The 1,147,353-nt window shown below is 42.6% G+C and overlaps 1 protein-coding gene and 7 long non-coding RNA genes across 19 annotated transcripts; 5 read left to right on the forward strand and 3 right to left on the reverse strand.

Annotated features, from left to right (window-relative positions):
- Nucleotides 1-56,601: 56,601 nt before the first annotated feature.
- LOC128777273 (uncharacterized) lies at nt 56,602-137,490 on the reverse strand. Its single transcript, XR_008422484.1, has 3 exons — nt 137,350-137,490; nt 58,311-58,534; nt 56,602-56,838 (listed from the first exon to the last, which is right to left on the reverse strand). It is a non-coding gene; the product is annotated as an uncharacterized LOC128777273 (long non-coding RNA).
- A 43,691-nt stretch (nt 137,491-181,181) lies between these two features.
- Nucleotides 181,182-858,420, reverse strand: LPP (LIM domain containing preferred translocation partner in lipoma). Of its 8 annotated transcripts, none has more exons than XM_019463484.2 (13): nt 858,321-858,420; nt 789,744-789,866; nt 693,570-693,700; nt 684,861-684,924; nt 630,391-630,595; nt 559,463-559,575; nt 525,303-525,428; nt 435,573-436,262; nt 344,311-344,437; nt 294,429-294,598; nt 193,052-193,230; nt 187,272-187,392; nt 181,182-184,171 (listed from the first exon to the last, which is right to left on the reverse strand). In XM_019463484.2, exons 5-13 carry the CDS (start codon nt 630,578-630,580, stop codon nt 184,043-184,045), a joined length of 1,845 nt encoding a protein of 614 aa, XP_019319029.2. In that variant the 5' UTR covers nt 630,581-630,595; nt 684,861-684,924; nt 693,570-693,700; nt 789,744-789,866; nt 858,321-858,420; the 3' UTR covers nt 181,182-184,042. The 8 variants fall into 8 exon arrangements, with proteins under 8 accessions (XP_019319029.2, XP_019319031.2, XP_019319030.2 ...); XM_019463486.2 differs by lacking the exon at nt 858,321-858,420 and adding an exon at nt 858,128-858,221; XM_019463485.2 differs by lacking the exon at nt 858,321-858,420 and adding an exon at nt 802,095-802,236.
- On the forward strand, nt 451,541-452,210 carry LOC109275301 (uncharacterized). Its single transcript, XR_002084059.2, has 2 exons — nt 451,541-451,658; nt 451,954-452,210. It is a non-coding gene; the product is annotated as an uncharacterized LOC109275301 (long non-coding RNA).
- Nucleotides 496,497-501,876, forward strand: LOC109275302 (uncharacterized). Of its 2 annotated transcripts, XR_008422488.1 has the most exons (3): nt 496,497-496,609; nt 497,484-498,249; nt 500,410-501,876. It is a non-coding gene; the product is annotated as an uncharacterized LOC109275302 (long non-coding RNA). The 2 variants fall into 2 exon arrangements; XR_008422489.1 differs by lacking the exon at nt 497,484-498,249 and having other exon boundaries at nt 496,541-496,609.
- LOC128777274 (uncharacterized) lies at nt 801,289-806,264 on the forward strand. Its single transcript, XR_008422490.1, has 2 exons — nt 801,289-802,094; nt 803,132-806,264. It is a non-coding gene; the product is annotated as an uncharacterized LOC128777274 (long non-coding RNA).
- Nucleotides 833,124-839,435, forward strand: LOC109275300 (uncharacterized). 3 transcript variants are annotated; one of them, XR_008422485.1, is made up of 3 exons: nt 833,124-833,428; nt 834,519-834,901; nt 835,090-839,435. It is a non-coding gene; the product is annotated as an uncharacterized LOC109275300 (long non-coding RNA). The 3 variants fall into 3 exon arrangements; XR_008422486.1 differs by having other exon boundaries at nt 835,115-839,435; XR_008422487.1 differs by having other exon boundaries at nt 833,124-833,316.
- A 137,000-nt stretch (nt 858,421-995,420) lies between the features above and the next one.
- LOC109275296 (uncharacterized) lies at nt 995,421-1,002,256 on the forward strand. Of its 2 annotated transcripts, XR_008422491.1 has the most exons (4): nt 995,421-995,516; nt 996,179-996,365; nt 998,854-998,928; nt 1,000,107-1,002,256. It is a non-coding gene; the product is annotated as an uncharacterized LOC109275296 (long non-coding RNA). The 2 variants fall into 2 exon arrangements; XR_002084051.2 differs by lacking the exon at nt 998,854-998,928.
- Nucleotides 1,002,257-1,020,215: 17,959 nt separating this feature from the next.
- Nucleotides 1,020,216-1,026,685, reverse strand: LOC128777411 (uncharacterized). Its single transcript, XR_008422677.1, has 3 exons — nt 1,026,458-1,026,685; nt 1,025,538-1,025,644; nt 1,020,216-1,022,111 (listed from the first exon to the last, which is right to left on the reverse strand). It is a non-coding gene; the product is annotated as an uncharacterized LOC128777411 (long non-coding RNA).
- Between the last annotated feature and the right edge of the window lie 120,668 nt (nt 1,026,686-1,147,353).

Below are 1,147,353 nucleotides of genomic sequence, written 5' to 3' on the forward strand. Positions count from 1 at the left end.
TAGTTACGCAATTGAGATGTAAGCTTAACCAATCACTTTTTTCCAGTTTTACCTGGAAGACCAAATGGCAAACTGTGGTTGTTTAAACCTGTGTATTTGGCAGACATTTTCCTAATAATGAACAAAGTAAGAATGTTACTGCAAGGGCAAAATTGACAATATGTTTTGCCAGTCATAAATCTGAGTTTTCAATCAAAAAGTAAAATGATGGAAATGTGTATCTACCACCATAAACTTAATGGTTTCCCCATACTTAAAACTTTTCTGGTTAGATCAGTGGTGATAATGACAAATGTGATTATTTGAATTTTAGAATGGAATATGTCAATGAAAGATTGGTCTAAGTCAGTGAACCAGTATTTTCCAAATGACTGATGCAAGGTGTTACAAAACCATGCCTAGGAAAATATCCACTGAAAAGGCAAGATAGACTAGTGGATTTTAATATAACTGAGTACAAAATGTTCGTTAATAGGTTCCAAATTCCACAATGCAAAAGTTTAACTTTAAGGAACCACCACATATTGAGTTTTGATGTAGTAGCAAAGAAAAATGTCTACAATTATCTAAAAACCCTATTAAAATACCCCACTCTTTTCCAACTGCATATCTGTGTAAAGCAGAATTTCTTTCATCTACTTCAATTAAACAACATATTATTGCAAATGTAATAGAAGATAAGAAAAGCTACTAGTCTTCAATTAAACTAAATCATACTTCAAAGATATTTGCAAAAATGTAAGATAATATCAATTTTTTTCCTTTTGGAAAAACATCAATTTGTGAATTTTTTAAAACTTCCTTAGTTTTAATTTCTAACACACTAAATAGGAATAGCTATAACCCACACAAGCAAAATCTCTTTGGATCCTTCCATAACTTTAAAGAGTGGAATGGAATCTTGAGGCCAAAATGTTTGAGCACCACTCCTATAGACTGTTCTAGAAGGAAGCAGAGATAAATCAGTGCAACGCTGGTTTGCAGGCCATCTGGTATGGGTAGGACTCATGCTAAGTATTATGGGGGATCCAGCTCTTACAGCTCCCACAGTCTAGCAGGAAGATAAGGCACAAGGGCCAATAAGTGCACTTGGAGTACAGCAGTGCCACTAGAGAAGAAATGAAATGCCAACAAAGCCCCACTTGGGTTGGAGGTAAGAGGGTCTAGAAAAGTCTTTACAGAGGAGATAACAGTTGAGAAGCCTGGAAACAAAACAAAACAAAACAACCCCTGAGCATTCAGAAAACAAAACCAAAAAAGGAAGCAGAGAAGATGTGAAGGTTTGGTGACTGCCAAGCAGGGGAAGAATATGGGGATGGGAGAGCAGAGGGTATATTGAGTGGAGAGCAAGCATTCCATTAGGCACAACTGAGATACAATATGCAGAGCCTCTTGGGAGAAGCCTCCTATTCCATTGATGCTCAATAAATGCTTGCCAGATGAATCTGTGTATGAAATAAGTGATTGCCTGGGTCATGGATGGGTTAGGCTGTGTCTTATCACCCCCACTTCCACGGTATATGTGAGAAAATTTTGTGGAGAAAGTTTATAGAGGCCAAGGAAGTGAGAAGATTCATCATCTAATGTGCAGAGCCGGGCCCTGATCAAACTCCCTCTTCTGGCTTCAAGGTCTCCTTTGCCAAACAATTCCTTCTGAAGTCAGGCCCTGGCTGACATTCCTCTCCCCCAACTTGGGCGTGACACTGAATGAATAAGGGTGAGACTGACACAAGCCTGGAGAGTCATCGTTGGAAGAACTTCTTCTGAACACAACTCCCTGACCAAAGCAAGGATTCAGAGATGAAAATGATGCTCTTCTCATCCTCACAGTCTCTTGAACAAGACATTTGGGGGAGAGAGACCCATCTGACCATGACTAAGAGAGTATAGTGCTACCCTCCTTACAGAGCACAGACAGACCTCCATCTGAAGGATGATGAAGCTTTCAAGAGGGGATGGAAAAGGTGGGAGTGATTCAAGACATTTTGAAAGGATAAAGACTGATTACATACAGAGCACTCATTCATGAATTCCAAGGCTCCTGAACGTCTGTGAATCAGTCCTCTTTTTCTCTGGATCCCCAGTACCAAGCACAGTGCCTGTCACAGCAAGACATTCCATAAATGTCTGATGCACTATTCTAAATGCAAGGGTGAAGAACAGATATGATGCCAAGACTCCACTTTTTCCCACTTTTTTCTACCTTTCCATTAAGATATTATTGATATGTCACATATAGAAGTTTCAGGTGTACGGCATGATGATCTGATACACATATACATGCAAAATAATTATCCCAATAAGGTTAGTTAACACCTCCATCCCCTTACATAATTACCATTTTGGGTGTGTGGTGATAACTTTAAGATCGACTTTCCTAACAACTTTCAAACATATAACAGTATTGTTAATTGTAATTGTAAATGTTGTACATTAGATCCCCAGAACTTATTCCTCTTATACCTGGGAGTTTGGACCCATTGACCAACACCTCTGCATTTCCCTCCACCCTTTGCCCCTTGAAATCATAATTGTATTCTCTATTTCATCTTGTTCGCATTTTTTTAGATTCTACATGTAAAGGGGAACAGACAACATTTGTCTTTTTTCTGTCTATTTCACTTAGCATAATGCCCTCAACACCCATCCGTGTTGTCACAAATGTCAGGGTATCCTTCTTTTTTATGGATGAATAATTTTCCATTGTGAATATATATCACATTTTCTTTATCCATTTATATGTTTATGCACAATTAGGTTGTCTCCATGTCTTAGCTATTGTGAATAATGCTGCAGGGAACACGAGGGTGCAGATAGCTCTACCAGAGTGATTCATTTCCTTTGAATATATACACAGAAGTCTTAAGTGCTGGATCATAGGGTATTCTATTTTTAATCTTTTGAGGAACCTCCTTATTGTTTTCCATAGTGGTTGAACCAATTTACCTCCCACCAATAGTGCATGAGTGTTCCCTTTCCTCTATAGGCTGACCAAACTTGATATCTCTTATCTTTTTGTCAGCAGCCATCGTAAAAATTTGAGGTGACATCTCATGGTGGTTTTGATTTACATGTCCCTGATGATTAGTGATGTTTGGCATCTTTTCATGTGTCTGTTGGTCATTCCCAAGACCCAATTTTGAATATGCCACACGTTTCCTATGCTCTGGCCTAGGATTCCCCAATCTCCCCTTCTCCACCATTACAAATCTTGTCAGTTGCTGGTACCCCAATCTGCCACCAGCAGGCAGCCTCTCCTGGACCACCAATCAACAGGTGAAGGGGTCTTGTTCCACTGCAGACAGAGCCTTGGAGGTACCCAGGACAAACAAGACAGTAGCCACTGGAGACCAAGTCTCTGCCTCAACTTTACACAGCCTCTCTCGCTCCCTCTCAGCAGGCAGGGGACAAAAGCATTGCATTGGTACCCTCCTCATGAGTCAGAATCTCTGTAAGAAAGGCTACAATCAATACACATGACACAAGACTGATATGATGCCCTGGAACTGAGGGACCGTCTGTGAAACTGATGCCAATCACTTCCTAAGGCTGCGTGTTACGCTCCTCCAGGATGGATGGGCTTGCTTCCCACTTCAACCGGAGCAAGGAGGAAGGCTTCAGTGATGGATGGCAGCAAGGGATTATCAGCCCTAAAGAAGGGGTATCCTGTAGTTGTCTCACCACCCCTATCAGCACTGACACACACAGGGGATGCAGCCCTACCCATCATGTCTAAAAATGCCCACACTGAAAACACTTCCCCTTTGGGGGATTGTCTGTCAATATACGTGACACCATGAGAAAATTAATTATGCCTGGGTGAACTTTAGTGCCGTAATTCACAGAGCTGTGTTCGCTGGAAAAAAATGACGCAAATTTAAGATGCAAGCCAGAGCCAGTGGGGAAGTGGAAGCATTTTTAGCAGCATAAATAGCAAATTGTATTCCAAACTCGAGGACCTGAAGCAGCTGTTGGTCCACCCAAGACTCCCTAAGCACCACTTAAGGGGAATCTCAGCGCACGTGGAATACATGTTTTCTGTTCATAAACAAAGTTGTAAAGGTGGGTGATTCAGCAATGGAGTGAGGAGGGGGCAGCCACAGAGTGGAGGAGAAGGACGTATAAGAGAGGGCTAATTGTACTGGGAAATGTCTGTTCCTCTTGTGAGATCCCAGTAGAATGTTGCTTGGCCTGAACTTCTACTTAGGCAGAGTGAGCCCTCCCACCACCTGTCCCATAGGACACCCTTCGTATAATCCTATCACAGCACACATAATGCATTGGGGTATGGTACTTCCAAGTCTGTCTCACTATAGGACTCTGATGGCCCCTGAGCTCAGCGGCTTGGAAGAATGATCTCTGTGTCCCCAGACTTGCGAGCAGGGCCGGGGCCATGCTAGGAGTCCTCATTGTATTCAGAGGCTGTATTTTGAGTGAGACTCAAGTAACAAACTGAAAAATGAAAAATTGGTTACAAGTGGAGGTAGACGTAAACAAAGTCAATGACCCAAGAGCTGCTCTGATCATGTCCTTTTCAGTAGGCTGCTTTCTCTACCAAGAACAATACTGTCTGATCTTAACTAAAGGCAATTAGAATGCCTCCTAGAGGTACAGCAAAGATCTCACTTTAAAGAAACAGATTTTGGTAATATGGAAAATTGGGATTGTGTTTCCTTTACAGAAAAATGCCTTTAGAAGGGGGGGAAACATTTTCAAGAGTGTGAACTTAAAATTTCCCAGAACCCACATATTGTAACTTACTGGCCTGAACCCAAACTAAAAGTGGCTTCACCTGTCTTCCCATTGTCCATCACATCCTAAAAATTATAGGAAAAATCCCTGAGATGAAAGAACACATTAAGCTGCAAATGCAAATCAGTCAGCTTCCAAGATTTAAAAGGCTTTCTCTTTGGCGTCTATGTAAATAGCCCATAAAATCCCTGTAAGCCCACAAAATAAGGGACCATTTTATTCAGCTCAGAAACAATCCATACAACACAGAACAAGACATCTCTCCAATAAACTTATGAAAACCTGCCTTCTGGTAAGCCAAAATTAATATTCCTCCCGTTCTCTTGGGTTATGTCTGTAAGGTCACTACGGCCAGAACTTCTTCTGAATTTTGAACTCTATTCAATTAATATTCTTGTTTACAGAGATTTGAAAGCATTTAAGGACGGTCAAAAACTAACACCAAGCGAAATGCAGCTAAATTCCCCACTGTTGTGCAAGGTTTACCCTAACTCACGCCCCCTTCCCATTTCCCTATCTCTTCTTTATTCACTCTTCCTCTCCAGATTCTGCTTTTTATTTATTTTTCTCTTCCCTTCCTTACTCTGTCACTTAACCTTTTTACTCTGTTCACTTCCCATTACACAGGGTTTGCCTTTGGGGTATTATCCAATTATCCTGGAAGATTTAAAAGATTTCATGCAGGCAAATCTGTGTCTTCAGTATCCTTTCATTCACTCACAGAATTGAAGAAGGAAAAGAGGGTATGATTAGAATAAAGGGAAGTTGTGTTCCTCAATCTAAGTAAGTTAGAGAGCACTAAAAACACAGAGAGGAAGAGTTAATGTGGTTTAGATTTTTTTTTTTTTTAGCGTTTATTTATTATTGAGACAGGGAGAGAGAGAGCATGAACGGGGGAAGGTCAGAGAGAGAGGGAGACACAGAATCTGAAACAGGCTCCAGGCTCTGAGCTGTCAGCACAGAGCCTGACGCGGGGCTCGAACTCACAGACCGCGAGATCATGACCTGAGCCGAAGTCGGACGCTTAACCGACTGAGCCACCCAGGGGCCCCGATGTGGTTTAGATTTTCAAAGCTTGACAAGTTTCATCCATGAAATAAGCTCGAACTTGTAGCACATAGAACAGTGCCTTTTATGGTGTGGGCACTCAAAATGTCGATTTCCTTATTTCTGTCTTCATCACAGTTATTAGCTATGCTGGTCAGTCCTGCCACCAGGTTGTGCTCAATACTTGGTAGCAGTAGTTTTGCCCAGAGGCTAAAGCAATGACCTTCAGCTCTGAAGCTAAAACGGGTGGATCTAGAACCCTTACACCTGTTCTCCAAGCCACTTCTCAGAGTAGCCAGCCTGCTGCTCACTCACAGACACAGAAACAGGTAAGTGGTAGGTAACTCTGAAAACCAGGAATTTAAGAAGAAGAAGAGGGAAAAAAGGAAGAGAAGGAAAGACAAGGGAGGGGAAGGGGGAAAGGGAAAGGGAAAGGGAAATGGAAGGAAAGGAAAGGAAAGGAAAGAAAGGAAAGGAAAGGAAAGGAAAGGAAAGGAAAGGAAAGGAAAGGAAAGAAAGGAAAGGAAAACCAACACCAGAAGACAAAGCCACACACTTAACAAAAGGATTAACACTAAAGAAATAGAGTACATAGAGAGTAGGGGGACCTGGGTGGCTCAGTCAGTTAAGCATTGACTTTGGCTCAGGTCATGATTTCATGGTTCGTGAGTTCTAGCTCCATGTCAGGCTCTGTTCTGACAGCTTGGAGCCTGGAGCCTGCTTTAGATTCTGTGTCTCCCAATCTCTCTCTGTTCCTCCTCTGCTCAAACACTGTCTCTCTCTCAAAAACAAATGTAGATTAAATAAAGATTTAAAAAAAGAGAGAGAGAGTAAAGAGGAAGACATTTAAGTCAATGATTAATATCTTCAGAAAGATGAAGGAGGTTGTCATATCTGCAAGAATGTGGCAGCTAGAGACTGGCTTCTCAGAATATGGTCCACATCCCCATAGCCTGGACACTTGTCAGAAATGCAGAATGCCAGGCCTCACCCCAGAATGACTAAAACAGTACCTTGTAGTTTTATAAGCCCCACAGGGGATTTGGATGCTCATTACCATTAGTGGAGCACTGTGTTAGAGGGCTTGGAGTTTGAAACTCTGATTACTGAAAGAAAGAAAAAAAGATTCGTGGATGGGAAAGCAGAAATAGATTTAGGTAAGTTGAAAGTTAATAACAAGCCCCATCTGAGGTACTCTCCTTCAGCATCGCATCTGAGCTCTTGTTGGCAAATTCTACACTAGGAGAAAATGAAGGAAAACATGATTTTCTTAGAATCCTATACCTAGTATATAAACTACCAGTAAAGGAAGAGAGCAAAATAAAGACAGAGTTAGGATTACAAAGATTAAGAAAACTTATTACCCTTCTGCCCTCATTGGGGTGGAGTCGGAGGTGAAGGTATTTGGAAGAATGTATGAGACCCAAAGAAATAAGGCAAAGAATAAATAATATATAAGAAATAAGAAAGAGTGGTAAGTAAGTAGAAAACCTAGATCAGGTTTAAATAATTCTTTTAAAAAAATTTAATGTTCATTTATTTTTAAGAAAGAGAGAGAGCAAGCGGGGGAGTGGCAGAGAGAGAAGGAGACCCGGAATCCGAAGCAGGCTCTAGGCTCTGAGCTGTCAGCACAGAGCCCCATGCAGGGCTTAAACCCATGAACCGTGAGATGGTGATCTGAGCCGAAGTCAGATGTTTAACCGACTGAGCCACCCAGGCGCCCCAGGTTTAAATAACTCTTGCTGCATAACTTTAAAATATTTATAACAAAATATAACTAAAATCCCAGATAATCTCAAAGTGGCAGGTGGAAGACAAAAGAGAAAAGCTACTTAGGCTCTTGTTTCATTTAAGGAAGATTAGAGGTTTTGAATAACTCTAGACAATAGTAGCAAAATATGTCTAAATGTGTATGTCACAAAAGATTGAATGCTGTCTGATTCCATTTATACCTAACTCTAGAAAAGACAAATGTAACCCATAGTGACAGAAAGAACATCCATAATTACCCGGAGCTGGGAAGGGGTAGGGGAATGGGAAGGGGGATGTACCGTATGGGAAGTGGTACAAGGTATTTTGGGGGTGGTTAAAGTGTTCTAAATCCCAATTTTGATGATAACTAAATGTTATTAAAATTATTAAATATAAATTTGCCAAAATCTATCAAAATACACACTTAAAATGGGTCCATGATAAAAATGATGCTTCCCTAAAGTCGATTTTAAAAAAACTTGTGGGACGCCTGGGTGGCTCAGTTGGTTAAGCGTCCGGCTTTGGCTCAGGTCATGATCTCACACTCCATGAGTTCAAGCCCCATGTCGGGCTCTGTGCTGATAGCTGGGAGCCTGGAGTCTGCTCTGGATTCTGCATCTCCCTCTCTCTCTGCCCCTCCCCTGCTTGTGTTCTGTCTCTGTCTCAAAAATATATAAAAACATTTTAAAAAATTAAAAAAAACTTGTGTTACATATACAAACATAAGTGTTAGATTAAAAATTAGATTTTCCACACTGAAAACACTAAAAGAAGAGGGGGTGGAGGGAAACTTGATAAACTCAACAAATACAAGTGGGGAGAGAAAAAGCGCAACAATAACAATAGCTAACATTTAACCAGTACTCATGGTTTGTAAAACCAAGCTTTAGATACTTTACATATAATAATTTCCTTAATCCTTAAATCAAGTCAATAATGTGTGATTATAGTCATTCTCATTTAATTGATGAAGAAACTGAAACACATAGGATTTCTGTTAACCAATGTCAAACATGTAGTGTGACAGAGCTGGGGTTCCAATCAGATCATATAACATTCTGCTGTACTGCTTTTCGTAGTAAATAGAAAACATAAAGTAAGGTGGATGAAACAGTTGCAAAGCTGTAATTTATCAAAGTCAAAGAATTTGTAATATACTTTCCCATTATAAGTCAGCTGCTAAGATTTTTTAAAAGAAAGAAAGCTTAGCTATATGTTATTTACAAAAGACATACCTAAAATAAAAAGATCCAGAAAGAATTGAAAATGATATTTAATGCATTTGAAAGATATACTCAATAAAATTCTAAAGATGTAAGTAGGTATATTGATAACATAAAAGAATTTAAGATGAAAAATATTTTAAAACATCAAAGAGGAATATTTTAAGTTGATAAAAGATACAATTAATCAAGAAAAGAGAAAACGAAGCTGTTATTAAGCTTCTATGTACCTAATAACACAGATTCAAAGCATATAAGGCATAAACTATGACAGAGCCAAAACTTACTGCACGTTTTCAATACATCTCTTTCAATAACTGACACTGTAAGTAGACCAAAACCAAATAAGGACCTGAATAATTCAAATGAAAGTATAAATTATTTCCACATATTTAGTTATCCATTAAAATCAACCTTCTATCAGGCTATAAATAAACTGCAGTAAATTCTGTAAAACAATAATTTTTTTAGATAAGATTTTTCTGACCTCAATGAAAATTAGAAATTAAAAACAAAGTGAATCCTCTTGAAAGGAAGAAAGAAAGAAAGAAAGAAAGAAAGAAAGAAAGAAAGAAAAAAGAAAATAAAGAGGAAGGGAGAGAGGGAGTGAGGGAAGGAAGGAAAGAAAGGAAGTGTATATGCTTGGAAATTTTTAAATATTATTTTAAATAATGCTTTTGGTCAAAATCTATTTAGAAATTAATGACAATAAAAACTCCACATCTCAAAACCTGTGGGATGTAGCCAGTGTAACAAAGCAATACTGAGAGGAATCCATATGTCTTTTTTTTGTTTGTTTGTTTATTTATTTTGAGAGAGAGAGAGAGAGAGAGAGTGTGTGTGTGTGTGTGTGTGTGTGCACACAAATGGTGGAGGGGCAGATAGAGAGGGAGAGAGAGAAACCCAAGAGGGTTCTATGCTCAGAACAGATCCCCACATGGGGGTCAATCTCACGACCGTGAAATCATGACCTGAGTCAAAATCAAGAGTTGGACACTTAACAAACCAAGCAACTCCTATGTTCTGAAGTGCATTTAGTAACAAGTAAGAAATATTGAAAGTAAATTAGCTATAAATCCAGTTAAAAATACTGTAAAATAGCAATAGGATAAATCCAAAGACTGCTGAAAAAGTAATATAAAATAAATATTAATAAAATACAAAATTCTATGATTTAGGGTTGATCAATAATTCCAATAGCTATTTCTTAAATGACTAATAAAATAGATTCCTGGTAAATCTTATAAAGAAAAAGAAGAAGGGGTGCCTGGGTGGCTCAGTCAGTTGAGCATTCAACTTTGGCTCAGATCATGATCTCAGAGTTCATGGTTCGAGCCCTGCATCAGGCTCTGTATTGACAGCTTGGAGCCTGCTTTGGATTCTGTGTCTCTGTCTCTCTCTGCCCCTCCCCTGCTTGTGCGCTCTCGCTCTCTCTCTCTCGCTCTCTCAAAAGTAAATAAACATTAAGAATATTTTTAATTAAAAAATTAAATTAAATTAAAAATTAAAAAAGGAAAAAGAAGGAAGATACAACCATATGAAAAACAAAACACAGGATCATTACCAATATAGAGGAGATTTTGAAAATATTAAGAATATTACTTATAAGTTATATCAGTAAATTTGGAAATCTAGACAAAATGGATAATATAAAATCCTGGGAAATTTTAAGTTACCAAAAAGACTCCAGAAGAATCTTGACAAATCTGAATAGCAAGTGATCAAAAGAAAAAAAACAAAGAAAAGTCAGAAATCTTTCCATTAAACCAATCTCAGGTGATTTCATAGACTTCTCCTAAACTTTTAAGGAAATAATTCTGAAATTCTTTTTAATGGACACCTTCCCATTTGATTCCATAAGATTTGCAAACCCTGGTATTATTAAACCACAGAGAATTAGTACCCAAAGTAGTCAGTTGGACTTATGAATATAAATGGAAAAAAATCCAAACTAAAATGTCTTAATTGTACCTTTTGCAAGAAGCTATTAGGTATCAGAGAGAGAGAGAGAGAGAGAGAGAGAAGAGAGAAAGAATATGTTAAGACATGGAAAGACCTCAGTGGTAATTTAGTCCAATCACCTCACTTTAAAGAAGACTTTTATGTCCAAAAAGGGGAACTTACTAACTCAGGTGTCACAGCAAGTAAGTGACACTAACTTGTCCCCTTAACTCACTACCTGAGAGTCTGTTTAAAGTCTTACATTTCTTCCTTTCCCTCATCTCACACCTAAATCACAAATATCCTTTGTGTGTAGATCGGGTGCGGGGAAATGGCCTGAATATATAGAGTTAGAGATGTTTTATTAACAGTTTAAGGACCTTTATAAAAAACTGAAATAAAGTTGGGATTTGGGGAAACAACGCTCACATTGGAGTCAAGGTCAAGGAGAATGACCCTGACTTCTCTCTGTTAGAACCAAAATACTGCAATCTTCAAACCATGGCTCTGACTTACTATAAACATTAAAATGTCCTTCTGGGTATGTGGAGAAGTCTCTCAAATTTTCTTGGCATATATCACCTTTCCTGATTTATTTTCCAATTCTGGTAGCCAATGGAGAAGAAACAAATTTTTTATATCAAGAGAACTTCAGAGGATGTGATATGCTTAAAAAATGATTCATAGTGTTAAAGCTGTAAATAAACTTCCAGTGCCAGAAAAGCAGAGGGAAATTGAAAATAAAGAAGTTAAGACATAAGTTCTATAGATTGAGAGAATAATACTTCCTAAGCATTAAGATTTGAAATGTGTGGTTCAACTGCTTTCATTCAGTGAATACTTAGAGTATATACTATGTTGAAGGCTCTATGATAAAAGCCATACAATGTAACAATTATAGTTGGTTGAGTGTCAGACTTCAGCTCAGGTCATGACCTCGCAGTTCATGGCTTTGAGCCCTTTGTCCGGCTCTGTGCTGACAGCTTGGAGCCTAGAGCCTGCTTGGGATTCTGTATCTCCCTCTCTCTCTGCCCCTCTCCCCACTTACACTCTGTTTCTCTCTCTCTCAAAAATAAGTAAACATTTAAAAAGTTTGGTTTTTTAGTGTTTTTTAACGTTTATTCCTTTTTAAGAGACAGAAAGAGACAGAGCATGAGCAGGGGAGGGGCCGAGAGAGAGGCAGACACAGAATCCGAAGCAGGCGCCAGGCTCCGAGCTGTCGGCACAAGCCCCACGCGGGGTCTGAACCTACGAACCCGTGAGGTCATGACCCAGGCCGAAGTCGGACGCTTAACCGACTGAGCCACTGAGGCGCCCCCCGAAAAAGTTCTTTTAATTTGCTTTCTTCTGGGTGAAAAACAAGAATCAGGATACAAATACTTCCCATACAGTAGCAACTCCTATAAGCACAAGGCTTTCCTGCAGCAGAATGTGCTCTTACTACCACAATGGCTGAAGTGAACTTAATCAGATATAGTTCTCTCTCTTAAAAGCTTACTATTTATTTGGTAGGAAGAAAAGACACAAATAATAGCAACATCAGGCAACTGAACCCGCCACACATCCCAAGCCTGTAATTCTCTGTCTAGAATTTGCCAATAGAAACTTGACATACGCACTTGGAAAATATTTGTTTACATAACTGACAATAGAATAAAACACTCAGGAAGTAGCAAATGTAAGATCTGGGAGGGATATTTCAGATGAAATCCCAAACTCCATTTCCCAGATGGCAAAGCATAGATCTCGAAAGGGAAGATGACTCCTCCAAGGCACCAGAGTGACAAAGCTGACAATAAAATTTAAGTCTCCTGACCCCTTGGGGTCCTTAGACCAGGCAACAGGCCCATGAACTAGTCAGCCAACTGTAGTGACCACGAGGCACCTGCCCTGGCCTCCCCTCTCCTTCTCTGGGTTCTGCTAGGTCTCCTGTGTTGCCCACAAACCCCCAGGAGAAGCCTCACTGCCGCTGCTCCAGCCACTGTTCGAACCCAGTGTCCAAGCCAGAGTCGTCAAAGTTTCCAGGCCTCTGGCTCCACGGCTGTGCTGGCTTCCAGGCGGCGTAAGTGAGAAGAGCCTCCTCCCCAGCTCACTGCCACCCTTGGTTACCTGGGCCTCAGTGGTTCTGCCTTTGCCAAGAATCTCGCAAAATATTTTTTAAACAGACCCGCCAGCTTCCGCCTGCCCTCTTCTTCCACAGCCCATGCTAATTATAGGCACTCAAAACCGTCAGTGGAAAAATAGAAGAAATGAACCTGCCATCTTCCCCCTTCTTCTTGTCTTTCTTTTTTCCCAACTCTGTTCCCCACCAAATTTCATCTCTCTTCCCCTAGCTATGCATGTGACTGGACACAAATGTAGGTGAATATCTGCTCTGCGTGGGCGTGGGTGTGTGTGTGTAAATGCAGCAGGGATGTTGCAAGCAGTCGAATACTCTGCTATGCTTGGAATTAATTTGCTAGTCTTTCTAAGTGTCAGTCACACAGCTAGTGGCTACTACGGCTGCATTTCTTTTGTTTTGTTTTGTCTTTTAGAGAGAGAGGGGGCTCAAGTGAGCGAGGGGCAGAGAGAGAGAGAGAGAGAGAGAGAGAGAGAGAGAGAGAGAGATAAACAGGGCTCACCGGGGCTCATGTTTTTTTGTGCAAAGCAGGGCTGGAACTCACCCGATGTGGGGCTCAACCTCACCAACTGTGAGTCCGTGACCTGAGCTGAAGTCAGATGCTTAATGACTGAGGCACCCAGGCGCCTCAGCTGCATTTCTAACCCCTGAAATTTACCTCTCTGAGCTCAAGAAATTCAAGAGAAATTGTAAAGCTAGAATCACAATCGGTTCGACCACACTGCAGGGGGAAGGGAACAACTGAGAGTACCTGTCTCGTTAGCTCAGGTATAAGACGTCAGAAATGTGGAATTAGATTTGGGGTCAGTTGTAGAGACTCTATTAAACAGGGACATGTACAGACAAAGCCCAGAAGACTGCTGGTAGCCTTCAGTAGTCAGTCAACACAGTTCACCAACTGTTGTCTGGCCTTCTAAACAGAAGCTTATCGGGGTGCCCTGGGTGGCTCAGTCGGTTAAACATCTGACTTCGGCTCAGGTCATGATCTCATGGTTTAGTGGGTTCAAGCTCTGCGTCGGGATTTATGCTGACAGCTTAGAGCCTGGAGCCTGCTTCGGATTCTGTGTCTCCCTCTCTTTCTGCCCCTCCCCCACTTGTTCTCTCTTTCTCTTTCTCTCTCTCTCTCAAAAATAAACATTAAAAAAATTTAAAAAAAAAAGAAGCTTACCATGCTGCTAGGTTTTTTCCTTCTGGATGAAGTGTACAAAATATATATATATATATATATATATATATATATATATATGGTCAAGAAGGTTAACATTGAGCCAAGCATCATGGTCCACACACTCATCTTCTCTTGATTAATCTTCCCAAAAGCCACATAAGGCCCAGAGAGGTCAATTAATGATCTGTCCAAAATCATGTGGCCAAAGATTTCAGAGCCAAGCAAGGACCCAGGTCCTTGAGACACAAGCAAGTAAGCCAACAATAATAGTACGGTGTTGATGGTGATAATTATGGTTACCTACTATGTGCCAAACATCACACTCTACTGCTTTACTAAAGTTATAGAACACAAAACCTTTTGGATAGATAGTATTATCATATATCATACATTATTGTACAAAATTAAACAAATAAAACCAGTCTCAGAGACATGAAAATGTGTTTAAAATGGCACAGCCAGTGTGTGGTGAAGCCAAGATAGTTAGTTAGTTAGTTTTAATTTTGATATTTTATTTTTTATTTTATACTTCTAAGATTGTATTTAAATTCTAGTTAGTTAACATATAGTATATAGTGTCGTTTCAGGAGCAGAATTTAGTGATTCATCACTTACATACAACACCCAGGACTCATCCCAACAAGTGCCCTCCTTAATGCCCATCACCCATCTAGCCCTTCTCTCACCCACCTCCTTCCATCAACCCTCAGTTTGTTCTCTATAGTTGAGGGTCTCTTATGGTTAGCCTCCCTCTCTGTTTTTACCTTATTTTTACTTCCCTTCCCCAATGTTCATCTAATTTGTTTCTTAAATTCCACATATGAGTGAAATCATATGGTATTTGTCTTTCTCTGAGTGACTTATTTCACTTAGCATTATGTACTCCAGTTCCATCCATGTCATTGCAAATTGCTTCATTGCAAAAGATTTCATTCTTTTTGATGGCTGAGTAATATCCCATTTTTTATACACACACACACACACACACACACACACACACACCTCACATCTTCTTTATCTATTCACCATATATACATATACATACATATTATATATGATGTATATACAACACATATATACTGGTATTTATATATATATGATGTGTACATATATATATATATATATATATTGTATGTGTGCATATACCACATCTCTCTATCCATTCATCAGTCAATAGACATTTGGGCTCTTTCCATAATTTGCTATAATTGATAGTGCTAGAAGCCAAGATATTTAAATCTAAGTATGCCTAAATTCAGAGTCATAAGTTACTAAGTACATAATACAACAGGATATATCCATCAGCTCTAGACAAAGGTATACAGCAATAAAGAGATTCAGAATTTAGTGAGACAAAGGAGTTTAGACCACAATCTACCTAGGGTAAGCACTTTCATTGATAATCTTTTTTTTTTTTTTTTTCTTTTTTAACGTTGATTCGTTTTGACAGACAGAGAGAGAGAGTGCAAGCAGGGGTGGGGCAGAGAGAGAGAGACAGAGAGACAGAATCTGAAGCAGGCTCCATGCTCTGAGTTGTCACCACAGAGCCCCACATGGGGCTCAAACTCGCTAACCATGAGGTCATGACCTGAGGTGAAGTCAGAGACTTAACCGACTGAGCCACCCAGGTGCCCCTTAATTTTTTCTCTTTTCTCCCCTCATTCTGTAGGAGGTAGATAGAAAATTAAGAATATACCTGTAGGACATAATTACAGAAACACATTTTTAAGGAAGAGGATTTCAGGAGAAATGTAGTGAGATCGATAGTGCTCTTCAAAGCAGAGTAGTTAATGACTCTGTGGCCATCTTTTTTGCAAAGAGGCATAGGCTTTGCTCAAAGGCGCACTACTTTAAATTTGAACCACTGTATGTTTGTGCCTGTTCAGGTACAAAGTCAACAGTGCAATATCTCAGTTCTCCAACTAAAACAAATGTCTAAGAAAATATCTAGTAAATAAGAGATACTTTGCGTTTCAATGCAGATCCATAACTAACCCATACTGAGTGCTTGAAAAGTGTGAGGTGTGAATATTTTCTAGCAGTAGATAGGCTCAGTTAGATTCAGAGCCTGGGATATATTGATTTCTGTAGAGCCACTTTTTAAAATTGAGGTGTAATTAACATACTAAAATGCAGAAATCTAAGCATTCATTTCAATGAGTTTTAACAATTTTGTATACCTGTATAATCACTCCCCTAACAAAATACAAATATCTCCATCACCAAAGAAAGTTTCTTATATCCTTTTCCAATCATTAATAATAACATTATTATCCTGATTTTAGCTTTTATTACGAAGTCCTCTAGAATATTGTTTAAGTCTTTTGTGGACTTATTTTCATACATCTTGAATAAATACCTCAAGTAAGACCTGCTCAGTCATGGGGTACATCCATGTTTAATTTTATAAGAAATGAAGTACAACTCTCCATAACCATGTATCATTTTACTCTCCATTAGCAAGGTATGAGAGTTCCAGTTCCTCCATATCATCACTAACATTTAATATCAGTCTGCTCAATTTTTGCCATTTATAGTTTATCTCATTGTGGTTTTACTTCTCAATAAGTACTTTCTCATGTGGTTATTGGTTATTCATATGTATTCTTTAGTAAAGCGTTTGCCCACTTGTCATCATAGAATATTTCTAAGTTCTTTTCCAATCTGATTCAAGCCACAATATTGAACTATTAATTTGGTAGTTCAGGTATTAATCTATTACTTTCAGAACTAACAGTGATAGATTTGCCTGAGTGGCCCATGAGTGTCTCTTGGAAATTATTGGGCAGGTGTTGCTTAACTAAAATAACTTAGCACTCCCAGTAATAACCTCCTAGGCTTTTGAAAAGAAGGAGAGAACATTAAGCCCAGAGCTTAATAGCAAAGTTCCATATAGAACACTTAAACCCTTCACTAACTAGCTGTTTATGCTGATGGGCCCATTCTGATTTTATCAAGGAATGCATTTTTCATTAAGAACAGTGCCAATTATAGATAGAGCACTTACATTTAAAATATAGGTGATATTCAATCAGCAACCTGCAGCTTGCTGAGAATGGGGCAGACAAAAGGTGCACTCTAAGACCATGATAGCTGAAAGAGAACTTAGAGCTCATCTCAGCCAAACCACCTAGTGTTGGAGAAGAGAAAACTGAGGCCCAGAGACTTAACTAATTTCCCAGCCAAGAACAGAACCCAGGTAATTTTACCTACAGCCTAATGTTTCTTCTACCATAACATGATGCCTTAGGGAGAAAAGGTACTCTCATCTCATTTACAGTCTAAATTAGAAAAAAAAAAAATTTTTCAAGTCAGTAGAAGTTTAGAAAAATACTAGATGGGAAAATAAAAGCCAACAGAATGGCTGTTTGGAGTCACTCACAAATTACGGAATCTAAGGCCAGGTAACCTGGACATGAGTCCAGCACTTTCATTTATTAACCATGTGGCTTTAGACTAGTCATTTCAACTTAGCATTTTAATATCCGCAAGTGAAACTGAGGCTGAAGATAATAAATATGTGGTTCTATTCAGACACGGAAATCCATATTGAGAAGGGTTTGAAACAGAGAACCTGCTGGCCTCCAGAACTAGAAGTCAAAGAATAATTGGATAATACTGTTCATGCAAGATGGGTGACAAAAACTGGGCTTACTGCTTGAAGCTAGGGATTTGCTGTCTGTGGGCATAGAGGGGACAGCAAAAATATGTTGCCAATTTTATCCCTGAAGCTGTGACTTATAGGAAACTGTGGACCCAAGCAAGTAGGACTAAAAGGCACAGCCTCGTGTGGAACTGAGCTAGACAACACATTGACTCAAAGATTGGATCTCAGTATCCCTAAAATCACCATAGAACCAAAACGCCAGAATGCTATTTTAAAATTAGGCTCAGGACTAGGTTTATAGGGGGGGGTGGTTTCAAATGCTTGCAAGACTGTATAAACTCTTGACCAAAGATGAAGAGAGACAAAAATAATTCCTCTGACTCAAAATGGGCACATCAGTCCAAATTTTAAAACTGCCAAAGAAATCTAGAGATAAGGACACCAATGACATCAACAACTAGAACATGAATTCACTCCTTGTGAAATTAATTTTAAGAGATAGTATGACAAAAACTTTAAAATAAGAATGTTAAAATAGCCAGAGATAAATGAAAGAATAGCATAATTAAAATGGTCAAAGATATGAAAAAAGCATGAATAATACAAGAATAGGTAGATATGACAATAAGAATAATAAATGATCACAGTCGAAAAGAGGACAGCATAGAGATGCCTGGGTGGCTCAGTCGTTAAGTGTCTGACTTTTGATTTTGGCTCAGGTCGTGGTCCCGCAGTTTGTGAGTTCAAGCCCTGCGTCAGGTCCTGTGCTGGCAATGCAGAGCCTGCTTGTGATTCTCTCTCTCACTGCATCTCCCCTGCTTGCTCTCTCTCTTGCTCTCAAAATAAATAAATAAACTTTAAAAAGAGAGAGAGAACAGCATAGAGATTAAAAAAATAGAAATATAAAAGAATAGTTAAGAACCATGAAGAATAAATTAAGATAATCCAACATAAATCTCTAATAGGTGTTACAGAAGGAGAGAATGGGAAAAAAAATCAAATAAAATATCTGAGGAGCTTCCTGACTTAAAAAGATAAAATAAGTCCTTAGAATAAAAGACACTCTAAATACCAATGTAAATTAATAAAGACAAATCTACGACACAGCACATCTTAATGAATCTGCAGAACTTCAAGGACTAAGAGAAAGGCCAAATTCCACAAATAACAACAATTATACTGATGGCAGATTTCTCATTAGCATGAATAGATTCCAAAAATAATAGGATAATACATTAAAAGTCCTGATGAAAAATATCTGGCAATTCACAATTTTAATCTGTTAATCTATCATTAAAAAATAAAAGTAAACTATATGAGGTAAAATGGACTATAATCAGAATGTACTGATATGTATAAAAAGGATGGTAAAAATAATGGTAGCATATATACAATTTTTTAGTATTTATACCAACATACATATTATACTTTTTTTATTTATAGCAACATACATATTATATTTTTTTTTTTAGTATTTATAGCAACATACATATATTACTATTGTGTACATTTTGCATGAGAAAGAAGGCGATACAACACATATTTGGGTTTATTTTTCCTAAAAGAGACCTTGGAAGGATAAATCAGAAAATAATGAAATTGTTTACTTACCAGGGTAATGTGACACTTCCATGAGTATGTTTTTTGGTAAGGTTTTAGCATATGAGATCATGTTAATTATCTACAAATTCAAAAAACAAAGTTAATAAGGATGGGAAAGGAAACAGAATAGTCATGTAAAAACAGGACACAAGTATATATCAAATAAATAACTTGCTCACACTAAAGGTGGACGAAGAGCTATTCAAGTAACTTTTGATACAGGGCTTTGTTCTAAAGAGAAAAAGAAAAATAACTGAAGGAAAATACTGAATTGTTTTTATTTTTTTTTTTCACAGTGTTAGGAGTACAGCAATATTGACATAATTTTTTGTGTGTTTCAGGTTTGAACAAAAGAGTAAATAACACTGACATTATCGGGAGCTAGGGTGCTTACTGGGAGGAAGGAAATACAAATAATGGAATGGGGAAGGCAAGGAACAATCTTGTGGGGGTGGAACGGAATTGGAAGAACTAGTTTAAACTCTTGATTTCTTATCTATTTCCTCTGCAAGACCCACTGCAAGATCTTACAGTTCCCATAGCAATGAACATACCTACTACCCAGATCCTGGTTTCTGAAGAAATTACTAAACAGACCAGTGCTCCTCAGGAAAATGCTAACTCAAGAACTGGGCAGAGAAGGTACAAAATAAGTATGGAACACCTTGTCATGCCAGAAAGTAAATGACTCCACACTGTCTAAAAAACTATGAAGTCATATGCCAATACACAGAAGCCTGCTTGGAAGGGTTCTCATTTTAAAATCTAAGAAAACTTGAGAATCAAAATTAATAAGAACTGTTGTGGATTATAACCAGTTGAATATAGTAAGAGTCCGTGAGTCCATATTAATAATAAATAGATGGCTAGATAAGTGTAGATGGATGGATGGACAGATAGGAGCAATGCTTCTTTATGGATGGATGCCAACTGGTAATACAGAAGGGATTTTGAAATTAGATTTGCAACTATTATAGTAAAAATTAAACTTCAGCAAAAACAAACAATATATCCTGACTAGAGGAAGGTAGTTTTGTGAGGAATAAGATATTAACAAAGTCTAGAAGTATTTCTCTACAAACTACTTATAAATTTTAAAAGTGAAAAGAGGAGAAACCAAACATTTTAAACAAGTTATCAAAATGAACATTACCGGGACATCTGGGTCACTCAGTCAGTTAAGTGTCTCTTGGTTTCGACTCAGGTCGTGATCTCACAGTTCATGAGTTCGAGTCCTGCATCTGGCTCTGCGCTGACAGCGTGGAGACTGCTTGGGATTCTCTCTTTCCCTCTCGCTCGCTCTCTGCTCCTCCCCTGCCTGCTCTCTGTCTCTCTGTTTCTCTCTCTCTCTCTCTGTCTCCCTCAAAAATAAACAAACATTTTTTTTAATGAATATTACCAATGAAGGGCAAATAGACATCATGTGCCTCTGGATGTGATGCCCCGAGAAAGACACAATCAAGTACATGAGTCACAAAGGAATATCTGCATTTTATCATGAGGATACATCTGAAAAATCCACATTGTGACACAATCTGTAAAACATCAGGCCTGTATTTTTTCAAGATTACTAGTGACATAAAAAACAAACAAACAAAAAAGCACCTGAAGATATGCTCCTGATTAAAGGGAAATAAAGTGATGACACTTGAATGCACCACATGCCCCCCCCCAACACTGAATCCTGAATGGGGGTGGCGGTGGGGTGTAAGGGTGATACAGGACATTATAGGGCACTTGATAACTCTGGGATATGATCTATAGAAAAAAGTTTCGTATCAATATTAAATCGCAAGACACTGATGGAAGATGGGAACTCCTTGAGTGAAAGGCTCATTTATTATGCCTCTCCCTCCATACATTTTAGAATCCAAGTTCAGTGAGAATATTAAATATTCATTTTTCCCTCTTCATCACTATCTAGTCTGTCTGCAGAAGCCCAGTATGGCCAACATTTCACATTCCCTTATCACTCCTCCTCAATTAATTGAGGCTTCATTTCATTCCTCACGCGTATGCCGAGGAGGAGAGAGAGGGTGCCAGGCTCTCAGCAGTCTGCAGCCTGTCGGAACCCAGCTCCGTGGAGACTCCTTCATAGAGATCCAGGCCCTGATTGTATTTGTGGGAACTGAAGCTGTATTGAATTGAGCCCACAACCTAATTAGCAGATTTTGAACCGCAGAAACCTTCATTATGCTATAATCCCACATCATCTTTTGAAGCTCAGAAAAAAAAAAAAGTAGATCTGTTCATTAATTTATTACAATAAGTGCATCATCTCTGCCTTTGAATACTCTGAGGCTAATGATATGCCCCAACGTGTGATGCAGAGGATGACTCAAATAGTTTTTCTTCTAGGGGATTACTCTGTATGCCCACACGTATGCCGCCATGAATGAATCTTTCTGTACCTGCGTGACTGCCTCTTTCAGTAATGTGTGCACATGTGCGTGTGTGTGTGTGTACGCATGTAGGTTATTGGTCCGTGCCTCGGTGTGGACACCCCTGTGTGGATAAATGACTCTGCATTGCTGTACTGCTACACGTCTGTAAGTTACACGTTGCTGAGCATAAAGTAGATCATCAATGTATCTGTTAAGGCTCTCTCGATTGCAAGTGATATCAAACCAAACCAAACAATTGTGTAAGCCAAAAGGAAACACATTGGCTCATTTAACTGAAGTGTCCATGATTAGCTTTAACTTCCCACTTGGGAAAGGTGGGAGAGGGGAGTCACATCCAGAGGGACTGCTCCTCAGTAGATAGAGACCCTGCTGAGCAGGAATGCCCTGGAGTCCCTGGCCTAGAGTCCTTGTTTTGGCTACCTCATCTGGGGCCTCCACCATCTGTTTGTTTTCAGGCGATTCCTGGGGCAAACAATAAATCGAGAAGTCTTATCAAGCCACAGTATTGGAATCCAGAAACTGGGCTGGGAATTTCTGTTTCCTGGCCACAGGCATCTCTCTGTCCCCTCCCCCTCAGCTTTGTGCTCTGTGTCTTGGTCAGTCAAAGGCCAGTTTGAAACAATGGCCACCCAGGGCATCAAACTTCAAGCCCTAATTCAATCTCCTGCCATGTTGCTTGGGTCACTGCCTTTGCTCACACTAAATAGACTGGTTGGTGGGGGGGAGGGCATGTTTTTATAGCACTGTAAGACTGGAATAGCTGGGTCTTCATTTATCTTAGACTTTAGGCTGTAGGTAGAATTTTCCTACCAAATTCCCTCCTTTTCTCTCTCTCTTTTTTTTTACTACTTTTTAAAATATTGTGATTATTGTGGATTCACATGCAGTTGTAAGAAATAATACAGAGATGCCTCTCAGACACCTTTCCCATTTCCCCCCTTGTTCACATTTTGAAAACTCATAGTATAATATATCACAACCGGGATAATGATGTTGATACAATCTACCAATCTTATTCAGAGTTCCCCAGTTTACTTGTGATTATTCGTGGTGTATGTGTGTGTGTGTGTGTGTGTGTGTGTGTGTGTGAGAGAGAGAGAGAGAGAGAGAGAGACAAGGTGCTCAGCATCGTATGTTATTATGGGAAGACAAATTAAAACATGTTATCACTACACACCTACCACATGGCCACATGAGGTCAGAATACTGACCACATGAAATGCCGGTAAGGATGTGAAGCAATAGGAACTCCTGGTCAACAATTACATGGCATATCACATTCCACTGGCATCATCATTTTACTACTTCAAGTGAGGTGTGGCAATTTTCTTCCATGGAGGCTCCTTTACCTTCCCCACTTTTAAATATCATCGTCCTGAGTATTCGATGATGTTAGAATATTTGTTCAATCATCAGTTACGGTTTATGAAACTCCAGAGAAGAAAGACGGTCTACTGGGTGAAGTCCCATTTCTGCTTTTTATGCAGTTGACATTTCTTCCTTTTAGCACTTGAAAAACACTGTGCCTCTGCCTTCTGACCTCTGTGACTTCATACAAGACATTGTTGTCATTCCGATTCATTTTCCTCAATAAGTAACGCCTCGTTTCTCGCTGGCTTGCATTCTCTCTTGAACGCATTTTGAAAACTAAAAATTTTGTCTTCAGTTTTCAGAAGTTTAATTATACTGTATCTTGACATTGATTTTGGAGGGGGGAGATTTATCCTGTGTATGATTTGCTCATCTTCTTGAATCTATAGGTTCCTGGTTTTGCCAAATTTGGGGAGTTTTCAGTTCTAACTTTTTTGAATATCATTCATCTTCTTTCCCTTTTCCTCTTTTGCTATTGTCATACAGGTCCCTGAGTCTCTGTGTTATTGTGTTGTGTTGTGTTGTGTTGTGTTGTGTTTTTCAGTCAGTCTATTTTCCTTCTGTTGTACAGATTCTGTGAATTCTGTCTATCCATCTTCAAGTGCGTGGATTCTATTTTTCATCAACCCCGCCCCCCACTACTATGGAGCCCAGCTAACAAGTTTGTTTGTTTTTTTTTTTTTCTAATGTCTGATCTTATATTTTTCCATTCTGTAATTTTCATTTGGTTCCTTTTTATAAATTCCACTTCTTTGCTGAAGTTTTCTATTTTTTTATGTGTTTCAAGAGAATCTGTAATGGATTGTTGAGTCGTGTTTGTTTGGCTGCTTTAAAATCTTTGTCATAAAATTCCAATGTCCGATTCATCTCAGCTCTGGTGTCAGTTGGTTTTTTTTCTCATTTGAGTTGTGATTATTCTTAATTCTAGGTATGATGAATGATTTTCTGTTGTATTCTAGACACTGTGTCAATTAGGTGACTCTATATCCTATTTTAATCTTTTAATTTTACTGCTCTGCTTAGATTAAGCATGCAGATACGTCCTGGCCTATTTTCTTGGTTTGTGGTTCCAATGATACTGTAAATTTCATAGCATTTTCAGTGTCACTTTTGTCATTATTGGAGTTCCCTGCTGGTGTTGCCCAAGATGGTAGGAAAGTTTCACCAGGCTGGACCGCTGAGGGTCTCATAGTGGAAAAGGGGAGTCTCAGGTATGTGGGCACAAAGAGGCTTCCCTGGGCAGACACTTGTTGTGGTAGGGTCTCCCTAACCATGCTTCCCAGCTCTGTCACTGTTTCTGGGTAGGAAAAGAGTATCTCTGGCTCTTGGGGTCAAAGAGACTTCCCAGGCTGTCATTCTTCTTTTGGATAGGTCTTTCTTCCTAGTTCTATCCATCCTTTCTGATGTCCCTGAGTAGGGGAGAAATTTCTCAAACCCAGCTAGGAAGAACTCCAAATCAATCCCTTTTTCTGGTTGTTTCCAGTTCACCTTGTGTTGTCAGAGAGACTCCTACTCAATCTTGGAAGGAAGGAGCCTAGGTGGGATGCCTCTTGTTGCTAGGCTGGAGTCAGGAAATTCTGGGCTTCCTTTTTCTCTTTGGTGGGAGATATAAGGAGTCTCGCCATTATGTTTTTCTTTCTCCAATCCTGGGGCCCTAAACCAGTTTGCCTTTTTCTTACCACCTTTAAGAGCTCTCCTTTCAGCTTTCTTTTATGTTGTTTATAGGGTTTATACTTGTGCTTAGAAAGGAGGTACACAATCTATGCCATCTTGTCCGGGTATCATTCTCTTTTCACCAGTAGATCACCTTCAATCTAGGTTGGTCTCTTTCCTATGCAGCTTTGCTAAAAGCCACAAGAAACAGCTAATAGATTCTAACATCATGAAAAGTATTGCATATTCCCCAGAAAAGTAAAGAAGCCTTCTCTGCCTTTCATCCAACTCAGCCAGTTCTACAATTTTTGGTCGGTCACTTATAACTTCTCCCTTCCTGGATCAATTTCTATATTCTTTAGGACTGTGGCTATAACCAAGATCAGCTGACACTTAAAAAGAACATTATTTTAAGAAGAGGGGTTACATATGGAATTGGGGAGGGGGGGTGCAGCTCACCAGATGGAAGAATCAGGTTTGATAGGTCAGAAATAGACAACTCCAGAAGTCTTAGTACGAGAAACATCCTGAGAGCCTCATCAGTCTTGCCCCTGAAATGAATGAACAGGGAAGTTCCACCCCCCCATCCTTGAGTTATACTATTAAGACTCAGATTTCTAGAAGAAAGGGTCTTTTTACCTACATTTGTCACAGACCCATCCCTTGGCCAAAAGAAGGAAGAGCTCTTTGATTAACAGTTTTCCCAAGGCAGCACATAATGGAAGAGAGACAATTCCTTAAAAAAAATTTCACAGGGCTCCATCACCCTCTTACACTCACTAACTAGCTCTCTAATTTGTGGTCTTCTCTTGATCTATACCACCACTGCTCTAAGTTTTGCCTTCCTATTTTCTTACCTAAAATAATATAGTCTTTGACCTAATCTCTCTTGTCAAGATTCTTTACATTCCAAGTGATAGAAACTCAACTCCAACTAGCACATGCACTCAAAGAAAAGGCATTAACTTACATAACTAGGAAGTTCAAAGAAACACCACAGCCACAGCTGGATCTAGGGGTTCAAAAGAAGTGTCTAGGACCCAGACTCTCTTCTCCAACTCTTACCCCTCCCTGACTTTTCTTCAAATGTAGAGTAAGATTTAGCTCCCTATCACAATTTCTTATCATGAGATCTTTATGACTTGGTACTTCTCCATCTGCATCTGGTACTTCACTCATCTGCATCTGTGACTTTGACTTTGGATACTAGCAACTCAAACTTCCTATATTCCCCCAAAGACTCCGAGCCTGGAACCCTTTGCTCGAAGCTGGAAAAATTCCCCTTCTTCAATGCGTGTTCGTTAAATTATTAGCTACTCTGCATGAAATCTACACAATGTCATAATCTGTCCTGTATCATTTTAAGAATACAGTAACAATAGTAGTTAACATGTAAGGGCTTCTGGTGCCAGACTGCCAATTCCAGCTACACAACCACGGACTGTGTGATCCTAGGCAAATTATATAACCTGCCTGTGCCTCAATTTCCTCATCTCTAAAATCGAAACAATATCATCTATTGAATTAATCCATGTGAAGTGCTTACAACTATGCCTAGTACATAGAAAGTACTCAGTAAATATTAATCATTCTTACTGCTATTTTTTAGGTCTCCTATGTGCCGAACACTTGGAACCATCTCGTGTGATCCTCACGACAATCTTGTAATGAGAAATACGATCATCCACATTTTCAACGTTAGGAAACCGAGGCTTGAGGAGATTGAATAACTTGCCCAAGGTCACGGACCTAGTAGTCAATGGAGTCGGAATTGGCACATATCTACCCTGGGACACCTTCATGACCATCGATGTCTTAATGCTAGTACCCAGAGGGGCAAAACTAGGTATGTTCAGAGAAAGAGAATTGTCTAAATGAAACTTCCTCAGTCTGCATTTGCTGCATCTTGCTTGTGAGCTGGTCTTTGCCCATACGGGCCTTGCTCAGTGCCTCTGAGTGTGCCTTCTACTTAATATATTTTGAGGTCCGTTTCACCAACCCAGCCTGAGCGGCAAAAGCATAAACCATCCATCTCTTCCCCAGCCTCAGGGATAAAGGCTGAGTGTGTGTTTTAAATACAGCTGTTGTAAGTTAGCCACATCCTGGGTAAGTCACCTTTACAGAAAACCCACTACTTTCCCAAGAAAGCATCAGCTTTATGAAACCAGCATTAAGGATTATTTTTCTTAAAACGGTTTCATGATGCAGGCCTCTTTGTTGGGGAACCCTTATTTGTGGAGACCATATGAATTTTAACAGTCCTCTGACCTTTCTAAATCCCTCGATCCAATGGGATGCTTTATGAGCCCACAAGGGGTACATACACAGTTATAAATATACAGAATAAAAGATAATTTTGTTAGGTTGGATGTTTGGTGCCATCGTATAATAAGTAGCTAAATTTTTCACTTTCTACCTGACTATGACACTGTTAGTGAGGTCAAACTACATTGTGGAGACTTGATCCCACAGAAGGGATCCATTGTTAAACTGGGAGAGGTGGTTTCAAGAATAGCAAAATGCCTGGCGCCTGGGTGGCTCAGTGGGTTGAGCATCCGACTTCAGCTCAGGTCACCATCTCGCGGTCCATGAGTTCGAGCCCCGCGTCGGGCTCTGGGCTGATGGCTCAGAGCCTGGAGCCTGCTTCCGATTCTGTGTCCCCCTCTCTCTCTGCCCCTCCCCCGTTCATGCTCTGTCTCTCTCTGTCTCAAAAATAAATAAACGTTAAAAAAAAATTAAAAAAAAAAAAAGAATAGCATAATGCTGGGTAGTGGAAAGATTCCAGAGTGCTAGGTTAAAACCTTGACTCTAGCAAATATTTCAATTACTTGTCACCTCTGAGACCTCATTCCTCTTGTAGGGGTCGTGTGGGTGGGAGTGTGTTACCTAATCTCTAAGCACCTTTCCAGTCTATGCATACAGAGCTCACAACTTGGTTTCAATTAACACACAGGGCAAAGGGAGACTTTGATGATCCAGAAGAAGTTCCTGCCATACATATATTTGCATGTTAATATACATACAAAAATAGGAACTGGCCTTCAGAAATGGCGATCACCCCTTCTTGTGATGGCAGTGGGCCATTTTCTCCTAGGGTTTTATTTCATTTTTTTGTTCCAGCGAAAGTTTTGCCCACAGCTGTTAACACTTTCTCCCTTGGGCCACACAGGAGAGTTGTTAAAGAATTTGCAGAAGGTGATGGGAGTATAGAAATGAGGCCACAGAATGTGTGGGGGAAAAAAAACACCCCATAATGGCTCTACAGGAAGTGCCTCCTCTTGCACGTGCCATCTTATTATCATCTCTGATGATTTCCCTTTTTATTGCCTTGTGTCTAGACAAAATAAAACTGCTGGAGTTTTACAAAATGATTTCCAATCCAAAAATGTTTTTTTTTTTCCTTCGTGTTACAGCCCAAAGGAGATATTTTCCACTCTAAAGATTCAGACCCAAAGAGATATGGTATCAGTGCAAACCTTATGGCTGAACCATACAAACATCATGTGCTGGCAACACAAACAGTAATAAGCCCAGGGTCTCAAATGCCGCTATGTGCTGAACATTTTTGGATTCACTTACTGATTCCCAAGATTTTTTTTTTTTTTTTTTTTTTTTACTTAGTCTGTACCATGTTTCAGGACACTCCCCAATCCTAATGGGCCTGAGAGAGCTTAGAGGAAGAATGATAGATGTGATGTCAAGCCGTTAATTTGGCAATACTTCCAGAAGGGAGCAAGAGTGATTAATTTTTACACTTCAGAAATTATTCCCCTTGGGGGGTGGAAACAAAACTCGAGATGCCATTGGAAGAGTAAAGCATGAGTAAGGGTAAAACATCTCAGGCACTTGGGATTGTATATCTTCTTCAAAATTCACATGGCGTGGAAGCTTTCCAAAGGTTCTGCAATCATTTTGATTGGTAGTCCAAGACGATGTAGTCCCAAAGGAGTGGGTGTGAACAAGAATAAAAATGTAAAATCCTACCCTGGTCTGGTCTAGGACTATGCATTCAAGCTGTTCATCTATCAGCACTGAGAGAATGTTTCAACCATTCCAATTGGCATTGCCTGGGTCCCTACTATGTTCCAACACTCATACTAGGCTCTATCATGGGGAGTCTAACATGATTCTTGACCTCAAGGAGTTTATAAAACAGCAGGGGATTTAGCACATGCATATGAATAATTATGATTCAAGGGAAAATGATGCGATCACAATGGATTCATAGGAGAGAGAGATTACTTTAGCTGGAATGATCCTTGACACTCTGTTCATTCATGTACTTAACATCTACTGAGACCTGTTAATTGGATCCAGCTCTCTGCTGAGAAGGAACCACACCCAAATGAGGGAGAGAGAGAACAGCAAGGGCACCTCTGGTTTTACAATAATGGAAGTAAGTGGGAAACACCCTCCTTTGCCTTTCTCTCCTTCCAGTTCCTACTCCCATACTACCTTGTAAGTTGTTCCTGAGAATGCTGTTTTGAAACTGGATTGCACGTGAATTCTTGCCTTGGGGTCTGCTTTGAGGACCCCAGCTTAAGTGGGGAACATCACAGAATTTTCAGAATGAAGAAGATGGAATGTGAGAAGACACTAGAATAAGGCAGCACACTGCGGCAGTGAGGGCTTTAGACTGGGAATTAGGAGACAGCATCTCACAGTTCATTGGCAACCTTGGGAAAGCCCCTCCTATTTCTGGCCTAAGTGCCCACACACAAAACTTTTAATTTGGTCCAGAGGAACTAGGTAACTAAATACCAGCTAAAATCTCACTTGAAAAAATTGTTTGGTTAAGGCAAATAGATATTTTTTTAAAGACCGTATACACACAGAAACACACGTCTCAGTAATATACATGTTAAATCTCTGGCTTTTATATCCATTCTTATAGCATCCTTCTCCATCTACTTGACTTTGACAAAAAGAGCCATATCTGTATTTTCAGAAAAACAACAACAACAACAACAACAATAACAAAACATTAAGCTCCATGGATTTCAAGATCTTTCTCTGCCTTACGGAGGGGTCTTACTCATTCCAAAGCTTTTCCACTTCCGCTCTGGGTTCAGTGAAGAATCACGGACTCCTATATCATTTTTTCTTGGTGTTAGGGAGGCAGTTGAAAGAGTTGACGAATAGCCATAAAACAAAAATTGCCTTCTCTGGGCAGCTTCCACTACAGGAAGAGCATAATGGAAAATACCTTTCATCTTAGAACTTTCAAAAAAGAAACTGGTAAATCTTTCAGAGAAGCATTGAAAACACTGTTGTGATGTTTCTGTTACACAATCTTTCAATTTCCCTGGTTTGTCAGATGAATCATTCCTCTTTCCCTGTATTGCTCTGCTGGGTTTTTGACTTAAAGAATTCCCTGAATAACTATTCCCTACAACTCAGGCCAGGAAAAATTTCCTAGATACTTCCGAGAAATAGCGAGCTCTGCCTCATATATTTAACCACTGGATCTTCGTGACAGTCCTAAGATTCAGACCCATTTGTCAGCCTCACTGGACCACAGGGTGCTCTCTGAGTCCACACAGACTGTGTATAACTCAGTGCCCAAGAGGAGTAGAGAGATGACCAGCACTAGCTGGCTACTGACCAGTAGACTCTGAAATTAAATCTTGCTGCAATTGACCTAGAGATTCAGTGTGCACAAGATCAACTGTTGATCCCCAACTCTACCCGAGCCTCTACCTCGGTTTCCTCAAATCGCTGGTCCCCAACTCTGCCTCTTTGGGAAGCCCCAGAAGTCTGCAGGGCTCTAGCCAATTCCATTTCCAGGAGCTGTCCCCGTGGCCAAGGCCCTGCACTGTCTGGATCCTGCCTCTCCCCCTGACCTTGGGCAGCACCCTCCTGCTCCTGCTGCTGGATTTTCCTTTGCTCTTCCTCACCTTACTTTTCTGGTGCCAGCCCCTGCCTGAGCTCAGTGTGGATATTGGGCCCTTGAATATAGACCACAGCCTGCCCAAATGCCAAACTCTTGCCGCAGGCAGGTTTCCTCAGCCCTCAACCCATTCAGCCCCCGCCTATCCCCTCCAGTGCAGTTCTTACTGCTGTAATCCAAGTATACTCAGAAATGCAACACTGTTTCAGTAACCCACACATAACTTTCTTTACAATGGGGACGGGCAATCTAGGGTGAATATATATTAGTGACAATGGTGATGATTAAAATAGTCACAGTTTAGCAGGTTGTTAACTCTGTGCCAGCCTCTGATCCATGTACTGTAGAGGTATTTTCCCATTTGACAGATTGAGAACTGAGGTTTAGAGATCAAACAACCCGTTCCAGTATCACTACTAATACTGATGGAGTCAAAACTGAATCCAAACATCTAATTCCAATATCTGTCCTCTTTTCCACTTATGCATAAAATGTGTAAATCTTGACTATTCACAAGAACGTTTTTGAGCCTTATAGTCCTCCTTTTCCCCAAGTAATGAATAGCAATTACATAAGTCATTTGCTCCTGCCGATGAAATGGAAAACTAGACCTGGCCATAGATGAATTCACTGAAATCCTTGCACTAGAATGCTCTGCATTTGGCAATTATATGGTATTAATGCTGAGAATAAAATCATATTTGCTTGGGAAGTCCTTTAGTGCTCTTAGACCTACAATATCATGTTTGCTATACAGGATGTTTATAGTGTAGCCCTTTAATATATATATATGTATTTACATACACACACACACACACACACATATATATATATATATATATATATATATATATGCATTCATTAAAAATAGACCTTAGCCAATGAAGGACGCAGTTAAATAAACTCTCTAGGGGTACATTTCTGCTTATGCCAGATACATTAGATCATCCAGGGTAGCAGAGTTTTATTTGGTCATTTTCCAGGAATATTCGTGAACACTCTGATCACTTGAATGAGTTAATTTTCTTCACCCAGGATGAGCATTACAGTTTCAAAGAGCAAACCACACTTTGACATAAAATATAATACTATGGTCCTTTCATGGAGTACTGCCATTATAGGTTTAAATGAATTAACTCTAATCCTTTGTACGGATTATATCATGCCCCTTCTCAAACATACCCAGTGGCTGTCCATTTTCGATGTAATACAAAGAGTCTGTCATCATCATTTCTTCCCAAGAAGACTACCAACTGACTTTCTGAACTTCTTCTCCACTTCAGGCACCCTAGACCGCAGCTCTTTTCTCTACACAATAGCTCTTCCTACCTCAGCTAACACTTTCTTAACCAGGTTATCCTCTTGCTAATTTTTACCCTCCTTACATATGAAAAACAGACCTGTCCTGCAAGGTGCATCTCGAATTCCTTCTTTTCCATGATGTCCCACCCATGCAACATCTCTAGCTCTGAAGCCCCTGTGATACTGGACTTCTCTCTTTCTTATAACAAAGGTCACAGACTACCTTATAATTACTATTTTATGGATACACATCCTCTCTTTCTTTACTGTTACTTCTTTGAGGAGATGGACTGACTTTGGATATCAAAATTCGTTTATTAATCAAACATCTCCTCGACATCTGCCTTGTGCCTATTATTCATAGGAGACATAGATCCCAGTAAAACCTTGACCTTGGATCGTCAGATAGAAAAATGAGACATGAAAAAAAATTAAGTTCCTTGTGTAAGTCTTGAGTAGCGGGTATAGCTCAAGTGCTGTAGGTGGCACTCGTCATTCATAGGCCTCCTTACTTGGAGAGAACCGACTCTCTTCTCTGGTAATGAAAGTCACTTCTCTTAATGACATCCTTGTGGAAACTTTTGGCTCTGCTCAGTAGCCATCTTTGGATCCCAACCCAACTACTAGTTTTAAAGGGTGATTCAACCGCTAGCCCCAAGTAGAAATGCCAATGTCACCGTGCCCTTCTCCAATTCAAAAGAGTGGGCGTCATAGAATTCCAGTGCCATTCCAATGCCGAAATTGAGGTGGTGAATGGCATGCTTTCAACATACACAAGCCAGTCCCCGGAGTCAGTTGTCGCCCAAAAAATTTCAATAGGCTAAGCAGAGGATGGACTTTGGTGACAGTGTGCTTCTTAGTAAATCAACAAATTATTCTTTCATCTGGGGTGAAAATATGAAAAATAAAGAGAACACTTAATGTCACAGAAGGTCAGATCCCATAAAGGGCCTGTGTGATACATCGTCCAACCTTGTCATTTTAGCAGATGGAAAAACTGAGGCTCAGAAAGAAATACTTGAACCAGGTCACAAAGAAAGCCAGCGGGACTGTAGGGAGCCTCTCACAACCTGACACCCTTAATTCCCAGTCTCCAGGTCTTTGCAATACCCCTTATGTCCCTCTTTTAGTCTGTACTGTCTCCATATTTTCCCCTCAAAAATAGAATCTTATTTTCATAAAACCTCAGACATTGTTAGGTATTTTGTGCTTCAGATTTACCTTAGCTCTTAGTTTGGATTTAGTCTCTATATGTTCCTTCCTCTGTTTTCTGAGCAGAACCCATTTAATTTTGACCTTAGAAGCCAGGTGAAAGTAGAAAGACCTTAGAGTTAGCATGCGCCACAGCGGCATTCTCCTTTGCTTTACAAAATATTTGCAGAATAAACAACAGTGAACAGTATCTCAGTGTCTCCAGCCACAAGTGGTGGTAGGAACCAGGTCTATTCCAATCTACTTGTTTCAGCTGCCCCCTGTATGCAGGTCTTTGGGCCGAGACCAGAATTCCAGGACCAGTCCTGCTGGTGAGCTACCATGCCTCTCATGCAAGTAACTCTACCCCTCCCTGGATATCAGTTTCCTCCTTCTGCAAAATAAGGTTCCTCCCAGTCTCAGCAGATTATGTGTTGTGATATGATGCTTTATCTAAACACTTAAAGAAATTATTTTATGTTCTGTTTTGTTGCATACTTTTCTTCCAGCAAGACTGAGCTCCTTCTCCCCAGGGATCATTAGTAGGCCCCAAGTAGCTGAGATGTAATATAAAGAAGCTGTCAGGAGTCCCGGACACAAGAACCAACTCTAATACCTGATGGCCCAGTAATTTACATAGCACCCCTTCCGTGGGATTCTACTTGCTTATCCACAGACATAAGATAATACCTCCTCTTTGCTTTTCATTCATACTTCATTTTCATTTATTGAAAATCTACATTAAACCAGAATTGGTGGGAGATTTTTGAGACATAACAGCTATCTAAGTAATCTACAAATTAGGAAACATCTTATAGACAGAAAATATTACCAAGATTTTTATTCACCTCTGACTTACAACTTCCTATATGTCTAGCAGATGCGGATGACTAAAAGAAGGATAAAACATGCTAAGCTAGTGGAAAAATGAATGCAACCAAAAAGCAGGTAATTGGCAAAGAAATTTATTCTTGGTAGTTCAAAAAATACATTAAAGTTGTCATTATGGGGGAAAGCTCATCTTCCTTTGACTTTCTGATACTTATTTTATGTCTTGATGTTTTTGTTTTTTTTTTTTTCCAATTCTTAAAGATGAGAGATTTTAGCTTTTCAATGCTTAGGGCCTCTTAAGAACTTAACCAGCCCTGTTATCCAGCAGGTAATGCAATTCAATTCACTTTATGGAGCACCCCATTGGTTCAGAAAGAGATCTCAAAGGGGTGGGCATTAGTGACCCAGAAAGATCCCAAGCATGGGGGGAGGGAAGTTGATTTTTACATCAGAAGCCAAATTATTAGGTTTGAGATTTGTGTCCAGTTTTATATGTGACACGCAGACAAGGACAAATGGCTCAATGTGTGAATCTAAGGACTCTGTGCAGGGCAGTTGAAGAATCTGCTGGGTCTTTCCCCCTTTTTGAAAGTCTATCATGGTAAAGTCAGGTTGTCCGAAAGAGATTACACTCTCGTCTGCCACCAGAGGGCCCCATCACCAGGTAATAGGGCCAAAAATTGCCAGCGTCTGAGTGAATGACTCAGATGAGGAAGCATCCATGTCCCCCCTTGAAGGTGGCAGTTAAAGCCATGACCTTGAAGGTGGCAGTTGAAGCCATGAGCACCTCACCCTTGCTCTGTGTGTGGTTTTGGTTTTCTCCCTAGTTAATAACAGTAGTAGCACCCCCATTTTCGATGCTACGCGACATATATCTTATTTAATCCTCACAAGAGTCCTGTGAAGTGGGTAATACTGCTTTCTGCTTTTACAGATAAAGAAACTGAGACTGACGGTGGTTAACAGTATGCCCAAACCACACAGCCGGAAAGGGACAGGATTAGGACTGGAACCTGAGGCTCCGATTTCAAAGTTCAAATCCATAGTCACAGGGTTATGTTTTTCCTGGATAATGGGAGCAGCTTTTAGTTCATCATCTTGGGCCCTGCAGTAAGGTTAGGAAATGTAAGGACCATACTAACTGAGAATCCAGCTTATAAAATGAGCCAGTTTCTAGGGGGAAGTGGGCTTCTCAACTAAGAGAAAAGGGAGCAGAGAAAGGAGAAGGAAAGGAGAGCAGGTGGAGGAGACTCGTGCTTCCCTCAAATGGCTGTGCTGGTCTGCACTTCAAGCATTCCTGGAGCAAGGGCGTTTCAGCTCTAACTGTAACTGCTGACAGCCTAAAATTGAGACAAGTCTGAAGCCCAGACCTAGAGAGGAGTGTCTTGAGAAATAAGGCAATCTAAGAAATAATAGCCAAAGTCCAGGCAGAGATGCCTGAAACTGCTTCTGAGCTGGAGAGGAGAAATGGTATTAAGGACCATTGATGCCTTGCCTTAGACTCATTACCCAACTCAATCCCTAGGGACCTGTGCTCAAATCCTGAGAAAAGAAAAACCTGCAAATAAGACCTGAGTGGGGTGTATTCACCCATTATGTCCATGAGGCTTTGGAGTAAGGGGTCGCCTCACTGTGGAATCAGTGGAAGAGACAGTGGCCCAGAATTGGGAGACATTGCATGTTACGATAATGGCCACATCTTGCAGACATCAGCAACAGGAGCACCAGTACCATCAGTGGTCCTAGATGTGGCAGGCAGGCACATGGTGCTCTTAACCATAGACAGAATGGCATTTTTACTCTATTGGTAGATGCCAAGGGCCTTAGCCACAGCAGGAAGCAAAGCAATGTCCTGAGGTGGGATTAAGAGGCCAAGAGAGAACCCCAAGAGAACCCTTGGTATAACACCCATGGCACCATTCAAGAGGAACACCAGCAGCAGCATAGTAATGAAACTACCAGGGAAATAGGTACTTTGGCAACCAAGACTGAGGAGGCATATTTGTGCATCCGTAGGTATACCTCTGGGCCACCTGAAAATAATTGGGGGGATAGGGAGGATTAGAGATCCAATATTTTACTGTGTTCTTAAAATGTCTAGAGGAAGATGAAAGTCTATTTAACTTTCATTAAAATTAACTCATCTTCATTAAAATTCATTCCATTCATCCACCATGGTGAGGACATCCTGGAGAAGACAAGATTGATAAGGAACATGATCTCTCACTTCATGAAGGAGGTGAGACCCAAGAGTTATAACCTGGCTCAAGAGTAGCAGGGAGGGAGCTTTCCTGCCATAGTGTCTATCAGGAATGGCTTACACAGCTTTCCTGAGGATGAGAAGATAGGTCCTAAAGTAATGGATCAATGGCCTGGTTCCAGCAAATTTCTTCATTAGGGAATGGATGTTTGTAGAGAGAATTCCATAGTGGGCGAGGGTTGCGTCAGTTCACTTGTTGGAAACTTCCAGCTCTAATGTTCTGGGGTTCTTGGAAATTTTTTAAAGCCAGAAAGGAAGCTACCTGAGAATGATCTCCTTTCTGAGATGCCATTTGGATGAGGACAAAATTCACCTGTTTTCCTGAAATAGACACGAAAGGCTTTCTAGAAATGACAGGAAGGCAAGTGAACATTCTCTCATAATAAGCTGGTGTTCAAAACTAGAATTCTGCTAAAACTGGAAAGACTGGCTCTTGGTACACGTTTTCAGAGCCATAATCATGTATGAAGTTGTTTCCCTTTTGCTATGCAAAGGGAAAGAGCAGAAGGGCACTGCAATTTTGATGGAACCTCCAAATGTCTGCACTCAATGATGCCATGGATTTCTCTTTTATTTTACTGTCACTGAAACCTATATTCTGCCATTTCCCCCTGGGTTAAGAATTGTCTCCATCCTGTGATAACGTCTGCTTTTTTAAATGTTCTACTGACTTCCTAACACTTTTGATATATTAACTTCCTAGACACTTCCTAATAGGGCGCTGAAAAGGTTGGGAGAGTGCCAGAGAAGGGGCAGTATCTGGTCCTTGACAATACCCTAGGACTGAGGTGAATGGAGCAATCAAAGAAAATTCAACAAGAATACAAGCCTGCAGACACAGAAAGTCAGCTCCAGCTTTACAATGGTCTTTTCTCTCTGAATGTTTTCATAGAGCAACATCTCCCTACCCAAACTCTAATGCTCTGGCTATCCTTGTACATTTCACCTATGACCCTGTGTTTCTCTAGGGTATAGATCCAAGAGAGGAATTTCTGGGTCATGGGATACACACATATTCAATAACCTGACAGATTGTGGTCCAGAATGGCTCATCAGTTTCCACTCCCCTGCCCCACTCCCAGCGGTGCATGAGGATTCTCCTTTCACCACATCTGTGCCAACAATATTACCATTTGACTTTCTAATTTTTATCAATCTGATGGGTGTAAGATGAGTCTCATGGTTTTATTTTATACCCCTCTGATTACTTGTGATGTTGGGGATCTCTTCATGAGATGAGCATGTAGGTAATTTGGGTTTCCCCTTCTGTGAATCACCTTTTCATATTCTTTTATTAATTCTTCTTTTTTTTTTTCTTGTTGACTTGCAGGAATTGCTTAATTATTCTAGATATTAATCCCTTTGTCAGTTTTAAGTGTTGTAATTATCTTCTCCCAGTCTGTCTCCCATCTGTTATCTTCATCTACAATGCCCTTCATTGAACAGAAATTCTTAAGTTTTATGTAGCTAAATCCATTTTCCCCATTTAGTTTGCACTTTTTGGGGTACTGCTCAAGAAATCATTTCCCACCCCGAAGTCACCAAGGTGTTTTTCAACATTTTCTTATCAGTTTATAATCTATCTGTATATTTAGGTGTGTAAGGCATTCAAAATTTTATCAATTTCCATTTTTCTCCATTTGCTAAGCCACTTAGACGTTACTATATGTTAAAAGATCTGTCTTTCCTCCAGTGATTTATGTTAATCTATTACATATGAGGAAATCATATAATTTATAATCCAAACTGGGAGAGATTTGAGAGTAAAAGATGATATTGTAATTTTGCTAAGCCAACAGGCATAAAGTCAGGTCTTTCTCAGACAAATTACAATAGCTACCTTAATTTTATACCGTGTTTTATGTGGGACTATCTACGGCCCTTTAATCTGCTCTATTATTCTATTTATTTATTTATTTATTTATTTATTTATTTACTTATTTATTTATTTATGCGACTTTGTTTTATTTTATTATTATACAATAATATAGGGTAGAGCAAATACTCCCTTTTGCTCATCTATTCCAAGATTGTCATTTACTTAGGAACTTTCATTTTTCAAAATATACTTTAGACCTAGTATTTCAAGTTTCTCTGCAGAAGCTCTAATTGGAATTCCATGTGCGATTTATTCAACTTGAGAAAATTTGACATCTTTAAAATGTTAACTTAGCTCATCTATGAACATGGTTTATCTCTACATTTTTTTCAGATCTTGTATGCCTTTTGTACAGATACTAATTTCTCCAAAATCATTTTGTATGCTTTTTATTAGTTTAATGACTTTATATTTTTAAGTTTTATTGGCATTTTGTGAATAACAAATATATATTTTATTTATTCTTGGTGAGAGTATTGTTGGTTGTAGTAAGATCATCTTTTAACCAGAACTAGAGTTCTACATCAGTGTAAAAGATTATGCTAGTTTCCATAAATAGGTATGTCCTCTGAATCTTTTTTTTCTTTTCCAATATTGATACTTCCTTGTGTTTCTTGTTTCATTTTATTGGTTATAGACTCTAGCATTCAGTCAACCAGTAATAGTGACACAAGGCTTTCTTATCTTGTAAGAAATATATCTAAAATTTCTTCTTTAAATAAGATGTTTGCTGGAAATATTTTATATATAGCTTTTAACTAGTTAATCAGATTCTCTTCTATATCTAACTTTGTAAAAAATTATAAGTCAGAATTGAGTTTTATTCAATAATTCTCTGCCTCTATTGAATTAAGCATGTGATTGATTTCCTTAAATTAATATATTGTTCTTTAAAAGGTAATGTTGCACTTTGTGATCTATTATTTACTCGAGGATTTCCATATCTATGTTTATAAATAAAATAGGCCTAAAATTTTCTTGCAGACAACATTTTTATATACTCAAAAAATCAATGTTAAACTAGACTCAGAAAATGACTTAATGATTTCAGCAGCTCAGCTTCTTTTATTCTTTCACTAAGACAGTGTATTAAAAAAATGCTTATTTCTTAATTTTTTAAAAAATCAGTTACAAATTATTTGGGCCTATGATCTTGGTAAGGGGTCGGGGTTGGGATGAGGACTTTTTTGATAATCGTTACAGTTTCTATTATGTTTTTTAAAGTTGATTTTATTTTATTTTAAATTTTCTATTTCTTCTGCTGATTCTGGATTAAAAAATATTTGTATCTATTTCATCTAGGTTTATCAGTTAATATGTCTTCAATGGTATTTGTTGTTTTTGTAATCTGCATTATACCTGTAATTATATAATCATAAATCCCACCTATGATTATACATGGTTCATTACATCTATAGTAATAGCTTTTGTTCATTCTGTATTGTGTGAATTTTCATTTTCTTTTTATTTTCTTTCTTTATCAGTATTACTAGTTCCCTATATAACTTATTCATCTTTCTGAAGAACCCAAACTTATTTTTTACACTCATCTGTATATTGTTATTGTTCCTTACTTTATTAATTTTATCTCCTCTTTATGATTTCCTTCTTCCTTGTTTGTTTGGGATAATGCAACACTGTTGCTGTTTTTCTTTTTTAGTAGAAATCTTTTTTTAAATTTTTATTCCTACAGATGTATTTAACGCACCAAATTTTTATCTAAATGCTGTTGTTCAAATTTCTTGTGCCTTTGCTTCCTTTTATCTGTTTGAATGAACAGTTTTCAAGGACTCTTCAGCTCCAGATATTAATTTACCTTTATTCCACCATTGTGCTGTACGTTGTCTCTTTATACATTTTGAGCATACATTGATATGTTGGAAGCAGATATGTTTATGGTTGTTATATATTCTTGATCTGTAGGTCATGTTATCAGTTTATTAGACCTATCTTTTCTCCTGACTATAATTTTTCTCCACTTCTAATTTGTTCAACTTTGAAATTGCTACTCTGACTTACTATCAGATCATATCTACTATCTTTTTTATGCCTTTATGTTTAATCTTTCTGTGTATTTTTTAAAATAAATATAGCTTGTATTTATCATGTAAAGGTGCATCTTGGGTATTTAAAAATAATTTTTTTAACATTTATTTATTGTTGAGAGAGCATGAGCAAAGGAGGGGCAGAGAGAGAGGGAGACACAGAATCTGAAGTAGTCTTTAGGCTCTGAGCTGTTAGCACAGAGCCCAATGTGGGGCTCAAACCCATGAACCGCGAAATCATGACCTGAGCCGAAGTCGGACACTTAACCAACTGAGCCACCCAGGTGCCCCACAGTGGATCTTGTTTTTAATCCCACCTGAAAAAGTCTGTTTGGGGTTGGTGGCTATAATCCATTTATATTTATTTTACTTACTGCTTTATTAGAACTTACTACTACCAAATAGTTTTTTTTGTTTTCTATTTACAAAAGGCGTCTACTTATTTTCTTTGCAATATACCTTCCATTGGATAGATCAGGTTTCTTTCTGAGTATTTGAAAATAATGCATTCTGGGGTTACCTGGGTGGCTCAGTTAAGCATCCAACTCTTGATTTCAACTCAGGTCATGATCTCACAGTTCATGAGATAAAGCCCCCTGGGTTTATTCTTAAATTATCAAGATGCATAGCTATATTTAAAACACAAACATTTAAAAAGTGAATCAATATCTATGTATTTTCATTAACTAGAGAAGTGTTTTAACATGTTCTCATGTACGGTTTATCTCCCTCTGCACCTCCATAACTTGTTGGTATCATTGGTAACATAGAACATAGACTATTCTATACCTTTGTATTTTATTAAGTGGGGTAATGACTTTACTAAGTTACTTGCTTGGTTTTCTCCAATATCCATTCTCCCTTTTTCCTGCGGGGGTAGAGCTCCTGGCTTTTAGTTCAGCACACAATCACCCAAAATCAAGGTCACATTTCCCAAGCTCCTTTGCCACATAACCATGTGATAAAGTTCTGTCCAGAGATATGTGAGAAAAGATGTGTGCAATTTCTGGAGCGTGTACTTAAAAATTAAGGACATGACCTTTCTTTTCCACTTCCTTCAACTCGAAACATGTATGTAGTTGTGAGACATTTTGACCATTGATGAAATATACACCCTTAATAAGGGAGATTAGCAAGATATAAAAAGCCAGGATTTTTTGGCAACCTGGGGAAGCAAAACTCTCCCACCAGCCCTGGACCACCTACCACCTAATTCTTATCTGAGAGAGAGAAAGAGATGATTCATCCCTTGTATGTTAGTTTTCTATGGCTCCTGTAACTAATGATCACAACCTTAGTAGCTTCAGTAAATCTACTCTCATTTGGTTTTGGTGACCAGAAGTCCTAAATTCAAGGTTCAGGCAGGGCTGTATTCCTTGTGGAGGCTCTAGGGATAGATCTGTTTCTCTGCCTTTTCCAGGATCTAGAGTCTGCTTGCCTTCCTTAGACCACGGCCTCTTGCTTGTGTCACTCCAACCTCTCCTTCACTTAATCATGTCTTATAAAGGATCCTCGTGATTACATTGCACTCAGATAACCCATAGTACTCTCCTTATCTTAAAATCTGCAACTTAGTCACATTTGCAAAGTCTCCTTTACCATGTAAGGTAACATATTTATGAGTTCTAAGATTAGGCTGTAGATATCTTGGGAAGGACCATTGTTCTATCTACAACATCTTATTTAAATGGGGTGCCTGGGTGGTTCAGTCGGTTCAGCCTCCAACGTCAGCTTAGGTTATGATCTCACAGTCTGTGAGTTTGAGCCCCACATTAGTCTCTGTGCTTACAGCTCAGAGCTGGAGCCTGCTTCAGGATCTGTGTCTCCCTCTCTCTCTGTCCCTCCCCTGCTTGCATGCTGTCTCTCTGTCTCCCAAAAATGAATAAATATTTTTTAAAAAAATTAATGACTGTTATGTTTGGTCATCTTTACACATGGCTGGCCTAAATTCTAATATTCCCCATATTTCCCCCACTCTATTAATTTATTCTTATTAATGCTTACTTTTATTATCTTTATTGCCTCTTTTCTTGTTAAGGCACTTCTTTCAAGAGTGCTTCCAAAGAAGTTCTTTGTTTGAAAAACTCTTTTCAATATGTCATATACACTCTGCTTCCCCACTTAAACAAGGCTGCTTGAAATGTTCTCTTTTGGTCTCAATCATCCCTCCACAGGGCCAATAATCAATGGTACTATTAAAGAAACCTACCTTGTTCAAATTTATATGCCAAGGGCCTAAAACAGTATCTAGAACACAGTATTCACTCAGTACAAGCTTGCTGAGTGAAGCACTGAATTAGTCTTAATACGACAGTACAACCAAAAGGGGAACTCCAACAACATAAGGAATATGGCAAGAAAGACACTATAGAAAATGTTCATCTACCACTCAAGTCTTACATGTCTTGACTTCCAGATATATCCATGTCTATATATAAAATGGGCTTGATATAAATGTATAAATATAATATCAATCTTGCATATATGAAGTATATGTGTGTCATATGTTCTGTAAGGTACATAGGAATTGTCTTTTCAACTTTATAGGATTCTCAGTGTCCCTTTTTATTTTTTATTGAATATTCTCTCCAGCAATTGATGATGCTGTGCTGGCATTGATGACAAGAGCCCTCTCGTATTATGGTTAAAGGCGCAGACACTAGAGCCAAATAGTCTGGGTTTCAGGTGACGACTTTGTTTTTTTACAAGTTGTGTGATCTTAAACAAATTACTCAACACTTTTGTGCCTTAGTTTCCTCATCTGTAAAATGAGGTAATAATGATAATAGAAACTAATTCCTAGGAATGATGAGTAGATTAAATGGGTTAATAAACATAAAGTACTTATATAGTTTCTAACAAATAGTAAGCTCTGTACATGCCAGCTATTTTTTAATGGCATTTATGAAGCCTTCAGTCAAGACTAAATGAATCAATTAAATCTTCTTATACTTTATTGTGAAGTTTGTATGAGCAGCAGCAAAATGAAATCCACCTCATCCCAAGAAAGATGGTCCTAGATGGTGGATCTGCCATTAACCCTTCTTCTTGCTTTTAGGAGAAGTGGTCCAACCCACTCCCTGGGGTGGAGTAGAGCAGGGTGGGGTAGGGATAGGATTAAAGCAACATTCCAGCTCTTCCCCTGCAAAGGGATTGCCTGTAAATAACCTCTAGTAAATTTAATTGGGAATAATGATTGGAAGAATGGGAGACTGAATTTGGCTTTAACTCAAAGCCAGAGTATCCAACCCAGATATATTAGGAATATAAAAAGCAGATATTTTGATTTCTGAATCCAGTGACTATTGAAAACTTATATGAGGAATGGGCATAATTGACACCTCAGAGTAGTGTTGCCAGATAAGGTAGAGGATGCCCAGTTACATGTGAATTTAAATTTAACTGGGTTTCAATGTGAATTTAAATTTAACTGGGTGTTCATTTTGCTTTGTTTTGTTTTTCTTTTGTCTTGTGCTAATCTGACAACAGTACTCAGGAGCCCTAATAATCATCTCACCCAATTCCCTCATTTTATGATGAGTAAACTGAGAAATAGATGATGAAATAAAGTCTCCTACATGTAGTGAATGAGATCCAAGACGTAAACCCAGGCCTTCCAACTTCTTTTCTTAAATGAAGCACAGAGACTGTCAGCAGTATTCAGGTGAAAAAATGAGTGAAAGGGAAAGAAACATCTCTGGTTTCTACCCCCTGACCCAGTTACATAAAAATATCTTTCTTAAATTTGTAATCCAGCTCCCCAGCCACTTTTGAAACCCTATACTACATTACCTTTTTGTTGTTCCTAAAATCATTAACCCATTAATTAAGATCGCGTGGGCTTGCTCTAGAAAAGCTGATTGAATTGCTTTTGTCTGTTCTACAATAAATGACAGCACAGAGGCAGGTTGGCATTAATTACGTGAAAGCCCTATTCATCTCTATTGATGTTAGTTCACATGGAATGTTTTATAATATCAACATTTTATACTGTTTACTCCCTGCTCTTTTTATCAGAAGCAGCAGCAGCATAAAACATTGCACCTCTAAATGAACTACATTTCCAAGAGCCTGTTTTTGGCTGTGGAAGTCACATCTCACACATAAATTGATTCTCTTTTTTTCTCCTTGTATGGATTTAAATTTCAACAAAAAGACATTATTTCCTCTGGCTCCCTTAGCACAGGATAGCGGACATTACCATATTAACAATTTCAGGATGAAAGGGAAAAAAATAAAAAACAGGCCCAATTTTCACTGAAACTCTTCCCAAACTGTTCAATTTACCGAAAATAAATTCTCACATCCAACCCTCTAAATCACTTTGTTTTTTCACTGAAGACACTTACTCAGTTCCATCTTCAGTAGGAAATACACCATGATTAGGGATAGGGAAAAATTTATTTATTTTTGACAGAGACAGAGGGAGAGACAGAGCATGAGCAGGGGAGGGGCAGAGAGAGAGGGAGACACAGAATCCAAAGCAGGCTCCAGGCTCTGAGCTGTCAGCACAGAGCCCCCAACGCGGGGCTCAAACTCATAGACCGCGAGATCATGACCTGAGCCTAAGTCGGACACTCAACCGACTGAACTACCCAGGCTCCCCTAATTTTTTTTTTTTAATGTTTATTTATTTTTGAGAGAGACAGAGACAGAATGCGAGTGGTTTAGGGGCAGAGAGAGAGGGAGACACAGAATCCAAAGCAGGTTCCAGGCTCCAGGCTCTGAGCGGTCAGCACAGAGCCTGACGTGGGGCTCGAACCCATGGGCTGTGAGATCATGACCTGAACTAAAGTCGGAGGCTCAACCCATTGAGCCACCCAGGGGCCCCTAGGGAAAAATTTAAATTAGACTCCCTGGCTTTTCTACTCCATTTCCTTAAAATGCTCATCATAACCTGCAGTGCATGCAAATTATTTATGCATGCGTCTGCCTTGTCTGCTGGAATGGGAGCTTCCTGTGGGCAGGGACTATATAGAACCCTAACAAATAATGAATTACTACATTTGTTAAGCACATCACTGTTTGCAGAGAAAAATGCTAACTACCATTGAGATTACCATCCTTCAGACAACGTGCTTAGCACCTTATATTATTTACATTGCTTACATTACACCTTAGTACATTGCTATTATTTCCAACTCTCTCAGAAAGTCATGGGTGAAACCAGCTCCCCTCTACAGAGGGCAGGGAGAGACCAAAGAAACAGGCAGACCACCCCAGCTTATGATGTGGCAGTTTTAACAAGCAAAAAAATTTACATACCAGACTAGTTTGGGGCAGAAGCAAGGTGAGTGGATCCTCACATTCACCCCCCCAAATCCTAAAAGTTTGTAAAGACGTTGCACCTTGGTTCAACCGTGTATACCATGCAGGTATTTGCAATCCACATCACTATGTCAAGGCTATGCCTTTGGGGCAGCCTCTTGAATGGCTAAAGGAAGTGGAACTCACATTCCAAGCATAGGAGGGGGGTAAGGAGCCTCCAATCACCAAGGTCCAGCCCAGCCGTCAACTGGCAGTCACACCTTTTCAATGACCTTCCTCAGTACTCACAACAGTACTGAGTAGTAAGAAATATTAGCATACCTCCTTTGCAGAAACCTCTTCTGAGGTTTGAGGAGAAGAGAGAATTAAAAACAGTGAGAAAACACTAAAAAGACCATTTAAATCTAGATCTGCACTGGAAGCCCCTTGTTTTCTCAGCCATTCGCTGTAATGGGTGAAGACCTCAGATGTGACAGACCATGATCTTTGTCCTTCTCCACCCTTTACTTAATGCCAAGGAATTCATAAGTTATGCGTGCTATTCCAAGGGCAGCAGAAGGTAATCCCAAGGCCCTAGAGAGGAGATCATTGACACCATCGGTCATCTTCCAAGGCTTCCAAGGTCATCTGTTTTTGCACTGTTTTCCCCACCTTTCTACAGTGAGCAGTGCAAAGAATGCTGAAGTGTCTACCTCAAGTGCCAGTGTTCGGTGACAAGCAGGGCACTGGAGTGAAGATCAGGGACCCGGATGCCTAGCCCTGGCAGTGATTTAACAGAGTTTCTTCATCTGTAAAGTCATGAGGCTGAACTACATAAAGTTTCCTTCTTTCTAGCTGTAATCCTCCTATAAACTACTGGAATATGGGTTTCCTGAGAAACCCAGCACCTGGCACAGAGTAAGTTCTTAATAATAAAAACTCCGCTGATATAATGAAAACAATGAGTGAACAACACATATATGGCCCTTAGCTCAGTTCCCAGGAATCATAAATAAGGTTCCCTTTCACTTCAGTGCACAAGAGAGGATGTAAGTGCACTGTTTGCAATGCTAGAGCTTTCAAGCCTTCTCACACACTTCCATCTGGCCCTGATTTTCCATTTTCCCAATTTGGAACAACTTTTCCCATTCATTGGAATCACTTCCTTTCTTATGTTTACAAAACAGATGATTTGGGGATTTTACATAATTCATCCTAAACACAGACTAACTTAAAGTGAGTCCAAGTACCATCCACTAGCAGCATGGAATATTGCATTAGTTATAAAAACCGCCATTCTGTATGCCTTCAAGAACCTAGTGAGGAACTTCGACCTGACAATATTTTTAATCACAAGACGTTGCCCTTGTGGGCTTGTCCTGAGTGCACTATGCATGTGTTTATATTCCTAGGCAGAGCTTAAAGTGATTTGGTTCATTATAGTCTGGTTGTTCAAATGAATGCAGAAAGATGAGATTTTTAGCATAGTTCTGACTTTCTATTTACATACCTTACTTAATCCAGATGTAAACTTTTAGAACAGCTGTATCCTTTAGATTCAAAAGATTTATTGGTTGCTTGTATGCATTCTGAATCCTGGTTGGGTATATCTTGGATTTCTTCTGGCAGGATCAGTGGAGGCAGATCGGGGTAGGCTGAGCGAAAATCTTGTTGATGACAGAAGTAGGCCTGAGATATCAATGTAGGGAAAATTATAGTAGTCATTAAGCAAGAAACTTATTTCAAAGTTGGGCAAGGAAAAAAGAAAGTGGTTTGGGATTTTGGTCTAGTGTTTTCCCACCTTCACTATAGAAGCAAACAGTTAAACAGAATTGTACGCCACGTACTTTATTCTAAACACCTTACATCTGTTGACTTGTGTAAAATTCCTAACACTTCCATCAGCCACATATCACTTACAAAGAAACAAAAGCTTAGAGAAGCAAAGTCTTTGCCGAAAGTAATTCGGTTATGTAAGAGGCATAAATCAGGTGTGAAACAAGACAACCTGGCTTTGGAGTCAATGCTCTTACCAACCATACCACACCAAGCTGCCTCTTGAAATGTCCTTAAGTTATTTCAGCGGCCTTTGAACTGGCTTCCTTACTCCCCGTCTTGTACGCCCCACCTTCCAACCTGTTCTTCACCAGCATGATCTGCTTATAATGCAGCTTTGACCCATGTCATCCCCCAGCTCAAAATACTTCAGTGGCCCCTAGCTGCTCTTCCAAACCCAGTGACACATCCTCAGCCTGGTACTCCAGGGCTCCACAACTTGGCCCCAACCTTCCTTTTTCAACCTATGTCCTAAATTTCTTTCTCCACAAACCTTGTGTTCCAGCTAAATTTAAACCCTCTCTTCCTATTCCAAAATCATGATTTGATTATCCTGTGTCTATGGCCCTGTCCACAGTCCATCAAAAACCCTCCCAATAGCAAGGCTAACCTCACCTCGTCCTCCAAAATGCAAAAATCACATACTCTGGTATGGACTGAATTATGTCCCTCCAAAACCCTTATTTTGAAGCCCCAACCCCCAGCATGACTATATGTGAAGATAAGGCCTTTTTGGACATAATGAAAGTTAAATGAAGTCATATGGGTGTGTCTTAATTCAATGTGACTGATGTCCTTAGAGAAGAGACCTCCGGGATACACATATAGAGGAAAAGTCATATGAGGACACAGCAAGAAGGCAGCTATTTGCAAGCCAGGAAGAGAGGCCTCACCAGAGGCCAATTCTGTTGGTGTTTTGATCTTAGATTTTCAACTTCCAGAATTATAAGAAAATAAATTTCTGCTGCTTACGCCACCCAGCCTGTAGAGTTATGTATAGCAGACTAATACTCTCCCTCATTCCTTAGGATAGGGAGTCTCAATATTGTGTTCAATGACTGGTTTTGAGTCCTTTAAATTGAATAATGTGCTAATATGGGACTAAAAATCTGGGTATGTAAACTCTCTGAAAAAGTCACTAGTAATGAGAATGCAATCACTTCTGAGGAAGAACAGTGATTCCCAATGATTAAATATCACTCATGGTTATTGCACTTTTGGGGGGGGTCATTACACAATAATGTAATTATTTTTATTGTAGATATGTTGACTGATCTGACAGTGCTTTCTTAAATATTTGAAAGACAACATTCCTTCACATTCTAGAGAACACTCCAGAAAGCAAACACAGGCTTGATTGTGCCATGTCTCTTCTCTCCCACAGTCAGGAAGTTACTCCCTGTTCATACTCTTATTTCAGGAAAGACGTCAACCATCAGAGCGTGTACAATCAGTCACACCACAACCTAGTTTTAACACACTGTCCACATTTCATCTGCATCCCTGAGAAGGCACATCAGCAAACCAGTTGAGAATTCTTGTGCTTGGGCAATGATCATCTGAGAGTCATAGGACAACACTATAGGTAAATATTAGAAATAAATATTAAATTGATTCCTGTTGTCACGGGACTTTGCATTAATGAATGATCAGAAACAACAGATCAGAAAGTGTTGGGATTTAGGAGAAAAGATTACAAGGTGATTTTAGTTTAGCGTTTGTTTGTTTTCTTAATGCTTCTCTGCATTTGCAATTTTTCTCTGGTGATTAAATATTACTTTTAGAATCAAGGGGGAAAAAAAGAAAGAAATTCTACTCTGGATAGAGCAGAATCTCTATCCAGTCTCCCGGGTCTCTCCTTATAAGGTCTCAATAGATCTACCTTCTCAAATTAGCACCATTTTTGTCCTGCTCCTTGGTCATCATTTACATTCACTAGACCAATGTCCTTTCCCTCAGGTCAGTCAAATAAATTAACCATATTAATGTGAGCTAATGAGTTAATAGGGTTAAGTGCCCTACAACTCTAATTAACATTTTTGAATTTCGATCACACCTTCAGAAAACACTTCCAAAATGTGGACTCTCTGACCCTGCAGCTACCCAGCCGTCCATGAAAGTGTGGGTGGGGCTAGACCAGCCTTCCAGTCACTAACCAAAATGTGGTCACTGATTCAGTAACCCTACTTTATACTGGAGTAAATAATTAGTCCTGTGGTTGCAAATGGACAGCCACAGCACCATGCCAAATTGCCAAACCCTGGTTTATTCTCATACCTCTCTCTTAACCACCTTGGTTGATCCATTCACTCTTAATGTGAAAAAGTAAAGAGGTCTTAGAAAGAGAAAAGAGGGCGCCTGGGTGGCTCAGTCGGTTAAGCGTCCGACTTCAGCTCAAGTCAGATCTCACTTCCGTGAGTTGGAGCCCCGCGACGGGCTCTGGGCTGATGGCTCAGAGCCTGGAGCCTGCTTCCGATTCTGTGTCTCCCTCTCTCTATGATCCTCCCCCGTTCATGCTCTGTCTCTCTCTGTCTCAAAAATAAATAAACGTTAAAAAAAAAAAAAAAAAAGGAAAGAGAAAAGAAAGTATTTAGATACCTATGCCTATGCCTCTTCAGTAGAAGAGCTCTTCAAATAGAGATTTGGGGTTTTTTTGTTTTGTTTTGTTTTGTTTTACTTGACATATCTTAAGTTCGAAATGGATTTGCCCTATGACTGTTCCCTTTTCCATGCCCATTTGATGACTCCCAGGGTCCATAAACTCTTCAATCCATTGTACATGGGAACAATCTCTGACTGGAAAGAGAAAACCCCAAATAAGAATGCCATTACTTTAGAGCCCCCCAGGCATCCTCCTACCCCAAAAAAGACAGTAAAAGTACTTGCTTTAGAAGGAAGAAAGCATAGCAAACTAATTAATTTCTCATTGAGACATTCCACTAATTAGTTAAAATAAAATAGTGCCAGAGCTTGGGTTAGAACTATATTTCAGAAACCCAGGCCAGCGTTATTTCCACTACATTAATGATTCTCAACCTTGGCTGCACACTGAAATCGCCTATACAGCTTTAATAATTACTGATGTCCAGTCACACCCCAAGAGATTCTGATTTAATTGGTCTGATGGCCTGCGTATCCAGAGCTTTAAAAGATCCCCAGGTGATTCTAATATGCAGCCAAGCTTGCAAAACCACTCATCACAGTGTGCTGCCTCTCCTAGTGACTAATGGCCAATGGTCTAGGTCCCATGGACAGTGAACAAAGAAGTAGACGGTACCCTCATTGCTCACCTCAGCTTCCCCTCCGTGTCCCCTCTCCCTACTCACATATGTGCAGGTATGTACTTAGAATAATGAGTTGTTTATTTAACTAGTAGCTGCTATCTGTTTACAGCAAAATTCTTTAAACATTTTCCTAAAGAGCCGGATAGTAAATATTTTAGACTTCTTAAGTCATACAGTCTCTGTACTCAACTGTGCCGTTGTAGCAAGAAAGACAGAAAATATGTAAGTAATGGACATGGCCGTATTCCAATAAAACTATATTTGTGAGAATAGGTGCCCGGCCCTCAAGCTACAGTTTGCAGACCTTCAATTTAGAGTCTCTAGGACATATAAAGCAATTACTACATTTTTCAAACGGGGGCTACAGTGACTCTGATGCCAGTGGCCTTCCGCACTCCATTGTAACTGTTGGAGTGTATTTGCCCACCTGAAGGAAAGACTTCCTGCAGAATAGTTCTCCTCTGCCTACTCCTGCTGTTGAATAGAGCTGCTTTTTCAGGGCAGAGGCCACGGTGGTCCCCAAGAGCCCATACCCACAGATGTTCGGTACCTCCCTCTGGACACCTCTAGCTCCTTCTCTGTGCGTATATTGATTGCATTACTTGTCCCCTTCCGCACTATTACTTTGCACATTCTATTTCCTGTTCTAGACCATAAGCAACTGAATGATAGTTACTGTAATGAATACTACTACTAATTAGTATTATTATTATTTGCATGCACAGGTTGCACTGCAGTTCACAGCCACTTTCACATCCACTAAGCCTTTGTCATCCCCCTGGGAGACGAGTGGAACCATGATGATCACCACCTGGATGTCAAGATGAGAACACTAAGACTCAACAAAATTACTGAGCATTAAGAGGCAGTCTACACTTGAGTCCAGATCTTGTGATGGCAAGAAAGCGTGTTTAATGCAGGTGGGGAAACTGCATATGGAATCAGAGAGCTGCATTCAAATTCATTTAGTAGTGGCTATGAAAATAAAAAAAAAACAAAAAAAAACCACAACACACTTTTACATTCATTGTGGAGGTCAAGACCAAAGAGCACCATATTAAACAGCCTGTGAAGAAACTCTATGACATTGACGGTGACCAACATCCACACCCTTCCTGATGAGGCGGGCGGGAAAGAAAAAGGCATAGATTTGACTTGCTCCTATGATGCTTTGCATATTGCCAACAAAATTGGGATCATCGTAATCGAATCCAGTTGGCTGATTATAAACATAAATATTTGTAAAACGAAAAAAATCAGTTGGTAGTTTCGTAATCTTAAGTCAGTCGACGCCTCGAAATTTTGTTTCTTACACTACAAAAATATGGACACCAGTATATATTCACCTTTAGGGTTTGTGCTGAGAATTAGAGATAATTTGATCAAAATTTCTGGTATTAATTAGTGTAAATACTGGCAGCTACCATTACTACCACTGCTAATGCCATTATTATTAAAACTACTATTAAGACTACTGCTTATCCAGGATTCTTCCCATTTTGCACATGTTCCATCCACTTCCATTCACTGTTGCATGCTTCATTGTTTTAGCACAGTGCCTTTATTTGATAGGTGCTTAATTAATACTGAGTGAATTGAATTAATTAGTTTACTAATGGGGCGCCCGCGTGGCTCAGTCGGTTAAGCATCCGACTTCAGCTCGGGTCACTATCTCACTCACGGTTTGTGGGTTCGAGCCCCGCATCGGGCTCTGGGCTGACAGCTCGGAGTCTGGAGCCTGCTTCTGGTTCTGTGTTTCCCTCTCTCTCTTCCCCTCTCCTGCTCATGCTGTGTCTCTCTCTGTCTCTCAAAATTAAACAAATGTTTAAAAAATTAATTAGTTTACTAATGATTTGGTTATATAGACCTGTATTTATAAGCTCCTTCCTTTTAAAAGTGATGAAAATATCCCCCAAAGCAGAGGAAAATTGGATGACTCCTTTTTAAAAAGACAATATATAAAAGAAATTTCCTTCTCAATTCAAAGAATCCCCTTAGCCAAGTGTACGTGCCCAGAAACACTTTACTTAACAACCTAAAGTAAGGGAACATAACCCCCAGCTGACTTCTCTTTCTTATAGAATCATTAATGCCTAAACGTCAACAAAAGAAAAGCTGTCAGCAGTATTTTCTGGATTAGTAGATGCTCAGCTTTGGCTGAATCATCAGTAAAAATGATAATTTTCTCTCGACTTAGAATTTTTCTTGGAAGATATGACAAACACTCCTGGAGAGCCCTGGAGAGGGTCAAAAGTTCAGAAATATCTCATTCAAGCACCCCAATCATCTCTCATTTGCTCCACTGGGAAATCAGCAAATCGATTAAGACATACTGAATCCCCACTATGTATCAGGCACTTTACTGGGCACTGAGGTGGTGACAGAAGCAAAAGATGTGATCTATGAGTTCCAGCAGTTTACGATCTGATGAGTAAGAACAGATGTACAATTCTGAAATGGACTCTGTAAAGTATGCTCTGGGGTGTTGGCCTAAAACTCAAGAGAGAGAAAGAGAGAGAGAGAGAGAGAGAGATCAGTATGAGCCAATATAGGCAGGGAAATCTTCCAAGGGCAAATTCCCAGCTCCAGACTTCTAGTGGTACATGGACTTGTACTGAGTACTGGCACCTGGTCAGGCATTTGAGGAGGTAACGGCTGGAAGAAGAAAGAGGAAGAGACTTTACCAGCTGGCTCAAAAAGAGGTCTGAAGAGCAAGTTCCTTAAGAGTTCTGCTCCAGGATGGCATTCAGGCGTCCTTGCTCTCCTGTGACTCTCCCCTGCTCTAAGTCCTTAGGGTCCGCACTATTCAGCCAGAGGATGAGTGCCAAGAGAGTAAGAATCATGAGGAATAGAATCACATGAGGAAAGTTTTTAAGGGACACATCACTTCGGTTCTTCTTTCATCAGTCAAAACTCAGTCAGGACCACTTTTATACACCATACACAAAACAAAATTCAAAATGGATGAAAGACCTAAATGTAGGACAGGAGACCGTCAAAATCCTAGAGGAGAAAACAGGCAACAACCTCTTTGACCTCAGCTGCAGCAACTTCTTACTTGCCTTCTCCAGCGACAAGGGAAACAAAAGCAAAATGAACTATTGATACCTAATCAAAATTAAAAAAAGCTTATGCACAGTGAAGGAAACACTTAACAAAACTAAAACACAACCGATGGAATGGGAGAAGATATATGCAAATGACATATCAGATAAAGGGTTAGTATCCAAAATCTATAAAGTCCTTATCAAACTCAACACACACACACACACACAAAATAATCCAGTGAAGAAATGGGAAAAAGACATGAATAGACAATTTTCCAAAGAAGACATCCAGGTGGCTGACAGACACACGAAAAGATGCTCAACATCACTCATCAGTAGGGAAATACAAAGCAAAGCTACAATGCAATACCACCATACAACGGTCAGAATGGCTAAAATTAACAACTCAGGAAACAACAGATGTTGGCAAGGATGAGGAGAAAGGGAGACACTTTTGCACTGTTGGTGGGAATGCAAACTGGTGCAGTCACTCTGGAAAACAGTATGGAGGTTCCTCAAAAAATTAAAAATAGAGTTACCCTACGACCCAGCAATTGCACTACTAGGTATTTATCCAAAGGATCCAAAATGCTGATTTGAAGGGTCACATGGGCCCCAATGTTTATAGCAGCATTATCAATAATAGCCAAATTATGGAAAGAACTCAAATGTCCAGTAACTGATGAATGGATAAAGAAAATGTGTTGTATATATATATATATATGTGTGTGTGTGTATACATATATATACATATACATATATATGTGTATATATACATATACATACATATACATATATATGTATGTATATATACATATAGACACACATATATATGTGTGTGTGTGTGTGTGTGTGTGTGTGTGTGTGTGTGTATATATATATCTCCATCTAGTAACTTCACCAAACTGAAAGTCCAGCATGCTGAATCTGTCCTTTCTGTCTGATCTGGATATATTTCCTTATGGTCCAATTGGTCCAATGACCTGGAAGCTACATGGAATATATAATTATATAAAAAGAAGGATAGCCAAAATAGAAATAGTCGTTCAGAAAGGGGAAGAATGGACAACACACAGAAGTGATTAATCCATAGCAATTCCTAAATCCCCCTGGGAAGGCATTTTGAAGGCCTTTTAAAATGGGAATACGGGGGCGCCTGGGTGGCTCAGTCGGTTGAGTGTCCGACTTCGGCTCAGGTCATGATCTCTCAGTGTGTGAGTTCGAGCCCCACGTCAGGCTCTGTGCTGACAGCTCAGAGCCTGGAGCCTGTTTCAGATTCTGTGTCTCCCTCTCTCTGACCCTCCCCCGTTCATGCTCTGTTCTCTCTGTCTCAAAAATAAATAAACGTTAAAAAAAATTTAAAAAAAAATAAAATGGGAATACAGAAGATTAGTTGACTGGATATTGATGATGCCCTTGGGAGGAGCTCCCCTGTCCATTTGTTGCAATGACCACTGACGTCCTCCTTGGGAAGTTCTTCCTTATCCATATCCTCTGTGGCCATATCTAAAGTGAATGTGCTTTTTTGCAGCAGTCCAAATTTTACAGCCAACTTCTTGCTGGTGCAAATATGAAGAACTGAAGAAAACATAAAAGCATTTTCAGTCCTGGGCCATGGTTTCTTTGATGTGACAATGCACCAGAAAATTTGGTAGGTTTAGAACCTATTTCCTTCTTGTCAGTTTCTTATACAAATACACACAAAGTCTCTCCTAGATAGAGGGGAGCATGAATATTGGTGAGCATTACTGGTTTCTGCTATAATTACCCACTGTGTAAAAAGGGGGGGGATAAGTATATGCATTTATATTTGCTTGTTATTTTAAAAATAAACAGTAAAAGGACAAACACAGTGAGAAAGGGAAAACAGAGAGAAGAGAGACAGGGGTGGGAGCCAGATTCTCCGTTTATATCTGTTAACATTGTTTAGAGTTTTGAACCACATAAATGTATTACCATTTCCAAAAAAATAGCAACTTTTAAAATGAACATAAAGAAAACCTGGTGCTCACTGCATCCAAACAGTCTGTCTTCCTTTGGCTCTTCAGTAGCATCAATTCACTCTGTGGGTTTCACTGATTGTGTTTACTTCCACCAATACAATTAGATGAGCACATAGAATCAGGGACAAGAGCCACCTGGTAAGATTCACCCCTAAATTCTCTGCTCAAGAGTATAACGTTCTCTAGCTCCTCATAGAGGGGATGGCAAGAAGTGGGCATAGCTATAGGTGCCCCTAAAAGGCCAGAATGGCACATGGATATTGGTGCTCCTGAAGAAGATTATAGAAAGGACAACTCTAAAGAAGAAATGAATATCAATATTGAGCCATAGCATTCTTTGACATAAATAGAGCCTTTTTGGAAAAGGTCACATTTGAGTAAATGGAAAGAAAGAAAGGACTTTCCAGACCAGCCTGCAAGAGAGAACTGTGATATTAACCCATCCAAGGATCAAACTGAATCTCTAGTCCATACTCAGCCCCCCACAAATGAAAGAGACTAGGCAACACAAAGGGATTTTGAAGTCAGTCATTATACAAGGCATAGCTCTACAAGTGTGTTCTAGAGTAATCAGCCACAATAGGTTTCTCTCTATATTAAAGGGTAGTCTTAAAGAAGATGGAACAAACTTGATCCATGTGGTCCTAGAGAACAGAATGAAAAGCCTGGATGAAAATCCCCAAGGATTTCCCAAAGGTAAACTTTGTTCCAAATTGAGAAAAATTTAAAACAATTTTCTAGAGATAGCATGGACCACTGTGCCACTTTGAGGGAGGGATGTAACATAAGCATGGGGGTCAACTGGCTAGAGGTACTGTGGGAGCACTTTGAGATAGATGGTCCTTGTGGATGACTTCAGCACTCTCTCTCCTATTCTCTCCCTCTCTGTGTCACTGCTTGAACAATATGCATGGGATGTGGACCAAGTAGTTAGTTGCAGTCAAACGTAATCATCATCTCCAAAACCACAGCTGCAAGTGACAATGGCATGTGGAAAAAAATGCAGTTGTTGGGCCTTTAACACACCAAGGAATAAGCTGTAGAGTGCACATTACAGAGCTCCGTGTGAAAGATTCAAAGCCATTAAAAAGACAATAACAATAATAGCTGATATATATTGAAGTCTTAAATATATGTGCTAGGTGTGGTTGAGTGTTTTTCATATATTAAATCATTTAATCCTCTTGGAGGGGTGGCCTTTGAGAGATGCTTAAAAAATAAACAAGACACTGACATGTTGATATAATGAGAAGGTAGAATATGACTTAGTTCAGGTCCTAGGTGAAGCCTGGGTTGGTTTATAGCAAGATCCAAATAATATCCTTAAACCCTGTATGGCACTGGAGAATTCTGGTTCGGTATTCATCAGATGAAGGATGATGTCTGCAGACAAAAAAAAAGATGTAGATTCAGAAAATACCTTAGGGTAATCATTTATCAACATGCAGCTCCCGGGAGAATGGAGTAAACAGATTTTTTTTTTTTTTTAATTATGGAGTTTGGAGAGATTTGGAGAGCCTGGTATTAAGTATTCTGCTCTATAACCAGAACTGTTAAACCACCAGGAATAGACTTAAGTGTTTCTATTGTGGTGGTTGAGCATGAAAATAAACAGATTGAGCCAACCAGATTGGCAAGTCTCTTCACAGTTCAACAGTTCACAACTAAGAATCACAAATAACCTCAAATCACAAACCCCTGAGAAAGATTTTGAATTCTAGCAAAGGAGAATGGTAAAGACTGGGGCTAATAACCAGGGAATCCTCATTTCAAGTCCCAGTTTTGCCGTAAGTGTTGATAACACTTGGCCACAATCGCTAATCTTCACATTCAGCAAGCCTCTTGTGATGGATGTGAAGAGGCATGGCCTTGATCCCCCTTCAAGAAAGGTCCTGCTTCCCCAGCTGCTGAAACTGCTATCATGGACTGTCTTTAGCTGTCAGCCTTCCGGGGCTGCAGGGCTTCAGGTGCAGAGCTTCCTTGGCCAAGGTGACTCCTTCCTGGTGTGGTACATATCCAAGAACGGATAGAGACTGGACTAAAAAGTCCTGGCCATTGCAATCAAACTGGAGCAACTCTGGTGGACCATTTTAGCTCCAGCGCTTCTTGTGGTGTTTGTTGAGGTGACCAGGCAACCGAGTTCCTGAATGACAGCTCCACTTCTTCTGCCCTCTCCCACATTTGCCCTTTTCTTCCATGGGTGCTGATCCTAAGGATATAAACATCCCAGCAAACATCCCATGAACTAATCTCTGTAGCAGGGTCAACAGCCAACCTTCCACAGATCACTAATCACTGAGCTAGGGTTTAACTGGATCATCTTTCAACGAAACAAAGGTTGAATTTGCATGGAGTGACCTTGAAAAATCAGTTTACCTCTTTGGGCATTAGTTTTCCATCTACAAAATGGGAAATGCATATAAGGGCTCTTCTATATCTGTAAGCCCCTATTATATGGAATCTGCTCAATGACCAGACAGAACAGGAAAGCTCTGTCTACACAGTGTGAACCCAGCACGTGAAAAATTCAACCTGATTAAAACATTATCTTCCAACCCAGCTCTCAGGTGCCTACTGTGTCACATTTCTGCCCTATGACTTAGACTTCAAATCTGTCAATAGCTGAAATATAAGGAAGTACCTGTGAAATTTAGATATATCACTTCTTTTCACATGAACAGGCATTGAGAAAGAAAGTAACAAGGACTTAAAAACAAAAACAAACAAAAAAAAAAAAAACAAAACAAAACTCTGGCCTCTGCAGAGGAGAAAAGGGTTTAAACTGTGGAAAACAAATTGTCCTGAGTCAAATATATTTTCGTTGGGGCAGGGGTTGGGTACATGAGGCAGTGTACCTCGTGTTTAATGCTCTTCAATCTGAAAACATCATGCTCTTCATACCCAGAACCCACTAGGCTCAGGAGTATCATAGAGCAGGCACTAGAATCCAAATGACCTATCTTGAACCAAGGGCTGCTTCAACAAGATGTGCCACTCAAGGCAGCTCAGGCATCCCGGGATGAATTCCTCTTCTGTAAAATGGACATTTTAACAATTTCCCTGCTTTTCTTCAGGGATCCTGGGAAGATGATGTGACATGTGGATATAAAAACACATTGATAAGTAAAATAGCAACACATATGTGTAATATATTTTTGTCATTTCTGTATTTCCAATTCTCACAGTCAGAAAGAGTCCCAGGTTATTGAACTCACCTTCTCTTCAGCATCTTTCAATAAAACAAAGGTCAAGTTTCCTCAAGGGAAAGAGGATTTTGGGAAGATGGTGGAGTAGAAGCATTAGGAACCTTCCTCTTTGTCTAGACAATAATTGCACTGGCAGAATTTATCTGATTTAACGATTTTGGAACTCTGGAGTCTACTGAAGTCTTTCAACTTCCAGAGAAGTCTTAGAAAACAAAGTGCAGTTTGTTTCCGTCCATTTTAACGTTCAGATAGTAACAGCTACCCATCCCACACCCTCAGCTCCATGGCAGGGAACTGTGACCATGTTTCAAGAGCAGCTTCTACCAAAAGCCAGGATGGGCAAAAAGGGCTCTATCTTCCAATTATCTGAGATCTTTGCTGCTGATCAGTCATACAAAGAGGTGGGTGACCTCTTTCTTACACTTCCTTCTATTGTTGGAAGTCTCTCCCCACTGGCTGAAGTGAATTTCTGGGGACTTAAAGGGCCAGTGTACTTTTTCTTCCTCCCTTCATTTTTCTCTTTTTCCTCTTTTGGAGGCTAGATATTAAAGACTAGGACATGCAAAAACAACTGCACATATAGAGAAAATTAAAAAGTACGTGCCCAAGGGAAAACACAGATTCAGAAAAGGACTGAGAAGACCATAAGTTTACATCTCATGCTAAACCTGGGCACAGAGACAGTCTACATCAAACAAAACAAAAGCAAAAACAGGAAACCCAGGCAGGAGGGGTAGAATCTGATTTCCAGAGTTACCACCTTATTAGATTTGAATGTCCAATTTTCAACATGAAATCACAAGGCATATAAGGAAACAGAAAAATGTGTCGTATTCAAAGGAAAATGAAATCAACAGAAACTATCTCTGAAAAAGACTTGATGGCAAATCTATTAGACGAAGACTTTAAAACACCTCTTTTAGTGTGGGAAATAAATTTAGAATTCTGTATGCTTGCACCAACGGGTTAAAAGGCTTAGAGCAAAAGCTGCCACAGGGTGAAAATACCCAAGGCCAGTAAGACCAAGCATAGAGGCAGAAAGCAACCACTGCACCCAAGATTACCTAGTGAAAAGGGCTACCCTTGAGGCATCATGCTCCAGTAATCTTTAACTTTGGAGATAACAGTCACTTGGCTGTATCGCCCACAGAGAAACTTTTGTCTGTCTGGTGTCAGATGCAAATATATTATTGTGCTTTAATCTCAACTTCTAATGCCACTCGCACTCCAAACCTTTTGCTTCTTACACACACAAATTAATGGCCACTTTCTTATTGTTTTCTTCTGTACGTTCACCACATATGTAAAACCTTGAAAGCTCAATAAATACAGAGACAAAACCCCTGTTCAGGGCTCTTCTCTCCTCCTGGACATTAGCCCCTGTCATATTAAAAAAAAAAAACTTTTTTTTAAGTTTATTTAGTGTTTTTCAGAGAGAGGACAGAGCACGAGAGGGGTAAGGCAGAGAGAGAAGGCAACACAGAATCCAAAGCAGGCTCCAGGCACTGAGCTGTCAGCACAGATTCTGATGTGGGGCTTGACCTCACTAACCGTGAGATCATGACCTAAGCCAAAGTCAGACGCTTAACCCACTGAGCCACCCAGGTGCCCCATAGCCTCTGCCATTTTCAATTCTGCTTCCACTCTCTTGTTGGACAAGAGAGAACTGCAGACTCAAAGTCAGTGACATTTTAGAGATGTTCAAAGAACTAAAGGATGATGTGGAGAAGGTAAGAAAATGGTGTATGAGCAAAATGGAAAAAAAAAAAACTGAAAAGAAACCAAAAAGAAATTCTGAAGTTAAAAATATAATAATGAAAATGAAAATTTCACTGGAGGGATTCAAAGACAGATTTGAGCAGACAGAAGAAAGAATTATCAAATTTAAAGATAGGATAATTGACATTATTGAGTCTAAAGAACAGGAAAAAAAAAGATTAAAGAAAAGAGAACAGAGTCTAAAGAACACATGGGATACCAAGTGACCAACATACACATTTGGGAATCTTAGGATGAAAAACAGCAAAAAGGGTATCTGAAAAAAGAATGTTTAAAAACTTCCCAAAGTTGATTCAAGGCTCGAATGTAAACATACAAGAAGCTCAACAAACTACAAGGAAGTTGAACTCAAAGAGATGAACACTGAGACACATTATAAACAACTATTTGAAAGACAAAGACAAAGAGAGAATCTTGAAAACAACAAGAAAGAAGACACTTGTCACATACAAGGAATTCTCAATTAAATACCAGACTTTTCATCAGAAACCTTGGAGGCTAGAAGACCGTGGGCCCATATATTCAAAGTGCTAACAGAAATAACTGTCAACCAAGAATCTTACATCTGTCGAAACTGTCCTTCAAAAGTGAGGGAGAAATAAGATATTCCCAAGTAAACAAAAGCTTAGGGAGTTCATTACAACTAGACCTGCTTGGCAAGAAACGTTCAAAGAAGTCATGTGAGGTGAAATGAAAGGACATTAGATAGTAACTATAAGCCATATGAAGAAAGATCACAATAAAGGTAAATACTCGGACAATTATAAAAGCTAATATTATTGTACCAATAATTTGTAACTACTTTGTGTCTTCTACATCATTAAAGAGACTCATACTTTTTTTTTTAATGGTTATTTTTGAGAGAGAAAGAGAGAGCATGAGTGGGGGAGGGGCACAAAGAGAGGGAGGGGCAGAGAGAGAGGGAGAAAGCGGGTCTGCAGTAGGCTCTGTGCTGACAGCAGAGAGCCTGATGTGGGGCTCAAATTCACAAACCAAGCCATGAGATCATGACCTGAGCTGAAGTCGGACTCTTAACCAACTGAGCCACCCAGATACCCTGAGACTCATACATTTTTTAAAAAGTGAAGAGACTCTTGGATACTGTGAACAAACTGAGGGCTGATGGGGGGTGGGGGAGAGGGGAAAGTGGGTGATGGGCATTGAGTGAGGAGGGCACCTGTTGGGATGAGCACTGGGTGTTGTATGGAAACTAATTTGACAATAAATTATATTTTAAAAAATTAAAAAAATAAAACAAATTATAACCTTTAAAAATAAGTAAATTAACTAATTAATTAAAAAGTATTAGTAGGAGTGTCTGGGTGGCTCAGTCAGTTAAGCATCCAAATCTTGATCTTAGCTCGGGCCTTAATCTCAGGATTGTGAGTTTGAGCCCCACAGTGGGCTCTGTGCTGGGTGTGGAGCTTACTTTAAAAAAAAAAAAAATGTGTTAGTCTAAAAGCTAGTGTTATTGTAGGGGCACATGGGTCGGTTAAATGTCTGACTTCAGCTGAGGTCATGATCTCACAGTTTGTGGGTTCAAGTCCCACATGGGGCTCTGTGCTGATAGCTCAGAGTCTGGAGCCTGCTTCGGATTCTGTGCCTCCCTTTCTCCCTCTTCCCCTCCCCTGCTTGCACTCTGTCTCTCTCCCAAAAATAAATAAACATTAAATTTTTTTAATAAATAAATAAATAAATGCCAGTGCTATTATAGCTTCAGTGCCTAATTCCACGTTGTCTTTTCTATAAAATTTAAGAGACTAAAGAACATAAAAGAATTATTGGTTATGTTTTGGGGCATACAAAACATAAGGATGTGAGTTCGTGATGCCAATAACCAAACAGGGTGGGGACAGAACTGTAAGGAGCAGAGTTTTTGTATGTTATTGAAGTTAAACTGCTTATAGCAAATAAGAATGTTATAATTTTAGGATGTTACTGATAATCTCCATGGTAACGACAAAGAGAATAGCTATTGAATACATGCAAAAGAAAATAAGAAATAAGCGTAAACATTTTATTACACAAAACAATTAAAGGCAAAAGAAGTCAGCAATGAAGGAAATTAGGGGCAAAAGATATATAAGGCAGATAGAAAATAAATAGCGAAAGATACAAGTAAGTCCTTACTGATAACAATTACTTTAAATGCAAATGGATTCATTTCTCCAGTCAAAAGACAGAGATTATCAGAATGGATAAAAACACAGGTTGCAACTATATCCTCTCCATAAAACACTCAGTTTATTTCCGAAGACACAAATAAGTTGAAAGTAAAAGGATGAAAATAGATATTCCATGCAAATAGTAACCAAAAGAGAACAGAACTATACTACATAAGACTAATACTATATAAGATAAAATAGACTTTAAAACAAATGAAAAAAAAATATGAGACAAAGAAGGAGTTAATATATTAACAAAGGTTCAATAGAACAAGAAGATATAACAATTGTAACATTTATGCATTTAGTGACAGACCGTTAAAGTATATGAATCAAAAACAGAATTGAAGGGAAAAATAGCAGATCTGTAATAATAGTTGAAGACTTCAATCTCCCACTCTCAATAATAGTTAGAACAATCAAACAAAAGATAAGTAAGAAAACAGAAGACTTAACACAATGAACTATTTCTAAGAGATATATACAGTACACTCTACCCAACATCAACAGCATGCACATTGTTATCAAGTGCAGAAGGGACATTTTCCAGAAGAAACCATATGTTAGGCCACAAATAAAATCTTAATAGATTTTAAGAGATAGATATACACATTTTTTACACCAACCACAACAGGATGAGGATAAAGTTAGACACGAATAATAGGGGACGTCTGGGTAGCTCAGATGACTGAGCATCCAACTTTTGATTTCAACCCAGGTCATGATACCAGGGTCATGGGACTGAGCCCTGCATAGGGTTCTGAGTATGGAGCCTGCTGAGGATTCTCTCTCTTTCTCTTCCTCTGCCCCTTTCCCCATCTCATGCCCTCTCTCTCTTAAAAAACAAATCATAATAATAAAAATAAAATAAAATAAGAAACGAATAACAGAAGTAAAACTGGAAAATTCACAAATTTGTGGAAATTAAACAAGATACTCTTAAAACAAAGGGTCGAAGAAGAAATCACAAGAGAAATTAGAAAATACTTATAGATGAATGAAAATGAGAAAACAACATACCAAAACTTAGGGAACATAGTGAAAGCAGTGATAAGGGGAAATTTGTAGCTATGAACAATTACATTTAAAAAAAAGAAAAGAAAACTCAAATCAACAATCTAACCTTGCAAACTAAGGAACTAGAAAAAGAAGAATAAACTAAACCCAAAGTTAGAAATAGGAAGGAAATAATAAAGATGAGAATAAAGATAATGAAACAGAAAATTTTTAAGAATAGAGGAAAATCAATGAAGCCAAAGGCTGATTATTTGAAAAGAAGAACCAAATTGACCAACTTAGCAAGCTAAACTAAGAAAAAAAGAGAGGAGATTCAATTTCTAAAATTAGAAATGAAAATGTGGATATTACTACCTTATCTACAGAAATAAAAAGAATTATAAAAGAGTACTATGGAAAATTATATACTAAAAAAAATTAATAACCTGGATGAAATGGACAAAATCTAGAAACGCAAAATTCATCAAGATTAAATTATGGGAAAAATTAGAAAATATTAATAGACCTATAACCAGTAAGGAGATTGAATGAGTAATCAAAAGTCTCTCAGAGGCACCTGGGTGGCTCAGTTGGTTAACAAGCATCTGACTCTCAGTTTCAGCTCAGGTCATGATCTCACGGTTTTGTGAAATCCAGCCCTGGGTCAGGCTTTGTACTAATAGCAGGGAGTCTGCTTGGAATTCTCTCTCCCTCTCTGCCTCTCTGTCACTCTTTTTCTCTCTCTCTCCCTCTCAAAATAAATAAATAAACTTAAAAAGAAATCTCTCAACAAGAAAAAGCCCTAGACCTGAGGGCTTCACTGATGAATAGAGAAAGAATCTATCTCAACATGATAAAAACCACATGTGAAAAACCCACTGTGAACATCATACCCAATTGTGAAACACTGAAAGTTTTTCCTCTAAGATCAGGGACAAGGCAAGGATGTTCATTTTCACCATTTCTATTTACCATAGAACTGGAAGTTCTCACCAGAGCCAATTAGGCAAGAAAGGGAAATAAAGAAGTAAAATTATCTCTATTTGTAGAAGATATGGATCTTAGATGTAGAAATCCCTAACAATTCTATCAAATAAAAACCCCACAAACAAAAAGAAAAACAAATAAACAAAAACCTGTTAGAGTTAATAGATGAATTCAGTAAAGTAGCACGATACAAAGTCAACATGCAAAAGTTAGTTGCATTTCTATGTGCTAGCAATGAGCAACCTGAAATGGAAATGACAAAGACAAGTCCATTTAAATAGCATCAAAAATGTCCATCAAGTGATGAATAGATAAAGAAGTTGTGGTTTATATATACAATGGAATACTACTTGGCAATGAGAAAGAATGAAATATGGCCTTTTGTATCAACGTGGATGGAACTGGAGAGTGTTATGCTAAGTGAAATAAGTCCTACAGAGAAAGACAGATACCATATGTTTTCACTCTTATGTGGATCCTGAGAAACTTAACAGAAGACCATGGGGGAGGGGAAGGGGGAAAAAAAAGTTAGAGAGGGAGGGAGGCAAACCATAAGAGACTCTTAAAAACTGAGAATAAACTAAGGGTTGATGGGGGGTGGGTGGGAGGGGAAAATGGGTTGTGGCCATTGAGGAGGGCACCTGTTGAGATGAGCACAGTGTGTTTATGGAAACCAATTTGACAATAAATTTCATATTTAAAAAAATAAAATAAAATAGCATCAAAAAGGGGATGCCTAGGTGGCTTAGTTGGTTAAGCATCTGACTTCACCTCATGTCATGATCTTGTGGTTCCTGGGTTCAAGCCCCATATCAGTCTCTGTGCTGACACCTCAGAGCCTCGAGCATGCTTCAGATTCTGTGTCTCCTTCTCTCTCTACCCCTCCCCTGCTCACACTCTGTCTCTCTCTCAAAAATAAATAAACATTTAAAAAATTTAAATAGCATCAAAAAGAGTAAAATACTTAGGAATTAGCCAAAAAGGTAAAAGACTTATTAAAACTACAAAATGTTACTCAAATTGAATAAGACATAAATAAATGGAAAGAAATCTCGTTAATGAACTGTAATACTTAATATTGTTAAGATGTCAATAGTATCCAAAACAAGCTACAAATTCAATGCAATCTCTATCAAAATTCCGATAACCTTTTTTTTACAGAAATAGAAAAACCCATCCTAAAATTTATATGGAATCTAAAGAGATCCCCAAATAGCTAAAGCAATCTTGAAAAAGAAGAAAAAAAACTGGAGGATTCACACTTCTGATTTCAAAACTTAATACAAAGCACAATAATGAGTAGAGCGTGATGTTGGCATAAAGAAAGACATATAGGCCAACGGAATAGAATATAGAGTCCAGAAATAAATTCTTGTGTTACGGTCAAATGATTTTTGACAAAGGTGCCAAGACCATTTAATGGGGAAAGGACAGTCTTTTCAACAACTGGTTCTGGATAGCCACATGCAAAAGAATGAAATTAGACTTTTTACCTGATAGATAAAAATTAGCTCAAAATGGATCAAAAACTTGAATGTAAGACCTAATGCTATAAAACTCTTAGATAAGAACATAGGTCAAAAACCTTACGACATTGGATTTGGTAATTTCTTGAATTTAACACCAAAGGCACAGGCAACAAAAGAAACAATAAACAAATTAGACTTCATGAAAAATTTTTTAATTATGCATCAAAGGATGATATCAACAGAGTAAAAAGGCAACCCAAAGAATGGGAGAAAATATTTGCAAATCATATATCAGATAAGGGGTTAATATCCGGAATAGATAGAGAACTTTTAAAACTCAACAATAAACAAAAATCCAATTCAAAAATGGGCAAAGGACTTGAATAGGCATTTATATAAAGAAGACAGAGAGATGATCAATAAGCACATGAAAAAATGCTCAATATCACTAATCATTAAGGAAATGGAAGTCAAGACTACATTGAGATACCACCTTACATCCATTACAATGGATACAATAAAAAAAAATGTATTGAAGAGGTAATGGAGAAACTGGAATCCTTGTGCTCCATTTTTGGGAAGGTATAATGATACAGCCGCTATGGAAAGCAACATGGTAATTCCTTAAAAAGTTAAAAATAGAATTAACATATGATCCACAATTCCACTTCTGGGGATATACCTAAAAGAATTGAAAACAGAGTCTCCAAGCAATATATGTTTATGGCAGCGTTATTTACAATAGCTAAAATGTGGAAGCAACCCATGAACTTAATAAGTGCTTCAGCAGATGAATGGATAAGCAAAAGGTGGTATATGCATCATGGAATATTACTCAGCATTTAAAAGAAAGGAAATTCTGCGATATGCTACACCATGGATGAACCTTGAATATTATGGAAATTAATAAAACAGTCACAGAAAAATAAACCAGTCACGGAAAAAATACTGTATGATTCCAGTTTTTTGAGGTACTTAGAATAGTTGAAGTTATAGAAATGGACAGTATAATTGTTTTTGCCAAGATCTGGAGAAAAGGGGAGAATGGAGAGTTGTTGCTTAATGAGCATAGAGTTGCAGTTTTATAAGATGAAAAAGGTTACAGAGATAGATAGTGGTGAAGTTGTACAACATCATAAATGCATATGATACCACTGAAGTGCACGTTTAAAAGTGATTAAAATGATAAATGTTATATGGTGTATGTTTTACTACAATCTAAAAATGAATACACTTCCAGGGAAGATGACAGATTAGGAGGACCCTAAACTTCCCCCATCCCATGGATAAAACTGGATAACACTCACATCAGTGTAAATAACCCAGAAAAATGACCCGAAGACTGGCAGAACAAACTCTCCATAGCTAAATGTAGTGAAGAGGCCACATCAAAGAGGGTAGGAAGGGTGGAGACATGGTCGGGAGCTAAACAGACCACAGGACTGTCCAAAGGAGGGAGGGACACCTTCAGCACGGAGAAGGGAAAGAAACTGACTCTCACACCAGGGAGCCCACATGAGAAAACAAATTCCCATAACATATGGCTTTGAAAACCAGAAGGACTACATATCACAGGTTCTTACAATCAGTGGGGCTTAGCACCTAGAACTTTAAAAATCAGTAGGCTCAGCTCTGGGAGAGCCAGGAGGGCGGAGTTCCTGCCCTTAAAGATACATCACAACAAACAGCCCCACAGAGATACAACATAGAAGCAGCAATTTGAAAAATGCCTGGGGTATACAAGAGGGAGATTTATTTACTAAACTCAAAACATGTGCTAGAGGGACAGCAATCACTGGAAGACTTCTTCAAGAACAAAAGAGCTGGCAGGAACCATTTCCTTCCCCTGCCCCCCCCCCCCGCCCCCCCAGCTAGACACAGGAATACCTATGGGAACCAACACAGTGCCAACACTCGCTCCCTAACTGAAGAGCACACTCCACCCCCACGTTTTCTGCAGACATGCCCTTTCCAGCTAGGTCTTGGCTCCAGATATCCTTCCAGAGCAGACACACACAAACCTTGCCAACATTGCAGGCCCAACCTCTGTGTTCCCCTTCAGACCTGTCCTCTCCAATACGCTCTTAGCTGGAGTTTGTCCAAAATGGTGCCATAAGCCTAGCAGTGTTCAAGCAACCCCAACAGGGAACAGCACTACTCCAAAGTGACTCCTGCCCTGGGGAAAAGGAGAAGATAACCACACACAGCAGTTTGCGGCCCAAGCAGTGGTCTGAGGACAGCCAGCTGGTCTGACTACAGGCCCCACCCACCAATGAAAACTTCTTAGAGGACAACACAGGGAGAGCACCCTGAAGTTTAGTGCTACCACATCTATGGCAAACGCCTGCTCTGAATCAACTCAAACCCAAGGTGGCCCCAGACTGGCAAACTCACAGTATGGGAACCAAACCTTACCCACAATAGGCAAGAAGAGCCACTGCAGATGACTGGACTGAAGGCAAAAGTGGTTCCGCCACAACAGCAGAGAGCACACAACACACACAGGAAACCCCTTGAAACACCAGGTTCTGGTTAACAGAGCATATTGCACTACAGGGCACTACCGGACCTCTTCTTCATAAGGTCACTATTTTCAACCACAGGAAACATAGCTGATTTTCCTAACGCATGGAAACAGACACAGAAAGTTAGACAAAATGAGGAGACAGAACAATATGTGGAATAGATTAAGGAACAGAACAAAATCACAGCAAGAGAGCTAAATGAAACAGAAACAAGTAATATGCCTGATAGAGAATTTAAAATATTTTTCATAAAGACACAGATTTTAGAAAAGATTGGAGGACCTCACTGAGACCCTTAACAGAGAGATCAAAAAAAAAAAAAAAAAAAAGAAAGAAATCAGAGTTGAAGAACTCAATAACTGAAATTAAAAATACACTAATGAGGGGTGCCTGGGTGGCTCTGTCAGTTAAGCGTCCAATTTTGGCTCAGGTCATGAAAGCTCAGAGCCTGGAGCCTGCTTCAGATTCTGTGTCTCCCTCTCTCTCTTGTCCCCCTCCCTTTGCTCCCCCCCCATGCTCTGTCTCTAAAATAAATAAGCATTAAAAAAATGTTTTTAAATACACTAGTGACAATAAATAGTAGGCTGGAGGAGGCAAGAGAACAGATTAGTGACCTGGAAGAGTAATAGAAAGCAATCAAACTGAACAGGAGAGAGAAAAATATTAATAATAAATGAAAATATACTTAGAAAACTCAGCATCAAGCATAATAACAGTCATATTACAGAGATCCCTGAAGGAGAAGAGAGGAAAAAAAAGGGGCAGAAATCTTATTTGAAGAAGTAATAGCTGAAGACTTCCCAAATCTGGGGAAGGAAACAGAAATTCAGATCCAGGATGCACAGAAGGTCCTCAACGAAATCAAGTCAAGGAGGTCCACACAAACACATGTAGTAATTATAATGGCAAAAAGTAGTGATAAAGAAAATATTAAAAGCAGCGAGAAAAAAGAAAACAATTACGTACAAGGGAAACCCCCGTTAGACTATCAGCTGATTTTTCAACAGAAACTTTGCAGTCCAGAAAGGAGTAAAATATCTGAAGTGCTGAAAGAAAAGAACCTGCAACCAAGAATACTCTCTCCAGAAAGTCTATCATTCAGAGGAGAAGAGGAGATAGTTTCCTAGACAAACCAAAGTTGAAGGAATTCATCACCACTTAAAGCAGCCCTACAAGAAATGTCAGAGGGGATTCCTGGAGTAGAAAGGAAAGACCATAAGCAGGAGTAAGAACAGTACAAAGCACAAAAGCGGTAAAATTAAGTATATCTATAAAAATCAGTCAATATATTCAAAAAATGAAAGGATGTAAAGTATGACACCAAGTATCCATAATGTAGCAAGGGAGTAGTAAAGAATAGGTCCAAAGCTAAGCAACCATCAACTCAATGTAGACTGCTTATGCAGAATATGTTATTTACAAGCCTAATGATCACCACAAATCAAAACCCAGTAATAGATATACAAAAAGTAAAGAACAATTTAAGAAACAAAACAAATTCTTTACTAAGGACTTCAAAGTCCTAGCATGCTCTGGTTCCTTCTAACCTTTCTCATATCACACAAAAACATTTTTGTTTCCTATGTTCTAGCCATACTGGTCTTCTAGATGTTTTTCAAATAAGCCAAATTCCTTTTCATTTGGGAGTATTTGTATAGTCACTCTTCCTTTTCCTAAATCTTAGTACTGGCTCCTTCTCTTGTTTCCAGCCACAGCTCACATTTTACACCCTCACAAAGTTCCTTCCTGAACACACAATTTAAAATACACCCCGTTACTCTTTATCCCCTCACACCATTCGATTTTATTCACATCCAAACTATGTCATTCTTATACTTCCATGTCTGTTTGTTAATTGTTTACTCCCATAAGAACATAAATTCCATAGCAACAAGAATATTATTGTTGTTTCTTTACTACTAAATCCTCAACACATAAAATAGTGCCCAGCAACATAGTAAAAACTCCATACGTTTTTTTTTATTTTGTTTTTAACGTTTATTTATTATTGAGAGACAGACACAGAGTGTGAGCAGGGGAGGGACAGAGAGAGAGAGGGAGACACAGAATCTGAAGCAGGCTCCACGCTCTGAGCTGTCAGCACAGAGCCCGACATGGGGCTCAAACTCACAAACCGTGACATCATGACCTGAGCCGAAACCGGACGCTCAACCGACTGAGCCACCCAGGCACCCCTCCATACGTCTTTAATTGAACAAGTGAGGGAAGGAAGGCAGGAAGGCAGGCAGGAAGGAAGGAATATGAGTTTTAAATTTTGCCCTGAACTGTTTTACTGTTTTTACTCATAACACTTCTTGCACCAATTGTATGTTGTTTTTTTCCCTCAAACTAACCAATTATGATACCAACTGGACATTCTACAATTCAATTCAATCCTTATACAAAACTGTCTCCACTTCAGATTTCAGCCGTATATATCAGCTCCTCAGGTTATCCACATTTCTGTCTGACTTGGCTACAAGTGTGAGGATTCTCATAACTCACCCTCCCCATTCTCCACAACATTTTATAATTTGCTAGAACAACTTATAAAACTCAGGAAAATGCTTTACTTATAATTACCAGTTCATTATAAAGGCTACAATTTAGAACAGCCAAGTAGAAGAGATACGTAAGACAAAGTACTGGCGGGGGAGGGGGAGGCAGAGCTCCTGGCTCTTTTTAAGCACGCTACTCTCCCAACATCTTGATGTGCATACAACAGCCTAGAAGCCTTCTATCTTATTTTTGGAAAATTTTTTCTTTAATTTTTTTTTAATGTTTATTTTTGAGAGACAGAGACACAGACAAAGTGCAAGCAAGGGAGGGCAGAGAGAGAGGGAGACACAGAATCTGAGCTGTCAGCACAGAGCCCGATGAGGGCCTAGAACCCACAAACTGTGGGATCATGACCCGAGCTAAAGTGGGACACTCAACCAACCAAGTCACCCAGGTGCCCCGTATTTTTGTAGAGCTCTATCTCCAGCCGCTCCCCACCCCCCCTACTCTTCCTGGAGTTTCATGGGTGAGTTTCATGGCTGAGAGTTCTGACCCTCTATTCACTAGTTCTTTCCCCTGATCAGCTCCATCCTCTGGGTATCTAGGGGCTCTAAGTCATTTTATTAGTATAAACTCAGGTGTGATCCAAAGGGGCTTGTTGTGAATAGCAAAAGACACTCCTATCACTCAGGAAATTCCAAGGCTTTTAGGAGCTCTGTGCCAAGAACCAAGACAAAGGCCAAATGGAATAAAACCGTGGATTGTGAGTGACTTGCTCTGTGAGTGTTCCACAAGATGAGCAAACATTTCTAATAACTTTTAACTTGATAAATGAGTGATGTCTTGCAATAGGAATAGTACGTGATGCTGAACATCACATGATCACAACCGAGTCAATGGTTCTTCTCTCTCTCTCCTCCCTCCCACCCCGTTACGGGATTGTGAGTGATCGCCAATGCAATGTCACATTTCCATGAAATCCTCAAAAGGAGGCAAAGCAAGTGTCATTGGATAGGTTCCTTGTTAAAGTTTCATGAAAAGAAAAAGATTCCATTGAGCCAATAGATAGAGGCGATTCATTAGTGATAGTGAAAGTCATGCTACACAATAACCCTCCTCTCATCTCCCTCATGCTGGCCACAAAGGTTTTCAAAGGTAAGTGAAGGTTAATGTGTTTATTTTTCTTTTATATTTTGTATTTTCTTTATTATATTGTATTACATTACAGTATTGCAATCATTTTTATATGGATATTTTGGGGTTGTGAACAAATCATCTGAGTTTCCATTATTTCTTATGGGGAAATTCGCTTTGATATACAAGTGCTTTGGATTACAAACACTTCGGATTACAATTCTGGAACTAATTACACTTGCAAACCAAGGTTTTACTGTATATTTTTATATTATATCACAGCCCCTAAGAGTAAACTTAAATCCTGGTGTAGAAGAAGGGTCTATCGCTAAGGTAAAGACAAACTGGGGAAGAAGAATCACATGCCTCAAACCGGAAATTAAGAGTTGAGGGTTCTGGATTTCTCAATCCAGAAATTAAGGGTTGAGGAAGTGGGAGGTGAAGGGATGGAGGAGAGGGGTATAGGGTAAGGAAGAGTACAGATACTCTGCAAAAGAGGAAGCCTCCCTCTTTACAGTCTATGAGACAGGCATCAAGATGCATCAGAGATAGCTACTGGATTGTAGTGTTCAGACATGCATTCCCTGCAGATATTCCCAGGAGCTAGAGAGATAAGTACTCTTTTCAGGAACCTGAGAGGTTGTGCTCATTCATTGAGGCTGAAGGGTAGGTATGTCAGTGAGCTAGTTGGGTACAATCTAGGGTGACCAACTCGGCCCAATTTACCTGGAACTGTCCCACTTTTAAAATGGAAATTCTCCTGTCCCAGAAACCTCCTCAGGCCCGAGCAAACAAGGAAATTGAGAGTGTTTACAGGAAACCACCTGATGACATCTGTGTGATTACAGTGAGATAGGCCCAGGGGAAAGTGGCATACACAGAAACAGAATTGATGTGTCTTTAGCCTAGAGATTCTTGTACCTATGCCAACTCTTAACAATATGTGCCATAGGGGAAAAAAATGAATGGAGAAAGGAAAGAAAACGCAAATAATCTCAATGAAAAAGTATATCGTACTGGCACCAATGAGCCTCAATTCCTCTGAGTCGTTTTTCCAGCAATGAAGATAGAATTTATGCCAATTCACCTGTCCCCTCACACTAAGCCCCTCTTGTGGTCAATTTCTTCATGGCTAAGAGATATCTACAAGACCACCTTCTCATATCACTAGAAAATGCATTTGATCAACTTCAACATATTTTCCAGAGTCAAAGATACAATAAAACAGGAAGTAGGAATAGATGGATATTCCATTTTGATTGCTGATCCTTTGTATGGGAGAGTTTCTCTCTTCTAGTAGCTTAGAAATATCTGTTTGTCCATGGTGTTCTGGGTCTTTTTTTTTTTTGGTTCATTGTGATAGGCACCACATATACATGGTGTCACATCCTTTGGATTGAGAAAATTGAAGAAAATTGTTACTTGTTTTATTTCTTCTCCACTGTTTAGTCTTTCTTTCTTCTAGCTTCTAGTAGCTGATGTGGGAGCTTACGGTTTAGTCTTTCAATTTTGTTTGTTTGTTTGTTGTTGTTGTTAACCATCTCTTTGAGTTTTTATTGTAATTACTGACTTATTTCTTTATTTTTTATTCCAACCATGTTTCACACATTTTTATTACCATGTTTTTAAAATTTCTAAAAAAATCTGTCTTGTTTTCAGGTGCTTTTGTTTGTTTTGTCTTTAAATAGATGAGACATCTTTTTGTTATTTCCAAAATATTCTATTTTCTCTTATCTCTCTGAGGAAATTATTCACAGTATTTTAATTGGTGTCTTCCATTATGTCTGTTTTTTTCAATTTCCTTTTTATTTGTTATTTTACTTATTTATTCAGTCTGTGAGAGATTTTTTTCACATATCTTTCGTTTTTTCTTATAATTATCTGTTTCCTCTGCCAAATTTTCTATTACTGTGAGAAAATTTTCTTGTTTTTATTACAGAACTCTTTGTATATAAAGGAGGTTAGCCTTATAGTTCAGCATGGCAACCATTTTCCTACCAATTAATCATTTGTCTTATTTGAGAACCTATATAAAAATTTAAATTTTGTATGATTAAGTTTAGTCATTGTTTATTTCAGAAGTTTTACTAATATTAAGGCAAGCCTTCTATAATCCAAGATTGTATTTTATAAAATAGTGCACTTGTTTCTAAAACATTTAGTATTTCTTTTACATTTATACCATTAGTCCATCTGGGACTAATTTTGGTATAAAAAGTAAAGTAAAGATTCTACTTCATTTTTTCCCCAAATAACTAGGTACTTGCCCCAACATTAATTGTGAGAAATTCACTGATGTGAAATACTATTGGTATCAGTTAGGGTTACATTTAGCTAAATATCTTAGAGACCTGATCAAAGTGATTGAATCAAGTAGATTTTTTCAGAAATCTACTTTTTAAATCAGAAATTTGAAGGTAAAAATCCTGGACTTGGTTTTGTAATGCCGTTAGATCCCAGGCTCTATTCTGCTCTTTATATCTTTATTCTAGTGGTTGCCTCATGTAATATAAGCCTGCACCATTCATCACATAAAATATTCAGGAAGAAAGAAAGAAAAATAGAAGAAGGAGAATAAAGAGAAGGTGAAGTATATTATAGATTTTATGAGTATCTTATGGATGATACTTCCTGTAAGAGAGGCTAGCAAATAAATTTTTAAAGCTATACATATTGCTACACTAAAAAAATATTAGGCTTCCATTAAAAGAGAAAAGGAGAATGGATTTTGGATACACAACAGTGGTGGGTACTAAATTGTTACATGTGGACTTGATAAATCACCTAATGCATTTGATTGCGTATAAAATAATAATGCAGAATATTTTACAAAACCATTAGAGCATATGGAGATTAATTATCTATGTGAACTTGAAAATGAAGAAAATTAAGAAGCAAGGCAATTATTAACTTCAGGAAAAACAAAGAATTGTACTAAAACTCAAACATCATGGTTTATTCTTTATTTCAAATATAAACCTTGAGATGCCTAGGTGGCTTAGTCAGTTAAGGATCCTACTTTGTCTCAGGTCATGATCTCACAGCTTGTGGGTTTGAGTCCCACATTGGAGGCTCTGACAGCTCAGAGCCTGGAGCCTGCTTCAGATTCTGTGTATCCCTCTCTCTCTGACCCTTCCCCACTTGCACTCTGTCTCTTAAAAATGAGTAAACATTTGGGGCGCCTGGGTGGCTCTGTCGGTTAAGCGGCCGACTTCGGCTCAGGTCATGATCTCGCAGTCCGTGGGTTCGAGCCCCGCGTTGGGCTCTGTGCTGACAGCTCAGAGCCTGGAGCCTGTTTCAGATTCTGTGTCTCCCTCTCTCTGACCCTCCCCCATTCATGCTCTGTCTCTCTCTGTCTCAAAAATAAATAAACATTAAAAAAAATTTAATAAAAAAAATGAGTAAACATTTAAAAAAATTTAAAAAATAAACCTTGCTTTTATAATCAGAACAACATAATGGCAGCTGGGTGGCTCAGTCAGTTAATTGTCCAGCTCGTTTTCAGCTCAGGTCATGATCTCACAGTTTGTGAGTTCAAGCCCCACATCTGGCTCTGTACTGACAGCATGGATCCTGCTTGGGATTCTCTTTCTCCCTCTCACTCTCTGCCCTTCCCCCATTTGTGTTCATTCTCTCTGTCTATGTCTCTGTCTCTGTCTCTTTCTCTATCTTTCCAAAATAAATAAACATTAAAAAAAGAATTTTATAATCTTAACAATGTAAACACAGAAGTCTGACTTCAGAAGGGAAGAAAAACTATTTTAAATATAGCCTTTAAAGTTTCCTTTTTTCCATCCTTGTTCATCCCCTGAGCTCCAGGTTACATGTATCAAGGACCCCCTGAGACTAGTAACAAAAATAAATCACAGACTCTATGAGTTGAAGTGGACTTTATATCAATTAGGATAACTCACCAGCTTAATTTTTCTCTGCATTATCCCCAACAAGTGGTTACTTAGCTTCTGCTTGAACATCTTCACTGACAGGAAGCTCACTATTTCTCCAGACAGTCCATTCAATTCCTACACAGCTCTAATCACTGCCAATCATTCCCTATAATCAGGTCAAGGTCAGCCTACTCTAACTTTGTTGTATTCATTTTTCTACTCCCTAAAGTCATACAGAATTCCTCTTTCACGAGAAAGTAATCATCTATTTTAATACTGTTGTCAAGCTATCCACTCAAAATCCCCCCCATGTTAAATTCTTCTCCAGGTCCTCCAACCATTTTTAAATGATACGATTTCACATTCTAGTGACAATTGGGTATCTTCTTTTGGATGCGCTTCATCTGGTTAATGTCCCTCTTAAAATGATGCACCAGAACAGGACACATGATTGTCAGATTAAGTGGCAAAAAAAACAAAAACAAAAACAAAAACAAAAAAAAAAACAAAAAAAAGAAAGAAAAGAAAAAGTTTCTGAATTTTACATTATATTAGGAGGCATCATATAAGTTTCCTTTGGGGTCCTTTTGGCAAAAGATAAGACTGTTTGTGCTTAATAAAAACTTATGGAAAATTATGAATTCTATTCCCTAGGCCTTTACCAAACACCTCTGTCCCCATTCGCTATCCACAATACCGAAAAGGTTTTAAAGTCTAGGTGTGAAGTAAGAGAGAATGAGGTCTGGGTGAGCCAACCTCTCTTCCAGGAATCAAAGAAGAATTATAAACTAAGATTTTTTTTAAAACCATCCTGAATATCAAATAACCCTAGGATGAGATCTTTTTCCAATACCCTGCCCTACCCACAAGGAGAACATGTCCCAATTTACTGGAGTCAAATGGCCAGACTGTTTCTGATCTGCAGTCTCTGTCAGTATTCTTTTCTTAACATCTACTAATTCCTCTTCCTTATATTCATTTAGAACACACTAATGGAAGTAGCCTGCCACGTGGCTTGCCTTTTTGCCACTTTTTCTCAGGAAATGTGATTAAAGAACTTGGAATGGGCTGTTTTACACACAAATATTCAGACAGTCTCTTAGCAATAAATGGCTGTCGCTTCTATTATCTGTCTGGCTTTGAGTTCTATTATCTGTTGTGAATTGGTGCAGGGCTCTGTAAAACAGTTTTTAGGCAGCCTCATTACTCCCTTCCACACCTTCTGCTCCATCTGAGAGTGCTGCTGCTATGATTGCTGGGTAATGTTTGCCATTAGACAAGGCACATAAAAGAATCAAGCTATGACTAATTCGCTTGATGGCTGTGTGCCCTGTGTCATGCTCATTAACACCTCTTGACTCCGTTATTAGAGAGAATCACAGAGCAGATCTCAGCAGGCTCACATTTATACTATAGGATGCTTTATTTTTCCATCGGAGCCACATCCTTATCACTGACTTGTTCTGATCACCCTTACCTTCTACCCCAGGCCTATTCTACCCTGCCACACTTAACTGGGTCTTTCACTGAGTAAATAAATGCTTATGGGACTCTGTTGCCAATAGAGGGCTTTAGATTGTCAGGAAATGGGGGTCTATGCCCTCTAATGAATCATATACTCGTCTTTCTGCTGAAAAGTCATCAGAGATGCTCCTTGTGGAAATCCAAAGAGAAAATGATAACAACTTAAAATATTAAAGTATACCCAGCCTTTTTATAAGCATTATTTCCTATGAGGTTTACAACAACCCTTTATGGCAGGCTGCATAAATAGTACTCTATCATTAACTTTAACACTAGATTTTCTAACTCAGAAGAGATACTATATAAAAGAAAAGTAAGCCATCTACAATGCTGGGCAAAATATAAACAAATAGTATTAGTTGTGTTTGACTTTCCCAAGCTTATTGATCAAAGCAGAGAGAAAGGGAGAGAGAGAGAGAGAATATTTTCCTTAGTACTGACTCACAGTGTTTTGAACCAAGACTATAGGGGCATCATACTTACCTACCTTAATCATTAACTCCAACTGTAAGTTTACATTGTAGCCATCACTAATGTTTATTGATATCTAGGTATCCTCTACCTCTGAGGACATGGAAAGCTGCACTAATCCATCTCCTGAAGTTGGACATAACCATGTGATTTGATTTCACCATGAAAGTTGAGTGGATGTGACAACTACAGTTTGCATGTGGAAGTATTTAACTGCAGATTCTTGAGACTATAGCTTGGCTTTTCCTTTGCCACAAGAATTATGGAAGTATGTATCCATATGGAGGTACCATAAGATCTAAGCAGCCTTAAATACCGAGTTAGCACGTTGGGGACAGTTGCCCTGGAGAAACACCTAGACTTTCAGTAGAATTTGAGCACTAGACAAAATTTTGCTATGCTAAGTTACTAAGATTTTGGAGTTGTTTGTTACCGTAGCGTATCTTAGTCTATACTGACTGATGTAGTCTTCATTTGCTCTAGAGGTATCCTAAAATTAAGCCATTTGTAGAAATGGAAAATAAATGCGACCTAGCCAAATGAAAAAAAAAAAGTAACTGAAATTAAAGTCAAAAGTCCAATCCACTCTAAGACATGAACTCTACCAGGTACCATGCATTGGTTGTCAAAGTTTTTCACTGCACAAACATCAGATGAGGACAAGTGAATTCTGAAATCTAATTCATGCTTTATTTACCAAGCTGTGCATCATGGTTCAGAGCTGTGTCCACCCGCGGGTAGCTTTTTCCAAATCACACAAAAGTGCTTTATATGAAAGCTGAAACCCTGAACTCAGATCTCACATGTAGGATGACTTATGAGACATTACGCAACTTATCTAAAGCTTCCTTTTTTTTTATCTTTAAAATATGTACAAAAATCTTTACACTTTGATTGCTAAGAGATTTAAATTGAACAAGTTATGTAAAAATGTATACATAGTGTCCGCATAAACCAACGGCACTCAAGCCTGAATAACCAACTATGATCATTTAAAGACTCCATCAGAAAAAGTGGAGGTAATCTAAATAAGTGGTTTGAGAAGCTTCACAAATGTGAGTTATATTGCACTTGGTCCAGTGTTATGATAATATGTGTGTCCAAGTGACAAAAACCTGGTTTGAACCAGTTTAGTAAAAAAAAAGAGAGTAAAAGGTAATCGGTTCCCATAAACTAAATAAGATTTGAATAAGAAAAGCAGGAGAAGAGGAGAGATGAAGCTTGACTTTAGAACAACTAGAATCAGGGACTTGAACATGACCATGCCTCTTTCTTTTCCTATGTTTGTTTGTTTTTTTCATTTTTGCTCTTTTTCTCTATTGTCACAGTCTTTCCTCTCACTGCAAACTGGATGTTCTGAAGAAGAAAACAGGGCTGCCAAAAGTTCTTGAGATTCCCACAAGAATACAACAACTAACACTTCCTCTCAATTACATTTCCAAAAAAATATAGAAATAATTCTGATTGCTTCATCACATCAAGGACCTACACTTAGACCAATAAACTGTTTCCAGGAAACAAAAGACTCCAACTGTTTTAACTTGAGTAATATGCCATTTTTGAACCAGTAAACACTATGGACAAAGATGGGATCAAGGTCATGGAAAGTCATAGTAGTCCCGTTTAAAATCAATTGGTTGGAATGGGGAAAAAAACAATTCCTAAAAGAAACGAAAGGTATAGATTAGACAACACTATAGATGTCTTTTTTAGATAATATTTTAAGGTGAATCAGTTGGGGAAAGTGAGGATAACAAAAACAAATTCAACATTATGATGGGGGAAAGGAGAACCAATTATCTCTACCATGGGTCCAGTGGCAGAATTTAGCAATGTATTTCTATTTGAATAATTATCCAGAAAGACAGATTTCCTGAGGCAGCTGGATGTTTTCCCATCCATTACCTCTCCTATCACAGGGTTACCATTCACTCATCAAGAGACTTGGGTAAAGAAATCATCTAACTACATTTTCCTGGAATTCCCTTTGTTATGTGACTATACATTAGTGTTTGCCAATAAGAAAAATTCACATGACATTTTGGTAGGCAGAGATGATTTGAGAAATCAGCGTGGCCACACCGGTGGCCAGAGGTAAGTTACATATTTGATTGAGAGTTTTATGAAACTCAAGAGTTGCAGCAATTTCCTGGTGAACTTTTTATAACTACTTTACTTTAGAATTTCAAGATGTTTCTCTGATATTTTGACTGCACCCTTCTTAATCTTCCCTTTCTCAGTTAATCCTTAATTCCTACATTAAAATAGTATTACATATTCTATATAGAATCCAATATTTTACATATTCTATATCCTACATAGAATGCAATACTCTATATATTTTATATTCTATATAAAATATTATTCCTGCATTACTTAGAATAACTGTGTTTTCCTTTCCTAACAAATTGTGGTACAGGTGGAGATCTAGTTAAATAAAAGCAAAGAGATTCTAGCCTGGTTGGTTATAAAGTACCTTCAAAGATCAAGAATCAGGGTGGATTGGGTAAAGAAAAAGATAAAAAAGGGGCACCTAGGTGGTTCAGTTGGTTAAGCATCCAACTTCGGCTCCGGTCATGACCTCGTGATTCATAAGTTCCATCCCTACACTGGGCTCTGTGCTGACAGCTCAGAGTCTGGAGCCTGCTTCAGACTCTGTGTCTCTCTCTCTGCCCCTCCCCTGCTGGTGCTCTGTCACTCTCTTTCTCTCTCTCTCAAAAATAAATATTTTTTTAAAAAGAAAAGAAAAAGACAAATAAGAAAGAGAATCCATGCATTTATTGCCCAATAAAATAATACAGCAAATCCCAAGGTCCAACATGAGAGGACATACTTCCCCATAAAATACCCAAGAGTAATTTTTCCTTGTGTTACAAAGAGTAAGTGGGACAATTGGTAATTGTAAGATGAAATAATATTGTATCAACTTCAATTTCTTGATTTTGATCATTGTACCGTACCGTGGTCAGGTAAAGAATATTCCTATTCTTTGACACACTGAAGTTGTCATGTTTTGCAACTTACTCTCAAGTGATTCAAAGAAATCAGATGGCATTTAAAAAAATGAAAGAAAAGTAAACTGGAATTCCCAACCTTACCTAGCAGAATTGAAGAGCCCACCTGTTGTGTGTCAATGGAGGCCAATTTGGGAACCCAGCTTCTACCACGACATTATAGTAACAATGCACTGCTTTCTTGCCCTTACCCCTGCCAAAGTGGAATCAGAGAAGACAAGCTCAAATGGAGGGTTTGGATAAGATCTGGTTTGTCATAACATAGTGCCCAAAATGTCCATGTTTTCCTGAGAAAAAAAAAAAATTCATGCCAACACCAGAAAGATCTCGAATTGAATGAAAGAAGAAAATCAATAGATGCCAACACGGAGATGACAGTGATGTTAGAATTATTTGACAAATGTTGTAAAGCAGCCATCATAAAAAGACTTTAATGAGCCATTATGAACACAGATGAAATACATGAAACAAAGAAAGTACCAGTGAAGAAGGAGAGGTCCCGGCAAGGAATATAAAATACACAAAGAACCAAAATTTTAGCACTTAAAAATACAACAACTGAAATTTAAAAATGGATAGATTCAAAGGTAAAATGGAGGAGACAGATTAATTAGTGAACTTTCTTTTTAAGTTTATTTACTTATTTAGAGAGAGAGTGAGAGAGAGCAGGAGGAGGGGAGGAGAAGAGAGAGGGAGAGAGAGAGAATCCCAAGCAGACTCTGCACTGTCAGCATGGAGCCTGACATGGGACTTGAACTCACAAACTTTGAGTTTGTGATCATGACCTGAGCCAAAACCAAGAGTCAGGTGCTTCATCAACTGAGCCACCCAGGTGCCCCTAATTCGTGAACTTTAAGACCAACGGAAATTACCCAATCCAAAAACAACAGAGGAAAATAGACTGAAAAAAAAAATGAGCAAAGCCTCAATAACCTGTGGGAATAAAAAGAAAAAAATCTAACATTGGTGTCTCTGGGGTTCTAGAAGAAAAGGAAAAAAGGGTGGGACTAAAAAATTACTTGAGGAATAATGTCTGAAAATTTCCCAAGTTTGTCCCCCCCAAAATTAACAAACACAAAAATAACACATAAACCTCCAGATTCAAGAAGCTGAGAAAATCCTAAAGAGAAAAACCCCAAAGAAATTCACACCAAGACATCAGAGTCAAAGTCCTGAAAACTAAAGACAAAAAAATATTGAAAGCAGCGAAAGAGAGTTTAGAGCATACCTTTGTGAAAACCACCATTCAAATTACAATGGATTTCCCAGCAGAAATTATAGAGGCTAGAAGGAAATAGCAGAACATTTTTCAACTGCTTAAATGAAGTGTCAACCTAGAATCCAATGTCCAGTGAAAATATCCTTCAGGGGAAAAGGGAAATCAAGACATTCTCAAAAACAGGAAAACAAGAGAATTTGTCATCAGAAAACCAGCAAAAAGAAGAAAGAATTTCTCTAAACAGAGAATAAATGATAAAAGAAGAAATCTTAGAATATCAGGAATAAATAAAGTATATGGTAAGCACAAATATAAAGACAAATACAAATTTGTATAAAATACAAACAAGACTTTCTTCCTCTTGAATTTTTAAAAGTATTTTTCACAATTGAAGCAAAAGTTACAATTCTGTTTAATATGGATGTCAATGTATGTAGAGAAAATATTTCAGAAAATTATATTTTAAATGGGGGAAGGTTAAGAAATACAGAGGGAGATAAAGTTTGTATACTTCACTCAAACTTGTTAAATGATGCCAGTAAATAGTGATAAGTTATGCATATGTGATGTAAAACCTAGAGCAACCACTAAAACAGCTATACAAAGAGATAAGATTGTAAAAAACAAAAGATACAGAAAAATAAAAAAGGAATTATAAAAAAATGTTCAATTAACCCCATGAATGGCAGGAAAAAAAAGAAAACATAAATTTAAAAAAACAGAAAAATAAAGCAAAAAATAAAATGACAAACATAACCCTAAGATATCAATAATTATAAAAAAATGTAATGGTCCAAATGAATTAATTAAAAGACATTGGCAGAAGAGAAAAGAAGAAGAAAGTGGTAGAAATCACCATGCTGATATTAAAGCTTTATATATATATATACCTATATATAGATATAGGTATATATATATATATATATATATATATATATATATTAGTGTAGGTATATATATATATATATATATATATATATATATACCTATATCTACATATATATATCTACATATAGGTATATATATATATATACACATATATATAGATATAGATATAGATATAGATATAGATATAGGGATATAGATATAGATAGATATAGATATAGATATAGATATAGGGATATAGATATAGATAGATATAGATATAGATATAGATATAGATATAGATATAGATATATACCTACACTAATCAAACACCTCCACTATTGGTGGAAGAATAGAAACATAGATCAACAGAACAGGATAAAGAAGTAAGAAATAGAGTCACAAAAAATATGCCCAACTGTTTTTTGACTAAAGTACAAAAACGATTCAATGGGGAAAAGCCATGCTTTTAAACAAATGGTGCTGGAATAATTAGATATCTATAAACCAAAAAATTTTTAGAATAAAAAATAAACTTCAATATAATCCCCACATCTCACACAAAAATTAACTCAAATCGATCACAGACTGAAATGGAAAATGAAAAACTATAAAATTTTATTTAAAAAATAGGAAAAAGTCTTCAGTATCCTGGGGCAAGCAAGAATTCTTATAATTGACACTAAAAGCATGATCCATAAGAAGAAACAAATGACAAAATGGAATTCATCAAGATTAAACTTTTGATCCAGAAAGACCCTATTAGGGGATAACAGAACAAGGATACAGACTGGAAGAAAATCTTTGCAAACCACATATACAACAAAGGACCATTATCCTGAATATATAAAAACTCTCAAAACTCAACAGTAAAAACAAACAACCAAGCACATGGAAGATGTCCATCATCATTTGCCATTAAAGAAATGCATATTAACACCAGGATGAGATATCACTACACACCTATCAAAATGGCTAAAATAAAAAAACAGTGACACCACATGCTTGAGAAGATGCAGAGAAACTGGATCACTCATACGTTACTGCAGGGGGAATGGAAAATGGTACAGCCACTCTGGAAAATAGTTTGGCTATTTCTTTAAAAATGAAACATGCAGGGGCGCCTGGGTGGCGCAGTCGGTTAAGCGTCCGACTTCAGCCAGGTCACGATCTCACGGTCCGTGAGTTCGAGCCCCGCGTCAGGCTCTGGGCTGATGGCTCAGAGCCTGGAGCCTGTTTCCGATTCTGTGTCTCCCTCTCTCTCTGTCCCTCCCCCGTTCATGCTCTGTCTCTCTCTGTCCCAAAAATAAATAAACGTTGAAAAAAAAAAAAAAAAATTAAAAAAAAAAAAAAAAATGAAACATGCAATTACCATATGAACCAGTAATTGTACTCCTGGGCATTTATCCCAAAGAAATGAAGGCTTGTAATCATTCCAAACCTTATATGTAAATGTTTACGGCAGTGTATTAGTTTGCTAGTGCTGCCCTAACAAAGCACTACAAACTGGGTGGCTTTAACAACAGATGTGTATTGTCTCACAATTTGGGAGGCCAGAAGTCCAAGATCAAAGCGTCAGAGGATCGCTTCCCCCATGGAGGGTTGTGAGAGAGATTTTGTCCCATGCCTCTTGCCTGGCTTTTGGTAGTTGTCTGCAGTTCTTGGTGCTCCTTGACTTGCTGAATCATCACCCCAATCTCTGGCTCCATTTTCAGGTGGTATTGACCTTGTGTGCATCCCTGCGTCCAAATTTATCCTTTCACAAGAACACCTGTTCATCTCAATGACTTCAATTTAAACTTGATTAACCCTGTGAAGACCCTATCTCCAAATACAGTCATATGCTGAGGTACTGGGGGCTAGGACTTCAACATAGGAATTCTGGGGAGACACAATTCAGTTCACAATAAGCACCTTTATTTGTAACAGCCCATTCCCGGAAGCAACTTAGATGTCTTTTGGTAGGTAAATATTTAAACAGGCTTTCTTGATCTATACCATGGAATATTACTCAGTAATGAAAAGAAAAAATGTTGATATATGCAACAATCTGGATGACTTGCCAGGTCATTATGCTAAGTGAAAAAAGGAAATCTCCAAAGGCTTCTTAACATACTGTGTGGCTCCATTTATATAACATTCTTCAAATGACAAAATTGTGGAAATAGATAACTGATACATGGCTGCCAGGAATTAAAGAGGGGTTGGGGCAGGAGAGAAGTGTGTGCAGCTAAAGAAGGAAAAAGATGGATCCCTGTGGTGATGAGATGTTCTGCATCATGACATGAAAATCAATATCCCAGTTGTGATACTGTACTGGGCAAAAGTACACAAGAACTCTCTGTGTTTTTTTCTTACAACTGCATGCCAATTTAATATGATCTCAAGATGAACTTTTAACCTAAAGAAATAAAATGTTTTTTTTTAAGTTTGTGCTGGTTTTCCTGCATTATTGTAATCAAATGTGATAAAAACAGAAGACTTAGAAAATAAAGAATAATATGTGGAGAAACATTTTAAAATCGTTCATAATCCAACATAAGGTTGTTGTTTCTATTTTTTTTGTTGTTGTTTTTAAAAAAAATTTAATGCTTTTTTTATTTTTGAGAGAGAGAGAGAGAGAGAGACAGAGACAGAGCACGAGCAGGGAAGGGGCAGAGAGAGAGGGAGACACAGAATCTAAAGCAGGCTCCAGGCTCCAGGCTCTGAGCTGTCAGCACAGAGCCCAATGCAGGGCTCAAACTCATGAACTGTGAGATCATGACCTGAGCCAAAGTCAGACCCTTAACTAACCAAGCCACCCAGGTGCCCCAAGGTTGTTGTCTCTAAAAAGTAATGAGTTACAATATGTATGTAAACTACATGACATCTGGGATCAGCCTGCCGCTTAAAGTGTAGGTAAGATTGAGTTAAATGCATCCTTACTCACATGTCCCTTACAGTGTCCCGTGAAAATCAAAACAGTTTCCCCAGATTCCTGTGCTTGCCTGGAGGTAGGAGTAGAAAGTGTTTCAACCTCATAGATACGTGTGTTTCTAAAGTCCTTCTTTGGCAGAATCAGTTCCATGTGTGAATCATTTGCCAGATAGGCTCATGACATTTTCAAAGCTGCAGCCCAGCCCCTTCCATGAAGCTCCACTCTCTTGAGATAGGTGGGTCCTTAGTGGGTTTTACCAACCATCAAAGAAAGGTGGCCAAGGAGAGGAGTACATCACACCAATGAAACACATTCAAATTAAACACCAGATTCCTTTGCACTAGTAAGCCTTGGCTTCACCCACAGATGGGTATTATAACTGCCCCCTTTTCTCCTGAGGCCTTCAGCCTTATGCCACCTTTGAATGTCCTGTCTTTTTCCTCTTACCCCCTCACTTTTCTCCCCCAATTCCCAAGTCCCTGTTCATCATTTATTCAAAGGAGTTTAGCCTTCTCTCTTGTTATCTTGGTTCTTGGTAGCTCAGAACCTCTGAGTATCACTTTCTCACTAAGCAGCTTGTCAAGGATTTTTCTAGCCCGAGATATTTTCTTCCTTAAGAAAACTCCTTGTGCCGTTTGTTAAGAAAACCCATTTATTTCCCTTACCATGCACTTGCTCAGGGGATATGGGCTAGCCCCGTGTCAAGGGACATAGCTAGAGACAGAGGTGGTCAGTTATCCTGATCTTCGGTTTCTCTGAATCATTTCTAACATTGGCCTCTTCAAAGTTGGTTCTCTTTGGGGGAACGAAGGCATCACAACAGTAATTCCATAAAATATAATAATGTTAATAAGGATATCTGTGGCATTCTTCCTTCTTTCTTGTTAACCAAACCCCAATATTGCCTGAGCAGCAATATGCCGAATTCATTGGATTAATCACGATAGGTACTACGGGCTAAATTGTAGTCCCCCAGAACTCAGACCATATTGAAGTCCTAGTCCCCATTACTTCAGAATGCGACTACATTTGGAGAGAGAAACTTTAAAGAGGTAATCAAGTTAAAATGAAGTCATTAGGATGGCCCCTAATTCATTCTGACTGATACCCTTATAAGAAGAGGAGATTAACACCTAGTGTGTCACATAGAGGAATGACCATGTGGAGACACAGGTAGAAGACAGTCATCTACAAGCCAAGAAGAAAGGCTGCAGACAAAAACAACCCTTCTAACACTGATATTGGATGTTTAGCTTCCAGAAACATGAGAAAATAAATTTCTGTCGTGTAAGCTCCCCAGTCTGTGGTACTTCGCTATGGTAGCTCTAGGAAACTAATACAATGGGTCAAAGTCAGTCATGGAAATTTGTTTTTATTTTGCATATGGCCCAGCTATAGAAAATTAGATATAACAAGAAGTCTTTTAGGACTTTCAAAGAAGCCTCCTATGTTGCACTTTAGATGTTATTCTAGGAAGACATGATGCTCGGAATGGTAACAGCCATCTTGAAAGCATGGAAGAAAGAAAAAGGAAATTCCACAGACATTGATCTTAACCTTTGACATTGATGAGTTGCTGACCCAACGCCAGAACTGCTAATCTCTGGACGCCTTGCTTTGAAACTTTTATTAATAAATCTGAATCCTTTGAATGAGTTTTGACAGGGTCACTCTTTTTTTCAGCCAAAAACATCAAAACTGTCACATTTCCAAGAGTTACATTCATTGTTTTCACATGAAGTCAGTTCAATCCTTTGTCGGAAGTCTGGAAGACTCAGTCTCAGAGGTAATATTAGTAAAGCAGGTAAAATTAGTAAATCAGAAGAATGACTTTCATCACTTTAGAAAAGTAGAGGGGGATGAACTAGAGGTACAATAGGAAAATGCCATTGTATTTAAATTGTATCTAAAGTCATGTGGTAGCAAGTATCCCCTTCCTAGCCTTGCCATATTAATTCTTTATTCAAGAGACCTTTACTGAATGTTGTCTACTTACACTGCGCTTGGTGCCATTTCCACTGAAAGGGATATTAGGCTTATTTATACTTTTTCCTGACTCTGGTTCAAGATTGTTTATTGTGTATATGGAGACTAAATATTTTAGCCAGACCCATTTGGCTGACGAATCGGACCAAAGGGGTGAGGTCAAAGCTGGCCTGTTGCCTTTGGCTCTAAAAGCAGCCAGGCACTGTCCTTTTCACTTTCTGCCCCACGCCATGATAGACTCCACCTTTCAGAGGAAAAGCATCAGTCCCGTCAGAAAATACCCGAAGAAACAATGTCACATGGCACCGTGAGTTGGGAACCGCCTTGGGGAAACTGTGCGAGGTGAGTGTCTGCTCCAGGCAGCGGCCCACAGGCACAGGCTGCTTTCCAGAGGGCAGTACAGCTCGTGAAAGCATGCTGGCGCCACTAAGACATGGTCAACTGCCACTCTCCCAGGAGCCTTTGCTGCTCCAGAGGTGGGGCGGCAGCTGACACAATTGGTGGTGAGTTCAATCATCCTTCTGAACCAAGCAATTCATGGCTGGCGTCGGGAGGGGAAAGTAAAATAAGCCTTGGGTTTTTGTTTTTGTGCGTACGTGTGTGATGACAGCCAAGGAATCCTTATTTTCTTTCCAGGTGTCCAATAACTGAAAAGCCACTACTGAGGGTGCCAATGCTACCATCTCGGTATTGTTGTTGCCCCGCTGAGGGGTGGGTAGGGGCTGGCAGTCAGACAGACGGTGCTTTAATTGGTCTCCTCCTGGAAGGGAAAGAGCCAAACGTTTGCGGGATGCTTCTTGGAGCCAGTTTCAGAGTAATAAAAGTGCATCTTTGATACACAGAGAGTTTATGTTCTTCATAAAAATGCTAATTGCAATCTTCGCAGAGAGCAGTGGCAAGAATGCTTTTCCCCTTAGGCTTTTCAATAGGGATACGGTTGTGCTATGTGGGTGACCTTGTATTCACTAACTAGGGACAAGGCTTCAGTCCTCTCCGCAGCCTTTCGAAACCTGCTGTAAGGATTCCATCACTGCGCGTCTGAGACCATTCAAACTCTTTTCATGGAAAACTGGAAAGCGATCTATTTGTTTCTTTAAAAAAAAAAAATCTCTTAATACAAATACACAGAGGGAGCTTAGAATATTTTTCCCTCAGTGAGTATGTTTTTCCAAGGTCAATTTGGAGGTTCTTCCTATTTGGCTGAGAAAAACTGGGGCCCCGGTAAAGGCATCCACAGCTCTCTCTCTCTGTGGCTTGGAAACCTTCCCCACCTACAGATGCTACAAGAAGTTGCTGATGTTTTTCCAGGGCCCCACTGTTTGCTTCTCTCGCTACAGAGAAGGAAGACAGGGTGATGAGTGAGGTTTTATTTGTCCTGCAGGATGACTCATTCAGCAAGAGTTTCTGACCCAGAATTCTCATCTTTCTTTGCTCTCTCCATCCCCAACCCCCAAGCTTCTTTTATATTTTGGTCCTTGGGCAGGTTTCCATTGACCTTCTCTTGCCATCCTCTCCCTCAAATCTCAAAAAAATAATAAGTTTTTTTTTTAAGTCCAACTTCCCACAATTGCATTCAATTTACTCTGGGAACTCGTTTAAAGGGCAGGGGTTTTGAAATATGATCAACAAAATAATCAGTTCTGGGTTACATTAAATAGCATCCTTCCAGACTGACCTAAGACTTGAGAGGGAAAACAGCTCCCTCCAATCCCTCCCACCATGAGCTGGACTCTATGTCTCAAAAACTTTGTATTGAATGGTTCCCAAAATGATGTCTGCCTTTCCAACAGGGAGAGTGCAAAGTCTTTCTCAGAACCCAGTCTCATCTTTGGCCCAGCTGCAGGCAGGTGTTACTAAATAGCCTGACGCTCCTCTCGTACTCACAATGTCTCCACAGCAGACGTTCTGTGCTCTTAGGAAGGCTGGTCTTTCTTTGCAAAGGGGTGGGGTGAGAGGGACACTCAGTGTAAGGGAATCAAAACATAGTAGACTAACCGGACCGAAACATTACAGCATCTAACCAATTTTCACTGCAGCCACACAAATCAAGGGGACCAAATATTGAAATTTGCCTTCATAAGATCCAATTTCTAACATCTCTTCTAATTCGTTACAACATGCACAAGACGCTATTCTTTCAACTTTGTCCTTCCCCATCTGTAAACTGGAGAGAGAAAGAAGGAACACAGAGCAGTGGATTCTTGTGAAGGTGCCACTGTCCAGCTGTACAATACCCTTTTACCCAGGTCACATACTAAATAGTCATATGGAACCTATCTGTTCTGTGAATGTGGCACAGTCCAGACCGAGGAGCCAGGGTTACTAGGAGCTTCGGCGGACCACAGCTGACAGGAGGTAGTCTCTACCCCAGGCAAGAGGGCCCAAGGCCGGGAGAGATCATCCAAATCAAAGGCAGTGTGTTAGGGAAAGCAGGGCTTTTAACTCAAGGAAGATGTGCTACAAACACCACATTTAGATCACGGCTAGTGTCACAGAACCACGTGTTCACAGCCAGATTGATCAGTATCAAATGCTCCGATGTTCTAAAGATATGAGTGAACAGGTACCTAAGGGTGGAACGAGGGGATGGAAAACAAGCTGGTGAACATGTTACACCTCGGCGAGGACTGAAAAGATCTGGCTAGAGATTTTGAATTCTGCACTGATGAAGGTGTCTTCTATTAGCCAAGTAAAGAACAGCTGGGTGTGGTAAGGTGAAAAGACGGTAAATACAGGGAGAAGGAACCATGATAGCAAGAAGGTAGTCAGCATGGTGTGAGGGAGAAGCACAAGACTATACAAATGAGGAACGAATAAATGACATGAAAGAAGTAGGTGACAGCAAAGGGCATTGATGACATTTGAGGGAAAGTGACACAATTAGATAAATATGGCAACAGTATGTTGCAGGATTTGGGGAGAGTAGGAAGACAGAGAAACCTGTGACTTACCCTGTTTTCCTCCTAAGCATTCTGTTTTATAATTAATTTTTTTTCATCTCTGTCATTATTTTTTTTATTATATGAAATTTATTGTCAAATTAGTTTCCGTACAATACCCAGTGCTCATCCCAAAAGATGCCCTCCTCAATGCCCATCACCCACCCTCCCCTCCCTCCCACCCCCCATCAACCCTCAGCTTGTTCTCAGCTTTTAAGAGTCTCTTATGCTTTGGCTCTCTCTCCCACTCTAACCTCTTTTTTTTTCTTTTTTTTTCCTTCCCCTCCCCCATGGGTTTCTGTTAAGTTTCTCAGGATATAATTTAAAATTTTTAATGTTCTTTTTAATGCATCTTTCCCTAAGAAAGCAGGTACAGATCTTTTTTGTCTTGTACACTCCAGTGTCCCCAGCACCTGCTAGTCACCTAGCATGTAGGAAGTATCTAAACAATTTGTGTGTTCAATCAATGAGTATACGGATAAATGAATATAAAGCTTAAAGAAACTTCGGGTAATGACAGGCAGGATAGAAGCAGGAACAAATCCATGCGAGTCTCATGAGGTGTTAAAACCAACAGCACGTGGTAACAGACTAGATTCGGGGCCGCTGGAGGGAGTAGTCAGAGGTGAGAGATTTAGGAACGAAGTGTCTGAGTGAAGGATGCTGCTTTGGGTGGGAATAGAAAGTGACATTCCCAGGAGCCAGAGTGGGGCCAGGTCCAGATGGAAATGCAGTTGGCTTTGGTCTTGCTGAGTTAGGATAGTGATGGCTATCTTGCTGATATGTCCAGAAGAGCTGAAAATACAGACTGGGGGCTCAGAAAAGAGGTCAAAGCTGAAGAGAGAGCTTTGATTTTACCTGTGGAAAGGCACAGGTAAAAGCTGTGGGCAAGGATGAACTTGTCCAAGAAAGCGGGCAGAGACGAGAAAGCAAACAAAGACAGAGCCTTAGGGAGGGTGGCAGGATGAGCCAGTGTCTGAAGTTTATGAACCACGTCTTGATCTCCTGATTCAGTTATCTGATCTCTTATTCATCGGCCAACCCAGAAAACACCACATATCTTTGTCCGGCCCAAGGAGAGAAGGCCTTTAAATGCACGCTGCATTCCAACCATTAACTACAATCACCAGCTCTTGCATCAACCATTAACAGCTAGAAGCCGCTCTGAGATTGCCACTCGAGGCTGTACGTTGCGAACTTATTTTTCCCTCTGATGCTGTTTAGCTTCTGATGATGTTATTAAAATGAAAGAATTTTTTTTAATGAGCTGGAAGGGAATCCACTTAACCAAATTGTTTGTAAAAGGAATAAAACACACCAAGACTCTCTGCTTTGCACTATCCACCAATATAGGATCCTGCAAGAACCTTCTTATGTAAATATTTACAAGGAGGGTAAAAAAGGAAAGTGGTTTGGGGAGCCACCAGATGGAATAATACAAGAACAAACTTGCATGCAGTCAAAATGGGCTGTAGCAATAACTGGGCACCCTCTCAGGAATCTACTATTGCCTGGGGGCTGAGGAAGAAAGAATATAGAATAAAAGAAATAGCAGCTCCCACAGAGCGTCTCCGGAGCCCCATTTTAGCTACTCTCTGAAAACTGGGTTTTCGTTTTTATTAAAATCTTCAAAACCTAATTATAATAAGGTCTCTAATACTAATGTTTATGGATTGAGTCATTATCCATCAGTCTTCTATAACCAACCTCTAGTGTCACCCCAAGTCTCTCGGAAGATGCCATTTTGGTGCCTTGGGGGCTGGTGAACAGGAGTTCATCATCTTCCTCTTGGGTTGCCTTCCCCAAGTCTGGTCTCTTTACATTTCATTTCTGAGGTTGCTGTCTGTTCATGCCGCTACCCACGAGCCTGTGATGCCTTCCCAGTTTCTCTGTCTGCCTCATATGGCCTATTTACAAAGAAAGGATCATTAAGATAAATAAATTGTATAACGTCTCTGTGACTGCTTTCCTGCCCTCCCCCACCTCTCCCTGGGCTCCCCAACCCAGAGAACATTTGAAGCAAACTTGACTCGCAATGCATTTTGCAAATAAACCACAAAATAACATGATTGTAAAAATGTTAGCTGCAAAAGTAATAAATAAGGAAATAAATAAGTGTGTAACCACAGAGGCTTGTCTGGCTCCTCGGCCCTCTGACCACAGAGGCCCTCTGCTGTCTGTCCTCACTAAGGGGGAGGCCAGGAAAGTGGGAGAGCACTTCATCCTTGCCCACAGGCCTCATAGGTGGAAGTTACATGGAGAGAGGACTTTTTCTTTCTTTGCAAGGTAGATAGTTCTATGGCAAAGCTACCCAACAACTGAAAACATTATCAGAGAATGGAAGACGTGGGCTTCTTGCCTCCGTCATTTCAGATTCACTTACCATTTTTGAGCATGTAATAGGGGTCAGGCTCTGGGCCTGGATAGGTTCATGGTACATCTCTTTAGTAACCCTAGGAAGTGGATAGGATTAGTCCCAATATGCAGAAGCGGAAAGTGAAGCCCATCACTTTCCAATGTAGAGGTCAGCCTAGAACATTTCACAGATGCTATGAAATCTCCATAATGATTGGAATGAATGAAGGAGTAGAGGAGAAACGTGTGTGATTTTTTCTGTCCTGTTTTCGGTCCTGACTTTTTAGACCCCCTCATTTACAAAGATTTTGGGATTAACACACTAAAGTCTAAACAGGAGGCTTGCCAAGTTTTTTTTTACTTACTTTTACTTTGAAATCCTGATTGCCCAAAACCCCTCTTCACCTGTGGGGTGGACACCTGCGTGGCTGAAGGATTCTGCCAAGGACATGACCAGTTCGGCCCAACAAAAGATAAAATGGAGGTTGAAAGCTGGGCCTGAAACCAGATAATAGAGGGAAAATCTTCAGTTCGGGCCCAGAATCCAGTGTTCAGCAATATTTTATGCCCCAGGACAGTGTTTAACTATTGGGGAAGGAAAAGAGAGCCATTGTTATTTAATATTTACAATATACCAGGCACTTTGGTCAGAGCCCCTGAGTCACACAACCTGAAAGGAAGCCCTATTCACATCATGGTCCTATGGATGGTGCCCCTCCCCCAGTGTTGTGTAGTACACGTGACCTGTCAAGCATTTCAAGATACCCTTTCTTCAAGGAGACACCCAAACAAACAAAAGACAAACAAAAACAAACAAAATCCAAGAAAAACACAACCTCAAATAAGCAACAATCAAACGATGGAGACAGATGTGTATGCAAATGATAATCAGGGGTTAGGAGTAGAGATAAGTGCAGTTATAGGCTGAAAATGGAACCACCATTCAGTTGACCAATCTCACATCAATTAATGTCTTTGATTTTCACAACTCCATGAATAAGGGTTATTTTCCATTTTATAAATGGAAAAACAGAGGTTCAAAGAAGAAATGTGATTTTTCTGAAGTACCCATCTCTTAAGTAGGAAGCTAAGTCCAGTACCCAAGTCCCTAGGCCATGCCTCAGAGCTCTTCCCTGCTCCTCACCGCCATATTGGAAATGCCTCAGAAGAGGGACCAAAAGCAGCTCAGTATGCCAGTATCTGGAGGGGGCTGCTGAAAGCCACAGTCAGGAAAGAACCAGAAGAAACCTTAGGAACATGGGAGGCACAAAGATTACAAGGATACTGGAAGGAGAGTGTATGACAAAAAATGACCCACAGCATCTTGGACTTATTAAACATCAAATCAAATCATTCCTTCTCTAGGATGTAGCATCCCAGATGGGGAAGGTTTATGATTTTAATACAAATGTTATCATAACTTAGTCGGGATACAACTCTTTCAAAAATCCATTACGTGTTTGTCTATATTCTGAAACAAAGCACAAAAAATGCAATTTAGCCTTTTTGGGAGGAGTGGACTACAGGCTGTCACATTCTTCACTGAACTCTAATGCACAATGACATTCTAGAGGACTCTAAATTTAAGGGACTCTTGACCTCCACACTCAGTTCAGATTGCAGCGATTTTTTTTTCATGCTTGTGGATTTGTGGGAGGGCTTTGTTTTTTGTTTTTCTGTCTCCTCTCCTCTTACTAAGCCATCAACCTTGTACTTCTCTCCATTTTCAGTAGCCTGCCCGTGCCAGCACCTTCTCCCACTTTTAATTTGCTGTGTTTGGTCTCATATGTATTTGTAGGTAACCAAATTTGTTATTAGTCTGTATAAATTAAAATTAATCAAGCTCTGAGTAAAGGACTATAGCCCATCAGCAAACTAGGTCAACATTGGTGCATTAAGTTTGAGCCCTTCTTGTGGCTGTATCCATGTCCTGTGCTTATTTGCCAGGTTTACTTGTATTTGTTCAGTGAATGGCCTTTAAGACCCGACTTAAGTAAAACTTCCTTCAGAATCCTGTGAATCCCCAGCCGAAATTACTTCTGCCTCTGAACTCTCAAACTAGTACATGTGTCTTGGGGGGATGGGTCGTCACCAATGCCTATCTTGGGTTTGTTGTCAGTGGGGCTTTTCCCTTTAATAAAAGTAAAGTTTAAAGACAGGATTTGTATTTTATTTGTCTTAAGATCTTCTGCCAACCAAAGCTTTGTACATAATTAAGACACAGAGACTGTCCTTAAGGGGATTTTATCCTAGTAGAAGGGGCAAATGGGAGGGGGGGAGAAGGCAGAAAGAGTTGAAAGGGAAGGAAGATAAGGATAAATGTGGAGAAGGGGAGGAAGAGAAAAAAGAAGTAGAAGACCCTCTAATCCCTTAGCTTAGTCCATTTTCCCAAACAAATTAGGAGCCACTTCTGGCATTTCCTGAGTTTCTCGCTAAAATCTGTCCCGTGACCGTCCACAAATGCAGACAACTGCTATCAGAGCCAGGACGGAGGGACCGAACACAAGCACCCAGATGTGCCCCCAAACCATGCCCACCAGAAAGGACACCGAAGGCCAGGAGGCCCCGCTGCTGGGAGGCTTGTGGGAGGAGGGAGCAGCCCCAGCTGGCAGGAGACGCTGTGGGCTCTGCCCTTTCCTGCCTCGCCACAGCCTGGCTCCACAGCACCAAGTGAGCATGTCCTGGAGTGAACTCATCCGAGGCCCTCCTGCTTTCGGACAGGTATTCAAATGAGTGAATGTTTTATTTTAAAAGACTTTGTTTAAAAATACGGTCTCAGAACTTTCTCTGTTCCTCCTGCTCTCATAGTCCCCAAGGTCAGTATAAGAGAACTAGCCCAGTTTGAAATCAACAAAATCAAAGCAATTTAACATTGGTTGGACTCCCAAATATATACCCTATGAATATTCTGCTTTGGAACTTTCCACAACCTGTCTTCTCCAGATCAGTGGTCGAATGAATTGTCATGTTCTGGTGACATGAATTTTGATGCATAACAGTACCTTCCCATGTGTGTATGGTGTTGCCCCATAAGGCGTTAGCCTTCGTAAGTTCTCTTGGTTTTGATTGATAAGGCTGCTGTAGTGGGTGCTACATGTTGTTTTGGCCTTCTTAGCACCTATTTTCTCCTATTCTGGCAATCACTTTTCCTTTAGAGAACCACCCCTCCCTCTCAATCCATGTGGTATATGAGGAACTGACCTTATTCCTCTCAGCTCCCAAGCTTGGTCAATCAGCACATCTAACCTCACTGGCCACACTAACCAAATAAGAGATGGGCACGTGCCCCTGTCAGTCCACTGAGAGTTGATTGTGGATTTTTTGTCAAAATTACTTGGGGGGGGGGGTGGGGAAGAAAACCAACTTTTGGTTAAGGTTTTTTAACTGATAGCATATAAATGTGCAGCTGCTGAGAAACACTAACAAACAGATGCCTGATAAAGAAGCCAACACAGAGAAAAGCAGAGCTGATAAAAGCAGAGAAGCATTATTCTGATTTTCTTACTTGATACCTGTTGCAATTTTTCAGTTATGTACCCAATATGTGATTTATTGCTTAGTCTACTTTGTGTTGGGTTTCTGTTAGTTGGAACCAAAAGAGCCCTGGTTAATAGAGGTGCAGAGACAAATGTAATATAAAATTCCTATCTTCATAATGCTTTCTACTTTGCAAAGTACCATCAAATGCATTATCTCATTTAAATATCATAAAAGATTCAAAAGTTGGCCATAATTGGGCAAAAGGCATGAACAGACAATTTTCCAAAGAAGATATCCAGTTGACTAACAGACACATGAAAAGATGCTCGACATCAATCGTTATCAGGGAAATACAAATCGAAACCACAATGAGACACAACCTCACACCTGTCAGAATGGCTAACATTAATAACTCAGGCAACAACAGATGTTGGCGAGGATGTGGAGAAAGAGGAACCCTTTTGCACTGCTGGTGGGAATGCAAACTGGTATGGACACTCTGGAAAACAGTATGGAGGTTCCTCAAAAAAATCAGAAATAGAACTACCCTAGGACCCAGCAATTGCACTACTAGGTATTTATCCAAAGGATCCAAAATGCTGATTTGAAGGGGCACCTGCACCCTAATGTTAATAGCAGTGCTATCAACAATAGCCAAAATTTGGAAAGAGCCCAAATGTCCGTTGACTGCTGAATGGATAAAGAAGATGTGGTATATATATACACAATGGAATTTTTTACTCAGTGACTGAAAAGAATGAAATCTTGCCATTTGAAATAACATGGTTGGAACTAGAATGTATTATGCTAAGTGAAATAAGTCAGCCAGAGAAAGACAAATATCACATGATTTCACTCACATGTGGAATTTAAGAAACACAACAGATGAATATAGGGGAAGGGAAGGAAAAATAATATAAAAACAGAGAAGGAGGCAAACCATAGAGACTCTTGGATACAGAAAACGAACTGAAGGTTGTTGGAAGGGAGGTGGGGGCGGGTGGAATGGGCTAAATGGGCGATGGGCATTAAGGAGGGCACTTGTTGGGATGAGCACTGGGTGTTACATGGAAGTGATGAATCACTAAATTCTACTCCTGAAGCCATTATTACACTGTATGTTAATTAACTTGGAGGAGAAGAAGAAGAAAAGAAGAAGGAAGAGGAGGAGGAGAAGGAGAAGAAGAAGTTGTTGTTGTTGGCGGCCATTATCATGCTCCCTATTTAAATCATGAGAAAATGGAGGTTAACAAAATTAGCCAAGCCCTGGTTGCTGGTAGGTAACAGAGCCAGACAGGCATCCGATGTTCCTACTCTGAATTCAGTAGCATCCATTCTTGTTCCAGAGCATTTACAATCAAGAACAGAAGACAAGCTGAGCCCATGTATAAAGTTGAACAGTCAAAGCCAGACAGTACATACAATGGTGAAATATACCTAATGAGGCAGCATTGTCTGTAAAATTGATGGTCTTTGGAATAAATGATCTGTGTGTCCAGAGGTGGGAGAGTGCTGAGGATTTGCAGCATTCACAGAAAGCATGGAGAAAGGACAGCACTGTTGTTAAACTTTTCCAGAGGATTTTAAGGCATTGGGATGCCTTTTAAGATCCAGAAAGCCTTTTAAAAATCTTCTAGTCCAGTCCTGTATGAAAGAAAGAGAGGAAAGAAAGAAAGAAAGAAAGAAAGAAAGAAAGAAAGAAAGAAAGAAAGAAAAAGAGAACAAACTGAACTGGTTAGAGAAATGGAAAAAGGGGCTTGTTGTTATTTTATTATTGGTCAGTCATTTATCACCTATGCTGTTCCAGGCTCCATTTGTGTATATTATCATCAGTGCTCACAACACTGCAAGTCAAGTATCATTATCCCCATTTTCCTGATTTGGAAAATAAATCTCAAAGTTTCTTCCCTCGGTGTCTTTGTACAAGCTGTGCTCCTGTCTCAGATAGCCTTGCTTTTCTTATCTGAATGAGGAGCACCTACTTATCTTCTAAGACAGTCTGAAGACTCCTCTCACAGGGACTTTTCTCCCCTTCCCCACTCACTGGCCTCTCCCTGCATTCAAGCCCGGCCAGCAGCAGGGAAGCACCGCACTCACTAGAATTTGAGGTCTTCGTTCACAACTCTTCTCCCTCTACCACACTGCCAGTCCCTTGAGATTAGATGCTCAATCTAATCTGTTGGTCTTTGTACATCCGGTGCCTCCCTTAAAAGCTGGCACCAGAGCAGATGGGAAGAGAGAGAGAAGGGGAGAAGTGGAAACAGAGGACACAGGCTTAGCCTCCAGGGAATGTCCATAGTTGCAAAGCTGTGAAAGAACAGGAGGCGGCCAGGATGAAGGTGTTGGAGAAGAACCAGAGTAATGCTGGGTCTCAGGAAATGTTGGAGGAAAGGTTGTCAAAAGCATCAATGTGGCAGAGAGATATCAGAGAGTGGGACTAGAGAGAAGGTGAGGCAGTGGGGAGCCATGCTGGTTTTGCAATCAGCTCGTAATCCCTTAAAGGAAATTATCAGAGGGTTCGGATTTATCAAAAGACGTGCTTTTCTCTTCGGGCAATCTGGAGGATCTATGAAGTTGAGTAATGGTGTAATTATACTTCTCGGGCTGCTTTGCCTAAGTGACCCGGGTTGAAAGACCTCCAGGGCTTCTGGTTTCCATTTCCAGAGCAGGGACTAGTTGCAACAGATCGGCTCTCCTAGGGGAAAACCCACCACAATGATGGTGAAGCACATTTCACAGCCAAGGAAACTGGGATTCAAAACCAAAGTACAAACTGAACTAATAAGCTTCACAAGCGTTGATAGTTAAACTGACAGGTGAAAGATTCTTAATGTATCACTACACGAAATCTAGGGGCTTTCCCCCTAATTTTGGTTGTAGCACGAAAGGAGAAAAACCAGGCACTTCTGTATAATACTGTTCATGGTTACCATCAGAAACTCAGTCCTGGGTGGATCAGCCTTGGGTCTCTGTCCAGAGGGAGAAAAGAACAATGAGCCAGAAGACCTGATTTCAGCAGTTCCACTTATCAGATGTGTGATGGCTGGGCAAGACACTTCCCCTCCCTAAACCTCAATGTTCTTATCAGTGAAGTGGGTAATATAACAATACCTTCCCCACAGTGCTGGTGTGGAAATCTAATAGGACACTGGTCTTAAAAATTGTTTGTAAACTCTAAAATGCTATGCCGATACTATACATTTCCAGCACAAATAGAAATGCTCTTTTACCAGTGTTGATAAAAGGTGGAAACAAGCTCAAAGTTTGAATTCCTCAGCCCACAAAACTCAACCCTTTTCCATCTTTTTTCTGAATTTATGTTTCTCCAATCTCAGTATACCCATCTGCTGAGATAGGGACTTTCTTTTTTATTCTTTCACTACCTATTTAATGAATACCTATTACATGTTGGACATTATTCTGGGCACTGGAGATGTAAAGGAAGAACAATGGCAAAAATAATCATAGCGACTACCCAGTGTTCCTTGAGCACTCTCTATGTTGCAGGTTTTAAATCAGGCATTTGACATGTACTAACTCATTGAATCTTTGTAATGTCACTAAGGTAATATTTATTATCTTCATGTCACAGACGAGGACATTAAGACTTGAAGAGGTTCAGTAATTTGCCCCAAGTCACACAACGGGTCAACGGCAAAGCCAGGGCCAGAAGAAGGACTGACCTAGGTTACTTGTCCCTAAATCCTGTGCATTTGCCACTGTGCCAGACTGTCATGGTGGGCAGGGTCTCCACATGCCCAGAGCTCACAGGCTAAATGAGGTTGAAGACAGGTCAATAAGGAGTGGCAATACCTGCCTCCACAGGGGAGTACCTGGGAAGAGCAGCCCCTCCCAGAGAACAGAACTCTGTGAATCTGTTGATCAGTGCCCAGAGTCAGGATGGGATGCATGGAGGGCACCTAAGCCCAACCATGTGCTTTGAATACTGAGTATTTTTCTCTGAAATACTTATAGCCTTTTCGATCTCATCATAATACTACCCCTCGTGATTCTGCAGGATTTTGTGACCTGTTTACAAGGTATTTTACACTCATGATCTCATTTGATCCTCCCAAGAGTAATGTGAGATGGGTGGGCCTGGGACAATTCTTCCCAGAACTGAGGAAACTGAGGCCCGAAGAGAGAAGGCTGCTGGTCCTGAGTCATCCACTTAGCAGTGGCTAAGTGGAAACTGAGGAAATGAGGCCCAAAGAGAGGCCATTGGTCCTAAGGCATCCATTTAGCAGCGGCAGACCAGGGACTTCAAACCAGGTCATCAGACTGAGGTCCAGGTTTCACGAATGTCCGGCCTTGAGACAACATCATCTTCCTATCTTGGCCCAGAAGCTTTGACAAACTGAATTACCTCTTTGGTCAAACCTGCAGATGTGTCATAAGAGATCTCAGAGGAGGATTTTGAAGTTCTTCTTTCATATGTGTGTGTATACACACACACACACACACACACACACACACATATTCATATGTTCATATATGAATATATACACATTTAAAAGTAAGCTACTTTGTATTTATAGAGTATCTTTTGTCACTTAATTCTAAACACTTCTAGGCTCAAAGTTTAGAGACTCTCAGGACTAATTAGCCATTGACGTGGATCCTCTCTGACCTTGTCTAATGTCATGATCTAATGTGAGCATTTTGGTCATTTTGAAACACTGCGGGTCACAGTACATATCACTTCGGGAGGCCCGGCACATGCAGGGCATATGGGCATCAGAAATGCACTGTACTTATTTCCTAGGGCAACGAGAGCCCTCCAAGCAGGTTCTCCCATGAGCCTGAGCTTAACATATGAAAATGATTTCCAAGCATCACGAAAAAGTCTTCAGAGACTCTGAACATGTTTTTTCACTTGTTGTGTATAAGCAATATAGTTTTAAATACCAGAATAGGTGTTTTTATTTTCATTTTCTCTCTCTCTCCCATGTTTCCCACTTCACTAAAAGGTACCCGGCCATACAGCCAAAGGAAACATGCAAGGACTTACTTTTATAGTCATTGACACTTGGTCAAGGACAAAAATTATTACAACTGACTCTTGTATGCCTCAATGGTGATGAGGGATAAGAAGGTTCACGTCTATGTAGAAGTTTGAAAACTGTCAATTGGAAGTTAAGGCCCCTTCCCTTCAACCAAACATTCTTGGTTCTGGGTCTATGGGAGAGTTTCTGAGAATAAGCAAACTGAACTGTGGATTCCTGGTTGGGGAAGGCCCGGGTTGCAATATGTTGTGATATTACTTATGAAGCTCAAGCTTTGAATATGTAATCTGAAACGTATGAATATCTTTACAGTGCCAACAGAGCAAAAGCCAATGTAACCCATAAGCCCCTGGGCATATGATGATCATCACCAGGATGAGAGGCTGTGGAAAGGACAGGCCAACCAGACTGCGGTTTGAATGCATATCCTGAAGACTCTGTCCTCCAAAGATATCCTTTGAAAAACATAGCTCTGATCATGATACTCTACAGTTTAAAAGTCAGCCCTTTCCACCTAGTCGCTGAGTGGCCCATGTTCCTCCCTGGCCCCACTTCTTTGCACATATGTGCCTGGAATGCCTCTCTCCAACTCTTTCTCCCTGGGAAATTTGGCAAGCTCGAATGCCACCTCCTCTGAGAAGTCTTCCCTGACTACCAAAACAGTCAGTTGTTCCTTCCTCTGTGCTCCCTTAGCACTTTGTACACAGCTCTAGGGTAGCATTAAACATGTTGCCTTGTAATTTTTATAGGTCTTTTTTCTTTGCTACATTAGACTCATATCAGACCTTATCTAGTCTCAGGGTCTCACACAACGACCGGCACATAGCAGGCACTTACGTGTTTGACAAAAGGAAAGGGGGGGGGAAAGGATGAAGAAAGAATAAAGGGAAAGAGACGGAAGGTGAACAGGAGGGAAAGAAAAGACACAGGAAGGAATGGAAGAAGGAATAAATAGTGTTCTATGTCCCCAACTGATAATCCTGCTGTAAAATATGAATAATCTCGTCTTCCTCTCCACAGACATGGAGAATCCATATTTATTTCACAGTCTCTCAATTAAGTGCCTCATTTGGATCCAATAAGACATTTATTGACTCTTGGTTTTTCTATTGATTCTGAAAAGGCCCCTAGAAAGATTTAATAAGTGTAGAAAAGATAAATAAGTGTACAGGTAATAAACTCTAGATTACATAAGCAAACATTACTTAATTACATTCCTATTAATACACTGACTCTGTAATGAATTTTTGAGGCATTTAATTATCAATTTGACAAGATAATCTAGGGGTAGTTAATGATTATACCAGTAAATTGTTTTTAAAAATCACTGACAATTATTAAGTCTCGTAACAGACATCAAATTAACTTGCTAGAACTGTCTGGTTAAATAGACAGCAGTTAATTATGAGGTGCTTTCACATTGCCTCAAATTTTAATATGTAAGCCGTTTTAATTGTGTAACGTCAAAAGTGTTGTGTAAGGGAACAGTTTACCCATGGGGAATACTCATATTCTGTGTAGTGTGACCACAGGACAAGTACGAGCATGATCTGAGATGCGTAGCCTGGTTTGTCCCACTCTTCATCTTGGAACAGAAAAATAGAACGCTCTGGAAGAGACAAATGATTGCCATAGAGTCAGGCCTCTGAGGTCATTCTAACTTGTCTCTCAGAGGGAACTACGGGAAAGTGGTCAGATTATAAAGATTTGGGCTAGGGGCGCCTGGGTGGCGCAGTCGGTTAAGCGTCCGACTTCAGCCAGGTCACGATCTCGCGGTCCGTGAGTTCGAGCCCCGCGTCAGGCTCTGGGCTGATGGCTCGGAGCCTGGAGCCTGTTTCCGATTCTGTGTCTCCCTCTCTCTCTGCCCCTCCCCCGTTCATGCTCTGTCTCTCTCTGTCCCAAAAATAAATTAAAAACGTTGAAAAAAAAAAAAAAAAAAAGATTTGGGCTAATGATGACAGTATTTGCCACCTTATGAACATCAACTGTGGGCCAGACACTGTATCAGTTGCTTCATATAGATAATCTCTTTAATGGTTGAAAGATAGCAAATCCACCAATACATAGGTTTCCCTTGGAATGCTGAGAGAGGCAGAACAAGAAATCACACACACCAAGCCACTGAAATGACTCATCTCAGCTTAAAACGGCAGCCAAAGGCTGTGGCCACTTGTCAGGAACATGTCAGACAGAGAGCAATGGTCCCAGTGTTGAAGATATAAACATAGTTGAAGACCACTTACTTTTTAGGGGTTTAGAGTATCTCTTTTGCAACCTTCTTGCCAAAAGGCCCCTATCTGCCCTGATGGCTGGGCCACTTTTTATTCAATGAGCAGTGGAGAGGAGACACTTGATAAAGTAGCTTTATCGTGACCTTCACAGTTCTAGATTTGATATTCTTTCCTGCAACTGCCTTACTCTATATTTTACCATCATTTTTACATGTGACTTACCCCTTGCCATCTAAACCCAGGTTTCTTGGGTCCCGTCCTCTAGGTTAGTTCTCATGCTGCTGTGTGCAATGATTGCCCGCCCAAACTAAATATTCAAAAGAGTATTTCCTGAGTTGAACTGAGTTAAGTTCAACTGAGTTCAGTTAACTGAGTTAAGCCAGGCAGGATTGGACTGGATGGGAAGGGGTTGTACTGGATTGCACTGCATTGGACTGGACTACGGAATTAAACGTTGTAAAAAGGGAGGACAGATTCCAGAACCTATGTTTCTTCTGCTTTGGGGCCGAGGCACTTTCAGTGATAACAGAGCAACACGAGAGCTGTGCATGGACTCTGTAGCCAAACTACAGATTCCTAAGTTCACACCTCCGCACCACCACTTACTAGCTCCGTGATGTAGGATAAGTTCCTTAAATTCCTTGTGCCTCCCTGAGTAAAAGCTAGGGTAATAGTCCCTACTGTACAGGACTGCTATGAAGAGTCTATTCAATTAATTGATGCTTTTGAAGTCCTTGGAATAACGCCTGGCACACAGAACATATATAAGTGTCCTTAAGTTTTTAAAATAAAAATAATTTTAGAAAACAAAATCACTACTTTGAACTATATTCCACTTTATACTTTATGAAGTGTTTTCACATATGGCGGCTCCCATCACGTATCCACAGGAAGGATTACCCCCATGAATCCCCATCTTGCCTGAAAGCAAGTGCAGATCAAGAAGTCAAGGAGACCTTAAACGGTTATAGACTTGAACTCAGTTCTGTCTTACTGAAGACGTATTTTCACTTTGGAAGGTACTAGCATCTTATGATGCTGCTGACAGTTTTCATACATGGTTCCGACTACAGTGTAAGCTCCTGGTCGCCTGATAGGTAAGAGTCATGCATAGTCATAGTAGCTTCTGTGTTAGCAGAACAGACTTTTTCCTGCCCAGCACTCAGCAGAGCAAAGGATCCCGGCCTGGATTAAGTTCTATGGAATGAGTTCTGTGATGTGGTATGATAGAAATAGCCCCAGTGAGGAAGTTGGGAAACCTGAATTTGGCCCCTGGCTCAACCACTAACTCTGGTGATATTAATAACTAACATTTATTGAGAGCTTACTCTGTGCCTTGCACTGTATTTATATCATTGAAACCTCACAACAACAAACCGTGGGCATGTTTATTATTGCATTTTGCCGAGGAGAAAAGTGAAGTATGGTGGATGAGTGACTTGTTCAGGTCAAGCTGCTGGTAACTGCTATGATAAGTCTTATTTGGAGATTGAGGGGATGGGACCACTCTGACCTCAAAGGCACATTCCAACCCAGTCCATGTATAATTGAGTGAGCTCTTGCCTAATCCTCTCTCCTCTGGGGGTAATTCTGTGGTTCTGGGCAACTCTATGGTAACCTCAGACATCACAAGGCCTCTCAAGATAAAAACTGGTGAATCGTTGCATAATGCAGGATTTTCTAATCATGAAAGACCCTTATAAGTGAAAAAGTGGAAAAAGATAAAAACCCCAAATCTTCCCCAGCTTACCAATTTCATACAGACATTTATTACATTTGTAATCATGGGGTTCATTTCATTTTGCATTTTTGTTTCTTCACTGAATTTATTGTCCTGAACATTTTCCCAATAATCACTGCGAAAATTTTTCATAATTATCATTTTCATGATTACATAAACAACCAGCAACAACTATCGAATTAACTAATGACCCTGTTGCTAAACTTTAAGTCGTTTCAGGTATATTTACTATTATATATAATGTTGCAATAAATATCATTACACCATTCAACACTTTTTTTTTTTTAATCAGTCACATTGTTTCTATAGCAAGCATTGTCCAGAAGGCAAAGCTAAGGCAAAGCATTGCCCAGAAGGCAAAGCTAAGGCAAAGCTATGTTCACGTCTGTGGCCCGTACTCTGAAAAGGGAGAGTGCAATATTGATGGTGACCACAAGTGACCCTGGACTGTTGAAATCTTAAGGCATTGAAGAGTGAATCTGATTCCAGATTTTGAGTAAACGTGACTGATTTGCTAAGGGGAACCAACATTAATTTAATAGAAGTTTTGATTCCAAGGCAAAGCTGACTGTCAAGGTGGGAAAGGTTCGTGAGAAGTGCCTACAAGAAATAGGAATAAAAAGTGATCTCAAGGGAATTTTGAAAAGATCAAACCCTCAAGAGATTAGCACTCAGGAGACACAAGTCGACCAGTTCCTTTGGACCTCACTTTGATATTTTGGTCTTAATACTCAAGAAACATGGCCACAGTGTCAGCTAATCAGAAGAATTGGCCAAACCTGGGATTCATATGAATGCATATATTTTAACTTAAGACACTCATTTGCCAGTCAACAAATTTCAGTCTTTCAGCATGCATGTCCCAATTCCGATTTCCTTCTTGACCAAACCACTCCCATGATGTATCCTCCACTATTTCCCATTTTGTGTGTTTTCGTCTTCCTTTTACTGCTTTGTGTTTTTTTTAACAACAGAAGACTTTAAAACTAATCATCTACATTTTAAATCTGTGTCATTCTTTTATAGTTGCCTCATCCATGAACTAATTTTAAAGTATTTTCCAGTAACCCATCCCCTTTGAGCCTTTCCAATGTAACTAGTTTTCACTGAAATTGGTCTCTTTATTTTCACATTCATACTTCATCTGTTTGCATAATATTTAAATCATATAATTATATTAACTAATACAACCAGCATAAACATGTTGGTGGGGGGAGGGAGGAAATCAACCAATCTTTGCTAAACATACAGCTCAGCTAGTGGGAAGATATGGGCACCAGGGCACTGGACAGCAGCCTGGCATCCATGAGTAGTGTGTTAGGGCATCACTAGGAATCCTTACAAAGGGAACTGAAAGCTTCTGACAGTTAAATGGGAGTTACATCTACTGATTCACCAACTGCTCCTCAACCTGGAAGAGAAGGAGACAATGTGAAATGAACGCCTGCACTCTGAATGCAGAGATCATGTTTATCTGTTGTCTCTATGTCAACAAGGGACTGAAGGGACACTAGTCTAGCTCTGTGTAATTAGAGCTAAGGGTCAGAGATTGTGTCCTTTACTTTCTTGGAAACCTCATTCCAGTATTATAACTCAGTGGTTCTTACACCTTTTGAGGTGGTCCTAGACCCTTCTGATTAAATATAAGAAGGTTTTTCTTCATGAAAATGTACAGATGCATTAGCAACCCCATGCAATGTCAGAGAGCTCATGATTCTTCTCATGAAGCCTGATCCTACAGGATTCTGTCCATCCTAGATTAGGGATCCTTATTATAAAAGCGAGGAGTATTATGTTAATGTAACAGTTCCGTCACTTCGCTAAAAATTCTGAGCCAAAATACAGAGTATGCTTGAAAGCCTTAAGTATTTGAGCTGGATAAGCCCTTAGAGATCATATGGTTTCCCCATTTTAAAAACTGAAGCTCAGAGACAGAAGCAGTTTGTCTGAGGTCACCTGTCCATGACACAATGCTCAGATGATTTTTTAATGCTCTTTTAGCTAAAGAAAATAACTTATTTTTAATGGCTAGTGACCAAGACCATAAGCATACTTGAGGCCTAAATATCTAGCCAGGCTCCAGCTTCCAGAGTCACCAAAGGTCAAAGAATGAGAGGTGTAGGAATTGGAGCTTGAACCTATAACACTAACAAAAGCTGGGTTCCACTTCAAGTTTTACTACAAAGTCACTGATGTTGGGAAACCATTGCTATTCATTTGGTCTAAGTTTTCTTGTTTATGAAATTAGATCATTCAACTAGGAAATTTCAAGGTTCATTTCCAATTTTAAAAACAAAGTCTGGTAGTCCTCCTTTTCTTGGCCTTTTTTCTCTTAGGTCCAACCCAGAGAGATGACCACTAGGGGTCAGACCTGCAAGAAAGAACCAAAATTTTGGATTGTTTTTTTTTTCTTTCTTTTTTTCCCTAACTGGGAGGAAACAAGAGGTGGTCTAGCGTGGCAAGTAGTGCCACATTTAAAGTCTTTCAACATGCGAGACTGTACTGCATTCTTAGATATTTCTAAGAAATGGAGGTTTCACAACCCTTTCCTCCAAGAAAGTCTTCCTTATATTTAACCTAGAGCCCTGAAATATAATTTCAATCTATCTCTTACTGTGTTGTCTGAGTGGAAACTAGTAATCAACAACTCTTATTATCCTTTGGGTAAGATATGTATTGTTCTGAGCAAGTGTCAGTTCATGTGTCAGTTTCCTTATCTGTAAAATCAGGTCTAGGATTAGAATCACTCTTCCAATAAATGGCACTTAAGTACATGGTACCCTTGAAAGGAAACACAGACATGGACTGGCCCTCAAGGAGCTTTGATGATCTCTAAGATCTATTACATGTCATTTTCTTAAGTAGGACCTCATTTTGCACTTTTCAAAACAAAGGAGTCACAATAATATCCTTTGAAACCTCTTATGGATTTATAGCTGTAGGATTCTAGGACTACTGGCTGGGCCAGTCTGTCAGTCTACTTCCAGAATTATTTCCTTTATACCTTTTCCCCCCTTCAAACCCTGACCATATTTTATAACTTTCTCTGTTTTCTCTGACTATTCTTCTCATCCAGACCTCATCATCGCTACTTTTCCAGGCTCGATTGTCTATTCAGTAGCATGAAGAAAGCTCTGGCAGAGAGGAAGCCTGGGGCTCCTTGGCCTCAGTAGCACGAGACCTTCAGTCCTCTTCCCATCCCACACGGAGTTTAGTTTAGTTGTTGTTTTGTTTTTAAAATACTTTTATGTGTTGCCTATATTTTAACATCTCTATACATGTGTAGAAATTCAACCACTATAAAAGTGTGTACTTTCAAGAACAAATTCCCCATTTCTTCCTTTTACTCCAATTGCATATCTGAGGTAAAGGCTATACACACTTTGCTGATGATCTTTCCAGATTTTCTTCTTTTTGTATACACACATAAGCTTTTGTTTTTACCAAGTCAGCATTCTCAAAGAGGTATGTAAAACCACTCACTAAAGATAGCTGTCTAGTGGAAATGAACAAACTGCCGATACATACGGTAACAAGAATCAAAAATAGTATGTTGAGTGAAAAAAGACTTATACAGACAAGTACATACTATATTATTCCATTTATATGGAAGTTCTAGAACAGGCAAAATGAATCTATGGTGAAAAAAATCAGAATAGAGTTTCCTGCTAGGTGGGGAAGACAGGGATTTACTGGAAGGAGACGTAGCAGAACTTTACAGGGTGATGCTAATGTGTTATATATCCTCACAGGGGGTTGGGACTCACAGATGCATGCATTTGTCAAAACTCAGCGAATGTATAGTTAAGACTTCATTTCATTGTATATGAGTATATATGGAAAGAAAAACAGCAAACAAATAGTGAACTCTAGCTAATGATATTCATGCTGAAGAATTTAAGGGGAAGTGTATGGATGTCTGCAAATTATTTTGAAATACATAAAAATGTGGATTAATGGATGGATAAAGGAATGGTTAAATGGATAGATAATTGATAAAACAGGTTCAGTCAAATGTTAATGGTAGAATCTAAGTAGTGGGTATATAAGTGTTATAAAATTATGTTATCTTTGATATAGATTTAAAATTTTTTCCCATAAAATGGAGGGGGGGGGGAACAAGCTTTGAAGAGCTTTAAACTCAGACAGTAGACTATTATTGATAATGTCATCACATTTTTTTGAGGCCTCAGGAAACAGCATAATGGTAACAGGCCTAATGCTCTCCCCTAGATTCTTACCAATTAGTAGCTACATCATTCATATAGGCTCCAGGAAGATAAAAAAAAAAAAACCCTCAGGAAAAAATAGTGATAGCTACAGTTTATTGGACATTCCTGTACACCATAAAGTCCAAATACATTATATCCCTAAACCTTTTCACTTTGAAAAGTAAGTATTAGTATCTATTCCTCTTTTAAGAAAAAGCAAGGATAATAAGGCTCGGAGTTAAGCAGCAACGCACTCAAAATCACATGGCCAGTGAATGGCTGGGCCAGGATCAAAACTAGGTCTTACATAACCCCAAAGCCCACATTCTGCTCACTAGAATGCACTGTCTCTCACATGGTGTCCCTCTTGGCCTCTGCCTGATAGGAAGAAACACTGACCTTGCATCAGGGAATTCAGGGGGTGAGCAGAAAGGGACCCCTAAAGTTGTAATGGAGCAGTAGTTGCCTTGGTCACCTGGGTTGCTGTGGCCATGGGCTGAAGTTAGCTCCGGAAACCCTCAGCATGTCTCAGTGTGGCCTTCAACATGAAGTGGCAAACTCCCAGCTTTGAAGATGGAGCTGAGGGTAGTAAACTCTACGCCACCAGTAAAAATCAAATGTGTTCTGATGTGTTGCATCAAAACCTGGGAACCTCATGGGTTCCACCCAACCCCTCCCTCTCCCTGTAACAGCTGCAAATGTTTCTCTTATTTCTCTGACATCTGGTCCACCCATGTGTAAACAGAATGAAGGCTCAGAGAGAGGAAAGGATCTGAATGCCCCATTTCTCAGCCTCAAAGATATAGTGAAATGGGACAGATCCTGGATTAGGGGACTCTTTAATTTTTAATATAATTTGGGCCACAGTTTCCAAAGGCACTTTAGGGTCCTCTTCTATGAGTCCTTTTTCATGCCTTTGTGGGAAGGTTGTGTTGAGGAGTGGTGAGAGCTTCGGACTAAGAATTAGATGACCCAGATTTCAACTTGGGCTCCTTCACTAACTGCCTGTGAACCTGTGCTGAGGTTTTTCTTTCTGGGTCTCATTTTACCATCTGAGTTATAAAAGGGTAGAGCCCTCTGTAAGTTTTCATCCAGGAGGGTTTTCTTTTCTTTTTTTCTTTTTCTTGGATTTAAAAAAAAAAATTATTTATTTATTTTGAGAAAAGGGGGAAGGGCAGAAAGAGGGAGAGAGAGAGAGAGAGAGAGAAAGAGAGAGAATCCCAAGTGGGCTCTGCCCTGTCAGCACAGAGCCTGATGTGGGACTTGAACCCACGAACTGTGAGGTCATGACCTGAGCTCATACCAAGAGTCGGATGCTTAACTGATTGGGCCACCCAGGTGCCCCATCCAGCTTTAGTCATTAATTTGGGGGCACAGTTTTAGTGGTTACCATATTACTGTCTCTGGTCAATAAATACACTCCTAACCACTGTGTCTCCCACTGTCTCCGTGGCACTAGAAAGATTATCAGCCCCCAAAACCTTTTATATCAAATAAGTTTCACCTGGTTTTCTCAATAAAAAATATGTTAGGACTAACATCAATGCTAAAGATAACACTGAATCTATCAATTATTGCTTCTGTTTAAAAAAAAATTAATTATTTACACAAGGTCTTCTGCCTTGTTCAAAATCAAAAGCAGATTAATTATTTGTTGAGCCTGATTTCAGTGTGAAAGGTATAAATTTGGTATTCAAATATACTTTTAAAAATTTCAATACATTTTCATTTTCTAAAAACTAGATCATGGTAAGGTTCTTGTTTAAAATAAGCATGCTATTAGCCTTGATAAATTAATGCAAACAAAATAATGCATTGTGAATATACAAACATACCTTGAATGCTAAGGTAAAGAATGTAGACTTAATTTAGTAGGCAGTGAGGGTCTGATGAAAGTCTTTAACCTAAGGAATAATACAAGCTGAGATTAGAAATCATTATTGCAAGAACTTGCTCTTGTAACCCAGCCATTTGACATCAAGAAGGTAGAATTCATATTTTATGCCCACTTTCCTCTCCATAAATCCCCTCTTTTCATCTATTCAAAGATGATCTTTTGGGTTTAATTACTACAGTGAATTTTTTCCTCAAATACTAACCAGCGAGATGAGGCAAAAGACAGAACTTGAAATAGAAGGAATGAGAAATGGAGACGCAAGAGAACCTCATGGTATGGATCCATCTTGTTTTGAGGTTGTGTTTTATTAGGGGCAGCTCAGAGCTTCCCTGAGTGGAAAGCAAGGGAATCTCATGGAATGGAGCCACGTTATTTTGAGCTTGTGTTTAAATACTGGCAACTCAGAGCTTCCCTGAGTGGGGACCCCTTCTCTCAAGGAAACCCCAATCTTACTTTTCATTCTTTTAAAGTTCCTGTTGGCCCCACTTCCAAGATGGTTGAGACTGCTGGGTCCTGCTCCAATCCAGCAGAGGGCGCTGTTGGAGTACAATTGGTGAGGGTGGTGGGAAACTCTGGGAAGACAACCTCCACCTCCAACCACCAGGCTGGTTTGGTGTTACAGCCTTCTGGGCTGACCTGCAAGACAGATCCTTGGTCCTTCCTGCCCTGCTTTATAGGATTCTATTCATAGCCCAGTTAAACTCTGCTGAAGACCCTGTTTTCCAGCTCTACCTCTCTTCCCACTACAAGAAAAAAGTGACTAACTGATCCTCAAGAGATAAGAAATGAGTTCAGAAATGAGTTAAGAAATGTGACACCTATGCAATTGCACTGAAAAGCTGCTGAGAACTGAGAAATCAGGAAAAGGTTAACCAGGTTAGGTGTGTGTCAGAGACAGTCAAACTAGCATAAGCAAGATCACCTATCTACCTCTCCATATCTCATCATCTACAAGGGAATTCAAAAATTGGGGGTGGGGTCGGGAGTGGAAATTCACAAATTTTTAAAAAGCGGGGGCCGATAGCATGGATAGAGCCCAATAATGACACAAAATGAACTTTGAAGTAGGAATGGGGAGCAGAAATCCAGAAAGAGTTTTGAGACCGAGAATGATGTAATCAAAGCTTAGCAACTGGGCTGCCTAGAAAAAGATTTATCCATTGCAACCTGGAGACTGAGCTTCAGCTCTTACCAAAAACATAAGCGCCAAGGAACAGTGCAGATCTGGGCTCCAGCCCTGGCTCTGAGACTTCCTTACTCTGTGTCTTGGACCAAGTCCCTTGGGTAGGTTTCTTTGCCTCGGTTTCCTCATCTATCAAGTGAGGGAGGTGAACCACACAATCTGTCAGATGCATTTCTCATTCTGCATTTTGAGTCTATCCGCTGCTAGCACCTTAGAATTATAATTTAACTTTTCTTTGGGGAATTCACATAAGGAAGGTTAAGGATAACTGTTTGTTCAGTCACTGTTCAATGAATACATACGCCCTTCGTCAGGAAGAATGGCTTGAGTTAGAAAGTTCTAGCCACAACCCTCCCCAGTCATTTCTGCCCTTTAACCACTGGCAGTGGGAGTGTGGTGGGAGGGCATCGGTTTTTTCACTGGTTTGTGGGCTCCAAGGTGGATTGTGGAATTTGAACCCAGGCAGACTCTGACTTTTCAGCAAATAGACCATGAGCACTGGAAGGAAACTTACAGTGCAACCACTCTCGTTATCATTTAATAATACCAAGACAGACATCTCAAGGCAACACAGGCATTGGTAGAATAAGTCTGGATTATGGTATCTTCCTAGGCTAGTTGTAACTTCCACTGTATAAACTCCACACTTGCTAATCCCATGACCCCCCCCAGTACTATTTAAATTTTCTTCTTCCAATTATCATTGGGTCCTTGCACTGCCTACAGATAATCACAATCCTGTCAAACCATTTCACACAAAACTGCCACTCAAACATAGGAGCACTAAGTCAATAGTTTGAGTGATGCCATGAAATTTGGACCTTTGGCTTCAATTATAATTAGGAGGGCTTTAGTCGGTTGACTAATCGTAAGTGGGTTTATTTCTCAACTTCACACACTGACTTAGGTCTAACTGAACCCTCGCTTATTCATTTACTTATTTATGTAAACTGACTTGAGAAAAGATATTTAAGGAAGATTACAGTAAAAAACATAAGTGCTTTTAAAACCGCCCTGAAACCTGAAGGCACTATTGCAACCCCAGAATAACCCAAAACGATTTTAAATAATGTTTTTTTTACAGTATGACTACACTGAGGGATTTTCTACGTGGGCCTATACATAAGAGCTATTAAATACTTTAACAGACAATACGCCAAGAGCACCCTCATAACAAAGAACGTTCTACATGTCAATCTTTTCGTGGAACTTAGTAAATGTCAAACATATACTGTGGAGTTGTACTGCTAAGGCAGAGTTCTGAGGCTCCAAAACAGGTAGTCTTGGATAGTATAGGGCTTCCTGGAAACCTAATACAGGATAGGGGGAAATCTGAAGCATCTTAAAGAACAGGAACCACGGTGCAGTCTCCTCAGATACTGGTGTCTCAGCCGGACTAGGAAGTAGATAGTAGACAAGTCTAGACAGAGGTTGCTGACCAGGCCCTAAAGTTCAGATGTGCCGCGCTGGGGCCCAAAGGAAGGTCTTTGGGCTCTGGATATACAGGGAGTCCTTCAGACCTGAGATGCTGAGACTGATCAGGCTTCCTCCCTGAAGAACAAGGCTGCCGGACTTGGCTTTGTGTCTATTGAGTAGTCACTTCATTCCCACTCCTTCCCCCCATCCAAATACACGCACATACAGGCAAGGTGGTTCTTCGTGGTCTTTACCGGAGAACCACAGCATGTTAGAGCTACTCGGGGTCATTTTATCCATTTATTTTACAAAGATGGAAGGGAGCTGCCACTTGCTTAGGGACAAACTGGGATGTGACAGATGCCAGCTGCAGAGTCTGTCCCTCCATCTAATGGATGTGTCTCACCGAAACACAATGTAGACAATGCCATGCCCCTGCTCGGTCACTTCCATCCATCTCCCGTGGCCCTCGGGGGAGACTGCAATGTCCCAGCCTGGCATCAGAGTCCTGCGGCTAATAGTCCTTTTTGCTTTTTCATCCCAGCTCCCAGTTTCCCTTCCTGATTGCTAGCTGGCCTGCTCCTCACATGACTCTTGCTCCTACTCAGACCAGACTCATTTCAACCCCTGTCTTGAGACTGATCCTCCTCCCCATTTCTAGTTTCTGAGAGGCTGTTCTCAGTGAATTGAAGTATTCCCCAAACGAAAGCAAATCATCAAGTGGCCTCGGATACCCTTCATGTGTGCCTCTCCAGAGGGTCAAAAAAAAAACCACTTACAGCACATTTTTACTTTTAATAATATTTTTGCATAATTACCAAGGCCTCTTCAAGCCTCAGCCCCCTCCTGAGTGGTAGGAATGGCAAATACGCCCATTTTATAGGGGAGATGAAGGAAGTGAGACCCAATGCCAAGAAAGGGCATATGATTCATCCTCCAGAAAGCAGTGAGTCAGAGGGGAAGTAGAAAGAAGCCCAGGCTTCCTGACGCTGGTGCTCCATTCACCGGGCCAGGCACCTTGCCTGCTGTTATTTCCAAATGCTTGATATTTAAAAAAATAAGGCAAAACTCACCCCATCAGGTTTGCTTTTGAGAAAAATTATCCTGATGCAAAGGACCTTGTTATCCCCAGCCTTTGAGCCGTACCTAGAATGTTAACTACTTTTTTTTTTTTTTACTTTTTTACTTTTTATTTTATATTTGAGAGAAAAAGAGACAGAGAGACAGAGCATGAGCAGGGGAGGGGCAGAGAAATGGAGACAGAAGCTGAAGTAGGCTCCAGGCTCCGAGCAGTCAGCACAGAGCTCGATGAGGGTCTTGAACTCACGAACTGCGAGATCATGACCTGAGCCGAAGTCAGACGCTTAACCGACTGAGCCACCCAGGCGCCCGTAACTACTTATTTTATAACAAAGAAGATCTGAGCTTTCTAGGTTGTGACCCCCCTCCTAAGGCAACTACATAATTATCTGAAGGTTATTTTGAAGAGTCGAACTGTGAAAGAAATTGGGTGAGGCCTAAAATCCAGTGGAGGTTAGAAACAAGGGCTTTGTCTCACAGACCATGTAACCAGTTCTGGAGTTTGCTATCTACTTCCAGCATCCAGTGGTGGCCCTACTACTGTTCAGGGGTTCAGAGGAATGGGAAGAGTTGGGGTATACAACTTCGTGTGGGGTCAGTGCATTTGGGAAATCTTGGGAAGGCTGGTTGAAAAGACAATGGTACTGGGTGTCTCTGAAATTCTTCCCCAGGAAGATAAAGGAGGGAACTGATAAAGGAGGGAACTGGAGAAAAAGGAGGGAACTGAGAGTCCCCGGGACCTGGGCAAGAAACAGCTCTGACAGGCTCTGCAGAGCAGCTCTCCACATTCTCGGAGTCCTACTAATGTGCTCGGTACTAGGATAGAAACCCTCAGTAAGGTGACCCTATAATGTATCATCCAAACCAGAGCACTTAAGGGTGGAAAGGGAGCTATTGAATCATAATACCAGAGCAATGGGAATACACTGTAAAGGCAAAGCAGGATATGTGGTCACCTTAACCTTCAGAGTTGAGGTCAACAATGATGGGTCCCTGTCCATGGAGAAATCTCCCCCCATAAGAAGGACATAATAAGCACACAGATGACATGACCTGAAGCTAGCTGCTTATACTGAGACATTACGGAACAGTCCCAAGAAGAGTTGAAGGAGAAGGGTAACACCTGTAGAGAAGACAATTGGCATTTGAGAATTGGTTTTGGGGGATGCCAAAGATTTGAATGTATAGCAATGAGAGGCCAAAGAGACTTCCAGGTGATTTTGAAAAAAAAAAAGAAGCCTGAGCCAAGGCCCAGTGGCAGGGGCCTCTATGGGGCATGGTGAGGGGCTGCATCTGGGGCTGTAGAGGGAGGTGTAGTGAGACCGGGTAGGGATGAGGCAGGAAGGGTGTTGATGCCCATTTGGACTTGGTTCTAGCTCTGTGGACACCAGCAGGAAGCATAGGTGGGGTTGCACAGATCAGCTTCCCCGGCCTTGGACTTCAGTTGAGACTACCCAGATGCCCAGACACATCGCATAAGCTGCTACTGGTCTCACGGGGCCAACCGTCCTCCCCTCGGACAAGAAAGGGAGTCTCATCATTGAGGAACTACAGGACCTCTTCTGGTTTCAGGACCAAGCACTTTCTCTCTCCATCCAGCTGCTGGAGAAGTGGGTTTGGATGTTAGGGGGAAGTGTCTGTTTGGCAATCCTGAGGGCTAGACAGCTTGGGGGGGGGTGGATTTTAGGGGCTATCCCCTGGTAAATAGTCAAACCTTTGAGATTCGTGGTGGGACCACTTACAGTCCTAATTTCCAGGAGTGCACGCAAGTCCAGAGGAAGTTGGGACCTTGGGGCTTTCAGAGAGAGATAGGTCAAGGTAGCCAGGGAGAGTATCTCTGACACTGAGCAGAGCTTTGCAGTTGGGAAGTAAGAGACTTTCCAATGTGGTCCCCACATTTTGTGAGAGAGGTCAGGAAGGTGTTATTACTGTGAACAAGTGACATATAAGGGAATTAAGGAGCAGACAGATGGGTGACTCATCCAAGGTCATACAGCAAGCAAGCCGTGGAGCTCCTCTCCTGGAGCCAGGCCATGTACGCATGCACCAACCCCACAGCCTGCTCTCAGAAGGGAGACAAGGGAGCTGACGAGGAGGGGAAGGAGGCGAAGGTGGCAGAGAAGGCAGAGCCAGAGGGAGGGAGGGAGGGAAGAAGGAAGAAGGGAGAGAATCAGAATAGAGGGAGGGCAAACCCTTCCATCTGGTTGTGGGGTCCCAGATGGGCCTAGAAACCCTCTCCCACTTTTTCCTCCCAGACCCAAGAAAGTGGGCCCAGGCTCTGCGGTAGGGAAGGGCTGCCCAGTTATGTCTCTCCTGGGGCGCGAGAGCCTGGCCCCGTGGGGTTGCTGGGCCTTTCAAAGGCCACATGTACTGGGGGACGAAGCAGCAGGGGCAGCCCAAGAGCTGGGGCCAGGAGGAGGGGCCGGGCCTGCCTTTGGTGCCTAGAAATCAAAGCAGCCAACCTTGGGCTTTTTCTTTCCCTCACACTGAGGCACTTTTATTGGCGAGATGAAGGGAGGCAGAGCGAGCCTACAGTCCTCGCTTAGCTTTTGGAGGTTAATGACCCAGTTAGCAGCTCTTGGCTGCGTTTCCGACATTTTGCAGACATCAAGCCCCGCGTCTCTGCCAAGTACATTCTGTTCCCTGGAGCTCATCCAATGCATCTCAGATTACTATGTAATGCGACAAAGAGGGAGAGGTGGCTGGGAGGGGCGGTGGGGAGCGGGCGGGCCGAGCGGCCGGAGGGGCGGCGAGGGAGGGGCAAGGGGATGCCACTCTAAATATAGCTGCCCTCCTCGAGATGCAGGGCCAAGGTGCTTATTACTGCACTAGAGCGATCCCCCAGGGAGGGGACGGAGGCCCTGGCGTCCAGGCAAGAATTGAAGGAATCCTGCAGCGAGCGCACCCTGGGGTGGGATGGGGGGCTGCCAGAGCCTCTGGGTGGGCGGGGAGAGCGGGGGAGGGGGGACGAGAAAGGGGAGGAGCTAGGGTCTCGGCCCCGCCCCAAGGCCCTTCGCTCAGCCCCCGAGCTGCTGCAGCCTGTGCTCTAATTATAGACGTGAATGGAAAGTGGCAGCTTGTGAATGATCGTCTTGCTCGCGCTGCCTTTGGAGGCTGAGGAGCAGGTGCTGCCCTGCTAGATACAAAGTGATTCATTTAAAAGCCCTCTGTCCCGCACGCACTCTCGCCGACAGACACGAATCCTCGAGCTCTCTCCTTCCACCGCACGGAGGTGGAGTCTGCTGTTGGTTTCAGAGCCCTGGATCTGGCGATCCGGACAGAGATGGGGTGGAGTTTCCTAATCTCTTTCACCCCATCTTTAGAAACCTCCCCGTGGGTGAGAAGAACCCCACGCCTTTTCAAGCTGTTGGGAAGTAGTATCTTGTTTTACAGATGGAGAAGTTGAGGCTGGGAGAGAAGCAGGGGTGTGCCCCGCGCACATGGTGAGTCAGTGCCCAGCTGAGACCGAGCCTGGTCTCCTGACAGCCCTTTTGCCTTACCAGGTGGGAACCTGGAGCGGGTTTCACTTCAGTGATATTCATTTTCAGGCACGGATCCTCGGCGTATATGAGCATCCCCTTCCCAAGCCTGGTTCGGCTCCCCGTCCCACCCGGCCCCCGCCCGACCCCACTGCCACACAGAAGCGGGGTAATGCCAGCTGGTTCTCATCGGTAGGCTTAAGTTCCAGGCCTGGAGAGTGGGTAAGGTGCAAACCTTGCCCATTTTCCTGTCCGTTATGTGTGAGTCAATCTGACGTGCCCTCCATCAGCATAATCCTGTCATGAGGCACGCCAGAGGAGGCAAAACCAGGACTTTTCTTCTTCCTCAGCATCTCACATGCACCTAGCACTCAGCCACGTGCTCTCATGAACATCAGCACCCAACCCCGGCCACAGAAGCACAGTAAAAAGTCTTACACCCAGTTTACTGAGGGCTTGGAGGGGGGAAGTGACTGTCTCACAGTCATCTGCTTCTGAGTAGCCAGTTTGAGACCCAAACCCAGGACTCCTACCTCCATTCTGTACTGTGCCGGGTTCTCAGTCTGTGGTCTGCAAGGGGGGGCCGGGATCCACCTCCTCATAGAGAGAGGTTGCCCTGAGGCCTGGTTCTCTCCAACCTGGCTGCTGGCCTTCTCTCCCCATAGGCTCCCTCCATTCTAAACTACAGTATACAACGGGGCATGAACAGTTGCCATCTTTGGGGCCAGAATTCTCCAAGCCCTGCACATTCCTGGACTTCAAATAACGAGGCCAATCCTAGTCACCTGCTGAACCTATCTATATTCTCCTCACCTTTGCTGAACACCCTGGACTGAACTCTTTACCTATTTCTCCCCTGTCCCTTTAAGATATACACCAAGGCATATTGATAAAGGGGCATCAAGTACTGGGGGGGGGGGAGAGAAGGAATGGATGTGAAGGATATTTTAATTGTTTTTTATTTGCTTCTTTCAAGCAAGGAGTGTATCTTAGTCTTCATAAGTCCCCACCTGACCCAACATCCCCAGGGTGCAGCCCAATGCACTGAGGATAGCAGACATGCAGAAATATTGAAGAATCATAAAACTTTCACATGGCTGAGGAAATGTGTATCTACCTAGACTGGCCACCGTCACATCTCTCTGACAGTACAGATGAGTGGTTGGGATCTACACTTTGCAGCTACAAGACGAGGCTCTCTCCCGATCAGTTGTACGATACTGGCAAGTTGCTTAATCAATCTGGGTATCTGTTTTCTCATCCGTAAAATGGGCATAATTATACCTCACAGAGTTACTGAGTGGTGAGTACTGAGTGGTGTTGGCAGTGCTGAGCCGGGAGAGAAGAGAAATGCTCATATGTGAATGGTTTTCTCTATGGTCACTATGTAGTTCGGAATCCAAATTCAGCTATGGCACTTGGGCATGTTTTTTAACCTCCACATCCTCAGTTTTCTCATGTACAAGGTGAAAATACCAAGCATACCTATCTTATAGTGTTGGGTAGGTTAAATGAATTAACAGGTGTAGAGTGCTGAAATTAGTGCCTGGCACAGAGTAAGTGCTCAGTACAGATGACTATTGTTTTTACTGGAATTAAATGAGAAATGAATGGTATAATGTGTGCAAAGTTCTTACCATAATGCATTGCAGAGGGCCAGCGCTCAGTAAGTAATTGATTTCGTCATCTGTAGAATGGGATTATGATAGTTTCTCCTACACAGGATTGTTCTGAGGATTACCATAGACAATATATGAACACTCTTTATAAAACTATATAGGGCATGTTTTATTATTCACTGTAATATTGGGGCATTGGTTCAACAAATATCGTTGTGTATTAACTGTGCCTGGTCCTGTTTGAGATACAGAGATAATAATATCCATGCCTTCAAGGTGTGGATAGGTAGGTAAAGCCTGGGCTAGATATACGAATAACTATAGAACACCAGGCAGAGGATGATGGGTGCTCTGCTTGGCTAATAAACCTCATGCCAGAAGGCATCAGAAAAGGAGAGGCAGAAACCCCGAGGTGTGGAGAGGAGCTCAAGAAAAAGTACAGCAAGGATAAAGGAGCATGAACAGAGCCTGGGAGAATGAGTAGGATTTAGACAAGAGGTGAGACCTTCCTGGTAAAAGGATCAGCAAGATCCCGGAAAGGGAGTGTTGGAGAACGGCACCCATGCCAGCACTCCCAGGAGGTAAGCTAGGAGGCCAGGCAGGGGGGTCCCAGGGAGCCCCAGGGGCCCTGTGCTTCTCACTGATGACATAGAGGGCAGATGTGCTGGGGATAGTTTGGGGATGATGGATTCATGGTCAGACTGCAAAATCTTATGTAGTAGAGTAGAGACACAGGGGAGGAGTGTTTCTGCAGGACCAGAACTGCAGAGGCAGAAACCGGGGGTTTTCACAGCTCCTTAACAGCACCTCTCAGATTTCATCATTGCATATTTACCGTTGTGTTCTGTTCTTTACATTGACACATAAGCACTAAGAGAAATGGGAATGGGAGTCTTTCCTTCCTGACTTGCCCCTAGAGCCTGCCGGGGTGACTGCACATAGTAAGAGCTCAATAAAGACTCACTGAGCAAATGAATGCCTCCTTGAACCTAAAGCCAAATGGACCAACAGAGTGGCCTAGAAGTGGCCAAAGGGGTCTCTAAGGAAGTTTTTCCTACCTTTAACTTCAGCCAACAGATCGCCCCAGGGTGACAAGAGTTTCCAATTTACTACACAGGAGTGCAGAACTTGTTTCATGATCCCTCAGGTATATCTATTTTTAGAAAATAAAACCAGAAAGGACTGGGAAGAAAGGTAAAAAAAGAAACCTGGGGTAGAAAGAAAACTCCACATGTAGCCCTCCATCTTATTTAGTCACCTTAATTAGCCATCTTCTATTTGTAGTTCTCTCCACCTAAAAAAAGGAAAAAAGAAAAGAAAAAGAAGGAAGAGAGAAGAAAATGAGTTACCCAAGAAAGCTTGAGTGTGGGGAACTGGTCTTGTCTTCTGAAACCCTCCATGATCCGGGTCTCTTCCCAGATCAAGTTGGGGAGCAGAAAAGAAATCCAACTGGTTTCCGTTGTTAAGGATTTGGAGTGAGTAGAGAGTTGATAGAAGCTTTGCCTACCCTCCTATCCTACCCATCTTGAAAATATCAGTGCCATTGCCTTTCTTCATCTCTGTTGAGTAGACCATTTGGTCCTGTGCTTCTTGATCACAGGCACAGAATGTTGGAGATAGAACAAACAGAACCTAGAGGGAATTTAATCCCCCCCTCCCCCGCTTGTGTTATAAATTAGAAAACCAAGGGAAAAGAGACAGGAAATGAGTTGTCCAAGGTCTCCCAGCCCATTTGTAATGGAGTACAGGACCCAAGACTTCTAATTTCAAGTTTAGTGCCCTTTCCAAGCCCCATGACACCTCCTTTAATGGAGTAATGTTCTTATTGGAACATCTAACATTTCTGTCTCCCTGAAAAGAGGGTATCTTTGAGAGAAGCAGACCTGGGTTTGAATCCCCCTTCTACTATATACTAACTCTATAACCTTAGGCAAGAAGCCACATCTTGTACAGTAGTAACATTAGCCATCATTGCAAGCACCTATTTTATGCTAAGCTCAGAAAAGGTAAGAAACTGGTCCAAGAGAGTTGTAGACCCAGAGTTTGAACCCAAGTCTGTCATATTCTAAATCCCATAATTTTCCACTTTAGCATACTGTTTCTGTATGTCTCAGCTGTCTCATCTATAAAATTTAAGAATAAATGAGATAAAACGTACCTAGCTCAGCACTTGACATACAGCAGGTGCCCTATAAACAGCAGCTCTTATTATTTTGAACACTACATTCTGAAGACTTGCTATAACACAGGTCTTACAATTTCAGTTATATACTCAAGAACGGTAGCTATTATCAATCATCATCCCCATACACAACAGCCTCTACCTTCCCAGGCTTATCTTTCCCCTGATGTGTCCTTCCAAAGCGTTGTGTTCCAAACATGGGAAATCTAAGCAGAACAGGTAAGGCAGGATAAGAACTAAACTTGCCTGTTGATGCTGGAATGTTGAGCAGACAGCTCAGGTCTGGTGACAGTAGCTACATCCACTCATAGGCTAGGGGAGCATAAGGCAACAAGCTATCCGGGTACAGGAGCCTGACAGATTTGCCAAACTAGGAGCCGGAGTACAGGGATTTAGAGTGGGCAATGCCTGAGGCAGAGAGACCACAGCTTTGGAAAGGCCAAATCACAGGAGTCCAAGCTACCCTTTCTGGCAAAAGCCAAGCAAGACTTTAGCTAGGAGGAAATAAAGCTGAGTAGGAAGATCACCAGAAAAAAGAAAATAAAAACCAGGATTAAAGCAAAATCCAGTTGAAAAGAATAGAGATTAAAATCTACCTAGCTCTTCTGAATATGACAGACGAGTCTTTTTTTCTCCTGTGACTTAAAAAGAAATAACCCTGCAATTCTCCTGGCCATAAATTGTAGATACATTTGCTTAGAGTGAAAGCACCAAAACATTCATGGGAATTATATTCACCGAAGTCAACATAGTATTTTCCTCTGTAGACAATAAAGGGGAGGGAAGGCAGGAGGAAGAAGGAAGTGGAAGGTGGGAGCTTCAACTATGTGCGTTACATTTAATTTCTTTGGAGGAAAAAGAAATATGGCAAAATGTTAGCCTCTGTTTTCTGATGGTGAGTACATGACATCTGTTATATCTTTTCTGTATGATTACATATTTAATAATTTAAAATAAAACAAATATATATTTAAAAATTAATTATATAAAAATAAATCCATATTTAAAGCTAATTAATTGTGATTGTAGGAAATCTGGGAATTTTATGAGTAATAACATAGGAAGATAATGAGTTTTTAAAGATATGATGTCAGCTATTTCAAAGTTCTGATGTGATATTTCTCAGGTATAACAGGTCTCGCCCCAATAAGAACTCATGTAAGACCATTGTGGTAGATTTACATACTGACAGTCCATATATGCATGTTAGGAGGAAGATTTCAAGATTCTTCACATCTACCATCTGGCCAACCATTCCATAAATGCTCAACTATGAACTCCTAAACTGGCTGGACAGAAAGTCCCATTTTAAGATAAGAATTAGGATCTTATACTCTCATATGGAAAGAAAATCTAAATGACTTCTGAACAATCAAAGCTAATGTTATAAATTTCACACATAACATTTATGGATGGAAACCCAGCAAGGATAAAGAACAGAGCAACTCCATCAACCCCTGGATCGAACTGACATTTATAGAATAATCTGCCCAAGAGCAGAATACACATTCTTTTCAAGGGCGCATAGAACATTCACCAAGATAGACCATATCCCAGGTCATAAACCTTATGGATGTCTCTCATGGAGCAGAGACCTTCAGACCCTCACTCAGAAAAAGGTCTCATTTTACATAAAACTGTTAGACCATCTGGAGTCTCTGACCATAATATGACAGGAGAGAAAGCAGTATTGCTTCACGATGGGCAACACTCATCAGTAATAGCTGGCTGCCAAACCATTTGGGTGGAGACAAAACAGCTATAAAATATAGACTCAAGGGCCCAAAGCAAGCAGTCTGGAGCCATCTAGTTCAGGTGCAAAGCGTAACAAGCCCAGAAATGCCCAGAAACAAAGCACTGTGCACTGGCATACTTAATGGTTTAGTAGAAAGAACATGGGAGTCAGCTGATGAGGGTTTGGGCATGGCTCTGACACTAACCCACAAGAGTCTATGGGCCTGTCTCTTTCACTTCTTCTTTCTGGGAACTAGCTTCCTCTTGGGCAAAATGGAGTCACTAGAAGCTAGTGACTAGATCTCCAAGATGATTTCCACATCTACCTCTCTGGCTATTTTTGTGTTCATTCTAATTCTCTTGGGTCTTCAAGGAAAGGATGGATAATTCTTGGTAATTTTCATGTTTGAAGTCAGGGGACAGTGTGAGACCTCAGAGGGCATATTTGCTTACATGCACCAGCTTATTCCACCCCTACCTCCCACCCCCCGCCACCAATTCTGGATCTGCCCAGAAGTATCCCAAAGGGTTCCACAAGGACATATTTACAAACAGCTTCCAAAAAGCAGTAAAATGGCAAAACAAGCCTTGCAAGAGAAATTCTGTATACCAGACAATTTAATTCTGAACAATGGACCACATGAGGATGTATAAATAACTAATTACGCTGGACAACATGAACAGCTTTTTTGGATGATTGCAAAATTGGGGAGGAAGGAAATGTGATGGGTATTTATATATTTGGGCTTCAGTCAAAGATTTCATATTCACTCTTAAGCAATTTGACTTACAAAATTAGCTCAGACAAGAACACGGTCAAACGACTCAAAACTGGCAGAGTCTGCTCTCAAAGGAGGATGGTTTGTGCCCAAGCGTCCAGAGGACTGGCATGGAGAATGGGGTGTGTCCTCTCATCTCTGCAAGATGTTTAGTTAGAGATGCCTTGGTCTCCACAATGACCTAGAGAGGTAGAGACTGGGGCATTTGTAGAAAGTGTTTCAACGGGAAGTCAAGCTCATCTTGTTGTCACACAAGTACATATTCCTGGGTACTCAATTCCACATTTTCCCTGATTCCCTACTGTGTGATTAGTACAATGACAAATCTTGGAGATGCATAGACTGGATCTCTGTAGGAGGCACGAGATACCTTGCTTACCACTGTATATCTGGTACTGGCCTCTGCCTCTGGTACCTACATACTAGGTGTACAGAGATACTTTTTGGATCAATGACTTGTTGAATGAAATGAGTAACACACAGTCCTTACCCAAGCAGAATCCTCAGTCTAGTGGAGGACATAAAACTGTGTAATTCTCTCTAATCCAGAGCAGGTGCCAATGCGTGTGGTCACTGAGGTGCCAAGGGCTCTGTGAGCACAGAAGAGATAGGGCAGTCCATTCCGATCGTAGAGATTGGCAAAGCTCTTTCATTCCTCCTGCAGGGCCCTCACACACCCATTTTTCCATTGCTACTCTCTGCCTAAATCCTGTGTATCTTCATAACATCACTTCCAGAGACGCTTTCCCTGACTCCACATATGCAAATAAATACCCCCTCTCTTCTGCATTGTTTTGCCTCAGGGCACCATGTTCTTTTTCTTCCAAACACATAGAACAACTCATTATTAATATTTACATATTTACATATGTGTTTATTTGTGTAAAGTTCATCCTGCACGACTGAAAGCAATAATGTGTGTGTTGTTCCTCGGTATCTCACCAACACCTAGCATCATGCCTAATGCACAGGGGTGCAGAGGACATTTTTTAAGTTGTTCATGAGATACACGAATAACTCTCAACAAAGGAAGTAGAATTTGACCAGGACCTTGAAAAAGGGGGATGGAACAGCATAACCAGAAGCAAGAAGAGGAAAGGTACAGACAGACAGGAGACACTGACCTGGTCACGAGGAGCAGACCAGTGTTTACCACAAATCATGGGCTAAGGAATAGCAGTGGGAACACTCAGTCGCTTTTGAGTAAAAGAAATAAAATGACCAGAGCTGGAACTTGCCAAAGTGGCTCAAGAAGCTCTATGAAGGACTGACTGGTAGAAGGAGAAACTGGAGAGAAGGAGATAGCTCTGAGGTTCCTAAAATGCTCCATGAGAAAAATGATGGAGGTCTGACTGGGGCAGCCCTAGGAGGAATGAAAAGATCAAAGACATGGTGGCAGGAGGAGTGAATGGAATTATATGTGCAGAGAAAGGGAAGAAGAATTCATCAATAGCCCACAAGTTCCCACCTGGGAAAGTGGGGAAGGGAAGGGATCTGTGAGCAGAGATTGCATACACAGCAAAACACGGAGGAGCACGGGAATGAGTGAAGTAAGAGAATCTCATGTGGAACTCTGGTGTTTGAGGTGTTGAAGAGCCATCAACGGCAACTACCAGGCAGAAGGAAGGAGTTCAGGACTATGACGTGAATTAGGGCAACACCTGCCCAGAGTGTATACTGCAGTTGGTAAGCCTTAGATGAGAACTCCCCGGGACATATCGCCTCCATTTTCCTGCACAAAGTCTCAGTGTGAGCCTCAGACAATGACCCCAGAAGAGGGGTTCCAGAATCCCCCACAATGCTAGCACCCTGTTTCTGCCTTCTTTGCTGGATACTAGACGGCAGAGGCACACCCTGCTAGTCATTTAATTGTGGCACGTGTGTAACCATTCATGGCTCTTGGATCCTGGAAATTGCCTTTCTACCTTGAGGATCTTCTTGACACTCTCTCCTGCTGTGCCCTTCCAACCAGTGACTGTGCCCTGAGCTTACCCTGCACTAACTCTTTCCCATGTTAACACTCCAAGTAGCCAGATCTGAATACACCCAGGCCACACTGAACCTTGTGTGTGATGGACTTGGAGAGAAAAAACACACAGAGCTAGAAAAAAATTCTGCTGATGGTAGAAACCTTAGCTTTGACTGCCAGCAAGATCACACCCTTAAGTGTTTCCAAACTTAAATAATGGGGAAAAGCAGCCAAGTGCCAGACTCGTGTGAAGGAATTTCTCAAGGTGAAGGGTACCACATGGTTAGTTGGTCATGACAGGTGACAGAGAGAACATTGTTTCTCACCGGTCATCCAGGGTCGGGGTTGGACAGGGGTGCCAGACTGATGCAGACATGCTCAGCTCTCAAAGAGTTTTTCCTTGAAGGACAAAGACAAAGGCAGGATGAGAACTCTACCAGCTGCTTCCTTCAGAAAACCCTGCTGTGGCAGAAGTAGCCCCTCACAGATCCGCCAAGAATCTGTGCTTTTAAAATTACTACCGACAAGGACACAGGGTCAGAAGTTTCTAGAACTACTTTCCACTTGAGTCAAAGAAGCACAGGGAAGATGGGGGTTCTGCTGTCAGATGTGAGTGATTTTGAACCCTGGCCCATACTCTGACCCCCTGGAGATACCTTTGGAGGTGAAGGGGGGATCCTACCTAGTAGCTGACGATCTACACCAGGCATTTGTTCTTTTCAATGCCCCAAAGTGTTTATCTTGAGCCTTTCTGCAGGAGCAAGAATATTAGTGCAAGGTGAAGGGTTCTGGAACAGAACCACAGCATGCCCCTCCACCTCTCTAAACAATGCCTGCCACTTTGTCTCAATTTCAAAATTACATATCTTGTCTTTGGTAGAGACATTTTTTTTTTCCTTACCACGAGAGGCAGCAAACTTGGATGAGAAAAGGTGAAAGAAAAAAAAAAAAAAGAGCACCCTTTGCCTCCCAGTCTCTTGGTTTCCCTGGGCCTCAGTTTCATCAGGTGTCCAGATGAGGGGACGATCCTTGCTTGAGCATTCTCAGGTTGTTATGTCACATGTGCATATGGGAAAAGGCTCTGCACTCGTAAACTCTCCACGCATCAGAGATTATAATCATACACTGGTTAAACCCACCAGGTAGATTTTCTTCTACTACCTCAATTGCTCTCCATTTTCCCTGAGGGTCATGAAGTATGTCAAGAGGCAGTCACTGGCCGCCTTGGGCTGCCTGCTCCCTGTTGGTGCCAACAGTGGGACTATGGAGCACAAGGCACATCAGCACCTCTGGTCTGCAGCAGCTATTTGCACTGTTTATGTTAGAGTACATAAAATAGGAGAGGAAAGTAGACTTGGTCCTGCCATTCATACTCTTTAACAAATCATAGCCATGCTGATCTGAGAAAATTGGACCAACCAGACTTGCCTAGAATGTTCTCAAAATAAGAGAGTTTATTTGATGGATGGGAACCTGGGGCCAGATCATCCTGGGTTCCGGCCTCAGTGGGCCACTCCCTGGCTGGGTGATGCCAACAAGGTCACCTAACTTCTCATTGGTATAATGTGGCTTAATACCATCAACCTACAAAAAGAGCTTTCAACATTAAATTAAACGAAGTAATAACTATGAAAGCGTCTGTGACATAGTAAGTCTCTACACATATGGATTTCCTTCTTTCCCGACAGGGACAGAGAAAAGAAGTAATAAAAAGAAGAATAGTAATAGCAGGTAATGTTTAAATAGCATTTATGGTATAGAAGGCACTATTCTTGGAACTTTAATTGTATTGGCTCAGTTAGCCTTCACAACTGTTTTCATCTTCATGTCACAGGTGGGTGAGCTCAAACTCAGCATGATTAAGTACCTGCCCAATGTCACGTTGCGCACAGGAGTAGAACCAGGATATGATGCAGGCCGCCTGCTACTCAACACGTTGCACTCACCCACCTCGCGAAAGTGCTTCCCGTGATTGCGGATATTAACCCACAGGGGTCCCTTCAGCTTTGTTCTGAGATTTGATACATGGGCTTTTATCCTCTTATTACTATGGAATCGCTTTCTAGAAAATATATATTCTAATTTTTTTTTTAATTTTTTTTAACGTTTATTTATTTTTGAGACAGAGAGAGACAGAGCATGAACAGGGGAGGGGCAGAGAGAGAGGGAGACACAGAATGTAAAACAGGCTCCAGGCTCTGAGCTGTCAGCACAGAGCCTGACGCGGGGCTCGAACTCACAGACTGTGAGATCATGACCTGAGCCAAAGTAGGACACTTAACCAATTAAGCCACCCAGGCGCCCCTAATTGTTTTTTTTTTTTAATATCGCAAATGTGCTTTCCTGTTGCTTGTAGGGATTTAGCTTCTGACAAGCTTGCTAATTGAATGTTTTTTTTTTCCCCACCTAACCTACCTTTGCAAAGTTCACATGCAGTTATTTATCGTTTAAGAGCATCATATAGGTAAACTGAAGTATGTTTATTAAGGTTAGAATGAACAGCGGTTGATTTGATTTCCCTGATTGGGTAACTGGGGAAATGAACAGGTAACTGGGTATTTACAGAAGAAGGTCAGCAGTGGTTCCTGGGAGGGGCCAGTCAGATCCATTCCAGAAGCCTTTGCTCAACCTTGTTTCCCCCAGAAGGACCCCACTGTGGGTCAGGGAAGGAAAACACCGTGTGCACATTTGCCTATGGCTGGTTCATTCTCTCGAAAGCCACACTCTGGTCTGATCTACTCTGACACATGCCGAGGCACTGATGTCTGCAGAATGAAACCAAACCTTGGCTAGGCTTCAAGGGTCTCCACCTTCATCTGGCTCCAGACCACTTCTTCCATCATGCTTCAGACCCTGCTCTTCCCCAGTCACTCCCTCCTCTGGGCCCTTGCACTGCTGGTACCTTCCCCTTTCACTAGTAAGTTTTCAAAACTGTTTAAACTGCACCTTCCCCACATATATGTCCCAGATACCCTCCATCCAGAACAGATCTTTTTTTTTTGCTTGAGTTTCCCACTGTATAGAATTATTTTGCTATTTTAGAATTGATCACTGATCATCTTGTGTGTGTGTGTGTGTGTGTGTGTGTGTGTGTGTGTGTGTCTGTTCCTTTCACCAAGAGAGAGGCCCTAATTGGTAGGGCGAAGGTGATACTCATCTAGGAATACTCCCACAGTCCATAAACACAATTCCTGAGGAGAGGAAGCTTTCAGTGAATTTTGGCTTACTTGAAATGAGCTTCTAACCCAGCAGAGTGAAATCATTTCATGACTTTGCTTTGAGTTGACAGGCCACCCCCAAAAGCTAAACCCACCAATGAACTTTTCCTCCGGTGACTGTTAAGATAGCACAAGCCATCAATCTCAGAGACAGAGGGAACACTCAGCTTTAAGCATCTGGAGGTTTACTTAACTAAAGGTGTCATTCTACCAGAAAGTATGATTGTGATGCTTCTTACCATCCAGGGTATGAATAAAAATAATTACAGTGATAAATTCGTGGCAGGAGCCATTGATTTTTAGAAAGGAAAATTAATAATGCATCATGGAATTGTAGTTATAGACTCTCACTCAGGTATCCTTTTCATATTCCCAGATAAGAAAAATTCACGCTATAGCACTTTACAGTTGGTACATCAACATGACTTCATTCTCATACCAACATAGAAAAGCTGGACTCACTCTCAATTTACAGAAAAGAAAACTGAGGACCAGCCAGGCAGAGACAAAAAATTATTTAGTGCTGGATTTGGGTCTCACACTCAGGACCCCTTCCTATATCCTGGGTGCTCTTCTCCTAGGCTTTGTGCTGTAGACTGAATGTCTGTGTCCTCCCCAAATTCATGTGTTGGAACCTAATTCACACTGTGATGGTATTTCGAGGTGAGTCTTTGGGAGGTGGTTAGATCATGAGAAGGAAGCCCTCATGAATGGGATTAGTGGCTTTATTTAAAAAAAAAAAAGAAAAGAAAAGAAAGAAAAAGACCACAGAATGTTCCCTCATTTATTCTGCCATGTGAGGACACAGTCTCTGTGAACCAGGAAGTAAGCCCTCGTCAGACAAAGGAACTGCCAATGCCTTGATCTTGGACTTCCCTGTCTCCAGAGCTGTGAGAGATAAACATATGCTGTTTCAACCACTCAGTCTATGGCCTGTTTGTTACAGCAGCCTGAATGGACTAAGACACATCGCTCAGGGTCTCAGGAGCCTGTTCAGGGTCAGGTTTTCAGATGAGCAGTTTCCTCTCCAGGCCCTCGGGATCCTTGCAGAAGTCTCGTCTGTGTTTGTATCACTCCAGCCGCAGTTGGTGAAGTAACATTTCAGGTTGTTTTTGTTTTTCTTCAATCCAATTCTTCTGCCTTCAAGAAATAACTATACCTGGGGCGCCTGGGTGGTTAAGTCGGTTGAGCATCAGGCTTCGGGTCAGGTCACGATCTCGCGGTTTGTGGGTTCAAGCCCCACATCGGGCTCTGTGCTGACAGCTCAGAACCTGGAGCCTGCTTCAGATTCTGTGTCTCTCCATCTCTCAGCCCCTCTGCTGCTCATGCTCTGTGTCTCTCTGTCTCTCAATAATAAATAAACGTTTATAACAAAAGAAAAAGAAAAAAGAAATAACTATACCCTACCTCTCCAAACCACTCCTTCTCCTCATCACTTCCACCCTACACAATACATTGCCTGAGTCTTTCAAACAACTTCTTTCAAAATGAAATTGGTGACCTAACTGTACTCAGTGGAGTAAAACATTAATTCACAGTATGAGCTCCCTGGTTGCCCAGAACAGAGCTTGGCAAACAGAAGGTGTTCAATACATATTGACCGTTGAATCAAGTAAACAAAACAAGAAATAATAATATTAATAAGCATATTACTTAGAGTCATGGAAGTAATCACAATAAAAACTAGAGCAAGGATGGTTAGAAGTCATTGCCTCCGAGTGAAATGACTCATGGTGGGAAGGGCATGAATCAGGAGACTGCTGCCTTCATTATATGCCTTCTGGAGTATTTGATTTCAGGGAGGAGTCAGCCTAATCCAACTGAAGCCTTTGCTCAGTGTTCCTACCTGCAAACACTGCACCTTCCCCACCTGAAAACGGCAAACCACCCACAGCACAAAGGCCCTGCGTTTCCACCTGTTTTAACCATGTGGATGTGTTACTGTAATACAAATCCAAACCTTAAATATATTTTACAAATCAGTTTATATTTTTCACGACTTGTGGTTTGTGAGTCATACAAAGGACCACCAGCCTCTATCAAGTGTCCTTTCTTCCACTCGCCTTCCTGTAGCTTGGAAACACGAGGCCAAATGGAAGAAATAAATAAAAGCCAACAGGGGACCACATTGCCCTTTCACACATTCCACGCCACGTCTTGCAGAACGGTTTGCTAAACCTCTCCCCACCAGTTTGGTCAGGAACCCGTAGCCAGAGTACACGGGAGCCCCCATCCACTCCCATTTCGTGCAGAGGGTGAAGGGACAGTCTCTCCCAGGTTGATCTAATAGAGCCCAGGACATGCCCACGGGACTTCCAATTAGCCTGGCACTGAGGATGCGTGCGGATGGCTATCATACTGGAAATGACACTACTGAAGCAAAAGCTCAAAACAAATGTTCAAGGCTGAAATTAAAGCAGAGAGATGAAGATCAGTGGGTGGGAAGACAGAAATGCGTGCTTTGGGCTCGCCTGTGCTGCCCAAGTGGCTGAATGAGTCACATGTCTGAACCATAGGCTGCTCCCCAAGGACAGGAGGGCAAAATCCTGCCCTGCCAGCCTCACGGGGTGGTTGTGACAATTGGAGGAGATACTGAGTGTTAAAAAGTTTGGGGAGCCATAAGGCTCTGTGCATTTTGAAAGATTTTTGTTATCAGACATTGGGCTGGAAAGAGAAGGAGAAATTGTTTTTTCCCCTGGCCTGGAACTTTGACTCACGGAGTGGCTGTCTCAGCAGCTTTGGGGCAGACCTAAGGGACGAATTCTGGCCTCCTGCCTCCTGTCCCAGTTTGTAAAATCCAGCACAGCTCTGTAGAACAGAATGCATCACATAGATGTAATCTTTAAAAGCAAACCCAGAGGGGCCCATGTGCTGCCCTCCAGGCCCTCCCTGCAGAACCCCTGGAGGGACAGTCCGGCTGGCTCTCTGAAACCTGTGCTTTCTCCCCAGGTTTAACCTTTCAGAGGCAGATTCACAAAATAGACACCGAGGGCCTACTATTTCTGGGAAATCTTCCGGCATTTACTTGAATCCTAACAACCCTGGGAGGCAGGTGCTATTATCCCCTGATTTTCAAGATGAGAACGGAGGTGAAGGTTCAGGAAGCTATGCAAAAACCTGCATACAATTCAAGGCCCGAGTCTCCAGACCTTCATGGTGACTGGATGTGGGGCCAGGAAACCAGCTTGAACAGTGTCAGAACCTGTGCTCCAGGCTAGGCGGGGTCAGAGGTGGGGGGATACACCACAGTCCCCACTCCAGGAAAGTTCTAGAAGCTTCCAGGAGGGGCTTCTCTACCCCAGCAACAACAGTACTGCCAGCCTTGGAGGAAGATGTTGAGAGGTTTTGCCTTCTCATGTCTGTTCCCGGCTTTCCATTCTGAGAGGTCCTTGCAGGAGACTGTTATACCCATGACAGATCTCCAGGGGTCTCCCTATGGCAGGGGACCCTCTCCAAGTGGCATGCTCAAGTCAATCTCACCCAGGCAGAGGGGGCATGGCCTGCACAGTTTCCTAGCTAGCTATGGCCTCATTTGAGAGAATCTGAGTTCCCTGTAGCACCTGGGGAAACCTACAGTAGGTTTCAGAGGGGCCTCTTAGTCTCTGGTCAAGACAAGACTCAGTTGAGAGGGCTATCATCCTGGACGGAAGGCAACTGTTATATTCTCTAAGGATTTGGGGAGGCCCTGCAAACTTTGTCTCAGAGTTTTTTCTATCTACCTTGATGATACAGATTCCAGTTCAAGATTAGGGGACACTGGCTTGAGAGTACCCTTAAACTAGAAATTTCACTGAATCTCTGGATCTAGAGAAAACTCTGGCACGAAGGCTGGGACCCCAGATGGAACAGGAACTTCTGCCGGTAGAGGGTATGGGTATTTCCACGGGCCTAAGAGGCATCTCTGCTCCTGGTCTCCCCAGAAGTGGTCTCCACTTCTTACAACTATCCTTTAGGTCAACCCCTGGTCCCTCCAGCTCCCACTCCAAGCCACAGGGAGGTATGCGCACCTCAGGGCACCTCACAACTCACAGACTGCCTCCCTGACTGTAGCCTGAGGCTTCCTGGTCTGGGTTTGGGGGAATCAGGCTCTGTGGCTGTAGGAACCTTGGGCCCAAGGCAATCCTGTTTTTGGTATCCAGCAGCAGGAATCACCCAGGCCTGGGCCCATCACATGGGGCCATGTATTGTTGGGGCTCCAGGAGGGCTGAGGGTATGAAAGGGTCAGCTTAGGGCTGCTGTGGAGGACAGGCAGAAATTACCACATAGGCCCTTTCTGTCCTCAGCCTCTGAGAGGAAGCGGGTTGGCTTCCCTGGCTGGTGGCAGTGGGCTGGTAAGGATCTGATTCTGATACCTGCATTCTGACAGGGAAGGCAGAGATCCTGGCTGGACCTCTCTATGAAGGCCTCGAACGGGATATCTGAGGGGGCGCCTGGCTGGCTCAGTTGGTAGAGCACCAGACTCTTAATCTCGGGGTCATGAGTTCGAGCCCCACAGTGGGTATGGAGATCGCTTTAAAAAGAAAGAGAAACAAAGAGGGAGTGAGGGAGAGAGCAAGGAAGAAAGGAAGAGAGGGATATCTGAGGTTGGAGACAGGCAGTGATGAGGGAGCATAAAGCAAGCTGACAGGCCATAAACACTCCCCCCCTCCAACCAACCCTGCAGCACACCTGGCTGCCCAAGAACAAAGGAAAGGGGAAAAACAAATGGCTAACTGATACAGATCATAGTCCTGCAGGACCTGATCCATCTATTTACAAATATTTTAGTAAATCACAAGAAAAAGTCAATCTTATCAATAGCCTAATCTCCAGAAACCTATAGACTCTGTTTCCTGGAGCCCCAATATCACCCCTCCATAGTGATACGGGAAACAAAGGCAGAAGGAAATGGCAGATAGAACTCAATTTCCTTATAACCTGCAGCCCACTGGCAAATACTTGAGGTGGGCAGAGTGAGACGTTTTTCCAGGAACTCCCTACTGTCTTAATGCTAATACTTTGCTAGAGGGAAAACAACCTTAGCTTGACACTTGCTAGGCCTCCAGTATCCTGTGAGTCTTTAGCATATGAAAATCCCACTGGAAGCTTCCGGTGCACTTTACCTCCCCCAACTCCATAGTACAAAACCAGTGTCTCATTTTCCTGCCCATGGGTCCTGTCCCCGTGCTTCAATAAAATCACTCTTTTGCACCAAAGGCTTCTTCAAGAATCCTTTCTTGTCTGTCGGCCTTGGACCCCAAGAACCCCACTCTCACCCCCAAAAATCTCATCAGGTGGAATCTGCAGGATTGGGACAGAAAAGGGAGCAGTCACTGAATTTCAGGCCTCAGAGTCCAAGGTGTCTTTGGAGGGCACTGGATACTAACTTGAACTAGAAATAATTCAGAGAGAACTTGTGTGTATTCTAGCTCCCAGAGAGGAGGAAAGGATTTGGTAGTGCCTGGAGCATGATCTTGTTTGGAGAACTGCATGAACCACTTCTTTCCCTGCAGTCTGTGGAAATAAGTTCAGGGGTCTCTCATTCTGAGCTTTCCTACATCAAGCAGGAGAGGCCACTGATGGGCAGGGTCCTGTCAGATTCCTCTGGCACAAACCCAGGAGCTCACAGTAGAAAGACTAGGTTGTGAGAGTGTGGTTTAGCACTGTCCTGGCCAGATTGCAAGAACCTGGAGGTTTCAAGTACAGTCAAGCCCTTCCACTCCCACATCCCCTCCCCCCAGGGGTTACACAAAGTCCAGGCTTATGGACACAAGCAACTTGTCAGGGGAACTTAAATCTAGGCAAAGGGCGAAGGCTGCCAGGCCAGCTGCTAACTCAGGAAGGGCCTAGGAGGGTCCTGGGAGGCAAGTGGAGCATGACAGATAGTTGGGGACCAGCAATGAACAGAGATTCAGGTAGCAATGGGGGTTGGGGGGCCTAGAAGCAGGTGCACACCTGGGCCAGGCTCGGGGGCAGGCTGGGTCCTGTTGGGGTAGGGAACACGAGAAGAAAATCAAGGGTATTAGTAAGAAGATAGGATCCTATTCCAAGAGTTTATAAAGGCAGGGGTTCAGGGAGAGGAGAAGTAGGGTTGGATCCAGGTTCCAAATACAGGCAGAGGATCACAGCACCGGGGCCAGGACTCACAGGTTACTTCTGTTCCAGCACTGCTGACCCAGGGCTCCTTAAGTTCTAACGAACATTTTTCTTAACAAAAGCAAGATTTACCCATTGCAGAATGTAGGGCCAGGCTGAGCCTTTACAGGGCCTACATGAAATCTGGTACAAGTTACTGGACGAAAGCTAGTGAGCCAGGAGGGGGCTACAGAGCCCGATTCCATCCCTAAGTCCCTGTTTGACTTTTACTAAATCCCCTCACCTCCTTGGACCTTAGTGACTCTGCGGGAGTCACAGCAGAGGCCTGTGAAGCCCAGCATCCCAGAGGGGCCTAAGGGACCCATAAGGAGATCAAGGGTCAGAGAAGAGCAAGGCTCAGAAAGGGAGACCACAACCCTCAGCCCACAACTGCCTATGACGGCCATTTTTTTTTTTTTTTTTTTTTAAGAAGGCTCTGTTTTTAAGTTGAATGTGTTGAGTTTCCATATAAGCTTTTAGGTAGAAGCCACAACAAGAAAAATATAAAGAGGAAAAAAAAGAGTGGGGTAAAGAATAGAAAAGGAAAGAAGGAAGACCAGACGAGAGTTCTGGGCTAGATGGTCTCCAAGCGTCTCAGTCCTGCTGGGCGCTGACTCACCACGATGCTCTCCTGCCCACATTTTCAGGAACCATTTCTGTTCCTTTCTGCCATCCTCGCAGGGAAGAATCCATACATAAGCCCAGAAAAAGCCAGTGGTTAGATCTCATTTCCCAGCTCTGAAGAGTGCTGGCTCGCAGAAGAGGAAACTGGGGGGTGATGTGGGCTGGGAGGGAGGAGGCCTGAGGCCCTGAGCTGTAAATCAGGCTCAGAGGTTTGGATACCCTGCTGCGTGACCTTCAAATGCCCCTCTGGGCTCCAGAAACCCGCACACTAACACACAGGCTGAGGGAAGCATGCCAAACTCCCAGGCTAGGCCGCCCCTGGAAGCTGGGCCCACTCAGAGGAATTATTTTGAATTTTCAGGAAAAACTGCTCAAAGCCAAACCTTCCCTCCCAAGAACAACACAGGCTGGGAATTTTGACATGCTTGGGAGATGAAGGCTTTGGGCCACTCTTGGCCGATGTCAGGTCAGTGAGACCCACAGATAACACCCACACCCAAATCAGTACGTATGGATCATAATTACGATTTCTTTTTACTCTAAATGCTTCCCAGTCTTGCCAAGCCTCTGGGCTTCCTGACATACTTGAAATGGTTTTGCTCTACTATTTCTCAACCTGACTGTGTTATTGCACAGTTGTCTCTCAATATTCAGCCCACAGGTTAAGTAATTCCACAAGAGTTTGGAGACGTGGCACATCCAGACGACACTGAAGATTGCCTTTATGTGTACACCCCCACCCCTACCCCCAGTGAGAGCACTCTGCCTCTCTGTCACACAAGAGGAGGATTAGTTGAAACTGTCTGAGAGTATAGGATAGTGGAATGAGCAATGGATTGGGAGTCAAGAGAGGAATCCCGTAGAGCCGGCACCAACTGACCTGCCCTCCATGTGAGCGCTGGTAGGTCACTTCCTCTTTCCAGGCCTGTTTCCTCATCTGGGAAATGAGGGGGGCATCCTTTATTCACTCAACTGACATTCGCCAGGAGCTTACTCTCTGATGAAGTTCTCCTTGACCAAGGTCAAAGCTCAAGGAATGGCACAAAAGCCACATCAAGACCAATTAACTCTGGAAATCACGAGGGTATCTGATGTCAAAGTCAATTTTGCTTTTGTAAAAGAAATGGATTAGGCACATCCTCATCCCTCTGTCAGCTCACAGTATAATGAAAGAGAGGGACACGGAAGGACAATCACCTATCAGCAGGGAAATGCTTTTCTAGCAGTTACCTGGCTATCATGGGGATACAGACAGAGTAGCTCTATAGCAGAGGGGACAGCTAAGTTGAATACTAAAGGCCAAGCACAAGACAGAGAAAGGAAGGGAGGCAGAGGGAAAAATATGGAGAGGAGTTTGGTAGGTTCAAGAATTTCAAGCAATTCTATGATGCGACAATGTGGGGTGAGAAGGGAAAAGGAAGTAAGAGATTAGGCAAATCAGATCTCCAGGAACCTGTGTGCTTCAGGCTACAGGGTTTAGGTTAGGTTTTGTTTTGTTTTGTTTTCCCTGAAGGCAACAAGGAAACACCAAAATGCAGGATGATAACATAATCACATTTGTATTTTAGACATCTCACTCTGGCTGTCTTATAGGGCATGGTTTGGAAAGGGAGAGAAATGGAAGGCAGGGAGATCACTCCAAGAAGCAAGAGGTCATGGTGATGTAAACTGCATCCGGCACAATGGGAATGAAGAAAGGGAAGTGAAACCAAAGCATATAGTAAGGGCCTTGACTAGATGAGCATTTTCCATTTCTAACTTTCTAGGACTCCACAGCTAAAGAAATCTCCCCACACACATTTCACCTCCCATGTTCACCACCCCTCTCCCCACCGCCCCCATACTGAGAAGTCTGGCTGGCCCCTCCCACTCCGAGGCTCGGATAATAGGTGTGGCAGCGGGCCCAGAAGTTCCCGCCATCTTCTCCACCAGCATGTTCTGTTGCCTGAGCAGTTGGCCGCCGCCATGAGTGTTAATTGGAGAGACATCTGAAGTGACCAGACTGGTTACGCCGCCGCCATGATAGACACACTCCATCTGCTCTAACAAGGCGCCTCTCAGTACACACGCGAGGCCAGCCCGATTCTCTGTGCCCGGGACTTGTTAGAAGTGAGACTCAAAGAAGTTAGATTCATAGGATTTTAAACTGAAAACCGTCTCGGAGAGCATGGGGTGCATGCCCTTTAGTTTGATAAAGAAAATAAGGCCTCGTCTTGCCCAGGGTTACAGTAGGAGCCCCTGGCCAGGTCTTCGGGGCTGTCCTCTGCCCGTTGTAGATGGATAAGGTGTGAAGCTGGGGACTGAGCTTCTCAAATCAGAAGCTGACCAGGAGAGGGGCCCCTGGGTGGCTCAGTTAGTTAAGCCTGGGACTTCAGCTCAGGTCATGATCTCACGGTCTGGTGTGTGGGTTCAAGCCCCGCATCAGGCTCTGGAGCCTACTTCAGATTCTGTGTCTTCTTCTCTCTCTGCCCCTCCCCCGCTCACGCTCTCAAAAATAAATTAAAAAAAGAAAAAAGAAACTGACCAGTAGAGTTCCCTGAGCAGATTATTTGCTCAAATTGTTGACTAACTGGTAAGGGACCTGACTAGGGTGGAATTTTCATTGCAAAAAAAAATCAATTTCTTAGAAATTTTCAATTTAAGGTATTCTATTACCTAGCTGGAAGAGATTTCAGAAATAGTCTAGTCCAATGGTTTTCTGACTGGTATTTGTTTTGCTTTAGTAGTGGGACTGGGGCTCGGAAAGGGGAGCACTCAGACAAGAAGACTGAATAAGTGACCGGGTGTGATTAGTACCAAGCTCTTGGAACCCCAAGCACATACTCCACATGCTTTATCTTATTTGGTCTTCACAAGCCCCTCTGCTGCCCACTCCCTGCTCTGCCGTTAGTAGGGATGTGGCGGAGGAAGGCTCCAGAAGGAGTAAGTATGTCTATCTTATTTTTAGCCCTAAAATCATATAGAACATATCTTCTAATATTACCTGATTGTTGCATGGCATTGTCTAATTATTTACTCACGCTTACCCATGTAATGCCATGATAACTGTGAGGAATGTTTGGGTATGCCTATTTTATGGAAGACACAGAGGACAAGGAGTTGCCACCCAGTCCATAAGTGGGGGGCCTGAGACCCAGCTGTCTCAGTGTTTGGACCCCCATCCAGGGACCACTGTAATCGGGAGTTATCACTCATCCAGAGAGTACCCACACTCTCATCAGTTGCCTTTCGTGGACTTTGTTCCAGTGGTGAATAACAGAGAATGTCTGTTGCTAAGCCACAGCATTACAAAGAGCAGTGCAACTTCCTTGATTGTAGTTCATCAACCAGGGAGAGTGGAAGCCATTAAAGAGGCCAATCTGGGACTTGTAATTAATCAGGAGCAAAGGTATCTTTGAGGAACCAGCAGCGACTAGAGATGTCAGAGAAGAGAAGAGGTTCATAACTTCATGAAGCCCCATCTTGGCCTCCACTGCCGCCCGAGGTGCTGAGAAGGTAAATGGGTCTGAACCAGCCCTGCCACAAAGGACACCGGCAAAGCTACGTGGCAGGTGCTAAAGTCAGCAAGGTCTGCAATGCAGGTAAGATTCAATGCCAGGGGACCAAGGAAGTGCTCTTGGAACAAATGGTCATCTGTGGGCCCAAGGCATATGCTCCGTCTGGGTGGGGGAGCGAGGACCGTGGCTGGGGGAGGCTCAGGACTTGGTCATCTCCTCCCCAGTGGACACTTTCATAATAGGTAGAATCTGGCCAGACTGATCCCGAGAGAGAGAAGGCAGTGGGAAATGCAGCTACAAGCAGGGCCATGGCTCTGTATGAGGAGCTTCAAATGCATTCTACTTTAGCCAGTTTGTGTTCACATGGTGATTGACAGCTGCCTGAGTCTTAGAAGCAGCTAAAACTCTCTCGCGATAATAATAGTGATAAAAAATAATAAGAATAGCAGCAATAATTATAAGCATAAATATTATAATAACTACTATTAAGGACAGCTAACAGACAAAAACAGTTTTGAGTCTGCTAGAATTCTTTAATATTCATTATTGCATTTGCTTTTCACAAAACCCACAGGAGGCAGGCAGAGCAGGAATGGCAAATCACACCCATTTTACAGAAAGAAGCTAAGACCCAGAGACTAGGAGTGAGTTGCTCAAATCATACCATCATTTAGTGGCAGAGCAGCCAGGATTCAGAGATTGGAGAGTAGAGGAGGAAAGCTGAATAAGTTGGGCCTGGGCTAAGCCCAATAAAGAGGGATACTGATTTCCCTTTGGAAGGCACACATATCATTGTGCCTTCTGGGCAAGAGGACGTTGAAAGGCCATGCTGTTGAATGAGGAATCCAGAATGTCAGAGATGGGGAATGTGACTTACAAGGAACACTTTAAAAAGGGAGATGCTGGGCTCCTGAGCACTCAGTTAAGCGTCCAACTCTGGCTTTCACTGCAGGTCAGGATCTCCTGGTTCCCGAGTTTGAGCCCGACATCACACTCTGTGCTGACAATGGGGAGCCTGCTTGGGATTCTCCCCCTCCCTCTTTCTCTGCTCCTTCTCCTGCTCATGCTCTCTCTCTCTCTCTCTTTCTCTCTCTCAAAAATAAATACACTTAAAAACATTTTTGTAAAAAGGGAGATGCCTGTCTCTGGGCCTTGAGCACAGAAGGGACAACATTCACAGTTGCCTTGTCCTCAACTACATGGTAGAAGCACAGAACCTATAGAGGAGAAGAATAAATAAGCCACTGAGTAGACACACGTACAGAATTGCTCTTCAAGATCATGTTTACATCTCTGCTTTGTCCCCTCCCCTGCTCTGATGGGAACTCCTGGATATCCACGACTTGATCTTCTACCTCTCTGGGTCCTCGGTGCCTATTACATTGCCAGGCACATAGGTTGTTCAAAACATGTGGAATCCATGCATGCATGAAGGAATGAATAGAAGAATACATCAGGGGGCACCGGGGTGGCTCAGTCGGTCGAGCATCCAACTTCAGCTCAGGTCGGGAATCTCACAGTTCATGAGTTCGAGCCCCGTGTCAGGCTCTGCTGTCAGTGCAGATCCCGCTTTGGATCCTCCGGTCTCCCCTCTCTTTCTGCCCCCCTCCCTGCTCACGCTCTGTCTCTCAAAAATAAACAAACAAACAAATAGTAAGAATAGGATTACATCAAGAGGAAACCTTCTTTGAGATTAGGGGTGTATGTTGAGTACAACTCCTAACCGAAATGACCTGCTCCTTCATGCCAAGAACTTGGTGTCTGTGTATCTCCTCGTGGTAATATTTACCACCAATATTTACTTCTTGGAAAAGTCAGTGAGAACCACAATGTGGAGTCTGAATGACACAAGGTTAAACAGCAGCATAAGCCCCAAGGCATCACTGAGAGGGGCTACTTAATAAAAGCCACACAGCTGCCTTCCTCTGCCCATTAGACCTTGGCAACATTACTAACCTGATAAAAAATACCAACCACCCGAAATGATGCCTGTGTATCAGTTCCAGCCCACCTGGATTCACAGGGACGACAGTGTCAGTCTAGTTCTGAGACTTCACCCAAAAGATTGTTGACTTAGATTTAAATACCCCAAAGAAGACATTTAATTCAAAGGCATATCGGGGTTCTGTATGTCAAAGCCCTGCGTTAGACACCCAGGGGATAAGACAATTTTTTTTTAAATGATCAGTTAGTTTTGAGAGAGAGAGAGAGAGAGAGAGAGAGAGAGAGCATGAGCAGGGGAGGGGCAGAGAGAAGGGTACAGAAGGTCCAAAGTGGGCTGTGTGCTGACAGCAGACAACCCGATGTGGGACTCAGATTCTGGAGCCCTGAGATCATGACCTGAGCTGAAGTCAGACACTTAACCAACTAAGCCACCCAGGTGCCTCCAGGGGATAAGATGATCTAATTGATTGTTGCTTTCAAGAATTGAGAGTATCATGAAGGATAAGATAGTACCAGACAAAAAATAAATAAACGCTAAGGAAAGCATATTAATTTCCTATTGCAGCTTTAACAAATTACCACAGATTTAGTGACTTACAATGACACAAACTTATTATCGTACAGTTCTGGAGGTCAGAAGGTGAAGATGGGCCCACAAGGCTGCGTTCCTTCTAGCAGTTCTGGGGGGGAATTTCTTTCCTTACCTTTTCCGCCTTCTAGAGGCTGGCTGCATTCCTTGGCTTCTGGCCCCCCATCCTGTATCTCCAAAGCCAGCCATATAGCGGCTTCTCTCCTCTACATCCTGCTGCCTTCCTTTTATAAGCCACCGGTGATTACACCAGGCCCACATGGATAATCCAGTGTAATAATGTTCCCATTTCAAGGTTCTCCTTCTCCTTCTCCTTCTCCTTCTCCTTCTCCTTCTCCTTCTCCTTCTCCTTCTCCTTCTCCTTTCTTCTTCTTCTTCTTCTTCTTCTTCTTCTTCTTCTTCTTCTTCTTCTTCTTCTTCTTTTTAAGTAGGCTCCACACCCAGAGGAGTCCAACTCGGGCTGGAACTCATGACCCTGAGATCAAGACCTGAGCTGACATCAAGAGTCAGATGCTTAACTGACTGAGCCACCCAGGTGCCCCCTATTTCATGATTCTTAATTGCATCTGCAAAGTTCCTTTTGCCATGTTAGATAACTTGGTCACAGGTTCTGGGGATTAGGATGAGGCCACCATTGGGGCCACCCCATGAAGGAACACTTAGAAGCTTTGGACGTACAAAGAAAGCTATGGTGAATTCCAAAAAGAGGCCCAACTGGGCATTACAAAGGAGGCACCATTTGGACTGGTCCTGAAGGATAGATAGGATTTTGTACAACAGCAACAACAACAAAAGTGGAGTGGGGGGCAGAGAAATGGTGAAAATAATCTGGTGAAAGTCGAATGTAGGAATATGTGGCAGGGAAGAACTGGGAGGCATGACAAAGGATATCATCTAGGTCAGACTGAAACCTTCTGTGGTTTGTTTGTTTGCTTAATGTTTATTTTTGAGAGAGAGAGTAGGGGAGAGGCAGAGAGAGAGAGGTACAGAGGATCTGAAGCAGGCTCTGTGGTGACAGATGTGGAGATCAAACTTATGAACCGTGAGATGACCTGAGCTGAAATTGGACTTTTAACCCAGGCAACTTTTGTGTTCTTCATGTAGAGGGAGATCTCAAACAGTTTTTAGAAATGTCCTGTCTCTCCAGAAGATCATTCTAGTAACAGCATGAATGATGTACAAGAGAGGTAGGATGTGCAAGAAAGGGCAAGGCAACCACTATGAAGTTACCGTAATAGTCAAACCACTAGATATGATCTAAGCCATTGGTAATGGGGCTGGAAAAGAGGGGAAGACTTAGAGACACTGGAGAAGTAAATTTGTCAGGATTTGCCAACTATATGGAGAGATGAGAAATCTGGAAGAGACAGAGATAGAAATGCAATAACTTGAATCGATACCTTTGTGTCTCGACTGTTAATTAGATGAACCATTAGCCAAAAAGGTACACGGGCAAGGGAACAGATTTGAGGAAGGAAGGGGGTGAGTTCAGCACAGGCTGTTGAGTTCAAGGTGCTGGAGGGATTCCAGGTGGAGATGGCAGCAGGTAGGTGCAATTTCAGAACTGAACCTTAACTGAGAGATCAGAGCCCCTTATGTCTGGCTGCCATCCATTTGTCCAGTGTAAGGGTCACAGCTGACACAAGTTTGTAAAATGAGTTCTGAGAATTGCCCTCACATGGCATAAATTCCAGTTCTTACTATTGAAGGAAGTGTAACAATAAGACCCACTAGTCTCCCCAGGCAAGTGGTTCTCAACATGACATTTCCACATGTCACAATGAGGGCACAATTGTGGGTGCTGTCTTCAAAGGAACAAGAACAGTGCCCCTGTATACCTGTGATCAAAGTTGGCCTATGTGGGGCTCAGGCCTGTGAGCAGAGGCAGAGAGAATGAGTAAGAAACAGCTCTGCAGGGGGTGGACTTATTTCCTTCCATACACACACTTTCCAGCCAGATCCTCCTTCTACTTTCCTGTCTCCATGAGTTATTACCCTCCTTCCACTTAGATTGCTCTTTTCTCCTTCAGTTCAAAATGGATCGGCTCCAATGCCCCCTCCTCTGGGAAGTCTTCCATGGTTCACCTTCAAGGAAATCATATTTTTCCCTTACCAGTGGTTGTATTTCTTTTATGATTCTCACCTGATGTATCTATTATTTTGTATTATAATCACCTGTGTATTTAAGGCTCTCTACCCCTCCAAAACCCGAATTTCCTGAGAGTGCAGATACTGCTTGATCAATTTCTGTTAGCATGCTAAAATCTGACATAATGATTTGCACACAGTCAGTGCTCTATAAACACAGGACAAATTGGTTGTTTGTGCACTTAGGTTGTTCCCTTCTCTCCCTTTAAAAAGTGCACTTTTTGTGACCTTCTTGTGGGCAGGGATTTCTTATTACTAAACTCCTAAATTACCTCCCATGGATACCTTTCAAGTGACTGGAGCATAGTTAGTTATTGTTGAATTTGTTGTGTTAATGACTTGTGACTCTCAGCAGAGAGATTTAGAATAATGATTCCTGTATGATTCTGTTGAACCAATAGCCCATGAGAGGTTAAGGACAACTCAGCCTTGACCCACGGATGGGAGAGCTAAGGCATCTTAGACACCGAAGAGGAGAGAATATGAGCCAGAAGCAGGTGGATCTTGGCAAACTGGGCAGAGGTGAGGACTCGGGATTCAGGAGGAAAACCAGCATGGGTCAGTGAGCACAGGAAAGGAAGTCTCAAGTCTTGGATGGTAGGCCTGGGTCCATTTCTGATTAGCTCTGTGCCCTTGAGCAAATTTTTCCATGACTGACTTCTCTCATCATTCAAGTTTCTACTTAAGTATCACCTTCTCATACAGGTCTTCCCTGACCATTCAAGCTATAAAACATCCCCATCACCTTATTTTAGATTTATTATAGCACCAATAGAGTATGTAAAATTCTGGCTGTATTTGCTTAGTGCTTACTTTCTGTTTCCCCTACTGGATGGAATACCAACAGATTGAGGGCCGGAACTCTGCCTGTCTGGTCCATCAGTAGCTTCATATTTTGCATTTGCCATATTCTAGGTACTCAATCTTTGTTGAGTGGTTTAACTATACACTAGAGGAAGGTTAGGGAGTAAGAACATTTCTAAGTAAGCTGATTAGATGATTTCTAATAAAAATAATGATTTGTATTACGATTTTTAAGAAAATTCTGGCTCTCCTCACTGACCAATTGCACATTCCTTCTGTATACCTCTGATGACTTTGGAGATTCTGAAATGAAATATAAATTTAAGAGCCCATCGTTGTTAGAGTGGCTTGCTCTTTGATGTAGTTGGTGACCTAATCCTTTCTCAAGCCTATGGAAAGTTAACGACAATTAACATCCCTTGTATTTGTTGAGGACTGTAGTTTAAAGTACATTTTCTTTTTTGATTCTACCACTACCTATGGGGAAAGGTACTGACATCTTATTTCACAGGCAAGAGAACTCAAAGCCGAGAGGGGTAACGTGACTTGCCCAGGGTCACACAGCGTGGCTGTGGTAGAGGGTCCAGTTCCCTCGATCCTGAGTCCTCTGCTTTCTCACTGCACTTCACTGCATCTTGGCCTCTGGAAAGATAAAGCTCTGTATTGAAAGCTCTGTATGAAAAACTGTTTCGGAAGACAAATTCTTCAGTCTCCACTGCCTGAGTCTTCTATGCTGACATTTCATTCTTCCCTCTGCCAAGGCAAGAACAGTCCAACTGTGCCAAAACATTGGGCTGTGAGGCCCAGTGACTGTGGTCACAGAGAGAGAGAACGTTATGGAGGAAGGTGGAGGAGGGGTACTTGGATATTAGCCACTTGTAATTTTTTTTTTTTTTTTTTTTTTTTACAAAGAGATGGAGACATTGAAGCCCAGAAGAGGAGGGGCCTTTCCAGTTCTCCTGAATCTAAACCTTTATTTGTTTCTTTTAAACCCTTTTTAAAGTTTATTTATTTATTTTGAGAGAGGGAGAGATCATGAGCAGGGGAAGGGCAGAAAGAGAGGGGGAGAGAGAATCCCAAGCAGGCTCTGAGGTCTCAGCATGGCACTGGATGCAGGGCTGAAACTCACAATCCGTGAGATCATGGCCTGAGCCGAAATCAAGAGTCGGACACTTAACCAACTGAGCCACCCAGGCGCCTCCCGAATCTAATTCTTTAAATCATTGTGTCTTAACTAGTCCGTGTCTCCGTGTCTCAGGAAGACACAGGGGCAATCAAAACTGGACTTTCTGCTTTAGAAAGGGGTGGGACTGGTCTGCATCTCCCCTGACCTGGTGGGGACAACCTGAACTGATGAGCAACACAGAAATAAGAGCCCCTTCTCTCAGGGAGTGGGGAAGAATGCAATCTCAGGTCTCTCAGAGCACATCCCACAGCAAAGATGCTATTGGGTGTGGCAGGGGGTGGGGATTGAAGCCAGAGTCTGGGAGTGACTGTGATAGCCTTATGGTCTAGCCACAGGATGCTTCCACCTGAGCAAGTGGGCTAGACATAGGCAAGGCCCCTTAGGAGAGCAGTGCCAGGGAGGGCAGCGCCCCAGGGGAAAACCCACCCCATGAGTCCCAGATCGAGACAGCCTCCAGGGGACAAAGGGTGTACAACTTGATTTTCTCTAAACTCACCGAAAAAGACCAGTTCAAGTCCACCACTTTGTCCTCTGCAGAGCATGGCAGGACAGGCAGGGGGATTAAAAGTGACTTCATCTGTGACAGACACTAGCACACTGGAACACTGCCGTTTTACTTCTAAAGAAGCCGACCGTTTGATCGACAAACAAGGCATTGGAAGGTGTTTTCTGATTCAGGGAATTTAACAGTATTTTCTCTGTTAGCACCTAAAGCTCTCTACACACCATCAGCATTTTGTAGTTTATTCAACGTTTACATGCCCATCACCTCACTTCACCCTGCTAACGGTTCCATGAGGGGGACCAGGTTCTCCTGCATTCAGTCACCGGGTTATTGTCAGGACATTCCCCTGAACCAGGGGCTGTGAAGGATGGCTGCTGGGAACTCATGTGCAAAATGTGACAGAAGGGGAAACTGAGGCTCAGGAAGCCGGTGTGGTTTTGCCTTGCGGTGCAGAGCTCTTCCATGGGGCAACTGGAACTCACACCCAGCTCTGCCAAGGGGGTGGGTCTTTCCTTGTCGGCACGTGCCCCGCTGCCCATTTCTGCACACACAAATTCAGACGATGATCAGCGTCTCCTGTCGCTCTCTTCCTCTTCCTTTCTTCTCCTGATTTACATATTGCTAAATGATGAAATTATACAGTACATAATTCCACAGCAACTCTGCTGCTTAAAAAAAAAATCGGGAATGGAGTAATTAGGCAGAAAGGATTCTCAATTAGGCAGTGGATTCTGTTTCTAAAGCAGTAAATGGGGAAGAGATATTTTTTAACTGTCTCTTGAATATATTGCCACCGAATGATTGCTGCTTCGTAGAGCAGCAGCGTAGCTCTGAAATGGAACCCTGCGAGCTGGCCTCAGAGCAGTGTTTTGCGTCTGAACTTCCTGCCTGGTGCTAGACCTTCATATTTTGAAAGTAACCTCACACTGTAGAGTCTCTGGCACCAAGATGGGCAGCCAAGACTGCCACTTCATGTAGGTGCCTTCTCTTGTTTTCCATGTTTTAAGGTGGGCGATGTGAAAGGAGCATTGAGAGTGGTCTTGCCGGGATCCTTTGCTGGGAAGCAGCAGAAAATGATGGAAAGTCATTTGGGATTCCCAGGACTGGTCTTGAATTTGTGACCTGTCACCTTCAAGTTGGGTGACCCTGCAGAATTCCACCTCTCTGAGCTTTAGGTTGTAGTGGGTAATTCCAACCCCATACAATGCTGGTGAAGATGATGGGAGGTAATGGTAGAATTTAGCATATGGTAGGAGTCAGTGGAAAGTTCATTCTCTTCCTTAAGAGGGAATGTTCATTATGCCATTGGAAAGGGGACAGATATGTTCAAATGACTTCTCTGTGGCATCAGAGGATGTAAGTAGAACCAATGAGTAGAAATCCAAGTCAATTATAGCTCTGCATAAAAATAGTGACATTTTGTAAAGTTGTTCAACAGTAGAGCTCATCAGAGGTGAGTTTCCCATCATCGGAAATAATCAAGCAATGGCTCAATAATTCTTCAGAAGACATGCTTTAGAGCGGATTCCAGCTACCAGGAAAAGTGGAACAGTTTGACCTCTTAGATCTTTCCTACAACTGAAATTTGATCATTCTTACTGTGGTCACTTTCCTGTTGTAGCACGAGGAAAAGACCAAAGACACTTAGTTCACATGCAAGGGCTTATCTCTGCCTCAAGGAAAACGAGCGCAGATATACTAACCCTGAAGATCCCGGATTTTCTCCTTCAGCACTACTGCTATCTGTTGGTTAATACAGTGTCTCATTGTGGCCATAGGGCATGATTTCCACACTTGATCTTAGCCAAAAGGCCAAGAAGCGATATAGGAGGCCATGATTTCCAGAAGACTATTCGAAAGAATCTGGTTCTGTATTTACTTGGTTGTTCCGTGAAAGGTAAGTCATTTTTTTGATTGTGGACACCAATAGGGAGGCCGCTAACTCATTATTCCAAATTCTGTATGTTCTGAGATGGACTATACCTTTACCATAGTGGCCAGTAAAATCTTCCAAGTGTTTATAATGGGTAAGCCTCAAAAAGCTAAATAGATTTGATGCCAGACTCTGAGTGAAATCCAAAGCTTAATCAACCATCTGAGGTCGACACATCTTAATATTTGCTGGTAAAGCAGAGCTTATCCTATGAGTTTTCTTGGCAAGACTCAGTCAGACTGAGATTCATTCTAAGCACACAATGGGAAAACCATTGACAAGAATAATCCCTCACATGGGTACTTACACAGCCATTACTTCAAACCTCTGTTAATTAAAAATGTATCAGTACCCCCATTTTGTAGTTGGTTACATGAATTCCCAGAAGAGATTATAAAACCCACATGTAAGAACCAAGGGTATCAGAGATCGGCTGCAGTTTACAAAACAGATCAAGTCCAAATAATTTAGAGAAATTAGCAATACAACTTTTCTGGTAAAAAGATGCAGATGTGGCACTACTCTGGTGAATACAGGAAGGTCAGAAATGTGTAGCTGGGGAAGCCAAGACAATCGAGTTAGGAAGTGACACATTGGGAATCACACAATGGCAGGATCCAAACTGACACCTTTTCCTTCTTAGCCAAGAAAGCGCCAAGGAACTGGTAAACATGGGAACCTAGGGGGAAAGCCCAGTCCTCAGACTCTCTGGAAGCACTGTGCTCTCTAACTCTGACAATGTATCCTACACTTCAAAACTGAAGCCCAGGCGTCTGGGTGGCTCAGGCGGTTAAGCATCTGACTTCGGCTCAGGTCATGATCTCGTGGTTTGTGGGTTCAAGCCCCACATTGGGCTTTGCGCTGTGAGTGCGGAGCCTGCTTTGGATCCTCTGTCTCCCTGTCTCTCTGCCTGTCCCCCACTTGCTCTCTCTCTCCTCTCTCTCTCCCTCTCTCTCTCAAAATAAATAAACATTAACAAAAATAATTGGGGCCTAGCTTTAGTACATGTGCTATAGGAGAGTATACAAGGAGGGGATCCACAGTCCTCAGATTTTAAGTGTTGACCTGGTCACCCTGATGAGAAGAACGGGATGACCAGGTAGGAGCACCTCCATAGGAGAGGAAGCAGCACACCCCTGTAGTACCAGACAATGGACAAGTGTTCGTGAAACATCTTCTCTAACAGAAGTAATTTGCATTTATCAATAGATTTCAAAGGAAACTCACATTCACTGTTTAGTTCAGTCTTTATAATAATCCTATAAAGTAGTGGGGGCTGGTGTCATTACTTCCTTTTACTGGGAAGAAGTTGAAGCTTGGAGGGGCTAAGTGATGTGGATGTGGCCAGAGTTAGTAAATGGTGGTTCTTGAGTGACACTCAGCCCTCATTCCTTGTGTAGTTCTGCACCATGGCTTCCACTATTTTGAGGGGTACATGTAGGAAACAGAAAGGAAGGTGTTAGGAATTTTTCTAAACATGTGAGAAGGATATCTTTGATGTACCGGGAAGGTTTATTCCCTTCCTCATTCCACCAAACCAGAGGCAGATGTTGGGTGAAAGGAGATCAGTACCCTCAAATGGTGACAACCACATGAGTGTCATGAAAACCATCCTTGCTGGCCCTTTACTCTAAATATTATTAAAGGAAAAATGGTGGGAGGATGTCAGGTGGAGGCACAGGAGAGCTGTGATTCTGTGAGGCTCATCAGTTTTTAAAGTTTATGAGCTTCGAGCATATTCTTCCAAAAGGAAATATAAGACAGCATGTCTGATCTTCCTCATAGATCGTCCGAAGGAGCCATGATTCTTGTTCTAGTTGGGGGATATACACATGCATTCCAGAAACCATTAGACTATATGTATATATATTAGATATAGATATATAGACATGGATTTCCATATGTGTGTGAATATATATATGTGAAAAACGTATATATGAAAATTTATATGAAGAGAAGGTAAATAGCTCCGAAGTGAAGATTATGTTTTATAGTTTGGAACAAAGTAATCAATCCACAGTGTTTATGTGTCAGTATTAGAAATTTTTATAATATAACACTTATTGACTATTCTATGCTAGGTACTATACCGAAAGCTTTGATGTAGTAATAACAAATCCCATGCTTTCCATATACCACACTACACTGGCAGAAAGTGTGGGGCCATGATTTTAGTCCCCAAACAGTCTTGTTCTGGTCCTTATCCACACTTGTATATCTACAATCCCCTGTAAAGTTCTCTCAAACTATTTCTGAGCAGCCCGAGGGAGTGACTCACGTGTGTTCCCATACACAGCATCATTTGGCATGTTTCATTTTGCTTCTTCCAGTTATTTTTGTTGACTCTGGCAACAGACTATGGAAACACCCTCCATGCTGCTGCCCCCAATTTAAGTGCATGTAGCTGTCAAAGGTGCCAACACTACTCATAAATGCACCCTCAAAGCATTAGAGCTATCTTGTGCTGCCTTTCTCTATGTTTTGTAGAATGATGTTCCATGGGCCCCAAAGTGAAGCTGCCTGGGGCTCCTAATCCTTACAGACTTCAACAAAACCATGGTTATGTATTTATTATGAGCACTCACCTTTCTCAGCTCTGGAATGAGTTGAAGCAACAGGCAGACCAAGAGAAAAAGTGGTATAAGGTCCTAAGCACGGTCCTTTCTCCTTTCCTAAAGGAGGAGGACCCACCTCCACTGTCTCTTGTCCCCTAGGAACCTTCCCTCCTAGCAGGTTTCTTAGTCATTACTGTCAATAGTTCACCTGCTGACCTACCCCATAGAGCTTCCAGTCCTCTGTAGACAGACCTTGACCCTAGGGTGAACTCATCCTAGCCGTACATCAACATTTCCACATATATATGTGGCCTTGCAGAATCACATCTCTTGTGTGCCTCCACCTGACATCCTTCCACCATTTTTTCCTTTAATAATATTTAAGGCAAAGGGCATATATATGTGGAAGTGTTGATGTATGGCTAGGATGAATATATATACATATATATATATATGTATATATATACACACACACACACACACACAAGCCACAGGTAATAAGTGGCTAAGTTGTGCCATGCAGGCAACTGGAGAATACAACTAACTATGGGATTGATTTTTAGGCTGTCAGGTCAAAGTTGCTTCCTCTCTGATCTTGAAAAGTGCAAGAAGCCTAGACTGTTCCAGTGGCACGGAACGGGGACCAGGCTGCACCGTATTCGTCCAAGTATGAACGCCACCGATGTGAAATCCATTTCCAAATCCCCAGGCCAAAGGCTAATGGGGCAGCCTGAGCCCCAGCTGCACTCAGACCTCCTGGAAGTGAGTTCTCTAGTCTCTTCTTGCCCTTGTTTACAGGAGTGCTCAGAGGTTCCTTGCCAGACCAACTGCCTTGCATGCCTGGCAAATGTCTGCAGCATCCTGCCTGGAGGTTTTGCCCTTAGAAGATAATACAGAAGCTCCTTAAAGGAAGACAACTGAAGAACAATAGATCACTTCCTATGTCCACTTCATAGGGGAAGACAATATTTCAAGGAAGCGGATGTTTTACATCTACACAGTTTTCCACTTAGCCTCTGACCTCCTCTACTGCCACAGTAAATCTGATGACCGCCTAGCTGTCAGCCGTCCAGACAGTATTCTCTCCAATGTCCCTTTAGGAGAAGAAAAAGTGCACCGCAGGAGAGAAAGGCTGTCTCAGGCAAAGTCCTTTTCCTTCTCTGTCTCTGTGAACAAAGCAATAGTTGTAGCCTGACATCAATGAGAAGGTGACGGGGGCTGAGGAGGAAAGTGTGTGTGTGTACATGTATAGATGTGTGTGGCTCCTGAAACACTGCCTTTCCGACGATCCTTCTTCTTGGTGCCTCTGTCGCACTCGAAATTGTTGCTTAGGGGTCTGTTTTGAGGTTGCAGCTATGAAAAGAATAGTTTTACCACGCCGTATGGTTTTAAGGTTAGATTTCAATCTTATCTCTAGCTGCTGGCAGACTAGGTGACCTCGTACAATCCATGTAACCCCTTGAGTCTTGCTTTTTTGCATAGCTGAGAAAAATGTATTTATTCCACAAGCATACACGGAGCAGCCAGGCTCCATGCTAGCTGCCATGTGTATGGGGAGAGGGGGAGTGAGACCAGCAAAACATAGTCTTTTCTACCAAGTTCTTACTAGATGAGTGAGTTCCTAAAACTCTCCTATCTTGGCCATTGTAATGCCATCTTCTGTCCCAGTGATCAGGGCTTGTCTAGCCCTGCCCGGGAACTTTCCACTGTACACACTTAAACACTCTCTCCTCATGCCACCTTCTAGATTCTTGCTATCCTGAACTATGATGTCCACGTACTGGTTAGAGTGCCCTACATTTTTCTATCTATACGTCCAGGGAGCTATTCCTCTCACCTTAGTAGCATCATGATTTTCTTTGTTTTTATCCTATAATTAATGGCTGTCTTATCTATATGGCTGAAACTTCCATACGGACAAGTCTCACATCTCCTCTGCTTCTTTATTCTGTCTGCAGAGCCCGACACATTACCCGATACAGAGCAGGCACTTCATATTTGTTCCACAAATGAATTCATGAACACTGCTTTCTACTCTGTTCTTTGGTATAATCTTCTTGGGGCTTATTTAGCCCAATTGCCTCATTTTACAGATGAGAAAATCGAATCCCAGAGGGAAAAAATTTGCTCAGCATTGCACTATGCCTGAGAGGCTGAGCCAGAACTAAACACCAGGTTTCCTGACTCCAGGGAAAGAATCCGGGGCTCTTTCCATGCTGTCCTTTTGCTAGTGGCAGGTAAGAGAAATGCCTCAGGCATTACCAGTCTCTGGCTACCAAAGTAAAGGGGTGCCAGAAATTAGCTTTCCTTAAGATCTCTCCCATCTCTAGCTGGGAGTCCCCAAGGAAGATATTCACATGGACCCACAAAGCACAGTGTCAGCAACAACCACAACTCATCAGCTCTAATCTTCTGCTTCTACTCTCACTCGTCCATAACCGGATTCCTGCAGAATCAATTGTGGAGACCCACCGCTTCTAGCCACCATCGGGAGAACATCAAGTCTGGTGTCAGGGCTTCTGTCTGCACGGTTTCCAGTCTGCAGAATGCAAGACCGTCCCTGGCTTCCTGAAGAAGGAAGGAAAGCGTCTCCTCCCTCCCCCATGCCTTATGTCTGTGCTCAGTCTGGAGAAAATGTGTGCAAATCCTCCAGATCAAGGGGCCTCCAGCCCTTCTGTCCACAGGAGCCACAAACCGGCCTTAGGAAGGGTTGGGGACAGCAGGCACCATGATACTCTGAACCGTCTCCCCCTGCACTAGCCGCCAGCCAAGTCTGGCACCAGTGGGGAGCGGGATGCCGTGCCATGCTACTTTAGACTGGGCTCGGCAGTCAGAAACGTAATTTATTATGAGGACCTGGGCCGAAGCAGCACAGAGACTTAGATGTTCAGACAGCAAAGCTGATGACCACACTTCTCCTCTGTAACAGAGGCACTTTTGCTAAATTCAAAGCATCCCGGGTACCTTTTACAATAGGTAAAACTACCTGTTGTCTGTCAGGGGCTTTTTTTTTTTTTTTAATGTTTGTTTATTTTTGAGAGCGATTGAGAGAGACAGAACATGACCAGGGGAGGGGCAGAGAGAGAGGGAGACACATGTCTGAAGCAGGCTCCAGGCTCCGCGCTGTCAGCACAGAACCCGACGCAGGGCTCGAACTCGTCAACTGTGAGATCATGACCGGGGCTGAAGTCGGACGCTTAACCAACTGAGCCACCCAGGCGCCCTTGTCAGGAGCTTTTTTTAAATATCATGTTGCATCTCTTACTGAATGCAGCTGACTGTGCTGCTCAAGGAAAGCCCCCATAAGTATGTTTTCTGTTTATAGCACACCCTAGAGGCTAACTCAGTTGTTTAGAAGTCATAAATTTTGTGAAAATGAACTCTTGCCTAAAGATATCATGCCAGTCCAAAGGATGGTGAAATGGAACCAAATCTCATGTGGCCTTCATGTCAGGATCCTAGTGGGGAAATAGGGTTTCCCTACTCTCTGCACCCCTTCATTTATTTACTCATTAAGACTGGGCTAGGATCTGGGGCTACCCACATAGATAGAACTCAAGCCTTAGCCTCAAGGTGCAAGCATAGTTCAACTGTGGCAGACGCAGGCAAACAGAAACAATCGCACCTGTAGCGTTACACATGCTCTAAAAATGCCAGCCACTGGGGCTTCTGGGGAAGAAACAGGATTCAGATATCAGAGGAGCACAAGTCAACTCCAGAAAGATCTGAAATGAGGAGGGAAATGCCAGAACAGGAAATGGAATATAATAATGGACAAATAAGGGCCAGGAAACAGAGTGGGGAAGCAGATGGCTAACTGGGACCAGACATCAGGCAAGATCACCAAACGGTATGTATTTGGGTGGAAACAGAACCACGCCAGGAGGAGAGCGTGCACAAGGATTGGAGTAACTACAACATAGGGAGGCTCCGAAGGAAAGTAGGACCGACTGACACAGCCAGCAAAGCAGAAGGGGAACCTCACATCCTCTGCCGGGCCCGACGGATCTTGTGGGGCCCTTTGCTGACTGACTCTAATTTGATGTGTGATCCCAATTTTACCATGCCCTGTTTTTTTTTTTTTGGGGGGGGGTAACCTTAAGTAGCTTGATCAAGGTCATAATCAAGAATACTTCGGGCTATAAATAGGGCCCTGGACTCCCTCCACAAATTCTCTCTGTTGTCTGAGGACTCCCGACTCTGCAGAAGACAAGGCACAGAGAGCTCTACTCAGAACTGCGGATGTGGTGGGGAAGTGGAAACCAAGCCGACATTTGGTGTGTTGTAGCATTCCCAGCTCTGGTTTAACACAAGCGATGTGTTTCGCTCACAAACTGGCACTGAGAGCTCATTTACATTTAAATAAGAGGCTTGTTAATGCCAGCAGGAGGACGCTGTCAATGCCAAGCCTGGCTCAGGATTCCTGCCAAGGAGTTTCTAAGAGCATCGCTCTAGGAAACTCCCCCAGAAGAGAAGCAAGCATGCCTTCTCATTAAGACAACTCCACCACCGTGACATTTGCTTCAGAGTGGCAAGCCTTTGGCCGGGCTGGAAGCAGGTTGTCGAGTCTTAGGAAGTTGTCTGTTGCCAAGACAGCAGTTTAGTTCAGTTTGGCTCTACACACGTTCGGAGCCCTCTGGCACCTGTGGGGTGGGCTGGTCAGGGCAGCAGGTTCATTCCTGACCTCTGACCCTTCCAGACGTGTTGGGAGTAGTGGTTGTTACTAAGAAGCCCATGCGGAAGCTCTTACAACACCAAGCAAGAGAGGGCCTACCTTATTGTTGGACAGCTCTTAATATTGAAAGGTTCTTCCTGGCATTAACAGGAAATACGTCTGTTGCAAAAATAGTGTACTCAAAATGCCCACATACACCAAGCAGGAAACATAGAGGAGTGAGGTAGGCTGTTTGTGAAACTCTCAAAAATGTTTGGGGTTTTAATAACCTGGAGTGTACCTGTCTAGTCTAAAGAGGAATACACTACTCAGCAAGGACTGATCTTGGGTCTTATAAACACGGGTCATGTCCTACATAGCTTAACGACTGATGGAGAAGTCAAATAATTAGACAAGAATTACAACACAGTTAATAGGTACTATCAGGAGGGAAGTAGCATGCTAGGGGTACATAACTCAGAATATGAAGGTCATAAAGGAATTGCTGTTGAAGGATGAATAGAAGTCACCCAGGCAGTGATGAGTGGGGTGGGGGGGGAAGGAACGGGAAGAACAGGTGCAAAGGCCCTGAGGCAAAATAGACAGCAAAGTACATTTGAGGACTTAAAGAAATTTTCTATGGTGAGAATTTAAAGTAAGGTAGGGAAAGGATAAAGAAGCAAACGGGGATTCGAATTCGAAGGGCTCCCAACCCACTGAAAAGAGTTTGCACTTTAACCTAAGATCCGTCAGTTAAGTAGAGGAGTAACAGGGTCAAAGTAGATGCAGGCTGAGTCTTCTAAAGGTCGAACATCCCCAGTGACAGATGAAGTCCAGCTCAGGACTTGGGAGTCAGAAAGCTGTGGACTCTGGTTCCAGTTCCAATACTCCATGAACATGGGAAGGCCTTATTTAGCACTCTTGTGAAATGGGGGGAACATATACCAATGTTGGTGAAATAATGGGGAAAAGAGAACCATCATGCCCTGTTAGTACTATGGTAAACTAATAATTATTAAAACCTTATCAGGGCTGTTTCACAATATGTATCAGAAGCTGTAAAAATGTATACTCTTTTGGACTCAGCAATTCCATTTTTAACATTTAGCTTAAAGAAAAACTTAAGTATTTTTTTCTGGCAAATATTTAACTACAATAGTTTTCAATGTAGTATTGTTTACAAGAGCCAAAAAAAAAATGTAATTTAACTTTCTTCTGACTGGATATTCCTTAAGTTCTTTATCCTGTTGGGTTAATTTGTCCTTTAACATTTAAACAGGATTGGCTCACTCATCCCACACGAAGGGAAAACCTGTGACCCCAATCCCAACATCTCTGATGATTCATTTCTTTTTTTATTTTTTATTTTTGAGAGAGAGAGAGAGAGAGAGAGAGAAAGCCAGCATGAACGCAAGCGGGGGAGGGGCAGAGAGAGAGGGAGACATAGAATCTGAAGCAGGCTCCAGGCTCTGAGCTGTCGGCACAGAGCCTGACATGGGGCTTCACCTCACAAATCCAGAGATCACAACCTGAGCAGAAGTCCAACATTTAACCGACTGAGCCACCCAGGGGCCCCATCTCTGGTGATTCGTATTCTCCTACTTGTCTCTGCCTCCAAGATCTGTTTAGTTCTCCACCATCAGTCTGTATTTCACATGGGCTCCTGTCCTTCTGCAGTGTACCACTTTGCATAATATACCCACCCCCACTGCCCTTTACTCCTCCCAGTACCATGGCCATAGGCAATAAGTGTGGTCAAATTTTACTAAGGGTTTGATATTGAGTAGGCAACTATCTTTCTCAGCATTCCCTTCTCCTATTCTAAGCCTCTTTCCCCCTATTCTGCTCCATGTGTTCCAGGATCCCTCATTCTTGGCCTCCTGGTCTACCCACCCCAAGTTATTTCCTTTCCTTTATATTTTTCAAATTCGTATGGCTCTGTACTCCTCAACTTGTATGCCATCCTAACTGAAAACTCAGGGGTGGATTCTATGCAGGGTCTTACTTGTCAACAACATGGAAGAGTCTTAAGATTTCTGTCTTCTCTTGTTCCCCCAATGGTGTCTGTAAGTGGAAGAATGCAGCCTAAGAATTTATTTCCCCATTCATATGTATTATGCCAACTTCTTCCCATTTTAGAAGGCAAAAGAGGCTCAATAATTTTTGGCCTTGTATTTTTATTTTATGTATTTTACATTTTGTTTTTGTTTTAATACTCTTATTACCCTTGGAAATAATCTCAATATCCTAAAATTGGGGATGAAATAAACCAATGTACAACCATGCAGAGGAGCACAATGAAGAGGTTAAGATGACACTCCAGATAGTGGGGTGCTGGTTGGGTCCGTTGGTTAAGAGTCCGGTTCTTGGTTTCAGCTCAGGTAACGATCTCACAGTTTGTAGGTTCAAGCCCTGCAGTGGGCTTCATGCTGACAGCATACAGCCTGTTTGGGATACTTTCTGTCTCTCCTTCTCTCTCAGCCCCATCCCTGCTCGTGTGCTTGTGTGCTTGTGTGCTTTCTGTCTCTCAAAATAAATAAACACAAAAAAATAAACTTATATAAAAAAACAGATATCAACACAGGAAAAAGTTCAGGAACTATGGTTAAGTGAAAATAACATATCATGAAAATCCAAAATATATATCCTATAACTCCATTAAAATATGAGTTTACTTGTATGTATGCAAGAAAAAAGACTGGAAAATGGTGTTACTGGCTATCTGTAGAGCAGTGATTCCCAGTGGGGGTGATTTCACCAGTAAAGGGCATATGGCAATGTCTCATGACATTTTGGTTGTTCCAGTGGTGGGGAGGATGGGACAGTGTGCTAAGGGCATCCAGGGGGTAGAAGCCAGGCATGCTGTTAGACATCCTACAATACACAGGGCAGCCCTCGCAACAAAAGACTATTCAATTAAAACCGTCAGTAGTGCTGAGGTTGAAAAACCTTTCTCTAGATGAGGAGTTTATGGAACATTAGAACTTTGTTTTGCTTGTTTGTATTTTCTAACTTTTCTACAGTGAGCCTGTAGTTCACATGTAGTTGTTGGTTTCTAGCTTTTTAAAGCACATTAAGTGAATACTTCTGAAAAAGATCTGGATCAAATAAATACCTATATTTTTGCTGTGAGATAACTCACATGAAAGTATTTAGCATAGTGCCTCAGGTTTCCTCATCACCACAGTGCCTTTCTTTAAATCCTTATCTTCAAATTGGGACCAAGGGGCAGGAGAGCTGATACCCTAGACATAGCAGATGACTGTCTCCCCAGCTGTGTTTCTAGTCCTTCTCCCTATGATGGCCCATGCCTTTTGGCAATGTCATCTTACAGTCAACCCAGTGAACTTGATATTTACTGAAACTTCTTTAACTGTGTCACATGTAGTCCCCTGAGGCATCTCACCAGAACCAGAGGTGGAGCAGGGATTTGGCCAGAGGAGACAGGGTGCCTGTGCACACCCAGAGTTCCAGGCTACTAATCCTCCATTCATGGAGTCATGTCTTGGGGGATGCAGTTCTCTTGGAGAACCTTTGCAAAGGAATGGTTCTTGTGGTAATCAGTGTGGAAGTTTAATCCCTTGAAGAAGTGGTTTATTGCCCCCACAGACTCCTCTGCTGTGAACATTAGACCTAATTAGTAGTTGAAATAATGATGATTTAGCAGAGTCTCTGCATTTGATGGCTGTGGTTTTGGGGCCACCGATCACAGTTGAAAAGAAAAAAGCAGTCATCTCTGCCATGTGATGAATCCTTCTTCCTAATTCCCAGGGAACTAAAAGGCCCTGTGGGGACTGGCTTTTCATCTGCCCCTAAGATTGGTAGAAACTCAGAGGTTATAGAAATGACTCATAACTTGGGAAAAGTGACCAAAATAATAGGCAGTGGATTTCAGAGAGGGGAGATTTTCCTCATTGCCCATGGCTAGCAGGTTTTCTCTAGAATGGAGCATGGGTCAGTCAATCCTTTCTGCTACCAGACTGGGTGGGAGAGAGAAGCTGAGGCTGCTGACTGTTCAGAACATAAGCTGAAACGAATGGGGTCTGCCGCCAGATGAGTTGGGTGAGGCAGGGGCTGACATCTTCTAAGATTTTGGAAAGGAAGAAGGAGTGGATGAAATATTGGGACTCCATTTGGTCTGAAAGGTTTACATTAAACAATATGTGCTATCATCTGCCACAAATGAGGGTGAAGCGACCTCTCTGGACCTTTCAAAGGTACATTTGCTTGGTGTCCTTCTCTATTTCCTCTCTTTGAAGATATTCCCAGAGCTTTGGTTCTGCTCATTTCTCCATTTTCTCCCTGAGAGAAGTTATTACCAATCTTGTCTCTAGTGATCTAATCCACATGGAACAAGGCTCTGAATCTCTTTACTGTCTGCAAACACAACTTGTTTCCCAGAAGGCAGAACTATGAGGAATAGTCTACAGGGAGGCAGAAGTAACTGTTGGCAGCCCAAAGGTGTGAGGACTTGTTTTGGAAAGGACAGAGCTCCCGAAGAAAGAGAGTGTTTACATCAATCTTGAACAGCTTGGCGAGGATGTCATGGCGACACTGCAAATCTCAGGAAGGGCAGGGAAAGTGTTGGCTCCTCACTAGGTGACCTGGACAAGGTCTTTTCTAACTTGGATTTTGATATGCTTTCTTGCTTTTGTGAATAATACAGAACAGCAAAAGCAAAAACAATACAATTCAAGAATAACAACAACAACAACAAAAAACCCAATGCTAAACTTAAGGGAACTCTTGAGAGGTTTTTTGTTTTTGTTTTTGTTTTTTTTCCCCTGTCTCTTCCATTTCTCCCCCCTCTCTCCAATGGTTATGATGTGCAGGAAGTCATTCTGTCCAGACAGCAATGTATAACAACGGCCTGGAACTTTTCCATTCTACTGAGTCAAAAAAAAAGTGCCAGAGGAAGTAATATTAGTCAGTACTTAGTCACACTTGAAAACAATGGGATAGTTTAAGTTGGCTTGACATCACACATTTGCATCTGGTTCTGGCCCAAGAAGAAGCCCTTTCAGTTGGCAAATTTTGTCCAGTGTTTGAAGGGATTAGAGTCTTCCCTTGCCCCTGTATGACAGTAAAGAATACAAAATGGTTCATCACAGCTCTTTAGGGGGAAAAACTTCACATAACATTTTAGAAGGATTTGAGAAGGGAAAAAATGGAGTGGAAAATCTCTCAGCAGCAAGAAGGAATTAAGTCTCTACGAGTTGATCTTCCCCTCCTCCTGGAAAAGTGTTACTGCCTTCCTCTCACTCTGCAACCACACCTCTCACTCTCCATTTCCCTTAGGAACAACTCTAGAAATAGAGCACATCTTAACCCTTACCATCCTGTACACAAGCACTCATTCATTCGTTCATTCAGTGTCCATTTAATACATATTTATTCAAGGCTTGTTAGATGCCTGGTTCAGCGAGCACTTAGAGGAACAAAACACAATTTCCAACCTTCAGGGTTTTAGTGTGGATGGAAGTTTGACTAGAAGAAAATAAATTTAGTTTATAGTTTTAGTTTAATATAGTAAGTATCCTGATATATGTCTGCTCAAATTTGTATGGGCTTATATATATAAGGGTGACAAACACTACCCTGGAAGTCAAGGAAAGAGTCCTTCCCGGATTAGGTAACATGAGGGCTGTTGGAGTATGAGTCTTGGAGTATGAGTAGTGTCAAAGCTAAATAAAACTAGACATTAGTTAAAGTGGAGAAAACATTTTATTCTGTAATTAATGAGAGCAGGGGAGAGGGCTGAGCTCACTTCCACTTGTGCAGGGGTGATTGGACATTTTTAAGGGCACATGAGGTAGTAAGGAGGAGAGTAGACAGGGGCTCAACTAGAATCAAGTAACTGAAATATTATTTAAAAATGACAAAAAAAAAAAGGGTTGGTAAGTAGAACTGTGACTAGCCCAATTGTGTCTGCTAGCTGGCAATCAGGAAGTCAGGATTCTGTCCTCCCACAGAGACTGGCAGACAAAAGCCCTATCCTTTCTGATAATTATATTTCAAAGCATTGGCTTTCAGTTCCTTGAGAAAGATATTCCTGGGATGTAGGAAATACCTCTATCTATATCTCTATCTCTCTCTATCTCTACCTCTATAATCTCTTTCTCCTTTATCTCTATCTATCTACCTATCATGTACCTATCTCAAAGGGACAGACGAGGTATTTGCAATTGTAAGCTTTTTAAGGTAAATGTTCTAAGAAAGAGGGAGTCAGAGGCCTATTCTCAGGGTTGGTCAAGTCTCTTTGTGCCTTTGGATGGAGTCCTTTTGTATTTCTCAGTGACTGTCAGGAAGAGGAAGGGGCAGTCTGAACACAAAGAAGTGAGTACAAAGGCATGAAGAAGTGAAAGGCATGGTTGGTTTGAAAATGTGTGGTTTAATGACGGGTATGTTGGGGGAGGAGTGGGAGTAGAGAAGTCTGGAAAGATAACCTAGGGTCTTCGTGGTCATGCCAAGGAGTTTGTGTTGTATCCTGGGACAATGAAGAGATAGTGAAGATTTGTATCAGGGGAGCAGTGTGGTTTGATCTGTGGCTTGGAAATAGGCTGGCCACAGGGGAGAATGGGTTAGAGGTGGGGTGATGTGGTTGGTTCAGAAAGACTGAGACAGGGAGAAGAGTGTGGACCCTGAAATGATTTCCTAAAGGAATGAAAGCCTGGATGATGGCAGGGCGGACAAAGTGAGGGGAATAGCCATTAAGGAGAAGGGACAGGAATGGAGAGCCTTTAGACGAGTAAATGAGAGGGAGGCTTAGGGGGCCAAATTGAGGTTTGGGTTCTGCATGACTCAAATGATATGGCAGACTTTGTTGGCATGACTTTACTGTTTGTTTCTTCTTCCTATTTACCTGACTCATGTCCTTAATAAGTGTCGGGAGGGAGGCTTTCTCAGATGAATTCAGGAATCTTGCTTATGGTACTTCATGCTTCATGCAGAATTCTCTACCGTTGTTAGTTTTACATCATCATAGGGAAGTAATGAGTATTTTACTTATTTTTGAGAACAGCCAAGGCAGAAAGAGGTGAGATGCTTTGCTTTGGACATGGATATTGGGGTGAAGTCGAAAGAAGACCAATTTAATTCCACTGGATAATAATTCAGTTAGGGTCTGCAATGTGTCGGGCTGTGATAGATATTTCGGGAGCACCTAAATTAGTAGTAAGACTTTTCCCTTCTCAGAAAAATCATAATTCTTTGGGTTTGCAGACCTGTACACAACCAAGGGATGGTGGTATGCTGCTTTGCACTGTAAAGGGAACTTGGAAGAGGGACTAGTCAGTTTCAATTAAGAAAGCAGTGAAGACTTCATGGAAGAAAAGTCTTCATAGGAGATGTCAGGGGCAGAAAAGCGTGGGAAGAGAAAGACATATCCTGGAATTACATGGACCACACTGAGAGCTTTGCTCTAGTTTCCATTTTCCATTCATCCTCACCTACATTTAACTGAAGATGATTCTAGGATTTTGTATAAAAAGTGCTGAGAAGAGGGGTGCCTTAGCCTCTTTCTGAAGGCAGCATTAATCTCAGATCTGCTGGTCACTAAGGGTGTATTAAGCACTTGATTCTGTACTGGGGGAGAAAGTGGAGTTATGAGGGAGCACTTCTTCCCTTCCTTTCTCTTTTAACTATTATATTATGAAATACATGATACACATGTAGCACGTATTGTAATGTATTATAAAGCGTGCCTATGAAGCCACAATCCAACTGAAGAAATCTAGTATTAATAACACCACTGAAGTTCCCCATGTCTTTCACCAATCACTTCTTCCTCCTTTTATCTTGTATCCCAGTATATATACATATAGTTTTGCTTATTTTTAAATTTTTTGATAAGTGATGTGAATATATTTATCCTTAAAGCTGTTTTTCCCGTAATATTATGTTTTTGAGAACTGACCATATCAAGTTACTCAACGTAGAGTCCATTAATGTTCAGTTATACATCATTCTATTGCAGGAATATACTATTATTTACTGATTATCCTTGGATGGACATTTGTGTTATCTTTAGCCCTTTGCCATTGTAAACGGTACAGAGTACAGCTCTCTGTAGCTTTGTACTTGCCTCTGGGGTACATGGGCAGGAGTGGAGTTGTTGGTTGTAGGATTTGCACATGTTCATCTTTATTAGATAATGGTAAATTGCTTTCCAAAGTGACTTTCACCATTTCCGCTCCCACCAGTATTGCGTATCAGTAACCATTACTCCACATTATCTCCAATACTTGATGTTCTCAGACTTCTAGATTTTTTGCTGATCTGGTTGATGTAAAATGGGAACTCAAATTAGTTTTAATTTGCATTTCCCTAATGACTAACTGAAACGTTCTTCCACATGTCAAGTAGCCATGTGCATTTCCTCTTCCATGAAATGTCTGTTCTTGTGCCCATGTGTCTGTTGGGTTTTCTTCTTCGTAGGCATTCTTTGTAGATTCTAGATAGTAACCCCTTGTTTCATGTTTGGCAAATAGCTTTTCCCAGCTTGAACCCACTGTGAATCTTTCGATGAACTACATTTCTTAATTTCAGTGGGGTCCAAATGATCAATTCTTTTAATTTATAGTGTTAATGGTTTTTATTTTGTTCAAAAATCCTTTGTAATCTAAAAGCCATAAAGATTTCTAAATAGGTCATAAAGTTTGGTCTACGTGAGGTAGGCACTTAATGTTACTTTCTTTTCCACATGAACAGCCAATTATCTCATTATCTAGCCTTTCCGCAGTGATTTGCAATATCATCCATACCATATATTAAGTAACCATAAGTGGATGGTTTTGTTTTGGGGTTCTCAACTGTGTTCCATTTGTCTAGTTGTCTTTTTTAATACAAACAATACACTGCCTTAATGCCCACAGCTTTATATAAGGTTTTCTCTGGGAAAGAAAATTATCCTTATCCTTCAAAAACGTCTGGGGTACTTTAGCATTTGCTTTTCTGAATAAATTTTATAATCAGTTTGTCAAAATCCATAGAAAAATTTGGTGGGATTTAGATTAGAGTTCCATTAAATCTATGGATCATTTTAAGGAGAATTTATACTTTTATGATATTTCCCTATCTTTGAATATGGTATATCTTTCCATCTTTTTAGATCTGCTTTAATGTCTTTTAATTTCATTAAAATTTTATGATTTTCTTCATTAAGGTCTTCTGTATTAAAAAAAAGAGGTATTCCTAGGTACTTTACATCTTTTGTTACCATTTTATATGGTTTTTTCAAAATTAGTATCAAACTCTTTGTGGCGGTTGCATGGAAATAAAATGAATTTTTGGTATATTAACATTATAGCTAGCAAACTTGGTAAACTTTTAAATGCTAATTATTTGCCTATTTGATTTCTTTTTTTTTTAATTTTTTGAAAAAAATTTTAAATGTTTATTTTTGAGAGTCAGAGAGAGACACAGCATGAGCAGGGGAGGGGCAGAGAGAGAGGGAGACATAGAATCCAAAACAGCTCCAGGCTCTGAGCTGTCAGCACAGAGCCCAACACAGGCCTCGAACTCACAAACCACGAGATCATGACCTTGGCTGAGTCTGACGCTTAACCAACTGAGCACCCAGGTGCTCCTACTTGGTTTCTAATTTCCTATAGTTATATCATCTATGACTGATGACGGTTTAGTTTCTTATATTCCACTTTTTATCACTTTCATTCATCTTTCTATTATAACTGTACTGACTAGAGTTCTCAGTACAAAGTTGAATGAAAGTGGTGATAGCTAATATCCTTCTTTTGTTTATGATTTAGAATAATTACTTCTAATGTTTCACCATTTAGGGTAATTTTTGTATTGATAGTCTTTACTCAATTAAGGAAGTTTCTTTTCCTAGTTTGTTAAGGGTTTTTTAATTACGTTTTTATTTTATTACATTCTTTTTCTACATCTATTGAGATACCATGATTGCAAGACTTTCCTCCTTTGTTCTGTGAAAGTGGCAAATATTAATTATAAATTATATTCTAATGTTCACCTGTCCTCATATTCCTAGGATACACCTAACATATTGGAGATTAAACTATATGGTTGCCATCTTCTTAGCTCATTACCCCTTGTTGCATCATTGATATTCTTTCTGGGTTTACTTTCTTTGAAATTTCTTTTAATTAGGGTCTATGGACATTAAGCCTTCTCAATTTGTATTTATTTCTAATGTCTTCAGTTTTTCATAGAAGTGGAAATTATAGATAGAACGCTTTTCCCACTCTCTTCCACATTATAAAAGTCGTCAGTATGACAGAACTGGACTCAAGATCCAGCCTTGTCATTAAATTATTTTGTGACCCTGGCTAAATCTCTTCCTGTCTCTGGGACTTGGTATTCCCTCACAAGATCAGAGTAAAAGTGCTCTTAGGGGTCCTTATGCTCTCAGCCTGTGAATAGGACAAACGAATGTATGTGTTGTTAGTGTTAGAGTACAGAGAGCAGAGGGGGACCGAGGAACAGAGAGCAAATTACATGAGAGAAATAGGCAAAGGGAAGACAGGATTACATGTTTTATGCCCTTCTCTGTTTACAACATCCGGGCAAGAAATTATGAATACCCCGAATCCCACTGATTTGTTTATTATTTATTCAAAGACGTTATCTTGTGTCTGGCACCTTTAAAAATGGTGGCCTCTTGCATGCAGGGTTCTGGCACCTGTGTCCTCAGATCCCTCAGCACTGGCAGACTGACACGTGATGCTGAAGAGATGAAACCCAAGGCCAAGTGGGAAAGAGAGGGATACACTTTTCTGAATTTTATGGAGGACTTTCATGTGCCCTCTAGTTCACCTCACTCATAAGGGTTAGCAGACTGGGTGTCAGGGGTATTGGAGTCCTCCTGCAGACCTGCTGCTTAAACAAATGAAAAAAAATTCAGTGTATGGTCATGTTGGGTTCTTAACTTTATGTCTTGCATTCTCATCTGTAAAATGAAGGTAAAAAATAATTCCAGATCTCAGAGTGGTTAAAAAAGGATATAATGAACAGTGAAAGTTTTGGAAATGCTAAATCATTCTCTGAGGTGTTGGAATCTTCCTTTCCTTTCCCCACAGTTGTTTGTATCCATATCAGCTCTATTACCTATATCTATATCCATATCTATATCTATATCCATATCTATATCTATATCTATATCCATATCTATATCAGCTCTAAAGCAGCAACTGTCTGATAACTACCTATATCCTTCAAGGTGCCTGGTAAAGAGCAGATTCTCAGTTGAAAAGTATGCATAGTACAGTAGGAGTGTGAAAAAGTCAGCTAGCGTTGGTGGGAAGTGGAGACCTCCCCCACCCCGCCCCAGCTCTAGGGACCCATTTGCTTGGACCCAGCTTTTAAGACAAAAAACTCTTTACTTGTAAGGTTAAGACACAGAGTGGTCAGGTAATTTTAGAACACATCCAACCTTAAGATCTTCCGTGCTGTTAGTGGAGGAGACTGGGTGCCTTCCTACTCTTGTCAGCATCATATTTGCTCTGAGAGGCATTCCCTTCTCAAAAGGCCATCTGGAAAGCAAATGATATAAAAAAAAGTCTCACAGTAAAAGGGGTCAGAAGAAAGGAAACAAGGATTATCCAGCTCACAAAAAAAAATTCCACACAAAGACAAGTATATGTAATAAGTTTATTGGATTTCTAAATATAATAAAGGAGTTGCAGTTCTCTTACAGAAAAAAAGGAATATCATTTTCATATTTATTCTTATAGAGCATTGGAAAAACATAATTGAGAGAAAAAACAGATAGAAGGTAAATAGAAATATGTTTGAATATAATTGGATAATACATAAAGACAAAAAAAATTCCCAAATCACTTGCTTATAACAGGTTTCATTCTCTTATTTTCATACGGAATCATGTGGGTTATTTTGGATAAGTCAGTGATGGTTCATGATGTAGTGGAGAAATGTGATTTGCTAAGAATAAAATAAGAAAGAGAAACCTATATTTTAGGAATACCATGGCTCTGTCAGTACCATACATGTGAAAAAAGGCATATTCCCTATATGTTTTCCTGTGGCTTTCCCCAAGCCGGGGGATGTTATTCTGACTAGCAGCTGATCATGGTGGGGCTATGATGGACTTCGTGGGAAGTTCTTGCTCTTCGTAGATACATTTAGCATAGAGAAAACCTGGCCTCTCCCTGTCTCCCCCTTCTCCTTTCTCTGTCCACTTATAAGTACCTTTAACATTTACACAAAACTATCCCTCATAGTCATAGTGAACAGGTTGAAACCTGGAGTAAAGCCATGTTGTCTCTTTCCCAGCCCATCTTGTTCCCGAGAAGAAAGCCCCCATATCCCAATACTTCCTCTGACATCACACAGAGATTCTTCCACTCTTACCTAGCACTACCATCTGATTCTCTAAAACATAGAAAATGACTAGTGTTGAAATTGGATAAGGTAAAAACAGAAAATGGACGTCAACAGGAAGAGTAGACATTTATAGTGACGAGTATCACTCTTTCTCCAAGGAGCCAACTGGTCTCATAAAATGATGACAGCTCAAGCAGAGTGGTCCACACTCGAGATTATGCAACAGTAATCTGTTCCAGCCTCATCCCTGGTTTATACAGGGGGGCTCCTTATATGGAAGGCAGAATGATGGCCTACTGCAGTGCCATGGAAACCACCTCCTATAGCTCATCCCCCTTTACTTCCTTTTGGTGAAAGTGGGTGGGGCAGGAGATAACTTTGCAACCAAGACGACGTCAAGAGCTCCCTTGGAGAAAGGCTAACTGGAAGCATCTCTCTTTCCCAAAGGAGAGGCGTATTCAAATGAACATGGAGCCAAATGACTTAGAAGGAAAGAGAGCGACTTGGCAAGTGTAATTTGCCAGCTGGTTGAGTCAGACGACACATTGAGAAAGATCTTTTTTGGAAGCACGTCCTCCCTTCAACCCTTTTTCCTAAAATCATGCACGGTCTACCTCGTCCCATTTATCCGGACCCTCTCCTACCACCACACCTGGATACGAATCTTTCATTCTAGGCTGTGCTGCTGCTCCGTCAGCAATATCTACAGTTGCAAGGCCAATGTCAGAACTACGGACACAAAAGCCACTCAATAACATATGCTACTCTTTTGGGGAGTCGAAGTAAAGACGCTCGAAGGATCTGGCAAGGACACTTGGCCCCATGAGCCCCCGAGCCTCACAGCCAAGACTTTTCTTTAGTGTTCACTGATGTTAGTTAGCCTGCGAGATAAAAGGAGAAGAAATGTGCTGACATTCTAAGCCCACCAATGTTTAGTTTATAAAACACACATATGACACATATCCTAATACAGATCCTGGCTCTATTAATTCTCTTAAACAATGTTTTTTTTTTTTTTCTTTCCTGATCAAATGTTCCAATTCCATACAGCATACACTCTCATGAAGCAGAGTACAGGAGGCCTCAGCAGCACGCCATCCAGTGGGATATAAATATAAAGTGGCTGTATCAGCAAGGAATGCTCAGGGAATGTGTGTGCAGCCTGTTTCACGGTGCCACTCGAGAGGGGATATTGGAAATGAGTGACTTTCTTTCATTTGGCAAGCCTTCCTTATCTTAGCACCTACTCCTTTAGATGGTATGTTTTTGAAGGCTGCACGGTATGACTGGGTACCGTGTGTACATACATATGTAGGAATAACGTTTATGTTTCTCAGAATAGGCACTTTTTGAAGGCAGTAAATCTAAAAGTAAAGTTAATAGAGCCTATATTTAGTGCTCATCTTCTCACTTTGCTGATGTGTATGCTGAACAGAAGATCACAGATTTGAGTCAGTCTCGCAAAGAGGCCGGAGTCGGCAAATGGCTATATTCAGAGCTCGGGAAGTCTTGCCAACTCAACTGAAGCTGTTAAAAAGGCAGACTTGGAGAAGGTGCAATCGTTTTTCTCAAAGGTGACGGCACAGAAGGAGAAAAGCCTGTGACAAAGCCATGAAATAAAAGCTCGTGTGCGCAGCTCAGAGAGAATTACTATCCTTGGGCTCCGCATCTCTATGTCACATCTCCTTCATGGCACAGATCTGCTGCTCAGGGAAACCTTTCCCTTCCTTTTTTGGGGGCGTCTCATAATTGCATGTACTCCCAGCAGAGAAAGAGCCCCCAAATCTGTTAAACTGATGATAAACGTGAAGTTTACAAGACAACACAAACCAAGAAACAAAGTGATTCACTGCATAGGTATCCTGATAAAAGTTAACACTACATCCAGCTGTGAAAATTCCATATCGAAATTTTCACGGAAGGCACGTTAAATCACAAGATAATTTTATTCATGCTGAAGGATCAGACAATCAAGTGTCGTCTTTAATTCTGTTTGCTCTTTGATATGTTTCCTGAAAAAGAATGAGGGCATAATTCAGATTTTTTTTTTGGGGGGGGGGAGATATCCTGACTTTGTGTAATGAGGAAGTAATTCTTGCATAATTTGCTTTTCAGCTTTCCCAAGAGAATAAATAGGGAGTTAAAGGGAGAAAGTCATTTAAACGTGATTTTGCAACTACGTCACTATACATTTTGGTGACACGATTCAGTTTCCAGGGCCCTAAATCTCTTTCATCCAGGACACATCTCAGTCCTGGCATTTCAGTGGAGTCAGAAGGCTGCGTGGTGTGCACATTTTCAATTTGCTACTTAGTGAGAGAGGTCTAAGGCACTTCAGCTCTTTCTGGCAATTTCTCCCTGATACACTGATGTACTTGGCATTCATCTAAGAACTAAGCAGAAGATATATAGGGTTAGTAAAATGCAAACACTGCCCAAATATCGGCTTGCCTTTTACCATTTGAAATTAAAATCAGACTATTTCTATTGTTGGCATTTAACTGATAAAAATCCCGTTTCCTGGGAAGTCTGTATTTGAAGGAATGAAACGAGTTGGCAGATACATCATAACCTGGCTATGCTATTCTGCTCCTTCTGGCTTATAGTTCCTAAGTGATCATCAGCTGTCACCCACAGAGAAAAAGAGATGAGAAGGTATTGGATTTTACCCCCCTCTTTATATTTAAGTCTCCCAAGAAAGAAAAGAACGGAGACGTGCATCCAAGAAAAACCAGTGCTCCTCTTTTTGCATTTTCCACACCAGTTCGGAAATGGAGTTAAGTAATTTGAGGAAAGACATTCCAACTTAATATTTGCTCCCTGATCATAAGAGGAAATGGAGTCAGGAGAGCAAGTGTTAGTCTCACATCTCGGCCTGAAGCAAGCAGGCACCTTCCGTCGTGGTAACATGACGCATCAATAGGAATGGCCCAGGAGTAGCCCTGACCCTTTTCCCCACGGATAGAAATGTAAAGAGAGAAATGCTTTCCCTTCCACCCCCACCTCCAATTGTCTTGGCATATTTTAAGAGAGAAAAGGATCCATAGAAAATCCAAAGAGCTTTGTCTTTTCCTTTTTGGCAGTCACAAAAATGGGTCAGTTCTAGGAATTATTAATTTCCTGGCCTCAAAAACCCAAGCGTTTTAAAATAAGATTTCTGAAGGATCAGCTTTCCTGGAAGATGTTTGTGTGTGCGTATGTGTGAGCGTGTGTGTGCGCATGTGCACAAGAGTGTGCTTGATGACAACAAGATTGTGTTTTCCCTACATGCGGGGGGACTGTATCGTATGGAATGGAAGAAGGAAAAGTCTTAATATTTTCCTTGACAGTTTTCTTTATGTTGTGTAAAGGGAACTCAGGGTTTGTGACTCCCTCGATTTTTTTGAAAGGGCCGCTTTTTCATCTTCACTGCCTCACTGTCCTTTTATTCCCGCTAATGACAAGTCACAGGCTCTACTCACGTGAGTCTCCACTCGGGCATGTTCGGCTGGACAATTCTGGAGTCCGCCAAATGCTTCTTCTACTAATCCACTCCTGGGTGGTGCCAATCCATCTATCCTACAACAATTCGTCTCCACTCCTCCGGCCAAAGCATTTATCAAAGCTCACAGGAAGATGAGGCACCTTTACAGTCTCTGAATGTTGCCATTTCAACTAAGGTTATGCCCCCGCTGGCACGTCCTGTGTATTCCAGGTGTGAAGAGTGGAAAGGGGGGAGAGGCCATTTGTGATTTAACTTGGCCTTCATTAATCCCATGGAATAAGCAGATGGATGGTGAGACTGCCTTGATGGATGGAGGGAAAAGCCTAGAAAGCGTGTGAGAGAAGATCATTTTAAAGGTTTCCTAAAGTAGATTTAACTTAGATGAAGAGAGAATATCTTTCAATCAGTTCACAGATTTTTAACTTTAAAGCCAAACAACTATGGTTGGAAATGGTTGGAAATAAAATGGTTGGAAATAAAAGCCCGAGAGCACGCATCCAAAGGCACATCTTCCTGAGAGATGAGGCTTAAGAAAAGGAACGGCTGGTTAGTTGTTGAGCTGCCAGGTAGAGCGGCTTCTAGAATGTACACGGAAGCTTCCAATTAAGTATCCTGGGAACAACACAATACGAAACTCCCTGGAATAAGCATACACAAATCACGAAACCACCAGAGCCTGGGAAGCCCTGTCTGTCAAATGGCAAAGACCAGATTCAGAGCCGCATTCAGTCCTGCAGCATCTGTTCCCAGACATTTCAAGGTCATGGGTGGGTTGGTTGGGAAATGCCTGATGCAGTGACATACACCGTGGGCCTCCGTAAATGCGAACTGATGGGGAGAATAATATGCATCGTTTGCCTCCAGCAGTCTCCGTGTCTGCGGGGCATAAATCCTAGCCCACAGGAGAGAGACTTAAGGATCAAGTCACCTCTGCACTCTACTGCATTCTAAATGATCTGATCTTGGTTGATATTCTGGACCTCACAGTTCCAGAGTTTTCCCCTTAATGTAAAGTAAACCAGCGGTCTCTGGGGAAATTTGCTGCAGTGTGCTTCGGTGCCACAGTTGTTTGCTCTTAGCGGTGGCCTTTCCCTACCGGCATCGTCACCACGCTGATAAGACAGAATATCTAGTAGTTTGCCACAAGATGACACAGACTGTGCACACGAGCTCTCAGCGATCGCAAGCACCACAGTGCCCACGTGGATCTGCCGCTTGAGGTCCAGAATGGCCTTTGAGAATTTCCCTGTGTGCCTTTGGACAGGGGGCACTTCAGTCTGTGCAGAGCACACCTCATGCCCAGAGAGTGGCCACCGGGGCACTGGACTTCCAGACCTGGCTGTGTCCCCAGATCTGCCACTCACCAGCTGGATCGCTTTTGGCAAGTCACTTAACGATTCTGAGCCTCAGCTTTCTCTTCTAGGATAGGGCTATTAATAACCTTCCTCCCAGGGCTGTTTCATGTGTGAAAGCAGTTTGTAAGCTCTCTTAGGAATTATTATTTTAGAGCTCGGAAAGCCACCCCCAGGTCCTGCCCAGGAGACTCATGACAGGTTCTGCCAATAGGGCTAACTTGAAACTGGAGAGGAAAAGTACTGAAACTACATGGTTAAGCCAGGGCAACAATGAAAGAATTTATACGTTTCTACCTAAGAGCATAGTATAACCCTTTCCCCCAAGAATGATTTCTTTTGGCACAGAACAACTGGCCAGAAGTAAGAGTTTCAGTACAACCATGAACTTTTGCTTTGGACTTCTTCCTTTTTAGAAGTGGAGATCATGCACTGACATATTTCAACATTTTTTTATAAAAAAAATTTTAAGTTTATTGATTTATTTTTGAGAGAGACAGAGAGGGCCTGAGTGGGGTGAGTGGGGCAGGGAGGGAGAGAGAGAGAGAGAGAGAGAGAGAGAGAGAGAGAGAGAATCCCAAGCAGGCTCCGTACTGTCAGCACAGAGCCTGACATGGGGCTCGAGCTCACGAAACCATGAGATCATGACCTGGGCCGGAACCAAGAGTTGGATGCTTAGCCAACTGAATCACCCAGGAACCCCTGACATATTTCGACATTTTAAGGTCATTATCAGTAGGCCAGGTAACTGGAGTGTACTGTTCATGGGTTGGTCACTGGGAAAGGGCATAACACTACGTAACAAGTGTCAGAGCAATTTGTGTTTTGAGTAAGAAAATAAAAACAACAAAAAAGTCATAAGCTCTAAAACCTGACCCTCAAAAAATCCTTCAGACTATTTTTAAGGATGTTTAAAGGTTTTTATAATCTTTAGCTAAACATCAAAGTTTTTTTTTTAAGTAATGTGTTGCCAAAACGAAAATAAGCATATTTGAAAGGAAAATGAAGGGAGGAAGAACATTTTATTATGTACTAAAGATTAGTTTTGTGTGGCACTCTGGAGAACATAATTCCCAAATCTCATTCTGCTTCAGAGTCAGGGGGAGCTTAGAACAAAGTATGATGGGGGAAATGGAAGGCCCGAGAGCTTGTTGATGCAGGTGATGCTTAAGCAGAGGCTGAATTATCACTTAGCAATTAATCTGTAAGGGAATTTTAACTTGTTTCGTACACAAGTGGAAGAGATGATGGTGGGGCCTTTCCAACTGTGGACCTAAAGCAATAGGAAAATGAGCATGTGTTGCTTTTCTTCTCTTGCAAGGGTTCAAAAGACACATGTGTCTGCTCCAAGAGTAGAGTATCTACAATTCCCTCTTCATACTGTAGGTGCTGGATTATATTTTGGCAGCTCATCCTATCTTTCAATTATAAAGAGACAAGATAGAAAATAACAGTTGAATTAGGCTTCCTCTATGCCTTTTACCTTTCCATTGACCCTGAATATCTGGGAGTTTTTTCTCCTGTTAAGGAAATTCCAGAATCTGTACTACTTAAGGTAGAGGGTATTCTCTGAATATAGCCTGTGATTTTCTTCTGTTTCTAGTGACTTAAATATTCTTCCTTCAACGTCTACATCAAATCAAATGAATCAGTTCAAGATTTCGTACCAAATTTCACTCCTTCATGAAGCCCTGCTGATGCCACTGGGAAGAAGTGTCCTTCTCAGTTCAATATTCCTGAGTATATATTGAACCTGTTTGATCTTATTACAGCTGGACTGAATCAAAGTTATATGGGGGCTGATTCTCTTATAGTAATTATTAGATTCAGGAGATGATTAAGGGATGAAGGGGTTAGAAAGACAAAAGTAAAGAGAAATATGGACTCCTAAGGCTAGTTCTTAACTGATCATGCAGGGAAGCTGCTCGCTTGGTTTAAAGTGCATCTCCAGATACAAACATTTGAGCACAGAAGGGAAGCCAATCTCAGAACCAGTCAGCCGGTAAATATTTGTGTTGAACCTATAAAGTATCCATAACTCTATTTGCATCTTCAGCGTGGGAACATGGACAAGAAATGTATTATTACCGAGAAGACAGAGACAAAGGGAAAGGGTTACAGAGACTCTATGAACATTTATCAAGAAGTGGGAATCTCATGGATGGCATACACATTAGCTTGCTTCCTGTTTTCAGAATGACTTTGATTTTGGCTACCTCAAAAATAGTACAGGACACAAAGTCGTAAAAGGTTTGTTTTGTACACATGGGCGATCTAGTCTCTTCTACCTTCCACACCCTCCTGGGTCTGAGTCCTTGGGGAAAATTTCCACATTGAGCATCAGTTTCTTTTGGGTGACTTCAATTCCATTTACTTTCAACCCCAAGAAAGTTTCATCAAGTAGACTGAAATAAAATTAGGAACTGTATTTGTCCAGTTGGCCAAAGGAGAAACAGAAGGGTGACTGGACTCGACACCATGTTCATAAATGGGAAAGAGTTGAAAGAGTTAGTGATATCTGTTCTCAAAGCAAAGATTGAGACATTAGTCTTATTTTGCAAAGCCCTTCAGCACGAGGAAGAACTTTTGTAGTAAAGAGCTACCCTAATAGTAGAATGGACTGCTGTGAATAGTTCTACATACTGGCCAGGTCTTAAGATATGGGGTGGGGACTTGTTAGCAAAATAACAGAGGAGATTCAGGTCCTGAAAGGAAGCATGATTCTACATTTGTCTGGGAACAACACTGATGTTTGGGGTCAGCTATCACCCTTTACACTAGTGTAGAACACAAGATGACATAGCAACACCTGTCTCATTCTTGGCAAACCATTGTACGTCTGGGGTTGAGAAGTGAATTAGAAGCTATATTCAATGCCAAGTTGGCTGAATGCATTACGTGGGTTTTAATAAGGCTTCTATTCAGGTAAATTAGTTAAATGCTTATCAGAGTTAGATGAATAAGGTTTTCTCTTGCCCCTAAGTGGATGAGTAGCTTGGAAAAATTTTTTAAAAGGCATATTGTAAGGAAAGATTAATGCAAATGTTTTAAATTATTACAAAGGAATTATCTATAGGACTCCTTCACTTTCTAGTATATGTAACTTGGCTTCTAGAATATTAATTTTTGTTTATAACAAAGGCTGGAAATAGAGATGTATTACTGTGGTTAGAGACTGTGGATAAATTAAGTAACAGAAATAAAGAGAAAGATTTTAGTTACTTTTTTGTGTGTGATTTCAAGGGGGAAATATTCATGAATTTAATAAAAAGGCATCTTCCATACCACTTTCCACAAAATAAGCCACATGCATGCTGGACAACTAAAATAGTGTCTACAACTTTTTGCACAAAGGGGCAGGAAAGTAAAATAAAGGAATGAGTGTCCTTTAAAGGAAAATAAACCATATTATATATATATATATATATATATATATATATATATATATATATTTTAAAACTTAGTTTTGGGCATTTGCAACTAAAAAAAATGAAAGAGAGAAAACTAACATAAATCATTTACAGTTTGGCTGTTTAGGCATGAGGCACATTGCAGACAAGGGATGATTGGATTTAAACAAGAGAACCCTAGACCTAAAAATTCCTACTGTTGTCATCAGGTAAGTATACTGGAAAGGTATAAAGCATTACATGTGTGAAAGCAGAGACTCTGAACGTTCAGAGATGCTTAGGGTGCAGTGTGGTGTGCTTAAGAACATGTCAGAATATGTATCGCCATCTTTCAGGCTGAGAATGAGCTATGCCCCTCTCTTGGAGACAGACATGCATGATAAAGTCCTGGGGTAGCTACGATCATGTCATGGGACCTGGCAGCTGCTCTCATTTCACTTTCTCTGACAAGGGAAAAATATGATTATCCATAGTGATTTTTAAATACCTCATAAACTTGGAAATATAAATATTTTGTTTAAACAGCTACAATTGCCGATCCCTAAAACCCCTCTGAAAGTTCTAGAGTTACACTTTGCATGAACTCTCCTGCCATCATTTTAATTGTAGACTGCCCCTTCTCTTAAATCCCTCCTTTACCTCCTGAACCCCACTCTTCTTGGGGACAGGCTAAAAAAACAAAACAACTCTATTTCTGTATCCAAACAACATACCCGCTGAGACTTGGCACATTCATTTATGTACTGAATTAAATATGCATTATGTTTTACTTTCCTCATATGTGACCCTCTCAAAGAGGAAAATCAATGTCAATCCTGTGAAAGCTTATAGAAAGTGGAAGTGAAGCTAGAAACCAAAAGTGGAAATACATCCCTAGAATTATAAGCTTTTCCCAAACAAACTAAAAAAAAAAAAAAATGGGCACAGAGGGCGTATTTTTTCTTTTTATCAAAATTAGCCAGAGTTCAAAAGGATATCAGAGCCATATTTTAACAAAATGCTTACTGAGAAACCCAGACTTGTTCTTCTCAGGTTGCTTTTTATAAACACATTTCAGGCCTGTGATCTGTGCTCTAGAAACAACTCTGGCACTGACTACCCCCTGGAAAATACCGTGGTTCAACTATTAGGATGTAATATTATGCTCACAGGCAAAATGCTGATATGTGTAAAAATTCTGGAAGGATAATCATTTTTCCTTGCCATAAGGAAAATTACCAAGTTTCATTAGGAATAAAATAACATGCCACCACTTAAGAATATGCTATTTTGTTGGTCAAAATGCTTTGGATTTTTTGTTTTTAATTCTTAACCTAGTCTTAGAAAGATCACTTTGCATGTAGCTGAGAAAAGTAGGGCAGTCATAAATGAATTTGCCAAGAACTCTATGATCTGAGTCCCTGATGAAAACTCATTCAAATAAAACTGAAAGACTCTATTATCTCATCTCACTTTATGAATAAACACAATCTGGAAAATACACCCTTTTAAAGGAAGGATTTATGGATGCCATGCATATTTGACGGTAGCCTTCTTCCCTTAATATGATCCTAATTCTGTAAAGATCAGAATGCACTAATAGAATTTACTTATGGAAATTCCAAGCACAATAACATTAATAGGTAGGATGAAAAGAAGGAAAGAATGTAAGAAAGAAATGCAGGAAGAAAAAAAGGAGGGAGAAGAGGAGGTAAAGAGGGAAAGAGGAAGAATTCTCACCAAACCATGGAGGTTTAATCAGGTAATATTTTCAAGGTTTGAAATAATATGCATTAAGCTGTGCAGACAGCAGTCTCTTGAGAAAAGCTTCGTTCTCGTTATCTGTCATGAAAATAACGACCTGAAATGTCCACCGTGGTCCCATATTAATGACTCAGGACTCAAATTGTTCTCAACTTGTTCTGGCCACTATTAACTTAAAACAACAGACAAACCAAAACGCTATGATCATTACTAAAAGTGGATAGGCTGAATGGGTGGCAAAGGCTCAAACTGAAGTCAATCTTCACTGACTAAAACCAGAGTTAAGACCAAACATACTCCCTAACAACGTTCCAAACATCACCTTCTGGCATACACGTGTTTTAATTTAGGAATCCGTAAGGTACTTCCAAGAGACAGGGAGAAAAGAAATGCTATGAGAAGACCTTAAGATAAAGAGTTCACACTTCTCTGGATTTTGTGTTCCATTTTTGATGAGTGTATCTTGGAAACTTGGGACATTATTATTTATGTTACGGCCTCTCCAGTGGAATATTCATAGTAGTGTAGTGAGGCTTTAACCAGAAGGCACACATACATGCTGCTCTCTGATTGTCTTCCATGAAAGTGCACCAAGAGAGCGGTCTCAGGAAAGGGACTTCAGGCACATTTTGCAGAGGTATATCTTTTTCAGCCTACTGATTTCCTACAGATGGCTAAAGCAGGGTATGGAACATGCTGTCATATTTCATTCATAACACACATGTACTGTAGCTCTAGGGAACAGATGGACAATCACTTGTTTAAACTACAAATGTGAAATACTAAGGTAGAATGGCAATATTTCTAGAAATGTATATGAGAAAAAGAAGCCTTTCCAAGCCAAGAGGAATGGTGAGAGGCTGTGAGGTTACATCAGTGTTTCCCTGATCTCCCTAGCAGCTGCCATAATTTCCCCGACACCCTTCAAAACTTGATAATGGAGGGATCAGGGGGCAGCCGACACAGATTTGACAAGAGAAGCCCAAACCATATCAAATAGAAATAACACTGTTATTCCTGGCTGGTTCACATTAATAGGATTTTTTACTAACTAGGAAAACTGTTCTAGGTTGTGTTTTCAGAGCCCTGTCTTTAGTCTATAAACCCTGTAGGATAGCCCCATTGTAAAAGTGCTCTCTTTCTTCCTCTGAACCCAAATAAAAATAGTTGCTAAACATAGAGTTTTATACACTTTAAACATCACCATAAACATCTCTGCAGAATCTTTCGTGGTGAGGAAACAATGACAGTGTTGATAACTCTGCTGCATTAGCCAACAGACAGCCAATAAAGTAATTTTGATCAGAGAAGGTGCCCCTACAAAAGCCATTTGCCAATGACAGGAAAAAGAACTTGCATCTTTGAGCTGCAGAGATGTCCAGCATCTCAAAGCCTTAATGCCTCATGTTGGGACACATGACTTTGTTTTGAGTTTTAAATGCAATTTTGCTTGCAAATGAGACTCCACATGGAGTCCGTATGAGCTAGGGATCCAGACAGTGAAGATACCTGATTTTGAAATGGTGTGCAGAGCCCGTGACATAGTGGGTTTCCCTCCCCCCTTCCATGTCTCTCATTATACGGAATTACCAAGTATTTGTGTTCTTGACCATTGTTTAAAGCCAGTATATTTTAACAAACTTTCTCTTAGAAACTCTAATTTTTCTATTATTTGTGAATTTAAATAACAATCAAGACGATATATCAAAAGACAAAAGAATTATAATTGTTAAGGTAGTATGATCTTTCTATCTCTGTTATAGGCAAAATTTCACGTAACTAGAACAGTAAAGAGTGATTTGGCATTGTTTAAACCAAATGATTAATAGAAAAGACAAGAAAGCAATAGAAATCATATAATTAAGAAATCCTGGAATAAAATATGTAGGATCCTTTCCTTAATATACCTTGTGAAAGAAAAGAAATCTAAATCTAAATATTTCTGCATATGTATGTGTGCACATTCATTATTATAAAAGTATAATAGGTCTATATTAAAAAGAGATTTACTTTAAAACTCTTTGGTAAAGATACTCTGAGGTTATGTGATAAAAATGTACTATAAAGATTGAAAGCAAGCAGTATTCTGGCAATGCCACAGTGATGGGTCTGTGACAGCATTTTCTTATAACTCTCTCTCTTTTTAAAATGTTTTGGCTTGTAAACATTTAGTTACATAAGGACTTAAATGTAGCAAACAAGTAGAATGTTATTGCATCTTTATAGCATAAATATTTCATAAATTTTCCTCTTTTGGCAAAATTTATAATAATATGACTGCACTTCAAGAGATAACATCCATCTCTCAATAAATTGGGCTTTTGGCCTAAACACAATTTCCCCCAAGTATTTCATAGACAACAAATTGCTGGAACAATTCAAGCAGATTGTATTCTCTCTCCAACTGCCCAACAGTCAGTGCTCTTTGAGATCATCAGCATGGTCTGATCTTGAACTTGGAAGACAGAAATTCAGAGATACAGTCACTATTGTATCCTAAAATTCACATGCTGCCCAAAATGAATCCCATTGTATTTCACATTAAGAAACATATAAAAGACCAATGACAAGAGTAGCAAAGTAAGGAAAGGACAAAGTTTTCTGGGAAAACCTTGGAAAGCCATAACGTCGGCAGTTCTAACACAAAACTATTGGGTGAGCAAGGCAAATGAGCCGCAAATTAACTCAGATGAAGCTAAGGACTAAAGGCTTAAGAATTTCTTATTGAAAACAAGAAAATCAAACCAGCTTTACAATTATTTCTACTGAAGTAAAATAAATGTAATTGGAATTCCTGAGGCATGGGTTATAATTTAAAACATGCACAAATAATTTTTCATTTATGTTCTGAGGGTTAAAAATTAAAATAAAAGTCAGACTAGAAAATTGACTTTATCACTTTATAATCAGGAGAAAGCTATTTGTGGAATCAGGGACGGGTGCACAAGGGAATGGATCTGTATCTGTTATATTTGATTTCTTAAGCTGGTGTCACGTATACAAGGATTCATTATATTATTATTTATTCTTTTGTGTATATTTAAAATACTTCATAATTTAAAAGTATATACTTGTGGAAGATTTGAAGAAACGTTTAGGAAATCTCAATCCAAAATACTTGACTAGTTTACAAATGGCAACCTGCCATTATTAAGATGGGCATCTCTCTTTAAAAGAAACGAGTTAGAACCCAGAAGAATGGTTCTGCAGTTGGCAAGCAAGCATTTCAATGCCCAGTAAGAGTTTGAATAAAGATTCCAGGCAGAGACTTTGCATATTTTTAGCTCAGAAAGGCAATTTTTTTTTCAGCGATTGTCTGAAAGTGTGGTGTAAATGTCACATCGATGATATGAAAATGTCTCCTGCAATATGTAATTGGATTTATAGCAGGATTACAAGAGTAATGAAACTGTGGTTTCACAATCTTTTCAAGCTTTCCTGTCTTTTTAAAAGTAAACTAAACAAACTACACGATTTTATTATGTGTGCTCTGATTTGCAGTTGTCAGGCAAAAAGGACCTGGGCCTGGGGGAAAAAAAGGAAGAATATGAACAGTTCTTTATAAGCAATATTCCTCCTGGAAAAACTCAACTTTGGTAGTTGTGTTTGGATATTATAAACAAACAAACAAACAAACAAACAACAGCAATATTTCTCAGATGAAAAGTGGGATGGTTTTGGAAGTGTTATGTTCTATAGAAAACAAAATTTGTCTGTATTATTATGTCTAGGTAGCATGGAAAAGGAAACTCTTAAGATAATATTGTGAGATAATTAATAATAGGCTTTTCAAACATACCCCCCCAATTTTTTTTCCCCAGCGTATCCCACCCGTAATTCCCTCAGAAAAAAACTGAGGTTTGGATCTCACCAATAACTGTTTTCAAATGAGCCCTGAGCACCAAAATCACTATAGACTTTGAATTTCCAATCCAATTTGGTTGCAAATTCAATAGGCGCTTGTTTTAAACTATGTCATTTACAGCTTAAATTCTTTGTTGCCTAACATATACATTGCACACTTTTACCCCCACCCCCCCAAGGGACATGACCGGTTTAGAGCAACAGAAAGATGTACTTTTCCAATACACACAGAAAGAATGGCTGTCCTTTATGATCACAGGCAATGTGGAAGTGATAGGATGAGACCTTCAAGCCTAAAAGCACCTGTGAGTTGGCAGACTCACCCAGGAAAAAACTGTGTGACAGCAAATACCACACTAAAAAAAGCCATTCAACCAGATGAAAAGTGAGACAAACATAGGGATTAAAAGTTACAGGAATGCAGAAGTGAATGGGATGGAGTATAATCCGTGCAAAAATGTGGAAGTCCTTGGGAACAAAGGCCCATCAAGGTCCTACATGATTAAATGTGAAATGTGTATTTGGTGAGAACTTAAAAAAAAAAAATCTCATAATCTATGTGTTTCTAAAGAAAGGTTAATATTAGACGAAGAACAGAGACCATCCCACGGTTTGATTGCCTTTCCTGTATTTTTCCCATGTCTTTTCTTATCTTGTTTCTTGTGTTTCATTCTTCTCAGCGCCACCAACTAACTGAACTTAAAGGTCAGTGCTGGCCTTGGCCGTCAGCACCCTAATGCGGGCGGAGTTGCAGGTCTTGCAGAGGATGTGTCCATCCAGAGGGTAGCAGCCTTGGTTATCTCCTTCAGACAGGAGACCACCACAATCCTGGAAAGATAGATGGAAAGGATGTAAGTGAAAATGGCAACTGTGTACGTGAAGGCTAAATTCCTTAGCTTTCCATTCAAGGCCTCCCTCCATAATGTGGCTGTTTCCTGCCTTTCCTCTTCATACACAGCAGGCCCCCTCCAAGCCTTCCCTGGGATACAACATAATGTCTTGAATGAAACTGAACAAGAGATTGGGGACATAAAGACAAACAGTAAAATGACCCCCCTTCTCAGATTACCTAATAGGAAACGCGAGTCCCAGAAGAGAAGAATACCAGGGTCTGGGTGCCCAAGTAGTAGTTTTGTTCTCCTCTCCCAAGCAACAAAAACAGCAACAACAAGGACAAGAGAAAATAAAACAAGGGTAGATCCCCAACCACTGAGTCATCTTGACCTTTTAGCATTAGTCTAAGGATCTCTCAAAAGGAATACACAGGTGCAAGGACAGAACTCCTCGGCAGCTGGTGGGCAGAAGCCAAGCTGTAGAGTGCCTCCTTCCAAGCAGACGGGCCAGCAACAGTACTACTGTCCTCAGCACCTCTGCAGCTCCATTTGGGAAAGCATTATACAAGAGTCAAATATTACCTTTGGAGAAAATGGAAGTTTCTCTGAAAAGAAAAATACAATACTTCATCTGGTGGTGGGTGCCCTTGCTAACTTCAGTAGAAACTCTTCTAAAAGGCTAGAAGTGCCGCATGCTCAGCTTTTGCTGTCCACTATGACAGCAAGGAGGTCACAGGGGCTCATGTCTACATTTGAATGCCAGTAAAATTTAAGTTTAGAAGGAGTATCGCCCACAACACAACAGCAGCAGCAGCAGCAGCAGCAATGGCAGCAGGAGGCAGGCTCCCCAGAGGGCTGGCTTTGCCAAAATGAGCAAGCGGATATTCCGCAGTTCTAGAGGCATTCCGGAAACTGAATAATGGAATTAAATGAACTCTTTGCATCTCAAAAAAGAAAGGACGTGTCATAAGTGACATGGCTGTAAGCATTTAATGAGCAGACATCTATGATCACCTGAAAACCTTGAAGCGCCTGAAGTCAACCACAGTGTTGGGACCATTCATGGTTCTTAGAACCAAAAGGGGCCATATGGGGCATCCAGTCCAACCTCCTCGTTTTTATAGATGGGGAAGTGAGAGCAGAGAGGGAAGTGATTGGTCCAGTGTCATGAAGCATCTGTGACAGGGCTAGAACTGTGGTTTGCCCTCTCCTTATTTACTGTTCCTCTCATTTTATAGTACTGTTTTAAAAATTCATAGGAACTGGAGGGTATTACGCTAAGTGAAATAAGTCAGTCAGAGAAAGACAGATATCATATGTTTTCACTCATGTGTGGAATTTGAGAAACTTACCAGAAGACCATGGGGGAAGGGAAGGGGAAAACATTGTTTCAAACAGAGAGGGAGGCAAACCGGTAAGAGACTCTTAAATACAGAAAACAAACTGAGAGTTGATGGGGGGAAGGGGGGGAGGGGGAAAATGGGTGATCAGCATTGAGGAGGCCACTTGTTGGCATGGGTGTTGTACGTAAGCGATGAATCACGGGAATCTACTCCTGAAATCAAGAGCACACTGTATACACTGTATGTTAGCTAACTTGACAATATATTATATTAAACAAATAAATAAAGAAAAAATAAATAAAAAAGTTTATAGGATTTCAAAGCAAACTTAATTTGTACTGCTGTCATTTAATCTGGAAGGAGAAAAGGCACACATTTCATGCAGCTCTTGGCACAAAAAACAAAACCATCAGAGGTCAAAGCCTATTTGTATGTATAGCAAGTGTGTGAGCAATGTTGAAGAGCTTTCCTTCTTTGAGCCTCAGTTTCTCCATCTGTGAAATGACTTCTAAGGCATCTATAAGCTCTTTCACACTTATGATTCAGGTCAGTTTTAAGGCTGGAGGTTGCTGTTCCTCTGTAGTCATAAAATCTTGTGTAAAAGCTGGTAGTTTATTATCTTTTTCTTAATTATTATTATATTTTCTTATGTCAAGGGAAGAGAGCTATATGGAACTTGGGCTCTAGGGCAAAACAAAGAACCCCACATAAATCAGGTGGTTAGCTACAGCTAAAGCAGTGAGTGTGGAATAAATGTAGTCCCAGAGAGCCAGAGACAGCCCCCCAGCCCTCCTGACCCCACCAGCCCCTTAGTCTTTGGAAGGTCACCTAGTGGGACTAGATGAACCAATGACGGGAGGGTGTGGCAATAGGCAGTTCATACTCTCCCCACAGAGAGAAGAGAGAGCTGCTAACTACTGCCCTCCAACCTGGATTACAGGCCTCTTGTACGTATTCCCACAGCACCTGTGCATACTTCCCCTGGAGCTCTTAGCAGCCGCCTGACCTCCTGTCTTATGTGCATAGTCAGTGCCTGCTAACTCAACCAGTCTCCATGACTTTGAGCATCAAGTTCCAACCCCTTGGAGAGGAGTGAGATCTTATCTTTCTCAATGGCTGAGAATGGATCTCCGTCCCATAGGAGTATCAGAGTCACAGTTAAAAACTCATTATAGGGGCGCCTGGGTGGTTCAGTCGGTTTAGCGTCCGACTTCAGCTTAGGTCATGAGCTCATGGTTTGTGAGTTCGAGCCCCATGTCAGGCTCTGTGCTAACAGCTCAGAGCCTGCAGCCTCCTTCAGATTCTGTGTCTCCTCCTCTCTCTGCCCAGCTCATGCTCTGTCTCTCTCTGTCTCTCAATAATAAAATAAATGTTAAAAAAATAAAAAAAAACTCATTATAACGATGACAATAATAGTAACAAGCATACCATTTCCTACTAATTTAGCACTTTGTGGTTTATGATTCTTTAACATACAGTTTTGTATTTTAGTGGCACAGCCATATTTGGGGAGGTGAATAAGAATTTGAGCCCTTTTTACAGGTGGGAAAATTGAGAATGAGAGGTAAAGTGACTTATCCAGCGTCACCAGGATTAAATGAAAGGGTAAGATCTAAAACCCAAGTCCTATGAACACAGGTACCAGGGGTTTTCCCCAGATTGAATAACTGCTGTATTTGTGAAAACCTATTTCCCTTGGGCCTTGCAGCACCTGCCATGCACTGACAGGGTGTGGGGGTGCTGACCACAGACCTCACACCGGTAGCAATGAACATGGAAATCGCGATCCAGAGCCACAATCCGGACAGTCTCCTCCTGGCCCGGGGCCGGCATGATCGGCTCTTTGCACACAGAACATCGGGGGGCAAATTTCCTGAAAATGGAGACAACAGTTCTGGTTAGACATTGAGCATAGACACTGACAAACAGGTGAGACCCACAAGTGGAAAGATGAGGGGTAGGTCAAGAGTCAGGACATCTGCTCTGTCATCTTGCGTGACCTTGAGCAAATCACGATCCTTTTCTGGGTCTGTTCCCTCGGCTGTAAAATAAGGGATTTAGACTCAGTGACTTTTGAGGTCCTTCTAGATCATAAAGTGAGATTTCATGAGGCTGGGGAGTGAGTGTATACAATCCTTATGGATGAAGAGCATCTAGGAGCTATTGGTCACATGGTATGTGGCATAGAATTCACTTGTGCATAGACTGCAAACACAAATCCTGGGTTAGGGCAGGGTCCTGGCGGCCCTTACTATGTTTTCTTTTCCTTGACCTCATCTTGTTTGACTTTCACTTCTAGACCTTATATGTACTCCCCAGGCCCTCCACAAATATTCTGAGGTTGGTAGCTGTGTCATTCCCACTTATTAGAGCCTCTTTCTTTGATACTAAGTTCTAGGAATTAACACAAGAAACCTCGACCACATATCTTTTCAAAACAGCAGAAGTTAGCGACCTTGAATACACCAAACTTGCTATGACCAAGCGTGTACTTCTGACATTTCGATTGTGTTAAACTCTTGTTTGAAAAGGAAAAAGTTAAAAAGCTGTCAAGTTCTTTATTCTTCAGAGGGTTTTAGCACTTCCAAAAGGTATGAACACTTATACATATAGAGACACATATATGTGTGTTTTTGAGGTTAACTGTTAGTGAGGAATTTGAACATTTCCGAATCTCTTAACATTCCTGAATGTGACCGATGGCCCTAAAATTTTTTTCTCAGAGCAGATTAAGAGGCTGCAAATATAGGCTGTGCATTCATCCCTGTCTCCTGGAAATTAGGGGTAGCATTTGGGAAGGTGTGAAATAAGACATGATCTGAAATGGCCACGGATAAAAGCTGGTAGAGGTAAAAAAAAAAAAAGAAAAAAAAAAAAGGACAAACAGACTGCGCAATTCAGTTTTTTCATGGTAATGGTTTTAAGATTAATGATGTTAAAATTTATCTATTTGTAGTGAGACTTAAAAAGAAATAATGATAGTAATCTAATACTTTGCAGAGCACTTTATGGTTGTCAAAGCATTTTTACATACATTATACTCTATATGTACATATTAATTTTCTTGGCAGCAGCCAAAAGGCATCTGTATGGCTGCAATCTAAATAAATATGAATTAAGCAGCAGATCAATTGATTGCTCTGAAAGAAAAATTAAAAGGATCAGGGTACAACTGCAGCAGTAATCAGAGTTGTTATAATTGGCATTTTATGCAAGAAGTTTACACTCAGTGGTAAAAAAAAAAAAGAAAAAGGAAAAGGAAAAAAAGACTGCTTTGGACTACCTGATTATTTTTGCATCTGGGTCATCAGTAGTGAAATAAGCAGGCTTCTGGAATCTGCCGTAGAATTTCCTTTCCCCAAGCCCATCGGGACTGTAAATTCTGTGGGGTCAGAAGTCTATCTTTTCTATCATTGAACTGCGTGCCTGCCCTTATTTCCTCAAGTAGAATTACTTCTCTAAGATAAAATATCTTTCCCTGAATTTGCCTATTTTAGTAGTGATTATTTGCACATCTTCGGGGATCGCACTACTGTGAGCTTCCAGCTGGCAAGTTCTGCTCAGTCTCTGAATCTCCAGAAACAACTTCTGTGACCAGGGCAGACAGTAGAATTTAAGGCTACCACTCATAAAATGAAGTGTCTGCCATTTTGCTCTATAAAAAGATGTGACTTGGACCTTTATGTTCAATCTTAAAGTCCTTCCTCTTTGGAAAGGCATGAGTTGTGTTCTCGCTGAGTAAGGATTCCTTCCTACCAATTGGCCTCATTTCCATGATGGGAAAAAACAAAGGGAAGACAGGAAGTGGTTTCACAGTCCCCACAGTGTTCCTTGGCCGGCATTTTAAAGACTGTTCTAAATCCCACGTGGTCTGTTTCAAAGCTCAGCTCACTCAGCAGATAATAATAATAATAATAATAATAATAATAATAATAAAAGTAAATTTGATAAAAAACACTTTTGATGGCTCATATGGCTACCATATATTGTGTGCTTATTAAGTGCCAAGGCTTGTTAAGCGCTCTGCGCACTTGACCTCGTGTTTTTACTGACAACAAATTATGAAGAAATAGTTTTTATCATTTCTGCTTCATAGCCAAAGAAGCCAAGGCTCAGAGAAGGACAGTCTTAATCATCTTGTGTCCTGGCACATTTCTGGCAATCAACAAATGGATGCTGATTAAACAAATAAATGGATGAGTGTAATGTCTCTGATAAGAAAGCACAGATAGTGAAATAAAGCCTCAACACAATGAAAGGTCAGTTAAATAAACCTGCTTTTCAGAGCTCACTGTCCTGGCACTGGGAATACAGAAATAAACTAGGACTCCTAGAGCCAGACTGGTGAGGGAGTTCTATCTATTTCTGCATTTGTTCTATTAAGTGCGATATACATATCCTGCCATATTGCAAAAAATGATTTAAGGTGGTAAGTGTAAAATTTTGTGTGTGTGTGTGTGTGTGTGTGTGTGTTCTTTATTACTAATCAGGCTGTGTATGTACTAGCTATAGCTGACTTACAAAACTCTGCAGAACACAGAGAGGAAGATATAAATTCAAACAGGGGTATAGGGGAGGGTTGAGGTCAGGGAAGTCTTCTCAGAGGAGGTGGTAATTGAGTTGGACCTTGAATGAAGGCCATTTAGGTGAAATGGGAAAGTGTGTGTGTGTGTGTGTGTGTGTGTGTGTGTGTGTTGAAGGTGAGGGTGGACACAGTCAGTTTGCCAGGGAACTGGTTTGAACAGTCATCTGAAATAGGAAGAGTTGCTACCCAATAGGATAGAGGACTTGGGCCAGCATTGACTGGAGGCGGTTATGCAGGGGATGGCCCATTGACAAGGCCTTACAAATAGTGTTTGGGAAGCTTGTTACTCAAAGTGCTGTCCAAGACGATCGGGGAGACTGTCAGAAATTTGGAATTGGGAGGTCCCACCTCAGACCTACTGAATTATAATTTGCAGTTTAACAAGATCCCTAGGTGACTTGTAAGCACATTAACATTTGGGCAGCACCAGTTTAGAAGACAGGATGCTAAGAAGGCGAGATCAATCTCTTCTCATGGGCCTTCCGTATCTCACTTCCACTCTCAGGCTGCTCGAGTTACAGCCAAGCAAATCTTCCTTGAATGTAGAGACGCCCTTCCCCACTTCACCCCTTCTTTATTTCCTGAGTGGTTCCTGCTGTCAGGAATTTCTGTTTCTCACTTAAAATACTTTTCATATTCTGCTTCCAGAAGCCTACCCAGATCCCGGGGCCAAGTAATCTCGGACTCTGCCAGTTCAAGCCTTCGCCTGTGCCTGTCTCATCGTGTCTGGCCCCTTCTGCCTGATATCACACATACTCTGCACTTATTCCCTCCCCTCCTTCTGGCAAGCTCCTTGCTGACAGGGGTTTTTCTTGGTGTGTCTGTGCATTTTCTACTCAGGCAGCTTCTCTCCTTGTATCTCTCTCCTTTAGCACGGAGCACCCAGAGGGCTCTCTGCAGATGTGGCTCGACTGAATTGAAAGAGATTTTCTAAAAGCTTTCCTTCCTAAAAGACCAAGCCCAAGGCCCCCCAAAACCGTCTGCAAAAGAAGGCTGTTTCCCGCTCTGTACCCTCTCGTTTGCCTTGCAATGCCCACCCTGGGTGAGGCTTTTAGCTGCTTTGTGTTCTAGTACTTTCAAGGCTCAGAAACAGGGTTCTGTAAAATTTCTCTCTTATTTTTCTTTGGGAAATCATGAAAAGATCAAGCTTTCCCCCCTACATACCTGCCAATCATGCAGACAACATTATTTAAAAAAAATAATTTGTGTTTTAACATGCCATGGAATTAGTGGTGGAGGGGGAGAGATGGGGGCTGGAGATGGTTTTTGCCTTTTAGCTGCTCAAGTCTGCTTGTCTGGAGTGTTCAGACCCACACACTTATGTCACCAGTCCCAAGTCTCTAATTATGCTCCTCACTCTTAGAAATGAAAGATAAATGGCGTAGATATAAACTTCCATTTGTCAGAATTGATTTCCTGTTTTAATTGGGGGGTGTAATAGATCCGTCTTTTCCAGCAACAGAAACATGTGTGCTCTGATTACATCTATCAGTCTTGGATTCAGGGAAGTCTAAGAAAGGAGGCACACAGTGACAGAAACACACTCCCCGTTGGTATCTTTTCACTTCCCTTAAATAGATGCAGGTTTTTTTCATGTGTAATTACAAGCTAAAAATATCAATAACGTGAAGTACAATTTATGCTGTGACTGCCCTTTCAAAGTGAGCCCTTACTTGTCTAATTCAGGTTGAGAATTCCTGCCTCTGGGGTTTTATAATTCATTCAGCCTCACGTCTTTTGGTGAGGTTTTCCCTTTCTTTGCTACTTGGAAAGTGCTAAGGAAATTCATTTTTTTAAAATAGGAGTCTCAAGGCCCCAAACTGCTTGTGGCAAGCTCCTCCTGGTTGTTGACAGTCAACAGAGCAGTGAAAAATAACCCACAAGACCGCACATCTGGAGGCCATAGAATGGAGACCCAAACTGGTGAGCCACATGAGCTTTATCTCCGTGAGAGCTTTGGACTGTCCTCAAAGACTCAGACTGCCCCGTAAGTAAGCCAGAAAGCTTCCGTGCCTCCCATTTACAAATCACTGCTATAGCTTTCATATGGTTACTATATATTTGTAATGAATGTCATCAACAAATCAGCCAACTAACAAAGGGGCCAAATAAAAAGAAGGCAAAACAAAAAGCATACAATTTTCATGAACACCACAGCTATAACAGAGGAAAGGGGGCCCTGTGAATGACAGAACTGAAGGACATATTTTTCCAGGCCCATGAGTAAGTTCCCTTGACCTTGAGACTCTACTTTCTAATCCTCTTCATAAGACTGCACAAGACTGCACGCATTAATTTTATCAGAAAGCATCCTGAGGGGGAGAAGGCCTGGGTAGGGAAACAGGTTACGGGAAGATGTGACAGCTAATGGTATGACACGGACCCAAATACGTGCGAGGCCTATACCAGGAAGACAGACTTGATTGCTCTGTGTGCACGTCCGCCTCCCTGTGACCTCCTATTTGTAGACTGGCAAGACGTAGAGGTCAGCGCCAGAGAGAACTGTGGACTATTACACCTGGGGAGCTTTAAGACAGGCTCTGTTCTAATGACCAGACTGAAAAGCTCGGAGAAATTGAGCGGTTTGTCCACTGTCACACATCTTGTTCGTGTTGAGGCCAGGGAGGGCTACCCTGGTATCCTGCCTATTTCCAACGTACATACTCTGCAGCTGAGTCAACTTTCTCACAATCAGAGCCACACAAAGATGTGACGGATGAGCCCCAGGCAAGCCTTTGAGCAGAAACTGGGATGAAGGACCAGATGGATTAATGGATACCCGTTCCTGGATTAGAAGAGGGGATTAACAAACTCCATTTTTAAGGTCCCATCAAATCCTGAGATCCTACAGCTCTGTGAGAGAAGAATGTGTGGCCCAGACACCAGGCAGTAAGGACAGACTCTTGAGGGGACTGGCAGGCTCGAGGGGACAGAGTAGACTGCCTACTTGTGGAAGTCCTCAATGCAGTGAATGAGGCCACCAGCGTCCACGGTGAATGGGATCCCGTCAAGGCTGCGGTGGCACATGACACAGGTAAAGCAGTGAGGATGATAGGCCTTTCCGGTGGCTCGCAGGATCCGCTCCATGATGGGCTTGGAGCACACACTGCACTGTTCCAGGGTGTTCTGGGGAAGGAGAGATAAATACCAATGTTAAACTGGGACTTGAGGAGCTCCACGTATTTAATACCTTATGGCAAGACAAGCAGTGTTTGTTACAGACACAATTGGCTCATGTGCCTATCACAGTACTTGGGAGAAAGCAGAGTGCATACCTTTATTATAGAGACAAAGAAACACGTAAGGTACATCAGAGTCTTTTCTTTTTTTTTTTAATTTTTTTTTTTAACGTTTTTTATTTATTTTTGAGACAGAGAGAGACAGAGCATGAACGGGGGAGGAGCAGAGAGAGAGGGAGACACAGAATTGGAAGCAGGCTCCAGGCTCTGAGCCATCAGCCCAGAGCCCGACGCGGGGCTCGAACTCACGGACCGTGAGATCGTGACCTGAGCTGAAGTCGGCCGCTTAACCGACTGAGCCACCCAGTCGCCCCCATCAGGGGTCTTTTCTAAATTCACCCAGGTAGTAGGTGGCCAACCAAACATTTAGAACACATGTCTTCTGACTTCCATCCCTTTTCTACCACTATTGCAGGGTTGATGGCAAACATTTCTGTAAAGGCACGTACGGTAAATATTTCTGGTTTTGTCGCAGCAATTCAGTTCTGCTGTCACAGTGTGAAGGCAGTTGTAAATGCACAGGACTGTGTTCCAATAAAACTTTACTTACAAAAGTGGGCTGGATTTTGCTCACAGCTGTAGTTGTTTGACCCCCTGAACTGCATAACCAAGGTTCTCCACTGGAAGAACACCTCACTATTCTAAAACTTGATGAGTCTTCAAAAATCTGGGAGGGTCACCAAGGACCTTAAGATTTTAGGAGGGTCTGCCTGATGATGGAGACTCACAGAGCATGCCAGTTGTAGAACCCAAACAGGGCTCAGCATAATCCATGAGGCTTTTGATTATTTAAAGCTTTGATTCGAACACCACCTCCAAGTTTAGTGTTGTGCACCCTGGACAGAAAAGAAAGTCAACTTATCTGTCTTACAAAATATGCTGAGCTTTAAAAAATGAAACCCTCACCAAAAGGGATACCATATATTGATCAGGACTTGGAAAGATTGATAAAATTGGCTATTAACTTTCCATCCTTCCCTAGAATCCCATGCTGTCTACTAAACAACCTTGTTATATGCTATATTCCAAGTGAGATGTCTGGACTGATTCAGAGTTTACAATCTAGAATAAGCCTGGGATGGGGATCTTATTAGAAAGATGCAGAACTGGAAGGGATGTGGAAAGTAAGGAGTAATTTCCCTCTTACCATGAGAACCTTTAAATAGCTCTCACACAAGAAATGCCTATAGGTAGATAACTAGTGTGCTGATGTCTCAACCACAGCAACAGTCTCTGATTGGCTTTCTTGTTTGCATCTCTCCTTCTCTAACACTTCCCTGTTCCCTAAGTGACTTCCAGTTTCCTTTCCAACACACAGATGTGACCAACTAACTTTGCTTCTAGCAAAAACTTCTATAGCCCCACAATGTGATAAGAACTAATTCCTTACCTGACATTCAACCTCCCTTTCTAGGGTCAGATTCCCCTAATGTCTCAGATTGCTCATGCTGTTTCAAATTTATGAGAAACTTTCATAATTCTGTGCATTGGCTAATGCCTAGAATGAACTACAGTTTATCATCTTGAACTTTCAAGGTACAGGTCAGAAGGCAACTCTCCAGTAAAGCCTACCTTGATGCCTTCAGTTGGAATCGATTGCTTCTTTGTCTACCCTTCCTGAGCACTTACAGTGTTCACTGTATTAAAATTATTTGCACATTTGTCTATTTCTTCTATTAGACTAATCTCTTTAAGGGAAGCAACTATGTCTTTTTAAAAAAAGCTATTAAATTCTGGTGCAGTTAACATACAGCGTTGTATTAGTTTCGAGTGTGCAATATAGTGATTCAATAATTCTATACATCAGCCTGTGCTCATCTCAATAAATGTACTTTTAATCCCCGGCACCTGTTTCATCTATCCCCCCATTCACCTCCTCTCTGGTAACCATCGGTTTGTTCTCTGTAGTTAAGAGTCTGTTTCTTGGTTTGTCTCTCTCTCTCTTTTTTCCTTTTGTTCATTTGTTTTGTTTCTTAAGTTACACATATGAGTGAGATCAGATGATATGTCTTTCTATGACTGGCTTATTTTGCTTAACATTATACTCTCTACTTCTATCCACGCTGTTACAAATAGCAAGATTTCATTCTTCTTTTATGGCTGAATAATATTACATATGTATCCCTCATCCATTCATCTGTTGACGGAAACAATTATGTTTCCATAATTTGGCTATCATAAATAACATCACAATAAACATATGGATGCAGGCATCCTTTCAAATTAGTGTTTTTACATTTTTTGAGCAAATACTCAGTGGTGTGATTCTTGGATACTAAGGTAGTTCTATTTTTAACTTTTTGAGCAACCTCCCTACTGTCTTCCATAGTGACTGCATTAGCTTACATTCCCACCAATAATGCACATGGGTCCCTTTTTCTCCACATCATTGCCTACACTTGTTTCTTGTGTTTTCAATTTTAGCCATTCTGACAGTTGTGAGGTGATATCTCATTGTAGTTTTGATTTGTATTTCCCTAATGATAAGTGATGTTAAGCATCTTTTCATGTATCTGTTGGCATCTGTATGTCTTCTTTGGAAAGAAGTCTGTTCATGTCTTTTGCCCATTTTTAATTAGATTATTATTATTATTGTGTGTGTGCATGTTGAATTGTATAGGTTCTTTATATATTTTTGGATACTAACCCTTTACTGGATAGGCTATTTACTAATATATTCTCTCATTCAGTAGTTTGTCCTTTAGTTTTGTTGATTATTTCTTTTCATGTGAAGAAGATGTAGTCCCAATAGTTTATTTTTGCTTTTATTTCCCTTCCTCAAGAGACATATCTAGAAAAATGTTGCTACAGATGATGTCAGAGAAAATACTGACTGGGCTCTCTTCTAGAATTTGTATGGTTTCAGATTTCACATTTAGGTCTTTAATCTATCTTGAGTTTATTTTTGTATATGGTATAAGAAAGTGGTCCAGTTTCATTCTTTTGCATGTAGCTGTTCAGTTGTCCAGATACCATTTGTTTGAAGAGACTTTTTCCCATTGTATATTCTTGCCTCTTATCAAAGATTAATTGACCATGTAATCGTGGATTTATTTCTGTGCTTTCTGTCCTGTTCCATTGATTTATGTGTCTGTTTTTGTGTTAGTATCATACTGTTTTGGTACTAAGCTTTGTAGTATAACCTGAAATCTGGAATTGTGACACCTTCAGGTTTGTTTTTCTTTTTCAAGATTGTTTTGGCTATATAGGTCTTCTGTGGTTCCATATAAATTTTAGGACATTTTTGTTCTAGTTTAGTGAAAAATGCTGTTTGTATTTTGACAGAGATTGCATTAAATCTGTAGATTTCTTTGGGTAGTATCAACATTTTAACAATGTTTGTTCTTTCAATCTATGAGCATGGAATATGTTTTCATTTGTTTGTGTCATCTCCAATTTCCTTCATCAATGTTGTATAGTTTTCAGAGTATAGGTTTTTTGCCTACTTGGTTAAGTTTATTATGAGGAGTTTTGTTATTTTTGGTGCAATTGTAAATGGGATTGTTTTCCTAATTTCTTTTCTGTGCCTCCATTATCAGTGTATAGAGATGCAATGGATTTCTGCACATTGATTTTGTATTCTGTGACCTTACTAAATTAACTTAACAGTTTTAGTAGTTTTTTTTTTTATGGTGTCTTTACAGTTTTCTAAATATAGTATCATGTCTGCATGATAGTCAAAATCTAGACTGCAAATAGTCAAAGTCTCTTTCTTTCTTACCAATTTGGATGCCTTTTATTTCTTTTTCTTATCTGATTGCTGTGGCGAGGACATCTAGTACTCTAATGAATAAAAATGGTGGGGCCCCTTGGTGGCTCAGTCAGTTAAGGGTCTGACTTCAGCTCAGGTCATGACCTCATGGTTCATGAGTTTGAGCCCTGTGTCAGTCTTTGTGCTGACAGTGCAGAACCTGGAGTCGGCTTCAAGTTCTGTGTCTCCCTCTCTCTGCCCCTCCCCCACTCATGCTCGCTCTCTCTCTATCTCTCTCTCTCTCAAAAACATTAAAAATGTTTTAATAACATTAAAAATTAAATTTAAAAGTGGTGGGAGTGGACATCCTTGTCTTATTCCTGATCTTAGGGGAAAAACTCTCAGTTTTTCACCATTGAGTATGACATTAGCTGGATTTTTCATATATGGCCTTTATTAGGTTGAGATATATTCCTTCAGAACCTACTTTGTTGATGTTTTTTTTTTTTTTATCATGAATGGATGTTGTACTTTGTCAAAACCTATTACTGCATCCATTGAAATGATCATATGATTTTTATCCTTTCTCTTGTTAATGTGTTGTATCATGCTGATTGATTTGTAAATATTGAACCACCTTTGCAACCCAGGAATAAATCCCACTTGGTGAATGATTTTTTTTAAATGTATTGTTGGATTTGGTTTGCTAATATTTTTTTTTTTGAGGATTTTTGTATCTGTGTTCATCAGAGATATTGGCCTGTTGTTTTCTTTTCTTTCTTTCTTTCTTTCTTTCTTTCTTTCTTTCTTTCTTTTGTAAGTGTCTTTATCTGATTTTGATATCAGGGCAATGCAGGCCTTGGGGACCATGTCTTAAGAATATATTTTGCTGTCCTATGCTATACCCAGTATAGTATCTGGAATAAAACTAAACCCAGGTTGAATGTGTGCAAAAAAAAAAAAAAAAAAAAAAAAGGAATATTGTTTACATCCTACCCAGGCATCTCTGGGCTGGTCTGACTCTCCTGTCTCTGGAATCCATCCGAAGATGAATTGGTATATCCATCACCATCCTCTCCTCAAAGCTGTGGTTGCTGAAAGTTCTGAAATTGCTTAGTATGCCTCTGGTCACAGTCTAAACTCATGGAAACTATTAACCTATTTTCCCCCCATTTTGAAGTGGTGAAATTAAAATAGCAGAAGAACATAAGATGAAAGTCTGGAGAAAATGATGCTCTGGACAATGAGGGCCCTGCTTTTTTTCTACCCTGGTGATCTGAGCTGATGTGGCTGCAAACTGTCTTCCCAGGGCTTGTGTTTTGCTCTTCTGCGGGTTTTAACTTTTTTTTTTTTTTTTTTTTTTAAGGCAGTCCTGTAATCCTGTAATGGAGTTGAACAAACCAGAAAATGCTTGACCAGAAAATGTGTTTGTTTGCATTGAGGCTTGGCTGCAAGATTTAGCCCATTTACTCAAAACCAGCAGCAGCATATAAGGTTGAGTCAGTTTCTAAGGAAAGACTTTATGGTCTGTGGAAACACTGTTTAAAGGACAGGTAATCTGAACACTTATGCTACAAAGGAAAAACTGTGTAAAGTATGCCTACAGTGAGACGACTATAATATGCCCACAGATCAGAAAATGAAGGTTCCAAGAATACAGCTGACTGGAAGCTTGGGCTAGCACATGGTAGAGGAGGACATGTTAAACTTCTCTAGTCAGCTCCCTTTGCTGTACTCTTCTCCTTTCAGTCTCTAGCTGGTCCACTAGGAGCTGTAGACATATCTTCTCTTAGAGCAAGGATAAAGACTCTTATAAAGCTTACCATGGTAAGTGTAGCTACGATCTGTCAGCATACAAAGTTATTACAGTGTTACTGACTCTATTCACTGTGCTGTACTTTTCACCTCCGTGACTTATTCATTGTACAACTGGAATTCTGAATCACTATGTTGTGCACATGAAACTAATATACCATTGTATATCAGCTACACTTAATAAAAGACTTTTATAACATTAGAGTGGAGGGAGCAAGAAGTTCCTCTAGTCCAGCCCTCTGATTTCACAGGTGAGAAAAATAGACCCAGAGCACTGATACACTTGGATGTGAGTCATGGAGTTCATTAGGGGCAGAGGAGGGACTAATACCCCAGGTTCCTGAAACTACCTAATTCATACAGGGATCTGATGATCGTTGTGTTGCCATAGGGAAGGAAAGTTGCTAGATGAAGAATATGAATTCTTTCTCTGGCTTTGGTAGCATCTACTGTATGCCTTTGGGTAAATCATTTCTTCTCTCTAGAGCTCACTTTTCTCATCTATAGTACAATGATTAATTCCAACTCTGCAATTTTATTGCTTGTGATAGATCAGAATTAACCACAGTGGGAAAAGGGTAATGTTTCCATTACTAGAGATATACTAGAAACAACTGGACAACTCCTTGTCTGAAGTTTGAAAGGAAGGTTCATGTGCTAGAAACCTCGACTGTATAATCTTTACGATGCCTTACCACTTGAAATTCCAGAAATTACTGGTGATAGAATTTCAAGCATGACAGAGGAAGAACTTTGTGTCTCCTTATAGATATTTTAAAGCCAGACTAAAAGATGCCCTCTTTGCATAAACACAGAGCTTTTGTAAAGCCAGTAAAAATGAAATGTCTAATAAAATAGTTTTTAAGGAAATAGACAAAGAAATAAATCTCCAAGCAAATAAGTGACAGAAGGGCATCTCTAAGTATGTCTGCTCAAACTGCATCTTGTGTGTGCAGTACAGGTGCTATGGCTAAGGGGAGGGCTAGGAAGAAAGAGCACACGCTAGCATAAGACTGTTTCATGACCTGGTTCTGGATCCATCACTACTGCTCCTTCCCATGGATCTCACCTTCCAATTGCACTCTGAGTGCTTTGCCACCACTTTAATAAGCTACGTTCTTTTACAATCCCAGAATATCTCACATCCTTCTTCGCCTAGAGAATACCTATTCATTCTTCAAAGTTGAGCTCCAATGTCGCCTCTTCTGAAAAACACTGCTAATTCTCCCTCTGCTCCCTCTCCCTCTCCCACTGCTAATTCTCCCCAAGAAAAATAAATCACTTCTTCCACCCCCATAGGATTATATGATGCTTCTCTGATGACAATGATATAATGTACTTGATTTCATGATTTATATCGACCTCTACAAGCAAACTGTGACCACCACCACCCTCCTTGCGTGGAGCCATAGTCATTGGATGAGCTTCCTAGGAAACAGATTCTGAAACAGATTTGCACATAGGAAGTTATTGGAGCTAAGATGCTTCTGCAGAGTTGTCCTTCCTTGAGGCTTGGGGGTAGGGTCTTACAACTCTGCATCTACTGGTCAATGGATACAGGATGCTCTCAAGAAGGAGTGATCTTGGGTGAAGAGGTTCCCTTCAACCAACTGAGAGTAATTACCAGAGAAGGAACTCAGCTATGAATGGTCAGGGTGGGGGGAGAAGAGTCTTGGTCGTGAAGAAGGGTCTGGGCTGTACACTATAGCCTCCACACCAGAACCACCCTTGCCCAGGACCAGCACAATCCCTGACACACAGTGGGCAACTGCTGACCAGCTGTGAGGCACCTTGCAGCTTAAGTTGAATGAAGAGTCTGGATTTCTTTTCTTTTTCCAAAATTCTAGGCACCGTTTGAGGATTTTTTTTTTTTAGAATCTTGAGAAAATGTTTTAGGCAGTTACTCCGATGAAGGTATGGCTATAGGGAGAAGATGTTAGAGTAGCAGAAAGAACAAGGAAGCTTATAAACTTTTCTGAAGTGATGGCAATACAATTGCGATTAAAAGCAAAAAAGTTAAGTGAAAATAAAAATAAAATCACAAACAAATCTTGTACACTAAACTCCCAAATGTAACTGTTTTTAAATTGGAGATACAATCTGGTTGTATCTTTTCTATCCTTGGGTACAGTATAAATAACTTGTCTAATTCACAGGCAGAAGAGCTAGAAGAATCATCTGAATATAAATGAAGCCTATAGGTAACATAAGCATTAACTACTAGTTAGATGACAGAAAAAATATGTCTAAAATTTACATATTGCATAGGTGTGTGTGCATCTTCAATGGTTAGGTATTTTAAATCAAGACACATAAGTATTTGAAGATGCAGAAGAGTATAAAGTGTTGCCATTTAGAAATGTTAAAATTTTCATTTCATAAAATTAAAATGTGATCTTATATTCAATCTTTATTGTTTTTTTTAGGTACAAAAGCAGTTTTGAAACAGAAAAGACTCTTGGAAAAAACGAGGGTGACGTCTCATTTCTCGATACAGTTTTGGTCTCGTTGGGATAAAAATAACAAGAAACAAGAAGAGTTTGAAGATATTAGGCTCTTAAGATCTTTAGAAGTGACTCTTGTCCAGGAGTTTTCAACTCTTGCCCACCTCTCTCATAATCCTTGGCTTGGGGAAACAGTTACCAGGGCAGAGCATCCAAAATAAGCCCAACTCACTCCTGGATGAAGAGCATGAAAGGATGGCACCTAAGGGGGATCCATATTGTACAGTTTAAAAACCATGATTCTAGTCCAACTACCAGATTCAAGAAACTAAGGCACAGAGAGGGGAAACACCTAGTAGCGGATTTGGAGTTGGAATATTGATCTCTTGATTCTCCCTCCATTGGGTAATCCCTTGCCCATCATACTATACCTACTTCATATTTCAGAAGACACACTCCGTTTCACAAACGTAAGGCATTCAAACTGGCTACCTACAAGTTATATGCATATAAATAAGGAGAGGAAATGTGTCAAGATCTTAACACAGTCTGTCTACTGTCAATTTCATTGGCTCCCACAGGGTACGATAGAAAACTCATTGTGGTACCCCCATCATCTACAACAGTATGCTTGCATAAAACGGATGCTCCCCAAATACTGGTTAGACCATGCATGAATAAACACTGGATAGGCATGTCCATAAAACAAAATTATTCTCTTTAACCATGCAAAACAGTTCTCTAGTCCGGAGCTTCTCAATTGGCAGGCTAAGGCACAGTGTGTCTCAATGGGTTCCAGGTGTACCGCATTGTAGAGGGTCAGAGGGGGCCAGGGGCTTCCATAGTTCCTGAGTGGTCACCTTGGGTGAGGAGAAGCCCCACCCACTGATTCCAGTATGCTGAATGCATGCCATCATTTCCCACAAGGATCATGATGTAAAGCAGGTTGGGAAGCACAGCTTGGGCTTAGGTGTTGGTGCTCCCAATGGAATACCAATGTGGTGCGGTAAGAAGGGACGAGGGCTACAGCTCAGCAAACCTCCACTGAAGTGCCAGTGACATTATTTAAAGTCAAATAATTATATTCTGTATCTGAATTTTGTATTTTAAACTTTTTCTGGATTTTGATAATCAGTAAGTCTTCCCAAATTATGGCAGTACTTTTGGGTTTCCCTGCAGATGAAGACAGCATTTTACCTTGGTAGTTCTCCTAATAACCTGTATTATACACTTCCCTACAGCTCTGCCTCCCAGTGAGGAATACATTTCCTATTAAGAAGTTTCTTGCACTTTCCAAGTGTCTTTCACCTATATCTGTATCTATATCTTCATCTAAATCTCTCTCTGTATCTCTATTTGTATCTGTATCTAATACGTGTTTCAAAACATCGAAAATAGGGGCGCCTGGGTGGCCCAATCGGTTGAGCGTCCGACTTCAGCTCAGGTCGTGATCTCACCGTTGGTGAGTTCGAGCCCCGCGTCAGGCTCTGGGCTGATGGCTCAGAGCCTGGAGCCTGCTTCCGATTCTGTGTCTCCCTCTCTCTCTGCCCCTCCCACATTCATGCTCTGTCTCTCTCTGTCTCAAAAATAAATAAACATTAAAAATTAAAAAAAACAAACAAAAAAAACCAAAACATCGAAAATAAAAATGGTAAGCCCAGTGTCTTTCCATGCCTACGACTATGATGTTTTAAAACCAGAAACAAAACTTCTATTCTGTAGATGAGAATTCTAATTTTCCTAAATAGGAAAACTCTTGAGTCAATTTATGAGATGGTATGAAACCCTTAGAATGTGTTTTCTTTTGATGTTATTAGCCACACACAAAAATACAGCTATGAAACATGTAACTGGAAATTCAGTAAAATAATTCAACATTCTTATTTTTTTGTTTACTTCCACTAATTTTTTTGAACAAAACTCTTTGTACCCAATGCCTGTATTACCTCAGCTTTCATATAAATACCCTGTAAGGAAACTTTTTGCATGATTTTCTGATGAGCAAAGCAGCCAGCCTCGCCACTTAATTTAGCACTGCAGAAAGCCTAAGGAGTAGAACAAAATGTCCAACATTCTGGCAGGTACAGAGGCAGAGAGAACAAAGATACCATCCCTGCCCTCAGAGGTTCCCCATGTAGTGGGAGGAGCAGACACTTCTATAAATAACTGACTAGAGGCAAAGGGCAGAACACATTGCTATTATGGAGGAATAAGTGACGTGTGATGGAAACAGAGAGAGTAATTACTGCTGAATGGTAAGGGCCCAGGCAACATGGTGATGGTGTGAGGCTGGGAATCTATCTGGGTGGGATTTGACTTGGCTCTTGGAGGAAAAAAAAAAAAAAAAAAAAAAAAAAAGGACATTATAACAGGCTTTGGAATTAAGGTTGTGTTACAACAAGAGTTTTCATTATCTAAATCCCAGATATGCCTACATTGAAACAAAATTCCTTTCACAGGAAGAGTTTGTAACAAAGTCAGGGTATTGAGCAGAGCTGGTGAAGGGGAACTCCACACTGCCAGAGATGAACATCTGTGTGTCAATTGTATGCATGACTATTAATGTAGAATTTAGCAAAAAAAAAAAAAAAAATCTTGCAAAATTTTCTGTGTGTATTTGGACTACATAAACTGGATTTAAAATTAAGAAACATGTCCTAAAATCACAAGCAAAAAGGCTGACACAAAGGACAAAAAGATCAGTACAATTAAGTCAGTGTATTCAATTCTGCCAGGAGCCACAAATCATGTTTTTGACCAAGTAAATAAAGCCCTGTTGCTTCTTCTGAAGCACTCAGGTTGCAATTACGATCTGAGCTTTAGGAAATTAAAAATAAAATCCCACTGAAGGACATTTAGTTTATCTATACCTTAAGGTCTGGAGAGGTGGTGTTTTACCTTAAAATGTGTAGCCCTTATAGTACGCCAGCTTTTCCTAAACACTTCTCTTGAATGTCTCAAAACCCTGGAGGCATAGGATGAAGGCGGAGGGGGCTGAGCCCTGATGAATGTGCCAGACCTTCATGCCAGGAGCAAAATGAAAAGATCATAGCACTCCATGGAGACTACTGAGAGAGGAGAAAAAAGAACAGAATTCCTTTCCTTCCCAGCCAAGTCAGATCACAGATTTGCCTTTACCGCACTTTCAAGGTACAGTCTGTTGGGACTTGTCAACTCAGGAACCAGAGCAGTGAGACTGTCATACGCAGCGAGAGAAGGAGTGACAGATGCGACACCTGGGCTAGAAAGTCCAGGCAACGTTCCTGACCTCACTGGCCTTTAGTTTGCTTATCTACTAAATAAGACTCAAAGTGTTTACATTGCAGTCCTGCCGGGACCAAATGAGATCCATAATCTCATTATATAATAAATAGTTTTATGTCATTCTCCTTACAAATTCTAAGGGTTCTAGGACATATATTTAATTACCTTGGCATTCATTGATCATTTAATCAAATTACTGTATCTACGCACTACATTTCTCTTTTTTTCTAATTTGTCCTTCACCATTGATTCTTCTAAATTGTATAGAAGAATTTTATATCTCTACTTTAAAAAAAAATGATTATTTAAGGAATCCTGTGTATGACACTCTGAGACACCTGGATAATACCATCGTATAAAATCAGCTTCTGGATTCCTAAGAGATTTTCCCTCCCGCTTCCTGGGAATTTTGTGAAAAAAGCTGTTCTTACTTCTATTGTGAATATAATTGTACCCCAAAACCATAAATTTCTTAGTCCTTCATGAAAGTAATATATCTTATTTTATACTCTGCAAACAAAAAATGACAGCTTGCCTTGGTAGAGTTTTTAAAGTTTACTCAGGGCACACAATGAAGACCTCATTTAATCTCTACAACTATGTATGACAGTAGGTATAATGGTAGAATTCTTGTCCCAGTTACATGTCGCTTGCTTATAGATGTGGCTGGATTTGAACCTATGTCTTCTAAATTCAAAGACAAAGTTGTTCATTCTTCTCCTTCTCACTGTCCTCCAGTTAAGTTTCTCCTATAAGTCTCTATCTGGTTCATGTGATGCCGATTACACTGAATGCGGTTATGAATTTCTAGCAAACTGCCATAGGCTTTCACAAGTAACAGAGTTTGCCTGAGCTTGAAAAAACTTATGAAAGTCATCGTGTTCAACTCTCTCCCCTTAGATGGTAGCACATTGCATTCAAGGAGGTCAACTGCTTAGTGTTGTAACTAGGGAAACAGCTGAGTTCAGGGTCTGATTACTCTGGTTTCTATATAGCGTTCTTTCCCAAACACTACGCTGGATCATTCTGGAGTACCCAAACTTTTCTTTGGTGTTCTGGCCCTTGTTAGCAATAAGAATATGAAAACTAATGTTGGTTAATTATTGACATAATTACTTATATCGCCAATGAAAAATCATTAGTTGAGTATATGACATAATTTGGGCTTTTGCCACTGTCAAAACAAGGCTGTCTTATACCGATAAGTATGGTGGCCCTCTGGCTAATAACTCAGAGAGCTAATCCTATCCTAAAAGCCTCATGGCATGATGTCTTAGGTCCAACTTTCATAATTCCTGCTACTTGCAATTTATAAGTAGAGGCTATTAACAGAACTCAGATCAGTTCCCTGAGGTAGTCACTTTCTGGAGTAGCTGGAACTTCACAGCTTATACAACACAATTTCAACATCCGACTACCAGTTTTTTCATCTATAGAATGGGATACTAATTATTGTCCAGTCTATCTTTCAGGCTTTTGATAATGAGATAAGAAATATAAAATGCACTCTTAAGAATGTAAAGATTAAATAGAGAATAAGCCTGTGGTTACCAGAGGGAGGTGGGTGGCAGATGGGTGACATAGGTGATGGGGATTAAAGAGTACACACATCATGATGAGCACTGAGTGATGTATAGAATTGCTGAATCACTATATCGTACCCGTGAAACTAATATAACACTGCATGTTAACAATACAGGAATTAAAATTTAAAATATTTAGAAAAGAATGTAAAGAGATGTAAAGATATTATTATAAAGTTATTTTCTCTACACAAAATTACTGTTCCAAGTGAGGATTGACCCTGATTCTTCATTCTTCAGTCTCTGACTAATCAACTGAGCCTACTTTCCAGTTTTCTTATTACTGGAGAGAAGACAATATGAGATGTACATATAGACATTCATAACCCCATGCATATTGAGTTTGGGAAAATACAGTGTGCTTTTTGTTTCCTTTCCTTTTTATTTTGTTTTCAACAGACATTTTGTGTTGTTGTATTTTTCTTTCACTTACATACGTGGAACACCTAATAAGCGATGGAACAGGTACATATTATGCATTTAGAGTGTGCACATACAAGTCTCACGGAAGGTATAGTTTGTCACAGGCTCCTCAACTAAGTCCTTGATACCTGTGCCTGTGAGGCACCATCCTGACAACCTTCAATTTACAGTGACAGGAGGTCTCAATGAGGAAAATGACTTCTCGTTGGATCACAATGCTAACCTCAGGACTATTTGAATCTAGGATTGAAGTAGATGTTCATGGAACCTCTGCATGGTATGATGACAAAGAAAAGACCCTCTGGCAAAGGCTGTGCCTAGTCTTGGAAGGTCAACCCCTGGCAGTGAGGCCTACGCAAAGCATTGGCTTCTTTGGGCCTAAATTCCCATACCTATAAAAGAAGAGACGTTATTAATAGACCTCTTGGTCTCTTGAAGCTCTGTGATGGACTTGAGGATTGAACAAAAATTTCAGCAAGGCAGGGCTCTTTCTTTGTCTTCTTCACTGCTTCATCCCCAGTTTCCTAAAAAAATGTCTGGTACATGGAAGCAGCTCGATAAATATTTAATTAAGCAAATGAATGAATGATTGGGAATGAATACTCTAAAAAGTCATCCAATAGCACCTACCCCCAAAGACAAACCTTAAATTCCATAACCATCTTCAGATGACCTTCCGTCACCACCCTATATAAGCAGCTCCTTCTCCTGGGCCAGACTCTATCTCATTGCTTTTTTACTTTCTTCATACCCTTATCATTATCTGATATCGCCTCATGCATTTAGTTGCTAATATGCTTATTTTTTTTAATGTTTGTTTATTTATTTATTTATTTATTTATTTAGAGAGAGCGTGAGCGTGAGCTGGGGTGGGAGGGTGGTGGTAGGGAGAGAGAGAATTCCAAGCAGTCTCCATGTTGTGAGCACAGAGCCGGAGGTGGGGCTTGATCTCAGGAACCATGAGATCGTGACCTAAGCAGAAATCAAGAGTTGGACGTTTAATCTACTGAGCTATCCATGCACCCTGACATGCTTATTGTTTTATTTCCCCAACAGTCTGTTTGAGACACTACGGCATTCAGTCTCTGGAGCAATGTTTAATACATATCAAACACTTAATAAGTATCTTTTGAGTGAGAAAAGTATATGACATTAAACTAGCCAACATCTAAGGTCTCTTCCAACTCTTGAATTCTTTAATTCTACCTCAGCAAAAGTGTGTTTTTTAAAAAAAAAAAATAGTGCTACTAATTTTGCTAAGAAAACACATGATCTGAAGTTAATCACACAACGTAGGTAAGACTCTTACTTACAGTATTTGTCTACTGTGGGTAACTGACCCATCCGGGGGCAAAACCTAAAACCAGGAGGTTTAAGCAATGATGTTTTCAGCTACATGTATACGTAGTAATGACTGCCTGCCTGCACATTTCAGATCAAAATTAAATCCATTGTGAATCATACATTAGAATCAGGATCTGCAAGCAGAGACTAGAAATATTCCCAATACCATTCTGCTCACGTGTCGGCTCCCTTCAGAGTTGCCTGAAACTCAGCTCTGCCAAGATGTTTATTTTCTACCTGGCTTTATGAATTGCAATTACTTCCTAAATTATAACAAGCCACAAGTGGTCTGAGCCAAACAACAAGGGTCACGGAAGGTCTATCCTTGTACTCCTGGGGATGACAGAAAAGCTTGTTTGAACCAAACTTGATCCTCTTTCAAAAGAAAGGGAAAACTTTAAGCTTCTAACTCTTGGGAGTGGTAAAGAGAACAGCCAGAGGGCCATGAGCTAACTTCGATTCTCTAGAGATCAGTTGAACAAATTTGGCAATGATTTGGCTTCTGTTGAAAACAAGCCCTTCTAATTACACTTCTGCCCATGGAAGACAAAAGACAGAACCATCGCTTAGAAAGGCCATTAATGACATGCCAACATCATGGCTGCGACTGTGTAGTTTTCTTTTGAGCCGGGCGCTATTGACATGAACTTCAAACACCCGGCTCTGGAACCCATTCATGAGAATGTAACCTCCCGAAAAGCACAAAGGGAAGTCGGTGAAGTGATTTGCTTCCCTTGAACTGTTCCTTGGCTGTAATATTTTCTGACACCAGAAATAAAATAATTCCATGTTTTGGTTCCTCTCTCCATCCCCAAGGAGCCGAAAGTGGTTTACATTAAGGAGGTATGAAAGGCACAGACAACAAGTACAGGGTTTTCCATTCTGTAACTGCTGAAAGACAAAGGGGACAGAAAATACAGATGTTTTCTCTTTGCTGCTGCAAAAGGGTGGGGGACTAACTCTTCCAGTGTCTCTGGAATGCAAATTTTCTTTCACAGTTTAGCAGTCTTTTTTGGATTTCAGTACAGTGAACTAACACTTTCCTGGATTCCAAGACCTCCAGAGAACCAGATGGAGGGGAGGAATTGGGAAAAAAAGAACCCACGCTACTTGAAAAAGGTATGAATTTCTCACTCCACATCTAGCCAAAAGCTCTGAAAATTAGAAGAGAGAAATCACTTTTGGTTTGTTCAAATGCATGCCATCCTAGGGTTGTTTGTGGTGGGTAAAAAAAAAATCTGAAGTGATTTGATGTGATTTGATGGTTTTGAGTCTGCGTTCAGTTTAAGCTAGGAAGCAAACTTTAACACAGAGGATATGTTTACTATCAAAGGCAGGAAATAATGTGGATGGAAGAGATTGCACTAGAGGATAATTTTATATGCTGGTGTTCCAAAGCCGGTGACCATGCCCAATGCCAGACTCTTTAACTTACACTCATGGCTCTTCACGATACCGTCTGACCTCTCCTTTCCAGGCACCTATCCTACCACCCCCCTTAGGCAGTCTTTTTTCCTGTCAACCCAAGCTTCTTAACACTTCATGCTGCTTGTTCTTGCATGCCTATCCATCTGCGTTGATGGATAGTGCCTGGTGCCTCTGCGTTGAACATTTTTCTTTACAAGTCAGATGGCTAAAGGTTTAGGGCATATGAATGTTACCTCCTTTATTAATCATTTCCCTACACTTTTGTTCCTTCACAGCACTGTGTGAGGACCCTGTGTGGCACTGTAGACACTGTGTGTAGACCCTGAGTGTATAGTATTATTTGTTTATATGCTGTGGAAAATGCTAGAACATAGTACACCAGCCCAAGACGACAACACCAATGCCTATCTCAACCCACATGCTCTTTTTCCAGTGTGACCCCAACAATCCACTAAAGAGAGGTGGGGTTTGGGAGGACATGTGTAATTTTTATTGGGAAAAGTACCTCGATTCCTTCAACAGTTCTTTATGGGACGTCACTTCTGTCAGTTTGTCCTCCAAACCATCGTCCTCTGCACGAGTTCTAGTTTCTCAAGTTCCTTCAGTGTGTGAGGCCCGAAAACAGACACATGACACTAGGAACCATTGTATCCCCTGTTCTGCACACTCCTCTTTGTACAGGTGCAGCGGAAGAGTATGTTTACTTTTCTGTGGTCTTATATACTATTGTGGATCTTGGGGTCATAGTCTCTCCCTTCCAAATCTTTAGTTTAGTTTTTTTTTTTACATGAACATCTGTTAAATTAAATGACTTTCATGTATACTTGTATAGTGAAATTTTTAAGCTAAGAATAAGATTTGACTTTTGTCCCTCTTATACTTTATCTTGTTGGATTTGGGTCATTGTTACAGATAATTGAAGGTTTTCATTAGTGATGATAATTTACTTCGTACAATTCCTCCTGTTCTTTCTCTTGAACCAATAAGTTCCGGTGAGATAAACTTCAACAGCTACATGTTGCTACTGTTAAAGGATTTTTGACATTAGAGTTAGCATCATCTTTTTTAATCCCATCAGGCAACCAAGTCCTATTATTTTGCCCACTAAATATTTGAATTCCATCCATTATTTGCTATGTCTACCATATTGTTCTATTGTCTCTCATTTAGGGGATCACAATAGCCTCATAACTGGTCTCTCAACCTCCTATTTGCCCCAACCTCATGCTCTTTTTCCAGTGTGGCCCTGACAGTCCACTAGAGACGTGGGGTTTGGGAGGACATGTGTAATTTTTATTGGGATAAATACCTCAATTCCTTCAACAGTTCTTTATGGGACATCACTTCTGAGATGCCCAACCCCAGTCTACCACCAAATGGGCCTGCCTGCAACATCCCAGCACATCAGGCCCACCAGTCAGCTTTAAAAACTGAAGATTCCTGGGTCACCTCCAGACCTGTTCAATCATTATCTCTGGGGTTGGGCATCAGGCATCCGTAACTTCTAAAAAGTTCTAGGAATGTGCCAGAGCTTCTGGATCTTTCTGGATTGGCTGGGATTTGAGTTTTTATAAAGCAAAAGAGAACAAACAATGCATCTGAACAAATTTATTATGGGTATCTGGAGAAGAGTCAAGGATTTAGATTCCTTTTAGTTATTTTCTGGGAAGTGAGGTAGTCTTAGGGTTGGAGGAACCCCAAGGGAGGAAGGAGAAAAGAGATGGGAAACTGACCCCTGCAACATCAGACACCTGTTTTGTACTAAGCGCTGGGCTAGGCTCTTTCATGGACACTATCCTATTTAATTCTGTTTTAAAAAAATATTTTTAAACATTTATTCATTTTTGAGAGATAGAGAGAGACAGAGCATGAGCGAGGGAGGGGCAGAGAGAGAGGGAGACACAGCATCTGAAGCAGGCTCCGGGCTCTGAGCTGTCAGAACAGAGCCCAACACAGGGCTTGAACCCACAAACTATGAGATCATGACCTGAGCCGAAGTCAGACGCTTAACCAACTGAGCCACCCAGGTGTCCCTATCCTATTTAATTCTTAAAGCAATGTCAGGATGATGATAATATCACTATTTGAGACAAGAAAAAAAGACTGAAGTTTAGAGTTTTTCTTCATATGCACCCAAAGTCACAAATTGACACATAGGAGGAATTAAATGTGGCTGACTCCTATCTACAAGGCCTTGGGATTAATAAATAATAAACAAACATTTCTTAAGCAAAGGAGAAACATTGTATCTTGTATGGATATATAAATGATGATTTTGTATATACTCAAAATGGTCTTACAGGTTTTATTAAAGATGACATCTCTACGAGAAAAATCTATGGTGTAGTAGAAAGAGCATTTGACTAGGAGTCTGGAAACAGAACATTAGTCCTAGAAACGTCATTAATTTGCTGTGATGCCCATTGATAGTTGTTTCCCTACATGTCCTCTTCCGTTCTTTCTTTATAAACTCCATTAGCTAGGTACACAGCTGTCCAGAATAAATATGACATTTTTTAGCCTTCAGTGCAGCTAAGTTTGGCCATGAGACTGGGTTCTGGCCAAAGGGTTGAAGGTGGAAAGGAGGAATCCTTGGAGAGAAGGGGTCTGCTCTCAGTCCACTGAAGTACGGGAGAAGCCATCTTGACCCCACAGTAGAAGCCACATGCTAAGCATGGCAGAGAAACAGCAGAATACTGGGTCCTGGCCTACCACCGTCCTAGATCCCCTGCTTCCTACAGTGAGACAGAAATGAACATTATCTCGTTTTGTCACAATTACTGTTTCCTGTCACTCCAGCTGAACCTAGCCCTAACTAATACACTTGCTTTATAATTCAAGTCCAGTTATTTCCCTTCTGTGTGCCTCCATTTTCTTATTTAGGGAACCAAGAGGTTGGGCTAAATAATACCTAAGGTCTATTCCAGGTCTCATATTCTCTATGATTACATGGGATGGCACAAGGAAAAGATGTGGAACTGAATTCAGGGTCTTGGAGAGATATCTGTTCTCCCATGTCCACTGCAGTAAGGTTCACAATGGGCAACCTATGGAAACAACCCAAGTGGTCACTGACAAATGACTGGACAAAGAAAATGTAGTGTATACATACAATGGAATATTAGGAAGCCTTGGAAAAAAAACAAAAACAAGAAAATTCTGCTATTCACAACAACACAGATGAACCTGGGGGACATTATGCTAAGTAGCGTAAATCAGTCACAGAAAGACAAATACTGCATGATTCCACTTACGTGAGCTATCTAAAATAGTGAAATCTGTAGAAGCAGATAATATACTAGTGGTTGCCAGGAGGTAGAGGTAAGGGGAAAAAGGAGTTGTTATTCATTGTACATCAAGGTTCAGTTATGCTACATGAGTCAGTGCTAGAGCTCTGCTATACAACATAATGCCCACAGCTAACAATCTGTGCACTTTGAAATTTGTTAGGAGGACAGATCTCATGTTAAGTGTTCTTCCTACAAAACCCAAAAACAAAACAAAGCGACACAAGGAAACTCTGGGAAGCGTTGGATGTGTCTATTATGACGATATCACGAGCGTCTGCATATGTCCAAACTCATCCAATTGTACACATTAAATTTGTGTCATCCTTTGTATATCAATTATACCTCAATAAAGCAGTCAAAGTAAACAGCTAATCCAGTCCTACCATTAAAACAAGCAAACCAACCAAAACTTCCTTCTTCCAGCAGCTTGGCAGGCTGATCTGTTAGTGACTAGTCCTTCAAAATCTATGATTGCTACATCAGTATCAGTACAAGCTATGGGACAAGAGGGATCCATCCTGTGCAGAATGCTGGTATAAACAGCTATCAAGCCATTGCCTATCACAGGATATTCAGTAATATTACACTCAGCTCAGTCCCACCTGGAAACTCAGGAGACAAGGCTTGGGGCTTTGATGCCTGAATCATCCCACGGTGGGGACATATATGGTAGTTAGACAAGATTATAAATCTCAAGCGATTAATTGTAATCACGCCCATGGAATAACATCTTAACGATTTATGATCCGAAGCATTTATGACTTATTTAATTGCAAAAACTCCCTATGAGGGCTGGAGCTAGGGGGAAGCACGTGAGGCACCAAGACAGCACAGTTTAAGGAGGCATTCTCTCTCAGGGTCTTCCAAGTGCCCGAGAATCCCCTTCAGTCTGGTTCTCAGAAGTCCTTACCGTTCTTACCATAGTCCCCCCCGGCTCTGTTTCATGTTTTGGATGAACTTTTCGTCTCCCTAAGAAATTCTGCCCATGGCTATAACTCCTCTGAAATCTACATTTTAACATTACCCGTTTGTTTCACATCAACGGAACTAAGGATTGTTTCTGCTGTTCCCCGTGTGAAATATCACTGAGAAAGGCCCAGTCTAGGCATTTCATACATCCTCTGTCCATATTTGTTTTTTGTGGTTTTAAGAACGGATATTTGTTTGACAACTCTTTAGAGTTCACGATAAAGTGTATGAGACAGACAATGGAAAAAAAAAAAAAAGATACAACTGCTCGGGTCATAATGATAAGCTCTCATCCGCAGCTCGACGAGGCTACTGACTTATAGGTATATTTTCAACAGTCTTATCAATATTTTCCAAAGTCTTGAACTTCAAACGGCCACAGGGAATACAATGCCATCTTCCCAAAGACTTCTCTTTGTCCTGTTTTGATTTTTATGGGAAGTCTTCCCACCTACTCATCCAAAATAATAACTCCAGTCTTCTTTGACTTCTCTGTCTCTCTCATCCTTTACACATCTAAACCAGCCAACCCAGCCTTGCCTGCCTTTCCATCCCCACTGGTCTCACCATTGTTCAGGTTCTGGTCACTCTTGGAAGGACAACGTCAACGTCGTTCATCAATGATCTTTCTGACACCCGATTTGCTTTATTCCAGAAATCTCATATTCAAATACAAGAGCCAGAAAGACAACATCAATGGGTTGTGTAATAAACAGTAACTAATAAACACTGTGGGTGGGTGGGTGGGGGTGCTGTGGCAAATTGCAGAATGCATGCCCGACTGAAGATGGAAGGTCCTTCTAAGCTCCAGTTGACTGTTCCCAGGCAAAAACTGTGAACTTGATTTTTTAGCAAAAGTTGTAAATCTAGATTTTTATGTGAATTCTCCCAAACTAAAAGTTTGCAAGTACTTTAAATTTTTATTTTTTTTCATGTTTATTTATTTTTGAGACAGAGAGAGCACAACTGGGGAGGGGCAGAGAGAGGAGACACAGAATCCAAAACAGGCTCCAGGCTCTGAGCTATCAGCACAGAGCCTGTTGTGGGGCCCGAACCCATGAACAGCAAGATCATGATCTGAGCTGAAGTTGGACACCTAACTGACTGACCCACCCAGACGCTCTGCAACTGGTTTACATTAAAAAAAAATCTGTCTATATCTATCTATCTATCATCTATCTATCTATCTATCTATCTATCTATCTATCTATCTATATTTTGAATATCAGACAAAATACACCTGAGGATATCTGGTGTGAAAGCGGTCACTGTGTGACCTCTGCCCTATTCTGGTGGATCACCTATGCTATCCTGTCAGAGCATATTTCTAAAATGAAGATAACGTCGGATCTCTCTGCTTTGCCTCGAAACCAGGAGAAGATCTGCTATGGCTGTAAGAGAAAGCCCTCTCTTTGGCCGCATAGTAAGAACTTATACAACCTTGACCCTAATGGACACTCAGTCATTCTTCTTATGTACCCAATATTCTAGCCAAGTCAGAGTGCTACCATTCCCCTGAAAATATCCTATACTTTTTCCCCCCTTGGCACCTGTCTTCATTCTGCTCTTCCCACTTCGTTTCTGACCAGACAACTCTGGACTCTGGCTGTCAGTGCCCTCTTCTCTGACACCTTCCCTGAGTCGGTCTCTCTATGTAGATTGGTTGCTATCTCTCCCTCCATCCACAGAACTTCTGCAGGTATATTCCTGTGGCATTTGTTACGCTGTGTTCTAGTTTTGTGTACATGTTTGACTCCCCCACGCTATTTTGAGCTCCCCGAGAAAGGACCGAGTTTCACTTATCTTCTGCATTTCCTAGCACGGCGTCTGGTACAAAACAGTGGGCGTGCAATGAATCTTCCTTGACTAGCGGATGACTGTACAGAAGCGCAAATTCCAAAAAGGTTTTAAGTGGATTTGGTGAGGGTAAACCGTGTGAATCCTCAGCTGGTTTAGGTGAGACTAGACTTCAAAGAAGAAAGCTGGGTTTAGAACACAAAGGGGGTGGCCTGGAAGTCTGGGCAGCAATTCTAGCCATTCTCCTTATCTGAGGAAAGTGACAATAATAAATACTTTGTAGTTACGTAGCGTCTTTTTCACATGAGCTCTCAGCCAGGTGCAGATACGATCTTCATCTTGTGTGTGAGTCTACTTGTTCCAAGGTCATAGTCAGTGTTTGGCAGAAAGAACAGACGCAAGAGCCCCCAATTCCCACGTCAGTGCTCTGAGTTCCAGAGCATACGGTCTCCATTAACAGTGCTGTCCTTGCCACAGGTACACGGCATAGACAGCAGAAGAAATGTATGAAAGAAGTTCATAGTTAGATATGCTTCTCACTCACTCATGTTTGATCAAGGAGAACAAATCACAGACACTCCAAAGAGTGACCTGAAGAGAGGACGAGTGCAGAATTCTAGCAAGTAATGTGTCTCCTACTCTCCTGCAAGTGAAAATTCACTTTATGGCATGGATTTGTTTTTAGTGGATCACTAGTCCTCCCTCACGTTCAGCGAATTTTTAATTTCCCTCAAGGTTTTTACCATCCTCCCCCATTCTTTCTAGGGACAGAGGGATGATTTTCAGATCCTGGGGCTGTCTGAGTCTCAGCTGCAGAATCAGAGGACACATCTCCCTGCACAGAGGTCTTATCTCCGCAATGCAGCACAGAGTGGTCACATAATGAACATTCTGATTATGCCCCTCTGGGTCCTTCCCTTCACCAGGCCATTAAAATATGTTTTTCTGGATCTAATAATAGTTGGGTAAGCTGTGGGCAATAATGAAAGGACTCAGACCCTGTGAGTGTGAAAATAAAGTTTATGCTTCACTTTGGAAGTTTCAAAGTTAGAGTTTAAAACTTCAGGCCTTGGGTCGCCTGGGTGGCTCAGTCGGTTAAGCGTCCGACTTCGGCTCAGGTCATGATCTCTCAGTCTGTGAGTTCGAGCCCCGTGTCGGGCTCTGTGCTGATGGCTCAGAGCCTGGAGCCTGTTTCAGATTCTGCGTCTCCCTCTCTCTGCCCCTCCTCTGTTCATGCTCTGTCTCTCTCTGTCTCAAAAATAAACGTTAAAAAAAAAAAAAAAAAACAAAAAAAACTTCAGGCCTTACTATTGGTGTTATAATGAGAAGTAGTGGAAGTGACAAATCCAAAGTAACTGCATTTCCACTTTATTGGGTTCCTACCTCATATGCCATGAATTTTGCATGTATTTTCTCAGATCCTCAAAACCACCTTGAAAAACAGACATAGACATTATTATTCCCAATTTACAAATAAGAATGCTAAGGCTGAAAGAGGTTAAGTGATTTTCCAAAGCTGTTCAATGGGAACATATGTGGGCCAAGATGAAAAAAACTAGCCCTTTGGATTCTATGTGTCCATACTCTCTCCCACCCACTAGGCTTCAAAGAATATATCCGAGGAGGTGGATAATAAAAATGATAGATATTCCCTAATCTATTTTTGCTTACAGACGGAATTTTGAACTTTCCACTATATATGGATAAATATACTAACCTTCAAACTCCCTTGGTATCTAAAATAATTATACTACTGACCTATGACAAGCTGGAAAAATATCCTCCTTCACTGTTCAACTCCCTTCAGTTTACTTCAAGCTGGGGCAGATACTATCTTAAACTGAAGCAAAGTTTGACTTAAACAAACAACAACAAAAAATTCATCGACAGCATTTCCCGTAGGGAGAGGGGTTGTGTTTCAAAGGCCTTTTCTATAAATTGTGAAGACAAGGAGAGGAGAGGTATTAATAAGTTGAATTCTACATCAAAATAGACATCGTCAAATGAATACTGTTAGCCCAGGACCAACTGAAACATACGTAGGCCAGCACTTTGACTATCTGGTGCCCCAAATCAGATGACACATTTAGTACCACAAATCAGGAGGAAGGAACTTGAGCCAGTAGTTTAGAAGCTTCCACCAGAGAGGTGGGAAGGAGACCAAAAGAACAAGTCCATAATGTATGATAAAAATTACAGTAAAGTATAATAGTCTGATCAGCTTTGCAAATTAATAGCATTATAAGAACCTGACAAATGGGTAAAAATTTAAGACCCAAACACTTCCATGGAAATCTTTCTTACAGTATGTTCTTTAGACAGCATGTCTTCTCTGTGCTCCACATCTGGAGAAGGGAAGTGTGGGGTGTGGGAAAGGAGGAAGGACCAGAGATATTTTGTTGGGTGATCTGATGCTTTGGGTACTTCACTACAGAGATGCAAATGAGTGAAATGTAGGGTTGACTGAAAAGGATGAGATGTCCAGAGCCTAGAGGAAGGATTTGCAAAGAACCACAGGTCTTCAAGATGGGAGAGCTGAAGGTTTATCCAGTCCAATCAGACTATTTTACTGATGGAGAACTTGAGGTCCAGCAAGGAAGTGGCCATTTTTACTGTTGAGTGGGGGCAGAATGGCTCAGGTCTCTTGGCTCTCAGGCTGGTGTTCTTGCTTCCACAAGACAGCAGTGGAAATAATGGAGGAACGAGAAGCAAAGGTATCTGCTTAATAGTTCAGGTGGGTGTCAGGGCCCCTCGTGGCAAATATCTGAGGTTCAGAGGACTGAAGAGAAGATGGATCTGACCCAAGGATTTGCTACTTATAGCCCCATGTTTTTCACCTTTATAAATTCAGGGCCAAATCCAAGAAGAGGAGAATGGATAAGCTAGCTGGAGCTATATTCATACAGTGGGATACTGCTCAACAACAAAAAGTAACAGGTCACAGATACAACAACATGGTGGAGTGGATGAATCTCAAAAACCTACAATGTTCAACGAAAGAAGCCAGACAACAAATAAACATGGCATGATTCCATTTATTTGAATTAAAAGAACAGACAGAAATAATTTATGGTGACAGAGGTCAGAAAGTAGTGGTTTCTGAGGAAAGCAGGTGGGAACGGGTTGTCAAGAGTCATGAGAGAAATTTGGGGGGTCATGTATACAATTGTCTAATCTCATCAGTAGTTTATAGGCCATCATCAGAGACACTCATGATCTGAGTATCTTACTGCATGTAAATCATGCCTCAATTAAAAATGAGGCAAAGACAATGGGGCACGGGTGGCTCAGTGAGTTCAGCACCTGACTCTTGATCTTGGCTCAGGATCCATGATCTCATGGTTCATGGGATCGGGACCCGTGTCTGGCTCTGTGCTTGGGATTCTCTCTCGCTCTCTCTCTCGCTGCCCCTCCTCTACTCATGTACTCACATGCATGTTCTCTCTCTCTCTCAAAATAAATAAACTGAGAAAAAAATTTTTTGGATGAGAAAAAGGCAAGAAGACAACAAGAAGTGTAATACATGATATTATAAATAAATACATCATGTTATACCAATATATAATAATAAAATATAAATAAATATAAAGTAAATAAATAAAAATAGGGAAGACCTTAATTTTATGGTTCATTTAACAAAGAGGGATGTCATACCTAGGCAAGGGCTTAACTCTCTAAATGCAAACAAATGGAAATTGTGTCTTTTCTTTCTTTCTTTCTTTTTTTTTTTAAGAATGAACATCATTAGAAACGGATGCTCTATTTCTTTGCTGCCTTAAATAGCTCCTATTTATAACTTAACCTTTTTTTTCATAATGAAATCTGTGGCTCTTTCAATCAACTCTTTACATAGAAAAGTTAAAGAACAATTTCAGAAGAGGAAGAGATATTTGAAATCATCTGGTTCCAACACAATGGTAGTTGAGAAGACTGATTTAGAAAGGGCAGGGTGACTTTCCCAGGAAAGGCAGGACTAGAAATTAGTTTTCTAAGTTCTCAGGATGAGCTCTTTTCACTGTACCATGCTGTCCCAGGGCTCAGAAAGATGCCTTGAAGCTAGCCAGCCTTCCACATCCCACTTTTACAAAGCACTATTACCAATAATAAATATTAAAAGCAGAAAGAAACAAATTACAGATATTGTTTTTCTAATGTGCCTTCCATGTGAAGGACAAAGAATCCATAAACATTATGACTTGTGAACATATTTTAACACTAGGGTGGTCTTAATGAAGGGCCTAGAGCATAACAGCCCCGGATCTTCCTATTCTTGCTGATGAGCCAGGGACAATCTGTTGACCCCACAGCCCCACAGCTACCCCTTCACTGGGGCCTGAGAGGAAGACAAGCCAGTCCCCAAAGAGCACACTGTTTCCCAAGTGATCTGAACGCCTGCCACATCAGATTGCTTCATCGTTAGTGCAAACCTAGCCCGAGCTTGCTCAGGAGGCCCGAGGGAGCCAGAAACAAGGCCGGAGGTGGAAAACAATGTCACTGGATTTCAGAACATGCTGGGGTGCGAGTATTGGCTCGTGCAATTTCATATCACGGGCAAATTACATCACCCTGGTTTCCTCATCTGTAAAATGCAGATAGCGGGGTGCCTGGGTGGCTCAGTTGGTTAATCGTCTGACTTCAGCTCAGGTCATGATCTCACGGTCCGTGAGTTCGAGCCCCGCATCAGGCTTTGTGCTGACAGCTGGGAGCCTGGAGCCTGCTCCGGATTCTGTGTCTCCCTCTGTCTCTGCCCCTCCCCTGCTCATGCTCTGTCTCTCCCTCTCTCAAAAATAAATAAACATTAACAAAATTTTTCAAAATGCAGGTAATAATGTCCCTTTGTGGGGTTGAGAGAACCAAAGGAGATGAGATGGTAGGACTCAAAGTCCAACCCTCCTCAAATGCAAGGATTCACTGTTAAAGGAGGTGGCATAATGTCCTCCTCCAGCCTCAAGAAGAGCAATATGGCTTCCTTCTCCATTTCCAATATCTGGCCCTCTAGGTCTGAGAGGAAGATGTGGCTGAATATAGGTAAAACACAGCCTCCAGTGACCTCAACTATCCCTTGAATTCACAGACACTGATTCCCAAAGAGCCATGGGGTGCCACAAAGATCTGAACATATCACTTCCTGTGCCCGCCAATAGCTGGAAAAAGGAAGAAGGGAAATCTTGAACTTTCTAGACTATAAGGTAATAGAAAAACATGGGGCTTGGGAAGTACCACCTCTGTCTAGTGATAAATCTTTATATCTCTAGGCCTTCTAGGAACTAGGACTGGAATAATGCCAATTACCTGAAACTAACTAGTTGGGTGCATTTTTTTCATATCTTGCATGTAAAGCAGAAATTTATAAATTACTATTTGTGGATAGTAAAACTGAACTTCAGAAAAGTAAAGTTCTCATCCTCAGTGGGTGTATGACATTTTAGTGGTGAAGTTGGGTTTTATATTCAGGCCTGTCTGGTCCATTCCTATGGCTTCTCCCTGCCTCTCTTTTGCTGTTCACTCAAATCACCCTTTCAAGCAGATGTGCTAGCTCGGTCTTGGCAATGATTGATTCCTGCATCGATTGCTAGTCCTAGAAGTGATGTGCAAAATGTTTGCTGGAGCCTTGAGGGCCCTAACTATAGAATAAACATCAGTTATCCTCATTGACCTCATAAGGGAGCTGTGGGCTTTGAAATCTAACCTAGAGTAACAACTGATGCTTGCAGAGAGCTTTTAGATATTTAGATAAGACTATTATAGCACCAATAAAGCCATTTCCCTGTTTGTACCCAGACTGTCTGCCAGTTTCAGAGTTTAAAGCAGCTTTGGTAGCCCGAGTGCCTTTTCCTGCTTGTAGGTGCAGTCGGGGTTCTCTCTTGCCTACAGTGTTTCAGGTAAAGCAGGAAATCCTCTGGTTATTTTCAACAAGTTAGTGAGAATGCAGAAGTGTGGGAAATACCACTGCAAATTGCGACTCCCTTCCCCCAGTCGTAGCTTCCAAAGTCTTATGAAGACATCGCATTTCAGATTTTCAAATGAGTAACGACAACCACTCGTGTGAAACAGAACTGCTTCCAATCCAAGGAGCAAAGTTCTTTCTCGAGAATTCTGAGAGAAAGAGGAGACTGCGAGGGGCGAGGGATGGGGCAGGCCAAGCCTTTCTATATGACTGCATCCAGCGTTTAGGAAAGCCTTAGGAAAGAACACGGGTGTATGAGTTTCAAAATGTGGGTTTGAATCTCCCCCATTATTTAGGAGGAGACTTAGGTCACACAGTCCTTTATCTTCCTAGGATCTCTCTTTTACCCTGCAAAATGTAGATTATGATGCATCCAACAGTAACAGAATACTAAAGTAAAAGAGAACATTGCTTTTCATGCTAGAACAACATTAAATAATATTAGCAATAATAGCATGGCAAAATAATGAAACATTTTGTAAGCCATAAAATGCTAAATAAATATTTGCCATCATTGAAATTGTTATTCATTGAAGCTTCCTGGCCAAACAAGACCTGGAATAGGAACGGCTGGAGACATTTTTTTTCTCCCAAATAATATGACTTTGCACAGATTAATCTCTGTTCCAGAGCTGTTCCATATTTTCCTGAACTCGATAGAAAGGGAGACAAGATTTTCAGGGGTCCTCACTCTCCTGAAAATCATAGAGCTAAAAGGATGCTGTGTTAGGATTCAGACCCAGATCTTATAAAACCAAGGCAAGGTTCTCCTCATTTCATTACTATTCTGCCTCCCTTTCTTGACTCTTGAGGAATGATCCCTTTATATTTCTGAACTCATTCCTGTCAATATTTTTGTCTTTCTCTCAAGGTAATGACAATATTTAGAAAGGCCTTAAAGATGGAAAAGATTCTCAAAAGCAGGGATGCAAGCATAGAAAAAGCAAATGAGGACTTTAATACATGGTCATTGGCCATCAAATTTGAAAAAGGGGTAATTTCAAGATTTATCATAAAGTATGAACAAAGTCAACAGAACAGACTGGATTTCCCAGTTTGTTCTGAGGGTGACTATTGTTATTCTTTCCTCTGACCAAAAGCAAACCAATTTGGCTGTGAGCACAAAGGACAGAGGTCTCGTCTGTGATTAAAAACAGCAACACTTGAAATCAAACAAGTCATCTGGATTACTTCTGAGCTCTTCTCTGTCTTTAGAATCAGTCTAGGAACAGTCACAAAACGGAGTGAACAAAATATCGAACAACATATTGATAATACATACATACTATCTTGATCAAGGATAGTGCAAACTCCTAATTCATTCACCAACTATAAAGAAAGCAACTACGTCAACTTCCTCATATGTAAATAATAAGCATTTTGATGGGATTTCTAAAAGCCCAGGCAACTCTGGGAGCCTAGGATTTTATGCCACACAAACACAAAGGCAGGCAACCACATTGGCCAGGAAACCCGTGAACGGAGTCTCGTGGACCCAGAGCCATTGGGGGGGTTGGGGGGGGGTATGAAAAGATTCACTCTGTAACTGAAAATATTTTAATTTCTATTCATTTAGGCTCTTACTGAAAGTAACGCAAACCATTTATTGAGTGTTAAAAGGCAATACGAAATACGTCCCAATTAAATGTCTTATGAAGACCTAGGCGGTGCGTCTAATAGAATTAAGCAGCTCATGGATTCAAACTGGAAGATTCACGCATGCATTCATTCATGCATTAAGCCCCCATTGTGTGCAAAACATAATTAGGAGCCCTGCGGGGATAGACTGCAGAATCAGACCACGGATGCCGCCTCATCAGGTTGCTCCTTGCTCTTTGCTCTCGCAAAAACAGTACGGAGGAACTCCACACAGGATTGGAAAGCTGACAAAACTGAACAGTCACGGAGCACCAAATGCTTATTGTAAAAGGCGAGGGCAAATAGAACAGCCCTAAGACCGGCATCAATTATTGCTATAGAATATGAACACACAGGAATGTTTTGTGTTTGCCCTCCTCCAAGCCTGTAGACTAAAGAAAATAATCTTTCATTTTATGCTTAAAGGGACAACATCAAAGAGTTTAGGGCTCAAGATGTGGGGATGCCAAAGCTCACACAAGGAGAAATCAAAACAGTAGTTTGGCAGTAGAAGCTTTTGATACATTTTCTTTATCCTCCCCCTTCTTTCAAGAAAATTAAAATAAACATTTCCTGGAGTGTTGAAAAACCTAACGTGACCCTACAATTCTGGACAGAAAGTAATATATGAAATTTATCTGAATTAAAAGACAAATTGCCTGAAAGCATTTGTTCTAAATCCTAGCAGACAGGTGTTCACACAATATGCAACAAAGCCCTTGTTTCCTTATCAAAAATGTAGAGACGTGCACAGGGAAAAGATGCGCATGTGAGACCATTACAATGGTTTCTCTGGAACATATGCCTTTGTTCTTGCCTCTGAGAACTGGGCAGGGGCTGGCCCTTGATTCAAGAACCGCTACCATTTTATGGACCCCTGTGCCAGGAGGTGGGAGTAGACATAGCCACCTGTCCACAGATACCTCTGCTGATATCACAGTGAACAGGGCCCTTCCTTATAGCAGTGGATGTCCCTTCTGGAGGCCACTGCTGATGGCTGGCTAGAGCTCTTTTCCATTTTTCTCAGAGCTTATTCTCTAGTGGTGTCAGGACTCAGTGAATAATGCCTATATCTAACACTGGATTAAATGTGCTTCCTTGTGGGCCAAAGGATGCAACAAACTAGTACTTGTGCCTATGATACAATGATAAAAGGCAGAAAGGAAAATATGCAAAACCAGGCAGGAGTTCTGCCATAAACTCTTTCTAGGACTTTCAGCAAGGCAATGGCCCCTCTCAGGGTTGAGTCGCTGCATCTGTGACACGGGAAGGCTGGAACAAATTCTGTCAAGCTTTGTGAATTGTAATACTCATTCATCTCTGAACGACTGGGACACAATCCATCTATAATTTGGGAGCTGCCCACATGGATTTTCGCAGATCGTTCAAATCCTCTCACTTGGTTTCTCGGATGTTATGGCAAGATCTAGGATTGCATTATCTGGGGAAAAATGTAACCTCTGAACATTCTTTTCTTTATGAAGAGACAGTTATGGAATATCAGTATTCTCCAAGACCTTGTGCCAGGCAGTGGGGTCACAAGCAACAAGACAAACAGGTTCTCTGCATCGCCAAGAGCTCACCACCAGGTGGGGGGGGGGGGGGGGGGGGGCGGGGTGGGGTGGGGGAGGGGTGGTGGGAGAATGAGGAATTAAACAGATCCATTAAAATTTCAATGGTGGGTTTTATGGTTGGCTGGTGAAAAATTCTCTAGGATCAAAGAATTCTGGTAGCATGACTTCTGAACCACTCAGAGGGAGGAGCTCCAAGAACTAGGCTCGAATATTTTATCCTAGTACTAGATGAATCTCAGCACTGGATCTCAGGCTTAGATTGGAAAACAGAAACAAAATCCAAAACAGAATAAACAAACACAGTCTCCAAACAAATGAAGCAACCAAACACCAAAAACTGAAGTTATCGATAAAAACGCAAAGATACAAAATGCAGCACTGACGGCATATTTCTGTGGGTTCTGACCACACGTGTCATTATGTCGACATGAGAATAGGATATGTACAGAGACAGGTAAAAATTCAGACCAAAGGTAGGAAAGATTTTTGTGGCATCAAATATAAAAGACTATATATACATTTGGCTGACTGTGGACACTTTTTAATGTATTTATTTATTTATTTAAAATTTTTTTTAACGTTTATTTATTTTTGAGACAGAGAGAGACAGAGCATGAACGGGGGAGGGTCAGAGAGAGGGAGACACAGAATCTGAAACAGGCTCCAGGCTCTGAGCTGTCAGCACAGAGCCCGACGCGGGGCTCGAACTCACGGACCTCGAGATCATGACCTGAGCCCAAGTCGGCCGCTTAACCGACTAAGCCACCCAGGCACCCCTAATGTGTGTTTTTAAAAGGAGGAGTTTCTGTGAAGGATTTTGGTTTTAATAATGAGATATTGGTCTTGTTTTCCCGAAAGCGGGCAAAATAAATCTATGGTGAAACACAATTCTTTTAATGGTAATAATACAGTGCAATATAAACAAATACAGGAGCTATACTATACCCTGAAAAATACAAGTATAAACAATACAAGTATTTTCTGTTCCAAATGAGGAGAATCTCAAATAAGCAAAGCACCCATACAAAAAGAGTTAACAGGGCTTGCTAGGACATCCTCAAACAGACAGATTAAGCCTCTCCATAATTCTCGGGCTCTGGGGGGATTAATTTACTTCTTCGAGGTCCATGGTTGTAGAAAGGACTGTAAAGAAGAGAAATGAATTTTGGGCTGACAGAGAGTGTAAAGGGCCTGGATTTGTAAGTGAAGACATTTTGCTTCGTGAAATCTTTCATCAGATAAACCGCCAAGGCTCCAGCAGCCCTTCAAGAACAGAGAAACATGTTCAAACCAGTTTTGCCTGCAGACAGAGCGACGCTAATTGCTTTACCCCGATTCTCTTGCACCTTCTTACATGCAGAAGCATAAAAATAGCCAAGCTGTGTTCTCTGCCTCTAGGATCCAACCCTCCACCTGTGGAAAGGAATTCAAGTTTCAACGTTGTCTCACTGCCATGGTTTTCTTTGGAGCCTAATTATCAACTAAGTTTGATGACAGCGTAACTGGCTCCAGGGGCTTCTTGTTCCTTCCAAACAAAACAAAAAACAAATTCCTGAAGCAAGACCTGAAATGTACCGCCGGGAATCCAGAATCAGTGATGCAATTCCAAACTGGGGCTGGTCTCCTTATCTTCACATCAGCAACTTCCCTGGAGAGCCTGTCTCCCTACATGTGGACCAGCTTCGACGAATATTTACTGACAAATGACTATTATTTTAATAATCATAATCATTTGCAACCGTTTGTTGAGCTGCAGCCAGTAACACTTGCATAGACATTATCTCACTTGACGGCCACAACCCTGCGAGGAATGTGTGCAGAGCGGGGCTCATTAAGTTATTTAACTGGGTGAAAGTTTACACTGCTGGTAAGCGAGACGACTGGGAGCCAAGAGATCCTGTGTTATGGACCTGTCACATCATTCCCCTCCAGTCCCTCTGTGACGGAGCAGGCAGACATGGGCTGTTCGCCATTTGGGATGGTCCAGGACTGACAGAACAGCATACCTGGGATCCATGGCATATCGTGGGCTGTGTCTGCACAGTGTATTTCCCTTAGGAGAGTGGAGCTTGACAGCATGCTAACCTGTCTAACACCGCAATGGGCTGCCCTATGAAATGGTAGCTCCCCATCCCTGAAGATGTTTAAACAGAACCTTGATAACTGCTGATTTGGAAAACTGTAGGAGACTCCATTATTGGGGGAGAATTTCCTAAATAGCATCCGTTTAGAAAATAGCAAGGAGTATTGTATTAGCTTTGGATGGTGGCCTAACAAGCTCTGTGGCTTGAAACAACATATATGTTTATCTCATGCTTTCTGGGGCCCATGTGTGGTTTTACCGGGTCCTCTGCTCAGAGCTTCACAGGCTGCAATCAGGGTATTGCTGAGATGTATGTTCATCGGGAGGCTTGACTAGGGAAGATTCTGTCCCCAAACATTCCGGTTGAGGGCAGAACTCATTTTCTTTGGTTGCGTGGCTCTGGCTATATCTTGGCTGTTAGCTGAAGGTCACCCATTTAGTTCCTAGAGGTAGCCCACAGTTCCTAGAGGCCTTATTCTAGGAGAATAGGAGAATATTCTGGAGAATATTCCGGAGAAGTTCATGGGCTCTCCAACATGGTCACTCACTTCCTCAAACCTTACAAGAATAATCTTTTATACCAGTCCACTGAGATCGACTCTGACACAATGAGTAATCATGAGAGTCATATCCCAATGCCTTTGCCATCCTCTATTAATTAGAAGCAAGTTACAGCCCCCACCTGTACTGAAGAAGAGGGAGTTACACAAATAGGTAAAAACCAGGAGGTATCCCATTACAGCCTGTCCCCCAAAAGTATCTCTGTAGAAAATCTAAGATCCTTTGCAGCTTGTCTTCCAATGTCTCAGAATAAATATAACACCTTTCCATCCACTGAAGCTTTATCAAAATCTAAAAGACATGTATTTATAATCTTAAAAATTTTTTTTTTTACATTTATTTACTGTTGAGAGACAGAGTGCAAGCAGGAGACAGGCAGAGAGAGGGGGAGATGCAGAATCTGAAGCAGGCTCCGGGCTCTGAGCTGTCAGCACAGAGCCCGACGTGGGGCCCAAACCCACGAACCGTGAGATCATGACCTGAGCCAAAGTCGGACGCTTAACTGACTGAGCCACCCAGGCGTCCCAACGTATTTATAATCTTTATGAGAGAGACCCTCATTGTTGTTCTAAGGGGAGGAAGTAGTAATGCGTATCCAGAGAGTGGAGTGCTTGGCCCATATGGTCTGCAGTAGTCATCTTTATGAAGCATATTAAGGTATATGTAGCTTGACACATTATCATAATAGAAGGAGGTGCTGCTTCATTACAGAGCTAGATTGAGACTCCAAAGACTTGGGTTCTCATCCAGATCTCCTATGGCGTCATTGTGTGACCAAATCACATCAGAATGTTATGATTCTAAAATTAGGTTAAGGAACACCCCATAGATGCTGACAGAGCTCTCTGACCTGAGTCTCTACCCCATCTATACCAAGAAGAAGGAGGCTAGGCCCACAGAGTTCTCTGATCACCTTCCAGCCCCCCTGTTCAGAAAGCTCGTCATTGTCAGGCGGCACTGAGAGGGAATGTGCCCAGTTAGAGGCGAAAAATGGCATCTGTAACCCAGGCAGGTGGGATGGGGCTGAGATCTGCCCCTGGATGCTCAGTCCTCAAAGAATCAGGACCCTCTACCAGCTGTTGGACAGCTACTGCCAGAGAAGCCCCCTATCCCTGATGCTGGGTGTGAATCCCTTGAATTCTAATCCCTAATTTTGCTCTCCAGACAGAAGTCTACATGGCCCTATGCATAGTACACCGTCACTCTTTTAATCTCTGCACCATGGCTGGTTTCAAAGCTACAGGATGGTGCCATGTCTGTTAGGATGCACTGCTCATCTTCCTCCTCTCCGTTTGCCAACTCTGATGATCTCCACCAAAATTCACTGAAACATTGAGCTCCTGCCTGGTGTCATCTTCTAGCAGTCCCAGGTGCATTCTGGGGGAGCACAGCAGAATGATGATAGAGAAATCTCAGCACTTATGCACAGATTACTTTTGTCATCCAGGCCACAGATCCTTGCTGCAAATATCAGTCTAATTATACATCCCTCTGTTGAGCACCTACTATAAAATATAAAACACTATAGGTTTGTGATTTCACAAAAATCTCTATACAATTTCAGTATTTCCAAATCCCAATGGGTAGCCGATTTGTGACATGGTAGTCAGTTCAACAACAACCCAGGATAACCACAGAATTTGAATAGGTTCCTGGACTCTGCAATGAACTTGGCCCATAATGTTGAACCTCTTATTACAACAGGACAGATCAACACATCACTTTGCATCACTGGATTTTATAGGTCAATATAGACACCTCTGCAGTTTGCTCAGTGCAGTGGAAAAAACTATCTTCTTTACTGTTTTTCAAGTATGTGTGTGTTCCTTGGGAGGAGGTATTTTTATTTTTTTAAGTTTATATATTTTGAGAGAGGGAAAGAGTGAGAGAGAGCACGTGTGAGTGATTGGGGAAGGGGCAGAGAGATAAGGAGAAAGAGGGAATCTCAAGCAGGCTCTGCGCTGTCAGTGTGGAGCCCAACACAGGGCTTGAACCCACAAACCGTGAGATCATGACCTGAGCCGAAATCCAGAGTCGGATGCTTAACTGATTGAGCCACCAGGTACCCCGGAGCTATTTTTAAATAATATTTGGACTCTGGCGGTTGTGCATACGCTATTTTTAGCCAAAACGTTTAAAAAAGCTTTCATGAATCCTATATTCTTTACCAGCAGTACTAATGCTTAGTTATGCCCAAAAATTCTAAAGAGCTTTTCTTTTTCTGGTCTATGTGGAAATCACAAAAACTGTCCGTTTCTTTCCTTCGTATACATCAGTCATTATATTTTTACAGAGCTTATTCATACCTCTGACATTTATACATGACAATTTATACTTCCTGAAATTTCTTAACCAAGTCTTTTAATCTTCAAAATATGCCTGTGAGTCAGGACGGGCAAAGAGTTACTTTTATTTTACAGAAGTGAAAACCGAGGCTTTACGGCATTTCCCAGGGTCATATGGTGAGTACACAGCAAGGGCAGGGTCAGTCAAGTGCCAAGCATACGCTTTTTCCACCCAGTATTGCGGCAGATAATGGGTGTCGGCTCTGCCATTTTTAGCCATTTCACTCCACCTCTCTGAGCTTCTGTTTCCTTATTAGGAACACACAGCGAATAATACCTGAAGTTTGTGTTTCACACACTTGTTGTAAGGATCATGAATGAAATCTCTTCTACTGGAGAATATGAACCAGTTGTAGAAGCCCATTACTACTAGAGGCTCAGGGTAGGCATATTGGTATTGAGGCAGGGGCCTCACAAAGAAGCCTGCCGGACAGAAATAGTTAGGTTTGTGTGGAAATGGAACAAAGTGACAGGAACTGGCTGGATCCACAGGAAATGATCTCTGAAAAGCTCCTGTGGAGGAGCAGAGGGGTGGGAGGGTCAGTGAGCCAGGGGAAGGAGTTGGGCATTCTGCAAGAGGTGGGAAGGTATGGTGGTTAGGGGCAGGGAGAGGAGGTGGACAGAATGTAGCTCTCATTTAGATGTGACACAAGAAGGTTGAGAACCAGAGCATTTTCTAACCACTGGCTTCAGCACAAGATTACTGTGCCTGGGAAAGGGGCATCACATTTGTTTGTAATTTAGCAAGCAAATGTAGAATCCTCTATGTGCAGAGGAACTATGGAGGCTACAGAGATCATCAAGATGTGGTCCTTGCCTTCAAAAGTGCACAGACTAGCCGAAAAAGAGACAGATGAAGGTTTTTGAGAAAAATGGAATGCTATGGGTGCAGAGTTAAGATAATAATAATGATATGCACATAACATATATGCACTGTATATGTTATGTACACAATGTATATACTACAATAGATAGCATCATATTAAAAATAATAGAAACTAACAATCATTTAATGTATATAGCGAACCAGGTCTTGCGTTGAATACTTTACATGCATCATCTCATTTAATCCCCACAATCACCCAAGAAGGTATCAGTTTCCCTTATGATTCCTGACATACAGATGAGGACACTGAGGCACAGTGAGATCTATTAGCCTGTCCACATCACATGACCAGGAAGGAAGGAGCTAGGGTTCCAAATCTAGCCCAGGTTGTCCAATTCTGTACTGAGACCCGGAGCCCCTTCTCCTGCTATGCTCTCTTTTCCAACCTAGCTTATTTCTTTCCCAGCACTTACTACCTTCCAATATTCTATATAACTTACCAATTAGTTTATTTATGTGTTTGTTTGTTTATTTATTTATTTGTTTATTGTCTCCTCATTCAAATGTAAACCCCACAAGTGTAGAACGTTTTGTCTGTTTTGCCCACTGCTTTGTTTACTGCTGCATACTCAGCAGCTAGATGGTTGGGGCATAGTATGTGCTCAATAATATTTGTTCAGCACATAAATGAATGAATAGTAAGAGATCATATTATCACACTGTGGGTCTCACAGCTAAGGGGAAATGTGGCCAGACGCAAACATTTGGAGGGGGAATGAGATGCACCCTGGAAAGGTAGAGAGGAAGGTAGGAGAATGGAAAAAGTTATACAGATAAAGACTGAAAAGCAGGTGGTCGGGAAGCAGATGGGAGGAACAGGGGTTGTTTGCAGGTCAGTGAGGAGAAGGATGATGAGAGAGATTTACAGTCCACATTCCAGCAGGCGCTCAGCTCAGAACACACTCAAAGTTCTGAATTCACTCACGTAATGCTCGCTTACATAGTTGGGGAAAGGAATCTTTCCCCCGCCCTACCATTTGGCTCTTGTTCTCACCCCCTCCTAGTGCTGAAGAGCAAGACTCCCAGTATTTTCCTCTCTACTCCCTTCCCTGTTGAGGGGATGTCAGCCAGCCCCATCTCCCACTTCCTTTCGTGCCTTCCATGACCTGGCAGCCCGAAATTCAGCAATTAAGTCTTTTAGAAGTACAAAATTGAGTAAGACTTGTCTTAGCTCCTTACCCGGATTTCTGATTCAGCCGTGCACAGCCACCAAATGATGGAAGTAGTCATGTTTCCATCGTAAGTTGCTGCTATTTTGTTTGTACTATTTATATCAGCAAGGAAATAAATGTATGGGCTGACGTGCTGTGTGGCAAATTATCTTCTCACATTCATATGTCTGGGCAATAGAATGTTTATGTCACTCTTATTCTAGCATTGTTTCAAGAGAACATGCTGGGTTGGATGCCAGGTCTGAATTACAATCCTAGCTCTATTATTTTCTCACTATGTGATGCAGACCAGCCACATATAACTCTTAGTTTCCTCAGTTGAAAATGAAGGTGGTATGGGAAGGGACGTAGCGTCCAGATTAGTTGGAAGTTCCTGCCAACTCTAATTTTCCATCCCATTGATATTAAAATATTTCCAATCTCCTATGTAATCAATCTTTTTTCAATGGCTGCCGTCAATGGAACTGTCTGCATCAGCACTCTACACATGGTTCCTGCCATTTATTCATCCATCTACTCGTAAGTATTCTTTGAAGAGCTACAGTATGTGAGGAACTAAGCCTGCTCAAAGCCTAACGAGGAAGGGGGCAGAAGGAGATAGGACAGAACCATGCCATCATCATGGAATTTCATATCTAGTAGTAGCGATGTGGCCTATTCAACTCAGTAACAAGTATCACAAGGTAGAACATGATTGAGGATGTCATAAGAGAGAGGCAGAGAGACGAAAGTGGGAGTTCAGAGGAGAGAACTGTCACTTTCAGGGAGTACAATGACCTTTTCAGAGGAAGAGACATTTGGGTTGAGTCTTAAAGGAGAGGATACATGCTGGTGGTGGTGGTGATGATGGTGAGGGAATTCCAGGAAGAGACAATACAAGCAAAGACGTGATGATGGGAAAACCTATTGCTAATGTGAGTGGAGTAAGAAGGGAGTTTGAGGAAATCGACTTAGAAGTCAGATCATGGTGGCCCTAGAACGCCAGCCAAAGATATCTAGATAATACATGATAGAAGTTATTTGACATTGCACATAAAGCTACATTCCTGTTTGTATATCACCTTCTGACTATTAAAATGCCTTTTCCAAGAGACATTGACCATGTAGGGCTAAGAGGGCAGAATTTTCCAGATAAGACCTTCAACTAATTACTGCTGAAAGTTAATGGGGCAAGGATCTAAACCGAGGGAGGCAGGATGTCTCCACTAAATAAATCTACAGAAACCAGAGAGTATTTTGTTAGCCCTCTTACCTGAGCCAAACAGAAATTGGATGCATTCTAAAATGGCAAAAAACCTTAGTATATAAGAAAGCATGAGCTGCCCATTCTCAAGAGGTAACCTGTCCACTGGAGAGGCTAGAAGTGTTTGTAAATGTACTGATCTCTCCACTCAGTCCTGGGCAGATGCTTCTGTACCAAAATAAGTACAGGCTATAGAGTACGAGCTCTGCTCCACAGAGAGTGGTACATAAAGACCCACGGGGTGGGGGGGCAGGGGAAGGGGGAGGGGAGAGGCTGAGGGGGTGTTGAGAGGAAAGAAAGGCTAGGTGTGAGTATGTCACCAGGTATCCTTGGTAACCAGAAAACATCTCGTATATTCTGCTTGAAAGTTCTGCAGCACATGGAGGAAAAACGTGCCCTACTTCTGTCAACATCTACAGCATGGCAACAGCACATCTTTGTGCTTCAGTCAAGATGGGATCAGAGATCTAAGGCCCTTAAATATTAAGTGTCTGGCGAAAAAAGAGAAACACGTAGAGTTTCATTGTGTGTGTGGGTCGGGGGGGGGGGCAGGGTGGTGGTGTTGGCAGTACTAGGGTGTGGTGGTGACGAAAGCTCTCACAATGCACAAGTTCAGAGAAAGGTACTGCAAAGGGCCCAGAACACTGGGGTTAACTAGTTCTGAAGGCAGCATCCAATCAACTCAAGGGTTGGGTGGATAGCCTGAAAGAGAAGGGCCCAACGCAAGTGGCTCACAGTCTCCAAAGACAGGATATGAAGACACCTTGCTATCACCCTCCATTCTACAGATCACAGGATTCTGGGAGAGAAAGAGTAACGGATTTGCTGTGTTCAGTATTGAGCCTATTAGTGTCCTAATACTTAAACAGCACTTATAATGTACCAGGAGCTGTACTTGGACATATGTGTACACATATGCATACATGTATTTATGTATGTGTTATATGTGTGCATGCAAATGAGCATATATGTAGGAATATGTATTTATACATGTATATGTACACACACATTCTTTTTATTTTTTTTTCTTTTTCTGAGAGAGAGAGCAGGGGAGAGAGAGAGAGAGAGAGAGAGAGAGAGAGAGAGAGAGACTGACTCCCAAGCATGCTCCACACTGTCAGCACGGAGCCCAATGTGGGGCTCGATCTCACGAACCATGAGATCATGACCTGAACTGAAATCAAGAGTTGGACGTTTAACCGACTGGGCCACCCAGGCACCCCCCCAAACTTTCTTTTTAATTTTCATACCAATCCTGTTGTAGGAACTCTTACTACCCTCAATTTAGGTAAGAAAGCTTAATGGTCATCATTCTATGCCTTTATCATAATGCAAACAAATCACTGATGATATTAATAATCAGTATTAGCTTTGGTATGTGGTTTGATAGTTCACATAGAATTGTCAAAATCAGACATTGACATAGAATGTGATGGGGTAGCAAATCAGAAGCAGAGGGGCCAAGGTCTTCTGCTTGTTAGGCATCTGCTTCTGGTCACTGAAGACGGATTTCTGCCAATCTACAACAGCAACATGATTCTCAATGTCCCCTTACCCCTCCTCCCCAGCATGATTAGCCCACTTCACTTCAGACTTTAGAGCCCAGTAAGCCATCATTGCCTTGTCTTTTGATGGCTAAATTTATGAAGGGGACTGTGAGGCTTCATTTTGGGACTCGGATGAATTCAGAGAAATGTGCCAAAGACGACACTGGACATATGGTACTTAAAAATGATTCTGACAGAATTCAGAACAAGCAGGCCCACTGATTCCACACCTGTGGTGATGCAGTTGACATGCCATTGAGCACAAAGTAACCGCTGTCTCGTGCATGCCACATTCACAGTCTTGCACGCGGTTCAAGGGGAGAAACAGAGTTCTCTAAGGATTGTCTTATCCCCAGCAGTTCACCGAGCAATTCAGAGAGGTATCACCTAAACACAAACAGCAGTTCGCAGTGTTAGGGAAGGGAGTGCCATTCTACATCAGTGCTGGCCCACAGAGTGCTCTGTAACGATTGAACAGCCCTTCTGTGTTGGCCAATAGAGTAGCCACTAGCCAGTGGGCATTTAAAATGTGGTTAAAATTAAAATTAAAATTTTAATTAACTTACATGGAAATAAGCCACACGCAGCTAGTAGCTGCCGTGGTGGGCAGTGAAGTTTTGGATCATGCTGACCATTTTATTCCTACTGCAAGCCAGCTCCTTTGGATCTCACATCACCCCGGTGAGTGAGTGTTAGAGGACAGGAGTGGGGCTACCCGTGATAATTGCTTGCTCAAAATCACACGGCCATTTCACAGTAGAGCCAGGTTTACAACACAAACCTCCTGATTATTCTGGTTCTTCTTCCACTTAAATACATCTTTCTGAGATTAAAGTATGACACAAATAAATGGATTATTATAAGTTGAGTCATGGCCATGAACATTCTATTTTCTCTTTCAATTTAAGGAGTTTGGTAGCAGAGTATCCTGAAAGTCCAATGGTTACAAAAATTAGCAACAACAACAAAAAAGTCAGCCACAGGGAATGGGTTGATACATATAGGGTAGAATATAAAGTTTATCACTAACAAATACCAGAACTGACAAGTTGAAGACATAATCTGAGAATCCGATATTAAAAGTAATTAACAGCATGATCGTTTTGGACAACAAAAAACATGCTAAAAAAAAAACCCATTAGAATCTTTACCAACTGACTATTATAGCTTTACATGTTACCTCTGTTACTCTTTGACTGTATTTAACTTCATTTGTTTTCGGTGTTTCTATACTAAAGCAGTTACACAGATTTTCATAAAATCTAGAAGTATTTTGGAGTCATGGGAATGCAAATAAGCCTCAGCAAAACAAAACATTTTAATTTGTTTTACTTGTTCTTTTTTTATTAACATTTACAACACAGAAATTGTGTTTGTTTTTTCCTCCCCCCACCTCCCAAATCTGTACCCAATAAAAAATGTTTCCAAACTGGGATGCCAAGTTTCCATTCAAATCCCATTTTATTTTATATCCCTGGGTGAACCCTCCTTAAAATGGAGATTTATCTACTGTTGCAACAGTGAGATAAACCACCCTGCAGCAATCTGAGCCCACTAAGCCTCCACGGCGTTGGGAAGGGGTCCTTCAGAGGGAGATCCTTGAGCAAAGCCAGTGATGCCCTCTCTGGCTACTAAAGAAAGTTGCTTACAATCCTGAAGACATTTCTTCTCACTCATCTCTTTTAGAAAGGCTGGGAAATTTCACACCTCTTTGCCACATTATCTTGATTATTATCCTGGCTTGCTTCTCGAAGGCTGGGAGACTGGCTGGAATTTTCAACGGGACACTCAGAAGGAAGCAACTGAATCGTGAAATGTTCAAGGAGGACCTTCACAGAAGAAGACATGTGAACAAACCTGTGCCCAAGCCTTTGTGCGGGACTGAGCTACCCTAGGATATGGTTGGCCGCTTTCTGTAGGGAACAAACAAAATGCAACACAAACAAAAGGCACCCCCAACCCCCGAACACACAAAACCATGAAGAGGGATTTACTCTGGAGGGATTTCACACTGAAAAAGAAAGAATTTCTTGTACACATGTTCTCCAATTTTAGACACGACGCATTCCTGGACATTTTATCATAAAGCAGATGACCAGAAATGACAGCTCAAGGAGCATCTACTGAAGGTCCACGGCCTAAAATTGATCCTTGCCTCAGAAGGGGTCAGGCAGCAAGAACGGAAAAAAGTGTTTACAAAGCTGAGGCACAGGAGCAGACCAGCAGAGTGGCGAAGAGAGGGGACTCTGGGACATTCTTTGGACAACTGAGTGTGAAACACAATCATATATTACCCGAGCTCGTGAAACAGATGTTTCATTTTTGCCTACTTCCAGGCATACTATCAACATCTGGTGAACATACACCGTGTCATCTTAGATGACCCACATCCCAGTGGGATTTTAGTGTTCCTGTCCATCGGCTGCTTCTCTGTCATTCTTGACCTATTTGTCCCAGGATTTGGCTCAGACCTTCCTGAAGCCTCACGCCTCCAAATCCAGGCTCACTTCTCCCAGCCGAAGAAGTGACCTTAACTTCTTATGCCCGAGAAGACAGAGTTCACAGGCCACTATTGACCAATATTTCAACACTCAAAGAGTTCTTGTCATCATTTCATGACCTGTCCCTTCCTTTTCAGAGGAGGAAGTATGCCCAATCATTCCCAAGATAACCCTGTCAGTTAGAAGGGATGCTTTCAGTGCTAAGGTTCAATGCTTCTAAAACCCAGAGCAATTCTGTATTAAGTTCTATATCTTTAAGAAGAGCAGAAAATAGCCATTCTTCCAAATGCTGGAAAGAAATAAGGCACTAGGGAGCTCTTAGGAAGCCACTTTCCATGGACAAAGCCCAGCCCTCATAGAAAGGGATCAGACATCACTTGATTTATTCCCAAGGTAAAAATTGGATTAATACTCCCCCCCTAAATTGTTTGAGAGTGTTTCCTGCAACCTTAATTTGTAAGAATAGAGGAATAAATATACAAACCATGGTGTATCCATGTATTATAAATGTTATACAAGTATTTTTTTAATGTTTATTTTTGAGACAGACAGAGAGAGAGAGACAGAGACAGAGACAGAGCATGCGTGGGGGAGGGGCAGAGAGAGAGGGAGACACAGAATCTGAAGCAGGCTCCAGGCTCTGAGCTGTCTGTCAGCACAGAGCCTGATGTGGGCCTCGAATTCATGAGCTGCAAGATCATGACCTGAGCCAAAGTCGTACGCTTAACTGACTGAGCCACCCAGGTACCCCAAAATGTTATACAAGTATTAAGAACCAGGTTATTAGAAAATATTTCTGGTGACATATGGGAAAATATCCATGGAAATAAAACAGGTTAGGAATAAACATACACACAAACTATAACCAATTACATATAAATATGTGAATAGATATCAAACACATAAGCATAAATATGTTTCTTTTTTTTTAAAAAAGAAGAAAAATGGCAGGTTAGCTATTCCAAAATGTTTACAGTAATTAATAAGTGAATTATGGGATTATAGGTGATTCGAAATGTTCTTACTCTTTTATTATTTATTTATTTATTTATTGATGTTTGTTTATTTTTGAGAGAGACAGAGCATGAATGGGGGAGGGTCAGAGAGAGAGGGAGACACAGAATCCGAAGCAGGCTACAAGCTCTGAGCTGTCAGCACAGAGCCCGACATGGGTCTTGAACTCACGAGCCGAGAGATCATGATCTGAACTGAAGTCGGACGCCCAACCGACTGAGCCACCCAAGTGCCCCTGTTCTTACCCTTTTAAAGACATGTTTGTGTATAAATGATGAACATCATCACAAAAAAGATGTAAACCAATAATATTGGAATCACTTAAAAAGCTTTAACAATATTGATGTCTGGGACCCACCTCCAGATATTCTGTTATGTGGTCTGGGGTGCTGTCTAATTATCAACTTTAAAAGCACCCAGTTAATTCTAATGTTTAGCTATACAAGGGAACTATTGTAAAAATATGTTTCTTTTCAACCATATGCTTTATGTATTTGAAACACACACGTTCAAAAAAGACTTTGGCTTGTATTGCAATTTAAAGTTACATTCATTAGGATTGTTGCAACTAAAATCTGAAAAACAAAACAAAACAAAACACATCAGAGACTACAGAAAGGAATGGAAGACAGAAGGGTACCAGAAGCCTAAAAAAGAAGGGTGTGGTTGCACAGCATTAAATTTAGGCTTGAGCTTCCTGGCAGCCAGGAAAAAGAAGGAAACTTAATATAAAAAAACAAAATAAAACAAAACAATAATTCCTGCTTAAGAAGCCTAGAACTAAGTTCTATGAGAATAATTTTATACTTTCACTGATATAGTGGAAACCACTTTTAACAAGTTGCACAACAAACGCATAGACACCTTTTCTTACCGAAGTTTCTTAGGCTGACTTCTTGTAAAAGCGGAAGGTAGAAACACATGAGAAACATAGTGTCAGATTTTAATTTTCTGAAAACATTTCAGGGGTGAAATGAGCTAAATGGTGTGGGCTTACTACAGATGACAATGTACTGATGTATAATAAAAAGGCTTATTCAAGGACATTGAGAACTCAAATGTGGATCCTTTTTGTGGAACTTCTAGGTATCTGTAACAGAGGTTAGTTTCTCAGTTTAGCATTTTGTGATACGTAAACTAACCAGAGTTAGAATTTAAGCTGGTGATAGGTTGGGGTGTGGCGTGTAGTAGGCAAATATGAAAGTAGGATTTTTTTGAAAAGCATTTGATACGAATTTTTGAGAACTTCTTTCTGCCTTTTATACCAATGAGTGCACACAGATTCACACAGATGGAAACAAAAAGACACACACAAACTCGTTTGAAATTTTCAACTCGGGTCTCCTCTGGTCCCTTCCGGTCTTGACTCAGTTGTGCGCCTGTGTGTGCTCATACACTCACGTGCACATATACACACAAGTTTCCAGGACAGCAAAACATACTGGGGAGTAAAGAAATTCTAAGGAGGAAAACTTTTGACCTTTAACACAGAAGCAGTGATTTACTGCTAACAGTACTTAATGTGATGGCCTTAGAATGTGCTTACCACACTTCCTTGGGAGAATCTGCTAAAAAGCCTGTTACACAACAGCGAAAATAACTCCAGAGTGTAGTTGAAGTCACAGACACTATGTAACCTTTCAAAACCTCAGGTCAGCTTCCAGTTAGGGCACAAAGTTTCCTTTTCTGATAGGCCATGCTGCTTCAGTGCTCCCAGGCCTTTCTGATGATCGCCAGTGGTGAGTGCACCATTCAGGGCCCTTCCTGAACCAGCAGCCCTGAGTGATCTTTCTATCCCTGTTTTCTCTTTCTGCCCTTCTGCTTTCTTGCCCCACTGGCTGACTGATCACCACGCATGGGCCATCTTTTCCGCTTCCAATCCTGGGCTCAGATTCTTCCATTTCTTTCCACCTTTCAATTCAACATCACCTGCTAAAGATCCACTCCATCTTTAAGACCCGGCTCCCACCTCCTCCGGAAAATATTCCCTGACCACCTCGTTAGAATACATTCCTTTCTCAGCCTGTTTTCTATTTGTATGAGGACACCCTACGAATACAACTTTTCCTTGATTGAAAACTAAGGTTTTTCCCTTCCTCTTACAAACTCCCGGAGGGCACAGCCTTGCCGTGTGGGTCTTTGTAGACCTTAGAGATGCATATGATGGGTATACACTGGATTTGCAAGACCAGACCACGAGGGAAAACGTTTCCTTAAATTATTATCAGCTGAATCCTCACGACAATTATCAGACACTTACCTTCATAACAAATTATTTTCTCCTCTTTCTACAACCCAAGCTAGGTTAAAAACAGATTGCTGACCATAAAATGCTAGAAGGAAGCTGGCATATATTACGGGTTTACAAGGAGTCAGGAGCTTCACATGTATAATCTGATAGTAACACTGCAAGGGAAAGACTTATCCCATTGTTTTTTATTCAAAGACCCCGAATCTCCAAAAGGTCAAAAATATGCCCAAGGCCACATTGCTAGAAAACTGTATAGACACTCTGGGGTGTAGAATGCAAAGTCTGTACTCTTTCCACACTACCAAGCTGCTGCTCACATACAAATAATTAAAAATTTAGCTGAACACTAAAGAGAGAGTGATATAAGCTGCCTTATATATTTTTGGAGTTTTAGAGTAACACCTGTCCAAGTGACATGGAACCACAAAACTCCGGTAATTGCTTAGAGACTTACGGGAAGATTTCGCTCAAGAGAGAAAATAGCAACAGAAGCTATCATAGCACTCAGAGGAGTTTGAAAATGATTAACATGATGATGCATACTCTGTCAACTATTAAATAGTTCTGTTAAAATTTTTTTTATGTTTATTTATTTTTGAGAGAGAGACAGAGACAGAGACAGAGTGTGAGCAGGGGAAGGGCAGAGAGAGAGAGAGGGAGACACAGAATCCAAAGCAGGCGTCAGGCTCTGAGCTGTCAGCACAGAGCCCAACGCGGGACTCGAACTCACAGACTGCGAGATCATGACCTGAGCCGAAGTCAGATGCTCAACTGACAGAGCCACCCAGGTGCCCCTTAGATAGTTCTGTTAAACCACACACACTGTATGCTATTATTTACACACACAAACACACACAAAAAAACTCCATCAGTAGATGTACCAGAAAAATTAAAAGAGCATTGACAACTCATGAAATCGGGATTTTAGACCACAAAACCACAAGCTTGTGGGAGTATCTTGAGCAAGTCCTTTCCTTTGCTGGTTGTTGTTCTGCCCATTTGTTCAATGAGGGGTTGAATACAGGATTTTCCATGCACCTTTTGGTGCTAATGTTCTAGAAGCCTGAGGCTACCAACTGATACACCTACCAGATCTCACTAACAGTGATGAGAGACTCTGCTCATACTTGCACTCTTCAGATGTGCATTTGATGTGCATCAAATTATGATCCACACTCTTTCCTAAAAGTGTTATTTCTAGCTCAATGAACATACTAAGAATCAGAGGCAAGAACAACAATGCAAACTCCTAAGATAGGTGTTTGAAAGCGATTCCCTCTGGGCTTTCCTCTGAAGTGAGCCCAGACATCCCACTGCATCGGACATCTGTTTCTTCTTTTCGGGTGAGGATTTGGAAGTTCAGTTTTGAGACAAACGCAGGATCTGGTTTTCCACTTTTGTTGTCTATACAAAGTAAAGTTACAACCATTTCAAATTCAAGCAAACCTCCTCTCCACCCCACAACCCACAAGAATTCTAAGAGGGCCGGGTCTTGTTGTGGGGTGGGGAGTGGCAGTAGCAGGCGAAATCTTTGTAAAACGGAAGAAGGTGTGATAAGCTGAAGAGAATGATGGACCTCCACAGCAGCGAGGACGGGAAAACCTAGCATCGAAGCAGAAACAGGCAGCAGAGACATCCGGTTTGTTAGATCCATCTGTGTATCTCTATACTCTAGAGCTAAGCGCCGTAGTGGCCCTTTTGAAACCTGAAGATGGGTTTTCCATTCATTCCGAGCTATCCATTGGCGCAAACTAGCTCTTGTTCAAAATGGTCCTCTGGCAGGTCATTGCCCATTGCACACCAGTCCACACTGACCTTTGACATAGCTCTGTGTCAACAGGGTAAGGGCTGGGGGGCAGATCTGCGACCTGTCCCAGTGTCTATGTCAACCCACCACTTTGGTAGCCAGTGCCCTGTGCCATGGAATGACATGAGATGACAGGGAATGGACAGGCCCATTTGTCCTAAACAAAACTTTGTGTTGGCTTCTTCATTAGTTCGTTTTCAAACGTACTTGAAAATATTCTTTGTCTTTTCAAGGAGCCAAGTTTCCCGCTCTGTATTAGTTACAAATGTCTGTTTTCATGCAACCATCAACAACTAGCAAGGAAACAAGCCATAGGCACACCAGGGTGCTGCTAGCTATTCACTGCTTGGTTCTGAGGGAGAAGAAAGAGCAAAAGTAGCTTTTCTTCTATCAACGAAGGAATTCTTATCAATGTTTTATGAGCAATTTGGATTATTGTGGTAGTTTTGGTCCTCATTCCTGGTGATTAGTATTACACTAAGTGTTGAGGAACATAAAAGATTTTTACAGTACTTAGGAACACAAGGTCAGTTATTTCATATAATTCTGTCTTGGCTTCCCAAGTTCATTCACGTTCTGTTCACTTTCCCACAAGTAAATAATAAAACACATGCACACACATTGATCTGGCACTAAATCCAAATGACACAGGATTTTAGAAAAGGAAGAGAATAAGAGAAGATCTCAAAAAGGCTTCATTAATATTGATTTTAATATAGATGGAAGGAGGTATAAAATCTGATTTTGAAAGTAGAATGGGGAGAGCAAATCAAAAAAACTTTCCAGTAGATGAGAAGTAGACAGGTAAGTTCTGGCTTAGATGGAGAGAGAAAAAGAAATGAGTATGAGATACAGAAGCACCTATCAAGTGAACGAAGTACCTATGGAGCATTTTATCGTTTATCAACTATAGTTTCTAGTTTTATATCAATTATCTCACTTGGAAAAAAAGGTCAAGGGTGCCTAGGTGGCTCAGTCAGTTCAGCGTCCAACTCTTGGTTTCAGCTCAGGTCATAGTATCACGGTTTCCAATATCAAGCCTTGCACTGGGCTCTGGGGCTAACAGTGTGGAGCCTGCTTGGGATCTCTCTTCCCCCCCCCCCTCCCCCCCCTCTCTGCCCTTCCCCTAGTCATGTGTGCTCTTTCTCTCCAAAATAAATAAATAAATAAAAAGTGTATAGCTTAAAAAAAAAAAAAGAAGGAAAACAAGGTCAAAAGTGGACAGAAACTTTACTCAATGAACAAGGGAAAAAAACTCAAAAAAATTAAAAAAATAATTTGGGTAGTATAAATATTCCTTTTCTTCTATGAAATTTATTTTTGGATTCTCTCTGAGCAGAAGGAAAATAGTGAGAGTGATCTGTTGAAGCAAAGGCACTTAATAATGAAATATGCTTTCTCCGTGGCCTGTAGGAGCCTGCCTGCAGCTCACCACTGGCTTGAGGCACAGAGAGTGGCTAGTCTACCCTGAACAGTTGCCAAGGGAACAGGCAGCACTTTATGACATTATGGTCGGATTAGGGGAAATAGACGGACCCTGTAACAATGCCAGAAGAAGACCAGCTGCTTGGTAAATCACAATGATTATCCAAAGTCTTCTTTTCAAAATACACAACAACAGAAAATCCAAACCAACACATAATACCGTGAAAACAACTGCTTTTTTCAACAAATCCATCGTGGAGTCCTGGCCTAAACATAGAAGTCAATTACTGCTTTTTCTTTCTTCTCTAACAAAAAATTTTTTTTTAATGTTTATTTATTTTTGACAGAGAGAGAGAGAGAGACAGAGCATGAGCGGGGGAGGGGCAGACAGAGAGGGAGACACAGAATCCAAAGCAGGCTCCAGGCTCTGAGTTGTCATCACAGAGCCCGACGCAGGGCTTGAACTCGCAGACCTCGAGATCATGACCTGAGCCGAAGCCGGACGCTCAACCGACTGAGCCACCCAGGAGCCCCTCTTTTTTTTTTTTTAAAGCAGTTAGAATCCCCTGTTATTTTGTCTCATTCAGAGATATAATCTTAAACCCAGACTTAGATTATTTTAACCAACATCAGCCAAAAAGGAAATGAGCCTATGCTGAAGTGCTTTAATAGCAAACCTATATACCTGGCTCAATAGTCCTTGAACATCTTGGCTCTCCTCACAAAGTACTCTTGGGAATGGATGCAAAGTCTAATTATGCCTGTATCATATCAGTGTGTTTATCGAAATGCCAGAAAAGTTACCCAGGTGGCCTAGGAGCTGGCTTGAATACAAGGGATAGAGTTGGGTTTGGAACTAAATCCAAATGGCATAATAAAGCTTTGTTATCCATATGGTAGATATCAGAGTAAAGTGTTCTCAGCACTAAATTCTAGTCCATTGAACAAGTACTTATTTAGTGGCTAGGTCTTTCTAGATGTTGAATACATGTTGGCTGAGGATAATAATAACTAGTGTTGATTAAGCTCTTACTGTGTGTGAGGCACTTGTTTGGCTGCTTGGCATGTGTTTTCTCATTTAATTATCACACTTGCCCAAAGGGAGGAGGGCATATGATCACCATCTATTACACAGAGATGAGCATTAAGTCTTGGAGAAGGGTGCAGTAATCTGCCTGACCCTCGGTAGCTCATGGGCAGGGAAGCCTGTTCCTGGGCCCTGCCTTTAGCCACTGTGCTCTATTGTATCTTAAGGCTGAGAGACAAGCAATACAGGCACAACTTTCCACAGTATGTGATAGATGAATCTATCTTCCAAGAACTTACAAGATAGTCTGCCTTGAAATGCATACGTGTGTGTGTGTGTGTGTGTGTGCAAGAGAAGAGGGTGAAGAAGGCATGAGGAATACACTGGAACTAAACTAAAATGAGTCACTTATGTCAGGGAAAACATGGATATGGTCAGTGTAGGAGCATAAAGGAAACTTAACCTGGCTTTGCAGAAATTTGCAGCTCTTCTCAGAGATCAGCAGAAAATGTCAGCCAATCCCAAATGCCAATTCTGCTCACACCATCTCTGGACTTCTCTGTTCCCTGGATTCAGGGACACTGATCCAAAGGAGAAAGAAGACCACGAGGCAACCAATCAGCTGAAAAAGCCAAATGACTTCTACGTTTATCTCACAAAAGTCCCTTAGCCTGTGAGAATCTCAGAATTCATTGCTCTGATAGCCTTCAATTTCCCTGGCTTGCAGGTCGAGTGCCTTGCAATCAACTCCTCCTTCTGCTTTGTTTCGTTCCGTGTGCAGAGTTTGGATTTGACAACGTAACATGTACAAACAACCCTTGGCTAAGCCAGAAGGAGTCTGATACTAGAAGAGAGGAAAGAAGAATCTGGGGAACAACAAAGAGGAATTCGAATCCCTCTTGACCTGGAGGGATCTATTTAGTTTATTTGAAAGGGAATATATGGGATCCAGGTGAGTGGAATTTCAATTACTAGAAGTGGATAGAGAAGCTTAATGCTCTAACCCAGAGCCATATCCATGAGAGTGGGCTATAGTACTGCGAGGCTATAAACAAGAGGAGAGGAGAGATTTTAAATTTACTCCTGGGGTACTAACTATCTTCTGCTCAACTTTTTTTTTGTTTTCAAGAATTTTTTAATGTTTATTTATTTTTGAGAAAGAGACGGAACATGAGTGGGGGAGGGGCAGACAGAGAGGGAGACACAGAATCCGAAGCAGGCTCCAGGCTCCCAGTTGTCAGCACAGAGCCGGACGCGGGGCTGGAACTCATGAACCATGAGATCATGACTTGAGCCAAAGTCAGAGGCCTAACCGACTGAGCCACTCAGGTACTCTCCCCCCCCCTCCCCCCCACCCCCCCCCCCCGGCCCCATTCAACATCTGAACTGAGTCAGTGCCATATCAATGATACTGATGAAGTGGGGTTGTGAAACTGTTCCCAAGCATACTCCTGATTGTGGTTTGTCTTCTCACTTACTATCTCAGTGTATATTTGCGGGCAACCTTCTAATCTACTCAATGAGACAGCAAGACAAGATGGCTTCCCAAAAGCCCTGTTAGCATCTAAGGTGTTTTTAGGATGCACTGCCCATGACAGATAATTAATACTCTATTAACCAAATTCCCTTGGGGAAATAAATGTCTTTAAAATAAGCTAGATTTTGTTCAACTGGGACCCTGAATTCTGCAACAGTATTTACCTCGTGGTACCTGGCAGTTCCAAGGGGGCAGAGTGTAGCCTTTGTGCGTCTGGGGTCAAGTGGGTGGGATCTTAAAAATGCAACCAGAAGAGGGCCTAGAACTCTGACTGAACTGACACATAGGGGGCACCTAGAGATCAACTCAATGAACAAATAAATACTGATTAAGAATTCATGTTCTGGAGACACTGCTTAAAAGTAGACTTTACCACTATCTACTAGTCTTTTAACTTAACAGTAAGTCTACTTTTCTCTTTTGGTACCAAGTGAACTATCATAATAATGGTAATGACTTAGTAGATCACTCATATGATTAAATTAGATCAAGCGTGCAAAAGATCAGCACAAAAACGAGCACAAAATAAAGCATGCATTAAGTGATGTTACTCAAGAACCCAGAGGGACATGCATGATTGAATAAATGAGTGTTGGCGTTACTGCAATTAAATGGCTAAGGTACTTGTTATCTCACTGGAGATTAATAAATTCATGCATATAAAAATATACATAGCATAGAATTTCTATTATTCAAAGGTCAGTTTTTAATCCAATTCATGAATCCCATATATATCTAAATGGTACAAGTGTGTAAGTTCTAAATGTGACATTTGTTGCCAGGGCTGGCTCTAGGAATTGAGGGAAACGTTGGAAAACACTGATTCAGAGGCTAGGTTTTGTTCAAAATCACCCATCAATCCCCCTATTTATCTGGGCTCCTCCTCCTCCTCTCCCCTGTCCTCACCAATTGAGACTTTAATTTAAAGAGTGAACATTAAAGAGTGAACACCAAGAGAAGTGTAAATTTTTCTCTTGAACCAAATCTCTACTAGGAACACTGAATGTCTAAAGTCAAATTTGGAAGATGTAATATACAAAAATAATAAAATATAATTAGCTCTTGGGGGAGTGGAGGAAATCTTAAAATCATCCACGAATAAGGGAAAAATGTTAGACTGGGGTTAGCCCTCTGAATTATTTAATAATCACATCTACAAAGAACACACTAATCTACCCCATCAGTGAACATTTTGGAAACTATTTACTTGGTTTTTAAAATACAATTTTAAAAAATTCTCAATAGGCACAAGAGAGAGGAAAAAATAAACACAGATGCGAAAGAAACAAACTGAATTGTGCTTTTTTGGGTTGTCCTAGTCATCTCTGCAAATTCCTTCAAAGTATGCATTTAGATCTTTTCATGTCCTGATTATATTCACCATTAAAACATCGGGTAAATCCACCATTTCTACCATTGTGGAATTAGAGGTTTATGTTAGCTGCAAGAAATAAGCTTTCAGAATTCTCTGGTTGCAAAAAGAATGTTGTTTGCCCACTGGCATTGTAGGCAACAATAAAAGGAATTGGGAAGTATTTTAATGAAGAATTTTGTAGCTGAAACACACAGAAGAAAAAGAGAATAACCAGGATTCTCCAGATTCTATTTTATTTCCTGTTGCCTAGATCATTATCTGTATAAACTGTACTTGATTTAGAAAAAACAAATTTACAGAATATTTATAAACTTGCTCACTCATGCCCTTGAGTGGGCCAGGAAGAATGTAAAGGAGTAAGAATCCTTTTCTATTTTGCATAAAGATCCACAAAATACACTACACAAGGTTTTGTGGAGAATAAAGAAGATAAGGCAATGTCCCACTGCTCAGAGTTTTGAGTATAGCTGGGGGACTTTAACAACCTATCCCAGTAGAATGTAATCCTGGGTAAGTCCCTTTCCCTCTCTGGGCCTCAGTTTCCTCATCTGTGGGAGTATTGGGCCCAGTGATACCTAAGGGTCTGCCATTCCCATTCCTTAATGAAGGGTCTAAGATTATTTCTGCCAGGGCAAAAGACTCAGATGTCCACAACAATTCCTATATTAAAAAAGGCTTTATTTTCCTTCCTGACATAATGACTCTAAGCTCTATGAAATATCTGAAGAAGATGACTGTAAAGTAAGACTGATGTAGGATGATGATGATGGTGATGGCAGCTGTTTCCTGACTACTTAAATGTACCTGATGGTGCATTATTTAATTTATATTGATATTATTATTATTATTATTATCTAATTTTAGAGGAAAACTGAGTTTTATCCAGTTAGGGTATGCAGAACTAAAAGCCAAGCCCAAATGTCCAGCTCTTAGCTGATATCTATCTACACACTATACTGAAAGGTCCAAATTAAATGGCATCTCCAAAATGTTTTTCCAATTTTCCCAGTTATGATTTCTCTCCTCTGACTCATTTTTTTGTTTTCATACAGCACTTGATCACATCCTCTCTTTGAGACACCGTAATGGCTGGGACTTCTCCCGCACCTTTCATTTCCTAGAGGTTCTCAGTTAATGTTTCAGTATGTGACTACCTATGGATCTGGCATGTTGAACTTTAAACGATGTCCTGTGGTCATTTTGATGTGTGTACTTTGCTATCAGTTATATTCATTGAAAATATTTATAAAAATAATTTATCAAAATTATACACATATACCTTATCACTCATATATCTATGTATGTGCTCTATAACTCACCAATTCTCCTCTTATGTGTATACCTTACAGAAATATTTATATATGTGTGCAAAAAGACATGTGATCCTAGAAGCACTATTTGTAATAATGGGCCAAGTCTAAATAATACCAATTTCTCTCAAGAAAATAGAAGTATGGGGTATTTTCCATAGAATGGAAAACCACTCATAAGTGAAAGTTAATAAAGTGAGATAAATGGTTTCTGCATAAGATGGAGAAAGCTGGAAGGACCACTGCTCCCATCATTTTGACAAAAAACATGCCAGACAGTCTACAAATCCACAACTTTCTCTGAACCCATTAGACAACAGAGGCTATAGAGAACCCAGGTAACCTGAAATCTAGGGAAATTCAGATGCCTCCAAGGAGAGACAGGATATAAGCACTTGCTTCCCTGAGGCCAATGCCTTTGAGCGCCATATTTTCTGGTAAGAAGAAATCATCTAGATTATTTACAAATTGTTAAGGGCTGGTAGGGCTGGTAGAGCATAATGTTCCTGGGAAGTGTAGATAGAAGGGGAATTCAATTCACACTCCTTTGTAGGATTTTCTCCACAAATCTCAGCAGACACTCTCAAGAGAGACTTGAGGTAGGATGAGAGTCCTGATAAAGTGTCTGTCCTGGTGGAGGATGGTGAGGGGAGCCACAGAAGCTGCATGAGAAGTGTAGAGCCCTGCCCTTCAGAACAAAAGTTTTAAGCCCCTGGGAAAAGGGTGGTGATTCCTGTGGCCCTTAGTACACCAGTGGAGACCCACTGTGGCTAGGGGAGAAAACAAACAAACAAACAAAATGACTAGTCCTGGGGGAGAGGCAGAATCATCGAGACAGCCTGCTGCTAAGACTCAAGAGACACAGTGGCTCCCTATGACTGAGGCGGAAACGTAACAGAGAGCACCTCCCTGGCTTTATGAACATCAAGTCAAGCGTACGGCAGTCTAATGTTGTGAGAAAGACAAGAGAAAGGCTCCTCTGAGGTACAGTCACAAAAAGGAGACCTAAATCTGAGGACGGAGCAGATACTGAGCAAAGCCCTTTGGCAAACTATCCCCCACTGCAAGGACGAGGTAACGGTGGAGGAATGTGGAAACTGTTGTGCACTGAGGGTAACCAAAGCAAAGAAAAACAAAACAAAGCAAACACACAACACCTCAAACTAAGGGCAACTCATGACCAGACGGACTCAAATACCTTGCATTAAGGGTCAAAAAGGAGAAGAGATATGCCTCTTTATGGGCATAAATCTATGGGCCTAAGTCTCTAATACCTATGTAAGATGTTTGGCTTTCAGGGAAAAAAACTTACAATGCATATCAAGAAGCAAAAATAACACATTGTTAAGAGACAAAGTAACCAATAGAAACAGACTCAGAACACAAATGTTGGAACTGTCAGGGAATTTAAAATAATTCTGATTAATGTTAAAGGTTCCAGTGGAAAAAGGCAGAAACAACCATGATCAGCAGACACAGAGACTACCTCATGTGAGACTGTTTCACTGTCTCTCATGAGAATGTTAGAAATGAGATCCCAGTAACAGAGAGGAAGAATGCTTTCGAGCAGCTCACACATACTCTCAAGAACTGAGGAAAGAATTATTAAAGTTGAAGGTAGGTCAATAGAAATGATGCAGATAGAAAAAAAAAAAAGTACAAGAAACTTCAGATCAGAGCCCCAAGGGCCATAGGTCAGTATCAAACATGCATGTAGTTAGAATCCCAGAAGAAAAAGAAAATGAAGCAATAAACAAAAATTGCAAGACATAATGGCTGAGTCTTTTCCAAGATTAAGGGCACGCACCAAACTGCAGATTCATGATCCAAGAAATTAAGGGATCAACATGTAGCATACATAAGAAAACTAAAACCAAAAAAAAAACCAAAAAACAAAAAAAACAAAAAAAAAAAAACCCAGACCCTATACACATAATATTTTCAAATTGTGGAAAAGCAAAGGAAAAAATGTTGAAACTAGTCAGAGGAAAAATCACTGCCGGCATGGAAAGCAATAAAGAAATATCCAATAGAGACTTCTCTCCAGAAACTATGCAAGTCAGAGAATGATGGAAGGACATCTTAAAATGATGAAAGGAAGAAGCTTTGGACACAATTCTCTCCCCAGCACAACTATCATTCAAAATGAAGCAGAATTAAAAAGAAAAGTTCTGGGAAAACAAAAATTAAGAGGTAATTCATTTCCGGGGTGCCTGGGTGGCTCGGTCGGTTAAGCGTCCGACTTCGGCTCAGGTCATGATCTCACAGTCCGTGAGTTCGAGCCCCGCATCGGGCTCTGTGCTGACAGCTCAGAGCCTGGAGCCTGTTTCAGATTCTGTGTCTCCCTCTCTCTCTGACCCTCCCCCGTTCATGCTCTGTCTCTCTCTGTCTCAAAAATAAATAAATGTTAAAAAAAATTTTTAAAGAGGTAATTCATTTCCAGCAGACCTATACTGCAAGAAATGTTAGAAGAAGTCCTGCAGGCAGAAAGAATATGATACCAGACAGAATACCTGGATTCATACACCAAAAAATGAAGAGTGCTAGAAAAGTGTAAATATTTTTTTCCTATTTTATTACTCTCAAAACTGTCTAAAGCAAAATTAGCAACAATGTGTTGTGTGTTTATAGCATACGTATGAGTAAAAAGCATGGCAAGAGCACAAAAGACAACAAGGAGATTGGCAGGATACTACTGTAAAGGTCCTGACACTGTATGTACAGTGATACCATTTTATTTGAAGGCAGACCCTGATTAATTACAGGTGTATATTATAAATCAAAAGACAACACTAACCTTAAATTCAAGAGTATAAATAATACACAAATAGTAGAAATAAAATGATTGTGAAAAATATGCAATCCAAAGAAAGGCCGAAAAAATAAACGGAGCAGATTGAAAAATTTTAAAAAGCTAGCAAGATTGGTGAATTTTAATCCAGCTATATTAATAATCAAATTAATGTAAATAGTCTAAATGTGTAAATTAACATACAGAGATAGCCAGTTTGGATTAAAAAAGCAAGACTCAACTTTATTTCCTGTCTAAACATAACCCACTTTAAATATAAAGATACTGATAGGAAAAAAAAAAAAACAACAACAAACAGAACAAATGGCTGGAAAAAGAAATACTGTGATTAATTAATCAAAGAAAGACATGTTAATATCAATAGAGGTCAGAATACGAATATTTTTAGAATTAAAGAAACACATCATGTAATGATAAAAAGATCAATTTTGGAGTCAAGAAAACTTAATAATCCTAATGCATATGCATTTATTAGAGCTTCAAAATAAAATACACAAACAAGAGGCACCTGGGTGGCTCAGTTGGTTAAAGGATGGCTTTGGCTCAGGGCACGATCTCATGGTTCGGGAGTTTGAGCCCTATGTCAGGCTCTCTGCTGTCAGCACAGAGCCTGCTTCAGACCCTCTGTCTCTCTTTCTTTCTGCCCCTCCCCTGCTCAAGCTCTCTCTCTCTCTCAAAAATAAATAAACATCAAATAAATAAATAAAATACACAAACAAAGTTCATACAACTAAAAAGAAATAACAAATCTACAATTATAGTCAGGGTTTTAGTACCCCACTCAGTAACTGAATAAGCAGACAGAAAATCAGTAAGAATAGAAGAATATAAAACTATCAGTCAACTTAAACTAACTGACACTCACACACTCCACCCAACAACAGGAGAATACACATAGTTTTGAAATGCACAGAACATTCACCAAGATAGACTGTATTCTGGGACATAAAACAAACCTTCACAAATTTAAAAGAATTGAAGTACTACAAAGTATGTTCACAGACTCTAAAGAAATAAACTAGAAGCTATGAACAGAAAGGTAGAAAAAAATTCAAACATTTAGAAAATACTTCTTTTTTTTTTTTCAACGTTTTTAATTTATTTTTTGGGACAGAGAGAGACAGAGCATGAACGGGGGAGGGGCAGAGAGAGAGGGAGACACAGAATCGGAAGCAGGCTCCGAGCCATCAGCCCAGAGCCTGACGCGGGGCTCGAACTCACGGACCGCGAGATCGTGACCTGGCTGAAGTCTGACGCTTAACCGACTGCGCCACCCAGGCGCCCCTTAGAAAATACTTCTACATAATCCATGAGTCAAAAGGAAACTATAAGGGAAATGGGAAAACATCCTGAGTGAAAATCAAAGCACAACCTACCAAAATTTGTAGGCTGCAGTTCAAGCACTGCTTATTAATTAAATGTTTATATTAGAAAAGACAAAAGACCTCAACGATGACTGAAGCTTTAACTTTAAGTAAATGGAGAAGAGCAAATTAAGCCCAAGGCAAGAAAGAGAAATGAAATAATAGAGCAAAAATCAATAAAATTGAGAACAGAAAAACAATAGAAAAAATACTGATGGAACCAAAAGCTGATTCTTTTGAGAAAAAAAAAATGATAAACTCTATCCAGACTGATCAAGGGGAAAAATTAGGTAGGACATAAATTATAAATATCATGAATGAAAGATGAAAAAAAAAAAACCCACCATAATATCTACAGACATAAAAATGATAATAAGAGGATATTGTAAACCACCACTGTGCCTATAAATGCAATCAGTTAGATTAAATAGATCAATTTTCTGGAAGACACAAGCTGTTAAAGTTCACTTAAAAACAAATTAAATTTGTAGATAAAAGCCTTCTAAGAAAGAAAATTCCAGGTTCAGATGGCTTCACTAGCAAATTCTAGCAAACATTTAAGGAATAAAGCAATAAAGCAATAAGTAAATAAATAAATAAATAAGTAAATAAATAAATAAATAAAAAACAAGAAATAGATAAAACCAATTCCCACAAAGTCTTCCAGAGTATCAGAGAGAAGAGGGGCGCCTGTGTGGCTCGGTCGGTTGAGCGTCCAGCTTCAGCTCAGGTCATGATCTCACAGTTTGTGGGTTTGAGCCCTGCATCAGGCTCTGTGCTGACAGCTCAGAGCCTGGAGCCTGCTTTGAATTCTGTGTTTCCCTCTCTCTCTTTTCCTCCCCCGCTCATGCTCTGTCTCTCTCTCTCCTTCAAAAAGAAATAAAAACATTAAAAAAAATTTAGAATATCGGAGAGGAGAGAACATTTGCCAAAATCTTTTATGAGGCTCCTACTACCAAATCTGGAAAAAGACATTACAAAAAAGAAAATGACACATCAATAACCCTCATGAATATAGATGCAAAAATCCTCAACAAACCTCTAGCAAGTTAAATCCAACAATACATAAAATGATTAGTACAACATGGCCAAGTGAGGTTTCTCTTGGTACAACATTAAAAAAATTAATCAATGCCATCCATCATATTAATAGGCTATTGAAGAAAAATATCATTGTCCTATGAACTGATGCAGAAAATCATTTGACAAAATTTAACACCCTTTCATGATTAAAACTCTCAGAAAACGAGGAATAGAAGGGGACTTCCTCAATTTGATAAAGAACATCTACAACAACGCTGCCTCTCATATTATACTTAATGGCAAAAACTCAATGCTTTCCCTTAAGACTGGGAACAAGAATGGTAAGAATGTTCATTCTTGCTACTTCTATTATACATGTCATTGGAGGTCCTCACCAGTGAAATAAGACAAAAAAACAGAAAAGGTATAGATTCCAAAGAAAGAAATGAAATGGTCTCCATTCACAGAAAATAAGACTTTTTTTTTTTTTCAATAAAAATCCCTCCATGTATATAAAAAAAAAGCTACTTGAATTCATTAATTTAACAAGATCACAGGGTACAGGGTCAATATACAAAAAAAAAAAATCAATCTTATCACTAGATAGCAGTAATACACTGAAATTTCTAAAATAAATATCACTTACAAAAGCGCAGCAAAACCCACAAATACCTCATTATAAATCTTATAAAATATGTACAAGATATCTATGCAGAAACTGTAAAACACTGATTAAAGAAATACAAATCTAAATAAATGGAAAGATATAATGTATTCATGTATTACACAGACTCAGTATTATGAGGATGTCATTTCTCCTCACACTAGTCCACAGATTCAACACAATTCCAATCAAAATCCCAGCAGGATTTTTTTGTAAAAGATAAACAATTTTGGAAAACCAGAACAAATCACACTGCCTGATTTCCAGATTTGTTGCAAAGCTATAGTTGACCAGACGGTGTGGGAATTGGAGAGGGGACAGATCTGTAGACTGATGCAAGACAACAGAAAATCCATAAACATACCCACAACATGTTTCATAGGGTCCATACAGTTTACATGGTTCACAATCCACATATGATTAGTTACATTTCAACAAATGGTACTGGGATATCAGAGGACCTTAATCCATAATTCACTTTCTGTGAAAGCTAACTCAAAATCATGGGAGATGTAAATGTAAAACCTAAAATTATATAACTGCTAAAAGAAAATGATCTATGGCTATACCTAAAATCTTACAAGAACTATACAAACATAAAATAGAGCAAAAGAAACCTGAATAAAAGCAAGTATAACAAAAGTGGTTAATACTAATATGTAGCATTACTATTACTGAGGGTAGTGGCCATCTTTGGAAAGGAGAGGGACAGTGTTGGTTGGCATGAGGGGAGCCTCTGAGGTACCGTGAACTACTAATGTTCTATCTCTTTCCAGGGTGGTGATTATAAAAGCGTGCTCACTTTGTGAGAATTCAGACAACTATACATTTATGATTTATAAACTTACCCGTATGTATATTATACAACAATAACACATTATTTTTTAAAAAGACACTCATTGGGTTGGTCTATGAACGTCATTTCCCTCCTTTGTGACTCAATTCTCTGTATATAAATTAAGAAGTTTCGAGACACCTGGGTGGCTCAGTTGGTTAAGTGTCCGACTCAAGGTTTCAGCTCAGGCCATGATCTCGCAGTTAGTGGGTTCGAGCCCCACATCGTGCTCCACGCTGACGGGGTGGAGCCTGCTTGGGATTCTCTCTCTCTCCCTCTCTCTCCCCCTCCCCTGTTCACACTCTCTCTCTGTCTTAAATAAATAAATAGACTTTACAAAAAAATAAAACAAAACAAAAAGAAGTTTCCGGAAGACCACCTTAGTTCCTTGCTTTGAACAATGTGGTAGCTTGATGAATGTTTCTTAGGTTGAATTTAGGTGGTTTGATACTTTATACTTGGGACTGAAATAAATAATTTGCATGTCTATCACTGTGTAACTTGGGATTAGGAGTTGAACCTCATATAATAATATGTTCATCAAATGGATCCTTAGAAGGGCCTATCCGGTTCTAAAAGGTCTGTACTCTTTTCCCCAAGTTACCGCTCTGGTATCTCCTACTCCTCTCCAGCTTGCTCACTTCTCCGTGGTTACTTTGAGCCTCTGATGTTCTTCCGACACTGAAGACACGTTCCTGCCTCAGGTCTCTGGTACATAGCACGCTCACCACTTTCAACTCAATGCTCAAAGATCAGCTCAAAGAAGTCTACCCTGACCGCCCAACTGCAAACTATCACCTCCAACTGTCTGCACTCTTGATTCTCCCTTCCCCTGCTTATTTTTCTTTCCATTGCATAGATCACCTTCAAATATGCTACATAATTTACTTTTGTGTTAGGTTTATTGTCTATTTGTTCATCTTCCCCTGCTAGAATGTAAACACTGGGAAGTTTCTGCTGCTTTGTTCTCTGATGAATCCAAAGAACCTAGAATATCTGCAGAAAGAACTGAATGAATAATTAAGAAACAACTCTAGATAACTACAATTTTTAAAAGGGATAAAGAAGATTTTTGAGTATGCAAGAGGAAATTATCTTGTAATATAAATACCCACCACTTTCCCATTTTAAAAAATCTGTTTTGAATAAGTCTATGGATAAATCTGTTATAACGAGTTTTATTTAACAATTAAATCAGTATAAAAGAATCCTGTAGATGACGGCAGAAATTAGACCCTTCTTAAGTGAACAAACACAGAAAGAAGCATTCAGAAGAATGCCCTCAGGCTACTACCTTGACCATTTAGAGTTCTTGCTCAGCTCTTATTTCAGAGTGGATGAAAGAATGAGAGCTACACACAGTTACATTTCTTTTCTTTCTTTTTCTTTCTTTCTTTCTTTCTTTCTTTCTTTCTTTCTTTCTTTCTTTCTTTCTTTCTTTCATGTCCACTTTAATATTGGGAAAAATCAAGCCTATTTCAGAAGGCACAATAGCTGAAATATCAACACTGCTCTGATTAGGGAATACACTAAAAACAAAACACAGTGAATTAGTGTAGTTGCTGTTCAAACTTGCAATCCTATTTTAACCCCATAATAAAGAGCCACAGATACTTGAATTATTCTTCACATTTTTGTAAGGTACTATGCTATTCACAAAAGGTAAGAACATTCATTATCCCTCCAACTCTGCCTCAGTCAGAATGTCAATGCATGTATTAGTACTCTCACTGAAAGAGAGAGGAAAGAACTGAGGTTCAGAAATGCCAGGAAAATCTGCCCAAGATTAATCAGCAAAGAATGATAAAGTGGGGGAAAAGTACCCTGCACACAGAGTCAGGACACCCAGGATAGGAATCCTATTCTGGTATTAACTAGATGAGTGCCTCCACTTACAGAATCGAAGGGTTGGCCCACATCAGCTACTCAAAACTTTGGGCAACAAACAGATTCCCGCTGGGCCTTGAGTTAGTATAGTCCTCAGATGAACACATCATCAGTGGACTAAATACAGTAACAGTAATAAATAAGGAGTCAAAATAATGATAAATAATCCCTGACCACTGTCTATAATCATATGTGTACTTCTAGTTTCAAATACATGTTGAAGCTCTTAGGAAGAAGAAAATACACATTAGGATTAAGGTATCACGGAATTCATGAAAGCGATCTTTGAGCATTATATGTATATCAACGTATATTCACAGTACAGTTTACGTGATTCAGCTGTTTGTAATAAAATAGGAACTTAACAACATTTAATCTCTAAGGGCTCTTCCGATTTGAAAATGCTTGTTGTAGAGCTGAGACAGATCACTTTATGACAAATCTAGGACTCTTCCTCCCATAGCAGTGTTTTTTCAACATCTTTTCAGCCTCAAGAGCCTTTGTTTCATTTCAAAGCCAAACATGAAATGCAGGTAAAAACTGGGCTACTCTCTTTGGAAAGTGTCTCTGTGTGGCTGGGGTAAGGAGGGGGAAGCAGGAACCTGGAGAGCCCTGCCAGCCCAGCCACTTCTCACCCAGGCCCTTCTCCAAGGAAACTCCAGGGCTCTGTGTAGGAGTTTTAAAATAGCCGCTGACAAAAGGTTAAAACTCATAGAAGTTCTAATTCATCAATAAGGAAAACGTGAATACTCCAATCAAAAAAAAAAAAATGAACAAAGGATGGAAACGGCAAGCATATGAGATGAGCCTACATCCTCCTAAAATTATAAAAATGCAAGAAAACAAACAAAAAAACAAAATCCACCCCAATGGTATATCCCATTTTTAGACAATCTTTACCGCAGAAATTTAAGAGGTGCACATGTACAAGGTTAGGGAGAGTATATGGAATCAGATATTCCCGTATACCCCTGGGAAGAATGAAGTGGGACCCCCTTCTTGGAGGGCTATTTCATCAGGTATCAAAATAGAAATGCACATACACTTTTGACTCAGCAAGCTCACTCTAGAAATCTATCCTACAGAAGGTCTCAAAATTACATAAAGATCATCACACAAAGATAAGTGCTTTCTAAAGGCAAAAAATGGAAACCATGTAAATACCCACCCCGTAGAGAAATGACTCTGATCCATGCATCCTATAGAATACTATGGCACCATGAAAAAGACAAAGGTGGACCCTTATGTACTATCATTTTCAGGAAGATACCAAGCATACACTGTTAGAGGGAAAACAAAAATAAGGTGTAGAACAATAAGTATATTACTGTGTGTAATATAATGCATAAACAATTCTGAATTCTGGAGGTAGATACACAGAACTGTTAATACTGGCTTCTTCTAGAAAGAACAGTTGGGAAGAATTTCACATTTTATTTTATTTTATTTTATTTTATTTTATTATTTTTATTGTTTATTTTTGAGATAGAGAGAGAGAGAACAAGCGGGGGGGGGGAGCAGAGAGAAGGGGAAAGAGAATCAGAAGCAGGCTCTGTGTTACAGCAGAGAGCACAATGTGGGACTCAAACTCACCATCAGTGAGATCATGACTCGAGTGGAAGTTGGATACTTAACTGACTGAGTCACCCACGGCCCCTCATATTTTAGTTTAGATATTTCTGCATTTCGATATTTCTTTTTTTTTTTAATTTTTTTTAACGTTTATTTATTTTTGAGACCGAGAGAGATAGAGCATGAATGGGGGAGGGTCAGAGAGAGAGGGAGACACAGAATCTGAAACAGGCTCCAGGCTCTGAGCTGTCAGCCCAGAGCCTGACGCGGGGCTCGAACTCACAGACCGCGAGATCGTGACCTGAGCTGAAGTCGGACGCTTAACCAACTGAGCCACCCAGGCGCCCCTGCATTTCGATATTTCTAACTAAATTTAGATATTTAGGTTTAGAAGACGGGCTACTTTTATCATCACAAAGTCAGACCCCCCTGCTCTTCGCAGGCTGTCCCTCTGCACATAAGGTGCTTGAATGAGGAGAGGAAAGCCTAAGTTTATACATGAAGGGCAAATGCTGCTGTGAACTGCACTCACAGGCCCTTTTTCCAGTAAAGCCTGAAAAATGAAGGTGGCAGGCATGCTTTATGAGGAGCTCAGCACTTACACATTCTGCAAACAGAAGACATCAACTACATCTGATAAAGGGGAGAAAAAGGATTTTGACAACAATAAAAAAGGATTTAGCAGCGTTAATAAAGAAAGGCCTTTAAAACAGCAAGCCGCTGCAAAAACAATGACTGGGGCAAAGAGGACACGCAAAGGGAGAGCAGTAGATGGTGGCGCCCAGAACTTCGCAGTGACCCCCATGTCACAGTTCCACAGCTCTCCAGGAAAACAACTCTGAGAAAAGGCGGATCAGCATACACACCCTCGAAGAGTGGTTTAAATTTTCAGTGGTTTTGTATCTGTTACGAATACAAAGGTTAAACAGGTATTAAGAGAGCAGTAATTCTCTCTGATTAAATTTTTACTCAATGATAGAGTAAAATGTCCAAAATGAAGTAATGGCTGTATTAACGGTTACAGGAGATGGTGTGGAACTGACAATTTAACTGGCAGAGTGGGGTTTCTTTCTTTCTTTCTTTCTTTCTTTCTTTCTTTCTTTCTTTCTTCTTCTTTTTTTTTTTTAAGGTAAAGGTGATGTTGTAAAATTGGAAACTTCTTGCTGTGCCAGACTGAATGAAAACCTGTTAAAAGGCAGTTGACTAATTCTGGATTATTTTTATTATTGAGAAGACTTGGCTTACACTGAAGGGGGAAGGAGCTAAACAGCCACATACATGTAGCCGAACCGGCAATTAGATAATTATCCTTCCCAAATAGTTAATCACCCTTTCCAGGGAGGAGGGTGGAACCGAAATTGCAGCTGGATTTTAAGATACTGAGCAAGAAGGACTCACCAGCAGGTGACAGAGTTCATAAAATCTCAACATGTGGAGGCTTCGCAGTGGGTGGGATCTCCCTTCTCTCAGGCCTCGTTCTCTATTTCTCCCAAGCATCTTCCCAGCTTGGGCCTCCCTCCTTATGAGGACTGCTGGACCCAAGTCGGCAAGTGGCTCTCTTAGGGTCCCACTAACGTGTTCCCTGACATCTGGGACCGCACCTGCTGTTTCTGTCACCTCTCTGAGTAGTATTTCAAAGCCACTGTAGCTTCTAGGTTAAGGACATAAAAAAGAACTGAATCCCGTCCAGCGTAGATAGACAGAGATGTACACAGGGAGAGAGCTGAAAATCTGACCTGTGAAGAAATATGAAATGGGCTTGGATTGTTTACCTTGTAGGGCAGGCCACTTAGGGGAGAATGGAGATTTATCTTCAAGTGTCTGGGAGAGTGAGCAGACTTTATTATGTTCCTGGACAAGGTGGATTTACGTGTCGCATTGTCTGTTCAGGTGATAATTCAAGATGGAGAAAGAATGAAGAAAGCAGTGCCAAGAGCACACAGGTCCTGGAGTCTGACTGCCAGAGTTCAAGGTCCCGCTTCCCCAACATCTGTGCCAACTTCCCACAGTTCCCCAACATCTGTGCCAACTTGCCACAGATTACTAACCTTCTCTAAGGTCTCATCTTTCTCTTCTATAAAATAGAGTGGATCTGAGTATCCACCTTGTGAGAAGAAAGGCACCATATAACTGTGCACTGAATACTAAAAGTATCATTATTGCTTACATTTTGTATTTCACATGCACATTAAGTACCCATCACAGACTTAGAAATGTATGCAGGATATAAAGTATTCTTTCTGAATACAGACCATAAATTAGGCCCCATACCAGGAGTTCTCTTAATTTAGATAGTTTAAGAAACCTGACGAACCAAGGTCATAAATAAGTGTTTTAATCACAGAACTCAGTCTGGATATAATTTTTACTGACCTCAAAACACTTTTTCCCACTAGAAGGAGCTCTATGAAACACAAATACAAAGACAAGTTACAGGCCCTTCCCTCAAAAGCTGTTCTTCTAGAGAATGTTAGGACATACACATACAAATGCATAATATAAACAAAGATAATCTGCATCATAAAGTGAGCAGAAGAGGGAGTAATTACTTCCAAATGGTGAGACAAAGAGAAGCTTCATGGATGAGGTGCCACTGGAGTTGGCCAGGTAACATTTTGACACAAAGATATGAGGAAAGGCATTTCCATGCAGGCCACAGAATGAGTAGAAGCAGGAGGTCACAAAAGGGTGGGAATTTTTGAGGAATACAAAGCAGGTCAGGATGGCTGGAGTCCAAGATGTGTGAAATGAGAGGAGACTGGATAATTCCAGTCATGTGCAAGGCTTTGATCTCTCCAGCTCTTCTAAATCTAGAAGTCTAGAAGAGTCCCTGATTTTAATCTAACGGCAACCTTTAATCCGTAGGAATGAACATTCATTAGGCACCATGGACAGGATAGACCAGAATAACTGCAAAGTGCCTTACCACAGTTTTATTCATCAGGAACCTCAACCATCTTGCATGGGAAGTATTACTATGTATGCATCATAATATATGGGATGAACCAGCCTAAGTTTTAACAAACTGAGAAAGGAGCATTTAGGAGGAAGAACATTCAATCGCTTGACTGTAGTTGTCTAGCAAATCCAGAGCAAAGGCATACCCTGTCAGTTTCTGCCTTCTCTTGCTTTGTTAGGTCACCAAAGCCCACACTCACCGGTCCAGAGCCCAGTGTTGTGTTTCTAAGAAAAAGAGCTGAAGACAATTCCTTCAAGCAGCTGTTCTATTCGGTGGGAGGACCATGAAATCAACAAATTTGTTGTCAGGGCAGATTTTGTGGAGACGGGAGCCTTGAGCTCCAGTCTTAACGTTTGTTCAAATTTTAGAAAGAAAACAAAGATCATCATCCAGTAGGGAGAAAACAGGATGACAAATAAGTGACCTGGTTCAATCAGAAGGGATATTTCTAGGATTATGAAGAAGGGAGAATGATGCCTGGATCTATGTGGAAAAGTGTTAAAGTATGCTGACTAGGAATGAGCAGGCTGGAATCTAGACCCATATCTGAAAAGTAACTGTTGGAAAGCTGCTGCTAAGATGGAATTGGCTAGCCGTGGAAAGGCCTGGAAATATGACTCCAAATCCAATGCTCTCTACTAAAGCACACCCTAGAAAATGCAGACAATGGCTCGCATTTGGAACAGGAAAAACCTTTCACTCTTCAGGTTGTCTTCTTAACCAGGCTATGTTGTCTTACGTTTAGCTTTAGAAAACAATGAGAAGAGTTGGAGAGATGTAGAATACATGGTGTGTGGCTAAAAACCACAACACTTAGGAAGAGGTTCTGCTATTTACTTACTCATGACGTTGCCTCCCTATCTCCCCTATTGCCAAAGGCCTTTCAGGAAAAACCTGTGATGGATGAGTGGTGTACGAATAATCAAATGGCTGGGCTTCCCTTTACTTTTGGGAGAAAGGCCAAAATCCTTAGTGTGGCCTACGTCCTTCACGGTCTATCTCTGAAAACTTGTCTTGAATCATGCTTCTCCCTCAGCCTCTGAGCTCTAATCACCCTGGCCTTCTTTTAGTTTCTGAAATACGCATGCTCCCCTATCCGAGATGTCTAAGCTACTCATTTCTCATAGCTCAGTGAATTTGCAGTTCCCCAGGAATGCTTTCTTGGCCTTTCCATCTATGGCATGTTCCTTTAATTCTCTTAAGACAATGCTCTCTTCTTTTAAAATACTCTGTCCAGGGGCGCCTGTGTGGCTCAATCGGTTAAGCGTCTGACTTCAGCTCAGGTCATGATCTCCCAGTCTGTGGGTTCGAGCCCTGTGTCGGGCTCTGTGTTGACAGCTCAGAGCTTGGAGCCTGCTTCGGATTCTGTGTCTACCCCTCTCTCTCTGCGCTTCCCTTGCTGATGCTCTGTCCCTCTCTCTCTCTCTCTTTCTCTCAAAAATAAATAACGATTAAAAAAATTAAAATACTCTGTCCATCTTCCTTAACAGAACATACACTTCCCAAGAGCAGGCTGCTTGTCTGTTTTTGGTTACCACTGAGTATCCAGTGACCAACGTGCGGTAGGCTCTCAATAATATTTGTTGAATAACTGAACGCATAGCCTCTTCCTCAAAAATTTGGTATATGTCCTAATTGTGGACATGGAGGAGTCAGAGGTTAAATTATCTAGCTGTGACAAGTGGAATCTGTTAGTTGTTATTTTAAATCAGACCAAGATAGAAAACACCTATCGCAATAAAAAATATAGAGGAAAAGTGTCTTTTACATACTTTGTTAGGCTAAAGAACTTAAATAATTCAATTTGGAAAATTCCAGGAAAATAAACTGATTCAAATCCAGCTATGATGAGATGATGATGATGATGATGATGGTGATGATAGTCTGGCAGAGAGTAGTTATACGCACATCAAACCACTTCCTCTTCCTTGGGGGCACACACGGTAGCTACATTTCCAGACATTCTTTGCAATTGTAGCCAAGAGACTGAGTCCTGGCCAGTGAAATGCTGAGTAGAAGGATCGCGATGCCACATTTCACAGTCTGCCCCTTAACCATCCCCCCACCTCCTGATGACCTCCAAGCTTTTTCTTCTCTCATCTGTCAGCTGCAGAGGATCTAGCACAGGACCTCCAAGGTCCAGGGAATGGCAGAGCCAGTGGATAGAAGAAACTAGAGCCCGACTCCCTAAGCAGAAAACACCCGCCAAATATCCAGTTGGATTTTATCAGAAAAAAATAAATTACTATATCAAATCACTGAGATTCAGGGGTTCGTTTGCTATAGCACTTAACATTATTTGTCCAAAATTATACATGAGGTCAGACATTAAGAAAATTATAGTTGTTGGGGGTTGGGGGGGGTTCAGTCCATTAAGCGTCCAACTCTTGGTTTTGGCTCAGGTCATGATGTCACGGTTTGTGAGTTCAAGCCCCATGTCGGGCTCTGTGCTGACAGTGTAGAGCCTGCTTGGGATCCTCTTTCTTTCTCTTTCTCTCTGTCCTTTGCTTACTTGCACTCTCTCTCTCTCCCTCTCTCAAAATAAATAAATAAATAAACTTGAAAAAAGTAAAAAAGATAATTATATTTGTTTTCTAAGTTAACTTTCTCGATAATACTTGAGGTGAATGCATGAGAGTAGATTTGATGCACCAGATCTACTTCTAACATGGCTTTTCGACACAGTTTGACCGCTCCATGTTTTCAGCAGTTGTAGATTCCCAGGACCGATTAAGATTTTGGAGCCATTTTGCCTAGCTCCTAGCCACCTCCAGGTCGTAAGCACCCTCAGTGCAAGTCTTTCAGAAGAGAGCACAAGCACATGAGGACTCCTTGAGCTAGCTACTCTCAGCTTGTATTAACCGTTATGAAATCCTTTCTTGTGTCCAAACCTCCTCTGTGGCTTTTTCCAATGAATGACCCTCCTAACACTTTTTAAAAAATGGGTTTAGAAAAGATCACTTTCTTCCATCTGCCCCTCCTTACTTTCTAATATGAATCCAGCTCAATATAAATTGGGAGCCAGATTGAGTGGTGAGGGCAACCAGAGTTACTTAAGCTATAGTTGCAGAATGCGCCAGAAAATTAAAGAAAAAAAAAAATCATGGGGGTGGGACCTGCGGACTAGGGAATTCTCCTCCCTGCAAAGGAGCTTTTGTTCAGACTTTAAAAAAAAGATTTTTTAAAATGTTTATTTATTTGTGAGACAATGCAAGAGACAGAGTGCAAGCAGTGGAGGGGCAGACAGAGGGAGACACAGAATCCAAAGTGGGCTCCAGGCTCTGAGCTGTCAGCCCGGAGCCTGACGCGGGGCTCGAACTCACCAACCGTGAGATCATGACCTGAGCCGAAGTCGGACGCTTCACCGACTGAGCCAAACCGACTGAGCCACTCAGGTGCCCCTGGTCAGACTTTTTAATGTGATGCTTAATTATTAAATGATACCAAGTAATATATTGCCAATGTCTGTTTTAGAGACACTAATTTTATTGTTGTGGAGTGAGGACGCGGGCATCAGAATTGAGAAAAAAAATTTTTTTCTTGGTGATTCTAATGTACAGCCGGAGTTGAAGAACAGTAAAATATACTTCTAGCAAACTATCAACTATTAATGTAAATTATCCATATGGAAATATCACAAGGAAGAAAATGTAATATTGCTTACAAAGATACCTGTCCAAAATAGCCTCTGAAATCAGGCCGAATTCATTGCCTGAGGAAAAGTATCCTGTGGTCATGCTCTTCACTCATTATTTGAGTGCCCTACGTTGGAAGCTAATAAAGACTTTTGGTGAGACAGGCCTGGCTGGAGGTCAACTAAGGACTTAGGTCCTGAAAACCACCTCCCCCCAGAATCACACCAACAATCACTGTATTTATTATGCGAGAGAAGCCCAAAGCTCCTTACAGACCTAGGAATGTGAGCTTCATGAGGGCTGGGACCAGAGTACCTTGTTCCCGGCTCTGTCCTAACACCTGGAATATCGGCCCCAGCACCTAAGGGTGCAAGTTCTCCTGAAAGGTTCTTTAAATGATACTGAACCCAGTCACATGGGAGACTAGAAAAGCCCACTCACTCATAAGGGAAAAGTGTCGGCTCCCAAGAAGCCCTGGATACGCCTCTGCTAACAAATAAAGCTTATCGGCCAACGTAAGAGCAAGCATCACTTAATGGGTAGGCTGGTGGTTACTCTGGCTTCTGAACACCAGTGAAATGATGGGTTTATATCTCTCATCTGGGTCTCAATTTCACTATCAGTACAATGGAAACTGGAAACTTGACTCCATTATCTGCATAATTGCTGCCTTCCAGAATTCTCAATGAGAAGAAAACTCTGTGCTTCTGAGTGCTGTCTGCCAGCCCCTCTGAAGCTACCAGCTACCACAGCTGGGCTCCCTGTGATGTGGACCAGTGCCCACCAGAGGGACTAGAGGTACATTTACTCAGAGTCCTGACTTCTTCCCCTGCATGGAAGCTTCAAGATGCAGTCGCTTCTACTTTTTGCAAAACGCTTCCCTCCGGCCAAAAAGTGAGGAACTTCTAACCTAAATGTAGCGTCATCTTTATCTTACATTATCCATACAGCTGATCCTTGAGTGCAGTGCCTTGTGTATCCCAAAGGTCTTATTAGCAGGGTGGGGTGAGTGCACAGTGGAACCAGCCTTGGTTTGGCTTTATTCTTGATTTCAGCACACGTTACGAGTGAGGGGAGAAAAGGGAGGACACATTAATCTCACCAAGCAAGGATGGGTGAGATTAATGTGTCCTCCCTTTTCTCCCCTCACTTGGAATGTGTGTTGAAATCAAGAATAAATTCTTGCTATTCCTCCTCTGCCTCAGAGCCAGGCTGGTTTGCTTACTCTGACAAAACCTGTGGACCTTCAGATGGTCTCCACTATGCTGCACTGTGCCAGAGAAGCTGGTCCTGACAGAGGAACAGTAGCATTTTGGAAGAAGAGGGATGGAGCGATTCTAAAATTCTGCTGGTGCAAATTTAGATTCTTGTACAAGACTTACAATGAGGTTTACTGAACCCCTAACCAAAAAGGTGGGATTCAGGGCCCCACTTCTCAGCGGTGACAAAACCAGAAATGCCCAGCACGTTGTAAGGTGGAGGCAGTGAGCTTGCATTTGGCAGGAAAGGAGAAGAGTCGTTACGGTATTATTTCTGCATATGCTGACTGGCACAGGCTGAATCTATCCGAGTGAAGCTAAAATCAGGACAGATGGAAAGTAATTCCAAAGCGAGAACAATTCCAGGTATTTTATCCTTTCCCTGTGAAACAAAATCTTGAAGGACGTTAAATTATCAACTCCTATCCCTTCCTAAAAACTCTGAGTGTGCTATCCATGACTAGACTGCACACAGTGCTGGGGCTGGGGAACAGATCAGGGGATGGCAGAGGAAAGAGAGCCTAGTACAGGAGCAAAAGCAGGGCACTCGCGCCCAGAAGCTGTAGGGTCTGTCTTTCTAGAGCTCATTCCTTTGGTACACGCTAACACAGCGTCTACTATGTGTCTGGTACCAGGTTATGGCAGGGGATAGGATAGCATCCTCAATTAAACCTGAAGACAGAAACTCTGCAGGTTTCCAAAGAGTGGGGTGCAGACAAGCAAAACCCAAATCCATGCTAAAAAGTAATGAAGGCTGCGAAGGGAGACTCAAAGAGCACTCCGAGCTGCCCATATCAGCAGGACAGCCAGTCAGGTAGTCTCCATAGAGGAAGTGAAAATGCAGCTGAGACCTGAAGGGTGGGAATGTGTTGGCCTGGCAAAAGCCCAGGAAAGAGTGTCCTAGGTGGAGAAAGATTATGCACCAAGAGCAATGGATGGGCCAGTCATGGTGCACCTGGAAAACGGAAGTAGCTCTACATGACTACATGATGAGAGCAGAGAGTAGAGAGGCGAGGCTGGAGAGATTGAAAAGGCCCGCCTTCTCTCGGTCACCTGGTCGCAGAACCTCATTCATGATGCACAGGCATCACCAGCTCAAGGCCAGCGACAAAATGTCACGTAAACGAGGGCACATTAAAATAGGTTGAGGAGCTTTGCTTTTATACATAGATTCACAGGGACAGGGAATGCTGGGAAGAGGAACCCCCTGAAGGGTTTTAAATAGGAGAGCTTGGATGAGGTTGGAATCTCAGAAAGATCATTCATTATTCCTTTAGGAAGATATTCTGGAGTAGGAGTCAAGTGCATAAATCTAGGTGGCAAAGGAGCTGGAAGGAACAAAGAGTGGATGGGCACTCATTTCTCTCTTGTTCTGCAGAACGAGGCTATCGTTAAGAGGTGACCGGTGGCCTCTCGGGGCCCTTCCACGTTGAGGCCTGCATTCCATGACTTCTGACACAACACAAGGTGCAAAAAAGGCCAGAGATCAGTCATCTGCTTGCTCATATGTTTTGAGGCTGATGATGGGAATTCTAATTTACAGAGTGGGATTATTAATACATATATATATATGTATTAATGTATGTATATATATATATACATATATATGTATATACATATATAAATACATATACATATGTATATACATATATATAATGTATGTATTAATGTATGTATATATATATATATAAATACATATATATATATTTAATGTTTATTTTTGAGAGAAAGAGAGAGAGAGAGAGAGACAGAGCATGATGTGGGGAGGGGCAGAGAGAGAGAGAGAGGGAGACACAGAATCTGAAGCAGGCTCCAGGCTCTGAGCTGCCAGCACAGAGCCTGATGTGGGCTCGAACTCATGAAATACGAATCATGACCTGAGCCGAAGTTGGGTAATTAACCGGCTGAGACACCTAGGGACCCCTGTATTTTTTAACTTTAAAGGTCATATAAACCTAAAGCTTCTGAAGTGTTTTTTGTTTGTTTGTTTGTTTGTTTTTCTTGAAGGTTTTTCTATTTGGGTCAATGAAGTTGGTCAAACCAAAAAGCTACCCTGTAGCTCAGGGAACAAGAAAAGCGTCGCAGCTGGACATTAACTTTTCAAATTTTTATATGTATAAATGTATATTCATTTAACATTTTAATTGTCCCAGAAGGATATAAAGTGAAAAGTAAAACTCCTCCCCAGAGGTAACCATCCAAAACTTGACTATCCCTTCAATTTTTCTATGTCTGTCTCTGTGTATGCATGTATGTACATGTGCACACACACAAGCATCCATTTCAAAGTTTCTGTTTAAACAGAAATGAGATTTTATGTACTCTTCTGTACTTTTTTTTTTTTTTTTTCTGAGAGAGAGGGAGAGAGAGTGAGCAAGAGAGAGGGGTAGAGGAAGAGACAGAATCTTAAGCAGGCTCTATGCTCAGTGTGGAGCCCAACGCTGGGCTCGATCTATGCCCCTGAGACGCCCAGCCGACTGAGTGACCCAGGGGTCCCTGTACCTTGTTTTTTCTTAAACTAGTTTTTCTTGGGTGTCTTTTGTAGTATTTATAGGTTGACCTTGTTTTTAATTTTTTAAGAGTTTTATTTTTTTTTTTCAGTTTATTTATTTATTTCGAGAGAGAGAGTACAGCATGTGAGCAGGGGAGGAGCAGAGACAGAGGGAGAGAAATCCCAAGCAGTCTCCGCACTATCAACGCAGAGCCTGATATGGGGCTCTAGCCCATGAACTGTGAGGTCATGACCGGAGCTGAGGTAAAGAACCGGACGCTCAACTGACTGAGCTACCCAGGTGCTCCTACCTTGTTTTTTTTTGTTTTTTTTTTTTTAATTAAAAAAAACTTTTTAATAGCTTCCAAGTTATCGTATGAATTTGCCATATTTATTTTGTAATTTTATTCAACTAGTCTCTTTACAGCATTACAAATGGTGACACAGTATGTATTCTTAAGGTATTACTGTGCCCTCATGCAAATATATCAAATGGCCTATTACTATTTGGAATTACAGTATTAAAATGCATGTACAATTAAAATCTTGAGAGATGACACTAAATTTTGTTTCCAGTAAGGTTGTCTCAATTCGTCCTCCAACCAAAAGACCGGAAAGTACTTATTTCCCCAGATCTTGGCCAAAGCCAAGTATCAAACTTGTAAATTGTGGCCATTCTGGTAAGGGGAAAATGTATCTTACACTGCATTGCTTTAAATAAAATAAGAGTGAACCTCTTTTCAAAGTTTTATCATCTGTTGTTATTATTGTCTCTTCGAGGAACTGCCTGTTGGTGTCCTCACTCTTTAACGGATGGTGCTTTTTAGATCAATTTTCTTTTTATTTATTTATTTATATCAATTTTCACGAATCTTTAACACCATCAAAATCACTGGCTCCACGATTTGCTATCTTTGTTCATGTGAACAAGTCACTGGGCCTCAGTTTCCAAACGTGTAAGGATTAAATGAGCTGGTGGGTGTGAAACCACGTGGGGAACCAGAGAGCCCCGCAGGCACAGCATTCTTGTATTTAATGAAGATTTCTTCACTGGACTGTTTCAAGTCGCTGTACGTACGTGATCGGTCCACACGGTGGGTCTGAATGAGGTAAATGCTTACTGCTGTAGAACACAAATACACTCCAAAAAGGGATCCTGGGTAGCTCTTTGTGAACTACATGGACAGGCACCCTCAGTCGGAGGCAGAGCTGGGTAGGCCCAGCTTTCCAGGCTGCCGGCTCAGCGTGCTTTGTGCTAAGCCAGGCACGGTACAATAACCGTGACATCGGAACTGAGTTGAGAGGGACCGCAGACTGGGAGCCTCTACAAGCCCCTCCCATGATGAGCCGGCCAGCAGAGTAGCAGGGAGAAGGGGCTCCCAGGGCCGGTGGTGCAACACTTACCGTCAGCACTGGCTAGACCCTGAGTCACTCTGGTCCATACAGTATAAAGAGAACTTGAAAAACAATTGAAGAAAGAAAAAAAAGTGCTGGCAAGGTTCAGAGGAAGTGACTAAAAGGTCTGGAAATCAGGGCTGTGCAGCAGGAGCACAGAAACTGGAATCTTGTATCCCGTGCAGGATCTTTACCCCACGGCCACCGGTTCAGTGCTTGCTTACACAGTCGGCTCTGTTGTCCATGATCTCATCCTTGTTCAATTCAGGGCAATCCGTCAGTCAAGACACCCAGATAGAGAGCTTACTATGGGATGCGGTGAGGAACCAGACACCCCCCTGCCCTTCGGGAGAGATTATAGCTAATGGGGTACACGAGAAATAAAGAGGTAACTTAAATACCATCTTCTAAGTGATTGGAAAGTGGTACGGCAGGGGATGAGAGCCCGAATGAGGGGGATTCTTGGCTAGGGAATGGAGATCGAGGGAGAAAGCTGTACATGCCAAGAAGGTAAAGTATCTGCCCAGCCCCAAGGGTAACAAACAACCTCCCTGCTTTGGAAATGCGCGTGTATGTAGGGGTGCCTATGGGTACACGCATGTGCATGCGTGTGACTATACAAGTTTTCTATGGCAGTCTGAGGAGGGTGGACTTGATAGTGAAGGCAATGAAACGTCACTGAAGAATTCCGAAGGCACATGCTATGTAAATGAAGGTAGGCATAAAGAAAGCCAAAGTATTCCACCAGGATTTGGTGAGGAAGTATTAAAAGTAAGAGGGGAGAGTGAGGGGCCTGGAATGAAAGACAGACAGCTCCTGTGCATTCGGTTAGGGCAACCAGGGGGTGCCAGCCACTGACCAGGAATACAGGGAGGAGCAGGGTAAGAAGGCCACCTTGTGCGTTCTGTTTTGAAAGTGCTGAAATTTGTGGGCCTCGGAGCCTGTTTATGGAGAGTATCTGCTTAGCTGACAGATGCGTAGTCCGGAGCTCAGAGAGACATCGCAGCCGCAGATTTTGGCCAGAGAGTTTTCAGCACATGGATGATCTTTGTAGTCATGGGAGCAGATGAAACTGCTGAGGAGAATGTAGTGTGAGACCAGAAGAGGGATTAGGGCAGAATTTAAAAAAAAAAAAAAAAAAAAAAGCCACACTGAGTTTAAGGAGTCAAGAGAAGAAAGAAAATCTGTGAAAAAAGAGTGGGATGTTGAGACCAGAAGAGAGGGATTAGGGCAGAATTAAAAAAAAAAAAAAAAAAAAAAAAAAGCCACACTGAGTTTAAAGAGTCAAGAGAAGAAAGAAAATCTGTGAAAAAAGAGTGGGATGTTGCAAGCCAAGAAGTAGGAGGAAAACCCAGGAGTGTTCGGTGTCACAGACACCAAAGGAGACAGTGTTTCCAACAGCCAGTGTTAACAGCTTTATAAGCTGTGGAGGGCTCAAGAAAGTGTGCAAGCGTGTGCCCATGCACTCATATCTGGTTCTAGACAATATTACCACATGTATGGATTCATGTTTCCACCCACGTGGCCAAGATCCAGAACAGTTCTCTCTTGTTGCCTTTTTATAACCACATGTACTCCCACCCCTCCTTAACCCGCTTCCTCCCCCAACCCTCCCCCCTGATCACCACTCACCTGTTCTGCATTTCTAGAATGTCATTTCAAGAATGTTATATAAATGGAATCATACAGTATGTGAGTTACTGGGGCGGACTTTTTCTGCTTGGTGTGATTCTCTTGAGAGCAGAGTATAAGAATACTTGCTGTGTGTAAGGTCAAGGTTCGTCACAATTTATACTGATATCAAGGTGCCTAGCCGTGTGCTTTGATGAAGCAACATTTACTTGCTTTGGTGAGCAAAGACAAGTCGCTGGGCTCATCCAGAATGCAAGACTACCTGAAGAGTGTGACAGGAGAGAAAAACAAAGCATTGTGGAAAGATATCACAGGATGAATTTTTATGGTGTATTTATAATCTATTTGCCAGAGAAGACACAGTATGAAAGGGTCTTCGGGGTGAATTCTCAGCACTAATAACTAGTGCGTATTAAACAGGAGGAGGTAGGCACTGTGTTTGGCACTTAACCCACACGAATTCATTTAATCTTCCCGTTAGTCCTACAAGTACTATCAGCCTCCTTTTATGGATGAGAAACACCTGACTTTAGAGAATGGAAGAAACTTGACCATGGTCACAAAGTAGCAAGTAGTTCTAGGTTGAAATCGATTATCTCTTTGATTCAAAGGCTGAGTTCTGTGCACTGCCTGACAGCCTGCAGGTATGTGGAAACTGAGTCAAGTAGCAAGAATAGTTTTGAACGTCATGAGACCCCGAGTCTGGATTTTTGCATCATGATATCTCCTGATGAGAACTTGCAATGGCAGATGAAGTACCCTTTAACTGCAAAAGGCACTGACTAGTATTGCCGTATTATTTCGTCCAGGGCACATGAATAACTACTCTACCCTTTCAAGAAGATAACATATACCATGTGGGCCACTGGCAGAAGTTTGTCAGGAGATTCATGTACAAACAGGTCCTTCCCTTCCTGTGTTCCACTTAGTGGTGGGAAGCTCAGTATGGGTCATTTCCTCCACTTCCCCATCCTTGACAAGAGTCCTGTCTGCCGCATCTCTGATGAGTGGTCATCCTGTCTCTTCCCCTTTCCTTCTAGTGCAAGAAGCTCCTGTTTCACACAGTGTCCAATCTCTATGGTTATATCTCAAGTGCCCACCTTGCTTTTGGTGTAGCACCTGTTGCTGAGAGCTGAATATGTCCCACGAATGGCACTAACCACTGCCCCCAAATTTGTATCTGATATTCACAAAACCCTTATAGATACTGTTACAGCCATTTTACATTATGAAGAAACTGAAAATCCTGTGTACCTCTCCCATGAGTTCAGCCCAAAGAATACACACAGGACCGTTTCTAACTGCCCTTTCACCCAAAAGTTCTCCGGTGCTGTCGGGCTGGGTCCAGAAGGGGCTTTCAGCATCCAGACTCATGGTTTAAATACAACTTGAAGACAGAATTGCTCAATCACTTTTGAAAGGGTAACCCATTGCCTAACAGCTGAAAGCGTCTCTTCCATTACTGGAATTGGCTGCCCAGTATCGAGATTACTGGAAAGGAGTGCGATGATTGGGACATTTAATCAAATATGCAAATTTTCAGGAGCATTCTAAAAAGGACAGTGTCCCTGTTTGATAAGGCAATGGATCCAGAAACAGAATGATGTAACGAGAAGGCACAGGAGCAACACTGAAGGGGATGGGTGTGGGGTGGTGGTGGTGAGGTCTGAGAGGCAGTGAGGAAGAGGTGTTTTCAGTGGTAGGGACAAAGAGGTAGCAGTATTGGATTTCTGCTGAAATCCCAGACTAAGCACAAGCTTGGGCTTCTGTAGGACTGCATCCAACAGGCTGGAGAAACTGGTGGGAGACAAGGATCCCTGATACAGAGGTCTTTCCCTGACTCCATAGCTGATTCATTCAGGAACATCACTCTCCTCATTGAAGCCTCCTTTCTCCCTCCTTTCTGCTTAGGGATCTGGATACAAAATGAGCTTCCTGCTGGGAACGTTTATGAGGTTTCTTTTGCTGCCTCAGTTCTGGCTCTCACAGACTACCCATTCTTACATGCTATTGCAGATTCATTTTAGACAGAGAGACTGCAATGCTCCCTAGAAATGCTGCTCTCACAGCAACTAGAAATCCAAAGGATTGCTTTCAAACATACCAAGTCCTTGAATTTGAACACCTCTGACAAAGGTATACAAATGAAAGCTCTCCCTCCCCCCCAAACCATTTGCAAATACATCCTATCTAGGTAGAAACCAAGGAGGTGACAGGAACTGATTTACACATGGTCTAGCCTAAATGACAAGGTTTAGAGCCACAGTGCCTTGCATTCAAATCCTCTGACCAGCTCTGTGCTCTTGGGAAACTCCCTTACGCCCTCTGAGTCTTGATATCCTTGCACTAAAACCAAAACCAAAACCAAATACAAAAAATACACCTGTACGCTGAGCTTCAATTTAGATTGGAGTTTTACAAACTGGGAAGAACTAAGTAGTTACTATTATTATTATTATTATTATTATTATTCCTTAATTCAACAATTAGGAGACCTCACCTATACCAAGACAGTGCTGAGTGCTAAAGGTGGAAAGAAATGAGTACGTTACCCCTGGATGGAGATGAAACATATACTTCAATGTAAGTTAGAAAATGATACAAGTCATAAATCTGATTTCACTTCTGCTTAAAATAGATTGAACAGAACAAGATCTAATATGCAACCTTACTCTATTCCACTGGAATTTGGAATGGGTTATAACATTTTCCTTCGACTTCAAAACATGGGACATAAATCTGAATCTTCTTTTTATTTTGTGGTTGTTATTTACCTTTTAAATGAGGTTCTACATGTCCCATTTGGTCAGTTCTGTAGTTAAGTCAATGGAAATTCCAAACTGTGAAAAATATATTGATATCCTAGACAATCCAAAAGAAAGTGATCAGAATAGTTAAAGGCTCTGGTATCAGAATAGACAACAAATGGACGGAGGAGCTAGAATTTAACCAGAACAAGAGAAGATTCAGATGGTCTTGGGAACTTTCTTCACATACCTAAAAGGCTTTTAAGTTGAAGATGTATTAACTGTCTTTTCTACGGACAGATGATGTTATAAGGAAATAGACTTCCCACCAAATTAACCTTATAACCTTTAGAGAGTTCAAAACATGAAAAAGCTGCCTTGAGAACTGGTAAATTTCCCATCCTTGGAACTAAGCTCATTTATAAGAATATAATGGTAAACCCATTGCAAAATAACTTTGCAAAACCCATTGCAAAAAGACTGCTTTTGAAAAGTGAGTAAGCACCCCTCTGTTTATTCCTTTTGTAAATTGTTCACTTGGCTAGCTGGCACAAAATGAAAGTAGACTTCCATATTTCAAGACCCACCCATAGAAAGAAAACCAAATGGCACATTTAATGAGTTTGAAGGGGCCTTTTATGTACTACTGCTCAGTGAGCGTCCGCCATCATCAGTTCTCTGTGCTCCGGCCACATTGATCCACATCCCTTCCGGATTTTCTGTCAATTGTACTGAATGAAATAACTTATTGTCCACAGAGCCTGCTTTACAATCCAGTTTTACTCATCAAGGGAATGTGTTGGCAATATTCACTTTCTCCAACATCCCTGTCTCTTGAGCACTTATCATCAGGTACTTTTTTGGAAGGGGAGGTGGCAAATTATTCAAACTGCATGAATTTCTACAAGTGCAATAACATTCCTCAGTTTTTAAAGGGCATCTTTTTTTTTAAGTTGTCATTTGAATTCAAACTCTTTGGAAAACATGCATAATAATCTTAATGATCCCATTGAGCAGTCTAAATTCAAATTGTGGAGCATTTGAAATACCATGCTGGCAGCACTTTCCATAAATTACTCTCAAATTCAATACATCCCTACACACATGCGCGCGCACACACACAGACACACACACACAAGTACCACACTCAAAAATCCTTAAATTACAGTTTCTCTTTTGTTGTCCCATTTAAATTGTGATTTGGTTGATAAATTAGAGCTGTAGTGTCTGCTCATAAATTTCAATATTGTTTTCAAGAAAATAATTTTGTGGCAGGCGTGCATTTTTATTTCCCTCGAGGGTAAATGCAGATTTGTTTTGTTGGAGGCTTCCTGGCTTTGGCGTGAGCATGTACTTGTGTTTGCATGTGCACGTGAGTGTGCGCCTTGGTGTCTGACAAATCAAATCTGACTTATTTATCTGGCTATTCACTCTGTATACCAGAGTTTTAGGAAATACTGGAAGACTGAATCAGAAAGGTCATTTTTTTTAAGTTTATTTATTTGTTTTGAGAGAGAGAGAACGATAAAGTGTGTACCTGCTCATGAGCAGGGGAGGGGCAGAGACAGAGGGAGGGAAAGAGAGAATCTGAAGCATGGTCTGCACCAGCCATGGACTGGATCCCAACGCAGGGCTTGACCCTACCAACTGTGAGATCATGACCTGAGTGAAATCAAGAGTCGGATGCTTACCTGACTGAGCCACCCCCCAAAAAGGTCACTTCTGCCAGAAGAGACTGCTCACCTAGGATCTTTATAATGAGCTCCTATCTAGAGCAGAATCAGACTAATTACATCTTGGGAATTGAATGATTAAAGGAAGTTCTTTTAGACAGATGAGAGAAAAGACCTAATTTTCACTTCATTTTCAGTACCATTGAAAATTAATATTTGCTCACAAAGTTTGCCAGTAAGGTTTCAGAAACCATCAAATGCATATACACGTGCTGAGAAATATTGTTTTTAATATACGGCCAATGTAAATCAATCCAGAGTACAGGCACTGTGCAGAATTCCAAGCTTTTGCAATTCACAAAATTTAAACACCACTTTTGCTATGAGGATAAATGTCTCTGTAATTTTGAAAATATGGCTGTTCCTTGCCACTGAAATTCATCCTCTTCCTGTGAAAAACAGTTCGAACGCTGGATACCCCTTAAAACATCAATGAAGCAGTAATGATTAGGTACTTGGGAATAATTAAAAAAATTTTTAAGACTGATTAAAGTCTGTTTTGCCCCTAATGAACTTGCAATTCACTGACTTAAGAGAAGAGCTGATACAAATATGGCCCCCTAGACTGCAAATGTTGGGCATTAACTGGTTAAACTAGCATCATTACTATATTGAGTGGTATTTAGATGCCATCTCATAAAGTTGTTTATTTTCCTCAAAAATGATTTTTAAAAGGCTAACTCAAATTGTAAAGTCAAGTCTATTATACCCAAAGGGCAGCAGAAACCCTCTCCGGTGAGTGGAAGTCAGAGGGATAAAAACATCAGTACCATCATCAACAAATATTGACTGAATGCCAGCGGAGCGTGAGGCCTGGGCAAGAAGCCTTAGTGAAGGCTATGGGGAGACAGGACAGTGACATGCTTAAATAATGACAAAATTAGTCCCTCGATCTTTTGTGCCACCTCCAACTCCCAGACAACTCCTATGCCCATTATGCACTTAGCCTTCTACTTGTTAGTCTGTTTGGATGGCTGTCTCCTTCAGATGGTGAGCTCCCCAAGGACTGGGATCACGTCTTTTTCAACTTTGCATCCTCAATTCTCTATGCTATCTGAAATATAGAGAGTGCTCAGTGAATATTCACTGGATGAATATAAGACTGAAAACCATTCAGGCAGGCAATTGAGATGCGGAGGTAAGAAAACTCGACTCCGTCATAAAATAGATGCCGGAGCCCTGCTTCAGTTTCTTTGCTATATAGGCTACCTTCTCTGGGCCTCAGTTTTCTCATGTTTAATCTAGGACTCACACCTGCCTTGTGGGATTGTAATGGACATCAAATGAAAAACAAGTATGAAAGGACTTTGGGCACATGAATATAAGTATAAGGTATTATTATGCTAAGCAATTGGTACAGGTGGTAAATGCTAGAAGGTATGTAATTAAGATAGCTGAAAAACAGGTAGATTATGAAGTGAAGTTGCCTAATACCATCCAACAGTGACTCAGGGGATTGAGAATCAAGTTATTCTTCCTTGCAAAAGCAGAATAATCATCCTGTACCAAGTAAAGGTAACATAAATATCAAATAACAAACTGGCTGCTATATGATTTAGGAAATTCGCATGGCTCTCTTTTACCTGGAAAAATCATACTCTTACTGGGTTTCAGTTTACTAATCTGAAGAAAGAGGGACTTGGGTTAGAGAATCTTTAAGGTCCTTTCCAGCTTTAAAGGTGTCAATACTGTCACTCAATTTAACCAGCAAAATGGACTTACACTGTCTCAAAGTGCATACGTGCTTCTTCCCTGACTTTTAAGTATCCACCTTCCTAGAAAAGGAAGGGTAGCATCAACATGGCCTTTCCCTTGGCTGTTGTTCCTTGTGGTCTCAAGAGAAAGGAATTCGACCTTTGTGATGAATCCCTTGAAGATGCCAACAGAGGAAAGTGATGAGTACAAGACGATCTGTCACGTATGCAGAAAAACCTATGCACCTGGAGTTACTTTTGACCTCCTGCACTCCTGAATTTTCTGCAGAATAACACACATATAATGAACACTCAATAAATCCTTACTTTCCACCAGGCTGATTTCTTTTCCTTTGATCCCAGAAGTTATAAAGTTCAACAAGGAAAAGAAATACCCAGAAATTCAAATTGTCCTCGTTCCTTCTTTTTCCTCCCATCGAATCCTACTCCACCTTCAAGGCCTGGCTCAGATGCCTTACCATCTGGGAGGTCTTTTTTTGAATCTGGTCCCCATCTCCCTCACCTGCTTCTCTGGACTCTCACCACTGCCTGAATCTCTCTTCCAGATAGATCTTGCTTTGTATTATGGTGTTGTGCTGCCTGGTCCTTCTCATTCAGCTAAGGGCTCAGCACGAGACAGCATGACTGAGTCTCGTGCTGTTTGTTTCCCTCACAGCATTGAACTCAGCCCTCTGTACACAGAAGGTGGTCATTCACTGGCTCTTATAATCGGTTAACAGTTTACTCTTCAGTTAAAAATATCCAAGAGACATATGGTTAAATGCTTGCTTCTCCCAAGGCAGTGGAGACAGTAATCCCCTCCATTTCCTGGATTCTCCTCTGTAAGAATGCAGAAACACCCTTGAGCAGAATCGGACAGCACAATTTCATAAAAACAACCTTCTTCGTTTTATTTTACTTTGAACTTAATTAATAGTAATGCTTAACCTCCCACCTCTTAATTACATTGGCAAGTTGGTGAGGTTTATTGATCCATGCATGAGGAGTTAATTCCAAAAGAGACTTTGACAAAGAGCACTTTATGGGAGAACACATCGTTATTCCAGTAGCTTTGCTGGAATGACCTGCAGACACTGTCTGGCCAGACTCAGGCCAGTCTGGCTTCCTGCCACTTGTACCAATTTCCTAATGATCTAATAGGAATGCTCAACAACCCTGTAAAGAACCAAGTCTTTCTCTCTTTTCTGGTCTTAAAAATAAGGTAAGATCTAGTGGGGGTGAAAGTGTATCCTTAAGGGAAAATGCAGCAGGGTTGTGCAATGTTTTTTTTTTTTTTTTCAACGTTTTTTATTTATTTTTGGGACAGAGAGAGACAGAGCATGAACGGGGGAGGGGCAGAGAGAGAGGGAGACACAGAATCGGAAACAGGCTCCAGGCTCCGAGCCATCAGCCCAGAGCCTGACGCGGGGCTCGAACTCACGGGCCGCGAGATCGTGACCTGGCTGAAGTCGGACGCTCAACCGACTGCGCCACCCAGGCGCCCCGGTTGTGCAATGTTTTGAACATTAATAGGGCCCTTCTGGAAGTCTAGCAAAAAAAAAAAAAAAAAAAATTAAAGGCAACAGGATGCTCGATAAACACCTGTTAAATACCTAACTACATGGCTTTTATATCTAGAAACACAGGATATTCTAAATGCTACCTCATCAACCAGTGCTGATAATGCATTCACAGATATATGGCCAAAAGATGTACTCCACTGTTATGGGCTGAACTGTTTCCCCCCGCCACCACCCCAAATTCATATGTTGAAACTCTAACCCCAATGTGATGGTATTTGGAGGTGAGGCATTTGGGAGGTAACTGGTTTACATGAGGTTATGAGAGTGGGCCTTCATGATGGGGTTAGAGTTCTTAGAAGAGACACCACAGAGCTGTTCTCTTTCCCTCTCCCTGCTTTGTGGGGACAGAGAAGTCAGAAAGGGGGCTCTCACCAGAACCAAAACTCAACCATCCAGACACCCTGATCTTGGACTTCCAGTCTTTAAAACTTGAGAAATGAATTTCTGTCATGTGGGCCTTTAAGCCACCTAGTCTGTGGTATTTTGTTATGGCGACCTAAGCTGACTAATACATTTATTAAAAGAGAAAAAGAAACAACTAAATACCTCCCAGGGAGAGATGTACTACGCCGGACACTGCTTTGGTGACACTTTGGTGACACTGCTAAGGTATGGGGTTACACAGGGGAAAGAGACACAAAGAACAGAGAAAAAAATGAGCTTTCTCCTAAGCAGCTTGCGGTGAGAAGCCATGAGGGTGAGACTGTCAACGGATATAAGGTGGGGACAGAAAAGGGTTAAAACAAAGGTGAAGGAGTAAAACCAAGGTCTAGAGAAAAACTCTGGAGACCTGAGGGGAGAGTGCTTGTCTTCAGCTTAGATGAACATAGGGAAAGATTCTCAAAACAGTGGTAACCAAACTGGGGCCTGAGGTTTATTAAAAAAAGACTTGCTGATTTAAAAAAAAATCCTATCTGATGACAGGCCATCTGCTAGCTTGAATTTACTTCAAGAGAAAGGTAGAGGCTAAGATTTAGAGTGCAGGAACTAGCTCAAAGATCTGTTTTAATCCTACGTTAATTCCTCATTTTCCAAAGCCCTTGGTTTGTTAAGCCTTGATTTTGTTAATTTGTAGAGATGAAGGAGTTGTGACAGTTCCCACTAGTCTGTCAGGGGTGGAAAAGGAATGACTATGTGGCATTAGGAGGAAATCAGATTTACCACATGACCCTTTGGTACGTGGCTCTTCCTCTCTGACGACCTTCTTGTTAAATGCCTCCTTTCCCCTAAATGTCCCTAGTCCTCTCTCTGAGTCCTTTTCCTGTGAGGCCCTGACACATTCTGCATTATCTATTTTGTGGAAAACCTATTTGTATATTTTGTATGCTTTAGAATACGATTTAGTGTCTGCCTAAACTAGACTAACAATATAAATCTTGACTTTTTTTAAGAGTTACATGTTCAGTTTTATTTTAACTAACATGTCCTAATGGCTTTATTAATATACACTGCCTCAAATATCTCTTAGCATTAATAAAGACCCAGCCTACAAAGTAAAAAAAACATAACTTTTGTGGAAGACATGTACTCTTCTTTCAAAAAAAAAATTTTGGATGTAACTTAAAACCTCATTACATATGTGTATTTGTGGCTTTCAGAGCTTAAAGAATTCCAGGAGCCTCTATTCACCTGTGACACCTTCAGCGTGTCTTTCCTCTTCTCTTGGCTACCCATATTATATTTTCCCATATTATAAACATAAAATACTGATTTATTAAATAATCTTAAAAAATTTTTGTAATGTTTATTTATTTTTGAGAGAGAGAGAGAGACAGAGTGCTAGCAGGAGAGGGCAGAGAGAGAGAGAGGGAGACACAGAATCTGAAGCAGGCTCCAGGCTCTGAGCCATCAGCACAGAGCTCAATGCGGGGCTCGAACTCATGGACTGTGAGATCATGACCTGACCCGAAGTTGGACACTTAACCAACTGAGCCACCCAGGCGCTCCTTAAATAATCTTTAAGTTCAACAAATATCTTTTTGAAGACCTACAATATATCAGGCCCTTGTCACTGTGAAGTGCCCATAAAGAGCCTCACCATGCTATGATGATGACACCAACCTCTCCAGCATCCCTTGATGCTGTAGGGAAGTGAACAAAAGAGAGAACCAGAAAGCAGATTTTTTTTTTTTTTTTAAGTAAGCCTGGCTGGAGGCTGGCTTCCCTGGCTGGAGGGAATTACCATGTCCCATTCAAAGTCATGTGAACATAAGAGAACCTCCATTCAAACTCTCTGGTCGTTTTCATCTGGGAGTCTGGTCTGTGTGTTTGACCTTGAGTGCTAGCTCTTATGATAATTCAACAACTGGAAGCTAGACAGCTGGCTTTACTCTCACATCTTTCCCTTCAATCTTTTATATTTACATTTCAGCAATGACTGCTCACAGGGTCCCAGAGCCAAGTTCTCCTCTCTGCTTCATATACGCACAGGGAGTCTCAAATCCAAGGTGCACCAAAGGGTAAAGAGGCAAAGACCCTCTCCGGAGACACTAGGATCTAGAGTGAAACCAGGTACCTTCTAGCCTAGCAGGGACAGCTCACCTGTTGTGATAACAACCATGGAAAAGATAAGATGAATAAAATGTGACACCCTCGTCCCAGCATACCACCCTCTCTAAGGGTTGCAAACAGTAAGAGAATAGGTCAAAACTCAAATTATTTTGATATCAATTGCAGAGAGTTAAATCACAGGAGCGAGGAACAAACAAAAGCATTGCACAGGAAAAAGCCACATCTATTTGGGGGAAGTTCTAGGAAAGCTTTTTATGGTTGGTTGATATAGATTTTCAAACTATGGAGACGGGGAAACTCTGGGGCACAGAGAAGCCTAAGATATCAATGTCCAGGAGAAGATGGTCCCATTTGGCCAAGTGTGGCTAAAGAAAATGCATAGGAGAGAGGTGGGAGATGGCGAAGTATTTTGGGACTATTTCTTCGATGAGCTGGGCTACAAGCACAGACACATGGATCTCAAAACTGAGCACGCATAAGAATCTCCCTCAAGAGGCTTGTAAAAGATGCACATTTCTTGGCTCCTTGTGCAGAAAGTCTGGGGAGTGGCCCAGAACTTTACTTTTTTAGTTATTTTTTTAATGTTTATTTATTTTTGAGAGAGAGAGAGAGAAACAGAGCATGAGTGGGGGAAGGGCAGAGAGCGAGGGAGACACAGAATCCGAAGCAGGCTCCAGGCTCTGAGCTGTCAGCACAGAGCCCGATGTGGAGCTTGAACCCACAAACTGTGAGATCATGACCTGAGCTGAAGTCAGATGCTTAGCTGAGTGAGCCACCCCAGCGCTCCTAGAACTTTACTTATTAATGAGGACTTGAGCGTGATTCCAAAGCAGGTGACCTCTGACACATTTTTGGAAAACCAAGCTTCTAGAGTCTCATGACTGGACTCTGCCCATCAGACCCTGTGAGCTCTCCAACCACCAGCATGCAGGTAACATTCCATAGACTGCAATGCTGACTAATGAGAATCCTTTGGGGGTTCTGTTTGCACGAATCTGGGTCCTGGCCCCGTGCAGTTACTTATTGCTTAAAGCACCCACACTTTCATTTTTGGTCAGCCCTGTCAGCCTCTCTGAACCTTTTAGTTAGCTACTGGGGTAAAAAATATTGCTTTCCTTCTGTTTGTGGGGAAATTTAAGGGAAAATAAATGAGGTGAATGCAGAATAGCAGCTGGTCAAGCTGAGTGTAAACAAGGTCTGACTTTCCATAGCACGTTTTTTCTTGAAAATCATTTGCTGCCTCATACCAGGCCTGCTAAGTGAAAGACTGAATGTCTTACCTAGGACTCTTGAACTTATGTTCAGGTTTGTTTTTAACATTGATTTAAATTTTTTTTTTTAACGTTTATTTATTTTTGAGACAGAGAGAGACAGAGCATGAATGGGGGAGGGTCAGAGAGAGGGAGACACAGAATCTGAAACAGGCTCTGGGCTCTGAGCTGTTAGCACAGGGGCCCGATGCAGGGCTCGAACTCACGGACCGTGAGATCGTGACCTGAGCCGAAGTCGGCGCTCAACCGACTGAGCCACCCAGGCGCCCCTTAACATTGATTTTAAAGCACACACATACAACACACACACACACACACACACACACACACACACACACACACACTCCTCTGTCCCAGTCCTTTTCTTCTAATTGGAAATGTAAGGTTATAGCCATTTTTCTCTTTTGAGGGTACAGAGCAGTTCAGAAGACCCTACAAACACAGATTATGTGCTGTATCTGGGTAATTATCATTCCTTTATCCTTTAAGAGACAAACGATACATACGAAAGAAAATGAGGAACAGACTCTTTCCTTATTTTCTTTCCATCCTTTTATCTCTAAAGTAGGAAGTTTACTGAACCCCTTGCCAACAATTCACTCAGCCTAATGAAGTGTACAAGTAATAGGATTAAATAATCTTAAACCATTATTACAGTGGCCTGATGCTGACATTCATCCAAACTCTGGCAAACACCGAGTGGTGAGTTCATGCTTGATTTAAAAATAAACAAACTAGGGCAGTGGGAAGGTTCTAGCATAAAGTTTCAGAGGCATTTAACCTGGAAATCTGAGACTCTCCATCTTGGTTGGAGCTGAAGCAAACCCTGTCCTACTTCTACACTCTCCAACCAAAATTTACGGAATCCAACATTTTCTAGGGATGGTTCTCTGGAGCCGGCAGCCACATATGATTAAACCTCTTCATGTCAGTCCCAAAGAAAGCAGTTCTTTGAAGGCATCATCAAGGTTCATGGTTTCTATTCCTGCCTCTGCCATTAATAAACCATATAACCTCAGGCCAATCAGCTAGCTTTCCTGGCCTTTAGGTTTTCTCAGCTGTAAAATGACATTATTGAATTTCAACAGTTCCTTCTGGCCTTTAAAAAGCATTCTAATTCTATAACAACAGAAATAAATACAGTTTGGGGTAGGAACTAGAGAAAAAGATTATGTTCAGCTAGCCTCTTCCTCGTTCTGGGCAGTCTGGTTGCAAGCCTGTGCCTCACTACTCTTACCCAGGCCCGCCTTGCAGGTTGCAGAGATATGGTGAGCAGTAACCTTCATCAGCAAAGGGCTGCGGGCTATCTGGGGAAAAGGACTAAATAAAAACCTTAACAAAGGACGACACAGTAACTCTTCCCCCCACCCCAAGTCTCGTTGTTGTATAATTACAGGGTGATAATATGAATGCCTGTTAAAACGAGAGGTGTTTTCCAAAGCATATTCAGTCCCCAAATCATTTTGCTCATGGGTTAATTATCCCTGTAAAATTTCATGGCATGCTTCACTTAGATCATTTATGCTTTCAAAGGCTTGCCTAGGTATTTTGTAGTTTTTGTTGCTTCTGCATAAGGCCTTTTTTCCCCCCTGTTATATTTTCTGAACCTAATTTATAATTTTTATTTTGTCAGGTAACTACACTTTTATTATCTTAAAACTTTAGATTTTCTCTGATTTTCTCGACTAATTATATCATCTATAAATACTGACATGTCAGAGTCTTATGATTTTGAGTGAAAAAGTCTCAAAAATAGGTCTGAGAAATGCTATTCCATTAAAATTAAGAAATACTATATATAAATGACACTATATTTTTAGAGATAAGTAGTGAAAATAGAAAGAAATGCATGGATATAATAAACAAAGTTAGTATAGTCATTACCTCTGTACAAGAGTTTGGGGAATGTGATTAGGGACAAGAACCTAAGGATTTCAGTGGAATTTCTAGTGTTTTATGTGTTAATCTGAATAAAGGTACATGAAATTTTGTCATATTATGCTTTACATCTTTATCTGTAAGAAATATTACATAATAAATTGATATATATGTAAAATGAAGAAAAAGATATATATATATGACCATATATGTACGTATGTAAGTGTGCGTATGTATACGTATACATATGAATATATATGACTTTGTCTCCCAATTACCCGTAATGAAGACTAGAATGTTAAAAACAATATAATAGCAGTCATACTATGCATACCTGGCAAGATCTGGGAAGACATCTGACCATTAGTTTATTTTATCCTATTAAACGCATATCTTCCTTTTTCTATTTTACTTAGGGCTTGTTTTGTGTTCTTGCAACCATTTTTGTTTTAAACAAGGATAACATTGCAATCATGGAATTACCTGGGATGTTTCATTGTGTGGCACTCAATCTGCTAATATTTCATTTAGCATTTTTGCATGGGTGAAAGATTAGCATACTTTTCTTTTGGGGGCAACCTCATTTAGGTATTATTAATCAGGATGGGGCTAGCTTTCTAAAATGATTTGCGAAGCTTATCTTCTCTTACTGAGCTCTGAAAATTGAACTATTACAGGAATCATTTGTTCTTTAAAGATCTGAGAAGTCCTTTTAGTGAAATTTCCTGATAATTTCTCAGGTCTGCATTCCACCCATGTTTATGGACTTATTCAAGTTTTTGTCCTTTGCATTTTAGGTGTGCATAGGTCACAGTCTCTTCTATAAAATTTGAAGTGTAATAAGTTTTAAATGTCTTCTGTACATATGCTAAGAGCTTCTTTTTCATTCCTAATTTTCTATAATTTTTGTTTTTCTCGAATCTTCACTGGATGCTTATTTATTTTTCTTTTCAAAGAATCATCTTGTGGACCTAAAAATTCTAGTATTTCTCAATTTATCAATAACTGCCTTTATTTTAATGATTCCTTTCTTCCTTTAGACTTTGTTGCCCTTTTCTAGGTGTTTAGATTAATATACATGTGCCCTTTTATGTTGCAATTAATGATCCTAGCTGTACTTGGAATTCAACTCTGGTTGGGTCTCATTCCGGTTGTTGTGCAGCATTATCAACATCATTACTTTCTAAGGAATCTTTAACCCACAAGTGGGCTTATTTTTTTATCCTTGGATACATTTCTTGTCTTGCTGAACTCTGCCAGCCAAAGTAGGAACTGTATATGTTCCTCTTAGACTATGAGAGTGTGCTTTTTTTAAATCTCCCATGGAGATTTGGAAAGAAGATATAATCTCTTTGCTTATATGGACCAAATCAATCATGTTAATCATATTATTCAACTTCCATAAATGGTTTGTCAAGGACTACATGGAATGTGTTAAAGTTTTATAAAGAGTATGGTTTAACCATTTTCATCTCATATCTCATCAATATTTTTGTCTTATACATTTCAATGTAATGGTATTAAATGAAGAAAGGCTCAGGGCTGTTCCTCTGGAACTTGGCATTTATCAATAAAGTAATGTACTTTGGCCTATGTAATAGTTTTGTTCTGAATTATACTTTGCCTGTTATTAATACTGTAGTTAGTAGGTGATTAATATTATTTTCTTTTAGCCTGAATATTCTATTACATATTTTCCTCTTTCTTTAACTATCAGTTGTATTGGTTCATTGCTTATCATCGTTTTATTAACCCTGGATTTCCCATACACTTTAGTTCAGTTAATTTGTTTGTCTGGTGGAATATTTTCTTTGAGTCATTTTCTTAGAAAGAGTAGGTAGGCGATGTATATTCTTTTTGAATGCCCGTGGAATATTTTAAATAAACTATTTTTGGAGAAGGCAAAATTTGATGTACTGTGATGTAACAAAAGCAAGTTACTAATTAGTACAGGATGGTATGATCCCATTGTATGTGTATGTGTGCACATGGAAACCACACTTCCATAAATGTAACTATATACCTGTATACAGGTATACTGAAATAGAAAAGGTGTGTTAAACTGCTATATTATTTAAATGGGAGAGTTATGCATATTTTAAAATTTTTCTTTAGTGAGCATATAATACTTAAAAACATAGTTGCTGTTTTTTTAAGAATGACTACTATAAGAAAGAATATTTTGAGTTCAATATTTCTCTAACATGTCCAAAAGTAAGGTGAAAGCCACTTTATAAAATTAGAATGAAGGTTCACTGTATTTTTTTTAAACTTGACATTATGAAAAAAAGGTAATAGAGAAAAAAATTAATTACAAAAAAAGAAACCTAGTAGTAACAAATGAGATTTCCAATGACTGGCTGGGTCTATGAAAAGAGCTGGTCCTGAGAATCAAAGTCCAGGTCAAGTCTTGGATCTGACACTCACACTTTACAGAATGGGGCAAGCTGACTTTTCCTAAAACTCGGTTTCTTATTACTGGAAAGGAAGGCAGTGATAATCATACCTATTTTCTAGGATCATTGGAAGGTGACATAAGATAAAAGTGCTCTTTAAAAATTAAAGCACTCAACAAATGTTAGTTATTATTATTTTTAACCAGGAAAAAAAAGGTTTTTCCCTTAAAATCTGAGGCATTTCAGGGAAAGCCACATGTAATGCTCAAGAAAAGACGGAGGCTTATGGTTTTTTGGCCAGTAGAAGTTCAGCATCCCTTTTGTAATGCTAGAAGGCATGATTTATGTGGTCATCAATTTAAACGTTAGAAATGGAAGGCTCTAATCACGGAGGGCTGTCACTATCTTCCTATCTTCAGGAAGTTGAATATTAGTTTCTGGGTGATAATATGGACCTAGCAATCAAATGCAAGTTAGAAGATCTGTCCCTAGCCTTAGTTTGTCTTTTGCTTAGACAATATCAAAGCCACCGTAAGCACCTCCCTGTCACCCCCCCACCCCCGCCCCGCCCCTGCTGTCTACTTCACAAGGTTCTAATAGGAATGATTAGTAGTAGATAGCATGGTGAAGTCGCTTAAGAGATTGACAGATGTCCCTCTTTCTTGAAACATTTGTTGTTGTTGTTGTTGTTGTTGTTGTTGTTTGCTTTTCCTTTCTGGCAGACTGCTTGAGGGAAAATGAAGAAACAGCAAGAAGAAAGTAAGTGTCTGTGCACATGCACTTGGTGCAAGGGAGAGAGACGGACCCTCCTTGGGGGTGAAAGAGCAGGGGTGGGCAATTGAGAAGAGGGAAGGGAAGTTCACGTGGGATTTTTGGCTTTTGTCCCAACGCTCAGCTCCTTTCCCAACATCCACATAAAGCACCAGCCATAACTGCTTTTAAAACACTATTAGGAGGGGTGCCTGGGTGGCGCAGTCGGTTAAGTGTCCGACTTCAGCCAGGTCACGATCTCTCGGTCCGTGAGTTCGAGCCCCGCGTCGGGCTCTGGGCTGATGGCTCGGAGCCTGGAGCCTGTTTCCGATTCTGTGTCTCCCTCTCTCTCTGCCCCTCCCCCGTTCATGCTCTGTCTCTCTCTGTCCCAAAAATAAATAAAAAACGTTGAAAAAAAAAAATTAAAACACTATTAGGAGGAACTGAGCATATAAAAGGACAACCTTCCTGCAGAGGTACAAAACCTACCACCTAAGGTAAGTTGAAAAGTTCGAATGTTTTAACTGTAGCCATTTAGTGACATACGGGAGCAAAAGGCCGCTACACTGTTGGTCACTAATGTGTCAAATTCGGGAACATTACCATGTTTAGTCTCCCGTGGAGTTGGCCTCCTATTCCCTGAGGTCTTTTAATTACTTGGATTTTAACTAATAAAAATGTCTGTACCAACTTCCACTGTTGAGAGAGTCAGAAGTTGGATTTGATCCACTCTGAGTAAGAGCCCTGGTTTAGGAGAAGATCCTTGGCTGCCATTTCATAAACAGGCTGAGTATCTGAGAATCACAGATGTGCCGTGTCTCCAGCCCAGACTCCTTGGTCATGCTAAAAACACAGCAGTTCTTTTGTTAATCTGTATTTGTGGGTAAACCTGTCTCATTCAGGACAGAAGAACACTTAAGTGGAAGGCACGGTTGCTGTCCCTCATACTCATACCAACAAAAAAATCTTCTTAAGCAAAGCATGAACCTCTTCTTCTCATATATGTCCTCACATTCTTTCTATGACATTTATTTATTTCAGTATTTCCATAGCAACTGCAGCTATGAAATTACCCCCAACATAGAGGATTTCTAAATTGTATCAGATTATGCTAAGGGGAAAAGCGATGATAATAATGTTATTAATGGATTAAGCCCTTATATCAGTATAAAATTTCATAATGTATAAACTATCACAAGTGTTCATTCCTTCTCTTTGGAGATAGGGAAGACGTTAATATCTGTCTTTCATAGATGATGATACCAGTACTCAGACACTAAATGACTTACCCAAGGTCTCACCTAGAGAGCAAGAACTAGAATCAATATATTCTAGTTTTATGACTTTACTTCTAAGGAAGTTTAGTGCTTTCAATTTTAATCTGTTCATTTATACAAATCCATAAGAATAATCAAAAGTAAGCTTTTTAAAAATAGATGTATATGTATGTATATGGACATACATATATGTATACATTATTTATTGAGAGAGAGACAGAGTACGAGCAGGGAAGGGGCAGAGAGAGAGAGAGACACAAAATCTGGAGCAGGCTCCAGGCTCTGAGCTGTTAGCACAGAGCCCAACTTGGGGCTTGAACTCACAAACCGCGAGGTCATGACCTGAGCCAAAGTTGGATACTTAACCAACTGAACCACCCAGGTGCCCCCAAACTAAGCTGTTAAGAGATCACCAAAGTAGAAAAGCATCTCATTGATTTGCAAATACAAATACATACAAACTTAAATTACATAATGCACTTATTTAATTGGCTCAAAATAAATATAAATAAACCTCTTCAATCGTGGATAGATTATAGTTTAACATATGGGTTCATATTGCTGATGGTTCTGTGAGTTTGAACAATGTTTCTAAAGAAATTTAGAAATTTAGAAATGTTTCTAAAGAAAGCAAAAGTTCTCCGAAGTGCTGTAAAGTAAATGTGGTCACAAAAATCAAACAATTTATGCTAAGGAAAAAATTCAAAGTAAAATAATGAAAAACCTTAATCAGCTCTTTATAGGCATGTTATTTACAACACTGAAAGAACAGAGAATACCCAATACCTTTCTAGGGGCAAATAACTTTAAAATGTAGTATGCAAACATAAGGTAAAATTAAACAGACAAAAGCTATAAATAGAGATTATTAACAATGGAAAGCCATATACGTATTTAAATTAAGTCAATCAATAGAAAACACAAAAGCATGTATAAAAATCATTAACGAGAGTTATAATACCTTACAGAACCAAATTGGTTTAATTACATGTGTATATGTGCAAGGATTAAAGATTCAAGAGACAACAGGAAAATATGAATAATCAGTGAAGGAAAGATGAAGAAGACCTAACTAGTGTATTTTCCCTGTAAATTATGTAATTGGTTAATTTAAATATGATCTAAGTTGATTCTTAATAATCAATTTAGGCAAGAATAAATTAAATTTATATTAGATGGGTCTCCTTCTTGGACTCAGAGCATTGAACGTGGGTGGTCTTTGCACAGAAATAATGAACTACATCACGATCTTGAATAATGCCACCACACTGACTGAGGCCCAGAGCCTGGGTTTTCTGCACTTTCCTTCTACAGGATGTCTCTCAGACATCAGTTTCCACAAGGGAACGAGAGGCAGTTTGACTGAATGCCACTGCAGTTGGCCCTGTTCCCAGGGCTTTAGTTCCAAGAGACATACACACAACCCTAGGATCCTCCTTACTACACACTCTGTCTTCAACACCAACTTGTTTCATTTTATACCCTGAGCTTCCCCGATCCCCCCCAAAAGAAAGCTCTTTACTTTTCTGGTGTGGCAGCTTATTGGATTTACGAAAAGTTCCAAAGAAATTACAATGCTAGAACATCCATCCGAGAGCTTGAGGTCCGTGCTAAACTCTGAAATCAATATGGAACAAGGGCCTCTGAATAAAGCTTAACTGAATTCTGACAAGAATTAAGTTGCATTTTGGAGTCACCATGGATAGGTCTCATAAGGAAAAATCTTGATTAACGTTTCTTATGAGGGAGGGAAAGTCAAGAGGGATGGTAAGAATTTCCATTGTTTGAGTCCACCCCACTTTCCAAGGATGTGATTAAATATCTCCCAGATACTCTACCTTGTCATAAGCTCGGTCTAGTAACAGGGACCCAAAGTAAAAGAAACTCCCTCCTGAAGAATCACTGAGCTCCTATGCCTGGCGTAGAGATCGAAACCTGAGCCCACATGCTGTACAAACCCATAACTGAGTCAGATTACACTTTTTTAGTCTTATTACTCAACCAGGAGGGCAAGAAATGCATTTAAAAATGGGGCAGGGGTGTGCCTGAGGGGTTGAAACAATTTCCTAAAGCCCAAAGAATTTCACAGCCCTTGTAAGGTCCTTATATTCAGAAAAACCACATATGCCAGAAATCTTGCCAAAATTAATCTCAGAATAACATTCATTCCATTACCATTCCCTGGGCAGGCCCAGGGTGCTTTACAGGATTGCCCCATTTCATCCTCACAGGCCTTTGGGAGAATCCTACAATCATCCCTATTATACTGTGGAGGAAACTGATGCTTAGAAAGATCCAGTAACTTTCTCGAGGAGACTAAGCATGAAGTGATGACATCAGATTCAAGCCATGTTCTTCATACCTGTTATCCTGTTTCCCAACACTTCTCAGGGTTCCTAGCTCTAAGAGACACAGGAAAAAATGAAGGAGGCTGTCACCGCAGCCCCGTGAATGGTAGCAAGAATCAACCATGCAGTCTGAAAAAGGACAGAAAATAGAGACAAGAGCTACAGCAGAAAAACACAGCAGTCACTTCATATAAGGACAAAGCCATAGGGGCTTCCAGAAGCTCTGCTGGCATCATTATCACAGAGTTCGCTGCAGTAAAGAATTCCATGTGGTGGTCCTAAGTCATTGTGAATGACAGCCCATGCAGTCTGCTTACAAAAGACAGGGAGTTCTGTAATTTTCTCTTTTCAGTAAAGATTTCAAAGGTTGATATTTGAAATATTCTCATTTCTTTTGAAATTTTTTAACGTTTATTTATTACTGAGATACAGAGCGTGAGTATGAGAAGGACAGAGAGAGGGGAAAACGCAGAATCTGAAGCAGGCTCCAGGCTCTGAGCTGTCAGCACAGAGCCCCACGCGGGGCTCGAACACACAAACTGAAAGATTATGACCTGAGTCGAAATCGGACACCTAACTGACTGAGCCACCCAGGCATCCTGAATATTCTTATTTCTTAAGGAGGTAAGCTTTGGTTCGATGAGCTTTAAGCTCATATGTAATGGCTCCCTGAGATCAACAGGACACTATGGTATTCGTGTTTATGTTCCAAACAAGCTAAAAATGTGTACTGTCAGCAAAGACTACGGGACCAAGGGTGTGAAAAACTGAATATAGCCCCAGGTCTGACACCAAGGATTGAACAGAAGAAGTCATTTTCCTCCTCTCTGTGTTTCTGTATTCTCACTTCTAAAATGAGGAGTTAGACAAATGACCTTTTTTTTTCCTTCCCAGCTACAGCATTGTGTAGTACTATTAGGAGGCTATCTACGTTTAAGTTAAATTGCCTTTAGGGAGGAAAATGGAATAAAATTGAACCTAAGAGATGCACAAACTATACTGAATCCCTCCAGATCTTAATCTTAACAAACTTTCAGATCTGTGCTACAGAGACTCGAGGGCTGCAATGAGTTAGAGCCGTCAGGTCACAGGAAGATAGATACCAATGAGACCAGGAACTTTGCGATGAACTTGAACCCTGGGGATCTGCAAGGCTATGTATAACTCCTAGGACCTTGCACCCAAAGCTTCTTTTACGTAAAAATGCCCCGACACTGTGGTGAAACCATGCTTCTTTTGTGGGTTTGCAAAAATGCACTACTTTTCCCACTAACAAGTGCTAAACAGATTAAAAGTATGCAGATAGATAGCAAAGAAATGCATTTTAGATTTTTAAAAAGTTTATGTTCATTCATCACATTGATCTATCTTCTGATGTGTGTGTAGCTTAATGTGTGTTCTTAAGTAGCCTGGTAAAAACTGAAAAGAGTCACCTACTTATGTAATTAAAGTATAGTTGTTGTGTTCTTTTAAAAAAAAAAAAAAACAATTATTACCTCAGTCAGTATTACTATTCATTTTCCTTTAGGGGAAATTCATTTCCTTCTATAATAAAGGGTTTATTTCTTTGCATCATTGAAAACTTGCTGGGCATGGTGGTAAGAAAATGTTTGAGTGGGTAAGAAGTGATTCAAAGGGGCCAGGAGTTTGAAAGAGCACAGACAAGTCCAGAGGCCCTGTGTTGTTTCTTTACCAATACTGGCAAATTCAAATGCAAGGTGAGACCTAATAAGAAGAGGTATGACTAGGGGAAACCTTCTGATGTTCAGGGGGGTGATGTGAGAGCTTGTACATACATGCTTGAAAGCCACAAGGTGATGATCCAGCAGACCACTGATGGACCCTCCTCATGCTTTTCTGACCGCATGTGAACAGGGAACAGTTAGAAAAAGTTAAGGTCTGCCAATTTACACACACACACGCACACACACACACACACACACACACACACACACACTTTGAAATCTGTGGAGAAATAAAGATCCGATGACTACATTCTATCTGGAGTGACTGGCATTCTGCCAAAGAAGACATCTTTGCAAAGCACAGGAGGCGCGGCAGAGGGAGTCTGAACTTACAATGTAGCAGGGCTCACAGTAGGCTTTCTTCTCCACGGCATAGAAGGGCTGTCCTCGGAGCTTGTTGTTGCAGATGATGCAGGTAAAACAATCCACGTGGAAGACCTGATCCATGGCGGTGCATCCTGTCCCTTCCCCAACTACGTTTTCCCCACAGCGAGCACAGCGGCCTGAAAGAAAGAAGGGATTGACTGCTAAGAGCACACCAAGGAACACCTTCAGTCCTTCTGAAGAAGACAACATGGAGGAGACAGCAGGTTCACAGTGGCAGCGGCAGCAAGAGGGCTGACACCCCCACCACCGCCACCACCAGGCACGAGATCACCAACATAGCCAGGACTCACCTTCGTGAGGCTGCCATGATGGAGATTTTACACGAAGCATTTGAAAAGTTGACCCTCACAGCTCAAGACCCTACAGAATGTGACAGAGTAGAACTCAGGTCTCCGAATGTCGAGGCCAGTGCTGTGCCTCCAGTCTCACACACAAGTCTAGGAAGAACATGACTCAGCATAGCAGCAGTGGAAGGCACAGCCTAGGAAAGTCTTTCTGCTTAGAGAGTCTACGTGTCCAGTTAGACTGTGAGGGGACTGGGTCCAAACTCAAACTGCGCCTCCTTTCACAAAAGCCCAGGTTGTAAAATCTCTCTGCATCCAGCCCTCAATGACAGATCAAAAGGGAGTCCCTTTTATTTCCCGACAGCTCTGACTGCTGGAAAGTTCTTTCTCATACTGAGCCAGACTGCTTCCTCATGCTCACTGCTACCCAGTAGTTCCAGTTCTGTCTTCTAGGGCCTCATTAAGCAAGTCTCCCACTACACTTGACACCCTTTAAGTTATTACAATTCAGTTAGTATTGCCTCCAAGTGTGATCATACTTTGAATGTCCCTAAAACCTATAACAGATTCCACATACTTGTAAGGGTTTGAGTCCCGAAGGCCCTGGTTGTCACTGTCCAGCCCAGCGTTCTGTGAACTTTCAGCATTCTCAAACTGATTTATGGGACATGTGGACCACATATGGACATCAGATTTCAGTTTTAAAAAAATCATTGTTTTAAATAGGAACAATAAAACATTACAGAAGGCAAATATTTATGTCAGCGTGAAGCCCTGTGCTGGTTGCAATCTGTATCTCTATCTGGTTCCGTCATGGGAATCTTGAGCCAGAGGTCAGATCCACATCCAGTTTTCTTTCTTAGTCTTTATTTCGATAAGTAAAAAGTCTTAACAAATAATTACAGGTCGCTGGGAATGTCAGCAAGAATCTGTGCTGTGGGCTTTGACACATAAGCTGTAAGCAAACCCAGTGTTTCCCACGTGTCAGGCATTTTCAAGGTGCTTTATATACATGTTAAGCTCATTTCATAGTTACAACCACCTATGTCATAGGTCTGTTGCTCTCCCTATTGTACAGATGAGGAAACTGCGTCACAAAAACGGTCAATGAAATTCAAATCCAAGGAGTCTAGCTCCAGCGTCCATGGTTTTAACCACGATGCCGTTCTGCCTCTGTTTCGTTGTGTGCATCGGGATTGAACACAGAGCTGACATGACGGAGAGATTTCTCATGAAGACTGCTTTCAGCACTCCATCCACTGGATTGACAACCATTTCACACCTAAAAACGGGAGGGCTAAATGTTTCAACTTGGGAGGAAAGAGCCAAATATATTTCTAATCCTCTCTGGTTGCATTGGCACTGGAAAATAGTTCTATACATTCTGTTGCAGGACTTAAATGTATTTTTAAAATATAACCCAAACGACAGTCCATTTTCCCCCGAAGGAATAAGAAATATCAAGTACTGGAAAAAAGAGTTAATTAAACTCTTGGAAACTGACTGCCACTATGGTAGCTGATACTATAAAGTCCTGATATCATATTCTTGACATTGGATAAAAACTTTTGTAATAAACCTTGTGGTTGTTTTATAAACTTCTGCCCAAGAGTCAACTTGTACCTGTTTTTATTATGAGATAGATAACCTTAGAAAAGTGCCTTTAAAATTTGGAACTTAATTGCCTTTAGTAACAAAATTAGGTTATTGCATATGGCTCTTGTTTTGTGATTATTCAGAAAAGAAACCCGGCTTAATTGGTTTACTAAATAGTTCACTGTGCTACGTCTCAACTTGATGCTAAAATTAGAGTTTCATGCCACTATCTGACATTTCATTACAGAAAACACACTGGGATTATAGGCAAATGGATCAGTTCATAAAGTCTAATGTTTAAGGAGTCATTAGCATAGTTTAGTATTCAAACTTTTCTTTTTCAACTGCTTGTGCAAACCCATCATATCTGTTTCACAACATACAGATTTGCTTCCAATATTTATATTGGAATCCTTGTTCACAAAAATTTACATTTTTAATATTAATCTGAAGTGGTATTTATGGTATTATCGTTATTACTATTTTTCCCGCCTTCATTGAACCATATTGAAATCACTGATGTGTTCTGGCGAACTAAAGAAACAATGAAATACAATAGTGATAATGAAAAATATAGGTTTAGCATCAGCAGGAAAAAAAAAACATACTAATGACATGAAAATACTCTGAGCTGAACGGCACTGTTGGTGAATACTGGTCAAACAACACCAGTCAACAGAGGTTTTGTGATATTTGTGCAATCTTTTAAGAATGTGATGATTATTAACAGTGGATTGGTTACCTGTGAAAACTGTAATTTTACATTTCAGATCTGTTAAATTCAGGTCAACAGAATTATTATTTTTTATTACTCTTTTCCTTCCTAGACCTTAAACTGGGTTCCTTGACAGTCCACCAGGGACTACACAGTGATGTGTGGACCACACTTGGGCAAACAAAAAGAATTCTGGCTAAATGTCTTGGTGGTCTATGAAGCAGCTGGAGATAGCGATTGGGATCTAAACTACAGCTGATCCACAGCATAATCTCTGGAACCCAAGAGCTCACTCTTCACAGTTTATGGAGAGTTTGCTAGCTATCCCTGAGGATCTGGGAGAGAATCTCAATCACCGATTAGAGAGAAAGATCAGGGAAGACCCCTAAACGTCAGGCTGAACAGAAAAGCTTTGCAATTTTCATTCTGTTCAACAAACATTCCTCAGGTATCTACTCTTGCAAAGTACTATATTCTGCTTTTCTGTGATAAATGGAAATGGAGTAGACTTGGTCAGTGCCTTTAACAGGCATTACAAGACCACGTACATTCTACAATCACATGAAAAAAAGGTGCCACGTGCCAGAGGAGAAAGTGCTGTGGAGGTGTGGAAGGAAAATCATATGTGATAGGGGACTTAGGAAGGGTTTTATGGGAAAAGATGCATGTGAGCCCAGCTCAAGGATGAAATTGTGACAGGTGGAGAGGGGAGAGAGAAAAACATTTTAGTATTTCCAAAGGGAATGAGTGGCTGGACTTGACGGGATCCCACACGTCTGCAGTGGCTTGGTGCTGGCACAAGGGTTTGTCTTCTCAGCTATGAAAGCAGATGGGCCGGATTCATAAGGAACAATCTTCTCCTTTGTATTTTGGAGGATATTCTTCCAGAGTGGGTCAAGCTAATACGCTGAACCCAGACATGACCAGCTCTGCTGCCTCCCATATTTTTCCTATTCTTGGGAGAAATCGGGGACACGGGCTCGAGGGCAGTCAGTCTGGCACCTTTAGAATCACAAGCCCAGAAAAAAGAGCTAAGAACAAAAAATAAAAATAGCCCTACACATCAGCAGGACAGAAAAGGTGCCCGAATGTTCCCTTTTCACATTAACAGAATTTACAAACTATGCCTTTTCGGGAAGCACTCACAATGGAAAGAAAGTCACTCAAGCATGGTTCATCCTTGCCCCTAGAGGGGCTTATACTACACATCATTAAAATGCACACCACAACCTGAATGCCCATCTTCTGGACAAGTATTCAGCACTTTTAAATGAGAAAAACCAGGGGGAATGGTACCAGACTTGAAGGCATCAGAGCATGAAGGAAACAGAGTTTGATTAGGGGCCAGTAGGAAGCTCAAGTTCAGACCCAGGGCTGGTATGAGGAGCTGGTTGGCACAGCTTAGCACAGTAATTTAAAAAAAAAAAAAAAAAACAATGACAGAGGGTCAGACCGTCTGAGGAGAGTTCTGACAGTAAATTAAGATGCCTAGATCCAACAATAAATAAATGAAAAGAACTGGTTTCTAAAGCTTGGTTATGTATTATTGCTTGCTAGGTATATCGCTTCATATCTGCTGTGGAACCCATTATGGGTTCTTTTCACCCCTTCCCCCAGTCCCCTGTGCTAACTATAGCAACCTCTGGAGTGTCTCCGAAAGGCTTCTATCTGCAACATGCCTACTACCTAAATCAGGCTCCATCATTCATGGGCCATTGCAATGGCTTCCTGACTACACCAGTATCTCTGATTCACTTCCTCTTATAAATGGAAGGGCTTTATGGAAGTCTTAGTATTGAGCTAAATCTGGAAGGTTATGCAGAATTCAAATAAGTCATTTTTAGGAAGGGCACGGGTGGAGAGTGATATTACAGGTAGATCAACAGGGTAAGCAAGGGAGGTAGATTAGTGGGACACAGGTTTTCATATTTATTGGTTCCAGTTTTCTCTTTTGGTAACATGAATGTATTTCCTTTATAATGTGAAAAAAATTTTTATTTGAAAATGTTTTTCCTGTGATCCTGGCACCATTACTATAAGAGGCCACAGGCCCCCTTTTCCAAGCCCTGCTTGTTTTGGGGGTAGGATCAAAAATGTCCATAGCCATCTTAAAAGTTGGTGATACTTTCAAACTTCTGCATTATTCACCATCAAAAGTAAACTAGAAAATGTATGCAGACATCAAGCTAGGTCACATTTATCTTCACGTCTCCCTTGCTATCTGAGTTTTAATAGAAATTTTAGGCACAAGCAAATGTAATATTCTCTTTTTAAGAATCACAATGAATTGAAACCCTATATGCTGATCGCATATCAGGCTTCTCATTATGCACCTTCTTCAAAATATTCTGAACAAAATCCTGTTTGAAAAGTTGAATCAATAGGGTTATATCAGGGTAATGAAGTCATGGTAAAGTATTCCTAGAAACAAAAAGATTGTTCCAATTTATCCTACATATGGCCACTGGAGTTATCTTTCTAAAGCAGATACTCCATTAAGCCGAGTCAGAAATTATCTTCTGCTGAAGGTAGAAAAAGATAATAGAATAAACTTGCATTCTTTATATGACAGGTCCATCTGACATTCACTGAAGGTACTAGAATGACGGCATTTTCTAATCGCCAAAGCTTTTGTTTTATAGAATCCTGTAGCATTATTGCACATAATAATAGACACCCTGCTTTTTAAACTACTTAAGTCGTAGGACAGTGATTTTCAACATTGCCAATATGCTGGATACTCTGGGGAACATAAAAAAAGTACGGATTACTGGGTTCCAGCTCCAGAGATTCTGATTCCATTGCTCTAAAGTGGGATGTCCTAGGATTGAAGTTTAAAAGCGCTCCTGGTAATTCTAATGTTCAGCCAATTTGAGCCACTGTTCCAAGGGGTACCTATTTCTGTACTGCTCATCAGGATAACAGTGGCTGAGCATTGCCCAAATAGGCTTGTTTAATATGCATTCAAACCCATTCAGGTACAGACTGTTCATAAGTTGGCCAAAAAGGTCTACTTTCCACCAATGAGTTATCACTCTAATGTTATCTCTTTATGTCTTCGTTGGAAGACTTCTCAATGGCTTTCGAGTCACTGATAACGTACATGAACAGAATCAGCTACATGTTCTCATATCTTGCCAGAATGGAAGCCAGGGAAAGAAGTTCACTTATATTAATTAGAAGCACTCCTACAGAGGCCTCATTTTGTGCTGTAAATGCATGTATCACCCAGTGCTGCTGTATGGCCTTAGACACTACAGAGTCTATCAAGAACGTCAACTGGTCACCATTTAAGGTGTGATATTACATATCACATCGTACACCACATTCAGTCTTTTCCTACTTTCTTGGACTCTGCCTTTAAATAACGTGGCGATATTCAGTCTCCTATGGTGAGTGCCATTTAGTTGTGGGAATAATGGAATCCTTATCGGATCTTAAAAGCCGGACCGCAGGACTGCAGTTTTGTCGCCCTGCCTGTGTGTATACGATCGTATTGTACTATTTCATCATGTTGTTGCTCAGGTGATCCTTGCTGAGATGCTTGCAGATTCACTGGGCACTCGGGTGGGAGGGAGGAAGTGGCAGATGGCAGTTCCTCTCTGTCTCTCTCTCCCCTACACGCAGGTGCTTGCATTCTCTCTCACGCACACGTGGGCACGCACACAGCAGGCAAAAGAGCAGCGGCTGCTACAGCACTAGACCAGTGGTAGACAGAGGAAGCCTTCCGAGAGAGACAAAGTAAGGAACATCTTAGTATAAAATAAGAAGTTGAGTAAAAATAACCAACCAACCAAACAAACAAACAAAAAAACCCCAAATTGTCAGAGAGAACAGTACAGGAGCGGGCGAATAAAGGCCTGGGCCACAAAGCTGAGAAGACAGAGTAAAGGCTGAATCCTACTGATGAAAGGAAGGCTAAGCCATGAGGTGATTCATTTATAGATACATATTTGCTTAGGCTGGACCTTCAGGTAAGGGGGTGGTTTGGGCGGGGGAGTCCCACATGGGGTTGCAAAAGTAAACATGTTCTGCTGACTTAACTATGCTGCATTGTGAAGAAGCATAACAAAACTATAAAAGAAAATTACTGTGTTTTTTTCTCGATGCCAGGCACAGTCCTAAGCACTCCACATACATTCTTTCATAGCACTATAATGATTACCTATTTTTATTTGATAGGCAAGACATCTGAGGTGAAGTCACTTGGCCAAGGTCTCAGAGGCAGAAGGAGGTGGGCTGAGATAGGAAGCAGGGCAGACTTCTACAGTCCATCTTCTTTCTTTCTTTATTTTTAAACATTTATTTATTTTTGAGAGACAGAGAGAGAGAGAGAGAGAGCATAAACAGGGGAGGGGCAGAGAGAGGGAGACACAGAATCCGAACCAGGCTCCAGGCTCTGAGCTGCCAGCACAGAGCCCGACACAAGGCTCAAACTCACGGACCGCAAAGATCATGACCTGAGCCTAAGTTGGACGCTCAACCGACTGAGCCACCCAGGCGCCCCCAGTTCATCTTCTTAATGAGCATGTGTTTTTCTATGAGTAAAGTTTATTATTCACCCAGAACTCAACTACGATGTCTTCAGCGCTGGGTAGGAGCGTGGGCCATTCCCACGCCCGGGAAAAGAAGAGCTGATACAATATCACTTCTCCAACTCCCAAATCGTGGGTGTGGTCAGTGTCTGCTAGAGGTAGGCAGGTCAGTATAGGTGGCGGTCCTTCAGAGAAGATTGGAAAGTACTGAAACTCAAACTCTGGATTCCCACCAGGAAAGATTAAAAAAAAAATACTGATATCCATGCTTCACTTGCCGAGATTCTGACTTCTTTGGTCTGTGTGGGGCCCTGAAATAATAATGCTAATGTGCAGTGGGTTTGAGAACCATTGCTCTACAAGGAGCTGCATGCCAATGTGCTCCACAGTGTAGTTTGTCCTAGAGAATTCTTACAAAGCAATGACAGGACCAAAGCCCTGGCCCCACAGAGATTACATCCTAATAAGTTGCACTTAGTTGTGTTGACAGAGGCAGTGAGTTGGACACGACACACCCTGGTCCCAACCTCCACTGAACTAAGTAACATGTATATGCACGGCGAACGTCAGGACAATCACTTTCTGGCAACTTCCATTCTCAGGAAAAGTAGCTCAAATAAAAGCAAAAGCCAGATAGCAACAAAAGCAAGACAAAAAACACTGCTTTGCAGTTTTGAATGTAATACATGGCACCCTTGAACAAAGTTCTATATAAAGATGTAAAGGAAACCAGACAGGTCTGCGAGTCTTGCCTTTGTTACTCACTAGCTATGGGAACCTGAACACATTTCTTAAATTTCCAGAGCCTGAGGGCACTTGTTTTCACAATCAGCAATAATCAGACCCCCTCAAGGATCAGGTGGTTTCAGTTGAGTCAACTGTCCAGCCGTTCTGTCAGCCCCTCAATAAATGCTCTTATGAAGTCTCTATTCTGTGCTAAGTGTGGCACAGTGGTAACATTTTCTCAGCCTCTGTAAAAAGAAGATGGTGATGATTGCCTTCACTATCTGGCCATGAAGTTCAACAACAGCCACAAAGGGCCTTGTACAGGCTCTATTCCTTCTCCCTCCAGCTATAGGAGGTATAATATGCACAACTTCAAATAGAGAGCTTATTGCAACTAAAAGCACAGAGATATGCACTCTGGACCTACTTATATATTTTTTAAGTTTATTTATTTATTTTGAGAGAGAGAGAGAGAGAGAGAGAGAGAGAGAGAATCCCAAGAAGGCTCTGAGCTATCAGCACAGAGCCCAATGCGGGGCTCAAACCCATGAACCATGAGATCATGACCTGAGTTGAAACCAAGAGTTGGACACTTAACCGACTGAGCCACCCAGGTACCCCTGGGCCTACCTTTAAAGAGGACAGTCAATATGGGGGTTATAGAGGCAGCTGCATCTGTGAGGCAGTTATATAAGATTTATATTCACCAAAATGTTACTCATAGAATTTAGTGCTAGAAATTCAACCCTAATCCTGCAAAAATATATGGACCCCAGAGTGATGACAACAGTCAATATTTATGCAGGACTTAGTGTTTGCCAAGCATTGTTTTAAGCATTTAGATGTATTATCTCAGGTAATCCTTCCACCAGCCTGATAGTGTAGGTCCTATCATCGTCTGCATCATAGCTGAAGAAATGGCAGCCTAAAGACATTAAGTCACTTGCCCGAGGCCATGCAGTTAAATATTGAAGCTGGGATAGGGGCCCAGGCAGTCTGGCTTTGGAGCCCGCTTAACCTATCCCCTAACCTGGCTTATTGCTTTAGAATTCTAAGATTCCTAAAAACATCCGGCCTGGCAGGAAGCTCGTATAAACCTTACAACATCCCTGACAGGAATATCACCATCTATTTTGACTAAAGTCAAGATTTCTTTTCAACTTAATTTTTACACATGGACATTTTCATACTCACCTTCTGAATTCTTAATCTATTTTCCTACATTTAAAATTAATTTCATGATTGACCCGTTAACAGAAATAAAAATCAATATTTACTAGTACAGTTACAACTGCTATTGCAACGATTATTTTTGATTTATGTTTGGAATCTGCTTCATGGTATCTCTCATGGGAATCTGTATTTCCTTTAAGCTCCATTCCAAGCTGAAAATGCTTTAATTTGCCCAGCTACTCATAGTTTCTGTGGTAGGAAATCTCCAAATTTATTTTGGTTCTTTAAGAACAAACTTAACCCTGAGTAACTCACGAGGGTGCTTCTAAAGCTACTGTATTTCTTCCTTTCTTCCTTCCTTTCTTTCTTTCTTTCTTTCTTTCTTTCTTTCTTTCTTTCCTTCTTTCTTTCTTTTTTTTTTTTTTTTTAATTTTTTTTATTTTGATGGAGAGAGGGCGTGGAGAGGCAGAGACAGAGGGAGACAGAGAATCCCAAGAAGGCTCTGCGCTGTCACTGTAGAGCCCGGAGCCCAATGCAGGGCTCAATCTCATGACCCCAAAATCATGACCTGAGTTGAAATCAAGAGTAGTACGGTTAACCGACTGAGCCACCCAGGCTCCCTGCTAAAGCTATTGTATTTCAATGCCCCCAAATAGCCATGATCATCTTCTTATGATGTTACCAAGCACTCCTTACACTTATATAGCACTTTACAATATTAAACGTGCTTTCTCACCTGAGGCTTCCAAAAAGAGAAAAATGGAAGTTATGACTAGCATTACTTTTAAATTTCTGACATATCAAGAGTGAGATAATCCTGCAGGTTCACATGAAATGTCATCATTTACATGATGCTGTTTGAAGCTTACCTCACAATAACCAAAAGCTATCTAAGGCACCTATCCTTTGTTAGCAAATGAGTGAACCTAGGAGAATAGTCTTGTGCAAGACTGAGACAGAAAAGCTGGAATTCAGACTTGGTTCATCTGGCCCCAAGTCGAGTGGTCTTTCACCTGGCCCCCATTACATACACACATAGTGCTGAACCTGGAGGTGGGCGATATTCTCACCTGACATCACACCCCAGCTTTGGTTTCTCCACTTGGTGCTGAAAGGCCCCTAAGACACTGTTAAAGGGATTTAAAAGTCTAAGAAGGAAAGCACATGTGGAAAATTTAGAAAACATCTGGTCCAACCTCATTCACAGATGTGAAAACAAAGGCTGCGGGAGAGGCCGTGCCTTGACAGAAGAGATGAGACCTGGATGGAAGCCTTCGGGCTCCCAGCACAGTGATCTGGCGGCTCAAACCATCTCCGGGGGGAGCCACCTCCAATATGAGTGTTCCCCCACTAGTAGGCGCTGTTGCCTGAGCATGAGGAATTTCTCCCTCCACACGGGGTAAAATTTCATCCATATGGGAGCATCCTGTGGGACCTGGCAGTCCACAAGGATGAGTCCTGCATGATTCCAGAACAAGGTTAACTACATGACTTTCTGAAACAGCAGAACCAATCCATCCGTCTGAAACACATCTGGGTGTTCTGTAGAGGTACCTTGGGGCCATAAAAGGCCAGGCTCTGCTTCCTGTTTGACCATACCTGGTCTGAACTGATTTATTTTTGGACACTGGAGTTATATATAACATTCACTTGATAAGAGGCTTCCACTTTATTTTGTTATTTAGTTTTTTAAAGGGTACAAAACACCCGTGTGGGATAAGTAGTAGATCTCTGGTTAGAAGAACTGGGTTCTAATCCTGGCTTTATCATATATATAACCTGTGGCGTTGGGCAACTTCCCTCATCCACCTGAGTCAGTAGGTCCTAGGTACCTCAACAGCAATCCCAGCCCTCGGTGACTCAAAGGGTTACCAGGAGGAATTTCGATATTAAGTGATAAACGACAAGAAAATGTGAGGAATTCCTCCAAGATGTATCACTGTAAAATACATTTTTGTTATGAACGATGGTATAAATCACATGCACAATAGAGCACAATGTACTTCTATATCTGGGCCTTTATCCAGAATTCATATTCTGAGGAATTCCTGTGCAAATCCACAAAATGGAATGCCATCCTGGATGTAAGTAGACAGATTTTGAGGATCTAAGCTCCTTGGAAATGCTGGCAGTGCTGTTTCATGTTCTAAGTGGAGTGGGCCGATGGATGCCATGAATATTTGACACATGATGTTACATCAGGCTCAGAGGGAGACCCAGGCACGGAATCTTGGACCTGCGGCCATCTCCATCTCCGCCCTCGTGTGTCTGTAAAATTCTCGTTGCTAAACTGCAGTCTGCATTGATTCTGTCTCTGGCACTTGCATAGCAACACTGAGCTGAGTGCTAGAGTGACGTCTTGGGAACAGTTATTAATACATGTATGTATGCACACAGTATGTAGAAATATGCAAGATTGAAAGCAATTAGCGTATTACTTTTAGGTAATACTTCCCGCTGGGACTCTGCTCCTGAAAAATATTCCTCTCTCTCTCTCTCTCTCTCTCAAGAAGCTTGAACAGTCATCTGCTATCACTTACCAGAATGTTTGGGATAAAAATGGTGTCAGTTTTAAGGAAACCACACTTCTCAATTTTCTTTGTTAACATCTGAATAAAACATGAGAAGGTTCCCACTTTTCCCCTCTCCCCTTTCATTCAGAGAAAAAGTTCCTTCACAATCTTGCTTTGTGTGGGAGAGGAAATAAATAGCCACCCTTCTTTGCCACCTCCAGATTAGCAGAATCACTGGGTTTAAAAGTAGAAAAGTTTAAATTTCGTTCTAATAAACTCCACTGGCTATCATCATTTCTGAGGTGTGGCACAAAGTTTCATAATAAGAACACACCAAGAAGCCACATTTCTACCTTGTAGGAGCTTAGAGCCCTGTGAGATCATGAGAGAACAGCAGAAGAAAGGCTCAGAAAGTTCTACAGGAAGGATTTGGTTGGGAATGAAGGAACACTTGTGGGACCATAGTGGAGTTTGTAAAAATGGGTCATTTCCTCAAGAAGCCACGTCCATGGGAAGGGCAGATCCTCTCTATCTCCTCCGATTAGATGTATACATGGAATCAAGCATTTCTCTAAAAAACCTTCCCAGGCTTTCGTTTTTCATTCTCAGCTAAATTAGAGTAAGCCTGCCTGCAGGTAAGGAGAACCTGATCACTGCTGATCTCTGAACAGCCCTTCAAGACCGCAAAATTGTTGAAACACTATAAAAGCTGTTAAATAAAAGAAACAAGAAACGGGGCAAGAGGCATGTTCTATTTATGTCAGCAGAGTTATTTCTGGGAGAATCCTCTTGCACTAATGTAGTTTCCATTTTTAGATGATCATAGTCGGTAAACACATTTAATTTTTACAGGATGACTAATACCCAATTGCCTAATAACCAGTGAGATAACACAAGGGTTGTTCCTTACGAAGTAAGGCTTATAGGGAGAGCTCCCAGAAACCATATAAATCCACAGACACTGCACAAAAACAGATCAGCTCCGTGACGGGTTCTTGCATCAGTTCCTGCTAAGTGCTTTTATTTGTAGTTCTGTCTTGGGCAAGAGATACCACACAGGGGGGAGTGCAAAGTTGAAGGTCTTTAGCAAAAATTTGGACTGTAAACACAGCTTGGCATTATCAGCATTCTGTTAAGTTCAAAGAAGAGATAGTTACAACAAATACAGCTTGCTTTATTTCTGAAACAAAACTGTGCACATATTTGTGGCCATACTACTAATTAACCTGTAGATTGTTCCTTTCATCTCATCAGTGTGTTTTTCTCCCCCCTGTTACAACATGTTGGGGTTATTTCTTCCCATCTGGAATATACTCAGACTGTTCTCTTGTAGGCAGTAGGGAGTAGAATATAGTGCTCACGATAAAGGACGAGAGAGACTGACTTGAGGAAGACTAAAGGAGCCATGTAAGTACACAGAGAGAGGCTGGAGGATGACTACGGAGTGCCATGATTATGGTCTACACATATTTGAAAGGTGCGAACGCCGAGGAGTAATTTAGCTTGCTGCAGGTGGTACAAATGGGAGCGGTAGTGCATCTTCAAGAAAAGACTTCTATTAAATAACAACAACAACAAAAATTAAACACAGAGGATGTTACCCAGGGGACACAGCAAGCTTGGAACAGAAGGGTGGCTGAAAAACAATGGTATTAGAGGACATGTTGGCTTTACCAAGTACAGCTGCGTGAGGTTCCAGAGAGGTTATTTAGCCATCTTGGGCCTCAGAACCCTCTTCTGTAAATTCGAGGGTGAGAACCAGAATCAGAGCTTTTACAAGCGTTCTCCAAAGAACCCTAAGGATCCCGAGGATTCGGCTACAATGAATCTTGAGAATAGGAAGAAGGGCGGAGGAGGGGAATGACCCACCAGAGCCCCTTCTTGCTCTCCTCTGTGTGAATAATTTCATTCATAATATTCACTTCCTCAGAATAATTTTTTCAGGAATTTCCGGACAAAAAAGTTTGCCTAAGAAATCTGCCTACTAATGAAGTGTTAAAGACATATTATTAGAGACTGGCTTTAGACCCATTCCCGTTTGCAGGACACCTCACAAAGAAGCAGAGTCACTGAGGTTATGCTTCCAGAAAATGTTTATTGAGTAACTACTGTGGGCCGACATAGCAGATAGAGCAAGAAGCCAGGCCCTTGTGGAGCTCACGGACCAAATGCACTTTTATTTATTTATTAAAAAAAATTTTTTTTTTAATGTTTGTTTTTGAGAGAGAAAGAGAGAGACAGAGTGCAAGCGGGTGAGGGGCAGAGACAGGAGACAATTCGAAGCAGGCTCCAGGCTCGAGCACAGAGCCTGACCCGGGGCTCGTACTCACGAACCGTGAGATCATGACCTAAGCCGAAGTCAGACGCTTAACTGATTGAGCCACTCAGGCACTCCTCCAAATGCACTTTTAAAGTAGGGTAGCCAAAAATTAATAAATGAATAAAGGAATTAACTCCTGCAATTCCATGAGTCAATTCAATTTAATATTTATTGAGCATCTAACTGCCAATCCAAAAGACTCCTGATAGCTCCTATAGAGGGTAAACATTCAAATTACCCGGGTATTGAAGATTTACTATGTGTCAGGCATATTCTGTGTCAAACTCAGGATCCTCAATGTCCACATCAGTGGCCCCTTAGTCATCTGTCTTTGTGCACAACCAACCAAAACCACTATGAGCACAGCCTGTCTCCTGCTCCAACCTGCTACGGGAGTCAGCAGTATTCGATCCCAAATTGAATCATGCCATTTGAATTTGTTATTGCAATTGTACTATTCAATTAACTATTATGTAGATGAATAAAAGAGTGAAAATGTTTTCATTTTTAAAAATAACATCTAAGTTGAATGCTTTGGGAAAGTTCCATAAGGACATTTTGCTTAGGAAAAAAAAAAAAAAAAAAGATGAATTGTTCAATCAGGTATGGATAAGCAAGCTTAAATGATCAGGGGGAAAAGAAACCAAACTTAAACACTGCAAAGAATTCTGCACTCACGTTTCACAAGTGTCTTTAAGTTCTTGCTCTCCTTTCACAGAACCCAAACTGGAAATTGTTTGAGAATTCATTATGACATTATGCACTATGACTCATGCAAGACAAAAGGCCAACAGGCTTTACTCAAATATACCTTGGCCATGTTTTTTTAAATGATGAAATATATTTTTTGTTATTTATTCAGATAAACTTTACTGAGGTAGACTTTTCATGTCATAAATGAGCCCATTTAAATTGTGAATTTTAATAAATTTTGATAAATTCCTAGGCCCTTGTAACTATAGCCAGGACCAAATTCTAGAACATGCCGATTAGCGTAAAATGCTCCCTTGTGCCCCATTAGTGTAAATCCTTTCCCCTAGCCTCAGAAAACCACTGATTGTTCCCTGTCACTATAGATTAAATTTGCCTTTTCTAGGATTTCACAAAGATGGAATAATATAGTACATATTCTTTTTTTGGGGGAAGGGACGGGGTCTGGCTCCTTTCAGTCAGCATAATGTTTGTGCAGTTTTCCCATGTTGCTATACTCATTAGAAGTTCCTTTTCTTATTACTGATGGATAGCATTTGGCTATAAAAAATACGGCACACTTTTTTCTTTCACCTATTGGTAAACATTTGAGTCGTTTCTAGTTTTTGGCCAATGCAAATAAAAGTGCTATAAATTTTTGTATGCAAGTCTTTCTACAGGAAAAAAAAAATTCATTTTCCTTGGGTCAATATACGGGAAGACGGAAGGTGAGCCATATGGTAAATATGTGTTTAACTTTGTAAGACTCTACCAAACTGTGGTTGTACTATTTTGCATCCTCGCCAACAATGTAGGGGAATTCCAGTCCCTCCATCTTCTTGTTGACACCTGGTAACTAGAATGTCATTCTTCTGAATATTAGCCATTCAAATGAATGTGTGGATGCATCTCACGGGGTTTAAAGTTTATGTTTCTCTGATGACTAAACATTTGGAGTATTTTTCATTTGCTTGTTGGTTATCTCTATATTTTATTTAGAAAAGTGTCTGTTCAAATGTTCTGCCTAGATCAAAGAGGTTGCTGCCTGTTTTCTCCTGTAGGGTTTTGCTAGTTTACTATCTCACATTTAGGTCTTTAGGGAAACAATTAACAAAACTAAAAGGCAACCGACGGCATGGGAGAAGATATTTGCAAGTGACAAATTGGATAAAGGGTTAGAGTCCAAAACTATAAAGTACTTACCAAACTCAACACCCAAAAGACAAATAACCCAGTGAAGAAATGGGCAGAAGACATGAATAAACACTTCCAAAGAAGACATCCAGATGGCTAACAGGCACATGAGAAGATGCTCAATATCACTCATTATCAGGGAAATACAAACAAAACCACAATGAGATACCACCTCCTACTTGCCAGAATGGCTAAAATTAACAACTCAGGAAACAACAGATGTTGGCGAGGATGTGGAGAAAGGGGAACCCTTTATCACTGTTGGTGGGGATGCAAACTGGTGTGGCCACTCTGGAAAAGAGTATGGAGGTTCCTCATAAATTAAAAATAGAACTACCCTAGGATCCAGCAATTACACTACTAGCTTTTTATCCAAAGGATACAAAAATGCTGATTCAAAGGAGTACATGCACCCTATTGTTTATAGCAGCACTATCAACGATAGCCAAAGTATGGAAAAAGCCCAAATGACCATCGATTGATGAATGGATAAAGAAGATGTGGTTTATATACACAATGGAACACTACTCGGTGATGAAAAAGGATGAAATCTTGTCATGTGCAACAATGTGGATGGAACTGGAGGGTATTGTGCTCAGTGAAATAAATCAATCAGAGAAAGGTATCATATGATTTTGTTCATATGTGGAATTTGAGAAACATAACAGATGAACATAGGGAAGGGAAAGAAAAATAAGATAAAAATGCAGATGGAGGCAAACTATAAGATACTCTCAAGTACAGAGAGCAAACTGAAGGTCGCTGTAGGGGAGGTGGTTAGGAGGATGGGTTAAATGGGTGGTGGGCATTAAGGAGGGCACTTTTTGTGTTTTTGTTTTGTTTTGTTTTTCAATATAGTAAATTTATTGTCAAATTGGTTTCCGTACAACACCCAGTGAAGGAGGGCACTTTTTGGAATGAGCAATGGGCGTTATATGTAAGTAATGAATCACTGGATTCTACTTCTGAGGCCAAGACTACACTGGTAGCTAACTTGAATTTAAATTTAAAAATATAACATTAAGGGTCTCCTGGGTGGCTCAGTCGGTTGGGCATCTGACTTCGGCTCAGGTCATGATCTCACGGCTCGTGAGTTCAGGCCCTGCGTCGGATTCTGTGCTGACAGTTCGGAGCCTGGAGCCTGCTTCGGATTCTGTGTCTCCCTCTCTCTCCGCCCCTCCCCTGCTCATGCTCTGTCTCTCTCTGTCTCTCAAAGATAAACATTAAAAAAATATACTTTTAAAAACATAATATTAAAATAAAATAATAGTAGTGCAAAAAATGTTCTGCCTATTTTTTAATCAAACTGCATGCCTTTTTTTTGTAAGAATTCATTTTATACTCTGGGCACAATTCTTTTACCAGATACATACATACTGTACTTATTTTCTCCCAGTATATGTCTTACGGTTTCATTTTTTAAATGACATCTTTTGGGAAGCAGAGGTTAATTTTTTTTTTTCTTTCTTGGCTTAACTTTTTTCTTTGTATCTTCTCTAGGAAATGGTTGCCTACCCCAATATCATATAGATTTTCTATGTTCTCTTGTAAAAGTTTTATATTTTAGCTTTTACATTTAGGTCTATGACTGAAAATGTGCAAGGCCTTTACAGAGAGAATCAAAAAACATTGCTGAGAGAAATTAAAGAAGATGAAATTAATGGGAGAGATATACCATGTCCATGTATTGGAAGACAAAATTGGTAAAGTATCATTTCTTTCCTATTCGACTTATTAAATGTAAATCCTCCCAGATTTTATTGGCATGCATTGGCAAACTGTAAAATTTATATGGAAATGCAAAGAATGCAGATTAGTTCACATGATTTTGAAAAAGGAGAACAAAGTTGGATGATTTATATTACCTGATATCAAGATTTGCTCTAAAGCTATAGTAATTCAAACAGTGGGACACTGACACAAAAATAGGCATAAATATAAACATATTACAATTACATTGTGTAATTTTTCTCTCTCTTACATACTCTCTTTTCTTCCTCTCCTCTTCCCTCCCTCCCTCTCTCTCAATTGTTTTTTTTCAATTCAAAGTGCATTTTGATTAGCTCAGTGGACCCAAGTGCATTGAAGGAGGTTCTCTCGTATTTTTTCCATAAAGTTTTGCCCTAAAATTTCAAAGTTTTAGGTTAAGTAACATGTTATGCAAAATACCATGCTTCTTTTATGCATTTCCTCTAGGAAGATACTAAAAACTCATATTTTGAATTTTTTCTGATGGTGCAAAACATGCTTTTGTCTTTTTATTTATTTTCTCTTCCAGAAGGGCATTTGTATACATCTTATGAAGTAAATTAATGTTTTGGCCCAAATGTGTTTATTTGCTAAAACCAGTAACTTTGCATGGTCATGGAAACTAAGAAGCAGCAGAGTATCAGCAGAGAGATTTTTCATTCTGTCAAGAGATCAAAATTAGTATCGGGTTTTTGATGTTAAACAAAGAAAAACACTTTTTTGTTCCTGGTAGGGGAAAATGATAATCATTTTGCAACTCACAAAAATCAAATTTAAAAGTGTTTCATTATGATGAAGTCATCTCCCATGGATCACCACAGAAAGATATGAATTTTACAACCTGCTAAGCACATCAAATAAGTTTAACTGTATGATCACAATCTGAAGACAAAAGACTTGTAAATGGTCCTTACCCTACGAATCCAGGCTTATTTTTCATTTCTTACCATTTATCGTGCTTGAAATATTTAAAGTAAGTTATGAGGTCTTAAAGTATAAAGCACTCCCTATAAAGAAATGTTCTTCAGTAATAAGTGAATGTAATTTTTCTAACTCTGGAATAAAATATTCATAATGGATTAGTGTGAAAGGATAGAGACACAATTAATATGATTTCTCTTTATGAAAACTGGTGTCAAATTTCAGGCTTGGTACGCTCTAACAGAACCTATGGATGTAGCAAAGCATAAAACGTTGTACTTTTTTCTTGTAGGTCTAAAATGTAAAAGTGTATTCTGAAGCCCCCGGATAGACACATTTACTCACTGTTATTATCATGAGCAAATTAAAGTTCAGAGCCCATTAGGTAACACGGCCCCTATTGCAAAAGCAACCTTTAGTAAACTACAGCAGCAGAGTAATTGGCTTCATAGTGCCTGTGTTAACGTCCACATTAGCTCGCGTAATGACAACCTGGAGGAAATTGCCTTATAGAGTCTGTTAGTACATATGGGGAATATTTGGGCTTTGGGTTGACATGGATACCACACTGCTGAGTTCTGTGGACATTCGGTCTGAGAAGCAAAAGCCAATGTTTTTAGAATTCTTTTGTGTCAGCACACTCAAGCCAATGGTGGTCATTGAATGGTAGTCATTGATCATTTACCTTCATGAAATTGAGTTACAGAAGACCTAAGAAGCAACCGCCAGAGATTGCTATAAAATGGCACTGTTGTCAGCCATTATTAGCGAGCAATCATTTAAAGGATTACTCTGAATACAGGTCTTTAGCAGGAGATACAGACAGGATGACCACAACTCAAAGGCCTATTGGAAATTCTGGTCTTTAACAGGCTTATAGATACCACTGTTATATCCCTATAGATCTGGTTTATCAAAGATATGTGGGACCCTGAAGTACCTAACTCTCACCTGTAGTTACAAGCCCATTCTCCTACATGGGAACCAGCTTTGAAGAATTAGATTTATCTTATCATCCTTTCCCCAGTTTCCCCAGAATTCCATCTCTTAAGGAATTCTGCGTTGACCCACACTTTGTAATTTAAAGCCCTTCATTATAGGACTAGAAATGTGATCCCTATACATCTCCTAAGAACCAGTACAGATCCTTCAACCTGACAGGGAACGAGTGATTTTCCTTCATGACTTCTGCTTCTCAATTCTCCATGTTTTCCAACCTCTGTGTCTTTGTTTAAGTTATTCCTACCTTCTTGATGCTCTGCATCCCGTTTTCACCAGTCACAGCCACATGTTATTATCCAACACCTGTGTCAAATACTGTTTTCTCCTAGAAGCCAGGTGAGAAATGCTTTTTGCTTCCTTCCTCCCTCCTTTCTTTCCCTCTTTCTAATGAATACTGCAATGTCTTCCCTTCTGTCAATTGCATACTTAAAGCTTTGGCCCATTTTTCTGTGTGGTGGTTCATAAAGCCTTTCTCTGTATCTCCAAAGTATACACAGCATCTTCCTTCTTCACATTATTGTCGAGATTTTAACTTTTTTCAGGCAATCGTATTAATTCATTTTGTGCCACAGGCATTTATATACATGCCTCATCTCTCCCAAAAGATCTTGAAGAACGTTTTCAGCAAAAACTATGCTCATTTGTTTACATATTCCACGTGGATCCCAATCAAAGCGTGGTATCAGGCAGATTTCAAATAAGGATATGAAATGACAAGCCACCATTTTTGAGAAAAATTTTTAAAAACTTAATTAGGACAGCAAGTCTTTGTAAGAAAGGAGTTTGATACTTATGCCAGCTAATGTTTCATAGTAAGAGTTGAAAGGTGTATCACTAATTGGTTTATAGGAATTATGTCTTGCCATGTCAAATGCAGGAATGGAATGAATGTAACTTTCACAACAAAAGTCAAATATACATAGCACCAGGGATCCAATTAAATGTTCATAATTAAGAGTTAGGGGACACACCAGAAAGCTTGGTGCAGCAACTAAGAAACTATTTATATTTGTTATTAAAAAGCAGCCCACATCCTATCAAGTAACTCTGTTTAGAAATGGGGAGCCCTTGTACCTCTGTAAGTACCACCACAAGAGCTCTGACTTCACTAGTAGGGTAGAACAAATTTGTCTAGATAGTCTGTTATATTACTACGTTAACAATTCGGAGCAAGGTTTCTGAAGTCCTTATCTCTTGAAAACCTGGCTGTGTCAACTTACCTGTTGTGTCTCATGGGATAAGTCACCTAACCTATCTGGGCATATGTTTCCTCATCTGTAAAATATGAATATAATGGTACCTATTTAATTAGAATTGCTGTGGGAATTACATAGGTCAGTGCATAAAAGGAACATTGGAAAGCACCTGGGCACATAAATAAGTACCACCTTTATTATTGCTGTTATTGTCAAAGAGTCTGTAGATGCTCTATGTGACTGATTCTTGTCATTTGGAAATAACACTGTCGAGGACCTGTTTGCTATACAATTTTATTTTCTTAAAATAATAGATCAAGATGGTAGACTAAGAACACATGCATTCCAGGACTCTACTGAAACAAAACCATATAAGTATCAAAAATAATAAAGGCAAAATGTAGGAGAGAAGGGAAGGAGCAGAGAAGGAGAACGTACGTGGGAGAGGGAGGTAATAACATACAAGGCATTCCAATTTATGTCTGGAATAAAAAACAAAAACAAATGAGAACAAGTTGATTACATGGAAGAGACCACATCTGAGAATAAGGCAGGTTGGCCTGTAAAGAGGAAAAATGAAGGCTGAACTGTAGACCAATCAAGCAGCACAGATTTTTCTCAACCAACGGTTTCTTAGACACTATGACTATAATTTCAGTCTGAATCACAGGGTTGGAAAAGGTGCACTAAGACTTCTCAGTCCCATACCTAGAGGGCACTGCCACATTTCCTAAGGCTGCTAAACATTTCCAAAGTTCATGATGGGTATATTCAACAAAAAACCATAGCAAAAGTCAGGCAAAAATCACTCGGGTGTTGAAGTGGTGTCTGGGTCTAGAACTGCCTAAGACCCAAAACATTGCTTCCCCCATCTCATAGCCGAGGGCAAATGGGAAGGAGGCATATGGCATCAGTAATTTCTTAGTTCTCTTCCAGTAGAGTGAAAAGGGGTGATCACTGGGGAGGAGTTCTGAAATTCATCCATGGGGAAATGAATCTAGGGTGTTTACCTGTCTACCAGGAGTGGCAGGCCCATGGGTACACTAGTAAGGGCTCTTGGCAAAATATTATCTCATAGAATCTTTGGGCCAGAAGAAATAATTTCAACCAATCCTACTGGATTCTAGAACCCAGGGCCCCTAATAGTCTAGGGACCTCTTCACTAATCCACTCACAACCTCCTTTACTTGTTCTTTTACACATTCTTATTTGCTAGTTAGTTCTGTTTCTTTTTCGGAAAATTATTTGATTATTCTAAACATAACACATGTTCATTACAGATAATTTGAAAATGAAGGAAAGTGATGTAGAAAATTATAATCGTATTATCTGACTATTGAGAAATAGTCTTCACATTTTAAAATATGTCTTCCCTTAAAGACTATATTCTGTATTTTTTACATAAATTTGACTATACCAAATACAGAAGTTGAATTTATTTTCTCCCAAAGGAGAGCATTTTCTAAATATATTAAATTATTCAAACATCGTATTTTAATAATATCCTATTATTTGGGGTCTATGATATATTATAAAACAAATCCCCATTTTTGGTCATTTAGACCATGTATTTGTCATTATAAATCGTTCCTCAGTGAACATTTTTGCAAATACATTTTGTTCAAATTTCTATTTTCTCAGGATAGGTATTTATATCTGTCTGTCCATCTATCTATCTGGATTGAGAGATACAAAACATTTAATTTCTTGAGAAATATTACCAAATAACTCTCCAGAACAATTGGGCAAATTTACACTCCCACCAGCTGCAAATGAGAGTAGCTTCTTTTCCTAAATCATTTCTAATTTCATAGACGCAAAACTAGACTTCGGTTTTTTTTTTTAATTTCCAATTTATACTAGTGAGAATGATATTTCTTTAAGTTAATTATCCAGTTGTGTTTACTACTTTAAGAATTATTTTCATCCTTTGTCCTTCCCTATTGGGATTTCTGCAACTGCATGAACATTTTCATATCATATTTATTGCAAATATAATTCCCATTTATTTGCTTCTTAATTTTATCTCTGACCTTTGCATACACTTTTAAAATTTGTTGTCAAATCTACTGTACTTTATTTTGTGATTGTTCCTTACTGCTTTATAAGTAAAGCATAAAGAAAATCCTCTTTCAACATTAGATCAAACCAAAATTTACATTTCAACTTATTTTTTAATTTCTGCTTTAAGTCTTTATCTATCTATCTATCTATCTATCTATCTATCTATTTATTTATTTTGATGTAAGCTATATGCCCCATGTGGGGCTTGAACTCACAATCCCATGATCAAGAGCTGCATGCTCTACTGACTGAGCCAGCCAGCTGCCCCTCACCTTAGTTTTTTTTTTTTTTTAAGTTGTGTTCATTATTAAGCATTAAATTATTTAATCCATCTGGATTGGGTAGATAATGTAAATTAAGGTTTTTTTCCCCCCCTGAAAGCATTGTCATTACTCTTTATTTAAAATACTTTAAACTTTCAGGAAAGGCTTGAATCTGGTCCTATCTACATCTCCTAATTAGTCCACGCTCCCCTTTCTGTTCTTTCAAACAACCTTTCCCATGCAGGGGTACCCTAAACCATAATCCCTCTAACTCTGCTGGGATAATTAAATGAATCTGTTGGCCTATCCCATGTCTACCTTTGCTATTTGGCCAATTTGACACCTGTGCAGACAATTGTCCAACTGTTGTTTTGTAACTCTAGTCCTTATGTCTGACATCTCATTCTGAAAGTATTTTGGGGCATTTCTTTCTCCATGACTTTAAAATAGATTAGTATATTATACATGATGGAAATTATCACAATAAAAGTAATTTAGCTTGGTTAATTTATTTAAGCATTTTGTCTTTGTACCTATGACAAATTTATTGTTGAGATACTCAGGATAGCACTACTGAAGGATTAACCAGGACATTTAATTGCCTGAAACAAACACAGAATGTTCCACAGAACTTCAAGGTCAGTAGGTCACTGCATGATGATCTGGTTTAACTAAAAGAATTGGATTCAACAGTGTATCTAAATTTCTAGGCATGGATCAGTTGAGCTATCTGTTAAAAAAATCATTGTCTGTGATCAAAGATTTGAACAGCTCTGATTTGAACTACATGTGCATATAACTTCCAAGGGTGGATTAACTTAATGCTAGGTTCACATGTAGAAGACAGCATTTTTGAATTCAGGGCACAAGGTGACACTGAGTAGCTCCAATTTCAAGAATGGCTGAAAACCCTCAGGCTCTTGACCATATGTTCCTCAAACCTATCAGTGTTCCTCCTGGACTCTTTTCAAACTCAGCAAATGCATCCTTTCCATTGAAGTCATTGGGATGGATGACAATCTTCACAGGTCATCTAATCCGTGCACCTGCCTTTAGGCAGGGCTGCTCTTAAAACCACCCCAGACAGATGGTTCTTTGCTGCTCTCAAAATTCCCCAGAGAAGGAGGTTCCACAGGCTGCCACAATAATCCATTTCCCATGTCTCCCAGTCACCCCTAGGACACTGAATCCTAAGCATTTAGTTAATAGCAGGTGGCAATGAGACAACTCTTTGTCTCTCCCTAAGGAATTGGAAATTGGCCAAATTAGTCATGGGGCAATTGCCAAAGTGTACAGGAACCCCAATGCTACTCTGAGCTTTACAAATATCAAGTTAAGTGGGGGTATTTAGTGTTCCCAGCTGACAAAATACCAAATTCAGCAATGAGCAAGGCAAGTTTTATAATGTTCAGTCAGGAATTTATATGTCAGTAATAAATTTTGAGACTTAATTTCTCTCAATTATAAAATTAGAAAAATAGAAAAAAAAAGATAAAAATAACTTGGAAATAAATTTCTAAATAATTCTCAGATGGAAGACAGCTGAATTATAAAATATTTCTAATAAATTAAAAAATAAATCAAAACCCATGGGCTGCAAATGAAGTCAGAAGGACATTTATAAATTTAAATGCTTTCATTATTAAACAAAAAAGGGAATAAATGAACTAACATGCAGATTAGATGCTATACAAATGAATAAATAAATAAGCTAAAACAAAGTGGGAAGTAGAAATTAATAAAGCTAAACAAAAGAAGTGATGAGTTAGAAAAGAAGCAAACTCTATATGTGCATACACATATAAGAAAACTCTTAAAAAGACTTGGCTAAAGAGAAAACAAGAAAGTTAGACAAAATAAAAATTGATATAAATATAGACAGATATTTTAAAAATTATAAGTGAGTAATATACCTATATCATGCTAACACTTTTAGCATCATGGATGAAATGAAGAATTTCTAGCAAAATATAAACTATTAAATGGATTCCAATACAAGTAAAACAAAAACAAACTTCAGCAGCCCAATAAATAACCAGTGAAGAACTTAAAAGTTTGTTAAAGATTTACAAATAAAAAAGACAGATGGCTTTAAAGGCCAGTTCATCCTAATGTTTAAGGAAGACAATTTCTAAATAATTCAAACTATTCCAGACCATATAAATAGCTTGAAAACTTTCAAGCTGATTTTAAGAGGTTATCTTAAAACATCATATGAATTGAAAAGAACAGACCAATGCTAATCTATGGATATAATTATAAGAATGCTAAATGAATAACATTAACAACTTGAAGTTACCAGACTAGTAAGTAATATATATTATAAAGTAAGGATTACAATGTAAAGATGGATCTACATTAGGAATTCTACTAACATAATTCATTTAAAAGAGAAAAAAAAGGGGCACCTTAGTCGGTTAAGGGCCTGACCTCAGCTCAAGTCACGATCTCATGGTTTGTGGGTTCAAGCCCCGTGTCAGGCTCTGTGCGGACAGCTCAGAGTCTGGAGCCCGCTTCAGATTCTGTGTCTTCCTTTCTCTCTGTCCCTCCCCCACTCATTGTCTGTGTCTCTCTGTCTCTCAAAAGTAAATAAAATGTTTAAAAAAATTTAAAATATAAATAAAAAAGAAAACAAATGTAAGTAAAGTTGAAATAATCTAAGAATTTAATAAAATGTAATGGCCATTTCTAATTTTAAAAATCCAAATAAGAGAAAAACAGAATGGAATTTCCTATAAGAAAAAAGTATTTGACTGAAACTAGTACTAAACATCATTTAAAAATATGAAATACTAAAAGCATCGCTATTAAAATAAGTAACAAGATGCAATGTCCGGTATCATCATTATCATTCAATATTATTTCGAAAAAATTGTAATTAAGCCATAAGACAAGAAAATTAGATAAGCAGCATAAACATAGGGTAAGAAATGACAAAATTGGTCAATGCCACTATATGCTTGAAAGAATCCAAGTGACTGCAGCAAAATAATTACAGAACTAATATCATAATTAAGTAAGGTGTTCAGATGAGTAAGCATAAATCAAGAGCCTTCTTTTATACAAACAATAGCCACTTAGAAATGGAAACAAACAAAAAGACTGCAAACAAGAACAAAAACTGATTTATCTTGGAATAAAATTATTGAGAAAAAGTATATAACTTGGATGAAAAGCCATAAAAATGTATTGACGGGCACAAAACACAAATTAAATCAAGGGAGAGAATACTACAGGGAAGCCTAATTTATAAAAGTTGACTTTAGTACAGCTTTGTGGGGAAATATTCTGTGAGTACAGACTTACGGGGCAATATACAAGCAGTAAATTATTTTTCAGAAGTATTACATAATTGTTTTTTCCACAGATGTTTTTATATTTTAATAGAAGCCTATTAGCGTGCGCGCCCACGCACGCGCACACACACACTTTTTGGTGAAGGAAAACAAAATTCCTAAGATAGGTTGAGAATTCTTCACAACCGCATCGCAGTAATTATCAATGCTCCCTTTACTCATACATACTCACACGGAGACTCGGATTCGAATTTGGAACTGCTATCATAACCATCCCTAACGTAACAAAGTTCAAACACTGTGTGGGCATGGCTATGGCAGCAGGAGCTCAAGGGCAACTAGTTCTAGCACTTTCTCACCAAGTTTGAATTCTACTTGGGATTCACACACACTGATACCCATGGCTAAAGCAGTGGCTGGTCTAATGTTTCTCTCTGGCCCAAGTAAGAAGACAAATTACTTCTGAGGTGAGATAATAGAGGAAGAGCAGGAAGAAAACTTTTACAACTGCGGTAGTTTAGAGAACATTGTCACTAATATTATTCAGCTTGATATACATCACAGTACTGTAGGAGATACATTTCACCTTCATTTTGTGAATCAGATACTTGAAAAACGTTTGTCTTTTCTCTCTTCAGTAGGATATTCTTTTATGATCTATACTGGTTAATCTGATTATCACAATCAACTAGCATTCATGTGGCAATTTATAGTGTGGAGTGGTTCCTGGAAGAGGGAAATTTTGGAATGTAAATACAAGTCTATCTTTAGGACTATTAAAGCACATTCCCTTATTTCTCCTCTTACCTAGATCTTGGAATAACTACATTCATATCTGAATTCTATTTCACCTGATTCTCATTGTTAGAAATAAGTTTTTTTCCACCTGGCAGCCATGTTTGTTTTCTAATTCAGAAAGAATTAGATGTTTTGATGAACATGCTCTTTTCCATAGTAACAGTCCCAAATTCCTTAATTCCCTTTAGTGTTTCATGGAGCTACTACTACTACTTAACTCTGGAATCCCTGTCTTAACTATTTTCAGAAAAGGAAACTATCTCATATGACTACCTATGATTGGCATGGAAACCTTGGATAGAAAACTTTTCCTCCTGGCCCCTTTCTCTTTACCTACATACTCTGTAGCACACCCACATCTTTCTGCCCTTACTCCTTTGCTTCCTTTCTTCCAGCACTTCTCTGTAAATGAAATGAAGTGGGAAGGGGGGAGGGGAGATAAGGAAGGAGGGAGAAAGGAAAGAGTTAAGGAAGGGAGGATCCTAGTTACATTAAGAGAGAGATTGGACCAAAATGGCATTTGCTGGGAGAAACCAGAGTTGAGTTTTTAAATACTTCTATGCTTAAATGTTCCGTGAAGAGGACTAGAGAATCGGCAAATAAGTTCTAAATACAGTAGTACTCTAAAACCTTCATATAGTGGCTTGAATCAGAATGGCTTTCCCAGAGTGGATTTATTAGCAGTGCAAAATTTGTAAGCAGGGGCACTTGAGTGGAAGACTCAGTTAAACATCTGACTCTTGATTTCGGCTCAGGTCAAGGTCTTACATGTTGTGAGATAGAGTTCCACATTGGGATCCATGCTGAGAGTACAGAGCCAGCTTGAAATTCTCTCTCTCTCTTCCAAATGAATAAATAAACTTAAAAATAAAACATTTATAAGCAAATCTCAAGGTTTTCTTTACTCTAACATTAGACTATACAGGAAGAATTGGGCCCCTTAAGAAACAGGCTTTTGGGGGCAACTCTATGAGAGGCCCCAAAACGAGCCTGGCAGGTTATCTTTAGAAGACCATTGAAAATTCCTCAGAGGGACATTGTGATACACAGTATAATGATTTCCCAAAGACAACCAAATACTAATGAGTACAACCCATGAATATGTTACCATTTTTGACAAAGGAGATTTTGCAGATGTGTTGCAGTCACATATCTTGAGATAGGAACATTATCTGAGATTTATCCAGGTGAGCTCAATCAAATCCTGTAGGTCATTAAAATCATGGAACTTTTTCCAGCTGGGGTTAGAGGGAGACTCCATTATGGACAAATGGTGTGTGATGCTATGTTTCAGGGTTTGAAGATGGAAGAAGGGGACCACAATGCAGACAGCCTCTAGTAGCTGGAAAAGGAAAGGCAATGGATGTTCTCCTGGAACCCCCAGAGAGGAATGCAGCTCTAACATTTCAGTTTTAGCCCACTGAAACCCATGTTGGACGTCTGACCTATAGAAGTGTCAGATAACAAACGTGTGTTCTAAGTTTTTAGTACTTTGTTATAGCGGCGATAGAAAACTAATACAGGCAAGTAGTATTGACCCAATCCTTTAGTCAATAAATTACCTTCCCGTATCATGTTAAATCAATGTGAGAATGAAAAAAAAAGAGGGAGAAAGACTAACATATTCTCATGCTTGGCACACCCATGCTCTATCACCACCCCTTTTGAAAGGTGACTTGAACTAAGGTTACCTATAATAAATCTAATCCTACTTCCTTACCAAATTCCCCAAATAGTCTTCTCTTATGGTTTCTACGTTTACAAGTGAGTACACCAAGATATGTTACTTCGGGATTATTTATTCAATTCATAACTACCAAATGCTTTGCTTATTCAGTAAGTGGTGAAAAAGGTAAATGAGGTTTCCAGAGAGACTGGAAATACAAGACTTAGCTTGGCTGTGGCTTAGACAGCTGTTTCTCTCTGGACATCATTTTCTGCATCACAAGAATGACAGAATTAGGCGACGACTTACTTCAAGGTACTTTTCACTCTAAGCACAGATAAATTATTAAGTAGGTGCGGAGAGCTTGCAATGTTTTCCGCTTGAAGGTGGGACCAGCACAAACAACATACACACACATTACCTGATGAGAACCTGATGATTTCTGAGGATCTACTAGGGATTTTTTTTTGTTTTTTTGGAAAATTGCAAGTAACTCTTACATCTGTATGTTCATAGTATTCACTTTTAAAGTCTGATGATCCCCCTGCAGGTGAACCCAGTGTTATTATTCACACAGTAATATTTGGCACTATTATTGCTGATGTGGGAAAATCAACATACGTGCAAGACTCACCAAAAACGTAGTTAGGCTTGACTTGCATTTCTGCATACCTAGGCACTTCCTGTTTTGAACTACGAGAAAAAAGATAGCAGTACCCTTTTCTCTCCCCAGAAATGCCTTAAATCTGTTCTCATGAAATTTCCAGCTCTGTGATCCCCTGTGAAATGGCTTTTTCTAAAGTTATCTAGGCCGTTAGTAGTGTTACATAGCAATAACAATGGCTATCCCCTCATTTAAATAAAAATCACTAATATGATGTTACCTTCTATTTAACGGTAGTCACTACTGTCCCATTTTGCACAGCAAAAGGTCCAAAGATCTTTTTTTTTTTTTTTATGACATATCACACCACATCTTTCATCACTGGATCCCGAATCTTCTCTCTTCCCATGTCCTACCCCTTTTCCTTCAACTTTGCTTTAGTCCCAGAGAATTTCTGCTATGAAGTCTGCAATTCGTTACTGTTTCCCAGGTCATCATTCTTTCCTACCTCTATTCTTTTGCACATGCTGGTTCTTCTCTGTGTAACATTTTTCTTCTCTGTCTCTACTTGGAACAATTCTGTTCTCCCTTGAAGACTTGGCTTGGTTATCACTCCTTAAAAACCCACTCGCTCCAGGGCTACCAGATATTCATCCTCATAGCTATTATGTACAAGCCCCTTTACAACATTTATCACATGGCAAAATGATTAGTATATATTTTTGATCCTTAAAAAAATTTTTTTTTAATGTTTATTCACTTTGGAGAGACAGAGACAGAACATGAGTGGGGACAGGCAGAGAAAGAGGGAGACACAGAATCAGAAGCAAGGCTCCAGGCTCTGAGCTTCAGCACAGAGCCTGACATGGGGCTGGAACCCATGGACCGCGAGATCATGACCTGAGCTGAAGTCGGATGCTTAACTGACTGCGCCACCCAGGCTCCCCTATTTTTGATCCTTTAACCTTTAGTAGTCCATGAATTTCTTTGGCACAGAGACTTCTTAAGTATTTACAGCACCTTTTGTTCCTTCCCAGAAAGGATTTATAGCAACTCTTGATTCACCCTACCTAGGTCACTGATGGATATATTAGGCTTTCAATAAATGTTTACTTAACTAACAAACCAAATAACCTTATAATCTACCAAGTCATTACTAGACATACTGACTCACTAGAGGAGACAGATCACAGAAAACCTAGGAGATAATTCTCTTGCTGAGTTTCACCATCTCTGCTATTTGTTCAGTTATCAAAGGAACAGAAATTGAAAACATATGCAAGAAAGCTATGCAACCCACAAACCTACTATTATGAAAGTGTGCATTCCATACTGGTGACCTATTACTTAACTAGAACCAAGTGACGAGGTGCAGAGTAGCATAATATAATAAACTTATTTATCCTCTTTTGATCAACTAATTTGTTACTGGATCCCAGGCAGATTAATCACACCCTTCTGGGGTGCCTGGGTAGCTCAGTTGGTTAAGCATTTGACTCTTGATTTTGGCTCAGTTCATGTTCTCGGGGTCCTGGGAACGAGCCCCACATGGGGCTCTGCACTGAGCATGGAGTCTACTCTCTGTCTCTCTCCCCCTGACCTTCTTCCCTACCCCCCCCCCCCAAACAAAAAATAAAACCACACCCTTCTTTTAGCCTTGTATTCCTTTAGAACCATCAAAAAGAACACAGCACATTCCACAAAGGCAGTTTTGAGGACTAACCAAAAGAACTGCCCAACACCGAATGTCAAAATGACCCGGCTTCTACACGTAGATATGTCATGAATTAGCTGTAATCTTGGTGATGTTACTGTCACTCTCTGGTTTTCAGTTTTCATTACATGAAAATTTATCAGTAATTCTCAAGCCTCCCCCACTCCACTTCTCCATCACACCTGGGGAATATGGCACACTCTACCAACGAAATTTTCTCAACCTGATAGCATTTTCTCAGTAGAGGTGGGGCTAGGAATACATCAGAACCACAGTATACGTATAAGGTAGGTGTGTAGGTATAGTGATAAACTTCCCTCAGGTGATTCTAAGTCTTTGAGGGGAGAACGAGGAAACTGTCTCCAGGTCTTTTCACCAAAAAACAATCAATGATTTTATAATTCTATGAATAAGCAGTAGGAATGGCACAGGAAGGATGTTAGTATAAAGTTCAGATTAATGGCAGAATATAGTAACTAGGTGAGAAAAGTATCACCATTAAAGGCAGACATACTGAGCAAACAGAAACAGAGACTGGTTGATGAAAATTTAGGTTGTGCCTCTTACCATCTTAGCTGGGTGACCTTGCACAAAGTACTGAACGACTTTTGGTCTAAAAGTTCTCATCTGTAAAATTCAGATACAAATGCTTCCCTGCAGTGAGGATTAAGTATGATCAGCTGTGTAAAGCGTTTAGTGTGGTGCTTGGCACACAGTCAGTACTCACCTACTGTCAACAATTATAAGGCCAGTCTGTTCTAGATATACACAAATGAACAAGGCATGTCCCTGTCTTTAAAGGCTAATGTTCTACCTCTGGTTTGGAATCTCACATAATTCAGCTCTAAAATGAGATGCCTAGAACGTCTGTGAATGAAACAAATATCAGATATTTTAATGTGTTTTATATTCATTCAATAACCCCCCCCAAAAAAAAACTAGTTAATATTTTAACATCTTAATTAGAAATTCCAGAAGATCTTAGGTAGAGCCTTCATCAGAGATTGGTTTCAAGTTTGTGATCAAACACACAAAGCCCAAGTAATCTGCATCATGCTGTTTTAAAGCTTCAGTATTGCAATAATAGAATGAACATTTTCTGAACACCAACTCTATGTCAGGCACTGCTCTAAGTAATTTGCATGTATTCCTGTTAACTTATTTAAACCTCAGAAACACGATCATAAATACTATTATAATCATCCCTATTTTGTACATGAAGAAACTGGTGCAAAGAGAGGTGAAACTTGCCTGAGGTCACTGTGGCAAAGTAGAAGTTCAAACCCAGAAAGTGAGATCCCAGACCCCAAGTTTGAGACTCTCTATGGTGAGTAATGGTAGGATCCCTAGGTGGGCCAGCAAGGAACCTGACTTCTAGACCTACCTGGGTGTCCTTGAACAAGCTACTTCCTCGCCGGATCCAAAGTTTCTCTGTCTAAAGTAAGGGATTTGGGTTATATCTAAGGCCCTCCAGCAACAAGAGTATCAGAATTACATTACCCGCTCAAATATTGATTATCTCCCTTCTGTGACTTTCTAATTCATACTATCCAGCGATTTGAATGGCAAGGATTAGTGTCTAAGGGAATCTCCATTTTTTTTCTCCCCCCTCTTTTTCCTTTGGATACATATATTTTTAGCAGCTGTTTTCTTTTGTTTTTCCTGGCATGTGGTATGTTGGCAACACAAACCATTGTGTATACATCTATGTGTTTGTAAATGTTTATGTTGCTATTGCTGTTTAGGAGAAATAATAATTTTTAAAACAAACACAAATGGAAAGGAAACAAAATTAGGCAGACAAGATTTCACCAACAATAGGAACCTCACAATTATATTTGTCACATTATTTACTGTGTTATTTCCACCTGCACCACCACAGTAACACTTACTATCCCCCTTCTCCTGCTTAATTTTCTCTGTAGGATATAGCACCAGCTGACATACCATAGGCTTGACTTATTTATGTCTCGTCTTTCCTTACTAGAATGAAAGCCCCATAACACAGGCTTTTTGCTTGATTTAATTACTCATGTTGTGCCAATGCCTACACCAGTACCCACACACAGTAGGTGCTCAATGAGCCTTGATAAATGGTACTCAATTGCTTCCCAGTAAGTACGATATCTAGGAATCAATGGCATGTCATTACTGAATTTCTGTCTTCTCATCTCACTTAATGATTAATGATTAATGATTAATCATTAACCTAAGATAGAAGCCAAGAATAAGCCTCAATTTATCCCTCTCTCCCCTATATTGTAACAACATGAAGGTCCTGGTTCAGGCTCCTGTCATTCCCTGTAGACTAATGCAAATGACACTCAGATTGACCTCCAGTCACTGAATCCTCTTGTGTTCAACACCCACCTCTCCCCCCAGTACTAGTACCTAGAGTGAATCTCTAATCAATATCTCTCAGGTTGTGTCATCCCCTTGATCAAATCCTTCATAGATTTTCAGGCCTTCAGGACATACTCTACACTCTCTAGTAGAAAAGAAAAAGCCATTTTGATCTGAACACTGATCATTCTTTGGTCTCATTTCCCCTCCAATTTCCTATTCTCTAGTCATACTGTCCTTTCTGCAATATTCTGATCTCTCTGAACCCATTGACTTGTTTGTCTGAAATGTCCTTAAATTCATGGTTTACCTGGAAAATTCCATTCACATTCAGCCCCTGTTAGAACATAACATTACCTGTTAGAAACCTGTTCTAACTTTTTTCCTTTCATAGTACTTTTCACCTAACTCCAGTAATGCACTTACCATATTGTCAATGAGTTGTCTGTAAACACATCTGTCTCCATTTTGTAGACTAATGTTTAATGGAAATGCCTGGCACAGTGCTTGGTGCATAGCAAGCAGGCCTTCAACAACTAAGAAAGAATGAAGGAATAAACAAATATAAATTTCCTATCTAGAAATCCTCATCTTTCTCATTTAAACCATGTTTATAAATGAAATCAGATCCCAAACCCTTCGCAACAACAGAAAGTTTAGAATTTTCCTAGTCTTACCTAAACAATTCTTGTGGCCTGTCTAGGGTATCTCTTGACTTTGAAAATAACTGCAATGATGAAGCCATTCCTTCCGTAGGTATCTTCTTACACGATCTCCAAATGAAAATCCATCCTGAGCCTATGTGTCAGTGAGAATGCTGCTCTTACAAACTGTGGATCAAAACTGTATGCACACACCTGAGCTGTATTTCCTTGATTTGCCAGAGGAGAACTGGAAGCAATAGTATCTCCACGCCACCTGTGACCAGAGATGTAGAGCATGGGAGATTCCAGGATAGCAGGACGTGGGGTAGATTGTTCCCAAGGTTGCTTTAGAAGCACGAAAAGTTTTCTTTAGAATCAGGGTGTCACAACAGCTGCCTGAAGACACCACACGTCCAAAATTAGGAGTGGGAGCTAAGTCGAAGCATCATTTAATCAGTGTCTGGCTTCCTGAACCACCTTAATGAAATAAAATGCCAAAATTCACAGATACATTGACACTCCTGCTGATAGCCTAAAATAGCATCAACTTCCGACTGAGCAAGCCAATTGCTAGCTAGTGCATTGAACTCTTGTGAACGATGACATACCAATACGGTGACCTTATTTTCAAGATGAGTTCCCTTCTCCTTGCTCTCTCTCGTTTCCACTTTGACAGTGAGACTGGACTTGGCCTTTTTCTAAGGCTAACTTAGACTAGAAGATGCCAGTGCAGATGGATTACTAAAAATTAAAAGTAACTATTTCCCTGTGTGAATGAAGGCAGCACTGGATTGGGATGAAATGTAAGGAGAGGGGGTTTGTGGGTATAGATATTGCTAAAATCACAAGAACCAGGTTTCAAGTCCAAGAGAGAACAGAGGAATACAGATGTAGATCTAAGAGCTGCTATCATAAACAGTATTACAGTAAGCACTTTTCTTATATCATCGGGACTAAGTGGCCCAGCTGGGCACTCTTACTCTTGTAGGAGAACTAAGACAGTGCCCGTGGAGACATCTGTAGTGCAAGCAGACTGGTGGTGCACCTGGATTTCTACCTCCTGCCTGATCAGTGGTGAGACCCTTCAATCAGAAGAAATCAAATCATACTGAAAAATCCCCCAAGAGAAGCAGGAGTCATAAAATGGAATTTGTCAGAAAATCCACATGATGAGCACAGACGCTGTCGGCCCAATCTTCGACCAGACCTTCTGCAAACTGTAGTCAAAGGCACAATTTATCCAGGGGTTCAGAGCTAGGCTCTAGGTTGTAATTGAAAGTCCAAGAATTGCTAGACTCTGGCAAAATTATTTAACTTCACTTTGCTTCAATTTCCTCATCTGTAAAAGAAGAGTACCCATGTTATAGGGTTATAGGAGTATTGGATGCGAAACTTGTAGTATATAGTCAGTGCTCGATATGACCTAGTCTTATTGTCAACAGAACTGTTAGTAGGCATATTTGGGATCAAGCCAAGCTAGAGAATCTCTAATACAAGTAAAAGTCTTGATGGAGCGGCGTAGAGAGATTTAAGGACTCCTTTAACTCTACCTTCTTATTTTGCTCTTTGGGGGAAGGACAAGATAAGGAAAATATGGCCTCTCTTCTCAGTGATCTTATGGTAAAGAAGGAGACATAGACATAGAAATGTATGCTATATATGCTCCATAGCATATATAACATATACATGTATGTGTGTGTGTGTATATATATATATATATATATATATATATAAATATATATACACATGTATATACACATGTATATATATATACATATATATATATACACACGTGTATATGTATATATATACACACACACACACACACACACATCTATATGAGAAATAAAGGCCACAGAAGCTATTAAAAGAACATTAACAAAAACTAGAAAGAAATTGATTTAGGAATTGAAGACCATGTTCTAGGATAGTCTATAGTACCTCTCTGTACAAAACCCTTTCAAATTTTTCAAAAAGCTACATTTGCTGGTAAGGTATATTATATATTTGTATTCTGGGCTCCAGCAGACAAAAATCTTCATTTTTCTGTAGTCACTCACATCAACAATTCAAGTTAAATTCAAGGAAGCAGCAATTCCACTGTGTCCAGGTTTCTGCTGCTTTGCTGTCTCCCTGCTCCCTATTGCATGACAAAAGGACATTGGGATAGAATGTGGTCCAAGCTTGCCTAGTCTCTTATTGGCCTTTAATTGTTGAATAGAGATCATCACATTTCTGAATGGTTTGGGCAAAAATTGCTGACAGACCCCAAACTCTCTTGATTGCATGTTTTAATGAAGACCGAAAAAGAAAGGCAATTTCAAGCCGACTATAGACAAAGAAAAATTAATTTGGTTTTCTACTACCTGCAGTTCATAGCCTGGTAGTAATTCACTCTTTATTCTGCTAAAAAAAATACTCTGTATTGATTATGCTGACACTGACAGTAAAACTGTGTGGTGGTTGGTTTTCTTTAATTTTTTTTCTTCACATCTCAGATGAGAAAGTGGGTTATGATTCATCCTGCAGAATCTGAGTCAAAATTCATTTTTGTCTCTTTTCAATTAGATCTTCTGCATTCCACATTAAAAAGCAAGAGTAGTTTGCTCAGCAAATGAGGACACTGTGGTATGCCGTTGTGTGTTGCTTTCTCACACACAACTGAAAAACATTTTCTCTATCCTCTAATGATATTCCATTAGCAACAGAACACCATAAGAAGACACAATGTGCCAATTCAAAGAGAGACAAGCACTAACATTAAAAATTCAGAGAGGTTGATTATTATACACTAATCATAAACGGCATAAATCAAGCCAGACGTTGCACTGGGAAGCAACACTAACAGCTCTTAAATTTTTGATCTATTATGGTTTAAATGTTTATTATTTATTTTGAGAGAGAAGGAGAGAGCGATCGGGGAGGGGGAGGGGCAGAAAGAGAATCCCAAGAAGCCTCCAAACTACCAGAGCAGAGTCTGACATGGGGATCAATCCTATAAATGGTGAAATCATGACCTGAGACAAAATCAGGAGTTAGACACTCAACCGACTGAGCCACCCAGGTGCACCTTGGTCTGTTATAGTTTAGAATGTATTTTCCCATCTACTGGTTTTACTTGATCCTCAATATATATATATATATATATATATATATATATCCTCACAATATATCCTCACTATACACACACACACACACACACACACACACACATATATATATATATATATATATATATATATATATATATATATAATATGAAAATGATCTTCTGTAATAGGTGGAGTAAGTGAAACTCAGAAATGTTAAGAGGTTAAATACAATTGTTGAAAGTATACATAATTTAATCCAGAAAACCTAAATTAAGAATTTGGTTCCACTTCTTAACCTGTCCTTGGATAAACTGGTTTCTTTTGGAAAATGATAACTCTAATCTTAAAACTGCCATAATAATGTTTTTAAATAATGCATACCAATATGTTCCAAAGCACATTAAAAATGACAAGTGTCCACAGTATCATACAGAGAAGATACAGAACTTATACTTGGATATCCTGAACTCCAAGTCCAGTGCTTGTTTCTCGGTGCCATGTAACAAAAGATACATTCTGCATTTTTATGACAGTGCTGGATTATCTACACTGAAGACCATTGTCGCATTAATGGTTACCAATATTAATTTCACTTATGTATGCCAAGTAACATTAGTGAACAACATTATTGACTCAGGAAAATCCTTAAACAGTGATGCTAGGGTATCCACCTCAATACAGAGTATTCCTTATGTTCTACAATCCTATTTTATTTGTGTTAACTGATAGTTAAAGCTACTTTAAATGCAGTGAATCTTCTCATAAACCTTAAGAAATGAGGAACAACATTGAGCAGAGTATAAAATGGCCTAGGGAATAGATCATTGAGCTTATCTTCCAATCCCGTGGAACTCTGAAGCAATCAAAGTTGTAATTCTACATCAGACAGCTGTTTTCCTATCTACCTATGTTTTAATGTGTATAGAAGGCAATGTATGAAAAATATCTGAGGCAAAAAAATAAGGGCCTGAAGGATCTATAAATTATGTATTTTAATGTCCTAACGAAGGAGATGAGGCCCCTGGAAAGGGGCTGAACTAAATTGTCACAGCAAGTCAGCAGGATAGTGTCAGGCCCAGAATCTGGCCTCAGAATGCTTGATTTCTGGCTCTTTAAACCACTACCCTGTCTCTCACGATAACGTGATGCCTCTGGATGTAAAAAATGTTTATTTTGTTAAAGTCAACTCAATGGGTGACCTTGAGGAAATTATTTCCTCATGGTATTCCATCAAGTTGTCTTCCTGATGAATTATATCCACATTTCCCAATATTTTGAACATGAGGGGGATCATGGATAAACATTTTAAAATTCCAATGTGGAGTTTGATTTAATGTATTTTAAGGGGAAAAAGCAGCAATTATTTCAACCCATAAAATCAGATTATGGATATTTTTGACATGGAGGAAGATAAAGTAGGCTAAAATTTAATTGATTTAAATAAAAATATTAGGCAAAAAATAGTACAGATAGTTAATGCATTATGATAAAAATTATAAAGGTGCCTCCAGTTATCAAAGAATGGGAAGCCCTGAAGCTAGATGATTTCTAAGTGCCTCTCTAACTTTGCCATGATCCTAAGGCTAAATGGGAGATAGAGGCAGTGGAGATTAGTAACTGTCTTCTAGTACCTCCCGCCTACTGCATCTTCTTAGCCTCCTTCAACAAGTCACTCCTGCACACTGTTTCTGTTTCCTCATTGAATTTTAACACATGATACTCACAGGTATGAGTGGAGTTGAGTCCAGGAGAAGGTCTGATAGAGAACCAGCTGAAGTCTGAGCTCACAGCTGTGCAGCTGCTGTAATGAATCTGGGATAATTTAATACAATATGACTGACTTTGGAGTCAGCTAGGAAGAGAATTGGAATAAGGTCATTAATTTGGACCAGCTTCCCAGTTTATTGGCCTTGGATATTTTCTGCTTGCTTTTTTTTTTTTTTTAATGTTTTTATTTTTATTTTTGAGACAGAGACAGAGCTTGAGCAGGGGAGGGGCAGAGAGAGAGGGAGACACAGAATCTGAAGCGGGCTCCAGGCTCTGAGCTGTCAGCACAGAGCCCGATGTGGGGCTTGAACTCACGGACTGTGAGCTCATGACCTGAGCCGAAGTTGGGCGCTTAACCAACTGAGCCACCCAGGTGCCCCTCTGCTTGCTTTTCTTTAAAAGCATTCAACTGAGAATTCAGATAGTACAACAGCTAGTACGTTGCCAACCAGTCTACTCCCCAGCAATGGGGGTCTCTTCATGTGAACTCCTGTGACATTTAATTTGGCCCGGGTCAACTGGTAATAGCAGAAAAAGCCCCTGAACCTAGATGAAAAGCCATGTATTTTCCACTGCCATCCATAAGATGTGTTCTCCATCCAAGTCCTTGGTGCTATAGGATTTAACAATGCTTTCTCTTCTTGACCATTATGTTACCTCATTTCCATTATTTCCCATAAAGCACACTACAATGATTGGTATATAGTAGGCACTCAATAAATATTTGTAGATGAATGAATATGTTCAATTAAAAGTACAATAGATGCCTATCAAATAGAACTCTGCAGATGTTCAAACAATGGCTTTGCTGACAGTCACTCATTAGCCCTTCTGACAAACCTAATGTCACTTCAAAGTCTGGAAGGAGATGATTATCTGTGTGTTATAGAGAAAGTTGTGGGGAAAGAGCAGGTGAGGGGTAAGGAGGATGGTTTGGAGGGTTAAAGGGAGTGGAGTTCAGAGTTATCTGTATTTGTGTGTGTAAGATCAGAAAATGCATAATTAGCACTTGCAGGTTTTGGTCTAAACTCTAGCCACACGGTTCAGCACATAACCATAAACAACCTAAGAATTGGAACTTTTTTTTTGGCGGGGGGGTGGACACACACCGTGTGCTCATGCCAGTGCATTCTCTCCCAGATCGCCAAGTTTGCTGTCAGTCATTAAGCAAAGAAACATTTTTTTTTTTTAATTATGAAGTAGGAATCTCTTTTCTACATTTCATTCTCTGGTAAAGAGAATGATGATCTCAATGCGACTGAATGAGTGAGTGTCTGCTGTTGATATAAAGACTGAATGAAACACCGATCCTGAGTGGTGTCTCATATGCTTGAAGGGGCCCACTGTAAGTGAATGACCTTTCATAGCTGGTTGCTATGGAAAACACATATAAACATGGGGTAAGGATGTTTCAATGTGACACCTTGCGCATCTGACCCATTTAGATTAGAATAGTAGCAAACTGACGAGTTGAGAGATTATCCTAGGTTCCAAGGACTATAAACCCCACAGTGGGAAATGAGGGAAATGGGAGGAAATATGATCTAGAACTTAAAACATCTCTACTATGTAACCTATCAAGTAACCAATTTCAATCCTTAATTTTCAGAGAAAACACATGTAAAAGAGATCAAGTCCAAGGGTGTCAATCTAGTTTTTACTGAAGTTCAAGGGATGTAGCAACTGTACCTTGCTCTACACATTCTCCATGCCTTAAAGTGATTAAAGAGAAAGAATGAGGGCCCCGGGGTGACTCAGTCAGTTAAGTGTCTGACTCTTGATTTTGGCTCAGGTCATGATCTCATGGTTTGTGAGATGGAGCACCACTTTGGGCTCTGGGCTGACAGCATGGAGTTTACTCTCTCGCTCTCTCTCTCTCTCAAAATAAGTAAAGGGGGAGAGAGAGAGAGGAGAGAACAAGTGGGGAATGGGCAGAGAGAGGGAGAGACAGAATCTCAAGCAGGTTCTGCACTGTCAGCAGAGAACTCGATGCAGGGCTTGAAGTCAAAAACCATGAGATCGTGACCTGAGCTGAGATAAGGAGTTGGATTCTTAACTGACTGAGCCACCCAGGAACCCCCCTTTTGAAAACTTTTCTTTCCTAAGTTTACTTTTTATTCATTTTCAGAGAGAGAGGTAGAAAGAGAAAGTGAGTGAGTGGAGGAGGGGGAGAGAGAGGGAGAGAGGATCCCAAGTAGGCTCTACATTGTCAGCATGGAGCCTGATGTGCAGCTCAAACTCACAAAGTGTGAGATCATGACCTGAGTCAAAATCAAGAGTCGGATGCTTAACTGAGCCACCCAGGTGCTTCCAAATAAATAAATTTTAAAGAAATAATGAGAAAGTCTGAATTGTAATCCATGGCTCTATCACTAACTAGTTTGCAACTTAGAAAACTCACTCACTTCATCATCTCTAAAAATGAGGGAGTTTTCCTTACACAGTCTCTGATTCTCTCCAGCTCTAACCTTTTATGATTCTAGAAGGCGCTAAATAAATATCTATGAAATGAATGAAATATTATCCCTCTGTAGTTTACTGTATACCATGTCTTGCCACAGGGAATACGCATTTGTTTCCTCACAATTTTCATTTATATGTTGATTAATTAATTAAGCAAATATTAAACATCTCCTATCAGTCAGGCCTAGTTCTAGAATCGAAGATGGGGACACAGCAGTGAACTAAAAAAAATTATTGCCTTCCATCACATTTACATTCTAGTAGGGAAAGTAGACAAGAAATATTACAAATAAGTAATCTGATGAAAATGAAAAAAAAGGGTTTTGGGGATCTCTTCAGCTATTTTGTATTTAAAAATCAAGGAACTCAGGACAGTATACACACATAGGCCCTAACAAGTTACTGACTGTATTATTTTTAAGGACAACCCATTCTTCACTCAAGTTTGAATAAGGAGTATCCAGGAGTGGGTTCATAAAAACAGCAGGCAAACCTACTTCCTCACTTTTCTGAATAACCCTGCCATTCCTTTTCCCAGCAGACAAGACTACTTTCTATTCTTTATTCAGAAAGGAATTTTTGGCCATAGAGTTTTAAAACACTTCCAGCTGTATGACCTTGAATGAGTCATCTGGACTTCAGTTTTCTGGAAAACGAAACACGATTCTGGAGAGTTCCTCAAAGTTTCTAAGTTTAAATTCTTCTTTATGATACTATAAGCCCAGGTTCCCAAATCAATGCTTAAAAATACACTCGATAGCCAAATTAATTAAAAATTAACGTGTGCTGAGATGGAACACATACAATGCTGAGGATTATTTATTTAGTGCTGTAAACATATATTGCCCCAAGCAAACATTTTACCAGAAATCACTACCACAAAAGGAAATATATCTAATATGTCTCATTAACTAGAAAACATTCTATTCCCATGACCCACAGATACCTTAAACAAAGAGCTGGAGAGAAGCAAAACCAAGAAATCCATTTTTTTTTTCCTAAATCAATATAACCTTTTCTCTAAGCTACGCATTTTCTAATTTTTCTCTCATTGTAGTTTTTGGGGTTTTTAATTAATTAGGTCATTTTTTGTGTGTGTGCGAAAATAAGATCCTAAAGGCCTCAGGCTCCACCTGTACTAAAGGCAACTGTGCACCTGGAGTCATTTCCCAGTTTATAGTTGACAGCATACCTTGGACATTACACTGTTGACACAAAATTATAAAAACAAAGAAAAACAAATTACTCAGCACCTCTCAGCTGAGACCCTCTAAGTGCATTTCAGAGCAGACACGTTATTCCTTGTACTGACAGAAAAGCTAAAGCACAGAACCTGGTGACTGGTCTACCTCCACGTTTATGACTGATCTGGCAACAGGGTGCAAAGAGTGTGATGGGGTAGAAAGAGAACAGGTTCTAGAGTAGTAGGTCTGGGCCTCACTGCAATTGTGCCACGTAGGGGATCTATGTTATGGGATCTCTGACTTGTAGGGGCGGGTGGTGGCCCTGGAGAGTGGGGAGTCCCTTCATTACTCAGATCCTGTGTGTGTTCATGTGCCAAACAGGGGGAAATACTGTCTGATTCGCAGGGCTGCTGTTTAGCTCAAATGATATAACAAGTAGGAAATGTTTTACAAGCGGTATATAGATAGCAGTAATGATAATCTGGGGGTAGAACAAGACAGTGGACGGAAGAGGCTGATTCCTAGGCCAGTTTAGACACCCAAGTCACTGAACCATCAGAGCAGGATAGTACTTTCCGAATGCAATCTCATTGTCCATGAGATGCTGGAATACCGATCACTGCTTCCCCGACAAGGGGTTATTGGGTGTGGGCCTAGACTCTTCCAAGAACTGGTTTCTGTCTGCTCAAAAAGTTAATTCATTATACTACATGGGAATGTGCCAGCTTCCCCTCACTTGCCTTGCTTTGTTGCTAACTTTGGAAGCATGGATATTAAGTTTAATTCTTTTCCACATGGGAGTCTTCCAGCAGCACTCGGGCTCCAGGTTTTCTTTTCTCCACACCTTCAACAGTATCTCAAATAGTGGTTTGCAGTTTCCTAGGCATCATAGTCCAAATCCCCTAGACATGCTCACTTATCAACAGGTCTTACTAGCACAGAAGAGGAATGGACTACCGTCCTCATTGATTGGGGTTCTCTCTTTCTACTCACAAACATTCGTTGGACCTCCATATTGCTCCCCACTGAGAAGATACACAGCACCAAGTATGGTGAGTTAGTTTTATTAATAAAGTAATTATAGCACAGGCCCACCCATGCCTTTCTTCTCTTGAGGCTTACCACATGCTAGGTCCCCACTGCTGCTTACCTTCTGCTTCTGCCCAACTCTCCTAGTTCCCTCAGAACTGTCTTTATGTAAAATTTCCCAATATACCTCAATAACAATACTCAGAGAGAAACAAACAAACAAAAATCCTTAGACAAATGCCAAGTTCTGTGAAGAGAATTTACCTAGTGCTGTTCTGAAGGCTAGGGATTCTTCAAATAGCTCACTAGACAATTTTGAGACTCACACACTTCACTTTTTTTTTTTTAAAGGAATAAGACAACACTATGTAAGCAATGCCAAGATAATTACAGCTTTGTGTTTAAAAATAAGCTGGTAGATATTTTCATTCTATCCTCAGATATATCACAGTTCTCATTTCCAGAGTTACTACATTCCAGTAATGTTGTCTTGGGTCTCAGGGTCTGTGCAGCCAGAACACCATTATTTGGGGGAGAATTGTGCCATGGACACAGGGATCACAATGTGGAACCTCTCCTCCACAAACATACTTTCTCTTTCAATATGAATGAAAGTGCAAAACTTACAGGCTTGGGGTGTGTCAACCAACATGGAAAACTCTTGGATCAATGCAAAAGATGTGGCAAAAATATCTACAGACAAACTCAACTTTCCATTCCACTTCCTCCTCAAAACTGTCTGAAAAATAAAAGCTCCAATGATGGCAACTAGCCCTGTAAACTCCCTAATATTCTGGCAGTGTTGCCTTTCTCCCCGTTCTTTTTAATAGCTAAATTTAAAATTCTGCCTCTCATTTTAAGTTCTGCAGTTTTCTCTAACTTATAATAATTCATAGTTCATCACCTCCTGTTCTTTCTGTACATGTATCCCTGGAACTGAGAATCTCCCCTAGTAAAAACATGCTTTCCTAGTTGCCCAGGGAAACGGGTTGCTCTAAGATGCAAGCCTTGCTGCAAACGATTTGGGCCAAAGACCCACTGCCTGGTTACTGAATCAGATCAGAATTTTCTTCTACCTCCAATTTTCTGGTGTGTTTCCTTTCTTCTCCCTACAGGGTAGTGTTTTGAGGCCCTCTCAAGGACTCCATTGGGAGAAAAGACACTTGGGCATCTTCTAGAGTCCAATTATGTAAGGCTAAGTAGATGGAAAATGCTCAGAGCATGAGGGAGTTTTGTCTTCTCTTTAAAGATATGGATTCACCCATCTGATGGGCTATGGTCCATTCCTTGTGGCATTTACCTAATACTGGAATGAAACAATCCCTGTTTTTTTTGAAGTAGATGGAAGAGGGAGTGCATGGAAACACTAAAACTGACATCTTTTTAGGAGAACCATTAAAAAAAAATGCCCAGCTGAGGAGTAGCTTAGAGAAGTGCACCTGCTTGTAATATTTTATCAAGGTCTGACTTAAGAAAAGTCAGTTGAGATGTGCTGTAGTTATCAGCAGTTTTCCTCCCCTCATGGTCAACGGAAGGGCTAGTCAGCTAACATGGTTGGTGGGGAGGTATTAGGTGTGCAGTCTTAAAGTAGGTATCTGAATCATGGCAAAAAGCCCATGCTTAGTGTCACATCAGTTAATTCAGGAGTTATACACAGTTAAAATATATTGCCAGTGACATTGAAGTTCTGACTATACAACTAATGGCCCTGGGCAAAGATAGTCTCTCACTTGAAGATCATGACTTGGGGAGGGAAAGGATGACAAGAGGCAGGATAGCCAACTATTGACAATCTGCAGGAACAACATATGCCTTTCTGTAATGGTGATGAATCAGCACAGACTCAAGAGGACAAGAAAAAGTCCAAATCCTGAAACTTATTAACTACGAAACCTTGAACAACTCATTCAGCTTCTCTAATATCTGTGTCCTCCCCTAAAAAAATGAAGACATTGTCACCAGACCTGTCAGTCAGACTGTGACTGTGAATAGAGCTTTTGACAAATATCAGCTTCTGTCATCACCATTCTAATGACTATCATCTCTTCAGCAGTAGGAAAGGTATGTGTCCAGTGGAAAAGAAGGAAACGTGCACAAGAGAAGGCAGCTCAAATTCATTGGGGCACCTGGAGGGCTCAGTCAGTTAAACATCCGACTCTTGATTTTGGCTCAGGTCATTATCCCAGGGTCATGGCATGGAGCCCCAAGTCAGGCTCCATGCTGAGGTTAGAGCTTCTTGGGATTCTCTCTCTCCTTCTCTGTCTGCTCCTCCCCAGCTCTCATTCTCTCTCTCTCCCCAAACAAACAAACAAACAAACAAGCAAACATTTTTTAAAAATTCATTAAAATACTCAAGTTTAGAAGGCAGAGGAATGTAACTATTTCTCCCACCCAAGGAAGGAGTCTTAACATAATTCATTTGTGAAGCTTCAATACCTTTGGGGGGAAGAAGGATGTCCTGTGTAGCTGTGTTGTAATGGCATCTCTAGTTGTTTTAATGTAAAGTGACTTTGCCCTCCCCACAATATCTATATCTATGTCTATGTCTGTGTCTGTGTCTGTATCTGTTTCTGTATCTATATATATGTGTAGATTTATCAACCTATCTATCATCTATCTAGACTGTTTCAAAGTAAGTTGCAGATATCATGACACTTCACTCTAAATACTTCAACATGTTGCCCCTAAAAATTGGGACACTGTTCTGTATAACCACAATGCCACTACCACACATAAGAAATGAATGTTGATGTATTATCTAATATATACCTCATACTCAAGTTTCTCTAAACTTGCCCCGAATATTTAATAGGTTTTTAAATTAAATCCGCCATCCATTGAGGACTCCTGCCTTCTTCTCCACCCTTATATCCTAATTTTTGTTCCTTTCCACATTGGTGATTCACTCTAACGATTTTATTCTACATTATGTTAAAATTCCCCTCATCGGAAATGACATCGCTTCTCTACTGTAATCCCTCTTCCAAATCTCTGTTAGCATAATTTTAAAGACGTAACTTTAATGATAACCATTTTATAAACATGCTTTCATTCCTGCTTGGGCATGTCCATTCTCCTTTTTCTTCTGAATTCTCAAAGAACTTTGGCTCAACTTTGATTCAGTCACTTGTCACTTTCAGTCTTGTGTTAGGACTAAACACTATAATCCTGTATATATTCTCTATTAGACTAAAGGCACCTTCAAAGGTAAGATCACTGTCTGCCTATCTCTATATGTCTCCAACAGTTAGCAGAGTAGTCTGCACGTAATAGGCACTTGGTGGATGTTTTCTACCTAAAGTAAATTTTCCATAAATAATCCTGACCTCAACTTGTATTTTGTTCATTTTATCTACTTAGGAGAGAATATCCTTCTTCTATTTTCTGTCTATCCAAAGCTGATCTCCATAAAACCATTCCTAATTATCCAGCTTAAACTTTTGGAGGTAATGTATATGTTTATTAGTGGGATTGTGTTGATGGCAAGGCAAATGTATACATATGTCCAAACCCACCAAGTTGTAGATCCTGGTTATGTGCAATTGTTTTTGTTGTTGTTGTTGTTGTTGTTTGTTTTTTGGGTGTTTTGTTTTGTTTTGTTTTTTTGGTCTATCTTAGGAAAGCTGGGGGAAAAGTTTTTAGAAGGCAAAAAAAAAAAAAGAGTAGAGCCTGGAATCTAATCCAGTCCTGCAATTTATTAGCTGTCAATATTGGGAAGATTACTTAACATTTTGGTGGTTCAATTTCCTAATCTGGAAATAATCATAGCATTTACGAGGTTATATATTTTCTATACGGATAAAATGAGTTAATTCTTATAAAGTACATAAAATAGTGACACCATATTGTAAGCACTCAATAAAAGTTAATCATTATTCCACATTCTCTCTCATGCTTCATAATCCTTATTTGGCTAAATGATTATTTACCAATTGGTGACACATGTTCTATTTTTGGTAGGAACTTAAATTTAAATCAGGTATTATTAATGGATTTTTAATGGGCATATTTTATTTTCTTAAATAAAGCATGGGATAACTTTGATTATTGAGGACATTCTACATGCCAAGAACTTGGCTAAGTGCTTTCTATAAATATTTCACTCAATACTCACAATAACAGTATGAGCTAGCAATTATTTCCATATTATAGATAAAGCAAAACAAAAACAAAGACTGAGTGAGCATAAGAGAGTTGTTCAAGCTGTCCACGCTAGTAACTAGGGCAGTTCTTAAATGCAAAGATAATATTTAACTTATGTCTGTTTCGCAGAGATCTTAATACATATTCATAAGCACAAATACCATCTATGTTCAATTTTCCTTATTGGTATGTATTTAGTTGCTATGATATTTGAGGCATATATACATGTTATGTTAGTTGATTTTTATTTTTAATATACCTTAATATGGTAACCTTATTTTTTGCTTTTAACATGATATTTTAAAAAGTTTACCTTAGATTCCAATATAAAACTTTTCCCCATATCAAGAACAAGAGTATGATGCACTCTTGGTATATTTTAATATAACTAGAGACTCTTTTAAAATAACTATTCTCCATGCATTTGTCCTATCAAGTTATGTTTAGCTTTTAGTTTTGTTGTATTTCTTTGGATTAGTGCTGTTTCTATAGGAACTACTAGTGTTGATAGAAATTCTAGAAATCATTTGCTGCACCCTCAAGGTGGGAAATGGGGCTTAAGCAGATGGAGCACATTTCAATGCTGCTTAGCTAGTCAAGGGCACAGAAAAGACCAGAACCAGAATTAATTATTGCCCCTATTGACCTATACCCTATATATAAATCAGTGCTACATTTTTCATATCCTAACCCATTCCATCTATGGCGTGGCTTTGGATCAGGGCCCTCAGTTCACCGAATAGTACATATTCCCAAATAGGAAGCAAGGGGGAGACACGAAAATAGTAAATGTCAGAAAAAATAAAAGCCCTGTGTAATGTTTCCACCTCTGTGCCTCTGCTGCTGCTCTCCTCTCAATGTAATATCCTCTCTCCACATGTCCCAAAAACGACACTACTCAAACTGTGGTCCATGGATGGGTGTTTAAGAAATGTTTATCGCCCTGCAATGGAACAAGTACAAAAACAGGGAGTATTTAGAAAATAATATAACACTTTAATAGAGTAATACATCCCTGTTAGATCTCATAATGGTAAAACTTGGCCTTCCATTTTGTATTGTTTTTATTTCATTTTCTTAGTGATTAATTTTAACTGTGCTCTATACAAATACTGGCCTCCAACAGATGGAGAAAGAAACAGTTTTCATCACAGAAAGTTTGGGAGGCACTGCTTTAAAAGGGCCAGGTTCAGGTGCCACCGATTCCCTTAGAAGGCATTCCTGATGTTCCTGAGGAGTAGAGATTTTAAATTTTATAATATTTAACATAAGTCTCTCTTATGCCTCTTATGGTTTTCTACCAAGATTAGTCATTACTTATGTGTTTTTCTTATCTCTCCTGAATAATTACAACCTCCGAGTACAGGTTATGTATTCATAACACCTCTTAATTGGCATTTAGTTCATAAATTCACATTACACTAACGTACTGGATGAAATAACCATTCATAATTGTTCACAGATTTGGAGAGGGGAGAAGGTTGAAAAAAATACAGTGGGACATCTTTTCCTAAACTTTCAGAGGGAAAGAATTGAGAGTACAGAATTTAGACACTATCCAATTCTGTATTTTGTATATAAATATTTATGTCCTTATTTATTTAAAATGTTTATTTATTTATTTTGAGAGAGAAAAGGGGGGTGAAGAGAGAGGGAGAGACAGAATCCCAAGCATGTTCCACAATGTCAGAGCAAAGCCCAACATGGGGCTCGATCTCACCAACCGTGAGATCGTCACTTGAGCCGAAATCAAGAATCTGACACTCAATCGACTGAGTCACCCAGATGTCCTTGCACGTATATAAATATTTAGACCAGTGAGGAGCCTGAACACATACAGAAATCTTATTTCTGCCTAATTTAGAGAAGCTTACAAATTATCAAAAATTAGTTTTAAAATCAAATTTGTATTCCAAGAAACTGTACAATACCCTTGTGCTTTTAGTATGAGCTGAACAGATATCACATTTATGGCAGTCTCACAAAGCAATTTCCAGGACCTTCCGTTTTGTGCATGTGCATTCGAACTCCAATGCATCTAGACCCAAATCGTTTGCCAGTGGAGATGTTGATACTCCTCATTATCAATTAAGAAAAACCGAACAAGGCATTCACTTCAGAAGCCAGCTCTCAACCCCACTCACCAAAGTATTCATCAGCAGGTGGATTTTCCATATCATACAGCATCTTCTTGGTTAGGTGTTCGAGCTCATCTTCAGGGCGGAATGAAGGGGGAACAGCTGGAGGCCCCATGGATCCTGTTTGTCCACTCTGAAAGGCAGAAAACACACAGTTAGCTCTTTAAATGCAATCTAGACAATCAAAGCAATCAAGTAGCGTTTGCATTGTACAGGAGAAGGTACTGGACATGGCTACTAAGAGATCTGGGTTTTAGAATCAGTTTTAACATTCTTCGGTGTCTGATCTTGGACATATCATTGTCAGTATTCACCTGTCTTAGTGAGATGAGTCATCTACCGGGCTTTAGAAAACCATGTTTACAACAGTAGGAATCTATTGCATTCAGTAATTGCTAAGCAGTCACTATGGAGCAGTTGTATATTTATAAAAACAAGATGAATAAATTGAGCTTCCCCCCTCATGGAGTTTACAGTCAAATGAGAGGTACAGGCACATTAATAATTAAAGATAAAGCAACTATAGGAACTGCACAATCAGGGTACATAAGGGACCTCTCATGTAGCCTGAAAGGAAGTATTCCAGAGAAGAGGCAGGTGCAGACTAGGACTTATTCAGCTAAAAGGCAGGAAACTTATAGGCAGTGGTTCTTATATTCAGGTGAGAAAAGGCTAACTGGTTTAAGGAGCTCCTGGCAGTAGCGTATTTCTGCAGCTTGTGTAAAGCTTGAGATAGGAGATGGGATGGATCTTATGGGGTACAGGGGGGCAGAAAGTGAATGGCCTTGTGTTCTGGTTAAGGTGGTTGAGTAGCTTTTCCCCCTAGTACTACAAACAGCCACATACCAAATGGGGGAGGTAAATCAAGCGCTGATACTGGGTTGGTGTTTAAATAGGTGAGCGAGCCAGAATTATAGCGCTGTCAGGGAGTCAAGTGTCAGGGGAAAGATTATCTGAGATGTTTGACCAAGAATCCAAAGTATGTAGAGAAAAAAGAAAGGCCAGATGCCAGATGTAAAGTAGCTTCGCATGATGTAAATAAAAGGGAATGTATAACGTATAATTCTGTTTTCCTTTGTGTATATTATAACTTTGACCATTTCCGGTATCACACCCCAGAATCTTTAATCAATGTGCTTATAACAGAAAAAACTTATAAAAAGTTAAGAAGTGGGGCACCTGGCTGGCTCAGTTGGGTTAGCATCCAACTTCGGCTCAGCTCATGACCTCACAGTTAGTGAGTTCAAGCCCCATGTGGGGCTCTGCGCTGACAGCTCAGGGCCCAGAGCCTGCTTCGGATTCTCTGTCTCCCTCTCTCTCTGCCCCTCCCCTGCTTGTGTGCAGGCTGTCTCTCTCAAAAATAAATAAATACACATTTTTTTAAAAAGTTAAGAAATAATGATGGCCATGAAGACTAATGGAGAAAGCTGGGACTGAGAATGTAAATTCTTCTTACTTTTATGTTTTTAATTTTTAATTTAAATCCAAGTTAGTTAACATATAGTGTAGTATTGGTTTGAGGAGTAGAATTCAGGGATTCATCACTTACATATAACACCCAGTGCTCATCCCAACAAGTGCCCTCGTTAATGCCCATTACCCATATAGCTCATCCCCCCCGCCCCACCTCCCCTCCAGAAACCCTCAGTTTGTTGTCTGTATTTAGGAGTCTCTTATGGTTTGTCTCCCTCTCTGTTTATGCATCCTTAAGTTGTTATCAAGAATTTCTCCTTTCATGAACAGTTTACAAGAATCAGTTCAACAAAACTTATAGCTGCATATTCATTCACCTGTTCTCCTCCTTATACTAAATGAGTTCTTAGATGTGAAAATCCTACAAAGTACAAATACCTGTACAAATGTTTCATCCTTACTACCAACATGTATTTCAACCACTCCAAGATACATGTTGATTATTTGTGTGATGTCTGAGGCATAAAACGCCACTTAAGCATATGTCAAGTTGTTACTTGGCACCCGTTTGGACCTTTCTCTATATTTATTTTTCATTTTTTAGGTATTTGAAATGCACAGGAAGTTGCGAGTATGGACATGCAGAAAGCCTTTAAAAGGCCCTCACTTTTTTTTTTTATGTTGGTTACTAATCTTACATTGGGATTTTATTTCATTGTTGGACACAATCTGGATGGAGAACGGACAACAGTGAATAAACTACGGTATGTGTCCGGTGACAGAGACAAAAAAAAAAAAAAATAGAGCTGCATGCTGGAATCTTTTATTCATTGTGAGATAAGGAAATTTAACACCCAAAAAGATAAGGGCAGGGCTAGTTATGATAAACCCAGGACAAGAGCCCATCCTAGACTCATTTATTCAATAAACATTAAATGTTAAATTTAAGGTCTCCTCTAAAGTGCAAATAGCATTTGAACATTGGAGGAACGATTTGCTAGTGATATTAAACTTTAAATGGCACAGATGTTATCACTTCTAGGAAAATTTTGCAGAAATAATCATAAAATTATATGACCAAGGCCAGTCACAGGAACCATATTTGAAAAAAAAAGGAGGAACCTGAAGTAACAATGTAACTATTCATCCACGGGTAAGAGGTCACTTAAATGCACAATGATAGATACATACAATGGAATGTGAAAAGCTTTTAAAAGGGTACATTACAAATCTATCTGCAAGGTATGAAAAGGTGACATGGCCATGCGATCAAAGGAAAAGATCTAGTTATAGGATAGGAAGTGTAAATGATGGCCCCATTTTTGTAAAGTAAGTACAGTTTAATTATGTACTGTTCTTTTTTTTATTTTTATTTTTTTTTAAAATTTTTTAACATTTATTTATTATTGAGAGAGAGAGAGACAGAGCATGAGCAGGAGAGGGGCAGAGAGATGGGGAGGCACAGATTCCAAAGCAGGCTCCAGGCTCCGAGCTGTCAGCACAGAGTCCGACGCGGGGCCCGAACTCACAAACTGGGAGATCATGACCTGAGCCAAAGTCGGTCGCTCAACTGACTGAGCCACCCAGGTGCCCCTATGTACTGTTCTATATATAGGTTGGAAAAAAGTCTGAAAGGACATACACTCAAGTGTTAAAGGGGATTTATCTCTGGGTTTGGAATCCCGGGGACCTTTCAACTTCTAAGTTTGTGTTTCTTTTACAATATGTAATTCTACTTCTGCAATCCATGAAGTACAACTTTTTAAATGCAAGGAATTCAAGCGATAAAGATATGTCAGATACTAGCAAAGCCCTGGAACAGGCTTCCAACCCAGGTCAGATGGGGGCCCTGAGAGAAGCAAAAGGCCAAAGGCGCGACGCAGTTGGGTGTGAATGGGAAAAAAGGCAAGTGGTTCTGTGTTTAAGACTGAAGAGGCGAAAGAAAGGAAGGGCCAGCTAATGACTACCATGCCGTACCTGAGGGCCTCCCTAGGGGCCAAGGGCTCTAGGCCCTGTGTGAGACCACAGACAACTCTGAAAACCTGATGAGCTGAGCTCCCTTTTGGCAGAGAGAGACTGACATCCGTAAAAACGCACACTGGGGGGCGCCTGGGTGGCTCTGTCGGTTAAGCGTCCGACTTCGGCTCAGGTCACGATCTCGCGGTATGTGAGTTCGAGCCCCGCGTCGGGCTCTGTGCTGACTGCTCAGAGCCTGGAGCCTGCTTCAGATTCTGTGTCTCCCTCTCTCTCTGCCCCTCCCCTGTTCATGCTCTGTCTCTCTCTGTCTCAAAAATAAATAAACGTTAAAAAAAAAAAAAAAAAAACGCACACTGAATTTACTTATAATCTCAGGAAGCTCACAAGCCACGGGAAACATATCTACAGACCCTCAGGTAGGAATGTCCAGGCAACAGAAACCGCAGTAGGGATTTTCAGCAGCGAGGTGAGCTAATCAGATTAGAAAGTTCTCTCTGGAGCACAGGGAGGACGGGAGAGCCATGAGACTGGAAGGAGGTGGGGAGCTTATCCTAAAATATGTGTGGCCAGAGAGTGAAGGGACTTGCGAGGTGGTGACATTATGGTTAGAGACAGAGGTTTAACTCAGGCACTGGCTTGGGGTCCTCAGGTGAGCTTGTGAACCCTGGATGACTTCAGATTCCCTTCTGTAGAATGGGCCTGTCCAGGTTATCTCGCAGTTGCTAAGAGGATTGAAATCAGAGAGCTTTTGCATGTCATGCTATAGACAGCTTACCTACTTTCAAACCATGGTCACAAAGGGACTCTCTCTGGACCTTCAACCTGCCTCTGAGGGAGGGGATAATCCCAGTTCAGGTGACAGAATTGAAGGCATGGATGGGAAGCTGACCTACATCATGTTTTTCAGACTTGCAATAAGGAGAAAACTTGAGCCCCAAAGAGGGTGTCATCTGACTCCAAAAGCCAGGCATTTTTTCCAACCAAACATTGCTTCCCATGGAGAAAGTGGAGAAATGTCTGAAATATTACCTGTAACGTCAATGGCGTTGGCTGTTTTATTTTAAATCAACAACCATTAAGGAAAACCTGATAATTCCTGCTCCCAGTCTTAGGGCAGACCCTGAGGGAATGGACACACTTTATCATTGTGTGGCCTAATATACATGCTTGCCTTTTAACATAAGCAGTGGCAGCCGGAAGGCCAGGTTTGTCCTCTGCCAGCAATTCAGATTCTACCCTTAGCACTTACGTTACAAGGAGAGGTTATTTCCAAGTACTCCCCTTGTCAGGACTTCATAGATTTTAAGAAAAATATGCCATTCCTTTTATTCTCCAATTACTCCCTATTAGCTTTGCAATACAGTTTCTGAAGTACCACATTTGGAAAGTCACTTTCCTTTTCTTTTACATTCTAATCCCCTATCATGCTAACCTTGGATTCCTGGTATTTCGTATGAGGAAGGACCCCAAGACAACATCTGTCCCAGTGCTTGTGAACGTTATTTGGCCACAGAATTTCGTCCCCGCTCCGCCCCTGGCCTCCATCCCCAAACAGGGCACAAAACTTAACATGCATGAAGAATACGTATTGGTAAAAACACAGACTCCTTAGTGTCCATGTGTCTGTCACACCAAGGAAGACGCAGCCCAGGGCTTTCTTTGAAGTTCAGGTCCTGTAATTACTTTAGGGTTTCTCTCACTTCAATTTCTCTTTCTCAGTAGCACCCAGAACGCAGTGCATCCTAAGATGCCCAATTCATCTTTTGATAAGCAGCTTCCAGCATTGTGCTTGGGTAATAGAATATAATGGAAAATTTGTGGGGTGGGGGCTGGAAGGGATGTGTTGGATTGTACTGTTTTTTCTTTCTTCAAACATGGAGACGTGTATGGTATCGGCAATATACTCACTGCAGCATAATAATAATTCCTTGCATTTTTGTGACCCTTTTCAAGGTGCCTGTTTTCACATACACGTAATCTCAAATGTTTATGCAACAGCCCTGTGTAATAGGTAATCCTGCTTCATGAGGAAATGGAGGCCCAGAGAGGGAAAGTGAGCTCCCTCGGTGGAGCCCCGACTGCTGCCAGGGGCTGTGCGAGTCAGGCATGTTTCAACGACACCACAGTGGTCTTCAGTTCCAGGGCCATCGCAGGCCCTTCTAAGCTCTGTTATTTTGGAGTAATTTGGATTTTTTTCAGAGTAGAGGTTTACTGCTAACTAGTGAAACAAAAGTCCTACGGAGCAAACACAAAGCCTCTACATATTCTTATAAGTATCAATATTAATCACTAATATGAGTGTTCTTTGAAATGTCTGCCACTCCTAGAAAAGGCAAAAAACAAACAAACAAAACCCATTATATGACCTACACATGAGTTACTGAGAAGTGGATTTCAGAAGACTGCTTCAAAGTTCTCTTAAACATACCTTTCCTAAGAAATTGCCAAGTGCCAAGCACTATCATAAACTCAAATTATTCATGATTCCCGCCTCTGACAACTCATGGTTTAGGAAACAAGAGACATGAAAGTAGAAAATTACAGTAAGTGTAAATACTAAGCCACAGGGATGAGTTCAATGTTCTGAGATGGGAGAAGGCTGCCAGTAAGGATATATCCTCTTAGTTTGATCTTGAAGGATAAATAGATTTCAAACAATTTAAGAAAGAAAAAGAAAGGAAGGAAGGAAGGAAGGAAGGAAGGAAGGAAGGAAGGATGGAAGGAAGGAAGGAAGTCAAGACATTCCAAGAGTAACATGTAGAAAAGAACAGGCATATTAGAAAAAACAAATGTTAAGAAATAGAGGAGGAACAGAGCTAGATGATGAGGTTAGAGAAATGACCTGTGGTCAATGTCTACACTGTTTTAGGAAACAGAGAACCATCAGGAGATTTAGAACTGGGTGTTCACTTTACTAAAGACACATTTTGGAAATATACATATTGGCAACATCTTCAAACACCAAGGCCAATGATGCCTTAAAAATGCAACCAGACAGCATGGCATTTCTGAGCAATTTAATGGCTATTATGTTTAAGGACCCTGATATTCATTAAGTAAGCAGAGACCGCTACCTGCTCACCGAAACTGACTTCCTCCTCTTTCTGAGCACATGGCTGGACTACAGTTTCCATTCTCCCTCGCAGTTAGATGTGGCCATGGGAGGCACGAGAAAGGAGAAACACACCCTGTGGAGAGCGATCCACTGACCAGGCTGGCCTGCCTCAAACTGTTACAGAAGGGAGACTGGGAGGAAATATGCTCAAAGGTTCATGGTTGAAAGTAATGGGAGACTGGTTTATATTCTTTCTATTTTCCTATATTTTAATTTTTTTACAATAAAGTTTTTTACCCTCAGATAAGGAAAAAAAAAATTTTTTCTTGATACAGAAGTGTCAGAAAATGGAAAATGTCCAAGCATCTGCAACTGGTTCCTCTCTGTCATGGTTTTTTTCTTGCTAGTGGCCCAGGTGATAATATTCCGGGGAAGGCTTATTATGAATACTGTAGCCAAATTTGGATCTAGGTCCCTGGTAAAAGTTATGGGTGAGGCTGTACAAAAATGAGGACTATTTCTGCAAACAAAGTGATATGGATGGAATCCTTGGTGAGCGTGGAAACTGCCAGATTAACACAAATAACAATATCCATCACATTTATGTAACAATGACAGTATTTAAAGTGTTTTACATATTCTTACATAGGAACCCATAAGCACAGAAGAGCTTATTTATCTCTCTAATCTGCGTTCTGCCTTTAACGGGTCCAGTAATTTTGATCAAATCACTTCTATTCCCCGAGCCTTAGTAGCGTTCTGTGCAAAATGATGTTTTCAAAGATTCCTTTGATTCTACCCTATCTTATTTTTGTGCCCATAATATGCAGGGCATATATCATTACAGATATTTATAGGGAAATCACAGATAATTCATATTTTCGGATACTTTGTAGTCTATAAAAACAGACACACACTGAGTAAGTGGAAACATCATCATTAGAGATTTCCATTTACAGGAGGATTTAAACCACTTGTCAGCATCCCCTGAAACAATCTAGAACTTCATTCAGCATTCTGAATCTGAGTAAGCAGCTGGCAGGTCACAGGGTTTCTGCAGCCTACTGAACTTTCACTACATGTAGGGCATGAAAATCAAGAACAAACAAAGGTTAAACGCCTGATGCTCACCCCTCCTCAGGGGGAGCCAAGAAGAACTTCACCATCCCTCCTAAATGCAACAAGAAGCATAGTAAACAGCCTGCACTGGGGTGCAAACAGTGAAGACCCCAAGGAGAACACCCACCACCTTTAATCTTTGTCACCACTGATTTACTATTTAAATATATGCGTTAAGGATCCATTTTACAAAATGGCTACCCTCTCTTTGTCATCATGCCAGCTTCCTGAGTGACTGTGATACTGACCTCGGTGTGGGTCATTTTTCTCCTGTGAGTGTTGACCCACCATTCATTTCCTAGTTACAAGGTGCTAGATAACTTGAACTTAGTACAAATCTGAACCTTACCAGAGAAGCACCGCCCAGGCAGATAAACACTGGGAAAAGACAGCCAAGATATTCAGAGAGATTACATGATAATGAATACTCTATCACTCGGGGACCAGAGCTGCTCACTTTTCTTGTCCATTTGTAATGATGTACAAGAGGTTCCTTCTCTCAGAGGGAAAATAACTTCAATTATGTGTTCTTGAAAAAAGAAACATTGAAATTATCTTCTTTCAAAAGGTAGAATTAGTCCCATTTTGGAGCTGAAAGCCTGCCAGAAAAAAATATATTTCTGATATTTTCCTTCTTTTTTTCCCCCCTCCTATTTAACTGTGTCAAGTTTGCAGTTGGCAATTTCCTGAGGCTGCTTCTCCTTTCTGACTCTCACTGAATTATCAAGCTCTACTCTCGACGTCTTACTTTTAATGGAAGGAGCACCCTTTCAGGCCAAGGGCCGAAGATTTGCTGCACACCCACTCTGCTTCAGGTTAAAAGCAGTGAGTGGGCCACAGGGAAAGAAGGGGAAAAGGGAACTGCCTATTAGCAACTAGAAACCCATAAATGAATGCTCCTCACGGTTGCATAGGAGCAGAAAAGTGTGTTCTTAGGCCTTCTATTCTTAAGTCCTATTTTCTTGGAGAATGCGTAGCAAGGCTGCAAGGAGGGAGACCCAGAAGTTTTGACTTTAAAAGTTGATTCTAACTTTGAAACCCATTCCAGTCACCTTTCCACTTTCGAAAGTGTAACAGTCTTACAACCTCTTCCGCATATTCCCTTTCCTATGCCAAACACCGATGCCTCCAAATCACCATTCTTAAACCAGATTGGGAGTCACAGCCAAGGACGGGCAATTCTGAGTTATAGCGTGCTAGATGTTACGGCAGCCAGGGGGAAGTACCAGGCTGTGCTGTTGGCGCACAAGGGTGCGACCCTGACGCAGCCTGAGCAGACAGAAAGCGGTTCCTCTCCACACCCACCACTCTCAGACAGGTAGCCTCAAGAGTTCCGGGGCTTGGAACATGCGTGTTCCCAGGCCTGACATCTAAGGCACACTTTCAGTCCTCTGGTGTTTGTTTCTCTACTTTTGATCTTCTCACCCACCAACTGGAAGTTAGTAACATCTATTTCATATGAAGGACCTTTGTAAGATATTAACCATCACATAGATGGCAGTTCTAATTACCAGGAGGGACAGCATACAAACCACTAACAAAGATGATTTTCTTCTTGGAAGTGGAATGTCTGCAGAGTCATATGCTCTCCCAAGTAATGCTCTGCTTCTGTACTTGCTGGTGAAGCACTTCAGGGTAGTCTATCTGAACGTCACATTAACTGTGTTAGCGAGAGGTGGGATTCCCCTGAGTTCTTTTGACTACAGACCTTGAAATACACACCATTCACTGAATGTACGTTTTGCTGGCTCTCCGAATGGTCAACGGTTCCACGTGTTAGCCTTTCGCACCAAAAGATAAATTGTACAGCGAGGCTCTCGTGTTGGGCTCCTTGGAAAAAGTAGCCTCCCTCATGTTTTCCTGCCTAGATGAGTTTCAGGCAAAAAGAGACACAACTACAGATGCTGTCCCACGTGGTAGGAAAGAAGTAGGAAAGGTGACAGGCAAGAAACCCAGATCCTCAGCATCATGGAGAAGGAAGATCAGAGATCTCTTGCCAGTCTAACTCACAGTTCCCATTTCATTGCTCTCAGGCAGGGCCTCCTTAAGGGAGAAAATGACTTGCCTCCATGGGGTGATAAGATCTCTCTCATTTTACTCCTCTCTTATATATGCTGTTCCTACCCAAGGCTAAAAGAAGCTGTTTCCACAATACTTTAGCTAAAACACACATGCATCCACCCTCCCCCATTAATTAGGACTTATGCATGTTACATAAGTATAAGGGATTAGCTATAATAATGGCAAGGCAAATACAAGACATTATCTCCATTGGTAGGTTTCACCTCAATGAGATGCAAGACATAAATGTTTGATGAATGGAATGAACTGTCGTTCAAGGTTGTTTTCAAACTAAACCAGATCTTGGTCTTAGCTATGCTCCATTAGTGCCTGGCAGTGACTTCTGGGGGGATGGTTCATCTCCATTCGGTTGCCTGGGACGATGCGAAGAGAGCTAGGTGCTCCAACATTGGGAAAAATAGTTTTACCACCACAAGCTGATTTCTATCTGTTGTCCCAGAGAAGAGCTATCCTCAACCAAAAGCTACATTTTTAATAAAACTGTATCAGACATCACAGTGTCTCTCTTAACAGGATTCTGGATCTGACTGTGGTTCTAATCCACTGTGTTCAAAATGGGGTTTTACCAATTCCTTAGCCTGTCTCATAATTCTTGCCATTATCATGCTAAAAAATGGGAAGCTATTAAAAGAGAACATGTAATATTTACAAATGAATAAAAACATATATGTAAGAGTGCCAGTGTGAGTGTCTATGTAAGTAGGGGTCAAAAAGCAGATACTAGAGGGAACGATACCAAAATGTTAACAGCTCATGCTAGGATGGTGGGATTATGAGTAATTTTTTTTTACTTATAATTTTTAAATTATCTACATTATTTATAGTGAAAATGGATGGCCCTTAGAAACTCATAAGTAGACTTTATAAAACGTGGGATTTCTGTCTTTTCTTTAGTATTTTCACATATGAAGCCAGAAGGGAATGGACGACCTGACGTGGCGACAATTTGTTGAAAACAGTAAAGGCACCTAGATTTTCAGTCTGATATGCACAGAAACACTTTCCTACTGTACAAGCTGTTTCTATCTAGTGGGCTTGACAGATGCCTGAACGTGACACAAGACACTGAAATAACATGCAAATCAGTTTTTCGGTTTTGATATGCAAATATGACGCTTGGCACATCACTTTCCATGGCTGAGGTGAATTTCTGTTTTTGAGTTTTTCGTGGGAAATGCACGCCAGCCAACAAATGGTTAACTCCCCATATTTCACCTAACACAAGGTGGTTTTCATTTGAGTCAGAAAGGTTCTTGCTCAGCGATCCAAGGCACTTCGGATGCAGAGAAAGGGCGTGTGTTTTGATTGGTAACAATGCCAACGGCGGCTGCAAACAAGTGCGCCCTCCGACAGACGCGTGGATCACGGTGGATTTCTGGGCCCCGGCAGGGAGGCAGGAGGTGTCTCAATGAGAATAACAGAGAAACGGTTTGTTGCCTGACCCGCAAAAATCAAATCAAAGTAGTCCAACATTGTGGGAAGATTAGCTTCTGGCTGGAGATGAAGAAGAAGGAGTCAAAAGTCCTTGCTCCTAGGCTATTTGAGTGGTGTAGAAAACTGTAGTCTCTGGTGAAAACTACATTAAATTATCCACAAATACTAGTAATGAGGCATTAAGGCAATCATCAAGATGATTGAGATACATCCACTTAAAAGACTTCATAAACCAGTCAGGCAGTCGAGGCTCATGAACGAGAAATAAAAGAATGAAGCAAAGCATTGACTGTTGATGGTAGTCAGTATGGCTTAGACACCTGAGACCATAAGCTCTCGGGGCTACCTACCTGCTTGGGTTCAAATCCCACATCCCCTACTTACCAACATCGTGACCCAGGGCAAGATGTTTCATTTGACTAAATATTAGTTGCCTTGATCATACAATGGGGTCAATTGGGTTTCCCTCATGAGTGCAATGAGAAGGTCCATGTAAATCATTTGCTGCCTTCACTAATTAAGAAATTATTATCATCCTCAAAGATATGCTATGTTGTATAATTATCACGTGAACAGATCAATGGATAATATGGATTCAGAAAAAAGAGAGGTTACACTGGACTGGAGCATACCAAAAACATGCCAAGAGGATCAGGGGGCTTGATTTTAGGACCTGAAGGAAAGAGAGAAAACGCTTTGTAGTTCTATGCTCCTTTCTGGCCAACGAAGAACCCCAGTATAATACTCACACACACTAGATTTCAGTGAATACTTTCCAGACCATGAGAGTGTGTTTTCTATAAGAAGAAACAAACCAAGTTAGTGGTTTAAGTGACTATGTTAAGTGACTTAGCCAAAATCACACCCATAGTAAGTGTCAGAGCCAGGGGTTAAACATGAGTCTTCTGATCCAAGCTCAGTGTTTTTCCACTAATTTACAGCTGCCTCTATATATTCATTTAGAGATATGAAACTTACATGATCTATCATAAAGGTTAATCAAGACAGTCAACCTCACTGATTAAAGCATGATGCTAATTATATCAGAGGTTGGAGACCAATGTGGCCCCTTCTACTTTCAGAAACATTGATTGTGGTGTAATGGAGAAAGTGTGGGCTTCAGAAGCAGACAAATCTGGGGCAAATAGCAAGTTATACCACTTCTTTTGTATATAATATTTTTTTTAAATGTCTCTTAGCACTAGCTTCTGCATCTGTAGATGGGGTTAGGGGGCAGATAGGAGAAAGGGAATGCCCCACATTAGGGCGATTGTGAATAATACCTAAAGTGATACATGCTGCATGCTAATATGTAACAGCTACTCATGACTTGTATTAAATGCTCCCAAACAATCCATCAGATCGGAGCTCCGAATGTCTTTCAAATGTGGCAGGAAGGTGGATCAGGGAAAATGGGTGACTCAGTGTCATTTATCAGTACCGTGGCAGAGGGAACACGAGCACACTCTGATAGTGATTTGAAAGACCAGGAACTTTAATGCTTCTAACGGATTACCAACCATGATTCAAATAACAGTAATTCTCTTGAAGGGATATCCCTCTCCATAAACTCTGAAAGGTGGAAACGCATAAGTGTTTAATTTATATATTTATCGAGGTATAACCGATGAGACCGAAAATAAGTAAGGAATACGGAGTGGGTAGCAGGCAACAAGCAATGTTCAAAATATTTTACATTAACTCATTTACTCATCACAGCCACCCCATCAGATGGTCACTGTTCCGATTTTACAAATGAGAAAACTGAGGCACAGGGATCGCCCTGACTGCACCTGGGAATTTGGGATTTGAATCTAGCCATCAATTCCAGAAAGGGCATATTTAATCACCACACAAAGTGCCTCAGCTGCTTGACCCATCTGCATTTTATCAGAGGGATTTTCTGATTTTTTTTTTTGAGGAGAATTTAATCATATATTACAAAGCCTTGAGCTATCAGAGGAACCCTTCCTAAGGACAAATACTACATTTTATGATGTAGTATTTCGTCTTTGTAGAAGGATGGCAACCGAGAAAATAGCAAACATCCTGGGCAATCTTGCTGCAGAGAGACCGAACACAGGACTTTGAGAGGCATGGTCATTTTTGAGGTCTTCACTCAGGATTCACCGGGCGAAGTAGAACTGCCCTTCAAAAGGCTACTTACTTAAAGAAAACAAAACAAAACAAAACAAAAAAAGACTACTTCCTTCATCAGTCTCTGATACAAGCCAGAGTGTTAATGCCAAATCTTAAAATAGTAAAAGGAAATGATAAATAGCACTGTACTGAAAGGTGGGCCAAGGTAAACTCCTGCCGAAGACACTAATACTCTTGCATGTGAAAACTAAAAGATAATGCTATGTTCTAGTGACCAAGGTAATATTTTTTGTCTGCCGGGTTATGGCCTAACCATGAAAGACGTACTATGAAAGTATCCCATTGTACGAGACCTAGAGCCTTTCCAAAACGTGTCAGGCAGTAGTCTATTTGGGAGGAAACTTCTGATCCTTGCAGACTCTCGGCAAATTTTAGAAACAGTAGACACACTAGAGATCACTTAGTGGTAGATGAGTCACTTTATTAATACCACAACAACTGAGGGTCCAGAAGGAAACTGAGTTTCCCAAGGTCACCTAGAAAATGAGTGGTGGAATCACAAGGAAAGCTCAAATCGGAGAAGCAGGTCTAAGTCAAAACCAGTTAGTTCACTTTCTACCATGAAAGACTCGTGGAGACAGTGATGCATTCTTGATGCCCTATAAAGTATGCTCATTCTTGGCAAAAATGTTGGGAGCCCTAATCTACATTTATGCAGCATTCTGAGCTCCCAAGATGGAAGTTGCTATAAAGTGAAAATCATTGCTGTTATTCTCAGCGAGCCTACACAGGCTGCCAACAGCTGGCACAGACAGATGTGGTCCACAGAGATTCTGTCAGGCTGGGCTGGTACCATCCCCGCACAAGGCTCCTTTCCCTCCGCTTATTAGCAAAGGGTGTTCCTCCTCAGTTTATGCTGACCCTGTGAGCTTCTTGTTGCTACAGGTGAGCTCAGAGTCCTAACCAGGCTGGCTTTAATCCCTCCTCTCTCCTTTGTATCAGCTACTGTTTCCTAATGACATGCCTTTCAGAGGTACTTGTCACATGGCGAGAATCTTCTTCATCTGGGGTCTCACACAACGTGTGAAGATTATACAGTAACATTTGTGGAATCATCACTCTGTATGTACGTTCTCTCCTTTAACCTCTGGAGTAATCCAATGACATAAATTCTTTTGCTTCCTCCCTTTACTGATGAGGAAACACACAGAGAAGCTAAATAATGTGCTAAAAGTCACCGAGCTAGTATGAGAAAGAGCTAGGATTTGTACCCAACCAGACGGATTCCAGAAACTGTCTCCCAACTTCCAGTAACTAGATATTAAGACCCAGAAGGATGGGGTCCAAAGTGTCACTCCAGTCATAATGAAATGGTTTGATATAATTAAGTGCCATAAACATGCAAAAGGTTATTACTATAACACCACCATGAATATCATCAAAAACTCTGTACCTATCTCTGTCATTCTAACTCTGCAGTGTAATAGGTAGGAAGCAAGTTATTATGGATTCTATTCTTTTTTTTTTTAATTTTTTTAATGTTTATTTATTTTTGAGAGAGACAGAGTGTAAGCGGGGAAGGGGCAGAGAGAGAGGGAGACACAGAATCCGAAGCAGGCTCCAGGCTCCGAGTTGTCGGCACAGAGCCCGATGTGGGGCTCGAATCCACAAACTGTGAGATCGTGACCTGAGCTGAAGTCGGATGCCTAACCGACTGAGCCACCCAGGCGCCCCTCTATTCTTTCTGTAATAAAAAAAAAAAAATATAATGCAGTGACTGATCTAGGTCATTCAGCAGTGCCTCAGCCCTCAGGAAAATGCTTAACGTTATGGACTCAGACTTCAATGCTTCTTGGATATAAATATGGGAGCCTTGTGGCAAACAAGTAACTAGATGTTACAGTACATGCATCATGTTAAGGATAGAACTGTTTCACTTACTAGATGGGACTTAGAAAGCTTCTAGTAACACAAAAAAAGGTAGCCTAACTGAGGAGATGTTTGTGCATAATACATTTATTCAAAGTACATTTGCTATGTGCCTAGTAAGTATTAGTGCTAAGGAAATAACTGAAACTTGGGTCCTTCCCTCTAGGAAATATAATAGGAAATATTAAACATCTGGAAATATCCAAAAATAAAATATCCAAAGTAAAATGGTTTAATCCCTGCTGTCAGAACACAGGAGGTGGCTGAAGCTGGGGGGATGATGGGACACTCATCAGAGAAGGTGGCCTTTTAATCAGGTCTTAGACAAAGATGGAATTCATGCATCCAGAGACGTAACAAGATGTAACATCCAGAGCCGTGAAGACCCTAGGAAGTACACAGGAGAGTCAAGTTGAAAAGTTACCATCTTTCATTCCAGGTAAAAACACATGTAACTGACCTCCTGCTCTTATGTATCTCTGTGTTCCTTTTGGGTGATATCATTGTCTGTGCTATGCATGAAGATGTCAGGAATATTTTAGTGAAAGTGAGGGAGCTGTCTGCTGATATAGTCATCCCATATACGAGGCCACATGGGGAAACATGTCTGCAGATCAGCCCAGGACCCTGGCACAGCAGGTCAACTGAAAGACACGCTTTTTGTGCTGCTGATGTTTAAAAAGGGGTTGCTTTGGGGCACCTGGCTGGCTCAGTCTGCAAAGCATGTGACTTGATCTTTGGGTTGTGAGTTCAAACCCCATGCTGGGCATAGAGCTTACTTTAAAAAGGGTCGCTTTACCGAGAGGCTGAAGAAAGTGAGCCACAAAGTGGTTGTGATGATTTCTGATGCTAACAGCTCGATGCCTGGAGGAGGGCCAGGGCGGAGAAGCCCTGGGATTTTGCTGCACAAGCTGTGCTGCCGTACAAGGGAGAGGGTCATGATGGAAGCTGGCTTTGTTTGTTCGTTTGTTTTTGCAGGTTCCGTGGTGTCATGTGCTGTTTTTACATAAAAGCATGGCTGTGAGTTTCCAAGTGTCCGTTCTATCTGCTCCTAAGGTATCCCCATTCCAGGGGATCTGAGGCACTTATCACATGAAGCAGCATTATCATAAAAACCAGACTGAAACAGCTCAATGTGTCTTCCTGCCTCTGTTACTTAATCCTTCATCTCAGTAACTAGGAGTCAAGAATTTCTTTTTCTGACTAAGAACACATGTAGAAGATAAGGACAGGAAAGCCTGGCTGTTCTGAGTTCTAGGTCCCTCTTTGCTCAAGGTCGCTGGGTGCTAGCTCATCATTTCCCCTCTCTGAACCTGGTTTCGTCCAACTGGCTTCTTCCAGAGCCAGCGTCTGCTCCCCATGGAAGAAATGGATAGAAGTATTCTAAGGGGTAATAGAAAGGGTCTTGGATGAAGATAATAACAGTGACAAGAGATATCTAAAATTAGCAACTCAAAAATGCGCAGGCACTGTACTAAATGGATATTCTATACATTACGTGTCGTATAACGAAACCTCCTTCTACAAATGAGGAAACAAAGGCCCAGGAAAGTTAAGCAGGTTGCCTACAGACTTGTAGGGAGTACGGGAAGGGGGCGAGATTCAAATCCAGGTCTGTGTGGCTCTAGTTTTTGTGTTCTTAGTCACCAAACTACCGCCAGAAGAAGGTGAATGAAGTGCAAGGAGAGAAGAATGCCTTGACTACTCTCTTATTCTACCTGTTTCTGACTATAGGGATTTCGGTGAGTATTTATAGAACCCATCTATATTTCACACCGCTATTTATCATCCTTTGAAACATGTTATTGCTCATGCTCGAAGGGAACATAGAAATTAGGCCAACCTCTCGCTTCCAACTTACAGATTAAAGGGACTTGAACAATTCTGGGGGGGGGGGGGTGGGACATTAGAAAAATCAAAAGTACAGGTGGGAAAGAAGTCAATACTCCTCTTTAAGCAAGTAGAACGGTCCCTTTGAAGCTACATATACTTCACTTTAAACGGTACTTCATACTAGCATCACTATGGCAAATGTAGAAGCTTGTGGATTTAGGTTTACCAAGCTCTAACTTCCAAAGTGAAAGACTAGCCCACAGCAAACAGCAAGGAAGCCAGATCGAGACTGAGATGCCATGCTCTAATAACACACATTGTATTGAGAAGCCAGAGAATAGGATTTAAGCCCTAAATCTGCCACATACTTGTCACACGACCTAGCTTATGTCACATCATCTCTCTAGACCTCATTCGCCTATTCTGGACCAAGCAGGTTCCACTTAAACTCCACAAGGTGGGTTTGAAGATGACTACCCTTGGAAGGATTATATGAATATTTAAGACTTTGGCGAATGTAAATGTTGACAACACCTCGAGTAGCAGACATGGCCTATGATGGAATAGGTTTATCTTCTGATCAGTCAGTGGAAGAGACACAGTGATCTCACAGGTCAGAGAGGCAAATCCATTTTAGCAATCCCATTCTGAATTTCCTAAGCTCACTCCCTGAGCCAAAAAGTGAGCTCAGATCTCCTGATATGCTGTCATGTGCTAACCAGACAAAACGTACTAATAATATCTTTCTAAAGTTTCTTTGATGTAAAAGCAAATCCCTTACAGCACAAGAAGCTATATGATTTGGGCAAGTCACTTTGCTTCGGTGCATCTCAATGTCCCTAGTGATGGAATGAATACAGTAAAGGGTATTAATTCCTACAATGGGACCTCAGAGAGACTTTATTAGGAACGAGTGAGATCATGAATGGTGAAAATGCTCTGGAAATAATAAAATGTCAAACAAAGGCCAGGGACAGCCAACACTTCCTCTTTAAGCCGCTGTGAGAAGGACTTTGTCACCTGCAAATACAATTGATTTACAGGAGCACAAGCAAATCAACTTCTCCTGCCAAGAAGATTTGTTGCCCTTGGTGAAATAATAGCATTTTGGCCAGAGAGGAAATTTCGTCATATTCTTTTGACTTTGTTTCTGACTTTTGAAAGGTGCATGCCTTGGATTCAGGAACTGAGCATCCGGGACCCAACACTGGCCCTGACCGTAGTTCACAGCCTGGAGTAAGCAACTTGATCACTGACTGAGCTGAGACGACACCTGCTAGCTACAGCCCCCAGGCTGAAATCCTTCCAACCAGCCAGGCAGCAGAAGGGGACTAAATGGCTACCATGTGCCCGACACTGTGATATGGAAACAGATTTCCAGAGTTCCTGCTGCATCAAGTGCATTCCATCCTTCCCTCATTTAATCGTTCCCTGTCCTCAGTGGGGCAGGCACAATGAGTCCCGTTTTACAAATCAGTTAACTGAGGTGAATAGAATAGAAAGTCTAGAGCTGGAATTATAATCCAGGTTCCGAAGCTTAACACTTTTTTTTTTTTCAGTTGAATCAAAGTGCCTGCCCTCCAGGAGCTCACAATCTAGTGGGAAAGTCTGAAAGGCAACTCAATAGACTGTGAGCTCCTTGAGGGCAAGGACCGTTTTTAATTCTTGTGTCTTCAGAGCCCAACATGGCATCTACCATGCGCAAGGTGCTCAAAGGGTGTTTGCTGAACGGGTAAGCCATAATCAGATGTTTTCCCTCTTAAAATGCAAGTCAAATTGTATTACTCCATAGTGCTCAAAACCTCTGCTAACTGCTCTTGGCCCATCCCCTGAGAATTGCTTTTAAAACTTCTTTGAAGTCCTGCCTCCACAGCCTTAATGTCCATGATTCACTCCCTTGCACATCCCCCGTGCACCACTTCCGTACCCTGCAACTCTCTTAGCTTTTGGGAGATACTCGACAAAATGTTCGTTGAGTGAACATACAAATATGAGGGGGGATAGATCTGCGTTATATGTAGGTCATGAGTATAATAATGCCAAGGTTAGATTTATCCATTAGCAAGCTTCACAGAAGATAAGACAAATGATTTGGGCCATCTAACGTGAAAATCTCAAAGGCTAGATGACATTGCATAGGAAAAATTCAATCCTTTTATTTTTTTACTCTTAATTAGACAAAATACATCAGAACAAAACATTTTTCTTTAAATCAGAGTATGTGCTATGCCAAATTCCATCTTTTCCTAAAGGATATGGGTGCAGGCCAAAAGTCCATCATATAGATTATTGTTTTTCTTCTTCTGAGTACTTAAGGAAAATTAAGTAAATCATTTGGCTTGCGGTGGCTCTCAGCAAGGTCATGGTCCTTCTGCCGCGGTGCTTGGGGCAGTTAAGGTAAGAACTATGTCTTCAAAATAAAGAAACTTTTGCCATCTTTGAAAATAAGACACCTGGTTAGCCAGGGTGTCATGGGAATAGTTAGGGCGTTGGTCGAGAAATCAGAGCCAGTAGGAAAGCTGGAGAGACTCCAAAGTCATCTCTTCCATCCTTGAACTGAGTATCGAATAGACCGTGGTGTATCACGTGAGGGAACAAGATCTCTGCCCGTGTCGTGCTGTGAGATGTCAGGCATCACTCAGTTTTGCCATCTGTAAAATGAGACGGCTGGAACTGAACTAGATAATCTCCCATAACTTGGAAACTGGAAATGAGAAAGCATGGAGAAAAGAGATAAGTTGTGCCCAAGCACAGAAACTAAAGACTCATAAGAAAGCACCACATGTCTTTCTTATTTTGATAGGAAGCAAAGCTAAGAAAATCTCCATCCTTTCAGAGAGCCTAACATTGAGGCTCTCACATCAGTACATGTATTTCACCTCAGCCCACATATGCCAGCTGCCTTTGTTGTTCCTCAGGCTACAGTCTTGAGGCCCCTGCCTATTATCTAGTTGAAGATTAGAGGCAGCTTTCACATCCTTGATGCTGAGGCCCCCCTCCTTTCTTTTTGTTTTGTATTGCCTGCAAATGCCACACTGAGAAGAGACTGAGCAGAGGCAAAGCTTCCGCTAGGCAGACACTTGCTGGCTCTGTTTGCCATCGATCCTTCTCATGGTTGCTGTAGAGCATATCCATTTCCTCCCTGGGCCCGCCCATCCTCTCAGTCATGGGTTCTTAAGCCTGGTCGCCCATCAGAATCACTTGGGGAGCTTCAGAAAGAATGCTCATCCTCCCAGCCGCCGCCCAAGAACCGTAAAATCAGTATCTCTGGAGCTGAAGCTCAGGAATCGGTGTGATTAGGAGGCTCCGCGGATAGCTCTGGCAAGGAAAGGGAGCAAGAATAAGTGTGAGTTTACACGCGGATGTTATACACTCAGTTAACTTCTCTGGGGAATCGTCCATCCGCCCTGCATCCACGGTACCCGTCGGACATCTGCCCAAAGATATCCAGTAAGAATCACAAGAGAGGGGGTCAGGGACAACATGGAGCCACTCAGCTTAGGATAAAGGAGCTTAGAACTTTCTCCACCTTCCCTTTGTTATCACTGCCTTTGGGATAGGCCTGTGGCTACGTGAAATAAAATCATACGGAGGAAGAGCCATATACTTTGTTTGGCAGGAAGAACCATGTAGTTTGTCTGGCATGATTCATCCTCAAAGCTTCATGTTGTTACCAGTAGTGATAATGGCTACATTTATTGCGTGGGCGCTTGTGTGCAGGTGAGTATTTTACAGAGATTATTGAAGGTAATAATCCCCAAAGCACTGTGAGGCAGGTACAGTTAATACCCCCATTTTAGGTAATGGGGAAACAAGCTCAGGGGAGTGAACGGTGATCGGCCCAGTCTGGCCCAGTCTGACAGTCTGGGACTGTCTGGCAATCTATTACTACTCCAGAGCCAGGAATCCCGTATACTAGGCTATGGTGATACCCTGTACATCACCATCTTCACAAAGGTGGAGGGAGAATGAAGCTCTCAGTAGGTGAACACTTGACTCCAAGAGGGAAAGAAAAAGAAAAAAAAAGGCATCTTTGGATCTATTCACGTTCCGAAAAATACCCCTGACATCGGCCTAAATAAAGGCCAAACTGGGTGGGGGAAAGGGGAGTGATGGTGGTGGAGGCCGGAAACTGTAAAAAACCTTTAGAAGAAAATCAGTTGGTAAATTGAGACAGTTCGTAAGCATCGGTGACAGGACTGGCGGCTGCACTCAGCACAGGCTCTGGAATCAAATGTCTTTCCACAAGATTCAGGGAGCATCTGAAAAAGAGAGCTGTGCAGCCTCTGGGCAGTGGGCTTGTCTTGGCGGTTGATCAAACAAGTTGCACGTGGAAGGCAGAGGAGCTGCAGCTCTGTGGGTGGCTGGCACTGATTCCGGGGGTGGGGGGTGGGTAGAGAGGCTTCCCTCAGCACCTGCCCGGCCAAAGGGCGCTCCGACAGCGGGCTCTGTATTCCTGCTCATCCTCTTCTCAGAGGAGCCTGGTCCCTGACTGGCCAGAAGTACGCCAGAAGTTATTCTTTTTATAAGAGTAGAGGAGATTCACCGAGGGAGAGAGAAAAATGTATATAACTTGGAATTCCTTGCATCTGAAGGGTCACAAGCTTGTCCTAAGGCAGGCAGACTGAATTTGGGAAGCATCCTCCACCAAGAGAGAAATGAAGACTTCTTAGGGAAATGGTACATCTTGCTTAATTGGGTTAGTGCATTGAGGGCATTCTCTCAGCACAGCAGGTTTTCTCAGCTGGCTTCTTGACCTTGAGGGGAGTGCGGCTGTGGATATGAAGCATGTTCTTGCCATGCTGGTCTCACACCTATACTTGCCTGGTGGCCCCACTTAGACAAAATAGATGAGGTGGAAGGGCCCTCTTGGACTTTCAAAGCTCCTCATATTCTGAGCTTTGTTTTCGATCTTACAAAAGACACACACATTTCGATCTTGTGAAGACACACACATTCCCAGACATCCCCTGGAGGGCCTATGCTACGTCCTCAAATCCTAGTTCAGATGCCTCATTTCTTGATCCACTGAGCCCAAAGTAACTTCTTTCTCCTCTCGCCCCTCGGAGCACAGCATCGTGGTTAAGAGCATACACACCGGAGTTCACATTCCAAAAGGCTGTTCTGAGGATGATATGGGTTAATGAGGTACAGGGAATAGTGCTTGACATATAATGAGTGCAATATAAGTACTTGATAAATAAATAAGTACCTCTTCCGAGGCACCAATTACTGTCTAGCCAGTAGGGTGGTTATATGCTTTTAGCACATCACAGGGACTCTTAAGTGTCTGTTTCATTAATGGTGCCCGTACTTTGTATAGCATGGGCTCAGGACCTGCCCTAGAGAAGGCAAACAGTCAATGTTCATTGCGTTGAATCGCGTTAAGCTACTGAGTATCAATTCTGCATTCCTGTGATTCTGCAAACTGAATGCCAAAGAAAGTGGTTTTGGCTAAGTGAGCACCTTTGTTATCCTATAGCATGTGCCGAAGAACACACAGAGAGAATTCGTAAAAAGGGCCATTTTGTTTTCCTTTCAGTGTTGTATAATTTTTGTCTCATATTAACATGCCTCGGGGAATAAAATATGTATTTACATAAAAATTTCTGGTAACGGCATCTTGAAAAGTAATTAAATGAAACAACAGATTTTATCTGCGGAGGGCTCCGTTTCCAGCCCTAGGTGCATGGCTATGTCGTAAAGGGAGACCTGCACGGCTGCTCTCCACAACGGTCTTCACCCTGAGCCATGGTGCAGGACCTGGCTCACCTCTGACGTCTGGTCTGCAGAAGTATCTTAGGAACATGCAAGAACCTCACGGGCATTAGGGTCACGGACATAACCCCGTGGGCGAGGTGAGCACAGGCATTTCACAGTGTGAGAAAGCAGTCTTCTCCCTCCTTCGCGGCCCGCTTTCTCTCCCCAGAAAAGCTCAAGACAGAATTTAGCAACTGAGAACCTGGCAAAGATTTCAGAAACTCATCTAGGTTAATGGTTCTCCGCTTGCTGCCCCTGGCACCTGGTGTGTCCATGATTCCTGTAGAATGGAGCTTAAAAAGCCTCCAAGTATGCAAGCAGGTCTCAGGGATTAGACTGCTTGTTGCTAGATTATCAACTCGGCACAGTGACACTGGTCTTGTCACCCTACACAGTTCTGGTTGGTCAACGTGCATGTGCCATGGAGTGTAAGCACTGGCACAGGGATGCTTATTTACTTTGTAAATACGGTTTTCCGTGCAGGATCCTCAGTACGAGGGGTCCACATTCCAAAAATAAAATGAGGTCCTCTTTTTGATGGGAAGATCGAGCCTGAGATGATAATAACACAGCAACTCAGGTTCCCGGACATCCAGTGCAGGGTTACTTTAACTATGTCGTAGCTGATCCCTCTAGTTGGAAGGTCCTCGCAGGGCCGTCGTTGTGTCTAGTTTATATTTTATGTGTAATATCTTTGCATCTATCGAATAAGATGTCTCGTCCCGCCCACTGTTCACTTACGCTTCCTTTCTTATTATAATAGTCTGTGAACATAAGGACAACACAAACTGCCCTCCCCTCCGCCAACAGGAGAGTGATTTCCTAACTGACCATTTATTTTCAAAAACTCGTTTTTAGCAATTTTAGAGGAAGTCCCCCTTATTTTGGGCCTGGTCTCTTTCTGTCACATTAGGAAATAATCAGGGTGTACAGTCAAAAACCCAGGCGGGCAAAGCAGATGGACAGAAAGCAGTAGCTCTTACAAACTGTTTCCCTAGGAAACCAGGCAAAAAGCAGGATTTTGCGCAAATATAGAACTGGCAGTCAAAATGTGGAAATAGAAACTTCGAGTCGTGGACTGGTGGGAAATCCCAACAGCCCATCTCTGCAAACCACATCCAGGAGGTGAGAGCAAAGTAGAGGCACGTCTCAATGGGCGAATCCGGTAAGCTAAGAGGACATGCACTTCCTCGGTGACAATTCTGGGAAGAGAGCACACGTGGTTCTTCCACAGAGTCTCCTGAGTCATTTATGAGAAAGGAAAAGGGAAAGAAATGAGTCCTACTAGAGCAGAGAAGCCCAAGTCTCTGCACGACAGCCGGAGTCATGGTCAAACAGGGAAGCCGCCTCGAAAATCTGTACGGGAGTCCCTTTTGCCTCACTGTGATCTGAGTGAATATGAGAATAAACTTTGTGGAGTTCCTGGGCTACTCACCGCCATTGTCCCAGAGTCTGTGACAAAGTGTGACTTCAGATCCCCTTCATACCCTTTTCACTGACTCATCCCTCCCCCCACAGGCTTCAGATAAAAATGAATGCCAGTTTTCTCTTGAACTTTCATGCGGGATCCTCTATCACTGTATTCCTTATTCCCCCTTGTAGTCATCCTGTTTTAAGATAGAAAAATACAGAGAGGAGCCTAAGGATAGACAGTGACTGTAGCTACCCTCCAACATTCGCGCCAAGCACCCTATTCGTCTCCAGTTCCTTCCCTGTGCCAGGGCCTTACGGAGCCCCTTTTCCGGCTGCTGTGTCCACACAAGATGGGCAGTGATAGGGGGAGACCACGTGTGCTGCCTGGCTCCGGTCTCGGTCAAGAAGGAGATTTCATCTGAAGTTCACGGCGATTGTTGACAGCCTTGGACATTCAGTACCACTTAGTAATTTGTATGGGTGTTTACTCTGCTTGCCCCTGTGAGCTACAATTAGGGTGAGTAGAAACGTTTATAACAAACAACAAGCCAGCCTAGTCCTACTCCTGAAATGCCTGCTGTTCCGCTTCTCTCAAGCCCTCTGCACTTGCCAAAGTAACCATAACAAATCCTGCTGCGTGTCGCTTGGCCTTGGCCTGACCAAGCAACAGCCTTGACAGGAACCGGGGATGGTCAGGGCAGGAAGAGCCTACGAAAGGAATTAACAGGAGGCTGGAAAAGTACAAGCCGAGGGCTGCACTGCACGCATGTGTGTGCACTGACACATAGGCTAATAAAGGGAAGACGATGGGAAAGAAAGGCTTCTCCTCCTCAAAATCACACAATCTGTGTTACCGTTGGATTGAGAAGTCAGTAATTTCTTGTGTACGCATCATGAATTTAAACTTGGAGACAAATTTTCCCTGTGTGACATTTCTCGCTTTGCTATTAATATAGCAAATTCCCAGAAGACAGAAGGAAAGGAATAGAGAAACAGAAAAGCTGAGTTCAAGGCTTGGTTTGGCCAAGAACGAGCCATGCGACCTCGAGCAGGTGGTGAGGACTCAGGTTTGCTACCTGCCAAAGAGTAGGATAGAATATGGATATTGTGTTCACTTCAGGAGGTGATGGTAAAGACCAAATGAGGGCATATCCTCATTCATTCATCTAACAAACATTTATTGAGCTTTCCCTCATCAGGCACTGTTTAAGAAGCTGGTATAGAGATATGGACACAGCAACGTCCTTGCCTTCACAGAGCTTACATTTGTGTGCCTAAGCAACACCTGTGTGTGTGTGTGTGTGTGTGTGTGTGTGTGTGTGTGTGTGTGTAGACGGGAATAGAGAAAGAGAAGCGATACACGCATGCACTACAAAGATACACGTGCACACACACGCTGTGCACCCACGCATACAATAGCAGAATGATGATAAAGAGATACATGTAAAAAAAACTGTTAAGTAGTAAAATGGCATACAAGTAAAAGGTTATTATTATTTTGGGGCCCTAGATATAAGCTCTCTGCAGCTGTAATATTTCATTCCTTCCCTGTTTTTATCCCTCCCTCCCTTTCCACCTTCCTTTTCCCCTAAACATTGGTTAAGAGCATGCTTAGAGTCCTGAATTAGGGTGCAGACCCATAAGAGAAGCACATCAGACGCAGACCCTGCCCGCAGGAAATTACGGGTGGCACACAGATGAGGCACTATATAAATGGCTATTGTCCTAGGTACATGGAGATCGTTGTCCATCTGGGAGAGAGAAAGCTCAGGGAATGCCTCCTGGAGGTGAGAGTAGTGCAGTGCCGGGGGTGGAGAGAGCTGTCCCAGGCAGGAAGAGAGGAGCGAGAGTCCTAACACGGACTTGTGGCACTGGCTGTCTCCAAGCGTATAAAGGGAAGATGTGCCTGGGAAGATAGAGCAGGTGGTCCACTTGCTCCCCCACAGTGGGACGTTCTCAGCTCCATTTACTCCATAACAGAAAGTCCCCCCTCCTACCAGAAAACTCGGTTCTCCTGTCTCCAAGTTTTGGTATTAAGCAGAGATCTTTGTTCCATAACGTGATTTTTCCCTAATTTCAAAATTTTCTGGTATCTATTATACAGGCCCCTTCTTGATAGCAATGGCACAGTGAAGCTGTCAAAGACAATTTCTCAGTAAAATGATCATGAAGGCATCTTCCTGTGTTGGATCCGCAGCTCTGCTTTCTTCCTAAAGACAGATTTTCAGGAAAGCCGAGGCCTTTCCTACAAATGTAAGCAAAGGATTCTTTTCTTTCTTTTTTGCTGTTCGAGTCTGAATGCATCACTGTCATTTTCTGCTGCTGATCCGGGGGAAGGTCGGGTAGTAAAAAAAAAAAAAAAAATTTTTTTTCTTCCATTACTGTGGGCATCTGTAATATGAAGTTAGAGAAGTAAGTTATGCTTTTTGGCTTTATTTCAAATACCCTTCTTATTATGAAGGGTGTGAACTGGAAATAAAGATGTCTTCTTTCATTTGAAAGATTGTGAGCATTCTTGCTTGATAGTCCAAATAAATGGATGAAAGCTGCCAACAGTATGTGGCTTCAAATCAGCTTGTTCTTAAAGCCGCAGAGAACTGAGACAATCTGAAATGATCCAATTTAGCAACTCCTCTAATTGTTACGATTTAAGAACAAAATCCAAGGAGAGGGTCAGAGAGCATATAGGCACAGCCCACGTTTCCGATTTCCCTGAGAGTTGGAGAAGGAAACGATGATGAAGGAGAAGGAGAAGGAGGAAGAGTCTTGGGCTCTGTGTGGGTAAAACACTGATTTTAAAAAGTGCCAGAATGAAACAATTCTTTCCTCTGATGGATGCTCCTTTGGGAGCAATAAGCATTCAGTGCTTATTGACTCATATTCACCAGCGATTCTAATGACCGTTTTGCTGTTCCTTCCCCACACGGGAGATTAGAACCAATAAACATCAGAAGGTGGTGGGGAAGCCTATGAGAGGTAGCCCAGTGACAGCAGAGATGGCAGCTGACAGCCTGAGGGGACAGGAGAGGAAAATTACTGAATTTCAGCAGAGCACAATAATAGATGGTCATGAGGATGACCTTGAGTCATCTAGAGGATTCAAATGCTTAGTACGGTTTCTCTGGAAGGAGAGAAATATGAAATGCATTTTAATAAGGTTTTCAACAAAGCCACTACAATTGTTTATTATTACTATTATTATTATTATTATTATTATTATTATTTTAATTACTGATTTTGTCTGATGGAGGAGAACGCTTAAGCTTTGAGGAAAAGTCAGGTATAAGGTACAGTGACCACACAGAGCATCCATGTACCATATTCATGAGTACATGCAAATTCACCAATTCCCCGTGGAGGCAAAATATTTTTCACACTAATTAAACATACCATACACATGCAGAGAATATTCAGAGTCTTGACAAACTAAAGGAAGATAATGACAAAGACTGAAATGCTCATCTGCTTGGCTAGCGTGGACAGGGTGTCAGCAAAAGGAACACCATGACTTCAAACACGGGTGAAAGGACATAATCTTAAAGAAAGTGGTTCTTCTTTATTTTCTTGATGGTAAACAACCAACCAACCAACCAAACAAAAAATGAGTAAACTCTCCCACGGATTTTACGATTTGCAACCACCCTTGTGTCATTATCTGCATTTTTGCCATCCACGCAGTGAGGTGGGCCTTTCAGAGACCTCCATGCTCTTGAGCCTGAGGTGTCTATGCAGTTGGGAGTTGGCCCACAGCCACAGGTTTCTGGGTGACTGGAGTCCAGGTCCACTGAGGTCTAACCTCACATGCTTCTTTCTCTGCCCGGCTCTACCTCCCCTTTGCTGGGGGCTTCTCTACCTCAGATGTCCAAAAATCCGTGTCGTTACTCCTATGCTGGATGGCTGTCCAATAAGGCCCCCTTCCATGTTTTCTTATTCAGTCCTCCCAACCAATCTGTGAAGCAGGGATTATTAACCCCCATTCTCCACATGAAGAAACACGTGAAGTTCTGCAACATGTCAAGTTACTGAACTACGTCATCAGTAGATTTATACCCTAATTTCACTCACTTGAGTCTGGCCCTCTTTTCGTTTATTTTTTCTTTATTCCCATAAAACTCAGAAATCAACCTATTTAAACAGCTTTTGCCTTATAAAGAAAAGTTCTAGGTTTTATTCATCTGTATATCCCTCATCACATCTAACGTCATACATGGGACAGAGTGGTTGCCTGGAAAATTTCTGCTGAATACATGTATGTGTATAATGGAAAGAACATAAAATTTGGAATCAGAAAAGTTGGGATTTTTATCACTTCCCTGTGATATTTGAGCTATGTGTCCTTGGGCAAGTCGTCATAACCTTCAGGAGTTCTCTGCTCACTGGTAAGGCAGCACTATATGACATATTCCAAGCCCAGAAAATAATCAATGCTTTCCTGGTTAAGTTACAGTCCAATTGATCTCCCCATTCTTTAGGGTGACCCACTCGGAAATGTTTTAGGAATAGTTTAACAAAGTGCTTAACCTATAAAAATAAACCTGAGCTATATATAGTTACATCAAATGTAATACTCCTCAAGAAGAGAGGAGATTGGTTTGTTATAACAGATTTTGAGCACCTTCATCTGCCCATTCATTCACTGGTTCATTTAGAACTGAGGGAAACCTACTATAAGGCAGCACCATGGTGGAAACTGAGGTTCCAAACAAGAGGGACTTGCTTTGATGATGTTTCAAAAAAAGCTAGAATGATGTGAGTTAAGAACTTCACAGATTGCTTTCTCTTCCACTTGGCTGGGCAATTCAAAAATGCCAGAGAGCTTAGTTGAGGGTTTGGCAATTTCCCACCTAACTCAGGAGTGGCATGACCACCCTGGGGCCATGTTTGGGCTGCACCAGGCCTACCACTTATTTCAGAGTATTAGGACCCTCTGTCCTTCCCCAACTGTCAAGCTTCTGTCTTCTAGCAAACTACCCTGGGGGTCACTCAGGCCCAGGGGATGGTGAAAGAGGCAGTATTCATATAGACACATCCATCATTTGACCATCTTGGGTGCCTGCTCCACATCTGTAACATTCTTCAGGCTGCAGAGGAATCTTGTAAAAGAGCTGCTTCATTTTAAGGCTCCTCTTAGTAATTTTTAATTTCACCAGTATTTAAATGACAAAGAAGCTCAAAGAATGATCTCCTCACCCCATTTCCTAGCAGGAGAAGTTCTGATAAGCCATCTATGGCAGAGTCACAGGAAGATTTGAAAATAGCTTTCAGAGAAACTACTCTTCATATAATTCAACTGGACTCAATCAGTATTTATCAATATTTTTCAACCTTATCCATGTCCCTTATAAACTAGAGTCAAGGGGCATCTCTCTTGAAGAAATACCAGAAAAGGAAGGGCACGTTTATGACTCACCCAAAGTCATGGATAAATCAGCTCTTAAAGTACCCTTAACAATTTTAAGGATAGGGTAACGAGCCACTTTCACTTAGTAACTACTCTGTAGAGAATGAAAGATGAAGAAAAGGGTGGTTCCAAATTAACAATTCTATTAGCTACCTGTTGCTGCATGACAATAAAAACTTAGTGGAGGAAATCAATATACATTTATCATCTCAGTTTCTGAGGGCTATGGGTGCAGTCATGGCTTAGCAGGGTCCTCTGCGTCAGAGCCTCACGGGCGGTAAGCAAGATGTCAGCCAGGGTTGTGGTCTCACCTTTAGGTTCCACTGGGGCAGGGTTTTTTTTCAAGTTTACATAGATGCTGGCAGCCTTTAGCTCCTATAGGCTGCTGGACTGAAGGCTTTAGTTTCTTACTAGCTACAGGCTACCCTGAGTTCCTTGCCACATGGCCCTCTCCATGTGGTAGGTCACAACATGAGAGCTTAGTTCTTGAAAGCCACCAAAGGGAAAGGTATCCTTGTAGGATGGGTGTTACAATCCTACAATTTATCTAACATTATCTGATACATGTAATAATTATCTGCATGCCATCAACTTTGCTTTAGTCTGTTGGTCAGAAGTAAATCGTAGGTCTTGCCCACATTCAAGGGGAGTGCCACATACAAGGGCACGGGTATCAGGAGGTGGGGATGATTGAGAGCCACCTTCGAGTCTGTTTCCCTTCATGGAATCTTCTGCCTTCTGTGGAAGCCTCTGTGAGGTCACACTGGTCTTAAAGGTAAGAGGGGGGCTTTCAACTGCTGAGTGAGAAGGAATTTCAGGTGTTCATGTACACTGTCATAACTGTTTGAAACAGAATGCATATTTTCTTCCTTTGTCAAGTTCAAAGGCATAAGGTAGAAAATGGAGAAAATACTCCTGTTGTTGTTTTAAATCCTCTACAGTATAAACCCTGGATAAAGTTAGAAAATGTGGTGGGGGTTTGGGGGTTGAGATACATTACTCCTGTCTTGAAGTTCAGCCTTGTAATCAACTTCAGTGCTAATAGCCTATCTTCTATCTACCTTAAATCACCTAAGAAGCGGGGATACACAGGGTAGGCAAATGAAAACACTTAAATGAGAGTTGGTACAACCTGCCCTTGGGATAAAGTGTAGCTATTCCAATAATTTAGTGTATCCTCTCAAAAAACTGAAGATGGCATTTTATCTAGAGTATTCCAGGACTAGATAAATATTCAAGGATTGCATTCCACCGGAATATGGTGGTGACTGCTACCTATTTTTTCTCTAACACATTCCCTTTTCTAATTCCTCTTTTTACCTAGTATTATCTTTTTATCTAGTCTCCGTGAAGATAAATTCTGAATTAGAGAGTAACCTCTTCCATCTGGTACTCTTTCTCTTTAATAAAAAAAGGGGGGGGGGGTTCAAAAAAAGGGGGTGGTTAATCATCGAAACTTAAAACTGGCTTCCAATGAAGGAGGAGGACCATAAGCGCAGAGACATTAAAATACAAGAAGGAAAACTCAAAATTAAGTATTCTGAATGCATGATTCCAGAGTGTTTTCTATAACAAGGTCAGCCTTTAGCATTTTTGAAGAGAAAGAGCATACCTCCTTTGATGCATATTAAAGTAGTTAATATATGTCCATGTAATGCAATGAGTGATAATCAAAGCACACTAAAAACTTTTAAAATCATTAAATCCTGGAGTTGAAGTAAAACTTTATGATCACACATCCTAATTCCTACAATTCCAGGAGGACACTAGGAGCCCGAGAGTTATGTGATTTGCTTAAGGCTATATAATAACTAGATGGTGGAAGAAGAACCAGAATTATGGTAGACTGACTTCTAAGCTTACACATCTTAACACTACTTTGATGCATTGTCCCTCATACACAAACATACATACATGATCCAGGAAATACAGACTTGAAGCTATTTCTCCAATTTGCTTGAGTTATTCACAGTCTCTCTTTTTTCTGTCTCCATTCTTCCCTTCTTTCACCTTATTTTTTTCGTTGGCTTTTTGAGCAGGGAAGGAAGCCACATGAGAGAAGTGGAGACCAGGAAATCTGTTCAGAGCTAACCATAACCCACCCCACTCTCTGTGTGGTGCCTTCTGAGAGTACCCCAGCCAACACTGACTTGACACACCCCCTTGTCTCTATAAATGAATCTGACCAGCACCATAAATCCAAACATTGAAGTTATTTCACTATTTCAATTCTTCCATCATTTTATCTGTCACCTGGAAAGACTATTCCTCTGCTTTTATGTTCAACAAATAACTAAATTTAATGCTTAGGCATGTAGAAACTGCTTAGAAATACTTCTGGACTGCTCCAATGGCTTTACAGTCATAATTACTCTAAGCAGTGCAGGGTCAGAATGGCACCAAAAGGTCATTTTGTCAATGACTTTATACAACACAACACTACTATTTCATTCACTCACCTCTAATGGCTAAGGAAGCATGTGTGCTCTGGGATTATACATTTTGAAACAATAAATATGTCCTAAGCTCTGAAGGTTTTCCATGAGGTGGAAAGAGCATTGGCTTTGAAGTCAGAGAAATCAGAGTTCAAAGCTCAGCTTTGCCACCTATCCTCAGGCAAGGTGTTTAATATCCCTGGGCTTCAGATTCCGAGTGGAACAGTAATCCACATTTAGCAGGATTATCATAAAGATTAAGTGAGAAATTGTATAAGAAGGAGCCTAGCCCAACATCTGTGGCCAAGTAGGTACTCACCACATATTAGCTTTGCTTTCTCAACTTCACTAAGAGTACGGGATTAAGTTCATTCAGGAATTGGGCACAACTGTGTCAACAAAACCCACTGAGGTTTACAAATAAAAAGTTTCCCAATCTAAATTGTATTGTCCTATGCTAAAGTGTTACGCATTCCTGAGTATTCAAGGCAGGATGGAGAAGAAGGAGGGAAGCCAAGCCATTTCTTCTGGAAATGAAAAGTGAGAAGAGGGAAGGAAAAGAAATCAAGCATAAAATAGTAAAAATTTACCCCAAGTTTTCCCAGAAAAGAAGTTGGGAAACAATGAGTGGAACAGTGGTAGGAAGAAAGATTATTAGGAGCTTCAAAGGGAATGCTTCTGTGCCAAAATTAGGAGTTAAAAACTTCCCAGCTACGTTTTTGTAAACTGTTGTGTCCTTAGTGTCCCCAAATGTACCATACGAATGTTCACTATGTATGAGTGGTTCAGAATGAGCCAATTCAATAAAAAGGGCTTTCAGAAGAATGCAGTAAACCAGGAGCTCAATGATATATTCCAGAGGGCTACAGTATTTGTCAGGAAATGCCCATGGCTCTAATGGGTAGGGGATGCTCTTCCCTATGCTATCTATGCAGGGATGAGATGCAAAGGACCCAAGGGGTATATTTCATGAGTTATCTCCTGAGGAGACCGAATCTTACACAATCTGCTTTGAAGGCAAGACAAAGAAAAAAAATAATTACAACAAACAAACAAACAAACAAACCAAAACAAAACAAAGCAAAAAAAAAAAAACAAAAACAAAGGCTCTAATTTTCCTCAGGAGACTGGGTATTGGCCTTGGCCATATTCCAATCTGCCTCTTTTCATTCATTTGACCAATAAACACTCCAGTCCCACACCTCCAGTTACAGCAGGGCATACAAAGTTTTCTGTTCCTGTCCTAGGTATGGAGAAGCAGCAACTTGGTCCATTTGCTTTATGCCTTCAGGGGCAGGAAGATGCACAGAGTCAGAGCCACAGCCTCAGATAGCATCATGGCGATCAATGGGTTAAAGTGGCCCTTAGCTATAAGTAAATTCTGCTAAATGATTTCCCCCCATGATGTTTGAAAAGCCTCAGGGAGACATAAAACATGAGTCTAATCATTATGAATATGGTTGATGCTAATTTATTTATTATTTTTTAAAAAATGTTCATTTCCTTTGAAAGAGAGAGTGTGAGTGTGCCTGCACATGGGCGGGGAAGGGGGAGAGAGAGAGAGGGAGAGAGAGAATCCCAAGCAGACTCTGTGCTGTCAACGCAGAGCCCCACGTGGGGCTCAAACCCACAAACCGTGAGATCGTGACCTGCGTGGAAACCAAGAGTCGAACACTTAACCAACTGAGCCACCCAGGTGCCCCTGGTTGATGCAAATTTAAAATGAGAAAGTATCATAGAGAAAGTGCTATCTCCATTTATTACAGACGGCGCGTATTATCAAACCATTTTCTACATCTTTGATAATGGACACAAATATTGACACGATGGAACATATCTTCATCTTCTTTTGACACTATTCCATAGTTGTCTTTGAGTTGCTTCTTTGTTTGTTTTTACTTGTAGGGCCCTCAATCATTCAAGAGGTGATATAAACTGACCAAGCCTACAGAGGCCCTCAGGGCATTCTCATAAATTTAGCAAGCTCAAAATGGACTTCTAGCTAGAAACAAGCTTTCTCTCACTGAACCTCCACAGGTTGTTTTATTTGTACCTCCCTAGGCATACTCATCACTTGTAGGAATGTTACTTGTATATCATTTCATTTTCTCTATTAGAACAGACAGACCATGTTGCATCCAATATTAGTACCCTGGATGGGACTTAAGACAGCTTGGGGATTCTCCGTAAGTGAGGGCTGAACGGAAACAAAACAAAACAAAACAAAACAAAACAAAACAAAACAAAACAAAAAAACGAACTTAGCTTTACCCTTGGCTATAGAACTTAGAAGTTAGAGGGAAGAAGTTTTAGCAAATGAAGTGTACAATAATTCACATAGTATATGGGCTCTGTTCCTCTGGTTCCTCTCTGTCCACAGCCCAGACATTTAGAACAGAGAACACGCTATTCATTTAGCAGCAGCTCAGGGAGCAAGCCTGAAAGATACTGTCAAAGCAGAGAAGATAATGAATAATCTTTTCTGTGGAAGGAACGGGTGATCCAAGAGCAGTGAAGGGGCAAAACCTTCAAGGGCATGGGGGGATACAGACAACTATTCTGCACCTGCTTGCAGCTCAGGGGTGAGGGGTCAGTTGCCAACGGCAAATAGAAACAAAATGGTGTCTGTAAAATCACGCTTCGCCCCACGCAGGCACACACACTAAATGTGAGGAGGAGACAAAAGGCTAATAGCATTTTTACTGGGATCTTGCAATGATCTCTAAACAATAGCAACAAATATAGCAACAAAACAACAATGAATCAAAACAGTGGCATGGAGTAAAACAAAACAAGAGCCTAGAAGACACCGTACCAAACTCAACAGGTGAGCCCTGGGATGTGGATGCCCTTTTACTTTTCCTTTCGTGTATTTCTGCAATAGATGATTCAAAAATATAACATAATTTAGGCAAAATAAATTGTTTAACAATTAAAGACAAAAAGCTGACTATAACCAGCATTTGGAAAACAGACTCTCTTTTATTAGAACCCTGAAAGATTCTAATAAACCTGAGTTCTGCCTTCCAGGAATGCAAATAGCTTCCTCATTTCTGCTCCTCCCAATTCTTACTTACATTCTTGCACAGTCAGTTCAGATTCATTCAGTCCCTTGATACCTAAAATGCGAGCAGGGAAGCATTCAAAATGCAAAGATGAAGATTAATGGAGGATTTTCAAGCACTTCTATTTAAACACTGTTTTGCACAGAATGTGTTCTCACTCTTCTGTGACAGTGTTGCTAGAGCCACTGAAGAATACTTTTTTTTTTTTTCATAATTAGATATCCCACAAATGCAGTAAATGATGCAAAAAGAGCACAATGTTCAGACCTGTCACTTACGGTTAAATGATTAGCCGATGTTACATTCAAATGCTACCTCCGGTATTACAGACATTCTGGGACTGAAGGGCTCTGTACCTCTGTTGGATGCGGGGGCCTATCACAGTAATTTGTCTAAAGCAGACTCTGCTTTTAGGAGAGAATGGGCCAGCACCGCGACACCAGTTACATTCAAATGTAAATAAAGAACAGCAGAGACTTAGTGGAAGTTTCTCCAAAAAAAATAACATATGTAACTGCCCTTTGATCGCTTTTCAAGAAGTCATTGCCTTTATTTAAATCCATATCTCCACTCACACAAACACACGCACACACGTATGTGCACTCACGTGCTTAATAAAAGTGTGTTAATTAGGCTATCTTCACTTCAGAAGGAAAATCATATTTGGTATGGACCGACTATCAGGCAACTCTTGAAAAATAGATGATGCATGAGTATTGAAATTAATTCAACCCTTCATGAGATATTTATTGCATCTCTACATGCGAAAGACATGCTAGATATCTGTATATATCTATCTATATCTATATCTATATCTATATCTATATCTATATCTATATCTATATCTATATCTATATCTATATCTATCTATCGTGTGGGGAATCAAGATACAAGTGAGACTAGTCCATGTGGAAATACACAGCACAGGGACAGGACTATTGCATTAGCTTTAACATAGGATAGCTGGGTGCCATAGCTATATTTTACTCCAGGGTTTCTCTGAAACTCAGTATTGACAAGAGTAGATGTAAAATGGTTCATCATCTGAAACGTCTTTGGAAAAGCTCAGAATAAGATGAAGTGGAAAATAGTGACATCTTTGATACCTCTCTGCCTCTCCCACTCCACACCCCACCCACTGGCAAATCCTGTCAACTTTTTAAGTATATCCACTATCTGAGCACCTCAGCTTACCACCTTGGTCTAAGGCACCATCAGGTCTCCCCTAAACGGCTTCAATAGCCTCTTAACTGCTGTCCTATTTCTGGCCTTTACCCCTATAGTCTATGCTCCACAGACCTGCCGGTCAACCCTCTAAACAGTCAGTCAGATGATGTCACGCCTCCGCTCAGAACCATTCTCTGCCTTCTCAATTCATTCAGAATAAATTCCACGTTCTCAGCCCACCTTCTAAACCCCGACAGCATCTGCTTCTTGGCTAAGTCTCTAATCTCATCTCCTGCCACTCCCGTCCACCTGGCCTTTCTTGTCCCTGCATATTTCAAACACGCTTATGCCCCACATCCTGGTGTTTCTGTTCCCTCTGCCTGGCATGCTCTTCCCCAGATCCTTTACACAACCAATACTTTATTCAAATCTCACTTCAGATGACATCTGCTTCCAACAACACTTCTATGGTTTACCCCATTGCATGCACAATCCATCTTCATATTCTTCATGTTCCTTCCCACTATTTATTAGCATCGGACCCACTGCTTACTACTATTATTATTATTTAAAAATTTTTTTTTAACATTTATTTATTTTTGAGAGACAGAGAGACAGAGCACAAGTGGGGGAGGGGCAGAGAGAGAAGGAGACACAGAATCCGAAGCAGGCTCCAGGCTCCGAGCTGACCGCACAGAGCCCGATGCGGGGCTCGAACTCACAAACCGTGAGATCATGACCCAAGCCAAAGTTGGTCACCCAACAGACTGAGCCACCCAGGCACCCCATACTATTATTAATTTTTAAGTATGTATGTATGTATGTATGTATGTACGTATGTACTTTGAGAGAGAGAGTGAGAGAGAATCCCAAGCAGGCTCTGCACTGTCAGCACACAGCCCAGTGCGGGGCTCAAACTCAGGAACCGTGAGATCATGACCTCAGCTGAAATCTAGAGTTGGACGCTTAACCAAATGAGCCACGCAGGCACCCCCTACTATTATTATTAACTGTTCTATATCCTCTGTGATTTCAGCTCCATGAGAGCAGGATTTATTTTGTTCACTGCCAGGGTGAGCATCTCGGCAACGAGGATAATGCCTACCACGTGGCAGGAGCTCAGTGGGTTCTGGAGCAGGTGTCTGAGGGACGGAAGAAGGCACACGAAAGGTGGGGGGTGCAGCAACACCTGTCATTCAGCCAACGAACTAAATCAAACTCCGGACTTTGAGGACATTCATTCATTCAAGCCATACCGAATGACAACTGTGTGTGAGGCCCTGTGGTACTGTGCTTAAAAAGTCCGAAATGGAAATGCAGGCTTGCCTATGAATAGACCAAAGATTACAAAAGCTCTAAGAGGCTGGGAGATCAAGGGCATCATCTCTCAAAGAGGTTGGGATCAGATAGCCACTGAGATCCATAATGCTAGTTATCACCCAGAAGGAGAAGGCTAGGAACTTACTAACAATGACATCAACCCCAAATCCTTACTCCTCTACATGGAACCCTTATGATACATGGAACCTCAGTGGCCCTCTTGACCAATTTTCATTTCAGGTGGCAGGATATTCATATTTTTGGATCACATCAATTTACTTCTATTGCTAGATCGAGCCGTTCTAATGAAGAAGCTGCAAGATTTAACACTGGTCAGTGCTCCCTGACCTCTATCACCCCATTGTTACTGAAGTTTGAAGAGTGGATCTGGGCCACATTGTTAAGAATTCAGGAATTTATGGCGGGAGCAATGGGACAACTATTAATATTAACCACAAAAATGTCTCCTTTTATCACGTGAAGATATTGCTTCATATTGCTGTTGCGAGGGGAAGGGGGGAGCCATTGATCAATTGGATTTGTGCTTTTTGTAGAGAAAATGGCTGGTGGCTTTTTTTTTCAATTTTAATAACGTAAATATTGAAATGTGATAAACTGAAGAAAATGCTGACAGGTCTGCCAACACAGCTAGATGTCAACTCTCATAGTTTTTAACTTGACTGCAAAGGGAGTCAAGTGAAATTTTTAGGGATATAAGGGATATTATGTGAAAATAATCTATTCCTCATATATTTATTAAGTGGCAGAGGCAATGCTATGTCCTAGAGGGGCGGTCACTGTGAATACAAACTATTTCTCTTTTTAAGCTTTCAATATGCAATGTCAGTATAATAACCATAATCCAAGGCAGACTTCCACAAATGCCATAAAAGAGGCAGAGCTGTTTTAAACTGGGAGGTACTTGATCTGCGACTTAAAAACTGGATGGATTTTAAAAGGCGGAGAGAGCAATCCAAGAGGAGTTAAACTGCATGAACAAATAGGTGGAAAAGGCCACTTAGGTGGAATATGTCAGGGTTGGGGGAGGGTTGCTGAAATTCATCAATTAGGTTAGAAACATGTAACTAACAAGTGGCAACAGTGGGAGCAAGGGCCAGAAAGGTAATGAAAGACAATTATGGAAGAGCTTAGGATGGCAACGGGGCAGCATTAATAACGGTACTGGGCAAAATAAAAAGCCTGTGGCAATGAAATGTGACAGTTCAGAATCTCTTGATTTCCTCTTGCTTCCTGTACCCAACCCTATCCACTTTGGAGGCTAGATCCAAAAACAAGAATAATTTTCAAATATGTTTGTGGTCAAAACCTTAGCACCAACCACATGGGTTAAATCCAATAGCAAAATTATAAAGGGGGAGAGGAAGTAATGTGTGTGCCAACATGGAGGTGAGTTTAGTTCAACAGGAGATCCCTGTCTTAAAAATGGCCTCATCTGGAATTGGTTCAAACCCCAATGGCTGGCCTGAAGTAGCCTTGGGTAACCGTGGACACAAATACAAAACTAAAAGAGTGGAAAGCCTCTGCCTTGAATGATGACAAACCTAGGCTCTCATTCTGGGTTTTGTATTAAATAATATTAAACATCTACGTGACCTTTGGCAAATCTCTTCCTTGTGCAGACTCTTGCTTCTCTCATCTGTAAACAAGAAGCTTGGACTGGAGGATTTAGGGTATGTCTTTTAACTTCAACAATCTGACTTCTCATGCTGCATGCTGTGAGCAGATAAGATTCTTCTATCACCTCAGGGCCGACATGGAATTTGAAATGGCCTCTTCTGTATCACAATCTCACTGCTACTGTCCATTATCAAAAGGCTCCCTACTTCCCTTCTCAGTTTCCCTAAAATTACACCTCCACACACTCTTTCTCTACTAGCCTCTATACCACTTTTAAATTCTGCTGGGCTCTTGTTCGTATTTGGTAGAGCTCCTAGCCCAAGGTCTTACAAAGAACGATCATCGATAAGTATTTGTAGAGCAAAGGAATGAATGAAATGCCAGAGTTTTTGAGGAATGTAGCAAGTCGTATTCATCAAAAAGAATTCCCAGAAAAATCTTGGAGGAAGTATTAACAATAAACATCAAGGAAGATCACATGGCTGCTCCTATCATTTTTTACTTTCGGATATTTCTTGGGAATTGGAACAAAAAGTGGAAGTAAGTGTCTCCTGGAAAAACAGCAAATCACTAGGCAATCTTGCACTTCTGGATCAGACCATGATCCTTGCTAAAGGCTTCATCCACAGACTCATGCCTCAGAGAGAGAAGTATGAGCCCCAAGGATCTAACTTCCAGTTTTGTTTCTCATGCTTATATACCCATTTAAGGAAGCTGATTTCATCTTGACTGTTCCAATGCCGCTGGTAATTCTGGAATTAAGAGCCGTTCAGCACTTAAAATTGCTTGTTGGGAAGTGACCACACACTGCACTTCCTCAGTCATCTAGCACATCTTTCGTACCTAAGTAGTTACGCCATTCGCAGAACAACCACGCCGGGGAGAGCGGCTCAGAACTTAGACATGGTGTTTGCTACAAACACCTCCCAACACCCACTCTGCGCATCACATGGCGGGTGTGAACCAAATGACTTCCCATTGTACATTGTTCATGTCACAGGCATAAAATTATAAGAGTTTCCATTTCCATCTTCAGAGTCAAAAAAAAAAAAAAAAAGAGGAAATAGCAAAAAAAAAAAAAACTAATTTAACACATCATCTTTAAGAATAAATGAGGTTACAAATCTACATTTGGAAGAACAGAATCTAGTCCATATGTACCAGATACCATTTTTTTTTTTCAAACTCAAAACTCCGGATTCCAAAATGTATACTCTCTCTCTATACTGAGGTAACAGCTTGTCAGAGGAATGTGGCAAAGCAGCATCAGCGCTAGCACAGCAGATGGGTAGTATTTTTATACTGGCTTTTAAGTGATAATGTGAGTTTACATAGGGTCATCCTAAATATTGTTTTAAGTACATGGAATGACTCGAGTCACTGTCTAACCTTGAGTAGGCTGTTTTGCTTTCCATTCTTGTCTAAATTTGCCACCATCAAGGCTTTATCGAGAGAAGTCTATCTTTTCTTTGAAATAGGAGCTGCACAAATTTCTCAGAAACTCTCTTTTCACATCCTTGTGTGTGTTTTAAATTGACATTAAGAACGCGGAGAAGAAAACAGCTGTGAAAACTTCCCAACTTAAGACAGTGGACTAACTCGGTCTCTGTCAACAGGTCACAGATGGTGTGCGTCCCAAAGGAAAACACATGAAGCCCTGGATGGTGGCTGGAGCCCTAAGATTGAATTTCGGCTTGCCTACTAATTGGCTCCATAGCATCTCTGAGCCTCAGTTTCCATATACCGAAGATGTGGTTACCAATACCTACTGTGCGGGGTTGTGGGGGTGGGAGGGGTCCATTGCAAATAAAGCACCTACCACAACATTTAAGGTTCACACCCTGCCCTTCTTGTGCCCTGGCCTCATTCACTGTATGATAAAATGAAGGCAACGGTTTTGCTGACCTTCAGTTTCAATTTTAAGAGATTTTTATGGATTTTAAATTTTTTTTTAACGTTTATTATTTTTGAGACAGAGAGAGACAGAGCATGAACAGGGGAGGGGCAGAGAGAGAGGGAGACACAGAGATTTTTATGGATTTTAAAACCATCTTCTGTAATCAGAACAAAATTTTCATTTTGTTCATTCACAAATAACGTACATGAAGCAAAATCTTAAGTAAACCTTGAGACGGTAACTTTTACCAATACTTTCACAGGGCAGGCATACCTGAGGGAGATAACACACAGCCATGATAAACAGTGGCTTCCTTTAAAGACGTCTCAAATGGGTGGGTGGGTTGGAAGAGAGGAGAGTGAAGACTTAGAATTCTGTCAAGGAATTAGGTATTATTTCCTTCAAAAATCTGGGGCCGCAACATAATACAGTCAGAATGTAAGCGCCCAGAAGGCAGGTAGATTAGATTATCATGTTCAATACTGTATCTCCAGTGTCTAAAAGTGTGACTGGTACATAGATAGTAGGCACTCAAAAATATTTTTTCAATGACTGTAGAATAAATCATAGGCCATTCAAACATATGCCTCTTCCCTACTGAAAAATTGTTGTTCTAAAGAGATTTGTGAGGTATGCCCTCCTTCCCAAATAAGAAAAAACTGTATTAAGAATTAAGCACCTTACCTAAGTTTGCATATCCAGAGAGTGCCTGAAGCAGGATCTCATCCTGACTTATAGTTCCCTATTCTTTCTACGAAAGCCATATTGCTCTGATGAAGCGTATAAGTTGAAAGGTATATAGGTCAACTCATTTGATCACAGACAAGGCTGTGAATCTTTCTGACCTTTCAAGTTCCCCACCTGTAAGGATGGGTTGATAATAAAACACTTCGGAGACTCACTGCATCAAAAAGCGGTCAAGACATAAGTGAATAAATGATAAAAATGTGTTCTCGGGTCTCCTGGATACAAAAGAAGTATGTGATTTTGCTTTGTCAGTTATAAAACACTACTACAGAAATATGTATTAACACTACAGAAATGTTACTAACACTATGATGCTTAATTTCTAAGCTTCTGGAGTCAGGGCACTTATCTTATTCACCCACTTACGAATGAACTGGCCAGCACTCGATAGTGTCTGGCAAAATTGAAATTCTGGGATTGAACAACTTTACCGTACCATAAATACGAATGGTAAAGTCGTAGAGGGGTAAATATAAATGACTGCATTTCTGCTAAGACACTAATTGTAGAATTACAGGATGGGTAAGATCCTGCCGAATAAGGCAGAGGCTAAGATAAAATTATGTACTAAATGAAAACTTTGTAATTCCCATTTACTTCTTCAACAAAATTGATCCATGTTACAAAGGAAAAGGTACGTTGGCCTCAAGATATGTATTTTTAAAAATGTATTTAGAAACAAAATAATATGCTAGCTATGTTTAGAGAGGAAATTACAATTTTCTAATAAGACACTAACTACTCAAACACGAATTATAGAAACTATGATGGAATAAAGTGTTTTACCAGAACCCTTCTTTCCTGTGTCCTAAAATCCTACCCTTTAGGCAATCTGCAAATTTTACATTTTCTAGAAATTACCAATTTTTAGCACAGAAAAGGAGCACATACCTTTTACCACAATACTACTAGGTATATTCAATGTCACTGAAATGATAGTTCTACAGGTCAAACGGGGCATATAGCAGCACTGAACTTGAGAGGGGACAGAAGAAAGAGAAAAATAGCACAGGATCCTCAGACAACCCTTACCACACACAGGCTTAGTGCACCACCAATCTAAACAGTGGTTTGCAAAAGATGTGGAGGTGAGAGGCATCCCTTCAGGGGGCTTTGTGCACAGGGGGGTGTTTTTGGTTATAACAATGGGCGTGTGTGTGGTGAGGTGCCACTGGAATTTAGTGGGTAGAGATTGGGCATGCTAATGTCCTGCCAGGCACTGAACATTGCCAAAAGATGAGGGAGTGTCTTGCCCTAATTGGGAATAGCCCAAGTTGAAAAACAGCACACTATACCTTAATTAACTCTCCAGTTTTCCGTAATCTTGATCCCTGGTAATACTTCTACAGCTACCGTGACATTTAATTCTATGTGTCAATTTGACTGGGCTAAGGGATGCCCAGACAGCTGCTAAAATTCTGTTTTGGGGTGTGTCTGTGAAGGTGTCTCCAGAGGACATTAGCATTTCAATCAGGAGACAGAGTAAAGGAGATCTGCTTTCACCAGTGTGGATGGGCATCATCCAATCCATTGAGGGCTTGAATGGAAACAAAAATGTGGAGGGAGGGTGAATCTGCTCTCTGTAAGAGCTGCAACTTCTATCTTCCGCCCTCTGGCATCAGTGCTTCTGGTTCTCAGGCCTTCAGACCTGGACTCACAACTCCAGTGCCCTCCCCACCAACCACCCCCACCCTCTACCTTGAATGTCAAGCCTCTGGAAACTGACCAAATTATACTATCAGCTAGCTTTCCTGGGTCTCCGGCTTGCAGATGGCAGATTGTGGGACTTCTCAGCCTCCATAACTTCTTGAGCCAATTCCTATGATAAATCTGGATATATATATATATATATATATATATATATATATGTATATATATATATATATACACATATATATATACACACATATATATATATACACACATATATATGTATATATATACACACACACATATACACACACGTATACATATATGTATACATATACATATACACACACACACGTATCCCATTCATTCTCTTTCTCTCGAAAACCCTAATATACCCTTCACGTGAAAAATCAATCCTTGATCAAAAAGATCACTAACACAGAACACTAAGCAGAAGATATGGACAGTCTCAAAATTATGTAAATGTTTTTGTTGTTTCACATAACTAGAGGACTGAACTGATGGGTCAATGGGATCTCTTACACACATCTACACACACATTCTCTCTCCTCTCTCTCTTTCTCAGATGGCAAGTCTAAGTAAAATTTTAAAAATTGTTTTGATGAAGCCACTGAGTACATGAAAGCGTTGGAAGACACAGAATTTAAACTTCAGTTGTTTTAATAAAAGCAGAAGTCTTTTGATAGTCAAAGAAACAGGTCAACTTGAAACACCTTGTGTGAAGTTGTTTGTTCATTAATTCCAACAAGGTTATGGGACGCCTTCCAGGTTTTATGCACTTAGCAGCATACCAAAATGAGTCAGTAACAAATGCATGTTCACAGAGCTTTACATCTATAAAGGGTGCTAAGACATACAAATAATTTTAATATGAAGCAGAAGATTAGAACTTCCATTAAAGGTGCATGATTAAGGGCCATAGGAATTCAGAGAGGGTACATTCACTTGTAGCTGTAGGGTCTGAAAAGGCTCACAGGCAAGCTGGTACCTGAAAACAAATCGCTGCTGATCCGTGTTCCCTGCCACTCTGTCTGAGCACGGCATGTGGCAACCCGTGGCTTGTAATGGATTTAGTGCGCATAGCAGGTAACATTTAACGGTATAAATTCTACAGCCAGTTCCATTACAACACCTTACAAAACCATTTGTCCAAATTACAGTTTTGGAAAAACCACCCAGAAGCTACGAAGGACAATATTTTGCTTTTTTCCACCCATGATAGCTTTTCTTATTGCATCAGAAAACAGTGTCCCAGCATTGTGTTCTGAATCTATGGGTTAATATTTGTCATGTGCACACACGCCAAAGGTAACAGTCACCCTACCTGCCTCAGTTTTAAGCAGTGACACGCTTGATACTTAATAACACAAAAGAGCGTGGACAAAATAGCAAAAACTTGCTTGAGAGAGTTTGTCTTTAATCGATTGGGTGCAAAGAGATTTAAAAGGCAAAAAAAATAAAAATAAAAATAAAAGAGCCTCCCATGGAAACATTTCATTTACCTAACAGCTTGAAATCTTTACCGTGGATTATCTTTTATGTGAGACTCCCCCACCCCTTCTGAGTTTGTGTACTGCAATTAAGAAAATGTAAAGCTTAACAGCCAGAGACACCAGGGTCCTTTAATCATCCGGATCTAACATGCCTGTCCACTACACAAGAAGGGGCCGTCCACACACATGCCGATCACTGCACAGCTTCACGTTCCAACAGAGATGACGGCCGGTCATCTTCATTCTCACCTCCCACAGTCTTCCTGGGATTTTGTTTTTCTTCCCTCTTGATTCTCCTTTCTCTTTGTCTCTTCAAGGGACTTGTACTATTTTCTACTGTGTTTGATGATACCTTGTCAATTAGACGCATTCCGTTCGGTTCAGAAGTTCATTAAATTCAGAGAACACATGATTCTCACAAGCTCACTGATGTTTATTAATGTAACATGTGAAATGGGTAATTCAGCAGGGAATGTGAGCCTTTCTTTGCATCACTCAGCCATCTAGAATAATAGTGTGTCTAGAATTCATCAGGGGCTTTATAATATTATTTACATATTTAAAGAATTCTTGGAAGTCACATGCCTTTGAGAAATTCGGGAATGTATGCATTGTGAAAAAATAAATCAAATATAGGCAATATGCTGATTCACACATCTTTAAATAGCTTTGATTTTTGTGCCTGCATTGTGGGGGATGGACAGGAAAGAGGGTAGGGACAGGCAATGAGAAGCTCTTTATGTAGTTAAGCACTGAGTTTTTAATAAGATGTTTGCGATTATTAACAGCTACAATAATATTAACCTCTAAATAGGGAGTGCAATTTTCAAAGTATTTCTTCTCTATGTGTTATCTCATTAAGCTGCGTTTTTCTATTATGCTTTTTGAAACAATAAAAACAAACATGAATGAAACAAATATTAATTGATCCATCCATCAATCCTCGATCACTTACATAACCTCGCCAGCAGGAAGGATTTCCAAGTACATGCAATGAAAGAACTAAGACTCAGAGAATGCATAGTACCCACCATCCATCTGGCGCCCTCAAATTCCTCTAAGCTTTTGTGCCAATCGAACCCATTGAGATAGAGGTGGTGAGAAAAAGCCCAATGACGCCATATCACCTCAGAATAAGTAAGGCTAGCCAGTTTAACTCAAGAAACATTGTTTAAATGCCTATTCCCTGCTGGGCATGCTTAGATTCTACAAGATAAATCTTTTCCTCTCAGAGAGCTCACAGTTTAGAAAGAAATAAACAAGTACCATGTCTGCCTAACTGAGAGAAATTATTTAAACACTGTTATTGTTTCACACAAGTAGAGAGCTGAGCCAATGACTCTTCCTTTTTCCTTTCTCTCCTCTCTGTAGCTATACTAATAGCAGGTGTTGAAATGTCAGCACGTGTGTACAAGTACATTGCGAGAATAGTCAAAAGTTTTACTTAAGAGTTAAAAAAATAAAGATCAAGTACTCACTGGGCATCAGAATATTCTTGTATCCCCCCAAGGCTGTTTTCTATTACAAAAAGAAAAGACAAAGGAATATTGAGTTCTCTAAGAAAAAACAGCCATTCTCAAGTTAATCTTTTAAATCTATTGCAAGATATGCCATAGACCGGGCGTGTTCATCCACGTAGCAAATATGGCTGGTAGAGAACATATCTTTGTCAAGAGTACAAGAAGATGAGAAGACAAGCAGCAGATGGGGAAAACATATTTGCAAAAGACACATCTGATAGAAGACTGTTGTCCAAAATATATAAAGAACTCTTAAAACTCAACAATAAGAAAATGGACAACCTGATTTTAAAAAGTGGAATAGACCTGAACCTCCTTTGGTGAGGTATACAGATGGCAAATAAGCATATGGAATGATGCTAAACATTTAATGCTATTAGGGGATTGCAAAATTAAACTAACAATGAGATATACTACACATCTATCAGAATGGTCAAAATCCAAAACACTGACACCAAATACTGTCCAGAATACGGAGCAACAGAAACTCTCATTTACCTCTGTGAAAAAATGCAAAATGGAACAACCACATTGAAAGAGTTTGTCAGTTCCCTACAAAACAAACTCTTACCATAAGATCTGATGATCACACTCCTTGGTATTTATCCTCATCAGTTGAAAAATTATGTCCACACAAAACCCCGCACATAGGTGTTTACAGCAGCTTTTATTTATAATTGCCGAAACCTGGACACAAACAAGATGCCCTTGAATAAGTGAGTGGATAAATTAACTGTGGTACACTCAGACAATGGAATAATTTTTAGCGCTAAAAAGAAATAAGCTATCAAGCCATAAGAAGACGTGTCAAAACTTTCACTGCATATTGCAAAGTGTAAAGAAGTCAACCTGAAATGGCTACATGGTGTGCCATTCCAATTATTTGACATTCTGGAAAAGGCAAAACTATAGAGATAGTAAAAACATAAGTGGTTGCCAGAGGTTGGGGGAAGGAAGGGATGAACAGGTGAAGGGCAGAGGATTTTTAGCAGTAAAAGTATTCTGTATGATACTATAATGGTGGATACAGGCCATTACACATTTGGTCCAAATGCAGAGAAAGCACAACTCCAGGAGTGAGCCCCAGTGTAAACTGTGGACTCAGGTGATTATGATGAGTCAGTGTGGGTTCATCAGCTGTAACAACTGCACCACCCTGGGGCTGAGATGTTGACATTAGGGGAAGGTGTGTGTGTGTGTGTGTGTGTGTGTGTGTGTGTGTGTTTAGGTAGGGGATATATTGGAACTCTCTGAAAAACTTTCTGCTCAGTTTTGCTATGAGCCTAAAACTGCTCTGAAAATGAAAGTCTACTCAACACACACACACACACACACACACACACACACACACCCCTTTGGAAACCCACTTCACACTGGGAAGGACAAAAAGTCTTATGATGCTTAGTATTATAGCTTATAACAGGTAAAGGAAAGAGGGTTTTAAGACTCCTGGTTCTCATCTGTACTAATTGTTAATCCCCCAAATAATCAATCTCCACCCCTGTAAAATGGGACTGAATACCTACCTATCAAGGAGTTTTGTGAGGATGAGAATGAGCTAATGGATACACAAATGTGCCACCCACTTTACAGCATGTACATGTTATTGAATGGTTCTGAATTGGGGTGCCCTGAAGCAGCTTTTGTAAAGAATTGGCTCCAGAGACCTTATGTTTTCTGTTTGCATGACCAAAAAGAGGACACTCATGCTGCTGCATTCATTGTTTTGCACAAAGCTGGGCTGGGGGAGTGACCACAATCCTGTGCTTGGTGCTCTCCCAGGGATTTTCACACATCCTGAGGACAGAGGCAAAAGTAAGGCAAAAGTTGATAATGTAAAACACACGCACAAACATGTGCGTCGTGCCGCGTGCCATTCCGCTTCTATGTATTTTCACATCCTTATGCCTGAAAAGACCCAACCAATGTAGCTCAGGATTCTTGTTTCTATTATATACAAAGTGAAATCCACTTGAAGGGGAAAAGAAGAAGGAACGGAAATGGATTAAGAACAATAAGGATTAAAGACAAAGGTCAAATGGATTGCAAAACATTTTTCACCTCTCAAATTGTATGTATTGTGTGTGTTGTGTCTATTGTGAGGTATGTATGTGTGTATGATCCAACCCACAAGTGGAACCAATATTGTAAAGTTAACATCGAATAAACAAATCAAACGTTTACCTGTGCAATGGGTTCCGTGCAAGAAGCGTGATGGCGAGAACCCTTGCCAATCTGTGAGAGGGAGTGAGGGTCTGAAGCAATCTTGGGGCAGTGAGGAGTAAGACAATGGCTGCACTTCTAGCCTCCAATGGGGCCTACTCCAAGCTACCAACTTGTCTGCTTGCCTACCAGACTTGTTTAGTATAAACTGTACTCTGGAAAACAACTGAGGAAACATTTGCTGACTAAATGGATAGATGAATGGGAAAAGAATATATTGAAGGTCATCCTAGATTCATTCCTTTGTTTGCATCTCGTGAGCTCCATGGATAATCAAATACTCTAGCTCACTTGAATGTTAAAGGAAAATGATTCCAGTGCAAGGATTAGTAATCCTATTTATAGGTGCAAAAACTGAGGCACTGAAAGAAGATGGAATGTGTGAAGACTGCCTTGCTAAAAAGCAACTGAGTCCAGGTCTCCAGACTTCACTAACATTCTACCCACTGTATCCTATCCCAGCCCCCTCTATACAACAGTCATTACATCTCTGCGAGGCAGAGAAATACATCATATAGAACCAATCTAATGCTAAACAAATATTATTTGCTATCTTTATGAAGTATCTAGACGACATTTGTTAGCAACATTGAGATACAGGGCAGGCTGTCAGCTCTGTGCTCACTAAGAGTGCCTTGTACTTCTTGAAAGGACATCAAAAATTTCCAAGGTGTTCCATCATCATTTCACTGAATCCATTCTTATACTTTCCAAGCCTAAGTGTCGTATGGAAATGAGGCCCTAGAGGATCATCAAGTAACTCTTTTGGCTCAGGCAAACTTTAATCAACCTAAAACACCAGGTCAGCAGGCCAATAATGAAGGCTGGCAAGAGACGATCTGACTGGCATAGTTTCCTGACAATGGAGGGAGAACGGCAAATGCCCCTCAAAGGGAGGAGACTCTACAAAGTCAAACACTCCTATGCATGGCCTATCCATATATATATCTTGTATTGTTAATCCACAGAGCATGTCTATAAGTCATGAATCCACAGATAGCAAGCCTTTATGAAAGATGCCAGGGATAAGCAGCTAAGAGTAGGACTGGAGGGGGTAGAGATGGGTGGGCAGAAAAGGGATGCTGTTTGTTTATACCCACTAATCCTATTAGATTTGTTAAGCCACACGTATGTCTTACTTTGATAAAAAAAACAAACAAACAAACAAACAAACAAAAACAAAAACACAAACTCGAGAAATATGGAACATTCATCTGTATGATTAAATGACCAGAACACTAGTTGCTCATTCATCATCATTGCCACTGTGTTGACTAATATATCTGAGGAGGTCAAGGTGATCAAAATTTAGTAAGGGTATTAAGATTGGACTCATGGAAGCTGCGTTATTATATATTTCTATATGCCACTGTTCTGTTTACAGAATACACTCTCATAGGACTCTATAAGAGAGGCACAGTTCAATAATATATTGGATTAGGCAGTGGGAGAATTATTACTTCTATCTGGAGGAATCTGTGAAGGTATCAAAGAGGTAGTATCTTTGAGCATAGTCAACCTAGATTAAAAAAGATCTTCACAGAGGGACAATTTGATTAAAAGCAGAGGAATGGGTGAAATGTGTTCATATGCAGAGACCAGCTTTTTGTTTGGGTTACTGTGGGGAGAATGAAGGAATATTGGGAAAAAAGATTGGAGAGGTAAAAAAAAAAAAATCGACAGATATCAAGATCTGGAGTACATAATTGATTCCATAGTCGTGGGAAGCTGTTCACAGCTAAATTAATGAGTAGCAAAGTGACTAAAGCAAAATGAAAAAGCATATAAAATGTAAGTAGTAGTAAAGCTAAATTTACACCAGCTTATGATCAATGATTTAAAATTTTGAAGAAGGCCAAGTGTTGCAAATAACATAAGGGCAAAAATTTTTGAAGTTAAGGCTATAATGATAGCCGCACCGAATTCTTTGTCTTTTTATATAGTTTCTTACTGAGATCAAAGTAAAACAACTATTGTAATTGTCTCATTCTCTCCGTTTTGGGATATATACATTCCTTGACAGGTCTGGGAAGCTAAAATATCACTCCAGCATTAGGGAGAATGGGCACACTGGGAAGGAAAGAAGAGAACAAAACTGAATTCAGATAGGATATCCTGAGACAACCTAAACCCCTCCAACAATTAGGCAATGAACAGAATACCTGAAAACTTGCAAAATAACCCAGGGAGATGGGCCAACATGGACTAGATTTGGTAAGCCCTGTGAGAAAGTAGGGACCTGGTATTATTTTCAAAGGAGGTAACAGAATCTCCTTTTCAAGAGCTATTGAATGGGTGGTTAGCGAGAAGCGGGATTGTGTAGGAGAAAGAACAAGTGATGTGATATTGGAAAGCCTGGGCTTGAATTTTTTGTATTTTACTGGTCCTGTGATTTTTCCTTAATATTTATTTATTTTTGACAAAGAGAGAGAGGGTGTGAGTAGGGGAGGGGAAGAGAAGCGGGGGGGACAGGGATCCGAAGAGGGCTCTGTAATGACAGCAGACAGCCCAATGTGGGGCTCGAACATATGAGCTGTGAGATCATATCCTGAGCCGAAGTTGGACGTTTAACCAACTGAGCCACCCAGGCGCCCAATGGACAGGTAATCTTGACAAAGTCTCTTCTCCAATCCTCAGTTCTTTCGCATATTTCACAGGTCTTTTGTGAACCCCCAGGGGCGTTCTCCCAGTGATTATCTGACCCCAATGTTCATTATTATTCACCATTACTGCGTCAAGCGGTGAGCATTCATGGCACCCTCATCCCAAATGGAGAAAATGAGCTGATTTGCTCAATCTCGTAACTCTAGCCAGTGGGAAAGTCACGTTAAAAGTGAGGGCTCTGACACCCCTCCAGGTCCAACTACTAGAAATAGTTCACCTGTCAGTGGGACACAGTCTGATGTCATTTGCTATAATTTGACAAAAACAGAAGCTTAGCCGCAAGGCCTTGGCAGGTGAGCAAAAAGGTTGTCGCTGTTTTTCCCCAACACTTTGTTTTTCAATGTAATTGTTTGTTTGCTTTTTTTTGAGTCTACACAATCTGTTCTTTGATTTGGGATCTCAAACAGTTTGCTATTGCTTCACGGCTTTTGAAGATCAGCTTCTAGAAACGAAACCAAGGAGCTGTCACAGGCTGTGAGCATTAAAGCAGCCAATATTTGCAGGCATTGCAAGTGGAAGGAGAACTCAGGTTTGTCTTTCAGGACCCTCACTTGGAGGCCTGGCAGTGCCTGGGTACTCCTTGGCATGGGCCCCCTTCTTCAAATCAGAGTGTTTTCTACATGTGAGATTTTTCACTGCTTGCTATTTGTGCAAGGAAACACCAACATCACAGGCCGATGTTTATCCAAAGTCACAGTTAAAAGCTGCAATACGGTAGGTTTTGCCTGAAAAGTTCAGAGCAACGTCAGGATTATCTAACTCAAATAAACTTGTAGATGGGCCAATTCTGTCTCATCTCTACTTGATCTTTCTCTGTCCTTTGAGAACATCTCATTTGAACCGCTAAAGTTTAGAAGCTCAACGTTGGAAATAGCCAAAGTGGTGACGAGTGATCTATTGAACCCCCAAGATCTGCTTCATTTGAGGACTGAATCCCCACTGCAATCTTCTAGCCTCTCCAGGACACAGCAATATCACCACTTTCAAAAGCAACGGGAACGTCTTCCAGATAGCTGTATTTTGGTTTTCCTGTCAGGGAGGTAATCCATGTTTCGTCCATGCGCCTTCCACCCATCACTATTATATTGTGATGCTTATTATGCAATATTCCTAATTTTGTCAATTTTGTCTTACTCATTTTCTAAAACCCACCTTAAATGTTATTTCTCCCTTGAAGCTGGGCAGAACTATGGTACCCTTTTCTTTCTATCTTTTTTTTTTTTTTTTTTAAGTTTGTACCTAAATTCCAGTGATTTTCACATACAGGGTAAAAGAGTTTCAGTTGTAAAATTGAGTGATTCAGTCGTTTCTGATGTCTCTTCCCTCAACGTGACCTGATAGTGCTTACTGACAGCCAAGCTCTGGGCTCTTCTAGGTGCTGCTAGGTATTGGACCTTCTCTTCTGGGCACCTTCTTACCTTGTAGGTAAAAGAGGAACAGTGACATATTTTAGACCCACACCAATATTTGGGGACTGGATCCTGCAGATGTACCCATTGAGGCTACAGGAACAATAGTATAACATGCCCTTCATTGCAAAACGAAAATCTAAGAAAGATTTCTTTTGTATCTTCTGTTCATAGTTGGCTTCCCAATAATACACATGCTTTATCTGATTAATAACTTCTATCATTTTATTTTCTACATATAAGCTTTTCTTCCCATATAAACTATCTATCTCTGTCCACCCAACCCTAGGGCAATTTTCCCCTTCTATAAGATGCTGGCCCTACCACGTGAAACTCCTGGGCTGAGACTATTCTACTGGTCTGCCCTCTGAGTATGATTAGGATGGTTTCCTCCCTGCTGGTATTAACAAGTTAAAGTTCTCTTCCTAATTCCTGACTAAAAGTACAGCAGGTTAGAGGCCTCTGGAATTTTATTTGTGGAGAGGAACTTGTTCTTGCAAATGCAGAATCTCCTATCCTTGTCCAAGGAAAGGACTGGCTCAGCTATTGGGGACCACGCAGGCACTCAGCAGGACTGAGATATCGATGGACCTCATCATTTTGCTAAGTGCAGTGCTTAAGCATGTAGTTATTTGCATAAAATTGTGGAAAATTGTTTCATGTCATATTGTCACTGATTTGTGGAAACATGGGGAGTCTGTGTGTGTACATGTTCGTGTCTGTGTGCACACACACAATTCAGAGAGAAGGAGTTTGACTGTCTGCATCGTAAGGGTTTTGTTGACTTTTGCCCCAAGTATGTGGGGATCTTGAAGTAAGATAACATGTGCTGTTTTTAAGGCACAAATAAGCACAAGCATTTAATTTCCAGAGTTCTACCTCCCTAGGTTTACTCATATTATTTCCTCTATCAGAAATGTCACTCTCCTAATATTCCCTACCCTGAGGGCACAACCACCTAAAGATTTGTCAGTTTTCCATCTAAGATTCACATGCAGATGCCAGCCAACTACTGCCATTTCTTAATTAATAAATGATAAAACACAGAAAATCAAAATGCAGAGAAAGAAACACTAACATGGTAAATAAATTTATTCCATAAACCAAATGATTGAGGACTATAAACATGACCCTGACTGGCTGCATCATGGCTGGTGCGTTAGATATACTTATTAATGCAAATTCAAAGGTACTGTACAGTTAGTACAAATATTTTTTGCAGGTTTTCAGTGATCTTTAACCACCAAGTTCCTTTTTCAGGCTGGGCCACCTCTTAGGGGTGAGTGCCTTCAGTCCCAGGGTTCCTTTGTAACCATCTGCTTGGAACTCAGGAACTTATTTTCTCATAAAAACAGTGCGATAATTGGATGTGAGGTTCCAAGACTAACTCAAAATTCTATTAAGCCTGTGATTATGTTAACCATATTTTACTGAACCCAAAATAGACACATGGTATGCAAAGTTCAAGTACAAGAAAAAAAAATGTGATATTAACACGAACAACAATAATGATAACTGAAAATTGCACAGCCAGGAACTTTTCAAAGAACTTAATATGTGATCATTTAATCCTTAGAAGAGTCCTGGGCTGGAGAGATGAGAGGTGGTCAAGGTCCAGGGCTAGTAAATGAAGACAGGAATCCTGCCAACGGATTCCAGAGCCCATCTCTTACCCTCTTTGCTTTCTTACTCCTGGTTAAGGAAAAATGCACTGAAAGCTCTAACTCATCTCTTTTGAGACCACTCTTGCCGGGGTAAGAATTTGTAGTAGAATATGTTCCTCCTCTTGCTGTGGTGAGGCAGTGGGAAACGAGATGTTTCCAACACAGTGTTAGAGGTTTCCATGGCCCAAGACAGAGGACAAAGAAGGAAAGAGAGGATTTGGGAGGTGAAGACCTCGGACATCTGGAGCCAGGGATCTGGAGGGATGGCTGAATGCAGCAATGTAGAAGAGGCATCTGGAACAGTACCCGGTGAAAGGAGTGAGCCTAAAGACAGAGGACCATTGAACCAGCATTGTGAATAATGGGATTTGGTGAATGGTAAATGTAAGCCCTTCCCTCTTCTCTCACACACCTGGGGGTGTTGGTATTGGAAACGATGCCCCTCCCCCATCCATAAGTCTGTTATTGAAGGAGGGAACTGCGTGATGAGGGAGCACAATGGTGTAGAAGGTCTATGATCTGGTACCCATGACAAAGAAGGGAAAGGAGAACACGGAGAAGTGTCCAGGGAAAAGTGGGAGTAAAAGAGAGGTTTGTGACCATCTAATGAGGGTTCCCATATGCAGTCCAGGCCACTATTACTTTAGCTAGCAGCATGTACAATAATGTCAGGTGCAAAAACATTTCTTGGGGACATCTGAAATAGCAGGTTACTTTAGTGCAGGCGAAATCAAAGGCCCTTTTCTCCTGTATTTCAGACCAATTACAAGTTCCAAGGAGTATTTGTAGACTTAGGTCAGGGAAGTTTGACTCAGGGAGACAGTCCTGTGGCTTTGGAGTCAGAAGTAGGGTCAGGTCAGTTTTACTGTTTACAAGCAATGGAACCCAACTCAACCATCCTGATCAAGCCTTAGTTCCTGATAGAATGTAGAAAATTATTATATAGGACCTTCATTGTATAGACCAAAGAGATTATGAATGAGATACTATTTCGTACACTAGAGTGTAGTTACTAGCCCACCAAATCATTTCAAGGTAGAGTTGAAGCTTCTAAAAATAAATCATTTGTTTCTACTCTTGCTCATCTATCAAGGCTCATCCTTTTGGATGCAGGTTAAATTTCAACAACCCCGTGATATCTTTCCCAAATTTCTAAGAAGGCAGGCTGCTCCTACTCTCTGCCTCTTTATTCTGTTTCCTGTATAGCATTTATCACTGGGAGAAGCATTTGCTGATTTGCATGTCCGTCTCTGCTAACAGACTGGGAGCTCAGATTGTGTTGTATTTGTCTGAATATCCAGCATCTGGGAGAAATTCCTGAAACATACAACATCCTTAGAACAAGTTGGTTGAATAAGGGGGTGGTGTTATATTCTATGGATTTCTTGTCCATCATCTCTTAGCCCATGGTTTTCTTTTAATTGTCCTAAGTTTTATGGATTCATGTTTTATAAGTTGAAAAATATGATTAGGGACACTAGAATGTTTTTCCTTTGTTCTCTTTCAGAGATTCACAAGTTTTCCTAGATTGGCAAACTTCTTCTGTAGAGAGACAGATAGTAAATACTGTAGGGTTTGTGAGACATTTGGTCTCTGTCGGAACCACTCAACTCTGCTGTGTAGAGAAATCGGCTACAGACAACACAAACAAACTGGCCATGACTGAGTTCCAGTAAACTTTACTTATAAATACAGGTAGTGGACTGGAATTGGCCCATGGGCCCTAGTTTGCTGACCTCTGTCCTAGATATATAACCTGAATCCCCTTTTCTACTCTTTCCAACAGTTCCAAGTCACTTACAAAATGTTAAATACTATGCATCAAATACCCTATTCCTTCAATGGCCAATCCTAAGTTTCAACTAAGTGCTTAACACTTGTGAAAACGCGATGCATCCTGACTCTTAGATATCCACCTTCTCACAGCACTTGACAAATGTCCACTGAAACACAACCACAAGAACAGAAAGTAAAAGGAAAGATACACAGTGGAGCCAATATGTACACCCCTTGGCTATGATGGGCAGAAGCAGAGGTCCAATCCCAATGAGACGCATTCAGGGTTAGAAGCAATGTGTCAAGATATCAGAAGACTCTATGTCCCCACTTTATGCTGGTACAGTGTCTGACATGGAATGAATGCACAATGAACACGCACGGAATAGATGAGGAGAAAACATGATTCTGGCTCACAGACACCATGATCAGCAGGGACTGCCTATAATCATTATATAATTATAATGACATCATTTTTAAGAAACTCTCCATGTTTTTTTTTATCTCTTTTATGGATCTATAACATTTTCTCAGTGGTTTTTGTCTCCATTACTAAATTACATGTTACTGTCTAACTGAATTATGTATCTCCTTTAGGATATAGCAAAATATCTGTCCCATATAGGGCATGGACTTCTGTAGAATGAATGGATGGATGGCTGGAAAGATGGATGGATAAATAGATGGATGGATACAAAGTATCAGACTGCATTATCAAGTGAAGAATATTTCATAATCTGAAACATATCATTCTGTGGGAACTCACAGATAGATAGATAGATAGATAGAGCTATAAGTATCAAACAGAGATACAGGAAAAGGACAAGGTGGATGCCAAATTATTAATGATTACCTGTGGCCGAGACAAATTCCTTCAGGAAGAATTCATCAAAGCCTCTTTGGTGCTTCAGTGGTATCCTGTTTATTATAATTAGTTTAGAAATTTGGAAGTAGCTACCTACATACCTGTCTCTGTTCCTTGATTATGAGCCCCATGAGGACAGGAATCATAGCTGATGCATCTCTCTATCTCTGTCTGAGACCCCACTTCATTTCTTCTGTGGCTCATGACAAGGCCTGATACAGTGAAAGCCTCCGTAACTATTGAGAACCAATAATTCTGGATGCCTGACAGAGGAATGCAGGGATTTTGCTATCACCTCGGTACTAGAAAGATGGTCTGTATCTAGCTCACAGTTTCATTTGTGGTTGTCATTTCCCACAGGGTGTTGGGTTTCAGGGCAGGAGTCTCTGAGTTCTCATATGGCCAAGGCCAGTCTCCTTTGGGGTGGCTGAGATGGGGGCTGGTTTTGTTGCAACTGCTGAAACTAGAGAAGAAGCATTAAATCAAAGCACTTCAGTTACCACCCAAAACCTAGAGGCCGCTTTGGCAAACAGAACTACTCCCTTCCTCCAAGATGAGGCTTGAGCAGTCACAAGGCAACAATACTCTGAGTTAGGCATTATCTTTTACCTATAAATGGTTGTGTCACGTCACAGCACGATGCACTGGAAGCTAAAAGCGATTTGAACTTTAGGGTTTTGAGAAATATAAAACTAATTAGTGTCTTCACTATCTGTGTTTGTTTGTTTTACATTTGAAATTTCCCTTGTTGAATTTACTTAAAATATGAAATATTCTTGGTACAAATAGAACATTCCTGCTATTAAGCTGAAAATGACAATGACAATAGTACTTTGACAAGACAACATAGTGATAAAAAACATTTTGTAGCAAACACTTCATATGCCAGAATTGGAATCAAGCAAACACTCTTTTCCTATCGTGAAGCATTACAGAAAAGAGGGAAGACCTTTTCAGAGAGAAAGAAAAAAAATGTTTTTTGACATGAACATCTTAGCTTGGTTACAAGTGCTAAGGAATCAACACAACTTAGCAACGTGCTGGCCCAAACTGGCCAACAGTAAAAGAGGGAAAAAAATAAACCTCCAGTGCCAGAACCACCTCGAGCGGAAATTTTCTTGGTGCCTGGTCATCAGTAAACTCTGGACAGCCTCGGGAATACTGGAAACAAATACCAAAATGGGATACCATTCATTTAAAATAATGGTGCCATATAGAAGATGGCTGAAGCAGTGTGGGGCTGCAGAAGGGAACAGAAGGTAAAGCGGAAGAGGCAGCACTACAAGGCCACAGCTTTTACTGCCATGGGCAAGGTGATGCCTTGATGAGTGCTGAATCAGACCTACAAACATCTCACAGCTCCTCGCCAATCTTACTTGGTGAGTTTTCATTATCTGAAAAGAAAGACCCCATAAGCCAGCGATAACTATTAATCAGGATGAAACTTCCCATCTTGACTTGGCATCATGTAAACCCCCATGAGCTCAATGGATTCCAGAGGCCTGGGCTCATCATCTATAGAGTGGAAGTAAGGCACAGTCCTTTAGGACTGTTGTCGGTGAAAACAACGCATCCTTTGGGCTGGCCGCAAAGCCCACAGAATCATACCAATTGTCTAATTTTCTCCAAGTAGTTCTTAAATAAAGTTTAATTTGAAGTCAACGGCATCATGTGCTCAGATCAGCTACCATTACAATGCAAAGTACCAATTTATTAATGGAACATGAGGGAAGTCCAATAAAAAATGTCCTATTTATTATAGCGCTCTATTGTCTATATAGCACCTTCTCATTGACTCTAACATTTAAACCCCACAATAGCAGGATAAAATAGACCGGTCAAATATACTTATCCCAGATTTCTGAATGAAAACACTGAGGCAAAGTAAGACCAACGGACTTGATGGAAGCCCTATCTTCTGACCACAGGCCTTGCGTGCTGGCCACCAAATCATGCAGCTCCCTTCGCCCAGAGCTGCCTCATCTCTATTATGAAAGGGTAACACTTTTTGAGAAGGGAAAAATATGCTACAGTAGCCAAGGTAGAGCAGAGAAGATCAGGCCAGGACAGCAGTGAGACCTGAGGCGAATGACCCACAGTGACTCTATTTGAAAGAATGTGCCTGAGGTAAGCTCGGGTACTCAGGTGGTCTCTACTAAACCCTTGTGGGCAGAGTGGAGGTGACGCTTGTCCTGAGGCCCGCATAATGACCAGGACTCGGGTGAACACATGCTCTGTCTCCCCTTTATTGTGTTTTAAAGATATCTGGGGGGACATGCAGAATGGCAGAGAGAGGCTTCTCTCAACCTTGGAAGAGACTCGGTGCGAGCGAGCTGTGTCCTGAGGTATAAACACACTAAATTAAACAAAAAGTAAGGGAGGGCAAAGAGAAAAGGAGCAAGTGAATCAAGTCTTCTATTTGTTTACAGTCCCTCCCGGCAAATATTTTGTCACTAATGAAAGATCCATTCATGCAGCCCTATCTCCCAATTAGGCAGGCGCTCTCAACCAGGCTCTGCAGCAGAGGTCGCTAGGCCAGATCAGTCCCCAGATGTAGTAAGCCCTGTATGAGGACCACTGGTAGCATCCCAAGGTAGGCAGTGTCTTGCACGGGACAAGCCCCAGAGCCGTCATGGTTGGGGGCTGGGTGTATACCATACCCATCTCTATGTGAGGATACACAGGGAAATGCAGAGTAGAAATGAATCGTCCAGAACAGCAGCCCCAACAGCACAAGAGGAGGAATAAACGGACACAAGGAAGTATGTATTAGTTGGGCATTTGTTACGGAACAAATATGAAGCCATGCACCGACGTGTTATCTTGCTTAATAAATGCCAGTACCCTGCTTGACGTGTGTTATTCACAGTGAGCCTCGGGGAGCAGAAGTGACCTAGGTAGATAGAAATGCCCAGGAAGTGGCAATGAGGTTTGCACCACCACCACAATGATTTCAAAGACTGTGCTTGCTTTTAGAATTCCCTGATGATTCCCTGGGTTTAGGCATCTAACCCTCAGCACAATGTGATGTAAATGAAACTTGTGTTTTGTCCCCAGCTCAGAAACTTCTTGCCTTTTTCTGCCAAATGGGGGCATCAGATGAGATGAATTCTAAGCAACCTTTCAGATCTTGTAATGCTCCAATTCTGTGGAACTCAAGGGGCTTTTTGCACCTAAATGTAGCAAGATACCAGTGGTTTTGAGGTCAGGCGCCACAACATACCAGCTTAGCATGGGCAACCCTACTGGGATATGCTCACTTTTATGAACAACCTTACTTCTATGGGTTTCAGCTGCCTCCTAAGTAAAACAGAGACAATAATAACCCTGTCTTAACTAACTCACAAATTTGCAGGGAGGATCTAATGAGTTTATAGTGCTTTGTGTACAAAGAATGATTTTGCAAATATTATCAGCATTCCCCCTCCTCCCAAGGGACAGCTTGTGGGGCTCCTGATCATTCATTCATTCACTGGCAGCCAGAATGGCCTCAATATGCAGAATGTTGGGCATACTTCTTTCTAAAGTGTTCTGCTCCACGTGACCAATTAAGGTTTTCACGGCCATCCTGCACCACTTCCCTGGGTGAATCCCAAAGCAATATGAAGGGGAGAGTGATACTAGTCTACAAGGGTGAATGACTGAAGCTCTAATGGTATATTTCCCTAGCAAAACCCATTCAATGTCATTTCTTCTCTACAACAAGCCTCTGATACAGGCAAAAAAAAATTTTTTTCCTCCATTTTACAGGTGTGGAAACATATACAATGTGAAAATCAGAAGAAATGTTAGAAATGACTTAGTTTTACTTCTTTGTTTAAATTTAGTAAAACTGAAACCCAAGTTTGGGGAGATATGGGCAAACATAGAAGATACAATGATAAGTTCAGTACTCATATACCTAATATTTAGAAACACTTGCCCCTGTAAATGTTCAGAACCACATTCATTTGTTTATTTATTTTATTTTATTTTTTTTAATGTTTATTTATTTTTGAGAGAGAGACAGACAGAGACAGACCGTGAACAGGGGTGGCACAGAGAGATAGGGAGACAGAATCAGAAGCAGGCTCCAGGCTCCAAGCTGTCAGCACAGAGACCGACACAGGGCTTGAATTCACAAACCACGATATCATGACCTGAGCTGAAGTCGGACGCTTAACCGACTGAGCCACCCAGGCACCCCTCACGTTCATTTTTTAAAATCTATTAAATTTGTGTGTGTGGGGGGGGGGGGGGAATGACTTTCCTTTCTTTTCTTTTCTTTTCTTTTCTTTTCTTTTCTTTTCTTTTCTTTTCTTTCCTTTTCTTTCTTTTTTTTTTTTTGTTGTTGTTAAGGATCCTGGTTCCTGCAGGAGCAGCCTTATTGGGCACCTATCCCCCAATAAAGAAAGTAACAGTGTACTCCATTGGTGAATCCACACCTCAAGGAAAACATCTGATTGTGAGCCATATATTTCTTAACAGGAATGAGGGCAATAACCTGAATCCAGATGGTCCTAAAAACCATATTAAGGGATACCTGAGTGGCTCAGTCAGTTAAGCGCCCAACTTCAGCTCGGGTCATGATCTCACAGTCTGTGGGTTTGAGCCCCATGCGGGGCTCTATGCTGATGGCTCAGAGCCTGGAGCCTGCTTCAGATTCTGTGTCTCCCTCTTTCTCTGCCCTGCCCTCTCCCTACTCACTCATTCTCTCTCTCTTTCTCTCTCAAAAATAAATACAAATTTCAAAAATTTAAAATATATTAATGAAAAATTGTTTAAGGATTGACAGGAGCCACTCAGATGAAGAGAATATTGAAGACATCTGTGAGTATTGTCTTCAACTTATCAAAAGAAAGCTATGTAGACAGGTAAGCCTTTCCTTCTCTCCTTCCCTCCCTCCCTTCCTCCCTTTTCCCTCCCTCCCTTCCTCCAATATCAGAAAAAGACTCAGAACTTAAAAGTACAACCAGGGTTTTAAAATAATGGGAAATAGTTTTCAGCTTAATACAAGCTGAATAGATCTATTCAAAGATGGGATGAATTGCTTTGGAAGGTAATAAGCATCTCATCACTGGAAATGATTAAGCTTGTGATAACTAAAGTGACCATTAACTGAGTACACAGTATGTATCGAATTGGGCTGTTTACATGTATTTTCTCTTTTACTCTTCACTGCCATCTGATAGGGATGCTATTACACCATTTTGCAAACGAGAAGGTTGAGGCTCAGAGAGACTGAGTAACTCACTTAATACATCACACAGACATTAGACAAGTTTTGAGACCAGTTCTGTCTGATTTCAAAATGTATAATTTTCCCCTTTAGCCTATTCCTTTCCTCCTCTGCACCAAACACCAGACCACAGCCACCTAGGAATGGATCTTTTCTACAAATAAAAAGTTCAGAAAAACTAGTTATCCTTTTGTTGAGTTAATGAATCTGCTGTAGTCTGTTTTATGCCCCCCATCACCCACAATCATGGCGTTTCCTCTCAACTGTTGACCCCTTGAGTTAAAGTCACCATCAGACCATATGAACCAAGACTCAAAAAGGAAGCCAACGTATCCTCAATCCCTAACGTTCAAAGTTAATCTCCGGACCGGAGACCTTACCAAACATGAGGACATTTATTCCGTTTCTTAGTCCGGCACTGTGTGTGGTTGCAGGAAAGTTGTTGACTACTAAGCATTAACCAAACATCCTATTTTTAGAAGGATATTTAGCTCCATCTTTATAGCGTCTGGACTTGCAACTACCCATTTCTCTAACATTAAGCCGAGCCACACAAGAAAATTACTACGGTGATAGTATTTCCAGGGCACACTGAGTCATTGTCCGACGTCTAAAATGGGAAATAAGTAATTTGTGAGGATTTGTTGGCATGAGGAGAAGGAAGACGCTCCATTGCTGGTGTTCTGGAGTGTCAGGGTTTAACTTGGGAGGGGTGGTGTTCTATTCCCTCCAAAAGTGGGATGTTAGCTTTTTTTTTTTTTTTTTAATACTTCAGGCTTATGAATAAGAAAATAAGAGTGGGTGGAGGCCAGTATCATCAGTAATTATCAAGCTTAACTGCTACTGCAAGAGCAAGGATGCGGTTTGCTTCTGATGGTAATAGGCCTTCTTGGGAGAAAGAATGATCAGGGCCACCCCACCCAGCAGCCAGCCGGAGGAGAGGCCAAGGATCAAAGGCCTCCAGATTCGAATCCCAGGCCACACAGAAAGAATGTGGTTTCTACCAGATCAGGCCAAATGTCACAGGTATTGTGGGAGGTTGTCCACGTGAAATAACACAACCATTGTGTCTGCACTTCATCCACCTGAAACCTTCTCCTGCTGCCAGCTTTACCTCAAAAGAAAAAGAGAGAGAGAGAGAGAGAGAGAGAGAGAAGAAGAAGAAGAAGAAGAAGAAGAAGAAGAAGAAGAAGAAAAACAAAACAATCCCAAATGATTATCGACGTGATGATAAAGTACCTGTCTTCACTGGGGTCAACACTATTTTGATTAAACCTCAGGTTCTCTTAAGATCGTTTTCCAACAAATATTTCTCTATAATTTTGATCTGCTCATAGGTGAAGAGAAAGGAAAAGGAGAAAAGAAACAAACAAAACTCAAAATACTATTTACTCTCCCAGCAGAGCAGCATGGTGCAAACAAAAATAACAGTTATGCTCCTGGGTTCTGAACCCTTACAGTGTTGCTGTAGAAAATAATTTTAATGGAGAGCCAGAGTCTTGCAAAACACGTAACGAAGCCATAATAAAATGGGATACTTATCCTGCTGCTCCGATTAGACCACTTCCATTCAACAGTTGTAACTAATGACTTGTTTTTCCTTTGGTATTAGGAGCCCTATTACTGTGCTGAACATAACATACCTCATTTTGCTTCCCTAGTCATGCTTGTCTCTTTCACTGATGACTGCAATTTGATATTTATGAAATCACATAGAAATAATGTATAATCCTCCCTATTACCCCTTTCCAAATTGTATAAAATTATTCAGAGGACAACAGATTAATGTACACTCCAATGCATGTGTCCTTTTCTCTAACCACTTCTAACTGACAGCCTCTCTCTCTCTCTCTCTCTCTCTCTCTCTCTCTCTGGCTAGAGAACACACTGTACTTTGGAGATAATTGACTGTGGAATATGATGATGTTTATTCAAAAACAGGTCACACAGACTGCAATTTGAGAGTCTTCCTTTATCCTCCTTACTTATTCTTATCGAGGGGAAATGCATAATACTGTTTCCTGCAAATCAGAAATGTGGAGTCTTAATTACTTCTTTAGATTTAACCTACTGAGAAAAATCCACTGCAAATGTACCCTCCTCCCTTGAGATTGGTGACATTTAGAAAACCAACTCCAGATTACTCATTTAGAACAAACTGGGATAAGATAGAGTATGCATTCATATCATTTTAACAGTATGTTCTCTTGTTTCTAAAAGAACACATTATGGAATTAGACTATTTTTTTTTTCCAGGAATAACACAAATGGACAATAACTTCTAGGAGGGAAGGTGTGGCTGAAAGAATAAATCTCTGGCTATCAACAACCTCTGGCAAGGTACAGACATGAAGACTAGTCTTTGATCTGAGGTTAGAGCTTTGTCTCCTCTCTGCTATCAGTTACTGTCATTCTGACTGATTCAGGTAAAAAAAAAAAAAATGTAGTTGTCCAAAAGAGATACATAGTAAGGCCATTCGAATCCCGCCACCAGATGTGGACAGGCGTAAATCATCTATGTTGTAGAAGATGTAACCACATTGAACAGCTTAGATTTTTACCCTTTAAGGTGACTTTCATGAGATGTCATTACGGATCTAGTTCTCAACGGATAATACCGTTCAACTTTCATTTGAAAGATCTAGGTCAGACACTGGGTGGAGTAGGTGGCTAGTGGTTCTCAAAAAAAAAAAAAAAAAGTCCATTACTTTCAAGCTCCTTCTCAACATAGTCTAATAGAGGCTGTGTTTAGGTAATGGAGGGCAGATCACAACGACAATTACATCATTTCGTTATAGTCATTTAATAAATCTTTGCCATGTACAGGCTAGATTCTCAGAGATATGGTAGCTGCTAGAAAGATGGAGGGGATGAGAGATAACCTGGAGTTTGGCTGAAAGAAGTAAAGGACTTTTGACTAACTTGTCATTTGATGCATCACCATCAATATTTCCATGGCATTCTACCTATAAGTAGTTCTCAAAATTTGTGAGTTAATATTAAGCATGTACATTTCATAAGCTCTTTAGGCCGCTGCAAAAGAGACAGTAGTCCAATCTTCTTGTTTTACGTAGCTGAGGAAAAGGAAGAGAGGAGACCTGTTAACTTATGGATTATTGACTGGAATCAGAGCCCAGAACGCTAAATTCTGATATACTGAAAACGGTGTAAAGGATGCTGATTTACTGAGGCAATTCCCACTCTCCACACATGTGCAGCGGAACATCCTGGAGAGTCAGGAGGTGCTGTCTGCACTTCTCTCCTATGCAAACGTCTAGCTGTCACACAGCTCAAAACGTCCTGTCTGAGCATGTCAAATTAGCCGGACAAAGCCTGTTCTCACAAAAGCTGGGGGGGCCAAGGTGGGGCTAGAACCAAACATATTGATAACCTCTTGAGAACAAACGGTCTTGCAAGATTTCTGCTCCGCAATTCAAATGACAGGGCTTTCGAAACACTTCCAAACTCTGTGCATATCTAAATGCACCTGCAAACTTTCCGAACTGCTCATACTGCTGCTCCGAGAAGCATTATCACAAAAGGGAACCCTCTGGCAGCCCCGGATGTGAGAGCAGAGGCTTCTGAAAACTCAGGGAAGTCAGAAATGTGTCCTTTCTCCTTCCAGATTCTGTGGAATTAGTATTAAACGCAAAATACATATTTGAAACACAGGGAATCTGTGTCATAACCTGAAACAAGAATTACTTCAATGCCACTAGGACTCTGTGTCCTGGGTTAGGGAGATGGAGGGGGAAAGGAGAACCAGAGTCAAATGAATGTTGGGCTGGGAGATCTTCTTCCCACCCCAGTTCTATCCTCTATGCCTACGGTGCTTTGAGCAAACGGCCCTCGCCTTAGTTGGCTCATCTATTTCTTACCCACAGAAATCTTTGTGAGCAGGCATGGCATCTTCTCCGTGTCGGTATATGCAACACCTAGTGCGGAGCCTGGCACACAGTAAGCGCCCGATAAACGTCTGTGGAACCACTGCGAAGAATCAGGGCTTGAACTGGATGTGTTACAAACGCCCTCCACCTTAAGCAGAGCCAAGAACACCTCAGGATGGTCCCGTGAATGTCAGAAAAAGAATGAAAGGGAGGAAAGCTCTGATTCCAGAGTCTGAGGCACTAAGCACTTCCTGGTCCTTTCTTTTCATTAAGGTTTATGTAACTACGTTTTATGTCAGGGGACATTTTCATTCAGCCTTTTGTGCGGATCCCCTTAAAATAGAGCCTGGGCTGAACTGCCAGGCTGGCGGAGGTGGGCAGCGCAGCTCCGGTCAAAGCAAGCTAGCCAGTTTGTCTGTTAGTTCTCTGGCTCACAGAATCAGCCATGTCCGGGACCAAGGGAAAGATGAGCGCGGAAAGCTGAAAGCCTTCAAATTAATCCTCACGACGAAAAGCGCAAAAGGAGTGAAAAGGAAGAACGCTCTATTACATTCTTGAATGCATGGACGAGGAGGCTTCAGTTACCCACCGGCCGGTGCTAGTGTGAAGGATCCCTGCACGAGCGACATAGATCTATGTCTCAGCTATATCCCTGCCACTTTCCCTGTAAACATTTTGACTGTTTTGCCTGCCATTTGTCACAGGGATGATTGATTCATTTTATTGGCATGTGCCCCGAAGCAACCCAATTTTATTTTAATATCTCATGCCGTTCAAGTAGCTCATCTGGAAAAAAATTACCACAGGGAGCAACATTATGTGAGATCTAAGGGTGTTTGTGACAAGTGTGTTCATTCACTACTAATGGAAGAGCAGTCTTTACATAGTTTTTCCTGTTATTATTCCTAATCACTTAGTCTATAGACGGCACATTCCCACCAGAGAGTGGTATTAATAGTGCTCACAGAGCTGCTATCTGTCCCCATTAAACCCCATAATACCAGTTACGTTAGCAACCGATTCATAACCTTTACTCAAATTAAATGAAGAACAGACACAGAAGCCATGATGATACAACATTTACCGAATACTTGCTCTGTGCAGAGAACTGTCTCTTGGCAATGAAGTGCGAGGCAACCTGGCTGGGTTCTGTTTACGTTGGTTGCTGCCCGTGTGGTGCCAGTCATCAAGGTAGTGTGTTTTACTACAGAGCTCTTGCCCTCAAGCAGCTTAACCTAGTATGTCAGTGACGAAGAACGTGGGCCACAAAGACTGAAACAACCAACAGATCCATAGGCGTTGGCAAAAATCATGCAAAGATGGAGCATCCAAATATCCCTCCTGGTTCTGTCAACAGATCACACTGGGTGATGCTAGGGCAAACCCCCCACCTTAGATAGCATATGAATGTGACACTTTGCTAGACTCCTGTCTCCTGGGCCAAGTACACTTCAGAAGGAAGGTCACACCCAAAATGTCTTCTCTGGGAGACCGAAGAGTCACTGACATAAACCAAACAAAAGAGCAAATGGGGAATGGGGAAACAAAGACAGAAAAAGCAAATACTCAAGTTTGGCAAAGGTAAGGACTACCAAGAAAGAAAAGGAACAAGTCAGTGTTGTGTGAAAAGTGGACTATCGACATTGCTATCAAATTATCATTGGAGAGTAAATTCCATTTGTCCATGGGAGTTAAGTTCATTTTTAAGTTTATTTATTTTGGAGAGTGAGCGAGCATGCACAAGCGGGGGAGGGGCAGAGAGACAGTGAGACAGAGAATCCCAAGCAGACACCGTGCTCAGGGCAAAGCCCCACGTGGGGCTCCATCTCCAGACCAGGAGATCATGACCTGAGCAGAAATCAAGAGTCAGAGGCTCAACCGACCGGGCCATGGGGTCTTAGTGAAGACGCTGTATGAAGTCTATTTCTGGCGAGGTGGGTAAAACTAGCTTCATTACTTCAGATGTCACAGAAACTACCCGTGGGACTCCAGAACAGAGACATGGTTCTGAACTCTGAGCCTTTAACAAGCCATCAAACTCTGGAGGATATTTCTCAAAGGCACGGAGGTGTACCCCAAGTCAGGGATTTCTTTCAGTTTATTTGTTTTGGCCATGTAAGCAAATAAGAGTTTAAATGTTAAGATACAGAAAACGTCTGTATGTGTAACTGCCATTTACAGCATCAGCCAACACCCTTGTCTCTCCTCAGAATCACCAGTTCCAACCCAGGACACCCTCTGGGCCAGATCAAATGCTACTTCCTCATAAAGACTTCCCCGAGAGCTCAGTGGAATGTGCCGCTAAGTTCCCTGGATATCCAGGAGGTTTTATCTTTAACAGATTTGGTTACCCATCATTTTATACCTGTGCTATAGGCATCATCAGATGTGTCTTATCCTTCCCATCATAGTGTCTGGGATACGGTACACACTAAACAAATGAGGAAACAAAACAGGAATGAGAGAAGAAATAACTCTTCCCAAGCAAGTACGCAGAGAAGAAGAGATACTTTTAAATACATATGGATTGGCACGGAAGGAAGCTTCCGGGCCCCTCACGTGCTTTGGCCCCTTCTAGTGTTCTGAGAGGGGCCTCAGCAAAACTGTTGTGTCTTTCCACTCTGACTACTCTCTCTCTGTCACACACTCAGGTGGGGTAGTGTTGGAATGATCTCAGAAATCTGGGGTTTGGTTAGGCGAATTTCTGTCAAGGATACATTTAGTTGACTATTGTGCGATACATCTACATAGTCTCCAGTCACTGTGGTATGTGTGTAGGCCATTGCCAGTTATCACTGGCGAGCAATGACCTCCTGGAAAACTGTACATGCTCCTGGGCCCACTAACTCTCCCAGCTCTGGGACTCAGAGATATGGAGCTAGAAATCCTGTGACGTGAATGTTTCTTGCGACACCCTGTGTGTGGATTATGCCAGTAGAGGAGAGAAGCAGGGTGTGAAATGTGTGGAGCTAGAAAGTGTGGGCCAAACATTCTACCAGTCATCAGATGTGTAACAGTATGCACGCAAGGAGGGCTACGTGGGACTCAGTGATGCAAAGGGTGTTGCCTTCTCTGAGGAGGAATGTGTGCAGCCATGTACTGGAAGCAATTATAACTGCACCACTGCCTTGATTTTCCATCTTGGACATGAATTTCACAACATACAGTCTGCCAGTGTATGAGCTTACAACAACAGCACAGGTAGTTTTCTAACATAACAGCTGACAAATGAAAGAAACTTGACAGCAGTTTTCCCCAATCTGGCAATCTCCTTAAGTTCTACGACATTACTGATAAAAAGTTGTGAAGATAACGGGAAGTTTTCCAAACTTTTGTTTTGTTGTTTTTGAGAGAGAGTGCGGGGGAGAGGGGCAAGGGAGACCGAGAGAATCCTCAGCATGGCCCCACGCTCAGTGCAAAGCCTGATGCAGGGCTTGATCTCACAACCTGGGATCATGACCTGACCTGAAATCAAGAGTCGGACACTCAACTGACCGAGCTACCCAGACGTCCCCAAACTTGTAATACTAAAACAATAATAGCAATAATAATAATAACAACTTTCTATCAACCACATTAGAAGGAAAGAAGGAAGACTTAAATTATCTTTGTATTCTCCCTAAGGAGAATAATACAAAATTAGGTTGCACAGAAAAGTGACCAGAGACAAAATGTAAGACAGAGCCACTGGGTATTTAATTAATTTCTAATTGAAATATTTTTTTTCTGAATTTTATATTTTTTATCATATTTCATGGCTTTTTATACATTTAAAATAGGTGCGTTTGCTTTTCTCATTTATAATAAATATTCATTTTTTACATACTTTGTATGGGAGAAGTTATGTCTGCCTAAAATTCTCCTGTTGAAGTGCTAACCCCTCGGACTTCAGAATGTGACTGTATCGGGGGACAGCATCTTCAAAGAGGCAGTTAACTGAAATGGGAAAGGCTGGGAAGAAGCAAAATTTTAGCCTCCAGGGCTGTGAGAAAATAGATTTATGTTGTTTAAGCTGTCCAGCCTGTGGCACTTCATTATGGCAGCCTTAACTAGTGCAATGATTTTCTAGCAATAATTTTGTATTTTTTTAACAGCAAGATTTCTTTTTTTTTAATATATTTTTTAATGTTTCTTTATTTTTGAGAGAGAGAGAGAGAGACAGAGAACAGAGGAGGGGTAGAGAGAGGGGGACAGAGGATCTGAAGCGGGCTCTGTGCTGACAGCAGAGAGCCCAACGTGGGGCTCAAACTCATGAACCACGAGATCGTGACCTGAGCCAAAGTTGGAGGCTTAAGCGACTAAGCCACCAAGGCACCTCAATAATTTTGTATTTTTTAAACAGGTGTCTTCAAAGTTATAAGCTTCAAAGCTTTAGGTCCTAAAAAATTTGAATGTATGTCAACACACACACATACACACACACGATAATCTCACTATTCACTGTTGGGTATACTAAGCAATGTAGCTAGGGCCAATGCCATTTTGTCAGAGATCCTTACTTTTTTATACATACTTCTTTTTAGACACTTTCCATTTTGAACAAGTTTATTGTAGTATCTATCACATGCTTCATAGAATTGAATCATTTAATCAAAATGTTTATTTGGCTTCTGAGGTTTGTGTAAGCTTATCATGTACAGAGTCACTATCTGAAGACTCTTCCCAGAATACTAAAGAATGCTAGGTATCAGCCCAAGCCTTTTATTCAGTGTCTTGTTGAACAAATTTCCCATTTTTCAATCTAAATGTTAAGCAATAGCAAGGGGCATTCTGCAAACAGAATAGTTGAGAACTGCAATTTTCTTTTAGTTCCACGTGTTTCCTGCTATGGGTTTTATTATAGACAAAGAACGAGGAGTCTATGGTTTACATGGTGTGCAAAATTGGGAAGTGTGTTACTTCTCTACCACTTTGTCATCATCTGTAAAAGACAATAATTATTCATCATCTGCCCATCCCAACAAGTTCTTTGAGAAGCACATGAGACAATGGGTATGAGAATGTGTTGAATTAAAATGTTTCCTGTTATTTTATCAAAGACAATCATAAAGTACCTATCAATGTAGATACAGAAGCATCCCTGATCACCCAAATTTACAGTTCTACTTTGCTATTCAGGCCTTGGACACCCTCTGGATCTTAATTTCTTGTGAATAGGTAAGATGGCTTCTTAGAAAAGCAAAGGCAACACATTTATTTGATCTCTGACAGCCTTAAAAAAAACCTGTGAACTCCCCAGTCATTGAGCAAATATGTTGGGGTAATTATTTTGTTTGAGACTACTTGTTAAGTTTGTTTTAGTTTCTAGAACTTCTTTTTGACTTGTCAATTAGGTAACACTCAAAATGGAAAACTAGGCTTCTGTTTTTTTTTTTTTAATTTTTTTTTAATGTTTATTTATTTTTGAGACAGAGAGAGACAGAGCATGAACAGGGGAGGGGCAGAGAGAGAGGGAGACACAGAATCGGAAACAGGCTCCAGGCTCTGAGCGGTCAGCACAGAGCCCGACGCGGGGCTCGAACTCACGGACCGTGAGATCATGACCTGAGCTGAATTCGGACGCTTAACCGACCAAGCCACCCAGGCACCCCTAGGCTTCTGTTTTTTAATAGGGAATGCTAACATTAAGTATGGATATAGCATGGAATAAGAGTATATAAAATAGAAACCAATGACTCCCTCGGCGGATAACCTCTTGCTAATGAAAAGGGTCTTTCTAAATATGATCCATGTAGTGTAAAACACAACACAACACAACACAAAACAAAGCAGTGGAACACTTGTGTTTGACTCCCTATTAATAGCCTGGTACTAGAACTCACAGAACAACCACAGAAGGCTGAACAGTCCAGGCTTCTCACATGATCAAGTTCACACTGCCCTGGTTCTCCAAATAAGGTTTTCTAAACGAACTTGGCCTAGGCTTGTTCATTTGGCATTTCTCCTGTAGGAATGCAACTCACTGTTCTACCCAAGGGCTTCAAGAATGACAACTGTTGAGATATTTATTTAGTTATTTAATCAATCCTTTCTCAGGACAGGCTTATTTTGAATCAATGGCAATTGCTCTTAGTGAATAGAACATTTGTTTTCTTTGATTGACTCTAAACTTCAGACATAAGTGGGCTGGATTTTACAGCTTATTTTAAAATTTTCTTTCCCCTGACCCTTTTCTGATGAGGCGTTCAATGATGTTGCAAATTATTCATGCAAATATACAAAACAATGTCACAATGTTACTCTGGGCATTTGGCAGGGAGTTGAGGCGTTTGGGCGACTTTATATCACCCTTGAAAAAACTGGCCACTGTTGGTTTTGCTACAAGTCTTCTCACTTGGAGACACCATGCTGTGGCAGTAGGCTGGCTCTGAGGAGGTCTTCAGCTTGTCTCGCACCTCTCAGAACTCAGTAGTACTTTCCTCTCTGAGGTTAAAGTCATTCTGCTTAGCCCCAGTCCATGGCCCACCCATCACACCCCTCACTCTGCCACTTGCTTCAAAAATGCCTGGCAGGCCGACTGGCAGATAAAAAATGAAAAGAAGAGCATAAGACTTCTATTAGAAAAAAATAATCAGGAAATTTTCCCAGCAGATAACCTCTCAATAGCCTTATTTTATTTTATTTTAACTTAATTTTAATTTTTAAAAAATATTTGTTTATTCATTTCTAAGAGAGAGAGAGAGACAGACAGAGTGCAAGTGGGGGGTGGGGGCAGAAAGAGAGGAAGACACAGAATCCGAAGCAGGCTCCAGGCTCTGAGCTGTCAGCACAGAGCCCAATACAGGGCTTGAACTCACGAACCATGAGATCATGACCTGAGCCGAAGTTGGACGCTCAACCGACTGAGCCACCCATGTGCCCCCCAGCAGCCTCATTTTAGTAGAGGGATCCTCAACAGCTTGGCCTATGGGACTTGCTCAAGACAGAAGATAACTGGATGTAAGATGTAAAGGTGGATTGCTACACATCAGTATGAATTTTTGTAAATATCTTTTTACAAAGAGGAAGTGTGGTATAATGGCTAAGAGCTTTGGTCACGTGCTCTTGGACAAGTAACCTAATGCATTTCTATCTCAGTTTCCCACTCAGTAAAAAATCAGGGTATTAATGGCATTTTCTTTGTATGTGTTTTGAGAGGACTAAATGAACCAATGTACATGAAGGCATCACATAAAAAAAAATCATGATTTGACTAGGGTGATCTCTAACATTGACACTTAAGAGCCGTTTTGGGTGATTTCTAGCACTCCCACTTAGAAATAGGTTGTAAAACTTCAGAATGAAAGTACATTTTGCCACTAATAGCGTTTTAAGCCTGAAGGTCTCCAAGTGATTTAAAATTGGTTAAGGGGACATGGGATCCAAGTCGTTAAAATTCACGTAGAACATAAAACATTGGGTTAGGTGTTACTTACCTACTAACTTTGGCCAGTAACACACGTTATATTAGGGTCTTCATTATGCATGCTTGTCTTTATGCTACCACATGCAAAGATATAAGTGAGCCAGTTTTGAAAGTGGTCTTACTTTTAGAAGCCGATGGCTATAAATGTGGAGAATCAGAAAGGCAGTCAATTAATATTGAAATTAATCTAAGTCCAGGAAGAACCTTTGATTCCTCAGCTTTTAGAGGTTCTTGGTGATTACACAATCTAATCTTGTCTACTTTCCCCACTCCTCATGTCCATCAATTCAAGACTAATAGAGGTCAGACCCTACATAAAGCCTGGCAAAACTGACCCACGCTTTCACCCTCTGAAGATCACTACAACTTTTTCAGGACCTTTCTTTTAGCACTGTTACAGTTTGTGTTTTATGAGAGCTTGTGGCCCGTACATATATGATCGTGGGGGAAAATGATCTATTCTCAAAAAAAAAAAAAAAGTGGGGACATTAGCTCTATTTTTTAAAATAATACTTCACACTAATGAATAAGAAGTTAAGAATGGTCAGTGACCAGTGTCACCAATAATACGGATCTGATCTTCCCTATCGGGGAAGACGAGCTAAGTTTTAGTTGGTTTTAGGTGATTTTTGTATGTCCATTGGCATCTAGAAAAATAGCATGTAGATAGTACATGTTATTTATTGAAAGTAAAATTTTAAGAAAATAGTTCTATGTAGCTATCTATGTAGCATTAGTAATTATAACTAAAACACACATACCTCATCAATATTTTTTCCTAAGTAATTACTGTATAACTCACATATGCTTGGGAGTACTAATGGAATAAACAATGTGGCCAAGCTACATATGCCCCTGTCTAGACAGAATTACTGTGTAGGCAGCTCATGAGCAGCTCAGGCAGCCCTTAAGATGTCCCAGTGTTGGTGTTGGGAAAGCAGATTTCTATTGATGCACATTCTGCACCATTTACACAAAGAACCACTATGGAGAACGTAAAGTATCGCAGAAGTTATTTCAAGGCAAAGGGATAACTGGAAAAGGACAGAGAGGAGGGTGAAAGAAAACCAAGCCGATAAGAAGCACATGTCAAGGTGAGCAACACTTGGTGTAAACAGGAAATCTCAAAGAACTGATGTCATTATTTGTCTTTTATCGGTTAAATTGCCATGGTGGTGGAGGGAGGGCTGGGGAGGGGAGACCAGATGAGGAGACCAGACAAATCCCAGGCTGCTGAGAAGAATGCCCCTGCGAATGCAAATACAGACGCTGCGTCTGAAACAGGAGTAGGTAAAACCTTCATCCCTCACCCATGTCTGCAGTGTCCCCGACTATATAGTGTTCAATCTTTAAGTGGTCAGGTGCCACGAAAACATGTAGTGGTGTCACCCTGTATCTTTTTTGGCTAAGAAATTAAAATTGGACGTTTGTTTGTTTGTTTGTTTGTTTGTTTGTTTTAAACATGCAACTTTAGTTCTTCCCCAAAACTCATAAGTCTCAAGCCATTACTGCTTGCCCTACATTCCACTGCTTGCATAAAACTTTCCCTGCCACTGGAGAGAGGAAGTGGTGTCTCTATTGTATTCACTTCTCATTCAATAACCACCCCCCTCCTCTGCCCCTGGAGTGGAGGCTGGGAGTCTTGCTTCCGTACACAACAAAGAATCTGGAGGTACAACTCCATACCAATAAAGTGGCTTCATGTTTCTTAATATAAAAGTTCCTCTGTTGACAAATGAGAAAGTTTATGAGCCCATCTTTTCAATAGTTTTAAGGGAAACCGCAGAAGCACCAGAGCCTAACAAATCTTCCTGCATCCACTCTGATCTTACGCGGTGGCTGGGATTATCTTAAAACAAAACCAGACCCTACCGCTCCCTTGCTAAAAATGCTCCAGTGAATTTTCATTTCATTTAGGATCAACACAAACTCCTTATCGTGGCCCGTAAGATCTGGACCCTGCTTACCTCTCCCATCTCATTTTATTGCATTCTCTTCCACCGACTATGTTCCAGCCACATTGGCTGTCTCTCTATTCTTATAAATGTCACTTCAGAGGACTCATCCTTTCTGCTCTTTGCTTGGAATGGTCTGCATCCAGATCTTAGAAGATGTGGCTCCCTTACGTTATTCAGGTTTCAGCGCAAATGTCATCCTTTCAGTGAGTTTCCTAAGTTGGCTACCTAAATCAATCTCTACCTGGATATTAAAAATCCTTCTTTGGGGGCAGCTGGATGGCTCAGGTGATTAAGTGTCCGACTTCAACTCACATCATGATCTCATGGTTTATGAGTTCGAGCCCCGCATCAGGCTCTGCCCTGAAAGTGCAGAGGCTGCTTGGGATTCTCTTCTCTGCCCTCCCCTCACTTGTGGTCTCCCTCTCTCTCAAAATACATAAACTTAAAAAAATGCCTTCTTTTTATTTTATTCTGAGCAAGTGTCACTGCCTAAGATTATGTCTTATTCCTTATCTTTTGGGAAAAAATCGAATATAAGCTTTAAGAGGAAAGCAACGTTTTGTTTTTTTTTTTTTTAAGTTTTCTTAAATGTTTATTTATTTTTGAGGCAGGTAGGGAAAGAGGCAGAGATAGAGGGAGACACAGAATCTATAGCAGGCTCCAGGCGCTGAGCTGTTAGCACAGAGCCTGATGCGGGGCTCAAACTCACAAAAAGCGAGATCATGACCTGAGCCAAAGTCGGATGTTCAACTGACCGAGCCATCCAGGCACCCCAGGAGAAAAGAAATCTTAATCTCATTCTGTTTCTCACTCTAACCCCAGCACCAAAACAAAATGGGCAAGAAACAGTTTTCGATAAAGGAACAAATGATCAAATGAAGCCACGTGGTACTGTCCAATAAAACTGAGTTCTTCTGCTTTAACACTTAACTGTTTATATTCATGAAAGTTTATAAAAGAAAGCTTCTGGATTGGGAGAACTACTTAATCTCTGCAAGACTCGGTTTTTATCAGCAAAAGATAATAGTCCCTTTTAAAAGTGTTAGTGTTACTGAGAAGACTGTGTGTGTTAATTCATGGAAAGTGCTTAGCACAGTACCTGACATAAATGTTCAGTCACACAGCTTTAAAGTATTTAATAATCCCATCTGTCACTTAGGATTTTTGGTCTCCCTTCTGTAGCCTAAGCCCTTACAAATATTATAATGATCTCTTACGTAGGTGTGGTATCTTAGAGTCAAAAGTACCTCCACGTCTGTCACCATACATAACTTGCCTTGCAGTCTGAAATTCAAACTGAGGTTTGATTTCCAATCCCTAAGTCTTTCTACCACAATAGACAATACATGGTGAGGAAAGGAGGGGCAGGAAGCTTAGGTACAGGGAGGTGGGTAGAGTGGAAAGTATAAAATTTGGAACACTCGACTTAAAGTGGGCGTCATACGTTGGAGGACCTCAGAGCTTTGTACCCTTTCCCACATAATAGTACCCTGGATAAAAGGTTATCAGAATGATTCTGTGCCCAGCACTTACTCATTCATTGACCAATGCATCTCTTCCAGGATTTACTGCTTGCCAATCAATGTTCGCTACATAGCAGTTAACAAAACAGACAAAAATCTCTGCTCTTATGACACATTCTATGGGGAGAGAAAGAACACAGGATTAAAATATATCAATGTCAGCTGCTGATAAATATTACAGGGGAAAGTAAAGGTGAATAAGGGCATTTTAGGGCTGATATTTTTTAGGGGAGGTATTTTTTGTAGGGTGCTCAGAGAAGACTTCTCCAACAAAGCAGCATTTCAGTAAAGTCCTGCAGGAGGGAAGAGAACGAGCCATGTGGCTATCTGGGGAAAAGCATTCCAGGCAGAAGGTCAGCAAAACAAGTGCCCTGAAACACGAGTGTGCCTGCATAGAGGGTGGCTGGAGCGGGGTGAAGGAGGGAGGAATAGATGAGGTCAGAGCGCTGACAAGGGACAAACAGAGTCAGGCCTTGTAAGCACTAAGCCTGCTTGTCTCAAACAGAAGTCACAGAGCTGGGAAACTGCTGGAGCGTTCTGAGCATGAAAGTAAAATAACGACTGAAACAGGATCCCTTTGTGTCGAGAACAGGCTGACGTGGGACCAGGATGGGAAGGCCACAGCGGGAAGAGGCCACTGCAGTAACTCAGGCAAGGCAGGAGAGTGAATCCACCAGGGTCCTGGCAGGCAGGGGATGTGGGGAGAAGGGAGCAGATTTTAGACAGACTTTCAAGGGGGAGATGAAAGCATGTGCTGTGTGAGAGAAGGAGAAGAGTCCAAACAACTTTGTGTGTTAGGCCTGAGCTCCTACAAGAGCAGACCCGTCATGACTGAAAGGTCAACAACCATGTGTGGGAGGAGCAGGCTTGGGTGAGGGGGAAATCAAGAGGTAATATGCCCCTTAGTGATGAAAAAAGCTTCACTACACATAACACTGTGCCGGAAGGGACAGAGACAAGAGCAGTTCAAGTTGACCACAGCAAGACAGAAAACGATGATGATGTAGGCTGGGAAATTAACCTCACTAACTAAAACAGAGTGCATCTAAATGAAGATTAATCTACTGGTGATACAAGCTAAGATCTAAAGACTAGATGAGACTGGGAACACAGCTGAAATAAAAAAAAAAAAAACAGCAACAAAAACACACCTATTAAAAAAATACCACTTTAACAAGTTTGAGTAATAGGAAGTGTATGCAACTCCATGTCAATTCAATAACTCAAGTTATTTCACTTACTGATAGATTGATCAATTCATGCATGAGTGAGTTCCTGGTACATGCACCATACTATGTTAGGTACATAAAAACAAAACCGGGGATGCCTGGCTGGCTCAGTCAGTGGAGCGCGCAACCTTGACCTTAGGGTTGTGAGTTCGAGCTCCACGTCGGGTATAGAGATTACTTCAAAAAATAAAATCTTACAAAAAAAAGAAACAAAATCAAAATAGACACGATTCACACCCCTGAAGAACATAAATGTCTACTTGAAGAGACAGACCTATAAGGTAATTCAAATCCAATGGGATGTGGAGATGGGGAGAAATTGGAATGCTCATGCACTGGCTGGTGGAAAGGTGAAATGGTAGAATTCCTTTGGAAAGCAGTCCAGCTGCTTTTCAGAAGGTTCATCAGCGAGGTCACCACATAACCCCACAATTTCCACACTAGGTATATACCCATGAGAGCTGAAAACAATGCCCATATAAACATCTGTATCCAAATATAGATGGTAGCATTACTCATAATAGCCAAGGAAGAAAAGAAAACCAAGTATCCATCAACTGATGAAAGAACATATATAATGTATGTCTGTCCAATTTAACTTATTCAGCAATAACCAGGAATGAAGTACTCATAAGTATGACAACATGAATGAAACTTGAAAATATTATGCTAGGAATCCAATCACCACAGACTACCTATTGTTTGAATCCAAACATCCAGAAATTGCAAATCTACAGATATGGAAACTAGATCAGTAGCTACCTAGGTCTGGAGGGTTTGAGGAAAATGGGGAGTGTTGATAAGTACTTGGTTTCGGGCTGCCTCAGTGGCTCAGTCAGTTAAGCCTCTGACTCTTGGTTTCAGCTCAGGTCATGATCTTGTGGTTGTGAGACTGAGCCCCATGTCGGACTCTGTGCTGGCAGTGTGGAGCTGCTTGGGATTCTCTCTCTCCCTCTCTCTCTGCCCCGATCCCACTCGTGCTCAATACATACATACATACGTACGTACGCACATAAATAAATAAATGCACTTGGATTCTTTCCGGGGTGAGGAGACTGTGATGATGGTTGCACAATTTGGTGAATATAGTAAAAATATTGGATCAAACTGTACATTTTCAGTGGATTAATTCTACTGTATGTGAATTCTATCTCAATAAAGTTATTATACATTTAAAATACCTACTAAGATGCATGTTACAGTCAAGGAAGAAGAAAAATGTTATGAGAAAATTCAGAGGAATGACAATAATGTGTGGGGATTAGGTGAATGGTCAAGCTTCTCCAAGAGTCAATAATGGAGATAGATCTTGAAGGCTCAGTAGAAGTTTAGCAGGTGGGGAACAACAGGAGGGATGTAGAATCCATTCTGCCACATAGCTGCATAAATTTTGGTTTCGATATTTAATTCTTTCCTTCCCTGAAATTACCACCAACTATTGCAACAGCTTCCAGCTCAAGAGTCTAGATCTACTGGGTCAGGAAGAATAGTTGAGAAATATTCAAGAAGTTTCCATGATAATCTAAATATTGCAAAGCCCTTCCCATATTTTGGTAAGATGTCAGTTAACTTTTTCTGTAAAGGACCATGCAGTAAATGTTTTGGGCTTTGAAGACTATACACCCTCTGTTGCAACTCTCAACTCTTCCACTGCAGTGTGAAAGCAGTCGTAGGTAATACATTAACAAGTGGATGTGGCTGTATTCCAATACAACATGATCTAGAAAACAAGGTGGTGTGTGAGATTCAGCCCATGGGCTGCAGTTTGCTGGGTCCTGGTCCATATCCCCCAGCCTGCCTTCCTGAACTCTCTTCCAGTTCTCTGCTGGTCACTAGAAATTTTCCTGCCTCTGCAGGGATCACCAGCATCAGTTATTTCCCAGAAGGCCTGCTTAATTAATACTCCGTTGTTCTTTTGAACGGGATGGGTAGCAGGATTGAAAACTTGGTTTCCTCTGGTAAAAAATTATGAGTATCATAATAGCAACTATCCCAATTTTTGTTAAAGATGGCGAGTACACAGCCACGAGTAACGTGTAATATCTAACAGATCCATGATGACTGCAACTAGCGTTCTTACATTCTCTTTGTCTACATTTTGCACAATAATCCCTAAAGACACATCAAAAATAAACATGGTGTCTATGGTTGGGGAGATATAAATACACCATATATTTATGAAGACTGAATAAAAGGGGATCTATTATCTTGAACTTAGATTAGGATATTGTTTCAACTCCATAAATCTTCATATAATGTTGACTGAATCGTGGGTTTCAAATAATGTTGAATATATGTTATGTCTCAGAAACACAACTTTAAAGATGTACTCTCCAAACTCTTGGGCCCAAGGGGTATTTGATATTTGGATAACTACTATGAACGAACACATGTAAACATAGACAGCTATAAATGGAGGCAAGTGGTATGGAGTGAAAGAATTCTGGGCTAGCAGTCAGAAGACCTATGTTCTTTCTCACCCTACTTCTGGCATTTGGTACTAGTGGGATACCAGGCCAGTTGCCTTTGGACATGATAAAGAGTTTTCCGCACATATAAAAGTGTTTGATAAATTTTATAAGGGGTTATAAAAATGTTATGTGTTATTACTATATACTTCAAAATGATATTTTAAGTAAGTCGCCTTCTGAAATAAACCAGATTTACTTTCTGAAGACTTTTCACTGAATTCCAAGGATGAAATAAAGCAAACACTATGTTATTTGCCAAGAGTATACTAAAAGTTGAGTTTTCCATATTCTAGAAAATCAAAGAGCTAAAATAAGTAAATCTTTATTACTGGGACAATGGCACTTAAGGAAAGTCAGTTATTTGACTTTCAGTATGGTATATTTCCTAATATTCTGTGTGTAAAGTCTTTCAAAGTTTTTCTACTTACCATAATAATTATACATCAATAATGGTCAAACTTATTGGTTTGCTGGGGAAGAGAACTATAGTCTCTATTCTGAAACAGGACAGTATGAGTGTCTGTGGCTGGCCAAGAAAGAAATGAGATTTCTGGAGAGACATTATCAATTGGTTGGGTAGTTATTTTACTGTAGAACTGAAACAGAACAAAGATAAAACTCTGTAAATTAAAGTGAGTTCTCTTGGCTCTGTAAATGTAAAAATTACATATTGTTAAAATCATTTGTTTAAAACGATGTATTTAATTTTCCAAAAAGATTAGGGACCTGGGATATCTCTAAACATCTAAATCTCTGAAAAAAAGAGGATTAGCAAAATGAACAGTATTCACAGACATATCTAAGTATGTGAGGACATCCATCCTGATTATAAATTTTAAAAACAGGGGAAGAAAAAATGATGGAGTGAGTCAAATCATATAGACCCTAAGAACAAGTCTTTCCACAGGAGGAACAACTATGAGACAGAAAAAAGAACACTAGAAGGGTAGCCATTTTCTATTACTATTTTTTATGTTTATTTGTGAGAGAGTGTGTGCACACATGCATGCCCAAGGTGGGGGAGGGGCAAAGGGAGGGAGACAGAGGATCTGAATCAGGCTCTGCAATGACAGCAGAGAGCCTGACACAGGGCTCCAACTGAAGAACCCTGAGATCATGACCTGAGCCAAAGTAGGAAGCTTAACAGACTGAGCCACCCAGGCGCCCCAGTCATTCTCTATTATTAAAAGAACTTACAACAGTGATGGGGAGGTCTAAGGTTAGGTGTAAGTAAGCTCCTTTTGGCAATAACTGTCACACCTTTTAAAGTTCCTTTATACTTCCGATCTCACCTGTCTTGAGTCAATGCAGAGGGACTGTGGTATAAGAAAAGAACATTAGTTTTCACTCAGATGTGGCACTTACTAATTGAATAACTAACTCTTCAAATCACTGTAATGTTTCGTGTCAGTTTCCTCATGTGTAAATTTAAGGAGTTATCAATAATTCTGAAGGTGACTTCTATGTCTGACAGTTTCAACAGGCTAATCTAGAGAGGTGAAGTGTAAAGGTTTATTATTTTTTTCCACTTTACATTCTTCAAATTTGTGAGAAACTATTTTGTCAACCAAAAAGCACATCTTCCAAATATAGGAAGGTGATGGATAGACTCCTGCAATACAGGAAAATAAACAGCTGAATCAACAATTTATTTGAAGAGGAAATGATCAGGTAGAAAAGCTTAAGGAGTCTTAAACAAGCTTGCAAAACTGCTAAATTTAACGAAGCCATATGACACAAGGCCAATAAAAAAACAAGTCTATATACTAACAGCCAACAACTGCAAATTGAAATTTTTAAAAGTACCATTTACAACAGCATTCAGAATGTGAAATACTTAGGGATAATTTAGCAAAAAATGTAATACATTGTTGAGAGAAATTAATAAGTGCATAAATAAAATGAGAGCTATACCATGCTCATGGGTTGGAAAATAACACTGTTACAGTATAAGCTCCTTTCAAATTGATCTATATATTCAAAAAAATCTGAACCAAAATCACCTCAGGCTATTTGTGGAAACTGGCAATCTAATGTTAAAATTTATATGGAAATGAAAAGGACTTAGAATAATCAAACACTTCTGAAAGGAGCTTTCACAGTCTCGTTACAAAGTCTACTGGAAAAGTCAGCAATAAAGGTAGTGTGGCATTGTCTTAAGGATATATAAGTTAGTGGAATGGAATATAAGAGTCCACATGAAGCCACACGTGTATTGCCAACTGACTTTTGTCAAACATATCTAGGTCATTCAATGGAAGGAAAGACTTTTCAACAAATCATGCTGAGAAAACTGAAGCCAATGGGGGAAAATGAACTTTAAGCTTTATCTCACACAATACACAAAAATTAATGTGGAGTGAATTATAGCCCTAAATTTACCTGTAAAACATCTAAACGACAAGCCTAAAATAAAATCTTTGTGACTACGAGGAGGCAAAAATACCTAAGGGAAAAAATAGCAGCACCGACTATAGAAGGATAAAAACATAAACTGAACTTGATCAAAATTAAACACTCTTGCTCTTCAGAAAACAACATTAAGGAAATGAAAAGTCAAGTCATAGACCAGGAAGAAATATTGGCAAGGCATATATCAAAGGGCTCTTATTCAGAATACACAAGGTACTCTTACAACTCTCAATAAAAAGAGAGAATTCAATTAAAAAATAGGCCAAGAATTTGATGACATTTCACAAAAGAAGATAAAGGATGGCCAAAGAAGCGCATAAATAATTAACACTCACATCATTAGTCACAAGGAAAATGTAAATATAAAGTACAATTAGATATAGCTATAAAGTCTGAAAATAGCTACAATTAAGCAACCACATGTTGCTAGGCTTGAGGAGCAGCTGGAACTCTCCTACATCACTGATGAGAAAGTACAATTTAAGAAAACAGTTTGGCAGTGTCTTATGAAGTTAAATAGTTGACTACCTGCCTCAGAAATCCCAGTTTTGGGTATCTCACAAAAAGAATAGGGGCACCAGGGTGGCTCAGTCGGTTAAGCTTCCCACTTGGGCCTAGGTCATGGTCTCACCATTCCCGAGTTCGAGCCCCGTGTAGGGCTGTGTGCTTGCTGACAGCTCAGAGCCTGAAGCCTGCTTCTGATTCTGTGTCTCCTTCTCTCTCTTCCCCTCCCCCACTCTGCTCTGTCTCTATCTCTCAAAAATAAATAATCATAAAAAAAGAATAAAAACTATGTCCATACAAGGACTTGTACATGGATGTTCATAGCAGCCTTATTCGTAATTCAAAATGAAATTAAAAAAATGACCCCCAGGGGCGCCTGGGTGGCTCAGTCGGTTGGGCGTCCAACTTCGGCTCAGGTCATGATCTCGCGGTCCGTGAGTTCGAGCCCCGCATTGGGCTCTGGGCTGACAGCTTAGAGCCTGGAGCCTGTTTCGGATTCTGTGTCTCCCTCTCTCTCTGACCCTCACCTGCTCATGCTCTGTCTCTATCTGACTCAAAAATAAATAAATGTTAAAAAAAAATTTAAAAAAAATGACCCCCAAAAAGTGAATGGATAAACAAAATGTAGTATGTTCATGCCATGGAACACTGCTTAGCAATCAAACTAAATGACTACTGATATGCACAACAACATAAAGAAATCTCAAAAAAATATAGTGAGTAAATGAAGACCTGACACAAGGGTGCCCGCTCTGATATGATCCCATTTATATGGAATTCTGGAAAGGATGAAAATAACCTACGTTCAAAAGCAGGATGGTTGCTTGGGACTGAAGTTAAAGGGGACTGAAGGCAGCAGGGCATGAGGGAGGGAGCTCTGTGAGGTAGCTGAAATGTTCTTTAGATTGTTGGTATTTGTATGGGTACATACCTGTGTCCAAGGTGCACTGTTACATGCATTTAGAAACACACATTTTATTGTCTGTAAACGAAACCTCTGAAAGCTGATTAAAGAATATGAATCAACAAGTCCATGGACACTTGGCAAGCAGGGGACTAAAAAAGACTGTGTACGTAGCAGCATCCATGTACACATGCATAGTCCAAGAGGAATGTAAAATATCAGCACCACAGTGAACATGAGAATCTATCCAGCTACTCTGGATACTGAGTTGCTGACATGACAATGCTTGTATTACTGAGGTCACCTAATATGATCTGGTGGGGTAGGTTTGGGTTCTGACATTTTGCTGAATAGCCTGTTAAGTTCTAAGGCAGGGCTTCCTCATTTTAGTAGGGCATGAGAAGTTTCTTGATGCTTCTTTATTAAACAAGAATGTGCTAAGAACTGTGTTAGTTACTCTGGAAGAGACAGGGTTGTTCAGATAGGGTTGTTCACCATCTCTATCCCCTAAATCAGAGAGTTCAGGACATGCTGGGGCCCAGTTTAGTGGAAGATTGATACATGCAAGACTCTAGTAGAGTAAGAGTGGGAAAACTTCACAGGAGAGGGTGAAATACTGCACGACTTGATTTTACAAAGAGAAGGCATCGTAAGAGAGATGGGCACTTCAGCTCGGTCTTAATGGATCACATGAGATGCACAAGTATTTCATCTATCTGGCGGAAGGTCTGAGAAGGCATTGAGGGAAGGAGCTCTACGAGGAAAGCTATAGAGATGAGAAATAACTAGGAATGTAAGTTCTCAGTTGGAAGTCAGGATGTTTCAAGGGGGAGATAAACTTGGAAATCCAGACTGGGTTTCAATTCATTCCATAATGGGCTGGGAAATTTGGAAAGTTTTTTTTTTTTTTTTTTTTTTTTAATGGCAATTAATGACCAGGGCAGAGCTGTAGGGTAGAAAGATTAATCTGATAATATGTATAGGAGGGACGGGTGTGGAGAGAGACCAGAGGTGGAGACACCCAATAGGAGGCCATTTCAATAACTCAGTTGAGAAATTAGGACACCTGAACTAGGAGTCGCAAGGATATTTACTTAAGAAACCAGATTTGAGAGACAGTGCGGTAGAAACAGCAGGACAAGTTATATGTATGTGATGTGGAAGAGGAATTACAGTCCTAGGGCCCTAAGCCTGGATGCCCAGCAGGGAATTAGCCGGTGCTTCCCCTCCGTTTGATGGTCTCATGGCCACAACAGCTCTCTCTCTCTCTCTCTCCCTCTACCACAACAGCTGAAGCCCATTTACATGTCTGACAGTGAGTAGGGCCATGGTGGCGCCATGTCCAGTGGCTGTTGATGCGGATGTTTGATGCTCCCACTATCCAAACACCAAAGCATGCTGACATGCATGGCTTCCCCGGGGGAAAGTATGAGGACAATATTCAGAAGGTTGGAATCATGGCTCCCGTGAATTTGCCAGATGACCTTCACAGAGTGACTCTCGGTACTGATCTTCTGAACCCCTGTGAATTGTGTAGGGGTCCACAAAGCACTTTGGGAACTGGAACACCCCGTATAGAGGGGGATTACTAATATTCTTGTCCTCATCTTTAGATGTACAGGTATTGGCACCTGTCCGGAGGCATCTCTCTGCATTCATCCCTCTCCCCACCCTAACTATCTCCTCTTTTTGCTTCTCTGATCCTGGAATTGAGAGCGATTTTGCACAAGGATTACCATAAAGATAGTTTTTTTCCAAAATGCCACCAATTCCTTGCAATATACCCAATATGTACATCCATCTCCTAAAGTTAAACATTTTGATAGTACTGGAATGTTTGAAATACTACCATGTCAACATTCTCAAACATTTCCTGAAACTTAACAAATTACAGGACCCTTTACCGCTGACCCCAGGAGTTCACTCCCTCTGTTCTCTTCTCCGTACCGTTAAATATTCCCCAGATCCTTTTGGATGTTAAATGAAGAGCAGTGATCAGCTCTGACTCTGGATAAGAAAAACTCTGCATTGGATTTATTGAAAAGTGGTTTGCCGATCTCCACACTCTCACCATGGTGAAGGGTTTTCCAAGGAGATGTCAATACTAGATGATTGCCGAATTTAACCTAACCCCCACACTAGGTGGGCCCTCACAGCTTTCCTGGGATGCATAGCACCGGTGCCTTTCACACACTGTGGGACAAACAGCGTCTCTTTTACAAAGTTGAGACTGACGAGGGTTAGATTTATGACAAGGAAGTGGGTATAAAAATGATCTACCCTCAGGTCACCGTGCACCCAAGAGTAATGACTGGCCTCCAGGTCCTGGTTCTAGGGCTTTCAAGCTGCCCAACCTTAATCTGAACGCTGGAGAAAACGCACATTCTGTCTCACTGGCATGTGAAGACAACGCACATAGGATGAGAGTTCTGGGAACTCCATAGTAGCTAGCAGATACGAGCTTTTATAAAAGAGCCAAAAGAAAAGATTCCACTGTGCCTTTAAGAGTGTTTCTAGTGGGAAAGGAATATTTCTCTCTCATAAAGCCTTGCTTATAACAATATTTTTCAAGGAACTCAGCTCAGATGGTCCAGGAAGCGCATTATGGTCTACTGTAGCATGCAAATTCACTGCTCAGCACATTATGGGAACATAAATATCATGATCCCCACACTCCGCAGGTTTTCATGTGGCCTCCTTCCTTCCTTCCTTCTCTTCTTCCTTGCCTTTCCTTTCCTTTTCCTTCTGCTTTCTCCTTCTCTTCTTTCCCTCTTCATTTATATTGTAAGGAAATTATAGCAGCTCATCTCAAATAGAGGAGAGATTTCTTTCTTTCACTTAAAACGAAACAAAACAAAACAACGTCTTCCTTAATGGGCTCAATGTCAAATTCCTCAGAACTTCTGAATGTAACAAAAGAGAATTGTTCTAAGGTACGAAGGTATTTTTTCCACCAGTGACTTAAAAAACTGGAAATAAACGAAAGCCAGGGAAAAGCTGAATAGTCCTCACTTGGCAATTATTCAGCCCTTGGAAATTTCCAAGCCCTCTGCAATCATTAATTAATTAGTGAAGATGATGTTCCACTTTACTGAGGCTGGGAGCGTGACATAAAGAGGTCTAGAGGCTTTCCCCAAGCTGAAAGAGGAATGTCAAGGGAAGAACTGAAATGAGAATTAGAAGCTCATTTCTCAAGCCAGTAGTCACATCACTAAGCCAAGTGGAGTCAATATTGGGACAATAAGGTCCTCTGTGCACAGGTGCAGTTGAATACAGCAGTGTTCTGCTCAAAGACCAACTGTGGAAAAGCCCACCCCTTCATCCACCAGTGCCCCACAACACACACAGGAAATTTCTGTAGCTTCATCAGCCTCTTTCCCCTTTCCTAAAACACAGACAGATGGCTAAATATCAACCTCCAACCACTCTCCTCTATAATCGCAGCAAAAATCCATGATTTAATTTTCATGATTGAAAGGCACAATATGATGTCAAAAACACATGACACTGTTGAAAATAAATATTTCCAAGAAAATTTTTAATGACATGAAATTCACTGATATCCAGAATCCGTAATAATGTAGACCACCTCGAATAATTACCTTCTCCCATAAGAAGGAAAGTGAAATGTCATGCTTTTGGGGGAGTGGAGAATCAAAGTTCACTCCAAGAGCCTGAACAGGTTGCTGAGGGCAGATCAAACATTAGTGATGATGCGGCTCTGCCTGACACCTTAGATCCAGGTCTTGCACTGGGTCCTACACCCATTCCCCCTACACCAATGGATTGGTTCCAAATGTTGAACAGGCACTATCTAGATAGCACCTCATGACATGATAGGTAAATAGGAAACTCGAAGACTGGCTCAGCACTTCTCAGCAGATGATTCCCTCCACCAGATACACTTTTGCTCTGTTTCATGTCTGCTTCCCCCCGTGGGGTGATGGGATCCTTAAACAACTCAGGGCCCACCTCTTTCCCTCAGGAACATCAGTCAGGATGCTCTGGGTGAGGAAAAACTGCATGCATAGCTGAACTTACATGGTGAAGACAACTGTCCCAACCTACACTTTTAATCTTCCATAGGAGAATTTGTTTCAGTTGTACCAAAAGCAAGGGAAAGTTCAATAACCCCATTTTGTTCTGAATGGGTGTTTTCAGGTCCAGGAACGACCACTGCAGACATGCTGTAATGTTAACAAAGGGCAAGCCTATCCAGTGTGGCTATTCTTGACAAACTTTATTTAAAAGCAAAACAATAGGGGCACCTGGGTGGCTCAGTTGATTGAGTATCCAACTTCCACTCAGGTCATGATCTCGCAGTTTGTGAGTTCGAGTCCCACATCGGGCTGTATGCTGACAGCTCAGAGCCTGGAGCCTGCTTCGGATTCTGTTTCTCTCTCTCTCCCCTGCTCATGCTCTCTCTCTCGCTCAAAAATAAATAAACATTAATTTTTTAAAAATTAATGCAAAACAAGGGGCACCTGGGTGGCTCAGTCAGTTGAGTGGCTGATTTCAACCCAGGTCATAATATCATGGTTTGTGAGTTTGACCCCCATGTAAGGCTTTGCACTGACAGTACAGAGCCTGCTTGGGATTTTCTGTCTCCCTCTCTCTCTGCGCCTCCACTGCTTGCTCTCTTTCTGTAAAAAATATAAACTTTAAAAAATAAAAACAAAACAAAAACAAACAAAACAAAACACCCTTAATAACATTTATTTTCTTTTTTTTTTAAATTTTTTTTTAACATTTATTGATTTTTGAGACAGAGAGAGACAGAAGATGAACGGGGAAGGGTCAGAGAGAGGGGGACACAGAATCTGAAACAGGCTCCAGGCTCCGAGCTGTCAGCACAGAGCCCGATGCAGGGCTCGAACTCACGGACCGTGAGATCATGACCCGAGCCAAAGTCGGACGCCCAACCGACTGAGCCACCCAGGCGCCCCTGGGGGTCATTTTTTTAATTTCATTTTGAATTACGAATAAGGCATTTATTTTCATGGAGGGAGTTTGAAAAGAAAGGCCTCCCAAGAGTAATGTTTCGAACACTTAACATTTTAACTTGGAATCTTTATGTTGAGAATGACCATGGCTGGTCCACTTTTGTGTAATGAGCATTCATAAGGTTACCGGGTGCCTCCAGATACTCACAGGCCCCCCTGGGAAGGGTTCTTTTCCTCTAAAGAACCTAAAATTCTTTTGGAGCACCATTAATAGAGCAGATGTTTTCATGTGAGAATCAGGGTTTAGTAAACATCTTACCTAGAGAGTAAGGATCTGACAGATTTTTGTCATAATGGTGAAAATGTGAACAGGTATATCTGGAAACTGACAATCTTGAATGGGTAAAGGATTATACACACACACAGATACACACATGTGCTTACACACACACACACACACACACACACACACACACACACACACACTTCTATAATCCATCTCAACAATTACAATTCAACGTGTAGCTAATCAAGGGCTCTACAGTTTCTTTTTTTTTAATGTTTATTTATTTATTTTGAGAGAGAGAGAGAGAGAGAGAGAGAGGCAGAGAAAGAATCTTGCATTGTCAGCACAGAGCCCTACATGGGTTTCGATCCCACAAACTGTGAGATCATGACCTGAGGCGAAATCAAGAGTCAGACACTTAACTGACTGAGCCACCCAGGTGCCCCAAGGGCTCTCCAGTTTTTGATTTCTCACAGCTCTAACCAAAAGGGTGGGCTCAGTTCCAACCAATAACTGGAGATTAGCTTGGTTTCTCCATTGCCTCCCTTGCAAGTAATTCTCCTTGGATCCTCTTGTCAGGGTGGGAAGAAACATCATCATGTTGGTTCTAGTACTCATGGAAAGTCCAAGTTGTAGGTGAAGAGGTATGTGTAGTATTATGTCTTAACTATTCACAGGAAGTAACGATGCATTGACTTAAAAGCATATATGCTTGCAATTAAATCAAACCAAAAAAAAAGATAACTGTCATAAAGGATTTTTAAAAGTTTCTGAACACAGTTAAGGCCCACAGACTAAGATTCTTCCTGGAGGATCAGTAATGGGGATAAATAAGAGGTAATAAACAAGTTCCATAATACTGCAGCCCCCTTCACCTCACCTACCAAGGGGCCCTTGGCCACTTGTTCTGTCTCAGCAGCCCTAGGCTTGTTTGCCCTAAGCAGAACCCAGAGTGCCAACTTTGCTTGGGTTCTGAGCGTCTTTACATGAGCCTCATGTGGCCCTGTACATCTCTTACCTACAAATATGGGGACCTCCTGTCCCCACTAAGGTACAAGATGCTGCATATCTGTTTAGAGTCCAAGCACATGCAACAGCTAAGCGTGAGGAAGTTTCTGACCCACAGAGGGGCGCTTTGACCAACAGGAGACAAGAGCTGGAAGATAAACTATTTTCCCATCCTCTCCCTGAACAGATTGTCCTGATCTGCTCATACGGTCTTTTGCAAGATGATCCTTCAAGATTGAACAATTGGCTGTACTGGATATTAAACAGTAGCCATATGATCCCACACGTAGGATCTCTGCCTTTTCCTGCTTCACTCACGCTCACCTGGGACTGTACTTTCTAATGACATAAAAGGAGCACATACACTTTTGCCTTAGGCTCTGCTTTCTGGGGAAGTCAGGCCAAGATACACACTCCTTCAGCCCATCACTATGTTAATGAGTTCCCTACCTTTTGTTGCAGTGGCGGTGCGCAGGGCACTGAAACAGGATCTGTGATATAGGTCTTCTTGGGCCCAGTAACTGGATACATCCCGGCTGGGTTCTGGTTTCCTGTTCCAGAAGGAGTATACCCTTGTTCCCGCTTCCACGTATTCGGATGCCCTTGTTGACCGTAAGCTAGATCAGAGTCATTTTTGCCCCCATAGCCAGGCCCTGATGGGCAATAGGCTTCATAATAGCGTCCTTGGTTGGGGGCATACCCATATCCAGGCTCCGGTTGAAGTCCTGGTGGTGGAATATATGCATAGTCCATGCCCCCCCGTGTTGAAGGAGGTGGGCACTGCCCAGAGATAGAAACTGGTTGAGTGTTATAGCCCTGGGGTCCTGGGCCTGCGCCATAAAATTGTCCTGAAGAAGGAGCAGCCATGTAATGAGAGCTGGGCTGGGCTGACTTCACCTGCACGTTGAAGGTAGGCCTTGAAGGGGTGGACGCCGTAGCATAGGAGGCGGGGACTGGTTGAGGCTGGGGTTTTAGTGTTCCAATTGGTGCCACAGGGATGGGTCCTGCCTGGGGTGCAGGCTGTGGTTTCAATGTAGACTTTTTGGTTGCTGTTAGAGGGGGTTGGTTTGGTATTACCATTCTTTTATGTCCTGTGACAGGGGTAGAGACTGGAGGAGAGGCAGTCGAACTAGTAGAGCCCTAAAGGGGGAAAGAGAAAAATAAAAATAAAAAAGATAAAGATTACTGCCAGTGAAAAATGAAAACACATAAAGGAACAAATATTAGTAACTACTATTCTTATTTTGTATCAACTCTTATATGGTTCCTGCCTTCTTTTTTTTTTTATTTTTTTTAATGTTTATTTATTTTTGAGACAGGGAGAGACAGCATGAATGGGGGAGGGTCAGAGAGAGAGGGAGACACAGAATCCGAAACAGGCTCCAGGCTGTGAGCGGTCAGCACAGAGCCCGACGCGGGGCTCGAACTCATGGACCGCGAGATCATGACCTGAGCCAAAGTCGGACGCTTAACCGACTGAGCCACCCAGGCGCCCCTATGGTTCCTGCCTTCTAAGAATTCACAAACCAACATAAAAATCATGCGCACTTTTGTGTACTAGTAATGAACAATCTGGAAAAAAATTAATGATTCCATTTACAATTACATCAAAAAGAAACAAAAATACTTAAGAATAAACTTAAGCAAAAAGGGCAAAAGACTTACATACACTAAAACGTACAAATGCTGCTGCTGAAAAAAATCGAAGGCATAAATATATATAAGACATCCTGTGTTCATGGATTGGAAGACTTATGCATATATATAATACTGAAAGCACTAGCAATAATAAACTAAGCTAAACAATGCTATCTCAATCAGATCAGATTACCAAAGATATAGTCAACATACAGCAAAAAGGAGGTACTAGAGAAAGAACAGGAGGACTGGGCAAGGGTACGAAAAAAAAACAAGTAAATCAAACAGGGGTGTTGAAAGAAACAAACACTCCCAGAAGAACCAAAAAGATGCTAAATTTTAGAACAAAGATTCCTATCAAAGAGTGATTTACCAAAGATAACCCAAATGTAGACTGTTCCTCCTTTTCTAACTTCCTGATTTCCATTGCATTCATTCATTCAATTCAGAAATACTTACTGAATATCTTAAGAATGTTTAAGGACACAAAGATTGGAAGATCTCACTGCCAAACTATGAGAAGTCTTGGTTAGGCTGGGGATAAGTAAAGGCTCAGAGAAAGCTTGGAGATTCAAACATCTGTCCTTAGGCATTAGTCTACTATGGATCTGGAAATATGTCAATGACAGAATGTTTTAATTTTGCTCTGAGTTACTATGATTAGATTTGCTGATACAACAAATGAATGACCACACCCTGATTTTGCTGTTTATTAATTTCCAAGAGAATTCACATATTCTTAGGAAGAGGGGATGTGAGGCCTTATGTTACTCTAATGTCATTTACCCACACCAAGTCACTAGAGATATATAGCTGTGGGAAAGATGCCGCTAACTGCTTCTTCATACCTACTCCCCTTCTTCACTACTCAAAGAATTTCTATTTTATTTAGGGTGACAATGTCCTCACTTAAAATACTTCTCTAGACTACAACCAGAGATAGAACGTTGCCACGGGACACAGTTCTGGCCAATGAGACATATGCTAAACATTTTAGGGAAAACAAAAATTCTCCTGATAGAAGCATCACCCCTACCTACCTTGCCAGTTTCTTCTTTCCTGCCTGGTTGGTGGATGTGGGGCTGTAGATGGTACAGCTATCTTGCCCCCACCATAAGATGCAAGTCTATCAACTCAGATATATATAGCTTTCTGATGATCTACACTGATCCAGAGATAAAGATTAAAACACTCCCAGAGATATTTGGTTGACATACAGTAATTCTCAATGGAGAGAAAATCACCTCCTGATCAGGGACGTTTGGTAATGAGTGGGGATAATCTTATTGTCACAGTGACGGGGATGTTATCATCATTGCATGGGCAGAAAGCAAAACACATCACTGTCAAACCCAAGATGGCAACAGCATCCCAAAGAAAGTGACAGACTCTTGGGCTACATTTCTTCTGTCAACCTACCTGTGAAGTTCCCAGATGTGAGCCAAGGAGGCCACAGGTCCTCTCTAGCATCTCTCCTCTACAACACTCTCTACTTCTTGATCCAAATAACCCTTCTCCCCTTGGTCCCTTTGATCCTAGAGCACATGAAAGCTCTGACTCTGATGGCTCCAGATGCTCGCTCTGTCCCTAAACACTTCTCTATACCCAAATGCCTGTGTACGCGATGCATTTATAAATCAGCGTGTTATCATTTTTGTTGGGATTCTGACAGTTACAGCTCTCTTTCCCACATTTTATTGGTCTCAATTTATATTTGTCTACTTTCCTAAAGAATTCATAATTCTAGATTTAGTTCTTTAAGTTACAGGAGGCTGTTAAATACAGTTATCTTTTTTTTCCCCCTTATCTGATACTAGCCTCTCAGAGGACAAACTTGCCATTTACTTTTGTAATTGAAGCAACCTTAGTAATCTTGTCTTGGCAGAGTAGCTTTTCCCTTCTTTATGAAGATGGCTCCAACAGTACTCAAGAGAAAGAAATTCCATTTCTTTAGTAAGCAATTTATTAAGAAATACATCCTGAAGAAATTCCTAAATACACACACAGTTAATTAAGATCCTGACATTCTGTAGTAAAGAGCATGGGAGAGTCAGTTTGAACCTAAAAAAAAAAAAAGGTAAGGTCAGTTTTTTTTTCCAGTCAACCATGTCAGTCTTAAAAAAAATGTCAGCATAGATGGAATTGAATGTAAGAAGGAATAAAGCTTTTCTTTTCTTTGATGACTCAAGATCAGCAGAAACCCAGAGTTCCTATTTTGAACACTTTACAAACCCAACTATAAATGGAGACAGTGACTGAGCAACTGGGCTAATGACAGGCGTACTCTGTGCTGCAGCTGTAGAGAAGTCTGTCCCCAGAGCAGATCCTGCAGAAATCACAGATTTTGGAAATGAAAGCCAATCACAATGATAAAGTAAGAATAAAAAAGAATTAATATAGACCTAACTCCTGAGAAGCAACATTTCCAACAAAATTTCTCTTTTTCTTTTTTGGTGAACACAGACACACACACACACACACACACACACACACACACACACACACACACACTTTAAACCTCCGTAAAGTCTTCGAAGGAAGGCATCAGGTCACAGTTTCAGAAGTCATTGCTTTCTTCTAGGAAATATCTCACCAGTGGAACTCTCTTTGGGGGATGAGAAGGTTTCCCACAACTTTATTATGAATTCTGCTGTGTATGTGCCGGCATGCTTCTGACTATTTTCTATATCGTAACTACGGGAGTGAAAATAGCACATTTAGCTATATTTTTCCCTTTGCAATTTTACACTCTTTACCTCACTGGAGGTGGAAGGGGTAAAGAACAGGAATCATTTTAAAGCGTATTTATTTATGTTCTTCATAGTTAAAGAAAGCTATGGCAACATTTTCCTGGCCCACATATTCAATTAAATACATAGTGAATCTTTTCTACTCACTGAATTAGTTGGCACTTCCGAGTATTTATTTTTGGCATATCATTTCTTTTTTGTTTTTGCAGAATTTCTTTAAGTTTTATCATGATTTAACATTTTTATTTTGAAAATCAAGCACATTTTAAAATTACAGGAATATATATATAATATATACATATATATTACATATACATGTATATATGAAATATATATTTGTAATATATATTTTATATGACTTGCATCTCTGTAAGTCTTTTTATGTGGTTATTTTTCCATTAATTATTTTCTAACGATCATGTAAAGCTCTGTGAGGTTAATGGGAGAAGGGCAACGTCCTGGGATGAACAGCACATGTCCCCCTGTCCGCCAGGAGTTTATAGTCTGGTAGAGGGGCTACTATATATAATCAACAACTGGTGGATGGATACTCCATTACCAGGAAGAACTGGTCGTGGCCATGGGACAACAACAGACAAGGGGTACCGAGAGCACCTCTCGTTCTCACCCCATGGGGCAGGTCCTCAACTTCCTTTGTGGCCAGGTCAGGATAAGGTCCGGCCATTCCTCAATCTCTCCTGCCCCTCCCACCCACTCCCTGACCACACTCACACGAGCGCACACACACTCCCCCGCTCCAACTTACCACTAGTCTTCTATGCATCCTCTGTTTCTTTCTTATATTCTTACATTTAACTCCAGTCTCGTTTTCCTTCCGCTGCTGTTTGCCCTCATCGCCACTTCCCTGAGCTGTTCATTGCCATCAGCGAACTTCACTTCTTTCTCACTCCCCTCCCTCAATAACGCCACAGTCATCTCTCTAACGTGACCCTCTGAGCCTGGCTCTCTGCTGATCGCAATCTGCCAATGGCCCTGCTTTGTGTTGAGCTTGTTTTATTATGTTGTGCTCTTTGTTTGTTTGTTTGTTTGTTTGTTTTTAATATACTTTAAAAGAATTTCCAGTCTAGCCCCTGCCTCCCTGGCCAGCTGCCTCCTTTTTTCTACCATCACTCACATCACACACTCCAGCAATTTGAGGCTTATGCAGAGACTGGAATAGATCACACAGTTATGTCTGCACTCAGATCCGTCAGCCAGGACCTCCTTCTACAGTCTCTGATCTGTTCTATCCAATCTCTACCGCGCTGCTCCCCTGCTGCTCAAACATAGCCATCTGGGCAGTTGCCTACTTATTCTGCAAGTCTCAGATCAAATGATGTGTCTTCTGTACTGTCATTCTAGACTCCCCTGTAATGATCTGGACGTTCTTTCTGTGGTCCTTCAGTTATATTCCCCATGAACTTTGTACATAGTCCCCATTAAAACAGTTACCTTCTGGTGTTTTAATAATCGACTTGCATGTTTTTTAAGTTGGAAAGAAGTCAAGCTGTAAGCTCTAGAAAGCCAAATTATCATGATCTCAAACAGACAGAGATTTGTCTTTCATAATAGAGAATCCAGGAACAGGCAGCGAAGAACTAATGTCTGCTCAACAGTGACAGCAGGGATTCAGGCTCTTTCTAGGGATCTGTTAGAAGCACTTCACTAATCTTTCTTTAAAATTCCTACTGATGACCAGTCGTCACCATATTGCCCAATGGCCCCTGAATAATGACCCTCTTTATCTGACACAGGCCCTCCTCTCTTCTCTCTCTATTTTTCTCTCTATTAACTCTTTCCAGGACCATATACACAACTTAAAATACCTTCCGTGTTATGAAGATTCTCTTGAGTTTCTATCTCCAGAATTCACCAGCATTCTGAATACCAGGCCCAGATATTCAGCTGTTTATTTTATGTGTCTGCTTGGACGTCTCAAATGCCTTTCAGGCTCAACATGTGAAAAACTGTCTCATCATCTTCCTTGAATCTGCCCTTCTATTCCCGTCTGGTTTTCTCATCCACACAGGTGTTGCTCAAATGAGAACACTAGGAGTCATTCTTGAGCCTCTCCCTCACATCCCATTCAAGTACTAAATCCTGTCGATTCTATTTCCTAAGCAAGGAGTTCTGTAACTCTCAAATCTTTCCACATTTCCTCATTTCCTCTGCTGTGGTGACTCTATTCCAAGATACCACCACCCGTCACTGTGAATTCTCCAACAGGAATCCAGACTGGTAACCCAGGGTGTACTCTTTCTCCCTGTTCAAGGAATCCTTATTCTGTAGAGCGCTTCCTCTCAAACACAGATTTCATCACATTACTTTCCTGCTTAAAAGTTTTCAACGCTTAGGGAATTGTTTTGCACGCTAGCTCTTCTCCCTCTCCCTGAAAGCTACACACTCTATCAATCTCTGGCACTGACTTTCTCTCATAGCCAGTGTGCCAGGCTCTCAGGTGCCATCACCATGTGAATTCTAAGGAGCTAATTCCTCAGGACCCTTTAAGTGTCACCCTGAGTGTGGTTCCTCGGTGAGCTCTGCTGAATCCTCTGGCAGAGTGAGCACTGATTACTGCTCTCCTACACATATCACACTTGTATGTGTCTGTCTTCACAGTGTGAGGGACTCTACCCTTGTACTCACTACTGCTTCCCCAGTGGCTTTTGCATATCATAGCCAATAGTGGGCATTTGACGAACATTTGAATAAATGAATGACTGAATGAATTTGGACTCCAAGAAGAATTCATTTCCTTGTCAGATTATAACCTAACATGCAAAATACGAGCTACCTCATTTCTCTTATTACTTGACAATCAAGAAACACTGTCATGCATTTAATGCATGCTTAATTACAGTAATCTCATTAGTTTTTCTCTTTCTCTAAATAGTTCAATGGCTTTACTTTTTGAATAGATTAATACTACTATCTTTCAAAGAAGTGTCGAAATGCTTACTTTCATTTTGATGGTTATATTGTATATGTAAATTCTACTGGATGCTGGCTCAAATCTCTTACAAAAATAGTTAAGGGCCAAATTTTAAATAAAATTACCGCAAAAGAAAAGAGATGAATGCATATTAGAATAATCTTTAACAACATGTACCGCAACGAAATGCATTTGAACTACCAAGTAATCACAATGCCCCAATCTCTAGAAATTTAATTAATCAAAGTTATTTATTCAATTAAAAAAATTGAAATTCTGCTGTGTGTTGGTTACTGAGCTAGTTGCTAAAACCACAAACAGACAAAGGAAGTCAGAGTCACTGCACTCAGAGAATTCTTAATTAGATTTTTTGGACAAAACATGGGAGCGGTAAGTAAAAGGGTTTCTACTAATAAAGAAAATTTTCTAAGGTAAGAGAAGGGGAATGTATACAAAAGCGAAAGTCCTACATAAAAGCAATTGTATAAAACTCAGAGCCCCTTCATATATTTTGATTCCAGCTAGTACAGTGACATGGAAAAACGCCTACGATGGCAAATGAAAATATAAATGCTAAATGACAAACACAGAATGTGAAATCAATCATATACGCAATACAGTTGAAGCTGTAGGAAATGTTATTTCCATATGGACAAAGAACAGATAAACCATGGAACGGGATATGGTTGATTTGTCAGAAAGGATTCTGAGCGTTTCAACTTCAATTTTACTTTCATGACACTTATGTACAGTTATGGGAACAAGACTTGATGAAGTATTTTCCTTTACGGTTGTCAACTTTGTATATCCTTGTGGCAGGAAAACAAATTCAAATATTCATTGATATCAAAAAATGCGTAAAAATGGCAAACACTTAATGTTACCTGTCCTTTGTGTAAACAGTTTGAACACTGTTTATACTTAATCCTCACAGGCACCCTTGAGACAGAAACTATTATTATCCCTATTTTCGAGATGAAGATACTGAAACACAGAGAAATTAAGTAACTGCCAAAGTTATACACACACCTAGCAGGTGGAAGATGTGGGATTCAAATCCAGGTAGCCAGGCTCCCTCGTTTCGGGTTTTAAAAACTGGTTTGTTTCTCTCCAGCAAAGTAAGGGTGAACTAAACCACATGTCAGAAAAGCAAACAAAAAAGAAAAAAAAAAAGAAGCCTTTCCACTCTATCTATGGTTTTCCCAAATTTAAGAGTCATGAGATCTAGATGTGGGAACAGACACATTTCTCTCCTAGAAGAAAAATAACAGGGTAAAGGAGACAACAGATACTCAGGGCTGGGATCTGGGAGAAAACAGAAAGAGGTAGACTGTGTTCAATTGGAGAGTCCATACTCTGTCTAAACGCCTGCTGCTACACCGTGCCAGCTAATTGCTGCCCTGTGAAATATGGATCCGATGTTTCTCTTCTGACTTTACGGTCATTTTTCTTTGCAAACACTGAAAAGCCTCAGGAAGGATTTCTGCAGGACAAATGTGGCACATGAGGTGCATTTTCAACTCCCATTCTAACTTAAGGACGCTGGCAAATAGAAATACCATGATGAATGAAATTGAAGGGTCCCATGTTGGAATTCAGGGGACAAAAACTTCCGGCTTCACCACTGTGTAGTTGGGTAACAATGAAAAAGGAACATTACTTCTCTAGATTGACTTCTCATCTGAACAAAGAAGAAGACTTAAGACTGCTGTTATTTTTCTCTTTTCGTTTTAAATGAGGAGTGCATCTTTTTCTTGAAATAAAACTCTTTCTTTAACCCAGACAAAAGATGAGCTTCACTGGATGACGCTCAGGGTTGACGGGAGCCCACCCACTTGTTCCTCTAATACTATTTCTCTATAAAAGATATAATGACATTCAAAATCCAGCGATTCCAAGAGTAAATTCTGAATGTTTAAAATTAGTTTTAATGGCCAATAAGAGCCTGATCTCATCACTAAGGATTCACACCAGGAAGGTACGTAATAAATAATGGCTGGATAAATGAATAGCTAGACTTGGCTTCTAAGTTTGTACAGTGAGAAAAAAATGCAAACACAGATCACCTGTGTCAGTTATAATGCCATGCATTCTCATATTTGCTACTGTTATTTTTTAATTAAAAATTACTGTCTTATTTTCTCTATGTGTTTAATTGAGTAATTACTTTTTTTTTTGGTTTCTTGAGTGCCCTTACTAATTATTTTCCAAAACTCAAGATTGATTGATTTTTAAATAAGTTCTATGCCCAGCGTGGGTCTTGAACTCATGACAAGAATCACATTCTCTACCGACTGAACCAGCCAGGTGCCAGAGAATTCAGGATTAGTACCTAGAGCAGATCCATTTCTCACTCATTCAGGCCATATTATCCACTTGATAGATGACCCCATGAGCTAGAAAACAACCTAGCAGAACAAGAGTAGAATACACGATCATAATACTGTACATTAAGAGAAGTACTTCTCAAATCTGGCTACACAGCAGGACCATTGGGGGCTTTTTAATACAAGTTATCTTTCATTAGGCCTTTCTAATTAATAATTATTATCTTAGATCCACCCAGAGATTGAAATCTGTAAATTAAAGAGAGGGGCACATGATTGTTTGGTGAATCCAGAATTCACAACTACCTTCTTAGGTAGTGTTGTTAAAGCAGAATAGTGAGGCATACGTGGAGTTGGGGGATAGAAATAATGCAAGGGGGTCACCCCAATTATCTTCAAAGGACAATGTTTTTGTGAGTTAGACTTAGGGAGCAATGCGGTGTTTGTTGGGTTCTATAAACTCTCATGAGCAATATGTGTCTGGGTGAACTTGGTGATACGTATCGTAAGTCCTAATAAAGTCCACACCTTTCGTTTCTAGGAATTTAATCTAAGGAAATTACCACAAGATAGCATAACCATTTGGCTTCTAAAAATGGTCATGGTCATATAATATATAAAAACAAAAGGTTATAAGGTTATAAGCAATTTAAATAATCGATACAGGGGAGCTGGTGAAATCAATGATGGTGCATTCATATAATGGAATACTATTCCACAATTAAAAACTATACCATTAAATGTTTAAAAACATTTAACATTATCAGCAATCCACCAATCCCACTCCTGGCATACACCCCACAACGAACTGAGAGCAGGGACTCTCATGAGTATCTGCACACTCGTTGTTCATAGCAGCATCGTTCGCAATAGCTAAAATGTGGCAGCAACCCACGTGTCCCTGACAGGTCAGTACATAAACCAAATGTGGTCTACCCATACAGTATTATGTTACTCAGGCTAAAACGAGAAAGCAATTCTGACACAGGAATCAACCTTAAAACACGGTGCTGGGATGAAATACGCCAGTTACCAAAGGACACGTACTATAGGATTCCAATGACCTCAGGTGTCTAGAGTCGTCAAATTCACAAAGACAGAAAGTACAATGTGGTCACCCAGAAGGGAGGGGGGAGGGAGGAATGGGGGCTAATTAGCTAATGGGCATAGAGTCTCAGTCTGGGAAGATAAAACAAGTTCTGGAGATGGATGGTGGTAATGGTTGCACAACAATGTTAATGGACTCAATGCATTCTTAGAAATGGATAAGATGGCGGGTTTTGTCATCCACTTTACCATAAAAGTAAAAGAGAAAAGGAATAACAATAAAAAGTCAATAACCTTATACATTTAAAAATCAGGTTTGGTGACGTTTTGTATCTGTTAATCCATATTTGCATCTATCTAGAACTCTCACACATGCATACTTACTTATATGGCTAGAAAGATCTAGTCTCAAAATGGTAACAGTGGATATTTTAAGGAGGTGATGTTTGGTGTTCTGTATACTTTTTTCTATTTTCCAAAGTGCCTAACACAACCACATATTACTTTTTTTTTTTAAATCAGAGTATATGTGTGTGTGTATTAAATACTACATATGAAAAATATACATTTTTTAAAGAAACTGACACACACCAAAAACTATCGTAGTGTCCCAACTTGCATGTGTGAGTGTGTGTGCATAAAGAAGAAAAAGGAACATCGAAGAACATTGCAAATGGTTTATAAATATTCTTAAGAGGTGAAAAATTACATTAGCAGATGCAATTAACAGAAACTTGTGTTTCCATCTTCATAGTTTTTCTGTATTTTCCACATTAAAGAAAAAAGATACTTCATAAATGGTAGCTGAGAACTGGTGAATGGTTAAAATGATCTCAAAAGATTACTTTTGGAATTAAAATCACAGGATTTTAATTAGTGTCACTGAGTTCAAAACATTACTGCCGATACAGAGACATGACTAATACACTAAGCCTCAGCTGTTGTGCACCTAAACCACACACACACACACACACACACACATGCACTCACACACACACACACACACACACACACACACACGCATGTACGCACGCGCGTGCGCGCCCCTTACAAGTCTCGCAAAGAGTTCCTGTCAGAGAGAAGCAGAAATAAATCTCTTCCTTCTGTGCATCATATCAAACTTGTTCACTTCACAGTGCAGCGTTCCACAGACATGAACTACAGCTAGAGAGGGGCTACTCTTAAGAGCTTCAGAGGTGCTTCAGACACAGCAGCTTTAGTTTGGGTCTGGTGTGCACTCCAGAGCAGTTTTTGCCTTAGAAGCTTTTCCGTGTAATTAATTCTTACCACACTTCTGACTGGGTATAAGTGACTTTGAGGACAAGTGGCTCCCCAGACTACTGAAGACACCGATGCTGGCAGGTCAGCTTGTTTTCCCGGAAATAAAATCAAGTCCATTGGCAGCATGAAGATACCGCCTTGGGAACCGTCATTTCTGAGTTCCTAACTATCACACGGGGAAGCCGTGACCCCACGGAGGCCCTGCACTCATATGTCATAAAACTATCATGTCATCATATTAACACCAAGAAAGCCAGCGTTTCAAGGAGAGTAACCCCCACCCACCCCTCCACCGCCCCGCAAATAGCTGTCAAATAAGATGTGGTATGTCATCACTTTTGAACTTGAGAGGTTTTTGAGGCTGCGGTTTATGTAATACCCATACAGTACGGTACACTTAGTCCCTAGCATGCATGTGGCTGGCCCTGGATAAAATGCCATTGTGATGAGGGCTAATTCAATCCGAGCGGGTTCAATAATCTAGGAACAAAGTGACAGGAGAGCCTATTTCAATAGCAAATGATCTCATACACGGAATCATCCCCTTCAAGGGCCTGTGCACTTTTGTCCAATCAGGCCAGGGGTCAGGTGAAAAGTACCAAGCGGTGAACTAATTAGCCCAGAAACAACAAAACACGGTCTCGGTGACAGTATGACAGCACAGGTGTATTTTTTACATGGCCGGTAGCACTGGAAGTTGGAATAATTCTTTTGGTGGGTAAACCGGCAATCAAGAGCCATTAAAATGCCTGTAACTTATGTTTAATTGCTTATTTACAAACTATTAGAGGATGGTTGAAGAAATCATGGTGCACGGATCCAATGGGATGTTAGCAGCTGGCAAGCAAGGAACACATATTCAAATAAGTCTATAAGGAAAAGCCTATGTGGGGCGCCTGGGTGGCTCGGTTGGTGAAGCTTCTGACTTGAGCTCAGAGGGTTATGATCTCCCAGTTCATGAGTTCGAGCCCGATGTCAGGCTCTGCAGAGCCTGGAGCCTGCTTCAGATTCTGTGTCTCCCTCTCTCTTGGCCCCTCCCCTTCTTGCACTGTCTCTCTCTCTCTCTCTCTCTCTCTCTCTTTCTCTCTCTCAAAAATAAACATTAAAAAAATTTTAATAAAAAAAATAAAAGCATATGTATACTGCATATGTATATAGACAGAAAATTTGTAAATCAGTACTATGCTAAGGTTAGTAGGTTATCTTTAAGATGCACGGTCATGTGATTGGATGTTACAAATACAGCCATGCAATTCTTTCTCTCCTTGGTATAGCAAAGGTTTTTGGTTCTAACTCCTAATTACCTGTACCCTTTCCAGTTCTCACTACCTTAGTTCAGTCCACTATCATTGCCGCCCTAATTCACTGCAATTTATATACCGAATACATGGGCACATATGCTTATATATAAATTTATTTTTATTTTTTTAAAGTTCATTTATTTTTGAGAGAGAGAGAGAGCATGTGGGAGGGGCAGAGAGAGAGAGTCCGCAATGCTAGCACAGAGCCTGACCTGGGGCTCGAACTCACAAACTGGGAGATCATGACCTGAGCCTAAATCAAGAGTCCTATGCTTAACTGACTGAACCACCCAGGCGCCCCTGAATTTTTTTTTTAACTGACCTCTTATCGTCCTGTAGTACATCCTCTATGCTGCAACCAGAATATTTCAAAAATCCAAATAAGATCATCCCCTTCCTTTATTGAAATCTCTTGAAGGTTCCCACTGCTCTTAGAAGGAAGTTCAAATTCCTTCCTGAAAGAGCCACCACTTAGCTTCCTTGTCTCCTCCCTTCCCTCCCCTGGGACTGGACGCTCCAGCTATCCTGTGGATACCTACCCTGAACATTTTCCACTAGCTCCCACTTCTCAACTCTTTTTTTTTTTTAAGTTTATTTATTTTTGAGACTGAGAGAGACAGAGCATGAATGGGGGAAGGTCAGAGAGAGGGAGACACAGAATCCGAAGCAGGCTCCAGGCTCTGAGCTGTCAGCACAGAGCCCGACACGGGGCTCGAACTCACAAACCGCGAGATCATGACCTGAGCCGAAGTCGACCGCTTAACTGACTGAGCCACCCAGGTGCCCCTTTTTAAATTTTTTTTCCACTTCTCAACTCTTAATGAGTATTCATCCTTCAGGTTTTAAATGAATGACACTTCTTCGGAAGAGGCAGTCTTGAGCCTCTAAGTCTAGGTGAAGTTGTCTATCACTCATGTCCCTTTAACAGACTGAACTTCTCAAATGATAACCCTTGTCCATTGTTTCCAATTCCTTCCGTAACCTTCTCCTCTCCCCAAGCATCCTACAGGTGAGAACCTGTCACTCTCATTCAACACAATATCTTTAGCATCTAACAAACCGACGCTCCATAAGTGTCTGTTCAGTAAATGAAAGTTATTTCCGTTGTGCACTACGGACAAATGCTGTAAAAGAGTAAGATATATTTAATAAAATGAGACAATAATGGGAGTAGTTGGTTAAATTATAACCGTCCCACTCTTTTTTCATCCCCTGCCAGTTTTGTAAAGTAAAAAGCTTTACTTAGATGAAAAGCTACACAATAGTTATTTAAGTATGATGGAGGGTTGTGGAATTCAACGTAACTAAAAAAAATATTTGGGGGCACCTGGTGGCTCAGTTGGTTAAGTATCCGACTCTTGATTTAGGAACAAGTCGTGATATCAAAGTTTGTGAGCTCTAATCCTGCATCGGGCTCTGCACTGTGGGTGTGGAGCCTGCTTGGGATTCTCCCTTCCTGTCTCTCTGCCTCTCCCCCGTGCTCCCTCTTCCTCTAAAAATAAATAAATAAACTTTAAAAGATATTCTTAGTTTATATGTTTTAGGATTGTTAGCTATAGGTAACAGGAAATGTGGTGAGCGTGACTTAGTAGTGTTCGGTTATAATCAACTACTGTAAGAGACCCAACGATTCCAGCCTATTAGTTCTTCTCAGAAGCCATTAAGGACAAAAAGATGAATATAAGGGCAGGATCTCTTCTCTCAGGAAACCCCCAAGTCCTGTAGGGGTTTCTCATTGCTAAAATTTGCATGTCAGTGGTAGAATTTAAAATGTGACCACTTTTGAGACACAGTCTGAAAAGAGTTATCTGGGGCAGATATAAGCACAAAGAAATATTTGAGAAAGAAGAAATGGGTTGATTTATTTATGCATTATTATCCACTATGCTTTACAGAATCATGGAGTCTTACAGCTTGAAGGAATTTGAAGGTCACAAATTTCTACCTTCTCCTCAAGGGAACAAGGCTTAGGAAAGATTCACCCAGAGTGACGAGGCCTCGAAAGGGTCAGAATTAGAACCCAGTTTTCCAGGCTGTAACACCAGTGTCCCTGACATCACACCAGAATGACCAGACTTAGTAATAAATAAGCCTATAAAAAGGCAATAGACCCAGTTTTGTTTTCCAACAAAAGCGAACCCCAGCGTATAGACACCCGGCCGCATCGCATGGAAATCACCGACAAGGCTCAACGGGGACAAGCTGGGTTGCTGTGTTTTCATACAGGAGTTTCCAAAATAGTAGTGGAATTCAGTAAGGGAAGCCACCAGTGTGAGCAAGTGGCTATATTTGCTACAGTGGAAACAAACAGACCTTCGTTCACATATTTCCAAAGGAATCTGGGTGACCGAAAGCAAAGTAAAAAAGGAATAGGTGCTGTGTCACAGTCCTTAGGGAACTCTGTGAGCAAAATTTGCTAAGACCTATTGAATATTTCAAATAAAAGATCAAAAGGACACCATATTCACAGCACATTAGGCTCATAGCAGAGTCACTCGATGCGTGCTTGTTATTTTTTTTCTTTCCTTTTGCAGAAAGCATGCTCGTTTTTAAATGATCACTGTATCACTGGGCTTTGGATGTACATCATTCACATTATATAGTGTATCGGAAAATAAAGTTTCTCTTCCGACACATTTGTTGTCAGAAATGGAGACTGTCCACTTATTGTAGATGGACAAAGGGGCTGAATCACAGAAGGGTATAATTTCTAAGGAGAGAGCACTTCGCCACAGAGTAGGAGGAAGGGTAGAAAATGTTTTCATAAAAAGCGACTATTAGGGACAAATAAGGGCTCTATTCACCAAACCTGTACATATCCCTTTATCCTTGTAAAACAAGCTATGAAAGCACATAATGACTAACTGCGGCAAAATTACTCACATCCTAACTTTGCATAATCGCTAAAATGGTTCTGGTTTTTTAACCCTCCTCCTTCAACAATTCTGCACTCTTAAAAAAAAGTTTTTTTTTTCAACCACAGCACAAATGGTTATAGCAAACGAGTGTACCAGGCACATCTGCTGTTCCAGAAAGAATCCACTCTCCTGTGCCAAATCCACGTCTATCGGAAGAAATAAAAATAAATTGCGAGCAGGTTCAGCAAATGCCCAGATAAATCCTGCAATGACCACATGGAGTAGATGCGTTTCTGGTAGCTGGTGATGCCTGAAAAGGGTGAGGCAACAGAGGAGCAATCTGGAAGCAAAGGTTGCTCGCCCATCAGTCTTTGTCACTCCCTCCCGGAGCGCGGAGCGGAGGTAGCTCCTTTCCCATTCTCTCTGGGCGACTATTGAGATTATCGTTTATAACCTCAGAGGTGGTAGGCAATGGGCAGAGTGTTTTGCAAAATGCGAACAGTCATCTCAAAAATAACAATGACAAGAGCAACGACAGTCCTAGTTTGAATGGTCCCCCAAATCATTCCTTGCTATTTTGCCCATTTATATTTTGGAAAGCTTTGCTGGTAGAGTCTATTTGCAATTTTAGATCCTGCAGTGAAGTAAACGGGCTAGAATTTGGAGTAATCGAGAATTTATGTTTCCTCTTTTCCAGATAGCCACCGCCAACTGGAAATCTGAGCATGGCTTGTGGGAGAGATCACCATGACTTTGGCCCTGGTACCTGGTGACTGAGCTCTATGGAACAGCAAAGAGATGGTGACTAGGCCAAGAGCAAGGTATCCACACCACTTCTGATACCCTTTATCAGCTGAGATGCAAATGGCTAACAGAGCTCAATCGTTCTGGACAATCTCTTCTTCCAGAAGAACCTCCTTCCGATGGTAAAATGAAGAGTAATTTTATCCTGTTGTTGTTGTTGTTTGTTTTTGTTTTTAGAATTACAAAATATGAAACAATAAAGAAATTCAAGGACAAACATTCTCAGGGACCCAATTTCCCAATTTTAATTTGGGCCAAGGTCTGAAAGTCCTGGGCCAAACAAATGTGCTCCTGTTGGTCTCAATTTCCTCTTTATAAGCAAGGGGATATGACTGGGAAATTTTAAACATCCCTGGTAGCAGGGCTGACTGGGTGGCTCAGTTGGTTAAGTGTCCAACTTCGGCTCAGGTCACAATCTCATGGTTCCTGAGTTCAAGCCCCAAGTCAGACTCTGTACTGACAGCTCGAAGACTGGAACTTCCTTCAGATTCTGTGTCTCCCATTCTCTCTGTCTCTCTCCCTCTTGCACTCTCTCTCTGTCACTGTCTCAAAAATAAATAAACATTAAAAAATTAAAAAAAAAACACATTTCTGGTAGCTTAAAACATCTAAGAAACACCCTTGATCTCAGATAAAGTCTGATACCTGAGGTCATTTGGAATGGTATATAAACTAAGATCCTTCTCATTCTGACACTATTTTCGATTCATTTTTGTTAATCTCAAGATCTATATATGTTGCAGAATGTTATTTATGTTATATCTGGTATTTACATAAAAATAACAGGTTATAAACTTGTACATATAACATGATTAAAGTCCAATATCTAATTGAGAAAAAAACCTGAATTACTATAGTTATTAGAAATATAGATATTTTGCTCTTTTTTCTTCCTTCGTTTTATTTTATGAAAGCATTATATTTGCATTTAAAATGAAATAGCTTGGGGCGCCTGGGTGGCGCAGTCGGTTAAGCGTCCGACTTCAGCCAGGTCACGATCTCGCGGTCCGTGAGTTCGAGCCCCGCGTCAGGCTCTGGGCTGATGGCTCGGAGCCTGGAGCCTGTTCCGATTCTGTGTCTCCCTCTCTCTCTGCCCCTCCCCCGTTCATGCTCTGTCTTTCTCTGTCCCAAAAATAAATAAAAAACGTTGAAAAAAAAAATAAAATGAAATAGCTTTATTTACAGAGAAAAACAATGATATCTCCAAACATCTTTTCCTTTCAAAGAACACACTGCATCATCCCAAACCACCCTAAAGCAAAGAAATATGATATTAGTTGCCTTAAATACATGACTTTGGAATTTCTTTTTGAAAAATGGTGTCATTCATGGAGTCATTGACCATTAACTGACCACCTTCTAAATACCAGAAATTTTGCCAACTTCTTGGGTAACAAGTTATGGTTCCTAGCCTCAATGAATTCGACTATACTTGGGTGAAACAGGAAGAAAACCAGTGGAAACTTCTCAGATTCCCAGAAGTCTGACAAACTCTACTTGGAATATAGTGTTCTACAGCAACCCATTCATTTTTTTAAACATAGAACTGAGTTCCAGCCAGACAAAGAACACTGGCTTGAAAAGGTTTAGAAGTAGGGTCCTCCTCTCTACTCTAACTACTGGATGACAGTAGTCCCAACAGGTGCCCTTCACCTTCAAGGTGCTGGCTAAAAATGCTTTTTCACATTTCCCACGGGCAGCTGAATTCAAACATCTTCCCCTGGCCTGCTATTTCCTATCTCCCTTGTATCTCAGATGAATGTCATCACCTAGGTAATTCTTGTTGCACTCTCAAGTTAGAGAACTGTTGTTCTAAACCACATAAACTCAAGAACAGGAACCATGTTCTAATATTCATTATTCATCCTATCATTTAGAATATGGTAGCACAAAGATTAAGCTACAATAGGCTATCAAAACATCATTGAGGAATGAATGCATTAATGAATGACTATATTCAAGTATGAGGTTATCCCCCATTTTCTTAATTTTCTTTATTTAGTCTCTGCCTGTGTGAACCCTTGTGGATTCTGGGATGATTGGCATTATAGAAATATAAAGAACATGATAAGCAGCTTCAACAATATCATTATTTGGTGAGAATGGAGGAAATCGCATTTAAAAAAAATGAAAAAAACAAAACAAAACAAAACAAAACACCAATGATCTCAGGCATCAAAGGTGCAATCTATGGGGCTAGTCATTTTATTTCTAGATTTCTTCACTCAATACCTCAGCAGTTAAAAAACAAGACAAAACAAAAAGGCAGCAAAACATACAATTTCCCAGGGGCACCATTCATAGATGGTACACAACAGAACTACTCAAGAAGATATTTTACTATTATAAACAGACAGTTCAGTTTTGTATTTATTCTGTTGTCGCTCCATGATTTTTTTTAATATGAAATTTATTGTCAAATTGGTTTCCATACAACACCCTGTGCTCGTCCCAACAGGTGCCCTTCTCAATGCCCTTGATTTTTTTTTAATGATGGCTCAATAACATACTCAACGTTCCTCAGAGCTGTGAATGACAGTGCTGGGCAAACTCTCATGTTAAGAGACAGTTTCTTCATTAAGATAGTAATAGTCATAGAAAATACAGAAGATATGAACAAGATTAAAAAAGAAAATGGAGGGGCGCCTGGGTGGCTCAGCCGGTTAAGCGTCCAACTTCAGCTCAGGTCATGATCTCGTGGTCCGTGAGTTCGAGCCCCGCGTCAGGCTCTGTGCTGACCGCTCAGAGCCTGGAACCTGTTTCAGATTCTGTGTCTCCCTCTCTCTCTGACCCTACCCCGTTCATGCTCTGTCTCTCTCTGTCTCAAAAATAAATAAATGTTAAAAAAAAATAAAGAAAATGGAGGGGCGCCTGGGTGTCTCAGTCAGTTGAGCAGCCAACTTTGGCTCAGGTCATGATCCTGCAGTTCGTGAGTTCCAGCCCCATGTGGGGCTCTGTGCTGACAGCTCAGAGCCTGGGGCCTGCTTCAGATTCTGTGTTTCCCTTTATCTCTGTCCCTACCCTGCTTGCGTGCTCTCTCTCTCTCTGTCTCTCTCTCAAAAGTAATAAATAAACATTAAAAACTTAAAATAAAGAAAGAACGAGAGAAAATGGAAATATCCATAATTAAAACCCTAGTGATAAGAATTTGAACTTGGTAAATTTTTCTTTGTATTTACATGTACAATTTGTATGCGTGTGTATACCTGTGCATATGTATACTAGTACGAGTATTGGTGTTTAACTGCAAACCTTGTTTATATGCAATTTTGTATCTCATTTTTTAAATTTAACATATCATATAGAAGTAACAAATTTAAAAATTCTTCCAAAGAGCTGTTTATGGTGTGGTAACCAAGTGGTCAATCCGCCTCAACAGATGGGAACACTCAAAGGTGATAACCCACTACTCAGTATACATATTTAATTTTAAAACCCAGACCAGGATGTGAGGCATTAAGATTTCCCTACTGTTTTGAGTTGTGCTACAGTCTCTTCACAAAGTAGTTTTATTTCTGATATCAACAATGTGAGGGCATGCAGTTGTATATCAAGATACCCGGCATGCACTTCTAACAAAATGTCAACTCCCCACCTACTCACTTCTCATGTAGATCAGATATCTTTCAATCAGCCAAACTATAGGCATGCAATTCAGACCCATGCCTCTGGGCCAATCACATCATGCCAATGATAAACCCTCTGATACTGAATTGCAAAAGCCTTGTTGTGTCAAGACATTTGATATTTGTAATACGGCATCTAAGAACATTCCTTTATTGTTGTTACTGCCATTATTACCATCATTATTATCACCACATTCCTTCTATCTACTCTGTAATATGTAGATTGTTCAGAAGCCAAATATAGAATGGTAGGACCAGGGCTGTGCTGAAGAAATATTAATCTGGAAGCCATATGGTTATGATGGGCATAAAGGCAGCCAGACAAGAAGCCAGTGCCACAATCCAGGGAAGAAAAGATGAGGCCCTGACGAGGGCTAGAGTTTGAAGGAAAAGGCTCCTACAGCATTCTAGAGAGTGTGTATGTGTACAGATTGTCCCAGAATAGTTCTGGCTAGCAATTTTTCCTTTGTACAATGATATTTCCAAATATGAACAGGGAACGGAGCCAATGAGCTCCTCTGGTGTGGCCAGTTTAGTGGAAACCCAGCAAATACGCTGGAAACAATAACTGTTAAGACAAATACTAAATGGGGGTGTCAGAACAAAGAGAAACAGAATCATGGGGGAGGGCTGCTACAACTGAAGGCCTCAATTCCAGCACTCAGAATTAAATGGCATTATTCACACTTAGACACTACGGCCCCTTTCAGGAAGAGGGTGATTTGTTGCTTTTGGGAAATCCAAGTAGCCCAGCAGTCACGCATAGGTTGTACAGAGGGGTAGACAATTTTGTGGGGGTAAGCACCGTGGATGTGTCCAAGTGACCTAAATGATTTTACTTCTAGCCAAAATTCAAAGATAAATCTTGCCTCAGATTCTGAAAGTTCTCATCTGGCCATGGACATCCCTAAATGAACCCTCAGGGAGAAGGGAGAAAGGAGCATTAACAACACCCACCAAGTCACACTTCATCTCATACACTTATTGGGCTTTGTCTAAACAGTTTAACTACACCTGGGATTCAGAATTAGAAAAGAACTACCAATTTAGCTTTGTCAAACAAAGCACTAAACTGGCCATTTTCAGTGGTGCCCACAAGTTGAAGGCCTTAGAGGTCATGGGCCATCCAACGGCACTCAGTCATGGGGTCTAGGAACACTGGGTCTGAATTCATACATGTAGCTTGGGTCAAAGCTGCCCAAGCTCCTGACCACTCCCTAGGATTCCCCAGTCAGAGGCTAGGCATCAGTTAACCATCTATTTCATTGCTTGCACTGTGCTTTGCCCTTGGATGAAGGGTAAAGAGAAATACTTGTTTCGTAATAACTTATCTATCTCAAAAAGGAAAAGAACTATTTGCCCTAAGCAATATGGCACACAGCGTAGATTAACCTTAGGTGTCATCTATGTAAATAAGCAGCAGCTGTAAAGACAGAACCTAACCTCAAATACTATTATGGAACAAACCCTAGGTTTGGTCAGCTTCGATCACTTACCCAGATCTGTGATATTGTAATTACCCCCTTAGAATAAATGAACTATTATTCCACATTGAAGAACCACTCTGGCTATTTAAGTCCATGTACACGAGTGCCATGTGGGGCAACAGAAAAGAAGCAGACATGCCCAGCGCACTGCAAAACCCAACAAAACAGTGACAACAAAGCAAAAACAAACTCTGGCAAAACCCTGCAGACAATAATAGCAAACCTCACGTTTTGAACAGAGCTATACAAACTATACATTTCCTGTCTTTAAATCAAAACTTGTTTTTAAATAAAGTCTACAGTCTTCACAAAGTCCAATAATAAAATAGCCAATAGAATTGGTGAAACATTCATGTTTTATGATCTTAAGCTTTGTTTTTAAAATACGGTCAAGTAGCTTCAATGTATAAACATGAAATTATTTTGAGCCTCACAAGTTTTCAGCAGTAAAGTAATAATGCTGTGTAACTTTTATCGTGGAGTAGAGAGTATTAAAACTTTATTTCAGGGTATAATAATTTTAAAGAAATAACTACATTAGAGTTTTCAAAATGTAATTGTTGTTTTAGAACCCACATGAATGGGACTAAAAAAACCAACAACAATGTACAGGCACTGAGAGTTTTGTGCACAATTTTCATAAATATATTGTGATGTGCACAAACCGTATGTAAATATTGCATTTATCTATCCATTGATAAAGGATGCCTTTCAAATGATAGAAGTAACAGATCTGCTTTCATTTTCCTTTAAATAAGAAATTAGCCATTCTTTTGCAAAAGTATTGAGAGCTAATTGCGGGAAGGAAACACAAGAGGAACTTACATATTGCTTAAATGGACTAAATGTATTTTTGTTCCTCCTAATTTTCTGACCTTTGCCAATGCCCAGAACTGATGGGATTAATGCAACAGTAAGCACATCATGTACATTCAAAAGTGTCTGAAATGAGATACATGTAAAGAAAAGCACTCCTCACTAATTAAATAAGCACAGCAGATGACAAGGCACTGGGCTCTTTGGAGTAGGGAGAAATTTATTCCATGAGCTCCCTGGATTCAAGGAGTTCACAAAGCAAAGGAGACGAAGTAACACGAGTTAAGTGCCTATAACATAATCATTGAGAATGCTAGGCAATGCAAGAGCAGTGATTAAATTTCAGATGGGTTATTCCCAAAGTGGCAAGCAGAGAGTGGCTCTCCCAGTGCTGTCTTCTTCCGGGGGACAGAATTGGAACACAAAGATGGCTTCCTGTTGGGGGCGAGGGTAGGCCTTCATTGTAAGAGGAGGGTAGATAGATTCTTTCAGGCAAATGAAGTGAGCAGAGACCCAGACAAAAGGAGAGGGCCGGGAGGGAGAACAATCAAGTTTGTCAGGAATTTAGTAATAGTTGACACATTCTATGTGATAGGCCTCATCTAAGCGCTTTCCATAGAACTGAGGAAGGGCCTCTCATTGTTCCCATTTTACAGATGAGGAAACTGAGGTCCAGGTCTAGGTGAGATGAAGTAACTTTCGCAACGTCACAGCATCATCTCATGTTGGTACCTGAATCTAGGCTTCGTGGTTCTAAAGTTATTCTGTTGGCCTCTTCTATACGAAAAGCAAACACCTAAATCAAGGCTGTAAAATTAGATCAGGATAGATTGTGAAGGGTAACATCTGCTTTTCATTTTCGTTGACAACTAATCTGATATAATTAAAGGACAAATATTAAGGTAAAGAAGGGCAGGGGAAGAACACTGAATGCTGAGAAAACACACACACACACACACACACACACACACACATTGCAAGGAGAACAATTACTCTCTGAAGAGAATGACTCTTGTTTCATTAAGCGTAAGGACATACACAGCTCTGATGCAAATCACATCTGTTTAGCTGAGGGTGACATTTTCAAACAGTCTTGAAAAAGGCAGCTACGAAACATTATTAAAGCCCTATTGTCATAGCTATATACACAATATTCTGTATCCACATGTGATCTCAGTTTAAAAGATAATATTATTTTCAAATATCAAAGTTTTTTTCCCCATGCGTGTTGCCATTTAAAATTCTTTCTTCACAGGACAACCAGGGGAACTTAATTATCATGTTAACACATCGCAAAACTTAAAACCACACCAACTGTGGCCACGGAACGAGAAGCAAGACCCCCCCCATTCATTAGGAACCATCATGGTTCAAGGTACTACACGCTTGAAATTAACATGTTTTGGTATTTTTTGGTACTGCTTGGGTTTTTAGAAGGAGAGGAAGGAGGGAGCATAAAGAAAGTAAGCTATCCCCTAAAACCTCTTAAACAGTGAACCTACTGAAAAGCAAGAAATCTATCTTATTTTGAAGGAAACAAATACTAGATCCCACAAGATTCCTCACTAATTTAAACTCTTGAGTGCATTGCATCAGATATTCAGGCCATCAATCTCTTAATCTAAATTCAAAATCCAACAGACACAAAGCACATAACCACTTTAGGAAAGGCTGTTTCAAAACACACTGCCTTTTTATTAGCTTATTATACAAAAATTATGGTAATTTCTTAATAAAGTTATGGAAACAGGCCACATTATTAATTGTATTGCAAATATCATATTTAATTAAAGATACATTATGTTGATAGAATTTAGCATCTGGCACTCAGGCTTTGCCGACCATGTAGAGTAACAGAAAGAAAATAATCACTATAAATGCCCTCTTGTGTTCCAGTCCTCATCAGAATCAACTTCAGAACAACATTAAAGGTCCATTATATTTTGTGGAAATATCTAGGATGAGGGGAGAAATGCACCTGCGACTGTCACATATGACATCACCCAGAATTCTGCGGCCCATTTCTCTTAGGATATAAATGGCTCTTCCATAAGCACATGTTAGTGAAATGGCCCCTGTTTTGTGGCCCTTACGCACAACCAACTTGTTCTAATTTTTAAAATGGACGCTAATGACTTGTATTAGCTTAACACCAAGTTTTCTTGTATATACTCCCAAAGTTTTCTAGATTCCTTTCTAATGTCAATTAAACATAGTCAATGGCGGACTAATGAGGCCTATTTAGTAGCGATTCATAATTTACTGCATTTGCACTGTTCCCTGCAGGGCTTTTTTCCCTCCACTAAACCACAATCATATCTCATTATTGTGGCTTCATGACCACTTTCTGGTCTAAATTTTGTTGCTGGCATTTAGTTACGGAAAAGACTTTGCTATAATGTCTATAGAACCTTTTCCTTTTAAAAATGTCAAATCAGAGTGTTCTTAACTTAAAAATACTGCAGCCAAATTGTGACAGCTAATCTCAGCAACAATAGGAAAAAACAACCACCAAAGGAGGATGTTTTTTCTTCTAGTTTAAAAGCTCTTCCATGTTGCTGAGAAAACGGAGACAAATCTGCACACAGACACTTTTGTAGGTACATATAACCCTGCTCTACTAAAAGCAGAGTGTAAAGGATCTCTACACTTCATCCTGCCCCAAGGAGGCTCCCACCAAAAGCTGTAACCTTTTTTTTTTAAGGGAGAAAGAGGATGAGCGCTAGAGGGGAAATGCGGGGGAGGGGAGAGAGAGAGGGAGAGAGAGAGAGAGAGAGAGAGAGAGAGAGAGAGAGAGAGAGAGAATATTTCAACCAGGCTCCATGCCCAGTGCAGGGGTCCAATGCAGGGCTTGATCTTAGGACTGTGAGATCATGACCTGAGTTGAAATCAAGAGTCAGATGCTGAATGGACTGAGCCATCCAGGTGCCCCAAAACTGTAGTCGTTTATTACAAGATGATGCCAGGAACTGCATGTGACAGCACCTTGAAGAGGGATGAAAGAAACACTACAACAGTGTTAATAATACTGCATTCTCTCTCTCTCTCTCTCTCCCTCCCTCTGTTTATGTTTATGTGTGTTTACATATATTTCATACACATTTATCAAAAGAACAGAAATAATCTTGGCAATTCGGATATAAAACAAGTACATCATCATGTTCCCTTATTTTTTCTCCTCTGAAATACCCACATAAATACATAGTAATGGTTAGCAGGTTTTCAATTATACAGTTTTGACATTTTTCAACTTCAGAATTTTACAACCTGGATCTACAGTCCAAGGGCAAAAGCAAAGTGTATATATCTCAACCTTAGGACTCAGGGAATGCCAAGTCTCTCATGCTGGTCCATTCAGTTAGAGAAAGGGACATTTCTCTCTGTCTCTTTCCTTCTTCACTGGTGACAGTGCTGCCAGAGTTGTGAGAGAGCTGTCTCTCATGAATCCATTCAGTTGCCAAGAAAATGCCTCACACTCAAAAGTCAGTGTGCAAAAATAAGGAGAGTAAAAAGGAAAAACAAAAAAAAAAAAAGGAAAATAACCTACCTGGCATACCTTAAGCAACATGGTGAGGCACAGGAATAGAGAAATGTAAAAGGAAGAGGGGGTCAGGCCAGTGCATTTTTACAACTCCTATGAACAAGTTATAAAAGTCAGGTATTAAAATGCCAAGGGCAACAAGTTCAATAAACATCTAATATGTTATTCTACTTTTCTGAGGACTCCCAATTCTCTAAATGAGTCACCAGTTCTCTGTGGAACTATTAAAAAAAAAAAAAAAAAAAAAAAGTAAGCCAAGTGATTTATTTGTTCCTTTAGGATCCCTGAAAGGTAGGGTCCCTAGAGAAAAGATCGAATGACAAGTAAATTTGCTAGAACTCAGTGGAAACAATTTCATTTTTTAAATTTTTTTTTTCAACGTTTTTTATTTATTTTTGGGACAGAGAGAGACAGAGCATGAACGGGGGAGGGGCAGAGAGAGAGGGAGACACAGAATCGGAAACAGGCTCCAGGCTCCGAGCCATCAGCCCAGAGCCTGACGCGGGGCTCGAACTCACGGACCGCGAGATGGTGACCTGGCTGAAGTCGGACGCTTAACCGACGGCGCCACCCAGGCGCCCCAACAATTTCATTTTTAAAATAAGAAATAGGAGCACCTGGGTGGCTCAGTCGGTTAAGCAGCCAACTTCACCTCAGGTCATGATCTCAAGGTCCGTGGGTTTGAGCCCTGTGTTGGGCTCTGTGCTGATGGCTCAGAGCCTGGAGCCTGCTTCAGATGCTGTGTCTCCCTCTCTCTTTGCCCCTCCTCTACTCATGATCTGTCTCTTTCTCTCAAAAGTAAATAAGTATTTAGAAAAGAAAAGAAAACAAAAGAAAAAGAAATAAAAGGAAAATATATTTTCTCAGCTCTTCAGGCAATGATGTTTCATTTTAATAATACCAAGTAACTTTTGTTCAAGTTTTCAAACTATTGTAGAAAACGTGCATGGATGGAATTTTTCACGAGGAAGGAGTTTATATCACAGAAGGAAGTTAGATTGTCTTCAACAGGTTTAATGTTAAAAAAGAAGTTGGATGGGGCGCCTCGGTGGCTCAGTCGGTTAAGCTTCCGACTTCGGCTCAGGTCACGATCTCGCGGTATGTGAGTTCGAGCCCCGCGTAGGGCTCTGTGCTGACTGCTCAGAGCCTGGAGCCTGTTTCAGATTCTGTGTCTCCCTCTCTCTCTGACCCTCCCCCATTCATGCTCTGTCTCTGTCTCAGAAATGAATAAATGTTAAAAAAAAAAAAAAATTAAAAAAAAAAAAAAGAAGTTGGTTGAAGAGATCTGGGGTTGAGAAGTAAGATGATGTGGGAAGTATTAAAAATAAGGCCCACATATAAAAATATGAAAGAAAAAAAAGCAAGGGAACAGGATATAGAATAATTCAGCTATAAAACATGAGACATGAACATGCCAATAAATAGACATAATTTACATAGAAAATATCCTGTGATTATTTTATGCCATGACCAAATCCACACGTACACACACAAAAAATACCTAAAGTTAAAAAAAAAAAAAAAAAAAAACCTAAACCTATTTTTTTCTAGTCTAAAAGTGGAAAAAGGAGCTTACTTTTTAAAGAAAAAAAAAATCCCTCATTTAATTCTTGTTCTTATCAGAGAACCTTCTTTGTCAGTTTTAACAGCAGATTAATCACTTTCGCAACCTACGGAAAAAGTTTTCTGGAAAGCATAACAGCCTGCAAGTGTAAATGACAGTATTACTTTTCCTGCAGCTCAGCCGCCTACAAATTCTCTCTCATCCATGACTCAGCAGGAGGTAAAAGGGGCTAATGAAAGGGGCCACATTTCCTTTTAAAATGTATGAACTTTCTTTCAGCATACAGAACTGTTAAAAAAAAATCCTCCCAAACCTTGATAGAAAAGTAAAGCAGCCTTTCATGAATGCTTGCCAGTTATATACCTAGAAACATCCTTCCAAATCATGCTAAAAAATAAGTGTGCTGTCTGCTCCCCAGCCCAAGGCTTCACATTATAATTGATTAAGGATCGATAGGGATTAAGGATTTAAGGATTTAGTAATACATTTCTGTATTACATTTATAGCATTATTGGGAGGAGGGGATCAACAAAAGGCTGCTTTGCTGAACCTAAGAATTCAAGAGGAAAAGATAAAAAACATAGAACTTTGTGGTCAAGAGAAGGGACTTGTCCTGGGGCTTTCCCTCCTAGTAAAATACCGCTTGATTTGATTGAGTAAACAGCTCTCTAGAAGTGGTCAGGTTCTGAGGGAACCATTACAGAGGTAGGGGAATTATATTTTATGATATCTTTTATCCTACAGAAAAAAGAAAAAGAAAAAGATGTGTTCACTTTGTTGGAAATGTTTGTGAACTAGTGAGATGGTCTCATTTATAAACATTTATCAAATATTTACCGAGTGCTTGATCCCTGCTAGAGAACACATTAAGCACTGGGCATCGAGGACAGGAAGCTTAAGGAGATAGTCAAGGTCATGGTCTATGTCCTTGTGCAACTCATGAAGGGTGGAGAGTGGGTGATCGTGTGGGAGGAGGCAGTAAGTACATGAACATTTACAGGACAGGGTGAAAAGAGGAAGTTTAAAAAGAAAGGTTAGGAAGTTTAAAAAGAAAAATACAGGGGCACATAGCAAGGGTACCTAAACTAAGTAAGAGCAAGGAGGTTGATGAACAGTTCTCAAGGCCAATGACATCCATGATGAGACATGGCAATAGAGAGCTGGGGACAACAGACTGTTCGAGGCAGAGAGAATAGCATATGACTGTCCAGTAATGCCCTCAAGGATCTGAGAGAAAGAAGTCCATCCAGCATGCAGCATAAGAAGGGAAATTGTAGGAGAAGAAAATTAAAAGGCATAAAACATCTAAAAAGGAAAGTACGATTAATATTTCTATTTTACTTATGGTAAACAATCAAAAATGGTTACTAGTCCAAGTTTACATAGCACGTAAGTGAGATTCAAACCCATTTCTATTTGATTTCAGAATCGTTTTTCTTAATTGCTCTGTTATACTACTGGGCTAAGGAGATAAGGTGCTAGACAGGAGCAGCGTGATGAGATCTGCATTTTAGAAGCAGCTGGGGGGAAAGGGGAGTGTGGACATGGAAACCAATTAAGAGGGTATTATCAGTGTGAAAGCAACATGGTACATGTGAGATGACGGTCATCTGGAATCATTTACAGACAGTGGAGATGGAAAGAAGTAAAGGTCTGTGAAGTACTTTGGAGGCAAAATTGGCAATAAGGGAAAGAGTGGGGTGGGGAAATAACACCAGACTTCCGGCTTAGGAGGCTGGTTAGATGGTGACACCATTCCATTTAACAACACAGGAATAGACGGAATTCTGGGAAGAAGTTGATAAATATATCTTGACATATTGAGGTTAAGCTTTCCGTGATATATTCAAATGCACCTGGCCAATAGACAGAAAGACCTGGATCTGAAATGCAAAAAGCTTGCCGACACATATTTATATAACGACATTATAATACTGGTGGTTGACACCCCAGGAAGTGAAAGTCAACAAATCAAGTATGGGAAGTAGAACAAGAAGGGACTCTAGGAAAGATGCCCCAAACCCCTCATTACCAAAGAAAACCAACATCTAAAGGGAGGTGGCAGAGTGGCACCTGGTGGCTCAGTCGGTTGAGTGTCTGTCTGACTTCGGCTCAGGTCATGATTTCACGGTTAGTGGGTTCGAACCCCGCATCAGTCTCTCAGGGAGCCTGCTTTAGATCCTCTGTTCCTCTCTCTCTGCCCCTGCCCTGCTTGTGTGCTCTCTGTCTCTCAAAAATATATAAACATTTAAAGGGAGGCAGCAGAAGAGGAGTTAAGGAGATCCTTAAGAGTAGAATTATTCACAAAACTAGAAAAACCTAGAAAAGTCATCAAGATGGCCTGAATGTACTGCAGGTCTCAACAGGGCAGGTAGACTAAGTGAAACTCTGGAAAAAGGCCTACTGAAAGAAAGTCAGCAGTGGGAGAGGAGGCTCCAATGTAGAACCATGGGATCAAAGGTGGATACAGAAAAAGAGACTGATGGGGAAATGGAAATGAAGGTCACAGAAGGCAAAGACACTGAGGAAGAGTAGAGTCAGAGCTGTCTGAATGAGAGCTGGAAGAATACAGGGTTATGTGCAGAGGGAGTTTTGGGTTGTTGTTGTTGTTGTTTTAATGTTATAATTTATGAACAAAGCAATGACAATTCCAGGGTGGAACCCTGGGAGTGGTGGCTGCAGCTGAGTGGAGATAAAAGTCACAAGAGATATTGATCAAGAGACAGAGAAGCCAGGGTGTTGAGCCCTCAGATCTTCCAAGATGATGAAAAGCCTGGACACAGGGGACACAGTGGGCCATATGCCAAGTGGTTGATGAGTGACAGCCAGGATAAGGAGATTTAGGGGGTGATGGCAATATGGAGGAAAATGTGGAGGCACCTGGGTGGCTCAGTCGGTTGACGACCGACTTTGGCTCAGGTCATGATCCCATGGTTTGTGAGTTCGAGACACACGTCAGGTTCTGTGCTGACAGCTCAGAGCCCGGAGCCTGCTTCTGATTCTGTGTCTCCCTCTCTCTCTGCCCCTCCCCCGCTCACGCTCTGCCTCAGAAATAAACATTAAAAAAAAAGGTTTTAAATATGGAGGAAAATGTGTTTTAGTCAGAGGCTTTCAACCTCAAAGAAGCGTATAAACATATTAGCGAATTGCAACTCAAATGAAGAATGCAAGAGAAGGGGTGCCTGGGTGGCTCAGTCGGTTGAGTATCCAACTCTTGGTTTCAGCTCAGGTCGTGATCCATAGTTCACGTGTGGACAGTGCAGAGACTACTTGGGATTCTCTTTCCCTCTCTGCACTGTTTCATGCATGCACATGCTCTCTCTCTCTAAATAAGTACAATTTAAGAAACAAAGAACGCAAGAGAAATGACAATCAATTCTTCTGTTTGTTAATTTAGAGTTGACCCAAAGGAGCGATGTGACACACAATAGCTCTATTCTCAGAGCAGGTGGGTGAAGGCTTTTCAGCTCTCCACATGCCTAAGGTAGAACACTAGTTTGCCCCCATTTACTGCCCCGTGTGTCCATCATCACTTCCAGCCAGTATTCCCAAAGAAGACGCTGGCATTCTTACGACTCACTCCTTTGGCACCTTTTCTGCTTCCAGCTTCTCAGCTCCAAGTGACAATGGCTTCCATACCTTAGACTGATCTTCTGTAGGAAATGGTTAGCCTTCTGCGATGGTCAATTTTGCTACGCTACAGCCCCCGTTATTGAATCAGACACTGATCTAGGTATGGCTATGAAGGTACTTTGTGGATGTGATTAAAGCTCATCATCAATTGACTCTAAAGAAGGGAAATTGTCCTAAAAAATCTGGGTCAGCCAGACTGAAAGTTGGAATGGAAGGCCTTGAGAACAGAGGTGAGGTTTCTTTAAAGGAAAAGAAATTCTACTTGAGGACAGCAGTGTCAGATCTGTAGCAAAGTTCCAGCCTCTGCCCTTTCTAACAGTCTACCCTGTGCATGCTGGATTACCTAGCCAGCCCACACAATCACATAACCGAATTCCTTGCAATAAATCTCTTTATCTCCTACTGGCTCTGGTAAAACACTGACTAATATACCTTCTATAAGCATCATCCGTCACACTGGCTGATCTTTGACTTTTGGTAGAAAGCAAACCATTCATAGGGGCTGCCAATGTAGCTGCATAATTATATGTAGACCATTCTTGCTGAATTATGATTTCTACCCAAAACCAAACTGTAAGGTTGCTTCTGAAGAAACATGCCTTCCTACACTAAGCCAATAACACTTCTAATATATCTTCCTAAGGGTGTTTCAACAAGATAGGGACTTCCTGGAACCCTTAGAAGGTTCCAGCTATCCCATAAGGAGCGGGTAGCAATGACACAATACAGAAAGCTATCAACAATGTGTTAATACTCTAATTAGAAAATAATTAAAATCAGGAAGTGGGGAACAAAAAGTGTCGTAAATATGGAGGAGAAAACATGACTGAAGAGGCAAAGGTCATAGACATTACTGATACATCAGTCCTTTATAAGTTAATCTCTGTCTGCAATTATAATAATACTAAATGCATTTGATCGTTCTTAAAAACTGGGAAAGGAAGGCTCCATTGAGAAAAACAATTTCAGTAGCAGTACTCTCATGGGAAACATCACAGACCGTGCTGCCCTTGGGCAACATAGCTCTTGGTATCTTGTTAATTGTATTGCATGTAGTATTACAGTTTATATAAACCACAGTTTGAACCTGAGCTCTTAACTCAATAGGTTCTTTAAAAGTATAGTTAGAACTGGTAATTATGTTAGACATGCACTAACCAGAAGTACTCTAATATATAATATATAATATATAATATATAATATATAATATATAATATATAATATATAATATATAATATATAATATATAATATATAATATATATAGATGCAGTTTTTTTCTTTTAAAAATGTGATTGCTCTTGTAGTTTTTTAGCTTAGTTTTGTTAACACAGAGATGTAATGAACATGTGTGACCTTTCTGTGTTGGAACAGCTGAAGCTCAGAATGTCAATGATGAAAGATCTTAGTCTGGTATCCTGATTTTACATATGATAACTGAAGTTCCAAGGAAGGTAGGTAAGCTTTCCAGTAACAGGACATTAGGTAGAACCAGGTCTAGAAAGCAGGCTTCCCAGATTTTTGCCAGTGTTCTTTCTACTACACGGCTGCTGGGCCAGAAAGCTTTGAAACACATTCGCATACACACCTCCATATCCCTCGCTCTCCCTACCCTTAGCAAAATCCCCCGGGATGCTTTTGGCAGGACTCAGAAATTGCTTTGGCAACTACAACAACATTCCTGGAATCCATTTGCAAATGCTGGTCAGCAAAGCCTGCTCATTCCCTTTTTGGTATTACTCACTCAGTAAAGGTTAAGTGTATGTGAATTATCACAAGTTTATTTTTATTCTCCTACCACCCCCTTTTTTTGGTAAGTGATCATTGACTACCAAGCACAGGAAATACATTTCACTGAATGATTTTCTAAAATCAAAACTCCATCTGGGCTGCAGCTAAGACAGATTTAGGGATGTTCATTTATAACATTAATACCAGCTATCCTAAGCCACTGAAAGATAATCGGGGTGGACAAGGGGTCTTTGCTTTTTCCTGAAAGTACTTCCCAGGCTGATGCTTGGCTACCCGGCTCCCTAATCTGCTGTGTACATGAAGTCCAGAAGCAGCTGGCGATCGCATTGTGACTCAGTGCACCACGGGGAGAGAGGGCCAGAGGAGGAACTAACTCAGAATTGTAGACCACACATCTCAACTAGCAAGTACTCAGTGTGGTCTTGTTACTTGGACAGATCAAATCGAAAAAAGGAAAAAAAAAATGTGAGAGGAAGGATGCTAAAGTCAGCCTCCTTAAAGTCAGCCCCCTTAAAAAAAATTCACAGGCACACACAAACACTGGCTCTCTTCATTCTGGGTTAAATTAATATCATAATAGCTAAACTTAGCAGCATAACACAGACTGATGAGGAAAATGTTACACAAAGAAAAATGTCTAAATAGAGCTGTGGTGGTCCCAAGAGGAGGGGTTGAAATTCGTACCCACAGCAGACATCTAGAGAGAGAAAAAGTATATAAGCTTGACATATTAAGACCCAAACCCAAACTGCTGGCTGTTACAAAGCTGATCAACCACGATGTCACAAACACCTTGAAAAGAAAGGAAATCATAATGGGTCACTGGGAACCATGAAGGTCACTCAAGTTGGAAGTGAGTTACTATAACCAACCAGACTTGTGTTTAAGTGTTCCTTTCTCTCTCTCACCAGGACAGTTGGCAAGGGAGAGCAGTTCTACTCATGAAATAGTTAAAGTGGTGTTAAAAATCATAGTTCTACTTTTGTTTTGAGACAGGTTTGAGTACACAATGATATGCAGATGCAGGAACAAGTCGTCTCTTTTTGAAAAACTCATTCTACGTTTCTAACACACTATAGTTAAGAGGAATATTGTTTCCATTTCTATTATGAAAGACGCTGGGCAATGACAAAAGAAAGAGATAGGGAGGGAGGAATAGAGAGAGAAGGAGAGAGGGAAGAAAACAGAGGAGAGGAGAGGAGAGGAGAGGAGAGGAGAGGAGAGGAGAGGAGAGGAGAGGGAGGGGAGAGGAGGGGAGGGGAGGGGAAGGGAAGGGAAGGGAAGGGAAGAGAAGAGAAGAGAAGAGAAGAGAAGAGAAGAGAAGAGAAGAGAAGAGAAGAGAAGAGAAAGGGAGGGAGAAAGAAAGGAAGGAAGGAAGAGAAGGAAGGAGACAGGAAGGGAGGAAAGAGGGAGGGAAAAGTTTATTGTTTTTAAATTTGTCCTTATACACATGTACCGATAAAAGGTGCTTCATGCTGCAAAACTATTGTACATGTGTATACATATATACATACATACAAATATTTACACAAATTTATAAAAATATTTACATTATATATGGTTATAAAATATTTATATAAATGACTTACACATGCGAGCAAAAGTAGGCTCATTATAGAAAGTTTAATATAGACAGAAGTATAAGAAAGAAGTATTATCTCGCATAACCCCCAAAATAACTGTTAGTGTAGAATCCCTTTAAATGTTTTAAAATATGCAAGTGGGGGCGCCTGGGTGGCTCAGTCGGTTGAGCGTTCAACTTTGGCTCAGGTCATGATCTCACGGTTTGTGAGTTCGAGCCCTGCCTTGGGCTCTGTGCTGGCAGTACAGAGTCTGCTTGAGATTTTCTGTCTCCGTTTCCCTCTGCCCCCCGCCCCCGCTCTCTCTCTCTCTCCCTCAAAATAAATCCACGTTAAAAAAACATGCCTATGTACTTATATGTATATGAAAATGTGAGTCAATTCAGAAAATATATAGATTTGTATCTAATTATGAAAAATATATAATAGATGTGGATGGTGTTGTTTCCTACTTCACACAGAGAAAACTGCACACAAAAAATTGCAACTATCAAAGAAATAAAAACTGAAGTAGAATTTTTAAATCTAAGACACCACAATTATACATAAGGAATATCACAGATATTTTCAGATTAAGTTTACACAACTAGAAAGTACTGGCATAGAGAGAGAGGAGAAGGAGAGAGAGAGAGCTGGATGAGTGTACCTTACAATGAGAGGACGGACCACTTTGCAGTTGATAAAAAGGTTCTCACTTATTTCTGCACAACTCAATATTTTCACCCAATATTACTGTTCCATGTTTCTTATGGGAAATGAGGCTCAAAGATACCAACTACACTGGTCAAGGTCGCCAAACCAGTAAGTGGTGGGCTAGAAAGAACTTCAGTGAATGTCTTAAAACAGATTATTTTACAGGTGGCAAAGCTAACACAGAATCTATAATGTTCTGTGAAGACGTGTGATTCTCTTGATCATTTTGAATTTCCGCTTCTGGAAATCTGCTCACTGGTGACAGAGATTCTGATGGAAATATCACCTCTTCAGGGGTACACAGTAAGACGCAGCCCCCTCCCCTCCCTGACTCCTATCACTCTAGACAGGATATGCCTACAATAGTTTTTTTTTTTTCCAGACAAAAATAGCTCTGACTTTAGGACTCCAAGTGTTCAGATTCAGTGTTTTTAACCTGTTTTGTTATCTGAGATAGAGAAGATGGACCTTAAAGGCACTACCACACAAAGAAAAGGACACTGGACAGCAAGGTAGGAGCCTTACTCAAAAGTCATCATCACTGAAGAGTCTTGCAAAGGAGCAAGTCATGTCTTCTGTGCTTTTCCATGTGGAAGGAACTAAGGCAACATTGTATCAGCCTACCAGCTACCATTGCAGGGAGTGAGCTAACAACTAAGATGAAAAATGTCATTTCCTCTAAGCTGGTGCCTTTGGACTGAGCAGTGCCTATGCTCGTTCAATTCTATTTAGATTCTGTATATTTAAAGGAAGCTTACCAATTGGTTTGAACCAAAGCAAATCATTGGTCCATCAGAAGTCTGTAAAAGCCAAAAAATATCAAAGGGCTGTGACTTTTTCTGAACCACGCTGGGGATAAATTAATGGCCTAAAGCAGAATAAACAACAACAACAACAACAACAACAACAACAACAACAACAAAACACTGCAACAGCGACCAGGAGCCTCAACTGTTCAGATCAGGGCCCTCATCAACAGACTGTTGTGGGGCTCGGGACGGCTATTCAGAGGGCAGGCAGAATTCAGTCAGGCTTCTTTCCATGCACTTCCACGCATCTCCAGCCACGGCTTGAAAGCCAGCGGTCCACAAAGGTAATCCCAGGTTATCCTCCAAATCCAGTCCATAAACCAAATAACCCATTTCGTTTGGTGTGGTTTGGTCCAGTGGAGTAGAAGAGAATGACCCCCAAGTGGTCCTCACAGGCAAGAAATGATGAGCAACCATTTCTCAGCATCCTTCAGTCAAGAAGTCCCCATCATCAGCAACGCTAATTTAATAAAACCGGAGCGATGGTGCTATAATTGGATTGCCATTATAGCTAGTGGGTTTCCAGGGTAACTGTGTTCTTGCCACAGATAAAATCCACCTCGCAGCACAAAGATTAAGGGTTTGGGAAAAGTCGGCATCAAACAAGAGGTCAAGAATCCCAGCTAAAGAGGACTATATCCAAAGCAAATTGGTTAAAGTGGGCTACGTTCGAAACCCCAGCCCTGCCACGTCTTAGCTGTATGATTTCGGAAAAACACATTTCACTTCTCTGGGCCTCGTTTCTTCTTCTGTGAAAAGAGCATCATGATGGTATCTGCCTCCAAAGTTTGTTATAAGGATGAAACAGGTAATTTAAACAGTAAATGGTACATTTTAAACCCTGACTAAATCTTTAAAAAAAGGGGGGGGGGAGGGGATATTTCAAGTACCCCTAAACCTAGATAGTCCAGAAGCCCGGAAAACTAGGCAACTAACTTTTATGTTTGTTGGTTGGTTGGCTTACACATGTGTAGGGACAGTACCCTGAAAGCTTGTGAAGAGAGCCCGAAATGGCTTATAAAATCAGGTTGCCTTGTGCTTGTGGTCATGTTATTACTGCCCCCACGGGCCTGACTTCTGGGAATGGGCTGCCTTGTCAGAGGCAATTCGGCGAGTCTTAATTGAGGAGGGACACAGCTTTTCAGGCCACAAATTAAGGATCGGGAAATCATCGTTGCTCAGGGTGTAACAGCTAACTGGAATGTTTCCTAGCCATAAATACAGCAGGCCCATTTAGCATGTTTCCCCTCGGGGGAAAGACTCAGCCGCTGCAAAAGTAACAGTTTATGAAGAAAAAGGGGGAATTTTCCTTTTGAGTGAAAAACAAGACCAGCAACAAAAATGAGCACTATAAAAAGGTTTTTGAATGTACGAATTTCAGGGTGCGTGGGGGGGGGTGGATAAACTTCGCGAGATCTAGTACTATTAGAAGAGGGATTTGAAAGGTGAAGAGCAAGAATTATCTTCAGCCGGAAAACCCATCACGTTGGGTCATCTGTCCCCCTCCCCCCACCTCCCTGCCCCCAGCTCCCCCCGCAAGGAGAAATTCAGCTGACCAAGAAGAAACCCCTCATAGGAGCCTGTGCCCACACTCGCAAAACAACTTCCAGGCAGCAAACAGCAAAGCGGTGAGAAAGATGAAGTTTGAGAGCAAGAACATGCGCGCACGCACACACACACACAAAAGTTTCTGTTGTCCTAAGATTAAATGCTGAGGCAGGAAGAGATACTATTCTTGAATCAAGTGAGAAAAGATGGCAAAGCGCGATATTAAAATGCAGCACCCTGGAATAAGTTTGCCTCTATAAAAACTGTTATGTTCTGTATGTGATTTAAATTAATGCCTATATTTGTTGGAGATAAAATTAAAATGAAGATAAACGGTGCCAACATATAGCGTGTTCGCCGGAGCAATAAATAAGGCAGTGAAAGGTACTTTACATTTCAGTCACATGTATCTGAACGGGGAGCTCAAAGCATTTGAGGAACATTTGTTAATTAAATGCTATACTAGGTTTGTGAGGCACTCAGACGGTTCATATCCACGTCTTTCCAAAAGAAGACAGGGAGGTTCAATGACCTGGGGCCCTTCCGGATGTTGCTGACGTGGAAGGTCCAGGGTCCAGAAGGCAGCAGGCTTTCCAGTTTAGTGGTTTCTCGGCCTGATGGAAGGGCCCAGAGCGCAGAGCTATCCTGTCTCCTGACAGACCTCGGATGTCCAGCCTTCTCTATCAACCACCCGAGTGGCAGGCAAGATTATAGTTTTAGCAAGGGAGAAAGGCAATCATTTTACAATAATGCATTAACAACAAATCTCTCCTTCCCCCCCACCCTTACCTTGCAAGAGTGTCCCAGGGATGATTAAATACTGTCACATCATTTATCCTCTGCTTGAAAACTTGTCTAAAGTATTGATTAGTGATGTCCTCTCTTACGTTGATCTCTTCAACCCTGTCCTCCACATGTCCTGTCAGAGCCTCCCAGCACCCAGCTGCTGGTAGCTGGCCACTGGCTTTCTGTTTCTTGAACCCCATTCTTCGTTCCACAAACCCACAGAACCCAGTCTGCGCTCAGAGGTCTGCTGGATAGGAGGCCAGATTAACTTATGAAGCTAAATCACCTAATACTTTGGGATACTGGGTTCACTATAATCTTTGACGTTTACATATGTTTGAATTCCCCAAATAGAAAGTTCGAAGAAGTCAAAGGGGGGTGTGTTCCCAGAAACCCAGGCAGCCCATCGATGGAGACAATGCTCCTGTCTTGAGCTACTAGGAAAGTGTGCTGTCCAGGTTAGGGCCTCTGGCTTCTGAAGATGAGGCTGTAAATGAAACATAGAAGTCACTTGTGTGACGGGTCATGTTAGGCTGATCCAGGTGAAATTTTAGGGAGTCTTAGAGATCACCTAGTCGACGCCTGTGTTTTTTAGAGCAGAAAAATTTTCAACTGTATTTGTATCTTCCTTTTAAACTTCCCAGTTAAAAAAACACATTCAAGTCCATTATAGTTTGATACACATATCAATGCGACAGATGCAGAATCCCTGTTCTGCCTCTTCTCCATGGGTTAGTAGTCTACCTCTTTGTGCCTGGGTTTCTCACCTGTACCATGGAGATCACGAGCTTGCCTACCTTCATGAGGGGCTAAAGGACTCTACATATGTCAAGTACTTACAACAGCGCCTGGTATATAGGACACAATCATTGACTGTTAACCATTATTCTTATTCCTGATGCGATAGACATCAATGCTGCTCTCTGAATTGGTCCTGCTCTCTGCTGCCTGGCACCCTTATAGCTAAGTGGAACCATATGAATCATTGCGGCTAATGAGCTGTGAATGGAAGTCCACTTGTGTGACTTACAGGCCAGGGCATGCATTTGCCAGGTCAAGATCCTCAGAGCTCTTTTACTCTGGGGTGGGGGCCAGCAATGCTAGTGCATTCCTAGCCCATGGTGCCCATTCCTTCATCCTGCAAGGAAGCCCTTCTGACCCACTATGAACAAGTAGCACAAGAAACGAACCTTTGTTTTAAGCATTGGGATTTCGGAGTATTTGCCGCCACGGCTTGGACTACCTTACCTGATACCTCTTACTTTGGTTTGCAAAACACTTTGACTTCTATTATTCACATTTAACTCTCGTAATCAAAAGAAGAGTGCAGCATGGATGCATCGGGCAGACGTGAATTTCAGCCCAACCAGTGCAATCCTCACCAAACGGACTGAGGCAGTCATGCTGATATAGCTACAAGTCAGGGGCTTGAGACTTCTGGTCAACCCAAGGTGTTCCTTACACACACACTCCTCCAATTCAAAGACTTTAGGGCTCTTAACGTCAACAACGTACCTACCACATTAACCTTAACCCAAACACTAATTAGAACTACTAACATTTACCGAGTACTTACTATGATATGCCATCAAAAAAGATGCCACTGGTCATAAAATGTACCATCAGTTACTGCAGCAGCTGAAACCAACCAACAAACAACCCACTACTACAGAAATGATGACACAGTGTTTTATTATTACTTAGAATTTTTATCGTATGCTTAAAGAAATGTCTTAAAATTATTTATACATATTACGTCTTTTATTCTGTGTCATCCACCACTTATACACAATGAAAAATATAAGTGAAACAAATTGGAAGCATTCCTAAAGCTTCTTCCTATTCAGTTTAACTGTTTCAATCACTTTTCAACTGAAGACAATGGGAGTTCCATGTCTGTCTGTTTGTTTGTTTCCATAATGCCGTCATCTCTCAGCCAACAAGAACAATGACCAAAGACACTGGTCTCCAGGATTTTCTTCCAAGTAAGTGCCCATGTGCATGTGTGACAATGTCAATGATGCCATAATTGCTATCTCAGTAACAGCACTTTGTTAGAAATGTTCAAGATGTGCATGAATATGGGACTTAAGTTGATGAGCGATAAGCATGTTAGAGGCACAGTGCTTTACTACCCACACGTAGTGTAGTTATACTTCGTAACAACAGCATGAGGTAGGCTCTGTATGATTATAACCATTTTGACATCAGAAACTGAGGTCCTTCTGGAGATCGCTGCTTGCTGAAGGACACATAGGTAGTGAGAGGAGGATCTAAGGTTTTCCATCGAAGGTAGCTGACACCTTTAAAACAACTGCTTTCAGCAAATATGGGGTCAGGCTTCTCATAACAGCAATTAGATTAGTTTTTTTTTTTTGTTTGATGAAAGTGGGGGCACAAGAATTACAAACTCAAAGGAAAGTGTTCAAAGATTTAAGTCTCTTAAAGTTTACATATTGGGCTTCTTATTTTGTTTAAAGCAAACCAAAGGGAAATTGACCCTTGTATTGCTGCCAACTCCTTTCGATATAAATAGACAACTTAGCAGATGTCTGGGCCTCCTTTAAGTTATCTTGAAATAATTATTGGTAGGATCTGCAGACAGGCCTATCTTTTGAAAATACTGGCATATATGTGCAGTGAACTCAGACATACAACATCCATATGCACACAAACCTACATGGGATAAGCTCTTCAAACACATTTTCAACACATATAGTTTTACTGGTGTCTGTGTTTCTGCATGGACATTATCTTTGGAAACGCAAAGATATCATCACTATTAAATATGAAGACCAAATGTATGCTTGATTCTCATGGAGCATGGAATTAGACTCAATCTATGGCCAGAGGGGAAAACCTTACTGAACAACTATAACAGTTGCTTTTTTTTTTTAACAGTTCTTTATCTCTTCTCCTATTTTAAGGACAGTTAGCACAACTGAACAATTACTTAGGAGGTACAATGCAGAGCTTTGAGCGTAGCTCTTTATACACTTATCAAATGAGTATTATAATTTGCTATAATTCTCCCTCCTGATTATATACAGTAGCTATTTCGTTCTCTAAATAATATCTTATAGATTTTTTTTTAGAAGTTGGTTAAATTGCTTAGGAGAATATTAGGCTCAGTTTCTTTGAAGGGTAATATAGTGGGAGTGACTGTATAATTATCTCTACCGGGCTCTCACCCACTATACAATGTCGTCTACTACATCGATTGCTTTCCTGTTGAGAACTCTAGTTAATCCTACTAACGAACACACAGGAAAATGAGGCAGGCGGGTTTTATTTTTAACTTGGGACTGGGAGAATAAGAGAAAGAAATACTAAGATTGATCAAATCTGGTGCATTTGCAATTTTTATTTTAAGCCAGTTTAGATGCATGTGCTACCAAATAGGTACAGTAATTCGGGAATTACCATTACTTGTGTACCAGTGTCCTATCTGGTAATCTCTGCCTGAGACCAACTATCCTCTAAGTCACTCCACAGCTGGGCTCTTCTATGCCTGGCAATTACTACTCTATTCTGGGTGGGGAGTTTTATTATATTTTAAATTGATGTGGATTTTATTCTCAAAATGCTAAGCATTCCAAATGCTTCATACATACTAGATTTTTACAAACAATCCAATGGCTTCCAGCAGAAAGAAGTTTAACACACGTCTTTCAATAAATGCACCAGGATTTCTAGAAGAATTCCATTTTTCACTGTCATTCAAGAATCTGACCATATGTCTGTCTCCCTGAAAGACACAGAATTCAAGGGTATGGTCTGTGGGTGTCTTACTTCTGTGCGCATGACCAGTGACTGACACAGGAACTGGCAATTGTACCCTTCTCTGCCCCAAATTATGACTAGATTACACTAATTGCATGCAGTTATTCAAAACTAGAAGTTCAAACTTTTACACACCTAGATTAGTGAATCAGACTATCATAGAGCTATTATTCAAAACAAACCATCACTAAACTGAAGTCCTAGTCATTTAAAGACATTACCACCAAAGTCCATTTGGGGTTACCATAGGGTTGGAAGTAAGCACAGAGATTGACTACAAATAGGTACGCAATTTCTCTTTGGAGTGAAAGAAACTTCCTAAAATTAGATTGGGTAATGGTCACAAAATCAAGGAATCATTGAGTTGCAACAAAACAAAACAAAACCCTCTGCCCAAACTTCACAAACGCAACTACTATTGGTATTTTTGATTGGTTATTAGGTCATCAATTCAAATGTTCAGATTGGGAGCTAGACCATATTGGCTAAAATGCCATCTCTGCACCTTGCTAGTTTAGCAAGTTATATCTCTCTGGGACACAATCTCATCTGTAAAATGGAGAGAAATAATAGGTCACCTCACTGAGTGGTGAGGAGAATCAAATAGTAACATAGTAAGTTTTCAATGTCTACTGGTTATCATCCCATGTGTTTTACTTAATTTTAATTTCTTAATATTGAAAATGATCCTTCTCTGGTACAAGGGGTAATTGACAGGTAGAACTCCTATAAAATACTAGCTAGTTAAGCACTATCCTAAATAATCCTGTGACTTACCTCTGAGTTTCATTCACAAACCAGGGCTCCTCCAATAGAAGGATATCCAGAATTCTCTTTCTAGAGCACACTTCTAATTTCTTCTCCGAAACCTTCAGTGCTCCAGTCTTCTCCCAAACTGCTATCCCTAACAGCCCCAGCTGCCAGCACAATAAAGAGCCCAATGTACAAATTCATGGCATTGCACAGAATCCAAGCTGTCCTGCCGATCCTCACCAATGTATTCTTTGTACTATATTCTTTCTCTGTTCCACATACTTCATTCTCCAAGTACATCCAGTTCCTTACCAAGCTGCAAACACCATTCTTTTACACACATTTATTGTTGCAATTATAGTTCCTTTTGTCTGGACTACCTGTAGTCTGTTTCAAAAACTCCTAGAAAGCCTTTGTGACCTAACTCAAACGTCACATCCTCTTCCTGGCCTCACCCTTCTCTGTGACCTCATAGTAAGACATACACAGCTCCATGTAAGCACACATCAACACTCTCTCTCCCCTTCAGGGCCAGCAGAAACTGTCCTTCCCACACTTCCCCCCATGCTGTAACCTTACCAAGCTCTTGTGGTTTACCTAGGTTTTACCTCTCTCTCTTTCCTCTTCCAGAAGCCCCCTGCGTTTGCTTTCCCTGTGCCATCAACCTAGCAAACTCCCACAGGTTTCTCAGACCTCTGTTTGGAGATGACCACCTCTCAGAAACCTCCCAAGGTCCACCAAGACCAGGTTTTCATTATCTGCCCCATGTGCTTCCAGAGTACCCTTTGCTGATCCTGGATATCAGTCTCTAACATCATATGGACAATTGTCTATTTAGGGACATTCTGTGAGAGGCTAGGTTTTATATAACTGTTGTTAGTCCCTAACTCCAGCACCTAGAGAGTCTTTGGTGTATGGCAGATACTCAATACATATTTGTTGAGTGAATGTACTGATTATCTCCTTCAGAAATAATTTCAGTCTGTGAATTATATGGTAAGTGAACTCTATCTTAAAAAAAAAAACTGTTATAAGAAAATTCTGAGTTACCAAGTTCACCTCCCGGTTGCTGGAAAAAGGTCTTACATGCTTGCATTCTTATTATGGAGCCTGGTACACACAAGATGCTCAATTATATCTGCTGAAATTTCATAGAAGTGAAATGTTTTGCCAGATACTGAGCCACTGAACACTTTCTACCAATGACCAATTTTGATGACGCTCCTCAGTAGATAAATTGATAGTGACATTATAAATCACAGAGCTGGAAAATTCATTTATTTCAACTTCCACATTTTATAAATAAAAAAAGTTGGGTTCAGTAAAAAAGTAAATTATGCATGATTATGCAGATAGGATCCCCAAAGACTACCTCCACCTAAATTAATGTCATTAAAGGTGTCTGACTTAGAAAGATTTATGTCATAGCTGAAGCCAGATTTAGAGTTATGAGTATGAACTATGCAGGCACCAAATACTGGAAATAAAAGTTGGAAATAAATTTGGACATAAATAGATTACCAGTGTGTGTGTGTGTGTGTGTGTGTGTGTGTGTGTGTGTGTGTGTGTATACATATATATGTGTGTGATTAGATTAAACAGGTGTTGCTAATCATGAAAAGAGGCATAAATAAACTCTTGGCTTGACATGAGTCATCATTTGATGGGCTATTTCAAGAGAGAATTGATATTTCTAAGTGGCTGATACCACGAGAGGCAATACTAAAGAACCACAGAAGTAGAAAAATAATCACTAATGATTTCTTTTATGGAACAAATCCATAGACTATGAAGAGTTACAACTTAAGGATTCATAGTATTGGAAATTTCCACTTGGAAGATTTTAAGCCTTTAAAAACCCTCCAAAATTGACATCTAGGAGTAAGTATGTGACTCAACTAGCTATCAGTAGAACTGTAGGATAATTGGAAAACTTACTAGGAAAAATCATTTCATATCTCCGTTCTTCAGCATACTCATGTAGAAAAGAAAACATGCCGTGTGCTCACTTCTCTCTCTTCAGAATGCAAGAACGTCCCTAAAGTACCCCCAAAGCACAAGCTTATAAAGGTATGGTAAAGAACACCCGGATTCTTTGCTCCTCAGAGACAAAACTCAGCATAGGCAATCTGAAGCCTAAAATCACAAGTATCTATCTCCTGTCATAGGACTGAAGGCATCTATTCCCATGGCCCACCTTGGCTCACTCTAGTTCTTTAAAGATTCAAGCTCCTTCCTGCTTCTTCATTGTTCTGCAGGAGAGAGGTCTCAGTTTCATGCTGAGGTGTCATTTCAGAAGTCAGCTCCTCTGAGAAGCATTACCTGATCCTCCCAGCAAACATTATTCCATATACCCCGCATCTGCCCCTTTTATTCTATTTCACTCCCTGACTTTGCTTACTGACTTACTCTTTATGTCTTACATTCCCCTAGCTTCTCTTCGGGCATTTCAGTTCAGCCAGAGAAAGAAGCTCCCCGGCCTTGGTTATCCCTCAACCCTAGTACTCAAAGTTCACACAACATAGTAAGACTCGGATGTGATGGATGAAGAATACATAAAACAGCCTGAGTTTATAACCTAGATCTGTTGTTTACCAGTTGTGAAGTCACCGGTAACTCTTCCAGGCCCTATTTACCTGACCAAAGACCAGTAATTCTAAGTATATCTGTCTCATACTGCACACATCTCTAAGATTAGGGGCCACTATAAGCCACAAATATGGTATTCAGACAATGATAAAAGTATCACTCTACAAGACCTATTGTATGCCAGGCTCTGTTCTAATAAGCACTTTACACATGCAGTATGATGCCTTTGTCCATAAGATTCACTATTATGTTTTTACCACCAAGACAGAAATAGTTGGTGCCAGTTAATCAATCTCAAAGAAATTAATGGGGGGCAAAGGTGCTTCAAAGACTAGAATACAGTTTTACACATTTAATACTCCTCTAACCAACCTATGAGATAGGCCCTATTACCATCTTTGTGTTACAGATGTGGAAACTGAGGCACAGAGAGGTGAAGCGACATATGCAAGGTTACAGGAGTTTTAATGATAACGAGGAAAGATGAACAGGGACTCAGAAAACTGCAGCTTCAACTCTCCAGAAAGTACCAAGCATTGGGTTCACTTCTCTAAACGGTACAACTGAACCAGGAAATTCTCCTCCCTGAAGTGGATGGTGCTGTGACTTCTAACAATTCTCATGGCGAAGTATTATGAAAATAAAAGTAGAAAGAGAGCAGTTTTAGACACTGAACTTCCAGTTTCCCTAATTTGCATCCTCTTTGCATTTATATAACTCAGTTTTTACCAGACCAATTTGCACTCATTTAGATTTTGCTTTTAAGTTTTCTTAATCCTTTCGTTTATCTGTTTTCTGTATTCATAAAGACACTGAAAGCTATTCTGGAGATGATAGTCTATTTGTGTTTAGATCTACTTTCTGCCCTTCTCCACTCCCCACTCTCCTTGCTCGGAGCTTAGTAGGCATTAAATAAATGTTGCTGACTAATTAAAAGCAAAAAGAGACCTGATTTGGCATCGTATCTCACGGCATGATATTAAAAAAACTCCATAACTCAAGCATATATTATCGTTAGCTTCCCGAATATGATTAGTGGCAATCTTGGTGTAATTTACATAAAGAGAGAGCATGACTTTTTGAGCCAAGCAGAAAAACCCAGGAATGTGGTATGTATGGCAATAGGAAGGAAGCCAAAACACAGACAATACTTTCAGAGATGTGACTGTGATATCACCAAAATCTGATCACTGAATAGCTATTAAAGCTAACATATGAAATATGACCCAGATTCAAAAGGCACCATCACCATCAAGGTTCATTTTCAAAACAATATTCTTTTACATATAAAACGACTCAAAGCACAGAAAAGTTGTTTGTGTGTCCTGCTCCTCCATGTGAAAATCAAGATACGTGATATTCCAAAACTCCCATGAGATTCTAACATACTTATTATTAGCAGAAGCAATCAAGACATAAGCCCCTTATAATCATGTAAGGGAAGAGTGAAAAGAAACACAATTCTATAATTTTCTAATTGTTCTTCATCAGAGATCTTGGCTAGTGGAGAAGTCACCAAGAATATAAAGTTAAATCTTATTAATCCTTTTGCATCATATGGAAAGTTCTATTAACTACATTACAAAAGCTCCCATTCTCACATACAGGTTAAGAACTACTCCATAATTGCTTTGTCTCTAAACCCTGGGCCTTGGTATATAATCTCCCGCCCACACCACCTTTTAGTAGCAGGTAGAAATGACTTGCATACTCTGGCCAACAGCTTTGTCCATATCTGCAAAAGTTTGGAAGTTTGTGAGTAAAGGAACTTCCATATGTTTTCCAGCAATACATTTTTATTTCTATTTGATTCCTCGAATTCTTTCTCCCCAACCCTTAAGACACAATATACACTTGACAACATATTTATGAACAAATAAAAATACTATTCAGGATTTTAAGAGAGCTATTAGAAATACTAGCTTTGAATGAACAGAAATAGAATAAAACCTTTTAAAAGTTATCAAGGCTCTAATAATATCCCATAATTGCTTTCTAATGGGCACATTGCTGTATTAATTCTGTTTATCAGATATTTGTACAGTATGATGCATTTGTGCGTATTGCTATTTCATCCTATGGGATGTTGGTGTTTTGAAGGAATGTTTACTTGGGCAGGAGCTTACTTGCCCTATACGCATAGGTTCGTTTGTGTACGGAGGGCCACCTGTGAGGAACCTGACATTTGATGTTATGGTACAAGCAATGTAGAAGTGTCCAGGAAGCCAGTTTCTCCTGCGAGGATTTTACTTTATGAATTTTAACCAAACCTCTTTGGCTGTTAGCTTTATAACCTGTAAAAAAGGCAAGTACAAAAAAAGTGTCCTTATATACCTTAAAGAGTCATTACGGTGTGAACATTACTTGAAATATAAATCTTTACTGATGATGGTGATTTCCTTTATTCATCGTGATCTTATGGGAAATTTTCCATGTTAGACGCCAACTAAATTTCACAAAGACTGCACATCAGAAAGCATTCCTCCTAACGCCTGGATTGGCCAAAATGATTTTACAAAATCACCTGAAAATCTGTCAAAGTAGGCGCATCTTATTGGAGATAAAGGAACAAGGTTGTGCTGTGATACCAACATTGGAGGCAAGCCCACACGAGCTTTTGTTTATATGTGAACACTAGGAGTAATCACGTGGCCCACACTGTCTTTCAGTGAACATAAGCCTGGCGAGGGTGCTACCCAACAGTGGTATAGAATTGTTATTCTTTTGAAAGTATAGTGGAAACTAAGTATCAGCGGAACATGGATCTAGAGCCAAGGATGAGGCACTAGAAAAAGGAGAAGAACATAGCCCTACCTTAAAGAATTTGTGAACTTGGAAACCTTGGGGGAGAAATCCTATCTCCCATATTCAGTTGGCCCTGACTTCATGACCACTCCTCCCTTGCAATCCCACTGACCGTTCATGTCTACTCTAAGATCCCCCCAGACAGCTGCATCCCAGACCTCACCTGCACATGTCACCTCACTTGCATTTGCACAGAATGTGTCCTCCTTTTAGTCATTTGCTTTTGGCCATCTGGAGTCTCTTCGCCTTTACAAAACATCACCTTTATCTAGTCCTTTATCTAGTCCCTGAAGCTTATTTGGTTATAACAGGCTGGAGGCTAGGCCCACATATCAACACCTTGAATACTACTATCATTAAATGCAAGGGAGATGTTCTTCCCCTGCTCTAAAGTTTTCCATGGGGAGGGATCTTCCATGGAGAAATATTCATAAAGCTGTTCGTCCCTCACACATTCCTCTCCTGATGAGAAGCTTTCTGAGGAGTCAGCCCAGTGACTTAACTGATTGCCGACTTTGAGGACAGAAATAGGGCACGTATGGTTCAGCTCCTTTCCAACATCCATTCAGAATCGTTGCCTACACAAGAGCATGCTTTTCTCTGCTTTTCCAGACTCCAAATTGTTTGTGGCTAGGGCAGTCCCACCTCAGGAGAGGCTTGCAGGTGGCCAGTGCTGACCACTGTCAGGAGGGCAAACCTATGTAGTAATTTCTCTTGACCTAAAACCTACACAGTCACCCAAGGCACTTTTATCAGCCCCCGGACTGACAGTTTGGTCTCCATCCGCCTGACTCGGCTGTTTGTCAATGGCTTCTTGAACATGGGTCAAGAGGAGGGGGACTGTTTGCTGTGTCCCTTGAAGTCACAACAATGAATGCTCACCCAGCCTTTCTGCTGACCTTTATCTTGCAGTCAGTGGCAATGGTTTTTGTTTGTCTCTTTTTGGTAGCTCTGGGTTGGTACACACTCTTACATAAAAGGTACATAAAAGGTTGTGTCTCTACCACGTCCACAGCTCTGTTTGAGGTAACAGCTTCAAAAGGGTGTCTGTCTGTTTAAAAGAAATACATTTCCCACAGCTCTGTAACAGGTAATTCTGAATTCTGGCCACAGTTAATTGGATGAGAGACTGAACCAAAACCAGCAACAGGAGATGTGCTGGAGGAAGAACTCCTTCCCAGTTTTTATTGGAGAAGAATCAGCTACAATTAAGGGGCCTTATTGTTTGGAACATCTGAAGGCAAGGCGCAGCAGGCTGGTAGCAGAAGTGGACTGGACGGGAAACCAGAGATACACAGAGTAGCATGAAGAAGCTCCGAGGAAGGAGAGGACGTCAGGGAGCGAAAATCACAGTGTCCTGTCCAGAAGGACGCTACCCAGGAGCAGCAACTGGAAAGAGAAAGAAAACCTGAGAGAATCTAAGCCCTAAGCCCTAGGAATGGAGACCCAGTGGATAAGGAAACACGGGGGGGCCTACTTTTGAGGGGATGACAAAATCAGTTATTGTTATGTCCTCAGCGATATTCTCACTTTCCATGTGGCTGGGTTGTCTGGGTGTGGACATGGTGGTTGGACTTCCTTCCTTCTCTTTGTATCCTTACCATAAATTTTCATAATCTAAAGTCAACTGAGGCAACTAACTCTGAGCACTTCTTGGCTTCCTGCAACCTGAAAGAACCTCACTACAACAGACCCGAGGAGCTATTTCTTTATTTTAAAAGAACTTAGACAAACATGATTCTAACCATACTGGAATATCATGGTTTAAAAAACATAACCAAGCCTGGGGTGCCTGGGTGGCTCAGTTGGTTGAGCATCTCTTAGTTTCAGCTCAGGTCATGCTCTTACCAAGTTCATGAGTTTGAGTCCCACGGTGGGCTCTGTGCTGAGAGTGTGGAGGCTGTTTGGGATTCCATCTCTGTCTCACTCTCTTTCTCTCTCTCCCTGCCCCTGCCCCCATCAGCTTTTACATGCTTTCTTTCTCAAAAATAAATAAACTTAAAAAAATATTAAAAATAAAAAGAAACAAAAAGAAAAAAATAATAAGGTCTTTTAACACAATGAAAAGGAAAATGGAATAAAGGGAGTGACAGTTTATTTTTCATGTCTGCTTTCAATCTTGTAAAAACCACGTGAACCATTCAGATTAGTTCTCGTCTCTTCCATGCCACATTTTCAAATTTTAGCCCCTTTTGATTACCTCCCATACAAAACAGCAAGGAAAGGTTGTAAGAGGCAGGAGGCTTGGGAGGTAGAATTAACTCTCTGGACCTTGAGATCATATAGTCAGTACAGAAGGTTTAATCATATATCTTTCAAGCCTGATTATGCAAAACCCTTGTTTCTGAACAAAGAATAAGCTAAAGGTATTTTTTAGTGCATTACACTATTCGCATTTTTAATTACAGTAGATTTTTTTTATTACTGTATTAAATACCTTATTCTAGCTGAGTGAAGTGTGTGGCTGTTTTAAGTAAATAAAACTGTCACAAGAATACCTTATTCTTCCTCCATGGTGAGGGCCTGTATCCAAACCACAGAGCCATGGAAAATAACCTTCCCAACATTTACTCTCCTGGCCACAAGTATCTGTTGAAAGAAGTGTCTGCATTGGTCTGAACAACACATCCCCGAGCAACTAAGTGGAAGGACAGGTTGGTAACATGAGCTAATATGAGGATTCTAAAACATGGCAGGGGGAGCTGAGACTTACTTTTGATAAACCTCAAAAAAAAAAAAACCAAGCAGTTCCAGTTTTGGATGCCTAATTCTAGCTTCCCACAAACGCAAAGATACACATGCGAGGAAACCCACCGTAATATTTACAATAAAGGGATGCCTACCCTCAATGCCCTTCAGTAGAAGAAGCACATGATGGTACGCCCATACTATGGAGTACGGGCTAGGTGTTAAAAACAGTATGTGCAATCCCCATTTACTGGCATGAAAAGATCTAGAATCAAAAGTAAATTGAAGCTAATATCATAACACTTATGTTTAAAATAAATGTGACCTATATAGTCATACCCATAGCTGGGTGTATTTACGTACTTGTTAAAAGACTGGAAAGATGCATAACAAACTGAAACACTGATTACGAAAAAAGTACGGAGTCTGTGAAGGGTGTGCAGCAGAAATAAACAAGAGTGCGTACTGAGAGAACACTTTAAGTTCTAGTCTACATACTCCTGATTGGTGGAATATGTTGTGATGAGTATTTATTCACATACTCCATACATGTATGTGTTTCGGTAAAGTTAAGGAGCAGGATGCCTCCACCGTACTGCACACATGTGGGAGTGGTGGGCCAGCACTGATCAGTGGAGGGATCACTGGGTTCAAAATCAATAGGACCAAGAATGAGACCCCTTTCTGCCACTTTAGAAGTACAATTTGGGGCAACTCACTCAACATTGTGTGTAATGCTGAGACAATAGTTCCTGGCCATGCAAACTCACAGACTTGCCGGGAGGGTAGAATAAGATGGACATAAATCCACTCTATAAGGTGGGAAGCACTCTATAAATCTCAACTACAACTACCATTATTGTTCACATTATCTGCCCTCTTAAATTTCCTTGGAGAGAAATAGATAAGTTTGTGACAATAGATAATTTATTTTAAACTCCTCCATTTGAGCCATGTTGTTTCATCCTGTCTCCTTTCGCTAAGGTCTGGAATTAAAACAAACATCAAATGAGGCTGTAGGATTTTATTTTATCTGTCACATCCTGCTGTCATTAAACACACTTGAGATGAGTGGGTTTAGTTCAAATAAAACTGCTTCTTTCCCAAACGCAACAAACATGGAGCGGGTAGAAAAGGAAGACTGCACTTGAATTGTGTTCAGAAGCACCGCACGCTGCATTTCAAGGAGATCCATCTGGCAGGCTAACACGGTAATAAGTTCTTTTAATTGTCAGGTCACTTAGATTACAGATCCAGGCTGTCAATTTTTCCATTGCGGTTTTTTTTTTTATTTTGGTAGCTCATTAAAAAAAAAAAAAATCTCCTAGTTATTCTGTATGAGAAAAACTACCATCTTCCTTCCTAGGAATTTAGGCAGCAATTCAATGCAACAAGCATTTACTCCTGCGCACCAACCATGGTGGAAATGAGCTCTGTGTTAGAAATTCAAGAAAGAATATATGAAAATCCTTGTGTTGCAGCAAGTCACAGCCAGTAGGGGAGATTAACTCTTACCACCCAAAATGATACCCTTAATGGGAGCAAAGGTTCTGGTACACCTGACGTTCCCCGTCTTTTTTAAGGGATTCCCCCTCAGATGTATAAATCTACGTAATCTTAGCAGGGTTAGCTGCTTGCTAAAGTAAAAAGAGCAAGAGTCAGGACACCCTGAAAAGGGGCACGGATATATGTGTGTGCATGCGTGTGCAATACACATTGTGGAGACCCTCCAAACTCAGGCCGATCCGCTCTTCTACACAGCCTCATATCCACCTGCTCACCTCCATGCCTTATAAATTCTCAGCCATGCCCCATTCTCATCAAAACTTGTACTTTCGAACTGCCATATCATTACTCATACACAGTTTCCTCTTCTGGATGTCTCCCTCCTCCAAACTTCTCTTACACTTCCATTATATTGCGCAAAGTCGGTACTCCATAAATAGGTGTGGAATAAGTAAAGCCTCCTAACTTTACGTGCAATAAGCATTTCCCTGCGAAATGAAAAGAATAAACGATAGTATTCCAATAAACTAGGAAGGAGACCAATATGCTGGAGAATTTACCAACCACTGGAGTTGAAAAGAACCTTAGAAATGATCTAGTTTGGTCCTTCATAAGAGATGAACTAGGGGCGCCTGGGGGGCTTAGTCGGTTAAGCGTCCGACTTCGGCTCAGGTCATGATCTCGCGGTTTGTGAGTTTGAGCCCCGCGTCGGGCTCTGTCATGACAGCTCAGAGCCTGGAGCCTGCTTTGGATTCTGTGTCTCCCTCTCTCTCTGCCCCTCCCCTGCTCACGCTCTGTCTCTCCCTCTCTCTCAAAAATAAATACACATTAAAAAAATAAAAATAAAAAACAAGAGATGAACTAGATGTTCAGAGAAGTGAAGTGATATTCCAAAGTGAAATATTTAACTAGTGGAAGAGGTGGCTTTGGAATCTGCTCTTCTAATTTGCCCAGCGCTCTATCTACACCATGCTGTTCTCTTACATTTTTGAGTGACGGGGACATGTACAGAGAAGCTCAGTGGATTAGTAAAGGTAGATGGCATTGCATTCAAAGGAAGGGAAAAAAAATCACGGGTGCTTTTTACAACAAGTGCACTTTCTTTTATAGCGATTGATTCCTGAGACCATGTCCAAGAAAATGTACATTCAGGGACTGAGTGGACCTCTCCTGCCAATCACAATGAAGAAACGTGCACGGCTAAGCTCTGAAGAAGCCAATGACAACAGTGAATTTCTACACTGAGTAAAATGTTCTTGGAGCTTAAGAAGGAATTTAAGGTTAGGAATATATTAGAAAGGGACACAAATGCAGATCTTGTAGGCTGAAGAAAATGCTCCCAAGTCTCATCTCATTCTTCTGCATGGAAAGACAGATTCGCTTAGGTACTAATGAGCACACAGACTTTCTAACTCAGGCTGGGAGTCCCATTTACATTCAGAAGAAAGGCCAGGGCGTTAGACCAGAAGAAGGATGCTGTTTGAAATCTAGGGTATGCTGCACCTGCTATAGGACTCTGGAGCAAATCATTTCATCTCTCAGCCTGTTTCCTCATCTCTAAAATGTACCTAAGAATCCCCATCTCCAGGAACTTTTGTGAGAGTTCAATGCTAATGAATAAATGAAGGAACTTTGCAAATGTTAAGATATTAAGTGAAAGTACTGAATTGCCATTATCAAGAAGGAAGCTCAGCCCTTGAAGGGCCTCTAGATCAGCCAGGCTCAGAAATGTTACCTGGTTACTACTTCAGGAGTAACAATGGGAATGTACAAACATTGAATCACATAAAAGGAAGAAAACAGAAATGGATGTCCTCGATACTGAGTATCCAATAAACCGAGGCAGAAATCAATGACATCAATCGATGCAATTCTGGAGAGACTTAAGGGTTAGGACTATCATTTAAATATAGAGGAAGGTTTTGGGGGGCCTGGGTGGCTCAGTCCATTAAGGGCCTGACTCTTGGTTTCGGCTCAGGTTATGATCTCATGGTTCATGGGTTCAAGCCCTACATCGGGCTCTGTGCTAACAGCATGGAGCCTGCTTGGGATTTTCCCCTCTCCCTCTCTCTCTGCCCCTCCTCTGCTTGTTCATTCTCTATCTCTCAAAATAAACAAATAAACTTAACATACATACATACATACAAACATACATAAGTAGAAGGAAATCATTTGGCATGGGTCAAGTCGTAGGATATTCTGAGAGTTAGGCCTGGAAGCCAGGTCCTCCAGATCCCAAGCTCCATTCATAGGAGATTATGAAAGCCTAAGAAACACACAAGGAAATGGACATCAGAGTGCAGCAGAGATTGCTGGTAGTGATTTGAGGCATCACTGAACTGGAAAGGATCTGGAAAGATGACTGCAGGCCGTTTTCCTCTCCTTAACAATGCAGTAGAAGACCCTCTGGGGCTGGCATAGCACAGAGAAAAATCAGGTAAAGAAAGAGACCCCCAGCTATCCACAAGAAGGGAAGTAAACCCATACCTAGTAAGGGCCAGTCCCGGGGTTGAATGCCATCTATGCATTCTCTCTCATAAGTCTAGCCATGTCATAACATAAATATAACTATTCTTTCCCCTTTTTTTAAATTTATTTATTTATTTTGAGAGAGACAGAGATAGCGCCAAGTGGGGCAGAGGCAGAGAGAGAATCTCAAGCAGGCTCCACACTGCCAGCTGTGGAGCCTGATGCAGGGCTTGAACTCACGAACTGTGAGATCATGACCTGAGCCGAAACCAAGAGTTGGTCGCTTAACCGACTGAGCCACCCAGGTGCCCCATAACCGTTCCTCTCTTACTGATGAGAAAATTAGGATCTTAGAGAAATGAAACATCTCTCCAGCATTCACAGAGCTGCTGAGTGGTAGATGGAGAATCCAGGTCGCAGATAGCAGAGTGAGAACACGAGCCCGTTTTGTTCGGCCAGATGAACACCCACACCAGCCCCAGCAGCCTGGGAGGTGGTATAGGTCTCAGGCGCTGGAAGTAGAAGGTCAGTAGAGCTGCGGTGTGGACAGCTGGCATTCAAAGGAGAAAGTGGTTTGGGCAACAGTGTTGCATTCACATTTTCTGAAGTGAGTTTATGTGAGGTAAGTGGTTTTAATTTTTTCTGATGAGAAATTGGGGGATTCTGGGTACCTTTTCAAAGCACAAATATTTCTCTTTATGGCACCAGCATGGCAAAAGAATAATGCAATATGCATGAACATAAATATGAACGGTGTGGGTGACGAGTCAGAATGACTCGAACAAAGAGGCTAATAAGCGGCTTTGTTTCCCAGGTCTGAGTGAAATAGTTGATTCTGTGAACATAGGCATACAAGAATGAAAACAACACATTCTCATGGCTTTTCCCTACTAGACACAACTCTACACATTGCAGCTCCAGGCTTCATAGAACTGAAGCTCTTATTATACCATCATCCTTAACTCATAAAAATCAAATTGTATTACTCCGTTATCATAATGTTCTAAGTCTTTCTCGCTTGGTGCATATTTCACATATCATTTTACACCCTAATGAGATCCTGAATAGGTTACATTACATATGCATCTGATAGAATATTTAGGACTCAATTTTCACCATCACTGAACAGCTTTATGCAATTCATATATTCAAAAGTGTGTGAATAATCAGGTACTTGTGATCATGATGGCGGGCCAATTAAGAGCTGAAGGTTGGGCCATATGTCATCGGAAGGAATTACTCCTCAACCCCAGCCTAGAATTCCAGGCGGGATGGAAGCGCTGGCAATTAACTACTTCAGCTCCCTCATGTGACATCGGGGGAGACTAAGGCCCAGAAAGGGACGGGTGGGAGGACACACAGCTAGACAGAGGCAGCGCATGTACAAGAATCCAGATATTTTGTTTCCTAATCTCCATAATGCCTTCTTTGTCTCCCATTTGAGACAAAGTCAAGATCTTTGTTTTATCAACAACTCCTCTTTTTCCCCACGAATTCAGAACAGAACAAAGGCACTGCTCCTCTGAGAAAAGCAGAGTCATGTACACATGTCTTCTCAGTAGCAGAAAGTTAATCAAAAGTAGTCAGTGTGACCCATTGTACTTTATATCACTGAATTCATTTTTGACATTTGAAGAACCTATGGTTTTATTTTGCTTTTATTTAGAACAGCAAGTGGGAGGTAAAAATGTCAAAATAACTACGGCCTCACAGTTCTGGTAAATCTATTCACTGGATTGTTTTAAAGACTGTTGAGGGTTTAATTTTTTTCCCCCTAATTGCCTTCATTTGTTCAGCAGACATTCCCTGAGTGACTAACCCATACCAAGTCCTATTGTGTCGGATGCAATGGAAGATCCAGAGACAGAAGCACACACAAACCTACTCCCCACAGGTAACAGGGTTCCTGTCTTACCAGAGAAGGGGAATGCACACAGCTGATCTTAACTGTAATAGAGCACAGGATGTGACAAGTGCCCGAAGAAATGTGTACATCAAGTCAGATGGGGTGGGAGGCAAGTTCCAAGGACGACAGTGCCAGGTAGACAGTGATGATGAGGTATTACAGGTAGCTTTAAATTACGAGCTAGAAATTACAGAGTCCACTGGAGATGTGTGGAATAGGAGGAATTACGAGCTCGGTAAAGTGTACCACCATCAGATGTAAAGATGAGATATGGAGATACAGGTTTCCATCTTGATGCTCTTGGTATATAACAGTTTACCCCAAATAAAGAAGTCAGTTTAACAGAAAGTCTTGTGTTTCTACAGAAGAACCAAAGAACTAAGAGGCAGACAAGAAACTTACTGGCTGGGAGCGGAGGTGATATTTGGTCTGAGTGTCTGGTGGGAGTAAACACACGCCTGTACACACATACCTGACTTGCTTTCTGCTCAAGAATATTGATGGGGATTGAAAGGGCGTACTTGCTGTGATGAGCACCGAGTGTTTTTTGAACGTGTGGAATCACTAAATTGTAGACCTGAAATTAACAGTACACTGTATGTTAACTAACTGGAATTTAAATAAGAATTTTTTAAAAAGGTATTGGTGATATCCACTCCTTATTGGTTTGTGGGACCTTGCACAAATCAGTTCACTTTTCTGAACCTGTTTGAGAATCTCTAACATGAAGTACTGACATCGGGCTCTCTCAGTTCTCATGTCCTCTGTTGTTTTGCTTATTGCAAACATACATGCAGAAAAGAGAACACCAAACCATCACGAACCCATTCTCCACACTTTACTAAATTGTGGCATCAGCAACAATAGAATAAGTCTTCTACAAGTCTCCGGCTTCCCTCTGATTCTTCTTGACTCTTATCCTTATTCAGGTAAACATGTTAGCCAAGGTCCTTTGAACGGGGCACAGGCCTCCGGTGTTCTGGGGAAGGACAGGTCAGTGGGAACTACGTTAGAGCCTTTTCAGTAGCAACCCACTACTCCTCAAAAAGCAAACTGAGGAGTTGAACATACCACTTTACCACCTAGACTGCACGCTATGTGAAAAAGCCAAGAAACACCTGTTGTCATTTTGCGAACTGGTAAACGAAGGCACAAGAATTAGACCAGATGTTCGCTCCCAGTATCTCCTTCCGTCGAGGGACACAGCTCTTAAAAATACACCTCCGGCTGCTGAAGTTGTTGCCACTTCACTCCTCCTGGCCCAGGGTTGCTTTAGATTTAAAAACATGTTTCCAGAATCCAACAAACACAGTTTTTGCTATAGTTCGGATCTGTGAAGAGTTATCTTTACTCATGTATTTCAAAGAAGAGAAAGGAAACAAACATCAACCTCCTCCTCCCTTTCTTTTCCAACTCATGAAGACACTTTTAAAATAAAGACCCGATTATTTGAGCTTCTGGAACTATGAAAGGGAGAAAGCCAAAATGAAGGCCTCATTTTATTCTTAGGTACTAGAAAGAGAAAGAATGTGTAGTTGCCATAGAGGTACCCGCCACAGAACAAGACCAACGCCACAGTTCAACTGAACTGAGTAATAGCTCGGGGCCCCTTACAGGAGTGAGAAAAGTACAAGGGTTTACTTGTGCAATAACCTGTAAAGGGAGGGGATGGTACATTAAAAAGACACTGAAGAATTCTAAGAAATTAAAACGCGTTTGTAAGACTCCAGCAATTAGGACTCTACCCCAGCATTACCACATTGCATACTGGAATGACCCTGCATGTGACACCCTGATCAGTCACCAGGACATTCAGAAACCATTTTAATCAAGCCTAAAGTGCCAGATCTGCCAAGCCCTGCATTAAGTTTTGAGGTATGCGCAGGATATGGCTTCTCAGGGAACTCGATCTAGAAGACAGAACTAGTAGATTACAATGTGGTCAACTCGTGTAATGATTGTGAAAATGCCCCCAAGAAAAACAAAGAAAGAAAGAACATAAAATAGGCCAACCATTCAGGTGCAACTCTAGAGAGATATGTGATTTTTAGGATAAGAAGAAAACATAAGGCAGGTTCATTTTCATTAAATTTTACTGATTGTTCTATTCTTAATCATAAGACCTACCATTTATTGGCCATTTGCTATGTCACAGATACTGTGCTAAGCATTTATCTCATCCAACCTTCCCAATAGCGCTATGAAGTGGAGATCATTTCCTCTCTCAAAAAATAAGCATAGAGGAAGGTCAAATAAGTTGTGTAAGCTTAAAAAGTAAAGATATGGAGCCAGGATTGTAACTCCGGAGCCCTTGCATCTAACCATTATTTAGCATGGGTTCCACCCGGACAAAGGAAAAGTACATCAGGTATGAGCCAGAAGCTCAACACAGCAGTGAGACCTGTTTGTGTCAAGGCAAACCCCACAAAAGACCTGACTAAATCCAGTGATCCACTTCTCAGTCCTCCTAGCATCTGATCCCACAGAGAACCTGCTCACTTACTCAGTCTCGAAGCAGTTTTTTTCACTCCATGTCTGGACAGCACCGTCCCTTGATTCTCCCCCTACCTAATGTCCCTGTTCATGACATCCTTTAATGGTTCCTCTGTCTCTCTCTGAGACATCAAAATACTGGCCCGGCCTTAATCCATCGCCTCAGGTGATGCTACTCAGTATCAACGTTTTCAATTCATATCCATTGACTCTTAAATCTATATTAAATCAAGATTTTGCCCTGGGGCCCCAGAGACAAATATACAACTGTCTACTCAACCATTACTTGCATGTCTAAGAGCTCAAATGTACCACACCTGAAACCAAATTCCGGATCACCCCTGCTCTTCAGAAAAATCAAACACAAAACTGATTCTCTTGCTGTCCTCCTGGCATCTCACTAATTGCCATGTCCATTCTTCTAGTAGCTTAGGCTAGAAACCCAGCAGTCATTCTTGCCTCTTCTTCTGCTCTTGTATTCTACATCTACCCTGTCCACAGAGCTTGTTGAGCACTACCATCCAAATGTATCCAGAATCCCACTACTGCTTAGCACCTGCCCCGTACCTACAACCAGCCATCATGTCTCGTGTGGATTATCACTGCAGCCGACTTTCTACTCGCACAAGGCTGATCATGTGACTCCAAATGCTCCCATCTCACTCGGATGGGAGTGACTAAGAGTCAAAGTGCTTACGACAGACCACAAGCTTGTACTGTATGATGATCATTGGCCCAACAGATCCCCGACCCCTTCTTTTCTCGCTCCCCTTAAGATCACTCAGCTCCAGCTATCTTTGGCCACTTTACTCTTTCAGAAACAGGCTAGTTGCTGGCCATGCACCTCTCCCAGGGCTCCCCCACTTGTGCTCTCCTCCTTCAGGGACATTCTCCCCTCTGTCCCAAACATCTGCATGGCTCACTCCCTTCCCTACTTGAGATTTCGGCTCCAATATCACCCCCTCATCAGGCCTTCTCTTCTCTACCTACCTTATGCAAACTAGCAACTATTACTGCACTCTTATCAAAGTACTTCCTGTATTTATCTTGCTTTTCCTCTACAGCACTTAACTCCATCGGACTTAATGTTTACTTGTTTTTTCTCCCCAAAGGAATATGAACGGTTTGGGGAAATACATTTTCTTTTATTCAAAGCTGCAGCTTCACCTTCTAGAAGAGAGCCTGCCATTCAATAGGTGTTCACAAAATATTTGTCATGATACAATAATCCCCGCCCCCTTCCCCATGAGGGATACTTTCCAAGACCCCCAGTGGATGCCTGAAACCAAGGATAATACTGAACAGTATATATACACATATATACATACATATATATATACACATATACATATATATACATATACATATATACATATACATATATATACATATACATGTTTTTTCTATATATACATATCTGTGACAGTTTAATTTATAAATTAGGCACAGTAAGAGATTAGCAACAATAACAATAAAATAGAACAATTATAACAATATGCCGTAACAAAAGTTACATAAATGCGGTCTCTGGCTTTCTCTCCCAAAGTACCTTATTGGACTATACTCATCCTTCTTCTTGTGATGAAGGGAGGTGATAAAATGCCTACATGATGACATGAAGTGAGGCGAGTGACGGAGGCATTGTGATGTAATATTGGGTCACTACTAACCTGACAACAGGCCAGAAGGAGGACCCTCTACTTCTGGGCCAGGGCTGACCACAGGTAACTGAAATCATAGAAAACATAGCCATGGATAAGGGGGGAATGCTGTAATGAATAAATGGTGCCTCTGGTCACTCTTATTAGAGTTCCAGAAGACAACCTGAAGAACCCATAAGAATAGTGTAAAATGTAAAGCCGCAGTGTAAGTTCTTCTAAAAATGGCTTGCTGATTTAGAATCAAAGTGAAATATTATATGCATCACCATAGATTTGGACTGTGAGTCACAGACTGTCAAACGTGAGAGGCAGCTGTAGTGAACCAAAATGTAGCTGGGAGTCAGACGATGCTGGTTCTGGTCCTGGCAGTGCCCCTGACCTGCTATCCAACCTCAGACAAGCAGCCTCGTCCCTGTAGACTCTCCTTGTCACCCAAATAAACACCGATTCATCTCTACTCTCTAACATTCATTGGTATGAATTCAACTACCACTCATTCAAAAGATACTCTTTCTGAGTTTACACAGAGGAGATAAAGTCATTGCTGTCAACTCTACTTACGAGTTAGGAAAGAAGTCACATTTGAAATTGTGTGCCTTTTTTTGTAAAATTATGCCACATCGTTAACACCTAAAGTGGGAGATAGAAGGTTCTTCCTCTCCATGCACCACAGTGGGTGTTAGATGTCATCAACTACAACACAGAAGTAATAACTATTTAGGATGCTAAACTCTTCCAAAAACACACGTGCATGGATACACACACACACACATACACCCACGCTAACACAAAATTCACACCGAGAAAACAATTTGCAGTTTTCCCTCAAATGGACTCATTTCCCATCTTGAAAGGCAGTCTCACATGGGCACGAAATGTGTTTTCTCCTAAGTAGTAGAGATGACCTTTAAAAATGCACCCCCTCTTTCTTCCCCAGCCTGCAATCCCATGAAGATCAAAGCCAGTTTGCTATTCTGCATTAACATTTCTGTGATCAGATATAACGTGAGCACCTCGATTCTATCTGTGTCAAGATATCTTCACACAAGTGACTCATCTGGTAAAACCTCGGGCACTGAACACTGCTCTGACAACCATCTCCTTTGAGGTTGATTCCACGTTGGTGGTGTTACAAGCCAACGTCCTGTTTAGCTGCTTTCCTCTGCAACACAACACTGTAATTAAAACTGACTAAACAATAAATCTCAATTTCCCTGTTCCATCAGGAGAATCTTTCAATTTACTAGGCTTCGTCTATTCGCCAGCTCCTCCTCTGCATTACGAATCATTCTTGAACAAGCACACAAGTTAACTACCCACTCTTACGTTGAACGTGCAGAGATTCAGTGCCAATTCTGTCATTAGACATCCTAGATCTGCTCCTTGGGGACCTGAGAGGAAACTGGGTGTTATGCCTGAGTTAAATATGTGAAGAGGCTATCCCCCTCCTCACGCAGGCCCTGTCAGCTCCAGAAAGCACAAACTCAACAGGCTGCCCTTGCAAGGAACAGGCATCTCTTTGTCCTCCTAAATACCTCTTGCCGTGACCAAGTTCCAGTTTCCAGAACCTGAAACACCTTTGCCCAATGAAAACCTTCCTGAACTTTTTACCCAACAACTCACAGACCATGAATGGCATTCCCTCAGACTCCAAGACAATCAAGTTAGGGAGACGATGTAGAAAAAGAACGTGGTAAAAAGAGGTGAGAATATTAATGATGAGAATGGTGAGACTATAATGACGGCACTGAATTGTGTTCCAGTGTGTGGAGTTGAAAAATAGATTCAATTTTTCTCATAGAAATAAATGCAAAGGGTTGTTGGGTACCACAGAGCTACCCACTTGGACAGTTAATTACAGACTAAATACCCCTGTGCTAAAAAAGAACTGAATAGTTCCCGATTGGCATCAGAATAACCTCAGAACTCTACATGGAGCGCAAAACACAGTCCACAATCTGGCTACTGATCCCTTTTCTCAGGGACAGCCTCACTGTCTATGCATTAACCATGTGTGATCATTGACATTCCCAGAAACAGACAGTGGTAGGTGAGATAACACTTCAGTCGTAGATATCTGCACTCGAATTCCCAGAAGCTGTGCACGTGTTGTTTTACTTGGCAAAGGGAACTTTGCAGATGTGATTAAATCTTGAAATGGAAGGGTTCTCCTGCATTATCTAGACGGGCCGAATCGGATCACATGACTTCTAAAAAGCAGAGAACCTTTCCCAGCTGTGGTCAGAGGGAGACATACCCTTAGAAGAAAGGTCAGAGAGATACAAGGTTGCTGGCTTTGAAAGGACTGGGAATTTCCTTCAGAATAGGCCACAAGCCAGGGGATCCGGGAGGCCGCTGGAAGCTGGAAAAGCCCCCAGAATTGTCCCCTAGCACCTCCAGAAACAAAAGCAGTTCTGCTAACACCTTTATCTTTGGTGAAGAGACAGGTACTAGACTTCTAAACTACAGAATTTGAAGATAATAAAGAAATGTATCGCTTTAAGTCACCAAGTTAGTGACACTGTCACAGGGATAATAGACTGATAATAATAAACTGATAACATAGGTCAAGCTCACACTTTCCGGCCTTTGCCCATGAGTTTCATGAGCTGATGATGGCCCATGCTTACTTCTCATACAGTTTTCCAGATCATAGTTAAATCAGCAACACATGACTGTTTTCTCAGTCCTAGTTCCCACCGGGTATTTACTACAATACTGTTTACTACAGAAACCAGTACAGTTATATGTACTGAATAAGTAATCTTAACGGGAGGCTAAGATGAAATTATTCAAGGATTTATGAAACATCAGAGATCAGAGTCATAACTCGGAGGTTAGAAAGCTAAAAACTCTTGGAGCACCTGGGTGGCTCTGTCAGTTAAGCATCTGACTCTTGACTTCGGCTCAGGTCATGATGTCACCAGTTTGTGGGTTCAAACCCCACAAGGGGCTCTGTGCTGACAGCCTGGAGCTTGCTTGGGATTCTCTCTCCCTCTCTCTCTGCCTCTGACCCACTCAGGCACATATGTGCACACGCACTCTCTCTCCCTCAAAAAAAAAAAAAAAAAAAAAAAAAAAGGAAGAAGGTTAAAAACTCTTATTTGACATTTGACAGATGGGGAAATTGAAACCGAGAGATAGGAAGGCCCCAGGAACACCGCACAATTTTCTGTCAGTTAATCCAGTTAATATTCAAACCACTTACACAAGTTGCTCTACCTGAGGTGAAAGGACCTCCAAGATGGAATCACATCTTTCTAATCTGACCTCTTAACGTTCCTCCCTTCTCGTACCCTTCTCCCAAGACAATGCTAAACGGCACAGGGTTTCCTGAAATTGCTTATATCTCTGCTCCTAGAGCATCATTCTCACCGGCATCACCCAATGCCCATAGTTGACCATGAAATAAAGGCCAGGCACAGGCGTGACTTTTTTTCAGGGGAGAATAATCTATCTCTTTGGCGGAAAGTGACTTCAACAGCCACCACCATCCCTCCTACTCCCAACACACACAGACGTGTATTTTACATTCTCCTCCTATGGCTCCTCCTCTATCTTCTCTGTCCGTGACTATGTTAGGATTTCCCTACTAAAGTTAAGGTCCTAAAGGGAAGGTTTATTTTTATAGCCTGCTAACTCACACAGGATCTGTTCCCATATAGACCTATTGGTTTGATGAGGGGCCAACACATTTAAAAATATTTGGAAACACTAGATGCTTTACAAGAAATTAGGTTTATTACTAAACTTAATAAAATAGGAACTCTCTACAAGAGTTCATAGTTTGGACACTATTTCTCTATGGAGAAATATATGCAATTGTTACTGAAAACAACTTATGACCCAGTTTCTTTCTCCAGATCCAACAAGCTCCCTGAGGCTCATAAGAAGACACTTTGCCAAAAGATACACGGACACCAACTAAGGTTTAACGAGCTGCTTTCCCTGATATCTCATTTAATACACCACCTCATGAATTGGGCAGCACAGCTACCTCTGCCTCTCTTCTAGAAATAAGGGATGCTCGTTCAGACAACTTTCTCGCCACAATCTAATGTGCCTCACCACTCCTAACCGACAGTCTTACCAGTCAGCTTGCCAGTAACTTGAAGCCTGCAAGTGTAACGGGCCAGCAATTTGTGCTTTTCAAAGATTCCAACTGCCAAAAATAAATGAGAGCTTAGGACACAGCCACCATGCTTAATACCCAAAGACTTGTTTTGTTTGTTTTATTTTTCAAAGGCTGTGGCTTTGCTGGCTCCTGCTTTATATGATTTCTTATTATGCTCTATGTTGAATTATACTTTTAAATTTTTGGACAAATCACTGTAACACAGAAGTCTTGTTCAATTTAACAAGCTGTGGAGAGTGGCAAATGGGGGCAGGAGGGTTCTCTTGATGCCAAAAAAATAAGACTGACTTTGAAGTATCTTGGTCACATTAACAGCAAAGAGCATCCTTTTTCTCTTACCATAAAAGTACCTTGTGAAAATACTACAGAATCTGAGACATACACAAAGTTCAGGAAAGCCTCGTGACCAGTGTACTCACTGTTGGTGTAAATATAGTGACAGAGATCACCAACGCTACCTTTCCCAACAGTAGACCTTAACATTTGGTACCCGTATTGGAACGCACACCAATCCTGAGCCTTCACGTGTCCATCAGCTTCCAAGGTGGGAATGATCAACCAGTGAAGGAAAAGAACTGAAATGGTCATTATAAGCCCTATTTTCTAAATGTTAGCTCTGCCACTATGTCTCAGTTGTTCTCATTTCTACTAAGGATAATACATATGTGGCAGTGCTCTGGAGAAGACACTTCCGGGTAGCCCTAAACTACTCGTTCTTGCAGTGAGTGGGAAGTGCACACGCCAACTAAGAGCCGTGCCTTGGCTCCGAATACCCCTGTAGTGAGGTCATAGCGAAGCCAGTCCAAGTGTTTGCTAGAATAAACAAGAGGCCACAGATGCGATCTGAGATGGCTTCCCTCCCTGGGCAAACAACTAGGTGAATGTGTCAAGAGGAGAAGATGGTGTAAGAGGTGAAGAACAGGAGTAGCCAGACCCCAAATGTAGATAATTTTTGCATGTGTTCTCACCGACTTCTTTCGGCATCCATCTCAACAGAACTTAAGTACGTTTCTATGAGGTTATAAACTGCACCGTTTCCCCCATTTAGGTACCTGCCCCAAATCACCAGGAAGAGATAGGGAAAGTGATAAAGGACTTACACATTCCGGTTTCTAGTCTGGATTAGATCCACCATAAAATGTCTCCTCATTGTCTAGAGAAGTCACTTGACATGAACTGCAATGTACAAAAATTTGATTTCATTGTGAAGAAATCCTTTCTTTTAGGGGGCTAACTCTTCTGGGAACTATTTCAGGGTACCACTGTACAGCAGACAGAAGCATGGGCATTGGAACCAGAGAGCCACAGTTGTAATCACCACTGAGTTATGAGATATATGGCTTTGGGAAATTTACTTACCCTCCGCCAACCTCAGTTTCCTCATCTGTTCAACAGGGATATAGCGAGTATCACCTCCCAAGCTTAGACATTAAATAAGACAATGTATGCAAACAGAGATCCTGACAAATCATAAGAACTTAGGCAATACTAAGACTATTATGTAGTTAACAGGTGTGCACACGTGTGTATATGTAAGTGTGTAAGCATGTACACGGCATATGTGTGTATATGTGTACCTGTGTGTCCATGTCTGTATGCATGTGTGCATACATGTATGTGTGCATATAGGTTTGTACCACCCATACTGCTGTGTAAGTGGATGTGGGTCTACTTGTGTGCATACGAGGTAGTGGAGAGAAGTAGGAAAGGAGGAGAAGGAAAAAAGAGAGAAAACAGGGTCAGGGAGGTGGGAAGACGCTAGATTAAAATTAAAAATAAAGGCCTTGATGGATAGTAGCTTTAAAAACACATATCCTGACAAGCAGAAGGGCAATTAGATATCTCATACCACAACAATGACACATCCTCAGATTAAATTTCTAAATCTATTCTCCCATTCTAAGGCCTTTTCTTCCCAGAAATTGCAAAACAGAGAACAAGAATAGACGTGTGAGCCTGTGCATGTTTGTTTCTTACCCACTTGGAGAAAGGGTGTGAGGCGGTCATGAGAGCATAAATTTAATTTTTATTGAAAAAAATAAATCTATTCCCCAAGGAGAAATGGGCGGTAGTGGAGGCCTCTGAGCTACTCAGTCTCAGGTAAGCAGAGTCTATAGTTATTAGGTTTATCAGTCTTTCTACATCTCAGATGCTGCAATCTGGAGATAATGAGATAAAGCACAATGCTACAGCTTTCAGTGGTAAAACCAGAGCATTACTATAAAGCAGAATGTTCTGGCAGTCAGGCTTGGAGCTACCAAAAATACATAAACTATATAAAATCAGTTTTTTAGAAAATCGTATTTGCAGATTTCTGAGCTATCAGGCAAGCCAACGTCCTCTAATCCCTTTAGAAGACATCCATGCTACCCCCTGCCAAAAAAAAAGGGGGGGGGATTTGAAGAGGTAGCAGCAACACAGTGAGGCTCCATCAATTTATATTTTTCCTGGATTTCAATTAATAATGTGGAGCTTTAATTTACAGGGAGAGTTAATATATTCTGGTACTGTAATCATATCTTAATATGATCCAGCCCCTCAATGTAATCAATAATGAGGACAACAAAATAAAACAACGGAATATAGATTTCTCTTAAGCTGTCCACCGACAGCCAGCTAACATGGGAAACCGCTTTGTGTTGGAACATCTCATTATTATTTTCATAAATTCAAGGCCTCTAAACACATCAACCACATATGTTCCAGGAATGACAGTGGCCCCCGCTGTTAAAATATCATGGCCATGATCGGAGGGTTTCATCTCCTGCCATTCCTGCTAGAGTCTTGGTTTCTTACCAACTAGATCTAATCTTTACTGTCAAGCAAAGTAATGAGTATTTAGGTGAATCCAGAACAGGCCAAACTAGTACTGAGGCATCTTAGGACCACCTGGCCCTTGCACCAACTGCCTCCCAGTGTGTGCATTCTATGAGAGGGATGCGTAGTAACAACGTGAATGGGAGAGTCAGTCCCCGGCCAGATCTCTACGCCCTCCTCTGTAAGACCAGGGGACTTGAAACGTAAGACCTCCAAGGACCCTTCCCATGCTGGAGAGTGGGACAAGGGCAAGTTGAAACATGCAGCATTTTACAAAAAGTTCTGCCATCAACATCAGCTATGCCTCTCCTGCTTTCTACCTTGCCCCTCTTGCCACTTTCTAGATGTGAATCCAAACTATCCTGATTCTTCTAGAACAAGAGACACAGGGGCTGGCCATTTTTACACCCGCAGCCCTCCTCCTATTCGGTCTTTCCCCTCCCTCTTCTTCACCCCAAGAGTTTCCTCATTTATTATCCCCATATTTAAGGCAGCAAAATAAGGCAGGAAGTGTAAGGAAATGTCTAAACACAATGAAACAAATCAGGGATAAAAAGTGAGTAAGCACTTGAATTCCTGCCTGATGATAACTTGCTCAACTCACCAGGTCAAGTTCCCTCTATTCATGAAATATGACACTTTCAGAACATCTACCAGAGCAGGTCATGAAAGGCAGTGTTAAGCAGTAGGGCTGATCCCCCTATTAGGGCCTGAGTTGGAACAAGCTATGTGCCTTCTTCAGGGAATGAAGACCTCATGGGATATTTTCTATTAGAACCTGAGGGACCTGGGGTCCAAATCCTCAGTACTGTGAGCGGAAATGCTGGCGCACAAGAAGGGAAGTCCGCTTGCCTGGCAAAAAATCATGTAACAAGTCAGGGGCAGGATTTAGATGAGATTTCACAGGCACTGTCCACTGTGCCATGTTGCCTCCACCCTCTTCCGGCTCTTTCATTCTCTCCTTTATTCTCTCATGGGCCTGGCTTTGATCCACAGGAACTCATGGTTGGATCAGGGGGAGAATGGTGAGGCTGACCCCACAGCATGGTGGCACCCTTCCAACATTACTCCCACTCTAGGCAACAAAATGGTCATTAGGTCTTTCCTGGAAGCTCCGAGGTATGACATGGAAAGTTTCCACAGTGGACGGGGACTGGTTTCCACACTAGAGATAGGGATGCCTCACAGTGGCCTCCAGAGTGAGCAGAATAGTACTCAGCAAAGCTCCAGAAACCCCCAAGTGCATATTCCCATAAAAACCTGTTCTACCCATTAAGCCACTTTATGCACCAAGTTTCCAGTTCAGGGTTCATTTGAACAGAGTTCCCAGTTAATGGGAAGACCACTTAGGTACCAGAAGCAGAAGAAACAAATTTAACCACTGGATTCTCTAGGTGGTGGTTGTTGTTGTTGTTGGTGGTGGTGGTGGTGGTGGTGTGTGTGTGTGTGTGTGTGTGTGTGTGTGCGTTTGGTGAAATGAAATCATCGCATTTCTGGGCCTCAGTTTTGTCCTATTTCAGATGAGTTAACAACTAATTCACATGTGCTAAGTGAAACAAGAGACAATGTGAATGTGCTTTGTGTAGTAAAGCACTTCCAAATCATGAGTGTTACCGCATGACAGTGCTACAGGCCTGGCAGCCTATGAAGAAGAGAGGCTGGAGGAAAGAAGCGTGGCCCCAACGGACTCACTGACTTAGGACTGCTTTGATTTGATCCTGATGGGACATAAGACCTTCCAGCCCCCATCCTGACAGTTTTCAGATGTGTTGCTGGTATTTGCACTGAGGACAGATAGGTAGAAGGATCACAGAGAAATGCAATGTTACGTATGTTTGCTGAGTGTAGCCTGAGATTCCTGGTACTGAGTCATTACTGTATATACAGGCAGACAGGAAGACAGAAGTAGGAGATGTATTTGCAGAAACCTATCTACCTGCCTTCTTTTCCAGGCTTATCTCATGACACTTGCCCTACATACCCTGAGCTCCAACCAGGCTGAACTATTTCCAGTTCCTTAATATATCGACTTAAATGCCACTTCTAAAAAGCCTCCTCTGATCTCTCTGGAAGGAGATTGGAGCACCTTACTCTGTGAATTCACAGAGACTTATTCATTCACTCGTCATTATAGTTATTATATATCCTGTCATCTGTTTACTCATCTGTTGCCTACATTAGAAGTCCCTTGTGGGGTGGGCAAAGGTAAAAACTGCGCTCCCTTGATTTTAATCTGCAGTGTCCTGCATTCAGTAGGGGCCTCACAATTGCTGGTTAAATGGAAGTACACAATTCAATGAATAAATAAGTTTTTAAAACACACACTCACTGGCACAAAACCTAATTGTGATTTTCTCAATTTGTGAGGTGGAATCTGGTAAAAAAAAAAAAAAAATAATAATAATAATAATAATCCCAATATAGAAACAAGTAGGATTTAATTTATTAGATAGATCATCCAGTGAGATTCCAGAGCTGAACTTCTGTGGGATAAGGATAGACACCTCTCAACTCCGTTAGTTTTCAAATATTGGCCCTGTTCCCATTTTCTTTCTCTTCTTTCTTTCTTTCTTTCTTTCTTTCTTTCTTTCTTTCTTTCTTTCTTTCCTTTCTTTCTTTTCTTTTCTTTTCTTTTTCTCTTCTTTCTTTCTTTCTTTCTTTCTCTCTTCTTTCTTTCTTTCCTTTTGATCTACCTCTTCTTACTTAGCTGTTCTCCCTGGATTTCCTTAGACTCTTACATGTCTTTTTAAATTAAAGGCACAATCACAGCCAGCCACTGTAAACTCTGAACAGAACCGGTGACATGCGGCTTCCTTTCTTGGGGCCTCCTAGCACTAACCCCTGGAGTGCCTAAGGACAGGCTCAGGTCCATCCTTTCCAAAGGTATTACTTCCTGCATGTGATTCCTCCCTAATCAGTCTGCCTCTCTGTCCACTCACTCTTGCTCACATTGACAGATGAAGACGGGGGTGCAGAAAGTGCAGGTAAGAGAATGGGAGGGGCGTGATTTGAAATATAGATACAGAGAAAAACATAGAAGCAATCTGGCAGAGGGGTTGAATGTAGGGGCTCCAGAATTAGATCAACTGGATTTAAATCTGAACTCTGCAACTTACGAGCTGGTTTGACCTTAGACAACTGACTTAAAATGAACATCTTTGGTTTCCGCATCTGTGAAAACGGGAATAACAACTAATGCACAGGGTTGCTGTGTGAATTAAGTGAACTCTAAGAGACTTACAGAACTGCCAACGTGTCTGGCACGTAATAAGTACTTAATAATAGAAACCAATATAACATAAACCATTCTGATATATGATAAACTATGGCATGATAGAATATAATACAACACAATGGCAGACTGTATTTTCTAAAGATGGCCACAACAGTATCTCTTGCACACATGTTCGTATAGAACCTTGCCACAACCCCATCCAAAGGTGGAGTCTGTGTCCTCTGTCCTTGAGCTTATGTGAGTCTTTGTGACTACCTCAAACAACACCCTACAGTGGAAATGACACTATATGACACTAAGTCATAAAAAATGCATGCATGTCTACCATCCCTTTGGGCGACATCTGCCCTTGTGATTGTGATCCTCAGCCATCAGGTTATGAGGAAGCCCCACCGGCCTGTGGAAGATGCACATGGAAAGAAACCATGGTTCCAGATGCACAGCTCCAGCCAAGCTCCTGGTAACAAACACTGGCCATTACTCATCTAAGCTAAAAGTGAATTTTCCACCCGCAAGCCAAGTGATCTGAGCTGGTTTCCCAGAGCAGGGATAAGCCATCCTCATGGAACACTACCAAAGCTGGAGATTCATGAGTAAAATAAACAGTGCTATGTTTTTGGGTAGTTCATCACGTACCAATAGATGACTTACACTGACATAGAAAAAGATAAAATTATCTGTATTTCAATGAACTAATACTCATGTTTTGTGGCAGGAGGAGGTGCTTGCTTGCCTCAAACTTAGGTCATTAATTTCAGCAAAACACATGCTTTTTTTCTAAAGGCTGACAAAGAATAATATATATAGTTTATAAAGAATTTTATATAGTTTATAAAGGATTTTCACAAACAAGAGCTAATGTGTTCATGAGGCACATAAATATACATGAACAAATGATAGCTTCATGTAGACTGAGTAACCATAACTCAAGGAAGTAACTTGATCCAGGTCACACAGCTACTCACAAGCAAATCAAAAGTTACAAGAACAAATCTCTTTACTCCCAGTTCAGAGGTATTTCCATAATAACAAGCTGACAATCTGAAGAAAGGGGTTTGAGGACTTCAGCCCAATTCTTCGCTCAGCTACCATCACTGTGACCCTCTATAAGCCTTGGATTCTTTGAGAAAATAGATCAAAAGATCTCCAAACCCAATCCAGCTCTAATGTTCTCAGAGTGTGCAATTCCTCCTACATCTATTGGAGCCTTCATAACTGCTTACATCTTCTTGGTTGCATTCTTCTCCTGATATCTCACCTGCTCTCTCCACCCCTTAACTTCACACATCCACCAGATTCCACAAGTGAATTGATGTTTGTGCTACATCCCTGCAGATGATAAGTCTAATTCTACCTTGTTCTGTAGTAGGCAGGTTTCCAAAATGGCCACTGATGATTCCCACTTTATATTCACAGCCTTGCATAATCCCCTCATCCTGAGTGGGGTCTGATCCTAATCACTTACTTCTAACAAAAAGAATGCAGTAAATGTGATGGGATGTCACTTCCAAGATTAGGTCACAGATGAGTATGACTTACATCTTATGAACACACTCTACCTATTGCCTTCCAAGCTTCCATGCTTTGATGTAATGAGTTGCCATATTGAAGAGGTCCATACGGTGAGGAGCTGAGAGCAGTCCCCAACCAACAGGCAGCTAAAAGCTAAGGCCCTCTGTCCAACAACCCAGGTAAAGCTGAACCTGGCAATAACTCCCTGAGCTTAGAAGCAAATCATTCCCCAATCGAGCCCTCAGATGAGACTCTGGGACAATACCCTGATTGCAGACTTGGAAGATAACTGATGGTTCAGCTAAGCTGTGCCCAGATTTCTAGCCCATGGAAAAACATCAGAAAATGTGTTTTTTAAGCTGCCAGGTTTTTAAACAATTTGTTGCACAACAACATAGAACTAATACTTTTTACTATGTGTTAATAAGGGAGATTCTCTGAATATTACTGAAGGGAAAAGCTCACTAAAAACACGAAAGCCTTGCCAACCCCCCACCCCTGACAAATCCATCCAAGGAAGCAAAAAAAAAAAAAAACAAAACATAATCCTCTTCTTCTATTACCATGCACACCAACAGAAATATAGCCTTAAGAAACCTAGAGAGGTCTCCATAGGGACCAGCCGTATCCTAAAGGAAAGGTATGGAGGAGTTTTACTGCATCAAGACAAAAGCAAGTGTCAGTTAGGCCTCAAGCATGAAAGATTCTATTCTACTAGAACAGAATCAAGTCAACATGCGTACTCCCTCGGAGTGTCTCAAGAAAATGAGAGACATCATTTAAAAGCTGCCTTATAACTGCAACATCATAGACATTGAGAGTGGAAGGAATGAGTAAGAACTAACATCATTTACAAATGGGGACCTGAGGCTTAGAGAGAGGAACTGACTTATTTTACACAACCTGTTAATTGCAGAACTGGGAGGAGAATCCATTTCTCCTGGCACAACTCAGTTTTCTTTCCACGGCAAATGCCAAAAAAAGAGATTAATTTCTAGCAAAATAGCAACTCACTTATTTTATTCTTAATGAATGTGACTTGTTAGGGTATCTTACCAGGATACTAGGAGAAAAATTCATAATGTGAATATACATGTGACTACATCTCCCATACATGTATGTATTCAGATGCAGAAATAGTTAAATGACAAGTTCTAATTGCTTCCTTTGAAAGCAAATTAGGAAATAACTCAATGTAGGAAGGAAATGAAATAATTCTATGCAAAAGGTGGCAAGTTTATACTGTACTACTTCCTCCTGAGAAGTTAGCAAAGTTGGTATTTACCCTAGATGAGTGGGGGAAGGATATGCTTATCATAAAATACATTATGTTTAGCAAGATACTGCATCTCATAACTGGGATGAGGTTGAAAAAAATATTTGTATATCATTTCATAGTTTACAAAGTACTTCAATGCACAGTATGCCATCAACTACTCACAGAAACATAGATGGTAGTCAGAGAATGTATTCATATCATGGGTAATAAAAATGAGGTTCAGAGAGATAAAATAACTGAATTCACGCTTCCAAACATGGCCAAGCTACAAATGGAACTCTAGTTTTCTAAACCTAAATGCTCAGTCCAAGAATCGCAGTTGCAGATCATGCTTGATGAACGACAACAATACAAATCTTGTAGGTTCTGTCAACTTACTATGTAGCCAGACAAAGACATTTCTCTGAGTAAGGGTTTCCTACGCAGGAACTGAAGACGTCAGGCTAGTGTCTGTTGTTGACAAGGGGGCAGAGCCTTAATACAGCTGTAGAGATGAAAGAAAGGAGGAAGAAGGTGCTATTTACAAAACATTTAGTTGACAAGCAGCTTTGAAGGTTCTCAAAGTGTGGTCCCAACTACAGAACCATTTGAGCATTTCTTGAAATGCAAATTCTTGGGCCCCACTGGAGAAATTTTGGGGTGGGGGTGTGAGTCCAGCTATCTGTGTGTAACAAGCCCTCCAGGGCATTCTGAAGGACAAACAGTAACTTAACCATAGTTTTACATGCTTTAGTCTCTGCAATCGAGAGATATAATAAGAACAAATTATACCAAGAGTCCAATGATAGGCTTATTAAATTGTGACAAGTTCATAAGTCATGATTTTTGTTTTTAAAGTGAACCTTGCTCAATTACAAGAGGGATTATGGTGTAATGCACAGAAACAGATGTTGATGATTCATGCACATGTCAGATGAAAGGACAAGACTGGTTATTGCTCTAATTCTGGCTTTCCAGTCTATGCATTAGAAGCCACAGAAATAACCAAAAGGACCGGACAAAGGATAGAGGACAGCAACGTACTGTCTTCCAAATAATCTCAAAGGCTATGAGATAGGTTCCAAATCATCTCGAACACCATGAATTTGGGTTCAAATTATCTTAAAGAAAAACACATAAACTCTGTCTTTCAGTTTGCAGAAACTTCCCTCTGGCTGCACACAGTGACTTCTATCAACTTCAACTCTAATCTTAAAGAAAAATTGCCTATAACTAAGTAATAAAAGGACGGGAAAATCAATAGAGTTTTTTCTTTTATGTGGGGCAAAAGCCATGGCAACTCAAAGCTAGAATCACCATAAGAAACGACATCATTCCTCAGGTCCAATTTACAGATAGATATTGAAACAGACCCAGAGAGAGGTAGTAACTATCCACTAGATGTCCTGGCCAATCACGGAAATTCTGGACCTCTTAACACATCTTAAATAATTGTTTCCAGAGGTCTAAACAAGTTGTTCCACTTGTTTCTTTTCAAGGGATGACATGTTCTTTGCAAAATCAAGGAAGTGGTCTCCTTCTGCTTGACCCTCACACTGTCTCACCTACAACCCTTCCCAGTGTCAACCAGAGTTCTACTGATAGTCACAAAGGCCGTCTTCCAAGGTCACTGGAGATTCTTGTCAGTAACAATGCTAATAAATCACACATCTGTACTAGCTATCACGGCAAACAGCACAAAGCCATTATTGAGGCTGAGTAGTTTGTCTTAAAAACAGAAATAGTCAATTTAGGGACCTGGAATAGAATCAAGGTCTTTTGTACTTCTTTCCAAATTTTATATCAGGGAACAGAAAACTCCAAGCCTTGCAACCAAGAATACGAGTACCATGAAATACTAGCATCATTCAAATCAATTTTTCCCATCTGTTGCCTGAATTCCTTTCCAGAATTCTTGCCAAAATTCATTTGATAATGATGATGGTGGGGGGAATGGCAGCGATCACAGTGTTACGTGCAAGATAGTGTATTCACACGTTAGACACACACCCATTACTTCATGTGATCCTCATGTCAACTCTGAGATATGTTATTAACCAAGATTAATAAATGAGGTTCAGAAAGCTTAAAAAATGCACTTGGCCAATGCCAGAGTATCATTCCAAATGCCCCCAGTGAAGGCAAACTTGCTATCTTCTAAGGCAAGCTACTTTGAACTTTAACTGCCCTTACTATTAGAAAGGCATTGTCCTTACACTGTATTGCTGACCACTTTGCTTCTAAATACCGATCCTTATTCTGCTCTCTAGAGCTAGCCTGTACATGCTTCTTCCCTAGGATGGATTCTCTGCTGTAATTGTCAGTCTGGATTTTCCCAATAGATGGTGAACTTATTTAAGGCAGGGGCCATGCACAATTTTATACTTGTATTCCAGGCATACTGCTCAACACAGAGCTTTAAAAAAATATTTTCAATCCACATACCATAAAATCTACTTCAAAAATGTAAAATCACTGGTTCTTAACATATTCAAAGACTGTGAAATCAATACCATTGGCTAATTTCGCCTAATTCCAGAATATTTTAATCATTCCCAAAACAACTCCTGTCCATATTAGTAGTCACTCCCTATTCTCCCCACCACCCAGCCACCAGTAACGAATATTTCTGTGTCTATAGATTTGCCTATTCATATAAATGGGATCATACAATACAAAGTCTTTTGTGTCCAGCTTCTTTCCTATAGAGTAATGCTTTCAAGGTCCATCCATCGTTACAGCATGTGTCAGTATTTCATTCCATTTTATAGCTAAATAATATTCAACTTTATGGATATGCCACCTTTTGTTTATTCATTCATCAACTGATTGATATTTAAGTTGTTTCCACTTTGGAGCTATTACAAATAATGCTCCCATGCACACTTATGTACAGGTTTTTATGTGGATATATGTTTAACTCATCTTGAATATAATAGGAATAGAATTTCTTGGTCTCATGATAGTTCTATGTCATATCCTTTGAGAAACTGCTAGACTTTTCCCAAAGTGGCTGCACTGTCTTACAATCAACCAGCAATGAATGTCAGTTCCAATTTCACTACATCCTTGCCAACAAGTGTTACTGTCTTTTTGTTTACAACCATCTAAGTGTGTATGAAGGGGTATCTCATTGTAGTTTCATTTGATCATTTCCTGGATGACTAATGACATCAAGCATCTTTCCCTATGTGTGCTAGCTTCTTCTGGATCTTTAGAGAAATATCTATTCAGATCCTCTGTTTTTTAATTGGGTTATCTGCCTTTTCCTGGAGTTGTAAGAGTCTTAACATAGGCTATATCAGACATATGACTTGCAAACGTCTTCTCCCAGTTCATAGGTTGCTTGTTCACTTTCTTGATGGTGTCACCTGAGGCACACAAGTGTCCACTTTCAAATGTATCTGAATAGTCCAATGTATCTATTTTTTTTTCCTTCAATTGTGTGTGCTTTTGGTGTTACTAATTCAAGGTCATGAAGATCACTCCTATATTTTCTCTAAGAATTTTATAGTTTTAGCTCTTATATTTATGTCTTTGATCCAATGTAAGTTAATTTTTGTATGTGATCTGAGGTACAGATCCAACTTCATTCTTTTGCATGTGGATATCCAGTTGAAAAAGTATTCTTTCCCCATGAATGTCTTTGCACCCCTGTTGAAAATCAGGAGGCCATAAAAGTAAAGGTTTGTTTCTAGACTCTCGATCCCAGCCCACTGACCTACAGGTATACTCATGCCAGTACCACACGCTTGATCCTTATAGCTTTGAAGTAAGGTTTTGAAAGTGGGAAGTGTGAGTCTTTTACTTTTCGTTTTCAAGATTAATTTGGCCATTCTTGGTCCCTTAAATTTTTATATGTATTTTAGAATGTGCTTGTCAACTTCTACAAAGAAGAAAAGTGGAATTCTGATAGGGATTGCTTTGAATCTGTAGAACAATTGGGGGAGCACACCATCTTAATATTACATCTTCCAAGCAATGAACACAGGATGTCTCTCTACTCACTTAGGTCTTCTTTAATATTTTTCAACAATTCAACAGAAATTTTATGTTCAATTCAGTAATCAATGGTTAAAAGGGGAAAAAAGTGAATAAATGAGTGAAGAAATCAATCAATGAATAAGAGAGAGAAACTCCAAGCAGTTCTTGGAAAATCATATACAATGGCCACCACCTTCTTGAATCCCATTTACCCTCTCACAAAGCCATTCTCTAGGAGTCCCAGTTTTCACGATACATGTTAGTCCTTTTCTCATGGCTCCAGCCATAATTCCCATTGTTTCTTTCTCTTTTGCTCATCGAATATGATGGATAATGGTAGAGAACTGATGGCCTGAATGACACATCTCCATTCATACCCTTCCTTCAGAAGGAGCTCCAGGAAACTTGTTCTAACATAGCTGCAAACAGACCACTCTAATCCTCCCTCTTTTTTCTTCCCTTGCTGGTTGTGAGGTCTGATCTACAAGTGACTGCTAAAATAGATTTCCCCATAAACAGAGTTGAACATCATAACTTTTAGCTATGCTGGGTTGGCTGATGAGAAAAGGAGCCCTAAAATTAATATTACATAGAATATTATGTCATCCAGGATGCTGTTTATAAAAACTGTTTCCTCACTTTGACTGCCTGGGTAAGGATCAATTTAACATAAGTTGGCCATTTGGGAAGTAAAACATCACTCTGTGTAGGTTGGGTGGCAGAGAGAGCCAAGAAGATTCCTTACTGCTAAGGAGCTTAGCACATCTAGCAGCATCTAGGAAGCAGTATTCTCCACTATTTTCATATAAGTGGTCCAATATAAAAAAAGAGTTCAAGACATTTCACAATGATTCAGGTAATGGTCTTGTGCACATAGCTACAAGTACTTCAAGTTTCAAGAAATTCCAAATTTCTTAAAAGAGACAAATAATGGGGTGCCTGGTGGCTCAGTTGGTTAAGCGTCCAACTTTGGCTCAGCTCATGACCTCACAGTTTGTGGGTTCGAGCCCCGTGGCGGGCTCTGTGCTGACAGCTCGGAGCCTGGAGCTGCTTCGAATTCTGTGTCTCCCTCTCTCTCTGCCCCTCCCCCGTTCATGCCCTGTCTCTCTCTCTCTCTCTCTCTCTCTCTCTCTCTCTCTCTCTCTCTCTCTCAAAAATAAATAAACATTAAAAAAAGAGAGAGACAAATAAATATTCTATCTCTTTAGCCCACTTTAAGTCTTATATTTTATTTATACCAAAAGAGTATGTTACTCTAATGGAACCAGTGTTTACTACCAATATAAGCAAAGAACCCACTTAGAATTAAACCACCTCTTTTTAAAAAGTCTGAAGTTTACATATTTTGTGGGTGTTTACAGGCACATATATGTACACAGATTCAAAGCTTATTTTCATTTAAAAAGCATGAATTAGATTTAGGGAATTAATTAGTTTTGAAATGGCCTATAACTGGCATTTATTTATGACATTTCAAATTCTGGTCAGGAGGTATCAGAAACCTGATGTGGTAAAGGAAGGAGAAGATGAATCATAGAAGCCCAAGCAAAAAGAGTCATATGATAATCCTGCATTTTTTTTTTTCCTGAAGAAAGGAAATATCTATCAGTTCATCAGTTAGGTAACTTTTGTCTCCTATCGCTGAATTCAAAGAATTTATCACATTGATCTTTGTGTTAGGAAACACTGAGTAATATATTCAGCAATTCTATAGAGGATACAGAATATAACTTGATGTTTAATTTTTATACCATCCCCAAAATAACAGAATAGTATAGTATTGAAACGTTAGCTGAATCAACAGCCATCGTTCAGCTGTCTTTCACAAAAGTCATTTGCCTCAGTTGTACATATTTTGTATTGATGTAAATACATATTCACTCTGGAAAAATTAGAAAGCAGCTCTACCTTTACCATGCACTAGCCCAAAGTCAAATCCAGATGGGATTATCTGACAGACCTGTAGGGTATGGATACTTACATCATTACTGAACTTGATGACATTTCTCATTTATTCAGTAAATATGAATCTGTCAGTCCCTTATATGTCAGGAAACAAAAGATAATCCTGCCTCAAGGACTTCATAGTCTGGTATTTCTCACAATTACTTCTTTGCTGTTCAAGCTTAAGGCATTACACACTTTCAGGTTATCTCAGTAAGGAATATTCTGTGAATAAAGTTATAAGATGTTTTACTTTACTTAAGTAATGTGTGATTCAGTACAGCAAAATGCACTCCAATTCCCTTCTATGGCCTTGGACTCCAATATGACTCCACAGTTTAGGACATTTGGGTGAGGACCCAGGGACCAAGCCGAGAAACACCTTCCAAAATTCACAAGGGGCCCTGTCTGCACTTACAAATGAAAACTATTACCTGCTGGTTCAACAGAAGTCTGTGCCCAATTGGTATCTTTTATTTCAATAAAATTCCAGCTTAGAGTTTTATAAGGAAATATGAATGCTCAAACTATGAAACACCACAAATTACAGTTTTAAACTTGTACTTAATATATTCACCGAAAGGCAATGTATGACTTTCCTGGTAGTTTTTCCACAGTGTGAAAAGAACCTTAACAGTTATACTCCAGTGTGATATTTTGTGTGGAGAACAGACCAGTTATTCACCGTGACAAATGGTGATATGTAGAACTGGTTATTAACCACCTCCAACCTTCTGTCTAATGACACCCATCATTATCACCATTATACTTTAGTTTGGCTATACAGCATATAAGAAATGGGTATCAAAATGGACAATGACGATATCTTATCAGAGATATGCCTAAAATGTAATTTTCATATGTACTTATAACGGTACAGTCTAATCACCTTAAGCAAAAAAATAATAATAATAAATAAATAAATACATAATATATACATACATAATAAACACATAAATATGTGTGTATATATATACACACTTATATGTACATATATATATACTTGTATATGTGTGTATATATACACACATATATACATGTACATATATATACATATATGTGCATATATACACACACACACACACACATATACATATATATGTAGCTGGATTTGTACTCTGCTGTTTATTTTCTTAATTGAAAAAATTTCTTAAATTTTCAATTTCTTAAATTGAAAAAAAGGTAGGGGAGGACCATGGGGTTTCAGAGCAAGGCTACCACCAAAACAGATATTTAAACAGTGGGAGAAGATGAAAGAAATAAGGAAACCAGTCCAGGCAAGAAAGCTCTTTAACTTTGCAAATGTGATGTGTGCTTCTGTGTGGACACAGAGCTAATCATTTCCACTAAGATGCTGTTGAAAAAAGAAGAACATCAGGAGTCAGCCTTGTGCATTTCTCTTTAAACCAAGGCCTGGATGGAGTGATGCTGTGCAATGTAACACACAAGCACCTTGGAGCCCAGGACTCATCAAGGTCTGGCAAATAAATCAGTTAAAGGCTACCCCAGAGACCACGGCCAAGGCATCATAGATAACCCCTCACCCACCCCAGTCTCCCAGGCAGGGGCTGGCTTCTGCATGGTGTTCAGCAGGAGCCGCTTGCTCAGCTCCATCACTGCCAGGGGCTAACCTAAGGTACACACTAGGAGCACATTCTTACACTGGGGTAGGTGAAATGGACATTTCTGTGTGACAGTTTTGTACAGTCGTGATCCAAGGTATATTTTCGGCCTAAATTTCCACTCGGAAAAATGTTACATTTTCATGGCACTCAAAACAAAGATTAAAATTTAACTTTATTATGATTTGTCACATAGGACGCAAACAGAAGCATAACCTTCTAAAAAAAAAAGGAGGAGGTATAAATGTTATTGAGATGCAATTATATACAGTCTAAAAATTAATTGCCCATCATCAAACTCTTGGCATGCACCTTCTGAGTCAGCTAACCATTCCTCCACCCCCATCTCATTGTTCTTTAACTGTTGAAGTTCTCCGACAGGTACAGACTAATTCAAAATAAACCGTATCTTCTAAACATGGACAGTGCAAATGAAGATCTGTTTTTCTTCTCAGATGGAATTTTCCCACATTTTATTTTATTGTACTCCCACTCATATCTTATATATATGAGGTTTCTACAGAGCGTTAACTTTCCCCATAGCTCTCAAAGAAAGCTATTAGTAAACAGACAATACAGATATATAGGCAACTATGGCTTTTATTTTCCCTAACAAATCACAAGACGCTCCTAAATTTTTCCCAAGAGAATATAGGGAAAGGAAGATAAAGCCATCCACACCTATTCCCTTTTTCAAACAGCATAAGACCCAGATCTGATCTCAATTCTCAAGAAGCCAAATAAAAACCAGCAAGGGCCCATTCTGCAGGGATAGCCTGCGTCCCCATTACAGCATCGATGTGCCGTGGCTTTCATGTCCCAGTGGCCTACATGTTTGGGTTGCTCTGAATGATACGAAATATTAAAAATTTAATTACTAATTAATCTCTCCTGCAGCTGTTCATGGCTTCTGCAAGCTAGAACAGGGAGCGCAAGAGAATAGAAGATCCACGGCACCACGAGACTCCACCCTGATTACACTGACTCCAAGCCCTCGGGCCACATGAATTCCTAATAAAAAGCCTTCCATACAACACACACTCACTGAGAAATACTTTCTCAGGTTGTCTCATAGATTAGTGTTCTATGAAAAGAACTTAGTGTGGGAGCCCAGGTAGTGTAATTAGAGATGTGTCCATGTGACGAAACAGCATTTATGTACTCAGTTTCCAAATAGACTAAGAAGTTCTAGCAATTGTTAAATGCCTTAAATTAGGAAGATAAATACATCATTTATAGGGCAAACAACATTCAGAAAGGATAAGCTCCAAATCTTCAAAGCCCTACAGCTTTAAAGCAAGCTCCACAAGCTAACAATTCCAAAACAAAACAGGAAGAATTGAGTGAAAGGTTGCTTTGAGACAACATCTAATTCCTTGTAGCTCTAGAACAATATTGTATTTCTGCAAACGGGAAGTAATTGTAGTTACCATGCCCATTTTATTTTATTTTTTTAATATAAAAATTTATTGTCAAATTGGTTTCCATACAACACCCAGTGCTCATCCCAACAGGTGCCCTCCTCAAGGCCCATCACTCCCTTTCCCCTCTCTCCCACCCCCCTTCAACCCTCAGTTGATTCTCAGTTTTTTGTTTTCAATATATGAAGTTTATTGTCAAATTGGTTTCCATACAACACCCAGTGCTCATCCCAAAAGGTGCCTTCATCAATACCCATCACCCACCCTCCCCTCCCTCCCACAACCCCATCAGCCCTCAGTTTGTTCTCAGTTTTTAAGAGTCTCTTATGCTTTGGCTCTTTCCCACTCTAACCTCTTTTTTTTTCCCCTCCCCCTCCCCCATGGGTTTCTGTTAAGTTTCTCAGGATCCACCTAAGAGTGAAAACATGTGGTATCTGTCTTTCTCTGTATGGCTTATTTCACTTAGCATCACACTCTCCAGTTCCATCCACGTTGCTACAAAAGGCCATATTTCATTCTTTCTCATTGCCACGTAGTACTCCATTGTGTATATAAACCACAACTTCTTTATCCATTCATGAGTTGATGGACATTTAGGCTCTTTCCATCATTTGACTATTGTTGAAAGTGCTGCTGTAAACATTGGGGTACAAGTGCCCCTATGCATCCGCACTCCTATATCCCTTGGGTAAATTCCTAGGCGTGCTATTGCTGGGTCATAGGGTAGGTCTATTTTTAATTTTCTGAGGAACCTCCACACTGTTTTCCAGAGTGGCTGCACCAGTTTGCATTCCCACCAACAGTGCAAGAGGGTTCCCGTTTCTCCACATCCTCTCCAGCATCTATAGTCTCCTGATGTGTTCATTTCAGCCACTCTGACTGGTGTGAGGTGGTATCTGAGTGTGGTTTTGACTTGTATTTCCCTGATGAGGAGCGACATTGAGCATCTTTTCATGTGCCTGCTGGCCATCTGAATGTCTTCTTTAGAGAAGTGTCTAGTAAGAAATTGCTGAGGCTGAGGTCAGAGAGGTTTTTCATGCACAATCCCAGACTTCAGCCTCTACTACAAAGCTGTAATCATCAAGACAGCATGGTATTGGCACAAAAACAGGCACATAGACCAACAGAATAGAACACAGACTCCAGAATTGGACCCACAAAAGTATGGCCAACTAATCTTTGACAAAGCAGGAAAGAATATCCAATGGAAAAAAAGACAGTCTCTTTAACAAATGGTGCTGGGAGAAGTGGACAGCAACATGCAGAAGAATGAAACTAGACCACTTTCTTACACCATTCACAAAAATAAACCCAAAATGGATGAAGAATCTGAATGTGAGACAGGAAGCCATCAAAACCCTAGAGGAGAAAGCAGGGAAAAACCTCTCTGGCCTCAGCCACAGCAATTTCTTACTTGACACGTCTCCAAAGGCAAGGGAATTAAAAGCAAAAATGAACTATTGGGACCTCATGAAAATAAAAAAGCTTCTGCACTGCAAAGGAAACAATCAACAAAACTAAAAGGCAACGGACAGAACAGGAAAAGATATTTGCAAATGACATTTCGAACAAAGGGCTAGTACCATGTCCATTGTAGAAATAAAAGGAAGGTCAGCCTGGTGAGGTGACAGTTCACACAAGTGAAGTTCTTTCTAGAGAGATGGTCACATGGAATTGAGAAGACGGTAGTCTTCTTACTGGCAAATTTGGAGTCTAAGCTACCAAACTATCCCCAACCCTATCCTTATCTCCAAAATTTCTCCAAAAATTTTCATACTGGCATGAATGAGGATAATGAAATCCCTTTATCAATTTTGTCCATTATCAATTCAAAAGCAACTTGATTCAAACGTCACCATGAAATATTAATATAAACTACGTGAAAGATCTTCCAGGTCACCTAGACACCAGCTCCAACACTACCACACTCCTTATAGGAAGAAGAGGCAGCTTTGTTCTAGGAATTAGAAGACCAGCATTCCAGCTCTGCCTTCGCTGGGAGAACGGAAAAATAAGTCCATGATTTATCCTCTGTCTTCTAAGAAATTGGCAGAATTGCAACGGATCCCTCGTGTAGCTGCACTTCTACCAAGAAATGATGTTCAATGGGTGGGGTCTAGTTACATACTATCTCACAGGTGCTAAATGGTAATACGTTTTCTGTTTACTTTGGAGGTATGTTCTTTATCTACTCCTTTGTTATGTTTCCAAGACACATTTTTTAGGAGAAGTATCACAAAAGAGAGACACTGTGGAATAAACTAATTGAGATGCTAAAAAGAACCAAACTGTCCCCTGGTTGTTGTTATCATCCACAGAGAACCATTCTGACATGGTTCAGGAAAAAGACAATCATTCATCTTGCCTCTAACTGAGCCTCACTGAGCAATGTTCTTTCCCTGTCTGGGGAAAAACTTGCCTTCTGCAAAGCAAGTGTTTGGCTACATGACCTCGAAAGCTCACTTAAGCTCTGATACTCTATGATCATATTGGGTCTGTGATTTACACATTAACTACCTCTGACCTTCTCACACCTGTTCGTCCAAAACTAACACACACATATAGAAATGATCAGAAATTTTAGTTTCAAACACAGAGGTAGTATAATTGCATACCTCTGTGAAGTGTCACAGATGTATATACTTTTACATTATGAAATTTGTTTTTAAAATTACCCCCAATTCCAATGCAGCAAGAAGCTGTCGGAGTTGCTACCCATAACACCCCTCCACCCTCCCCACCCCCCCACCCCTGCCGATTCCTCCTCTTACTATGAGTCCTTGGGCATCAAGAGGGCTACCTAGGTATTAAGTACATGTGATTCCTTCATCCACCATTGCCCTTTGCATTCCACATACCCTATACGTCACAATGTCCCTAACTCATTCTTCAAGCAAGGCATTTGCTTTCAACATTCCCTGGCTTCCTCATTCCTGTTTTTCTGGTACCTTGAATCCCACGCGCTTCCCATGACATATGCAACCAAGTAAGTACACCTGCTCCCTGCTCTGTGAGGTCCTCCTGGACACTTCTGTAGAAAGGCATAAAGTACAATGCTGATATTCCTAGTTTTGATTTTCCAACAATTTCAACATCTGGTAAGTAACATGGTGACTGCAAGTCGCACAACAGGGATGTCTTCCTTTTGTGTCCTTTAGAATTGTTTACGCGCTTGTCTTTTCTCTAAGACTAGGAATTATTCCAGAGCAAGGACCTGTTGATACCGATCTTTGTATTTCCAATGTCTAATCCACAGTGGGATCTCAATAAATGTTAGGTGAATGGATGAATATGTAAAATTAAGCAACATTTCCCAAAATAAAAAATAGATAAATCAGCACACAAAACTAAAGTTGGGAAATCTGAGAGCAGGAAACGTTTACTTGGAAAAAGGAGGAAAATGCTCCATAAAATCTATTTTTAAAAGCGCAGACATTTTTTTTTTTTAAGTTACATGAATAGAGCTCTTTTGGACCTCTCACTCGGCAAATATTCCACATATATCATCATTTTCCCTCAGATCCATGAATCAAAGCAGCCTTTACAAAGGTGATTCAGAGGTGGGCTTGGGAAAGCATACAATACCTGCTTAAATAATGAGAAATCATAGACCTACTAGCCTACTTTAAGTGTTCGCGTGACTCAACAGATTTTGCAATTTGCTTTGGATCAAAAATGGAAACATCAAAGTTGGGCATTAACAGTGCATTTCTAGGACTTTCCAAGTACCTTTTAATTACAACACAACACAGTCTCCTGCAGATATCATCTTCTCTTGACACATAATTTTTAATATTTTAAGTGTGTGATTATTGTTCTCACAGCATATAATTATGTTAACCAATAAATACTAACACATCTAATTCAGTTCCACCAGAGTGAAGATAATTCAGAAAAATGGGATGTATCTCCCAATTAACTCTTGATTTCCTAAATTAGAATAATAAAACAAAAGTTAGAAAGGATCGCTCTTTAATTTTAGGCACAAAGGAAGTAGATCTTTCTCCTAATTCTTAACTTACTCTATTTAAGGGTTACCATTATTAACATTTTTTAACCCTCTAAATGCTTTACTTTTTAGGAGAAAGCCATATTTAAGGGAAACCGTTACTCATATGACTGTATAGTTTGTCACTGGTAAAAAAAAACAAAAACAAAACATAAACAAACAAAAATCCTGGCATCCTCTGTCTTATTCGAGAACTTAGAACCAAGCACACAAAAAAGCCAAGGCCCAGCTGTGCCCACACTGTACTCATGTGCCCTGAGAAGGTCACTTACCTGCCACATCGTAGTTGCCTCATCTACAAAGTTAGCACACTATCTGTATCTAGCAGTTGAGATATCTGTACCTTACTCAAGTGAGAAAATGCAAAAGTGCTTTACAATCAGTAAAGTACTGTCCAAATATCAGTGATTACGAGTTTGTGTGCACAGTAAGATGGCTCAAACAAAAACGAAGCTGCTGAATAATCCATTAAAATGCAGTGATTTATGGGAGGCAGGCACAGACATAGCCTTAAAGAATGAATGCTATATTAAGCAAAAAACTCTGGGCAGAACCTCTCCAGTGTGTATTAGTGTATAATAATTTAGGAGATAAAAAAAAAAGATTAAGCCAAAGTCCTATTACAAAAAGGGTGGGTCAAAATAGTATTTGAGCAGAAGACAGATGAGTCCAGATGAAAAGTCAGTGGTTTCACTGTCCTGAGAAACTGGGCTTGAGGTATTTGCTGGGTAGAACTGGAAAAATGTTTAGCACCAAACAATGGCCATAAACTTGCTTATGAAGTCAGCAAGGCATGTTGAAGAATAATTCTCAGACTTGGGTTCATCCTCCTGCATCCTTCCCGATGTTGTTGTTGGGTTTGTTGTTGTTATCCAAAATGAATTTTAGCTTTCCCCTGCTTAAGAACCTTCAACTATTCCCCATTGTCTATAAAAATCAGGCCAAAATGTCAATATGGCATTCACATGTGTCCACGGACTCGCAGTAGGGAACCATCTGGTCCTAGAGCCCACTCCAAGCCTTCATTGGCCTCGTCTGCTGCTTGCCATTCTCTGAATACACCCTGGACCTTCCTGCTTTACAGCTCATGCTGTTCTCCCCTCTGCACCCCAACAATCCAATGCCACCCATCCCGGTAGCTGAACATGCAAGTCTTCGGATAAACCTTCTCAGAGTTCTGAGTACTCAGAAAGTACTACTTTCACGTGCTTCTACCATATTTGCCATAGTTTAACTTCTGAAATCATGGGCTCTTGGAAGATGGTGGCTTGGCTCTCTTTTTCGCCCTATCAACCGCCGACTTTCCTTCTCCCAAAAGGTCCCCCCAAAATACCACAGCGCCTGCGACATACCTGCAGCTCAGGGCATTTTTTCCAGAAATGAAATGCATTTTTACTGGAGCCAAGAGCCAAGAGCCAAGACAGGTGAGGAACCACTAAGCTCTGGTGTCTTTTGCCTGGTGCCCCCACACGGCTGATGAACCCATTATGTGTTCGGAAAAGGTAATGGGACTATGTAAAGAGGTAAAGAGGAAAGTACTGCCACCTTATGTGTGGAAATGGGTGACAGCGGAGAGGCAGGACAGGGTTTTCGTTCATGAAAGAAACCATCATGAATTCAGGAGCTGCTGTTCAAGAACCAGAGTGAGACTCAGAGTGCCGTATGCGCTGTCACTTAGTCAAACAAACATCACTCCAGTCAAACAACAGCGACGACGGTGCCAATCCCATGTTTGCACCTAGAGTTCTGCTGGCTGTCTTCTGAGGACTCGGAAGCCCTAGAATAGATTTACCGTTGCCTTCTCAAGACCTGAAGGAGGGGAGCTGGCCAACAGCAGTGGAAGCTCAGCTTCTGAAATGTAGATAATAAACTATGGAGCAGAGAAATAGCCACGCTCTAAAGTAAGCAAAGAAATGCACAGAAGAGCTCATATCAAGGCTCCATTAGAATAAAAAAACAGATTCTAATTGCTACCACTAATTCTGGTGAGACTGAGGAGTATAATAGTGAAAGCTATTCAGAATCTTTGGAAAGAAAAGTTAAGAAAGTGATTATACTCCTCAGTGAAGAAATCCCAACCCGAGGAAATCTGAGACAGAGAAAGAGATCCCAGGAAAACAGAGATGAGAGGCGCCTGGGTGGCTCAGTTGGTTAAGCGTCTAACTCTTGATTTCAACTCAAGTCATGATCTCATGGTTCATGGAATCGAGCCCTATGTTGGTCTCTGTGCTGACAGCATGGAGCCTGCTTGGGATTCTCTACCCCACCCCTGCCCCTCCCGCCTCACTTACTCTCTCTCTCAAAAATAAATAATAAATAAACTTTGGGAAACGTTGAAAAATATTTTTAAAAAGAAAATATACATGAACATGTCCCTCATAGCATTACTTACAACAACCAGAAAACGAAAGCCACTTTAACATCCAACATAAGAAGTTTCTTTACAGAAGATATAGCCCTCACCTTAACTTTAACATGGCCATGCTAAATCCTATTTGTGAAGACTATACAGACATACAACAAAAGAGTTCACACAGGGAAAGTCAGAAAAAGAACAGTGCAATAAAATAAGAAGAAATTTAATTTTCACAACATTTCAAACATCTTGTATTCTTTTAAAAAAATACTAGCAAATTCAATTTAAAAGCTTTCTGTCAACCAACATACGTTGATATTTATTCAATAAAAAGACAACATAGACCGCTGACCCTGAGAAGATCAAAAAAGAACGGAAAGGCAATAAGACGCAGCATGTTCTCTTGGGTAACTGTGGACTCTCTGTGGCCAGCAATGTGGCCATATTTACAGAAGGATCTTACCTGTGGAGGCCGAGGCTTGTAGGGCGAGCTGCACTCAAGGTCGGCCAAGATGCTAGTCAGCGAGTCTATCTCGGCATCCAGGCTAGAACGTCTCTCCTCAAGGGTCTTGCCTCCAGGATTTCCCTGCTAGAAGCATCACAGGCATGTTACAAAAATAATGACAGTAATAGTAATAATAAAAAATCTCCAGTTTCTAGTGATATCAGTCTATGTGCAAATCTCTCAAGTTACAGTGTGACTTTGCCCAAGCTTTTCAGCACCTCAGTTTTGTTTCTGTTTTTGTTTTTGTTTTTTTAGCTTTTGCAAAACCTGGAGTAGAATCACCTTCTTTTGACAAATAAGAAAACTGAAAGACATGAAGTGATTTTCCTAAGATCACACACATTAGAGGCTTTCTCTTTTGATGAGTATACAAGCAAAAGGAAATAAATGTCTCCATCCCTGTGCTGAAGGAGCAGATCCAACTGTGGAGTTATTGCAAGTTCTCTGTGTTCAGAAACCATCACACAGAATTATGACATTTGAGTGGGAACAGGAAGGGGCAAGGGCGGAGACAGACAGCCCAGGAAGAGGAATTGGTGGGCCAAGTGCAGGTACCAGGTGTGTCTGAGAGAGACAATGCATTCCAAGCACTTCACCTCCAAAGTGCGCCAGCGGGGGTCTGCTCAGGGTTCTGGCCAAGGGGCTGCAGAGAACACATGTGGCTGTGGTTACTGATTACGAAGCGGGGCCATTACAGGGCAAGACACTGTCACAAGGGCATTCCCAGGAATCGTGAGCAGACTGGAGGAAAGCAAGCAAACGGTTTGGCTCGAGCTTAAGGCAAGGTAACGGAAAGTAAGATGGTCATAGGATTTGGAAGCAGAGTGAGTTAGTCTTTTTTTTAATGTGTATTTATTTATTTTGAGAGAGATAAAGAGTGTGAGAGAGTGAGTGGGGGAAGGGCAGAGGAAGAGGAAGACACAGAATCTGAAGCAGGCTCCAGGCTCTGAGCTGTCAGTACAGAGCCCAACACAGGGTTCAAACTCAGGAACCATGAGATCATGACCTGAGCTAAGTCGGAGGCTTAACTGACTGAGCCACCCAGGCGCCCCATGTATGTTTATTTTTATATCCTGCAAACTTAATGAACTCACCTATTAGTTTTAAGAGGTTCATTTGTTGTGTTTTGTTTTGTTTTGTTGTTTTTAAGAATCCTTGTAATTTTCTATGTAGCTAATCATGTCATCTATAAATTGGGACAATTTTATTTTGGGGGAACCTGGGCGGCTGACTCGGTTAAGCATCTGACTCTTGACCTCGGATCAGATTATGATCTCATGGTTCGTGGGGCTGGAACTCACGAACCGTGAGATCATGACCTAAGCTGAAGTTGGACACTCAACTGACTGAGCCACCCAGGCATCTCTTAAAGTATTATTTTAGGGGCACCTTGGTGGCTCAGTCAGTTGACTGTCCAACTCTTGATTTCAGCTCAGGTCCTAATCTCACAGTTTGTGAGTTTGAGCCCCAAGTCAGGCTCTGTGCTGACAGCGCGGAGCCTGCTTGGGATTCTCTCTCTCCTTCTCTCTTTCTGCCTCTCTCTCTCTCTCAAAAGAAATAAATAAACTTATAAAACTATTCTTTTAAGGTGACAAAGTTACTAGTGATTGTGGATTGTACTGGGAGTGTCTCTTTCAACTCCATCAAGAAACCGAAGTATATCTGCAATGAGACCCAACCAAAATGAAATAATGGGAAATTAGTGTCATCTCATCAACTCTACTGAACTTCTCTGAAGCAGTTAAATATCAGGATAGGCTGCTAAAGAGTTTAGAAAAAGCATCAGCCAGGATGCTTGGGTGGCTCAGTCAGTTAACTGTCTGACTTTGGCTCAGGTCACGATCTCACGGCTTGTGGGTCAGACCCTGTGTCGGGCTCTGTGCTGAGAGTTCAGAGCATGGAGCTTGCTTCAGATTCTGTGTCTCTTTCTCCTCTCTCTCTCTCTCTCTGTCCTTCCCCTGCTAGCACTCTGTCTCTCTCTCTCTCTCTCTCTCAAAAATAAATAAACTTAAAAAAAATTAAAAGAAAAGAAAGAAATGTATTAGGCAAGAAACCAGAATATCCTCAGCGACAACAACAAATAGGGTACACTGACACGCCAGCATTCAATCTTACAATTCTCTAAGTAAACTTATCTTATTAATGATGTGCTAAATCAGGTAACGATAGCACAATAGCACTGTCTGTTAATATCAGTAGTTCTTTTTCCTCTAGTAGCCTGCTCACCGGACCAGCTTTCCTGAGTCCCAGAACTTAAATTTAAGTCTCTACATAAAACAGACCTAATAGGCTCTGGTGTGTCTGTCCATCACTTGTGAATTTAGCCCGTGTAAGTTAATCCCTCTGGACTTGATCTGTCCCAGGCACACAGATAACATCAACATCTATGACGTCACGGCCCAGCCCCATGGAGCCAAAACAGATTGTCGTCTGTCCCAGAAGTAGTGGTATTCTTACTTGTGAGCCCTCTCTGAATAAGGGTATCATTCATCACACTATCTAAAGCAGCTTCCTCATCATTTTCTGGTTCTGAATGTATTTCTACGACCCTTGTATGGTACTCTAACCTCTCACCTTGTTTTTCTCATAATATCAATCATCTTTTAATATCTTAATATTATCTTTTAATATTATCTTTTATTTGGCTGTCTGTCATCAGTTGGCCCAAGAGAACGTGAGCTTCCTGAGGACAGAATTTTGTCCATTTAGCTCCTTGCTGTTTCCCCACAGTCTTGCTAGGGCCCGATCCATGGACGTGTTCAATAAATTCTTTGAGTAAATAAATGAATAACGACTGACTCTGCCACAGGTCCAGCCAGCAACCTTTTTCATATCAGAACCTTTTGGGTAAAAGCAGCCAGAGGTACAATAGGCTCAGTGGATGCTCTTGTATATCGAATATGTAATATGTTCTAGAAAGGGAATCAGAGTCCCAGGGTGCATGAGTGTGCACACCTGTATATGCCTGTATATTCCATGCTGTATGACCCATATTAGCAGGTTGCCCTTAAGAAAACCGAGATTCCCCCGGCTCTCTTGCCAAAGCCAAAAATAGAAAACAGTGTCATAGCAGGTGGGTTATGTTTTTTCAGAGTCTGAATTTCCAGTTTGACCAAGTCCTATAAGGCTAGTCGCCCTCTGTCCTAGAAAGATATGTTTCCAGAAGGCTAATCCCTCTATCAAAGGTGATCTCAACTTTATCCCGCTATGAAATATGGTGGCATTATAAAGAATAAAGTCCCTTTAATGTTTAAAATTCATGTGAAGGGGCATCTGGGTGGCTTAGTCAGTTAAGCGTCTGATTCTTAATCTCAGCTCAGGTCTTGATCTCAGGGTCATGAGTTCAAGCCCCGCACTGGGCTCCATGCTGGGCGTGAAGCCTACTTAAAACAAAAATAAAAATAAATAAAATAAAATTCATGTGAACATTCTGGGGAATGGGTCCTGGTACAACAAGGAAAGATGGGACATTATTGTTTGGGAAGGCAATTGAGAACTATGTGAATCTGATTCCCTTATGCATATTTCCATTATCTCCCTATAGTCATAGACAGAGTAATATATGTGTAAGGGTGGGGAATTGGTTAAACTCTTCTATGGGCCATAGTCTCCTCACCCTCACCTGCCCTACCTAAGCCAGAGAGATGTTACAAGATTCAGATAAGAAAATGGATGGGAAAATACTTTGTAAATCGTAAAGTGCTATAATTATGATCATTTTCTTAAATAGCATTAATTATAGTAACCAGTAACTGAATTAATATGAATAATACACCTATTGTTAATTATTCTTCTTCTTAAAGGGAGCATCATTCATTAAGTGTCCCCTTGGGGTATCAGTAAAGAGACAGAATTTAATCAGGTCTCCAACATCTGTACTTTACTGTAGCAGAAAGCACATCAACTGCCCTTGCTCTAAGTACTGGGATGTCTAACCACAGAGACTCAAAAGTCACAGAATTATCCTGAGCTACACAATGAAACAAGTAATTATAGTGCTTAACCAGCCTGTACATGTAAGACTTCAGTTGGCATCCAGCCTCCTTGTCCTCTCTTCCCTCCAAGCTGGGACTACTCCCCATTTGTAGTTTCTCATATTAGGTTGATGCAATTCAACAAGTTCCAGCCTAATGCCATGGGATTTTGCACTAAGATCCCTGGCCCCTTGCAGCGCTACCTGACCTTCTGGTAAGAGCTCTGCTCCCATATTTCAATCCCTATTACAGATTAGAACAGATCTCTTTCTCACTGCTGAGTCTCTATCTTATGCCTCAATTCAAATAACGGAAGTCCTGCCCATGCCCTACACTTGCACTTCTCTTAGTCCTCTCCTGTACAGAACCTTTAGATTTGGGAACTATCTTACTACTCCCAACACTTTATAGTAGATGCCAGAGGTGACAGTCTTGTAACCAGTTCACAGAATGGCCCACACTTAGCAACTTGTCTTCCTCACTTCGTATCACTGCAGCCACACCCATCACTTGATGGTTAAACCGCCTGCTCGAGGCCAAATAACAAGGAGAAAGATTCCCCTGATCCTTTGCTCAGTGCTTTTTCTAGATACCACATGACCTCCTGTAAAGCGTCCATTGTAATAACAACAACTCTCACGCTCTTCAACCATAACTAGAGAGATTCCAGTGTCTCAGTCCAGGTTCTGCCAAAAAAACAAAGCCTGAGACAGAAGCTGGTGTACAGGTCACTTATCTTGGGAAATGACTCCCAGGAAAGAGGACTTAAGGACTGGAAGACTTAAGTGAGGGAGGAGGAAGGTCAATCCAAAGGTGCTGTACTGAGGTGCCCAGTGCTGTGGGCACTAGGGCTCCCTTCTCCTGGGAGGGCTGTGAGGAACGCTGTGAATCATGCTTCAGACCTCCCCACCTTAGGGATGAAAGACAAGAATGTTTATCCTCAGGCTCCAGTTTTCCACTGGTCTAGGGTTGCCTATGGGGCTATAAACTCCCCCATACTCATCCTAAGAAGTAGAATGGTGACAGAGAAGCTTCTGGTGGTCACTGTAGCAATTAATGGTGTGTAGAGGTGGGAAGACACAGTGAGAGGCTGGATACAAATGGTGATCAGTGACTGGGTCTTTTCACTAACAGCTTTAAAACCCCCATGAGTAAGCCTTCCATAAGACACTAGTTTCTATACGAGTCTTACTGTCATCCACTCATTAAGAATCTATGTGACGAAAGCTCACCAAACACAACTGGGGCTTATTATAACTTGGAAAATCATAATTCTTAGTGCCCCTAGCAGAATTATAGGCTGATGACTTCTCCATTGTAAATATATAAGAAACGACTTTAAAACAGGGCCCAGAACCAAAGTGTATAGCATGAAAGGCTATTTCCATGAATCTGATTTTAGATGGGTAATGTTTTTGCCCACATCCTGGTAATCCACTAATTATAGGTGACAGACCAGGAGTGATAGTATTGAGCTAGGAAAGAGTATTCACTTGTATTTATCTATTCCTTCTTTATATCCAAATACATTATTTAAAGAAAGTTAAGCTCACAGGAAAGTTGAACAGGTAGTAAAATTAACTCCAACCACACATCTTTCCCCCAGATTCATCAATAGCCCATATTTTGCCATACTTACTTGCTCTCACTCTCTCTCTCTCTCATAACAAATACATTTATTTGTTTCATTTGTTATTGTAGTTACACCATTCGAAAGAAGTTGCAGAAACTTCCCCTCTATATACTTGAGCTTAAGCTTTTATCTCCTAAGAAGTCCTTGTACCGTGATCACACCCGGGAGGTTTAAGACAGGTGTACAATTATCTAATGTGCACACTTGCTCACTTTTCACCATCAATCTCAGTAACATCCTTTTATTTATTGTTGTTATTTTCCATCCAAAATCCAATCAAAGATCACACATTGAGATGGCACATCTTTTGGTCTCTTCCCCACCCCACCCCCCAGCCTATTTTTGTCTTTCATGAAACTGACTTTAAGCATTCAGGCAAGGTGTCTTATAAAAAGTTCAACAACCTTGCATTGTCGGTGATTATTGTGTATGATGCTGTGTCCACCCCACTGCATCACACAAGGAAGCTCAGGATGTCAATTTGGCTCGGTTTAGTGATGCCAAGTTTGATGACTTCATTAAGGTAGTGTCCGACAGATTTCTTCATTGTAAAAGTTGCTCTCTTCCCTTTTAAATCAATAAATTATCTGTGAGGTGGCACTTGAAAACTCTGCTATTATTCTGTTCATCAAGAACCTTTCACCCAAAGGTTTTAGCATCCACAGATGATCCTCATCTGAATTGATTATTACATTGGTGGCTACAAAATGGGGACAGGAAATAAATGCATTCTACTTAGCATAATAACAAGTTAGTTGTTAAGTATTCATTTCCAATTTTGAGATAGGGGACCAGGATAAATGGCCAAGTCCTCTGCTATGAAAAAAACATCAGGAACCTGAGGATCAACTCAACATTCTCAAAAAAAGAGAGTTCATGTTCAGGCTGTTAGGAGAAACATAGGATCAAGGCAAATGATCTAGTTAATTAAGAACCACTGTCTGTCCTAGGGAGTTTACTTCCTAGAATTAGAGCCAATGCCCAGTATCACACACTCAAACCATGCATGAACCTGACCTCAACCTCAACAAAGTCCAGAATCTTTGAGGTGGCTAAGCAATCACAGTGACACATCACAGAAGGGGGATTTAAAGAGCCAAGATTTTACGTGATTGCTCAGAAACTTACCTGAGAAAGAAACAAATCATCAGAGAGAAACTTGATGTTAAATGTACTAAACCTATGATTTTTTAAATTTTTTTAATATGTACTTATTTTGAGAGAGAGAGAGTGCATGAGAGAGAAAGTGTAAGTAGGGGAGGGGCAGAGAGAGAGAATCCCAAGCATGCTCCACGTGGAGCCTCAAGTGGCACTTGATCTTACAACTATGAGATTGTGACCTGAGCCGATGTCAAGAATTGGATGCTTAACCGACTAAGCCACCCAGGCACCCCTAAATCTACATTTAAATCACGTTTTCCAAAGCTCAGAGAACTTGAGCAGACCCCATGCGTGACACCAAGGGACTCCCAATAGGCCCCAAACTTGGGCTCCCTTTTGTGATTCATTAGGAAAAAAAAAAATTTCCCTGATAGTTTAGGAAAAACAAAACAAAACAAAACAAAACAAAACTATCTCACCTTAGGAAACCCTAGAAGACTAGACACACAAAACAGTACATTCTTTTACACACAACTGCCATTTTCTTTTCAGTGGACTTACGTATTAATACACTGTAGATATTACTTCATTTTTATATTCTATTATGGCCAGTAAAGTTCATTATTCCCTTATTTCTAACATTAATGAAGAAAGAAAAGAAAATGGTTGATGATACAAGGGATATAAAAAAAAACTGTATTGTCTATAAACAACAAAACTAAGTTTCAATCATTGATCATCTTTCTATTGTTAATTAAGCTGAGAATATAATTAATAAATTTTTTCGTGATCATTTTTGTTAAACCCCAACCAAGCACCCCTAACACAAAAAGAGTAATGGCAAAGCCTCTGGAGTCAGACTGTGGGGTTAGAAACCTTCTGCCACCTGTCAATTTGGTGACATGAATCAATCTAAGGTCTCTGGGCCCCAGCTCCTCATGCTGTTGTTACAAGGATTAAATGAGTTCATTCACACCAAGTACTGCTCACATCTCAAGTATTCAATAAACATTGGCTACTCGACTATTGCTTTGACCATAGTCGCAAAATAAATGCTTTGGCTGACATAGTCAGAGTGAGTATATAAGTTTGAAAAGTATTTTCATTCAAAGTAGAATCAGGTGCTGGAGTTTCAGTTCGATGAGGCTCCTGTGCTTCACACATGATGGTGCTAGGAATGAACCACAAAGAACATAATTCAAGATCAGTGGTTCTCACACTTTAGTCTGTTACAGAACCACCCGGAGAGCTTGTGAAAATGCAGATGACTGGGATCCAACCCCCAGAACTTCTGATTCTGTGCATCTTTGGGCAGGCCCAAGAATTTACATTTCTCACAAGTGTTGAAGGGATGCCAACAATGCAGGTCTGAGGATCACACTTTGAGAACCACTGGTGTAAGTAGATTTCTTTTTTTTTATTTTAATTTTTTTTAACGTTTATTTATTTTTGAGACAGAGACAGAGCATGAACGGGGGAGGGTCAGAGAGAGAGGGAGACACAGAATCTGAAACAGGCTCCAGGCTCTGAGCAGTCAGCACAGAGCCCGACGCAGGGCTCGAACTCACGGACCGTGAGATCATGACCTGAGCGAAGTCGGACGCTTAACCGACTGAGCCACCCAGGCGCCCCGTAAGTAGATTTCTAACACAATGAACACTTAGAAGGGTGTGTGTGTGTGTGTGTGTGTGTGTGTGTGTGTGTGTGTGTAGGTGTCTCTTGAAGATACCAACAGGTGAACCAAATAATAGGTAAGAAAGATCTGGACAAAAATAAAATGGATACAGTGGCAGTGCTTCTTAATATCATCCCCCATGCTATATTAATAATATCAGTCCCCTTATCACACTGATTCTGATAATGTTGAGTTGGCGGGTAGCATACACTAGTGAGAATTACAGAAAATATGACCTATTTTATCCAATAGAAATGTTACCTTATTGAAGAGACCCCAAATGCTGGGGGAAAAATGCTTTAATTCATGGCTGTGCACTCTCCTTCCCACTGATTTAACTAAAGGGCCTACCTTTCTGAAATCCATCTACCTTATTGAATGTACTCTCCTCCATGAAAACATTACTGATAACCTAATTACTGGATAATGGACTCTCTTTTGCCTAACTCTGCTGATAGCAACATTCATAGGGTAACTCCCTCACTGTCGGTTTGTGAGAATGGCTCTTCTCCACGCTGTTCTAGGAAACAGTTTGTGCTAAGTAGCATGAAGGCTAAAGAAGGCATGATCCTCAATCTCAAGGAGTTTATAGTCTACTGGATAATATTACTTTTCTATCTGCCTAATAACATCAAATACACTATGTTCTTTGAGACTCTGTAAAACCATGTGGAAGAGACAGAGATTTAAAAACAAAAGCAATCTCCTTCCCTAAGATGCTGGCAATGCTTCCAATGGCTGGCAGAAATATAATTCAACTTTTCTGATGCGCAAAGCAAAGGTAAAACTCCAGTCTCTTTACCATCTACATAGATTCATCTACCCTGTAGGTTAAGGACAGTGGTAAAAAGTGCCACAAAAAGCCATCTTTGGAGCAAACTCTGTTGCATTCAAAATAGAGACAACACTTTTATGATTCAAACAGAATAACAGCTTGGCATCTGGGAACGTGGCATTGAATAAACAGAAAGTAGGGTAACAATAGGAGACAATGGGAGCTTTCCATGGTTCTAGTACACTTGAAGCAAAAACATCAAGATAAAACCGAAACATTAGACCTGATACATAGCTCAATTTTTCCCCCATCACATTCCCTACCATCTCATACTTTTCAGCACTAAACACACTCACCCAAAGTTGACAATGTTTAGCCAAGTCACATCTCTTTAAAGGGAACAATCCTGCCCTCATTGTTTGTTGCCAAAAGATCCATACTTTGGACCACTTATGTAACCCCACATCAAAATGTGACCCACGGAAGCAAGGCTGGACACCTGACCAAAGGTCCATGAACCGGCTGGTGAAGAACCTTTGGCCGATGACAAAAAGAGAAGCAATGTTATTAAACGTCCTTCTCTTATCGATTTGGGTGAAGAAACGTAACAAAACTGCCATGAGGATGGACTGTGGTCACGATACGCCAAGAAGACCATGATTGTGGCTAATTACTAATAATCAAAACACACAAGGAGATAAGAGGCCAACTACTGGAAGGGGCTGAGGAATAAGGAATGTGCCAATAGTGGAGAAGAGGATCAAGGAGGGAGAAGGAGGCAGGGAGGGAGAAGGAATGAAAAGCAGAGAGAGATGGCCTCATCCCTGAGCCTTCTGCCATCAGACTCCATCCACATGGATTCTTGAGATAAACTCTTTTACATGGGGATACTCTGTAGGGACTCTGTTCCCCAGTCAGCCCAAATGAGGCAGCCAGCGCAAGATCTGCTCGCTTGTGAGGACGACAGCCCGGGAAGCCAGGTCTACCTGTGACATCATAAGCACTGGCCTTTCCTTTCTAAAACTCAATTTTTTCCTCTTGAAAATGAGGTGTATGAGCCTTCCGGGTCCACTTTTATTTTTTCAAGTTCTCACAATGTATGGGTCTATAATGACATTTCACAACTCACCTGCCGTCATCTTTGTTGCCTGCTTACAACCAGATCTAAACCAGAAACAGGCCACCTCAGAGCTTATGCCAACTCAGCTATAAGTAAATAGCCTCATTTCTCACTGTTCTGTGCAGATAAGAAAGCACAAAGAGGGGTGGCTGGTGGGCTCAGTCGGTAGAGCACGTGATTCTTGATCTTGGGGCTGTGAGTCCAAACCCCACATGGGTGTAGAGATAACTTAAAAATAAAATCTTAAAAAAAAAGCAAAAACAACAAAATACCAAAAAAATAATAATAATTTCCCTGTATTTACTCACTCATTATTTCAACATAAAAATAATATTGAAATATTGATAATACTCAAAAGTAGCTCCTTGTGATTAAAATAAAGATCAGTTTGCATGAGCATAGCTATAGGGTAACATGGAAAAATGTATTACCTATGTTAATAAAATGCATATCATAATAATAACCACAAGAAGATTATTTGACAGTAAAATAAACATTTGCCACACCTTTTTAAAGCAGCAGAATCCTCTGCTGGAAATGAAATTCTATGTGGAACCTCATTACATAAACAGATAAAAACAGAACTACTCTGGTTCAAATACATCAGGAGAAGCCCAGGGTTCCACCCAGCAGGTCCTCCCCATTAGCTCCAGTAATGTCCCAGAAGCACTTCTATAAAAAGATAGTTCAGAAATCACTGCTGCAGGTTCTCTAGGCAAGCTATAGATGAAGAAATGGGATCCTTAAGGTCCACCTTGCTAGTCAGTCCCATACATCGTTTAGCAAACACTATACTAAGCTGCCTTTTCTACTGTGTGTGTGTGTGTGTGTGTGTGTGTGTGTGTGTGCGCGCTGCGCGCGCATGCGCGCACGTTCGTGTGTGAAAAAAGGAGGCACAGGCATATCTCAGAGATATTGGGAGTTCGGTTCTAGACCACCATGATAAAGCAAATATTATAATAAAGCAAATCAAATGAATGTTTTGGTTTCCCCATGCCTATAATAGTCATGTTTACACTGTACTGTGGTCTATTAAGTGTGCAATAATAGCATTGTCTAAGAAAAAAACCAATGTATCAAAATACTTTGCTGTTAAAAAAATGCTAACCATCACCTCAGCTTTCAGCAGGTCACTATCGTTTTGCTGGAGGATCTTGCTTCAATGCCGAGGGCTCCTGACTGGTCACAGTAGTAGTGTACTGAAGGGTGGGTGGCTGCGGCAATTTCTTACAATCAGATAACACGGAAGTTCACTGTATCGATAGAATCTGCTGCTCACGAACAATTTCTATGTAGCACGTGATGCTGTTTGATAGCATTTTCCCCACAGGACTTCCTTCAAAATTGGAGTCGATTTTCTCAAACCCTGCTGCTGTTTTATCAACTATGTTTATGTGATATTCTAAATCCTTTACTGTCATTTCAATAATCTCCACTGCATCTTTACCAGGCCTTGTTTCCATCTCAAGAAACTTTTCTTTGCTCATGCATAAGAAGCCAAGTCCTCATCCATTAATGTTTGATCCAGGGACTGCAGAAAATTCAGCCACATCTCCAGGCTCCACTTTTCATTCTATCTAGTTCTCTTGCTGTTCCCACCACATCTGCAGTTACCTCCTCCACTGAAGTCTTCAACCTTTCCAAGTCATCCATAAGAGCTGGAATCAACTTCTTCCAAACTGCAATTAATGGTGATATTTTGAACTCTTCCTGTGAGTCATAAATGTATTTAAAGGCATCTAGAATGGTGAATCCTTTCCAAAAGGTTTTCAATTAACTTTCCCCAGAGGAATTACAGTCTAAGGTAGCTATATAGCCTTAGGAAATGTATTTTCTTAATAAGACTGGAAAGTTGAAATTACCCCTTGATCCATGGGCTACAGAATGGGTGTTGTGTTTACAGGCAGGAAAACATTAAACTCATTGTACATCTCCATCAGAGCTCTTGGGTGACTGGGTGCGTTGTCAAGGAACAGTCATATTTTGAAAGGAATCTTCTTTTTTTTCTCCCCCTGAACAGTAGTTCTCAAGAGTGGGCTTAAAATATTCAGTAAAACCATGTTGTCAACAGATGTGCTGTCATCTAGGCTTTTCTGTTCCACTTACAGAGCACAGACAGAGTAGATCTTGCATAATTCTTAAGGGTCCTACCATTTCTAAAATGGGAAATGAGCACTGGCTTCAACTTAAAGTCACCAGCTACAATAGCCCCTAACAAGAGAGTCAGCTTTTGAAGCTTTGAAGTGAGGCATTGACTTCTCTCTAGTGATGAACATTCTAGATGGCATTTTTTTTTTCTCCTGAAGAAGGCTGTTTTGTCTCCATTGAAAAGCTGTCGTTTAGTGTACCACCTTCATGAATTATCTTGGCTAGATCTTCTGCATAACTTGCTGCATGCAGCCTCTATCTCAGCAGTTGCTGCTTCACTTTGTACTTTTATGTTATGGAAATGGCTCCATTCCTTAAAGCTCATGAACCAACCACTGCTACCTTCAAACTTTTCTCCTGCAGCTTCCTTATCTCTCTCAGCCTTCACAGAACTGAATGAAGTTATGGCCTTGCTATGTATCAGTTAGGCTTTGGGAATGTGGGGGAATATTGCAGCTGGTTTGATCTTCCATTCAGACCAGTGAATTTTTCTCCATATCAGCAATTTTCTTTCTTATCATTCATGTATTCGCTGGAGTAGCACTTTTAATTTTCTTCCAGAAATTGATTGTGTTTCACTTTATTGCATTTGCAACATGGTTAACTGGGCAAGAGGTCTAGCTTCAGGCCTATCTTGGCTTTCGACGTGCCTTCCTCATTAAACTTAATCATTTCTAGCTTTTGATTTAAAATGAAAGATGTGTAACATTTCCCTTCACCTCAACATTTAGAGGTCACTGTAGGGTTGTTAACAGGGCTGATTTCAATATTGCTGTGTCTCAGGGAATAGGGAGGCCCAGGGAGAGGGAGAGAGGGGGGAACGGTCAGTCGGTAGAGCAGTCAGAACACAAACATTTATGGATTAATTTTGTCACCTTGTATGAGTGTGGTTCATGGTACCCCCAAGGATCACTGATCACAGATCACTATAACAACTGTAATAATAATGAAAAATTTGAAATATTGCATTATTACGAAAATGTGAGAGACATGAAGTGACCAAATGCTACTGGGAAAATGACACCAATTAACGGGCTCCACACAGGGTTACCAAAAAGCTTTATTTTGTTAAAAAAATAAATGTAATATCTGTAAAATACCAGGTATGCCTGTACACCCAATTGAAATATTTATAAAGATATCCATAAAATCATCTGAGATCATGGAAACTTTCCCAGAAATGCTTTGCATAATACAATTAATACAAAAAATTACAAGTAGAAATTTTAAAAGGTAGAGAAAAAAAAAGAATCAGTTTGATTTTCCATTAAGGAAACATTAATTTGAGGCGTGGCAGACGGAGAACAAGAAATCATTTGAACCTATGAATTAAATAGACCAAATAAAATACAGTTGGGTCCTCACCATAGAAAATATGCAACAGAAAACAGGCCCTGCCAGATATTTCCACTATTGATTTTACTTTAAAACCTTACAGAAGAGGGGAGCCTGGGTGGCTTAGTCAGTTAAGCATCCGAATTTGGCTCAGGTCATGATCTCGCAGTTCGTGAGTTCGAGCCTCACGTTGGGCTCTCTGCTGTCAGCACAGAGCCCATTTCGGATCCTCTGTCCTCCTCTCTCTGCCCCTCCCCCACTCTCTCTCTGTCTCAAAAATAAATAAACATTAAAAGTATTTTTAAAAAATAAAAATAAATAAGACCTTACAGAAGATAGTTTCCTTATTTTGCATTTTGATAATACAGGGCCAATGAGTTACAGCACGATAAATTTGTGACAGAAGCCACTTTCTCACATTCCTCCACAGAATAATAGAAATAACCAAGAGCAAATGTTTGAATACATAGAACTTTGATATTAACATCATATATCTGCTCATCATCCTCAAGCTTTTTTTTCCCCCCTTGAATCCTTTCATGACCCCTCAAAATGATGACGAAATTGAAAACCAAGGAAAGTATTCAGTTCCCATGTGTAACACGAAGGGGCATGCCATCAAGGTGGAAAAGGAGTGAGAACTTCTCTTATACATTTGTGGCTGTGATTCTATGTGCTGAGCTCCATCAATCAGGACTTTCAGATAAAGGATGTTTGGGGAAGTGTGACTAGATTGTAGATGATTAGCATGAAAACGGTAACTCAGGCTTAAGAAATATCAGAACTGGAAGGGAGCGTTAAGGGGCTCTTCCAACATTTTCACTGAAAAATAATGATAGTGCCCCCCAAAGAAGTGATTTAAATGTCTGAGGTAATAATTTAGTGAAGGGGTTGAAATAGGACTAGAATCTGAACATCCTATACGGGGAAACATCTTCTCCAAAGCAATAGCTCAGACGTTATTTCAACCGTTGTTCTTACGAGCCTACAATATAAACAGAAAGATCCTCTTGTCCCATTTTACAGATGAGGAAATGTTACAAAAGACAGGAGCAGAGACATTCCGCATGGATTTCCACTTCACTGTTGGGATAAGACCAACAAAATGGAAGAGTCATCCTCAAGCCAGTTCAACTGCAATACTAACGTACAGGCGCAAACAAGAGCTACCAAAATTCCTAGAAGAGAGATGCCAGAATGGGTGGGGACATTTAGGTTCACACCCAATGGAGACAGGAAGAATCTTAGCCACCATCTATCACAAGGCCATGTTGAACCAAAAAAGGAAACAAAGGACCAGAAAGCTTAAGTGATTTGCTAAAAGTCCAAGCCAAATGATAAGGATGGGTCAGGGAGACCTAAGTCAATGCTCCCTGGCCCCAGTCCACCCACCCAAAACTCCCAACTGTCAAGAAGACAATATTAAAATGTTCTCCTAATAAACTTACAAGTGTGCTAATGTCAGAAGATGACTTAATAATAGTGAGACCCAGAAAAATTATCTTGATTACCTACCCAGAACAACCACAGAATTCTCTTTTGCCACCACGGAGGTGGGTGTATGAGCCAGGAAAGCAGAAAGGAGCAAACTAGGCATTTGGTCCTGGTTCTGCCATAATTCATCAGGTGACCCTGGGCCAATCGCTTTGTCCTTCTAAGCTTATGTTTGCTCACCAGCAATATGATGGGTTTAGACTTGATCTTTACAGTTTCTTCTGGTTCAAAAGTTCTGCTTTTCTAACACATCCACCTACGTGCAATCTACCTAACATTATAAGGAATCTAAAGTGTTTCATTGTTGTTGATATATTTTTCCTCACTTGTAGCCACTTACTGGAACCAAATTACTCTGTTTCTATTTAGTTTAAGTGTACTTTGATAGTTGAAAATACAGAAGATACAGAGCAGCCACTAACAAGATGCAATTTGAAACAGCCACTTCAAAAATAGGGTCATAGATCGCAACTTTATAAAGGAAACTGCTTTTAGTTACCTTGTCTGGAGGGCCAGCAGCTGATTAATGGAAATGGAAGAAAATAGGGGAGGGTGACAACATGCTAGCAAGCTGGCAGAAAAGGACAAGACAAACCACACATGATGTCTTACCTCACAGGCTAAAAATGGAAAAGATATGGGGAGCAGGATTACTGAAACTGTCAGGAATGTTATTTTCTAATAGTAAAAGATGCACCTGCTCCCTAATAATTGTCCCAAATATGTTCATCCTTTTACCTTGGTCAAACTTGCTGTTCAAAGGCAGCTCTGGGAAGTGGCCTATGAACTAGTACAATCTCTGGTCAGCCACTCTATCCCCTGTACACAGCCTGGGATGCAATGACCGCTAGGAACGTGGGGAAAGGAAACCGTGGCTTTGTCTGCACCACCATCATCAACAGGCAAGTGCCTGAGCTTAAAAAAGAGCTTGTGTCAATATTTCTCATTGTATTGCACAGGCAGAGTCCTGTCTGTGCAAATAATAATAATAATAGTAATAACAGTAATAGTAATAGTAATAGTAAAATAAATAGAGATTGGTAGATATGATTCCTGTTGAAAAAAGAGGATAACAAGGGTCAGAGAAAAAGACCACTTTCCATGTCACTCAGGTAGAAAATGGAAGTATTAGAATTTAGGACTCGAACATTTCACTCCCAGGCTCATGCTCTGGCACCTTCCATGACACCAAGCCAGAAATGCAAATAGGAAAGGTTTTCCCTTCAAGCATCGAACTGTGATTATCCTATCAGGTTACTGGGACTCAGGTCACAGCCGTAACTATAGTTAAAAGACAATCTCCAGTCGTCTCTTTTGCTTTCTACTTCTCCATTGAGTACAGGTTTCATTCACCTTTCCAGAAATATTTATCAAATACTCAGGCCCTATTAATATGAAGGAATTATTAAAAAAAAAAAAAAACGAAATCAATGGTTCTCATCTTCCAAGTGCTTACAGGTGCATGAGAAAGGTTAGTTGATCGACAAACGACTGTATCACAGAGCTGAATACAGGCAGGTAATATTCAGGTATAGGAGATGCAACACACTAGAGCAGAAAAATAGAGAAATCAGAAAAGGCTGCATGTACTCGAGGAGAATTGAAAAGATCTTGAGTGGAGAAAAGAGAGTTAAGATATTTCCCACACGAGCATAAAGACATCGGGGGAACACTGTGGCATGCACTAGCACTGGGCAAACAAGAATATTCCTGCAGGTAAAAATAGAGGAAGATCAGGCTCAAAGGGTCAGCTGCGGTCAGAAAGTGCAGGTGGGCAAGTTCTGTACAGAAGGAGCTTGGCCTTTATCCAGGGTAGAGACCTCCAACGGGTACGTGCGTCCCCGTGACGAAAAGAGAAGGTGGGCAGGGGTGGTTGTATCTCGGGACGCAGTGTGGATGTGGGAACAAACACATGGTATGAATCACATATATTTTAGGCGGTGCACAGACAATTTACATCAACGACACTCCTAGCAGGAATTCCTATTTTTACGAAAAAGTTTACAATTGATAAAAAATAAGTACAGGACTCTATCAGGAAGCTGTTGATTCCACCTTAATCGGGGATGAATGTGAATCGACAAGACAGCACGCATTTCTGCGTCCACCCTCAGAAATACAAGTTAACAGAGCGCTATGCGAACACTGACTTCCCCGGGCAGAGGCTACTGAGAGTGGAAAAGACATTTATTTAGTAAGGAGCAAAGCTATCCGAGTCTCAAGGTTCTCATCTCCACTTTAAAAGCCTTTCTCAACTCCAGAATTCTGCTTACACCTCATGTGAGGCTTTCCCCAGAAATGTTTCCTTTTTCACAGAATAATCAAGCAATAAGCAAATGGCTACCATTTACCGGAACAAATAACAAAGTTGGATAAGGAAGATCATAACTGGCCATTCCTACCTTTCCCTCCCTGGTCTCCCCTACTCCAGTGTGAACATTTTTCTTTAGGATATATTCCACTTAAACCAATTCTAGGGGTTCTGTTCCCACTTGTGGTTCAAAGTGGAATCTGGGCCCTCACCTGGATTTAAACCAAAAGGATTGAAAGTACTGAGATGTTTTTGACCAAGTCACATTCCCTTCTCAGTTTTTTTTTTTAAGTTTATTTATTTATTTTGAGAGAGGGAGCACCACTGGGGGGGGGGGAGGGGCAGAAAGAGAGAGAGAGAGAGAGTAAGAATCCTAAGCAGGCTGCACACTGTCAGTGCAGAGCCTGACATGGGCCTTGATCCTATGAACTATGGGATCATGACCTGAGCTGAAATCATGAGCCAGAAGCTCAACCAACTGAGCCACCCAGGGGCCCCCACCTCTCAGTTTTATGTCCTCCTGTGAAAATGGGAATAATAATACAAACCCCACAGTGACATTGTGGAATCCAGGTGGGATAAGGTCCTGGGAATGGCATGTCCAGCAGAATGCTAAATGTACAGTAGGTCTTCTGTAAATGCCAGCTAATAGTGTGTTCTATAAATGAGAACGTTACAGGATGCTACTCGGTGAGTTCTAGGAGACCCTCAGATACTAAGTAAAAAACCCTGGTCTCAGGGTGAGGCTAGAATTTGGTGGCTGCAGACAGATAAGAAGAAAGAGACTGGGTTTTGAAGGGAAGCTGGGCCTCTTCAGAGGACAAGAGTGTTTCAAACACTCATGAAAAGGGAAAATTCTTAGTGGCCTGCCCACCTTTATCAGATCAGAATCTTTGGGAGCAGGGCCTGGCAATCTGTATTTGACAAGCCCTTAGCCCCTCCCCCAGCTCTTTTTAACACTAAATTTGAAACCTGCTGGCCTAGAACTTGGTCGCCTGGTGCTAATGCAGTGCTAACAACAATAACTGGAACAATTTCATTAAAATCCCACAACTCGGAACGCACTTAAGGAGAAATTCTTTACTAATGTATTCTAACCCAGTTCCCGGGGACAGGAAAATGCTGGTCTGACAGCACTCTTTTCCCACCCAAAGAGCTGACAGAGTAAACACAGTCCACTTCACTTCTCTTCATTTGTAGAAATGGCAACAGCACTTGGCACCTCGAAGGGGTGCTATGTGTCCCCATTTATCGGTGTTCATAAAGTCATCCGGGTGTTCTGATAAATCAACCATAAGTTGGCATTATTCATAGCACCCTGTTGGAGCTTAATACATATTCAATTAAAAAACAATGACAACAATACAGCAATATCCACAAATTAGCATTAATTACAGCCTTGTATTCTTCTCACCCTGCTGCCACAATTCTATCTCGGCAGAGCTGTTTACATCTGGAGATTGCACAGACCCTTTCATGAATGAGGGGCAATCTTTGCTCAGTGGAGTCAGCATCGCCTCTAGTAAAGTTCCTATCACACTTGCCTCAGAGCCTTGATTTTACAGAGGATCCTCTTATTTGACAAACACTAGGACAGGAGGCAAACCTCTCTCCCCTGAAGAAAGACAGGATGCTGCAAAGCATCTGGGACTCCTCTGTTTCCCATACCCCCTTGTCTCCAAGTGGCTCTAGACTCTAGCTCTCCTTTGCCAGTGTCGTGGCCATTGCCCCAGTTCAGGCCCTCATCTGCCTCATGAGACTCTTGCAGTTGACTCCAAGCCATTCCACCATCACCACATCTGACCCCGTCAAGTCCTACTATATTATAGAAATCCATCTGAATAGAGATCGGGTGACTTTATTCTCCTTCATAAGGTTATCATTGCCTGATGATAACTAATACGGACTCAAGTTGGGAAAATCCACTACTAAAGAGAAGTGATCCATCTACTTGAATTAGGAGAGTGGCTGTAAGACCCACAGGGAACTTTTACCAAAGAGGGATAGCAGAGACGGACAGAAACAGGAGTCGGGTAGTCGGAACAGCTTAAGCAAGGTCTGTAAGGCTGTGTCTGAATCTATGGTTAGGTTTCAGCTTTCTCCAGGGGACAGCATTTGGTCCCCAGCCAAGCCAGCTACTATCAAGAAGGGATGTCACCATTCCGTCCCCTGCCTTCCTGCCCTGTCTCTCTCAGACACCACGGCACATCTTACTGTGTTAGGCTATGCTGACTCCAGTCTCCCATCCCGCATGAGCCTTTGATATGCAGAGCTGAGGCTGAGGAGTCAGAGTCCAGTGGGTTTGAGGGTTCATCAAGAGAAAAAGAAGGAACTTACATGATTTCACTGAGTAACTATTTTCACTACAAAAAATTCTCATATTTATTTTTCCCCTTTTTGAAATGGCACTGAGGAAACACATGCCAGACTGCCATGAACAGGGGCTGTACTTTCCAAACAGTAGCAAGGACTAAAAATAGAAAAGTGTGATTTGTTCAAGATGTATATAACTTCCTCTCCCATTTCCTTTCCCTGCTACCCTGAGCCAGTACACAGAAGTGGTACGTGTTGAGCCGTTTTGTTTGCTTACAACAGCATCAAAAGAGTGATAAGCCCACGTATCGTACATACTCGATAGATGTTTCCAGAAAATTCTATTACCAACACTAATAATGAGTCAATGAATCAATCAATCCACCCACAAATATCAACCAGATGTTCCTCAATGAGATAAAGCCTATGCGTGATCCAGTAATATGAGCTGTGACCCAGACTTTAGACCTTTTCTAAAAGGGGAATGAACAAGAGGAAAGTAGAATGAGTTGAGGCCATTGAGTCCAGAACCCTCAGCTGGGGTTGGGGCCAACTCTCATACTGTGTCATCTTTGGTGGTTCACTTAAAAAATCTAGCCCTCCTCCCAGTTCCTCATCACAAGAAAGATGGGCTGGATTAGGGAACTTCCAAACCTGAGTCTCTAAGATTTTTGATGTTAAATAATTTGTATAGGTCTCTTCCATGACATATTTGTATTCTGGCTTTATCATATATAGTTTAGAGGTAATATAAATGCATATGATATGATTACATCAGTCCACAAAGAGGCATATATTAAGTGGCAGGAAAACATTATTAACTGATTAATTGTCACCATTATTATAAACCACATACTACTGGATACTCTGTATTCCTTATCTTAATTAATTCTCAACATAACTTTCTAAGAATGTGTCATTATTCCCGTTTTGCATGTGAAGATGGGTAATGCGACTGGTAAGTGATGGAGCAGAGCATCCTGGCACTAAACTGTGGGGTCAGGTCACCACAACACATTACCCAGTTAGTAGAGCCAGAAAAAACAGAAGGAAGAGACTGGTGGCATCAGAAGCTACCAGGAAGAAAGTCGGATTTGAATGTAGCAATTCAAAATGGGAAGGATTTCCAATCAGTTGAGAAATGAGGATGTCTCAAGCAGCAAGAAAGACATAAGGAAAATTAACTCAGCATGGGAAGCGGACAATGAGGACGTCAGCTTCACAAGAGCAAGGCCCGTAAGGGGAATAGTGAGAGATAAGATGTACTTTAAAGAGTGAGGTAGGTCATGGAATATTCTGAAAATCAACTAAGAGAAGAAATTTAATGAGGCAGGCAACAAAAAGTCAGAGGAAGAAAATCACATTTTTTGAAGACTAATCGGTTAGGGATATGCAGCTGGAATGAAACAAACAAACAAACAAAGCCATTTAAAAAAAACAGAATCAAAACAATGAGTCTATTGTGATATGGAGAAGGAAGAAGTTAGAACAATGAATAGTAAAATGAAGAGATGAGAGTACACTTGAGAGTCTTTTTTGAACCAAAAATAGTAGATACTGGTAACAGACATATTACAAAAGGAAGACATATCAGCAATGACCAGAGTTTAGAACTTGGAAGAACAGAAACACTTGAGAAACTTAACAGAAGACCATGGGCGAAGGGAAGGGAAAAAAATTAGTTTCAAACAGAGAGGGAGGCTAACCATAAGAGACTCTTAAATACAGAGAACAAAGAGTGTTGATGGGGGGAGGAGACAGGGGAGAGGCGAAAATGGGCATTGAGAAGGACACTTGTTGGGATGAGCATTGGGTGTTGAATGTAAGTGAAGAATCATGGGAATCTACTCCTGAAGTCAAGAGCACACTGTATACTTTGTATGTTATCTAACTTGACAATAAATTATATTTTAAAAAATAAGAAAATATGGTGGTGTTTCTAACAGAGTGGAAGCCTTGGGGTAAAGCGATGAGTAGCTCTGGGACACACTGAGTGTGAAGAGACAAAAGACTTTCCATGTGGGAAGGCCCTAGGATAAATGGCATGAGAGTTGTCTAAGGGAGAGAGTCATCAGCAGTTCAAGTCATTAAATAAGCAGAGATCAAAGATGACTCTATTAAAGTTATGATTTCTACTGATAGAAGACAGAAGGTCAAAAGGGAGAGCACTGAGTGGGCACCTCAATTTAGGATGGGGGTGGGGGGCAGGCTGGTACCAAAGAGAGAAAAGGAATAGTCACAGATACAGCAGGGGAAGTAAGGAAGTTGTGTAGAGTGAAAACTGAAGGAGGAAGTGAGGAGGTTCAAGTCGTCAAGTGTTACCTGCCTGAAAGAGGTAGATGTCAGAAAAAGAACAATCACTAGGGAATCAGAGGTGGTGACAAAAGTGTACAGGAGCCATTTCAGTAGAGTGGAAATGACTTCTGTGGATGCTAAGACCATAGCTTAAGTCCCGGTTTATAGAGAGAAACATGGCAGGCAGGAAAGCAAGGAGAGGAGAGACTCTTACTTAATGAATCTGTAACTGTACAAAAAAACTTCTCTATAGTGGCCATGGCCTGAAACTGGTTTCTATCCCCGCTGGGTCAAGAAAGAATTACTAAAGTGACACTGTATGACTTTCAACGAGCGAAAAGGAAATGAAAACAATCCTCTAGGTACATTTCAACTTTCAAAATGGCTTGATGTAAAATGATAATAAAAATGATGAAGTCTCCTGAATGTGTACTGTGAAATACTCTACTGGCTGCCATGTCCTTTATTTACTTGTTTGATCATCTCTTCATGGAAAACCTAAGCCTGAGCTGGCCAGGTACTATGTGAAGTTCTGAGACAGATCTTTCTAAGTCACAGCCCTGACTTTGAAGTGCACAGGCTGTAGTCAGCTGGGGCTTGGATCAGTACATATCTGATCAGGGGACAGTCGGCCATTCTCTTTTCAATACTCGCCATACAATCAAATACAACGTTGAAAGGCCATGCAGTGATTCACTGTGGGGCGATATACATTGTAATAGAAAGAATTAAAGCTCAAGGATGTTGAAATAATATTATCAAAAATGAACACTTTTAAGGTAAATCCTTACTGTTTTAGAAAGTGCTATCAAATGGGTTGTTTTTATCTGATCATTAGAAAACAACAACAACAACAACAACAACAGAAAATAGAAAGCATGATACTAGTTTATGGCTGAAGAAACGGAGATTTGGCTCTTAGGGATGGTCTTCCCCAAATCACATCCTGTACAGTTCAAAACAAAAGTGGTTGTAGGACAGACGTAGGCTGTTTTAAGCACTGAAAGGAATAATACAACTTATGGGGAAAGGAATGAATCTGAGTACCTTCCCTCTCTCTCTCCCTCTTTGAGGGGGAGTGTCTCATTAGCCAAATCCTTTACTTCTAAAAATAACAGCAAAATCATCTTTTTTTTATCATATGAATCCTCCTGTCTTGTATTACTCCCCATTCCACCTTTTAAAAAACTTCCCTAAAAACAGTGTATCTACCAATTATCACCAATGTTACTTGTTTTCCCTCATAATGAAAATTGTTACCTTTACTGAAGTTTATTGGTGAAATAAATATAAAAACAAACAAAAAACTAAGGAAAGAATTCCATTTTACCGGCTTATAAACACATTTCCCACCTTTTAATGCCAAAGTACACTCTTTCAATCCATAAAGATACATGCAGTTGGAGAGGAAAAAAAAAAAAAAGAGTCTGAAGACAATAGTGCCACAGAGAAATCTACAACAGAACTCACAAGAGGAAGAGCTTCCAAATAGTGAGTACTTGGAGAGAAAATGACAATTGGTGTTTTATGCCCTTCATCGAAAAAGAATATAAAGGAAAAGTAACAACAAAGCAGGGATGGCAAGAGAGAGACAGGAATGGACTGACAGGACTCAGGGTCTGATCCCTGCCTGGGACACTTAATACCATGGAAACTGGGACTATTACTTTGCCTCCCTGAGCCTCAGCATCTTCACTTACACAAGATGGGGATTATCCCTACCTTTCCCTTTTCAGAAGTTATTTAAAGGCTCAAGTGAGATCAAGTGTATGAAAATCTGTTATTTAAAAACAAAACAAAAAACACTCCAACTCAAGTTTGGAATTTATGGAATTTGCAGGCCTTGGACAGGTCACACTCACAAAAGCTAATGATAAAATGATGATAAGAATAGTGTAACCCCTCAAGGACTAGCATATGTATTGCATGCAATATTATACTGTAAGTTATCTGGGGGGGAGGGCATAAATACCTGACTTTTGAATGGATCAAGCAAAATCAGTTATGCACAGAAAACCTCCCCAAAACATTGGGAGTTTCACAAATAAAATCTGAGTTGATGCCCTAGGTTTTTGGTCTTGGCATCTTCCATTCCCTCTTTTACCCTTTCTTTCAGATCAAGTTGTTCTGTGCCTGTGTTGAGTGGATTATGTAAATACAATGGAACTAAAGGATTTGTGAGCCCAACAGAGCCTCCTACCAAATCCATGGATAAGAAGTACATGGTACATACAATCTGTGAGGGGATTGTCAGAGAAGATGCCGAAGGCCAGGATGGAAGTGTGCTTATTTCCACTAAAGAACGACATGGAAAGCAATCTCCGTGGCCCCTGGCCACCAGCCATGAACACATATTGTTGATGACTTTGGCTGCTTTTAGAGAATTCAAAATGATCTGCCTTCTCTCATTTGTAAGGGAATTGATACTAAGCCAAGAGGCTTAAAAGTCCCCAAAATACATTTTGTTTTTGTTTTTGTTCATTTAAAACTAAATCACTGCTTCCAGGATACTTGTGAGATCTAAAAAAGTTGTCTCAACTTGTTGGGACATTAAAATATATTTTAATTGGTTAAAATATATCGGTCCTTTTTTTTTATATGTGAAGATCAGGTAAGATCATATAAAGCATTTTGCAATTTGTAAATTACTGTGAAGTTATAAAGAGGTGATATTTTATTACCAAAGCAGTGAATTTTAGAACTATAAGAAAAGATTAGTTCATCAAATCGTTTGTTTTACAGAGGGAGTTTGTGAAAGTATCTCTTTAGCAAAAGACTCAAAATCCTCACGCATTTAGGAGCAAGGAATAGGATTTCTGGTGATTCCTGGGGAGGCACGGGGCAAACCAAAGACAGCGACAACTGTTCCGGAACTCAGCACAGAGGCCAGCTAGCGCTGAATTGCCCAATAGTGATGACATCAACAGTAAACACTAAGTGCTGGGATATGTCAGGCACATACAATATTCTCTATACGCATCTCACAGCAACCCAAAGAGGTAGATTCCAGTTTACAGAAGAGCAAACTGAGGCATGGGAAGGTTAAATCACATGGCCATAGGCATACAGCTAGTGGGTGAGGGGCTGGGTATCTGGATCCAGCGCACACAGTGTTAGCCATCACACTATGTTATCCCTAAAGCTTGACTTGGCTTCGATGATGCAACCAAAGAGGGCTTTTCTGTGGTGAAGCCCTCGAGGGCAGGAGAGTGAGCTTGAGATAAAAAACAAAAGGTAGCATTACCTGACTTTCATAGCTGACTTTGAGCTGTCACAACAAGAAGGGTGAGGGGGTGGGGGAGCCTCTTGGGAAATGATGTTTGGAGTATAGAATGTCATAACAGCAGTAAAATCACTTAATGAGTTCATCCTTTCTAATAAAAAGTTCTTTGCCACATTCCCTGACACTCCTGGTGAAATACTCATTGAGAAGCATGGATGGGGGAAAGAGTGAGGGAGGAAACTCAGAAGCCTAGAGAACTCAACCAGAGACCATCCCGCAACCTGCTTCTGCTCTTACTTGGCATATACAGGACATTGCAATCGGGGCTTTGCTACCTGCCTGTGGATCCCCACAGCTAAGAAGTCGCCTCAAGGATGGCAGTGAAGCTCACTGGTCTGCTCTCGGGCTGTGCATCTAACAGGAACCCTTTCGTTCACCCGCCTCCCCTAATTACACACATAAAATGGAGACCAGGTGCAGAGACACACTCTGTGGTCACCATGCTTATTAAAGGTCTATATATTCCTGACCTGGAAACAAGATATAAGTTATCTACGTCAACAAGCACGGCAAATCCAGAGCCACAGTCCCCTACCACATTCCCTCCCCTAAATGCAGGTGGATGTAGCATTTAGAAGAGCAGACTACCAGGGTGCCTGGGTGGCTCAGTCGGTTAGGCATACGACTTCGGCCCAGGTCATGATCTCGTGGTCTGTGAGTTCGAGCCCCTCGTCGGGCTCTGTGCTGACAGCTCAGAGCCCGGAGCCTGTTTCCGATTCTGTGTCTCCCTCTCTCTCTGACCCTTCCCCATTCATGCTCTGTCTCTCTCTGTCTCAAAAAGAAATAAACGTTAAAAAAAAATTTATAAGAGCAGACTACCACCACAAAAAAGTTAAAAAGTAAAGGAAAGCAATAGGGGTTCTCCCATTGGCAAAACTACTGAAAAAGAATCTTAATACAAAGAATGGAGAAGAAATCCAGCATCATAAAATAGAGGTCCTGTAAGGACAAAAAAGGCAAACGAAAAGTTAAACTGCTTTGTCTTAATAACACAAGAAAGTCCCCCACCTTAGCTAAATAAAAAAGATCAGAAAGGTACACTGACTGCTGAGTGGAAACACGGGGTAAGGGTAGGGACCTGTATCCAGGTGCAGTGCCGTGAAACCACAGACTCCCCCAAATAAGGCTTGCAGATCCAACAAAGAAAAGATAATAAACTGGAAAAAGAATCACACCGCAATCAGATTTCTCATCCGTAACACTAAATGATACTAAAATAAGAATATAGACATCTTCATTGAATGCTGAAAAAGGAAATTTGATCCTAGAATTCTACCTGCCGCCAAAGCATTACGTAAATATAAAGGCAAAAATAAGTCATTTTCAGATATATAAAAACTCAGGAGCTGGATCATCCATGTAGCCTTTCAAAAAAAAAAAAAAAAAAAAAAAACCTTACTGTGGCAGAGATAAAAAAAGAACAGAAGGAATCAGAATGATAAATTCAAGAAAAAGAAATAGCAAGTAAGACACACTGCAATAAACAAGTAAAAGTTATAGTTTATGAGGTGCCTGGGTGGCTCAGTCGGTTAAGTGTCCAATGGCTCAGGTCATGATCTCACAGTTCATGAATTCGAGCCCTGCATCGTGCTCTGTGCTGATGGCATGGAGCCTGCTTGGGATCCTCTGTCCCCCCTCTCTCTCTGCCCCTCCCCTGCTCACTCTCTCGAAAATAAATAAACACTAAAAAAAGTTACAGCGTATTAGTAATACGGTGATACAATTTAACGTGAGAAGGGGTCCTTTCAAAAGAGTTTAAGTTATACAGTTTAAAATATTACAGCATAGTCTCCAAATTGCCTTAATAAGCTTTTAGATGCATCAGGAAGAAAAATGCTCAAACCTCACCTGGTGTAGACACTGGGCACGGGGTATATGTTCAGATCATGATTTTTCCGTGATAGAGAAACATTACTGAAAACAGTTGAGCTGCACTGTTTGATTTGTTTTCATTATGAGACAAAACATATTAAAAAAATAAGTAAGCATACTACAGCTTTGAAGAAATCACTGAGATTCTTGGTGACAGCGACAAAATGAGAAAAAAAAAAAAAAAACTTCCACTGACTCAGAAAGAACCAACTCCAATTTTACATACCTCTAGGCAAAGAAAATTTTCTGAAATAGGCAAATATTGTAAATTGCTGCCTACGAAGAAACTCAAGAGCTAAAGGAAACCTAGCCTCATTGGTTATCCTGACCTATGGCCTTACTGACCACAACCAGTTTCTCCACCAGACTTTTCTTACCCAGCAATTGGCCGGTTCTTCCCTGCAGGAAGCATACGTGTGCCCTAGGTCGCATCAAGGTAGCAGTGGCAGGGGTAACGGGATTGACAAGTGTGAAGGAGTGAGTGTGTGGACACATACTCTACCCCTGATCCCCAGAAAAAGGTTTACCTCTTTCAATAGGTCCTTTAAAAATATGGAGGAGAACACCACGGCATTCCATGCAAAAAGTTTCAAACTGCTACATGAAATATTGCGCTACCCCCTAGGGGCTCTAGGCCTGCTACTTTCCAAGAAGCTCTTAGAAGTCTAGACACCAAAAATCTTGCTCTTTTCTCGTCTGAATTTCCAATCACATGATGATTCAGAGAGAAAAGCAAACAGGAAACCTTTGAAATTCACTTCCAGAAAGTCATATTGACCAAAGCCATCCACATGGCTAGGAGCCCACCAGCCCTACTAAACATGCACTGACCTACCACTGCAACCATAAAAGGAGGAGATAACCATGAAGCAACCTGCTGCTGCTATCGCCACTGCTGTCCCCAGGGTCACAAGCAACCCTACAAACCAACCAGGGCTTGCTAACCCAAGGCCCAGGGAATAAGGTAAAGGGCCACGAAGAAATAGGCATCTCAATCACTCCTTTGGTATGTTTTCGTAGATCAAGATACTCTCGCGTTCTCACCGTGCAGAAAGGACAAGCACTTCAGAGTGGATTAGAGCCGCTGATCATTTCGGTTTTCTTAAGGCAAGACTGCACATTGCCTCCACTCATTTTAGCCTTTATAGCTTGGATCTCCTTTTTTACCCAGCCTCCTCCTTCCTCAGCCCACTATCAGGCCATGGAAGGAATGGCCTCTACAATGGAGTACGTCAAAGCCATATAAAGCAAGTCTTGCTGCCTGTTTCTGCGAGTGCATAAAAGAACGTGGCCATGGTTGTGGGCCTGAGCCCTTCATGTCTACAGGTAAAAATCCATCATTCCATACCTGTGAGCATGACTGTACTAGACTATGAGTCGCAAGACACAGCTTCCAGGGCTGGCTCTGCTAAAACTATGGTAGATTCTAAAATTATTATTGACATACGTGGATAACTGACTATAATCTATCGTTTGCCATGTACATAAAGGAGCTTTGAAAATGTTTTCAGAAGAACAGAAATGAGTTGGCTTGCAAACTTTGAAGACTGACTAAGACAAGACCATAAATAATTTCAGAGGTTTCCTTTCTCCCTTCTCTTTTCAATTAACTCTGGGCATTTCCCCAAGTTCGGTGCATAGTTCACATTACACTGTTTTCACACAGGCCTCCGGAAAAGTCACTTCTTTCAGCAGCTCTCATGATCAACTTCTTGGGGCAGATATCACCTATCCCTCCCCTGGCCTGACTGTTCCTTTTCATGGGCACTGTGTTCTAAGACGGTAGGACGAAAATCACTGGAAAGAAATCATGGGGGCGCCTGGGTGGCTCAGTTTGTTAAGCGTCCGACTTCAGCTCAGGTCATGATCTCCCTGTTCATGAGTTTGAACCCCGCCCTGGGCTCTGTACTGACAGCTCGAAGCCTGGAGCCTGCTTCGGGTTCTCTGTCTCCCTCTCTCTCTGTCCCTCCCCCACTCTCACTTTGTCTCTCTCTCTCTCCCTCCCTAAAAATAAACAAACATTAAAATAAAACTTAAAAAAAAAGGAAAGAAATCATACAGACACAAATTTCCGTTCCATAAGAGAAAGGAGTTTTTAACATTAAGGAGTAACCGACGACAGGCATCATGGTCTATTGTCTAAGGTGGAGGGACTGTGGTGACAGCAGGAAATGTGGCTGTGGCCATCCCACTGGGATGAGCAGAAAAAGGGAGATGAAAACAAGGAGTATATAGATCTCTGGAGAGTGGGCAAGTTAAAGCAAACCACGGGACTGGGTCACAAAGAGAGAGGCAATGAGGAGATATCAACTGGAGGTCATGAAGAAAAGTCAAGCAGAGATCTCACAAAAAGTGGATGTTAAATATCGGGCACCTGAACTTAGAAGCCATCAGGATAAGTCCCTGAGGACTTCTAGGAAGTGTGCCAGAGCTGTCTGCATGGGGTTTCCCACAAGTGCAACAGGTTATGCCTGATGGTGTGTAAAAAATACCACATGGCATCCAACAACAGATCTGGAGATGTCACCCTTATCTTTAAAATATTAACAAACACCTGCAGTAAACTGACAATGATTTCAGAATAAAGGGCAGATTCCACAGCTGGCAATGCAGGCCTACCACACTACTTCGTGCTCTCCTTCAATACTCTTATATTTGTTAGTTTATTGCTAAAAGATCTATTCACCCCACCTGAAAATTAAGGTCCTACATCAGCCATCAAAGTTCAGTTCAGTTGACACTGTCTCCAAGAAGCCTTCTCATAGATCTCCAGTTAGTTAATTTATTTTTCCCACCCTCTACCACAACATAGGACTTAGCTTGTGCTTCTGATCAGAGCATGATGACTAAGAAATAATTTATTATGGAACACTATAGCTTAAAAGCTGTGTTTGTGATTCAGAGGTATTATTGTGATTTGATTCAGAGGTGCTATCTGTGAACCATCTCCTTATCCGTCAACATCATCTCACCTGCAATAGTCACCCATAAATACCTTGTTAAACTAGAAAAAAAAAAAAAATTAGGAGATCCAAACAAAAGAGAGATACTGGAAGTATGATCTCTAATTCCCTTGTAAACCTGAAATTCTATGAGACATTCTCCACCTGTGAAACTATTCTAAGCAATGCTATAGGGCTGCCCATTAGCTGGCTGAAATAGGAAGAAATTAACAACTGCAGCATCAGATTAGAACAACACTACAGGGACCTAAGGTCGAGAGTCAGGACACTAGACCCATGATGCCAAGTTCTAAGGCTACAATCTCTAGTATATATGCTTTACTTACAGAAGTTACTCAATTTGTGTTGAGTGAATGAAGAACAAATGAATGAGTGAAACGGTCACTCCAAATCTCACAGGTCTTGAGGTCAAACTGATCTTGACAGAAAAGAAAAGATAAAGCCCTCATTTGTTTTCCAAGATTCATTTTTTTCTCTTAAAAAAAAAAAGAATTCTCAGAACAAGAAGTTTTGAATTGAAGTATTTGCCTTTTGCAAAAAAATACGTAAGAAGTGTGTAGCAGGTCTCAAAACTACAGGACACTAAGCAAAACTCCAGCAACGCCTAGTCCTTCAAAAGAAAACCGTATAATCCCGTCATCTGAACCTCAGAGACTTACAGGCTGATGGAAGACTAAAGCAAAGCCATGTGCAAGGCCATCTGGTACAACAGGAAGGACAAATCCAGAAGTCAAGATTTCTCAAAATGAGGTATGGATGATAGGATCCATACCTTCGTGAGACTCAGTTTCTCCACCTGCAGACACAGGGAACTAATCCATTTAGCAAGTCCCTGAAGAGGCTGTAACTAATGGCTGGCGCCAGGGTTGGACTAAATGATCTCTAAGGTCCTTTTCAGCTCTGACAATTTTAAAATTCTATAGTCGTACTTAGTAGACATTATTTGGACTCTGACCTGAAAATCTGGCTAGAAGCATAAACAGACTTCTACATAAAAACACATTCACTAGCTATAATTTGGACTTGGCAACCTGAAGTTTCACCAGGGCCGAGAGGAAAAAGTGCAAAATTTTCTCCAGCGATTACCTTACTTTGGGCTCTATTATACAGTTCATATTCCAAGGTGGTGCAACTATGGCCAGAGCAGGGCCAAGTCGCTATCATTCTCACACAAGGGAAGGGCATACCCCTGTGCTTTTGAACTTGCCAACAATCTTCCATATCTTCAAGAATAACACGCCTCTCCTACCAGATGTGTCCTTTCCCATTTGGCAAACTCAATTTTATTTTTTGTCCTTCCTTCTGTTTTGCAAAGAACATAAGCCAACATGGCAACCGGCGTTTTGTTTATTTCCTTCCTTATAAAAAACAAAGTCATGGTTTTGGTACATTTATCAGGAAAGGTCCATAGAGGAGAAGAGTTTTTGTAATTTTTATGAAAGCCCATGTTTGAATTCTTCTTCATTAAACCTTTTGGCAAAGCCTTATCATTACCACTGTTGTTATTTTTATATAGTGATAGTTATATCAAAATATCTGGATAGCCATTATAGCTTGCCAATTTCAAATCCATCTGTATTTCATTTGGTTACTAGAGGTAGTAGACAGTTACCTTACTTTTAATTATGAGAAAAATCGGACTCAGCGTGACCTGTTGAGAATCACGTAACTAGAATAAGCTGTTCAATGAACAAACACAAGTCTTCTGTCACAAGGTCAAACAAGCTTTTAAGAACTGAAGATTTAAAATGCAACAAAATAGCTTCTATAACGTTCCAAGAGAGCAAACAGACTAAATGAAATTTTTAATTACATAGATTCAACAATATGCAAAGAATAGCCCTGGACCAAATAAGAGCAAAGGTATATACAAGACAAATTTAAGAGTTTTTTTTTTTCGTTGTTAATAAAAGATGACTAAAAATAAGGAAAATTGATCATATTATTTCTATTTGCCAAGGGACCTATCTGTTGCATAAAATAAATATAAACTTTGTAGGATTCCTATCCATTAGTGGCATTTGAGCTTTGATTTTATTAGCTTACAACATTTTATCAGCAAGATTTTATAGGAAAGTCAAGATTTTTGTAGGAAACCCACAATATATATATCTAATACATAAAATTTTTAATGGATTTTGAAAAATCTAGGTTCCAAATGGACTTGGAGGCCACTGGTTATAACTGGAACTCACTAATTTTAACTTCTCAATAGTACAAAAAGCTTCTTCTATTACTTAAGTTCTAACATATGAAAATATACTCCCAAGAAACTCACATGGTTTACTCCCTTCTCCCTACTCCAAACGGTTGCTCAGGTGTCCCCTTCTCAGCAAGGCCGCTGGATCACCCTTTCCTCCAACCCACAGCCCTGATTTCATTCTAATGTTCTTCGTAATCAATGTACCTATTTTGTTTATATCCACCAGTTTTACTAACATGGCAGTTTCATGCGGGTAGAATCCTGTCTGTCTTTTTCACTACAGAATTCTCATGCTATAAAAGGTACGCACACCGGCACACGGAATATTTGTTGAATGAATGAATCACTTCTTCCTTTGTCTCTCCCAACCTGAAATTTAGGAGAAAGAAAGCCAGACAATGGACTGAACCATTTAAGCAGTGATTTCCCATGGCTTTTCTTCTTTAAAACTTACTATGAGGGGAGCCTGGGTGGCTCAATCAGTTGAGCATCTGACTTTGGCTCAGGTCATGATCTCAGAGTTCGTGGATTCGACACACGTCAGGCTCTGTGCTGACAGCTCAGAGCCTAGAGCCTGCTTCAGATTCAGTGTCTCCCTCTCTCTCTGCCCTTCCCCCACTCGCTCTCTCTCTCACTCTCTCTCTCCAAAAATAAACAAACATTAAAATTAAAAAAAAAAAAAAACTTACTGTGGGAAATTGTAAACATATGTAAAGGTAGACCAAATATAGATAGAATCAACCTCCCTCCAAACACTCAACAATTACCAACTCATCACTAATCTTTCTTTCACCTATTTTCTTGCTCATTAGCTCCCTATTCTTATTATTTTGAAGCAACTACCAGACACCATTAATTTCCTCCCCAAATATTTTGGATATATATTTTTCCTTCTATATATCTATAATAGCATCATCACCCCTAAAAGACAACATGATTCTATAACATTGCTATTTAGTTTTCTCTCCTGATAGGAACAGCAGTTAGCTGCCTACATTGTGGCATCTGGTCACCCGTGCTTCTACAAGGTTACAGGCTGAGAAGTCCTTCCACTGTTGCTTCTGATCCCAGCCGTGGGTTGCATGCAATCATCACTCCCTGGAGCACAGCACTTGTATAAGATCAATACATCCTATAATGTGCATCCCTAACCCCACTTGACCCCACTCAGAAAAGAATATCCCAAGAAGGTTTGCTGGCGCTTTTGCTAGAAAGATGTTGCTGGCCAATTAGGACCCACAGTGACCAACCAGAGTCTTAAAATATCACTCTTACCCACGCAGAATGCAATGTTTGTGGATAGAGAAAAGAGGCAATAAAAAAGCACAGTTGGTCCCTGGGATAACAAGGAAACATGGAATTCTCAAATGGCATTCCTAAAAAATGGCTTTCAGTTTCAGAACAAAATTAGGAGGTGAAAGGATTTCTAGGGCTTCAGAATGCAAGCCAGCAGAACTCTGCAAAGCTTCAGTGGGGCGTGTTGCATTAAAGTACCTTAGCTCTTTGTGAGTTGTAAAGCTCTCTTTAGGCTCTGGATAAATGTTTATCCACCACAGAAACAATCACTGAATTCATGAGCTTCCTAGCATGGCTTATTAACATGACTTCCACCACAGATCTTACCTGTGCCCTGAAAGCACCTTCATCAAGGGGTGGTGGAGGAGGGAAGTTTCCAGAGCCAGACGGAAGAGCATCAGGATCATCTAGAGGTGGAGGTGGGGGTGGAAGAAAATCACCTACAGAAAGGAAATGCACACATGAAATTAACATAGACGCAATTTTGTAGGACTCTTAAAAAACGTATATTTGCTGGCATTTTACTGCTTTTTAATTGGCCTTGACGCATCATTGTTTTGTCTCAATGGCAATTATTCCCTATTACAGTTCCCTTCAGGTAAATTGGTAGCCTTAATTTTGAGAAGAATGAGGACAGGAGTTGATACTTAGAAGTGAAATAAAAGCTAGCCTACAGGAGGAGGAGTTGGATATGTTTAGCTTGAACAGGGAAGGTGTTCGGGGTGGTGAATTGCTGAGGTGGGTAAGACTTGGTACTTACCCTCAGTAAAGTTTTCATCAAGCAGAGGTGGAAAAAATGTACCCACAGATAAAGGAAAAAGAAGATACAATTTATTAAGATGGAGAAATGAACTCTTCTGGAAGCTAAGAAAAAGGAAAACTTATGCCCAAGTAGAGCAACAAGGAAGGCTTTTACCAGAACATTTAAACTGCCCCTGAACAGCAGTTCACAGTGACCAACGAGTCCACTCTTGGCAGAAAGACAGGGGAACAAAGGCATAGCTTAAAACATCTAGGGCCTAGAGAATAAGGAGCAAGTCATAATACAGCATAAACATAGGGATGTAAAAGAATACTAGTGAACAATAAAACTAAGTGCAGTGACAAAAAGAATTTTTTCTTTAAGTGTGCTGAACATCTAGTAAGTAGTTCAAATTTTATCATGCTTGCGGTAGGGAGCCATCAAGCATTTCTGACAAGAAAACATTTGGTTGCAGTATGATTTACTAAAGACTAATCTAAAAGCACATGCAGGGCAGATTAGGAGGAAGGGGAATAAGAAACCTCCGATATCAAAACCTATATACAATCCAGGCAGGAAGTGATTAGGGGTGAGCATATCAAGAAAGTTCAACATCATTGCCCAACGAGAAGAGCATACCAATGTCGTGTTTTTGGAAGAGAGCACCTAATCTCTAAGGTCTGAGGTGCAGACATAAATCTAAAAGCTCTGTGGCTTCATGATATGGAAATTTTTAAAAATACTTTGCAAGAAATTCTATTAGGAATAGGAAACTTCCATTTAAAAAAATCTGTTTGCCTTTTTTCTTTTAAAAATAATATTTTAGATAACAATAATAAGTAATATTCATGAATAAGTACTTTTCCTTGCATTTCAGTTGCTCAACACTTAGCAGCAGGGCAGGAGTTTCTGTCACTCAATGAGTTGCTTTTGGGTAGAACCAAAATACCATGATTTAAGCCTTCAAAAAAAAAAAAAATCTAAACTGCACAGAAGAAGGATGGTGGCTTGGATTTCATTGTTCTGATACACCTTGATTCATTGTTCTGATGGTTCCTCTGGCCCCTATTTGCCTTAGAAATAACAGACTTCAAGTTGGAAGAGTAGCTGTCTAATCTAGCTTCCGGCCATATTCAGACTACAAAGCAGTGAAATACACTATATATTTAGAGTACTCTGCTTTTTAGACTCCCACCATGCACCAAACCACTGTGCTAAGATTTTCATAGGCTACCTATTAGTCCTACAACCCTTCATCCTGATGGTTCTCGAAATTTATAGAGGTCATCAGGATCTCGGAAAGGTCTGGTAAAACATGGATGGCTGTGTTCCACCCTCAGAGTTCTTGATTTAGTTGGTCTAGGGTGGGGCCCGAGAATTTGCATTTATTTTTTTTTAATTTTTGTTTATTTGTGTGTGTGTGTGTGAGAGAGAGAGAGACAGAGACAGAGAGAGAGAGAGAGAGAGCACGCAAGCAGGGAAAAGGTAGAGAGAGAGGGAGAGAGAAAATCCCAAGCAGGCTTTGCACTGTCAGCACAGAGCTGGATGCGGGCCTTGAACTCACGAACGAGATCATGACCTGAGCCAAAGTTGAGTCAGATACTCAATCAACTGAGCCATGCAGGTGCCCCCTGAGAATTTTCATTTCTAATAAACTCCCAGGTGATGCTGATGCTATTGGTCTGGGACAACACTTTGAGAACCACTGCATTTTTAGACCCTATAGGATTAGAAAGGTTAAATGACTGATGTCATACAGAAATATTTCTATTTCTCTTACTTTTCTGGGTGTGCACATCTAGGGACGTGCTTTGTCCATATCCTTATTAGGATTATAAGTCTCATAAACCTTCAGTAACTCTACCCAGTAGTTCTAAACACTGGCTACATACTAGAATCACCAAGAAAGTTTTCTCAAAATGCCGATGCCCAAACTCCATCACACCAATTGCAATCAGTATCTTGGGGCTGGGGGAAAGCGAGTTGGGGGGAGGCGTCAGGTGCCAGTATTCCTTTAAAACCCAAATGATTCTAATGTGCAGTCAGAATCAAGAGACTAATTTGACCTTCCTTTGGCCAAACACTGCACTGAAAAATATTTAACACCTACTAAGTAAAAATGAATCGTCACCGAGTTGTTTTCTGCCTTGGAAAGTCAAAACATACAAGAAAAGGGCTCACAATGAGATCTTGAGTGATCAGCGAAGGAGGTCTAGGTTCATGGAGACTAGTCCTACTAAATTCTAGTGCACAGCCTCATTTTCTGGTCCAAATGTTCTATCTGGACCTAGGTCGTCTTCATGCATAATTTAAAAGACAATTTCTGAGCACCTTCTTATACTTTACCCCATTTTATTATGTCACAGAGAAATGTCAGAGCATTAAACAGGATAAGAAGTAAATAGAATCTGGAGATCGAATTATAAAGTTAGAAACAGAGGCCCGTGAAAGCGACACAAATAGTCCACATTCTCAGGAAATTAGTCTTGGAATAAAAAATACAACTGGTTGTCTCTGCAGTCTCTTCCAACCATAGTTGATCTTTGAAAAACATGGGTTTGAACTACATAGGCCAACTTACAAATTTTGTACAGTACAGTCCTGTAAATATATTTTTTCTTCCTTATAATTTTCTTAACATTTTCTTTTCCCTAGCTTACTTGATTATAAGAATACAGTATATGACACATATAACATACAAAATATGTGTCAACCAACTGTTCATATCAGTGGTGAGGCTTCTGATCAACAGCAGTTATCAGTAGGGGTGCCTGGGTGGCTCAGTCGGTTAAACGTCCGACTTCAGCTCAGTTCATGATCTCATGGTTCGTGAATTCAAGCCCCACGATGGGCTCTGTGCTGATAGCTTGGAGCCTGGAGCCTGCTTCAGATTCTGTATCTCCCTCTCTCTGCCCGTCCCCCACTCACACAGTGTCTCTCTCTCTCAAAAATAAAATAAAACATTAAAATATTAATATTTTAATAAATATTAAATATTTTAAATTTTTAATATTTTTAATGTTTTATTTTATTTTTGAGACAGAGAGAGAGACAGAAAGACAGACAGAGTGTGAGTAGGGGAGGGGCAAAGAGAGAGGGAGACACAGAATCCGAAGCAGGCTCCTGGCTCAGAGCTTCCAGCACAGAGCCCGATGCGGGGCTCGAACTCACAAACTGCAAGATCATGACCTGAACCGAAGTCGGACGTTTAACCAACTGAGCCACCCAGGCGCCCCAACAAATAAAAAAATTAAAAAAAAAACCAATAGTTATTAGCAGTCAACATTTGGGAGAGTCAGAAGACATAGGCAGATTTTCAACAGCATGGGGTCGATTCCCTTAGCTCTCTACCATTCAAAAGTCAATTGTATATCCTTCCCAACTAAATTTTTGTCATAAAAATTAAATATATAGTGAGGCACAAGTTGGTGACAATCCTGGGAGGGTGAAAAGGAACAGAAAAGGAAGACAATGCATTTTTAAAAGAAATGAGTTGAAAACAACCAAGATCTAGACTATTTATTCTAGGCTGAAATTAGATTAAGATTTTTAAAAGTTCTAGTAATAAGCTTATAATAATTATCACATAATTTGCAGTTCTTCAAGCTTGACCATCATAGGCTTCTTCCTTCATTCTTTAGAGTGGAGCTCACATTTTAAAATGATGTGTAAAAAACCGATACACACATTGATAAAGGATAGAAAATAGGTCCTGTGGACTAGTCCATAACTAGTTGAGTTGGTAGGAATGAAAAGCTCTTAATAATTACCTTAAACCAGACTAAGAACTATTACAAGATTTCTGATTTATGGGTCACCATTTTAATAGGCCACTAAACAAAGGAAAATGCTTCTAAGTTGCAGGAAAAACAAATCCACTTAAGAGAGAAGTCATATTTCCATGTTTAAGTAAGATGGCAAAATGGAAAGAACAAAAGAACAGAGTGTGTGTGTGTGTGTGTGTGTGCATGTGTGAGCGTGTGTGTGTGTTTGTGTATGTGTGTGTTGTGGGAGGGGAACCTTTCCATCCTTACAGATGTTTTCAAACAATGAAAGAGCATCTGGATGGGGCGCCTGAGTGCTTCAGTAAGTTGAGCATCCGACTTTTGATTTCAGCTCAGGTCATGATCCCAGGGTCATGGGATTGAGCCCCTCACTGGGCTCTGTGCTCAGACTGCTTATGATTCTCTCTCCCCCTCTGCCCCTCTCCCCAAATCTCAGTCTCACTCTCTCTCTCTAAATAAAATAAAATAAAATAAAATAAAATAAAATAAAATAAAATAAAAAAGAAAGAAAGAGTGTCTGACTTTGAAGCTTAGCTGGTGACCCTCCTAAAGAAAAACATGGTGTCAGCTGCAGTACCTCCCAACTAGCAATGGTTAGCTGTAGACCTTCACATTAGTGTGTGGCCTGTCTTCTCTGCTTGCCAGGGAAATCCAAATGGAACTATCACACCCTATGAATTACAGGGACACTGAATAAATCAAACAGGCAAACCAAAAAAGAACACCCCCCCCCAAATCAGGCAACTTGGACAATGCAGGGATCCATAAAATCTAAGACAGAAACATCTAGTCTTAGAAGAAGGAGGGTAGTCAGAGCCACAAGCCTACACACCTGCTTTCCTCCTTCCCCTTCTCCTCACCATCCAAAGCCTACTCACATGCAATGCACATTTATTTCTCACTTGCCAGGTACAATAGTTTACTTGAAGTTACACAGCTAGTGAAATATGGAGCTAGAAACGAATCCTCACTCTGCATTAGAGAGAAGCTAGGAAGTATCTCACTTAATTTGCTCCCTATCATCCCAAACAATTCAGCTAATAGTCAACAGGTTTTTGCTTTTTGTCAGGGGTAGCACCATGGGTCAGTTAAAGGGTGAATCGTGCAAAAGTATATAGCCCCGATTCTCAAATATTATTTTCTGCCAACTTACTTTCACCATATAGCCTGTAATGCGTATCATTAACTTGAAAAGCCAGTGAGGAAAATCTCCCAAGTACCCAGGGATCCATACTTTCTCCAGCTACCCTTCCCAGTATAGGGCTAAAAAGGCAATAGCATTGAGAAGCATATATGGCTACCTGCTAGGAGCTGAGTAGTTGCCCTAGTAACGTCGTTTGGGCATATATGAAAGGCATCTATCCACCTGAATGCAGAACTCACTTATCCCTTCATGAAATAAAGGTAGGCCCCCATCAGAGGGGAAAAAAAAATAACAAGAACTGACCAGCAAAGAAGTTTACAAATTAAGGGTGATATGTGATTGTAGTGAAAAAGCCCAAAGGAATAATTAAACTCAGATCATCAGTGAAGTCTGAACTCATTTACTATAGTTTAAAAAAAAGCAAAAAACAAAAAAAACTAAAAAAGCATCATTCTTTTTCTTCTTCCAACATCCGTGTAAACCTACACACATACACAGGGATTCACACAGTAGCCCGTCTGTGCCTCACCAGCATCTCTAATACTTGGTTGCACCTAGATGTTCATGGCCATTCTCTCCTACTGAGAATGGAAGCTCCTAACCAATAGAGCCCACTTATAATTTCTCATTCTATCTCCACATCCTGGCATAAAGTGTGGGCCACTCTCCGTAAACATAGGCTGAAGAACTATATAAGAAGCCATTTAATCACTCAGTTGATGTTTGTTTGGTTGAATGGCCTGATGCCTTACATGTTGTTCAAATGTCAACGTTCAAATGGCCAAGGGTATCTAGATAAAACGCAGACTCTGATTCAGCAGCCGTGGGGTGAGGCCTGAGGTTCTGCATTTTTAATATGCTTGCGGGATGATGACACAGATCCATGCACAGTACATGGAGGGACATGGCTTTACGGCTCCTTGGGTTGGCAACTGTTGCTTCTCCAACTTTCTGATGGGGATAATTTTTGGTTGTTTAAGGGAACAAACTTTAAGGTAAATATAAATAAAACCACTTAGGGACTTCCCGAGTTAAGTATTTAAATTATGAGTGTACAAGAGATTGGGCTGGAAAACACACACGCACACACATGTGAAAAAATACAATTACAGTCACCAAGTCGTAAGCTTCGAGTAAAAGCAGTTATTCGTTTCCGTTTACAGTAATGAATAGAGCATGGAAATATGTTCAAAAGAAAAGAATACAAAATGCCAAGCCTAACAACTTGAAAAACAAGCCACAGCTCTACCCTTTACCTGAGAAAGAGCAATGCTACCATCTCAGGGTCAGGTTACCTCACCTATGAAATGAAGATAACAATATCCACTTCCCTGTGTGACTCTGCAGATCAAAGCAGTTAAAACAGTGACTCTGAACCTTTTTTGACCACAACCCAGAGCAAAGAAACAACCTTTTCTATCAAGCTGCAATACTACCTGCTTGGACATGTATAAGCACATGTATATCTGAAACAAGGGTCGCATGAAACCATACTTACCACATGGAATGCACATTGAAACTTCTATTACATGTATTTATTTCAAAAGTGTTGGTTATTCCTGGTGGAATAACCACCGCTGAAGTAACGGTGACCCACAAATGGGTTTCGACCCACAGCTGAAGTGTCACCAAGCTAATTTCCATATGACTTGGACAATGCCTACGTAACAGGTGACGATTCTTCTTGCTTTCCACTTATGCACAAGATGGCAACTCAGCTGCCTACGCAGGAGGCCAGGTCTGAGAAGGCAAAACTCTCCGCATAGGGTGAGTAAAGACAGTGAGCAGAAGATAAAGCAAACGTGACAGGAGCAGCAGCCTCCGTAAGGTGACTGAGTTGGGTCACCCTTACAGCATTCTCCTCAGAGAGGCAATTTATTACAAAACAAAGCAACTAAAGACCCTTTGGAATTTCACCCTCAACGCCATCTTCTCTTTATATTAAACACACTTGCCACCAAGAAAACTACACCAGAAAGCACACTGAGTAAAATACTTGAAAAATGGAGCGTTCTCAGGGCACCTGGCTGACTCAGTCAATAGAGCCTGTGACTCTTGATGTTGGGATCGTGCGTTCAAGTCGCACGTTTGGTATTGAGTTGACTTTTAAAAAAATGAGGCATTCACGGTATAGGACAAAATGGATAATGGTATCATTTGTGTGATGCTATATATGCTTGTGTTGTCATGAAGTATGTTTTACATGGATTCCTAAGAAATTGTTAACAGCAAGTTGCCTCTATGAAGAAGCTAATTTTGCCACTAGGGAACAAGAGTGGAAAAGAAATTTACTTTCCATTATACAAAATTTTAACCTGCCATTATTTTACCCATTTATATACATACATATATATTTTTTACTTCCAGTATAGTTAGCATACAGTATTATATTAGTTTCAGGTGAACAGTATAGTGATTCAACAATTCTATACATTAATCAGTGCTCATCACGGTAAGTATGCTCTTAATCCCCATCCCCTATTTCACTCATCCCCTCTACACCCCCCTCTGTTAACCATCAGTTTGTTCTCTGTAGTTAAGAGACTATTTCGGGGTTGGTCTCTTTTCTCCTTTGTTCATTTGTTTTATTTCTTAAATTCCTCATCTGAGTGAAATCATATGCTATTTTTAAAATCACATGTATACACAAAACCAAAGAGAAATTTTCTGTACCTAGAAATGTGTCACCTGCAAATATTGAGCTGAATAAGGTTTTCAAAACCACCAGGAAACACTGGGACATGGCAGAGGTCAAAACAAACAAACAAACAACATTAAGGATAAGTCTCATTTAATGCAACACCACTCAGACTTCTCAACCTATTTATGATCCATTGGTTGTAGCTAAAAATATGAAAGGAATTGCCCTGATCTAATCACCATGTTGTCTGCAGTAGAAAGAGGATAAAAAGCCCGCTGATTCCTAGAACCAAAGCCTGTGTACAATCTCAGTGTGACCTCTGTCCTAGAGAGCGATTAAGCCCCGTGGAGCTATTAATAAAGTGGGTTCCTATATTCCCATTCTGCTCCTGTTCCTTGAGTATTCAGCCCCTTTAAGAACTCTCTGGGAGAGGGGATAATTATGAGGGCAAGGCTAGGCATTCTTGGTTCTCTGTCCTCCTCATCCAAATGGCAACACCACCAGCTCCATTAAAAGAGGCATCTTCATCTGTCAATGAGAAGACATGTCACCTGAACCAAGTGATTCCAATTCTTCAGCTCCAACACTTGACATTTTTGGAGTTCGTGCTTTTATTATACATTAGAAAATTCACCTTTCTATTCCTTGTATTTTATGCTGCTTAACTAACACACAAACGGTTGATTCTTATAGTACTTAATTTTCAAGGCAATGTCATTTAAATGAGAGGACAAAGATTAAAAACAGTGACAAACGCACTATTGATGATGGCATACGAAAATTCATACTTTCATATGCTATTCATATATAAACAGACGAATGTTGAGGATAAGACTTTTCTCAAGAAAATCTGACAACAGGTGTCAAAAGCCTTAAAAATGTGTATACGCTTTGATACAGCAACACTACTTTTAATAAATTATCCTACAAAAGAAGCGACTGAGGACTACATAGAGAAGCATGTTAAAGAATCTCCATCACAATGAAATATAATAGAAATAATCAGAATGTTCATCAATGAAGTACTGGTAAAAAAAAAAACCAACTGTGGTCAATCACACACTGGTAAACTGTGTAGCCATCAAAATGATGATGTTGATCTAGAACTGACATCAATTTATTCATTGATTGAGTACCTCTTATGTGTCAGGAATCATTCTAGACAAGAGGGCGGAAGTCAAACAAGAACAAAAAAATATATAAAAAGTGCTGGACTCACAGAATTTATATTCTATCAGAAGGAGAAGAATACTTAAAAAAAATAGATTAAAGAAAACATAATATCAAATCATGATTAGCACCATGGAAATACGGAGCAAGGAAAATCAAGGGAGTACTAGGGTGGAGGTGGAACGCCACAATTTTTAAGAGAAAGGTTAGGAAATGCCTAACCAATGTGGCATTTGAACAACGACTTAATCTAGCGAGGGAGTGAGTCATGGAGTATCTGGGAGAAGAACATGAAAAACTTTGACATATCATGTGAGGAAAAAGGTGGGCTACTGAATAGCACTTATCACATGGTCCTATTTTTTTTCTTCCTTTTATTCCCTCTCCTTTTGATTCAACTGTTCTACAATAAATGTGAATTACAGACATGCATTTTTTAAAAATCAAAAGGAAGACACTGTGAAATGAATCGCAGAATCTACTCAAACCCAGAGTTTAATTTTAATGTGCCACTATATTTACCCAAGCCCAAATGTAATGTCTCCGTCATCTTTCTAAATAACTTAGCTTGAAATGTTCATTGTGATTCTCAAATTAAAAGCAAGAAGAATTATGATCCTAAAGTAGATGAAGTCTTCCTGATTTTCAAATGGATGGTTTCACTCTACATTTAGCTAATACAGCATCCCTGGGTCTTCACTGAGTTCAACAGTCCTCATGCTTAGCCACAAGTAAACTGTCTGTAAGAAGGTGAAACACACGAGTGCATCCCATCGAATCATACCTCATTTCTCTATTATACTGTGGTTTCCACTTGTTGAAAAACACATTCAATCTCTTAGTCCAAAGCACCGAATGATTTTCAAATAATATGAAATTAGGAAGATAGTCCGGTTCTGCAAATGGCCTAGAACCAGAACTAGCATTTTTAATCCCCCAAGTGTTATGTCTTACAAGATATGGTCATTTGTGACCCAAACAGCAAACCATACCATATACATTGACTTCCAGAGATGGGCACTCCAAATGAATAGGGCAATGACTTAAGCCTACACATCAATCTTCTAGCAGCTATTGAGATTATCTTCAGCCTCAATAGCAAAAAGTGAAGTTCTCTCAGTTCAAAATTGAAATAAAAATTAAAAAATCATGTTGTGGACAGAGAATGAGGCAACAGTCTAGGGGGGAGGGGGAATCTTAATTTACCACTGAAAAAGGAAGCTGGAAAACAAATATCAGTGTGTTGAGAGAGGACTCCAAAAATACACCTTTCCTTTGGAGACAGGACATCACCCTGTGGTCGCCATTGAGGCCAGAAATTTACTCTCCCGCCAAAGATGGTGATGAAGCCTGAAGGAGTGTGGTTTCACAACAAAAACACTTGAAATACCTCAACTAACTTATTCTATCACTCTTTTATGGAAAGAGTAAACCATTTCCACTTCAAAGACAATATACTGCTTTCCTGATTTAGCTCTATTAGAGCAAGTATTCTGCTCTTTTTGAGTTTAATTGTGTATCTATTGGTTTCTCCCACTAGCCTATAAGCTCCTTGAAGACAGACTCTGTGTCTTTCTAATCTCTATATAAAGCATATGCAACACATAGGAGATTTTAAGAAGTAGCAGTAACATTGTTTTTATAAATTGTCATTATTATAAATCTATATTCCATTAAACTGAATTAAACTCTGAAAGAATGAACACATGCATTTTTACCATGGACAACTTTGCCTCTTTCCAATTATTGACATAAGGTCAATACAGTACAGTACCAGGGGGCGGGGGGGAGGGTCATAGGTCCTCCAAGGTGCCAAAAGTTGGACAAGCTTAATAACATCAGTCTTAAAATAGTCACTGAGTTTTGCTCAGTGGTAGTGGGGGTATTTTTACACATTACCTTACTCAGAGATGTCCTCAAGATACAGGCCCTGAGTCCATATCCCTAAGTCATCTCCTGCTTATGGGGACATCCTAGCTCCAGAAACACTGCATCATATGTATTTTATTTGATCTTTCTTCTACAATAAAAGATCTGTATACAGGTTGTAACCCACGAGGTATCTAGAAACCTCTTCAAAAGTCCTCTTGGAATTTTGGAGAGTCAGAACTTTTCTCATCAATGAGAATTGGGAATGGAGGAGGAACAGGGAAATGAAGGAAGAGGAAGGACAGATGTCACATGGACAGAATCTCAAAATGTCACTTCTTGAGGTGTTGAAACAAATCCGACTTTTAACTGAGGGTGTGGATCCGAATCTCAAGGCTCATTGTCTTCGACAACATGCACCCAGGCCCCACTCTAGACTTCTTAAATCAGAATCTCTGGGGCTGGGATCGAGATACAAGCATCTTGATGAGCTCTCTGGTGGATTCTGATGTGTAGCCCTGGTTAACAGTCATTGACCTCCATGAAAAACAAAGACTGAGAAACTGGCCTAAGTTAAAGAAGACTAAGGAGACAAGACAACCAAATGCAGCTTGTGACTCTGGATAAGATCCTAGATTGGAAAAAGGATATTAATAGGACAGTTCACGAAATCTAAATCAAGTCTACGTATTAGTTAGTAGTATTGTGTCAGTGTGCTAATTACCTGGCTTTGGTCCCTGTACTGTGATTGTGTAAGATATCAATAATGGAAGCAACTGGATAAAGACTCAGTGAAAATCCTTCCTACTATTTTTCAGTGTTTGTGTAAAATCTGAAATTATTCCAGAATGAAAATTCAAAATTTAGTTTTAAATTTTAGGGGGGAAAAAGTAACTTCCCTAGCCTAATAACTTTGTCCTACAGCTGGAGGAATTCTTGACCTGTGTAGTAAAGGGAAACAGTCAAATGGCATAGAACCATATCAAAAAACCCACTGGGACCCCCAAATCTCTTAACTTCCAGCTGAGGACCCATTTGCCACAGTACGTGACAGATTCAGTGTGAGAATCTGAGACCTCTTGGGAATAAGGAGGGAACTTGTTGTGTCCCTCTGACTTCAGGAGACTATGATGAAGAGAAGAAGCTCTTACTATTTAGGAGACCTAGGATAGATGGATCAGGAAGATGTAAAATATCTTCAACTCAATCCAGGCTGACTGCAGCACAGGTAGGGCAGTAATCCACGCTCAATGATCAGCAGCAGTGAAATTCCACAGAGCTTCCTTTTTCCCACTGTTACACCCATTCCCCAGCCTCAGGAGACTCCCTGAGGAAGCAAATGGCTACACGACACCAGGGACTTTCTATGATTTCTCCAGTCTTCATCTTTTCTGCACAAATGACTTCAAATTCTTCTCACTGAGAAATTCTTGTTACTATTTATACAAAATGATGCCAACCATTACTCACTCTCCCTCAACCCTGCCATTTCATCTAGACTGAGGCTTAGCAAATGCAGAAATGCTTTAAAAATAATCAAATAGAGACACTCATTTCATTTCAAGGTGGTTGTTTTTTGGCATGGTTTTTTTTTCTGCAAAGGAGTACTAGGAGCTGACAGGTACTTGCTCTAAAAATTTACTTCACCATCTGCTAACTGAAATATTGCTTTCACGGATTTATATTGTATTAAAAGGTCACTGGCTGTTTAAGACTTAAACAGTTTTAATCATTCTAAAAGTCTCTTAACAGTAAGAAAAGGAAGCTCAGAACAAACAGCAGCAGGGACTCTAATTAAAAGGGCCAATTCATCTAATTTTATTTGGGGTTAATTATTCAGGATTCACTCTTTGATGTGTAAGGAATAGCAATTAGTAATTTTAGTGATTTGAGAATCATTGGAGGTGTAATCAGTTAAAATGAGTGAGTGTTTACAACACAAGATGGTGAATTAGTCTCTCTCAGCTGGAGAACAGGAACATTAGGCTCCAAGAGATCAAGGCTAAGGATTTTAGACCCTAGTAATAACAGTCACTTCAAAATAAAACACATGTCAACAGCATCTAGCATTCTGTTTGTTCTTAGCTAAGGCAAGGCACAGAAGCTTCACAAATTACCTTTAACCACATCTCCATCTTTGCCGTTGTCCCCAACCAACCACTTCCCTCTATTTGGCTCTTGCCACCATGGTAACCATAAATGCATGACATTAAAAAAGCAATTCTAAATGAATATACCAATTATAAGCAACACAAGACCCAGGATAATCATGACACCAACTCATTCCACGTCTGCATCTCTGTATGAGAGTGGGGCATCTCCATCCACCACAATCTCTCGCTCCGTGCTGAGAAATGAATGCAGATACCCTAACTCGCAGACCCACTTACCTTCTCGTGTATCCTCTACTTTTCTATTTACTTCATTACAATTCTCCCAATCCTACAGGTTGGAAGAAAACCCCTTTTCTCTAGTTTTTGTCCACAATCCTCACAGCAATATAGCAAGCCATACTGGATTATACCAAAGTGTTCAAGTTCATTTACTATTCTCCATCTCTACTGCCACCAAAATAATCAATGTCTAGGCTTGAAGCTCTTATCTAGGCTTCACAAACGGCCTAAATGGTTTCCATTCCTCCTTCCTTACTTCCTTCCAACTGATTTTAGACACGGCTGCCAGATTGAAAACATCCATCGGTCCCCCACAAGCCACAACAATTTTGAAAAAGGACAAAGTTGGAGGATTCTCCCTTACTGATTTCAAACTCACCACAAAGCTATGGTAATCAACAGTGTGGTGCTGGCACAAAGACAGACATACAGACCAACGAAAATAGCATAGAAAGCCCAGAAATAAGCCCTCATGTAAATGGCCAATTGATTCTATGGCAACTGTGCTGCAGTCTTAGAGAATGACAGATTGGGAGTATTACGGGCTTCACAAGACTTGACAGGACCTCACCCTGGACAGGCAGAATCCTAAAACAGGATGGGTCCCCTGGGAGGAAATGGAGAGAAACTTGACAAGCTCTCCTAGAATGCTCTGGTGGGTATGGATTCCCTGAGATTACTGCCTCACACAGCAACTCTGGAAGTTTTGTACTTCAGGATACTAAAGTTCCTAATCTCCATACCCAGTGATCTTCCTGACAGCTTCTCCTTGCTTCCTTGACTCCAAGAATTTGCTCGTGCCTTGTCTCCATCAGGTCTTTTCTTTCTAACATGTCTTTATAGCAGAACTCAAGCTATTCTTGGAGGGCCCAGGTCACCTGTCAACCATGCACAACCTTCTTTGGCTGCCCAAGAGCCTGAAACACTGAGTGGCTATCATTCTCAAGATACGTGTGTGGTGTGGTGCGGTGTGGTATGGTGTGTGTGTGAGAAAGAGTGAGAGAGAGAGAGACACTGAAAGATTGAGGGAGAGATTCAAGTGAACATCCCCATGGGGATGATTTCTATAAAAGGAACACGCTCTTGATTTGAACAGTGACTCGGTTAGCTGCCTTCGAAATATAAAAGAAATAGGCCTGTGGTATTAAAATATATCACTTACAGTCACACCTGAACTATTTGCTGGCTTTGTGAACTTGGTCAAATCATGAAACTTCTGAGTCTCAATTTTTTTTGTCAGATGAGAATAACAGCACTTGTCTTTTATACTGCCCAGAGTTGTACAGACTAGATAGATAACTGTAAAAATAATTTAAAAATCACAATGTCCGACACAAATATTATTTTTATTTTGACATGATTCTCTATGTGACTTAACCATAAACCCTTTCTTCACATTTAGAAACTTAAATACAAAACATAATTATTATAACTGAAGAAACACTATAATCTTAATATGGCTCTTCACATACAGTGGGTCCAAAGAGTTAGGGGTGAAAGCAAAGAGAGAGAAAGATAGAGAAACAGAGACAAAGATAGAGAGACAGACAGAGACAGAGAGAAAAAAGAGCATGAGTAAGTGAGACAATAGCAAAACAAAGTCCTAGCAGTCAAATAAACAAATATTGAGCTCTCCCTGGAATGTTTAGAAATCTTGGAGAGGAATCACGTAAGGAGCCCTGAGGTGGCGCTAAGTTGGCACATCAAGTACTTCTGTGACTGATTAACTCGACATTTCTTTGGGTCTGGAAGTATTACTAGGTCATTTTTTTTTTTTAATGGACAAACTGTTCCTGAATAATTTTTAAGATACAAACAGCTATTGTGACGAATCAATCAAAAGAGGTCAGTTTTGTCCTCACAACCCAGTGAAACGGCCAAGTCAAAACAACAACAACAAGCACAACCAGGCAGTCAGAAAACAAGAACATCCCCAGATCCCATGGCTCTGTGCTTGGTTCTCGAAGGGCTCTTTCTTGCCCACTCCGATCTGTAAACCCACACCCCCACGTCCACCGTGGGCAAGTCCCACAGGAGAAGCAAATTTCAAAAGGTCCGCAAAGCAGGGGCGCCTGGGTGGCTTGGTCAGTTAAGCGTCCGACTTTGGCTCAGGTCATGATCTCACGGTCCGTGAGTTCGAGCCCTGAGTCGGGCTCTGTGCTGACAGCTCAGAGCCTGGAGCCTGTTTCAGATTCTGTGTCTCCCTCTCTCTCTGCCCCTCCCCTGTTCATGCTCTGTCTCTCTCTGTCTCAAAAATAAATAAACGTTAAAAAAAAATTTTTTTTAAATTAAAAAAAAAAAAAAAAGGGTCCGCAAAGCCTATTGGATGCTTACCATCCATGAACCTATGTTTTTTGAATGAGAACAGAAAATTCAAAAAGCAATCTCTCAAAAAATCAAGTTTTGTCTCTAGGGAGGCACTTCAAGAAAAACCCCACTCCTGGTACTTCATTCACTCTGCTTTCTTCACTGCCTCCCATTAGGAAGCCATGTGATGGAAGATAGTCCCAAACGCAAAGCTTGGTGACGTGTTCTGGGCAGAAGTTCAGGCACCTTGTTATTTTGGCAAAGCCGGTCTGGCTGCCCAAAGACATAATTTAGCAGAGTGAGAAACGCATCCCCTCCCCCTGCTTCATCTGGCCAGCCGCCTCAGAAGGTCTTTCATTCCAGAGGGCAATGGATATATTGTCTCCTTTCATGTCTCCATCCGTAGTTCCAGCTCTCTGAGTTTCAAGTTCGGTGAGCTCAGCCTTGGCATTCAAGGATCTCCTTATGTCTCATTCTTAAGAGCATTTGTCCCCGGTCTGTTTGCCAAGGACATGGTGGCAGTTCCTTTCCTGGCACTTGAGTCTGCAATATTATGCTTCTTCCTATAAACAGACCCATCCCATTACTTGAGTTACCTCTCCAAATCCTCCTGGCACTTTCGTGGCTTAACTGGAACTAATGGTACAACTTTATAAACTAAAACTCACAAAAATCATCAGATTAGAAAGGAAACAGAAAGGAATGAGCAGGGTCTGCTAGTCTATGGGTTAGCAAACAAGAGTCAAATGTTCCAATCCAGCTCATTGCCTGTTTTTGTAAATAAAGTTTTATTGAAACACAGCTACAGTCATTAGTGTATTTATCATCTATGGCTGCTTTTGTATTCTGCCGGCAGAACTGGGTAGCTGGGACAAAGGCATTTTAGCCAACACAACCTAAAATATTTTCTATCCGGACTTACAGAAAAACTTGTCAACCCTGATATAGTTCTTAAACTCATTTCACAGATGAGAAAATTGTGATTCGGTAAGACTGAACAATGTTCCCAGGGAGTAAGTAAAATTTGCAAAGCACAGTAACTAGGGCCATGCTGGGCATATGGTTTACACACACTCAATAAATACTGGTTCTCTCTAGTGTTTGACAGGAAATTTTATGTTTCGTAAATGTGCAACTGGGTTAAGATGATTTTTTTTTTAGACCAACAGGGTTGCCTTATTTAAGAAATTCATTGTCTAGGGTGGGGGACAGACATATAAACAAAGAATTTCAACATAATATTGTATGTATTTGTTTTCTATTGTTTCTGCAACAAATTACTACATACAATTGTTTAAAATAACATAAATTTATTACTTTACAGTTCTAGAAATTAGAGGGCTGTCACGGGTAACACTGGGCTAAAATCAATGTCATACCAGAGTCACATTCCTTGCTGAAGTCTCTGGTTAGAATCCATTTTCTTGTGGGGCGCCTGGGTGGCTCAGTCGGTTAAGCGTCCGACTTCGGCTCAGGTCACGATCTCGCGGTCCGTGAGTTCGAGCCCCGCGTCGGGCTCTGCACTGACAGCTCAGAGCCTGGAGCCTGTTTTGGATTCTGTGTCTCCTTCTCTCTCTGACCCTCCCCCATTCATGCTCTGTCTCTCTCTGTCTCAAAAATAAATAAATGTTAAAAAAAAAAAAAATTTAAAAAAAAAAAAAGAATCCATTTTCTTGTAATTCCAGCTTTTAGAAACCTCCCTCATTCCTTGGTTTGTGACCTTCACCCACCATCTTCAAAGGCAGCAAAGGCTACTGAGTTCTTTCTCAGATTGCATCACTCCAAAAACCTGTCTCCCCAGACTACTTCTTAGGCCCATCCAGATACTCGGATCATTTCCCTGTCTTGAACTGAGTTGATTGGCAGCCTTAATTCCATCAGCAGACTTCATTCCTATTTGCCATGGAACCCAACACATTCATAGGATCCAGAGAGGAGGAGGTGGGCATCTTTGGGGGGCTATTAGTGTGCTAATCTCACGGTGCCAAAAAGAAGGAATATGTGCACACACTGCTGTAACCCTCAAAAGAGGGTTGATCATCACCGAGCCACAGTGTAGACCTGAACAAAAGCTCTTCCATGGCATAAATTTTCTGGCATTTCCTATAATTTTCTGAAAATGTGATCATGTTTTAGTGCATTCTTAAATTTATAAAATGCAAATTTATAAATTTAAATAGTAGATGATTTACAATATCTGATTATTTATGATAAATATTATTTAATATTACAGATGTATTTAAAATAGATATGCTGTTTTCTGTACATATATTTCTTTTATTTTTGGAACTAGCATCTTGATGGCCCATTTAAGCACAGAGAAACAAAACAAAAACCCTATTCGATATTCGGTGAGAAATTTTAAGATGCAGGTTTCAATGAGACCTCAGCAAAACCAGCCACACACTCTCCCTGTGGGATTGCTCTCCTCAGCCCCACTTTGTGGATAAGGAAACTCACAAGGACCAGAAACCTGCCCGTACAGAACTGCCCCCTAGAAGAAGTTACCTCATCTCTGCAAACCTCATAGAGAGAAAGATGTCCATGCCATTTTTCTGTGGTCATCTACGTGGCAATGCCCTTAAAGGGGTTAGGGGATGGATAAAATCTATCACTTTGAGAAAAAGGAGCGTTAGGATTTAGCAAAGATGTGGAGCAACGATGAAGCACACACCTGAGATGACAGAAATGTTTCATTTCAAGTCTGTTTACCTCTTCAGACAAAAATATAACTAAGGCTCGAAGACATAAAAATAGAGCCTCTACTGTTCTCATGATGTAGAAAGAAAAATTATGTTTGTTTAGAAAAGAACATGAAGAGTCTCACAGAAATATTCACAGAAGTATATATCAACACAGTGTAACTGCGTTTACAGATCCCGACACGTCACAGAGAAAGCGAGCTCGTTTGAAGAGAAATCACCCAGTTAGAGAACGTGTGAGTGCCAAATAACTGGAAATATTCAGGTAGAGGCGAGAGACTACTTGACATGAATGTTATAAAGGAGATTTGGGCTTTCTAAATCCAAGGAACTTGGTAAATGGCCTTTAAAGACCCTTTCAGCAATGATCGGTGATGATTCCATGACTCAAAATACAAGCACCAGTTAATGGCAATAAGAGACTCAGGCTTCGTTTTAATGGTTATAGTCAGAAAATGCCCCCTGCTTCCATGACTGGACGGTCATCCTAACCGCAAGTAGGTGTTTACTGAGAATAGGACATAAAAAGAATTCTCTAGGCAAGGTCAGACACAAAGCAAGTAGTAATGTGAATAATACCTATGTCTGACCCTGACTCCTCCCATGTATCACTGCCCCACTGAAAATGAAGCTATTCTGGGGTGCCTGGGTGGCTCAGTCGGATAAGACTCCGACTTTGGCTCAGGTCACGATCTCACTGTTGGTGAGTTCGAGCCCTTCCTCGGGCTCTGTGCTGACAGCTCAGAGCCTGGAGCCTGCTTGGGATTCTGTGTCTCCCTCTCTCTCTGCCCCTCCCCCCATCTCTCTCTCAAAAATAAATATTAAAAATTTTTTAAAAGAAAATGAAGCTATTTATATTCAGAAATTCCTAACAAGCTATATTCTACTATCAGGCTGTAATTCTCCAAAGGACAGATGGATGCTGACCTAGGGGTGTGAAGAGGGACACCTTGGCCATCAACCTTTTGCAAACCCTACCCACTCCCAAAAGGAATCCATAAACCCCCTTCAAGAAAATAGCATAGTCCCTTTGACTTAATAGGTACATAAAAATCTGGTAGAAAGGCTTCAAAACATGTGAGAACTTTCTGCCTTGGCCCTTGTTAACTGAGATGGAGGTGATGCAACAGTATTTCTTAAATTAAGGTGTACACATTTCCACCCTTTACAATAAAAAAACAAGTAAAATACCAAATTACCAAGACGGAAAATTCCCACCGTAAACAACTAGAGCTACCCAGAAGAGAAAAACAAGACATCCAGTCACAGGAGCTAAATGCCCTCCTGTTAAGAGAAAATATACACACATTCCCACGCAGAACCCTTTCCTTGTGAATAGAGCTGAAGGTGCAGGAAATGGTTTGATAGAGACATTATATTACTTAGACCAAACTGAACTAGATTATCTGTTTGTTTATTAGATTATGGCTTTAGGCACATTGTTCTTTTGCTAACAGCTCTTGACAAGACCCCACACACACATTCTTTGGGATGAAGGCTTTTGTGAGAGTATTTTATGGTACTTAGGCTCTTGAAAAGACCTGTGAATGCTGTCACACCAGAGGATTAAACCCAATCTTTGGGGCCACCACATTAGGAGGGTCTAGTTCATTTTGCACAGCCTTAACTAGGACATGTGAGCTATCTTGGACATAACGCTCAATGCTTCCAACCCATTCACTGTGGAATTTCTCATGTTAACCCCCACCCACTCATTCTAGTCACAAACCACACGCAGGATCCTTAGTGCCGACAGATGAAAATGAAAGCAATGTCCTCCAGAAATGGAATTCAAAAGGGTTTCATTTCTATCTATCCTTAAACGGGGAGACAGTACCCTTGGTTTTATTTTTATTTAAATTTCAGTCAAGGACATTCTTAAGACAAGAAATAAATTCCCAGAATATAGCAGACTACAGGTATTGACTCAATACTTTCTTAACTGGATAAAAGATCATGGCATCCACTTGGGGTTTAATTTGGTTTTGTTTGTTTGTTTGTTTGTTTTCATAGAAAGGCTTTTTCAGCATTTAATTTTGGTCTGCGATTAAAACCAGTGTGTGGAGTTCAAAGAGTTTCATTTTTAGCATTCCTTGACATTTACAGGACACCCAATGATAGTTCATCCCAAACCAACAGAGGTATAAATGTAGGAAGACCAACATTTCTAAAAAGGAAAGAACTTCTGACAATTCATTCAAATGCCCTCCACCTTTGTTTCTCTGATACTGAAGGGCTTGGGCTGTGGGGTCCCTCCTAATCCCTTCAGTTGTAAAACAGGTATAATAAGTATTGATCCATTTTTATCCTCAATACTTATCTTGCTGCTCTGTTGATTAAGTCTATGAAAACACTGGAAATCACGGAATCTCCGTGTTTTATCAGTCATCAATAATATTTTAAGCCAAGGGTTCTTTGCACTACAATATACAAAAACCAATAAAGCTCACCTCAGGGCTTACTCCTTTCCCCCAAATCTTCCATTTGTTAAACCATGTTAAACCACTGTATAGTAGAACTTTCTGCAATTTTGAAAGTGTTCTATATTGTGCCATGTGGGGCGACTAAGCACTTGAAATGTGGCCACCAACTGAGGGGCTATTTTTATTGTATTTAAGTTTAATTCATTTAGATTCAAATTCAATCTGTAGCTACCTCATAAGACTTTGCAGATTTAGTCATATTATCCTTAAAATGGTTCACCCATTCCTCATCATCCCCCCAGGAAAAAATTCTGCTACGCAAGCAAGAAATCCAACTTTTCTGTCGAGGTGACATTAATGAATTAATTAGTTAATTAATTAGTTAATGACGCCTTATTAAAGATTTTAGCTTAAGAGCCAGGGACAAGAACACACTCGTGCATTTCCATGTATTTTAAGTTATTAAAATTCTTTGGGAAGAAGAATTATGCCTTACTTTCTCTCAAAACTGGAAATTCAGTACTGTGTCAAGCATGTTTGCAAGTGAGAGACCGGAATGGGGGCAGTGGTCTTAGCAGGCGCTGGTCTAATGCAAAGGAGAAAGCAAACCAGATAAAAGCCCCAGGGCCCAGTACTGCTCTGCCATGGGTTTGCTGTAACCCTGGGACAAATCACACACAAACCAGGTCTCATGCTTCCTGGATGCAAAAGTTTCTCAGGAAAGCCCAGCACAGCTCGGGCAATGAGCAAAAGCTGGTAAAAGCCTCTTCTCCTTCTCCCCAAAAGCCGGAAGACCAAGAGGACTGTGCAGTTAGAGAAATCCCTACTCTGGTCCTGCCCTAGCCATGACTAGCTGGCACACTGCCCGTGTCCTTGGAAACAGAGGAGAGCATTTAATAAAATTAAGCTGGGCAGAACTGGACTTATGCAGGTCCTCTATCTTTTTAAAGACACTATGCAGGTGGCTAAGAAAATCTCAGAGGGGCTAAAAAACTGGCAGAGGGGATGTGTTTATGCAAGAGTAGCCAGATATTAATGGGACTGACATGTGTACACACTTAATAGCAGAGGAGAAAGCAAAATTACTGAGGAATGGGAAGACTAATCAATAAACATAACTGGAAAAACATACAAGCCATTTAAAAAGCTCATTTAGACTCTTGTCTTAAACCGAAAGTAGTTCCAGTTTGATTAAAAGTGGAACATTTTTTAAAAAGAATTAAAACCAATTTGTACCTGGTTCCAAATTACAAGAGAATTGAAAATAAACACTCCACAAGGTAATACACATATACACTTACATATAAAGCTCATAGTAATTGGCAAAACAGGTAAACACAACAATATACAAATAATCCCTTTAAGCCAATTGGATCAAAAGGATGTGCATGTGAGAGACAGCAGAGCCTCTGGCTGAAGAGTATAGAATTTAGAGTCAACCACTAATCACCTTCATTATATTGAACATATCACTCAGACTCTGTTTCTCAGTTTCCCTCACTGAAAACTTAGGATATTAACACTGACAATAATAGCAATGTTTATAATCATAATCAGAATATATCTATTTTAGGGGCGCCTGGGTGGCTCAGTCGGTTAAGCGTCCGACTTCAGCTCAGGTCACGATCTCTCGGTCCATGAGTTCGAGCCCCGTGTTGGGCTCTGGGCTGATGGCTCGGAGCCTGGAGCCTGCTTCCAATTCTGTGTCTCCCTCTCTCTCTGCCCCTCCCCCGTTCATGCTCTGTCTCTCTCTGTCTCAAAAATAAATAAACGCTAAAAAAAAATTTAAGAATGTATCTATTTTAAAAGCCATTTACAACAACGTGGATGGAACTAGAGTGTATTATGCTAAGTGAAATAAGTCAGTCAGGGGAAGACGGATATCACATGATTTCACTCACATGCGGAATTTGAGAAACTTAACAGATGAACATAGGGGAAGGGAAGGAAAAATAACATAAAAACAGAGAGAGAGGCAAACCATAAGAGACTCTTAAATACGGAGAACAAACTGAGGGTTGGTGGGAGTGGGGTTGGGGGAGGTGGGTTAAATGGGTGATGGGCACTAAGGAAGGCACTTGTTGGGATGAGCACTAGGTGTCATATGTAAGAGATGAATCCCTTCTACTCCTGAAGCCAAGGCGACGCTGTATGTTAACTAACTTGAGAGTATATATTTTTTTTAATTTAAAAAGAAAAATAAATATTAATCTACCTTTGTAAAAAGAAAAAAAGTTTAGGAAGAGGTAACGCGTAGACAGAATTTAACACAGTGACTGACTATATGTTCCAAAAGTATAACTGGTTTACAAATGTGTGAAGAAGGTTGCAATATTAATAATTCAAAACAAACATTTTCTCATAAAATTGGCATATTTTAAAAGAATTGCCAGCATATGGTTAAATAGGCACTATCATGTATTACTAATGGAAGTATAATTTGGTGACTTTAGGACAAAATTTTGGTAAAATGAATCCAGAGCATCAAAATCAACTTGATCCATATCAAGTTGATCAGCATCCATATCAACTTGATCTAATAATTCCCCATGTGAGAATCACATAAATACCAGGTGAGACAACAGGACTGAAGAGAAGGAAGGCAGAGGGGATGGGGAAGCTACATGTCCAAAGACTTAAAGAGTAAAAAACTGAAAAGAATCTAAATTTCCAGTATTAAAATACTGGCTGCCTGGACGTGAAAATCCACGTAACTGGGGAATCCTCTTGATCTCAAAATAAAGGGCCCCAAATTAATAATCAATATATATTACTAAGAAGAAAATAAGTATGCTTTTAACCTGATTCCAATGATAATAGTCAGATACTAAATTCAGAACTAGGTTCAGTGGGGAATATTAGAAAACCCTGTCTTTCCCTCGGCCACATTATATTAGAAAGGTACCATGAAAATGAAGTTCCAGAATTTTCTTTTCCATGGTTTTTATTTTAAAAAGTCAAACCATCCTTGGGGCACCTAGATGGTTCAGTCATTTAAATGTCCTACTCTGGCTCAGGTCATGATCTCAGGGTTCATGAGTTCAAGCTCCACATCAGGCTCTCTCTGTTACCACAGAGCCTGCTTTGGATCCTCTGTCCCTCTCGTTCTCTGCCCCTACCCCACTCATGCTCTCTCTCAAAAATAAATAAACATTGGGGTGCCTGGGTGGCTCAGTCGGTTAAGCGGCCGACTTCGGCTCAGGTCATGATCCTGCGGTCCGTGAGTTCGAGCCCCGCTTCGGGCTCTGTGCTGACAGCTCAGAGCCTGGAGCCTGTTTCGGATTCTGTGTCTCCCTCTCTCTGACCCTCCCCCGTTCATGCTCTGTCTCTCTCTGTCTCAAAAATAAATAAACATTAAAAATAAATAAATATTAAAAATAAATAAATAAATAAATAAACATTAAAAAAAGAAGAAGAAGAAGAAGACGTCAAACCATCCTCAAGAGAGCCATTTTGGAAAGTAAAGCTAATAAAGCATTTCCTAGGACAGTCAACAGCGAACAGGTAACATACTTGGATCAATGGGAACGAGGACCCAGTAGAGGCACTCTTCTCCCTTGCTCCTGTTCATGAATCCTTCTGAGACTCCCTAGTGTGGAGGCTTTTGTGAAGATGTGCTGTGAAACCAAGCAATCAGTCGCACTTATTACTAAGTACGGGGGACGGCTTGGTAATGTTCCCTTCTTCATGTTCTCCCCCCTTCTAGGCCTCACTCCTCTTTTTCCCTGCTTCCCTGGGCTTGCTCTTTCCAATCAAGCAGCATATGCTCTTGCCCCAGGCTCTATTTTCTAGGTGATCTAGTCTAAGACAAACACTAAACTATGCTTGGTGCGCAAAGAGCCACTTCCTGGGCTGAGGGAGTAGGAGGTATCACTGCACTGAAGGATTAGGGTGTGCTCAGCCTGGCTTCTTGGAGTATCGCGACTTACGGTACTTTTAAAATTAAGACCACAACTCTGCTATAGATGAAATACTAAATCATATTCTAGATAATGTAAGAAGACTGGTGGTTTGGGCTTCCATGCAAAAGGATGGCTAATGTTTGGTGCTCCTTGACTGGCTCAGTCAAGATCAGTCAAGATCTCCCTTGATATGGAGGTCATGAGTTTGAGCCCCCATGTTAAGTATAGAGATGACTGAAAAAAATAATAATAATCTAATGAAAAGAAAAGAGGGGCACCTGGGTGGCTCAGTCAATTAAGCGTCCGACTTCGGCTCAGGTCATGACCACACGTTTTGTGGGTTTGAATCCCATGCCGGGCTCTGTGCTGATGGCTCAGAGCCTAGAGCCTGCTTTGGGTTCTGTGTCTGCCTCTCTCTGCCCCTCCCCCACTTGTGCTCTGTCTCTCCCTCTCTCTCAAAAATAAATAAACGTTAAAAAACATGACAAAGAGAAAAAAGAAAGGATGGTGAATGTTAATCAAGTTTATCTAAATAAATAATTACAACAAAATCAGACCAACCTGGTGTCTCTCCCAACCAAGTATGCCACTTAACATTTAAACCCTTATCAAAGAACCAAAGCTAAGACTATGTCCAGAAAATAGACAGGCAAAACAAAAGACCGCATTTTCTAATCTCCCCCTCCATAAAACAGTAACCACTCCTATACTCATGCAAAAGCCACAAGATCAATAAATACCTTTCAAAAAGAGGCCTCCTAACATGTTCTTTATCTTTTAGAAATCCTTTAGATACATGTACTAAAGATTAAAAATTACAATAGCAGTTAAATGATATGATATCTGGGATTACCTTCAAAATAGTCTTGGGTGAAGGAAAGAAATAGGTATATAAATAGAACAAAACTGACTGAAGGCAAATCATTGCCAAATCCAGATAACATATTTATGAAGGCTCACAATAACACTTTTGTTACTTCTGTATATGTTTGAATCTTCCCATAGTAAAACACTTAAAAATGAGAAGTATATATTTTTTAAAGTTATGCTAGTAACCCCCACTATCCTGAGGCTAAGAAAGCTAATGCGGCTTAACTGTCTTTACCTCATTTCTTAGTGAAATGCACTGCCCTCATCTTGTTTTATAAAATAAAAAATAGACAACTCTTCGGGATCAAGAAAAAGCCCATCTTCAGGCTAGTCTCAGCCAGTATGCTTAATGTTTCATGCGGGTTGGAAGTGCCTTAAATCCCTGTTGAATCTTTTATACACATACACAACTTACCCATATCCGAGTTCTCCTTCAATTATCTCTTCAGAAGCTTAAAAAGGCGCCTAGTGGATGCAAAACTAATAGTACCACTTGGTTCATATTTACTGGAAACTGTTTGCACTGGAAATCCAACTTGTGAACGCCCGAGGTAACTGTGCAAGTACAATATTTGCATTTGCCTAAGGAAATGAACTAAAAATACAATATCTACTGCGCCGTATAGCAGCTCATGGTTTAATATCAATGTGCTCCACATTGCTGTCAATAATACCATTATTATTTGTACAGCACCAACGCAGTGACCTCAAAGGATACAGGGAACGCGCCCAGATTTTAATTCTCCAACCTTCCCCCTGAGGAACGCAAGTGTTGAGAGAACTGACACGCAAGAGGATGATTCCAAACACGGGAGCAGTTCGTGTGCTCACACCCATCACAGTGAAGAGCTGGCATTTCACTCTCGGTGCGGAAACTCCATCTAGGCAAATTCTAGCGTGTTAACGGCTTTTCCTCTCTTGAAAAAAATAAGATGTATTTGGAATTAGATTGGCACCCAAACGTCTTGTTGTCCCACTCCATTTTTTTCCGTGCCTGGGAACTTTTGAAAATTAAAGGATTTAACGGTACAACAAGATGGTGAGTTTAGAAGGGGAGGCTGTCGAGCAGGAAAAGATCTTAATGCCACCAACCTCTGACCCTACTGAAATACCTTCTCCCCCAGATTCCCAGGAATGGTATCGTCCAGACTCAACTCACAGACTGCAGCACCTGAAGAACCCTGCTCCTTTTCTTTAATAGGACCAAATTCTGGAGGAAGAGTCCAGTACTCCAAAATCCACCACCCATGTGCATTCTGAATGTTCACTGAGAAAACGAACGCTTCGCAAATGGTTCTCTTCCAGATGTAACATTCTATGACTCATCAGTAAATTCTGCTCTGGGTACCAGAAGGGAGTGCCTGTTTCTAAAGAGTTAATGCAAATACTACACCCCCCTAGTTTTCTTCAAGGAGGAACTCAAGCTCTGGCTCTTTACCTCTTGCCCTGTCCTCCAAGGATTCAGAACCACATGACCACAGGAGCCTCTGCATAAGCGATCTTAAAAGTAACTCTAGACTATTATCATGCTACTCCATGCACTTCTCTTCTCAGTCTTAGCCCCTTTCCTCATAAATCATCAGGCATTTCCTAACACTCTCGCTCGATTTGCTCACCTTACTCCTTTGCCTAGTGTGCTCACATCCTTCTTAAACTCAGAAGCCAAGGTTGGCTCTGCCATTAGCGGCCAAGAGAAATGCAATGCTTCTTAGAAATATCACGGAATGTTTTCAGGCCTCTGGGTATATCAACACACACCAGCCGCCATCCTGACTCCCATACACTAAACCCTGCTAGGAATTAACCAACTGTTAAAGTCCAGCACAAAGGGCATCTCCTCCATTAAACCCTTGCTGATTTCTTCACTCACATTATTTTTTTTCATCACCTTCTCATAGTAGATATGTGTGTCTCCTTTGGAGAATTGCCACTGTTTACATTATGATTATACCGACACCTATTTACCTGTGAGTTCCCTGTTGATGGAAACCAGGATTCATTTACATGTCTTCCACAGCAAGTTTTCAGATATTATTTTTACCAGGATCCAGAATAAGAAATGCATTTTACACCGAGATCCAACACATACATAAGTACATGCACACGCACACACATACACGCGCAAAACCAAAACAAGTTTTCCCAAACAATACTTCCTCTGACTACATGTGAAGTTTTTATTGTTGCTGGTCATATGACAACCTACTAATCTGATTCAGGACCTGCTACCGGTTGTGACCCACCTGGTAACACTCTCGGTAGCACATGGTACTGGGTTTTTTACAGTGTCAATAAATGATAAATGAATGAAAGAGCCAGCCAACAAAAACAGACATGCTTTTTCACAACCATATTTGGCAACTATAGTTCTCTTTGCCCCCTTAATAAAAAGATCCTTGTAAAATTCTGGACAAAAGTAGTATCCTCTTTACAGGTTGAGCACTGAGAGCTGGTTTTACCATATCCAGATCAGGTCACATTCATTTTTTTGGTTCTAAAAAATTCACCTATATTTGCCTTCTCATTCTCCAGTCAGTATACAATGACAGAGTTCACTTTAAACCTCATTTTTAAATCAAGTGTACATATCTACTGTTTTCAACCGTGGTCTAGGTCTCACACAGGGCAGGTGATTGATCAAATTCCACCGACTGAAATCTCATAAATGGTATCAATTACTTCACCAATCAGGAAATCAAGGATTTGAGCACTTTTCCTCTGGATGTGTTTCATTCATTCCAAACATTCACTGAGCCTTATTATCAGAAACGTTTAAAACCTGGTCTTTGGCTTCAAGAAAATCACATTTTTCTGAGTGTATAGATTCCATTTCACGTGAACCATGTAAGCAGGCCAAGATATCAGGTCGATACCTCCTTTTTCTTTCCACGTCATACTTAATACCAGTAGTACTTTGCTGGTGTCCAAATGTTATTATTATTAATGGTCTTGAAATTTCATCAGGCCCTCAACTAAGAATGTTTCTATATAAACTGCCTGAAACCATACAGCTTGATGAAGTGGCACCTATGTTACCCATTAAACTGTCTTCAACTCGAATTGTCTGTCCTCTGGAACTAGAATCCCGTTCTTGCTCAGCTCTTGTAAAGACGAATGTAAAAACAGGGTATTAAGAATTGGTGTCCTCTCACTTGTATAAAGGATACTTCTCCAAATGCTCAGTACTAACAGAAGTTGTTTTTCCATGAAGACCTGGTGAATACCTTCTAGAACATAAGATAAGCGGTTAGCTCATCCCTGTGTATAATGCCTAAAACGAGAGTTGTTTTCAAATAACACAAACATTTTATAGCCAAATTATTTCCAGGTAGGAAAACTTTAGCAATTAGTTTATCTCCAATTACAAATTTCAAGGGCCTGCAACAGAGGAATCTTTGAAAATAATAAAGTCTTGAAATACATCAAAGAGACATATTGGTTTCCCATTGAGAAAAGTTACAGAGAAATACTATAGCCCACAGTTCTCAAATATTATTAACTGAAAATGTCAGTGGCTTTAGGCTTCTATTTTGAGCTCCTGCTTATTATCCACAGCATCGCAGGGAAGTTAAGGGCACAGGCTGTGGAGCCAGACTACCTGGGCTGATACTCTGCCTGCCACACGCTGGCTGCGTAACTCTGGACAAGTTACTCAGCCTTTCTGTGCCCCACTTCCTCATGTGGACAGTGGGGATGGCAATATTGCTTGCTTTAAGTAATGTGATGATTATTAATTAAATACGCATAAAATATGTAAAACAATACTTGGAATATTCTAAGCACTCAATAAAAGGTAGACATTATTCCAGTACCCTGCCCTCAACTGTACTATATAAAGTGGAATTCTATACCTTATATTCTATACCATACACACACACACACACACACACACACCCCTTATATACTCTATATACCTTATACTATATAAGGTAGAATTCTATGAAATGGGAAGAATGTGGTATGCTGGAAAGAATATGGCATTTTTAGTTAAAATGTGAGTTAGGACCTCCACAGTTCCACCTGCTATATTTGTGAGTTGAGAGTTACTTAACCTGAGTGCCATCTCCTAATCTGTAGAATGCTAAGAAACAGAAATACCCATAGGGAACACACTCAAAGGAAATCAAAATAACTTTCACCTAAGGAAGCAGAGGAGGCTCGATAGAGAAGGTACTATTCTGATAAAGATTGTAGAATAGACACGTGGAAATAGAAACATTGAAAAGTGTATTCTAGACAGAGAGAATCATTTGGTTGAAGACACACAAAGGAAAGCATGGCGTGTTTCTGAGAATAGCACATGGTCCAATCTGGCCAGTGCAAAGGGTATAAAGGGAAGTCACTGGTGCTGAGGTTAAACAATCAAATTCAATCAGCACGGGATCACAGATTCCTTATTGGACTGGAACTTTTCCCACAAGTACTGTGTATACGGTAAAGACTGCAATAGGCCATTAACATAATCACGTTGGGGAGCCTGGGTGGCTCAGTTGGTTAAGCATCCAACTTCAGCCCAGGTTTTGATCTCATGGTTGGTGAGTTCGAGCCCTGCGTCGGGCTCTGTGCTGACAGCTCAGAGTCTGAAGTCTGTGTCAAATTCTGTGTCTTCCTTTCTCTCTTTGCCCCTCTCCCACTCATGCTCTGTCTCTCTGTGTCTCAAAAATAAATAAATGTTATTTTTTTTTTTTTAAAAAAGCAGGATCAGGTCAATATTGTAGAAGAAACTGAGTGTAAGGTGCAGAGTGAATGGAAGCCCAGGGCCTGGAGATAGGGAGTTCTAGAGTTCTTTAAGGGTCAAAACAAAGCATTTGCCAAAGAATGGAGTGCGAAGATGCCATGGAATGGTAGAAATGATGGGGACATAGAAAGGTGGATCTCCACACCTGAGTCAAAGAGAAATAACGTGGTTATGCAGCTTAGGAACAGAAGCCTGAGGAGGAGCAGATTTAAAAGAGATGAAATCAAAGAATCCAAAAGGTGAACCTTAGGTGGTTCACCTAAGGAGGGATCTTGAATAAACAGCTACAATCTACTTCCTGAAGGCCACTATATAGCAATGAGAACCATGTTCATGTACGGCTATGTGAGCTGACATAACGTTCAAGGTGAATTAAGGGGTGAGACGCTGGGTCGAGCTAAAGGCCTCTAATCAAGAAAGGAATCGGATATGGGGGCGTACTTGAAGAAAAGAGATGTAAGAAATAATATAATGTCAACAACATGTGACAAAATAGGGGTTCTTCACAGGACACAAACTAACTCCATCAAATAGAGAAGACAAAAACCAAGCTATGGTCTCTATCTCATGATATGAACCATTTGCATCATGGGTCAATTATGATGTCCACTTCATCCCTTAGAAAATCAAGCAAGGGCCACTAAAAAAATCTCCCTTGACATCAGCCATTTTGTTCCCACAGACATTGAGGGCAGGGGGCAAAAGTAGAAGATACAAAACATTAAGTTATAAGTTTGGGAAATCAGGAGTGGGTGGAAATTTTCCAAGGTTCTTTTCTTATTTGTTGTTTTCCCTTTTCATCACATGTCAACTCAAAAAAAAAAAAAAAAAAAGGGAAAAAGAGAGAAGACTTCATCATCAGTGGACAAAAGAAAAATAAACTCAAACAGCTGTTAAGTATTTTGTCTGAAAATATTGAGCAAGCAGACAATAGCCTGACTTTGTCATGTAGCAAGTGTGGTCCTTCTGAGGAAAGGAAGAAACAAGAGGTGTGGAAATCAGTCAACTAAAGGAGGTCAGATCGCAAAGGCTAACTCGTCTTACAGCCATCCCACACAAACAGACCTTGTTCCCTTGAAGACCATGTAAAGGATTGGTGGGTTAACGGCAAAAGAAGAACAGTAAGAAGTGACGTTTGCTGGTAATGTCAAGGAAACTTAACTAGTATCAAGGATACATCTGTTCCGGAGGGGAAGACTTAAAATCCTACTCCTGGTTTCGCAGGCCTCTGCTGAAGAGCGCCCGAGACAAACTACATCTGCTGGTAAAGGTAAATAAAAGGTTCAGATAGATCTGAAACCAGATTATTAAAAAGGAAAAAAAACAAAAACAAAAACAAAAAACAAACAAACACAAAACACTGGAAGACAGCCTGGTTGAATTAAAGAAAACCCAAGGGAGATGACAGCATGGGAGAGATCTGTGCCCTCCACCTTCCTAGCTTCATCTCACTCACCCCCTAGGCCATTCAGGAGGATAGTAGGCACTCAGTAAAAACATGTTAAGTAAATGAGTAAAAGCCGTTCAAAACAACACTGGTCTTTCCATTTCTTGAAGACCTCAGGTCCCTTCCTGCCTCTGGGTCCCTGCATAGATTATTCTGTCTCAATTTTCCTCCCCTCCACTTGACCTTACCCTGCAAATTCCCTGACCTGCAGCATCCCTATATAATTGTATCAAATAAATATAAATAGATGAGCCATGCCGATTATGCACCACAGTTGCTTCTCCTTCTTCCGAGTAGCACTCGCCATGGTTACTAGTTTGCCGGAGTACTTGACTAACTACTACCCACCCCCCACAACTAGATTAGCAGTTCCAAGACACCAAGGCCATGTCTACTTTCTCAAAACTGTGTGCCTGAGTACATAGAAAGTTCCCAGGATCTGACTGTCATTCAATAAATATTGAAAAAAAAAGGAAGGAAGGAAATAAGGACTCCTCGGGAACATCAGTAGAAGGGCCTACACTGATAAGACCACCGTTTCAGAGAATCTGTTCCCGCCCACAAAGCCTGATGAGTAGGAAATATGCCTTTCTATCACCACAATCTTAGAGATCTATTTGACCAGAAATGAACCCTTCACCATTATAAAACAAATCACTTTTCTCCCTAGTAGTTTTGAGAGACTGAGTCAGCTTACCACGTATGGAACCGAAGCAGAAACTGGGAGCTTCTGCCCTACACTCATCATAGTAGCAAAAAAATATAAAGGTACGTGATGTACCATGTGTTGCGAACTGCATACAGAAAACAAGACTCCTAATGTTTTCCTGGGAAAATGGACCCTGGTGCAGCCATTATCGGGAAAAAAAAATTGGCAAAAACTAGTGAAATTGACCATAGAAATATACTATGACCAAGCACCCTACCCCTAGGTACAAACTCTGAGCAAACTTTTGCCCATCCTTAAAAACACTTGCACAAAGTTGTTCCTCATTACCAGGTCTGTGGGAGTAGGAAGTCGGAGGTAGCTTTAAGGTGTCTTACCAGGGAAATGAATCCATGAAATGCAATGAATACACACTTTGGAATATTCTGCAGTGTCAGAAACAGTAAATTTCTAAATCCTTAGAAGACTGTGCTGATCATATTGACAAGTGCAAATTAATATAATTGTTAAAACCCATTAGCAATAATAAAGCACACTCGGTGGACAGAGCATTTATCAAAGATACTGTAGGGATCCTAACCATTATATGCTCACAGGGCATTATTTGTATATATGATTCAATCTATCTCACACATGCTTGACCAGTTTTGAAGTATATACAATTTTTCTCATCTGTAAATAATAATAACAATAATAATAATAATAACACCAATATCTTAGAGCCATTCAAAGTAAACACACTAACCCATACAAATAATGCCTGATAAAACCTGAAACCTCAACAAATGTTTTCTATGTTATTATCACTAATAATACAAATATTGCTTAATTTGGGGACCAAAGCAAGACTATGTTGAGCCATAATAACATCAAGAAAAGACAAGAAATACGACCAGGTCTGTAATACAGTACCATAATCTACAGAAACAAGAGCAAAGTAAACAAGAGTAAGATGTGTAAAATCAGGTTGCTTGGGTTTGAATCGTGGTCCAGCTACTAACTTGCCTGCTACGTGACTTTGGGAAAGTTTGGGAAAGTTTCTTTCTCTGTGCCCACTTTTCTAATCTGTAAACCAGGTAAGGTAATAGCTCCTATCTCCCAGAGTTTGTTGCGACAATCACTGGGGTTAATACATTTAAAGGACTTGGAAGAGAGCTTGGCATGTGGGAAGCAGATGATGAGTGTTCGGCATTATTATTATGTAAATTAAAATACTGTGTATTTCTAAAGATTCATACATATATAATGACTATTCCAAACACATTAGAGCAAGAATCTACAAGGTGCAAGGGAAATTGGAATGAGGATGAAGGACGAAGCAAGGGAAAAGAATGAAAGAAACATAAAAACAAAAACAAGAGAGGGGCACCTGGGTGGCTCAGTCGGTTGGGTGGCTTACTTCGGCTCAGGTCATGATCTCACAGTTCGTGAGTTCGGGCCCCACGTCGGGCTCTGTGCTGACAGCTCAGAGCCTGGAGCCTGCTTCAGATTCTGAGTCTCCCTCTCTCTGCCCCTCCCCTGCTCAGGCTCTTGTGTCTCTCTGTCTCTTAATAATAGATAAAAGTTTAAAAAAAATTTTTTTTTAAATAAGAGAGAAGCTCTCCAAGGACCAATAATGAAAATTTACCATCTTTGGAGGCCTATCATTCATTCAGTCTAATGGATGTGATGTCCATAATGAGGAAACGTCAGAGGTGTTGAAGGAGTCATGCACAGGGATTTCAACAGAGTGAAAGTCTTGAAACTCTTGGTTCTAAGGAGCCTGGAGCTACTGTGGTTCCCAACTTCATGGCTTCCAATCTCTCTTGGATTTCTAATATACAGCAAGACACCTTCACTTGGCTAATGTGAGTTAGTCTCTGTCTCCTGTTACCTTATACTATTTAACTAAGGAAGGTCCTCAGGAGGGAAAAAAGATTAGGCTTTCTCTGCACTAACTCAGAAGGCAAAAGATTTAAGAAGGCAGAATCCAATATCAGAAACATGTTTCAAAAACTTGTTTTACCCAGAGGTGCCTGGGTGGCTCAGTCCATTGAGTGTCGGACTTTGGCTCAGGTCATGATCTTACGGTTCAAGAGTTCAAGCCCTGTATCAGGTTTTGCGCTGATAGCAGGGAGACTGCTTCAGATTCTCTGTCTCCCTCTCTCTGCTCTGCACCCCACCCCACCCCCTCCTTATGCTCTCCATCTCTCTCTCCCTCTCAAAAATAAACAAACAAAAAAAAAAAACTTGGTTTACCCAACAAATAAGCAGGCTCCAAGCATTGAGTCACATGACTTTGGATGTGCAGGCAGAGTCTATGTAACCATATATCCAGGATGCAAGTTCTGGATGTGAAGCTGAACTAGTAAACTTCCAAGCTTTTTTAGGAATGCATGACTCTAGGACTCACTACGATCCTTATGAACATAAAAAGCCTCAGGTGCACTGAGACATAGGGCAGAATGCACTTGTGATACAAATATGGAGGAGAGGACCAGTACTTGTCTTACTGTCTCAGTTGTTACCTGCCTTTGGTACCACATGCCACATAAATTTCATGAGGCGGGACTTACCCAAAGTCTGCCAGTTGAGTCCTACTGAATGTCCTAAGCAAAGTTGACCTAAATCACCCTTCTGATTTGGCCATATACTTAGTACTACCTCATTGGTTGCAGCAAATGTTAGAGAAACTTGCCTTACTTCAAAAGCAATTAATACTTACTGAGTATCTATCACGTGTCAGCTCTGACATATGTCATCTCCAGTAAACTTCCTAAAACCCAGGGAGATGGGAACACTATGTCCATTATATAAATAGGGGAAAAGGAAGCTCAAAATGGGCCAGAGCTTGTCCAAGTTCCCAGAACTCATAAAGGCAGAATCATAACCTGGACCCAAGACATTTGCCAATAAATATGATACCTTTACAACATATCACAAATACCTGTTATGAATTCAATAACATTTTGAAGTATCAAGCCCTGAAGTTAAATCCTATGACCCTCTTCTTGGGCATCCAAATATACCCAGTTATCCAGATTCCCCTTCTTTCTTGACTCTATAGCCTACATGCTCAACCAATTACAGGTTCAATATTGTGAGCACTAAGCCAGTTACTCTCTTGGGTGGTCCAGGCTCTGGAACTCTCCCTACTGCCCAGGACCACAGTAGAAAATCTAACGTGCCAAATGAGAGTAAATGAGAATAAACGGTAGAGAAAGCAGCGCTGACTCTAAATCAGGAAATATATGTTCCCTACTGCACACAGCCATGCCACTGAAAAGTCTAGGCAAGTCACTTTTGCTTTGGACCTTATTTTCTCCTGGTAAAATCCAGTAGTGAAATGAACTCAGTGGTCCTCAAACCTGGTTTCACAGAACTATATGGAAAACTTCTATAAAGCAGTGATGCACAGACTCACTGCAGGGCAATTAAATCCAAGTCTCTGAAGTGGTTGGCGTTTGTATTTTATAAAAGCTCTGCTCCTGATTTTAAGGTATAATGAGGGTCGATAGCCCAGGTGATCCTTGAGGTTTTTGTTGAGACTTTCTAAGATTTTCTACCACAAAGAGTCAAAGAGTTAGACCAATCAGACCATAACCCCCACTTCAAGCTTTCTACAGCTTCCACACCTCCACATTTCCAGAATCCTCTGTAATGCCAATAACTGAAGGAAAGACACCATCTCCTCTTTCCAACAGTCATGCAGTCACCAGCATCTGTAGTTTAGAAAAGAACAATGAAAGCAGCAGTTCTATAGTAAAATGCCATTTCTGGAAAGCTTAGAAATAAAAACCAGGGCTAAACAAGACCTGCAGGAAAGGTAAAAAGAGCAATAAAAACGGCAGACTCCTGCTCTAGACAACTCTACTTGGGTGCCATTTTGAAAACATTAAGTGTTAAGGAGCAAATGGTCTTTGAATGGGGGAGAAGGGGAGCCAGGACTTGGATGCTGACAAGGAGCAGGATGCACCAAAGAGAAGCTGACACAGTTTGAAATCAGCACAGTATTTTAATCAGTCAGTGGGAGGCACCTGGGTGGCTCAGTCGGTTAAGCGTCCTACTTCGGTTCAGGTCGTGATCTCGTGGTTTGTGAGTTCAAGCCCCTCATCGGGCTCTGTAGTGACAGCTCAGAGCCTGGAGCCTGCTTCGGATTCTGTGTCTTCTCTCTCTCTGCCCCTCCCCTGCTGTCTCTCTCTCTCTCTCTCTCTCTCTCTCTCTCTCTCACTCTCTCTCTCAAAAATAAATAACCACTGGGGAAAAAAATTAAGCAGTCAGTGAGTGCAAAATTAAGGAAACTTGGCGACACTGGGTCTGACAAGTAGAATGGATTTTGACTACTAAAGAATAAATGAAAATAACAATTAAAAATAAAAACAAAAGAAAAAAAAACCTACAAAAGCTTCCCGATGACACTGTCAAAGCAGTAGCTTCAGGAGTGGAAGACAAAAAAGTTAAAGGTCATCCACAGTAAATAGCAGGTTACAAAGAAGCTTTTGCAAAGAAAGAGTCGAAATGAACATGGTCCAGTTCATGAAGGGTTGACCCTGATAGCTCAATGGCACAGAGCCTAGAGAGTGGCAGAAAGAGAGAAATTTACAAAAAAAAAAAAAAAAAAAAGAAAAGAAAAGAAAAAAACTAAAAGCCAAACACCACCTGCTACTTTCACTGGTTCATAAAAGCCATGTGAGATTTGAGTGGCAAAAGGAAGCCAAACCTGCAGGCTGACTTCAAACGATGAGACAATTCCAGCGTGCTTACTAAAGAGAGCTGCTTCTAGTCATTTCAGTGGGGCCCCATGAGCCTTTTTAAGGTAAGTATTATGGACAGGACTCTCCTGAGATTATTAAGCACAAAACACACGTGCACGCCACTACCTTCGAGCGGACTATGAGAAAGTTGTTTTTACCAAAAAATACAAGAATTGGGAGCAACAATGGCAGACAACTCCTACTCCCCACCAGATGGGAGGAGGAAAGTGTAAATGGAATAACCCATGATAAGAAGAGAGGCCTTTCAAGATGATGAAACTGATGGCAGATCATTATGCCTATTCTATATTACAACCAACCAGGGAATTCCTTATCCTCTTATCCTGATGTGTGTGTGTGTGTGTGGGCGGGGGGGGGGGGGGGGGGGGAGTGTGCGCGCACACCTGTGCGCCTTTCACTACTCTGAGCCCTTAGATATTTCTTTATGGCTGAACGTCTTCCTTTTTACAAAGTAAACTCCTGGAAGTCAAGGACTTTGGTCATGGTATACTCAGTCCTAAAACATTATCTGGCACATGATGGGTTTTCTCAAACATTGCTTGGTTGAGTGAATGAATGAATGAATGAATGAACAAATGCACAGATTAGTGTCTTCTTTTCTAGAAGCAATTTATGCTTGCATCTTTTCTTTCACAAAATCCTGAGAACAATCTAGTTCCGGTATAACAGGTAAGTTTTTCTAGTTAGTATGTAATCAAAGAAGAAGACACAGCCTTTTTGTTTCAAGTTTACAATTTAGATGTACTGCTAATGTGATAAGACAATTTTTACCATAATTGTGCCTTAATTGCTCAAAATTCACCTCTATATCTCTTATCTTTTCAAAATATGCACACATAGATACAGATCCAAACACACGTAGACACACATAGATGATCTGTATCATCAGAAGAAAAATAAAGCTCAACCATATCCATGGGTGCAGGTCAAAAACCCGTCATCCTTGCCGTTGGGAAGTAAAAAGTGCCTGAATTTCCAAAGGTGAAATTTCTAGGTTGGAACATTTTAATGAAGGGAGGAAAAAGCACAGATTCAGAAGAGGTTTGGGGCAGATTTAAAGGTGCATTTGAAAATTATGCACTGTATTCGAAGAGTAAGGAATCTCTACTTAAAGTACATTCTTGATACACATGCTGACAAAATTAAGGGCACACCGTCCTTTGCTGAATGAGAGCTTATCAGAAGTGCTAGTGTGAGCCATATCCTTTTGTTCCCTGGAGAAAAGTAAGACATGAAAAATACGTTGATAATGAATCATCTTAAGCTTGCACATTTAAAATTTAAGTCAGTAAGATTGATAAATTAAGGTTCTGATGGCAACAGGATTCTTTCCTGTCATGCACATGGTAGAGCTATAACAGGAACACCTGTTTCCATCTTAAGGGTTGGGAAGGATTGATACAATGCTGAGATTCGCATTGCTAATTAGGAATGTCAGCAAAAGAAGTTGGAAGCTCTCTGTTGCTGCTGAATCAAAATAGCAAAGAAAGGTAGGGAAGACTCATGCTACCAATTTCTCCTTAGCCAGGGGGTGAAATAATAACAGCCCTTCATATTTGTTAAGCACGTACAATTTACAATTCACTTTTGCACGCAATTACCATTTGAAGCAGAAGTAAATGCAGGCCAATTCTGTTTGTCCCCTTTGGATAAGGAGGCGAAGGGGCTTCCCCCAGGACATACAGCCTGCAGGTGAGGAAGCCAGGCCCCAAGAGCAGGCCAGCACTTTATCACTGTATACATTCAAACTGCAGCTAATACAGGCAAGAACTTGCCTTCTGCTATTTTACTTCGCTTACCTTATTTTCAGTAACGAACAGGGATTGCCATTTTTGTTGTTAGAATAACAGTAAATAAGTGCGCCATTAAATGGTGCCCAAGGATGGAAATGGCTTCTTGTACTTCTAGCAAGTATCATGTTTTCCCTTGTGTGTACGCATGTTGGTCATAAAAGCATGGAAAACAAAGTTCAAAGAGTGCAAATCAAGTTCCGAGGGGACAGATCACAGACACACCTTCAGTGACTTGTCCCTCGGCCTCTACCCTGCCTTTGAAACAGAAGCAAAACTTGTATTCCTTAGAGTGTTGTCATCTCCAAAATGGTTTTACAAACGGACACATAAACCCCTTCAGTGTGTTCCTAAGCAAGGAGGCCCTGGGAGCCAATGAGAGCCCTGTACAGCCAGCAGGCTTGCTCAGAACAGAAAACCTCAGCCTGACATACAACAGCAAAAATCCCTAGGCATCTTGGCAGAGCAGTTTCCATAAAAAAAAAAAAAAAAAAAAAAAAAAAAAAAAAAAGGGCTTATATAAAAATGCATACGCAGAGCTTGACTCTCAAGGTTAGAAAATTCCCCACAGTGAGAAGTATGAACTGAAGCCATGGCCACATCACAATCTGAGCAAAAATAGCAAAAGAAACCTACTTCGGGAAGCACCTCACTCTGCCTTGTGCTACAGATTACAGAAAGTGTGTTGTTCCCCAGACCACCCATCTGTCACATTAATTTTTAACACTGACATTCTGTACAACAAACTATTCACTGTTTAAGTATCAGCGTTTGGCAAGAAAGACAGAGGGGGAGAAGAGTAAGGAAGAATGGAGGCATGGATAGATGAGAGAGGGGTTACAGAAACACAATCATCAGTGCAAAAGGAGAAAAGAGTCATGAGCACATTTCACTTTGCATAGTCACGCTGAGGCCCAATACCAGTGCTCACAGATCCCACACTCCCTCCATCAGGACCCAGTGATTCATCCTCATGACCCATTCACTAAATACACTGTCCTTTCCTGACACTATTCCCATTCACGAAAAATCTCCTCACCAAGTCCAGATGAAATCCATCTCCAGGAACCCTTGCCCAATGTCCCTGATCAGAAGTAATATCTTATCTCTCTCATCTCTCTCTGCTGTTCCCAACAGGCTTTGCTAAGAGCTCTGTTACAATTCATTTCACATAGTTCAAATGCCCTCCATTAAATCATTAGTTTTTGAGCAGGGAAAGTATGTCTTGTTTGTCTCTATAAACTCCAAGGCATCTCTGTCAGCGGTTGGAACAGAGGAGATTTGTAGTAGTATTTCATTAAGCAGAATTCAAAGAACTTAAAAAGCTCCTTCTAGCACTGACATCCTGGACTTTAAATCTGTGCACCTCACTTAATCATTTATTCATTTGTTCATTAAACAGCAATTTACTAAGCACCTATTGCCCATCATGCCTTGTGCTCAGAGCCCTAGGAGACTATGGTGCCCCCATGAAGTTTACAGTCGAGTCTGGGAGAAAGGCAGTGATCAAATAATTGCACGCATCCACAACAACAATGTGTGCTAAGCACTGCAATGGATAAGTTTAGGAGGATTTGGGAGCATTCATTCAACTCTGATACTGCACATTCCAGGGCAAGTTGTCAGACACAGAAAAAGGCAATCGCAGTAAAAAGATATACAAAGGCCCCCAAACGATGACACGTTTAGCTTTGCTGTAGGTTTATTTTTGTTAAAAACGTAAAACAACATTACAAAAGAAGTGGATGTTCAACTTCAATCTGTATCCATGCTTCTAAATCATCTTCTGAGATACAGATACAGACGCAGATAGATACACATACGCATACACATACAGATTGATCACGGTAAAAGATCACTGCCTTGGAACTTTGAAATTCTGGGTTTAGTCTTTGCTGAGAACATACTAGTTAACTCTGAACTTCCCCATCAACAAAATGGAGACCATAATCTCTGCTGTGACAACTAGACAGGGTTGATGTGTAAGGATTCAATGACAATGCAGGATACACACATTTTGAAAAGTGCATATTGTTTGTACATAAAAATCTGTCAACTCAAACATCTGATACATATTCATATATAAATGTATATATATATATTCATATATACACATATATTCACATATATACATGTACATGCACATACACTTGGATTTCTCATTATGGTACAATTTTTTTCATCACAGCTGCTTCCACTCATTCTGTTGCCCTCCTTTAAACAACATTTTCTCTGCCAGCAGAAGATGGGAGAGGTCGGCAAGAGAATGGCAAAGTCTTGCTGCCTGATTGCTCTGCTCACAGCCAGAATAAACAAAGGACAAAGAACTAAGGACTTGAGTCAAACCCCAAAGATTAAGCTACACCGCTGGATGAGGACACCAATTAACATAACATCTAGTCAGATCAGTGTCAGCAAGAAGTATCTGGAAAAATCCCGAAACTTAAATGATACCATGGATTGACATTGAGGGGAAATGGTAGCATAATTTTTACTTGCCGTTTTGTCAGCAATCTTACAAGAATGCAAGATGTATACAACCGAAGCAGCATAGTTTCCTACATAAAGAAGGCTGACGTGAAATTCTAGACTGCATGTCTCTTCTCTATCAATCATAAAGAACTACGAGAAAATCCTAGAAGGAAATGCTCCCGCTTTATAAGCAGCAGTAAAATCATTTATTAATGATAACATTTAGTAAGTGCTTACCAAGTGCCAGGCACTATTAAAAGAACTTTCAATTTAAAACTTTAACCTTCCCAACAACCTAAGAAGTCGGAATTATTATTCCCTTTTTCACAGAAGAGAACACCGAGCCTCAGAGAAATTCACTCACTTGTCTAAGATCACACAGCTGGCATTTACTGAACATGCTGAATAGCTACCACTCATTTGGCACTCACCTTGCTAGAAGGCAAGGAGAGGTCAGGAGGGGAAAGGGGAAAGGTCAAAGGGCAGGTATCCCTGATCCAGAAAGGAGTCCCACACTGATTCTACTCAAAGAATCTGCAGGGAAACTGAAACATGAACATAAATTGCTAATTTTGTACAGTAGAAATTTTAAGTACCACAGGAAATGCATAGTTAAGTTCCACCTCAGTGTTCATGTGGGGGGAACAGGGCACAGATGACAAGTCCAGGCATTAAAAAATTACATAATTTACATGAATTACCTTCTTCTCCACAACTTTGCACATGCCAGTTGGACTTGATTCCTTTGGGACAAGCCTATGGGCTATATATTCTCTGAGTGAGTTTTTCCAGTGGGTAATTCAGCAATATGGCTCCCAGGAACTAGACTGGAAGCTACCCAAGGGCAGGTACTAGGTGCTGTATCCTCAGTGCATAGGATAGTGTCCAGTACCCAGTGCTTCAAGAGATATGTAATCAGGTACTGAATGAATTACTGGGTTAATGAGTTAATTAAAAAGTGAGCAAATGAATGAGTACAGGAACATAAAGTCAGGTATACACCATTCAGAAGCGCAGACGACACTGGAGTTCATGAACTCTGCCCCGACTGCCAAAGCCCCCATCCCCAGGTGTAACTTTGCAAACACGAGTGCCAAGGGACTTTTGCTAGACAGCAGGTGGGAGTTCTCTTAACTGAGAGACCACACTAGTGACCTAAATGGTCAATGATTTCAAGAATACCAAGAAGCAAAACATCAACTTGTGTTTTATCCCCCATCATGGCAGGAAGCAGAGAATGAACCACAAAAGCCATATTATCTAGAACTTTCTTGAGAGCTATAAAGCAAGTCATTTGCAGAAGTCGTTGATTTTGTACATGGGGACTGTTTGGTAAAATTGAGGAAGCGAATGATGGTTGACTTCCTGGAGTGAGTCACGGCTGTAACCCCCTCTGACAGTATTAATAGAACAGGGGGAAAATTTCCAGGAAACATCAATTACCACAACGACCAAAATAGAAAAGGCGGCTGGTGACTTAATCACTAAACTTTAGGGGAGACTACTCTCTTTCTTTATCAGAAAAAGACAACAATAAATCCAACTAATACATTTAGAAACTAGTTGAAAGCATCCTTCCACACTTTGTATAGCTATCTTTTAAATAAGATTTGGCTTTAGTGAAATGACCATACTTACTCTGGCTTGGTAATAGTTGAGCCAAGGTTCTAAGGTCAAAGTTAGACCTCCAAGAAATAGACATATGTATTAAGGGATCCATTCATCTCCACTCCTTCTTTCAAAGCTTGAATTAACAGGTATTTAATGAGCACCTACTATTATGTTCCAGATTCATACTCCCTAAGAAACAAAGAACTAAAGAAGGAACTACAATAAATATATTTATAATAACACATATCAAAATAGAATAGTTACATGTTTACATACAAAATACTTGGAATAATATCTGGAACATCGTGAATACTACAGAAAATTTTATTCTTCTTCTCATTATTATTCTAGCCGCAGGTGGTCCAAGATTGGGGTTTTCCATTAGTCTTCAGAGGAATTGAATCAGTCTCCCGCACTTGCATGGCTATGACTCTGATTGTGCATACCAATGGACCCTGCTTACTCACTAATCACCATCACCCTGTTCTATCATCCAGACTGCAATGAAACTACATGATGCAGTTCCAAAGGATAGCATACCCAGGCAACGTATTGGACAACCTCTCCCTCATCCCAGTTCATTTGCCTCATGGCCTATTTTAATTAAATGGGTGTGGCTCAGCCAACAGCCTGCCCATCCCATCCATGTACCTCACACACACAAAAATCTTCTAATCCATGGTAAATATCCTTCCTGGGCCCCAAGTACTTCACCACAGCTGTTGTACTTACTGCAGGATGGGATTTAAGTAAGAGGAAATTTTGGCAAGTACCAATTATCAGCCAGTAATAAACATACTCCCAGTTTCTTCGACATCCTGTCTCCCCAAAAAGCCCTTACTATATCCTCTAAGAGAAAAACACTGGAAGCAACACAGATGACTGCAAGTCTGGCAACAGTTAAATAAATTCTGGTATCGGGGTGCTTGGGTGGCTCATTCGGTCAAGTGTCCAACTCCTGATTTCAGCTCAGGTCTTGATCCCAGGGGATCGAGCCCCGCATCCGGCCCCGTGCTGAGCATGGGGTCTGCTTAAGATTCTCTATTTCTTTCTCATTCTCATTCTCTCTCTCTCTCTCTCTCTCTCTCTCTCCCCCTCATCACCCAACCCAAAAATGAATAAATAAATAAATTCTGGTATAGCTTCTCCAAGGACTATATGTCACTGCTGAATATGATGAGGGAAATTCTAATTCTATAGCATTAAATTGAAAAATAAAAAATTACGTCTCTCCTTGATTACACATTATAAAAATTATAGAAGCATACTGTTGAAGAATAAATCAGTACATAGAAAATGGGAGTTGAGGTGACAGGGAGAAAGGACCGTGAGTATATTTTTCAAAATGAATTTGTTCCCTTGCCCCTATAAAATAGCTTGTGCACATTTTTAAATGTATGGAAAATCTTCAAATTTACCTACGTTCACAAAGAAAAAAAAATATCCAAGGATTTTTCTGATTGAAATATATTAGAAAACTTCAAGTGTGTAACAAATTATCCTAATAGCAGGAACTTTTCCTTCTGAAGGATACACAAGTACTCCCCAAATTATATCCAGGCATTACTTAGCATGTCAGTCAACTGCAGGCACTTTGGAACGGAAGCTCTCATCTCCTCCCAGATCCATTTAGCCTGAAGCCTACAGAAGAAGTCATGTGCCTCAGCCTCATTCATCAGCAGCATCAAGTGCTATTTAGGAAAGTTGCTAACTTCAAAGAGCATCATCTTAATTTCTAATTATGACCATGTGAGCAGCTATATAAATGGCTGAATCCTAAAGCGTTTACATCCTTACTTCACACTGTGGTTCCAGGCTCCAGGCAGAAAAGATGGCAGTTTGCCTTTCCCTTCCTCTGATCACCCCTTCCTCACCTGGGAGACCTAGAACTCCCACTGTGCACCTCACCTCATACGCCCTTCCTGGTCACAAGCCTCTACTGCATCTGGCCACCTCTCCCCAACTACCCTACCCACATCGCTCCCCACCCCTCACCCCTTAGCCAACTGTACCTATCCAGCCTTTAGAACCCACCTGCTTTTGTCTATGCAGGCCTAAAACTATATGACCTTTTTCAACATCCCTACTGAACTTTAAGTCTTGATTATTTTTCTAATCAGTTAATTATTTATTTTTTTTAAATCTCACCAAAAGCACTTCTGAGTATTTCATGTAGAAGTCCCAACCAGATCTTAAGTTTTTGTTATTGTTCTTTCCCAAGGCAGTTAAGAGCGCTAGACAAATATTGGGTCCTAAGTCCATACAGGCTTAAAAGAACATTAATTATGCATAACTGGTAACAACAGTAAACAGGAGTTGTTTAGGTAATGTATACGTACTTCTCAAGTCACAATGGCTCTGTACATTGCTACCATTAGAACAGGGGATGTGGCAGCATTAAATCTGGGAGATATGATGTTAAGCACCTCCAAGACAGGGCATCGAAAATCTGCTTCTATGTGCTAATCTCTGAAACACTAATACCTCCATTTCTCTCAGCCTCAAGTTTCTTCCTCTACAATGAAAAGCCTTCAAACAGATCATCTGAACTGAACATCAGCAGGGACCTTCCACCATCCAACTAAACTCCCTTGGGTCCCGATCCTTTTACTCTTCTCTTGGCACCATGAGTTTGCAAGTGAGCGACATCAAGTGACATCAACTCTGGATACTTTAGCTTCATCATCTACACAAGGGGAGTAGTAACCCCTGCCATTTTCACCTATGAAAGGGGCTCTGGAGATCAAATTAAAAAAAAAAAAAGTCTGTGAATGTGTGCTATGAACGTAAAATGCCATAGAATATTAAGAAAATGTATTTACAGGGAGCCTGAGTGGCTCAGTCGGTTGAGGGTCCAACTTCAGCTCAGGTCATGATCTCACGATTCATGAGTTCGAGCCCCGTGTCGGGCTCTGTGCTGACGGCTCAGAGCCTGGAGCCTGCTTCAGATTCTGTGTCTCCCTCTCTCTCTGCCCGTCCCCTGCTCACACTCTGTCTCTCTCTGTCTCAAAAATAAATAAAACATTAAAAAAAATAAAAAGAAAATGTATTTACTCCCATCACTGTTAATTCAGGTGTGGGACAGAGGTATTAGGGGTATAGTATGGAAGAGTACTGCTCCAGAAGAAGCCTGTGGAGAGAAAACAGGTTAATAGATGAACTTCAAGAAAGCAGCATACTCTTCTGTCTCCTTCTGCCAGCAGGAAAGCTTTGGAGAACTGCATGGCTGAACAAGATATGTGAGTGCCTAGAGCCTCCTCAAGGAAACACACAAAATAGAAGCAAAATTACAAAGTCCTAGGGTCCATTCTGGTTGTTGCCCTTATTTCCCTTAACTGGCTTAATAACCAAACCAGTCTAGTTCAGAAAATGACATCACTGAGAACATTACCTCCAGTATCCTCAATAATGTGAAGTATTTCTATGGTTTATAAACTACTAAAAGATCAGACGACACTACATAAAGATCTGTATGTGAAAATATCTAGATAGATAGATAGATAGATAGATAGATAGATAGAGGGAGAGAGAGAGAGATTGTTTCAAGCATTATTTTTTTCTAAAAAGATCACAGGTATTAATTTGCATTTCCTTATTTACTTTTTACTCCCCTGAGGGAGAAAAACATTGTAATAACACCTTGTATTTGTAGAAGCATGTGTAGAAGCAGGGAATACTGTACAAATATTATTTAATCAAGCTTCACCTTATCAGTGAGTAGTGAGCAATGGATCATTATTAAGGGGTCATTTTAGATGGAAAGAAAAAAGTCCAACAAAATATAGAAAATTTCGGGGTGACAAAAAATCATCTCTGGTGAGTTCAGTGAAGTAAAAAACAAAAAAACAAAAAAACAAAAAACAAAAAACAAAAAACAAAAAAAACAAAAAAACCTCCAAGAGGCAACTGAGACTCCCTTCTCCCATGACTCACAAAGTTTAGTCTGCCTGAAATGGTCTACCATTGTCAACCTTTCCATGAATGAATATTCGCCTTCCCTCAAAGTCCAGCCCAAGAGCTTCCTCTCCCTATACTAGTGTAGCCTTCAGCCTTCATCTTTCCAGTCAGATTAAAATTAAATTATGAATTCTTTACAGTTTATATATATATATATATATATATATATATATATATATACACATATATATATTATATTTATGTATTATATATATAAACGTTTATTTTTGAAAGACAGAGAGAGACAGGGGCGTCTGGGTGGCTTGGTCGGTTGGGTGTCCGACTTCGGCTCAGGTCATGATCTCACGGTCCGTGAATTTGAGCCCTGCGTCGGGCTCTGTGCTGACAGCTCAGAGCCTGGAGCCTGTTTCAGATTCTGTGTCTCCCTCTCTCTCTGCCCCTCCCCTGTTCATGCTCTATCTCTTTCTGTCTCAAAAATAAATAAACGTTAAAAAAAAAAAGAAAAAAAAAGGCAGAGAGAGACAGAGTGCAAGCAGGGGATAGGCAGAGACAGAGGGAGACACAGAATCCAAAGCAGGCTCCAGGCTCTGAGCCATCAGCACAGAGCCTGATGTGGGGCTTGAACTCATGAACCACGAGATCATGACCTGAGCCAAAGTCAGATGCTCAACCAACTGAGCCACCCAGGCACCCCGGGACTACCCTAACTGTAGTGTTTAACCAATCGTACCTTTTCGTGAACTTAGTTGTGTACATGTCTTCACACCTATACCAAACTGAGATATCTGTAGTGAGAACTAGGATTCAGTCTTTTGTGGACATTACTGCCTACCACAGAGCCTTATAGGACATAGGGAAATCTATCCATGTTCTTTCTCTAGGACTGGATCTTGGAAACAGAGATATTCGATTGGATGATTTGCGGGATCCTTTCCAGCTATAAATTCCAAATGTTAGAAGGAATATATGACATTACCTAATTCAATTCATCAAACAAGGGGGCAAAGAAAGGGATGTGTCCAAGTGGAACCAAGTTTCCTGAGTCCAGTCCAGTGCTTCTTGGCCGCACTATAGGACCTTTCTAAACTGCTGACAGTCCAAGAAGAACTACCTCAGGTTTATTTCCCTAAAATTTCAAGCCAGGATCTCAGGACACATCTATTTGACAAATGACAAGGAAGTATCAGCTTAAATAACCATTACTCTGAACATCACAATGCTGGCCAACGGCTCTTCACCATGAGTGAACTTGCTGTTTGGCATCATTTTAATAAAATTCAAATGGGAGGCAAATGCTGACCCTAGACTAGTGCTTTTCAAACTGTATAAAGTAGCTCATGAATAGGTCATAAAATCGATTCACTGGACCCCCAAGGGTATTTTTAAAAATTGAAATAGAATAGAAAACATCAATGTGCATCATGTCAAGTAAGAACATACACTGTTAAGTGAAATATATATATATATAGGTGTGCGTGTGTGTGTGTGTAATTATCGATGAAAATTTATTTCTTACTGCCATTTGTCTTTTTAAAAAGTTTGAAAGCAACTTCCTTGGACCACACTTTCTGGTGATACATATTAATAGCTACAGAGCTGAGTGCTGTACAGGTAACGAGAAAGGTGGGCAAAAGCAGGTCTTATGAAACTAGTAACATCTCCTCTCAATTTTACATTTCCTATTTCTTGGGAGAGCCTTCCAGATCTCGACTGAAAACCCTGGCCACAATGAAGAGATACCACCGTCCCCCCTCTGCCCCAACACACAACCACTCAAGGTTTGGACTACCACGTCTTGTGTTAGGGGACAAGGCTTCTTTGGTCCCTGCCCACCCTTTGTCTCTTCCTCCCTCTTAATGAGAAAAGGTTAGAAAAAAAATTACTAAAAGAGAGAGGAAGGAAAGCAAAGTTTCAGTTTTAGAGGGGTTTTGTTTGTTTGTTTACTTATTTCTTTGTCTTTCTTTCTTTCTTTTCTAAAGAGAGACCCAAACCAGCCTACAGGAACTGTCACACAGGACTCATGTCCCTGGGCACTTTCAACAGACTATCAGAATATTTTTTTGCTTTCTACTTCCTTGGCTGGATGGCCAGGTTTGAGTAATTTTCTCTTTCTCCTGGGGTTGGTTGCTAAGAGACACTCTATTACTTCTCTTTCTCTTAGGACCTGATTACTGTGATCAGCAAAGACAATATGCAGGACAGCACCCTGACAGTCTTGTACAAGATCGCCGGGCTGGGTTACAAAACAATGGGATCTCTTAACCATCTCAAGGCCATCAGATCAAGTTTCCAAAATTCTTTTTTAGAAGGGTCTAAGGATTCTCCCATTTTCCTCCAAAATGGTGGTCACAACAAATCAACTATCTCTTCCATTATAGAAGCCAATATTCATATTGAAATGCGTTTCAACAAAGGTTCCATGCCATCTCTGTATTATCTATATATTTCATAGGTAAATAAAGAGACCAAAAAAAAATGTTCTGGGTCAATCTAAGCCTGGATAAAGGAAGGACAAGGCTGCTAGAAAACCCTAATAAGTTTGTTAGCCAGAGTCTTCCAATCTCTCCTTCTTTTTGGGGAAAACACAGCCAAAGTAAAGTTCGCACCTTGTTTATCTCTAATTCAACACAGCTCTTCCCATAGATGTTTGTTGAATGAATAAATGATTGGTGTCCAGATTAAGCTCTTCTTCTCATCCCTTGAGGTTCCTATCCACTCCCCATGCACGCATGCACGCGCATGCACACACACACACACACACACACACACATTTCAGCAAAATGAAAAAGAAATGGCTACATGTTCCTTTTTAAAGGTTTTGATGTGCTCAAAACAGACCAGGATTTTTTTTAAGTCAATGTAAGAAAGTAACAAAGATCTTTACCATACTACCTAGAAGACTCAGGTATCTGGCCAGACATTCACTCTTGTGTTTATTTTACTCTCCTCCTCACCACGAGGTTAATTTGGAACACGTAACATCTGTAGCATATATCCAAAGGCATCATGCTTCCCAGATCCCCCATCAGTTATACCTAAAATTTTATCATTAGAACTTCATGCCTTCAGCTTAAGGTTCTGATGTCTATTAAAAATGGAAGTCCTTCTAGCAAGGTTCCACTTTGGCATACTATGAACAATATCAATCTCTCAGATAGATAGATAGATAGATAGATAGATAGATAGATAGATAGATAATGAATATAGATGTAGAGAGAGATAAACATATGTATGTATGTATCTCAGTGTGTACACATTGAACAGATATTTCCTGGATAGATTTCAGGAGTTAGCATATAAAATACAATAGAAACACAAAGATTATGAAATTTGGATTTAGAGATAGCTGGATTCAAATCAAAGATTTGTTCATTATTAGCCACTGGACATGAGGCAACTTACTTCCCATTTCTCTGAGCCTCAATTTCATTATTTGAACACTGGAAACATTAGTACCAAATTTCAAATAATGCTTTAAAGATGATATATCAGATACCTAGCATATAGTAGGAACAAATAAAATGTTATCTCCCTCATGAACTACATGTACTTAAGAACATCAATTTTACTTTGCTCTGGTATACAGAAAAGAACATTTGAAGATATTAGCCTAGAATGGGAGAGCAAAGAGGGCATGGAAGTGGCAGAGCAACATGCTAAAGGCATACAGAATGGAGAGCCAATGGCCCATTTCACAGCCTAACTAAATTTACAATATTCCATGGGAACAATTTTAGTCCATGCCCTTCAGGAGTAACCAATTTTACACAATTTCTGTAGCTGAATCATACTTTCATATAATTTTAGGGCAGGAGGAAGTGAAGAGATAATATTGTTCAATCTCATTGTTTTACAATGGAGGAACCCACCCCAGGGTGGTTCAGTGACATACATAAGCCATAGTGTGCAACAGAAAGGTCCTTCCCATGGACATACTTCCATCCGGTTAGCTCTTGTCACGGGTGGTGGCTGCCTTCTTGATTGGTCGCCACCTCCTTTCAGTGTGGTCAAGGTAAAATTACCTTTATTTAGCAGGCCCTTTGGCTCTTCCATTTCAATGGAGTATCCATGTACAGTTCTGAGACTGTATTCAGAACAAAGTCAAACTTTGCAATAGATCCTAGCTACTTACTAACTGGGAATCATGGTTCTTTATACTCAGTCTGGGGAAAAAATAACAGTTGCTATGACAGTTGGATTTATTTCTGAAAATGGGATGTTTGAAGGGCATTTCAAGCATAGTGCCCAGCTTCTAACTAGGAGCTTTTTGCCCTGAAATTCCCTCTATGGCTCTAGCTTTGCCCTTCCTCTACTTCTAGCAACATGCCCCGGTAATGCACAGGTCTAGCAGCAACAAGTGCCCTGGCAATTGTTCCAGACAAGAAAAATTCCCTGGCAGCCCCCAAAATGGGCACAGATTCTAAGACATCTCCTTTTTCAACCTTGGACTGACACTGTTTTCCAGGATAAGAGGTAATTCCCAATGACAATTTCAGTCTAGAACAAGCAATACTGTCATACAGGTTAATTTTTATCTGGGCTGTATCCAGTAGAGAAGAAACTACATGAGATAAACTGCTTGGGAATAGTATAGACTCACCACTAGCAAAACACAATGCCTCAAGAAACACTATCTTTAAAAGGAACTATGGCTGAAGCTCTCTAAAATAATACAGTCACTTGGAGTCCAAAATAAGCTGAGAGTGGAAAAAAAAAACACCTTAATTACATATGACATGGTTCAGTGAATTGAAAGAAAAACACCACAATAAATAAAACCTATTCCCCTAAAATACCCAAACTGGGATGGGGAGAGGACTCGAAGTGATCAGTGATGGTGTAAAAGTGCTTTCAATTTTATGGAATGGGCCCTCGTCTACTGGGTGTTGAATTATGCCTGTGCCTTCTCAGGGTGGCACAGAAGGATATTCAAAAGTTTCAGGAGATGATCTTGCCATCTCTCCAGGTGTGTATGAGCGTTGAATCACCTGCCTCTGTCACTCACTCTGTGTTCTTTACATTAATCCTAAACAAGCACATGGACTTGCAAATCACAGAGGTGGGTAGAACTGTGGAATGACTGCTGCTGCTTCATCACCTTGATTGTGTAGGTGAAGTTTGAAGAGTCTGGTTCATTTTTCCAGTCAATCTATGCTCGAGGCACACTGCAACCAGGTAGCGGTAGCCTGTAACTGCAACACCCAAATAATTCATCAGCACAGGCAGCAGAAAAGTAACAGATTATCCTTCTTTCTTAAAAAAAAATAAAATAAAAAGAACGTAAGAATAAAAATTAAGGAGATGTACATCAAGGTAAACCCATGGACAAGATACACCAGCGAGAGCCATTGCAAAGAAGGATCATATAGGTAATTCTGCACTCTAGCTTTTCCAGGTTGTTTCCTCAAAATTTCAACTTGCTTGGGTTCCATGAACCCCAACTGATTTATTCAACTGTAATTCTTATTTGCAGTAATCAGACTGCTTAATCTAATCATAGGAATGATCTAAATTCATTTTTACCCTTACTACCTTCCAAGACCTTGTATTCTTTTCCACTTAGAGTAAGGAAAAAACAGTTGTTTATTTATTTTTTTAAGTGTCCTTATTTATTTTGAGGGGGATGGGGGTAAGGGGAAGAGGGAGAGAGAGAGAAAGAGAGAGAGAGAGAGAGAGGGAGAGAGAGAGGATCCCAAGCTGGCTCTGTGCTGATAGCACAAGGCTCAATTCCATGAACGGTAAGATCATGACCGAGCTCAAATCAAGAGTTGGACACTTAACCCACTGAGCTACCCAGGAACCCCGAAAAAAAAAGTATTTTAAAAATATAGGGGCACCTGGGTGGCTCAGCCAGTTAAGCGTCCAACTTCGGCTCAGGTCATGATCTCGCCGTCCATGAGTTTGAGCCCCAAGTCGGGCTCTGTACTGACAGCTCAGAGCCTGGAGCCTGCTTCAGATTCTGTGTCCCTCTCTCTCTCTGACCTTGCGCTGCTTGCACTCTGTCTCTCTCTCTCAAAAATAAACAATTAAAAATGCATATATATATATATATATACACATTATTTTTTAAATGTCAACCATAAAAATATCACACAGTATTAGTACATATATTATATATATATTAGTAAATACACATACACATATCAGTATTTTATTTAAAAAGAACGGTGCCATAAGTGAGTCCAACAAGCTATGCTAACGATTGTAATGGCAGTTCTTGGTACGTGCATGTTTGTTTAGGAAAAGGAATTCTCTTAAAGAAATTTGCCATTCTCCATCTGCATTCAATGGCATCACGTTCAGTTTTGGGTCCTGACAGAAGCGTCTTTCTAGGATAGGCTAGATAAAAAAAATTCAAGATGGTAGAAGGTATAAACCTCCAGTTACAAGATACATCAAGTCCTAGGGATATGACATACAGCATGGTGACTATAGTTAATAATACTGTATTGGATTTTTGACACTTACTAAGAGATTAAATCTTAAAAGTTCTCATCACAAGAAAAAAAATAGCATAACTACATATGGTGATGGATGTTATCTGAATTTACTGTGGTCATCATCTTGCAATATAAACACATATCAAACTATTATGTTGTATACCTAAAACTAACATTGGCTATATGCCAATTATAACTCACAATCTTGTTTTTTTTTTTTATTTGTTAATGTTTATTTTTGAGAGAGAGAAAGAGACAGCATGAGCGAGGGAGGGGTAGAGAGAGAGGGAGACAGAATCTGAAGCAGACCCCAGGCTCTGAGCTGTCAGCACAGAGCCTGATATGGGGCTCAAACCCACAAACCGTGAGATCATGACCTGAACCAAAGTTGGATGCTCAACTGACTGAGCCACCCAGGCACCCCTAGAACTCAGTTTTTTTTTAATGTTTTTAAAGTTTTAGAAACACTGCAATGGAAATGTCCAGCTTGAAGGAGGGCAGGAGGGGGAGATGAAGGATAGATCTCTATCTTAGAGGCGTGAAAGGATTCGTATCAGCAAAGGGACTGCAAGCTTTAAGGGCAGAGCTGGAACCAAAAGTAGATCGGAGGGGCAGCAGTTTCCACATAAATATGGGAAAATACCTTTTTAATCTAAAGGTAACACAGGTAACACTATAAATAAAATCTGTTCTCACCTCCACTGTATATTCAAGCCAGAGCAAACTTAAGACATAGTAAGAGGACATATCTGCACCAGGGCGATTGCTACTAAGTTTACACCCCTCCAGGGAGCTTCAGAGTTGTTATTCTAGTTTTGCTGTTGTTGTTTGGATATAGAACCCTCGTATCTCTTACTAAATTTGTGAGTAGGTATTTTAAGCCTTACTCCCTCTGCAAAAGGGAACTACTCCCACTGTATTGTCTCAAGTATTATTAAAATTTTTTTTTAACGTTTATTTATTTTTGAGACAGAGAGAGACAGAGCATGAACGGGGGAGGGGCAGAGAGAGAGGGAGACACAGAATTGGAAGCACGCTCCAGGCTCTGAGCCATCAGCCGAGAGCCCGACGCAGAGCTCGAACTCACGGACCGCGAGATCGTGACCTGAGCTGAAGTTGGCCGCCTAACCGACTGAGCCACCCAGGCGCCCCTCAAGTATTATTACATGTAAAACTGTCAGTTTTAGGAGACTCAATCTGAAACAAGCCACCTTCATAAATTTTGTAACTATTATTTACTCGATAGATATTCACTGAATGCTGCTTCTGTGCCTCAACCATGGTAGGCATTGTGAATTTAATGGTGACCAGCAGAGTCCCTGCTCGCAAAGCCAAACAGTCTAGGTGAAAAGGTAGCTCTTGACGTTACCTCACCAGACTAAGTACCTATTTGGTTTGTCTGTTTGCTCTTCCCCGTTCCTTTCCCAGAGATTTGTAACTCAAAAGCGATGAAGGGAGAGGGCCCATTTAATGAGGACTGGGTCACAATCAGAGAGATTCGACCAGATTGTACAGCTGGTTTTCTATTGTTGTTGTTGTTTTTCTTGAAGAACAGGTGTTGACAGCTTTAAGCACTAGCTAAACTCTGCAGAGATTATAAACTTAGAAGACTAAGAGATATGCCCACATTTTTTAAAGGCAGCTTTCAAGTCAAAATTAAGGCAAACTTTCCATAAAATCAGAGCTGTCCAAAGACAGAACAAGGAGTTTCAGTTTCCTCCATTAGAAATATCCAAGAAAACTTGTAGGGACACCTTGGGAAAGATGATTTATCAGGTGTTCAGTATCAGGTGAGAGACTGGTCCACCTCAGTAGTTCTTAAAACCAGAGAAGTGTTCCCCAAAAATGGTGCCAATTCTAGACCAATTACTTCAGAATATCTGAGAATAAGACCCTAGTCTTGGTATTTTTTGGAGGTCCCCGGTGATCGTTAAGTGTAGTGAGGGTGGAAAACCATGGAGAGACATTTATTAAAACGCCTGCAGTACTGCACTGGCTGTATTCTAGGAAGCCTGCAGACTTTAAGCCGTACAGCAAAAAGGAAGGGACACTGGCATACCCTTTTCCACATCAGCAAGGTCATCAAGGAGAAAGGCGAACAGGCTAGTGTTCTAGCTTGTAATAAACGAGTCCAAGTTCTAAGATGTGCTCACGAGGGAGAAAGGCCAGAACTATCAATAATATATAGGATACAGACAAAGAAAAGAAGATACGCATATTTTGACATTCCAGAGACCATTAAGGCTCTGCATGGACTAGGTGTACTGACTAAGATATGCATTTTATGTTGTCAGGGGGTACTTGTTTTTCTTTCGTTCATGCATTCATTTATTCATTTGTTCATTCGTTCATTTTTTTGGTTTTAACCAGAAAATTCCCTAGTTACATTCTTACCTCTTCCAAAGCCGTATTAAAGTGAATTAGATGTTTGCAAAATTCACTGGGACTTGGGGAAGACTGGCAGGAGAGACCACGCAGCAAAATTCTTGTATCAAGGGAAAAGCTGTGGCTTTTGGTATCGAACAAAGTTCTACCAAAGGCATGAGAGTAGAAATCAGGTATATAAAATAAGCCGAGAGCCCCCAATGAATGTCTATGATTTCCAGGTACCATAATATGCTAACACTAGAAAACAGCCTATTTTTAGTACTTGAGGTTGTTTTTGAAAATCACCAATCTTTTGAACCTTGTTTTTCTTTTTTTTTTTTTTTTTTTTTTCCTACTACAGCTTTTCTGTGCCTTCAAAGTTACTGAGGATCATTGACCAAGATTCTCCATAGCAAAAGGGAACAGTGGTAATAAGGTTGTCAGAACCTGGGAAAGAAAAGTCCACCTCTACCCTTCAGTGACCTAGAGGAAGAGAAAGGTAAACGCATCGGTCAAGGCCAGAGCGAAAGCTGGCATTAGCCCCAAGAGAAAAATGCAGAAGTTCTGATTCTCAGCCCTTATTGCAAACCACCAGCCATTCTCACTTCCCCTGCCAACAGAGCTGACTTTTGTCAGTGAGGGAAGAACTAAGTTTCACAAACAATTAGCACAATAAGAAATAAGGGTGGGGTACTAAGGGACCATAACCATGGTGACTGCTTTGTGACTCTAAGATCACTGACAGGCTTTAAAAAGAAATGGATTTTTTCCTTCAACATTGTATTAGATCGCTTTATAATGAAATCAAGTTGGTGACTGTCGGTGGTACTGGTATCGTTGAACCTTCTGTTCAGGAGCACAAAAAGCATCAGAGAATAAAGAGAGAGGCAAAGTTGACCTGACCAGTTAGCTTTCAAAATATAAAAGCTGCCATAAGAGCCACCGCAAATTAGCCAGGGCAGAAAAGCAAAAGGGGGTTTTCTACAGCCATTAATTGCCATATTACCATTATTATCATTATATAATACAGTACCATATGGAGAGCATTAAATAGTGTACTTTCAAACGAGACTCAGGCCAACTAGGTTAAGCAATGGCCTCCTTGAATCAAAACCTATTGCCCCTTGAGGCCCGCAGAGCTGCCTTGATTAAACACAGCGGCAGGCTCCAGTTGAAGGGATGATTCTTCTTTTTTGAAGGGAGGTGGAATAGAGTAATTGCCAGATGTTTGCAATTTTAGCTATAAAAAGATGGCTGCTTTCCATTCCTGAGTATGTTGAATCTTTTTTTTTTTTTCTTTCTACCCAAGCTATTGTGGTTCACTAAAATAGGCCACTGCACTGATGAATCATCGTTCAAAACTGCAATAATGGAAGCAGAACAAATATGACATTTTAAATTCACATAGAAGAGAAATAAGTAAAACTGTATGGGTAATAGTTCTATGCTAAGCAACAGAAAACATGTTGGAGTATAAAGGACCTGATTTGGGTTCAGACGAGTTATTCTTGAATCTCCTCTTGACTGTTCTCTACCTGTAAGACCAGGTCAAAGCAATCTCATCATGGAGACTTGATCTCCTCAAATACCAAATGGTGTCACTATCCCCGCCCAGCCTCGCTCTCAGAAGAAAGAACTTACGCCTCGCCTTGGATGGGCACTGTCCAGAGAAGGTGTGCAAATATATACGAAAGTATATCAAAACCATATATTGTGATATAATTGCACATACAGTGTACATTATTTTGTATGTGCATTATATTTTCTGATAAATATTAGAAACCCTCTCCCAATGCCACCACAAAATACTCAGTTCTCTGTTCAAACAATGCCTTCTAAATCTGGTGAGATGAAAATGAAAATCTGGCTTTTACTTAAACAAAAGCAATATATAACTGGATTGAGAGACTGGTGACCTCTTAGACAAGGGATGTTATCTTTCTTAATGAGTGAGCTAAGCATCTCCTTGAGGGTCTGATGACATACGGACACTTTCTGTGAAAAGAGACATACACATGGACCAAGTTTAAACACAATTTCAGGGCACTGGCTAAATCCCAAATATGAATCCTAGGGATGAGCGGGATGCGAGATAAAATTCCTAATTAATTTTTTTCTCAGAAAATATAATTAATAACATCTTTAGAATCTCTCTGCCTCATTGGATAAGTTGGAAAATAAAAGATTTTAAAAATTAATAAAAATCACCAGTTTATATTGTTTGTTCTATATAACTTTCATTTACATTATTATCTGTAATGATAGTTCAATAATAAAAATGCTACTTCTTAAAGAGACAATAAATATGAATTTTTTTTTTCATGGCATAGTTCAAGTAAAGTCTCTGAGAAACATGTTCTACAATTTTAAAATAGTATATATCAACACATCACAATTCTAGCAGGTCAAACTAAGACATTCAATCCTAAAAACATCACCATAGAACAAAAAAGAATAAACTAAGGCTATTTTCAAAAACAATCAGCGAGAGTTACATTTGGACAATAATAATTTAAAAATCTATGGCTGTAAAAACTATGGATTATGATTCCCAGAGCTAATACCCACATTTTAATTTTAATAATAACAGCAACAGTAAAAACAGCAGCTTCCACTGACTTAGCGATTATTTTGTGCCATACTACTATGTCAATGTATTCACTGGATTTTGAAAACAACTCTTTGAGATATATTTTTAAGATATATATATATATATATATATATATATAAAATTTTTTGACATATATATTTATTTAAAGTAAGAACAAATTGAGACAGCTTAAGCAGCTACTTAACCTAATTAGCCCAAGTTCCCAGAGAATTAGGGGTAAAATCAAAACTTAAACCAAGATCCATCCGATGCTGGAGTCTCCGTGCTTAACCACCACCTGCCATGAGTCTTCCCTCTTTTAGCCTTCCAGTCCTGTCCTGCTCCCAAGTAAACTCTTTTTTCTGAGTCCTCTGAGAAAATAATCATAGAGCCACTTCACAGAATTTAAAGCTTTATATTGCTAGTTAACTGGTCATTTTCATATGTCAAGTTTCTAATGAAAATATAAACCGCTTAAGGATTAGGATGTGTTTTTACTTGCTTCCTATCTCTTATAGAGCCCTATTAAATTAAAATGTCATGAGGCATATCTGAATTGTCCCCACTAGAGGAACTGAAATAAATGCAGAGGGTGAGGTATAAAAAAGTAAAATCCATCTACCAGGGACTACATTTAATAGGCATATGTGACACTTCAAGGTCACCTCAAATGGCAATATTTCTAGAGACATATCATGTACCTTGGCCATTTCTTTCCTGGTAAATAATTTTTATAAAGCAAGTACCTGATAAAATCCATATCGTGATTACATATATGAACAGATCACTAACAAAAACAGCAAATTTACATGTCATTGAAATTTCATTTTAATGCCAATAAAACTACCAATGATATCTAACAAGTTTAAGCAAGATGGCATAATTCACGCAACCTAACAGAGATTTCAAATAGTTATTGAAGAGCTTTCTGAAATAATGTCTTCTTGACATTACTTTGGCTTTTTTTTTTACTTCTGTACATTATCCTGTACACGCCAATGCACACGTGATTCTAATGGATTTTTGCACCTTATTTGGATGACTTCAATTTTCAAACAGCTCTAAATGGTAATGATTGGGGAAAATAACAGCGATAAGATTTTCTTCTTTTAAGATAAAATACTAATAGCATTAAAACCAGATGCAGTGTAGTGCTAAGAAAAAGTCTACACATGGAGTTAGGAGACAGGGATTCAAATCCCAGCTTTGCCCTGTGCTGGTTGTTTCACTTTATATTATATTCTCTGCAGATTGAGAGTGATGATACCTATCTTTTACAGTGTAGCCAAAGATTAACAGTAAAGCAGAGTGGATTTTAGATGAAATAGGATAATAAATCTACTAAAAAAGTTTTTCACATCCTTATGACAATGTTCTGCCAGAGAACTCGTTTTAGTGGTAGTAATAATTGTTGATTATTACACAATTGTTATTCTATATTACCAATATTTTACTTAAGGGGAAGTACCAAAATTTGGTCAAACGCGGCTTCTACATTTATAAGCCTTACTGTGGGTCCTCTGAATCTTAGATTTTTCATTTGTCTTTAGGAACTATAATCATGTAGGAACCATAATGTTACAGGATATTGTGCCAACTGGACTAGATATTATGTGGGAAAGGCATTTGAAATCTACTCATATCCACACACACACACACACACACACACACACACACACATACACACACACACACACACACACACACACACACACATCTTTGAAGCTGCAAGTTGTAATGAATATTTTACAATAAAGTGCTTCTTTCATTGCTTCCTGTGCAGCAGACCATCTATTCTGTTTGAGATCAGCAACATTCAAAGCAATGTAAAGAATGGATGGGAAGAGAGAATACTGGTGGTCAAAGTGCTAGGAAGCCTGAAGTGCCACATCTCAGAGACCTATACTCTTCTCCCCCTAGTGCTGTGCTCAGCCTTCCAGACTCTGGCAACAGTAAATTTAAGAAAGGATGATAAAAATATAATACCATGATTTTTTTTTTTCTTACAGTTCCTAGGGTCAATCATTGTTCCAGGGTATGGTTTCTTTATATGGTATATTTGCCCAAAGGCTCAGGTGTCAGATTTATTTTTATAATATCCATAATGAATCCATTTATAGATGATTTACATAGGCCTGTCGTGACCCAAAATCAGCTGAGATTTCAAGCATCCCTTCCTGAAGTAACACAATAGCAAGTGCTCTATAATGCACAAGCTTGGGCATCGCTGAGTATTCTAGAAGAATCTTTTTTTTTTTTTTTTAATCTCCTTTCTTCTGTTTTTGGATCCCAATTAAAATTCCTTGAGACAACATATGCAAAAAACTATGTTATGATGATAAAAGCACAGAAGGAAAACCATAGCAAGGTGAAGAATGATTTGAGTCCCTGAACCTCTACATTGTTCACATGATAAAAGATACTTAAGGCTTCAAAAGCCACTGCCTTTAACTAAGGAGAGTTTGTGTACTCCCAAGACCTGCAGAAGATTCAAAAGGTATTAAAACACTGGCCCCTGGAGTTATTGAAACAAATGAATGGCTCCCAAACTTCAATTGAGTCTCAATCAGAATTACATGGGGAGTTTTGCTTTGTTTTGTTTTGTTTTGTTTGTTTTGTTTTGTCTTCATGCAGATTCCTGGGGCCCATGCCTTGAGATTTTAAATCTGTGGTACTGACATGAGCCCCAGGGCTTGTGTGTTTTCTTTTCTTTAAAAAAAAATGTTCCCCAAGTCTTTCTGATGACTGGCCAGCTTTGACCATTGTTTAAACCATACATTATAACAGTAATCATGAAAGTGTGGTAAGAGAATTCGATATGCATGCAAGATGGCACTTGAGAAGGAGAAGAAACCATTTTTAAATACATCCATCCATACATATAAACTCATAGAAAGTTGTAAAAATTGTTTAGACTCTCAGTTTCTTCCAGTGGTAACATCTGATAATGGTAGAATACAACATCAAAACCAGGAAACTGACATTGTTGCATTACTGTTAGCTAGCCCTGACTCAGTTCCCGCCATTTTTTGACCCACATGCATTTGTGCGTGTATATAATTCTATTCCAGTTCATCCCATGCATAGATCCGTGCAACTACCTCCACAACCAAGATCCAGAACTGCTCCACCATCACAGAAAGACTCCCTGTTGCTTTTTCTTGGTATGAACACCCACTCCTGCCCCACTCCATCCTTCATTTCTGTTCCCTAGCAACCACTAATGTGTTCTCCATCTCTGGAGTTTTGTCATCTCAAGAATGTCTTATAAATGGAATCATACCGTATATGTAACCTTCTGAGACTAACTTTTTATTTTTTCATTAAGCATAAAGCCGTTGAGGTCAATCCAGGTTATTGCATATTATCAATAGTGCAATCCTTTGTATTGATGAACTGTATTAATGCATTGTTTGGAGATACTGGACTTTGTTGAAACATTTACCTATATGAAGGACATGTGGACATTGCCTTTATAGTATTTAGTCATCACGAAAAAAGTTGCTATGAACATTCATGTACAGGTTTCTGTGTGAACATAACTTTTCATGTCTCTGAATTGAATTCCCAGGAGTGCAACTGCTAAATCATATCCTCAGGACATGTTTGGGAAAGACGCTGCCAAAGTTTTACAGAGTCGTTACACAATGTTACACATTCTTACCAGCAACATATGAGTGATCCAGTGTCTCCTCATCCCTACAGCATATGATTTTTTTTTTAATTTCAGCCATTCTAATAGATGTATGGTAATATTTTATTGTATTTCTATATTTACTTTTATTTTCAAAAAAGAAATTAAGCTTTGTTTAGATTTAAAATATGAAGTGACGATATTACTATGTATTTACATAATTTAAAAATAAACTAGGGGGCACCTGAGTGGCTCAGTTGGTTAAGCATATGACTCTTGATTTCAGTTCAGGTCATGATCTCACGGTCATGTGACTGAATCCTGCCTCGGGCTCTGTGCTGACAGCTTGGAGCCTGCTTGGGATTCTCTCTTTTCTCTCTCTCTCTCTCTCTCTCTCTCTCTCTGCCCCTTCCCCGCTCATGCACACACGCTCAGTCTTTCTCTCTCTCAAAATAAATAAAAATAAATAAGATTCAAGAGCACCTCACCACACAACACCGCATTATTCACCACTTCCAAAGCCAGACAAAAAGCATGAGGAATCTAGCACCTTATTAAGGAATCTACTTCCATAGTTCATTATGCTGACAGGTTACAAAATAAGAGATTTTGTTAACAACACATGAATGAACTTCTCTTTGTTCTAAAACATCTACTCGACTCTGTCCACGTAAATTAATTCTATCACCAGAGCTCCTAAACAAGTCACCCAAAACGCATCAGTGACACAAAACTGTGGCAACCGTGGAAGGAATCCAGAGGATCAGAGCTCAGCTTCGCCACTTACTGTTCTGTTATACTGAACAAGCCACCTAACCTCTGCGCCTCTAATATTGGAGTGATAACCCGTGCCTGCAGTCAACAATTTTGTTTGTTATTTACAGCACTCCTAGGGCAAAGGCCCTATACCTTCTAGAAATGTATTAGTGAAATAATGATCCTCATCTCAGAAACGAAAGGGTTGCATTAGATAATTTTTAAGATTTATCCAGGCTCTAGAATTTCACAGTTGAGGCACTGTGATTCCTATCATTGCTATTTGAAGTTGATCATCTATATCAGTATAGGGGCGCCTGGGTGGCTCAGTCAGTTAAGCGTCTGACTTCGGCTCAGGCCATGATCTCACAGTTCATGAGTTTGAGCTCCACGTAGGGCTCCCTGCTGACAGCTCAGAGCCTGAAGCCTCCTTCAGATTCTGTGTCTCCCTCTCTCTCTGCCTCTCCCCCGCTCATGCTCTCTCGAAAATAAATAAAGATTAAAAAATTTTATAAAAAAAAATCTTTACCAATATAACTTCATTACTAATAATTCTAGCTATACCACTACACATGTATTAGTCATATTATACTACTAGAATTATAATTTAGAATAATTATTATAGCATGTAGTAAGATTCTGAAGTGCATTTATTAAATAAATACTATTTTTTCAATGTTAGTTATTAAGATTAAAAACAATGTTATTTTTATTATAGCAAGAAGTGTGTTCCATGAGGGCAGGGATTAATCTCTGTCTTGCTCACTGCCATTCCTTCAGCCCCCAGAAGACAGCCTAACACAAAATCTGTTTTAAGTAAATGATTGTTGAATAAGTACACCATGGTAATTCCTTAGAGTTGTAAGATATTTTATGGTTTATAAAACATTTTCATCCTCTGTTATATTTGATGCTCAAAACAATCTTGTAAGATAATATCACCAGCTAATTTTTATATATTAAGGAAATGTGGAATAGAAAACATCACCAAGGTCAAGTAGTGAAACTGGGGCTTGAATGTAAATGCCCTGCCCCCCAAATCAGCATGAATCTTGGCTCTTTCAAGTGTTAGTAAGGCCTGTGAATATTTGGTAAAATCTAATGTCACCCAAAGAAATTACAAATCCTTTTCTCTTCAGGAAGATGTGAGGTGAAGATCAAATTAATACAATTACTATCTGACCCTTTAATGAATGAACAGCTGTCCTTTCCTCCCCACACACCCTGCCGAGGCTCTGAAAATGAAAACTCATGTACAGCACTCCACAGTCATAGACGAGGCTCAACACACTTACCTGGAACCAGAAACAGGGCATGCCAGTCAAGCCCGAGTCTCATTAGAGTTCCTGATGTTTCAGTGACTTTGTGACTGTCCTCATGACAGCCCATGCATAATTATAACAAACGTCTAAGAAGCTGCAATTGTTCTTGTATGATTGCTGGCAACTTAACAGGACTGTCAGGACTACAGAAGTAAGATGTTTCACGTTTGTACCTGCAAAGTCACAGGCCAGATTCACCTCTGGTGGCAGGGGACAGAAACTATAGGACTCCAGAGACAAGATAGCACACTGTGAGTCTAAATACTTAGATATGACTGTTCAGAATTCACAGTCAGTTCCCCTACACTTTCTGCCACCTACTATTCTAAGTTTTTACAAACAAACAAAAAAAGTTTACTAACCGTAAGAAGAGAAGCAGCACCAAATTGGCTTATAGGTTAAACACAAAAATGGTAGAGAAAACCCATGCCACGTTATTTCTTTAAATATATTGTCATCGGTGGCCATCTGTTTCCCTCACATTTTCACTTCTGTTGAGAAAACAAATATGTCCAGCCTAACCAGTTTACATCACTTCGCATCACTAATGGCTAGTTCTCTACCAAGTATCAATAACCCATGACTTCCCAATTCCTACGAACCAAGCCTGTCTTGCCTTTTCCAATCTGAGACAATCAAGATACCGTGGAATGAGCACATTTGGCAAACCTGGGCTCTGGCTCCAGTTCAGCGCAAAACTCTTGGATAACCTTGGGAAGCCAGTTCCCCTCCCTCTTAGACTGAGTTTTCACATCTGGCAAATGGAAGGACAGGATTACAAGAACTTCAAACTCTTTTCTACTCCTGCTGCTCAAAGATGTTGTGATTAATGCATGAAGAATGGCTTTGTCAAGAAAGCAGAAATGAAGGAAGACTGGCTGCCATCTCCATCATGGGGAATTCAGTTGTGATGGCAATTTATTCCAGCTACTCCCATCTACTCCAGATTAGCAAATCACCTAAAAACTATTCCCCCTTCATGAAATGGATTAATAACCTCACAGGAGCACAAAGCATGGAGAGATCTAGCAACAAGTTTTCAGGTTTAGGACCCTCATTGACTAGAATTCATTTCAACCACTCTGATCAGACCTTTCAAGTCTAGGTGAAGCAAGGTAGGCAAAGCTTGAAAGCAGAGGTCTTATCTATATTATACAGAAGTGAATCAGGTAATACAGGTGGAAATAGTTTGTGAAAAGAACAACCACTTTGAAATTAACTCCAAGAAGAATCATGTAATAAAAAAATCATGGAGTTAAAGTGGATGAAGCTGCCTAACCCAATCTCCAATAAATAGAACCCCTTAACATCAGAAAGAGCCCTAGATATGAAAAGTAAAGGTTAGTATTTTACTAGCTACATGATTATTAAATAAGTTATTTCACTTCTGGTAGTTTAGCACTCAGCAAAATGGCAAGAACATCTGCTCTACCTAACTCAGAGAACTACAGCAAGAATCGCCTTTGAAGAATTAAATGACAAAGAATACGGAAGTGTAGGGTAAACTATAAAGGACTGTACAAATGCAAAGGGATTCTACTGAAAGTGTTACCTTGAATTTGCACCCTAGGGATTTAATTTTTCAAAATTCTTACATAAAAAATGCTCTTTAAAGGAACTTTATAGAGATTGGAGAACGTAAATTTCAGACCACAACACAACCCCAAATTTACAAACTTGGAAACATTACCAATTATTCTCTATGATAAGCTATTGTAATTATCACATTTCATTCAGCCAAAGTATTAAAAGAGAAAAAGAGATTGTGTGTGTGTGTGTGTGTGTGTGTGTGTGTGTGTGCACGTTTGTTTTCCAATTCCCAGAGTTGCAATTACAGGAAAATTTCAGAACCATCTCAAGAAAATAACATATTAGTAAAGTGGGAAAGCTCAATTACTTTGGTATCTACCAAAAACAGAAAAAGAAAGATCAATACCCTGTTCTGCCATCATAGTCTAAGGCTTTGTGTTCTTGGTTTTGTTTATTTATTTTGCAAATTTGGAGCAGACAGAAGATCCAGATTACAGTATAAAGATAATCACTGGCTACTACTTTCAAGACCAGAAAAAAAAAATGCATTATCTTGTTCTCATCAGTCTAAAATAGAAGATGATGAGACAAAATCATACATGCATAGCAACATTCCACAAAAAATGATGTGGACATTTAACAGGATAAACTTTGTAAGAAGGCAAAACTTAATAAAAAAAAATATGAAGGCTACTGTACTAAACATGAAAAGGCATTTGGAAACGTAGGGTCGTCATTCGAAGAGGACAGACGGAACACAAGTTGTTAAAAAAAAGATCAGTGGAAAGTTTGAGAACAATGAGCAAAATATGAGGATCTGAAGGCCTAAAGAGCTACTAACTGGGAAAAACAATACCCCACTTTTAAGTGTGCCAAAGCTCTTTAGAGGAAGGTCATTAGCAGAATTCATTATAAACGAATTATGAGAGTTGGGGCACCTGGCTGGCTCAGTCGATGGAGCACACGACTTTTGATCTTGGGGTCATGGACCTGAACCCTACAGCAGGTGCCGGGATGACTTAAATAAATAATATTTTTTTAAAGAAAATCATGACATACGGGATCACATAAATATAAGCTGATGTGGAAAACATGTGGGTACTTGGCCATTCTCAGCCCGAGTTTAAAAATGAGAAAGCAAACCCCAGAGATTGCAGACATAAAACTAAGGTGGGGAAATGGAACGGAAAACTTCCAGGTGGCAGTGGCTCAACAACTCCTGGACTAAAAGGCTCAAGGAATGGGTATAGGAGGGTAAAAGTGATTCAAACAGGTGGGTCGGGCTCTAGAACTGGCATGCCTGATGGGTAGCTATGAAGCCGGGATCTGAAGAAGCAGGATCTGCCTGAAGAAGCAGGTTTATATTGCTGTGGCCTAACCACCACCCCAAACATTACAGAGCCCCTACTATGAGGCAGGGGTGCCGCTGGTGCCATTGGGAGCAAAGGCATGAGTCACGCAGTCCCTGTCTCCAAAAGCTTCAAGTACACTGAAGGAGACGGGCTCATTTACAAGTAAGTCTGTTGGAAGGCTTGTGATAAGAATTGTGATAAGAATTCTACGGGATGGATAAAGAGGTTATGGTGGAGTGAGAAAGAGTCCTCTCCAGAATATAGTTAAGAGGTCCTGGATAAGTCTAGACTCAGACAGAGGGGACCTGAGCTCAGCCCTGAGCAGGCCACACATCTCTGAGCAAACAACTTATACCCCCTGCCCTGCATTTCCCACATTCACACCAGTAAAGGGCCGACCGTATGCTTTCTATTAATTCTAACTTTCTGTCTTTGCAGTTAAGCTTCTTAGAGGTCAGGCTCTGAATTAAGCTATGAATGAAAAGCCTTTATGGGCTACAAATTGAGGGAGAGTATGTACCAAAGGGAGAAAATAGGTGAGCTGAGGCACAAGACCCCGGCATCTTCAATTCACCCTCTAGGTAAAAACTGTCTTGGGGCGCCTGGGTGGCTCAGTCGGTTAAGTGGCCGACTTCGGCCCAGGTCATGATCTCGCGGTCCGTGAGTTCGAGCCCCACGTCGGGCTCTGTGCTGACAGCTCAGAGCCTGGAGCCTGTTTCAGATTCTGTGTCTCCCTCTCTCTGACCCTCCCCCATTTATGCTTTGTCTCTCTCTGTCTCAAAAATAAACATTAAAAAAAAATTTAAAAAAAAAACAAAACAAAACTGTCTTACCTACTATCTGGAGGTTTCACTAATGTTACAGAGCATTCTAAATGAACAAAAACAAAAACCAAAAAAAAAAAAAAAAAGGGAAAATGGATATAAACTTTAAAAATGTATAAAAATTTAGACAAAAAAATAACATAAATTATAAAAATGTTTGCAGTCACAGAGAATGCACTAACATTTCAATTAAATAGAAAGTAAAGCAAATCTCACACTTCCAACAAATATCATGTCATAATACAGAGCAGATGACGAGATGCAGCTTCATTTAAAAACAAAGTCTGAATATCCATGAACCTTTCCCATATTTATCTTTAAAATGTATATATGCAAGGGAAATTTCTTCTTTCACGTATTCAAAAAAGGTTATATTAAAAAAAGAGAGAGAGAGAGAGAGAGAGAGAGAGAGAGAGATTGGCAGCAGTGCAAGAAAGAATCAAGACTTCAGAAATTAAATGAGACTGAGTTGCTTGAAATGAGGATGCCATATTCCAAACTGTTTACTGCAAGAAAAGAATTACTGAGCCGAGTACTCACCCATCCAGCCATCCGCCATCCATCCAAATATATACACACATAAGAACATACAGACATACATTTGACCATACACAATCATTCCTACTAAAAACACAGTAGCATAATAGGAGCCAAGAGGAACATAAGGACGAGGGAGAAACCATGTCTTGTTGCTTAAATGGGGAAACAAAGCTTACATTCTTACAAGGAAGTATCACCATCACATGGGGCCCGAGAGCCACCTATGCCAAGAAGAGAAGGGCAAAGCAAGTTTAGCACCTGGGGAAGGACAAAGGCCGCGCTTCCGACACTGAACAGCCACAAAACTACCTCGCCTCTCCATATTCCCATTTCCGGTTTTCCATGTGAGAAAAACTCTTTCCTCACAGGGTAACACGAGAAAGCCATAAAACGATCACAGAGAAGCGCAGCATCTCGTACAGCCTACATGCTGAATAGGGGCAGAGCAAAAGCAGGAGGAATAACAGAAAGAAAAAAAAAAAAGCAGAAAGGTGAGGCTCACAGAACCAGAGGTACACGGAAACATCCCACTCCCAGGGATGGGAGTGGTTTCCTCTGATCTAGGCCATGTCTGGTCATTTTGGAGAAGGTGATACAAGTAGGATTTTGACCGGGGACAAAAGAGGTGGGGGTGGTATGTTGAGAAAGAGCACATGGTCCTGAGCTGCCGTGTTCTGGAGAGGATGCCAGCGTCCCCAGAGCACTAGACAGACAGAGAACGAACCTCGCAGACTACAGCAAAGGGAGTGGGGCATCTCAAGTGCACAGAGTCACCCAAGGGGCCCAAGGGGCCAACCCACTGCCACACATAGCATTGGGCGTGGAGGGATCTGAAGGGAGACCACTACCTGCTTCCCTCCTCCCTCTCACATATGCCATGTATTGGCCTACTTAATATGGGACCTGCCCTCCTCCCCTGCCCCTCAGGTGTGTGTCAGTTATCATACTTACCAAGGCTTCCTCACAAGTTTGCCTCCTACTCCAGGAGGGAGTCTATCTTAGTCCTTTCATGTGAGAGAGAAGTCTATTTCAGTTCTCCCCCAAAATGAGGGGACAAAACAATAGTCCCCCAGTAAGCAAACAGGGGAAATGCAGAGAAAGCAAATAAGGAAGCCAACATATGGCCCCTCCTGTCCTGATGAGGAGGGATTCTCTTCCAAATTCCAGCCCTGAGTCCTGAAACCACTAAAAAGAACAAAGACAACCAGTTCCACTAAGTCTGGGAGCAGACATGGAGCCTCCTTCAAAGCCTGTAAAACTCAGGCACTGCCACAGAGATTAGTAGAACACCAAGAGCGTCACATACTGTTTTTCCAGGGTAGCATTCTAATGGTCTTATTGTTGCTCCTCCCAGAACAAAAAATCCATGGCCACAGCCCAGGAGTGCATGCTGATGCCTGACCTTCCTACCACCTGCCTGAGCGTCCAGCCATCTCACACAAGCTGGATATCTGGACTAGGCTTCTGACTCCAGAAGTCATTAAACTCTATTTACAATACCAACAGATTAATGAAGTGTTTGCTGGGGACAGGTAGAGGACTAGGAAGCAAAGAGAAAGACTGCACCATACGACAGGGCGTGACACAGTCTTACTGAAACTTGCTGAAAGAAACACACTCCCATCACCCAAGAAGCAGTAAGAAACATCATGGAGAAGTTATGTAAGGTCATTTTTCTAAGTGGTGGTGGGATGAGGGAGAAAACAGAGAAAGGGGTACTGAATCTCCTTTCAGGTCTCCTCTCTCTCAGCTCCCAGAAATGGAACGTTCTTCTGCTTGTCAGTTATAAGTCATTGTTTCATGGGTTTGGATGAGCTGCTGACATTGACTGGTAAAAATATGGAAACTCTTCCAGCAAAGAGTACAGCACCCTGCACTGTCTGAGAGGTTCAGTGTGTGACTGTGCATGGACCTATGAACCTGAGATGCTGAGCTCGTGTGGATCATCAAACTCTACCTGATCAAAACTGAATGGACTGCCATTACAACCTCTAGAACTAGGTTTCATTCACATTTGCCTATGACCTTCTACAAACGCAGATCTCACAGAGCTCTCTGGACAACTTCATCCTAAGTAGTCTAGGGGAGGAAAGATAGCCAACGAAGGTTAAACAATTCCAGTGAGGTACCTTCATATGGGTTTCCAATCAGACCACTGCCTGGCACCATATGGGGCCACTTGTCCCATGTCAAGAGGGAGGGGCAGCTGGGTAGCAGACACATCTCTACATGAGATGAGGTGAAAGGATAACATGGTAGAAGGGCACTGGGCTACGAATGAAGAAACCAAGTTCTAGTTTTGGCTCTAGACCAAACTCACTGTATAACCACAGCCAGATAACCCCTAAGAGGTCTCACTCTCTATGTCCCTAAAAGAAAGGTTCGCTTTGATAGTTTCTAGATGCTTTTTAACCTTTGACAGTCTATTAACTACAATAAGCACAGCGAATTCTTGAGCTAACCTTTCTCCGACACAACACTGGACAGATGAGTCACTCTTATTGTACTGAACTCTCCCACTTTAGGCACCCAACTCTAAAATCCCCCCCACTTACCTTCACCTCCAGGTTTGTATGGGTTGTACTTGGGCTTTGGAGCAACTACTGGTGCAAACTTCTTGGGTGGTTGTTGTGTGGACACTGAAATGCTGGGAGTCCCAAAGGAATGGGTGGTCTCCATCCGTGCAGGCACATGGCCAAGAGGCTCACCAGTACTTTTGGGTGGCAGCCAAGACGGATGAGACATTGTCGGAATCTGAAACTAAAAAGAAATAAACACAGTTGGTTGGTTTCCAGAAGCACAAAAATGGAAGCAACCCACCTCTCGCTTCATCATAATTTCATCTTAATCCATACTTGAAATCTTGAAAAAGCTCTCTGAGCAGGAAGAAAGAGAAAAGGTAAACGGGGGGACTGGGAAGAGGAGGAAGGGAAGGAACAGGAAAAACTGACCATGGGAGGAGAAAATAGAAACTCCCTCACCAATCTTGAATACTTCTTCTAACAGTTAACTCTTTAGCACTAACACTCTTCAGGAAATGGATATGATAAGAAATGTTCCCTAACCCAAAGGAGAATCTGATACCAAACAAGGTTGCAAAAAGGCTCAAACTTTATCAATAACCTATGAAAATGATTACCAACCAATGACATGGTGATAAGTTACCTAAATGAAGTGATATTACCTAAGTGAGATAAAAAAGAAAGAAAAGTGTTTCTGGGATGCAGAAAAAGGTAAGATTATTCTTGTTGGGAGCAAAATGAAGACCTCACTGATGAGGTGCCCTTCAGACTGGGCCCTGAACTGGCAGAGGCCAGTCCGAACAGTGTCAGCAAAGTGGCACAGGCAGAAAGGTACACAGCACTTATGCTTGGTGTGACCGGAGGGGGAATAAGGAAAAGCAGCGAGCAAACAACTAAAACATGGGATGCAACCAATGCCCAGACAGCTTTGCACCCTAGCCCGGGGAGCCTGAATGTATTAGGTCAGCATTAAGGAGGCACCCAAAGTTTATTCTTGAAACAGGGGCATAACCAGGGCATGTCCGGATACTTTCAAGTGATCCCTCTTAGAGGAACCGTCCTGCTCCCCACCAAGGGGGCACTTGCAAATCGGGGGGAGGGGGACTTTGTTGTCCACAATGCCTGGGACCGTACCGGCGCTTAGTAGCGAGACACTAGGGATATTCAACACCTGTAATGAACAGGTCAGCCCCACGTGACCAAGCATCAGGAGCTGTGCTGAGCCAGTATCATAGGGAAGATTTATGAACAACTTAGCTGGTGGCGGGGAGGGGAGGGACAGCCCAGCCAATGTACTGTTCTGATGGGATTACAATACACTATGTGAGGAAAGAAAAAGGATGTCTTGCCTGTCAGGGTAAGCCAGTCACCCCTCCAGGGAGCCTGCAGGCTGGGGCTGAGCTTCCCGGACATCTTGCTGAAGAGGAGGGCTCTCCAAGCCTGATTGCAACAGCTCTCCAGCACAGGGAGGCCCGGAAGCCACCCTGCGCCGACTCGCAGCCCCACATCCACCCAGTAATTTATTAATTGAACTGAATTAATTGAGAGGGCTCCATGATTACCTCCAGATGTCTGTAAAAACAAAGAACACTGGAAACACAGAGAAAAATAAAGGCCTCCGTCCATGGCATGGCACCGGAGATGGGGTGACAGTGATAGGAAGGGCGCAGTGTTGGCCAGGTAGTATCGGAAGGAATGGCATGACCTCGAACATCGCCCCCCCCCCGCCCCGCCTACCCTGACCCTGCATCAGGGCTGCAGGTACCTCAACTGTCTCAGAGTTAAGATCAAGCCCTGCCCCCACTAACTCTCAGAGTTTTAGGACAACCAATGAGATAACAACATTAGAGTGTCTTATATACTATAAAGTGCTATGCAAAGTGAGAGAAAGAAAATGCTTGCAGTGGTTTTCTCCGTTTTTAGAAGGGGATGACGGGAATCATTGAGGAAGCCTCTAAACTAGGAATCAGGAGGCTTCTGTTGCTGAAGCCAGTGGTGACCCTGACTTTTCAGTCTGGTTGTAGGGAGCTTCTTTTCCTCTCCCTCCCTTGTACCTTGTGCACAGGCTATGTACAGACACTTATTAAACTGTGAGTCCCTTGAAAGGGCCACGACCAGGGTGCCTGGGTGGCTCAGTAGATTGAGTGTCACCCTCTTGATTTCAGCTCAGGTCATGATCCCAGGGTCGTGGGATCGAGCCTGGCATCTGACTCCACGCTGAGCATGGAGAATCTGCTTAAGAGTCTCTCTCTCACTCCCTCTACCCCAGCATCCCCACTTTGCTCTCTCTCCCTCTCTCTCTCTCAAATAAAAATAAATAAAATATTCAAAAAGAAAAGGGCAATGACCATATTTTACATATTTCTAAAACCACCATTAAGGCCAAGCACAAAACCAATATGGAAACCATGAGTCTGGGTTATTCATTGTTCTGAAGCCTGGCAGCAAATTAACAATCATATGAGAAGATTTCTCTCAGGATTGAAGAATACTAATCTCGGTTTTGTGTATATACTTTTTTTAATTGAGTCTCAGTCTCCTACTGAAAGGGGATGAAAGTGTCTGTTCTGCTTTCAACATGACTAAAGTGAGCACAGGTCAGGACCAAGTAGGATAAAATAAAGCTTGAAAAACTCTCGTGCCCTATGCACATTTGTAGTATGCATTTTAGCTGTACGTTAACATTATCCTCGCAACTTTTCTATAAGCCTAAAGTCATTCCAAAATAGGAACTTTAAAAAATGGGTTACTATAGGATGCAGTGATTTCTACAGCAAAGAGGCACATTTCCAGATCAATCCCACATTGCCAATTGACTGTAGAATCCTGGCTTTTTCAGATATGCCGTAGATAGAAAAGAACAGGCAACTTCTGGGAAAGTATAAGAAATGCGAACTTCAGCATCAAGATGCAAGTAATTGACTCCACCATCTTAACAGTCATCCCCAGTACCTCACGGTACCCTGGTATTGCCCTCCTCACAGACACAGCTCCAGCCCCACCCCCCGAGAGTGCCAGGGCCTGGCCATCTATCTGTTCGCGGATGACCTCTATGGCATCTCCTCATACCATTCTTCCATATGTCAACAGGGGTCCAGTGACACCATTCAGAGCATTTGTAATGAATATCAAATGCTGTGCCCACCATCTACACTGCCATTTTCCTCCCGTCACTTTATACCAACCTTCACTTTCTACCAAGCCCTATTTTTCTTTTCTTTTTTTTTTCATCTTGACCCAACACAAATGTGTCTGATGCTGTGAACATTTTCCGAACTCCACCTTCCCAACAAAAGAGTAGCTTAATTTGGGGGTCTTCTAGTACTTGTATCATACTTACAACAATCCACAGGGACTGACCCAGCGAGCGGGAAGCTTCTGAGTAGTCTCACTATACGACCGCAATGCTGGCTCGAAAGTCTTTAAGCAAGCCATGTTACAGATAAGTGTGTGAATGAATGAATGTTGATCTGTTTGTTTACTCATCCCTCTTTAGAATCTCTGTATCTTCCTTCTTAGCCTCCAGTGATAGAGTCAACTCTTTTCCTTAATTTAGCAATGGAATTAATCATTTTGATCGATTTCCAGATATTGAACCATGTCTGCATTCCTAGGGAAAAAAGCCTACTCACAGTTGTACAATTTGATATATTGATGAATTAAATATGCTATTTTGTATAGAATTTTTTTTTACCGATAATCGTAAGTAAGATTATCCTGTAGTATTATTTTCTCTACTTGTTTTACTTCTCGTTATTCGGTTTTAACATGAGGGTTCTACATCCTTTTCTACCGTGTGGATTTGTTTCCTACTGAGGAGATTAGAATTATCTGATCTTTAAAAGTTTATCAGAACTTAGTGTAAAGTCATTTGGATGTGATTCTTTAATAATAGATCTGAATCATATTTCCAGTAACTTCTATGATAGCTGCAGCAGTTTTATGCTTCTTTGGAGGTTATTTTCATGTTCTGCTGGAAAATCATCCATTTCCGCTAGTTTTATCTCCCTCCCTTTTGATGCAGCTACCTCTCAATTAAAAATGCTGTCTCCTCTATTATGCATCATTTAGATCCCGAGCATCACTTCCTACTAGTCCTTAAGGACATGATTCACGTTTTCTCTCAACCAGTTCAAGTTAACTTCCACAGCACTTAGAATACTGTGCTCTTCACACATCTCTGCCTCTCTGCCGGCCTGTATCCCACACTAAACTCTTGAATCCTTGAGAGCAGAAGTAATTATCTTCCTTGAGTCCCAGGACCTAATGCATGATAGACACTCAGTAAAAACGTCTGTTAATTTAATGAATGAATAACTGTATTTGCCTGGCACTCGAGCTCCAGATGAATCATATTCTCGTCCTGTACTCAAGAAGCTTAAAGCCTACCTGCAAAAGAGACATTTACATATGTGAAAAGAGACAGCAATACACAGTGTACAAAAAGAACCGGGGTGTGTGACAAGAGCTAGCATAGGCAAGGGTGGGCCTTGACAGGGACTTTGAAATCTGGGTGGCTCTGAAAGATAAATGGACCAACAAAGATAATGCCTGGAAATACTATAAGCTCAAGGAAGAAGCAAGGTCTTCCCATGGGACAGGGAAACAGGAGGGTTGTACTAAAATGAGGGACTCAAGGAGAATATTTGGGGAAAAGGTTTGGAAGATATAAACTGAGCTTGCCTTTTAAAAGTTTTATACAGAGAAATGAGAAGCTAGAACTTTTATCTTTGAACAGTAATCTAACAAGAGTACCCACTCTAAGTAAGAGTAAAGTTCTATGTTCCAGATGGATCCATGGAAGGTGACAAACACAACAACACAGACATGGAGTCCCCGTGTCCCCAGTTCCAGTCTCAGCTTCACCAGTGTGACCTTTAACAAGAGAGGATACTCATTTGCAAAACGAATGTCTGTAAAGTCCCAGTCAGCTCTAATATTCTATAGGGCTTTCCTTCTCCGAAACCTGAATTACAGCCCTGTATTTTGATAAATAGGTTTGAGGAAATCTCACAACTTTAGTGAACAGATGAAGTAGAACATGTCAGTTGGGGTTTCTCAGCTTCTCCAAGAAAGACCAACATAAACACAAAGATAAGCAGTGGTGAGAGCTGGTTTTGCTGGACCAAAACTCACTCTGCTCTTACTTCCTCTGGTTCTAGGTCAGTTTCACTGTAAGCTTACAATCATTGCGAAAGCAAGAAGTGAAAGGGAAGATCTCCAGAGAGGCTGTGAAAATACACAAACACCATCACAGGAGAGGCAAACAAGAGAAATGGCCCTCATCTAAGCAAAATGCCTACTGCTGCAGGGAGGCAGAGAGCTGGGCTCCCTGGTCTTTCTGAACTAGCGTCACATGCAAAGCAATTAAGAAGAACCTAAGAAGTTTCACTTAATTACTCTCTCCATTGCCCTTGGTCCTCTCCTCCTAGCTGTTCATTGGGTACAAAAAAGCCATGGACTGACAATAAACAGCCAGTGTTTATTGCAGAATTACTATATGCTAAGCAATTTTCTAACAATCACATAATTCTCTTGACTATTATATGACGTAAGATTATCATTCTCCGTATTCAGCAGATCAAGACTGTAAAAGTTAGAAAACGTGCTCAAAAAGATACATACGCTAACCAACAGCAAAACTGAAGCTTGGACCTAGGTCTTCAACCCCAAATCCATGGTCTTCATCATGGTATCACCTTCTTCTTTGAAGGAAAGAAAAAAAAACCCACAAACCAGAGGAAGTTACACTTAGAAACAGTCAATTGTGCTCTTATCTCCATTCCTAGCTCCTGGACACTACTTGCCATAATGTCTTCTCTATTCTATTCCATCAAACAATAACCATCATGAGCCACAGGCTCACACACTGATGAAGCCAGTAGTCTGACCAAACTACTCAAAGCACCACAGAACACAAACAGCCACAAAAGACCATATGATGCCTAAAATCCTTCCTCTGCACATGAGAAAACTTAGGACTATAGGTAAAGTGAGATTTAATACTTAAAAAAAAAAAAAAAAAAAAAAAAAGAGCTACTGAGCCTCTCTAAAGACACCATGTGAACGACATGTCATCGTCAGCCACAAAAATAGAACTAACTAGTGTTTGCTCAAGTTTTCCTCTTTCCTGAAATCAATACCGTACAGTTCTATGAACATTTACATGGGTCACTAAAATTTAAAAACAACCAATGAATCATTGCAGAGTACCATCTAACAACTAAGCTCTAGAAGCTTAATGTAATAGTTTTCAAAACTGTCTATACCCTAGACTCATCCGGGGATCTTTACATATATATTCTGATCGAAGGGCCGAAAATAATTGACTTAGAGCATTTGCATTAATCTTTAAATCATGTTGCATTAGTCCCTAAATCTCCTTTGGCAATTAACCCAAAGCCTGGCTCGTGGTCAGTGTTTGCTAACAAACGAATGATACTGAGGGAAGAGACAAGTACTAACACATTATGTTAGTGGTAGAAAACTTGAGAGACTGGGATGCTAAGTGACTGAAATATCAGAAGTAGCTGATGGCAGCCTAAGTTCAGGATTCATGTCCCTTCACATTTTCTTTATTTAAACGAGCATTAGAGATTTAAATAATACCTTGCCTTTAACTTTGGAGGGGTTTGGCCATCTTTCCCCTTTATCTAAAGGTCAATACTTTCCTACAATTTCAAACTGCTTTCTTTTTTTTTTTTTTAACGTTTATTTATTTTTGAGACAGAGAGAGACAGAGCATGAACAGGGGAGGGGCAGAGGGAGAGGGAGACACAGAATCCGAAACAGGCTCCAGGCTCCAGGCTCCAGGCTCCGAGCTGTCAGCAGAGAGCCCGATGCGGGGCTCGAACTCACAGACCGTGAGATCATGACCTGAGCCGAAGTCGGATGCTCAACCGACCAAGCCACCCAGGCGCCCCTCAAACTGCTTTCTTAACAATCTACGAAAATGATACACTGTGCTTCTCTCTCTGGGCTACAGCTAATCATCCTGTCTCCATCTCGGTGTTCAGCTGGAGGATACCTGATCCTCTGAATTAGACCCAGTTTTCAGGCTGAGCTCTGCCATGAACTCACACAGCAGCCTTCCCTCTGTGAGATGGCAGTGTCCGCCTCTGAAAACGAGGTGACTGGATTCGATGAAGACTAACGACAACCCTATTCACAGACTCTTCTGATTCCATGGAAGATCCTGACTGTAGGAGATCCTGACTGTAGAACAGGCCCCCAACAAGCAAAATCATGGAAATTCCAGATCATCTGCAATTCTCCTCTGAGCTCATCAGTAAGAAAGCACAGCCCTCTATTTTTGTTCTTCTTCTTCTTCTTCTTCTTCTTCTTCTTCTTCTTCTTCTTCTTCTTTTTTGGTCACCCGTTTCCCTGACTCTTCAATCCTCCCCATGGCGGGAGGGAATCTTAGATTGATCTCAGAGACTACCGAGGTATCAATCAAGATTTATTATGCACAAGTAAATAAGTACTTTAGGCAAACCTTTCCCAAGTTGTGTAGGTAAGTCCCTACCAGTGTAATTACGAAGCAGATCTACCGTGGCATGTGACGGAAGCATGGGAAGACAACGCTAAAGAATACGGCAGGCTGAAAATTACACAAATTGTTAGCTGAACAGCAAATGTGATCACTCTTCCTCTGAAGCGTCAGGTCAGAGGAGAGCCGGAAGGGCAAAGCGGGATCTGCCATGGGCTGAAAATGTCAATGTATTCACTCAACTTCTCTCTACAGGCAACTCTGGCCCAGCACTGGCTAAGCGCCCCATTCTCTGCATGGACAGCTGGCATTACTTGGAAGGGGTGACTACAGAATAACTCTGCAGAAATGCCAAACCTTTATATAGGCTATCGGAGACACAATTGGAAATACTGGAAAAAGCTCTGGACTTAAATACAGAGGACTCGGATGTAATTTCTAGCTCAGCCACTAATCAACTCGATGGTGACTTTAGTCCCTTGACCTCCTTGAACCGCAGTGTCTCTCCCTATCTATTAAACAAAAGATGCCTGCTGCCATTGCTTCCACTGCTCATGTCCCCCTACAAGTCTGCAAATTGAGTGAACTCAGGTTTCTTACACCCCTGTCTTAACTCCTGAGTCCCACTGACCAGGGAGTATAAAGTGAAAGAAGACAGGATAGGAATCCACACAGAAAATACCAACCTGCCTTGCACAGGGTTAGTATGAATACAAATTAATGCTAAAGGCACAATCCTCATTAGTGGCAACACCACTGGTGACAGGAAACGTACCACTGCATTGCAGATCCCAGGTAAATGGAGAAGCAGCAGGGGGAGAAGCATCAGTCCAGACAAGTAAGCACTGGTTTCTGATAAAGAGGCGAAGTAGAACAGAGATCAATGTCCACACTGAGCTTTCATTTCAGATTCAGAATGTCGCACGAAAAGGGAACCATCAACTCTGACAGGGAAACAATAGTACTGGAAGAGCAGGACACTCAGGAGAAGGTAAAAAGCAGAATGGGACCAAAGCAATTACTAACTCTCATCAGTCGAAAACAGACTTGGGTGGCAACAGCCGGGACACTGGCCAAGAAGTCATAGAGTGACAAATTGTAGGGACTCATTTGTTCTTCTAATTTGAAAATCCAAAGCCCAAGATTTAGAGAAGCTGAAGTAACTCTTCCAAGGTAACACAGCAGGTAATCACCATCAGGGATGGATTCAAACCCAGGTGTTTTGCTCCCCAAAAGCGTTTGAAGTAGCAAAGTTTCAATAAACAAGCCTGTAAGTCTATTGATTATTGGATGAGAACTGGAAAAGGGGGGCAAAGGCACAGAAATGGACACAAGAGTAAAGAATCTCTCCTCCAAGAGTCAGTATCCGTGCTGTGGAACATCAGCACAGAGGTCATGTGACCCCCAACCTTGTGCTCTAGGTCACATTCCATAGCAATAGTTCCGCTGGGCTAAGTGACCAAGAAAATTTTTACCCTCCCTGGACCATGAGTTCTCCAGCTCTACAATAGTTAGCATTAAGAAGACGATCTCCAAAATCCCCTCTCATGACAACATTTTATGTTCCTAAGGAGGTTTCTTCTTTTTTTTTTTTTTTTAATTTTTTTAACGTTTATTTATTATTGAGAGACAGAGAAACAGAGCAGGAGTATAGGAGGGGTGGAGAGAGGAAGAGACACAGGATCTAAAGCAGGCTCCAGGCTGTGAGCTGTCAGCACAGAGCCTGATGCGGGGCCCGAAGTCACAAACCGCGAGATCATGACCTGAGCCGAAGTCGGACACTTAAGTGACAGAGCCACCCAGGCGCCCCAACGGAGAAGGTTTGTTCTAAGACTCTAACAACAGGTAGTTTTCTGTCCAAGGCTAAGAGAAAGGGGCAAAAAATACCTACAGCCTCTGCACTCAGAAAATCTACTAAATGTGGAAATCTGAATTTACAAGAATGAGATTCTGAGTGCCTGGTTCATACAGGTTTTAAAATCCTACTTTACATCTCGCCCCACCACGAGGATGAAACACAAGAGTGTGGAAAAGCCACCAATACAATCGCTAATGAGGCCTAGAGATCTCTCTGGTAGCACCTGAAACCTTCTCATTCCAAACCCACCACGACAGGAGTAGGTACTCAAGTTAATTGCTGTTCACTTGTCTGTGTTCCCGACAGCCTGCTCCAACTTGTTTGAAAACATGTAAACACTATGTTTTAGTGTTTACCAGTCTGTCATGCCCATTAGACAGGTCATAGAATTTTATTAGCAGTTTGAGGGATGTTTTGACTGATTTCGATTTTTTAATATTTTGTTTGGACTTTCCTTTATTAAAAATTCACTCTTGGGGCACCTGGGTGCCTCAGTCGGTTAAGCTTCCGACTTCAGCTCAGGTCATGATCTCACACTCCATGAGTTCGAGCCCCACGTCAGGCTCTGTGCTGACAGCTCACAGCCTGGAGCCTGCTTTGGATTCTGTGTCTCCCTCCCTCTCTGCCCCAGCCCTGCTCAGGCTCTCTCTCTGCCTCAAAAATAAATAAATACATTTAAAAAATTGTTTTAATTCACTCTTAGGGGCGTCTGGGTGGCTCAGTCAGTTAAGCTTCCAACTCTTGATTTCAGCTCAGGTCATGAACTCATAGTTCCTAAGATCCAGCCCTGTGTTAGGGTCTGCACTGAGAACTCAGGGCCCGCATGGGATTCTCTCTCTCCCTCTCTCTCCGCCCCTCCCCCGCTCGCTTTCTCTCTAAATAAATAAATAAATACGTTTAAAAAAATCACTTTGATGTCCCAATAAAAACAAATAGAGCAACAGAAAAAAATTCTGCTTTAGCTGTAAGTTGGCGAAGTTGAAATATTTAATTTTGTCTTCACTGAACAGGAAGCCACCATTGACAAATCTCAGGCCATATTTTTATGAGACAATACTGCATGTGACTCTATGAGGCAATGTTTATTCAGGCCATAAACCCACTAAGAGTGATCACAGCAACAAGACACAGTGTTAACCGTTATACTTGAGACTTCCAAACATTAAATTGCTCAAAAACCTGTCACCTGTCAACTATGCTCTTTGTACCCTAATGTCACAACTACTGATTATAAACTAGCTTACAGCCTTTGCTCAGAGTTTAGACACTGTCATTTGAATGACTGTTATTGAGTTTGGGCAATAGTGTTATAAAGTTTCCGATGCAATCTTTGTTTCCCTATTACTTAATTTTCATCGTAAATTTGTCAAACCCCAAATCTGCTTTACTCCAGGGTTAAAATATAAGGATATTGCAAAATTAAATAAAAACGCCTGGACATCGGACAAATAAAGGGGGCTAGAGAAGAGATACAGATTTTCAACCTTCAAGCACCACGACATACAGTTTTAGGAAACAAAGAGATTCAACTTCAACTTCATGCATCATCATATGCTCTGAAATAATAATTTTTCTTTAACACCAGTCCAAGAGCCCGGAGAAATTTCTCAATACTTAAAATGGTATGAAAAACAAACCGGCTTTTCATTAGAATGTGTTATAAATTCAAATTAAGTAAGAGAGGCTAGTTTTGCAATTTCACATTTAATAGCAAAACAATTGAAACCATTTTCAACTGGTGACCTTTTTCTTAAGTCACGCTGGAAGTTGTTCCAGTTTTATTTCAAGATTTTGAAACAGAGACAAAAATCTGTGGAGGCATTGACCAATGGCAGCTGAGTAAAAACGAGCCAGGCTGTTTCGGATCAGTTTCAGAATGACATCGGTGAATGTTATTCCCTTTTAAATCTCCCTCCATGAGAGTACTGATGCTGTGCCTCCTGCATTTTGATCAATTACAGGCCACTGTGCATAAAAGACAATGCAACGTGTGAAGAAGGCACTAGGTTGGCTATTATTCTGGGGAAATCACTCACATACGCACGCATGCACACAGCACACTTTAGATTTGTAAGGTAGTAGGCAACAACATTCACCAATACAGAATTTTAATATCCCAGAAGCATGAAACTGTTAATGAAGATATTTCTTCTAAGAGGAGCTAAAGTTGAAATGTAATCACCATCTGTGAGTTTGCTTATACGTATCTAATGACCAGGAATCCATTACCTCACAAGACAGTCCCTTCCATGGCAGAAAAGTTGTAACTACACATAAAAAGTTATATGGAGCTGAAGCCCTTGCTCTCTTAAAAAGCATCTGTCAGTCCTACCCCTGCCCTCTGGAACCACAAGCCCTCGGATACATGGCAGCCCTCCAGATATTTAAAATAATTTGATGGGGCACCTGGGTGGTTTGGTGGGTTAAGCCTCTGACTTCCCCTCAGGTCGTGATCTCATGGTTCACGAGTTCGAGCCCCACGTTGGGCTCTCTGCTGACAGCTCAGACCCCAGAGCCTGGTTCGGATTCTGTGTCTCCCTCTCTCTCTGCCCCTCCCCCCACTCACACTCTGTCTCTCTGTCTTTATTTATTAAAAATAAACAAATACTTTAAAAAAAGAAAATCCCAAGAATAAAATAAACACATTGATAGAACAGTTCCTTGAACCTTATTTAAATTTTTGGCAGAATACATTTCAATGTGATGGAGGGGGGGGGGCAGAATCCAAAATGCATTACTTTCCTAGACTTCCTATGTGGGCCATGTTATGATCCAGGCTGAAAACCTGCTGCTCTAATATTATAACAGCCTCTGCAAGTAAATAAAGAACAAAGATGGCATCTTCTTTTATTTTCCTATTACTTACTACCGAATCTATTCCATTATCAGTGCTCAGCAATTGAGTACTACATAAAAAGAAGGTAAGCTTAAAGTTTGGTGAATATAAAGAATTAAGATCTGTTTTCATGTCAGTTCACATCTCAAACAATCTCCACAGTTCATTATAATTAGGGTGACCAGATATCCAATGCATGCTTGTTGTTTTGATCTAATTATTAACAATGTCCCTTTTCAATGCCCACTCTCAAAGGTGTCCCACTTTATTATATTTTGAGGTTTTTATTTACTTTTGAGAGAGACAGAGACAGAGGGTGATATGGGGGAGGGTCAGAGAGAGAGGGAGAGCAGAATCTGAAGCAGGCTCCAGGCTCTGAGCTGTCAGCACAGAGCCCGACACGGGGCTCAAACTCACGAACCACGAGATCACCACCTGAGCCGAAGTCAGAGGTTAACCAAGTAACCAAGTAACCAAGTAAGCCACGCAGGAGCCACCCAGGAGCCCCAAATGACTATATATAGTCATTTACTTATAATACTGTGATAACGAGGTTTTGGTCGCTTCATTCAAGAAAATTCTGAATATGGTAGTGTCTTCTCCCAAAGGTCAAAGACTTCCCATACTTTGACTTTATTACTGCCATTGCTAAGAGGGCCAAGCAGTAAGCAGTGTTAAATAGAGGAGGCTTTGGGGCTTCCCTGCTCCAGAAGCATGTGCTTCCCAAAAAGAAGGCAAGAATGTACTAAAAAGATTCTACAGGAGTAGGAGAATGCAAGATACAGCAGAAATCTAGCAGAAGTTAGTACCAACTACCCTACGCACTCAGCCTTTCTTCTGAAGCAAAGAATATTGCCCTAGGAAATGACACTATTTACTTCGATTACATCTTTACCACCTGCTCACTCCTGTCTCCTACCTTCACCAATGTTACCAAAGATTTCAAGTAGAAGGACAACAGGTTGGCCTGATTCATAATTTGGAACAGGAAGAATAAGGGAGCAGACAAGAAACTGAAATGTGTCCAAATGTATTCACTAGGGTACAAGAGTAAAGGTGATAGAGATCACTTATAATTGTTTTACATTTCTAAATAGGGGTTACACGAGTTAAGGGAGACGAAGTTGAAAGAATTCAATGCAGGCCGACAGGCTATAAGTCTATCGTATTTATTTTAAATAAACTATTTTATATTGATTTCCATTGCAAATTCTAAATGTATATTCTGCAGGGGTGGGGGAAGGGGGGAAGCGTACAAGATGGAAAGTCGACAACCCTTTGCCAAAGACGGAACCCTCCCCCCGAGACATGGTAAGCACTGTTATATCATCATATTGCATATCTTCTCGTAGTACTTTCCAAGATGTTTCAAACCAAAACAGTTTAGAATACTCTCCCAGCTCAGGATCTTCCCTCCTTATGGCATTTTCTCTGATAAATAGGAATTTCCCTTAGGGATTCCCTAAAGTAAAGTGGTTGCATTACCTTCTGCTATATAATTAATTGCACTGACAAATAGAGGTCTTCTAGAACAGAATTATTAATCCATCCTCAGTGTGGTATCCACTGCACACAAAGGCTCATGCGAAGACATGCCCCAAATGTAAAAACTGTAACCCTTACTGTGTTGAATATGGTGGATAAGCACGCAAACCTGCCATATTGCAAAGGTGGGCTTGCAGGAAGGGCTTCATCACAAAAGAGATTCTGCCAAGTTATCTGTACTGGCTTGAGATTTGGAAGACGAAAGTAAGACAAAGGCCATGTTCCTGTAGCTCTGGCTTGTTTTCTGCTGGAAGCATGGCCACGGAGATGGGATTTTTCTGCATCCACATTCCCACATCTCACCTGTAGCCTTGGGGTTTTCAGGAAGCAGCTATGGTGGAGGAGTGGCTGGACTCCATGTCTCAGGGTCCAGTGGCTTCTTTCCTGACCCTGATTTCTTTTTTTTTTAGCATTATGAACAAAACATTGACTTATTAGTTATTCTTCGTTAACTAGTACCGATTTCATCTTGTCAAGTTTACCACTGCAAGTTACCCAAACAGCCAAAAGTCACAATTTAGTGAAAGAACGTCATTAAACTCTGTATAATCATCAAAACCACAATGAGGTACCACCTCACACCATTCAGAATGGCTAAAATTAACAACTCAGGAAACAACAGATGTTAGTGAGGATGCGGAGAAAGGGGAACCCTTTTTCACTGTAAGTGGGAATGTAAACTGGTGCAGCCACTCTGGAAAACAGTATGGAGGTTCCTCAAAAAGTTAAAAATAGGACTACCCTATGACCCAGCAATTGCACTACTAGGTTATTTACCCAAAGGATACAAAAATGCTGATGTGAAGGGGCGTATGCACTCCAATGTTTATAGCAGCACTATCAACAATAGCCAAAGTATGGAAAGAGCCTAAATGTCCATCTACTGATGAATGATTAAGAAGACATACACACACACACACACACACACACACACACACACACACACACACAATGGAATACTACTCAGTGATGAAAAATAATGAAATCTTGCCATTTGCAACAACATGGATGGAACTGGAAGGTATTATGCTAAGTGAAATAAGCAGTCAGAGAAATCCAGATATCATATGATCTCACTCATATGTGGAATTTGAGAAACTGACCGTGGCTTCTTAATCACAAGTACGGCACTGCATTCTTCAAGCCAACAGTTCTGTGGTAGCCTCATGATTCTCTGCAGTCCTGACTGTGGAAAATGTAACAATCTTGTGTGGTTCTGGGTTTTCTTACTGGAAGCTCAGGCTTGAGCCCGCTGGATACGATCCTTCCAATTATTTAGAAGCACCTAATATCATGTATTCAATCCTTCCCGCCTAAAATACCTAGAGGGGTTTGTTTCCCATGGTAAACAGCAACTAAATCCCCCACGTTATCCTTACAATCGTTTGCCAATAACAATAATGACATAATAGCAACAAAAAAGACAGGTTCAAATCATTCATTGTGCGAACAAATCCTGAGTACCGATGGAAGAGCTCAGATCTTCGCTAGGGACCTGAGCCACGCACAGAGCCCACACAGCACCAGCCTTCAGAGCCCCGCTTCTGATGGGAAGAGGCAGCACTTGGTGATGCGGAGCAAAGCTGTAGAAGGATCATCTAATCTCAGCGATCTAGCCTCAGCTCTGTCCCTAAATGGCCACGTTTTCTAATTAAGGGGCCACATGGACGAAAGTCCCCTTAAACTGTAACATTCCACATCTCTATGAGTCTTTGTAATCACGAGGGAATTTACTTGGATTTAAGTCCTAACAAAACTTCCTAAATTTCCAGTTCCCTAAATCTGAAGGTCAGAACACAAAGGTCACTTAATACACAGAACTCATATAGTTAAAATAGGAACAGGAATCAGTGACCCCCAAACGCTATGTACGATGGCAGCCTCCAGCTGGAAAGCCGCAGGGAGAAAAAAAATCTAGCTCGTGGTTGCAGTGGTTGTTAAGAATACTAGAGAACAGGCACAGTTTCTTCAGGGACTCCATCTTCTTTGCAAATGTCTGCCTCACTGTCTGAAGGAAAGCGGAATATTTACATGCACTCTCTTTGCTCAAAGTACTCAGGCCACTCAGTCACAGAGTGAAAGAAATAATAGGCAAATGCACTAATGCTTAGCTCTCTCAAGGAAAGTCATTAGTTTCTTCATGTCCTGGACAAGAAAATCTCTGCAGCTCATAAAAGAGAAGCAGTTTTGGGGACAGGAAGAAAAATGTCAGGAGAAGCATGGTCATACATCTAATGGCAGTTGGGGTACCGGCTCCAATGGTGGCCTCAGGCCAGCGCCTCCCAGGACCACACTGGGCCTGCATTGACTCATCTGCCAAATGCAGACCACACTCCCTGCTCTGAGTACCTCCCGTGTTCTTAAGAAGACCAGGAGAAATACGGAACACAAGAGCATTTTGTAATATACATATAGAGATTATTAATAAAGGAATTTCAAACAAAAGCTACAAATGGGACTTTTCTTTTTTTCTTTTTTTAAATTTTTTTTTAACATTGATTTATTTTTGACAGAGAAACACAGAGCATGAGCAGGGGTAGGGGCAGAGAGAGAGAGAGACAGAGAGAGAGAGAGAGAGAGAGAAAGAGAGAGAGAGAGAGAGAGAGAGAGAGAATCCGAAGCAGGCTCCAGGCTCCGAGCTGTCAGCACGGAGCCCAATGTGGGGCTCGAACTCACAGAGTGTGAGATCATGACCTGAGCTGAAGTCGGATGCCCAACCGACTGAGCCACCCAGGCGCCCCAAATGGGACTTTTCAAGCCCAGGCAGCAAAAGGAAATATAAATATAGCCATAATTTTACAATTTTATAATGTAGGGGAAGAAATGGTGATCAGAATTGTAACAAACAATCATGTCCAAAAGAGAAGAGAAACCAGCTCCACTCTGTCATAACTGTCTCAGTTCCTGTAGCACATAGAACAATGGAAAGACTGCAGGGAGGGGCAGAGACCGCCTCTGTGCTTGCAACATACCAACGCCATGGACACTCTGGACCAAGAAAATGACATTTTCACCTCGGTAATCTCACAGTGTATGTCCTCTAAGAATGTTTGTGTGGCTCTGTGCAAGCGACTTCAGCACTTTCTCAGCCGTATCTCCAGGAAAACGGAAATAATGGTCACAACGCAGGAATGAAACCTAAGACTGATAGTTCTATGCAACTGTGCAATTAGAAGTAGTAAGGCCCAAGCTCTCGGCTTGCTCACCTGGATGGACAGGCATGCAAGGACAGACCTCACCCGTGAGTGGATTTCAGGACCCCAGCAGCACAGGCAGGTTCAGGTAATACTCAGGCAATAACTAACCTTAAAGGAAGTAGAGACAGCCTAAGCAGTAGGTCAACACAAGCAAATGCTGAGCTCTGGACCAAGAGGCAAAGCAGTCCTCCAGCTTTAGCCTACTGGAGAGCAGCCAGCTTAGGACACAGATGAAGTCTGAGCTAAAATTCAAGCCCCAGGCCCAAGGACACACAGTCACAAGAAGAGTTATATTTCACAAAGCAAAATGGCACCCTCTTGGTCTGCACTGGGCTAGAGTTACCAAACAGATCTCCAGGGCCTTGGGACATCAGGTGACAAAGGAGCTAAAATAAGCAAGATAAATTAACCCTACCTGTAATTCACCAAAGAGGAGACCTCAATGGCAAACAAATAGAGCAAAAATAGATAACAACAAAATATACACACATGTAGGCAACTTCAATAGTAAGGAAATGCAAAACAGGACAACAATGAGATACTACTTTTCACACACAGTTTGGCAAGAAATTAGAAGCGTCAGAAAATTTACTTTGGGAACAGTTGTGTCAGGAAACTGACACTCAAAATATTATGTTTCTTTTATAAGTGCATATTTTCTATTTCTTTGACGTATATTTGATGTCCGTGGCCGCTCTGGCGATACAATGGCAGACAGAGTGGTTGTGACAGAGACCATCTGGCCCTCAAAGGCTAAAACAGCTCCTACCTGACCATCCACAGAAACATTCTGCAAGCCCCAGTTCTAAATTAAAAAAGTGTTGTTTCCAATTACTAGAGATCTAAGAAATCTGTTCGGTTTTTAAGCCTTTTCTAGGTGTTGTTGCAATGGTCTAAGATGACCCTTAATTCATATTAGGGTCTATTTGGATGTATATTCATGATATAACTTGTTTTTATTGACGCTTACCAACTACCCCAAGGACATTACAATAGTCCTCCCTCTTCGGAGTGTTTCGAGATGCTGCTTCACTGCATATTCAGTTCCACGTGCAGGGGCTCCGTCGCTGGTGGTCACGTTACTGAGAGAGCCTCCTATTCCAGCACCAACACCACCATTTCACTTATAGTTGCTTTATAACGCACCTTAGCATCTGGCCAGGCTGGCCCCCGTTCCTCACCACTCCTGGTTTTCAAATTTCTCTTAGCTCTTCTGCCTACCTTTTATCAACACAGTTTTGGAATTCATTTTTGTTAGGATTCGAGAACAATACCCTCAAAAGCTGGGCCCAGATGACATGCAATGTAGAGGAAATTAACTCCTTAACCACCTTCCTATCTCCATTTAGGAAGGAGGTGTATCTTTCCCTTTATTCAAGAGGTCCTTGGGGGTACTCAAAAAGTTCTAGAACCTTTTCCTACAAGCCAGACACAATTCTCATTAAAAGACGCCCTCTTTGCTTTGCAGTGAATAGGCTTGCAAAGATCACAAAGTATTCATTTTCTAATGCCACATACAAAATGTAACTGCAAATGAGACATGAGGAGACATGTTTAACCTTACAATAACCAAAGAAATGCTAATACCAAAGAAACAACACATTGAATGCTGGCAGAAGCAGCAAGATAGGCAAGATACTGACTCCCTCATGCATTCCTGCAGCAGCTATAGAAACATCCCCTAGAATACAAGCCATCAGTGGATTTAAATAACCATACAATGTTAACCTCTGACCTTGATATCTCAACCCTCAGACATCATGCTTAAAATTGCTGATGGACTAAGCTATACTGATGTATAAAAATGGTAATCACAGCAATATATAAAAATAATGGAATAATTAAGTAAGATACGGTGTAACCACTCAATGCAATATTAAACAGGGTTTAAAATTGTAATCACTCAAGACTATGCAGCGATACTTAACGTATGATGCCAAGTGATACATAGCACTATGGTAATTTATGCTAATAGCTAAAGATTACAAGGGAATACACAAAAATGATAGATCATACCTGTATCTAAGTGGTAGAAGTATAGGTGACATTTTTTTTTCTACTCCACATTCTGGGCCTTGCACAATGTTACATTATTTATATAATTAAAAAATACAAAAGAGGGGGCCAATTTTCAGGTGTCTTCCAGATCAACAGTTTGCAATTCTTTTGCTCTTAAAGGTGGAAATAGGAGACTGAGGCAAGTTCACCAACTTTTCAAAGGCCCACAGATCAAGTACAGGCAGAATTGAGACTAGAACCCGAATCTCAAGATTTTAGAGGTAGTATTCTTTCCGACACAGCATTTTGCGGTGTCCTTTTTCTAGGGGCCAACCAACTCTTGGGTCATTTTAATATTTTTACATATTATAAATAAGTAAACGAAAAAAGCAATGATCTATTATTACCTCTCTTGAGAACAATGGCTTTAAAAATCTTACAAAATGTCTTGATTGGCTGAAGTTTGAATCAAATGTCTTTTCTGAATACGGCTATTCCAGAGAAGAAATCCAGTTGACCCTTAACCAACTAAGAAGTAGGGTCACTGATCCCCCAAGCAGTGGAAAATCTGTATATATCTTTCAAGGCCCCCAAAACTTACCTACTTAATAGCCTACTGTTGACTGGGAACCTTAGCAATCACCTAAACAGTCAAGTAACATAAGTCAAGTAACATATATTTTGTATATTGTATTATATACTATTCTTTCAATAAAGTAGCTAGAGAAAAGAAAAACTTATTAAGCAAATCCTAAGGAGGGGCACCTAGGTGGCTCAGTAGGTTAAGTGTCAGGCTCTTGATTTCAGCTCAGGTCATGATCTCACGGTTCATGAGATCGAGCCCCATGTTGGACTCTGCACTGACCTTGCAGAGCCTGCTTGGTATTCTCCTTCTCTCCCTCTCTCTCTGCCCCTCCCCTGTTCACGTTCTCTCTCTGTCTCTCAAAATAAGTAAACTTAACAAAAATATGAAAGAAAGAAAATCATAAGGAAGAGAAAACACACTTATTGTACTATGCTGTATTTATGTATTTACTTTTATTTATTTATTATTTTTTTAAGTAGCCTCCCCACCCAGAGTGGAGCCCAACTCTGGGCTTAAACTCACAACCCTCAGATCAAGACCTGAGTTGGACGCTTAACTGACTGATCCACTCTACTTAATTTTTTTTACAATTTTTTTAAATGTTTATTTATTTTTGAGAGAGAGACCCACACAGAGCATGAGTGGGGGAGGGGTAGAGAGAGAGGGAGACACAGAATCCGAAGCAAGCTCCAGCCTTGGAGCTGTCAGCCCAGAGCCCCATGTGGGGCTGGAACTTGCGAACCAGGAGATCATGACCTGAGCCGAAGTCAGATGCTTAATACACTGAGCTATCCAGGCACCCCTGTATTTATTTTTTAATAATCCACTATAAGTGGACCCACATAGTTCAAACCTGTGTTGTTCAAGGGCCATATGTCAGTCTTTTCCACAAATGCCTGCATACTACAATCTTGCTTTTGTAGAAGTAGTACTTTCCTCATAAAGTCATAAAACAATTTCAGGGGTAAATCAAGCATTAATTTAACAAAAAGATAAACTTCAGCTTTGGACATTTACTTTAGAAGCTAAGAGGTCTCAACTTGCAATATTATCAGTCCAGGAAAAAAAAAATCCCTTCAAAATTTGAAAGCTAATGAGAACTATTTCTTTGACTCTTCTCACTGCAACCTGACAACACATTTGGCAGAGAGGTGTTTATATACCTGTATACACAACGGATAACCATAATTAGTTTCTAATATCCTGTAATGTCTAAAGATAACATTTGGAGCCCACATGTATTCGAACACTCTGTGAATTCTGAGGGGGTTCTAATTAGGTCCCAGTGGAGGTAATATTTAGAAAAGAACAAGGTAAAAGAAATCATCAAATAAAAGACAGCAAGAATAAATGGTTAATAAGGCAGAGAGGCTCCTGTGGTGTGTGTGTGTGTGTGTGTGTGTGTGTGTGTGTGTACTAGGATTTAAGCATTATCTACTGAAGGCACATTTTCCAAGAGCTTGAGCAACCCCTTCCAGCAACTGGTGAGATAGTTTCCTATTTCCTGATATGCTACAGAACTTTCTCCTTCCCATGGTTTTCTAAATATTGAGTGACATATCAATCATCCCTCAACCTGCTGTTTTCAGTCACCTTCTGAAAAAAATGCCTCTTTCATCCTGCCTTGACACTATTCAAATCATGATAAAATAAACATTGAAGGGGCAGGGTTTGGGGTGAGGCAGAAATTAGGATGCATTTTACAGACTAGTAAATATATTCATAGAAGTATATTATAATTACAATTAAAATATAATTTTATGTTGCAGATGCCTGGGTGGCTCAGTTGGTTGAGTGACCGACTCTTGATTTCAGCTCAAGTCATGACCCCCGCGGTCACAGCATCAAGCCCCACGTCGGGCTCTGTGCGGACCGTGGAGCATGCTTAAGATTCTCGCTCTCTCTTCCTCTGCCCCTCTCCCCCACTTGCACTCTCCTCCCTCTCTCCAAAAAAAAAAAAAAAAAAAAAGCTAAGTGTGCACGTATATAAAACTTTATGTGTATATAAAGAACAATCACCTCAGCAGAGAGAAAGAATTTGAGGGTTAAATTTACAATGGAAGATGAGTATGCTGGCGACTTTGTGAGAGTCCTCATTCAAGTTGAATCTTTCCCTCACACATACTCCTAATGCACACTTTTGTGCCTTTAATGTTAGACACGTCTTAGCCCAGTTAGTATTACATCCTTCCTGTTAAGATGTCTGTCTCTTCTGCCAGACATAAAGTTCCTTGAGGGCAGAATTATACTTTAATCATGGTTTCAAGTCATAAAGCACCTCACACACAACTTTACCAGTGCCTGGTACAGAACATACATTTCTTAGCTAAAATGTATATCTATTTGTGGCAAACCATGCTAAGGAGGCGGGGAGAAAACAGAGAAAATGGGGAATAATTGAGAATATGTACAAAAAATATCAATTAAAATGGATTATATGTCCCTATGCTACCCACAGTCAACACAAACAAACAACCATATTAAATTTTCCAGAAAGACATTAGAAAATATCTTCTGTGTCTCGTGTCACCCCTGATGATGTCTAGGAACAAATGTACCACAGCAGGGTGAAAAGGAAAGTACAATTTAAGGTACAGTAGAAAGGAACTGGATTGAAAACCAGAATCCTCATAAAATTGAGTACCTGACAGGAGTCAGTCATTTCACAGTAAAAACTTAAGACATAAAAATAAAAAAAAAATAAGAGCAAAAAGTTAAACACCCGTAGGCTTCAGTGGCTAGCACACAATGAGCGCTATTGATAAACCAGCACTATACGGACTTGAACCTCGTCTGGGCCTTAGTTTTCTATCAAGGTTTTGGGCCCTATGTTTCTATAGGGTTTTAAGTGTCAACAGACACACTAATGGCACCATTGCTGGGGCAGAGTAAAAATACCAGGAGCCAAAACCTTATATGTTAGGAAAACAACACACATGCCGAGGGTAAGACACAAAGGAGGGGACCAATACAGTCAAGGAATATACCCTTTTTGTAGAAGTTAATGTCCCAGTAGCTTCTGGGGGAAAATCTTCAAAAAAATGCTACATTAATTTAAAAAAAAAGCAGCATAAGAAAAGAAATAAGGTCTTAATTATTACCATGCAATGAACATCTAATACACATACTGTTTTAGGTACTGAGGAGGGTACGAAAGAAATATCGTGTATATAAACCCGAAAGAGCTTAGAGTTTAACTGGAGAGTGAAAACAAACATCATTACTACATGTAAAGGTGAACAAAGAGGAGTTCTTTAAAGATTCCATTTAAAGAGCTTTTGCGTCCATTATGGTAGTTAAAAAGTGGACACCAACTCTGTGATGTAGACAAGACGGACATTAATAACTCATTTTACAGATGTGGAATTTGAATTTGAGAAAATCAGTCAACCCATCCATCCATCAATCACACAAACAGCAAACGACAAAGCCTGGACTCAAAGAGCTAGACTCCAGATTTCTAAATAAATCTGAGGTCCACTGTATCATGCCACCTCCCTTCCAGCTTTACTGGAATATACAAGTGACCTGGGTGAACGCAGACATTCACAGAAGACCAGAGACCGGTGAACATTGCCTGGGTTAGTAACGATTAGGAAGGACTACCCGGGCAAATGGGACTGGAGACAGGTGCCACACTCTAGAAGGAAAGGAGGCAGAGGGCTTGTTCTTCTCCAGATTCCTCAATCAATCTCATCTACTGTTCTGCTTTCATCATATCCTGACCATTCCCAACTCCAGTCCTGACCTTTCTTCTAGACTCCGGGCTTGCACATTCAGCAATCCATTTGCAGAAGTCTCAAATCTGAAAAGTTTTTTTTAAAACCTCCCATTCTATCCTATACCCATAGAGATATGGAACTTCCTTCACTATTGCCCATTTCAATGAATGGCACCAGCCAGTCCCCAAAAATCAGAAACAAGGGAGCCTACTCTGTACTAGGGTAATGCACTGATTTCAGGCACGATGCCTTCCCTCAACATGGTTTCAGGTATGACAGCTCCCTCGAGGACCCTCTAGAGACTACCGAGGAGTAGAATAATCCCCAGGGCCCCCAACCATAAAACCATTTTAGGAATAGTAAAATGCCGAATTATTAACAATTCCATCTCAGGTTGTCGAAGAAAGGAAATAGACGAAAGGAGAGAGAAGGAGAGGGAAGAAGAAAGGGAGACAAGAAGGGAGGGAAGGACAGGAAGAAACTCGGTGGCAGAACCAAAGGTCAAAATGGGGCATTTTTTTTAATTTTAAATTTTTTTTAATGTTTATTTATTTTTGACAGAGAGAGACAGAGCATGAGCAGGGGAGGGGCAGAGAGAGAGGGAGACACAGAATCTGAAGCATGCTCCAGGCTCTGAGCTGTCAGCACAGAGCCCGACGCGGGGCTCGAACTCACCCACCGTGAGATCATGACCTGAGCCGAAGTCGGATGCTCAACCGACTGAGCCACCCAGGCGCCCCAAGATGGAGCGTTTTTAATTTAATTTACAAATAAGTGTTGAAGTCTCACAATTTAACTCTGGGTTCATATCACTGTCACTTATTGACAGCTATGTGTCTTTAATCACAGCATCATCATGGACATGTGCCTGACTCTCTCTCTATTACCCATTTACTAAATGAGGGACAGTCAACTCCAGAGCCTGAAATAGGTAGAAGAGAGTGATGCAGAGGATGACAGGTTAAGAAAGCACAAGGGCAAGGACCATAGGCTCCAGCGTCAGACTGCAGAGCCTGAACCTGGCTTTTGTCACTTACTCACTTCCGTGACCTTGGCAAGCTGATTTAACTCTGTACGGCTTAGTTTTCTAATCCACGAAGATGAGTTAGTTGTAAAGATGTAACGAAATAACTAAGGAGCCAACAATTATCAGGGGAAAAGAGAATTTCCTCTTTGAAGGGACACAAACCACCTGAGAATCTGACGGAGCCGGGGGTGAGGAGAGTACACCCTCACACAAACATGGAGAATTATGCAAACAATTTCAGGAGGCTCACGGACCATGAACCCTTAATTTCATAGTCCTTAGACCAGATCATCTCTAAACTTCTTCCTCTTGCAAGAGCCTATGATGTGAGCAGCACAGAAACGAGTCCCGAGGGATTTCTGTAGGTTTCAAGAGAAGCAAACACAGGCAAGCTACACTCGGACGCCTTTGGTTTCCATGTGATTAGCAAAAGTCTGTCAAATGATTATAAGGAACATATCCAAGGCCTTGAGTCAAAGGGAATTCAAACCAAAGTGTAATACTGCCATGGACTGAATTGTGCCCACCGCCCCCCACCAAATTTCTATGTAGCGGCCTTAACACCCAAAGCGATATTTGGACATGGGGCCTGTGGGAGACAACTAGCTTTTGATGAGGGTGGGGCCCTAATGATGACACGAGTGCCCTTATAAGATCCCAGAGCGCTTTCTCTGTCTCCTCTCCCTCCCACCTTGCGAGGACACAAGTGAGAAGGCAGTCTTCTACGAGCCAGGACGAGAGCTCTCACCAAACCCTGAACATACTGGCACCACCATGATCTCAATCCTCCAGCCTCCAGAACCGTGAAAAACAAATAAACAAATAAAAAAAAAATTCTGTTGTTTAGGCCACTCGGGCTGCGATGTTTTGTTATGGCAGCCTGCGCTAATACGGATTCCTTATCCAAAAGCATGCCTATAGACGCAACCCCATTTCCTCATGATGGGATAAAATACTCATCGTGGGCTTTGCCATGAAAACGCTGCCTCATCCCAAGTGCCCGAGAAGCAGCATTTTTAACTATAACCTATACGGGTTCATTTTTTCCCTGGCTTCTAATACTTTAAAAAATAACTTTAACAGAGGCATCTGTACTTTTTTTACTTACTCCAGTTAACAAACATAAAGAGTAAGAGGCAGTAGAAAATGAGGAAAAAGTACCTGGGCTTTAGGCATAATTAATTTCATACCTGGCTCACCACAGCTAACCTGGGTGACCTTACAGTTTTAATGATCAATTCTTCATATTATATCCATCAAGTCATACCACTGCCCTTTCAAAAATATCTGCATCCTGAGAAAAAAGTTCAAATTTATTCTTAATCTTCATAATCTGCTCTCAAATTATAGTTCCAACTATATTTCCCATAATTTCCCCCACAGGCCCTACTCTGCAGATTCTAACCAATATTCTAATTTCAACCTCTCCAACATAGCCCATACTGTCTTAAGAAGGTCTTTCTCTTAGCTCAGTCTAGTGCATCATTGTGGGGTGAACTCCCTTACACTCTACAGCAATCAAAAGCCTACTTATCATGCCATAGCATGGATGAAACTGGAAAATGTTGCACTCAGTGAAAGAAACCAGTTATAGAAGATCAGCTATTGTACGAATCCACTTACAGGAAATGCCCAGAATAGGCAACTCTACAGAGAAGAGAGCAGATTACAACTGCTCAGGACTAGGTGAAGGAGATTTGAAGAATAAAGAGTGATTGCCAACGGGTGTGGATTTCTTTTTGAGGTGAGGAAAATGTTCCAAAATTGATTTTGGTGATGGCTGGACAACTCTGTGAACATAATAAAGACCAATGAATTGTACACTTTAAAAGAATTAACTGTATGATATAAGAATTAGATCTCAATAAAGCTCTTATTAAGAAAGAAAGAAAGAAAGAAAGAAAGAAAGAAAGAAAGAAAGAAAGAAAGAAAGAAAGAAAGAAAAAGGAAGGAAAGAAGGAAGGAAGGAAGGAGACAGGGAAGGAAGAAGGGAGGGAGGGAAGGAGAGAGGAAGAAAGGAAGGAGGGAGGGAGGGAGGGAGGGAAGGAGGAAGGAAAACATACCCATCCACCTAGTCTCTTCAAATGTATAAATGTATTTTCCCTACTTTGTCAGAGTTAAAACTCCTTCAGCTGAACTCCCTCAGAATGTTATTTGTACCTCCAGTTAACATCTCTCATTCTAGCTGGCAATATAATTATGTTTAGTTCTTCCAGTGTCTGCCTCCCCCACTAAACTATGAGTGCTTTCAGAGTAAAACAAAACTATGCAAGACATTTCCATAGCCAGGCCTCTGTTAACCATTAGATTCTTTTGTGCACATTAGAAAAACGCACCTGGACTTGGGCTGGGAAATAGAGTGAGGTTAGGACTTGAGTCTCTTCTGCCCTCCTGCCATCGAGCACGACATAATCTGAGTGACAGCAAGCAACAGCCCTGCCTATACCCTTCTTCTCACCTCCAACAGTCCAGTAAAATTCTTAACCCAAGGGAGGCACTCCCAATAAATGAATTAATACCTGCAGAATGAAAATGATACATCCGAAACCATGTCTTACAACAAGCCACTCCCAGATTCCAGCAGAAAGCTCGAGGCATTTGAATTTGGGTTTCTCTTTACCAGTTATTTATTTTCGTGTTTCTTAACAATGACATAAAAAATGTTTTTCTTACTAATTGGATTCAAAGACCTGGGGCGTACATATGAAATACAGCGAATTATTTTCACACATTTAAGTAGAAAGGAAAAACAGAAATTTTTTTTTCTTAAGTCAATTTACAATTACTAAAACAGGTCAAGATATTATGAAAGCCTGCCTTTTATAGAGGAGACAGCAAAAAAATATTACTGAAAGGAGTTTTAGCATCAACCCAGGTTTTACAATGTTCCTTGTCTCAATTTCTACACTTGAGCAGAGTCCTGACCATTTTGTACTTCATGCGGGAGGCTTCTGTGTCCAAATCCACTCTCCCTTGCCCATCTTTCCTTGGCTAACTCCATTTCTTTGGAGAAACATACCTTACCCACAAACTAGGCCAGGAAGAAGAAAGTGTTTTATATTCCCACAACAGCCTGCACCTGTTTGCTTTGTATCATGTATCACGACCATAATTACACGATTATCTGTGAAATTATGAATGTGATCGTTGTCGTTCCTGGACCGGAAGCCCTGCAATGAGAGGGCTTGTATCAGCCTGGTATCCACAGTTGTGGTTGAAGGCCTGATACTTGGTCATGGTAGGCGCTCAAGAACTAGCTGCTGATTAAATCAATGACCTCTCCTCATTCAAAGCATTAGCTTCTTGAAAACAGGAATAGTGTTTAATTTATCTTGGTGTCACCTATTGTGCCTGGTTCATTGTCCAATAGGTAGATAACATCACAGAATTCACACGCAGGTGAATGAATAAATGACCTGCATAGTGAGTCACTATTCATGCATGGTGTGTTAATGGTAAAATAGCACACTTGAGTGGGTTAGGAGGTGAAGGCAACCGTGCAAGGAAGCTGGACCCAATAAGAGATCGTGGACCCAAGACGAGAAGGCCGCGGCCGAGATCGACGATGTCCATGGTCTAAGACTGATGCCAATTTCCTTGGGCTCGAAGAGTTAATTCTCTCCGAACTCCAATGGGTGTGACCGTTTCCCAGATGCAACTAGGCTACAAATCTTGTGTTGTATCAAGCAGAACCCAAGAAAACCAGGCCGTTAGAAAAATAGAATCACTCAAAACAAAACCAAAGTTGGAGCAGCCAAAAGACCGGCCAGGGTTAAGCAACCATGAGAAGGTCAGGGTGTGCGTGCCACGCAGAAAGCAAACAGGCTGCAGCTTGAAACACGTCTCCCCTGTGAGGACTTGTCCGGAGTCGTGCCCCAGCAGCCTCTTCAAGTGGCTTTTGATGTGAAAAGGTCATTCTGCCAAACACAGTTTAGGTAGATGCCAGTGGAAGACCTCCCTGAGGGGTTGAAAGGGTCCAGAAGGTAGAGAGGGAAACTGTGTGGATAAAGAAGGACACTACGGTGTGCCAAACCCTGCGTCAGACACTGGCAGTGCACATCCCGCAGCTCAAGACCCGCAATCAAGATGCTGGGAACCCAACTGTGCAGTTTAATGACAACCACCATCGAAAACCCAAAGAGCAGAATGATAATCATGGGGCTGATTAGGTGAGGCCTCTGATAGCATGGCCCACCCAGCATCACAGGATCTATCAAATCGATGGAGCCGCCATCATTCTGGAGCACCAGACCAGGGTGTGCATCCCGGCTCCGACACTCACGGGCGGTGCGGCCTTGGGAAAGTTATGTGAACTTGGCGCTCTTGTGAGCCCTCCTCTGTTAAATGAAGAGCAGGACAGCCCTCAGTTCAAGGTGAGTTCGGATTCATAAGCAGTGATGGAGGCCACTGAGGGACAAAACACTGCCTAACAGAATCACAAATGCCACAACAGGTAGGACCTTACATTCAACTGGAGGTCAAGCGCCTCATTTACGAAGAGTCCACACCTCAGGCCCGGGGAGGAGAAGGGGCATGCCCACATCCACTCAGTAAATCACCTTACCCAATCCGGGTGAGCAGTCAGGCTCGGTGATTTATGATGCCTGGTGCTGCTCGCTAGCACACGGAGCCGCCGACAGAATTGTTTGCTAACAGATGCACTATGCTTCACATGGTACCTGGCTCAAAGGCAGCAGCGTGTATGTGTTTGTTATCACCATTGATAAAATAACGCCGTTACAAATAATGTATCATGGGGTGCTTTGTAGTTTACAAAGCCTGTTCATATCCACGATCCCATTTAATCCCCACAACGACTCCAGGAATCAGGACTCCCCAGCCCTGGGCACATGGGGTCAAATGACGCGCAGAAAGGTTTCTTGGTTTTCCCAGGATCCCATAGCTGGTGAGCAGAGAAATGCAGCCCAGAAACCCACGTTGTCCCGTGTACCACACACAGGGCAGATGACCGCTAGCACGGGAATTGAGATTTCTGGTGGAGACTTTCCACGAGCTCTACTCTAACAAACCTCCTACCTAAAGGAAGAAACTCAAAGGCATGAGAATGTATTTCTGTTTTTGCCGCAGCTGGCTTAAACCTAGCAGAAGGAATATCTTCCTTGGAGCCGGGGTTTCTTTCCCATCTACGGAGAGAGATGGCCTTCCTGCTGAGACGCAGGTGATGGACCAAGAAGAGGCTAAAACCGGGAGGAAGGGGGAGCGAAAGGAGAGAAATAACCACTGCTAACTAAACCACAGCCCTCGAGCACCTGGTGATGAGCTAGCTAATCCTTCTCCTTACCAGGAAGACTCTAACCACCACTTTGCTGTAGTGAATCTCTTAGCAGGAGGTAAGACAGAGAGATGATAGGTGGGGCATAAACCTCTCTTTCACACATATCTCTTCACGGAAGTGGGTAAATTTCTCAAGGGAACAGTAACAGAGGACTGGCCTGGTGTGGGTGAAGTCCTCCTAAAAATGAAACTGCCAAAGGACTAGGAAGGTTCTTCTTACCTTGAAGGTAAAAGAGTTTCATTACAGGCTTTTATCTTTCATCTATGCATGAATGCACCTATCTATCTACCTACCTACCTACCTACCTACCTATCTACTATCTAATCAAGAGAAGCAAATAACTCCTTTCTTTTTTAAGAGTATATTATTTAAAACAGAAAAAAAAGTACTGGACAGGTAAAAGAGAGACCTTGATTTTAGTTCTGGTTTTGTCACTAAGTAGGAGAGTGAATTAAGAAAGGTTATCAAAGCCTTCCAGGATTCTATTTCCTCATCTGTCAAGTGTGGGCTTGGGCAGATCAACAAGGACCTTTCAAGCTTAAAAAAGGAAAGGAGAGAAGAGGAAAGGAGGGGAGGGGAGGGGAGGAGAAGGGAGGGGAAGAGAGGGGAGGAGAGGGGAGGGGAAGAGAAGGGAGGGGAAGAGAGGGGAGGGGAGGGGAGGGGAGAGAAGGGGAGGGGAGGGGAGGGGAGGGGAGGGGAGGGGAGGGGAGGGGAGGGGAGGGGAGGGGAGGAAAGCTAATATTCTCAAATAAACAGAAGAAAATGTCATGATGGTCAAGTCAACTTTTCAGAAAAGTTAAAAAAAAGAAGTGTTTCCTCCATAAGTCTCAGTTTTGAATGCAAGAAACATGCCACAGTTTAAAATCACCCATATTCATGCCTTTGATGGTGAAAAAAGCCTACCACCAAAGCCAACAAAGTTTTGCTTAAAAACAAGCTATTTTCAGGAACAACTCTCCAAGTTAAAGCCCTAATTCACAAAATTGAGTTTGGCTGGTATAACACTGTCTTCTTTCTGCAATTATTAGGCTCTAGAAGGTTTTTTTCCTCCCCTTCCTAACAACATTTCATTTGCAAAGTGTTTGATCCTGAAATAAACCTGTAATCCCTCCTATGGTGAAGGGAGGGCAGACAAGGATCTGTAGTGTAGCCCAAATGCCTTTATATTTCACTGCAGATCATTACAAGATGGCAGAGGTGAGGCGTAAGAATTTTGACAATAAAGTCATGCTATTTTCCACAAAATTCCAAAGAATGTTCCACAAAACTCGAGTCTGAGAAATTGCCCACAAAAAGGCTCCATTATAAAATAAATTTGACAAAACCTGAATTTAAAGAATGCTGTGGCCATTGTTTTTAACCTACAGGACTTCTTCGAGTTAAGCTTGCTGAAGATGCACGGAGAATCTCCAAAGTGAGTGGCTGGCTATAAAAACAGCTGATTCCCCAGCTGATTCGGCCATTTGTGGAGCTACTATTCCACAGAGGGCATTTCAGGAAATGCTGCCATGAAGTGACCGTGGAGTATGACAAGGACAGAGCTTTATTCCTGACAACAACTCTACCTGAAAGGTAGGGTCTTACCCTGAAAGGTAAGGTCTAGATTCAGCTAGAAACTCTAGGTTTGACTCTACCTTTACCTACTCCCAATTTTGTAACAGATGCAACAATAATCAACTAACAACTCTGACAAAGCGATTTCTATTTCTTGAGACGTTCCTGTATTATACAGAAAGATCCTCACCCAAGAGGTCTGGGTCTCCCCTATGCTTCGGATATACTCTGTGATATTAGGCAATGCCAAGGGGAACTTCTCCCCTTTTTCCTCTGTCGTACTCTTTTTCTTTCAAATTATTCACAGGCATAACTCAGAATCCATTGTCTTAAGGATCCGTTTTCTCATTGTCTCATTTCTGGGACAATGAGAAAATACCAGGCACAGAGCTAACAAAGTCATTGAGAGCTGGTGCTTCCCCTGTCTATGTGAAAGACGGCTGTGCACAACAGTTTTTGTGTCAGGGCTTCGGTTTCTTGCACTCAGAATGAGGTAAGTGGACTTCATGGTCTCACATCTCACGCTTCTATGGCTTTTTGGGGTGGCTCATCATTACCTCTGCAGGCAAGACTGCGGATGTTTTGAGCAGTTGGCAGCAACTTCGGGACAAGTGCTCCCTGCGTTGCAATGGCACCCCCATGCAAAACAGTGCTTGGAAGGGTGTCTGGGTGACTCAGCCGTTTAAGCATCACACTCTTAATTTCGGCTTGGGTCTTGATTTCACAGTTCGTGGGTTCAACCCCGCATCGGGCTCTGCGCTGACAGTGTGGAGCCTGCTTGGGATATTCTTCTCTGCCCCTCCCCTTCTCTCGCTGTCTCTCTCTCAAAAATAAATAAATAAACTTTTTTTTTTTTTTTTTTTTTTTTTAAGCACTGTTTGGATAACTCTAACACTTGCTGTTCCAGCAGAGGCTAAAACTCCAACCTCCTTATTCTGGGACCACACCATGTAATGTCTAGCCAGTCATGGGCACACTATGGTGCCTCATCAGCTCACTTGCTGAAAGTGACAGTAAATTTAAAACCACCTTGACATGGCAGAGAGCTGAAGCAGAGGAGCCACGGTGTGGAAACATATCCACCAACTACCACGGGGTTGCTGGTAGCATCCCCACTTTAACGGCCTTCTTCTACAGGGAAGGCAGTAAACACCTACATCTCTTGCCCAGCATATAATGCATTCCAGGAATACTCTCCTGCATAACCCACCCAGCTGTATTTTTAAGGGCAGAGGGCAAGAGTAATTTTAATACTGGATCCTAAGGAAAAAGTAGAGATAAGGAGAAAAAAAGTGTCACTTTGATATTTAAAAGAAAAAAAAAACGCACTTATGTCACCCCTAAAAGTGATCTGCAAGGAAAAGATAAAGAGCACTCAAGAGCCTTTCATTATAATCCCTCTATACCCATCCAGCATTTCCTGCCTCTGTGTCTCCTACTCTTCCTCTCTCTCACCCATGCCGAAAAGCAAACCCCCTTTTGAAGACACTTAGACTCCACCAGGTGCGGGGCGGGAGGGGGGATGTGCATGAGGCTGGCTCCTCTGTCTCCTCTTCGTACAATACCTGGAGACTATGAGAGTGTCACTCACACACTCACTGGCTTTCCACCTGCAGCAACAGCTCTTCTAAGGGCCTGGATGGCAGCCAGAGGGCAGCACAGAGGAAACTCAAAAAATTCAAGCACAGTCCACACCCTTCACTTAGCCTCCTGGGGAGACTTTCCCCCTTTTCTACCAGGTCAAATTCCACCCAGTGTTCAGGGCCCACATTAAATGCTTACTCCTCCAGGGAGACTTCCTTCATTTTCTCCATATCTGTCTCCAACCCCACCAAAACTAACATCTCTCTCCTTCAATGACCACAAATCCCTGAATCAGAGGTGCAATCTAAATATGATGACTCTCGGGGCACTGGGTGGTTCAGTCGGTTAAGCATACGACTCTCGATTTCAGCACAGGTCATGATCGCACAGTTCGTGAGTTCGAGCCCTACATGGGGCTTTGTGCTGACAGCGCAGAGCCTGCTTGGGATTGTCTCTCTCTCCCCCTGCCCCTCCCGCACTCATGCTGTCTCCTTCTCTCTCAAAATAAACAAATCACTTTAAAAAAAATCAAATAAGTATCATAACTCTTATCAGGGAGATTTCTAGTCCAGGCAATTCTCTCTCCAGCAAGAGTTACCTGCATAAACTTTCACCAGCCCCACTCCCCTCCGCGAAAAGATCTCTCAAGAGGGCAGAGACCGGGTCTAGCTCTGGTTGAATTCATTGTGTATCGAGATAAAACCTGTCTAAAGAAAGAATTAATACAAGTATATAGATAATTATCATACAGGAAAGACTCTATTAAAGACAAAGAAGGCAGGAGGAAATGAAAGATTCCAGGCTGAGAGCTAGGCAAGGCCGTGCCGGATGTTTACTGAAGACCTTCTCACACAGAACAACGCATTACCTTAAAAAATGGAGGCAGCTAACAGTAACTGAGCATAAACCGTAAGTCGGGCAGAGCCATAAACATTTTCCAGGTATTCACTCTTGGGGTCCTCAAACTAACCTTGGAGGTAGGCAGCGTTTTCACCTCTAAATAAAGGGAGGAGGAAAAGGGGGTGCAGAGAGCTCACGCAAGTCGACAGGGGAAACAGAAGAACTGGCCTCAGCAATCAGTAGAGAGGCTCCAGCAGCGAATGTGCTGGACCATCACGCTCCACTACTTCTGCAGAAGACTGCCAGCATCCCACCCAAAGGAGGCGGGATGTGGTACTTTCTACAACCCAAGGGAGGGATTTCTGCAAAAGGGCCCAAGAAATGGCATCATGGGAGTAAAGGCAAATGTACGCAGAAACACCACATTCTAGACGTCATAGGAAGATGACCCTCTTGGGATTTTGAGAGAGAAGACTCAAGCCACTGGTCGGGCTGCAGCCTTTTCTCCTGGACCAGACTCTGCCAACTGGGACTTGCTCAATCCATGCCGTGAGCAGTGAGGCTGAACTTCCGGTAGCACTATTGTTTTGTGAGTGACAGAAACAGGGTTGTTACCTTGACTGTGAACATTGGAAATGCTTTCTGATGATCTGACCAGCGTTTGCCTTCTAGAAAAGGTTAAAGGCCTTTTAGTGAAGGACTGGATGCGAAAAATCGAACTTAAATGGTGAAAGAGAGCATCTTGTGGCCAATCTTAATGATACTTAATTCTCAGATGAGGAATTCTGTAGTAAACAACCTCTTGATTCTGTGCAAAACATTTTTAATTTCATGCCCTGCTAATCACACAGCTGTTAAATTTCCCTTCCCATCAGTTGTAAAAAAATAAATAGATAATAATTGTAATAATAATTTAAGAAACAGTTGGGCATCAAACAAAATTTGAACCCTAATGAATTTTCCCATCTGGAATTAATAATGGAGTGGATGGTGAAATTGCCTGGATTCAGTTGATGTAAAGTTATATTACATTATTAAAAGTATCAAAATGTAATGCTCCAAACATCAAACGTTTCTAATATGCCAGCCACAGAATAGAAAGCCTACCTCACATTCTCAGGCAAGCCGGGTACTTGAGGTTTCGTTCCAACAGATTTTAACAACCCCTTTCCTTTCACTGTGACCTTCTCTCCTCTCGGCCACAAAGGCATGATATACATATGAGTACTGACCTGCCTTGGCATTAGACACTTGATGGTCCAGAGCCCAGAGAAGAGAAAGCAGTGCCTTCGTGTTGCAAACACATCAATCTAATCAATACAAGGAAATTAAAAAGCTGCCATTAACGCTGCAGGTCAAAACACAAGCTAAGAAGTAAACGATGGAAGGGAAAGGTTTTAAAGTATTTGGGGACAAGAGAAAGAGGTGGCCCAAAGAAGCAGGGAAGTAGGGAGTAAGCCAATGTTGCAGGAAAGAGGACAATGACCCGGAAAGAAACCTCAAACCCAGAAGTTGCAAAAGGGAACATCCAGTAAAGAAGGAGGTGACACATGTACTAAAAGAAATAAGTATAGTCAGATGGACCAGACTACCAGCAGGAGATCTGCAAAGAAGATATTCTCAAGTTTCTGTGCAGTGACTCTTTTCCCATAGCCCTGGCAATAAAACACGATAGGAAATGCCTAGAGCAGTAACGCACCGTCTCTTCATCTGGCTTGTTCAGACCTAAAAAGTTCATTCAACAAATTCCTTTCAGCTCTTAAAGGTGTGCTCAAACGCCACTTCCTTCAGGAAGCTTCTCCCCCATTCCACACCCACCAGAACCCTCCTCCGGGCTCCCACGGCATGCTGCCTATACCTCTTCTTTGTCACCTACATGGATTAGCTTGGTAAAACTGGACCTCCCACTGGATTGTAAACTCTGTGAAGGAAGAAATTACATACAACCCCACTCCCAGTCCTCAGTGCCAGGTCTAGGTTTGGCATAGCAAGCATTGAAGGGATGGATATGCTTTCTCAAGGAAACCAAGGAGAGAACACTTCCTTTTTAGGTCTTCTCATTAGAGAAAACAGAAATTAAATGATTTAGCAATTTACCCACTAGCGATTCCCCTACAAACCCCTAGAAATGACAACCACTATCAATATTCCCTTGCTCTTCTCAAGTTTACACGAGAAGCTCAGAACATGAACACAATTTTCGTAACTGTTACCATAGTCCACAGGAAGCAAAAAGTACAGTATAAAGGTACGGTGCTTTTCTGTCCTGAGCACAGGCTCACAACTGTTGGTGTGAGAATCATTTCCAGGAACCTAAGGTGCTTTCTCAAAATCTCAGGGTCCCTTCAGCCCCACCCTCCAGTCTGCATTTCATTGAAAACAACAGCATTTCCTTCATGCCTCATCATTAATGATAAAGTGGATGAGTCAACTCTACAAAACAAAACAGCACCAATAATCTACAATGAATGTCACTGCACTTGGACAGCAATTTATATATTCACTATCTCATTTCATCTTTTCTATGAGCTTCTGTCGCAAGAGGAAATGGGACAATTACTTTAGAGATGAGGAAACTCAACTCCACAAGGTATGATTTGTCCCCAAAACACAAAGCTCATGGAGGCTATGACAAGATGTGAGCTCAGGATTCATGATTCAAGACGCCCCTTCCAAAGTTGTGTTCATTTATACAAAGTCGTCTGTCTTATCTAAAGTGTTGATGGCACCACAAGTCAGTAACGGAGCCCCTGAGACTTACATGCATGAAAAGTTACCTGATTCAGATAAAGAAGGAGATGGGTTTTACGAAGATACAAAAGAAGGAGAAAGAGAAAGAGACAGTAAAAAAAGAAACCACTACGGGTGAAGACAGTCAGTTAAATTTCCTGGAGAACAGGGGTCTTGAACTGTACTTAAAAGGCGTGCTAATGAAAATGAGCCCACAAACCGACAGTTTCAGAATCATCCAGAAGCTCGTCAGAAATACACATTCTCCCACACTATGCTCTCAGACCCACTGGACCATCATCTCTGAGAGTGAGGTGCCCCAAGTGATTCCAGCACAGGCCAGACTTGAAAAGGGTTGCTTGAAAGTTCTGACAGGACCTCATAAATGAGAAGGTAACAGGTAGGTTCCAGGAGTTGGGAAATGACATTAATAAGAAGGAGGCCCAGAATCTAGAGAACTCAAAATACGTCAGCAAAGCAGATCTAGGACGATGGGCTGGAGAGGCAGCGTCCCCTGCGGGACTGGGTCTAAAAAGTTTCCCTATAGTCCTGCCGTGGAGAACGCTGAATGCAGGCAAGGAAGGCAGTGTAAGCACGTGGGCTCTACAGTCGCTCAGACCCAAGTACCGAACCTTGAGAGAAATGGCGCACACACAAAGAACAGGATCGTCATGCAACTCAAGACAACGGGTCACGTGTGGCACAGAGGCTGTTCAGAGGAGAACCTCCTTTACGACCTGGAGGAACCCAAATTCACCAGACAGACAAGGAGGTAAAGGAACATGGCAAAGATTCAAGACATAAAACATGATCTACCTCAGCACAAGTGAGGTGCCCTGGGATTCAGCATCCTCCCGTGGAAAAGCAGAGATTAATAATCCTGACCTAGTCCGATTGTGGAGGGGATTAAGTGAAGTAATTTTATGCAACCGCTCCTCATGAAAGGCCCGGGACAGTGTCGACACTCAATAGAGCCTTCCCTTCCCTCTCAAGCTAATGCCTGGGAGGAAGAAGGAAATAGGCACAGAGCCCTCTCTGGGGCCAGTTGGTGAACTGCTGGCACCGAGGCTGTTTTCTCAAAAAATGTTCACAAGGCAGCCTGCTAGGGGAGTTCCTGTGGTTGGTAACCAACACACTTCTGCACATTCCATTTGAAGACCTCAGGCTCCCTCACTTCCTGCTTCTCACTCTTACTTTTCAGAGGGGCTGCATGTTCTCAAGTTTATCTTGAGCACAGCTTTCTTTCTAAATGACACGTCATTTCTACAGGCAAAAGTGCTCCAACTTCTTCTTTCAGATGGGACTCTCGGCCGCCCCGAAAATGGATCTAGCTCTAGTCTCAGATGATCTTTTCTTGGCCAATGGACACGATGGCTGGGGGTCTCCTGAAGTACGCCTGCTAGGGGATGTTGACTAGGGTTGCTCAAAGGCAAAAACAAAGTTCCAGAGTCAAAGGAGAGCAAGCTGCATGTTGTCCCAGAGGGTTCCCTAAAAGCAGCTAATGTACATTGTCAATACCTAAGAGGGCGCCAGAGTATGAGGTATTCTGCAGGTTGATGCGACCACTCTTTTTAGAGTGATGTCAACCTGGGCTAGTATTGATGGACCACGCATAAGAAAATGACTCAAAGGATGATATGGGTAAGGCAGGGATCACCCACCTGCCTACAGTCACCTCCCAGAAAGAATGTGAGGCTGCTCTAGTGTTTTTTGCTATGTTTTATCATCTTCCCATTCAATACCCTACTCACTGTTTCTCGCCCTCCCTCCAACGCACAGGATCCTCTAACCTCATCAACATTTGGTGAACGAACACCTTCTTTTCCACCACACTGCACGCTGGTACCTTGATTCTATCACTCCTTCCACTTGCTTACAAAGCATCTCCCTTGACCAAAATCCCACTCATTCAAGGCTTACCCAAATGTCACTTCCCCCACGAAGCCTTCCTTAATCCCTCGCCCTCCACCCAAGTTGGAAGGAGTGTTTTTTTCCTTCTCTGAACTTCCTCGCCAAGGTTCTGCTTTTTACTTTAAAGTATAGCTATCTGTGTACTGTGTCACCTTCACCGGGTGGTTAATACTTCGCACCTATCATCTTGTGTCAGCCTCGCAACATGCTAGGAGACAGAATAGGCAAGTATAATTATACTCACTGCACGGAGACAATACGGCTTAGTGGTGAAGAGAGCAGCTTCTGGAGACAGACTACCTGAGTTCCAGTTCTGCCTTTCCCTCTTATGAACACGTGACCTGGAAGCAAGTTGTGTTAAGTCTCTGGTGTTCAATTTTCCCTCTGTGAAATGGGAGAAGTAACAGTAACTTCCTCAGAGAGTGCTTGTGAGGATTGAGTGAGTTAATAATGCGAAGTGCTCAGAATAATACCTAACTCAATAAGCATTAAGTAAAAGTCCCAGGGAGTTCAGAAGTGGCCAGGTCAGAATTTTCCAGATTTCTGTCATGTGTCTTCCCTCCGTAATGCTACCTTTCAGTATTGCTCATCCATTGAGCAAGTATTTATTGAGCTCATAGATGAGCCAGGCATGAGTGTAGGCAACTGGGAAACAAAGACAAGGCTCTGAAGTCAAGGTCCTTAAGCTCTACCAAAGAGAAAAAAAGGGGCAGAAAGGAGTCAATGCAAAAGTAAGATAAGTAAACGGACAAGACAGGTGAGTGTTTTTGTTTTGGTTCACCCTCGTGTCACCTCCCCCCATCCTGACAACCCGGTACAGTATTCCACAGTGACAAAACGATGCAGAGAATGCTTCCTGCCGGATATGAAACTGTATTTCTAGAGCTCAACGTGTGTTCAGAACGTTTTGCCTCATCTCACCAGTTTCTTCAGGGCATGAGCCAGGAATCACTCCGGGGCTTTTCCCTCATTATCTTAGACACGTATTTTGGGTCATCCCTCCCCTCTCATCCAAATAAACCCAGGTGCATCCCCGGGGGCTGATATGTGACTCAGTACAAGAACATTCTGTCTTGGCACTCTGCTGCTGCTTCTGGACTCACACTGTTTGCATGAGATTTATTACCAGAGGGGCATTTCACTACAAGAAAGTGTCATGCACAGAACTGTAGACTTGACCACTGTCTCCCTTCAGGATTCCAGCTATTAAAAGAGTTAAATCAAACTAATCCCATAAACTGATTGCTGAGAAACTTTGAACATAATGTTTCTGCATCTTGCAAAATAGCCATTCTTCCTCTCTGCCATCTTTAGGACATGTTTTTCGTTTTGTTTTGTTTTATTTTATTTTGTTTTGTTTTGTTGTTTTCATCTAGGAGAAATATTTTCTCCAATTTAATTGTATTATGCTCATACTTCAAGGCTTTTCTACAGTGTTACTGAGTCATGCGCCCTAGTCATTTGTCATTCTTACAGTCTCTGCCTGATTTGCTAATTCACAACTTTGTATCTTCCTCCCATACCATTCTAGGGGAAATATCCAGGCGTATGCACACCTTCCTCCCCACACTAGCTAAAACTCTCCAGCTTAAAGAGTAGCATTCATGGGGCGCCTGGGTGGCTCTGTCGGTTAAACGTCTGACTTCAGCTCAGGTCATGATCTTGTGGTTTGTGAGTTCAAGCCCCCGTGTTGGGCTCTGTGCTGATAGTTCAGAGCCTGGAGCCTGCTTCAGATCCTGTGTCTTCCTCTCACTCTCTGTCTCTCGGTCTCTCTCTCAAAAATAAATTTAAAAAAAATTTCAAAACAGTAATATTCATGTCCTTGACCAGAAGCCGATGAAATACTTGCAAACATTCTATACCTTCCTCTGCCTGTACTTATTGTAAATCATGGTCTTTCCTGACCCGAAAACTGCTGACTTGGAAAGTCAGTCTATTAAGGCAAGAAAGATGTAAGAATTAAATGCAAACACCAATGTGACCTCAGTTAGTGGCCCTTCCCTCGAATCTGTGCCATTGAAAGAACTTCCACGCAGGCTTCCTGAATGCACAGGTGGAGCCCGATACCAGAGTGGCCAACATCTGTTGATGTGTTTCTCCACCAAAACCTCTTGGGAAATGAGCCACAGAGTCCAAGAATGCTGAGTCCAATCCAGCTTGTGGACTGGGTGTCAGCTGGTAGGCAAACTGGTTATGCAAGCAATGGAAACTTTTACTTAAGCGAAATAGTATAGAAAACTAAATTAAAACAAATCTCAAGAGTGCAGCTACTCAAGGTAGAAAGGCCCAGGGTCCTCCTCGCTCACCCTGTACCCCAGGATCTGAGGCCAAATACCCACTCAGGACCCTGGGGTTCCTTGAAGCATAGATTAAAAATTCGCTGATATAATCTAATTTCAACCTTAACAATTCTCCAGGGAAACTGAGGGCCAAAGATAAAGCGCAGCTCATAGACATAGAGCTACCAAGTATCACAGCCATCAGCATCTTGAGAGAAATCATACTCTCTTTTCCAAAACATAAAACATTTATTTTTTAAATGTGTGTTAATTTTTGAGAGACAGACAGAGAGAGTGTGAGCAGGGAGGGGCAGAGAGAGGGAGAGAGAAAGAGAGACAGAGAAAGAGACAGAGAGAGAAAGAACCCAAGCAGGCTCCACAACGTCAGCACAGAGGCCGAGCTTGAACCCACGAACCGTGAGATGGCGACCTGAGCCGAAATCAAGAGTCAGACACTTAACCAACTGAGCCACCCCAGGCGCCCCCCAAAACATAAAACATTTATGATCGATGATTCTGCCCTTTCAACAGGATGTAGAAGTTGGTATAATCATTGTGCCAAGCAAAATTTAAAAATGCATCCAAGGTGAAAGAGTGGGCAACAGCAAATAAGGACACCTAAATTATACCTTGGGGCTCCCAACTTCTGGAAACACAAAACATCCATTCTCCCAGTTTCAAGTAATGGTTCTGCAGTGAAAACAACAAAGTGACAGTAGCCGGATTTTTTTTTAGCCACTATACATAAATGTGTCAGGCACAAAATCAAACCGCTCAAAAATAATGTGAAATCCAGTCAGTTTCAAGTACAGAAAAACACAGCATTTGTGAGGTGTGGGAGACACGTAACCTAAATGTGCTCCTTGGGTTAGTGACTTGAACTAGGAATTCAGTAAGAGAAGTGTGAGGAGCCTACAAAAGCGAACACTGAGCAAAAACATTGTGAGACACATTTGATATAATAGTCACATGACTAACAAACTGTCACATCAAACTTTCCTGCAATGTGGGAACACTTTGACACTTCATATTTTTAAAAACTGACATTTTGATTCATTACTGTAAATAGCACTTTGGGTTAAATATTGTGACAAGGAACAGATCATATATATATGTACATATACATGCACTCTATATATTACATGTGTATATTTTTCCTAGCTCTGTTACATTTGGAAATATATGAAACCTTTTCTTACAGTAACAGTTTGGGCCAGCGTGTAAACAGGCTACTGCACTCCTAAACCACCCCTTTTTCTTGTTAAGTAGGCAGATGGACAATGTTTCTTCACTCCACATAAAGCCAATGAAGCAGAGGGGTTTCAAGAGTAATAGGATGCCTTCTAAAGAGACTCCAAATAAGCCTGTCAATCCCAAGCAAAGGATGTTATCAAGGTTGTTTTAATTACCTGCACCTGAATTCACAAAACCGTTCTTGCAAACATGCAGAAAACATTTCTCTTGCCTTCAGAGTGGTCCTAATCTGCTTAAAGACAGACACAGACCTATGCAACTCTAAAGCAAGGTCAACTGCCTCAAACGTACGAGACGGAAAGACAGAGTCCTGCTTTTTTTGTTTTTCTTTTTTCCTTTTATTTATTTAGAGTGCATTATTTATAGTAAATCACATGTTCTCTTAGCCATTGTTCAGAGTAAAGTGACTCAATGGAATTAAAGTATGGGCATCCATGGGGACCAAAAATTTTTAGAAAGATTGCAAGAATACTCAGATACCCAAGACAAACTTTCTCCTCAAAGAAAATATAGTGTTTGATTTCCATCTAACACCAAACAATACAATTGTCTAACTTCTTAACTTTACCTACAACGCTAAAACAAAAGGTAAAATATTTATCTCCCTGAACATTCAAGTTTAAATTTCAATTTTTCCTTTGGTAATTCCAAAGTTATTATGCACTTTCAAAGTATAGACAACTTTATAAAAAGACCATAAGATAATCACACACACACACACACACACACACACACACACACAATACAGAAATAGATTTCACAAACATATTTGTCTTATATATTCAGCTTTCTCTCTGGACATGATACTATTATTATTCAACTCATCCTCCTCCTTAAACACCTAGAAAGTTAGATATGAAAAGGAAACATGATATATGTCAGATATTACACTCACTACAAATAAGCCTTGCCTCTATTCTGAAATTTAAATTAGGCGAAGTTGTTCTTCCTGACCACATACATAAATTATTTATGTATTTCAGAAAGGATGCAGAATGTTATCAATCCAATTCATCCAAATCCTACAGAAGTTAGGAAAGCATAATGGATATCATGTAATGAATATGTCAAATGTTGACAGGAACCTAGAAAACAACAATATCAACCAAAATCCTGGCTTTCACCACAGCATCCAAAATCCTTACATCCTTCTTTTATAACCGAAAATAGTGGTCTAACTTTGTTCTCTGCTAAATTAGTCAATTCATTTAGTGCAGAAGACCATTCGTCCCCCTATCCTGTATGTATCCAAATGTATTAAAAGTTTAAAAACTCTTACACACTAAAGTTTATCTCAAACTAAACAAATTAAAGAATATACAAGTGCACCATTTTTCCCTGGCTTACTGAAAAAAAAAAATCAGCTACGATGTTGTCCAAAGCACTGTAACAATCACTGTTTGAACACGAGGTCTCGTAATTATTTTCCCAAACTCTTAAGGGGGTAGGTTGCAACCTTAAAAGGTTGGAGACTCCACCATAGAAGGCTGAACCACTGTCTATGAAACAAAGCCCCTCCACAAGTAGTGGGGAAGAGCAGAATGGAATGTTACATTATTTGAAGACAGAAGGCCTAGATTCAAATCAAGTCTCTACCATTTATTACTTGAAGTGAGTCTGAGCTGGTTCCTTGACTCGTTTCGTCATTGCAGAACGAGGATAACACTGGACAGCATACTGGGTTTTATGGAAATTAAGACCATACAAGAAGTCATACAGAATCCAAGTTGGTGAGAACACTGTTCCCCAAACTCATCATTTGCCAACTTTCATTGCCAACTAAGAAAACTTGGAAGAGGTCAATGTGAATTCAACCAAGTTCAACTCAACAAAAATTTACTGTATGCTCATCATAGTGACTTGGATCCGTGTCAGGTGCCATATTTGAAAGGCAAGGGGGAGGGAGGGCAGGAGGGAGAGGAAGAGAGACGAAAAAAAGAAAGGGAGAAAAATCGCTTCTATCCCCTAGGCCCCTGTAATCTTGTGGAAAAGACAGCATTTCACATGCAAACTACCTTAAGAATATTTCACACTACATAATCAAGTACCCACCAAGAAAGGACAGTGCTGACAATGTCTCTCATGGTAGTCTCATGTGAGGTCCTATGAGAGGTCAGGAAAGGGTTCAGAGCAATAGAGACCATGACATGATTGTCCCCTGCCCCTTTAAGCATCTACCTGCCATGACCTCATCTGTGGCATCTGATAGGAAAGTGTCTCTGCCGATGGGCACTGCTGAGTGGCACCTCAGGCATTCACTCCGGGGTATCTGTCAGCCAACACTTTCTGTAACTCCCCACCATTTCCTCATTCCTTCCTCTGAATGGAGTTCCTCTCCCAGTTCAACTCCTCTGCCCATCCTTAGGGACAGTGACGTCCCCAGGCCTGGCTCATCTCCATCCACAGCCCTCGGGCAGGGGACGTGTGGCACAGTCGGAACAGGAGAAATCAGGAGATCCAAGTTCCCATCCCTTGTCCCTACTGCACTCTGTAACCTTGAGCAAGTCACTGCCACTCAGTGGGCCTTAGTATCCTCACCCAGCAAATGAGTGGAGGATATTGAAAAGCCCTTCCTACTCCCAAGCGTTCAATGTCTGTGTCCTGACCTACAGCTTCCAACAGTTTCCAAGTGACAACTGGGGCTCACCAGTCACACAGCGTCTGAAGAGGCACTGACATGACCACATCGACGGTTTCTATTGTGGGGAAGGTCAGGGGCTCCTTCAGAAAATAGCTGATCTAAACAGAGCCCAAGGACTGTCATGGCAACACTTCTCACAAGCTGCCAGAGGTAGGGAGGAAAAGCAGCCAATGTGCGTGTGCAGCTGCCTCTTTTCAGAACAGCACTCAAACCTCGTTAATATCATCTTGCTTAATACCGAATCCCATAGATCATAAGCTATTTTTACTATGTATTTAACAGATCTGTGTCTCATCTTCCCTGCCAGCATTTTCACAGTCCAGTACAGAGAACTCTGCTATTGGAGAGCCTACGGAACCTCGGGCTGCCCAGGGTTAACTCAGAAGAAGGAGAGATGGGGAAAAGGAAAGCGAGCAGGGGGAAGAAATATAGAGTCAGAGGATTGCAGGTTTGGGGAAACGAAGGAGGAAGATGTAATAAGAGCAAGTAGGAGCCAATAAGGCCAACAGTCATGTGTGAGACACGAGTCTGGATCTCCCAAGACTCCGCTATGTACTTAGGAGAACACAGGCCCTCCCACCCCAGTCTTGCTCAGTCTTGATCACAAGCGCCTCCCCAGCACAGTGTGCTCATCAGAGCTTCTAAGGAGGGGCTTTTGCTAAATATCCCGTTTGCAACTGTCTCCCTCACGCGGAGTGTAAATTCTAGCTTACGACGACAGACCGAGCTAACGGAGGTGAAAGCACCTGTCACAAAGACTGCCACATAACAGATACCCAGGAAACGTCCGCTTGTTTCTCTCTGCTCCACACAGCCATAGTGCTGTGTGTACCGTCTTTATTCCTAAAGGTCTTCAGAGAAAGGAGGAACCCAGCCAAGGCCTGAGTGGTGAGCAGGAACTCAAGGCGTAACCTTCCCTCTCCTGCTTGGTCATACGGGGGCGCCCTTCTCAGACCTACTGCTGACTGGGCAGATAAAGTATGGTCAGTCATTTCTTCCCTGGGAGAGGGCTCTAGGCAGTTGTTGGGTCCCTTTCTGAAATTCTGTAAGCCTCCAAGTGTCATGGCCATCTTAAACACAAGCAACACAGAATGGGGAAAACTGTTGAAGAATATAGTTACAGGTTTCTTTATTGAGCACGATGTATAAGGCACTACCAGGAGTTGACGGGAATTTGGAGAAGCAGAACGCAGTCCTGAGATTCAGAAGCCTTATAATATGTGTACAGGAGGGGCAGAGGATGGGTGTGAGGAAACATGAAAAGATGGCAATAGAAAATAGGGTTTCATTATAACACAGTCCAAGGCTAAGAAGGTGTATGTCAGAGCCAAGAGGTAGAGAAAGAAAGCTTCCGTAAAAGGTAGGATACGAGCTGTCCTTTAAGCAGGAGAGCAGGGCCCACACAGGCAAAATGGCGGGAGGTGACATTTTATAGGAGCTGGTCCTATGCAGGAGAAGGGTCAGCAGTGTCTTATATGGTCCCATGTCTTATTCGTTTTATGTCTCAGATCATTTGATCAGTCTATGTTTGATGCATTAAAGGCCAGAATAGGGGTGCCCAGGTGGCTTAGTCAGTTAAGTGTCCCACTTTGGCTCACGTCATGATCTCAGGGTTCGCAGGTTTGAGTCCCACGTCGGGCTCTGTGCTGACAGCTCGGAGCCTAGAGCCTGCTTCAGATTCTGTGTGTGTGTCTCTCTCCCCCCCACCCCACTCTCTCTCTCTCTCTTTCAAATATAAGCATCAAAAAAGTTTTAAAGGTGAGATTAATAATGGTCACCTCCACCCGTCCCTCATCATGATGCCATGTGGGGTAGTAGGAAGATGGCCCTGTCCCACTGACTCTATCAGCTGTCAGGGTCGAGCTCAATGGCTTATCTGGCTCCACGATAGGAGATCTTACATAATTCCAGTTGGAGTTGAAGCTTCTTGACAGCCATCTTGTCCAATGCTCACGTTTTGCAGATGGGTAGACACAGTCCCACCAAAACAGAAGTGATTTCTCTTGAGTGAAGATTTCTGTTAGCCATTTCCTGTTCTCTGGACATGGCTGGTAGTCACCTGCTTCTGGGTCTTGCCTGACAGAGGCTTCCCCTCCACTTCCTGTAACATCCCATCCAAGTCCATTTAACCATCTTTTAAAGCGGACTCCAATCCAGTTTCTACAAGAAACCCCCAGGTAGAAAGACGCCTTCAAAATTCTCTCACTCACAAAGTGTAATTACTGAGCTCACACATCACACTGAGTCTTGGTTGGCCCTGACTCAAACTCACCTCCACATCCCTGCTACCTCCCTTCTTCAATTTCTTAGCAACCCACCCTGCTCGGTAGGTGCTATGTAAATGCTTATTAAGCCAGGCTGGTCTGCAACCTCAGTTTTTCTGACACTCAGCCAAGAACCTTCTCAAACATATCATGCAGCATCTGATCATTCCAAGTCTAGAAGTATGCAATCCCCAGAGCAGCGAAAATAGTTTCAACCTCTTCCAAATCCATCAAGCTATTTACCAGACTGACTACGTAGCAGGAGACAGGAGACATAAAGGAAAGGAGAGGAGGGGCAAAGGTCATGGACTACAAATTGGATAAACAGCCGTGCCTGTGAGCCGAGGAGCACGGGCATCACCATCCCGACGTCACAGGGAAGAACCCTGCAATGCAGAGATTCAATGGCTGACCCAGGTCTCCTCCAGAGTCCCCAGTCGGAGCAAGGAGATCCAGCCCTACGGTCTAAAAGGGTACTGTTTTCACCACTGTGCAAAAGCATCAGGTGGACAGTCTCGACACGCAGCCATCAGCTGGGCCGACCCCTTGATTCTACAGCAGAGCATGGGGTACATCTGGGGAAGCCACCTTTGGCAGAGGCTTCGAAACAGGTGGCGCTCAACTAGCAAAGTCAGTGAAATCATGGCAGGAAAATTGGGAGGCAGAGCTGTGTAACTCCAGAGGCAACCCAAGGCACACATCAGATGGGAATTTTTAAAAATCTCGTTAAACACACGAGGACTCGGATGCCAGCACACAGAGTGATGGCCCCAGCCAGGCAGCAAAGGCACATTGGCACTGTGTAATTTGTCCATTCACCAATATGCTTCCCGAAAAACACCCATATGCTTTCTTTTCGCTTCCATATGCTTTTTTAGCAAGGAAACTAAAATATTTCATTAGTTTTGAGTAATTAATAATTACTTATTTCACAATACTCACCCTCATTAAAAAACGAAAATAACTGATTAAGCTACAGGATCCTGGCTTTCGACTCAAGCTTTTTTTTATTATTATTATTTTTTTTTAATTCCTCCCCTCTAGGAATTGAGTAATAGAGTAAAACAGCCAGTGTGGAAACATTCGCACTATGGGGGGAAGGAGAATTCTCATCCGCACGGCCCAGCGTTCCTCCTGACTGAGACATCATGGTTTAATGAAAAGAACATGGACTTTGTGAGCAGAAAGATCTGGGATCCAATCCCAGTTTGACCCCTGTGAGTCGTACTGCTGAGGAAATGAAGGGCGTTGAAAAGATAAAGGCTGCTGGATTCCTTCAACCCAGTTTTCCGTTATTCCCAGGGAGCAACTTCACAGGCTTCCCTCCCACCATCACAAGGCATGGGTAAGGCATGCCCCGGGAAGGCTGGCAGTGTGCCAGTAGCTGGCACCAGGCCATGGCCAATAGCCTTGACATTGATCTCAGGCACAAAACAATGCTTCTCAAACTCTAATGAGCAAAGGAACTACCTGGGGATCTTGTTAAAATGCAGATTCTGATTCAGGAAGTCTGGAGTGTGGCCTAAAGTCTGCATTTCGAACAAGCTCCTAGGTGATGTTGAAGTTCCTGGTCTTCAGACCAAACCCTGAGAAGCAAGGACCTAAAAAGTACCATGATGAAATCAGGAAATAGAGTCTGTAGGAACAGGACAACCATGCCTGTCTCTTCAGCTATGACGAGGATTATCAATGACATTAACAATATGCCTCTGTGTACTGAACTTGTCCTCACAACAGTCCTGTCGGTGGGGCATGATTTCCATTTTACAGACAACAAAACCGAGACCCAAAGAAATCAGGTAACGTATTCAAGATCACACAACGAGTTCCGCAGGATTCCCAATCCCAGTATACCAAGCCTATCTGTTGTGTTCTGTTGTGTGAGTGCTAGCCAATAGAAGACAGAAAATTCAGGTAGATCCCCCCGCAGAGGTTGGTAGGAAGTCTGGTTTTTATTCTGCCTCCGTTTCCCCATGAGAGAGGTGAAGGCATTGCCCCTGATCATCTCGGAGGCCTCTTCCACCTCTGACACCAGCTTTCGCTCTCATGGCTCCCACGTACATTCACAGTGCCTCACCGAGCGCGATGCATTAGCTTCACGCATGTGGCAGACATTACATCTTGGCACGATCCAGGTTCTGGCTGCTCACATCTGCACTTGTGCTGATCCGTGCACGGTCAGAAGTCTATCTCTGTTTAAAAATCCCACGCTCAGTATACCAGGGAGCAAACAACCAACGGATTCCCCAAAGCATTGACATTCCAATTCAGTTGATGACCAGCTCACAGGTATCAGGGCGCTAGGACTTTAATCTCTCTTGGTCTCCTCCTCGCTTCACTTACAAAAATTAAGAAACCGAGACCACTAGCCTGATTGAAGTTTGAAGAAAAAGGAAAAAAAAAATGAGTGATTTAGAATACATTTTATACAACTGTCCAAAATTTCTTAGTCTGCCTGCAGCTGCCAGATAAGCACTTAATTAATAAATTATCATATAATGACTCAGGATATATGATCTTGTCCCTCTCTGAACTCCCACAGCACACATTCGCTGCACTCCTTTGGGGCCCATTCACCATTTTCTACCAGGGATTGCTACGGTTTATGCAATTTTCATTGTCCCTATTCATATTCAGTATGGTTTCTGGAGGTAATCACATATGTAGGACCAGATCTGGATTTAAATCCAGACTTTGCTATTTATTAGCTGTATGCTTAGGCAAATTATCAACCACTCTGAGCTCAGTCTCTGTACGTGAAAAATGGAAAAAAAAGTAATTTTTTTGTTTTGTTTTGGGAGATTAAATGAAATAATATACTAAAATGGCTATCATGTGCTGATTCTGGGTTAAAATTAATGTGTGTGAGTGAGCAAGTGAGTGAGTGTGTGAGTGAGTAAAGCTAGCAGAACAGCGGTTTCAATATTAAAATATCACTCAACAGTTTAGCACATTTAAATGTCCAGGGTCACACTCACAAATGAGGTGGAAACTCAGAGTAGAACTATAGGTGAACTACGGAAAAGTCCAACAGCAACAGGAAATGTATGTTAGCCAAACATCGAAGAACATCTTTTGCTTAACCTAGAACCTCCATCGGCATTCAGAAGGTCTACAAACCTCCTAAAAGTATAGACAGCATTCTCTGAAGATGTGCATTTTCTAATTATTTCAAAGATTCCCCTCAGTTTTTAAATATTCCATAATCTTCTTCCCTCTACTCCCGCCCCGTGCCTCACACACAGGCACCACACACAAATTAAAAACTACTGCCTTAGGCAAGTCCCTTGACAAAATCAAAGAGACTTGTCAACTGAGGGGGGAAAAAGATGTATTTAATTTTTAAAAGGCTGAGAGATGCAAGGGCACTGTTTAGAACCTCCACGGGCAGTAGAAGTTACGGTAACGGGCATTCCAAAGCACACAGAGACGCTTCTGAATTCAAGGCCTGGCTCAGCTGCGAACTTGCCATGGGGCCTTAGACTAAACAGAGACCCATGAAAATCAGGAACGAGAGAAGCTTTGACATCATCTCTTGCACCCCTCCTTCTCTTCCCATCACAGAGATGGAGAAACTGAGGTTCAAGGGAAGGTCATGGCTTCACCAGAGTCAAAGCACATTGATGAGAGCCGGAATGAACTTCAGACTCAGTAAAATGATTTCCACACTCTGTATTTCAGTATTAGGAGGTCCAAGATAAGTGTTTAGATCCAGTGGCTTCTAAATTATCTTCTCAATGATGGATAATTACTACTCTCTTCTCTGGACCTGGAAATCTCATGAAGACATGAGTTTGGTTTTGGCAAAGATCATTCCAGCTGCTTCTCAGGCCCAGCCCAGTCCCATAAGAACAAAGCAGAGAGAAAGTCTGAAAGAATGAGAGACGCTGCTATTAATCTTGTGTAGCACTACACCTGGGAATTACAGGCCTTGAACTAGATTTCACTGTGTTGGCTATTACTCTCCTGTCCTCTTGCTTATCAATCCTTCATCCGTCTTCCCTTTATTAATGTTCCCAACTATGCACAGTAAACAGCCAGCTAGGAGCTCATCCCCAGCTTCCTATAATTCACTGGATCAAAAAAGGGCAGGAGGCGGGTGGAGGAAACAGTGGTGATGTCAGGGTCAAGTAATCTTTTACAGGAAAGATTGCAGGGGAATCCATAGTCTCCTAATAAAAAACAGTCAGCAGAAGCCAGCCAGAATTCTCTACTCCATTGCCCCAAGGAATTAACAAAGATGCCTGGAATCCATTTTTGCTTTAAAAGCATCTTGCATCCCTGCATTGACACTGAGACGGGTTTTGCCCAAAAGACATTGGCCCTTTAAATATTGGGAACAGAAAGGACAGTTTATAGAAAGAGACAGCTCTCCTGAAACAGAGCTACAACTATGGAGTCAGAAGAAAAGTTCTAGATCAAGATCTGCCACTAATATCTCAGACAAATCGGACTCCCTCCCTGACCACAAATCTCAGTCTCTGAAAGGAGGGAATCTGGCTCGATTGGTTCTTAAAGTCCCCTCTGGCTTTGACATTCTGACCTCTCCTTACAGGTCAATGACTCAACCTGGAAAAGTCAACAACAGAAGAGGAACCCATCAACATAACCAGGGGATAAGTGTCCTAGACCCTCTAGAAATGAGACCCAGATTATGGAGTAGAAAAACAAGAAGGAAGATGGATTTTTGTTTCTCTTTTCTAACCAGAAACTGAACGTTGCTGGCGGTAAGGGATGATCCGTGCATAAACACTCTATCATGGTATACACAGAATTTAAATCATAAACTGCTCTTCTGGTACGTTAAAGAACCAAGGATAATAGAGATACTGACTTCCCAGCACTGGCTCCGTAGCAGAGTCATAAGACTTTCCTATGACTTTGGAAAAATGACAGGAGGAGAAAGAAAAGACTGGCTAAGAAACAAAATCACAGACAATAGGACATTTGACTAGAAGTAATGCCATGATCAACTGGTCCAACTCCATCTGTTGTTAGATGCTGAAATGGACCCCTGGAGAGGGAAAGTGACTTGCCAAGGTGACACAGCCAGAGCTGGGATTAGAATTAGATTCTCATGACTTCTGCTTCACACAACATAACATAAAACACATGGCTTCACTCCCCCAAACAATGCAATTCTATCCAGGTAACTAAGAAAATCATCTCATGTATTATAATATCACTGCCTCTTCCTCCACCTCAAAAAAGCAGTAACTGATTAATTTAATTTAAGGTACAGGAGGGCTGTTTCCATCAAATTATAATCAACAATTCACTCTAGCAATATAGACAAGTCCATGATAATTAATTCAGTATTATTCATCCTTGCTAATGAATCACCCGGTGGAAAACAAGGATAATCAACGGCCTACAGGAGGCCAGAAGCCTATTCTCGTTCAAGTACAGATCTTGCCTATTGAAGAACACTGGGTATCAGCTCTAAATAGTAAACAGGGTGCAGGGTTTCAGATTCCATGAAGCGCAGCTTTAAATAGATTTGGTTTGGAAGTGGAACAGGGAACACACCACAGCCAGTGGATCAACGTTGAAAGCGGAGAAAAACAATGATTACGCTCATTAAGTGGGTACCTGTTGACACATCTACTGTCAAGTCTAATTATTTACTTAAACTGTTATTCTTTCTTCATTACTGCCACCGATACCAATTATTACCACCAGATTATTTTAAATTTCTGCAGCGTGCCCTGAGAATATGTCCTTCTCTACCCTCCAAAGGTTATTTGAGCAGTTTTTATCTTTCCCTTCTCACACCCATCCCGAGCTCCAAAATACAGAGGATGGATGGAGCAGATATAGGTAAAAGTCGCCTTTCTTGAGAGCAATTGTTTCTTAACCTTTCAAGGCTTGTTTAAACTCCTATTTGTAGTTTCAAGATGGGTTCAGTGCAGAAGGGGGACACACAGCCACTTTTCAAAGCTTACTCTATTAATATTTAACAACTGGTATTTGGAGAAAAGTTAATGAACTGCAGCTTCTACATGAACAACTCAGACCTCTTCCTAACAGAGCTACCAAAACTTTGATATTACATGCCTACAGAACATTCTTTTCTAACATATTTATCCACGAAAGTACAGGAAATATATTGGAACGGAATTTTTGCAGGAGTATTTTATGGACTAGAGAGGGACCAAAAGATGGGCAGGAGCCATTCATGTATTTTTGGCCACTACAGAGGTTTTTTTTGTTTTCTAATTTTTTAATGTTTATTTATTTTTGAGAGAGATAGAGAGAGATACAGTACAAGCAGGGGAGGGGCAGAGAGAGAGACACACACAGAATCCGAAGCAGCCTCCAGGCTCAGAGCTGTCAGCACAGAACCCGAAGCGGGGCTTGAATCCACGGACAGTGAGATCATGACCAGAGCCGAGGTCAGATGCTTAACCGACTGAGCCACCCAGGCGCCCCCACTACTGTTTTTTTTTGTAACCATCTCTTTTGTAGGAATGAGAATAAAATCTAAACAAGTGGCTGCCATTCTGATCTAATTATAGAGGAGTTTCACAGGCTGTGCGTCACCCACCTTGTTTATACATGACATGTTCTTATTTGATGTGTGTGAATATTAGCTTTAAAAACCATATTAATGAAAAAAACATGTTAATGTAATACCATCATTTCCACTCAATTCTAAACTGTTAAGTCCTACATATATGGGGCACAGCAAGAGACTTTAATGTTTTCAAAGGTCTCTGTAACTAAAGTCATGTTTAAGTTCAAGATCATAGAAATAACATACCAACACAATTACTGAAATATTCAGCAAAACAAATGTTTACAGTACTTTAAATGCTGGTATAAAATCTTCTACAAAGTTGCTACAGTGCAGGGTCTGTAGTTAGGCCCACCGTATTGACTGTGTCACCTCTTTTTGGCGCAAGTCTTCTCATAGATGACATCGAATACAGCAGACCTAGCTGAGAAGTGCAGTTATGAGCTGGTTAGCCGCAAAAGAAAACTCACATCTTGCACATTTTGCAACTATCGTGCTTCCTTTGAATTTTTTTTCTGGCCTCTGTTTTCTTGACAAACTCAATGCAAATAACACTCTTTTGCCAAAAGTCTATCTCCTTCACACAGGTCCCCCAGAACAGTGGCATCTGGATACTATGGGTCCTGAGTTTCAAAAACCTCTAACTCACTTGATGTATTGTTAGGATTTTGTTGTCATCGTCATAGCCTTGGATTATGTCATTTTGAGATCTTTCTGGGGAAGCTGAGAGATGCCCCCACCAAGTAGAGTTTGATCCCTTCAAAGCCAGGTAGCATGGCAACATAGGGTAATGAAAAATTCAGCCAGTCAAGGGCTCGGAAACTGGAGAGAAGCCGTCCTGCCACATGCTAGCTGGGGACACCAAAAGAGAGTAGATAAGAACACACCATATCATGGACACGTAAACAATTGTTAAGTCTGAGTCTTCTGCGTTGCCCAGATCTTTGTGCTAGGACTTGAAAGAGAAAATTAGTGGTGCCTGGCTGGCTCAGTTGGTTGAGCGGCCAACTTTGGCTCAGGTCATGATCTCATAGTTCGAGAGTTCGAGCCCCGCGTTAGGCTCTATGCTGACAGCTCGAAGCCTGGAGCCTGCTTCAGATACCCTTTCTTTCTTCCCCTGCTTATGCTCTGTCTCTCTCTCTCTCTCTCCAAAATAAAAACATACATTAAAAACTTAAAAAAAAAAGAAGAAAGGGAAAATTAAATCAAAAAAAGATAAAAGGATGGCAGTTCATTGCTTTGGCCATTTTTCAGGTTTTGGTGCTCGGGAAATACTTTTGTATTTCTTCCGTTGGGAGTAAAATCAACTGTAAACATTATTGGATAACTTGCCCATTAGCAATTCTTAAATACGAAGATGCCTATCCTCTCTTACCTCAGATAACTAGCTCTTCAAACGGTCAGTGGACACGAGGTTCAGCAAACTGCTATGCTAGCGTCTGTAAATAAAATAGGTAAATGTTACTCTTAGGTACTACGCTATATGTATCATTAATAATCATAAACTCTTCTATCTATATAGCAGTTTCTTGTTTTGCAAAACATTTTCACATTTGTCATCTCATTTCACTCCATAACAACCCAGTGAAGAAGCAGGAAGAGAATCATCTGCTCACTTCACAGGTGAGGATACAGAAGCTCCAGGAGGAACAGAGAGAAGGAGAAGGGAACTAACATATTTCTCATGATTAACTTCACACACATACAGGGAATGAGTATCACTATGTTCATTTTACAGATGTGGGAACCGAAGTTCAGGAAAGGCAGGTAACTTGCCCAAGACTACACAGTATAGTATACAGCAGGGTATGAGTTTGGACTTTCTGGGCTCCACCTGTTGGCCCAGTGATCTTTCCTTTATATCTTAGTCTGTCCCGGGCTATTAGGTTGGGAAAACACAAACTCACTGACTTTATCCAGTAGGTTGGGGGGAGGAGGGAATAATAAAATGAAACCAGCTATTTGATTGACATGAGAAAGCAGCAAAAACACATGGGATTTAGAGCCAGTCAGACTTGTCTTCCTCTTAACAATGTCCTTGGGCAAGTTACTTACACTCTCTGAGTGTCAATTTCCTCATATGTAAATGGGGCTTATAATATCTACTTCATAGCCAAACCTCAGTTCAACTTTTTGGGGAAGATTTTCCTCCATTATTTCCTATCTGTAGATAATGGAAAGTGATGGTGTACAAAACATTAATATTTCCTCATGTGAGCCCATGTTTATCTGATCAAAGGACAATGTGATAAACACACAATACTAGAGAATACCTGAGGGGGGAGAATTGCTTTGATCCGTACGCCTAGTTCTAAAGCACCTCAATATTAACTATGTGTATCTCACATGGCCTCACCCCAACAACAACAAAGAATATGTGTTTCCAAAGACAACACTTGAAAATTGAAAAATGAAGTGTCCCCTCAAGCCCAAGAAGCAAGAGATACGGCCTTAGGTGAAAGACCTCAGGTAAATCTCAAGTAATTTTAAAGCTTGTGCCTTTGTACCTAAAGTTTGCCCCTTAGGTTCAGAGAGATGAAGCTTCCAACAGAAGACCAAGGGAACTGAATACAGTGGACAGATTTACTGAGAAGTAGGAGACTTCTGGGAAGTTTTATTCATCTATCCCATTTTCATATAGGACTCAAATAAGATTAAGAGTAGGACATGGCTGATAGGATACTCTGCAAGAAATTCTTGTCATAAGCCACCCAAATCAAAACATTAATCATCTTTGTGACCAACTTTATCAACAAGGAAACCAAACTTTAAAGATCGTATGGTTAATATGGAGCAGGTAAAAATGCAACCTCAAATTCTGATACCAAAACCAGTAAGGACCCTTCTATTACATGATGCAGCCTCCCACTTGGGAGCATATACCATCTAAAAGTCGATTGTCAAAGCATCAAAACACATTTAGTATTGAGTCCTGCTTCCTTTGCAAGTGAAAGGAGACAGAGAAGACTTCACATCTGTGGTCTAACCAGAAGGTGACACATTACTAAGCTGGGGCAAAAGAAGTGTTCAATGCAGGGTTACCATGAAGACTTTCTCAGCTCTCCCCAGGGCAGTTTCAGAGATGCAACCTTCTTGGCAAACTGTCAAAACACAAGCCACAGAAACAACAGAAGCCAGTGCCCCTGAATTCTCTCTCGTCAATAAGTCTCATGTTAAACAGTAGAAAAGCTGAAGCCTCCTAGCTAAGAAATTCACCGGCCCTCTTCACATGGTTGAATGTCATGTGTCCTCAGTAAACTCATGGGTATTACCTAATGCAATGGAGTTCTCCACTAGACCCATAAAGACATCTTGGACAAATGACAAACCCCACTCTAGCATGTTGCTAATAAACTCAGTTATCCTTAGTTGCCTCTGTATTTATGACCGCTGACCGAGACCCTGGCAGTCTGTACCCTTGGTCAAACCACCCATCCTCTCTCAAGAAAAACGTTCTCATTTTCAGAAGCAATTTCAACCCAAAATAAAGAAACTTGTATACTCACTATTTAATTTACAGAAATCAACCTATTAATTAAATATATACAAAAGCAAGACTCACCAGGCCTATTTGGAGCTGGTATAGAATAATTGATAATTTACACTCTATTTCAGGAAAACCAGCGGAGGGCAAATGAAGCCCATGAAGAAGAAAGAGAGGAAAAAAACATGGTGGGGAATAAGGAACAAAGGCAGAAAGGAATGGAAGGTTGTGAGAAATGAAGAGAGCAGAGACAACCATTCCAATAGGTTTTTCACAAACCACGGTACCTTCTAAACCGAAACCTGCACCCAGGACAATTTTTAAGCAACACAATCCAAGAAAGATGAACTTAACCTTACAAACACAACCAACTGACATCAGAATCACTGTACCCAATGTAAAGATACCTCTTAATACTTGATATTTTACAAGTGCTATAGGACCAATGAACATAATATGACAGAGCCTTGTAAAACCCTGAACTAAGAAAATTAATGCAATTAATAGGTAACTTGCTAGCTCTGTGTTCGCAGATATCCTTTCTGATTACGTGAGTGTTGTTCTGAAAAGAAGAGCTGAATGAGAATTGAGCTCCTGGGTTCTGCTCTTAGCACTCTAATCCCCAAGTCTTTTGAATTAGAAATTGTATAAAATGGCTTTCTTTTTTTTTTTTTTTTTTCCCACTCTTCATAGGTCTTGACCACAGTTATCCCTAAACCACTTACTTGTGAAAAGGCCAAAAATTATTTTGTCTGGATTTTGTGCATTTGCCTAAGTTTTAGGTAGTGGTAGCGGTGGGGTGAAAGGATCGGTAAGATCTCTTTAAATGAAATTATTTCCTTGTTTAAACTAAATCGTATACTAGATTTGCCTCCATTAAACAATGTCATAATCTCTAACATGATCATTAGGAATTCTATCTCTGAAAACAACTGAAATGTTAGACCAGGCCAAAGGCATTAAGTAACAAACACTGAAAGGTTTCTACTCCCATCATCAGATCAGGTACAAAGAGCATTTTTAAATGCACTCCAGCACATTTTTAAATGCACTCTCTCACCCGCCACCCTAAGATACTTATCAAGAATACAACATATTCCATGGCTTATGAATGATTTGGTTGTCTCATTAAAGTAATGTTTGCCAGTATTTAATTGCTTCCCTCCCTGATTTTAATTTCCTCACCTGTCAGCATCTATCAGAGGCACTGAGATCTTCTGACATCCTGGCTGATTGTGTTGAAATTAATCAGATTTTTAAAAACTAAATTGCTTTGGCCTAAAGGTAATGCTCAGCTTCTTAATGTGATATTTATAAGGGTTCTATCAATGGAACTTATAATCTAGAAATTAAATGACAGGCTTTAGGAATCCTAAGGAAAAATATAAGTGGCTTACACATTTCCAGCAGTGGACTTCAGAAGGTCAGTACTTTAAAAAAAAAAATCAATCAACAAGTGTTTACTGAACACATAGCACTTGCCTGCAGTCACTTTTGGGCTAAACGGGAGACAGTGAGACATGAAGCTACCTTAGAAAGCTTGGAGAAACAGGTAAAAATTAAGTTGAGCTCATTTCGACTGAAGTCGCTGACAATCTGGTCAATCAAAAGGTGCATTTTGTGTGTACGATTGTGACCAGCTACATACATTATGCCTTCACAAAGATTAATGATTTTATTCTTCATCTCAATCCAGTGAGGTGGAGTTAGTGTCAATGTTAGTAATAGCAGCAATATTCCCATATGACAAGTAACAAAGCTGAGGCACAGAGTGGTAGAGGGACACAGTCCTAGACGTCTCGTTATGGGCAGACCTGGTCATGTGATCTAGAGAAAATCAGAAAATACAGCATGATCATCTTGGAATAAAAAGAGAAAAATTCTTTGCAAATCCTCCACACGTAATTATTCAATGATAATTCTTGTGCTCTTATCTATCAGTGGCAGTGCTTAAGACACTCAGGAAACCCACAAGCATAAGCTGTTCTATAAGAAGTAAATGAAATGAAGGATTGAGAAATACTTTGTAATGTATCATATTATCATGAGATTATTTTTTCTGTATATGTGTTACTATTGCTATGGTGGAATGTGGAAATAGGCATCCTTGTGGTAATTAGGTCCCAATAGCAAACCTGTAATATCATCACATCTATCTTTCAGTTATTCTGTTGGTTGTAAGACCCCTAAAAGAAACGGAAGTATGAAAAACATTGGATGCATACAATTGGAGGGAAGAAGAGAGTCAAGGGTAACACAAGCAGTTGGGTTTCACACAACTGGCTTAATAACCAAACACAATCTAAACCCTTGTAGAGGTCTTATCTTCCCAGGGGACTTTAAGACCCTTACTCAGACTTTAAGTACGCCCCCTGCTGTGAAGCTTTTCCCAATCTAGAAAGGTTTGGGGAAGCAGCCCATCTCATAATGCCTGGATCCATATCTAAATCACTCAAGTTAATATACTCTCTTATCATTTTTATTGATTGTGTGCCTTGAGGAGAGAAATCTTTGTCTAATTCAGTTTCTTGAACCTCAAATCCAGAATCTGATCTTGAGTACTCAAGAATATGTTCCACGAATGAATGCATGAATACATAAAAACAGAGTTTTATGTAATTCCTAGAGCACCTAGCTCAATGCGTATCATAGAAGTGTTCAGTAAATGTTGTTTGAATTGACATTAATTGGACATTTAATTTAAAAAATGTATTATTCAACTGAGTAACCCTAACAGCTACTGAGTAAAGGCTTCAATGAGGAGTTAAGTAACATGCAATGACCCAGTCATCATTAACCCATTAAAGGGTGAACAAATGTTTTCCACAAGAGGAATAATAAAAGCTGAATATACATGTAAAGATGTAGGCAACAGTTGAGAAAATTCATGTAGATAAAAACAGTATTTGTCAAAAAAATGTTAAGGTCTAGACAAACTTGCAAAATAAAAGGGGACATGAATCAAGAAGAAATAGGGTTTTTTTTTGTTTTGTTATTTTAGGATTGTAGGTATGAATAAAATCTAAAAAGAAAGAACTGGAGAAAGATACGTAGAGAGAGAGGGAGAAATTCTTAAAATAATGAATTCTAAAAATCATGTCATGTATATAAAAAAGAAAAAGAAATCACTGGAAACAATCAACAAAACTCAAAGACAGCCTACTGACTGGGAGAAGATATTTGCAAATGGCATATCCAATACAGGGTTAGAATCTAAAATATACGAAGAACTTGTATCAACACCAAATAAACCCAAACAATCCAATTAAAAAATGGGCAGGAAACGTGAACAACCATTTCTCCAAAGAAGACACACAGATGGCCAACAGACACATGAAAAGATGCTCCACATCACTCAATGTCAGGGAAATGCAAATCAAGACTGCAATGAGATAGCATGTCACACGAGTCAGAATGGCTGAAATCAAAAACACAAGAAACAAGTGTTGGTGAGGATGTGGAGAAAAAGGAACCCTTTTGCACTGTTGGTGGGAAAGCACACTGGTGCAGCCACTGTGGAAAACAGTAAAAAGGTTCCTCAAAAAATTAAAAATAGAATTATCATATGATCCAATAACTCCACTACTGGTTATTTACCCAAAGAATACAAAAGCACTAATTTGAAAAGATATATGCACCCCTATGGTTATTGCAGCATTATTTACAATAGCCAAATTATGAAAGTAGCCCAAGTGTCTATAGATATATGAATGGATAAAGACAAGGTGGTACATACACGCATACATATATACACCCAAAAGCATATTGTTTGGTCACAAAAAAAGAACAAAATCTTGCCATCTGCAACAACATGCATGGATCTAGAGAGGATAATGCTGAGTGAAGTAAGCGATTCAGAGAAAGACAAATACCATATCATCTCACTCACCTGTGAAATGGAAGAACTAAAACAAATGAACAGAGAAAAAAAGAGACACACCAGGAACAAGAAACAGACTCTTAACTACACAGAACGAATAGAGGGTTACCAGAGGGAGGGGCTTTGGGGGATGGGTGAAACAGGTGAACGGAATTAAGAGCACACTTACCATGATGAGCACTGAGTAATGTATAGAATTGTTGAATCACTGTATTGTACACATGAAACTAACACTGTAGGTTAACTATACTGGGATAAAAATTTTTTTTAACCATTGGAAAGATCAAAGACAAAAAGTTAATCAAGGTAAAAGTAGTATTTATTAAACACACTGTGTTTCTGTAACTGAGCTAAACATTTTGCATACTTTACTCCTTAAAAATATTGTCAGAAGTCATTACTATATCCATTTTGCCTCTGAATAAACCAAAGCTCAGAACAATTAACTAATCTGATTGAGTTCACCCACCTAGTAAGTTATGGTACTAGAATTTATATCCTAGCTATTTTTCATTAATTATTGATGTACAGTTGATACACAGTGTTACATTAGTCCCAAGGTCACAACATAGTGATTAGACAACTCTATAAATCATGCTAACACGTAGCTACCACTTGTCGCCATGCAATGCTATTACAACACCATTGACTATATCCCCTATGGAGATCCTATCTCTCAGACCCACACACTCATTCTGTTTCCAGTATGTAACAAAGAAGCGCACCTAAAAGAGAACTTCAGAGGTGAATGGCATGGCAGAAATCTAGAAAGTGATGTGAACACAGGGATGGGATAAAGGCTATAAGCATCCAAACCTGTTTAAATCCTAAGATAGAGGTAGCAAGAAAGGAAGGGGATGGAGGGATTATAGCTACCCTCGAGAACCTGGGGACTGACGGTTCATGCACGTTACGCTTGTGCAAAATATGCAATGCTAGAACTCTTAGGGCTGAAACAGTGAAAACTCCAGTTCCTGAGCAATGGAGAGGAGAACTTTAAAGTGATGGGCATTGAGGAGGGCACCTGTTGGGATGAGCACTGGGTGTTGTATGGAAACCAATTTGACAATAAATTTCATAGTAAAAAAATAAAAATAAATAAAAATAAATAAAAATTGAAAAAAAAAATAAAATGAAATGAAATATAAAATAAAATAAATAAAATAAAATAATAAAATAAAATAATAAAATAAAATAAAATAAAATAATAAAAAACATGAAGCTGCCCAGCAGTAGAACAAACTGCTTCACAAAGAATTGGAAGTGCCCAAGTACAGGCTCAATGGCCATCTGTCAGGGAAGGCATGCGTAACATCCTGGCAGTGGGAGGGAGTCAGCATTAGAAGATGGGCCACTGCAGCTCTGCGTTTCAGAGATTTAGCTGCCCAATGCTGAGAGACAAACAACAGCTCCAAGCTCCAGATACAAATTTGAAGAATGGCCTTTGAAGAAGAGACCCCGGGGTAAAAATAGCATCCATGCAGCACACCCATGGGGCAGCGAGGATATGCCAAGCATGAGACAGTCCCCACGCTCAAGAAGTTCAGACAAGGCAGAAAACGCATTTCGAAAAGTTAAAAAAGAACTGCTGGGAGGCAGTTTGGGAGCCTCATAAATGGCTAGACAAAGCCATAACCAGAAGTCTCAGAAAGAAAGAGGAAAAGCTAAACGGTTCACAGGAAACTAAGTTTTACGGAAAGAAAAGAAGTCATCGAAGGCTTAAGTTTAGGGAAGAGCTGATTCACAGAAGTAAGCAAAGGTCAAAGCAGATCTCACTTTTGGGTAATCAAAACAGACATGGAGGAAGAAGCAGAAGAATGTTAGAAAACAAAGTTAAAAAAAACCAAAAGCTCACCGGTGGGAGAGAGCAATGAGATGTTGGGTGAGGAATAGGAAAGAAAAAAATGAGATCGTTCAAAAGAACATTCAACATATTTGAAAATGAGAGAACAATCCATTTGAGAGTGTGCAAGCCTACTTTCACAGTCTGCCAGATTCATTCACTTTCAAACACTGCAACCTGTCTAAACCCGACCCCCCAAAAGCTACTCGAGACAGGAGAGAGTTATTGAAGAGAAAACATGATGTCTGGGTCCGGTTCAATGGCCTGTCTCGGCAACCGTCATTACAATTTCAGGCTGAGCAGTTTTTATTGAAGAAAACAGATCGCATAAAATATTAACACAAGCAAAAGCAAAGGTAAAGGGCAATTTGTATTGGACGACCTCCCTCCCACAGGAAGGAAAAAAAAAATAAGGGAGAGAATTTTATTAGAAAAGTGGGGAGGCAGGAGGTGGTCCCGTAAGATGACTTCTCTGTGACAGTGAGGATCATGGGTATGTAGGCAGTTTCCTTTGCTGTGACTGCCAGCTAATCCAGGTAAAGAAGGAAGTGGCCGCTTCAGCCCAAACTCCCGGAGTCTTTTTTTTCCCCCACAAAGCTGGGATTCTAAACCAGAAAATGGACAAGCACTCAACTGCTCCTTCAACTTCTCTCAGGTCTTGCCAAAGACAAAACCTGTTCTGTTTAAAAAGGCAGCAGTGGTCACTATTGAAAAGCAGGAGAGTGAGCAGCGGTGCGGTGGTGAGCACAGAGTGTGGAAAATATGCAAAAGGTTTAATAAACACACCGAAAAAATATATGGAAATCTTCCCAAATAAATACAATAATGATATACCTTTGACATCGCATATTCACAAAAGAAATTCAGAAACATCTACCTTGAGATCCCGGAGACTGGTACAGGAACTCAAAAGAAAAAATGGGAACACACTAACACCTGGATTCTTGCCCCAGCTCAGCCGCTAACCAGCGCAGCGGTCCCGGTTAGGTCGCTTTCAGCTCCGCTCGCCTAAAAAAGCCAAAAGACAGGATTAGATCAGTGGCTCTCAACGCGCATGGTGCATCTTTTTCACAGTGTTGACATCTGCGTCAACGGTGCGAAAGCAATCAAGAGTGGGGCGGGGTGGGGGGACATGGCCAGAGTCTTCACAGGAATCAAGCAGTGGCACCAAAATGTCCTTACAGCTGCTTCACTTTTCACCACCAGGTACCCACAGTCAAGGGAACACGGGGCTCGTTTCATTTAAAACTGTCCTCCATGCATTAAAAGTTAATTTTATTAAACTCAATCCTTGAACACATATCTTTTTAATATTCCATGTGACAAAATAGAAAGGAGGCAAGAACATCTTCTGCTGAATCCCAAACCACAATGGTTGTCTCCAAGAAAGGCACTTGTGTGACTGCTGGAATCGAGGGCTGAGCTAACGGCTCGTTGCACAGAACATCATTTTTTTTTAATTTTTTTTAACGTGTATTCATTTTTAGGGACAGAGAGAAACAGAGCATGAGTGAGGAAGGGACAAGGAGAGAGGGAGACACAGAATCCGAAGCAGGCTACAGGCTCTGAGCCATCAGCACAGATCCTGATGCGGGGCTCGAACCCACGAACTGCGAGATCATGACCTGAGCCGAAGTCGGACGCTCAGCCGACTGAGCCACCCAGGTGCCCCAACATCATTTTTATTTGAAAGAATGACTGACAAATTGTGGTCATTCAGACTTGGTGATGACAAACATAAACCAAGAGAGCCTATCATTTCAAGGAAAACAATTAAAGTTATCTGTTGCCAGTGATAAAAATCAGTTTTCAAGTGAAAATTAGAACTTCAAAAACCCTGCATCTGCTATTGTATACTTGACATATTCCTAATAATTAAAATATGTTTTTGATGAAAGCAGTGGCGATATTAACGAATGGGATTTTTTTGTTGTTGTTACGGAATGAAACTTATCGATATTTGAAAGATATGCATAACTCAGTGAACCCGTATTTTCCAAATGAGCAATCTATGGTGCTACACAGAGGTGCGGAGCGATTCAAACTGAGTAGAAGACCAATGAATTTTAATATAACAGAGTATAAAGAAATTTATTGATACGATTTCAGGTTTCACATTAGGAAACCACCACTTGTCAAGTTTTAGTGTAGTATTAAAAAAAAAAAAGAAAATCCACAATTATGTCCTTTTTAACTTCCTTTTCCAATCCTTTTTATAAATAATTTCTGGATTTTCTTCCTAAACTTTACTCAAAGCATATATTTGTGACAAACTGCCATTTTTCTCACTACTTTTTTTGTGTGTCTTTTGGAAAATGTACTTATTTTCATACAGCTTTCTTTAAAATCTTTTTTGTATTTCTGTTTTAATTTCTTTTTTAGGATGTTTCTTTCTTTCTTTGGAGAAAAAGAGAGAGAGAGAGCACGTGAGCAGGGAAGAGGGGCAGAGGGAAAGAGAGAGAATCCTAAGCTCAGCGTGGAGTCTGATGTAGGGCAAAATCCCACAACAGTGAGATCATGACCTGAGCTGAAATTAAGAGTCAGAGACTCAACTGACTGAGCCACCCAGAGGCCCCAGCTTTAATTTCTAAGATGAATATCCTTACTATCACTCACATAAGGAAAAACTCATTCTGAGGAGTGTAGAGAGGTCCTGAGACCAAACCACCGCACTTAGATGGGACTTATATATGCTACCTTCCTGCCCAGTACCCATCTTCTTTGGTTCTAAACCATTAGGGAAGACAAAGAGTGGCTCAGCTCTACTTTCAGACCCTGCTATCTGTTTACCTTTATGTAGAGGCCACTTCAGTGAACATTTGGACACATGAAACATCTGTACGACTTCGCCATGGAGTAGGCCATTTGTTAGTAACAAATACTGATTGTGAGCTTTCCATGGGGCAGGCACTGGTTAATAGAGCCCTTAGATCAAAATCCAGATTCTACTACTATTTGAGGTACGTATACTCTTTTTTTTTATTATTATTCATTTTGGGAGAGAAAGAGCACAAGCAGGAGAGGGGGAAGAGGGAGAGTGAGAGAGGATCTTAAGCAGGATCCACAATCAGCACAGAGCCCGACACGTGGCTCGATCCCATGACCCTATGATCATGACCTAAGCTGAAGTCAAAAGTCGGATGCTCAACCGACTGAGCCCCCAGGTGCCCCTCAGTATGCTCTTGGTCAAAATACAGAATCTCTCTAAACCTGTTTTTTTTTTTTTAATGTTTATTTATTTTTGAGAGACAGAGAGAGAGAGACAGAGAGAGACAGAGAGACAGAGCATGAGTGGGAGAGGAGCACAGAGGGAGACACAGAATCTGAAACAGGCTCCAGGCTCTGAGCTGTCAGCACAGAGCCCGACGCGGGGCTCGAACTCACCAGCCGTGAGATCATGACCTGAGCTTAAGTCGGACATTTAAACAGCTGAGCCACCCAGGTGCCCCTACACCTGTTTTGTTTTGTTTTGTTTATGTGAAATAAGAATGGCAATAGACCTACATCTGAAGATTATTGTGTAGTTCCACTGAAATGATCCGTTAAAAACCTTACTATACTCAATGCCTAGCATACAGTAAAAACTCAAGAAATCTTACCCATTGTTATTACAACTAACATGTCTCCCATCGCTTCTCGGCCTTTTGGCTAAGATCAAGTGTACAACTAACATGTCTCTTACCATTCTTTGCCATGTACATGAAAGAAATAAAAACAATTTAACCATACAGGGACTCAAAATCTATCTCACTTGCTGATACATTCAGCTCCATGAAAACTCAGAGGCAGAAGTATCCAGGAGTCCTTGTTTCTCATCCCAAAAGTAAAAAAGAAAAAAAAAAAAAATCTGTGGCCAGGAATGGAAACGGGGTTATAATAAAGACCAGGCACCGCACCGGTTTCCAAACTTTCTACGGTCAAGAGAGCAAGCAGTTCAACCCCAATGTCATTCTCAGCACTACAGTGAAAGGTCCAAAGACAGGAAGTGAGAATCCAAACTTAGTCCCTGATCAGACAAGAGATGAGATTTTTACTTTTCCTTTGTTTCCACAAAAAGTCATATTCATTTCATCTCTTTACCCCATGTAAAACCCAGCAGGAAAAAGGCTGGGGAAAAATAAGGATGCTTGTCAATCCGAGGTCAAACCAAAAGAAAAAGAGATGCCCTCATGCTGCTAAGAAAAGATTGCATGTAGGAGAGAGGAGGTACTTAATAAAGCGATTTCAATTAAAAATATAATCTGAAGGAACAGACACATGCACGCTTACCTACAATTTCTTTAAAAAGATATAAAGGAATTAATCATTAAACTAGTTACACTGGTGAGGCTCAATTTCATTTTTAAAGAAAAATAAAACAGGATGCCACTTTTATTTTACTTTCTTCCATCAACTCTACATACAACCACTCAAGTGTCAGTATCTTACTAGCCTGATAAGACTTTTAAGTGCTGATTTAATAGAATGATGTAAGTTATGCTTCCAGAATAATGTATAGAAACGATTATGCCCCCTTAACAGCACTTGGATCTTCAATCAGGAAATTCAATTTTAGCTGCAAAACTATGTTTTGGCAAAAGTGCAATTGAACTCAGTGTACTTGTCACATTTCTAAATATACTCCGGTCACCATGACAACAAGGGAGACTGATGGATCGCTTAAAAGAGTACGGTATATTTAATTGTCAGCATTTTAAACTGACTCAGAAAAATGCTGTGTGATAGGGTCTACTCACCATGGTTACTGCCGGCTGAGTCCATAATAATAAAAGGCTCACATACGCACATCGACAGCGTGCGCGCAAAGAACGTAAAAATCATTAGGCCCTGTATTTCCAACCACGCTACGCACCAAACTTAAGGCTTTCGCAAGGACTTGTTCTTATTAAGGTACCACTCAAGAACCCCACTCCCAGATTGTCAGCATTTGCGTCTGTACCCCAGGCCGCGATAGCAAATCCCAACGCGAATTCCAAAGGCTGCTCCCTCTCTTAATCTAAAGATAAAAATGAACGTAAGGCTATTTTCTCCTGGAATGGGGGATGAGATACTCTTTCTCTCTCCTTCCATGTGGACTTGTTTCCCATTGACAATCTTCTGGGGTCCATACATATCCCAAATAACCATTTCCGGAGCACCACTCCTATGCCTGTGCGCGTCAATCTTCTACAGGCTGGGAACAGAATGGCAACAAATAGATACCGCTCCCCCATTTGGGGAGCTGACACCCTAAGAAAGGAGGAAGACAAAGATACAAGTAATCCATGAAAGAGAAAGAAATAGTCCAAATGAACTGATCCATTAGAGTGCACTACATACAGAGCCTAGCATATAGTAAGCACTCAGCAAATCACCCTCCTCATTATTATACCAAAGATATTTCTCACCAAAAGAGTTTGCAATATACAAAAGGTAAACACAGGCATAGTGACCATGCTTTCAGAGAACCATAAGTGTTGTAGAGAACTTAAAACAAGATAATAGGAAAAAGCAATGGGGAGGGGACAGGTGTGCTACTTTAGCTGTAGGTTAAGGAAGATCTCTTCAGGGAGATGACATCTGTACTGAGCCTAGAATGAAGACTCCAAGTCAGCCATATGCAGAATCAGAAGAAGGTCAAGTGAGAACAAGCTTGGCTTATACACGGGATAGAAGGGAAGTCAGTGTGTCTTTAGCTTACTGAGTAAAGTGATGATGGAGTGACAGATAAGGGAAGCCCAACTCACATTGCCTTGCAGGCCACTGAAAGGTCTTCTGAATGTTTCTAGATACCATGGAAGTCACTCTGTGGCAGGGGGTGAGATATGATCCAAGTAACAATTTCATAAGATCTCTTCACATGGTAGGGAGAAGGGCAACAAAGGGAAATCATAAAAGTATCATGACCATTTCAGAGAGTCTATTGTCATAGTCCAAATAATGGGTGGTGACTTGGCTTGAGTCACTATTCTCCTACCCCAGTGCTTTTCTGCAGCCCCATGCTTACCCTCTCGACTACCACTTGCAAGAGAGGCACGAAGAGCAATCAGAAACAGGAAATATTCCAGGGGCAGAACACACACACGTTGGCTAAGCAGGTACTTTGAGCAGATGAGTTGGATGAAGGCCCTACAGCATGACCGCATATGTGTCCTGTGATTCAGCAGGTCTGGAGGGCGGGGGAGGGGGCTCGCGATGCAATATTTCCAACAAGCCTCAGGGCCCGGTGGTGGTGCCGCAGGCCCAGGAACCACACTCTAGAACCAGGGTTCTAAGGGAGGCTGGAGACGGGAACACCAGGATAGCAGGAGGCAATGAGAGCTTGGCTCAGGGTAATAATAACAGGTGGAATAGGGAAGAAGGGAAAAATCCCAAGAGAAGTAGCAACAAAGCTACAATCCAAGACTTGGCAAGAGATAACGCATGGAAAATGAAAAAGAAGATGGTGGAATTGATGTGGAGCTTTCTTTCATTGTACTGTTCACTGTGCAGCATTTCCATCTGTCTAGTGAAACCGCTATCACAATGAATACTTCCTGTGGCCACAAGTCTATCCCTGTAAGACAGGGCCAAGGAAATGATTGTGGCGACAGATAATAATAAGAACAATAACAACAACAATCCCCATCCTTGACTGAGAGCTCCTTCTGTGCCAGGCACATTATAGCACGCACGATCTCCAGTTCTGACAACAACCCTATTCCTCCCTCACAGATGTCAAATGTGACATCCAGACACATTATGTAGCTCGCCCAGAGTCACTCCTGCTTCAGCCGGATTCAAACACCAGAACGGACTGTAAGATCCGTTTCCTTCACCCCCATGGTGCCTATGAAGTTGAACCTAGGGGAGAATCACATGCCCACGGGAAGCATCCGTCCTCAAAGTCAGGGTTCCCTTAGGCTCGGACTAAGTCTCAAGACTGCAAGTGGCAAAAGTTGATTCATGGACTCTAGAATCATAAGAATAAAGTATACAAAGTCGAGTGGCTGGTCTGTAACAGAACCGTGACTCATTTCATAGGCTCAGAACACAAACGTGGCTTGAGTATTTTTATGCTCCCGCTCAGACTCACTGTTCTGTACCCCTACTCCAGAGGGCCTTCCTTGTCCCCGTTCTTGCCTTCTCAGCTTTATTCTGCTTTTTCTTTACAACTTTGTCTGCACAGAGAGTAACTGCCTCCCTACATGGTGATGGTTTGGAGTGAGAAAGAGGCCCTTGTTTGTGAAGATGCATGGTGAACGGTAGTGGATATTGACAAGACATCAGTAGATAAGAAAGACGAGCTGAGACATTTCCCCAGCCCAGGAAGTGGGTAAGAAATGAGCCACAAGATCTTCCTTCTAATCACCCACACTGTGCTTTCCCAGGATGATTCACAGGTATGGCTCCACAGACCTGACAAAGGGGACCATCGTCAGGAAGATGAAAGGATGTTTTTATGCCTGCTCTCGCTTTTTTTTTATTTGTTCCTTCTTGAGTAATAACTATTAATTGTGCTATGCGGGCAGTGCAGAGATGAGTCTACCGGGAAGCCAGCACAAATCCATCAAGTGCTTTTAGTCCGAGCTTTTTAGAAGCAATTGCTTACCACATTCTCCCTGCTCTTTTTCTCAAAGCTAGAATTAAAGTGGAATTTACCACACAGTTACCCAATGCCCTCCTCCCCACCTCCAAAAAGAAGACAGAAGATGGCTATTGGTCTATCACCAACAAAATCACAAGGTGTAGGTGAAAAAAACAACTCATTTAGTGTTTACAAAGCTGACCTTTTGGTCCCTAAAACAGGTACTCCTCTTATATTAAAGTATGACAACCCTGTGTAAGCAGATACTGTCCAATTTGGACAGATGAAGAAATTAATGCTCAGAAATTATGTTTTTTGTCTAGAATCCAAGAACTAGGAAACAGAAGAACCAGAAAGTAAACACAGGTCTTCTGACTCTAAGGCCAATCCTTTCTTCCACCCATACCAGCTGCCTCGCACACACTTCCAAGAGAACCCATGCTTCCATGCTGTTCGGCAAAAGAATCAAAGCTTTAAATATTTCTTAGAGGGGCGCCTGGGGTGGCTCAGTTGGTTAAGCGTCTGACTTCAGCTCAGGTAATGATCTCACCATCTGTGTGTTCGAGCCCCATGTTGGACTCTGTGCTGACAGCTCAGAGCCTGGAGCCTGTTTCAGATTCTGTGTCCCCCTCTCTCTGACCCTCCCCCACTCACGCTCTGTCTCCCTCTGTCTCAAAAATAAATAAACATTAAAAGAAATTAAATATTTCTTAGCAATAAGGCTGTATATTGGGGCGCCTAGTTGGCTTAGTTGGTTAAGCATCTGACTTCAGCTCAGGTCATGATCTCACAGTCTGAGTTCAAGCCCCACATCAGGCTTTGTGCTGACAGCTCAGAGCCTGGAGCCTGCTTCAGATTCTGTGTCTCCCCTCTCTCTCTGCCCCTCCCCTGCTCACATTCTCTCTCTCTCTCTCTCTCTCTCTCTCTAAAAATTAAAAAAAAAAACATTAAAAATTTAAAAAAAAAGAAAGAAGGCTGTATTCTTTGAAAAGAACAGAAGATAAAATAAAATAAGTAGAAAAAGATTTATTTGACAAATATGCACAATATCCCAAAAGGGCTCTTTTAAGAGGTCTTTTCTAGGAATAGTAAGCAACAAAGCCATCGTAGATTCTTTAAGGCTTGCCTCTAACCAAGGCAACATGTTTTCGACTAAAGCTGGATTCAGGGATCAGTTAGGATCCGCACCATGCCTAACATGGAATCATGGAAGCTCTTGAATTTCCCAGCACAGGATTGTGGCCAAAGAACATCTAACAAAGCCTGTCCCCTCACCCAGCCCCAGGGCTTGCACAAAAGAAGAAAGAATCGGGGGACAAGACATAATGGAAGACTGAGGGCTGTTCACACAGGCTCTGGCTCATTATGAAATGGAAGAAACTTTTTTTAAAAAAAATGAAAAGTTAATATAGTCCGAGCGTAAACTCATCTCTCATTATTATTCCCACATCTTCCATGGTATAGGTAGATGTTAGAAAGGATCAAACAAGAGAAAATAAGAATAATCCAGTCTTTAGGGCTTAAGATATGCTGTCAGACCAAGGTGAGGATTAATGTGTGTAAGCAGCATCATTTTCTGTCTCCCCTTACCCAGAGGGGTGGTGAGGTTAAGCATTTTGAAAAGATTCTTTATCATAAGCAGAGCTGACAGGGACACCTGATGAGAATGGTAATCAAATCAAGAAGTAAATAAACACTCAGATCAGTGTTCTTTAATTTTGGTGGCTGCCTTGGGAAGAAGGGTTGCCTTATAAAGGTACATATTTCTCTCTTCCAACCATAAATACAGGGTAGCTTCATAATGTTTTCTCTTTTTAAAAAGTTATTTTGTTTCTCAACAAATGCCAGTTAACCAGCTTCTGTGTGCTAGTTAATGTGTGGTTTTGGGGAAAGAGATGGCAGCAAGAGAAAAGGACACCATCCCTATTTTCAAAGAGCTCAGAGTCTGGTACCTAAGGCCAAGCACAAAATGTTGTGATTTTTTTTTTTTTAAGTCAGCAAGTTATGTTCTCAATTATGAAAATACCAAAATGTCAGATTCTTCTCCAGTCCAAGCAATAATGTAAAATGAGCCAATTCTTCTGAATCAGATTTTTTTAATGAAAATGATGACTGCTGAGGCTTTTCCCTTTAATGCCAACATTATTAGAACTCGGGGAAGAACACAAGGTCAATTTACTGCGTTCCATATTCTTCCCAGGCGCAAACCACTGAGCAATAGAAATATAACGTGACACGTGCAATTCTAAAGGCTCCTAGTAGCTACATTTAAAAAGAATAGAAGATAAAATAAAATAAGTAGAAAAAGATTTGACAAATATGCACAAAGTATACAAATCTATGCAAAATGTACAAAATAATTGTATTTGTATAGCCACATTTCAAGTGCTTGGTGGTCACATGTGGCTACCGGCTATCACACTGGACAACACGTCCCCAGCCTTTCCTCAACCTTCATCTCCCAGTAAGTGAACAAAGCAAAACGTTTGGTGGGGACAGAGAGACAAGTTGTACGACGGGCACCAAGATACACAGACTCGACCCAACCCATCTAATATTGCCAATTATTCTTCTCAATCTTAAAATCTCACGATCAAGAGATTCCAGGACACTGGCTCCACCCTGTATGTGAGGATGAAGAGAACCAAACAAGACCAAGGATTGCTACCAACAAAATGGCAACTTAGCCACGCTACCCACTGGCATGCTGATATCATCACATACAAGGACCTGAGAGTCTACCCTCAAACTTTTGCAGTTTGAATCAAGGTCCATTTTCCCACTCTAACCATAAATACCTTCCCAGCTTCCCTGCACATCATCTGAGAATAAATAGGGTATGCAAAGATACAGTAAAAGTGCAATGCCTTAGGAGGTAAAGCTACCAAAACAGAGAGGTGAGGATCCCTTCTTCACCTTTTCATACCTTCTGGTCTGTGGATATGGAAGATTCTGTTCCTTTGTCAAATGATAAAGAGCTCTCCCTCCATCACTCTCCATACTTCTTCCTCCACGACAGAAGGAGGGGTGATTTTATCTGACTGGTAAATGGCATTTTGTAGTTTCATTAGTCGTGTTGTGCCAATGATAATCTCTTAGCTTTGATAGATGTAGTTGGTTATGTGAGATACTACTATTAAAGGAAGATGGGTGAAAGCTATCCACAGACTCTGTTACCAGTTACTATTCCTAGTTACTATTTTTGTAACTCACCAACAGCAACACAGTAAAGATTACTGGGGATGATCCCCTCAGGCTGCTTCCAGCCAAACCCAAACTCTATCCGGAAAAGAGCTGACAACACTGAACAACAAGAAAGGACATTACATGAAATGACTTCTCGCTTTTTATTGTTCTTGCAATAAATTAAAAAGTATTTCAAATGCATTTGATTAGTTAAAAGGTTCACTGGAAGCTAGGAATTAGCTGAATTAAAGATTGTTTAATTATAAATAAAAAAATAGAACGAGAAAGGCCAACTTTGCCAAGAAAGAAATTGTAATTGAATAATTCACATTTTTGCTAATTTTTGAAAAATTTTATTTTATGTTTGGACAAGCAATAGATAGAGAATCATCTTCCCAGATTATGGTTGAAGGTTTCAAATATTATATTGGCTCTATTTTACTGGGAAAAGAAAAAGTCTTCTCCATCTGTGCTAAGAAAGAAAAAAAAAAAAGCCTAGCCAACACATTCAGAGGGTTTTCAGAGATTCAGTGTCCAGACCTTTTAGCTCCCATCCCAAGTGTCAGTGAAACTATATAACTTAGCCTGGGAAAAATTCTTTCAAAGAATCATGATACCTTTTTCTTCTCCCCAAAGTTTTCTTTCAAAGGTCAGTGTTTCTTCAACTCAGTTCACCTGATTCAGCAAACCAATCAAAGACCAAAGATTAAGAAAAATTAAATTCTACCATCTTGCATAGATAGGTATGTGGGTGAGTGGGTCGGTGGATGGATGGACAGATGGACGGATAGATAGATAGATAGACAGACAGATAGATAGACAGACAGACAGATAGATAGACAGACAAGAATAAAAGCTAAAGTTATTTGAGCCCAGTTTACAAGCTGCAGTTGCCTGCTCAAGGAAACGGACTTTTGGAAACATTGTACTCCTTCCTGAACCCTTACCACTATAACAAAAATATCAACATATTCACCAAGTAATTTTTCTCACCCTACTTTTAGATAAATGTTTGCCTTTTGTCAAAGGTAGTGAGTGTTATAGAAAGCAAGTCACGAAGATCAACATCTTTGGGATGAGGAAACAGGGAACCAGAAAGGGAAACAGAATTACCCAACTCGGCTCCTTCCTATCAGAACCCCTCTTAAACATGCCTTCAGACAGACCTTAAATTAAAAAGAAAGGCCAAAAATATTAAACAAACAAACAAACAAAAAAAGCAAGTACTGTGAACAAAGTACAATGCTAAGTAACAGAAGGCAGAGAGAGACCAAGAACCCAAGGCTCTTCCTGGCCCTGAGAGATTCTGGAACTATCTCCAGCCTCCTTGGAGGGCATCTGGCAGGCTTTCCTGGACCTGACTCCCTTCTGAGGACGCAGGTTTCCCTGCAGCCTCTCTATGTGCGTCCTCCTGGCCCCCAACACTGCAGATACACAGGGTCCAAAGCCAGGGCCAGCATTTTTCTGAAGCCTCTTGTCACGTCTAGACCATTGCTCTGCTGCCACACAACCAGAATCTAGCCTTCAACTCTCACACTTCCAATTTTTACTTTTACTTCTCCATGGAGACTCCCAGTTCCTGGGATCCTCTCTTTTTCCCCAGGTGCCATTCCCTTGTGGCAGCACTGCTCCCTGGTTCAGGTTAGAGCCCGTAAACAATAACATGTCAGGCATCATGGTGGTCCTTTACCTACCTTCGCAGCTCTCTCACTTGACATCGTTTGATTATGGTACACTCAATAACACCTTAAGAAGCTAAGATACCAACACTGCAAACCATCTTCGGTGACAACCCTTTCAGTCTAGAGGGTAAAGTTATTGAAGCATTTCCTTACCCATTACCAAATTTGATTCCCACAACTGTAGTAAATTAGGCACAGCAGAATTGGATGCCCATTTAACAGAAGGGGAAGCAAAAGGACAAAGAGGGGAAGTAATCTCTACCAAGCGTTCACAGGAAATTTGGGGCACTGCTGAAATCTAAACCCAAATTTCCTCATATCTGGGGCCCAGGATGCTTTTTATCTCCCCATGCACCCAAGGCTCCAGGATCCCCTGCACAAAAAAATGACACCTCAGTAATGGAGAGGACAAATCATTAACCTCAGCAGGATTAAACTAGTATTTTTACTTGACGTAGACAGAGGGGAGTTAAAAAAAAAAAAAAAAAAAAACTAAAAAAAGTTCTCCTAACGGATTCTGGTAGAGACGATTAGCAGAAATATCTTGCAAAGAACGTGGGTGTCCTGGAAGACTCATCGTCGTCATCATTATAATTTCTAATCATGTTGTGTGGGCAGGTGTCCGTGTAGCAAAAACACCATTGGAACCCAGATTAGCAGTTTCATCGGGAGACTAGAAACTAAGTCTGCAATTCTTAGACCTCAAAGTCTGAATCACAGCTTTCCCCTTGGGGATCAGCAAATATGCGGTCTGTGCCTTAGCAAGGACTGTTGGGCCTGCCGCGGGGTGGGAAGGGGGGGCGGGGGAATCAAATCCCAGGTCCACCCAAAAACACAGAGTGGAGCAAGGTACCAGAAGCTTCCTGTGCGCCTGGAAATACCACTAGATTCAGAAACAGAAGGCCAGAGTTGTAGTCCCACGTTATGGCTCTAATTCACTGAGTAACTTTGAATGAATCATTTGCCTTCTTTGCATTTTTGTTTTCGTTCTCATCTGAAAATTGAGAGTTTTTCAACTATTGGTTTTCAAATGAGACATGGGATAAGATCAGGAGGGAAGGCAGCCAGCAGCAGGGTTTTGGGCATCCCCTAGTTCTGCACCCTCCCCCACAACTGCAGCACATCTGTTTTTATCATTTTACTTCAGGCCTCTGCAAGATTTAGCTACAACAAAGGAGCCAAACCCACAAAAAGCATGGGCATGCTGTCTGTTAACCCACCAGCTCTAACATTCTGATTCTCCTCAAATATGTTTTCTCCTGGGCTAATCTTTACAGAGATCGTTTCACCCAGTTGTACTTGACTGTAGTGGTAGACTTTAAAAATAAATCTGTTAATGACATACTCTGAAAAAGTAATGTGAAGCATGTCAGTAATTTCTTCCTCCTCCACATGAGCAGATACCTAGAGAAAATGGCCAAAGATAGCAGAGAAGGACCAGAGCAACAGGAGGGAACCCACCACAACTCCCATGATTATTTCACAGGGATATATTAATTTGTACAAAAATATCGCTTAAGCATCCACAATATGATAGGCATTATGATAGTCTTGAAGTGAACAACAGACAAGGTCCCTGTTCCCATGAGGCTTATTCTAATTGGATCTCACATTTTTTTAATTTATATTAATAAAAAAGCAGAAACGTATTTTCGTGCGTGAATTAAGAGTCAAGCTCAGACAATTGGAAAAACAACAAAAGAAACTTGGGCAAAGCAGAAGAAACCCATTACTGACAACTTTAAAGAGAAAATAAAGAATAGTAGGGCCAGCAAATAAGTGCAAAAGCTGTTTTGTGAATAAATAATAAATAAAACTTGGCTGAACTAATCAAAAACGGGGGAGAGAGAAATAAAGTACAAAAAACATAAAACTGTAAATAATGACATGGAAATAAGCACAAACACAAAGGAAATGAAAACAATTATATGAAATGATTTAACTCCATGCAAATCTATCTGAAATCGGTGACTTTCCTAAAATACAATTAACATAAGTAACCACAGAAAAAACACCAAAGAAAATGAGTCCAATTAGTATAGGAGCAGAGAGATAAAAAGCTGTCAAAGAGTCAACAACCTCCACCCCTCCAAAAAAGGCACCAAGTCAAGGCAGTTTCACAGGGGAATTCTATCACATATTTTAGGATTAGATCATATAAGTGGTGTTAAAACTATTTCAAAAGGAAACAAAGAAAAAGAAAGGCCTTTGAATTATTTTATGGGATTTAAGCATAACATCTATACTAGAATCTGACAATAGCAAATATACACATATACGCACTCACACAATTCTCAAATAATCTCACTTAAGAAAACTGATTCAAAACTTGTTAATAAATTATTACCCTCTAGATTCCAATAACACTAAAAATATAATGCACAAACTATGACTAAGTGGAACACTAGCATGATTTCATGCTTGAAAAATGTATTTATATATTTCACCAAATTACAGAACAAAAGATAAAAATCTAAGATATTTTCTCAGCAAAGAAAAAAGGAGACAATGCATGATGATTTCCATAGTTTCCAAAGTATTAAACATTTAACAACTAGTCTCTATTTTAAAAATAAAAAACACTCTCAGAATAGGGATGAATTTTTTTTTAACACAAGATATTTCTCAAACCAAAACCAACATTACAATTAATAGGAAACATTATAAGTATAAGCATTCTCATTAAAGTCAGGAAAAAGAGAAGGAAATTCACTCAAACTCTGCTATTTAATATCTACTCCTCTTGATGCAACAGAGGAGTAGAAAATCTACTCCTCTACTCCTTTTTCTAATCTATAGATTAGAAAAATCTATAAGATTTATAAAGGAAAATCTACTCCTTTTTCTAATCTATAGATTAGAAAAATCTATAAGATTTATAAAAAATAGAAAGAAAAAGGTAAATTATAGCTATTGCCAGATTATATAAGATTACTGAACCAGAAACTCAAAGAAATTTATCTAAAACTTATTCAAATAAGGGCGCCTGGGTCGCTCAGTCGGTTGAGTGTCTGACTCTTGGTTTCAGCTCAGGTCATGATCTCACAGTTCATGAGATTGAGCCTTGCGTTGGGTTCTGCTCTGAGAGCATGGGGCCTTCTTGGGATTCTCTCTCTCCCACTCTCTCTGACTCTATCTCTTTCTAAATATAAATAAACACATAAAATTTAAAAAGTAAATAAAATTTGAAAAACTTATTTAAATAATGAAAGCATTCAGTAAAGTGGCTGGATAGAAAAACCCATATACTGATAACAAGAGGCTATATAAACACAGGTAAAATCAAATGCTATAATATAAAATAATAATTCCATTAACTAGAGAAAACCAAAAGTACCTAGTAAAATAAACTGACAAGAAATATGCACAGTCTGCATGAGGAAAATTTTAAATGCTCCTGATGATATAAAACAAGACTTCAACAAATGGAAAGGCATTGTGTTCTAGAAAAAAGAAATAACATCTTTACAATGCATAATGTAAATGAATAAGTTTGGAGCAATCCCCATAAAAATATCAATGTGACATTACTTTCAGAATTGGGCACGTTCATTCTAAAGTTCATGGGAAAATAAAGTGCTAAAAGACGCAAAAATTTAGAAAAAGAGGAACTAATGAGATTGGAGTAGCCCCATCAGATAACAAAACATATATAGGTACAATAATTGAAAGCATAAACATGGTGCATAAAGTGACAGACGAATGGAACAGAAGGTTCCAAAAATAATACAAATTCCTAAGTAATAAGTAATTAAACATTAAGAAATTTAATATTTAATAAAAGTGCTTTTTCAAATCAGTGTGTAAAAAGAACGGACTACCCAATGAATAGTGTTTGGCAGGTGTATCTAGAAAATATCAGAGTGGATCCCTACCTCGTATCTTTTACCAAAATATAATTTCAGTGAATCAGTGATGAGAGACAGAGTGAAAAAGAAAAAAGAACCAAATGAACGGACAAGAAAATAAGAAGATATTTTTTTTAATAACCAAAATGGAGAAGGCATTTCTAAGTATTACACAAAGCCCCAAAACTATAAAACGAAAATATTTAACTGACTATACAATTTTTTCTGTTATTTTTTTGCATGCAAGCTAAAAAGACAAATGCAAAATGGCGAGGTGTTGCAACTCCTATCACGGACTAAGGGTCAACTTTTTCCCTGTAAAAAATAAGCAATCATTCAATAGAAAAGGAGGCAAAGGGGAGTTCACAAAAACAAAAACCAAATGGCTATATCCTATTTAAAATGATGTTAACAGTCACTGACAGCAACAGAAGTGCTAATTCAAACTATAAGATAACCAGACACAAGATACTAATACAGAAATGATCATCTAGCTATAGGATTGCATGAAAAAAGCAAGATACAAAATAATGTGTGCAGTGTGCTCCCCTTTGTGTAAATATTCTCTAGACATATAAATACATAAAAATGTCTGTCTCTACCCAGTTTATTTCTAGAAGCAGATACAAGGAACTGGTAACAGTGTAGACCTCTGGGTAGGAAAAGTAGACAGTTGAGACCCTGATAGGAGAAAAATTTATTGTTTCACTACACTTCTTTTTTGTGACTTTTTACTTTTGCACTATATTTTTGTGTTGCTTGCTCAGTTATTTGTTTTAGTTTTCTTTAAAGAAAGACTGGACAACAATGCACCAATGAGGACATCAAATGCGGGGAAAGGGAGCCAGCTAGATAGTCTGCAGCCTTCCATCTCTGCAATTTAATATGGCCTATCAGAAAGAGGGTGACAAAGGTGTTGGGCTTTGAAGCCTAATGCAGCCACTTAACAGTGTTGACTTTGAGGAAGTTCTTTACTCGTATAGTGTCTCAGTTTCCACAGCTGTAAAACAGAAAGCTAAAATTGACATCTTAACAAGTTGCTGTCAAAATGAAGTATGATAACAGGTATAAAGCACCTAACCCAAAGCCTGGCAAGGAATACATGTTCAAAATGATGATGGTGACCATGGTGATAATATAACAACTCTAGTTCTGTGTTGCTCAACCACATACATTCAACCCAACACCCAGCTCGCCCACTGGCCTCACTGGCCTCAGCTTCCCAGCTCATTGCCAGAACACTCCGAGTCCCCATGAAGCAAGAGTTGAATAATTACCAATTCCAAACACCAGTCAGAAAGACAACTGGAAACACCTGTTTCAACTCCCACATAGGGCTGAGGGAGGAGCGGAGGAGAGCTGTAGTTAGCAGACGGGGGAAAGAGGTGGAAACTCCAGTCTACTGACCCCCATTATACAGACTTCCCACCACAAAACTTCACATGTTGGCCAGGAATGGGCCTCTTACCCTCAACTCCAATGGCCTCTCATTTTTCAAAGTTACCTTGTTTCACCTTCAAGAGCTCCATTTTCACTGTGAAGCACCTATAGCACATCCCTCCATCAGGTGCCCCGGTCTCACTCCCTCGCGAATAGTCCCAGTACCCACAAGGCCTCCTCTTCAGATTCTCACACATTAGACGGCAAAACTACCCTTCCTGCTGTGTTACAAAAGGCCAACTTTGTCAGTCTTCCCAAAGAGGGAGGAGAAAAAAGAAAGGATTTAAAAAAAAAAAAAAAAAAAAAAAAAAACTTCACTGAAGACTACCCTGACAGAAATGTGGTCCCCTCTCTCTAGAACGTGATGACTTCACAATGGATAAAGAGGGTGCATCCTTAGAGCACTGGGTTTTCTTTGCGGTGATGGTGGCAGTGAGGTTTTTGTGTGTTTATGTTGTTTTATTTTTCCTTCTTTCTGTGTTTGGTCTTTGAGAAAGATTCTCTTATGGTGGCTATCAATTCTCATTTAAAGAAATAAGGACAATGGTATTCATAATGAAACAAAAGTACTTTTTACTCTCTGTGGTCTGCAAGGAGTTTCACATTTCACTCAGATAGAACTCCATGTTTTACTAATGTGAAAGTGTGTGGTTTTGGCGATAGCCAAGTTCTTCTAATATTCAACCTTCTGTTGTTTCTTACTTGCAATTTACAGTAAAACGAATCCCAACTTTTCCCCTTTGTCAAAATCAGCCCATTTTTAAGACACCCAGGCCACCTCAAACACTGTACTTGTCATGAATATCCCACTGGCATGAGCCTATTTAGATCCAGTTTTGTGCATTCATCTCCACCATGAAACAGAATGCCCAAATTTGGTCTGTGGACTCCACAGGACATCACCGTTCTGAAGAAGCACTGAAGAAAGGCCAGTCCTATCTTTGCTGATCTCCCCTTCCCCCAAATCCCTTTCGACCTTCATTTTTGGCTCAAGTTGGACAGATCAGGCCTGTGAGTCTGCAACAGGAGAAAAGCTACCCCCACCGTCACAGGGGTAGCTTAATCATCACCCTTTACTTGGGTTATAGAGCTCCATCTTGAGAAGTTCTTTCCCAAGGGCTTAACCATCCCATCAAGCTCCTCCACCATGTCCAGAAGCAACTTAGGCTCAAAACAAGGCAAGTTAGCTGCCCAGGAGCCTCCTCCTGCAGTGAGTGGCAAGATCAGGTCCTCGTTCCAAGTTTTACTAGTCTAGAGCAAGGGCTCTTCCTGCTCTCTGCACTGCCTGAGGAGAGCCACCTGAAGTTCCCCTCAACCCTGCGAACATCACTGACTCTTAGCTGCTGCTTCATGACATACCGCGACCCCACCAGCAAGGCCACCCATCAGCCCACCCCTGATGGCACAACTGTTCATGCAGGGGTTGGTTTTGATTGTTCAGGGCTTGGGCCATACCAGTGATGAGGTATTTTCACTACCACCAGGGTCCATCAATTGTCGGATGCGTCACAGATAACCGTTAACAGTCATCGTTAAAGTCCTGATGTGCCAAATGAATTGTTTTTATTCAGAAATCAGCACTCTTTCCAGGTTATTCCTACGCTATTGTCACTCACACTTTCGTCTACTTCCTTAAGTGGGAGAAGAAGAGACGAGAGTTAGGGATAGATCTCCGGTTATTCCACTTAATCCCTGCCTGCCTTTCCTTGGTCACAGCCCACAGTGTACTGTTATATGAACATAATCCGCTGTAAGAGACTTTGATGAGTAAAGGCTGAGGACTACTGCTGTAGATAAGGAGAGCAGAGGGCCCCACAAGAAGCTGGCTTTCCTAGAAAGAGGAGATAATATCTAAATTCCCTAATGACTGGGTAAACCTCTACCATCAGTCCTGAATTTGTTCTACAGCCTGATGTTTGGATAACAGAACTCAGAATGCCCGTCTTGTAATCCCCAGCTGCCTCATTAAAAATTTTGTCCAAACAGAGTAACATAAATGTGTTATCTATTACACAGTGTACACACACTCACCCACACACACACGCATACACACCTCAGAGCACAGAAGAGACCCAGTCTAGTGCTGCAGATGACTAAAAATGCAGTACAGATCAGGCCAACTTATCCTATCAGTGCCTAAGAGATAAACAGTCTTGCAAGTTATAATGAAGTTGGCTTGACCATCCCTGTTAACAACTTCTCTCTTGGGACTAAGTATATATTGTCTTCCTCACTAGACTGTAAGCTCTCTTCAGTGAAGGACCAATTCGTGATTCAAATAAACATGTAATGAGCACCTATTATGTGCCAGGCACTAATTGAGATGGCGGAGATACAGCAAAGAATGAGAAAAGACTAAATGTCCGCACTCCTGGAGCCCTATGACAGCAGAAAATTCACAAACGGGGAAAGGAACACCTAGTTTTCAGAGAGCAATACATTCTTTAAAGGAAAGTAAAATTGGGTATAGGAGGTAAGGAGTGCTTGATGTGGGGAGAGCTGTTGTTATTGACATGACTTTTACTTCTAACCATGGATTTGGAGTTTTTAAAAGAATCCCCATGACTGTCTAATCCCCAGACATACTGATTTAATTAGTGTGGGGGTGGGCTTGTGCAACAATGCTTTTGAAGGCATTCCATCAGGGTGGACAACCACTGGTATGCTTGGTTGTGAAGGCAAACAGGCCTGGGCTTCAAACCCACCTATTATGCACCATCTGTGTGCCTCTGGGCTTTATCTCTGAGCCTCAGCGTCCTTATCTGTAAAAACAGGATAACAATAGTAATGCACAACTTTTGGGCTTACTGTAAGAATTAAATGATACATGTAACATGCCTAGCACATGGAAAGCACTTAGGAAGTGCTGGCCATCATGCACCGTTATCTTTATCAATCAGGAGATGCATACTGGAAGGCTATAGGTCCAGTCTGGCCCTTTGATAAGTTTGGTTCGCCATGTACAGAGTGGACTTATAAAGTGCTTTGCCGTTGCGGCTAAGAGCCAAAGTTGATGTTCCTATGCGAGATCACAAATTGCACTTTGCTCTTTCCATGAAGAAGCATCTCTCGCAGTGTTTTATAAGAATTTGAATGAGTTGCCAACATTCAAAGACCTAAAGACCTCACGTAAAAATCTGACAACGCATTCCCATGGGCAATAATTGATTAGCACCAGACAGCCGCCATCTCTTTCAGAGAGAGTCCTCTCAAGCTATCCGCGTGCCTCACCACACCCTGTAGCTCCCTTCCAAAAGTGCACAATGATCGTGGCCGAGGACCAGTCACATTTCATTGGCACATCTGCACTGTTACCTTCTCTACAGTCAAGAGGAGAAGAAAGTGGCACCTATACCCAAGACTCCTGCGTGGGAAAAGGACAACTAGCAAAAAGGGCTTTGTATTTCCCGAAGACACTGGAAGTATTTGTTTGTGGAAGCAAAGGCTATTTCTGTATATTAACTATGCAAATGCAGTGTGTCTGCGTCAAAAGCATAAAACTTGCATGTCACCCAATCACTCTTTTACATAACTCACCTCGCCCCATAGGCATACGACCTATCATGGCCTGGGCACTGAAACAGGAGCTCAGCAAACACTAGCCCTGGAATCTCACAACTTTGAGAGGTACTTTCCATTACCACCATTTTCAAAGATGAGGAAACTGAGCCCAGGAAAGGATAGGCAATGGCCTTGGGTCATATAAATAATAAATGGCAAAGTTAGCTGTGGAACCAGAACTGTCTGACGTCAAAGTCGAAACTTCTTCCACCTAGGGAGCTATTTAATGTAATTTAACTATTGAGGAGAACAACAACTAGATGGGAAACTTCTTGGAAAGAATGCCATCACTTTAGAACAGTATATCTCTCCCTGGTCAATGTACTTGGAGTTCCTGCCACTAATGGTGAAGACCATCCCAATAATTTCTGGCAACTGTGTCTTTCAGATGTTGAGAAACCTGCAAATTATACAGTGAAACCTGTTTCTCTCTTTCTTTTGTCCCATGTAAAGATAGTTCCACTTTTACTTTTCTCCAGTTTATTTATTTATTTTGAGACAGAGAAAGGGGGGGGGGGGGGGGCTGGTGCATGCACACAGGGAGGGGCAGAAAGAGAAGGGGACAGAGAATCCCAATGTGGCGCTCCATCCCACAAACCTGTGAGGTCATGAGCTGAGCCGAAATCAAGAACTGGACGCTTAACCAACTGAGCCACCCAAGTGCCCCTAGAGAGTTCCACTTTTAAATCTACAAACAGATCACAAAAAGAAAAATGCACTTGTATGTGTACGCATGTCTGTCCACACGTGTGTGTGTGTGTGTGTGTGTGTGTGTGTGTGTGTGTGTGTTGTGTTGACAGAGACCAAAACAAATGACTGAAATGGATGGATGAAGACATATTCAGGTTCAGCTCAAACACTGTCTCTTTGCTGAAGGCTGCCTTGATTCACCCGGTCAGAATGAACCTGCTACCAGATTCTAAAACAGGTCATGTGTATGTATCTTAGATCTGTACATCACATCATATCTACGTGTTATGTGTCAAAATCCCCACCAAATTAGCATTCTCTGGAAAAAAAAGATACGTTTCTCACGTTTATATTACCCACCCCAATCCAGCCCCATCATCAATGTTAAGCAGAAAACCCAGCACACAATCAGATGCAAAATAAGTAAGCGAAGACAAGGTTGACCATTTTCCAACCATGTTTCTATAAGTAAATGCCTACTTAGCATTAGCACCTATGGACCTAGGTTTTGTAGGGATGCAGAGATTCATTTTTTTAAACTTCAATTCAAGATGTGCATCATCTACTGGAGGAGAAGAATGAAAAATGTACATACATAACCACAAAGCAGAAAAAAATTAAAATTAAACCTTCTAAGAGATACAAACAAAAAAAGTTCTGACAGTTGAGAGAAATGTGCAAAATATGAAATTCCTCAGAATTTTGCTATAATCTTTAAGTGGTCAATTAAAATATATCTACCCAAATAAACATGCAATTTCTTTCTCTGATAATTTACTGACATTTCTTTTTTCAAGTTGCTGACATTTAAGTATCAAAAGAGCTGTTAAGAAAGGTCTCAGCCGTAATGGGGAATTCAACTTTTTTTTTTTAAAGGCAGCTTAAGAGAAAGTAGCTTTGTATTTTAGCAATTCTAGAAGAGCTTGACTTTTCTGACAATATAAGTGGAAAGAAACTTGAGTCAAAACACACAAGAAAGAAAAAGATGCTCAAGATATTTCAAGTCTACAATTATTTGCTGAACACATGCTAAGTGCCAGGAAATATGTTAAGCTCTCCAAGGAAACAGAGCTCAGTCTTTATTTGGGGTAACCGTGGGGTACTGGTCCAGCACAAAAACATTAGGATATAACTTTATGATAAGCAGTATAGAAGAGGTGTGGGCAAAAGGCTAGGAGATTCAAGGGGGAGAGAAATTATGTAAATTAGGAATTCTATTGATAAATGTGGCATAGCACTATGAAAAGAAAACTAAATTGAGTAACTTGGCATTTGCATTATAATCCTGGTTTTGCCAATAATTTGGTGACAGAACTTGAGCAAGTCACTGCCTACATTTTAGACTTCAGCTTCTCCCAGGATTAAAAAGGAGACAGGGGTGCCTAGATGGCTCAGTCAGTTAAGCGTCCAGCTCTTGATTTTGGTGAGGCCATGATCTCACATTTCCTGAGATCGAGCCCCACATCGGGCTCTGCACTGACAGCACGGAGCCTGCTTCGGATTCTCTCTCTCCCTCTGTCTGTCCCTCCAGCTCCACTCCCCTCTTTCTCTCAAAATAAGTAAATAAACATTTTAAAAAATAATAATAATGAGACATATGACCCTCCCAGTGGTCACATTCTACAAAACTTAGTATTAAATAGCCTTCTGAACTAGAATTACGGCAAGAGGAAGTAAGTTTTCCACTATGTTGTTTGAATCCATTGCCCTCTTAGATGTGTGTCGACCAACAGATTCAAAAGCAATAAACCTAGTAGCTACACGGAATTTGATATTTTCCTTGAAATTTACACGAGTAACTAAATTTTATGTCATTTCACCATAAAAGCTAGAGTAGTCCTACAAGGTCAAGGGGGGAAATATGGAGGCAGGCAGAGAAGGGGGGGGTGGATTTCCACGAGGGCTCCCCCTCCATTTCATGGCACAAAAGGTACAGAGTAATTCTAGGTCCAGCTGCCATCAGTCAGTACTGGTTCAGTTGGTAGGAAAAGTGAGAACTTCATCAGAAATGACCCCAGTATATCTTTCCAATGTCATCTCCCACTATTACTTCCTCTCAAATTTTTATCTTATAAACAAATATTGCCAAACTTGCCTTACCAAATCAGAATCTCAAGGGAGGGTGCTAGAAATCTGTATTATTAACAGCAAGTGATTACAATGATCGGGCAAGTCAGAGAAATCCTATTCCAGAACATTCAAACTATTCATCATTCACCACAAATTCCCTGCTCCTTGTCCCTTTGTGTTTTGTGTCCCTTTGTGTGTTTCTCCTGCCTGCACTGCTCTACTCCCATCTCTGGCTGGTGACATACATACACTTACCTATCCTTCAGGTCCCAGTTAAAGCACCACCTGATTCTACTACCTGAATACTCTCCTACATGTATTTCTTATTTCCTCTATGGGATTATGAGCTCTTAGAGATCAGAGAAAGAGTGTGATTCATTCATTCATTCATTCATTCATTCAACAAATATTTATAAAGCACCTGCCACACGCCAGGCACTGCTCTAGGCACTAGTGACACAGCAATAAACAGACAAAATTCACTCTTTTCATGGACACTGTGGTCCACGGACCAAATCTGGTTCACTGCGTGTTTTGGTAAAATTGTATTGAAACATAGCCACACTCAATTATTTCCATACTGTTTATGACAGAGTTGAGTATTTCGCTCTTTATATTGTAATATTTATATTTACTTCATATTGTCAGATAGCAGAATGAGTAGCTATAACACAGACCATATGGACCACAGAGGCTAAAATATTTACCATCTGTCCCTTTACAGAAAAGTCTGCTGACCCCCCTGTTCTAGTATATCCTTCCCACATAGCACCATGCCTGGTTGACAGTAGGCAATTAATAAATGCTTAAAGAATAAAATAAAGGTAGAAAGTGAGAATAAGATCATAGAAGGCAGGTCCTACAGCAAAATCTCTTTCACCCAGTCTCCATCTTCCTCCTTAATTGTGCAACACTAATTTCCATCCAGGATAGAATGATAGCAATGCTACAGTTCGGCATGATTACAAAGGGAGGGGGCAAGCTTTCCAACCTAGAAAAGTTAAGAATGAAATAAATTTGCTATGTCCTCAAAAGTCGTTACTATTTCAGTCTCATTTGTGATTGTAACAGCTGGCCTGGCAAAAAAAAATACATCACAATAGCTGCCCTTCTGCCTTCCTCCAGCTTACAAACATTTGGGGAGAAGTTGTTACTGTGATTCCTTGGTTTGTTTGCCTCAGTAAGATGCACCTTTTGGATCAAGCTAATGAAACACAAAGTACCGGGTCTCCACTATGACAGGTAAGTCAAACACAAACACACAGCTACACGTGAGGAGAACCTCATTCTGTCAAATACTAAAGTAAAGCTTATAGACTCAATCGTATATCCAGAGCCTCAGAATGGTCTTTATCATGTCCCCATGCAAACCTTCTCATCTTTCACGAAACCAACTGAAAGCTGTGCCATTTGCAGGCTGCTTTTCAGAGGCTGAGTTACTATAAAACTGGAAGTGGAGAGCTGGTACACAGCTAAGGTTTTACAAGCACTGAGCAGTGCGGTTTACTGCAAAGAGTAACAGCTTTAGAATCAAACAAGTCTCGATTTCACCAAAGCTTCGCTACTTGCTAACCATGTAAATTTGGGCAAATCATTCAGCCTCTTTGAGTCTTTGCCTTACATTATGGGAATAACACAAGTTACATCACAGGGCTGATGTGAGAATTAAATAAGATAGGGAAGTCCTAAGGACAGGCAAGTGCAAAGCAGCTTTCTCGGAATCAGAAGAAAGTAGGTTTTCGGTAACACTTGGTTCCTTTCCTTCCATTTTATCCAATAGCAAGTGCAAAACAAATCCCCACACCTCAAAAATTCCTTTGTACATAATACACCTAAACTCCCTGAAAATGTTATATATACATATATATATATATGTATATATACATATATATATATATATATACATACATATATACATATATACATATATATATATATTTTTTTTTTTTACTCAATAAATTTGGAAAGATGGCATCTCTACATCTATGACTCTTTCTTAGTCCAAACTCAAGAAAATTCTTTCCCTTCTTAATTTACTACTCAGAAGTGAGATAACAGCTCTTGTTTAGGAGTGCCTGGGTGGCTCAGTCGGTTGAGTGTCTGACTTCAGCTCAGGTCATGATCCCACGGTTCGTCAGTTCGAGCCCCGCATAGGGCTCTCTGCTATCGGCACATAGCCTGCTTTGTGCCTCTGTCCTCCTCTCTCTCTCCCCCTCCCCCACTCATTCATTTTTCTCTCTCACTCAGTAAATAAAACGTAAAAACAGCCCTTATTCTATCTCCTGGTGACTGATTTCTAGCAAAGTATTAGTTGAAACGACATTCCCCAAAATGCATTACATTAAGAGCACCCTGATGAGCATCACAGAACGGGGTATCACGTCAGTTCTGAACACTCCTCCAGATTTTGAAGCAAAACAAAAACGGTCAAGTCTCAATCATTTTCATTTTCTGGTTCTGGTGTCCTCGGTCCCTGTGATACCCTTTGTAAAATGCAACAAAGAAATTCATATGCTTCCATCAAAATAGTTTACATTCATTTTACAGATAGACATGGACGGGGTGAGTAGATGGACATGGGCGACAGATGAAGACGGAGAGAGATAAAGGAGAGGGGGAGGGGAGAATGGCCACAGGATGGATGATTACATGGATGACTGGACAGGTGGGAGGGTGGGAGGGGGGTGGGGGGCACATGGGCAAATGCGGGGATGGAACTCACCCAAACATACATGACAAGACGCTAGGCAGACACAACAGAAACGCAAAGAAAGGGACAAAGACATAAGTCTACAACAAAAATATCAATCAATTTCAGGACTGAAATACCAGCAAAATTCCCTCTCCTAGCCTACTGCTCCTTAAATCTCCATTTTTAAATATCCAAAGGACTCTCTTCATCATTATGTCATTGCATCCAAAAATGTGGTAAATATAGGATTATACATGTGCACAGCAACAGAAAATGAATCCTCTGGGCAAAACAAATTTGCCACATCCTCCTAATAAGAGAATATAAAAGTATTCCAGAAGGCATAAAGCAACTTATCTGATATAGTGCATTCATGAGAATAACCATACTATTTTTCAATGTTTCTCTAATTAACGTTATGTTAATTAAGAGAACTTGGCCTAATAGATTTTGTTGCAGTCAGAATTTTCTCTAAATTAACAATTCTCCAGGTCTAACTTTACCTTCACTGAGATCTTAACTAAAAGTACTGCTCAACTCCAGCCCAATACGTATTAATTTGGGATGAAATAAAATACGCCAAATTCCTCTACTGCAAAAACAGTTGTCAACTGCCTCTGACTTGTCTTACAGCAAGTTCCCTTCTTGGTAAACAGGAAGTACTGTTTACTGTGCTATGGAAAATGGAAACAATGGTCAAGCGTCTCACAATACATGCAAATACATGACTCACATAATACAATACTATGTAATGATTAAAATGTATACTTTTGCAGGAGGTTTAATGACATCGGAAAATGTTTGCAATGTAGTATCATGTAAAGAAAACATGTAAGAATAAATATGTGTAACATGACCCCCCCCCCCTTAAAAAAAAAAAAAGAATAGAGCGGGTATATGTGTAAAATAGAACAATAGTTACCCTGGATACTGAGAATGGGTGTTTTAATTTTCTTCCCCATACTTTTTGGCACTTTAATTTTCTAAAATGAGTATACTTAACTTTTATAATTAAAAATGAAAGGTTATTTTGTTTTAGGAAAAAGACCAGCACCCATGCTAAAAATAAAATAAAATAAGAATAGTTTGTTTGTTTCCATTTACAGAGTATTTTCACATGCATTCACTCATCTGATCTATTCAACAACTCAGAGAATGGGGTTGAGGATCCACACCAACAGCCAGGCAGTCAAGCTCATAGAGCAAACTACGACAGCACACCTGACTAAGTTTCTTGATGTTCTATAGCCTTCTTTACAATGACCATTCACTTATCTAAGGAAAAGAGTTGGTCTTGAGGGTTTTTTTTTTAATAATAGGGGCTCCAAAACTGTCCAAAGTACCAACATCACATCCTATTAAAAAAAAAAAAAAAAAAAAAACAGGGGCACCTGGGTGGCTCAGTCAGTTAAGCATCTGATCAGCTCAGGTCATGATCTCACAGCTCGTGAGTTCAAGCCCCACAGCAAGCTCTGTGCTGAAAGCTCAGAGCCTGGAGCCTGCTTCAGATTCTGTGTTTCCCTCTCTGTCTCTGCCCCTACCCCGCTCCCTCTCTGTCTCTCTCTCTCTCAAAAATAAATAAACATTAAAGAAAAAAAAAAAAAACTACATACAAGCACACCTAAGCCCCTCAGTATCTTGCCCCAAAATGGGAGGGAAAGACCTTATTCAAGAACAACACAATTTCCTACTGTTACTATTTTCATGAACATGTAAAGCCAATTATCCTAATGGGACGAGTCCAATCTATTAAGGAGATATCCAGGCACAGTTTTTAAAAAGACAAAGTCTGACCTAGATAAGCAAATCTGAGACAAAGATTCGAAAGCTGCTTAAGGCAACAGAATGCTGAAGGAGGTTCAGAGTCAGCATCGAAGAAACATCACAGTTCAAACCTAGCTGGTCTTGGGATGACTCACCAGTGCTGCTGTGACACCTTCCTGCCCCATTCATCAGACAGGTTTTTCCATTAGAATTTACTGACGATGTCATCGCTCCCCAGTGAGGTGGTAAGATCAATTCTGCAGTTTTAAGATGGGGAACATATGACTGAAAAGCCGTAACACCAATTCCATTCAGTACACTCAAAAAAGCCCAAGGACAGTGTAGTCTCAGTTGAAGGAACACTTGTCTCCGTTTTACCTCCACCCATGAGCAAACCCACCAAAGTCTGTCTGTTCTGGAGTTCTGACTAAAGAGCTACCAGATTCCGACAAAATCTGGTGCATTGCTAAAGGTATAAGGCAGATTAATTACGTAGGGAATATGCAGAGAAAAAGGCTGGGCCTGCTTAGGGGCTGGGGCAAAAAAGGACGTTGGATTTTTGTGGAAAAGTTGGAACCTATAGAATAAAATGGAGCCTCATGACTGGCCTCACCTTCAGTGGGGACTGCCCTCAGTTCCACTCCTATGGAAACTTCTAGAACAGAACCCATACATGTAGGAGGAAGAGTGTTGCTGGGCAGAATAAATACTCATTATGGGAATGAGCCTGGAGAATAAAAGCAGCAGATGGTCAGGACACGGAGCCTTTGTTCCCTCGTACCATCATCCAGCTTCCTCTCCAGCTGAGGCCAGAGCCTTTTAGATACCTTCTCACTCTCTTTCATGCCCTGAGTAGGTCTTCCTCACCCTGGAACCAATAGGTTAAATGTCTTTTAAAAAGCTGTAACTCCAAGCACTGTATGCCACAAGTAAACTGGTAACAGATTTTAATAAGCAGGAATGCCCATCGGAACTACCCAGAAAAGGTTTTAAAAATGCTAACGCCCAGGCCCGCAGCCAAAAATTTAGGGATACAGACTGAAAATCTGAATTCCAGTAGGATTTCCCTAACTGAAGCTGATCTACAAACTCAAGTTGAAAAACTCCTACTGTCTAGAGCAATCGTCACCTTGGGTACTCGAGGCCACTGAGGGTACCTGGGCAAGAGTCCCCAGGAGGATCAAGTGGCCAGTAGCTAACCTGTGTTCATGGTGGACAAAAGGAGAGGAGAGGGGCGCCTGGGTGGCTCAGTCGGTTAAGCGTCCGACTTCGGCTCAGGTCACGATCTCCCGGTCCGGGAGTTCGAGCCCCGCGTCAGGCTCTGTGCTGACCACTCAGAGCCTGGAGCCTGTTTCAGATTGTGTGTCTCCCTTTCTCTCTGACCCTCCCCCGTTCATGCTCTGTCTCTCTCTGTCTCAAAAAGAAATAAACGTTAAAAAAAATAAAAAAAAAAAAAAAAAAAAGAAGGAGAGGAGAACCAAAGAGTGGCTGGGGTAGCAGTGAGGTTTCCCAAGGCGCCAGAAAGTTGCCTCCAAGGGAAGGGCTAGTATATTCTGTCAAACATCTCCAGGAGAATGGGTCCACTTAGGAGCCCAGGAATGAGGTAAACAGAGACACTGGGGCAGGATTTGGGTTTTGCAGGGGTAGGTATGCAAAAAGGCACTCACCACAGGAGGGCTGGTTAATGAATCTACACAATATATGCAGTTTGTGATCTTAAAGAAAAAAAATAGGGCAGGAGGTAAAAGTAGCGAGCATATCCAATAGGCTCTGGATAAATCCTGAGTTGGAAGGAATTTGTCACAGGCCCCCAAATCAGAGATGTACAATCCATCATGGCTACTAAGCTGCTATGCCAAATCTCTTTGGCTGAACAAGGCAGAGAGCTTAACTAATTATATCTCCCTGATTTCTTCGGACGTCATGTCGAAACCAAGTGTAACTCAGTTGTTTGGTGAGCTCCTATAAACAAATCCTACTGTTTCACCTCAGTATGAAGTCCCCAATACAAAACAAAGGAATACGGTGGCTAATGAATCTTAGTTCAAGTGTCCTTAGATAATGATCCTTATATCTGTCTACTGTTTCTTTATTTGTAAAATAAAATAAACTCTTCTCAGCAGTATATGTATAAGAATAATAATAATAATGCCCTAGAGAGTTCTCAAATAATGAACCTAGCTATAATTGCTAAATTAACTAGTGACTTATATTTATAAAACCTAATAGGGGCGCCTGGGTGGCTCAGTTGGTTGAGCGTCCGGCTTCAGCTCAGGAGCCTGTTTCGGATTCTGTGTCTCCCTCTCTCTCTGACCCTCCCCTGTTCATGCTCTGTCTCTCTCTGTCTCAAAAACAAATAAACGTTAAAAAAAATTTATAAAACCTAATATACATTTATACTTTGTTTTCTAGAAGCAACATATAGTTCCTAATTTATATCACCAACCCATTCAATTCCTGATTTGCAAGAACCCCTTCTGCTTTATCCAAAATTCCAAAAATGGAATTTATCTCTTTGGTAAGATTCTCCCCACCTCCATTATCATCATTGAATTTATGCCTTCACTCCATGGCTTTCTTTATCCTGCGACATTCCCTAAAAAGAAGTCTGGGAGGGAAGCAAAGAGGCTGGCATTCCCGTGTGGTTGCTATCTCTGAAATGGGGGCTGATTCTTGCACCACAGACCTTGACAACATGACCCAAGACCCGCTGGTCCAGTCGGAGTTCTAGAAGTGTGTCCTTCCATTGGTGTTTCCCAAGCAGATTAAGCAGCCCGAATTACAGACTGAATTACAGCATTCTCTGCTCAGAAAATTGTCCCTCATCCCCACACTGTGGCCCTGCCCTACCCTTCCAGCTTCCCATCCCACCCCCACCCCTGCCCCGGCCCCAGAAGGAACCATGTTGCAACGTGGGGGAGAGTTGGGGGCAAGGAGCCTGCTAAGAGCAGAACACCTTTCTACCTTGCTTTTTGTGTGTTCAAGCAGGACTCCCCTCCACCGGCCTTGTCTGCAGGGGAGGAACAGGTGAATTACTCAGCTGTTGAGTTTAGAGAAGGAACTGGACACTCAGCCGCTTCCTCCCAAGCTTGGGATTTACCTGACCGCTGGAAGCATACACTCCCTGCTATTCAAGATGAGGGATTTCATAGGCACGGTCCCCTACCGGGGAGCTGTCACATGCAGGGGTTATCTGAGAGAAGGAGAGAGTCTGATTCAGAAAAGCGGAATCAGCAAGCCGTCTGAGCTGACAGACACAAAGCCCACTCTACAACCTAGTCTTTGTCTCCAGCTGCCTGACTGCCGCACTACTTACAACTGGGTTCTAGATGGGTCCAAAAGAACAGGAGGCAGACAGAACAGCAAAGGAAACTGGGACTGAGGCTCGGGGGCCAAGGCAGAGGCTAATAAGTTCAGTCTCCATTAGGATCCCTCGGCCCAGACATATCTCCTACTCTAACCACACTGACAGCCCCCTACTGTGCACCTGGGCACATCAGGGCCTCACACTCTCCGTTCATCCCCAGGGCACCTTCCAAAATGCTTATCTTGCCCTGACCTGACCCCCAAGCCAAAGATCCAGACCCAGCCTTCTCAGATGTAGCCAACCTCAGGGATCTCTTCATTCTCTGCTCATTGTCTCTTCCAAACTTTGGAATGACATTTCTTTGACCCTCGGTAATTACAAAGCCATTTTTTAAGTATAAAACACATCTCTAGGAGGGTCTAAGTTCCTTCATTGTCAAGACTGAGCCCCCTTCATCTCCACGGAGTCCTTTGGTGCAAGTTAACGTTTATTGAAAACTTATTATTCACCAGGCAGGAAACCAAGAGCATTACACCTTATCTCATTTAATGAGTAGATAGAGGAAGTAGATACAATTATTCTCTAGAAGGAACAGGATCTATGCTCAAAAAGGCTCGCCATTCTAAGCGCCTCTTGCTGTCTCTGGTATAACTATGGGGATGCTTGTAGGCATGACACCGAACAGCAGACAGGGACGGGAAGTGAGAGCCAGGAGGCCAAGTTTAGTTCAAAACTAAGGGTTCCGCCTTCACTGCCTTGACGTTCACCTACAGGGCCTCTGGGGTTTAAGGAGAAAAGGAATTCTCACTTTACAAAAAAATGGAAACGGAGAAAATAAACGTCCATGTGGTCACTGCCCCACGAAGGGTCTCACTGCCCAGTGTGAGCAAGTCTCCCCATCCCAATCCTTGCTCTGAAAACAGAGGCCTGGAGGACTGTGGTTGTGTCACTAGATTTATAACAAGCCCGGGGATTGCTAGAATTACAAGGCCCAGACCAGACCCGCTCGAATATAGCTGGAAGCTTTCTAGTAACTCCAACCGTGCATGGGGGATGAGCTGCTCAGAGAAGTGAGTCACTTACTGGAATCTGTGCTTGCCTGCATTACTCAGCTGATATTAATACACCCACTTGTTCATTAAAGTTTAATTGGAGTTCATGTGAATTGGTTTCACCGGATACTTAATCAAAGAGAAGTGTTTGCGTATGAACTGTTCCCATACGAAGCTAGAAAGCGCCACTTTCCTCCACCCTCTGCACATATCCACTGGCTGCTCTTCGAACTCTACTGACACAAGTTAGTTGGTCCGAGCAGGTGGAACCGTGGTCTTGCGGGGGGGCGGGGGGAACTGTCCAGACACACACAAAGCTAGAGTAAACGAAAAATGCTTTGTGAGGCACAGCCGCAGGTCCCTAACTCATCAGCTACAGCCTGCAATCAGCCAGGACTCAAATTCCAACCCCTAACTAGGATCCTGTTCTTGCGCAGGGTTTGTTACCAAAGCTACGGGGATCCTTCTTTCTCTGGGCACCTGTCTTCCAGGCGTACATCTTTATTTTTAAAATGGGTGGATAAGGAAATTAACCATCATTCAACATAATCACACATTTCTCTTGTACTGACAAGCAAACCATGAACACAATCCCAAACGCCTATTTATACAATCGGGGCTGTCAGTAACCTGTTATTTCTTATCGGATATCTCACTAATCAACATTTCTGGAAGTATAAAATTTGAAAGCTCCTAAAAAGATTGTGCATGAAGTCAGGGAGAAATAGATTTCCAGTTTGGTTGTTGTGGGTGTTGTCCATGTTTCCTGAGGCGTGGTCACCATTATTAAGTACGCATGACTTCTTGGTCCCAAACAAATCAAGATGAGTTAAAAACTCAACACTCACTATTTAATTCACCGAAGCACCCCTCAGAGACTGCAGACTGAAAGGCAATGTACTTAATTATTTTTAATTTCTTTTAAGTGTTCATTTATTTTCGAGAGAGAGAGAGAGAGAGAGTGAGCAGGGGGAGGGGCAGAGAGAGAGGGAGACAGAGAATCGGAAGCAGGCTCCAGGCTCTGAGCTGTCGGCACAGAGCCTGACGTGGGGCTCAAACCCACGAACCGTGAGATCATGACCTGAACCGAAGTCAGACACTTAACCAACTGAGCCACCCAGGTGCCCAACAATGTACTTACTATTTAACAGCTTTATTGAAATATAATTCGCAAGCCATACAATTCGTCCATTTAAAGTCTATAATTCAGTTTTTAGTGTACATACAGAGTTATGCCACCATTACCACAATCTAATTTAAGAATATTTTTCTTGCCCCAAAAAGAAGCCCATACTCATTAGAAGCCTCTCCCTATGTCCCGTCCCACCCCTGCCAACAACCATTCATCTCTGTCTCAATAAACTCTATGGTCCTGCCTGTTATGGACATTTCATATCATATAATACGTGGTCATATAATACGTGGTCTTTGGTCTTCTTTTATTTACTGTAATGTTTTCAACATTCGTTCCTCTGGTAGTTTATACCAGGACTTTATTCCTTTTTTATTGCTGAAGAACATTCCATTTTATAGCTTGTCCACATTTTGCTTATCCATCCAGCAATCTACCTTCTAAGAATAAAATAGACCCCATTTACATCAGCATAGCGAATTACTTCAAACTCAGTCCAAAAGATCATTTGCTTATTCCTTCCATGACCGGTTCATGAGTATCCTTTCACACATGTAAAGAAAATGGCCCCGTGGGAGGGACCCCCTGAATGTGGGAGGCGGCAACAGAGTCTTGTAGCATAGGCCATTCTGAACTTAAAGCTATTCAAGACGAACCAGCTAGGGTTCCTGGGTGACTCAGTCGGTTAAGTGTCTGACTCTTGATTTCAGCTCAGGTCATGATCTCGAAGTTCGTGGGTTCGAGCCCCACAGTGGGCTCTGTGCTGACAGGGCAGAGTCTGCTTGGGATTCTCTCTCTCCCCTCTCTCTCTCTCTTTGACCCTACCACCCCACTTACTGTTTCTCTCTCAAAATTAATAAATTAACTAAAAAAAGACAACCCATCTGTGCATTGTTTCCCAGTTTACAACATGTTCTCACTGACGTGATACAGCTAGATTGTGGCTCCCTACCAAAGGAGCTGTGCTCTCTGCATCCCTGACTTCTCCCAGATGCCAGGCAGAGCTTGGAACACACCAAAAGAACAACACTCACAACTGTCTCTCTCTGAAGAAAAACTGCCTTTTTCACCTTCTTACAATATGACCCAACAACTTAGTAATAAGCACCTACTATGTGCTGGGTATCCTCATGGTGATTAATAAGACGTGACACCTACTTTCCAGGGCTTCAGAATCTAGCAGAAAAGATCATACCAACACACAAGGAACAAATTAATGTCAGACTCAACAGAATTAAAGGTGTGAGAGAAACTCAGAGAAAGACCCATCAGCTTATGTCTCCCTTGTCGTGCTATTAATCTCATTTCTAACCTCGTTGGGGCTAATTATTATATGACAAACATAGATGGTAGATTTTCATGAATATTGAGAATTCATAACTATGTGTGTGCTGAAAACATACAAGCTGGGACATAAAACAGAGCCAATGTTAACACCCACATCAGTAACATTACCAACTAATGTAGACTTAGGAGACCATCAAAGATGGGCAGTAAAGAGGGGCACCTGGGTGGCTCAGTCGGTTGAGCGTCCGACTTCGGCTCAGGTCATAATCTCGCAGTTCGTGAGTTCGAGCCCTGTGGTGGGCTCTGTACTGACAGCCCGGAGCCTGCTTCAGATTCTGTGTCCCCCTCTCTCTCTCTGCCCTTCCCCTGCTGGCTCTCTCTCTCTCTCTTAAAAACAAATAAACATTAAAAAAAATTTTAAAGGATGAGAAGTAAAGAGAGTCATCTGTCCAAACTGACACTTTCAGCCTCCTTCTTAAGCAGCCAAGACGCTGTCAGGAAGTTAGCAATTCACTCAGAAGTTGCCATCTAAGAAACCATGTACTGTGAAGGAAAGTAATAGGTTTCCAAAATACATGTAATCTAACCCATACTCTGATACGTGAGCTAATACTACAGCCCCGGGCTTATGTAATGCCATGTGTGTAAGGGGCTCATACACTTTGGTCAAAGAAATCTCAGTCCTTCCCACCTCCCGAAGTAAGGGTAGCACTGACTCTAAGTCTTTATGACACTCAAGAGCATCTTTTATTATTCAGTAAACACAGTCAAGCTTCCAGATAAAAAGGCACCTTGTGGGGGGGGTGCCTGCGTGGCTCATTCAGTTGAGAGTCAGACTCTTGATCTTGGCTCAGGTCATGATCTCACCACTCATGAGATTGAGCCCCACATTGGGCTCTGCACTGACAGCACTTGGGATTCTCTCTGTCTCCCTCTCTCCCTCTCCCCTTCTCATGTGCTCACTCTCTCTCTCTCTCTCAAAATAAATAAATAATTTGTTTTAAAAAGCCACCCTGCAATCAAAACTAAAATTCCAACTCGTGTTTCTGGTTTTTTTTTACAGTATAGACAAGTTTACCCCTTTTGGATCCAACTCATGGAACAGATTAGGTTTTCGTGAAAACCAAGAACAACTGATCTACTTAATGAAAGCTTCTTTCACTTGAAACCTCTACCAGCATGAAACCCTCTGGAACATACTCATTGAGTTTGCACATCAGTACAAGTATTCCTCTTTAAATTCCCACAGCAAGTTCTCACATCCTGTTTCCTAATTAACTCATGCAAAAAGAGACTTTTACCTTCACCTCTCTTTTTCATTAAACCAAGTTTCAGGAAATACGTTGACGTTTGATTTCTGAAAAGCACATGCTGGTTTACAAGAAATCCTAGAGATTTATCGCTATTTATATTTGGAGAGAAACAAGTCATATCAAATCAGAGTTAACTTTTTAACCAAAGAAAAAAAGAACAAAAAAGAGGCAGCCATTTTTTTTTTTAGATTTCTTACATCTCTATCTAAGTCGGGTAGTGCTTGGTAAGAATGACCCCATTACACTCAAATCAGGGCGGTGAAGCAGAACGCCCCTGAGTTAGAGGTTCTGTGTTTGCATCCACCACTGCTTTAAGAAACTCACTTCATCTCTCCGAACCTCTGTTACATCATCTCTAAAACGGACACCATAAGTTCTGCCTTGCCTAACTCACAGGGATGCCATAAGAGGCACCTAAGAAAACGTGTTTTTAATGGCTTTGAGAACTACAGAGCTCTGTATACAACATAAGGGATTATCTTAACTTCCTTTCCTACAAAGACATTTTTAAATGACACTAACAAACACTTTTGCCCTTCTGTTTCTATTTTGAATAAGCTGAAGAAACATCCCCACAATTAACCCTACCAATTCCTGGAAGCTTCACACACACACACACACACACACACACACACACACACACACGCTGTAAGGACAACTGCTTAGGACAACCAACCCAAGAAAGCACAAGATCCTGAAGAACCTTCCTCCTTGGAGATACCCTCAGCGGCAGGGCGTTCACATTGTCTTTCAGTGTATTCTTATTTTTTGAAGGTAGGAGAAATATATTAAGAATATATCACCTTTCAAAAAGTGGTATACCACACTCCCACTCACCTCCTTCTGGTGCAGGAGAAATGGTCTCAAGAAGAGCAGCCCCAGTGTATCAATGCTTTCTACAGGGAAGGAAAATGGGGGACAGCTCTGAGGACAGGACCCAGGCACACGCAGACTGAGGGAAGCCGGAACCTGCCTGCCTGCGTGACACGGGGGAAATACCACCCTACCAGCCATCTTTGACCAGCCAACTAACCCTCAGCAGCCACATGGCAACTCTCCAGGAAGCAGCTTATCAAGGACATGGAGCATTCCACTCCCACGCATACTCTACCAGCTCAAGTTTACTCTCTCAACTACCATCTGCAGATAAGCAAAGGTCAAGGATGAAGAAGCAAAGAACTTCTCCATGGCCATTAGGGACTGGACAAGTGCAACTCCTATGTCCCAGGCCGAACTGGTCCCCTGTCCTTGAGTAAATAGGACAGGGTCCTAAAGCAGCCCTAAACTCTATACCTGCCTTCCCCATCGCAGCGTGATGGGGCCCTAAGAGTTAACACTAACATATATAAATATATATATATTTCATAATAAGAGTAACACTTATATAGGCTTTGCTATGCCAGGCACTGTTGTACATGCTTTACTTTCATTCTTTCACTGATGTTTAACTTATTTAGCCCTTACAAGGATCCTATGAGGTAAGTCCATATTACAGGTGGGAAATTGAAGCTCAGAGAAAGGTAGCTGTGTGCCCAAGGTCACACAATATGATTGTGTGGTGGAACAACGGGTTTAAAACCAGGCAATCTCGCCCGGGTGGCGCTTCCTACACAGTACATAACACTGCCTGTTGACAGGCACTCCCGGCATTGGCTGAACACCCACCAGGACCCAGGCACCTCTGGAGACTCTCTTCTAATTTATTCTCACAATGACACTGGGAGACAGATGGCATGATCCGTACTTTAAAGGAAGACACTGAGATTCTAAGAGGAAATTTAACTGAGGATTTTACAAACACTACGAAGCATACCAGGACTTGCACTGTCCAATTTCAAGCTGAGTGCTCTTTATGGACATCCAGGTTTTGTGCCAGCCCTGACATCAAGAAACTACACAGCCTTCTAATCGTCATCGGCACTGTCTACCTACCTGTCCGTTCGTTTCTTGCCAAGTGGTGCAGCAGGAAGAACGTGTATTCAGAAGACAGGAAAACCAGAGAGGCTCCACCATTTGCTAGCTATGTGACTCGGACAGGTTACTTACTCTCTCTGCGCCTCGGGTGTCCTTGTCTAACCAATGAAAACAGTACCTGCCACTGTTGCATAGCATTCTTGCCAAAATTAAATGACACGTTGCACTTAAAACGCTCTGACAATGGTGGGTACATAATAAGTGCTCAGCGAAAATTAACCCCACAAATAATTGAATGAAACGTGAAGATTAAATGGTATAATCTAAGAAACATCTCTAGTACAGTTCCTGTCATATAACAGCTGCTCAAAAACAAAAACACTATTCATTTGTAGTTAATATCCTAATAACCTAAACATGTCCTGAGTCTCCCAGCCCTGATACAATCTATAAACACCACAATAGGCAGTCCAGCATCGTGCACATTACAGCCGATCAGAGTCAATGATTATGTGCTCTTTCTCTGAACTTACTAAGGAAAGAAAATCTAAAATGTTAAGATAGCTTCTCTGAAAGTCTGGGAGCTTCAGTGGTCCATTTTCACCCCAAATTTTATCTTCGGTTTGAAACATATTACCTGTAATTGAAGCCTAAAACACACCGAGAAGCCTCAATGTAATGTTCTTATTTATTTCTGAGACATTCCATAAGAAATAAAGAAAAATGATTTCCCAGTCTCCACACTTTTAAAACTCATCTCTGCCTTCTCTACAAAGACCGCCACATTACTTGCAAAATCATTTATTTTGTGCCAGGTCCTTCACAGATGGTAATCACAAGTGCTTTCCTACGTCAGTCACTAGTGAGAGAAAGAGAGAATGAGTGAGAGAGACTGTAAATGCAAGAAATGGGAGACATTTGCTATCAAGAGAAAATTCACATGGCAGAATTGCTTCAATCAGGACATCAAAGGAAAAACAACCACAATAGTATTATCATTAAATTTGGGGGGAAATTTGCCTGTATGTATAGCTGTGTATACACAGCTGTGTATATGTATAGGTGTGTGTATGCACAGGTGTGTGTGTGTGTATATATGTGTGCATGTGCAGATGCGTGTATATGTATAGACGTGTGCATGTGCAGATGTGTGCATGTGCAGGTTGTGTATGTATAGATGTCTGTGTGCAGGTGTGTATATGTACATATGCATGCAGGTATATCCATGTATAGGTGTGTGTATACAGGACATATATGTATAGATGTGTGCGTTATACAGGTGTGTGCATGTATAGATGTGTGTGTGTGCAGATGTATGCCTGTGCAGATACGTGCATGTATAGATGTATGCAGGTACATCCATGTATATGTGTCTGTGTGTGTGTATACAGGTGTATGTATGTATAGGTGTGTGTGTGCACATGGGTATGTTTAGATGTGTGCAGGTGTTCAGGTGTGTATATGTATAGATGTATGTGTGCAAGTGTGTATATGTATAGCTGTTTGCAGGTATATTCATGCATAGGTGTATGTGTGTAGACAGGTGTATATGTACAGGTGTGTGCATGTGTGCACAGGTGTGTGCATGTATAAATGTGTACATGTGTGCAGATGTGTATATGTATAGATGTGTGCGTGTGTACAGGTTTGTGTATGTATAGGTGTGTGTATATGTACAGATGCATGTGTGTGCAGGTGTGTGTATACATAGATGTGTGAGTGTACAGGTGTGTGTATAGATGCATGTGTGAAGGTATAGATGTGTGTGTAGGTGTGTGTATATGTACAGATGCATGTATGTGCAGATGTGTGTATGTATACACGTGTATGTGCAGGTATATGTATGAATGATGTGTGTGGTGTGTGTATGTATAGATGTGTGCATGTACAGATGCCTGCAGGTACACGTGTGCACATGCACATGCACACACATGCATACATGAAAAAGAGCTGGCATGAATACCACCCACCCTAGGGCAGGAGAAAGAGCGCCCACACCAGGATGTTTGGACAACAGTGTGAAGGGTCGCGATGCTGAGCCACGCCTGGGGGCTGAAAGACTGGGTCTCACAGCTTAGCTCTGCCATTCTTCATCTGGAACACAGCATTTCAACTCTTCTATTCTCAGAATGGAGCCCTCACAGGACAGGTGTGAGACGTGAGCAACAAAAGAGCCGTGAGAATGTTTCAGACACCCGTGCGACACAAAGGGGCGTTACTACCCCTTTATTCCAATGCCAAAGACAGTGACTTTTTGAGCCAATGAGCCTCACGAGTGGAGTCTATTCTATCACAGGCCGCTTTCAGCAAAGGAAGGAGGGATGTGGCCAATGTTCCAAAGAGGCAATGCTTTTTAATTCTGTATTATTTCCAAAACAAAAAAGCAAAATCTTCCCCCCCCCTTTTGTTTTTCCAAATAAAAATAAATTATAACCCTAACTTGATAATAAATGCAGGCTGGAGCTGTCCTTAAGTAAAAGCTTTTGATAACAAATTGCCTGCACTAACTGCTATTTTATTGCTGAATTTTTTATTGTTGCTTAAGCACAGCAATTATGCTAATAAGCCTGGGAGGATGGTACATCGAGTATTGAATCTGACAGATAAAATACTCAATAAAATGCTAATCTCACCTGAAAATTGGAATCAGACAGCCTTATTAGTATTTATGGATATGGCATCTTAAACATGTTTTTTTAAAGATGAATATATATGAAATCAATGTTGTCTCCTAATACAGCCTGCCATTTCTAGGCCTTTATGTGCTTTAAATTCAAGGTGACGATTACTCATTGCCTAAGCTCTGCTTCTTGACAGAGAAACAAGAACTTATTGGTCATCTCGGCCACATAAAGGACCAGGCAATAAAACCTTTTTCTTCCTTCATCCACATCCCCTCCTCACTGCTCACCCCACCAAATCCACCCCCCCCCCAAAAAAAGGGAAGGTAAGAACTGTGTCGGAGCAAAAAGAGAAGGCAGATTTGACAGCGACAAGAACCATTTGTCAAGCCATCTGGCTCCTCTCTCCACCTGACAGGAGGGAAGAATGACGTGTCAGAAAGAGCAGGGAATTGAGGGTCCAGAGAACCAGCTTCTAGTCCTGAGTTTTTGCTATTTCCTCGATGTGTAGCCTTATCAGGCCTCAGTTTCCTAAACAGGGACCTTCTGGAGCCCAACAATCACGTCTCTATACCTTTTCTTTACATAAAAAAGGGGGAACCCAAGCCCCAGTGTCTAGGAGGAACTGACCCAAGGTGGATATAAGGCAAGTGGTAACCTGAAATCCTTGACCTTGTGCTTTGATTCACATTGTCCGCTCTTACCAAGTATCCCCAATATATATTTGAAATGGTCCAGGTTTAAGGTCAGAGACGTCAGACACCAAATTAAAAAAGACTGAACTGTTTACCAACTGTCCTCAGAAATTAAACCAGTTTTCTTTTTTGGTTTCAATACATTTTCTCTGGGAGGGAGCAAAGAGAAGTCCACCGCCTGTCTTAAGTGGCAGACACGAATGATATATAAATATAACAATGTAATTTACAAAAAAAAAAGTCTTCTGTCTTTTGGTTTCCATATGAACACTGTGAATCAGTAAGAGAGAAAGTCCTATTCTCCGGAAGTTACCATGGATAAGGCAATGGAGGATCAGAGATGACTTTCTCATGCATGCAGAGTACATGGGCTCTGGGGTCAGGACGAGCAGTTTTGCCTTCTGACTAATTCCAGCAACCCACAGGTCCTTTGGATCATGGGCCTGTTGACTCACCCAAAACCCAAATACCCAAGTAACTAGTCACTGCTGGACAAGAAGGGAAGTGAATGGGAACCTCAACACACTCAGCAGTAGCCACACTAGAGACTTCTCCCACCCCTGCCATGACTTCAAAGAGCTGAAGTCCTTCCAGAAGCTTCTGTCTCCCTCTGAGTAGGTCTGAGGAATGGACAAGTCAGGTTCACACTGCACAGTGGAATTTGGCATGCTGTGAAAAGAGTGGGCAGAGGCTCCAGGCTTTGAAAAGTCACTTTCTGCTATCAGCCCTCATTTCTGCCTCTGTACCAGTCTATCCTTTCAAGACCAAACCTTGGCCGCAGCCACAGAAGAAGGGAGAAGAGCGAGAAAATGGGCTCCAAAAATACAAAGAGTTCAATGGAACTTACAAAGGCTCTTCATATCCCTTTCATCAGCAAATCCTCATCATGGACGTGAAGCCAAGCTGGCTGTTTCCTCCTTTTGCAGAACAAAGGCCTAGACATTCAGAAATTCTCCCAAGATAACACAGGAGCTAGGAGATCCTCAGGACACAGCTGGGGCTCAGGGGACTGCGGGCACCATGGCTAGCCCAGGCAGGGGAGAACCAGTCAGTAGATTCTACAGTCATTAGTTGACCACAATGTTCCAAGACCCGCCCCTGGACCCCCATGAAAGAAAAGGCTGGCATTCCCTACTATCAGAGATATGCACCACCCTCCTCTCGCTACTGGGTCACACACACGGAAATGGGACCCAAGGCCAAGTATCCCTTCATCTTTACTGTACCATGACCAACACTGAAATTTGCGCAGCATCATCACAACAGATTTATCAAGTGGAAATTGATATCCCCCGATTTACAGGAGGAAAAAGCCAAGGCACTATGAAGTATTTTTTCTACCCGCCTTGTTCTCATAGGTCTCTGCCGGCACTCAGGTCCAGGCCTCTAGCACCCAATGCCCTATTCTCTCCACCTGGACCTGGCTGCCCCTGAATCGCTTTAGTAAACAACCAGAACAGAAAGTCTGCTCTGAAGTGAGGCATCTCCCAACAGAGTAACGATTCGAGTCATACTTCGAGGAATAACTTCTGGGAAAGCAGAGGAGGTGATGCTATCAAACAGTGAAACTTAAAACTCCTACTCATGACCTGCCTGGGGGGGAGCAGGAAATGGGGCCAAGGTTCTTTCCCTACAGACTCCCCCTGCCCATTTCAATCACTCTCAGTCATTACTAAAGTCAGCACTTTAAGCAAATGAATGATGTTTCCCAGCTGTATGGCCTTGGGTAAGTCCCTGACCTCTGGTCCTGTTACTAATACACATTCATGCCCACATGGGCGCGCACGCGCACGCGGGCACACACACACACACACACACACACACACACACACCCGAGACTATCCCCTCATTTACCTAGAAGGATGGTGACAACAGAAAGTCCCTATCTGCCTTATCCTGCAAAGCACTGCAAGTATACCCTAAGTGGTTCCTGTACTGCCTCCTGCCTCTGCACCCAGTGCTGTGACCAGAAACCCCCACCTCTGCCTCGGGTCTCTGAGTGCCCATCCCCCTTCTTCTACTCCGCCTCTCCCGCCAGCCCCACTTGCCCATCGTCACCTGCCACCGTCCTGGTCTAGGCCTGGCCTCCTGTACCCTGCACCCTGGACAAGCACGGACTCTTCTCTCCATCACCAATCTCAACCTTCCCCTCCCCTCCCCTCCCCTCCCCTCCCCAATCCATCTTGCTCTGGGGACAATACTGCAGAGTCTTCAATGGTGTTTCATATAAATCTATTCAATACCCTCACCACACAGGCTACACTTCTCCATACATGCTATGGCCTCTATCCTTCCAAAATCGGCAACTCCGTAACGAGGTCTGTTTTACGGATCTGGTTTTTAGACAGAGAGATAGGAAATGTGGTCACAGAGAGGACATTTAGTCAACACCACTGAGGCATGCCACCACAGAGCACATCGTCATTCCAGAGAGGCCGGGGCAGTGGTGAGTGTCAAACCCTGGGCCAGGTGCTGAGAAATACCACTCTGGTAGACCTTCTACAAACATCCTCTCAGCTTTTTTTTTTTTTAAATGTTTATTCATTTTCGAGAGACAGAGAGAGAGCATGAGTGAGGGAGGGGCAGAGAGAGAGGGAGACACAAATCTGCAGCAGGCTCCAGGATCTGAGCGGTCAGCACAGAGCCCGACGCGGGGCTCGAACTCACGGACCAGGAGATCAGGGCCTGAGCCGAAGTCAGATGCTTAACCGACTGAGCCACCCAGGTGCCCCAAATATCCTCTGATCTTTACAAGTGAGCAGGCAAGGTCTATTTAATCCCAGACAAAACCCATTTAAACTGGGACTCAAACAGGTTTAGTAACTCAGTCTCACTGAAGTTCTATAAATCCTCCTCATTCAAACGGCTGTTGGGGCCCCAGCACATAACCAAGTCTAGATACGGTTTCACTCAGCTACGCTACTGTTGAAATGTATCAAGGTTCCGCCAGATGCTTCCCCTAGAAAAGCTCAGTTAATCTTGGTTATAACAACCCTTCCTAACAATTATCAGTGTCCCATTTTACAGATGTGGAAACACACAGCACGTCTCCGGCAGATCAGGACCAGAACCAGGCGTCCTAGGTGTGCTCTCATTCCCTTTCCCCCGCGCCACGCACTTTCTTTCCACCTAATTTCCTATCCATGGAATGTGGAGTGATCCTGGGCATGAGTCACAGGAAGCAACGTTCAGCAGTACACGCAGGGTCTGAACTGTGAGTCGTGGAAACATGCTTTACAAGCAGCAGTCGAGTGAATGTCCCACAGTGACGGTGGGAAGTGTCAAGCACGCCATGTGAGCACAGCCTGTCCCTGGACGGTTCCCCAAGGTCAGAGTCACAAGATGAGGCTGGAACGCAACTCGGTTTCACAAATGCGGCACCCGGGCATGGCCACCTTCCCTGGAACAGGGGCGACTGCAAAGTCTTCTTCAAGGAAGTTCAGAATCAAAGTCAGAAATTCGAAAGTTTTCGTGGAATCCGCTCCCTCCTCTTCAATAGGGGAGCTTTTCCGACAGAAGCAAGTTGATATTCTAGAACTTGAGGGCTGGGAGAAGAGATTCTGACTTCATCTCTCTGGGAATGTCACCAGCATCTTAACCAAGCACCACCTTTCCCTCTGCCTCTAGAGACACAGGATTAAAAAGAAACCTGAAGGAAAGCTGAGAGTTGCCCATAAACGCAACATGCTCCAATGGGGGCGCCTGGGTGGCTCAGTCGGTCAAGCATCTGACTCTTGATTTTCGCTAAGGTCATGATCTCAGGGCCCTTAGACCAAGTCCTACGTCATGCTCTGCATTGGGCATGGAGCCTGCTTGAGATTCTCACTCTCCCTGTCTCTCTGCCCCCCACCCCATGCTCACTCTCTCTCTCTCTCTCTCTCTCTCTCTCTCTCTCTCTCTCTCCCCCTCTCTCTCAAAAAATAATAATAATAATAAAATAAAAAAGCAACAGGCTCCTAAACCAGTTCCCACGGGCCCTTCTAGCTCTGGGGCTAACTGCAGTTAACTTTCCAGCCCCTCAGACCTCCTTATTACTCCAATTATATTTATGGAGTGCCAAAAAATGCCAGCCACTGAGCAGGGCTCCAACGGCTGAGATGCTTGCCCTCTGGAGATGAAAGCTTGCAAGCTTTCATCCACCCATTAAAATACAAGGTGATTGTGGCGCCTGGGTGGCTCAGTCAGTTGAGCGTCCGACTTCGGCTCAGGTCATGATCTCACGGTCCGTGAGTTCGAGCCCCGCGTCGGGCTCTGTGTTGACAGCTCAGAGCCTGGAGCCTGTTTCAGATTCTGTGTCTCCCTCTCTCTGACCCTCCCCCGTTCATGCTCTGTCTCTCTCTGTCTCAAAAATAAGTAAATATTAAAAAAAAATTTTTAAATAAAATAAAATACAAGGTGATCTGTGAAAATGTTTCTGAAAATACGAACCATGGGAAAGAGAATACAGGAGCAGGGAGACTGATTCCACATGGGAAAGCTGATGTTTGTGAGAAGGTGGAATTTGAGCTGGGTATGGAGGGAGGTGCCTAGAAGAGCCGGGCATGCAAGATGGCCCTCCCCGTGGGGTGGAGATAGATAGGGAGGAGTCAGGGTGCAGGTGGAATGGTAGCCTGAAGCCAGATTGGGTGGGGCTCTGTGCAGGGATGTCACTTACATTAAGGACAAGGGGAGGCCAGAACGACACCTGGCAAGTCTCGTGACAGAGCCTCAGAGCTATCCGCGCTCAGGGGCACCCCACCAAAATAAAACCTACTCCTCCATAAGCCCCAGGAATGTGCATGTGTATGCAAGCCAACCTCCTATCACCCTGCAAACGGGACAGAAAACCATGTAAGACCTGTGTCGCTCCTGCTCCAACATGGCCTCCTAAGGCTGCACAAGGGTATCACAACCTCCAGCGCAGGAGACAAGGAAACGAGGCCAAGAAAGCATATTGGTGGAGACCTGACAATTCGGAGCTGTCACTCAGTAACTGGACCCTGACGCTCCAAAGGCCTATTGAATCATGTAAATGCCTGGTCACTAAGACCCAATTTAAGCTACAGGCAAGATAAAGAAAGTAAGAAGAATAGGAAAGTAGACAGCAAGGGAGGGAAGGAAGGAGGAAAGGAAAGGGAGAAGATGGGAAGGGAAGGGAGGGACAGGTACAAGGGCTGAAGGAAGGAAGGAAGGAAGGAAGGGAAGAAGGAAGGAAGGAAAGAAAGAAAGAAAAGAAGAAAGAAAACAAAGAAAGAAGGAAAGGAAAGGAAAGGAAAGGAAAGAAAGAAAGAAAGAAAGAAAGAAAGAAAGAAAGAAAGAAAGAAAGAGAAAGAAAGGAAGGAAGGAAGGAAGAAAGAAAGGCAGGTCTCTGAAGGGCCACAGTGAGAAGGGAAAACAGTACAGTTACTACTCTGCCTGTGAATAGAAAGATGATTAAATAGAAGTCAAACATAGGTTTGTAGCTCCAAGGGACTATTTTTCTTTTGAAAATCCAGGTATGTTATGAAAGAACAAAGAATGTAAACTTTGTAAAAATAATTTTTGAGGTTTGTTTAACCAAAAAATAAATATATATTTACAGAAGTAGAAATCTATGGGGGAAAACTAGACACATAGCCACTTTTTTTTTATTTTTAATTTTTTTAGGTGGGGAGGGCAGAGAGGGAGAGAGACAGAGAGAGAGAGAGAGAGAGAGAGAGAGAGAGAATCTCAAGCAGGCTCCATGCTCAGCACCAATGTGGGGCTGAATCCCAGGACCCTGGGATCATGACCTGAGCCACAATCAAGAGTTGGACTCCCAACCAGCTTGGCCACCCAGGCGCTCCAACATGTAGCAATTTTTTTTTTTAATTTTGTTTTAAGAGAGAGCAAGTGTGAGAGGAGGGAGGGGAAAGGAGAGAGAATCAGAAGCCTACATGTGGCAATTTTAAGGACAGTTACTTCTTGGGTGAAAGAAAGGATGGAGGAGTAGAACAGGGGTTGGTAAGTTGCAAACAAGACAAGACAAAACAGCCACAAATTGCCCATCTCTACATCCTCGCAATATAATTTTGAAGCTTGCCCCATCAAAAAATTGGCCTTTCCCTACGCACGTTACTAACGCGCGTGCATTCATTCACGGACCCACAAATTCATCTACTGCCTAATTCATAATCCAGTTTATAGGTCTCCATCTTACACATACTAAATTCAAATGCCTTCCTACTATGAGTAAGGATACAACTGTTATTGGATGCTTAGGATATGCAAGGGGTTGTAAGCACTTCCCAGACAGTATTTCCTTCAGCCTTCACCACGTCCTTCCTTGGTCCCATCATCAGCTCCATTTTATAAAAGAGGGAGCTGAGTCACAGAAATTAAGCAACCTGCCTAAGGTCAAGTGGCTACTAAGCAGAGGATTTAAAACCAGACAATCTGACTCCAAAGGCTGCACTGTCCACACTGCATCTGGGATGTCACTCTAATCCACCAGCAGGTTACCCAGATACATGGGGCAGTAGCTAAGTGACCCTGTTCTGCCTCCTGGTGAACACAGCTTCCTTTCAAAGATGCACAAATCACCTGTCTAATAAGCCAGTCTAAATGGGACCGGGAATCACAATAGAGTCAGCAGATTCTAGACTCCAGATACCCGGTCTTCTGGGGGGTTTTGTTGTTGTTGTTCTGTTTTTGGAGAACCAATATCTGTTTCCTCATCTCTCACTTCTGGCATTTCTGCTGATTTCCAGGTTTCCTCAAAATTCCTGTCAGCAGTTCCACAGTCACCGTCAGAGACTGTCCTCTGCATCCTGAGATGCAGTGTGTGTGTGGTCCACAACCTTTGCAATCAGTTAGCCGGGCAAACTGCCCACACATGACCTCCACCACTGTTGTGGACATCAGTTTCTTCTGAATGATGTTGATTCCTCCTTCCCTAGTTTAAAGATCATCCCCCTTCCCTTGATAGAGATGATCATCAGCTATGCAGCTCCGTTTGCCCTCTGACATCTGGGCCACGACATCACCCTCCCCAGGTTACAGAATGCCTGGCATCCCCTCCCAAAAAAAAAAAAAAACAAAAAAAAACAAAAAAAAACAAAAAAAAACAACTCCCAATCCTGGAGCCCATTCTAATCCCATCCCTGCCAGGAGGTAACTGAAAAGAAAGGTTCTGATTGGCTGCCCATTACATCATTGCTCTACAGGCCTGATTAAACTCTTAATTAATTGAATGCCACTTTACTTCTACCCCTGCCTCCACAGACAAATAAATAAGCACAAAGCAAGCAGCATAGGGTGAAGGCAGCAATAAACCATAGCTTCTGGCCCAGGTCTGAAAGAGGAACCATTTGCTGGGGTTACCTGTCATTAAGAACGATTTGGTCACCAGGTGGGGACATACAGTTCTCTATATTAAATTAGAGGAATGATTCAAAGGGGACCAGTTTCAGCTGACAAGAGCAAAAAGAAAATCAATTTCAGGTTGCCAGGACAACTAGACTTTTCCTGCAAGAATAAATTTGATACAGCCCTAAAATCTGACAACTAAATGTTTCCTCGCATTACATCACATCCCTAAAACGTGTGTTGAACCAGTGAGATAATCAAGCCTGCTAATTACTCTCTACAACACCCAGAAGATACAGGATTGATGATCTTGGCTCCAGTCTGACTTCCCTCCAGCAGCCCCACTCACCCTTTCGGTTTTAACGGGAATGAGGATTGTGTGCTTCTTAAAATGAGTCTGAAGGCACTGTCATTGTCAGTGAGTCCTTGCATCCGGGAAAAGGGAAGGTGAGCAACTTTTTAATCCACACCCCCGATGTTCCCTGCGATACGGTTCATTGGCCACCCCTTCCGGAGAAGGGAGTCCCAAGTCACAGAACGCTATCTCACACAATGTTGGACCTAAACGGACTGGGGGAATAACCCTTGTTGTACCACAGTGTGATTCCAAAACAGAAACAGGCAACGTGGCTGTTCAAGGTCAACACAGCTGGCCAACAGCAGCTAGGACTGGAATCCAGCTCTTGCGACAATGGCTTCTGTGCAATTTCCTTAAATAGCTGCCACCGTTCCGCTTCTGCCTTAGAGACTCTGGGAGCTGAAGTTAAGTCCACTTGATCTCCTATTAATCCTCATGAGGCAGTGACCCCAAATGGCCTTATCCCAGGAGTTCAGAGTCCTGACCCCAGATCCAATAATATCTGATGAGATGAGCCTTCTTTCTGCATTTATGTTCTCAGAAGGCTGAATATCAACTTACCTCCAGGGGCTATTAAAAACAAGAACAGCTAATAAATCACTGGAAAGCACTTTGCAAATGTAAAGTAATACAAAAAATGCTAAGCACCAATAATATGAGCGGCCCAGGCTAAGGCAGTTCCCTGAAGAGCATGATGATTTCAAGCGGCTAAGCTGGTCCCACCGTCATCCTCGAGAAGATGTGCAGGCCATGCCTCTCTCTAAACCTCACTCTCCTTTCACTGACTTCTCCCAAATTCGCAAGCATGCCTCTAGACACTGTTGTAACACATCGTGTTCTCGCCGATACGCAGAAACGTACTCTCTTGTCAATTCATGTGGTCAGAGTCTTTGCGAAGTGCAGAGGAACGACCAGAGGAGGTCGGAATCCAGCAGGCAGGAAAGCAAATGTCAAGCTGTCCCTAGCTGGTAATAAACCAAGTAAACCATGAAAAACAATGAAGCCACTAGAAAGTGCTTGTCAGCAAAGTCAGCCTTGAGAGCCAATTTAGAACCTGGTGAGAGGTCAGAAGTGCACAGCACACACTCACGGGCTCCGGCTGCAGGTGCCAATGGGAAAAAGAGGTGAGGACAAAGCATTCCTCCCAGCCACCTGCGTGGTCCTTCGTTCTCACATGCGAACCACACACGGTGAGCAGAGAAGGGCAGGAGAGGAAACAGGAGTGAGCAAAGTAATTAAGAGATCAAAAGCTGCATCTGACAGACTTGGCCTCTAACTCTGACCCTGCCGTCACACGTCATGTGACCTTGGACAAGTTACTGAAGACCTCACTAACCCTCAGTTCCCGCCTCCATCCAATACGGATGACGCTAAGGACCGACCACACAGTCCGGCTTTGGGAATTAAATGGAATGCGGTATGGAAAGCAATGTACTCAGTGCCTGACATGTAGTCCATGTGCAATAACCATGAGTTATTACGCTAACCGTGCATGATCTAAGGCTACAATCCTAGCAGACACAAAAGGCCAGACATAAGGCATAAAGTCAGAGGTTGAGATCACTGGGACAGAAAAGAAAAGATCTATCCCACAGGATACCACCTAGTATCTACTAAGGAGTTATCATTAGCCCCATCCCCAAATACCTAGTTGACGACGACAACAGCCCACGGATGTTCAGGCACCTGCAAACCTCAGAACTGAGTAGAAATCCAAGTGAACTGGAAATCCAAATACTTGGTCATTACAGAGGTCAGCTCTCTGCATGTGAGCTGAATTCTAAAAGTCTAGGATTCTGGGCATTCAGTGTGGCGGCAAGATCCTCGTCGCAAAACAAGGAATTAGTTTTCATGGGAGGAAAATGGTCCCTCCACCCCTAGTTCATTTAACACACTTTAACACACATGGACGGACATAGTACATGCTCCCACAAAGGTAAGCAATGGGCACAATCATCAAGAAACCAAAGACCCAGGGGCACCTGGGTGGCTCAATCAGTTGAGCACCTGACTTCGGTTCAGGTCATGATCTCACAGTTCATGAGTTCAAGCCCCAGCCCTGCATTGGGCTCTGCACTGACAGCTGGGAGCCTGGAGCCTGCTTCAGATTCTGTGTTTCCTTCTCTCTCTGCCCCTCCCCTGCTCACGCTCTCTCTCTCTCCCTCTCTCTCAAAACTATATAAACATTTAAAAGAAAGAAAAAAGAAACCAAAGGCCAAGCCCCATTAGGTCAACAAGCCCAGATAAAGAGTCGTGGGATTTCAGAGAAGAGAAAGAAACTACAATTTACTGAGCTCCTATTTGGCATCACATTATACATTTCTTTATAAAAATTAAGAGAGAGGAGAGAATAAGGAAGACGTCCTGAGAGAAACTCCTTTGAGCTGACAACATGCCGGGGCAGGTCTGGGCCACATCCATGTCTTCAGCAGGATCTTGACAATGCAGTGCCCAGAACCCCCAGGGCCAATGGCCCCTCTCGCCTCCAGATCCTGGTTCCCAACGTGGTATCTACACACCTTACGTGTCTGGGGGTGAAGGTAGGGAAGGAATATGAAGCTGGCATTAAGGAAGCAGGAAGCTTCCTCTGCTTCAACTCCACATGCAAAGCACTAGTGGAAACAAAGAAGAGACAAAGGAGGGATTGAGAAGAAAATATGGATGTCCTGGTAAGGCAGGGTGAGAGAATAAAGGGTGTTGACTCAGGTGATGAAGAGGGGGGAAAAAATGGAAGATGAGAGAAAGAGTAGGAGGAAAGAAACTGCTGTGTTTTTTTGCTTGCTGTGTTTATTTCTTTAAGCCCACTTCTGTCGAGTCATTTTATGAAAACCATACTTCTGTTAAGTCCTTCAAATGTTAGTTCGAGAAGACTTTGTTTTGGTCACTGACCAGCACCAAGAAGCATTCCTGGAATATAGTAAGTGCCCAATAAATATTTACTGATTGAATGAGTAACGCCCAGCTAGAGTGGGTCGCTGTTACGGAGAAGAAAGAGGCTTTTACAGTCACCAGGAAAAAGAGCAAGACGTTGTTTATATTTCAGTTCACTCACTTAAATAAGGTGGAATTAACCCAAGTGAAAGCATAGTTCATGGCTCCTGGTGCAGTCACCATACCGTCACCAAATATAAATCAGACTGACGCACACTCTAGGACAAAGGAAAGGCAGGCCATTCCCTGGATGCAATCCCAAGCGGGAAAGGAGGGTCTCTCTGTGAAAACAGAGAGGGTATCTAGGGAAATGCAGTCTACAGAGGCAAATGATGTTTACTCTGAACCTCACGGTCCAAAGCCAGGAAGGGCCCTGGCCATTCCACTGAATCCTTTGGAGAAAGGTGCCAGTTTCAACCTCTGGAGAATAGAGGTGACTGCAGACTCTGTAAACGAAGTAGTAGTTGAGGAAAGGACAGAATACAGAAAGCACTGGACTAAAGTCTTGAAGGGAAGGCTTGCCTCCGATTTTCATGGTGTTCCTTCCATCCCTGTCCTGAAGATAACTGTAAGGATTAATTTGTAGATAGTTCGGAAAGTAAACTTTGCCCACAATGAGGACGATACAGTGACTTAGAGATAAAGGTTCTAGTTACAGAAGTATGAAAGGGTCAACAGCCACCATTTCAGTCTTCCACTGGAAGTTCTATCAGACGTTTCTACAGCCTGCAAGATCAGCACTTCTTTCTGTGGCCGTGCCTCATCTTGAGAGACCATTATTATTTATTACACATGAAGCACTTTCCATCTGCAGAGTGCTTTGGAATCGCTTTTTATTAGTTACTCAGCATTCTTAAATCTAAACACAGCTAAAACCCTAGTGGAGGGCAAAAAACAAAACCCCATGATTTACTCGTCCATCACACTCAGTGGGTCCGCACACCTTCTCCCAAAGACCGAACAGGTTGAATAAGAGGCAAAGAAAACACTAAGAATGACACATCCCATTCAGTAGAACACTCGTTTATGGAGGTCACCCGGCATTGGGCTAGGTGTCTGAATTTCAGCAAGAGGAGACACAGAAAAAAATCTGACACAGCTCTTGATCTCAGGGCTATTTAAAAGATCTTTATGGTGCCTTCCCACTTGAAGATTTTGTGGTTCTAAGAAAGTATAAATAGGTTTCAAACACCATGTGCAGGAACATGGTCCTACACGGCTCAGAATTTGAATGATCCTATAGGTATAACTCTAGTCCCCAAAATGGAATCAAAATGAAAGAACATGGCACAGGCTTCTTTCCCCAATATTCAATCTCCAGAATCTAGATAGGCAGCCCCAAATCACATAAGAAAAAATTTTAGGACAAATGAGTTCGTAATCTCTCTCAAAACCATGCAGCCAACCCAAGAAACGTACTCTAAGAAGAAAACATAAATTTAAGAGGAGGGTTTAGTTTTCAGAAGGCCACTTAGTAGATGCATTAATTACCATCGATGGAAGTCACAAACAGTTTGTGTATATCTCTACACATTAAAGATTATATCGCCTTTGGAGCAACCACTCTCGACTATAAAATACCACATAAAATTGTCAGGGATAGTTGGACTTATCACCTGACAAGAATATCAGAGGAAGGACTGAAGGATGAGAGGGAAGATGGGGTATCCTACATAAATTTTAAAGTTCTTTCCAACCCTCGGTTTATGATTCACCTCTACAGATCAGCGTCTAGCACAAAGCATGACACATATTGAGTATTCAAGAATTGTTAGTTCTTTGTCGCCTTAAATAAGTGAAAGTACACAGGCAAAAATGGACAGTCAGAAACTGGAAATCTTCAATGCTGTTAACCATAATGGTGCCCTAGTTCATAATTTGGCTGTGAACAGGAACGGACTGACACATCACCCCACTAATCACCAAACATTATGGCTCACACAATTTACTACTAATTAAACACCACCCCTCTACCATCCTCTGATGGAGGAGGTGAGGACACACATGTTTTACTTGCCAGGCGGAAGCTTCAAGACAAACAGGAAACATGGTGCAGGCATAAGAACACGAGACAAGTCTTTGCCATGCCGTCTCTTTACCATGTGACATGGGGCAGGCCCTTCTTTCTATTCGAGCATTGCTTTGCTTTTAAGTGGAATGAGGGTGACATTCCTTAGCCTGCCATCATCATGGACCAGTTGTGAGGATCTTATGAGTTAATGGGTGTTGAAAGGGGTTAGTCCACCGTGAAGCCCTGTGTGAACCTATGTCACGTACCGTACTCCCCAAAGGATTAGTCACGGCCAATAAATTATTACTGCTTTTATGATTGGGCTTCCCTTTGGTTTTCTCATAATAGCACTAAAGCATTTATAACCAGTAAAATGTATGCTTTTTACCAAAGCAGAAGACACACTGTGCTGGGTTTCCCAAGATCTCCCCTAAATTCCTGGTGGAACCTATCACAGAACCCCAGAATCCTGAGGTGGTCCTTCTCAATTCCACTTTCAACCCAGTGACACTGCCTCATCATTGTGGGCAGTTGGCTCTTTTCGTTCCCACACCCGCCTCTGTGGCACCAAAGGGCCCACAGCTAGCTCAGTCATGATGAATGCCACCCGTGGAAGGAAAGGCTGATGAAGGCCCCATTCCCAGAAACTAAGACCACCAGTTGGAAGACGACTGTGAAGGCAGTTGAATGCTGTAGTAACACGTTTAGTTGTGATATTATAATGAGCAGGGCTCCACAGACGGGGCATCTTGTCTTTGCTTTCTTTCCAGTTAAGGAGGCTATGGCACGGTCAGAACTTGGTACAAGCTGATGAGCTCGGTCTCCCGGGGGTTACCACGTAAGAGAAATATGAGACATCAAGGTCCAATCGGAAATATACTAAACTCGTGCTTTAAGAGCCACAAAAAGCCTTCAAGACCCAAAGCACTTCACTTTTCAGATGGAGAACTAAAGGCCCAGAGACTTGAAACATCTTGACCAACTCACAAGCCCACGACACAGCTTCCAGTAGAACATACACCTCTTAGTTTCTAAGCTAAGCGAGCGCTCCCTGCATCGTCAGCTCCCATCCACCTCTTCCTCCTACTCTCAGGACTCAGCGGCCGTGCCGTGGCCACCTCCTGGCAAGAGGTCACTGCAGTGAGGCAGGGCAGAATGGTGCCCGGTTCTTCAGCCCCAGAGGGGAGGAGGGCTCCTGCACCACGGCTCCCTCAGAGCAGTACCTTCCCACCACCCTTCAGTGTGCTGGTGAGGCACAGGATACATCAAGACATCCAAGCCCAAGGGCTACAATGTTTTGTCAACAACCCCCCCTCCCCACCGCCCCTTATCTCAGCAGAGAAAAGAATGTCTTGCTTTCAGAAAGGAAACAGGGGAGATCAACTTTGGCTGGAACGCGTTCCAAAAGGAGTGGAAAATTACAAACTCTTTTGCAACATAACTGTTGTAGTGTCTTAACAGTAGTCTGTAGAACCCATAAAGACAAAGAACACTAGAAAGCATGTCTGTCTCAGGGCGACTGGGTGGCTTCGTCAGTTGAGCGTCCAACTTCGGCTCAGGTCACGATCTCCCAGATCGTGAGTTTGGGCCCCGCATCGGGCTCTGTGCTGACAGCTCAGAGCCTGGAGCCTGCTTCGGATTCTGTCTCTCTCTCTCTCTCTCTCAAAAATAAATAATAAAACATTAAAAAAAAATCACGCCTGTCTCATAAATTAAAGACGACTATATTCCACTCTAGGGCCAGAATTTTGTGTTTCTGTTTCTTCCAAACCTTCTTAACATCTGTGACAGGCAAGTGACTCATCCAATTACCGGCTGGGAAGCCAACACCTCTGCTTCACATCCCTAGTTCTGTTTCCCAAGGTGTGAGGAAGCTGTGGGGGATGCCTCCTACCAGTCCTGCTCCTCTCACAGGGAAGGCGGAATTCACAAGAGAAGCAGACAAATAACAAGGCCACTCAAAGGCCACGTTTGCGAAGGGCACACCTGTTCCCACAACGCAGGGCTGAACATACCTCCCGATTCTTCTACAACAGCAAGAGGGACAAGCAGAAGGGATGGTCATGAAGACAGTCCATGCGCTCATCTCCGCCTTCAGCACAAAGTTATCTGCCAAGTAAAGTCTAATGATGTGTCCAAGGTATATTTAAGGAAATCACAAAGAAAAATTCAAGACCAGGGTTTTATTTTGTCTTTTCAAGTTCAAGCCACAGTAAGTATTTGGAAGGATCAGAAACTACTTTCCGCAGGGAATTCCACAGAAACTGGAAAATCTCAGGCAAAATTAGAACCAAAGAAAACAGAAATAGCAGAGATCTTGGCGATCACCAAATCCAGCCCTGCCACTTTGACTGAAGAAAACAGACCAGAGAGAGAGAGCTTCACAGCTGGATGGCAGTCGAATGGGCTGAGAACCCACATCTGCTGACTCCAAGAATAATTTCTTGGTCCTCGTTCCAAGCTAGCATTGACTTGAATGCTGACTCCAAATTAAACCTACATGTGACTGAAAAGAAAAGGGAAAATAAACTGTTCTCTGTGGCAGATGCTTGGAACACTAGCTTCTTTCTCAAAACTTCACAGTTCACGTTCTGCAGAAGATGGAAACCAGTGGGGTCCTATTTTGTCAGTTGCGAAGGCACATTTCTTAGGAATGCATTGTATGTCTGGTATTCTCTCCCAGCACCCTCTCCCTGCGCCTCTTTTGGCCATATATGGCACTGAGCTCCAACGCCTGGGTCACAGAACTCAGGCCCCGAGTATGAATGCAATCCGGTTTCTGAGCTGTTTGTCTTTACTGGAAATCTGAAGAATCCATCTAGGAAACATTTACTAAAATGCAAAAGGCAAGGAGAATTGATTCCCACCCTGAACTTGGCACAGAGAAGAAGATTTTTCTTTTGCTCACCCAAAGGTCTGCTAACCAGACTCTGCAGAAAAAGTGACAAGTTTAACAAAGGTAGGAAGGTTTGCTTCTCAAGAATTTTGTGTGCACGTGTGTGCACGCACACATTCACACGGGTGTTGGGGGGGGGAGGGGAGAAGAACTGTTCTAACATAAGAGTTAGAAAGACAAACTGACACGGAGAAAGCAAGACACAACTAGCTAGCCCATCAGAACATGTCCTCGGCGTTCATCTTTCTTGATATGACTTAGACAATCTCTTCATGTGGCATCTGACTTTCAAACGCTTGCAAACTATGATGTTTCAGAAGCAGAAAATCTCTTTGAAAACAGGGATAATCTGCAATTGCCAATCCAATTTAAAACAAAAACGGTATTAAGCACCTGTAATTCCAAACGATACTTTTGAAAGGAATTGTACAAAGAGAATTCAATAAACACATCCCCTAGAAATACTAAACTTAAAAGAATAGCATGATCGGAGCAGAAAGGGAGATTTGAGAGGGGGTGAAACCGGGGCCTCAAGAAGAGAAATGACTTGCCCAGTATCACGGAGTCAGTTGGACGGAGGACTCATCATTTCAATGTGAAGTACATAAAACCTACAAAGAAAGTAGAAAGGACTGTATAAGGGCTTTCTGATCTCCAAGAGCGAAGAGAGAAAACAGCCACCTGTTAATTCCTAACAGGATGCAACCATCGCTGTAGCACGTGGCCACCCACAAACTAGCTTTGTGACTTTCAGGAGTGCAACTCTCGTCTCCTCAGGGAGGACTAAGGATGGACACACAGGGACCACATCCTATATTGGCAGGCAGACAGTCCTGGTTAGAATCCGAGGTCCGTCAATTCTCTGATGTGGAACTTGAGCAGGTTATTTATCCTTTCAATACCCCTAGTGATTCACCTGCAAACTGGACATAACCATTTCTACCTGATGGGGTGCTTGAAAAGACGAAATGGGCTTTTTGCAAAGTGTCGACCTAGCTGTGTTTGACATATAAGTAAGCACTTAATAAACAGTACCTGTCAATAGCATCTTCGTTCACAATTCCCAAGAACAAGAACAATGAGTGGTTTGCTGCAATGGTAAGGGACAAAGAGCCTCTGGTTCAAATCCCCATTTGCCGTCTCACCCTGTGATCTGTGAGCCTAACCCTGGAGTCTCCTTTGCCCCAACGTGGTGAAGATCTTAGCCGGGAAAAGCTCTTTAGAAACTGTCTTGCGAGGCGCCTGGGTGGCTCAGTCGGTTAAGCGTCCGACTTCGGCTCAGGTCATGATCTCGCGGTCCATGAGTTCGAGCCCCCGCATCGGGCTCTGTGCTGACCGCTCAGAGCTTGGAGCCTGTTTCAGATTCTGTGTCTCCCTCTCTCTCTGACCCTCCCCCGTTCATGCTCTGTCTCTCTCTGTCTCAAAAATAAATAAATGTTAAAGAAAATTAAAAAAAGAAAAAGAAACTCTCTTGCAACGTGAAAATGGAAAGTACAGTCATAAAGGTCAGAACCTTCTTTGGTGGATAACAGAGTGTCCTGTGAGCAAAGGTGCCACATAAATATCAGTGTTAGAATGAGAGACAGTCCATGCTTTACTTTTCCTCACAACAAGCAAATTCAGCACTTAAAAAGACAGTTACCTTAAAAGTAGCTTGACTGCCATGCTACTCCTTTCATAGAATGTTCCTGAGACAGAGGCTGTAGGCCCAGACTCCCACAAGGGGGGCAAGGATTCCTGCAGACTACCACTGAGCACAGAGGAATGAATAATAATAAAGTGCTAGCCAGGGGGTGCCCTGACTCACAAGCCAGGCATGGCCTGGGTGAGGAGGCCCGGGGAAGAGTCACCTGAAGTGGCCAAGCTAAAAGGCCTTCATCGTATAGAATTTCACAGCCAGCGTGAGGAAACAGCAAGGGTCATGTCTCCCACCGGGCCCCGCTTCCTCATCTACGAAGGTGCCCCCTTCTCAACCTTGAGAGATGTCCAGGGAGGCGGAAAGCTTGGAGAAGGCAGCACAGTAGCCACAGGGGCTGCCAGTGGTCCAGTACAATGGTTTCCAAAGTGGGTTCCACAGAGGCACAGCGTTCTGGAAAGACAGCTTTGGCCTGGGGCAGAAGCCTATTGGACCCTCCACATGGAACATCGGCACCACCATAAAACTACACTTTGGTGATTTCATATATTGGGATTTCACATCACATTCCCTGAGGGGTTTGCAAAAGGATTCCACAAAGGAAAAACGTCTGAAACAGCGAGGCTCAAAGAGCCTACTGTCAAGAGTCATACAGCCCGTAAGTGCCTGAACGACAGGTTTCCCAGAGAAGGCCTGGGAATGAAAGGCTAATGGGAAGCAATCAGAAATGGTTAAGAAAGCTCCAGAGAGCAGGCACTGCTATTAGAGAGGTCAGCCCACCCCCCAGAAGATGGAAGTTTCTAGAAGGATTTGAGAAGCAAGAAGTGAAGGATCACAGGGGCTAGACAGAACAGGCATCCCAGGTCTAGAACTTCTTTACTCCTCTCCTCTGTGCTCATCTCTGGGACTTCACACCCAGGTGAACAGCCCTGGGAGAAAGGCCTTCCTGCTTGGTGGTGGGACTCCGGAAGGAGAAGGGCCAACCTGGACAGAGGGCAGCACACACTTTTATTCTTCCTCTGACTGTGCATACGGCACTCTGGCACCTTGGCGGGGACAAAAGCCCTCTGAAACGACAATGGACTTGAGCTTTTCATTTCTCCATCTTTGCACAGGCCAAATAGGGATAAGGGATCCACATCAACCCAAGACTTGTCTGGCAAAAGCACAGGGAGGGCCCTCCAATCTGCTTAGTAACAGCAATAGAAAGTGCTAAATAAGTGAGTCAAGAAATATTTCTGGAAGAGCTATTCAACTGGAATGCTTGGAGAGCCACCCGCATCGCAATAACTCGATCTGTCCTCATCTTTTAGAACACGCGCGAGCCCGGCTTGAAAAAGGGACTTCACAGCTCCAGCGGCAGCCAAATAAATAAATAAACACGTAGAAATCTCTCGGTGGCTGACTTGAAGGTACCAGGGAGAAAGTTATGTTCGCAATAAGGATGTGATTTCATTCTTCCCTCTCTCTCTCTCTCCCTTCACATCTTTTCCCCAACCACTTTCGGTAGTGAGCAGTTTGTCACGCATCCAAGGGAAGCGACGCAGCCTCCTGCGTGGCCGATCCATCTAAAAAACATATCATCTGTCTGTGCGGCAGAAAGCCCAGTTGGAATAAGCAAGTTCTGTGCGTTCAACTAGAAAACACTTCTTGTTCTCGCTGTCAAAATAATTCTGTATTCAACTTCTGGGGTATGTGACTAATGTGCCTGGAACCTTTTGGAGCGACTGGTTTATTTATTTTAGGGAGGGGAGCGTGGCTGCTGGCGGCGGGGGTGGTGACAGAGAAAGAGGAGGAGGAGGAAGAGAAGAGGAGGGGAGGGATGGGAAACAAGAACAGACAGGGGCTGCCCAGGGAGAGCTCACAGCAGCAGCCCCTGGGAGCCGGCACCGCCACATTTCATCCCCCAGAAGCCCGAGAACGAGCAGGGCCCAGCGGGGAGGAGAGAGGAGAAGATCGATAAAGACAAGCGGTGGACACTTCCCAGAGTCAAGGTTGCCCAACAGTTCCTCAAAAGACTGGGGAAATGAAAAAGTAAAAGCAAAACAAAACACACACGTGCGCGCGCGCACACACACACACTCACTCACTCACCAGAGTAATCCTATCACAGCTCCTTCGAAAACCCCTAACAGCTCCTGCTTGCAGGAAAAAGCCCCAAACACAATAGCAGGGCGTGTAGAACTTGTATGAGGTGAGATGCCTCACTCCGTGCACCTTCTAGACTCAGCCTGCCAGACTCCATTCCTCTATGCATTCTCATACCTCTGCCGTTCGCTCTGTCTCGAACACTCATCCCGCCTTCCTTATTGGTCACAGCCTAGCTCTCTTTCAAGGCCTACAACATCGCCACCCACAGAGAAGCCTTTCCCAGTGGCAGCCAACAGCCACCTTAGCCTCCCGCATGCTCCTAACGCCAGCCTTGATCACGTGACAGCTTCCCTCCAGGTGCTCCATGTTGGCACACCTGGCTGCATACTTCCTGGTCCCCAGAAACCAGTCTCCCCGAAGCACCCACAGCACATGTGCCCACGTAACACCACGCACTTGGCCATCAGGGGTCCTCTGTCTCGGGATGCCCGAGTGGTCCAAGGCCCGCATACGCTAAGCACTAAGAGGACGTGTGCCCATCATCAATCCTCTGTGCCTTCGACAGCAAAGCATCTTCAAGGAGCAAAGTCAAGAGACGAAAAAAAAAAATCAGCCAGAAAATCTTCAGAATAAAAAGGCCAGGAATTTGCTTCTCTCCTGCTTTGAGTCAGAAAGTGGATGGAAGGGTGAAACACTAAGGGAGGAGGGAGTGACAGAAGGGGTCACTTCCGGGGGAAGCAGATGAGGGGATGAGGTAAACAGATCTAAAATCTACCAAATAGGTTGACATCATCAGCTTACTTTGGGTTTTGTGGTGATTTTCCCCCCATTTTCTTACTTATAATGGGAAGGAAGGGAAGGAGGGAGGGAGGGAGGGAGGGAGGGAAGGAAGGAAGGAAGGAAGGAAGGAAGGAAGGAAGGAAGGAAGGAAGGAAAGGAGGGAGGAAGAGGAAGGAAAAAAGGAAGGGAGGAAGGAAGGAAGGAAGGAAGGAAAAAAGGAAGGAAGGAAAGAAAAAAAGGAAGGAAGGAAGGAAGGAAGGAAGGGAAGGAGGAAGAAAGGAAGGAAGGAAGGAACGGAGGGAGGGAGGGAGGAAGGAAGGAGGTGTCTGGAAATGGAGAATAAGGACGGGGCAGCGACAGGGACAATGATGAAAAAAGAGTCAGTTGGCTGCGCGCTGCTGGTCAGCTTTGGCAGGCCCACCTCCTGAACTTTCTCTCCCCGGTTACTTGGCAAAGGGAGCTTCAGAAAACAGTTTTCACTTTCCTTCTCCAAACACCACCTCCCTCCCCCACCTCGTTTAAAAAATGAGTTCCAATCTCCTAAAGAAGGAAAGGAAAAATGAGACCCAATTCACTTCACATTTTCTACCACTTAAGGAAAACCGTGTCTCAGAGGGAATGCTTTATGATTCAGAGAATAACCTCCGCTCTCATCCTGCTTCTCTCTGCTTTTGCACCCTCCTTGCACCCCTGTCTTCATGCCTTTCTTCAACTTGGAACTAGTGCTCTGCCCTCAGACCAGCCTCAGCCCTCCTCCCATTCGAAATCGCCCTGTCTCTGTCAATCTCTGTCAGTCTCTCTCTCTCTCTCTCTCTCTCTCTCTCTCTCTCTCTCTCTCACACACACACACACACACACACACACACACAAATCAAGTTTTGTTTCTATTTTCTTACTTTTGTTAGAAAACAATAAATACCACAAAGGGTAATTCATTCATTTATTCATTGTAAATAAAGTTTAATAAGCACCCTACTCAGAGGGAGCTAATATTCTAACAGGGCCCATTAGAAACTATAGAGAGATGCCAACGGTCACGTCATAAGACAGGCATACAGGACAGACCTCCCCTAGCCGGAAGAACTGTGAAAGCTTTCTTGGAGAAGACACCTGCAACACAGTAAACCCTCCATAAACACCTGCCAAACAAATAAATGAGTATGTTGAACGAGTGAAGAAATAAATGGACGAAGATAGATTTAAGTTCAGCCGAAAAAGGGTGAGGAAGTTTCGGATGGGCAGAAAGGAGAGAGCCGGCAGACCACAGGTGAGGGGCACAGTGGCACAGAGGCAGGGGAACGAGGAGCCCATGTCAGGAACGCCCAGAAGTCTAGTGCAGAAGGGAAATGCCATCAGGAGTGGCACTGGAAAGGCACTCATTTTAACAAGCTGGTACCATGTAGTGCTTTCTGTGTGTTGGATGATCTAATCGCTGGGGAGCCTCTACAAACACTAACTCACGTAATCCCCATTACTGCCCTCCTTCTACTTCACGTCGGAGGAAACTGAGGCCCAGGGAGGCTCAACAACCTCCCCAGATAAGAGTGCTAGCGGGTGGCAGAGGCTCCTGCCTGCAAAGTCTGGCTATTGCATGACTCTACCTCCATATTACATCGGTGTCTGATGGACGGGCCACCGAGGGCCAGACCGAGGAGCCCACGCTTTGTTCTAAATGCAAAAGGAACCACCTCAAGACTTGGGGAGCTAGAATAGTAGGGCCACATTTAGGGAGAATACTTTGCATTTGTAAAACGAGACTTGTCAGAGCTCGTGAATGGATTAGACAGTAAGAGAGGAATGAACCCCAGCATCCGCCCCACCCCTCCCACCCCACCCCCGACCAGACACACACTCCTAAATCCCTGTTTCATTGTCATGTACGTGGTCCAACAGGATCTACAGTAATTTTTCTGTGTGTACACTCAGACCCTGAAATTCGATTTTCGTATTGGAATAGTCTGTTTCCATCTGGTTTCCAGGCCAAGGATTCCAGAGAGCCTGCCATGGAGGGACAGCATGGCTGCAGTCGGTGGTGAATGGCCTCTTAGTCTAGCCGAATGCTCCAAGAGGCAACACCGTCCATGTACTGAAGAGTCACAAAAATAGCCCGGCTAAAGGACACAGGGAAAAAAACCGCACTTTAGAACTGACGTGTTTTTCCTTTTCTCTCTCTACCACTGCTTCTATGACCTAGTAAGGACGCATCGCTGTAGAGAAAGCATTGGACCAGAATTCAGGAGACCTAGGTTGGAGTGTTGACTGCCATTTTTTTTGAAACATGATCTCGGACAAGTTCTAGGCATCAACTTTTCTTTCTGTAAAATAAGAGGTTGGATCTCAACGACAGTGATTATTTCCCCGTGTCTGAGTGTGTGTGTGTGTGTGTGTGTGTGTGTGTGTGTGTGTGTGTGTGTCTGTGTGTGTGTGTATATGGTAGGGGAGGGGTGTCAAAACAGACACAAGTGCATTTTGGTGGAGACGGGATTTGTTTTTTCATCTTAAATCCTTCCAAAATGCTACATAAAGTAGAGCTGAGAACGAGGATGTGGAAGAGTGAGTTTGCAACATGGGGTCACAGGGCAAAACCGACTTCCACAAATAAAATATCCTAGTGGTTACAAGGAAAGGGTGAGATTAGAGGTAATTTTCCTTTTTTTATACTTTTCCTGAACACTGTAAATTTGTTAACTTGAGGTGTTTTCCAAAACTTTAACAATGACTATCACTGAAGAATGGACTTGGCGAGACTTTTATTGTGTTCATTCCACTCTTCTGTGTTGTTCAAATTCTCTTCAGTGCTTGGCAAATAATGTTTTAAAAAAAACAATAAAATTACGGTATCTAAAAATAAAAGAGAACAAGATAAAACCTAAAAGTAAAAAAAAAACCAAAAAAATAAAAATAAAAACTCACCCACCAGCCCCTCACACTTGCCCAAACATGTTTTCTAAACACTAATCTTCCTGACTTCGTGGCCATAGCTGGTGAACCCATGAGACATTGTGGGAGAGGGTCCCTCATTCTTTTGTGTTTTTTTTTAATATTTATTTTTGAGAGAGAGAGAGAATGTGCATGAGTCGGGGAGGGAGAGAGAGAGGGACACACAGAATCCAAGGCAGGCTCCAGGCTCTGAGCTGTCAGCACAGAGCCCGACGCGGGGCTCGAACTCACGAGCCATGAGATCATGACCTGAGTTGAAGTCGGACGCTCAACCAACCGAGCCACCCAGGTACCCCAAGAACCCTCGTTCTTTAAACTCATCGCTTTCCTTTTTTTCCCCAATGAGCTGAAATCCATTACTATGTGGTAACAAGTGCTGTGAGGACAGTGGCTTCCCTCACACAGCTGTTGTTAAGGCACAGCTGCTAAAAAAGACAGAACGCACTTTGTCAATAGAAGGTGCGTAATCACAGAGCAGCCCCTGAAGTCCTGCTGGGGGCTCTGACTATGTGGATGCTGTTTATAAGTTTCAGTGGTGATGATGAAGAAGCGCAAAGAAGCAGACTCCTTTCTCCAAGCACAGGACACCCTACATCATCACATCCTGCTCAAATGGGGCAGGCTTTATTAATAATGACTGGAGGTATGAGAGGTGATTTTTATTTTATTTTCCTTTTCCGCCCCCATCTCCATTTTCTCAATCTTCTGCATGAGAATGCATTGCTTTTATACTTTAAAAAAAAAAAAAAAAAAAGGAGGATCATTTTTAAAGACTTGTAAACAACCACCACCATAAATAAGCCAGGCTCTCCTTTCACAGAGTTTAAACATGAGCCTTCCTCACCAGTGAGCCTGCAGGGGATATTCTGTAACTAGGTCACCGGATTTCACTCCATCCCAGTATACCTCTCCAAATGTTCACCAAAGCCACCAATATCTCATGAGGTTAATTTTGGACAACAGCTAAGCTGAACTAAAAGGAACACATTTAGTCCAAAAGCATTTAGGGAATGCCTCTAATATTCTTGGCACAGCGGGAGACACCAAAATGAAGAGGCTGCCCCACCCTCCAGAAACCTACAGAAGGGTAGCAATTAATACACGCGCATAAATAAGAATAGCTCAGGGAACAATGTGATAAGTTCTAAAAGTGTTCCCGCTCAAAGCCGTGTGGGGGTTCTTGGAGAGGCAAGGTTATTTCTAGCTGTCGGGATGAGGGACGGCTTCGGGACAGAGTTAATGTCTCAGCAGGACGAGAAGCGGCAACAAAGGCAGGGATGGGGCAGATCCTGGTCCAGGGTACAGTTCAGCTGGCTGGAGACCAGGGACAGGAAAGAGCAGCCTGCATTCTGGAGAGAACGGCGGTGTCAGCCAGTAGCGAGAACACAGGCCGCCAGGCTGGGGAGCTGGGGGTGTACTTCCGCCAGGGGACAAGGCGCACCATATCTGCATGCGTCCGGTGCCCAGTGACCACTTCCCTGGAAGCCATTCTTTCACATGGTGGTAGAAAAGTGAACTCGTAAAACAAAAAGTAAAGAGACGACAAATACCTAAGCTAGTACAAATAAGCCACAATATGTTCCGGAGTAAAGTCACTGGCGGGAGTGGTGAGTATCCCACAAACTAGAGAACACACCCTCTCAGTGACGAAAATCTGGTGGGTGTGGGGAGAATGAATTAGGAGGGAGGATGGCAGAAGTCGAGGCTCTGTCTTTTGGATGTCCCCAGCAATCCAGTAAAGGGTGACTCAATCCCCTTCTCTGGAGCCACTAATTCAGCATCTGCGTCCATTCCTGTAACACCCTCTCCACAGCCGGAAACACCTCAGAAAAGCACGAATGCTTTCGGTGAGTAAATTCTCCCTGTCAGGAGTGCCTGGATGGCTCAGTCGGTGGAGCATCCGAATCTTGATTTTGGCTCAGGTCATGATCCCAGGGTCATGGGATCAAGCCCCGTGATGGGTTCTGTGCAGGAGCCACACTCAGCACAGAACCCATCACGGGGCTTGATCCCATGACCCTGGGATCATGACCTGAGCCCAAATCAATTTGGCTCCTGCTTAAAATTCTCTCCCTCCCCTTCTGCCCCTCCCTTGCTCTCTCTCTCTCTCTCTCTCTCTCTCAAAAATAATAATAATAATAATAATAATAAAAAATAATTCTCCTTCCCAATGGAATGATGACATCATAAGATTGAGGGTTGACTGGGGTCAGGACAAAAGCATACCATGTCAACCAAAGAGTGAAGAGAGCTTTTCTGCCCTTAAAGCACTGGTTCTCCTCCCTGGTTGAACATTATTATCTCTTGGTGTACTTATTTTTTTAAATGCAGATGCTCAGGGCCCGACCCTAGTCTATTCAGATCAGAATGTCTCAGAGGAGGACACAGGCACAGTGGGTAAACACTGGCAGTCTGGGTAAAAATGGTCAGGAGACAGTGAAAAGTCAAATGAATGAGAAGGATCGATGGACTGTTCAGTTTAAGGTCAAAGTAACCCCTCATCACACACAGGTTCCTTTTCAAAGCCTCTTTCCCCCTCGTTGGGGCATCCAGGGTGAGCTCTTCATAGGAGGGTGTCAGGTGCCCCTGGGCCTGTCAGCAGAGGCCACGGGAGGGTCACCAGCACCATGTAATCAATGACGGCAGATGCCCACGTCAAAACCCAAGTCAAGGCCACTGGGGCAGTGAGAGCCAGCACTGGCCCAAGCCAAGTTCTGTTCACCACTGGCATAGGACAGGGGAAAGGAGGAGGCTGCAGATCTCAATTTCCAGCCTTCAATACCTTGGCAGTGTCCGGATGCAAGAGAGGCATAGGCTTTGCAATCAGACAAATGCTGGCTCTGGCACTTTCTAAGTGGACTTAAGCAAGTCTTTGAATCTCTCTGAGCTGAAATTTCCTTATTTGCAAAGTAGGAATTAGAATTTACGCCTTGCATATTGTTTTCCTTTAGGACTAGGAATGACGATGTACATAGTCTGGCACGTACTAGGTGCTTAATCAGTAAGTGAATACATTACTATTACTGTTACTGTAATTACTAAGCAAATAACCCAACCTGAAACTGTCTCCAAAGCTGCATTCCATCACCAAACCATGAATTGAAGATGAAAATAAGAAATACATATGGGAGACAACCAATCCCGTAACTCACAGACCAGGAAGAAGTATCATTTATACCTCCAATGTCAACTAAAGCCCAGCCTGTTTAGTCGTCGATATCCATTTACTGCCCTCGCTCATGCCTCTTCACAATTACAAACTGGCTTGGACTTCAGTAGTCTTAGGTCTGGCCTTTCCTCTATCCACCCGTTATCACACAACAGAACGCTAGGCTGAAAGGTCTCTGGAGGAGACATGATCGTCATGCTCACTGTGCAGGTAAGAGAGGAAACCAAGGCTAGCTGGAGCCACAGGGCACGTCAGGAGCACGTTCATCTTCGAGAAGGTGATCAATTTCAATGAAACTTGGAAGTCAGTGGTCAGAATAAAACTATAAACACAACGCTAATTAATGAGCTTACTGACACTTCTCATGAGACAGGCAGTATGGAAATCATGCACCTCATGCTAAATGTGCCAGGATCAGCCCCAGAGCCAGGACTAAGAGCCAGGCCTGTGGCATTCCGTGCACCCGGATGAAGGAGTAGTTGGACACTCAGGCTCCACCACAACCCGGTACCCTTGGACACTCGTGCCCTTCCCTTCTCTAAGCCACGGGTTCCCTTTCTCTAATGAGATGATACTCCTTGACTTCCTTAAGGATTACTGGAGAATTAGTGGGTGGTGACCATGGAAACCATTTGTAAACAAATTAATGGCAGATAACTGTGAAGGATTTGTTCTAGTCCGACCTTGAGACACCTACATGTTGCCTTCTGGTATGAAACCTTCAAAATCCACTGATAGAAGATTTGTACCCATTACCCATTTGGGTCAAACGCCCAATAACTGGGTGTTAAAGTCAATATTCAGCCCAAGCTGAGGCTGAAATCTATTAGCATCATCATCTGAATGTCCTTAATACAAGAATAAATAGGAAATTTCTCAGTGTTGAAGATAACTGATAGTTGATGTTACTGTACATCATTTTGAAGGTTTTCTTGATCATGAGATATTGAGGACACAAATTTGGCATTCAACTTTCAATATGTCTTCAAAAACATGTGAAAATTTCTTAAACAGGCCTTTTCTGTGGCTTTAAGTAAAATCAAACAAATGAAACTAAAAGGAGTTCTTCATGGGCATTCTTTTTAATGTTACAAACGCAACTAATCATTATGTGTTCGTGGAGGTCTGGTAATGGGCGTGTGTGTGTGGTGGGGAGCAGGGTGTCAGGAAAGGCTTCGGAGAGTAGAATACATAAGCCCCAAATGCAGGCTGCGTGCCCCGCATCTATGAAAAGACCAGAGAAAGAGTGATGCTCTAGAATGGCACGCCAGGTGGCAGCGTGGACAGGAAAAGCCACAAATCTCATGGCTTTTCAGACCCGGTTTGAGTCTCAGTTCCGGGACGACGACCTCTGGGACCTAGGACAGTAACATAAAGTATCTGAACCTCAGTATCCTCATCTGTAAAATGGGGTTGTGTCTACGTTTTCAGTGCATGTTGGAAAGGTTGTCCAAGGTGTCCAGTGAAAGCCCAGCACACGTCCCAGCTGTGGATAATGGCTTTCCGTATCTCCTGTGCTCCTCTCCAGTTATGAACCCACACACTCAGCAGATGTGCTCAGCCTACTAGAAGAGCACCCTGCCCTACAAGATGGTTCATAACCCTGTGGCCGAAGCAACCAAGATGCTTTCCACGCCTGCATCAAAGCAAAGCGTACTTTCCCAAGAAACCATGATAGGAATAATACTTAAGGAAGCCACTCAAACATTTTATAACTTCCCCGGCATGAGGTAGGAGTGAGTCAGGATATGCGGGTTTATCTGTGTTTATCCAGCACGACACAGAGGAGAGGGACACTGGGCTGTGACTGGCAAGTATGGCTGAGAAAGACAAGGCCTCCAGGGGGCTAAAGGGTTAGGTATCTGTTTCTGCTACAAGTCCTATAGGGAGGTCACACTGCGGGAAGGTGACGGACCTTCCGTAATGCTTGCCCAGGGGATTCCTGACCATTCAGCTACACAGACCTCATCTCTTACCTGAGGAAAGGCACTGAAAGAATTCTACCCACCGTGTCTGGTGGGCATAAGCTTGTCGGTACTCCAAAGAGGAAGATGCCTGTGGAAAGGGAATATTCTCCTTGACATCCTTCAAACTCTTTGCTCTGATTCTTCCTTCACCATGCAATGGCCCTGACACCCAATCCCATTTCCACAGCATCCAAAGCTGAGCACAGACATGGGCAAGCCAGTTAATGCAAAGCTCTTGCTCCCAGGCATGTATGAAAACGGCTGAGTTGATCCTGGGCTGTCTGATGCATCTGACTAATGCAAGCCAATTGCCTCCCCGTCCCACCGTGGAAACCTTGATTTGCTATTTTTAAAAGGGGGGTGGGGGTTCCAGGCCTAAACTGATGAAGAACAGATACAAACTGTACCAACTATGCTGCTCACACAGTAAAGTGAGGCCCCCTGTCTCATTAATGGCATAGACTTCCAAATCACCAGGGGTAATACCTCCTGAACTGGGAGAGTTTTACTGAGCTCTTGCTGCCCTGATGAGGGCAGCTTCATCTGCTCTGGCTGTCACCTTCTTTTGCAGTTTTGGAATACATCGTTTGTAGAGTTGAACTTCTTAAAAACAGGTGGGCAGATCCAATTCCAGTTTATGGGGCGCCTGGGTGGCTCAGTCGGTTAAGCGTCTGACCTCGGCTCAGGTCATGATCTCACCGTTCGTGGGTTCGAGCCCCGCGTCGGGCTGTCGGGCTCCATGCTGACAACTCGGAGCCCAGAGCCTGCTTCAGATTCTTTGTCTCCCTCTCTCTCTGCCCCTCCACCACTCACACTCTGTCTCTCTGTCTCTCTCTCTCTCTAAAATAAATAAAACACCTAAAAAATTAAAAAAAAAAAAAAAACAATTCCAGTTTAATGTCCAGTCACTTATGTACATCAGGCATCTACTGAGCAAACAACATGTGCACAGATGGCCCTGAGCCAGACCCTGGAAGAACCAAGGTGAATTAAGATACAATTGCAATACACAAATAGTATAAATATTAATTGTGATGTTAAAAGTACAGGAGATAATTAACAACGGAGAATGGTTTAAAAAGCAAGCCCCAGAATAGCACCCTGCAGTGTGTACACGCACGCGCGCACACACACACACACAACAGAACACAAGTCACTATAATGTACTTTGGGGCAATACGATTACAGGTCATCTAGAGTTTGTTCCTAATACTTTCTTTGTTTTCCCAATTTCCTGCAGTGAAAACTAGTTACTTGTCTCTTCAAAAAGAGCACCAATAAAATGTTGACAATAACTAAAGTGCACTGACTGCCTCAGAATTCTGAGTTCCCAAAGTGCCCCTGTATTAAACCTAGCTATTTGACACACCTAGGTCTCTCACTCGAAAGATCCATGTGTGTGTGTCTGTGTGGGTGTACATGTGTGCCTTAAACACATGTGTATGGTTGATTCTAACAAAGCTAAACTGTGGGATCCTTTGTGGGATCCTGGTTGGGTGGAAGAAGACTGGACAAGTTCTGGGATCTTTCAGAGCAGCTGAAATTGGAGTACATCAGAGTGGCTGCTTATCAGAAAAGGTATTCAAACAAAGAAGATGCACGGGGTATAGAAAACCACCAGCCGTTCAGTCTGACTCCTAAACGGGAAAAGCAGAAGGGCAGATCTCCCAACCACAGGCATCAGCTTGTGAACCAGCTGCCTCTCCCAGGGGCAATTCTATGCGCCTATTCCTGGGGACAAGCATCAATAGCTAAATCATCTATTTAATAATGATCCATGACTAAGCTTTATACCGCTACAAGGGCCAGAAACATTACACACATAATTCTTTGTAAATATGTTCATCTGATTTGTTTAGAAACGGCTGTTACAAACATACATTTGGAAGGGGAAACCAAAGCAGAAACACTGCAACCAGCTCAGGGAGCACTGACACATTCAAGGTCAGAAATATTTAATGAGCACCTACTATATGCCATAGTAGGTGTTTGTACTACAGTAAGGAATAAAACAGGAGCAGTCCCTTCCTTCACACAGCTTAACTGTGGAAGAATTGAGGAGGAAACAATAAAAACAAAAAGTAGATGTGGAAGCCTGGCACTCATAGGACACCATATCGCAGTTGCAGCCCTAATAACCTTGACTGTGTAGGTCAAACTATCAAAGCTCCTAATGCGTTGGGGGGGGGGGGCAGATTTTAGTTTCTGATCAAATAAACTCGACAAATTCACACTATGAGTTCGGAGAAAATCTACAGCAAAGAAACATGTCTAAGTTTGCTTAAGCTGACATTTCCCAAATGTTCTGACCACAAGAATTCCCCTTCTCATGGAATACCTATCAACAGATCATGGAAAACTAACATTTAGCAAAACTCAGCTTGCAAAATGCACAACAATGGCTGTGCCAACAATATTAAGTTATCATCGGTGAGTTCTTTTTAAAAAGACAGGACGGTTCATTATGCTTTCTATAAACATTCACAGACTTGTAAGTTTTGACTCGTGAAGGCATGAAAATTTACTTGGAATCGTCCATTCCCCAAAATTAGAGAAAGAGATTTTGGTATATGTCTCAACTTGGCAGAGAATTGTGGACCTGTAAATCCAGCCTCCTCCCAAACCCCAAAACCTCCAGGGTCCACTGCCTAGCCAATGTGGCTCTGAGCTACGAGCAGAGGCACCACAGAAACAGACAGGTGGCCGAAGAGGGCACAGTGAGTAATCAGCATGTGACCAGGTGCTAGAGACAGAAGACACAGAGTCACAGGTGCTCACAAAAAAGTATGCAGCCAAGTTCTCATAGTCTATTTCAGGGAAGGGGAGTGGTTACAGAGACTGCTGACCAGAGGGAAAGCACAGACCATCCCTTAACCCCTCCCTTTTGTTTTAAATACCTTTCCTGTCAAATGTGTTAATCCATGTGTCAGTAAGAGAAATGGATGGGAGACTCTGACTTGTAAAAGAGAAAGAGTTCTGAGTTGAAAGACAACAGATTTAGGTGCAACACAGTCATTATCTAGCCAAGACCCCATTTTCCTCTGATGACCTTATCACCCTGTTCACTCCCCTTCACTTCTAGTTACGGTGTGGGTTAAAGAGTAACCACCAATCTCAAATCACGGAGACAAAGAATTTTCTCACTAAATGGTGTTAGGACACTTAGATAGCCATTTGGATAAGGACAAAATTAGATCCATTCATCACATCATACACAAGAATAAACTGCAAATGAATCAGAGATCTAAATGTGAAAAATGAAATTATACAGGCACTGGAAACTAACACGAGTGAACATGGCTGTTGAGAAATGCTTTCTAACCATGATCAAAAAAGAGAGCAATGAAAGAGAAAGTTGATAAATGTGTCCACATAAATATAAAAACTTTCACATGACAAAAAAAAAAAAAACCACCATAAGTAAAATTAAAAGGCAACAAATTGAGACGCAATATTTATATTTCATAGATTAAGGGCTAATTTACAAAGACATTTTTAAAAACTTTTTTAACATTTATTTATTTTTGAGAGAGAGAGAGACAGAATGCAAGGAGGGGAGGGATAGAGAGAGAGGGAAACACAGAATCCATAGCAGGCTCCAGGCTCTGAGCTGTCTGCACAGAGCCCGATGCGGGGCTCGAACTCAGAAATGAGATCATAACCTGAGCCAAACTAGAAAGCTCAACCTACTGAGCCACCCAGGCGCCCCTTTACATAGACATTTTTGAGGGGAAAAAAGACCATAACCCAACCGAAAAAAATTAGTAAAATGTATGAATAGACAATTCACAAAATTTAAATTTATAAAATTAACAAATATGATCTTTAAATACATGAAAAAAATGTTCAACCTCATTCCTAACAGGATATATGCAAATTAAAACTACATCGAAATAGTATTTCTCACCCATCACGCTGGCAACAATTCAAAAGCCTGACAATACGCTGTGGTTGAGAATTCTAGCGAGACACTCCTACAGAGAAGAATCTGGCATTGTCTATCTAACACAAAATTTGCCTTTGACCCAGCATTCCCACTCCCAAGAATATAGCCTGAAGATATACCTCCACTACTATGCAAATAAATGTGAATAATATTACCAATTGCAGGAAGCCACTTAACTGTCCAAGTATAGGAAGGAAGGAAGGAAGGAAGGAAGGAAGGAAGGAAGGAAGGAAGGAAAAGAAAGAGAAAAAGGGAGGGAGGGAAGGAAAGGAAGGAAGGAAGGAAGGAAGAAGGAAGAGAAAGAAAGAGAAAAAGGGAGAGAGGGAGGGAAGGAAGAAAGGAAGGAAGAGAAAGAAAGAGAAAAAGGGAGGGAGGGAGGGAGGGGGTTAGGGAGGGAAGGAAGGAAGGAAGGAAGGAAGGAAGGAAGGAAGGAAGAAAGGAAAGGAAAGAAGGAAGAAGGGAAATGGAAAGAAAGAAGAAAATAATTTTTATTATTTTTTAAATTATTTTTATTTTAGAGAGAGAGTATGCATGTGTGGGGGAGGGGCAGAAGGAGGGAGAGAGAATCCCAAGCAGACACTCAGTGTGGAGCCTGAAGAAGAGCTCAATCCCACCATCGTTACCTGAGCCAAAATCAAGAGTCAAATGGTCAACCAACTGAGCCACCAAAGTGCCCCTATTTTTTTTAAGTTTATTTATTTATTTTGAGCGAGAGAGAGAGCATGAGTGGGGGACAGGGGGCAGAGAGAGAATCTCAAGTAGGCTCTGCACCGTCAGCACAGAGCCCTACACAGGGCTTGACCTCAGGAACTGTGAGATCATGACCGAGCTGAAATCTCTTGACTGAGCCACCCAGGTACCCCAAGAAAAGAATTTTTAAAAAGCAAAGTTCTGGGGCACCTGGGTGGCTCAGTTGGTTAAGTGGCCGACTTCGGCCCAGGTCATGATCTCGCGGTCCGTGAGTTTGAGCCCCGTGTCGGGCTCTGTGCTGACAGCTCAGAGCCTGGAGCCTGTTTCAGATTCTGTGTCTCCCTCTCTCTGACCCTCCCCCGTTCATGCTCTGTCTCTCTCTGTCTCAAAAAGAAATAAACGTTAAAAAAAAAAAATAAAAAAAAAAAAGTTCAAAGGCTTATTTTTTAAAGGTTTATTTATTTTTGAGAGAGAGAGAGAAAGAGCACGAGCAGGGGAGAGGCAGAAAGAGAGGGAGACACAGAATCCAAATCAGGCTGCAAGCTCCGAGCTGTCAGTACAGAGCCCGACACAGGCCTCGAACCCATAAACTGTCGGACGTTTAACCAACTAAGCCAATCAGGTGCCCTAAAAAGGCTTATTTTTATAGTATGTTACCTTTTGTGTAAGAAAGACAAAGAAGTATGAAAACACACGTAAATCAGGCTTAAAACAAATACAGGAAAGATAACAAAGAAAACAAAGAGGTTGGTTTCCTACAAGAGGCAGAGGGAGTATCAGGGTGGATGGAATGTTGGAGGGAGTAGGAGCACTTCTCTGAGTATACATTTTTGTTTGGTGTTGACATTTGGAAGCATGTTATTGTTTTACAAACTCAAAAGGTAAAATTAAATCAACAAGGCAAGGGTGGGAAGGACGAAAATTAAAACTGAAAGCAAACTCAAAGAATTAAGCCCAAATATATTTTATTTATTTATTTATTTATTTATTTATTTATTTATTTATTTAATGTTTATTTATTTTTGAGAGAGAGAGAGAGAGGGCAACAGTGAGAGAGGGGCAGAGAGGAAGGGAGACACAGAATCCGAAGCAGGCTCCAGGCTCTGAGCTGTCAGCACAGAGCCCGACCCAAGGCTCAAACTCAGCAACCACGAGATCGTGATCTGAGCCAAAGTCAAGACGCTCAACCCACTGAGCCACCCAGGCACCCCAAAACCAAATATATCTTAAATGAACAACATAATGACACCAGGGAATTGGGAGGAAGGTCCATAAAGGAAAACAAATTCCTAAACTTAGTATTTGACAATAAAAGCTCAGTGTTAGGCAGGGTTAAAGTTGGAGAAGGGGCATCAGAAGCAAATCCTGAACTGTTTTTAGTAGGTTGGTTTTGTGTAGTGGTATGAGAGAAAAAATCATTATTATCATTACTTGTGTATTCATATATATACATATACACTCACATCTATATAGCTGCAGGTGTGTGTATATGTAGACGATACAGATATAGACAGATGCACGTATATGCCTGTATACTTTTATTTGTATAAATTCCTAGTTCTGGTCATCAAAAGGGCTTATGACCAGAGGCCATGAGCACAGCTAGCATTCAAATACTGGTCCCCAATCCTTAGTCCTCCACTAAACAGAACCAGAAAATACTGAAGACATGGTTGATCTCAGAGCACAGGCGGAGATGATGCAAGAGGAAACTGGAACAACTTTTTATCCTAGCATGGAAATAAGTGCTAACAACAACAACAAAGATGGGAGCCTGCCACAGGGATGTAGGAGCTAGATTGAAGGAGCTCTCACGGGACAAATCGGGGGCAATCTAAGCATCAAAATAATTACACAGCGCTAATAAATTATACAGGAATGAAACAGAAGTCGGGAAGTCCATTCCTATATTAGAAACAGAGAGAGAGAAGGGCGGGACTCTTGCTAAGAGTAAAATTCGGAATACTGATGATGGCGGTGAAGGCTGTGCTGAAGACAAGACAGCATGATTTTGCAACCATCCCAGCAAACACTGCTTTAGGCAAGAATTTAGGGGAAATGTCTGATGCGGAGCAAGAATAAAGGATCTCATGGATTGCTTAATAATTGCAAGGGAGGGGTGCCTGGGTGGTGGCTCAGTAGGTTGAGCGTCCGACCCTTGATTTCGGTTCAGGTCATGATGTCACGGTTCATGGGATCCAGCCCCTCGTGGGGCTCTGCACTCACAGTGTGGAGCCTGCTTGGGATTCTCTCCTTCCCTCTCTCTCTCTCTCTCTCTCTGCCCCTCCCCAGCTTGCTCTCTCTTTCTCTGTCTCTCTCTCAAAATAAACTTAAAAAAAAAATAATTCCCAGGGAGAAAGAGTAACTATGACGTGGAGAAGCTGGACAACACCTTGACCAGGTGATCGTAACCATCATGAGCCTCCCTATATAATTAATCCCGGGGGAGGACGTCACACCATTCATGCAATATTCTAGCCGGGAAGACACAACTGAATCTAAACACGAAGAAACAATTATCTAACCCAAATGAGGAACACCGTATTTCTTAAAAGGAGGGGCACTGTATTCTTCAAAAATGTCAGTGTCATGAAAGACAAAGAAAGGTCGTGGAAACGTTCAGAGTACAAGACACAGAAGAGTCACGACAACTAAGTGCATTGCCTGATCCCAGGCTGGACTCTGTACTGGAGGGGAAAAAATACTGTCGAGAACATAACTGGGCAAAGTGACAAAACAGAAGTATAGAGAGATTAAAGTACCAAATCAGTGTTAGAGTACTGAAGAGGGGAACTACTGTGGGAAGAGGAAGAGACACCCTTATTATTAGGAAATACACACTGTACTTGGGGGGTAGAGGGCCATGACGTATCGTGATGCAGGCAGCTTCTCTCAAATACTGTAGAAAATAATTACATACACACACATATATATTATATGATATATAAAATATCTAATAAAGAGAGAGAAGGAAGAGGGAGAATGCAGATAAAATAAAATGTTCACAGATGAATCTGATGAAAGTACATGGGTATTATTTGGACTATTCCTGTTCTTGCAAATTTTCATTTGAAATCATTTACTATTAAAAAAAATAAAGAAAAACTAACCACTGAGAAAGAGAAGGAAAAAATGTAGCAATCAAAAATTAGCTCTAGGGGCGCCTGGGTGGCTCAGTCGGCTCAGCAGCCAACTTCGGTTCAGGTCATGATCTCACAGTTCATGGGTTCGAGCCCCGTGTTGGGCTCTGTGCTGACAGCTCAGAGCCTGGAGACTGCTTCAGAATCTGTGTCTCCTTCTCTCTCTCTGCCCCTCCCCTGCTCACTCTCTCTCTCTCTCTCTCTCTCTCCCTCTCTCTCTCTCTCTCAGAAATAAACATTAAAAAAATTAGCTCTATTTTCCAGCAGGATTTGAAAACAATAAATTAATCCCAAAGTACATCATTCCGTATAACACTTACACGCACATGTATTTCATAGCTACTCAAAGAATTTTGTATATTTAAATTTCTTAACACGGGAAAGGATTCTAGCATTTCTTTTTCTAAAACTCCTGGAGATGACCAACACCTAACATACCTAAGGCCACAGTGGCTATGCAGCCAGGGCTACAATTACAAGATTTGTAGGTCAATGCAAGCCTCTGAAATTCCAGTTCCCCACATTTGCAATCCGAGTACTATTTCCCTTCTAGAAAGAGCAAGTTTATAGTTAGAAGATGAGCTGTAGCTAACAAGCTAATAGCTAGCATCAATTTTTAAAAATCTATCAGCAGCGGCCTTTGAGGTTAAGTATCACCAAACGGATAAAGCAAGGAGGAGCAGGGAGCACTCTTTTTGTCAAAATACGGATCGGGCCACATGTGCTACCCTCCACTACAAATCTGAACTTCCCAGCAGAAGGAAAAAATCAGTGAATCGGGCCTTGAAGTTTCCTTCCTGGATAAGTTCCAAGAGGAAAAATAAAAAGATAGGAAGGTTAGACATTATGAGGTCAAGAACCATCAACCAAATGGAATGTGATGTTTAAACAGAAATAGGTAAAATATCTGGGAACAGGCAGAAAATCCTCAGCCCTCTGATTCCACAACAGGCTCTGCTGACTGAAATACACACACACACACACACACACACACACACACACACACACACACACACACACTGCAGCTGAATACTAGGTATTGTTCCCTTCCAAAAAGCATTAAAATATAAAGGTCAGTTAGCTTAAATGGTATTTTATTGCACATACTTTAAAAAGACCTTGGACAATTAAAGCAGTGAAATATATTCCTTGCTATCATTTCTCAATGTTCTTAGAAGTATAAAAAGAAGGCACGTCCCCATGTAAAACATGTTAACTCCTTCTCTTCTGTACACATTTATCTCAGGACCTCCCAGAACTTATGAGCCTTTTCAGTAGAGTCTCCAGTGCCTCTGTCATCCAGCAGTTTTCACGTGGGTGGCAGGGGAGTGAGGTCCCACCAGTGCCACCCACGGAGCAAGAGATTAATCAAAACGCCAGTAAAGGCACAGGTCAAAGATCAAGACCAGATCAGTGGTTCTCCTGGGAGCCCATTTAAAATAAGACTGAAGCTCAAGGCCCTGCCTGCAGACACTGTGACATCAGGTGAGAAGCAGAAGGACAGAGCTTTAAGTTCCTCTGGAGATGTCAGTAGGTGGCATGCTCGCAAACCACTGACCTAGAAGATTCTAAACCCCTCTGCAGCTCCTGAGCTCTAGGAAAAGCTTCAACTGTCTACGGCTTTACCATGTCCTTAGACTGACTAACACTGACGGCATCATTTTGTTTCTCACCCTGCTTCAGTTTCCACAAAGATAAAACGGCACCAACGAGAAACCAATGTCGCTAGGCTATAACAAAAAGTGAATACATTGTAAAGTACTTTGCATATGTGAATATCAATTTTTATCACCTTCCTTATATAATACATAAAGCTATTCCTTAAGTTTTCAAAAGTATTGCACTCCTAACAAATAGTCCATAAATAGTTATAAGGCTCTAGAAAACAGCCTTAAGTACTTGGTGGGTGTGGGTTGGTTGTATTTGCTCACAGAATCAGAGATCCCAGGGTGGGAAAAGTTCTCCAGAGGTCATCTGGACAGCCCTCTGATTTCAAGCAGAAAAGAGATCGTTACCCCATTTCACAGATGGGTCAAGTGAAGCACGCTCAGGGCTCCACACTCCATGCTGACATGCCTCTTTGATTTCTGAAGGTCAGAGACTTTCCGGTCGTGCCCTTACAGCTGAATATAGTGCTTGTTCTGGTTCATCTGGGTGACCTGAGACAACCAGAGTTCCCTCTCCGGGCCTTGGTTCACTAACCGCTAGCAAAGCAGGCTGAGGCTCTATAACCTCTCATGTGAGGCAGTGAAATGAAAGAAAAGCCCTCAATGTCAATAAATTGTTAACTCACTAAATGGATTAGTGACTTTGAACAAGACATTCCGTGCAAGGGGGAAAGAATCCCCTATCATTAAATATCAAAACCTGAGCCTGGGATCTGAGAAGGGGCAGAGGATGTTAATCACAAAGGAGTGCACTGAATTATGGGGCTTCTGCTTCCTAAGGGCTTCTGAAAGTTACTGAAGCTGCTGGTTAAAGGGACCTAGGGGTCATCCTTCCCACTTAAAGGGCAGAAAAATAAATAAACTCCTCGAAATATATGTCTGCTCCCAATGCTCTCAAGTACCATGGATTTAATGTTAATGGGGAAAAACAAGTTCTGGAAATCGCCTTTCTCAATAATCTCATTTTTAGAGACAAAGAAACAATGAGGAATAAAGAAACTTACTCAAGATAACAAAACAATTAAGAAGCAGATAGAATACCCAAGGATATTCTTAGTCATTTCTCCATTAGAAAAAGCCTCACATCACATCACACTATTTTATGGTATCAGTCAAAAAATAAAACAGAAAACTTTGACTATATAGTTTAACAATTACAGTCAAGAAACAGAAGTCTTTCTGTTCTCCTAACATATTAAGGAGATTTCATAAACAAAGGGGAACGGTAAAGGTAGCAGAATATATTTGCCGTTATTTTTTTTTTTTTGAAAGCAGGGCACACCCAAAAGCAAAGTTACTTTGATCTACCAAGAACGTGGGGAAGGAAACACCGTCTTTTATTTGATTATTAAGTTTACCCTGCAGTCTCCATTGTAAGGCTGGTATTATCATATAAGCTGGCTCCTAGCAGGAGGGGAAAGGCAGTAGAAAAGCAAAGTCGGGGGATGAAACTCAAGTCTGCAAACATTTACTGAGCATTTTCTCTGTGGACGGCTCTGCGCCAGAGCCCGTGGGGAACACAATTATGAGAAAACACCAGCCCTGCCCACAAACTGTTGAAAATCAAACGAGGCAGATTTATGCAAACAATTTACCCTAATTCAAGCCTTGAAGGATGAATGCAAAGAAGAATTTAAAAAAAATTTTTTTAAATATAAAAAAACAAAAAAACAAAAAACGGGACACCAGACCAAGGATGAGACCAATCATCTCTAACCCAGCCCAGGGGACCTGGTATGAAAATGAGGAAATTAGGAGAGGCAGTCACCTATCGCAGCCCCCATGGTGCTCCATCACAGACCCACAGATGCCCTACAACCTCTGTCAGCCCCTCACCAAGCTAAACAGTTTGTGTCTAAATGTGCCTTCCCTGCTCCGGACCCATCTCTACCTCTCTTCCTGCAATTCAACAAATAGCAGGTGATTACGTAGTGCACTCGAAGCCCTGGGATGGGCATCCTGGGGGAGAAAAGAAACTCATCAGACAAGTCCATGTCTTCCAGAAACGGACAACCTGGTGAGGAAACACAGGATCATCATCCACCACTCACTCACTTAGCTGACATTTATGGAAAATTTACTTTAGACCAGGTACCGAGGGACACGCTGAGGCTTCAGAAACGTGCAGGACACAGCTGATTTCACAGTCCAGAGGGGAAGACAAACACACAATACTGAATAAGCACCGTGCAGTGACGTCAGGCTTAAGAAGAGGTGTAAGCACCTGGAGCTGTAAGACAGGAGGGAACTCAGAGGAGAGCGGTGGGTTATCAGGAAGGCACGGCGGAGAGCACCTCTACAGCTAACAAGTATACTTCTGACTCGGACACGAGGTAGAAGAAAATAGGCATCTGATAAAGACACAGACGACACAGCGTGAAAGGGTCCCCGGGATTCTTCTGAGCAAAGCCTGAGCTGCAGGGCAGGGTAGAAAGTCTTCCCATTGCTTTGATGACTCGCAGACCAACCAGTGAATCAGATCTGGAGAAACTTCCAGAAGGTCACACGTGGGTAGCAGCAGAAGTAGGACTGGCACCCAGAACTCCACACACCTCGACGGGGCTTCTCCCCAGCCCCACTCTGGTCCTCTGGGTCTGGCAGTGAGCCAGCCACCTGCGGCTCTGACACACTGCCATCCGAGGCAGTGGACTGAGGAACCACCTCGGCAGGGGGCTCAGAGAGTGGATAAGAGCACCCGCCCTACCTCAGCCAAGTGGACTTTTGATCAGTGTTGTCTTGAGGACACACGTTTGTCTCTAAACACTCCCAAATCTGGGAGCACCTGGGCGGTTCAGTCGGTTAAGCGTCTGACCCTTGGTTTCGGCTCAGGTCATGATCTCGCGGTTCCTGAGTTCGAGCCCCACATCGGGCTCTGCACTGGAGGTGTAGAGCCTGCTTGGGATTCTCTCTCTCTCCTTCTCTCTCTCTCTCTCTCCCCCACCCCCACTTGTGCACTCTCTCTCTTTCTCTCAAAATAAATAGATCAATTTAACAAAAATAAAATTAATAAACACTCCCAAAGGAAAACCCATCCCCAACCTTCCCCAGCCTTCCTATAACTGTTTATGACAGCATGCGGACCTGAAGGGAGGAGTGTCAGAAGAAACATTCTAGGAACCTCCTTCTTCCACAGCGGGGAAACAGGCCCACTCACACCACAGGTCAGACAGCACCTGGACAAAAGGTCTAGCACATTTTACTGAACGCCCCCTGCTTGGTGGCCCATGAGCTCATTCTCACAGCCCACGTTTTCTGTCACCTTGGGAGTGATAGGCACTGGAAGGGCAAGGCTGCTGTCACAAGGATACATTAATTGTGTACTGTGCAGACAGAGCCTAAGCAATGAAGAAATAAAGAGAGAAGAAACCCTTTCAAAGTCTCCTCTCAAGCTTCTCAAAGGTGCGTCCCAGCCACCACCCTCTGCAATGTCACCCAAGTCCTTTGAGGTTTGCTCTCTCATTCAAATGCCCCAGCTCCCACTGCTCTCCTGTCAGTACCCAGCAGCAAAGGTGGGAGAGGACTGCCAAATTCTTATGAATCCTGAAGATTTCCTTTATGAGTCACGGAAAACCGAAATAACTCGGCAGGGGGTTGGGGGGGGGGGGGGACTTGATAAAGAAACACAGTTTTAAATCCATTCTCACTAATTTGTTCCTCTGTGTGGTAGAACTCCTGAGCACGGGAAAAATGAAGTTTCCAGAGCTGACGCAAAGATGGGAGTTTTTTGTTAGGTTGTGTCAATTGTCACCGTGGCATTTCTCGTTAGGATTTTTCTTACTGTCATTTTTTTTGTTAAATTAATTACAGTTTGATCAGTGTGGGAGCTATTTTGAATCCATGGGACTTTCCTAACCAGATTGTTTTGGCATTTTGAAGTCACTCACATTCAGGGCCTAAACAATATGGCAAGTATCTCTTTTTCTCTTTCCTTTATACTCAAATTCTAAACAAAAGAACCATCTGTTCTCTCTCTAAAAACATCAGCCCTTGTTTTCATTTTTCCGTTAATAATAATGCCTCAAACCTAGACCATGTCTTTCTGCCACTTGCTTATTAAAGCACTTTGTAGATACTGTCTCATTCAACTTCAACATCACCACCTATCAACTGGGGAGGAAGGGGAAATGTTTGTCGATATTTACAGATAAGTGATTTTCGGATACTTGATGAATCTGGCACAGATGACGGCATGTTAGCCTCAGAAGGGACCTTGGGGCCATCATCTAACCCAGTGCTGGCTCTTCGATATGTAAAAGGGAGACCCAGAAAGGAGAAGTCACTTCATGTTCTATTTGGGTACTTAGCTCTCTACCCCTGACTAAAAGCAGCGAAGGTAAGAACCGTGTCTGACACGTTTTTGTATCTCTGGCACCTGATGTGTAAAAAGCGCTCATTTAAATATTTGTTGAGTAAATGGAAATGTTTGTGACTAGTTCCACAGGTGGTTGTGGCAGAGCTGGGGCCAGAGTTCAATAATCCCATCCCCTTAGTAAGTATGTTGCTCTTAATAGTACCCTGCAGATCTGAATGCAAGAAGAATCGAATAAAGACACCACCCAACTCAGGGAACAAGAAACGGGCTTGTGTCTCTAAGTAAGAAATCTGTTGAACAAACCCAGTAGGAATCACCAAGTCTGGCCACCGGCCACACTAAAATTTAACCCACGTTGAGGCTGACTTTCTATCAGCTCAGCGCTCTGTAAGTGCTCCACGTATTTGGGGATTTGGTGGAGCTATTCCTTAAACCTCACCCGACTGGAAGAACTGATGTGTCTTCAGGCCAAAGTACAGCATGTCTTCATACCCCCAGGAGCCCAACAAGACCATCTTCTACCCTGCGATTTGCTCTCCTCACTCGCTGTAACTCGAGAGCGCCCAGACTCCCAGGATCATGAAATCCACCAGCCCAGAGTTTTCCAGTGAGCAGAGAGGTCACTGAAATAAAAACCTTTTTTCCATGTGCCTCACTGGAAATCAGCAACTCATTTGGCATGTTTTTCTTATTTTCTGAATGCCCTATTCCCCACTGCTACTCCTTGAAGCTAAAGTAGAAATAAATTATTTCTGGAAAAGCAAGTTAAATGTGGGATTCTGTCATTGGAATTGCTTCTATAGTAGTAGTTCTAACAAAGTCAATAACTCCCTAAAGACTGTTCAAAAGCAGTTTGTCCATGTAGACAAGAAAGCTAAAAGTCCGAGGAGAGAAGAAGAACACATTTTTTTTTTTAGTAAAAGAAGAAAGAGCCGAAGAGAATTCACGTATATTATAATGTGGTCTCACATAAAGGGAATTAGTTTCAGATAGGAACAAGAAACGAATTAGTTACAAAATATAAAGAAATCAACATAAATAAACCTTCAAATAATTCGAAGAATAGTGTTTTTAAAGGGGGAGGTGGGGAGGGGATGGTAGGGGAGAAGAGAAAAACACGGGGGCTCAGACACAAACCCTAACACGCTGGGTCTGATACAGACACCGAGGCTGCCGCTGGTGTCTGGGATTGTCCAGCATGTACGTCAGGGCAAACAGCTGCAGAGAGGTCCCCTGCACAGAGAACAGACACAGCAGGTTGAATCGTGCTATGTCAATAGTCCTTTCCTCGCTCAGCACCCTCTGCTCCTAGGGGGCTTCAGTGTCAAGGGCGTCCCGTGGGCCGTTTATCACTCTTGTAGCCGCTACACAGAATGAAAACCCTCTCTCTGTATGTTCCTGACAAAAGTTTGCCCTTTCATTTTTTTAAGGTTTAACGTTTTTTTATTTTTGAGAGAGAGAGAGAGAGAGAGAGCGCGCGCGCGAATGGGGGAGGGGCAGGGAGAGTGGGACAGAGGATCCAAAGCAGGCTCTGCACTGACACCAGTGAGTCCAAAGTGGGACTCAAACCCATAAGCCTCGAGATCATGACCTGAGCCGAAGTCGGATGCTCAATGGACTGAGCCACCCAGATGCCCCAAGGGTTTGCCCTTTTCATACCTACGGACCTTCCTGCTCTCGGGGCCACCACCAAAAATATCACCTTGTACCTTACAAACACAGTGCATACATCCAGCATCCTAATGTTTTACATTTAAAAGTGAAAGGGTCCTACATTTAAGAATATATAAAAGAGACACAAGACGTTACTTGAGTGGTCTTGATCTCCAACCTTAACTTTTCAGAGGATTACTTGTGAACTTGCCATTGGGACGGTCAGTTAACTAAACGTCCGCCTGATGTCCAATCAGGTATCTGTGAGGTCTGCAGGACCAGAGGAGGCCTGCGTGTGCAGGGCTTGCTGCCCTGGACATTCTCCTCCTGCCAAAACCATATCTGAGGAAAGAACGCTGAAGTAGACTGGCACTCCATCTCACGGGAGCTAACGAGTAAATACAATTTGGTAGTGATGACTGGTACTTCTCCAAATAAAAGTTTCTATCAAAAGATGTTGCTGCTTTGATATTCTAAGTACTCAAGTAAAGTTAGACGATTTGGGGCAAAGCTCTCAACCACTCTGGACGTGAGTTTCCTTTTCTACAAAATAAAAGCAGTCAAATTCATTAAGCTTTAGACTTCCTTCTGGCTCAGAAATTCCGTGCCTACTGCCAAGTGGTCTCTCCCTCCTAGTGTGCCAGTGCGCACCCCCACCTCTCACACCCAAACACGCACAAGTATACACGTACTCACCCCTAGCCCGTCTACAGCCTTGTCAGGTAAGCTGTAAGCAGTTCCTACCCTCACTCCCCACCGCTGCTTCTCCGCCAAACACTTGACACAAAAAAGGATTTTTAAGGGAGGTCATGAGGGAGAAATGAGACACGTGCACACCATTTACACACAGACCTCACCTTGAGATGACATCTTCTGCGGGTCCCAGCGGTGTCTTCATCACCCCAGACCCCAGAGGCAGCCATCTGCCAGAGTGCCAGCTCCTCAAGTCCGATCTCTACCTCTTACTCTCCGAGACCGTGGACAAGTCATTTTACCATTTTACCTCTCTGGGCCTCGGATTCCCTGAGTTTGCCAAAACGTGCAAGAATTCGGACGTGCTACTCGAGAGATCTGAAATTTCATTACAAATTTCAAGCAAACACCCACCAAAGCCCTCTATCTGGTATTGCTGTTGACCTACAGGCTCTCAGACAAATGGAAGTGACTTTTTGCATGATCTTGCACAACAATAATAATAGTGCATCAATAGGGGCAAATACTTCTAATTTGTGCTTGTTTATTTGTTTATTTCCAGGCTAAAGAAGTTACAGGCACCACCTGCCAATGGCCTTTGGAGATTCCACGATGCCCTTTTGGTTAACGATGGTCCAGAAGTTCAGAAACTTAAAAAGGTGGAACTGGAAACCACGCAGTAAAAATGTGGAGCCTGAAATATTGAGAAAATGATTTAGGGAAAATAATACCACTTCCTTCTTCAAAACCTTTTTTTTATTTAACAATAATGACCGTAATAACGATAGTATACAAAGTAACAATATAATTGAGCACAGAACACACTGATTTGCCTCAGATCCCTTTCAGCCGTGTAATCAGCACGAACAGCAAGACCATAATACTCATGTTTCTATTTGTTGCCCTCAACTGACATGGTTGGTCGTTTGTTTTGTTTTAAATAAAATGAGGAAGCAACAAATATATTACATCCGTCTGCAAAAAACCCATATTTGCATGTGGAAAACAAATAAGGGGGTGCCTGAATGGGTGATTAGGCATGCAATTGCCCATCTGCCCCAGCCTCCCTGCAGGTGCACCTGTCACGGGAGCAGAGAAACAAAAAGGAGAGCCATCGGCCAGAAGGGCGACAGATAGGAGGGAAACCAACAGTACCCTTCGCACCTGAACTTGTTCTGAGCTGTGCGCTGCTACGGTCCCAGCTCCCACCTACTGCCCCTGTATCTTAAAGCTGAAAAGCAGAAACATCTTAAGCCAACCTTTCGTTCGTTGTGGCTTCTCTACATCGCAAAGGCAATTCTCTAAATACCTCAATAGGTACAAGTATATTTGTTGTTGCAATGATTTTTATGAGCGTGGGTGACCTCCTCTCCCATATTCTACCTCAGTCACTCCACCCCAGCCACGCTGGCCTCCTCACTTTTCCAGAATGTACCAAACAGGCTTCAGCCTCAGGGCCTTTGTGATTACTTTCTCTCAGCCTAAAACAGTCTTCCTCTTCTCAGCTCCAGCTTCAGGTCCTTGTTCATGTAGACCCTTATCAGGAAGAACTTCTCCCTAACTCCTGTGCCCTTAATCAGTCTTATTTTTCTTCTGAATATAGAGTGCAACTGAAATATTACATGTTTAGTCATTAATTTGTATGTAGTCTGTCTCCATCGAATAGAAGGTTTGTCTGATTTTGTTCACAGAACATGGAATAGTGTCTAACACACAGCAGGTGCTCAATAAATAGTTGGTAAGTTACTGAACCATCATGATTACTAGCAAACCATTTCCCTTCCACCATAGGTCGTCTTCTGGAATAAGACAGGATTCATGTTCTTCAGAAGCTTCTATAATCTAGTAAGAAAGGAAGACTGGAAGTATACTTATATAGCAGAGCAAAGTGACACAAATGTTCTGTTGGATATATAAACAAAGCACTCTGATACTACAGAAAAAGCAAATCGTTGACTGTGGGGTAGGAAGGGTTGAGGGAGGCCAACAGAACAGAATTCTCTGGAAATCCCTTGAAAAGCACAGAAATCATCCTCAAAAATACACTCAGTACAAAAAAAGTATTAAGACATCCTCAGTTAGCCTGCTTTCCTTCAACAATAATGCTAAGCGAAACAAAAGACTGCCCAAGATAAGTCAGCATTTATGTGTGCCAAGACCATGGAGAAAGGAAAAATCACTTTCCTCCATAAAGCCTTCATTTTAAAATGGAATTACTTAAATGCACGTAAAACGTGCCTTCAGAAAATTCCAGACTCTCAGGACAGGGAGGACCTTAGAGGGCTTCCAGTCCAACTTCTTATTCCCTCTGCAAAGGACCCATTAGTATCAACCTCTACCTGCAGCGGTGAAGTCATCACCCTTCAAAATGGCACATGCCATTGGTGGTCTGCCCATAATATTAAGTCCTTCATAATATTAAATCTTCATACGTCTTTCTGTTGCTTTCACCCACTGCTTCCAGAACTCCTTCTGAGAGCACAGAGAGTGAGTGTGTGTCCCCTTCCTGCTCTGTTCCCTCCCCCTCCATCCCCTTTCTCTCTTCTCCACACTAACTACTTCCAATTCCTTCTCTCAGCCCTCAAAGGCTCTGGTCTCCTGTGCCATCCACCATCCTAAACTTCCCTCTTCCTTTCCCTCCTCTTCCTCTCTCACTGTTCTAGGACCTAGAGTTCAAGCAATGTAGTATTCTACTGAGAGGTCGGCATTTTGTCTGGGATCAGGAAGAGGGGCACCTAGGATCCAAAGGTTCCAAGGGTTAACTCTGTGATCCCTGACCCAATAAGACCCCGGCAAAGTCACCTAACTTTCTGGCTTTGACCTTGAAATGCCATATTTGGCATATATTAGAATAGTATGGGCACAGTAACTCTTTGGAAGTAAAGAATACAAGCAGGTGAAAGCTATCTCCTGGCCCTACCTTACCCCAAGAACATACAGAATTTGGGGAGTCTCAGGCCTCCAATAAACCAAGGCCCCTCTAGTCTTAGATAAATTCCACCTTCTCAACTCCCACAGCCAGCCTGCATGGATAAATGTGAGATTAAATATACATTTTTAACCATCTCTAAAGCTATGGCAGATATTGCTACATAATCATGGACTCTTTCCTACTAGTCAGGATACAGTTTCAGAATCATTCTCAACACATCATCACAAGAATCCACTACCAACACGCCATGTGGCCACATGAAATGAAATCCGAACCACTCCTTCTTCAGAGGAGGAAAACTGACACTCCAAGATGGGCCGTGACCTCCCCATGACTGTGTCAAGAGCAGAACCAGAACCACAAAGACCCCTTCCCCATTCTCCTAGGTCACCTCTCCTCTTCTAAACTCTGATCTGCCATGAATGTGCCTTGACGTGGGGGACGGGACCTTGCCACTGCAGGTCATTCTACGACAAACACAGATAAAGGGTTGCTAAGTAAGGGGCAAAAGCTTCAGAGAAGGCTTGGAGGAAGAGATGCATCTGAGCCAGCCTGAAGAAGTCTGCTATCTGTAGGAACCGATGCGTTGTACTGGACTTCAGCAGGAGAAAATTCAAGATTGTGGTGGTATTAACAGTAGCAGGAACAGCATCAGCAAAGGAAGGGTGAGGACTCCAGGCTCTGAGAGGAGGCTGCAGGCAGGTAGGCAGAGCAGTAGCCATACCCGAGGCCGTGGAGGCCGTGGGGAGAGGAGCAATGCAGAAAATGACAAGACAAGATTAGAAGAGCAAACCAGAGTCTGAGTGGTGTTTCCAATGTCGGTGTTTGGGGTTGTTTTGTTTTGTTTTGTTTTTTAATTGACTTAAAAAACCCTGAGACTTATAAATGGGAAGAGACGATAAGGAAAGAGTGGGAGGAAAGGAAAGAATCTCCATTCTCAATGGAAAAAAAAAAGCCTTGCTATAAAATGTATTACAGGAACACTTTCATTATATAAAAGCCTATTTTGTTTTCATGTCATTCTTAGATTACATCATAGAGTGGTTGCAGCCGTCTCGTACCATATTATAAATAAATCACTAGCTTAATCATAGAACGAGCCAGGGCCCTAGATTTAAAAGGGAAATATTAGATCATTTTTAATAACTGATATAACTCAAGCCAGTCACCATTGAAGCAGGGTGAGGTGACGTCATCCTAAAGAAGTCCAAAGAGGAACCAAAGAGGGTCAGTGCTGGGCAGGCCCAGAGAAGATGCCATTTACAAAGGAAGAGGTAGCTAATGGCAGGTGAGGGGAGTTCATCCTCTAGACTAGACAATCTTGTCATGGAAAGCAATGCTTACTTTCCAAGTACTGATGTCCAAAAGGCCTTCCTTGTGAAACATAGTGTGTGAATATTATATTTTGTTCTCAGAGCTACTGTATTCCCAAATAGCAGAAAATATGAGCATATTATGATGTCCGTATTTATGTCTTGGGAGCCACTGAGCAAAATTATAGACAGGAAGGCTTTTACTTATTCAGGAAAACATGAAATCCGGGCTGACACATGCAAATGCTACAGGCCTGATTCAAGTCAAGGGGACAGTGCAAAGCGGGGACACTGAGAAAATGGCCTGACACAGTAAACAACTGAGGGTAATTTCCAGCCCTTACTGACTATTAAGGAGAGCACCGGCTAATGTTTCATGAGCACCAACTTTGTGCTAAGTACCCCCTTGGCAGGCACTTTGTGTACATTTGTGAACACAAAAGAATAAGAATCCGAGGCAGCTGCTACCAGTTTTTCAAATTAAGTGGGGGCCCCTGGGTGGCTCAGTCAGTTGAGCGTCCAACTTTGGTGCAGGTCATGATCTCACAGTTCGTGCGTTTGAGCCCTGCATCGGGCTCTGTGCTGACAGCTTGGAGCCTGGAGCCTGCTTCATATTCCGTGTCTCCCCTTCTCTCTCTGCCCTTCCCCTGCGCACTCTCTGCCTCTGCTTCAAAAACAAACAAACATTAAAAACGTTTTTTTTAAATAAAGGAATGATTAAGTGACTTAAGATCAGGCAACTAATGCTAATAATGATAGTCTTCCCATTCCAAATTCTGTTCTATCTTGTTGCCTACACCCAACCCAAACTATTTCCTGTTATGGACTGTCAGTAAAAATTAAATAATAGACAAGCCACACTTTGAAAGCACTAATAGTATCAAAACATCTTGAGAGTCAAAGGGGCCATGGAGCAGGGGAGTCATATTGACCTTCTGGCCAGCGACAGTCTTATTGACCCGAGCAGGCTTTCCTTAGTTTGGCTGCAGGGCTACTAACGACCTTGACCATAATTTTTAAGTCTTCCATTTCCATTAACTTTTGAGGAATGTTAAGGAAGACTCTAAGGGAACCTGCCATCCTCTATAAAATGGACTGCCAGATTTGGTTTTAGAAAAGACAGTTTGGTTGGGGGGTGGGGGGGGAAACGGACGCTCTAGAAAAGAACTTGCTGCCAGACAGAAGGTATTGGCTGACTTTTCATGTCTGATCCTGTCAGTCCCACAGCAATACTGAGTATCGGTTCAGTGTTCTTAATACAAATGTCATTCATACTGCCGAGGCACACTGAGCCAAGTAACACTGATTTACGCAACTTTTCAGGAGACAGCCAGACCCAACAGGAGATGTAGACCCTGAGATTTAACTAAAGGGACAACATGAAGGCTCCAGACTCCAAATCTGAACCTATTTTCCCCTAATCTGTTTCTGGAACTGGACAGAGGTTGCAAAAAGCAGAGAAACCAGGCCTAAAGTCTGTATGGACTGATTCAGAAAGAGAGACAGTGCAGGATGGTGAACGAGAGGCACTGGGCCAGAGACAAAGGAGCTTCAGCGGGTCCCTCCAATGGCTGCCAATGGCTCCATGGCCGCAGAAGAGTTTGTCCCCTCTCCAGGTCTTGGTGTCTCACCTGTACAGCAAAAAGCTCAAGCCAGAACATTCAACACTTCTACCATAGCAGCTCTAACTGGTAAGGAGGGTAAAAATATAGAGGTATAGGGGCACAGCATTAACTGAAAACTTGTGATCTTCCTCTGACAAGCCACGCCAAGTTTCATTCTGTGCAATTCTAGCTCAATGTCTATATTCAGATTTTAAATGGAGTTCTCACCCACAATCTTCAAGTAAAGCGGGTCCACAGAGGTGTGCTGGGTTTCTCCAGCGGTGCCATGTAGCTCCTGTTCTCACCTTAGCACATGCCCTGTAACCTAGAGTATCTGTGCAGACAGCCCCTAAGATGACCTCCTAGAACTCCATCTCTTGGTCTTCATGCCCTTGTGTAATCCCTCCCTTTGAGTGTGTGCTGGATCTAGTGACTTATTTCAAGCAAGCAGAATGAGGCAGAGGGAACGTGTGTCACTTCCAGGACGAGGCTACAGAAAGGCTGCGGCTGCTTGCATCTGGGGGATTCTCTCTTGCTCACTTGCTTGGAGGGAAGGCAGTCCCATGTTGCGAGCTGCCCTATGGCGAGGCTCTCACGGCGAACAACCGAAGGCAGCCTCCAGCCGACAGTCAGCAAGGAACTGAGGCTCTCAGTCCAACCACTGCGAGGGCCTGAATCCTGCCAACGATCATGTGATTGAGCTTGGGGGTGGGTCCACCCCAGCTGAGCCTTCAGATGAAATTGCAATCCAGCAGACGCGTAGACTGCAGCCTCAGGAGAGACCCTGAACCTCCCATCTAAGCTGCTCCCAACTTCCAAATCACAAAGAGTACAAGATAATAAAAGTTCTCTGCTTTAAGCACTAGGTTTGGGGTCTGTTATGCAGCAATAGATAACAAAGATAGGGGCCACATATGAGAGCCCCAGTCCCGGTCCCTAGCAACTCCACCATTTTTCAGGATACCCAGGAAGTAGACCAGAAGAGATCAGCTATCAGGAACTCCTGGGAGAAACCTTTGGCCCTCCCCATGAATACCGAGATGCTTTCCCACTTGGTGACACACACCCAGGCGTGCTCTGGCCACACAGAGAGGATCATGGAAATAATGTCAGTTCAACTCAAAGTCAACATGACACTTTTGGCTGCAGCAAGTGAATGGAAAATAAACTGGAGTCTGAACCACACATGGAATATGACAGATTCTTTACCGGCCCAGCCATATTCTGCTGTCAGTTACTTCTACCCTCAGAACCTGCCCAGCCCTAGGGACCAAATGATGTCCACAGGCCCACCCTGCCAGTAGTCTGGCCTTGGTTTTGAGATCAGATCGCCTCCTCCTGGGAGCTTTCTTTGACCTCCCCGATTCTTTCCATGCTCCCAACCTTTTACATAAGCCCCATGAGAACTGAGGCTATAAAGGACCTCCACTTCCCAAGCACCTACTATGTAGCCTTAAACAGATCTGGTGATTAGTAAATGTGTGCTGTAAATAACACCTTTCTTTCTAATGTGGTATTTCTTATGCATAGGTCTTTCTCTCCAAGATCAGGGACTGTGCCTAATTCACTGTGGTGTCCTTAAGACCCTGAAGTTTACTAACTTCCAGAATAACAATGGATTAGGGCAGAGAACAAGCACACACTCTGTGAAGGAGGGGTAGATATTCAGCAGCAATCTACAAAGGACTTATGGGTTCCCTATGCATGAGACACCAGACATCTTTCACCAGACAGGAATCCGTGTAGGAGAACCTGAGAATTCCTCTGACCTCCTAGGGCCCTGTCCAACATAGAACAGAGGTGTCTCCACTGTGCTGAGCTCATGAAGTAGAAGAATATGGAATTAGAAGGAAGGAAACAAAAGAGGCAGAGAGAGCCCTACCTTTTATTTTTATGGACAGCAAACATCTCCTACAAGACATCCCTAGGTTATAGAACAGCCAGAGCCCCAGGTGGCTGCATGGGTTCCTGCTCAGACCTAGCAAGTCTTTTTGTATTTTGGAAGCAATAACATAAAAAGCAATGAAAGCTGGCTCAGCAGACAGTCACACGTGCCCAGAAACCACCTGACCGAGTAATTATAGGGAGCCAAGACATTCACCTCTGGCGGAAGTGACTGTTGCTTTGTTTCCGGCATAGACTAATACCTGATCCTTCTAAGGACCAAAAAGGAAATATTAAAAATGAAAGCCTTTGGCTACCGTCAACAATTGTACACTAGTATCAACAGAGGAAAATAATTTCCTTCCGGACTCCCACTGGGCCGGTCACGCCTAGACAGAGGTGTGATTATCTAATCAAACAGAGCAAGAGCCTAACAGCTAGACTGTAGCTTCAAGATTTCTCAAGCATGGAGACTTCTCCAGTCTCTCAAGTCCACCTCCTTTCACTTCCTGCTACCTAGGGCAAAATCAAATATGAAAAGTAATAATAGTACACAACTGCATTTCAATTTCAACCGTTACCATGAAGCCAGCTTCCAAGACTGAGGACAGATTAGCGCCCATCCAATCCTGGGGATGGTGGGGTTGTAGGGTTGGGAGGAAGAACATACACTGGGCATATACTACGTAGCAGGCTTGGTGCTGGGGGACTGCACATCACACGGTCTTATTTTTCTTTCTATTCAAGATGAGTCATTCCACCATAATAATCTATCATGTATGGACCACGCTTCGCAGTCTGCAAAACAGGTTGGCATCTCTCAACCCATCTGCTCTAAGCAAACACGAGAGGCAGGCAGAGCAATGATTATCATTCCTAATTCCCAGATCAGGGAAATGAAGGCAGGGGCGATGTCGTTTTTCTGGGGGTGCACATCTAATAACTGGCAGATCTTCCAAAACCCCATTCTGCTGCACGTACTGTCTTTTTATGCACTCGCAAACTTCTTAAGCCCTACTGGTCCCGAAAGACTCATTCTGCCAGGCACTTGTTTTGTTCCCAGAAAGCCACGTAGCCAGGCTCATGTGCTCTAGATTTCCTAAAACCCTCCAACAGCGAATGGCCAGTGTGTAATGGAATGCCTTTGGAGAAAGGGACACTCGCCACCTTTGGATTCATTCTTTCTAGCCATGAAAATGCACTGTGCACCTATTATGGGCTAGAGATCCCACCAAACTCGAGATGCACTTGTGAACGAGCGATGCCACCCCTCTTCCGACCGACTTTTATATTCTTAAAGGCCATCATCACGTGTGCCCTCTGCCCTCTCCAGTGGAGTCTCTCATTCCTGTAACAGTTCCTGGTGGGACATCATTTCCGGGCCTCACAGCGTTCTTGTGTAGATAGTCCAGCTGGCTAAGATCCCTCTCAGAGGATGAAGCAAAGACTACCAGCTGACAACCTAGGGGAGCTCTGACGGGAGGGTAGAAAGGAAGTTCGCGGTCACCCAAATAGTGTTAGTCCTCTCGCCACCTCCAAGCAGCCCCCAGATATTCTTTGAGTGATCACTCTTCTCCACTGTGCAGCTGCCATGGGATCTCCAGACTCCGTTCCAGAGGAGGGCCCAGTGCACGTGGCACTTAGCACAGTCTCATCGTCTTGGCTTCAGTGACTGTGCAGGAACGTGCAGTAACCCAGGGACATGGAGACATGGCAGACAAGGCTCTCTCCCCACAATGGGCATAGGAGGCATAGGGCCCAGGATGAGGCACACAGCCATCTCTTGACCACGGGGTGAAACATCCAAGGTGGAAGCCAACGCAGAGAAGGCAGAGCGAGGAGCGCTATAGGAAACAGAGCTGAGTCCTGTTCAGACTGGCCCCGAAGCCCACCTTACCTCTGGACTTGCCGGTTACCAGCAGGATCCCCCACCCACCGTGTTCTAGAGGACATGCCCTATTTAATGCGGTCCAAGGCTGCACTGGCATTTTAGAATGGACAACAATCACTTGCGAATGTCTTCCGGATTCCTCCTGTTTAGGAATTCTCTCCCATTCGGTCATTACACACTGGGTGAGTTGGTTTGTTTTTAATCCAAGTAAACCTCTTCATATTAATCACAATTAATTTCAAACACTGAAACAACTCAGGAAGTAGAGCAGGTAACAAAGATTCACATTTGATGCATAAAGTGCAGGCTTGGGACAAAACATTCAAGATCAGGTGTGAAATTTTAACAAGCTGAAGGATTTTAAGAGTCAAAAGACTGGATGCCAGCCCTTTATCTTATGCAGATCTATTGGCACAGAGGTCAGTTGTTCTTTTGAGGTGCAGGTGATTAAGAAAAGGTGACAAAATGTAACTATAAACTCAGTTACACTTTTAAATAAAGTTAGGTTTGACCAATCACTACGGCATCTGCTCTGTTTTGGACAACTAGACCATAAACACGGCAAGGCTTATTGCTTGGAATAAAGCCAGGGCTCAGGGCACATAGGGATTGGTCCTTGGGATGGAGACCACAGATCTCAGGTTCTACATGGACGCTTTTCCCAGAATTCTCCAGTTGTTTTCCTCAGATCTCTGCACAGCCCAGGGGAGCCCACACCATTGTTCTTTTCACCACTCCTACCTTCTAGAACATGATGTTCTGTCCTACCCACTGAACTCAGAAGTATTCCAAAACACAAGGGAAACCTTCCCTTACCTGTTTGCCCTTCCCCTGAGTGTGGAACAGGATTCCAACTCACATCCCACTGGAGCTCTAGCAGGCCCTCTAAGACAAAGGTTCACACCCTTTGCCTGAGCAAATTTAGCATCCCTTACCTCAAAGGGTTTTTGTGAAAATAAAATGAGATCGCAGAAGAAGCAGCAGCTTGCACAGGGGTAAACAAAAATCACTCAATAATACGACTTTTCTTTCCTTGCAAATGCCCATAACACTGTTCATTGATATCTTCTTTTTGGTCTTTCCATTTCAAGAATGCTTCCTTCCATGCCAAAGGAGAAAGAAGGAAGCAATACACTTATTGGCAATCCGAAATCATCATCACTCCAAATTTTCTTCCAATTTCCCTTCATGCCTCCTTCCAAGAGCTGGGTCCTGCCCTGCCTCTGCTTTGTCACACATTTTATTAGCATTGTCCTGTTTTGTCCATTGCCAATGAAATCAACTCAAGATAAAAAGAAAACAGTTTGGTTCTTCTCTAGTTCTTATTCTATCCCAGCTATCAGTGCCCACGCTTCAAAAGGAAAGCCTGGATTTTTTAAACTCATTAAAACATGAACATTGATTATAAAAGAAGAATGTCTTCCCTTCTCTGTAGGACTCACCAATTGTGGAAAAATAGCTTCCCTCTGATGAGTGCCCAGTAGAACAATGAGAAAAGTCCTCAAATGAGAAGCAGGCGACTGGGTTCTGTCTTCAGTTCTATTTCTGAGCCTGAAGGTCCCCACCTGTGGAAAAAGGGAGAACAGGTTGTCTACAAATCTCTAGTATCTTACCAGCTTTAGAACTTTTCAGTTTTATGAACTCACTGGCTAGCCATACTAGGAATGATGCCAGCTGACGCCCAAAAATGCGGCGGCTTCCCTCTACACCTGCTAAGCCCCCCAGTCAGCTCCTGGCATTTCTATTGCACTAATTTGTCTCAGTAACACTGAAAAGGGATTGCAGGGACCCCAGCCCTCCTGAGAAAACAGCTTCATCATAATCTCAGAGAGGAAAGATATCTATAGTTAGATATTCACAGTTTTTTTTATTTTAAAATTTATTTATTTATTTTGAGAAAGAAAGAGAGAGAGAGGGAAAGAGAGAGAGAGAGAAAGGAGCAGAGAGAAAAGGAGGGAGAGAGAATCCAAGCAGGTTCCACATTGTCAGTGTGGAGCCTGATGCTGGGCTCAGACCCATGAACCGTGAGATCGTGACCTGAGCCAAAACCAAGAGTTGGATGCCTACCTGACTGAACCACCCAGGTGCCCCAGATATTCACACTGTAGCCAAGAAAAAATTAAGAGCAAAATCTGAACAAATAAAAATAGAAAAGATATAGGAGTTTGGAGACAAATGTCTAAGTACGGGACTGAGTGACCCCTCTGAACCTGAATTTCCTTGTCTGAAAAATGACAGCCAGTGAGCAGGAGAGAGCTGGACAATCTTGACACTCCCAGTAAGTCCTCATTACAGGTTTTATTTCATGAAGACCTATCACTATTTTGCTAAGGAGTATATGATACATGTTCCCACAGACAAATATTCCAAGGCAGTAGGCTGTTACAAAATATGTGCTTTGTACACGCAGGTAGAATCCACATTCTAGAAAAGCCACTACTTGCGTTTTCATTGTTGACATTTTACACATTATTTAACCATCCATGAAATTCATTTGTGTATGTTATCTCATTCAGTCCTCAAACATTCCGATAAGCTCAAAGTGAGGAGGGACCTTAAAAATGACCCACCTCCACTGTTCCAACTGACAGCAGGAGAAGCTGGGGCCAGAGTCGGGAGGTGGCTACTCTAGGAACCACAGTTAGTGGTGGACGATCCAGGGCTCCAGTCCAGGACTTGCTCCATGGACCCAATTTAAGCCACTTGGACAGAGGATGACACCAAAACTCACTGGGCAGAGGGACTTGCCCTTGGTCACACAATCAGCTTTGGGACAAAACCAGGACTGCCACATCCAAGTCTCTAGAAGCTTGCTAGGACACCTGCTAGAAGCTCTCAGTATAGCCCGACGGCAGAAAGAAATTAAGTCGGGGAAACGGCACGTAATGAAGCCCAGCAAAGCAATGAGTTTCCTGAGACCTAGAGGTCTTCAAAGACATCAGAATTCTCGATGCCATTCCACTGAAATGAGAAAGGCCATCATTTCATACTTGCTGAGGAACAGAGCATATGCAGAGGCACATCCTGGACCCATGGACAGTCCAGTCTCATAGAAAACACAAGACAGACATCACTCCCCCACCCAAGCCCCAGGAAACCGAAGCTTCTCCTCGCAAAGGGAGATACTAAGTCAGAACGGTTTCTACAACTGCAGCGGAGGGCACCAGACTTCCCAGATTTCTAAACCGGAAGGAGAGGCTCTCTGCCTTGGCCCTTGGGGCCATCTCCCCACTCCTGACAGCTTCCTTCCCCACACAAATGACAGTGGTCTCCTTTTCCCTAGTCCTCTTCTCTGTCAATATTTTTTTTCTTCTTTTCCATAAAGAGAACAAGCAGCTTTGCTAAAGAACCACTGTGAAATGATTGAAGTTCCCATGCAAACAAACCATTAGCAGAGTTCAAATGCAATTTAAATTACCAGTTGTTAAAGTGTTCCTCAATTTCGTGGTAAGTTTCCAAGGAGAATTACATGCTATATACTATTTAATTGGTTGTTTTCTATTTTTTAACATCCATTTATCCCCCCCCACCCTGATATTTCAGAAGTGTCTATAAAAGCTTCCCTTTAAAAAATTATACATTGTTGAATAGATTAAATCTAAAGATTGAAAAGTATCAGAGAAACAGCTGCAGGATTATGCAGCTCAGCAGAAATTGATGGTTCTGACACCACAAAACATGCAGAATTTTAAAATCTTAGGAGTCATCTCGTAATGCCCTCAGCTCTTTACAGGTGAAGATGCTGAGGCCCTGACAGAGAAAGGAGGGCTTGGCTCAAAGTCCCCTGCCTGATCAGTGACAGACCCAGAATGACAGCCAGCACTCCTGGTCCCCCACACTGCTGCCTCTTCTCACCACCCCATATATGGAGGACGTGATGGGAAATACTCAACGAATTGTACTTTCCACCTGTAATTTTTTAAAAGGAAAGACGAAGTCCTCTTTAAATACACCCCTGACCTCAAAACCAGAGATGGGCAATGGCAAATCCGTCTCCAAAGGGGAGACAAGGAAAGGCTGATGAATGAGTAGTCAAAGGAGCTCAAAACGAGCAGATTCTTGGCAGAAAAAGGAAAGACACTCTTCCAGATTAATTAAACAAGTGACGGGACATCGACACTGCTGATCTGCACTGCTGTACCTGGCCTAAAACCAGGGGCTGCTCCTGCTGTGAGAGGGTAAAGGATCCACAAAGCAAAGGCAGGCCTCATCGTGTCCATAAAGGGAAAGGATTTCTAGAAGCCACCATGAGTGCAAGATGAAGCTGAATGCACTGATACAGGATTTGTGTCAATTATTTAACCTCCCTGAGCTCAAGCTTCCCTGTCTGCAAAACAGGGATAACACCACCTACCCATCGGGATCTATGTGATCGTGCCCTGGGATTCCAATTCCAGCACGCACGGCACACAGCCCACACGCAGCAGGCATGAACGGTCAGCCCCTCGTCTTCTAAGGTTTCTATGATTTCTCAAAACTTAAGATTCTGTGGTTCTAACTTATTTGGACTATAACAGAGCCTCACCGGCTATGTATGTTCCGTAAGTGTGTTAGATGTTCATTTGTCATTCAAAAACTAAGATAAGACAAGTGTGTGACAACTTACACATCCAAGCAATTTCCTTCGAAAGCAAACTTTTTGGAAGTCCTATTTTAAAATGGCCTCCGATAAGAGTGGCCAGTTAAGCAGTGATTTGGGCTCAGGTCATGATCTCACAGACATGAAATGGAGCCCCACATCTGGCTCCATGCTGAGTGTGAAACTTGATTCTCTCTCCCCTTCTCTCTGCCCCTCCCCTGCTCACCGTGCACACATGCGTTCTCTCCTGTCTCTCAAAATAAATAAACATTTAATATATAAATAAATCCTTCAATAAAGCCTAAAATACAGAGAACAAGCTGATAGTTGTCAGAGGGGAGGAGGCGGAGGGAGGGGTAACAGTGGGTAAAAGAGAGTAGAAGTGCGGGCTTCCAGTTATGAAATGAATAAGTCGGACAACAGAAGACAGAGTGTAGAGGATATAGTTAATTACGCTATAATAGCGACATATGGTGACTGATGGTAGTACATTTTCGGTAAGCACGGTATAACATATAAAGATGTTGAATCACGATGATGCACACCTGAATCTAATGTAACATTGTGTGTCGACTATAACCAAATAAGAAAAATCATAATTTAAAAAAGGCTTTCAAATCCAATGTACGAATCAAAAAGTAACAAAAATCCCAATTTAATGTCCAAAACCTCATTTAAACTTCCCACCAACCCCGTAAGAACAATTTCCCAATTGCCCACTGAGGAAACTGAGGGTCAGAGAAGTCAGGCAACCCCCCCAAGGTTCTGGGGCTGATAATGGTAAAGCCAAGACTTGAACCCAAGTCTTCAAAATCAAGCCCCACAACCCAGATCTTACTACCTTGCAGTTACAACTGTACGATGGGCAGCTATTCCACTAGAGGCAGAAATATCCTAAAAAAAATTCCTCCAGTATTTTCACAGTTTAAGGAACTCTGGGATACAAAACAAAGCCGGAACTTTCAAAATCAAATATGTTCACATGAGAAGCAGAATGCTTCCTGACTTCCACCTTGCTCTATGTTCTTCAGTGAAATAAAAAGCTCAGAGCCCTGGCACGGAGCAGACATTGCTGGGTATGTGGGAAGCAGGCCTGAGAAAGGTCAGCGGTGAGCTGACGGCAGGCCAGTCACAAAGAGAATTCCAATGGCTGGGCTCACGATCAAACACACCGCGGGTAACCCAAGAATGAGCTTCTGAACACCCCTCCGGCACAACTGTTAGCTGACACGATGTCATGTGCCCTGCATTCGCAGGTGCTCAAAACAGACACTTGCTAGCACCTCCTGTCCTTAATGAGGCACCGTGTATGGACCCAACAGCTGCAGGTGCTGAGTCAGGCCCGCCTGGCGCTCTCAAAGAGCTCACAGGCTCACCGGGCGGGCACACGCTCGAAAACACTGAAAAGTGTGCAAAGCACAAGTCCACGCGACGTTGTTTTGAGGGTCTGGAAGAGCTCCGTGGATGATGACTTCTGAACCGAGCCTGCACACCCAACAGGATTTCCACGAATGAGGAGGGGGAAAATAGCCCCAGGGCACAAGACGTGCCAAGCGCAGTAAGGAGGAATTCAGGCTGTTCTTAGGGAAAGTGACTAATCTGCTGAGGCCAGTGGCAGAGCAGCACACGGAGGGATGCGGTGGGAGACGAGGCTGCAAAGGAATGCTGCGGCCAAGACATGAAGGACCTTATGTGCCAGGCTAAAGCACTTGGATCTTGACACTCATGGGTACTGCGTCCCGGGTAATGACGCAGGAGAAAGTTAAATAGCAGAGCTACCCCTTTAAGAACTGACCGCCCTTCCATCGAGCCTCCAAACACAGGGAGGGTGGGAGGGTCTGAAGGACAGCTTCCTCCTCCCAATGGACCCCTTCTCCATGGTTCCACCCACAGAGAAGTCAGAGGAGTGGGTGGCTCTCAGAGGTGCCCCAACCCACACGTCTGGGGACCTTTCCCTCTAGTCTGGAACTCCCAACCATGAAAGACCCAGAAAAGACACCACGTCTCCTGTTCCAGGCAGGATTTCCACTCTGCCTTCAGGGAAATGCCAGCACTACCCAACCTGATGAACCAGAACACGGGCCGAACACAGGCTCCAGCCTCTTTCCTGTTAACTAAGCAGAAGCCAGAGGCCTATCCAGCACACCCTGTGTGTGCCCAAAGCTCCCTATCAGGGAGCTCTTCCGTCCAGGCCTGGTACCATGTGACCGGGGCCTCCAACCAGTAAGGAGCCTGCACTGACATCACCAGTTAGGTCCTATGGAACCTTTCCCTTAAAGGAGCCTTTGCAGCAGGTCCCATTTGTTAAAGGCACAGGCAAGATGTTTTTCGCTTCCTGCCCAAAAAGGAGCTCCTGGTCTAGAAGGAGGGATAAAACATAAACCAAGTAGGAGATGGTGAGTACCATGGAAGAAGGACAGGTGATACAAATCCTCACGAGTAACCCTGTGACTCGATGTGATTTCTTAAACCCATTTGACGGACATGGAACCTCGGGCTCAAGCAGGTTAACTGACCTGGCGGATCACACAGCTAGAAGTGCCACAGCCAAGATTTGAATGCTCAGAATCACCATAGAGCCATATACTCTATTGCCCCACAGCCCATTGTGATGCGAGCTAGCAGAAGAGAGAACAGAGAGATCCTTTCTAGTATGGGGCAGTGTGAACGGTGGAGAATAGATGGTGATCACAGGTCACCTCAGTCAGAAGGTGGCCATCCAGGCAGAAGTGTTTAAGAGGAACAGGAGGTCTCTGGATGAAGACAGAGGAGGACCCCTCAGGCTAAGAGAACAGCATGAGATAAAGCACGAAGGTGAGAAAAAGCAGGGTATGTCTGGAAAATGGCAGGGAACATGGGTGTCTTAGGGATGAGCGAGCCAAAGCCTCACAGCGGACAGGCATTGCTGTCTGACGATGATGGGCCAGGGACCAAGGGCATGAGTTCTTACTTCTAAATGGCAAAATAAAGAAATTTACAGTCAGGGACACACAGCTGAACATACTAGGAAAACAATGTTTCCAAGCAGAACAGTGGATGCTTCCAGCTCTACTTGGGGTCCCGTGCTATCGTGCTAAGGCCACCATACATTCACCTTCCAGGATCTGGGCCGGGGTCAGGTCCCTTCTGATCAATATACACAGGAACACTGGCCCTCTGGAGGTCTGAACTTCTACACCTCTTCTAGTAGATTCTGCCCTCCTTGAGAAGAATCCCTACAGCTCATCAAATGACTCCCAAGCCCTAGCTGGGGCACAAGCACCCGAAGTGGTTGAACGGAGTACAGAGAGCAGGACAGGAGTCATAGAATCAAAATACACTTGATTTTTGGATTCTCCAAGAATTAACAATGGAACCCTGAGCGAGTCCCTTCCTTTTAGAGAAGTTAAATTTCTTCATTTGTAAAATGGAAGGAACCATCCTACTCATATATCTAAGAGTTCTTGTGAGAATTAACAACTAATTTGTGAAATTAAATAGAAGGATATGTGTTTCTACATGCAGCCTGACATGTTTAGAATAGGTACTCCCCCTGAAAGCCACCATGATGACAGAGGTGGTATAAAAACGGCACAATCCTCCCGGTAAAGTATCTAAAACTGGAGCTGTCAACAATCCCCCCCTCCCCGCCCCCATTGAAAATTGATCTGTATTCCCCCAGGCAAGTCATTACATCCTTTTGTGCCAAATTGTTTTCATCTTTTAAATGACCCAGTAATCCCACTTTGGGCAATATACATAAGGGAATAATCCAAAAGGAAAAAAGAAGGCAATTTGTTCAGAGATGTTATTCATAGTGCTATTTCTAGCTCTTTACATATCCCTCTATTATAGCACTTCTCTCACTGTGCTGTAATTATCCACTCCCCTTCCATACGCCTCCAAATTATCTTTGAATCAGTCCCCAGCACCTAGCACAATGCCTGGCATACAGTAAGAACTCAATAAATGTTTGTTGACTAAATGAATGGGCAATATGAAAGAGATTTTAAAAGAAATTCAAATGAGCAAAAACAAAACACTGCTTTTAAGAGATAATGCTAGAGTTTAAAAAAAAAAAAAAATGGTAATACAGACGGCAAACTATTCAAAGAGGAGCATGTGAAGACGCCCAGAAGTGAATTTCAGGTGATTCAGAATACGATCTCTGAGCATCTCCCGGCTCATGCCCAGTGCAGTATAGGACTGCCATGAGACACCCAGGGCATGAGGTCTCATGTGGAGTCACTTTGGCCCGGTGGCCAGAGCACAGGCTCGGTCACGAATCTTAGATTCCCAGCCTGACTCAGACACAACCTCACACTGACCAATCATCGAACTTCTCTGAGACCAGTTCCTCCACGCCACTGAAACATGGGGGATTTACAGGAAAGCCCATCCCATTTAAAGGAACCACAGAGGGGGAGGCGAGGACTGCCAAGTGTGAGATCAAACGTAAACGAAAGAGGAGGTCTGGGAGGTACGCTTGGACCACGGTCCTCAAGCCAAGGTGGGGCCTTGAAGCCCCAGCTCTTCCATGCCCCGCCCCCCACCCCAAGCCTTCCATTCCCATCTAATAGGGTGGCTGAAGGCTCCTAGCAGGGAATCTGCAAGAGGCAAGAATCTGGATGACCCATCAAGGGAAAACAATATGTTAAATACGGCCCACAAAGTCAGCATCACTCTGAATGTTCCGTATTCTTGGTGGGAAAGAATGCTTTATACAAATACCCAAGGAGAGCAAAGGAAGCGGCATGTTCTGCAGGGCTTATTTTGGGGCGTTCCAGCAGCTCTCAGCCAGGAAGTCAGAGGCAGGAAGCCCCTGCCCTCTGTTCCCCGGCCTGAAGTTCAAGGTTAGAAACCAAAGCAGGGAGCACACAGACTCTTTAGTCTGAATCAGCTGCAAGTCTCTGCACCCCCCACCTCCCGCATTGCACATTTTCACCTCCATCAGGGTCTCCCAGATTCCTGCCCACTGACCTTCACACTACCCTGAAGGAAACTGCCCTGGACGTCCCGTAGACAATCCCTCCAAAACATGTCATGAGCCAAGTCACTTCTCTTTGGCCCCATTTCCACCACCCTAATCAAAGTTACCACCACCTCTCGCCTACTGACGGCAAGAGTCTCCTCCTGACCCCCTTGCTTCTACCCTTGCCCCACTCCCTGCAATCCATCCCCCTGACAGCGAGCTGAATGATGCTCCCCATCACCCCTAGATTCGGGTCAAGCCCCTGATCTAGCTTACTTACACCCAGCAGCCCTTTCCCTGCCCTCCTGGCATGCTTCTTCCTCGGCCGCCCACTACCTCCTAGCATTCTGGGCCCTTTCCATTCCTCAAGCGCAAACTCATTCCCACTCCATGGCCTTGGCATTGACCGCGCCCTCTGCATGGCTCTTCCTCCTGACTTTTGCACGGCTGACTCCTTGTCATTCAGACCTCAGCTTAAACATCACCTCCCAGATCCCTTCCTCCATTCACTCACCATCTTAGTGCCCTGTGTGAACACTCCTAAGTGTTACTTATCATTCCCTCCTATTTACAGGTTCATTTATTATCTACCTTCTCCACACACCCTAACTAGAATGTAAAGGTCCAAGGAATCATTGTTCCATGTGTCTTTTCCTTCACTCTAAACCCAGGGCTGGATCAGTGCCCAGAACAGTATGAAGCACATAGGTGGGAATCCAATAAACATTTAATAAAATTAGATGAATACATACCACCAGTGACAGAAACCTTACCAATTGCTAAAGGCAAGTCGCCCAGCACTGTGGATAACGTCCTGGGCTCTGGAGTCGGATGACTGACGATCAGTAATGCTTGCTACTCAGGAGCTGTAGGAGTTTAGGAAAGTGTTCCCATTTCTCTAGACCTCGCTTTTCTCAAGTAAAATGGGGTTAACAGCACCCGGCTACAGGAGGGCTGGGAGGATAGAAGGAGATTGATCATGTAGAACACCCCATGTGGGCTCAGCACAGACAGAATGTTCCCTGTTGTCAATGGCGGTCCCATCTTACAGGTGGGAAAACTGAGATCAGAAAGCAGCATCACCCAAGTGAAACACTGGGTCAGCAACAGAGCCAGGTCAGAAAATCACAGCTGCAATCTCTGTCCACTGCTATTCCTTAGACATCGTAATAACAAAACGCCTGATAGCATGTAACTGATTTATATACTCTGTCTTGTTCCCTAAAGGATCTGCTCTGAAGTACCTAACAGAAATGCATATAATTCATGATTTTTTTATGGTGAGAAAACTGGGGAGTGAGATGGAAAAATAAGGTGAAGGAAAAGGACAAGGATTACAAAAAAGAAGAGTCTTGGGGTGCCCGGGTGGCTCAGTCAATTAAGTGTCCCACTTCAGCTTAGGTCATGATCTCGCAGTTCGTAAGTTCTAGCCCCATGTCGGGCTCTGTGCTGACCGCTCAGAGCCTGGAGCCTGCTTTGGATTCTCTGTCTTCCTCTCTCTCTGCCCCTCCCCTGCTCGCACTCTGTCTCTCTCTGTCGCTCAATAATAAACACTAAAAAATTTTTTTAATAAATAAACAAGCATTTAAAAAATTAAAAAAAAAAAAAAAGAAGAGTCATACATCTCATACCATTCGCCAGAGGTGGGCTTCACATTTGGGTTTAAGCTTCGCAGAGACCGATAGAAAACGGAAGGAAATACCCATGTACGGTCCTTTGGAACACTCAGTTACTGAAATGTCACAGCAAGGTGTGAGGAGATATCACCATCCAGTTAAGAACCACCCTAGTTTGTCACACTCTTGCCAACTAAAATCAAATATCCCCTTCCCCCTGACCACACGCACTCTGAAGTCACACAACCTGGGTTCAGATCCCAGCTCCACTACCGACTGCGTGACTTTGGGCAGCTCAACCCCCCAGGCTCTTCCTCTATAAAAAGAAGGTAAAACACAGCACCTAAGTGGGTCAACAAAATGCGGTGTGTACGTATGTAATTCTGTCACGTGCTACAACACAGATGAACCTTGCAGACATTATGCTAAGTGAAATAAGGCTGCCACAACAGAATCGATACTGTAAGATCCCACTTAATGTGAGGTCCCTAGAAATTCATGGAGACAGAGGGCAGAAGGACACTTGGCAGAGCCGAGGGGAAGGGGAAGGGGAAGTTAGTGTTTAGTAGGTCCAGAGGCTCAGTTTTGCAGAATGAAAGGAGTTCTGGAGACGGGTTGCAGGACAGGTGGCTACAAGTAACACCCCGGAGCTGTACATTTAAAATGGTTAGATGGTAAATGTGTACTTTACCAAAATTAAAAATAAAGCTAAAAAAAAAAAAAAAAGCACCTACTCATGGGTGGGGATAATAGTGACTCAATGATTTAGGTCAAGTGCTTAACCCAATGCCTGGCATTCAGAAAGCAATCAATTCATGGCAGTTCTCCTTCCGAACAGTAACAGCCCATACACCTGCACCACCAACCCTAACCTCTTGGTGCCCTTGTCTGTCACCACCATAGCAGGTGGGGGAGGACCCCAAGCCCTGTTGCCTCAATCCCAAGCCTTCTTGCCTCCCACCCGGCGAGCAGGGCTATACGCAGGCCAGCCACCGTCATGGAGCAGGAGACAGGCTGTGCGCAGGGTCCTGGGGTCCTGCCTCCCTGGCATTCTAGAGCGGCTTAGGGAACTGCTTGGCCTCCCTTCAACACTGGACAGACTTGGGTCTCCGAGCACTTCCCTGAGCTATTAGGATCCACCGCCTAATGCCACCGGCGTGAAAGTGCTTCCCCGAGACACATCTCCAGTGTCTTCCCTGAATTGAAGAAAAGTGCCCCCAGGTTCACCAGAACCCAAACTGACTGCAAAGAACTACTCATGGCCGTGTAACATCTGGCGGGCTGTTAAGAGAGGGTGGTGCCCTCTAAGTCTCTCTTTAAAGCTGTATCAAGGCAAGGAAGTGTGTGTATGTGTGTGTGGGTCTACGAGTGTGCGTCTATGTGTATGTGTAACCATGTGTATGCCTGTGTGTGTGTCTATATGTATGTGCACCTATGTATATGCCTATGAGTGTGTGTGTCTGTGTGTGTGTGTGTGTCTGTCTATAATATGTGTCTGTGCCTGTGTATAAAATCCATTCAGAGTCAAGCTCACCTTTCGATGGGAATTACACTGCAGCATTCTGACAGCTAAGCAAGAAAGCCCTCCCTGCTCAGTCTCTTTCAAGGTCTGTGCATAACTTCTACCCTCTGGGAGAAACTGAAGTAGGGGTCTCTGTTCCCTGGTTCTGCATTTTGGACAAGCTATCACTCCCTTCTAGGAAATCAGGAAAGAAAAAGATCTAGAAGCCAAAGCAGGTCAGAAGGCAGCAGCCCACATTCAAATAACATTCACATGACCGAAAGCAGAATAAGTAGAAAGCAAAAAAAGGGGAAAAAAAAAAAAGAAAATTTTACAAACAACAAAAGCCCATGTAACCTGACAGAAAGAGGTCTGAACTGGGGCAGTTAGGTGCTAGTTCTCAGTCTCACCAATCAGATCAGTAAGTGGAGGCAACTCTGGCATCCAGAGTCCCCATTTCCTCATCTGCAAAATGGGCACGCTCTTCTCCACCTCTGCCTGCAGGGGCAGTTGAACTGTAGCGGAAGGAAGAACAATGGAGAACCAGAAGCCCGGGGGTTCTAATCCCACCTAATCAGCCCTGTACCTGCAGGGTGAGTTAGCTTAGCTCCCAGGCCCTACATTGCCCACCGTCCTGCTGCAAAAGGAGGCCGACAAGCCAAATCATCTCTAAGACTCCTTCCAACCCACACAACGTCCTGCACACTGGGTATTTATTCCAGACCGTGGATGCCATGCAAATGCTGCATATATGGCCACATTTTTATGCCCTTAAGGCCAACCATAACTCTGCTTTTCAAGCTAAGACTACCCCTCCCCAAGTGTCCACGAACGTCCTTCGGGCTTGTTGCTCTAACCCTAGAAGACAGACAGACGACAACACTCCCAAATTACCTTCCTACCCAACTCTGGCTAGGCCTCAGGTGGGAGGAAATATCTTTCATATTTTTTTCATATACAAATAGAATTTTCCCTCGGGCAGAGTCCGCCTCCAAATCCCACAGAAAGAAGAGCTCCCCTGGGAAAGCAGCTGTCCACACCCCAAATTAAAGTGGCCAGTGCTCCCAGCAACATGTCCCATCACCCTGCAAGCCCCAGGTCTGTGAGCAGAAAGGCCATTCGCTCTGTCAATAAGGATGTACTCACGTGAGTCGGGCCCCACAGGCAGCTGGCCCTCCGCTGGCCCTCACTCCCTCTCACACACCCTGAGTCCCACTGCAAGGAGGTGGTCCCAAGGCCCGAGGGGAACAGCACTGAAACATTCTCTCCTCAGCTTCCAGTACAAGGGGCAAAGGAATGGAGGGGACGGCAGGGGGGAGGGGGGAAGGGGGCGACTTTGTTTCTGGAAACAAGAATTCAAATCCTGCTTCTCCTAAACCCTGAGTCACCTCCTCCTCTTCCAATAGATCAGTGTGGTGGGTAAACATTTCCATATATGGAGAAGCAGGCTAGAGGATGTCAGAAAACTCACCCTTCTCTCCTCTGGCACTTGAAGAACATGCCCCCACTTATGACAGAATTCCTTAATCGGAGTAGATGATTAACCCCAAAAGAAGGAGAGTCTCAATCTGCACAGGCTGACTGTTACAGGAAAAAGGCTCCCAGTCCAAACAAGGAAGTGACTGTTTTGCAAGACTTTAAGTTCACCTGAGGAATGGGGCCATCTAGAAGGCACTGACATTTATGGAGTCAATCTATTCATTCAGAGGAGGAGGGTGGTATCTGGGGGAGATGTACCCTAAGCGGCCACCAAGAATCCAATCCACAAGTCTTCTGATGGCAGATGAGCCCTAAAATAATCCCCACCCTTGGCCCCAATTCCCGGACTCCCTTGGGCCAAGAATCCTCCTGGGAACGTAGTTTCGCATGAGTTACTCGTAGGACAGATACCAGGCACAGAAACCCAGAATAAAACCAGACTTTCAGAAGAACACTGTTGAGGGGGAAGGAGGGCCGAATGCCCAATTTAATTTGTATGATTACTTCCCATCAGAAGGTCCTGAGAAGTGTTTGAGTGTTTCAACTAAATTGAACCAGTACAGTCAGTCAGGAATGGATCTGGTCTAAAAAGGACTCCAGACTGAATTAGCAGAAGAGAAAGGAGAGAGAGATGGGGTGCGGGGGAAAATGGCGGTGAAGGGGAGGGGGGGGTCTACTCATCCCAGTGGTTCTGTTTCTTACAGGGATCCTGTTCTACTGTTGGCTGCAAAGGCTTTCTGCGTGCCATGTACCAGTTTTCCAGAATCACACCCACCTCCTGCCCTGAACCATGAGGCTGCTAGTTCTCATCCGGGGGAATCTTCAAGCAATAAACAGCACTACTCAGAGGGCCAAGGCACCCAAGCCTTAAACCCAGGTCAGCCCACTCCTTAAGATTTTGGAAAAATCAGTTCTCTTGGGGCTTATATTCTTTCATCTACAAACTGGGTCAATATCACAAAACTGTCCGACTACGTGTGCTAAAAGCAGCTTCTACTTGGTCTATCCAAATAGTCACAGCACACTTATTCTGATTACTTGTTTTATCTTTTGGCGAACATGCCATAAATACCTGAAAAGCAGCAAGCATTTCTTATTTATTGCGTGTTTAATAAATGAACACAAATATAAGTGATTATTAAATGAGGTAGGGAAACAGGATCAGAGAACCTTCCGGCACATGCCAGGACCATAACTCAGCACAGAATCCCGGCCACTGCGGTCCTCCCCAGAGGTCCCAGAGGCAGCCTGAGGAGGGTAAAAGGATGATCCTCGTTTGTAACTGAGAAGACTGGACATGGAGCCCTGTGACTTGTGGTTCTGTAGAAAGACTGTCATCCTGTCAGGAGCTCAGAGTCCCTTCCAATATTCCAGCAGGAACATACCAGCAGAGGGAAAAGACATTCCATGGAAAATAGCTGCCCACAGATGGCCTGGGAACTCTGGAAACCGCGGAGTAAGCAGACTACAGGGATAGGTATGAAAACCAAGAACAAAGAGTCTATGTCTACCCTCCATTTTGCAAAATAGCACTTGGAGACCAGCTTCCATATTCACAAAAGGGCCCCTCATTCCTTAATGTATGTGTGCCTCTCTTCCTCTTGACCACTGTGAACCACTGGCTCTGGGATCTTGAGAGGAGAGAAGACCACTAAGCCCGATGTCCCACCTGATTATAAATCCCCCCCCCCCACCCCCTGCCGGTGTCCATGACATCTCCAGTGAGGTGGCGACCATCATCTCTTACAGCTGCAAATTCCATCTTTCCAACAGAAAGTTCTTCCTTATATGGAAACCAAGTCCGGCTCCTGGCTTTCCTGTGCCTCATTCTGCCTCTTCGAACCATATGAACAACCGATGTCTGTTCCATTGGCTTGGAATTTTTGTGGGTGAATCCGGATACAGAAACGAAGCTGCCCAAGATCTCAACCCTCAGTCACTCCGGCCATTTCCTGACCATATCACCCTGCTCGCTCCTAATGTATCTGGTACCACCTTGAAATCCATCCTTTTCAGGCTTTTCCAGGAAGAACTATTGCTAAGCAGTCCATTCTGAACATGGATCCCTGGCCTTGTGGACTCACAAGACGTGCCCTATGAAATCCCAGTCCCTGAGAAATGAGAGGAGAGACATCTTCGAGACCATTTCTTCGGCCACATTCCCACCCTTTGTGGACAGAGCTCAGGGATGTGGATCCCATTCCCGGCTCCCCATTCCTGGTCTCCTGTCCTGCCAGACCTAGCATTGTCTCCAGGACACATGGCTGTTCCAAGGAACATTAAGAGAGAGCTCTGCAGGAAAAGAGGGCCTTGCCAACTCAAACGCTCTCAGAATAATAACCAAGCAGCCTGCAGGCAGGACAGCAGTGCCAGCTTGCTGATCGCAGGGCTGGGAGCTCGTGATCCCTGACTAACTACCCCGGCACCATTCTGGACTTCATTGTCTTTACAAATCGGGGGAAAAAATGTTCTTTTGTGCTGCAGTTCTGATGGCACAGCTTGGAGTCAGGGCACATGCAGCAATGATGCCTCACATTAGCAACATGCTTTACTAGTTGATAAATGTTTTCCCAGACAGTCTCATTTAATCCCTACTGGCAACTCCACTGGGAGTATTGTACCCAATTACGTGACAGGAAAACTGAGGCTCAGAGAGGCCAAATATATTCCTAAAGTCACACCAATAGTAAGTAATTAGAGGAACGCTGGTTTAGAAGTTAGAGGACTAACAGTTCCAACTCTGCTAAGTACTAACTGTATGACCCCTGGCCAACTTTAACTTTCCTAAGCCTCAGTTTCTACACCTGAAAATTAGGGATTAAAATAGCCCTTCTGCCTCCTCCCAGAGCAGTTACGAGGATCAAATGAGATAATGAGACTTAAAACCCTCTGGAAAACGGGAAGGCGTTCCAAAAGTGTAAGGGATTATTGTGTGATTACTTGTAAATGACTGTGCATTCCATTACAAATACAAAAAAGCAGTGAGGTCATCCTCGAGACAAAGAAACATTAAGGCTCTGGGAACGAAAGGGAAATGATTTGATGTTCTACAGGTTTCTGTCTGTGTGCTTCTCACTGGTAGCTGAACCTCAGCATCAACTGTCAGATTTTCAGCCGCCAAGTCGCATGTGCCAACAGGACTCTCAAGACAGTGCTCCTTTTTCAGCTACAAGCGAATGCCGGCCCGAAAGGAGGTAATGGAGAGAGGGATGTCTGGAAGACCCTCCGAGAGTCTCAGTTCCGGAAACATGACCTACGACGTTCTCCTTGGAGAAGTTGTTAGAAATACAGGCTCCAGTCCCTCTGCAATAAGCCCACGGGGAAATAAACGTACAGGAACGAGCTATTTACCAGAGAGCACTGAGGAGGCTCCCAAGCATGAATTAATTAAGGACACAGGGTATTTCAAGCTGCAGACACCAAAAAGATGGAAATCAGCAAACCATTTAACATCCGAACACATCTCACAGAGGCTCAACCTGGAATGCGTGCAGCCCAGGCAACGGAGAGGTGTGCCTGCGTACCAGAGCCCCTGCTGCAGATCACATGGGGGCGGAGGGGACCCAGGAAGCTCGGAGAGCACAGTCACTGGTCTGCTGTCCTTCAGGCCCCTGCCAACACGCTGGTCATCAGGCGCCTCAGTGTCTGCAAAGGTCCAAGTCATCAACGTCGTGCATGGAAAGGGCCAGATCTGCCCCAGAAATCCATGCCCAAGGCTGATGAGAGCACAGCTCAGTGATGATTATTTCCTGGTTTGCACCTTATCATCTCCTTCCTTGTGCTTCACATTGGAGACAGGCACTAAATAAATTTATCACAGAGGTGTGTGCATACCTATTAAGAGTGTGTCCCTGAATCCCCAGGGACGGTGCAGCAAAGGGGTATGAGACACAACGTGGAACGAGGGGTGGCCTACTCCATAAGTTCAGACTTCAGTAGGGTATCCTCAATGGGAGGCACAGACTTCCAGGCTAGGTATTCAAAGAGGGTGAGACGGGCACAGTGACAAAGGACATTCCAGGCAAAAGGAAGGATGTGAGGCCAAGCCATGAAGACCTATGTCCAGTGACCAGCAATGTGTAGGCCACTAGTGGGAGAGGTGGGCAGATGGGTGGAGACGAAAAGAGGTGACTCAGCAAGATAAACCGAAGCCAGATAATTATCGTAGCCTAAGGTGATTAGGTTGGGTTCTATTTCTGAATGCAGACTGGTTTTTTGAGAAGCAAAGCTCTGAGCACACCATGGATCAGGTTTTTGAAAACGGTCTCTTTGGGGGCACCTTGGGGGCTCAGTCAGTTAAGCGTCCGACTCTTGGTTTCAGCTCAGGTCGTGATCTCACGGTTTCCTGAGTTCGAGCCCCGTGTCTGCTGCCTCTATGCTGACAGCAAGGAGCTTGCTTGGGATTCTCTCTCTCTCCCTCCATCTCTCTGCCCCTTCTCCACTCGCTCTGCCTCTGTCTCTCTCAAATAAATAAATAAATAAACTTAAAAAACAAAAAGAAATAAAAATAAAAACATATATGGTCTCCTTGACTCCTCACCGGCCAATAATAACAACAAAACAACTATAATGTAATGAGTGTTTACTCTGTGCTGAGCATTATACTAAGCAGGCTACATACATTACGCCGTCTGGTCATATCAGCTGCCCTGTGAGCCAGGCAGTCTCACTTATTATACAGATGAGAAGATAGAGGCTTAAAGAAAAAGGAAACTGGGCAAGACCCAGAGATAGTAAGTGGAAGAGGCCAGGATTAACTAACTCCCAGTACAGACTCAACCCCTTTCAACTCCAGAATGCGCTCGTCAATTTCTAACTTTCTTTCCTATTGTCCAGACTCTCCCTATCCCATTTCTACAAGATGAAACCATCCTCATATAACTATCACAGAGGACAGTCATATATATAACAAATAAAACTCTCTACAAAAACAGCTGACAGTGTTTCTTATCTGCTTCTGTCTCCCCAGAAGGTCCTTGGAGTCAGGAGCCTCGCCTGTGTTCTCAGCACTGTGCACACAATGAACCCTCCATACTTACATGTGTTCAGTTAGACAAAGTCTTTGAAGGCTGGGCCAGGGAAGTAACACAATACTAGCTGTCATTTCCACTCTACTCTTCACAAAAATGGAACTAACCTCAGTGAGGTTCCCAAGGTCTGAAGAGGAGACCCAGCCAAGATGAAGGGCGCAGGTCAAAGATCATGTGCATGGGGCAGCCTGAAGCTTCTGCCCCTTCTCCGAGTCTGCAGGACCCTGAACCTGAAGCCAGGAGTCCAAAGGCCCAAAGGAAGAGGTAGGCAGAATGCTTCCTTGAAAAAGGTGGGGGGAACCCCAGAACCCCTCATAGTGTGACCTGTACAAAGCCACTCCGTCTCTCAGCTTTGGTGAATGCATGCACTGGGCTAGCACAGTAGTTTTCAAACTCTTTTTTCCCGGCAGCCATTTTTCCTTTAAACAAAATGCTCTGCAGGTGCTTACTTGGAAAGTAGGTAACAACAGAGCTGGTGAGGCCAGGCTCCAGGGCTCCCTCTGTTCTTCTCCCCTCTTGTGATGCCCCACCAAGCACCCCAACCACAACCCCGCTTCTGGAGTCCGGTAGTGCTGTGTGATTCAGGAAAGCACAGCTTGAACACCAGCAGCCTTCTGAGCTCTTCATGGTACCTCGCAGCTCTGACGGTGGTAGCCTCCAACACGAGCTCTACCTCCTTAATTAATAAGCAGCTCTGTAATTCTATCAGTGAGACAGGGAATACACAGGGTAGCAGGGAAGAAAGAGTTCTCAAATCAGAAAACGTGGATTATAGGGGCACCTGGGCGGCTCGGTTGGGTAAGCGTCCGACTTCGGCTCAGGTCATGATCTCACGGTTTGTGGGTTCAAGCCCCGCGTGGGGCTCTGTGCTGACAGCTCGGAGCCTGGAGCCTGCTTCCGATTCTGTGTCTCCTTCTCTCTCTGCCCTTCCCCCAGTAGTGCTCTATCTCTCTCAAAAATAAATAAACATTAAAAAAATTAAAAAAGAAGGGGAGCCTGGGTGGCTCAGTCGGTTAGGCATCCGACTTCATCTCAGGTCATGATCTCACAGTCTGTGAGTTCGAGCCCCACGCCAGGCTCTGTGCTGACAGCTCAGAGCTTGGAGCCTGCTTCAGATCCTGTGTCTCCCTCTCTCTCTGCCCTCCCCTGCTCATGCTCTGTCTTTCTCTCTCAAAAATAAACATTAACAAAAAAAAATTTTTTTTTAAGAAAACTTGGATTATAATCTATTGAAGACCTGTGTTCTCAGCAAGCAAGTTATCCATCTGAGTTTTCTCATCTTTAAAACAGGAAACAATATGGTTGTCTACCTAATAAAGCTTTTATGAGAACTAATATGCATAATAAGTTGCTTGCTAGAATGTTGCAATAAATACTGTGTTGTGATCCTCTCATCTATAAATTTATCTAAGTTCACAGATGGAAAAGAGGCACTGCTGTGTCCAGAGCAAAGAAGATGCTTCAGAAGTGACCAGGGCTCCACACCCTCGTGGACATTTCCAAACGGAGCAAACAACAGGACAGCAATAAAGAGCCAGAGGGAGGAAAATACTTGTGTCCCAAATGCCCCACAGCTCATCTCTGAAAAATTTTACAGCTTGTCTCAGGAAACTCTGAAACCCAAGGCCATTTTAGGCTTTCAAGAAAGTCAACCAAGACAGTCAAGGGTGGAGAAAGCAAGCTTGGGAAAACAAATGACCCAGGTCATTGGCACAGGAGGAAGCGTTAGACTTGGCATCCCAGCTTCCGGCTTCCATACCGACCAGTGAAGGGGCTTGAAAAATCCCATCTGTCTCTGAGCCTCAATTTCCTTAACTGTAAAATGGGGATGAGAACAATCCCGCTTTCTACTTGCCCTTAATGCTGTATAGAGCCGAGGAAGTTAATGAGTATGAAACTCTGTCAAAGTTCTCAGCTGTGAACCTATATCAAACTTTATCATTTTTATAATTTCAAGTAACAAGTTGAACTACTGTGGAAAATAACTTCAATGTACCCATAACTTGGGAATCATCCCATCCCATGCTCCAAATGCATGATTCCCTGTCTGTGGCCTGAGTTTTGTCCCGGGCTCCCTGCACATCCTGAAGCTGCTACCAGCTTAACCCCTGCGTCATCCCAGCACTCCCATCTGATCCCAACTAGTAATCTGAGTTTCACAAAAAATAACATCCAGTTGCCCCAAGGCCAGCATTCGGGATTTCAAGGACGGGCCCCCAACCCATCTTTCCAGACACATCTCCCATTATATTGCTACATGAATCCCTGGCTCCAGTCAAGAATGTACCCCCAATTCTTCCCAACCCCAAGAGTTGGCCATGCTTCCCCCCCCTTATTCTGTGCCTCCAAATCGGAGTGAAAAATCTCTTTACTGTCCAATGGGGAAGTGGATCACTTGAGAGTGTTCTGTGACTGGAGTGTGGTCAACAGAGTCTTTATTGCCCCATTCTTTCTCTACAGTTGGTCCCACCAACTTCCAGTGCATAAACATCCACATCATAAGAAGAAATACTACCGTATTCTTTGTCGTCAATAAATCTTTTCATGTGCCCCATCTTTTTAAATAATTTTTAACATTTACTTATTTTTGAGAGAGACAGAGAGAGCATGAGCAGGGGAGGGGCAGAGAGAGAGGAAGACACAGAATCCGAAGCAGGTGCTAGGCTCTGAGCTGATGTCAGCACAGAGCCCGATGTGGAGCTCGAACCCACAAACCTCGGGATCATGACCTAGCCAAAGCTGGACACAACGGACTGAGCCACCCAGGTGGCCCTCACATGCCCCGTCTTTAAAAATGCTTAAAGTCGTCGGTTAAGCATCCGACTTCGGCTCAGGTCACGATCTCGCAGTCTGTGGGTTCGAGCCCCGCGTCAGGCTCTGTGCTGACAGCTCAGAGCCTGGAGCCTGTTTCAGATTCTGTGTCTCCCTGTTTCTCTGACCCTCCCCTGTTCATGCTTTCTCTCTCTCTGTCTCAAAAATAAAATAAATGTTAATAAATAAATAAATAAATAAATAAATGCTTAAAGTCAGATATGACCATGACACCCATTTTACAAATAAGGAAGTTAAGGGTCCATAATATAGTAAGTAGCTGAGCCTATAGCCCAGTGTAGGCCCTTGGCTCCTGAGCCTGTGTCACTACCCATTCTCCCCAGCAGCAGAGTGCAATCAAAACCCTTCTATAAAGGTGCTGAGCTGTCTTGTGGCTAGCTCGCTGTGTGCCCCTGCACAAATCACTTTCCCTCTCTGGACCATAACATGAGGACCCCAAGGCCATCCCACACATCTACACCCCATTTCTCTCCTCCAAAGGTTTTCAGAAATGAAACCGTGGAGAGGCACTACCAAGGTAGTGTCTCGCACACGTCTTTGGTCAGTTCCATCCCGAGCTTTCCCTCCCAACCCCCAAAGCTCATCCTGAAAGAAGGAAGGAGGACTGATCTGAACGTCAAAGGGCCCCCAGAACTCTACAGGGCGGCACGTGACGGCATGACCACACAGACCAGCAAGCGGCTCCCCAAGAGCCGCTGCGGTCACGGTCACGGTCACGGTCACGACACAGGAAGCTTGTCGGCAAACTGCTGGAGGGACAGGCGATTTTTAAGAAGTTTGAAATGCAAGAGCATTAATGCGGAGGGCAGTCTAAGACTCCCGCTCTCCTTCAAGGTGCTTAAGACATCAGCTTCCCTCCGCAGTGTAGGCAATACCACTGAGCACCATGTCTCGTGCGATGTGGAGACAGGATGCGTGTGGCAAGCTGCCGTGTAGTCTCGAGTCCACACGCAGACTGCCAGGCTCGCCTGGGACCACAGGAGCCTACACCTGGCCCAACTTCTGTGAACGACTTGCCTGGAGCATTCGTTCACTCAAAAGGCATCACCGGTATCTACTTGAGAGCCAGTGGTAGGAGGAGGTGAGGCTTCTGCTCCGGGTACTTTGCACTAATGTCGTCAGAGGCTTCCCAACGGCAAGAGAGTAAGTCCAAGTGCTTTACCTAGTATCCCAGGTTTCTCAATAACTTGGACTCAACCTTCTATTCTCACCATGAACTCCCTCCTACTGCCACTCAGCACACATCCTTTGCTTTTTTTTTTTTTAACGTTTATTTATTTTTGAGACAGAGAGAGACAGAGCATGAACGGGGGAGGATCAGAGAGAGGGAGACACAGAATCTGAAACAGGCTCCAGGCTCTGAGCTGTCAGCACAGAGCCCGACGCGGAGCTCGAACTCACGGACCGCGAGATGGTGACCTGAGCCGAAGTCGGATGCTTAACCGACTGAGCCACCCAGGCGCCCCCACATCCTTTGCTTTATTCAGACTAAACTCTTAGCTTGCACTGTTACCTTTGTTTGACCTGCTACCCTCCCCAGCTCAAGATCAAATATAGATATCCTGCATGTCCTTCAAGGTCTACTGGTCACCCCCAACAGGAGGGAGACTGCCCTTTGAAGAAAGGTAGTTATGTCCACAGTGTTTCACGTATTACAGGACATCTAGCGTCTCGAGCTCTGACCGCGGAATGACAATAGTGTTTTGCCTCCAGCTCTGAGATGACAAAAAAAAAAAAAAAAAAAACACCCCACCACGTTTTCAACTGCCCCTTAGGGAGGAGTCACTGCCCCCAGCTGAGAACGACCCAACCATGGTCACCCTACATGAAACCTCCCTTACCTCTCAGTGCATTTGAAGCCATCTCTCTTCTCCAAATCAGCTCATCCGCTCTCTAGCATGTCAGTCATAAGCTTCCTGTAGTCTTATCATGCACCTGACTTAGCCATTCTCTTCCCAGCAAGGACTCCCAGTGGAAGAATCCATGACTTCTCTGCCACAGTGCCAATCCAGCACAGTGTCAGGCTCACAGGAAGTGTGTAATAAACACTCGTGAACAAATTATATAAACAAGACAACTGCCCAGGGCATGACTCCCAAGAGTGTGTAGATGGCAGATACATTCCCTCAGTGGGCTCATCAGAATTCCTCTCCATCTCTAAAGAGCCTTCCTGCACTGCAGAAGCAGACTGCTAAGAACTACATTTCCCACACTCCCTGGAAGCTAGTGAATTCATGTCCAGCAAGAAGATATACTTGTGTGAGACCCAGAGGGTAGAAGTGAAGCTAAAGCTTCCTGCCTCTATTTCTACTGGCAAGCACCTTCTGGGGTGCTAAGAGCCAAAACACAGCCCTATGTGGTATGCCAGCATCCTACCACCAGCCGGGAGGATGCTGAGAAAAGTCTAGAGGCCCAGCAGTGGCTTCCTAATCCCCTCTTCCTCATCCCCAGATTGTGGTGGTGGAATAAATTCTTAAACTCAATAGCTGCTGATGTAGCCTCCTGTTCCCACTGTTCCAGCCTTTCTAACAGTTTTGTTAGCATCTGTTCCCCCGAATGAATCCCTTTCCACTTAATGATGTGGAATGTCTTTCCTTCCCTTCAAGCCTGAAGATGTAGGAGGGCGGTGGGGGGGGGGGGGGGGGACAGATCAATTAGCTGATGATCCGTTCCTCTCTTTCGTGATCTGCTCACGTAAGACCTATGTCTGTCTGTACCTAAGACCTTCCCCCTTGCCTCTGTGAAGGGAAGAAATGTATCTCACTTTACGGCAAGGAGCGTAACAGACCTAAGGAACATAAATAGCAGGTCATAAGCTAATCAGAACTACACAAAGTCTAGCTCCTATAAAACTAAGTGTGTTTACAGCATAACTGCTGACTCTCTCCTGAGAATTCTTGGCTTGACCTCTTTGTTTCCCAGAATTGCCACCGACTAGTTCAGTGCCTCAAAGGCATGCCGGCTGCAGACCTATAGCCCATCTGCTCTGTGCAGCCCCACAGAGTAGGCCTCCAGAAATGTCTGTTCCTGTCCTTGTTTCCTCATTTATAAAACAGAGGCGGCAATCATACCTTCCTCATAGGCGGGCTTAGAGGATTCGATGACTCACGAAGAATAAAGCAGCCAGAACAGTGACCGCTTGCGAAGCGTCGCCTGGTGTGGAAACCGAGAGCAATCTTAGGACACAGGTATAAGCCCTACTTTGCAAATGAGGAAACGGAGACTCGGAGAGATCATGTAACGTGCCCAGGTCAGACAGCTAGTAAGCAAGGAGTGGAAGCAGGATCCAAATCCAGGTCCGTGGCCTTCCACCAAATCTGAAGCTCCTTGCACCTCAGCATCCTGCTTGCCGACATGCACACCTAATGGAAAAATGTATTAAACTGGAGGAGGAAAATCAGCCCCTACATAACAGGACTGTACCTTGGGAGCTCTCTGGGCATCACAGAATGATAAGGCCAATGTCATAAGCCCTGCCCTTCAGCACAGTCAGCTCCTGTGGGTAAAATTAGCTCAGCTCTGCTCCGGTGCCGCCTAGAGCCCCAAGGCAAAACTCACCCCGGGCACGGTGCGGCCTCACCTGACGCTCCCAGGAAGGGTCCCTCATGCACCTCATTAGGGCCTGAGATGACTCATTTTGCTCTTTCCTGTCTCCAGCTGCTGAGGTCACCTCTCTACTATCCAGAAAGACAGCTCCAAAGGAGAAGTAAAGATGAAAATACAAGCAACCATTCTGTATTCCTTTCCCCAGGGCAGTTCCCAGCAAGGATGGGGTGCCTGCCTGCCATGCCAGCTGTGTACTGGGGGGAAGGAGGCTGTGCTGAGTTATATAACCAAGTTGAGAACCAAAGACACACATTAGCCTAGACGGACTCCTAAGACCGCCCTCCTTCTTTTACTCTAGTGATGACAGTGTTGACTGGGGGAGGGGCCTATTCTGTATTCTTGTGTCTTGTAGAACACAGCACATGGATGGTCATCACCAGGGTGTCCTCTGTATCCTCCCAACCCAATGCCACCAAACTTGAAGGCAGAGCTCAAATGCCACCTCTCCTGGGGCCTCCCCTGCTCCCATGCCTACCTACCTAGAATTTCCATCATACCCTCTATAATGACTTAGCTCTACCCTTTATTATTTGGCATTTATTCATTCAGCAAATATCTCTTGCACACCTACTTTGGACTTGATGATACAGAAATAAAAGAAATGAGCCCTGATCTCAAGGAAATGCAACCTACTTCGATAAATAGCTGGAAATGGGGGAAGTGGAGTTATCAAGGGTTAGAGGTGTATTCCAAGCAGAGTTGATTTCAGAGCAAAATCTTGAAAGGCACATGGGCGCTACTGTGATAATCTGGGGAAAGGAGCAATGTCCTCCCCAGGGAACAGTGCAGGTTAAAGTCATGGAAGCTACGGAGAATCCCATGGATATTCCTGGAATGCAGGATCTGTCTCAGAGGTTCATGAGATGATCATGGAAAGAGGCAGGGGCCAAATTACAAAAAGTCTTCTAGCTTATGCAGAGGATTGTGGATTTTACCCAGAATGAAGAAATCCTCCAAGGATTTTAAAAACAGAGATCTGGCATGAATGGATTTGCATTTTTGGAAAGTCACTCTGGAAGAAGGACAGAGAATGGGATGGAAGAAGGTGAGAATAATTAAACCACACAGGCAGAAGATGCTTAGGGTTGGAACTGAGGCAGCAGGACAGCGAAGGGCAGGTAGGAGTCCACCATGGTTGACTCAGTAAGATCAGAGACAGAAAGGCGAGGGGAAGGGAGCAGCCACCCAGAGTGAGCCCCAGTTTCCAAGGTTGGGTGATTGGGTAGATAGATGGTGATATCATTCGCCAGGGTGACAATGCTGAGACAAGTTGAGTCTGAGGTAACTTTAACATGTCCAACTGCCTTTTGGATCAAAAGGCACTGACCTACGTGGGTCTGAAGCTCAGGAGTTCTAAATTGAACGTAACCCCTGGGACCCATGAGCACAAAGACAATGCAGGTGGCCAAAGACAGAGCTACAATACGAACACGTATGAGATGTACAGAGAACAGGAGCCAGCAAAGCAGCTGTGAGGAGAGGCCAGAGAGGCAGGGGAAGAATGAAGGAAGCAAGAGTGGTCAACAGTGACAATACCACAGAGGCCAGAGCAGAGCAGTGGTAAAAAGAAATGAATTGGCCCCCACAGACCTGGGTGAGAACAGCTTCTGTCAGACTGAAATGGGCTAAGAAGCCCAAAGAAGGTAAGGCAAGACAGAGAAGGAAAGGGGAAACTGCATGTCGTCCGAGAAGGACACGTGGGTGTGTGTCTTACTTCCCCTACTAGACGACAGGCTTCCAGAACGGTGCTGTCCAGCAAAAATATAAGGCAAGCCATAAATGTAATTTGTCATCTGCTAGCACAAACCATATTTTTAAACAGCAAGACAAACTAATTGTAATGATACACTTCATTTAACCCATGTAACCAAAATATTACCACTTCATAAGTAATGAACATAAAATTTATCAGTAAGGTATTTTATGTTTTCTTTTCTATAAAGCCTTTGAAATCTGATGAATGTTTCACACTTACAGCCCATCTCAATTCGAACTGGCCATACCTTATATCCTCAACAGCCACATGTCATTCTGATTTAACTATGATGAATCAGGGCTCAGCATGGAAACTGGCTCACTATAAACCTGACATAAAACAAAAATGATGAAATGAATGGATAGGTGACGGACAGAAGGATGAATGCATGGATAGGTGGATGGATGGATGGATGGATGGATGGATGGATGGATGGACTGTCTGTCCTCCACTGAGAAAATCCATGAACTCTCCATGGTTTCTTTCCCTCTATCAACTGTATTTTAAATTCCAATCTTGAGTCATGTTGAACCAGAGCCCCGGTTGAGTTTAATATGAATACAAACAGCCTCATTTCCATTCCTTCTCAACTTCTTCTCTTCCTTCAAAAATCACAAATGTTGTCAGTCTCTCTCATTTTCTTAGAGCAAAACAACTCTGTCAAACACTAATCAGAAGACCTACTCCTTAAGGGGCACCTGGGTGGCTCAGTCGGCTGAGAGTCCGACTCTTGATTTCAGTTTAGGTCATGATCCCAGGGTTGTGGGATTGAGACCCGCATTGGGCTCTGCACTGAGCGTGGAGACTGCTTGGGATTGTCTCTCCCTCTGCCCCCATTCGTTTCCTCTCTCTCTCTTGCTCTCACTTCGCCCTCTCTCTCTCTCAAAAAACTAAAAAAAATTTTTTTTAATTAAAAAAAAAAAATGATGACCACTCACATATATCTCAAGCAGGCCACTTCACCTCTCTGAGCTTCCATTTCCCCCACCATAAGAATTTAACCTTATATAGTCTGCATATCTCGTAGACTCACTGTACAACTCAAACTAATAAAGACACTAAAATATTATACAGAAGTAGGGGTCCCCCAGAAGTCTCCCTGTATTATCACTATATGCCATACGACCTTGTAACGTTATAAGCTTCAATCATGTCTCCACGCACACATTCGTAACAAGAAAAACCCTGCAAGAAAACATCGGTATTTTAATTTGCAACATCACTGTCCTTCCCTTCTCCCTTCAAAAACCACAGAAGGTGTGCTCACTCTGATTTTCCTAGAGAAACACAACTAGGTTTTCCGAGAGTGATCACACCGTAAGGTTTGCCTACAAAGTGAAGCCTTACAAATGCTGGTCAGGGTGTGACCACGCCCGGGGGATGGTGTGGTTGGAGACTTAATCACCCGTCTACAGAGAGCACAGAGAAAGCGTGCCTTATTGTACAGACATGAGTTCGAGTTCAATAGTGAAAATCTTCTCCACCCCACCCAACCTCCAAGAGCTCCATGGTAACAACTATCTGGTTTCACTCTGCTTTTTGAATATGAAACACAGAAATACTGGAGGGATTACAAAAGGTAAGAAGCTGAAATGAGGTGAAATGAGGACTTCTTAGAGACACAGTTGCCAAGTTAGAGAAAAAAAAACAATGAAGACGATCCATTTGTTTCTTTTGTTGATCAGGGTCACCATCCACAGACCCGATGGAAAAACAACCTCCTTCAGGGACGCCTGCGTGGTTCAGTCGGTTAAGCACCCAACTTCGGCTCAGGTCGTGATTTCATGGTTCAAGAGTTCGAGCCCCGCGTCGTCAGGCTCTTTGCTGACAGCTTCTGTGTCAGCTTCAGATTCTGCGTCTCCTTCTCTCTCTGCCCCTCCCCTGCTCGTTCTCTGTCTCTATCTCTGTCTATCTCTCTCAAAAATAAACATAAAAAAAAAAGCCTCCTCCAAAACTCTGTGGCTAATCGACCAAGAAGGAGGGTCACTCACAGACCCCTAAGATGAGCAGCGAGCACCCTAATTTAGCAGGAAAGGAACAATAAGAACAAGAAAGATGTGTGGAGGCCCTGAGACGGGGTAGGGGGCTGGAGGGCTGGAGACCATGGGGACACAGTACACGAGAGGCAAAGCACAGCCTTAAATCTTGTTGGTCAAAATCCCAATCTTCTGCTGTTTCTCTTTATGTGATCCCCCTTCTTTAATGTTTGTTTGTTTATTATTATGCGGGGGGAGGGGCGAGAGGCAGAGAGAAGAAGAGAGAGAGAATCCCAAACAGCCCTCCTCCATCAGTACAGAGGCTGAGGGAGGGCTCGAACTCAGGAAACCGTGAAATCATGACCTGAGCTGAAACCAAGACTCAGACGCTCGACCGACTGAGCCACCCAGGCGCCCCAACCCCCCTTTTTAAAGCCAAATCAAAAAATTACCCACTGACTGATCCAGCTAAACAAAGCTATTGATATACAGGTTGCAAAGTACGCCAAGGAAAAATTTTAAAAGCAGATAAACTCTGTTGCAAATGTCATTTAATCCAAACTCTGTCCTACCAGCAAAAGATAAATTCTTGTTCCACTTAGTATTTCTCAGCCACACATTCTCCAGGGCCAGTAAAACTCTTGTGGCAAAGCAGCCCTCACAACCAGTTTCCCCCCAGACCATGCACAGACTTATGCCGTCACCAGCCATGTATTAAAGTAAAAACCAGAAAACACTAACATATCGTGGCATGTAATACCTTAAGTGGCAGTGAAAAGCAGGGTCAGTTTATAAAATTTTGCTGTTGCTGTTTAACAAACATTTATCGGGGGGTTGTGGGGGGGTGGTGCCTGGGTGGCTCAGTCGATTAAGCATCCGACTTTGGCTCAGGTCATGATCTTAAGTCTGTGAGTTTGAGCCCCGCGTCAGGCTCTGTGCTGACAGCTCAGAGCCTGGAGCCTGCTTCAGATTCTGTGTCTCTCTCTCTCTCTGACCCTGTCCCACTCACACTCCGTGCCTCCCTCTCTCTCAAAACTAAAATAAACATTAAAAAAATTTTTTTTAAACACTTGTCCTATGCCAGGCAATTTTCTAAGCGCTTTGCAAATATTAATTCATTTAACCTTCCCAAGAGCCCCTATGAAGTAGGTACCATTATCATTATTCCCATTTCACAGATGAGGAAACTGAGGCCCGTTAACACAGAACTAGACAGTGGCAGAGCTGACAAGTGTACCTTAGCAATCTGGCTCAAGGTCGATGCTCGTGACCATCATGCTTCGCCGTCTCTCAGTTGATTTTGTTTATCTTCCCCGTTTTTACTGTTGGGGTGGGGTACCAGAACTCAAATAGTACACTCACTATCATCAGCACAACTGATACATTCTCTCCCTGAAGTTACAGGACAGGCCACATCCTAACCAGGAACAGTATTATTGGTTTACTCTGGGAAAGCCCTGTCACAAGACCAGAAACATGCAGCATCCATGTGATCACCATATTATCTCTGTCATTATCAGAGTGAAGAGTGAAGGTCAAGTGGAAGGCTCGGGGACAGGAGGAGATAGACCGCAGCAGCCGTCTCTCCACCAGTGGTCTTGTCGAGGGGACCGGAAGGCACCTGAGCCGAGGCTTCCTCTTCCCTGAGCTCTGCCACTGCTTGGAGCAAGGACTCTCCGGTCCTCATTTTGCAGAAGAAGACACCAATGGCCCCATTTGCTGTTACACATTACACTTCGATGCAAGAAAAACACCGGTTCCTCATAGATGTCACTGCGAATTCATCGGACACAGAGGCTACATGGCGTAAGAGTGGAGCGTTCAGGCTTTGCAGTCAGACAGGTTAGAGTTCAAAGCCTGTGCACGTCATTGTGTGATACGGTGCAAGCCCCACACCTGTTCTGACTTAACCTGTGCGAGGAGGGAATGATGAAAATCCCTATCTCATGGGGTTGCTGGGAGATCAGAGACCATGCGAGCAAACTGAGTGACACCTGGCACCTGGCAGCTGTTATTTAAAATAAAAATGAAGCGGGGCGCCTGGGTGGCTCAGTCGGTGAAGCGTCCGACTTCGGCTTAGGTCACAATCTCGCGGTCCGTGAGTTCGAGCCCCGCGTCGGGCTCTGTGCTGATGGCTCAGAGCCTGGAGCCTGTTTCGGATTCTGTGTCTCCCTCTCTCTGACCCTCCCCCGTTCATGCTCTGTCTCTCTCTGTCTCAAAAATAAATAAACGTTAAAAAAAAAAATCAAAAAATAAATAAAATAAATAAAATAAAAATGAAGATAAAACATGCCTGCTCCTTCCCGGTCCAGATCTGTCCAGATCCTTCCCCTTCCCCTGTGAGAGGGATAAAATGGACATGCGGCCCCACCTCCTTCCTCCCTGCTCAATGGTACCACTGCGCTCACTCACAGTCCCCTGAGCACAAAATCCTTTAGGCCCCAATCCCTCAGTCAGTCAAGTTCTATGTTGTTTCACATGCTGGTGCTCTTGCTCATGTTCTCCCTTTAACCTAGAAAGTTCTTTACTGTACTCCTATTCATCTCACAAGACCCAGCTCCACATCACTGACTCCGTGAGGCTTTTCCAGTCATTCTCTCCTTTGTGTGTTGGGTGCACATCAACTATTACACTGGTGACATGAAAGGCGATGGCACACCCAATACAAGGCCGCAAGGCACCAGTACACAGAGATATGGTCACACGCGCTGCTAAAATATTTCAGTATTTCCTTGCCTCTTGTTAAAAAGCTTCTGTTTCAAGGCCCCCAAGCGTCCTCACGACACCCCAATTTTCTCAACCCCTCCCTTAAGACCCCAGATCCTCTTCACAATCTATGAACAAAATGGTTCCCCTGGAAGAACTGGTGCCCCTTCAGTCTGGGTGGCTCAGTTGGTTACACATCTGGCTTCAGCTCAGGTGATGATCTCGTGGTTCATGAGTTCAAGCCCCATGTCGGGCTCTGTGCCACCAGCTCGGAGCCTGGAGCCTGCTTCGGATTCTGTGTCTCCCTCTCTCTTTCTGACCCTCCCCTGCTCACGCTCTGTCTCTGTCTCTCTCAAAAATAAATACACATTAAAAAATAATAGCAATACATAAATAAGTATCACCATATACATGGATAACTAACCTGCTAAACTAAATGCTGATCTGCATATTTGTGGACAGGGACTGATATTAATTACTGGGTAGGATGCTCCTTAAGGGCCAGAAGCACATGATTCCTCAGCAACCAGAACACTGGGCACAGAGCAAGCTTAGAGCAAACACTGAACGGATTCACAAGGTCTCCCTCCTCAGCCATGGCCCAGCACATAGCAGGCCTTCAATACGTTCTTGCTGCCCACCTGCCCGACTGCCCTACTGTGTGCAAATCTGGACCCAATCTGCCTCCTGCCTCCCCCAGACACCCAGTCCACCTCACTGGCCCCAGCTGCTGTGTTCCCATCCCTCCTTCTCTCCTCCAGTGGCCCAACCTTGTGGCCAGCTCTCGGCCACACGCTTCCAGAGGTCCCGATGCTGACAAACCCAATCCAAACTTGCCCAAGACTGGCCTGGGGGTCCTCATTCTTGGACTAAGGGAGTGGCCATAAAAAATATGTTCCCTCAAGGCACACGTGAGATCTCCATTTAAAAGTTAACCAAAACTGGGGCGCCTGGGTGGCTCAGTCGGTTAAGTGTCCGACTTCAGCTCAGGTCATGATCTCGCGATTCGTGGGTTTGAGCCCCGCATTGGGCTCTGTGCTGACAGCTCAGAGACTAGAGCCTGCTTTGGATTCTGTGTCTCCCTGTCTCTCTGCCCCACCCATGGCTCACACTCTGTCTCTCAAAAATAAATAAACATTGAAAAAATAAAAATAAAAAAATAAAAGTTGACCAAAACTGTTAAAAACATTCCTTGTATTTTCATAAACTGATCTTTTAAAAATGGTTGCATATCACATCGATTCACTTTCTCTTTCCTCATCGTCCAGTGTGGCAGGAAGGACAGGGTCTCCTGTCCTTGATACTAATGATGGGGAGGGGACTTCTCCAAGAAACACAGTTGGCTCATAGCATGACAGGGGCTAAAGTCTAACCTCACGCATCTTAGTCCAGGGCTGTTCAGTTTCCTTGAGCCAGTTCAGCTCAGTAATGCACAATCTTACTGAGCTAGGATGTGTTGGACTAGGATGTAAACATACCACATGTGGCCCCGTCCTGCCCCCCTCAGTCCCCTAATGCTGCTTTGCTCTCCTGCGTAGCACCTTTCACTCTTTGAAAGCAGGGATGTTTACTTGTGTGTTGTCCGTCTCACTTCCCAGACTGCAAGCAGGATGAGGCCTTGGACCGTGACTGTCCCCTTCGCTGGGGCACATGTGGACCATGCAAAGAAAAGGGAATCTGGAGCCAGATCCAACAGCGACTCCCTGAACCATCGGTCACCAGCAGCCTCACCACGGACAAATAACTCAATCTCTCCAAGCCTCAGTCTCTTCATCCTTAACATCCAAATAATGACACCTACTTCCTATGTGTGTGGAAGCAGTTTAAAAAAAGAATATTCACCAGTGCTTCATACACAATGAGCAGTCAATTGATGCCTGCTTCTCCCTTTTGCTAGTCGTCACCAGTGGTGCCTCCTTCACCCCCTACCTACCCTCCTAAAGCTCCTTCCCCTATCAGTCACGGCAATGCTAGGGCCACAAATTGCTCTTTTCCACCTCAAGGTGTCAGCTCCTCCCACAGACCCTTTCCAAGGCAGGTTATCTACAAGGGGGACCCGGGCAGAGCTCACAGTTGAAGCCAACCACATTTTCGTATCCGCCAAGCTCTGACCTACTTCCCAGCCGAACTAAAGCAGGTGACGCTAGTAATGATTCAGCAAGGGCTTTCTTATTTTTTTTCGAGTCATCTTGGACATGGGACATAACCCAGAATCATGAACTCATGGAGCTCAGAGGTGCAGGGTCCACAAAGCCAAGCCCACAAAGTCCGACTCTGTTACTTTATAGATATAGACTCTGTGTCCTAGAGAATGGAAGTATCTTAGCCAAAAAGAAACCCCCAAATTCCCCCAAAGTTTAGAAACAAGAGCATGGTTCCAATTCTAACCTAACAAAGGGCGTCTGGCTTGCCCAGCACTTTCTCTCATCTCGGAAAGGATCCCTTATGTCTCAGAGCTTAAATTCCTCCTGATTCCATTCCAGACAAATGTATTCTCTCGATTATTAAATATTCTGTATCTTTCTAGACGATGAGAGAATTTCTCTAATTTCTAGCCCCATGAAAGTACAGTGACACACCTAGAAATAAAACTGCAAATATTTTAAATTATAATAGATGATATAAGAAAAACCAATAGACTAGAAGTGAGGAGGTATGAAGACAAGACTTAGTTCTGCCTCTAACTACTCCTATGACTTGAAATGAGACCTTCTCCCCTCTGAATCTCCTTTTCCTCATATTAAAGTGGGTCTGCTGGACCAGGTCCTCTCCAGCTGTGATATTCTAGATCAATGTATCTCATGTCACCTTTAATACATTATTATCACCCACTATCCAAAACAATGAGACTGTGACTCATTAAGCTCAGAACTGAATGCAACTGGAAAGGTATTCTTTAACACGTAACCAGTGTTCGTCAATGAACTGCAAAGCTTTTTGCAAAGCAAGGGTTCCACTCTTACATAATTACGTCACGTGGACATTGTAAATACCATAAAGCAAATATTGCCAGACTGAGGAAGTTGTATAATAATGCAAAGCTATGGGGTTATAATAAACCAATAAGTCAGTCTCTTCAATATTATCACAATTTAGGCTTCTTGTGACAGTGGATTTTTCACAGTGGTACCTTTATTCTAATAACCCTGCTGCTGCTCAAGTCCCTTCTTTAGAAACTAGGTGGGGTAAAAAAAAGGAAGGAAGAAAGAAAGAAAGAAAGAAAGAAAGAAAGAAAGAAAGAAAGAAAGAAAGAAGAAAGAAAGAAACTACGTGTACAAGCAGATGTAGAGCTTACAGAATATTCTCAACGGGAATATTTGGGAATATTCTGGGATATTCTGGGAATATCTCTTTGATTTTTGAGAATGATTCTGATTTATCCAACAGTCACTGAAAGACAATTCCAGTGAACAAAGGTGATCCAGTTGGAGGTGATCATGAATAATACTTGGCCAAAAAAAAAAAAAAAAAATACACAAAGCTCGTGAGTCATAACAGCATCATGGGCATAAGTCACACAGCCCCAGCCGAGCCTAGAGGGTGATTTCTAGGCAGTATTAGCTTTACAGTAGGACACACAAGATCTTCCTAAGCTCCCAAGAAAACTCAAGATATTGATTCAGAGGTGGTACTGCTCTCTTGCTTCCTACTGCTCCTTTTCCCCCCAAGAAGTTTCTTAATAAGAAATGTTAAGTGATCCCTACTAGAATCCAACACAAACATTATCATGGAACTACATCCTTAAAGATGATGCCACAGATTTCCCAGTTATCTTTCCCTACGAAGCACTCATAAAAGAAATTAAGGAAAAAGGCTTAATGCATCAAAATGTTCATAACGGTGTCATTTATAAGAGCAGAAATTGGTAATGATCCAAATCCAAAAAATATGTAAATGGCTAAATTTAAAAATAGTACATCTAATCAATGGATCATGAGTGGCCATTATAAAGAGAATTATAAAGTAAACTGGAAATGTTAATAAACATGCAATGGAAAAAAAAAAAAAAAGACCAAACAAAACTGTCTGGTAAGAATATGTTTAAGAAAATATTGGTGGGGTACCTGGGTGGCTCAGTTGGTTAAGTGTCCAACTCTGAATTTTGGTTCAGGTCATGATCTCAGGGTCATGAGATCGAGCTTTGTGTTGGGCTCTGCGGCAGAGCCTGCTTAAGATTCCCTGTCTCTCCCTCCCTCTCTGCCCTTCCCTTGCCTGAGTGCGTGCTCTCTCTCTCTCTCTCTCTGTCTCTAAAAAAAATAATTAATTAATTTTTTAAAAGAAAATATTGGTAGATAATATTTTAATAATATATCTACTTTTGCATAATAATGACGGTGACTAATAGCTAATAGCATGACTCAGGACTCCTCCAGGAAAGCCTGGAAATACTTGAAACTCTGATAAAGCCAGGAGATTTAAATAGAAGAAGGCAATCAGAAACTCCAGAACAAAACAAAAGACTGCATAAGAAATCATGACCAAATTTAGAGAAACCAGCCCAACATAAAAGAAAAAGTTAATGAACTTCAAAAACACAGAAGAGACTCCAAGCAGGCAAGAGAACAACTAGAAAGGCAGAAGATATATGGGATATATGGGTAGAAAATACTTAACTTTCTTCTTCCAACCAAACAATACAACCTCAAACTCCAAGAATATTAAAAAACATTCTTCTCATTGTGCAAACAAAACAAAAAACCTGGGACGATTTTAAACAACTAGAGGAGAACGAGAAGAATCTCATTAGATTTTGATGCTAAGGGAAAGTTTGGTCCCCTGTGAGTGGCTTGAAGGTGGTGACCTCAGAACCCTAGAAAAGGAAATGAAACCACAGCACATGACTTAGCCCCGTATTGAGCAATATTTACCTAGAAATCATACTAAATGTTGTTGATTGTTTTCAGCTCTTGAAGTCAACCCACAGACATAGCACAGAAGGCAGAAGTTGCAAAACCATGTACAGTGCATTTTACATTATCAATCATAAATGCCGGAGAGGCAAATGTCACATAAAATGTAAGTGACAAATTAGGAGTAAAAGTGCGACAGGAAAGGTGCAGAGAATCCCCAGCATCTTCATTGTACAAAATGGCGGGTGAGGAGAGACAGTCAAAAGTTGCTATAGCAAGAAACGGAGATTTGTGCACATGACATAAACTTAGAAAGGAAATTAACAGACAGCAGATCAGTGATGTAACTATCAAACACTGGGCAGGAGGATGAAAAGTATCAGTGGGTGTAAATAAGCTAGTCCTTGGGGCGCCTGGGTGGCTCAGTCTGTTAACCGTCTGACTTCGGCTCAGGTCATGATCTCACGGTCCGTGAGTTCGAGCCCCGCGTCGGGCTCTGTGCTGACAGCTCAGAGCCTGGAGCCTGCTTCAGATTCTGTGTCTCCCTCTCTCTCTGACCCTCCCCCGTTCATCCTCTGTCTCTCTCTGTCTCAAAAATAAACAAACATTAAAAAAAAAATTAGAAAAAAAAAAAACAAGCTAGTCCTTGCATATCACAAAAGTCAGCAGGCATATATATGTAACTAATAACTCAAAAACTAAAGACACACACATATTGCTTACAGACAGGACAATAACCGTGCGCAGAATTAAAAACAAAAACAAAACAAACCAAAAAAAAGAATTAAAAACAAAAAATGGTTACAAGCGGGGAATGGACCCGAAATAGGACATTTATAAATGCTTTTGTATTATTTCACTTTATTTTTACTAAGAACATTTATTTTCAATCTTTTAAAACTAAAAAAATAAAAAGTGCTAATTTCCAAGGAAAATGAAAGAGCTACAAATAGCGTGACCCAGAGGTCAGAAAAGTCAAATGCGAGGCAGCTTTCTTGGGGAAGCCATGACGAAATGACACTCTTGTGGACATCACGGAGTACACAAGGCCCACTTTGAAAGCCACTCTGACCCTGTTCCCCTTCTCCTCCAGATCTTCAACTCTCCCTTAAAGTCCACATAGAAAATTCGGAAGAGTTAATGCCCCTCAACTCTCCTTGCTGGATTCAAAATAAAAAACAGCCCCTAATGAAAACCTGAAAATATAAAGAATCCCTGAGGAAATCCCAAAATCAACAGACAGCTCAGGCTGCGTAGCCCTGTGGCCTAGAAGCGCACCAGGGCCTGGAGGTTGGAGCTATAATTAGCTGCTTCTGGGCAGACAACAAGGACTCCTGTTCCCTGGAAAGGAGGTAATTAAAGGAGGCAGATTTAGGCCTGAGGTGGTAAGTCTCAAGGAACTGTGGCTCCGGGCAATCCCAACCTGCACCCTGAATGAGGAAATAGGAACCCGCAGGCCTGACGCTCCATGCCTGAACCATTTTTTCTTCTCCTCTCAGATTCTAAAGCCAGGGGAATGCCAGCCTTCAGCCCGATCATTTTTTTTCAGTCACCTAAGACCCATTTACCGGGGCACCCACTCCCATGGGCCCCGCACTGTGCTCGGTGCCACAAGGAGGGCAGAGGCAAATGACACGGAAACCCTGACCTCAGGGAGCAGACAGGTGAGAAGTTCCTGAACTGAACTCACAGCACACAGCCCCAGGTAAGAGATGAGCCACATCACAAGAGAAGGAGATGAAGCCACTGCCTGCTGGGATGCCTGGGGAGGGCGTCCTAGAAACCACGCAGAGGCTCGATCCGAACAAATGGAAATAATAACATGCGAAGGAACGGTGGCTTTCTAGAAAGTAGAAATTACGTGAGCAAAGGCACACAGCCGGCAAACTGAGGGGCTCGTGGCAGGAAAGGAGAGTTACCCCCTCCCCTGGAACAACAGTGGGTAAAGGAGATTAATGTTCATGACTCATTCACGGGGTGCCTCCCACGTGCTAGCGTGGGTGCTCGACAGACATTCTCCCCAATCCCTGCAACACCCTGCAGGGTAAGCCCCCTACTATACAGACCAAGAATCTGGAGCTCGGGGAGGAGGAACCACTTGCCCAAGGTCCCAGAGCTCTAAAGTAACAGAGAACAAATTCAAAACCCGGTCATTCTGGCTCTAAAACCCAAGCCCTTTCTCCCTGTGCCACCAAAAGGAGTAGAGAAAGAAGGCATTTCTGCCGACAGGGCTAAGGGGACAGGCTAGTGACCATCTGCAAACACTGCTCAAGAGCTCAGAGCAACACTGTCACGGACTTCTGTCTTCAGGAATTTCTGACACCTCGTGCCACACCTGTGACTGTGCGTAGCGACTCCTTCCCATAACGTCCAACACCTTAGCGGCCGCCACCGCAGCATGTAGAGCCTTTTCCAAACCCGGGCCCTCGAACGGCATCCAGCTCCCAGGGTTTCACTCACCCCGGGGTCCTTGCATTTGGTAAGCAGGAAAAGATCACACAGCACAACCCACCAAAATCCACGGGCCTGGGTTCCCCTGCCAGGAGCGTAGGTAGTGTCAGGAGTTCCACACCCTGTCTCAGGGCTGAGCACCCATTCCCTGGAGACCTTTCCAGCACAGCCAAGGCTTCTCGGTGAGTGGCCCAAGACAGCAGCTCTGTCTGACACGACGCTCTGCACACTGCACAGGGAGGTCTGCCTTCCTCGGTTCTGTGCCCATCTGCTTATCTTCCCTGCATATCCACCAAAACTTGACACGAATAATGCCAAATGTCCTCTCTCTGGGAGGAAAAGAGGCACAGAAGAGGGGAGCCTTCACACAGGACTGCATTGTGACCTCGCAAGGAAACAACGACGTTGAGACCCAACTCAGCCACTGAATGGGCCGGCTTCCCCATTCACGAGGCAGCTCCATGATGTGGGGACATCATTTTGGCATCCCAGACAAGAACAAAACACCGAGAGTCTGGGGTCCAGCCACAAAACCACAGCCTGAGCAATGTTCCCCCCACATCACATCCATGGATCACCTTCTCCCACCACATACCTCATATACACATGCACTGTCCTGGCCCTTTCTTCGGACATCATGAAAGGTGAACCAAGGCTGGTACTGAGATCACTTACTTAAACATAGCTGCACAGGGCATGCCTTGGCCCACGGTTATAAATGTGCTACACATTAGCAACTGTAGCACCTGGCTATCAGCTACCCAGGTACCCATGACATTTTTCCATGAATTCTTCAAAACTTTCCTGCCCATGAATTTAAGGGGACTTCCCACGCATTCTCTCACTCACCTTCACTGGCCTTATCCTGTAACAGAGGGAAGGAGGAACTTACGTACACGATGAGCACGTGAAGGCAGACGAGGGAAGTCCTTCACTCACACATCTGGCAAAAAAATGTACTGAGCAATTGATTGGCGTAGGCATCGTGCCGTGGGGAAGACCCTGGATACGGAGCTGAATAACACAAGGAACCCAACAGGAAGGCATCGACAAGCAAATTATTAAACCATTGTTGGCCCAGCTAACACCATGCCGTCCACCTTTGGTCTGCAGCCTCCACACCACCAGCAAGGCACATTTCCCATAAGCCAGCATTCCTGGGCTGTTCGAACAGAACACGAGAGGGTAACTCATCAGTGTCTCCCAGCACTTCTCCCAGCTGGAAGCAAGAGAAGATAAAGCAGGCACCTGATGGGTTAATAATACACAGTGCAATCTATTTCATGCCGAAGGGCGGGAAAAGAAGATAGGGACAAAATGGAACTTTTCCCGAGGGCTCCAAGTCCCCCCGTCTTCATCAGCTTCCAATCACTAGAAGGAGACCAAAGACCTGTGAATTTCTGAGATTCTTCTGGTCCCACACACCGAGGCAGCGAATCCAGAGCCATCAGCTTTATCAAGATCAAGGGCAGCAAAGAGGTACCCGACACTTGCCCACCTCAGGCACACCGAGATGAGCAAGTCTGATCTACGCCTTCACCTGCACAGCACCCTCTTCCTGGTAGGCCCCTACCTGACCTTTCCTTCAGGCTCACTGCTGCTCATCCTTAGCTGGAGGTCGGCTCTGCCCCCTCCAGCCACAGTGGCCACACAGCAAATGCTTACTGAACGAAAGAAGGCGCCCTTGCTTTTTCTCCACCAGCCTGCAAAAACTTGATTTAGCAGATCCTATAAACTTTGGGAAGAAGGTCAAGAGACTCACTCTCCAACTCCTTTATCATCTGAGGCCCTCGACACCGGGGTCTGACCTGCCTTGCCTGCTAAGCTCCCAGGCCACGCTTGTCCTCTGCCGGCACGGCTCTCATGGCTGGAAGCAGGCCATACACAATCAAAACCTTCAGCACCTGACCAGTGCCCAGTCTACCTACATCCCCATCTAATGCACTCGGTATCTTGCTTTATGACTGGAGCTTCCAATTATATTCACAACATTGTGGCCAGCTCAATCCCCATCTGACGGTCTCCTCAAACACCTCCAATGGCCAGAAATGTCTCTCCATTTGATGCAGGCCACCCCATTTCCTGGTATCCCTTACCATGTGTCCCTGAATCGTGAGCTCAATCTAACCCCATGGGCTTTTTGGTTAAACCCCTGGGAGCGGCCGAGGGGAGGGAATCAACACAGAAGCAGCCAGGGAAGCAGTGTCCATGACAAATAAGATCGTGGACTTTGAAATCAAGCAGAACTGGGTTCACATCCCAGCCAGCCACTTGGGGGGAAGGCATCCAACCTCCCAGGCCTCTCCTGGCTGTTGAAGGCCTAGCAGAAACATAATGAAGGCAGAGTGCCTGGCACAATGAGCATTCGATGAACAGCAACTCTCCTGGTAACAAGGCTATTCCTGCTTTCTACGGCAGCTGCCACATAAACAGAGCGCCATTTACAGCCCTGGCTTCTCTATGATGTCTGTGCACCTTTCCCTATGATGTCTTTGCAAAGCCTCGGCAAGCATCCCGTTCTGTTTGCCTCTGGCTGGCACGACCCGAAGCAAGGGCTGACCAGGCTTCCCAGGAGAAACCCTGGCACTGAGGAGGCTGAAAAATCAGAGAGGACACAGATTCTTTTGCTCCTGACTTGAAAGTGCTCTCCACCACTCTGCCAAGGTGAAGGAGGATACGAGATGCTGCAGCAGCTGCCTCCGTCGCTTGGAGCTGTTGACATGGCTCACGCCCCTCCAGCAGAGCCCCAGAAACAGGCACCAGGAAGGAAGGAAAGGGAAGAATAGCACGTGACTTGGTGCCTGGGCCCCGTACCCCGATTGCCAAGTCACTGGCCACCCTGTGACCCGTCTGCTTCGGCGCACTGAGGACCAAGGGGCACCCTCTTCACCAGGGTCTACTTCCTGCCCGTCACTGCAGGCTGGCGAGCAGCTCTGGGTCCTGGGAAGCGTGTCCTCAGGTAAAAGACACAGGATCCTGACTGGGTTTTGTACTAAAATCTAGGTCATCCTTAGATGACCAGGACTGGGGTGGGAGCTGGGCATGTACATATTTTTTAAATTCTCTGGCTGATTCTGAAGGCTAAGAATCAGCAGGGGCATCTGGGTGGCTCAGTGAGTTAAGTGTCCAACTTCGGCTCAGGTCACGATCTCGTGCTTTGTGAGTTCAAGCCCTACATCGGGCCCTCTGCTGGTCAGCTGAGAGCCAGCTTTGGATCGTCTGTCCCCCTCTCTCTGCCCCTCCCCCACTTGTGCTTTCTGTCTCTCTCAAAACAAATAAGTAAAAATTTAAAAACAAAAAAACAAAAAAAAAAGAATCAGCAACCTTAAAGATCACTCCATCCCCTTCAGCTGAGACCATCGAGCCTCACCCGTGGCGAACATGTGTCAAGGACTTGGCAGAGGGCCCGGCACACAACAGGTACTATTGAAATGTTTGCTCCTTCTACCATCACATCCATCTCTAGCCAAAAGCCATGGCAACCTCATCCGCTCCACGAGGCAAGGTGGCAGCCAGTGTCACATCTGAAACAAACCGTGCTGGCCCTCCTGGCCAGTTCCTGACCTAGTGAATACCCGAGGTCCAGTCCCAAGGGGTTCCTACTACTGAAAACAATGGGGGAGGGGATGCCTGTAAGTAAATATACACCCAAAAGAGCAGAGGTGAACTCTTCCAAGTTCTGCTTCTCAAACCTGAACCTGCACACATCCCGTGAGGTACTTTAGACACAGATTCTGAGGTAGAGCTGAAATTCTTCAGTTTTAACAATTCTCAGGTAATGCTGATGCTCCCAGCACAAGAAACAAACCTTGGAACAGCAATGTTCTACCATAGGCATTTTGAAGGGGTAAACTCGCACCAATATACTGTGCATCTACCAAGGACCACTCAGGCACCCTGTAGGGCTGGGAAGAAAGAGATAAAAAACACATGAAAAAGAGACATCGTGGGGCTCCTGGGTGGCTCATTCGGTTAAGTGACCCACTTCGGCTCAGGTCACGATCCCGTGGTTTGTGAGTTCAAGCCCCGCATTGGGCTCTGTGCCGACAGCTCAGAGCCTGGAGCCTGCTTCGGATTCTGTGTCTCCCTCTCTCTCTCTCTGCCCCTCCCCTGCTTGCATTCTGTCTCTCTTTCTCTCAAAAATAAGTTAAACATTAAAAAATTTTTTTGAAAGAAAGAAAAACAGACATCTCAGCAAATACACAATAACGTGTGCTTTAAATTCTCTATCAGAGGCATGGGCATTCCAGCAAGAACCCACAAATACTATTTGGGCGACAGAAAACAGAAAACCATGAGGAGCAGTAAGAAGGTAGTTACCTTAGGGAGGAAAACAATTCCAAAATAGTAATGTACAGCATGGTCCCACTTCGGAGGCTAACACCAGGTTGGCAAACTCTTTGTACGACACACTAAGCAGGAATGGTTTTTATATTTTTAGAAGTTTTATTTAAGAAAAAGAAGAACACGTGAAAGAGACCATATGAGGCCCACAAGCCTAAAATATTTACTATCTGGACCTTTACAGAAACTGTTCACCAATCCCTGGGCCAGAGAGAGAGAGAGAGATGGCACACACAATTACACATCAAATTTCACACTGCTTTTTGCAAGGAGCTACAGGTGGTTTTTATTTTCTTCTTTGTGCTTCCCCACATGTTCCTAATTTTCTTCAGCGACCATGAGTTATTCTGAAATTAAGGGTGAAAAAAGTTCGTGCCCTTTGAGCAAGCAATTTCACGTCCTAGTAACCTGCCTTATAGTCGGAGGTACAGATAATGAATTTCGTAAAAAGGACATACATCACAGTGCTACTGACAATAATGAAAAATTAGAAACTCAAATGTCAGCTACCAAAACAAAAAAAAAAGATTTAAAAAATTTGGTATATTCTGAAGACAGAGTAACAGGCAGTCATCAAAAATTACATGTACGAATAATCCCTAATGCCATGAGAAGGGGCTTATGCTGTACGGTTTGGTGAAATGATTGTATATAAAATTGTATAAGTAGTAAGACATCAAGTCAGTAAAACACAAATGCACAAAAAAGTAATGAAAGTAACTCTTCAAGATCATTAAAACAGCACCTGTATCTAAATAGTGAATTTATGAGTGATTCTCATTTCCTTGTTTATTTGGTCCCGAGTATTTGAAATGGCTTACTCTATACAATAAAAATTAGGTTTGTTTTTGCTTTCACCTCTTTGCGGGGGTTGGGGGGCGGTGAGAGGAGGTTCAGGAGGAGACACCTGACTTTGACTCAGGTCACGATCTCACCTGATTCTTGAGTTTGAGCCCCGCATCGGGCTCTGCACTCACAGTGCGGAGCTTGCTTGGGATTCTCTCCACCTGACCCTCCCCAAATTATGCTTTTTCTCTCTCTCTCAAAATAAATAAACTTTTTTAAAAAACAAGGAGGTGACATCTGTGCTGCATCTTGAAGGATGAGCAGGTGTTCATCAGAGAGAAACGACAGACCCTCGGGACCAACGGGAAAGCACATGCTAAGTAAGACACACAGGTGTGCAAGACAGTGTGCTGAGGAACACACGAAGGAGGAAGCATAGAGTCTGACTGGCAAGGGGCTGGCTGGAGACAGTTCTGGAACTGAGGCAGGGTCGGATCACAGCAGGGTGGAAGTGTGCAGGGGAAAGGACTTCCCCAGAGGCCATGGGAGATGGTGAGTGATGGCAGGAGGCCAGCTGGGACGCTGCGGGGCAGAAATGTGTTCCCTAGAGCAGAGTCAGAGATCACAGAAGCCTGTGCACAGCAGAGCAGGAAGAAAACGGTAGGTAGGTGCCTTCCACTCCGTTCCACTCAAAAAGCAATTCTCCTAAAAATTCTCCTAACAGGGCAGTGCATGTATTTGTGCCTAGAAGTAAAATCCACAGGGAAATCAACCCAAATATTGTCACTGTCCCAGGCATTGCTAGAGGGCCATTCTGACTTCCTCCGAAAAACAGACCCAGGCAGTCCTCTGTGTTGCTTCTCACGTTACTTCTGACAGGCAGGCAGTGATGGGAGGCACAGGAGCACAGGCCTGTAGATGCCTGTCCAACAGCCCCATGGCTGGGGGAGCTGGGCAAAGATTAGGAAGGGAAGGAAAGCCTCATATGCAGGGGGTCAGGGGGCTCATGTCGACAGCCAGGCCAGTCACTGCTCCAGCCAGAGGGAGGGTCACGATCTTGGAAGAGAGAAGAGACTGCAGAGTGGCTGTGCTGAAGTCCCCTTCGCGGCTGGCTTCCCAGCAGGATGAGAAGGGGGGTTCCAGTAAACCAGAAGGAATGCTGCTGGCAGGAGACACTCAGACCTGCTCAAGAGGGCTTTAAATGGAAATAGGAGGGCAAGCAGGGAAAGTACTAGAAGACAGCATGCACTGGGGAAACAGGCGTGTTCCAGATATGGGCACCCCGGAAGGGCGGGGGCTCTGGAATCCCAGGGGGAACCAAGGGGGACAGACCAGTCTGGACCCTCCTCCCAGCCCCCGTGGCACGGGGCTGAGGCAGGAAATGAGCTGGAGGGCTGAGGCGGGAACCTGGGAGGAACTCAGCGCCCTCCGAGGTACACTTGTGGGCCAAAGAGAAGCTTCACTCTGAAGACAGCATAAATTCAAACCCCAGGGGTCAACAGGCTTCTGTGATTATAGGGAATGGGGAGGACCGTGGCTATGTGGGGCCCCCATCAGTGCTTTCAAAATGTCTTTTTTTTCTTCTTGGTGTCCTAACACGTCTGAGTGTGCTCAGAGCGTGATGGGCTCTCTCCACCATCTTGCTACTGGGATACTTCCTCTGCGTATGGTACACACACACACACACACACACACACACACACGGTACGTCACCGGCTGCCCCAATTTTGTTTGCATGTCTGTTTCCTGTGTAGACCACAGCCTCCTAGACGGCTGAACCGGTGTCTTATTCAGCCAGCCCCTGGAATGGCAGACAGTAACTATGAAGGCAACAATGTCCTTCACTCATGCACAAGTCAGCTACCGAAAGCAAAACACCTGCAGGAATCTCCCTGTGACCATCCAACCGTGTGACCCACAGTGAAGGGAACCATAGAGGTAAATGATTACTAGCGGTTTAATGCCAGCCAAGGAAAAGCAGCCTGATGCAATGGGCACAAGACAACTACTGGAAGAATGATACTGTATTAAGTTATGACCTGAAGAAATGGAGATGCTGGGACCTTGGAAAAACGAACAGTAGCCCTCACCCCCCAAGGTGTTTAGGGTAGTCCCCGGACAATAGAGACCAACAAAGGTATGTGGAGAGGGGAAACATGGAGGGTGGGCGTCCCTGGGGTACAGCATGAGGGCGGAGCCAGGACCGTCAGAGAAAGGAGGAGGGGTGGGAAGGGAGGGGCTTGCAGAGCACGGGGGGGGGGGGGGGGGGGGGGGGCGCGGAGGGAATGGGATGCGTGTAGACAGACGTCCCGCCGTGCCTCCCAGTAGGTGACACGAGCTGAATCCTCAGGTCTCTCCCTAAACACAGACCAGCTCTGCAGGGAGGAAGAGCCTGGACACCCGGGGAGCTCCACCCATGGCTCTGATGCGTCTGTCCAAGCCACAGCATGAGAGCCTGGCTCTTCTAACTCTGGTGAACCAAGGGCGCTACAGCATCCCCCACCCCATCCGAGCCCCCAAGCCCAGCTGTGCTGAAAACTTCACTGTGAAAGGAGAGTATGCGCCAAGGAGCCCGGCTGAGCAACATTTCCGCGGGCTCTTAAAGCCTACATCCTCCCAGCATCCCTGACCTTCCGCCGGCAGGAGCTATCACTGTCCTCCCTAGGATGAGCTCCCACAGTCTTCCCGCAGCTGTGCCTCTGCATCTCTCCTCCTTCTCCTGCTCTCTGGTCTGCCCTGGAACAGGGACGCCAGGTGCTGCTCTGGCGTCCCGCAACCAAGAAGTGCCTTCCCACAGACAAGTACAGTTGACCCTGGAACGATGTGGGGCTTAGGGGCACCAACTGCCTGCACAGTCCAAAATCTGTGCATTACTTTTGACTCCTCCCCAAATTTAGCTACTAATAGCCTACTGTTGACCAGAAGCTTTACTGATAACATAAACAGCCAGTTAGTACACATTTGGTACGTTACATGTTTCATACCCTGATTTCTTGCAACAAAGTAAGCTAGAGAAAAGAAAACCTTATTAATTAACTCACAAGGAGGACACATTTACAGGACTATACTGTTGTTTATTGAAAAAAAATCCACACGTAAGTGGAGCCATGCAGTTCAGACCTCTGTGGATCAAGGGTCAACTGTATTTAATCCTTAATCCAGCCAGAACAGATAACATCAGCATAATCCCCATCAGCACTCCTATTTTACAGGTGAGAAAACTGAAGCTGGTGGGTGACCTTATCTCTGTCTTCCCCAGGACCACCCCAACTTTTAGCCAGGCCTCTCCCAGACTGAACCCATCATGAAAGATACAGCAGTCATATTCAGTACCTTTCTGATCTAACCTCTTTGCTGCTCACTAAACCCAGCAGCCAAGGTGTCAGGGTCAATCCTGAGTCTCACCACTAAGCTGGCCCTTACTGTGAGTGTGCCTCAAGGCCCCCAGTCCAAAGCAAATACCATGACCCTGGCCAGACTCCCCAGTCATGCTCCAGCACCAGTACCCACGTCACTTCAACAAGCCATCCCTCCCAGTATCCTGACATGGGAGTGATGACATTTCTCCTGGACTGGGGGCAAGCCCCTCTCTGGGCAGGCTGGCTGGGTCAACCCTCACAGGACCACCCCCAGACCTTCTGCTCCCTCCAACACCAAGCCTTAGGCCACCCGGCGCCTTCTACGGCCCCCTCCTCCTAAAGGCCACCCAACGCCTTCTACGGCCCCCACCCCCGTCAAATTCATTCCCCATCAACCCAAAACCTGTATCTAATGCCCAGATTTCCACCTCTTCCCAATTTCCGTCCTTCCTCTTGCTCCTTATGCTGCCTTATTACATAAACTAAGTCTACCTGCTTCAAATCACAGCTCAGAGACATCCGGTGACTTGCCCGAGACTATGCAGCTAAGTGACAAAGCTGGGTCTTGAAACCCACTCCTCCAAACTTTAAGCCATGTGTCTGTTCCAGTAAATCCCAGCTTCCCTCTACAAAGTTCCGGAAGCCACCTACCCTGAGGGAGGGGCCCACAGTTACTCTCCTCAGTAATAATAACTGTGACGAGCACCAGAATGTACGCGGAGAGCCAGGTACGTGCTCACCACCTGACCTGCAGCCCAAGGAGGTGGTACTGTCCTCCCTTTCAAATCAGAAAATGAAAACATAAATCGAGTCAAGGTTTGACCAGCTGACAGCCATACTTTCTGACTGCCACAGTGCTAAACCACTTCTAGCTTCAATGCAATTCCTAGCCCACCACAGCGGCCAAGCTGTGGCTTAACTGAACAAGGAAATGTAGCTGGAGAGAGCTAAGTGGAAGGCCCTGAAAAATAAGTCTGTGACCAGATCGGGCACAGCTAGTGAAACTTAGTGGTCACTCTGCAGCAGAACTAAAAATAACATGGTTCCTGGACTGGCTCTGGTGACAGTATGGAACATTCTGCAAGTCAGGATTCTGGGTTTTGATTCTAGCTTTGCTCCTATAAGCTGTGTGACTCTGGACAAGTCTTTTCCACTCATCTCCAGGTCTCGATTCCCCATCTCTAAAAATAAAACAAAAAAACAAACAAACCAGTAGCTGGACTAGGTCAGCGGTTTCCATCAGCCTTGGCACAACCTCTGAGGTTGTCAGAAATGCAAGTTCATGATTGACTGCCTCAGAAGTGGGAGCAGGGGGGTGTTCAGGGCAGGCAGCACACCCTCCAGGGTGACTCTGAACTGCCTCACTACATGGTCTCTCTGATCTGTCCAGCACTGCTGCTCTGAGCACCTTAGACTTCCCCAATTCAGCATCGTCAAATTCCTCTCGATTTTGCCACTCTGATGTCGATCTGGCGTGAGCTTAAGTCAGCTGGCTCTCTCATCTGGCCATGACTGATGCTTCCTCCTGTGATTAATACGAAAGGCCCCAAGAAACAGACAGTTTATTCCACTGCACTTCTTTTTCCCATTTACCACCTCAGCGGTATGCATTCTGTCACTGTATTAAAAAATAAAAGTAAAAAACATTAGCAAGGAAGCCCAACCATGAGCACTGTGGCATCCTGGCACCAACTTTCAAAACACTGGAAAGGGCACTTATCCCTAAGGCAAGTCAGTAAGAACCTGCCACGTACTCTGAGAGACAGTGCCTTTCGAAACCCAGTGAGCTCTCTTTCATACAAAGCCGGCTGAAGGAATGAGAGAGCATTTGCTTTGAACACCGATGACACGTGCAGATCAAACAAGCCATTTCTTCCTTAGTCCGTACACGTCAAAAGAAAAAGAAAACTTACAGACAGACCTCATAAGAATGAAAACATACCCCAAAGAACACCATTTTCTCTGTGCAGACTATCAACAAATGAACCGTTCATTGCTACAACCCTGAAATAGAGCCTGAAAGTCTACTGTGGGATGGATGGATGGATGGACAGAGGGGCACCTTCTCAGTGCTGATCCTAGAGGGTATAGAGATGAGCAAGTTATAATCCTATTCTAAAGGAACTAAGTTTGAGCATACTGTGAGTGATAGCAAACCCGCCCATCCGTCCATCTGTGCATCCGTCCGTCCATTCAACGAGTGTTTGCTATATGTCTGCCAGATTCCAGACAGGAATGAATTGTCGAGAGGAAGTGATTGTTTCCTGCTTAGGGGCAAAGGGTGGAAAGCAAGGCCTGCTTCATGGCGGAGGTGCCAGACCTTGACGATCAGTTCCAACAGGTGACGAGGGCAAGGAACAGCAATATAGGCTGAGGAAATGCTGTGACAAAGGCCAGAACGAGAAAAAGCAAAGGAGGTTCGGTTCCTAAAGTCAGTTGGCCCCATTCAACAAGACCATACATGGATACATGGAGATGGTACAAAGATCAGCCGTTTCCAGGTGCTGGGGTGGGTGGTAGGGAAGAACAGGCAGATGACAGAGGATGTTTAGGGCAGCAAAATACTCTGTATGATACAAGGGTGGACACATGTCATCATACATCCATCCAAAACCCGCAGAATGTACTACATCAAGAGTGAACCGTAATGTAAAGTACGGACCTTGGGTGATAACCATGTGTCAATGCAGGTTCCTCAACTGCCATACCGGGACCACGCTGGTGGGGGCTGCTGATAACGGGGGTTGGGGGGACTATGCGTGTGTATGGGGAAAGAGGGATATGAGGAATCTCTGTACCTCCCTCTCAATTTTGCTGTGAACCCAAAACCAATCTTCAAAAATAAGGTCCTTAAAATTAAAAAAAAAGAAAAGAAAAGAAATGTCTTAGGGATATACAGAGGGTTTACCTCTCCAGGATTCTTAAACTGCCTCCGCTGCCCCGGCTTCCTCATCCAGCCTCCCCGCAGAAGATGGCCTCCCTCCATCTCTCCTGGCGCTGAACACCGCACCGTGCACCTGCTCTCCTCATCCGGCTTCCCGGCTCCCGTGCCTTCTCGGCAGCCTCAGCCACGTCTTCCTCCTGGGTATCGGTGCCTGCTGCAGACTTAACTGTACTCACTATGCATGTCTTTACACTACTGTTTTCTGTAATTTATAAAACACATACTGCCCACGAGTTTGTATTTTTAATTCCTGTAAGTTTTGGGATCCAATTTGTGTGAAAGTCAGACTGCAACATAATGTAGTATTGTATGATAAAAGCCTCCAAGAATAAAAACAGACAGTATATCCTCCTTATCAGAAACTCAAACACTGGTTCCATTCCTGAGTATCACGGATTTCCTTATGAATGACTGTTCTTTGTTTTGCCACGATTCGTCCCCATCTTCTTGAAGTTCGTTCTAAGGAGAAAGTTTCCTCATTTTCAAGGCTTCTTTTCTCAAGCATTTATTGAGAACCTACTGTGTTTCAGGTTACTGTAAGTAAGCACCTTGGCTCGCTTAGTTTTCACCAGGTAAAAACTGTGGTACTTTGTGAGCATTAAGTATCCGTGAGGTTATCACTGACCACTGCACCCACTTTACAGATAAGAAGTCCTTGACTGTTGCTCATTCCTCCATTGAACGATAAGGACAGGATCAGGGCATTTCCATGATCCTCTTTTGACCTTCTCTAGGTTTCCCGCTTTGCCCACTCAGGTCGTGATCCCACAGTTCATGGGATCGAGCCCTCCATCAGTCTCTGTGCTAACAGCACAGAGCCTACTTGGGATTGTCTCTCCCCCTCTCTCTCTGCCCCTCCCCTGCTTGCTTGCTCTCTCTCTCTTTCTCTCTCTCTCATGCAGAATAAATAAATAAACTTAAAAAAAAAGATATAAGCTTTAAAGCCACTCTAGGCTAGGGAGATATGACAACCAAATGCAATGTGCTATCCTGAACTGCATCCTGAAGAAGATCGAGGATGTTAATGGGAAAACTGGTAACATACAACCAGAGTCTGGAGTTGAGTTAATTAGCAACGTACCAATATCAGTTTCTTAGTTTTAACAAATGTCCCATGGTGATACGATATGCCAAAAATGAGAGAAACTGGGCAAGGGGTATATGAAAATTCTCTGTACAATCTTCACAACTTTTCCATATACTTAAGAAACTATTCCAAAACTAAAAGTGTATTTAAAACAATGACCCGGGGGCACCTGGCTGGCTCAGCTGGAAGAGCAATTAACTCTTGATGTCAGGGTTGTAAGTTCAAGCCCCACATTGGGTGTAGAGATTACTTAAAAATAAAATCTTAAAATAAAAGGTGACCCAAAAATCCACTCATCTCTAATATATTTTCCAAATCACAACCTTCTGACTATAAAAAATAACACATAAAAACAGTAGATAATATTTAATGGGTGCTTAGTATGTGTCAAGCTCTATTTTAAGGGCTTGATATATACCAACTCATTCAATCCTCACAAGGAGATAGGTAATTCTGTCATTCCCATTTTATGGATGTGGCAACAGAGGGCTAAAGAGATTAAGTAACAAGTCAGGGTATAAATGACAGAGCCTGGCTCTAAAAGTAGAGCCAGGATACGGTCTAGCTCCAGAGCCCATGCTCTCAAACACTACCCAGATCAAAGCTTTCCAAATGCTTCTGGATTTTTCAAGTAGGCATATATAACTGGGAAAATCCAAAGACTAATCACAAAGACTAAAAGGTGAGTGTCATGTTTAATACAAAGAGGAAGCGAAAGAACTCTCAAGGTAAATTCCTACCTTTTGAAAGTCTTTCCTGTAGTGGGACCAAACCTCACCGCCATTACCAATGGCCTCTCTACATGTGAATGACTGCTCTGCTATGTCCTGTGCTCTCTTGACACATCATTCTAAATGATCTGCAACCACTTGCCAGGCAACCTTTTCATCCCTGGAGTGTCTGTCCAGGTAGATGGCTAAACCAAACATGCAAGCTGCCTTTTTTAAGATAGTCAGAATAAGCTTAAGCTTTCCAGGTAACTAGTTTTCCTAGGTTCTCAAGAATCCATGCTGAAAACCCAGGAGTGCATTACCACATTCTAGAAACAACAAAAACAACAACAACAACCCCCCCCCACACACACACCCAAAACAAACAAACAAACAAACAAACAAACAAACAAAAACCTCCTTCCCGATTTATAATGTCCCTCACTGGCTTTGGTTTCCCACAAGTGTCAAAGAAAAGTCAGACAGCTTCTCACCACCACAGTGGGCTCCTTGAGGGCAAGACTTAATCTCATTCATTGAAGTATAATATGTATTAAACAAAGAAATGATTCTAAAGACCAAACAATCTCCTGGAAAGATTTGCAGCTGGCCAGGACCACCATTCCCCAATCTGTCCTGCCAATGTCACCATCTGTCTTTAGAAAGTTCTGGAGTGGACACCTCCATGGACAGAGCCGGAAGGGAAAAAGGAATACTGAAGAGATGGGGAGAGAGGGAGCCATCCAACTAGGGAATGGGAGGAAAACACAGCAGAGGGAGTGTAGGCAAAGAAGAGATAAGGCTGAGTGGAAGAAGAGAAAAGAGAAATGAGTAAAAAAGCAACAGACAATATAAAGAAAATGAGTCTAGAAGGAGACAGGGTATAGAAGAAGCAATGCTCAGTGAATGTCTACCATGTATGGCCATGAAGCTTTGCTCATTACACACTTCCTTGTGTTGCCAGGCACAAAGATATGTCTGATCAAATAATCCAGGTTGACTTCACCTTGCATTGACTCAACCACTGTTAACACTCAACATTTTTCTGTTGAAAGGGCCCGGAGTCTAACATTTCATTGACGGATAAACTGAGGCTCAGACAGGGGAAACTTGTACTCAAAGTGGAATCAGAAACACAATCCGGATCTCCCCATTCCTTGCCCTGTGCTCCTCTCCATATAGAGACGGATAACAAGGTGGGTAGTGAAAGAGCACAGCCTGAGGCCAAAGCTCCATGATGCGGCAGACCAGTCTGGTAGATCATCCTCCACTTTATCTGACGTGTCCCATCTGCTGGTTGCTACCGGAGACGAGAAAACTGGTAGCATCATTTTAAATGAAACAGATGACTTTTCAGGAAGAATATAAAAAAGCAGGCTGCCTTAGATGAAAATGATGACACAAAAGGGTAAGAATGAAAAATGAAGACAGGTGATTCATCAGAATGAGGGAAGCTGGAGAGAAAGGGAAGGCGGAGGAAGGGGGATCTGACGGGGCAATTGGAAATCAGACCTGCTAGAATGAAGCCACCCATGAAAAAGCCCTGACTCGCTCCTAAGACAGACTGTGATTCAGACAGGGGCTCTGCCCCAGACAGAGTCAGAATGCTTTACAGAAGTGATGGCTTCTGCAGATGGGCAGACACTCAGTTGGAACAAGGCCTCAAGCAGAGTTCTGCACCAAAAACGCCGCTGCCTCTTACCTTTCCAGATAGAGGCTAGAACGAAAATTGCTCTAAGCTGTGTCCGTGGGTTAGGGTGTCTCAACCAAACCAGTCATGTCCGAATTTCACAGTTGTCCTGTTCCCGATGACTACTGACCATCCTCCAGGCCCCTCTGCTTACACAACCGCCCCTCCTTCACAAGCCCAGCCCTTCTGCTCTGATTTCACACCCTCAACCCCAGCCACAAATCCCTATGTCTGAAATCACCCCGTGTCAGACACCTTTCATGCACAGATCTTCCAACCCTGTGTCAGTGACTAGGGTGCGTGCCTGAGTACCCCTCGAGGCTCAGATGTTATGGACGGGATCCCATGGCTCACAGCAGCATTCCCCAAAGCACACTGGAACACTAAGCCTAAGAAATGCCCTACGGGGACAATTTTTAAAAATTGAAAAAAAAAAAAAAAAAGGAGGAGGGTGGTGATACAGGGACTCTCTGATCAAATAACTTTGAGAAACAAACCTCTTGGGAGGTCACAGTGTGCATTAGGTCACTAAAGGTTCAGAGAGTCCCATGGTAAAGATATCCATTTAATTTTGTTTACCTTGGACTTTACCAGACTTACTTGGCTATGGAACCTTTTTCTCATAGCCCAGTCTTAACGCTTTGGGAAACAGAACCTCGCAGAATCGCAGCATTCTGAGGGGCACCATCATCTTGCCCAATATTTATTCCACCGCACCTGTCCTAAGAGACCGTGTGTCTTCTTTCACAGCAAGGACCTTTTGCAAATCATCATGACACACAGCAAAGTGCTTTACGAACTGTAGGCCAATAAATATGTGTTCGATGAATCTGTTAAACCCAACCATCTCATTTCTAAGAGGAGAAAATAAAGCCAACTATGTCCACATAACTTCCTCTAGATCGTCCAAAGTGTGTAAAAGAATGTCTTAAGCGAAGGTGCTTTAAAAGAAGGTCGTGCACAAAGAAGGTGCTCAGTGATTCTTGAAGAATGGAACAGAACAGAATGGAACAGAAGCCGCTCAGCTGTACCCTAAGCCAGAGTTCTCCTGACACGATGGATTCCTACTTCTTTCCCTCCTCCTTTGCCCAAGTCGGGTATCTACCAGAAGAAAAAGGAAGATGACAAATCAGAAAAGGAAAGCCAAGGGAAAACCAAAGGCCCTTTAGGGTGGGAGGTGGGGAAATGATGTTTGCAGACTGATGGGGATAAACAAGACCTGTCTGTATCTAATTTAGACTTAATAAGATAGTTTGCTGAATGTTAATTAAATACTCAGTGGTTGCTACCAACTGTGGTGATTAACTTCATTTTGAATCAAATAAGCAATAAATGCTTAACTGAAGTTCTATTAAATTTTACCCAGCAAGTAAAGACTATGAGGCTCTTAATTGACTTTAAACAAGATAGTTATGGCAAGTTAGTTGAATTTTTATTACCTGAAGATAACTGCCTTATTAAATCTAAATTGACTATTTTATTTGATAGAGAAATGTCATCTGTTGTTTCCATTTACCAAAAACATGTCCAAAAAGGTTTACATCTGGTCCAAACTACATGGATTGGGGTTGTTTTGTTTTCTAGTCCTGCTTTAATAATTTAGTTAATTCAGGGTACCTGGGTGGCTCAATCAGCTAAGCATCTGACCTCAGCTCAGGTCATGATCTCTCACGGTTTGTGGGTTTGACCCCGCATCGGACTCTGTGCTGACAGCTCAGAGCCCGGAGCTTGCTTCGGAGTCTGTGTCCCCCTACCTCTCTCTCTCCATCTCTCTGTCCCTCCCCCACTCACACTTTGTCTCTCAAAAATGAACACATGTTAAAAAAATTTTTTTTAATGATTAAGTTTATCCATTTAAGAATGAACGTTAATGTGGGACGCCTAGGTGGCTCCGGTGGTTGAGCATCGGGCTCTTGATTTGAGCTCAGGTCATGAGCTCATGGTTCGTGAGATCCAGCCCCACTTGGGCTCTGAGCTGACAGTGCAGAGTCTGCTTGGCATCCTCTCTCCACCTCTCTCTCTCTCTCCCCCTCTCAAAATAAACAAACAGACTCAAAAAAAAAAAGCCAAGAATTTAGAAGAATTAACATAAACGTAAGAGGCAGAGAAGTCTAGGACAGAGTTTCCGTATATAAATTGAAGAGTCAAGTGATTATATTTGCTAAACCAAAAATCAGATCTCTGCATTCTCAGCGTAGAGTTTGGAGATTGCTTAGTTGTCACAATTCTGAAATTTCCAGGTTGTTTCCACGGCTTAAAGGGCTACTGATATAAAGCATGAGAAATCATAGTTAAAATAAATGGTTGGGTCCACTACTGAACGCACCAGTGGCGCTGGGCAATTAACCTCACTCTCCTGAGGCCTCGGCAACCACTCATGTTAAACGAGGAGGTTGCGTTGGAGACTACTGACTTCACTCATTTACTCATTTTTTGGTAGTATGTGTAGTCCCTGAACAGAGCCTGGCATGGGGTAGGTGCTAAATAAGCACGGAAGGAAGGAAGGAAGGAAGGAAGGAAGGAAGGAAGGAAGGAAGGAAGGAAGGAAGGAAGGAAGGAAGGAAGGGAGGGAGGGAGGGGGGGAGGAATACATAAAGAGTAGGCAACTCAAAACATTAAACATTGGGGTGGGGTGCCTGGCTGGCTCAGGCAGTGAACATGCAACTCTTGACTTCAGGATCGTTGAGTTCAAGCCCACGTTGAGCATGGAGCTTATGTAATTAAAAAAAAAAAAAAATTAAACATTTTTAGCCCTTCATACCAAGCTTCTCCAACCCACTTAAATATTGCTATTTGACCATGCACACAAGGGGAAAACACATACTCTAAACTACCACACGAGAAATCTCTTCAGTAATTAAAGGAATGCAAACTAACACAATAATGAAACACCATTTCTTACATATTAATTTAGCAAAGACAAATACATGTTATAAAATTAAATCCAAGTGAAGATCTAGAAAAACAAGCAGACTCACACACTGCTAATGACTCTGCTGGAGGCTGAATGGCAACTGGTATGAAAAGTATTAGAGATATTCAGTATTTTGTGCTGGTAATTCTCCTTCGAAAGAACCTAAACTTGTTCAGCCAGCCCATAAACATTTGCTTAGGGTCTACCTGCTATGGATCATGCTCTACAGGGAAATGCAGGGAAAAGATCATGGTTGTCTTATCATCTGGTGGGTTGTCAGGGAGAAAGAGGACAGAGAGAACATTCTCCAGCAGCACATGGCAGGCGTTGGTGCTTTAATCCACTGACCACAGAATTCCTTTCACAGCCACATTACGTGGAAGGCACTATTATCCCCTTTCAAAGAAGAGGCTAACGAACCAATACAAGGTCGCAATCGCTAACGAATGGCAGCACCGTGATTTGAACCTGTCTCCAATCATCCTTGCCTTTTCTACTGCATCCAGGAGGAGATAAGAAATAAATTCACATAAACACATAATGCAAGGGACAGAATAGCAACTACTGTAAGGGGTAAGTGGAAGTGCCACAGAAAATAGTTGTTTTTATTAAATAATACGGTAGAAAGAAGTAAAAGCAGGATGCCTGGGTGGCTCAGGCGGTTAAGCATCCAACTTCTGCTCAGGTCATAACCTCTCAGTTTGTGGGTTCAAACCCCACATCTGGCTCTGTGCTGACAGCTCGGAGCCTGGAGCCTGCTTCGGATTCCATGTCTCCCTCCCTCTCTGCCCCTCCGCCACTCACACTGTCTCTCTCTCTCTCTCTCTCAAAAATAAACTTTAAAAAAAAATTTAAAGAAGGAAGTAAGAGGTATTTGCCCACTAATGTTTACACTGCATTTGTTAACATATTGAATTGCATTTAACTTTTTTTCAAATTGAAAACTATCCTACTGTCCACATAGGTAATGTTTAAAGCAGGATTTATTGATTTCAACAAAGTTTTAGTTATGTAAAAGATATATATAAATCCCAGGCCAAAAAAAAAAGTAAGACTTCCGTAATAATATTAAGTGGAAATTTTGTACACATAGAAAAAAGTAGACACGCACTTTGGGAGTGGGGTTAAGATGAGGGTTATGATCTCATAAGAAATAAGAGAGTGGTTTTGAGGTACAAAAAGTTTTGGTGGGAGGTTTTTTGGTGTGTGTGTGTGTGTGTGTGTGTGTTTAATGTAGTTGAGTAAATACATTCTAAAAGAGTTTTTTTTGTCTTTTGATAACAGATTAATGGTTTACATGAGATGCATTTGGTTTTTTCACTAGTAAACATATTCTTACAACTCAAGTTCTCATTTATTTGTTTATACAATTAATTTGTTCATATGGTCATTTGACAAACACTTATTAAATTCTTGCCATACATCAGGATCCACAATGGATACGAATATAAACAAAGCCACAGCTTGTCCCAGGGATCGGCACAGGCTGGGAGCAGGAGGAATCCAAAATTGTGCTAACAGAAAACTCAAGTCGAAGTCCTGGCTCACCATCCGACTAGCGTGGGCCCTAGGAAGGTCATGTAATCTCTCACCTCACGTTCCTGATCAGTAAAACCTGGACAGTAATAACTACTCACAGCACTGTTGAGGGGATTTATCTGTAATTCATAGGAAAACACATGATTAACTGCAAAGCACTATAAAAATGACGACTAGTAGAAAGGCACAACCATATTCCATTTTGATCAGGATCATGCAGGCCAGTCTAGGCCACAAAGAGCTCACTTGAGTGTGTGTTAACTTATTGGCACCAAAATGGCCACTCCCTCGACACTCTGTGTGAAAAATAGCCCACCATTCTTAGTGCTCGATCATCCATTTTTAACTTCTTCTGCCATTTATCCAGTTTAGCTAAGAGGATCCTGAGAAGCCAAATGGACAGAGGACCTCCAGGTAAGATTGTTACAAATATCTTTTCGAAGGAAGGGAAAAAGTCAGATTGGGCAGGCCTCAAAGACATTTCTATATCAAGTCTTCCATCGATACCTGCGTTTTCACCAACATTCCCATCAGCCACTGCTTGAACATCTCCAGTGATTAGAGATTTAATAACCCTAGGAAGAACCAATTCCATTCAGAATCAAGAGATTCCATGGAATTCTTAAAAGATAAAAAGGGACAGAGATCTTCCCCTTGACAAAGAGCTATCTCAACAGCCCTGCACTCCGTCACCCTTCTACAGACACTGGGCATTGGATGGGATCACCTGGAGGTTATGCTGCAACCAGGGCTGGGGACTTTGCATGTATCATCTGCTCAGGGTCTGAGTTTCCTTTTATTGAAACAAGAAGATGGGGTGACCTCTATTTTACCTGTGAAACATCCACCACGTCCATGGCATCAACCCTAATTCAGCTTCCCTTTGTCTTCTGCCTGGGCTATTGCAGCACATGTTGCCATCTCGAGTACGCTCCCTCCCCATCCAGCATACCACTTTTTTCCTGAAGCACAGTTCACCCTACTTGATGCTCCTTCCATAGTGCAGACTCAACTCCTCACCAATCAAGCCCTTTCTCAATCTCAGCCCCACCCTAGCTTTTCACCCTCATTTCCATGGCCTCTGTACTATGCAGTCTATCCCCCATGACTCCACTTCTCCAAGGTGTGGTACACTTTCTCACGTCTGTGTCTCTGCCGTGTTATTTCCCTTGCTTAACTACCCTGTGTTCCTCCTGCCTACCAAATTCCCACTCATCCTTCAAAGCCTATTTAAATGATGGTCTCTTCATCTATGAATTTTCCCCCAGGTCCCTCGAGTTAGTCACCACCCAATCAGAGCCACCAGGTACTTTCTTGTACACAGTTTGCATCCCCAAAACCCAGACGAGAATGTCACTCATTCATTCACAGGTACATCTGGCACGATGAGTGAGCAAGGACACCAGTGCATCAGATCGACGGGCAAATAAATGTATCTTTAGGGTCCTGTTCCACTATCAACAGTGGAACCCTAATAGTCTCCAAGTGAAGCTGCTAGTCTGTGGCCAAGAAGTTTCCAGATTGGAAATGACAAGACATCTGAAAAGCTGACCTGCCTTTCACCTCATTCTAAGAAAAGGTGCCACTCACCCTCCAGGTCACTTCAGTTTGACTTTCCCACGAGTCAGGGCACACACACCCTGCCCTGTTGGTGGCAACTCCCTGCTGCAGCTCTTGCAAATGACTTGTTCTCCTACCAAACAAGGCAGAAGCTCCAGGCGCCAATTAAGTTTTGATTTTCTTCCCAGGAACTTCACAAGAACCATCTTCTGTGGAAATTCATTCGGAAGAATATGCAAGGGTTACTCTAGTGACTTCTTGGCACAGAATTTAGTACCACACTGGGGCTTCCACGGTTATAGTCAGAGATCATTATCAAGATGGGCCAATGAATGGAAAATAAATGATTCAAAAACCCAGCTAGAGTATACACGGGGACAGAGGATCCATCTTGTTGCTTCAGATTTACTAGCCAGAGCCATTTTAGCTGCCCTGTTGCATCTTGGACGAAGCTTTCACGTCCTTCAACGTCTAACCTAAGACCCAGCCCTTCCACCAAAGTCCCACACGTGCCAGTGCGCGCACACGTCAGTCCTCTACGGTAATGGCTCTTGTGGCGGCCCCTTCCTACCCTCTGACAAGCATTAACGTGTTTGTATCAACCCTGATAAACCCTGTGTGCCTGCAATCGTGACGTCACCTTCAGGCATCCCCAAACTTCACCTTACAGAAGTAGTTCATGGAACCAACATTGCTCAAGCACATAGCGTCTCCTCTAGCAAAAACAGTGGGTGTTTGCTAAGGCAACACGATAGACCTAGTCTCACGCTCACTCCTTGCCCTAGCTCCCTCCACACTCATCTACAGGTGCGGCAACCAGACAACCTATCCTCCCAATCAGAACACCTTTGGGAGTGAAAAGGGGTCACTGTCAATTCTATGCTGGGACCCAGACAGAAGCCAGGACAGCCCAAGGAGGACGGTCCCTCTGCCTGTTAGCTAAATACTGTTGCTACGGCTACATTTCTCCACCAGAAAACTGAGGTTAGTGTTAAGGACGGGGATCCCTTCATATCCACAAAGTGGTCTTCTAAAGATGCCAAAACATTCACCATATGTCCACAGCCATCTTCTCCTAAGGGGGTCACCTCCACCTCCCCGAGTCTTTCAACGGGGCAGCTGATCTGCTGGACAATGGCCTGAGCGACTGAGGAATGCTCACAGTGGCGATGGCAGGAAAAGGGCCCATGCTGGGTGGTGGAGCAAGGCCAAGACACAATTCTTGAAGGTCAGTGAAATAACCCCACCCTGTCCTGATCCTCTTGCTGACCTGCCCCATGAAAGGTTCCCACACAAGCTCCAGAGGGAGGAGTGGCCCCGCCCCTCCACACCAGTTTTCCATTGTAACCACAGGGGGCTTTGATGTGAGGCCGTGACCCAAGCAATTACTGCAATAGAAGCAAACCCCACAGGGCTGAAAGGCACAAATCCCGTGAAGAGCGGGATGGTTGCAATGGAAGAAGGGACACCGCACGGCCATTCACTGGTCAAAAGCCATTCTGACAGCACGGAAGTGTCATGGATGCCCGTGGCACACGGTTCATTCTGCAGGGCGCGCTGTTCTCAACAGCGACGCCCTCATCACTAAGAAGTCAAAAAATGAGGGACCTGCCAACTCACGCCTGTGACCACCCCAGGGGGCAGTCTCCATTAAGCGGTACAGCTAGGATTGGAACTTGGCACTGTCTGGGTCTAAATCCCATGATCTCCATCGCCAGTAGGGTAAAGTACCACCACCGTCTGCTACACACCATGCTGGGCACCAAAAATTGCCACACGGGCACGCTACATGGCCACACTGCAATACAGTAAGCACTGGGAAGGGAGCTCCTCCGGTTCTCACAAATGCACTGTGATGTAAGATCTCTGTTTGAAGGTAACTGAGGCTCAGAGATGTTCCAGAACTTACTTAAGATCACAGGGCTAGGGGCACCTGGGTGGCTCAGCAGGTTGAGCACCCAACTCTTGGTTTGGACTCAGGGCACAATCTCCTCGTTCATGAGCTGGAGTCCCGCATCAAGCTCTGCACTCATGGCATGGAGCCTGCTTGGGATTCCTTCTCCCTCTCTCTCTGTCCCTGCCCCACTCTCTCCCTCTGTGTCTCAAATAAATAAATAAATAAATAAATAAATAAATAAATAAATAAATAAATAAAACTGTAAAAAAAAAAAAAAAAAGATCACAGCGCTAGTGGGTGGCTCAAACAGAGGTGTATGCTTTCCATACACCAAAATCCTTTGGCGATCGTACTGTGAAAATGATAGCATGGCAAAGCCCAGACCCTCAGAGTTTGGGGTCTCCAACCTGATTGTCAGTTGGCTTCCAAAGTCAGACACAGGCAGCGAATGCTAATTAATTACCACACGGTGAAGTAATACTGATAGTTTCCTGCCTGTGCATAAGGCCTGCTAAGGACGTTCCTGTCAATTTCTCACGCTTCCCAACAGTTAAGGAGCAGGACAGGAGCTTGGGAGGTGGGATTCTTATTCTGCCATGTAAAGCCGAGCACCCCATGGGAAGGCTCTCCACGCCTGAATTCTTGCCCACACTCTGCAAGACAAGACTAATTCTGCTGACCCATCTCTTAGATTGCAATTGGGAGCTAAGTAATAAAAATGATAGTAAAATGCATCCTCCACATAAAAAGTGCTAGGAAGACCATGGGTTCTCTGAGATGGGCTGCGACAGGTAGGAGGATCTACCCTGTAATGGATCTCATACCGGCAGCGTGAAAATCTTTATGCAAGCAAAAATACGTAAAAATGAAAGGGGACGGGTAGGGTTGGGGCTGAGGGTTGTCACAAGCAAGGAAACTTGAAGTTACCATGGAGTCAGAACCTTGGTTCTTGCAAAAAAGGGAAGGGCATACATGGCAATAAAAGAAATCAATCCCCAACACACACAGACTCAAACAGCCATCGTGATCAGTTTGTTTCACAGTGTAAAGCATAAGGTTCAAGCCCAGTAACAGTGACCTCCAAGCTGTACCCCCTCTAGAATTTTCTAAAGCAGAGTTGTGGGGGGTGGGCGGGGACAGTGGGGAGCAGAGAAGGCATGTGTCAGGCCAGGCTCAGCAGAAAAAGAATCAAAACCACCTTTGAAAGAGGTCTGGCCTGGGAGTATGGACCGATGTCCGACTCAGGCTCACCTGACAAGGATGTGACCGAGCCCTGTGTCCCTTTCCCAGGGCCTCGGTTTCCTCACCTGGGAAACGAGGGATCGGGTTGCTCTGGCCACCGAGGCCCAGCCCACACTTCTAAGGCAGGAACTGGTTGCCAGCTCGCAGCTTCTACTGCCTCCAAGCCTGGCTCACATGAAAGTTTTTTTTTTTTCCAGCCAAGGCTGATAAGCTGGCAAATAATTAGGACAAGAGGAGGCACTAAGCTACCTGTTATGATTCTGACAGCAAACAGCTCCTGGAATCCGTTCTTCCCCCTCTTCTCTGCTGGGCTGGTACAGGCCCGCTATCACCCACCCTGGGACACATCAGCAGCCTCCTAAAGGGGCTCCCTGCCTCTGGGCCACTCTGCCACTAGAGCTCTCTGAAATACAGATCCACCAACAGCCTTCTTTGCTCAAGACGTAACAAAAGCCCTCCCGCTCCCCACAACTGCCGTCATCCTTGTTCCTCCTGCCAGCCCTTTCCCATCTAACCCTCCAGGGCCAGCCCCATCATTCACGGCGATCTCCAAACACACCTTTCCATTTACCAAACACTTTTAAAGCCTCAGGACTGCACATCGAGGTCTCTCTGTGTGGAAAACTCTTCCATCCCTGTCCACCATAGGAACTCCTACTCACTCTTCAAAACCCAACCCGATGTCTTCTTCTCTGAGCATGTGCCTATTCTTCCAGGTGGTGGGTCACTCCCTTCCTAGTGCTCCCATCAGCCCTTTGTTCATCCTTCTAGTAGGGCCTCACCATGCTCTATTTTAGTCTCTCTCCTATACTGGAATAAAGATCCGTAGGGACACAGCCTCGGTGGTCTTTGTCAGCCAGTATCCAGCATTTCCGTGGGGCATATGTTAATCACTCACCTGAGCTGCACTGAATACAAAAGATTGGGGTGTATGTGATCACACATATAGGTGGGGGAGAAGGGGACAAAGAGTCAGGGAATGGCATCATGGCACAAGGTGGGGTTTGGCCTTGAACTTAAAGGGTCATGGGTTTACAACAGGCAGAGACCACGGTCAGGCAAAGGCACAGACTGAGAAAACAGAAGAATGTTCCAGAACAATGCAACCACCTGGCTGTGGGAGGGAAAGCAAGAGAACAGCTACAATTGCACTCACCCTCAGGATGGCGCATTGAGAGACTCCCCTCTCCATTCCCAGACCCTGGTCTTCACCCTGGCAGTGGGACTGTGGCAGCCGTAGCATAGCTGGTTCTCAATCCGATCCTGGGACTCCACGGACCCAAGCTTCTGGGTCAGTAAGAGTCCCTCTCCCCCATCACTGCTCTCTTGTGGTTGCAGCGAACCAAGTCAATCCCTTTCTTCATCTAACCAGTATTTCCAAAGCATCTGCCATGTGTCAGGCACTCTTCTGGGGCTGGGAATACGGCCATTAACAAAGCAGGCATCCTTGCGATCCTCGTGAAGCTTCTTTTACAGTGGAGGGGAAACAAAGACTAGCAAGCATATAAAGCCAGGTGGTGACCAGTGCCTATATCATGTCAGTAAATGTCGTTCATTCATTTAACAAACAGGACTGAACATCTTCAAAGCACCAGAGACCAGAGGGATTTGGAGATAAGACGGCCAAAGTCTTTTTTTTTATTTTTTTTAATGTTTATTTATTTTTGAGAGAGAGACAGAGTGTGAGCAAGGGAGGGGCAGAAAGAGAGGGAGACACAGAATATGAAGCTGTCGGCACAGAGCCCGATGCAGGGCTTCAACTCACAAACTGTGAGATCATGACCTGAGCTGAAGTCGGACACCCAACCGCCTGAGCCGCCCAGGCAGCCCAGCCAGGGTCTTGCTGACTTTGTTGAGTGCCATTTCTAGGTTCTGTCTTTTCTACCTGAAAATACCTTTATCTGTGAGCCATCGAAATGCAAACGACAAACCCGAGGCAGGTGGGCCACAGGAAGAACTGAAGTTGATCTCTCAGAGTCCTGAGCCAGAAAGCCATCTTTCAGGAAGGGGTCTGCATGACCCAAGGAAGGGCAGGATCCAACAGGAGCTATTCCACTCAACTCCAGAGGACACCCAGCCTTGTTGAAGGAGCCACAGATCCAGGGCACTAACAGGAATCAAAACCCTCCCTCGCTTCCCAACTTTGCCATCTCCCCAACCGCCTCTCTCCAGGAATACAGCAAATCCTTATCGCGACAGAGGGCTGAGGAGGGAACAATGATGGGGGATGGTTTGCTGGAGAGGCTCTACTGTCTCCAGCCAGGTAGGTTTGGGGAGAGAAGACACCCAAAGGTAGAGGGAACAGTAGTATCTTACAAGAGAAGGGGCCCGGCAGCACCAATGTGGCATTGAGAAGCCTGGTCACCCACATAGCCCTTCAACTGTGATCCCACCGGGCCCCGTGAATGTGCACTGAATTCAATGCCAAGGAAAAACACTGGAAAACACCATTGATTTTCATTCTGTGGACACTGGAGAGAAGCGTAAAGAAGCTACAGCTCAGGCGAAGGTTGGACACTTAGCCATGGACTAGCAGTTGCGTGACCTTACTTGGCCAAAAACTCATTTTCTCATCTGCACAATGAGATGGATAATCATAAAGCTTCCCTTCACCAACCAATAGGAGAATTACGTAAGCAGATGAGAAGCACTCAGAAAACCGTCAAAATTATTATTATATTATTATTACTATTATTATTAAGAATGCTAAGCAGACCCACGTTTTCTAGCCTCAATCCTGCGCTTTCCCTGCTGACAAGCACGGATCCCATTAACTCTCCTGCCACCCACCCTATTCCCAGAGAGTGAGGAGGGGCGAACGCCACATCAGTGTTCTTTCTCATTTCTGTGACCCGCACGGGAATGCACCGGCCCATTCCCACCTCGCATCCAGGGAGAGTGGACCGGACTCCCACAACACACGTCCGTTCCCTCCTTCCTCGCCTCACCTCTGCTGCACACACACCTTCGAGCCCACGGATTTCCACCCAGAGAGCTGCTTCCCACCTGCAGCACAGCCTCACCCCTCCTTCTTCACCTGGGTTTCTTCCAGCAAGGCGCAGCCTTCCAACGCCACATTCCAGGAAAAGTCCCCACCAGTGCACGCCCACCCACCCACCGAGGCGCACCCTGAGCTAAGACTCCCTATTACTGACCAGGGTCAAAGTCTCAGGTTCACTCTCAGTTACTCAATGTGTCACCGTGCTTCCTGCATTACCTCCCAGATACCTAATCCCAGCGACAAGGAGGGTTCCGGAACCCCTGCCCAGGCTCGTTCTCAAGTCAATTTCCAGAGAAGCAAGTAATGTCCCTTTAGCCTGCAAGATAAATTTAAATCTACGTAGCAAATTAAATTCGAATTCACATCTCCATTTCCCACAGCCCCCTTCCCGCTGGTCATTCAAAACACAGCCTGAGGCATAAACCTTCCCTGGGACTGCAAAATGCCTCACAGCCCTGTCTCTGCCCAGAGCTTCTTCCCCAGGGCACAACTCCTGCTTAGCCCTAAAGATTCTCCTCAGACACTACTCCTTCTGTGGTTGCTTCCCTGAAGTCAACCCTCCTCAGTGCAGAGTAGCCAGAACATACCCCCTGTAACAGCAACCCCCCCTACACACACACACACACACACACACACACACACACACACACACACACACACGCTCCTCAACGGCAGGCACTGTGTGCCCTCATCTTTGTACTCCCAGCACCAACCCGTTCCTGGTTCACTGTGGAGGCTGGCTCCAGAAATTCTGTGCTTCATGCACTGCGCTTCTCCCTTCTGTGTAAAAATAGCTGTGTGCTCCATCCCTTGCTTTTACCCTGTCACCAGGCATCTTCTGTCTCGGCCAAAGACCCATCATCATGGCAGCATCCTGAGCCACAGTTCCGAAATCAAATCCAGTCTGACTCTCCCCCCTTCCCAATTAATCGGCACCAGGGTCACAGCGAAGTAAAGTCACATATTAACACACCAAGAGTCAAAGTTCAGGGCTATAATTTTGAGCATGTCTCTAATTAGCCATGTGACCTTGGGCAAAGGTTCACATGCAGATGAAAGATGTCACCAGGCCCAATTCTCCAAAGATTTTTTTGATATCCAAATGGAATGTCTAATGGGAAACTGTTTAATAAAGTGCAGAGCCCTGTACATTCATAAAGGGTGTAATGAACAAATTGTATCAAATCTAAACCATCAACTGTAAGATGTACCATTGTCAACTTAGAATGAAAAACTGCTCAGCTATGACACATCTGTGATTAAAAGAGAACCCGATTTCAGTGACATTAAAATGTAAAGTGTGTTTTAGAGTTGATGAAATAAAATTTATTTGTCTCAGTAAAACACAGAAACCTGCTACAAATTTCTCGTATTTGCCAATGGCCCGTAATAGATACTCGCAGTAAATGAACGAACACCCACTGAGAACACTCTTAGACCAAATTAGTGCCTCCCTGGCTGGAACTGGGGGGGCAAGACGCTGCCCCATGCCAGTTCCTTCCCTTCTCAATCATGTCCCAGCCTGATCAAAACCCTCAAAAGAGGACTTCAAGTCAGATCCCAACTCGCTTCATAATGAAGTCTCCTCTCCACCAACCACTACCTGGAACTGTCTACTATCCTAGAACCGTGACTTCTCCACAAGAATAGGTCACCCTAAAAAGGGTCCTCCTCATTCCCAGCATAGTAACCAGCCCAGCAACTCAGCTCCCTAGGCCTATTCCCAAAGCCAACTCTAGGCCCACCTACTGCCTGGGAGAATGCCTGACCCAAAGGGCCCAGGCCCTCAACCACTCAGACAGCTAACCCCAACTACTTATCTCTCATCTAGAGTCTACATTCCAGACTCTAAAAGCCCCGTGTTGTGGCTGGGGGACTGCCTCCCAAAGATTCAATGCAAGATCAGGCTCTTCCCTGTAATTGACTCCTGGTGCTGGCAGGCACCTGGAAGAAGGAAGGCTGGTTGGGAGTGGAGAAAACCCCGTTTGGGGTTCTGGCCCCCCAACATCCACCATTATTCAGTGTAGGCTCCAGAACTAGCACCCACCTCCTCTGGGCCTCTGTTGGTTTTCCTGCCTGTAAGAGAGTGGGAGGGTGAGGAATAGGGGTGGGGGTGGGGGCATTCAGCTACTTTCCCCCTTCTACTTAAAGTCTTCCCTAAAATGCAATTTGCTGGGAATGGTAAGCCGTTAATTAAGTCACTAACACCTTAGTGAGAATGAGTTTCTTCGGGAGGCAAACAATTTAGAAAAGGGTACTGGAAACAAAGTTAAGTGAGTCTGGTACTAGGAAAGTAGCTCAGAGAGGACCCTAAATTTTTACATTTTGTGTTGGAGGCAGGAAGGCAGCGGATCCCTGGGAAGGGAAGAGAAGGGAAGTCAGAGAGACCTTTCAGTTCCTGGAGCACAAGTCCCAAAGGCGTTGCTCTGTAGACTACTCAAGCACAATTCCAGTGCTTATCTCTTCTCATGTCCCCCACCCCACCCCCCACCCCCCCACCCCCCCCCACCCCCCCCACCCCCCCCACCCCCCCCCCCGCTCCATGCACCCCGCGCCCCCAACACAGCCACATTTACAGCTTCATCTCCTCTCTCCACAATTTATTTAGTCTTCTTGGGTCTTCATCCCTCCCCACCCGCCCATCCCGCGCAAATGGCCTTCCTGTCTCTGGCTGGCTTCAGAAAACACCCTATCCTTCAAAGCCTTGACCGAGCGCGGCCCCTCCAAAGAGAGAAATCAAACTTTATTCATGCCTTTCTCCAGGCACTCCGCACTTTATCCTGGGTCTCGTTGGGCACCTCGGGTGAATGAGCGCTCCCTGAGGGCAGGGCCTGGGCCCCATCAGCCTCTCCGACCCCACACACCCAGCCAACACAGCGCTTGGCACACAGTGAGTGCTAGAGAAATGCTTGCAGAAAAGGAACCAGGAGTAGGGAACCATCTATGTCGATTATGGCTCGGCCTCTAGTGAGTGACTCCAGGGAGGCCCTCCTTGTCTCCGGGCCTCAAATGCGCCGACTGTAAAATGGGGGGACTAGAATGACTGGGTTCCTAGGCCCTTTCCACCGTGACAACTGAGATTCCGCGAAAGCTCCAAGCGACTGGGTGTGGCCCCGCCCCCTAGACGCCCAGAAAAGCCCGGGCAGGGGGCGCTCAGGGAAGGGCTCCAACCCCGCCCAGTCCCAGGTCGACGCTTCCCGAAAACTCGGGGTCCCCCTCCCCCATGCGTGCACCCCGTGATTGCGCCGCGGCGGGCACTTCCGCACCGCGGGCCCTGCGGCCCGGGCTGGGCGCGCGCTCCGCGCCCTGCGCCCCGCGCGCCTGCCTCCCGGGAGGCGCTCGCGCCCGGGGAGGGCCGGGGGTTCCCGAGGCGCCCGCGAGCGGAGGGTGGGGGGAAGGAAGGAGGATTTGCAACAATACCTCGGGGAGGAGGCGGCCGGGGCAGCGGCGGCGGCAGCGGCGGCAGCGGCTGGAGGCGGAGGCAAAGGCGAAGGAGGAGGTGCCCGGGCACTCCCCCTCCCATTGTCCCCGGCCCCGGACAGGCCCGGCCCCGCGCCCCGCACCGCGCACCGCGCACCGCGCCCAGCGCCCGGGCGGTGCAGCCAGCCCTTACCTTGCAGCGCCCGGCTCTCCCCTCCTTGCTAATGCTACTTATCCCGGGAAAGCTCGCGCGGGGGCCGGGAGCGGACCCACAGACAAAAAGTGAAACTTCGGCAGGGCTGGAGCTGCTGCTGGTTGGTGCCTTTCCCCCTCCTTCCTCCCCACCGTCCCCACCCCCTCCCCTCGGGCTCCCGTGCGGTGCCCTGAGAGCTGGAGGCTGACGTCAGGGGCCTGAATTCCTGACTTTGCCTGCACGCATTTGTCCATGTAAGGTATGGGAAAGCGTGTGCCCGCGGGCCGCCGCGCAGCGCTCGCCAGGCGGGGGAGGGGGCGCCCGCTGGGGCCGCGGCTAGGCCAGAAGGTGGGCGCACGGAGGGCATGTTACTTCCTGGGAGGAAGAGGAGGAGACGCGGGGATGCGGGGAGCTTGCAAAGGAGGAAGGAAAAGAGGGAGGTGTGGAGGCTTTGCCTACACTGGAGGAAGAGGAAGCAGACGTAGAAGGAGGAAGCGGCTGAGTGGAGGGGCTGCTGAAGACACGGGGGGACCCGTGTCTACAATGGAAGCGCCAATACAAGGCGCTGAGCCTGAGCAGAAGCGACCCTGCCAAGGAATCCCCTTCTCGGATCTTCTTCCTGAGCCTCGCCCTGGATTCCCAGCAACACTCAGAACCTACTGGATGGTAGAGCTGGCAAAGACCAACTTCCCAGCCCGCTCACTTCACTCAGGAGAAAACTGAAGCCCTGGGAGGAGAAATGACTTGCCCAGGGTCATACAGGACACAGATCCAGGCATTGGCCCCGGATGCTTAGCCTCCCAGCCAGATTCCGGACGCCAGATAGGGCCCTGACTCCCTTTGTCCCACTGAGCAGTGAAGCAGGCTACGTGTTCGTACGTAGGCAACACTGACCCCCCCTGGGAAGAGCTTTCCAACTTCTCAGGGCCCCAGAGTCAGTTCCTGGAAGGTTTTCATTGACAGTGAGCCCTGAGTAGCGATGACAATCAGTTGCTTCAGGGCAGCTTCCTGTGTCCCCTGCTGAATCGAACCCCTGCAGTTTTAACAATTACTTCCCAGTCTTGTCCGGAAGCCCAGAAAGCTTGCTATGTGCTTACAGCTTCAAAAAAAAAAAAAAAAAAATGTGAACTGGGTGAACTGGTTTGAATAGAGGCAAGCCTGTTCTTGGAAGGTTTGAGTCGGACTTTTTTCCCTCTGACATTTGTAAATACGAGCAACCATGAAAACCACCATTTACTTTATCAAAAAGGTTGTGATGTTCAGCAGCTATTGCCTGGAAGGCACTCCGAGGCTGTGGACCTTGTTTCCTTGTATTTCTGGCCTCCTCATATCTGAAATAATAATCCCTCCCCTCAGTACATCATACAAGTGCTTTCTCAAAGGTGTATTAGGTCTTTGTGTTAGGTGGGACAAATTGTGGTCCCTCTTTTACATCCGAGGATAAAAACAGGTAGTGATTCCCCCAACACAAAATGAATGACTGAGCAAGCACACAAACTCACCTCCCCCCATCCAGGTCCTGTGACTAATCCTGAGGGGTCCCCCACCCACTCAGTAAGGAGGCCCTGGACCCTCAGCAGGACCAAATTCCCATTCATAAATGTTGACAGTATTTATTCTTGAAACTTGGTTCTTCTTGGATTTGGAGGAATTTTTTTGATCAAGAATTAAAGAAGCGAGTGTAGAAACACACGTTATTGCATGCGCTGTTTACTGAGTACCTTCTTTGTGCAAAGTCTTTGGATTCAGATATTCCTGGGCCCGGATTACTTAAGGTCTCTTCCTCTCAATTCTTATCTACACGTGCAAAAACTGAAAATGGTAGCAGAGATAAGGTCAAGAGGACCTATGCCGTGCAATAATGAAGTACTTTTCTTTCTTTTTCACCGAATAATTTGAAATAGGAAACATGAGCTCTTAAAAAAGATTTTGTCCCCGGGGCTTTCAAGAGATCAGATCTTATTACAACACAGTTCACGTACTCTATCTTCAACATTTCAGCAAACCCATATTCTGAGCACTATCGTTTAATAGGAACAAACCTCGGGATCACACAAAGTAAGAATGGGTCCACCTGATCCCCGTCCAATATAACGGGACTTGACCAGCATTTCTTTTTTCTTTTCCCCAGTAACACACTTATAAAGAGTAATAGGGTTCTAATGAGGATTAATGAGATTTAATAAGGTATAATTAGAGTCATTCACTTCCTCCATCATACACATTATAAGACTGTTGTGTTGGATCCAGAAATGCTACTAATTATGTTGACTGTTGTATGGGTGTGTTGAATTGCTCAGGTGGGCATGGTGTTAGCCCAAGAGTTATATAAAGGTAATCAGGAAAGATAAATTTGGACTCACGAGGCACTCACCAGGAGTGTGAGAGGCAAAGTGGTAAATTGGATGCTTGGCCAAGGGTGCCTTGGTGTTGTCATCAGATGCAAATCCAAGTCAAAGCCTCCTTCTCATTTGCTGATCTGGTTTCTTTTGTATTCTCCCTTCTTTCACCATCCCAGTTAAAACCTGATGTGTTCAGGGGCTTAAGAAAGAAGGAAACATTGTGCAAATTTGCAGACTCAATGCCAGAGAAACACAGGATTACCAATCCAGAGACTAAAAGAAGCACACAGGATTTGAGGTGGGGCAGAGGTCATGTGATCTGAGGCTCGCACACCCTACAAAAGGATTCTTACTGTTCCAGTGATGGCACACAAAACTTTGAGGAAGGGCGGGCTGTGGTCCCACTGTTCCCTTGCATCCACTACAGCTCCTTACCCAACGGCCCCTGGGTAGCACATGGCAGTCCAGGTTTCGTGGTTAGGATATGCTGGGCAGCATTCTAAGGATTTTTCATAGGCATTTTATTTAACCATGCCAAACCTTTCTAAGGTTGGCATTATTCCTTTCTCTATTTTGCCCTTTTGCCCACGAGGAAAGTAAAGCCCAGGGAGGTTAAGTAGCGTGCTCTTAACCTCTTAACACAGAGCTAGTACATGAGCAAGCTGAGATTCCCCACTGAGCCCAGACAGTCCGGCACTTGGCTCACCCGCTGCTACATGACCATCTGGTCTCAGCTGGAACACTCCGATGTGCAGAACTCATAATCTCCCACAGTTGACCCAGAGAAAGAGCTACGAAGAGGCTACTGGAGAAATGCTAAGAACAAGAGGGGCTTGGAAGATGGAAGGTAAACACTAACCTGATGTTGCCTCTTCCCAGTTTAAACTCATCAGGCCAAACTCCTTGCTGTGCTTTGCACAGCCTTTCAGCCTCCTTTCTGCCAGTCCTGCCCATGCCACCACCCTGCAAACAAGTGAGGCGTAGTGCTTTTCCAAACACTTCTTACCTGTCTGTGCTTATCTGCCTCTTCATGGGTTCTTCTTTCTCACAGGAGTGCCCTTCCTTCTCCATCCACCTGACAACCCTTGCGTAACCTCTTCAGACTCCCCCCAAATATCCCCTGAGAGGCCTTTCTGCCCCTACTGCCACCTCCAGTGGATGCATTGCCCCTAAAGAATGTTCCTGTCCCCCTGCTCAGTCCATATGGCTCAGATTATGTCACTGGTCATCTTGTCTTTCTCCGCTACCGGACTGAGTCTAATTTGTCTGAATCCTTTACACAGTGCCTTGCCTTGACCATTGTAAACATCCAACTGTTTTTCCCCCTCCTCCCCTTCTTCCTCCTCCTCACCCTTCCCCTCCTTCTCCTCTCCTCCCCCTCTTTCCCCCCTCCTCCTCCTTCCTCCTCCTAGTCAAAGGCAGAAGATGATGCAGGAGTTATAAGGTCTAAGTGTTTAAATAAAATCAGACAGGGGCACCTGGGTGGCTCAGGCGGTTAAGCATCCAATTCTTGGTTTCGACCCAGGTCATGATCTCACAACTCCTAAGACAGCGTGAAACCTACTTGGGATTCTCCATCTCCCTCTGTCTCTCTACCCATCCCCTGTTCTCTTCTCTCTCTCTCTCTGTCTCTCTCTCTCTCTCTCTCAAAAATAAATAAATAAACATTAAATAAATAAACAAATAAATAAATAAATCAAATCAAATCAGATCAAATCAAATCAGACAACTTCTTCAAACGATGAGGCCTGGATACAAGCAGACCAGAGGAAGGGAGAGGAAGAATAAGAGGATCCTGACTACTCTACAACCATTTGGAAGTCGAACCATGATTAGCATGGGGATGCAGCAGAAAGGAAGCCTATAAGTCCTTTCCTTGCCCTAAAACTGCAAGGTAACTGCAGTAACCTAGTTACTGCTAGGTAACTTTATGGTCACTTCCTCTCCGGTCTCAATTTCTTTATCCATACAGTCAGGTTCTTAAATTGGGTATTCTCCTATCCTCTCCCAGCTCTTCCGTATTCGACACTGCTTTCAACCTGTGGACCAAATTCATCTTCTCAAAGGGTAGTATGCGACATTATACTCTGAAACTTGTCAAGGTTCCATGCTATCAACTGCATTAAGTACAGACTCTTCAGCTGTCCCTTCCTGCTTCTGTGATCAAGCCCTAATGGGCTTTTCCACCAACTACACGTCCAACCCTCCACCATTACCACACACACACACACACACACACACACACACATGCACACATGCCCATAGAATTTCCGGCAGTACTTGCTTCCAGCTCTTTCTCCTGAAAGTTTAGTTTCCTTCTGCTGAAATCCTATCCTGGGCCCATTTCCACAAATGCAGATTCTAGCTGTCCTACCAACTCCCTTTCAAGCAATCATCTCCTTGTTGCTCGTTCCTTCCAAACCTTCTCCATTGGTAAGAAAATAATTGCTCTATCTTCTAGACGGGGTATGTACTTGATGGTCCCATTACATTGTAAATTTTTGTAGGTGTTTGATCTCTTCCTCACAAACATAAAATCCTTTGCAGTAGGCTTCATATGTTGTTCTTTTCTCCTCCCCAACAGCCAAGGCAGTACTTAGGACTTACGACCAAATGCTGTCTAGTGAGTGCATGAGTGACTCCTTCATCTTGGCTAGAAAAGCAACATAAGTGATGCCTTCCCTCTGGAAGATTAGTCACTTTATCTTAGACCATGACTCTGGGCAGGGGCTAGGAGGGATGAGGGGGAGGAAGAGGGTTATTTGTTCCGTGTTACAATGTGACTTGCGTGCACAGATCTAGGCCTTCCCATATTTAGCATATATAAATTTTATAAATTAGCTAAGGAGAGAGTTCTGCTTTAGCAGTAGACCCAAAATCAAAACAAGGGTAATTTTGCCACTTAGTATCACATAAATTCTTAAAAGAACACCCAAGTTTACCTTTTTCCAGGGAGAATGAAGTACAAGTGACAGTTTTAACATTTTATGTACCTGCTCTATAATTGAACTTCGTTCTCTTCCCAGGACTATTGTACCAGTGCATGATGGAAACAAGACCCCTGGCCATGTCAGATAAGCATCAGCCTTTTGTAAAGAGTCGAAAACTTGATACGGTAAACAATAGTGGCAGACTTTTCATAAATGCAGCACTAAAGATAAAGAAGCCATTTACAAAAGGTTTGTTTACTCTCTGTTCTTTACACCTCATTGTACAATGGGAAAAAAATGATCTCAATGTAAAAAAAAAAAAAGAAAAAGAAAAGAATACATCATCAGACTTCCTAAATGAATCGTTCTCCCTGTTTTGAATACGAGGTCTTTTTTTCTTGAGGGAAATGGTGTCATGAGGTCTACTGGCTTAGAGGAATCAAGCAAACGTGAACACACAGTGGCTGTATTTGCCATGGGTTTCTGCGCTATTTTCCCTAGTTTTTGAACCTGACTTTCAGTCAGTGGCTGTAGAGTGATCAGTGTTTGCATTTTTCCACATCACAGGAGCACATTATCTGAATGTAGTTGGCCTATCCCCACTCAGCCCCCTACACAAGTCTGTTGGCTTTCGACCTCATGTAAGCCCAGAACATGCAAAAGTTGTGACCATGTCTGGAAGCCAGTGAGGTCCAAGGCCAGGCAGTTCAGTCTGACTGGGAGCTAGTCTATGTTGGCAGAAATGCTGTTGGATAGAGCTTGAATGCTTCTTGGGTCCATTATCAATGAAAGCTTTAGAAACTCCAAATCACAAAGTTTATGACACCTTTTTATTCTAGCAAGTGTCTACTATGCACCTACTAACTGTATTAGGCCTCGGAATTCAATGTTGAGACACATAGACACAGTACCTATCCTATATGCTAACACAAAGGCAATATATCGTACCAATTCCAAGGGAAAGTGTCAGTGAGGTAGCTTGGCTGAGACTTCCCAATGGGCCACTGAATGGTCTGGACCTGATACTTCAGCTGACAGCCTCCTGATGGAACAGGCAACAATGAGCGTGGAGACACCCCCCAGTGCCTGTTGGGGGAACACAAACATGGAGCACACATTTTGGCTTCACAACATCAGTGAGGAGGCAAACGATGCTGTCCAAAGGTTCAGTCTCTGTGATCTTGGTCTTAATGGCCTCACTGGCTCCTAGAAAGCTGTGTGAGGTTATGTGAGTACTGAAGAAGTTCTGTTAGTTCTTGATGATCTGGGCATCTGAGGATAGGCCTTAGGATGTGCTTTGCCTCACTCATGGCTGCAGTGCACAATCTCATTCACTTGTGGAAAATCACAGCAGGTATCAGAGCAGAAGAGAGCATCTCTGACCAATAACAGGGATTTGATTAGGTTTATATTTTCAACTTCAGTTTTAGGTGAATCAAAAGAGGTCCACAATATATGTTTTGACAGCTTAGTTGAGATTATCATTTATATACCATAAAATTCCCTCATTTTAAGCATACACATGGTTTATAATAAATTTATGGAATTGTATAACCATCACTGCATTCTAACATTAGAACAGTGCCATCATCCCAGAAAGAAACCTTGTACCCAATTACAGTCATTCCCCATTCCAACTTGCAGCACTAGGCAAGCACAAATCTACTTTCTGTCTTTATGGATTTGTATATTCTGGATATTTCATATAAATGGAATCATGCAATGTGTCAACATTGCATATGGCTATTTTCATTTAACATAATGTTTTCAAGACTCATCTATGTTGTAACGTGTATTAATACTTTGTTCTTGGGACTACTGGGTGGCTCAGTCAGTTAAGCTTCCAACTCAGTTTCAGCTCAGGCCATGATCTCACAGTTTGTGAGTTTGAGCCCCACATGGGGCACTTTCAGTGCAGAGCCTGCTTGGGATTCTCTCTCTCCCTCTCAATCTGTCCCTCTTCTGCTCCCTCTCTCTCTCTCTCAAAATAAATAAATATTAAAAAAAAATACTTTGTTCTTTTTTATGGCCAAATAATATTCCACTGTATGGATATACCATATTTTGTTTATCCATTCACCAATTGCTGAATGTTTGGGCTTTATCTACTTTGGGAACATTATGAATGATACTGCTATGAACATTTTATGTAAAACTCTTTGTATGGACATATATTTTCATTTCTTTTGGGCACATGGTATTTTAAAGTGGAAAAGAAACTATAAATGTATAAAAAAGGACCTGAAAGATTATGAACCAAGGCTTTAAAAATGGCTATCTTTAAATGGTAGTATGATTTCTTCTTTTTACTCATCTAAAATTTCTTACAATAAACACACATTATTTTAAATATGCCTATGTGTCTGTATAAGACAAAGATAATAAAGTGCTTATTTCTCTAAGGCAAAAAACAACAACACATATTTGAAAAGTTGCAATCCCTCTTTTGACACTTGAATCTTCTCAGGAATCCATGCCAGGTGGTTTGTTTTGGGCTATTATACTGAAATATTTGATGAGATTTTTACCCATATTTCTAACCTTTGGCCCTTCATTCACCCATTTAGTTTAAGACATTCTTTGTCAGTGCAGTCCCAGAAGAAAGGTGGGGTAGACTTCAAATTGAGTGAGCCAAGGTTTCTCCCACTTTGCACAATGAATTTAATTTTAATTGGAAGTTCTCAATTATAAACAATCTTCAACTTTTTATGTCTTGCTTTTGAGTTGTGGACTAGAAGCCTCATGGTGTATAAGCTATTCAGCCTATATTTGAAAGCTCTCAAACTCAGCATGGCTTCAAATTGAACATGCCCCAAATCCTCTGTTCTCCACACCTCCCTGTTTCCATCTGTGATACACCAATCATTCCAGTCACAACCCAGGGTCATTCTTTTTTTTTTTTTTTAAGTTTATTTATTTATTTTGAGAGAGAGAGAGAGAGAGAGAGAGAGAGAGCGTGTGCACGCACCCAAGCAAGGGAGGGGCAGAGAGAGAGAGGGAGAGAAAGAATCCCAAGCAGGCTCCTTGCTGAGAGCACAGACCCACAAACTTCAAGATCATGACCCAAGCCAAAATCAAGAGTCAGATGCCCAACCAGCTGAGCCACCCAGGTGCCTCACCCAGGGTCATTCTTGACTTTTCTCTCTCCCCAATACCTCTCTCCAATTAGTTGTCAAGTCTGGCTAATTCTTCCCTAAAAAGTTCTCTCCCATTGTCCCCTTCTTTGAGGTCAAGTTCTCATTAAGATGCTGCCCCACCTTTTATGCATTTAACATTCACAAATTCAACATGAGAGCAGAGAGAAGAGAGAGACAAGAAGTCAAAGGCCCCCCAAAGTGCTCTCCACCAGGGCTTTTGTGGGCAGGGGATGTGAGATGTAAACCTGCCCCACAATGGGTCTCCCAAGCTCTGCCTGCTCTCTGTAGTGTGGTCTCTCACCTTGCTAATTCTGTTGTTGAAAGACACCCATTTTGTATTCAGCATGGCTGCCAGGTGAAAGCCAGATGCTTCTTCTGGTGCTCAAATGAGAAACAGCATTAGTCCCAAAGCTGGAAGAAAAGTAGGCTGGGTTGGGTTTCAACATGACACCTTCTTAAGTATTCTAAAGGATAATTTCAAGCAAAAATCTCCACTATATGCTTTTATTTCAGTCACTGACACTAACATTAGATGGGGATCCACTGAATTGACACCAGAAAGCTTCCAATGCATTTTGAATACACAATATAAGGACAATTTGAAGAAAAGAAGAAAAAAAAAAACCTTGAATAAAAATAGATAGCCAGGTATCCATTGAGAATTATAGGTCAACAGTTCATGTTTGCATCCCTAAAATGAGTTTTCAAGCCAAAGGGGCTGGTGTTTTTTACCTTTGCTTTGAACCTTACAAAGTCCCAGGCAGGCTCGCAGTATTAGGCTAACTCATAGAGCACCATACTACCTTAATATCTCACCTAAGATCCTGACCCTGTCTAGCCCCAAACCACCCAGCGGTCTACAGCTGTGTGCCTGGAGTCTCAAATACCTGCAGGGCACTGATAGGCTCTGGCTTAAAGTCTAGCTTCATGTCAGCAGACTACTTTATTATAAACTTTCTCTTTTTCTACAACAGAGGGCCCAATAGACAGGCAGGCAAATTACCAGAGTCCTTCAGGATATTCTGAACAGAAATATAAGCAGCATGAATGGTTTGGGTGGCATTTACAAATGCCAGGTAGGTCTCCTATGCCATGCCCAGATGCATGAGCACAGAGGTGGATGTTCAGGTGCACGGTCAAGAGACACGGGTTCTGCTTCCAGCTCTGCTAATAAAGGTATGACCCTGAGAAAGTTGTTCTTTCTCCCAAGGCATTTATCTGCCATTCATTCATTCATTCATTGATTCATCTATCTACCAGATAAGGATTTACTGTCCACCTTGCTCTGTATCTTTATGGCGTCGATCTGGTAAAATAATGAATGTAAAAGCAAACTGTAAACACCACAAAGCTATTGTTGCTGAAGTTCATGATCCCTAGCGCTGCTTTTCCCATCTCCACTCAACCTTTTTACACTGTTGACAAAGTCAGCCACTAGTGTTTTCTCTTGTCAGCCACCAGTGTTTACTAAACCACACGGACCCATATGCGGTATATATTAAGCCGTGACTTCTCCAAATAGAGCCTAGATGAGAAGACTTCCCAGCCTCAAACTCTCAAATATAAGATCACCGAACTAATGTCTAAACGCTCTAAGTGCTTTTCTTTAAGAAAAAAAAAGTGGTAACTGCATTGGAATGATGGACGAATCTCCAATTAAATTCTACAAAGCATATGGCTGTGACATTTTATTCCCACCTCTGATTACAAGTAAAGGATTATGTTTGATCACCGTGGCAGAGGTAGGAACAAGAAACAGATGTGATTTTGTTGCCTTCTATTTTATAATGACTAATTACTACAGTTCAAAAATTATCTAGGGGCACCCGGGTGGCTCAGTCAGTTAAGTGACTCAGGTCATGATCTCACGGTTTGTGAGTTCGAGCCCCGCTTCAGGCTCTGTGCTGACAGCTCAGAGCTTGGAACCTGCTTCAGATTCTGTGTCTCCCTCTCTCTCTGCCCCTCCCCTGCTCACGCTCTGTCTCTCTCTCTCTGTCTCCCAATAATAAAGAAACATTAAAAAAAAATTTAAGAGTCTCATGCTCTACAGACTGAGCTAGCTGGGCAATGTTAAAAAAAATTTTTTTTTAAATATCTAAATTGAAATGTCTTCCATTGCGTGTGGCCCACTTAATGAAAAGGCAAGTAGCATTCCCTGGTGTGAAGAATAAAGGGAATCAAGAATTCTGGGCACTTTATCTGTCCCTGTTGCTAACTCACTGCTTGCTGTTTGACTAGGAGATGATAATCTTTCATATTAGTTCATCCTCGAGAGTAGGTATAACGCCAAAAACTCCCTTACCCAGCACCTGCTATCTTAAATCAAAGTCTGCAAAACAACTCTTAATGATCTGGCAAAGGGGTGTTGCTAGCTAAATAGGGTGATTGTATGTCCCACTTGCTCTGGATAATCCTAACTTCTGCCTACTGTCTCAGAGGGATTATTAATAGCACTGCTTTTCACTCTCAAAAGTGGTCCTATTTGGACAATTGATTTTTTTTTTTTTTTTTGCTTACCCTATAACATAAGACTTCTCCAAGCAAACATTTCTCAAGTACCTATTAATGTGAAAGTTCCTGAACATGACATTAACTTGAACCAGTCATCTATTCTACTCTAAAAGAGCAGAGTCTAATATGCTATAAATAAATACTTTACACAAGGAAAAAATTCATTGTACCTTAAAGGATTTTTTATAAGTTTATTTATTTATTTTGAGGGAGACAGACAGACAGAGGGCAAGCAAGGGAGGGGCAGAGAGAGAGAGAGGAAGACATCGAATCCAAAGCAGGCTCCAGGCTCCAAGCTGTCAGCACAGAGCCCAACACTGGACTCAAACCCACGATCTATGAGATCATGACCTGAAGTAAAGTCAGATGCTTAACTGACTGACCCATCCAGGCACCCCAAAAGTCATTGTGTTTTAAAGTGCAATGCATTTTCAGGGTTGGGAAGGAATTACTTCTAATTATTATTACATTCTTTCACAAATATTATCATGTGCCTATTATAAGGCAGGCACTTGATGAAATATTAGGGGAACAACAGGGAATAAGACATAGCCAAGAGGTTTGCTAGAGGCTAGTTAGGGCTATAAATACCCAGAGAAGGGCATGCGCATGTGCACACACACATACGCACACAATTACTGCAGAAAGTGGATTTGTGTTAAGATAAGGATGAGTCAGCCCATTGGAGGAGCACGTAGGTCTTGGGGAGAGGAGGGCAGAGAAGCTCTGCTGAAGGAAACAATAGGTAAGAAATGGACCCAAGAGAGGGGAGTGGGTATTAGGTAGGGGAAGAAATGTAGGGCAAGGAGGAATGCTTCAGGCAAAGTTTATAGCACAATGAAAGGCTGAGAATTGTTAAGATCAGGGAATTAAAAATAGTTCGTTATGGCTTGAGCAGAGAACATGGGGGGATGTAAGGAAAGATAGGCTATGGGGGATGAGGCGACAGAGCTAGCAAAATTTGGACCAAAGTGGGGAGGGGACATACTTCAGAGAAAAGAACAAGGAAAAGCACTAGGGTGTGGCAGGGAAGCAGGACATTGGGAATCCTGGACATTGACTTTCTCCAAAGTTCATGGAGAATTTTTGAGCAAGGGATGGGCTGCCTAGAGCTGTGCTCAGGATGGATGTTCTAAGCAATGGGACTGGAAGTGTATGAGTTTGGTTCCTGTCTCTGGTCCTTCTTAAACCTGCCTCATCACCTCTGGGTCAACCTGCATGCATACAGAAGTATGGAGACTTTAGAGATCACTGAAACCCATCTTTTGATTTAATAGATGAGGAAATTGAGCCACTGGGCAAAGCCTGTACCCAACTGAGTACTGGGTAGCTATCCCTTTCCCCATTAGACTCTATTTTTACTTTCTCAGAGTTAGGAAATCCCAGCCTCCACCAACAGATCTGCACAGAATGAAAGACTAGAGACACCAGGAATTGGGCCAAAAGAGAATACGACATCCAGCTGTTCTCTGGGAATAGGTTTGACTAGGACCAAGACGGACAGAGTAGAATCAAGGGTCTACCATGTAAGAATAGAAGATAACCACTCAGTTGAGGAAGGGCAAGCAAAAAAGAAGACCACTGCGGAGTCTATGTAAAAGATATTTCCTGTGTCATGCAGGGATCTTCGTTGCAAGAAGTGAATTGGACTCTGACAACATAAACCGAAAATAAATTTATTAAATGGAAGTTGAAGAGCTTCCAGGGTCTACTTTAAGACTACAGAACAGGTTCAGAGATGAACACAAGAAGGAATGAAGCTATTTAATGGTCCTATGGTGACACTCCTAATACCACGGCTGACTATGGACATTACTGCTGGGACCAGTGACGGCCCCAAGGGTAGGTGCTGTCTTTACAACTGCCACCACGCTGCCTCCGGAAACTGGAGTTAGTCAGTTCTGCCCTGCTTCTTTGAACCACTGGAGTTAGTCAACGCCTGGAGCAGATACATCTAACAGGCGGAGCCTGCTCTGTGTGCTCTAACTGTAAGGGAGGCTAAGAAATTGAGTTTCTGGGATTTTCGGTTTCTATGTGGAAGACAAGCTTTTCTTCATAAAATGGGAGATCCTCCAAGCATAAGAAAGAAGGAGGAGGAGATTCAGGTGTTGAGAGGTGAAAACAATAACAAATGTTCATTACAGTACGGAACAAGGGAAAAGAGAACATTATCCTGGAAATACAAAGGGAGAACAACATTCTGGAAATGATTTGCTGGAAGAACCAGAAGAAAATGATAAAGAAGTTTTGGCATTCTCTAAAAGCTTAAAGGCAATGTCTTTTTTGAAAGAACAAAAGTAATAAAGAAAGAGTCCGATGCAAAAAGACAAAAGAAAAACGGAAAAGGGAATGGATAAAAATGGGAAAATATTTTGGGAAAATTTAAAAGTATAATAGTAGAATTAACATCCACATTGGGGGCAGAACCACAGCAGAAATGACCTGGAAAAGCCTAGTCTATGGTACAAAGGATAAACCTGGATCTTTTTTCGATTATAGACAAAAGCTTAAAGAGATCAAAATAGAAAGAGAGAATGATCTATGTAAGACGGGAGTCAGAGATCCAACCTGAGAATTACTGAAGGTCCCTGGGAGAAAAGCAAGACTTAGGTCAGAAACAATATGGATCAGAAACAACGATTAAGAGCATACCTAGAGGAAACTTTCCTGAGCTGCAGAGAGTTTACCTAATTATGTCGACCAAAAGGTCCATTGCATTCAAGGCAAAGTGAAAGACAAGAGTTTCACACTGAGGCGCATCACGGTGGCAAAAACATTTACTGAGGAAGGAGTAAAAATCACATTGACCTCAGCTTTCTAGACCACAATAAAATGTTGAAAGTATATAACACAATGTTTATATGGATTTGTGGGAGAAAGGTTTCCACCAGGTGAATTCGTTTAACTCGCATGAAAGCAACAAAGAGCCACCTTCGGTAGGAAAAAGAAAATAGACTCTAAGACCTTGCTTCTCAAAGCGTGGTCTGTGCGCTGGTGGCTTCCACATCATCTGGGAGCTTGTTAGAAATGCCAAATCCCCAGCCCACCACATACCTACAGAATCACAATCTGCATTTTAGCCAGATCCCCAGGTAATTCCTGGGGAATTCCTAGGCACATGACCGTGTGGAAAACACTGGTTTAAGACCTACCCTACAGACCAAAACCAAAACCAAAGTGAACAGCTCAAGAACGGTGAAGGGGTGGTTTAAATGATTAGCAAACTGCCAGTCTGAGCCACTGACAGAGCCCCCACCTTCACGGGGGGTGCCTGAGGAGCAGGGTCAGTATCACCTTGCTTGAACAAGCCAGATGATGGATGTCTCTGCAGGACCAGGGAGGACTTCTGCCCTCTCGCAGCAGCACCTAGAACCAAGTGTCCCTGTTATCCCTTTCATGTGGCTTGTTATCTCTTAGGAGACTAATGCTCTATATAACTGAACATAAGAAATGGCTCTTGAAGGATGGGTTTCTCAAATAAAGTTTAGCGTATTTAAAATCCCAATGAAGTATGATTAGAACAATGCTTTTAAAAAAAATCTGTCTGTGGAAAAAACCTGGAAGGAAATAGAGCAAATTATTAAATAATAAAAATTATTTCTTTTGAAATGTCTGTATTTTCAAGTCTTATCCAGTGAGCTGATTATTATAGATTATAAAAATAAATGAAAATGTTTTCCAGCATTGTGAGAATACCAAAGCAAGAGAGCAAATTGTATCTTTTCTCTAAGCCTTCACTTCCAGCATAATCGCTCACTATTCCCTTCTTGTACTCTGGGTTCTGACAAATCTACCTCCTGTTTTTCCACCTCAGTGTTTTGCTTGCTGGGAAATCTGCTTCACCCAACCCACCAAAATAACTCTGGGCACAAATCCGTTGGTCCTTCATGGCCAGTTGAGGTGACATCTTTCCACGAAGACGTCACTGATAGAACCATTGACATTCTATCTCTCCTTCAACTCCCTGTGTGTCTCATAAGGTCTTTAACATTTTATAGTAATGGTGAGAGTAATACTCTAACGCCTTTACTGTGCTGTGAGCTCTCAAAGCCCTTTTGGAGTTTTGAAAATACCTTGACAATAGTGTTAAAAACAAAGGCACCATGCCCTAAATGGAGTCACTTACACTAAACCCCATGTCGCCAAACCAAGACTTAATAGTTAATTCAACTACAGCTTTGGGTCTCCCAGAAATGGAATCTTAAACCAGTCAATCAGGAATCATCCGCTCAGCACTAGTGAGGTTAATCTGCCCGAAGGACCCCTCTCATACCCTAAAAGAAGGTGACCTTGCTACAACCAATCCACTTTTTCCTGATAAAACTTCCTTGTGCCTGTTCCTTCCTGCCTATAAAAGTTTTTCATTTTGTACAGCTCCTCGGAGCTCCTTTCTATCTGCCATATGGGATGCTGCTTGATTCATGAATCATTGAATAAAGCCAATAAAATCCTTAAAATTTATTCGGTTGAATTTTTTTTTAAACAATTCTGGAGGCAGTGACAGGATCTGAAGGAAACTCCTGACAGCTTTGGGGACAATGAGAAACACATGATACTCATGAACGCTTTCAGTTCTCCATCGTTCTAGCCATTTCTGAGGGCCATGGGTAACTTCCTCTCGGTTCTGAGCTCCCTTCTCTTTGTGTTGGGCTCCTGATCTAATTGGTTCTCCAGTCCAGTGTGGGTCAGTTTGAGCTAGCAGATGGTTCCGCCCAGAACCCAAGCCCTAGCCCTTGGTTCAGTCTGCACTTCCCTACTTGATTGGAAGCCCTATGCATGGTCCCCGTCTGCTGGGGTCTGCTGTTTCAGTCCTTTCCCCAGTCCCCAGTTCCACACTGGGAATTGCTGGTGGTGTGCACAAAGCCTTCTCGTGGCCTGGTTACTGTTGGTGTCTATTGATGTGCACATGAGGTAAAATCCATTGCTAATGGGAGTCTCAGAAGCAAAAGCCACAAAATTAGTGGGCATGGGTCAAGCATTTAAGAGCTGGGAAAGCACTCACTACCTAACTCTAAGACTCCCATGTTAGGATAAGTTGGTCACAGAATGGGTTAGATTGATCCTTGTTCATTTACCAACCTCGAGAAAATTTTAGTGCCACAAGGGACCTTATAAACACCACACAATCTCAAACCCAGTAGCACAACCCTCCTAGGTATTAATGTGGTTTCCAGAGACCCAGTGCTTAGCTAAAGAAGTGGGAACCTGAAGTTCTGAAGAGTTGAGTGTGCCACCTTCCAGCACACCTGCTTATTTTATTTTCTAAGATGTGTGGTCTCAGAAGCTATAGATATCTACAAAAAGGGGAAAATCTTACTAAAAACGACCCAAAATTACAATAGCCATTACGGGGAATGCCCCGATTAGACAAGATCATCCGTTTTAAAACATGCACCTGAAAGCAGGGGGTCCCAAATCCAACAGAATGTGATACACATTTTACTTGGTGTGCAGAAGCTTCTGAAAGTTTCAAGATTCTCAAATAGCTTCATTAAAAGATTTACTGCAAATGGCTAATAAAAAAAAATTAAAGACACAGGAGGTACCTAAAACAAAAATCAGTAAGACTGACATGAGTCCTGTTCCCCTCTATCCTCCTTTACCTGAGTACTCACGTTCTCCTGGTGCTCTATCTAAATTGCCCTTCCATTCTCAAGAGACTATTGAACAGTTACATTTTAAAATAAGAGCACGGCTGGGATGCCTGGATGGCTCAGTCGGTTAAGCATCCAATTCTTGATTTCAGCTCAGGTTATGATCTCGCAGTTCATGAGTTCGAGCCCCGTGTTGGGCTCTGTGCTGACAGTGTGGAGCCTGCTTGGGATTCTCTCTCTGCTCCTGCCCCGTTTGTGCTCTCTCTCTCTCTCTCTCTCTCCTCTCTCTCTCAAAATAAATAAATAAATAAACATTACATTTTTTAAAAATTAAGAGCACCGAGGCTGCAGGTATCTTTCACTCCTTGGTCAAAGTTCAAACTAAGGGCCATAGTTAAAAAGTTTCCTAAACACAGGGAGGATCCTCAAACGTCTTCTATAGAATTTAGAGTCTTTATCATGACCTATGACTTTGGACTATCAGATCTTTATTAGCTTGTGCACATGTTGATAGGATCTGGGGAGGCCCCAAAATGGAGGCAGGAAGCAAAATGGCATAACTCTGAGGGTAATAGTCAAGATCCTCAACCTTCAACATGGTCCCCTTCTGGACCAGAAAAAGCTCACAAAATGGCAACTGATCCTTTAAAAGCCATTTCTAGAGTCTTCCTGGGCCACATGGATTGGTCTCATTCAAACCTGCAAACAAAAGAAAGCTGAATCTGTGGCCGACTGTGTGTGTGTGTGTGTGTGTGTGTGTGTGTGTGTGTGTGACTTTAAAATGCACCTGGAAGCTCTCTTCCTACGGCATTCTGGGCTCCCTACAATGGATGATGTCACCCAACCTGCTCTAGCTGCCCTATTTGTACGTGGATTATCTCACGAGATTAGTGGATTGATGAAAGGCAGAAAACAGGATGGGAAGGCACCGGTCTGACTGGTCTTATGACCGTCGCTGAGCATTTTGAAAGGGCCTTGGAACAAGACCTACACAAAAGTCTGACAAGCTATTAACCTTACAGCTTCAACAGCTCTAAAGCCAGAAACCTAAAATAACACCTGGGCCTCCCCCATTGTCCAACATCAAAATGCTGGCCCAAAGGTCAGTGTCTCATTTGTAATCAATAGAACACTGGAAAAAAACCAAAACCAAAACAAAACAGCAACAAAAAAAACACAAGATTGTCCTCAAAGCTTTCATGCAAATCTTTCAACATCAACTCAAATGGCCCCATATCTGCCCTCGAGGAAGGGACCCCAGATGAGCGTCCCCAGAGATGACAGAACTCCACCAGATTCTCCAGCAAACTGCTACCAGTAAGTCCCTAAAACAGCTCCAAGAGGAAACCAAATTAAAATTAATGGAAACCCTTGCCAATCTCTGGTAAATACTGGAGCTACACCCTCTACTTTGAACCCCATCTAAAACACCCTTGGAGTAAAGAAAGTTCTCCAGTGGGAGTATCTAATTTTTTTTTTTCTAATGTTTATTTATTTTTGAGGGAGAGACACACAGAGTGCAAGCGGGGGAGGGGCAGAGAGAGAGAGAGAGAGAGAGACAGAGAGAGACAGAGAGAGACAGAGGGAGACACGGAAACTGAAGCAGGCTCCAGGCTCTGAGGTGTCAGCACAGAGCCCAACACGAACCGCGAGGTCATGACCTGAGCTGAAGTCAGATGCTTAAGGGACTGAGCCACCCAGGCGCCCCACCGGTGAGAGGGAGTGTCTAATAAAATTCAGAGAGAGTTTCTATCTCAATCAGTATAAATGACTCTGGGACTTTTCACTGGAAAACATTCTTTTTTTGCTATGTGATGCAGCTCCAGTCAATCTGCTATGCAGAGATCTCCTTTACTAAAACCAATGATGCAGAACTGCCTGCCCTCGGGCTACCCAACTCTTCAAAGCCTTTCACCTTCCGTGTGCTTGAAAGAGATAACTGAGCCCAGACTGCTCCTGGGTGGATTTGACCCCAGGACTAACCTTCTCTGAGATCCTTCTGCTTTCATCACCTAATCTACATCTTAAACGATGCCAAATTCTAAATCCTGCCAGGGGTTACTGGCCCTGCCTGATGGGGGTCAACCCCATGACAGTAAGGTAGTAACATCCCATTTCATGACACTGCATCCTGATTTATGAGACACCCCCTTTGACTAATCCTGAGCGAATTTAGCTTGTTGACGGGTCAGACTGTGAAAATGAAAAAGGGGATTTCCAAGCTGGCTATGCTGTTCTAGACCAATATGAATTCCTTGAGAGGGCAAACCCCTCACAATCTGTATCAGCCCAGCAAGCAGAGCCCTAGGCCCTTACCAGAGCCTGCCGGTTATCAGGACTTGTTAATATTTATCCTGGCAGCCAGTATGCCTCTGGGCTATCCATGATTCCGGGATGTGACAGAAACAAGGGTTTTCTTGCATCCATTGTATCTCAAATCAAAAATAAACAATAAGTGGGGTGCCTGGGTGGCTCAGTCGGGGCGTCTGACTTTGGCTCAGGTCATGATCTCAGGGTTCGTGAGTTCGAGCCCCGCGTCCGGCTCTGTGCTGACAGTTCGGAGTCTGGAGCCTGCTTTGGATTCTGTGTCTTCCTCTCTCACTCTGAGTCTCCCATACTCATGCTCTGTCTCTCTGTCTCTCAAGGATGAATAAACGTTAAAAAAAAATTTAAAATAGGGACGCCTGGGTGGTTCAGTCAGTTGAGCGTCCAACTCCTGCTCAGGTCATGATCTCTCGGTTTGTGAGTTCGAGCCCCGCGTCGGGCTCTGTGCTGACGGCTCGGAGCGTGGAGCCTGCTTCGGATTTTGTGTCTTCTGCTCTCCCTGACCCTCCCCGGCTTGTGCTCTGTCTCTCTCTGTCTCTCAAAAACAAATAAATAAATGTAAAAAAGAAAATTAAAAAAATTAAAATAAATAAATAAATAAATAAATAAATAATAAGTAAATGACCTTCTTGCTGCTATTTTCTTACCTTCTGAAACTGCTGTCATCAAAATTGAGGCTCGCACTATAAAGACTGAACCTGGGTATCTGGGCAATGCCCTGGCTGAGTCTTGTGCAAAGGAAGCAGGAATTGAATCGATTGTGGCACATGTGGCCGAGGTCCATTTTGCTTCTACAAAGAACGAGCCTGGCCAGATTTTAGCCATCCCGATGTGCTTGTGACATGGCAGCAGTCTGCTCCTGAATGAGAGAAATCACTGCAGGCAAAGGATGGTTGTAAATTCAGTGAACACTGGGGGAAAATCTGAGACAGTCACATGGTTCTTCCCAGCTGCCTGGAAAACTCCATCTTTCGGTGTTTGCATTCTTTCACCCACCATGGTGCAGTGAAGGCGACGCAAATTAGGAATAAACATTGATGAAGAGACTTCTATAAAATTGTAAAAACAGTTTACCACCAATGTCTCACCCGTCAGGGCCAATATCCCAGGAAAATTCTTTTTGTTTCCAGAGGCTTCAGACCTCTGTTCTTACAATTGCCACTTAGTATGTGTTATTAATATGTCCTTATTCTGTTTGTGTTTTCTGGATGTGTTGAAATGTTCCCTTGCTTGCTTCCCTTGCTGCTGCCCTCACAGGGGCAAAGAAACTGTTAGAAAATGTGTTGCTCACTTGGGTTACACCTTTCACAACTTTCAGGGACTGAGGCACCCGCTGCACTGGGCAAATCATACTAACCTTATTGCAATGAAAATCTTGCATACTTCTTGGACTTATCACTGTCCCTATCACCCTTGATCATCAGGCAAGGTTGAGAAAACTAAAGAGATCCTCAAACACAAAACTCTTCACTTACGGAAACTACTGGACATCCCTGGCCTAAGGTGTTGGGTCTGGTCCTTATGACTGCTTGCAATATCCCCATTTGGAAACATAAACTCACTCCACATGGAATAGTCACTGGTAGGCCAACATCTATTGGCATACAACCTGCCGATTCCTTGTTATCTCACACTAATATGACCAACTACTGTTAAGTCTTTAATATCTTATACGAAAGACGGTCCCCAATAGGTAAAGAAGTTTTCCCACATTCCAGTGTGAAGGATCTTGTTGGCTCCAGTCTGGAGCTTGGTGAGTAGGTGTTCTAGAAACGTCACTAGAGGAAGACAGCACTCAAATTCCTTTGCAAGAGACCTTACCAAGTATTCTTGACAAATGACAGTGCCTGCAAACTAGAAGGCACTGGACCTTGGGCACATATCTTACAGCTACAGAAGGCTTCTCCTGACGTCTCTTCCTGTGCAAACACTGGGGAACTCCAAATCAAATAGGCTATGAAAATAAGGAGCTGACATCAAGGAAGACTGTGTCTCCCAAGATGTCAGATCAAGACTTTAAATAGAAAACCCTTTCTTCTTTTCTTTCTTTCCTTTAGTCTGGTATTGGCTTGGAAAGATAACACCATCATTTGTATCTACCAGGCCATTGCTAAGAGGGGGGTGACCTTTTGGACTGCTGGATTGTTCATCCGTGATTCTAGAGACCCCCTGGTCCTTTCTGTGACCAACTTTTCTTCTATTCCCGATGTCACAATGAACTACAACCGACCCTTCTCAGAAATTAAAGTCTGGCTTTCACAGCCAGAACATCCAGCGTCTTGTTTTCACCTTTCTCTAATTATAACTTTACTTGCCCAGTTAGACACAAATACTTATGCAAATTGTGGTACACTTGTACCCCCACATTCTTGTGATCATCTAAATCACATCCGCTTCCAACCAGTCACGAAAAATTCTCACCAGCAGCATCCATCTCTAGATATTTCAGGCTAGGAGATTTACTTCCCAAAGGCACTAAAAGCCTAAACATCCCTGGCTTGAACAAGCAAATGCAACAATTTCTGCAAATGAATCCATTAACAATGCCACCTTAGCAAGAGTAGTTTGTGCCTTGAGAGGATTTACCTTTGTTTGTGCTGGTTATCATTCTCCTTGGGCCTGTGAATGTCTAGAAGACTGGCACATAACTGGGCAATGCCTCTTAGGTTACCTAACTGTGCCTCTAACTGTCCATAATCCAACTGAGACGACTATTTGATCAAGTCCCCTGAATTAACATCATCTAGTTAGAAGGGGCCTGCCAGGAGGCATTCGTGATTCAGGATGTGCTTCCTTTGGCAGATCCATACTTCCTCGGTTAGGAGTAAGGATGAAGGAAGCTGTGATCAGGAGCCTTTTCTCAACTCTTGAAGATAGCACAGAATCCACTGCTAAAGCAACAGCTGCCCAACAAGGATCTCTAGACTCTCTGGCCAAAGTTTTTCTTGATAATAGGATAGCCCTTCATTGTCTCTTAGCTGAGCGAGGAGTCATTTGTGCTATGGCCAACATCACTTGCTGCTCTTGGGTTGACGCTTCTGGAGAAGATGAAACTTGGATACATATCACTGACCAGGCCACTCGGCTTAACAAAGTGACTCCTTCAACAGGGTCTTTCTTCCACTTTTTTTTTTCATTTCGATCGGTTTCGGTCTTAGGGCTGTGGCTCCAAAGTGCACTCCGGACATTGAGAATTATCCTGCTTAGAACAAGCATAGAAGTCTCACTGGTTGGTGTGCTGTATTCTCTCAAAAGCTATCATGTATGTTTCCAGCTGTTAACCACCAAGCAAATGGTCTCCCTAAGTCTAGAATGTCAAAGAACAAATCAAGAGAATAACCGGCATGTAGCATGTGAACCCAAAGTCACGACCCGTGAATATGGCACAGAGGGTCAGCAAAAACGGTGAGCACTTCAGAGAAATAGCTGAGTCATGCTAATACCTTAAATTTTCACTGCATCTCTCAATGAGGCTGAGAGTCTGATCAAAAGGGGGTGGGCATGTTAAAAATAAAGACAACAGGCCCCAGATGGAGTCAGTTACATTAAACCGCATGTCACCAAATCAAGGCTTAATACTTAATTACGGTTTGGGGTCTCCCAGAAATGGCATCTTCAACCAAGTCAGTCAGGAATCACCTGGTCAGCACTAGTGAGATAATCTGCTTGACAGACCCCTCTCATCCCCCAAAAGAAAGTGACTTCTTGCTGGTAAAATCTCCCTGTGCCCCCCTCCCTTCTGCCAATGAAAGTTTTTCATTTGATACAGCTCCTCCGATCTCCTTTCTAATGCTATCTACGATGCCGCTTGATTCATGAATCATTGAATAAAGCCAATAAGATCTTTAAAATTTACTCAGTTTAATTTTTTTTTTGTAAACAATAGTAAGCATCAAGAGATAATTAATTAAGAGATAATCACTAATTTTAATGATTAAAAATTTGTCCTAGGATTTGAATCAGGCCCAGAAGACTGTGGAAATATCATACCATTTCTTCCTTCATCTTTTACTAGCTGTGTAGCATGGCTTTGAATTTAGTTGAATATAACGACGCAGTACCTTCAGTATCAATAGCTTTTTAGGTTTGACAAATAGATATCCCAAGAAAATCCTTAAGTCTTGTTTCTTTTTAAAAAATACCAAAAGAACATGTTGTAGCTCTCTTTATTTAGAACAACTCTCTATCCTACCTTGGGCAACTTGTTTCTTCAGCTCCGGAGGAAGTGCTCTAAAATTAGAAGAAATGAGTTTGAATTAAGAGCTCTCTAAGTCCCCTTCCAAATCTAGCCTGCTATAATCCCAAAATGATGGCCAAGCCAACTTTGGCTGGTAGGGACTTTGGTTGCTGTGGTCCAAATACTATAATATCAAAATACAGTAATTTTCAACAGTGCTTACTTATTTACAGAGTGCTCAATCTGATGCTTTCTTATTTCTCACATCATCCAGTCTCTGCTATAGTATTATTTTTCTCTTTCTAGAACAACTTATAGCCAAAGGCTTCCTGTCTGATCTGTTTGCCTTCTCAAGCGGAGACATGCCTTCTGCAGCCACAGCTGTCCCCGGCTAACCTTTCTCCTAGCCACAGTGCATGGGTCCCCATGACTCAGCAATCCCAGCCTCTGAAGGAGCCCATCATCATGACAAAAAAATCAACAATTACATTTTCTCATACACTAGTCCTAAGTTAGGCAAGTGCTACTTTCTTCACAATGTATATTTTCAGCTCCAATTAGGTGACCAATTTGTAAAACATTCAGTGGAAATTTTATTGTTAATCTACTCAATACAGAGTTATACTTTGTAAACTGTGAAAGGTATGTAGCACATAATCTACCATAACCCACACACATGTGTGCCGTATTATCTCCCAGAATTCCTGTCAATGAATGCTGAGTTGACTTTCCAATGTGTGGTAGTTAAGTATCAAGAGAGACCTCTCCTGACACTTTATTGAGACTAACACAGAGCAGAGTTCAGTAATCATAATCTATGCTGCTGCGTAGATACAGATGGAGACATTCTATCTTGTTCATTCAACCATAGGTTATCGATCACTCAGTATATTCATGTATCAACTCAACCAGGCAAGTTCAAGTAACATTTCTCTCTCTTGATAAAGTCTTTTTATAGCTCTTTACCTCCCCAGCCAGAAATACTTCCCCTTCTGAATACCTGTAGCACCCTCCTATTTCTTATATATTTGTATTTTTATTATTATTAAAAAAAATTGATGACATTGCTTCTTATTGTTCGTATTTTATATCCTCTACCGCTCTATGAATACCACTCATTGAATCAGAGTCAAAGGGGCATCTGTAATTATAAAAAGCCTCATGCTTCATATATGGAGCCAGAGACACCTGTATTAAGGGCAGGATCCATATGCACAAATATCCATTGCATATTTCTTTTTCTTTTTCTTTTTTTTTTTTTTTGAGAGAGACAGAGTGCTAGTGGACGAGGGGCAGAGGGCTAATGAGACACAGAATCCCAAGCAGGCTCCAGGCTCTGAGGTGTCAGCACAGAGCCAGACATGGGGTTTGAACTCAGGAGCCATGAGATTGTAATCTGAGCCAAAGTCAGGACCCTTGACCTACCGAGCCAACCAGCTGCCCAAGTCACATATTTCTTTCTTTAATATTTTTTAATGTTTATTTATTTTTGAGAGACAGAGTGCGAGCATGAGCATGGAAGGGGCAGAAAGAGGGGGAGACACAGAATCTGAAGCAGGCTCCAGGCTCCGAGCTGTCAGCACAGAGCCCGACGCGGGGCTCGAGCTCACAAACTGTGAGATCATGACCTGAACCGAAGCAGGACGCTTAACCGACTGAGCCACCCAGACGCATCCCAAGTCACATATTTCTTGAGAGACAGTAGGACACAGTGGTTAAGATCCCAGGTACTGGAGTTCAAGACTGCCTGGGTTCACATCCCAGCTCCGTCATCTGAAAGTTTGGCCTTTGGCAAGTCCCTTAATTAGCATTAACTTAATGTGTAAGTGATGATATGATAGTGCCTGCTTCATTGGCTTACTGTGAGCTTCAAAGAGTCAACACGTAGGAGCTCTAGGAGTGCCTGGTACTCAGTACGTGCTCTGTGTTTCATGTGTTGTGCTCATGGTAGTCGGTACCCAGGAGTTGTTTTCTGATCAAGTATATAAAACAATATATGCATAATCCTATTGATGGGGACATACTACATGCATATACTTGTATCATGTATTTCTCAGGGCATTTAGGGGAACGGATTGATTTAGGTCCATAAATCGGAGCCCTTTGTGATCTTTACAAAACATCCATGCATTATTCCATTTCTCATGTTTCTATAACACCTGACTACTTTCTTCTTTCTGTGGCAAACTTCACTCATGGATCATTATTGTTGTCAGGGAACAGCAAATGCAGGGTATTTCTCAAGACTTCACTGGGCCAGCCATGCCATGGCATGAATTGAGAGTCCCCCAGCATAGGAGCTACTATGGGTCATTTTCCAGTGACATGTGACAAACTGGAATCCTAACAGAAGCCTCAGATGAGTAAGGCATGAGTGCATAGGCCAGATATGAGGAAGCTGTGGGCAGGAGATTAGGCTTTATAGTAGCACAAATTAAGAACCCACATTATTTTTACTTTCTCTACAGCTTGTATGTATTTTGGTTTCCAAATTAAATTTTTTATATACTATGACTTATTTACATATCAGAAAATCAAATGTGGTATCTTTAAGCAAAAACTGACATTGGTTATGGCAATAGCATGTTTGCAAAACTGCCACAATAATCTTACCAGTCCTGTATGCATAGATCTTTGCAATGTGACTTTGCTATTCCTCCCATAAAGAGGTGGGGTTTCATTATTCACCCTTTCAGTCTAGGCTGGCCTTGTGATTTTGACTAATAGCAGAATACAGCAGAAATAATATTTTGCAACTTCTGAGCACCCAAAAGGCCTTGTGACTTCTGCTCTTACCTTTTCTTGCTGTATCTACAATTTAACTGTATGTGGAAGACACTGAGTTAGCCTGCTAGATTCTGGAGATGTACAGTCTCACTGAAAGGAACACCAATCAGCTCCACGTCAAATGGCCAATTGACTGTAGCTGTGTGAGTGTACCCAGTGAGTTCATGGGAATGACTTCCCAGCTGATCCCAGAGAAAATTACTGATCAAGAGAATTGTAAGCTAATTGTTGACTCTTTTAGGTCACCGAGTTTTGGACTGGTTTGTTACACAGCAAAGGCTAACTGATACATATAGTGCATATCATTGAAAGGAAAATCTGCTCTTTAGTTCAGTGAAGGTATTTAGATAGTTAACGAGCCTTCTGGGTCTTTTAAAAGGAATCTGAAATGAAAGTGGCCATCATAAGAGTGTGGGCACAGGCTCACCTTAGAGAAAAAAATATGTAATTGGACAGAGTTTTCAATGGAAAGGCACTGGTTTTTTTGTGGGGATGAGGTAACTACGTAATTGGGATTTACAAAGAATCTCTCAAAATGACTCATAATAAGGTTTACATTTAGAGTTAAGTTTATAATTTGCCAAATACTTTTAGCTACAATATCTTTTATGGTTTAGGATTAAAGGAGAAAACTGTTAAAGCTGAGCAGGGCCATAAATTCAAACTTGTCGTCACAGTTAGAAATGACCGAGGGCTGTCACCCAACCCTCCATTTTATCAATTTTTAAATATGGAAGAACCAATAAAGATTTCATTTGAGAAAAGGCTACAAGTGTGTGCAATGACACTGACATAACTCAAACAGTTCATTCACAGGCAGAAACTAAAGTAAGTTAATGACCCTCCCAACACACAAGTGTGGACTCAGACTTCCAGCCTTCTTTACCACACACTCTACAGCTCTGCTGTAATCTCCATTCCCCACAGATGAGGAACGTGGGCTCGGAAGCCTGTTTCAGATCCTCTAGCCTGGGCAAGGCTCTAACACAAGTTTACTGATCCTAAACCCAGATCTTTCACCCTGGCCAATGATGTGTGGGAACTGGGAACTCTTTTGAGCCAAAGCTCAACCATCAGAAAATTGTATACTATATACACATGATTGCCCGGTTGTCATGATCACCAAGATCAATGATTAATTTTTAGAGTGTGAAATGGCCTATGCTTTAACATCAATTTCTAAAAGGGTAGAATTCCTTGTGCCCTCAAGTTAAAAAAGCAATGACGTTCTTCCTTGAGCAAAGCACAGAAAAAAACCAAACCTGTCCTCGTGATCCCTGAGGTATAGAACTAGGACCAAAAGTTGGAAGTAGTAAGAGATAGATTGCAGTACATTAAAAAAAAAATGCTTTTTTAAAACCCAAACCAAACCCAGAAACTAATCGCTGTCATAAAATCAGCAGCTCCTGTCCCTGAAGTTGTCCACCATGTTGTAGATGGGACTTTAGGACTCACTAGGAGGTTGGGTAATCTGACGTCTGAGATTCCTGTAAGGAAATTTATTTGAGCTCAGGTCCTTGATCTCAAGGGAGGCTTGCTGCTTTTAGTGACCCTCTGAAAAATCTTGTCCCCAGAGAAGAGACCTGTTGCATCTGTTTCCCCAAACAAGGAGGAAGCCTTTATTCAGGTGTCTTAGAACATAAAGAACATTTGCTCTGACTAGTTAGCCTGGCTCCTGAAATTCATCAGCTCTTCCTCTGGGCACACTGCTTTACCAACAATGTTTATGGTGGGGGCCTCCGGGGTCTCCAATATCCTTGGCCAAATGTCTTCTGTACCGGGGAGACAGGCCCCAAGAGGAGCAAACATTTCCTCAGGGCTTTGCTTATTTCAGTTCCCTCACACATGCCAAGGTAGGAAGAAGTGAGGCAAAGAGGGGGCAGGAAAAGAAGGAACTTACCCTGATCTTAAAGGTATGCTAGGCAATGGACCTGGGGCTTTGCAAGAGTTACCTTCTTTCATCCTCTAGACAACCATAGAGACAGCAAGTTTAATTGCCCAATTTTGCAGAAACCTGAAGCTCTGAGAGCTTAGCTGTCGAAGTCACATTGCTAAAAGGGGTAAGCTGGCCCCAAGCCCCCACCTTTCACCCCAGCAGCCGGACGGAGAGGCTTTGGCGAAAGTAGCTCAGTTTCTTTACTGGAGTTCAAAAGAATGATGAATTCGCACTCTCTAGCCACGTAATCTGTGTCACACATGCCCACCCTCACCACCTCAGGAAGTCCCTGAGGAGGGGAAAACAGTGTTTTCATTTAGCAGAAAGCCCACTGAGCTGACCAAATGCCCTTCGCTCTGAGCTCATCTGTCCGCTTGTAAATAAAGGGATTTGGACTATGTGCTTTCTTAGGCCCCATTTCCATCTCTAAAAAATTTCTGTGGAATCAGTCAAAGCAAATATTACCTGAGTAATGTGTGTTAAGGAATTTCTTTCAATAGCAGAGAATCCCCACCTCTGTGAGCTTTATTTTTAAACTGTTTTTTTTTTTTTTTTTTGTCACGTGCATACTTGGGACGAGAAGAAGGTGTTAAAGCATTAAAGCAGGGTCCTTTATTTATTCCCAGGGTGTTTTGGCATAAGCAGGAACTGTGGTGAGAGCTTGCCCCACACACGTGAGCGTCACAGACACCTCTCCCAGGGGCTGCAAGTGGACCCTCACTCAGCCTTTGCTGAGAAGATGGTGGCCCACCAGGTGAAACTGGAGGTGATAGGGAATCTGACGGCGGACAGCCGGGAAGAGCACACCGTTCTAGCACGAACCCCAACTCAGAGCCTGATGGCAGGCAAGACACTCTGCTTCCAGGCCTCTCGTTCCTAGCTCTGAACAGACACACTTGGGCTGATGGGTGGCTAAGGAACCTAATAAGATGGCCTATGCACGATCGTGCGATTTTATTCATTGGTTACGGACTTCAGTCCTTCAGAGTTGGATGTGAAAATATGCCCTGTGGACCCTCTTCCGGCCTCCTAGATCACCTTGGGTTAGTCTAGTCCATTTTGAAGACTATGTACCTATGGATTGGGTACCTTGTGGGTTATTTGATTAAAACCCCAGGAACAGAATTAGATTTTGCTCTCTATAGCGCAAAAAGGCATTACTGAGAAAGTGAAAAGAACTAACTGGAAAGCACCTCCAATCAGACAAGAATGGCTATGGAACTCACTGTCCCTCACAAACAATAAAGCGATCAATATAGATTTAACTCAGTCTCAAGAAGTCCAGAGAATGATGTTAACTTCAGCCTTTCCCACTGATGCTTAGACCAAGTCCCTAGTCTTCCAGCCTGAAAGCCTTTGGTGGGTCACAGCCAGGTGACAAGAACAGCTAGACAAGGACCGTAGGTCTCCAGCATGTGAAAAGCATTTTCATTAAACCTGTTGACTAGAGTCTAGCCCATTATCCTGCCATATTTAACAATTCCTTCCAGAGCCCTCCTGACAAATGGTTGCCCCCTCTTCGTTTTAACTTTTCCCGCAACTGGAAACGCACCGCTTTAATGCGGCAGCTGGTCTTATTTTTATGCAGCAATTAATTAGAAAGTAATACCATCATACAATCTCTCCATAACCGAGTCAAGGATATCTTTCTATCATTTCCTTATGTTAAGCTTTCTAATGAAGGAAACATCTCTTTAAAACGGATCAGGATGGTTGACTGTAAGCAACAGAAAGAGACTCTGGTTATTTCATATGAAAAGGTACTGTACCAAAGTGATATGAAGGATTGCAAAACGAGGGGGAGATTGAAAGGGTGAGCTTGGGCAATAGGCATGAGCTGCGGTCTTGATCATATGTCAGGACGAGTCTGGTCCGTGTGTAGGTGCTATACACCGGCAAGTGGCCTGACCTGCAAAGATTTCCTCCACCAGTACCTCACTCACCAAAGAGTCAAAGTCCTGGGGGCAAGTATGTGACTGACAAAATTCGAGTCATGTGGTTTAGACTTAACTCTTCTCCTAAAGGGGTGGCCCTAAACCTTTGTCACTGACCTCTCTGAGTACACGTAGATGGCTTACTTGTGTGTTTCCTAATTGTGCCTTGTGCTCATTGCCTGTCTCCAGTGGATCCACATAGCTCTCTTCCAGAGGACTGTTTTGGAAAGGTGAAGCAAATTAATTCTGCCATCAAATCCAGTTGTACCTTCCAGCTTGTTAATGCCACGTATAACTTTACACTTCTATTACCTGCAATAAAACACCCCAGTATCATTTAATGGGCTTTTTAATTGGCTCTTTAAAATAGTAGTGCAATCGGGCTCCTCATTTGATTCATGCACAGAAATCTACAGATAGTCTGAAAGGAAAAATGTGAATCACAGTTTAAATAGATGCTTTTCAACTGCTCTATAAGACAAACAGATGTATTAATTAGCACATACTTTAGGGCATGTTTTATACTTAAATGGAGGAAGGAGAACAGAATATTGTTTCACCAGAGGCAATAAGAAAAATTTGAGCTCTGACCCCAGACACAAAATAGCAACTTGTTTTCAGAAATGCCTATTTCTGAGAACAACGAATCAGGGGCTTAGAGTAGCACTCCAAGGGCTTGAACAGCCAGAGAAATGATCTCTGGATTTATGTAACAAGGAGGCTCTTGTCTAAGAGGTATATAAGAAGTAGACCACAGCCTTAGTAATGTGGGGGAAAAGCCTTTTAACATAGATACAGATGAAGAAATCCAGTTGTCATAGAGCTAAGACATTTTAAAAGGTCTTTAGGAGCACAATTGTGCTCTTATATGCCCAGAACTTAAGTATAAGAAGATTTAGGCTGAGGGTAGAGTGAAATTCTGAGTGTATGTGATATTATGCTAAGTGTTATTGAGATAATAAAAATGACTGGCTCCCTACCTTGTGGGAGATTTGATGAGATCCTTGGACACAGACATGAATTTAATGTAGCATGTTTTCTTATTATGGTAAATTTGTGTGTGCTTTTTTAACAGAAAGAGAGAACACCTTTCCTTAGAATGATGATCATATGAATCTTCCTTCACTTGAGTTTTTTGTCACCCATTCCCATCCACCTTGGGCCATTATTTGTGGGTAGGTCTTATCTTACCGGATTTTAGACATGAAAAAAAGGACTCTGTCTCCTACCTTTCTTTGTTCTACCGTCTCCCCAGTTTTTGCCTAACACATAGAGAATTCTCAGTATGTGTGTGTGCTGCCTGAGCGAATCCTGAACAGAATAAGGAAGCCTTATTCCAGGAAGAATTCTCCCAGATCACTTTAGAGTTCGCTTGGCAAGTGAATTCATCTTTTTGAGGCTTTCCTATAAAATGAAGGAGTAAAGTGCTGGCTAGATTGAGGATGGCAGGTAAGTTTCAATTTACACGTCTACTCACGTGGGTAGTGGCTGAATTGAGCTCTAGTTTGAGAAGGATTTGGAGGCCAGGAAAAGGACTGTGATTGATTAGCTACGTTTGTCATGGGCATTGGAGTAGCAAGTATCTACTTGGGTCATCCCTCAGCCAGAAGATACATGCATCTGGACCTTCAGCTGTTATTCAAACTGAGGGTCACAGTGAGAAAATAAGATGGAGGTGCCCTCCCCCCACTCACACTCTGTCTCTCTCAAAAGAAATAAATAAATAAACATTAAAAAAATTTAGAAAAAGGGGGCGCCTGTGTGACTCAGTCAGTTGAGCGTCTGACTTCAGTTCACGTCACGATCTCCTGGTATGTGGGTTCAAGCCCCACATCGGGCTCTGTGCTGACAGCTCGGAGCCTGGAGCCTGCTTCGGATTCTGTGTCTCCCTCTCTCTCTGCCCCTCCCCCGCTTACACTTTGCCTCTCTCTGTCTCTCAAAAATAAATATTAAAATATTTTTTAATAAAATAAAACATTAAGATTTTTTAAAAAAAAAATAAAGAAAAGAAGATGGAGAAGGACCAAGGAAACGGTCAGCTTCTCTGGGCTCTTTGATTGGATGCTCTTTTGGCAAGATTGCACACTCCTGGTTGCGGCAGGCAGGATGATGCCACGGGACAAGAAGCAGAATATTTTGAAGCTTCTGTGTTTTTGATAAGCCGTATGCTCTGCTCACCTATAGGTTGTTGTATCTACATTGTTTTATAGAAGGAGGAAGTGAATTATTTGCAAATGAACAACATTAACCAAATGCAGAAGGTACGGGAAAGTCACTGCCTGCCCTTCCATGTAGAGATCCTATTTACCTTCCAGGCAGTTCTCTTAAAAAATAGTATTTGTCAAGTATGGAAGTGAAACTGAGCAGGGCAAGTGGTGTATACCCTGGATTTCCAAACACAGGCCAGTGGATCCTGATGTGCTGACTAATAACCACCTAAGATGTTTGCTTTAGATATAGCTTCCGGGGTCCTACCATAGAACAGATGAATCAAAACCTTGAGAACAGAGCTCAGGAGAAATACTCATGCTTAAAAAATTTCCATCATGATTCTGATATGAAGCCAGGATTGGAAAGCACTGTTATTGACGGCTGAATCATAGGCCAAAAGTGCCTGAAAAGAGCGAACCAACAAGATAAAATGTCAGAGACAAATGTAAATTCCTCAAGTTCACAATAACAAGAACTGGAAAAACCTAGCCTGACAAAGGCATGTGTGATAAATCGGTAGTATTTAGTTGTCTGTAAGCTCAGGATGAACTCTGAGACATAGCCTTCCGAAATAGCTATCATGATCTCAGGCAGAATGGATACGAATACAATACCGAGAGCGGGGAAGGAGAGCCCTTTTTCCCATTCTGTACGCTCAGAAGACAACTGGATTATGTTCTCGATTTAATAATAGTAATTGTTATTTTTAGTAGCCATATCTAGTAGCAGTAATAATTTTTTTATGTAGCACTTTATCATTTACAAGCTTTCCTGTGTCCACATTTTACTTGCTCTCAATAAAAACTTCAGTTCCCTGCCTTGATGGAATATGACCCGTTAGTGGATGTACCACTCCAGCCTAGGTCTTTTGTCTCTCAAGTCTAGGTTATGCTTGAGAATTTGGAGAATCTTGGGACCCGGAGAGTAAGATAGCTGAAAACAATGCCATCAGAAGAACTAAAGCCTCTTATCCCCGTAAAGACTTCAGGAGGCCTTGCCTGTTGTCTCCAAAGATTTGGTGACTTTCCATTGGAAAAGAGAGGACAGACTTATCAAGGACAGACTTGTCAAGAGCAGACTTGACCACGGTAGGAGTTACAGGGAGACAGACTTGGACCCACACCTTGACCCAATATATTTCTTGTAGTCAAAGCCCTCTAAGATAGAATGGACTGCCTACAGGCAGAGGCTGGAAAACTATTTACCAGGAATATACAGGCAAAAGGTTTGGGGCTTAGTGGCCTCAGAGGTTCTAGAAGGGCCTTTGACTTGTGAAATTCAAGCCTACCCATCTTCTGATGATTAGGGTTGCTGGAACAGCAGATCCAGAGGCAAGGGTTGTAGGGAAGAAAGGTGTCTTCTGATGTGGAAAGCTTCCACTCTGTGCCCACAGGGCCAAGAGACTCACCCTTTTGCCTTGTGACCTATATTGGAGAACCTCATGCCTTAGTCTGAGCTAGAACATTGAGAGCAGCTTGATTGCCCTTATGCTTTTGGCAATTACAGCCTCTCTGCTTTTATATTTGTCTAGTGGGCCCTGATTTAGTCATAGAATCACAGATTCTCAGAGCTGAAGTGAACTTGGAGGTCATTTGGTCCAACCTGGCCACATCACAGGTGAGGAAACAGTGAAATATGGGATTCCAATCACAAACATCACTAAATATTAGGGTTGGGAGATGCTCTAAGGGGCTATCTGGCCATGTCCCTTTATTTTCCTGAAACCTGAGAAGGGCAATGAATGCCCATCATAACAATGCGAGTGATGGTGTGGCCGTGGTGGTGGCCAGGATGGCAGGCCAGTCCCTCCTCTCTTGGCATGGTGTTCTCATTAGCTGCACGTTTCACGTCCTGTTTCTTACTGAGGATACGTTCTTTCTGTCTGTCCCTCCAGGACAGCACCCTGTGCCGTGGGATGGAGGGAGGCCGCAGCTGAGCTTACAGGGGACCAGCCCTACAGGCACAGTGCCACTTTCACTCCAAGCCAGGCTAGCACTGTCATGGCGCCATGCAGCTCCCCAAGCACACAGTAAAATGCAGGTGTTTTGTAAGCTGCAATTCACATCCCTGAGGTTTTCAGATAAACCCACCAAACAGCCTGTTGGGTAATTCTACATATTAATCCTTCCTTTGGTTAGTTTCATGTGTGTATTTGTGTGTTGGAGACCAGAGTTAAGATTATGGGTAAACAATAGAATTTATTCTTACAACAAGTTGAGAATTTTTTTAATGGGGTGAGGAGAAAAACAGCATTTGGCAATTTTCTTCTTCCTCCCTCCTTCCTTCCCTTCCTTCTTCTTGAATTTTCTGACTCAGGGCAGCAGGGGTTCATCAATTACACAATGAGTGTCCTCACTGTAAAAGCTAGGATATATCCTCTCATTTAAGGATGCTCTATTATGCCTTTCAGCTTCTTTGCCCATCTAAGAACACAACTCTAGAGAACTGGGCCATCAGACACTTTTCTTTGTGAAAGTCTATACCCAGAGCCAGTGCAAAATCCCTCTTAAGTCTGACTAACACACTCATTTGTTCTGAAGTTATTATCTCCACAAGGCCTAGCATTTGCAGTAACAAATACCAAGAGGTTATCAAATGCTTGTCCTGTCTGTTTCAAAATTCCTCTTCGCAATTGCTCACCACTCTTTAAGAGATTTTCCTTTCTCCACTGGAATTTTCCATCAAGTACCCTAAAGGTGAATTTTTCTAGTGAGAAAATGTGAATATACCATTTACAGTTGTTTACATGGTCTTGCCATTTTTATACGCAGGAAAACAGTTCCCAAAACGGAAAGGCACCTCACCTCCTCAATCTACAACATAGCCCAGGATATGACTTTTCTAGGGCAAGGAATCAGTTCCCCAAATGTGCTCAAAAGAGAAGAGTCTGGGGTACCCTGGGTGCTCTGTTGTAAGCTTACGCTCGACTCCTGATTTCTGCTCAGGGCTCGATCCTGTGGTTCGTGCGAGTTCGAGCCCTGCGTTGGGCTCTATGCTGGTGGTACGGAGCCTGCTTGGGATTCTCTCCCTCTCCCTCTCTCTCTTCCCCTCCCCTGCTTGCTCTCTCTCTCTTTTTTTCTCTATCTCTCCAGAGAAATAAGTAAAATTTTAAAAAAATTAAAAAAAAAAAAGAGTTCGGAAACCAGTGATGTCACCTCCTGAGAGAGTGGAATGAATAAAAGAGCAGGGGCATCTTTGGGATGGAAGACCTGGCAGGTCTACCGTTTACAACCTGGGTGACCTTGAGCAGTGATTTACCCTCTCTGTACTTCACATGGCAATAAGACTGCTGCCTCCCTCGGGAGTTTGTTGTGAGCAATAAATGAGTTCCTGGATCTAAAGCACCGTGAGAGGGCCTCTATGGTAGCAGAGGAGCCAGAGTGAGGCCTGGAGGTGTGTGTGTGTGTGTGTTGGGGGGGGGGGGCAGGGCAGTGAGAGGAGAGGGCATCTGATGGAGGCAAGGCTTCTTCGGTGAAGAGCAGTGGGGCAGCAGGAGGCCCGTCTTGGCCAGACTCGCTCACTGGGAGCCTGGGGAACATCAAGCTAACCGAGGATTTGTCAGAAAGCTGAGATTCCTTCTTCTCAAATGAAGAGATGGCATTCACAGCCGGGAGTAGGAGTGGGTCATGCATGATTTTAGAAAATAAACTTTATAACAAATGACCACAATTGAAAAGAGCATTGGCCTGGAAGGTAGGAGATTTCAGTCCTGTCTCAGCACGCTGGGAACTTGCTCTTTGTCTATGGGCAGGTAACTTCCTTTCTCTAAATCTCAGTTTCCCTGTTGCCCCACTGGCTCTAATATTCAGTGATTTCTGATTTGTGAGCCTTCTCCTTCGTGTTCAACAAAGAGAGGAAAGATTATGCTGAATTATGATTTTTAAAAAAGGAAGAAAGAAAGGAAACCTTTAAGATGTAAGAGAACCAGTGAACTGTGCACCATTTCTAGCAATCTCTGGCAAATGTTTCCTAACAGTAGCAGCTTGCTTACCCCTTATGGAATATTTGTAGAATAGGAGGTACAGATTGTGAGCAGGAAGACACTCGAGATGTTGAATATCTTTGAATGTCTGATAAGAAAAGGGAAAAGGGAAAATGGCATTTAATGTTAATTCTATTCATTCAATAAACATATGTCAAGTGCACGCTGTGAGCCTGTACATGGGGCCCACGTGAATCCCACTTGATGTGGGTCCTCAACAAGTCACAGTCTAGTATAGGAGATGAACGTGTAATAGAAAATCCACTCTACAGACTGAGCGTAATAAGAGCTGGAGAAAGGAGGGATTCATCCCAAGGGGGGGGTCAGGAAAGGGTTCCTACAGGGTGCTGTTGAACTAGCCCTTAAATGATGAGTAAGGTCTTCCAGATTGAGAATGTGGAAAAGGGGACATTCCAGGCTGAGACAGCCACATGAATAAAGGATTGCAAGTGGGAAAGTCTGGGTATTTTAGGGCACAGAGGCAGGCCACTTTTCAGAAACCCAGCAGCATGGGAGATCTCAGTCTCAAAAGATAGGATGTCTGCTTTACTTTTTAGTTCCTTTAATTGTAATTGACGTCCTTTATGGCCTTTACTAGAGAATTTTACCCAAATGTTCATTTGAGGGACAAAAAAAAAATTAATAAGATGCTTAGGAAGATGATGTCAATGTTTTATAATCCAGCCAAGGTGTGATCTGCAAATGTGCAAGCATGTGGAAATGACTGACACTCTTAAGAAATGGATCTTGGTTTTCATTCTTTGGCTTATTATTAAGAGTAGGAAATCTGTTGTACTCAGAATGACGGATGGGGGTGGGGACTCAGTGATTGTGACTAAAGGACTTAGAGAATTTACATCTCCAGGTCTCTGCAGAGGAATGACCTGGAGTGAGTTACGAGTGATTTTCAAAAATAAAGATTCTGTGCCTACATTTTCAAAGCCGATCTAGCCATGTCACAGATGAACTCTGTGATTTTCAGCCCAATCAACTGACCTTTGGTTGACTTAGCTTCTTCCTCAGAAAACTGTGGCAATGCTATAGTGCCCTGAGTCACTGTGGGAGGCAGGGTGGGGGTGTGAAGAGCCCTGTGGCAGGACTCAGGAGTTGGGGTTTTTAGTGAGGCACTCCAGGTTATCTGGGCTGACCTCAGGCTTGCATAGCCCTGTGTGTAAACCTGCTCTCTTCATTCTAAGAGCAGTGACAGCACTATCCAAGGCACGGGCTAGCATGAGAATTAAGTAAGGTCTTGGATATGTAATAAACACTATAACAAGACTGCAAAAATGTAAGTGATTAGGTAGAATTACTTAACAATCAGCTAATTTATATATATGTGATTAAAAATTAGTTAAAAACATACATGGAATATATTGAATCAAAGGATACGTTTGCTAGCCAAATCATATGAATTTCGCACAAAATTCACCTATGGTGAAGCCATTATAAAAATTTCAGATGAGGGGCGCCTGGGTGGCTCAGTCGGTTAAGCGTCTGACTTCGGCTCAGGTCATGATCTCGAGGTCCACGGGTTCAAGCCCCTCATCAGGCTCTGTGCTGACAGCTCAGAGTCTGGAACCCGTTTCGGATTCTGTGTCTCCCTCTCTCTCTGCCCCTCCCCCACTGGTACTCTGTCTGTCTGTCTCTGTATCTCAAAAATAAATAAACATTAATTTTTTTTAAATTTTAGATGAGAGATTGGAAGGAATGTTAAGACTTTTCTTGAAGAATTCTTTGGGATTAAAAAAAATGCAAGATGCAAAAGCACTTGTCTGGGTCTAGTTAACACTTGGGTTGGAAGACGCTTCAGAAATTACCCCTTCCACATAGAGGCTGAGCATCGTTGGCATAGGGCAGGCCAGTCCTCGAGGGGATGGATCCCTTGGGGCAGCTCTCAAGTTTGAAAAGTTCCTTCCTGTGTTTGCTCCCTTGACTTTTGGAATCTTAGAAAGTCAGAAACGGAAGTGCCCTTGAAGTCCATCTAGGCCCACCCCCACAGAGTGCGGAAATACCTTCTACACCTCAGCTTTGGGCTGTGGGTTTCCTGGCTTTGACCAGCATATTTTCCCTGATGGGTTTCTCAGCTCTCCAAGAGAAAGCCATACCACTATTGGGCAGGTCTAATTGTCAGAAAAGATGTACCTCTTTCTTTCCTGTGGTCCTGGTTCTCTGAGACCTCTATTGCCTTCGTTGGCTGAACTGATATTCAGAATCTTAACTTCACAGAGCAAGTCCTACCTGCCTGTGATTTGATCATCCTTCAGACACATGGAAATCTAGAATTATCTTTTTTTTTTTTCAATTCCCAGTTCCTTTAGACCTTCCTCATTTCCTCCTTCCTCCAAATCTTTTCTCATTTCGGGCCCCAGTGCTTCGCCTCTGACTCATCTGCCTCTCCCCTAATATCTTCTCACTTGAGCCCTCCCTTTCGTGGAAGCCTGCACATTTCCTCTAAGACACTTTCCTTGACCTCTCTTAGAAACGATTACTCCTTCATCCAGACTCCAATCATGCTCTACTGTCTACTGTCTTCATTTCTGCCTTACTTACATGTCTGTGAGTAGATGGTAAAAGAAAAGGTAACACTTTCTTCTCATTGACCTACATTTTGGTAACTGTTGAAGCTATCATTCACATTCAACTTGAAGAGCGTGTAATGTCCTTTACCTAGGAGCCTTGGTTAATTATGCTACTTAATATTTATATCCATGGTGGGGATATTGGAAAAGGAGCATCATTCCCTGACTCACTACTATAAAAAAATTAGGTGGGATGGCTGTCATTATGGGAGATGCCATATGCTGTCATGATCACAAATTAAAAGGCCTAGGTCTCAGCTGATGAACAAAGCTGGGTCTGCAGGTATACCTTCCTGTGCCACATTTTATTTCAACTCTAAAATGTGAATAACAATAGCCTCAAGACAAGGCTCTTCTGAGGCTCAACTGAGGTCCTATGTGACAGCTCCTGGCTTATAGGAGCTGTTCCAGAAGTGTTAGATGAAGCCAAGTAAAGTAGAATTACAATTCAGTATGACCTCTTAAATTAGAGAAGCTGACATCGATGGGTAGGATTATGCTCAATTAAGGGTAAAAGAGTTCTCTGACAGAAAAAGAGTAAACTATTATACAAAAAAGGGGGATGACTGCTCATGCTCAAAATAAATATCAGAGTATCATGCAAATATCAGGAGGTATTATGTGAAGAATGCAAAAATTAGAAATTAGCATAAGTTAAATATTATTCAGTGATACATTATCATCAAAATTCTTTAGACCTTGTTTATAGTTCTCTGTCTCAACACTATTACTGTAACCTTAAGCAAGACCATGCACATTGGAACCTCAACCTTCTTGTGTGCAAGATCTAGATGTTTGGAAGAAGTGATCTCTAAGACCTCATCTGGCTCTAAGATTCTCAGACTCTAGCATTTTTAACTCAATGTAAAAAGTCTTAGATTTAAAAAAAAAATACCAAACCCATTGCATTTATGTACAGTAAGCATTGGGAAATGCTATGGAGAGGCTATCTCAAGACCAGCCATCAGGCATTAGAAAGGATATTACTGTAAGGGTGGAGGTACGGGGGTGCGTGCAAATAGCTTTCTTTCCATTCCCATTGAAGACAGAGCCAAAGTAAACTCACTTGAATTGCATAAGGGAAGTCTTTCCAACTATCCGGGGCGTGTTACCCAGAAACGGTTACCAAAGAGAGCTTGGGAAATCAGATCTTTAAGAATAGCAGAGCAAAGGGTTTCGGCAAGTGACTCCGCGAAGCTTTTCCCAGCCCCCGGGCTCTCAGGCACATCTCTGTGCTAGCTTGGCTATCAGGCATCTCCCAGCTCTGCGCCCCGGCCTGGTTCTAGTTCCTTCACTTTCACTAGTGTTAGTAGGCAGTGCGACTCAAAGCCAAATGGGTGAACTAGATTCCTAGTTGCTCAATGTTTTATCATTAGCAGTTAGATTACACTGTGTGGTGCTACCGTGCTCTACAATGAGGTTTATTAGCTGCTCTTTGCAATTATTTGGAGGCACATTGGCTGTTCCCCATTTTTTAAGATGGAAGCGCTGATACTCAGAGACATGTGGGCCAAAAGTCAGAGATGGCCCTGGAAAATATAACCTCCCAGGCCTGAGCCCTTAACTTTGTCTTCTTATTCCTCCTCCCCCTCCTCCTCCTCCTCCTCCTCCTCCTTCTCCTTCTTCTTCTGGGTTACTTATTTTAAAAATATGAGAAATGAAGCATGAAAGTGTAGGGCCAGGGAAATGGACAGTTTATATACCAGAGAACTCTACTATGCCTATTCAGAGATAGAAGGAGAATATAGACAATACAGCCAAATGCTACGAACATTTGGTGTCATGAGAATCACTGTGATAGAGGTAAACATGGTCTTTGGTCGGCACCAAAGTTTGTGACCTGGGTACTTTGGGCCATGGAGCTGTGGGAGTGTGTGCCATATATCCTTCCTTGAAAAACCCAGAGTGGCTCAAGGGAAATGATATGATGCAGGAGTGGTATTCAGAAAACTGGGCTCTAGGCCCGACAGTGCCATCAACTTCTCGTGGGAACTTGAGTACATGTCTTTCTGGCTCTGGGCCTCAGTTTCCTTCTCTGTGCTGAGGCAGGTCTGTGGCTGTTGGGGAGCAGGAGCCGTGGTCACTTGGTAGGTGAACAGCCTCTTTCTGCTCTTGTGCTAGTGAGTGACATCACTGTGGGTGTGTGGGTGCTTCTGGGGCCAGGTGCTATTAGGAGGTGGGTGTCATATCCTCTGGAAGATTGTGGGTATCAGAATCATCCAGAGTTATCCTACCACAGCTGGTGCCACCATGGGAGAGTAGTATCATATAGATAGTGGGGTATTCAGTAAATGCCTGTTACTGGAATGCATTAGGCTCAGCTGTGTGCAAAAAAGGAAAAAAAATAGCTGAAAAACAGTGGTTTAGACAAGACAGAAGTTTGCTTCTCTACCATTGTGGTAGGCAGAAGAATGGCCTCGCAAAAATGACCATGTCCTGATCTCTAAAACCTATGAATATGTTAGGTTATATGGAAAAGGAGAGTTAAGGAGGCAGGTGAAATTAAGGTTGCTGATAAACTGACCTTAGAATATGGAGATAGGTCTGAATTATCTGGGTGGGCCCAATGTAGTCTCAAGGGTCCTTAAAAGTGGGAGAGGGGATCATGAGAGAGAACCAGAGTGAGGGTGGCATGGGAAGAATTGGCCTCATGTTATGGGCTTTGAAATAGAATAAGAGGGCCATGATCCAAGGAATGTAGGAAGCCTCTAGAAGCTGGAAAAGATAAGGAAACCAATTTTCCCCTACAGGCTCCAGAAAGGAATATACCCAATGACACCATGATCTTAGCCCAGCGAGATCCCTATCAGACTTCTGATCTATTGAACTGTAAGATTATAAAAAGAAAAAATTATGTTGTTTTAAGCCTCTGAAATTGTGGTGATTTGTCAGAGCAGTAATAAGAACCTACTACAATCACGTACCAGACATCTGAGGTAGGCAGCCTGGGATAAGGAGGTACCGTCCCAGGAACCAGGGACTGAGGCTCCTTTTCTTTTGTTGCTCTAATGTTTGACTTCCATTCTCAAGGCCACCTTCAGGACAGAGATAGTTGCTGGAGCTCCGACCGTTGCATCTGCTGTCTGAATAGAAACAAAAAGGAGTAAGAGTGAAGTTCTCTGTCTAAGAAGAGTTTCTGGAAGCCACACATACTTCTGCTGACTTCTCACTGACTAGGACTTAGACATATGGGCAGCACCAAGCTGCAGGAAAGGCTGGGGAATCCAGCTGACTAATTTTGCGCTCAGTCAAAAACCAGAGTAATTACTGAAAAGGAGATACTGGGAGTTGAGAGGCAACCAGCAGACTCTGCCTCTATCACGACAGCCTTTTTGCTTTCTAAAACAGATTTTTAAGGGTCTGGGTTCTGCTCTCCAAACTTGCTCTTGAGGCACTGTGAAAAAGCACATTGACTCTCAGGGGCTATTTTCTTGTTGCCCAGCCCTTTCTTCTTAGCCTAACACACCCTCAGTGTTCCCCTTCACTTAGCTGCCTTCTAGAGCTTATGGCTCTCTGCCCTGGTTGCCACTGTCTTTGTTCAAGCAGAGGCACATCACCTCTGGTCTGGATTCTTTCCGAAACCTTTGGCACTCTCTCGAAGTAGATGGAGTAGTTATAATTATCTTCAGTTTCCTCCAGATAAAGAAAATAAAACCTAGGGAGGTGAAGAGCTATGGCCAAGGTCACAGCTGGTAAATGGCAGGGAAGTGGTGTTGAAAGGTGCTTGGCTGGGTGTTGGCTGCTTAATTGCACCAGAGTCATTTTCCATGCTAACTGGGCCTCTGGATAGGAAATGAATTCACTGATCGTACCCTGGGATAAGTTTTCTAACTTATCAAAAATGGTGGCAACTTATAATCTACTACCTGTAATGCAGAGTGCTGAGCACAGAGGATAGGAGTGAGAGAAGAAGAAATAGAAAATAAGGATGGAGTCGACCATAAGGTGGGCTTCTTCATTCTCAGTATCTGTGTTGAGATGTTGGTATGCCCCAAAAGGAATTTCGCCATAACTCTGTTTCCCTACCCCCACCTCCATCACCAAAGCTTCTACTTTGATGTTTCCGGGGCAGAAACATTGAAATTGCTTTGTATTCCTTTATCTCTCTCCAACTCCCCCACCCTATCCTTCCATTTCCTGGTGACTGGCAAAGGCTACAGACTGTAAGTCAGCAAGACTTCTCTTATCAATTTCCTTCTTGCCATTTGCACTGCCGTTGCTCTTCTGCCTTATATTTTGGTTACCTTCCTCCTATCTGTCCCCCCTCCCCCTTCTTTCCTGCAATGCTGTCAAGTGGACTTTCTAAAACGTAGCGAATCATTTCACCATTCCAAAAACTCCAACGGCTCTCCCGTTACTCCAGAATGTTGTCCCAACCCTGCCCTTTCCCACTTTGCTGACCTCATTCACAGTGTGCCCTTAAATGGGGTCCCCTTCTCCTACCACCATTCAAATCCAAATCTTATACAATCTTCAAAACTGGCACAAATGACATTTGACCTATGAAACCTTCTTTGATACCCTTCCCCGTGTACCTTAAGGTGGGAACAATTCCCTCTACTGTCCAATGATCCTTTGGAATTTTATTTTTCTCTTTGTAACCGTATTTACTTGTATAACTAGTTGGCCGAGTTCCACTTTCTCGAATCCTTGTTTAGGTTCTATGAAGACATGGTCCATATCCTTTTTGGCCACCGTTTTATGACCAGGGCATAGTGCCTGGCTCATATTGTAGGTACTCCAGAAATATTTCTTGAATGACCGAATATATAACTTGGGTTAGTTCCCATGTTTGCCTGGTCATATCAATATCCATTGAATATTTAACATCTATATAGAGATAGAGCTATCTATATTTATTATCTATCTATCTATCTATTATCTATCTAGGTATCGACACTGAACCTCTTCACACCCGCCCACCAACTAGCTAATCAACCAACATAGAAATAAATAAAATCATTCTGAATAAGAACCCCAAGTGAAAAAGTGTTCACCATATTATGAAAATCTCTTTAAATGATTCCTTGTCCCATCTCTTCTGCTACTGCCACTGGTGAAGGCTACAATATTCACTTTCTATCTTGTACTAAACTTATTTGCACGTGTGCCTTTCTCTGCCCACCCACTGGATTGTGTCTAATCATCTCGGTGTCTCTACCCTCCAGGACCTTGGGTGTCTCTTGCATTCAGGAAGGGAACGGCAAGGGAACTAGATGCTTCAGAGGAACACATGTTGTAAATTTAGGAAACATCGTATTCTTTTTTTTTTTTTTTGCCCAGAGCAAAGGAATATTTAGAAAGCCCAACCTCTTGCCTCTGCCCAAGAGAGCTCTTTTGATAAAGAGAATGCTTGGTTATATAAAAAAAAAGTTTCAAAGCAAAGGCCAAACATTTCAAAAGGCGAACAGATGGGCCCTGCAGGTAGCGTTCACCGCCTAACTGGGATGCTTTCAACTGCCCGAGCTAAAATTGGTGCTAGGGGCTAATGTCTGCTTGTCTTACCTCATTAGGAAGCCTCTCTCTTTCTAAGACGTGTTTCAGGGAAAGAAGAGAAATGAAGGAGAGGAGAAACAGACAGCTGCTAGGTTGCCACTGGAGGGAAACAGGGTCTAGACATGAAGAATGAACTTGAAGAGGGAACTGGTCCGTCTCACCTTTCATCTCTTTTTATTACTACTCCACACTCCCATGTCAAGCTTCATTTCCCATTAGCATCCTTCCAAAGAAAGGAGCTTGCCTTTTTCCTGCCTCCCCTGAGCTTCCAAAGGCATTTCTGATCTCTTTAGCTAGAACGAGCTGAGCAGGGCCACGACCTCTCTCTTGCCTGCCACTCTGAGGAGGAACAGAAAGCAGAGAAGGTGACGGGCAGGTGACCTACCTTACAGTGGGAGTAGGGAGTGCCTTGCCCAAATTAGCATCACAGAGAGAGTTCCAGGCTCTCCTTTCCTATTCGATTCTGGCATCAGAGTCTGGCTCACGGTGGCAATCTGAAGCGGATGCTGTGGGGGTGCAGGAAAGGGAGGTAGAAATAGTATCATAGTTAATTTACCATTCGGCACACAGAGAGAGGGCAGAAGGAGGGTGGCAAATACATAGCAAGTGACAACAGATAGCGGATAATCCCCCATCCACGTGCATACGCATCTACGGAAGCCACAGCGCAGAGCCGTCTTGGGGTCTGAACGAAACTGGCTCGGGAAGAGGCATTTGTCACTGATTTCCCACAAAGTGGATGAGCTGGAATTTACCCATTTGTCTGGGCAAAGTATACTTGTATAATCATAATAGTCTTTCTACGTTTCATTGTCGAAAGAACGCTTAATTCGGGGTTGCTTGGCCATTGACGCATGGATCTTAAGCCCAATTTTGGGGGTGGGGGTGGGTCGGTGAATGACACTGGATCAAAAGGCTTTTAAAGCACACCAAGAGGAATTGTGATGGTCTGCTTTGGGAACGCTGGCCACACCATCAATTACTGGGCACAGTGGACCTTTCTCTTTTGAGTCATTTGACAGGCGAGGAGATGTTGAGTTTAAAACTGTGGCTTAGACCCTGGCCAGTGAAGACGTGTAGACCAGGTCAGCTGAACAACAAACAGTTCCTCCTTTTCATGGGGAGATGACTAGGGGACCGAAGCAGGAATCTCCTCCTCCACATACCACAGTGCCCACCATAGAGAAAGACCTCAAAAGCAGGGCCTGGAGGTATATACATACACTGCACAGACACACTGCTGCTCCAGCAGAGGCTGTTAGAGAAAGGTTCCAAGCGAATGCGAGCCGATCAGAAGAGCCTGGGGGAACCCTCTACCCCGTCCATGAACACATATCAAGCCTGGAATGACTTCTCACTTGGAGATGGGGGAAGAGAAAGGGCCTCGACCCATGCTCTTTAAAAAAATTCTACCAAGGGGGTGGCCTAGGTGGCTCAACCTGTAAACTGGCCCACTTTAGCTCAGGTCGTGATCTCACGGTTCGTGAGTTCAAGCCCCACATCAGGCTCTGTGTTGATGGCTCGGAGCCTGGAGCCAGCTTCGGATCCTTCTGTCTCTGTCTCTGCCTGTCCTTCCCCTGCTTACTCTTTGTCTCTCTCTGTCTCAAAAATAAATAAACACTAAAAAAAATTTTTAAAATAAAAATTACAAAATTCTCCCACGTAAAAGAAGGTGTACGTTGGAGGTTGCAGAAAGAAGACACACATTTGGAAAGACTTACCGCGGGGCCCAGGTCTGCAGTCACCCCTGACGTGCAGCCTTCTTACACGTAGCTGTGAAACCTGGAATCAGCCCCTGCAGAGAGGCAAGTGAAATCATGAGTCGGAATGCGGACTGCTTTTGCTGCACAAGAGCCCTGCTTTTGGAGCTCTCGTGCCCTTCACCTTCAGTCCTGCCTCTGTGCCCTCCCTGAAGCATGCCCCTTATACCCGTGGCCTCAGGTAGTGGCTCAAGTTCCAACCATCACATTAACATTCCAGGCATCAGGATAATGGAAAGGATAAAAGAACACACTCATTATCTTTTAAGCCAGGTTACCAGGGTCTGCTACCCAACACTTCTGCTTATATGCTATTGGTCAGATTGTGTCACATGGATCCCCTTAATTGCAAGAGCTATACAGTAGTATTATGTTTGTTTAAAGTACATATCCTTGGGGCTCCTGGGTGGCTCAGTTAAGCATGCGACTCTTGGTTTCGGCTCAGGTCATGATCTCCCAGTTCGTAGGATTGACCCCCGCATCAGGCTCTGTATTGACCCCAGCCTGCTTGGGGTTCTGTCTTTCTCTTTCTCTCTCTCTCTCTCACACACACACACACACATACACACACACACACAGAGTAAATAAATAAACTTGAAAAAAATAAAGTGCGTATCTTTATCTTCTTTAAAAAAATGGGTTCGCTCTCCTGTGCAATTTGCATCCTTGCTCGAACTACCTTGCACATGCAGACACAGTTAGTTGTTTTTAACAGTTGAATGGATGCACACTTATTGAATTAATCATTTGACATTTAAACGATCTTCTCCTCTTTCTGGTTCCCCCCCACACACCCCACTACAATCGCTCTTGCGGTAAATATTGCTGGCTGCCCCTCTAATGTACGTTGTGAGCAGTCCTTTTTCTGTTGTTCTTGGTCTTAGCCCACGTTCCCCGGAAGTCACAGCAATTATGTCATTTTACTTTATTGAGGAATCCCACCTCAGCCACCATGAATGAAAAGGGGAGCAGAGCAGGGAAGGAGGGAGAGTCACTATAAAAATTATCATTGAGCTGGTCATTACGAAGTGATACTGGTTGCTCAGTTAATGGGACTGGACCCTGAAGCAGCCTTAGAAACTGCGTCTGAGGACTGTCCATCAGGGGGGAGCAGGGAGAAAGGAGAAGGAGTTTATGCCCTGGAGCCGGTCTTCCATTGGACAAAGTCTTGTACCACAGGGTGTTACCCACATACTTCTGGAAATATGCATATTCAGGGATACAGACCCGGTCCTTCGGAAAGCCCCAGGGGAGGAGGAGACCAGTGTGCGGTGAACAAGAGACTGTCACTTTGTACCTATGGAGTCCAGCACAACCCACACAAAACTGAAACAAGGAACATGTGGGGCCAAGGATGCTTATATTGGGTCCTCATACTGCAATGGGGAACAATCGTTGTGAGAACAAGATGCCCTCACTTTTTCCTATGAGGGGAGATAAAAGTTCAATCAGTCATAGTCTTCTTCAAGATGGTCTTGAAGCCATATTCGACCTTCCTTGTGTCTCTCTTTAACCATGCATTCTAGACTTCCCTCTCCTTGGCCAGCCCTTCACCTGGTCTGGTGTGCATGCCTCGTGGAGTGACCAGTTACGCGGGACAACAAAATATACTCTCCAGCTGTCCCCCCCAGGCCACACTCAGGCGACCACTGCCTTAGTTCAGATCTGCTTCATCTCTTGCCACGATTATTGCAAAAAACTTGTAACGGATCTCCCTGGCCCTCCATTCCACATTCACAACTGTTGTCAGATGAAAATGTATGAAACGGTAGCTTAGCTCGTATGTTTCTACAAACAAAAGTTGCTTCTCATTCCTCATGCAGTGAAGTCTGAACTCTTCAGCTACAAATGGAAAGCCCTGGTTAATTATGATCTGACACCTGCTCAAATCTCCAGCATTGCCTCCTCCTGCACCTGCCCCTGTGCCCAATCTCATATACTCCGGTCCCAGAAAACCTCTCTGATTCTCTTCTTTCCTGTTGTCATGCCTTTTCTCATGCTGTTCCCATTATATGGGTGCCTATCCAAACCCTACTTATCTTCCAAGGTCCAATACAAGGATGATTGTCTACTAACTGGGAAGGGGATGAGGGATACAGTCAGTGGGAAATTGAAGAGAAGAGCTGGGAGATATCTCAAGGTAAACAGGGAGCTCTGTCAGTAGTCAGTTTAGGGACCCATTGCCCTATCACTGGGTACCCTCCCCTCTTTAACACACTACCCCTAGTGTTCTTCTTAGGAATTCATGCTTCTCTGGTTTTGATATATCACTCTTTATTTAGGTCAAAGACTTCAGAACCCGAAACACATTTAATGATGAAAATCAATATGTAATTATTTTAGACTAAACAGGATAAAAATAATTTCTGTGAATTCTTTGTTTAACTAAGGAAACCACACTAATATACTTTAATGCTTCACTGATTATGTCACATAAACAACTTTGGTTCTTTTTTTTTTTTAGATAGACCAATGCAAAAACGGAATTTGAAGAGCTTTGTATGTATGTGTGTGCTGAGCAATAAGTCACTTATATTTTCTGGAATTTTTCTTGAGAGAATGTTTGACAAATATGGTGACAATTATTTATAGACTGACTAGTATATTCCAGGGACTGTACTAGTGGTGAATGAGACATATATTTTGCCACTAAGGGGATTAAACATGAGTCAATACAATAGACAAGTGAGTAGGATGTTAAATATAGGAGGAGAAATGATGCTCTGGGACAAACTTGAGGGACTAGCAAGGGGGTGGGAACGTGTGGCACCAGCACAGGGGACTAGGAAAAAAATGACAGGCCATCTGAGTGTCTAAGAGAATGTCTCTGTGTCAAACATGCATTTATTTGTTTCACCAGTGATTATCCAATCATTTGCTTTTGCTCCTTCCAATGGCAGATGCTCTTGGTTGGTACGACTTTTACTTCCAACCCTTTTTCCTAATGGCCGTCCAAAAAGGGGTGGCCTTTGACCCATTTGTAGCCAATAAGGTAAAAGGGTAAAATTGCTGCAGGGATCCTAGAAATATTTTGACTTCTTGACCAAGACGTCATCATTTTCCTTTCTTCTTTCTTTTCACTGGATTATATATGTGATGGCTGCAGCTGCAGCAGTCAGCATGTAACCAGGAGGAAAAAAGCCCAGAGAAATTCAACTTCATAGAATTGCAGTGACTTATTGAGCCTTCCAACTAGCATCCACAATCCCCTTCCTCTCTAAGTCTTATGTGAGAAAAATAAACCTCCGTTGGCTTGAGTCACTGCAGGTGTGTTTTCTGTTACTTGCGACTGAAAGCATTCTCAACAAAACTGGGAGTGTGCTTTGGGCCAGGCCTATTGTTTGGTGAGCTCTTAATAAAGCTGTCTGCTGCAAACACCTTAAAAAAAGAGAGCCCGCCACAAAGGAGCAGGTGATAACATCTGTTCAGCGGCTTCCCTTCAGTGAGTGAGGCACTGAGATTTATAAAACTGGCAGAGTGGGACAAGAGTTATAGGTGTCTGGCCCCTTGTCTCAGCACCACTGTATATTTCTTTAATGAAGTGTGAGACCAGAACTCCATAAATTCACATAGTAGCAGAAGCGGGCAGCAGCTCGTCAGCAGAGCTATTCAGGGAACCCAGCATCACTCTTTACGTATTAGAGAAGTTCACAGCCGGTTAAAAATAGGCTTGGAGAGAAGTCGCTTTTAGACCACAGCTCATTTTGGATTTCTCTGGAGCCCCATTCTGGGCCACAATGTATTTCCTTTTTTCTTTCACTCGAGTAGGAGCGCCCAGGCGGCTCAGAGACAATAGACGCACGGTTATCTCTAGGTCTGTTGTCACTGAAAGCGGAACTAAGGGGAAACAATGTCCCTTGGGCACGTGGAGGACTGCAGCTTTGTAGTAAGCCCAACACCCCCTGAGTCTTTACCGTGGGCCAGGCTTTGGGCTTTATGTTCTCAAAACAACCCTGATGTGAAAAAATACTACTAACTGCCTCATTTCTCCGATGAGGAACCTGAGGTTCAGAGCAGATAAGCAACTTATTTAAGGTCACACAGCTAGTATGCAGCGGGACCAGGATTGGAACCAAGGTCTGTCTGATTCCATTGAGGGCCTGTGCTGTTAACCTCCACTCCTGCCTGGTACATGGGGCTTTCCGCGACGCTCATTACCTCATGTTGATCCTCTGAGCAGACCCGCCAACAAAGTAGCAAAACAGGAAGATGACCCCAGTTTCCAGAGGAGAAAATTAAGGACCAGAGAGGTGAAATGATCTGCCGAGCCCAACCAGCAAAACTAGGTCAAGTCAGTAAAACTAGGACTTGAACCGTACCTTCTGACTTTGAGTCCTGTGCTCTCCCAGGGCAAGCTGAGAGTGCAAGCCCTTCTGTTCTGAAAGAACATTCTGAATTTCGGGGGGTGGACTTCTGGGATTCAACAGCGGGCTCTGTATCAAGGAACCAAATATCCCAGGGCTAACCTGATTTATTCAGCCTCTTGTAGATAAATTCCTACCTAGTCCATCAGTTAAATAGTATTTGGTACTGACATTTTAAATTCCAAATATAATATTATTTTCACTGTTAATTTAACAGTCCTTCAAATAATGGGAGGAGAGTGAGCTGGAAAGGATAGACGTCTTTAATAGGGGACTGCCAATTTAGCTGAGAAAGCTAGAATAATATCTCTTTGAACATTTAAATTATCCACTGACAAGGAAGCTGAGAATTAGCTTATAAAGGGGAGAGGGTAGGTATTGTACATGTGAATATTTTTTTAAACATCTGAGTTTTGAAAAATAAAAGTGGCCTGCCCACATTTTCAAGCACAGTGGTAATCAAAAGAGAGCTCTGTGGAGGTAATAATACCTTGTATTTAAATACTGCTTGTCTCTGAGGAGCTCAAAGCACTCTATAATCATTTCCTTATTATGATTCTCAAAACTTCCTGGGTCAAAAAGTTACAAAGTTTATACCTTAACTGTCTGGCCTCAGTTTCCTCCCTGGAAATCGGAGGTGAAAAAGCGGGCTGGTATCCAAGACCTCTGTCGTGCCCAAACACCTCCCACTCCTTCTCTACTCACCCCACCTGCCTCCCCAGGCCCCGTCCTTATTGTCCTCCTTCCCTACTTAGACTATTTCCTTTTGTTTTCTGGATCGGACTGGTGACTCTCATGACATGGAACCATACAAGTTAGAAGAATTTGATTCCAGTGACCTAGAGGCTGAGCAAATAGTTCGAGGTGGGGATAGGGAAGGGTCTCTTCAGTCAGAGTGGTTCCATTTTTATCCGCTTTTATAGGTCAGAGACCTGCATGATATTTTGTCTTCAAAGAGGATTTTTGCTGTTAATCAAGTGATACCTGCTAATCTAGTCTAACCCCTTCCTTTTGCTGATGGGAAAACTGAGGCCCTGAGCAGGGGATAACTTGTTAAAGTTCCACTCCGACTATTGGGTGGCCCACTCATCCCTCAACCTTGGTCTCTGGGCACCAGTCTGGGGCTCTCGGGGGGCCACCAGGTTGTTTTCCCTCAGTTGTCACTTTCACTGGCATAACCCCAGTGACAAATTGCAGACTGCAGCTGTGGGCTCACACCGAGGGTAGTTTGAGTGCAACTGACAGAACAAAATCGACTTCCTTTTTTAGAGGTAAAGGGACTCATCTTACCTGGGAACACCAGACTAGGTCACGCAGGAAGAAACAGGTAGAGTTTGTATGTGCCATTTTCACCTAGTCCCAAAATGTTTCTCTACCTCATCTAGGTCATGAAGAAAAAAAGCGTAAGTACAAACATACACGTACATTTATATAGTTACTGCCTTCCAGTGAGCTCAAAGCATATACGTATATGCACACACACACATGTACACACACGCACACATGCACTTTATTGGTTAGAGCTTTGTTTTTGCAGTGAGAAAATCAAGGCACAGGGTAAACTGATCTTGACTCAAACCATAACCTGAATTGGTGACGTTGGCATAGAACTTCTATACGTGTGTTGGATCACACACAGTGTGCAGCTGGAGCAAAGTTTGGGAGGCCAAGGACCCAACTCTAGACCCGCATTGGACTCTACCATTGGGCAAGTGCTTTACCCTCTGAGGGTTAGTTTCCCCATACGGTAAATGGATAGGGGAGGGGTGTTGGCCATTTTCATTCTGTGGCTCCTTTCTCTGTACTAGAAGTTACGTGCGGAGGGATTGAAAGGAGCGGGACCGAGCCCGGGGCAGCCCCCCTGGAGGGGACGTGGCTGTCCCTCGCTTCCCTAACCTTGGGTGTTCCAGCCTTTGCCAAGTGTGCAGTGTGCATCCTGTGGAAGACTTTTCCAGGGCCTTGGACCAGACCACATGCAAAGGGTTGAAGCTATCCTATAAAGGGAATCCAGTTCCTGGCTCCTGTTCTGTAATCCCGGGGCTGAAAATGAGAATGGCTTGTGTTTATGCATGTCCCGTAGGTAGCGTGTTCCATGTGTTGTGTGTAGTGAGTAGTGTATGGTGGGTCCAACCTCTAAGGCCAGGGGATGCCTGAGTGATTCCGTTGGTATGAAATTTGCCACCCTGGCCGTAGGGAGGCAGGCTAGAAGCAAGGTGGGGGCCGCCACCCTGGCCTTAGAAGGCCTTGCAGGCTAGAAGCAAGATGGGGGGCTGGCTCTGTTAGATACCCCCGAAGTACCCTGGGCACTAGCAACAGTTTTAAGCTATTCTTAGCTTTCTTCCCTTTCATGATCCTGAGAATATTAGTTGCCTCATTACATTATCCCTGATATTGTTACCAAGAAGATACAGCCAACAGGCTCTTGAGAAGGTGCTAAATACTAGTCACTAGGGAAATAGGAGTCGGACCCACAGTGTAATCCCCCCTCCCGCTCACTAGCATGGCTAAAATTTCTGTAAAAGGAAAATAACAAGTGTTGGCGAGGATGTGGAGAGATGGAAGCCTTGTATATTGCTGGAGGGAACGTGAAATGGTGCAGCCTCTTGTTGCGAGTTTGGCAATCACTCAAAAAGTTAAACATCGAATTACCATATGGTCCAGGAATCCTACTCTTAGGTATACACCCCAAAGCTTTGAAAGCAGGGACTCAAACAGATACTTGTGCACGAATGAACATAACCGCATTATCCACGGTAGTTAACAGGTGGAAACAACCAAATACCCATCAATGGATAAATAGATAAACAAACTGTGGCATATACCTATAATGGAATATCACGCGGTCACAAAAAGGAAAGAAGTATTGTAGCTTCCGCACGTACGTTTGATTAGGATACACAGGGATCAGAAATGGGCAAATGGAGGCAACACGGTCTGTCCCTAACATTTGCGAAGTCCAAGGCCAGTGTACAAAATGAGGCTCCTGGCTTATAGCTTGCCTTCTCTTCCCTCCCTTGTTTGCCAAAGCACTGTAAATGTCTGACACTCGCACATTTGGGCTCCAGCCTCGTGACAAAGCTCCATACATAACCCAATCCCATCCCCACCCATGGCTCCACCCTGCACACAGCTGTCCCTTGGCCTAGAGACACATATACTAGCATCAGGTTTTGTCTTCCACAGTTGTGTGCTGAGGAAACAAGATCCTAGGTGTGGGTTCAGAGCCACGTGAGCAAGGAATCCTGAAGTCCCGGAGGTGAACTCGATTCTGGGTGGACATCTCTAGGTCCTGTGGATTCCTCACCCAGTGGAGAGGAAAACACCTGGAGACAAGCCAGTCTAGGGTTTTGAAGGTGCAAGAGGCTGCTAGACCAAACAGGGCCTGGGTTGCTCTGACCTAAGCAAGACGAGAAGGAACCATGATTTATTGAGCCGGACCATAGCAAGGCATTTTTTTTTGGTGGTCAATTTGATCCTTATTACAGTCTGAGAAAGTATTATTTGCCCCATTTTACAAGAGAGACTCATGAAAGTGAAGTGACTTGCCTAGGGCTACGCAGAGAGTAAGTGACAGCGATTCTGAAGTCTATATTCTTTTCGAGAACTGCGTTCTTCCATGGGACAACTGGAGAAGGCGCCAGAATGTTCTAAGGATGCTTTGTAGATAGAAGTGGGGTTTTGCTTTTTTTTTTTTTTTTTTTTTTTTTTTGCCATTAGACGCCATTTAGGCTGCACAACATGCTAGGTAGGCTTTTGTCCTTGTGTTTGCTTGGTAAGGAGGGAGTGTCTTGCAAGCTTCCTCCACTGCTGTGCTTGGGGCCGCCCAGCACATGTCACGTGGTGCTCCCAGAAGTTTATGTTGAGAGTCTGACCGTGAGCTGGGGCCCAGCCCCATCTGTCCGGGACCACACAGTCTTCTCTCTCAATGCCTCTAGTCAGTGCAGCTGTGCAAAAGGCACCCTTGAGTTCTCTGGTAAACAAGGCAGGGTGGTTGCCTTGGTGTCTTTCCATCCCTCTCAGTCTCTTAGGAGATGGTCCACATCACAGGCCGGAAGCTGAGAAGCCTCTGAGCAGCCCAGTGAGATAAATTAAACCAGAACTTTCCTTTGCCACTGAAGAGAAAGGTTTTTTTTTTTTTTTTTTCTTTTAGGGTGCCTTGGTTTCCTTGTGTGGAAAAGAGACACGTAGGTACCAGCTTCATATGACAGAGGGCTGTTAAATGCGCTCTTACTGTTGGCTTTTTAAATAATCAGCGCTGCTTGGGTTTAGAAATGTAGAATGGCTGTGTGGGAGGTAGTGGGTTCTCCCAAACTGTGGATGTTTTAAAAAAATTTTCAATGTTTTTATTTATTTTTGACAGAGAGAGAGCGCGCGCGAGAGGGCATGGGGGGAGGGGCAGAGAGAGAGGGAGACAAAGCATCCAAAGCAGGCTCCAGGCTCTGAGCTGTCCGCACAGAGCCTGACGTGGGACTCGAACTCGTGAACCTCGAGGTCACGACCTGAGCGGAAGTCAGACGTGCAACCGACCGAGCCACCCAGGCGCCCTGAACTGTGGATTTTTAAACAGATGGTGGAAGACTTGGCTGTGGCATGTGGAAGGTTTAAGAACTAGATCGTGTCTTCAGTCCCTTTTAGCCTCGTGACTAAATTGTAAATATTCTTGACCATAAAAGAAAAGAAATCGTGTCAAGTGCTATAACGAGGCACAGACCGGGCCTTTTTTTCTTTTTTCTTTTTTTTTTTAACGTTTATTTATTTTTGAGACAGAGAGAGACAGAACATGAACTGGGGAGGGGCAGAGAGAGAGGGAGACATAGAATCTGAAACAGGCTCCAGGCTCTGAGCTGTCAGCACAGAGCCCGACGCGGGGCTCGAACTCACGGACCGTGAGATCATGACCTGAGCCGAATTTGGACGCTTAACCGACCGAGCCACCCAGGCGCCCCCAGACTGGGCCTTTTAAAGAGACTGCATAGACAAGTGGTTGTTTCTGGTCGGGAGGATGGCAGGAGGCTTCTTAGGAAGAATGTCTTTTGACTTCGGCCTAGAGACATGGCTAGAACTTGATGGGAGAACAGCTGGAGCAAAGGTGTGGAGAGCTAGGTGGCGAGGGATGTGCGAGGCCCGTCTGTGGAGCGAGATGTGAATTAGTTGCTTCCTTGTGAAACGTGTAGGCTGTGGGAGATACTGCCGGTTTAGTAACCTGAGGTTAGACGAGAGGGCGGAGGATCTTACAGCCTAAGGCATTTTGACAATATCCTGAAAAACAGGGGAAGTTACCAGTTGGTTTCCTTGCTTGCTTTTAAGCAAAAGCGTAACACAATAGTCATTAGCGCACTCAGTAAATGTTTCTGCCCCCACATCTTCTGCGCATGTGACAGGAGAGCACTCCCTGGCCACCTGTGGATGGGGCCATGTGGACCACAGCTCAACGGGCTGTGAGCAGAAGTGAGTTTTGTCACCTCCAGGCATACATTTAATTGTCAACGTGAGATCCTCTAGAACTCTCTCTTCTCTCTTCTCCAGCCTCTGCAATGCTTCCGATGGTGGCTGCTCCGTCAGCCTGGGTCTCAGAGTGGGGACGATAATGAAATGGCGCTGAAGGCTCGCTGACGAGTGATGGGCGTGTAGCATGAGAAACAAGCCTTTGCTGTTTGAAGCCACTGGACTGTTGAGTCTGTGTGTTCCTGCAGCATAGCTTACCCTGTCCTGACTGATGCAAGTGACAAGGTCAGGGTTGTACTTCAGGAGTATTAAGTGTGGTGTCATGTGCAAGATGGACGTTTTTTGGAGAGACCGGAGGCAGGAAGAAAAGTTAAGGGAGAGTGCACTGGGCCCAACTTTGAAAATGGAAGAGTCATGGGGCCTGACAAATGATTAGAGTTTTTACCACTTCCAGTGTCCCGCTCTGGTGTAACGAGCAGGATTGCCTAAACATGTCCCTGGGAGCACATTCTGGATGACCTGGACAATGAATTCCTTGGGACCAGCGGCTTCCCGTTCTCCCAGCAGGAGGAGCTGCACCCAAATCCACCTTCCAGTGGGACCCGGCGAGAGGTTTCCTCTGCTGGGTAGGAGGGTCTGCTTCTGAACCCAAGGTCCTATGATCCCCAGGGTGTGTAGGATCTAGACAGTTAGCTTTCTTAGGTGACTCCTGTAAACATCGAAACGCACTGGAATATAAAAGCCAGACAGCCTGGCACCCATGCAATCCACACTTCCCCACCTGCTTAAGTGCCCTCTCAGGCGTGACCTTTAAAGGGGAACATGCGGCTATGGGCAGATCCAGCAGGGTATCCTGGCCCCAGGATACCTCTCCACGGTTCACATGCCTCCTACTGCTGAACTTCATTTTGTCTGTCTTCCTAATAAACCCTGTTCTGTAACCCATACCGTGTCCTGAGCCCCCCCGGCCCCCCCACATGTTGCATGCCAGATATGACAACAAAGGGACCGCTAGTGCACGACCATCACAGAGGCAGATTGACCGTGCCCCTGCTCAGACTAGGGAGATGGGAGGACAGGCATGCTGAGGGCCTGGCAGTGTTTTCAGGCCCCTGGGTCAAAGAGGAAGGCTGAGAACATCCCAGGTCAGGGTGGAAGACAGTGGCTAAACTGGCTGTAGTGATAACATAATGATCCTCCAAGATGTATCCTCTACTCCACCCTGGTAGAAATTATTGAATTCAATAGTTCACTGTCTTGAGAAAAAAAAGGCAAACACCGTTCAAGATGATTAGCCAGCATCTTTTCGTTTTGCATCGCCACCACAGAACTTCTTGAGGAATTCTCTGAGGATTACAAAGCACGAGCGGCTTGCCTGTGAGTCAGTTCGTTGGGGGTTCAGTGCATGCCTATTAGATAATGCTTTTTTTTAATTAAAAATTACTTATTTATTTTTGGGAGAGAGAGAGCGAGCGGGGGGGGGGGGGGGTGGGCAGAGAGAGAGGGAGACACAGAATCCGAAGCAGGTTCTGAACTGTCAGCACAGAGACCGACGTGGGGCTCGAACCCACGAACCGTGAGATCATGACCTGAGCCGAAGTCGGACACTTAACTGACTGAGCCACCCAGGCGCCCCTGGATAGTGCTTTAAATGGTAAACAGGGCCCCAGCCCATCTCTCTGAAGTCTCTGGGTCCTATAATAGAATTGAAACATAGTATGTTTGTGTTAAAAATAGTAAAAGGCATTCTAGTAATTTACAGTATAGGGTGGGAGTTTTGTTCCAGTTTTTAGATGGCACATTGGTACTTGAGGAAAATAGGTGAGGGTATCGACAGAGGCCTTTACAGAATTTCTCAAGGTAACTTCTGGGCATTTTCCAGGACTTTGAGGGGCTGAGGAAACAGGCTCTTTGAAATGCTAATTTCACTGCAAAATGCCAAGTCCTCCTTTGCCTTTAACTTGGGGTACCATTAGCCCTACGGTTAGGGCTGTCCGTCTGAGAGTGGTTTAGGATTCATGCCAGAGCTGATGAAGGAGAAGGAAGGAAAAAGAGATTTTCCTGTGGCAAACGGGAGGGGGCTGGGAAAGAGACAGGAGACGGTCAGATAGGCGATGTTTGTACGTGGAGAAGAGCCATGGCATGGGGGGTGGGTGCCATCTCAGTGGGAAGCGGGGAAAGGGGAGAGGGCAAGGGTATGGTAAACACAAGATTCCCTAAGGGCAAAGAAACTTTGTGGTAAAGACAGCTCATGCCAGCCATTTTGGTTTCTGCAGGAGGGTGGGGTGAACCCGGAGCCTCATGGGTGGGAATGTGCCACAGGTGACATGCTTGTGGGATTCGACAGACTGGAGTGTGTTTCCTGCTGATCACAGCAGTGGCGGGGGGTGAGAAGCCAAAAATCAAAACATCTAAGTTCTTTTTTTTAATGTTTATTTATTTCTGAGAGACAGAGAGACAGAGAGACAGAGCGTGAGCAGGGGAGGGGCAAAGAGAGGGAGACCCAGAATCCGAAGCAAGCTGCAGGTTCCGAGCTATCAGCACAGAGCCCCACGCGGGGTTCAAACTCACAAGCCATGAGATCGTGACCTGAGCCGAAGTCGGCTGCTTAACCGACTGAGCCACCCAGGCGCCCCAAAACGTCTAAGTTCTTGCCCTGACTTTTACTTTTTGTTCACTAACTATATCATGAGAGCCTGCTGTATGTACCAGGCCCAGCGACAGGTGCTAGGGGATCAAGCGTGATGTCCACCTCTTCCGGAGCTTGGGTCTGATGAGGAGATTGCTGGTCCCACCAGCTGGGTTCCATGGTTGCATCACTTCACCTTCTTGGAGAGTGTGGTTTATGTCCGTGGGCGAGTGGACTTTCTAATACTGAACCCAGGATTATATTGATTTATCTGTCCCCCGCCCAGTAGTGCTGGACCAGTAGGGACCTCCCATGTGTACAAGGTCTGGATTGCTACATTTATATCAGGACAAGAGCAATCAAGAACATGTTTTCTCTGAGGGCAGGCTGTAAAGGAGAGGAAAGTGGGAAGGTGTACAGGCCATGGTTACACTTCTAAATGTCTCAGCACAGAATATTCTGGTTCTCTCTCCCCAGGGAAGGGTGTGGAGGGACCAGGTATATCTCACCTTTGTAGCTCCCCACACTGAAGGAGCCATCAGAATGGAGAAAAGAGGGGTGCCTGGGTGGCTCAGTTGGTTGGGTGGCCAACTTCAGCTCAGGTCACGATCTCACGGTTCGTGAGTTCCAGCCCCACGTCGGGCTCTGTGCTGATAGCTCGAGCCTGGAGCCTGCTTCAGATTCTGTGTTTCTGTCTCTCTCTGCCCCTCCCCTGCTCACTCTCTGTCTCTCTGTCAAAAATAAATTAAAAAACATTTAAAAAATTAAAAAAAAAACAAAACAAAAAAGAATGGAGAGTAAGGAAAAGGTCTTCCTCCCCCAACCCCCTGCCCAAGAGACATATGGTAGGGAAATTTACTTTAGCCCACAACTGCCTTACTGGTTCACACTGGGATAATAGTCCTCTAAACTTGATAGGAAATAAGAGAGAAATGGGACCAAACACGTATCAATCTCAACACGTTCTAGTGGGAAAGAAAGAATTAAATGCTGATCAAAAGATTGCTCTAATATCTACCTGGTCTTGGATTATAATAACAAGATACGAATGATACTCACTAATTTCATTTAAAATGGGATAGCTTACCTGCGTGCATGGCCAGTTCTAATTTTTTTTTTTTTTTGCATACTTTAGAACGGAGCAACAAAGTTCCTCTAAACTGAAATAGATTGGAGACTTGACAGGATCAATAAAAGAAACTTGGCCACAAAGCGTCCTCACGCTGTTGGAGCAAAAACCTGAACCGATATTGTATGTCAGTTGCAATTTGCTTTTATTTATCCATCAGCACGCTCTCCAACTAAATATAAGTATGTATGAACAACAGTTGCAGATATAGACAGGCATCGATGTCTCCAGAATTGTTAAGACTCACTGGCCTGTGACATATCAGTGTTCAAAAGTTCTGATTTCTCCCGTGAGGTACTTTTCATATCTTATTTTGATAACGGAATGCAAATAGGCTCCCGTGAGCCCTTCCTCACCTGGGTTCTTTGCACGGTGGTACGACTGCATCTGTTTATTACAGACTATGAACAAATACACAGCCCAGTTTAGATTTATACAAATCAACTACAATTGGGGAGTTACCAAAAAATATCTGAAGGTAAAAACAAGCCCATCCTTAATTGCAGCTCTGTTGATTTTTGGCTTTCTAAAATTATTATGATTTGTAGCAAAGGGTGGTAGGTAGGATCAATGTCAAGAACTCCAAACCAAGAATGGGGAGTTTGAGGACAAGCTCTCGACCCCTTATTAACTCTTGCATCTGGAGCAGTCACTTCCCTGTCTAATGTTGGGAAAATTGGTATAAGCATCCTTTCCGTGCCTATCTTGCAGGCTCTCTGAGGGGCTTAGACAACAGGACAGATGTGATAGCTCTTGGTGAGATTATCCAAATGGGAAAGGAGGAGCATGACTCAGCTTAGAAGAGCCCCGGAAAACAAGGAGTACCTTGGCCTGTGTTTTAGGAGATGCACAGTCACCAAAAGCTCTCAGGAAAAATTCCTTTGCTATTGGTGGTGTCAGTCATTTTTATTATTTAACAGCCAGGACCGTAGGCAATAGGAATCCCATCTCTCCCTATCAGGTGCCTCATCCATCTTGCATATATTTATTTCGACAAGCACTGACTAAGTGCCTTCTGTGGACCAAGCACTGTTGCAGGGGATACAGAGTTGGGTAAGAAATGTTCTTGTAGCACACAAGCATTCTAATGAAAGGCAGACGCGCGAACAGACTCTTGTGGGGACTAGGACTCTTTGTCGAAGGACAGTCTGAGTCCCCGGGGGGGGGGGGGGGGGGGGGGTGGGGGGGGGGGGGGGGGAGGGGCGTTGGAGTGCTCACAGAGAAGTTTCAATTTCCACAGGAGGTCCTTACAGGGCCCGATCCAGGTGTCTGCTAGATAGATACTTCCTAGATGAGTGGATGAAAGAATCACTTTTAGCAGCACGGTTAGTTGAACCCGGCTCTGGCTGGGGACTTGGTGGTCTTTTCCCCTCTTCTTCATGTCTGAACGTCCGTGGTTTAGCACAGGATCAGCACATGGTGGGCATTCCTCAGACGTTGTAGAGAAAATTAAAGTCATATTGCGTTCAGAGGAGAGTTGGGTGGCTTGGCTACGGAAGTAAGGGGACTCACCTTGCTCTAAGAACTTGGCCAGGTCACTTTCCTTCTTTTCTCATCAGGACAAGGGAGAGGAGGCACATCTGATCTGCCTGACAGGCTTGTGAGCAGTTTGCTGCCTGGGAGGTCTCTCGAATGGATTGCCAAGTAGCGTGAAGAAAGCAACTTCCTGGAAGCATGCTGGGGAAGATAATGACTATTATATGAGATTTAGGATGGTGAGAGCGTCATAGGGAGCAGCCATTACTGTCCTGTACAGGAGGACTAACCTGAACACTAATATGAGAATAAAAGAAAAAGGTGATTAACAAAGGTAATTGTCTACTGTGTCGAGGAAAACTTCCTGGGGCACTTTTCTTTACGAAGGTTAATTATCTTCGTAGATAGCTAGAATATTAGGGTTATTAGAGGGGGAAAAACTGCTGATGTTTAATCTGTAATTATTGATGGCATGCTAATGAGTTGAGAGAAAGAAAGCAGATTGGCCCAAAGGCTTAGAATGGAAAGCTTATTGTGGAATAACACGGAGAGGGCTGGCCAATCCTTGGGTTATCGCCATGCAGTTATCAAGTAGTCAGTGCTTCCTGTTTTAACAGAGCCAATATCTGAAGGGCGGGCAGGGGCTTGAGGGCACAATGATTGTCCTTTTGGGGGAGTCTCTGAAAGGTGCAGACAGCACAGTCAAGAGTAGCCCATGCCGACATCCTCTCCCACCTGCAAGACTAATTTTGTCTTTGTTTTGGCTGCTAGCGGAGTCTCTCAGCTGCAAGTCTCCCTTGCATAAAGCATGATGTTTTATAAGTATGTAAAACACTTTTATATATTTGGATTCATTCTGTCCAGTTTGCAAGAGTCAGAGGAATGCCGTTTACCTCAAGTCACGGGAGGCGAATATAATGGCGATATGAAGAGTAAAGCTTCTCAGTGCCTCCTAGGCCGGGCCTCAGGCCATTAGGAAAAATTGGCTGCCATTCTGGAAACAGCCACCATGACTTCTGGCCATCCCGTTGCCCATGGAGGCCCACCGCTGCTCTTAACATCGTGGGCCCTATTTTGCCGCAACTTGTCCTTGTGGCTGGTACTTCTTTCCGCGTCACTTGCTGACCTCCCTGCGCTACCTTTCTCCTGTCCCCTGGCTTCTCCTGTATGGTGGCTTCAGCTCACACCTGGCTTTCTGAGAGACTCCATTTCTGCACCACTAGTCATCCCCACTTGGGTTCACACTCCCCTCACGAGAGAAACTATTCAACCCAGAGGATCTCTGTTGGCAGGACTGGCTTCGTGTGTGGGCAAACTGTGCCGTCCCATGGTGTTCTGTGCTCAGAAGCGGCCCGCACTTGCTTAAATGTTCTCCTCTGGAAGACTCTCAGCAGTGTTACATCTCCATAAAAGCACACATGATATTGTCATGTTTTCATCTGCTTGCTCGTCTGCCCTGTCTAATAATACACTCTTCATTCCTTGAGAGCAAGAAACAAATTGTTTTCATTTCTGTGTCCCTGGCACCTAGCACAATATTTAGCATATAGTAGGTGCTCATTAAATGTCTGTGAAATGAAAATAAGGGCCCACAGTTGGTTGGTGGCACAGGGACGATACCAAAATCTTGCACATCTTCATCTTGGGCTTGGACAACCGCACCAAAATATCCAAGTGGATCTTTAAATGACAATTCTTATGAATATTTTCTTCTTTTTTGTCTTTTTTGGAGTGGATTCCTAAACCAGCAAAACTGCACCTCCTGTTCAACCCTTCCTTGAAAGTCAAATCACATTCAGGTGAGCTCTGAATTTCTAACTGGACAGACACTGCCCACAGGGTAATGAGGGTTTAAAAGGACTGCAAACAGTTCAGCATGGATCCTGCTGGGACATAGGTGGTAAGCATCAGAGGTGGGAAAAGAAGAAAGTACAAAGAAAATTCTAGTTTTATGAGGGCCAGAGAGGGAAAGGAATTTGTGGAATACAAAGAGGGGTCATTCTTCTCTTCTGTGGGTTTTTTGGTTCCTGTCACAGTTCTGTTATTTACTAATTATGTGACTGAGAGCAGGCTACTTAACATTGATGAAATTAGTCAATAGAATAAAATAATGACCTTCCTATTGCCAACTGTATGCTGTCTTAATAAAATCAAATTTGAAAGTGCTTATAAAAATGCTTTGTAAAATTTGTAAAGCATGACATTCACATAAAGGTCTGTTATTACCAAATATGCTTCTCACACATCTGGCTTTCTGTGAAGCTTCTTCACAGAATTTTGGCCAGGCTTGAACATCCTAACCGTATGTTGTCTCCTAGGGTAAAAATAGAGATTTTTGGCAGTCACGAAAACCCAGAAGTGCCTTTATTCACATGAAAATATGGGTTGTAGGCAGGCCTTGTTGTTGCCTCTGGGAAAAGAAATGTTATCAACTTTGGTCCTTGCACCTTGTGGAAGCTGTCTGCAGCTCTCTTCCCCACCAACCACACTTCAAATAAGGTCAAAAAATATTTACTTATGAGTTTGTACTATGTACCAAGCATAAGGGATCCTGTAAGATCCTTGTCTGAGGTCTTAAGAGAAAAACCAGATGCCAACATAAATAATTATAACCCAAGGTAGAGCATAGAAGAGGTAACAACAATGGTTTTTGACAGCTTTGAAGAGGAGAAATGACACCCCACTGGAAGGCTGAGGAATGATTCATGCAGGCTTGTGGTTCTTGGACCCAGTCCCTTTGATAAGGGAAAAGCCCTTCCAGGTTCCTATAGAGCTTTTGAAGCTTCCTCAGCGTCTTCCTTCTCAGAGCCTGGGAATGACACTGTCAGACTGTCTCAGCCTCCCTCTGTCTGTGAGACACAGAGCTGCGCACAGCTGAAGTTGGAAGTGCTTGGCTTCTAGAATCTTGGTTGGGTTTGCCCCCAGGCAAACTCCTTAGACTCTCAGTTTTCCTCGTCTGGAAAATGGACCTAATAATACTTACTTCAAAGGAATGTTGTAACATTTAATTGATGTCTGCAAACCCTTCTGAGATCTACAGATGAAAGACCTTGGAGACGAATACAACAAGGTTATTATACAGGAGTTAATCCCTTCATCAGCCTTTGGGAATTCTCTGTTGGTTAAATCGGGGACAATAGACTGCATTTCCAGATGCAAAACATTCTTACAGGCAAAGTAAGTGGTTCTTGATTTCTTGGTCACCCTCTGGGTCTTTCTGCATTCATATCATCCCTAGACTACTACCTTCTCTCTTCTTTCTTTCCCACTCTTGAGGCAAAAGCCTTGCTTCACACATGCTCCATAATCAGCACAGTCTCACCCTGGAGGGTGATGGGGTGAGAAGAAGATGATCCATTAAGTTCAAAGACCAGTATTTTCTGCTTTTTGTCATGCCCAATCTTGGGTATCAATGACAGCGTCTCAGCCCCTCAGAAAACATAATCTCTCTCTCTCTCCTGGGCCCTGATACTCTGCACTCCTTCATTCTGACAATGAAATGAATGTTCTTGGCCTATGAGTCCATAGCAAGGAAGAGAGCGACCTCATCGGAGTCTGATAATTCCCTTTGATTTTACCATTGATTTTCTTCTCTCAACCTTTCCTTTTCTTTGGATTCCTCAACTAATAATGAGTATAATAATTCTATTAATTTTCTCAAATATGTGTCCTAAGGAGTTAATGAGCTCGTGCAATTGAAAACACTGTCTCAAAAAGAAGTGACCTAGAGGATTATCTAATCTGTAATTCAGGAATCAATGGATGCAATCAACACTCATAAAAACAGATTTGGAGAAGTAACATCATTAAGATCAGCCCCATTATTTCCAAGTTTGCCAAGAAAAAAAAAAATCTCCTTTGCAAACTCCATGTTTGTTGATCATCTGACCTCTGAATTCCTCTTAGTAATGAAGATCACCCTACCTCTGGATACAGTCTATTTCATACTTGGAAGCTTCTCACAGTTAAAAAGTACTTTCTCTGGCAAAGGTAACATCAGAGACAGTCATCAGTGATGCCATCTGTGACAATCTCTCCGTCACTTCCAGAACAAGTTTTTAATTCTGGTTCCTGGCTACACACACACACACACACACACACACACACACACACACACAGTTCAACACTCCTTCCCTACAAGGGTCCTGCAGATCTGTGAAATCAAGGATCATTTCTAGTGGGTTCTCTCACCACCAACTAAAACTCCCCAGTTGCTTTCATTTTTCCCATGGCACTGTTTCCAGGCCTCTCACCATTCCAGAGGTAGAATCAGTGTTTTGATTAACTAATGGAGGAAGGAGGGGCTTTAGGACAAGCAGTAAGCAGGGTGGTAACAGTTGGGTCTCTGTGTACTCAAGGTTACAAGGAATAGCATGAAAAGAACATTTTTATCACATAGACTAGAGCCAGTTAGATCACCACCCGGCACGGTCAGTGTCTTGCCTACAGCTGGAAACGAATGAATAAATACTTTAATAAAGGCAGTGGAAACTTTGTTTTTCACAATATATATTTCATTCCTCCAGAACACAATGATTTTGGAGTGTCTTTTAATAATTTTTCAGCTGCTAAATCACTACAGAGGGACAGGACAGCGTTTAGTTTCTTCTTCAAGCCTGAGATATGTTGAGTAACTCCAAAGTTCTGCCTTGGGGTCTCATACTTTAGGTGGATATGACAAAATGGGACATGAAGACAAACTGGAGAGTGGTTCAGATAGGGTGCCACCCCAAGATCTTTCCTATTACTGTTTGTAGCTCTTTCTTATACCCAGCCTTATAGTGACAAAACTTTTGGCCTGGAACAGGAATGAGGTGCCAAAGCATTAAAAAGACGGTGGGGCCTGAGTCACAAATCCAGATGGAAGAGACATCAGGTGTCAGCCAATCTAGTCCAGCATTTGATGATTGATTTCCTTCATAATAGCAGATTCCAGTTTGGTTAATGTTTACTGAGCAGCGATCATGTGCCAGGCACTGTGCTAGATGCTTTTACACATAGTGTCTTACTTATTCCTCCCTTCCACGTGATAAGAAAGGTGTTATGTCTCCTAGAACTTAGATAGATTTGATGTCAAGAGCACTGACCTGTGGTTAGCATTCTCTTCTCTTCCAAGAGCATATTTCATTCATTTAATCATGAAAATCTGTGAATCCTTCAGTAATGGTTCCCAGACTCTGGATTCTATTAAGCCTATGGAGTTATTGCAAAAGAATCTCTGAATCAAAATATGTGCTCAAGATTGCCTAGAGACTGCAAAGGACACGCATATTTCATTCATATGTACATATATTCTTCAAGTGTATGTGATGCTGTTGTAATTAATCAAACATAATTTTTGAGACCATGCTACTAAAACCATCACATATTTTATCAATAATTAGAATTTTAAAATTAATATACAGATTTTTTTGAGTAGTTTTACATTTACAGAAAAGGTGAGTAGAAAGTACGGAGTTCCCATATATCCTTTTCTACCCACCCCCCCAAGTTTCCCCTATTTTTATTTCTTCCACTGATGTGGTATATTTGTTACACACACACACACACACACACACACACACACACATATTTGTTGAGGAGCTAATATTGATACATTATTATTAAATAAGCTACATAGTTCATATTAGGGATTACTTTTTGTGTTGTATATTCCATGGGTTTTGACAAATGCCCATACGTACAGCCACCATTATAGTACCGTATACAATAGTTTCACTACCCTATAAATTCCTTGGGCTCTACCAATTCATCCCTCCTTTCCTCTCCATGAACCACTAATATTTTTACTGTCTCTATAGTTTTGCCTTTTCCAGAATGTCATATAGTTGGGAGTCATGTAGTATTTACCCTTTTCAAATTGGCTTCTTTCATCTAGCAATAGATATTTCAGATTCCTCTGTATCTTCTCATGGATTGATAGTTTATTTCTCTTTATCTTTATCTTATTTCTCTTTATCATTCCTTGTACAGATGAACCATATAGTTTCTTTATCCATTCTCCTATCGAAGGTCATCTCAGTTGTTTCCAAGTTTTAACAATTATGAAAACATTTTCTATGAACATTCATGTGCAGATTTTCGTGTGGACGTAAGTTTTCAACTCACCTAAGAACATACCAAGGAACGCAATTGCCGGATTGTGTGGTAAAAGCACTTTTATTTTTGTAAAAAAATTGGCAAACTGTCTTCCGAAGTGGCTGTACCTTCCTGTATTCCCTTCGACAATGAATCAGAGTTCCTGTTGTTCCACATCCTCATCAGCATTTGGTGCTGTCAGTGTTTCGCAGTTTGGTCCTCATCAGTATATAGTGGTATCTCATTGTTGTAGTATTAATTTGAAATTCCCTATTACATGTGTTGTTAAGCGTCCTTTCATAACCTTTTTTTTGTTTTTTTGTTTTTGTTTTTTGTTTTTTTGCCATATATATTTCTTCTTTGGTGCAGTGTCTGTTCAGATGTTTTGTTCATTTTTCAATTGGGTTTTTTGTTTTCTAACCATTGGGTTTGAAGACTTCTTTGTACACCTTAGATAACAGTTATCAGATATGTGTTTTGCAAATATTTTCTCCCAGTCTGTGGCTTGTATTTTCATTCTCTTAACAGTGTGTTTCACTTAGTAAGAGTGTTTAAATTTGATGAAGTCCCCATTTGTCAATTTTTTCTTTCATGTGTTTGTGCTTTTGGTGTTTCTAAATAGTCATTGCCAAACTCAGGGTCACCAAGATCTCTTACTAAGTTATCTTCTAGGAGTTGTATAGTTTGGGATTATATTTAGGTCTATGACCCATTTTGAATTAATTTTTGCAAAAAGTATGAAGTTGTATCTAGACTCACTCTTTTTTGGCATATGAACATCCTGTCGTTCCAGCACCGTTTGTTGCAAAGACTGTCCTTTCTCCATTGAATCGTTTTTGTTCCTTTATCAAAGATCAGCTGACTCTGTTTGTGTGAGCCTATTTCTAGGCTCTCTATTCTGTTCCATTAGTCTATTTTTTTTCCACTGTCACACTATCTTCATTACTGTAGCTAATGTCGATCCTTCAACTTGGTTCTTCTTTAATATTATGTTGGCTCTTCTGGGTCTTTTGCCTTTCCATAGAAACATTAGAATTACTTTTTTGGTACCCATGAAATAACATTCTGGGATCACTAATCCCTTGACGGAGATTGCATTGACTTTATAGATCAACTTGGGAAGACATGATACCTCGACAACATTGAGTTTGCAATCTGCACGCTTGAAACATTTCTCCATTTATTCAGATCTTTTAAAGAATTCTCTCGTGGGAGTTCTGTGGTTGTCCTTTATATAGACCTTATACATATTTTGTTCAACTATTACCCAAATATTTCAGTTTTTTTGCTGCCAATGTAAATGGTATTGTGTGATTACATTTTAAAAGTATTAACTAATATCAAGTGGGAGTGATATTTTTCAGGTTGAAATGTGGTCCGCATAATCCAAAAGATGAAAACTAGTCGCGTGTGTGACTTTGGATATGGAGTAACTAACGGTAGGGCTCTGAGAGCCCGCTGCCAGAAGGGTGTCTAATGGTGTTACTGTGGCAATGTCACGGTACCCCGGAAGGAGATATCTCATTTGCCGCCGAGACTCTACGAGTGGAATAAATTTTTCCATCCCAAAGGGTTTAAAACTCTTCTCTCTTGCCTCAGATACCATAGAAATAAATGAGCGACAATCAGCCTTTGCAAAGAAGGCGCAGTTTAGAGGAGTGGAGAGCTGTGGCATCACCCAACCGTTTCTCCCCCGAACCGAGTAAATAATAACTCACACTGTTTGTAGATAAAGATAAAAATCTTACCATAGGTTATAAGCCTAGAGTGGTCTGACTTCTATCACCTGCTTAAACCATATGCTCCCTCCTCTGCTTGGCCTGTCTGGCCTTATATATCCTTCCAACCCCCCCCCCCCCCCCGACTTCTTCCACAGGGCCTTTGGCATATGCTGTTTCTTTCCCTCTTTAGCCAGGTCATGTATCACTTCCTTGATCCTTCCAGGCCAGGCCTCTGAAAGCACTGTATACTTCTGAGCATTTGTTGCATTGTGAGTTTACATTTATTTGTGTGATTAGCTGATTACAAGATTGTAAGTTCCGTGAAGGAAGGCACTGTGTCTGTTTTGTTCACCATTATGGTTCCACTACCATAATTGTTGAGTGAATGGATGATTGATAGGATATCCCACAGACTCATGAACTGCATATATATTTCTCATTTTAGAGTACGGGGACCACCCAATGAATCATTTTATTGTCCTTAAGGGCTCCTCTAAGTATTATGGCAGAAATAGATCACTGGTATGGGTGGTTTCCCACCCAAACACTATAATCAATATTCTGGTTCCTAGACCAGTGGAAACAGAGTCAATAGCTCCCTTTATAGAGTGTTGGCTTGGTGAAGCTTATAATGGTTTGGGTAAACATTAATTTTTTTCAAAGCTTCTTTAGCAAGCATTTATTAAACATCCACTGTCTGCCATACCCCGTGTTAAGTGAGAACCATGTACGAAACCTCTCAGCCATAGTCTCCCCCTTGGAAGACTGGTGTTACAGTGTGGGAAGGATACTCACCAATTCCATGCCAAGCTGAACGGTTGAGGTGAAGTCATAGTAGGGGCTGTAACTGTTGGCTTTGGGACCCAGGCTGCATGTGTTTTTGGCTGTACAGTCTCTGAAACTTTTGGAACTAAATGCGTTAGGTGGGTCCTGCACATTTTGTTCCCTCAGTCTCCTACCGCTCCCTACTGTCCCATACCTGGCTTGGGATTTCTTCTGTTTTTGCTGCCCGCCTGCTCCCTAAGTACAGCCAGGCTGTGACTCTTGGTTGGGTCCACTCTTCCCCTGGGGTCACTGGCGGGCCGGAGAGAAGGCCTGCTTTTCTCATTCCTAGTTTGTACAAGGAACTGTGGGAGCCCCCAGCAGGATCACTTGGGCCCCGGTGAAGAACTCACAGTCCGGTCAAAGAAATGACGAGCGTACAAACAAACGACCAGCACACTCTGTCCCAGAGTGTTTACAAAAAGAGTTGTGAGAAGGGCAGTGACCAGAACACATGCTCTGGCCCGTGTATTTGTGAGTCCTGTTTATGGTGGAGGGGTAGGAGAAGGTGAGGTAAACGCAACCACGCAGGCCTTACTTTGTCCTCAGTCGGTGAAATTAACTCTGACTCTGTCGCTGTGGCACCCGAGGCAAATCACCTCGACTTCATCTCTTTGAGCCCCCAGTTTCCACAGCTACCAACTCGTGGTGATATCAGGGCACGGTAGGGTTGTTGTGAGGTTTGAAGAAAGGATGCCTGTGCCAATGCTTAGCATAATGCGTCATATGGTACAGACAAGTAACTCGAGTTGAATTTGAATCCTGCTTTACAGGAAGCTTTACAGAGACCATCGCAGATTACATGTTGGCAACTCTTGGGCCCATCTTTCATGGGAAGTCTCAGTAGGGGATCCGGCAACGCTCTTCCTAGCCCAGCCGTTGAATGCATAGAACATCCTGTGCCAGCAGTAGGCCTGGCCATGTGACTTCTTCTCCTTCTTGGCTGTTCCCACTGGCAAGCCATGAATAGTGCTTAGAACTTTTACCAAGGAGCCCAGAAGGAAGAATATTCTGTGCTTTTGCAAAGCCTGACCCTCTTCTGGAGCCAATTCTGGTGGAGAAACAGAGAACCTAACTATTCTCCTCCACTGGTGGCCACTTAAGCCCTCCTTTAACGTAATGCATGAAATGTTTCAAAGAGTCCGTGTTTGACAATCTCAGCTTCTGACCGCCACAGGAGCACCAAGACTTGCAGGTTTATAGATTCAGAGTTTCAGAGCAGGAAGGTGTCCCAAGCTTATCTGTCTACTTCTGTCATTTTGCAGTTGAGGAAATTGAAACCCAAAGAGACAAAGCCAGTGACAGACCTTCCCGGCCTGGGCTTCTGCCCCAACATTACACTGCCTTCCATACACGGAAAGAAGCATTGAGCATGAATGTGGGTATATGCCTTCGCTGGTGTTGGTTATTACAAATGACAGAACATCAGGGGCTCCCGGGGGCTCATTTGGTTAAGTGTCTGACTCTCGGTTTTGGCTCAGGTCATGATCTCACCGCTTGTGACTTCGAGCCCTGCATTCTCTCTCTCTCTCTCTGCCCCTCCCCTGCTCATTCTGTCTCTTAAAATAAGTAAATAAACTTTAAAAAGTTTTTAGAAAGTGACAGAACACCAGATTCAGAAAAAAAAAGAGAAGTGTATGCCCATGGGGGCATCTATTAGTTTGTGTAACTGAGCCTTCAAGGAGGACATATGGCTTTGGCAATATTTTTGGGATCTGTTTTCGTTCTCTCCATCACTAAGGCCCTCTTCCTTAATATCCCCTCCATTCTAAGGGCACCTTTTGGGATGAGCACTGGGTGTTGTATGGAAACCAATTTGACAGTAAATTTCATATATTAAAAAAAAAATAAATAAATAAAAAAAAAATATCCCCTCCATTCTAAGACTTGCTTTTCCCTCAAGAAGGCCGTCCGAAGTTTCCAGGGCTAAATCTTTTCATGATCATGTGCCATGGGAAAATATGGAAGTTCTCTGTCTCTACTTTCTCTGCAAAAATCCTAAGGATCACTCTGATTGCGTTTCTTGTAACCATACTCTGCTGTAAGCCCATCATTGGGGCCGGAGATCTCGAAGTGCTAACTGATGTGGGCCATGTATTACGTTCCCGGGCAGGGGACAGACGGACCACTCAGACCCTGAGGCCTGAGAGTGGGGTGCTACTGGGAAAAGGAAATGGGGCTCAGTAGCCAAAAAATAAAAAATGTCGTCTGAGCCTCCACAGTTCTCCTAGGTGTGATTATTAATTTGAGTGTGTCTTAGGTTTATCAAATCTTCCACCTCCCTGAATTGGGAATGCTTTGCTCTCTAGCAAGCTGTGCAATTTCCCAGGTGAAGCCGAGGTATGGGGTTTAGGTAACGTGATGCCCTCCTGTTCATCAGCTACGCTGGGTCTTGTTCTGAGTGTGCTTCTCTTAAGTAAAAAATGAGACAAGTGAACAAATAAAACTCAAAATGAATCAACCAACAAATAAACAAAAACTCGAGAGCCCCATCTTTCTGATTGCTAAGAAAGTCTGACGACACATATTCCAACATAAGGCAGGATTTTTGCAGCTGTCAGAGGAGATTTCTTGGTGTGTGGGAACATGCAAACCACCTCTCTGAACATCAGTTTGTTCACTGATAAAAGTCAGGGAATGCCTAATACTGGCACAGAGCCAACCACACATGAAGACTTTTGTGACAATGATCGCCCAACCTGGATCAAGGCAATGCACTACCTATCCCCATTCTACAGACAGGAAAGTGAGGCCCAGGGAGGTCAAACAAGCTGACAGAGTCCCCCCAGCTTGTCAGTGGCAGATCTAGGAAGCCCACCAGGCCCTTTGACCCCAGATACTTGTATCTTTCAATATGTCCCATCTTCTCCGAAGAAAGTGTTAACACTTGAACTCTATTATTTTCTTTTTTAAAGGGAAATACATTTGAAATGCAAATTAACACCAACAATGTAATTCTAACAGATTGGCAAAAATAAAAAAATAAAAAAATCAACAGTAGCAAGTTTTAGCAATGGTGTAAGAAAATAGGTCCTTTCATACACATTGGTCAGTCTGCAAACCAATACAAATTTGGCAATTGTTTTTTTTAATGTTTACTTATTTTTGAGAGAGAGAGAGAGAGTGCACCCATGCATGCAAGTCGGGAAGGGGCAAAGAGAGACGGGACAGAGAATCTGAAGTGGGCTCCGTGCTGACAGCAGCGAGCCCAGATGCGGGGCTCGAAGTCACGAAACATGAGATCATGAGCCTGAGCTGAAGTCAGATGCTAAACCGACTGAGCCACCCAGGCGCCCCGGAATTGTCTTTTATGATGCAATACACAGTGTGTGTGTGTGTGTGTGTGTGTGTGTGTGTGTGTGTGTGTGTTTCTAAAGTGGCACATGCAAATACGTTAATTGTGGCATAGTTTGTAATAAAGGGAAAGACAGAGACTACTAAAGGTCCATTCGGAGAGGAATGGCTTAACTGTGGTGTTAGTGATATTCTGAAATACCAGAAGACAGTAAATCGACAGCAGCTAACATAGCTAGATCTCCACCATGTGTTAAGTTTAAAAAAAAAAATGCTATAGAACAATATATACTACATTAGACCCTTTATATGAGAAACAAACTGCAAAATGAATAGAGGGATTTCTAAATGCGCATATAATTAGTTATGGAGAGTGAGGGGTTAAAATGATATGCTCAGTGCGGAGGGGCAGTCAAGGGGGCACTTGTTTTCAGATTTTTGAATGTTTTGCAATAAAAATATATTCACGTTCCATTTGTGCAATTTAAAACATTAAAACATAAAGTAACATGAGGCTCTTACTAAAACGTGTTAAGTCATTTGGATTAAGAGGTGCTCTATTGGTAGCTGAATGTAAAGGGAAAAAGTGCTGATTTCTTCGGCAGTTTTTTCTTTAATGTTTAATTTATTTTTTGAGGCAGAGAGAGGCAGAGCGTGGGCATGGGAGGGGCAGAGAGAAAGGGAGACGCAGAATCCGAAGCAGGCTCCAGGCTCTGAGCTGTCGGCACAGAGCCTGACACGGGGCTCGAACTCACGAACCTCACAAACCGTGAAATCATGACCCGAGACAAAGTCGGATGCTTAACCGACTCAGCCACCCAGGCGCCCCTCTTCTGCAGTTTTCTGATCATACCAAATACTTCTTCAAAGTTCCTCAGTATCAGGCAGCCTTCAACCTCTCGTTAAATGTGTCGATTCACAGAACTTTAATGCTGAAAGGAGCTTAGAGATCACAGGTGTTCACCCGCACGGAGCAAGCCACAGGGGCCTGGAGTCTAGTTACCTCCCTCGTTCTTCTCCAGGTGACCCATCTGGGAGTCAGGTCAGGGCCATGTGCTTGGAACTCCAGCTCTCAAAGCCTCAAGAGAGAGAATCACAATGCTCCTTTCCCTACTTTCTCAGAAGGAGCAAATCTGCCAGTCATCAGGAAATTACGAGGGAGCTGTCGGACGTAACAGGAATGTTGGAGAGGGATAGCCTGGCTTTTGTTTCCATTTTTCGGAACCTCAAAGTTGAAATGTTTTGCCCAAGTCCACGTGGCTGCACGACACCTTTGGCTCAGTCTTTGTCATAGTCCTGGTAGCGCTTTGCAATGCTGCCCATATCCCATTGTCCACGAAATGCGGACGTGCCCGTGTTCCCGGCTAGCCGGAGAGTTCGGTAGCGTCTAAGACCAGATCCCAGTCTCCTTCTTAAGCCTGGCACTTCCCTTGCGCCCAGTGGGCCTTCAGGGAATGTGAATTGCACAGGAAACTTTCGGGACCCAGCTTCTTTTTCTCTAAATAAGGACTGTGTGCTGACTTGCTAATATTCTTTTCAGTTGGAAGGAACTGTGATTTTAAGATTTAAGCCCTCACTTCAATGGTACTCCTCCTCTTTCACCAGCTGGTGGACTGCCTCCAACTCCTGCAGAGCTTGGGGATTTCAGCTGGATGAGAAGCTGAAGGACCAGGCAGTCCTTTCTTGTGTGGGGGAGAGAGGAGGTTTCTGCAGGAGCTTTAACTGCAATGTCCTTGGCCGATAAGGGCTTGGAAGTAATAACACCTTGTGTTTGTGTAGCCGCTTGCCACTGAGGAGCTCAAAGGGCTCCCCAGACATTATCTCACTCTTTTCTCATTATCATTCCCTGGAATACCTGGCACCAATGGGTTAAGTAGATTTCCCACAACTATCCAGTGGCGGAGTTAGGACCAGGACTCCGATCCCTAGACTTGCAGTCTTCTCATTGTGTCCCGCAGCTCTCGGGATAGAAGATCTGCCTCATGGGGGAGGCAAGATTCACCGTCACAGTTGTAAGCTCTGGGACATCTGCTGAGGAGGTCTGGGAGAAAGGACTCTTCTCTCCTGCTCCAGGCCCATGAAGTTGATAATGTGGGGACTGATTACAGAGGGAACTTGGAGCATCCTCCGAGAGGAATCTGGCAGTGAATCGGGAGTGAATCCAGAGTGGAATACAAGGGGTCATTGGAAACTCGGTGCAGTGGCCTTCCAGGTTCAGTGGGTATTGTGTTTCAGTAATGCAACATCAGAAAACTTAGTTGGACCATCCAATTCACTCCTTGATTATTTCCTAAATGATAATCAACTCAACGTTATGGAAGCTTGGAAAAGGACCAGCCTTCTAGTCAGGAGATCTGTGTTTCATTCAAGTATTATGTGTTTCTGGCTCCATATGCTGTTGGAGAAATTACTTAATCTCTCTGTTCTTCAATTTCCCCATTCATTAAAATGGGTGATACCTCCCTCATCAGTTTATTGTAAAGAACAAATAAGAAACAAGGTAAGCCAGCCATGGTTTTCCAGACATTTGTAATACTTGGTAATGCCAGAGAATCCTCAAAGCCATAGTGATATCCACTTTAGCAAGGAATTGGGGGAAATTAATTTTATATTAAAATAAGCACAAGTTTATTGTCAAGTGGCAAGCTAAAAGTGAATACATTTTATTTTTTAATTTTTTTAAATTAGAAAAATTTTTTTAAACATTATTTCTGAGAGAGAGTGAGAGAGAGAGAGAGAGAGCGAGCATGAGCGGGGGAGGAGCAGAGAGAGGGAGACACAGAATCTGAAGCAGGCTCCAGGCTCCGAGCTATCAGCACAGAGCCCCACACGGGGCTCGAACTTGTGAACTGCGAGATCATGACCTGAGCCGAAGTCAGACACTTCACCGACTGAGCCACCCAGGCGCCCCAAAAGTGAATACATTTTAGAGATAAATTTCATCTTGACCCAAGGGTAGAGGGGGGGCATAACTGACCCTCTATCTCCAAATCCTACAAGATACAATTTCATTTTTCTCTGCCACGGGCTGCTAATAGGAATACTGGGTGGAGAATTTTGAGAAGTGTTTGTCTAAATAGTCCATTCTTTTGATTTTTCTGAGTTACGTCACTGTGTCAGTTTTGGTCAATGAAATGGTATTAGTTCAGCTTCCTGTAGCAATGACTTCACAATTTCTTTTCTAATATCGTGGCCTCAGATTTTATCAAGTGTCAGTATGATACATGATTGCATACAGAATGATTCTGCATTCCCGCAAAATCACTTGAAGATCTGATCTCTCATAAGAGCATGCAGGTGATAAATCTCTTCCTCAAACCTCCTACCTAGTAAAAGGTCATATCCTCTGAAAAATAGGTATTCGTACTTTGGATCACCTAATAAAAGCCAGGCAGTCCATCACTTTCCATTTTTGCCATGACAGTGAGGAGGCTCAGAGCTATTTTATTCTTATATTTAGTAAAAATCATTCATGGCATAATTAACTTCTTTCATTCATACAATGGCAGGTCTGTATATTTAACCATCTGGTGTTTTACTATAAGCCTTCTTCAGTTGTTTTGTTTGTTTATTTAGAAAAAGATAGAGTATCAGTGATAAGGAGGCTGATTCTGAGATAGCTATATTCCAAAGCAAGTGGAAGAGATACTAAGGCTCACATTTAAAACATAAAATCAAATTCCTCCAGAGGTGAGGCCTGAGGCAAGGTTGGGAGGGAGCCTGGTTTGCCTGTCAGCCTGTGAAATGTCCCACTGGACAACTCATGCCAATAAAGGTGGTCGCTGAACCCCCCCTTCTTCCCACCCCCTCCCCCAAATGGATCCTGTTGTCCTATGGCAGCCAGCCCCCACTCCAGCATTTGTAGGCCAGGTAAGAGTGCAAATGGAGGCTGCTGGTCCAGCCCCCACCTTCCCACTTTCTTCCATCCTTGGCCTTGCTACACACCAGGATTGATGGGCATTGGCTCCCCAAATGACAAGTGTTTCGCAAATTCTTTCACTCAAGTACTTCTGAGAGCAGGGAAGAGTAAGATGTGAAGTCCCCACCCTTGGAACACACCCTAGTCCTAGGGGTGTGCATCTGGGGACAAAGAACCAGGAGAGATATCAGGAGGGCCTGAAAACAGACATTGGGCCATTTGCCTGGGAAATTTCAGGGTCCCAGTTACCCAGAGTTTGCTCCGGAAGGGGGATATGGGCTCCCGGTACACATGTTCATGGACCCCATGGACTTCCTGCCCCATGGCGAAGGCCTGAATTGGGCCCCCTTAAGCATGGGTTGTACCTGTTGCCTGGTTATGTTGTTACCTGGCAACCCTCATGCTTAGAGAGACTGCCCTTGGGGCACCTAAGTGGCTCAGTAGGCTGAGCATCTGACTTTGGCCTAGGTTATCATCTCGCCATTCTGGAGTTCGAACCCTGTGTCGGGCTCTGTGCTGACAGCTCAGAGCCTGGAGCCTGCTTCAGATTCTGTGTCTCCCTCCCTCTCTCTCTCTCTCTCTCTCTCTCTGCCCCTCCCCCACTCTTGCTCTGTCTCTCTCAAAAATAAATAAACATTTAAAAAAAAAGACTGCTTTTATCATCAAACGGATAAAATTGTGTACCCTTCCTTCAAGATGTCTGGGAATACTGAGTCTGGGAGCAGATTATGAGGATCAACTGTCTAAATTCTCATTTTACAGATGGAGATATTGAAGACTAGAGAGGCAATTAACTGGTTCGAGTCCTTTAAGTTGCATTCTAAACATTAGTATCAAGTCCTCTAAGGATGGGGGTAGAATAAGGACAGAGATTTATAATATTACAGCATAGCCAGATCCATTGGGTTTAAACATTCCTAGAGGTTACCGGATAAACAAGGTGAGAACGATGAAAGGTAGGAGGGGAAAAAATTCATATCCAACTTCTGTTGTCAGAAAAAGTATTTTCCCCCTTGGATATACCAGATTCTTTCAAATGTGCTATTGCACAGTGGAGATAAAAATTAATAGCTTTGTTTCCTGTGATCTCTTTATCAGCCAAAGTACAGGACTATGGCTCTCAGTTATTTTAATGGAAAAAACTGAGGTTGTATTATCAGGTGATAAGGCTGTGTCAGGCGTTATTTTATTCTCTTATCTGCCTTGTTCAAGGTGAAGTGTTCTAGCCTTGATGGATGAGCAGGGATACCATGACTGTGATGTTCCCTGCGCCTTGATCTTACTCCACCTTTTAAGATAACTGTAGCAGGTGAGAGAGGACTCCTGGGCCAGATGATTCTGAGCACAGAACTCAGGGAAGACTCTGATGGCTGGAGTCCTTGTCGTAGGACAGGTAGCTTGAGGGCTTTGCAGACTCTGTCACATGGCCTAGGTTACTTGCACTGCAGAATCTTTCATGACTCCTCCAGGAGAATTTATTCAGCAAGCACTAACTGGTGATATCGAATGTTCCCAGTGTAGTGTCGGATAGGGATGGAAAGATGAGTCATGCTGGTCCTTGCTACCCTAGGGAAGCTCATGCCAACAGAGGGTTGCAAGTTTGATCACACGGGAAGAACGCTTAGTCACATCTTCCACCTCTGGGCTTCTAGAACACATCTACCTATCTGCACTCTGGCTTTTCTCATGGTGTGTGATCATTTATTTGTCTGCATGTCTGTTTCTTCCCCTACTAGATAGAATGTGTGCTCCTCTGCGGCAGTGACCAGATCTTAGATGGGTTTCAGGTCCATCTTCAGTGCCCAGCTGAAATATAACCCACATTTGTGCACTAAATTAACGTGTGAGCAAATCCATTCATTTGTCTATTCATTCATTCATTCATTCATCACCCAATGTGTGTTGCTAATGTCCATTATATAACACTGTCTCCTCCAGTCAGGTCTGTTACTGGTATCAGAGATTTTAAAAAGGAGTAGTTTTGCTGTGCATGTCAGCAGGTGTGGCTTGTGAAGCAGGACAAAGGGACCTCTCATCTCAGCTTCCTTGTTAGTCATGCGAAGGCCCCGGGATTTTCATCCTTTGTCGGCCTCCGTGGCAACTCAGATCTGACCATAGACAAGAAAGACTCATGTTGTAAAATGAGTGCCAGCCACCAGTGGGTCAGGCTGCGTTCTGCCTGCCCAAGTTCTGCCACTTCTTAGATAGGTGACAGGGGACAGGTTGTTGACACTCTCTGAGTCTGTTACTTCATCTGGAAAATGGAGATAATATAACTCTGTCTTGCCTTTTGCACAGGGTTTTTAAAAGAGTCATATGAAAATGGGTGTGAATGATAAAATGGACCATGGAAAGCAAAGATTATTAGAAAATAAAGCAGCTCCCTCTTCACCCTACCCTAGGGCCCTTCATGTGCTTTGGTAAAAAGCCTTCCCATAGGCGTACACCCTGCCTTCCTTTTTGTATTTAGAATAATTATTTCTTTGATGTAGTATGCTCCAAAGACTGTGGAGGAGTGTCCTGGCGAGCAATGGGACCTTAGCCCCAAACTGCCATCGTATGATGATGTCCACAATTCACTAGGAGCCCCCGTGGAGCTCAGGGAAGAGCACATCCCCAGCTGGGGCTTTTTAATGGGGATTTTACAGTTACTGGCTAAAAAGCCAATGAAACAACCGTCATTGGCTTAAGAGCCAAAGTCCTCTAGGCCCGCATGACTCAGCCCCAGGAGAGGCTCATTCCACGGTAAAATCAAGGGATGTACTGAAGCAAGGCAAGGTGCAGGAAGCTCTCTGAGATAAAAGACAGCTTCTATCAAAATTCAATTCCAGACTCCTCTCACTCCTGCTAGGATGGAATTGAAATAATGACGATCTCTCCTTTCGGCCGGTCAAAGTCCTGGAGCCCTGGTCCTGGGAATGACTCTACAGGAGTGATCTTGGACACGTTCTTGACCGATTCAGTTTTTACATCTCTCATCTGTCAAATGAGCATGCTAATTAATTCCTAAGGTCCCCGCTAGCTTACAGATTTTGTCATTCTATGACACCAAACTGTTAGATGATTCCTGGATACTCTGAGGTGAATTAACAGTCATGCAGCGCTTGTCCTGTGATTCCCCCAGTGTATCTGACCCCCAGTCTCCACATGAGGCCCCACATATCCATTAGCAGGGCCTGGAGGACCAACAGAGAGCAGCCCCACTCCTCTGGGCATGACCTTGCATTAGTATTCGCCCCTGTTGGATTTAAGTTGAATGTTGGATTAGGAGGTAGAACGTGGGTTTTAGTCTAGATCAACTGTGACTCCTTCAATCCCTTCAAGGCCCACCTCCAGTAAACTCTCCTTCATGAAGCTCTCCCAGATTTTCATCTAGAAGATTCTGTTCCTCTTCTGTCCTCCTCTTGGTTCTCTTACCAGCTTGCGATGGTGGTGGGGGCTGGCTATCATCTGGCTGCCCATAGATCCTGGGAGAGTTTTGTACATAGTAGGTGCTAATAAAAATGAATGAGTGATCTGAGGAATTTGAGGTTGAGATTTGAATTATATATGGGTTTAGATTGTACAGCTATAACAAACACATTTCTATGACCTCCTTGGTGCTTGGTTAATGATTCCCAACCCAGGGATGGATGGATTTCTTTCTTTCTTTCTTTCTTTCTTTCTTTCTTTCTTTCTTTCTTTCTTCTTCCTACATTTATCTATTTTTTAAGAAAAGAGAACATGAGCAGGGGAGGGGCAGAGAGAGTGAGAGAGAAAAAGAGAGAGAGAGAGAGAGAGAGAGAGAGAGAGAGAGAATCCCAAGCAGGCTCTGCACCATCAGCGCAGAGCCCAATACAGGGCTAGAACTAACCAACTGGGAAATTATGACCTGAGCTAAAACCAAGAGTTGGAGGCTTAACCAACTGAGCCACTGAGGCACACCATGCCAGCAAAGGATTTCTGGAGCCCAAAGATCTATTTAGGTAGTAATAAGGTAAGCGGGAAGTAGATAGAATTATTTGGTGGTAAGTTACAAAAGCCCAACTCAAATAGGCTAAAGCAAAAAAAGGGAGTATTATTGGGGGACAGAGCTTGCTTCTGGTTTGACAACCAAAGGGCTTGAGTTGTTGTCACTTCTGTTTCCCATGTCTCGTCTTTGCTTCCTTCTGTTTTTGGTCCTGTGCTCAGGCACACTCCACATGGTGGCAATATGGCTGGTCACAACCCCAGAGTAAATGAAAACCCATTTCTCCTCTAAATTTTTCAGAAGAGTGCTGGCCTTATCTGTTAAGGGTCATTATTAGTTAACAGTTTAGGTAGCTGGAGGGCAAGTAGGCTCTGATTGACTTTGGTCCAAGACCATCCCGAGAGCTGGGGGAGGTCTAGGGATTGGGGTTGGAGAGGGTATAGCTAAAGGAAAAGAGGGTGGCACTGTGACCAAAAGAAGGGAGATTGATGTCCATGGAAAACCAACCAAGTGTGTCTTTAAAACATTTTCAGTTTTAAAAAGTCAAACAGGAATAGCCTATTTACTAATGTTAAAACCAAGGAAGCTAATGAATGTGTTCAGTGTCCAGTTTTTGTTTTTTGTTTCTTTTTTTTTTTTTTTTTTGGCCTTGGTCTGAAATTATATCAGCTCAGTTTGAGAACACTGGATATCTCTTGTTGACCAGAAGCTTCTTGCCTCATAAATAATGGAGAGGGTGGTGAATTTCTGATACACTCCATTTAACAATGCTGATTCATTTTAACCTTAATTTGTATGAGATTTTTTTTCTTGAAACATATTATATTATACATATCATATCATGAGTAATTCTACCTGGGATTGGAAGGCTAGTGTATGCTCTCAGCAAATAAGAGCTAAATAAACTTGACTGTACTTTTCCAGGCAACGATCATTACTGCCCTACACTACAAGCAGCTCTCAGCCAATGGGCACTCCCGCTGCACTTTGAGAATTGAAAGTCTTTGGCAACTTGTGTTTTCTTTCCCCAGGACCCTCTCTTCCCACTGTATGTTTTGTGCTCTGGTCAAGAACTTTACCACCTACACCTGAAAGTGTATGGGAGTGAAGCATTGGAGGAAGATGAACAAAGTTGAGTAACTTACTGGAGCTTAAAATGCAAGACTTAAGAGGCCTTCAAAAGAAGGGTCCAGAGTCAAGATGTAGATACAATTAGGCGACTGTGGAAGCTTTTTGACCTTAGGGAGGGTCGGGTGAGTGCACCTGAGGCCAGCAGGGAAGAGCTTGTAATTATAGGTAGGAGAAGCCATGGTCAGGCAAGTCATAGCTTCAGGCTACTGGAAAGAACCAAGAGATCCATTGCCTAGTAGAACCAGAGTTTGGGACCAACCTCTTCCTGGGGCTAAGCTATGACAGTTGTTTCTTCAATTTTGAGGATTTACAAATGTTAAAGAAAAACTTTGTAGTTGCTTTATGGAATCATTAGAATATCTTACGGGAGAAAAAATAAACTCCTCTGCCTAGCATCCCTTGTCTTAACTCACTCCCTTCAAGTTTTGTTTTTTCTGTGTCAATTTGATTAATGTGGAGCATTATCCTTCACAGTGGGCTTCAGGCGGTGGCTGTGATGGACTCTAGATCCAAGGCGGGAACCGCGGCTTAGAGAACCAAGCACTTCCTAGAATCATTCCTGTCCAAGAATCGACAGACAGCGTGTTGGGGAGGCACCATCACAGGGCCTGCAGTCATGAAGAAGGGAGAAAGTCACACAGGGGGCACTGTGGATGGCTTGTGGTGGGGCGGGGGGGTGGGGGACAAGCAGGGAACTCCTGAATCCCTCCACAGTTCACACTGAGCTCAGCGTGAATGAGCACCTGTACTTGAGTTAAACGCTTGTATGAGCAGATGGCCTGTTTGGGATAGCAGAGTAACCAAGAGCAAGGCAGGGACCCAGTCGGCTCCCGAGTCATAAGATCTCTATTGTCTAAACCAGGAAGAGATCCCAGGCATGACTGGTGTGCAGAGTTCTCATTCCACATATGGGGAATTACAGCTCAGAGAAAAGAGGAAGATTTGCCTACAGCTGGCAGAGTTTTGGGATGTTTGTACCACCTCTAGTATAAGGATCCACTAGGAGTGCTGGTTAAAATTCTGATTCTTGGGAGCCATCCCAGACTCACGAGATTAGATGCTCTGGACGTAGGCCTGGGAGCCCACATGTTAGAAAGCACACCAGGCAATTCTTAGACACCTCAAGTTTGGTGTCTAGGTTCTGAAGCTGGTGTAAGTTTCTGGTCTAAGGTTCTGAAGCAGATTCGTGGTCGACTTTGAAGATGGGCTCCTGACCATAGGCTTGGCCCTCTCTCTTTGACACCCAGGGCCCCTGGGAGCTGGAGATGTGGGAGAAAGACGGATCCAGAAGGGTGAGTCGGGGAGCTGTGAAGAGTGAGGTTGTGTTTCTAATTCTTCTTGCGATGTGAGAAGGCCGGGATGCCTGTTTGGACTGGATGTAATGAAACCGAACAAATGATTCCTGTCTGCCTGTCAGGCACCAAGATGTTTAAACGTATGTGTCTGGAAACTGTGCTGCTCTTTAAATTCCAATTGCTCATCTGACAGATGAAAAAACACACAAGCTTTTTCTGTGTGTCTTCTTTCTGTCTTCTTAAGACAATAGTTCTTCTGCAGTCTCCAAAATGTCATGTGTAACAGTTCAACCAATTGGCATGTGCCCCTCCATGGGTCTCACATCTCCAACAAACCTGATGAAACCCCAAGGGTGGGCCTCCAAATCTGACTTACAAGAATCAATGTGAGAAGAACTGGTTATTTGTATTGTTTTTAAAATGATATAGTTCTTTGCTGATAGTTAAAAGAACACTTACCTCTTGTTATAAATTTGTGTGTATTGTCTTCTATTCCATTATATAAAGGTTTCTTTTAGCATTTTAGGCTGGATTCCTTTGGGGTGTACCAGGACCCCAGTATAACTAGAGGTCAGTGGCTAAAATTTTATTTTTCAATGATAGCCAATAAATAGTTCATCAAGTTACTAATGATGGTTAAACAAAAGAATAAAATAGGTTTTCTCTTTAAAAACTCAGCTTGAACGTATATATTTCTATAAAACATTTGACAGGAATTCAGAACAGGGACCTGATGCTGGCCTTGCTCTAAACATGCTATGTGAACTTGGATAAGGCACCACTTTCTCTGGGCCTCAGTGTCCCCCCATGGAGTAAGAGGGTCAGACAGGTGATTTCTGAAGACCTCTCCAGCACTGAAAGTATCATGGTAAAGTACCAGGAGGTTACGAAATATCCCACAGTGTGGGAGGGAACAAATATGTCATGATTTTGTTCCAATTTAATCTGTTTCACATTTAGTATAGTCCAAACTGTGATAGGTCCTCTGTGGAACATAGATGACTCATTTCCTGTCCTAAGTGGGTCTTCTCTGAGGTGTGGAACAGATTCTTCCTTCAGATATCAAGCCAGCTACAGGGGTCGAATCTGCGGGCCTCTGGGAAAATTCTTCATGCTCTTATCTGTGTCAAATTAAGCCCAATAGTCAGTGTGGGCATGTGCGCGTGCGTGCGCACACACACACACACACACACACACACACACACACTCTTAAGGACACGACCTTTTAGAAGCGAGATGTTCCTGAAAAGTGTGCCCATCAAGTTTTTATAAACACAGTCACATTTGAGATGAAGTAGAGTTGTTGGCAATTGAGATAAAGACGAGGGTGAAACTTTTTGTAAGGTGACAGATGTCTTTTGTGTAAGTAATTAAGAAGGCTGGAGAAGCCCAGTGTATTTACCACTTCCTCTGGGGAGTCACCTCTGACTATTGTTGATTGCTGGTGGCTTCATTTATCTGCTTTCCCACTAACTCCTGCTCTGGTTTAAGAGCTGGACCCACATCAGAAGGTATATAAAATTATACTGTTAAATCCACTGACACCTAAAATGTTGGAGCCAAAAGGAAACGTTGGAATGTCAGATCTTCTCACCTCTCCTTTATCATTCATTCATTTGCTTCTTCACTCATTCATTTAAATATCTATTTAATGCCTACTATGTGTCAAGCACTGTGCTAAGCAGAAGACCAAAGTAAGAACGAGGCATAAAAGGCTCCTATCCTCAGAGAATAGGAGTGTGTGGGGAGAAGGGGAAGGCCATAAACAAGTAAACAAAGTTTGTGCTAGTCTATAGGTTAATGGATTGGGGAATTAGTGGTCAGGTGGGGAGAGCTACTTTAGATAGGATGGGACAGGCAGAGAAGATTTCTGTAAGGTGATGACATATAAACAGCCCTCTGGAGAATGAGAAGGAGCTAACCAGGGGGAATGCTGAGGCACGGAGGGAAGACATAGCTGGCCCAGGTGGATGGTGGGGAGGGTGAAGAACTTCAAAGCCCTAGAGGTGGGAAAGGTGTAAACATGGGGCTGGACAAGGGTTATTGGTGTGGGATGCAGGGAAGTGGATGGCTTAAGATTAATGTTGGAAGTGGGTATACAAGACTTGTGTCTGGATTGGACAAGGGGATTGAGAAGTAGGAAGGAAATCAAGGGTGACTTCTTATCTTTTAGCCTGAGAGGTGGGTGGAAGGTTATATCTTGAAATGAGGAGAAGGCGAAACGCAACACAGCTTTGGGAGGAAATCCAAGAAACCTATTTCGGATGTAATGGCTTTGATACTCTTATTGGACACTGAAGCAGAGATGTTGGAGAAGGCACTGATTCTTCCTGAGAAACTCTCTAATTGTTTCAAAGGTGTTAGCTTTATCTCCTGACCTAGACCAAAATTCCCCTGAGGGCAGGCATGGCTTATATTTTGTATTTCTTCAGACTCCTCCAGAGAGTTCAGAGTGAAAGGAAAGTAAGAACATTTTCATATTCCCATGTTCCAGAATTAGATAGTGCTGGTGTGCTAAGTGTGCTTATACTGGCTCACAAGAGCCAATTGCTAAAATTTCGGAAATGTTGCGAGCCAGTTGTGAGATCGTCCTTGCATTTGGCCATGGTGGGAGTACTCACACATGGAAGTTGGCAAGCTCTGCAAATCGGAACTTTTTTCTTCAGAGAGCCAGGTTATCAGTAAATCACAGTAAGACCCAGAATCACCAACTCAAGTGCCCCTAGAGGAAAGGAAGTTAACATCTGTAAGTACATATTGAATATATATATTCAGGTTATTATAAAACATTCAGTTCTCCTCTCAGCCTCCCCCATAAACATTTTAAGATTCACACGTTAGGAAAGCCCTGATGGACATTTTCCTTGAATTCATACAGCCTGGCTAAAGTTAAAGCCAAACATTCACCTCTAATTAGAGAGAGATGTGTCCCCTCTGAAAGAGTAAAGCTCTAAGATGTCAGTTGCTGTTGTAAAGATTCCAGTTCAGTGTTGCTAGATCTTATGCTTTTTCAAGAGAAGCCTACATTTTAATGACAAACTTCCCAGCTGTTAAAAGTTGACTTAATAAAAAAAAAAAAAAACAACACAAAAAACAAATCGACTGTGGGCCAAACAAAACACTTGCAAAGTCTTCACTGGGCCCAAGGGCCACCAGTGTGCAATGCTGTTTGAAGTTCTTATAAATGGTCATCTGTCTATGGGAGGGGAGAGGGCTTCCCAGAATATGTCAGAAATCAACTTTCCTGTCAACCCTGGCATGTGGGAACCACTTCAGATTTATTTAAGAAATATTTTTTGGGTGTGTCTTGGTGGCTCAGTTGTTTTAAGTGTCCAGCTCTTGATTTCAGCTCAAGTCACGATCTCACGGTTCGTGGGATTGAGCCCCACATCAGGCTCCATGCTGACAGCATGGAGCCTGCTCCGGATTCTCTCTCTCCCTCTTTCTCTGCCCCTCTCCTGCTTGCTCTCACTCTCTTCCTCTCTCGAAAATAAATAAACTTTTTAAAAAAAGGAAAAAAAGAAATATTGTTTAAGGTACATGTGTTGTACTCCAGCATTGGTAGAGAAAGTGTACATAGTTTGTGTCTTTCCCACCTGGCCGTGGGCCCCTCTAGGCAAGCACCATGATCATCACATCTTTGGATCGTCTAAGCAGGTGGTACTCAGGACTGCAAATAGGAGCCTGCTATGGAGGGAGCTTGAGAAATATCTTGGCCAGTCTCTTGAGGAAATTGGTGCCCAAAGACCAAAAGTCCCTTGCCCTTGACTTCAGTAGTAAATTAGTGGACTGGGACCGGAATCCAGATCTCTAAATGACAGACGCTAGGACTGGAAAGAAACTCTGGTTCTCGGGAAATATTTACTGAATTCATGGGTATGTGAAATAATGATAGAAGAATCTATGGATGTATGAACAAGTGAGTACAGTCTGAACTGACCAACTGGTTTGTAGAATACAGTTCAAAGTAAGAATCGTATGGGTTGGGACTTGGTTTCAGTTCTTCCAGTAACTACTGTGTTGCCCTTAGGCATGTCCTTTATGTTCTCTGGTCATTGACTTTCTTATACATAAGCTCTCTGGTCTCTTAGTGTTGTTGCAAAAATCATAAGCTAATAGTAATAGTCATAATTATTGAGTGCTGTGTGCCAGCCATTGGGCTAAAGGCTTTACTTGAATTTTGCCAATGCTTACACTAGATCTATGAAGTGAGCACTATTTTGTATTACTACTTTGTATTACCTCCATTTCAGAGATGGAGAAACAGATGCACAGCACTATAAGTAACCTGTCCATGTTCATACAATTTGTAAGTAACCAGTGGATGCACTTTTAAGAGAGGCATTTCAATCTAGAACTGTAATAGCAATAAAAGCACTATGAAAAATAGAAGGATGACACAAATGTAGGATCAGAACATTTTGGGGAGACTCAACACTATTTCCTCCCTAAAGCTCTTGGAAAGGATGATGCTTGAGGTTGACATTCTTTTCTGCGTTTCACACTGTAGAATTGAATCAATGTGTAGTTTGGGTTCAGTGACCTCTGAGGGGCATTTTAGACTAGTTCAGAGATCTGGTGTCTAACCCCGTTACTTTTTGGGGAGCCTTGAGCCAATTCTTTCAGTCTGTGTATAAGACCGACTTGAACACGTTGGAAGTTCTTCCATCTCTGAGAGTAAAAGGTTCTATGCAGAATTTAATACAAACCTGACATGAGTCAGGATTCTTTTGGGTTGAAAATTATAGAAACCTACCTCAAACCAGCCTAAAGCAAAGAAGGAGATTATTATTTTAGTAATTGAAAAGCTTATGAGTATTCTTTCTTTAGGCTTGCTTTTATCTAGGGGCTCAGAAAATATCATCAGGTTTCCATCTCTCCAGCTCCCTCCATATATGGGCAGAATAGTCATCTGTAAGACTTACATTCTGTCAGCTAAGTAAACCCAACTGCGGGAAAATAACCATCTGCCTTGGAAGCAGAAAAGTCATGGTGAGGCATTACATTGACTTGCTTTTGTGTCATATTTACCTTTATGGTGGTCTTCATCTTCCTGGGACATGGAGACAAGTCCTGGGACATATGTTTGCCTCTTTAGCTATGTGGGAAGAGTGTCTTGTGCAGAATACATGGGATGGGTTTCCCACTGAATGAGAACTTTCTGTAAGAGAAGAAAGAGAGCAGGTGCCAGGCAAGTAGAAACACAGAAGTTGACTCCAACCAGCTTCACCTCCCACTTAAAAGGAAGACTGACAGCATGGGCATCCTGGCTCTGAACCTTCAGCTCAGAATCACAAGCTGTGTTGTCGTTGCTTCTCAGTATTAGAAACACGCCTTGTCTCTTGGAAAATTTCCTCCATCTTCAGGGACATTTGGACTCAAACAGGGACATCAGTGAATGTCATGGAGTCATTATTTTGCCTTGTGGTTACAGCTCCTCAGAGAAATATATGCAGCGATGATCTCAACACGGGTAATAAATTAGGAAATAAATGATCAGGCTGGAGCAAAGTTTGCCAGAGCTGTATTAATTTATGAGGACTCCACCAATTAGGCAACTTGGCTAATGCCTCTGATTTAAACTGAATACCCCTGGTTTGTACTGGAGAGGGTTATCTGCCCCTTTGCCTCTTTTAGCTGGCACAAGTAGTTACTTGTGCTAATCAGCACTGAGGGAAAGGGGCAGAGGGCAAAGGGACAGGAAATACCCACCAGCAAGTGATGACAAGACCTCTCCTGTGCAGTGACTCCTACGAGGCTAATGGACAGAAAAGAATTTGATCAGCCCTCCACTCAAAAGCATCTACATTTACGGTTTGGGGACTCATAGCTTGCTAGAGCTGGAAGAATGTTTAGACATTACCTAAAACTCTTTTATTTCACAGCTGAAGAACTGAGGCCCAGGGAGGGGAAATAACTTGGTCAAGGTAGTGCTGCAAAGTAGGAGCTAAACTGGAATTCAAACCCAACGGTGCTTATTCATTTTCCAGGCACTAGTTCCTGCATGGCAAGTTCCCTTTGGTTTTGCCCTCAGGACTCTGGTAAACAATTTGAATTATGGAAACTTTGCCCATGAGGAAGCTTCATTTCATTTGCTCTTACCTGCAAAGAAGAGAAATAAGACGTAGCTAGTGCAATGCCCGAGACTTAAATATTCTTAACTCTCACTTCTTCAAGTTGGAGGGGCGAAGGGATAGCTAGGGACTAGGGACTCCTCAACATTAGAAAATCCAAAGGGGATTCATGAGTTTCTGAAAGGCAGTGAAGGGAGGTAAGTTATGTTTACTTCCCTAAGTATATTTGTGTTTAGTTAGTGTTTAAAGAATGCTAAAGGAGGGGTTTAGGGATCTAAATTCCACTCGGATGTGGGTCTCGATGGGTAATCTCAGCAACCTATTCTCTCCGGGTTTTGGAATTCTCATTTGTAGATGTAGCTGATTCTTTAAGACCCTGGTCAACCTCAGGCTTTAGGGTATTGGGGGAGGGGTGTTCTAAAATTTTTGCTGCGCTTCGAGCATCATTGTTATAGATAGAGAAGGAACTTTTTGGATGGAAGGTGGCCAACCTGAAGCCAGTCTGTGTTTGCAAATTAACCATCCTCTTTGTTAACCTGGCCCAGTGGGACAAGTACAGGGCTCAGAGTCCAGGACTCAGCTGTGCCTCCCTTTGCCCCATAACCTTGAGCAAATCCTTGACTTTCTCTAGGGCTCTTTTTAAAAGTGGGATTGACGTCTTTGCATGCTTGTCTCATAAGGCTGGTGCATGGAGATAAAGGATATAGTAATACTGAGTTTGCCCTTGGTGACTGAGAACAATGTAAAAACAAGCTGTAGAACTAGTCGGAAGTTCAATGTAGCTGAGACAACACCAAGGGAACCGAAATTGCTTTTTCTCAAGGGCACGTGTTTTCCCAATAATACTGCAAGTTGAAACAAGGCTTAATAAAATAGCCCTATACCCAGTTTGCCTGGGGTAGTCCTATTTGCTGTGGTCATCCTGGTATAATTATTGATAATGCACTTTTTTCACTTTCAAAAGTGTCTCATTCTATCCAACCTCTTCATTTTACCTACTGGAGGTAGGCAAGACTCAGAGAGTGGAGGCTCAGAGAAGAGAAACGACTTCTTCAATTCAGCCAGGGTTTGCCCAGAGCCTAGACTCTGCAAACCCCTTCTCTTTGTACCGGGAACGAAAGGGGAGGGGAATACAGGGTGAGAGAATGGCTCCCTTTGTGTGCTTTCCAGATTCTTGAAGCAACTTCTTAGCAGGAACAGCCCCACCTCTCTCTTGATTTCCTGGAAAGTGATCTGCAATACTGTACCTGCCATGCCTCTGAGGGAGCTGGGGGGTGGGAGGCAGGGGGGGAGATGGAGCAAACATAACAGGATCCTGGAAAAGGAAGTTTTTATTCTCTTCTCTACACATAAGAACCACCCCAAGGGGAGAACCGCTGCTTATTAACAACTGGCCCTTATTTAGGCACGTAGGTTTTTTTCTGTTGCTATCATTCATAAAGCACTTTCTGGGTTTTTTTTTTTTTTGATGTTTATTTATTTTTGAGAGAGAGACAGACAGACAGAGCACAAGCAGAGGAGGGGCAGAGAGACAGAGCGAGACACAGAATCTGAAGCAGGCTCCGGGCTCTGAGCTGTCAGCACAGCCTGACGTGGGGCTCGAACTCACGAACTGCAAGATCATAACCTGAGCCGAAGTCAGATGCTTAGCTGACTGAGCTACCCAGGCGCCCCTCATAAAGCACTTTCATATTCATAATCTTAATTGATCTAATCCTCACTGCCTTTGGAAATGATCTTGGAGGCATCATGAGTCTCATTTTGTAGTGAGAAAACTAAGACCTATGGAGACAGCTGGCTTGCTCTAGGTTTTGTACTAAGTACAGTTGGGAACAGAGCTTGGTTTCCTGTCTCCTGGCCCAGTATTCCTTCTACCCCTTGCTCCTGGCAGCGTCTACCCTTAGGCATCTTCTAGGAGGAACCTCATTATAGCGAGGCTCATATATAGAGGCTCATCCTCTTGGATGAGCCCAGGGCAGATCCACCTTAAATCCTGAATTTGGCTCTGTGTCAAACGGTGTTAGAACACAATTTGTGATCAACTGTGGGCTTCGTTCTACAAACATCATTTCTGAGAAATTGAGTGTGTGGATGGAGAACAGGGTATTTCATCCTGGGATAAGATTTTTCTCTTTAAAATTGTTGCTAAGATCATGGGGGAATAGAGTCTCACTACAGTACTTAACTCTGCTGTGCTTGCAAATCACTGACCCGACAATTTGCAGAATCCCCATTTCAGAAAGATTTGTTCTGGTTCAGACTGAAGTTCTTTATTTGGAACTCGACACGTCCCAGACTTATAAGAACTCTGCTTAACAAGATTTGCAGCTTCCTCCATCATCTGTCTGCCCTAAGTAGGCAGTGATGCAGGGGCAAGGGCTTTGGTGGACAAGAGGGACCCCAGGTGTGGTCTTGATCATGCATGTGGCTCAGTTGAGGGTCAGGAAAGCGACTTTCCTTTTAAGGAGCCCAGTTTCCTCAGCTGTCAAGTGTTGAGACTGGATTAATCAGTGCACAAAAGCCCCTGGATACTTTTTTTCTGAGAAAGCTACGGGGACCTCACCTGTATAAATGGTGGAAGAGGTGGGGCTGAGGGCTCGGAGCCCCTTCATTCAATCCATTCGTGTGGCCTGGTGACTTCGGCACGGATGTCAGTGTAGAAACCATTGGATAATTTCCGAAGGCCCTTTTAGCCCTGACACTGGCACCGAAAGAGCAGTACCGTCGTAGTGACAGATGTCAAGCCCCTGAGGAGTTGCAGTGAGCACGGAATTCATGATGCGGAATGAGGTAGACAGGGAAAGGGGTTGTGATGGCATAATAAAGAGGAGAGTTTGGGGTGGACGTACATGATACAGGTGCACTGTCCTTTCTAGTTTACAAAGTACTTGCGCATCCGTTGTCTCTTTCGAGCTTGCCCAACACCGGGCATTCAGGTGTTTACCCAACGATCTGGCCTGCAGCACCGATCAGGTGCCTGGTTCGAGGCAGAGCTCAGGAATACAAAGACGAAGAGGAGACCTTTTCAGCCTCGAGGTGCTCATCATCCATAAAGGAAAAGGCAGGTACACGAGTACGGTAATTGCCAAACAGAAAGGCTCTGAGAGAGGTGCACGCGAACGCTGAGAGAGGAGAGAAAGACACGACTCGCTTTTCCTGGGGAAGGAGGACTGGGGTCATTCCCTGTGCACCAAGCTCTGACCTCCTGAGAAAACATGGCGCGCAGCAGGGGTAGGGGAGGAGTCTGGAGGGCCTGGCCCTGGGGTAGCAGAGGTGAAGCTGGAAGGCAGTCTGGCTGGGCAGGGCTTTGAATGCAATGCAAAGAATTTAGACCCTGTGGCAGTTAGCATCTCTGTTTTCCAGATGAGGAAACAGGCTCACCGAAGTCAGGACCTTGGCTTTAGCCACACGCCGGGGTGAGGGAACTGCGGGGCCGACCAAGGCTTGCGTCCGTCCGGTTGCTCCGTCTGCTACCCTGTGCTGCCTCCAGCAGGCCTGAGCTGAGGCAGGCCCTGCGTGGGAGAGGCCTTGGGGCTGTTTATCCCGTTTGGTGGGACTGGCTCTGGCAGGCCACGGAGGTGGGTGGGGTGGGGGCCTCGGAGGGGAGGAGGGGCCTGACAACAAGGGCTACATTCAAGGCCTGCACTGGAGCCGGCTGAGGAGAATGGAAAGCTACAGTCTGTCGGAGCGTCCAGCCTTGGCAAGGCGGTCGGGGCCTTATAAGGAAATGTTGTTCTCTGTGAGCCAGTGGGGCTGGGACGGAGCCCTGTGCCCACAGGACAGAGCTGCCCTTGTGGCGGTAGGGGTTGGGGGTGCCACCCGCCCCTGCGCTGGGAGCCGGGGCTCTCAATGGGCCACTTCTGCGGGCTCAGCATTCCCTCGCAGCCCCCGGTGCGTGCGGCCCCCACCCCCTCCATGCCCTCCCACTCCCCCCTGCCCTGGGCTGATTGGAGGAAAGGAAAAAAACAAAACAAAACAAAGACTTGGCCAGATCCCAGGCCTCGTTGCTGTTTGATGCCGAATTACCCAGAAAGCAGGCTCAAGGCGAAATCTGTCTCTTTTCCCTGAAGGATGCTTGAGTAAAGGGATCCCTCTTTGCCCTCTTTCCCTACTGCTGCACCCTCGTCTGTCTCCTCCTCCTTGTGACCGCAGAACGCCCAGGCCGGGCCCTGTCCTGTGCAGAAAGGCAGGATCCGAGACAGTGGGGAGGAGGAAGCCTTGTGTGGGGCCTTTTTCACGTCCCCACCGGAGGGCACGAGACTCTGGGACACTCCTAGGAGAAGGGCGACTCCCTTCAGAACACCTTACCTCTGCCCAGCAGGCCAGAGGCCTCAGAGATACAGGAGGGCCAGAGGAAAAACACAGCCCGCCCAGAAAGCAACAACAGAACAGACTGTCAGCATTAGTCAGCTCCTGGAAGGAGTGCCTTGCCACAGTGTGCCGTGAGGGCTGATTTAAAGCATTGATCGCTACGGGATCTCCCTGAACCTGAGATTATGATAGGAGCAGAAAAAGATGCTTAGGGTGGCCTTTAGCTATGCCTATTTGGAGACTCGTAGACACATGAAACCCTGGAGTCGCAAGGAAACAGGTCAGCCAGCCCAGCTCTCCACCTCGAACAAACGTGGCAGAACTGGAGCCAGTCTGTGCTCTCCTAGTGACCGCGAACTTGGTCCCTCGAGTCGGTCGCCAGTATTGACAGGTGACGCCCTGTGTGTCAGCCATGAGGCGCCACCCCGAAGGCAGGCTCTGAGAAGCACACAAGGAACAAAATGCAAAGGAGGAAACGGCAGAAACACAGAGAAGAGGCTCTTCCGGTGGGGAAGAGAGGGAGCTTGCTCTTGACCAGATGCACAGAGCAGTGGACAAGAAAGGGTCTTGTCAAAGAGATGGAGAGATGGCATGTGGGGTGAAGAAAGGCTGAGCTCACAGAGCAACCTCTGAGAGCTGGGAAGGTGGGGAAGTGGCTCCCGGGGGACAGGTGACACCAGCCAGCCCAGGATGGTGGGAAAGCTAGGGGCTACCTGGGTGGTGGAGAGGCGGGCGGGCATGGGAGGTGTGTAAGGCTGACGAAGGAGGGAGCTATGGTCAGAAGATGGGTGAGCAGCAGAGTTTGAAGGCCCTGGATGCCAGAGGGAAGAGGAGATTCTAGTAAAAGACGGCCAGGAGCCACTGGAGTTCTGAGCCTCGGGGAGCTGTGGCCAGCGCAGTGATTCAGGCAACACGACGTGACAGCACCTGCAGGAATAACGGAGGGAGAGGCGTCCTTTTCCGGCTTCACTGCCTGGAAAGTGCTCCTTCCCCAAACAGAGCTCTGGGGGTCATATTCCCCACCCGGGGTCTCTGGAGGCCCAGCTAGACCCCAGGATTTCAGGTGCTGTGGGAACAGCCAGTGACCGTTTCCCCCCGGGGACGATTAGGCCTGGCCGCTTTGGTTCATTTCTCCTTTTGAGTTGGCGCGTTTTGTACACAAAGTCATTCTGTTCAGATGCAGTTAAGAAACCCAGTCTTCAGTCCTTTTTGGCAGAAGGTTATGAAAAAGGACCCTGGGTCAAAGGGCAAAGACACAGGGATGCCATCTCCTCTCCGAGAGCCTGCTCCTCTTTGGGCATCCGCTGGTCTCACACCTGTGCTTGTCACAACCCTGAGAACAGACAGGGTGGTCTCCTCTCTGTTCTCCAAGGAGCTCCTTGGGGCTCTGGCCCTGGGGTCCCGTCACTCAGGCCACACAGGCTCTGAAGCAGGACTATGAAGGGGCCTGAGCTTGCTCCTCGTGGTGGTCATGAGTCTGAACTAGAGCAGCTGATGCTCTGAATCTCAGTAGCTTCCCACCAAGTTTTCCTTTACTCCGCAAGGTGGATGCAGACCCCTGAGGCCACAGAGATACAGTGCCAGTCATGGAACTGGCCGCTGTCTTGACCCTCCAGTAGGTAGGGTTCATTTTGAATTTGTGAGCGGTGAGCATGAATTGATTGTTTCCTTTTAAGGGCACATGTGAGCATTTGATGGTGAGATACTTTCTTGACTCTAAAAAGTGAATTTCAAACAACAAACCTGGATGACGGAGACGGTCTTATGACACAAGGCAGGACTCTTCCTCTACCTTTTAATTTTTACCACCAGCACTTAAATCATCTGCTAGGCTCAGTTGTCGATTCAGAGAAATGCTGTGAGCAAATTTCCTTGGTAGAGTTTCTTTTTATTTAATTGTAACTAACCATTCATCATTCACCCATTATTTGGTTTGGTAATGAGTAGTTCAAAAAAAAAAAAATAGGTAAGTGTAAAGGGAATGCAGTACAAGTCTTCCTCTGACCCTTTCCCCAGCCATCCTGTTGTCCTCCCCCAAAGCAGCCTATGTTACTATTTTCCTGTGTTTCCTTCTCCTCCGTGATGCTTTTATGGAAATAATTATCAAGGACTTTCCTCCCCCAGTACCCATAGCTCGTTCAGAAAGATGCAAGCTTGTCCAAACAAAATTCTCTAGGAGTATTTCCTCTCCCAGGCTTGCCTGCTTGGGATGGGGAACCTGATTCTAGATGTCAGATGGACCTCACCTGATCCAGCTGTCTATAGAGCGATCCTTGATGGATGTCCTTGAGCCCAGCACTTTATGATAATGTGCTAAGGATGCCTGAGCACACTCTCTGGAATTAGATTTAAGTACCATCCCCAGAATGACCTTATAGGAAATGAATCATCCAGACACTGTATTCTGAGTTCAGGTGCCAGATTAAGAAGGCTCTGAGGGGGATCTGCCACATAGGTTGCTAGGGCTAAAGAAAGAGTCTCCATGGGCCATATTTTTCTGGTTCCTTGTGGTCTGATCTGAACTGAAATGCCTGTCACTGATCTAGATCTTTACTGACTGATCACAGAGAAATCTTAGTCTGTGCTTGCTTAACCTGGGACTGGAGCTCCACTAATGCTGCAGCTGCTCACTGATCACACTGGAGCACTGCCTGGCTCACTGATCACTTAGGAGCACTTCCTGGCTCACTGATCACTTAGGAGCACTGCCTGGCTCACTGATCATGCAGGAGCATTGCCTGGCTCACTGATCACGCAGGAGCACTTCCTGGCTCACTGATCACATAGGAGCACTGCCTGGCTCACTGATCACGCTGGAGCACTGCCTGGCTCACTGATCACATAGGAGCACTGCCTGGCTCACTGATCACGCAGGAGCATTGCCTGGCTCACTGATCACACTGGAGCACTGCCTGGCTCACTGATCACATAGGAGCACTGCCTGGCTCACTGATCACGCAGGAGCACTGCCTGGCTCACTAATCACGCAGGAGCACTGCCTGGCTCACTGATCACACAAGAGCACGACCTGGCTCACTGATCACATAGGGACTCTGTCTTGTTCACGTACCATGCAGGGGCCCTATTGTTCACCGATGGTGCTGGAGCCGCATTTCTCTGCTGAAGATCAGGATTCAGCAGCTGTGGCAGCTCTGGTCTGTGCATGTTGGTTGCTAGGAAGGGTTTTAAAGCCTTTTTGGTGGCAAGAGTCTCTTCCTGATCAGAGTCCAACCTGAAAATGGATCCTGCTTTTGCAAGCACGGTGACAGTATCATTAAACATCATCCAAGCAACAGCAGTCTGGAACATCATCATTTAGTCACTTCTTGCCCAATATCATGTGGGATTCACTTACAGAAGGATCTGCATGCTAAGTGAGGTAGGAACAAGTCAGCACAACAGAACCATAAATATCTTGATAGAGACAGATGTATGAAATCTAACTGGGTCGGGAAAGCAGATGTAGATAAGCAGCTGGCTAAGAATACAGGTGTGAACCTACCGAAATATTAAGAAGATAGTATAAAAGATAATATTAAAGAAAAAGTTACCTATGGTCCTTTTGTCGTATGCAACACTTTTTATTTTCCATAGTCCCTTCAATCTTCTTGTTCATATTCAGTGCACATTTTTATACAGCTGCAATCGTATCGCAAAGACTTTTCACAGTCTGTGTTTTGTTTAATATTATAAGCACTCGCCATATTGCTCCAATCTTTATTTTATGGCCATAGAAATACCTTTGTGGCGATTCACCATACATTTCTTGCTTTTACCTGTTGTTGCAATTTTATGTCTCCCGCTGCTTAGCGTGGTGGGTAATTTTGTAAAGAACACCTTAGTATATTTAGCTTTGTGCTTTTGTTGATTTCGTTAGGATCAAATTCAAGAAGGGAGATGGCTTGGCCAAAGGGTACGGACCCCCTTATGAGGAGCAGCTTTCCCAGGTACAAAGCCAACCGAGACAGTCAGGACTCTCGCCTCATACTGATCTTACTGGCTTGGGGCTCCAAGCCAGCAACTAGCATGTCGCCTGGCAGTGAGCAGGAGAGCAGAGGTTGACAAAGCCCTGGGAGAGACCTGTGACCGCAGAAGCTCTCTGCTTTTGAGGGCACACTCTACCCGGGTACCATTCCACGGGTCTGCCTTATTTGCAAAAGTTGTTCATTTGTGGCTGCCACGCAAGGGCCCCTGAACCACCGATTGTTTGGGAACAAAAGCAAACCAGTGCTGAGCTCCCAGTTCTTAGACTGTGGTTGCAGTGGGAGGGCTGCGGGAGCTAGGAGGGTGAAAGTCACTGTATTCTTGGAGCAAGGACACTGTGGCCCTGGTCAGTGGCACTGCCCATGGGCACAGCCCTCACAGCAGGGTCCTGTTATGTGCAACGCAGATGGCAGCCGAGGCCCTTGGAGATCCGATTTAACTTGACCCAAACTCTGGCGCTGAGCCTTGCGAGAGCCTTGAATTCAGAGCCCGGTTTCCATGAGTGCCCACAGGTGTATCACCCAGCTCTACCCCGTGCCCTCTCATCTGAGCATGCCGACCAGCTCTGCCTGAAGCATTCAAGGAGCAGAGCCCCGTTCCTTCCCTGGTCTTCACCAAAAGCCCCTCGCACCCGGGACTTTGTGAGTTTGGTAACATTACTGAAGATGGAAGGTCTCACAGAGGAGTCTCGTCAGAGACTAGGCAAGCTTTTGCCCTCTTCACACCCTTTCCTGTCTATCTTTCTCAGCCTCATTCCTCTCAGCAATAAGCATTCCCTCAGTTCTCCTCAAGAGAGTTCGCCCCCCCCGCCCCCATATTCAGGCCCTTTCTGTGCCCATGCAGGTGTTTTCTCCAAGTAAATATGTATCACTCCCTAAAAGAATTTGGGTGGGTATATCTCCCTTTGCTATCAATAACCATATCCTTACAGGAAGGTGAAGGTGGCTGGGGGGTGGGGGTTGTTTTTTCTGTTTTTTTTTTTTTTTTTGTTTTGTTTTTAGTGAGATAATTCACACAATGAGCAGTTGTTTACTGAGTTCTTGCACAGATCCCATTTAGGCTTCCCTGCCAAATGGTCAGCTGGACAGGCATCATTACCTTGCCTTATGGGTAAGGAAACCATGGCCCGGAGCAGGGGAGGACCTGTCTGAAGCCATTCGGTTGGTTGCTTGGTGAGCTAGGACCACAGCCTAGATTTCTCCTGCGTTGTGTGTATGGTCCTTTCCACATCGCACTGTCAGACCATCTGTGTGGGTGCCCGCACATGGCTTTAACCACAGCAGGCACGCAGAAACGCCCGTTCAGTAGACATTACCGAGCCCTGGCTCTGTGCCTGCCTTCAAAGAGTGTGGTGTGAAGGATGCATGACTAAATTGAAGGACTTGTTATTACCCTGTACCCGGATCTTAGTTAAAACCAGGGGCGATCGAACAAATGTGGTATGCAGACACAAATGGAATATGACCCGGCCATAAAAAGGATGGGGTGCCTGGGTGGCTCAGTCGGTTAAGCGGCCGACTTCGGCTCAGGTCACGATCTCGCGGTCCGTGAGTTCGAGCCCCGCGTCGGGCTCTGTGCTGACAGCTCAGAGCCTGGAGCCCATTTCAGATTCTGTGTCTCCCTCTCTCTGACCCTCCCCCGTTCATGCTCTGTCTCTCTCTGTCTCAAAAATAAATAAACGTTAAAAAAAAATTAAAAAAAAAAAAAAGGAATAAAGTGCTGACTCGTGGTACAACGTGGCTGGATCGCAAGCACATTAAACTGGGTGAGAGAAGCTAGACACAACGGGGCACATACTCTATGATTCCACTTGTATGAAATGTCCAGAAAAGGCAAATCCATAGAGATAGAAAAGAGACTGGTGGTTGCCAGTCTGGAGGAGACAGAAATGGAGAGTGACTGCTTAATAGGTATGGGTTTTTTTTGGGGGGGGGGGGTGCTGAACATTTCTTGGAACTAGATAGAGGTGATGGTGGCACTATAATGTGAATCTACTAAATGCCCCTGAATTGTAGACCTTAAAATGGTTCATTTAATGTTATGTGACTTCCGTTTCAATTTCATTTTATTTTATTAAAAAAAATTTTTTTTAATGTTTATTTTCGAGAGAGAGAGAGAGAGAGAGCAATTGCAAGTGGGGGAAAGGCAGAGAGAGGGAGAGGGAGACATAGAATCCGAAGCAAACTCCAGGCAGGCTCTGGGTTGTCAGCATAGAGCTGGATGTGGGGCTTGAACCCAGGAACCATGAGATCGTGCCCTGAGCCGAAGCCGGACGCTTAACCTACTGAGCCACCCAGGCGCCCCCGATTTCAGTGTTTTAAAAAAGGAACACCAGATCAACAGACAAACCCAGGTGCGAACTTGCCCGCCCTACACTATACCTCCTTGCTGGGTTCTAGGTCCTGATGGTCGCTCATTGGACAGGGAATGAAGATGTGCAGACTCAGTTGTCAATTCTGTGACTTATTAGCTGTGTGGCGTTTGGTAGTTTATGCTTCTCTCTGGATCTTAGCTTCCCAATCTGCACGATGGGGAGATTGACCCAGATTTTACCCAAAGTCCCTTCCAGGAAGGCCTTCTGGGATCTTGAGGACAGAAAGGGGGATGCAATCCAGTGAGGGAAGGGAGGCACTCTCTGAGCTTCTTTTGAACCTTTCTCTTCTCAGCTAGCGGGCTGCAGTGGCTTTTAATTTCCTCTGTCCCCAGGCACCAGAGAAGCAGTCACACAGATTACAGCTTCGGCTTCTGACCTGGCTGGCGCTGCTGGGGCTCCCACCATGCTTCATTGAGCAGTGTGAGCCCCTCGGTAATCCTGTTAAGCCACCGGGGCAGTGAGTCATTTCAATACCACCCAAACACCTTCCTGTCGTGTCCTGGCAAGGAGAGGAGCTCCAGCCAGAACGTTAAGACTTGACCCGCAGCTACATTCTAAACATAAATTGGAGCTTTTAATTGGGTTGTGACTTGGAAACCCATCATGCCTTAATCAGTGCTCGAAGAGTGCAAGCTGTACTCTTGCCTTCACTTATCACCCCTTTTCCGAGCCCCCGGGATATCCGAGGCATTGTGCTAAGCTTCAGGAATGCATAGATATATCATAGCCACTGTCTTCAAGGAATTCAGCGTCTCCTGGGAGAGACAGACTCATAAACAGAAGGGAAATGTAACATTACAAGAGCAGCAGAGTAAGAGTGTGAAACCGAACAATAGGTCCAAAGGAGAGAAGTGTTACCACTCGGGGTGCAGAGTGAAGGGCTGGGGTGGAAGGGTCAGGAAATCGACTGGTGCAGTGACACCTAGGCTGAGTTTGGAAGGATAATGGAGGCTTTCATGTTCCATGTGCTCTAAGGGAGTGTGATCTTTAAAGTGGTCTGCCAGAGTGAGGATAAGCATTTTATCCCTGTTGATGTTTGCTAGTGCAAGATGACAATAAAAAGAAGGCTAAATTTCAGTTAGTTTATTACTGACTTTAACTCCCTACCAATGTACCCCCTTATTGCCTACACTGGGTTAGACTGTCCCACCCCACTACTACCTGGCATACAAGACGGGGAAGGGCGTTTGAAGCAGCTGGAACAGCACATGCAAAAGCATGCAAGGGTGAAGCTTCAGAACGTGTTAATGGAACGGCGAGCGATCAGTCTGATGGGGCAGGGGATACTGGAGGAGGGCTGGAGAGGTGAAAAAAAAAATGAAGCCTCATTCCTTGAGGGCCCAAGGTACGGTGTTAAGTCTGGGTTTTCTTTCAGAATGTAATGGGGAGCCATAGAGGGTTGTAAGCATGTGTGCAGTGTAATTAACTCCGTTGTTGAGGCAGCATTTGACAGCTGAGGACAGATGGGATGGGAAAGAGCAAGGAGGAAGGAGACAGGTCAGGAATCCCTTGCTGTCACCTGGGGGAGAAAAGATGAGGTTTCTGCCAAAGCTGGGCCATGAGAGTGGGAAGCAGAGGAAGGGCTCAGGAGATACGTAGAAGTTAAACTCTGAAGGCGTAGGGTCTGATCAAAGGTATAGGTGGGAGAAGGAGGGTCTAAATGGTGACTTGTGCTTTTCTCCCCAGGAATGATGTCAGAGTTGGAGGCATGTTTGGGACCACCCACTCAACTGTCTTTGTCACTCACTCGACTGTCCTTATAACCCAGAGAGGTGCCGGGTACTTACTACCCAAGCTGCTGAGTTGGGGGCAGAGTCGGTGCGAAGTCCCAGCTTCCTAAATCCTCAGCCCTCCAGGGCTCTCTCATTGACCGTGGCTGTCCTCCTCTTGCCTTCGCTCTGCCCTGCACCCCACCTCTGCTGACTGAGCCCCGCTCTGGACAGAGGAGGCCTGAGTTCCTGCCCTCACACCGTCCTCAACACAGAGTGACCACCAGGGACACCTGCCCTTCGCTGAGTCTTTGTCTTCTCATTGCCAAGTGGAAGGCCTGCAGGTGCGGGCTTCTCTATTTTCTTCTCTTCCTTTCCGGTTTTTGACTTTTGATTTTGCTTTGTCTCCTTGCTGGTTCCTCTTGCTTTACGTTAGGCCCGCTTCACTCCTTTGTGCATGCCTACCTGGATCTGAGGGCATTTGTGTCTGGGAGTCCCTGACTTAGAGCTCCTCTGAAGCCTCTCTGTCTTGTTTCTGACAGCCGGGCTCGTCCGGGTAGAGATCCGGTCTCTCGGAGCTGTACTCCCAGGGCTGGACCACCACCCTTCACTGGCTCACAAAGCCTGCCTCTTTCTCGTCCCTTGCTCTCCCTGGATTCTCTGCCCCTGGAGCCAAGTCACCAAATATGGATGTTGTGCATCATCACCGTGTCTCCTGGGCCCAGGCTTGGCTCGGGTCACATTTTTTTTCAGAAGAAAACAGCAGTGGGGCCTGTGATCTAGGGAGACAGGGTCCTCACCATGGGCAAGCCCACCTTGCCTGTTCCTTTGGGCTCACAGTGTTGTGGGTCAGGCGCCTTAGGGACAGAGCTCCAGGAGAGAGGGCAGTTCAGGTGGGTTTCCCCATCAAACCCTCCCCCACCCCCTCTGCCTTCCTCCCTTCCCTGACCAAGGAGGGAGACTCAGAACTGCAGGGGAAGAGTTGGGGACCCACGGAGGCCCTCGGGCCACCCTTCCGGCCACTGCCAAATCCCCCATGTGGCTTTCCTGCCCTTTAGTCTCTTAGCCTTCCTTTGACTGCTTCATACCCTTCAAGTGTGACTGTGCAGGGCACTTGGTCCTGCCCTAGATCACATGCGTCTTCCAAATTACGATGAAAGCTGCCTTCTTGTAACTCCCAGTGAGTGGCCTGCTCAGAATGTTGTACCACATCCCTCCCTTGCAAGACCGTCCTCTGTGTGTACGAAGAAGACATCATCTGTTCCACTCCCAACCCACTCCTTGCTTTCTTTCAGGTTATCGCATCTCCTGTGTCGTATGGTTGCTACGTCCTTAAGATGGGGGCCTCCAAAAGGCAGAGATCCCGGATATGGGCGAACTAGCCTGTGTAACCAACCAACAAAGCAGGAACGCCAGTGGCCCAACACAAAGGAGGCTTCTTTCTCCCTTACGTAACCCTTCCTGGTCAGTGAGCGGTCTTCTTTCACACGGCGATTCCGGGTCCCGGGGCCCTTCTGGCTTGGATCGGCACCCTCCCGCAGGCAGCGAGTGGAGCCCGCTCCCTCCTGCCGGGCCACCCAGGCTGAGGGGCTGGGAAGGGCAGAGAGCCCTGCCCGGAAGGGACACGTGTGCCCACCCTCGCCCGGCGGCTGAGAGCCAGTCCTGCCACCTCATCTCACGCTGACATGAACTGGGCAATCCAGTCCCTGGCTGGTCCGCTGCCCAGTGGAGACCACTGTGTGCAGTGAGGGTGCATCGGCAGGGGGGAGGCGGGGCTTCCCTGCTAAGCACAATAGCTTCCCTGCCCCTTGACTTTGAGCCCCCAGCGCAGGCAGGTGTTAGAGGCGGAGAACGGGGCCCCCTCTTGTTTCCAACCAGCAAGCAGTGTTTTCTTAAACTTCGGTTGTGCGAGCACCACTTTGGAGGTTCGGGCTGTATCTGCATAACACCTGTATTGTAATTAATTTAATATTCTCTCTAAATCGAATCACTTTTCAATTTAGCTTCGCCTGACTAATAACGTCTGGGAAACCGTGAATTTGATGTGCTAATTATATTTTTCCAATACACTAATGTACTCCAAAATAAATTTATAGTTAGTCCCATAACAATATGTGCACGTGTACCACCCCAAATATTTGCACACGCTGATGGTACGCATTGTACTTGGTGGGGGAATACTCTGAGTCGGTCTGAAGCCCTCATGAGGTGGCCCCTGCCTCTCTCTCTGCCTCATGTTCGCCCCTTCCCTCTTGCTTACAACCCTGCAGGTTCATGGACCTTTTCGTTCCTCAAACGTGCCAAATGGTTTCCTACCCCAGGGCCTTTGTACTGGCTGCTATCTCGGCCAGCAACACGTCTGCCACATTTGGCTCTTTCTGGGCATTAAGGTCTAACCACTTGGTCTAGTGGTCTTATACCACACCCCACTCCACCCTGCCCAGCCACTCCTCTCTCCCTTGACAGCAATTTCCAAGATCTGACACGGTCTGTTTATTTGTTTGCTGATTTATTCGTTGTTTCTCTGTGCCCCGGAACATGCAAAGTCTGTAAAAGCAAGAGATTTTACCTATGCTGTTTACTCCACTCTCCCAGCACTTCACACAAGGCCTGGCCCATAGTACGTGCTCCATAAATATTCGTTAAATGAATAAAAACTATGGAAAATAGATACATAGGTCACTAGTCAAATGAGGATTAAAATACAGTTTGTCAGTTGCATGGCGATCTCTAACACACATCTGGTCAACTGCTGGAGAAGGCAGCTTGGAGGTGAGGCTGCCGTGGGGCCTCCGGCTCCACCCTGAAATTCATAGGTGCACAAGTCACCTGACTGGCCCACCCAGCCACAGAGAGGGAAGCTGGCCAGGCGGGAGTGGGAGGGCCAGACCCACTTCTAGAAGACACTTGCATCAGTGAGGCGAGAGGTGAGGAGAGAACAGGCTGAGGACCAGTCATCCCTGCTTTAGGGATGGCAGCCATGTTGGCCCAGAGAGTCCACCCGTAGGGAAAACTGGCCTCTACAAGATTGGCTTCTGCCCCTCTTCTGTGGGGGTGGTGGGAGCCGAAAGTAGGGATGGACTAAAAGTAAGGGATGCTGAAAGACCTGAAAGTGTCCAGTCTACACCTGGAAATGGGAACCAGGAAGGGGGTTGAAAGCCCCCTCACTCATGAAGAGGGTGGACATCGTTTTCCTTATGAAAGGAATCTGTCCGGAGCACCTGGGTGACTCAGTCGGTTAAGCATCCAACTCTTGATTTCAGCTCAGGTCGTGATCTCGAGGTTCGTGAGATTGAGCCCTGTGTTGGGTTCTGCACTGACAGCATGGAGCCTGCTTGGGATTCTCTCTCTCTCTCTCTCTCTCTCTCTGCCCATCCCCTACTCGCATGCACTCTCGCTCTCTCTCTCTCTCTCTCTCAAAATAAATAAACATTAAAAAAAAAAAAAAGGAAATCAGTCCACCAAAGAAATCCAAGACAAGGTGAAAAAGTCAACGTTCCCCATCTCACCCTGTCTCCAGAAGTCTCCAGAAGTACATTGGCCATGGATGCTGTGATGGGTCTCCCTGACCCTTCAGGACCAAGCCACTCAGTACTGCTGGGTTCACAGCTGAGTCTTCCCAGGAATCGTCCTGCCTTACCCAAGGCAACACCTCCACCCTGGGGATAGTTCACATTCAATGTCTAGTTGATATGGGGCACAAAGGCCTGGCCGTTTGCCTCAATTGAGGGCAATTTTGAAGGGCCATGCCAGCTCCAGAGCAGCCATGCCAGCTCCTGAGCAGCCTTGCCTGCTCTCCAATTTTTCCTCTGCTATCCAATCTGCTCCTTTCACATTCCCTGTAAACTCCCTGCTCACAAAGTCCCCTCTCAGAGTCTGTTTCCCAGGGAAACCTAGGATGACATGTGTAAGGCCCCAACCAGCTCTGTCCTCCACAATCAGTCGCCATATTGCTTAGGTGAGAACTAATTTCCCACAAAAGATTATTAGGTTTTCTTCCTCTACCTGAGGTGGAGACAAACTATATCCACACAAATGATATGTTGGTGCCCCTGGAAGAACGGCAGATGGTTCCTTCAAAACTACTCCAGACAATGAAGGTTAAAATTAAAGGGAGGCAATGAAAATAGCTGAAGTAAAGTAATATTTGGGTAGCAGTTGACATTTTCCAAATCTGTTTCACATGGAGCCTTTGACCCTGTTTCTGAGCTTCTCCATTTGCTTGGCCCCACCTGTCTCCCTGGGCCCTCAACATGCTCAGGGCAGAGCCCTGCATCCCCTACCACTGCCAACTTTCTCAGATGCCCCCAGTCCCCCACTCCAGGGCCCAGGACAATATAAGCTTGTCTCCTCTCACTGTTTCTAGGCTTAGAAGATGAGTCAGCTCTCAGATTCCCAGTGGCTTCCCAGGGGGGCAGGGTGATATCACCTGGAAGTTCAGGCAAGTTCATTCTCCACAGGTCAAGTTTGATTGTTGAGAGACCGGAAGTGGAAGGGAAGTGACTGTTACAGCCTCACGCTTTCTCTGTCCCGTCTCTGCCCCAACAATGAGCACATAGCAAGGGTTCCATCAGGCCTATCCAAAGACATCTCACGAAACAGATCATGACGGCATTTTGTGGTGGTGCTGTGGCTAGGATCGTGCTCATCTTCTTGGGCTCACTTCCCCTCTTTCTCTTTTCCCCTCCCTCTTGCTGCCCTGAGATTACACCTCCTCCCACCCCCAAGAAAGCATGCATCGGCATGTATGCTTAATGTAAACTTTGCTTCATGTGGCTTTTCCTAGACGACCCAGGTGAAGAAACAGACATTAACCTCTTTGATTTTCACAAAAAATCATTCTCTGGGGGCAGGAATTATTATAGCCACTTTCAGGCGTGTGAACTAGACGTAAAATGAACTCCCCAAGACTGACACTACACAGTAAGTGGTAGATCAGGACTGAGTCTACCTGTTCTGACTCCAAGTTGGTTGTTTCTCTTACCTTGGTTATGAATTTTCATCAAGAGTTATAATTAATAATAATAATAATAATATATAATTCATATATTCCCTTCCAGTAAAGGTGGAATTGTGGGGTGGGGGCAGGGGCAGCAAACACCAGAAAAGAGGCAGATGCGTTGAGATGATGGACCCATCAACTCTTGCAAACTTCCACCGTCTGCCAGTTCATAATCAAATATGGAGGTACTGTTGGGACTGAGGACACAACATGGTTGCCAAAGTGTATTCATTTCCCAGGACTGCCTTGACAAATTGCCACGAGCTGGGTGGCTTAAAACAACTTAAGTGTAATTTCTCATAGTTCTAGAGGCCAGAACTCTTAAGTCAAGGGGTCAGCAGGGCTGTGCTGCTCTGGAGGTTGTAGGGGAGAATCTGTTCCTTGCTTCTTCCCGCTTCTACTGATTATCCGCAGTCCTTGACTTGGTGGCCACGTCTCCCTGCCTAGTCTTCACATGGCCTTTCTCCTGTGTGTCTGCGTCTTCTTTCTTCGCCCGTCTCTTACAAGACCACTTGTGGAGGCCTTTAGAGCCCTCTCGGATAATCCAGAGACATCTCCTTGTCTCAGTATACTTAATTAAATTACATCTACAAAGACTCTTTCTCCAAAAAGGTGACATTTATAAATTCCAGGCATTAGGACTTGATCATGATTCGGCCTACTACACTGTATCATAGGCCACTTTGCCTGGTGGCATCGGTGTGCTCTTCAACACTCGTAAAAAGTTTCCAGTGTTCCTTCACATTACACTTTTTGCCTTATGGGCTGGCGCCCGGTCTGGGTTGCAGAGGTGGCTGAAGGCAAACCTTCTGTTTATCCTGCAGTGAGCTAGAGGGGGCACCAGAACCGAACTGGCCCCCCCGGTGGGCCCTCCCAGCCTTAGGTGTGGGGGAAGTCTGTCTCTCACATGTTGTCTGGGTTGTGACGCCATTATTCCCCTGCTGCTGGGAGCGCAGAGGATGCTGGACGGCATTTGCCCGTGTTTGAATTTTCAGTTACTGTCAGTCCCTCTGATCTAATATTTGTGTTTTGCAGAACTGTCTCATGGCAAGTTCTGGGGGAGAGAGTCCTCCTAGTCACAAATATTTGCAGTACTTGGCTTTGCCGCACTTCGGCCTGCGATGTTGAAAATGGGGTCATGTGCTGCCCTCAGGTGCCCAACAGACATGCCTGTTGGTGTGGTTTTCTGGCAGTGCCTCCTTCCTCAGCCTCTTGTGGAGTGCGTGGAGGTGCTGAAGGGAACGAGAAAACAACTGTGCCTGACAGGGGCCAGATGCCATTCGAAGAAAGGTGTAGCCCGAACCAGCTTCCTTTTCTTCTTCGTGCTTCCTTCTTTTGTTTGTTCTTCCTCTTCTTTTCCCTCAAGGGCTTCATCTACTTTCGTGAATTGTCATCTTTTTCTTCAGTTTCCCTTCGTAATTCCCAACTGCTTGCTTCCAGCAGTCAATGCCACTTCCGGTTTCTAGAACAGTGTGGCCCCTCAATTCCCACCCCCAGCCCCCACCCCTGTAACCCACCTTCACACCTGTTCTCCTCTCTTTGTCTGTCTTAGAGCCACTCCACGTCAGATCTTCTGTTGACGCAGAGGTTTAGCCTTTCTTACGTCCTCCAGGCCTCTTTCCATCAAGTAGTCCTCCCTTTCTTCAGTTAACAGCTTGGTTGAGATAGAACTCACATACCATGAACTCCCCGTTTTGAGGAGTAAAGTCCAGTGTTTTTTAGTCTATCAATCCAGTTTTGCATTGACTGCCAGTGTCTAAATTTATAATATCTTTATCTCTAGTAGAAGAAACCCCATACCCATTAGCAGTCAACCCTCATTCTCATATTTCCCACCCTTACCCTACACTCCCCACCTCTGCGTAACCACTTATCTACTCTCTGTCTCCACAGTTTTTCCTCTTCTAGATATTTCATACAAAAAGACTCCTATAATTAGTGATATTTTGGAAGTGGCTTCTTTCAGTCAGCACGATGACTGAAGGTTTACTCAATGTTGTATGCAGCATGGATCAGATTTAATTCCTTTTTTTGGATGAGTAATATTCCACTATATTTGTGTATCCACCTAGCAGTTAGTTCATGGGCATTTGGGTTGTTTCCACTTTCGGCTAATATAAAAAACAATGCTACTAACATTCATGCACAAGCTTTTGTGTGGACATATGTTTTCTGTTCTCTTGGGGATATACCTAGGAGTGGAATTGTGAGGTCATATTTAACATTTTGTGGCACTGCTATGCTATTCCCAAAGCAGCTACAGCATTTTACCTCCCTACCCGCAGTATATGAGGATTTAAATTTCTTCGCATGCTCACCGACATTTGTGATTACCTGTCCTTTTGATTTTCCCATTCTAGTAGGTGAGTAATGGTATCTCATGTATTTCTTTATTTGCAGTTCCTTATGATATCGAACATCTTTTCATGTGCTTATTGGCTATTTGTAAGTCCTCGGTGGAGAAATGTCTAATCAGATAATTTGCTCAATTTAAAATCAGTCTTTGCTGGGGCACCTGGATGGCTCAGTTAGTTCAGTGTCTGATTCTTGATTTTGGCTCAGGTCATGATCCCAGGGTCATGAAATCCAGTCCCATGTCAGACTCCACACTGAGTGTAGAGCCTGCTTAAGACTCTTCCTCCCTCTCCCTCTGCCCCTCTCCCCTACTCTCTCTCTCTCTTTCTCTAAAATAAAAAAAAATAAATAAAATAAAATTTGTCTTTGTCTTTTTAGTGTTGAGTTGTGGAGATATATATATATATATATATACACTATATCCACATACAGATATATATATATATATATATAATATATATATATATATATATAAAATCCATTATATATATAATATATACATATATAGTTCTGGATATATAGTTCTTATATAGTTCTGGATATATTATATTATATATTCTGGATACTAGCCCTTTACCAGATAAAGATTTGCAAAAATGTTCCCCCATTCTGTGAATGTTCTTTTAACTTTCTTGTTTTTTCACTTTTTCTTTCTTTTCACTTTTGCTTTCTTATGCTTCTTTCTAAAAGCATGGGAGTTTTAAAATTTGATGAAGTCTAATTTGCCTATTTTTGTTGTTGTTGTTTGTATTTTAGACATGCTATCTAAGAAGCCATTGTTTAATCTGATATGACAAAAATTTACTTTTTTTTGCAAGTTTATTTATTAATTTTTGAGAGAGAGCGAGTGCGGGTGTAAGTTAGGGAGGGGAAGAGAGAGAGAGGGAGAGAGAGAATCCCAAGCAGTCTCTGTGCTGTCAGCACAGAGTTGGATGTGGGGCTTAAACTCATGAATCCTGAGATCATGACCTGAGCCAAAATCAAGAGTCAGACACTTAACTGACTGAACTACCCAGGCACCCCACAAAAATGTGCTTCTATATTTCTCCTGTGATTTTTATAGTTTTTCTCTTATCTTTAGGTCTAGGATCATTTTTGCTTAATTTTTGAGTACACTATATACGAATTAATCTTTCCCAAATTATTCTATCACATGTGGATATCCAGTTGTCCCAGACCTATTTTTGTTGAAAAGACTCTTCTTTCCCCCATTTGAATTGTCCTGATGCTCTTGTTAAAAGTCAGTTGATCATAAATATAAGGCATCATTTCTTTTTTTTTTTTTTAATTTTTTTTCTTTTAACGTTTATTTATTTTTGAGACAGAGAGAGACAGAGCATGAACGGGGGAGGAGCAGAGAGAGAGGGAGACACAGAGTCGGAAGCAGGCTCCAGGCTCTGAGCCATCAGCCCAGAGCCCGACGCAGGGCTCGAACTCACGGACCGTGAGATCGTGACCTGAGCTGAAGTCGGACGCTTAATAAGGCATCATTTCTAGATTCTCAGATTGATTCCCCTCATCTATATGTTTTGTTTGTGGCAATATATACTACCTTGATTACTGTATCTTTGTAGCGAGTTTTGAAATCAATACATACGAGTCCTCCCACTTGGTTCTTTTTCAAAGTTGTTTTGGTTACTCTGGGTTTCTTGCATTTCCATAAGAATATTAGGATCAACTGCCAATTTGTGCATAAAAAGCTAGCTGGGGGACACCTGGGTAGCTCAGTCAGTTTAAGAGTCTGCCTCTTGGTTGCAGCTCACATCCTGATCTCGTGGTTAATGGGTTTGAGTCCCATATGAGGTTCTGAGCTGATGATGACTGCTTGGGATTTTCTCTCCCTCTCTTTACGTCCCTCCCCCAATCGTGCTTTTCCTCTATCTCTCATTATAAAGAAACTAAAAAAAATAAATAAATAAAGGTAGCTGGGCTTTTGGTAGAGGTCGCATTGACCCTGTAGATCAGTTTGGGACATATTTCCTTCTTAACATTCAGTATTTGAATCCAAAAACACAAGATGTCTTTCCATCCATTTAGATCTTCCTTAATTTCTTTTAGCAATGTTTAACAAGTCTTGCACATCTTTCCTTCAACTCATTCCTAAAGTATTTTATTCTTTTTAATATTATTAAAAATAAAGTTATTTTCTTAATTTTATTTTTAACATTTTTCATTCCTAGTCTGTACAAATATAACTGATTTTTGCATATTGACTTCGTATCCTGCAGCTTTGCTGACATTGTGATTAGTTCTCACAGTAGTTTGGTGGACTTCTTAGGTTTTTTGTTTCACAAGATCATGTCATCTGTGATAGAGGTATCTTTACTTCTTCCTTTTCAATCTCAGTAAGTTCTATTTATTTTTGCCTAGTTTTCCTGGCTAAAATCTCGAGTGCAGCACTGAATAGGGATGATGAGTGGATGTCCTTGTCTTCTTCCCTAACTTAGGGAAGAAACTTTTGGTCTTTGACTGTTAGGGATGACTTTACTAGCTGTGGGTGCTCTTTATCATGTTGGGGAAATTTTCTTCTATTCCTAGCCATTGAGTGCTTTTATCATGAAGTGATGCTAGATTTTTCCAAGTGCTTTTTTTCTGTGTCTGTAACCCTTTTTTCCTTTATTTTATTCATATGGTGCACTGATATTCATATGTTGAACCGATATTCCATCCCTGGGATAAATCCCACTTGGTCATGGTATATGATTCTTTTTATATGTTTCTGGAGTCCTTCTTTCTTTTATGTTTTTTCTCTATTGATTTCCTTTCTTTAGCTAATAAACATGCTCGAGTTTTTTTTTTCCAATAATAACAGAACCAAATAAATTTACTTCATGGGTCCTATGCTTCCAAGCCACTGCCCCATCTCCCTTCTTCCATTTTGATTCAAGTTTTGGAAAGAGTTGTCCTCTTGCTAGCTTAATACTGATTCACGACTTAGCCGTATGGACATATGTTTTATTAACATCATGAAGGACTTTTTAACTACCAAAGTGCGTGAACATCTTTCAGTCTTCACTCTATTAGATGCATGTATCCTTCTATGGCTTGCTTCCTGTTTCCTTCCTTTTTGAAACTTTCAAATCCCTGGTTTTCTTTGTATCTTTTTTTTTATTATTATAGTTTCTTGCTCTCCTTTGTGGGCACTTTCCCCCCTGCCTATAAAATACTGGTATGTTTTAAGGTTCTGTCTTTGGTGCACTTTCTGTCACTTTATACTTTGTCTGGGAAATCTCATAGACTCTCATCATTTTTTATTATCATCCATATGCTGATGAATGATGAATTGTTACCTTTGCTCAGATCTAACCAGGTATACCTCAATGCCTGGACATCACCATCTGAAAATGCCACATGCTTGTTAAATTCAAGAAGTCAAAATAAACATCTGAAGCTTTTTTTTCCTGCCCAACCTGTTCTTCTAGCTTGAAGCAAATTTCTGGGACTTAGGAAAATTTTTTTTTTAAAAATTTGATGGTTGTTCATTTTTGAAAGAGAAAAAGATAGAGCATGAGTGGGGCAGGGGCCAAGAGAGAGGGAGACATAGAATCTGAAGCAGGCTTCAGGCTCTGAGCTGTGAGCTGTGAGTCAGATGATTAACCCACTGAGCCACCCAGGCACCCCTGAGACTTAGGAAAGTTTAAGCAGCTTTGTAAGTGAGGTGAGACTTGCCTCAGTTTACCAAAGCAGGTTGGCAATCCTGTCTTTTCATTGATGTGAGATGCTGTGTAGCAGAAAGAGATAATTCAATATTGGTACCCTACCGTCAGCAGACTTTGAGTCTCAACTAAGAGACAGGAATAGACACAGATGACTGTCATCCAAGGCAGGTTAGAAAGAGTGTGATGGGGAAAAAAAGAAGAATTATAATAGGAACCCAAAGGAGAAGGGACTTGATTTGGCCTGGAAAGGTGACATATGGGAGTGGGGACACCTCCCAGAGATGGTAACTTTTGCACTAGAACAGGAAGGTGAGTCGGACTTAGATCGGGCAGGGTGGTAGAGAACTGTCTGAGTTGTCATGAGGGAAAGGTCAGTGTGTGCAGGGAGGGGCATACGGTTTGGTGTGCCTGGTGGGAGATTGGAGGGAAGTAGCGAGTGTTTAGGTGGAGACCAGAATTTGAAGTGCTTTGAACGCTACTACGGAAAATTCAAGATTTTATTCCATAGAGAGACTCACTGAAGCTGTAAGCAGAGTAGTGACAGTGTCCAAGCCATGTTTTAGGAACACTTGAGGAGTCCTTTGCATCTAGTGTTTACCTGTATTTAAAAAAAAAAAAATTGGTCCTGGATGTTTCAGGGTCAGTGAAGTAGACAAGGTCTCGAGAGATCACCGTCCTTGTGTTTGCTCTAGAAGGGGTGGTTCTTATACATAAAAATAAAGAGGCAATGAGGTAGGATCTGCCATTACCCTGCTAAAGTTTGGCCGCCTCTGTGCAGGAGCTCGTCTTCACCACAGTCTTCTGGCATTGTCCCTTGCCCAAACTGAAATGTGCGTCACTATGTCTTGAAGGCGGGAGGAAAAAAAAATGCATTAAGCAAACAGGAAAAAAAGAAGCACAAAGAAAAACCCACCAACAGCCATACGTGGCAGGTGTACAGACTCTTCCCTACTTAACAGCCCTCCCCCACCCAGCCGTCCTGCAATGCGGCTGAGGTCAGAGTAAAACATAGGCCAAATGGGGCTTCCTCAGCATTTAGAACTTAAACTTTGTGACCTGCCCCAGGACTTCCTCTTCCCCTCCTGAACAAGGAGAAATCTGTCCCTCCTCTGCTTTCATAAGGCACTCTGGGGGGTGTCTGGGGGGCTCAAGTCAGTTGAGCTTCCGACTTAAGCTCAGGTCACGATCTTGCAGTTCATGGGTTCGAGCCCTGCATCGGGATCTGTGCTGACAGCTCAGAGCCTGGATCCTGCTTCGGATTCTGTATGTCTCTCTCTCTCTGCCCCTACCCCACTCACACACTCTCTCTCTCTCTTTCTCTCTCAAAAACAAATAAACATTAAAAACAATAAGGCACTCTGGTTATCGGTAAAGTTCTCATGGCGTTTGCTCCTAGACTGCCTGTGAAATCCAAGGGTAAGACTGTGTCATCCATTGCTGTACTCTTGTTGCTGCCCAGTGCAGAACCCTGGGCATCTAGGCTCCTTAGGGCAATGACCTACAAAATTTGAGTAGCTTGGGGGTATGTAAAGAACAATATTTTGGAGAGTGAGAAGAAAATATTAGAACTTCATTTACGCTTATTTTTAACTCAACGTAAGGAGTTAAGCTTTATTATTCTTGAATGCACAGATTGACGTGAGTATGTGTGTATAAAGTATAAACAAATGTATCGGAATGAATGCTTCAAATGTTTTGGTTCATGAGGTTTGATTAAAAAATATCGCAGATCATGCTCTAGGTGCTGAATTAATGACTGTGCATGAAGTAACTCTAAAGTATTTGGTGGCAAATAGGAAAATTCATTACCAAAGAAAAAACTAGCTCTTTAATTTATCCATTTATTCAGGCCAACAAACAAATACAAATATTAAATGGTGCCTTGTATATGTCAGGCAATGTGGTAGGCTCTGTGGGTTGTTTTGTTCAAAGATGACTACAATGCATGTGGAGGGACTTTGAAGTTTTAACTCCACATAATATAATAGCAGCATGTGAGCAAGGTTATAGGGGAACATAGGAGAAAATCCTCATTGCCCTTGGGGGGGTGGAGCATTTGGGTACCACTTTCTGAAGGACATTTTGACAAACATGTTAAAGACCTTTAAAAAGTTCGTATCTTGAGGGGCATCTGGGTGACTCAGTCGGTTAAGCGACCGGCTCTTGGTTTCGGCTCGTGTCATAATCTTGGGGTTTCTTGAGTTCGTGCCCTGTGTTGGGCTCTGAGTTGGCAGCAGGGAGCCCGCCTGGGTTTCTCTCTCTCTCGCCCTCTCTCTCTGCCCCTCCCCGACTCGTGCTGTCTCTGTCTTAAAATAAGGAAATAAACTTAAAAAAAAATTCATACCTTGACCCAACAAGTTTACTTCTAAAAATGTATACAGAGTATAATGAAGGATTTGTGCAAATATTTAACTGCAAGCATGATTATCACAGCAGGATTTATGATATTGAAAACTCAGTGTTGTCCCCGGGTGGCTCAGTCAGTTAAGTGTTTGACTACTGGTTTTGGTTCAGGTCATGATCTCACGGTTTGTAAGATCGAGCCCCTCAAGGGGCTTCATGCTGATAGCACAGAGCCTGCCTGGGATTCTCTCCTTCCTTTTCTCTCTGCCCCTCCCCCAATTTGTGCACATGCATGAGCTCTCTGTCTCTCAAAATGAATACATAAACTTAAAAAAAAGAAGAAATCTGTAACAGCCCAAATATTCAATATGGGATTGCTTACGTAATATGTGTTATCTCCATTCAATGTAGTACAACCCAACCATTAAAACTTGATATGCAGATACAGTTAATTACATTGAAACTTTTATTTACAATGTTTTAAAATTAAAATGAGTTATACACTGCTAATACAGATTTATTCTATTAATATGCATGCATATAGGAAAATACATGCTAAGTGTGTTCAGACTTTTTTTCAGTATTAGTTTTTAAATTGACATGTTGAAAAGTACAGTTCTGTGAGTTTTAACTATGGATAAATTTGTGTAACCACTACAACAACAGGACAGACAGCTTCAAAACAAACAAACAAACAAACAAACAAACACCCTTGTATTGCTCTTTAGGGTTAGTGAGTTTTAACTAGATCCCATTTATGTAATATTCTGGAATAGGCCAAAATGATGCAACAGGAAACACATTAGTGGTTGCCAGAGACTTGTGTATAACCCTACAGAATAGCACAAAGGTAGTGTGTGTGTGTGTGTGTGTGTGTGTGTGTTTTGAAATGAGTGACATAAGGTACTATGAGAGAGGAAGAAGGTGGTGATCCAAATATGAATTCAATATCACTGTGGGAGGATTTGCCAGGTACACTAAACTCTGAGTCTTTTGAGAATCTGGACCAATTCCCTAAGTTTCTGCTTGATTAAGTCCTAAATTAGTCCTGGGAATGGTACAGTGTTGATCCTGAAGGTGGAATTTGAGTGGCCTCAGTTGTGAAAAGAGGAGGAATGTTGGGGTAGGAAGCCAGGTGGGGAGCATTGCTCATTTGTTCACTTATTCACTCAACATTTACTACATGAAAGGCATTCTTATGTTATTGCTACAATCCATGGTAATGCTGTCTACTTGTGGAATGAGTAGATAGTATGCCTACACACGCTTGAACACACCCACTCATTCACATACGCATGTGCTCATGTACACATGCATGGGTGGTTGCACAGGAGAAATGGCAAGCTTTGGCCAAGTGCCAGTTGGGAAACCCACAGTACTGAGCCTCGGGCACTGGGAGCCCCATGGATCAGTTCACAAGGTAGCCGCTAACATCAAAGAGTGTCAGTATTGTTCCAGAACTGGGACAAAGGGTAGCTGTATCCCTGAGGTCTTGTGACACTAGAGAATTAGTTGATGCGTTTCCTTGGGATTGAAAAATATTCTAGATGGTATTTGAGCAGCTGAGCCTAAGGATACAATGCATTGACCAAAGAGAGAAAGGGTACCTATGAAAAGAATGTATCAAATATTTCTTGATTTAGGTAGCAGCGTGAATGGAGTTATGTTTTTTCCCAACAGGAAAGGGGATTAGCAGCTTCTTTTTAGCATCTAAGAACAAAAAGACAGCCAGTCTCTTGAACTTGAACTTGCTTATTATAAGCCCTTATCATAAACCATCACTCTCTGTGTATTGATTTCTAGCCAACGATTAACCAGATGTGACCTTAGAGCCTTGATAATAGCTGGGGAACTCACTCAACAGAGGGAAGCCTGCTAATTTATGAACAAAGCAGGTATTTACAGACCCCTCTCAGTCTCAGGTGGGTATTTTTCCATCTAGGTGGAAGTCACAAGCACAGAGAAGTCACAAACACGGAGCTCTGATGGGTCCCTGAACGGAGCTTGTGCTGACCATCTGGAAGGATGAGGAGGTCTAGACCTGACAGGAAATGATTCGATGCAAAAATCATGAAAGCAGCACCTGCTGTGGAGGGTGAAAATTCAATGCCTATGACCCACATGATAGTATTACTACTAATAATTCCATTCACTCATGTATACGTTACACTTTACAAAATTCTTTTATATTCATTATCATGGCAATATTTTTTGTATGATTCCATTTATATAAAGTTCAAAAATAAACACAAGTAAACTGTATTATCTAGAAATGCATACTTAGGTGGTAAAACCATACAGCAAATCAAGGAAATGATCACAATAAAGTCAGGGGAGCAGTGACTCTAGAGAGAGAAAGCAAGAGTTACAAGAAAGGGGCACATGCAGTCCTTCTGGGTGGTGGTCATTTCTTCCCAGGGGTAGCGCTTGCCAGGGATTCACTTTACAATTTTGTTAAGCTGTACACTTATGACCTATGCACTTTGTGCACAAATGTGCTTTAGTTTACACACATCAAACAAACAAAAAGTCAAGAAAGAAAAGAAGTCAGTTCCTTCCTTTGTGTCATTTCAGTCTTGACTAGTTGTTAGTTATGGAGATTCTAGACTAGATATGGCTAAAGCAATGTAGTATATAAGGTGGGACTGCCTTGGGAGTACTGTGGATAGATTGACCTTATCCCTTATTTAAGAAAATCTGTGTGTGTGTGTGTGTGTGTGTGTGTGTGTGTGTGTAGGTCCAGTCTGAGAGTCCCATGGAAGGACTAAGAGGTTTGCTCGAGGTCACCAGCTAATGTCAGAGCTAGAACTTTTTCCCAGGAGTTCTACATCTGATACTCCACATCTAATGCTCTTGGGTAATGATAGTATTCCATTTCTAGCTTAAAAAAATTCCCCACATCAGGGTCACCCGGGTGGCTCAGTAGGTTAAGCATCTGACTCTTGATTTTGGCTCAGGTCATGATCTCATGGTTTGTGAGTTTGAGCCCCAAGTTGGGCTCCATACTGTCAATATGTATGGACTCATTCTCTCTCTCTCTCTTTCTCTCTCTCTCCCTCCCTCCCTCTCTCTCTCTCTCTCTCAAAACAAACAAACAAACAAACAAACAAACTTAAAAAAAATTCCCCACCTCTGTTCATTTCAAATGGAACTGAGTTGGGTATCTTGGTTAATTGTGGAATTGTCCATTGGTGTTCAGACTTGCTTTAAAGATGGAGACTGTTTGGCTCTGTACAAGTTAGAAATGCCAAAGAAATGTTCACTTGGCATTGTGAGTTAAGGCAGTAGGAAAAATGTGTCTGATTTCCTAGTAACAGCAGCGTCTTGAAAAATTAGACTCCCTTTTACAGGTAAGATTCTATCTCATTATAATATTTTTGTATACCAAGCGCACTGTGTTCATTGTAAAATATTTAGAAATATTCAGGAGAGAGAAAAAGGAACTAATAACCGCCCATAAACCCAACTTGCAGACACAAGCCTTATTAAATTTTGGTACGTTTTCTTCTATGTTTGTTTAAAACTTGTTTGCAAAACTGATATCCTAAAAATATGGTTTTGAAACTTGTATTTAAAAAAATCTTAACAGTATATTGTGATTTTGTTTTCATATTAATAGTTCTTCTATAACACGTATTTTAAGGCCAGTGTAATAACACGTTGGGTAAGCAAGTGTATCATGTTTCTTAAAAAGCCAATTTCCTTTTGTTAGCTATTTGGTTTTTTTTCAATTATTGCTATTGTAAATAATGTTGCAATAGGCATCTAAATAAGCATGGTAAATAAATCTTTGCACACACCCAGTGTTACTTCCTTAGAATAAATTCCTAGAAGTGAAATCATTGGGTCTGGGTCAAAGGGTATGCACACTTTAAAGGCTTTTGTTATGTTTGCCAAATTGCATTTCAGAAAGATTGTCTCAATTTATGCTCCCACAAGGAGTGTATAAAAGTGTTTTCCCCAGCCATGCCAATGCTAGATATTCGAACTTAAAATGTATTAAAAAAAGATTTTGTTTACTAGCAAGGTTCCAGTTTTTCATGTGTTTTTTAGCCCTCACGTTGGACTCCTTGAGTCCTTCAAGTAAAATGGCGTGTTATCTCTTCTACACAAGTCCTGACGATCAAACATAAATTATAGGACTAAGAAACTTCATGCGTATGTACACATTTAAAATTTTCCACTTGAACCAGGAAGGGAATCCATTATTAAGAAAAAGAATAGATTTTTGCCTGTGTTAACAGGAGAGCTCTCAACTGAGTTGTGTATTTGCCTAACTAATGCCCCATTAGGCGTTCTAAGCACATTAACATATTGTTAAAATATCTAACGATCATTCATAGAAATGGGAAGTCAAACAAGCCCAGTGTATCAATTTGCCAAATCCAACGAGCTCCTTGGCAGTGTGCTCACAAGACCCTATGGGGGACAGCAGGCATGAGTAGGTTAGACAGCCCATTAGCTTATGAAAAGAGCTGTCGATGCAATCATAATCTATTTGCCAGCATTTCACTGACATTTTTTCTGAGCTTATGGTGGTAGAAAGCTATTTCCCACATTCATACTCAGGCACTCAGCAGAACGATGGGCAGGTTAAATCCCAATAAAACAAATATTGCTATGATGCAAATCTTTCCATAACTGAAAGAATGTTAGGCCCCAGGTGGAATCCCATTTATTTCAAGTATTTTTTTGATGGCATAAAATCCTAACACAACAAAATAATTGGGACAATGCTGCGGCCCACATTCTATTGGGATTTGACTTATTAGTGATAGTTTGATTAACATGGCTTCTGGAAAGAAATCTCCTTTGATTACAACAGCAGCCTGGGGGAGAGCAGCTTTGGAGAAGGATGGACTTTTTCTTAGTTATTGCAGAGCTCTGAAGAGTAGATCTGAGGCCAGCGACTGGGGGTAACAGAGAGTCTGATTATCGATAATCCTAAGGAATAAATTTCTAACAATCAGAGTTGTGCCCAGAACGGGAAACACCATTCCATCTGTAAGGGTCCAAGCTCCCACTGGAGAAGTCATCAGGAATGCCAAGGAGGCCTTTCCTTTACTGTGGGGTCCAGGGTCTGTGTTTTCAGAGGAAGTCACATGAACATAGTTGGGGTGGGCTCTTCTACCAATGGGCTCTTCTCGTGTGTAACAAGACACACGAGAAATTCCAAGTGAATATTTCTCCACTCGCTTATTATTTATTTTGTTTTTGAATAGTACACAGGTCCAATACAGGTTGCCAAGGTGGAGGCCATCATCATCGTCTGAGTCAGGCCATAGTGCCAGGTTCGATTATCCCCCCCCCCCAAATCTCATAGGCAACTATTTATTTCTTGCAGAAGCTTCACTGAGGGTTGGATGGTTTTCCGAGGCGGCTCCCTTCCAATCAGAGGCTTAAGGATCCGGTCTACTTTAATTTTGTGCCTCCCTTCCTTCTGTAAGTGACGTCCGGGGCCTCTGTGGCAGTGGAGGAGGAAGGCATGGGAGACTCGCATAAACTCCTCTATGCTTCTGCTTTTGCCACTTTCATTTGCTGTTCATAGGTCAGAGGTACATACTCACCCGGCCCATTTTGGCTGCAAAACGGAGTGTCTGCCTTTGTCCCTAGGAAGACATCAGCGAAGGTACCCTTGTGAATCTATAGCCTTATTTTTTTGCCATAGATTGTCTTTACTTTTATATTTTGCCTGGAAGGACACATATTTTCTTTACTCCATCATAGAACAAACTGGAGCATGACCTATGCATGACCACATGGACAATCAATTTTATGTAGTTTTAGCAGTTAACTTTCTCTACAGTGGCAAAAAGTTTGTCCCTGAGAAGTTGGACATGCAGACCCTCTCTGCTGGTGCTGTGTTTATTTGGAATAAAATGATCAAAGATGGTGTCTGAGCCTCTCAGGTAGTTCTAACATTTTCCTGACTTTTCTCCGGATCCTTCTGGTGCTGGGTCTCCTGCATACTGGCTGTTGGGGAAGACGAGTGTCTTCGTTTGCTCGGGTTGTTGTAACAAGGTATCATAAACTGGGAGGCTCACACGACAAAAGCTTATTTCCTCACGGCTCCGAAGGGTGCAAGTCTGAGATCAGAGTGTTCCTTGTGAGGCTGTGAGGGAGAATTTGTTCCGTGCCTCTCTCCTAGCCTCTGGCTACTTGCTGGCAGTCTTGGCATTCCTTGGCTTGAAAAAGTATCTTCCTGATCTCTGCTCTCATCTTGACATGGCATTCTGTCTGTGTGTGTGTCTCCCTCCATGTCCAAGTTTCTCCTTTAAAAAAATTTTTTTAAATGTTTGTTTATTTTTGAGAGAGAGAGAGAGAGAGAGAGAGAGCGAGAGAGAGCGAGAGCATGAGCAGGGGAGGGGCAGAGATCGAGAGGGAGACACAGAATCCGAGGCAGGCTCCAGGCTCTGAGCTGTCAGCACAGAGCCCAATATGGGGCTTGAACCCACGAGCTGTGAGATCATGACCTGAGCCGAAGTTGGAAACAACCTGCTGAGCCACCCAGGCGCCCCTAAGTTTCTCCTTTTTATAAGGGCACCACTCATATTGGTTGGGGACCCCCTCATGACCTCATCTCAACTTGATGACCTCCGTAAAGAGCCTGTCTCCAAATAAGGTCACATTCTGAGGCAAGAGAGCTGAGGGTAGACCCACTTTTCTTTTTTGAGCCTCTGTGTTTTAATCTGTTAGAAGAGGGGGCTGGGCCGGTGAACTTTGAAGTTCTAGCCTGCTCTGAGACTCTCTTATACAGTGGGTGACACTGTAAGGTATAACGCCATCATGTTAGAAGAAACCATGACTAGAAAGGTCTGTGTGGCTTTCTGGGTCCCTAATCTCCTCCTGTGGCATGGTTTAGGTGCAGGGAAAACAGGCCACACATTGTGGTTTCTGCGTTGAGGGCCTTACTTTGGCAGTCAAGTTTAAATGCAGGCTCTCTCTCTCTCTTTCACACATATATACATATATGCACACAGCTTTGTTTTTGGGAAGGGGAGGGAGGTATTTTTAATAGCAGAGTTCTTTATCCTCTCTCTCTCACTCTTTTTTTTTTTTTCCTGGAAAAAGATGAAATCATCCATTTATTCTGGACCAATTACAAGCACTAGAAAGCACAGGAGGAACAGAAAGCTCGATCACAAATAAATATACACTGGGGGCGGGGGGCACAGAGGAAACCGTTATTGATTGGCCTTGTAAAATCTGCTGCCGAATCGATAGCAATTTCTGGAAATGCCAGACATTTATTTTGTGTGGCTTGAACAGCGGAGATAATAATAAACGTACTTATGAAGTGAGTCTCTTGACACTATTTCCTTGAGCCCCTTATAATAACACACACACATAATGGGTATGATCGCCATACAAGCCTCAGTGAACACACTTCAGATATACATCCCGGGTTGAGTTGCCCACCACCGACCTCTCCTCTGTGCTGGACATAACAAAGATGTCCCTTAAAAAAAGCACAGACAATTCAGCCGCGTGAAGACAAGGGAGAGGTGCCCTCATCAGCTGGGGAGAGGCAGGCCTGGGCTTGTTCTGAGGCTCAGGGAAGAAAATCAGACACTGAAAGTGCTGGACCCTGCCCAGCCATTATGAATTTCTGGACCTGCCCTCTCCCCTGTGATATCCACGGCCCCTCTCAGAGTTCTGTTCATTGTTTGTCTCTAACAATGGGCAGCTCACCTCATGTGGCTACGCCCTCATCCCCATCCGTCATCTGTGGCCAGTCTCTTCTCCCTACTCCATGTGCAAGGGCATTTGGTAACCTCGTCAGGGCCATTATGTCTGTGAAAAGGCTCCGGGATGTTACAGGAATTGGGAATTTGCTCAACGTACTTCAGCATGGTCAAAAGAGCTACCACTTACCGAGTACCTGTTATGGGCCATGTCCTCAACGCTCATGGCCTCATTTATTTCTCACCACAAACCTGAATTATTATTGTTCTTTGATTAATTTTTTGGTAAGAAACTGAGGCTCAACAAGGTTAAATAAGTTACCCAAGATCGTGAAGCTATTAGGAAACTGAGCTAGATTTGAGCACAGATCTGCTTCTAGATTCTGTATTCCTTCCATTCTGCTCTTGCCAGCTAGGATACTGGGAGATGAAATGATACCATGCAGAGGGCCTTGAATGCCCGGTGAAGGCATGTCACATTATTCCCATGCATTAGGGAATGTAAGAAGGTCTCTTGGAAAATATAAATGGTACAATCACAGTTAAGTTTTAGAGAGATCGTTTTGGTCCTATATTTAGGACAGATTGAGGCAGGGAAAGAGGCTGAGAGATAGAATGGAAGGATACAACAGCAGATTTGATAGGAGGCTCAGACTAGGAGAAGGACAATGGGATCACCAAGAGACGATCTTGGAAGTCACAAGAGTGGAAAATGCTTCCCCTTCTCCCTACTTTGTCTCATCCCTGCCTCTGCCTCCTTTCCCAGCCACTTCACCTGCTCCTATTTTGGGATGGTGGGAGGATTCTCTGGAGAATCTTCATTCCCAGCCTGGGCCTCTTCATGCAAAGTCAGTCTCAATGATACTGTTGGATACAGATGCCTGCTGAGCTGAGAATTGATGGAGATCGCTTTTCCATCTCACTTCCTTAATACATCTCCATTTAGTATGGCTCTGCTAAGGAGATTTTGAACTACTAATTTGGATGGCAGGAGAAGGTGTGTGTTTTTTTGGAAACTGCTAGATTTCCAGATCCCTGGCTGTGTCCCATCTCTTCATAATGAACCTGTAGTTTTGTGAGACAGTCTTCAGGACTCTGAAAAACACAGTATGTCTTTCCCTTGAGATCTGAATTGGTGTTGAGAGTAACTCTTTCCCCTTCAAGTACTCAAGGAACTGGTTCTCTTCAGATGCTGGGTCGATCCCTGTTTCAGAGAAATAACTGGGAAATAGCTGTCTAAAACCCTAAAGATGGGAACTCAAAGAGATGTCTTGGATGGACTGACTATCACGCAAGGACACATGTGAGTTACTTCTTCAGATGTCTTTTGTGCATGTACTTTATGCTATACCCCATGCAGGAAGCCAAGGAGAATTGTACAGAGTTCCATCCCTCAAAGAGCTCACAGCCTAGTAGAGGACATAAGCTCATGTTCACAAATAACATCTATACAAGGCAGTCTCTGGTCCACATTACAAAACTGCCACAGACCAAATAAGACAGGAGAATTCACAGGGAAATAGAAAAGCTAGCTTGCAGTTTTTTAGTGACCCTTGAATGAGAAGACAAAAAAAAAAAAAAAAAGGAAACTTTGGGGTGTTCCAGGAGCAGAGAATGACAATAGCACGGTGTGGCAGCGAGAAAGCACAGAGTGTGTGAGGAATCCCAGAAAAGAATCCCATTTACTGAGATCCCCATTCACACAGATCCACTGGGCCTCAGTGGAAGAGAGGGGGAAAAAGGTTCAAGAGGTGGTTTAGAGTTAGAAATGGGTTAAAGAAGACTTCAAACACCAGGCAGATGCCACAACTACATACAAAAATCGGACAACTTAGATGAAACAGACCAATTCCCCAATAACTACTACAATGTATGCAATACGATATAGGTAATTCGAACAGCGCTATAATTATTATTAAAGAAATTGCACTCACAATTTTAAAAGCTCTCAAAAAGGAAATCCCCAGTCTCAGATGGTTTCACTGACGAATTCTTCAACAGAGTTAACACCAATTTTACACGTCTCCTAGAAAATACAAGAGAAGGGAAACAATCCTCAATTCATTTTATGAAGGTAGCATTACCTCGATACAAAAACCAGACAAACAGTGCAAATAAAACTACAGACCAACAGGGGCGCCTGGGTGGCGCAGTCGGTTAAGCGTCCGACTTCGGCTCAGGTCATGATCTCGCGGTCCGTGAGTTCGAGCCCCGCGTCAGGCTCTGTGCTGACTGCTCAGAGCCTGGAGCCTGTTTCGGATTCTGTGTCTCCCTCTCTCTCTGACCTTCCCCCGTTCATGCTCTGTCTCTCTCTGTCTCAAAAATAAATAAACGTTAAAAAAAAAAAAAACTACAGACCAACAACTCTCATGAATATAGAGGTAAAAAAAAATTATTAAAAAACCCACAAAATATGAAATAAAATTCAACAAGTACCAACAAATTATGCACCATGACAAAGTACGGTTTATTTCAGAGATGCAAGACTGGCTCAATATTAAAAAATCAATTAGTGTTAATCCACCATATTCACTGCCTAAAGAAGGAAAAACAACAGATCATCTCAGTCAATGCAGAAGAAGCATTTGACGAAATTCAATACTCATTCATGATAAAAATTTTCAGAAATCTATGATTAGAGGAAAATATCGTCAACTTGATAAAGAGAATTTACAAAGCCCTATGACTACTATTATACTTAATGGTGAAAGCCTGAATCCTTTGTCCCTTAGATCAGGAATGAGGCAAGAATGTCCACTTTCACCTCTTTTCTTCACATTGTTGGAAGTTCTAGCACATGCGAAGCATCAAGAAAAGGAAATGAGTAAAAAAAAAAAAAAAAAAAAAAAAAATTAAAAAAAAAAAAAAAAAAGGGGCGCCTGGGTGGCTCAGTCAGTTAAGCGTCCGACTTCGGCTCAGGTCACGATCTCGCGGTCCATGAGTTCGAGCCCCGCGTCAGGCTCTGGGCTGATGGCTCAGAGCCTGGAGCCTGTTTCCAATTCTGTGTCTCCCTCTCTCCCTTCCCCTCCCCTGTTCATGCTCTGTCTCTCTATCTCAAAAATAAATAAACGCTAAAAAAAAAAAAAAAAAAAAAAAAAAAAAAAAAAATTTTAAAAAAGAAAAGGAAATGAGTAAAGTTCAGAAAGAAAAAAATTTTTTTAAAAATTTTTTACAGTTTGTTTTTATTTATTTATTTTAAACTTTTTTTTTAATGTTTATTCATTTTTGAAAGACAGAGAGAGACAGAGCACAAGCAGGGGTGGGGCAGAGAGAGAAGGGGACACAGAATCTGAAGCAGGCTCCAGTCTCTGAGCTGTCAGCACAGAGCTCGACAGGGGGGCTCCAACTCACGGACCAAGAGATCATGACCTGAGCCGAAGTCAGATGCTCAACCGACTGAGCCACCCAGGTGCCCCTTGTTTTTATTTATTTTGAGAGAGAGATAAAGTGCAGGCAGGGAAGGGGCAGAGAGAGGAGACAGAATCCCAAGCAGGTCCCATGCTGTCAGCACACAGTCCAATGTGGGGCTTTGAATTCAGGAACAGTGAGATCATAACCTGAGCCAAAGTCAAGAGTCCGAGGCTTAACAGACTGAGCCACACAGGTGCCCCCAAAATAAACTTGTCCCAATTTATAGATGACACGACTAGCTATGTAGAAAATTACAAGGATTCTTTAAAAACGAAACAAAACAAAACCAAACCAAACTCTTAAAACTAATGGGTGAGTTCATTAAGGTTGCAGGATGCAAAAATAAACATACAGTTAAGCATCTGATTTAGGCTCAGGTCATGATCTCATGGTTCCTGAGTTTGAATCCCATGTTGTGCTCTGTGCCGACAGCTTAGAGCCTGGAGCTTGCTTGAGATTCTGTGTCTCCTTCTCTCTCTGCCCCTCCCCCACTCACATTCTGTCTCTCTCCCTCTCTCTCTCTCTCTCTCTCAAAAATAAACATTAAAAAAATTCAAAATAAACATACAAAAACCAATTGTACTTCTCTGTACTAGCCATGAACACATGGACCTTGAAATTCAAAATATAATATCACTTCTCATCACTCAGAAAATAAGAAACTTGGATGGAAAGGTAACAGAACATGTACAAGACTTGTACACTGAAAAGTAGAAGATGCTGAGGAAAGAAATCAAAAGAGATCCACATAAATGAAGAGGCATACTATTTCTGTTCATTGATTATAAGACTCAACATAGTTGTACTCATTTTCTATTTCTGCCTCAAACAATGACCACAAACTCGGTAGCTTCAAACAATGCAAATTTATTTTCTGATAGTTCTGGATTTCTGAAGTGTGGGATTGGGTCTTATGAGGCTCACATCAAAGTATTGTCAGAGCTGGTTCCTTCCAGAGGCTCTGAGGGGAGAATCCCCTTCTTTGCTTTTCAGCTTCTAGAAAACACTAGCATTCCTTGGTTTATGGCCCCTTCCTCTATCTTCAAAGCCAACAGCATAGTACCTTCAGATTTCTTTCTCTCCACTGTTTGCCTCATCACGTGTCCCTTCCTTTGGCTTTATCCTTCCACCTCCTTTGTATAAAGGCCTTGTGATTACGTTGAATCCCCTGGATAATTCACCAGGCCTTTCATCACATCGCAAAACGCTTTTTGCCATATAAGGTAACGTATTTACAGTTTGCAGGGACTGGGATGTGTAAATCTTTCAGGGGCCGTTATTCTGTGTACCACACTAGTAAAGCCATCAATTTCCTCCAAACTGATATACAGAATTTTCACAATTCTTCTCAAAATTACAGTAAGATTTTTGGTATGCATGAAGATTATTCTAAAATTTATACGGGAAGGTAAAGAAATTTGAATAGCTTAAACAATTTGGAAAAAGAAGAATCCAGTCGAGGAATCTGTCCACCCATTTCAAGACATATTATACCGCCATAGTAAGCAAAACTGTGTGGTGTTTGTAGAGAGATACACAGATCAATAGAACAGAATAGAGAACTCAGAAATAGACTCACACAAATACGACCATCTGTTTTTGACAAAGGCACAAAAGCAAGTGGATGGGGGAAAAGATAACCTTTTCAAAAAGTGGTGCTTGAGTGATTGGACACCGAAAGGCAGAAGCAAACAAACAAAAACACAAACCTCAACCTAAGTCTCACACCTCAAATGAAAATTAACTCATAATAGATTCAAAAGTATTTAAATGGGGGCGCCTGGGTGGCGCAGTCGGTTAAGCGTCCGACTTCAGCCAGGTCACGATCTCGCGGTCCGTGAGTTCGAGCCCCGCGTCAGGCTCTGGGCTGATGGCTCGGAGCCTGGAGCCTGTTTCCGATTCTGTGTCTCCCTCTCTCTCTGCCCCTCCCCCGTTCATGCTCTGTCTCTCTCTGTCCAAAAAAAAAAAAAAAAAAAAAAAAAAAAAAAAGTTGAAAAAAAAAGTATTTAAATGGGTTTAAATATAAAACATGAGGGGTGCTGGATGGTTCAGTTGGTTGAGCATCTGACTCTTGATTTCAGCTCAGGTCATGATCCCAGGGTCGCAAGTTTGAGCCCTGCTTTGGGCTCTGCTCTGAGCATGAAACCTGCTTGGGATTCTCTCTCCCTCTCCCTCTCCCTCTTTCCCCCCTTCTGCTCATCTCCCCTGCTCACATGTGTGCTTTCTCACTCTTGGTCTCTAGAAAAAAATAAAAATAAAAATAAATGTAAAACATGAAACTATAAAACCTTTAGGAAAAAAATAAGAAAAAAACTCCTAAAACTAGTATCTAGAATTACATCTAGAACTAAGCAGAGTTCTTAGACTTGACACCAAAAGCAAAATCCATGAAAGAAAAAGTTGGTAAATGACACTCCATCGCAATTGAAAGAAATTTGCTCTACAAAGCGCCCCATTAAAAAGATGAAAAGACAAACTACTGACTGGGAAGAAAATACTTGTCAGATATTAAAACATATCTGTCAAAGGCTCAAAGGTTAAAAGACAAAGCATCTAATTTGAAATCAACAAATGATATGAAGAGACATTCTACCAAAGAATATAGACAGATGTCAAGTAAACGCAGAGAAAGACATTCGACAGCATTAGAGGGCAGGGAAATGAAAATTGAAAACACACGAGGTATCACTATCCACCTATCAGAATGGCTAGAATAACAAAAAAATAGTGACACCAAGAGCTCAGCAAGGATGCAGAGAAACTGGTTCACTCATACATTGCTGGTGGGAATATAAAAGGATACAGTCTCTTGGGAAAATACTTTGGCAGTGTCTTAAAAAAAAAAAAAAAAGTGAGCATGCCATATCATACTTCCCAGAAACCATACTCCTGAGCATTTCTTCCAGGGAAATGAAGATTGATGTTCACACAAAGTCCCGTACACAAGTATTTGCAGCAAACTTGTGCATAATAGCCCCGAACCGGAAACAACTCAAATGTCTTTTCAGAAGATGAACAAACTGTGATGTAGTCATACATGGAATACTCCTCAGTAATGAAAAGGAGCTAACTTGACACACACACGACCTGGGTGAATCTCCTAATCAGAATTATCCTGATAGGAAAAAAAAAAAACAAAACAATCACAGCAAGTTACATACTACATACGATAGGATTCCATTTATATTACATCCTTGAATTGACAAGATTTTAGGAATGGATAACGCAAGGGTGGTTTCCAGGGATCAAGGAGGAGATGGAAGAGGGAGTGGAGTGGGTTTGGCTATTGAAGGGGCAGCATCAGAGATCCTTGAGGTACGGAAATATCCTCTGGCTTGACTGTATGAATGTCAATATATTCATTATGATATTGCGCTATGAGTTCGCAAGATGTTAACATCGGGTGAAGGATACATAGGCTCTCTCTGTATTTCTTACAAGTACACAAGTTGTTTACCAGTACCTCTAAATAAAGAGTTTGATTTTAAAACAACAACCCAGAAGAGACTCAAACTAAGATGCTGATAGTTTTGGAGGGAGGTGATGCGGAAAGGCATGAATGAGACAAACCGTTCAGAGCCTTATTTTAGCTATTTCCCCCCACCCCGATCATGATATGCCTGGGTGGATTGAGGTTGCTCGCATGTCTCTGAGGGATAGCATCTCTCTTGTTTGTTCACGTACTTGATGAGAATGGCGAGGGACTTCTCCACCTTGTGTCCAGTTGGCTTGGAGACTTGTCCTATTCTGATCTATGTCAGTGTCTCCTGGAGGCAAATCAAGGAGACATTTATAAAAGGCTTTGGGGGACTGAGCTACTCTCTCATTGGTCCCAATGATAACGTTTGGGGAAGTCACACAAAGAAATTTTCTACAACTTTCGAAGGCAGTAGGGAGGTAGTGGAGGCCGTATGGGCATGGATTGCATATGAGCTTGCCTATTAAGCCTGTAGGACGAACACAGAGAAAGAACCAAACGTGAGGGAACGCTGGTTTCTAGAGTGAGCGTGGGGCTACTGTCTCCCCTCCCCTTCACACCCATGTCTGTGGGCACACGTGTGCTCCATGCTCAAAGATGAGCCGGGGTCAAAAGCAAGTGTATGATGCACTCCTGAGTTAGAAAGGGAGCTTTTGGGGGGCGCCTGGGCTCAGTCGGGTGAGGTCCGACTTCGGCTCAGGTTATGACCTCGCAGTGTGTGAGTACGAGCCCTGTGTCAGGCCCTGTGCTGGCAGCTTAGAGCCTGGAGCCTACTTCGGATTCTGTCTCCCTCTCTCCCTGCCCCTCCCCCCCACCTCTCTCTCAAATATAAATAAACATTAAAAAAATTAAAAATAAAAAAGAAAGGGAACTTCTGCAGGGCTGAGCTGATAGCTTTGATGGTCTATCCCTGCTGCCTGGGAGGGGGCTCTGCTTAGAAGGCCACTGTCCCTGGGAGGCCTGGTTTGGCAGAGTTTCATTTGCTTTCAGCCTGTAGCCTAAGCAAGGGGAGGCCTGTTGAGTCCCAGCTGCCCAGCTCAGTAGGAATCTCACTGAGGTCTGGGGCCCAGGCCCAAGCTTGTGGTAATAATGTTGCTCCTCTGCCTGAATTTGCCACTGCCTGGCTCCCTCAGGAAATGGCCGTGGCAGTGGCTTGAGGGTTTGGATCCCGAATCCAGATTCCAGATGAGAGAGACAGACAGGGAGAGGGAAACAAGAAGAAAGCAAGCAAGCAAGCAAGAAAGAAAGAAAGGGAAAAAAGAAAGCAAGAAAGCACCCGAATCCAGATTCCAGATGAGAGAGACAGACAGGGAGAGGGAAACAAGAAGAAAGAAAGCAAGCAAGCAAGCAAGAAAGAAAGGGAAAAAAGAAAGCAAGAAAGCACCCGAATCCAGATTCCAGATGAGAGAGACAGACAGGGAGAGGGAAACAAGAAGAAAGAAAGAAAGCAAGCAAGCAAGCAAGAAAGAAAGGGAAAAAAGAAAGCAAGAAAGCAAGAAAGCAAGCAAGAGAGAAAGAAAGAAAGAAAGAAAGAAAGAAAGAAAGAAGAAAGAAAAAAAAATATATAGATATATTCACTTCTTCCCTCCTCCCTTGCCCTTTTCTTTCCCTTACCAACCTTCGCCCCCTGTACAGGCTTCTGTTGTTGTCTTGGTTTACTTCGCATTTTAACCCTTGCCTTGCTTTATTTTAATTTTTTTGCTTGTTTGTTTATTTGTTCGTTTGGTCGGTTTGGGTTTGGGTTTTGAGTAAATGAGGAGCCAATTCTCTAAGTCAGTTCCAAGTCTGAATAATGGCCGGCGTGGTCGGTCTCTGGCGTCCTATTTCTTCCCCTCCTCCCCTTTCTCCCTCCCGTCCGGCCACACCTGACTTTTCACCGTGTCCTGCACGTGCCAAGGAGGCACCCCTCAGAGTCTGGCCATTTACCGTTTCTTCTGCAGGCTCCCCCCCAACCCATGGATCCACATGGCTTGCTTGCCCACCTCTGCTGGTCTTCCCCTATGCGTCACATTTTCAGGGAGATTGTCACAGGACGTCTCGCGTAAAACTGTACCACGCATACTTCCAACATTTGTAGCCCTCTTCTCTGGTCTCTTCATTCTTCAAAGCATATATGACTCGCCAACACTGTATTTGACTTTTACCTCATTCGCTGTCTGACTTCCTCAATTAGATTGCCAGCTTTATGAAAGCAGGGTGTTTTGTTTGTTTTGTTCACTACTGCATCCAGAACATAGCCTGGCACAGTACACAGTATCAATAAATATTTGGTAAATGAACGAGTGGAATGAGGGAGTGAATAAAATTCTTTCAGGTGTTAGGTAGAATGTAAGTACATATGCGATTTATGGCTAATATTTTAAATTAAATGTATTGTTAATTAGCTTGGTAATTATTAAGCATATTTTAAATAAATATATTGTATTACTTATATTAAATAGTATGAATTAATTATTTTATTTTATTTTTAAGCCTTTTTAAAATGTTTATTTATTTTTTTATTTTTGAGAGAGAGAGAGAGTGTGAGCAGGGGAGAGGCAGAGAGAGAGGGAGACACAGAATCCAAAGTAGGCTCCAGGCTCTGAGCTGTCAGCACAGAGCCCGACGCGGGGCTCGAACTCATGAACCATGAGATCATGACCTGAGCTGAAGTCGGACGCCTAACCGACTGAGCCACCCAGGTGCCCCAAGGATATATTTATATTTTAAATAAATACACTGCATGTATGCATGTCTGTCTATCTACACAATATATAATCACAAACTTTATTTGTTTTAAGTCTATGACCTTGAAAATAACCCTGGACTGGGGTTTGAAGGGCTGGGATCTGTTCCGGCTCCTTCAAAACAGATCTGCCAGGAAGAATCATTCCGTGTCCCTGCCCTGGTATCTGTACTTGTGAAATAGGTATAATATTCCTTGTGTACCTCACAGGGTTATTATGAGAATCAAATAAGATACTGGACAGGGGTGTGTGAAAACTAAAAGGCCAATCAAACACACCCTCCAACCTTCTGCAAGGATGAAACACCGTCGTACGAATGTCTAGTTCTAACGCGAGAGAATGCAGACAGCGCCCTTGCTTATCCCCGTGGTGACAGAAACACAAACTACGGCAAGAGAGCTGGGCACGTGGGGGGCCTTCATCCTTACGTGATACCGTGAAGCTGTCTTCGAGACGTCTCGTAGGAAGCCCGAGTGTCGTTTGGGAACTTATCAGGAGTGTTTCGCGGGGAGGGGGAAAGGAGAGCAGAGCCCAGCGTGTCATGGAATATTCCTTCCTGTCTTCCATTCCCCCCCCCCCAAGCCCTGTGCTGTTGCATTTCTCTCTGTGTATTATTGACAGAGGAAATGCTGATTCACGGTCTGAGTTACAGGAAACCTTGTTTCCTGGTGAAGAAACAAGCCGGGCGATGACTCCTCTGCCAGTTTCTGCCCCATGCCCTTCTCCCGGGCCTGCACTCAGAGGGGGCTGAGAAGGGGCAGGGTCGGCTCCGGCCTCCCCAGTGAGGTCACCTTCCCGTGGAACCGAATCCAGCACAGGCTCCTCACTGGGCCTCTGCAGGCCCTTCCGGCTCTGACCTCACGATACCTTTCCGTCCCATCTCCCACCACTCCCTCCTTGCACCCCGTGCTGTGGCCACACATGACTGCTCCCAGTTCTCTGTGAACACCTTGTATTTTCCAGTCGCTGTGCTTTGGCTCTGGATGTGCCTGCCCTGCCTGGAATGGCCCCTGACCCAGTGTCGGTTCATTGAAATCCTACCCTTGCTCCAATTCTGCTCGGCTGCTACCCACCATCTGAAGCCTGCTAGGCTGTCCTGTATTTATTTTGATTCTTTTTTGTAGGGGCGTTTTCAAGTATGCACAAAAGGAGACAGAGCTGGATGACCGAGTTCTGTGTAGCCATTTCCCAGCCTCAGTAAAGAACTGATTTCTCTTAAGTAGCACTCAATCCCTCCTTCTTTGAGCTCTGTCAGTAACTCTTATGCTCTGTGCTTTACTCATATTTGCTGAATTGAGTGGGAAGAAAGTGAGTCAGTGGATTTCAAATGCTGTTTATTATCTGCCTCCCCCAATGGGGAAACTGAGGCACCCCAAAGTGAAGCGAGTTGCCCAATGTCAGAAGACAGGGAGTGGTAAGCCGAGACCAGACTCTTCTGAAGGGCCTCACGGTCCAAGCGGGAGGTGTGGATAATGCACTCATAACTCACATACTCATGCTACTGGGTCTCAAGTTCTATCGGAGTTCGGGGTAAGTGATTAGTAAGTATGTGTTGAATGAACCAATTGATCTTCTATCCAATTGATTAATAAGATGACTTCTGAAGGGTGACACTGAGCAGACCCCTGGTCCTCTCCATGCTACAATCTAATGTCAATATGTTGAAGGCACAGGAGGTACCTGACTCGTGTGGAGAGAAAAGCCAGGTACCTACAAAGGCCAGTGAGAGTTAATGAAAAGTTTAAAATGACAAAGAGTTTAAAATAAACTCTGCGTTATTCCAACATGGGGTAGACAATAGGTATTCTGTATCTGAAGAACTAAATACTTCTGAGGTAATTTGGACCAGAAAGCAGGAAGAAAAAAGTAATAGAGTTTTTTTGTGTTGTTTTTTTTTTTTAAGCCAGCAGGGGAATAATGGCAATTTTTTTTTTAAATTTTTTTTAACGTTTATTTATTTTTGAGACAGAGAGAGACAGAGCATGAACGGGGAGGGTCAGAGAGAGGGAGACACAGAATCTGAAACAGGCTCCAGGCTCTGAGCTGCCAGCACAGAGCCCGACGCGGGGCTCGAACTCACAGGCCGCGAGATCATGACCTGAGCCGAAGTCGGCCGCCCAACCGACTGAGCCACCCAGGCGCCCCAGAATAATGGCAATTTTTCATCTTGATCCAGATTTGGCTCAAACCTTGATTTTTGAAGTACAGCAAGAGGTCATCTGGATGTCCAGTCTGAGGCACCCTGACTTTACTATGTCAAAACAAAAGGAAGGGTCTGGTCGTCCACCAAGCGGCAGTTGCCAGCTGGGTGGAAAATAGAAAGTGTATGTGGATTTCCCTCATCACATAGAGTTAAAACATAATTTGAGAATGTTTTCCTCAGCGGAAAAAAAAAATCTCTTGAATCAGGTTCTTTTTAAGGATTACATACAATCGTTGTCTAATCGCTGTATTTCTTTGGTTGGGGCGAAATAGGTGGGGGGAGACTGATACAGGCATCTATCGGGCGCTCTGTCTACACGGTCTCATTGACCCATTAAAATGGTGGCAGTCACATCAACACCTGGGTCAAAAGGAGGTTCTGATGTTCACCAAAATAATGGACAGAAAGTGATTTGTAAGCCGCGAAGTGCCTCAGTAAGGTCATGATGTCTGCCATTACACTAGAAGTAATCTGACAGCACAGGAGGCATTGCCCTGAAGGCGAGAGGGGAGAAGAGAGAGAGGCAAAGAAGGGTTATTAGAACGATGGGCTCACATTTCACATTTTTGTGTGGGTCAGAGACCTGAGTCAGGAGAACGTAGGAGAGAACTCTGGAACTTTCGTTCCTCCCCTACCTACGTCGCTCTCTGTTGGTGTCCCTGTAAAGAACATCATTAAAGACAGCAACACGAAAGCATAGTCGGTGTGCCTATTTTGAGGCAGCAAGTTGAGGGGTGGGTATACAGGAGGAAGTGGGGTAGTGAGAAGTGTTTTGCATTCCGTGGGTCATCTGGAATTGTGAAGAGAGGAAAATGGGTAGAATGTATGGGTCCCGTGGGGAGAAAAGAGGACTTAAGGTTTAATGGGCAAGAAGGATGGGCTGTGGGAATCCTTTCAGGTGCAGTCAGGAACAAAATACTGCTGAAAGGAGACCCAGGACAGATACCAAGATAGATAGGGTTGTACGACAGCAGATGATTTGCTTTGTGAAATTCACAAGAACACGTTTCCTCCAAAGAAAAACAAAACAAACAAAAAAAAAATTCCCTCCTCCACCCCACCATACGTGCTCCCCGGACTGTTTATTCACTTAATAAGTCCTTCTTCAAGGGCATACACAGCTAAGTGTGGCCCTGCGCTAAGGAACCATTACAAACTTCAGAAGGGGTCCCAGGTACAGCAGATCTGAACTCGACACCGCTGAGGGGCAGGGCACTTGCTCAGGCCTCCGAAACAAGATTTGAGCCCTCAAAATGCTTACACCTTAGCATACACGTGTGGTTTAGAGCCTTCAAAACAAGAAGGAAAGGCAGGGCTTCCTTTTTCAGCAGTAAGGGATTCGTTTCCTGCCACACCCTCTTTGCTACAGGACAGGAGTGCTTCCAAGCCAGAAGCATTCAAGGAGGGGCATGAAGGGCTTGGTCATTTAGGGCCTGGAAGATTTCCATCAGAGAGCTCAGGTGAAGGCCTGGGCCCCTGGAGTCTGCATCACCAGGAGGGGGGCCGGCAGGAGGAAAACGCTTTGGCTGTGCTGAGCAGAGCTCATTAGTGGTGGGGTCAATCCTGAGGTTGATGTATAGGTGTTAGATTTTTTTTGTTTCCTGGTGTCATGTTTCCATGCCTAGGCCCAGAGTTGCTCTGTCGACTTCGGCATGGGATTTAGCAGCATTCTTGCTGAAAGGAGAGGCCAGTCCATGCGCGGAAGAAAAGTTCTGAGGTGTTCCCTTAGAAGGACTACACGTGAGAGTTCAGGTCAGGCAATCAGGCGTAGAGAAGGTACATAAAGAATGAAGAGTCCACGCAAGTGTGCTTGCAAATGTTTCACTAGAAATTCTCCAGGGGAAAGAGCCCTGTTGTACGGTTTGCTGATTTCTGTGGAGTAAATAAATAGTACCTCTGTGGCCGAGTGCAAGCTACCAACACGATGGTCACTGAGTGTGGAGGTGAGAAGAGTTGCCAAGGACCGGCACAGCCAGCGGTCAGAACAGACACAGCGGGACTCACTCAGAGGGGCGGAAAAAGTTGGAACTCGGAGACCAGACGAGGCCCTGAGGGAGGTGTGGGTGTGGGCAGTGCCAGCAGCATATGAGGACAGGCAGGAGGTGACAGGCCAGGTGGCAGTCAGCATTGAGCAAGATAACCATCCAAAGAAAAACAGCTACCGTTCCCTGAGCAAGACTCTGTGTTAAACCCTCTGCATTGCCATGAATTCTCACAGACTCTCTGCCAGGGTGTTTTCGTTCCTATTTTACTGATGAGGAGACTGAGGCCCAGAGAGATCAAATGGCTGGTCACGTAAGAGGCAATGGGGTAAGAATTCAAACCCGGAGTCTGTTTCCACTACATCATCATGCCAGGGGGAGGCTGGGAGCCAGTCCTGTTCCCAAAGGTCTCAGACAGGACGTGTGGCTGCTGGTGACCAATGGTAATACCTGGGAGGCTTGACAGCTCTGAGAATCAGGACACCAGTGGATTATGGGATCAGGTATTCAGTATCGGGGATAAGACGCGTCATGGGACCTAGGGCGTGAGGTCAGAAAGGACAAACTTGAGGCTGGGTCGCAGTAACAGCCCTCAGCCTGGAGCAGAGCTGAACACCAGTCAGTTGGGAGCTCTCAGACTATCAACCGGTCAGGGTGTCGATCAGCCAGTCGTAGTTGTGGCAGTTGGGTCCCAGAGAAAGAGCTCTACATGGGATGACTATGGACATCTGTGTTTTACATCAATATAGTGTCTACAATGCTTCAAAACTGTAATACAGACTATGGAAGCTAATTTGAGAATGCAAATGTGCATTTAATTAATATGTTACTTGTGACCCTATATGACTCACAGGCAGCATAGAGGCTGTGGTGAGCTGTGCGCTGTGGAAGGCAACGAAGGCTGGGTGACGGGAAGCGGTGTGGCCCCTGTGGGCACGGAGGTCCAGGTGAGTGAGCCAGTGAGGGAGAAGTACAACAAGGTGTTCAGAAATTGGAGAGATAAGGGATAAGATCCAGAAGGAGAGAGGGAAGGCTGGGAAATGTGTTACAGAAAACCAGAAGAAGATCATCTTCCATTTGGACGATCAAGAAGGTCCTGTTCTGGAAGCAGCTAAAAAGGCCTCCAGAGAGTTAATGTGGGGCTTCCCTTCAGGGAAGCCTGGATGGTGATAGGTCATTGAGGAATCAGACTTACCTTTGCTGATATTATCTGTAGATAGTTTATGGTCTGAAGTTCCCTTCCTGAGTAGGAAAGTTTAGCCCTAGTATCTGTGTGTTAAACTGTGGTGGCACAAGGTGGGAAATCAGGGTATTATATAAAGAAAAACCATGGGAGGCTGAAGATAGGCTGCTGTCACTATGGATGTCCTGTCTGTAAAGGACAAGCCTCCCTCTTCCCTTCCCTCTTCAATTGGGCATATGAGTAACCCAATTCCATGCCATTACAGGGGTGATTTCATTTCACTCTGCTAATAAGCGGCAAAGGGAGGATTTGAACCTTGGAACTCTTCAGAGCCAGAACCTATATTATTAGGGCAGACCATATGAAATGGTCTTTCTTCTACATCTTTTGAATTGAATATTGTTAATTCCATCTCATGCTCTTTAGAGCCTCTGGGCGCTGAGAAGGTCCTAGAAGCAAACAGATCCAGTAATCAATCCCAGCTGCCATGCGATGTCTTGCCTCTTTTGTCACATGTGATGCCAACAGTAGGGAAGAAGTTTTTCAAGTGCCAAGGTGATGAATGTGTGAGATTTTCAAACCCACGGGAGTTACCAGAATGGATTCCCTTCAGGTAATGGACGTTGGTTAGAGACTCAGAAAAGGATCGCCCAGATGGTGAGCTACTTGAGAGCCAGCATGGTTTCTGGCACATCGCGTTGAATAAATGGTGGACAAAGAACTTAGGCTTGTGTAAGATTTCACACTGAGGTTACATAATAATACAGCTCTCCCCTGGTGAGTACACTCACCACTCACCAACTCGGCCTCCTGGCACATGGTTGGAACTTTGGACCAGAGCAAATTTTGGCAGGGCAAATGTTGCTGAGTCAGCATTCGCCTAAATTGTTCTTCCACTGGCTGAGCCAGGTGACTTCAGGAATATTGCTTACACTTCCTAGGGCCTCTGTTAAGTGGGAAGGCTTATTCTTTCCAGCGTTCTCTATAGATAGCTGGGAGGATCTTAACAGTTTAGAGAAAGTAAGTCTTTGTGATCTCAGAAAGAAAAAAACAAAACCCAACATTTGAGGTAGGCAACGGAAGGCTTAACCTTGTAGGAAAAAGAGGGACACAACATGGTGGCCCGTTTGGAAGTCTGAGAGGGTCACCAGTAGTGAGAGAGCCGATGGGTCAAAGGGAAGAGTGATAAAGCATTCCTGACACTTTGCCCAAACCTGGCCCGGTGCCTGAATTTCTGCCAAAGTCACATGGCCAGTGCCTGCGGACTCTGACTCAGGGACTTCACCTGCTGCAGAGGGCGATTAATGGTGGTGCTCACCACCACAGCTGTGGGCTTCCTGCCCCTGCCTGCCCCTGGGCCCCTCTCAGCCTCATTCCTCCTGACCTCCCCTCCGCTCCCCCCCCTCCCCGCCATTCTCCTTTTTGGAACAACTGTGCATAATCCCCTCTCCCCTTCCTGCCCCTTCCCCAATGCCCCCACCTGCCCTTTCTGATTCTGTGCCAACAGCTGGTCGGTGAGCAGTGCCAGATCAAACAGATGTGCGTGGTATTGGCCAGCACGTGCGACCAGGCTCTCTGTCCAGCCCTGTCCCTGAGCACAGTTCTCTCTCTCTCTCTCTCTCTGGCCGAGGGCTGGGCAACCCCTCTCAGGGGCACTGCAGGGCCTGAGCAGAGAAGGGGTCAGACATCATTGCCTTCAGGCCATCTTTGTCTCCCTCCACCTCTTTGGCAATTCTCTTTGTATTTCTCTCGGTGTAGCACCTCTTCCCCTTCTTCGTTGCTTGTCTTATGTGTTTGTTTCTTATTAAAAAAAAAAAAATCTTCCTCATTGATCAAACTCACAAGACTTTTATGCCTGATGTTAGAAAAGAAGGCAAAACACGGTGTTTTAAAACAGGTTTTAAAGTTCAAGTTCTGCTGGTTTAATAAAAGACATCACAACAGGCCAGAAACCAGCCAGAAAAATAACAGCTGGTCTGCTTCACCGCAGCCCGCCCAAACCCAGGGCCTTCAAGATGTCACTTCCTTCCTTCCTTTCTTAGTCAGTGGCATGCAAAATTCATGGTAATTCTCAGAAGTAGATACCTTTGCAACCAAGTGTCTTTGATTTTTCTGTACAATTGGCTAATTCTCCTCACTCCCACCTACCTGTCTGAGTGGGGGTGACTTGAGAACAGCAGCAATGAACCCAAGAGAGCCCTGCGACAGATCAAAGCCCTCTGGCATAGTGCAATCTCGTTGAAAATAAAATGAGCAGGTCTAGCATAATGATACAAAAATTGCTCAGTGTTTTAAAGTATGTACGTTTTTCTTATAAACGTACGAAGTGAAACAGCTTGCGTTCGGCATAGCTGCTGGCTGAGAAACAGTCCCAACAGAAATGAAAAACAACAAAAAACAGTAATTCAGACCCCAAATCATAGTCTTCAGTGTTGATGATGATTAATGCCTTCTCCAAATGTCTCAAGATTCCACAGACACGCGTGCCTTTTGCGTTAGCCAATTGAATAGAAACTACAAGATTGTTGAATTAGGCCTTGTGTAGGCTTCCGTAAGTTTCTTCAGAGAGCGTCCGCATTGAAGAAATGAGAAATTACAAGAATGAGTTTCCCATTTTGCCCTGACTTCCAGGAAGCTCCGAGCTGAAGCTGAATCCGATGCCTAATCCGACAATTAGATTAGCCTTCGTCCTTCCTTTTGACTTTAGTCTAAATTTCTTGTTCGAGTTTTGTTTGTGGCTCAGTGTACATCTTCTTTTATATCATAAACCGGCCGAAATTCTTTTCGGGAAAAAGGACGGTGTACCAACTATGGGGGATGCCACAAAAATGGCTTCTAATAATGATGACGATAATGATTCATGACACTTCACTTTCTACCTTTAATTAGTTATTTATGTACTTGTCGTAAGGTTCTCATTAGACTGCAAATTCCCTGAGGACCGAGCAGGGTCTCGGTGTAGCGGTATCTCCCCTGGGGTGGGTGTTTAGTAAGATTCTGCTGGATAAATACAGCCTTAGGGTTAATTTTAGAGGAAACAGAATGAGATTTTCTTCCCCTTTCTTTTCCATTCCTCTCCTCTCTCTTTTTTCTTTCTTCAGAGAAGCCTCTGTTGATGGAACTTCTGCAGACAGGCAGCTCTGAGCTAATATACGGGGATGCTCCTCCCGTGCTGGGTGAGATGTTACTTTCTCCTCTTTCCCCTTTGAAGACCGTATCGTAAATTTCGTCTTTCTCTACATTGTTCTCTCCCTCTTCCTGAATAATACTCAGTAATGTTCTCCTACATAAATAATAACCACTTACATTTACATAAGCACCGGTAACTTTGGCACATTCCTTCCAGAAAGGATTTGAGATGGGCATCTTAGAGGATTTTAAATTTTACAGCGTACTCTCGGCTTCGGCTGCTGCTGTTAGTAGCTAATATTTATGGCACACTCACCGTGTGCCGGGCACTAGGCTGGGGCTTTTTGTACACTATCTCATTTAGTCCTTACAGGGATCCTGTGGAGGAGCTGCTGGTATCCCAACTTGCAAATAAGAGGAAACTGTGAGGCTCTGGCACTTGCCCGAGGTTGCACGGGCAGGAGGGGGCAGGGCTGGGATTTGACCCCTGACTTCTGAATACCAAACCCGGGCTCCCGCCCTCATCTACATACACTCCCTTTGGGTCATTACTTCAACAAAGTGGGGGCCATTAACCCTGTCGTACAGATGAGAGGGAAGAGGAAGGGCAGTGTTTGAGCACTGATGACCCCGACGATGTCTGGGGTGTTATGCTTTACTCACAATATTTCATGTGGTCCTTCTGGCCATCCCACAAGGCAGGCAGCAATGTCTGGGTCACAGTGAGGGAGACAGCAGCTATGAGCACTTACTTAACTGCACAGGCACCTAGGAGAGAAGGTAGGGTCTGATCCTGGGTCTGTTGGGCTCTCAAGTCCATGTTTTTTTTTTCCTCTGGACACGTGGAAAACCAGCCCGAGTTCACGTGATGGGGCAATGGAAACAACACCAAGTTTGGTCTAAACTGGGGTTCTGTTAAGCGTCCTTTTCAGGTTTTGGTGTCCTGCCGGGGTCAAAAAGTGCAGCATCTGTCTGGCTACTGAGTGTCTTTCCCCATGTGACCTTGAGTGGGGGGAGCGTCTTATTCTGACTTGACAAGGCGGATGCAATTGAATTACCATCTCATTCAGAGCAGAGAGAGAATAGCTTTGGGATCGAGGCTACTTTGAAACAAGGGCTCCTGAAGCTAATTAAAAGCTAGGCTGGAGCTGTGCTTTTCATTCCTTAAGAATGTTCGACCTCATTAAATAGGAAAAAGCAAGTGGAATTTTCTGATTTTTTTCAGGTTCTGCCGGGGGTGGGGAGTCGGAGCAAGTGAGACATATTTCTACTGCTTCAAGCCTGCACGGTGCCTACAACAGCGTTGCCGTTGTGGTGACGACTTAACCCTACTCGAGTGCTGAGAACCCTGGGATCCGGGCAAGCTGGCAAAGCAGACGCAGGAGGACCTCCTGCTCCCTGCTTCAGGCTCCTGGTTTCCTGCACTTCGTCCTCCCTCAATGGCAAGGGATGGAGAGAGCTCGCAGGCTCCAGCCCAGTGGAACGAATGGCTGGCCTTGGGAAAAGCCTCCCTTTCACAGACACTTGGAGCTAGCTTGCACTCACGGCCACAGGGTTCCAGCCAAAGGAAGCAGAAAACTTTGCGGGCTTTCTGTGTCACCTCTGGATGGGACAGAAGAGCCTAAGACATTGCTCTGCTGTTTGCACCTGGGGCACCCAGTAGCAAGCACTAAGTCAGGGGCCATGTGCTCAAGCCACCAAGATGCCTGGGACCGCGGAGACAGAGGTCAGACTGGCAGAGGCTTCACCTGGAAATCTTTAGGTTTTGATTTAAAAACCTCCATTTATGGTGCGCCTGCAGGCCAGGCACTGTGCTAGGGCTTTGCATATATTATATCTAATCTTTCCAGCTACCTTGCTCAGTAGCTGTCACTACCCTCATTTTAGAAGTGAGGAAGTAAAGGTGCTGGCTATGAGCTTTTTCATGGCTCTTGGCCCTGCCAATAGAGCCCGGTCGGAAGCGTCCTAGTTTGGTGAAGAATCCAAAATGGAAGGGATATTAGAGGTCATGTCTACCTTCTGAGGATAATGATGAAAAGAGATCCAAAGCCAGAAATGTAAATTATTCTGCTCAAGGACACACAGCTGAGCTGTGTCTTCAAGTCTGTCCCTTCTTTCCCATGTAACAGCAGGAGAACAGAGAGTTAGAGTTGTCACCTGGGATGAACGGGACAAATGTCAAGGCTGCCCCGGCTCTGTCTCTAAGCAATGATCTTCACAGGCATGGCAGGTTTCGAAGGTCTTCTCATCTTGATCTGGTTGACATCTCTTAAAAATGAGGGAAGGGGAACCTTTGCAGTTCTGGAGGATAAAGTAACGTGCCAATGAGAAAAGTAGACATCCACGTCTATAAAATGTTTTCAGCCCCTCACAAGGAAAGTGCAGGAGGGGAGTCGACGGTTGCAGAGTTTTCTTTTTTCCATCATCTTGTAATCCTAGGTGTCACGCACTGCTAAATCTTTGCTTCCACAGGGTGACAAGTTTGCTTTGCTCACTCTTTGGTTTGCTCCAGATGGCTTGGGGTTCCAACTGAAAGCTCTTCTAGAAACATCCCTGCATCATCTCACGAAATCTCTGGGGAGTGTATAGTCTACGTTCAGAGCCATAACATACACATCAGTCTCTTTGAGCCACACGTGGGATTACCCAGACCCTGGCATCTCAGAACGCAGAAATGGTATATGTACTGGCATCTGGGTGAACACCATGTACAGGATAGTTAAGAAGCATTAGGGCTGAAAGGGAACTTGGAGGCTATTCCCAACTCTCATTCGCTGAAGCAAATCGTACCTATTTTTCATCTGACCAGTGAGTGCCCTTCAGAAATTCTCAGATAGTCAACCTGTTGGTACAGTGATTGGGTCACTCACAAGGGCACAGACTAAGTAGGTTGGATGACTGGTTCTACTTTTCACTTCAAATGATCTTTAAGAGTCAGTTCTATTTATCTGTTAAGTGAATACAATAATGGATAAACCCGTGTTCCTAAATTGAATGAAATCCAAAACCCACACATATTCAAGAGTCTATCCTAGCTAGCCGGGGCCATGCTCCCTACATTTCAGCCACTGGTTGGCTTGTTGGTCCATGAACATGTCATGACAGTGCCCGCTGGAAATAATAACAGTAACTTCTTCAGTTTGCTATCTATGATTTACACTCTTATCAAAAAGGATTTGAGGGGCGCCTTGGTGGCTTAGTCAGTTAAGTGTCCGACGCTTGGTTTCGGCTCAGGTCATGATCTCACGGTTCATGAGATCAAGACCTGAGTCGCGCTCCGTGCTGACAGCATGGAGCCTGCATGGGTTTCTCTCTCTTCCCCTCTCTCTCTGCTCCTCCCTCTCTCTCCAAATAAATAAACTTAAAAAAAAAGGATTTGATGCTCTGAAGTTAACCTTTCACATTTATTTTCCCACTTAACCCTTCAAAGGATCCTGTGAAAGAGATCTATGTTGCCATTTTGCAGACGCCAAACCCAGGCACAGACAGGTGAAATACCAAGCTCAAGGTCACATAGTGTGTTAGATGTAGGAACAGTGGGTCCCCCGATTTCCAATCCAGCATTCTTTTTTCTATATTACATGGGATCGGGGCTTGATTCTCCTTAATACTCCAGATTTGGAATATATGTTAAGCCACAATAATGCTTTCTCCCAAGATGGGAAAAACAGCTGGCTGTTGCCTTGCTACACCACAGTTGTGACCATATACCTAATGTGCACCCAAGCTTCCCTGTCTTGTCCTCTCTGCTGGGAATGCCCTCCCCTTCCCTTCTCTGAGTGATTAACTCCTCTTCATTCCGCGTAAGGCCACATCTTCTCTGATTAATTTCCTTGTCTATGTCCCGTGGTGCTTTGCATGCCTCCACTGCAGCACGTCAGGGGGCAGCAAGCCATAGCCAGCCGTATGCCATGGAGTCACGGAACGGATGAGGACACAGTGACCAACTAGGGGGAAAGCTTGTTCAGATCCACGCTCAAGTCTTGTTGTTTATCTTTGCACCACAGTGCCTGAAACACAGTGGAGATTTGGTAGATATTTGACCAGAAGTGGCCCAGAGTCTGAAACTCAGCCTGCTCCTAGAAAGAAACAAGGTGGCAGGCAGGGGATAATGTAGTAAAAATGGAAGCCAGGATCTCAGCCTGCAGATGTCAAAGTGGCTTTCTTGAGGCTGTGTATAACTTCCTGCAGTGCCTGTGCATTTGGAATGGTTATGAGCACTTTGGAGGGACTCTGGGAACCCTTTGGGAGATGGGTCTACCATCAGTTCCTGTTTTGAGTCAGCGTTAGCTCCCTTAACTAATGCCTTGAGAGCTTAAGGCATGTGTGCCACCGTTGTCTTAGCACGGATTTTCCCTTCTAAGTGTCAAAAACAGCATTAGATGAAGAAAATGAATTGAGAAGGGGGGAGAGGAGGCAATCTGCAAGTCCCAGAGTAACCTCTAGTTTGGTTTTATCCGATTTCATTGTTAATTTCACAATCAAGCAAGAGTACTTCGTATCTCTGAACGACCCACGGATTGTATCTTAATCAAATTAATGTGTCTGTAACATAAGACTGATTCAGTGTTCAACTGTTAGAGCGACAAATGATGCAAAGCCTAAGTTTTCTCTTTCCTTTCTCTCTCCTCTCCCCACAACCCCCCTCCATCACGAAAGGTCAACTGACTGAGAGGCTGTTGTTTTGATGGCTGACACGAGATCCTATTGGTTAAAAATGTGAGAAGGCGGGCTACCTCCCCTCACCCCACTTCAAACCAACTGTATGTGTGTGTGACAGTGTGTGTGTAAGTTTGGATGAAAAAAAGTTGTGGTTAATTCTTCTTGTTGGGTACTTCCTGCCACTGACATTTGTTGCCGCTGCTGTGTAATGAAGTTGAGGCTGGGTAGGAGAATCAGATGCAAATGACCTATATATGTGTTCCTCAATCATGACTACCCTCCACAACCTCTGTTCTTGGAAAACATGGAAAGTAGAACGAGGTGACCAGGGAAGCCAGCTAGACATTGCATCGCCCTGAAGCGACCCCCTGGGCCTTTAGATCATTTTAGTTGATAAGTAATTTGAAAAAGTATGATTCTGTTTAATAAAATGATACGCATTTTTTTGTAGATTGTACATCACAAAAAATGGTTTCTTAAAGACAACTTTTGTAGTTCGAATCAAGGACTAGGACTTAATGTTTCTTGGGCTTGATTCATCAACTCTTTAGGGGGACTTCAGCAATAGTTTCCACCCTCATCTGATCTATTTTCCATGATTAGTGGGATTTTTTTTTATGCTAATCAGGTCACATCTTGTTCCTGTTTAAAACCCTTTAATGGCTTCCAATTGCTCTTAGTAAGTTCAAAGTGCTTGTCATGGCTTAGAAGGCCTACATAATATGCCCCTTTCCTTGCCCTCTGACCTTCTCCTCCCCGCCTTGATGCACTGGCCACTTGCTTTCCAGCCTCAGGACCTTTGCAAAGGCTGTTTCTGCTATCTGTTTTGCTTCTCTGCTCCTTTCCTGGCTCCCAGCATGATGTTCACCTCTACAGACAGGGCTTCCCTGACCCACCAATGTAAACTATGCCAATCTTTCTATCACATTTCTTTGCACTTCCCTATGCTTTCCCTTTCATGAATGTATCATAATTTGTAATTTTATATTTATTTATGTACTTGATTTATATTTAATGACTGATTAATCACTACTCTATAAGCTCTATGTCTGCCTGGTTTGCCACTGTATCCAGTTCTGGGCATAGAGTAGGAACTAATTAAGATCTATTGAGAGAAAGAATGGACAACCCATTGACTTTCATAATACTTAAAATTCCTTAGCTACCAAATGGGAATAGGCATCTTTATTCTACAGCTAGTTGTGGAATTCATTTTGGTATTTGTTTTCCATGGGACTTTGAGATGTTAGGATATTGGTTGGATGTGGAAGGAATGTGAGGCAGGGGGTTTTGGGTTTTTTTATTTTGTTTTGTTTTTTGGTTTTGTTCTCTCTGTTCAAAGTTTACTGGCTCAGGTGGTAGGGAATTAGACACAGCCTCTGTTCTTCTCATGCCAGCCAAGGGCAGCTACGCCTTTGCTGAATCTCCTTTCCTTTAGCCCTCGGTCATGGTCTCTGCCTCTCACCAGCCCGGAAAATCATAGGGAACACATATGTCAACAGTTCAGGGCTCCTTCCTTCCTCACCAGTCCCCCTTGCCTTAGGAATGTCTGGTCTAAATAATCATGGAGACTGTAAAAGAGATGTTCAAAGACTGTTGAGGAAGATACTAAGTGCAAAATGCCTGTTTCCCACTTCCTTCTCAACAGGGTCCAGATCCAGTCCTACTTTCTGTCCAGTCTCCCCTTTCCTCTATTCCTCCCAGTCCTTAGAAGCCAGAGCCTTGAGTTTTTCCAGGTGTGTACCCTCCAAACCCATGGCTCTGATTTGTGTTTGGTCCAAAAATTTCTTCCAGGGGGATACAGACACCTGGGAGAAGGTGAGAATAAAAAGATTCATGTCTTCCAGAAAGAAAGCCAGTCAATATCTCTGAACTTTGATTTATCTATGAACTAGTGGCTAAAAATGCCAATCTGAAGGTGCAATTAAGACTAAACTGAATCATGTATGTAATAGTATTGTTACAATGCTTGATACTCAATGCTCAGTAAATGTCCACTGATTTTTCATCTACCACTTTCATTTCTCCCTACCCTCCTTTGGTCACTCCAGAATCCTTGAGATTCCTTTAGCCTGAGATGGGAAGAGAGTATCATTACAGTTGGCCCACCTGTTTGTCAAGTGGGAAAGTGTGATGCGTTTAGATGATGAATCACTGAGGAGCATTGACCTCACATAGGGTTTTCCATCTCAGTTCTGTGTATGTACTGGATTTCAGCCTCTAAAATTCCAGTATGCGGAGGAGTTTTAATGGTAAGCAAATTCAATCGCCCCCACTCATTCATAACTAGCGGTCTAGTGAACAAAGCACTCTTTGGTAGAACCACCCCACTGTCTGATTTTGCAAACATGCTTCCTTTCCACTTCCTAAGGGAGAAAATCCTAGAAAGAATGGGAGATGACCGGAGATGGGGAACAAGATGCAACCCAATTACTGGCAGATCCTACTATCAAACTAGATTCTTAAGCTTATTATGTTGGCTTAAGGAAAAATGGTTGGGTTCTCAATCAGGGAGGTTTTGTTTGTTTGCTTGCTTGCTTGCTTTATTCTGTTTTGTCTCTGTTAGTTGTCTTAAGAGTGGGATCCCTAACCCCCAAGAAGCTAAGTGGATGAGGGATGTGGAGACATCCTTAGACGAAATTAATGATCTGCCTTTGACAGTGTGATGCCTGCCTGGGAGACACGACCAGGCTGGCAACATCTGAAAAAAGGTGAGAGGGCCTCCTGGCTTCCAGCCTGTTCTCTCCAATTTGGTGTGCCTTCCAGTAGAACTCGTTTTTGTTCTTTCCCAGGTCTTCTGTGTGGGGTTCTGCTACGGTTCTCAGTCTGGGAGAGAACGTCTAGCCCTGCGTCAGACTCATCTGGGATTTCTACTCCTTAAAAGGCATCAGCCTGGAATCGAAGATTTGAGTCAGCGGATCCGGGTTCACATGCCAACTCTGCCATTTATAGCATTGTGACCACAGCCGGTCACTTTACCTTCTGTGCCACAGTTTTCGTACTGGTGGTACCTCACCGAGTTGTTAGGGGAGAGCAAGAGAGGCATTGAAGAGTGCTTGGCACTTGGTCAACAGTCAAGGCTAGTTGGCTCCCTTCTTTGTGCTGCCTCCCCATAGCCCTCGATGTTCCTTGCTGTGGAAGGAGACTGGCAAGCATCAGGGACTACGAGGGAGATGAACGAGAAAAAGCTCCGGAGGGAAATGGTCTCAGGGACTTCAAGAGGGAAGGAAGGGGCTCCTTTTAGCGGCTTAATTTTGTCCAAAAAGAGTCTTACCTTTGGAACTTGCATCAAAGTTTGGTTGTGCAGGACTGGGGCCTGGAAGTGACATTGAAGCTATAGACAACCTTCCTGGTCTGGATTTATGGTGCTATTTTGAAATATACCTAAAATCTCAGAGGGAGACTTCCATTACAAATACATAAATAAAACTTTGCCTTCGGTGGAAAGTGGTCTTTTCAGCAATGCTGCGAGAGCATTGAGGTTGATCAGTTAATGTTTGAACCAATAAGAGAGATACCTACTCCAGAGCTGCTGACTTTTCAGTGGAGAAGACAGAATATCGAATAGGTAATAACACTAAATTGAGCAAATGCTCTGAGAGCAGTAGCATACACTGCCGAGAGCACAGAGTAGGGGCACCTAAACTGGTTTGGTGGTTGGGGTGTGTGGTGGGCAGGTGTGATCAGGGAAGGCATCCCGGAAGAGTGGCATTTAAATGGAGACCTGAAGTATGGGTAGAGGAAATTGACATGCAGAGTCAGAGGGTGTTCCAGGTAGAAAAATCAGCACATGCAAAGGCCCTAGGTGAGGGAGCGTGAAGCAAGGTCACGGACTGGAGGAAGTTTGGTTGGCTTAGGATAGAGGGCAGTAGGCAGGGACTGGTCAGAGAAGTAGGCAGGGGCCAGCTCTTGAACTCCCCGGGAAGCCGATCTGAGGGATTTAAACCCTATCCAAGAACCATAAAGTGTTTTGCCTGAAGAGTGATCGTAATCAGCAAGGTTGGCTGCTGGGTGAGGCATGTTTGGACACACATTAAGCAAGAGATAAAGGTGGCCTGGACTCAGGCAGTGCAATGGAGGGGAGAGAAGAGGAAGGATCAGAGATGTTTTGGGGAGACATTGACAGGACTTGGCCACGGGTTGGATGTGGGGCGCTCAAGGAAGAAGAAGCCATCAAGGAATCCAGGAATTCAGGGCTGGGCACGGTTCAGTGAACAAGAAGCAGCTGTTGACAAAGAAGGGGTGAAGCTCAGTGTGTGAGCTGGGCTGGAGGGTTTAGTTGGTAGATAAGCGCTAAGACGGAGATAAACATTTAGGGGTTATCAGCATGTAGATCGTTGTTTCTCAAATTATACCCCAGGTACCACCTGCACCAGATACCCATCCGTGGTATCTGATAAAGAAAGACGGCCGGAGAAGGATGGGGTGATGGCTACGCAGTTGTTCACCATTTTGCCCGTGAAATGAGCACGGAGAACGTAAATTCGAACACCTTTGCAAATAAGTGGCGCTTAAAGTAATGGCGTCGGCGCATTCCTGCTCTGGAGTTGATGCGAGACTTGGGAAGTGGGAAGGGCTTCCCTTATTCCCCTTTGTCTCTCCTCTCCTCCTCTTCTTCTTACCCACTCAGCACCCCTTCGCCCCTCACACAGACTAATTTTGCTTGTTTTCTTTTTATGGAGGGATGGTACAAATGAGGCCCAGCCCCTTTCAGTTTTTCTATTCTTCTTCTTCTAGTCTAATTCAGGAAAAAAATAAAAAATAAAAAAGCTTTCATCGAAAGAACAGATGTCATCTGCTTTGGTCTTTTGTGGTGGTTTTATTTTATTTTATTTAAAAAAAAATGCTCCTGCAGATGAGGCTCATTTAAACATAATGACGAGGCAACAAAAGCCATATCACAGAGGCGCTTCAGATTCGGTTTGACTCAAGGGAGGGAGAGCAGACAAGGAGATGTCCTGTCCACTTGGCTCCCCTCCACAGGGCCCCAGCAGCTGCATTTCAGATGCAAATGGAAGCCCAAGGGTGAGGGGCGGAGGAGGGGAGGGGGAGATGCCCAGGAAGCTGATGTGCAGGTGTTGAGGATTCCAGACATGGCTGCAACGGGCTCCACAAACACAGGGCTCACAGAGAGTGGGCTTGACGGTGCTCGCTGGGAGGGCTCAAGTGGACCCGCAGCTGTGCTGGACATTCCTTTTCCTAGCCATCAATGGGCTCTGTATTGAAGCTATGAGAGCCAGCAAATGGCACGCTGAGAAAAAGGAAACGCTTTGGAAATGGAGCAAACATCAGGCTGCAGGGGCTTCCCCTTGCCCGTGCTCATCATTTAAACCCGCGTGCTTGCGTAGAATAGATATTTGATACACGACCCTGGCATCCTGAGGCTGGAAAGAATCCATGGAATTGTCACACTCGTCCCTCTCCTTCTATAGATGAGGAAACACGTGCAGGGTCTGAGTGCCTTGCCCCGGGTCACAGGGCATCCGAGTGAAACGCAGGCATTCTGGGGGTAGTGACATTCACCCAGCCCTCTCCGTGCTGGACGCAGTTCCGTATTTTTTGTGCGCATGACTTTACTTGATTTGCACCGCAGACCTATGAGAGAGCTTTCCGTATTTCCATGTTTAATCTGGAGAAAGTGCGGCTTCGGTGAATTCAAAACTTGTCCTGAGTCAAAAAGCTGGTAAGTCTTAGTCAGGATTTGAACCAGAAGTGGTGCTTTTTTTCTTGACAGTTCATTTCTACCTCCTGGGAAAGTACTCTTTTCTCTCAAACACACACACACACACACACACACACACACACACACACACACCTATACATATGCAAATATTGTTTTTATTCCCATATATGTGAGTGCATGGACATGCATAAACATTAAAACTTCAAAACAAACATATGACTTCCACCATATAAGTATTAAGCTAAAACACTGTCAAATTCAGCTCTGGAATAGTGACATTTAAGGTTGGTGACAATCCCTTGTGCCGGGTCTGGCAGAGACTATGCACTCAGTAAATATCTGGATTTGAACAGTCCCCTTTTGTTTGAAAAGGCGATTTTCCTTAGAGGCAGAACCTAGTGTTTACCAATATTACTACTTGTGTGACTTTACATGTGTGCATTGAGTCTGTGTTTGTGAGGCACCTTCACGTTCATTATTAGTTCATTGCATCGTGGTACTACCGATGTAAGGAAAGGAAATTAAGCAGGGCCACCAGTCCCATTTTATAGATGAGAAAGCTGAGGCTCGGGGAGGTAAAATAACGTTCCCGGGGAAAGCTGGAAGGTGAATGCCAGCACGCCGGCAGAAGCTGTTTATTGAGGGGGAGGTGACGATGAAGGTCAGAAGATAGCCATCAGAATACAGGTGCACCTGTCTCCATCTGCTGAAAGTTGTGGTCCAATGTGTAAAACTCCAGATTTGCAGACAACCGAACACCCTGTGAGTATGTTAGTCTGTAGGTGGTACTGGAGGTGTGGGCATCATGGGGACGGTGACCCGGAGGAGGTGAGACCCTGTGGGTAGTTCTTTTGCACAGATGCGTCACCCTCTGTGCCTGCCCGAGGACTGTGACAATGCCTGTGTGAGTGCTCGTGAACAAGCACCCAAGTGGGTGGACAATACCCACGAGTGTGCTAGGGACGCGGCCAGAGTCCCGGCTTGTGACGGAGTGGTCATGGGTTTCTGGGTCCCTGTGTGGAGGACTGTCTTTGAGCAGTCCTGTGACTTCAGCCAGAGCTCCTGAGACCAGCCATTTTGCAGTGTGGGTGGACCCACAGTCCCACTCCTTCCTTGGGAAAAATAACTCAGCAAAATCTCCTACTACTGAGTGGGCCAACAGTGTGAGCTCTATACTTGAGAGATGATGCAGTATGAAATCTGAGCCTGGTAGAATTGTAAGGTATCTGGTTCAGATACTTATTTTATGGATGGAAACACCAAGGATCACTGGACAAAAGTGGTTGTATTTATTACTCCATGTCTGCCTCTGATATTTCATTTATTCAAGAAACGTTTGTTGAGTGGGCATTCTGTGGAAGGACTCATCTCTGAGGATTTCCCAGTCTAGTGGAGGCAGACATATAAAAACAAGAAGTCACAATGCCAACAGGGGCTTAATATAAGTGACTATGTTTTGAGGGAGCTCACAGAAGGAGCTACCAGCTCATTTCTGGGTCTCTAAGAGGGCCACCCATCAGAGATGACATTTGAGCCAAAAACATTTTGCCGAAGGCACAGAAGTGCTTACCGACAACATGTTCAAAGACCCAGCGGTCTTTTGTGTGTGAGACAGGAGTCAGGGCTGGCTGGAATCTAGGGTGTGTCTGTGTACAAAGGAGTTTTTAGGGTGGGGTCAGCAAGCAAAACCAGAGGGGGTGCTGGATCATGAAGGGCCTTATATGCCAGACTCATGAGTCTGGACTATTTCCTGCAGGAAGTGGAAAAGCACTGAGGGGTGGTAAGCAGGGTAATAAAAAGATTTGAAGGCTTAAACATATCGTTCTGCAGATAGTTTGGAAAATGGACTAAAGAGAGACTGGAGGCAGGGAGACCAGTTGGAAGATGCCAGAAAGAGTCATAGTGAATGATGATGAAGGCCTGCAGTGGGGAAGGAAAAGAGGGAATGGATGTGAGAAATTCAAGACCTGGCAGTGACATGAGTATTGGAGTGATGAGGAGTGTGGCTGGAGGAGGGGCACAAGGTGTCTCAGCTTGGAGAATGGGGAGGAGGGGGTACAGCCAAGCAGGAGAGGAGCTGAGGGAGGCAGAAGGGGACGCCATTACAGGTGGGGATGTACAGTTTTCCACTTGTTTTTTGTTCATTGCTTGGGGATGTGAAAATGGTGGTGCGGATGGAGGAAATCGTCTGGAGCCCAGGAGAGACACCGAGGTTGGAAGTCAGGTAGCTGTCAGGACTAGAACCTAAGCAGATTGATGTCAGTGAGATTGGAACCCTATCTAAAAACCAAGGCATCCAGAGTGGTATTCGGAGGTGTCTTGGCATTAGGGCTGAAAGTCTCCAGAGGGCAGAAAGATGCCCGACATTTGCTCAGTAAGTTCCCCCTGGGGCAGCAGGGGGACCAATGGGGACAAGAGGAAGGGTCTCAGACTCTGGGTTCCAATCCTTTTACCACTGTTTCTTCCCAGGAGACAGAGGGAGGAGCGAGGCTGGCCAGTCTCAGTGACTCCCAGGAAGGAAGCGGGGGGGGGGGGGGGGGGGGGGGGGGAGCAGTTCCAAGGTGCCAAGCTAATGCCGGATGTGTTAACATCCTCTCTCCATCACAACTGGGAGCAGCAGCAGCATCCGATCAACCTGACGCTCGTGAGGTTAAGCCGTTTCTCCAAGGTCACAGAGAAGGTATATCTGAATTATTCCAAAGGTTATACTATTTCTATACATCGCTCTGCTCTCTGTAGTGTCTTCGGGTGAAGATGACATTAAAGTAACCTCACTGGCGAGTGCCTACTATGTGAAAGACGCTGTGCAAGAAGTGGCTAATAGAGATGATCTTCTCTCAGAAACTCAACGTCTCATGTTGGATACCCTTGATCTGTCATTTGTTCATCCACTATTATCTGAGTACCACTTCTGAGCAGAGCCCGCATAGGGGCTGTGGAGACAGGCAGCTCAGGATCTCAGCCCCGGCACCCTGTAACACTGATGACAGGATGCAGGGATGAAACAGTGGAATGGGTATTTCGTATTCTACCAAGACTTCAAGGAAGATTTCTCAGAGCTACTTTTAGGCTGACATTGACGGCTGAGCCAAGGGAGCTCAGGGGAGCTCATTGAAGGGGATCCAGGACTGTAGGAACTGTAAGCACACTGTGGGAGCAAGTGCAAGAAACAGGAGGTATAAAGCGAGAGCAGTGTGGGTCGGCATGTGTTGGGTTGTTGTCGGGTCGTTGCGGCAAGTTTTTAAAGCACTGCTAACAAGAGATGAATTACTGAAGACTTGGCTATTTCTATACTCTTCTGTTTTGACCCATCAGCTCTTTCTTGCATTTGCCCCTTGTATTGCTTCCTTGGCACCAGATGCTGGGCTAAGCCTGTGAGGGTACAATGGAGAGTAAAATGTAGGATAGTGCCTGACATCAAGATTAGAGACTCAGGTTAGATGGTCACAGTCCTATTGATGTTTGAAGAGTGTTAAAAATGAAAGGAAGATGGTGTGAGAGACCACAGAAGAGGGGGACATGTTTTGGGGGGTGGTAGGGATGGACCTCACTGAAGAAATATCACTTACGCTGAATCTGAAAAAATGAATGGAACAATTAGATTGCGTGTGGGCGGGTGGGGGGGGCGGGTGTTGAGGGCATGGTGGAGACACAGGTAGGGAGCAGGGAATGTTGTCCCAGAAGGAAGCATTAATAAAGAGAAGACAGATGTTCTAACAAGCATTCTAGCAAAATCACAGTGCAGGATGGTCTGGAAGCTGGTGGAAGCCGGTTGGTGTTCTTGAACCCACGCCCTTGCGCACACCCTGGGAAACGGCAGCTCAGCGTGGACTTGGGTCTTTCAGTGACTTCCACTTGTGAGTTTGCTCTGTGTAACTAAGACCTTTGTGTCTCAACATCTTCATCTGTGACGTGGGGGAGCGCACCCCTTTGCACCTGTCAGAAGACTGATACTAACAAGAAATGGCAAAATATGAGTCATCTGTAGACATTCTCTCAAAAACTAACAGTTTGGAATTGATGTCAAAAGTGCGAAAGAGCTTGGGAGTGTTCATTACACACACAGAGACACACACACAGCCCAGGATTTAGCAGTGTCAGCCTCTAGTAGACGGCTGTGGGTTTCCATTCCCATATCTACCTATCTCTAAATGAAGAGGCGGGCTCTGAAATAGACACAGGGGACTGACACGAGCAGTGTGCTCCTTGGGGTGTCCCTGAGCTACAAAGGGGCTTCAGTCTGGAGCCAAAGCACATCTGACACAAGAATCAATGTCTAAGTGGGAAGTAGAATCCAGATTTCCACGGCACTGAACTTTCCATGAGCTGATGCCCTGGCAGAGTTCTCTGGTTTGTTGAACAAGAGGCCAAGAATGCTTTCGACTCTGTGACCTCCAGAGGTAAATTAGAAAATGTGTCTATGCTATGTAATAAGTTCCCATCTTTGAGACCTTGAAGGACAGAACAGTCCCCAGAATGTCCGGGGGCATTTTGGCCTCTAGCCTCAGTTCTGCCACATATTGGCTGTGTGTGTGTGACTTTGGGCACAGTTCCTTCCCCAAGCTGAGGCCCAATTTCCTCACCTCCAAAACAAGGTGGTTGGTCCAAGATTTCTGGGTCTTTGCAGCCTGACGTGCTGCGCCTGTAGGACTCGAAGCCCTCACAGGAAGACCCTGGGTCGTATTTAACCTGGTTTCGGATGACACTTTGCCTATGTTTGTTGTCTGGGAGGGCCCTCCCTCTTGCTGTTGTCCTGTCACCTAACCCCAAGCTGCAAATAAGTTTTCTTCACAACGCATTCAGAACCAGCATTTCACGGCTGGCTTCTACGTGATTCCAAGATTTGCTGTTGATGAGGGCCCGGTGACTCTGAACTGATACCAAATTAAGTTTGATTTATAATACAGGCCGTGTGGTGATCAATCAGGGTAGGCCAAATGGAGGGTGATGGATAGCATGATCAGGAATTGCCAGGGTAGGGGTGGGCAGATTGGTTTTCTCCAAACAACCAGCAATTAAAGCTTTCACCTTCACCCCCACTATCCAGTGCTCTCCTTCCCATCTCCTGACTGAACGTGAATTTCCCTGAGAGTTCAAAGTTTCCCTCTTAAATGCGGTAAGTTTTTAAAAAAATATATTTGCAATGGTATGTGTGTGTATGTGTATATTCTGTGATTTGGGTGCTGCGTATTCCTTGATTTTGATGCATCTTCGATTCCTGGGATTCGTGAAGATCAAGAAAAGAAAGTGGCAAAGCCTGAATGCCATAGGAAATTCTAGACTGGGGAGCTTTCTCAACTCTCCTCTAGGAAGGACATTGGGAAAATAAGAAAACAGACTTCATTCTCCCAACTTGAGACACGGCCACCCCCAACTCCTATCATTTTCTTTGGGTGAGAATGATAACCCTGGGAGGTGGGTAGGCCTGGATGAGAGAGTCACAGAAAGTCACCGAGCCAGTGAGTTTTGGTGCTTAAACTCAGCGGCCATCTTAAAAAAAAAAAAAAAAGAGTAATAGGCAATTACCCAAGTCTCTCATGATGCTCATATGAATCCAGTTTTATGGAGGAGGAAACAGAGGTTCCAGAGCTAATCTCCAGGTTCTCTGGGCTGTGATTTGGCCCGGCTCCACTGAGGGCTTGGGCAGAGTCCCATCACATGGTGGGGTTTCATTTTGCTCCATTATGAGCGTTACCGCTCTGGTGAGACCGTTTTAGTCACGGCTTGCACGACTGTCATTCTCTGTCCCTTTGAAAACTCATTTCATGGTCCAATAGAGCAGAGTTTCATCCAATAGCACTCTGACTTGGTGGCTTCAAAGTGTGGTGCCCGCCCCCCGGCTGGGTTTGGGGCAGTAATGCTTAACAATCTGGTAGTTAAATTAGAAACAACAATAACACCACCGGCAGGTTTGGTCAGATACCCTGACGATCCCCAACCCTCACGCTGTAAGTGGAATAGGTGAAAAGGGATGGATAGGTTTGTGATTCTTCTATAGGGTTCCTGCCTTGTCTTCTACAGCCAGACAGAACAAGAAAACTCACTCAGCCATGGACCAAAGTACAACGTTATGATTTGGAAAGCTTGCGCTTTGTAGACCACCTCTCAAGGCTCAGTGCTAACAGGCTAGAAATAAACTGGAACAATTAATTCTAAAATTATCCCAAAGGCAAACCTTTTTTCCAAAGGTCCAGGTTGGTTTCATGTCTGGAGTATGTGCTCAGTTTTTCTTTCAAACAACGAAATTATATATCCTGCTCTGGCCTCTGGGACTCCTGGGTCCCCAGAAATGGAGCGTCCTAACTCGTGTCTGTCCCCTTTCCTGGGTAGCTCTTGCGTGAGTGTCCCACTGTGACGAGGCAGTGGACTTGCAGAGTTCAGTACCCTCAGATACTCTAACCATAGCAGCCCGGTTCCCGGTTCACCTCAGGACAATGCAAACTGAGCTATGCATTTACTGTAATTCTAATCAGATGACTCTATAATTGGAAGAACACCAGTGGCGTTCTGTCTTTGGAGTCTTCTCCATTAAGTGACTGAACGAGGGCCAGGGGACCTTTGTTTGTCCCAAATGCGGTCCTGATAGAGACTTTGGGATCTGGGTACTACGTTCTATTCTGTAATAGGACCAAGTTCTTTCTCCTTCCTTGGTAAGACGCTAAATCAGTCTGGAATTGGCACATCAGGTGTAGAGAGGTAATTTCCCCTCTACCTCAGTAAATTCTGGGCAATTGCCCCTCTAACAGTAAGGAAATAAACCAAGTATGTGTGCATTTTGGCGGGGGGGGGGGGGGGGTAGGGGGAGAGTCTGTGTAAATGCTTGATGATAGTGACTGAATATTTTAGGTAAACACTTCCAAGTCTAGATCCTAATCATATGTGGTAATGGTTGTCTAAATAACAAGAATGATAATGTGAATTTCTTAATTGCGTGGAACACCTCAATTACAGACAGAAAGAAACATTAAGGATAAAGGTCTTGAGGAATCCGTTCATGGTAGAAACTTTGCAAAGTATTGCGTGGCTTTGGGAGATATAGACATGAATCAGACCAGACCCTGACCTTGAAGGGCACACAATTTCAAGAGGAATTATGCTCATAAAAATTATAATCCAAGATGGAAAGTGTGTGGCCTGGGGTACTGGCATTCAGAAAGAGGAACAATCACTCCCTGGTAGGAAGATCGGGCTTGGCTTCTTGGAAGAGGTGGATGTTGAGCCAGACTTCAAAGAACGGGAAGGATTTAGTTTAGGGGAACACCAGAGGAAGAGATCATTGCAGGAGCCAAGGTGAGAGGGGGAAGTGTGGGAATGTGTGGACTGGTGAGTGTTGTCTTTAGGCAGCCAGGATAAGTAAGGACTTCACCCCTAGGGTCAGTGATCTGGGTCACGTTCTCTACATCAGTGTTTCTTGACCTTTGCATGCAGACCTCTGGGGATCTTATCAGAATATAGTTTCTGACACAGTGAGTCGGGGGTGGAAGCCTGAAATGATGAATTTCTAATAAACTGAGGTGATGCTAACACTGCTGGTTTCTGGACCACTCCAAACAATGCGGAATTATTGAGGATTTTAAGCAGTAAGGAAGGAGCTCCTGCTATACCCAGCCTTACATTCCCTTTGACATTCTGAGGTTGCACACACACACACACACACACACACACACACACACATATGGCAAGCAGGACTCATGTGAGCATTTGCTTGTATCATCCTTTCCTCAGTTGTACTGACTCAAATAAAAATCCAGGTAGAAGGTGAAAGTGGACAAGGGACAGATAGATACTAAAGACCTGGCTTCTAGAAACCAGATACGGCACAAACCACAATGTAAATGCCGTTTTGGTTTCACAAATGGTTTCTCCCCCTGAGCTGTTTATTGAAGGGCAGAAGCGAGCCGATGAGTGCCTTTATATTTGAAAGTGATTTAAATAGTGGCCCTCTGGCTCGGTCACGAATAGAATTTTATAATTAAACGATAATACTTTAAGCGTACTACAGAGAAAGAATCAGAATTAGAGTCAACAGATCTAAACTTAAGTCCTTCAACCTCTCTGGGCTTCACACAAACCGCCTTATCTAGAACACAGAAGAATAATCCTTTCTCTGGTTGGCTCTCAGTTCTTCATAAAAATCAAATGAGGTAACGGGTAGGAAAGTGCTCTGTAGACTGAGTGCCCGCCAGGTGAAGCGTCTTGCAGGTGTAATGGCCATCTCTTATTCCTACAGATGGGGACAGTAGTCTTTTCTCTGTTGCTGCGAGTTGCTGGCAGAATGACTTAGCAGCTGTGGGGAGGGGCCTGTGATGGCCTCAGTGGCAAGGCCCTAGGTAACGTGGCCTGAGAGGTCCTCCTGCGGAGTTTGCTGCACCGTCAGAGCAGGATGCACCTGCTGTAAGGTCAGGCTTGCCCTTGAATCTGGCGGTGTAGTTTCCTGAGATCTCTGGGGAAGTGTTATCAACAGCAATATTGGTGTGCAAAGCATCCTCTGGGAGTGACTTCTGGGACCGGACTCAGGTGCCCACGTGCTTTTTCCTGAGTTGTGTCCTGTGTTCTCTGCAGCTTAATGAAGGTTTTTCTGGCCCCATCCCCAGGGCCAATAACACAAGTAGGTAGGGATATTTGTTAGGTATGGGTAGAGTCAAGAGCATCAGCGCTCTAAGGGTTAACAGAAAACAGGTGAGAAGGGGCTCTTTAGCAAGATAGGGAGGAGGGCTAACAGGTAGCATTCAGGGTGTGTGGGAAGGACAACTCCTGGAGCCAGGAGATAACTCCTGTGAGCCAGACCTGCAAAATCAATAACCGGGATCAGAAAGCTCACCTTTAGGGAGGGTTTTACTGCATTTCATATGTGATAGAACTGGGTGTTCTTAAAATAACAGACACTAGAAATAACTGTTGGGGATAGAGTTCAATCCCCTTGGTTTGCACATGAGGAAACTAAGGTATTTGGCAGGAGCTTGCCCTGGTTACTCTGAGTGAATTGAAGACCTTAGGTGAATGCCAACTCTCTTGACTCACTATTGCTGTTGGAAAAGAGCCATCCTTTTTGCCTCTCCTGGCCTCAGTTTCCTCTTTTGGAAAATGAGGGGACTGAAAGAGCTGTTTTCTCCTCCCTCTCCTCTTCTGGCTCGAATATTCAATGAGTCCCAGGGACCCAGGCTTCCTTCTCAGCCAAGAACCCCTCCCCATCCTGGCCATGCTCCTGGGAATCATACCCTCCCCCTCAAATTCCCCAGGGAATCTGCAATAATGCTCAGTCCCTGCTCCCACACTCACTTTCACAAGAGGAAATCAATAGATTCTTCAAGCGGTTGGACCACAGGATGATGCCTGGGCCCATTTTGTCAACCAGGTGGCTCTAGTGAGGGAAGTTGTATGAGTCATTGTCGGCCAGAAATGTAAATCTGGCCTGAGGCTTCCCTTGCAGCAAAATTTAGGTCATTAATAATAGTGAACGTCTGTACAGCACGTTACAGTTACAGCGCACTTTACATACCTCATTTGTTTGTCACAGCTCTTCAAAGATGGAAGTGTTATTGTTATGCCCGTTTCACCGATGAGGAAAATAGACCCTGGAAGTATGGTAACTTGTCCAAGGTGGCAGGAAGTGTGTGAGTGGCAGACCTGGCATGTAGTTAAGACTTTGGACTTTACGACCCACACTCGATGCACTACATCTCTTTGTATCAGGCTTCCTGTTGCCTACCCAGCCTCCTTGGAGATCAACAAAAGCCAGGAAGGTCAGCCTGCTCAGAGTCATTTACATGGAGATCCCTTTCTGAATAAGAGATAGCTGCAGCATCAGTGTGGGTATGACAATCCCATTGAGTGGTCTGGGAACAGACCTACGGAGCCAAGAGCCATCCCGTCTCTACCCTTGCCTCTTTCACCTTCTTTTCCTCACGGTGAAGCCCAAGCCTCCTGATTCCCAGACTGGGGCTTCCCCCAACCCCAGTGTGGCAAAATAGGAAACATAATTCAAACACGTAAAACGAACTGATGAGGACTGTAACAAACACCCGTTATGGTAAACTTTCCTGACGTCAGCCAAAAAATTCCAGTTCTTCCCACTTCCGGGTTCGTTGTGGGATTATACTTCCTGGCCCCCCTTGGGCAGGGCAGGACCACATAACTAGTCTTGGCCAATTAGTTGTGAGAGGAGGTGACTTGGGCTACGTCCAGGCTGGACCACACAATTGCTCTTTGTTTCCCTCTGGTACAGCCAATAGCAAGGAGGTCGTGGCCACTCTCAGTCTCGATCCCTGAGTGGCAACAGTAAACAGAACCCCTCTGCCAAGTCACCATGTACGAGGGAAAAAAAGAAATCTTTGTTTCAGGTCACGGAGGTTCAGGACTTTTGTTACCGAGGCAAGACCGAACCTATCCTGACCTTTACAATCATATTCCCATCACCCTGACTTTTAAGAATTCTAACATTTCCTTACACGTTCAGCTTGCTAAAGGAACAAACATTATCAAAGACAACAGAGTCCTTTTGGAGATCATCTTTCCCCAGGCCTTTTCCTTCTCCCCTCCCAGAGCAACTACCACTCCACAGATGGTATATCTGTGTCCTGTCCATGGCTGGTACATAAGTATGTGGCCAAGACAATAGAGAGTACGGTTTCACATCTCATATTTGCGTAAGTGGCATAATACCGATTTATTCTGCAAATTACTTTTTTCACTCAGTATTATTATTTTAGATATAATTGTACTGGTACATTGGTTTCATTCCATTCACTTTAGCTTCAATATCATATTCCTTTTTTATGAATGGGTTACAATTTATTGAGCATTTCTCTACTAATGGAGCTTTAAAGTTCTTTTCTCGCCTGTAAACAATGATGCAGTGAACATCCTTGTGTAAAGCTCTTTGCATACAGAGAAAGAGTTTCTCTCAGTTGTATATCTGAGAGTGGAATACCTGTGAGATAAGATATAGGTAGCCTCAAATTTGGTGGGTAAGATATAGGTAGTCTCAAATTTGGTGGATATTACCAAATTTCTCTCCAGTTCTATCATCAGTGCGTTTGTGCTTTGCTGTTGTTTCATATTCTTCATATAAACACTTCGCATCATCAGACTTTAAAAATTTTGGCCAATGTGATGGGTGTGAAATGGCATCTCTTAATTTTCAAATTTGCATTTCTTTGATTATTAGCGAAGCCGAACATCTTTCCGTACCCTAAGGATCGTTTCCTTTTCTGCGATGTGAATGTTCATAAAGGCTGCCAATTTATTTCTGTTGTTTCTCCTTCTTATGGATGTGCAGGGGCCTCCTCCTTCCCCCATATTCTGGGTGTTAATCTTTTGTCGGTTACATAAGTTGTAAGTGTTAATTTTGTTCATTGCTCAGTTCTCATTCTCTTGCAAACCACTGGCTGCCTGCTTTTGCACACGCTTGATTTTTGAGATCACAGCAATTCCATGGTGAAAATGGCTTGGAGGTGTATTTTGAAAAGCTTATGTGAATGAATGTTCCCTGGCTCTGAATTATCTGTAGTAGGCTAAGGAATGTGTGTGTGAAGGGCCTATTTTGCTTACTCAGGGATCTCATTTGCTAATATAATTGTGTGGTGAAAGCAGAAGAATCCGGTGTAAGTGGAAAAAACCTTAGTCACCAAGAGTTGTTTGGGTGGCTCAGAGTTAAATATCAGGGTTGACTGGTTGCCCACTGCCATGATGAATCCTAGCGTGATTTACCTGGCTGTTTTGACATTTTGTAGACCCAACGTATGAAGAAGGGCATTTTAGAGAAGTTTCAGGCTCGTGTGGTCTTTCCTCCCCCCGCCCCACACACACCTCAGAGAGTCTACACGGGGGTGTACTCACTGGAAGGCTGGACACACTCATCGGAAGGTAGGGCGAAGCAGCGTCTTGGGTTCCAGTGCAGCTTTCCAATGGGGAGAGTCCCTTTAAAGCTTTGTTTATCTCTTGGTGCCTCAGCTAACCCCAGGAGAAAAACCTTAGCTCAGGACAGGAAGCTCAGAGAACCCAAAAGGATGACTACGCAGCTCAGGACTATTTAAGTCTGCCTCTTACATGTCCTTCCATGCTATCTCCAGGAGGCTGGGTTGTGTTGGTGTTCTAAAAGCAGCCTAAATATACCATCACTCCCTAGGAAACCAATGGGTATGGCGGAGACCTAGCTCTGGGATCAATTATGTTGGTAAAACTACAAATACAGGATGAGCCAGAAGTGTTGTGGCTTAGGAACTACTTGCTGAAAAAAGACTTGATGTTCCCTAGTAAAACCCCATGGACCCAGGGGAGGTGGCCCGGGCTGTCTAGTCGACTAGCCAGAGAGCTGGGCCTGAGTGGCCGGACACACCTTCCGTTCCAGTTGACTCACTTGAGTGGCAAATTCTTCTCTCCCTCGCAGTCCTCTCATCTTCAAAGGGAATTCATTAAGCCCCACAATGCCATCGGCACTTGGCCAGGTGTTGTACTGGCCCATTAGGTGGACACAGGCCACAGCCTCAGGGAGCGTGCCAAATGAGGTGGAGGGTGGCAGCTGAGAGCTGTTGACATCCCCCAAGATTGTGCTGAAGCACTTTCTATAAACCCTCCAGCGGTTTCAAACTCTTTGTGCGTGGCTCTTAGAACACGTTATATTCTTCCTGCGGCCCCTCGCTTTAGCTTGCTCTGTTCCCTCTGCCCAGGATACTCTTCCACTCAATGCACTCAAATACCAACTCCTGGGTGGGGCCTTTTCTGGCAGAACGGACCGCTCTGAACTCTGTGTCCCCATTGCACTCTGGATCATTGTTAATATCACACATATCATTTTTGTACCAGAGTCAGCTGCATAATGTTAATCTCCCCTAATGGACTCAGTTTCTTGGAAGTGGATACTCTGGCTTATTCATCCTTGTTTCCCTAGAAAAAAATTAGTAGGTCGTCATAAATGTGTTTTGGATTAAACGCATCAAGGGACACAACTCATGCTGCCATCTGATTCTACCCTGTCGTATGACTGGAAGCAGGCCCCGTCTCTCTGAGTCTTACTCTCCTTCTCTGTAAAATGGGTGAGGGGAGGATAAATTAGAAAAGTGGCCTCTCAGAGGTTTTCTGGCTTTATTGTCTATGATTTTTAGACTCTGGTCTCCTAGTGGAAAACTGACAGTTCCTCATAACTCTGCAAAAACCAGGGTGATATTTTCATTTATATGTGTTAAAGGGACTAGCGTGTCTTCCCCACCTCTCAGCTGTCATGGTTTAAACATGTGTGTTATTTAGCATCTTACAAATTCTCTGACTCAAGTTTCAAAAGGTTTATGGGATTGATTGATTGTAGGAAGCATACAACTTGCGTCTCCCTTGCCGACTACAATTGTTGAAGTAATTGATTCTTTAAAAGGAATTTCTGGCCGTATTTTCTAACGACCGTTGTCCGCCTGGGTGTATGTGGAAAGGGGTCATTGTGTGGCTGTGTATGTCGCTGCAGTGTCTCTCTTATCACTAACCTAGCCACGCCGTGTGTGCCCAGCTCAGTAGCACCTGACCCCCGAGGCCTGTGCTACCCACTTCCCATGCCACCTCCCTGCCCCTTGAGTTACAGTTTTGGAGCTTCCTGCACAGATGGAACTCAGTACTCCTCATATCCCTATTTACCAGATGCTAATAATGCACAGTTATGATCTTCATAAGCAGCCTATGAACTGAGGAAGGACAGAGGTTATTATTGACCCATGTTGCAGACAGAACTGAGATTCAAAGAGGTGAAGTGACTTGCCTAAGGCCACATGGCTAAGAAAACCTTCTGAGCCTGGCCTAGTGAGACCTATTGATTTTCCACTGTCCTAATTTTCATCGACTCCTATGAAGATTGTTCTGATTGCTCTCGGGTTGCCTGACTGCTCTGAGGCCTGTTCCCTGGCGAAACTGGAGGCAGGTGATTCTTTTTTATTTTTATTTTTTTTATATGGCTCCAGGCTCTGAGCCATCAGCACAGAGCCCGATGCGGGGCTTGAACTCACCAACCGCGAGATCATGACCTAAGTCGAAGTCGGACACTTAACCGACTGAGCCACCCAGGCGCCCCAGAGGCAGGTGATTCTATCCGAAGGAAAGAAGGGGCCCTCGCCCACTACTAATGGCGGGGGACCAAGCGGCCGCATTAATTAGTGAAGAGGGAATTCAAATTAGCTTGAACTGTCCATTTGGGGGTTTCTATCATTAGCATCTTACTATGCCAGTGAATGAGGTGTTGCAGCCTGAAGTGGGGCCTCCCTCTGAAAGCTTCAGAGGACCCACGGTGGGGAAGCATCCCAAGAGCACTGGGTCTTAGTGCTGATTGCTACAACTCCTGCTCAGAGGGAACACTACTTACTAATGCACCTCCCCGAGACTCAGCATCGGTAGCTACGAAGCAGAGACAAGAAACCTTCCCCAGCTGACCTTGGGGGTGGCATACTGTGCTGGGGACAGCAGTGCTCCAGAAGCTGAATGTTCTGGGTGAAAATCAGAGAGCATCACGTTTAGTCTTGTTATTATACTTTCTTAACTATGAAATGTCTCAGTGGAGGGAAGTAAGCCCAGCCCGGCGTTCTTTTCCTAAATGTGGCTCCAAGAAACATTAGGCAAGAGGACACATAGCTGTTAAAGTGTGAATAACCACAGTTCCTGCCCTACCTGCCTGTCAGAACACTGAAAGGGATTAAGTTAGATAGTGATGTAAGAGCATTTAGAAAATACAACAGTTGCTCATATTGTGACATATTCTTTTCCCTCAAAGGCTAAAGGTAGTCCTTAATAACCTGAAAGGACTTCTGTCCAAACCCTCTATGATGCTATTTATGCTGTAGCCCTGCCTCATGTTGGGAGTAAATGGTGCCGCTCAGCTGAGCGGGCGGAAAGAGCTGGGCTGGAACTCCTCTGCTCACATTTTGCTCCTCATACCTTTTGGATTCTCTTTTTTTTGAATCAATGGCTCTAGCTTTCTGTAATGACCTGTGAGCTTCTGGCCCCCTTGGCTCTAACTGGTCCCAGAGGATCAATTCCCTTTCTGAAGAGGGCTGCTTTTGTTTTTGTTTTTGTTTTCTCTCTTGTACCCTGGGGAAAAATAGTTACTCTCATAGACTGTAAAGAAAAACTCCTTCTCAGGAGTTTAAAACATGTTCGAAGTGGGTAGGGCCCAACCTCAGTGAAAACATACTTTCTATTTCCAAACGGAGGCAGAGGCAACTTCTAATATGGGACATACACTGAGGATGCCATATTGTAAATAAAAACCTAAAGCCCTGAAAATGGTAAGAAAGCAAATATGTTAATTATAAGACTTAGTAGAGTTATTGCAATTGAGCGTTACATATAACTCTGAGCTTCCTGGTAGGCAAGGCGAAGAAAGGTAAATGTGATGACTGACATAATTTTCCTTTTCTGATTGAAGGGGGTGTCCTGATTGTTGGAATTCTTTTCTGGCACCGGTTTTGAAAGGAATTTAATATTGGGTAATCCTCAGGGATGAAGAACATGTCTATAGCAAGACTTTTACATCTAATGCAGGAAAGTTCTGACATTTCCATCTCCTTTCCCTTTTTGAACTCCAGGCTCATAATAACTACTGATAAAATTTCTTTACCTACATATTCCAAAGCCACCTGAACATATTCTAGACTGAACTTGTTAACTTCTTTCTGAAATTAGTTCATCCCCCTGTATTCATTATCTCTGTTAAAGCATCACATATACAAGCTGCCTTTGCCAGACAAATGTCAGCTTGTTTAGATGACTCGTCCCCCAACCTCCATACTATGCCTAGGCAATCATGGGGACTCTGTGTCTTTGATTTTCTTTAAATGCCTCCTCTCCTTTCCACTTCCAACACCATTACTTTGGGCCAAAGCTGCCCCATTTCTCACCTGGTCTACTGCAATGGCTCCTTAACTTGCCTTCTTATTATTCCAACCCGTTCTTCATACTGCCTGTCTAGAGACTGATCTATAAAAAATGCAAACCTAATCTTCCTCAAAACCTTGCCAAGGCTGCACCTTGTCTTGAAGGTGAAGTCTAAACTCCTGACATGGCCGATGAGGCTCTTCACATGCTCACTTCCCAGCCCCAGCTGCTGCCACACCTCATATATAGTCTCTAACACAAGACACTTGTTCTCTCAGGATACCCCCCTGCTCACGTCTCTGTGCTTTGTACAAGCAATTCCTTCTTCCTAGAAATCCCCCTTTCTTTGGAAGCCTGGTGTCCTCCATTCTGGCAAGTTTTTCTGATCTCCTTTCAATGCTCACCACAATTTGGTTCTGCTTCCTCTGTATCCCTCAGTACCTGGAGTATCTCACTTATACTTACCGTGTGCTGCTGTCACTGCTTAGTTTCTGAATTCTCCAAGAATATCAACTCCTTCAAGACAGAAATGCAATCCCACGCATCCTAGATTTCCAGCCCTGTGCATGTGCCTGACATAGATAGAGTCTGATGAGTTTTTGTTGACCGAATAGGTGGAGGGAAAAAAATAGAATGCTGAGGTTGAATCTAGGGTGTGTTGACTAGTGACACAGGGATCAATGGACTTTTCCTTTAACATATCTAGAGTGGGTCGACAGACTGTGCTTTAGATAAATCTCTCTGAGATCATCTCTCCGAGCTAAGCTTTGGTAGGAGCTGGAAGCAGACAATGAATGATTTTGCTGTTGCAAAGCCCTCAGCGGACCACCTACTGTGTGCTTGACCAGCGTACCTTGATCCCCCTGTGCGTGTGTGGGTGGATGGAGACAGTGATATTATATTAAGGGAAGGAAGAAGCCCAACCAAGAAATGGGTCTCTTGCATAACCATGGTTTCCTTTAAGAGGTATTGCTTTCTATCAAGCACCTGGCACCCTATCCATGGAGAACCCTTTCTTTGCTTCCCTCCATCAAGTTTCCCATCATAGAGTTTTTGTCCAGTGCATCTGAATTAACTGGCACTTGTTTAAAATGCATATTCCTCAGTTTTCCCCCTGCCATCACCCCAAAAACACCCTGCCTCAAAGATGGTCTAAGTTGGCTGGGGAAATTTTTCCAGCAGTCCCCATTGCCTAGCTCCTTAGTGGTACTGTTACAGCTCTACATGGGCAGAACTTGGGCTCAGTCTTGCTTTTAACCTCCACGTGCTGTTTGATGTGGAGCTTTGTGGGCACAAGCAGTTTCCAATGCTCCTGGGCCTGGTACAATAGAGCTGAGCTACCCCACAGACCCCTGGGGGGCATTCTCGTGCCACACAGGCCCCACCTGAGAGTGACTCTTCTTGGCAGGGACACTGGAAGGTGTCTAGGTGGAGGGTGCTCATTCCTGTGCAGGACCTGGCCAACACAGCATAGGTTGATAATTATTATGAAAGATAACCTCTCGCAATCACTATTTGAAATAAATAATAATAATTCATGGCCAAATAGGATTTTGCGGTTCTCAAAGCTCTCAGATTTGCATTATTTCCTGTGACCTCACAATAGTCCTGTGAGGCAGGACTATTCCCATTTTACAGATGCAGAAACTGAGACTCAGAGAGGGCAGTGAGGTGACCTGTATGTCCAAGGTCACACAGATGGGCTTGCTACCGCTGGATCTCAGGTTTTCTGGCTCCATTCATGCTATGTTCCATTCCAGCTTGCTTGCTGATCTCTTAGGTTATCAGATTTGAAAGTTGAGGAACATTGCTAAGAATGATAGCACTATATTTGAGAGCTCAACAATGTCCATCAAGAGATTTGCAGTTATGATTTGCTATAAAAATGCCAAATACAAAAATAAGAATTTCCATTTTTTGGATGATTGGAGGAGGAGACACTGTGGCTCTGTTAAAACGCTAGCCCCATGTGTCAAGAAGGCTTCCGAAGTTCATCATCCTCCTCTAAGCTGTCAGCAAAGTTTCCGTGGTGTGCCGCAGCTGGCTTGCCCCCATTAGTGAAAGCCAATCGTGAGCAACTTTTTTTTTTACTTCATGGTTTAGTGATGTCACATTGCTAGCTTGAAATCAGCCATGGTGCAAGAATGTACCCCATGGAAATCAGCAAATGCTACAATTCAGGGCTTTTCCATCCCAGGGAACCAGGCATTAAACATTTACCAGCACGTCGCTGCTCACAGCTACCAGGGACTGACTCAAACTAGAAGTTCGAAAGTTCTCCTCTGTCATCTGCATGGGACCATCTTCAGTGTTCATTTTTCTTCTAACCACAAGTCATACCCCATTCATGGGATCATGCCATTCCTTAAATAGGAGGCTCTTTCTGTCTGAGCTTGCAAAATCAGACGGGTGGGTTTTCTACTAATAGGTTCTCATATTTGTATAGTTTGCAAAGCGTTTTCACATCCCTCATGACTTCTGAGCCTCGTGTGCTCTATGGGACAGATGCTTTCTCCTCTCGTTAGAGAGGAAGAGCCTGAAGATCTGACAAATGATGTGACCACTCCCAGAGTCATTGGCCTGGCAAGGGGCAGCCGGGGGCTTGAACTGGGTTTTCCACCTCCTTGGTTTGTGACCCTTCCCCTTGTACGAGACCCCTCCTTCACTCGTGAGACTTGCAATGCTGGCAGCTCAGGCTACCGTCTGGGGCAAAGAGAAGGGGTGCCCTGTAGCAGCCGGGGGTATAACATTTGTCCTGGCCCTGAACAGAAAAGGACAGACACACTGGCTTATGAGTACCTGCAAAAATTGCTAACCCCACTTTACTGATCCTGTGCAAGGAAAGGAGTCTACTTTCACTCTTCCTTTGTCCCTGGTTCCGCCTTTGACTCCTTTAAAAACTTTTATGGGAGCCTAGCGTCTCTGGGCCCTGCTGTAAGTCCTGCCCTCAGCAGGAATTTGGAGCCTCCTAAGTGACTGGCATTAATGCCCTGCTTCCCCTCTTGCACAACTCCCAGCTTCTCTACTGTCCGGTGATGGAATTATTGATTGGTAAGCATTTCACAACACATTTTCAAAACATGCTGAAGGTCAAAAATTAATGACTCATGGGCAGTCACACTTGTTTCTGCCTCAGCCTCTCTGGATTATATTGGTGAAGTTGGTTAATAGAAGTCACTGGAGAACCCGAGGTCAAAGTTGACTGTCCAACCCTGACCAGCAGGACAATTAAGTGACTTGAAGACATAATTCTTGATCTTTTATTTGGTGATTAATCTGCTGAATCACTTTGGTTTTTCATACCAAAGAATATAAGAGGGGAATGAGAGGATTTCAGTGATGAATTGGCCACCAACTTGCCCCAGAGTATTAGAGTACTGGAGTACCGGAGAGGTCCTCAGCTGAAGAAGAAGGCTTGGGGCATAGGTAAGGGAGCACTTTGCTCTGATAGCTGGGATCCTACACCAGCCCTTTGGAGAACAAAGCCAAACCCCTGAGCCAGTCTTGGAGATACTTACTCACATCTGTGCTCGAAGGCAGAAAGAGCTCCGTGTGAGACCGTATGGAAGAATGCCTTAGGACACAGTAGCAGAGAGAAATCCAGATCAGGAGGCAAGGGATCTGGGTTAACTCTCAACTCTGCCACCTGGGATTTGAATACACCGACCAATTGCTAGACCTGTGTCAGGACCTCGGTTTCCTCACGTGTAACACGGAGACCATGACAAACGCTTTCTTTCAGAGGGCTGCCTCAAAGGTCAAGTCCCTGACGCACGTGAACTTTTCCTGGTACAAACCGAAATGCGTGGGGCAGCTACGGCATGGTTCTACATGGGCTAGTTGAACGTTTTGAGGGAATGAATATCAAGGGGACGTTTGTTTTCTTCTTGATATGAAAATTTGTTCTCACCTTTTTTTTTTTTCCTGTTTTTCCCCAGAGAGTAATCTAACTTGCAGAATTCGTTTCTGAATGCCTTTTCGGGGGCAACCGTGGGGCTGGAAATTTCTTTTGTACTAGTTCTCCTATAGGTTGTTATACTTTAAAGTACCTGAAGGTCCTGTAATTCTAATATAATGTAATGCCAGAACTAAGAGGTGTGATGTCGTGGAAGTATCCGTGACGTCTGTGCCTCCTGGACTCTGCAGCATAGCCCTTCTCCACATGCATTCCCGCACATTCTCCCTCTCCCAGCTGTGTGGGCAGCGTTGCTCCCCTGCTGCTGACTGGAGAATGCGCCAGTACAAAAAGGAAGCAGGGGCACCTGGCTGGCTGAGTCGGGAGAGCGTGCCCCTCTTGATCACGGAGTAGAGAGTTCGAGCCCTGCGTTGGATGTAGAGATCGCTTAAAAAAAATAATAAAATCTTAAAACGTAAATAAATAAAAAGGAAACAAATTCAGTTACGTAAAACGCAGCCTGGGTGAGGAAAGGCAAGTATGTGTTTCAACTTGATTGAAATCGCTTTTTTTCCCACCAGTTTGTCCTCTTGTCAGGACATGTCAGAACTTACCGAGCCCTTGGCAGTCCCTGTTCTCACCTCTTCGTTGTACTTAAGAGCAACCTAAGGCTTAGAGCCTAGAGGTGACTTCATCAGGGTCACAAAGCCAGCTTTTGGGGCAGAATCAGGATTCAAGCACCCATCTCCTGACTTCTCCTGTCTCCTATCTCCAGTACCCCACATGTAAGTGGTGACTCTAAAAGAAAAGAGAAAAAAAAAATAGACCTTCACTGGAGTATCTTGAGTTACTGGTTTTCAAGGATAGTTTTATAACCGGCAGTGACAATGCCTCAAAAGCTGGTAGCCAGCTTCGACGAACTTACATAATGCACACTTATCATAGAACACGTATCATCAAACACCTGCTAGATCTGAGCGTTGGTGCCTAAGTTGCTTTTATTGTCAAAGAGAAGAAGGGGACAAGGAGCTCAGCTAAACAAAGCTGGAAGACTTTTTATGAGAAAATTTGGAGGCAATTTCTGGAGGCACAGGAACACATTTCCAAAGGCTTCTAAAATGTACATCAATGGGATTGGGTGAATTTAGTAGTTAAAGAAGTGAAGGGCACTGAGTATCGTTTGGTGCCTAACGCCTCTTTCAGACAGGTCTCTTCTGTTTGCCTTGGTCACAAAGCTCTAGGAGCCTCAAGGTGGGCAGGCCCAGAGGTTTCCCAGAGCAATGTCTGAGGTTGCTGGTTTCCATTCAGGCTTCCAGGCAAACACACACCAAAACACTCGTGGTTCTCACTGGGATCTCTTCTCATTAGCGGAACATGACCAAAGTCGAAGAGACATGGACCATTTGTCTCTCCACCTGAGTCCATCCATACAAAGTGGACTTTGGCCTATTTTGGAGGTCAGCCTACATCAACAGGATGGAACATTTGCCAAATACACGGTCACTTGCCTTTGGTTCCCCACAAATTTTTGAACGGCAAGAGCTGTTCATTTATTTACTCGCCTAATAGTTATTATTAAGGGCGCACTGAACTAGAAAACCTGTGCAGGTATAATGGGCTCTCTGCATCTTAGTTTTCTCCCCCGAACGAGACTATTCATTACCTGCCTTGCGTATCGCACCTTGTTGCTGGGAACATCCCATGAATGACGTGTGGAACTGCTGTTTCGACTCTAAAGCCCGCCACGTAGGTGAAAGGTTGTTGCTATCACTCTGTGGCCAACAGCGTGCTGGGCACCAGGTAGGTTACAGAAAACATGTAAGAGATGGTCCCTACCCTCCAGGAACTTACAACCCCGCGTTGGGAAACTGAGGCATACCCAAACAAAACAGAGATGGAAGGCTGTATTTGCTATTCCAGAGGTAGCTCTGAGACCTATCCGAGGGCAGAGAAGGAGGAACTCATTAACAGGCTGCAGATGTTGGGACAGCCTCTTGGAGGACGTGAGGCTTGAGTTGGGTGACAAAGTAGACAGAGAAGATGGAGAAGGTCTTTGTGGGTGTGGCATCGCCGAGTCAGCAAGTGGAGGCTTTTCTTGGTAAATCAATCTACTTGGAGTCAGAACTCCCAACCAAGCTGGAGTTACGGATTTAAAATTTGAGGGGAGCTATAGGAAAGGGAAAGTCAGAGACGTTTTTAGACCAACGATGGGCTATAATGCGATGGTGACTGGGGAGGCGTCACGTGTGACAGATGGGTTTGTGAGGAGACAGAGGAGGGAAGGGGGCTACAGCAGGGGGATGGTATGCTTCTGGACCAGACCAATGAAAATGGTAAGAGAAAAACAATGCAGGTCAGTGAGAGAATTCTGTTTGTAGGTGGAGGACAAGTCAAGCTATTCACCCTGGCTCCTCTCCTGGTGTCTAAATGTTGGGATTTGAGTTAAAGTGGGCAAGGAGGGGCAAAAAATGGGAGTGTCTTTATATGTACACTTGGAAGAGTTTTGAAAACACAAGCTGGTCTCACAGTATCTATTTGTCTACCCATGAAAAAGGATTTGAAGTTGCTGGCTAATCCATAGGATGACAGCTCTTCAGAGTTAGGCAGGACCTTGCAGATTACCTGGTCACATGGTGGCCAATGTCAGAATTTCTGTTCCAGTATCCCAGCAAATGCTCATCCCTCTTCTCAAACCTCTTTAATCAAGGCAGTTCACTACTACTTGAAGAAGACCTTCCCAGGACCGGATGTGTCTAAAGCTTCGCAATACTTTTATTTTGAATTCTAATGAATTTTCCTAACTGGTTCTCCTATTGCCCCCCCTCCCAGGGTCACACAGAACACTTTCACATCTTCTGGATTCAGCCATTTAATTGAAGATGCAGGCCTTGTCTTCCTGGATGCTCCCCATCAACCTCATCGATATAAAAATGACCTTTTCTATTGGATAAGTAACGTGCAGTAAAATCTCATCATTTCTATTTTTTAAATTTATTTTATGTTTATGTATTTTTGAGAGAGAGGGACAGTGAGTGGGGAAGGGGCAGAGAGAGAGGGAGAGAGACCCAGAATTAGAAGCAGGCTCCAGGCTCTGAGCTGTTAGCACAGAGCCTGATGCAGGGCTCGAGCTCAGGAGCTGTGAGATCATGACCTGAGCCGAAGTCCAACCCTTAACTGACTGAGCCACCTGGGCACCCCTCTTTTCTATTATTATTTATCACTTTAACCAAAGACAACAGAGCTGGATTCTGAATCTTACAGGAAAAAAAATTAATTGAAAGGTAGAAAGAAAGAAAGAAAAAGAAGGAAAGAAAAACTCAGTTATGGGAACCTTCATATCCTTCTTTCTTTACTTTAAGAGCGTAAATGGGGGCTTTTGTTGTTGCTGTTTTTGGCTTTGCACAAAAGTCACGTCCTGTGATCTCATGAAATAGGTGCCTTCATCTCTTTCTTTTTTGAACTGATCAGCTGGATATCTTCCAGGGATTTGGTGTCCAAAATCAAGTCTGGTGAGTGAGAAGTTTGACCAGATTCAGAACAGCCTTGCCAAATTGCAAACAGAGGGTGTGGAGTCAGGTCAGTTACAGAGGGTCACAAAAATGAAACTCACAATGGACAGGGTGTATATTTGAGGCACATAAGGGTCTCAGTCAGTAGTAGTTGATATTAATAAAATACAAAAACAAAAACAAAAACAAAATAATAGTAGTGATAAACAGCCAGGCCAACACTGAAACTTTTGAACTGATATGGAGGGAAGGAGTTCTGTAATATACACACTGTTGCCTGAGGACGGTCTTTCTCGTTGCCTTAGCAAGTTATATTGCCATGCTCTGTTTCAGACCGTGCTCCGGCAAAACCTTAGCACTCATATTAAAAGTTTAGAGTAGGGGGCTCCAGTCATGATCTCACGGTTGGTGAGATCGAGCCCTGTGTCGAGCTCTGCCCTGACAGCGGGGAGACTGTGTGGGATTCTCTGTCTCCCTCTCTCTCTGCCCCTGCCCTGCTCATTCTCTCTCTCTCTCTCTCTCTCTCTCTCTCTCTCTCTCTCTCTCTGTCTCAAAATAAATACATAAACTTAAAAAAAAAGTTTAGAGTAGAAAAGATAATCTTTACCAGAACATAGAAAATCGTATCAAAACACACAAGCAAACAAACATGAAGCAGGTCAGTTTTCTCTTTTTGGCATTGAGCAAGACCATATGCTTCCAGAGATGAGGATTTAAAAATAGCCTGTCCCACAGCTCACACTGTAGCCCTGGGACATGCTGGGGGTGGGAAGGATTGCCTCACACTTAATAATAGTGACACTTCACATTTACACGAACCTCTTCTCAAAGTAACCGAGAGTACTTTCCAGTTATTTGTTTCCTGTGTTTTAAAAAAATCTAATCTTCCTGATGTCCCTGTGAGCGGAGAAGGGAGTGGTACTAATATTCCCACTTTACCCGGATGACCGAGTTATCGAAGGGTAAAGTCACTAAGTTGGGATCACAGACTGACTCAGGAATTAATCTGGTGCAGTTCCAGACACACGGGGCTGCGGGCTGCAGCAACATCCTGAGCCGTGAGAGACACGAGTTCAAAGGATGTTGCACAAAAAAGAAAGAGAGTTGCTTCCCATTGCTTCTGTTTTGAAATGCACTTGCCTTTCCTTGTAAGCATTTCATCAGTTTCCCATTCTAAGGCAAATTGCTTACAAGCCTTGGTGACCTATATTTGCAGACCAATTTACAGAGTCTTGGTAACAACGTGATATTTCAAGTCTCCAGAATCCCTTACCCTGGAGAGGGTCTCACACTCGCCATCTCATCCGACCTCTGTAACAGGCTGTAATTCAGGCAGGGCCAGAGTTTTGATGAGGGAGATCAGAGGCTCAGGATGTGGGGGAAACTTTTCACCTGGTAAGGGCAACAGACACTGACCAACATGCAGATCTTCACTCTGGAGGTCCGGGCTGTTTTCCCGCGGGCCACACTGTCCCCTAGGTCTAAGCAACGTGGTGAAACTTGCACAGCGTATGTTCCCAGAGAAGATGTCTTCCTCTGTGCTCAGGACTGACTCTGCCATCCAATGTGGCGCCCAACACTCGGTTTCTAATTGGTCGCATAACACGGATGGGGGGATACATGGCAAACACAAGTCACTGACAAGCTCCCTTTAAGGAAGAAGGGAAACTCGTCATCCAGATTGTCGGCAGATGGTTTGGAGATACCTGGAGTCCAGTGAGGTTGTGTGACCCACCAGCCTTAGCCCCTATTCCGACCCTACCTCCCTCGGCTCTACTATAATTATTCTCTTGCCAACACACTAAATTCCCTTGTTGCTTTCCCCTTCATTGGGCAAAACCCCAGTCCTGGGGAAACGTAACCGTCCTCACCTCCTTTGCTTGTCCCTAAGCAGCAAAATGCTGTTAAGAACATCGCACACCATGCTAGAAGCAGCTCACTTTAAATTTATGATGGCCAAGGGGCCCTATAACACTTCTGGCAAATTTGCCCTTTCAGTCCCTGGATCAACTCTTTCACACCTTCACCTTCCTCCCTAAATCTCCACCACGTGTTATTCTTTCCATCTTCCAGGATGATGACCTTCCTTATTATTCAAGGAGAGTTATTCCGTCTTTCCACCACCAGCTTCTTTACTCACCCACATCTGCACCTGCAAACACTACCTCCCACAGGCAGTGTTGCTGTTTCTAAAGGTCACCCCTCTGTTTGTCTCCTGGATTCTACCTCCTTTTAATTATTTCTCTCTGGCAATATCATTTTCTCCCGTTCCGTTACATCAATCCTATCAACATACAAAGACGCCTGCATGATAACCATTAAACAACAACTCTCCCTTGATCGTGCTCGTCTCCCTTGACCCTCCTGTGTCCACCCCTTTCTTTGATGCCTTCCCCAAAATCTTCAAAAATAAGATCTGCTTTTCTGGTCTCCTCTTCTTCAGCTCCTCAACTCTGTTCCCATTTCTTTGGGATCCTGTCAGTCCACCTAAGCAGCCCTTTTCAAGGTCGCTAATGATCTACTTATTTCCAAAGCCCACACGGACTCAACTTTCTGGACTCTTCAGTAGAATTCGACACGGTCGAACACTCATACTTCTTTGAACATTCTCCTCCCCGCACTTCTGTGATGCCACTCTCACCTGGTTTGCCCTTACCTTCCTGTCTCCTTGTCTGGCTCTTCCTCCTCCACATCAAATTTTGGAGAGCTCTGAGGCTCTTGTCTCTGGTCTGTAGACACTCTTCCCGGATGATCTCATTGGGTCTCATGGCTTTAATACACCATCTATATGCAGATAACTCCAAATCTTTATCTCCACCTGACTTCTCCCTTGAGCTCCAGACTTGATAACTATAATTGTACACCTAATAGGCATTTCACACAAACCACCACCCAAGCCAAACTATTGACTTACCTCTCCCCACATCCAAGTCCTCCACTCCAAGTCTTCCCTTGTCAGAGTAAGTTGTCCTGAGCCACCGAGATATTTGTTCAGAGAATATACATGAGCCTTTCTGATTGTGTTTTATTTCCCTTAATCCCCATGGCTAACCAATCAGCAAGCCCTATTGACCTTATACCTAAAATATATGTCAATTTAGGATATTTTTCATCACCTCTGCTACTAGCCACCTTACTCCAAGCTGTCATCACATTGTTCACGTCCAAATTTTTGGTCCCTATACTCACCTTTCACACAGTAGCCAGAACAATGTTTCCAAGACCCGAAGTTATAAAGTCACCTCTCGGCTAAACTCTCTTACCATGAGTATAAAACTCTACAGAGTCTGGTCCCTGGCTACTTGTCCAGCATCATCTCCCTTTCTCAGCCTCATCTGCAATGTTCACTGTTTTTTTTCTTCCTCCCTCAAACCTGCCAATACTTTCCAATCTGAGAACTTTTCACTTGCTTTTCCTTTTATTTGGATGTCCTTCTTCCAGACCTCCAGTGGCTGCTTCGTTTTGTCATTCTGGTCTCAGAACAAATGTCATTCCCTTAGACAGATTCACCTGACCAACGTCACTAAAGTATTCTCCCCTAGAACCAAAAGTAAGTATTCCACCGTTGTCCCTGCCCCCCTGCGAGGAGGAGTGTTCTCCTTTAGTGAAATTCTAGTGAATTATACCCTCAACTTTAGTGGTGAGTCTGTATAAAACCTGACATTGAAATTTGTGACTACTTGTCCCTGGGGGTTTCTGAAGACATTATTTGCTCTGTCACTCAGTAATCTTTTCTATAAAACCCTGTATGAGGAATTCTTTTAGGACTAAGAGCTAGAAAAGCTTTGTTTCCCTTGAGAAGCTGATAATGACACAACTGACTTCACATTGGTTTTTCTCTCTTTCCTCTCTCTGTTTTGTTTTGTTTTGCCTTAATAACACAAAATTTTAGCTTAATTATTGCAGATAATTTAGCTTAATTATTTAGCCAAAATTTTAGCTTAATTATTGCAGATACGTAGAACTATAGGACCTGGTTACTTGTCTAGACAGTTTTGTCCAGTAGAACTTTCTACAATCATGGAAATATTCTGGATCTGCAATGTCCAATAAGTAGCTGCTAACCACGTGTGGCTACCAAGCACTTGACATGTGGCCAATGAAACTGAGGAACTAAATTTTTATTGTATTTAACTTTTATTGATTTAAATTTAAATAGTCACACGGGCCTGGTGGCTACATTGGACAGCACAGGTCCGGATACCCTGGTCTAAGATACTAGAGTGTGTTTTTATGCATGCTTCATTATTCATGATTGTATTTCCAATAAGTTGCCTCAGTCCTTTGTGGCTGGTAGGAAAAAAAGAAAGGGAGAAAACACATTGAAATGAGTAAGTGACTCTGTAGGAGGAGTTAGCATGTTTATAGGCTTGGGTGACATGATAGGGTATGCAGACAAAGAGTCTTAAATCCTATTTCCCCATGAGAGCTCTGTGGAAAAAGCACCTGCAGCAAGTCTGAGATCCAAGTTCTGGTCTTCGTTTTGCTGTTGGACATGACGTGTGGCTCTGAGTGAACCAAGATTCAATATATTCACGAGTAAAACAGGGGCTGTTGGATTGATGACTGGGTGTCTTTGGCATCTGGAGACCAGATGTGTAGCTCCTCCCACTGCCATTCCTTCTGAAGTCCAGGAAGCTGGCCCTTGGCTACCGACGTGCACTATGGGGCACACCTTGAGAAGGTCATCTTATTCATGCTCACCCCTAGGACAGGGTCATTGGTAAATGAATTTAAAACAAATACAAACAGTCCAATCTTCAAAGTGTCATCAGGGAGGGAGAACGTGCCGTAAATACTTAGGGATTTGGATATTTTTGATACCGAGGGATGTATCATTCCCTTTATTGCATAAAAGCACAGGACTGACATCAGAAGACTTGGACTCTAGTCTCAGCTCAGCTACTAACAAGCTTCATGATTTTTGTCAGGTCAAAGTTTCCTCCTCTCTCAAATGAGAGGATTGGACCAGCTGACCTTTAATTTCCTGTCTTGTGCTAGCCGTAATAATTATAGCTAACATTTATCGAATCTTCAGAATGTGCTGAGGTACGTTGCCTTATTTAGTCCTATAGAGGTGGGGAATATTATTATTTCCATTTCCAAGGCAGAAAGACTGAGCTTTAGTGTTTCGCAAGGGAACAAAGTTAGCAAATGTTGGATTCTCTACCGGAATCCCACGGTCTGGTTTCAGAACTCATCTTCCTTACCTGTTCTGCCTTCTCTATAATTTTGTGTTTTTCTTCTATCGGCCAGAGCACCATTGTTTTCCTGGTTAAACAAACAGTTGTCTTAATGCTTTCAACGAAAACTTCCAAAATCTGGACCCAAATATGGTTTCCCCAGACTTCAGAAGGCCAGGAAAGGCCCAGTACAGCCAGGATTCATGGGTTGGTTGCCACCTGGCAAAAACAGCCTTATTCATTTGGCTAGTGTGCTGTGAAAATAATACCATTTTCTAAGTATGCTGTGATATGACAAATTCTGGGAAGCATGTGGGCTTAGGCATATGTAATGACTCACCGGCAGGGTTTAGCTTGGGCTTCTCACAAGTCATATCACACGCATTTCACAAGATCCTATCATGAGGGGATGCTCTATCCTACAAATGTCAATCATCACTCCCTGAGAGTGGGACATGTCAGTAATCCCCATATGTCCAACAGGTCCATCTTGGACCTGGCCCTCAACTGATCTTCAGTTAAGAACGCATTTTGTTAGCTGATAAAGCAGGGTCCTTATGTTGGTTAGAATCCTATGAAGTTAGAGCCAGAAGGAGCTTTAGAAATGTTAACCTGAAGAAGGCAGAGGATTTTCTCAAGGTCTGTTCAAAGTTGGAATGAAAACTCTGCTCTCCCTCATGCCCCGTCCAGGCTTCCTCCTTATCAGACTGGTAGTCAGAACCACATCCTTTGGAAATGAGGCAGGGCAAACATAACTGAAATTTCATCCTGCCTCTACAGATGTCAGGAGCAAGGGAGTACCTGTAGTAGGAGAACCTACCTCCCCTGGCTCCATCAAAGGCCACAGACCCATGAGAACCATCCAGCTTAGCCTGAGCCACATGCCCGGAGGTCACAGCAGTGCACAGGAACGTGAGAGGAAGTGGAAACGTGCGAGTGGAGGGCTCAAAGCAACGGGCTCACCACCGGAAAAAAAAAATAAAAATAAACACGCTCAGAAATAGTGTAACTGATATGCAAAGAAGATCAAAACAAGGGTTTTAAAATATCTTGGCTGCTTTAGAGGAGGTGGGGGTGGTAAATGAAGCGAGGTTGCAAATGGGTGTTGGGGTTGGGGGGGGAGGTTATATGGATGGTTCACTGCAGCCTACCAGGCCATGGAAGCCTGAAGCCCAAGGGTATTCAGATTAAAATGTGGGAGGTATAGATTCTCATGGGTAACTCAGAGGTAGGCAGGGACTCAGGAGCAAGAACCCTGGAGACCTTCAACCCCAAACTCCTCCCTCCCTAACCTCATTGCTATTCCCTGAGAATCTGCACCATTTGGAGTCATGGACATTTGTCCCAAGGCAGGGCATTGAGGCTCAGACAAGCCAGCAGTGAAGGCACCCAGGATTCCACCCAACTTGGCTGAACTTCTGAACTTCAAAGCTCAAGTAGCAGTTTGGAACAAACGTTCCAGGGTTAAGGATCGAGGCTGAGCAAACTCAGGGAAGATAAATCCCCTAATCTTGAGAAGTCCAATTCCCTTTCCTTTCATTCTGTTGGGAAGGGCTACAGAAACGAACTCTCTTTTAAAGGAAAGATTGTATTTTGAAACTGGTTCCTGAAATGGGAAACCAGAAGTTTGGTGATGGCCCTGCTGCCTGTTTATGTTCTCCCTCTGCCAATTTAACCAGCCCTAATAATAGCTCAAGGATCATGGGGACATTTCCAGCATCAGACGGCCATCAGTCAACAGCATAGGTACAAAGGGGAGCATTCGCTCCACTATGGACCCAAATTGTCTCATGGATTTTAGCAGAGGAAAGACACTGGGCAGGGCTGGGGAGAGGGGGGTTGCCTGGGCTTTGGAAATTAACTACCCTTCATATAGGTCTGATACTTACAAAGCACCATTACATTTCTTATCCAGTGAGATGGACTGAGCTGGGGCAATCATACATATTTTCCAGTTGAGACAGCTGAGGCTCCCATGTGAAATGGTACAAGGGCTCTACTCCAAGTGATATATGCTCATTATAGGGCCCTGAGGAGTCAGAGATGGGAATCAGATCCCTTTGGTCTGAACTTGAGCTAGCTCTCTCCACACCTTCCTCCTCCTCCCTCTCTCCCTTCTCCTCCTTTGACAAAGAAGGGCACATTTAATACTTCAGTGATGGAATAGAAGGTTGCTTTCTTTAACTTTTGATCCAATATTTTTTCTATTATGTTTCTTGTTTAGTCAAGAGAAGGCAAATCTTACCCCAGACTCTTCTTGAACCTGATATTTAGTAGATAACCACCAACACATGCATGTGACGGCCTTTAACTAGCAAAGCCCAGCCAGCTTGGGCTGAGGTGGGAGACAGATGGTAGAGTAGAGCTTCGATGTCTGTCTGAAGCAAATTTGCTCCGTAGGTCCAGAGAACAGTGTGGTTGACACAGGCTGTGGAATTTCACAAGGTAGTGTTCATTGTGGGCTGAGGGGATCCAGGAGAGACTGCTAGCTGGAGGAAGCCCTACTGAGGCAGCATATGAAAGGATAAATATGGGTTGAAGCATGGGGAGTTCTAGAGAAGCAACAGGATAAAAGCCCAAAGGTTTAAAGTACATTGGGCATTGTAGAAATTTCAAAAAGACCCACCACGTTGAAGCCATGAAATTCACGTTAAGGAGACACTTTGGAGTCATAACGTGGAGGGCTTTGAAAGACCAGTTGAATCACTGTAATTTTATTCTGCAGGCATTTAGGAGTCTCGGAAGCCTCGTGCATGCGAGAGTAGTGTGAGAAAACTGGTGTTCTAGAAAGCTCCTTTTAGTTGTATGCAAGATGGGTAATAAGGAGAGCAGCTGAGAAAAGAAAGGCCACAGGGGCCGTGTACTGTGTCACTAAAAGAAAGGTCACAGGGGCCGTGTCAAGAGGCTGACTATTCTGCTTTCTAACTATGTAAACTTGGTCAAATCAGTCCCAGATAGATGCATAAATATATAGGAGTACTTCCTTCTCTGATGTGAAAACCTGTCCTGCCTATCCTTCAGAGAGGTCCTGGACATCACATGCAATGAAGTGAAAATGATTTGTAAACTATAAAACTACAGAACAGACGTGGGAGATAATGCCCCAGGTTGACTTGATGCGATGGAAACCTGAGTTGTTGGTGGCCATGGGGATGGGTGGTTTGGGGCCATACTGAGTGAATGCTAAGTCTCCCTCTGGAGGGATATCATGTTTCCTTGCTGGTACCTCCTGTGTCACCTGGCACAGACTGGGGGCTAGCAGAAGATTAAGGTGTGTCGAGCTCCTGCTTAGGAGTCAAAGACCAGAAATCCCTTAGGTCCCTAGTAACTTCCTCAAGGGAATGAAAGAAATACAAAGCTAGCTTTTCAATCTTGATCTGGAAATACAAATAAACAGTTGAGTTACTGTTTTGCAGAGTTGCAGAGTAATTATGAAGGGCAAGGAAGAGTCAGTTTGCACAAGGTGATTGCTCAACCCAAAGGTCTTGCCACTGGACCGGCGGAGGTGTCCGGGAAGGTGCAAGCAGAAGTCAGCCCAGCTGTTCTCAGGGGCTGCTCACTGGAAGGCAGGCCTCAGCCTCATGGACAAGAAGGGTTAACACAAACGAGTGAAATGAAAACTGCAGAATCAAGACTAGGTTAGGAGGGGTGAGACACAGCCATCTGGGCTTTCAGCCAGCCTTGGGCTTCCAGTGGAAGTATTTCACAACCCCCTTCTTTCTTCATGGGTTATGTCCTTGGAGTGAGCCAGCCAGTGGGGGCATCTTGGGGGAGTGGAAAGTACACTGGACTGGGTGCGGGAGCTCTGCGTTCAAGCCCTGGCTCCAACCCTGGCCCGTGGTGTGAGCCTTTCTCTTGGGGCTGGGCTCAGACGAGACTGCATGATCCCTGGGACTCTCTTTGGATTCAGACTCCTGAGAGGGGCAGGGGACAGGCCAGCCTAGCCTTCCAAATTGAAATTCAGAAAGGACAGCTACAGTGAGTGAACTGACCTAGCGCCCAGGGTGATTGAGTCCTGTGATCAGGCTTTAGCTCAGGCCATGATGGCAACATGGGGAGTTTTAAACAAGGTCAGCTTGGGGCAGAGGCAACTGTGTGTCTGCCAACCAAGGCTTGAGGTTCAGATGCATCAGAGAGCTGGGAGCCCTCTGAGTTCCCCCTCATCATGCTGTGGAGCTCTGCGTAACTAGGAGGACAATTCCCTGATCTATTCTTCCTTTGGAGCCTAGGACAGCATAACTCATTTCCCTCCCGCTCCCATTTTCCTTCTCCAAGTCTCAGAAGCTAGGAACTCCTCCCCTCCACTTCTCCCACTTCCCAAGCAGATGCTCAGTGATAAACGCACTTGCTCTCTTGCGCATACTTCCCCTGTTCTTTCTGGTGACCAGCCACAGCACTGGTCCAGGCTTTAGGAAGTAGGGTGTGGGGCATGGGGGCAAAGTTCACAAGCTGGTCCCTGTGGCTGCCTGGGCTGTGCCACGTGTCTGTGCAGGCAGCGTCCCATGGTGAGCTCATTCCTAAAGAGGGACCATTATTCATGAACCACTTACGAGCACCATCGACTTTCTCTGGCCCTCCCTCCAGGGTCCAGGGGAACATCCAAATGAAAGAAACCTTTACTGAGCACCTACTAAATACCAGGATCCATTCTGAGAGAAGACAAAGGATCCAGAGGTCAGTCATAGCTCCTGCTTCCAAACGGAGAGACAGGGTAAGCCGGAAAGCCACTATGATACCCTGTGGAATACGAGGATAGACACAAATTCAGGAAGACTTCAAATGAAGGAGAAGTAACGGTCAGTTGGCAGCCCATAGAAGTCTGTGATGAGATAGAGCAATCATGCACATCACATTTATTATTATGGTTATTATTATAGCCAACTTCTACCAAACTCTTACTATGTTCGAGGTACTGTGCTAAACCCTTGTATGCTACCTTATTTCTCTTCACGAAAGCCCTTTCCTCTTAGATAACATCATTTTGTAGATAAAGAACATGAGGCTCAGAGAGGTTAAATAACTTTCCCAAGGCCACTCAGCCAGTAGATGATTAGAACCCATGGTTTCCATGCAAGTATGGAGATGAGGTATTCCCATATAGAATAAAGAACGACAGCTTGGAGTGGCAATGCATGGAATAATTTTGTTGAGGCAGGGAAGCTGTGGGGGTTAAGATGAGGGGGACTTGAGGACCCATGAGGAGCTTGACCTTGCCCTAGAGGCTGTGGGGAGATTGAGAATTTCAGTGGGACAATAGCATGGTCAGAAGGTATTTCCGACTTAACAGTGAGGACAGGAAGACTGCCAGTCGGTGGTGGGCTGGAAGGCTGGACTGCAGGACAAGAGTTAGGAGAGGAGAAGGAGAAGGAGAAGGAGAGGGCCAATCAGAGCCCAAACGCCTGTCCATCATCTCCCTCTTGTCACCATCAACGGCAGAACAAACAGAGAATGAGGTGTCTTAAGACAGCCTATGTTCCACTGAGGTTCCGCAGGTGTTTGGGAGGCTTTCCTATCAGTCAGATGCATGTCAGGCCCCAGGGTGGTGGCTGACACTCTTTCCTCATCCACCGTGAGCAGAGCATCCTCTGAATTCCCCTCTCCCAAACCCCGCAAAGCAGCAGAACCAAATGAAACAGAGTCCTTTTAATGGAATCAGGCTCCCAAGGAGAAGGCCTGGGTAGAACCAATGGGAGGACCGTGTATCCCCAGCCACCAACAGACCAAACAGGAGGTGGGTCAGAGAGAGACACGGCGGGAGGGTGGGCAGTGAAGAGTGCCCAGCAGTGATGTCTGACAGGAGCCCCGTGAGACTGCCAGTGGGCTCACTCTCCAGCCCAAGTTCCTGAGGAGCTCCTGCAAGGCTGTGGCTAAGGCAAAAATCAAAGCCATGGAAGTCTTTGCCTCAGCCAGATGAGTTGAACCTCTGCAACTATGTTCTTCTTGGAGCTTCCTTTTTTTTTTTTAAATTTTTAACGTTTATTTATTATTGAGAGATGGAGAGTGAGCAGGGGAGGGGCAGAGAGGGAGGGAGACACAGAATTGGAATCAGGCTCCAAGCTGTCAGCACAGAGCCCGACACAGGGCTCGAACTCACAAATTGCAAGATCATGACCTGAGCCGAAGTCGGTCACTTAACCGACTGAACCACCCAGGCGCCTCACTTCTTGGCGCTTCTACACGGCTTCTTTGTCATCTCAGAGGGCAGCATGGGGTGAGATTTCCAGCCCCACCTATCCCATAGGAATGCCGTCACCACCATAGAGAGAGAAAGGGGCCCTAGAAACCATTTAAGCCAAACTGAGAGTGCCCAGAGCGGGCATATAACTGAGACTCACACAGACTCCTGTCTGTGTTGTTTGTTTTTAAATGTTTATTTGAGAGAGAGGGAGAGACAAGTTGGGGAGGGGCAGAGAGAAAGGGAGAGAAAGAGAATCCCAAGCAGGCTCCTCACTGTGAGCGCAGAGCCCGATGCAGGGCTTGACCCCCCCGAAACCACAAGACTGACCTGAGTCGAAGTCAGATGCTTAACTGACTGAGCCACTCAAGCGCCCCTTAGTTTATTTATTATAAACACATAGTGCTTGGTGATGTGCCAGACGCTGTCCTAAGCACATTGTAAGTTATTAAGTTCTTCAATTCTCATAGCAGTCCTAGAAGGTAAGTACCTACTTCATTTCACTGATGAGAAAACTGCAGCATAGCGATGTGAAGTGAGCTGGCCAAGCCCTCACGGTAATAGCTAGAACCAGAACTGAGCCTAGGTCGTTTGGCTACAGGGCCCAAACTCTGAACCCCGACATTCGGCGACTCTTTGCTCTAATTTCCAAGCTAAGACTCTGGCACGCCTACAAGAGAAAGGGAGATCAGAGCAAATCATTTCTGAAGTTGCACCAAACTCTAACACTTGGTGATTCAGTGGAATCAGCAAGTGGTTAGGGCTTTGGCTGTGCGTTATCAGTGGGCTGTTAAATATGCTTTGGTGTGACACAAGTACCCTATGTCTGTTAATTTCACTGAGTTCTGGCACTGGCTTGCCACTGCCCTGACTGTGAATTGGGTGGATCCACTGACCCACTGCAGGGCCCCAGATCTTCACATAGGGACGCACAGATATTGCACCTGTTTGCAAACCCCTACCCGATGGGATTGTGAGAACAGGGCTCAATCTAAGCAAAGAGGTGAGATGGGGAAGTGGCCGTGAAGGTCTGGGCTGCAGGGGTGCAGTGATTCAGCGAGATGTGACTGGGCGGGAACACTTGTCCCTGACTGCTGGCCATGGAGTCAGAGGCTTCAGTTTCCTTAGCAAGGAGGGTGAGACAGATGATTGGCTGTTGGCAATGGGGTTACTTGAGTGGAAGAAATATAATCTTTCTAGTGGCCCAAATAAGAAAGGCTCTGTATGGAAATACAATCTCAAATTCCCTAGTTTGTTTAAACATTCAGATGGGGTAGAGCGAAATTCACGTTGTGGATTCCCTGGCTGGAAGGTAGGAGAAGTAATAGAAAGTATACTGGCTTGGTGTTGGGGCACGTGGTTCTAGCCCTACGTCTCCTCCCAAGGAGGTGAGAGACGTTAGGTGAGTCATGGCCCCCCTTGGCCTCCGTTCACCTGTAACAGTGACTATTTATTGAGTACCTGCCATGCCAGGAACTGTTCTCAGAGCTGGAGACATATTATCCTATCTAATTCTCATAGCGGCTTCATGAGGGATGAATATGATTATTGCCATTACCTGGAGGAGGAAAAGGAGACTCAGACAAGGAACTTACCTAAGGTCTTATACTGGCCCATGGAGCTGAGAATTGTCTGTGGGGAGTCCAACTACATCCTATGTTCTGAGACACAAACCTATACTGCTCATGTCCTTACAGAGAGAGGGTCAGGCTGTCTGGATATACTATGAACAATTCTATTTAGGATATTTGTGCTGAAGATGGTCCTTCCAGGAGCAGAAAATGGATTTGCTCAGTTCTGGGCTCTGGACTGAGGCAGTCGTTGCCTCCACATTTGTTTCAGTGAAGTCTGGACGGTCAGCTTTGTGCAGTCAGGGCTCCCTCACTGTATTCCTCGTGATAAGCACTGCGCCTGACCCACAGTAGGTGCTCTATGAGTATTTGTCAAATGGATGTACAGAACAACAATGAAACCTTGTGGAGCAGAGGAGCAGTGGAAGCGACGGGCAAAATGAGGGAGGCAGAACAGAATCTGCTCTATGGGCTGTGAGCTGGCCCAGACATTCTGAAAGCTAGAGAATTTCTCTAGGAGATGAGATTTTGGCTTTTAGATTAAAAGCTGCAATGTGGCATGGGAGGCCCTTGTAACAAACAAACTCTCCACTGAGGAAACCAGAGATGGGAGCATCTGCTAAAGCCTGCCCCATGGAGTCGGCCTGCTAAAGGAGAGCTTTGAGAGCGGGGTTCAATTCTACCTGCTCTCAGGAAGGTTGGGGAGCCTGTCAGCTGCTCAGGGCTGGGCTTTCGTCCTCTACCTAACTTTTCCTCTAGCCAGTTGGGGTTGGGACTCTTATGTTCCATTTTGTGTCCCCACACGAGCTTTCCTTCTTTTATAGGGGGCATATCAAGCTCTGGTCTTTTGTGCCACCCACTGTCCATCACAACTTAGCTGTGCCCTCTGGATCCCGTCATCTGCTAGGTGACATTTATCTTTATTCAGAGGAGCATTCCTAATGGTGTGCTCTTGGGTATTAGTGTGCTTCGCTCTGATCAGATAATCACATTTTACTGTGGCCTTGAAGACATGGTTAATGATGTGACTTTTCAGCCCTGGGATAGGTTTGTGGGAGAAAGACTGTTACTCACTGTGATGATAACAACCACCGATACAATTGACAAAACACTTCCTCATCCTTTACCTCACTGATTGTCATGTGCAAGGGCAGTGGGGGCACACCATGACACTGTGAGAGGAGACCTTGTGGTCTCTTCTCTGCCACTAACTGTGCGGCCTCTGTCTCACTTCTTCTTTTCATATGAGAGAAGGTTGATGAGGTGATTCTGGAACTACTTTGGCTTTAACCTTCCTCACATCTAGGTATTAGGAGCAGGGTTTTACAGAGAGCCAATAAGGCATAGGTGGTCCCGGCCATTTGGAACCCGCGGCATTCTGACATGACTTCCTTAGGTGGCATTCTTAACACATTCTTACATCCTTGCCTTCTGTGGCTTCCCAGTTTGCGAGGTGCCGATCAGTCCTGAGACAGACAGCACAGGGATTATTATTACACTCACTTCACAGACAAGACCCAGAGACCCAGAGAGATTAAATGCACTGCCCAAGTCACACAAAGCAAAATGGAGGAACTGGGATGTAAATCCATGCCGCAGAATGGCCAACCCTGCCTGTGGGGTTGATGTGGCCTCTTGGGAGCTATTGGTCTGTGTTGTGTTGTGTGTGTGTGTATGTGCATGTGTGTATGTGTGTGTGTGTGTGTGTGTGTGCACCCCTGAGACTCATGGCCAGATTGGCCCTAGAGAGTGACAGCCGGGCTCTGGGGTAACTCCACTCTGGGATGATCTGGCTACTGCTTCTTCCACAAAACCCAGCCCCTCAGACTCTGTGGCATGCCTGCCCTCCCTCCACCCCCGCTGCAACCAATTTCCTGGCTGTGGCAGCTGTGCCTGGTCTTCTCTATTCCTCCTTCTCTTCCCACCTCTCCGGGAGGCTCACTTGGTGGAGATCAGTAGGCTCCCATGTCCTCTGGCTTCTGGTGGGACTCACCCACTAGGTGTCCGGACGGTGGGAAGAGGGAGAGGTGAGGCTATGTTCTTCCCATACCCCCCCCCCCCCCGCTGGCTGTAGGTTGCCATGGCTGCTTTGCTGGTGTCAAAGACCCTGGCTCCTATCGCAGCCTTCTCCTGCGGCTTCCCGCACAGTTGCCGGATTCTGGTAACTGCTTCTCTCCTTTACCCTTTGCAGATGGAGGACTGGTCATGGCTCCCAGATGTTGTCAGCCCCAGGCCGCTTCACCATCTCTTGATTTTCCCTAACCCTGCCCACACCTCTATAAATTACGCTTTCGTTAGTCTCTCTTTGGTCAGCCTCTCTTGAGCGTGTCCTTTCTGCTTTGTCCCAAGACTGTGACTGACGTAACGCCCCTCATTCTTCCTCGTCTCTAGTCTTCTATTTCTTAACAGCATTTATGACCACCGGCTTCTGACACGAAGGTCTGCAGATATTGCTCCTCGTAATATTTAACCAGAAAACAAAACCAAGCTGGGAGAGGCAGCAAAAGGTTGGAGTCGTGTGGGGGTGTTGTAAAGGGAACCGAGTTCGGACCTGGAGGCAGAAGCCCCAAATTCACTACTTACTAGCTCTGGCCTCTTGCCAAGTCACTTGGTCCTTCCATTAAATAAAATATGAATCATGTTTGCCTTATATTTCCCACAGGCCTCTCAGGAAGACCAAAGGAGGCAATGCCCCTGGAAGTACTCTATAAATGCTAAAGCATTTTGTGAGAATTAGGTGTTTCTGTTGTTGCGTTCATCACACGCAGCATATGGATGAAATCCTCAAAAGGCCGTGTGCTTCGTTTTCCAATGCACTCGGATTTCTGTGTCGCCTCTGTGCCTCCTGGATTAGAAGAGCTGGCATTTGCAGAATCCAAGACTGATGTCCAGGGAGGATTGGCCAAGCATGGTCTCACATGAGTGGAGCTAAAAATACCTTTGACTTCAGTGGGAGCATCTCAGTCCCAAGGGGGCTGGGCCTGAGGGACAAGGACTATGTGAGGGAAATGACTTCTGTCATTCATCTGCTAGGGTTACCAGAGGGCAAGGAGAAGGTGGCTGCCACGAGGCCGTCCTTTTCAAGAGCCAGTGGGAACACTTGGCTTGACCTCTCTGTGTGTTAGGGTGGTGGGTGGGCTGGAGAAGATTGTACCTTAACCTTTTGCACTTTTCTGTTCAAGTGAAGGATATGGCTTAGAACTCTTCCTCATGGTCATGCCTCTCAGGAGTGCTCCCAGATGGCCTTGTAGAGACAGTAGCCACTGGCAAGCAGAGGGAGGTAAGAAGGAGGTAATCCCAGGATCTCGGTTTGGAGCTGAGTTCAATCCAGAGAAGGAGAATCAAACGTAGCAGCTGTGGTTTAATAGTTCCTGGAGTGGGGGGAGGGGAGGCTCATTGTCTCTCCATCCTAAAGATCGGTGGTTTTCAAGCCAATTCTTAGAGCTCGAGATCCTTTGCTATTTCCAATGTAGTCCCTGAATCACCAGCATTGGCATCAACTGGGAGCTTGTGAGAAATGCAGAATTTCAGATCCCACCCCAGACCCCTAAATCAGAATCTGCATTTTAGCCAGATCCACTATAGATTCATATGGACATTAAAGTCTAAGAAGCAGTATTTTAGAATCCCTCTGAAACACCTGAGGAGGCGACCCATAGGTCCTCCCCAGTTATATACATGTGGAGTCCCCAAAAAGAGAACATGTGTAAAGGGGATCCATTTTACATTCTAAAAAAAAAAAGTCTTTCCTCCCTTTGGTAGAAGCAGAAATTCTGCTGATGTGAGGACCCTGCTCCCTGTCTCTCCTTCTGAGGCCAGACACTCCCTCTCCTGCCTTTCCCCTGAACTCTTCAGAGGTCTAACACAAGCCTAGCACAGGGGAGGCTCCATAAATCAGGGGCTCTCTCAGGAGACTAGTGGGACCTCATGGTATTTCCCAAGCCATGGCGGTCTCAGCTCCGGGGGTCTAGCCTTTACAAGGCTGGCTGGTGAGGTGCTGATGACAAAAAAGTAGCTTGCCATGACCTGGGCGTGTAGGGCTCAGCTTGGTTCTTTGAAAAGAGAAGACAGAGGGTGGGGTGCTCCCTCCTCTGCAGGTAGAATTATGCGGGGAACTTTGTGTTTGTTGTATGAGGAACAGCCTGGCAGAAGCTAAGAGATAAGTCTGCTTCCAGCTGGGATCTGGGCACAGCCTCAAGGTAGCAGGTTTTCAGGATTGCCAGCAGGAGTGCTTGGCCGCCCGCAACAATATCTTCTGGGTTTCAGTTTGCTGCAATTATAAATATCTGTGATTTGCATTTCCTTTCCATCCTACCGTAGAGGATGTCAATGCATTCTGCTATTGCTTCCCCTTGCCTCGCCCTCACATGAGTCGCGTATAGGCAACACTCATGACTTCCATTTTACAGAAGGGGAAACTGAGGTTCCCCCCACACGGGTGCCATCTACATCTGGGCTGATCTGGAACTGGAAAATTCTTGGAAGGAAAAACTTTGAACACCAGTCCCAGACTTTCTGGCTTACGCTCTAGTCCTTCTCATATCAGAGAGAGAGAGAGAGTGTGTGTATTTCATAGACTATCCCAGGTGAAAGGAGCCTTGCACAGTTGGGATAGCAGGTGCCATGCAGAAAGATTTGGAGCAGAAGCCACGGTTCTCTCATGAACAGGCTCTCTGTGGTTTAGAGAGATCCGAGGCACGGACCTGGCATGAGCTTGTGACTCAAGATACTTGACTTATCTGAGTTTCAGGGTTTTTGTTTTTTTATTTGACCTGAAAATGAGGATACTGAGATTATTTACCATGTAGGGTTGTGATGAAGATGAAATACAGTGAGGTACATGTAAAATGTTTACTGGAGAATTCGCCCCTCAAAGCCCTTGATACTTGTCAGCTGCGAGCTAGTAGAGGGAGTCATCCTTTCTCCTCCTACAGAGACCACCAATACCTGAGGAAAAGGAAGAAGGGTGGCAGGCAATCCCACATTTAGAACTGAGTCTTTCTCTTGATGACATGAATGCTCTGGATCATTTTAAACGTAATGTGTAGAAGAAATGGGATCTGACCCAGTCCACGCTGAGTTTTTCCTTGGTTCCGATCACGTCACTATTCACCAGTAATGCAGTAGTTAAACCAACCCAGTCTCTGGGCCAGTGGTTTCCCTTCTGACTTCATTTGGGAGAGTCAGGGACGTGGGGTAGAAGGAGGCCTGGCTTGAGATCCGCAGGACCTGGATTTGTCTTCTCATTCACCTTGAGACCATAGACCATTCAGTCTTTCCCTTTGCACTTTGGTCTCTTCACCTGTCCAAGGAGGAGACTGGTCTAGGTGCTTCATATGGCCAATCACCTTACATCTATTGTGGACAACAGAGACCTCTGAAGCCATGCTCTGTGGGCACTATATTTCTCTTTTTTCTTCCATCTCTACCTGTCCTAATGAATGGGGTCTGAGTTGAATGAGAATAAGCCAGTGAGATCATGTTTTACATATTCAAAGTGGTCACTTACCGTATTCTAGCTTCACAAACAGCTCACCAGGGGAGGATAGGGTGAATGTCATAATTCCTATTTTATTGACAACAAAACTGAGGCTCAGAGAGAGAAAGAGACCTGAGGTTACTTTGCTCACAGAGGCAAAGCAGTGCCTTTACATTTCCAGTTTTGATATTCTCTGCCAGTGACTCCCGGGACTGGGAATAGATATACGGCGGGGTTGGTTCCCTGGGCCAAAATGAGTCCCTCCTGGTTCTCCTTAATCTCCCTTCCCTGCCCACGCTCGGCCTCCCAGTAAGAGAGGGATGTGGAGAAGCCAAGTCCAAGGTGAGTACTCTAGATGAAGTGTGCTGAGGGCTGCATGTTACCCCTCTGCACATCCTCCTCCGTCCCGTGAAACGGTCCTTGTTTGGGTCTCACCGCCTGATGGGGCATCCACGTGAGGCCACCGGAGACTCAGCTCGATTATTCTCAGAGTATGCAGTGGACGGAGCCACGCACAGGAACAACCTAGGCCAAGTGTGACAGTGAGACTACTGGGCTGCACGGTTGACCTGCTCTGATGGGTTGAAGACAAGTAATTGGGCAGAAAGTCATGCGCCTGGGTGATAAAAAGATAAGCTTCCAAAGAGGAGGCGGGGAAGGTAGTTTGACGCCTGCCATGAAAATGGGTGTATGAGTTATTGAGGAGAATTAGTCAAGGAGCTTTGGAGGCATTTAAGCATCTCTGTTGAAACATTTCTCACTCCCATTCCTTCCCTCCCATCACCACCCTCTCCCTTCTCACCCAGAAGGTTGCAAATGCCTCTCAACCGTTCTCCCTGCTCCAGTCTCCTCCTGCTCTGTTCCACCCCCACATGGATCCCAACCTACCTGTTGAGCCATATTCCTCAGTGCTCTGCCCGAGCATGTAGCGCTGCAGAGGAGTGAACTACTCACTCTGCTTGTTCCTGTACTTTTCCATCGCCAGGGCTCTGCCGGTGTGTTTTTCCTTCCGCTCAACTCCCCCTGCGAGGGCAAACCCAACTGCATTCTTTCAGGACCACTTCAATGCCACCTCCCCTGTGACATCTTTCCTGGTCTTGCCCTCTCCCCTCTCCCATGGGAGTGACCCCTCACACCTGAGTGTGTGTCACACCTGGTGGTTTGGGCTCCTCTGTTACGGCCATCTCCCTGGTAGTGTAATGACCTCTGTGCATGTCTTATCTCCCCTGCTAGATTGGGATCACCTTGCAGTCAGGGAAAGTGATCGCTTTCAAGTTTGCGTTCCTCAGCGTCTCGGCTGCTTTTTAGTTATTTGATGAATTAATAAAAACGTAAGTGAATGACTGCTTGTTGAGACAGGAGACAGAAGAGCTCTAGCTTCTAAGCTTCAAATAAAGTCAGCCATAAAACCCAGATTAAACCGATGATGGTGTTTTGAGGCACTTGTTGAGGGAAATGCAAATAAATGCATTCAAAGGAAGGTGGATCAGAAAGAGAAGAGTCTAGTACAGGAGTGCGACCCAGGGGACCAGGAAAATGAGAGTGAAGGAAACAACAGTGTTTGCTCTATGCCTGGTAACAGAAGTCAACAGAAGCTGGAAGAAGCATCTCGGGGTGGGACCGGATGAATCATAAGGCTTCCAATTAACCCTTACAGGGACGCGCATGTCTTCTCCACGGTGGAAACGTTGGAAAGGAGAACACCTAACACATTCGTGGCCCTCAAGAGTTGTTGAATTCATCCACATTTTAGTATTTACCTTGAGTCAGTCCAGTGAAGACTATAGATATGGGCAAGACACCATCCTGGCTCCCCAAAAGTTCACAGTCTACTTGGTACAAGATGACACGGCAGAGAATAATCCTGACAGAGCACATGGTCAAGTGTGTATAAGAATGCCTACAACACGTGCCCTGGGGCTACAGAGGAGGCAACAGGTAATTCTAAGTAAGGGAGGGGGAAAGCAAGAACAAAGATGGGGAAGATGCTTTGGAGACCATGTCTGAGGAGCAGAGGCTTCAAGAATGGGCCAGAGCCTCACCAGTCTCCGGAGGCTGTGTGCTAGAAGGCGTCATTGTAGGAGTTCCAGTCGGGAGGTGGTGCAAGGAAGGCAAACCTGACCGGGTCGGGGACCAGGGGACCGCAACGCCTAGGGTACTGGCTGACCAGCGTTTGGGTCTTAGAATGAGTACAAAGAGCCCACAGTCTTGCGTGTGTCTACGTGTGTGTGTATGCCCGTGCGTGTGCGGTGAACTAAATAACACCGAAATGGAAAAGCCTGCTGGAAAATGAAAGGTCCTTCCTTCTTCTCCAAACCTGGTCTTACCTGTGTAGGTGAAACGCAGGACTGAGTCCCTAAGTGGGGGAGGGGTTGGAAAAGGAGTCCCACCTCAGCCACTCTTGGCCCAGAGAAAGGGAAAGGCTGAAGAGAACATGAAAAACGAGGGCCTTTTCCCTCTTTGCAGACCTTGTTTATTCATAGCCTCATCTGCATAGGTAAATTGGAGCGGTCAGCAGTGCAGGACGAGACAGCTGTCGCTGTGCAGCTGCCTGGAGAGACTCCGGCGGCGACAGTGGTGGGGAGTCCCCGAAGCCACTCCGGGCTACCGGTGCTGCTGTTTGTGGCTGGGTGGGAGAAAAGAGGGAATACTGTAATGGCAGACTGTCAGAGAGGAAAGGGACCTGCCATCACGTTGGCTAACTCCTCTCTCTTACATGTTACATGTGGGGAAACCAAAGTCAAAAGAGAGGCCCCGGGGCTTGTCCGAGGTCCCACAGTCAGCGACTATTGGGACGTGGACTAGAACCCATGTCTCCCGACCTGAGGCTCAATGCCGCATCCTGTCCCCTGGCAAGACTGGGGTGGAGGAGAGGGACAGGTACGGGAGGTGACGTGGGGTGAAGAGCCCCCAGGTGCCCCATGGCACACGCTGGCACTCACTCCTGACTGGCTCTTCTCTCAGGTCAGCTTCTGTCTTTATTCTGCTCCTTGTCCAAGCAGCCATGCTCCCAGGGCCACAGGAGGTTGGGGGCGGGGGGGGGGTGGTGCCTATGACTTCCATAAGAGAGACATTCACAGTTTCCATGAAATGGGCAGGCTGTTTTTGTGTGTTTTGGGGTTTTCTTTCCCCTAAGTTTAGTGGGACCTTTTAAATCTCTCTCACATTGCTTTTGTGGGCAGAAGATTTACAGCATCCATTATGTGGGAAGGATTTGAATGGCAAAAAGATGAGCATGAAGACATTGATGTTTGTTCTACAAATTTTACTTTATGTTTCAAAGAGATTAACCCCGGTTTTATTTTAGGTTTTTAAGCTGAGAGACAGTTACGCTCTGCTGAGAACACTAACCTTGACATCAGTAAACCTGGGCTCGGTCGTCAGCTCTGCTGTTTCCAAACCTCTTTTTTAATTTTCATCAGGTCAGTTTATCTCTCTGAGCCTCAATTTTTTTTTATCTTTAAGATGGGGATGTTAATAATATCTACTTTATTAATTTGCTTATTAAATTCATTCGACAGATTTTTTGAGCTCCTATGAATTGCCAGGTGATGTTCTTGAGAGGAATAGAAAATCGTGTACAACATGGCTGAAATCTCTGCTCCCTCAGAGTTTATGTTATTATATAAACTATAATAAAGATCGAATGGGATGACATGTGTTAATAAGCTGCACGCAGTCCCTGGAAGGTAGTAGCTGCTTAATAAATTGTATCGTTAGAACTCTCACAACATCAGCTGCTAGGGCAGCTGTTCCAGTATTAGTGGTGCTTTCAACCAGCTGGGACACCTTGGGAATCTCTGGAAACCTAAGTGCTTTCCAGTGCTGCTCCTTGGCTAGCGTGACCTTCTTCAGCGCAAATGCTTGGGGATGCTGCTCTGCTCCACCGTTCTCCTAAGGTTTTCATAGACAAGAATCTTCTTTGCTCATGCAATTCCCGTTCATGTAGGGACAAGACCAGGGTCACGGGCCCTAAAACTGGCTATTGAGTGGTCCTCGTCCCGTGGATCAGGTTCGAGATCTGAAACTAAATTTCAAACTGTTCTTTCTGCCTGTTGCTTGCTTTCTACTCATTGACTTGTCTCTGGCTATTAGTAAGCTGCTTAGCTGAAGATGAACAAAATTCTGATGAAATCTGCTCTATCCTTAGATGAATCTGCTTTCACAAAGCATCGGGGTGGGGGAGCTAGTGACCAATAATCATGGTCAGTGAAATTTCTACCCAATTGTGTTGGTTCATCTTATGGGACTGGTAAAACTCCTTTCCAGTGATGGTATATTGGAGGGAGTTTCAAAAGTGGGTTTGGGTCTCAGGTTAATTAAGTTCAAGGCAGAGAATTGTAGATGGAAGGGAGAATAAACAGTATTTTGCTCAACCTCTTTATCTTATAGTTAAGGGAACTATGGTCCATTATCTATGGCAGCCAAGACATGGAAGCATCCTAAGTGTCCATCAAAAATGAATAAAGACAGGGGCGCCTGGGTGGCTCGGTCGGTTAAGTGTCCGACTTCGGCTCAGGTCATGATCTCACGGTCTGTGAGTTCGAGCCCCGCGTCAGGCTCTGTGCTGACCGCTCAGAGCCTGGAGCCTGTTTCAGATTCTGTGTCTCCCTCTCTCTCTGCCCCTCCCCTGTTCATGCTCTGTCTCTCTCTGTCTCAAAAATAAATAAACGTTTAAAAAAAATGAATAAATACAATGTAGTATTTATACGCAATGGAATATTTTTCAGCCACGAGAAAGAAAGAAATCTTGCCATTCGTGACAACATGGATGAACCTTGAGGGCATTAATTATGCTAAGTAAAACAAGTCAGACACAGAAAGACAAATACTGTATGATCTCACTTATATGTGGAATTTAAAAGAGCCAAATTCATAGAAACAGAGACTAGAGTGGTAATTATCTGGCGCTGGGGGGGGGGGGGTGCGGGGGGAGAAAAGGGGAGATGTTGGTCAAAGAGTACAAACTTCTAGTTATAAGATAAGTAAGTTCTGAAGACCTACTGTACAGCATAGTGATTATAGTTAATACCATATTATATACTTGAAAGTTGCTAAGAGAGTAGATGTCCTCACCACAAAAAAAGAAATGATAATTATGTGAAATGATATATTTGTTAACTTATGCTATGGTGGTAGTTACTTTGCCATATGTAAGTGCATCAAATCAACACCTTAACCTTACATGACTATATGTTCAATCATATCTCAACAAAGTTGGGGAAAAGGGTACATATGGGGGTGGAAGGGGGAGAATTTGGTATTGGATAATAGTGAGTATAAATTGTCTGTTGGGCATGAAAATAAAGATATCTAAAAGGCGATTAAAAATAATTCTGAAGGAGAGAGGGATGTATTGAGAGAGAGAGAGAAGAGAGAGAGCAACTGTAGTCCAGAAATGTGAAGTCTCTGCCCTCTAATACCCATCTACTAACAAGTGGCGGATAGAGCAATACAGGTTCATATAAAAAGTCACAGAACCCGACCAGAACGTAGGTCTCCTGATTTCCAGCCAGTACTTTTTCCTTTAGCCTTCTCACCGCCGGACACACCACATTATACTCTTCTTTTAAAACTCGTCCTAAACAATTGTTGGCTACATATGATCTCTGTTCGCTGACTTCAACCCCTAGTTGAGGGGTTTAAATCGGGGTCTTCCCTCTGGGAATTCAGAGCCCCATTTAAATACCTGAAGGGGATGTAAAAAGGAAGTCTCTTCGGGTTTATTGTGTGAAATCTCAAAGGCAGAGATAGAGCCCGCATGGATATAATAAACAGAGGGACGTTTTATTTAAACCTAGGAAAGACCTTTTTGACATGCAGAGCCAATAGCAGATTTGTCCTGAGGGGGAGGGAGCTCTTCACCATTGGATGTGAGCAGGTGGATGCCCACGAGATGGTAGTTTGGGCCAGGTGACCTTTAAGATCTCACACATCTTTAATAACGCCATAAGAAATTTATAAGCATTTAATCTAAATAATTCCTTCTTAAACCCGTTTGTGTATCTGCACCCCCAGCCAGTTATTATCGCTTGGGTTCATGAGTTTGTTGTCCACTATGTAAAGCAGCACTTCCTTTTATTTCCTTTAAACCCTGGGGTAAGGGGAGGCTGGGAAAGTTCTGTTTTTCTTTTAATTTTTTTTTAATGTTTATTTATTTTTTGAGAGAGAGAGAGAGACAGAGTGTGAGCATGGGAGGGGCAGAGAGAGAGGGAGACACAGAATCCGAAGCAGGCTCCAGGCTCTGAGCTGTCAGCACAGAGCCCGACACGGGGCTCGAACTCACGGACTGTGAGATCATGACCTGAGCCGAAGTCGGACGCTTAACCAACCGAGCCACCCAGGGGCCCTGAAATGTGTTTTTCTGAGATTTGCTGGTTAAGCACATAGTTCCATTCTATCAAGCATTGTCATATCTCCCAAGTCTTCTCTCTTTTTTTTTTTTTTTGATTTGAGAAAATCTAATTGTGTTGTCTATTTTTATTCCAACAAGCTCTATTATATTGGTGATTTGAATAACTCTCTTTCTTTCCCCCCATCCCCCACTTCCCTCAACTCCACTGAATTTTTCTTGAAGGTCCATGAATAGAACCACTACATTTGTCCTGAGCCCACACACTGCTTTCATTTGAACAGGGGATAACACCTTTCTATTTGACTTCCATAACTACTCATTCTGGTGAAACGCAACATTCCCACGAGCACCTCAGCTTAAGCAGCTATTAGAGTTCAGACAGAGCCGGTCTCAATTTCTGCCCTGGCACTTATTACTGTGTGACCCTGGACAAGTTACCAATTTTCCTTTGTAAAAAGAGGAAAACAATACTTCAAAAAATTGCTAAGAGACTCGGGAAAGAGAAGATCCATGTAAATAGCCTGCACTGTACCTAGTACAAGGTCTATGCTCAAAACCTGATTATGGAAGTGAAATGAAATAAAACTTAAAGGCATTTCCTGAATTGTGATACATTAGAGTCCAACATTCTATAGAGACTGGGGTATATTTTGCTTTAGAGCACTGCTTTATATTTGCCCAAACTGAAGCTCTGGGTTTTTTTTTTTGTTTGTTTTTTTTTATTCTCCCGAGTTCTTTATGCCCTGTGATTTAAAAGCAGGGGACTTGAGTTTGTATTCTTTCTCTGTGATGTATTAGCTCTATGATTTGGGGTCATTAACATCTCTAAGTCCATTTCCTCCACTGTAACATTGAGATAATAGAAATACTTGACCTGGAAACACAGGCTTTGAACTCACATCCACTCGAGATTCTAATCCCAGCTTCATCAATTTCTGGCTCTTTGACCACGGATGAGTGGTTCAACCTTGCTTGGTTTCCTAATATGCAGATAGAAAAACTAACACCCACTTCAGAAAAATCACTGCCAGAGTTCAATGAGACAACCATGTACGACACCTACTATAGCCCCTGGGGTCATACAGCTGGTTCTTAACAATTAGTCGCAGTCCTGCCCAAATCACAGAGTTGTCCAAATGTTTTGTAACTTATAAAGGAGAGGTCAGATAGTAGAGGTTATTGTTTGTTGTGGTATTTCTTTACCTAAAAGCGACATTATGTAGTGGAAATGGCACTGGATTTAAAGTCCAACTGGAAGGGGCATCTGGGTGGCTCAGTGTGTTAAGTGTGGGACTTCGGCTCAGGTCATGATCTCACGGTTTGTGAGTTCGAGCCCTGCATCGGGTTGTCTGCTGTCAGCAGGAAGCCGGCTTCGGATCCTCTCCCCCTCCTTCTCTCTCTGCCCCTCCCACCCTTTCAGAAATACACATTAAAAATTTGTTTTACATAAAGTACAACTGGGATTGAAGTGATGAAAGCTTTGGAAAAACATTCTGCTCCCTGAGGCTTGGGTTCCTGGTCCCAAATAGGGATGATAGGGAGGACAGACCTCTCTCCGAGCCCCTCACAGGGGCACTTGTGCATCTGATGAAACACTAATGGTGAAACCAGCAGGGTCTGAAAAGGAGGCACCGTGATGACTAGAAATGTTCAGCAACATTTACAAAAGTGGTGGTTTCACTACCTTGTATTCTTTCTTCCATGTCTTCTGTTGAAATGTGAATGAAGTAAAACCCAATTCAGAGTGGTTTCTGGTTTGTGGAGAGCCTTTTGTTAATTTTCTCTAGGCAAGGAGGTTGCAAGAATAACACCATATTATTTCCTATGATCCTTGTCAAAAATGACACAGTCCCAATTGTGGGATCAAGCTGATCTTCGCTGTGAAAGTGTGGCCACGGATGTCTTGCATCCATGAAAATGGAAAGCAGTGTGTTTCAATAGCCCCCTACGTAGATCCCAGCCCTAATCTCTTAAGAGAATGTTGGTTTGTTAAAGTCCTTCTGTTTTATTCCCTATGATAGCTTACGTTGATTACATTTCCATGACCCTAGAATCCTGAGTTCAAGACATGGCAGTCAGATTCAGCATCTTGTAATTCCTGGGCAACCCTTCACGTGGGTGGAAATCCCATTGGCAGTATGACATTCCCTCTGGGTCAGTGGCCATTTACGAGAGGCTGTGCATTCTGAACAATAGCTCCACGTTTCTATCCATGACTTCCTTCAGAATTCTGGGGTAAATGCCATCTGGCCCAGGTGATTTTCTTAGTTAGGTTGTCCCACTTAGTTGGAGGCGGGTAGGGAGGAACTATGCAACATGGAGCCCTGACTTGAGAGACAAGAGAGTTGCATGCTTGCCCCAAATATGCAACCAGTTTGCTGGAGAAACCTGAGAAAGTCATTTTTCTCTATGGCCCAGAGCCTTGAAAGGGTTGGATGAGATGACGTCTAACGTCCCTTCCAGTTTTGTCATTTTGTGATTCAAAACAGCCTGTCATGCATAGTTCTTCCTGGTAAGGCCCTTGAGAGGCAAGGTTGAGGTCCCTGAAACATCTGATAACACATCTCCCTTACAAGCATCCAGAGGCTACCTCCGAATATACTCTGGGTGAACAACCCTAGTTAAGCACGCTAGACTCTGTAGAACTCCGCAACTAGAATGGCACCTTAGATCAGACGAGAGCCCAAAGGAGGTGTAGGAAAATCATTTTTATCCATTTCCTATTAGTCAAGTAAGCTGCAAAAATACCCATTAATGAAATTTAGAGTGAAAATGAAAAGGGGGAAGACGTGGCCCCGCTTGTTTCATGGGGCCGGCCCTGAGACTAGATCGTCACGGGGGCCTCATGCAGAAGAGACCGGAACCACAGAACCTACCAAGGTCCATCCTGACAGTCTTCTCTTGTTGTGTGACCTTGGACAGGTCTAGCTCCCTCTTTGAGCCCTTATTTCCTCCATCTACGACTGAGCATCTTGGACGAAGGCAGTGATTCTCAAAGTGTGCCCTACACATGAATCATCTAGACATCTTGCTAAAATGCAGATTCTGATTCTGTAGGTCTGGGCTGGGGCCTCAGCCTCCTCAATTCAAACAGGCTCTTCAACACTCTTGTTGCTGTTGCTAGCCTTTCACTCAGGGGAAGCGGCGGGCTAGACCATTTTCTTTAATGTTTATTTATTTTTGAGAGAGAGACAGAGTGTGAGCAGGAGAGGCGCAGAAAGAGAGGGAGACACAGAATCGGAAGCAGGCTCCAGGCTCTGAGCTGTCAGCCCAGAGCCCGACGCGGGGCTCGAACTCACCCACCGTGAGATCATGACCTGAGCCGAAGTCGGACGCTTAACTGACTGAGCCACCCAGGCACCCTGAGATCATTTTTTAAGGTCCTTTTTTGGCTGTGAACACTCCATAATGCCAACGGTCCCCGACACTAGGGTGGGAAGCACTTTAGGAAGAGCTCTCTAGATGGCACGCCATCTATATTAAAATATGTTTTTGTTGTAGGCAGGCAAGAATAACGTTTCTAAGCCTGGCCTTAAGCAAGAGAGAAGGTGGGCACGGGTGGGGATAGTTGCTCTGAAGCTTGAGGCAATCTGACAAGATATTGATGCTTGAAAGGAAAGGAGAGGAGCAAGGCAGAGAGTTGACTTGAGGCAGGTGGAAAAATCAGGGAACAACGGTCCACAAAAACCACAGGCGATGGTGTTGGAAACAGTGATAGGAAAGTAACAAAGAGCTTAATGCTAATTCTGCAGAGATGCATGGTTGGCCCTGCGTTTTATAGATACTATCTCATGCACCCTCACAGCATTCCTGCGAAGCTTGCAGGGGAACCATAGGGCTCTCCGCATCCTGAAGGGGAGCTTGGAGGGAGGGAAGGGCTGGAGGCTGAGAACACAGAGAGAGGGGAGCCCCTGGGGTCCCGCAGCAGAGCCTCGGCAGTGACATCTCAGTGACCAGCCTCGGGCCTGGCACGTCTCCACACACACTTGGGCATACCCCACTCAGGTTCTCCCCATGTCACCCCTGTGGAACCACCCGTGGGCAGCGGCGTGGGGGAAGGAAAGTGTCTCAGCAGAACCTCAGTTTCACTTCCTGCCTTGAACACAGAGAGTCATTATATAAATATCAACCTCAGCAGCTGCTACTCTCACCCCTCTTCTCGCTATTACTCCAGAGGCCCAGCTCACAGGCAAGGTGCCTGCAGCCTCTCACTTTCCCCTGGTCCCATAGCCCTTGCACCAGGCCGGCCAGGTGGGTGCCTGGGGCAGAAATGAATCACAACCTCTCTCTGAGTCTCCAGCCAGCCGTGCCCGGTGGCCCGCGCCTCACTGAGCGGGGGAGGTTGTCCTGACCAGTGGCCCACATTAATCAAATTAAACCTCATTTACAGACCTGACAGGCAGTCAGCCCATCTGGAGAGGCCACAGAATGCACCGTCAGCACTTGGGCTGCTAGAGCTGGGGCGGGTTCATGTATGTATGTCTCTTCCATGAAATGAACTAAAATTACCAACACGTTCAAATGGGTTTTAAGTCAGGAGCGCAGTGCAGCGTGATAGAGTAGGCTGGAACGGATGCTCAAAATGGGTTCAAGTCTCCCCTATGCTATCAGCAAGCAAAATCTTCTGCCAGTCTTCGACCACCAGAACTCCCCTTTGAACACCGGCTCATTTTTGTCCGTTTATTTTATTTCTTAAGATATTATTTTTTAAAAAATACACAAAATCCCAGGCATGTACACATAATGCCCCTGCTCCTCAATTTCTTCATCTTTAAAAAGACATGAGCCCCACTTATCTTCGAGGGTTGTAAGAAGAATATATGGGATGTGTGATATCTCCTTCTCTGTCTACCAAACACGCTGATTGACATGTAATAGCGTGTTCCAGTCTGCATGAGTGTGTGTGTGTGTGTGTGTATAAAAGAGCTTAGCAAATGGAAAGCTGTTATTCCAAGCTATTTTAATTACTCGTGTCTTAAAAATGTTACAGCCATGGCCATGTTAGAAACAGAAAAGCTCACGCAGAGCCTGGTAAAACAGTTTCACTAGGGTCTCGACGCAGTCATAAGAAAGCTGTGTTTGGGGATCTCGACATCTATGTGTTACTCAACAGATCGAATGTTGTCAAAATATTATGTTCATTCTCCCACTTGATGCACTTATGGCCCAACTAGATATTTGTGATTTATTATTAAATGCCAAAAACAGATTACTAAGCAGCTTATTCCATATGAATCTATTAAAAGAATTATATATAGGCTTTGACCAAAACAAAAAAAAAAAAGACTAAAAAAGGATGGATGTTTGGTAAGATATTAACTATTGGTACAATCTCTGGATGGTGATATTTGGGTGGCTTAAAGTGCTTTCTTCATGCATTCTTTTAATCATCAAACCTGGACATAATAACATCAGATACATGGTCCCCTTAAAGAACACAGAGCTTTGGATTTCTTAGTTTTCTCTCTTCCCTTAAACACAGATGTGAGGTGTCCAGTGAAAGGAAACCACAGGTGACAGAGCTGAAGCAGGCCACCATGGGTCCAGGCAGAGTAGGGGGCTGGAGTTGATTATTTTCCTAAAATCTGTCTCTCAAAAGACTGATTTCTATGTCTGTCAGTCTTGCACTCATTCATCCATTCCGTCGTCATTCATTCACTTGGTCATCAAACAGTTATTGAATTGTTATGCAGTGTTGAGGTAAGGTGTGGAATGCTAGTTAGAAGACTAAAGTTCAAGTTCTGCTACCATTTTTCTGAGGCCATGAGTCTTTTTGTCCCTTCAGGTCACCTGAGGTTCACTGGTCTATAAAATGGGACTCATGATGAGCATGAAAGCTCTTCAAGAGCTCCACAATGCTGAGCAGGGAAGGGGCTCCACAGTGCTGAGCAGGGGAGGGGCTCCACAGTGCTGAGCAAGGGAGGGGCTCCACAGTGCTGAGCAGGGGAGGGCCTCTGTGACGTGCCATGCACTATGCCAACAGTGCAAGATACAAAGGTAAGTCATACAGAACCTGTGCTCTCGAGAAGTTTGAGCCATTGTAGTCTGCTGTCTTAATGCCAAGTCCAGCAATATGGGGCATGGGAAGAATCTCTTAATTGAAAGCCAGGAAACCTGCGTGCAAGGTTAGTGTGGGCTGTGGATACGCCGTGGAACTATGAGCTCTTCAATCTCCCCCTCTGACTCTTGATTTTCTACTTCTCCCCTAAAGAGTTATGAAACCCAATTATCTTCAAGGCACCTGCCAGCGTGGACATTCTATAACATGAACGAAATCGGGAAAAATGTGAAGCATGTTAAGGTATCCATCATAAGCCGATATGCATCACATGCTGGTTCCTGTTTGTACAGCAAAGACACAGGCACATTTAGGCAGCACTGGTATCCCATAGGACAGGTCCTGGGTCTGCTGGTACCGGTCTTCTGCTGGCTCCCTGCTCAGCTTCCGTCCCTGTGGGAGAGACAGAGAGCAAACTCTTCTACAAGATGACTTCTAAGTCCTGAACAAACATGATGAGCAACACGTTTTGGTCATGTTTGTTAGCTATTTCTCAAACCTCACTATGCAGTGAACCTGGATGGGGAAGGCAGAAAGTGGGAGCAGAGAGGAGCCCATGTTGGTAATCTGGAGCCCAGGGTCTAGAGACAGCTCAGCCAGTGACCGGGTAATGACATGCATTTATTCATTGTTTCATTGATTCAGGAAATACTTATGGTGCACCTACTGTGTGTATCAGGTACTGGGTTAGACATCTGAGATAATAAGATGGGTAGACTGTTTTTCCCAAGAGCCAGTCTTGCCCTTATTTCTCCAGTGCTGAACATGGTCCTGCCTTGAGGAGCATGTAAACTAGTGGGTCTTTAAAACAATCATTTCCTTTCCTGGAACTCACATGTTCTCATTTGTAACATGGTTTCCGGGGGGATTGTGGGGCGGGGGGGGGGGGAATCAGACTTAATGATGTCCGCGATCCCTTCTAACTTGGGTGTTTTGTTCTGCTGTTACAGTATTTGGAGTCCTGCGATGAGAAAGGTTTGCATTCAGAGATGGAGCAAAGGTCTCAGGACACTATGCAGCAAAGGTGAACTGCAGCCGCCAAGCCTCCTGCGAAGGTGTGAAGCCAATAAATCACGCTGCTCCAGACTGGGAGCACGACGTTGTGGCTGAACACACTCGGGACAGAGAACCAGAATCTCCGAGTTCCCGTCACCACCCGCACACCCCTGCTTTTACCTGTGTCACCCAAACTCTCCGGGGATGCCAACACCTACCTCGCATATTACTGTGATGATTAAATGTGAAAACACATATGAAAAGTCTTTGTAAACTCTGAAGTGCTTTATACATGGAAAATAGAATTAATATTCATGAAAGAGGAAGAAATAAAAGGGCACCTTAAAGAATGAAGAGGCGCCACCCAAGCAAACAGCGACGTGCCAGACTTCATAAAAATCAATCACTTCGCCCTCATGACAAGAGGTAGGGGCCATTATTTTTCCCCTTCTACAGACAAAAAAACTGAGTCCCTGGAAGTTTAAGTACCTTGATCGGGGTCACCCCACCAGTAAGTGGCAAAGCTAGGACTCACACCAAGGGAGGCTTGGCTACAGAATCTGTGCTCTTCACCAAAGTGCCCTTCTGCCACCCCGCATGGAAAAATGTTTTCTGATCCAAGTCAATACCAGCCAATAAACTTGGCCTGAGAGCCAGACTGGGTACTGGGCACATGATGATGAAGACATAGGGCCATAAGCAAATAAGGAGAGACTCCAAGGAACAAGGAAATAGATACCACAAATATGACTGGTATTGGAATAATGTAAAGAAAAATGTGGAGATGGAAAAGAGGAGGAGTGTTCCAGAGGCTCTGCATCTAACAGACTAAGGACATAAGTGGTGGATAAAGAGAAGTTCAAGTTAAGGCTAAGAAAGAGAGGTGTCAGAGCCTCATGGTGGAGAATCTTGAATGCCAGGATGAAGTGACTGGGCTTTAACCTTAAGTCAATAGGGAACTGTGAAGGGTTTCAGAGCAAGTGAGCAGGGCATCAAAAGTGGAGTTTCAAGAGAGTTAAGCTAATAAATCAGAAGAAAACCACTTTTCTTGGACCAGCACTATTGCCATAATCTGTGGACTGGTAAAGATAAAGTTAGATCAAAAATCAAAAATTTTTCAAGTTGAACCTCTTTGGGAAAAGGCAATGAAATTTCAGGGATTTAGTATAACACTGATACTGAAAATGGTCAAGAATGGAGAGGTAGTCCCAGCCAGGAGTAGTGTGTTCCCATCCCATGCTTGACTGTCTTCCCTTCCTTGTTGGAGTGGTGTCCTTGCTTCTTATGGATCTCTCCAGTAATGGGGAATCTTCACCCCACGAAGCAGCCGGCTATTCTTGGACAGCTCCTGCTGCTAGAATGTATTTTCTTTTCTTTTCTTCTTTCTTTTCTTTTCTTTTCTTTTCTTTTTTCTTTTCTTTCCTTTCCTTTCCTTTCCTTTTCTTTCTTTTCTTTTCTTTCCTATTCTTCCCTTCTCTTCCCTTCTCTTCTCTTCTCCTCTCTTCTCTTCTCTTCTCAACTACAAGGGCTCAACCCTGTTTTATTCTAATCTAAGCATCCCTTTAGCTCATTATCACCATCTTGGTAACCCCCACAGCCTCAAACCTGTCCTAGTTGTCAACAAGGGAACTTTGTTGGGGGTCTGAAGGGACTGGATCCATGAATGAGTGGGAGATCATCCCTGTCACTGGTGCAGCTGGGTACCAGGCAATGAGACTCACAAGTAGATAAGACACAGCTCCTGCCTTGGAGGGGCTCACACTCTGGAGGGCAGATGAAGGGGGTGAGCAAAAAAAAAAAAAAGTGTAAATAATCTGCAGTATATAGATAGGAGGCCCCCAGTCTAAGCTTCATGGTTTTGTTGACAACACTGTATACCCAGTGCCTAGAATGAAGCCTGGCATATTCTCAATAAATATTCATTGAATGAATAAATGAGTGAGTGTATGAATAAGTGTCTGATAACATCTGATCTAAAACCATAACAAGGTTCTTCTGACCATCAACTTAATACTTCACTCGCTATAACCTGGTGATCCCTAGTTTACAAGGTCCCCTGTGAGTCTTGTCTTAGCAGATGGATATTAATCAACTGAGACCAGGCACAATGGCATCTACTGCTTCATGTGACAATACTGCCCACCCAGAACTGACTCCTTGACCACATGTTGAATCAACAGGAGCCTGACCTGTTGAGTGAACTTGAACAAGTCACTTAACCTCTTTAAAACTTCAGTGTCTTGTCTCTCAAGGCAAGGGAGTAGCATGCCTAGTTCATGCGACTGTTAAATAATCTCTTGCTGAGAAAGAACTTGATCCCGTGGGGAAAGGATCCGAATTAACTCGGCAGGCCTCTTTCTTAAAGCAGCTTGATCTTTTCAGAGCATTCAGACGCAAAGGTTAGCCCCAGTGAGCAGCTGTCATAGAGGGGTATGTGAACCTGTGAACTTTTGGCTTAAAAGTAAGAGTTCAACTCTCCCCCAGCTTCTCTCTGGTGTTGCAATATTGGCCAAGGGTGGCTGCTGCACTCTGCGTACGACCGGAAACCCCAAATTGGGTTTGCATCTATCTGGCCGAGGTACCTTCCCCAGCTCCACCTCCAGATGTTCCATGGGGGTTTGAGGTGTGGTGGAGAAGTTAACAGAGCTTGGTGTCTCTCTGACAGAGGCGAGTGTGTGCGCCCGCACGCACGAGAGAGCTGGGGGTGGGAACGTCCCAGCCTGCTTTTGTAAACGTGTGCCGCAGACAGCTACAGGTCGCTTTAGGCAGAAGGAGAATGCTTCTGTAATCACCAGAAAGAGGCTTCCCCATCTTCTGCCCGAGAATGTTTGGAGGCCATTTCTTTTTCAACAAGCTGCCAAGCTCTCCCCGCTCCCCACATTGATAATATTTCAATGACTTTTGCAAACTCGCCTGCCTGCTTTTTAATAAGCAGGGCTTTGCACTGATGGTACATGTGCAAGGTCTGACCTTTTCATAGGAAAAAACATTCATAACTGAAGCCTATATATAGAAGCTTAAGACTGGAACAGATAAAGATGTAGGTCATATGACTTTTTTTTGTGTGCGAAGCATAATGCAAAAGGGATGCAGTAGACAATTCAAAACTCATGAAATACTGCCACTGGCTTGAGCCCTCCTAATATTTATCAAAAGCTTTAAATAATGACTTTGTTTTCCCCTGGGAATTATCATGCCACCTTCTATCCCTGAGCACAGGAATTTTCTTTCCACAGGGGAAATTTACTTCGCTTAAAAATGTATCGTGCTATCTAGTTAACTCTTAACCATTCCTGTTAAAGGAAAGAACCGTTACCATAAAAATGCATTCAATGGAAAAATATTTAAAATAATATGATAGCTACTCAAAAGATCTGATTTGTGTCACTTACCCGAGGAAAACATTTCCCCAGGCCCACCATTACTCACGTGAACATGAACTCAATTCCTCAGCATTCAAGGCCACGTGACCTGGAAATTGCCTACCTTTCTAACAATCCCCTCAACACCCCCTTTTATATACTTTATCCCACCAAATCTTACAAGTCTATGCCTCCGTGTTCCTTTACTTTTGCCTTGATCCCTTTACTCTCTCTTCTTGGGACACCCTTTCCTGGACATCTCTCTATGCCCAAGTCTATTCCGAAGTCTGTAGCTCCTATACAATGGCCTCCGTGAATCTTCCTTTTCTGCCCTTCCCGAGCTCTTTGCTTTCTCATGAGCTGATCATAGCTTGCTCTGGACTAGGCCTACCGGCGTTCATGTCTTATATCCCGTTCTGCTAGACTGTGAACTCTTTGAGGGCAGGGCAAGAATAATGAAATAGACACTGTCGATCAGTCTTAGGTATCGTACCTATTATTGGAGACCACATACAATGGAAAGCACCTATAAAATACATGCCTGCAGAATGTGTATTGAGTGAGAGAGTCTGGCGTTGGGAAGCTCTAACAGTGATTGTCGAGCATTTAGTGTATATAGCCACTCTGGTAAGCATTGCCTCATTTAAGCATCAGCAATGAACCCATGAAATTGCTACCACTGTGTCACATTCCAGAGCTGAAAAACTACAGCTCAAAGCAATTCAAAACCTCAACCAACATCACACAGCTGGCAGAACAACGGGCTGGGATTCACCCTCAGATCTGTAGGGCCCGGTGGTCCACTGGGAGCTGACGTGTTCCAGCTTATAAAGCTGATCTTAAATTATCAGGAATTTTGTGAATTGGTTGAAAGGCACAGCCATTGCTAAATACTAAATCAAGTACACATGCAAATGAATTATATTACAAACAAGGGTAATGAATACTCAAAATTCACCGCTTCCTACTTATTTCATGACGATCGATTTATACATGTGTTCCTGAGGTTATTAATATTTCCGGTATCTGTATGTTCGAAAGATTCTGTAATGGTGTGCTGCTGCTGTTTCCAGATTGAGCTTTCACCCAGTAGGGCCCAGCTTTGGATCATTGCAGGTAAGCTGCTTCCTGACAACAGGAAATTGACTTATTATGCTCCTTTGGGTTTCAGGATTGGAGTCAAAATAATTTTTAGAAGTTGTCTTATGCCTATACCCGTATATCCTAAACCTTACTGCAAATTTAACTATTATTTTTTAATAAGTTTTTAATGCTTACTTATTTTTGAGAGAGAGAGAGAGAGAGAGAGAGAGTGAGTAGGGGAGGGGCAGAGAGAGAGAGAAGGACACAGAATCAGAAGCAGGCTCCAGGCTCTGAGCTGTCAGCACAGAGCCTGATGCAGGGGTCATGACCTGAGCCAAAGTTGGATGCCCAACTGACTGAGCCACCCAGGCACCCTGCAAATTTAATTATTATCTTCATCACATCCCATACACGAGATTGTACGATATAGCTCTTGAGGAGGGAAATGGGAATTCCAAAATATGGATGGGGGGGGCGGGGGGGTTGAACCAGGGAGTTACCAGTGTCCTTTGCAGCTCTATAAGAGGGTGGATCCGTGTACTTTTGACGCCATGTTTTCAACCTAATGTGTCATTCCTATCAAATACCAGCGTGCTTCACCACTAGAAAAATGCCAGGTCACCTGCTGAGCACCCGGAACTCTGGTGCCGGGAGGACTTGGAGATGGAACAGGAGCTTGAACTGCCACAAGGAGGCCAGGCTGTATCAGCCCTCAAACCACAGGGAAATGCGTGGGTGCAGGGATTGCCTCTGTTGTTTTCTTCGAGATGGTCTAGAAGACTGAAGAAGTGAGGATAAAATATCTATACAGAGGTGTTGATTTGACACTCCAGCTGGGTCTTCAGTGAGGAGGGTAGGGGCAAGTGAGGCCTGAGATGTAAGACAGGTGATAATTTCTATTGGACTGGGAAGATGAGGAGGGATGGTGGGAGGGAAGGATGGAAGGGAGGTGGGAGGGGAGGAGGGAAGGAAGGAGGAAAGGAGGAAAGGAAGGAGGGAGGGAGGGACAGAGGGAAGGGAAGGAGAAAGGGGAGGAAGGAGGAAGAAGGGAAGAATGGAGGGAGGAAGGGAGGGAGGAAGGAAGGAAGGAAGAAAGGAAGGGAAGAAGGGAGGAAAGGAGGAAGGGAGGAAGGACAGAAACATGTAATTCTGGGGGTGGGCAGAGCACAAGTGCTTAGGGAGAATGTCCCCTTCCCTTACCCTTCTCTGTTGACCCTAAACCTAAACCTATTGTACCTTTATATGTTCATGGAAAATCAAAACGTGTTCTTAACTCTTCATCAGTATCTTCGTCCTCATCCGCACCCACACAACTCCATTTGCTCTTCGGGTTATGAGCACTTTGACATCCATAATTTCATTTAACGCATAGAACAATTTTGTGAAATAGGCGTTATTACTTGGACTTTTTAAAAAAATTAGAGGTTCACAAAGGGAATTGATAGTGCTCAAGGTCACCCAGGTGTAGAGCTGAGACTCAGCCCATTCTTTTTGACTCTTAGATTGGTTTGTTTTTCTAGCGCCCACATGTCCTTTACTGGTAGCTGAAATGACGAGTTTCTGAGCTGCTGCTCACCCGAGGACTCACAGCATCACACTAGACGATCACACGTCATTGAATCCTAGACGTGGAGGGGACCCCACACATCCCTTGGGCCACCTCTTCGATTTTCAGATGGGGGAAATGCGGCTTACAGAAGCACATGGCATGTCCAGGCTCATGTGCAGGGTCAGGATCAAAGCTGGGATTTCACCTCTTGTCATTGCCATTTGCTCCGGCGTTGTCTACTTTTGCTGACTTTTTAGCCCCCGGCAATATTAAGAGGTCACAACTGCTTTAAAATCCTTGACTATCAATGTGAGGACAATGTAACATTTTCTACCAGCATGGACAAGGAATGAAGAACCCTGGATGGAGGGAGGCCAAGGTGCTCCAATCTCAGCTGTCATTTTGCATTTCATCTGCTCAGTGCCAGCAATTGGATTTATTGCTGGTGAAAACAATGACTCATGCACTTGTGACGCCAACCAACTAATTTATCATGCCATGGCTTGGTAGGTCCAAATGTTTAGTATGTGATCAAAAATAGAGACCCCCCCTCTCACCCAATCCTTTAAAATTGGTCTTGCCTGAGCCTGAGGACTTTCTCAAACCCAAATCAAACTTTTGCCTCGAATGCAACCAGAGAGGCTTATTTTAAGAATTGCTTACTTGTAAACCTCGTCACGAAGGCAGGCAAAATAGAATAAGGACGGTGGCCTCATTTAGGAATTGTCTGTCCCGAGTCTATCCCTATTGCTTTTATTAAATTGATCTGTCAACTTTGGCAACTCATTTTTTTTCTCTGTGAGCCACATTACCTCCATCTGCCAAATGAGAAGTTTAACGTAGGTGACCTCTGGGTGATTATCTATTTTAGTGAACTCCTTGTAAGATTATCCTTTTATCAGAGCCATCCTGCTACATCTGTTTTTCTATATGGTCTGGCTACACTTTGGAAATAAGGTTAGGCCTGTGTTCTCCGAGGGTTCTGCTCTGTCTCTAAAAGGATGAGGGACTCCTTGAAGGCAAAGATGAGCTATATCAATTTTATCTGTATGAAGTTATCTTCAGGGTCAGCAATGAGAGTACAACAAGCTTCAGAACCTGACGTGACTCAAGCTTTCTCTCTCTCCTTACAATATATATATTTTTGAAATCTACTTGCCAGGCCAGATGGACAGGCCACATGCCATGACCTTCCAAGAGGTGAGGATGATTTCAGAAAACAAACAAACAAACAAACAAAAGCAAAACCCCTCCAGAGTGGCAAAAACGAACGGAATGTTTTATTTTAAAAGTCACGGATAGTTGTCTCAAGGTTCAGCTGGCTTTGGCCCTGGGGATTGGGCTGTAATGATTTTTCCAACATGACTGTGAGAACTCAGGACTAAAACTTGGGTCTCTTCCTTCATTTACTCAACTGGTATTTCCTAAGTGCCTCTGCAATGCCAGGTACTTTGCTATGGCTGTGGGAAAACAGGGATGATTTTAATATCACTCTGATCATAAGGAACTTGGAGTCTTACAGAGTTGATTTGGCAAGTGCACAGATTATTGTAGTTTAAGGCAGTGGCTTCAATGCCACGAGAAAACTCTGGCTGCTCAAAGGAGAATAAGATTCCATCTTACCTAAAGCACTTCCCAGAGAAAGTGACATTTGCAGTCCTAATGGTGGTTGGGCAGAACTTCAATGTTAATGAACCAGAGACTGGGAAGGTTACTTCTCAGTAATCCTGTGGCTTTCTCTTCTTTCTTTTTCTTTCTTTCTTTCTTTCTTTCTTTCTTTCTTTCTTTCTTTCTGGTTGTTTGTTTCATCTGTAGAATGGGATAATAACAGTATCAACCTCACAGACTTATTGTAGGTACTCTATGAGTTCATAAGTATTAAAACTCTCAGAGAGGCTCCTGGGACATTGTTAGTTGCTCAAAAACATTAATCATTATTTTCACTCTTCACATCAGAGTGAAATTACCCAAACGTTTCTCACTGTCATTAAAGAGAGATCAGTGGAGGGAAGCCCCAGGCTCACAGAATGCCTTTGTTGCTACGGTAAAGCCAACTTGGGTATTCATAGGTATCCAGGCTGCCTGGCTTTTAAGTATGTCCTTATTTCTTCTCCCTGTCCTCCTCTGCTAATCTTTCTTTGGCTGTCAATCTCTCTCTCTCACACACACACACACACACAGCTCTGTTTCTTTCTGTTGAAGCTGGACTATTTATCAAAAGCCCCGGGTGTAGGAGTGTTTCAAATGATTTTTGGAAACTGAAATGATTTTAGAGATAATAGGCATCAAGACGGTGGGTGTGAAATAAAAACAATAGGCAAGTTCATATCGAAATCTTTACATTGAGGAGAGGTGGGTTGTCCTTTTTGTTGCCTTTTTTCTTTTTTTCCAAAAGCATCATCATTTATGTGGTTTGAAAATAATCTTTCCTCTGGAAAGTAGACATCGCAAGATACAGCACAGAGATGTAGCTGATTAATTGTATGAAGGGCTCAGTCTTTTCTGAGCGAGGCTTCGTTCTCTTTCAGGCATGGCAGCCTGCAAGAATGAATTTGCTTTGACTCATATATTTTACATAAACCAAAGAGGTTATCCCTAAGATGAACTGTCTGGTGTACTGCTTCCCACCCCCACTGCGTCCTACATACCATCACAGGAAGGCATTAGCAGTTTCAAAACTTAAACTTTCTCTCAAAAATGTCCTTATTTCAACCAAGCAGGATTTCTACGTTAGGACATAACCGTCACTGTGCCTGTTGTAATTAAGGATTATGGGCATGTTGTCTTTTTAGATGTATAGATAAGGAGGCGTTATTTGTCACTTGCCACGAGTGTGGCAGATTGGGGGCAAAGGTTTGCCTTCCTGGACTCAGCTGTGGTTGCAGCTTCTCTCTGTTCACACTGCAAACAGGGATAAGAACATGTAAGAAGCTGAACAGGATTAGGGTTCTTGGAGCTCATCTGGTTCACCCCGCCCACACGTCCGTTTTACAACTGGAGAAACTGAGGGTCAAAGAGAGAAAGTGAATTGTCTGAGGTCACACAGGGGTCAGAACCCAGGACTTCTGAACTGCAGTCCAGGATTCTAGCAACAGAACAAAAGATTCAAAGGCTAGCGCATAACCACAGCCTCAGAAACACCAGTGCTCTTATGAAGTGTAATAACACAATACAATAATATCTGACCTGAAACGGTTGTTATGGAGAAAAATAAGAAAATGAATGGGAAATATTCACGTAGGATCTTAAAGCACTAACTAGATGGTTGATAAAGACTGCACAACATCTTGCCCAGTCAAGGGAAAAATAAGAATTACTTTCTTTTTGCAAATAAAACAGAAATCCCAGGGCCCTTTCAACTGCCTGTGTGCCTTGCTGTCTTCTTGCAGCCTGAAGTTTTTTTGTTTTCGAGTTTGTTTGCTTGCTTGTTTGTTTGTTTGTTTGTTTCGCATAGCCCAATACTAGGAAGTTTCGTGTCATTCTAGAACTAGAGGTAATTTTTCTCAGTCTATCCTACAGCTAACCATTTTCAAACGAGCACAAGTGTGGCTAAGATCAAAAGCAGAAGCACTACAGTAAACTTGAAGGTGGCATTTGCTGACCTAAACCCAGGGCAGGAAGTCTACATTCTGAGTGCAGGATCCCCAGACAGGTCGATAATTTTCCTTGGCACCACAGAGACTTCCCCTCCAGAGCAAGGGGGACTGGGAGAGGTGGTTGAAGGTTAATCTGCGAGATATGTCAGGCCCAGGAATGGAATTATGCGCTGCTCTTGGAACTTTTGAAATCTGGATATCAGACGAGTGGAGTCACCTGTAAGATGGGCAGAGACACATTTCATGCTTGTAGAAGCAGGATCAGACATGTTTGGAGCCAACCACAGGAAGAAGTTCCCACGAGAAGAGTGTGGTTCCGAACTTTCGAGCAATCTAAACTGTTCAAACATGGAGCCGGGTTGTCTCTGAGGAGATGAGGCAGGATCAGACATGTTTGAAGGGTGGTGAAGGGCAGAGTCCAGCTGAGAGGGGCTTTAGACCGGACAGAGCCTCTTATGGTCTGTCGCACCCCAAAAATCCCTCTGAGAGTCTAGAATTCCTTTCTCTATAGAGGAATGATGCTGGGCGAGCCATGGGAGGCAAAAGGACTATAAGCACAATGGAAAATCCTTGAGTGGCCTCACCTTTCTTTCCGTTCATAGGAGAATGATGGGACCCTACTCTCAGGGAAATGAAAGGGCGACAACTTTCCAAGGCAATAAAAAGAGCTGTCTCTAGTCCTATATTCAGGCAACACGTGAAAGTTCTTGCTTTCAGACGAATTATGCGTTTGGTTTTGCTTTTTTTTTTTTTTTTTTTTTTTCAGCACAAAGGCTTCCGTGGCTGAAGTGATGTGATCCAGACTGTGCAGCTGGGCTGCCCGATGCTAGGTGGTTCAGGGCTCCGAGGACTACCCCTTCACAGGCCAACAAGTGCAGCAGGGGCGTGGGCTGAGTTGGAGAGTGATGGTGCCGGGGCAGCTGGAAAAGTTTACTTGATATTTGTGCCGCTGCTTTGAGAGACCAGTGGGATCCTTGGAGGATGTCCCCCTGTGAAACTAAAATGTTCCATAGAATACAAATTCCATGAGATCCATGTTCTAGGGGCAACTTAGAGGAATGTTGCTGATCCATAGCCCCCTCCCCTGTAGATTTGCATGCAAAGGCTCTGAGAAGGGCTGGAGCAAAGCAACCTGTTTCATTTTGACTCATCCTGCTTTTCTCTAACATATTTGGCCATGGCAACCATTTTAACCTGATAACTACTATCATCCTGGGGACGGGTGCTCTGTAACATTTCTGGGTCATCCCATGGATTTGGTAGTCACTGACACAAGGACCCACAGATGGTCAGAACTGAAAGGAACTCGGAATGTAAGGTCATTCCTCTGTTTTTTGAATAAAGAAAGCCGAGGCCCAGGGAGGTATACAAAATGAATGACCAACAGCCATTAACCCTGACCGACAAAAGACCTGAAGTTTAAAAATGTCAACAAATGACTGTGTAACATGAAGTCATGGATTTTGATGTAATATTCTATTATATATAAGGTTAGATGGAAGTTACAAGAATACTGGACTTGGGACTGGCTTCTAATCGGAGATTTCTCGCTTTTCCCCTCTCACTGCTTGGGCCCACCATTCCACTTTTATTAGCACTGGGTGCTCTCCTCTCTAAACTGGGGAGGATAATGCTTATCTGGCTGATTTCACAAGTTCTGGTGAGAATCAGGAGAGAGAAAGGATGTGAAAGTGGTTTATAAATTGTAAGGTACTATATAAATGGTAGGGGCCCTTCCTTCTTCTAATGTGTTGATGCTTTGGCTGGCATCAGGAGGGTACTCGTGTTTTCCACTGCTCTCCTGTTCTGTGAACACGCTTTGCATGAATCTCTCCCCAGACCCCATCTTTTATCCACTTTCATGGGTTAGTGAGGTGACCCATGTGTGGAAGCTCGTGGCAAAGTCAGTTACCCTCTGGAATGGGACCCTGAATCAATGACTTTACACTCACACGCAGCCAAGTTGACTAGCAAGGGAAAGCAGAAAGTTATGAGGAAGGCCAAACTCTTAGCAGAGCTTTAGATATTTGGCTCCCAATTCTCATAAACAATTCTTTGTGAAGAAAACAAAGACCTCCAAATCCTGTGTTGTCAGGAGGAGAAGGAGAAGAAGAAGAAGAAGAAGAAGAAGAAGAAGAAGAAGAAGAGGAGGAGGAGGAAGAAAAGATGCTAACAACATCACCACCAAAAGAAAAAAAGAGCAGAAGAGACGGAAGGAATGGTTGATGAAGTCTTGGTATCTTATCTCTGGAATGTTATTGATGATCTGAGTGTAGTGTGTGAGGGCTTAAGTGAAATGAATTGGTGGTTTCAGTTCCGGATATGGTATGCAAAGAAAAAAAATCACTCTGAAATTTAGAGCTTCCTCGTCTGTGCTTCAGGAAGCCACACACCTGAAGGTGAGTGTGGAAACTGACTCATTTCTAGCCCTTTGAGATTAGCCTCTCCAGCCCCCAGACTGTGGGTAGGACCTGAGGCCTAATGGGGAACCAGAATTGAGTCTGACCGAACCTGGAGAAGGTTGTTGGATGCACAGCTGTTATTAGGGTACTTGGCCTTCCAGAAGTTTCTGTAGGTAGTAGGCCTTCTGGAAGCTTTTTAGTACAATTGCAGTTGAGGGGAGGCGGGTGGCGTGAAACGGGAGAAAACCAAAATACAGTCGCAGTGCTTACCTTATTTTCAGAGTCACATTCAAGCAGGTTGGCTGACCGACCCAGTTGGGGGAATAACATGACCTTGAGGCTGTGTGTAAAGGGTAACATGTGTGTTCACACCAACAAGCCCTAAGAAACAATGAACTATTCTTCTTCCTTCACTGCCCCAACAATCTGTGGATTTGGTGTTCTGCCTGCCACTCAGGTATCAGGGAGGCCAAGGAGAGGTATTTCAAATAAATCATTTAAAAAGAAAAACAGGGGCGCCTGGGTGGCTCAGTTGGTTAAGCGGCTGACTTCGGCTCAGGTCATGATCTTGCGGTCTGTGAGTTCGAGCCCCGCGTCGGGCTCTGTGCTGACAGCTCAGAGCCTGGAGCCTGCTTCAGATTCTGTGTCTCCCTCTCTCTGACCCTCCCCTGTTCATGCTCTGTCTCTCTCTGTCTCAAAAATAAATAAAAACGTTAAAAAAAAAATTTTTAAAAAGAAAAACAGATTAGAGCTCATACTTTCCCCATTGTCCCTTTATACCTCAAATACAGCCGCACGTGACGTGACACATAAACTGAGGCATGGAACCCCGGATGATGGAAGGAGGCTCAACTCTTCTAGAAGGGACCATTTCCAGTTTGACCCTTCAAGACCTTAAATCAGCAGTTTGCAGACTTTCTGCAGACCATCTCAGCAAGAGAAACAACCACTAAGATGGCCCTTTATTCCAGTCTGATCAGCACATTGGAAAAAAAAAAAAAGAAAACCCAAGCAAATGACTTGTTTGAGGACAATCAGGAGAACACTGGTTTAAATCAGAAGTCACTGGGACAAGATGATGTTGGGGATGTGCTGTAGCAAAAGACTCGGCTTAGGGTCAGAAGATGTGAATTGACTAACTCTGTGGCCTCCGGTGGGCCACTCAATCCCTCTCAACCCCACTTTTCCCGTTTGTAAAGTGTGAACACCAATTACAAAATGTGAGCACATGCTTGAGAGCACCTACCTTATAAATGGTGAGGACAACGCAAAGGCTCATAACCATTACTATATATAAGCTCTTAAATATTAATGATTAATTTCTGTTAGAAGGGAGATTCCAGACTTCATCATAGAATAAGCATTAATCTTCCAAATTTTCCCATCTGGAAAGCACTTATGAAGCATGTAAGTCCACGTTATTGATTTATTGGCATGCCACCTCCAAAAAGTAAAGTTACTTACGAGATATAAAGACAGGAGTTTCATCAAAACACAGACAAAGCATAAAGATGTGGTCATGAAAGAAGAGAACAGTGAGGGGGAAGGAGACTCAGAAGCAGGAGAATTTTAATGAGGCATATAGCAAGATTTTGAGGTTCCCAGCAGCTTAGACGAAAAGGGAAATGCATCCTATTACCCACTCCTCTTCATCTAGTAAAGGAAGGACAGCTGTGAATGAATGGGGCTGGGGGAGGGCAGGGAGGAACTCAAACTTCCAGGCCCTGAGCTCTATGCGTATCGTGGGCATCTTTGTTCAAGGGATATAAAAAAATAAAATGTACAGGATCTTGAAAAGGAAGTGCGGCAAAGATACTGTTCCAGTCTAACCACACTAGGTGATATTTTCCTCTGAATCAGTGCTTGCCTCCCAGAACAAACAAACAGCAAGATGATTAATAGAAGGAGCAGGTTGCCTTTAAAAAATAGGGCAGTGAAAATCAGAATGTTTGCCCCAGGCTGGGGCGTGCTGCTGGCCCAGGTACTCACCGAGGCAGTCACCATTCATTAGGGGAGTCAAGTAGGCAAGGCAGTCTGCAAGGTGCCTTGCACAAGGTCACTTGGTGTCTCTGAGACTGACTCTGCATTCTGAGTTCCTTAATATGATTTTTTAGGTCACAGTGTTCTAGGCAAAGCTCCCTGTTGATGTACATCTCTCATGCAAGATTTAGATCACCTCTTTTCGGGCAGAGCTCCATGGAAACACCGCCCATGATTTCTGAAATGGAGTCTGATTGGGTCCCGGTAATGCCCAGCTGGAGTGGACAGTGTTCTCTGCCGTTGACACATTGCTGGACAGTTGGCAAGCCTGAGACTACGAGAATCTAGTCCTTGGAGGCTATTATTATTTTAATGCCATAGTAAATTCCTGTTTACCTAAGATGGCTAGGGACTGGGGTATTCTGGGCAATGGAAAATTCTGGTTCATCTGGTTACCATTTATATCATTTACTGATTCGTGGTTCCCAAATAAGTAGATTACAACACACTTTGCTAAACGCTAGAATCATGCACTGGCATGATTTAAGCTCTTCTGATAATTTGTAAGATACTTCGGGATCTATTAGCATTCGATACCATCATTAAGACTGTAACCTGGGATCCCGGGTGGGAGTGCCTAAGGCGTGGGAAGTTGGGCTGCATCTGCATCTGCATCTGTAGTAGTGACTCCCAACCAGGACACCGGAGTTGTGGTGGTTTAGTTGAATCGCTCCATCCTCGAGATCCATCTGTTGGAAGTGAAATAAACAAGCATATTGGCATTGTACCTGGTGTAGCGGAAGTTACTGTGTTAGCATTTCCCCCATCAAGAACATCACGAAAAGAAGAAGGTGTTTTATTTAATTGGCCAGTTTAGCATCTGAACAAATTCAATTCATGGTTCAATTCATTAGGGACCACAGAATTATATGCCTAGTTCTATTGACTCTCATAAAAGAAAACTAAGGCCCAGAGGGGGCGTGTGACCCTGCCACCACAATCTCTCCGATGTTAAGGGTTAGAGTTGGTGGTTGTATCCTCATCTACTGGGGCTCATGCCTGAGCTCTTTTTTTTTTTTTTTTTTCTTTTGCTTAAGTTTATTTATTTGTTTGGAGTGAGAACACGAGCAGGGGAGGGGCAGAGAGACAGGAAAAGAGAGAATCCCAAGCCGGCTCCATGCTGTCTGCGCAGAGCCTGATGGGAGGCTTGAGCCACAAACTGTGAGATCATGACCTGAGCCAAAAGTAAGAGTCAGACGCTCAACTGGCTGCACCACCCAGGTGCCCTGTGAGCTTTTTTTTTTTTTAAGTTTATTTATTTTGGGGGGGGGGAGAGGGGGAGTGAGGGGGAATGAATGGGGGAGGTGCAGAGAAAGAGGGAAAGAGAAAGACAGAGAATCCCAAGCGAGCTCCACACTGTCAGTGCTGAGCCCGACTCGGGACTCTCTCTCACGATCTGTGAGATCATGACCTGAGACGAAAGCAAGAGCCTAAAATTCTCAAGTGACTGAGCCCCCCTGGCGCCCCAGACCTGAACTCATTTAAACAATCTGACTCCTGCAATATGCAGTTTCCACACGGCAGGGAACAGAGATGGAGAAGAAATGTGTCCTTTGTGCAGGGTCTCCAGGAACTCACAATGATCAATATTGCTTGAAGGTCATCAAATGCTGTTTGAAGGTCCCTTTCTGTATAAAAGCCCTGACTCAGGCTCTGAGACAGTTCATAGGGTAAAGGACAAATGAAGTCCCCCCAGGATCCAGTCAAAATAAAAATGTTTCAAAAACAGCAAAGAGCCATAGAACCCCCTACTTCTGCAAGAATACATTTATAAAAAGCCACCAGACGGGTTTTAATTCCTACCATCTTTCTTTGCGTTGCTTATGTTTTAAGCTTGATTCACTCCCCTCTCTGCCTCTTGGGTGTTTTCAAAGGTAAGTTTGTACTCACTTATCTTCCAAAATAATTTACAGTAAACCCCTCCCTGTGTAGGAAGGGGAAGAAGGAAATCAACGATCTTAATACTGATTGCATTTTTTGAAAGGCAGGGCTCGATCTTTTTAAAATGAGCTGCTCTGTCGGTTAAGAAGTGTTTTCTTTCCTGTAGTTTCAAATTCTGACTTGTCTCTTTTCCTCTCACCATGCCCTGTGCTCTCACCCCTGCCTTTGGATCACGGGCCTGCAAATCTGCTGTTAGCCCAGGAGAAGCCACAGAGGGCTGAGGTTTCTGCGGCCTCCCAGAGTGAAGGGGGGGATCTCACGTGAGACATATCCTGGGGTCCAAGTACCCCAACTCCTGCTATGACTGTTACCAGAAAGGTGCTTTTGATATGTGACCTTCTATGTGACATCTCGTTAGTTCCAGGAGTTTCTCAGAGTGATCTCTCTGTGTGTTGTGTGCTTGCGTGCAACACAGGTTGTCCTGATGTTTTCTATAAGAGCTTTGTATCGATTACAAATAGATAATTGATCACAGAATCTCCTAGGAAGGGATCGTAAGGTCATGTGTCCAATTCCATGAAGCCTGAGTGATGTCATCACAAAATGTCTCCTGCCAGAGATCATGTAAGTAAGAAAGGGAAGCAGTAAGGTAAGGCTTTCCACCTGTCTACCCTCATCACCTCTCAGGATCCTCCAGTGATCACCCCCATTGCCTACGGGATGTATTCTAAACCTTGGAGACTGTCACCCAAAGGTAGAAACAAAACACAGCAAAAATAGGCACTGGGTAAATACTGTTTGAGTGAATAATGAGACAGGTCTCCAAGACTTGGCTGACCCCTTCTGTCCCACCTCCCCAGGATGGCGAAAAATCCCGTCTTTCTCATCTACACTTTCTGCTGTAGCCAAACATGTCACCCACCTTCCTTCACTGCCCTGTACTCAGACCGCACCGTACCCTTGCCCAAGCACTTTTCCTGACCGAGCCGGTCAATGACATTTCTGTCTGTTGAATACATTTCCTCCTTTGTGAGGCATTCCCTATTTCCTCCTGCAGCCTGTATCCACATGGGCTCTGTTGGCTGTCCACTCCTCAGAGAACGTACCCATGCTATCTTAAGTACATTCTTGATCTCCCTCGCTAGAACGTAGACTCCTTGAGGACAGGACCCACTTCATCCCTCTGCTTATTCCTCACTGCACCTAATGTGTGATCTGCACGTAAGGCTGAAGTGTGTGGCTAGCATGAAGGCAGGCCTTGTGGCCTGAACCGAATGTCACCTTCTCTAGCCCTGTAGAGAGGGAATGGGGTATACTCCACTCTTTTCTCCATCGAAAGCTGAACAAGGGATTATTTTGGTCCTCACCTCCGACCTAAATCGGCACAAGTCTATCCTGAAAACCACACCCGCAGATTATGCAGCAAGCAAAAGTAGCCACCGGAGCTATGTAACATAGCGGCACCGACTCGCCTGTCCAGGCCCTTGCATGGCACTGAAATTTACAGGAATGTATAGCTATGCTGTTGCTGAGCCGGCTCGAAACTGGTTTTGCTCGAGGCTTCTTCCCTCAGCAGGTATGTTGGGGTAATGGTTGAGTGTTGCCAACTGGGACAGGAGGACACCCAGCCCGTGCCCGGGTTTTATTTATCCCAGTGCAGCAGGCTTCCATGGGCTTTTTGATCTTTAATCACGAACCTGGGAGTCCTTTGAGTTTCCTCAAGCAGCCAAAGAAGGCACTCTGATTCCAATGGCAATAACCAGTCATGATTTATGGACTCTCAAAACCCGGAACATCAGAGCAGGAGGTAACCTTAAAAATCACCTATTCTGATTCTTCATCTCACAGTTGATGAGCCAGATCAGAGTCACCTTGCTTTTAGAACCAGGGAGACAGGCTCTATTCATTCATCCACTTACCCATCCTTCTGTCCCATGATCTGTCGACCAACCCAGTTGCTAGATATCCACTAACACTTAGGTGTCCAGACTGTGCTTAGCTCTGGATATAAAAACGTGACTAAGATGTGGTCCCTGCTCACTGTACATACATACACAAATAGTTATGATTCAGTGTGAGGTGTTATAATGCAAGTGTGAACAAAGCGTGCTATGAGCACATAGAAGGCATTGGCTCATCTGCTCTACCTGGAAGAGTGAGGGAAGACTTTTAAGAAGAGGAGGCATTGAGACAAAACCTTTAAAGGAAAGGGAAGCTGGGGCTCCTGGGTGGCTCAGTTGGTTAAGGGGCCGATTTCGGCCCAAGTCATGATCTCGCGGTCCATGAGTTCGAGCCCCGCGTCGGGCCCTGTGCTGACAGCTCGGAGCCTGGAGCCTGTTTCAGATTCTGTGTCTCCCTCTCTCTTATCCTCCCCCGTTCATGCTCTGTCTCTCTCTGTCTCAAAAATAAACGTTAAAAATAAATAAATAAATAAAGGAAAGGGAAGCTTTCTATAAAGAAAGAGGGAGAAGAGGGATCACAGAGAGAGGGCAGCTTGTGCAAGTGCCCACCCTCAGGGGAGTGGCAGCACACCAAGCGACCAAGGGAGTGCCCAGTGGTGCTCCCAGGGGGCCTGTGTGCGGTGGGGCGCAGGGGGACAGGACATGTGCTGTCCTGTGGAGATCTCGAGAGCTGTGCCGAGTGCTGGAGCTTTATCTTGGAGGTGACAAGGAGCTTCGGAAAGTTTGCTGGTGGACCAGTATCACATCAAATTCATATTTTATCGAGAGACCTCTGTGGCCACAGTAACGAGAGACAGAGACTGTTGCCGAGGGGTGGTCACGACCATCCTCAAATAATAAAGGCAGCCGGTGAGGGTTCAAGTCTATAGATCGGATCACATCACCTCCTCACTCAGGGTCCTCCACACCCCACGCTCATCCCCCCGCCAATTATTCCCATCACAAATTCCTGTCGTGTTGTGTAATAGTGCTCACCACATTGTTCAATCATCTTATTTATTTGTTTGCATGCAAATTGTCTGTGTCCAGTTCTAAAGTGGGAGTGCTATCAGAGCTCTTTCTCTGAGTATCTTTCTCCAGGCCAGTACAGCTCCTGGAACATAACAGGTGCCGATAAAGTGTTTACAGAATGATTGATGAGACCTTGACCTTGGGACACAGGAAATGATGAGGAGAGGAGAGGAGATGGCCTTTACAGGCAGAAAAACACCCTCCCGTTCCAGATCCATTATGTGCTTCATGAGGGGATGGTAGCTGGTCTTCAGTAGACAGAGGATGCTACATTCTCAACGGACTCAATTTACTACCCACATCTGAGAATTTTTATGACAGGTGACCCTATTTTTCCCTCGTGCCCTCTTCACTCCATGTGTTTCCACAAATTATCAGTCTCTGATATGTAACCATCCAGGGATCTTCTCCCTTACACTTCCTTGTTCTAGTCCCAGCTCTACCACTAATGTCATAGGACAGACAGGGTACTTTCTCAGGGCTTCACTTTCCCTAATTGTAAAAATGAGGGTGTTAGGCAAGGACCTATAAGATGCTTTCTAACTAACATGCTGTTAGTTAGTCTCAGATTTCTCTAGAGAAAGCAAGAACTCTTCTCTGTTTTCATTTTTTAAAAGTATATGATGATTATGGGGCGCCTGGGTGGCTCAGTCAGTTAAGTGTCGGACTTCGGCTCAGGTCATGATCTCACAGCTCGTGAGTTCGAGCCCCGCATCAGGCTCTGTGCTGAGAGCTCAGAGCCTGGAGCCTGTTTTGGATTCTGTGTCTCTCTCTTCTGCCTCTCCCTTGCTCACACTCTGTCTCTCCTTCAAAAATAAATTTTATTTTAAAATTAAAAAAAATTTAAGTATGTACTGATTATATACAAAATCTCATAAAACACAATAGTCTCTACCTTTCTCTGTTGTCCCTTTCAATTTCTAGTCACAAGTATTTTTATGGAGTTATAATCAGAGCACATGTACAATTTGCGTTCCACTCTTATCCTTGAACATTATTTGTTACACGCTTTTCATGTTGCCGCGAAGTCTTCCCATTTATCATTTTAATGGCTCCATAATTTTTCACGGAGTTAACATATCATAAATTATTTAACCATTCCTAAATTATTGGGACTTTGGATTCTTTCCAGCTTTTGATATTTTAGAGACCTCTGAGCGTCCAGGTTTGTTTTTTTGTTGTTGTTGTTTTGTTTTGTTTTTTTCTTTTTCAGAGTTATTTTCCTTAGGGTAAATCCCTTGGAGCGGGATTATTAGATGAGTTTCTGGCTCTCGAGAAGAAATGCCAAATGGCTCTCCGAAAGGATTGTTTCAATTTGTATTCAATTTGTGTTTCTCCCACTGAGTGTGCCAGTTTCACAGAAACCTTGCCAGCATGTTTTTAAAAATCAATTTCCTTTATTTTTTTTTTCAGGTTGAACTTGTGCAAAATGGGGCTTCCTGATTGTTGCTGTACCAGAATTATCATCAGTTTAATGTTATAATACAGCGCTTGGTGAATAGAAGCACTCAAGAACCAGTATTGTTATTATTCGAAAACGAGGGATCTTAGGAGGGCCAAGTGTGCTCGTCTTACCCTTGAGCTCAACTTTTTCTACTGCTGTCTCCAGTTTAGTTTACTACAGATGCTTACCCCTCGCCTTCAATGTCCCTCTAATGGAAGTGCCCCCAAACGTTCTCTATTCCAAGGTGTCCACATTTCCTTAGGCTTAAAAGTCACGGGCCAAGCTCCCTACCCTATGGATTCTCACCTCCCTTCAATTTTTTATTAAGATATGGTCCTTACGAGAGATGGGACGCTGACTGTCCTCCCAAAGCTGCCGCGTATGTTCATTTGAAGTCCTTCTCCACTTAGGGAGTTTCTCCTATTATGTGTCTTCCCCAAGATAGCGTTGGCTGCTTGAAGATGGTGATTAATTTCCCAGTGTGTATTTTCTTCTGCAAGTTGCATATTTCATTTTTTAAGCTATCCCTTATCCTGTTCAAAATTTCCCAGTCCTAGTTGCTGTCCTCTGAGCTCTAGTTTGTAAAGGTCTCCCTTTAAGTGTTGGGTCTATCCATTTATTAAAATTTACTGAGGGGCACCTGGGTGGCTCAGTCGTGATTTCACAGTTTGTGGGTTAGAGCCCCGCGTCGGGCTCTGTGCTGACAGCTCAGAGCCTGGAGCCTGCATCAGATTCTGTGTCTCCCCTTCTCTCTGCCCCTCCCCTGCTCGTGTTCTTTCTCTCAAAAATAAATAAACATTAAAAAAAATTTTTTTTTAATTTACTGAGTATCTTCCAAATGACAAGCAGCATATGAAGATGAGTAAAACCAAGTTCCTGCCCTTGATATGCTCAGGGTCCAACAGATCAGAGAGGAGCACAGCCCTCCCAGGTTTGAATCCTAGAGAACTCTCAGGCAGCATGCTGCTGGGTAGGTCAAGGGATGACACCCTCAGGAAAATCTGATGGCTTTTTGTATAACAAACCCTACATATACTTCATTGGTAAAATGATGACCATCTTACCAAGCAGAAGCTACCAAATAACTTTTGGTAGAAATGTCAAAGCATCCCAGAGCCTGAATTTCTGAGATTTAGATCATGAGAAAAGTTCTAAGAACTGAGCAGAGTTGACCCAGGACTACACCTGTGTTGGAAGCTAAAACACTCAGGCACATGTGCTTTTGAGGCTGTTGGCTATTTAAGGAGTTCACAGGAGTCTAAGAAAGCCAATTTCTCAGGTAGGAAGAAAAGGAGCCTACTATTAACCAGCAAGGCGAGGAGTGAGAAAAGTCTGGTCCTGGTCTTCCATTGTTGGGTGACCTGGATTATTTCGCTTAAATTCTCTGGAACTCAGTTTCTTCATGTGTAGAAATGGGTAGGGTTGAACCACTACCCAATCTGTAGTGTCCTTGCCAACTTTGACAATTTATGATCCACAGAACAGCAGATCCTGCCTTGTCTCTCTCAATGACTTCTCCCGTCATCCCCCACCCATCCCAGAAAAGCACACACAAAAAAGTGACCTCATCGGTCACTGGGCAGATGTCAGAGAGTCCGTTGGGATTCCATGACCTCTGTAGCTACTATAGCGATCACGTCCAACTGCAGCTAAAATCTGTTGCTGGCAGGGTTTGCACCCAGTTTACCAAGCCTGCTGCTGTAGCTGCTGCCTCTCACTTCCTCTCATTAAGGCAAACTACCATCTTATTTTGTTTTGTTTTCCCTGCATGTTTTGAGTTTGCTGCTTCCCAGCTCTTGTTATTAGAAGAGACATAATTAATAACTCCTGGCACACAGAGCAGCCAGATTGGACAATCTGCCTTTTGCTTTCTCAAACTGTCTTCTGAGCAATCTGCAAGCCTGAATTTATAGCCTGGACCCCATACAATGGATTGTTTTGTAATCCCCAGAAAGAATCAGGAATTCACCACATTGTCAGCTTGAAAAAATAACCATCTCTTTGTAGTTCGTGGTGGAGGTTTGATCCAGACTCTTCAGTGAAGAACTTGAAAGCAATATGTGGTCTCATCCTTACTTGAATCTCTCTTGAGAAGACAATTCTGTGAACGTCTTTGATCACCATTCTAGAATTTTCCATTTTGGATCACCAAGAGTCAGTTCATAAGGTCTAACCCAATCAACCCATGTCTTTAGCAGAGATTAAAAACAAAGACACATCAGTCTTGTTCTACCTTTCTTGTGATTGGAGAAAATTGTTAAGGACCTTCTCAATGTCCTCTAATTTTACCCTAAGCAGTCACAATTCTTTGGCCTTTTCCACCTCAGGAAACACTCCAAAATATCAGATATTTCTAATCCTGTCATTTGGGTTTCTTGTTAATCTTCCCATGGTTGTTTAAATTGATAGAACCTACATTGGACAAACGTGACTACTTAATAATATTACTGAGGTACTACTTTTTTTTTCTTGGTGCTATGGGGGCACAAGTTTGACTACAATAAGATTTCTGCTCTCAAGTAGCTTACATTTTATAATCGTAATAATTATAACACAGAGCTGAGTTCTGTTGAGTTATAATAGGAGTATAAACTTGTCTGTACATTGACTCTTCTGGGGAGCTTAAGAAACTGTATCCCATCCCCCCAGAGATCTTGACTTAATTTCTTGAGGCATATCATAGGCTTTAGAAGTTTTAAAAAATTCTCAGGTGATTGTAATGGGCAAACTACATTAGAATGTTCTAGTCAAAGGACTAAGACATACACACACACACACACACACACACACACACACACACACATAAATGAACAAACAAACACCTTTTTTTAATGTTTATTTATTTTTGAGAGAGAGAGTGTGAGCAGGCAAGGGGGGGGAGAGAGAGAGAGAGAGAGAGAGAGAGAGAGAGAGAGAATCTGAAGCAGGCTCCAGGCTCCAAGCTGTCAGCGCAGAGATGGACGCGGGGCTCAAACTCATGAGCCTCGAGATCATGACCTGAGCCGAAGTCGGATGCTTAACCGACTGAGCCACCCAGGTGCCCCCAAACAAACATATTTTAATAGAGAAGTTGCGAAGGTTTTCATGGAAGAATTTAGAATAAAATTCTATTGGAGATTCAGTTTAACAGTGAAGATTAAGTTCCTGGCTTTGGGGTTACGCAGACTGGAATTTGAACCTCAGCTTTGTCTCATAGTGTCTGTACGTTCTTGGGTAAGTTTCTTAGCCTCTCTGAGGGACAGCCTGAGCAACAGCACATGGAATCTGGTGGAATGAATGTAGGGCCCATGAAAGTAGTGGCAGGAAAGGTGGGCAGTGGGTAGGGGAAGTAGTGTTTCCTGCTGAGAGAAGGTGGGGATTTGCAAGAGGGCAGTCTCAGAGGAGAGAAAGCAATGCTGGATAAGGTAGATGTTATAGAGTACAGACATTTCCTAATGTCCAAAATCTCTCTCCTCTCCATCCAGCCCTCCTTACCCAGTCCGACTGAGTTCCTGTTATGATCTAGAATACAGATAAGGAAGCTATGGCTAAAGGGCCCAACCAGAGTCATCCTCTGAGCAACCGAAGTTCACGAGCGGAGTATATATAGTAGCCTCCTCATCAGCGGCTTTCTGTGCTTTCTGTTATCAGATCCTTAGAGATTCCCAATGGGAACAAAAGAAATTATAAAAAAAAAAAAAATCATACCAAATATAGGATGAAAGGTTGACAGAATTAGGAACCGAAAACGAAGATGAGAAGGCTGAGAATAAGACACTTTTACTCTGAATAAACCCCGATCTGCCCAAGTTAGCGTGAACTGTTTTTAATAGCTCCATTGTTAGGTTTATTGAAGTAACGAGTGGTTATTACGCTGAGAGTGTTGGTTCCCCGAGTTCTGTCAGGAGGCCCATGACAGGACTGAAGAGAAATAAGCCTAAAGTTCCAAATGAAGAATGAGTATTGTTAAAGTATACTGATGAATTTCAAAGGGCACGTCACATGAGCTGCAAGTGTTCAGACGAAAAAGCTGTAGACTTTTTGAGAATAGAATCAAGTCATAAAATGTAGGGGCAAGAAAGGGCTTTGGAGTTCACCTCGTCCAACCTGCTATGTGCACAGACAAGGAGATGGGGACCCAGATCGGTAGTGTGGTTTGTATTGGGTCACAGAGTAAAATAACTGCTGAGAAGAGACAGGGAAATGAGGTCTTTTGTCTTCTCCTAGTGCTCTTTTGCCTTAAGGGAGAAAAGAAATCTTTGGTGTTTCCACCAGGAAGGACTGGGCTTTTCTTGAATGACAGGTTACACTGTAACTGTCGAACTGTGTCACACACCTATGTCACGGTGTCAGGATTCTGTGAGCATTTTGCAAATCAGCCTGGTTTTTTGAGTACAACTTACTCTATTGCCATACTTTCCTTTGCCTAATTTTCTTGGTCATTTTTGTACATTAATTTCACTTTGGTCTATTAGAGGTAGCCATACAGATGGTCTTGGTTCCTTTGCGGAACAAGGTATGGTAAAAAGATGAGTAGTTTCATTCTACTTGTACAACACTTTCGGCATAGAAGAGAACTGATATTGATTACGTGCTCATATCCATTTCTTTCAGTTCTCTCAACACCACCATGAGGTATGTACCATTATTACCTTCATTTTACCTGGGGAAACGGAGTCTCTTGGAATTGAAGACATTGCTTGCATCTCACAACTGGTAGGTGGGAAGGAGGAGGTTAAATCCAGGTCTGACTGACCCCAATGCTCGTGTTCCTTCCTCTACGTTGGGTGGCTCTCTGGAGATATTTATTGCCCTGGAGCGGGAAAGCTGCCCGTGGTCTGCTGAATGGCCTGAGTGTGCTGTTTTCCCACAATGCTTTGCTACTTTATTCTTTAGAAGTGCCTAATTATTTCACTCAGCAAGACCTCAAATCTTACTCCAAACAACTGGCTTCCAAAGAATTGGCTATTTTCCCTGCTTTTAATGTTGGGGAAAGAAACACAACCAGCTATTTTTCTTTCTTACTCCATGACATTACAAGAACAAAAATAATCATATTAAGATGTCAAAAATAAAATTTAAATGTGCAAATGTGGGAGAAAGACACCTCCTGTCTGGGAGGATCCAAAAAATCTTAAATAGACTCATGTGTGTTCTTTGTGTGAAAGGCAGTGGCCACAATTCAAATTAATATGTTAATAGGGCATTAATAAGAATGAACTGGGGATAAACACAGGATTGGGAAATAAGTTCACAAAGTCATTTAAGTGAAGAACATGCTATGTGATGGGAAATCTGCACTACCCTGTCCCTATTATCAGTGCTGGCCTCACAGAGACAAGACCTCCCTCTGGTCATTGCTTCTTCTCCTGAATAGACTGGAGTAGCTTTCCTCAGCCCAAATCTGAGCCAGATTCTACAGGAGAGCAGAGTTTATGCTCTTAAGGATCTCCAGTATGGTTGATGACTTTGACGATGTATGCAGTGAGAAAGCTTATGCCCCCAAAATGATTAGAGTCCTTCTTACCAGGCAGGGGAGTTTCAGGGCCGAATGCAGATCATTACATATTTAGGCCACTATAAACCTTACAGTGATGGCTCTTGGGGAGACTCCGATATGTCCTTCTAAACTTCATCTCATACACTGAGTTTGCAAGAAGTCCCGGGAGGAGGAAAGGGCTGGCCCAGGGCAATGTAACTATCACCTTATGGTAATAACCATGGCTATTTGTTAGGTACCAGACCCTGTGCCACACACTCCACATTCAACTTCTTCTGTAACCCAGTGCAATGCTCTGAGGTAGTTATGATCGCCATGCAGAAATGAGAATACCTGGCAGTTGCTTGTCTGAGATCACACAGCTAGTGAGTCGTAGAGGCGGGATTTGAACACCAGTACCCTTGACTGCAAAGTCCGTCTTCGTTTCGACCAGTAACAGCAGAGCTGGGCCTGGCGTCCAGAGCCAAGTTCACCTCAGTGTAATGCTTAGAGTAGGGAACCTTGGAGTGTGCTCAATGATTTATTTGATGCATAATTTTCTGGGGGCCCACTCTGAGCAGATCTTGGGTGAGACCCTGAGGATATAAAAAATTAATAAGTACAGGTTCTTAACCTCCTGGATCTTAAAGGATAATGGAGTGACTACACCTGAAAAGAAAATTACAGTAGAGTGTGGTCCGTGTTATTACAGAGATATAAACAAGTGCTGTGGGAGACCAGGATAGAGCAAATAGTTCTTCCTGGAAGAAGTAAGGGGTGACCTCACAGAGATGGCGAAATGTGTGCTGGGTCATGCATTATGACTGAGTTTTCCAACCAAAGAAGGGAAGAGGTACATTCCAGAAAAGGGGAACAGCATGTGCAAAAGCCCCAAATTGTGAAAGACATCAGGATGTTGGGGTGAGAAGTTCATGGTGACTATGTGGGCTGAGGAGGCAGGAGATGAAGATTAGGATCAGACAGTGAAAGATGTTACACATCACCATCGAGGAATTTTGTCTCCATTCTACAGGCAGTGGACTACCGGCCGGAATTCCTAAGCAAGAGCACGCCTTGGTTGGATTTGCTTTCGAAGAGGGAAACCTAAGGAGACAAGGAGGACAGAGAGCAGATGTCGCTTTGGTCCTGCAAAAAGCTAATGAGAGCTTCAGCATTGTGGATGGAGAGGCAGGATAGATGAGGGGTATCGGTTTCTGAAATTAAGCTCCAAGGACTTGATGACTGGCATGTGGAGGGGGAGGGAAGGAAGGGTTTGCGGATGACCCAGTGATTTCCAGCTTTTGAGGCGGAGGGGATACATGTGCTATTAATGGGGCTGAACACAAAGCACACGGACCAGGTTTAGTAAAGCGAGGGTGCGAGGTGGAGGAAGTGAGTTCTTTTCTGAACGTGCTGTTTTAAGCCTTGGCAAACATACTCCATTGGAGATGTGGGGTGCATTTCGGAAGACAAATGTGGTGGTTGAAGAGAATAGGGGCTGGAGGTAGAGAATCAGGAGACCTCAAAATATCAAAGGTACCTAAAACTCTAGAACCAAGTGAGTGTCCCCAGGGAGCTCTGTGGGATGGTTGGCGGTGGGGGGGGGGGATAGATGAAGATCTGATGTGGCCCGTGAGTGTACTTTGTGGGCCTTGCTCAGACCCCAAGTCGCCTAGGCAGCCCGGGGGTCCCTTATGGCAGCCTCTCACTGATCACCCTGTCTGCCTTGAGTGGAACATGGGCAAATAGGTCATTCCATGCATACTTCAAAGTCTCTATTAATTTACAACTTTTTCAAATAATTTTCTAAAATTATGAACCCGATAACTATTGATGGAAAGCATAGTGTGGGGAGGGGGGTCGGATCGAGAGATGAGTCAGACCTGATCTCTGTCTTCAGGGAGTTTCTGTCTAATATTAAGGGCATCTAAATGGCAAATTAAACAGTAAGTGCAAGAGTGCCTAGCAGGGTGTGAAATTTAACAGGCAAGAAATTATTTTCATTTAAAAAATGACATACGTAAGTGTCTGGAAGAAAGGATAACAATGGTTCTCGGGAAGAGGAGATTTCTAGATTTAGCTGGAGCTTCTTGGAAGAGGTAGAATCTAGGCATGAAGCATGAGTAGTATTTGAGCAGGCAGAGGTGGTTGTTGGGGACAGGGACGCATTTCAGATGGGGACAACTTGTCTGAGAAGCAAGTGTGTTTACGGGTGGAAGCAACTGTGAAGAGAGACCCTGGGCAGTTTAGTGCCTCTTGCCCAATAGCAATGGAGTGCAAGGACCGAGATTCCCATCAAAAGCCCGATTGCTGGGGCTGGGTGACCATTAATCAGGGCTAATTCCCAAGAAGGGTCAGATTGCTCTGGGTGTCCCTCCCTGCCTCCATCCTGACTCATTGTGGGACCAAACTGTTTTAGTGCTTCATTTCCCTTGGTCAAACCAGGACGATTTGAATGCACCTGCCTCTCTTCCGTTCCCCCTGCCTGGCGAGGGTGGCCGTTGTGAGGGGCCAGGGAGTGCTTCCTAATTGTGGTCCTGTGGCCCAGGCCCCACGTGAAGGCTCTTGGCGGTCTCACTCAAATGAGGTGGAGGCCCGGCTGACTGCTCAGCCACTCTTGGAGGACGCCTTGGTTATTCCTTCTCAGTAGTCCACTGGTCTGGTTTCAAAGTTGGTCGTCAAAAAAAGGTGAAGGGAGGGCAGAGAGGGGAGAAGCGGAGCTCCAGCCTCCAGAGACTCACCAGGTGTAGGCAGTGGCTCTGCTCTCACTCTCCGGTCCCTACCAGTTACCCCCTAACCCCTCCTCCCCACCAAATTAGACATATTTGAATGAGAGCAAATGGCCTCATCAGAACAAAAGAAGAAAAATGGGGGACGGGGGGCAGCGGGGAGGCAATAAAAGCTATGAAATATCACGATGCACCTGGAAGGGTTAGTGTCCTTTCTCACAAAGTGGATTTTTCTGGGAACTCCTGCTCCGTAGGGCAGTGGGGCCGCCTTGTTTATTGGCAGGGGCACAAGAATTTGGCTTATCCATTCAGGGCTCTGCTTCCACCAGCTACACCTGCACAGTGGCCAAGAAACCACAGAACCCTGACATGTGTTATTACGACACTGTCCCCAGGGACTGCGAGGCAGTTGGGGTCAGTGTTTTAAACACAGCAATTAGCAGGGTTGAGCTGTTTGAATTCTCTTGGTCTCCAGGGCAGATGATGATGATGATGATAATGCCATCAATACCTTTCGTAGTAGTGAGTCATACTACTACAAAGCACTTTCACATTTATTGACTCATTTGCTCTCAAAAACCCACTGGAGATCCCAGTCACCTTTATAGTATCCCCAAAAGATAAACTACCACCTCTAGTAAAGTGGACTTAAGTATAGACTCATTAGTTCGAGCTGCAAAGCTGCTCGCGATGAAACTTTTGAGATTTGCATTCGGGTCTTGCCCTTTCCAGCTGGGTGACCTTGGACAAATCACTTCACCCCTCCCAGCCTTAGCTTCTTCATATGTAAAGTACGTTAATAATAACTGTCTCGGAGGGTTATTGTAGGGATTTAAATGACTTCATGTAAATAAAAAAGGACATTATAAACTCTAAAGCATTATGCAAATATTAATTACCATCTATACAAGGGTGAGCTATTTGCAAAAATGAATGTAAATATAGTTTTGAGATGGCGGGTATGATGTGGCTGAAAGAGCACTTTAATTGGAATCAGAAGATATGTGTTCTCTATTGGCCCTCACACATCAGGTGCCAGCGAAGAGCGTGGCTTACAGACAGACAGGCAAACACAGCCATGCAAGAGATGCATTTACCAGTAAAAAAAAAAAAAAGGCTGCCACCATCCACCTGTCACTTTGTCACCTATAGGAGGCTGAGTAATGACTCCAAAGATGCCCGTATCCTAAACCCAGGAACATGTGAATATTTTGAATATTTTACCTTACATGTAAAGACACTCTGTGGATGTAATTAAGCCTCTTGAGATGGGGAGAATATCTGGTTGGGACCAATGTAACCACAAAGGTCTTTTTAAGAAAGATGTGGGAGAATTAGAGCCAGAGAGATGACCGTATGACAATGGAAGCAGAGATAGGAGTGATGCTCTTTGAAGACGAGGAAGGGGCCACAAGTCAAAGAACACAAGTGACTCCCTAGAAGCTCAGAAAGGCAAGGAAACAAATTCTCCTTCAGAGGCCCCCCGAAGAAACCCTCCTTGCTGACACCTTGACTTTAAAAGCCCAAGAAGAACTAACTTGGGATTTCTGGTGTCTATTCCAAAGAGAATGACTTTGCATTGTGTTCAGCCATCCAGTTTGTGGTAATTTGTTAGGACAGCAACAGGAACCTCATACACCACCTCTACCTTGAGCTCCCCAGTCCTGTGTACTCCCCACTCCCCAGTCCGTTTTCTTCCTCCTAACGTGTACTCAACTTCTCTGTAGACTAATGGTTTGTGCCCAAGTTTCCCTCCACCTGCTCCCCTTCTTTTGCGGGCCAGCAAGGAGCTCATGCGTTACTGGGATTTATAACCGATGAACTCATTGGCCCTGTGCCTTGAGTTGACCAGAGGTCTTTCTGGGGCACTCCAGCTCAGGAAATGCAGCTTGACTTTGGATGAGTCACTTCAACCCCCAGAATTTCTATTTTCTCCTCTGTCATTGGGGATAAAATTTCTTTCCATGTGTGCCTCACAGAGCGGTGGGGAGACTCCAGAGAAATGATAGCAATGAAAGTTCTTTGCCACCTATAAAATGCTCCATAAGTGTGAACTCCTGTGGCCATCATCAATATTATTTCAGAAGCGTAGAATTTTCCAGCTTAATCTCTTCCTCACTCAGCACGTGTGTGCGGTAAGTGACAAACACTAACTCTAGACAAGGGAAAAACGTTTTTGTGTGGAGAATATCCAGTCGGGCCTTGGATTTCGGATATTTGGACTATCCATGAGCCTGCACTTTGAATACAGACCTAAACATATTTTTAAAAACAGGTGTTGTGAGGACATTAAATAATTGCTCAGTAATATGGCCCATTTGGAGATAGTGAGGTGGGGCAAATTTCACTTGCCTTTCTCTTTACGGAACTAAAAATAGAAATGACACGTTACTAATCAGTAACAGGGTCATCTGAACACAGGGCCTTTTAAAACATCTTTCGGCCACAAAATTGCCAAGAGCAGAGGAGCTCTGCGTTCCTGCAAACCAATGCCTGCAGCATCTTACCACTGAAAAATGGAAACCCCCACCAGTTACAGGCTCGTTCTCAAACATTAAAACCACAATTTACCTAAAACTCACTCTCGACCCTCAGAATGGTTTATGCACCATGACCTCACTAACCTTCCCTGACTTGATTAAGATCAGAAAAAAATCAAGCAACCGTCTGGTAAATTTGGTCAAAAGAGCAAAGAATATTAGAATGCAAGGGGAAGGAGTTGGTGGGAGGGAAATGACATTGACCACCCACTTAGTTTGAGAGGCAAGACTATGCTTTTCCGTACACACGATCCAGTTTAATTCTCACTACAAACTCGTTATATGGCTGTTTTCCCCCATTTTACCCACGTGGAAGCTGGGGGTCAGAATGATGAGCATCACAGTAGAATGTGGTAGAGTTGGCTTTCCAGGCCACTTGTCATTCGTCCCTTTACAAAGGAAGGAAAGCGAGAGGAATTGAGTGGCCCAGAGTCATGCATTTGCTTCGTGCACCTACAACTTCTACAATGTACGTTCACTTAATAAATTGGTCTTGACCCTCCCCTTTGAAGTTACTCCGGAACTCTCTAAGTCCTTGCAAACCCCAGAGACCCGAATAGCACTCCAGGGCCTTTTCCCTTGGACCCTCGATTTGGTACTTCTCAGGTATATTACCTGGGATTCTGAGCATATTGAGACCCGTGGCTTTCCCATGGGAGGCTGCAACCCCCTCCTTGACTCTTTGCCAGGTTCCGTTATACGATGACCAGCACCTACTGGAAGTGGTGAACAGAGTTTTTGCAAAATTGTTCCCTGTGCCGAATGCAAGGTGTAAAACAAGTTTTGGCTTCAGGGCTTCAGGGCCACGATGCTGGAGGTTAAGACCCATTGGAGATTAAGACTAGAGGCTTTGCTTGATCTTACTATACAATTGTGGGCAAGTCAGGAGTGGGACTAGAAAACCTTCCAGGGTTGCATTTCTCACTTCCAGGAGATCTGTTTGATGGGGTTGATTTAAATCCCAAATATGTGAAGTTAATGAAGGAAACTCTGAACGCATTTGGGCTTTGGCTGCCTGAAAACTAAACTCTTGCTCATTGGTGGAGAATTCTAAGCAATCCAGCCCCCCTTCCCAATAGGGTGCATCTTATGTTCCTTTGAGAGTGATGATTCAAGGGGACACTATAGGGCTGTGAAAGACTGAGTCTCTACCAAACTGGGAGAGCTAAAGATGAAGAGAGGATTGGCTAGGGGCAGCAGGCAAAATGGAGCAGAGTCTTAGGGAAACAAGAAAGGATACAAGTGGAGAAGAAACTAAAGTGTCTAGGAACCTTGATCCTTCATGAGATTGTGCAGACCAGAGCCAGGTTCCAGAGCGCAGAAGATGTGGACTCTGCTTCCAACTGAACCAGCTGCTCCTGGAAACTACGTAAGTCATCCAACCCTTCTGAATGTCATTTTCCTTAACTGGACCAGAGGGATAATGACATCGTCCCAGCGATCTCACAAAGTTGTTATAAAGATTAGAATGTGAACATTCTCAGGAAAATGTAGAGTGTTGTAGGATGTAATAAAAATTCATCTGTGGAGCTCTCAGATTGCCCTCATGGGTAACAATTCTTATTCCCTTTTTCATATTGAGGGAAGCCAGGTTTGAGATGGCATGAGATGTCCTAAGAATGGTCATGTGGTAGGTGACAGAGCCAGGATGCATTACTATTAACAAACAGCGGATGAGGGACACATGGTTGGCTCAGTCAGTTAAGCGTCCAACTTGGGCTCAGGTTATGATCTCTCAGTTCGTGGGTTTGAGTCTCACATCGGGCTCTGTGCGGACCGCTCAGAGCCTGGAGTCTGCTTCGGATTCTGTGTCTCCCTCTCTCTCTGCCCCTCCTCCACTTGTGCTCTGTCTCTCTCTGTCTCTTAAAAATGAATAAACGTTAAAAGAAGAAAAAGCAAGCAGATTAAAGGACCATGACTGAGCGTTTTCCCTGATTCAGATTGACCAGTGGGGTAGAGAAAAGGTTTTGTTCCAGTTGCTTGGGGCTGCAAATAAAACACCCAAAACCCAGTGGTTTAAACTGTGGGTTAGGAGTTTGAGAGAGCTGGGCTGAGCCTCTCTGGCTCAGTGGCTCTCATGTAGTTGCAGACAGTGGCTGGAGCTGGCTGAGCTGGGGAGAGGGTACGGGCGCAGATGGAGCCAGGCATCTCTCGGGGCTCCTTCCCGGCATCCCTCTGTGTGGCGCACTTTGGGCTTCCTCACAGCATGGCAGCCTCAGGATGGCTGGGCTGCTCACTTGGCAGCTCGGGACTCCATGTGAACGAGGGGGAATCAGCATCGTCGCTTTTTATGATGCAGCTTCAGAAATCATGCAGCATCACTTACACGGTACTGAAATGATTACAAGTGAGTCACGACCCCACCCAAATTCAAAAGGAGACTCAGAGCTCTCACTGTGATGGGGACGGCGGCAAGTTTCTGGAAGAGCACTGCACCGGAGAGATTACTGCAGCCATCTTCCAAGAATGCAGTCTGCCAAAGACGGAAAGGTTGCAACTCTGTCCAGATGAAGAGGTCTCAGACCCTGGGAAAGAGGGGGCAGTTATTTCTGCACCAAGGTTGTTTGTTAGAAAACACAGCCTTGGGGTGCCTGGGTGACTCAGTCAGTTAAACGTCCGACTTCGGCTCAGGTCATGATCTCGCGGTTCATGGGTTCAAGCCCCGCCTTGGGCTCTTTGCTGGAAGCTTAGAGCCTGGAGCCTGCTTTGGATTCTGTGCCTCCCTCTCTCTCTGCCCCTCCCCCGCTCTTCTCTCTCTCTCTCTCAAAAATAAATAAACATTAAAAATTAAAAAAAAAAAAAAAAAACACAGTCTCTGGCTGACACACAAGTCCCTTGGGAAGAGGCTGAAAAAATACCAGCCAAGTCTTGTCACTTAACCAAGGATGGGGCATATTAGGGAAGTCCTAAAGTTATATCTGGGCAGCCCAATCAGTTTGGTGAAAAGCTAACAGAGAAGATGTTTATTGGAAGCCAACAAAAAAGCACTCTTTGCAAATTACCAGATTATATCTTACAGACTCATCTTGTTCGAAAACGTTTACAAGCTCAGGTTTTCTATATGGCTAAGTTATCTTGGAACATCTCAATCTTCCACCTTGCTCGGTTGAACACTGGTAGATTCTGGATAAAAACCAAAGATCCTTTGAAATTACATTATCCCTCTGTGAAGGTATTTATCTTTATTTTCTTTTTATATGTTTTTTTAATAAAATTCTTTTTAAAAATGAAATCTTGATTTATCTCTCAGGTTGCTCTTTAGTTTATTTATTTTTATTTATTTGTAACCGACATTTACCTTGTACAAAGTATTGGGGTATCTCCTGGGGCCAGCAAACATGAGGAGGAACTTTCCCTCAACACCAAAGAACCACTAATTCAATAGAAAGGGGTGGGGGGGGGTGGTGAGTATGAGAAAGGGGAGCCAGATACAGCCTGGGGTTGAAGGTACTGTGTGAGAGATTATGTGTTTTTAAAATTTGTTTTAATGTTTATTTTTGAGAGAGAGAGAGAGAGAGAGAGTGAGAGAGAGCGCTAGCTTGAGTGGGGAAGGGGCAGAGAGAGAGAGGGAGACACAGAATCTGAAGCAAGCTCCGGGCTCTGAGCTGTCGCCTCAAACCCAGGAGCTGTGTGACCATGACCTGAGCAGAAGTCTGTTGCTTAACCGACTGAGCCACCTCAGTGCCCCGAGAGATTATGTTTAAATGACCTGGCTGAAACCCTCCTCCAAGTATATCGTTATTGGTGAGTCTTTCTTGGGCCTTCCCAGGAATGAAAAGAAATGATGTATGTGAAGTACTTGGCACTTGGTGGGCATTCAGAAGAGTACACGACTATTGTTAGGTTGTATTTTATTGTAATTTAATACCAACATTAAAGTATGAGTAGCGATTTCCTGTTTACGAATCACTTTGATGTGTTTCATTTCATTTCATTATCAGGACAGTCCGGTAATTTAGACAATGCACCTGTGCCCCCTTCAATTTTACAGACTAGGACATTGATATTCAAGGAGGTCAAGTGATTTTGCTGGGGTCTCTTAGCCCTTAAGTGGCAGCGCTGAGATTTAGAACCAGGTTAGCACCCCAAAGCTACCCTTTTCCACCCTACTGTGCTATTTCCTAAATGGCCATGTGACCTTGGGCAAGCATTCCATGTCCTGCCCCCGGGGCCTGGCCTTCCATTTCTGCATCTGCGAAGTGAGAGGCATGAAATCATGATGAAAGTCCCATCCAGGTCCCGATGTCTCTGATTAAAAGCGTATGTTCAGCGATGGACCCAGCTTGCTTCTGAGCTCCCCGTGCGTATTGAAGCCCAGGCCTGGAGGGGCTAGAGCCTGGGGCTGGGCCCGAATCACAGGCCTGGCTTGGCGTTCATCACTGTATCTGACTGCCAAAAGGACAGAATTCTCTAGAGGCCCTGAGTCCAATCTGGCCAACTTCTGATGGCCTTAAGTTATCCTCTGACCTCCAACTTCTGGTTATCTGAAGCTTATTTTTAAAAAATACTTGGGAGCAGGCATGATGTTTCTCTGGAGACCTGCGTCCTTTCTTGCTTTCATTATGTGCCTCCAACAACAGGAACGGGGGACTGGGAGACAGGCAATCCGTGTGTAATTTTTGCCTAGGCTACCGCCTTTCTTGTGACCTTGAGCAAGTCACTTCAAAAGCAGGATTATCAACTCGATTTCTCCTGGCTTGAGGGTCTGTGAAGCCATGTGGCTTCCTCTTGAGGAAGGAGTACGAGACCTAGCCGCTATGTGCCTTTAAGATAAGAAACCTATCGGATTTTCTACTAATAATGTCCGATTATCTCTGGCCCACTTCAATCGCCCTTTTCTTTTCTGCTGTATTGCAGAGGAAATAGGTGAGGAAAACACTTTCTGCTTCCGGCCCCAAGTAGTGCATCTCAAAGGTCATGTAAGGTTGAAAGTGTAGTTCTTCCTTCTGCCTACCCCCTTCCCCGTTTCCAGATGGGAGTCGAAGTGACTCAGAGCCACTCAGAAATAAGTCTCCGAGCCACTCTGGATGGAGCCTCGTGCACCCTGATCCCAGTGTTGCTTCTCCTGGGTCAAGTGCCTTGCTCTGGCTCTCACTCATTCTGGCTTCACTCTGCAGAGACGGGTAGGAGCTCCATGTGTCCCAGAAGGGCCCTCACACTCAGAGACCAGTGGTTCTGGGGCCCTGCATCAGCAGAGGCTGAGGGCCACCTCTTCTGGAGCCTCTCTGCCCTCAAAGTTAAGGAGATTGGTTTCAGTTTCATTTTACTGAAAGGGAGGAAAGAACTGCTTGGATCCTTGCTCTACTTCCAGGGCAAAGAAAGCTCGGACCCCGATCCCTCGGCCCTCTCTGCACATGGCCAGCGGTCTCGAGGGGATAGACGAGAGGGCAATCGCAACAGGCCTGGGACAGCAATTATGCAATTCCCCTGAAGGCCACAGGGCAGCTTGGAAAGGATGATTCTAGCTACGTGGGGCAGGAGATAAAATGCAGCAGGTCTGGGCTCTGGTCAGCGTTGGGCCACCAACACACCGTGTGACCTTAAGCAAGTTGTTGAACCTCTGTAAGCCCCCTTTTCCCCACTTGTCAAACTAGGAAATGGGATGTTTTGTAGAATAGAAAAGCATCAGATTTGAAAAGTATGTCTGGTGTCACCTAACCCAACCTGTTTATTTTATACCCTTAGAAACTGAGGTCTAGAGAGGGACGGTGACTTGAGTGTTACATGACAGGTCAATGACAGGGTCGTTTCTGGAAAACAAGACTCCTGTCTCACGTTGCAGTTATTCTTCCTCTTCTGGATGATCTCCAAGTCTCAGCTCCAGGAGTCTGTCACTCTAAAGACATAGTCCCCTATAAGCTCTGGCTTAGGCTTGTGTTGGTCAGCCCACGGTTCCTTTGGGACTCTTGGTGACACATTGCATCCCGCATGTTCCAAGTTCTTTAGTTTCATATAAGGCTGGGCAAATGATCTGCTCAGCAAAGCCTCTGGCAGCCTTGTTGTAATGCTTGTAATGTTCTAGGCTCTTTGGGGGCAGAGTTTTCAGACAGGTTTAAACAAGGGCGGCATCAGCTGGGCAACTTGGCCTTCTATGTAGACAGGGGCATTGCAGTAACCGCTCAGAGACACATGTTCTAGGTCCAGCTTGGCCCCTGAATCACTTTGTGACCGTGGACTAGCCTCATCCCTTTTCCAAGCTTCAGTTACCCCATATTTAAAACGAGTTGATTAAACTAGATAATCCCTAAGGTACCTTCAAGCTCTGACATTTCGTAGCAGAATATTGCCCAATCTTTCTATTCCTTTGGGGATTTTGCTTAGAAACTAGGAGGATGATCTTTGCCACGGGAAGTCCGGGAATACTTGCCGGTCTTCAGCTCATAAAAAACAAATATTAGAAAAGAAATATAAGAAACGTTATGCTGTCTTGTACTTTGGGCCCATATTTTCTAGGACCCATCTCAAATATTCACAGCGTAAGCACATCTTAATTTTCACATGCGGAGAGGAAGGGCGGGGAGATAGGAGTTACGTTTGCGGGGCGCCTGGCTGGCTCAGTCGGTCAAGCGGCTGACTCTTGATTTCGGCTCAGGTCATGATCCCATGGTTCGTTGAGATCCAGCCCCGCGTGACACTCTGCACTGACAGCAAGCAGCCTGCTTGGGATTCTCTCTCTCTTTCTCTCTCTCTGCCCCTCCCACCCCGTGAGTGTACACTCTCTCTCTCTCGAAATAAGTAAATAAAAAAATAAAAAATAAAAGAAGTAACACTTGCTGTGGAAGTTAATCATGCTACATCAAAATATGACTGCATTTTTTTAAATATTTATTCTTGAGGGAGAGACAGAGCATGAATGGGGGGCAGGGGCAGAGAGAGACAGAGACGCAGGATCCGAAGCAGGCTCCAGGCTCTGAGCTGTCAGCACAGAGCCCGATGCGGGGTTCAAACCCATGAACTGTGAGATCTTGACCTGAGCTGAAGCCAGAGGCTCAACCGACTGAGCCACCCAGGTGCCCCAAAATATTACTGCATTTGATTCTATCTACTGTGGGACATGATAGGATCCTCAGTTTCCTAGACACAGATCATGCTTTCGGAGCTCACATCTACCAAGGAGTTCAGACATGGCTATAAATAACTCAGATAAAAAAGCATCACATTTTATTTATTTATTTTTTATTTTAAGTAGGCTCCATGCCCAACGTGGGGCTTGAACGCAAGACCCTGAAATCAAGAGTCGCATGCTCTACCCACTAAGCCCATGCGTACCCCACAAAGCATCACATTTTAAAGCTAACACAAAGAACCTTAGAGGAGAGAGAGATCACTTGCTGTTTAGGGATATTGGGAAAGTCTTCACTGAGGGGTTTGCATTCGAGCTTCGTTTGGGGAAACAAACGGTCATGAGCGATAAGAGGAAGCCTGTTGGAGTAAAGACTGTGAACATGGAGGCAGGGAAACCATGTGAAGTGTGGTTGGCTAGAGCACAAGACTGGGAAGTAAAGTAGTGGGAAAGAAGACCAATCATACTTATGTGCCGTATCCCCCTGGCTGGTATGTCAGTTCTTCTAGAGCGAAAATTTTTGTTCAATTCATCTTTGTATCCGTTTCATCAGTAACACATAATCATCTCTCAAAACTCGTTTAATGAATAAATAAATCGTATTATGTGGCACCTTTCCCTCCGAATTGGCAATACACTGTGTGACGTACCTATATCTTAGAATCTCAAAGGTCACGTTGAACATGATACTTATCCTACTGATTTACACGGATGTGAAGCCCTGTCAATGTAGACAGGTGGCAACTATCAAGCTCTAGCAATCTGTTACAACTCATGGGTGTTTTCTAAGACGTCCTTTGCTCTGTTGTCCCTGGAACTGGCCCCATAGACCATTGCAAGGTCCTGTGGTCGATGGGCTTAATTCTGGATCAGGGTTGCTGAATTCAGCACCTTGTGTATGTCTTATACATGTCACATTTGAACTGTTAGAAGCTCATGAACATGATACAACCTCCTTCCCCAGTTTCTTAGATGAATGGTTGAAATTAATGATCTCTAACAGGGAACAAATGTGGGGCCTCAGGCCAAGGTCCTTTGATCTCACAATTTCAGATACTGACTGCCACTGAAAGATTAGGAGAGCGCTCTCCTATTCTTAGCTCTTAGTGGACAGATATAATATAAATGTAAGACTCCTTTGGCGCACAAACTTGCAGTTTCCGAAACGCTTTCATAGCCGCCCTCCTATTTAATGCACACAACGAACTTTCGAGTTACTCAGGCAGATATTCCTAACGAGAAGCCTCAGTTCAGAAAACCGGAGTGCTGACACAATGCTGGTAATCAGCCACCATTTTCCGAGTGCATGCTTTGTGCCAGGTATTTTATGTCAATTAGTTTATTCAGTCGTCAGAAAAATCTTTGATTCAGTTTCTATCGCTGCTTTAAAGACGACCCCAAAGCAGAGTGGCATGAAACCACATTCTATGAAGAGCATGGATTCTATGGGTCAGGATTTCAGAAAGGTCACCAAAGGGACCTGTTGTTTCTGTTCCATGATGTCCGGGACTTTCTGCTGCAAGACGCAAAGGCTCGGGGGCTCAACAGCAACGCGTCGAAATCATCTGGAGGCATCACAAATCATACAGCTGGCAGTTGCTACTATTCGTCTACAGGGGATGGAAACACCTACATGTGGCCTGTCTCTGTGGCCTGCACTTCCTCAGAGCACGGTGGTCTCAGGGCAAATGAATGTTTTACGTGGAGGTTTGGTAGCAAAAGCAGCTGTTCCAGGAAAAAAAAAAAAAAAAAAGCGGAGGCTGGGTCACCTTTTGTGACTTAGCTCTGTATTCACATTGTATCCTTTTACTCTGTTTGGTAATAAGCAAGTCACTAGCCTACCCATATCCGAGGGGCAGGAACATAGATCCCACTTTTTGTGGGAAGAGAGCTCAGGAGGGACGGCAGATATTTGGAAAATATACCTGCCACGCTCCCAGAAGAATTTAAGAATGGTGAAGTCAAAGTTCAGGGCAATCGAGAGACCGGTTCAAAGTCACAAAGCTTCTACAGTAGAGTATAGCATCTCACCCAGGGGGGTTAGGATTTCAAACTCAGGGAGTAAGGTAAACATTGCTCGTAATCAAAACTACCTTGGAAATCCTGTCATTTGCGAGCAAAGTACAAAATATGTGGTTTTACATGAGCAACAGATCCTAGTGTGCCATCTCATACTCACCGGGGTACATCGCAAACTTAGTGAAATCATGGACAGAATCGGACACACTATTTAACTTGTTCTCTCATTTTTCAGAGTGTTGGGGCTTAAATTCCCACAGAGTCAATGCATTTTAAAGGGTAGATCCAGAATGACTCAAGTTAGTCTGACTCCAAAGCCCATGTTCTTTCCATACTGCTGTCTAGAAACCACCTCTGAGAGACTGGGAAAGAGAACAGAGTTTCAGGCCCTACTGCACAGATGGGGAGCCCCCGAATGGGGCCTCAGTTGCAACCTGGACGTGATTTGCCGGCTCTATCACTGGCTTAACTCCGTATGTCTACACTCCGTGTGACTATACCTCACCTCTCCACTGCCCTTTCTCTCTAGGTCTGCATAGGATAAGAAGAGAAGTGAGATTTGGAAATGAGTGGAATGTCAACAGATAAGGCAAGGGACTCTCAGGTGGATTGAACAGCATGAGCAAAGATAGCAATGGTGTGAGCTACGGGAAGTATCAGGGTGAGTTAGGCAGTGCTATTTTGCCGGGGGAAGAAAATCATGGAAGTCCTACAAGACCCAGGCACAGACTTGATTCCAGAGTTAGTGAGGGAGGAAAAGAAGTCTGGTCAGCTTTGCAATTTATAGCAGTGACTCTCTGGAGGCAACACGCAGAAGGGAAGGGAGGGTGGGGCTCCGGTGAGGAGAAGATTAAGATACCACCACTTTGGAGAAACAAACGCCTGCTTCTGGCTAATGTCAGGGTATCTTGAGCGTGGTAATGGAGAGTCTTTGCCTATGATCTTTAAAGCAGTCTTGATACCAATATTTAAGGAGCTAGGCAGTACTCCAGGGCTAATGGAACAAATGGCCACTAAAATGCATGAGTCAGGCAGCTCTCCTGTTCAAAGAAATCACCTCCGGGGCCTCAGTGCCTGAAGTCTCGCATCTGAAACATTTCTTTTCGATCTCAGGGACTTAGAACTGGATTAATCATAATCCTAGTTTCATGTATGACATGATTGCATTTATTTGCCTAGGTAATCAGACGTAACAAAATTCACAAATGGCCCTTCGAGGTGGGAAGTGGGCCTCTGACAGCTTGGCCACATGTGGCTCTGTGGTCTTCCCTACTCCACCCTTGAGACCCCCACCCAAAGTGAACCAGCATCACGAATCTTGTATTCGTGATTACTTTCCTTTCTTTTTTCTATCATTTTCTCTCCTCTATACGTATTCCTTTGAAAGCATATCTTACTGATGTTCTCTTAGTATTGTAAGAAGGACATCATGCACAAATAATTTTGATATTTTCAATTTTTCATTAATATGATAGTGTAAAGACTCGCCCATATCATTGCTTGCTGTTGGAGTTCACTTAATTTGAATAAACTGGAGCTTAGGCGTCAACTCCTCTGTTGATGGGAATTTCGTTTGTTTGTCAACAGGTACCATAGTGCTGTGAGCATTCTTATCTGTATTTTTAGTAGACACTTCTAAGCACAGTGCTAGGAGGAGACTTGCTGGGTTTAGGGTCCAGAAAGTTCAATTTTATGAGACAGGATCAAGCTGTTCTTCTAAACAGTTTTACAAATTTTCAGTTCCAGCCATGACTACCCCTCTCATCAAAAACTGTGAAAGTCGGTCCCCAAAAATCACGTGATTTGAAAACAATGCTGATTTTGTTTCCTCTTCTTCAATTCTTACCCATCTGATTTCTTGTCTTACTGTGCTAGCAATATTTAGCTGGTGTGGTGAATTGCATTCATGGATTTTTCTAATCGGAAAGCTATCTTCATATACCTGGGAAAAGTTCACCGTGGTACAGGACAATTTTAACGAACTGTTGGATTTGATTTACTAAAAATTTCTTTAGGATCTTTACATCCATAGCGATAGGTGGCAAAGCTATGGAATTGTCCTCTGTTGCAGACCTTGGCGTAAAGTTTGTGACCTTCATATTATGTGATAATATTGCATTGGCATCAACTTAATTTTGTTCTACTTGCCCGATCAATCATTTTCATTCTCAGTTTTCATCTTGTGCATGTATGTTACCTTAGAATGTGTCCAGCAAGAACACTGGATTTGCATTTTACTTTGGCAAGTTAGCTCATTTTCATCCAGAGTAGTTAATCATCCATCTATTAGGAATTTCTTCTACTAATAAAGCTTTTTATTTCAATTGATTGCTTTTTTTTTCCCAGTTTTTATTCTTTTGTGTATCGCTTTGAAGTTGTTAAGCGTTCCATTAAAAACCTTTTTACAGGGGCGCCTGGGTGGCTCAGTCTGTTAAGCATCCGACTTCGGCTTAGGTCATGATCTCACGGTCCGTGAGTTAGAGCCCCGAGTCAGGCTCTGTGCTGACAGCTCAGACCCTGGAACCTGTTTCGGATTCTGTGTCTCCCTCTCTCTCTGACCCTCCCCTGTTCATGCTCCGTCTCTCTCTGTCTCAAAAATAAATAAACTTTAAAAAAAAAAAAAAAAAACCTTTTTACATGTGGGTTTTTTGCATGGCAAACATCCTGAGATCTCGATGTCATAGATTATTTTTTATCATGCCCTCACATGATTTGGGTGAAGGATTAGCTGGATATGAAATTCTGTACTTTCAAAATTTTGAAAAGACTTCCTTGCTTCCTTGTACCCTTGCCGTCCCGCTGAAAAATCTGGTATCAGTATTATAACATCGTAAGGGACCATCTTTGTCTCGTTCTTTCTGGAAGTTTTTACAATTTTACCTTATCTCTGATACTCTTAAATCCAAACATAATTTATGTCTAAGAGCACGATTTTCCTTATGCCCCTCTTTTGCTCTCTGGGCTTCCTTTCAATCTGAGTCTTTTATTTTTCACTAATTCTGGGGGCATTACCCCTTCAATTATTTCCTGCCCTCCCTTCGTATCTATTCTTTTTTCTATCTGGTGCTACATTTGCCTTTTATACCTTAACTTTTATATTTTCTATTTTTAAATTACTTTTCTGCTGGGAGAATTCCTCATCTGACCTCCAAGTTCACTGCTTCCTTTTTTACGCAAATCCATTCTGCAAATTACCGTCTATGGTATTCATTATCTCAACTATTATATTTCCATACTTAACATTTATACTTGATGCTTTTTGTGCGGTTTTGTTTTTGTTTGTTCTCACTATATATGGTTGATAATATCTTTTATTTCTTTAAATATAAAAACAATCTTTAAGATACATGTAAATTCCTGATTTGTCAGTTCTTTTCCTTTTTTAAAAGTTCATTTATTTGAGAGAGAGAGAGAGAGAGAGAGAGAGAGAGAATGTCCACACAAGTGGGGGAGGGGCAGAGAGAGAGAGAGGGAGAGAAACCCAAGCAGTCTCTGCACTTTTGGTGCAGAGCTAACGTGGGCCTCGAACTCACGAACCCTGAGATCATGACCTGGACTGAACTCAAGAGTGGGATGTTTAACTGACTGAGCCACCCAGACGCCCCTAGTTTGTCAGTTCTAATACCTCTGATTCCTTTGGAATCTGTAACTCGGTTTGTGGTTTTTCTTTGGAAATGTGAGTGCTTCCCTCTTCCATGAGCTTCCGGTCCTCTGGGGTTACGGACTACTCCGTCAGCGGCACCGATGGCAGAAGGGCAGAAGGCCACACTCCCATCTGTGTTGGCAACTGTGTGTTCAAAGTGGGGGATGAACCGAGACTAGCAGGTTCCAGGCCTCAGAAAACTACAGCTAATCACTCATCACCCACCAAATAGCTTCTCAGATGTGCTCTTTACTTCAGGAAGAATTACTATGTAGAAGAGGAGATTACACTCCATCAGCCCTGGGAGTTTCAAAGGAGAGAAAAGTCACCACCTGAGGCCAGTCGGTCTGCAGGTGTTGTCCTCACTACTCAGGCGCAGGGCATCAGTATGGTCCTGGGCTCACACCTGAGGGATACTTGTGCAAGGGGTCTAAGCTCCCAAGGCAATGGGAGTGGACACGGGGGAACGCTGAGCCAGAGTCAGGGAGGGGCTCCTGTTCACGCTCAGTCCTGGACTTCCTGTGAATGCTCAACAGGTCATTTCGCTTCTCTGAGCTTCAGTGTCCTCTTCTGAAAAGTGAAGTTAGTGAGAACGTTGACCTCACTGGGCTGACGCAAGACTCCAGTGAGAACCTGGATGTGAAAGGGTTCTGTAAACTGTAGCGGAGGTGATTTGATTCATCAGCTGAAGGCAGGGAAAGGAGTGTCAGGCGGGGGGAAGATTCACTTTGCCGGCCTCGAAATTTTACTAAGTGTTGGCCCTGCTGAAAAGGCCTGATACAACGGGACATTCTCTTATTATAGAAAATGACAAATCTGTGTTTCCTGCCAGATCTGTCACATTCCTCCAGGAGAGCAGACTTTTATGGGCCCCTGGAAGATCTGCCCAGACTATTTCTGAGGACGGGGACATTGTGCCTTACTGGCAAGGCTTATGAAACCAAGGCCACTTGTGGTCATTGAAGACTCTAGGTCTGCCTTTGCAATGTTGGGGAAGAGTTATCAGATCCTGTCCTCTGATGCTTGCTGACTTGGTTACACTGCTTCTGCTAAGCCTGGTGCCTTTTATTTCCTTGTTTGGTGAGGGGCTTTTCCTGGCCCAGTTAGTGGGACTGAGATGTGAGTGAGGAGAATGGAGCAGGTCCCAATTGAAGACAAGTAGTGGAGGTGGAAACAAGTAAGAATAATGTGTTCTCTCTGGGAATTTGTACAAGGACAAGGCTAATGAGACTTTGTTTTCAATTACTTAAAATGCGGTCTGTCATTGAGAAGATGATGTAATGGCTTTCAAACAGAAAACAAGCCAGAATCTTACACCACATTCAACTGCTTGTGCTGTTGCACATCCTTGCCTGTTTCTGCTGCCATCATCATGCATGCATAATGCACATTTCATTCTAGGGCCTGATTTTTTTTTCGCTCACCATTAGATAATAAGCATTTTCCTTTTAAAGTTTGCATTTGGGGGCGCCGGGGTGGCTCAGTTGGTTGAGCGTCAGACTCTCGGTTTCGGCTCAGGTCGCCCTCCCAGGGCCGTGGGATTAAAAAGATTCTCCAACTTGGCGATATTTGCATTGTCTTCAAAGTTGCTGTTTGCTTGTTTGTTTGTTCTCATGGTGAATGCTGTCGGGAGCATATCTGTGCATTTTGCATATTTTGCTTATTCGTTGTTGTTGAATGTTTGCCTTTGCGTGAATTCTAAAATTCCAATGGGTGGCATGACTGGGGAAATACACCCAGGCTTCTCTATGACTCTTGCGTACTATTTTAAAATAAAAGTTTTAATGTAAAATGCCACTAGCCAATTTAACCACCATTCTTCCAAGTATTGACTGTTTGAAGTTTCTTTTTACACTTTAATATATAAAAAACAGTGCCTCAAATTTGTTTTCATTTGTACTTCTCTGCTTAATGGCAAAGTTTAATGCTTTCCATGTGTTTTTGTTTTTGTCCAGATCATGTTGTTAGAGTTAAAAAATAAGCTGCCATTAGCTTTCAGAATTTTTTGAAAGTGTCCCCCCAAAATGCCCCCCCACCCAGATATTCTCTAAGAAACTCAAATTTCCAAACTAATCAGATGTAAGTGCTCAGGGCCAAAGCAGAGAGAACTGTCAAGTTCATTTGTCTTCTGTTTAGCTGGTTGAATGTCTTTCATGTGTAATTCAAGTCCTGTCAGGAATGGTTTAAGGGATATTGAAAATTGAAAATAAAACACAGATATTACCTCCCGAAAGTTTACATTCCAGAGGAGCTATTATCGTATAACGGATTCAAAAATTGCTAAATGTTGTCAGAAAAGGATAGAACAGGAGCTGTGGGGATTCAGAGAAGAGAGAGAGTATTTCTAACTTAAGCTTTGAAATGTGAGGAGTCAGAGAAGGCTTCTTGGAGAAAACTGCACCCGAGCTGCGTGAATAGAATCCGAGGCAGGAGCCTATTTCAGGGCAAAGAGGGAAGTGTGTCGGTGAGAACGTTTTGCTTATTTTATGTGATGGAGCTCTGGAGATTTTAACTAAGTCTTCTAAGTTATAGCTACCCTTTTCCAGATGGCAAATGGAGTCAAACAGGGATGATCAACCATGATAACATTCTATTGTGCATATTGAAAGACCTAAAATTTACAGTAAAGCTCAGTGCTTCTCAATCCCTTTCCATGACTGGGCACACGAAGAAGCTGATAGTATTTCTTTGTCAACTGGGGTAAACAGATAAGACTGCTTGCTACTGGAGGAGTCTGGTCCAGAACACCCTAGCTGCTCCAGGTCAGAAGGCTGAAGGATCAATTTCTGGGCATCCTTGGAATCCCTTAGGCAAACACCACGTGAGAAGTTTGACAGATAGATAGAGATGATTTATAAAAATAGTTACCAGACTTATTCTGCATGATAAGTAATCAGTGAGTTGGGTTTTGAGATTAGGAAAGAAAAAAAAAAGAGTAAAAATGATGATGGTTTTGATTGGCTCTACCTTGACCAGGCTGTCTACCATGGGATAGCGACATTTCCAGTATTATGCAGAAAATAACATAAGAGAACCCGAGAATTGCGGTCATGCCAGTCCAAGTTTAAAAAGCATCCAGAGACAGGAAATTTACCTGCGCAATATGTTACGGGACTGGCTGATGAGAATAATATTTTGCATTTATCTAGTGGTCTCCTTTCAGCAAATTCAAATCATGGGATCAAATCGTGCTTAGCTACCAAACAGGTAAACAGAAATCAAATAGATTTTTTAGGATCTCCATTTAACAAATGGAGAAAGTCAGTCTGGCTCTTTCTTTGTTTAAACCTGGCTTGTTCTAGAAATGGTTTCAGCTAGACAGGCTACATTAGTCACTCAAGGATTCAATAGCTTAAAGGTTGGAAGGTTAGAAAACAGTTTAATGACGGTCTTTGCATAGGAGAAAAGAGTGGAGTTGCATGGATATGAAAAAAATTACACAACTGGGCTCAGTGCTCTTGTGGAAAAAATTCCTGAAAATCTTCGGTGCCCCACCATACTTATTATTATATTAAAAATTCTAGCAGCTGTGCTTTTTTTTCTAAATTAAGAAAATCAAGCAATATCATGAGCTAATGCCACATCAAAGTAGCATGTTTCAACACTTCAGCATCATGTGTTGCCAGACTCGAATGTTCCCGGAGCCCTGGCTCACCCCATTCTTCCTGGAGGCAGATACTGGAGTGGTCACTCCGGGCCTGGGAAGTCAGCATTTCTTGGTTCTCCTTCCAGATTGTGGTGAGGCCCCGGATACGCTTTACCCCACCTCAGTTTCTCTGGTGAGGCCCTTTGCCATAGAAAGGGGTTGTGGTGAAATGGAAATATTTGAAGCGTTGCCACAGGGAAGAGAGATTTGGGTCTATTCTGCATCACCCCAGAGGACAAAATTAGGACCAAGAAGATGGCAATTGCTACCGAGAGATGGGTTTAGACTCTACGTGAAGATGAGCAATAAGGAAAATTAACTCTTCTTAGTACTAACATCTTACTAAGGCAAACAGCTCATCTGTGCTGCTTAATTCTATTCCTTTAACAATCCATGAAGTAAGGACTACTGATTTTTACAGAGTAGGACACTGAGAGAGAGTAGGTAACATGACCAGGTCACAACCCTACTGAGGACACCGGGGCTAAGACCGGGGCGGGGGGGGGGGCGGGCAACTTAAATCTGATCGGTTGTATGAAATTAGCTCGTAGAATTAACCACTGTGTTACATTCCCTTAAAGAAAACGGAGTGGGGAAAAAAAATTCCCTAAAGGTAGACGTTATTTAACAAGCAAGAAGCTACTGTGGGATTTGTGAATGATCAAGATGAGCCTGACGTGTAAAGGCAAAGATTTAGGACAGGAGGAGGGGGGTGGGGGGACAGCTGCCAGTGCCACACCTCCGCAGCTATGATCCGTGTGCAAGGATAATCCTCCTGGGAAAACCCAGCCATGTTGTAGGAGACAGATCCCAAGGAACCAGCTGGTGAGCTGACCACCAACAGCACTGAGGTTTATGTTCAATAAGGAAGCTGTCAGCTTTGCTTCGAAAAAATTTCTGATAAAAATGTCCCCGTTGCAACGGGCTGCCTTGGGACACAGTGAGACTCTTGCTTCAAGGGATGTTCGGACAGAGCCTGGACGTGTAGATGTCAAGACGGAAGAAGATCGAGATGTAGAGACCCTAAGGTCTCTTCCGGCCCAGAAGAGTGAGTGTATAATTTCCTCTGCAGAGTGTCTGAGCTAGAATGTTGACAAACGGGAGACAAAGGGATTATGTTGGAAGGAATTCAAGATCAAGGTCCATAGCACACTCAGATTTCTACCAAGTTCTTTACCCATAAGGTCGGGACCAAGCATGGCCTGCTCCAAAGAATCTCGACGTAAAAATGAGCAATGTTAGTCATGTGACCCCTGTGTTGAAGAAAGAATCCCAGGCAACAGGAGAGGGGATCTTCCTCTCATGACGTTGTGGAAGAATGAGCAGTTATGACTTGAAACCATCGAGGTCCGGAGAAAGGAAGTAATTTTCCCAGGGTCTGCTGACTAAACAGAGTCAGGCTCTGCACAGAAACCTGGGTCTCCTGACTCCTGAGTTTAGAGAGGTTCTTTCCACTGAACAGCCCCGCCTGCCAATTCCATTATTGGCAAGGATGTCATCTTGCCCCAGGCTGTGGACCCTGTGAGGGCAGAGCTTGCATCTCACACCTCGCCCTCATTTTTAACCCTTGCGCATCCAGTGGGAGGTCCTCCCTCAGTCCTTGGGACCCCAACCTCCTTTCCTGATTCTGACACTTTGCATGACTCCCAGTTGCCAAACTAAGGTATTCAGCTGGACTAAAGAGACCAGTTAGAAATGGAAAGCAGCTCAGAGATCATCTAATTCAACCCTGACATTTTACAGACGAGCAAACAGGAAGCCTCAGGGAGAAGCGAGTTGGTGTCTCAGGCACTGAGCGAGTACCCATTATGTGCCACAGTGTTCGCGGTGGCGGGAGGCTGCCAGGGCTACCACAGCCAACGAAGACCCCACTCTGCTCCCTGGGAGGCCATAAAGCACCCAGTGGGAAGGGCCTGGTGGCTGAGCTTGAATAGTAGGAGCCAGGATTGATTTCTGGGCTGTGGTGTTTCATAATACTGACCCACAGACAGACAATGAATCTGTTCTGGGCTCTAGTTTCCCTGATGATATCATGAAGGGATGAATGTTTTCCACGTATCTCCTCTCAGGGCTGGTGCGGTGATGGCAGGAAAAGTTTAAAGAAGGCACCCAGGAGAAGCTGGAGGCATGCCTGTAGGTTTAGCATGACCCTGCAGAACGTTCTGCCCATAAATGTACCTTGCGGAATCAGAAGAGACGGCCTGGAGAGAAACTGGGGGTGGCGGTGGAGGTGGTGGGTGGTAGGGGGACATCACCCTTACTTGATGTTCGAGTAATCAAAACAGATTTGGCCGGGCACAGGCCGTATCAAAGGCACACTCCCTGGTTGAGTCATTTCCTCTGGGGAAACTCCCTTCCCGGGACTTGCTCCTGGAGCTCAGGGACCTCGGCTGCTCTGGGTACAGTGGCCAGCTCACTCCAGGCACTTGACCATGCTGTTCGTGTTGTGTGTTTCTCTCCCACAAGGAGCACTGCAGGGTAGGGACCGACCGTGGGCTGCTGGCTCCGTTCTCTCAGGTTACAAAAGTGTGGGCTCATCCCTCTTTTCCAAAGGATTGTGAGCCTGTTTGGAAGGTTACTGGGGTGGCTGCAGCCTTTCGGCAACAAACATGGAAGGTCTCCAGCACTGTGGGGCAGTGGGAAGAATTTTTAACCGGGCGTCAGGATGCTTGTGCCTGAGCACTGGGTCTGTGCTGGGAGAATCGGGTGAAGCAAATACATCTGTACATGGCCCTGAGGGCTTACATGCACTTACGCGATTTTATACAGGCTTTACAACAGTCTTCCGAATGCTCATTATTTCACCAAAGCAGGATGAAATCTTGTGTCTTCCCTTGATTAGTGCTGAGACTCTGAACAAATTACTGGCCATCTTTGAGCCTCTGCTTCATCGCCTAAGATATCAAATGGGGGCAATGACACTGGCTTTTCAGGTATGATTATGAAGTTCACATGAAATTGTTTTAAAAAGGGTGAGACGCTTATTCCCTGTAGACAGGTGATGGTACTTATTAAAAGCTGGTTTCTTCTCCTTACTTGTGTCTGGTGGCTATGCATATCAGGCCGGTTGTCAACAGAAAGATTTTGTTATTTTCAAGTGGTCAGGACAGTACAGGCCATATCTGTTGGACAGGAGTCAATGATCTCTGCCCTGCCTATCCATTTCAGTGTGCCGGGGCACAGAACAAATATGTATCATTTGCCTGGGTCTACAAGTGGATGGGCATAACCAGAAGTGTCCCTGCATGTGAAAAATACCTGGTCATGTAAATTACACACATTTCCCCATAATGCACCCGTATTTACTTTGATAGTAAAACAGTGCTTAAAACAGTACCTGGCATACAGCAAATGCTCAATAAATATTTGTTGAACACATACAATGATCTTTGAGTGAAAAACATTGTTTTCAAGTGTTTGCCCTCAGGTGAAATCGTTGTTCCAGGAAGATGTGGCATACTTAACTGGCCTCCAGTACCTTACTACATGACCCTGAACCCCCACCCCGAGGAAGATGAACCCCATAGAGATTCATCCCTGAATTTAGAGTTGAGAAATCTAGATCTACATACGTAAAGTAGTCCTAGGTCTTCTGATTCCCATCCCAGGCTCCTCCCCCTGAAATGCACAGCTTTGACCTCAAGTTTCAGGATCTTCCAGCTTTTAGCTTCTTGACAACATGTGTTCCTTTGGTTCCTCCATATACAATGCTTAGAGACTAGAGTTAAACTTTGCTGGGTCTGACCTTTGCTGGGACTGTGTTTCATAATTTTGACTAATACTCTGACCATGCTTGTTTTCAGAATGCTCAGTGAGAACTGTTTGAAGAGTACTACTTGTGAAGTTCTTTGTTTTGCTTATTTCTTCGGTTTCTGTCCCAACAATATTTAAGTAAGAAACATCCTGGGGGTTGTGAGAAAAAAAAAAATCCAGATCTGGCCTTGTTTCTTAGGAGAGGAAACTGAGGCCCAGAGTGGAGAAAACTCAGCTGGAGGGTAGCTCCACACATGAGAACGTGGATTCTCTAATTTTGATCCTTTCAGGGACCTGTAGCACACCAGTTTGCCTTGCTTGGGCACAATCTCCCTGATGCCCCACCCAAAAAAATCATCCAGAGACACCCAGTTTTGCAAACCTTGCTGCCCCCTTTCCCTAGATATTCTCTTCCCACCTTACCAAACACTTCCTCTTTCTTCCCTTTACTGCCTCCCCAACTCTTCCTCTGCTCCCCTCACCCACCCAGAACTCTTCATCTGCCCAACATTTCCCGTGACTGTCAGAACTCGTTTCCTGTCAGTTGCATCCCCCTAAGCTTAGATACACCCCAGTGTAGTGTCCCTGACAAAGCAGTGTGTTATGGTGAAGCAACAGGCCAAGGTGTCAAAATAATTAGGTAATTGAAGCTGGGGAAGGTCAGGGTTTCTTCTGTCTGGAAAGACAAACACTCATACAGGCTAAACAAGGAAACCCATTTCACATTCCCTTGTCTCTCCTTCGCCCCTTGGCTCTGATCTCAACGTCCCATAACTACAATGGATCCTCTCAGGGAACGGGACTAAGAACTCACCTGACTTAGAAGGTGTGGCAAATTTGAACACCAAGGAATAGAACATTTTCAAGGTTTCAACACACCCCTTGTTTTTATCTTCCCTGTTTGTTTTCACACCCGCCCCACCCTAAGCTCCTGCTGGTGCAATGGCCCCAGATAGTGGCTCAATGCCACGGATGGGACATTGCTCAAAGGGGGCTGTGGGTGCCGAGGGCAAAGTCTCCTCCCAGGAAACCAAGCCCTCAAGGTCACCTTCCCTTGGCTCTTATTTGTTCATTCATTCAACACTCACCACTCATTAAGAGCCTGATCTATCTTAGAGATTGTGCTTGGAGCATGGGACGGGGGTGAAGAGAATGCAGACGTCAGTATGACGTGGCCTCTGTCACCCAGAAGCTCGCTGTCTACTGGACATACAGGCAAATATCATAGTCTGCTGTGATGATGGATGGGGCTCTGACTTAGGTCGGAATGAAGTTCCAGAGGCCTCAGAGGAGGGTGTGACCAACTTCCTGTGAGTCTCTAGGAACAAGTGACTGAGGAGGTGACATTTGACTTATAAACTGACGGATGTGTAAGGTTTCTCCAGACAAGTGAGAGGAAACAGGGCATTCTAGGCAGAGGAGTAGCACATTCAAAAACAGGCGAAGGAACACAAGAGTTCATGGAAACTGAAGTTGGCACTGTGCTGAGGGTCAGTGGGGATGGAGGGGAGATCATTGAATAAGTTGGTTGGGCAAGACTGGGAATGTTCTTAACAAGATGCCAAGGAGTGTGGCCTGTCCAATCACGAGCTCTGGGCAGAACAGAGATGTGAGCCGGCCCATGTGTTGGTGGTAGCAACTCTGGCCCAAGCACCTTCCTGCCAGGGATCCACACTCTCAGATTTCATCTCAGCAGCCTTCGGTTCTCTCCTCAGCCGGGAAGTAAGGCAGTTTCGGCCCCAAGCTCTTGACTTCCACTTGGATGACCGACTCCAGGGAGCCAAGATTCTCCCTCCCACATCTCAGCGGGCCATCCACATCAGGAGGGACAGTGGAGGGGTTAGGCAAAAAGCATTGCCTTCAGATAGTCCTGGTTTTGAACCTTGGCTCTACCCCTTATCAGCTCTTTTATCTTGAGCAAGTGACTTCCCTCTCCCAAAGCCTCAGTTTGCCCTTTGTAAAATGGGCTTGAAGGGTAATAATGCCTTGCTCATTGGGCTTCCTCACAGTAGCACCTGGAAGTGCTTCACCACTTGTGTCCACTGTGGCCCCGCCCCGCTGGTGTTTCCTAGCCCTGTCACCTAAAACACCCACGGGACTCTCAACAGCACGGCCCCGAGGCCCAGGCAAGAGGGCGCCTGGCTTTTCCTTTCAGGATGGACACCCATGCACACCATAAACATGACAAAGAAGTCTGAAAAAGAAAACATGCGCCCTTCCGTCATTCAGGATCTGGTACTCAGACAGGCACGGCAAGACCTGTCACCCAAAACATCCACTCTTGTGACAAACGCCATTTAGGCCCCTAGGTCTTCCAATCTTCTGCCCTATGTCCTTGAAACAAAAGGCAACTGTGTCTGGATGCCATACAGGTTTGGGGATGTTCCTCTGCAGGGAGGACTTAGGTTAAGAGAAATTAAACAGTTAATTACCTTGTAAAATCCTTCCTCGCAGATAGTGTGAGTAGAATAGATTCTTGATAAGAAAACAATGCTTAGTGTTCATTTCCTTGCTTCTCATCGTGGTCTAAGTCATGACTGTAGGTAGTGCTCAATTAGCATGGATTTCCAACTGCTTTAATGGTGGCTGAGGCTATTTTGCAAAATTAAACCATTCATATCACTCCTCAAATTGTATATGTGTAGACTGAGATATAATCTATATGACAAGGGCAAGACAGATACATTTTCAACTAAGTAGGCATTAAAAGCTGGCGTAAAATAGTTTAAGTTTTCAAAGAAATAAGATTTAATTTAAGTTTTCAAAAGTAAATTAAAAAATCAGCTTTAGGGGCGCCTGGGTGGCTCAGTGGGTTGAGCGGCCAACTTCGGCTCAGGTCATGATCTCGCAGTCTGTGAGTTTGAGCCCCACCTAGGGATCTGTGCTGACAGCTCAGAGCCTGGAGCCTGCTTCGGATTCTGTGTCTCCCTCTCTCTCTGCCCTTCCCCCGCTCATGCTCCTTCTCTCTCTCTGTCAAAAATAAACAAACAAACAAACATAAATAAATAAATAAATAAATAATCAGCTTTACTTAAATAATTTTTTATCTAAAGTGTTGGTACCTTACAACTTATTTGTAGCTTCTTTTTACATTTTAATTAATAATTTTTGACATTTAAGATATTTTGTAAGACATATTTTTGAAAATGTATATAGAAAGTATTTTTAATTGTTAAATTTTTTACATTTACTTTTATTTATATTTTTAATGAAAATGTATTCAAATTTTATACACTTTGAATGCAAACGAACAGTTTGTTTTATAATTCCTTAGATCAGCACTGTCCAGTAGAACTTCCTGCTATGATGGAAATGTTCCACGTATGCTGTGTAAATGGTAGTCACTAGATATATGTGGCTATTGAGCATGTGAAATGTGGCTCGTGCAACTGAGGAACTTTAACACTAATTTTATTTTTATTAAATTTTCATTGATTTAAATTTAAATATCCACATGTGGCTGGTGGCTTTTAATTTGGACAGCACATTTTTGGGTCACTGAAAATGAAAATAAATCTAGGTGATAAAAGAAAAAAAAAGGCACAGGAAGATCTAAGAAAATAAGAAAGTTTGAAGAGAAAGAGAAATAAAGAGTGGTCTGCCTAATTCTTTAAGACAGAAACAGTAAACGTGAACAAATTGACTCGCACACAGAAATACCTGTGTACGATTACGTGAATTGCAAAGAAAAGCTGGAAAAATAATGATAAGGTACAACAAAGACTAAACGAATGCTTGAATGTTAGTATGAAGTTTTGAGAACTGTATTATTTTGCCAAGTCTTAGCCAAACGTAATGATGCTTTTCATGGCACAAAATGGAGCAAAGTTTTCGGTAAAATTTCTGGATCTCATAGAAATTATCTGTGGTAATGAGGTATTGTAATGTTCTGAACACGGAGACAGATAAAAAGTAAAAAATAGATTTGTATTATTTGGGGTGGCAATTTCAAAATGAGACTATTAACTAAATGGGTAATAAATATGTAAAAAAAAATGTGTAAAGTTTTAAAAAACAAATAATTTCCGGTAAGACGAGATTACTCCAGAGACATATTGAACAACTAACAATTATTATCTATGTCACTGAACTACAACTAGATGGGAAAGTAAGGATGTTGAAATTAACGTCATTGGTTTTACGTGTCTCATGAAAAAGAACATGTTTGGATTTAAGCAGAAAACTAAGAAAGTAATTTTCAGCACTTGGCATTTATTTAAAAGACTGTCACTTGTATGACTTCTTTAGACATATATAAATAAAACTAATTTGGAGGAAATAAAGTTAGTTTTGAATTTAGCCCATCTCCTGTTATTTGGTGTGAATTATTCCTTGCTGTTAATACTGTTAGCAAACTATTACAACAAAACGGATCAACGTTTGACTTTTTTACCTTTAAAGGTGTATTTATCTAAAGAAAACGGCTTTGGGGCGCCTGGGTGGCTCAGTCGGTTAAGCGGCTGACTTCGGCTCAGGTCACGATCTCACAGTCCGTGAGTTCGAGCCCCGCATCGGGCTCTGTGCTGACCGCTCAGAGCCTGGAGCCTGTTTCAGATTCTGTGTCTCCCTCTCTCTCTGACCCTCCCCTGTTCATGCTCTGTCTCTCTCTGTCTCAAAAACAAATAAACGTTAAAAAAAAAAAAATTAAAAAAGAAAAAAAAAAAAGAAAACGGCTTTTCTAAATTGAAAACTACTATGTCAATATGCAATATGAGTTATATTCCAATAAAATGTAGTAAAACCAGAGGAAAAAATTATGAGAGAGGATACATATATAAATAATCCCCAAAATATAAAATCCATTTTCTGTCTATAATAGATCAAGGTATGGTTTCTATTAAATAAGACTCACAATAAATTGAGCAACACACTGCTATGTTCATTTTTTGCTATCATGTTCCAGCATTAAAAAAACACTGGAGAAAAACTTAAGAAATACTGTGGGCACTAGAACTTTAAAGACCTGTGAAAATCGTGATGTGGATAAGAGAGATGTATAATAATTTTCTGTATATGATCCATAACAATGCTTAAAAGCAGTATATAAAACTTACTGGTTCATTTCTAATCTAAGTATTGCTTTAATAATTTTATTAGCAATGCCAGTTGCTACCGTCTGAGGCAGGTGGGTGAATCGGATAATCTGGTGTTAAGTCCCCCAGGAAAGACCTGGAATTTCTTTCTGAGAGCAAAAAAAACAGGATTTCTGAAAGACACGCATCCAAGTCTTTAAGGATGAGGAAGAAGAATTTTTGGTTTCATCATGGTGATTTGCCCCTTCTTGTTGACTTTGATGCTAAGAACCCAGACTGCTGATCATCTGTGAGCTCAAAGGTGTCTGGGTCTTCCATTTGCTGAGATTCTTGGCAAGACTAACTCCCGGAACGAACTGACAAGGAGACCTACCTGGGAAAGACAGGTGGTGTCTGGGGTCTGACAAACATCTAAAAACAAGACTAGAACTTTTCCTCACTTGGATTCCTTAATCACGGTCTCCCTGATTTGTAAGCTCTTACTCATTTTGAAGGGCGTCAAATCTGCACATCGGAATCTTTCCGCTCTTCAAACGCACGCATAAGGCATGTGATATGTGAGGGGCCTCGTGAGGTCTATCTCTCAGGGGAAAATTAGATCTATATCCATATCTGTCTCCGTCGCCATCTCCATATTCATATCCATAGCTACGTGTCCAACGTCTTTCTGATTTTTAAGTACGCAATTTCAAACTTGTTACCAGTGAAAGGCGTCTAAGCTGGACCCGTGTTTGACGACAAGGGAATGAAAAGAAGCAGTGTCTCATGTTTGGCTTCTCTGAAATGACTGCTGGGTCCGACACACCTTTTGTTAAGGTGTTTTTCTTTTAAGTATCTGATTAACATGACTTTTTTTTATATCATACAAAAACATAATACCATGATTATGGAAATAAAAAGCCACCCACAAGCTTACTATCTTTAAAATTGCCTATTTTCATTCTTTCCTTTCTTTTCCAAAAAAAAGAGTATTTTTTCACAGTGTTGGACACGCAGCACAAATATAATTTTGTGTTCTAGTCTTTTCCATAAGCATCACACAATGAACAATACCGGTGTGGTCTTTAGATTGACCTCTTTGGATGGCTTCAAAGTGTTACTTTAGTGAATGTATTGTCATTTATATCAGCATTCCAAAATTATTTTGGGACACTGACATTACTTTCAATTCACTTCTATTATTAATAATACCTCTTGGGCCACTTTTCTACCATCCCTTTTCCTAGTCTTGGATTATTTTCTTAAAATAAATCTCCAATAGTGGAGTTGTTGGGTCAAAAGGAATGGGAACTTGATGGAATTGTTGATTGTTACCCTCCTTTAATTTATTTATAATCACAATCTCCCTCCCTCATTTAAGCAAACTAACTTACTAGTTCACCAACTCACTAATTATCTAGTTCAGTGTCCCAGTTTCCTGGTTTGTTTCTGTTCACATGCAACTGGTTCACAGAGTCCCTTATATTTGTTCCTTCCTGACAATGAACCTCTGGTTCACACATCTTCTTTACACAAATAAGTTGCAGTGATAACTTTTTGCCCTGAAGCTTGATCGCTTCAGCGATCTATTGTCTGGCTTCAAGGAATTCCCCATCTGCAAAAGTGTCCATGAGACACAGTTTCAGTGATTGCGAAAGAAGCGTACTGATAAGTCAGGTAAAGACTGGGCTCCTGGCCATCTGTTCTTTCTATCTCTTAACAATTAGGTCTCTGCCAAGGCACCGTGGGCTCCGCCACCAACTTGTCCCACCAGCTCTTGCCAAAGTGCAGGCAACCATGTGAACGTAGGCATGGGCACTTACCATACACCCACTCTGCCTTGAACTGGCCTAGATCCCACAAGGGACCCATTGGACACTCAGATGTAATCTTTACCCTCAAGAACTCTGTAGGCTGAAGAGATAAGATACATACGCTCTAAGAATATAGCTGAGAGTCTATGATTCTGTAGAGGTTCAGAAGCTATGGGTAACATCATAGGCTCTAAGCTGGGGCTGGAAGGACAGACAGGAAGAGAAGAGGCAGAAAGGAGCAGAGAGGAGATTCAGTTTGGAGGCATTCGTTTTCACCATTCGGTCAATAAAGCATCTACCTCATTCCAGGCTCTCAGCTAGGTTCTGGGCATCCACAGTGGAGTTAGGCGGCATCCCAGTTCTTTAGGAGATCTCAGTCCTGTGGGAGAGACGCTCACAAGAAGATCACCACAGTATGGTATAACGCATGCTGTCGCGGAGGAATTGACAAAGCGATTCAATGGTCAGATCGGCCTGTAAAAGACAAAACGCCCCATAGAACAGAAAACTTCCCTCCAGACCAAAGGGATCTGGACTGTTTTGTGAAGATCACATGAACAAAATGGGGAGGCAGCAGTGTAGAGTAGGAAGAAGACTGCTTTAGCCTAAAGACCTGGGTTTTTACCTGACTCTACTCCTACTTGGGATCTATGTGATTGTTATGATCAGGGTCCTCAAAGTCTCTGGGCCTCAGTTTTGTCACGTGTAAAATGAGGATCCGAATCCTTCCACGGGAACTGCCAGGTGATTGAAAGAGAGAGGAGGTGATAAAGGGCCAAGTAAAAGAATTTATTATTACTGCTATCATCATCATCACCCTCATTGATATCATCGCATATGAAAGCACTTTGGGAATTCTCTGGCCCAGCACACAGAGGCAAAGTTATTGGTGTGGTAACTAAATTATTCCCACAATTACCTGTTCTTGTCTCTGGGCTCTTACTTACATCTGGAAACAAAAGGGCGTGGCTATGAATGAGCAGGCTTTATTCCTGCCACCCACCCCACTGTTTTTCTTCCTGTAGACCCCACCCTGCAAGGTCTCAGAATATTCACTTGCACATGATTATTAGCATTTTTTTTTTTTATTTAAGGAAGTTAAATCACATAGCATACATGAAACCTAAGGATGTTTAAAGTGCACGGAGAGCTGGCCACAGGCCTAGGCTTCACCCATTCACCTAGGCATTACTGCGCGGGCCATTTATTTCACAATTTTCCCAAGAAAGTGTGGCAATAGCTCGAGATGACAGAAGTGACAGATGAGTCAAGGAGAGAGGTTGACTCAAAGGGAACCATCTCAGCACCCCCTTAACTGGCATCCCTGAGCTCACTGGCTTCCACAGAGATTTATACTTTTGTTTGGATATTGCTTTAAGGAGATTAAAGGATCTGTATTCCTGGAAGCCTCCTTCCCTGTTTCTTCCCTGGGGGCCCTTCAGACCATGCTCCAGTTCATTCCTTTGTAATGAGAACTCACATTCCTTGGGAATTTATCCTACGCCAGGAATTGTATTGTCTTTGACACTCATTATCTTATTTATTCCTCATCACTACTGCACAGGTAGGATGGTTAACCCTGCTTCACAGATGAGGAAACTGGGGCATAAAGAAAGTAAGATGAGCGATGGTGAGTCCAGGAATACCTAGCAGGACTGAACATAGGTTGTCGAACTCCAGAGCTCATGCCTCTGACCATTCTGGAATTCTGCCTCCTTCAAGTAGGAAAGCCTGGAACCTCCATGTCACGTAACAAGCTCAGTCACCTCAATTGTGAGTCAAAGCTGAGGCCTGGCTGAGGATAGGCTTCTGGTAAAGCAGGAGCTAGGAAGGAGTGGAAATTGGCTGATGGGTGTTCTAGGCAGACTTCTTTCTGTGCAGGCAGCCAGACAAAGCCTGGCTCGGGAAACACGTCCTGCATAGCTCCTGCTGGTGCTTTGGGGTGGTCCATGGTGTACCTTAGCAGGGAAGAGAGAACAACATTTTTGGAAGAGGAAGAACCAAGTTGTTTAGTGACTCCCTTCAGATTCCACCTCCCCATATTCCTTGTGCAACACTTTTTTCCTTGAGCAAATGTGATGAAGTTTATCATCCCAAACACAGCTCCGATCATACTTTCTGCCATTATCGGAGAGCCTCCGATAATGGCCACAATCAGCAAACCTCCGAACTTTTTTTAAGTCCCACTTGTAAAAAAAGACTTGTTTGTGCATCCAAATGGATTTATAATATGTGTGCATGCATGTGTGTAAAACCATGCCAATATATTACGCACGTTATAAAAATAAAGCAAAACAGAAATTATAAAAGAGATAAATATAAAGAATACAATGTATGCTAATCTTTATAGCATCATACTATCTTTTCTACCATCACAAGACATAATCAACACTCTAGGCAGAGTTCATCGTTAATAACAGTGACTGTGAACCCGTATTTCAAACACCCTTCCTGAGAATTTTCTTTCTTTCTTCTTTCTTTCTTTCTTTTTTTTTTTTTTTTTTTTTTTTTTGCCAACTGCCTGCTATATCTGATTAGGTCATCATTGGCTTTAACCCCTGAAATGTGGCCAGTGGGAAGCCAGAAATAGGACAAAAGTCAGCTTTGCCATTTTCTTGTCGTTTGCTTCATGCTTTGCAGGAATTTTTAAAAACCAGTTGTCCATTTTTTGTCAGGTTTTATTTAGTTACATCCAGGTAAGGAATCCATAAATTTCAGAAATCAGCTAAATGAAAATGGCAGTACTAACATCGTGTAGACCCTCTGGGACGCAGAACGTGCTCCCATCCTTCGCGGTAACCCTAGTTAGAGATGTGACATGACTCAGATGATGTAGAGATTCAACAAGGGTCCCATAGTCAGTCTACATAGAAAATAATAGGATTTTTGCACTTATTTTATGCAAATAAAAGTAAATATAAATGCAGATTTCAATATGATTTGCATATTCCCCTGGGAGCATGCGCTCCTCTTTGGAAACCCCTCATCTTACCAAGATCAGATTTGTTGGCCTTCCAAAATTGGTGACCTACTCTAACCATCACCCATCCCACCCGTTCCTATGATTGCCCACTCACTGGCCCGACCGCCGGCACTGGTCATCTTCCTCTGAAAACCTTCTTCCCCTGGGCATTTGCTCTGACTGTTCCCTCTGTTTGGAACGCCTTGCTTTCCACTACTATCTTTCAAATTTTACTCATCTATAGAGGCTCACCTTGACCTCCATCTTCTGTGTGAAATAATAACGATATCAACTAACATTTCTTGACCTCCTACTACATGCTGGACAATGTATTATCTCATTAACCTTCCCGGCAATTCCAGGAGATGGGTACTATTATGAGAAAGTTCAGAGACAGAGAACTGCTCGAGGCCACACAGCTAGGAAAGGAGGGAGCCAGAAACCAGACCCATGAGGACTCCAGATTCCCACACTCTTTCACTGCATATATGTTTTAATTTCATTTTACTCGTTCGAACAGGTAAACCTTACATTACACCCTCACCTTCTTTTGACTCACGGGGAGATGGAATTAGCTGCTGCCTCTCCAAGTTTCCACAGCAGCTTGTTTACAAATATCAGGCCATATATCACTGTTATGTGGACACACCTCTCATATCCCCTCATATACTGTGAGCTCTTTGGACAAGAGCCACACTGGATCCTTCCCAGCACATAGCAGAGACGGTAAAAGTGGTCATTGAATGAATGGATGAATGGAAGAAAAAATGCATGGGTGGAAAACAAGCAAACAAAGGTCCTATGTTGGGTATGATTTCTTTAGACTGTAACTTGATATTCTTCTGAGGTACAAACTATAAAGGTATGTGAGTGTGGGTCTATAACACTCTATAACACTATTACAAATATTTCAAAATGGAAGCCAAGACTCCCATTTCCTAACATTTATAACAGCAGGTAAGAATTATGTTTTATTCTTTAATGTATGTTGACTGGAAGACAAAGACTTAAACTTGTCTTTATGTAATCTAACTTTCCAAACCACTGAGTGTAGTAAAAGCTGTCACCTTACAAACTAGCACTTGATATCTTAGACAACTGGAAAAAAGACTTTTGAGCAGATCATTTTAAAAAATATTTATTTATTTATTTATTTATTTATTTATTTGGGAGGGGGAGCAGGGGAGAGAAAGGGCAAGGGAGGAGCAGAGGGAGAAAGAGCGAGAGAATCCCAAGCAGGCTCCACCATGTCAGCACAGAGCCCAACACGGGGCTTGATCTCACAAACTGTGACATCATGACCTGAGCCGAAATTGAGATCAGACAACCGACCGAGCCACCCAGGAGCCCCTTGAACAGACCATTCTAAAGTTGACAATAGTTAATGCAGTTTACAGAAGAAACTTTAGCTCATTTAATCCTGAAAATAACATGTGCATGCACACACACGTACACACACATACACACTCTCCAAAGTTCAGGAATTTTTCTTACTGATTCAAAAGCTGAGACTTATAATGGTGAAGTGACATAGCCAAGCAGTGATAGAGCCCATACCCAAACCTAGGCTTTTGGACTCAAATCCCTTAATCTTTCCCTACTCTGCTCTTAAAACACAAAACGAACCCTAGAATGTCAGACATTTGAGCTCTCAGAAACTCTTTGCCATGGGCATAGAATAAATCATCTCCTTTTCAGTGTTTTTTTCAAATGCTGTTCTGTGTAAGTCTCGGTCTTAGGACTGTGCATAGCAGGGAGGGACTAGTGGCTTCTAATCCCTAGATGACTAAACAGAAGCCCAGTCCATCTGTGATAAATATCGCTTCCAAGGGCCACAGGTGCACACGACAGAGCAAGCGCCTTTCTTTTCCGCCTCAGTGCAGAAATCATCATAGAAGCATTTCATCCTTCACTCGCTCAATTAATCCATCCTTCATTTTTGAATTTTCTTATTAATGTTTGACTGTGTCCTTATGCAGAGAGGCAAGAAACGGCATTCTGACTGATAAGGTGCATAGCAAAATGGACCATCTGCCACGTTCCCACTGGAGTCACGGATGTGAGGCTGGTTCCTGGTCCTGAAGGGGCTAGAAGAGGCAAAGGCAGACCCCAACACCTCAGTGCCACCTTTTCCACCTCCCCCGAACGCGGCGTCCACACGGCAACCGTGGGCTCCCTTAAAGGAAAGGCCGCTGAAGCCATCCTCAAGTACATCACGTATATGAAAAAGGTAGAAGGGGAGGTAGAAACTAGATTTCATTTGGGGCATCCCTAGAGGACAGGACTAGAGGGAAGGAGTGAAATAGAAAGCACCCGGCTTTCTGCTCGTCTTCCTAACAGAGGTGGACAACAGAGAAATGGAATAGTGTTCTTGGTGTTATAAGAAGCATTCAAGCAGAGGCTGCAGCATCCTTCCTTGAGAGTGGTGTAGACAGTATATATTTAGAGAGTCATTGGTTTGGCTAGATCACTGCTAAAATACCCTCCAGCAACGGCATTTCGTGTTCCTCCAGATATTCCACACTTGAATGCCTTGGGAGATAGGTTCAGACAGAGCTCATCTGTTCCTTAATACTTGGCCACAGCACAACGCCTGCTGCCTGGTCACAAAGCATTTCATAGACAGCTGTTACCACCCCTATTTCAGAAGTGTGGTGAAAGGGGAATTCAGAGACAGGTGAGGGGCCTGCCCCCATGTGAGCAGGTCGGAAGAGGCCCCCAGCACCAAAGCTACCCAGCGCCTGAGCCTACACACTTCTCAACTGCATCTTAACTCGGTGATTTGCAGCCACGTGCAATAATCCCACCACCCCTGGGAACACCTTTGTTTTTCCCTCCTAGGTTATAAAGTCAGACAGTCTCGATGTTTAAATCGTCTTTGAAATTATGGCGTTTACAGGAAAGTAATGCTTCCCGCTGACTGTAATTGAAAAGTAGAAAATGGAATGAGCCCCATGGAAACCTAGGGAATTCTGTCTGGACACAGGGGCAAATAGGGCAAAAGTCACAGCCAAGTCTCCTGCCAGCTCGTCCCAAGGAAGCATGGGGCCGGTTTTTATAGAGGGAAAAGGTTGCGTTCCAGGATTGGGAAATGTAATACAGTTTGTGAAGGTTGCAGAGATTTAGAGCGACCAAAAACAGTGATGGTACAACTAGGAGTAATCCTTCCCTTGAAAGGTCTTTGCATTTCACAGAGGGGGAAACAGCCTGCCTTAGGAGAAAGCACGGACCTAGCAGAAAGCCTATGCCACCAATGACTTGCTGTGTGATCTCGGGAGAATAAGCAACCTCTCTGAGTCTCACTTTCCTCACAAGGGTGACATTTTTGCCCAGGATGGATCGGAGGACCAGATGAGATCATGGACACAAAGCACGTTGTATCTGGTAATACCGCACAAGCGGGAGATGCTAGGACGATCAGGCGCGTTTTCAGAAGCGAGTGGATGTTAGATTTATTCTCTATTTCCGGAAGCGGAAACCAAAGCACAGTGATGTGAAAGGGACAAGGGTCCTGTTCCATAGTGCTGGGACCAAGAGAAGAGGGCTCCCTGCATTGAGAAGACTTCGGTGCCTGCCCACAGCGTGGTACTTTCTTTCCTCCTGAGAACAGCACCATTAGATAACAGCGCAGGGCAATGCCTCCGGCCACAGAGATTTCCTTCTGCCTGGCTACTCCAGGCACACACATCCTGGGATGGACTCAGGGAGACGGTCACTTTCATGTCAACTGGGGAACTCCAACGCGTACCTTTCTTCTCTCCACCTCTGCTGTGCACCCCCACTCCTCACTCCCTGCTGCTGGCAAGATCTCCGCTACTGGGCAAAGCTCACGACTTTCGATGCTACCTTACATCAGGGGAATCATCTCTGGCCTCTCTCCGGTTCTCTGTCCTTAAAGACTGTCCCAGCCATCACCTACCCTTTACAACAGTCCATTCTCCCTTCTGCTTCTCTCCCAGTGCTGCCTCTTCGGTGAAGTTCTCTAATCCTGGGCCTCCTCCACACCCCCCAACCCCCCCCACCCCCGCCGACCATCATCTTTACCTCAGAAAATGAAATAAAGAAATTCGAGTGACTCGTCTAGCCACATAGCAGGAGCAGAGAAGCAGAAAGTGCAGAAGCCGTCATAGAATGATGAGTATTTCTGCGGACTTCTGGACTGCTTCGTGCTATCTGCTGAGCTTCATGAGAGGGAAGATAAAAACGTCTGAGTGGTGCCGTATTGTCTCCGAAAGCAGCCAGCGTGAAAATGGGGGATGACTTCTGCCCCCCCCCCCCCCGCCACCCAAAACTCAGGGTGGATCCTGGCTCAGGTGCTCAAATGTGACTCTGTAGCTGGCTGGGCAGCCTTAGGACAGACGCCTATATTGTCAGGACCAGTGAGCTTCAGCCGTCCCTCCCGCACCTCAGTGCCACCCTCCCCAAGGCCTGGGTCCCCACTCCACATCAGCCCCCTGGATACACAGCAGTGTTTACTGGAGGCGCTGAGCAGGGAGCCAACGGGGCGCCTTCTCGGGACGCACAGCCCCCTGGCAGCACTGAGCTTAACAAACCCCAAATTCTGTACTCTTCAGCGGGCCACAGGCCTGCTAGACCAGTGTGTGTGATGAGGGAGAGTCAGGGGGAGAGTCAGAGGGAGGCTCTGATTTAATCCACTTTACGTATTAGGTATCTGCCTGAGATTTCATTAGGAAAAACAAACAAACAAACAAACGAACAAACAAACAAAACCAGGATCCGCTATAACTACAAACAAAAAATAGTGGACAACCTTGAAAGCCCCCACCGGTCTCGCCCAGTGTTTCTCAGGCTGGAACGCACCTCAGATCTCCCGGAGGGCTGGATGAAACACATATGGCTGGGCCCCTCCGCAGGGTTGCTGACTCAGAATTTTGGGGTGAGGCTGATATTCTTTTATATTTCTTTCTTTCTTTTTTTTTTTTAATTTTCTTTTACATTTATTTCTTTTTGAGAGACAGAGAGACAGAGCGTGAGCAGAGGAGGGGCAGAGAGAGAGGGAGACACAGAATCGGAAGCAGGCTCCAGGCTCCGAGCTCTCAGCACAGAGCCCGACGCGGGGCTCGAACCCATGAACTGTGAGATCATGACCTGAGCAGAAGTCGGACGCTTAACCGACTGAGCCACCCAGGTGCCCCTCTTTTGTATTTCTAATAAGCTCCCAGGGGACCCCAATTTTGCCATTATAGGGGATGAAACTTAAGAACCAGGATCTAGCCCAAATCTCCCCTCAGAGCCAGGAAAGGAGATCCCTCCAAGGTGGCTTAGCAAGTTAGAGATGAGCTACAGTACAGCCTCTGTCTCTGACAGCGCCTTCCCCGCTGCTCACCCCCACACTGCCTCTTCCAGGGCTTGTCCAGCATACCTGCTCTCGCACAACAGGGCCCTGGGTAGAGAAGGCCACTCTGACATGGGCTCTCAAGTAGGTTTACCCCTGGGACAGTGATCAAAGGGGAGCATTCCAAACTCAGAGCCCGTGCCCAGCCGCCTGTGTCCCCAGTTTGGAAGTTGTATCACACCCCCAGCACATCAAGATGCGAGCTCCCCCAGACTTCACCCGTTTGTGCCTCCAGTCTTCAGTGAGCCTTCCATGATCGCATTCCTTTATTCTTTCACCCAACATAGCCTTACTGAGAGCTTCTAGATGCTGGGCACTGTCTGAAATCCTGAGATCCAGAGACTTCTGAGAGACAGGCTCTTCCCTGCCTTCCAGGACTTCCCAGGGAAGAAAACTAAGCCTAATTGAGTCGTTACCTTGTGAAAAGCAAGAGGAGGGTGCCTCAGGTGAGTGAAGAAGAGGAATGGGGAGGGTTTCGTCAGGCAGGCAGGAAGATGTTAACAGACAAGGGACGAGGGGTAGAGAAGCCATGTTCAGTGTAAGAATAAAATAATAAGAAACATTTATTGAATATCCACTATACATCAATTGCTCGCCATACTTCTTTTATCCCCACAACCATGCCTACAAGAGGTGCCATTATTAAATTCTCACTTCCAGATCAGAAAGCTGAAGGCCTGAGAGGTTCTACAACTCATCCAATGTCACACAGCTCCTTAAACTTAGGTTTTCTGACCCCAGAACCCAATCTCTTCACTAAGGTGGAGACAGCTCAGGATCAAGAAATCGTGATAGTCTCTGACCTATTTATTCTCTCCATTTTACAGCCAGGGAAGCTGAGGCCTGGAGAGGACCATGACCCTGTCCCCTCTAGGAAGCAACAGAAGCTCGACCAGAAGGAGGAAGTCTTCCCCAGACCTCCATCATGCTCCTGTAGTCCTGCTTCCTGGGGCCAGAGTAGAGGCCTCGCAGCTGTGTTGGGTGCCAGATGTCATCTCAGTCACCAGGCTGGAGGGCGCCTGAGGACCCTGCGGTCAGCGCCAGGCTGGCAGCCCAACCCCCACATGGGCATCGTGGGCACAGGGCAGAGGGACTGAGTGAAGGCAGCACGTGCGGTGGAGAGGACAAGAATGCAGTAACTCACGCTCCCATTGTGGCATTGTTCTCAGCTGTCCGGAGGGTATCCCAGCCTGGAGGAGGCAGCTGCTATCTTCACTTCAGGAGAGTCACTCTTGACCAGCAGCCGGCACAGTAAGCGCAGAGGAGAGTGAGTTGTGGTGTCCCCGGGAGGCACTGGGCACAAGAGATGCTGCCCGCTAGGGAGATAGAAAATGGCTCTCCTCCGGGCTCTGCTGTTGCCCTGTCCACCGCTGTGACCTTGAGCATGATCTCACCTGAACCTGATGAGCCTCACTCTTCTCATCTGTTTATGGGCTCCAGGTCTTAGAGATGGGCAGTTTGGCCAGTAGGCCAATGCATTAAAAAAAAAAAAAAAAAAAAAAAAAGAGTTTTGCAGACCTAGAGAATTCTACACATGTGATTTAGTCTGTTTGGGCTTCCATAACGAAATACCACAGACTGGGTGACTTAAAAGGGACAAAATTGCATTTCTCACAGTTCTGGCAGCTAGGAAGTCCAAGATCAAGGCACCAGCATGGCTGTGTTCTGGTGAGAGCCCACTTTCTGGTCGACAGCTAATGGCCTTCTTGCTGTGTCCTCACATAGTGGAAGCCCCAGTGGATCTCTCTGGAGCCTCTTTTGCAAGACCACTAAGCCAGTCATTGATGGGAGCTTCTCTCTCATGACCTAACCCCCTCCCAAAGGCCCCGCCTCCCAATGGCCTCACCTTGGGGGGTATGATTGCAACATATGAATTTTGGTACTATTACCATTATTAATGGTGATATTGATATCATTGGGCATTCTTACAGAAAACATGGCGGTAAAATGTTAACCTGTCTCCCTGAAGTGGATGTTTGAATCCTTTGCACGATTGTGGTCACCCTTTTATAAATTAGAAATGACTGCTGAATAAGATATTTTAAAAGAAAAGTCGCATCTTTAATTCAGCCAGGTTTGCCATGAGGCAGACATACTTCAGTGAACAAGAGAGGAAGATTTCTGCCTTTGCAGAGCTCATGTCCTTCCAGGAAGAAACAGATATTAAAGAATGCAAGAAACATGAAGAGTGTCTTTGGAGTTAGAAGGTGTTATAAATCTAATGCGGAACCACATAGAGCAGCAGGAAGGAGGTAGATGTTGCAGGTTTGGGGTGAGGAAGAGGGACTTGAAGGTTGACATATCAGTGGTTGAAGAAGGGCTTCTTGAGAAGGTGAGCAGACCCAAAGGAGAGCCGGGAGCAAGGGAGCAGCTAGGTGAGAACAGTGTGCCAGGGAAGAGCAAGCGAGTTACTCTAGGAACAGCCCGGAGGCCAGGCACGGTGACCGGCAGGGGCCGGGGAGAGGGAGAGGAGCACGATCAGAGCCAGGTCCTGCCGGGCCTTGGACGCTATTTTGAGGACTGGAATTTCTCCCTGAGAGAAATGGACACCAAGGCAGGGATTTCAGCAGAGGAATAAAATGATTCCATGCACATTTCAAAAAGGTCATTCTCACCTTGGAGTTTCGAATATACTGAGAAGTTCAAGGGAAGAAGCTGAGGAGGCCAGGTAGAAGGCGATTGCAACAATTCAGGAAGGGATCGCGGCAAAGGGATTAGATTCTGGATATGTATTTTAACGGCGGAGCCAACACAGTTTCCGTAACCCAGATTCACGCTCCAAGTCTCCTTCCAGCCCTAAGATCCTCTGACTGCACTTGAATCCCAGCGTCACCTTCACAAACCACCGGGGTGCTTTTTAATAGAAATGGAAATTCTCTGAATGGCTCTATCTCTTAACATGAATGTTAAGCCCACGTGGAAGCTGTGACTTCCATTCCATGGCCCAAGGTTTCTGGCGGTGATGTTGACTCAGCCCTGTTCCATGCCCAAGTATAAATACAGCATGAAAGAAATGAGAAAGAAAAAGCTATCTTTCCCTCCATCAGCCCTGCCAAGCCCAGAGGCCATCTCACAGGGACATTAGAGAGGCTAGAAGTATGAACAAAAGAGAAGAGGGTATACTCAGGGATACCTGAGGAAGAAGGTATACTCGCATTTGAAGTGTTCCCCTGAGAACAAACTCCATTCGTGTCACTGTTTCTGACTAAGGCAAGTGTGTATGATCTATCCCCTGGACAACCCCTATAACTGGCTACCTGGGCCCCCTGACCCAGCGATCCTCCCCTCAACCTTCCCTCCACATTGCCACCAGAAATGCAGTTTCCTTGGTGGCTCAGTCGGTGAGGCATCCGACTCTTGATTTCAGCTCAGATCATGATCTCAGGGTCCTAAGTTCCAGCCCCACACTGGGCCCTGGGCTAGGTGTGAAGTCTACGTAAATAACCGAACAAACAAATAAACAAAAACTCTTCCAAAAACAGACATGCAGTCCCCAGGCACAGCGAGGATGGCACTGTCTTGCTCTTGACCTGTTCTGGCACACAGGCCACAGCTTTCCGAAGGACTCTCCTCCTTAGAAAACCACCCCTGCTCTCCCAGATGCCCCAGTCAGTGATAGAGGACATCCGGTTGGGGCAGGAGACTGAATTCAATTTTGAGCCATGGCATTCTCTTGACCTCAATTCCACCTCGGCGGTGCAGCCTTCTTCACTTCCTGCCCTGATTGCTGTGCAGTGTTACCGTGGGCTGTTAAACAGCTGCCACCTTCCACCCCAGACCTGGATGCCATCCAAGGGCAGGTAAAAATATTCCTCCCTTCCTATAACTTGTCAGAGGAGCCTTCTGAAAGAAACATGGCCAGGAAGTAGACAGCACCACCATGGCCCATCACCAGATGGCCTGCTCCCCTCCCATCTCCCCCGCTATCAGTGCCTTATTCTTTGAAACTGGTCACCCTGTTGGTTCTTCTCCCCTTAACTGCCCCTTTCAACACTTCTTTTTCAAAATCTGGGGCTGAGAGTTTTGGTCTGGAAGCATGGAGGGGCACAAAACATTTCAATGGGAGGGAACTCAAAAGTCACCTCTTTTTTCTAAGCCGTAAAACTCTCCCCCCTTTACCTGCCAAACACACCTGATCTCGATCCCCAACATATACAGTATATAAAGTCAAAGTGCCTTTGGATGAAGAGGGGGTGCAAGGGCCTAGTTTACTTGCCCCCCTGTCCCCCAACGCTCAGTGGCGCAGAGGCCAAGCCACCACTCCTGTAAGCCCCTAATTTGTTCATTTTCATTTGAGAAATGATAGCTGTTGAGGCCTAGAGGCTTATCCCAAATCCTCCAGTGAATCAAAAGAAGATTAGGACCTTGGTTCCTGGAGTTCAGCTCAGGAGGTTTACAAGGCTCAGACATTAGGTCATAGGTACAACGGGCTCCGTGCCTTGACTGCAGCGGTGGGAGAGCTGTGGCAGTGGCATGTGGGAGTCCCCTACCAGCACCCAAGGCCAAGGGCACACACCTGTCAGCTCCGCTTTCAGTGAGTCCATGTTGAAAGCTTGAAACTGGCCATGGTGGGAAACTGGCAAATACTACAAATTAGGGTTTCCCCTTTCCCCGTGAGAACGGATTATTAGATACCACAGGCTGGGGCGTACGTAGGCAGACTGGTCTACCAGGTCCTGAAATAGGAGCTTCTTGTGGAATGTGACCCTTGCTTTTCAGTCTTTAAAGATTTCAGGCAATAGTCATGAAATGTGAACCCTCAAAGAGAACTTTGGGATGGTCTCATCCAGGGAAGTCGGACCTAAATGTCTAAACAACCAGTTGATAAGGTGAATGGGCCAAGCAGCTGGGTGAGAGGACACAGAGAATGATGAGGAATATGTAGCAAAAAACCTAAAGGCATCCCAGTAACAACAACAACAACAACAACAAGAACAACATGTTAGTTTGCCAGACCTGCCATACCAACAGCTTGAACGACCTGTCCTGGCAGAGGTGCTTGTTTTGAGGGCTGTGAGGGAGGGATCTCCCCCAGGCCTCCCTCTTTGGCTTAGAGATGGTGATCTTCAAACTCACGTGGTGTTCTCCCCGTGTGGGTGTCTGTTTTATACAGACACCAGGCACATCGCATTGGAACCCACCCTAATGATTTCATTTTAACTCGATTGTCTTCGTAAAGACCCCATCTCCAGATAAAGTCACGTCCTGAGATATAAAGGATTAGGACTTCAACATACAAGTTTTGGGGGAGGACACCATTCAGTCCTTAACACGCAAGCAGGACAAAAACAAACCTGAGAATCACAGCTGACCTGCTAACTTCTCTGATTCTGGTCCATTTGCTAAATTTTGCAGATGTGGCAACTAAAATTCTAAGAGGGAAATAGGTGACTCTCCGAAGGTCATGGGGAGAGAACGGCAGAGGCAGGCCTTGCGATTCCTACCGGGGCCAGTCTCTTCCACTTACCTGCCTCCTCTGATGGGAGGTTATTTTACCCATATGTATGTGTGTGTGTGTGTGTGTGTGTGTGTGTGTGTGCAATTTCAGCACCCTTGGAGAGCTGGTAAGCAGCCTGAGGGTCTGGATGTATCTGGTGCCACCTTCCAAATTCCCCATAGCCTAGAACATGGGTGAAACCCACAGCAGACACTCAGGGAATCCATGCTGAATGTTCTCCACTTCACACTCTGTCCTTAGCAGAGGTTCTAGGTGCTCCTGGGCTCAAGGCTAATTTCTAATCCTTGAACCATGGCTTGGCCTTACCCACTTGAAGGCCTTTGTCTCTCAGTAGTGCTTTCTTGCGACAGACAACACAGTAAGCCTAGAGAGACCTGGACCAAGACTTTAGGGTCCTCCCACTCTGGTTGATAAGAACCGAGAGAGCAAGTCAGATAACATGGTTCAAATCCTGGACCTGCTGGATCAAACATCTGCTACAGTGTGACCACTTACCCTCTCCGAGCCTCATGTTTCTTCCCTGACAACTGGGGACTAATAACACTTAGCTCACTCAATAACTCATTCATTTGTCTTTCAACCAAGCAGTCTGTGTGGTAGGAAGCTCCCTATGCACTGACCTCATTGCAGTGAAAAAGCCATGGCCCCGGTCCTCTTACAGCTTACCCTTGAACGAGGAAAGCAGATCACAGTCATTGTTGCAGTCTGCGGTCATGCATGACAGAGCAAGTACTGGAGACTGAGGAAACGTGCCATGGGAAAACCTAGGCAGACTGGGGCCCAAGCTGAATCTCAAAGGGGAAGATGCATCCAGGTGAAGAGTGGGGTGAGAGGTAAGTGACACTGAGGGAGCAACAGGGATCCAGAAAAATGTGCTGGGCGTGGGGATTCCCGTGTCCAAAGGCCTAGATGGGAGAGAGTATGTGGGTGAGAATTAAGGAGATAATGACACCGTGTATATGGAAAATGCATCATGTAGTGCCTGGCCCATAGTATATACCCAATAAATGTCACTTGCTTTTTTCTTTTAGTAACACACCTATATATTTTCTTTCCTGAAATTCGAGACCAGAGATGTAAGCATATCGAGTTATAGGACTCTAAAGTTGCTGACGCCCATGTTCTCTAGATCTAAAGTATTCTAAACAAGGCATAGTTATTTATTGGAAAAGCATGCATTTTATTTTTCAGATGCATGGGAGAAAATTGTTGTCAGTATATCCATGTGTGTGTGGTTTTTTTTGTTGCCACATGAAACAATCAGTCTTCCTTTTCCGCGTGAGGAATTTACTACCTGCTGACTTGAGTGAACTCAAATGTTATTGTAGTTTCCGTAGTGTAGTGGTTATCGCGCTCGCCTCACACAAATGTTATTGTTTGTTCTATACCTTCTAATTATCTTCACACACCTCTCCCTCTTTGATCTTTCTAGGCTGTTCGCATCAGAATTAGCCCTGGTGACTGGGCTGCAGAAGCTTTCTAAAGCATCAGACTGCAGGAAACCCACTCAGGTACTCTGTTAATAAAAACAAGAATGGGAACAACAACTTCCAGTGCCTCCGTGTTGTTATTTGTCTTGGAATTTTTTTCGTAATGTATGTGCCTGCAGAAAATACATCCCTTCTTTTTTCATGGCAATGTTGGCTTATATTACACAAAACAATAGTACCATCTTCTCTGCTTCACCATCTGGTAACAGGATACCAGTGTGAATAGAGAGGGGGTAGAAAAACCAAGAAAGAATTTGATAGGCATTTAGTATTTTTCCAAGATATTCACGTCCACATTGAATGTATTCCTTCTTTCCTCCCGTCCTTCCTCCTTGCATCCCTTCTTTCTTTCCGTCTTTCCCTCCTTCCTTCCTTTCTTCCTTCCTTCCTTTTTCCTTCTTTCTTCCTTCCTTTCTTTGTAAGTAAACCATCTCAATGATCATTTCTATTTGTGCGGTACTTTGCCAATTATAATATGCATTGCCATTTTTTCTGCTCTACACTATTCTATCAAGAAAGTAGTTCTTATTTTTATCACCATTTTCACCTTGCAGTGACATAAACTTGTCCAAGGTTGCATAGGTTGTGTGTGACTGACTGAATTATCACTCCAAATTCTGGCTTCTATTTGTCAGCCTGGCTTTCTTCTCCCCTTATATCCACCCAGACAATCTCTGAGATCTCTTCTAGCTCTGACACTTGGTAGAATAAAAGCTGTAGGAAGGTGAGACCTTGCCTGTGTGGTTCAACATTCTATCTCCATCACTTAGCACAGGGCCTGGAAAGTCCAAGGAGCTCAATAAACAATTTTTTGTAATTAAGTTGAAGTCCATGGCCTATATCCCTTTTACAGCTTCAAGAGTTAATGCTGAAGTGATTACTTATTGAGTGATGCTAAGCTAAGCAGCTGGTGCCCAAGAAGGTGACAAACTAAACCCCGTGGGAGACGTAAGGGTATACAGAGTTACATATAGCTGGTGATGTGGGGGTTGGGAAGAGAAGAATGGTGGGACATCCCCTGGCTTCCAGTCTAGTGTCTTCCTTTCCCTAAAGACATCACTATAAGATACTGGAGCTCTGATGGTTTCCTATAATTTGGTCTGAAAAATTCACTGGGTTTTTCCAGCCTGGTAGTACTTCCTCCTTAACTTTTTAGCTTCTCAAATTGGTAAGCATTGAATTTCGGTTACAAAATTAGTTGCTTATTGGTATGACACATTAAACTGATAATGTACCAATGAATAGTCTCATAATTTACACGGCGTTTTCACCAAACCACCCTTTTAGAGAGAAGGAAGGAAGATCGGTGGAGGTAAGTGCTTTTCCCAGATCACACAACTAATAATTTGTAACACCATATTCAGGCCTTCTAGCTCAATATGCTCATGGCATTCCATTATGACACTTCCATTGTGACATTGGTACTGTCTACCAAACAATCCGTGAAAATGATGGGCTGTAGGGAATCAGGGAAACCTACCTGCTTCTACTCAGGATTTTTCCTGTATTCGTGATGAATTCCATGAACATAGCCCACTCTATACCAGGTCCCTCTTTTAATTCCTCCTTATTAGATCCGCAGTGGCCAGTGTTGGTTGTAGCAATGTCTGCGAATTCGTAGGGTAGAGTCACAGGACCTCTCTCCTGAGCACCATCCCTTCTTGTCACCTTTATGAGAATGTTCTCCAGACATGTACCCTCAGCATATAACAAATGAGCTCATCATATTCCCCCCAAAGTTTCTCCTTCTTCTGTGGTCCTCAGCCCTGTTCATAACATGCTCTCCTGCCTAGATGCCCAAATTAGTAACCCAGAAGTCATCCTACACTCCTCTCCTTCACTTTTCTTTCTCCACCATCTAGCCCTTAAGACTAGAGGTTAATTCCTCCTCTGAAGACTTTCTTCAATCTGCATCTACTTCCTGATGGTAGTGCCACTTTTAAGTCCCCATCAGGTCCCGCTGGGTTTCTGCAACAGTCTCCCAACTGTTCCCTTCTACCCCTGTCTCTATAAAAGGAAGTGTGTGATGTCTGACTGTGCTCTATACTTCGTGAAAGGAAAAGGCCAGAGCCAATGTAAAACACCCTATAACCCTTTCCAGGAACAGACAGTGGACAATGCCATTGTGTGTTTGTCCTCCCGAGCCAACTTCCTCCCCATCTTGCTCTATTCACATTTCCTTCAAAGAAGGAACCACACTGCTGAACAACAGTTGGACATTCTAAAGTAGGACTCTATGCCTGGTCAATAGAAAGTGGCATCCTGGCCTAGATCAGAGGAAAGATCACAGGCAACAGCCCCTAAAAGGAGGCAGACTTGACCTCAAAATATATTACACCTGCCTGCTGCGCAGGTGCTGGGCTCCCCCCGGGGCGGCTCTCCACAAATGTGCCCCAAACATTTGCCTGCAACCTTCCAAGGTAGCTCACAATCTACTCTGAATCTGTCCTTTTGCTGCTCTGTCCACAATCTCTTGCCCTCCGTGGAGCTACTCCACAGCAAGGGCCACATGAGGAGAGAGCACCCGACATGAAGCCAGAAGGCTCCTAGTGACCATGGCTAACTGCCTTCACTGCTTAGAGCCTATTTCCTCACCTGGTAAATAAGGATAGAGAGCCTCACCAAACTGATGTCCTGAGTCACAGAGAGAATTAAGAATCACGTAACAAATTGAGGTCAATGTCTGAATGATGTTGGGTAGACACGGGTTGTGGAGTCAGAAGAACCAGGGTTTAGGTCCAAGCTATGCTGCTAGGTGTCTAATCTGGCCCTGGCCAGTATCTTCACATGTTGAATGTAATCAATGATACATCTTTCATGCAGGGCTTATGCAGGGGAGACAACCCAGGAATCACAAAGCACAATACATATATATAGTGTGTTAATATTATTCTAGTGTATGTGGAATGCTTTCTAGAGTGTTATAGCAACCCAGGGTTGTCTTCACAGCCTAGCTCTGGATCCTGTTCTTCAGAGGTGCTCGCTGGGAGTCTGCTGTCTGGGACTCCCTCACCTGCTGGGGAGAACACGCCCCTGCGGGGTGTGTGTGTGTGTGTGTGTGTGTGTGTGTGTGTGATGCAGGGCTGGAAACTCCCAGTGGACGAGATCCTGGCTTGTCTGGAGATGGCCTTTTGCTGTGGGTGGTCTGGTCAAAACAATAGTTAAGTATGAATCAGGCTCCAGCAATGGTGCGAGGACCACAAGACAAGGCAGATCCTTCCAGGGTGGGAGCACTTACAGAATGCCCAGGAGCATTTTGGTTGGGATTGCCTGTTTTTATGTGTGTTCAGCTGTGTGTCTCAGTGGTGTGTGTGTGTGTGTGTGTGTGTGTGTGTGCATGTGTTTGAGATGAACAGACAATAGCAGCCTATCTATGACTTGTTCATTTTTCAGCCAAGTCAGCCATGCCTTCAATAGAAGTAGGGAAGAGTAAGTCGTAGGAGCACTGTGCTGGCATCACAAAGCCTGGGCTTCACCTTGGCCCTGCTCTGTCTCTGGTAGGTGGGGCCTCAGTCACATCACTCTCTCTCTGAGCCTCAGCTTCCCTCCATGGAGAGTGCCACCCACCTCACGGAAGTCTGCACGTCATGGCACAAGGAGCAGAAAGCCCTGTGTGAACGCAAGAGAGTCCCTGTCTTGCTCCCGGGGTGCTGCGAAAAAAACTCCATTTCTTCTTCTTTTTTTAATGTTTATTTTTGAGAGCAAGAGAGAGAAAGAGAGGGAGAGACAGAAACAGAGCATGAATGAGGAAGGGGCAGAGAGAGAGAGGGAGACACAGGATCCAAAGCAGGCTCCAGGTCCTGAGCTGTCAGCACAGACCCTGACGTGGGGCTTGAACTCAGGGACCCTGAGATCATGACCTGAGCTGAAGTCAGACGCTCAACCGACTGAGCCACCTGGCACCCCAAAAGGCTCCATTTCTGCTGTCATCGTGCTGGCGGCACCTGCCACGAAAGACTTGTTTCCACAACTTCTGGGAACTGTGGTCTTCCGGGTCCTACTGGGGCTCACTGAATATAAAAGGCATCGTGACCACGACTTTTCATTGTTTAGGGGGTCAAAAGTAAACAAGTAAGACACTGTGACCTGAAGATAATTTAAAGAAAACTGTGATTTAAAATTGCTAGGATTATTAAAAAAAAAAAAAGAAAAAAAGTAAAGAAATAAAAGAGTGCTAAGGTGGCAAGCTTAACCTAGCAATGAGAATAAACCAGAAAAAAGGGTGCTAGATTGAGCTCAGGAAGCCTATGTTTTTCCCCACTCTCCCTAATTTGGCCTGTAAGCTCCCTGACGACCCGATAGTATTATGCTTATATTTGCATCTCACTGTGTCTGTCACATACTAGGAAGTTGTCTAAAAGTATGTACCGGTTGGCAGATGGGCATGATAATACATTCACAATATATATTGTGGCTTACAAAAGCAAGTGATATATATATATATATATATACATATATATATATATATATGTATATATATATATGTATATATATATATAAATGTATATATATACATATATATGTATATATACATATATATATATATATGTTCAAAGGAAAAAAGCTAGAAAGATATTAACATTCTTATACTAACAGCATTATCTTTGCATGATGTGATTACAAGTTCCTTTAATTTTCTTTTTTTCTTTTTATATTATCTTTGCATGATATGATTACAAGGTCCTTTAATTTTTTTTAATTTTTATTCCATAACTTGCTGCATATAACATGTACTGTTTGTATAATTTAAGAAGTTTAAAATGTGCATACAAATACATAACTATATTTTCAATATCTCCTTATGTTTTGTTTTTTTTTTTTAAATCTCCTTTTAGGTAATCACAGTAAACTGCCAAACAGAGATGGGGGAGTAAAATGTTAATTCATATACAAAGAAAAATTTTGCAAAAATTGGCATCCAGAAACAATAATGGAGGCTGGTTTTGTTCCCAGTGATGCGCAAAGCACAGTTCAGTGTGAAACACTAACACATGGCAGGAAGAAGAAAGTCTTCATACTCTCTACCTGTTAATTCTGATCAAGTTGAAAACAACTTAAATACTCAAAATAGAGTCCCTGCTCACCAAACCACAGGATATATACACTTTGAATCATTACGGCGCTTTAAGGATATTTTATAGCTTTAAAATGTCAAGTAGGCACATTATAACATTTTATAGAAACATTTATATGAAAGGATGCTAAGTTGCCTATATATACTTACAATTCTGTGAAAACTCATTTTTGGAAGAAAGACCAAATTCAAACAATGTAACATAGAACTAGTTCAGTCCCTTATTTTATAGTGTTGCTTAGTTTCGTGATTTTTGTAAGAAATGAGTGGAAAACAGTGAATGACTACACACTAGTAATTAAAATAATTTCTAAATTTCCTTGGAATTCCAGAAAATTATAAGCAAAAAATAAGAGAGAAACAAATGTTCATATACTATGCTGTTGTTAGGAATATAAATAGACCTGGGTGCCTGGGTGGCTCAGTCGGTTCAGCGTATGACTTTGGCTCAGGTCATGAGCTCACGGTTCATGAGTTCGAGCCCTGTGTTGGGCTCTGTGCTGACAGCTCAGAGCCTGGAGCCTGCTTCGTATTATGTGTCTCCCTCTCTCTCTGCCCCTCCCTGAATCATGCTCTGTCCCTCTCTCTCTCAAAAATAAATAAACATCTTAAGAAAGGAATGTAAATAGTCCTGAGTTTCTTGAAGCATGAATTGGAAATATATATGTTAATACTTTTACATTTTTTTCTAATGTTTATTTATTTTTGAGAGAAAGAGAGAGTGCGAGCAGGGGAGGGCAGAGAGAGAGGAAAACACAGAATCCGAAGCAGGCTCCAGCCTCTGAGCTGTCAGCACAGAGCCCTGACTCGGGAGTCGAACCCACAAACCATGAGATCATGACCTGAACCCAAGTCCGATGCTTAACCAACTGAGCCACCTAGGAGCCCCATAAATTTTTAAAACGTCATTATCTTGGTTCTACCAATTCTATTTTAAGAATTTCATCTAGAAATAACAACAGACTAGGAGACATTTACTCGCCATTATTTGTGATGTGAAAGAAAAGAAGTTACAAAAATGTCCAACAGTAAGAAATGAGTTGAAGGGATATACCAGTAGAATGGAATAGTCGGGCAGCCATTCGAAACATCCCATGGAATTGTATTTAGTATTAGGGGAGGAAAAGCTTCATTAGAACACACAATTATTAGATTACCAAATAGAACATGCCATATAATTACATTGATCTTAAAAAGACCTTGAAGAATATAAACCAAAAGGTTGACAAAGGTTGTTGGAATTATGGGTAGTTTTAATTCTCTTACATTCTCTTAATGTCTAAATTTTCTATAATAAACATCTATTGATTTTAAGTTAATGACGGTTCAAAACACATAGCAGGCAAAATTGTGAGGCCAACTGTTCCTTTTCAGTTCAGTTGATGATACACATTTCAGCCACCATATGCAAATTGCTTTGACTCTGTCTGCAAACATAGTCTCTTCTCTCCTCCACCCCATACCCTACCACGATATATAGAAAAATTTCTCAGTGCATTCCCAGTTCCTGGCACCAAATGCATGTGCACATGTGTGAGCTCACATGCAAGTACACTCACCTGCGCATGCGCACACACACCAGGCCGGTAGCACCTGGCGGGAGGAGCAGCACCCAGCCACCAGGAGGCCTCCTCCAGCCCCAGCTATCCTCACTCTGTGCGGCCTTAGGCAGGGTACGCCCCTTCTTTGGGCCTCAGTTTCATCCAATAAATCAGTGAAACTGGCCTAGAATGTCTCTAGTGGCCCTCTATGTTGGTGGTATTTTATTATAGGGAAAACCGTTCCTGGAGGGGAAGATTTGTAAGGAAAAGGAAAATAAGTCTCCTTAGCAATCCTGTTCCCAACCTTTGGGCCTCTTTTCCTTTTTGGATTTGAAATGAAAAAGGAACTCTTGTGAGGCTCTGGTCTGAGGACTTGGGGATGTGGCAGCGGCTGTTTTGGAAGGCTAGCTCTCAGTAGAAATAGGGAGAATGAAGGGACTATATGAGCATGTGCTAAATAAAATGTCAGGAAGTTTAGGACATGACATGGGCTGGGCCGCAGGATCTGAGATCTAGCACGGCCTCAGGTTTGCACACTCTGAGTCTCTTGCTTTGGAATCCCACAGAGGACACATGGGGATGCTCTGGGGCTTCCAGGAAGAGGCGAAAGTCTGTGCAAGGACAGTGGGTGCTGTGCTGGGGTGGGAGCAGTGGGTCTCAGCGGACTCCCCTGCTTCCCTGCAGGGAAACATTGCTCTGGGTCTCTTCCGTAGTTGGCGAGTATTAGTTGAGACGTAGAGGCTCTATATTTTCAGAGCCTCAGTTTCCTCATCTGTGAAGTGAAAGTTTGGACTAGATACATTCAGAGGTCCTCTCCAAGTCTGGTCCTGACTAAACGCCTGCATATCACAGACCCTTCTTGGGGTTTGGTGTATGCAGAATATGTACCCAGTGTTGACACTGGAACAAACGATGCACTGATTGTCCTGTTTTCTCTTCTTGTGTGGACAGTGGGAGACTTCAAGTGGCACAAAGCTTCTAGACCCTTACCTGCCTTCCTTCTGTGTCCCAGAAGGGCAATATAGGCATTTTTGTTTCTTACCATTTTCCCACATATTTCAATTTATGTTCTCTTTCTTTCGTTCTTTCTTCATGTCTTCTTTTTCTCCTCCTCCCCCTCCTCCTCCTCCTTCTCCTTCTCCTTCTTCTCTTTTTAAATTTTTGGCATCTCATACAGAAGATAGAGGCCCTAGGTTTCCCTGTATCTCTTCTGGACAGGGCACCAGGCAACACTCAATTTCATATTGAACGATGGAGGCTCTATTGCCCAAGATTCTCCGGTGTGAAATCCAAACCTGAGTTCTTATTCTAGTTTTATATCTGGAAATTGACAACCACCTTAAAAATAAAATATGAGCCCCAGTCCATGTTCACTACATATGAAAGGAGAGTTTTGAGGTCACATTTTATCATTACATATAAAAAGTGAAGGGTTCAACACTCATTGTGTGCCTGGCACCTGTGGGGGAATTCTTCCCTGCAGCCGGGCTCAGCCCTCCGCTCAGGGAAACTCTGAGAGTAGAGGCGACTCCACCCTGGGCGAGGCATCTGTCTGGACGGGGGAGAAAAGCAGGCTCATCTGGTGGTATAGTCCACTGCCGGCATTTACTGCTCCCAGAGAGCATGCCGGTGGCTTTCGGGTGATACGTACTTGGTATGTAATTAGGTCCCTTGTCCACTAACAAGACCTTGACTGTGGACCATTCATAATCTCATCTTCCAGTCCCGGAAGGATGGCATCCAAGGTACAGTAGGATCCTGGACGCCAAAGCTTCCATTTCCATCATCCTTCCGGCGACTTTGTAGCAAAGTCGTTTTCTCCTCAGATGAAGTAGGTAGACCATTCATTCGTGTGTTTATTCTGGTGCCAGGGTTTGGTTTAGGATGGGAAATGTTTCTTGAAGAGCTTCCCGGGGAGGGGGAGGAGGGTAGGAGAGCTAACTCTGGCCCAGACGGCCTGGTGTGGAGTCGTGGGTTTTCCTCTCCCTAGTTGGGAAAGCATTGGCAGCTCACTTCACTTTTCTGTCCCCAGTCGTCTCGTCTATAAGGTGGAAACAATGATAGCAGCACTTACCTCGTTAGGTTGTTGTAGGGATTAAATGAGGGCTCGAAATAGTGCCAGGCACAAAGTAAGCACGTGATACATGTCAACTCTCCCCGTTAATGAGAGACAGACTTGTCAATCATTAAAGCACAGCAAAGTGTGTTGTATGCTTTAATAGAAGTGCCCAGCTGGGAAATGATTGATTCTGGGGGATTCACAGAAGAATCTTCATCAGTTAGGGCTCCATCAGAGAAGCAGAACCACTCCATGTGATACAGAATCAGGGATTTGTTATCGGGGCTCCGTCCTGCCAACTGGGGGGACTGGTTAGGCTAATCCGTCAATGTGAGGCTGTTGCTTCACAGTCGATGCTGGACTTGGGTCAGCAGGGCAGGCAGTAGGGAAAGAGAAATGGTCACAGAGTGGGGAAGGCAAGACAGACTGCGACCTGCAAAGACAGACCAGAGCTCGTTTCTGTCTCTCACTGCTTCCGGGTGATGATGCTGACGGGCGGCAAGACAGACACACCGGCTGTCCCCATGTTGCCCCAGAGGTTGGACCAGGGCTCAGAGGAGCTCCAGGGGGAGGTCTGGTGAGACCTGGAGATGCTGAGGGTGCAGCCGCTGCCCCGTCACAACAGGGTGAGCCGGCAGATCAAGGATGACACATGTGAGAATGCAGGGAACGGTGCCTCGTACCAACCCACCAAATATTAAAGCACGGTAGTTCCGCTTCTGTATTCCAAATGCTGTGCAAATGTCATTTGTGGCCAATGCCGCTATCGAACTATGCAGGGAAAGGAGGTCTGGGAAACACAGTCCCAGCTTACCTAAGTTGGCCCAGAGCAAATCCACCACAGCTCCACGGAGAAAGGGATGGAATTGGGTCTGAAAGCGTTAGCGTCCGCAATGAAGGGAAAGGAGAAGGATATTCCAGAACCAAGAAATGATGTGCAGGTCAGGAAAAGGTCCCGCGTATAGGATGTTCAGAGTGGCCGCAGCATAAGGTGCTCTTCTTATGGGGCCACAGAATCAACCCAACATCACCATAAGCCATGGTAGCTGAGGAAGTGCAGATTTATCTATCCATTGGGCCATAATCCTTCTTTTAAACAAAGACCAACTTCTGT

The sequence above is a fragment of the Panthera pardus genome, unplaced genomic scaffold (genome assembly GCF_024362965.1).
Source record: "Panthera pardus isolate Hobbes unplaced genomic scaffold, ASM2436296v1 HiC_scaffold_16, whole genome shotgun sequence".
In the NCBI taxonomy this organism is placed as follows: Eukaryota; Metazoa; Chordata; class Mammalia; order Carnivora; family Felidae; genus Panthera; species Panthera pardus.

Coding starts and splice junctions, on each gene's coding strand:
- LPP (XM_019463484.2), bottom strand. CDS start 630,580: ATGTCTCATCCGTCTTGGCTGCCACCCAAAAGTACTGGTGAGCCTCTT. Junction 344,438..435,572: donor CACCGCCACTGCAACAAAAG/GTAGGGAACTCA, acceptor TCTGCCTTTCAG/AGTGGACAAACAGGATCCAT. Junction 184,172..187,271: donor TTCATTGCTACCGGTGTGAG/GTCTGTGGTCAG, acceptor CTATCTTTCCAG/GATTGTGGTGGTCTCCTGTC.